Raw genomic sequence first — 1146450 nt, 5'->3', positions numbered from 1 at the left:
ACCGGGCCAAGTTCAAGGTTCTCATTTTGGTGTACAAAGCCCTATACAGTTTGGGACTGAACTACTGTCTTGCTCCTTATATACCCAGCTTTAAAAAATAGCAGAAAATAATAATTTTACATGGGCATGAAAATGTCTTGGTGTTTAAAGTGTCTACTTACCATGGAAAGCTAGTAGTTCCAAATCATTCATGATATTATGAGGCTGTACAGATTTCTTTACTAGGGCAAGAAGCCTGGTATAAACGGCAGGCAGAACAACTGATCTCTCAAGTTCAAGATGTTGTTTCACGATGTTGGTTAAATAAAAATAAGTGAGAAATGTCTCATGGACAGAAAGTTTTTGCATTCTCCACATGTATCCATTTATTTATTAGGAATATGACTGTAACCTTACTCATTTGCAACTAAAGTATTTGCAAATTATTATCTTTATTATTAATAATAATAATATCTTTTTGAAACCCACTTGCTGAGCCTCAATAGCATTTTCTATCTCACAAATTGCTTGTTAATAGACCTCTAAGACGCATAGTGATACAACTCATTTCAACATAGTAATATCATCAACTGTGACAGTAAGTATAGTTAAGGTTTCTAGACCAGAGATGGTGCATATGTAGACCACACCTGAACAAAGTATGAAAAGTTGGAAGTAACGAAAACACCCGATTTTAACTCCATATTATACATAAAAAATAGCAGTATATTATAATTTATAAAATACACTAAATATGAAAGACAAAGTGAATATAGAAGTGAGTACATCTTGACAGCCTAATGCAGGTAACGGGTTCAGTTTCCAAACACTAACGTAAAATAACTTCTGAACACAGTGACAAATTACAATGCTACAGTTGCCTGCCTGCCTGCTTGCTGCTGCAGCTTGGCTACCACCACGCCCTCTCCCTGTTGGACTTCTGTGCTGCAGGTTGCCATGCCTTGCAGGACCAGGCCCCCAGGTACGCAGTCAGCTGTTGCTGATTTCGTCCACCTGTCCCTTCCCTGGAGGGGATATATAAGCTGGCTGGCTGAGGTGGCTCCTGCTTTGTAGATTCCCTGGCTCTTTGTGGGACTTGTGGGTCTTGAGTTATGTGCCTGGGAGAGAGGACTCTGAGCCAAGTGGGGAGAGTTGAGGGGCCCCCAATTAGTGTAATGATGGGTAGAGGGAGATAGGGCATTGTGAGGAGGACTTGCCAGGTAAAGGGAACGCGGCCCACGCAGTTAACGACTGCCTTGTTCCGATCCTCCCCACACCCACAGATTTGTCGGTTGCCCTGTCAGCCAGCTCTCAGACCTCCGGATGCTGCTCCTAAACGCTAGATCGGTGGATAATAAGATCTCCCTCATTCATGATTTAATTGTGGATGAGGCAGCCGATCTGGCATGTATAACCAAGACCTGGGTGGGTGAGCAGGGAGAAGTCAGTCTCTCCCAGCTATGTCTGCCAGGTTACCTGGTTCAGCATCAGGGTAGACCTGAGGGTCAGGGAGGGGGGGTTGCTGTGGTCTATAGGAGCTCCATCTCCTTCTGCAAGCACCCTGTCCATGTGACTACTGGTCTGGAGTGTTTGCACCTTGTGTTGCGTCAGCGGGACAGACTGCGGATTCTATTGGTGTACCGCCCACCCTGCTGCCCAACAGACTCCCTAGCTGAGCTGATGGAGGTGGTCTCGGGTCTACTTTGAGATCCCCCAGAGTGTTGGTTCCGGGGAACTTCAACATCCATGCCGGGGCGGCTCAGGATTTCATGGTCTCCATGACAACCATGGGATTGTCCCAATACGCCATTGGCCAAACACATGTAGCAGAGCATACTCTGGATTTGGGTTTTGCAAATGGACATGGAGATGGTGATCTGAATGTGGGGGGCCTTACATCAGTCCCTCTGTCATGGACAGACCACTGCTTGCTAAAGTTTAGACTTACAGCGGCTTTTCCCCTCTGCGAGGGTGGGGGACCTATTAAGTTGGTCCGCCCCCAGAAACTAATGGATCCGGATGGTTTCCAAAGGGCTCTGGGGAGTTTTCCAGCTGATAGGGCTGGCGCTCCTGTTGAAACCCCGGGTGAACAGTGGAATACAGAAATGACCTGAGCAGTTGACATGATTGCTCCTGAGTGCACCTCTCCTGCGTAGAGCTCATATGGCTCCATGGTATACCCCAGAGCTGAGAGCAATGAAACAATATACAAGACAGCTTGAGTGCAGATGGAGACAAACTCCTAGTGGATGCAATTACACACTGGTAAGTGCCCATGGTATGCTGTCTTTAGGGGCAATGAGGGCAGCAAAAAAAAATACTTTGCTGCCACTATCAAATGATCAATGTGCCGCCCAGCGGAACTCTTCAGAATGTCCGGGGTCTATTACACATTGGCGCCAAGGACATGGTAGAACCATCTGAGGCCTGCTGTGATGAATTTGCTAGGCATTTCCAGGATATAATCTTTAGCATCCACCAAGACTTAGACTCCAGTGTTATAGCAGGTGAATCAAGCGAGGTATCCAGAGCACAGCCTTGTCCCGATTTCTTGGATGAGTTTCAGTTGGTGCAGCTTGAGGACATTGACAAGGTGTTTGGACAGGTTCATGCAACCACTTCTGTGCTGGATCCTTGCCCTTCTTGGCTAATAAAAGCTAGCAGGGATGGAAGAGCCGGCTGGGCCAGGGAGGTGATTAATGCCTCTCTGCGAGAGGGAGTGGTCCATGGCTGCCTGAAAGAGGCAGTAGTGAGACCACTCCTGAAGAGACTCTCCCTGGACCCAGAAAACCTCAATAACTATAGGCCGGTGGCAAATGTTCCATTCCTGGGCAAGGTCCTTGGACGAGTGATGGCAGACCAGCTCCAGACACTCTTGGATGAGACAGATTATCTGGATCCATTTCAGTCGGGTTTCAGGCCTGGTTTTGGCACGGAAACAGCCTTGGTTGCCCTGTATGATGACCTTTGTCGGGAGAGAGATGGGGAGTGTGACTCTGTTGATTCTCCTTGATCTCTCAGCCGCTTTCGATACCATCGACCATGGTATCCTTCTGGGAAGACTGGCTGAGTTGGGAGTGGGAGGGACTGCATGATGGTGGTTCTGCTACTACTTGGCGGGTCAGCTCCAGAAGGTGGTGCTTGGGGAACATTGCTCGGCACCCTGGACTCTCCAGTATGGGGTTCCGCAGGGGTCAGTTCTGTCCCCCATGCTGGTCAACATCTACATGAAACCGTTGGGTTCGGTCATCTGGAGCTTTGGAGTGCATTGCCATCAGTATGCTGATGACACGCAGCTCTATTTCTCCTTTTCATCTTCTTTAGGTGAGGCTGTCAATGTGCTGAACCAGTGCCTGGCTGTGACAATGGACTGGATGAGGACTAATAAACTGAGGCTCAATCCAGACAAGACTGAGATGTTGCTAGTGGGTGGTTCTTCTTACCAGATGGTGGATGTCCAACCTGTCCTAGATGGGGTTGCACTTCCCCTGAAGGAGCAGGTTCGTAGCTTGGGGGTTCTCCTAGAACCAACTCTGTCACTTGAGGCTCAGGTAGCCTCGGTGGCACGGAGTGCCTTCTACCAACTTCAGTTGGTGGCCCAGCTACGCCACTATCTGGACAGGGATAACCTGGCTTCAGTTGTCCATGCTCTGGTAACCTCCAAGTTAGATTACTGCAATTCACTCTACGTGGGGCTGCCTTTGAAGACGGTTCCAAAGCTGCAGCTCGTGCAAACTGCAGCGGCCAGATTGGTAACCGGGACCAGATGGTTCAAACACATAAAACCAATTCTGGCCCGCTTGCATTGGCTGCCTGTATGTTTCCAAGCTCAATTCAAAGTGCTGGTTTTAACCTATAAAGCCTTACATGGCTTAGGACCACAATACGTGATGGACCGCCTCTCCCAACATGAACCCATCTGTACACTACGCTCAACATCCAAGGCCCTCCTCTGGGTGCCTACTCAGAGGGAAGCTGGGAGTCTGGCAACAAGGGAGAGGGCCTTCTCAGTGGTGTCCCCAAATTATGGAATGATCTTCCGACGAGGTGTGCCTGGTGCCAACACTGTTATCTTTTCGGCGCCAGATCAAGACTTTCCTCTTCTCCCAAGCATTTTAGCATGTGTTTTAAATTGTTTTTTAATTTTTAAAGATTGTTTAAAAAGATTTTTTTTGTTTTTAAATTTGTATATTTGTTTTTAATGTTTTTAGTTGCTGTAAACCACCCAGAGAGCTTCAGCTATGGGGCGGTATATAAATAAATAAATAAATGTTTAAAATCAGAAGAGAAAACAGCTCAAAAGTTAAACAAAACTTTTGGCCACATGATCTGCTTCAGTAACACACTGAAAAGTAAATTTACTGATCCAGAGTACACAGCATCCTCATGCTTGTTTATACTGGTACATGTGCTCTTGAAAAAGAGAATTATTAAGTTTTTTACATTTGCATGTTGTATGAATCCCTCCCCCCACACACGCACACAATACTGCAGATGGAACTCACCATATAATTAAGGGAAATACTGCTTTTGGATGTCTCTGCCACGATTGCCTTTGCCTTGCAGAGGCAGAGTTTAATCTACAATGGTGCAAGTCTGGGCTTGAGCTGCTAAAGTTGGGTGGAGAGGCTAAGGCAGCATCTTTCAGATTCAAAACAGAGCTGTATTTGTTTCTCAGGAAGTTGCATGACTTGAGTAAGCACTTGTTACCTTGGCAGCTTTAGTCAACCTGACACACCCTGTCATTTAACAGCTCTGCAAACCTGAGGAACTCTGTGAGGAAAATAGAAACTATGCTGTATTGTTGTATGAAGACCAAGCTTTTCCTAAAATCCCCCCCACTTTTCTCCAAGCTGGATTAGTGGATTCTTCTGGTACACAAAAGTGAGCCATGAGGAAGGGCAGCATACCGATATGGTTGTTGCCAAATGACCACCAGAAGTTGATAGTGGCTCTAGATTATTTCTGCTACACAGGTGGGTTGGGTAAGGTCAATCACTGTACAGTACTAGAGTTACAAATCATGGCTGCTAGCCTACCTCCTGTCCAGGATCAGACAGCATGCCTCTGAATACCAGTTGCTGGGGAATAAAAGTGGGAGCGGATTATTGTGCCCATGTCCTGCTGGTGGGCTTCCCAAAGGCATTTGGCTGGCCAGTGTGGAAAACAAGGTGTTGGGCAAGATATGCATTTGGTCTTGTCGAACAGGGCTCTTAGAATCATAGAATAGTAGAGTTGGAAGAGGCCTATAAGGCCATCAAGTCCAACCCCCTGCTCAATGCAGGAATCCAAATCAAAGCATTCCCAACAGAGAGCTGTCCAGCTGCCTCTTGAAGGTCTCCAGTGTCGGAGAGCCCACTACCTCTCTAGGTAATTAGTTCTATTGTCGTATGGCTCTAACAGTTAGCAAGTTTTTCCTGATGTCCAGTCAAAATCTGGCTTCCTGCAACTTGAGCCCATTATTCCGTGTCCTGCACCTTGGGACAATCAAGAAGAGATCCCGGCCCTCCTTTATGTGACAACCTTTCATGTGCTTGAACAGTGCTATCATATCTCCCCTCAGTCTTCTCTTCTCCAGGCTAAACATGCCCAGTTCTTTCAGTCTCTCCTCATAGGCTTTGTTTCCATTCCCCTGATCATCTTTGTTGCCCTCCTCTGAACCCGTTCCAGTTTGTCTGCATCCTTCTTGAAGTGTGGAGACCAGAACTGGACGGAGTATTCAAGATGAGGCCTAACCAGTGCTGAATAGAGGGGAACTAATACTTCACGCGATTTGGAAACCATACTTCTGTTAATGCAGCCTAATATAACATTTGCCTTTTTTGCAGCCACATCCCACTGTTGGCTCATATTCAGCTTGTGATCAATGACAATTCCAAGATCCTTCTCACATGTCGTACTGCTGAGCCAAGTATCCCCCATCTTATAACTGTGCATTTGGTTTCTTTTTCCTAAGTGTAGAACTTTGCATTTATCCCTGTTGAATTTCATTTTGTTGTTTTCAGCCCAATGCTCCAGCCCATCAAGGTCCCTTTGAATTTCCTTTCTGTCTTCCACGGTGTTAGCTATGCCCCCCAATTTTGTATCATCTGCAAATTTGATAAGCATGCTTTGTACCTCCTCAACCAAGCTGTTAATAAAAATGTTAAAGAGTACTGGACCCAGGACCGAACCCTGTGGTACCTCACTCGTTACTTCTGCCCAGTTTGAGAAGGAACCATTGATAAGCACTCTTTGAGTACGATTCTGGAGCCAACTGTGGATCCATCTGATAGTTGTTTCATCCAGCCCACATTTAGCTAACTTGCTAATCAGAATATCATGGGGCACTTTGTCAAAATCTTTGCTGAAGTCGAGATATATTATGTCCACAGCATTCCCCCAGTCTTCTTATGTTAAATTGAGAATTACACCTACATTAGCAATGAACAAAAATGGCAAGGAGTCAACAAAAATGAAGACCAAGGGAACTTAATCCAATAATAAAATGTCCTCTTGACCTCATTGGACTTCCGGTTGTTGGCAAAGAAAGAGTGCCTGAATGTATTTTTCCACAGCAGAGTTACAAGGCCAAGAAGCACAGAGTCCGTGCAGATCTCAAGGACAAGTATCCAAGGCAACCAGCTGGCCTTATCTATAAGACTTAGCAGATCTGGCCAGTCAGTGTGGGGGTCGAGGAGTTTGTACAGAGAGAGAGAGCTTGTGATATATTCTATTGTCAGTAAAGTGACTCTTAAAACTTATTACTTGTCTGGCTCATTGCTTCAACTGGCATCTAGCCTGTCACTATACTGTTCTGCATCCTGGGCATCTGCTTGCACCAGATACAACATCCAACAAGTGGTAGCAGAGGATGGTTACCTGGTGCTGATGGTTACCTGGTGCTGATGGTTACCTGGTGCTGAGGATTACCTGGAGCGGAGGATTGCAGAAAAGCAGCAGAGAAAAGCCAGAACTGCAGACCAGCGAGAAAAACAGCAGAGAGACGGAGAAACCGAAAGCTGAGCTGAAAGCTGTGAGAGAGCCATGGGAAAAAAAAACTAACTGAAGGACAGAGGTGAGAAGCTCTAATTACAAAGGCGGTGAACTGTGAAAAGTGAAAGTATGTCTGTTACGTTATCAGCCGGGATTCCCTTGGAAAGGCTGACAGGGAAAAATTATGGCACTTGGAAACAGAGAATGCAGGCTTTTCTAGTGAAAGAAGACCTGTGGAAAGCTATCGCAGAAGACCCACCCGCCGGGGTGCCTATTCCAGCAGATTGGAGAAGGCTGGATGAGAGGGCAAAAGCGTTAATTGTTCTTGCTATTGATGATTCTCAATTACTGCACGTGCGTGATGCAACAATGGCAAAGGAAACCTGGGAAACTTTAAGAAATATTCATGTGAAAAAGACTGCCAGTTCTAAAATATATCTTGCCAGAAGATTGTATCAGATGCGCTTATCTGGAGATACAACCATGTCAGAGCATTTGTTGGAAATAAACAGACTGTTTACTGAGTTGTCAGAACGTGAAATTGAACATTCTCAAACGCAAAAAGTGTATATCACATTAGCTTCACTAGATTCAAGTTATGATAGTCTGGTGAGCTCTTTGGAAGCAATGGACGATGCAAATCTCAATATGGATTACATAGAAGGAAAACTTTTACAAGAATTTCAAAGAAGGCAAGAAATGGCAAAGCAAGAAAGGACTGAGTCTAAATACGTGGAAAAACAGAACAACAAAGCTGCACAAGAGAGACTGTATGGACAAAAGGCATGTTATTTTTGTGGTTCCAAGCAACATCTTCAAAGGAATTGTGAAGCAAGAAGAAGAGAAAGAGGAAGAAAACCATGTGTACAGGTGATCTATGCTAGTAAGAATAAGCAATGTATTAACAATGAGCAGGGAAATAACTGTAAAGATTTATGGGCAATTGACAGTGGGGCAACAAATAGTATAATCAAAGATAAATCCATGTTTCATACATTTTGTGACGTAGAGGATCATGTGATAATGGCTGATGGATCTAAGAAACTTATCAAAAGTAGAGGAACAGTGAAATTAGCAGGTTTCAATACCATTATGACAGATGTGCTGTTTGTTCCTGACATTGAAGTCAACATTATGGCTGTGTCGAAACTCAGTGAAATGGGGTTCATTGTAATGTTCAAAAGGGGTTCAGTGCATATTATGAGAGGAGGAAAAATATTCATGAAAGGAATAGTGAGGAACTCATTGTTCTTCTTACACGTGAAACAAACAAATCATGTACTCATGTGTGCTAATAAGAAACCCCATAATAATTGTGTTCATTTATGGCACAGAAAACTAGGCCATATAGGATATGAAAATGTGGTGAAAACAACAGAGAACAGTAATGATGTGACATTGAGAAACTGTGAAAAATATGTAGACTGCCACGTGTGTAAACAAACTAGGGCAGTTGTGGCTGCAAAGAACAAAGAAGCCATGCCCAGTACAAATGCACCTTATCAATTAATACATGTGGACTTAGTGGGGCCATTTCAACCTACTCAGGGGGGTGCAAGATATTTCCTGACAATAGTTGATGATTTTTCAAAATTCTGCACTGTTTATTTACTAAAAGCTAAAAGTGAAGCTGCAGAGAAACTGAAAAGATTTATTACAAAAATTGAAGTGCAGTTTGGTGTCAAAATACAGAGAATAAGATCAGATCAAGGAGGAGAGTTCTTAGGACACTCTTTTACTGAATACTTGGATAAAAGAGGAATAAAACAGGAGTTAACAGCCCCTTATAGTCCTCATCAGAACGGGTTAGCTGAACGCTGGAACAGGTTGCTTCAGGACTCAATAAGATCAATGCTATGTGACTCCTCTTTAACACAAGGTTTCTGGGGAGAGTGTGTTCTGTATTCAGCTTACATTCAAAACAGAATATTCCATAAGGCCACTGGAATGTCTCCTTATCAGAAATTGTATGACAGAAAACCCAGATTAAAACATTTGATTAGGTTTGGAGCAGAATGCTGGGTACATGTTCCCAAAAATAAAAGGACAGGGAAGCTGCAAAGGAGAGCAGACAAAGGGTACATGCTGGGATTTGAAAACACGTATTACAGAATTTGGATGCCAAAACAAAGGTCTGTGGTGTTAAGCAGAAGCGTGCAAGCAATAGAGCAGGATTGGGAAGAGAAAACGTATGTGGAGTTGGGAAACACTGAAGTTAGTAATGAACAAGAACAGGCAGATACAGTACCAATAAAACAAGAAGAAACAGGCAGCAGTAGTGAATCAAGTTCTAGCTCTGAGAGAGAAACTGAGGAATCGCCTGACACAGACACAGACACTAAGGCAGAAATACAACCACGCAGATCAGAGAGAACAACCAAAGGTATTCCACCTGTTAGATTTAAAATAAATTCCATTAAGCATATAGACTTCAGTAACTGGAAAAAGTGGGATGATGGGAATCATGAAAAATAATTGCTGAAAGAAATATAATGAAAATGATGCTGAGATTGCAATGGAGTAACTGTATTACAAATGATGCTGATGTAAACTGAAGAAAAGAAATGTATCATGTGGAGAAATGTAATTTAAGTGACTGCAAGAAATGTAACTGTAATTGTGATAACAAAAGTTAGAAGAAACATGAAAGATGTAATGTAAATGATAAAGGTTTATGCTATGGAAAAATAGGTGGGGGGTGTTGGCAAAGAAAGAGTGCCTGAATGTATTTTTCCACAGCAGAGTTACAAGGCCAAGAAGCACAGAGTCCGTGCAGATCTCAAGGACAAGTATCCAAGGCAACCAGCTGGCCTTATCTATAAGACTTAGCAGATCTGGCCAGTCGGTGTGGGGGTCGAGGAGTTTGTACAGAGAGAGAGCTTGTGATATATTCTATTGTCAGTAAAGTGACTCTTAAAACTTATTACTTGTCTGGCTCATTGCTTCAACTGGCATCTAGCCTGTCACTATACTGTTCTGCATCCTGGGCATCTGCTTGCGCCAGATACAACATCCAACACCGGTCAGCCTTCCAAAGATGTCGGGTGAGTCTTCGGTAGCTCCACATTATATCAACAAACTTTAATTAATTATCAGTTAATTGGACCTACCAATAGACAAATTTTATCAACAAACTGTGCTTGAACTATTACTAAGATAAAATTTTACAAAATAAACCCGAAAGGCTGTTTAACAAGGCTCTCTCGGAATTTTCCTTCGAAGCTTATCAAGGGAGCTGAATGAAAACATCCTGCAATACTCCCTTAAAACTTTTAATTGCCAACATTTAACTGCAAGGACAGTAACAAACATAGGATTTATCATGCTGCATTGGACTCTACTGCTATAAATCATTTTATTTATGGTTATGAGCTGATATTAGAGGAGTATAACTTTGAACTATCAATTGTGCCGATGACAGACATGCTAGGAAATTAAAGGGATATCTACAGCATTCATTTTCATGGCAAAACATCTTCAATTGTTAGCGCTGCTAAACAAGAAATAGTGGCTTCAATTTGACTCTTTGTAAAATGGTTCTCACTAGAAGAAATTATAGAGAGCTAGGGCTTACACCAATCCCAAACTCAGCATGCCCTCCTGATAGATCGAAACAGTCTAAAATAACAAACTATTACTCTCATGGGAAAAGAATCAAGTCAAATGAGCAAAATCTAGACACGATAGAACCTACAAATGATGAGGAGCCAAATCATGATGCTAAGGAATGGAACACAAACACTCTCCCATTAGAACGTGTACAAACTCATTGGGAGGGCCAGCCCAACTTAGCACAGGAAATGGCTGGAGTAATAGGCGAAGAGGCTTTGCTCAAATTTTTCTATCCTGATAACGAACTAGAATCTACATCTGTTTCTGAACATAGTTTGATGCCACCCCTAGAATCCTCATTCTGCGTTTCAAAGGATATCAGTTGGCAGCAGGATAATAGACCTGTTATCGAAAACTCTAAAGCCCAAAGCCCTTTAAACATATGCCATTGCTCCATGAATGAAAATTGGTTTCAAGCAATGACCCAATCTATGCAGCAAATATCCAACTTTGTGGCAGAATCCAATGCCCTATTAACAACTCTTACAACTCTTATTGCCAATCTAGTGGGGCAGCTCAATTCTGGATCTAAAAATACGGAAGCCTACGATATTAAACCATCTTTACAAGGAAATCCGAAGGCAAATAGTGAAATTCATCTCCCAGTGGCAAAACCGTCACAGGGTACCAATCCTCCAGTGAAGCAAACGAAAAAGAGCAAAAATTATAAAAACCTGCGCGCCTGTAAGAAATCTCACATGAATTTTGGCAAATTATTTCGGCTCATGGAATCCCCAAAAATTGCTCAAAAAAAGAATAACTTAAAAAAGAAAAAGAAAAGAAAACCAAAAAAGCATAAACTTAAAACCACTATCTGTCCAAATCCCAACCAGACCACTCCAGCTTTGACATCCTCTGCTCATAATCAACAAGATCCTGAACAGAAACCAGCAATACCATCTAATATTTTGCACAGACCTGCTGAGAACCGAAATCGGTGTTTTCCAGTTGAGGAGCCGGCTCAGAGCCATCAAGATACAGAACAGAATTCAGAAATAACATACAACATACCGCATATGCCTGTCAAGAACCGAAATCGATATTTTCTAGCTGAGGAGGAAAATACACAGCCTATACTCAACAAGAATAATCAAAATATGTGGAAATTGGTTTTAAATCAAAATAAAATAGCTATACTGAATTACCCTAAACCTAAAGGGGTGATTTCCCAATTTGAACGAAGACACCACCTGTTGAATACTTTGCCTAGATTAATATCAGGTCACCTATATAACATGGATATAGCTAATATTGAGTTCTTATTCTACAACTATAATAAGGCTACAGCAATTATAACTTTTTACGAGGCGGATAAAGCAAAATTACTTCTTGACTACAAATCAGCATTGCTATGTCGGAACCTAATTGTTAAGGGGTTTTTCGAAAATACAGTCGAGCCATGGAACTTGCTGAGCTACCGTAACAGACGTTTGAATCATAGTAATTTCTCTAAAATTAAGGCTCCAAAGGAAATCAAAAGTGCTATTCAACAAATAAATTCTCTCCCTCCAGCGACTTCGATTTTGGCTCCAAGAATTCAGACAGTAGCATGTGAAAATCAAGCTCCCCCTAATGAGGCATTTGCGGCCGAATGTCGATTCTTGCCTGAAGAACTTGAACTACTCGAAACCTATGCCAAACTTACGGAAAAGGATCAAATGGAAATTGAAGAAAAATTATCCATGCTAGAAGCAGCTCTAAAGGAATTAAGAACAGAAAGAGGGAAGGCGCCTCAAATTCTGCCTAATGGTTCATCAGTCACAGCAAACGCCTCTACTTCTATTAGCATGGTCCCCCAAAAACTATGTGGGGACAAACCCTCCAAAGAAGGTTACTTGCAACCTAGAATATTAACCATTCCACAAACCTCTGGATGCAATGACAATGCGATGCAAGCAGAGGCGAAAAATATCTGACAAAGAGGGAATCTAACTGCGGCGACCTTGAAACTTATTTCCTGGAACGTCGCAGGATGGAGATCCATAAATGATGACCCCGAATGTCTTGCTTTTTTAAAAGACTATCACATCTTACTCTTTCAAGAAACTTGGATGACAAATGACTTCGGGCTTGACGGCTTCTCGGCCTATCAGCTGCGGGCGACCCCCAGCAAGATAGGTGGCCGCCCCAAAGGAGGAATCTCCATATTCATTTCAACAGCGCTGCAAGTTACTATTACATCTGTAAACCCTTTGCCAGATTTGGCAGCAGCTGTAGTTATAAAACTGTTACATCGTTCCATTCTTTTGGTGAACGTTTATTTGCCCCCTTCGAAAGTTAATGCAGATGCTACTACCAAGATCGCCAATTTAGAAAAATATATATCGAACCTAACGATACTTTATCCAATGGCAATGCTACTTATATTAGGGGATTTTAATGCCAGAATGGGGCCATCTGATGAGGTCCTTTTTGCTAAATTCCATCAGGTGGTGAGTTTTGAGGAGCTCCCTACTAGACAGTCAAAGGACGCTGGTATATTGTTTGCTGGGTTGTGTTTACTAAATATGATTATTAGATTGAACTTAACTATACTTAATGGAAGAACCAAGGGAGATTTAGAGGGTGAATATACCTTCTTATCTCCCAGAGGTGCGTCAGTGATTGATTTAGGGATTGCCTCCCTCGAACTTTACTATTCAATCAGTTTATTTAAATGTATAGAAAGACCTGAGAGTGACCATTCTCCCATAGAAGTGGATATAAATTGGGATTCAGGCATACATATCGCTCCCCAAACTTTTGATGAAGCAGTTTACAAACTTCACCCTAGAAGGGTAAAGTGGATGCCCAGACTCGAGAAAGAAATAATTGACAGACTCTCTACCTCAGACATGCTTGCTCTAAAAGATCAGATACTAACAGCTACTAATCTCACATCTGCTTATCAAGGCTTTCTCCAAATATCAAACAACTTGCAATTATTATTTAAAAATAGTTCAAAACTCAAACTACAAACCAGAAATTCTAAATCTAAGGCATGGTTTGATAAGGAATGTGTGGAAAGAAAAAAATCTCAACTAAATTCAAGTCCTATAAGGCGATGCTGTACACTGCAAATTTACTGTGAGGAGAAAAAATCTTTCAAATCCATGATTAAACAAAAAAAGAAAATCAATCTGCATGAATCTTGGCATCGACTTCTGCATGTCTCACGTATGAAAAATTCTAAATTGTTTTGGGAAATGGTTAAGAATAACTGGCCAAATCCCCATTTTAATATAGGCTGTTATGTTCAACCGAAAGTTTGGGAGATATATTTTTGTAAGCTTTTTGCCCAGGATACAAACTTAATAACCCCCAAAGATAGACCAAACGACATACCTGAATGGGACCCAGTGGGAACTAACGAAATAATCGATCTGATAGCTAAACTAATAAGGCGCCAGGCCCAGATAGTTTACCACCAGAATTCTTCAAAGTTAATGTTCAATGGTGGGCCCCCCTGTTGGCGAAACTTTTCACACACATTGATCGGTCAATGCAGATACCAAAAGATTGGGGAACAGCCATCATTATCCCAATTCACAAAAAGGGTCCACTCCATGAGCCAGCTAATTTTAGACCTATTAGTTTACTGAATATAGTGAGTAAACTCTATTCAGCACATCTTTACAAAAAACTAAGTAACTGGGTCGAGCAAAATGACATCTTAGCCCCCGAGCAAGCTGGTTTTCGTGTGGGCCGTTCAACTACGGACCATGCTTTGGTCCTCCAGCCCTTGGTTGACAAGTATAAGGGCAAATATAAGAGCCAGGTGTATACTGCATTTATTGACTTGAAAACAGCGTTCGACACCATTTCAAGAGAAAGGTTGTGGCATAAACTTGCCAGCTCCAACATGGACATGCGCTTATTAGCATTGATCAGGGGCCTATATGAAAATACATTCTTACGTGTCCGATGTAATCATATGGGTCAATTGACCAACCCCATTCCCACCTCTAAGGGGGTAAAACAGGGTTGCATCTTGGCACCACTACTGTTTAACATCTATATTAACTCTATAGTCCACCGGATGAATGCTATTGTCTCACATCCTCCTAAATTAGCAGAAATTTTGAGACCCATATTACTATATGCAGATGACATTTTACTTATATCACGTACATCTGTTGGACTGAGGAGATTGCTGGCCGGAGTGGCTACCTTTTGTCATGAAGAATCTTTATCAATTAATTACGGGAAAACTAAGATAATGATCTTCACAAATAAAAGGAGAAAACATGTGTGGAGAATCAACGGCTATAACGTTGAACAAGTTAAATCATTTAAATATCTTGGGATGATCTTTCAATCTAGCGGATCATCGTCTTTACACATGAAGATGGCCATCCTAAACGCCAAAAGAACCACCAAAGCATTACTATCGTTTTTTTATAGCAAAGGGGGTCAACTCCCTATACCAGCTATTAAAATTTTCAGAGCCAAAATCATCCTGCAATTACTTTATGGGTCCCAAATTACAACCTGTGCTAATTTCGAACATTTGGAAGCTGTCCAAAACTCGTTTCTACGAGCAATCTTTGCAGTTCTCACCTGCGTCCCGAGTTTTGTTTTAAGAATGGAAGTGGGCTTAACATCTATAGAGGCGAGAATTTGGTGCCTAAGAATAAGTTCGTGGCTTAAATTGATATTCAGCCCCATAGGGTTGACACCGTATATTTTGCAGGACAGATTCCATTCATCATGGGAATGGATGATTAACAATAAAATAAAAACTTTAGGCTTCTCAATCCCAGACATCCTACATATGGGTCTTTCTAAAGCCAAGGAACAAATCTTACAGAGAATTAAAGATGTGGATAGACAACAACATTTTGCTTTGGTTAGGAAGCATATCTTTAACTCCAACCCACAACATCCAATGTCGTATCTCTTTAACTTACCCCTACCAAAACATCGAAAAGCATTTGTGTGGGCAAGGCTAAATTGCCTACCAAATGCGTTTTTGTTGGGCAGATACAATAAAACACCTTACTGTGATCGAATATGTCCTTGTAACGTTGGGATGGTTGAAACGCTAACTCATGTAATTTTGCATTGTATTCTGTATCTCGAGCCTAGAAATCATCTGATCAAACTCCTAATTAGTTCATTGCCAGGGAGAAGTGAGGATTTCTATGTTAAATACCTCCTTGCGGATCAATCCGCCTCCATCACTAACTCAGTAGCTAAATTTTGTGCGATAGCTATTTCGATTAGGAATTCTCTGAGTCTCCAAAAAGAGACGAAATCAGAATAAGCCCTTTTTAGTACTAAAGCTGCATTATATTTCAATCATTAATTATCTCTGTTTTAACTATAAGATTTTTATGTATGAGAATTAAATTTGTAGACTATATGTCTATTTTTATCAATAATTTTTAACTTTCTAGTTTAATAATGTTTTAATCGTTTTCGGATTATATGTTTTTCTTTTTCTTTTTCTTTTTGCTTATAATTGTATTATTGGTCTATGACTGTAATAATAAATCGAATCGACTGACCTCATTTATTTTTCTATTCCTGTAGAAACAGACTAGCAATGAAGTACATAAAATAAATATTTTTTAAAAAAGTAAAAAGAATTAGCAATGTTAATGAGCTCTCCTTGCGCTTCAATCAGTTGCACCAGCCTTGGTGATAAAGACAATTCCTATCCCTAGGAAGTATAGCACACAATACATTTTCAGGGCATCACCATTTAAGAAGCAAGCATTTAAAAAGCAACCATTAAAAAGCAAACATCACTTATCTCCTTATTCAAATTTTACTCAGTCAGGGATGGGAGAGAGCCAGTTCTTTGCGACCCAGGGGTGAAATAAGACGCAGACACAATATGATGGGTTAAACAACGGGCCACTTTATTAAACCAAATTCATATTATGATAATGAACCTGCAAAGGGAAACATAAGTGCGGGATTCAACTGGTGAGTCAGGCAAAGCCTGCTTGCAGCTATTTGGGTGACCCAAACCCCTGTCGGGCAAAGGGGTGCAATCTGTCAACCCCTTGCCCTGACCACACTCCAATTGTGCGTAGGGAGGCCAACCTGCGTCACCGCCCCCCAGTGCCCTGAAACTCCGGGTGGATGAGACCTATTGGCCCCAAAGACGACCTGTATCCTGCCCTCGGGCCGTAAAACCCGGAGCTGCAGGCCTCCAGAACCGCCTATCACCTCCAAAGGTGCCTAAAGGTGTCACCTAGCTGCCCTTAACCTTCAACCTTTCCCGCACTTCCTCGCCACAGAAAGGGGACAAACCTCTGTTTAGTCACCCTTTACCCCACATTCCAACAAGATGTCCTTCAAGCCCCTCTGCAGGTCTTCTAAAAGGATATAATTACCTACATCGGTCATATGAATACCATCTGACCGATATAGCTCAACCTTACTGCGCCTTATCTCTGGATGGTGAATGACAAAACCACCAGAGCCCAATAGAGCAAGACGGAGCTGCCTATTTACTTTTTTGCGGGTCCTATTTATCCCCCTAGGGTCACCCATACAATTCCATTGTCTACGGGGTAAAATATCGGACCAAATCAAGTGTACCCCCGGCCAACGCTGCATAATGGCCCGGAAGTCAGCAGTCGCTTCTTCAATAAGGGCTCTGCCCTTCAACATGCCAAGGTCATTTCCACCCAGGTGAATGACCAAAAACTGTGGTGCATTCCGAACTACTGCCGTCTGGAAGAGCGCTGGAAGGAGCCCATCCCAGTGCATCCCACGGCGGCCCAGCCATTGCACAGTAGCCCACCGGCTAAGCCCAAGCTGCGTGCCCACACGCAACTTCGCCACCCTGCGGCCTGCCCAAAAGACCATACTATGGCCGCAGAGGAAGATGTGCACTCTTTCGTCTCCCTTCCAGCGGCCTGTCAAAACAAACAATGGAAACTCATAACAGTGACAGAAACAAGTCACAAACTGGTTTTTGGAACCCCTCGAAAAGGCAGAATATAGGACCTATAGGCTGTAGAACGCCATCTGCCCAGGGACTGTAACTGGCCTTGGGAAAAACCCAAGCAGGCAGCCGTAGACGCTGCACCAATATGAAAAGAATGTGTCCCAAACGTGTTGGGATCGAGTCCCATATGCCCAAGGGCTAACCTAGTAACCTCCCAAAACTGAAATCTAGAAAGGGGGAGGCCATCCTTATGAACAAATAAGTATCCTGGCTGTTGTCCACGGACTGTTAAGAACTTAGCCAATGCTGTTACAGGGCAAATTTCGTGCCTCTGTGAGGGGGAAAGAACCACCATATGTCCCCTCTTGCGCTGATCAGTCTTTGACCAGCGCAGCTGGAGGGTAGCCTGTCCCTCCCTCCAACTAAAGTCAGACAGCAAGAGGGCACGGGAGGATAGGTCAGTCCTGGACCCCACCAGCACTTCACTGATCCTAAAAGCTCCGAAGAACAGTGTAAGTGCGGCCGCATGAAAAAGCCAGGCCTCAAAAGACGATGAACATAAACGTTCAAATTGGGCCAAGAGCCCTAGCAAAAGTTCTGGGTGAATAGGGGAGCGAGGATCAGAAGTGGCGGGGTGTTCCCTTGCCCAGCCTTCCAACATCTTACGAAGTCGGAAGTCATCAGAAAAGTCCCGCAAACCTCGGGACTTGGCCAAAAAGGATAGGCCAGAGAGCTTACCTCGAATAATCTTAACGGCAAGGCCCTTCCTCCTGCCTTCCACGCAAAACTCTATGAGGTGTTCCACCGGGATGGACCACTGCTGTACGTAACCCCTTTCTACCCTGAAAGCCAATAGCTCCCTACCTGCTCTCTGGTAGCTGGCCACAGTACTGGGCGCAATGGACAGGCTTATCGCTCTCTCCGACTCAAGTTGCCAATCTCCCACAGATCTGGTGGGACCACATCCGGCTGAGCCTTGGCCCACGGCGCCAGGTGGCGAAACCTCTCCATCTGGTTCCGTGACAGAGCATCAGCAATACTGTTATCAATACCCGGTACGTGGCGCGCCAGGAACAGAATGTTAAAGTGGAGACATTGTAAAACAAATGTGCGCACTAGGTGCATAACTCTGGGGTTCTTTGATGACAAGAAGTTAATAACGTGCACCGTGGACAGGTTGTCACACCAGAAGTGGACTGTGGAATCACGTAGCCTGTCCGGCCAAAGATGCGCTGCTGCCACGATGGGAAAAAATTCCAGGAGAGTTAAGTCTCTAGTCCAGCCCTCCTGAATCCAGGTCTATGGCCAGCTGCCATGGCTCCAGGAGTCATTAAGGATGACACCGAAACCAAAAGCCCCCGAGGCATCAGAGTGCACCTGGAGTTCAGCCTCCAGGAGGCGATCCCGCCTCCAAAAAGAAATCCCATTGAAGTCCTGTAAGAACTTAGCCCAGACTGACAGATCATCCTTGAGCACACCTGAGAGCCTAATGTGATAATGAGGACGGGACAAACCTGACATGGCATCATATACTCGTCTGAGGAAAGCCCGCCCCGGTGCCACTACCCTGCAAGCGAAGTTCAATGAACCCGCCAGCTCCTGAAGGGTGCGCAGAGTTATGCTCCTGGAAGTCCGAACATGAGATAACTTTTTACGTAGCAGCTGTAATTTAGCCAGTGTGAGCCTACATGCCTGGGCCAAGATATCTATTTCAATCCCCAGGAATGCAATAATCGGGGACGGACCCTCTGTTTTTTCCCCTGCCAGTGGGACTCCAAGATCCCTAGACAGCTCCATAAATTGATCCATAAGATCTTTGCACTCCCTCCCGTGTGCCCTTCCAGCTTGCCGCCCATTCCAGGAAAGAGCTAAAAAGGTCGAATACAGTGCATGAAATGGAACAGCCCATGGGCAGTGCACGATCCACGTAATAGTGATCCGCAAAAGCAAAACCCAATAGATCAAAATCTCCAGGGTGGATGGGGAGGAGGCGGAATGCAGACTGTATGTCACACTTCCCCATTAGGGCCCCCACACCGCATCTTCAAACCATGCTCACTGCGCAGTCGAAAGAGGTGTAGCGTACCGAACATAAGTGAGGCGAATAAAGTCGTTAACCGACTGCCCATGCGGATAGGAGAGGTGGTGAATGAGGCGGAACTCTCCAGGCGTCTTTTTAGGCACAATACCCAGTGGTGAAACCCTAAGAGACGGGACGGGAGGGGAAGCGAAGGGGCCCAAAACTCGGCCCGCTTCCCTTTATTAATTTTATCCAAAACAACCTGTTCCATGCCCAAAACAGACCTCAGGTTCCTAGACCGGAAGGCAGTCCGTGGCCCTGAATAAGGGATCCGAAAACCATTTGAAAAACCATCTAGGAGGCAACGAGCTTCTTGTGTTAAAGGGTAAAAAGCTTTGCAAAGCTGGTAACTTAATTGGGCTGGGGCCCTTTTCCCTGAGTTACACCAGGGGGTCCCTGCCTGCGCTGCCCCTGGAAGTCTCTATTGCCACCTCTATAAGGTCGGTTCCTAGGGCAGGCAGCGGGTGTGTGTTGGCCCCCGCAGAGTGTACACTCATGCCTGTACTGGCAAGGGTTCCTACTACAGAAGCCACGGGAGCTAAACTCCCAGCAGAGCAGGCGGGGTTGAACCCCCTGCCCCGTTGGCCCACGGGAAGGAACTGGTGTCAATTGTCTAGCTATGAGGTGGCCGCTATCAGTCCTGTCCCCGGCCACCGGCCTTGAATGAGACATGAAGTGTAACCATAGTTCAGCCTCCTTCCTATCCCATGGCAAGGAGGTGTCATAGGCCGCCCTCATACGAAAAGCCACATCGTAAGAGAGCCACGCCGACCCCATAAACTCCGTATAGCCCCTGTACATAATATCTAAATATTTAATCAGGACCAAACTGCGCTATGGTTGTTTTTGTATAACCACTCCTATGTATGTAATGTAGGCGGGGAGCCAGTTAGCCCAAGTGCGCTCAATTCTGCGCCTCCTGGGCCTGTCCAGCTCCTTCTCCTCCCCCTTTTCCTTGTCCCTCTTAAGAGGCTCCCTATACAACAAGGAAAACAAGTCAATGTATTCCCCATTCCAGATTTTTTCTTTAGTTGCTGGAAGCAAATGGAAACCTAGAGGAGCAGAAGTCTCTCCAAAAGGAATGGCACCCTCTTTGATATGTCCCAGGGTGTCACTAATGTTCTGGGGGACCATTGGAACCCCCGAAGAAGCAGTGGGCTGGGTAGAAATAGCTGCCTCAGCCCCGGTTCCTGTTCGGGGAGCCGCCCAAACTTGGTCACAGGCCTCAAGCGATGAGGGTTGTAATTGTTGTGTGTCACTTGCCTGGGCAGCTGGAAGTGTTGCCTGATTGTCAGTCTCAGTGCTATGTGGAGGAGAAAAAGGCCAAACCTGCCCCGGACCCCAATATGGGTACCCCCATGGTGGCCAGCCCCACACAGGGCCCAGCCCTTGCGAGCCAGTCACCGCGTACTCACCGGATTTCCCTTCTGACCCAGCCTCAATGGATGACTGTTCAGTGGTGGCACATAGGTCATGGGTGGGAGTCTCTCCGATCGAGCTGCTGGGACCAGCCTCGAGGGCATCCAGACGAGCTAAAATTGAATCCAACAGTGACTGATTAGAAACAGATGCTTGCCGACCTGTGGCTGCACTGGACTGGCTGCCACAAGGTGAGGCTTGCACTGAATTGGAGGCTCTTCGCGCCTGCCCTCTGGTGCGCTTCATCGGGGGGGTGCATGCCACAGCAGTAACTAACTGTGCTGGTGGGGATGGACGGGAGGAAGATCCCTCCAGGGCCGCGAGACGAACCAGGACAGCCGCCCATGGCAGTTCGTTATCACCACCCCCAGAGACCCCAGAAGGTATAGGGCCATGACCCGATCTAGGTGCCCTCCCTTTGCCCTTAGGGCCACCCTGCCCCTTTTTGGATGCCATGAATAAGAAGTAGGTGAGACCTAAGTCCCAACTGGTAGAGCTGACACCCCTTGTATGTGTGTGTGTGTGTGTGTGACCAGACCTCGTATAGAGGCCGGGTGATTTGAATGCTCCTGCCGCCTCCCTCCGTGGGCCTGTTCAATAGCCTATGCCCCAAACACCAGCCTTCAACACGGCTGGAAGAGTCAATGTGTCTGCCACCTCCCTCCCAGTGTCAGGTTCTAAAGCCTTGAAGGTCACCTCCCTCCCAGGGAATGCTTCAACTGGCGCTATCGCGCCAAAACCGGCTGTCGCAGGGGGGCGAGCTGCCGCACCTCGCTTGAACCGCCGTTACTGTAGGCAAGGCCCGCCGCGTCCTTTGTGGGTGGGGGGGCGCGAGCCGCCACGCCCCTGCCTCTGCTGTTGAAACAGGCCGAATGAGGCCCCTGCAGGCCAACAAAACCGGCTGTCATGGGGGGAGGGGGGCGAGCCGCCGCGCCTCACTTGAGCCACGCCTCGCTTGAGCTGCCGCTGCTGTAGGCAAGGCCCGCCGCATCTCTCGCGGGCGGGGGAGGGGTGCGAGCTGCCGTGCCTCTGCCTCCGCCGTTGAAAGAGGCCGAATGAGGCCCACGCAGGCCGAGCCGTGCGGCCGAACAAAGGTCGACGCTGGAGCCTCGCGCACCCAAAATGGCGCCGCCAACGGTGCCTCACGCTCCTTAAAATGGCGCCGTGTAGGAAGCCAGGAGCGCAGGTACAAACTGCTGCCAAAATTATGAAGAGGGAGAGGGGTCAGACAGCGCAAGCCTAAATAAGCTCGTATGCCCCGCCCCCTCTAGAAGCGCTCCGTGACAGCATCACGCCAGCACGGCGCGCTTGCCCCTTCTAACATGGAGGCTCCGGATTCACCCGGGCCGCAAACGCGCCCCGCAGCCCAGTAAGTCCCGGGTGCGAAGCAGGGTTCTCACTAACTACAAATGCATGCATCCATTCATCAGCTTCAAATTGTTACATAATACATGAAAGAATCAATGCACGTCTGTATAAATGGCAAAGCATTTATATTGAGTAATTTAGCTTGTGAGTGCAGTATCTGTGTCACAGAGCCAGAGATTAATTTTGATAAGCCAGCATGCATGTTGTATAGAGACTCAGGCTATGTATACATTACCGGCTTAAAATGCAGTGAGGCCGTTTGGGCTCACTGTATTTCCAAATGACTCTGCACACAACTGTACACATCTATCAATTGATGCATATAATATTTTCACACTACATATACACATCAGTGGGTGGAGAGGGGGTGGAATGTATTTACTCAATGTGCAGTACCTGACTTATTTTCCCACCCAGTCTCCACCCAGAATATTGTTATCATGTCCTATTTGCGCATGCGCACAGGTGTTTACCTGTGCACACAAACCTTCATCTTTTTTAACCTTTGTGTTTACCAGATTTCAAATATACTGAAAGCTCCAGTTCCCCTTGACAGCATCACAATTTATTTCTAAGTAGACATGGTTAGACTTGTACTATGAGCCAGCACACACAAACGCCCCCCTCACATCCCTTTCTGTCCCAGATCTGACTCCCCCTCCCCTGATCACAACCCATATGGGGTAAAGCCTGTTGTGAATAGTGCTCTTCTAAACTGCTGCTATTACAGCACCTTCTGCTCAGCCTCAAGTAAGCCCTGTCCTTGTTGGAAGGAGATGCAGCCTCTCCTTTCTGTTGCTAGGTCTTTCTCTCAAACTGTTTCCTAACCCTACTCACCCAGAAGTAGGGACGGGTAAGAATTTTGATTCAGTTTGCATTTCAAGCTAAATTTATCAAATTTGCATTTCTGATGAGAAACGAAACACGGCCATCCTTTGAAATGTGCACTTATGCGAATTTTGCAATGCAGTTCACCGACCAAACAATGTTTTCAAAAAATCATATACTGGGGGAAAGTGTGGATAAAAATGAATATGAGTGAAAATAACATGCAAAAATGCCTTCTATGATGAGAAATGGCTTGCAAAAATGTATACATTAGTCAAAACTCCCCACAAAAATGTATTTATTATTTATTTATTCATTTATTATGCGATTTGTTAGTCGCCCATCTGGCTGGTAGACCAGCCACTCTGGGCGACGTACACGTTAAAACAGTATATAAAACAGTTAAAAATTTAAAACAACAGTAAAACTAGCCCATTCCAAAAGCCTGCCTAAAAAACCAGGTCTTCAGGGTCCGGCGGAAGCTCATTGTAGACGGGGCATGGCGTAGATCAGTTGGGAGAGAATTCCACATCCTATTTATTAGGAGAAAAGTGCTCTAAAGTGCCAGAGAATTTTCATGAGGACTTTTTTGGGGGGAAATTATAAATTGCTGCAGAAATGTGGAGAACTGAATTTAAGATTGGAAAAATGAGAAACTGAGAGATCCGAAATGGACAGATCTTTCCATCCCTACCCGGGAGTAAATCCCATTGAACTGAGTGGGACTTGCTTCATGATCTGTGACTTCAGATCTCCCTTCCCTTCACTCACTTTCCAGTTCCCTGCCTCCCCCAAGATGTCAGTTCTCACTTGACTGAGCCCACAAGAGCCACCCGCCCAAGCACCACTTCAGTGTCTTAGGATCCCTCCTTTTCTCTCTTCACTACCTCTCCTTTGTGCCTTCCCCTCTTCCTACCTTTCTCTCTAAATGAGGCTGCAATCCTATACTAACCCCAGCTACCTGGGAGTAAATCTCATTGAACTGAATGTGATGTACTTCTGAGTAGACAGTTAGAATTATACTATGAATTGCACTGTGGTCTTCCAGCACACGCAAACTCTCCCTCACCCGATTTTCTCTCCCCCATCTAGCTCCCTGCCCCCCAATCACAACCCAGATCAGGAAGAGCCTGTTGCGAACAGAACTATTCTAACCTTCTTTCCTTTTGTGTTCTGTCAAAAATCTTGTTAAATAAATACAAGATGGGGTCACCCAGCTATCTAGCAGGAGCCAAATCCTGGGTTTGTTTTTAACTGTAAGCAGCCTGTTCCATCCAACCTTGTAACATTAAGAATTTCATGTGGCTGGGTCCCTAAGTTGCTGCCCTGCCATATTTTCCCTAGATGGTTAGCAGGGAATGGAGGTGAGTAGAAGCAGAGTTCCAGAAATGAAATGATCCCAACCCACAGGTAGGAAGAGGGAATACACACACACACCCTGCTGATATCAGAGATTTAGGACCATCCACAGCAAAGAGTCCCCATTGTACACACCTTAGAGTCGCAACAGGCTGATTGATGAAACAGTTTTGAAGTTGGAGTAAAGCTGGCTTGGAGAGAAAATGCATCAAAACACAATATTCTGAGTTTAGGGGGGAGAAAAAGGTGGAGCATAGCCAACGTTGTGTGCACCCAGATTTAAACAAATAGAGGTGATGACAAACTGAAGGCAGCATAACTGCAAATGTGTACTTAGCCTTAGTCCTGGCATGACTTTTAGTTAGGCCGATGTAAAAAGTGCACCCAGTTTCAAGGACTACACACTATTCCGTTCCTGAGCATGGCCATTTGAGTTAGCTCAGAAGCTGCACAGCTCCTTTTTCCCATAGTCAGGGCAGCGTAATTTATGTATCTAGATAGCTCTCAGGTTGCAGAAGTAGACTGTGACGAGTGCCTTTTGTGGCTTCCAATCTCTATCAGTGGTATAGATCAGTGGTACCCAAACTTTTTTCCCATGGACCACTCAGAAATTGTGGATGGTCTTGACAGACCACTTAATGATTTTTCTGCCTGTTATAGCAACTGTAATGCACTGTCCTAGGCGCTGTATTTTTATTGCTTCTTTTATTTCTTGTATTTTCTTGTATTACAATTTACATTTCATAGCATTCAAATACAATGCCATAGACCACCTGAATGAAGCTTGCAGACCACGGGTAGTCCACAGATGACACTTCGGGAACTTCTGCTATAGAGTAAAAGGCCTGATTAGAATCCTTCCCACTCAGAATATAGGCCCACTTGAACAGGGAAAAATATTGCTTAACTATCACAAGAACATGAATTTACGGGCTTGTAAATTAGACCCTTCAATTGTACTTAAAAGCCTTTAACAACCTGGACATAGCTTACCTAGAAAAGGTCCACCACTGTGTTCCAGCATAACCTCTAAGACTGGCCAGGAACTTCAAGCTTACCCTTTATGCACTCTATCAAGAAGAACCCAAAGATATCACAAAGAGGCATTTTGGGGGTGCTGTCCATGTCTGAAAGTTTGTTATGAGATGTTTATGAAAATTGGAGTTTGATCAGCAGGAACAGGTAAGAAGGATTTAATCATTATAATTGGGGAAGGACTTAGTAATTAAAATATTGTTATATTCTCCCAGTCCCTTGGGATGCAGCAAGATATAAAACAACTCAAAGGAAGAAGGAAAACAAAGAAAAATGAAAGTAAGTATTGACTTGGTGAACTTAAGACAGGCATTTATATCTAATTTGAATAAGACCCACCATTTTATAGATACGAAGAACTTTCCAAGACAGCGGTAGTGAACTCATTTCATAGCATTTCTCTCTTCGTAGCAGTGAAGAAGGTCTGCTTTTCTCCTTTGTTATAGAAGGACTACCTACAGGTGAGACTACACTTGCTGAATGCAGTTCGAGGAGGGATTAATGTGGCCCTGGTCTGGGTAAGGTGATGCACATGAACGCACAAGATTTGCTGTGTGTACAGATCCATGGATGTGCATGGATCCTATTCAACCCAGCACTCAAGACTATACACTTGTAGGCATAGCACAACTGATGTGCTGCTTGGGCATTGCTAAGTATCAGTCTGGGATGTGGTGGAGGTTGAATCTGGCCTGATCAGGGCGGGGTCAGCCTGGATCTAGGCTTCCTGTCTTTTCATACAGGTATAGACAAGGAAAAGACTTCTGCTCCTTTACCCTAAAAGGCACTAGAGAAAGTCCAGCTAAGAGAAGTGTAAATAACATGTTTTTCACTATGTTGTTCGGAGCAACTGCAGCTGACAAAAGAACATGTAATCTGAGCATTTTCTTCTGGTCATTTTACATAACTGCCAGTCTGGTAAAAGGTATCCTCACCATGTGTTTGCCAATGTTTAAGCCTAAGGCAGGCAAGGCTATTGGCCAGGCATGATGGTAGTTCTGGCCCTCCAGATGTTTTTGGACTACAAGTTCCCCATTCCTGGTCTAGTAGGTCATATAAAATAATCATATATAATATTTAAAAGACAGACATCAAAAGACAGGCACTGGGATGCATGGGTTCCTTACAGATCCCAGTAAGAATGGCAGGAGCTAATTCACACGAATGGACCTCCAGTGTCTTTTGTTTTGTTCTGCTCTAAAATGTCTCAGTGAGAGTCTAAGAAGCAAGGAACCGACTGACGTCCTTTCCAACTCTATGAGAAAACTGAACATCCAAAGACCTATCAAATAACTTATATCACCATTGCAGATATATCACATGGAATTTTCTTTTACATAAACATGCTTAAGGTCATGCCTGTGCAGCACAATCCTATGCCCAAGGACTAGGATTTGCATCCGAATAAGCGTGCATAGGATCACTCTGTTAGGCTCTTACCTGACTGTGATACTTTTGAAAATGAGTTTTGGTCAAATGACTTTTGCACTTGTGAAATTGTTGTCCCTCTCTAGACAGAACTATGTACAATGTGCTATAAGAGGTGATTTTCACCATAGATCTGTAGATAAAATTGATCCAAAAAGCCTGCTTTTCCTACAGTGCAAACATGTCAACAGCTAATCTGGTTTAAATAAGAAAACAATGTCACTGCAACATAGGTTCTATTGCCACTTTATCTTGAAGATTACCTTCAGATATCCTTTCCACAATCACAGCAGAGTTGCATAATAACCTAATTAAAGGCATGGCCCAGGCATCAAAGATAACTGTCCCCAAAGTATCCAAAAGTAATCTTCTTTACTGTGCATTTCATCACATCGATTTTAATCAGCCTACTTAGTTGGAACAATTGTTGAGTGTCTGATTCCTAGACCAGTGTGATGTTGTTAGTGAGTAACATCATGCATAGTAGCAGCAAGGGTTTTTTCTTATTTATTTACAATAGTTATATGCTGCCCTTCATTAAAAAGGTATTGGGGTGATGCTGATGTTCTCTTTGCACAGTGCAGGTGGAGAACCTTCAATCTGTAAATCATATGTTTCAATGGCAGTTTCATATGTGGGGTATACAACAAAGGGTATAGGAGTCACAGTTTTCCAAATCCCAATTCACATCACTAGTTATAAGGGGTGATATTTCATCCTGCTGATCAACTACACAGTCCACATGAGATGCCAGTTTCCACCAATTAGGTCTCCACATGAGCACTGCTCAACTGTAAACTCACCAACAATCCCATACACTCCCAACATGCTCGCATGAAGTATGTCAAGAAAATCTAAAAGCTGTATCATTCAGATATATATCATAATGCTAGAACTATCATCAATAATACTATACTTAAGACAGAAGATTATGTTTAGGAAATGCTTTGGCTTTCACTGAAGTTCAGCAACAAAGTTTGTATTTCTGCCACGCATTCTGCAATTGTTATTCTATGACAGTGTACAACAAACCAAGGAAGCAACAAGCAAGTCAGTTCAGAGTGATTTATTGTTTCAGCCACCCCTTTTTTAAAAAAAGAATCCTGTCACCAACCAAGCAGAAAAGATTGCAGGTATTATCATATTTCTTTGTACTATTTGAGATTCTGACACCCAAATTTAATGGGGCCGCAGTTTCTGTAGATAACCAGATGGTAAGTCAATGCACTAAGAATTATAATAATCAGGAAAGAATGTTGCTAAGATATGAATTTATGTTTCCAAGTCATAAAGTCTTAGATTTTTATGGAGGTGAACTACATTATGGGCCCATCCTGCAAGCGTGTGCTTTTCAAAATAACTAGAGCAAGATTAGCTCAGTTGTACCATTGGGCTTCCTAGAACACATCTACCTTTCCAGATCAAGTTATTTTTAATGAATAATAGGTTTGCTTTGCATTATAAATGGATGGTAATGTTTTTTCAATAGATGCAGTGAAGATAACCATGGAATTAAATGATTTGATCCCCTCATCCTGCTGAACTATGAAATGTCAATTTAAAAAAGTATCTTAGGAAACAGGCAGTGCTCTATTCTGTTGGTGTTTTGGCTGATTCAAGGTGTTTCCAAAGAACTCAATCTCTTTGTTATTTTCTAAATAGTATGTGGCCTTCACTGTATTATGCTTTGAATGCTGAAGATATGTGCGTTAACATTTCCACACTGACATCTCAAACATGTAAGTAGTCCAATGGCAATTGAAAAATAAAGTTGCTTGGTACCACTTGATACATCACCAGCAGATGTTCATTAATTTCATTTTCTCATTTTCACATTAGAAGGTGGTCATCCAACCATATGTGAGAAAAACTTACAATGTCATTGCCATGAATTTGATATGTGGGTAAGCTAAATACAATTCTCATCAATATGTGGCTTTACACTATAGATGACAACCATTTTCTTATGTAGTTAAATGCACAATATGCAAATAAGCAATGGGGGTAAAAAAATGGTGATCTGTGGCTTCTAAATTGAAGGTGTCAATTCATACAAATGATTTCCACAAGAAATTAAAAGAGCACATTTTCTTCATATCCCCAAACTGTCGTAATGATATATTCCAAAAGTGCAATCTTATGCATATCTACTATCAGTCAGTGGGACTTACTTCCAATACACACTTACCTGGGAGTAAGTCCCATTGAACCCAATTAGATTGCAGCCTAAATCTATTCAAAATCAGGAGTGGGGAACCTGTGTCTCTCCAGATGTGGCTAATCTTCCCGGCAGGAGCTCAGGGCAGCATGATGGGAGCCCAGCCAAGGATGAAGGGAGTCATAGTTCAGCAACATTTGGAGGGCCAAAGGTTCCCCACACCTGCTCTAAAACAAGTTATTACTATGAATTAAATTGGGGGTTGAGGTGGGGGTGTTCTTGCCTACATTATACAGCCATGAGCGTGGCTGTATACTATAGCAAGCATAGATTTTTCACATTCCGCAATGTTAAATTGTAAATACCTCCAAGCCATTCTGATCCTTCCCATAAGCTCATTTCAAAACAAAACCTTACAAAACTTATAGTCCTGAATTCAGAAACGCTTGCTTAACAAAAGGCTAAATTTTCATGGCAATACACAAAACAGTCAGAGAGAATCGAGAGTTCAAAGTGTAAAGAGGGGGGGAAAGAGCCCTTTTGGACTTCTTTCTGTCAGAGTTCTCATAATCTGTGGAAATTCATTAACAATCACCCGTGTTCTCTGAGTACCTGGAATCCTATTACTGACCTTGCCCCATACTCTGACCTTCATCTTCTGCAGTTTAAAAGTTTTAAAAATGCCTGGCTGGTGTTTAATTAATTTAAGAAATTTAATTTAATTTAATTCTGTCCCCCATGCTCTTTAATATCTATATGAAGCCGCTGGGCGAGGTCATTAGGAGATTTGGAGTGCGTTTCCAGCAATATGCTGATGATACGCAGCTCTACTTCTCCTTTTCATCTTCTTCAGGTGAGGCTGTTAATGTACTAAACCACTGCCTGGCCGCGATAATGGACTGGATGAGAGCTAATAAACTGAGACTCAATCCTGACAAGACTGAGATGCTGTTGGTGGGGGGGGCTCTCTGCCCAGATGGTTGATGTCCGACCTGCCCTAGATGGGGTTACACTCCCCCTAAAGGAACAGGTCCGTAGTTTGGGGGTCTTATTAGATCCGCTCCTGTCACTGGAGGCTCAAGTAGCCTCGGTGGCACAGAATGCGTTCTACCAGCTTCGGCTGGTAGCCCAACTACGACCCTACCTGGATAGGGAGAACCTTGCCACAGTTATCCATGCTCTGGTAACCTCTAGATTGGACTACTGTAATGCACTCTACGTAGGGTTACCTCTGAAGACGGTTCGGAAACTTCAGCTGGTGCAGAATGCTGCGGCCAGAGTTCTTACTGGGACAAAAAAAATTGATCATATAACACCTGTCCTGGCCCAGCTGCACTGGCTACCAATATGTTTCCGGGCCAGATTCAAAGTGTTGGTTCTTACCTATAAAGCCCTTAATGGCATCGGACCGCAATACCTGGCGGAACGCCTCTCCCGCTATGTACCTACCCGGTCGCTGCGCTCGACGTCGAAGGCCCTTCTCCGTGTCCCAACGCATAGGGAGGCACGGAGAACGATAACTAGAGCTAGGGCCTTCTCAGTGGTGGCCCCCGAACTATGGAACGCCCTCCCTGATGAGATACGCCTGGCGCCTTCTTTGTTATCTTTTCGGCGCCAGGTAAAGACCTACCTCTTCGCCCAGGCATTTTAAAAATTTTAAAATTTGAATTTAAAATTGAAAATTTTTAATTATGTTTTATTGTGTATCTACATCCACTTGTATTTTAACCTGTTTTATTATGCTGTACACCGCCCTGGGAGCTTATTGCTATAGGGCGGTCTAAAAATGTAATAAAATAAATAAATAAATTTAAGAAATTTAGCATGCTCAGTAAGAACCAACCGTCAGTGTTCTACAAGCCAGACTCCCAGCTGCTGGGCTTGCCTAATCAGGGGGCCACACCCACACCAGACCTTTATTTTACTTTAGACAGTCATGGCTTCCCCAAAATAATCCTGGGAAGTATAGTTTGTGAAGGGTGCTGACAGGAGACTCCTATTCCCCTGACAGAGCTCCAGTGGCCAGAGAGGTTTAACAGTCAGCACTCTGATTGAAGCTTTGTGAGGGGAACAGGGCATCTCCTAGCAACTCTCCTCCTCCCTCTCCTGCCTGCTCCCCTCCCGCTCCTCCCCTCCCCATCCCCTGTGGGCAGTTTCACCTATCCTAAGCATGATTGCATGGGAGTAAATCCCACTGAACTCAATAAGCATGCAAATGATCAATCCATTCTTAGCAAACTTGCACAGGATCCCATTTCTAACCTCTCAGATTAAAAAGCAGAGAAATTCACTAATAGGCAACAATCCTTGTGGTTTAAGGATGTATCTATCGCCAACAGATATTTCTATCAAACTTTAAAAAGCACCTCCTTCTCCATCTGGAGCAAAAACCAAGTCGGCCCTGCCCTATGTGTCAGACTGGTGACAACTTGAGACAGCCCCATGGTTGTCATGGAGGCCAAAAACTCCTGAGCCAGAACACTAACACAGCCTCAGCATGGACATTGAAATCACACAGGACTATTGTTCTGGGCTCCCCCAGTACCACAGCCAAGATGGTCTCCACCAGCTTGGTTACAGAAGCTGCTGGACAGCAGGGTGGATGGTACACCAGCTGCAACCCTAGTTCACTGTCTCCTTGGTCCAACCCCAGGTGCAGGCCCCTCAGCCAGCTCCTAGACAGAGTGGGTTCCTGGTGACAGAAATGGAAGTTCTATAGACCACAGCAACCCATCCCTGCAGCCCGTGCTGGTGTTGGTCTGAGTATCCAGGTGGGTAAAGCTGGGTCAGATGAACTCCTCCCCGCTCTCACCCACCCAGGTCTCAGTAATACACACCAAACTGGCACCTTCATCCATGATCATATCAAATCATGGATGAGTGTGGTCTTACGGTTTACTGATCTGGCATTAAACAGCAGCACACAAAGGCTAGTGGGCACAGCAGATGAGCAACAAGGAACCTGTCCATGGAAGGAGTGGGAGTGAGGAACAAGGCATAGATAGCCTTGCCCTCATCTTCTATAGTAGTTCACCACCTTCCAATGGCTATACCTCCCTCTACCCATGATCACTGAAATTGGGGTAGCATCACTCATGTCTCCTTTCCAAGACTCCTCCTAAACACATGATATGGGCACAAGAGCATACCAACAAAATCTACCAGAACCAGTTATCCCAGTATGTCTCTGAGAGAATTGGGAACAGCCAGACCCACTCAATATCTTCACACAGGGCACATCTACTCCCACCTGTCTCACACCCAGAGAGGGCCAGTCTTCTGCCACTTGCAGACTCACGCTCTGAAGGCATCTGGTGACTTTCTCCTGTCATTCAGTTCACCTCTTACCCTGCACAGGAACCACACATGTGACTTGCACCCTCCCCACTACCAATCTCCTTTAGATCGGTTTAAAAAAAGAAGGGTGCAGCACCCTCACCACAATCTCTTTGCTATATGAAAGGAATATTAAATGCAAAATTCAAGTCATGTTTAAACTCGTGCCTGCTTACTGAGCCACGACTTCACATATGTTCAAGCACACTTTGTGTGGAAGTGTTTTACAAATATTTTGTCAGTCACATTTTAGTTGAGTCAATTGCACAATATCAGTTTTGACTGCTATGGGTTGAAATAAAGGTGTTTCTTTCCACTAGCAGGCAAATATCCAGTGCTAATCTACCCTCCAAGGTCTTACAATACTATTATGAACACATGACATTCCATAGGCCTCTCCTTACTGTCTGTTATTAGATTAAATCGAGGAGATTCTGCCCATCTGGAACAGCTTCCATTCAGAAAGGCTTTTACTCTGGCATAATATAGCTCTTTGTGGTCATTTGTTCCATCTGAGAGGTCACACCAGGTCTGACTGATATTTTTGCATTCCGAATTCTTAATCCATTTATCTGTGCCATATCTGAATTTTAAATAGGAAAAGAAAGAAAAAAGGTGAGCATTCATACAATTAGTCCTTGCACATAAATATCAGATCAAAGCCGCTTGGGTGTTTCTCTATAATGTCCCCATGATTATTTTTGCTATGAACTACAATACTGAAACTGCAAAATATAGTCAATACTTTTTACTGCTAGGCTTACATTAAAGAAGTCATTTAATATCAAGAACTACTGTTGTTTTTCTCTTTTATGAGCTGGGAGGAACAAGATATTATTATTGTTGTTGTTGTTGTTGTTGTTATTTATATCCTGCCCTTCCTCCCAGTAGGAGCTCAGGGTGGCATAAGATACGTGAGTGAGACAAACAGTGAGGCTAGGGGCCCATGAGCACTGGCTTTCCAGAGGCCCAGTGTTTTTTTAAGAGCCAGTCCATTGAGTGCTGTTGCACCAACTTCAACTTCTCAGGGTTGTTACTGCAAAAGAAAGCACAATGAAGCATTTTGCACATTAAATGGGGCATAAAAATAATAACCAATAATGATAGTGTAGAAAAATCAATAGGAAACATACATTAAATACTTCACTGTATAAATTAATTTGTCCTCTGAAATCTCTTCTGGTGGCAACCAGTGTAAGACATTCTTCATTTTTCTGGAAACAAAATGGACATTCCCAGGACTGGGTAAAGTACAATATGATGCTGTTGGGAAAGAAAGCAAACCAGTTAACAACATGTGTGAATAATTATAAAAAGGCAATTAATAAAGAGGCCACTGTGATCTGCCCAACAACCTGTTGGACATAGAAAATCTGATGATGTAGGCGGGCAGTGAAAGCAGAGGGAATGACCATTCTTGGATACACTGGGAATCATCCAACACAATGAAGGCTCCTTTCTTAGCTTCTAGAAACACTGCTCAGCCCCTACCAAGTTTTTAGGTTTTTTAAAAGGACTCTTCCATTTTAATCAAGCTGGCAGCTTAAACATGCCTAGAGGAAATAACAAGTTTGAAATATAAAATTGACATTGTACTACTCCAACAACAACATACAAGAGCACTTGTGCCATAAATATTTGCAGATGAACGAACATTCATTGTAATTAACAAGTGTTCTATCTAGACTGGAATATACTCCTATGGAATTTAGATAAATTCTTTCTGCTAATGTTACACAACTTGCTTGAACCAGGCTCAAGTTTCTACACAGCAGGTAGAGGCCTGGTGCAATCAATGGCACATGCAAGGCACAATCCTATGCATATTCACTAATAGGCAAAAAAAACCTTGCGGTTTAAGAACATATCTATAGCCAACAGATATTTCTATCAAACTTTAAAAAGCAGGGAAATTGGGCAGCTATAGTAAATGCACCAGTGGAGTAGGAGACCTGACCTCCTCTCTGAGATATTGGGCTGCCCTATAAATTTGTCAAAATGCAAGCACAATTTGGATTGGTCTTTCACAGTCCAATCCACTTCCTGTGTAGCTTGGAAGAATTTGGTAACATGTGCCTCTGAGCATATGGTGAGTGGTGGCAACACCTGCAATCAGCCCAAAGAACAGAAACAAGACATCTGCTGTGCTGATCTTGTTTTAGCAGGGAGGAAGCAACAATATTAAAACAGTTGATACAGTTCAGATAGTCACTTTAGTTTGATTTACTTTGCAATTTTAGTGAGGTTTCCTATAGTAAATCATTTTCTTTTGCTCCTGTTTCTGTGAATATGTGAAGCATAGAAGGCTGAAAACATGTATCTTTGGCAGGCCAAGTTTGTTTTCTCCAACAGCTAGAATCATTGCTCAAGTAGCAACTTATTGTAATCAGTCTAATTTTGTTGCAGTTTCAGATTCAACAGTTAATGCATCCAAAATAGAAATAGAACATAACCTCCAGTTTGAAACACAAAAGGCTGTCTTCACCATCATATGACATTGACCAATAAAAAGGCTTTGAAATTAATAAAAAATAAATTTGGCACAGATTTCTAGGATGAATAATGAGAAAAATAAAATTTTCTAGGTTAGATTCTCTGTAGAAACAGTAGTAACAGAAAAGAAGCAAAGAAGAACACCAACAAATATACAAAAATGTAATTCTCCATCTTTGGAGATGGCAGGTGTTGCCACCACTCACCATATGCTCAGAGGCACATGTTACCCAATTATTCCAAGCTACACAGGAAGTGGATTGCACTGTGAAAGACCAACCCAAATTGTGCTTGCATTTTGACAAATCTGTAGGGCAGTCCAATATCTCAGAGCGGAGGTCAGGTCTTCTGCTCCCCTGGTACATTCACTATAGCTGCCCAATTTCCCTGCTTTTTAAAATTTGATAGAAATATCTGTTGGTTGTAAGTACTTTCTTAAACTGCAACTTTTTTTGCCTATTAGTGAATTAAACATTGATTCCCTTCAGCATAGACTTGTATATGGCAAGATTTAGGGAAGAGAAAGGGAAGCTTCTTTCCAATGGAGCAATAGTAATGGATAGGTATTTTGATCACTACCTGTGGTTCACACATGCTCATTGAACAATGGCTGTAACATTAAGAGATTGTGCAGTTGTGAGTAAACCATCATAGATTAACTACCTTACACAGAATTTCATCATCATTAATTTTTAAAATGCCTAAAATTACTGCATGGGTATAGGTTGGTTTTGTGTGTATGTTTTATCAGACAGTTCATGAGCTCAGACTTACATTGTAAAAGGTACACCATAAAAGAAAAAAGAGATAGGAGGAAAGATGAAAACAAGCAAACTCAGGCACTTGTTCTTAAATGTAAGAAGTTCTTATTTATTTATTTATTTTATTTATTTAATTACATTTCTAGACCACCCTATAGCAGAAAGCTCTCAGGGCGGTGTACAACAAATAAAATCACAATTAAAATATGAGCAAGTGTGAAAAATATAGTACAATTATAAAAACATTAAACATGATAAAAATCTGAAATAGAATTGCCATTGAGTTTATAAATTAAGATCAATATTAGGTTTAAAATATTAAATTTAAAATGTTTAAAATGCCTGGGCGAAAAGGTAGGTTTTTACCTGGCGCCGAAAAGATAACAGAGAAGGCGCCAGGCGTATCTCGTCTGGGAGGGCATTCCATAGTTCGGGGGCCACCACCGAGAAGGCCCTAGATCTAGTTGTTGATCTCTGGGCCTCTTTATGCGTTGGGACCCGGAGAAGGGCCTTCGACGTCGAGCGTAGTGAACGGGTAGGTACATAGCGAGAGAGGCGTTCCACCAGGTATTGCGGTCCGATGCCGTTTAGGGCTTTATAGGTAAGAACCAACACTTTGAATCTGGCCCAGAAACATATCGGTAGCCAGTGCAGCTGCGCCAGGACAGGTGTTATATGGTCAAATTTCTTTGTCCCAGTGAGAACTCTGGCCGCAGCATTTTGCACTAGCTGAAGTTTCCGAACCGTCTTCACAGGTAGCCCCACGTAGAGTGCATTACAGTAGTCCAATCTAGAGGTTACCATAGCATGGATAACTGAGGTGAGATTCTCCCTGTTCAGATAGGGTCGTAGTTGGGCTACCAGCCGAAGCTGGTAGAATGCATTCCGTGCCACCGAGGCTACCTGAGCCTCAAGTGACAGGAGCGGATCTAATAAGACCCCCAAACTACGTACCTGCTCCTTTAGGGGGAGTGTAACCCCATCTAGGGCAGGTCGAACGTCAACCATCTGGGCAGAGGGCCCTCCCACCAACAGCATCTCAGTCTTGTTAGGATTGAGTTTCAGTTTATTAGCTCTCATCCAGCCCATTATCGCGGCCAGGCAGCGGTCTAGTACATCAACAGCCTCACCTGACGAAGATGAAAAGGAGTAGTAGAGCTGCGTATCATCAGCATATTGCTGGAAACGCACTCCAAAACTCCTGATGACCTCACCCAGCAGCTTCATATAGATATTAAAAAGCATGGGGGACAGAACTGAACCCTGCGGGACCCCAAATTGGAGTACCCAGGGACTCGAGTAATGTTCCCCCAGCATCACCTTCTGGAGACGATTCCCGAGATAGGAGCAGAGCCACCGCCAAGCAGTGCCTCCAACTCCTAAATCCGTAAGTTGCTCCAGAAGGATACCATGGTCGATGGTATCAAACGCCGCTGAGAGATCAAGGAGAACCAACAGAGTTACACTCCCTCTGTCTTTCTCCCGACAGAGGTCATCATACAGGGCGACCAAGGCCATTTCTGTACCAAACCCCGGCCGAAAGCCCGATTGAAATGGGTCCAGATAATCAGTTTCATCCAAGAGAGCCTGGAGTTGGTGAGCGACCACACGCTCTAGGACCTTGCCCAGGAATGGAACATTTGCTACCGGCCTATAGTTGTCCAAATTATCAGGGTCCAAGGAGGGTTTTTTTAGGAGCGGTCTCACCACCGCCTGTTTCAGGCAGGGTGGGACCACTCCCTCTCGTAAAGAGGCATTAATCACCTCCTTGGCCCAGCCGGCTGTTCCATTCCTGCTAGCTTTTATTAGCCATGAGGGGCAAGGATCCAGAGCAGAAGTGGTCGCCCGCACCTGTCCAAGCACCTTGTCCACATCCTCGAGCTGTACCAACTGAAACTCATCCAGTAAAACAGGACAAGACTGTGCTCTGGACACCTCATTAGGATCAACTGCTACAATAATGGAGTCAAGGTCCCGGCGGATGTTCATGATCTTATCACGAAAGTGTCGCGCAAACTCATTACAGCGGGCAATTGATGGTGTTATTGCGTCCTGGGGACCAGAGTGTAAAAGTCCCCGGACAACTTTATAAAGTTCCGCTGGGCGGTTAAGGGATGACTGAATAGAGACAGCAAAGTATTGCTTCTTTGCTGCTCTCACTGCCTTCACATAGAGTTTGGTAGAGACCCTCACAAGTGCATGATTACAGCCGTCGGGAGTTCGCCTCCATTTGCACTCAAGCCGTCTTCTTTCTTGCTTCATCACTCTTAGCTCCGGGGTAAACCAGGGAGCCAATTGAGCTCTGCAACGGAGAGGGCGCACCGGGGCGATCGTGTCAAGTGCCCGGGCTATTTCCGTATTCCACAGCGTGGCCAGGGTTTCGACAGGACCGTCAATTAACTTTAATAAAGTGTATTTTAAACAGCATTTCCGTATTTTGGATGTTGTTTGGTTCGTTATTGTTTGTTTGTTTGTTTGTTTGTTTTTTTATTGTATTTATTGTATTTATATATTGTGCTTGTTTTTATCTTTTTGTACACCGCCCAGAGAGCCTTCGGGCTTAGGGCAGTATATAAATTAAACTAACTAACTAACTAAATAAATAAATAAATTCTATCAGCCGGAAAATTTCCTAGAGCCATCAGAAAACCCTCAGGATTCATTAGTCTCCGGGGACGGACCATCTTAATTGGTCCTCCACCCTTGCAGAGGGGAGAAGACAATGTGAGTCTAAACCTTAATAGGCGGTGATCTGACCATGACAAAGGAATAGATGTAAAATTCCTCACTCTCAGATCACCATCCCCTAATCCAGTGGCGAAAATCAAGTCCAGAGTGTGCCCCAACACATGCGTAGGGCAGTAGCAAATTGAGACAGCCCCATGGCTGTCATGGAGGTCATGAAGTCCTGAGCTGCTCCAGATAAAGCGGCCCCAGCATGAATGTTGAGATTCCCCAATACCAAAAGTTTGGGGGAACGCAACAATAGATCCGAGACCACCTCTGTCAGCTCAGTTAGGGAGGCTGTTGGGCAGCAGGGTGGACGGTACACCAACAGTATTCCCAGTCTGTCTCGCTGACCCAACGTTATGTGCAGACACTCTAGACCATTAGCCACCTGGATAGGGTGCCTAACAAGAGGGATGGAACTTCTATAGACCACAGCGATTCCCCCTCCCCGACCCTCGGATCTACCCAGATGCTGAACCGAATACCCAGGTGGGCACAACTGGGAGAGATTAATACCTCCCAGATCGCTCACCCAGGTCTCGGTAATACATGCCAGATCGGCTGCCTCATCCACAATTAGGTCATGGATGAGGGAGGTTTTATTATTTACCGATCTGGCATTGAAAAGCAGCAACTGGAGATCCGAGGGTTGGCTGATAGAACTACCAGCAATCCTGTGGGTGTGGGGAGGACCAGAACATGTCACAGCCACCAGTTGTCTGGGGCGAGTTCCCCTTAACTGGCATGTCCTACTCACAGCGCCATACCTCCCATTACCTGTCACTACACTAATAGGGGCCCCCTTTGGTCCTCCCTCCCACAACACTGTCCTCTCACCCAGGCACATAATAAAAATAAAATAAATAATAAAACTCATGGCATATACACACAATCACACACTCACTCATACAACCCACTCATACATTCAGACAACACAGCAGCATCCGAGGTGCTTCAGCAACCGGCAGTCCGTAGTAGCTGATGTAATAGGGGCCCAAGAGCGATGGACAGCAATGTCCCCCAACCTGGTGATAATGACAGCAGCAACGGTGGCATACACCTCAGAAGAGACAGCAGCAGCACTACAGTCTCGCATTCCAGGACAGCCCAGCAGCAGCAACAGAAGCGTCCACGCCCCGGGCAAGCAGCAACGGCCCAACCCGTCCCGCAACGCCACGGGAATTGGCTGCAGCAATGGTCGCGTCCAGATCGACGGCAGCGGCGACAGCCACAATCCAAAACCGCGGCACCACAGTGATCAAGGCCGCAATGACGCCTGGGCTCGGGCTCGGGCTCCAGTAAGCCGCAACAGCAGGAGAGAAATAAAGAGCAGGGAGCAAGAAGTGGAAGCGGGGGACCCCCTACCTTCCAGCGTCTCCCGACAGCTCCCAAAAGGAGGCGATATCTGAGACCGCCTCCTCGCTGCCGCCTGGGCCTTCTATGCTTCCAAGGCCCCTCGAAGCCGCGTCATCCACCAGCGACGCTAACGAGGAAAGTGGGCAGTCAAACAGGGGCCTCCAGATGGAACAACAGGCCGCACTCCTCTCCGTCCCAAACCAGCCCGAAAAAAATGACACAGCAGGCAACGATGCAAAAGCAATGGGCGTGTACAGGAATGGAGTCCCAAGCAACGGCCGACTTGCACGTGAGTAGGCAGCGGCGGCAAGGATGGAGAGCCGCAACGGGTCTGCAACGACCCCCCCCAAGCAGCACACAGCAGCCACAACCAAAGCCCAAGACGCAGCAACAGAACGAAGCAGCGATGGAAAGCAACGAGCCTACAGAGGAACGGCTCTCACCCGCCCTCAGTGCCGAGAGGAAACGTCTCTCACCCGACCTCAACGGCAGGAGACTCGGCGTCTGATGGTGAGTTCACACACTCGCTCTTGTCTGCATCGTTCTTCTATTTACTCTTGGGGTTCTTGCTGCCAATCTCTTGTGCAAATATCTGCAAGTTGGAAAAGTCCCGAAAACGCTGCTAAGAGATGTTAAAAATGTAAAAAACAAACAAACAGTAGCGGAGCTCAAGCCACAGCGAGCTCTTACGCCGCCATCTTTATTTCTCTGGATATAATGGCCAGTTTAAATGAAAACAGCTCATATCATCTAATGCTAATTACAGACAATGCTCTTCAGTCTCCATTTTTTTTAAAAAAAATTGTAGCATAAATTTTGAATGTAAAACACACTTCAAGGCCAAGGAGTTTTCATGTTCACCAAACATATTAACCATCTTATTATTAATTTTAAAAGAGAAGAAGTATCATAGTAATTGCTTTTCAAATGCTATATACAAAGTGTGCATAAGATCTCATAAATAAAGGCAGAATTTTGTAAAGGAATACAAGTTTGAATGAAATGTATCTGATCACTTCTCTATCTCATAAATATTAAATCAGAAAACCAGTTCCGGTTTAATTTGTTCTAACACCCAATTATTTGTCTTTTTCGCAGTCTATGATATGCGTAAAGCTCTCCTCCAATACCACATTTCAAATGAGCTGATTTTTCTCTTATCCACATTTTTCACTGTCCAACTATCACATCCGTACATAGAGATCAGGAATACCATGGTCTGAATGATCCTGACTTTAGTGTTCAGTGATATATCTTTGCATTTGAGGACCTTTTCTAGTTCTCTTATAGCTGCCCTCCCAAGTCATAGCAGACTTCTGATTTCTTGACTATTGACTCCATTTTGGTTAATGACTGTGCCAAGGTATTGATAATCCTTGACAAGTTCAATGTCCTCATTGTCAACTTTAAAGTTACATAGATCTTCTGTTGTCATTACTTTAGGCTTCTTGACGTTCAACTATAGTCCTGCTTTTGTGCTTTCCTCTTTAACTTTCGTCAGCATTCGTTTCAAATCATTACTGGTTTCTGCTAGTAGTATGGTATCGTCTGCATATCTTAGATTATTGATATTTCTCCCTCCAATATTCACACCTCCATCTTGGTCCAATCCCGCTTTTCGTATGATATGTTGTGGATATAGATTAAACAAATAGGGTGATAAAATACACCCTTTCCGATTGGGAACCAATCGGTTTCTCCATATTCTGTCCATACAGTAGCCTCTTGTCCGAAGTATACGTTCCTCATCAGGACAATCAGATGATGTGGAATCCCCATTTCTTTTAAAGCATTCCAAAGTTTTTCATGATCTACACAGTCAAAGGTTTTGCTGTAATCTATAAAGCACAGGGTGATTTTCTTCTGAAATTCCTTGCTCCATTCCATTATCCAATGTATGTTTGTGATATGATCTCTGGTGCCTCTTCCCTTTCTAAATCCAGCTTAGACATCTGGCATTTCTCTCTCCATATTTGATAAGAGCCTTTGTTGTAGAATCCTGAGCATTACTTTACTTGCATGGGATATTAAGGCAATAGTTGGATAATTACTGCATTCCCTGGGATCCCCTTTCTTTGGAATTGGGATATATATTGAATGCTTCCAGTCTGTGGGCCATTGTTTAGTTTTCCACATTTCTTGACAAATTTTTCTCAAAATTTGGACAGATTCACTCTCAGTAGCTTGTAGCAATTCTCTTGGTATGCCATCTGTTCCTGGTGAATTGTTTCTTCCAAGTATTTTAATAGCAGTTTTCACCTCACATTCTAAAATTTCTGGTTCTTCAACATATGGTTCCTCCGTGAATGAATCTGTCATCCTGGCTTCTCCTTTATAGAGTTCTTCAGTGTATTGCTTCCATCTTCCTTTTATTTCATCTCAATCAGTCAGTGTATTCCCCTGTTGATTATTCAGCATCCCTCCTCTTGGTTTAAATTTCCCTTTCATTTCTCTAATCTTTTGGAATAGGGCTCTTTGCTCTTCCGTTTTTGTTGTCCTCTTCTAGTTCTATACAATAACTATTATAATCGTTCTCTTTGTCCCTTCGTACTAGTTGCTGTATTGTTGCATTTAGGGTTCTGACCGTGTTTCTATCTCCTCTTGCTTTTGCTTTCCTTCTCTCTTTAAACATTTTAAGAGTTTCGTCAATCATCCATTGAGGTCTTTCTCTCTTGTTAACTAGAGGTATTGTCTTTTTGCATTCTTCCCTGATAATGTCTCTGACTTCACTCCATAGTTCTTCTGGTTCTCTGTCAAGTAAGTTTAAAGCCTCAAATCTGTTCCTTATTTGATCTTTATATTCTTCTGGGATGTTATTTAAATTGTATTTTGGCATTATGATTGCTTTGTTGTTCTTCTATAGCTTTACTCTGATTTTCAATACGACCAGTTCATGATCTGTACCACAGTCTGCTCCGGGTCTTGTTTTTGCAGAAAGTATGGAACTTCTCCATCTTCTGCTACCAATTATATAATCAATTTGATTCCTGTACTGACCATTTGGTGATGTCCATGTGTACAGTCTTCTTTTCAGTTGTTCAAAAAATGTGTTCGCAAGAAACAAATTATTGGCTTCACAGAATTCAATAAGTCTTTCTCCTGCTTTGTTTCTGTCTCCTAAGCCCCATTTCCCCACAATGCCTAGTTCTTCTCTGTTTCCTACTTTTGCATTCCAGTCCCCCATGATTATCAGAACATCTTGTTTTGGTGTGTGATCAATTTCCTCCCGGACTTCTGCCTAAAATCTCTCCAATTCCTCTTCTTCTGCATTTGCCATTGGAGCATAGACTTGGATGATGGTTATATTAATAGGTTTCCCGTTTAATCTCATTAATATCACTCACTCAGACCTTGAGTTGTAGCTCCTAACTGCTCTTGCTACATCGCTTCTCACTATTAAAGTAATCCCGTTTCTTCTTCATTTATCATTTCCTGCATAAAATATTTTGTAGTTGTCTGATTCCTGTCCATTTTAATTCACTCACGCCAAGTATTGTAATGTTGTTATGTTCCATTTCTCGCTTGACAATTTCTAACTTTCCCTGGTTCACGCTTCTCTCATTCCATGTTCCTATTGTGTAAGTCGTACAACTCCAGACTCTCCTTTCACGTCTGTGCGCATCAGCCTCTGGGCTTCCTTTAGGCTTTGACACAGCTGCATCATTAGTCACAGCGCTACTCGTACTTGTCCTTTGTTCTTCCCCAGTAGATCAGTGAGTGCCATCTGACCTGGGGGTCTCATCTTCCAGCACTATCTCGTGTTGCATTTTGGATACTCTTTTTATAGGGTTTTCATGGTAAGAGGTATTAAAAGGAAAATAAGCCTACTTTGCCACCACCATTTATTTATTTATTTAATCAGTTTCTAGACGACTAGAGATTATCTCTAAGCATTTTGCAAAGTAAACACCATAAAATCAATACTACAATACAAACAAAACAAATATACATACTGTCCATAACAATCCAAAATCAAAATACTGAAACAAAATACTGAGCAATTCAACTGAAAAGGCTCAATAATGAGGTCTAAGGTGTGTTTGGTCAGATTATCTCTGAGTCTTCCTCCGCTGCCACTCTAGTGGTCTCTATGATTCCCAGTAAACCAAGGAACCTGACGGGTTCCACCAGGGGAAACAGGATGCTTAGAAGAGATGGTACCCTGATCCACTGAATCTCAAACTGGCCCCATTGCCATTACTTGATGGCATCAGGCCCAATCTGGGCCTGCTATACCAGCTCCAGAGTGTTGTAGCATGGAGCAGAGCTTTGTCTGCTCCCTGATTTCCATCCTAGCCAGCATGAGCAGTGGGGCTATGGATGCCACAGTAGCTACATAGGTCTATCACATCCCACTGCTGCCCAGCAGGCTGTTAGAATTGCTCTGTCTGTATCTAAAGGTGGGCCATCCTAACTGGCCCACCTTATGGATTTGTTCAACATGTATTCTTTATATTCCATTATGCAAGCTAATCTATCTTCACAATAATGAACTGGCAGTCAATTGGTGGGTAAGTACACTAGTTGCCGTACCTTTATAGAATGTGTTCAGAAACTGATGAATCATCTTGATAATTCAGATGTGTTCAGAGAGTAAGAACCAAACTACACTTGATATTAATGCTTCTTTGCATCTAATTAGCAAGCAGGCTATAAAGCAAATTGCACGAGATGGGAGTGATAATTAATGGGATCAGAGCAGGTGTGGACGGAGACTTTAATCCTTCCCTTCCCTGCTTAGATCCTGAGTAAATATTTTTTTCTGATGCTGGTTATGGGGGGGGGAATCCCACATTGCTACCAATGAGGATTTTCCTCCCAATGCAAACACTAACTTTAGAAAACAGATTTCCCTCAGAACTGCAGCAGGGAAGGAAAGGATTGCATCCCCCTCTTCCATGCCTCTTTTGGTCCCATTAATTTACCCATCACCCTGCCCTGATTCAATTTGTATTTAAAAAAAAATCTCCAGGTTAGATGCATTTAGCATCATTAATACTTTGGCTCTAAAGCTGCACTCCTAGGTGTTGTTAGCAGCCAGTGACTGTAATGGGACTAACTTTTAACTAAACATTTTATAAAAGTAAACATTTTTTGTTTGTTTGCTGCATTTGTATCCTGCATCTTGAAAGTCCAGGAACACATCAGTTTGGCTAACAATCTAAAAACATAGAAACATAAAATATAATGTAAAGAAAATAAGACTTAAAAACCATTGCCATATAAAACAGCAACAGCAACCTCAATCACTTGAAAGAAAACCAGAAGTTCTTTAAAAAAACAAAAAATGTCTCCTACATGACAATGTAAGCACCAGGCGAGTCTCCCTGAGGAGGGCGTTCCAAAGAGCAAAAAGACTCTCCACTGTCACCACTCACACAGACCTTCGAAGGTGGGGTCAACCAGAGCAGAGCCTGAGATGATGATCTCAATGAACAGGCAGACTAATATGGGAGAAAGGTGTCCAGCAAATATCTACATGCCAATTCACGTAGCTCTTTGAAGATTAAAACAACCATTTTGAATTGATCCTGGAAATGAATTAGGGGGCAACATAATTAGTTCAAACTACAATCATGCCCCCAAAAGGGAAAAGAAAACAAGTCGAGTTCTCCCCACAAATCAGTGCTATCTGCATAGTTTGTCTGTGTGCACACTAAGGATGGGGGAGAAAGTAGACTCAATTCACATTTAAAGCCAAATTTACCAAATTCACAGTTTTCAAAACAATATGAGGACCGAAACACAGCCATCCTTTGAAAGTCGCACCTATATGAATTTTGAGATGCAGTTGTCCACCTAAGCAATGTTTACTAAAAAAATGTATATATTAGGGGAAAGTGTGCACGACATGAATAGATTGGTGAAAATAACAAAGAAAATGCATTAGGATAAATTGTTTGCAAAAAATTGTTACATTAGTCAAAACTGCGTTAGTCAAAAATGTATTTATTAGGAGAAATCTGCACTAAAATGCTACAGAATGCTCATAAGTATTTTTTTCTAAAAAAAATTGCAAACTGCAGCAGAAATGGGAGAACCAAATTTAAGTTTAGATAAATTAGAAACTGAGAGAACCAAAATTGACAGATCATTCCATCCCTAGTGCATGCATATGTGTAGGAGAGAGAGTTTGTATGTGACACTGAGACTAAGATTGTTTCCCCTGTATTCTCGACTGTGATGGAAAATGGCTCCTATTCGTGTTTTTCTGTTTGTGATCTTTTCAGGCTGTGCCTGTCCTGTTTCACTGCCAAACACTTTTTCTGTGTTTACAATAGATGACAAAAGTGCCTTGTAGAACTGCATGACAATGAAGGCACTTTTTTGCCAGCTTTGCTTTATGAAATAAGATTGAATCACTATTGTTAAATAGAATTTAATAGTGTTTGATACTGAGCCTATAAATTCATGTCTAAAAGAATCTGAATCATCAATCACATCTTTTGGCCAAGCTGAAAAACAATTTTGTTCTGGCCCATTCACCTTTTTTTTTTTTTGCCCCCTGAAATCTCTGGAAAATTCAGGTTGGCTGGTAAAATAGAAGGATAAAGTATTTTAACATTCTTAGTGATGGTGGTCATATTTCCCCCCAATATGAAACACATCATTCAGCAAAGGCCCACCAGCAAACAGGTGCTGTTAAGTGGTATTTTTACTTCTACTTATTATTTCTTTTTGCTTATTTGTTACTTATTTTTTCCTTCACATTTGTTATTAAACATACCAAAAATGGTTTATCACTAACATTATCCACTTTATAATAAACATACTAAATATGACTATATATCCAACAATAAACAACTCCTTAACCTTAATCCAATACTCCATTTCATGCTAATACTATTTACAATTTAGATCAACTCCCATACTTAAGTGTCCATATTATGTCTGTCCTCCATGAACGTGATAAAAAGTGTCAAACAATTTATAAAAAGAGTTATACTCTCTCTACTTTCATAGATAGGCATTTAGACAATTCTGCCATCTTCCAAACTCTCCCTATCTAGTACTACTGCTTCTGTATTTACTTCTTTGATTTGGCATCTATTTAGGAACAAGGGCAAAGATGGCCTTACTACAAAGCAACATTAAGCAGTTGTTGTAGCCAACATCTTCTAGAGACGTATCTTCTAGAGACCTATCTTTGCCATTTTAAAAACAAGTCTCAGTGACAGCAGAGGGTATCCTTTTTTCCTTTTTGAATTAAGTACAGAAAAACCCTCTAGACAAAGTTGCATTAACATCACATGAATGTTCCAACTAAAACTGTCCTTCTGTGAACTGGTCATTTGCTAGGATCTCCCACCCCCCACCCTGGCTTTGCCTTGCACACATCTCACTATACTAAGCCCAAGAACCTCTCCAAATCTAATACCGCTTCAACAATGGATCTGTCTTTCTTCCTCTTCTTGCCTTAAGCTGGTTTCCAAGCCAACATAATTAGTATCTTGGTAAACCCAAGAGCTAATGCCTTTTGATAAGTCTGGATAACTTTGTTTCTTAGCAAGGAGTAAATTCTGCTGCCAGTCAGAGCAGTTCCACTTTGATTGGCTGACAATATTTCCCTTTTCTGTACATCATCCCAATTGCTTACAGTGGGAAGGATCTCATATTAAAGCAGATAGGCACCTCTGTCTGTTTTTCCTATACAATGTCAACATTATTCCCACTGTATTCCCTCTGGGATACATCAGTAGTAGGAGCCTGATCTCTCTATAAGGGGCCCATGCGTAGTATGAAATTTTCAGTAAATGATTATAATACATCTCAATCCAAGCCCACCAAAGCTCAGCCATCTTGTTCCAAATTTGCAACTGGGTTTTTGGGTCAGCTTTGACCCCTTGTTAGGGGCCAAACAAACAAGGCTCTGCTTCCACACCTGAAGACTTTGTGCCGACAAAAGAGATTTTTCTGAGCAATTTTTTTCCAATAGTTCTGAACACCATTTAAAAAAATATCAGTAAAAACAGACACCAATGCAAACATCTTTTAAATCTAAAATGCATTCAATACATTTAAAGAGACAGCTTTCCTTCCTGTGTGTTTTTTTTCTGATTGGCAATATAATATTGTTTGACAGTATAATATTGTTGTGCGAGAGTTAAATTACCTTCTGGACTCTTTCCATCAAAACTTAATTGCATTTTTCTATTTTCTTTGAATGCTTCACATATTATGCTACAGTTTTTTTAATGTCTCTCAGTGCCGTTTTCTTCCAAACTCTTGGATGGTTCCAATTGAGTCCATCTGGCAGTGTAAGCTGCTATTTGGAATGAATCTGAGAATGTTATTTACATTTCTAATTTAGAAGGTTTCCAGCAGCGTTTGTGCAGTTTCCTCTCCTAAATGCATCTTTCCATTTAATGCATTCTGGGTGGACTGGAGGGAAGTGCTACTAGATCAATGTTAGGAGGAAGTTCATGAAGAAGAGAACTGCTTTAATTAATTGGATTACAAATTCAAAAGAGCCTTCAGTTAAAGTAATAAAACAAATTTTATCATGCTTAACCACTTGGCTGATTGCTATTTTAATGCAGTTGCTAGGTCTAATGAAGCAGATATTGATTTTACAGCTGTTTTCCCCCTCCTTAGCTCACATTTCCCACAGGCCAGTTATTAAAAAGGTCCCCACTAACTAAGGAATAAGGTTGCCTTCTTTTTTAACTGGCCCAGCTCCTGTGGCTTTAACAGCAACCTGGCTGGCATATAGAAATTGACCAGGATGAGGAACCTGTGACGATCTAGATGCTGGTGGACCAAACTACCCATCATCCCTGACCATTGGTCACATAAGCCTGGGGTTGATGGGAGTTAGACTCCAACAACATCTGGAAGGCCACAGGTTCTCCATGAATGCAACCTGAGATTGGATGGGAGAAACACAGAGGCCAAGGCAAAGCAATGGTCTCAGTTTTTTAAAAAATAATTTATTAATTCCATCTCTCAGTCATGCAGCACATTCACACATGCTGTGCAGCTGTCTAATTATATGGCCATTCTAATAGGACAGAGGGATGGATGCAGACATGCAGTGGTGGAATGTTCAGACTGTTCCTTGGGGTGCTGCTGATGTTCTGGTTCCAAAATGGCTCTGTCCCCAAAGTTCTTATAATTTTCCTGTCTATAGTTGTTTAGTCCTTTGAGACTCTTTCTCTGCTTACTCTATCTAAAAAGATAGAAAACACAGGCAAATTGACATAATGATTACAGGGATCTCCAGCCTTAGGAGGATGCTGTTGACCTACCCTGACTATACAATTTCAGCCAATTCATGCAATGTTAATTTGTACCTTTCAAGGAAGGGAGAAAAAAGAACCACTTCTTGGTTTCTCAAAGGTGGAGTCCTGTTTATTTGAGGTAGCCATCAATAGTTTTCAGCAGTTTAAGCACAGCCAACATCCATGCAAACATTCATCCATTCATTCTAAGTTGATTACATTAAAAATAGTACAGTAGGGCCCCGCTTACCGGTGCTCTGCTTACCGGAGTTCCGCTAATGCGGCGGCTTGCATTCCCCGTTTTAAAGCCAATTTTGCCGCTTTTGTGGCATTTTGCGGCATTTTCGCGGCATTTTCGTGCAACGTGCCCCATTATACTCAATGGGGTTCCGCTTTACGGTGATTTCCACTTTACGGCGGGGGTCCGGAACGGAACCTGCCATATAAGCAGGGGCCACCTGTAATATTACAAGGGTAGCAAAGGCATAAGCTTAAAGCACTTAAGGAAAGTTGATGAATACAGGAGCATATTCATAACATCTTCAGAAACTCATTTTGCAGAATAATATCTAACTTACTACAGTGAAGAGAAGTTTCCATTTTCCCTTGTTTAAGGAGGACTAACTCTCAAGCTTCTCTTTAATTACTACTTATATCTGTTTTCCATCCTTTTCCCAATAAGATCAGTAGGTTTATTTCCCTTACAACAATGCTGTGAGATATGTAGGCTTGATGGCTGAGCAGGGATTTGAACCTATTCTTCCAAGCCCAATACTGACCAACCAACCGATGGATGGATGGATGGACGGACAGACAAGATCTACGCCACTATATCACACACAGGACATAGGCAACTGAAGGCATAAGGCACAAATCCAGACGCTTGTTGTTCATTTCTACCTTGCCTTTTTACAGAAGTATTCAAGGTACTTACTTAGAACAACAATAAAACAACAAAATAATATAACAATAACAATAAACTAAATATACTTCAGTCAAAACTTAAAATAGAACATCCTACAAAAAAGACTAAAAGCAACAGCAAGAGTAAGGTATGAACTCACAAGCCCCTGAAAGGTCCAAGAGAATTAAGGGGGTCACACTTGCTTTGACCATCTCCCAGCAGGGTGATGAAATGAAATGAAGTGAAACAGGCAGATATCAGGGAGGGCCTGGTTGTGGAACATTCTCTCCAGATAGGTTCTCCTAGAGCCTTCCTTTATTCTCCCTGGGCTTTCAAACATATCTGTGTTTTCAGTGTTCTGAAACAAGTGCTGCATATTGTAAGATATCTGCTTTTATTCTTCCCTCTTCTGGAAAATTTTGTCAGGCAAACTGTTATTTTATAATATTGGGTTTCTAACTGTATTTTATCATAGAATCATAGAATAGTAGCATTGGAAGGGGCCTATAAGGCCATCAAGTCCAACCCCCTGCTCAATACAGGAATCCAACTTAAAGAATACCTGACAGGTGGCTTTTGTACTTTATACTTTATACTGTAAGGTTCCCAGAAAACAATCTTATTGGCCAGATCTCTCTCTCTCTCTCTCTCTCTCTCTCTCTCTCATACACACGTGTGTTATTTTCATATCAATACACTAAATAATTAAATATTAATTCTGCAACTCAATCTTCCAGTTCTGGCCTAGCTGACTTGGGGTGCAACTGAAACAATTTTTTAGGTGATGTTTAATTGTTTTAATGCTGTAATGAGTTTAATTCTATTTTAAATGTAGATTTTTATATGTCCAAATTATATGTACCCATTTTTAGTTGTAAGCCGCCCTGAGCTCCAGTTTTGGGGAAAGGGCAGGGTATAAATAAAGATAACAACAACAACAACAACTCCTATCCACTGCTGTTGGGGCTTTGTGGAATGCTGGAGCCACAGCCACATTTGCAGCCTTTTGCTCATGGTGGCTGCAGCATAAAAGAGAGGGAGCGGAGCAACTGGGCCAACCTGGACTGTGGCAATTGGATCTGGATGAGACCTGATGCCATCATGCAGCAGCTCAAGATCCAGAAGAGACCAAGTCAGATCAGACCCACCCCATTCCTGGAATGTCCCATTTTAGAGTCTTTTGATGTCTACCACCAGCAGGCAGCCCACCAATGGCACTCACACCACATGTTTGGTGGCCTGCTGGCTCAGCCAGAGGAACTAGGCTAGAGGGACACCTCCACCTAATCCTACCACCACCACTCCGTGGGTAAGGGAGGTTTGGATTGCTCTGTTAATAAACCAGGGTAGACAAGGATCAAGAGTGAATATGAACAAGACACCACTCCAAGTATCTTGTTCACACCCTCAGGTTGCACACACTGAGAAATATCTAAGACAGAGCCCTAGTGATCACTGGGACCAATGCTGAAATAATGTTTTTAACTGTTTTTAACAATGTAGTTTATATTGTTGTGACTAGCCCTACTGATGAAGGGAGGATAATAAATTAACAATAACCACCACCATAGCATATATGTTGGTGTGGATGCAACCAATTTTATTCACAAAGTGAATTGAAAATAATAAGGGAGGGCCTCTGAGGGTTCTAGTATAGACTGTATTTGACTTCTCACCAATCGGGAAAGCTGCACCAAATGACACTAAGTGGATACAATGGTGGTGAATAAATAAAGTTTTCCACCTTGTTGAACCAGCTCTCATTCTGCTCATTTATTGCTGCCAAGTCTTCAGAAAACCAAAGACATGGTTTGAAGCTCTATGAGAAGTTGTCAAGGTGTGATCCATATTCCAGAGATCAACCACAAATATTTCCCACCTAGCCTCGACATAGTCCCTGATCACAAGGACACCTTTTCCCCAATCACACATACTAGTATGAATCTCCAGCTGCTCTCATCCAAGCTGAGACACATACAAAGAGCCCTTTAACCCTATCTCCTTGAGTATGAACAGCAACAGAAGTTCTATTAAGAGTTCTGTAAGCAATAGAAGTTTCCCCTTTATGCACCTCAGTTGCTCATTCTGGTGTGCCAATGGTAATGAGCAACTGCCACTCCTAAACGAAGGGCACTGCCTCAGCTTGTGTCAAGTGAGTCAGTGGGAGAGATGTTGCTGGCCCTCCAGCTATCGGTAGAACCTGACTAATAGCACAATATGTACGTATCTCTCCACAGAAGTAAGTTCCACTGAGTTCAATGGAGCTGGCTCCCAGTATGTGTATAGGATTACAGTTTTAAGCTGCAATCTGTTGTCCAGTAAATTAGAAGTGCTTTTTAAATTCATCACAATGCTTTTAATCAATTAATCCAACCGGTTAATCAGCTATATGTACAGTCTACTTCAGTGGTCACCGACCTTTTTGGACCCATGGGGGCACTCGCAAACTGGAGAAACTGACATGTGCATGCACCCAATGACAATGGCACGCACTTTTTCTCCCACTCACAACTTTCCTCCCCAGCTGCCGTCTCCCTGAAGTTCATATACTGGCTACAACAGGCTTCTTTTAAGCATAATTTCAGTGAGCAGAAGGGCACTGCGGGCACCAGTGAAATGCATACTATTTACTACTCCTACTACTTAGAGTTACCCATCCTGAAAACATGGGTGTATGTGTAGATTTAGAACAAAATCAGGTAGTAAATATCTAGAGCTAGTCCTATGTTCTGGTAAGAAAGGCCTGACTTGGATAGGGCCATACCTAACAGCTTCACATTGGTGCATGGTGGTTGGTTACTACCTTGCAGGAAGGGGTCTCGAACCTTGCAAGGGAAACAATTTTATGTGTGGATATTAATTCTATATACATACATACAGTTACATATGACAAGCAAATGCTTGTCTGTGTCATTGCATGAATACTATGTGCAGATTGCAAAGTATGATACGGTTCATATGTAGAAATTAATGAATTAGTTTTATTTATCCAATATTTATAAAACCCTTTTCACCATAAATGGTCTCAAAGCAATTTACAGATCAATCAGTAAAGCAATATATCAGTCAAGTATTATGGTCTCTAAAACAATAAAAACCACCAGTAAAATATGAAATAAGCCTAATACAACTTAGAATGCCTGCTGAAAAAGAAAGATATTTGTCAAGCACCTGAAAAAGGGAGGGGGCCTGTCTGATCTCAGCTGGGGTAGGGGTAGTTCCACAGAGTCAGTTACCTTCTAAACTCTTGGAGGGCAGATATAACAAAATCCCAAGTAACAACAGATGCTGTCCCTGTGATGACGAAGTGGAGTCTATCTTACATGTTCTGTTCAATTGTAGATACTATGAAGGGGCCAGAAAAGATCAAATATACCCAATTACGCAGTCCTTCCCAGACCGCCCCCTCGTGTCTCTTCTGAGTTTTACTTGAGGGTTCTGATAAGACAATTACTGTGCAAGTGGCAAAAATTTTGAACTTGGCCATTTTGACCAGACCCTGTAAGATTGTGAATGGCAATTAACTTAATCGGACTGTTTTCTGTTTGTTATAGTTTCTGCAATCAAGCAGTTTTATCTTTTAATACTTAATACCATGCTTTTTATTTGTGGTAGGTAAAAAAAATAAATGACTGTAAATAAAGATTGTTGCTGCTGCTGCTGCTGCTGCTGCTGCTGCACAGAGTCAGGCCCACAACACTGAATACATGGCTCTTGGTGGATAAGAGATGTGCATCTGAACCTGGGAGACTACTAACAGAGACTCCCCTACAGATCTTAGTGATCTGGCAGGGATCTCTGCCCAGTGACAAAGTGTCAAGGTGAGCTAAGCAGATGAGTGAGTTCAGCAGCAAGGCAAAGAGGCCAGGGCACAGTATGCCTTTTTGCTCTTTGACCTAAACAAAATCCAAGCTCCTCCCCAGTTAAGTAACACATTTTTTTTAAAAAAAAGCTATGCAGGTAGAAAGCCAGCAGGGGTATGGGGGCTTTCCAATGTATTGCAGTGTTTGTTGTCACATGTACGACTATCTGCCTGCTGGACAGAAGTCATGGGTGTGTCCTCAGTGTGATATGCTCAGGGAACAGGGTTATCCCCTTGAGGCCAAGGTGGCGAACCTAGAGAAGCTGAGAGAGGCAGAAAGGCTGGTAGATGAGGCCTTCAGGGTCAATATAGCTGTGTCCCATTCTCAGGGTGATCGCTTCCCTGCTGCCATGGAGAAGGAGAGTCTTGGAAAATGCAGTCATCACTCTGAGGAAGAGGGAAGTGATCCCTGAGAAGGGACCCATTCCTTGGGCAACAAGCAGTCTAATGCCAAGGATACTGTTACAGGGGGAGTGGGATGAAGGGATCCTGGTAGTGGATGATTCAGTCATTAGGACACAGATAGCTAGTTTTGTTATGGGCATGTAGACCACCAGGCTAATTGCATGCCTGGTGCAAAAGTTGTAGATTATGCCTGTCACCAATATAGCCTGGTAGATTGTGCTAGGGAGTGTCAGTGGTCAGTGTGCATGTTGGCACCAATGTAGTTTTGAGGTCCTGGAAGCAAAATTTAGGTGTAGTGGTTAAGGTGCTGGAGTACAACCTGGGAGACCAGGGTTCGATTTCCCACACAGCTATGAAGCTCACTGGGTGACCTTGGGCCAGTCACTGCCTCTCAGCCTCGGAGGAAGGCAATGGTAAACCCCCGCTGAATACCGCTTACCATGAAAACTCTATTCATAGGGTAGCCACAAGTCAGAATCGAATTGAAGGCAGTATACACACACACACACAGGTAGGATGTTGACAGCCAGGACTTTCAAGGTAGCTTTCTCTGAAATGCTACTGGTTCCACCCTCAGGGCCAGCTATAGACAGGCACAGCTGTGTTGTCTCAATGCATCGCTGAGAGGTGGTATTGGGAGGAGGAATTTGGATATGTTAGGCACTGGGACATTTTGGGACAAGCCATGCTGGTACAAAAGGGACAGGCTCTATTTGATCTGGGATGGAACCAGACTGCTGGCATTTCAAATACAAAAAAAAGATGGCAGAGAAGCTTTTAAAGGGATTGTGAGGGGAAACCCAACAGGGGCTGAGGAGGGTCTAGTTCAGAACAAATTTTCCCCAGGGATGAAGATGTAAAAGTATGATTAAAAATTACAATAATTTGTTTATATTAGTTCTAATATAAGTAATAGAACTAGGCATTACAGGTGCAGAGGCACAGGGTAGCAATTCAGACAGAAAAAAGCAGAAGGATGTCTTTAGAAAACAGAAGTCTAAATGAGGAGAACAAAAAGGAACACAAACTTTGGAAAAGAAATGCATCCAGACAATAAGGGATGCTAAAAAAGAAATTAAGGCACACATTGCTAAAAACATAAGACCAACAACATTGTTTTTTTAAAAAATACATTAGTAGCAGGAGACCAGATAGGTAGGTGGATAAACCCTCGGATGACAAAGGAGTCAAAGGTGTACTAAAGTAAGAGAAACAATGAATTCTTTGCCTCTCTCTTCATAGCAGAAGATATAGGGGAGAACTAACTTTTCTGAACTTTTGCAGGAAGGGAATCTGGGAAGTAGAGGCAAATACTCCTCCCTTATATGCTTACATTACATCCAAAGTAGCCAGTGTGATGCACTCCAGATCTTTCCCTCAAGATCCATTCCTTTGGACTTCTCCTGTGCCCATCCTTCTTCTCACCCAAATTTATTTATTTATTTATGTATTGGCTACTGTAAATTGTAAATTGTATTGTTTTATTGATGTATTTTGAAGTATTTTGATGTATTGATGTATTTTATTGATGTACTGATGTATTTTTATATGTGTGGGTTTTTTGTAAGCTGCCTTGATGGCCTTTTGGCTGAAAGGTGGGGTAGAAATAAACAATAATAATAAAATAATAATAATAGTGGTGACACAAAATGAAGATCTAGGCCTTATTGACAAAATAAGAACTGACAAACCACTAGACACAGATGGCAACTTTCCCCTAAGATCAGCATCCATACCTGAGGACTGGAAAGAGGCCAATGTAACAACTTTTAAAAAGTGATCTGGGGAGGATCCTGGAAATCACAGCTGGTTAACTTAACATCTGCTCTGGGAAAAGTGGTGGAAAGTATTCTTAAAACTAAAATAACAAAGCATACAGAAGAACAAGCCTTGCTGACGCAGAACCAGCATGGTTTCTGCATAGGTCAGTCCTGTCTCACTTACCGATTAGAGTTCTTTGAGAGTGTCAACCATTGTATACCAAAAATGATTGCAAAGAGCTCCAAAATGATATCTCCAAGCCGAGTGAATGAGCAGTAAAATGACAAATGCAATTCAATGTAAACAAGTGTAAAGTGATATACGTTGGCACACAAAAAAAATCTTAATTTCACATATACAATCATGGGGTCTAAACCAGCAGTGTCTGACCAGGAATGAGATCTTGGGGCTGTAGTGGATAGCTTGATGAAGATGTACACTCAGTGCGCAGCAGCTACAAAAAAAGGCAAATTCCATGCTAGGAATCATAAGGAAAGGAATTTAAAATGAAACTGTTGATATAATAATGTCATTACACAAATCTATGGTGCAACCAGTGGCAGACTGGCCAGGGATTATAGACATCATAAAGATGTTAGGCAAGCAAGCACTTCCTTTTTGAGGTCACAGAAATGAATCGGCCTACACTCTGGATAATGAGGTTCTGAATCATGGCAATTTTTTAGCTACAGTGCAGTTGATGGCAAAATATGACACCATTATGGCGTCTCATGTTTCTGCAGTACAAAACAAGTCTACACAAAGAATCAAACGATTAGAACAACAAGGAAAGGCTCAAAGTAAAGACCGTGGTGGACTTGTTACGTACCTGAGTAAAACAACTATTATGTTAATCCAAATTATGAAGAATATGATACAAGAAAGAATTAGTCATGAAGTTTCTCAAGCAAAATATTATTCTATTCAAGTTGATTCAACACAAGATAATTCATCCATCAATCAGTTTAGCATTATTATTCAGTATGTGCTTAAAGGTGTTATCTGTGAGCGACTACTTTCAGTTGTGCCAAGTAATGATGGTACAGGACAGGGACTTTTTGATCTATTGACTGAAACTTTACAGCATCTTAAAATTGGTAACAAAAAATGTTTATCTGATAGGCCAGTATAATGGTTTACAAAGTAAAATTACTGATGTGGCTGATCAACATGTTCATATATGGTGCTATGCCCATGTCTTGAATTTGGTGATAACTGAAACAACAAAATGTTGCATGCCTGCAGTTTCTTTTTTCAATTTGCTCCAGAATTTAGCAACTTTTGTGAAAACATCATACAAGAGAATGGCTGTATGGATAGAAGTTGTTGGAAAACATCTAGGACAAGAAAAAATGAAACAATTAAAGCTAATTGGTGAGACAAGATGGTCAGGAAAATCCAATGCACCAACAACTATATTTGGATGTTTTGATGATGCCGCTGTCAGTACTTTTGTAAATCTATTGACATGCTTATCAATGATACAAGATTCAGACAAGTTTGATGCAAAAACAAAACAAGAAGCAAATGTTTTACTTCAAAGTCTTCTAAAGTTTGAAACAATATTGACAGCATTTACTTACTTGTATATATTTGAAACTACAGCCCCGTTATCAAGTTATTTACAGACAAGTGGTTTAGATATGTTTACTGCATGGAGTTTAGTAGATTCAGCTACAACAAAGTTGAAGGAACAAACAAGAACATTTGATAACGTTTACAGCAAGGCATTGGAATTTGTAAATAAATGTAATGACAAGATTTCACAGTTGAATATGGATGAAAATCAAACTTTGGAAATTGACTCTTTGGAAACAGCATTGCCAGTTAAGAGGCAGAGGAAGAAGAAAAGAATGGCAGATGAGCTTATAGATGATGAAGGAAATTCCTCAGATTCTCTAGCTGATTTTCGAGTAAATGTGTTTAACCTAATAATGGACCGCATTGTCCAGTCACTAGATTCACGCTTTGTACAACACAAACAGTTGTATAAAGATTTATCCTGCTTGGACCCAGCAAAGATTAAAACTATTGCAGAGAAGGGCCTTGAAGACGAAGCATTGGAAGGTATTATTAAGCTGTCTCCACAAATCAGCAAAGATCAAGTAATATTGGAATTGTTTTCTTTTGCTTCGAACTTTGATGTATTAAAGCTATTGCTTAATGATGGTGAGAATATGGATTCCAGTTGCAACAAGTGTAAAATTTGTAGCACTTTCCCATTGTGTGTACTAAAAATTCTGGCATCCAACAGACTTCATGACAAGGCATATGATAACCTTTATGAACTTTATAAAGTCATCTGCACACTATCAGTTACTCAAGTCCAATGTGAGAGGACATTTTCAAAGCTAAAGATCATAAAGACAAGGCTAAGAAATTCACTGTCTGAGGAGAACTTGGAATCATACATGTTGCTATCCAGTGAAAAGGAATTGTTAGATGAATTGGATGCAGAAGCAATTACTGACAGATTCGCACAATCATCTAGTGAATTCAAACGATTGCTCTTAATATAGTGGACTGCATGAAATATGCTTTCGAACTACCTGTTAATGTGTAAAATGTTCAGTACAAGCAAACTATTTAAAAATATCCACCATTTATCTAAAAAAAATTTTTAAATTAAAAATTCAATTATAACAATCTGTATTTACATTTAGTATCTACTGTATACTGCCAGTAATATGTACAATATATGTACTGCAATTACTAAAAAATATACATTTATTTCGCAAAAATTTTAAATGTGCCTTTTTTCCAATTATGTATTTTTTGAAAATTTTACTTATTTCTTATAAAAATTAAATGATAGTCTTATAGTTGTCGGTGGGCCCCCTTTGTCTCCTGGCAACCAATATTTTTAGACCCAATCCGCCACTGGGTGCAACTGCACTTGGGAGTACTGTCTAGCTCTGTTACCTCAAAAAGGATATTGTACAGTTGGAAAAGGTTCAGCAAAAGGCAACCAAAAACCCCAACTGCACTCTACATTTAGAGCAGTATCATGCCACTTTAAACAGTCATGGCTCCAGTCCCACCCACATCAAAAAATCATAGGAACTGTTGTTGGTTAAGGATCTTGAGTTATTAGGAGGCCCCTATTCCCCTCACAGAATTCTCTGAATGATTAACAATCAAACCTTCTTCCTAGGGAACTTTGGGAATTGTAGGTGTATGCAGAGTTCATCTCATGTTGCCATCTTAAAATGCACCTCTCATACCTGGAAGTAGTTCCTGTGTAGGAATTGCAGTCTGTGAAGTGGTTCTTGATAAGGGAGAGGAGGAGGGGGGATAAAAAAAGAGGGAGAGGCTAGATGTTTGCTAGGGCTTCCCAGAACTGTAGCCCTATAAAGTATACACGCAAAGAAAAAACGTACTTCTGAGAAAGGGCAGATAACACACACTCTTTACTACTGAGTTAAACCCTATACTACTTTGACTAAGGGCTGGAGTTAGGGCAGAGGGCGTGGCTTGCCTTACTTATGCTTGAATTTAGAAATTAAGTAGCAGATAGATAGATCGTTTGTTTGCCACCGCAGCAAGAGTGGTCACGGTGACTCTTCCTCCAGGGTGCTCTGGCGGCTCCACCTGCCGCGCTGAGAAGGGACCCACACCGTTGCGTGGGAGGAAGAGTTTATAGGATCAGCAGTTGCTGCAATCTGAGAAGACAAGAACAAGCAGTACTTCAGACGGGATTACAGCTGTTGCCGCCGCTATTGCGGCGTTCTGGCCAGTCACAAGAGACTTCACTAGGTGACCATGTGACACGCATGCACGCTCCCTCCCCTCTCGATGTGTGACCCCAGAGCCCTGGAATGGATACCGGCTCTGTGGCTCCTTCTGCTCTAACTGGCCATCGTTCCCGCTCCTCCTGAGCCAGTGGTGTCAGGTAGGTCCTGGCAGGAGAAAATGCAAAAACATGTGACTTGCTTGTGACAACTCTCTCCCACAGGCTTTGCACATATTTACCTCTTTCCTCCATTTTATTTGTACTCTTTAGACGTTTTATCAGGAATCTCAGGAAGGGTTGCCAGGTCAAGTTGCTGAATTGTTGTTATGTGCCTTCAAGTCGATTAGGACTTATGGCGACCCTATGAATCAGCGACCTCCAGTAGCATCTGTCATGAACCACCTTGTTCAGATCTTGTAAGTTCAGGTCTGTGGCTTTCTTTATGGAATCAATCCATCTCTTGTTTGGCCTTCCTCTTTTTCCACCCCCTGCTGTTTTTCCCAGCATTGTTGTCTTTTCCAGTGAATCACGTTTTCTCATGATGTGTCCAAAGTATGATAACCTCAGTTTCATCATTTTAGCTTCTAGTGACAGTTCTGGTTTAATTTGTTCTAACACCCAATTATTTGTCTTTTTCGCAGTCCAAAGCTCTCCTCCAGCACCACATTATCAGCTTTTTTCACTGTCCAACTTTCACATCCATACATAGAGATTGGGAATACCATAGTCTGAATGATCCTGACTTTGGTGTTCAGTGATACATATTTGCATTTGAGGACCTTTTCTAGTTCTCTCACAGCTGCCCTCTCCAGTCCTAGCCTTCTTCTGATTTCTTGACTATTGTCTCCATTGTGATTAATGACTGTGCCGAGGTATTGATAATCCTTGACAAGTTCAGTGTCCTCATTGTCAACTTTAAAGTTACATAAATCTTCTGTTGTCATTACTTTAGTCTTTTTGACATTCAGCTGTAGTCCTGCTTTTGTGCTTTCCTCTTTAACTTTCATCAGCATTCATTTCAAATCATTACTGGTTTCTGCTAAGAGTATGGTATCGTCTGCATATCTTAAATTATTGATGGTTCTCCCTCCAATTTTCACACCTCCTTCATCTTGGTCCAATCCCACTTTCCGTATGATATGTTCTGCATACCGATTAAACAAATAGGGTGATAAAATACACCCCTGTCTCACACCCTTTCCGATGGGGAACCAATTGGTTTCTCCATATTCTGTCCTTACAGTAGCCTCTTGTCCAGAGTATAGGTTGCGCATCAGGACAATCAGATGCTGTGGCACCCCATTTCTCTTAAAGCATTCCATAGTTTTTCATGATCTACACAGTCAAAGACTTTGCTGTAGTCTATAAAGCACAGGGTGATTTTCTTCTGAAATTCCTTGCTCCGTTCCATTATCCAACGTATGTTTGCGATACGATCTCTGATACCTCTTCCTTTTCTAAATCCAGCTTGGACATCTGGCATTTCCCTCTCCATATATGGTAAGAACTTGGAGCATTACTTTACTTGCATGGGATATTAAGGCAATAGTTGGATAATTACTGCATTCCTTGGGATCCCCTTTCTTTGGAATTGGGATAAGAACATAAGAGCCTGCTGGATCAGGCCAGTGGCCCATCTAGTCCAGCATCCTGTTCTCACAGTGGCCAACCAGGTGCCTGGAGGAAGCCCGCAAACAGGACCCGAGTGCAAGAACACTCTCCCCTCCTGAGGCTTCCAGCAACTGGTTTTCAGAAGCATGCTGCCTCTGACTAGGGTGGCAGAGCACAGCCATCATGGCTAGTAGCCATTGATAGCCCTGTCCTCCATGAATTTGTCTAATCTTCTTTTAAAGCCATCCAAGCTGGTGGCCATTACTGCATCTTGTGGGAGCAAATTCCATAGTTTAACTATGCGCTGAGTAAAGAAGTACTTCCTTTTGTCTGTCCTGAATCTTCCAACATTCAGCTTCTTTGAATGTCCACGAGTTCTAGTATTATGAGAGAGGGAGAAGAACTTTTCTCTATCCACTTTCTCAATCCCATGCATAATTTTATACACTTCTATCATGTCTCCTCTGACCCGCCTTTTCTCTAAACTAAAAACCCCCAAATGCTGCAACCTTTCCTCGTAAGGGAGTCGCTCCATCCCCTTGATCATTCCGGTTGCCCTCTTCTGAACCTTTTCCAACTCTATAATATCCTTTTTGAGATGAGGCGACCAGAACTGTACACAGTATTCCAAATGCGGCCGCACCATAGATTTATACAACGGCATTATGATATCGGCTGTTTTATTTTTAATACCTTTCCTAATTATTGCTAGCATGGAATTTGCCTTTTTCACAGCTGCCACACACTGGGTCGACATTTTCATCGTGCTGTCCACTACAACCCCGAGGTCTCTCTCCTGGTCGGTCACCGCCAGTTCAGACCCCATGAGCGTATATGTGAAATTAAGATTTTTTGCTCCAATATGCATAATTTTACACTTGTTTATATTGAATTGCATTTGCCATTTTTCCACCCATTCACTCAGTTTGGAGAGGTCTTTTGGGACTTCTTCACAATCCCTTTTTGTTTTAACAACCCTGAACAATTTAGTGTCGTCAGCAAACTTGGCCACTTCACTGCTCACTCCTAATTCTAGGTCATTAATGAACAAGTTGAAAAGTACAGGTCCCAATACCAATCCTTGAGGGACTCCACTTTCTACAGCCCTCCATTGGGAGAACTGTCCGTTTATTCCTACTCTCTGCTTTCTGCTTCTTAACCAATTCCTTATCCACAAGAGGACCTCTCCTCTTATTCCATGACTGCTAAGCTTCCTCAGAAGTCTTTGGTGAGGTACCTTGTCAAACGCTTTTTGAAAGTCTAAGTACACTATGTTCACTGGATAACCTCTATCTATATGCTTGTTGACACTCTCAAAGAATTCTAATAGGTTACTGAGACAGGACTTTCCCTTGCAGAAGCCATGCTGGCTCTGCTTCAGCAAGGCTTGTTCTTCTATGTGCTTAGTTAATCTAGCTTTAATAATACTTTCTACCAGTTTTCCAGGGACAGAAGTTAAGCTAACTGGCCTGTAATTTCTGGGATCCCCTCTGGATCCCTTTTTGAATATTGGTGTTACATTTGCCACTTTCCAGTCCTCAGGCACGGAGGAGGACCCGAGGGACAAGTTACATATTTTAGTTAGCAGATCAGCAATTTCACATTTGAGTTCTTTGAGAACTCTTGGGTGGATGCCATCCGGGCCCGGTGATTTGTCAGTTTTTATATTGTCCATTAAGCCTAGAACTTCCTCTCTCGTTACCACTATTTGTCTAAGTTCCTCAGAATCCCTTCCTGCAAATGTTAGTTCAGGTTCAGGGATCTGCCCTATATCTTCCACTGTGAAGACAGATGCAAAGAATTCATTTAGCTTCTCTGTATGTATATTGATGTATATTGAACACTTCCAGTCTGTGGGCTATTGTTTAGTCTTCCATATTTGTTTACAAATTTTTGTCAAAATTTGGACAGATTCAGTCTCAGTAGCTTGTAGCAACTCTATTGCTATGCCATCTGTTCCTGGTGATTTCTTTTTTCCAAGTATTTTAAAGAGCAGGTTTCACCTCACATTCTAAAATTTCTGGTTCTTCATCATATGGTTCCTCCGTGAATGAATCTGTCATTCTTGCATCTCTTTTATAGAGTTCTTTGGTGTATTGCTTCCATCTTCCTTTTATTTCATCTCGGTCAGTCAGTGTGTTCCTCTGTTGATTGTTCAACATCCCTCCTCTTGGTTTAAATTTCCCTTCAATTTCTCTAATTTTTTGCAATAGGGTTCTTGTTCTACCTTTTTTGTTGTCCTCTTCTATTTCTATACAATAAGTATTGTAATAGTTCCCTTTGTCCCTACGTACTAGTCGTTGTATTATTGCCTTTAGGGTTCTGACCATGTTTCTATCTCTTTTTGCTTTTGCTTTCCTTCTCTTTTTAACCATGTAAAGAGTTTCTTTAGTCATCCATTGAGTATTGTAAAGTTGAGGCATTCCATTTCTTGCTTGACAATTTCTAACTTTCCTTGGTTCATGCTTTTCACATTCCATGTTCCTATTGTGTTCATCGTACAACTCCAGACTCTCCTTTCACATCTGTGCGCATCAGCCTCTGGGCTTCCATTTGGCTTTGACCCAGTTGTGTCATTAGTCACAGCGCTACTCGTGCTTGTCTGTTGTTCATCCCCAGTGGTTCACTGAGTGCCATTTGACCTGGGGGTCATCTTCCAGCACTATCTCGTGTTGCACTTTGGATACTCTGTTCATAGGATTTTCATGGTAAGAGGTATTCAGAGGTGGCTTACCATTGCCTTCCTCTGAGTTTGGATGCATCTTAATCTGGTGTCTCTGCTTTGATCATTCCGCTGTGGGTGCTCCTGCTAGGAGTCTAGCCTCTTGGTCTAGATTCCTGACAGCATTGCTCGTAGCTTCTTTGACACTCTCAAACCCCCTCACCACGTTAAGGTGTGCATCCTAGAGGAGGAAGTTGCTGAATAATAATAATTAAATGGAAGTGTCGTTTTAAGAGGCCTTTCTTACGGACCTTTGTGCTCCCATGTTCTGGACTGATAAATGTGTGGCAGGGCATTATTTGATTCTGGAATCTGCTTTAAATGCCAAGGTTCAGATCTGGAACAAATACTGATAAACAAGAGTGCCTCTGAACACATAGTGCAGAGTGCCTTCCTCAGCACTGAGAAAACCAAGCCCACCTTTTGAAGCCACATTGCTGGCAGATACTGGCAGATACTTCAAAACATTGGAGAGTCCTGATCAGACAGAGGTCATTTAGGGAGAGCCTGTCAGGCATTTCTCTCCTACCTATAGGCCGGTAGCAAATGTTCCATTCCTGGGCAAGGTCCTTGAATGAGTGGTTGCAGACCAGCTCCAGACACTCTTGGGTGAGACCGATTATCTGGATCCATTTCAGTCGGGTTTCAGGCCTGGTTTTGCCACAGAAACAGCCTTGGTCACCCTGTATGATGACCTTTGTCGGGAGAGAGACAGGGAGAGTGTGACTCTGTTGATTCTCCTTGGTCTCTCAGCGGCTTTTGATACCATCGACCATGGTATCCTTCTGGGGAGACTGGCTGAGTTGGGAGTGGGAGGGACTGCATTGCAGTGGTTCTGCTCCTACTTGGCAGGTCGCCTCCAGAAAGTGGTACTTGGGGATTGCTCGGCACCCTGGACTCTCCAGTATGGGGTTCCGCAGGGGTCAGTTCTGTCCCCCATGCTGTTCAACATCTACATGAAACCATTGGGTGCGGTCATCCAGAGCTTTGGAGTGTGTTGCCATCAGTATGCTGATGACATGCAGCTCTATTTCTCCTTTTCATCTTCTTCAGGTGAGGCTGTCAATGTGCTGAACCGGTGCCTGGCTGCGACAATCCAGACAAGACTGAGATGCTGCTAGTGGGTAGTTCTTCTTACCAGATGGTGGATGTCCAACCTGTCCTGGATGGGGTTGCACTCCCCCTGAAGGAGCAGGTTCGTAGCTTGGGGGTTCTCCTAGAATCATCTCTGTCACTTGAGGCTCAGGTAGCCTCAGTGCCACAGAGTACCTTCTACCAACTTCGGTTGGTGGCCCAACTACGTCCCTATCTGGACAGGGATAACCTGGCTTCAGTTGTCCATGCTCTGGTAACCTCCAAATTAGATTACTGCAATGCACTCTATGTGGGGCTGCCTTTGAAGATGGTTCGGAAACTGCAGCTTGTGCAAAATGCAGCAGCCAGATTGGTAACAGGGACCAGACGGTTTGAACATATAAAACCGATTCTGGCCCGCTTGCACTGGCTGCCTTTATATTTCCGAGCTCGATTCAAGGTGCTGGTATTGACCTATAAAGCCTTACCCGGCTTGAGACCACAATACCTGATGGAACGCCTCTCCCGATACAAACCCACCCGTACACTACGTTCAAGATCAAAGGCCCTCCTCCAGGTGCCTACTCCGAGGGAAGCTCGGAGAATGGCAACAAGGGAGAGGGCCTTCTCAGTGGTGTCCCCAAATTATGGAATGACTTGGGTAATGAGGTGCGCCTGGCGCCAACACTGTTATCTTTCCAGCACCAGGTCAAGACTTTCCTCTTCCAGGCATTTTAGCATGTGTTCTATATTGTTTTAAATTTTTAAATTGTGTTTTAAATTGTTTTTTAAAAGAGGTATTTTAAATTGTATTTGTTTTTAGTTATTGTAAACTGCCCAGAGAGCTTCGGCTATGGGGCGGTATAAAAGTTTAATAAATAAATAAATAAACCCATATGTGATTTTATTCTTCAGGATTACCTATATTGCAGGATATAGTTCCGAGCACTGCTTATTCTTTTAAAGCCAGTAATGGTTCGCGTGTTGGACCCTGACCTGGGAGATCAGGGTTTGAATCCCCACTCAACCACTGAGTAATCTTGGGTCAGTCACTGCCTCTTAGCGTAACATAGGGTTGTTGAGAGGATGAAATGGGGAGAGGAGAACGATGTACACCACTTTGAGCTCCTTGAAGTAAAGGTGGTGTATAAATGTAATAAATAAATAAACAGCCCAATTCAGTGCATGTCTATTCTGAAGTGAGTCACACTGAATTTATTATATGTTTGTTTAAGTTAAGTGTGCCCCTCCAGATGGTACTTAACTAGAACTCCCATCAGTTCACCCAGCATGGCCTATGGTCAGAGGTGATGGGACCTGTAGTTCAGCAGCATCTGGAAGGCTGCAAGTTCCCCACCTCTGCTTTATCTTAATGGCCTGGTTCTGATGTGGCAGCAAACCTTTATGAGCATGAGCCTGATGTCACATGCACACCCCTTGCCTTTTTTCCTCTGTGACCAATAGGAGGAAACTGAAAGCCTCTGCTTTCACTTTTGACTAAACCACAGTGCATCATGACCTATGAACTTGGAAAACTGTGGTTTATTCTAATTAGTTTACAGACCAGACTGTCCGATTCTGGTTTGCTTTAACTAACCACAGATAAGAAGACGAAGAAAACCACAGTGTTTGCTAACAAATCACAAGATGGATTTGACCTTTTTTTAAAAGGCATTTTACTGTTATTCTCACAAGTGTTATCTCACAAGCTTTTAGAGGGGGAGGCGTATTGGAATAATTGAATGTGGAAGTGCTGTGTATCAGCTAGATGAAACTGAGGCTGCTCTTTGTGCAGTAGTTCTGTAGTTTTTGAAAATTACTTGCAGGAGATGCTATATCCCTTGCAGAGCTTGGAAGTAACTTGTTATTTTTAACGAGTTACTTGTAATTAGTTACAATTTTAAATAACGAGTGGGTAATTCCATTACATTTGGCAAGTAACGGAACGACTAGTAATTTCCCTACTTTTCAGCTGCAACTTTAACATTTCCACATTAGGTTGGACGTTACTTGGGGGCAGGAACAAGGGGAAGTCAGCTCCTGGCTGTGACTGGTTAACACAAGACATGTGCCTCACACTTATTGGACCTCTGCGCAGACTGTCTCTTCCCTCGTGATCTGTGTTAGGAGGCACGAGGGAAGAGGTGAATAGGCAGGGCCTGCTAGCGTCTGAGAGGACAAAATGGACGCCGGAGGAAAAAGCCAGGGCAAGGACAACGGAGGAGAAGGCAGCAGCAGAATGGCGAAGAGCTGTGGAGGTGAGTGATGATGATTTTTGTGTGTGTGTGTGTGTGTGTCCCTGTGGCCCCTTCTGCCCCCCGTGGCATTTTTGCCCCCCCACCCCCCGTGGCCTGTTCTGCCCCCCACACTGCCACTCCTTGCCTAGGTATGCATGGGAACAAGGGGGAGAGTTCAAAAAGGGGGGAAGGAAGAGAAGTACTTCTCTTCCTTCCCCCCCTTTTTGAACTCTCCCCCTTGTTCCCATGCATACCTGTGCTCTGTATTTATCCAGACAGAGCACTCCTGCCTTTTAAAATGCCGGCTAGCTTTTTATTGTATATTTATTTGAACTCCATCTTTCTTTTTATTTGTATTTTTGTCCTGTTTAATCACAAGACTGAATTGTATGTGGGACAAAAACTGTCTCAGTAATAATAATAATAATAATAATAATAAAAATAAAAAATCATTAGGCGTATAATAAATGGCTTAAGGCTGATTTTTTTGTTCTTGGCAGAGATGAGGTGAGAAGTAGGGTCCTTGCAGCTCCTCCTCTCAGTCCCCCAGCTCTCAAACTCATGTTCTGTGAGAGAGAGATTCCCAGTCCCAGAGAGAGATAGACTGTTGACAATCTCTGCTAATATCTGTACAAATGTACATAACATGCATCACCTGAACTCACATGATCTAGAGTTACCTTAGATCTTGCAAGATTTGCAAATGAGAAGCAATAGGGTTTTATATTAGTTCTGATTGTCTATTGGGCTATCATAGGTTATATTTTTTTTCATTTTCTATGGCAAAAACTCCAACTTCAGTGGAATTTATGTGATGTGTTCTAATCATTTGAATTTGGCTAATGAATGCTTTATTCTTTCATCAGAACTTTAGCAGTAGTACTAAAATATTAATAAAAAAGAAAAGGGAAAGAAAAAATACTTTACATACATCATTCAGCTGAATTGCTAATTATAGATATAGATATAAAAGATAAACGGCATTCTGTCAAAAGTATTTTTGTCTACATTTTATACCTCATCCTTGGTTTTCCAAGCTTGGCATGGAATGCTTCTCATACAGAATTAATTTGAAATGCTGCATATTTATTATCATAATCATCATATTCAAAATAAAAAATATATGTACCGCCTTCAAGTTGATTCCAACTTATGGTGACCCTATGAATAGGGTTTTCATGAGGCTGAGAGGCAGTGACTGGCCCAAGGTCACCCAGTGAGCTTCATGGCTATGTGGGGATTTGAACCCTAGTCTCATTTTGTTCTCACAACAACCCTGTGAGATAGTAGGCCCAGGCAGGGTTATTCAGTGAGCAAAAATGATGCAAATAGGATCTCTTTTAATTGTGCTATCGACCTGCTTACTTCCACTCTGACGGGGGATCTTGCAGCATGGGGAAGAGATGGGGGCACATCACAGCTGAAGTTCACCCATATAGAAGCATTATCTCTTGTTTATTACAGAGACGCCTGTTGCAGGTTTTGCTGCTGAGAGCAGCAGTCAGTTAGTGCAGCCACTTGAGTCACAGCTTGTTGATCCTGAGGAGGCAAAACTAGAAAGTGAGGTTCAGAAAGGAGGCCCTGTGCATGAGGAGGAGGAGGGCATGAAGCAGTGCCAGTTGCCCACAGCCACATCTGCAGAACAGCAAGTACCATGGTTTGGCTTTGAGAAAGCTTGTACATTTGTGAGCCAGAGTGGGAAAAATGTTGTTGTACGATGCAATTACTGCCTTCCAAGGATCAAAAATCTGAGATCAGCTGTTTCCTCCTCATCCAATGTGAAGAAACATTTTGAGGTAAGCCTTTGTCATGCTGGTCCTCAAAGAGTGTCCATTGTCTATTTATGTTTAAATTGTGAAGTTCCTCTTCCATTTTTTCTTGGAGTCATGCTTTGTTCTTCTTCCTCAGAGGGCACACCCTGAGAAGCTGAGAGCAATTGAAGAAGCAATAAAGGCAAGGAGACGTGGCCTTCCTGAACCAATGCATGACACCCCTCCTCCCAAAATGCTGAAGCAGCAGCAGACAACGCTTGAGAGGTGGGGATCTGGCAGGGAGCCTGTCACCCAGAGCAATCTCGACAGGAGAATCATTGATTTCATTGTAGAGGAGACATTACCACTTCAGACTGTGGACAAACCATCATTTATTAATCTGGTTCGCATTGGACTCCCCAAAGATCTCACCATCATATGTGCCAAGACTCTGAGAGACAGAATTGAGAAGAGAGCATGCCACATGAGAGAAACTCTTGCAAACCGAATGGGTGCTGTGGCATATATAGCAACCACTGCAGATTGTTGGACCAATGGCAAGAAGAGTTACTTTGGGGTAACAGCCCACTGGATCAACCCAACTACCCTGAAACGTGAGGTCGGGGCCTTGGCTTGTAAGCGTCTGAAGGGGCGCCATACATACGATGTCCTTTCAAAAGCACTGCATGATGTACATGTGCAGTACAGGATCCACAACAAAGTTATGTGCGCTACTACAGACAATGGCTCCAACTTTGTGAAAGCGTTCAGAGTTTTCATGGCCAAAGAACCAGTGGAAGCTGCAGGCACCAGTGACGATGATGGTGATAACCAGGAGGAGGAGGAGGCTGAGGTGGGGTTTGTGCCTGTCTGTGAGATCCTGGACACAGGACCTGAGGCAGAGGAAGAAGCTGCAGACTCAGGAGAGGATTTTGTTTTACCACCACACCAGAGATGTGCTAGCCACACCCTCAACCTTGTGGCAACACAAGACATAGAGGCCATGCTTTCTGACTCCTCCAAAAGTAGTCTTCTTGATCCTTTCAAGAAACAGTTTCATTCCTTGATGGGAAAGTGCAGCAAGTTGTGGTCCAAGCAGAACCAGTCAGCCCAGATTGCTGAGTATATCCGTGCGCAATGTGGTGTGTATCTGAAGGTACCGAATAAGACCAGGTGGAATTCCACCTTTGATGCGTTGAAGCAACTACATGAGCTCCTGTCAACTGTGCCACTAAAAATGCATGCCATAATGGACCGCTGCTCCTTGTCCAGGATCACAGCTGCTGAGATTGAAGTGGTACAGGAATACACAGAGATTATGGAGCCACTAGCCCAGTCCCTAGATATCCTGCAACGGGAGAACGGCATGTTCATGGGGTATTTGCTACCAACGCTCTGCAATCTGGACTGCAAGTTAGAAGGACTGGAAAACAAACCTGAGAGGTACACATACTGTTTTCAGCTGCTGAGAGGTGTGCGCGAAGCCCTAAGAAAGCGGTTTGCAGCTATCTGGGAGGACAAGAGGCTTCTTCTGGCAGCCTGCCTACACCCTCGCTTCAAACTAGATTGGCTGGAATCGTGTCAGGCCACCACCCATACCAATAAGTAAGAACATTAGGGAAGCCCTTTGGGTGGATTACTCCAAGGGAAATGTTGTCTCAAGGGAGGCATCAGAGGGCTTAAGGTGGTAGGCAGGGGCTGGTCCTTTTCTTCCTGGGGCTCCTCATCACAACCTTGGGTTGCTGCAGGTAATCCTTAAGGGTCTGCTGTGCTGCCCCATGAGTGTGGTGACTTGGTCACCTTCCTACCTTCCATGTCATCATCCACAGGCTCAGGCTGGACCCTGAACCAGGGGACATGACAAGCATCAGGAAATGAAGAGCAGATGATGGTTTCCTAACATATATGTGTTAACATATCCTCTCTCTTTCTTAGATACACAATGGAAGCCTTGTTGAAAGCTGAAATAAAGATGGGTGTACTTAATGAGGACAGTGATCAGTCTTCAGATAAAGACCAGGAAGGAGATGACTTAGAAGATGACTTCTTTAACTTTCTGCCCCAGGGCAAGAAGTCAGCAGTAGACACTGCTGAGGAGGAACTGGTGAGGTACCTGAGGTCTCCCAGCAGGGAAGTGTCATCACTCCATGGCTTTCCACGTGTGCTGCGGTGTTTTTTGCAGCACAACACAGGCATGCCTTCAAGCGCCGCAGTAGAACGCCTGTTCAGTACTGGTGGCAATGTAATGACTGTAAAAAGACATTCCTTGTCTGACATGCTCTTTGAGCATCTTGTTCTTTTGAGACATAACAGAAACATATTATAAAAGCATTTCAAGTGTAAAATTTGATTTCAAGAGTTGGGGTATCTTCATTGCTTGGGGGGGATGTGAGATTCTGTTATGCCATTATGTTAATCTTATGGATAAATTTTTTTATTCTACTACCCCCTGTGTGTGTGTGTTTATTTATAACATTGTTTTAGGCTTCTTAGATGTGCAGCAGCCAAGGCCAGCACCTTGTAGGAGTTTTTTTAAAAAAGTAACTGAAATGTAATTGTAGTGATTACTTTTGAGAAAAAGTAAAGTAATCAGTTACTTTCAGAGCAATTGTAATTGTAACGGTAATTACTACTTTTTGGGCCAAGTAATTGTAACTGTAATTTATTACTTTTTAAAAGTAATCTTCCCAGCTCTGATCCCTTGTAGAATCATTAGTTCTAATTCTGCATAGGGCAACTTAAAAATTATCATTTGCAGACCCTCCAACATTTCACAGACAATAATAACTGTGTACAGTTAAAACAGTAAAAAAATCACTAATAGGCAAAAAACCTTGCGATTTAAGAATGTACCTATAGCCCACAGATATTTCTGTTACCAAATTCTTCCAAGCTACACAGCAAGTGGATTGGACTGTGAAAGACCAGCCCAAATTGTGTCTGCATTTTGACAACTTTATAGGGCAGTCCAATATCTCAGAGAGGAGTTCAGGTCTCCTGCTCCCCTGGTGCATTCACTATAGCTGCCCAATTTCCCTGCTTTTTAAAGTTTGGTAGAAATATCTGTGGGCTATAGGTACATTCTTAAACCGCAAGGTTTTTTGCCTATTAGTGAATTTCCCTGCTTTTTAATCCAGGAGGTAAGAAATGGGATCCTGTACAAGTTTGCTGAGAATGGATTGATCATTTGCATGCTTATTGAGTTAAGTGGGATTTACACACACACACCAGGCAATCATGCTTAGGATAGGTGAAACTGACCACAGAGGATGGGGAAGGGTGGAGGGGGAGGAGGGAGGGGTGGAAAGGCAGAGGGGAGGCCTGTGATGGGAGCAGGCAGGAGGGGGAGGGGAGAAGGACAGATGTGGTCGTTTGCATATTTATTGAGTTCAGTGGGATTTACTCCCATGCAATCATGCTTAGGATAAGTAAAACTGACTGGGGTGAGGAACGGAGGGCTGGAGTGGGCAGGGAAGGTGGAAGAAGGAAGAGGGAAGGAGAAAGGGAGAGGAAAGGGAAAGGAGGGAAAAGGCAGATCTGATCATTTGTATGATTATTGAGTTGAATCGGATATACTCCTATGCAGTCTTGATTAGGATAGGTAAAACTGACCAGGCTGGGCCTGCCAACCAAGACATCTTCTGTATCTTTCACAGTTGGGCAGGGGGAAGGGACAATTCTACCTTGTGGTTTTTCCCATTACAATGTTGCAAGAACACCGGCACTTGGCTGACTTTCTCTTCTCCTAAAGATACAGGATCAGTCTCAGGCCCTGAACCTGGCAACCCTACCTCCCACCCAAATTTAAAACAAAGCTGTCTCTGGCCACATCCACACCAGGCCTCTATTACACTTTGGACAATCATTATTTATTTATCTATTTATTTAGTGTATTTATATACTGCCCCATAGCTGAAGCTCTCTGGGCGGTTTACAATAACTAAAAACATTAAAAACAAATATACAAATTTAAAAACACATCTTTTAAAAACAATTTAAAAGAATTTATCGTGGCTTCTCTCAAAGCCATGGCTCAAAGCCAATCATGGCTTCTCTCAAAGAATCCTGGGAAGTGTAGTTAGTGAAGGGTGCTGAGAGTTGCTAGGAGACGCCCTGTTTCTCTCACAGACCTTTAATCAGAGTGGCTGACTGTTAAACCATTCTCTCAGGGGAATAGGAGTCTCTTCTCAGCACCCTTCACAAACTACATTTCCCAGGATTCTTTGAGGGAAGCCATGACTGTCTCAAGTGAAATCAAGTCTGGTGTGGGTGTGGCCCTCTGATTAGCCAAGCCCAGTAGCTGTGAGGCTTTTAGAACACTGACAGTCCTTACTGAGCATGCCCTGCGTTATAATAGGCTTCCAGCCAAAATTTCTTAAATTAATTAAAAATCAACCAGGCATTTTTTTTACTTTTAAACTGCAGTAGATGAAGGTCAGAGTATGGGGCAAGGTCAGTATTAGGATTACAGGTACTCTGTGAACATGGCTGATTTTTAATGAATTTCAACAGATTATGAGAACTCGCAGAAAAAAGTCCAAAAGGGCTCTGAGTTTTTTTCTCTCTTTTTAGACTTTGAACTCTCGATTCTCTCTGACTGTTTTGTGTATCGCCATGAAAATTGACAGGGTAGTTAAGCAAGCGTTTCTGAGTTCAGAACTATAAGTTTTGTAAGGTTTTGTTTTGAAATGAGCTTATGGGGAGCCTCAGAATGGCATGGGGGGATATTTTCCATTTAACATTGCGGAATGTGGAAAATCCCCGCTGACTATAGTATACAGCCACTCTTGGGGTTATAAGATTCACACTTTTTGCACAATTAGGGCAAACTTTGTACTTAGCTGTCTGAGAATTTGTGAATGCAGGTGTGGTAGCAACATGCCAGGATAATAAAAAATATTGTTATGGAAACACGTTCTCTGTCACTTTCATCTCTCTGAGGTTTATTTCACAAGTCCACCCCATACATTTAAAGCACATTCAACACATATTTAAAGTGTGTAACTTCCCCCAAAGAATCATGAGAACTGTAGTTTGTTAAAGATGCTGGGAATTTGTAGCTCTCTAAGCTCACAGTTCCCATGATTTTGGTGAGGGGAAGTCATGTCCTTTAATGACTTTAATGATCGGCCACACAGGGCCTTCTCTCAATCCCGCCAACAAAAACAGCCAGATTGGCGGGTACAAGAGAGAGGGCATTCTCAGTGACGGCCCCCACTCTTTGGAACTCCCTCCCACAAGATCTCCGGCATGCCTCTTCCCTAAATGTATTTCGGAAAGCCTTAAAGACCTGGCTTTTTCAGCAGGCCTTCGGGGTATCCGGGGAGGGTTAATCGATATAATTGTAATGCCTCCTACCCAGTTTTAATATTGTTGTTGTAGATCTATTGTTTTTATTGTATTACTGTATTTTATTAATTGTATTTTAATAATTTTGTAAGTCGCCTAGAGTGGCCATTGGCCAGATAGGCGACGAAGAAATTAAATTTATTATTATTATTATTATTATTATTAATGTGCATTGAATGTACTTTAAATGTATGGTGTGAATCTGTTAAGGTGGCTCACATTTGAGTATTATGTGTTTTCAGCTATTTTTTTAACACAGTTTTTTTGGTGAAAGCTACGCATTACAAACAGCTATTAATTTTACTAGGGCCATAGACTATAAAAATACTTAGTTGAATATTTCATGATGATATTGTCCATAAGAAACAAGGTTTTTCCACTCATGATTTACAGATTTTACACTGTATAGTCTGCATATTTTCAGTAATGGTCCCAAAATTTATTGCACTAAATTATGGGGTTTTTTTCTGGCCTGTGAGCCTTCTTGGACTATAATTGGGCAAAAAGTGTGAAACGTATAATCTCAAACTGAGTATTTTTGCCTTTTCATAATTAAGGTGTGGAATTTTGTTATTGTGAAAGCTACTCATTACTACAGCTGTTATGACTGAGGCTAAATTGAGACGAAATCCTGAAAAGACAGAGGTGTCATGTGTTCAGATTTCTCATCTCCGGGAGGTAGGGAGACGGCCTGTTCTGCATAGGTTGCATTCCCCTGGAAGGAGCAGGTCCACAGCTTGGAGGTATTCCTGGATCCAACATTGTCACTGAAGGCTCAGCTGGTCTCACAGTCTAGGATTGCCTTTTTGCAGCTCCAGCTGGTTCAGCAGCTTTGGCCTCTTTTGGACAGAGATGACTTGGAGAAATACTCCATGCTCTAATCCAGATTGGATTATTTATTTTATATATATCCCGCCCTTTCTCCCAGCAAGAGCCCAGGGCGGTAAACAAAAGCATTAAAAATACTTTAAAACATCATAAAACAGACTTTAAAATATATTAACACAAAACATCTTTAAAAACATTTTTTTAAAAGCTTTAAAAAATCTTTTTAGAAAAAGGTTTAAAAACATCTGCTTTTTAAAAAAGAAGGTTTAAAAACATATTAAAAAGCAGTTCCAACACAGAAGCAGACTGGGATAAGATCTCTACTTAAAAGACTGGTTGAAAGAAGAAGGTCTTCAGTAGGCCAAAAAGATAACAGAGATAGCGCCTGTCTAATGTTTAAGGGAAGGGAATTCCAAAGGGATTGTTGCAATGCATTCCACATGGGAATCGGAAACCTCAGCTGGTCCAAAATGCAGCAGCCAGATTACTGGCTGGGGTTCTCTTTAGAACTCATATAAACAGCTGCATTGGTTGCCAGTTTGTTTCTGGGTCCAGTTCAAGGGGCTCACGTTAGGGTTTAAAGCCCTCAACGACTTAGGCCCCAAATAGCTGAAAGACCAGTTCCTTCCCTACAGGTGGTGGCCTGGAAGAGGCATTCTCTGTAGCGGCCCTAAGTTGTGGAACTCCCTCCCCATCAAGGGAGGGGAACTTCACTGTACAGTTTTAGGCAAATGCTGAAGACACCCCTCTTAATTCTGGCCTTTGATACCGGAGACCTTTTTAGAACCCACCCTGTTTTGTGATTTTGGATTGTTTTTAATTGTTCTTAATGCCATATTTTAAATTTTTTGTAACCTGCCCTGTGACTGCTGGGTGAAGGGCGGATAATAAATGTTGATAACAATAATAATAGTAACTAATAATTTTACAAAGTTATCAAAACATGCTACTGCATTTAAATCTTCCAGATGGTACCAGTTCCTCCTTCTGGCCCATATAACATGACAGAGACCCTGTGGTCCTCCAGATATTGTTAGACTTCTATCAGCATTAGCTAACATGGCTAATGGTCAGGGATGATGGGGCTGTAGCCCAGCAGCATCTGGAGGGCCACAAGGTCCCCATCCTTGCCATAGACTAATGCTGAAGTATAAAAAATATTTGGGGGGGTGACCCAAACAGACAATGAGAACTGAGGGTGTTCAGTGCCCTTGCAGTACTCCCTGACTGACTGTTGGGAGGGAATGGAAAAGTGTGTGGATTGAGTGGAATGGCTACAATCCTGAACAGGGAGTATTCTGCATTGCAACATTTTGTTGCAGGTTTCACTAGTTCTGTATTAACAAGAATCCATCTTGAATACAGTCTTATTAGTACTTCCTTAAGGTACAGCTGAGCTGGTTTAACTCAGTTAACTGTGTTGACTTTATAACAATTAACAGTAATTAGAAATGCATTCATAGAATCTACTTGCGTTATGAAAGAGCAGTGTTGCGTTAGGCACTGTGTTGTGTTTTGATCAAGTAAGGGCAATAGAAAAAAATATGGGCCTTGATAAATTAGCACTTGAGCTGTGAAAATCATTCATCAACTTCAAATATCAAGAAGCTCATAACGCTTGCATAAGAAATATTATTGCAGACTGGAACTTGGCAAAAAGATCAAATAGCCATTCTATGACAACATTCTCAAATAATTATTCCCGTTTTACTTCTTCATCATGCATTTCAGAGCATACAGCAGAAGCCCTGTATAAATAAATCAATGAATAGCCACGAGAGCAGCATGAGAATCACAGTGGAAAAGACCACTCTTTTTTTGGTTAATAACATGCCTGATTTATATATGTTTCAGCTAAAACAGAGATGGGGATCCTTTGGCCCTCCAGATCTTGTTGGACTCCCAACTCACATCAGCTATAACCAGCATGGCCAAATGGTCAAGGGTGGTGGGAGTTATAATTCAACAACATTTGGACAACTACAGCTTTCCCATTCCTGAACAAGATATAACATCACCTCTGCAACAAGAAATTGGACATAGAGATGGTAATGACCTTTTAAGTTGAGTACAAATAGTAGCAGCCGGTGTGGTGAAGCAGAGCTGCAGACCCATCTTCCTGGCATCTGCATTGCTACATTTTACCTAGATAGGAATGGGGTGGAGCAACTGTGGTGAGGTTGGTGTGCTGCTTGGGATGCTGGATTGGCTCCGCCAGTGTGTCCTGACCTTGTTACCATCCCTTGCAGGTAAGTTGTAGCAAAGCCAGTGTCTCGAGGATAGTTCCATGGCTCCGCTCCACCACACTGGTCACTGCTTAGCACAACTGCATTTAAATTTGAGTAAGCAAAAGAATTATCTAGGAAAACCTTGTACTGTATGAGTCACACTTTTTGCTTCAGTAGGTGCTACTAAGGACACAAATGACCTCTGCACCAAAGATGGGGGAGGTGCCATCTCTACTAAAGAGCTGAGTACTTGTCCTTTGTTGAAGAGACTGTCTTTAGGTAGGGAAAACCAGCGCTCTGCTTCTTTCCTGAAGAAAGTGATAGCAAGAGTCATGTCAGCTCTTGACGGGGCTGGAAATTCCTGGGTATTTACCAGGGTGGGAAAGTCCTTAGCTGGCAGCCTGGTCGTAAATCTGCCAGGCTAACAAGGATGAAGCGTGATAAGGGCAAGGCCCTTTCCAAGCTTACATGCCAAGCCAGAAGTCCAGAAGCGAGGTCAGTAGAGGTCCAGGTTCAATTGCTAAGGGGTCAGTCCGAGATAAGGTTCAGGGAATCTGGAAACACACGAAGCCACACCTGACATTGTAGTCAGCAACAAGCTGAAGCCAAGGTTTGTGTTTTAAGGAGCAGGTTTGTCAGCAGGTGTGAGCCATCAGCGTTTTGGCCTTAAGTGGACAGGCCTGCCCCTCTTCTGCCTGACCTTCTGTTGTCTACATTCTGCAGGTGAGGGGGGAGTATCCTGTTCACTCTCTGCATCTGGCTGAAGGGCTTTAGCTGTGTCTGGGGTGCTCTGCAGCTGAGGGGAAGAAGGAGCTGGGTTCTCAGGAGTTTCCTCTGTTTCTCCTTCTGGGTCTGCTGCTGTTACTCCCGAGTCATCCTCGTCTGATGAGTCCTCTGAAGGGTTCATGACATGTCATTACATCACAACTCTAGGGGCTCATCCAGATGACTGTATAGTGTGCGATATGATCGCTTTGTGTATTCATTAATTTTCGGTGGTCCATATGACGTTGTCCATTTTTGCGCATTTTCGTGCGGTTAAATCCACTTTTGCAGTACCACAAAAAATGTGATATGCTTTTTTAAACCGGGAATCATCCGCTGTACCGTAAGGCACTCAGATGCAATACCGTGGACTTTAGAGCTGTGGGCAGTCCATGGGCGTTTCCCCATTACCCCTTCCCTCGTTCCCAGCCAATCATGTATTTCCACTTTTGCGCATGTGTGCGAATGTCCGGGGAAAGCTCAGGAAAACTGAACCAATCAGAGCAATGGTGCGGTGTTGGGGGGGCTCTGCAGCTTCTACTGCGCAGCTACAGCCATTTATTTTTAGCCAGCCTGCAAACTGTGTGGCCGCTCTGGGTGAGATCTGCAATTGTGGCTGTTTGTAAAGCCCCCCTTTTCCTGGCTGGTCTCGCTCAAGTGCGGCTGGTTGGTGTAGGGAGCTTGCTTTGCTGGCGCTTTGCAAATGGCCACGGGAAGGAAAGGGAGAAGGAGGGGGAGTGAAGGCAACGGAGCATCAAGTTTTGCCCGAAGTGGTTGGGAAGCTGCTGGGAAGCCTCTCTTGGCGGCTGCTGCCGCTGCCGCTGCAGCCACCGCCACCTACATGGAGAGCGAGAGGCAGGCAGAGTGAGAGAGAGAGAGAATGGGGAGGAGCTGGGAGCCGCCACCAAGCACTGCATTCTAGAAAAGCTTGGTGGTCAGGAACCTTGCAGTGGAGCCAGAGGTCCCAGCTGGCATTCCTGTGTGGTATTCGATTTATTAGACATTGGGGGGGGAATGAAAGGTACAAGGTCTACTTGAATCAAGAACACGCCTGGGCAGGTGTGTGCAAATATGCAGAGTCACAAAGCTGCCATGCCACCCCAGGAAAAGTTGGTTCTGTAAGAAGGGGGATGCTCCCCATTAAACTCTCAGCTTTCCTGCCATTCTTTACAAAAGAAGCAAGTAGTAGCAGCTCCTCAATACCCCCCCTTTCCGTTCTGTAGAAATAAGTGGAATTGCCAGCCATGTGTATCTCCAGAAACTGAAATATGCATAAAGGCAGAAAAGCGTACAGTCAGTTTTGCGAAACACAAGCAAACAAAAACACAGGAATGATTGGCATAGAAGTGGTTTGCTAGAGCGTCTCGGGTGCCCGCAACCATAGAGACTGTTGGTCTACCTCCTAGACATGACACATCATTACTTGCTTGCAGTTCCATGAGAAATGTGGAATTGCCAGGCGTGTTTACCCCCAGAAAATTTAATATGCAAAAAGGCAAAACCACATACATTCGTTTTAGCTATATATCACAAATGCAAGCAAACAATACAGCAATTATTGTCAGATAAGTGGTTTGCAGTTCTCTTTTATCAGAGGGAACACTTCAAAGCGGAGAAAGAGGAAAGGATGTTTAGCAGCTCTAACCTCATTCCCCCTGCATGCCTTCCTATTACAAATTGTTCCTGGAGAATATGCCCAGGGTGCATGTTTGTGTGCAAAAGGGGGGAGGGGAGGCCCTGGACTCAGGACCACCACCAGCAGCCCCCAAGAATCGAGGGATCCAGCAGCCGCGTGGGGTTCCCTAGCTAGGAAAGGCTGCTGGGGGCTGGGTGGAAGGGGGTGCGATGGGGGGAGATGGAGATCCCCTTCCCCCAAGCCCTTGCTTGTGAACAATGTTGCCACAAGGGAGGAAAATGTAGCCGCCGCCACCACCTCCCGCCATGCTGAGCTCGCTACATCGCGGTGCTTCCTATCCCAAAGCTTTGCCAGTGCAGCTGCTGTGAAGTAGCCTCCTCCACCACCACCCCTGCATGAGCCAAGGAAGCTCAGCATGGCTCCGGCGCTGCTGGGGCTCCTGCTGTCCCTGGCACCTAGGGTGTCACATGACCCTGTCCAGGCGCCCGTTGGGCTCCGGCTGCCCTCAACTGCACAAGACAGAAATTTAATAGCTATAAGTGGAGCTGTACAAGAGCCAAAAACTCGGTCAACTCCATTACAGCCACTACTACCAAACCAACAGGAAATTCAAACTTTCGCGCTCTTATGTTCAAGCGCATGCACGTTATTGTCCTTCGGTGCAAAGGGGGAGAGCAGCATACATCATATTTTGCAGACCAATTGGCTGATAGGGGGTGGTGTTACAGGCGGAGCTGGGAAAAAGCGAAAAGAATGTACAGGTCTTCCTGCTGCGTGTGCAAAAAAAGCGTACTTTTCAGATCGGAAAAGAGCGAATTTCAGGCAAAGTGGGGACTGTCAGATGACAAAGCAAATATGGAAAACGTGGATTATCGGGGTCAGTTTGGATGAGCCCTAGGTGTACCTAGATGAGCTAACATCCTAGATGCATACCAGTCTGATTGCCATCAGCCAGAATTCTAGACACCTGCATCTGCAGACAGGAAGAAGCAGCCAGTGTTGTTTAAAACCAGATGATCAGCTTTTCAAAATTGCTCCAGCTACGTGCATTCTTCTCACCTGCCTGCAGATTGTGGCCCTAGAGGTCCTTGCAATGGTGACAGTAATTCATGACACCCTTATTGCACCACTTGTAGGAACTGGTGAACGCAACTGTAACAGTATTGTGCTAGTTTCACAGCTTTCTTTCCAGGCAGTTACAAGGGGGTGAATTCAGCAAGGAAAATCCTTAAGGTACAACAGAGTTTTGCTATCCATGAGAATCTGAGAGTTGAAACTATTTAATTTTTTGGTATTTTTTGTTTGTGATTCTGGGTTTCATAAAGCCAGGCTGTAATATGGGCCTAGATACCATAAAAATGGGAAATGCAATACCAGTGTATTTATTTTTGTTTTCTGAACTTACCTCTTCCACATCATGCACAAACACTGTGTCCTTTAGATTATAGACTATTTGAGGTTTATATAAAAATATTAATTATATGTTATCATATGTTCATGAATTTATTCAGTCGTGAGAAACAGAATATGTCTTCTTAGAAGAACCAGCACTGAAATTCTTGAATGTGCCTTCTTTTTCCTTTGGGACTGCAACTTTGCCCAGTCTACCATATACAATTTGTCCTTTATTGTTTTGTAATATATCTGTTTCAGTCTCTTAACATACAAGTCCTGGTTGTGCATAGGTGATGTTACTTGATTCCCAAAACTGATACAAAAGCCAATTATAATATTCATGTTGAATTAAAAGTTCTGTTGTGAAGCAAGGGAATTGTACAGAGAAACTGAACACCCCACACTATAGCATGGAATTGGAATAAAGCACTGTATTGGCTTGGAGTCCATGCCAATATGCCAAAATTCAATTTCCTCCCTTTTCACTTTATCTTTCATGGACTATTGTTCCATAATATAATTGCAGTTCTTAAATCCACAAGAAATTAGCAGTGCAATCCTATGCATGTCTTCTCAGAAGCAAATCCCTTTGAGTTTAGCTGGGCTTACTCCCACAAAAAAGGAGTATTGAAGCCTCAATTCTAGAGGATTTTGTTACTTCAGTTGTATATGTTTCTAAGGGATTGCATTCAATTAAGAAAATATTACTGTCTTAACTGAATATTACTTAGGGTTATATCAGACAAAGTCATCCTGTTCACACAAGAACTTCTGTTTGTGCAACAGAAATTGTCCTCCCTCTCGTCTCCCCATGTGCTGCCTCAAACTGCTTCAGAGAGTTGAGGGAACCCCCAGAACAGATTTGGAGGAGTACATGGGGGTGACGAAATGGAGGGGAATTTCCATTGCACAAGTGGAAGTCCTTTGACTTTGTTGGATACAACTCTTAGATCCTGAGCTACCTTCTTGCTTGAAGACACTGTCATGTGGTCCCAGACGGATGGAGCAGAATATGGTAACTATATTGCTCATATTACCAATAATCAAGATGATGTTCCAGATCAGGTTCCATCCCAATAAGAGCAAGAGAGAGAGAAAAGAGAGACTGAAATAAACTGTTGGCGGGGGGGGATTCACAGAAAGTTAAACATGTGTAAAGAGTCACTTCCCAATGTCTGTATACTATCACTTGTGTGTCTCTTTTGCTATGCTGACATGAGAGAGAAAGGGTTTATCTAGTTTACTGTGTGTTTGCTACTATTCACATCTCCTCTTAATTCACATTACATAGTTAACGATTGTGCCTTGTTCCGGTCCTCCTCACACCCACAGGTTTGCTGGTTGCCCTATAAGCCAGCTCTCAGACCTCCGGATGCTGCTCCTAAACGCCAGATCGGTGCATAATAAGATCTCCCTCATTCATGATTTAATTGTGGATGAGGCAGCCAATCTGGCATGTATAACTGAGAACGGGGTGGGTGAGTAGGGAGGAGTCAGGCTCTTCCAGCTATGTCCACCAGGGTACCTGGTTCAGCATCAGGGTAGACCAGAGGGTCGGGGACTGGGGATTGCTATTTTCTATAGGAGATTGCTATTTTCTATAGGAGCTCCATCTCCTTCTGCAAGCACCCTGTCCATGTGACTACTGGTCTGGAGTATTTGCACCTTATGTTGGGTCAGCGGGACAGATTGGGGATTCTGTTGGTGTACCGCTCACCCCGCAGCCCAACAGACTCCCTAGCTGAGCTGACGGAGGTGGTCTCGGGTGTACTGTTGAGATCCCCCAGACTGTTGGTTCTGAGGGATCTCAACATCCATGCCGAGGCCACCTTATCCAGGGCAGCTCAGGATTTCATGGTCTCCATGACAACCATGGGACTGTCCCAATATGCCATTGGCCCAACACATGTAGCAGCACATACTGTAGACTTGGTTTTTGCAACTGGACATGGAGATGGTGATCTGAATATGGGAGGCCTTACATCAGTCCCTCTGACATGGACAGATCACTGCTTGCTGAAGTTTAGACTTACAGCAGCTTTTCCCCTCTGCAAGGGTGGGGGACCTATTAAGTTGGTCTGCCCCCAGAGACTAATGGATCCACATGGTTTCCAAAGGGCTCTGGGGAGTATTCTGGCTGATAGGGCTGGCGCTCCTGTCAAAACCCTGGTTGAACTGTGGAATGCAGAAATGACTCGGGTGGTTGACATGATTGCTCCTGAACGCCCTCTCCTATGTAGAACTCATACGGCTCCATGGTATACCGCAGAGCTGAGAGCGATGAAACAATATAGGAGACGGCTTGAGTGCAGATGGAGACAAACTCCTGGTGGATGCAATTACACACTGGTAAGTGCCTATGGTAAGCTGTATTTAGGGTCAATGAGGGCAGCAAAAATTATTTTGCTGCCACTATCAAATCATCAATTTGCTGCCCAGTGGAGCTCTTCAGAATGTCCGGGGTCTATTACACGTTGGCCCCAAGGACATGGTAGAACCATCTGAGGCCTGCTGTAATGAATTTGCTAGGCACTTCCAGGATAAAATCTTTAGCATCCGCCAAGACTTAGACTCCAGTGTTATAGCAGGTGAATCAAGCGAGGTATCCAGAGCACAGCCTTGCCCTGATTTCTTGGATGAGTTTCAGTTGGTACAGCTTGAAGACGTTGACAAGGTGCTTGGACAGGTTCATGCAACCACTTCTGTGCTGGATCCTTGCCCTTCTTGGCTAATAAAAGCTAGCAGGGATGGAAGAGCTGACTGGGCCAGGGAGGTGATTAATGCCTCTCTGCGAGAGGGAGTGGTCCATGGCTGCCTGAAAGAGGCGGTGTGAGACCACTCCTGAAGAGACCCTCCCTGGACGCAGAAAATCTTAATAACTATAGGCCGGTAGCAAATGTTTCATTCCTGGGCAAGGTCCTTAAATGAGTGGTGGCAGGCCAGCTCCAGACACTCTTGGATGAGACCGATTATCTGGATCCAGTTCAGTCAGGTTTCAGGCCTGGTTTTGACATAGAAACAGCCTTGGTTGCCCTGTATGATGACCTGTGTCGGGAGAGGGACAGGGGGAGTGTGACTCCGTTGATTCTCCTTGATCTCTCAGTGGCTTTTGATACCATCAACCATGGTATCCTTCTGGGGAGACTGGCTGAGTTGGGAGTGGGAGGGACTGCATTGCAGTGGTTCCGCTCCTACATGGTGGGTCGGCTCCAGAAGGTGGTACTTGGGGAACATTGCTCGGCACCCTGGACTCTCCAATATGGGGTTCCGTAGGGGACAGTTCTGTCCCCCATGTTGTTCAACCTCTACATGAAACTGTTGGGTGCGGTCATCCGGAGCTTTGGAGTGCGTTGCCATCAGTATGCTGATGACACGCAGCTCTATTTCTCCTTTTCATCTTCTTCAGGTGAGGCTGTCAATGTGCTGAACCAGTGCCTGGCTGCGACAATGGACTGGATGAGGACTAATAAGCTGAGGTTCAATCCAGACAAGACTGAGATGTTGCTAGTGGGTGGTTCTTCTGACCGGATGGTGGATGTCCAACCTGTCCTGGGTGGGGTTGCACTCCCCCTGAAGAAGCAGGTCCGTAGCTTGGGGTTTCTCCTAGAACAGCCTTTCCCAACTAGTGGGCCACCAGATGTTGTTGGACCACAACTCCCATCAGCCTCAGCCAGCATTGCCAATGGTCAGGAAAGATGGGAATTGTGGTCCAACAACATCTGGTGGCCCACTAGTTGGGAAATGCTGTCCTAGAACCATCTCTGTCACTTGAGGCTCAGGTAGCCTCGGTGGCACGGAGTGCCTTCTACCAACTTCGGTTGGTGGCCCAGCTACGCCCCTATCTGGACAGGGATAACCTGGCTTCAGTGGTCCGTGCTCTGGTAACCTCCAAGTTAGATTACTGCAATTCGCTCTACGTGGGGCTGCCTTTGAAGATGGTTCAGAAACTGCAACTCGTGCAAAATGCAGCGGCCAGATTGGTAACAGGGACCAGACGGTTTGAACATATAAAACCGCTTGCATTGGCTGCCTGTATGTTTCCAAGCTCGATTCAAGGTGCTGGTTTTAACCTATAAAGCCTTACATGGCTTAGGACCACAATACCTGATGGAAAGCCTCTCCTGACATGAACCCACCCATACACTACGCTCAACATCCAAGGCCCTCCTCTGGGTGGCTATTCGGAGGGAAGCTGGGCTTTTGGCAACAAGGGAGAGGGCCTTCTCAGTGGTGGCCCTCACATTATGGAATGATCTCCCTGACGAGGTGCACCTGGCGCCAACACTGTTATCTTTTCAGCACCAGGTCAAGACTTTCCTCTTCTCCCAGGCATTTTAGCATGTGTTTTTAAATTGTTTTTGAAAAAATGTGTTTTTAAATTTGTATATTTGTTTTTAATGTTTTTAATTGTTGTAAACCTCCCAGAGAGCTTCGGCTATGGGGTGTTATACAAATGCAATAAATAGTTTACATGACGTTACGGGCAAACAGAAGCTATCACAGTTTTCCCCCTGTAAATACATACTAACTCAATCAGCTGATAATATGAAAAGTGGAGAAAAATATGTCTCCATTCGGCTCCACTAGTGGTTGCAGACCCTTTGCTTCAATGTTTTTAGGGTGTGTGTGACAATTGTTACTTTTTCATACACCCCCTTTCCACACCCACTATATCCTCCCTTCTTTCATTTTGTTTCCTGCGGCTTGACAAGCAGCTCTCCTCCGTTCTGCTGGGGAGGTGGTTATTTTTTCCCCTTCTTTTTTCTTTCCCTCTCTCCTAACTTGTATGCAAAGGTGTAATACTGCTCAAACAAAGTTTTGTACTTTCTCAAAATAAACATTTCCAGTTAGTTTCTTTGTAATTGCCATGCTGGGTACCCGACTGAACATAGCTAAAGGCAGGTCATTATCTGGCAATGCATTAGGAGACTAGCCCTTCAGTCTCAGCTTGCTGGGAATTTAAGCAGCTTTTGTGTAATTGAAAGCTGAAAAAGTGTCAGTACATAAGAACTCAATCAGAAATAATAGCAGCAATACAAATAAATATAAAAGTCATAGGTCATTTAGCACAGCATATTACAATTGCTAAAACATTAATAAAATCAATTCATTGGTCCACAAAGACCATTGGCAATTTGGGCTAGGTACAGTAGGGCACAAAGTTTCAGAAATCATGTTCCAGAGTGTTTACACTAATTTTGGGTCCTCCGTCCATGGGATGTAAATGGAGAAAGGTGTGTTCTTTCTCTACCCTCTTTTTGCCCACCATTTTTGTTTCCCCCCCCTTTTTTTCCCCCAAGGAATGTACTGTAGCTGGTAAAATAAACTGAGCATGCTTAGTTCCCTAGCAACAGAGGGAGTAGAAATGTAAAATTAGAGAGCATAGTCATTAGGAAACTGCGTGATTGATCCTTCATAGAGGAAGGACTTCTGGTGTGAATTGAAAACACGATGTTTGCAGTTAGCATTGAGCACTCACTGCTGATGGTGCAAATAGAAAACAAAGGTAAAAACAGTGTCTTTATTATGAAGTAATGCTCTCATGTGGATAAGCCCAAAGTCTCACTTGGCTTCCCATGGTGAGTCTATAAAATATACATGGTATCCCATGGTGGCCCCCACCCTCTGGAATTCTCTCCCTTTTGATCTCCGACATGCCTCCTCCCTGACCGGTTTTCGCTGAGCCTTAAAGACCTGGCTATTCAGGCAGGCCTATGGGATTCTTGGGAGGGATTAGTTTTATGATGTATAATTTGATGTTTTAGAATAATTGATGATTTTGTTTTTGATGGTACAGTGTATTTTAATGTATTGCTGTAAGTCGCCTAGAGTGTCCGTTAAGTCGGACAGATAGGCGACTAACAAATAAATTTTTATTATTATCATTATTATTATTATTATTATTATTATTATTATGTGTTATGTCAGTTCTGCTGTCAGAGTTTTCTCAAACCTGATCTGGGCTGTTATGCTGTTGTTGTTTTGGCAAACTGTACAGTGCCCAGAATCAATGCTGGAATTATTCCATGAAGTCCTCTGTCAATTTAGATGCCTGGGATTTAGTTGTCTGTTGTTTGGCTATAGGATACTTTGGGACCTGGTGATTCAGAGTTTTGTGTTTTTAGAAACCTCTTACTATCACACCTTACAGTCTGCTTGTAAAACAGAAGGCATCTACCCAACAACTAAGGCTCTGATGATATGAAATCTAACAAGAGAATGTAAGCATTAGAGATACATTCACCCTGGCACACAATTTTTAATTTTTATTTTACATAATTTATCTGCTGTTTGGGTCCAACAGACCCCTTTTAAAGTCCTAGTTGGAAATAAATCAAACAATTAGTTTCAAAATTATTGCAGTTTAACATAAAAATATTTTTTATTGGTATTAAATTTCAAAAACATAGTCTAACCGAAAAGCTACTGGGGTACATTGGACTCCACAATGTTGTTAAATTCCTCATTGGGTGATCAGAAAGCAGAGATGTGCTGGTGAAATTCTTTATTCATAACTGAAGAGAAAACAAAATAGAGGCTAATAATAAATAATGGAAGGAGTCCAATATATCCCAATAGTGGTGAAGTTTTTCTTTTCAAAAGAGCTTTACAAATTTATTTAATTTATTTTATTAAAATATTTATATATCACTAACTCATGTAAAAAACAACTAAGTGTACAGCAAATATAAAATCAGAATAAACATAAATAAAATATAAAAGCAAAAAAGTAAGGAACTTGCCAGTCACATAAAATTCATCCATAAGAAACGATGCTTGCCAGATTTCTACTGGATGGGCATTACTAGACCAGTCACTGTTTCAGATACCAAGTGAGCCTCATTCACACCAGGGACAGTTAACCACATGCCTCTAAGCAGATCTTGGTGATCAAGATGGGATATAAGGGTTCAGGCAGTTTTTAAATTATCCTGGACCCAAGTTGTTAACAGTTTTGTAAACTAATACAAGGACCTTAAATCTACCCTGGTAGCATATGGACAGCCAGCGCAGGAACTTTAACAATGGTGTTGCATATTGTTTGCCATCAATGTTGCAGGTTTGCATTATTTTATTTATTTATTTATTAAATTTATACCCCGCCTTACGGCCAAAAGGCCCTCAAGGCGGCTTACAAAAGAAAACGAACATGACAATACATCAATAGAACATAATACATCAATAAAATAATACAATTCTCAAAGTTAAATAACAATTATCAAAATTAGATAACAAATAACATTATTAAAAGCAAATTATTGAGCTACTTTAAATACTGGGAAGCTATAGATGAGAATTTGGGATTCAGCAGCTCATTCACCAGAAAATATTTGAGAGAGGGTTCAAAAGATGGCAAGGATAACAGCTGGCATTATCAGAACATTAAGTGGACCAGAGAGAGAACTGAAACCCTTTGGAAATGCTGCTACCTCAAGATAAACTTCAAGGAATAACAAATATTCCAGCCTCTCCGTTTCAGAGCAGCGAACAAACCAATAAATAAATATAACCAGGCTAAGCTCTGTTGCCATCCTCCCTCTAAGCTCAGCTTCCACTCAAGGACACCTCAGATCATTCCATTACTTCGCTGTAATGACACAATTCCTTACCCGTCCTCATCAATACCAAAGTGACCCTTAGCACTTGCTGCTTGTGACTCTAAAACTATTTCTACACTCCAGCCCATTGTAGATCCTAGGCTGTATCCAACATTAGTCATACTTAGAGCAAACCTATTGAAATTAAAGGGCATTACCTAACTTAGGTCCATTAATTTAAGTGGGTTTACTCCATGCAGAATTTAGCTAGATGCGACCCCCTGATTCCTCAGCCCTGCTTTCCAATAGCCACAAGTTCTTCCTATTAATACAATACCTCTTATAGCCAGCAGTGGGCGACTGGGATTAGCCAATGCACCTTGCACTTGATGTAAAGTCCAGCTTGGAGGGCCCTGATCCTCCTGAGGAGATGCACGGGGGTCCAAGAGGGTAAGAGAGTGCCGGGAGGAGTCTCCAAGAGGGCTGTGCCGGACACACAGGCGAGAGGCAGAGGAGAGGGTTACACAAGGGTAGGTGATGTATTCTGACACAGTGCCATGGGCTTGAAGCTGGGTGAAAACCTCCACACGGACTGGAGACACAGGTTCGCTCATAACTTGATATTCCAAACCAGCAGCAAAGCATATAAAGTGGCTGTTGGTCTTGCCCCCGAGTGACTAAAGTTTTTGCTTGTTTCTTCTTTCTCTTTTTCTCGGGTTGGAATGGTGTTGCAAGGCCATTATGAGAGTATTAACATGTATGTCAAGATAAGCCATCTTAAAGCAGAATTCGCCCATTAGGCCTTCAGTGCACGGTGAAGGGGCTCAATCCAATGCTCTTGAAGTGATATTACTACAAAAACTGGAATTCTTATATAGGCAAAATGTTATTTTCCATACTTTATTTTGGGAAGTTGCTGGGGATAGAATGGTTACTGATTAGCTTAGGCGTTTGGTAGTTTCACTTCCCCATTCATTTCAGTAAGGGTAAATTGGACCCACGATAGCTTGGTAAATTAAACACATTTTTTTTAATGTTGAAAAGGGGAAGTGATGCAACACCACTGAGTAAGTGACCCCATAATTGTTGAGAAATGTGTGACATGTGAGTGGCTCAGGTTTGTGTTAAAATGTTTTATACAAATTTACAAATGCTACAATCCAGGGCTGTCCCTACTGTTAGGCAGAGTGAGGCAATCATGTCAGGCAGCAAAATGAAGGGTGGCAGCCCACCAGCTGTTTCTCCCAATTTCCCTGGCCTGGCATTTGCGCCGCTTGGGAATTAGGGCTGTGTGCACCACATGGCCTGTTGTACACCTCCTAAGCTAGGTTGCTGTCCTCAGGTGCAGCAGAGGACGCTATTCCATTGCCAGTGGTGAAGTAAGGTTCAACTACCAGTCCGGTCAACCTGTGTACATGGAATTGGATGGGGATGCCATCTTGTCCTTTGCCTCAGGCAGCAAAATGTCTTGGGCTGGCCCTGTTGAAATCCATAGAAATCTCACTAGCTTGCAACTCTCTTTTGGTACCTCATTACAAGCTAATTGAAAATAGCTCTTGAGGCTTCATTGTTATACAGTAGGGACCTGCTTTTCGGTGTTCCACTAATACAGCGCCAGCAGGGCGATCAGCTGGAGGGGGGGCTGGAGCTCCCCGCACTCCAGCTGATCGCACCAGAGGAGGGGAAGACCAGCTGTAGTGTGCTGCAGCTGATATTCTCCTCTTCTGGCGCGATCAGACTCCCCCGCTCGAGCTGATCGTGCCACAGGAGGGAAAGATCAGCTGTAATGTGCTACAGATGATCTTCTCCTCCTCGGGGGTGGTCAGACTCCCACTCGAGCTGATCGTGCCCGAGGAGGGGAAGATCTGATCTTCTCCTCCTCTGGTGTGATCAGCAGGTTAGGTTCCAGACTCCCACGCTACAGCTGATCCGCTTTTCAGTGGTTTTTGCTTTCTGGCAGTCTGGAACCTAACTTGCCGTATGAGTGGGGCCCTACTGTATTAAAAAAATCGGGTATTAACAAATCACTTGGAAGAGGGCACTATAATATTCGCATTTATTATTTGGATATCAGTGTATACCTACTGCTTGTGCAGTTGTTACCCCACATCTTCCTTGTGTAGTTTTACACATGAGGAAAAAAGACTGCTTGAAAAATGGTCTTACCCTAAGGCTGGTCTGGATGGGATCACAGACCATCTATTCAAAACCAAGCTCTAAATAATGAGCCACGTGTGATGAGATAAAATATTGCCTGCTGAAGAAATACCAGCTGTCTAGGTCAGAAAAGGAATGGAAGAAGGACCTGGTAAAAATCGTTTTCAATCTAGTGGACTGTTAAGGAGTTCTCAAAATCCTGCTTGTAAAATATATTTAATCAGTGGATAATGTTAAAGATGTACATGTTTTAGGAAAAATCAAAGCTTTATTGATGGAAGAAGGTTAAATGTCAGTGGGCCCAAGTGAGTAAAAGAGGCTTTTCTATGCCTCGTTCACATTAATAGCCCATAATTTCAGGATTTGAGGTTGTAAACCTTTATATACTTACTTGGAAGTAAGCTTCACTAAACTTAGTGGGTCTTGCTCTTGAGTTGATTATACCCCCACAGGCCAGAGCAGGTGGGTTATAGCGAGCATGGATTTTTCACATTCTGCAATGTTAAATTGAAAATACCCCCGTGCCATTCTGCTGCTTCCCATAAGCTCATTTCAAAACACAACCTTACAAAACTTATAGTCCTGAACTCAGAAACACTTGTTTAACAACCTCTACGTTTTCATGGCGATACACAAAACTCTCAGAGAAAATCCAGAGTACAAAGTCTAAAACAAGAGGGTGGGAAATCCAGACCCCTGTTGGACTTTTTTCTGTCAGTGGTCTCATAATTTGTTAAAATTAATTAAAAATCAGCTATGTTCACAGAGTGTAATCCTATTACTGACCTTGCCCCACACTCTGACCTTCATCTTCTGCAGTTTAAAAGTTAAAAAAATGCCTGGCTGATTTTTAATTCATTTAAGAAATTTAACATTGAAGTCTATTATAGCATTGGGCATGTAAGAACCAACTGTCAGTGTTCTAAAACCAGACTCACAGCTGTTTGACTTAGCTATTCAGGTGGCCACACTCACACCAGACTTTTATTTCTCTTTAGACAGTTATGGCTTCCCCCAAAGAATCCTGGGAAGTGTAGTTTGTGAAGGATGCTGAGAGTTGTTAGGAGACCCCTATTCCCCTTTCAGAGCTCCAGTGGCCAGACTCAGCTCCACCTCTGGGGACTGTAGCTCTGTGAGGGGAATAGGGCATCTCCTAGCAACTCTCAGCACCCTTCACAAACTACACTTCCAAGGATTCTTTGGGGGAAGCCATGACTGTCTAAAGTGGACTAAAAGTCAGCTGTGGATGTGGCCAGTGACAGCTTAGGTTTAAATTTGGGTGGGAGTCTACATGTGCCTGCTGTAGAATAAAAAGGTGTGAGAAACCCTGAAAAACAATGTTTTCCTTTTTGAAAGGAAATGGGCTTTCTCTCTACCCAGTGCCCACCTACCCAGTCTCTTTCCCTTTCCTGCCCCCCCCAGGTCAGTTTCACCTACCCTAAGCATTCAATCCCACTGAATTCAAAAAGCATGCAAATTATCAAACCTGCCCTCCCCTCCTCCTCCCTCCTATCCCCTCCCTCTTGCCCCTGCCCTCCCCCTTCTTTTGCCCCTCCCTCATCCTTCCAGTCTCCTTCCCTCTCCTCTCCCCTCCCCATTCTCCTCCTTCCCCATAGTCAGTTTTACCTATCCTAAACACGATTGCATGGGAGTAAATCCCATTGAATTCAATAAGCATGCAAATGATCAGACCTGCCTTTCCCCTCCCCCCTCTCCTTCCCCTTCCTCCTCCTTTCTTCCTCCCTTCTCCTCTTCTTTTTCCTCCTCCCTGCCCAAACAAACTAGGCCAGCCCAAGATGCATGTGTTCAGCCTGCTATGCTTAAACCATGTCACTTAAAGAAGGGTGGGCATGGTCAGTTAAAAACATAGAATTTTGCTAGAATATATTTAACCTCCCACTGTTTTATCTTGTGCAAACTGAGACACTCCTCATGTCCACTGGAAACTATTCCACAGAATAGTCAGTGCCATTATTCCACAATTGTTTTTGGAGTTTTGTTACTGTAAATTATGCAAAGTGTTGCTGTACTTCACGTATTCACAGAAACGGAAGCAAAATAAAATGCTTCACCAAAATTGCAAAGTAAATCAAACATATTTAAAGTGGTTTTCTGAACTATATCAACTGTCTTAATATTGTTGTTCTTCCCTGCTAAAACAAGATCAGCACAACATGTGTCTTGTTTCTGTTATTTAGGCTGATTGCAGGTGTTGCCACCACTCACCATATGCTCTGAGGCACGTGTTACCAAATTCTTCCAAGCTACATAGGAAGTGGATGGGACTGTAAAAGACCAATCCAAACTGTGTTTGCATTTTGACCAATTTGTAGGGCAGTCCAATATTTCAGAGAGGAGGTCAGGTCTCCTGCTTCCCTGGTACATTCACTATAGCTGCCCAATTTTCCTGCTTTTTAAAGTTTGATAGAAATATCTGTTGTCTATAGGTATATTCTTAAACCACAAAGTTTTTTTGCCTTTTAGTGAATATGCATAGGGTTGTGCCTTGCATGTGCCATTGATTGCACCAGGCCTCTCTAGGTTACACCTGCTGTGTAGAATCCTGAGCCTGTTTCAAGCAAGTTGTGTAACATTAGCAGAAAGAATTTATCTAAATTCCATAGGAGTATACAGTAATACCTCCCATTAACGTACTCAATGGGACCAGAGCAAGTATGTAAACCGAAAATGTCCTTAAAGTGAAGCACTCCCTTTTAAAACTTTTTTTACCTCTCCTTCATGGGGAGCCTCAAAGCCCCGCGCTAAAGCCTCTGCCCTGCTGCGCCTCTCAGCTGATCGCGATGGCGCCTCCCAGCTGATTTGCGGTGGCGTGATCGCGTCTATTTCCCCCCCACGTGCTAAAGCCTCTGCTGCTGCGCTGCCGCACCTCACCCTAACCCTAACCCTAACCCTGTAAGTGGTTTGCTAGCTGTGTTTCTGGAGAAATACAGGCATATGGAGCATGTATGTTATAGCGAGGCGACATTAAGTGAAGTGACGTTAAGTGGGGTATGCCTGTATTCCAGTCTAGACAGAACACTTGTTAATTACAATCAGTGTTTGTTCATCTGCAAATATTTATGGCAGAAGTGCTCTTGTATGTTGTTGGAGTAGTACAATGTCAATTTTATATTTCAAACTTGTTATTTCCTCTAGGCATGTTTAAGCTGCCAGCTTGATTAAAATGGAAGAGTCCTTTTAAAAAACCTAAAAACTTGGTAGGGGCTGAGCAGTGTTTCTAGAAGCTAAGAAAGGAGCCTTCATTGTGTTGGATGATTCCCAGTGTATCCAAGAATGGTCATTCCCTCTGCTTTCACTGCCCGCCTACATCATCAGATTTTCTATGTCCAACAGGTTGTTGGGCAGATCACAGTGGCCTCTTTATTAATTGCCTTTTTATAATTATTCACACATGTTGTTAACTGGTTTGCTTTCTTTCCCAACAGCATCATACTGTACTTTACCCAGCCCTAGGAATGTCCATTTTGTTTCCAGAAAAATGAAGAATGTCTTACACTGGTTGCCACCAGAAGAGATTTCAGAGGACAAATTAATTTATACAGTGAAGTATTTAATGTATGTTTCCTATTGATTTTTCTACACTATCATTATTGGTTATTATTTTTATGCCCCATTTAATGTGCAAAATGCTTCATTGTGCTTTCTTTTGCAGTAACAACCCTGAGAAGTTGAAGTTGGTGCAACAGCACTCAATGGACTGGCTCTTAAAAAAACACTGGGCCTCTGGAAAGCCAGTGCTCATGGGCCCCTAGCCTCACTGTTTGTCTCACTCACGTATCTTATGCCACCCTGAGCTCCTACTGGGAGGAAGGGCAGGATATAAATAACAACAACAACAACAACAATAATAATAATATCTTGTTCCTCCCAGCTCATAAAAGAGAAAACCAACATTAGTTCTTGATATTAAATGACTTCTTTAATGTAAGCCTAGCAGTAAAAAGTATTGACTATATTTTGCAGTTTCAGTATTGTAGTTCATAGCAAAAATAATCATGGGGACATTATAGAGAAACACCCAAGCGGCTTTGATCTGATATTTATGTGCAAGGACTAATTGTATGAATGCTCACCTTTTTTCTTTCTTTTCCTGTTTAAAATTCAGATATGGCACAGATAAATGGATTAAGAATTCGGAATGCAAAAATATCAGTCGGACCTGGTGTGACCTCTCAGATGGAACAAATGACCACAAAGAGCTATATTATGCCAGAGTAAAAGCCTTTCTGAATGGAAGCTGTTCCAGATGGGCAGAATCTCCTCGATTTAATCTAATAACAGACAGTAAGGAGAGGCCTATGGAATGTCATGTGTTCATAATAGTATTGTAAGACCTTGGAGGGTAGATTAGCACTGGATATTTGCCTGCTAGTGGAAAGAAACACCTTTATTTCAACCCATAGCAGTCAAAACTGATATTGTGCAATTGACTCAACTAAAATGTGACTGACAAAATATTTGTAAAACACTTCCATACAAAGTGTGCTTGAACATATGTGAAGTCGTGGCTCAGTAAGCAGGCACGAGTTTAAACATGACTTGAATTTTGCATTTAATATTCCTTTCATATAGCAAAGAGATTGTGGTAAGGGTGCTGCACCCTTCTTCTTTTTTTAAACCGATCTAAAGGAGATTGGTAGTGGGGAGGGTGCAAGTCACATGTGTGGTTCCTGTGCAGGGTAAGAGGTGAACTGAATGACAGGAGAAAGTCACCAGATGCCTTCAGAGCGTGAGTCTGCAAGTGGCAGAAGACTGGCCCTCTCTGGGTGTGAGACAGGTGGGAGTAGATGTGCCCTGTGTGAAGATATTGAGTGGGTCTGGCTGTTCCCAATTCTCTCAGAGACATACTGGGATAACTGGTTCTGGTAGATTTTGTTGGTATGCTCTTGTGCCCATATCATGTGTTTAGGAGGAGTCTTGGAAAGGAGGGACATGAGTGATGCTACCCCAATTTCAGTGATCATGGGTAGAGGGAGGTATAGCCATTGGAAGGTGGTGAACTACTATAGAAGATGAGGGCAAGGCTATCTATGCCTTGTTCCTCACTCCCACTCCTTCCATGGACAGGTTCCTTGTTGCTCATCTGCTGTGCCCACTAGCCTTTGTGTGCTGTTGTTTAATGCCAGATCAGTAAACCATAAGACCACACTCATCCATGATTTGATATGATCATGGATGAGGGTGCCAGTTTGGTGTGTATTACTGAGACCTGGGTGGGTGAGAGCGGGGAGGAGTTCATCTGACCCAGCTTTACCCACCTGGAAACTCAGACCAACACCAGCACAGGCTGCAGGGATGGGTTGCTGTGGTCTATAGAACTTCCATCTCTGTCACCAGGAACCCACTCTGTCTAGGAGCTGGCTGAGGGGCCTGCACCTGGGGTCGGACCAAGGAGATGGTAAACTAGGGTTGTGGCTGGTGTACCATCCACCCTGCTGTCCAGCAGCTTCTGTAACTGAGCTGGTGGAGGCCATCTTGGCTGTGGTACTGGGGGAGCCCAGAACAATAGTCCTGTGTGATTTCAATGTCCATGCTGAGGCTGCATTAGTGTTCTGGTTCAGGGCTTCATGGCCTCCATGACAACCATGGGGCTGTCGTTACCAGTCTGACACATAGGGCAGGGCCGACTTGGTTTTTGCTCCAGATGGAGAAAGAGATGTTCCGGATATAGGGTTAGAATCAAGGCAAGGATAGCTGATCCTCTAGTTGCTTCCTCCACTTTCTAGGAGAAAGTTCTCTGCTGCACAAGTCAGGAATTTCTTGGAGGGGTTGTGTTTGGCAGAATTTGTCTCCCAACAGATATTGGGGTACTTGAAGTCCCCCATCGCTACTACATCATGCCTCCTCGAAACATTGGCGGTTTGCTTTGCAAAAATTTAATCTTCTTGATTGGGTGGTCGGTAGTAGACTCCAACTACCATGTTCCTTTTTTTCCTTGCCCCATTTATATTAATCCAGATGCTCGCAGTGGAGCTACGAAGCTCATCCTCCTGTATTTCTGTGCAGGGATATATATTTTTAACATATAGCGTGACTCTGCCTCCCTTTCTATTCCTTCTGTTCTTTTTGAACAAGTTATATCCTTTAATCATTGCAGTCATGGGAGCCATTGCAGTCATGGGAGCCATCCCACCAAGTTTCTATTATATTTATCAAGTTGTATTTACTCTCCTGTATTAAAAGTTCAAGTTCGTCCTGTTTGTTTCCCATACTCTGGGCATTAATATACAGACATCAAAGACCATGTGATTTACGGCCTGGCTTCCTTCCTACATTTTTATGAAGATTGTTACTGGGCCCCATTAGAGCCGTTTGTTCAGTAACTGTTACCGTGCACAAGCCTTTGTTAGTCGTTACCGCCAAGTTTTCATCTCCCTCTTCCTTAAGGATCCATTTTCTCCTGATTAATTTCTCCATGCTGTGGTCAAAAACATTCTTGCCAGTCCTTGTGAGGTGCAACCCATCACTTGCCAGCAGTCCATCTTACAGGAAGCTCAATCGCACGCAGTAGGGAGTCTCCCACCACTACTACTCTTTTCTTCTTGTTGTTGTGGGGCGTGGTTTCATTGCCTGTGCCTTGCTCACTGTCATGTGGGGTCTCCTGTAATTCTTCTCCTGCAAGCTGTCCTCCAGTCTCATCCTCAGGTGCTTGGAAGTGGTACCGTAGTTCCACCTGTGACGGGTGACTTCTCTCTCTTCTGTTCCTAATTATCACCCTTTTCCATGGAGTTTCCTCCACTTCGTTGTTGCTCTCCACAAGTCTCCTCTTCTGCTTCAACATACTGCTGTTCTTCCACCTCCTGTACTTCTCTTTGCTGTTGTTGTTCCAGCGTTCTATCTAAGAACTCTTCATCTTCTCTTATACCCTTCAGTGTGGCCACCCACTGTTCCAGGCCCTTCACTTTTTCTTCCAATAGCGTCACCAGCTTGCACGTGTTGCATGTGTACGCCATGTTGTTCTCAGGCAAGAAAACAAACATTGCACACACCTTGCAGGTCACCACCACTAGAGTGTCCTTCCTGTCCATAGTCTCTACTGCCTTTTGTTTCTTTCTTTCTGCTTGTATTGGAATGGCCTGTGCTTTGTCCTGTCCTCCTTCAGGGTAAATAGGAGAGTCCTACTGGTATGTGGTGCACCATACAAGAGGAAAAAAAATAGAGACCTTCCCTGCCAAACTCCTATGAACTCGCTCTGTTCGCTCGTTCTTTGAGAGCTGGCTCACTTGAATCTCCTGTGGACCAGCTGACACAACTCCCTCTGCTCTGCTCAGTTAGGAGTCAGGAAACAGAATAAAAACTCCCAGCACACACACCTCCTGCTAGTTGCACTCAGCAGCTATGAGGCCATGCCTCTTAAGCCAGCAGCTAAATAAATAAATTTTGTCATAAGCATGGGCAGCTGTTTGCCCAACTTCTTCTTCCGGGTCCAAACTGGATTCTTATTATTCTTATTCTTATTCTTATTCTTATTCTTATTCTTATTCTTATTCTTATTATTATTATTATTATTATTATTATTATTATTATTTGATTTATATCCCGCCCTTCCTCCCATGAAACATGAAGCAGAGTCCATGAGTACAACTAACATGCATGGCTTTTGTTTTGTAAATAGCACCCACCAGGATGCCTGAGCAGCCTCAGGCCCATGGGAGTGGGAGTTTAACTCTTTTTCTGCGGTCACAGTTCCACCAAAATCATGTTGCCAAAGCTGTTCTTTGCATTTTAAGGGAAGCTTCCATTGGCACCAGTGAAAGCCACTTCAGAGAGGCAAGGAGTTTCTGGGGGGCATGGTGTGGTAGGGAGAGAAAAAGATAGTTAAATCCATCCCAAACCCTACAGTCCTGATGCTGTATTTATGTAGCAAAAATACATGCATTTACATAATTAATATTGCATCTAGTTTAGCCCTGAATCTAAATAGTAATGGGCAAATTAACATGACCACTGTGTCCTTTCACTGTACTCATGCTTCTCATTTGTCATGAGAACAACTTGTCACAGTCCTATTTTGTCTCTTTCTTTGACACATATGTGATTGTCCTTGCATATAATAGACAGAAATTGCATACAAATTAGAGAAAGTATTAAGCTAAAGTCTTCCGCTACAACACCTTTAACCCTCATGTAGCATTTTCTTGCACAGTGTTCTTATTCACAATTACTTACCTGCGGTAGAGAAGTAACAGAATCTGGGGTCTTGGTTTTATATAGATTTTTGCAGGCAGTTTTTATGCTGGTATGAATAACAGTCTGTGTTGTATATACTTTTGAATTTGTTCCCTCTGTGGAGAGTTTAATAACAGATCTCATTTCACTGCATTGAGTTTTCATTATATGCACGTTGATATGACAACATTCATTTAGGGTTTTTTAAAAAGGCTTTTAAATAAGCTCTTTCCAGTACATTGTTGTGGCTGGAATCCAAATGAGATGCTCAGGCTCATACAGAAGCCTTGTATTAACCCTATTTTTTATGTTTTCTCTTTGATCTGCAGACCCTCATGTTTTATTACAAACTGCCATTGAAATGCCTCTCAGTTTCAAATCAGTTGGCCATATGACATGGTGGCAAGGACAGTTGTTTCTTAAAAGCAAGTGTAAAGCTCCCTTGGGGTCATGGAATTGGTTTTTCAGGTCTTTGAACCCTGGTCAGTAAATTTCACCTTCTGAGGAATTGTTAGATAGTTAATGGTTGGAACTGTGATGGCTTTTCAACACTAATCGTATTTGATGATGCAGATAATTTAGATCCATTCCAACCTGGTTTCCAGCCTAGTTTGGGGATGGAAATAGCCATGTTCATACCTGTGGAAGATTTACTCTAGGGAATGAATTGGGTGCTCCCCTGTTGACTTTACCTTGAAAGCCTTAAATGGTTTGGGCCCAAGTTCCTTGAAGGAACCCTTCCCCAATACCAGCTTATCTGCTGATAAGATCATCAACAGAGATGCTCCTTGTGTGCCTATATCTGACACCAGTCAGGTTGGTGCACATGAGAGAGTGGGGGTGGGCTTTTCTGTGTTAGCCCTGCACCTCTGAAATGCATTGCTGGTGGGTGTTCATCAAGCCTCATTGCTACAGGCTTGAGAGGCCTACAAACCCATTTGTTTTCACTTTTGCTTGTGGTAGTGTGTTTTTTTCTATGGTTGCTTTATGGTATTACTCATGGTTTTTTGCTTCTATTGAAATTATTTAGTCTTGGGATGACTGATTGCTTTTAGTATTATTGTGTGGGTTTTTTTTTTAAAAAGTATGCTTTGTATTGTGACTGTATTGTATTTTTTATATTTGTAAATTGCCTTGAGGGGGCTTTTGCCCTTAAAGGCAACCTAATTTTTTTTTTAAAAAAAGGTTAAGGAAGTTAATTAAAATGAGTTTGTAATTGACCACTGCTAGCCATCCCATTAAGAAGAGTGTGATAGCTACCTCATGCAGCTAGCTGATTTTGGGTGTCATGAAAGGGCAACTAAACTACAACTTATCATTATGGTATTTTTTACTGTCAGGAAAAATGTGAGGTGCTTATGGGATTTTCTCTCTCAGGTGCCAAAATAACTTTACTAGCCTTGGATACTGTGAACTCTGACTTTGGATGAGGGTGGAGGAACAGGAGGGTGCACCATTTGCTGCTCTGCTTCAGGCAACAAATCTCTTGGGCCAGCATTAGGAAAAAAGACCACAATAATAGACTGAGGAGAAATTATCACAGTTGGTTGTAGGTGCTTTCTTGTCATTATACGCAATTTATATATGCTTGCTTTCCAGCTAAAATTGATCCACCGGCATTTGCCTTGTCTTCTACTGAAAAATCTATTTCAGTCATTGTGGCGCCACCTACAAAATGGAACCAAAACCGCAGAGAAGAGACTCATTATTTGCATCAAATATACCCTGGCCTACAATATAATGTATATGTATTCAACAGTAAAAAAAAGGTAACATTGGAACTGTCATAGAAAGGAGTATTAAACAGTGGATTAGCCAGAGATGGCTACTTATAAGGGTGCTAAGAAGGCTGTTCTTCTGCTTTGTGAATATGTAAAGGATGCTGATGACGGCAAAGCTTGGCTCTTGGGACTCTAATGGTGTGTGGCAGCAGCAAGGGTCATATGCATAGTCATGTAAATGTATTTCCCTTTTAACAAAACAAAACAACACCACAAATCAGTTATGGGAGGTTACAAATCTGGAGCAAGATTTCATGTGGGGGGGGGGAATACATCCCTGTGGGCTGGTGTTTGCTGTTCAAAATGTTTCTGGACACCACACTTTAAGAAGGATGCAGACAAACTGGAACGGGTTCAGAGGAGGGCAGTGAGGATGTTCAGGTGACTAGAAACAAAAAAAAACCTATGAGGAGAAACTGAAAGAACTGGGCATGTTTAGCCTGGAGAAGAGAAGACTGAGGGGAGATATAATAGCACTCTTCAAGTACATGAAAGGTTGACACATAGAGGAGGGCCGGGATCTCTTCTCGATCGTCCCAGAGTGCAGGACACGGAATAATGGGCTCAAGTTGCAGGAAGCCAGATTTCGACTGGACATCAGGAAAAACTTCCTGTTAGAGCTATACAATAACGGAACCAATTACTTAGAGAGGCAGTTGGCTCTCCGACACTGGAGGCCTTCAAGAGGCAGCTGGACAGTCACCTGTCGGGTATGCTTTAATTTGGATTCCTGCATTGAGCAGGGGGTTGGACTCGATGACCTTATAGGCCCCTTCCAACTCTATGATTCTATGATTCCCTCACCCAAACTGCTTTTTGCCTCAACAAGAGGACGAGCCAGAGACCAGCCACAGCTATGATCCTGGAAAAAAAGTTTCACTAACCTGGGACTCCAAGGCTGGGTGTCATATCCAAGCAGATGCCTGTCATCCATCCAATTACCTGAAACATGTGATGACTGGCAGCTGGGGATTGAAGAAAAGGAATATATGGGGAAACGAGGGCCAGCTGTAGAGACTGAAAGCAAAAGTTAAGGAAGCAGAGAGATCTTGTTCTTTGCCAGTCATCTCTACTCGCATGACACTATGTTTTTAGCTATCTCGCTTCATCCCCAAATATATGCCCTGTTTCTCCTTTTTTGTGTGAGGTTAAAGGCAGCAATATTACAATACAGTACAGCAATCTGGATGGAGATAACATTTTTCTTCACTCTTTGGTAGTTCACAGATGAGACCATAGTTACAATGTTTCTTTCTTGCTGTGATTCTTCAGTATGTTGTTATCTGTGGGTGTATGGCGGGTATGGTTAAGTTCCAGAGTGCAAAAATGCCTTCTTTCTTCTAGTGGAAGTTCAGCATTAAAAATAACAGACTGGAAGTGTTCCAGTTGGAATCAAATACAGTGTACTGTGTCACAGTGCAGGTATATATTACTCCACTCCTGCTCAGTGGATTTTCGAAAGATTGCATTGCTACTCTGAAAGGTAAGCAAAGGACTATAAAACACCAATAACAGGAGATGCAAAGTTATTGCTTTTATATCAAATGGAGTCAATCCCCAAAATAGACTAAAGTAGTTGAGAAACCCTTGTACAAGTCATGAAAATAATCCCTTGGTTTTATAAAGGCATAACCTTGTTTCTTAGTAAGGCCTCTTTTCTAAATAACACACTCAGTTGAAGACATTCCACCCCCACCCCCAATAATATCTCCATACAACCCTGTTGTTAAGGTCAGGCCAGATCTGCCACAGAGCCATTACCTTTCCCTGGAAGTTCTACCAATTCTGCTGATACCTACCAAGTCTACTGATAGTAGGGACTTATCTAGGCTAGATAAGTAGCCTAGATAAGCAGGCAAGGGATTATCCAAATCTGTCCAAGTGATGAGTCATGCAGAATTATCACCTAGTGTTTAGTGCAAAAGAAATGCTGGAACTGCAGGAATGGGCCTGGTCTGGAGAAAGGGGAGGAATCATTGCTCAGAGATATAGAACATGTTCCAAGGGGGATCAAACTCTCCCCTCCCCAAGAATCTCCATAAGAACAGTATTATATCATTCTCATTGAACATTCTATTACAAGATGGCTGTCAGGCTACTGAGGGCAACCACACCACCACTTTAAGTGGTGGCAAGGCTTTTTAAAAATATATATATACAAAAACAAGAAATGAAACCCGTAGCCACACATCACACACACAAAATCTTAGGAAGTCTGTCTGCCTGTCTCTCACACACCCACAGACACACACGCAATCATTGAACACCTCTTTCCTCCCACATACATAGTTGACAAATGGGCCTCCAAAATTATGGGAAATATTTGGCCCAAGTTTTTTCTGAAACCCTGGAGAGCTAAGCTAGATGAACCAGGGGTCTGACATGGTATAAAGCAACTTCATATGTTCAAGGTTTATAAAGTTCTCTTTGGTTTATAAAGTTCCTCTTTTGCATGTTGGAAGGCATGAAAGCATCCTGATACACTTTGAGCTTGTCAGATTAATGATCTGCACTGATTTTAGTCCTAGTTTTCATGCATGTCTGGGCTGGAGAACTGCTAGTCTCCTTGGGAATATTCCAGGGTTTTCCCCTGAATTTTGAGTTTTTCTTTAAAAAAAATTAAGTCTCTGTCATCTTGCCCTTTTCCTTAGGGTGGCAAGGGAAAATGGGCAGGCAGTATCCCCCTGCCCCCCCCAAAGCGGCTAAGACAGAAGTCCTCCAGCGTTCTATCCAAGGATTGCAAAGGCACCAGGAGTTTACAAAATGACTTGCATTCAGTCCTGTTACTGTGATTAGTTTGTCCTTTCAGTTTTGCTTTTTCCACATTGATTTACATTCCCTCTACAGCAGTGGTTCTTAACCTGAGGTGCACGCACCCCCGGGGGTGCAAGACACTTTTTCTAGGGGTGCGAGGCATTGTTCAAGAGATTTTAAAATTCCATTTAAATAGAAGCAGAAAATTAACTATACAACCAAAGATGTTGGGAAACTGTCATTTATCTTAGCTAAGTTAGGCTAAAACACACATTTAAATAAAATTAAAATAAAATAAAAAATGAACAGTATGCAAGAGCATATTTTGGAAATCCAAGGGGTGCTGGCAGTGGAAAAGGTTAAGAACCACTGCTCTACAGTGTTCTGTCACCTTCAACATCAACTTCTAACTATAGACTTGTCTAGGGGAAGCACCTTTGAGCTGTCTTCATCTTCCCACTTGAGGCTGAGGAAAATGGCGCCCTGAGCAGGAGACGTGTTATCTACGACTCCACAGTAGCATAAACTAATACAGCTAAAATACAACTAAAGAACAACACAGAAGGGTACAGCTGCTGACATTCCTTACTGCTGCTGAGGCAAGTTTTCTTTCTCTTATCATGGCAGATAAATTCAAAGTCTAATTATCCTGAAGGAGAGGAATGCTGAATTATAGCTGCAAGCGCACGGACATAAAGATATATATAGAGAACTATCTTACTAAACTTTAAAAGCAACTTAACTTACTTAATTCACTTTACAAGATCTTTAAGAATATTAAGGTGATTAACAATGGTGCTTACTAGAAATGCATGCAGAGTGTTGGGTGTTTCTCTCATGACTGAGCTGCCGGCGTCTTCTGCTGGGCGTGGGACTCTCCCTAACTATAAACAAACTGAAATTACGCAGTTTTATAAAAGGGAGAGCAACGAATTTAAAAGTGGAGAAAGGAAAGTAACAACAATAACATCTGACTTTAAATCAGGGGTGGATGGAGATGACTTTGATATGTCCCTGTGTAGCACAAAGTTATTGACCTGGAGGCAAGAAGATCTATCCTGTCCTAACTTAAATGAAGAGTTAAAATGTGCTGAGCAACTTACTGGGTTTACAACCTCTCCCTCTCTACAGTCAAAAGAATTGATAGATAACCTATCTACTGCAACCTCAATGCCTTCCTTAGAATCTACCTACAGAGAACCATTAATAGAATCTTTGACTCTTAGAAATCTAGAAACAATACTACCAACAATGTCCTCCTCATTAATAAGGAACTCTTCTAAACACTTGGATCTTAGTGCTTGTGAGTTTATAGACTACATAGATGCCCTATACAAAGACCAAGGAAAAGCTGATGAATTATATAAATCGGCTAAAAGCATACCTAGCTATGAAACTCATCATCAGCTCAAGAATAATTCATCAACAGCAGAATGGCCTGTACTGGTGACCCAATACCTATCCCAAATAGTAACATATGTTGCTGAACTAAGCTCTTTAATAACAACATTAACGGAGCTTACTACTAAAATAGATCTACAAACAAACTATCCTAAAACTAATAAGACATATAGATCTCAAGCCTCTCAAACCAAGGTTAAGAAAAGGAGGTTAAATGCCAAGAACAAGATCCCTAAGAAAGCAAGATCTGACCGGCAAACTAAAAAGAGCAAAAATATGAAAAACCCTAAAATACCCAGGAAATCACATATGAATTTCAGAAAGTTATACAATAAACTGGATTCTTCACGACAAATAAAAGAAAAGACAAAGAAGAAAAAGAGATCAAAGCTGGATAAGAAATCTACAATCCCTCGGACGATAGAGCATCCTCAGGATACTAATATTGACATATTGACCCAAAAACCACTTCAAGAGACTTTAATGCAAAAAGAAGAAAGGTTGAATTACAACACACCTAGTCAAGAACAGCTATACTATAGTAATAACAAGGGGAAGACAACGACTCAGCTACAACAAAGGCATTGGAATTTGGTTTTAAACCCAAATAAATTAGTTTTTTCAAACTACCCCAAACCCAAAGGACTTCTTTCACAAACTCAATGTAGAATTCTACCTATGGGAAGTAATTCAGACCATGGCTCCTAATATCATTGATATAAATGCAATTACAACAGTGCAATATTATTTTCATAATTATATTTCGGCTAAAGCAATTGTTACTTTTCAAGACCCTAGAATTACTAAGCTCTTATATAACAACAAAAAGAGGTTTGAACACCATCTTATAGGACTCTCAAGGTACTTTGAAAATCAAGCCTTACCACAAAGCCTCCTCAATCCCTCATCCACCCATTTGAATCTACGAATTCAACCGATTTCATCTTTGGTGGATAAGAGAAGAAAGAGTGACAATCTTTCCACCATAGACTCAGTTGATCATCATTTACTCAACATAGGTAATACATCGAATATTCTGCCAGAAGAAAAACTTCTTCAAGATTTATATCCCGATTTTACTTCGGAGCAACAGATGGAGACCATCATTAGGTTGAAAAAGTTAATACAGACTTTAGAAAATAGCAGAAAACCATCTATGCTACTAGATGCCCAGATATCTCCACCTAATCCTAATCCAGGGGATAGTCTAAACCCCTACCTGGAGTATAAAATGCCACAACCATTAGATATTAATCTCTTAAATTCTTCCACACTGCTTACCTCTTTTTCCCTACCCTATCGATCTTCGGCGGATAATATAACTGAAGGCGTAGATCCTATTGTAATCAGACAGATTGAACATAATGAAACAAAGACACAGAAACAGAAACCTACATGTTCTACTATGAACTGACTTAAACTAAATCCTAAAACAAAGCCATTAAAAATAATATCTTGGAATATTGCCGGATGGAGCAGTAATTCCATCAACCAAGATACGAAAACCTTCCTGGCTTCCTATGATATAATAACTTTGCAAGAAACCTGGATTACAAATGAACCGACACTAGAAGGCTTTCTTTCCTTCTTTATACATGCAATACCTAGCGAAAAAGGAGGCAGACCCAAAGGTGGGATCTGTACATTTATATCTAATTCCTTGAAGGTTAAGACCACAATCTCCGGGAAGTTACAAGATCTCGCTATTGCTCTTACCCTGGATTTTATGAAATTCTCAGTGATACTTATTAATACACATTTACCACCTGCTCGAAATAATAATATAGCCAATGAAAGAATTGTACAGTTGGAGAATTTTATTTCGAAACTGATGACGGAAAATCCAGAAAAACATTTGATCGTACAAGGCGATTTTAACGCCCGAATTGGCCCTTCAGATAAGGCTTTATACCAAAAATACCACCAACTATTTTTACTACCATCAGAGATTTTAAATATTCCTGCTCGCTCCTCAAAAGATAGTGGAATAAACTACGCTGGCCTGTTATTGATGAAGATGAGCAATGAAGCAAATTTGATTTTGCTCAATGGGCGAACCCAGGATAACATTCCAGGCGGATTCACTTACCATGCAACAAACGGATCATCCCTCATTGACTTGATATTCGTCTCAACAGATCTTTTTTTATTGATAAATAAATTACATATTGAATATCGGCCAGAAAGTGACCACTTACCTGTGACAATAGAAATTAACTTTGATTCAAAGGATCTTCATTTACCTCATAAAACATTCACTAACAATGATGTAGAACTCCGTTCAACTAGGGTTAAATGGTTACCTAAGCTTAGCACTGAGATATACAATATGCTAAACTCTCCATCTACTCTTAAAATAAAAGATGATCTCTTGGAAGCCATTTCTTCCAATACCTTCTTTTCCACTTTTCAAGAACTTATGATAAATGTTCAAACAATTATACATAAAAATATGAGCATTCGAGCACCCCCTGGCTGTTTAAAATCTAAACCATGGTTTGATGATCAATGTGTCCTAATTAAAAAACAAATGATAAACATCTATCAGAGAGCTATTACTACAGGGGCCCGTGAGGATTTGCACGAGTATCGTGAAATAAAGAAAAATTATAAGATCCTCATTAAGAATAAAAAACAAGAAAGAGACTGCTTATGGCGGAATCTACTTGAAGCTGCCAAATTAAAAAATTCCAGCAAATTCTGGAGTCTTGTTACATCATATTGGCCAAAATCACAATTTCAAAATACTGTAAATGTACCAGCTCATATCTGGGAAAAATTTTTTTATAACTTATATTTAGACCAAATGGATTCAAGCCCAATAATATATTTGTTAAATGAGAGCATGCAGGAATGGCCCCCAGTTAGTAATCAAGAAATTATGTATTTAATTTCAAATCTGAAACCCAATAAAGCTCCTGGGCCAGACAACATTCCATCTGAAGTCTTCAAATCAAATGCAAACTGGTGGGCGCCTGTACTTGCCTCATTATTCACATATATTGATTCAACGTTAGAAGTGCCAGAAATTGGGGTCTCGCTACAATCGTACCTATATACAAGAAAGGACCTGCCAATGACCCGGCTAACTATAGACCGATTAGTCTGATAAACATAATCAGTAAACTGTATGCAGCACATCTCCATATAAAATTAGTTGAATGGCTCGAACAAAACAAGATCTTAGCTATAGAGCAAGCAGGATTTCGTACCAAACGATCAATTTTTGATCATATTTTGGTACTACATCATTTAATTGATAAATATGCAGCTAGAAACAATGGAATCCTCTATGCAGCATTCATAGACCTAAAAGCTGCATTTGATTCCATATCTCGTCCCCGTCTTTGGTCGAAATTAAAATACCTTGACATGGATAGACGACTCCTGGCTTTAATTCAGGGTCTTTATAGTAATACATCGCTACAAATAAGATGTAGTGCTAAGGGCCATCTATCTAAACCAGTGCCAACATCCAAAGGCGTCAAACAGGGCTGTGTACTTGCGCCTGTTTTATTTAATATTTACTTCAATGATATAGTACAACAGCTAGCATCTGTCCCTGCTCATTCTCCCATCTTAGCCAAGAAATCAAGGAACATTTTTACTATATGCAGATGATATAGCTCTACTCTCTCGAACCTCCGTCGGTCTAAAACGTCTTTTAAATAGCCTGGTAGATTACTGTTCTAGTGAGTTATTAACAATAAATTATGAGAAATCCAAAATAATTGCTTTTACCCGTAAGAAGATAAACTATAGTTGGCAGATACAGGGCCAAAAAATAGAACAAGTAAATTCGTTTAAATACCTGGGATATGTATTACATGCATCAGGTAGCTGTCAGTTCCACAATAAACTTGCGATTTTAAATGCGCGAAGAACAATGAAAACTTTATTGGCGTTCTTTTTCTCTAAAGGTGGACAAGCTTTTCTACCAGCTACAAAAATCTTCAATGCTAAAGTAATACCCCAGCTGACCTTTGGCTCTCAAACTAATAAAAATTTGAAATTCAACGAATTTGAATCAACCCAAACTATCTTTTTAAGATCAATTACGGCAATTCCTTCATGTATCCCAAATAACATATTGAGACTGGAAGCTGGAGCATTACTAATTGAAACAAAGATCTGGCTTTCAAGAATTAGCACCTGGTTAAAACTTATTTTTGACCCTATCGGACTTGCTTCTGATATCTTAAATGATAACTTTCAGTCTCCATGGGCGGATCTTATAACTGAAAAATTATTAAAAATAGGTTTCTCCACCCAATATGTCCTCTCTCTGGGACATGATGCTGCCTTAGTAAATATTCGTCAGCGCTTGAAAGATTTAGACTTTCAACAACAGCTAGTCCTAGTAAAAAATCAAAGGCATAATGCCAAGTTTTTTATTCCAATGCCCTACTTAATGAATCTAGAAGTACCAAAATACTGCAAAGCTTTTGCTTGGATTAGAATGAACACTCTTCCTTCAGCTGTCATGGACGGTAGATATTCTAAAATTCCATACAAAGATAGGATATGTCCCTGTGGAGAAAATGCCGTGGAAGATAATATACATGTTCTTTTCCATTGCATTTTATACAGGAATCTAAGGCACTATTTAATTACTCCCTTGCTCTCCAGTTTCCAGCATAAAAATGAACAATTTTGGTTGGAATACCTATTAAATGACACATCGCCAAAGATAACTGTACAACTAGCAAAGTTTAGCCTCATTGCACAAAAATTAAGAAATAATTTTATAAAAAATCTCCCAGACCAAGTTTAGTGGGATTTTATTCAGATGAAACAATGAATGTTAAATTGTAATTGTAGCAAAAAATTTTTTTAAAATTGCTGTTTTTAAACTTACATAATATTTTTATCTATTTTATCCATATTTCACAATATATGTATAATCTACTAAACTTTGTATATAGAATTAATGGGGTATACTGCTGTTAAAATATGTTGTGTTTTTTCTATGTTCCTTTGCTGACCATATGGTCGTAATAAACTATCTATCTATCTATCTATCTATCTATCTATCTATCTATCTATCTATCTATCTATCTATCTATCATCTATCTATCATCTATCTATCTATCATCTATCTATCATCTATCTATCTATCATCTATCTATCTATCATCTATCTATCTATCATCTATCTATCATCTATCTATCATCTATCTATCTATCATCTATCTATCATCTATCTATCTATCATCTATCTATCATCTATCTATCATCTATCTATCTATCATCTATCTATCTATCATCTATCTATCATCTATCTATCATCTATCTATCTATCATCTATCTATCTATCATCTATCTATCTATCATCTATCTATCATCTATCTATCTATCATCTATCTATCTATCTTCTATCTATCTATCTTCTATCATCTATCTTCTATCATCTATCTTCTATCTATCATCTATCTTCTATCATCTATCTTCTATCATCTATCTTCTATCTATCTATCATCTATCTATCATCTATCTATCATCTATCATCTATCATCTATCATCTATCTTATCTATCTTATCTATCTTATCTATCTTATCTATCTTATCTATCTATCTATCTATCTTATCTATCTTATCTATCTTATCTATCTATCTATCTTATCTATCCTTCCTATCTATCTATCTATCTATCTATCTATCTATCTATCTATCTATCTATCTATCTATCTATCTATCTATCTATCTATCTATCTATCTATCTATCTATCCTATCTAATCTATCTATCCTATCTAATCTATCTATCCTATCTATCTAATCTATCTAATCTACCCACTCTTTCCCAGCCTGTAAATTATCCCATCATAGTCCAGTGCTCCTTCCAAAACTGGCTGGCCTGGACTTACTATTTACTATTCAGGAAAGGAAAATAAAAAATAATATATTCACTTCTGCACCCATTTCAGGTGTAGTGTTACAGAAATAGGCCCACTCTTTTACTTCTTGCTACTTTCAGCTTTGCTGTATTAAGTGGATGCCTTTTGGTTTCATTTGGTTATAGGGACCATACAATTCCCTTGTTACAACAGCTCCAATGGCTGCCAGTTTGTTTCCGGGCACAATTCAAAGTGCTGTTTTTGACCTATAAAGCCCTACACGGCTTAGGTCCAGGCTGTTTGTCAGACCGTATCTCCCTATATGAGACTGCCCGGGCCCTGAGATCTTCAGGAGAGGCCTTTCTCTCAGTCCCAACACCTTTGCAAGCATGTTTGGTGGGGACACGAGATAGGGCCTTTTCGGTGGCTGCCCCTAGGTTCTGGAACTCCCTTCCTAGGGAGGTACGAATGGCCCCTTCCTTGCTATCCTTTCATCAGCAGACAAAGACTTTTTTATTCTGACAGGCTTTTAGTATAGAAGGTATTTAAGATAGGACTCTATAAGGTCGGTTGTATTGTCCCATGGTTTTACCTGTATTATTTTAAATTGTTTTTTTGTATTTCAGGTGTATGCTTCATGGTTTTAATGTCGTGAATAGTTTAATTGTATTTTAATTGTATATTTTTGTATGCTTTTAACCATATGTCGTTTTTATCTGTAAACCGCCCTGAGTTCCAGCTTTGGGAAAAGGGCGGGGTAAAAATAAAGATTCATTCATTTATTCATTCATTTGATTCTGAAAAGCATAATTTTGAATCTTTTATTAGAAACCAGCAAGTCAGCCCTTTTTAGTCCTTATTAGCAGTCTGTGTATGCCTAATAATTGGGGTAAATTAGGCAAAGAAGAATCTGCTGGCAAGGACCTCAATAACTTGCTGTGGAAGAACAGCCTAAATATAGAGCTAAAAAGAATCTAACCCAGCTGTTGTGTTCAAGTAAAAAGTTACAGAGTGTATTTATTTTACTGCATACATAAGAATTTTGGAATGGATAATATTTCCAAAATGTTGGATTATGAGGGAACAAATTTTGGGGAAAGAAGGTGTCGAAATGCCACCATTAAAGCTGCAGGCAACATTCCTTCAATTCTGGCTGGATTTCATTATTTTCACTCCTGTTAAAAAATCTTATTTATACTGTAATTTGGAAAGAATACCAAATTTGTTGAAATCTCAACCAGGTATAAAATATTGTGAGTTGTGGCATGATTTTTTAAAAGTTCAATATTAATAATCAGTATCCTTTCTATTCTTTTTCTTTTTTACAATGGAGCCAATTTAGACTCCCAAATGCAACTTTCCATTATAAATGCTTATGGCTGCTAGATATTTGGAAAAGTGACAACCTCTAATATATGTATTTCTCAACAGATTCAACATTCCAGTGGACTGCAACAATCTTATTTGGATATATTTTGCCTGTCCTTTTAATAGTCATTATTTCGGTGTCAAGCTGTTGTGTATACAGATATATTCATATCACAAAGCAAAAGTGTTGGGCTGTTGACTCATAGGCATTACTGCCTCTGGTTGTTTTCCATAAAGTCTGCAAGTCTGGAGAAGAAAGAGTGTTATCAGCTGGGAACGGACAGCCAAGGCCAGACATGTTGTCATGGTAACCAGGGAGATAGAGGCTGGGAAAGTTCTAACAACTGTTGTCTGTTTTAGTTTTGCTGTTGAAGGGAAATGTCCTGTCTTACTTTTGCTTTTGAAGAGAGATGTTCTACCGAAGGGGGGGGGAATGAAGCTGCTTGCACGCTGTAAGCCTTAATGTCTAAGTAAAGACTCTTAACTTGATCTATTGCCTCTGTGATGTTTCTTGACCACTTTACATCCAAATGTAACGTGTGCTGACATGCAACAACCGCACACACCAACAGGGTTATGGGCCCAGATCCAGCGCGTTACACAGGAGTAAGTGGCCGGTCTAAAAGGCAGACGGAGATCCAGAGAGCAGCTTGATTTGATTGTGCCAGACAGAGGTGAGCTGAACATGGCTGTAAACATGTCTGGTGGAGGCTTGCCAATGGAGAGACTTACGGAAAAGAATTATGCCAGCTGGAAGCTGAGGATGCGTGCTTTCCTGATAAAAGAGGATTTATTTGATGTGATTGAAGGAACCCCCCCAGTTCCCTCCACAGCAGCCTGGTGACGTAGAGACGAGAAGGCTCAGGCTTTTATTACTCTGGCTCTATCCGACTCTCAATTGCTCTACGTGAGAGATGTTCCCACAGCTAAACGGATTTGGGAAGTGTTGCAGGCTTTACATGTGCAACAGACAGCTGGGTCTAAGCTGTGTTTGGCACGGAAGCTGTACCAGTTGCGCTTTACAGGTGAGTGCACCATGAGTGAGCATCTCACTGAATTCAGGCATTTGTTTGCTGAGCTGGAAGACCGAGGCGTGGAACACAGCATTCTTCAGAAGACCTATATGATCCTGGCTTCACTCGATGGGAGTTGGAATAATTTCGTGATGGCCATGGAAGCGATGCCAGATGGGGGGCTGAATGTGGCTTATATTGAGGAAAAACTGGCCCAGGAGTGGCAGCGGAGGCAAGAAGCGAAAAGTGCAGAGCCGAAGGAGGCTGTTAGAAGCAAGCAGGATGGCAAGCAGGAGCAGCAACGGCTAAAGGCTTGTTATTTCTGCGGAGCACGTGGGCACCTTCAAAGAGACTGTGCAGTCAAGCAAAGAAACAGAGACAAAGACTGGAAACAGTGAAGTGTGAACTTTGTCAGTAAAGAAAAGCCTCAGTGTATGGATATAGACTGGACTCTGGACAGTGGAGCGTCCCATACTCTCGTAAAAGACTTACGTTTATTGCACACGGCAAGAGAGGTGCAAGACTATGTTTTTTTGGCTGATGGATCGAGACGAACTTGCAAGGCGCGAGGGACGGTGAGATTGGATAAGATTGGCATAATTTCTGACGTTTTATATGTCTCTGACTTGTCAAGGAATATTTTGTCGGTTCGAAAACTGACAAATATTGGGTTTTCTGTGGGGTTTGACAGAGACAAATGTTTTGTGAAAAGAGGGGGTGAGATTTGCATGCAAGGGAGCCTGAAAGATGATCAGTTTGTAATAAAGAGCAATCAAGCAGGGTGTGCTGTGTTAAATGCAGTAGCACAGACACATCAAGGCTGTGTCCATGATTGGCACAGAAGGCTGGGGCATGCAAATTATGACACGATTAAGAAAACCCCGATGCATAGTGAAAACATGTGGTTGAAAGATTGTGGGCAGTTAATGGATTGTGATGCTTGCCATAAAGTGAAAATGACAATTGCACCAATTAACCAGGAGGCTGCAAGCACGACAACAGCTCCCTACCAGCTAGTTCATGTTGATTTATCAGGGCCAATAAATGCTTCACGTGGAGGTGCGAGATACTTTATGGTCTTGGTTGATGATTTTTCAAGGTTTTGTCATGTTTATTTGCTCAAGCATAAAGGTGAGGCTGAGCAAAAGCTCCGTTTGTTCATTAAGAAAGTTGAAACACAGCATGGCACCATTGTGAAAGCGATACACTCAGACCAGGGAGGGGAATTCACAAGCAAAGCATTGAGTGACTTCCTCGAGAGTAAGGGAATAAACCAGAATTTCACAGCTCCGTTTAGCCCGTTTTCTAACGGAACAGCGGAGAGAAGAAATAGGGTGCTTCAGGAAGCGTTGAGAGACATGTTAGAGGATTCTAATCTTTCACATTCTTTCTGGGGAGAGGCAATTCTGTATGCGAATTACATTCACAATAGGGTGTTACATAGTGCCATTGGAATGTCTCCTTATGAGAAACTCACTGGGAGAAAGCCCAGGGTACAACACATTGAGAGATTTGGAGCTAGATGCTGGGTCCACATTCCACAGGGAAAAAGAAGGGGCAAACTTGCACCCAGGGCCATGGAGGGGCTTGTGCTGGGTTTTCAGAATGCGTATTACAGAGTATGGATACCACAAACACAACAATTAGTTCTGAGCAGAAGCATTAAAGTCTCAGAAAAGCTTGGGATCAAAGGCAAACAGTCATACTTACAGGATCAGATGAAACACAAGCACAAATATTTACACCAAAACAAAATGTGAAAGTGGAGGGCACACAAATACCACTCAAGGATGCATTAAATGAACTAATATGGGGCAAACGTAAAACAAACGTAAAGCTGATGAGATGACAGATCCTGAGCAAGCCATGCCAGGAACAAGTTCAGGAGGGGGTGCAGTGGGAGCAGATGCTCCAATTCCCTTAAGGCGCTCTGAGAGAGCTAACATTGGAAAACCTCCTGAAAGATTTACTGTGGGGGTAATTACCAGCCCTGGAATGCACAAAGAGGTGCAGATGGATCCAGAGACTCTATATCTGACCTGTGTGCAACCGAAGTTTGATTAATTAAGATTTTAAGCTGTACTGTGAATGTAAACTGTATGATGTAATGTAATTGAAACTGAAATGTACTACTGGATGCATATGTATACTCATGTATTGTAGAAATGTACTGCTGAAATGGAAATGTTATAGACGCAAATGGAAAATGCAGACTTGATGGGAAAAGGGGAACATGTTGGGCTGTTGACTCATAGGCATTACTGCCTCTGGTTGTTTTCCATAAAGTCTGCAAGTCTGGAGAAGAAAGAGTGTTATCAGCTGGGAACGGACAGCCAAGGCCAGACATGTTGTCATGGTAACCAGGGACATAGAGGCTGGGAAAGTTCTAACAACTGTTGTCTGTTTTAGTTTTGCTGTTGAAGGGAAATGTCCTGTCTTACTTTTGCTTTTGAAGAGAGATGTTCTACCGAAGGGGGGGGGGGAATGAAGCTGCTTGCACGCTGTAAGCCTTAATGTCTAAGTAAAGACTCTTAACTTGATCTATTGCCTCTGTGATGTTTCTTGACCACTTTACATCCAAATGTAACGTGTGCTGACACGCAACAACCGCACACACCAACAAAAGTACCCTACAACCTTGGTAAGGACTCTTTATTCACCCTGTAGTATATAATGTATGGTTAAGCCCTAGTTTATACATTTAAGAACTCCTCATAAGAAACAGCTCCTCTGCTGCTGCTGCTGCTCAGGAGATGTACCTTATTAGCTGTGGCATTAATGCAGATGCCTAATCCCAAGAAGTCCCACTGACAAGATTTCTCATATGCACCCTGCAACAGCGAGGGATTGGAAGAGTGGAAATCCAAAGGGTTTAGCATGGGTATATGTCCTGGCTCATGTTATTTCACATATTTATGCTGACAGGGCCACTTCATGTGGAGCTTAGCTGAAGAATAGGATCCCATGAAGGGTAGAAGCAATCCTCTCAAGGCAGCAGGTGCCCAATGATCCTTCACACACATGCACAAACACACACACAAAATGGTGAAGGGTGGCAGTCCTGTTTACAGTGAGATGGCTTCATCTTTGTTCAAACACTCATCTGTGCACCTACTCAATTAAAAATTGCTTTTTTGAAAAACGTGTTTTTAAATTTGTATATCTGTTTTGAATGTTTTTAATTGTTGTAAACCACCCAGAGAGCTTCGGCTATGGGGTGGTATACAAATGCAATCAATCAATATAAATAAATAAATACTCAGAGGTGCCCAAAGCATCTGCAGGTTCGTAGGACTATGGAGCAGTCTGGAGCAAGGATACATGTTACAGTGAGCGCAGGGGAAATACTCTGGTTCTGCCTGTTTGGAATCTTGAGTCCTCCCTCTCACTGGCTGTCTCTACTACAGGCAAGGAATCATTCATTCACCCTTTCCTTCTTTGCCTGTACACATAGCAACGGCTGAGCCCTAGTCAAGTCATATTCACAGAAAAGGAATAGCTGCCGGCTGGGTTTTATTATTCTTCTCTGGCACAATATTTTTTGTGACTGCAAGCAGTTGGGAGGAAGAAAAGCATGGAAGATCTAGCCGCATGACAGAAAACTGTGGAAGGCATGGTGGGGAAAGCCCAGCCAGCAGCTCCTCTTTGTGAGTATGAGTCAAATGGGATATGGGAATTCCTGATTTGGAGATCCTGATGTCTTTTTTTCCCTCCTCATTTACAATGGCAGGAGGTTTGGATTGGAAGAAGTCTAATCCTTTGTCCCTGCACCGTCCCCCCAATCTGAATCTCCCTTCTATAAGCCATTGGCATGGGGGAAAGACTGAAGGCACAGGAGCTTAAGGACACACATATTCCTTCTGTGTCTAACAGCAGCTTAAGAAACATAGGAAGCTGCTTCTTGTACTGAGCCATACCTTTGGTCCATCCAGCTTGGTATTTTCCAGGGTAATAGGCAGAGGACATTCCTAGCCCTACGTGGAGGTGGCAGGGATTGAATGTGGCACCTTCTGCATGCGAAGTATGTGCTCTACTGCTGAGCCCTGTTCTTTTCCCAAGAAGGACAGGGAAAGACAAGTTGTATCTACCCTGACTGGTTGTGGCTCTCAGACAAAGGTTGTACTTCTGCTGAGATCCTCTTTACCTGGAAACTGAACTTTACATAAGCAAGTTATGTGCTATGCCACTGAGCTATGGCTCTTTCCCATCTAGTCTGCTGCATTTTCTTATTTCACATAATAGACTGATGTTTAAGTAGCCTTCCACAAACTTGTTAATACACATCAAAATGAGAAGTCTTGCAAAGGATCTTTGCCACAAGCAGGGACTGAAGTTTTAAACTGTGTATGGTTTTTTAAATTGTATATTTGTTTTTAATGTTCAGTGTTTTTAATTTTTGTAAACCACCCAGAAAGCTTTGGCTATGGGGTGGTATATAAATGTAATAAATAAATAAATAAAGTATTCTGAGACAAAAAGTACTAGGAAGCCAACAGCAAGACTATATTTACACATGAAGATTCATTAAAAAGGAATAAGTGATCACAAGTCATGAATGGATGAATAAATTGCTGAGAAAAGAGCATAATCAAGAAATGCAAAAGCTGTAAACTGAACTGGGTCTAGAACCAGCTTTTGTCTGGTTCGGTGATGTTTCAAAAGAATTTACAACACATATATATTCAGCAAATTGCTTTGGATTCTTCTGTTTTAAATGTACTACTCTCTCCCTTACTTACGTATTTTATCCAAATAACAATCAAGTACAGGAACAAAACTGTTCAATTAATTAACAGCCCAATTTAAAAATACCTACAAATGTAACTCATTGATTTTTTTTACTAGAAAAGAGGATAAAAGAGATGGGCCAGAATAATTTTAACCTGCTCATAATTGGACCTCCTGATATATCTGGGCAAAGTTGAATAGCATTGATATGCTATCACCAAAAGAAGCCTATAAAACAGCTAGGCTGGTGCGGACCAGAGAGAGGTTATTTTCGATTGTGGCCCCCACCCTCTGGAATTCCCTTCCTTTCGACCTTCGCCATGCCCCCTCCTTGATGGCTTTCCGCCGATCCTTGAAGACCTGGTTGTTCAGGCAGGCCTATGGGGTTTCTGGGGTGGGTTAGTTTTTTAATGCTGCTGATTACATATAAGAGTGGTGATTAGCTTAATTATTGAACATTGTTGTTATGGTTTTATATTGTATTTTATCATGTTATTGTACGTCGCCTAGAGTGGCCGTTAATTCGGCCAGATAGGCGACTCACAAATAAAATTTTATTATTTTATTATTATTATTATTATTATTATTATTATTATTATTATTATTATTATTATTATTATTATTATTATTAAAGCAGTAGATTTAATGTTTAGTCATTGATTGAAGCCAGCAGGAGAGCCTTAAATGTAAAAAAATGGATAGATATAGAAAGTTACAGGGAAACAATGGGGAACCTGTGGCCCTTCAGATGTTGTTGGACTACAGCTCCCAACAGCACCAACCAGCACGGCCAATGGTTAGGGATGATAATAATAATAATAAAATTTTATTTATTAGTCGCCCATCCGTCCGAATTAACAGACACTCTGGGCAACGTACAACAATATAAAATACAATATAATACAAATACAGTCAACAATCATCTAAAACATCTTTCAATTAATACACTATAACCTTAATCTGCCCCGGCAATCCCATAGGCCTGCCTGAATAGCCACGTCTTTAAGGCCCGGTGAAAGACCATCAGGGAGGGGGCATGACGGAGGTCAAAAGGAAGCAAGTTCCAGAGAGTGGGGGCCACAACTGAAAATGCCCTCTCTCTGGTCCGCACCAGCCTAGCTGTTTTCACCGGTGGGACCGAGAGAAGGTCTTGTGAGGCTGATCTTGTTTGGTGGCATAATTGGTGATACTGGAGGCGTTCCTTCAGATAAACTGGGCCGAAACCGTATAGGGTTTTAAAGGTCAGTACCAACACTCCAACAACATCTTGGAGGGCCACAGGTTCCCCATCCCTGATGTAAAGGTTTAAAGAGCAGAGTAACATAACCATCAAGGAGAACTTTCGCTCTATGGACTGAAAAGATGTTAAGAGGAAAGAGAACAAGAAAGAGGATATAGTAGATCAATTCCATCCCTATTTTAAGAGAAAAATATGAAAATGTGGGTGCACAAGAACAAGATGTCAGTGTACCTCTAGGCCACTGATCTTCAGGTGATCTAAGGTGGGTCGTAACAGCACTACTACTACATAATCTAAGAGAGATGGTTGAAATATATGGGGGGGGGGAAATAGGTGGTTCTCCAAAAGCATGTTGGGGTTAAAGGTGAGTCCTGGGTCTGAAAAGGTTGAAGTCTATTGCTAGACTATTTATAAATCTTTCAGAGTCAACCCAACATTCTCAGAAAGACTGTTTGAATAGTGCTTGCACTTGCGAAATGTTGTGAAGGTCTCTGACCTACTAGAGCAACCAATCACTAATTTTCCACAGAATGTAAGACTGAACTGGCTTGACCAGCTCATTTTTCCAAAGCTAGAGATTCCTGAGATTGTTCCAGAGATATTTGGCTCAGCCAATTCATCTAGCACTGATCTATGCAGCCAATAATGCAAGGGTGTTTTCAGATACACAGCCTTGCTCCTTGCATCATCTACAAATCACTTTGTATTCGTTTCACATGCTGCGTAAATATCTAGGACAGACAGTAACACCATTATTATTTGAACAATCACTTAACCTGGGATAAGAGGGTAGGATTAAGTGGGTTTCAGGAACTTCACACATGCACCCAGCAATACATTTCCCATGAACATATTTGAGGGTAAAAATTCTGTGCAGCCCTAGTTGTGATTAACTTATTCCATTGCTGTGTACACACAGCAGTTTAAAGTGGATTTGATGCATCTCATGTGTGCATGGTTTTTGCGTCATCCACATGACATCCCCATCCAAGTGCCAGCCAATACTTCTCCCCAATTAATTCAGTTTTTTTGATCCATGGATAATATGGTAAGGAGATAAAAATCAAACATGAAATCATATATTGCCCTACTGTGGATGACTGATGTGCATTGTGTAGATGAGGGGTCTTTTTACCTGTGTAGTGATGTTTTGTGGGGTGCCATCTGATTTGGGGGCAGGGGTTAACTCACTGTTTTATGCAAGTCTAAAAAAAAATTGGTGTGGACACAGGTAAACAGATAACTATGCATGCAGTTTAGAGAAGGGCCATAGCTCCATGGTGAAACTCCTGCTTTGCATAAATAAGGCCCCTTGTTCAGTCCCTGGCATCTGGAGATAAGGCTGAGAGAGAGAGACTCCTGTTTGAAACCCTACTAGTCAGTGTAGACGATGCTGAGCTAGATAGACCAATGGTCTTCCTCCATTTAAGGCAGCTTCCTTTGTCCACAATGAGGTTTCTCAAACTAAGGGAGAGTGAGCTACTGGTGGGGCTGGGGGTGACACACTTTTTTTAAGCCACTCTTGCACATGTCTGGTATATTGGAAAACATCTTTTTTAAAAAATTGACCAAATACCTGTATGCATGTCCATAATGGACCTCTGGTTTTCAGAACTCAAGGAGGGTGGGAAAGTACTAATGGCGAGGAGGGGACAACAACACCCAATGCAAAGGCATCCCATCAAGCACCATCCACTAGTGTGGACTGGAAACATTGAGATACGAGTTCAATTGAAAAACCTCATGTGTGGAACATGCATAAAGGCACACACAGAAGAAACCGATCTGTGCAAGCCACATGCACATTAACACTCTGGTGTATACATAGCCTTAGTAAATGATTCACTGTAGCTGGGTCGTGGCCTTAACCTAAAGTAGAGATTGCAATTAATGGATTTCTCCATTTTCTTTTTTAAATTACAGCTTTCTTCTTTTTTTCCAGGTTTTAAAGTACAGTAACCAACATGAGAGAGACGATTTGGTTCCTTCTGAAAAAATAGTGATTAACTTAATTACTGTTAATATCACTGAGGAGCAGAAGAGTCCTCAGGAAGATGCTCATTTACTAGACATTGCCCACAGCAGTGACAGGAGTTGTGATGGAAACCATGTTGAGGAAAAAGCTTCAGAAGAACAATTAGTAGGCAAACATTCTCAAGATGCTTGCCTAGATGAGGAGGTTGTATTTGAAAATGAGCAAGATGAGAACATGTTAAATGTGAGGAGTTTTGGATCTCGCAGGACTCCAGGCCAGAGACACAATGATGAGGTCGTAGTGTATGAGTTTGATGTAAGGGTTGAACATATGATTCCAGTTCAAGAGGAACAAGAAAAGCTTAGCTTAGGAGATGGTATTTGTGCACTAGAGGGACTGCTTCACAGCTTGGAAGTAGCACTGCCAGACTTACTAACAGATGAAACGGAACAGGCCTATTGTCCCCAATTTGATGTGGGAGTTCCAGATACCTTTTCAGTGCAGCAACTAAGAGAGAACCTTTTGAAAGAGATGAATTCTGCACCTGTAGAATTACGTCATAATAATCTCCAAGTTCCATCACTAAACTTGGTTACAAATGAACCAGACCAGGCTTTTTGTCCTGAATGCAATGTGGCACTTAATCAAAAAGAGCCCTTTTTGGATGAGAGAGGAGCTGCAATTGAAGAGTCACAAACATTTGCAAATGTCTTGAGTAGATGCATAGCAGCAAGCCATCTCCAGTTTGAAACATGGGTAAGCCAGAACCACGAGGCAGAAAAGAAAGCCAAAGTGGAAGATGAACAATGCATCATAGTAGACTGGAATCCACAGACTGGGATACTTTATTTACCTTCTTTGCCGAGTTTAACAAACGAGATACATGAAAAAATAACTGAGAATAAAAAGTATGAAGACTCGTTCGAGGAAGGACTCCTGTCCAGAATTTATGAGAGGCAATGCTTTGATGAGCTCTTAGGGGGAGATGAAGAAATATATCTCCTGAAACTCAGAGAACAATGGGGACTGCATTTACAAATGCATACCTAACCATCTTTCTTTCCCTTCATGATTTATGAAGTAGAAAACTACTTTAATGAACTACTTCATGAAGTAGAAAACTACTTTAATAGTTAATATTAATTGTTCACAGTATAAAGCTGGTGACTACCAGCAAAGGCCATTGGTTCCAATTTTCAGTCAACTCCAACGTAATCCTCTATTATTCATTCAGTATAGTCTTCAACCAACGCAAGTATTTGTTGAGAATAACATTCTTTTAAAATGTTATAGTTAAATACAATGTGAATTAGCTATAAATCAGGGGTGAGGAAACCTTTTGGCTCCAGGGGCCAGATCCTTGGCAGGATCTGCCATGCAGGCAAAATTTGACAGGCAGGCAGGGCTGCTCACATGTGAATCATATGATGTCATTATGACAGCATATGATTGACAGGTGGGCAGGGCCACCCACATGTCAAAATCTCTTGTGCTTCCCTTTTTAAGTCTCCATAATCAGGGACTTAAAGGGGGTGGGGGACATTTGCAAAACGCTTGAAATTATCTCCCGTTTGAGCTCGAGCTGCTTCAAAGGGTGCTTTTGCACAGGGCTTTAATCCCCACTCAGTTGATGAGTGGGGATTAAATCCTGCACGATCTTGTTCCCTGCCAATGCAGAATCAAACCCTGGTCTCCCACTCATCCTGATGGACAAGTGGGCGTGGTTTGGGGAAAATGGCTTCCCTGGTCATATTGGACCCCCCCCCAGGGGCCATGATTGGCCCAGAGGCCAGAGGTTCCCCACCCCTGCTATAATTAAACAAATCAAAATATTGGAGAGTATTGCTTGGAAGGGGGCAGCTAATAGCACCCAGTAGATAAAATATATTGCAATTGATTTATCAGTGGTTACTAAGCATAATGTTGTGTGCTGGCTCTAGGATCACAAGGAGCATACCTTTAAATACCAGTTGCTGAGGAACAACAACAGAAGAAGGCTACATGTCCTGTTTGTGGGCTTCCCATAAGCACCTAGATGGCCACTGTGGGAAGCACAGAGCCTTTGGTCTGATCCAGCAGAGTTCTTGTAACATACTTTTTGCATGCAGTGTAGCTTTGGAGCAAGTTAATAAGGTAAAATATATTACTTTTACAGTTCTTCATCAACACAGCATGGACAAATCAATGTTGACACTTTTAACATCCTAGAGGAAGGCACCTCTATTAGCCTAAAGCATTCTGATCACCTAAAATTAATCAGGCTTGACATTTTCATCCAACCTGAGGAATTGGCGGTGATCATAACATCTCCACAGGAAAGCATCCTTGCATCCAATGTTTCAAACAATTTTGAATAATCAATTACATGGGCAATTCAAATTAATGGAAGAATTCACAAGCTGGAGTCTGAGAGTTTGGTTACAGTATATTAGTAAATTATTTGTAATCAACTGTTAACACAAATGCAAGGTCACATACCTAGGAAAGTGAATGCACACTGTACATGCTACTGCCTTTGAAATTATATTGTCAGCATTTACAGATGAACTTTCAGTTTAATGCTACAGCTTTATCTTTTCCTACTCACATTTTTAAAATGGAGCTAGAATGCATCTTGAAAAATGGCTAAACAAGAGCATCTCGTGTGAATAATCAGAAGAGTGAGATACATGTCTGGCAAAGCTGTTTGAAACTTTTCCAAGCACTCAAACACTTTTCCATACATCTTTCACAAATGTGAATTTGAATATGAAGGGAAAATACAGAGGGACTTAGAAGAGCTAATTCATACATGTATGTACACCACTTGATTCCTTACACCTTGATGGCTCAAGTTACTCCATGAAAAAGCATTTGTATTTGAGATGATGCAACATTTTTGCTGATGGATTATTTCTACAAGTCCACACTTGATGCTATAGTCATCAAGTGCTGAATGCGCATGTATGAACCAGTGCCAAGATTTAGGAAATGCTATTTAGAATAATGAAGGTGAAATTATCTGTTAATATGCAGTCTTAAATTCTATTCTTAAATTCTATGAGGGATGGGGAACCTCAGACCCAGATCCAAATGCAACCCCATAGGTTTCTCTAGCCCTCGGGGCATTCTCCAGATCACACTCCTCACTGGTCCACTCTCCTTGAGTGTTTTTTGCCTCCCTAGAATGTGCCCTTGGATTTTGATATTGCTTCTTACTTGCCTTAATGGAGGATAGGGGAGTGACTGTGTTTGTAGAAACTAGTCTACTGTACAAAGGTAAAATTAACATTTGTTGTTCCACCCACTTTTGCTTCTGATCCAACCCACCAGTGACCCTCCAGAAGAGATTGTGGTCCTTGGAAAAAGGTTCCCTACCTTACTGGAGATGGTGAAACAAAAGAGAGTGTTACTGTGGAAAAGACCCCACCATTTGATAATGGTTTGTATCCAGTAAAATATGAATTACATGCAACCGTAGGCCCCCTGGTTCAGAAAAGCACTTGCATAGATATCAGTCTTCATCCATACATCCCGCATCATATAATTGTGCATCAACATGTTCTTATCAATGTTTCTCATTACTAAAACTCTTGGCAGCCAGACTAACAGCATGCATGGCACTAGGGTTACCAGGTGTCTGGTTTTTGGACAGAGTTTCTGGCTTTTGGGTGTCCCCTCTGGGTCTCCAGGTAACTCACCTTAATCCCTGGACTCTCAGCTTCAATTTTAAAAAAATTAAGTTTCTAGGTGGTCTGGTTCCCGAGATATACACCAAAACATCAGCCGCCCCCCACGACTGTTAAATCTGTTTAACAGATCTGTTATAGCAGCTCCAACCCCACCCTTTCAGGGTTGTAGCCAATAAGTGAAGCCAGGGTTGTGATTTGTTGACCCGGGCAGTGCCTAGACTTAATTGCAACGTCAGGAAATGGTGGCTTTGAGATCTTCAGTTTGAGTAAGTAAGAATATGGCTTAAAGTTTTTTTTCTCTTGTGTGCAAGTGTCAGACCCTGGGCCGTTGGAGAGGGCAGTGCTTTGAAAAACTTGACAATATGAAAGTATTTAATCCAATACTTGCTTTTCTGGGAGTAAAGCAATGCTAATCCCATGTACCTGGAGTAAACCCCATTGAATTCATCAGGACTCCTGCACACCACTAGGCTCCTTTCTTCCTATAGCAGCCTTCTGGTGACTGGCCTGGCCTGAAGGCACTTAAACCCTTCTTGCCGAAAGCAAGTAGGCTAGATTAAATGTTCCCTACCCAGGCTTCATCTTTTAGCTAAGATTTCTAGCTTAATTTCCAATCAGATATTTTTTTTAATTGTATGCTCCAAGCAACTGTGATTGATGCTTAATGTATCATGCTTAATGACATCACTCGGACCCACCCCTAAAATCTCACGTTTTGGGATGCTTCTGACCTGGCAACCCTACATGGTACATATAGTATCATATTCTCCTACAATGCCAGCACATCAGTATAATGGTTTGTGATGCTAACCTGCCATAGTAGTTTGTCTGCTGTACGCTAAGCATTTATTAATTGTTGTGATGTATCCTACGATACATATACAGCATGCACAAGAATTAATTTTCCCTGCTTTCACCGAAGTCCTCATTTATCAAGATCATGACATTGTAAACTGATTTGGTTTAGCATTCCATTATTGTGCTTATCGTAGTGGCTCACTGGAAGAAAGCTCATTCTTTTGTAATGAACAGAATACTGGACAAAAGGCGCTTTTAAATTTGAAAAATGAAGGAAGTTACTAATCCATGGTCTTATTCATAAGGAAACAGAACTAAGCATAAAGACATTCCTCAGCTGTTTTAAGTTAAGAAATGCAAACAATCCATGTGGTTAGAATGAAATGAGTTATTTTGAAAATATGTTTACGTCTATGGCTTGCTTTGATGCTAAGTAATCAACAGATTTCCAATAGGTCATGTATCTACTAATGCCAACATTATTCAAGGATCGCAGGAAAGACAAGGCAATATTGGTTTGAAATGGGAGAGTGAGGAAATGATATCTCTCTTTAAAGATTTTATGAGTCCAAGGTTATGTTTCAAGAATTGAGTTACATGTCTTCATATGCCCCATGATTCAGAAGTCATGTAATATTTATGCTGCCAGATCTCCAGAGTTTTGTTTATGATTATGCTGCTTGTAGCAAGTTAGTTGTTTGTTTTAAAACTGATTTTATTTTATTTTTCTTTACTCAAGACTTATCACAATTAGTTAAAATAAACTCTAATCATCTCCTTTGAGAAGTTGAGACTGAAATAAGATCTTGGTCTAAACTGCCGCTTTCTTGGATGGGATGAATAGCAGTTGCAAAGATGAATATACTGCCCAAACAGCTGGTTGTTATGTTATGTTATGTTATGTTATGTTATGTTATGTTATGTTATGTTATGTTATGTTATGTTATGTTATGTTATGTTATGTTATGTTATGTTATGTTATGGTTTATTTCTAGGCCACCTTTTGGCCAAAAAGGCCCCCAAGGCGGCTTACACACAAATAGAAAAACATAAATACAAAATACAAATAAAAACAATACAATTTACAAAAAAATCAAGCTAAGAAAATCCTAGCATTTCTAAAAACAACTGTCTAAAAAAAGCATATCTAAAAAACCACAACAGCTAACTTGTAGTGATTATCAATATACCACTACAAATCCCTCCCCCCAAAATTTAAAAGCATGGAGTAAAGTAATACTGGATTTGTGTGGAACAAAAAAACCCTGAGAATAGCAGCTGATGTTTTGTATAAACCAACTGAACAAGGAGGAATGGGATTACCTAACATAATAGATTATTATTGTGCAGCCAAACTGGCCACAATCAAATAATGGATGAATTATGACTTTAATGCAGAATTTGAAACTTTGGCACAATTAAGACGTGTAAAAGAAATGTTATGGTACCAAGAACAACAAATGGTTGAAAAAACAGAAAACCCCATCAGCTTATACAACATTATCTGTCTGGTATAAATATAAAAATAAATTTTCACCTGGGTTGTCATCATTTACATCACCTTTCTATGATTATTTATTTATTTAGGCCATTTGTAACCTGCACTTTCTCCCAACAGGAGCCCAGGGCAATAATAATGGGGTCATATCCCATATGCAAAGTATGCTTGGTGACTTAGCCCAATGGCGTTCTTCAAATCTGGATACAATACAAGATTTATTATCAGAAACAGGTGTTAAATCTTACAATGGAATTCAAATAGACTGAATTATCAACCACATCCGTTTCAGTATTTCCAAATTTCATGAAGCCATTTTAAGTATCCTAAGAAAATGTGGCCCATTAAGGGAAGAAAGTAAATTTGGATATCTAATATCCCCTGGTACAAATAAAAACTTAATAGGAAAAATCTATAAAGTAATAACAGAAACAAAAAAGATCAAGAAAACTTTTATTAAAAAATGGAATAAAGATCTACAATAGGAGATAGAAATGGATAAATGGGTATGGACAAATATCCCTCAAAAACTTACATCTACAGCTTTGACAGAAAATCATTTTAAACTTCAATATCAGTGGTATCATACACTCCATAGAATTTCTAAAATATATCAAACAAATACTGATAAATGTTGGAGATGTAATCATAATAAAGCTGATTGTTTACATATTTTGGCAATGTTTAAAAATACAAAAATATTGGGAAAATTACTAAAATATATGAAATAACTGGATACAGATTACCCATTGAACCATATATAATTTTATTAAATTATTTGAAAGGTATAGTTATAGAAACAGATTTAGAAATGATTGTAACATTATTAACACTAGCAAAAATTGAAATTGCAAAACAATGGAAGCAACCAAAAGTACCATCAATTTTTGACTGCTTTAACAGAATCTGGGATATCATTAATTTGATAAAAGTAACATATTGTTTAAGAGAAAAGAATAGGCAAATAAATAAATATATAGAAAACTGGGCCATTTTTATTATTTTCTGGAATCAAATGTATCGAGAGAATAAGTATCCATACAAATTATTTTCTTTGCTTTAATGTATGTAATTGTGTATATAGTTTTGATACTATATTACATATAGATATGTTATTAGTAATGCTTTTTTGTTATACATATATATAAGCTGTAAGAAAATACATAAAATTTATTTATGTATTTTATTTACAACAGTTATATACCGCTTTATTGTAAAAAAACCTCAAAGTGGTTTACAGAAGGAATTAAAACAATACAATTATTGGCAAAAACAGCTTAAGACAGGTATTTAAAAACATTCAAAATATTAAAACCAACAATGAGTTAAAAACAGATAAAAAACATAATAGCTTCTACATGTCTGGGTAGCTTGCCTGAACAAAAAAAAAATATTTTTTCAGGTGCCAAAAGGAGTACAGCAAGGGTTCCTGCCTGATATCAATAGGCAGGGAGTTCCAAAGTGTAGGTGTGCCACACTAAAGGACTGGTTTCTTACAAGAGCAGAACAAATATTATGTGGCACCTGTAACATGGAATGCACACCTTCAACTTGGCCTGGTAGCAAATCAGCAACCAGTGCAGATTTCAGAGCAGAGATACTATGTGCTGATAGGCAGAGCTTGGAAAAGTTACTTTTTTGAACTACAACTCCCATCAGCCCAATCCAGTGGCCATGCTGGCTGGGGCTGATGGGAGTTGTAGTTCAAAAAAGTAACTTTTCCAAGCTCTGCTGATAGGGTCTCACTCATGTCAGCAATCATGCCACAGCACTCTGCACTAACTGCAGCCCTGGGTCAGGTTGTGCTGCATGGGGATTTCTGTGGCCTTGGCTAACTGGCTGGCCAGAATTTTTTTAGTTTTGGTTTTTGTTTAGGAATCCTGACTGGTTGTGGGATGCTGAGTTTTCTGCCTTACTCATAGGAATCTTGTTGTGGTTGGTATGGTATTGCATTTAGGAAATCACCAGTCTTTTGTTTTTCTTTTCCTATTACCATTTCATTTACCTTAACCTCACTCCCTTACATCCATAGAAGCAACAACAGTGGTTTCATGCACTCAGCTCAACCCTCTTAAACTCACTGATGATGAGCCTTGTTGGTTGCATGACAGTTTGTTTCTTGCCCAAGAGTGGACATTCCAGGTAGCGGGTTGCCAACCATGCTTGAATTATTATTGTTGTTGTTGTTGTTGTTATTTCTATCCCGCCTTTTAACCAAAAGGCCCTCAAGGTGGCTTACAAAAAATAAACACAATTATAGAAATACATATCAAAAACAATACAATTTACAAAAATTAAACAAGGTAATAACATTATTAAAAAGCAACAATTACAACTTCCAATGAAAATACAATAACAAATCACACTTTCCTAACACTTTCCTAATAAATTCCTAACCATTAGACAATGTCTACTACTTCTTACATCAATATGTTGACATCAAAACATAATACTACTAAGGTGTCCTGCTGGTACTGCATCTGCTTGAATATCAATATCTTTGCAGAGGATCCCTAGTCAAGCCTTACAAACAATATCTTCTTTAAAGTATGTCTATGTCCAAAATAATAGAAAAATGTCTTAGGTGCAGACCTAAGTTGCAATCTTCCAAGGATGCTACCTTATCCACTTTAGACTAACAAATTTATTATAGAACAAGCTTTCATGCACTAGAGTCCAAAACCTTATGCTGTAATAAATGTGTTAGATTAAGATGTCTGGTTTTGCTGCAACAGACAAACAAAGTTGCCCCTCTGGAAATCCTTTAAGGATTACTTTTGTTTAAGTACCATGGATAAGAATGAGAGATCACATTGACTTATAGCTTGAGGGTCTGGCCAGTTAATGTAATGATTGGGCTCTTTAAAGTGACAGGGGCTCCTCATTCTGATCCTCAAATACTCTTTCCCAGCATAACAATGACATTTCGGATTGCAAGCCAAATAATCCTGTAAGCACAGCAAGGCATAGCAATCAAAGGCAATTGACAAGACGGCATGGCCATAAGAAGTGGTTTTACATTTTCTTTTCACTTGGATTCCCACTGCTGGGATTTTTGATATAGCAAAACAAATCTGGTTTGTTAATGCGGTTAGCATGTATCTCCACATCATCTTTTGTTGCATTGACATCAGAGTTCTTGAGAGATTTATTTAGGGAATCAAACAAGCAGCCTCGTTAACGCTGCATTTGTAAATTTAGCTTCTCTAACTTCTGATCGCTGCGATAATGCAGCAGATGGCTCTGTTGTGTTCGGTTTGATTTGATTACTTGGTACTTCTCTGCATGGTCTCCAATAGTGTACGTGAGAAGCAGCACAGAAGGCTCGCCACCCTGTCTGGAGTGGAGTCTATGCTATTGTCTCTCCAGTACGGCATCTTCAAGCTCACACCAGGTACCACCAGTCCCTGGATAAAGTGTTGCTTCCACCTCTGTAAACATTTAGCTGCAGTTGAACACGGGAATCTGCCTCCTACTGAGTCAGACCACTGGTCCATCTAGCTCAGGATTCTGCACTGGCTGGCAGTGGCTCTCCAGGGTTTCAGGCTACATCGACATTGATGTTAATACAACGCAACGCAAGCTGATGTCGGAGTTAGGTGCAAACGACATCAAGAAGCCAGATTTGTTTTGCATGCTAAAAAAAAATCCCAGAAGTGAGAACCAAGTGAAAGAAAAATCAACAGCATCTCAGAACCGTAATGTCTCTTTGACTGAGTTTGATTGCAGGCTTATAACAGAGGTGGCTGGTGCTCATTGGGACTGGGAGGGCAGAACACAGGGAGGAAAATGATAGGCAGAGCCAGAGTCAGTGATTGACAGGCAGAGCCAACTCATTCTAGCTTTGCCCCATACTCCTCCCTTGTAGAACTACAAGGGCAAAACGGAGAGTCTCACACTAAGGAGGAAGAAGCTGACAGCCAGGCCCAGGACCGCTCCCTGGGTTGGCTGTAAGAAGCCAGGCAGGTAGGGGCTGGCTTGAGGGCAGACTCAGGTTGGTGGAGCAGGGCTCCACTCACTCTAATGAGCCAACCTCTGCTGACTGACCAGCAGAAATGCCCTTGTCATTCCACCAGAGTGCATTTGGTGGCCAAAAGGAAGGAGTGGGTGTCACTAAGGCTGAAATCCTATACCCTTTTACCTGGGAATAAGCCCCATTGAACACAGTGGGACTTACTTCTGAGTAGCTATGCATAGGATTGCACTGTTAAAGTTTTCCATTGAATGCACTGAAAGGTGAGAGATTATCATGCCCTAAGCAATTAAACAGTGGAGTAATAGGGAGGGGATATATGTTTTTGTTGTTGTTTTGTACTTTGCTCTTGCAGCTGTGTTGAAATGAACTAAAAGAAATGGGATGTTTGCTGCTGCTCCAGCAAATTCTCTACCTTTTATCTTTCACAGAGGGTAATTTTGAACAAAGGGTTTTTTGCCCCATCAACATGCACTGGTGTTTGCAGTTGCCGTGCAGTGGGAATTGTAGAACTAGCTTATCTGTAAAGGGCTGAGCACAAAACAGACTCCAGGGCCAATGCTCATTAGAATGATTGAGGACATCACTCACTCACTTCTGCTGCTTCACTAGCTCTGATCCTGGGCTTCTCATTTCTTGACAGAAACCCCACATTTTCTGGGACAGGGCATTGTGAGATTGTTTTTTAAAGTATCCAGGGTTTGCAAAGGAAGCAGGGAAGAACAATGCACCTCTCAGGCAGGCACCCAGGAAAGGTTTTGTACCCACTTCTTTTTTAAAGACTGGCTGACATTCAGTTCAGACAATGTGCTTTCTTCCTACAGAAGGTTTTCTGACCTCCCTCTTATTTATTTTAAAACATTTTTATCCTATTTTTCAAAAAAGGCCCAAAGGCAGCTTACAAGCAATAAAGAAAACAACAACATAAAATGGGGAATACTAAAAACAACTTACAAAACTAAGAAATGCAGGATAAAAATAGCAAAGGAAAGTGCCATCATATTCCAGCACATTCATATTCTATTCACTAATACGCAAAAATGTGCGGTTTAAGAACATACCTATAGCCAATAGATAGTTCCATCAAACTTTAAAAAGCAGGGAAATTGGGCAGCTATAGTGAATGCACCAGGGGAGCAGGAGACCTGACCTCCTCTCTGACATATTGGACTGCCCTACAAATTTGTCAAAATGCAAACACAAGTTGGGTTGGTCTTTCACAGTCCCATCCACTTCCAGTGTAGCTTGGAAGAATTTGGTCACATGTGCCTCTGAGCATATGGTGAGTGGTAGCAACACCTGCAATCAGCCCAAATAACAGAAAGAAGACATGTGCTGTGCTGATCTTGTTTTAGCAAGGAGGAAGCAACAATATTGAAACAGTTTATATAGTTCAGATAGTCATTTTAAATATGTTTGATTTGATTTGCAGTTTTAGTGAAGGCTATAGGTACGTTCTTAAACCGCAAGGTTTTTTGCCTATTAGTAAATTTTTCTGCTTTTTAATTCGGGAGGTAAGAAATGGGATCCTGTGCACATTTGCTGAGAATGGATTGATCATTTGCTTGCTTATTGAGTTCATTGGGATTTACTCCCCTGTAATCATGCTTAGGATAGGTGAAACTGACCACAGGAGATGAGGAGGGGAGGAGGAGGGGAGGAGGCAGGAGAGGGAGGAGGAGGGCAGGTTTGATCATTTGCATGTTTATTGAGTTCTGTGGGATTTACTCCCATGCAATCATGCTTAGGATAGGTAAAACTGACCATGGGGACGGAGGCCTAGAGTGGGCAGAGGAGGAGAAAGAAGGGAGGAGAAAGGGAGAGGACAGAGGAAGGAGGGGAAAGGCAGGTCTGATCATTTGCATGCTTATGGAGTTCAGTGGGATTTACTCCAGTGCAATCATGGCTAGGATAGATAAAACTGACTGAGGGGGAGGTTGAGGGGAGAGTAGAGGGAAGGAAGAAGGGGAGGAGAGGAGAGCAGAAGGAGGGGGAGGGGGAAGGAGAGGATTAGAAAAGGAGGGGGAGGAGTTAAGGAAGGGGGAGGGAAGGGGCAAAAGGGAGCTGATGGGAGGGAGGAGGAGGGGAGGGCAGGTTTGATCAATTGCATACTTATTGAGTTCAGTGGGATTTATTCCCATGCAATCATGCTTAGGATAGGTAAAACGACCATGGAGGAGGAGGAGGGGGAAGGAGAGGATTGTAAGGGGATGGGGAAGGGAGGGATGAAGGAAGGGGGAGGGGCAAGAGGGAGGGGATAGGAGGGAGGAGGAGGGGAGGGGAGGGCAGGTTTGATCATTTGCTTGCATTTTGAGTTCTGTGGCATTTACTCCTGTGCAATCATGCTTAGGATAGATGAAACTGATGTGGGGGAGGGGAGGGGGGAGCAGAAGGAGGGCAGGAAGGGGAAAGAGAGAGAGGAAGGGGAGAGGAGGGGAGGAGATTGGGTAGGTGGGCACTGAGCAGAGGGGAAGCCCCTTTCCTTTCCAAAAGGAAAACATTGTGAACAGTATCATTCTTTTTCAGGGTTTCCCACACCTTTTTATTCTACAGCAGGCACGTATAGCTTCCCACCCCAAGTTAAACCAAAGCTCTCCCTGGCCACATCCACACCAGACCTTGTTTTCACTTTAGACAGTCATGGCATCTCCCAAAGAATCCTGGGAAGTGTTGTTAGTTAAGGGTGCTGAGAGTTGCTAAGAGATGCCCTGTTCCCCTCACAGAGCTTCAATTAGAGTGGCTGACTGTCAAACCACTCTGGCCACTGGAGCTCTGTCAGTGGGATAGGAGTCTCCTCTCAGCATCCTTCACAAACTACACTTCCCAGGATTGTTTGGGGGAAGCCATGACTGTTTCAAGTGAGATAAATGTCTGATGTGCGTGTAGCCCCCTGCTTAGCCAAGCAGCTGTGAGTCTGGCTTTTAGAACACTGACGGTTCTTACTGAGCATGCCCAGCCTTATCATTGAGTTCAATACTAAATTTCTTAAATTAATTTAAAATCAGCCAGGCATTTTTTAAACTTTTAAACTGCAGAGCATGTAGGTCAGAGTATGGGGCAAGGTCAGTAATAGGATTACAGGTACTCTAAGAACATGGGTGATATTTAATTAAGTTTGACTATTAATTTTGATTAATTAATTAGTTTTGAGAACTCTGACATTAAAAAGTCCAAAAGAGGTCTGTTTTTCTCTCTCTCTCTTTTCACTTTGAACTCTAGATACTTTCTGACTGTTTTGTTTATCGCCATGAAAACTTAGAGGGTTGTTAAGCAAGTGTTTCTGAGTTCAGGACTATAAGTTTTGTAAGGTTTTGTTTTGAAATGAGCTTATACTCTCCTGGCTGTATAATGAGAAATCAGTTCACATTTCAATTGGTTATTTACTTTAGAGAGCTCATCATCATTCCCAATAACTGGATAGGTAAATGTAGGCAAAAATAGGAAATATATAGGGTGATATGAGTTTTTTTTAATATATTTTATTTGAGTTTTCAAAACAAACACTAAGTAATACAACACATATCTGCCATAGCAGAAAATTGGACTGCATTCATTGAAGCATCCACCATAAAAGCTACTGCTTGAGAAACCTTCAAAAGGGTTTTTCAAACCCAGGCAGGATCCTTCTGAGAGCTGTCAAACAGCTCTTCCAACCACAGTAGGGTAGTTTGTGTAAACATTGAAGTAGAAGCCACTGCTCTTATCAAAAGGGCACTTGCTTCATGCACCCACCATAGTCCCAGATTCAATCTCTTTTCAACTATACCTTTCAATTGCACATCAGAATCCTTCAGATTCAGGGATAGGTTTACTAAACCTTGCACAGGAGCATCTAGGAGTGGAAGTTTCAGTTGATCCACTTATTTGCAATTGGGACCAACTTCTTAAACTGCAAAGGAATCTCATATTCAACTTTGATGATCTTAGGAAGCATGGAGGGATTTAACCACCCTGGACTTAGCTTTAGGATCTGTGCATACTGCCACCACTATCAAGGAAGCTGAGTACGGGGTGGAAGAACCCTCTAAAGGGTTCAAATTTAATGCCTCCATAGTCTTGCATAACAGTGCTAGATAATGTGGTTCCTGAAAAATGTAATTTGAAGACACCTCTTCTGTCTCTGATGTCCCACTCCATTCCTCCTCATCTAAAACAATTAACTCTGTGTCCATATCTTCTAAAACCTTTGAAGTGGGAGAAGCCTTGCCTCCGTATACAGCATGAGGGTCAGGGAAAGGATTCCTACACTCTCTTCGAGACTGATGCTTTGATAAAGATTGTGGAGCCTGAGGAAGCGTAGATTGAGCAGTCTGAGACAAACTAAGTTGAATCAGGTGGGTAGCTGATGAGGGTAGGGGAGCATTAGAAAGAGGAGTTCCCAAGGGTTGAGTTCTCAAGGGCTGTAGAGTAGCAGACAGGTTTGTAGACAAGTCTGCTAGCAAAATGTCTTTTAGTTGTAACAATATCTCTAGGGCAAGGTGTCAGGGCAAGTGCCAAAGGACTGGCAGGTTGGGCCCTGGCCAAGGGCCCCTGAGGCCCAAAGGGGCCCCCAATGGGCCCCTCCTTAGGGCATGGGGGTAGCGCTCCCCTTTTGCAATCCTCAGCAGGGTCAACTCCCGACCCTGCCGCAGATCGCAGAGATGGAACTCCCAGGGGGCCCCCTACAGACTATGCGGGACTGCAGTGCCCACCCACTCCACCTACCTCTCCTCCCTTCCTGTGAATGCCCTGCGCATTGCACATGCAGCTGCCATCAACCAAGATGGCAGCAGAGGCTTCTCTAAAAGGCTGATGCCCCTACCACCATCTTGATTGATAGCAGGGATGTGCACACACACAGTATAGTGCGCATGCATGCCATCAACAAAGATGGTGGCAGGGTATCAGCTCCTTAGAGAAGCTTCTGCCGCCATCTTGGTTAATGGCAGCAACCTTCATGCCCAGTGTGCAGGGCATCACAGAAAGAGGGCAGGTAGGTGGAGCAGTCCCGCACAGTCTGTGGGGGGGAGCTGGGAGCGGGGGGGCTGGGGCAGGCTGGCACCCAAGGGCCAGTCACACCTGGCACCAGCCCTGCAAAGTGTAACTGAATGGAGCAGGGATCTGGTTCTGTAAATTCCCTGAAGTCGAGGGATGGCTGTGAGATGACATCATAGCCTGTATTGACTATGTTTCATTTGGCAGGACAGCATCCCCAAAGCCCACAAAGGTCTCAGCCAATGAAGTGGACAAAAAAAACTGCTGACAGCTCCCTCCTCTGTTGCTCCCCTTTCTCATCTGACTACTGTTCCTGGTCTCTCAACACACAGCGCCTTCCCTGATGCTCTGTGTCACTTCCCACCAAGTGAGTTTTCATCAGTACTGAAGTCCACAATGGAAGACAATGCCTCCCAGAATATCAGCTAGGGATTTGTAACTGTAGTTTCTGTCTCACTTTTAAGCTGATGTGAGCTGGTTTGGAAGACAATAATTGTCGGAAAAGTAGGATAAAATGTAGTAAATAAGTAAATATCTATATAATCCACCCTAATTACAGCAGTAGAAGTGTGTGTGTGTTGTTCTGAATCACACTGTATGATGGGTTTTGTAGTACAAATGCTGCTGCTACATAAACATTCAAACCTGCTTATTTTCCATTGTGTTATGTGCACTGTTTTCACACACTGTATTTATCTTGTGTAACAGCTATAGAGAGCTGGCCACAAAGCCAGCATGTAACCCACAGAGACAAAAGAGTAACTTTTAATAGTTGCATGCATCAACAATCAAATTAAGAGGTGGTGTTTCTTTTGCCAACACATGGGATGGTTTATTCCAAGATGCAACCATGGGAACTATGTTAATTAATTATTGGAGCCAAGCTACAGAAGTTGGCTGCAATATTGCCGGCTACAATATTAATCTTTTTGCAAACTGTAACAGCTCTACAGAAGATAAGAGTATTCCATAGCATTGAACATACTTTGTCATTGTGGAAAGGGAATGCAAGCAAGATAAGGAGAGAGATACTTCCCTTGAGGAGGCCAACTTTTTACTCTTTTACTGCATGTGGAAGCCTTTCAGTCAAGCTGGTTGCTAAATTCAAAGATAAATTTGCCTGGGCTCCTACTGGAAGAAAGGGCAGGATATAAATCTAATAAATAAATAAATATGGTCCCATCCAGCAGTGGGAACCTCCCACAGGAGTCCTAATTTGTTCCACCAAGGCTGTTTTCTCCAAGCCACTCCCATGTGCCCTGTACTTGTCATACATGACTTCAGGTGTGGGGCAAGTAAAGGCATGGCTCCCTCCTGAAAGTGGAGTTTGTAGGCACCACTATTCAGCTGATTGGTGATAACTGCAAAGCCCTGTTCCTTTGCTCAGTTTGATTTTAAACTGCACAGACAAAGAAAGTGGGGTTTGCCGGCACTGCTGATCAGCAGCACTTGCTAAGCCCCGTGCCTTTGTAAGCACCGACAATCAACTGAATCAAATATCTGAGAGACCGCCTGTCAAAATGGCCTGCAGGGTTTGGGGAGGACAGAATCTCACCCACTGGCCATATGTAGTTCATCCCTCTGTAAAATGAAAACAACAGCCAATGCAATTCTACAGTCTATCTTAGTGACTGCTCTGCCAGAGCTTTCACCAGTATAGCTAGGTGGTGCCCTAAGTTCCTTAGTAATGTCAAAAATTAAATAAATAATACCCAAGTGGGGGGAGTGTTCAGAAAAAGCAATAATGAATGCCAGTCTCCCAACCCTCTAGCAACTCCCACACTATTCACTAGTCACATTACTCTGATTTATGCCCTCATATTAACAAATCATTGAAGAAACCAATTGCAGAAATGCTGTGATGACATCACATAATCCATTTCCAGCATGAGTATGCTGACAGGAAAAACCTACAGCACCATATGCATCATAGTTCACACATTAACCCATTGGTAGGAGCAGACAGCATAGGATCTCTTGCTGTAGCTTTTGTAGTCTCCTGGCACCAACCGCCACAACATTCCATATTCTGTCCTTTTCCACCCCATATGTAGGATTTTCCCAAATGTATATATAGGCTGATACTAAAGGGGCTTTACATGGGGCTACAGCTCAGTGGAACAGTACAGGCTTAGCAGACAAGAGGCTGTAATCCTGGGTTACAGATTACCATGGCAAAAAACGGGAAGATACAACCCTGTGGTAGGATACTGCTGAGTGAAGTGGAAAGTAGCACTTATCCAGTTCCACCTCACCCATTTGTCTTGCCTGTCTGCCAGTGACTAAGTCAGCCTTTCCCAACTAGTGGGCCACCAGATGTTGTTGGGCCACAACTCCCATCAGCCTCAGCCAGCATTGCCAATGGTCAGGAAAGATGGGAATTGTGGTCCAACAACAGCTGGTGGCCCACTAGTTGGGAAACACTGGACTAAGTGTTACTTTCCACCCCTACACATCATGCAGCTAACAGTAATGAGAAGGTGAGGACAGTAAGCTATTAGGGCTAACACCCTCATCTCTGCTGGAACATCAGTGGTTAGATAGTGGATAAAAAGTAGGTTCTCAGTCTTGGGGAGGTGCAGTGGTAGGAAACCCCTCCCCTGTCCCTACTTCCCAATTGCCTATCCCATCCTGAAGAAAGTTGAGGTGAGTAAGACGCAAGTGAAGAGGCTCCTTATCTGCTATTCCTCATATGAAGAGATGACTGAAACTCTCACCACATGCACACCAGACATTTATTCCACTTTAAACAGTCATGGCTTCCCCCAAAGCATCCTGGGAAGTGTAGATTGTGAAGGGTGCTGAGAGTTGTTAGGTGACCCTTGATTCTCCTCACAGAGCTCCAGTTCCCAGAATTCTCTGGGAAGAGGCTGACTGTTAAACTACTCTGGGAATGATAACTCTGTCAGGAGAATAGGAGTCTCCTAATAACACTCAGCGTTCTTCACAAACTACTCTTCCCAGGATTCTTTGGGGGAAGCCATGACCATTTAAAGTGGAATAAATGTCTGGTGTGCGTGTCACTATGTTTACTGAAATATATCAGTTGTGAGGTGAATTTGGAAAGCTGCACAAAAGAATGGGGTTATCCAACCTAGTCTAAAACGTGTGTGCTGCAGGCCTCTGGATTTGAGAACTAGATGTGGCCATTTGGTTCAATTTTCTTTTCTTGCTCCTTCTGGCCTTAATGAGATTACTTATCCATCACAGGGCTACCACCTTTTGGGGACTTATTTTTCCACAAGACCAGAGCTACCAGAAATTGCTGACATAGACTCTCACCAGCAGTACTTTACTTTACCAAAAGGAAAGTAACACATTGTGCTTCTCAGTTCCCTTTTTTTTGTGTGGTTGTACAAAGTGTGCTACTGCAGGCTTCCTACCATCATCTCAAAATTAAAACTCCCTTTGCTTTTAGTATTGCAAAGGACCCCAAAACAGATCACATACATCCTGGGCAGCAGGCACAGCTTTGCTGATTCTAGTTGCCTTCTCTGAGCAATGCACTGATTTTTTAAATATTTTTTGTCCCAGTTTTCTGATAAATCTTGCCTCCCAAGGAACTCAGGGCAATCATTGGGGTCGGGGGGGGGGATGATGAACAGGCTCTGCCCTCAGATTTGCAAACTAAAATCAATAGACACAAAGGAGAGGAGGTAAAGGGGAAAGGTAGAGGAGGGAGATCCACTTGGCAGTGCCAGAACAGTGGTGGTGAGTTGTAAACAAGCATTGTTTGGGGCAATGTTGGGGGCAGGCTGATCTTTCCCTGCTGGTAAGGACATATGAAGAGGCCTGCTGGATTAGGCCAAACAGCCATCTAGTCCAGCATCCTGTTCTCACCATGGCCAACCAGGGACTTATGGGAAGCCTAGAAGCAGAACCTGGGCTCTTATACATTGACAAGTTGCTAGTACACATCAACCTTTTGGGGCACATTTGGAATTTTGAGAAAGTACAGTCACAAAATGTCTGCCATGGGGTATGTGGAACAATACAAAATGGTGGATGTGGCCATGTGGCATAACACAAAATGACTGCCACACCTAGAAGAAGGAAAGAAAGAGATAAAGACATGTTTAAGGGGGCATGATCAGTGTAATAGAGGCCAAGCCAGTGCAAACAGGAACTGAACAGGAAGAGCAAACAGTCTCTCATGTATTGTTGATTTTTGAGAGGATATTTACCAAGACCTTTTGCACACATCAGAGGCCATATTGGTAGCTGCACTGGTGCCCACAGTCATTGGGTTGGCAATCCTTGTGCTAATATGTCTTCAACAGGGGAAGCTTGTCATGCAGAGAGAGAATAGCACCACTTTCTGAAATCCTCTCTTCTTCACAACTATGAAAGAAAAGCACCATCTCCTTTACAACCAGTCACATTGACTGGAGGAAAGCATCATGAAAGCAACAGTGCATTCAGAGCTTCTGACTAAACACACACAGGATGGTGCTATAGAAGAGTCAGAGTAAATTGATATATTTTATATATTTTAGATCATTACACATGATGATCTAGAGAAGGCTGTGTTTAAACTGGTTATCAGGCTTCTAATCAAAGTTTTTTCCTAGAACCCAGTCAAACTGCAAGTAATAGTATGTTCATGCTCCAAAAACTCCTTTTAAAAAAATGTACAAAAAATAGAAACAAACCCGCAGAATTAAATACAAAGCCTGATAATGCAAAACATGCCTTTTCTTTACATTATCACTCAGTCACATCAGGGCTGGCCAGTGCCGGTGCCAGGCTATTTTGCGCCCTAGGCAAGGCTAACTACTTGCACACACACCCAAATTGCTAACTTCAATTTTCCAAAACAGATGTCTTGTAGAAAAAATGAAAAGCACAAAACTTGAAACTACTAAATTTATTTTAGTTGCATTTTTTCCAAGGGTTAAAAAAACTAATCTGTATAAAACTGTGCCCCTCAAAGGTCAGTACTGCGCCTCTCTGAGGTCTGCGCCCTAGGGGGCTGCCTAGCTGGCCTAATCATAGCACTGGCCCTGCTGGCACCTTACTTCAGGGAGCCCTCAGATGGTCTGGCTGATCCCCCCCCCCTTTGTAGCTTCAGCACTGCTGCTCTTCCTCCTCCTCACTCCCTCTCTTACTTTTTTAAAAGACATTCTTCATCTCTGCAAAAACAGCGGCAGTTTGTCAGCCAGCTCTGAGAAAGAACCAAGAAGCTTCTTCTCAGAGCCAAGCATTTGGGATGAGGTGGCTGTGATAGCTAGAAAGACCTTTTACAAAATACTAAGTTTAAAAGAAAGAAACCTACATTTCTTGCTGCTGTGGCAAGCCATAGCAGTGGCACAGACAATCTTTTTCCACCTCGCCTAGAATACGAGTCCCTTTCTCAGAGCCCAGGCAAGGCAGGGAGACAGAGATAGAACGTGAAGGTGGGGCTGGTTGTGGTGGGTGAGTCAATAGTAGTTTGGGCTGGCAAGGGCTCTTCTGAGATCTGGGGCCCACAGTCAGTGTCTGACTTAGCCAATCACGGGCATCAGGCCTGAGTCGCACTCTGACCTGGCTTAAATAAAAGCTTTCTTCAGCCATCTTTGCCACAGTTACTGTTTGCTCACTGGTAGTCTCTTCACTGGGGAACTCCCTTCTCAGGGAGGTCTGTCTAAAGTCAATGTTCCCCAAATTCTTTGACCTTGGGGGGTCCCTTTTAAACTTTACCTATTGTGGCAGGCAAGTACAAACAGTCATTGCAGAGAATTGCATGTTTGCAGCCCTTTGCTGTGCGCATAAGAACCTATCAAATAGGGTACTAATCTAAGACCACATTCACACCATACATTTATTTCACTATGATTCCAGTTTAAACAGTCACGGCTTCCCCCATAATGGTTTTAACAGTCAGTCCCTCTTCTCAGGGCACTCTGAGAGCTGTAGCTCTGTGAGGGGAATAGGAGTCTCCAAACAACTCCCAGCACCCTTCACAAACTACCCTTCCCAAGCCATGGTGGTTTAAAGTGGAATAATAGTGGAATAAATGTATGGTGTGAATGTGGCCTAGCTCTAGCATTACAAAAGTAATAGAACTGGAAATCTCAAGGAGGTGGCAGGAAGGCATTCTATGGCCAGAAGCTCCCATGCATTTTCTGTATCTCTATGCTGCTTCCATGGTTTAGCACAGGCAGTTTGGATGACTACCATGCTAAGCCTCTTCTATGGCAAGGTAAGGTTCTCTGGATCCTCTTTCTCTCTGTAAGTTCATCTCTCCTCCCCTCCCTCCAGCTTGTTTTGCACCCCCTAAAGAAAATGTGAGGAATCTGTTGGCCATTGGTCACACGGGCCAGGACTGATGGGAATTTGAATCCAACACCTTCTGGAAGGCCACATGTTCCCTAGCCCTCCCCTACAGGGTCCTGCCTGGTAGTTTGAGAGCCACTGCCCTAAGCCCATCTCTCTCCATAAGACTATGCTTCTTCAAAGAGCCTCCAAAGACATAATTTATGATGACCAACTAAACTGTGTTTATTCTATTTTTATACAATAGCTGAAGTAACTATCTTTATTTTATTTTATGGTTTTGTAAGCAAGGTCAGTTTATTAAATGAGTGTTATACCTTCAATAAACTGAATAAAGTTGCAGTCCTATACACTCTTATCTGGAACATAGGAAGCTGCCTTATACTGAATCAGACTGTTGGTCCATCTAGCCCAATATTGTTTATACTGACTGCCAGCAGCTCTCTAGGGTTTCAGGCAGGGTTCTCTCCCAGCCCTACCTGGAGATGCCAGGGATTGGACCAGGGACCTTCTACAGACAAGGCAAATGTTCTACCACTGAGCTATGGCCCTTCCCAAGTCCTTATCTGGGGAGGGAAGCCCATTGAATGGGACGGGGCTTCATTCTGAGTTAATATACATTGGATTGGTTTGTAAATTGGATGGGACCCATGTGTTTAATATGCCAATCAAGAGGCTATCGTCGAGTGTATTTTCATTTTCCAAATTTTGATTATAAAAATAACTTTCTGCTGTTTTTCTCTTCCTCCGCCACTAAAGGAAATATTTTAATCATGGCACTAAGACAGAAATGAAAGGAGGATGAATGCCAGATCAATTTTTCACTAATAAGATACACTTCAGACACACATGGTCCAAGCTGTGGGGTTCTATGCATTGTGAGTGCTCTCAAAAATAAAGGGACTTCATTATGCGAGATGGAATGAGAAATAAATGACATCTGGAAACTCTTCCTTGTACCATGTTTCCAAATTTCATTTCCATTTAAAGTGCTGGAGAAATTAATGGTGGCTTCCCTTGACAGCTATGTGCTTTGCTTAGAGAACTAGCCATCTGCAACAACATGCTTGCCCCAATGTTATGGACTGATAGGCTATTCGTCCTGGTGGAGCAGAGAAGTGAAGGAAGAGGACCCTTGCTAATGGAAGATGAGCAGATTATTTATTTTCATGTGTTGTGGAGAGATGCTGGAGCAGACAAGGAAGCAACACAGAGAGGAAGTGAGGCATACAAAATGACACAGCTAAGTTGAGAAGGGCTAGAGATGTGAACAGGAATGAACCTTTGTGACACTCACATAGGAGAGAAAAAAATAATAAAGAACCCACAAGCCAGGCCTGTTCCTATCCCTTTACCAGAATTATTAAATCAGCTGGTGAAGCTTCTCATAACATGCAGCTAAACCTTATAATTAGGAAATTGCTGCCTCTTTTAAAGTGATAACAACAGGACCCGGCCGGTTCAAAAGTTGGCAATCCCAAATTTGTGCAACCCCAGTCACCGCAACAAAAATGGATAATTGCAGTCGGTAGCCTCATAATCACATTTTCCCATTCTTTGGAAGCGCTGAATTGCCAGCAGCTGTAGTACTTTGTCAGTGGGGACTTAGGCACTAGGGATTTTTTTTAAAACTATACTAATGGTGCCACCTAGTGGTTCTCAACACAAGGCTGGTAAAAGAATCTGGGAGAAGCAGGGGGGAAAGAAGCCTTTGAATAATACCTTGATGAACAGAGACCTATCTAATAAGAATATAATGTGCTTGGGCCAAACTACAGATTTATAAAATATCTGAATAAATTTCAACTATATTACATATTAAAGTGAATTTTAAAATCTTCCCTTGTTGTGGTAATCTATATTTGGAATATTTTAGACACTATATGCCTGATCCTTTCATTATATTCAAGCATCACACTCTAGTTGAGAAACAGAAGCCTGGATCTAGCTATTCAGAGGACAGCAAAAGTGAATAAACAGATGTCAGTCAGCCACAAACACAAAATAAACATAGTTGCATGCACCCCATTTTTCTGAGGAGTCTGGGTGAACTTGGAATTAGGACACTGGACACTTGTGGCATTTTTGTGATGATGATGATCCCACATTTCCTCCGAGAAGCTCAAGGTGACATACAAACATGGTTTCCCCCTCCCCATTTTATTCTTGCAACAATCCTGTGAGGTAGGTTAGATGCAGAAGAAGAGGAACTGGAAAGATTTGATGCAGAAGTACAGGAACAAATTGATCACACACCAAAACAAGATGTTCTGATAATCATGGGGGACTGGAATGCAAAAGCACGGAACAGAGAACTAGGAATTGTGGGGAAATGGGGCTTAGGAGATAGAAATGAAGCAGGAGAAAGACTTCTGCGAAGCCAATAATTTGTTTCTCGCAAACACATTTTTTGAGCAACTGAAAAGACAACTGTACATGTGGACATCACCAAATGGTCAATATAGGAATCAAACTGATTATATAATTGGAAACAGAAAATGGAGAAGTTCCATACTTTCTGCAAAAACAAGACCAGGAGCAGAATGCCGTACAGATCATGAACTAATAATATTGAAAATCAGAGTAAAGCTGAAGAACAACAAAGCACTCATAATGCCAAAATACAATTTAAATAACATCCCAGAAGAATATAAAGATCAAATAAGGAACAGATTTGAGGCTTTAAACTTACTTGACAGAGAACCAGAAGTACTATGGAGTGAAGTCAGAGACATTATCAGGGAAGAATGCAAAAAGACAATACCTCTAGTTAAAAAGAGAGAAAGACCTCAATGGATGACTGACGAAACTCTTAAAATGGTTAAAGAGAGAAGGAAAGCAAAAGCAAGAGGAGACAGAAACACGGTCAGAACCCTAAATGCAACAATACAGCAACTAGTACATAGAGACAAAGAGAACTATTACAATGGTTATTGTATAGAAATAGAAGAGGACAACAAAAAGGATAGAACAAGAGCCCTATTCCAGAAGATTAGAGAAATTAAAGGGAAATTTAAACCAAGAGAAGGGATGCTGAATAATCAACAGGGGAACACACTGACTGACCAAGATGAAATAAAAGGAAGATGGAAGCAATACACTGAAGAACTCTATAAAAGAGATGCCAGGATGACAAATTCATTCACAGAGGAACTGTATGATGAAGAACCAGAAATTTTAGAATGTGAGGTGAAAGCTGTTCTTAAAATACTTGGAAGAAAATCACCAGGAACAGATGGCATACCAACAGAGTTGCTACAAACTACTGGGACTGAATCTGCCCAAATTTTGACAAAAAATTGTCAACAAATATGGAAAACTAAACAATGGCCCACAGACTGGAAGCGTTCAATATACATCCCAATTCCAAAGAAAGGGGATCACAGGGAATGCCGTAATTATCGAACTATTGCAAGTAAAGTAATGCTCAAGATTCTACAGCAAAGGCTCTTACCATATATGGAGCGAGAAATGCTAGATGTCCAAGCTGAATTTAGAAAGAGAAGAGGCACCGGAGATCATATTGCAAACATATGTTGGACAATGGAACAGACCAAGGAATTTCAGAAAGAAATCACCTTGTGCTTTATAGATTACAGCAAAGCCTTTGATTCTGTAGATCATGAAAAACTATGGAATGCCTTAAATGAATGGGGTGCCACAGCATCTGATTGTCCTGATGTGCAACCTATACTCTGGACAAGAGGCTACTGTAAGGACAGAATATGGAGAAATCGATTGGTTCCCCATCAGAAAGGGTGGGGTGTATTTCATCACCCCACTTGTTTAATCTATACACAGAACATATCATATGGAAAGTGGGTCTGGACCAAGATGAAGGAGGTGTGAAAATTGTAGGGAGAAACATCAATAATTTAAGATATGCAGACACCATACTACTAGCAGAAACCAGTAATGATTTGAAACGAATGCTGATGAAAGTTAAAGAGGAAAGCACAAAAGCAGGACTACAGCTGAATGTCAAGAAGATTAAAGTAATAACAACAGAAGATTTATGTAACTTTAAAGTTGACAATGAGGACATTGAACTTGTCAAGGATTATCAATACCTTGGCACAGTCATTAACCAAAATGAAGACAACAGTGAAGAAATTAAAAGAAGGCTAGGACTGGGGAGGGCAGCTATGAGAGAACTAGAAAAGGTCCTCCAATGCAAATATGTATCACTGAACACTAAAGTCAGGATCATTCAGACCATGATATTCCAGATCTCTATGTATGGATGTGAAAGTTGGACAGTGAAAAAAACAGATAAGAGAAAAATCAACTCATTTGAAATGTAGTGTTGGAGAAGAGCTTTGCGGATACCATGGACCATGAAAAAGACAAATAATTGGGTGTTAGAACAAATTAAACCAGAACTATCACTAGAAGCTAAAATGATGAAACTGAGGTTATCATACCTTGGACACCTAATGAGAAGACATCATTCGCTAGAAAAGACAATAATGCTGGGGAAAACAGAAGGGAGTAAAAAAAAGAGGAAGACGTAACAAGAGATGGATTGATTCCATAAAGTAAGCCACAGACCCGAACTTACAAGATCTGAATACGGAGGTTCACAACAGATGCTATTGGAGGTCACTGATTCATAGGGTCACCATAAGTCGTAATCGACTTGAAGGCACATAACAACAACAACAAAGGTTAGGCTGAGAGACAGTGACTGGCCCAAGGTCACACAGTGAACTTCACAATCAAGTATGACACGCTAACCACTATATTGCATGGCTCATATTTTTTACACACAGAGAGAATGAACATAGATGGAAACACAGCTTAAATCCAACAAAGTTCACTGCTTCTCCATGAGATTTTTAGGGGGGATCTCCATCCCCCAAATGTTTTTAGCTTCCAGAGGCTAAGTGTAGAGACACATCTGCAGTTGTGCTGGCTTCAGTGCACCTCCACCTCTGTTTTCTGAATGCGGTGAGACACGATGCTAATCAAATTCCAGCCCTTTTACTTCAAAACCTGGGAAGTTGCAGATGCAGAGCATTTTACCTTGAAGTCAGCTTTGCACAGACTTCAAAAGTGATTGGCCATCAACCCATTGCCATTCCAGGTATGTCCAGTGCTGTAGGCTCAGGCAGACAATGATTGGCCCAAAGCTTTGCAGTGGTGGTCCTAATCAACAGTGGGGAAGGAAGATGTGTCCAACTGTGGGTAAACGTACTTTAAACTGAAGCCAGAGAAAACATTCTGGCTGCTTTTGAAGCAACTAGTGTATCTGCAGCCTAAAACTCATCCTATCTCTCTGACTCTGTGTCACTCCAAACACTGGTGTTCTCTTTCACATACACACACACCTAGATGATACAGCTAGGAGAGTGTGGGGAGAAAGACATGCACCCCTTTGCTATACTAGCTATCACCTTTCTGAAGTCTCTCCAACTCTTTAGTCTCTGTGGCAAGATATTGCCTCCAACTTACATAACAAATAGTTTACTTAACAGACCAGGCCAGGCTATTTACTTAATAAAAATAATGGATTTGGCCATTTCCACAATCCTCCTCTACTCCAGGTCCCAGTCTTAGAGCTATAGAATTGCAAAATTGGAGGAGAACCCAAGAGATTTAGTCTAACCCCAGTTCCATAACTGTATTATAAACTCCACAAGCACTACACTGAGATAGCTCTCTTATCCTGCTCTCCTATTATATACAAGTGGAACCTGCAATAAAATGTTGCCATGTAGAGTACTCCTGTTCAGGATACTCCATTCCATTCCCCTGCCTTCCAAGTGTCCTGTTTCTCTCCCAAATAGTCAGCCATGTTATTCTATACCCACTGAGCATGCTCAGTTTTCATTGAGCTGCTTTTAGGATTCTCTCTTAAGATTTTTTCCTAAAGATTTTTTAAATATATCTGCAAGCCATGAGGCTCCCCCAAGCCCTCTTTTGCTTGAATGGTGACATTTTGGCTACATAAATACCAGTAACTGGAGATGTGAGATTATTATTGTTGTTGTTGTTATACATCCTTCACCATAAGATCCCAGGAGGGTTACACAACATTATAAAAATATATTAAAATGTATGACAGAACTCAAGGAGAGGAGCCTTCCACTTGAGATGCAAGTTGTTTGGTGCACATCTGTACACTTCACTCTTTCAGCCTGTCATCTGAGCAGATGAAAGGCACCATTAAATTTCCAAGCAATTCACAAGCCATGAAAGCAAGAAAGCCAACTTCAATCACTCCGAAATAATCTTAGATGGGAATTGTTATCCTAGTAGAGCCATTTCATGATGTGGAAGGGATCAGATCACAGCATCATATTCTCACTCTTTAGTTTCCTGTATTCAAAGCTTTAGAGATATTAAATCCAATTGCAGTACTGAAAGAAAGTGCCATATTCTTGTGGCATCAGTATTTTTCATGTCCCGGTGTTGTTTTTTAAAAAAACTGCCTTAGTATTCAGAGCTATCTTCTTCAATATCTTTCAAAAGGAGTAAAATATAATAGGAAAAAATACCTATTGCTCGCTCTTTCTTTCAAAGGCTACACTCAATATCATGTACCAACTTAATTTACATGGAGAGCATTGTGGCTTTTGAATAACTTAAGACTACTCTTTGTGCAACATCATTATTCTGAGGTTGTTGGCCAGGGCAAGCTTGCAGCCTCCCAAGTGTGTCAAAATGCATTTCAACAAGAATTCTTTAAAAGAGCATACTCTGCAGAATATTAGCAATGGCAAACGTATGACTCCGGTGGCTCTGGAGAATTGCTTTGAGAATGGACTAGTGTAGAGCACTTCTGCCCTTGCCACAGCTGCCTTAGGAGGGAGGCCAATTGTGCAAGTGGCATGTTCAGTGGGTTGCCATCACCCTCTTCTTTATCTGTGGTGCTGGCTAAGAGGAACGGCCAGGCTAAGAGCCACTTATGCAGCTAGTGTCCTCTTGTCCATACAAGAAGACGACAGCTTACTTTCCTCATGAATCCCCATGGACACACATGTGCAACAGAAAACCAATCAGCCTAGGTCTGTGAGGGGACACAGACCTCTGTGAGAGCTTGTAAAAAAAAACCACTCCAAAACCCCCAAAGCCAGAAGAATAAGACTAATACACAGAGCTTGGAAGATTACTTTTGAAAAGTAATAAATTACAGTTACAGTCACACGGCCCCCCAAAGTAGTAATTACTGTTACAATTACAATTGCTCTGAAAGTAACTTATTACTTTACTTTTACTCAAAAGTAATTGCTACAATTACATTTTAGTTACTCTTTTTTATAAAAAAAATGCCTACAAGGTGCTGGCCTTGGCTGCTGCACATATAAGTAGCCTAAAACAATATTAAAAATAAGTACACACACACAGAGGGTAGTAGAATAATTTTTTATCCATAAGATTAACAGAATGGCATAACAGAATCTCACATCCCCTCACCCCACCCCCAGCAATGATGATACCCAACACACATATTTTTGTATATATATATTGCCTCCAGCTCTTTTCTCCTTCCACTCCTGTCAATTTTTAAACAATTGTTTTCTCCATGCCGTCTTGCTCTCCACCTCCTCCCTCGTTGCCTGCTAAGCACCCACAGAGCATGAAGGAAGAACAACGCTGCACAGAAGCCCAATTTGAAGCACATGATTTTTATTCACAAATCAGAGGAGCAGAAGACTTCCCCTGCTCCCCCCCAAGTAATGCACAAAAGTAATGCTGGAAACATTACAATTACTCCTCAAAAGTAATGAAGTTACTACTCGTTCTATTACCAGCAAAATGTAATGAAGTTACCCACTCGTTACTCAAAAAAGTAATAAATTACAAGTAATTCTTTACTTGTAACTAGTTACTTCCAAGCTCTGCTAATACACCAAAGGGAAAAGACAGAATGAATGGTACTTTAAGAAAATAAGCAAACATTAAAGATGTAGCTAACCTATGGAAGACTAGTTGGGACAGTCCATTATTCACACAGATAGTGTAGAAACAGCACATAAAATCTTTTGATGGTCAAAGGTGAGGGACAAAGGAATAAAAGGACTACATTCTATGTCATGGTCTTTTCACCCAGGTAACTTTGATTAAACATGTTGCTTAACACAGCCAATGAGCTTACCTACACATATTCTGGACAATTCAGGTGATATTTAACAAAACAAATTGCCCAGCTTTCCTGTTAGACAGAATAGGGCTTCAATTATACATTTAAAAGTAGTGGGAATTTTGTGATATGGCCACTCAGAACAGAAAAGACTGGAGAAGTATGTCTTAAAGGGACATAGTTGGGGAGGTCTTCATCAAAACTAGTCACTCAAACCATATAGCACACACTTCATGAGAGCTACACTGGTTGCTAAAATTAAGGTGTTGGTGGTTTTGCTCTAAATCCCTGAAGAGCCTGGGAGTAATTAAAAAAAAACTTTATTCCTCAATGTGAGCCTGTCTGCATACTTAGCTCTATGGGAGGGGGGTCTGTTCCAAGTGATTTCTTTGTCTGCAATTAGATTGCTTTCTACGAGCAGCAGAGCCTTTTCTGCAGTGGCACCTGCCCAGTGGAATGCTATCTGGGAATGCTTATCAAATTTGCAGATGATACAAAATTGGGATAGCTATTACCTTGGAAGAGGTACAACAAGAAATTGTAGTGCCATGAACTGGAAGAAAACGCCACATAATGTTTTCCTAGTCTGGTATATAAATTTTTAAATTCTTGCTGTGATAATTCTGCTTATGATTTTAATGTATAATCTGTACAGTACTAGCATGAACCAATGCACTTTAAAATAGATAAAAACTAAATTTAAAAAATAGTTTCAGGTGCATCCAAAAATAAATAGCATCCTAAATATTTTCATCTCTCTTAAATCCCCCATAAAATTGAAATGTGTTGTCAAATGTTCTGAAAATATCTGTAAACAAGCATATTTTTGATCTGGAAATGTTCAGATGTGATACATGGAAGAGAAGAATTCTAGCTAGCTAAATGTGGGCTGGATGGAACAACTATCAGGTGGATCCACAACTGACTACAGAAGCATAGTCAAAGACTGTTTATCAATGGTTCCTTCTCAAATAGATGGGAGGTAACAAGAAGGGTGCCACAGGGCTCGGTCCTGGGCCCAGTGCTCTTCAACATTTTTATTAATGATTTGGATGAGGAGGTGCAGGGAATGCTTATCAAATCTGCAGATGATACCAAATTGGGAGGGACAGCTAATACCCTGGAAGACAGAAACAAAATTCGAAGTGATGTTGATAGGCTGGAGCATTGGGCTGAAAACACAATGAAATTTAACAGGTATAAGTGCAAAGTTCTACACCTCAGAAAGAGAAACCAAATGCACAGTTATAAGGAGGAGGATACATGGCTCAGCAATACTACATGCAAGAAGGATCTTGGAATTGTTGATCACAAGCTGAATATGAGCCAACAGTACAAAAAAGGCAAATGCTATTTTAGGCTGCATTAACAGAAGGATAGTTTCCAAATCAAGCAAAGTATTGGTTCCCCTCTGTTCAGCTCTGGTTAGGCCTCATCTTGAGTACTGAGTCCAGTTCTGGACACCACACTTTAAGAAGGATGCAGACAAACTGGAACGGGTTCAGAGGAGGGCAGTGAGGAGGGAACTGGAAACAAAGCCTTATGAGGAGAGATTGAAAGAACTGGGCAAGTTTAGCCTTGAGAAGAGAAGACTGATAGGACTCTTCAAGTACTTGAAAGGTTGCCACACAGAGGAGGGCCAGGATATCTTCTCGATCATTCCAGAGTGCAGGACACAGAATAATGGGCTCAAGTTGCAGGAAGCCAGATTTTGGCTGAACATCAGAAAAAAGTTCCTAACTGTTAGAGCAGTACAACAATGGAACCAATTACCTAGAGAGGTGATAGGCTCTCCAATGCTGGAGGCATTCAAGAGGCAGCTGGAGAGCAACCTGTTAATATGGATTCCTGCATTGAGCAGGGGGTTGGATTTGATGGCCTTATAGGTCCCTTCCATGATTCTGTGATTCTCTTACAGGAAGTTCACAGCCTTTGAGGGCTGTTATTTTATCCTGATGTCTAGGTGTATCTAGGTTGTAATAGTTCTAATTATTTTTCAGCTTTAAGTATTTAGGTTTAATGTTTGTACAGCGTTGTAAGCTGACTTGGTATATAAATAAAAAAGGAATACATACCTCTACTACTGCTCACTCCTTTCAAAAAATACATAAATGCCTAGGTGTGTGCTTAAGTAGAGGGGGTGCGCGCACGTGCGTACGCATGCGCACTGGATTCATTTAAGAAACAAAATTAAAAGCTACAGCATAGAGTGTGATATTGCTTGCAGAGCAGTCAGAAAACAATCTACCTTACTTGTGCTCTCTACTGGAAATATACTTTGCATTTTGATAGTGCTTTGGTTTAGAGTTTTCAAAGTGATGCATATACATTATCTCACTTGTGCCTGACCATGAAAGGTGAAGTACTAATTCTATCTTGGGAAACTGCATCTGGGAGAGAGTGGCTTGCTTAATACTGTTATGAGTATTGGGGCAGAATGAATGATTCCTGTGGGTCCCTTTCCAGCCTCTGATTTGGAATCCTGTGCCTTGCGGTTGGCTCTGCTGGCCAGATGAATTTATTTTGTTTAGCTAATAGAGTGGCCAGGTAGGATAATGGGTCTATCAGTTGCCCAGCAATCGGTGAATGGTCCAGGAAAACCCTTTTGTCACTGAAACTCTTCAAAAGAGCTCCCACCCACCCCTCCTGGCTGCTAGGAGAGGCTTGTGTTTTCAGTCGTGTCCAAGAATTGCTGGGAACTGGAGGCAGGCAGAGAGACTGGCTCTGTGCACCATGGCATTTGGGGTGCCTCCTGTAACACTGATGAGAAAGCTGGATATTGGACTGCTGATGCCTTGAACCCCTCCATCCTAAGCTCAGGCTGGAATGTGTATAAATAAATAAACCATATTTCATAAAGACACCACAGTCTCCGCTGACCTTCTTCCCAAAGGAAACCAAACTCTGGATGAGCGCAGGGACCCCGGATATCTCACCACTTGGAGACTGGGGAGGCGTGCAACAATACTTATTTTAGTTATTTCATTAATTTTTATCCTGCTTTTCCAGGAAATATCTTACAAAGTGGCAAATACAAGATATAAACTAAACAACATATAATACCAATACAATATCAATTAAAACTTTAAAAGCACCCCATAACCTTAAAATAGCCAGCACATAAAACAACAATCAGCCAAGTACAATCACATAACATAAACAGAATAAAAACAGTAACATTTTTCCACACCCCAGTAAAATCAATCCATAAAAGCAGCGGAAAACATATATGTCTTCAAGGCCTGCTTAAAAACTTGTAGAGATGGAGTTGTCTGGGGTTGTCTGATGTCATTTGGTCTCAAGTGCCACAAATATGGAGCAACCACCAAAAAGGCCCTTCCCTCTGGGCCCGCCACCTTGACTGATGAGAGTATGTCTCATCAACACCCCCCATTCCTCTCTCCAGAACATCCGAAGGTGAATCATAAAAATTATGCATAGTCACACATAAAACACATAGAAGACAAATGCTAAGAATGCAATGTGCAGACAGGAGGAACCTGTTGTTCATAACCCACCAGATCCAGGCAAATATGCACTATACATTGGGAAATACTACAAGGTTTCATAGCTCTGGTTCTTGATGAATGCTAAATATTGATTAGAGCTATAAGATTGGAAGCTGGACAGAAGAGGGTTAATGCATCAAGAACTACAGTTAAAGATTGCCTTAAAAATCCTGACAAAATTGCCAAGAATTGTTAGGGAGATTATGGGCTAAATAGCTAAGAAATATCTGAACAAGGGCATCCCCCTCAAAAAAAATCATCTGGTGTGGAATGGTGTCATCTAGATATCCCTGGCAAAGTCGTAAGTCTCTCCTTTGATAAGGAAATGACACATAAAAGGCATATACCTGGGGATATCTTTGGAAGGTGAGAGCCATTTTGGTAAAATGGCATACCTTCTCCTCGTCCCCGGCAGCTAAGGATGATTTAATCTATTTGAAGGTGCTGAATTTGGGCTCTTTAAGCATCTCAGGGTGCTGGCTTTTCCCAAGAGATCTTGGACAATTTTCATTGGGTGTTTAAGAATTGAAGCTGTGCCTCTACCTATGCTCAATCTGTATATTTGTAAGTAAATGAAATATTACAAAATGCAGTTATCTCTAGTGATCTCCTTCTAAAAGGAACCAAACCTGGGAAGCATTGTGTCCATGGAATGCCTTACAGCAGTGTTCTTCAACTTTGAGTCCCTGGATGTTGTTGGACTACACCTCCCATGATCCCTTGACCAGTGGCTAAGCCGGCTGGAGATTATGGGAGTTGTAATCAAAGAACATCTGGGGACCCAAAATTGAAGAATAGTGTCTTACAGCTATTTATTTATTTATTATTGCATTTATATCCTGTCCATCCTCCCAGCAGGAGCCTAGGGTGGCATAGAAGACTATAACGTTACTGATATTGCTGGGCAAACCCACATTACTAATTCTTCCTGACAAAATCAGAACCAGAGCATGGAGAACAGAAGTAACTAGAGACAGAGCTCCAATGCAAGTCCTTACATTGTGAATATTGTGTCAATGATTATTACATTACCTTTCCCAGTCATTGAAACTTCAAATATTGACATCAGGGGGACTACCAGTGAGAGAGTGGGCTAAGGCATGCAGAATAGTAGAGCACCTAGATGGCAGCACTCCTTCTGCTAGCCAGCATATAAATGATCAGCCAGTCACAGAACCTGTCTGTTGGCACTGATGTCCATTATTCATCATCTTTTTTCTCTGTACAGGCAACTAAGGCAGCTGTTCAGCAGCATTCTCAGCAGCGTGGACACAAACTATTAGCCATGCAAACCACAATCAAAGCCTCCTGAACCAGCAGCAAGAGTAACAAGTGGAAATATGGCATTGCCACATTTTTTTCTTCCTAGGAGAGATGACAGGAATGAATGCAACTCATTCAGCAGTACATTCATCTCAAGGCTGCTTTTCCCCAGGACTGCATGCCCAAGCAAAACATCCCGTAGACATATCCCTAGAGTACAGCAGAGCTTCCCATGGCTGATGTGCTTCAGTACATTTACACAAAGCTTGGGTCAATCAGGATAGACAGGAAAGAAAAGCCTGCGTTGCAGTCTGTAGGGATTTCATCCCACATGCACAACTTTGCAGGAAGATGGTTTGTGTCCATAGTAAACTATTGGGAAAATACAAGAAACCATGTATTTTTAATTCATATTTTCCATATATGGGAAGGTTACTTTTTCCACTAAAGGATTTTTTTTGGGGGGGGGGGCGGGGATTGGTTGAACAGGTTAGTTTTCTTTTCTGCATAAACCCATTTGGCTGTGGTGCACACTCCAGGATTTATAATCCCACATGAGAGTCACTATAAGCATTACAAAACAGATTTTTAAAACATTAGCTTTAAGATGTAAGGAGCTTCTAAGCAGCTGTTTTATTTTCTATAGAATGTTATAGGGCTGGGGGGGGGGTTGTCTCACTGATCCAGCTGTTAGCTTTTCCATTAGCTTTACCTCTTTGTCTTGGGTAAGCAGTGATACGAAATGGGCATCTTATTGTTGCTAAAGATACTGAAAGGATGAGATACTAAAAATGCAATAAGGCCATTTTAGAGGAAGTGTATCTCATGTAGAAGTACCACTTGATTGTTTCTTCTAGACTCTTTGCATTAACTTTTGCAATCCAACTATATTGATAGAAAAACATGAAACACAACAATAAGTACATAAGAACATAAGAAGAGCCCTGCTGGGCCAGGCGAAAGGCCCATCTAGTCCGGTATCCTGCTTCTCACAGTGACCACAAGCAGGATAAGAGCACAACAAGAACTCTCCCCATTCAGATACTGGAGGTGGTAGGTATACAGTCATGGATTGCCTTATCCCCATACATCTGAGGGCACAGTCCTATCCTGAAGATAGTCCAACATGCTATACTACAGGATTTAGCAGAGGCCCCACTACACTAGCAGAATGCACGATATGCTGCTGTCATGAAAAATACGCCACTAGAAAACTCCAGATATGTTGGCAGAAGACTTAACTGGTAGATTAGTTCCCTAGACTGTGAGCAGGGAGGCCTCTCAGACTGCAAAATGGGATGGGTTCTTCTACCAACAGCAGAGCCTGGTCCACCCACCTCAGTCTGCCCTCAGCCAGCTCCCACCTACCTGCCTTCTTACTAGTCGGGGGATAGCTCTGCCTGTCATTGGCTCTAGCTCCACCTGCCACTGGTCTTCCTGCCATCTACTCTATTAGTCCCACTGGACACCACCCACCATTGGCTACCAGGATGTGTGAGCCCATCAGCTGGAGGAAGGAGGAGGAATGATGAGAGAGAAAGTTAATGAATCCCACTGTTTGATGAGAGCTGGCCTCGGGTGGGTGAGCTAAGCAGAAGAGGGCACCGGGCTAAGCACAGAGATTTAGTGTGGTGGTGCGCCAAAATCTATCCCCTAGTCTAGTTTCTCAAAAGTTTTCTTCCCCAGTGAAAGAGGCTTCCATTTTTCTGCTTCATTCTCAGGGCACTTTAGGAGTTCTTTAGAATCCTTGTATGGAATTTTAAATTTAATTTATTGTTGCAACTCAAGGCAGCCAATTTATTTATTTATTTATTTATTGTATTTGTATACTGCCCCACAGCTGAAGCTCTCTGGGCAGTTTACAGTAACTAAAAACATTAAAAACAAATATATATATATTTGTAGGCACCAGGAGGGCCTTTGATGTTGAGCGTAGTGTACGAGTGGGTTCGTATCGGAAGAGGCGTTCCATCAGGTATTGTGGTCCTAAGCCGTGTAAGGCTTTATAGGTTAAAACCAGCACCTTGAATCGAGCTCGGAAACATGCAGGCAGCCAATGCAAGCGGGCCAGAATTGGTTTTATATGTTCAGACCGTCTGGTCCCTGTTACCAATCTGGCCGCTGCATTTTGCACAAGCTGCAGTTTCCGAACCATCTTTAAAGGCAGCCCCACGCAGAGTGCATTGCAGTAATCTAACTTGGAAGTTACCACAGCATGGACAACTGAAGCGAGGTTATCCTTGTCCAGATAGGGACGTAGTTGGGCCACCAACCGAAGTTGGTAGAAGGCACTCCGTGCCACCGAAGCTACCTGAGCCACTATGAGCCCTCTCAGAAGTAAATTCAACCAATTTCATTTGGATTCACTCGAAAATGCAGCCTTTGGAAGACAGTTACTACTCTGTAAATCTCCAGTCTTTGAAAACAAGTATAGAGAGAGGGATTCCTTCAGTCCAGGGATTGAACCAATTTGTTTTCATCCATACATCCAGACAGACTTCCCATATGCAATCAGTTCTGCGGTAACCACCCTCTTCTGACCAAATTTCAGGTATCTCATTGCTGTAAGCATCTTTGCCATGTCTAGGCTGCGCACTGGGAAGGAGGAGAGGGCTACCCAGACTGCTGCACTCAGGCCCCATCCTTGTGTCCTGTGATAACTGGAGCCAGACCAAGTGGCCACAGTGTGCCAGTCCAGCCAAGTATATCCCACAATCAAAGTCATTCCTTTTCATTTCTGCATGTGCTTTCCACATCCAAGCGTGTGTGCACATACACTGAGAAGCTTGCCCAGAAGTAACATCTATTCTCCCAACATTCCCTGAGTCATGAATTGAGAATCACAGCTTTGATGTCTAATTCTCTGCCAATCTACTAACTCTGAAAACCATGACAACAAATGTGAAGCTTTGAACTTTACTTTCATTTACAAATTTGCATGAAAGTTAACTGCTATGCTACCCTCCAGAAGCATACAATATCCTAGCAGTCATCTGGAAGTGGTAATTATCTAGATAAGACCTATACCTAATGCCAGTAAGGGAAGACAGTGATGGGATAAGTCTTAGGTTAGACTTAGCAGATGCTTTGTCAAAAGCAAGGAGAAGGCAAGGTCTCCTCCTACTTGCTAACATAGCATCCCAAAGGATGCTTTAGGCCCACAGAAGCTACTGTAAGCTTCACTAAGCACAAGTGTTGGTGGGTGCAGGTATTTCCTCACACATAGAATCATATCCCAGATCCAGCATCACAAATCAGTAAATGCATGACCATAATTTAAATGCATCCATAGGACTGGGGTGCAACCCAAACTCCCAGATCTTCTTGACAGAAGCCAAAGGTGCTTTTGATTGACTCAGCCTCTTAAAGCAAGGTATTATAATGACTCATGTTGGGAGATTCAGGACAGACAAAAGGAAGTACTTCTTTACACTGTGCATAATTAATCTATGGAATTTCCTAACACAAGTTGTAGGGATGGTCACCATCTTGGATGGTTTTAAAGGGAGATTAGACAAATTCATGGAGGATAAGGCTATCAACTGGCTACTGCTCATTATGGCTATGTATTATCTCCTGTGTCAGAGACATAATGCCTCTTTGTATACAATCTGTTGCTTCGGATCACAAGCAGGAGAGTGCTGTTGCACTCATGTCCTGCTTGTGGGCTTCCCACAGACATCTGGATGGCCACCATGAAAACAGAAAGAAAACAGAACAGGTCTTTGGTGTTATCCAGCAGGGCTCTTCTTATGTTCTTATTACTACGACTAGGTGTCTGTTTTGAGGCTGTGTACAGTATCTATGTTAAGAGTTTTATCTATGCACTAAAGCAGAAGTAAGGAACCTTTAGCCCTGAAGATGCTGCTGGAATTCATTCCATCAGCCCCAGCCATGAAGGCCAATGGCTAGGGATGATGGGAATTGTAGTCTAATAATATATAGTGGGCCATAGGATCCCCATCTCTGCACGAAAATGTGCATCCCTGATATGCATGAAATAACTTTGTTGAACGTTTTAAGCGGTTTTGTAAGAAATGCTTGTGATTGTTGATGTAGCTTATGGCTCAAATAATTATCGGCTATCTTGTTAAGTTATAATGACATCATCATTGTTTATTGCTCAAGGCTACTCACAACATCAAAAGATTATTACATAATTCACTAACAGTTACAAGACATAACTAAATTTAATCATCATATAAACAATAAACTAATGAAATATGGCATCTCAATGAATATACAATAAAATTAAACAATCCACTGATAATTCATAATAATGTCCAACAATAAAAATACAGTAACATAACGCAAATGAATAGCAAAAATAATGCACCTACAAATTAAATCTTGACCTCAGCAACACCCTAAATAATATCCCATCCTGGTCTCTAGACATCCTGAACTGGAGAAGCAGCATTTGCAGCAGAAGTCAACCAAGGCCCCGCCCTCTCAGCCGGGTGGAAATAGACCGGATAAGCAGAGAGGAAGTCTTGCAGCACTCTCAGTGAGATGAGTTTTTTTTTAAAAAAATGGTTTTCTAAGTGAATATATAGAATTGATTGCATATGGATCCACTGGCAATTACCCAAGACATCCTGTGTGTGCCAAACTGCTGCAAATGCACTCACCCAAATTTGATTTCTCTCACAGCAGGCTGCTCCAATATGGCATGAATACCAGTCTTCTATCCATTGGGCTTAGCTGGTTATTGCTTATCCAGTAAAAGATTCAATTTATGCCATTTTATATTCTAAAGGCTGTGCATTGTAAAGAAGCCAAATTAAATTATCAAGTCAGCTGAAAAGCAATATATTCCTTAAGTTGAGTTCCCAAATGACTTTTAACATTAAGCGTAGTCAAGGAGGGTCACTGGGCTCCTGCTTTATTACGCCGTTTGCCATTAGATCTTCATTTGCTCAGTCAGCATCTTTAAGTTGATGTTTAAAAGATCCACAAAGCAGATCTCCCATTAGAAACCAGACATACCCATATTTTTAAAGTGTTCCCTAATATTATGACTTGTGAGAACTGGCTTAGGTTACCATTTGATACCCCCCCCCAAAAGCCCAACAACAGCTAACTACTAGATGCTACAACTTGGTGCAAAGAAGGCAATGTAATGTGTATTCACCTGATATTGTTCATGACCCCAACAATGTTGCACTGGCACAGAAGTATATAGTACATCAACTGCATCAACTGGTGTAGCAATGACACAAGAACCTATTGCTTAGTACATAGCTGGGTGGAAATGGTGATTATGGGAGAGCAGGGTCACAGACTCAGACCTTGGTAATACGGAAAGATGGGGAATACTGGTGTAGGAGCCACAAATAGGGTGATTCCTAGAATTACTTGCATGGACAGAGATTCCCCATGAAGCCCACGCTACCAGTGTAGCCCTGCCCTCTCTTCTGACTCTGAGGATAATTCCACCTTGGAATCCTCCACAGTGGGGCAGGAAAATCCCCAGTGCCTGACAGTTGGGGTGTGGCTCCTTGAAGTTGCAACACCTTCCTTCAGAAAGGGCAAAGCAAGAGACAACTCCTTAGCCATAGGACTATAAAAACCCATAGCTGACCTCAGACACACACTTGGGCAACATCCCTGGCTTGCTGCTTCAAGCTGTCTTGCTTCCAGTCTCTGGGTTTTGGGAGCTGACCAGGTTCCTGATCTCCCTGCCTTCTTGCAGAGTCTCCTCAGCATCCCTCAGGGTCCCAACCAGGAACAAGATAAGCAGCGGCCACTGATGCACCAACAAAACAGGGATACTGCAAGTCTCGCCACCCTACTAAGCTACTCCCACCACATCTTGCCTTGACTCTTGCCAGTCAGAGTCCCTCCTACCTGCTCTACCCAAGCTCTGCTCCTGGAAGTCCTTTCTCTTTGCCACAGTAGCTAAACTAAAGCTCTGTTTTCACAGACAGTGTGTTTATGAAGGCCAGATGCTGGCAACACAGTAAAATATTGTTACCATCATGCCTTGCCATGTTGGAGGCATTTGGCTGGCTACTCTTGGAAGGAGAATGCTGGGCTAGATGGAGACAAGTGACTAGCCAAAGACAACACACTAAGCACAAGGATCTGAGCTCCAAACACCAAATCACCCCTTTGACCCCACATTTGCTAATGCAATACAGCACCAGTTATACAGAAGGCAAGCGAAAGAGTTTGAGTTAGTAAAGGATGTACTTGGCAGGGATCAAGACTGAGCCCCATCCCTGTCCTCCTACAAAGCATTTCCCCTTCAGTAAGTTCCTCCAAAAATTAATTTCCCAGATTCTTACCAAAATTCATATCCCTGTCCAAAAATGCATTCCCCTCAGATTCCCACTTAATTTCTCCACTTCTCCCCCCAAAAGAAACAAAACCCATTTTCTCTCTTGTGTCATTCTTGTGCTGGGCAGATGCAGGTTCAAATCCCCTGCCCCCCAGCCATGAATATATATATCAGCCTAACCTTCCTTACAGTTCATGTGAGGATAAAAGAGTAGGGTGGGGGAGTACTATGTATGCCTTGGGCTCTTTGAAGTCAAGAAACTTGTTAGAGGTCAGAAGTTGAAAGAACAGAGGTCTCCTTAATGCAGGATTGGACTGCAAGGACAACTGGAGTGGAGAAAAAGCTGGCCTCAGTTACTTCCTTTAAAAATGATGAAGTCAAGACCAAGTATCCAGCTCTGTCTCCCCTTCAGTCTGCCTTGCGGCCCAACCTTGCATTCATATCCCCTCCCAGCTCCCACTTTTCACTGAAAGAGGTGAGGGAATAAAGGTGCTGTTGTTTGGGAAAGAGCAGCTGGCCAGTGAGCAATTCCCCTTCCATGACACTGATGATGAGCTGGCCTCCACAACTCACCCCTCCTCCGTGTCGGAAGGCAGAGCTGGGGTCCCAATCCCGGGGAGCTGGATCCCAGAGAGTTGGGAGAAGAGTATTCGGATGGATGGCAGAGGGAAGGGGGAGGAACTTCCCCCCTTTGGAGCGAAGACGAAACAGAGGAACTGCCAGTGATAAGGTTGCTTAGCAACGGGGAGCCTGAGCCCTCCCTGGACATTCTCACGCCTCCCCCTCTTTCAGGCTCAGAGCAAGAGGGGGAAGAGGGAGGGCTGCTCACAGCCGAAAAGCGGGGAGGCAGTTTACCATCAGCCCCTCCCCTATCCCCCATCCTGGAATCGGAAACTTCAGAAGAGGAGGGGATGATGCTTCCCCCCTCACCGCGCACACGCAGACAGCTGAAAAGACAGGAGAGAAGGGGGGGAAGGCGGGCAGTACCTGAGGGGCAGTTAAGGAGGAGTGAAAGATTGCGTGCCCGTTTGGCCCCTTCTTAAAGAACAGGCGGGAAGAAGTCCCTTGCTCTGTCAACTTTCTCCCAATGCCGCAGGACCTGTATCCCTGTATTGCTTCATGAGAAAACGCAGTCTTTGTTTGGACATTACCCTAATAAAACACAAATTAACTACAATCGTTGGTCTGGTTCCTGAGTCACATCCTGGGCCTGACAGCTTGACAGAGCCACCTAAATCACCCTCAACGCTCTCTTCACTTGACTGGGACAAGATGTCAAAGGGAGCAGCGGGGGGACGAACCCCACTTCTGAGATGGAAGAAGTGGAACTCCTGAGGACTAAGGTAGCTGATTTGCAGACGGATGTTCAAGCCCTGCTAGCAGCAGTCAAGGCGCTGAAGACGGATAATCAAACCTTGAAGGCCACGTTAGACCAGATGCGAACAGCCCCTCCAGCTGCCATAGTAAAGGTTCCCATTGGATTGCCCCCAAAATACGCGGGACAAAGTGATCAGTTGGCAACCTTCGTGGCTCAATGTGAGTTATATCTGGATGTCAGGCACACGGAATTTCCAGACGATGGGGCTAAAGTAGCTTTCGTGATTAGCCTCCTGGAGGGAGAAGCTGCAAAATGGGTGACTCCGTATCTCGTGAGAAAGGATACTGTCTTAGGAAGGTACAGAGGATTTATACAGGAGATGACCGAGATGTTTCAAGACCCGCAAAGGGCTGAAACAGTAGTGGGGCAACTAGGCGCTCTGAAGCAAGCTAAAGGGACTGTTTCCGAGTACACTAACGCTTTTAAAATTCTGTCCCAGGAAACTGGTTACAATGACACCGCCCTGATGTTTATGTACCGGAGTGGATTAAATGCTGAAATCCTGGATGAGTTGGCCAGGACCTCCCCCCCCGCTGACCTACCAGGGCTCATCCGGCTATGCCTACAGATAGATCACCGGATGGAAGGAAGGCGCCTGGAAAGGAAGCAGGAGGTCCCGAGATACTCAGCCTCGGCATCCCGCAACAAGACCCTTCCCACTACAGGGATGGCAGGTAATGCAACTGAGGGACAGGGAGGGGCTAGGCCAAGACTGTCGGAAGAAGAAAAGGAAAGACGACGCCGGGAACGTTTATGCTTTTATTGTTCAAAGCCGGGCCATGTGGCCAGAGACTGTGGACTGAAAGGGGGGAAAGCCGAGCCGTCGGGAAACTAGAACACCCAGCCCACGTGCAGGCCGGTGGACTGGGGGCAGCGTTGTATAAAGGCCCCCCAATGATCCAACCTCCCTCAAAGGGGGTGTTGGTCTTGCCTATTCGGATTACAACTTCCAGAGGAGTGGTGTTTAATTCCACTGCCTTAATTGACAGTGGAGCCTCCACAAATTTTATTGATGCAAAGTTAGTCAAGCGTCATGGAATTTCCTGGTGGAAACTGGACGCTCCCCTAGCTGTGGAGACTATCGATGGGAGACCCCTGAAGTCAGGAGGGGTGACACAAGCCACGGAGGAAGTGAAACTTCAAATCCCTGGGCACGAAGAGTTCATTTCGCTATACGTGTCAGATCTCTCGAACTTTGAGGTGATTCTGGGAATGCCCTGGCTAGCAAAGCATGAACCCAAAATAAGTTGGAAGGAGGCGGTGGTGTGGTTCACCTCACAGTATTGCCAGGAGAACTGTCAACCTGAAGGAATCAAGAACACCTTAGCGGGGGCAGTGCAAGAGATCGAGCAAGTGACCCTGCCACCAAAGTATGAAGAATTCAAAGATGTGTTTGATGAAAAAGAGGCAGAGACTTTACCCCCCCACCGCCCTTACGACTGTGCGATTGATCTAGTGCCAGGAGCCAGCATCCCATCAGGGAGAATCTACTCTCTCACAGAGAATGAGAGGGAGGCCCTGAAGGAATTCCTGGATAAAAACCTGAGGCGAGGATTCATACGCCCCTCACAATCCCCTGCTGGAGCGCCACTATTGTTTGTGAAAAAGAAGGGGGGGAACTCAGACCCTGTAACGACTATCGTGCATTGAACCAGATCACCATCCCCAACAGCTACCCGCTGCCCCTGATCTCAGAGTTGCTGGACCGACTGCGCTCTGCAAAAATCTTCACGAAGTTGGATTTGAGAGGAGCGTACAATCTGATCAGAATGAAGGAGGGAGATGAATGGAAAACAGGATTCTTGACCGCTTACGGACAGTATGAATACCTGGTCATGCCGTTCGGGCTTTGTGGAAGTCCAGAAATTTTTCAAAAATTCATGAACGACGTGTTTAGAGACTTGTTGGACACGTATGTAATCTGTTACTTAGATGATATCCTGGTGTTCTCAAAGAACCAGGAAGACCACGACCAGCATGTGAAGACGGTGTTGAAGAGACTGAGAGAAAATCACCTGTATGCTAAATTAGAGAAATGTGGATTTGACCTCAAGTCTCTAGACTTCCTTGGATATCGAATCTCAGCAGAAGGCATGAAGATGGACCCAGGGAAAGTAAGCTGCATATTGGACTGGGGCCAACCTGTCACCAAAAAGGATGTACAACGGTTTTGGGGGTTTGCCAATTATTACAGAAAGTTCATTCCAGGGTTTTCCAAATTAACAGCTCCTCTGACTGACTGTTTAAGGGGGAAGAAGAAGTTTCAATGGACAGAGAACGCCACCGAGGCCTTTGAGGAGCTGAAGAGAAGGTTTGCTACTGAGCCCATTCTGCGCTTTGCTGATCCGAACCGCCCTTTCGTAGTGGAAGCAGATGCTTCAGATTTTGCCATCGGGGGGGTCCTGCTACAATTAGACCAAGAAGGGAAGGAGCTGCACCCCTGTGCGTACTTCTCTCGGAAGTTAAAGCCTGCAGAGAAGAACTACACAGTTTGGGAGAAGGAGCTGCTGGCCATCAAGGACTCTTTTGAAAACTGGAGACAATACCTAGAGGGGACCTCTCATCGAATTGAAGTGCGCTCCGACCACAAGAATCTTGAAAGCCTCCAAACAGCCAGAAAGCTGAACCAGAGACAGATAAGATGGTCCCAGTTCTTCACTAGGTTTAACTTCCAGATTACTTACCATGCCCAAGCCAAAAACCAGAGAGCGGATGCCTTATCCAGACAGCCACAATACAAAGAAAGTGAATCCGAGGACCAGCCTCAGTACGTAATCCCGCCAGAGAAATTAACGTTGGGAGTATGCCAGCCTTCATGGGAAGAGGAATTCAAAAAGGCACAACAAGAAGATGCAGACATGCTAAAATATCAGCAGGAGACGGGACAAGGTCAAGACTCAGAAGTAACCTTTCACTGGAGAAATGGACTGTTATGGTTCAAAACCACCAGATATGTGCCAGAAGGGGAATTAAGGCTCAGAATCCTACGCCAGTGTCATGAGTCCATCACAGCAGGACACTTTGGGATTTACAAGACCATTCAGAACGTGGCCAAGGACTTCTGGTGGCCTAAAATGCGTCGGGATATTGAGAGTTATGTAAAGTCCTGCTCTGTCTGTCTGCGGACAAAAACACAAACAGGGACACCAGCAGGACTGTTACAACCGTTGCCTGTCCCACACGAACCCTGGAAGGACCTCTCCATGGATTTTATAACTGATCTACCCAAGTCCCAAGGAATGACAGCCATCTTAGTAGTGGTGGATCTACTTACCAAAATGGCACACTTTCTTCCTTGTGCAGGGGCCTTAGAGGCTAAAGAAATGGCCAAGTTATTCATAAAAGAAGTCTACCGGCTGCATGGATTGCCAAACAGCGTAGTCTCAGACCGAGGAACTCAGTTTACAGCCAAATTTTGGAGAGCAATGTGGAAACAGTTGCAGACGGAATTAAAACTCTCCTCCGCCCATCACCCCCAGACAGATGGGCAGACGGAACGCTTGAACGCCGTTTTGGAAAGATATTTACGAAGTTATGTGTCCTATCAACAGACTGACTGGGTATCATATTTGCATTTTGCAGAGTTCGCCTACAACCATTCTCTGCACTCCAGCACTCAACAAACCCCGTTCTTCGCTAATTATGGATTCCATCCTAAAGTCTTTCCAAGCAGCTCAGAAGGAATGCTGGTACCGGCAGCTGAGAACTTCCTTAAGGAATTGCAAGCGGCGCAACAGACACTGAAACAGCAGTTAAACGAAGCCAAAACGGAGTACAAGCGAGTTGCTGACCTGCACAGGAAGGAGCCTCCCCCCCTTCAACCGGGAGACCAGGTATGGCTGTCCACCCGCTTCCTCCAGATGCCGGGCAAATGTAGAAAATTACAAGACAAGAGGGTGGGTCCTTTCGAAATAGAAACTCAAATCAATCCCGTGGCGTACCGACTGAAGCTGCCTGACACGTTTAAAATACATCCTGTGTTCCATCGATCCCTCTTAACGAAAGCCGCCCCTCCCAGTGAGTTACGGCCGGAGGAACCTCCCGGAGCTCCACTCCTGGTAAATGAGCAGCTTGAATTTGAAGTTGAGGAGATCTTAGATTCCAGGATCAGACGCCACAAGCTGCAGTACTTGATTCACTGGAAAGGCTATGGGGTGGCTGACAGATCATGGGAAGATGCAGCTGATGTGCATGCTCCAGAATTGGTAAAACTTTTCCATCAATGTTTTCCCCACCGTCCCAAGCCAGACAAGGGGAGGGGGGCACAGCCTGGGAGGGGGGATGGTGTCGGAAGGCAGAGCTGGGGTCCCAATCCCGGGGAGCTGGATCCCGGAGAGTTGGGAGAAGAGTATTCGGATGGATGGCAGAGGGAAGGGGGAGGAACTTCCCCCCTTTGGAGCGAAGACGAAACAGAGGAACTGCCAGTGATAAGGTCGCTTAGCAACGGGGAGCCTGAGCCCTCCCTGGACATTCTCACGCCTCCCCCTCTTTCAGGCTCAGAGCAAGAGGGGGAAGAGGGAGGGCTGCTCATAGCCGAAAAGCAGGGAGGCAGTTTACCATCAGCCCCTCCCCTATCCCCCATCCTGGAATCGGAAACTTCAGAAGAGGAGGGGGTGATGCTTCCCCCCTCACCGCGCACACGCAGACAGCTGAAAAGACAGGAGAGAAGGGGGGGAAGGCGGGCAGTACCTGAGGGGCAGTTAAGGAGGAGCGAAAGATTGCGCGCCCGTTTGGCCCCTTCTTAAAGAACAGGCGGGAAGAAGTCCCTTGCTCTGTCAACTTTCTCCCAATGCCGCAGGACCTGTATCCCTGTATTGATTCATGAGAAAACGCAGTCTTTGTTTGGACATTACCCTAATAAAACACGAATTAACTACAATCGTTGGTCTGGTTCCTGAGTCACATCCTGGGCCTGACACTCCGTGATCCGTAACTACTAAATGCTGGTGAGTGTGTGGTGCCCAAGCCTAATCTGGAAGTGCAGGCGGGGAGGAATCCCATGAAACCCATTTGGGTACATGTGCCAGAGCCTCAGGTTCTGAGCACCATCTTCAGGGTTGAAGTTTATCTTTTAAAATAAATTGACATTGGCTTTTACAGTTTGGACACTTAAGATAGTAGTTTGGAGTGCTGTTACGAAACAGCATGGAACCGGCAATACCAATGCAACAGTGTGTACTCACTTCCTTTGCAAGTGTAAGGCTAACTACTTCATCAAAATGAATGGGAAAGTTCCTGCACACAGAAGCGCTAGACAGATGTGTCTGTAACAAGGTGGTGATTGCCACTAGCTTAGATGGCTTTAAAAAATATTCAACAAAGTAATGGTGAATGAATGACTCTTAACCACAATAGCTGTAATGGAGCTTCCATCCTCTACAGGAATATACCTCAGAGTGCTAGATACTGAAAAAAGTGACGAGGGATGGCCATCACCTTGAGGCCATAGGCCAAAATCCTAACCAAGTTACTCAGACATAAGTAGAACTGAAATTATTGGGGCTTACTCCTAGGTAAGAGGGCTTAGGATTATGGCCTTGCTTGTGAACAAGCATCTATATGAGCACTATCAGAAGCACAATTCTGAACTAGATGTCACTTTGGTCTCATTTATCATGGTCATTCTTAAGCTCTTATGTGATGGGTTGCCAATGCAGTACCTGCAGATACACATGTGCTCACTGAGTCCTTTCCTGGCACCCACAGGGTCCCAAACACAATCCCCGCTAAAATTAGATTGAAATAAGCCTTCCATTGTAGCCAACAGAAGGATTTTTTTAAAGCTTAATTGCTGGCTTGGGGGGTAGTGACTATGTGTGTGTGCATGTGCTTGTGTGTGTTGGTGTGGTTGCCATGTGTACATGTGTACCTGCCTACTTGTTTCATTGTGGTGCTGCATTGTGCCCACAACAGCTTCTCTGGTTCACATATGTCCCAACAGGCCCAAAAAGGTTGGCAACTTTGTTTTAGTTTTAAAGCATCATGTTGTGACTGCAATCCAGAAAACTGTGGATCCAGCACAAGGCAATATGTACTATTTTCCACAAATATGTTGTGTGCACAAGATGATGATCAGATTCCTCTTTGGTATTGGTTGCTCATGAGTCTGTGCAAGTGGTACAATGACTCTGTTATTACACACTTTTTTCTTCCTTATAACAGATTTGCATTCACGTTTGTGTGTGCAGTGCAATTAATCCTCACAGAGAACATTCTTTCCTCATGGAGATTGCATTCCCTAGATTGTGATGCTTCTCTTCCTGTGATAAATAGCACTGACACACTTGACTTCTTATGGTGATACCTTTATTTCCACAGTAAGCATGCTAGGTATGATGGCAATGTTTGCATCAGAGCAGGAAAGGAGTTATATAATCAACAGCTGCAGTATGTAGAGGCGATGATTGTATAATATATTTCAGATTTTTTGAAATGTAGACATTCTTTTTATATTTGTATAACTAAATGTATGAACAATTGCATAAAAGATGCATTAGACATATGCAATGGCGTTGTTCAGATGAAGCATTTTACGGATATAATTTCCATTCTGAATTTAGTATAATGTATTTTGTGCTAGCTATTTCTTAATGGATATTGCATATACTCCATAATTTTACTTTCAAATGTAGTATACACACCTCAGAACTAAAGCTATATTAATTAAATTGTAAATGCTGCCAGTATCCAAGACTCGACAGCAGACAACTCCTTGGCATGTGTCCTGACTCTTTGTAATAGTGGATCTTCCTAGAAAGAAAGCTCCAGTAAATAGAGTCTAGTTGCAGAGTGAGCCAGTCACACAATTTGCCCACAATACTGACTATTGTTATGTTCTATAATAGTTAGAAGGGGAGGGGCTCCTTTTTTATTCTTTTGTATGTGTCTGGCATCTTTGATCAGTAAGCTTTGTGTCTCTGCATGCAAGACTCCCTGATTTACTTTGCCCTTTACTGTGTCTCACTCTTGACCTTTGTCCAATCCTGATTTCAAATTCTGAATCTGAGAAACTGGGCCTTTCCACATGTTATATGAAAGCATGCTACAAATGCATTTTAGTATTGTACGACACTCCCCCAGCTCCCCTTAAAATTGAACAAGTGCAATAGACAAAATGACATCTCATCTACATGACAGAAGGAAGGAGTCCTGCTGTGAAGGACAACAAAGCTACACCCTTCTCCTCCCCAATGCACTGCCATTTTTTGCTCTACCAGACATTCCTTAAAAGATGCCGTCTCACATTCAATACAGGACTGCGATTGATTACGGTAGATTCTGTTTCAGATTTCAGTGCAAATGTATCAAGTAATCTGAGTTAGATATCCACTGCCTAAATTCTGAGATGCTCTTTAGTAAAGGCTAAGCCCTTAATATCCTGAAGCCTTTTATTTCACCATTTTAATATACAAAAAATTGATTTTCTGTTTTGCAGCTTGTTAAAAACCCTCTAACCTTCATCTATTAATGGGGTACTTCCTATTCAGAACTTTTAAAAGCAAAGGCAGTATCTCTCAGAGCTTGGACTCCAAAGAACAGGTTTGCCCTAAAGTTAATACATCCATAATTTCATAAGGAACTGGTAGAACTCCAACAAAAAGAATTAAGAATATGTTTCCTGTTTTGAAATAAGCAGAAGATGTTACCCAACACTCAGGGCCCATGGGCATAATTAGATCTAGCAAGCCTACAAATTTGGCCCAATCTGGTCAGCCATGCCCAATTGTCACACCTGACATTATTGGATTATTGCAGTGCACTCCACTTGCCCTTGAAGACAACGTGGAAACTTCAACCGGTCCAAACTGCAGCAGCCAGAAAACTGGCTGGGGTTGCTTTTTGAACTCATATAACTCCTGTTCTAAAACAGTTGCATTTGGTTGCCAGTTCATTTCCGGGCCCAGTTCAAGATGTTCATGTTAGTGTTTAAAGTCCTAAATGACTAGGGAGGTGGTGGGATCTCCAACACTGGAGGCACTAATAGGCAGCTGGACAGGCACCTGTTGGGTATGCTTTAATTTGGATTCCTGCACTGAGCAGGGGGTTGGACTTGATGGCCTTATAGGACCCTTCTGGCTCTACGATTCTATGATTCTTTGACTTAGACCCCAAATAACTGAGAGACTGTCACCTTCCCTACAGATCCTCTTGAGTGTTAAGACCAGCAGAGGGGGCCTTCTTGGTAGTTCTGCCACCCTCAGAAGTTTTGGTGTGGCCCAGGAGAGGGCCCCGAAGTTGTGGAATTCCCACCCTAGAAAGTTGCATCTGGCACCTTTGTTGAACAGGTTTTGGTGAATGCTAAAGACACACTTTAGCTTGGCCAGCGCTTGAGATGTATGTTTTTAGGAACCATCCTATTCCTGTGAATTCAATGTGTTTTAATTTTTTTAATACTGTATTTTAAATTTCTTTAACCCACTCTGGGACCTACTGGTGAAGGGTGGATGATGATGATGATGATGGTGATAAATTTGCACTATCCCTCAAAGACACCATGAGAGTCAAGAATACCTCCAGAGGGTACACGTGCTTAGCTGGCAAGGAAGAACGACTAGCCTACATTGGCTGCACTCAGGGATGTGGAGCCTGTCCAGATGTTGCTGGACTTCCAATTCCCATCATCCCTGACCATTGGCCATGCTGGCTGGGGCTGATGGGAGGTGGAGTCCGGAGTCCATCAAGATCTGGAGAACCCAAAGTAAATCTTTGTAGTCTATCTCAATAAATTAGCTTCAGTACAGTGAAAAAAGTGGAAAAGAGAAGGTCAACTTATTTGAAATGTGGTGTTGGAGGAGACTTTGTGCATACCATGGACTGTGAAAAAGACAAATAATTGGGTGTTAGAACAAATTAAACCAGAACTATCACTAGAAGCTAAAATGATGAAACTGAGGTTATCATACTTTGGACACATAATGAGAAGACATGATTCACTAGAAAAGACAATAATACTAGGAAAAACAGAAGGGAGTAGAAAAAGAGGAAGCCCAAACAAGATATGGATCGATTCCACAAAGGAAGCCACAGACCTGAACTTACAAGATCTGAACAGGGTGGTTCACAACAGATGCTATTGGAGGTTGCCATAAGTCGTAATTGACTTAAGCAGGGGGTTGGACTTGATGGCCTTATAGGCCCCTTTCAACTCTACTATTCTATGATGGCACATAACAGCAAAAGTCTAGCAATACGAACTGTGTGGATGAGTGCCACTCTTATTCACCCCATTTCCTTCTTGATGACATCCTCCCGGAGGGTGGAATGGAAACAAGACATACACATTGATTACAACAATGACAGCTCTGAATTAACAGCTTTCAGATGACCTCCAGCAAATTCATCAGGCATGAACACAGAACTAATTGATGGACAGAGCTGATTGCTTCCTCCTCTCCTGCACTTCCAGAAGCTTGGGTTGAAAAACCAGAAGCAGCAACGTAGAAAACAGAGCTAAATCGACTGGCTGCTATCAAGAATGCAGGGAGGAATATTACAATTAACACTTTTTAATGTGATAGATTCTACACTGTCAAAAATGAAATCTAGATGTTATACCAGCAAACCTGTCATTTTTATTTACTTATTATAGCTTGCTACACACAGAAGCTAGATGGAGATGCAGCCTATTGTATGTAGGGTCCATTCTCTCATAGGGTGCACCCCCATGCAGTGCCCTCCCCCAGCTTCACCTTAAGGTGTTGTTGAGGCTGCCGGTTCCCAACATTCCAGAAGCAGTGTAGATAATAACCCTAGCTGTAAAACCCACACTAGGGTGTGATGGAGGATGCTGTCTCCCTTCTCTCTATTTGAAAGGGCTACTAGCCAGTATAAATTGGTAGTGGGAGACACTGGTGGCAAAACAATGGAGCATGAAGGTGAGGCAGGGCAAGTGGGGCTCTTGTGAGTGCTAGAATGATGACCATAAAGAAGACACACACAAAACCATACAGCAGTATTAGGTATGTTCCTTCGTTTTAAAAGTCAGCTCCTTCGTTTTATTTCTGGTGCATGTTTTTAAAAAATCAGACAGCTGCAATCATCCAACCAAAGCTTTTTCAATGGGCTTTATGTTTAATACTGGTTTGGATTGTGATCTCTGACTGTGCAATACTAGGCATTCATTATCCAAAAGTACTTTGGCTGTCCCATTTTTCTCTCTCTCCCTCCAAAATTATGCTCTTACAATGGCTGCAAGGTACTAAGCCAGATACATGACCAGACAGACATGGACATCTGAATGCCTTTTGTAAAATGTCTTTAAAAAAAACCCCAAAGCAATAGCTAGGCTGGCTTCCTTGCCCAAGTTCTCTTAATGCCCAGCTTTGTGGAGTTACAGCAGGTGCTGCTCAATAGCACATTCAATATGCCATATTGACATAAAAATTAATGTTTATTTTGAAAAACGCCATTATGCACCACAATCACTCATTTGTTATGGCAGCAAAAAGAGAATTTCTCTCTCCAGTTTCCCACATGCCTATTTCTGCTGACACTGAGAATTAAGAGAGACACCCAATCTCCTGTTGTAAATACCAGACCAAATATAGTGTGTGCATCTAATATCCTCCTGTTAAATTGCCCATCCATGTCTTTAGTCTGAAGGATAGCAACCATTATTCACTTCACAGAGGAAAATGTCGACTATTTGATACATATTAAACACTACTAAGCACTGTGGGTCTTCAGGCGCTGCTATTAATAGAAATGAATGTCTCAATGGCCACTGATTGACAGTTCTTTTGCCAAACAGCACTAAGCAAAATCATTCCAAGAAACTACTGCCTACAGTACAAAGCAGTATATTTTCATATGGCTAAGATCAGCCAACTTTGAGGCCAATTTCATGCAAAGAGCACTGAATAATCACATAGCAAATGCACAACAAGAGAGTGACCAAGTAATGGGAAATAAATGAAATTACAAAGCAATTGTCTACTCCCAGCCACCACCTGATTGGCATCCTGCCTTATGTTTACCATATGACGACTAAACAAGTGTGATATTAAGTTGGTCCCAGTAGGGCAACAGTCTCATGCCAAGTCAGTCTGGGTGAATATCCTCTTGATTCCATAGCTTCTGGAATTGTAGTACTTTTCCCTCGTTACCTAATTGCCTCACCATTGATTATGTCAAATACAGATGTGGGGCCCCATCCAGCACCAAGTTGTGCAACTAGTTACACATAACATGTGTATTCCCATCCACAGCAAAAGCCAGTTAACTAGGGCCCAGGTGAACATCACAACGCTGATGGAATTGGACATCGATATTGGCTGGTCATGTAAGTCTGGTTCTGCACACAGATCTCTTTTCCCAGATTCAAGCAGTGATGCATAATGCCCTAAATTTTAGAGCAAGATTGGCCCACAGACCAGAGGATCCCCACCCATGCCCTAAAACATATACTGAAATTTACAAAAGGCACATCTCTCTCTCTCTCTCTCTCTCTGACACACACACACACAGATGCACCAGACAAGTAAAGCTAAAGTTTTAGTCCTCTCACTCCTCTCCTCATCCCAAACAACAATAAAACTTCTTAAGGCTTCTGTAACACAATGCATTTTATTACCATGTCTCATTCCCCAGATTAATTGAAGTGTTCTTTTATACAGTTAAAATGCCTCACCATAAGGCAACAGTTGTATTATTTTTACAACAGTCTCTTTCATTGGAAAAAAAACCCCTAGGCTGTATTTACCAAATCCCCAATTTTTAAAGCCAGGAATTCTTAAACATCTATGTTAAGCTATGAGCAGAGATAGAGCATAACCACCAGTATTTCTCCCTCCCTCTCTCTCTCTCTCTTTTTTTTTACACTATACAAAGGTTTAACAGCACATTCTTAAAATGGCCAATACTGTTGGTATTTTCAGATGTTTCTACTAGCACTTTAAAAGCAGCAAACCAGGACTTTCCCCACAAAGCTTGTGGAAAAGGCACCATTACTTATTAGGTGGAGAGCTAGCATTCCATAGCACATTCTACATCCAGGTAACAAGGAGTTGTATAGTTAAAAATCATGGCATGTTGAACACAGTTAAAAAGCCATCTGGAATTACTACTGCGTAATTTGGCCTACTAATTTACAAAGTAATTTTCTAATTTACTGAACCACACCTGCCTACAGATAATAGTATGGAACTATTTTAACAGTCCAATGTAGATTATTTATTAAATAAATACATATTTAAACTAATGATAAAGCAACAGATATGCTAGAATGCAAACAATATATGGAGCTGAAGTATATCAAGTCAAGTATATCAGCATACACAATATTCTCCTGTGGCTGGACACGGCTAGCTAGGGAAGGTTAGTAGGCAAGCTATCTCTCAGGGAAATTAGTCCACCATTACTGATCTTCTTAGGGAAGGAAAGCTATGATGAGGAACTACAAGGTTTCCCTGGAACAGGATTCAAAAGCCACTTATCTACTCTGACTCCTCTCCAAAGGCTCAGGTGGGTATTTCCTAGCCTTGCTATCTCTTATCCTTTAATTGGGGGTGCTAGGGATTGAAACAGGGACCTTCTGCATGTAAAGCCCGAGATCCGTATGGCATACTGAGCTCTGTGTATGATGCAGAGGAGAATCATTCAGATAATAGACAAATGCTCTCTTGATGTCACCACAGATATAATCTAAACGCCATTTACTTCAGTAAGGTTTTAATGAGCACAAGGCACATTGAAATAAATGGACTGGGCAGGAGCTGCATTCAGCCATGCCTATAGTAAAAATTTCACCTTCAGTGACAAAGCAAGGCTATTGGAGCAACTGACTTGTGCCTATAGTCTCTGTCTTTGGCCCTTTGTTCATTCTCAGTGCACCTCAAGGAAAAGGGGCGCAAATTAATTCCCTTGCTTCAGCACCTTGCTTTTTCGTTCTTCCTTTCCTTGCAATACCCAGATCAGGAAGGGTGGTCTGCAAATGGATTTGGGAATGTGACATAGAGAACAGAGCAGCAGCAGAAGGGTCTTTTGTGTAGAGGTGAGGCCTTATTTATGAAATAAAAACAGTATACATGTGCTTGCCTTGGGTGAAACTTGTAGATGAGTTTTGACATGTTCCTAACTTATATCAGAAGTTTGCATGTGTCAGCTTTGAGTTCACAGAGGGTGGCTACAAAAATTTCAGGATTTGGAAGTACCCTAAGCCATAGTATGACTTAGTGTGTTGTCCAAACCCAGGCTCATGGTTGAGCTCTCTCCTTGCTAACCACATGCTGTAGCCAAGGTTTGTTCTTGCTTCAGCTCATGATTAGTGAAGAAAGTGCTTAACCATAAGCCCAGAGCTGCTTTCAGACATGGGCTTATTGCATTAGTTTAACAGATTAAAATGGTAGTGCTTCTGTCCCGATTTCTAAAATTCCTTTTAGAAGGATTGCGTCAAGGAACAGTAGCTTTTTCAGGTGATATACTGGCATTTCACACAAATGTCTGTTGCAAAGCTGCAATGAACAACATCTTGTTTTTGTCTCTCTCCTGTTACACACATACGCACTGTAGTTCCACACTGTGTAGGAGGTCTAAGATCTCATCCCATCACTATACAACCCCTCTACCTTTAGAATCTGACTGTTGTTGTTATATGGACACAGTGTGTGTGTGTGGAGTGGTGGTGGAAATGCTGCTTCTACCCACACCTAACCTGGAATACCAGTATAATTTTTGTCAGGCAAAAAAACATGCACCTAAACAGTGGGAGCACACTACATGCTGGGATGCCTGTCACGTGAGCGGCTGCAGCTAGTGAAAACTCCCTTAATTTTCCAGATTCCCAAACTTGCAAACGGATTATTTCAGGTATTATTTATAACAAAATTTAGCGCTAAACTTGCACTAGCTTGTACATCATGAGAAACCAGCTTGTACGTCGTGTGAAAGATCAAATATAATGCACAAATTACCAGGTAAGAAATCATCAAAATAACGGAATAAAGTGCAGTGTGAAAGCAGACCAGGTTTAGACGACATGTTAAGCCAAACCATAGCTCAGTGCAGTGCAAGAGTAAAAAGAGCTCTGCTCTGGGACCCTGCACATTTATGTGGTCCCAGTAAGGCTTACTCAGTAAGCTATAGTTTGGGACTCTCACACACCCAGTAAGCCTTAGTTTGGTTTACTGTGTTGTGCAAAAGAGGCTGATGGGTTGAAGCAGTTGAGGATTAAATCCATGAGATTTGAATTGCCCTCAAAACCAATTTTCTTTCCACAGGCAGGATGACACCACTGTGTCTTCCTCTCTCACAAGTCACACTGCACCAAATACCTGACCTCTGGATTCTCAGCAACTCCTTTCCACAAATGTTTCCCCTAACATACTGCCCTAACCCATTTTATAATGCTTCTGATGTAAAACAAAAGACAGTACTTCTTCATACCACACATAATCTGCATTGATTACTGATTTGTTACCAGGCCAGATTCAAGGTGGTACTACTGGTATATAAAGCCCTTAATAGCTTGGGACCAGTTTACTTGTGGGATCACATTACCCCATATGTGCCTACTCGACCACTTCCATCTGTGAAACTGGCACGGTTACAGGTGCCACATAATATTCTGCACTTGTAAGAAATCATTCTTTTAGTGTGGCAGCACCTGTGCTTTGGAACTCCCTGCGTATTGACATCAGGCAGGCACCTGCACTATACTCTTTTAGGTGTCTGCTTAAAACATTTTTTGTTTAGGCGAGCCTATCGAGATACATGGATCTCTTTTTAGTCTACTATTGTTTTAATCATTTTTTAAAAAAATGTTTTTAATTACTTGTTTTTATCTGGTTTTATTTATAATTTTAATGTTTTTTGTAAACTTGCTTAGAGGTTTCTCACAACCAAGCAACATATAAATTTTAATAAATAAATAAGGTATAGCATTCACTATCACAAGGCTTGTTGGTGGCTGCTAGCGTAGGGGGCTTTAAAGGGGGATTAGGCAAATTAATGGAGAATTGTTTTATCAGTGGGTTTTCAGCAACAATACTGTATGCCACTAAATAGCAGCTGCTGGCAGCAACCCTGGAACAGGCTATTTCCTCCAAAACCTTCATGTATATTTCCTGGATGCATCTGATTGGCCACTGTGAGAAGCTTCCCCCAACCTGATGTCCCTATATTTTGGTCTACAACTCGCATCAATCCCTGACCATTGGCCACACAGATATCAGACTCGGATAGATAGGAGTTAAGAACCCAACAGTATCCAGGGGGCACTAGGCTGAGGACAGCTGGCTTAACTTATTATATTCTTACAATAATTGGGCATTTGAAATGTGTTTTAAAATAACACCTGACTTCTGAACTCTACAGTAGACAAAGTATTCTTGAACACACTATGTATGTCTGTTATTATATATGTTAATTAAAAATAAGCTAGTAGAGAAAGCTCAGAGGCCATCTGGTATATAAACAGCTCAGTTCCCTTCCCACACCTATCTTGTCAGCAAAGGCAGAATAGGGCCGCATTTAGACATGGGGTTTACTGCATTCGTTTTACTAATTATAATGATAGTGCTTCTATCCCAATTTCGAATGTTCCTTTCACATTGCAGTACCTCCTACATTATGAAACTGTGGGCTTTTTTACTGATATACTGCCTTGTTGTGCTAAGTTTCATTCACCCAAGTGGGTATGGGGTATGACACAACAATGAATGTCATTGGACATGTTGCTATCCCCAACTCTTTCTGCACCTGTGCACTTCTATTCCCCCATGATTACCCCAGGAAAATGGCAGGAAAGAACTGTATGTAGGTATACTGCCCCACATTTAGTTACTTTAATCCCATGATATTTTGGATTCATGGGGTTCCAAACAGATATTTTCTGGAAGCAGAAAACCCAGAAATGAGCACTAAACTTCCACTAGATTTCCAGAAGTGACTTTTATATTGTGTGAAAGTTCAAATAAAATGCAGAAATGATAATTGATTCCATAAAGGAAGCCACAGACCTGAACTTACAACATCTGAACAGGGTGGTTCATGACAGATGCTGTTGGAGGTCACTGATTCATAGGGTCACCATAAGTCGTAATCGACTTGAAGGCACATAACCACCATCTGAACGCAGCCTAGACAGAGAGAACATGGGATGGTGGAAGATCTTACTAAATGACTTCTGTTCATTCACTACAAGGATTGTCCACATATGGGTGGGACTTGCAGTGCATCTGGAAGACAGTAAGTGGGGCCCATGAGATGGCTCACTTACAGTTTTTGCAATTCCCTTTTGTTTAGCTTTCAAACCACAGAGGATCAAGTGATACTCGCTTTTGAATTACCTTAGGAACAAATCTTTTTAGCTTTTGCTTATGGGTATCATGCTTTTAACTGCTAGGAGCAATTCTGTTAGTACTTCAAGGATTACTTACAGAACACACTATTAATTTTAAAAAATTGGTTTAGGTGAATATAAAAGTAAGCTTTTGTGTGTGTTTGGGTACCTGTTGTGTTGGTCCAGGCCTGATTCTCATCTCACACAAATGCAAATCAGTGGAAAAACCCACTGAAAAATGGAATTTCACTGAATCTAAGCATGAACATGGTGCCTTTGTTCCATCAGAATGAGGTAAAATCTCCCTAACAAACAATTAAGAGTTGTCTGTGAACATATGAAAGCATCTGTCCTTCTGTACTCTCACCACAAATAATAAAATGTATGTATCTTGATAGATTATTTGTAAGAAATTATTCTTCAAGGACTTGGTAGCTCCTCATTCTCTACTAGGTAATCTTTCTTCGTATAATTAGCCCCCCTAACCAACCTCCATACTCCAAGGTAGGCATCCTTTAATGAGCTGTTGGTAACTCCTTCAGAGATGTCACCATCAGTGATAGTGGGTGCATTTGCTTGTCCCATAATGCTGTCCTTCTGCTCTATGCTTTGCTTATTGCTTCCATTTCCTGCCTCTTCCACTGGCATTTCCCCGTGTTCTGTCTCCTTGGATATCTCCTCCATTATAAAACGTGGCTGGCCTTCATTGCATTGTTTCTTCTCCTCCTCCCTAATTTCCTTCTCCAAGTCTTCATAATTGCTTTGTTTTCTCGTTTCAATATATTTAGCCACACAATAAATGACGGAGCCAACTGTATTTACCACCACGCCTGCTATGAACAGTTTTGTGGGCTCGACATCACTGAAAGCCACCATACCGACCGTGATGGTTGCAATGCTCTTCACTACCCCAACAAAACTGGTGGTTACAGCTGAGTTGATGTAGGTGCAGTGAAGGGTGGTAAAATTCATGGCACAGCCAATCATGACACATGCAATAAAGATACATGTCATGGCAGGATCTTTCCATTCTGGGAAGGACCAGACATTGATGGCATCCATGCTGGCAAAGGAGAGGATTATGAGAAAAGGTGTGGCTGAAACAGCAATGGCATACTGGGCTGTCAGGGGCCCATAGTCACTATCTGCACTCGTCTTTTGAATGAGTACCAAATATGCTGCATGCACCAACACGGCCAGCACTCCAGTCACATACCCAATGGGATCACCAGTCAGGTCACCTGCACCTGCAGATGTTGAAAGCAAGAAAAAGAAAAGTGCATTTACAGAGATGTTGCATATTATTTTATGTTTTTCTAGTAGCCAAATTCATGAAAGACAGTTTTATCAAGCACTATTGGCCATTATACTCGGGGCAAACAACAAAGAATAGACATTTGCACTTTGCCTAGTTTGTGAGCTTCTAGGTGCATACGGCTAGCTCCTGCTGGAGAGAATGATGGAGTAGCCAGATTATGGATTGGTCCAGCAGGACAGTTCTCATACTCCTACATTTGTGTGTGAGTGTTCTACTTCATTTGGACATGTGTTGAAATTTAACATAGAGAGTGTGTTCAAAAAAGATGGGTCTAGCCTTAGCCTGGGAGTAGCCAACTTGGTGCTCTCTAGATGTTGTTGGACTCCCATCTATCCTAGTAAATGTTGCCAATCGTCAGGGATTATGGAGGGCATCATATTGGCTAACCCTGCCTTAAACATATTTTGACTCCTCCAAATATGGCTTTGGTGGATGTACTGCTCTGTACTATCCCCTGGTCTGAACACTGCATGTGAACTTCTTAAAGTTAGCTCTTGACTTTAAGTAGAATGTATTCCCTCTATATTGGACATATATAGAATATAGGACCCAATTAAGTGGAAGCTTGGTAAACTTAATATTGTTGACCAATCAACAATCAACTCAGTATCAGTTTCTATTTGCGATTGCATTATAAAATTATTTCCTGTTAGGTTGTGATGTCCTGTAAGAGCAAACAGTATTTCAGTATTTTTCAGCCATCAAGTGCCTGAGTGAACAAGAATATTTTTAAATTCCTCCTGAATTTTAATGAAAGAGACACACGTGCCTCATCAGGGATGGTATTCCACAAATGGGGGACTGTCACCAAGAAGGCCCTGTCATGGATCAGCACCAACAGGCAACACCCAGCACCAACAGATCCTCCCCTGTTGTGGCCCCCGAATTGTGGAACAGCTTACCAGAGGAGATACACCTGGCGCCTACGGTACTTTCTTTCAGGCGCCAGGTTAAGACCTGGCTATGCTCCCAGGCATTTTAATGTTTTAATGTTTAATGTTAACGTTTCATGTTTCATGTTTCATGTTCTAGTTTTAAAATCTTGCTGCTATTTGTTATTGATTTTATTGTAATATTGTATTTTAACCTTGTACACCGCCCAGAGAGCTATTAGCTACGGGCGGTTTATAAATTAAATGAAATAAATAATAAATAAATAAATAACATAGCTGGATATCAGTGATACTGATGAAATAACAGTCATGATTAAGGACAAACCAGAATGGGCAATTATACATCTCTCAGAACTAGACTGGGATTCTATATCTTCCTAAGCTAACAATGGATTGGATCAGTGAATTCATCACAGCTACTTTTAATTATGCATTAGATGGCTATAGACACAGAACCACATTTATACTTATTTAAGTATATGAAGCTACAGTTTTTGTGGATATATGCACTCAGCTACAGTCTGTCATGTTGTTCTATAGACAATTATCATGACCTTTTCCAAACATTTATACAATTATATTGCTATTTTCCCCTTGATCATCACATGAAATTTTACAAGGTGATTTCTACTGGCCATTGGCTGGCCTTATAGGAGTAATCACTCCAAGCCACTATTCTGCTGCTCTGAGAATCACGATCTGGCAGAGGAGAGGTTGCCTCCTTACAAGCAGGTTACAAAACCTGAACAGCGCTTACATTTCAATGCTATACAGAAAACGCTTTCTTGTGTTTCTGTGTGGACACTTATTCCATCGCATATTTCAGTTGCCAGTTCAGTGGACTTCATGGGTAAATTAAAAAAGAAGATGGGTTCTGTATAACTGCAAAGCCTTAAGCTTACAGGAAAAGCAGATTCATAAACAAACAGGAACATAGGAAGCTGTCTTCTACTGAGTCACACAATTGGTCCATCTACATCAATATTTTCTACCCTGACTGGCAGCAGCTCTCCAGGATTCTGAGTGAATGCTCCGGTTTCTATCTGGAGATGCAAGGGATTGAACAGCCCTTCCCCAACAATGATTCCCCCCCCAAAAAAAATACCCACTTCATTGTTACTAGAATGATCCGAAACAAAGAACCCCAAGGGAAGTGAATGGTATTATTTTTACAAGATAGGATGTAGGAACTCTGCCTATGGCAACATTTCAGAGAGATGAATCCTGTTCTGCAGGATCATCCCTCTTCTCCTATACTTGCAAATGTGAGTGCCAGAACAATTGCAGCGGTAGCAAGGAGCAAGGTTTTGAATCCAGGTTCATTTGTCTTGAATGAAAATGCAACATTTCACAAAGGGTCAATAATATTAATATTTGGTCCACATTTACATTACTTTTTAGCAAGTAACTTCCCATGAATACATGCAGAAGTATGCTTGTCTCCTTCATGTTGCATCCATTCCTCTAATGCTTTGAATAGCAAGAGCTTGAATCAACTCAGTTGGATATGTGATATTGCAGAGCCAATACCTGTTTACATGCACTTTAGGGGAAACAAAAGATTGACAATGTGGAGTTTGACAATAGCTTACTTTGAGGCACCCTGACAGAGCAGACATTGCCTTTTTGCCTGTGTGAAGGGTTTTTGTTTTATCATGGTCAAGACAGTTTTGCAGAATTCAACTAGCACTACTGCCCAAGATACGTGCACATATTAAAAGCTTATAGGGGATACCTGTTGGATAGGGCCTGGGCTGATGAATACACTTCACTTCACCCTTTCCAATTCACAGAGTATTTTAAAGTTGTTATTAAATATTATAAACAGAAGCTAATGAGTGCATAGCATACCCACAACTGCATAATTGCAGATTTGTTTAACAGTTCAGACTTTTCCTTAGACCATAAATCATCCATGCCAGAAAATGTTTGTCATCTTCTCCAGTGAGCTTTACCACTCCATTGATTTGTATGGGATTTCAGTAAATGAGCAAATGAGTGTGATTAAGAAAAGAGAGTGAACAAGCTTTTTCCCCATGGCAAGATTCCTTTCTCCCCACCTCTCTCCATTCTGTCTGTACAATTATCAAGCTTCCTGTGCTGGATCAGGGCAGGTGTCAAACTGCAATAAGGAAGGAAGTTGTTCCTTTTGCTCTATAGAAATGAGCATTTGAACACAGTCTGGGTCATCCAAATGATACAAATGGATCATCCAAGATGTAGCCCAGCTTCCCATTTTAGTTAGCTGTTTGTGGTGGAATACTTAGAGTAGTGGTGCTGTCACAGGGGAAGAGAGATCCAGAGCCCAACCCAGCAGAATGAGCAAGAGGATCCTCAAATGCAGCTGGGCTGGCTTAAGCAGACTGTGAAGTCAAGTCCACATGTCCACCTAAAGAGGGCTGCCCCCTCAAGATCACTCAGACCAAAGTCTAACACCTTGTGTGGAAATGAAGCACAACTGGAACAATCTATCTCCAAATAATGCCATCTCGTGAACAACACTAGTTCTGAACATACATACATATATAGATAAACTCTGACAATCTAGTTATTCCTAAACAGAATTTCCCCCTGTCTATTGTGGTACTGTTAATAGACTTTAATTATATATTATAGAGACAATGACACTGCGTGTTGGGTCCATAATGTGGATTTCCTCAAGAACTGTTCTCATCTGTAAGCACAGCTGATAAGTGACAGACAAGCCAGGCAGCTGCAAATAAAATGAGGCTGGAAGAAGAAGAGGGATTAGGAATAATCAGCTGGGCCACTTCAGACATGGCATTTTTCCTGCATGAATGTAATCCCCAGAAAGGAAATATCAGATCCATGAAAACACAGGAATGTATATTCTACTGCAATGGCAGACGTTTAAAAGCTGCAGATGTACTCAAGTGTATTCTCCTTCTACACAGAGGTTATCTACAGTATCTGTACAGACAGGTGTCTTTCAAGAGCCTTTACTGACCTCCTGAGAAAAAAAGGAATATGAACAAACTTAGAACACGCACACAAGCAATGGATCAATCCAAACATAGAGGATGGGTGTGGTGAGATAAAAATAAAGTGTGGCCATGTTGTGGTTAGAACAAGGGCAGCTTCAGACAATGTGAATGTTTGCATTTATACACACAGTGCACATACTAAGCTAACATGTGAGGACAACACATAGATGTGTAGACTGGTACAAAACTAGACATGTTCCTTTCTGCCAGGGAGCTGGGGTTCCCTGCCACATGTATCCAACTTTTAAAACACATTTGTGTCTCATAAGCAGCCCTGAGGCAAGCAGTACTCGTGAGGCCAGAGTGCAGAATATAGGGATGAGACAAGATCATCATGCCACCTGGGTGGACAGTGGGGAAAGAAGTGATGGTGAAAGAGTGGTACTCTGAACTTTGGTGAGGTCATACTCACATTCATAATGTCGACTGAAGAAGGTGAGAGGCTGAGAACAAGATACTGTTGAAATTAGGGGGGGCTGGAGAAGGATGAGGCTGGGATGGGATGAGATTCTGCTGGAACTGGGAGAGACATGAAGGAGTGGAAGAAAGCATTTGCAAGAATGAGAAGAAGAGGCAAAGAGCTATACATGAGGACTGGATTCTAATTTTTGTATGCCCACATATTTTCATGGGTTTAGGATGAAAAGATAGGGACATAAAAAGATACATTTATGGGGTGGGAAAGTTGCCATGTTGAGGGTTGGGATGGAAACCTGCAGGTGAACTCGGGCTCTAGAGGTGATCAGTTCCATAAAAGCTAAGCAAGGAGTTTAAGGGTTGCAGGAGTCCGCGGGAAACCAAGCCTAGGGTCTGGCAGAGCTGAGAGAAAAGGGGGGCATGTTGGGTGACGGGGCTGATGAGCTGGGAAGTGATGGGGTGAGAAACGGACAGGATAGGAGGTGATGGCGGTGTGCTAGGCATGCCAAGGAACCGGAGATGATGGGCAGCGCAGCGGGTGGAGGATGAAGGGGGGCAATATAGGGGAAATGGGGAGATGGGAGGGAACAAATAGAAGGACAGGGTGGAACCCGGAGGATCCTCGTGCAGTGAACCGCGCGGGCTGAGAAGAACTCGTGGTGAGGCATCTCTCTCTCCCGCACACGCTCATTGCTCACTCACCTGCCAGAGCTGCCCCGCAGGTCGTGATGAGGACGGCCACCAAGACCCCGATGGAAGGGATGCCGTTCTTGAGCACCAGGACGCCGATGAGGAGGGTGACGAGGGGCAAGCAGCGCTTGAAGACCACGTACATGGGCAGGCTGAGGCCGCGCAGGGACCAGAGGGTGAGGCTGGACTGGAGCGTGGAGAGCACCGTGACCCCTGCGAAGAGGCGCGCCAGACTGAAGCCGAAGGGCGGCAGGTCCAGGACGCCCCGGCGCCGCAACACCTCCAGGCTGAGCGCCGCCGTGGAGCTCGTCAGGCACTGCAGCAGCGTCAGGAAGGCGAAGTGGTAGCGGCTGATGAGAAACTTCAGCAGGATGTTGAGCGAGCCCGAGAACACCCCGTGCGCCACCGCCACCGAGATGCCCAACGCGCGGCCCCGGCACAGCTGCATGGTGCTCCCCGCCTCCCCCCACGCCCGTCCTCCTGGGGCGGCTGCCGCGACTGCTGCTGAGGAGTCTGCCGTGACCCCCTCCACTCGCCGCCTACCTGGCCGGGCGCCTGGAGGGTGCAGGAGGGCTCCGCGCCGAAGCAGCCGCGAGGCTGAGGCAAGGCAACTTTGCTGGGAGCCGAGAGCGTGCCGTGGACTGAACGGGGACCGGGATCAATAGAGGTGGGCGGGCGGGAGGACCGGATCCGCTGGGAAATGCCTCTGCGGGCTCGGGAACCTGCCGCCTACAAGACCGCCCAGCAGCTCCTCTTGCTGACGCAGAGGGGGGCTGGCTGCCCGTGCGCTTCCCATTACCTTAATTAAATGGGAACAATTGGAGAGCATTGGCCTGGCTTCCTTCTTGACCCGCGGAGATGGTGCTGAGCGTGAATCATGGATTCGCTTTGTTCCGGGAAGAAAAAGGGAGTGGGAGGGGTGAATCAAAAGATCGAGGGATAAGTGCAACCCCCCAACCTTCCAACTACTCCCCCGCCCCACCATTAAAAAAAATAAGTTTGTCTTTCTCCTTCGAAGCCAAAACAAACCAGCCACTCGGTTGCAAGCCTCGTTGGATATAAAGCCACACACACAACTTGGGGCAATTTATAGGTTAGGCTTTCCCTGACCGAATTCACTTACGCTAATGGAATAGCCATCCATCCTTATTAAATGAATACGCGCAGGGTCCTTTATAAGGCAATACAAATATCGATCCACTCTTGCGTCTGCTCGGTCTTCTGCAATCGGCAGAAACAGGTGTCTCGAAAGCAACAGCAAAGAGTTAACCCTTCAGGGGGAAGTAGCTTAATTGTGCGGATGTTTGGACTTTTAATGCTTTGGGGAAATGATGATCAATGAATGCGTCCAACCTGAAGGTAATGAAATATTACGGTGGTTTTCGCACAGGATATCCCCCCCTCTCTCCCTCTCCCTCTCTCTCTCTCTTTCCCTCTCCCTCTCCCTCTCCCTCTCCCTCTCTCCCTCTCTCCCCCCCCCTCGAAAAACCACCATAAACGACAGGCATGGCCAAGATATGAATAGAAATGGGAAATATGCTTTTGCCCGGTGTTAGTTTTGTGTCGGGAAATAGCTTCAAGGAAACAGCCGACTGGAGGCGCCCCGAGGCCGGCTCAAACTATACCATCCCTACGATAATGTTGGTAAACCCATCGTGGAGCACCCAGCCCTTTCCCACCCCAGCTCAAACATCCCTAAGGGAGCAGACATAAACCAACAGGCCACCTAAGCAGCGGCTTGGAGGATCGGTGTCTGGGAAAGGAAGGAGGACCCTGCCATACCCTCTGCTGGAGTCGCGAAGGGGAGAAACACGGGGCGAAGAAGCCCAGAACTTTTCCCTTGTTTTTTTGTGCAGGACTTTGATACGGAAACAGCCAGCAGGAAGATTACGCACGGATTATCAAATACAGTACAGTAGCCATTTCCCCAGTGCGTAGGAGAAGCCCGAGGTGAATTTTTAAGAAGCGAGAAGAAGAGGCGGTTTTTTCACTAGTGGTTAAGGTGTTGGACTACGACCTGGGAGACCAGGGTTCGAATCCCCCCACAGCCACGAAGCTCACTGACCTTGGGCCAGTCACTGCCTCAGCCTCAGAGGGAGGCAATGGTAAACCCCCTCTGAATACCGCTTACCATGAAAACCCTTTTCATAGGGTCTCCACAAGTCGGAATCGACTTAAAGGCAGTCCATTTCGATTTTTATGCGATTTTTTTAAAAAACCCTCTTACACAGATCACTTGCTTTTGTACATTTTCCAACTGTAATAGAGTTAACAGTCAACTGATGAAAATCTAGGATCTCTTTCGGCAATGCGATCCTGTGCATCTTTACTCCGGAGTCCCGCTATGTTCGCTGGGCTTGAAGAAGCAGATCTCGAAGGCCCTTCTAAGCCTGTTTCGGAGAGATGCTTCAGAGAAGCCCACAAGCAGAGGACGGCCTCGTCAGCCCTTCCCATTGCCAGTCCCCTAGCAACTGGTGTTCAGAGGTCTACTGGCTCTGCGCGTGCCTAACAGCCTTTGATAGACCATGGATTTGTGTAATCCTCTTTTAAAGCCGTCTAAGCCGCAGAAGCCAATGAAGAATTGGACAGAAAGCCCTGTTATTCTCTCTCTCTCTCTCTCTCTCTCTCTCTCTCTCTCTCTCTCTCTCACTCACTCACTCACTCACTCTCTCTCTCTCTCTCTCTCTCTCACACACACTCTCTCTCTCTCTGTCTCACACACACACACACACACACACACACTCACACATTTTGTCAGTAAGGGTAAGGGTGGGACCACACCTTGCACAGGCAGTCTCAACCCCTCTCCCTTGGCTGTTGCATGCTTGTAGGTGATGTCAGAAACAATCCAGCACAAAATTTTAGAACAGATCTGCAGGAAATCTGAAACTGCTGATTTTGTTGGGGAGTAACTGCAAGCCACCCCCATTTGATGTGTCAATATACATTTGTGATTGGTGGCACAAAACTAGCACAAAATTTTGGCATATTTTTTGGGGGGGGAGATAAGATTTGAGGATTCGTAATTAACTGAGCTTTCTTTGCCTTTTCTCCTGTCTTGTTTGGCCCCGACGGCCAATGATGTGGAGCAGGAAAGGGTAAGGCACATGTTGAAAGCAAGCAGCCCTGGCCTAATTTGAGGAAGAGGAGGTTGCAGTTCCCTGTCATGCTGCAAATATTGGCACATCTAGTTGGGATGCCTTGGGGAAATAATTTCTAATCCAGTCGTCTATGTTTTCTTGGTTAAGATGATGGGCATGGATTTTCCTGATTTAACTATAAATTGGTAGACACTGGGCAGGGTGTGTCTTTAAATAATTATTAAGATACAATTAATTTAATTACTACAATAATTTATTACTAAATTAATTAATAATATTGTGTTATGTTTTAAGAGCATAAGGACAGCCCTGACCAAAGGCTGATCTAGTCCCAACATCCTCTTCTCACAATGGCCAATCAGAAACTTGTTTCTGTTTTATATGCTGCCTAGCAAATTTTATTGATAGGTAGCTGTATAAATATAAAATGAAATAAAATAACAACTACAACTTTAAGCATATTAGATCATTTGTACTGATGCTTTCAATTTGCATTAACTTATTATTTTATCCTTAGGGCTTGCAGCTCCAGCTATCGGCCTGACGTCAGGGCTCATGACATCAGTGGAGACCAGCTACAAAATTCCATTCACTCATGCCTAAAAAACATAGTATGCTTTAAACAAAAGTTGTGATGGTAATGTTTTAAACATAGGAGGCAGAACTTTTCCTAGATATACTGCTCAGGTATGTGAATGTTCACCAAACCCCTTTAAACAAAAAGACACAAACATACACTAGCCTACCCCCTTCCCCCCCCTCACCTCATTGCATTGTCCCTACAACAGAGGTGTAGTTGTCTGGGGACTTGGGGGAGGGATCTTAGACCCATTCTTTTTTTGGGAGCAGGGTCCCTCTGTCTCCAGCATCCTATGAGCTAATCAGCATGAAAGGGGAGTGTATTAGCCACAGAGAATAATCTTCTAATATGCTTCCTTGTCCTTTCCTGCTGCTTGGAGCAAGAGTGAAAGGAGATGAGCCAGCCACTGAGAAGACTCTTCTCAGTAGCTAACACCCCTCCTTTTGTACTTATTGGCTCCTAGGACTGTCTATTGTTATGGGAGAAGGCATTAACAAGGATCTCATTCTCAACCCAGTAGGAGAAAAAAGTATAGGAGGGAGCGTGGCTGTGACTGTCATGAAGGGACCCTGCACTGCACTGCTGCCCTACAAGATATGTTAGTCACTCTAAAAGAGGGGTGTGGAACCTCAGGCCCAAACCTCTAAGCCTCTTTATTTTGCCCCCAAGCCTTTCCCCAGGCCAGGGATGGCGAATGTGTGGCTGTCCAGATGTTGTTGGACTCCATCTTCCATCTTCCCCAACAGCATGGGCAATGATCAGGGAAGATGGAACTTGTTGTCTAGCAACTTCTGGAGGCCTGCAGGTTCTCCATTGCTGCCCTCCCCTCCTGAAGCCATGTCCCTCACCAGCTCTTTTCCATGCCCTCCTAGAGTGTATTCGTCTGACTGGAATGTGTCTTTGAACTGTATCTGTTGCTTGCCTAAATGGAGATGTGTGCATGTATAGAAACCTCTTGGACTATATTCAACTACGTCCATCTCAGAGCAGACCCAGTGAAATTAATTATCCTAAGTTAGTTGTGTCTTTCAACCTTAACGGATCTACTCTGACTAGGATTAGCCTTGAACACAATTGCTTATTTTTGCCTGGCTGGAATGTAGCCAACGGTATAAAGGTAAGAATCACATCTATTGCTCTGCCCACTCTGGCTCTGCATGTGAATCTGACTTTCTGGCTGAAAAAAGGTTCCCCACTGTTGCTCTGAGAAGAGATAGTGACCTCATCCAGAGTCATCTTGTGGTCTTCACGGCTGAGTGGAGATTTGAATTCAGCTCCCCTTCTTCAAGTCCAACATTCTGGCCCCTACAACACACTGCCTGTCTCTTCATAATTTTAAAATTTTTAATCTTACCATAACCTTAAGACACATTCTGAATTTCCTCACTGTTGTTTTAGGCTTTTGTGGCCATGCTGGGGATTACAGGCTGGAAGAGTGTGTTAAATGTAGAATAGAATGAAGATCATCAGCACAACAACTATAGATAAGATCTTGAATGAAAACAGCTGCTGCCAGTTACCATTAAATTGCATTAAGGAACCAAAGGAAGGGGTTGATAATCCCTTTTCCTCTGAAATCTCAATTTCATGGTGATGTTGATGGAAGGAGACCCAGACCCACACATGCAAACAGATGCAGGGTGGAAGCCAGCGGAAAAAGCCTCTATTTATACACTGCTTTAGAGTTCACTCAATAAAAGTAATAATTTATATCTAATCAAGGTATAAAAGTATGCTGAACTTCCAACATAACAAATATAAATTACATTAAATTAACAGGAAAACACACACACACCAGGATTGGCTCAGACATTTTCCACCAGTTTTGTTTATAATAGATTCCTATGGTGCTGGGTTTTTCACACTTGGTTATTGTATGAGCCGCCACCACCACCTCAATGAAGAACATTTATACTGCAAGTGGGACCTGCAATTTGTTGAACTGTGGAGTGCTTTTGTTCAACCATACTCTTTTCCAGGATACTCCATTCCATTTCCCCTCAACGGTCAGCCAACTTTCCATGGCCGCTGAGCATGCTCAGTTCATAATGGGATGTGTGACAGCCCCCCAGCTGCATACTGGATCACATGCCATGTGGGCAAAAGAGACCCAGCCAAAACAGAGTGTCACCCACTGTTCGCCCACCCTTTCCTTTGGTATTTTATCATTGCTACTAAGTACAAGTTATTTTCTACAAGGCTGCTTTTACCAATCAGGCTAAAAATCTTCCTTGTGTCTCCCCAAGAACTCAAAGTAGTGTGCGATTTGGCTTGTAGACATAAATGGCAACAAATGAATTTTAATGATGTAGAAATACCCCTTCAGGCCGTAGACATGCACAGTGACTATGCTGGAGGGAGATTCATCAGTATAGCCAGGCTTCTAACAGCCTACACCTTGAGCTATGCTGCATTGAATAGAAATGCATTGTTTCCCTGTTGAGAGGCTGGGGGGTGGGTGGGAAATGGTGGAATACATGTGACAAAAGGTGCTTTGGAATAGAAATTTCACATGGATTTTGCAGGTAAAAGGAGTGAAGATACCAAATTCCTGCAGGCTCTATTTCCTGCCAAAATCTATCCAGATTTTCTCTTCTTACAGTGAGATCTTCCAGGGGTTATTCACACAAATTATTCAAACACATTCCACTGAGATATTGTAGTTTGTGGTGGTTGTACGAACCAATCAAGAGAGAGTAGGTGGTGGCTTAGGCCTTCAGATCTGTTTATAAGCAGTGTAGGGCATCATACCATGTAGCCCAAATTTTGCACCAAGAAAAAGAGACTTTTCTTTCATTTATACACATTGTACATGGTACTGGAAATCTCTCTGTCTTACCTTTGGCTTCTAAAAGTTTGCTAAGCATGGCCCTTACTTTTCTAATCCTGTCTTATCAAGCTTAAGGACTCCAGGGACGGGGAATTCAACAACTCCCATCATTCCTGATTATTGGCTATGCAGCTCAAGGCTGATGGGAGGTAGAGTCCAACATCAGCAAGGCCACAGGTTCTGCAGACCTGGCCTAGATTATGGTTTAGAGGTTATTGTTTTTTTGCTTTGTTTTTGTTTGTGCTAAGTTCTGTGCTAGTACAATCTAATAATGCTACTGCATAATATACAATGTAAGAATGGCAAAATAAACAAAATATACATCTTAACTATCAGCCTAATAGCCCCATGGCAAGCTAGTATCAGCCAGGAGAGGCAAGGATCCAGAACACAGATCGTTGGCTTGACATCTCCAAGGACATGGGGTTATATTGAATGTTAGTCCTACTCAGAGTAAACCCATTGAGCTTAATGGACCCAAGTCAGACCATTAATTTCAATGGGTCTATTCTGACTAACATTTGATTCAACTAATTGTCCATATCCTTAGACACAGACACTCCAGAGGAATCTGAATCAACATGGACATTAGATTTTATGCACAAATATTCCCAGTGAGCAACTGAGCAATTTCTATTTCCTAAAGGGGCTCCCAGAACTAGTTAGGCCATTAACTACTTATTGGGAGAGAAAAACAGAAAAAAGGAAAAGCCTTTTAATTTTTCCTAGGGATGATGCACTTAACATCTATACAGGCATAATCTCATTTGTTTCAAAAGGCCTGCTCCAGGATAAGTAGCGAGCAAATTAAATCTACTGATTTTAATGTGGAATTACAATAATTTAAAAGCATACTGTGATAAAACACTCAGAACAGTTTCATAGAAATCTCACATTTTCATGGCATGTGCAAAGCCATACAAAGGGACAAATAAGAAAGAACTTCAATGTGCCCCTTTAAATAAGGTTTAAATACTAATGACATTTCTACTTAAAAGGCCACTTGTGAATACGGCTACCCTTAAGATACTGCTGTGAACCTTAAAAGCCACTATTAAAATAAAAGTTTGAAGAATTAAAAGCTAGCTTTCAATGACTGCTGATGAACATTTTTCACTAAGCTGCAAGATGTTTATATCCTTCCCAATTTAGAAATTATTTGTCAAAGGTTAAAAGCCACATTACATTTATTTAATGTACATATTGCGGACTGAATTTACTATGTATTTAAGAAGGGCATCTGGATTTAGCAACTAGTGACATAAACATTAGCAAATAGGAAGGCTGACAGAAGAGTTTATCTTTTGGATGTGAAGATCAGGCACTACCATCCCTTTCATCAAAGTGAGAAAGCTGTATATAAAAGTCTGATATTTCTGCCCTCATATTTACTATTGTTTAGTTAAGACCATCTTATGTTGCTGAATATCCGCCCTAATATCTCTCAATCACACACACACACTTTTCAAAATATTCCATTATCTCAATTTTCTCTAACATGTTGCTTGCATAGTGACCAGGATGATGAGATAAAAGGAAGAACTATTAAGGCTTGAAATTATAAATTTTATTGCAGAGGGCTAGCATTTATTATCTGGAGTGTCACCAAAAGCTATATGCAGTCATTTTATGGTTCTGTACAATTTCTCGGTTGGTAAATTTACAAGTGTTTGTGACACTTTAGTCTCCTGCAATATCCAGTCAAGAAAAACAAAAAATTGGGCATTTGCTTTTAATGCAGTGAAAAAAGACTTGTTCAATAGTAAACACATTCTGAAATTTGTTGTAGTTCAGGAGATCCAAAGTTTACATAGAGCTCCTTTCAGAACAGAATCTCCATTTTTTGCAGTGAAGGAAACAGATTAATTTGCACATGTTCACACACAGGTACACACAGGGTGACATCAGTGGTTCCTCTTGCACAGAACTTCTTGCAGACATAACTAAAATAGCAAAAACAAAAAAACCCTCAGCTATTATGGATTTCATCTGGTCCACTGCCTCCTGCTGAGAGAATTAAAACACAGCAATCTCTGCTCTTCCCAGTATAACAGACCTCTTTATAAGCATTATAATCACCAAATGCTAGATATTTCATACCCAACCCAAACAGAATACCTCCCCCGCACCCCTGTTGGAAACAAAGTTGAATCATTGTTTTAACATTTCTGCTGAAACTGAAGGGGAACTGAACCAGAAAATATTCACTTAAGGGTATGTGCGTACAAACATAAAAATATATGTTTTTATACATATAATTTTTAAAACAGGAAGTACCATCACTGAAAAGCTTCATCTGTGGTACTGACTTCAAAGTTCCCACTTAGTACAGAGTTCCACAGCTTCCCAGTGTTTTAAGCTGCATAACTCAAGAGGTTGTAAATCAGAGATGGGGAACCTTTGGCCCTCCAAATGCCAACTCCCATCAGTGCCAGCCAATGGTTAGGGATGATGTGAGTTGTAGTTAAGCAACATCTGGAGAGCCACACGTTCCCCACCCCAACTAGAAAGCGGGTTCATTTTTGGTGGACTTGTCCAAAAGGTCCAGGTGTTTTGGCAAACTGTCTTTGGGATTATATTGGATATTACATTTCAGCTGGTCACTTTGGTCATTTTATCCATCTCTTTGCAACAAAAGGGGCTGGCAATACATTAAGACTGTTTCTTGCAGTGACCAGCACAGAAGTCAGTCAACAATGGAAAATCTTCATCTTTTGCCAGTTTTGGGATTAGTACTACAAAACACAAATCTTCATATGTATCAAGAGGCTGTCCACATGCACTTCCATGCAAAGATCTCTGCATGCTCACCTGGGGAACATCTGGTTGGTGCTATGTTGGGAAGGGGGCAAACGTTATTTTATCTTTCAGGAGCTGGAAACCCTAATTCAGTCACAGGTGAACTGAATCCAAAAATGTAATGGACTGACTCAGGAAAATTACTGCAGCATGACTTTCATCAAGTAGAAGACTACTTTACAGTTGAAGAAGTTGAACAACACTGAGTAGATAATAGGATTGCATTTACTGTCCATCAAAGGTGTGTTCCATATTATAATGCCACATCAATTGCAAGATGTATCAATAACAAAAACAACTGAATGTTATACACATTAGATTGATGTTACATTGTTGTATAATAAACTCTACATTTGAACAGTGATGAACAACATTACAATGCCATTTGTACTTTCCCTTTAGTAGATACAAAGATATTAATTCTAGTCACTCAATATTTACATGAATGCTTCCAGATACCCTACACAAATCTAGGAGTGCTTTTGTTCTCCCTGTTTTTTTGCCTACTCACAGTTTGTTGTTATTTTGCTGACCCAACACAGTTTTTGTGAAAGAAGCCACATGAACCTGTCTTCACTAGCTTAGCTGTATGACTTCATTAAAAATAAGGGTGGGGAACCTATGGTCCTCCAGATGTTGCTGGACTGCAGCTCATCCCTGACCATTGGTTATTTTGACTAGGGCTGAAGGAAGTTAAGCCCAACAACATCTGGAGGTTCCTTACCCCCAGTATAAAACAGCAAATTACATTTTTAAACAGAAGGTTGTCTTCAAGGCAGTAATACATCCCATGACAGTTGTGTCCTGCCCTGAGAAATTAGAAGCAGTTTCATCCAAATCAGCAGTCTTCCATGTCAAACATCTTTCTGTTCAGCAATTTATAAATGAAGATGGACTATATATCTTCACCGTTTCATCCCAAGCGCAATCTGCCACCTATGGAGAGCAAACACAGCTCATTTTAAACAGAGTTACTAGTGGAGGAGATACAAGAAATTGTAGTGCCATGAACTGGAAGAAAACGCCACATAATGTTTTCCTAGTCTGGTATATAATTTTTTAAATTCTTGCTGTGATAATTCTGCTTATGATTTTAATGTATAATCTGTACAGTACTAGCATGAACCAATGCACTTTAAAATAGATAAAAACTAAATTTAAAAAATAGTTTCAGGTGCATCCAAAAACAAATAGCATCCTAAATATTTTCATCTCTCTTAAATCCCCCATAAAATTGAAATGTGTTGTCAAATGTTCTGAAAATATCTGTAAACAAGCATCTTTTTGATCTGGAAATGTTCAGATGTGATACATGGAAGAGTAGAATTCTAGCTAGCTAAATGTGGGCTGGATGGAACAACTATCAGGTGGATCCGCAACTGACTACAGAAGCATAGTCAAAGACTGCTTATCAATGGTTCCTTCTCAAATAGGTGGGAGGTAACAAGAAGGGTGCCACAGGGCTCGGTCCTGGGCCCAGTGCTCTTCAACATTTTTATTAATGATTTGGATGAGGAGGTGCAGGGAATGCTTATCAAATTTGCAGATGATACCAAATTGGGAGGGACAGCTAATACCCTGGAAGACAGAAACAAAATTCAAAGTGATCTTGATAGGTTGGAGCATTGGGCTGAAAAGACAATGAAATTTAACAGGTATAAGTGCAAAGTTCTACACCTAGGAAAAAGAAACCAAATGCACAGTTATAAGATGGGGGATACTTGGCTCAGCAATACTACATGCAAGAAGGATATTGGGATTGTTGTTGATCACAAGCTGAATATGAGCCAGCAGTGTGATGTGGCTGCAAAAAGGGCAAATATTATCTTAGGCTTCATTAACAGAACTATAGTTTCCAAGTTGTGTGCAGTATTGGTTCCCCTCTACTTGGCAATGTTTAGGCCTCATCTTGAGAACTGTATCCAGTTTTGGACACCGCAGTGTAAGAACGATGCAGACAAACTGGAACACATTCAGAGGAGGGCCACAAGGATGATCAGGAGACCGGAAACAAAGCCCTATGAGGAGAGACTAAAAGAAATGGGCATGTTAAGCCTTGAGAAGAGGACGGGAGATGTGACAGCACTGTTCACGTACTTGAAAGTTTGCCATACAGAGGAGGGCCAGGATCTCTTCTTGATCATCCCAGAGTGCAGGACGCAGAATAATGGGCTCAAGTTGCAGGAAGTCAAATTGAGCTGAACTGAACATCAGGAAAAACTTCCTAACTGTTAGAGCGGTACAACAATGGAACCAATTACCTAGGGAGGTGGTGGGCTCGCCAGCACTGGAGGCATTCAAGAGGCAACTGGACAGCCACCTGTCGGGTATGGTTTAATTTGGATTCCTGCATTGATCAGGGGGTTAGACTTGATGGCCTTATAGGCCTCTTCCAACTCTACAATTCTATGAATTCAGAAAGTTTGCCAGACGCATGTTTCAAAGTTGTACCTCATTATTCCCATACTACAAAAATGCATTCCTGGCTCCATTTTCTGGCCAGTTATCTGCATGATTTCACAAAGTTAGTAGGAAAATGCAAAGCCACAGTATGAACAGGATGCAACCTATGTATGAACGGGATGCAATATAGTCTGAAGCAGGCCCATCATCATATTCTTATTACATGCATAGGTGCAAGCTCAATCATGGCTGGTACTAGCTTATATTCAAGTCAATTAGAATCTGCCTCAGAAAATGGCAATCTTTTTTTTAAAAGGGGACAAGGAGAGTATGAAGTGCATATTTGATAATGGAGTTAAGATTCAATATAGCAGGGATGGAAAATCTGTGGCCTTCCAGACATTGTTGGACTCTAGCTCCCATCAGCTCCAACCAATACAGCCAGTGGTTAGGGATGATGGGAGCTGTAGTCTTGCAACATTTGGAGGGCCGCAAGTTTCCATCTCTGGTCTATAGCCAGGGAAGAATGACAATTAGATAACAGAATACTTAACTTCAGATGACACAGCCAGAAAGGAACAAATCATAGCAGTAAAGTTCTTTTCTAGATCAAGTTTTCTAGAGACACCAACTGTTATGTTGTTGTTTTTTTAAAAGGATCACCTTTATTTATCCACCTATCATTTCAAAATTATATACTGCCCTGACCACTCACCACAATAAAATTACATTAAAACAGTTTAAAACAACACTACAACCAATAGTGGCTGGCAGGGCTGCATGGGTGGGGCTGTGCTGATCTCTCGACTTCCCAACACTTCGCATCGTTGCCAGTTACGGAGAGGGAGAGGGGCAAGGAGGCAGGGGGGTTGGTGTGGGCGCAGCGTTAGAAGCATGGGATTGGCTCTTCCACTGCACCACACCATGCTGCCCACTACCTTGACCCTCCCCCTCTCCATAACTGTCAACAACGTGCAGTGTTGGGAAGTAGGAAGAGCAACACATTCTCATCTCCCACAACTGACTGTAACTATAACATATTGCAGAAAGCAGTTAAAACCGCAAAAGCTATAGTTATAAATTAGGTTGCTATACATCAAAATTAAAAACTCAATTAATATAGTAGATCATGAAATAAATAAATAAATTAGAGTTTGTAATTATTCAGTGAGTACATTTTTTCATGAAAAGGATTCTCTGTATATAAAACATAAGTCCTGTATAATTTAACAATCCACCCACTCTGCCAGTCATGGTTCTCCCCATTTTAACTCACCCCTCTCTCTCTCTCTCTCTCTCTCTCTCTCTCTCTCTCTCTCTCACACACACACACACACACACACACACACACGAGTCTCTCTTCTAAGCATCATATTCAGAAGTGAGTGATAAATCAAATTAGTCCCTTCCAGCACATTCAATTTCCAAGAGGAAATAATACATAAAACGCCATCTGCAAAATACCTGGGGAATTCCCACCTGTGATCAACTGAAGCAGTAGCTTCCGAACACAAATACAGTGACAATCATTTCATCAAATCACAGGGACAACAAACAGGATTTCTACAAAATGTAACTTCTGACAACCATTCTGTGTAATTCAATCCAACTCTATTTCCGATAGTACAAGGGAAAACCTAAGTATAGCTAGGCAAAGATAGCAAAGAAGACATCAAACATTCTGATAAATAGTTGTATGCTCTTAAAACCTGGTTGAATGCGGTTCTCTCATCATGACACATTTAAATGTTTTTTTCTTTTAATAATGTTATTTGTTATTTAATTTTGAGAATTGCATTATTTTATTGATGTATGTATTGCTATATTCGTGTTTTTGTAAGCCGCCTTGACGGCCTTTTGGCCATAAGGCGGGGTATAAATGTAATAAATAAATAAATAAATAAATAAAGATAGCAAAGAAGACATCAAACATTCTGATAAATAGTTGTATGCTCTTGAAGTCTCACAGACAGAAACCAGTACGCAAGAGGGAGCAGAGTGATATGTCATTAAATATCTTTATGCTATAAAAGGAGCAACGTATGTGACTGATAAGAGAAAATCTGTTGCTTGCACCATATCACTTGAGAAGGCACAAAGGGGAAATTACAATTAATGGTTCATAAATGTTTGATCAGTATTTGCATTTTAAGATTTATACTGTAACCCACTGTATTCCAAAAGGTCTGGATCAGCAGCCACATTTTAAAATATCACCCATTTCCAAAGTAGTTTTCGTGATAGCTCATCACCATTATTCTGACTTTTCAGTTAAAGCAGTGACTTGGTGGAAATAATGCAGTAACAGCACAGATGTGCTGAAGTGTCAACCTTGGTTTCCCACACAGTGTCCATACTGCCCACTGGAGTGATTTGGGAACTAGTGCCACCTAAGCCAAAGCAACATGTGAAACTCTGGCCCTAACAGATGACCCACCCAATATGAAGTAGAAAGAGATGCAGAAACCTTCTGTGTGAGAGTGCACACATTATTGGGACAATAAAATCAAGCAGGTATGCAGTGGTCCAACAGCCAAAGAATTTAAAATGCTGCTGGATGCGGGCCCTGCTTATGAATGCTCTACTTGTATATTTATCACTGTGCACTGATGTTCCTAACTGGCTAGGTTTGGCAATCACAAGGAACTGCAACAATCTCCCATAGGGCTACACTCAGATATGATTCTGACTTTGCATAGAGAACTCAGGAAAGTCAGATAGTGGGAAAGAATTACATGCCCCATCTCTCCAGGTTAAGAGGTTCCATGGAGGATGCCTTGTCTAAGAGCACCCCGTATCCTGTTGCTGGGTTTATCTTTTAAACCAGGGATGCGAAACCTGTGGCAATCCAGCTGTCATCAGCTCTAGTCAACATGGCCGATGGTCAGGGTTCCATCTGTTCTCTGGAATATCCTGCCATGTCCTGTTTGTAAGACAGAAACAGTGGCAAGTTTTACACACCTCCTGAAGACCCATCTATTTAAGCAGGCTTTCCCTGGCTCTTGAGATTAATCACACTGCTATTTTATTATTTATCGATACTTAACAATGTTTTACTGATAGATTCTCTGTTTTTACTGACACATTTCTTTGCATAATGTTGTGTGTGTGTGTGTGTGTATACACACACACACACACACACTTATGACATTATGGTATTTTATGTAAACCACTTTGGGATTTTGCATATTAAGTGGTATATAAATATTATAATGATAATGATGTAATGATGATTAAAGGAGGTTAAGAGGGGGAACTCTGCTAGCATCACCCCTCCTGAAGGTTATTTTTCATTGGATTGCTTTAAAAAAAGGCTTTGTTCTTTTTTCTGAATAGAGTGGGGGTGGGCAACAGGGGCAGGATGCATGTGCAGCAGATCAGGTCTCACTCTTTGCCTGCAAGAACGGATTCCAGAGAACAAGAAAAAAGTGACAGAGAGAGGCAGTGAGTTATTTATGTGTGTGTGGGGAAGGGTTATATTATTCCCAATAGGGGAGGGAAAGAGAGTTATTCTGGTTGAGAATAGGTGTTGCCCTTTCTGCCGTTTACAATAAGCTGTTAATGGGTTAGGATCTTAACATTTAACAGAGGACTGGCTCAGGTGTGCACAACCAGCACTACTTTTCTCACCAAATGGCATTGGGGCTTATGTGCCCCTGTCCCCAGATTCAGACATTTTCAATTATGTAGCATACAGATTACTAGTTTAAAAAAAGGTTGTTTCTCAGTATGTTGTCAGGAACTGCCTGAACACACTGACATTTCTGCATGAGGAAACAAGACACAGAAGTCTGGCACCTACTCTGGGTAGCCAGCAGGAATAAGAAAACACATTATAATAGCTGCATCAAGGCCCAACTACACAGTCCCTGAAAGTGTCTTGATCCAGATACTTCAGGACAACATTTATCTATTTATTGCATTTATATACCATCTTTCTGCCAAGACACCCACGGCAGTTTACAATATTAACACCATTTAAAATATGAACACAAACATTACAAAATATCTCTGGCTAGCTTCAGGAGCTGATGGTACTAGCTCCTTAGCTTGGGTTTCTTCTTGTTTACCTTTCCTCAGCACACACATCTCTTAAGTAGCCCCAGTGAAGGTGGGCCTGCTCCCACAGTTCTCTCACAGACCACTGAAGGTTTTGTCAGGAGCTGAGGGCAATTTGTTCCCTGGCCTGGGCAATCAAGGTAGGTGTGTATATGACACTTACGCAGTAAGGGTTAGGGTTGAATCCAGACTTGTGGTCTGTGATGTTCTGCTCCTATTGAAGGAAGGGGAAAGAAGTAATTTGCCATTTTCCTCCATTCCCCCCAGAAAAATGTGCTCTGATCAGCATGAGAAGTGGTACAGGGAGCTGGCAGGGGTAATCACAAAAAATCACTGCCCTTCTCCAGTGGGAGGCCTCCACTGACACTTGATTGTTTCTGTGAATGGAAGGGAAACTGCATCCAACCCATATGGTGGCATTAAAGTATTTTCTGACTTTGTTTTCGAATCTTTAGCCATTTCTATTTATCTGGTTAGAACAGAAAAATTTTGAAGGCTTAGCTGGATCAGTAGTTTTATTTATTAAGATATCTGACTCTGTTGAGGATTCTGATGTTGTCAATAGCTATGATCAAGCTAAAGTTAGTCATCATGACTACGTCACACTGAAATGAATGGACTGTAAATTAATCATGCCTAACTTAGGTTCTATTAGGTCTTGGCTCATGACTAATCTTAGGGGGACTACAGTGAATACCTTCATATAACTTTTACCTGAGAGTAAGGAAAGGCTTGCTATGACTCCGCAGCCCTTCATGAAAGGATGAAGAAACTGAGCAGTTTAAATGAACAGCATGATTTAAAAAGCTGTTGTGTGAATTAAATACAATAAATTCTGAATTGCAGAATTAAAAGTTTACCCTTAAAAGCAAGTATTAAAGGTAAGAACTGATTATGGATTATAACTAATTGACTCAGGAAATTAATAATTCTTTATTTGCTTAATGAATTATTATAAACTAACTGGCTTTCAACAACAGAAACATTAAGGAAATTTTTAATTGATTATAAAATTATGCACTAATAGGCAAAATAACCTTGCAGTTTAAGAACGTACCTATAGCCAACAGATATCCCTATCAAACTTTAAAAAGCAGGGAAATTGGGCAGCTATAGTGAATGCACCAGGACAGGAGGAGACCTGACCTCCTCTCTGAGATATTGTACTGCCCTACAAATTTGTCAAAATGCAAACACCATTTGGGTTGGTCTTTCACAGTCCAATCCACTTCTTTCCACGAGAGTGGCTGTACACTACAGCCAGCATGGATTTCTCACATTCCACAATGTTAAAATGAAAATACCTCCCATGCCGTTCAGCTGCTTCCCATAAGCTCATTTCAAAACGAAAACTTACAAAATTTATAGTCCTCAACTCAGAAACGCTTGCTTAACAACCCTCTAAGTTTTCATGGTGATACACAAAACAATCAGAGGGAATCTAGAGTTCAAAGTGTAAAACAGGGGAAAAATCCAGACCTCTGTTGGACTTTTTTCTGTCAGTGGTCTTATAATTTGTTGAAATTAATTAAAAATTAGCCATGTTCACAGAATACCTGTAATTTTATTACTGACCTTGTCTCATACTCTGATCTTCATCTTCTGCAGTTTAAAAGTTTTTAAAAAAATGTATGGCTGATTTTTAATTAATTTAAGAAATTTAACATTTAAGTCTATTACAGCATCAGGCTATAACAAGAACCAACTGCCAGTGTTCTAAAAGCCAGACTCGCAGCTGTTCGGCTTGGCTAATCAGGTGGCCACACCAATGCTAGACCTTTATTTCACTTTAGACAGTCACAGCTTCCCCCAAAGAATCCTGGGAAGTGTAGCTTGTAAAGAGTGCTGAGAGTTGTTAGGAGACTCCTATTCCCCTGAAAGAGCTCCAGTGGCCAGAGTGGTTTAACAGTCAGCCGCTCTTCTAGGGATTGTAGCTCTATGAGGGGAATACAGCATCTCCTAGCAACTCTCATAATCCTTCACAAACTACACTTCCCAGGATTCTTTGGGGGAAACCATGACTGAAGTGAAATAAAGGTCTGGGGTGGATGTGGCCAGTGACAGCTTTGGTTTAAATTTAGGTGGGAGACTATATGTGCCTGCGGTAGAATAAAAAGGTGGGGGAAAGCCTGAAAAACAATGATACTGTTGGTCTGACATGGGTGTGGCCACCTGATTAGCCAAGCCAAACAGCTATGAGTCTGGATTTTAGAACACTGACAGCTGGTTCTTACTGAGCATGCCTGATGCTATAATAGACTCCAATGTACAATGTTTTCCTTTTGGAAAGGAAAGCGGCTTTCCCTCTGCCCAGTGCCCACACACCCAATCTCTTCCCCCTCCGCCCCTCCCCCTCCCCCAGGTCAGTTTCACCTATCCTAAGCATGACTGTACAGGAGTAAATCCCACTGAACTGAAAAAGCAGACCAATGATCAAACATGCTGTCCCCTCCTCCTCCCTGCTATCCCCTCCTCCTCCCTGCTATCCCCTCCCTCTTGCTCCTTTCCTCTCCCTTGTTTTGCCTCTCCTGCCCCCTCCCCTTCCATTCACCTCCCCCCTCCTTCCCTATCCCCCTCCTCTCCCCTCCCCTGTCCCCTCCCCCATGGTCCATTTCACTGATCTGAAGCATGATTGCACAGGAGTAAATCCCACTGAACCCAATAAGCATGCAAATGATCAGATCTGCCCTCCTTCTCCCGTCTCCCTCCTACCTGCACGTTACCAAATTCTTCCAAGCTGCATAGAAAATGGATTGGACTATGAAAGGCCAACCCAAATTGTGTTTGAATTTGAACAAATGTGTAGGGCAGTACAATATCTCAGACAGGAGGTCAGGTCTCCTCCTGTCCTGGTGCATTCACTATAGCTGCCCATTTCCCCTGCTTTTAAACGTTTGATAGAAATATCTGTTGGCTATAGGTACGTTCTTAAACCACAAGGTTTTTTGCCTATTAGTGACTATAACTATATGTTACAATGTTACTATTGTCATGCCAACCAAACTGCTGGTATGGAATTTGGAATGCAGCACATAGATTAAGCCTTTCCCCCTCTTCAAAGCCAAAGAATATGAGTTCTGTATATATGTAGGGTGACAAAGCCCATCCTTCACTTGAAATTCAGTTTATTAAAGGGAAAGTCATCCCATTTTTTATTAAACCGTTTGTGCATATTTGCAATACTATTTCCCACCAACAGTACTGAAGCAAGTTTCCATTCATTAAATAACACTAGTCTTCGGTGACCTGCCAGCTGACTTGGTTCTTCGACAGCTCCTCAATTAGCCATTTATCATTACAGTCTTATTTTGCTGGTCAGTCCTTTTCTAGTACCCTAGGGTAATCTGTTCAGCCTTTTGTAATTTCCTGAATGACATACTACTGTCTTCTTATTGCTTAAGAAGGCAAAATATCTCACAATAATAGTTGATATCCATTGAACTCACAAGTGCCAAGAAAACCAGTATCTAAGAACTAGAGACTGTGGCACAGTAAACACACTTAGGCTGCAATCCTACCTTCATTTAACTGTGTGTTACATCCCTTTGAACTCCATGGGGCAGCATTCCGAGGAGACATGCATAGAATAGCACTGCACATCAAAAGCTTTACTGGCTATCATTAGACTTATTCATGAACAAATAAGTACCAAAAAAAGGATTATGGTTTATCCAATAAGAATTACTTGTTGCATTTCCCCCTCAGTAGTTATTAGTCATGACTTTTTTTAGCAATTATTGATGCAATATCATTACTTTTCCAAAAGTAATTATTATTATTATTATTTCAAAAAGCACTTATTGTGGATAAATGAAGGTGAGGTGTGTTTTTTTACAATGTGAAACTGAAACTCTCCCCTCCTGTGGTTTCCAGCAACAGGTATTCAGAAGCATACTGCCATTGATCATAGAGACAGAGCATTGCCATCATGGCTAGTAACCATTGACAGCCTTATCCTCTATGACTTTGTCTAATCCCAGTTGATGGTCCTCGCTACCTGTTGTGGGAGGGAATTCCATAGCTTAACTATACACAGTGTGAAGAAGTACTTTGGTCTGTCCTGTATCTTCCAACATTCAGCTTCACTGGATATCCACAAGTTCTAGAGTTATGAGATTCTAGTGTAAATAATAATAATAATTGAAGGTGTTGTGGGTAGGCAACAAAGAAAACTCCTGCACATTTAAACTATGACATTTTAAATATCCACATAGAAAGAACTTTTGCTTCAGGTTCACAGATGCTGCCGTATCAGTAGCATGTGAGGATGGCTAATGTGAGGATGGCTTCCCTACGAGATGCAGAAACAGCAGATGTGGTAATAGGTCTAGCCAGCAGATGACTTTATCAGCAGCTACTGAGACCTTGGCTTTTTTCTATCAACTTTTTTTTGTTTATTAAGTTTTATATACCACTAAAAGAAATCTAAGCAGTTCTTCTTAAAGTGACCCACTAGGAAAATTAGTAGCTGCTCATGACTGCAATTCTGCTCCATTAAAAATCAGTTAAAGTTTTGCCACTGATTTCTGTAGGAATACAAATGTACTCCTGAGGTCCAACCTGGAACTTAGTTTTAATCTCAGAGATATTTTCAGTAATATGCTTTGCGCATATTACTTCCATATTTGCATGTGCCTCATTTTTCAGTGCTTTAAATATATTTTTCTTCTTACTACTACTGCTTTAAAAGAAGTTTTAAAACTACAATTCAGAAAACTGAATCATGGTTCATACTTCACAGAACTTTTAGAAGAGAATGTTTCCCCCAGTCAAAGTGCCTAATCCCGCTTTCAGGCAGACAACAGCTATAGAAAAAACCTTGCTCGACAGAAAGCATTCATTTACATATGGTGGCCAATTCTCTCTGTAGTGAGAGAGAAAGCCAAATGATAACTAGGTGCAGAATTAAAGAAAGGGTTCCCAGGAGTTACATTTATTTTCCTTACACTTCTGTTTAATGTTATTCAGCCTTATTACTATAGCAGTCCTAAAATACCATCATCTCAAGCCCTTTATGATAAGCGAAGAAACATTCTCTCATTTCATTGTATCTTCAAAGTAACATATTCAGCCAAGAAAAAATGAATTTGGCCACTGAAGCAAGAGCTGGCGTGTTCAACCATTTTGTTTGAATGGGTACTATTTATGCTACACAAATCTTAAAATGCTGTCTCCACAAAAATTGCAAGAGAAACTGCAGTCCCTAAAACGGTTGCAAGGATTCCAGGCTAGAGAAGGAGTTATAGATAGCTCTAACTAGATCCCTGCCCCTTCCAACATAGTGATCTACCATCAAACTGCCCTGTTGGAAGGATTCCAGGTGAGAGAGGCAAGCAGGAAGAAGATGACCTCAGGGCCTACTCTAGCTGGACTACCCCCTTTCTCTCCACAGAGTCCTCTACTATCGACTGCCCTGTAGGAAGGATCCTGATCTGTTTTTAAAATGAGTAACTGAATGTTACTTGTAAGCTGCCTTGGAAAGTGGGATACAAAAATATGGTTCAATAAAATATGTGGCCTTCTCTTGGTTTGCTTATTTTTATGGAGTAAAGATAACTGTTCATACTGAACTGCTGAAATACAAGAAGAGATACCTGGATTCTTCTGCAGCCCTTTCCAAAAGGGACAGCTTCTCAGAAAACAGACAACATTTTCCCAAAGGCCAATTGGTTGAAGTTGCACTTAACAGTGGAAGGAGACAGGGATAAGTTTGATGAGTGTAGCTTTTAGTCAGAGCTTGGAAAAGTTACTTTTTTGAACCACAATTCCCATCAGCCCCAGCCAGCATGGCCACTGGATTGGGCTGATGGGAGCTGTAGTTCAAAAAAGTAACTTTGCCAAGCTCTGCTTTTAGTCAGCTACCAAAGAAAGAACAGCCCCTTCCAACATTTTCCAGCTGTTACAGAAAATGTTATCAGAAAACAATGTGACATACCAAAACCATTTTCATCTAAAGAAAAAGGTTGGAAACATGAGAAAAACACACACTTACATCCCCTACCCCTGACACACACACACAGAAAAATCCATTCCCCAATTCTGAATATGATTTCCCCCCAATAAATGCACAATGTTAAGGAAAGCAGTTAATATCTTCTCCAAAGACTGACTATATAAAGACTCTTATTCTGAACTTTATTTATTTACATTTGAAATTAATATGCAAGTTTAGTGACATTAATCCACTGAAACCTAATTTGATGCCAGATCTACACTGTTCTTATATTAATATTGAGTTTATTCTGACTATATTCTCCCTGAGAAATGCTTTGCGTGTTAGCTTCAACTTAATGGGTGCCCCAGTACTGACTCCATGCCCACTATATTCCATGTATGAACATTATTATTATTATTATTATTACATTTGTATACCGCCTCATAGCCAATTAAAAACATTAAAAACAAATACACAAATATACAAACTTAAAAACACTTAAAAAAAATTAAAAAACACATCCTAAAATGCCTGGGAGAAGAGGAAAGTCTTGACCTGGCGCCGATAACAGTGCACCATGTTACAAAAGTCATTCCATAATTTGGGGGCCACCACTGAGAAAGCCCTCTCCCTTGTTGCCATACTCCAAGCTTCCCTCAAAGTAGGCACCCAGAGGAGGGCCTTGGATGTTGAGCGTAGTGTACGGGTGGGTTCATGTCGGGAGAGGCATTCCCTCAGGTATTGTGGTCTCAAGCCGTGTAATGCTTTGTAGGTTAAAACCAGCACCTTGAATCGGGCTCGGAAACATACAGGCAGCCAATACAAGTGTGCCAGAATTGGTTTTATATGTTTGAACCGTCTGGTCCCTGTTGCCAATCTGGCCGCTGCATTTTGCACAAGCTGCAGTTTCTGAACCATCTTCAAAGGCAGCCCCACGTAGAGTGCATTGCAGTAATCTAACTTGAAGGTTACCAGAGCATGGACAACTGAAGCCAGGTTACCCTGTCCAGATAGGGACGTAGCTGAGCCACCAACCGAAGTTGGTAGAAGGCACTCCGTGCCACCAAGGCTACCTAAGCCTCAAGTGACAAAGATGGTTCTAGGAGAACCCCTAAGCTACGAACCTGCTCCGTCAGGGGGAGTGCAACCCCATCCAGGACAGGTTGAACATCCACCATCCGGTCAAAAGAACCACCCACTAGCAGCATCTCAGTCTTGTCTGGATTGAGCCTCAGTTGATTAGCCCTCATCCAGTCCATTGTTGCAGCCTCACCTGAAGAAGATGAAAAGGAGAAATAGAGCTGCGTGGCATCAGCATACTGATGGCAACGCACTCCAAAGCTCCGGATGACCGCACCCAACGGTTTCATGTAGATGTTGAACAACATGGGGGACAGAACTGATGTATGTTGTCCCTATACAAAACATTATGTTCACACATGGAAATTCAAAAGGTCCAGAAGCAGAACTAGTATACCCAGTGCTTAGGGAAGAAAGGTTTTATTTTGATACCATACCAATCAGACTGGTCACAGAGAGTATTTTGTGAGGGTTAACTTTTGAAAAATCTTGATTGATGAACTCAGAGATCATGGTACTTACAAAGAATTTGCTTCTGCGTTCCACATTTTTTAGCATTTTTAAAAATGTGATGCCAAAAACGATTTGCCAGAGACTTAAATTATTACTTTAAAAAACTATAAAAAAGCTCAGATTCTCAGAATTCTAAAAAGATTCCACGGATCAACAAAACAATTATTTCAGGGCAGCATGCTACCCAGGGGTTAACTGTTGACATTCCTGTCATTCACAAAGGTTGACTGCAGAGGAATCTTTTCCTCAGTTCTAGGTACCTATTACAAACATAAATAATGAAAACCAGAGAATCTGATATCGGGTAGTATTCAGCGAAGTCCAGAGTAGATCCACTGAAATTAATAGGGTTAAATTAGTCATGTTTATTGATTTCAGTGTATCTACTCTGATGAACGTTGGATACAACTGACAGTTTTTCTTTGGAGACGTTCACATCTAGCAGGACTTGATCTTGTAGATGCCTTCATCTTCTAACAATGTATACCTCCATAAATAATCAAGGTAGTAGATTTCTCGTAGGCAAATTTTACAACTGAAGAGCTTGCTTTGCGCAATATAATGCACAGTTCATGCTTGCATCCACATAAGAAAAAAACCAAATCTGTCTTTTCTCTTACCTGACCTAGGTGATGCAAGCTTAAATCCAGGCCACAAGTAAACTCTGTATGATGCTCCACAGTTTCAAGCAGAGGGTCAGGCTTGGAGAAATCCCAGAATCTATAGATGGAAACAATATTGCAATAATGGTAATTGAAAGGCCATTTTAAATAATGTAATGCTGGACTGCTGATATGCTTGAAGCTGCCAGATGCTTTTAAAAACAAGCTCATCCACTTTAGACATGCAATTAATCTTATTGCCACAAGTCTCTTGGCTCATCTGCATAAATAAGTACTTCATTAAAAAAGCATCTCCTTCAGTCCAATATGGAAATTTAGATCCAGAATTGGTATGATGATCCCCCACTGGGATAACCTGCAAAACAGTAAACTGAAGTTTCTTTATTAAACAATAAGGACAGCTTTATAACATATGAACCTATAAAAGCTGCCTTCTACCGTCAGGCCACTGGTCTGTCTAGACAGGTATAGACTGTCAACAAACAGCAGCTCTCTAATAGCTCAAAGGCAAAGACCTTTCCTAGTCTCAGTCCTAATTTTTTTAAAAATGAAGATGCCAAGGATACAACCTGAGACTTTCTGCATGCGAAACATTTGCTCTGTCATTGAGCTATGTTTTATCAATGGTCTCAAACTGGATGAAGAGGTCCTTCCATATTTGTTTATTATTCCCACCCTTCCCAGGAGCCCAGGACAGGAAACAACAAATGATAATACACCAAACCATCTTAAAAAAAAAACACCTTAAAAAACAATTCCAATATAGATGGCAGACTGAGATAAAGGCTTGTTGAAAGAGGAAGGTCTTCAGTGGGCAGTGAAAAGAAAACCAAGATAGCACCTGTCTAATATTTAAGGGGAGTGAATTCCAAAGGGTAGCAACACTAAAGGTTCGCTTTCTATCTTGTGTAGAACGGAACTCCTGATGACATGGTATCTGCAGGAGGCCCTAGCCTAAAGAACACAGTGACTGACTGACTGTGACCAAAGAATTTATTTCCAGATAAGACTTTGCCTGCATATAGATCATTCTTAGAATATGCAGCTGACTCAACTTCTGATATTTCAGCTTGAACGTCGTCTCTGTCAGAGAGCAGAAGTATTTTGCTACTGCAGATTGTGAACATAATTAAGCCTGATTCTAGATTGTACCTTTCCATAAATCACATACAGTGTGTGACGTCCTTCCCCAGCACCACCTGTGATGCTCTCACTTGTGGCTACCAGCAGACAGGAACGTCAGGTTTTCCTCACCCTTTACAGCTCTAGCACAGATTTCAACAAATCCCCCTGCTAGGCCTCACTACCCCACACTCTGTATCTCTTATAGCCTTTAGACTGTGTGTCAGTCTCTGCCAGGCTATCTTGATACCTTGTGTCTATGGGTATAGGTAATTCACAACCCACCCACCCCCTGCAGCCTCTTGTCTCTGAAGCATACAGCCCTGGGTTTCTCTGTGGGACTGGATACACTTTCTTTCGATCCGCCGCTACCACCATTCGATACAACTGTTCAGCCTTGATTACTTTGCTATTCCCCCGGTATGTGTTCCCAGCTGAAGGAATCAGGCTTATGTTTAACCAAGAAAGTATTTATTAAGAATTATAAATAACAAGATTACTTTTAGAATGTTTCACAAGCGTATGGTTTCATCTATATTCTGTTAGGTACTTGACTTCTTACTAATTGCCTCAGAACTCCGACTCACTCTCAACACCACCAAACCTCAAATCTCCAACCTCTCTCTCAGCCTCTCAAACACCACCACCCAGATTCAACTGTCATTCTTCCATTTATACTCCCAGCCATTCAAACGCTCAGCCAATCATCCAGCATTCTACTGCTCATGTACTCCCCCCTCCTCTTTCACTCCACTTAACATATGTCTTCTATATAAACAGCACTTACCATATTTACAATATAAGCAGGAACATCACATTTGCAACTCCTATTTTTCTATATTATCCTTATCTATATCCTGCCTGTCAGGATACAAACGCTTTCAAGGTGGCTTGCAAGTTACATCAATGCACACTAAACTCACATGCTAAGCAATATCATGGAATCATAGAGTTGGAAGGGGCCTATAAGGCCATCGAGTTCAACCCCCTGCTCAATGCAGGAATCCATATTACAGCATACCCGACAAGTGGCTGTCCAGCTGCCTCTTGAAGGCCTCCAGTGTTGGAGAGCCCATCACCTCCCTAGGTAATTGGCTCCTTTGTTGTACCGCTCTAACAGTTAGGAGGTTTTTCCTGATGTTCAGTTGAAATCTGGCTTCCTGTAACTAGAGCCCATTATTCTGGGTCCTACACTCTAGAATGATCCTGGCCCTTCTCTGTGTGGCAACCTTTCAAGTACTTGAAGAGTGCTATCCTATCTCCCTTCAGTCTTCTGTTCTCAAGGCTAAACATGCCCAGTTATTTCAGTCTCTCCTCACAGGGCTTTGTTTCCAGTCCCCTGATCATCCTCGTTGCCCTCCTCTGAACCCCTTCCATTTTGTCTGCATCCTCTTTAAAGTGTGGTGTCCAGAACTGGACACAGTACTCAAGATGAGGCCCAACCAGTGCCGAATAGAGGGGAACCAATACTTCACGCGATTTTGAAACTATACTTCTGTTAATGCAGCCTGAAATAACATTAGCCTTTTTTGCAGCCATATCACACTGTTGGCTCATGTTCAGCTTGTGATCAACAACAATCCCAAGATCCTTCTTGCACATAGGTTTGCTGAGCTAAGTATCCTCCATCTTATAACTGTTCATTTGGTTTCTTTTTCCTATGTGAACTTTGCACATCCCTGTTACATTTCATTCTGTTGTTTTCAGCCCAATGCTCCAACCTATCAAGATCCCTTTGAATTTTGTTTCTGTCTTCCAAGGTATTATTTATTTATTAATTTATTCCTTGCCTTTATTTGTTCATGAAACTCAAGGCAGCTTACATATGGTTCCCAGGCGGTCTCCCATCTAGGCACTGACCAGACCTGACCCTGCTTAGCTTCAGCAAGGAGCTGGCCTTATGTGTCTTCAGACCATAGCCTGGGAGGGAGATTAGCTATCCCTTCCAATTTTATATCATCTGCAAATTTAATAAGCATTCCCTGCACCTCCTCATCCAAATCATTAATGAAAATGTTGAAGAACACTGGGCCCAGGGCCAAGCCCTGCAGTACCTCGCTTGTTACCTCGCCCCAGTTTGGAAGGAACCATTGATAAGCACTCTCTGAGTACAATTCTGTAGAGAACTGTGGATCTACCTGATAGTTGTTCCATCCAGCCCACATTTAGTTAGCTTGCTAATCAGAATATTTATTTATTAAATTTATTAGTCGCCCATCTGGCTGGCAATCCAGCCACTCTGGGCGACGTACAAAATTAAAACATATAATTACATTAAAATATTAAAATCTCAACCAATAATAATAAAACCTAACCCACCCCAAAAGCCGGTTTGAAGAGCCATATCATGAATATCATGGGGCACTTTGTCAAAAGCTTTCTGAAGTCGAGATATGCCCACAGCATCCCCACATATCAAGTTATTAGGATCCTTCTCCCAGGGCAGCAGGTGGTAAGATGGTTCCTGTGGGGGAGGGAGAAGTCCAGCTAAAACAGGGACAGGCTCCTCATGCCTTCTTCACCTTCCTGCCTTACTTTCCTGGGATCCTTCTTGCAGGGCAGAAGCTGGCAACTGGCCCTTGGGATACCACTTAGGATAGGTAACTAACTAGAAGTCAATGGTTTACTTCTATTACTTTATTACGTCGTATCTCTAGGTTCTTCTGTGTATTATGGCATATAAAGCACTTGTTTTAAAATAAAAATGGATCTGGATGACATGGGGAAGAAATATATTTTCAGTGATGTTCACAGGGTTCCAAATCCTATGTTTCCCACTGATATGCAACGAAACATTTGTACAGCAGCTGCTAAAACCTTCCCTTGACCACTTTTACCTCCTTGCTCATTTCACCATTTAACTAGCAAACACCTCAGAAGCCCTACAGTGGGAAAAGCTGCCAGAGGTGGGGGTGTAGAGGAAAAGTTAAAAGGGGGAGAGGATTTAACACTCACCACATCCAATTTTTTCTTACAAATGCTCTAGCCTTGCTTTGTACATGGACAGCAAACACAATAATAATAATAATAATAATTTTATTTGTTAGTCGCCTATCTGTCCGACTATACGGACACTCTAGGCAACTTACAACAACAATTAAAATACAATATACAATATACAATAAATAAAATACAAATTACAATATACAATACAACTGATATCAAAACATCTGATTAGTACAGCAATCTAATCCATCCCGAAATTATAGGCCTGCCTGAAGAGCCAGGTCTTTAAAGCTCTACGGAAACCCGTCAGGGAGGGAGCATGTCGAAGATCGTAAGGGAGAGAGTTCCAGAGAGTGGGGGCCACCACCGAGAACGCCCTCTCCCTGGTCCGCACCAGCCTAGCTGTTTTGACTGGTGGGACCGAGAGGAGGTCCTGTGTGGCTGATCTTGTGAGGCGGCTTAGTTGATGATACTGGAGGCGGTCCTTCAGATAAACTGGGCCGAAACCGTTTACGGTTTTAAAGGTCAACACCAACACCGTGAATTGAGCCCGGTAAACCACTGGTAACCAGTGTAGGTCTACTAACACTGGGGTAATATGGTCCCGGCGACGGCTATGCTTAATCAAGCGTGCCGCCGCATTCTGTACCAGCTGCAGTTTCCGGACTGTTTTCAAGGGTAACCCCACGTAGAGCGCATTACAGTAGTCCAAGCGAGAGGAGACCAGAGCATGTATCACTTGCGCGAGCAGATGTGCAGGAAGGTAGGGTCGTAGCCTCTGTATCAGATGTAATTGTTACCAAGCTGCCCGGCTCACTGCTGAAACCTGAGCCTCCATGGACAGCTGGGAGTCAAGAATGACCCCTAGGCTGCGGACCTGGTCCTTCAGGGGCAATCTTACCCCATTAAGGACCAAGTCGATGTTTCCCAACCTTCTCTTGTCACCCACAAGCAACATCTCGGTCTTGTCAGGGTTAAGCTTCAGCTTGTTCTCGCCCATCCATCCACTTACGGATTCCAGGCACTTGGACATGGTCTGCACCGCCAACTCTGGTGAGGACTTAAATGAGAGATAGAGCTGAGTGTCATCAGCATATTGGTGACACTGCAGCCCAAAACTCCTGATGATAGCTCCCAGCGGCTTCACATAGATGTTGAATAGTATGGGGGAGAGGATAGATCCCTGTGGCACTCCACAAGTGAGAGGCCAAGGGTCTGAGACCTCATCCCCCACTGCCACCCGTTGGTACCTACCTGAGAGATAGGAACGGAACCACTGTAAGACAGTGCCCCCCATTCCCAATCCCTCTAGGCGATCTAACAGGATACCATGGTCAACGGTATCAAAAGCCGCTGAGAGATCTAGGAGGACGAGGAAGGTATATTCTCCCCTATCCAACGCCCTCCTCATATCATCCACCAGAGCGACCAAGGCTGTTTCAGTTCCATGACCAGTCCTGAAGCCCGATTGGAATGGATCCAAATAATCCGCTTCATCCAAGTGTGTCTGTAGCTGTTTGGCCACCACTCGCTTTATCACCTTGCCCAAGAATGGTAAATTAGAAACTGGACGAAAGTTATTCAACTCTTGGGGATCCAAGGAGGACTTTTTTAAGACGGGCTTTATCACTGCCTCCTTGAAGGCTGATGGCATTGCACCCTCTTTCAAGGATGCATTTACCATTGCCCTGATCCCTTCACCCAGTTTGTCTTTGCAGCTCATAATGAGCCACGAAGGGCAGGGATCAAGCAGACAGGTGGTTGGCTTCACAGTAGAGAGCACCTTGTCCACTTCCTCAGCAAGGAGAGGCTGAAACCGATCCCATCAGACCGGAATGCAACTGGCCGATTCTGGCCCACTTCCTGTATCCACGGCATACGGGATCATGCTGTTCAGGCTTTCGATTTTATCAGCAAAATGTTTAATAAATATGTCACAGGAAGCTTTAGAATGCTCCATGGGTTCCTGAGCAACTGGACCGACCAGGCCCCAGACCACTTGGAACAACCTCCTGGGACAACATTCCGCCGACGCAATAGAGGCAGCAAAGAAATCCCTCTTCGTTGCCTTTACTGCCACCTGGTAGGCCGCTATTGCAGCTCTAACCAGTGTCCGATCGTCTTTGGTGCGAGATTTGCGCCACCGGCGCTCTAGTCGTCTCACCTCCTGTCTCAGACCCCGCAACCGTGGTGTATACCAGGGTGCTGTCTGAGTTCTGTTCAGGGGGAGAGGACGTATCGGAGCCACCCGGTCTATTGCCCTGGAGATCTCCCTATTCCACTCCATCACCAGGGTTTCGACCGGATGACCTTCAGTCAGCTCCAAATCCCCCAGCGCATTCAGGAATCCTTTAGATTCCATCAGGCATCTGGGGCAGACCATTCTAGTAGGTCCTTGAACCCTGCGGAGGGTGTGCGGCATTAATAGGTCTATATTCACCAGATAGTGATCTGACCATGACACGGGTATAGAATTGACAGCCCCTATTTTCAGAGCACTCTCTTCCCCTCCAGAGGCAAATACAAGGTCAATAGCATGACCGGCTACATGGGTGGGCCCTGTATTACTAAGGTGCAGTTCCCAAGAAGTCATGGGTTCAATGAAATCCCGAGGGGCTCCCATGAGAGCGGCCTCAGCATGCACGTTGAAATTCCCCAAAACCAATAGGTTGAGGGAGAGCAACCGCACGTCCGAGACCATCTCAGGCACCTCGGTCAGGGAGTCTGCTGTGCAGCGGGGTGGGCGGTACACAAGTAGAATCCCTAAACTGCCCTTTGGGCCCAACCTCCAGTACGTGCAATCAACAAACTTGGTCTCATGGAGGGGGGGTCTGGTGAAGACCAAAGACCCCCGATAGATAACTGCCACACCCCCTCCCCGCCTAGTAATCCTCGGCTGCTGTACATATCGGAAACCGGCTGGGCACATGGCCTCAAGTATGGGAGCTGAGGCCTCGTCCAGCCAGGTCTCCGTAATACATGCCAGGTCTGCGTTCTCATCCAGGATCATATCATGGATGAGAGATGTCTTTTGTACCACAGACCTGGCGTTACATAACAGCAGTCGAAGGTTGGATGGAGTCCTGCCTCCCCCAGTTTTCTTCTGGGTGTGGACAGACCCGGAACAAGGGATGGATATAACGCATCTATCCCTTGCTCCCCTAAATTGGCGTGGTCTGCCACCCATGCCCATCCAGGATCTGCCGCCTAGCCTTTCAATGTGGTGTCTCCCCACCCCTCCCCTAGCATCCCCCTCTGATCTACACATGACCTCCCCCCTGTCAGCCGAACAGGCAGGCCCCTCACCCTAAGAGTAAATTAAATTATCCGTGTGTCTCCCACCCCCAAGATGGAATTGGTTCGCCCGTTGCAGGATCCTCTTGCCCCTCATTGTTCCTGGATGAGCACGACAGTCCTCCCTTTCATGCACACCCAATATTACCACTCCCCATTGCGTCTCCAGTCCAACCAATAACTCCAACTCCGTCTCTCCGACCACGACCCTACTCCGCTGCACCACATCCGCCGCTAGCCGCTCCCCGGTCAACCAGAAGGCGCCCCAAAACCAGGGGGCGCCGCCTTCCCAAGAAGCAATCCAGTCACGGTGGAGCATGCAAGCCACAGCAGCGGCGACGATAACCATGGGCCGCGGAAGAGAACACGGCCACCGCAACAGTGATGGCAGCGACAGCGTCAGGGTCCGGGCCGCAGCAGTGACGCAAGGCGCGGCAAGAACGGCAGGGACCAGAAAGCCCAGGCCGCGGCAGGAGACAGGAGCCGGCGGCAGTAAGAACCACAGGCCGCAGCAGAGAACAGCGGCAGCAAGAAGGCACAGCCGCCACACGAACGCAAGCCGCAGCAGCGAAGAGCACAGGACGCGGCGTGGGCCCTGCTCACATCGGCGGCGGCGGCAAAACACAGTCACGTCAGGAACGCCGCCGCAACGGCGGCAGCGGCAGCAAAAACGCCAGCTGCCACACAGGAGCAGGAAACACGGGCCACGTCGGAACTCCTGAGCCCCAACGACAGCGGCCGCAGCAGGAGTCAGGAAGCACAGAGAAGTGAGCAACAGCAACAGCGGCAAAACACAAACCAGGGACACCCACTCTCCACTCATCCCCACCTCGCGGCGTCAGCCAGCAGACGGTGAGTCACGTTCGTTCTCTCTTGTGGCGTTCTTATCGTTGGCGTTCTTCTTGCCAATTCCCACACCAGTCCCAGAGGGTAGAAGGGTGGCCAACCAGGATAAAAGGGGGGAAGCGCTTACTTACGCCCGTTTCTCCAAACCCCCTAAAGATGTTAAAAGATGTTTTAAAATCCGAGTAAAGTTTCAAGGGCAGCGGAGCTCTAGCCACGGCATCCTCCTACGCTGCCATTTTCTGTTCTCACTCTGGGAATGCCATGTTTACCTATATGGTCTCAATATACAACATTTTATAACACTGTTTTGAAAGTCGTGTAATTACGTGGGAAGAGGACTTAAAGCTGGGACAGACAAATTATGGCCCTCCAGATGTTGCTAGACTCCACCTTCAATCATCCCTGACCATTGACCATGTTGGCTGAGACTGCTGGCTGGGAGTCCAACAATATCTGGAGACCTACAATTTCCCTATCCCTGTCTAGAAAACAAACTTGGAGAACTCTGTTGTAAACCACTCAACAGATTACTTAACAAATGTGAAGTGATGTTTTCCTACTCTTGATCTTATAGGGAAAAAAATAATGGCACAAGTGGGATAGCCAGTGTTTAAGGTGTGTTTACCGTAAACAGTAACAACTAATTTATTTTCTAATTCACTTTACCAGTCATGCCTGTATGTGTGTAAGGCAAAATAGATATTTCTCAAAAGATCAATAATTTTCAAAGACTCAAAGGATTCTCAAAGCTGTGTGACAATGAGACACAATGCTCAGGAGCTTAAATGGTTCCTGAATACATTCCAGAATGTACACTCAAAACCCAGGTCTCTTTTTTGTTACAGAACACTTGTTATCTAATTCACCAGATAAGTTACATTAAATGTAGATAAATAATTACTTTAAGTCATAGGTGGGAACCTGGTGCCCTCCAGATCAAACCTCCCCAATCTGATGCTCTTCAGGTGTTTTGGACTACAACTCCGATTAACCCCAGCCAGTGTGGCCAATTGTCAGGATGATGGGAGTTGTAGTCCAACAAATATTGATGCCCCCTCTACATCTACTGTAGTCCCCAATGAGGTGTCCAATGCAACGTCTGCTGCAACTTCTTGGGAACGGTTTCAGTTGATGTGGCCTGATGACGTAGACAAGGTGCTTGCGATGATGTGGCCAGCAACACGTCCTCTCGACTCTTGCCCTTCTTGGCTTATTAAAGCTTGCCGAGGGGGTTTGATCGAGTGGATCCAGGATGTGGTCAATGCATCATTGTGGGAGGGAGTGGTTCCAGCCACCTTGAAAGAGGCAGTGATCCGACCACTCCTGAAAAAGCCCACCCTGGACCCATTGGTTTGTGACAACTACTGACGGGTTACAAATACCCCCTTTTTAGGGAAGCTGATTGAGAGGGTTGTAGCTCAGCAATTGCAAGTACACTTGGATGAAACAGATTATCTTGACCCATCCCAGTCTGGGTTCAGGCCTGGTTATGGGACTGAATTGGCCTTGGTCACCCTGATGGATGACTTCTATCGGGAGAAGGACAGGGGGAATGCGACCCTGTTATTCTTACTTGATCTCTCAGCAGCTTTTGATACCATTGACCATGGTATCCTTCTGGGCCGACTTGGTGAGATGGGTATTGGAGAAACTGTTTTACCGTGGTTCCGGTCCTATCTCCAGGGTCGCTCTCAGAGAACAGCATTGAGTGACTGTCTTTCGCCCCCCTGGGAGTTGTGCTGTGGGGTGCTGCAGGGTACCATCTTGTCCCCCATGCTGTTTAACATTTATATGAAGCCCTTGGGAGCAGTCATCAGGAGATTTGGGGTGAGTTGTCAGCGGTATGCTGATGATACCTAGCTCTATTTCTCCATAACGTCTGAATCAGGAGAGGCTGTGCAAGCCCTGGACCGCTGCCTGGACTCGGCGGTGGGTTGGATGAGGGCCAATAAACTGAGTCTGATTCCTAGCAAGACAGAGGCACTGTGGGTTAGTGATTCCCAAGTTTGGATAATTGGTCAGTTGCCTGCTTTGGATGGGGTCGTACTCGCTCTGAAAAAGCAGGTCTGTAGTCTGAGGGTGCTCCTGGATCCATCTTTGTCGCTAGAGGCCCAGGTGACCTCCATGGATAGGAGTGTCTTTTATCAGCTTCGGCTGATAAGACAGCTGCGGCCGTTTCTGGACCGGGATAGCCTGACCACTGTTGTCCACGCACTGGTAACTTCCAGGCTGGATTACTGTAATGAGCTCTATGTGGCGCTGCCCTTGAGGCTGGGCCGGAAGTTGCAGCGAGACTGCTGACTGGGGCAGGGTATCGCCAACATGTCACCCCGCTGCTGAAAGAATTGCATTGGCTGCCCATTTGCTACCGGGCCAAGTTCAAGGTTCTATTTTGGGGTACAAAGCCCTATACAGCTCGGGACCAGGATACCTGAAAGACCGTCTGACCCTTTACATACCCAGTCGATCACTGTGCTCTGCAGGTGAGGGTCTCCTGCAGATACCATCTTATCAGGAGGTTCGTTCTGCACAATATAGGAAACGGACCTTTAGTGTGGCGGCACCTACCCTGTGGAATTCCCTCCCCTTAAATATTAGGCAGGCGCTATCTCTGCTATCTTTTCAGCGCCTTTTGAAGACTTTCCTCTTTCAACAAGCCTTTTAAGTTGAGTCCTATCCCTGTCTGCGTTAGAATTGCTTTTAATATGTTTTCTTTAATAACATGTTTTAACCTTTTTTTAAAAATGTTTTTAAAGCTTTTTTAAAAAAATGTTTTTAACGTTTTGTTTTAATGTATTTTAAGGTCTGTTTTTATGATGTTTTAAAGTGTAGCATTTCTGTTTGCCGTCCTGGGCTCCTGCTGGGAGGGCGGGATATAAATCAAATAATAAATAAATAAATAAACAAATATCTGGAGAGTACCAGGTTAGGAAAGCCTGATTCAGATGTTGTTGAACTCCAGCTTCCATCAGTCAGCATGGCCTATAGTCAGGAATGAAGGGAGCAGTTGTGTAATATCTGAGGTTCCCCACTCATGCTTTACTTATAGAATTGTGTGTATATCCTTAAAAATAAAAAATATATAGACTGAGAGAACCCAAATTCCATTAAAAGAAAGGTGATACAAACATCAGACAAATTTTGCACACTTAAGTCTTCATTTTAAATATTCTGCACATTATACTCTTCTTGTGATAGTCACAGGGTGGGGCAAGGAGCTATGAAGGGCACTAAAGCCCAACCCCGCTGTTATGACTGGATCTTTGGTTCAGCAACACATCTGTGATACAGCTTCTGAGATATTACTAGGTACTGCTAACATCCTTTCAATAATTTCTTTTAGACCATAAGGGCTTTTGTTTGACGTGAACGCTGAAATACTCAGCAAGCTGAACTCTGCACCTAGTCCCACATTTTGTGTTCATATTGAATGGAACTGGAACACACAAATGAACACACACCCTATTATGATACCTAATAACTAGCATGCACTAAATATAATTCTCAACTATTTTCATTGGGATATTTGCCTTTACTTTACCCAATTCTACACTATATTCAACAGATTTCTACTACAACCAATTCTGTTTCATTTTTCTCCCCCAAGGGCTACTTCTCTCTTATAGGTGCTATGCTAACAAACAAAGAACAATGTTTAGTGTTCTTTATAATGTAGACAGCTGCCTTTGCCACTGAAGTGGTTATTGAGAAGGGAGAAAAAGATCGATCTATGCAAAATGCAATTCAGGGGCAGCTTAGGTACGCTGCAAACACTAGAAGCTACTGGATTAGTTTGTTTAAGCTGTCTTCATTTAATTTCTCAGCAAATTACCTGACCAGAATGGTGGCTACACAATGAATGTGCTATGGCAACAGTCCTCTCTAGGTGCTCCTAGTACTACAGGAACAGGAGAAAGAGTTTATTTTCCAACAAGCTCATTTCCAAAGAGCAAAAGTTCATGCAGATCAACATCCTTACATTTGCTCATGACATTTTCTGAGGTAATATGCTTTGGCCTATGCTGATAAGGAAGACAGACTTACTAGGATTTATATCATGAAGTTATCAATTTTAAACTTAAAATAAGAAGAACCATAGTCAAATGTTAACTCTATAAACTTTTAGGGACTCATATTTTTAAAGGTTCTTTTTTGAGAAGTAGTGAGACGTAACAACAGTGTATTACTGGCAAGCTATCATTAGGCAGATTGAGTTAACCACCTCAGGCAACAGATGAGGAGTCCATTAAAAAAAGATAGCAAATTATCAGTTATTTACTGTATTTTTACAGGTGATGGGCAACATTAGGCTTTTCTGCCACATTCACCACAATGTCCTTAGGCCAGCCATACACATAGTTAAGTTAACCTACTAGAAAATTAGAACTCCACACATTTATCCTATTGGATAGCTGAAAAAGATTAACATAGAAAACACACGCATTTAAATATAACCTATAACATATGTTATTTGTTTAGAACATATTTAAACATATTAAGAAAGAGGTTAAAAAAAAAAAAACTGCCAGAATCATAATGCCTTTATACAAATCTATATAGTCTGGCCACCACATATGATATAGGAAGCTGCTTTAGACCAAGTCAGACCATTGGTCCGTCTATTTCAGTACTGTCTACACTGACTGGAAGTGGCTCTCCAGAATTTCTGGCAGAGAATCTTTCCAAGCCCTATCCGGAGATGCTGGAGATTAAACTTGGGAGCTCTTGTGTGTGAAGTAGATGCTCCACCACCAATATTGTAGAGCTAGAAAAGAGTGAACAAAGTAATCAGAGGGCTGGAACAACTCTATGAGGAAAGACTGCAACATCTGGAGCTTTTTAGTTTCAAAAAAACGAGAAGGGAGGTAACATGACAAGAAGTTTATAATAGGACTAGCCCTACCATTATGCAGAGTGAGGCAGTTATCTCAGATGCTGAAGGGTATGGGAAGTGGCAGTGAAATGCTGGAGGACAGAGCTGTGTGTGCCACATAGCTTGCCTTGTGGTCCCTAAGCTAGCCTGCTGTCCTCATGTGTGGAAGTGGACTCTATCCTGTTGATGGACCTTTGCTCTGATCCAGCAATACTCTTCTTATGCTCTTTTGCAGAAGAGTTCGGTTTGACCCCTTGTAGTTCTTTTGATTTAGTTAGGAGATAGAATGACAAGGTGCCCTCCCAACTAATAATCAACCTGATGGAATTTATTTGCTGCTCCCCCCCAAAACTATGCTATATCAATGGTGCTTAGGATGCACTGAGCAACCAGACATTTTGGGGACCTTCTTTAATTTGAGGATGTTTCTGGAACAGGACACTTTCCCCCACAGAGCTTCTAGTTCTCAATCCAGCCTACATTTCCTTGAGCTAGGGGGGCTTATAATGACAACATTTGACTATTCCTATGTGAGGGGAAAAGCTTTTTATTGAAAATTGTTCTACCCTTATAGAACCCAATGTAAATAAATAAATAAAAATAAATAAAATGTGCATACATTACTTGAAAACACCCCAGCTTGAGAAATTAGAACCAAATGCACTAGACATCTTGCATGGTTAATTAGACATGATTCACTAGAAAAGACCATAATGCTGGAAAAAACAGAAGGGAGTAGAAAAAGAGGAAGACCGAACAAGAGATGGATTGATTCCATAAAGGAAGCCACAAACCTGAATTTACAAGATCTGAACTGGGTGGTTTATAACAGATGCTATTGGAGGTCGCTGATTCATAGGGTCACCATAAGTCGTAATCGACTTGAAGGCATATAACAATAACAACAACTAGATCCTTGAATACTCAAAGAATACAATCTTGTTCAATATAATTTTCTTCCATGGAATACCAGCAATTAATATTTATAGTGCTAGAGGATCTACAGGTCCCAAAAATATGTTTGAATGTGCTACCAGCAGCTTATTTGCATCTCCTAACTTGAATAAGAAACTTTGTACTCTGCTCACGGCCGGAGTTCGATTCCAACGGAAGGAGGAAGTCGAATCTCCGGTAAAAGGGGTCGAGGTCCACTCAGCCTTCCATCCATTTGTGGTCGGTAAAATGAGTACCCGGCATATGCTGGGGGGTAAAAAAAGGCCGGGGAAGGAACTGGCCATCCCACCCCATATATACGGTCTGCCTAGTAAACGTCGAAAGACATCACCCTAAGAGTCGGAAACGACTCGCACTATAAGTGCAGGGACACCTTTACCTTTACTTTTATATAACACTCCACCTGTTAAGCTTTAATTGAATAGCAACAGGATTTAAGGAAGAGTCTTTTCCCCCTTTTATAAGGCCATCCAGTATGAAAAATACTGGGATTATACTTTTCTATAGTGTATTAGTGGTCATGCACTGTTACTGTTATTTAATTTTCACAGAAGACTAGATATTTTATATATACAAGTGTCAATTCCTCATTAAAAACAGTTCAGTAACTCCTTTAGCTACTTTTCCCCAAATCTGAGCTTGAATTCACAAATGTAATCTTTACCTTTAAAGTATAGAAACAAATGCATTCAGGCAACTGCCTATGGAATTTACTTAAAGCACTATATCAAGTCAAAATGTTAATTGTGCATTATTCTTCCACAGATAGTACATAAATACTGGAGAGAAAAGCTGCCTACTAATTCTCTTACTAAGAAATAATCATATGTTTGACTGGTTGAAGCCATCGTCCCCCATTATGATGTTGCCCATTAATATAAGCCAATAGCATATCTTAGCCACAGTAATTGTTATGATTTAATCAGTCCCTAAAATCACAGGAATGACTGTTGCAGAGCCCCCTTTAGAAGTGCATAGAGTGGGCTGTACCCAACGCTGCAGCTCTGCTGGTGCAAGGGACGACCACGCAACACAAGTGAAATGCCTCTTCCTCCTGTCCCCTGCGCAAAATCAGCTCTAGAAGATTGGGGAACACTCTGGAGCAGATGTCGGGGTGTGCGTGGGGAGGAGAGGACACAGAAGTCCTACTGCGTGTAACCTAATATATGCATGTATTGCATGTAATACATGAACCTCAGATTTGTTAAGACAGTGCCTCACACATTTTTTCTCTCTTAAAGTAGCTTAAGGTGGACTCCAAGACTCAAGTTGCAGGCAGAAATGAAATACTTATGAGACCTAAATACCAGAAATGTTGAGCATTTCAAATTCTACCTTGTATACATGTGCCATAAGCTTATATTTGTGTCTATGTTATGCTGCTCAGTTACTATATCTAGGCAATAAAATATCTGCCTACTCACATATACTTTAAAAATGTTTATGATTGTATCTAGATCACCTGTATCTCTTTAAATGTCTGTTGAGTGGTACAAATTTAACATGGGCTCTCTCTTAATAATCACTATTAAGAGATTGAGAGGTGTGTCCCTTTCCCCAGCCCCTCTCTTTCCTGGAGTGAACTCTTTCCTCCTTCCTGAATGGCAGTTACATCAGCATCAAATGCGCTATGGTTAAGTTGGGAAAGGCTGAATGGAGGGAACATTGTTCCGGATCTTGTAATCATGACTAAGAAAAAGCAAGCATCACACCTGCACCATCTCAGAACTGTGCTCTTCAGAAAAAATTACCATGACATGCCAAAGGTTCAGTTTGATATCAATTAATGTTCTCTGTACTTTGTTTTAATGATTTTGTTATACAAACAATGGCTGCACACTAGCCTTACACTTTTAGTGAAAACATTACCTATTTAAGAAAAACTGAGATCCAACATCACATTAGAGGGTGATGTTCTTCCTCTCATTTTCCTCCAGCCCCCTGCGTGCCCCCAAATTTACTCCAGAGAGATGCTCTACAGCAGATTTTGGGGACATTTGAGGGACTGGAGTTAAGGACAAGAGAAACTGGAAGTCCTGTCATGCAAGCAGATTTCTGTTAGACAAGCAGGAGAACATAATTGGATGTCACCCAATGATCATCATTGACTTCCAAATAGTTGGTGTACCACAGAAGATAAAGCATTTTGTAATAAACTTTCCAGGACTGATAGCCATGAACTCACTCATAGGTTGCTCTATTCAAATTCCATTTTTAAAATATTGAAACTAATTTTATGGGTTTTTGGCTTCACTCAACTATTCAAAAAAGAAGGAGGAAGAATTGGGTGTAAATCGCATACCCAGGAAGTTTAAGATGTTTAAATAGATAAATCAGAAAAAGCTATTAGGTTGGTATTGGGCCAGCAGTAAAAACATATTTATAGATACATGCCAATGTCATATCCATAAATTAATCGTAAACTATCAAAGACTTTTTGTAATATCCAGTATTCCATCTGAATAAACCAGTACTTCTGGCTGATGAAATACCCTGTAAGTTCAAGTTGCTTTCATCACTACATTCCAAACTCTTGCTTATTTAGTTTTAAGAGCAGATGATTGAATTATCTTGCTTTCTTTCTTAAAAATACTTCCAATTCAAAATGCTTAGGAGGAAAAATATCTTCACATAATCATCACGATCCAGTGTTGTTATTAATATAATTCTCTCTGATAACAAATTCAAGTGTGCTGACAGGATTGGAGCAAAATGGAGCCAATGAGCCACAGGAAGACATCAGTATGTTTTGGTGAACCTCAAGGTATGCAGAATTCTAAAATACTGGGAAACCCCCCCCCCCCCACACACACAAAACAACCCACCGAAGACTAGACATCCAGGAACCACTGAATGTTGAGTACCAGCTGGAAGCAAAAAGCAGAGAATGGGAAGGAGGGAATGTATTGGCCTACTTCAACTCCTTACAGCTTTTAGTATCTTCAAAGAAGACATGGCTAGCTGCAACCCTGCACAGGAGTACTCCAGTTAGGGAATGAGGACACACCGCAACATTTTATTATTTATATAGTGCAGACTTATTTTATAGTGCCATCATTTAAATAAAAGTTCTTGTGGACTGGAGTTCACCATTTACAAAATATTTCTGTATGTAGATGATTGCCTATGAATTACATTTATTTAGAAGCACTAGATACCAACAAGCATTTTCTTCCCAAAAGTCTGTAGGAAGAAGCATGAATAATAAAGAATGTTTTAACATCACCAAGATTTCTTTAGTCAAAATTTAGAAGTCATTTGTTTCTTGTAGGAAACTACAATAAAACTGGGATTCACCCCTCCAGTCCTGATCTAGTAGCTCCTGGCAAGACTGAATAATACATTTTGACATGAAGACGTGCTTATGGCAAAATGTTGTATTTAATGCAAATGTTTATGCTTCTAATTCCCAGGTGTGTAGCAACAAGCTAAATATTACCTCCTGCATTTTTAATGGCAGGATAAGTTCAAAAATAAAATGTCAAGCAGCAAATATTCAGAATATCTGGGAAACAAAATACATTAGAATCAACCCAGACTGACATTCTAGCCTATATAAAAACAGAGAATATCAAGAGATTTTCTTTTCATGACACACAGAGATATTACCAGGATTATTAGAGTTCTCTTAATATCATTTGACCAGATTAGTCACACTCCTTTAGGGCTGTAGCCACAGGCAGGAATATAGGAGCCTAGGCCCTCAGGGATATCTATATCTAGGCTCTCTCTCTCTCTGAATATTCAGCTTTCATTTAAATAAACTTGCAATCCTACACACACATACCTGGAAGCAGGAGCGGCTTACCTTGTCGGGTAAAGATGCAATGCTACTTTGCAGGCACTGGGGTCACAGCTGCTTTCTGAGAGGAGAGGGGCGAAGCAGTAGGGAGGTCAGCACAGTGCAGGGGCGCCAGTGGGAGTGCCTGCACTGTGCTGATCTCTCCACTGCATTACCTTCTACCTCTTAGTAGTTGCGGCCTATTGCCGAAATAAACACAGACACCGTTCATTGGGTAAATCATGGGCCACTTTATTAAAAACAGAGTCAAATATAACCAATGAACCTGCAGAGGGACCATACAGTGCGGGGGAATTCAGCTGATCCAGGCGAAGCCTGCTTGCAGCTATAGGGCAACTAAACCTTGCCAGAGCCTGGGGCTGCCCTGTGCCAGGCCCCAGCTCCGGTCACACCCTGAAGATGTGTAGGGAGTCCAACCCGCATCACCGCCCCCCGGAGCCATGAAACTCCGAGCGGATGAGGCATGTTGGCCCAAAAGCGGCCCGTGTTCTGCCTCCCCGGGCCGTATAGCCCAGAGCTGCAGGCCCCCGGACCGCCAATCACCCCCAAAGGTGCCTAAAGGTGTCACCTAGCTGCCCTTTCCCTTTTAACCTTTCCCCCGCGCTTCCTTGCCCAGTGACCATTAAACTATTCAGCCAAAATGAACCAATTAGCCTATTAGCCCCCACAGGCACCCGTGCTAACCCTTGACTCTCCCCTGCAACCACAGTGTGGAGTAGGCAAAAGAAACCCGCCAGCAAAGCGAGGCAGGCAGGCCAAAAATTCCTAGTCGGCCCCGTAGCGACCAAATTAATCACACTGCAGCCAAGGGAGGGTCGGGCGGGTGCCGCCAAAATTTGAAGTGAGGGTGGGCGGCTGGCGGTACGGCCTTAAATGGCCGTCTGCCGCCCCGCCCCTTCGCTGTGTGCTACATCAGCGCGCGAGCGCGCTGCGAGCACGCCTCCCTCACAAAGATGGCGGCTCGGCTGGGGCCGCAAAACTCGTCCCTTCGCCAGTAAGTCCCGGCGCGGAACGGGGGTTGCGGCCTATTGCCGAAATAAACACAGACACCGTTCATTGGGTAAATCATGGGCCACTTTATTAAAAACAGAGTCAATTATAACCAATGAACCTGCAGAGGGACCATACAGTGCGGGGGAATTCAGCTGATCCAGGCGAAGCCTGCTTGCAGCTATAGGGCAACCAAACCTTGCCAGAGCCTGGGGCTGCCCTGTGCCAGGCCCCAGCTCCGGCCACACCCTGAAGATGTGTAGGGGGTCCAACCCGCATCACCGCCCCCCGGAGCCGTGAAACTCCGAGCGGATGAGGCACGTTGGCCCAAAAGCGGCCCGTGTTCTGCCTCCCCGGGCCATATAGCCCAGAGCTGCAGGCCCCCGGACCGCCAATCACCCCCAAAGGTGCCTAAAGGTGTCACCCAGCTGCCCTTTCCCTTTTAACCTTTCCCCTGCGCTTCCTTGCCACAAAAGGGGGACAAGCCTCTGCTTAGTCTCCCCTTGCCCCACACCCGATAAGAATCCGGTGCACACCCCTCTGCAGGTCCATTAGGAAGATGTCATTGCCCTCGTCAGTCAAGTGCACGCCATCTGGCCTAAACAACTCCAGCCTATCTTGCTTGATCTCTGGGTGGTGTATGACAGAACCCCCCAGGCCCTTCATGGCCCTCTGAATCTGCCTATTAACCTTTTTCCGAGCCCTGTCCATTCCCCGTGGGTCATCAGACCAATTCCACGTCCTGTGCGGCAGGATGTCGGACCATACCAAGTGCACCCCAGGCCAGCGCAGCGCAATGGCCTGGAGGTCACTACATGCCTGTTCGATTAGGGCCTTGCCCCTCAACAGACCCAAATCATTACCTCCCAGGTGGATGACCAGCACCTGGGGCACTGCCCAGTCCACAGCCGACCGGAACAAGGTAGGCAGGAGGCCATCCCAACGCATCCCCCGTCGTCCCAGCCACCGCACTGAGGCCCACTGACTGAGCCCCAGCTGCGTTCCAATGCGGGACTTCGCCGCCCTGCGGCCTGCCCAGAAGATCATGCTGTGGCCGCAGAGGAGGATGCTCACTTGTTCCGATCTTTCCAAGTGGCCTGCCAAAATTGACAACATCGACGTTAGCTGCAGCCTCATGCATCTCCGTTAGTGGTCTAACATACGTCTTATATGCATCCGAGGACCACCTGCCCACTGCCTGCAGCTGCCCTTTGGAAAAACCCAGGTGGGCAGCGGTGGAAGCTGCACCTATTCGGAAGGAGTGTGTCCCGAACTTGCGGGCATCCACACCTAGCCGCTGGAGTGCTGTCTTTGCCACCGACCAAAATTGGTACTTGGTAAGGGGCTGGAGGTCCCTGTGCCTGAACAGGTACGCTGGCTGCAGCCCGCGGGCTGCCAGAAAAATGCGTAGGGCCCTGACCGGGCAGAGCTCCTCCTGTTGGCATGGGGATAACACAATCAGGCGACCCTTTTGGTGTTGGTCCGTCTTTGACTGCCTGAGTCGCAGGCGGGCCCCCCCTGCCTCCCAGCTGAGATCAGAAACCTGGAGGGCCCGGAGGGAGCTATCCGTCTTAGAACCTGCCACCACCTCCCCTATTCGGAAGGCCCCGAAGAACAAGGTGAGGGCCGCAGCGTGGTATAGCAGTGCCTCAAAATGGGAAGAACATAGCACTCTCCACTGTCCCCGCAGACCCAACAGTAACTCTGGGGAAAAGGGGGCGCGCGCATCAGGTGTGTGCGGGCGCTCACGGGACCACCCTTCCAGCATCCGGCGTACCCTAAAGTCACCGGAGTAGTCCTGAAAGCCCCGTGCTTTCCCTAGGAAAGATAGACCTGAGAGCTTACCTCTGATGGTCCTGACTGAAAGCCCCCTCCGCTTCCCTTCCACGCAGAACTCCATAAGATGCTCCACGGGGATGGGCCACTCCTGGGTGTAGCCTCTGGACTCCCTGAAGGTTGCCAGGTCCCTACCTGCCCCCTGGTAGCTGGCCAAAGTGCTGGGTGCCACAGAAAGGCTTATGGCCCGTTCTGATTCGGTCCTCCAATCTCCCATAGCGTTGGGGGTACCACGTCCGGCTGAGCCCTTGCCCACGGCGCCAGCTGGTGAAATCTCTCCATCTGGTTCCGTGATAGAGCATCAGCAATGCTATTATCAATACCCGGGACATGGCGCGCAAGGAACTGTATATTATAGCGGAGACATTGGAGCAGAAACACTCGAACCAAACGCATAACATTGGGATTTCTAGAGGACAGAGTGTTGATGACATGTACCGTGGGGAGGTTGTCGCACCAAAAATGGACTGAGGAATTGCCCAGTTTGTCCGGCCAAAGGTGTACGGCCACGACAATGGGGAAGAACTCCAGAAGGGTCAGGTCTCTGGTTAGGCCAGCCTGCGCCCAATTCTGTGGCCAGCTGCCATGACACCATGAGTCATGGAAAATGACCCCAAAACCGCAGGAACCTGAGGCGTCGGAGCTCACCTGTAGCTCCGCTTCCAACAGGCGATCTTTTCTCCATAAGGAGACCCCATTGAATTCCCGCAGGAAGGTGGACCAAACTGCCAGGTCCTCCCGGAGAGCGGCTGTAACACGTGTGTGATGGTGGGGGCGTGATAGGCCCGCCATGGCATCGTACACGCGGCGCAAGAATGCGCGCCCGGGTGCTACTACCCTGCATGCAAAGTTCAAATGTCCTGCCAGCTGTTGAAGTGTGGCCAATGTCACCTTCTTCGCCCCAACCACCCCTGAGATTTTCCCCTTAAGGGCCACCAGCTTATCCAGCGGGAGCCTACAGCATTGGGCCACTGTATCGATCTCTATGCCCAGGAAAGTGAGGGTAGTGGACGGGCCCTCAGTTTTCTCAGCCGCGAGGGGAACACCCAGTTCCCCCGCCATCCCTGCAAACTGCTCCATAAATGCCTGACGGGCGCCTGAGTCTGCAGGGCCCGCAAACAAGAAGTCGTCCAAATAGTGCACCACTGATTGCCGGCCTGCCCGTCTCCTGACTGCCCACTCCAAGAAAGAGCTGAAGTGCTCAAAAACCGAGCATGAGATAGAGCAGCCCATAGGCAATGCCCTATCCACATAGTATTTGCCCATGCAGGCAAAGCCTAACAGCTCAAAGTCCCGTGGGTGCACAGGGAGGAGATGGAAGGCAGATCTGATGTCACACTTTCCCATGAGGGCGGCCATCCCGCAGTCCCTAACCATACGAACCGCACAGTCGAATGACGTGTAGCGGACAGAGCAGAGGTCTGATGGGATGAAGTTTACTGACCCAACCTGGGGAAAGGACAGGTGGTGTATAAGGCGAAATTCGCCTGGTGCCTTCTTCGGAACAAGGCCCAGCGGGGAAACTCTGAGTGAAGGGATGGGTGGTGCCGCAAAGAGGCCCAGCACGCGGCCTGCCATGACCTCCTTCCTAACTTTTTCCCCCACGACCGATTCCATACCAGCCACTGATTTTAGGTTGCGGGACATGAAGGGGTGCCTGGGACCCAAATAGGGAATCCGGAAACCCTCTGTAAAGCCCTGTAGCAAAAATTGGGCGTCTTGGACTCGGGGGTAACAGCAGAGCAAGCGCTGGAGTTCGGAGAGTTTAACTGGACTGGGGCCCCTTTCCTTGAGCTGCGCTAGCAGCTCCCGGTCTCCTTGCGCCAGGTGAGTCCCTGTTCCCACCTCTGAAGGGGTGGCCGCTGAGGCAGGCAGCGCAGGAATGCGGGCCCCCGCATATTGCGCACTCATGTCGGAACCTGCAGGGGTTACGACCACAGCGGCCTCGGGAGCTGAACTCCCAGCAGAGCAGGCGGGGTTGAACCCCCTGCCCCGCAGGCCTCCGGTAAGGAGCTGCTGCTGCCTGGCGGGCCAGGAGGTGGCTGCTGTCCGTTCTATCCCCGGCTATGGGCTTGGAGTGTGACATAAACTGTAGCCACAGGTCCGCTTCCTTTTTGTCCCAGGGGAGGGAGGTATCAAAGGCCGCCTTCATACGAAACGATTCGTCATAGGCGAGCCATGCTGCCCCCTGGAACTCGGAGTAGCCCCGATATATAATATCGAGGTATTTAATCAGAATAGGGCCCCTCTGTGGCTGTTTCTGCATCACCACCCCCATGTATGTCAGAAATGCAGGCAACCAATTAGCCCAAGTGCGTTCAATGCGCCGCCTCTTGGGCTTGTCAGGTTCTGCCTCTTCGCCCTTATCCTTCTCCCTCCTCACTGGTTCCCTGTACAGAAGTGAGAATAAGTCGACGTACTCCCCCTTCCAAATTCTTTCTTTTGTAGCGGGCAGCAGGTGAAAGCCCAGTGGGGCTGATGTCTCCCCGAAAGGTATAGCCCCTTCCCTCACTGAGGCCAGAGGGTCAGTGTCCTCTGCTGGGGACCAGGAGGGCTGAGCCCCCACTCCCATCCCTGTTCCGGCAGTGGCCTGCCAGACCTGCTCACAGGCCACCCCTAGCGGAGGCAGCTGTTGTGGTGTACCATGCCCTGCCCCCATGGTGATCCCCGCTTGCCCATACCGCTCGGTTTCAGCTGGTGGGGAAAAGGGCCAGTATGGGAACCCCCACGGGGGCCAGCCCCACTGGGGCTGCCCCTGTTGTTGTGCTGCCCAGGGAGACTCACCCCCTATGTTGTCCGCTGAAGGCCCATGCCTGGGCTCTGGTCCTGGGGCTGCATGTCCTGCTTCTGCTCTGGGCGCTCTTGCTGCGGCCCCACTAGGCCCTGCCTCCAGCGCGTCCAGTCGCGCTAAGATAGAAGTAATAGCCGCAGCGTTAGCCCCGCCAACTGGACGTTGCACTTTCTCCCGGGGCCGCTTGGGGGGTGGTTCCTTTGTTCTCCTAGTTGCCGGCTGGGCAGGGCCCCTCTCCAGGGCTTCTAACCTAGCCAGTATAGTGGTCCATGGTATGCCTTCCCCTTGTCCCCCATCCTCCGCAGCAGGGGGTGGGCATCTACCCTCTGCCCTGGGGGCCCTTCCCTTCCCTTTTGGCCCACCTTGGCCTTTTTTGGGTGGCATCCTGAGCTAGAGTGTAGCCGGGTCTATCCTCACTAATGACCCCCCAAGGCCTATGTCCGTTGCGGAAGCAAGGGGGGGGCAGCACCCTCACAGTCCAGGTGGACCGTGTCCCCTACTTGATCCAGTCCCCTGCCTATGGCCCCCTTTATCTCACCCCAACAATCCTGACCACCTGGGCCGTTAAGCGACAAATGGGGTGGTGGTGTGCAAGATGGGGCTGGGACCCACTCAATCCAGTCCCCTGCCTATGGGCCCCTTGCAAGATGGGGCTGGGACCCACTCAATCCCGTCCCCTGCCTATGGGCCCCTTTATCTCACCCAACAATCCTGGCCACCTGGGCCCTAAGCGGCACAATGGGGGTGTTGTGCAAGATGGGGCTGGGACCCACTCCCTTGTTATGGGGTGGGTGAGGGGCTGAGAACCTTCCCACAAGGGTCCCCTGGGAAGTAATTAAAGAAAAAGAACGCGGCCACAAGGCCGCCTCGCCTGATCCGCCGCTGGATGGCCGCTGCCGCCGCACTTCCGCCACTGGACGGCCGATGGCCTAGGGCTCTCTCCCACAGGCCGCACCTCCGCAGCTGCCTAGGGCTCGCCACTGCCCCAGCCGCACCGCGATACAGCTGCGCCGACCGCTCCTGGCCGTTGGCGCCACCGCACCAAGGCCTGGCCCGCAGGAGCCCGAAGAAGCTGCGTGCGTCGGCGGGCGATTTGAGCCACGTCGCACAGCCGATGCAGGAGCCTCCGGAGCCTCCGTTTGAAAATGCCGCCAAAATTTGAAGTGAGGGTGGGCGGCTGGTGGTACGGCCTTAAATGGCCGTCTGCCGCCCCGCCCCTTCGCTGCTTGCTACGTCAGCGCGCGAGCGCGCTGCGAGCACGCCTCCCTCACAAGGATGGCGGCTCGGCTGCGGCCGCAAAACTCGTCCCTTTGCCGGTAAGTCCCGGCGCGGAACGGGGGATGGCAGTGATCCCACTGTGGGGAAGCTACTATTCTGGCTCTCTGAGCCATTTCTGCCTGGGAGCAAGTCCCATTGAACTCAATGGGGCTTACTTCTGAGTAAACATGTATAGGATTGCACAGTTTCTGTCACTTTTACTTGCAGAAATACAAGGAAACACATGAAAGAAGTATTTTCTTCAATTTCTCAACAAATAGTAAACTAGTTCCCACCTTCTGGTGTGGAAAGCACTAGGCCTTTATTATTTTTATACACTAATACGTATAACGCGTGGTAATAAGTGGAATTGTATTAATTACAATACAACATACTAGGCTACCTTCATTTATGTTGTGGCTATTCAGCCACGACGCTCCATCTCCTAAAGGCCCCTTGTCACCAGCATTTCCCTTTTCGTTTTGAAGGAAGGAAACAACAACCAAGCTCTGATTATTATTAACTGGCACTGTACTTATAACAAAATCACATAAAAACACCACTTATGTTCCAAGCAGGATTATGCAAGATACATATTTTAGCTATAAATAAAATTAAGTAATTGATATGAGGCAGACTGCTTGACTCAGCAGACTGGAAGAATAATGCTGCTGATTTTTCTATGCACTCAGACTATTGGCACACATAACAGAGTGCTGGGTGTGTGTGTAGAGATTACTGGCAAAAATTTACCCCTTTAGCCACATCCAGTAAAATAATTTCAGGTACAACAAATGAGAAAAGTTAAGCACTTTAGGAGTGAATAGTACTGGTTCATTAAATTACTTATAGATGGGGGTCTTTTACATATACTTTATGCAATAGCGTGGCTGATTTGATAATGACTTGCATAAGCCGAGTTTTTAAGAGAAAGCAATAACTAGGTAAATATTAAGACATGAGTCATCTTGAAGGCTGTGCTAATAGTTATACAGATAACATTCAAGAATCTTGCTTCTGAATTAGGACTATCTATTGCAGAGGCTCTCAAACTGTGATCTCTTGAGTTCCATTCAGGTAGCCCAAAGAAAAACTGTGGGATAGCCAAGAATGTCTATACTAGGCCCTGCACTTTATTTATTTTTCTGACAATGGAGATTAAGGTCTTTTAATCAAGACAAGATATATCATATTGGCTTCAATATCCCTATCAATAGGGATAGACAGATCAATCTATTTTACACATGTTCATGCATAAGTTTCCACATTAATGTGCATCTTTTTTAAAATCTGCACAGAATTTGTATTTAAATATTTTATCTCAATGCATTATTAAAGTATTTGGTATGCATTTCAAAATATGCATTTTAAAACACATTTCAGGAATTTTTTTTCAGCCAAGAACTCTACTGCAAAATTTGGAAAGGTGCAAAACTGATCCACACATTATACCAGGAAGTGGGGATCAACTCTGTTTGTGTCAGAGTTCATAGAAATCAAATTCTTCAAGTGCCTTAGTGCTAAGGCCCATGAATTTCATAATGCAGCACTATGATGATGCTGGCACTAATTAAAAGTTTATTAACGGGTCTGCTGAAACCCCCAGTAATCTTCAAGTGGTGACTGGTTCATGAAAAAGGTTTGCAAGCATTATAAATAAGAAATCAGTTACAAAACATAAGTTAAATCAAAGTAGTTTGCAAAAATACACACAGTATTTTCAATTACAGTAAATCTGTGGCACTTTACTGCACACTTGTTTTTTTTTATCATTAATTTTTATTCAAATTTTCAAAGACAAAAAACAAAACAAAACAAAAATAATTAAACAATAAAATAAAATGTTGACTTCCGATTTGTCGCAGATCAGTTATAAGTCTACAATATATAACAATCCTGTCTCTTAAATTATATTATAAAATCACTTTCCTCCAGTAGTTATCTTAATTAATCATCAAATCTCATAAACATTACTTTATTCTTTCCACAAAAAGTCAAAGAGAGGTTTCAATTCCTTGAGAGATATATCTTTCAATTTTTCACCAAATAAACATGTCAATTAATCCATCTCGTTCAAATCTGTTAGGTCCAATAATTTCAATAGCTTCTTCCATTATCAATATTAATTCCATCTTCCATCTTCAATAATCCTGTTAAGTCCAGTAATTTCAGTAGCCATTCTTCCATTATCAGTATCCCATAATAATCTTGTTGTCATAGCCATAGTCCAAATAAACATATAGATTAATCCATCTCATCAAACCTGTTAGATCCAATAATTTCAATAGCCATTCTTCCATTATCAATATTAATTCCATCTTCCATCTTCAATAGTCCTGTTCAGTCCAGTAATTTCAGTAGCCATTCTTCCATTATCAGTATCCCATATTAATCTTGCTGTCATAGCCATAGTCATATAATAAGAGTCTGATGGGAATTTCCTTTATCACAAATATTTCCTTGCCATCAATTCTGAATATGTTGCTGAAATATTGTTGTAAAGTCATATCTCTGTTCTTCTTTTTTACAAAATGCACTGGCTCATCTCTTGAGAATTTTTCCATTGTCACATATCTGTAGTTAATTCCATAGATTTTTTCTATGTCAAGCTCCATCACATCATTCCAGTCCAGAAAATTATCCAAGACATTGATAACTTTATCTCTAATATCTTCATTAATTTCTTCAGAGACAACGTTGAATTCCAAACAGTAAACTTTGTTTCTAATATCCATAAACTCCAGATCTTTTTCCAATTCCACATTTGTTCCAATCTCCAGGGCTTGTATCTTCCCTTTAATTTTTCTTTTCTCATCTCTAATCTCATCAATCTCCTCTCTCACAAGATCCCCTGTTTCTTTAAGCTCCTGCGTCATTTTGCCTAATTCAATTTTCATCTCCTGTCTACCCTGTCTCAGGGTTTGTTTCGTTATCTCAATCTCATCCATTATTTTCTGAAACATAATTTCTTCCATGGTCTCAGCCACTTTCCTGATTGCCATTCTTAAAACCACGAAAACAAAAATTATTTCAGCCACAATTGGGTTAATATTCCAGGCTTGATGACATCACAGTGTAGACAGTACAGCCTGCCTTATCTCTTATTTGTTCAGGAATACAAAACAAATTTAGTTCCCAGCTTCAAAACAGTTAGTGGCGTCGTGAACAAGTAGATTCGTCAAAATGAAATAGACCAAAAAGAAAATAGTCCCGGACATATAATACTCCAAAGTTCATAAATCAAATTTATTTATTTTTTTCCCCCTCCTCGAAATAGAAATCCCTTTTCCGTTTGTATCTTTAGAATGCACTTCCAGGCCAGCTTTTTGCAATAAAAACAAAGATAAGCTTTTTCAATTTCTTTCCTCCTTAATTTCGTGAATAAAAGAGAAGAGTTATAACTCACCCAGAAATTCTTTATAGCTGATTCACTGACAAATCTCTTTTTGCTGCAACGATTTAAACCAAGTGAAAAAAAAATAGAAAGAAGGATGCTTGCCTGTTAAAGTCCGTTTTTCTTTGAAGAAAAGATAAACGTGTCGCTTAATCAGTTAGAGCTTGTTGGAAGTCCATCTGGCATTTGCTGGCTGAACCTTCTCTCATAAATTAATGAAATCCAGTCCTCCCAACAAAAACAGGCTTTTGTGGTTAATCTCTACGTTTCTCCCTGCCCAGGAGAAAATCTTTACCAGTCAAAAAGAACATTCTGACTGATTTTAAAACTGAAAAAGCTTCTTCTGAGACGAGAGCTCATCTCAAAAAGCAGGCACAAGCGAAGTCACCCTTCCCGGAAGTGTTTACTGCACACTTGTTAACATACTTTTTCTAGACATCATGACCTACAAAGTGCTGTAACAGCCCACTATCAGTAATACAAACTTTGATTCATCCTAAATAGACGAACAAGCATACAATTGCTTTACAGTTTCTATTGGGGCTATTTTTTTGCCTCCTAATGAAATATCTGTAGACAAGTTTAATTAACTGATTGCAATCAATTATCCTTGCCTCGAGTTGCTAGATTAAACTACTTACTGAAAACAAAGACTCTAATATTATGCAGATCTGTGCAGATCACTCTATGATCTCCTTTCAGCTATTACTGAAAACCTTTATAGGGATACAGAAAGTTGTTAACTGAAAGTCACACTGTAGTTACACAATGAACATTCATAAGAATTAGAACAAACAATAATATACTGCTTATGCAATTGAAAGATGTCAAGAGGTGTCCTAAATAGATTACTTCCTTTAGCCCAAACTGGCATTTCTTAGCTTTTATTGTGAGTCCTGCTTTTCTTAGGGCCTCTAATACTGTTGTCAGGTGTTGGACATGCTCAGACACCGATTTGCTAAAAATGGCCACGTCATCGATATAGGCCACTGCAAAATCTGACATGCCTCGCAACACAGTATTGATTAGCCTCTGAAATGAACTTGGTGAGTTCCTTAGTCACATGGGTAAAGTTACAAACTCATATAACCCATCTGGTGTACTGAAGGCAGTTTTGGCTCTGGATTGCTCGTCTAGTTCCATTTGCCAAAATCCTTTACAGAGGTCTAACGTAGAGATAATGGTTGCTGCCCCCAATAACTCTAACATTGCGTCTATCCTAGGCATAGGATACGCATCTGGGACAGTAATTTTATTGATTAGCTGATAATCAATGCAAAACCTTGTCGTTCCATCTTTTTTCGGAACCAGGACAATACTTGAGGCCCAGGGACTGATGGATTCCCTGATCACTCCTAATTCCAGCATATCTTCCACCTCCTTTTTGATCTCACTCAAAACTTTCCCATTCACACGGTACGGCATAGATCTGATTGGGGCATGATCTCCAGTATTAATGGAATGTATAACTATACTGGCTCGGCCAGGTTTGTTACTAAAGAGATTCCTATAGGTTTTCAAAACTCTCAGAATCTCTTCTTTTAATTCCTCCTTCACCTCCTCTGACCATTCCACTTGATCTACCCCTCCTTTGTCTTTGCTTTCCTGTACCAAATCTGGAAGTTCAGGCCCACTTCCCTCAGGGAATAAGGTAACTTGTAACACCTGTGCATCCCTGGTACGGTAAGGCTTTAACATATTTACATGAACCACTTTGTTTTTGTTTAATTGGTCTGTGGTGATTACATACGTCACTGTGTCAAGCCTTTCTCTGATGGTATATGGTCCTTCCCAGTTAGCCTGTAATTTGTCATGTTTCCTGGGTAAGAACGCCATAACCATATCTCCCACATCATACACACGTTCCCTGGCTGTTCTGTCATACCAGTAACTTTGCTTCTGCTGAGCTTGACTGAGATTCTCTTTCACCACTTCCATCATTTGTTTCACTGGTTCACATTCATCCTTTCTCTCAGCAGGCATCCACAGTCTATATAAAATCCCATTCTCATACACAACTTGATTCCTCAGTTTGTCAGTGAAAGGAATCTGTTGGGTCAGAGATTGCTCCTTTATTTGATTCAAACTGGTATCCTTATTCAGTTCTTCTCTGAAATGCTCTGTCTCTTCCCCAGAGACCAGCTGATACAGTTTGTCTCCTTCAGCAGGCCTGCTAGTGGTTGTTATGGCGACCTGAGGCTCGCTAACAGTTTCCACCCTGTTTGCTTCAGCCCCCCTTAACATGGCTTCTTTTTCTCTGCCAAGTTGTTGTCTGGTCACTACATATATTTTCCCTTGGGCTCCCATAACATCTCTTCCCAGTATTACTGGTTCTTGTTGCTGGGCATTAATGCCTACTTTATATCTGCCCTGTCGGCCTCTCCACTCCATTTTCACCAGGGCCACAGGCAAGCTTTCTGGTTGACCCCTCACTCCTTGGATATTCACCATTTCCTGAGGTAATATTTCTTCAGATTTTATTAAATCTGACCTCAGTAATGTCTGAGCGGCACCAGTATCAAGCAATGCCCAATAATTTGCCCCTTGAACACACACTTCCTCTCTTAGACTCAAATCCAAGTCTGTTACTTTTGTCCAGTTTATCTGGCAGAACTGAACCTTTTTCGCTGTTTCTAAAGCCTTGGGCTCTATTTTCACTGCCCTTGTCTGAGCAGGATTACTAATGGGGTTGGCAACCTCACATTGAAAACGTAGGTGGCCTGGCTTCCCACATCGGTAACAGATTTTCTCCTCTGTTTTAGGGAACACAGACCCAAACTGAGGTGTCTTGTGCTCTTCTGATTTTATTTGAGGGTTTACTCTCTGTGGTACCACATCTTTTCTGCCATTGTTATTTGGTCTAGCTTTAAAATCTCTTTGTGGTTTTGCCATCCACCCAGATCTGTTTGAGGCGAAATGATCGGCCAGCTCCGCTGCTTGTGTTACAGTTTTAGGGGAACGATCTTTCACCAGCAACCTAATTTCTGGCGGCAATTGGTGGTACAACTGATCCAATATCATGAGGTTTTTCACCTCCTCCACAGACTGAGCTTTTGCACTTGTCAGCCATTTCCCAAATATGTCCATCAGTTTTGACCCAGCTCCACGAAAGACCTCCCTGTCTGTATCTGGCAGTTTCTGAAAAGCTTTCTAAAATAATCAGGCCCCAGTCTGAATCTTTTAAACACTGCTTCTTTGAATTCAGCATAGGTGACGGGCCTGTCTGAGGGGAAATATTGGTATACCTCAGCCAATTCCCCTTTAATCAGGTTTGATAAATACTGCATGTATTTATCTTCAGGTAGCCCCCACAACTGAGCTGCTTTTTCAAAGGTGCTGAGGTAAATTTGAGGATCTTGACCAGGCTCATAGACAGCAAAGTCCTTTGGAGTAATTTTTATTTTTGCTCCATCTCTGTCCTTTCTTGCTTCATCAGAATGAAACTTCTTTCTTTCAAATCTTAACTTTTCTGCCTGTAATTCCGCATCCACTCTCATTCTCTCAGTTTCCATCCGCAATCTCTCAGTTTCCAACTCTCGCTGTTTGTCTTTTTCCTCAGCCTCAAAGACCCGCTGTTTATCTTTCCCATCAGCTTCCATCCTCAACTTCTCAGCTTCCATCCTCAATCTCTCAGTTTCCAACTCCCTCTGCTTGTCTTTTTCCTCAGCCTCCCATCTTAACTTCTCTCTCAAGTACTCTATATAAGCGGGATTGCTTAAGTATCCTTCTGGGGTCTCTTCCCTGACAGGTTGTTTTTGCTGGGCAGTTGCAAATCCTATAAGTGCTACCCTCAATTCATCTACCCCTTTACCCTTGTGAGGTAAATTGAATGTTATGCACTTCTCCACCAGCTCCTCTCTTTTCATTTTTATATATTCAGCCATGGTGTTTGAGTTCACTCACTCTTTGCCACACACTCTTTGCCAGTCACTCTCACAAATAATCTTGTTTTGTTATTTCTGTTTGCCACACCACTGTTAGGGATTCTCTAGTATTAGTATCTCTGCTACAGCCAACACCTGTGACGTAGTCTCCTTTGTCACCACGTGTCTTTGGGATTCTCTTTGGTTCGTATCCCACCGCTACTGCCACCACATGTGACGCCCTTCCCTGGCTCTCCCTGTCAGGTTCCTACCTGTGCGTGGCTACTGCCTGTCACTAGGCACCACCAGGGACTCCACCAGTCCGGACTGTCCTTTTTTATTGTTTCTCTCCCCGCTCTAGCACAGATCTCAACAGATCCCCCTGCTAGGCAACCACCAGTCACGTCCTAATACTAGTATTCCCAGAGACTCTGAATACTGGTATTGTTATTCTCTTCACCGCTGCCACCATTTGTTACAGTTCCCCTTCAGCCTTGGTCATTACCTTACCCTCCCTTCTGGTCTGTGAAACCCCAGCCAAGGAGCAGGCCTTTGGTAAACCAAATTAAGTATTTATTAAAGATAACAAAGCTAACAAGATTAACAAGATTTCTTCTTAAGGCACATAAGCATATGGTTTTACTCAATACTAATCCGAACTCCACCCCCCTCCTTCTCCACTCTCTCCTGGCAAACCACTCTCTCAAACCCACCAAACAACCCACTTTTTCTCTTCTCCCCCCAGATTCCACTCTCACTCTTCCTTTTATATGTTCAGCCATTTTAAACACTCAGCCAATCATCTAGCATTCTACTGCCCATTCACTCCCCCTCCTCTTTCACTCCACTTACCATGTATCTTCTAAACAACCAACACTTACCATATATACATTAATATAGGAACATCACAGCCATCTCTGCTATCTTTTCAGAGCCTTTTGAAGACTTTCCTCTTTCAACAAGCCTTTTAAGTTGAGACCTATCCCAGTCTGCATGTGTTAGAATTGCTTCTTAATATGTTTTTAAAATAATGTTTTTAACCCTTTTTAAAAAGATGTTTTTAAAGCTTTTAAAAAATGTTTTTAATGTTGTTTTGTTTTAATGTATTTTATGGTCTGTTTTTATGATGTTTTAAAGGGTTTTTAGCATTTCTGTTTGCCGCCCTGGGCTCCTGCTGGGAGGAAGGGTGGGATAAAAATAAAATAATAAAATAAATAAATTTATTTTTATTTATTTAGAAATATGTACAGACCAGTTAATCACAAAACTCTAAGCAGTGTACATAATAAATTATCAATAAAACACAGCTAAAAATCAGTAAAACATTTAAAAAGAATTGTAGCTTTTTATAACACGGCACAGGGAGCATATCACCCCTGTGCTTTATTGACTCTACTGGCTCCCAATTTGTTTCCGGGCCCAATTCAAAGTGCTGGTTCTGACCTTTAAAGCCCTAAACGGCCTTGGACCAATGTACCTGAGGAACCACTTACGCCCATATATACCTGTCCAGGATTTAAGATTATCTGCCTCTGGTCTCCTCTGCATGCCTGGAATGAAAGATGTTATACTGACAGGCACACGGGAGAGTCTTTTCAGCTGTAGCCCCCAAGCTTTGGAATACCCTACCCCAAGAAGCCTGCTCTGCTTTCTCCCTGATGGTTTTCTGGAGACTTCTGAAAACCATCTTGTTCCAGAGAGCCTTTGGGAGGGACCGAAAGTAGAGCCTGAACTGATTTTAGCTTTCTATTTTAATTTTACCTCTTTAGTCCCTTCAGTACCACTCGCTTATATATATAGTATTTTATGTATTTTCATTGTATTTTATATATTTTAATGTTTTTGTGATTTTTACTGTGTACAATATTATTATGTATGTGTTCAATTTTATTGTAAGCAGCCCTGAGTGCCCTAAATAAATAAAAAATAAGTCCTACTCAGCACAGACCCATTGAAACTAATGAACATATGTTAATCATGTCTCTTGACTTCAATGGGTCTACTCTGAGGACTAGCATTGAATGCCACCCTATATGTCTGGGTAGGCTTGCTGAAATAAAAATGTTTTCAGCAGACATCTAAAATAATACAGCAAGGGTGTTTGCCTAATGTTAATATACAGGGAGTTCTAAAGCAGAGGTGTTGCCACACTACAAGACTGACCTCAGTTCCTGCAAATGGGGAATGAACATTACATAACACTTGTAAAAGTATCATAGCCCATCCTTGCAGGTCTTCTCTAAAGTCATGCCTTAAGTGCTACTAAGACATTGCTGTGACAGTGAAAATGTACAGGACCACCCAAATTAATGATAGGGAGTGTTTAGAAACTATTATTTATTATTCAAGATGCTCTTCTTAATGAAGTCTACTTTATGATTTCTTTTCAGCTACTATTGAAAACTTAGTTTGTTGCAAAATCTTTTTGTTGTTGTTATGTGCCTTCAAGTCAATTACAACTTTTGGCGACCCTATGAATCAGTGACCTCCAATAGCATCTGTCATGAACCACCCTGTTCAGATCTTATAAGTTCAGGTCAGTGGCTTCCTTTATGGAATCAATCCATCTCTTGTTTGGCCTTCCTCTTCTTCTACTCCCTTCTGTTTTTCCCAGCATTATTGTCTTTTTTAGTGAATCATGTCTTCTCATTAGGTGTCCAAAGTATGATAACCTCAATTTCATCATTTTAGCTTCTAGTGATAGTTCTGGTTTAATTTGTTCTAACACCCAATTATTTGTCTTTTTCACAGTCCATGGTATCTGCAAAGCTCTCCTCCAACACATTTCAAATGAGTTGATTTTTCTTTTATCCACTTTTTTCTCTGTCTAACTTTCACATCCATACATAGAGACCAGGAATACCATGGTCTGCATGATCCTGACTTTAGTGTTCAGTGATGCATCTTTGCATTGGAGGACCTTTTCTAGTTCTCTCACAGCTGCCCTCCCCAGTCCTAGCCTTCTTCTGATTTCTTGACTACTGTCTCCATTTTGGTTAATGACTGTGCCAAGGTATTGATAGTCCTTGACAAGTTCAATGTCCTCATTGTCAACTTTAAAGTTACATAAATCTTCTGTTATCATTACTTTAGTCTTCTTGACATTTAGCTGTAGGCCTGCTTTTGTGTTTTCCTCTTTAACTTTCATCAGCATTCATTGCAAATCATTACTGGTTACTAAGAGTATGGTATCGTCTGTATATCGATATTTCTCCCTCCAATTTTTACACCTCCTTCATCTTGGTCCATCCCGCTTTCCATATGATACGTTCTGTGTATAGATTAAACAAATAGGGTGATAAAATACATCCCTGTCTCACACCCTTTCTGATGGGGAACCAATCGGTTTCTCCATATTCTGTCCTTACAGTAGCCTCTTGTCCAGAGTATACGTTGCACATCAGGACAATCAGATGCTGTGGCAGCCCCATTTCTTTTAAAGCATTCCATAGTTTTTCATGATCTACACAATCAAAGGCTTTGCTGGAATTCATTGAGTTTAATTACTTTAGTAAAGTCTATAATTAAGAGTTTTAAAATATTATTATTAGATAAAAATGTACTGGGTTTTTTAGTTTCTTGTTTTTAATCTTGTATGTTACATTTTATTGTAAACTGCTTAGAGGTCCTTTCTTTCAAAAAGCAAGGTAAAAATCTGAGGCTGCTTTCACATTGCACTTTATTCCATTATTCAGACAATTTCTTACCTGGTAATTTGCGCATTACATTTCACATATATTTGATGTAAAAGCTAGTTCTGGAAATCTAGTGTATAGTGGAAATTTAGCGCTAATTTTCATGATAAATAATACCAGAAACAATCTGTTTGCAACCCAGAAGATTGTGGGAGCTTTGGACTAGCTGCAGTCACTCAAATGACAAGCATCCTAGCATGCAATGTGTTCTCGCCTTTTAGGGCACGCCAATTTTTTTGCCTGATGAAAATTGTACTGGTATTCTGGAGTAGGCGCAGGTAGCAGCATTCCCTTCCTCCTTTTCCCACCCCCCTCCGTGTCCAGATACTAACTCAAACAGTGAATTATGGGGAATTATAGTGTACATGTGTATAACGGGTAAGGGATGAAAACAAGGCTCTGTTAGTTGTAGCAATGTGAAAGACAGTTGCACAAAATGCCAGTATATTGGCTGAAAAAGCCATGGTTCCTTAACACAAGAGGTACTGTAGTATGAAAAGAATTTTAGAAATCAGGACAGAAGCAGTACAATTTTAATCTATTAAACCAAAGCAATAAGCCACATGAGCCCAACTCTCAATAATGCATACCATCATCTATTTTAGAAAAGCTATATACGTGAAAGTTCTTACAAATGTTGTTCTATCACTGAAGAACCAGATCCTTATTTTTATATTTAATCACAAGACAACTGAAAATGTCAATATCCTCCATCAACACAAATGAGCCTTTAGGCAACATTATCTCACAAGATCTGTCTTGAAATAGCCTTATTAACTAAAATGTTTGGTTCCGGGAAGGGTGACTTAGCCTGTGCCTGCTTTTGAGACGGGCTCCTGCCTCAAAAGAAGCTTATTCAGATATATCAGTCAGTTTTTTCTTTTTTTTTTGACTGATTAAACTTCTCCCGGGTAGGGAGAAACGAAGAGATTAACCTCAAAGCCTATTTTTGTTGGGACGACCAGATCTCATTAATTTATGGGACGAGGTCCAGCCGACGAAGGTGGGACGGATTTTTAACAGCAAGCTCTATCTGATAAAGCGAACGTTCACCTTATCTTCTAAGAGAGAACGCACTAACAGGCAAGCACCCTTCTTTCTATATTTTTCTTTTACTTGACTTAAATTGTTGCTGTTTAAAAGAGATTTGCCAGATTGATCAGTTTTTGACATCTCACTGGGGAGCCATAACTTCTCTCTGCTACGCACTAATTAATAGCTTATCTCTGTTTTTGTTGCAAAAAGCTGTCCTGGATTTGCATTCTAAAGATATACACAGAAGAGGGATTTCTATTCCAGATTTTTATTTTGAAAAATATTATACTGTTTTGAGACTACTCTCTTTTTGGTCTATTTTATTTTGACGAATCTGTTTCTTGACGATTGCCATTAATTGTTTCGATCCTGGGAACTGCATTTTGTTTACTTAACTATTGGAGAGATAAGGCTGTCTGCTCTGTTTATACTGTGATGTCACCAAATTTGGAGTATTAACCCAATTGTTGCTGAAATAAGAAGTGGTTTTCCTATATTTTTCTTTTAAAATGGCAATTAAGAAAGTGGCTGAAAATCTGGAAATAACTATGTTTCAGAAAATAATGGATGAGATTGAGATAATGAAAATTGAATTGAGTAAAATGAAGCAGGAGATTAAAGATATAAGGGTCCCTGTGAGAGAGGTGACCCTGGAAGGGGTCCCTGTGAGAGAGGAGACCCCGGAGATTGGACCAGGGGTCCCTGTGAGAGAGGTGACCCTGGAGACTGGAATAGGGGTCCCTGTGAGAGAGGAGATCCCGGAGATTGGAACCAACGTGGAACAGAAACAAGATTTGGAGTCTATGGACTTTAGAAATAAAATCTATTGTTTGGAACTCAATGTTATCTCTGAAGAAATGAATGAAGATTCTAGAGATAAAGTTATCAATGGCATGGATAATCTTCTGGACTGGAATGATGTGATGGAGCCCAATATAGAGAAAATCTATGGAATTAACTGCAGCCATGTGACAATGGAAAAACTTTTAAGAGATGACCCAGTGTATTTTGAAAAAAAGAACAGAGATATGATTTTACAGCAGTATTTCAGCAACCTATTCAGAATGGATGGCAAGAAAATATTTGGGATAGAGGTAATCCCCATCAGACTCTTACTATATGACTATGGCTTTGACAGCAAGATTATTATGGAATACTGATAATGGAAGATTGGATATTGAAATTACTGGACTTAACAAGACTACTGAAGATGGAAGATGGAAAATGGAACTAATAGAGATAATAGAACAATGGCTACTGAAATTATTGAACCTAACAGATTCTGATGTGATGGATTAATTGAAATGTTTATTTTGACTATGGTTATGACAATAAGATTATCATAATTAGTAATGAGATGGATTAATCGATATGCTTATCTGGAAAAAAAAATTGATAGATATATTTCTTAAAGAATTGAAACCTCTCTTTGACTTTTTGTGGAAAGAATAAAGTAATGTTTATGAGATTTGATGATTAAGTAAGATAACTACTGGAGGAAAGTGATTTTATAATATGACTTAAGAGACAGGATTGTTATATATTATAGACTTATAACTGATTTGATCTTTGACAAATGGGAAGTCAATATTTTACTCTTTATTTTTTATTTTATTTTATTTTTTTTCTTTTTTTCTTTTTGTTTGACTGTTTTTGATTTTGTTTTTTGTCTTTGAATGTTTTGTGATTTTGTCTTGTGTGTTTTATGGAAATCTGAATAAAAATTATTGAAAAAAAAAAAATAACTAAAATGTTTGGTTTAGGATTGTGAACAGAGGCTATACTTTTTGAAGAGTTGAGACAACCTGTGCTATTTTTCCAAGAAAATGTATTGGGAGAATGATATAGTTATAGGAAATATCTGTATTAGTGCCTTTAGAAGATGATTGCCTTTTTATAATATCCCTAAATCAAGTTGTGGATTTACAGATGGTTTATACTGTTTGATTATCATAGTTTAAATGAATTCCATTATTTTCTAGAGGCATCAAACCTCTTCAGAATTCCCTGCATAGCAGTTATATTATTGCAGATTTTGCCATCTGCCAGATTCTACAAACTGCTGCAATTTGGCATTTCCCTTCCATTGCATAACATTATTTTCTAAATTTCTAAATTGCATGTATTACACACTCTATATAGAATGTTCATAGGGTATTTTTTTTATCCACAAAAGAATATTCAGGTAAAACTGCAAACCATAACAGCCTTTGTGATAGAAAGCTTCTGTGCATGAGTAAAGAGAATTAATATCCTTAAATTATGGTTTACATCTTTGTAATAGCAATATGATTATACTTGAAACAGAGAAGAGATTGTATTTTTGGAAGGTGAAGAATTAGTAAAATGGATTGGAGTCAAAGTATGGGTATGACACTGCCCCAAACCTCCTGATGAGGGCATTGTTTCTTTTAAAGAGATCACCAGCTATTTAAGGGAAAAAGTCTTTACAAAATGGAGTGGTTAAACTGTCAAATATCAGAGACTGTATGCCTCTGAATACCAGTTGCTGGGGAACAAGAAGAGGGAGATTGCTGTTCTGCTTATGTCCTGCTTGTGGGCTTTCCATAGGCATCTGATTGGCTACTGAGACCAGGCTGTTGGGACTACATGCAGGGCTCTTCTTATGTTCTTAATCCTGCCATCTGTTTACAATGGTGAAATGTGCATGTATCCAGTAAGCAGGCAAACACCACTAACTTGCTTCAATTATTCACATGTAATGATCAAAAACAAACCATGGCTTACTGTGAATGAGTGGCATGCTAGTGCATACTGCTCAATTGTGTCTTTTCTCCTTTTCTAGAGATGGGAAACAAACCATGGCGCAGCTACCTCAGCGTTATCTGAAAGCCACTGCTAGTGCTTGTTTATCCTAAACAAACCACAAGCAATAAGCCAGAAAAACAAACACCTTTTTAGACTATGGCTTACCCTTATGTGCAAACTGAGCCAATGACATTAACAGCCCAATTTTATACTTATTATGCCCAGTGTGTTCAACTAGATGTTATTTCTTGATGAGTATGCAGAGAAATGCTGCTTGGATGAGTTGGCAAGTGCCAATCTGAGTTGGATATAGGCCAATGACCTGGGAAGGAGAGTGTTCTCTGCTGCACAATGTTCCCTTTCTAGTTTGGTAATCTTACTGGGTAAAGTATTTGGGACAAGTAAATGTTCCTCAGAATGAGTTGTCTGTTTTCCTATTTATATCAACACACACACAATACAGATTTTTTTCCTTGGCTATAACTTATACAACTTCATTATAGCAAGATACCATCTTCACTTCCCCCTGATATATTTTATCTCTTTTTGAATAATACATGTTTAAGTGTATTTCTTTCTAGGGCAATCCTAAACAGTATTTACTGTTTGCCACCTTCGGTGCTGGTTCTGCATCTTTGTCTTTAATCACAGAAATTAAAGTGATGGGGGAAAGCCTCATTTGCCTACCATTCCATTAAAAGCCTCACTTTCCTAATTTATACACACCAAGACCTGTCAAAAACACAAGACTGGGGCAGTAAAGGAGCTAGAATTACTAGAAGAATTATGGTTGGGGTTAAAATACCTTTTTAAAAAAAGTATTATGGACTGGTTTCTTAGTATCATGACAGTCACAATCCATTACTAACTATTGTAAAACTAACTATTGTTAGATAGTAAGCGGTTTATTAATGGAAATAATAATAATAATAAAATACAAAAATGTTCAGTTCTGAAAAATGTTTTAAATGAACGACAAAGAAATCCAGTAACATCAATAATGCAATGATGCTATTAGTACTAAAAAAAGGCGCAAGGTTGATCTTCCTAAAAAGAGAAGAAACAGATTAAGTTCTCTCTCACAAACAGTTTAATGAAAACAAATTTTATGTTACTATTCAAAGAGTTCTAAGTTATTTCTGGCATGTTCTGCTTATGGGGAAAAAAGCCATCACATTGTCCAGCATACTGGTTAGCTGAAAAAGCTATTTCATCAAGAGCATCTGTCATGGCAGATGGCCAATACCTCCCCCTTCTCGAATCAGTCTTTAAACAGAAAAATGCCAAACAGTTTTAGCTAGCACTTGAAAGTATAAATTTGCAAGTCTAAACCTAAAAACAAGCACTCGTGTTCCCCAATCAGAAAATACTTTCTACAAGTGTAACAAATGCATCTTTCCCCTTAGACTTAGTACTCATAAACAACTGATGAGGTGGTAAACCTGTGTCTAAGTTATATTTCTTCAGACTACAGGTGATGGCTCCTCTGCAAAATATATAAAATTCTATAAATAGAAAGCTATTAGATCACAGAGGAGACTAGATTAGACTACTTTCCTTAAAAGGAGATTAGAATATTTCCATTAGGAAGTTGCCTTACATCAAGTAAAACCATTGGTCCATCTAGGCCTAGTGTTGCAGCAGCTCTCCAGGGTTTTCAAACCAGAGGTGTTTCCCAACCCTACCTGGAGATGTCAAGGATTGAACTTGGGGCTTTTTGCATGAAAAGCATTCATTGTTGTTCAGATACCAATTATGAGAATTGAACTAAAATGATACAGCAGAGACATATGTCTCCCACCTCATTTGCTGCTAGTGGAAATTAGGCCTGAGATGCCTAGGTGGAAGAAGAGCACTAAACAGGAAGAACGGAAGAGAGAAATACTTCACAAAAAAGTACCAACTAGTAAGGTGTTGGTGGATGGGTTTGTACTACATTGTTACCAGGCTGATTTACCAGCAATTGGTATAGACTTTGGCAAAGTCCCTGTGTGAATTATGAATGCCGGGTACAATGATTCAGCATTTTAATCAGTCACAAAAGCCTCCATACAGAAGTGCCTTTTATATTATCTACAAGAGCAGGTTCATCTCATACTTTGTAGACTTGTCCTGTACATAAGCATATTGATTGCAAACAATAATTGTATTTGCACATATGATTTGCAGTTCTGTTATTTGCATATGACACATGGTCTTTGCAGATCCAAATACAAGGGTACAAAGATGTGAGGATTTAGAAAAGGCAAGCTATAAAACCATCTATTAAACACAAAAGGTACCAAGCAGATTAAAGTGAATTAGCCAATAATATCAACACTTGTCATGCTGTTGATATATAACTGGATGGTGAAGTAATATTTCCAGTTTCTGCATCAGAAAAGTTGGTAAAACCCACCTCTCTTTTATTGCCTTACAATAAAGTTATAATAAAATTAATTCTCACAACACCTTTTCAAGGCCACAGACCCAGAATATAGCACCTTCCCCTGGAAATTCTGTTTCCCCAGAATGATAGCAAAAATTAGCACATGATTTATAAAGTACAAGACATAATTATGTATATATAATAAAAAATATTTTTACTGTACCTCACAGTAAAATCATAGGAACAGGAAGCCAATATGGTGCCATGAAATGGTGAAAACTAAAAAGAGATTTTTTAAAAATATTAATAGCATCAATTTAGGAGACATAGAAAAATACACATTTACTAAGAATGGAATTTTGTAAAGGAACATTATAAAGGACCCAAATGAAGAAATGAATCTAAAACACAATGAAATATTACTCAGTATAAAGACCACCGTAAAGTAGCCAGTTTCTTTTTAATTATGGCTGTGCTTAGCAGCCCTCCCATAAATTAAGTTTTCAACTCATTTCTAAGCCAGCCACCCAAGGTGGCTATTACATTTTTCTTTGGGCTACAGACTGAACATGCATTCTCAACCTATAAATGGTCAGTGTTTAAAACTTCTTCCCCAATTTAGCAGCAGCAATCTGCCTACAAATCTGTATCACTTCAAAGAACATTTAAGAGATATATATCCTATACTGCTAGTACGAGGCCATACTTTCTCCCAACACCCTCTTTTAATTTAATTACTGTTATTAAGATAACTGGATTCAAGCTTGAAAACTGGCAACAGCACTACAGTTTCTCATAATTTCACCCATAAGAGAGTGTAGCTATATTATTATAGTCCTTGGCACACACTGTAGGGATGAACAAAGGCTGCAGCAAAGACAGGAGCCCGGAGCCAAATTCTGTCAAACTCATTTCTGGCTCTTACACAATTAAAATTTTAACTCATCATTTTCAAGCACATCAGTGGTGAAAAACAATAACTCTCCCCCATCTAAGGTTTTTAGTCCTAATATCTCTTCTGCTCTCTCTGTTTTTCTCTCTCTTTTCTTAAAGTACTGAGGCAAGAACTTCCAACAGTTATCTGAAATAAGTCCTATATTTCATAACAGCCACTTCAGCATATTCTCTAAAAGTATCAAGAAAAAAGTCAGTGCACTTTAGCCACAAAATGAAAGTAAGCAAGCCAGTCTCTCTCTCTCTCTCTCTCCAAAGAATTTAAAATTGCACAGGGACTTCTTTGCATAATTAAAGTGCCTGTAATCCAAATAGTTACTTAGGAATACTGAAAGGCAGGCAACCCCAATGGAAATTTTGTCATTTCTCTTTTGAACAGCTGATTCAAAGAGCACTTTCTGGGTCAAAGGACCCTATCTACGGAATGCCTTTCCCAGGGGGCCCACATAACACCAACATTACCAGTTGCTGGGGATCACAAATGGGGAGCATGCTCTTGCACTCGGGTCCTGCTTTCAAGCTTCCCACAAGCATCTGGCTAGCCACTGTGAGAACAGGATGCTGGACTAGATGGGCCATTGGCCTGATCTAGCAGCTCTTCTTATATCCTTAATACTGCTTTCTTTCAAACCCAGACAAAAATATTTTTATTCTTCCAGAATGAAAAAGTATTTTTAGGCTGCAATCCAGAATTACCTGGAAGTAAACCCTACTGAGCTTAATGGGACTTACACTCTTGGTAGACACACAGAGAATTGCATCATTGCGCATTATAAAATCTTACTAATTCCTCTGGTTTTATTTACTGGTTATTTTTATTATGCTGTTTCTTGATATTTTGACTTTTTAAAATTTCCCTGGAACCAAATTGGGTGTGAAGTGAAGGATGGAATATAAATATTTTAAATACATTTTAAATAAATAGTCACATGGTTCTATGAATCCAGGCAACTACCAACTGCCCAAATGCTATGCAATTTCTTTCATAGAAAATGTCCCAAACAAATGCTTTCATTTAGTCCGTTACACAGGCTGTATATATTACTGATGCGTTTACAGTAATTTAGAAATCTAATAAGAAAAATGTTAAAACTTACTTTTATTCTTCTTACAGCATAAGTATGCCCAAACAAGTTGAATACTGGCTGTCGGATGTTTCTCAAATCCCAGCCTTTCAAGCTGCAGTCCACAGCACCCGTTACCAGCAAGTTCTGATAAATTTAATAAAATGTACAATAAAAGTTTACAGTAAATATATGAATAGCTTTCAAGTGTTAAATTGAAAGAACAGTGTTTAACAGCACAGTCCTATAATATCTCCTCAGAAGTAAGCCCTGATTTGTTTGTTTTAGATGCTTACCATTGGTTTACAGAAAAGGAAAAATATATAATATTAAAACAATATATAACAAGATTCACAGAATTGCAATGCTAGCTGTGGACAGAAATTAATAGTACTAAAACCAAACAACGGACTTCCCGGCAAATGTGTACAGGACTGTAGCTTCAGAGAAACACTGATAAAATTTTGAGTTAACAAGCCATATATGTAATTGAGACAAATGTTTTAAATACTAGAGAGCAACAGCTAAAGATTAAGTCAGCTAGTTCAAATCAATATGCATATTTTGTTTTCCATTGTTTTATCCATTCTTCCTATAGATCCCCATTATCTTGACTGTAGATGTGCAATTCTATATGTGGACTTCTTTCATGGAGCTTGTATCTATTTTGTACTGGGGGACAGAAGATAAAGCAATAATCATCTCTAACTGATAAAACTTCTGAAAAATTAGAGAATGTTTATGAACTTTACATGGGATTAAAGCAGTTCAGCCAAAGACTGAAAGGTGAGGCATGCTCATAGACAGATAGGTAACAGGTAGTGTTTAACCTATTGTATAAGTAGCCTTGGACTTACAAATGATTAAAATCAGACTTATGCATCCAATTAGCATTTTTCTATACAGAACCCTATTGTGCTAATTGGATACATACACATTGTTATTCAGACAATGAACAACAGGAATGACAATGAAACCAGGATGACAATTACGCAAATCTGAAATTCTGGATCTGTATGCTCCTCTTTGGAAAGGCAATGACCTAAGCTGATACAACTTTGACAAGTGGGCAGGCCAACCTATGTCAGCCATCAGATGCCATTATGACATCAGCTGATTAATAGGTAGGTGGTCCCACCCACCTGTAAAAGTTGGCCTGCAATGCATGGAGGCAGAGATAAAGATCTGGTCCACTGGGCCAAAAACATTCCTCACAGGGTTTTTTGGCTTTCTCACAGGGGCACAAATTACTTAAGCAAATAGCAAATGATGGGTAACAATACATAAGTCAGACATTCAGTTTTCTAATCTAATATTGATAGTGGAATTTTCAATTAAAAAATAGGGAAACAACCCAGGCAAACCTAAGCACAATTTTAATTGAAGAGCTAAGTAAGTGTCTTGGTATCTTCCACCAAAATCTGTCCAAAATGCTTAACTGTAGCAGGTTACCTGAATGATCATCTCCATATATGTTACCTAGTTGGAAACATCACCACTCAATAAAAAGCAGTTTCTCCAGAGGTTAGAAATATGTTGTTTCCTGCTATTGTACCTGATCATACTTGCACCAGTCACAACTTAAAATCTCAGCCTGATGAGCAGGAATTATCACTGGGAGTCTTGGTGCCTTTGTATCCCAAATTCTTAAAGTCTGGTCACCTGAAAGAAAGGTACTAATGAATCATGCTTTACCAGAACCTTCCCTGTTTATAATATATATTCATTCAATTCTTAATAATAATAATAACAACAACAATAATAAGGGAAAGCTCTGGAGCTTGTACCCAGGAAAGCTTAGAAATCAAACATCACATGCAAAATAAAACTCAACAGAAAAGCTTTGAGATGGAATTAGCAATGGTAATTTTATGTTAGGAAATCCAAACACAAGATTCACCTTCCTTTTGCCTTTATTCCTATTTTGTTTATTGTTTTTGTAAAGACTATAGACTTTGGTAAATATCAACAACCTGTCCAACATTCTAAGAATCATATATTAAAATAAAAACCATACCAACTCTATCTTGGCTCAACAGAGACTCTCATAATGGTTCACAAAATACACAATTGCAAGATCAAAATCAGCAATATCAAAGCATACAGCACAAAATCCAAATTCAGCTAGAACTCTATAATCAACAACTTGCCTAAAAATTAGGCTACTCCAATTGCTTTACAAATATTTGTAGCATTTCCTTACCCAAATCCAGAACCAATCTGAACTGTAACACACACAGATAGGTGCACCTAAGAGCTTCTCCTTTCAAGAAAAGGGACAAGGAAACTGGGCACGTGTCTTATTTAGCTGCAACAGTTTCAAAGAGGAGTTTTCCCTTACGATATAAAAGAGAGTATAAATGACAATAGGCACCCAATCCAACTAAAACTACCAACCACCAATAGGCATGATTGTTATGTCTTGATGAAGAATTGTCAAAAGTTTATTAAAACAGACTAGTGATCTACCTTCATACCACTTTGTAGGATTGCACTCATACCACTTTGGACTGCATGGCTCAAAAATGATTTGTTCTGTCTTGTGTTTTCATCTGAATATAACATAGAAAGCTGCCATATATCATGTCAGACCACTGGTCCATCTAGCTCACTATTGTTGACGCATATCGACAGTGGCTCTCCCAGGTTTCCCAGTCCTAGCTGGCGATGCCAGGGATTGAATCTGGGGCATTTTACAAATAAAGCATGCGCTATTCCACTGAGCTACAGCCCTTCCCCTGATGTAATGCAAGTCTTCCCCGAGATTAGTACCAATCATGGATACCATTGCATTGCAGTGATATTATTAAGATGTGATAAGTGATGTGACATATGAGCCCAGTGGACAATATCTATGCTATACAGATAAGACCTGTTTTCTTAAAAAAGGAGCAAAGATTAAAACAGGAAAAATATATAAGAGGATAGACAAAATAGTGAAGGAATCAACCAGTGGCAGAAGTTAGAAAAAAGTTAAGTTCAGGTCAGGTTCTGTAAATGAGCGCTCAGAAAAGTCTGAAGAAGCTAGCCTGCCAGATGGAAGTGGGAGGTTGTTTCAGGCACAGGCAGAAGCTCAGCAAGAGACTCAAAAGGAATAAACTGGAAAAATGAAAGATTGCAGTGGCTGATAAGCTTATGCGGCACGAGAAAGTGAGAAGTGAATTAAGGAAATGGAGAAGTGATGAACAATTCAAGATGTGATACATGTAAAAGAAAATGTTTTATGTCAAGCAGGATGATTTTTTGAGCACTGCTAGCAGCACCAAACTTAGTATGATACAAAATTTTATATTTGATGGAGATTTGTCACAAAGCAACAGTTTTTGATGATAACCCACATTTTCCTGCTCAGACACCTGATTTTTGAATACATGTGGGCCAAGGACATTTGGAGAAGCATCCTTAAGCAAAAATGTTTCATTTTCACTAAAAGTTCTACAATCCTGTTGAAGGCCGTCTTGCTATGGAATGGTGAGATGACCTGGGCAGTTGACATAATCACCCCAAGCATCCTTTCCAGTATTGAGGAGCCTGAGTGGCTCTTTGGTACTCTGGGGAGCTATGGACTATGAATTAAGCCAGATGAAAACTAAGAGTGCAAGTAGCACAGGTCTTGCTCTGAAGTCACAAAGCACCAGGTGGCACTGCAAGAAATGAAGAGAGTGCACTTTGCAGTCTGCCTTGCATCCTCTAGCAGCCAGCTGGCAGAGTTCTTTTGGGTGATCTGTAGGTTGCTCAACCCAACTGTGGGTGAAGGACCTTTGGAACCTTCAAGGACCCAATCTAAGCAACCCGCTGCAATTTTTGAGGATAAGGTCACTCAACGTCTGAGTGACCTTAGCTTTGATGTTGTTTCACTTCCAACTGAAGTACCCAGTGCCACAGTCTTTAATGAGTTGTGGCCCTATTTTCAGTTTATACAGACTGATGTACACCCAACCACATATCCCCTTGACCCCATCTCTCTTGGCTTATTAAATCTTGCAGATGGCATTTAACTGATTGGGTCCAGAGTCAGGTTAATGTTCCATTGTGTGATGGGGTGGTTCTGTCCGACCCAGAGACGAAGGAACCAGACTGAGACGAGGTGTGATCTGTTTCTTGTTTTATTAAAGTGATGGTCACATCCAAAGCAGTGTGCTTCATAAACCTGTCTACCCTGACTCACTACTTTCCCTAGCTATTCTACCTAAGGAGTCTCTGCAGTATGTGTGGAGAGTTGACTCAGCACTAGTCTTGGGAGGCATCCGCTTAAGTAGGGAAGGTCTTCGTACGTAAACAACAGCTCTGACGGAGTTCCACCCTCTGAAAGTCTCTCTTCTTGCACCTCCTCACGTGGGGGCAAGCCTCGGATGGCCCATCCAACAGCGGGGCTTTGCTAGGTGACAACGTGGGCTTTGAAAGTGGGATGCTGATTGGCAGGGAAGCGGGTTCTGAAAGTGGGATGCTGATTGGCGGGGATTCCTGCACGAGCGGGGTTGGCATGAGCGAAGGGTCGCTTTCCAATGGTTCAGGCGAGGGACTCACAGGAGGAGCTAGAACTGCCTTGATGGGGGTGCCGGCCATGGGTGCCTGCAGGCTGTCAGAGTCTTCCCTTCCTCCAACACCCCCAGGAACCTCATCCTCATCTAACTCCTCTCCCTGCATCTGGGGCACAACAGCTTCATGTTGTTTTGAAAGTGGCAGTAGTGCAGCCACTCCTAAAGAAGCCAGTCCTGGACCCATGGGTTTGTACTAATTACAGACAAGGCACAAATGCCCCATTTTTAGGGAAGAGTATAGATGATTGTTGTAGAGTATGTGTGGGCATTGGATGACATGGATTATCTTGCCCCGTTTCAATCTGGGTCCAGGCTAGGAATGGATGACAAATTCGATTCAGTTTGCATTTCAAGCCAAATCTGTCAGATTTGAACTTTCTTAAACAAATATAAGAACCAAAACACAGCCATTCTTTGAAACTGGCACTTATCCAAAGTTGCATTGCAGTTCACCAGCCAACCATTGTTTACAGAAATGCATATTATTTATTTATTACATTTATATACCGCCCCATAGCCAAAACTCTCTGGACGATTTACAGCAATTAAAAACATTAAAAACAAATTTACAAATTTTAAAACACAAAAAAAATGTAAAAACACAAATTTAAAAATTAAAAACAATTTAAAAATTAACAATGTTAAAAGAAAGTATGCATAAAAATAATATGAGTGAAAGTAACATACAAAATGCATTATGTGATGAGCAATTGCTTGCAAAAATGTGTACGTTAGTCAAACTGCTCTGTTTATTAGGAGAAATTTGCACTACCATGCTGGGGGATTTTCATGAGGATTTTTTGTTTGTTTTAAATTGCAAATTGCTGCAGAAATGTGGGAAACTGAATTAAAGACTGGGAAAATGAGAAACAGAGAACCGAAATTGACACATCCATCCATCCCTAGTCCAGGCTAAGCTATGGGACCGAGGCAGCCTAGGCCACTTTGATGGATACCCTTTCCTGATATCTCTTTGTGGCTTTTGATACCATCAACCATGCTATCCTTTTGGACCAATTCTGTGGGATAGGAATTGGAGGCACAATGTTGCAGTGGTTCTGCTCTTATCTATGTGGCCAAAGAATAACATTGAGAGAGTGCTTTTTGCACCTCTAGTAAATGGTATAGCACAGTGGGGGGGAGAGTCTGGCTGGGAGTCCAGAGTCTGCGAGTTCAAATCCCCGCTCACGTCTCCTGGGTGTAAAAGGCCAGCTAAATATCATCCCCACAGTGAGTGGCGTGTAGCCATGGCCAAGCTGCATAGTCCCAAGGAGCCCAGTTGCCCCCCCAGCTGGTAGTTGCGGACAAGGAAGGGGCTGGCTTGTGCAGCTATGGCAAGCAGAGCAGGCCCTAGCCAGCTGGGGAGGACTAGCCTCAGCAGGAGGCAATGGTAAACCCCCTCTGAATACCGCTTACCATGAAATCCCTATTCATAGGGTTGGGATCGACTTGAAGGCAGTCCAATGGTCAATGGTAGTTAGGCTATGGGATGCCACAGGACACTATTTTATCCCCAATGCTTTTTAACATCTATATAAAGCTGTTGGGAGTGATCATTAGGAGTTTGGGGGCAAAGTATGCTGATGACACTCAGTTCTATTTCTCACTAACATCTGAATCAGGATGCCCCAGACCGGTACCTGGATACAGTAGTATGCTAAATAAGGGGCAATAAACTTATATTGAATCCTGGCAAGACGGGGATGCTGTGGGTGAGTGGTTCCCATGCCCAAGAAATTGGCCAATTGTTTGTCCTTGCTCTGAAAGAGGAGGTTTGTAGTTTCGGGGTGCTTCTGGATTCAGTTTTGTCACTGGAGTTCTAGTAAGCACTATATACATTTTATTAAATAAATAATTAAAATGTTTCCTGGTAAGGAATGACACAGAAGGCTAGGATAAGTCACAGACCAAAAGCAGCTTGTGCAGGAATAAACTAATGAGGGACAGGGTGAAATCTGAGCCAACAGTTCCCGACCACTTACCAAAATGCAGGTTTCTATATATTTATAGCAGCAATGTGATCTAGTTTGAGGACATAGGTGTTCTTCACAACCTTCCTTTCTTGGCTCTTAGGATCAAAGTATGTGAATTCTAGCAATCCTGAGGAAGCCACTGCTTATCCTGAGTTTCTGGGTCAATAATCATGGGTTTACTGAAAAAGAATAGTGTTTTTAAAATCTGATATGGCAGACTATGCTTTCTACCAGGAGATGGCTATAGGGTAGATGTCTCCGGAGGATGTAGCAATAGCATGTAACCTTGCTGGTCATAAGGAATTGGTTTTTTTAGACCCAGGAAAATGAAACTAAAATTATCACAGCAGGCCCTGATTATTTCCTATATCCAAGTAACTGAGCAGCTAATTCAGCACAGTGAAAGGTGACTTGTTTTTCTTATACGGTAATCCCCACCCCCAGGATTAGCAGAAGGTTTAAGGGGACATGGACAAAGTACGCTGGTGGGCTCTCCCCACCACCACCCCAGTGTTACCTCAGCATTGCCCTAGCACATGGTGCAACCCCCTCCAGATTTCAGAATAGCATTGGAAGCTTGCAGCGACAGACAGCAGCATTAAAGAACAATAATAATTTTTGGGGGCCCAGGATTGATAGAAGAAGGGCCGAGCTGGGTGTCTGCAGCTGCCACCTCTTTATGTTCTCATAATGCCTCTGGCCCCAATGTAGTATTGCTATATTGGGAGCTGAGATTTGGTCAAAATAAAAGACTGCAGTCACACAACACATCACATCTATCAGTGCTGGGAAGTAAAAAACAAAAGGTTAAAAGTTTTTTAAAACATATGCATACACACAAGGCATGTCAGCATGACATGTCAACTTCCAACACTGGACCTGGCTATGTCACTGCTTGGCAAACTGAGAGGAGTTCCATAAGCAGTTGGTGAAATGGCATGGTAAAGCACGAAATTCCAGTTAAAAATTCCACTGGGCGTGTCTAGGCAATACTTGCTCATTCCTTCCATTGATCTCCTGAGGAAAGTCTGACCCATTATTACCCACTTTGATGCATAAACAGAGGCTCAGCAGGTAAGTAATTGCCCTAGGAATAATCAGGGTGAACAAGAATAAGGTTTTGGGGTGTGCGTGTGAGCAAACTCTGTTCTGCCTGGGAGGGTGATAAACAACTTGCTGTCCTTATTTTGTTATCTTTTGTTAAATGGATGAGAACACAAACACAAAATTGTTAATTGTATAGCATTCCATGAGAATGCTACCCAAAGACCTCCAAGCAACTTACAAAATTGTTAAAAACAAATGCCTCATTCCACAAACAAACAAACAAACAAACAAAACAATAAAACAGCAACAACCACCCCTATAGCTACAGAAAGTTTTGGCAGCACACTAATAAGGTGGAATGATATGATGCATTCCAAAATGGAATATCCGCCTCATTTCATCATATAATAGATCTGACATCAAAGCTATAAAGTATATGTCAATTGTAATTAACTACTAGTATCAAGACTCATGGTCTTCATTTTTACTGCAGATATTTATTTTTATTTTAATGATGGATCTTGCTTGTCTCAAAACACATTATTGGGTTGTTATTTTTTAGAAATGTCTGTGTAGATCACCCTTGAATGTTGGGACACAAATTTCATATATACATAAATTAATAGTTTAAGGATTTCTAACCCCTTGTTAAATGGCTGACACCCCTCATAAAGGCCACATCACACTATTACACAGCAATCTTGTTTACAACAGATGCATATCCTTCATCACCCATGCAAATTTATCAAGGAACAGCATACAAATTAGGTCTCCCTGGTGGCTGCACACAAGTGTTTAAAGTCCAGGTGTCTGTTGTTCATGCTTTCCAGATTTGCTGTGGGGGAAAAATGGTGCCCACGGTAAAGTCTTAAGATATTGCCAGTCTTTATTCTATTAGGAGGCTTTTAAGTAGATAGAAGATAGTCCTCCAGGTCTCAAGGAACAAAAGAGGCATCCATTTTTCTAGTTTGAGAAATTACCAAGAATTTAACTCCAGTTGTTGCCTAAGGCTGCAAACCAATACACACTTACCTGGGAGTAAGTCCCATTGAATTCAATGGAGCTTACTTCTGAGTAGACATGTATTGGATTGCCACCTAAGTCCCTACATTTCTTTTAAATAATACTAAATTTACATAGCAGTGAAACAGATACATTTGTGTTACTTTTCAATCAGTTTAAATATCCAAGGATGCTACTTGCTGTCTTACATGGAAGTCTAAACAGGTAATACTAAATGAACATGTTGGAGCATCTGCCTACAACTCAAGACTAATATAACTGCAATGTTGGAATAATGCCACATTTTGTGATGTGCTTGGCAGAATAGTCAGCATGTCTCAACCCAAGTCAGTTCTGCAAGTCTTAGAAGCAGGCCATTAGGTACATTAAAGTGTCTGTAACTTCTTGGCCTTGGGAACTCGCTTATGTAAAAACAGAAACCAACTTTCCACCCATTTTTCAATTGTTAGTACTTAAAACAGGGACTCTTACCACTTCATATTTTCAAGCATGGTATTGTTGTACTATAAAAATGCAAGTATTCAAACTGACTCATGGATAGCACATCAAAACCCTTCTCAAAGAAGTTCTAGGAAAGCTCTGCTGACAATTTCTTAACAATTTGAAGTTCTCAGGTTGCTTATGGGAGACTGCCAATGTCTCATATTATCTGCAGTTCCAGGTTCCTCAAATGTAAATTATTTTCCCATAATGCACTGTAGCCATTAACATTTCTGTCAAACTCTTAAACATAAAATGTTAGCGCTGAATGAGAAAAAATATTTTAATTTATTCAAGAGCTACATAGCTTGCAATTTCTTTCTTTGTATGCTGATATTCTGGTGTGCAAATTGAAAAGAAAGAGAAGTCCACTGTAGCTGTGGGGAAACTTTTTTTTAAATTCCCTACTACAAGACGCCAAGCTTATTTATGATAAATGGAAACCTCCAACGTGACTAAATTGTTAAGACACATGTCCATATTTTCTTTTCCAGATGCTTGAAAATGTTAGAACAAGATCAGTTTGTATTTACTATAATAAATAAACTTAGCAGCCACATTAAAGTTTAAATGAATGCAACATTCAATTCAAGGTGCTGGTTTTAACCTATAAAGCCTTACATGGCTTGGGACCACAATACCTGATGAAACACCTCTCCCGACATGAACCCACCCGTACACTATGTTCAAGATCAAAGGCCCTCCTCCGGGTGCCTACTCCAAGGGAAGCCCGGAGGGTGGCAACAAGGGAGAAGGCCTTCTCAGTGGTGGCCCCCAAATTATGGAATGATGTTTGTGACGAGGTGCGCCTGGTGCCAACACTGTTATCTTTTTGGCGCCAGGTCACGACTTTCCTCTTCTCCCAGACATTTTAGCATGTGTTTTAAATTGTTTTAAATTGTTTTTAAAATATGTGTTTTAAATTGTATATTTGTTTTAATGTTTTTGGTTGCTGTAAACCGCCCAGAGAGCTTTGGCTATGGGGCGGTATACAAGTGCAATAAATAAATAAATAACCATTAAAACTGAAAGTCCTAGCAGTTATGGTAATAGCTGGATGTCATGCTAAGCTTCACAGACTTTTGCTCACTGCAGAAGCAGCTCTCATTTTCCAATTTTAGGTGTCAGAGTGCCTGCTCTTACAAGTAGGCATCTGATTTGTAAGTAGTTTCTTAGTGGTAAATTTAAGATACAATAAACCAGGGTATTTAACAACTTGTCTGGCAGCCATAGGCAGCCAAGAATTCCAAGTGAGTGAGTGAGCTTGCAGAGGAAGGGCAGAGGGATCACTCCATCCATCTATCTTCCACCAACCCATTTGGTTTACTTCACAACCAGCAAAATATTTATAGGTTAGTAACTTTTGTGACCTTATTTACAAGCCTGCAATAAAAATTATTTGAATGCACAGAGGATGCTTTCACAGTAAAGTGGAAGAACAGAGTGAATGGTCAAAGATAATTCAGCAATGCTGATTATGAGTATCAGGTACATGGACATTCTTTATGTGACACTCAGTTTTGTTTTCCAGGTAGAAAGAAGAAACCTTCTGGGCAAATGGCACAATGACTCATTAAACCCTTTTAACCATCAGGCAGTTTTGTTATTTATGTCATTTCTTTAATCACATTTTCCACATGGCTAGCCTTTTGTTGTCAGCTATACATTTATCAGGCCCGTGAGCTAGAGCAGCCTCTTCTACCTGATCTCCAAGCCTCTGTTATCAATCCAGAAACTGGTATTGACATCACGACAGCATAGAAAAGACAACATAGATTTAACAACTCATGGTTGTTATCATGATCTCACACTCTAAACAAGAACTGAGGCACCTGGGTAAGCTCCCACAGAAATACAGATGATTGAATGTAATATTAACAGAACAGCAAAGTGCTTTGCTACCTTTCCAAACAGTAAATGTATTTAATGCTGAGTACACATTAGTTGAAATGCCATTCAGGCAGGGCCATTCCCCACCCCCCTTATAATCTACTTTCCTTCACATCAGTGCTCATTGGCATAATTTGCACACCTGCAGATCCTTAAATATTTAATCACTTTTTTCCATTTCTATTTCTAAAACAATATATACAGATATTTTTCTCTTTGCTTTTTTCCTATGGTAATTTGTAAGGAGGAAATAAAAAGTACTTTCCCACTTCCTCAAACAAGGAAGTATACAAAAGTTCAGATTTACATACTGTATATATATACATTTATTGACTATTTTATAAAGTGTATGCTGCATTATTGGGAAGCATTCCATAAAATGCTGTTAATGCATTTTCATATAAAACAACCATTTATAGCTTAGATTCTATTCACATGTATATGATAGGATATGGGTTCACCACACACATAATAGGTTAGGGGTTTGGAGAATAGGAGACAGAAAGACATAATTGAAAGAAAGTTACTGGCTAGCAGTATATTTAATTCTTTTATATAGATATGTTTGTTCTAACAAGCCAAGAGCATTGTGTATATATGCACACACCTCATGAAAGGTCTTGGACATCACTGTAGGTCAGTTTTTTTGCCAGATTGGGGAAGGCTGCTGTTAGTCATTCTCTGAAAATGTCATCTCATAGTGGTATATCCACCAGCGTGGTAAAAAAGGTATTAGGAGGAAAAGAAGGAAGATCAGTACTGACTAAAGAGATTTGAAAGGATCAAGTCTCCACTGTGGTAAGGTCAGAAAGAACATCTTCCATGTGAGGAAAAAGGATCTCTGAAAAAATGTAGAAGTATATGCCATTTAGATTGAGCTGATTTATTTATTTAATTTCTAAATCATCCTTCATTCTATATCCCAAGGATGACAGGACAGTAGAGCAAAACACATCATAGATACAATAAAACAGATGAAATGAAATGAATAGTATCAAATTCAAAAGCTAAACACAAATCAGCCGCTGACATTGTTAAAATACTGTTATACAAGCCTACTCTTGTCCTCCAAATGCCTGCATCAAGAGGTAATCCTGAAGTTATCAATGAAGGAGACAGGTATGCTTCCAAAGTGAGGGGGGCCACCACAGAGAAAGCCCTCTCCCAGGTCTCTGAATAATAGGCAGTGGGACCACAAGAAGGGTCTTCCCTGCAGATTACAAGCCCCAGGCTGGCAAATATGGGTAGAATCTGCCTTCCCTTTAACATAACACTAAACTCTGAAGGACATCTTTTGAGACCACATATTTAATTACAAGGCAATCTTTTCCAAACACACTGGATGACTTTTCTTTTGAATACCATTACTATGTTCAAACAAATATAAGAATTGTCAAGAACGGCTAAGGTTGGCCAAAGTAAGATGGCTTGACCAGAAGGAATTGTGGGGAATATTTTGCATAGGTTCTTGGGATGATCTGAGCTGGGAAAAACTAGGGTGTCTCAGCTACAGCTTGTTGTTCTAACAGGAAGGCAGCTGAACCTTATCTACACTGCCTCGTACCAGGGTCAGAAGGCCTAAGTAGCCATAAATTAGTAGGCCTGCCCTTGCGGTGAACTTTTAGGCTATTCCATCATCAAGATGTGTCATGATTGGCTAATTGGCTCTCTCACTGTTGCTGGGCAAATTCCTATGAAAAGAGGGGCTACCCTTCAGTTAGTTGTCCTGTCCCATTCCATCTATGTGATGTTTAATAGTATAAGGAACCAAGTGGGGACCAGCTTTTATACTTTCTGGTTGTGAGTATTTAGCTTAGGTTTGGTAAGTTTGGTTGTGTTATGTCTGTGTAAACTTCTCACTGTATTTTGTATGAATGTTGACTATGCTTAGCCCTGTTTAAGGGCATTTGGGTTTGAAGGAATTTGTATGCTGCTCTTTTATATACACTGTTACTATATTTAATAAACTACCTCATATAGGGTTGTGGCTCTGAAACCAGTACCTTGACCACAAAACTACTGACTACTGATTTGGGTTTCACTGAAGGCTCCAGAGCAGTAAGTGGAACAATTGGCTCTTGCTCTTAGGAATCTCTGCCAGTCTATTGGTGTTCCGAGTTCCCCTTGACTCAGAGTAGGAGACCAGGTTAAGGGGTGGTGGCAGTCTACCTACCTTACAGGGTTGGCATTGGGTGTAACTCAACCCTGGTAAGAAGAGGCACGGGGACAGGTGCCCTAGGGTTAGGGGGTTGGACCCAGAGTTCTTTTACAAGAACACTAGTGGCTCCCATCCCTGCTTGCTTTGCTTGCCAACTCTGCCTACATCCCACTCAATAGTAGTATTATTATCATCTTTATTTAGACCCTGCCCTTTTTCCAAACTGGAACTCAAGGCGGCTTCCAGATAAAAATAAGTAATCATTAAGAACCTATAATAATATAAAACATATAAATATATAAAATCAGCATTAAAACAGGATTAAACTATTAAGATGTTAAAACCAATTAGATACACACTTAAAATACTGCAACCCAGTTTAGGAGCATACAAGTAAAACAATACCATACAGCATCCTCTTCAGTCACTACCCTTAAAACCTTCAGTTCCAAAGGCCTGCCGGAAGAAAAAAGTCTTGAGCTGTCAGTGGAAGGACTGCACAGAGGAGGCCATTCTTGCCTCCCTAGGGAGGGAGTTCCAGAGCCTAGGGGGAGCCACCGAAAAGGCCCTATCTGGTGTCCCCACCAGTCGCACTTGTGAAGGTGTTGGGATTGTGAGAAGGGTCTCTCCTGAAGACCTCAGGGCCCGGGCAGGTTCATACAGGGAGATACGGTCTGATATCAAGGCCTTCCCCCACCCCCTCTGCCAGGTACCCCCTGGCCATCTCTCTATCCCCTCTGTCATGCTGCCCCCCACCATTCCCTTTACCTGCTCTGCCAGGTGCTCCTAGCCATCCCTGCCACCCCCTCACCAATCCCACCACTCTATGTGCACACTGGTTGCTGAAGCTCTTCCCCCCCCGATCTCCAATCTTCCCCCTCACAGGTCTCCAATCTCCCCCCCTCACCCTCCAGGAGTCTCCAAACCTCTCCTTCCAAGGGTCTCCAAACATCCCCCTCCCTCTGCAAGGGTCTCCAAACCTCTTCCCTGTACTCCCCACTTACCTTATGACCTTGCTGCTACTGCTACTCATTCACTCATTCACCTGCTAGGCCTTGACTAAGCCCCAGCTGGGGCCAACTAGGCCCCCCCTGCTGCCCCTGTTGTCATCATCACTGCCGCCGCCTCCTTGTCGTGCCATCTCCTTGCCCTCCTCACCTGGTAAGTGTCATGCTACCCATGAATGCTTCAGTGCAAGCACATGCCTGCACAGAAGCCATCACAGGTAGCATAACACTTACAAAATATAATAAAGGTAAGATTAATAGCAAATCAGTACTATCAACCATTGATCTTCTCTCATCACTTTCCACAAAATTTCCTTAAGCAATGCAACTCTACTGTTCAAAGATGGGAGAACTACATTGATGAATCCAGTTTGGGACTTGTACACTCAACCTCCCAATCCATCAAGTAATAGGAGAGGGAGAGAGATGGGACCGCAGGGCTCCTCCACCTGCTCTGCTAAAAAATCAGCAACTTTTGCTCATTCTCTCTTTGAAAACGTTCCATTTAAGTCACTCATTACAAGAACACTGTAACTAAGACATAGTGCACGAGGTTCCCCCCTCCTTTCTTTCTCTCTCCTAATCCCTTTCCCTTTCCCATCATGTGCTTTAGATTGTAAGCATGAAGGCAGCAACTTATCACTGAGATTTGTAAGCTGATCTGGGAGCCTCTGTTTTGGTTGAAGAGTGGGGGGAAAGGCTTTAAATAAATAACTAAAAAACTGATGCTCCCATGTAGTAGCATGTTTATGCATGTAAGGTTTTGCAGACTATGGATCCTCAGACTTAAGTCCAGCTCAGACAGTCATCTCTCAGCTTAATAAACCAAAATCTGTTCATGCACAGAGTCTCTAATTAAGCCCAATTAACTAAACAGTATCTAAGTGACCAGTTTCTTGTTTCATCCGAAGCTGGTAACCATGGTTTCCTGGTTCAAATGAAATGGGAAACTATGGTTAATTATAGGTTTCCTAGTTTGATTGCTCATGCTGCAAAGGAATGAAGAGGCCGTGTGCATGTGCAAAAGGATACTTTGCTTAATACATCCAAATGTCTGAACACAGCCATATATTTTTGTATCGCTTGTAGTATATATGGTACAGGACAATCCAGAGAAAACAACAATTTACTGTGCAGCTCCTACATCACATACCATAACCAGCAAATCATCATTTTTGGTTTTTTATCTTACACTCTAAATCTATCCAGATAAATTATTCTTAAACATTGTTGTGATATCCATCTGATCTGGAGATCCAAAGCAACAAAACCAAACAAAAACCTGCAATAAAACAAAGCCAAGCAACAAAAAAGCAGATCTTACATATTAGAACCCAATGCAGAGAAACAATTTTAAAAACAAATTTCTCCTAGTAAAAGGATCCACAGATACTAATCTTAAGCAATGAAAACAAACACGGTGTAATTTGAAAGCCATGTAAGGGCAATACTGAGTAAGTGGCCCTTTGGATCCCAGCCACTGTCAACACCAGTAACTAAACACTGTACTAGTTAGATGTCCCAATGTTCTGACCTAGGACAGTTGTCCTTAAAAGGAAAGTCCAGAGAAAGAAGAATACATTTTGTGCCTTTCCAGTAGCCACTGGTCAATAACATAATGCAGCAATGTAGTCACTACGTTCCTTTCTCAGGTAAAATGATCATTTATTGTCTGGAATTTTTCTTGCTACTGCACAGCCATAAATGTCTCCAGGAATCTTCCTCCTGAAGAGACCTGTGTGATGGTACAGCATTTTTCCAAAGCAAGATCCATAATGGTTACAGTTAGGTTGTTATACTTACCCAATCTTTGCACCACAAGGAGAGGCAAAAGCTAAGAGTCCTTCAAGCTTAGCAAAGCATAAAACACTTTCTCAGAAAGTTACAGAAGCTGCAGCAAATGCTAACCTGGAATACTATGGTCAGAAAAGGACAAAATCTTTAAAAGCACTGCCAGTGAGATGCCAGTGTTCTATCTATGTGCTCAATCTTTTCTTTCTTTAATGTGTTTCATTAATCAAAAAGACTGAGAAAATTGCCCATTAAATAATCCTTAAAAGACCTGTCAAAATGAATTAAAAGTATAGTTCAGTATGACCATTCCACTACTGTACTTGGGTCTCGCTAAAGTTTTCAATCCAGCACAACTGTCTAGTAAAAGGGCATTTATTTATCTGCTGTTTTACATTTGCAAGGAGTTTGATTCAGAAGACTCTTGAATGCTCTTATCGATGGTGGACAAGTGGGGAAACTAACTGAAGAACAGAAATTATTATTTATCATTATTGTTTGAGATTTTTAATGCTCTAATGTAATTTGTATGTTTTTATGTTGTATGTTTCCCAGAGTGGCTGGATAACCAGCCAGATGGCGATTAATAAATTTAATAAATAAATAAATAAATAAATAAATGACCAAATGGAAACAAACATACAAAAATCTTGCAGTTCAAGTATCTTTTAGACATGCAACAAGTAAAATAACTGTGTAGAGCTGAGGACCAAAGCAAACTTTCTTAGCCATTTCAACTGAAATAAAAGACTTGGTTCCAAATAAGCCTGAGTCAGGAGCAGAAAGTAAGATCCATCACTTTAAAGTGCTAAATGGCATTACACTTGAAAGAAAGATCCGGCTGACCTATCCATTTGGTACATAAGAGAAATGGTCATGCTGCTACTAATCAAACAGATTAATTATGCTGCCTCAGTACGTAAAAAAAGCTCCACAACATGCTGAGCTTTAAAAACAACACACATATACACAGTGTATATTATATCTTCCCTTAAACACAAATATAGTACTAATTTTGATTCATGTTTATTACTGTAAAGTAAAAAATGGGCGATAAGCAAATTAGTTAGTTGGGAAGGAATAAAGGCTCTTCAGTGGCCTAGAGTTGGGCTTGTGACCATCCCCTCTGCTTCCTTCCTCCTTTACGCACACGAGTTTTGCTTTCATTTTAAAACAAGGCACAATTCCATCTTATGTACTAACTCAGAAAATTGTAATGTGTTCTAGTAACTGAAAAGAAGAATAAAGCTGTAGCTTGACATCCTAGTTTGCTAACAGGCAGAGCAATCCAAATGCCAGGTAGCTGTCGGGGGGGGGGAGGGGGGAGGTGAAGCCAGTGGAAAGCTCCATGGGATTCTCCTCCCACTCAGGAGCTGCCAGCCCAGTTGAACGCCAACTTCGTCGAGAGCTGCGTGCACAACCCAGCCGGGAAGTGCAGGCTCCCACAAACAGGCCTTTCTGGGATAAGCGCTCCCTGTAGATGGCCATTAATTTTTTTTTTACTGTGCCGGTGTTTTCGCTGGCCAAGTTTCCAGGTGGACAGGGAACCAGGGAATGGCTCAGAATGCGAGGAAGGTGTCGCATAAGCCCTCCTTGTGGCTCCACCAGTGCCAGGGCCCCGGAATGCCCTGTTTTCAGGGCTTCTGCCCGCCAGGCTGGCTGTCCCCAGTGGACTCCTGCCAGTATGGCAGGCTCCTGGGGCCACGGCGGTGGAGGAATGCTGCCAACAGAGCCGGTGTGGGCAACATGCAACTCCCCCGGCCCAGCAGAACGGTGAGTTGGATTACGCCCTAACTTTGGTTAGAGGAAGCCACAGTTGCCCAAGTTTGCCTTCAACCTCCTCACCTTTTGCTATATAGATTATCAAATCTGTTGCAACAATGGCAAGATAAAATGCAAATGAAGCACTCTGAACACTCAAAAGGACTATACAAAACGTTAAGTCTTAATATTACCTTTACAATAATACTGATACAAGGCCCATTGTCCTAGAAAAGCATAGTAAATAAAATAATTCTTAAAAAGATCTTTGCTATAGTGAACCTTTGCACTATAGCCCCAAATCCCTTTTCAAATCATTCTGAAGATTTCAGCTTACACCAAGAGATACTAATCATTTTTATAGTCAGCCAAATACACAAGAAATAAGTAGGAGCTGAAGTAATACAATGATTTATTTTCAGTTCCCATGAACCCCACACTGCAAAATATATAAATGCACTACCCAAAGCCTTATTGAGCCTCATTTTGAAAAAGTAGCAGAATGTTCCACAAGTTCCTGAAGTATTCCACTGGTGTGGGGACTCAATTCACACAAAGTGTATTTAAGTCTCCTGGTTTTCATAAAAGCAGGGATTTGCTTAACTCAAAATTCCTTCTCCTTTTGATGAGCCATAGATTCCACCTCTCCACTGAAAGTGAAATTGGGGCTGGTAGTGTGCAACAACCCCACACATGCCCTGCTAATTGGATTGCCAATGCCAGATTATCTGTGTTATCAACTATTCTCGTGCTCTCTTCTCCCCCAGCTCCCATCAAGGACACAGTCCTGGGCTCCGAAAGAAAATAAACATGTGATCTTCAAAATACTCCTAAGCTTTTTGTTTTAATTAAAATAATTATAATAAGTTCTTGCTCTTATCCCAATGAAGATTAATTATCTTGCATAAATCCATATTAAATTTTCAGATACTTTAAATAAATAAAAATGTCCAGCCCAGCCCAGTTCTTTCTTGGGGCAGTTTGCCACCAAGAATCTCCTCCTCTAGTTTGGTCCATGAAGAAACCAGATTTTCCCCTACCCCTTCATAAATGCCAATCAAACATTTTTAGGGGCAATTTGCCATCAAGAAGAATCTCCTCTCCCTTCCCAACCCCCTATAATAAATAGGGCCCAGTCCGGCCTATGAAAAAGCCAAAACTGCTTTTAGAGTAGTTTATCACCACTCTTCTCACTGATACATTGTCGTGAGCCAGGCAGGAAGGGGGCAGATAGAGAAGAGCAAACAGAGGATGAGTACTTGGACTGGGAACCTGGGGAGGGGGGAGATAGGGGGATGGACTCATAGGGCATCACAGCCCCCATCTTGGACAGCTCAGCCTCCTCAGCTCCTGACCCCCCCCCCGTGGAAGTGCTGCTGCCGCCGCCACTGCCAGACACTCACCTCGTACATCAGACATTTCCCAGCCGAGTGCTGCCCATCTACCCACACCTGAGCTGCCAGTTAGCAGCCCTCCTCCATCAGAGTCAGAAGCTGAGATCAAACCATCTTTGCCCTGTGCACAGTGTTAGCTGAGGGCCAAAGTTCCTAGCAAGCATAGTTAGGTTAATGAGGCGCATTGCTTTTGATGTATCTATAACTTTAATAAAAAGAGAAGAAACCAGATGCATCTGCAACTGGGTCCTTCAATGATGGGCAGATGTCTAGATATATCTGAGCATGCCCAGAACTAATTTGTGATTCTGACATAGGCTAAGACTACTAGGTGGACTGCTCTTGAAGCAGTCTAGACTCCTTCCTAATTTGCTGTAGCACCCATGCTAGATGGGCCTCTTAACAACAGCCTTCTAAGAGGGCTGACAAGCTGGCAGACCAACAGGAGGGACCTCTTTGCCATAGCTACACTTTTGGATTAGGATTCGCTGAGTGGGGCAGAGAGCTGTGGTCTGAAGGCTATAAGGCCAGCTCCCTGCTGAAGCTAAGCAGGGTCAGGTCTGGTGAGTGCCTGGATGGGAGACCGCCTGGAAACCATATGTAAGCCTTGGGTTTAATGAAAAAAGAAAGGCAGGACATAAATGTGATAATAAATAAATAAATAAATAAATGTTTATAGAGCTTCTCGGAGTTCAAACAGAAGTATAAAATGAGTGTTGAACAAGAAGGAGGGTGTGGCTTTGAGATTTGGGGGTGGGAATTTAAAATTGACATTCTCATTAGGAGGGCTTTGCCTCAGTAGCCCCAATGGATTGGCCTCCATTGGGTAAAAGATGCAAAAGCAGAATATATAAGCATTTACAGTGCCATAGTGGCAGCGGGGAAAGGAAAAAAACTTTTGCAAGAGAGAGAAAAATGCCAGTAATGAAACACCCTTGTGAAAAATTGCCAGTAGTTCACTCAAGTGAGACAACTGCTGATCCATGCAGGAAGACCAAGTCAGTGGAGTTAAAAGATAACTACTGAACCTCCACTTCAATTATAGCTATACATTTATCATTTCTTCTGCTGTTTAAATAAATGTATACCACCACCTGCTGGACAATTTAAAACAATCAAACATAACAAAAGGCTTTCCTTTGAGTACTGCAGTGTTAATATTTACCTGAGGCAGATGCAAAGCAGCCTGGGATGTGTGGAGACCAAACTGTACTATAGATGACACCTTCGTGGCCTTTACAAGTGCATACCGATTGTCCCACAGCAGGATCCCACTAGATATAATATAAACAAATAAACAGCTATTTGTACAGTGCAATAACTAAATGCAATACATTGGATTTTATTTGCTTACATGAAAAACAACCTTGTTCTGGCAATATGTGCAGTTTAACAGCACACATTATTTTCCTATTATAATATGTTCATAAACAGGGTAAAAGTTTCTACTTTTGAGTCATATAGCAGTGGTTCCGAAACTTTTCCCCCATTGATTACTTGAAAATTGCTGAGGGTCTTGGTGAACTACTTAATGATTTTTTCCACCTGTTGTAGCTATTGTAATGTGCTGTGCTAGACTCTGTATGATGTTTAATTGTATTTTTGTTGATTCTTTTACTTATATTGTATTTTTTGTATTATAATTTGAATCCCATATAACTCTATAAAATTCAAATCGTGAGTGTTCTTCCTAGACACATCATGGCCACCTGAATGAAGCTCACAGAGCACTGGTGATTCATGGACCACAGTTTAGGAGCCCCAGTAATACAGGTTACTGACTGGAAAAAAATTATTTCACAGTCTAACTGATTTTTAAGTTCAGCATTTGTTTTAAATTTAGTCCTGCCAGCCCTTATAAAAACCTAGGCTATAACCACAGGTGCATTTACCTTCAGTGGAGTCACTGGAATTTACTTCTGAGCAAACATGAATAGGATCAAGTTTCTTTTTTTAAATAGCTCCAGATAGTTTTAAAAACAGAGCCATTTCAAAAGTATAACAATGCCTTCTTTCAAATATGGTCCCAAATATCTCTGTAAAAAATAAAATAAAATAACTAGAGGCAGTTGTTGTCATGTTTGTCCCTGAAAATAATACAAAATAAAAAGGTGTCATCTTCCATTGGAGCAACTTCTCAGTGTAGGAGTGTGAATCTAAAATCTGTTAGAAATCTCCTATAAAACAGCTTTGCTTTATATGTTTTGAGAATTTTCCATCCTGCTGCATGAAGAATTCTATACAGCTTGAGTGCCTGAATACTCCTACATCATCATGTATTACAGCAATCTCGTTATCACCTTTTCTAGTTTGTGTTGCAAAATAATCTCTCTCCAGAACTCACAATAGTGTTCAATTCCAGGTTTTATTACTCACTAGACATTTTTAATTGGGATGTATGACAATATGCTACTTCAACCTATTCTGGAAGAAATAGTACAGGAATGGACTTTTTTGAGAGAGGCAATTCCAGCATATCCAGCATTCCAGCTGAATTCAAGAATGGCACCCACACCTACAGCTGAAGGAGAACAATCTAATATCCCAGAATTCTACCATCTCCTTCTACTGCATGTTCAGACCAAGCCCATAGCACTGGCAATATTATTCTTCTGTCTTTGTCTTATTCAATTCCTACTACAGGACATGTTGCTCCAAAATCTCTTGTTTACCAGGAATTCTGCTTCACTCAACAGTATGTTCAAATTTATTTACATCATCAGCTCAGCGAGTTAGTGGCAATGAAACAAATCTGTTACAGTACACAAATATGATCAATTTGTGTTCTGCTATACAGAGAACCACATCCTATGAAGTCTCCAAATGCTGAATTAGCTCACTGCATATCACATTCACCCTGGGCTCCTACTGGGAAAAAGAGTGGGATATAAATTAAATAAATAAATACATAAATTTACAAAAGCTACAGCAGGGTTGAGGAATCTGTGGCCCTCCAGTTGTTGCTGGATGCCAACTCCCACCAGCATAGTCAACAGTCAGGGACAATGAGAGTTAGAATCTGGATGGGGCCACAAGTTCTCCACTCCTGAACTAGAGGGCCCTCACTTTTAATCTATCCAGTATAATTTCAACAAAGAGAGCATGGCCGTATCTGTTCAAACAAAGAGCAAATAGAAAAGCACAGGTTAAGAGACTATCATCTTCCTGAATGTTGAATTAGTACACAGTTTAAATAGCCAGAAGTACAAACTTACCAACTTTGCTGTTTGATCCCATGACCCAGATACTATTAGTTGTTCTCCTCTAGTCTGGCTCCAATCAACGCTGTAAACCTGTAAATATTGGATGAATTTTAGTTTTTACATGCACAAAACATCCAAGTTTCTTCAGCTGTATTTAGAATATTTTTTCTCCCTGGCCACTAGTGGGAGTATTTGTTATTAAATACATTAAATCATAAACCCTCTTAATTGTTTACATATCTAGTGAAACAAAGCCCCATAGCAAAAGCTTTCTCTTATTAACACTTGGAATTGAACAGTGTTATATATACAGGCTTCAAGATATAGAAAGTATCATTATCCAGTTCATAAAGATATAAGATGTAGCTTATCTATTTAGTTACATTATTTTTATTGTTATTTATTCAATTTATATCCCATCCTTCCTCCTGAAGGAAGTTATGACACATGAAATAAGAAATATATGATAGGTTAGATACATTTTGTTTCTTATGAAAGTGTATTACTGCAGTCTTTACTTCGGGCCCTCGGCTCCTCTTCCTGATAAAGAAAGCCGAGAACTGTTCAACAGTCTGTTTTCATGTGCTTTCCAAGATGGCTCCTGTGCTCAATTTCTGTTGTCCACTATGATTATCTCCAGAACTTCTGCTCTTTAAGTACCTGCCCAGACATTATTCACTCCTGTTCTCTATCATGCTATCTTCAGGCTCACACATTTTCCCTTCATTTCCCCCCATCTCCCTTCATTATATACAGAAGACAACGTCCAAACCAGGAAGCCCTATAGATATCTGAACATTCTTATATCTCTGAACATCTCTCTCACACAATTCAGATTACTAATTCAAAGTACCAGTGACCTCCCACTACAGATGCTGACTTTTGCACAAAGTTATAAGGGAAGAAGTGCATAAGCTCAAAGGCCACCTCAAATCTCACCAGAAGAAGGCAACATCCAGACAGTTCTAATTTTAACACGTCAGAACTGACAACCGCTTTAATGTTCTGCTTTGAAAAGTCAGAGTATATTCAGAGATAATTCACGAAGTATAATCTGAGATAACGCCTGAAGGATGGCAAGATTGGTTAACTAGGCTTAGGGTTGACATATTGCCCGGTTAGCCAGGTTTTACCTGGATTCAATCCATGGCACCCAGTGCCCGCTTAGTCCATTAGGTGGCCTGGATTCTCAGCTTTCATTTTCAAAAAAAAAGCTAGTCTCTAGCCCTTGTGGATCCAGAGACAGAAGGCAAAATGTGGTGGCAGTTTTCTGCCCATTTTGCCCAAACTTCCAATGCAAAGTATTTAGAGTTTTCACCAAAGAGATGACCAGGGCTTTAGAGCGATGCCAGTTTCCATCCATAAAACCCATAAGCCTATGTCACTTCCTTGCATTTTCTTTTAGAGCTTTGGTGGGCACACGTGCTGCCCTCAAGTAATTTTTTGTTGTTACCGCAGCCACCCTTTGCTTGGTCAGATTGCTATGGTGAGTCCAGGGGATGGTGTTTCTCATGTGTGATCCGAGTCATGCCATGGGCCCTGGGGGGGGGGGAGACTGGCAGCTCCTGAGTCCCAGGCAATGTTCAACCCAAAGGGATCAATGTAAGAGCATACTTTAGTCATAGAGGAGGTCCTGCTAATGTCTTGTCTAATCAACAAAATCAAGTCTAAAATCCTTTCACAATTTCTGTAAAAGATTTAAAACCTTTTATCTTGGGTAACTCTAATATCACACCAATGTTCTACACAGACTTTGATTCATAGTTTATAATAACATTCTCCTGTGTAGTACACTGCTACAAACTGCACTGATCACATATTATAGCCATTCTGCCCCTGTGTTATCCTATAGGTTTTTTTAAACGGAGCTAAAAAGATGAGTAGTAAATATTAAATGTTGACGGACAAAATATATCTTTTTAGAGAAACAGAATAAATGTGTTGATTACTGTAGTAGAATATATGATCAGATTGTCTCTTTAGATGTACTTTTAAATGTACTTTAGATGTGCTTTTTGAGACTAGTAAACTTGTATCATTTACAGTGCAATCCAATACATGTCTACTCAAGTAAGCTCCACTGGGTTCAATGAGATTTACTCCCAGGTAAGTGTGTATTGGATTGCAGCCTTAATTATTTTTTATGTTGGTTAGATTTTCTATGTATATTTTTTTAAAAAAAAGATATGTGGAGTAATTCAAATAGATTTTGTTCATTTTTTTTCACTACCTCATACTGAGGATATGATCAGAATTTCCCATAGCCCTGGAATATATTGTTATTGTTCCCAGTTAAGACTATTCTGCCTGCTTCATTTAGCATTGATGTTCAGTGTAAAGTTTCACAAGTCAGTGAGAGATATTTCATATATTTTACAATCTTCTGTACAGACCAACATCGCAGAAGTAGTAAGCTACAACAGATGTTAAAGAACTATATGGACAAAATCAGCAGGGAAATATTATTTATGAAGTGGGACAAGTAGCACAATGGATTTAGATCTAGAAGTTATAGTATTTCTAAAATTATTATCTGAATTTTGACTTGTTTTTAACAGTGGAAGGGCAGGATATAAATCCTCTTAATAAATAAATATCCCATAGTATTGGAAACTAAAGTCTAGGCATTTAAGGCTGAAAATGTAAGGTGTTTTTTTTTTTTAAAAAAAAGATTCCTCATATCCTCCCCCAGTTTTGGTGGTAATCACTAGGCGCAAAAACAAAACAACTGGACAGTGCAACCATTAATATACTTAATTTACATCATTGCATAATATGCAAGTTAGCCTGCCCGGATTTGTGGAACTGGAATATGGCAACCCTAACTAGGCTGCAAAACACTTAATAATTCTGCACTATTACCACTATAGCCAGGCTTCAGTGATAAATCTCAAAAGGCTGATATAGAGAAACCTGGTGCATTTATTCACAAAGCACTCACTGCTTGTGAAACACCATTCTCAAAATTGCCAAGTGCTAATCCTGATGGGATATGTCAGAAACAGTCCTGCTGGGCCTGTGGCACCTCTTTCACACACTAACATGGAGCCACCACACAGACTTTAAATTAGATACATCTTACTTTTTACTATATCAGCAGACCATTGTCTTGATCAGTCTTGTAAATAAGCTGAGAGAAGCTACTAGCTTGCAGATTTTTACATAAACATACATTAATCACCTCAGTTGTTCATGCTCTGGGAACCTCTCGATTGGACTACTGCAATGCGCTCTATGTAGGGCTGCCTTTGAAAACGGTTCGGAAGCTACAGCTGGTGCAAAATGCGGCGGCCAGACTAATAACGAGGACCAGGCGGTCTGAACACATAACACCTGTTCTGGCCCGCTTGCACTGGCTACCTATATGCTTCCGGACCAGATTCAAAGTGTTGGTTTTAACCTATAAAGCCTTATACGGCACGGGACCACAATACCTTTTGGAACGCCTCTCCCGATATGAAACTGCTCGTACACTACGCTCAACATCGAAGGCCCTCCTCCGAGTTCCGACTCATAGAGAGGCTCGGAGGATGGTAACAAGAACTAGGGCCTTCTCAGTGGTGGCCCCCGAACTGTGGAATAGTCTTTCCAAAGAAGTGTGCTTGGCGCCAACATTGCTATCCTTTCTGCGCCAAGTTAAAACCTTCCTATTTTATCAGGCATTTTAGCTTTTCTTAAATATGTTTTAACTGGTTTTAGATTATGGATTTGCATTTATCTTTTTTGTATTGTTCCATGTGATTCTATTGTATTTATTATATTTGTTGTACACCGCCCAGAGAGCCATGCTAGTGGGGCGGTATAAAAATTCAATAAATAAATAAAAAATAAATAAATCACTTATGGCTTAATAAGAAAAAGATTACCCAGAGACAATTCTTATTCTTCAACCAGGCAAGAAACTATTTTAAGTTTGCCTCTGATGCTAATGTTTGTTTCCATAACAAGTTGTACAAGGACAAGTAAAAGAAACTCCTAATCAAATGTGATGCTCATGGCGTTATTCTCTGAAATAAGAGGTCATCACTTGATATTGCTCGGAGAACCACTAAGTGCCAAAATTGTCTATGGCAGAATTAAAGCCAACATTTCCTCTGATAATAAAGATCTATACAGCATTTGCACAATTAGTTCTGAAATATTATGAATATTAATGACAGCATTAATGAATAAGAAATGGATTAAGCATCAAGATGTTATTCAAAAGAAATGTCAGCCTGTGTTTATTGGAAGATATCTATATCCATATTCCAGTCAGGAATCTTGCTAAAACATGTTTAGATGAACTGAAAAAGTCTTTTCTATCTCGCATAGTAAACATTTTGCTACAAATGTCTCTAACCTGTGGCTGATGCCTTCAATTCTCGTTTCCTAAGCAACAAGTAGTCTAGAGGTTGTCATTATTATTCACTATTAAAATAATACACTAAATATTAAATGATTTGCAGGGCAGGAATTGTATCTTGTATGTTTATAGACATGCCTTCACAGATTCTGACACACAAAAAACCCCAAACTAAAGGGAGGTAAGAAGGCTGCTTTGAGTTTTGGATGTGCAAGATTCTGTCCTTGCTCTGTCAAGATAATGTACTCGTTTTATATAATGTTAATTTGTCATTTTAATCTCTGGAAGGGTCCTCATATTATGCTGAGGTTTCAAGCAGCTGTTTGCTTCAAGTATTTTTCTCACACTAAGCTAGCGAGTGAGAGCCAGTGTGGCATAGTGGTTAGAGTGTTGGACTACGACCTGGGACACCAGGGTTCGAATCCCCACACAGCCATGAAGCTCACTGGGTGACCTTGGGCCAGTCACTGCCTCTCAGCCTCAAAGGAAGACAATGGTAAACCACCTCTAAATACCGCTTACTATGAAAACCCTCTTCATAGGGTCGCCGTAAGTCAGAATCGACTTGAAGGCAGTCCATTTCCATTTTTCAAGCTTTTGAATGGGCAGAAGTAGTTTACGTACTTCTGCCTGCTCAAGAGCTCAGTCCAGTATTAAGAAGACACCACAGTTCCCATGCACAGATAAAATGGGAAAGATGTCAGTGGTGCCCACAAATTATGGCTGGCTAGTAATGGACGACCCAAAAATTGTGTCTTTGTTTACAGTTCTAAACAAGGTCTAACTAGTTTTTGGATCATTCTACAGAAAAGACTTCAAACTCACTTAATAATTTAACTAATTTAACTCTCTTTCCTAGAGAGCCGTAGTTCTGTAATGGGGATAGGAATTTTTAGCACCCTCATTAAACCGTAATTCCCAGAAGTCTTGGAGGAAGCCATGACAGTGAGGATATAATTGCATGATATAGATCTGCCCCCCTTTCTCTTCATATAGCTCTCCAGAGATTCTTGGATGAAATGGATTATCTTGACCCATTTCAGTCTGGTTTCAGGCCCGGCTACGGGACAGAGACGGCTTTGGTCGCCTTGGTGGATGACGTACGCAGAGAGCTGGACAGGGGGAGTGTGTCCCTGTTGGTTCTACTGGACCTCTCAGCAGCTTTTGATACCATCGACCATGGTATCCTTCTGGGCCGCCTTGCCGGGATGGCATTTGGGGGCACTGTGTTGCGGTGGCTCGGCTCCTTCCTGGAGGGACGAACCCAGAAGGTAGCGCTGGGGGATTACTGTTCGACTCCTTGGCCGTTGACATATGGAGTCCCTCAGGGTTCAGTTTTGTCCCCTATGTTATTTAACATGTACATGAAACCGCTGGGTGAGGCTGTCCGGGGGTTTGGGGTTTGGTGTCATCAGTATGTGGATGACACCCAACTCTATTTCTCCTTTCCACCTAAAGCCAAGGAAGCTGTCCTGGTCCTGAACTGGTGCCTGGCATCAGTGATGGACTGGATGAGGGCTAACAAATTGAAATTAAATCCAGACAACACAGAGGTGCTCCTGGTTAGTTGAAAGGCAAATCAGGGAATAGGAATTCAGCCTGTGCTGGATGGGGTTACATTCCCCCTGAAGACACAGGTTCGCAGTTTGGGTGTGCTCCTGGACTCAGCTTTGAACTTGGAGGCCCAGGTCTCTGCAGTGGACAGGAGTGCTTTTGCCCAGCTGAGACTGATGTGCCAGCTGCGCCCGTTCATGGAGACGCCTGATTTGACTACAGTGATGCATGCCTTAGTTACATCCCGTTTAGATTACTGTAACGCGCTCTACGTGAGGCTGCCTTTGAAGACTGTTCAGAAACTTAAACTGGTACAAAGAGCTGCAGCCAGAGTGCTAACTGGGGCTGGTTACAGGGACCATACAACCCCCTTGTTACGACAGCTCCACTGGCTGCCAGTTTGTTTCCGGTCACAATTCAAAGTGCTGGTTTTGACCTATAAAGCTCTATATGGCCTAGGTCCAGGCCCTTCTCTCAGTCCCAACACCTTCGCAAGCGCGATTGGTGGGGACGCGAGATGGGGCCTTCTCAGTGGCTGCCCCCAGGTTCTGGAACTCTCTTCCTAGGGAAGCATGAATGGCCCCTTCCTTGCTATCCTTCCATCGGCAGGCAAAGACTTTTTTATTCTGACAGGCTTTTGGACTAGAAGATGTTTAAGATAGGGCCTCATAAGGTCTGTTGTATTGTTCTATGGTCCTATTCTTAATGTTTTAAATTGTCTTAGTATCTTAAGTGTAAGTTTCATGGTTTTAATGTTACGAATAGTTTAATTCTACTTTAATTGTATATTTTTGCATGTTTTTTTACCTATGTGTAGTTTTTATTTGTAAGCCGCCCTGAGTTCCAGTTTTGGAAAAAGGGAGGGGTAAAAATAAAGATTCATTCATATAGCCTTTATGGTTTTCTCATGCACATAATCTTTGCAGGCAGTAACCTCCTTCTCTTGTTGACACTGCTATAAACTCAGCCCAGTCCTATACTCCAGGGCACAACAGGGAATCATACAGGAAGACACCTGCAGCTTGAAGAAGGCGACATCTCATTGGTCCCCCTTGCAGAGGCAATGGGAGCCCAGGCCCCAGAGGCTGGAGAGGTGGAGAAGAGCTGCAGAGCCACCCTCTTGACATCAGGATTGCTACAGCTTATCTGGATGGGGCAGTGCAGGACTGTGCAGACACACCAGCAGAGCCAATCCTGCCACTATATTGTGCAGACCCAACCTCACCACCAGCCCCAGACCCTTCCAGATAAGCTATTAGGGTTGCCAGGCTCAGGGCCTGAGACTGATCCTTCGGAGAAGAGAAAGTCAGCCAAGTGCAGGTGTTCTTCCCCCTGCACAACTGTTAAAGATACAGAAGACCTCTTGGTTGCCAGGCCCGGCCTCAGACAAAACTGAGCCCTGAGGGACCCCATATGTCAACGGCCAAGGAGTCGAACAGGAATCCCCCAGCACTACCTGGCAACCCTATAAGCTATAGTAACACTAGTGTTGGAGGGTGGCTCCATGGCTCTGTTCCACCACCTCTGTACGGCCCCATACTGGGAAAAAGGCTTGTCCCACACTGGGAAAATGGCACACAAGCACCACACAATCATTTTGGGGCAGGAGGGGGAAGAAAGAGAGGGCTGTGCCTACACACAGTTCATAATGCTGCACCCTAAAGGCCTTGCGTCCCACCTCCTTAGTAATTTTTTTCCATAATTATGAGACAGTTGGACACCAACTCTTTCTGTGCTCTGTTCTGCAGACCTAATTTCAGCATCAAGAAGTTGTTATATAGGCAGCATGAGCCTGTGCTTCCACTTTTAACAACTAACACAACAACCAAAGGGGGATCTAATCTTTGCCAAAGCCTCTGTCTGAAGCTACCTCCAGAAATCACCAGATTCAGATACTTATAAAGGAGGAGACAAACGTATGTCATAGAGACAGTTTAAAACAAGTCTTCCCAAAGGAGGAAATTTCTTTCTAACCTCTGATAGTTAGGAGTAAGTTTATTCTTTTTCACTGGGTAAATAAATTATATGATCAATACGATCCTCAGCAGATAGTAGCTAGAGCAAAATTAGCTATAATTCTTGAGAGATTTTGCCAGACATTAAGAGGCCTGCAGAACATTATGAGTCAGCATGCTTCTGTGAAACCCATATAGCTGCAAAGTCTGCAAAAAAGAGGTTAGCCATCTTTATGAGAGCCAATAAGTAATAACTCATTTCAGAAAGCAAAAGTTCATATGATATAAGAGCACACAACCTAATGATTTGTGTCCCAGAAAAAAAAATCTTCTGAGTTCAGTTTATAGACTGTACAGAATTAAAAAACCTTATGTTTACTATTAACACTACAGATGATGAAATAACGGAGATTTTTTCTAGTGAGTCAAAACAAGTATATACTATGCACAGAGCTTAGAAGATTACTTTTAAAAAGTAATAAATTACAGTTACAACTACATGGCCGAAAAAAGTAGTAATTACTGTTACAATTTCAATTGCTCTGAAAGTAACTGATTACCTTTTCTCAAAAGTAATCACTAGTTACATTTCAGTTACTTAAAAAAAAGCCTACAAGGTGCTGGCCTTGGCTGCTGCACATCTAAGTAGCCTAAAACAACATTAAAAACTCACATATGGTGAGTGGTGGCAACACCTGCCATCTCCAAAGATGGAGAATTATATTTTTGTATGTTTGTTGGTGTTCCTACTTGCCTTCTTTCCTGTGTTACTAATGTTTGTACAGAGAATCTAAACTAGAAAATTTTATTTCCCTCATTATTCATCCTAGAAATCTGTGTCAAATTTATTTTCATTAATTTCAAAGCCTTTTTATTGGTCAATGTAATATGATGGTGAAGACAGCCTTTTGTGTTTCAAACTGGAGGTTATGTTCTGTTTTGGGTGCATTAACAGTTGAATCTGAAACTGCAGTTTGATGTAAAATCGGACTGATTACAATATGTTGCTACTTAAGCAATGACTCCAGCTGTTGGAAAAAACAAACTTGGCCAGCTCAGATGCATGTGTTCAGCCTGCTATGCTTAAACCACTCCACTTAAGGAAAGGTGGGTGTGGTCAATTAAAAACCTAGAGCACACCTAGCATTTTGCTAGAATATATTTCACCTCCCACTGTTTTATCTTGTGCAAATTGAGACACTCCTGAGGTCCACTGGAGACTATTTTCCAGAAGTCAGTGCCATTATTCCACAATTATGTTTGGAGTTTTTTTAGTGTAAATGTTGCAAAGTGCTGCTATACTTCACATATTCACAGAAATATATTCAAAAGAAAATGATTTCCTATAGGAAACTTTACTAAAATTGCAAGGTAAATCAGACATATTTAAAGCGACTATCTGAACTATATCAACTGTCTTACTAATGTTGCCTTCTCCCTGCTAAAACAAGATCAGCACAGCACATGTCTTCTTTCTATTATTTGGGCTGATTGCAGGTGTTGCCACTACTCAACATATGCTCAGAGGCACATGTTACCAAATTCTTCCAAACTACACAGGAAGTGGATTGGACTGTGAAAGACCAACCCAAATGGTGTTTGCATTTTGACAAATTTGTAGGGCAGTCCAATATCTCAGAGAGAAGGTCAGGTCTCCTACTCCACTGGTGCATTCACTGTAGCTGCCCAATTTCCCTGCTTTTTAAAGCTTGATAGAAATATCTGTGGGCTATATGTACATTCTTAAGCCGCAAGGTTTTTTGCCTGTTAGTGAATTTCCCTACTTTTTAATCTGGGAGGTAAGAAATGGGATCCTGCCCAAGTTTGCTAAGAATGGATTGATCGTTTGCATGCTTATTGAGTTAAGTGGGATTTACTCCCCTGCAATCATGCTTAGGATAGGTGAAACAGACCACAGGGGATGGGGAGGGAAGGAAGAGGAGGAAAGGCAGGGGGAAGAACTGGGATGGGAGCAGGCAGGAGGGGGAGGGGAGGAGAAGGACAGGTTTGATCATTTGCATGTTTATTGAGTTCATTGTGATTTACTCCCGTGCAATCATGCTTAGGATAGGTAAAACTGACTTTGGGGGGGAGGAGGACTGGAGTGGGCAGGGGAGGAGGAAGAAGGAAGAGGGAGGAGGAATTTAGAGGAGAGGGAAAGAAGGGGAAAAGCAGGTGTGATCATTTGAATGCTTATTGAGTTCTATGGGATTTACTCCTATGCAATCATAGTTAGGATAGGAAAAACTGATCATGGGGGAGGGGAAGGAGGAGAGGGAAAGGGAATGAGCAGATTGGAAGGAGCAAAGGGAAGGGGAGAGGAGGGCAGGTTTGATCTTTTGCATGCTTATAGAGTTCAATGGTATTTACTTCCGTGCAATCATGCTTAGGATAGGTAAAACTGACCATGTGGAGGAGGAAAGGGAGGGGAGGAGGGAGAAGGAGGGGACTGGAAGGTCATGGGTAGGGAGAGGGAAGGGGCAAGAGGGAGGCGGAGGGTGGGTGTGATCATTTGTATACTTTTTGAGTTCAATGGGATTTATTTCTGTGCAATCATGTTTGAAAATGGAAATGGACTGCCTTCAAGTCGACTGGACTTATGGCGTCCCTTTGAGTAGGGTTTTCATGGTATTCAGAGGTGGCTTTACCATTGCCTTCCTCTGAGGCTGAGAGGCAGTGACTGGTCCAAGGTCACCCAGTGAGCTTCATGGCTGTATGGGGATTCGAAGCCTGGTCTCCCAGGTCATAGTCCAACACTGATCTGGGGGAGGGGCATGGAAGGGAGGAGGAGGGTGAGAGGAGGAGACTGAGTGGGTGGGCACTGGGCAGAAGGGAAGCCTCCTTCCTTTCCAAAAGGAAAACATTGTGAATAGTATCATTGCTTTTCAGTGTTTCTCCCACCTTTTTATTCTACAGCAGGTACATGTAGCCTCCCACACAAATTTAAACCAAAGCTGTCCCTGGCCACCTCCACACCAGGCCTTTGGTTCATTTTGGACAGTCATGGCTTCTCTCAAAGAATTCTGGGAAGTGTAGTTAGTGAAGCTATCACTGTCTCAAGTGAAATCAAAGTCTGGTGTGGGTGTGGTCCCCTGATTAGCCAAGCCAAGCAGCTGTGAGTCTGGCTTTTAGAACTCTGACAGTTGGTTCTTACTGAGCATGCCTAACACTATAATTGGGCTCCAGTCAAAATTTCTTAAATTAATTAAAAATCAGCCAGGCATTTTTTAAACTTTTAAACTGCAGAAGATGAAGGTCAGAGTATGGGGCAAGGTCATTAACAGGATTACAGGTACTCTGTGAACATGACTGATTTTTAATGAATTTCAGCAGATTATGAGAACTCTCAGAGAAAAAAGTCCAAAAGGGCTCTGGGTTTTTTTCTCTCTTTTTAGACTTTGAACTCTTGATTCTCTTTGACTGTTTTGTGTATTGCGATGAAAATTCTGAGTTCAGGACCATAAGTTTTGTAAGGTTTTCTTTTGAAATGAGTTTATGGGAAGCATCAGAATGGCATGGGGGTATTTTCAATGTAACATTGTGGAATGTGAAAAATATACACTGGCTATAGTATACAGCCACTCTTGTGGCTGTAAAATAAACACACACATACAGAGGGAGTAGAATAATTCTTTTTACCCATAAGATAGCAATGGTGGTCTCTCCACCGGTAAGGGAGAGGGAGGCAGAGGCCACAACTCAGATCTTTGCATGTCAAACCAAGTACAACCCCTCCCTCCCCCAGCCAGCAAGCATAATCTCTCTCATTTAACCACCTCCAGGACCCTGCCCTGCCACCAACTAAGGGACACTCAGCAAGCAAACGTTTCCCCGAGATGCACAAAAGTTACAATACTGCAAATGTAGCACAGTAGCCAGAGAGGGTGGTGGAGGCCGCTTTGTGTGCCTAGTGTGTTTTCTCTCCCTCTCCCTCTCCCTCCCCCATCTCACTCACTCACACACACACACACATACATACACACGATCATAATCTTTTACCTTCACAGTTCTTTATCTCCATCTGTTGCCACCTTCTCCTTTATTGCCCTCCAGCTCCTTTTTCCCTCCACTCCATTCTTCACCACCACCATCCATTTTTTTAAACAATTTTTTTCTCCACTCCACCCTGTCTCATTCTCCACCTCCTCCCTCGTCGCCTCGTACCCACCCATAGAGCAGGAGGAAAGAGCGACGCTGCACAGAAGCCCAGTTTGAGGCACAAGATTTTCATCCACAGATCAGAGGAGCAGACTTCCCCTGCTTCCACCCCCCCCCAGTAATGCCCCAAAGTAATGCTGGAAACATTACAATTACTCCACAAAAGTAATAAAATTACTCCTAGTTCTATTACAATCAAAATGTAAAGGAATTACGTACTCATTCCTCAAAAAAGTAATGAATTATGAGCTCTGACTATGCACTGCACTACTTAAATAGTCACATTTGCTTGAACTAAATAGGCATGACAACTCTGGGAAAGATAAAAGGAATATACCTTTGGGATAGATCACTGTAATATCTAGAGGATGTAAATTTAATTCTCCAATTACTCCAGAAGTTTATTTTTATTTATTTATTTCATTTATATCCTGCCTTTTCCCCAGAACTGGGACTTAAGGCGGCTTACAAAAATTAAAACAAATATAGTTAAAAACATCTAAGTAAAACATACAGAAAGCTATAATTAAAATGTAATTAAACTATCTATAGAATTAAAACCATTTAAAACCTAGCGAGTAAAAAACACAAAATAAAAATCAGTAAACCAGCACTCTTAATAGCCCTTACTGTTAATTCCCAAAAGCCTGTCAGAATAGAAAATTTTAGTAAGAAGTTAAGTCTCATCTGCAGTGTTTCTCTTTAAATCGTAAGATTATTTTCCTTTGTTCAAAAACATGTTAACAGGAGAAAGTGGAGCAAGACCAATGACAAGAAACCAATACTGACAGGGATTAGGAGAATTTCGATCAAACAGCCAATCTCAAACTAATATTCATAAAACTGATGGAAACAGCAATCTAAGAGTAAAATCATTAACTACCTTTATCATTGTTTTATCATTTTAGTAGGCCTAAGAGTTAGGGGCCCTTTCTGAGAATGAAATGTGAAAACATCATCTACTATACCTCCTGACTATGCTCTTTATAGACTTGCAGTGGACCTGCAGGTTTTTCTGTGTCCCAGATTTGTAAAGATCCATCCCCACTGGAAGTGACCAGCACATGTTCATTGTTCTCACTCCATGTCACATCGAACAGGCTATCGCTCCAGGGAAAACTAAACAAAAAGTAACCAACACATTAATTCAAGAGAAATTATAAATTGTGTTAAATTAATTCATACGTTAAGATACCAGATTTCAGTCTATCTCAGCCTAACTTACCTTACAAAGATAGTGCAAAGAAAAGATGGGAAACCTCCACTAATGCCGACATGAACTCCTTAGAGGAAGGGCAGGATTTTAAAAAGTAATAAATAACTTGTATTTCGGAACAGCTGGTTTTGCAAAACCTATTTCGCATATAAAAACTGCTTCTGCAAGAACATTGCATGTAGAAAAGTTTCATTTGCAAAGTTGGTCAAACAATGGGTGAAAATTAGTGTTTACAGCCCTTAATGTTGTTGTTATGTGCCTCCAAGTCGATTACGACTTATGGTGACCCTATGAATCAACGACCTCGAAGACCATCTGTCATGAACCACCCTGTTCAGATCTTGTAAGTTCAGGTCTGTGGCTTCCTTTATGGAATCAATCCATCTCATGTTTCACCTTCCTCTTTTTCTACTCCCTTCTGTTTTTCCCAGCATTATTGTCTTTTCCAGTGAATCATGTCTTCTCATTATGTGTCCAAAGTATGATAACCTCAGTTTCATCATTTTAGCTTCTAGTGATAGTTCTGGTTTAATTTGTTCTAACAGTCAATTATTTGTCTTTTTTGCAGCCCATGGTATGCGCAAAGCTCTCCTCCAACACCACATTTCAAATAAGTTGATTTTTCTGTTATCCGCTTTTTTCACTGTCCAACTTTCACATCCACACATAGAGATTGGAAATACCATGGTCTGAATGATCCTGACTTTAGTGTTCAGTGATACATCTTTGCATTTGAGGACCTTTTCTAGTTCTCTCACAGCTGCCCTCCCCAGTCCTAGCCTTCTTCTGATTTCTTGACGATTGCCTCCATTTTGGTTAAGGACTGTGCCGAGGTATTGATAATCCTTGACAAGCTCAATGTCGTTGTCAACTTTAAAGTCACATAAATCTTCTGTTGTCATTACTTTAGTCTTTTTGACATTCAGCTGTAGTCCTGCTTTTGTGCTTTCCTCTTAAACTTTCATCAGCATTCATTTCAAACCATTACTGGTTTCTGCTAGTAGTATGGTTTCATCTGCATATCTTTAATTATTGACGTTTCTCCCTCCAATTTTCACACCTCCTTCATCTTGGTCCAATCCTGCTTTCTGTATGGTATGTTCTTCATATAGATTAAATAAATAGGGTGATAAAATACACCCGTCTCACACCCTTTCTGATGGGGAACCAATCGGTTTCTCCATATTCTGTCCTTACAGTAGCCTCTTGTCCAGAGTATAGGTTGCGCATCAGGACAAGCAGATGCTGTGGCACCCCTATTTCTTTTAAAGCATTCCATAGTTTTTCATGACCTACACAGTCAAAGGCTGTGCTGTAATCTGTAAAGCACAGGCTGATTTTCTTCTGAAATTCCTTGGTCCGTTCCATTATCCAACGTATGTTTGCGATATGATCTCTGGTGCCTCTTCCCTTTCTAACTCCAGCTTGGACGTCTGGCATTTCTCACTCCATATATGGTAACAGCCTTTGTTGTAGAATCTTGAACATTAAGCAACTGCCACCGTGGTTGAGATTCTATATACCTACAGTTTATAGAATGCTGCCTTGGGCTCTTTTTTATAGGAAGGGCAGGATGTACATTTAACAACAACATCATCTCATTCATAAAGTCAGCCTTCCCCACCCTGGTGCCCTCCAGATGCTCTGGACAAGAACTCCCATCATCCCTGACTATTGGCCACGTTGGTTGAGGCTGACAGGAGCTGCTTTCTCCAGAATATACCAGGTTGGGGAAGGCTGCACTATGTTGTCAGTGAATTACCAACTAGCAACATGCTTATGCTCTTTGTTTTTAGTACTGTATAGTATGCAGGAGACAGTTCAACGAGACGGAGATTCAAGATATTTGAGGGGAAAGGGTCTTAGAGGGGGATAGGGAAAGAATCACCTGATCTATTTCCTGCAGTTCTGCCTCAGAACAAAGAGCAGGGAGTTGGAAAATACCCAGGCTCCCTCTTTATCCAAATATGTTGTCCTCCTGAGTGACAAGGAGCAACAAGGTCTCCGTTTCAGCTCCTCATCCTCAGCATCTGCTTCTCGTTAAGTGAGAGATGGGAAACCTCCAGATGTTGTTGGTCTATAACTCTCATCATTCATGACCACTGACCAGGTTGAAGCTGAGGGGAGTTGCAGGCCAACAACACTTGTAGGGCCACAGATCCCCTGCTCTTGCTTTAATCTTTGCTCTCCTGTATCTCCACAAGGGGTAGCAGAAACTGTGTATTTCCTCCACCACCTGAGCTGGCTGTAGAACCTGCAGGTTGAAGTCTTGATCAGGGATCTCATGAACATGGTTGCCTCCCACTCCCTACAGCTTGCTGCCTTGTTTTAATGGCCCGCAGAATTTCTGTAAATGAATGATGTCTTCCTGCCAACTAATAGGCCCCTGCCATTTACCCATGTTTTAAAATCCCTTCTTAGCTTAGATTAAAAGAGTTTGCGTTCTAAGATGCATCAAAGTGGCTTTGAAGTTAAAATGTCATGGTCTATCAAGAGATGTAGTCACACACAAGGAACTGTATTCATCGTTATGTACCAAGACTGCAATTAGAAGTGCTCTCTGGCAACAGAAATGAGTGGAAACATACATCTCCTTCCCCATAGTGTATGGGAAATCTCTTCTGAATGCAAGTCACATTGCAGATGCACATTGCAAGGAACCAAAATTCTACTTGCTGTGCTTGCCATTGCATGTCCCACTCCACTCTGGGGAGCATGAGAAGTATGACAAGCTCCAGTCTTCTTCCTGTCCTTGAAGCTAGGGAGGGAGCAGGGTATCATCCCCACTGATGAACTGTGCTTCTCAGACTCTCTCAGCATTTTGGAAACAGAAAATCTTGTCCCTTTCTTCAGTTTCAAGCCTAGAGCTGATGAGGGGGAAAGGGCGTTATCCCTAACCTTGTGCAGAGTTCTAGTGACCATGTATTTGGCTTGGCTAACCAAGGCTGGCCAAAATTTATGCACCTCTATACATGTGGATCTGCATTAATCTGACTTTCCTTTGAATGACCAGGGCACATGATAGATTCCTTACTGTAGCTTGGCTAAAGTAGTTAAAGATGATGAGACAGTACTAACCTGAAGAAATTAACTGTGGAAAAATATTGCAGGCAGTCAGGGATTCCACTTTTGCTCCCTTAAAACCAAACTTTGGCTTGGATTCAGGAGAAAAATGAAGCATGAATTCTCTTTTTAAAATGAAGCATGAATTCTAAAAGAAAATTGAAGCCAAAAAAATGATCACAGCTTCCTTTATTTGACTGCTCTGATTTTGTCGGTTAAAACCACCTTTTAGGAGACCCCCCCCCCAAAGTGGCTTACATACAAAAATTAGGAACTAAAACATAATTATGGTCTTGGATTCTCATTTTATTTTTAAAGAGCAGAGAAACTGTGCTTGATGACCACAATTACATTTCAATACCATCTTCTGGAATATGAACGTACAACTCCTGTAAAACATTCTTACTGCAACAACCTTATTCTCCAATTGTTATTCTCTGAAAAATGTGATTAACCAATCAGAAAACATTTGGTTAATTGATCAGTCAAATATTGTGAAATAATGCCAAATTACCAAGCATTAATTTTATTAGAATAAATATAATTATCAATAGATTAAATATGTAGGATAATAACAAAAAACAAACGATAACTAATTTTGAAACAATTACATTAGTTTTTTTAAAAAAATTGCTACAATCTAATCTTGTAAAGGTTTCTGACATTACATTTTTCAAAGACATCTCTAAAACTATGAAGGCTAGAAACTAATTTCTTTTAAATGACAATGTCTCTGATTTCCAATATAATCCAACCTACATACTGGATATTGCCACCACCATTAAAAGGTACTATTGGCTCAGTACTTTTTAAGTAGTGAAATGGGCAGAACAATCCAACTCAGGGGAAGTTGGTGTAAGTTATGCTGCAGCAAGAGAAGCCGGCATAAAGTTCCACCACATCCAATTGCCATTCAGGAGCCTCTGGGCTGGCTGAACCCAGGGACCAGAAAGTAAAAGCCTGCTCTCCCAGATACCCCTATCGGGGAGTAAACCCTCTCCAGTGACTTCTATTGCAATTATTTTCTTAGACTGACCTTTATCCCGGTGCAACTTTTGCCTGGATTGGGACCTGCAGGATTGCTCGGAACACAAATTGGATGTGGCCCAAGTCCCCTCAACTTGGTCCATCCCGACACACCCCTTTTTCAGGCCTTACACCAGCTTATGGCGGCTCCACCTGTGTCAGTCTTAGCTGAGCCAGACTGAGGGACTTACGCTGGCATAGCCCAGTTGAGCCAGGACCCAGCCAGCTCAGCTGGAGATCTACCACATCCAACTCTTCTCAGCCTGGTGTAAATGCGAGTTCGTTTGCGCCCTAAAGCCTGCATGTATTGCACCACAATTCCTAATCTAGGCAGCGCAGATCCCTGCAGTTTCTCTTCTTTATCTGATATCCTTGCATTAAATATCAATCTAAGGATTCAGCCAATGTTACTTCATTTGATATTATTGTTTTTACAGGAACAAATTTCAGAACACCCCCATTCTAATATAATCAAAGCTTATGTTATTACAATTTTTTTTTAAAAAAATAGGTTATAAAACATTACTACCTCCTGAAGAGATGAACGCCAGCTTCATTTTGTTCCAATACAACCAGAGTTCCACAACCTGAAATAGAAGAGAAAAAACCCTCTTTGAAAGTAAAGAAATGGCTTATAATATAATATTTCATTTCATTTATAGACCACCTTCTTTTCATGACACCCAAGGTGGCATAATTGTGATTTCCTGAACATCTCACATGCAGGAATGGGCCAGAGTCGTTCTTGCTTAGCTTCAGCAGCCTCACATGCCTTCAGACTATGCTCTGGGATAGAAGTACTTGAATTATCATGATGAATACCATGCCAAACAATGTATCTATTTCACACCGTACTGTCCACTCTGACAGCAGTTCTCTAAGATCGCAGAGAGGTCCTTCACATCACTTGCTACCTGATCCTTTTAACTGGAGATGCCAGGAATTAGACTTGCTGTATACAAGCTGTGGTCTCATTTCTAAAGATGTGTAGGTATTCACTGAACTTTAGGGTTAATCTCCTGATCCACAGGATTCCAGAACAGCAGTAGTGGTGGGGGATAAATTCAATTCAATTTGCATTTAAAGTTGAATCTATCAAATTTGCACTTTCCAAAACAGTATGAGGATCAAAACACAGCCATCCTGTTCTTCAAAATTTGCACAAATCTGAACTTTGTGGTGCAGTTCTTCAACCAAAAAAGTTCACAAAGATATGTATATTCAGGGAAAGTGTGCATAAAAAATGAATATTTTAGCGAAAGTAACATTCAAAAATGCATTCTATTAGAAATTGCTTGTACAATGTGTACATTAGGCAAAACTGCATACAAAAATGTAATAAACTATACATAAAAACTGCATTCAAAATGTGTTCATTAGGAGAATTTCACACTAAAATGCTGAAGAATTTCCATGAATTTTTTTAAATTGAAAATTGATGAAGAAATGTGGAAAAAAGAATTTAAGACTGGAAAAATGAGAAATTGAGAATATTGGAATTGACAGATCTTTCCATCCCTAGGAGCAGATGTTAAAAACATGTAATGTGTATGCATAGTACAGAAACAGAACAAGCATTTTCTATCTGCAGAAATCTACTCTGGAAAACCTGAGATTCCAAATGCCACGTCAGGTGAGAAATTGACTGCGTGTTGGAAAAAATGCAAAGTCAGATTCTGAAGCAGAAGGGTGGGGGAATCAACAGTAAACAATAGTCACTATTCAGTGGAGAGTTACAGGAGTTAAATTACATTGACTTCATTAAGTTAATAAAAAATAAAAAATAAATGCTGTATAACTATACATTTAATTGTAGTCAATCAAACTTATGTGGCGAGTAAGCATCACTTAATACAGCACACCTTACTCCTGAGTAAACATGTTGTATACAATTCTGCTGCTTGATATATTAAGCCATGTCGGTGCATAATCCACCAGGATGCTCTCTTGCACAAATCCCATGAAAGGAATGCCATCAGTACAAGAGCACAACTCCACTCTTCATTTGTATGGCATTTGTGCATAACTTCCTAGCGATTATGCCTTTTATGCTCAGTGTGTACATTGGGCTCAGAATTCATGTTACATTCTTCACCAGATTTAGTAGAAGAAGTGACTGTAAAGCAGTGTTGGAAGCAAGGACAAAGTATTTTAAAACCTTAGCTGAACACTCCTACATATCATAAAGCAGCTTGAATGCCAGGACCCTATGCCACCTAATAACAATTTAGAAGATGGACTTACTCTGTAAGATAGACTTATTGAATGGCACTTACTTTCTGATAAGCATACCTAGGATTGCACTACATTTCTATAAACACCTGCTGTATGCGTTGTTTTTTCACCTACTCTGTTAAACCTAACTAGTGTTGGAGGCAGTTAAATGTTAATTTAGAAACAACCTTTTTTAAACAGATCTTTTAGTTGGTGATACTATGGCAGCATGTGTATCAATGTATACCTATGAATGACAGTTGCTGGGGACCGCAAGTGGGGAGTGTGCTGTTGCACTTATGTTCTGCTTGTGGGCTTCCCTCAGGCAACTCACTGGCCATTGTGAAGACAGGATGCTGGACAAAATAGGCTTTTGGTCTGATCCAGCAAAAGACCAAAATATTAGTATAAATACTTCAAAACACATCCTGTGCCAGATTACTAGCAAATATAGTCAAGAACATGTTTAGGATTGGATATGTGTGTTTTTGTAAACAGTTTTGACGCTATACATATGGGAGAGCTATTTTAACAATCTTTACTTTAGCTCAGAATCTTACAAGCCAAGAAATACTACATGACATTTCATATGTTCGGATACAATACATATTTTTCTATTACACACTGTAAGAGGCTTTTAGTGTCACAGGAGAAGTTCGACTTTAAGCATGTTTGCTCGAAAGCAAGTCCCACTAAGGTTGCAGTTTTCAGTCCTAAATCCCAGTGTAATCGGTGAAATTTGCTTCTAAATAAACAAGGTCGGAATCACGACTAAGCAATATGCATTGAAGCTGACCTAGTGACTAAGTGGGGCTTGAGTAAACACGCAAATAAGCTGCCATCTGATTTTTTAAAAATAGCTCAGCAAACCATATTGTCTGACCAACGTTAAAGGGACCGAAGAATCAGCGAAGCGGAAAAAGGAAGCCTGAAAAATATATACTGCCACTATCACGCATGCGCACTCTGCTGCCGCTTCACCTGCAATTCCGTAGTACTGCGAGGCAGCGCAGGCCAAGCGCCCGGACAGGTAAGGCGAAAACTCTACCGCGTAGCCGTGGCGGCCGGGCAAACGGAAGGCCTGAGCCCTCGGGACCTTCACCAGCGCACCTTCACCACCGTGGCTCATAGCCTCGTCGCCTAGCTTGCCGTATTCTGGCTAGCTGCGGAGAGGCGATTTCGCCTCGGTCTCTTTTCCCTGGACACTCAGGAGCGTCTTTAAAACCGCCCGCTCCGAATTCACGCCCCTCTGCCGCCGTTGAAAAGGCGGAACGGAGGGAAAGCGTTACCTCCGCCGCCATAATGGATTTGGGCAAAACAACCGCCTCTTAGGCCTATGGTCTCTAACTGATAGGGAAGTACCATAGGGCTATAGCCTTAGTGGTTCATTAATGAGCCTTCCGGTTCCTTATCGCGGTTGTTGGAAATCTCCATGTACGGGGAAGAAACATGTGCAAAATATAGCAAGCAGGGGTAGAGGCTTCCTTTCCTTGCTGTGGTTTGAAGTAATCATGTTCTCTAACCCAATACGTAAAAACAAACGACTTAAGGTTTATGGGGGCGGGTGGGGCTTTTGTGCCATCAAAGGTACTATGAGGAAAAAATTAAACAGGGGACACAGTCCCATCATAAGAGGTACAGCAATTGAGAAGGCTGTACCTCTTGATTTTTTATTTTATTTAAAACTTCATTAACATCAGTTCCACAGCAGTTTACATTGTTAAAACTGCAAACACATTGTGTTGTTTGGGGTTTTTTTTTTGTTGCTGTACACCGCCCTGATGTTTTGTGAGAGGGCGGTAAATACATCCTATGCCAGATTACTAGCAAATATAGTCAAGAACATGTTTAGGATTGGATATGTGTGTTTTTGTAAACAGTTTTGACGCTATACATATGGGAGAGCTATTTTGACAATCTTTACTTTAGCTCAGAATCTTACAAGCCAAGAAATACTACATGACATTTCATATGTTCGGATACAATACATATTTTTCTATTACACACTGTAAGAGGCTTTTAGTGTCACAGGAGAAGTTCGACTTTAAGCATGTTTGCTCGAAAGCAAGTCCCACTAAGGTTGCAGTTTTCAGTCCTAAATCCCAGTGTAATCGGTGGAATTTGCTTCTAAATAAACAAGGTCGGAATCACGACTAAGCAATATGCATTGAAGCTGACCTAGTGACTAAGTGGGGCTTGAGTAAACGCGCAAATAAGTTGCCATTTGATTTTTTTAAAATAGCTCAGCAAACCATATTCTCTGACCAACGTTAAAGGGACCGAAGAATCAGCGAAGCGGAAAAAGGAAGCCTGAAAAATATATACTGCCACTATCACGCATGCGCACTCTGCTGCCGCTTCACCTGCAATTCCGTAGTACTGCGAGGCAGCGCAGGCCAAGCGCCCGGGCAGGTAAGGCGAAAACTCTACTGCGTAGCCGTGGCGGCCGGGCAAACGGAAGGCCTGAGCCCTCGGGACCTTCACCAGCGCACCTTCACCACCGTGGCTCATAGCCTCGTCGCCTAGCTTGCCGTATTCTGGCTAGCTGCGGAGAGGCGATTTCGCCTCGGTCTCTTTTCCCTGGACACTCAGGAGCGTCTTTAAAACCGCCCGCTCCGAATTCACGCCCCTCTGCCGCCGTTGAAAAGGCGGAACGGAGGGAAAGCGTTACCTCCGCCGCCATAATGGATTTGGGCAAAACAACCGCCTCTTAGGCCTATGGTCTCTAACTGATAGGGAAGTACCATAGGGCTATAGCCTTAGTGGTTCATTAATGAGCCTTCCGGTTCCTTATCGCGGTTGTTGGAAATCTCCATGTACGGGGAAGAAACATGTGCAAAATATAGCAAGCAGGGGTAGAGGCTTCCTTTCCTTGCTGTGGTTTGAAGTAATCATGTTCTCTAACCCAATACGTAAAAACAAACGACTTAAGGTTTATGGGGGCGGGTGGGGCTTTTGTGCCATTAAAGGTACTATGAGGAAAAAATTAAACAGGGGACACAGTCCCATCATAAGAGGTACAGCAATTGAGAAGGCTGTACCTTTTGATTTTTTATTTTATTTAAAACTTCATTAACATCAGTTCCACAGCAGTTTACATTGTTAAAACTGCAAACACATTGTGTTGTTTGGGGTTTTTTTTATGTTGCTGTACACCGCCCTGATGTTTTGTGAGAGGGCGGTAAATACATCCTATGCCAGATTACTAGCAAATATAGTCAAGAACATGTTTAGGATTGGATATGTGTGTTTTTGTAAACAGTTTTGACGCTATACATATGGGAGAGCTATTTTGACAATCTTTACTTTAGCTCAGAATCTTACAAGCCAAGAAATACTACATGACATTTCATATGTTCGGATACAATACATATTTTTCTATTACACACTGTAAGAGGCTTTTAGTGTCACAGGAGAAGTTCGACTTTAAGCATGTTTGCTCGAAAGCAAGTCCCACTAAGGTTGCAGTTTTCAGTCCTAAATCCCAGTGTAATCGGTGGAATTTGCTTCTAAATAAACAAGGTCGGAATCACGACTAAGCAATATGCATTAAAGCTGACCTAGTGACTAAGTGGGGCTTGAGTAAACGCGCAAATAAGTTGCCATTTGATTTTTTTAAAATAGCTCAGCAAACCATATTCTCTGACCAACGTTAAAGGGACCGAAGAATCAGCGAAGCGGAAAAAGGAAGCCTGAAAAATATATACTGCCACTATCACGCATGCGCACTCTGCTGCCGCTTCACCTGCAATTCCGTAGTACTGCGAGGCAGCGCAGGCCAAGCGCCCGGACAGGTAAGGCGAAAACTCTACTGCGTAGCCGTGGCGGCCGGGCAAACGGAAGGCCTGAGCCCTCGGGACCTTCACCAGCGCACCTTCACCACCGTGGCTCATAGCCTCGTCGCCTAGCTTGCCGTATTCTGGCTAGCTGCGGAGAGGCGATTTCGCCTCGGTCTCTTTTCTGTGGACACTCAGGAGCGTCTTTAAAACCGGCCGCTCCCGCTCCGAATTCACGCCCCTCTGCCGCCGTTGAAAAGGCGGAACGGAGGGAAAGCGTTACCTCTGCCGCCATAATGGATTTGGGCAAAACAACCGCCTCTTAGGCCTATGGTCTCTAAAGGGGAAGAAACATGTGCAAAATATAGCAAGCAGGGGTAGAGGCTTCCTTTCCTTGCAGAAAAATAGACTGTGATAAGCACATTGTTAACAGTAGCATTTCACAAAAAATAGTTGTGTTGAAAACACAGACATGTAGGCATGGACCTATTACACAGGACCACTAACCGGATTCTCATTTGATAGCATCCATTACATTAGGCTTGGAGTTCCCAATATGATGGGTGCAATGGCGCCGTTGAAAGATTTCTCCAGTGCCTATGAAACCTTTACACTCGTCCCTTCAGCCAGGAGTTTACCTTTTTTGTGTATTCTCTAGAAATAGGAAGGGAGCACTCTCACCTTGGAAAATAACGGAGTTGAGAAAGGACATGGGAGGTGTGTCACTCATTCCCACTTCTTTCAACTCTCTAGTTTTCCAGGTTGACATAGGCATCCAAGCAGAAAGCAGAGTGATTGGTGGGGCAGGAAGGCAGGAACTTGAGGAGACCCAACTGGGGAGAGAAGGGAAATTAATAGACTATAGAGTGTGTGCTTATTTGTTTTTATTCCTTTCTGGGACCCTGTGTTTGTTTTTTGTTCCCTCCTTCTCTTTGGGGATCTGTTTATTTATTTCTCCCCTCTGAGTGTATGAACTCCTAGAGATGACCTGTTTACTCAGCATTCATCTTCATTTGTTTGCTTACAGGGGTAGTTAACTATCTCCAGTCTATCAAGCTTTCTTATTTGTTTGCAGGGAGGTTATATGACAATGAGTATTCATCCTGATTTCCTTGTGTGGTTGGGTGTTTACATGTCTTTCCATTAATCGTTTCTTCATCCCACAGTTTCACTGCATTTCCCTGTCACTTTCCAAACCACAAAAAGGCGGCTTTTAAAAATATATATGGTGCATTTTAATTCTGCAACTAATTGTGCAATTTCCAGTATGTGCTTGAATCCCTCCTGCAAAATACTGGCAGACTAGAGGCACCCCCTGTTACTTCCTCCCCACCTCTCGGGTCTCTCTCTGTGTCTGTTTTCCCCACCTTCTCTCTTGGATGGGGGTGCTTGTTTCTCCTCCCCATTTCTGGGGTCTATATCTGTTTTTAACTCTACCAAGTCTGCCTGTCTCCATCCCAGCACCCAAGAAATAAATACACAGTGTGATTAAGCAGGGAGTAGTCCAAACAATTTGTGACTGGGTATGTGTTCTATGGCAGCTATTTTGTGACTGCGAAATCCCCCCTTTCCCATCCCTCCCTGGCAAATGGCAACAATTTTGTGGTGGTGTCCACAATACTTTTTGAAAAAATTCCCAATGACGCCAGAAAGGTTGGGGATCTCTGTATTAGGTTATAGCAGAGGAAGGAAAAGAAGAGATGCAGGACCACTCCATCAGCTCTGCTGAGAGATGAGCAACTTTTGGCTCATCTCCTTGAACTTTTCCACCATAGCTGGTTATTAAAAATACTTATGACTATGAACTTATTTCCTCCTCCCTCCCAATCCATTTATTTTCCTTTTGTTTTTTAAAATTTATTTTTATTGTTTTAAGAAGTCACATAACATAAAGTATAGAAATTTATACCCCTCCCAAAATGACCCATAGGAGTTTGCAATACATATCTTTATAATTCTGCATTTCATAATTTGAGTGTATAACCATATCCTTTTATTTATACTTGGCAGTTGGTCATCGATGTTATGTTCAATAGTATACTCCATAAATTTCCGCAAGGTGGTATTAAAGGACTGTGGATTAGTTCTTCTATTTGAAAAATGGAAATGGAGTGCCTTCAAGTCGATTCCAACTTGTGATGACCCTAGAGTCTTCATGGTAAGCAGTATTCAGAGGGGGTTTACCATTGCCTTTCTCTTAGGCTGAGAGGCAGTGACTGGCCCAAGATCACCCAGTGAGCTTCATGGCTGGATGGGGATTCAAACCCTGGTCTCCCAGGTCATAGTCCAACGCTCTACCCACTACACCACACTGGCTGTCTTCTTCTATTTAGGAGATGTGAGGTGGAAGATCTTTGATGGGCTGGATACCTCGGCCTGGTTTTAAAATATTTGGAATATGAAGTCTTAGAAAAAGTCACATATAATTCTTCTATTTAGGAGATGTGAATTATATGTGACTTTCTAAGACTGCATATTCCAAATTTTTTAAAACCAGGCCGAGGTATCCAGCCCATCCAAGTTCTTCCTCCTCTGTGTTATTGATTGTCTTGATGCCATTAATAACACTGAAAGTAACTCTTTAAATCTTAAATCCAAATTAGGCCCCTTGTATAATGACAGTAAAAATAAATTTGGTGTTAATTCCACATTCTCTCCAGTAATATTAATAATATTTTGATATATGCCTTTCCAAACTGTTTACTTCGGACATAACCACCAGAGATAAAAGTACGTCCCTGTGTCCATATAACCTCGCCAACATGTCGGTGCATTTGATGTTGATATGCGTGGCATATTATTATTATTATTTATTACATTTGTATACTGCCCCATAGTCAAAGCTCTCTGGGCAGTTTACAACAATTAAAAACATTAAAAAGAAATATACAAATTTAAAAACACTTAAAAAAACAATTTACATATGTACAGGTGTTCTATACCACCTAGATTAATTTCTCTGGTGGCTGCTGAAATAGATTTGTTTCTCTTCCTATAGCATAGGGCAAGTCACTCCAGTCTTTCAACTAGTTTTTGCAAGTCTTCATCCCAGGGCTGGCCCCAGAAGGCAGCCAGGTTGGGCCCTGGCTGAGGTCCCTTGTGGCCCCGAGGAACCTCTGAAGGTTCCCCTCTTAGGGTGGGAGGGTCCTGCTCCTGTTTTGTGATCCACGGGAGTGTCAGCTCCCAACCCTGCCACAGATTGTAGAGAGGGAGCTCCCAGGCACCCGCCCATACAGTCAGTGCAGGCTTCAATAAGCCCACATGCACACCCCACCTACCTCTCCAGTCCTGTGAGTGATGTGCACACTGTGTGCACAAGCCTGCCATCAACAAAGATGGCAGCGGGGTATTCCCTAAGGGACTGACGCCCCCGCCATCATCTTGGTTGATGGCAGGCATCATTCACAGGGATGGGAGAGGTAGATAAGACACGCAGGCAGGCTATTAGATCCAAGCCTCCTGTATGGGGTGTGTGTTGCGCTATAGCGCTGCGGACCCAGGGCAGGCTGGTGTCCAAGGGTCCAGTCATGCCTAGTGCTGGCCCTGCTTCTTACCACTGTTTTTGAAGGCCTGACTGTGTTTCCAACAGAGTTCTATAGAAAATTGAAACAAGGCCTTGTCCCCCTTGGTCCTCGCCTATAATGGCCTTTTCAAAGCTTATCTGTGGCCTTATTGCATGAGTTTTTATGTATGGATTTTTCAGGATACCTTTTAACTGATGTATCTGTAAACAGGTTAGATTTAAATTGTGTATATCTACTCTGAGTTGGGCTATTGTAACTGGTATTGCCCCTGGGAAAAAATCTCTTAGAAGATAATATCCATATCTTTCCCAACCCCTAAGAATTTGTCTGAGGCCTATCAGACAAATATCTCTGAAGTAGGGGTAAGAGGGGAATATACTGGAGATAATTTTGATTGCCATTTCCTCCAAACTATAAAAATAGATATCGTAAAAGAGTTTTGTATTCTGTTTATAAAGGATCTTGTATTGAAGTACATGGGACTGACCATAAGGGACCAAAATTTAGTATTTTTCCTTATAACCGAATCCAGGCTTTATTTGCTTTTAAAATCATAAACGTTAATTAATGTAACTGAGATGCTTCATAATATACCTGTAAGTTGGGTAGTCCCCATCCTCCTCTGTTGATCTTACTATAATAATATTTAATAGCCAATCTAGGTCTCTTTTTTTGGAACACAAATGTATTTCATAGAATCATAGAGTTGGAAGAGGCCTATGAGACCATCAAGTCCAACCCCCTATTTCGTGTCTTTTGCCATTTCTTCAATATATCCGAGCAGATGTGGATGGGGAGAACCTGAAATAAACATAAAAATCTTGGGACAATCTTCATTTGAATGGAGACAATCCTTCCCAACACAGAAGGTTAATTTGACCATATATTTAAGTCTTTTTTCATTTTAGTTTATATTGGATGGAAGTTTACTTTGAAGAACGATGATGTCTTCTTAGGAATAATTACACCCAGATAGGGTTGCCAGGTCAGAAGCATCCCACACCCTGAGATTTCGGGGGTGGGCCTGAGTGATGTCATGGGGCGGGTCCAAGTGACATCATGGGCCAGGTCCAAGTGATGTCATGTGGCGGGTCCAAGTGATGTCATGGGGCGGGTCCAAGTGATGTCATTAAGCATGATACATTAAGCATCAACCACAGTTGCTTGGCGCATACAATTCATACAAAAACATTTATCTGATTGGAAATTAAAATAGAAATTTTAGCTAAAAGATGGAGCCTGGGTAGGTAACATTTAATCTAGCCAATTTGCTTCTGGCAAAAAAGGTTCAAGTGCCCTCAAGCCAGGCCAGGCCAGTCACCAGAAGGCAACCTTAGGAAGAAAGGAGCCTGGTGTTGTGGAGATGTTAGATGGGAGCACTCAGGAGTAAAGATGGATGCCCCCAAAGAGCTGCAATTCTAAACACACTTACTAAGGGACTAAGCCCCATAGAACTCAATAGGACTTACTTCTCAGTAGATATGGTTTGGATTGTGTTGTTGGTAAAGCTTGACTAGGGATTCTCTGCAAAGATATCCATATCCAAGTAAAGCTGGCAACCCCCTGCCTGGAATGCCCTGCTCCTATCTTTTAACTTTGGTTGGTGGCCCAGCTACGCCCCTATCTGGACAGGGATAACCTGGCTTCAGTTGTCCATGCTCTGGTGACCTCCAAGCTAGATTACTGCAATGTGCTCTACGTGGGGCTGCCTTTGAAGACGGTTCGGAAGCTGCAGCTTGTGCAAAATGCAGCGGCCAGATTGGTAACAGGGACCAGACGGTTCGAACATATAAAACCGATTCTGGCCTGCTTGCATTGGCTGCCTATATGTTTCTGAGCTTGATTCAAGGTGCTGGTTTTGACCTATAAAGCCTTACATGGCTTAGGATCACAATACCTGATGGAACGCCTCTCCTGACATGAACCCACCTGTACACTACGCTCAACATCTAAGGCCCCCCTCTGGGTGCCTACTCAGAGGGAAGCTGGGAGTCTGGCAACAAGGGAAAGGGCATCCTCAGTGGTGGCCCCCAAATTATGGAATGATCTCTCTGATGAGGTGTGCCTGGCACCAACACTGTTACCTTTTTGGTGCCAGGTCAAGACTTTCCTCTTCTCCCAGGCATTTTAGCATTTTTTTTTAAAAAAAATGTGTTTTTAAATTGTTTTTTGTGTTTTAAAATTTGTATATTTGTTTTTATTGTTTTTAATTGCTGTAAACTGCCCAGAGAGCTTTGGCTGTGGGGCGGTATATAAATGTAATAAACAAACAAACAAACATCCAAATTTCTTGACAGATTTGACCCTTCACTTCAGAAAGAGGTCTGAGTTATGAGTAAGAAGAATCTGTACCCTTTTCTGTCTCCCTCGTGGGCTGCTATAATAATGATGATGGACTGCCTTCAAGTCGATCCCGACTTATGGCGACCCTACAAATAGGGTTTTCATGGTAAGCGGTATTCAGAGGGGGTTTCCTATTGCCACCCTCTGAGGCTGAGAGGCAGTGACTGGCCCAAGGTCACCCAGTGAGCTTCATGGCTGTGTGGGGATTCGAACCCTGGTCTCCCAGATCCTAGTCCAACACCTTAACCACTACACCACACTGGCTCTAAACTCACTTTATTAGCCAACCCAATTCCAGTGAATAATTGACAGAGAGAAAGCACACATGATTTGGTCTACCTTCATAGGCAGCAGCTTGGCAACAACAACAATTGCAGCCACACTGCCCAATATGTGAATTCTCTTTTACCCCCATTGGACAAGAAACAAACAACGAGGTGCATAATCAGTGGGTTGAAGAAGGTTGAGAGGAGCGCATGGAACCACTGTTGTTTCTCCTCTCCAGAGCTTGGAAAAGTTATTTTTTTTGAACTACAACTCCCATCAGTCCCGGCCAGTACGGCCACTAGATTGGGCTGATGGGAGTTGTAGTTCAAAAAAGTAACTTTTCCAAGCTCTGCTCCTCTCCTATGGATGAAAGGGAGTGAGGATAAAGGTAAATGAAATGCAAATAGAAAAAGAACAAAAGACAGTGACGATTTCTTAAAAGCAATACCATACCAACCACAACAAGATTCCTACAAGTAAGGCAGAAAACTAAGCTCACAACCAGTCAGGATTCCTAACCAAAAATATGAAAAATGAAGAAATATTTGTATAAGCGTGACTATCAAATATATTTATTATTTACACAACCTGTAAAGTTATTTATAGTGCAATCCTACATTTATTTATTCAGAAGCAAGTCCCAGTATTTTCAGTGGGGCTTACTCAAACAGGGACAGAACTGCAACCTCAAGTGATAAGCAACTTCATTCACGCAACCTAAAATTCAGAAGCATGCCACTTTAAGCTGTTTTGCAACGGTTTATACTTGTTTTTATGGTTATTGGATTTTAAAGGGATTTATTTCTTATTGCCTTGGTTTCCAGACTGCAACCCTACCTCACAGGGTTGTTGGAAAGGTTCCCATACACACACACACACACACACACACACTGGGCATGTAAAAATACATACACCCCATATAATAGTTTATTGTCAAAACCAGTTGATCATTGCAGAACATTAAAAAAATACAATCAGTATTAGTTTCCTACATAATAAAAACAGTGATACCTAAGTAAGCCCTGCCTAATTGCTTTTAAAATAGGATTGGAGGGGAAGAGAAAGATATACAACATAATTCTTTCCTATGTTCACTCAAAAGTCCCATCAATTTACAGCACAATCCTAACCATGTCTACTCAAAATTAAGTCCTATTGAATTCAATGGGGTTTACTCTGGATATGTTTACTCTGGAAAAGCAAGTACTGGATTAAAGCTTCAATTTGTGAAGTTTGCAAAACACTGACCTCTTCAAAATTTAAACCTGTCTGACTCCTACACACAAGAGAGAAAAAGACTGAAAGCTTACTTATTAAATCTGTGAGATGTTCAGAAAAGCAGGAAAAAGCATGTTTCTGAGCCTTGGGCCAGTCACTGCCTCTCAGCCTCACAGGGAGGCAATGGTAAACCCTCTCTGAATACCACTTACCATTAAAATGCTGTTCATAGGGTCGCCATAAGTTGGAATCAACTTGAAGGCAGACAATTCAATTTGACTCTACATTTTTGGCTCTGTAATTCCTTGTCAATCACCACCCTGAATTCTTATTGGCTAAAACCTAAAAGGGCAGGGATTAGCGCAGAATTTAGAGCAACAAAGAAGTTGAAGGGGTGGCTGACATTTTGGTGTATATTTCTGGAACCAGACCACCTCAAACCTTTTTTTTTAATGAAAGCTGAAAGTCCAGAGATTCAGGTGAGTCACCTGGAGACCCAGAGGGGACTCCCAAAAACCGGAGTCTCTGGCTGAAAAACAGAGGTCCAGTAACTCAACTATCAGATCTCTAAATGATTTAGTACAGTGGTTCCCAATCTTTATGAGTATGGGACCCCCTTTGTAAGCTCAAACATTTTTGTGATACCCCCCCATGCTAATTGTACTTTTAGTCCCTGTTAATTGGAAAAAAAAGTGAGTGGCAAAATAACATCTCCAAATATCCCTTTCTATAAAAAGCTCCCCAGACAGGGAGGTGTTGCTTTATTTTCTTAATACAAAGGTCCAATCAAATTGGGATTTGCCCCCCCCCAAGATGTATAGTCCTGTCTCCCAACACCAGTGGGTTACAGTGTTGGGCTAAGATCCAGGTTCATCCCCACCCAGCCATGAAGCCCACTCGGTGACCTTGAGCCAGACACAGTCTTTCAGCCTCACCTATCTCACAGGGTTGGTGTAAGGATAATATGGAAAGGTGGGGGACTGTGTGCAACAACTTGAGCAACTTGGAGGAAATATGGGGTATAATTGCAATAATAAATACATTTCAGCTGCAGTATGTGGACCCCAGCCTCAGCCAACCTGCTGAGCTTTTTTTAAATCATCATCATCAAGAAGCAGCAATGTGGTAGTGGTGGGGATGCTAGATTGTGAAGACAAAAGGGTGGATAGGTTGAGGAGGGGGGTTAGTGCTTTTAGGCCTTGGGATGATCATCAGAACTGATGACTTGGTTAGCGTGCACTTGGGGAATGAGAGTGGAGCAGAAGACAGATCAGTGCACGTACACACACAAACGCACCTGCTCCTCCTGCAAGCATTTGCAGGTGTGCATGCATTTGGGCATGTGGGAGGGGGGAACCCTCAACTGCTGCAGTACCTTGGAGAGAGAGATTGGGGGGGTGAAATGTAGGTGGAAGAAAGGGGCAACACTGGCACACACATTTAGCCTCAGAGATGGGGGGCAAGCAAGTCCTGAGCTTCCTCACTGCTTCTTGGCTCCGTCTGGGCTGAAGGCAACATCTGGGCAGCCTCGCAAATAAGAATAATTTTTAAAAGAAGGCGGCAGTGAAACAGGAGCCATGAAAGGCAGGCAGGAAGGGAGGAAGGAAGGGGGAGAGCAGCCTTTCCTTGCAGCCTTGCTTCTTTTTGCTTCATGAAAAACCCTCTCCTCTCATTCTGAGTAAGGGTATTGTCGGCAGTGACAGAGCTAATAGACGGGAATTGGAATAGTAGTCCTCTCTTCTTCCTGGTAGCTCTCTCTCAGCCTCCTTTGACTTCTGCCATGTGTGGTATAGGCAGATGCATGCCCTCGGTGTGCCTCAAAGAAACTCTGGTGCTTCAGCAAAGGCCTCCCCTCTCATTTGGAGCAAGGGGGAGGTGTTATCTGCAGCGGCAGTGGGAGCATACGGCGTCCAGGAAGTGAAGACTTAAAAAGTAAATAAATAATTCATTTCTTTACTGTTCAGGGCCTCTTCTGGATTACTTCATGGGGATCATGGCCCTCAGGTTCGGATCCACTGATTTAGTACAAATCTGTACCTGCAAAGATCACCTATGCTCTAGGTGATGCTGTGGGATGGTATTAAAAACATCACAACTGATGTATCAAAATTGACTTTAAGTCCTGATACTTTTTCAAATATATCAAATTCCTTTTTCAGGAATAAAGCAGCTTGTTCCAATTTGCCCAACTTCATATCATTATTATATAATCTGCATACATGTTCAATAAATGTTCTTTGCCCTCCCCCGATACCAAGGAATGTTCAAGGGAGAGGGTGAAGAGCAACGAGAAAGTGGGTATCCTTGCTCTGTTCCTCTCTCAAGAAATATGAGAGGGGAGTAAATATTATTAGTTCTTACTATGGCCCGTTTTCCTTTTGTATAGTGCAGCCTTTCCCAATCTTTGGATCTCCAGGTGTTGCTGGACTACAATTCCCATCATTCCTGAACATTGGCCATGCTGACATGGGCTGATGGAAGTTGTTAGTCCAACAACATCAGGGGACCTAAATGTTGGGAAAGGCTGGTATAGTGTATTTTTTAGATTGTTAGTCCGAGAGCAGGGTTGTCGTCTTTGTAGTGATCTGTAAGCTGCCCTGGGAGTTTTTTTTTTTGAGGAGGGGAGATGAAGAGTAGGATACAAATGCTTAAAAAATATAAATACCGCTTGCACATTTTATTTATAAATAATACTGCTTGTGCATTATATTTAGGCTGACTGCACCTCTTTACCCTCTTGGTACCTTCTTGGTGGTGCCAACTGAACAAGATTGTACATCTGAACAAGATTCATATTACCCTGTGTAAAAAAAATTCTGATCTTTCGTATGCTTCACTGGAAAAAAAAACCCTCCAACTCCTGTTTTATTACAGTACATCAGGGCTGTGGAGTCGGTACGCCAAACCTTCAACTCCGACTCCGACTCCTCTATTTTTCTACTGTCCGACTCTGACTCCACCCAAAATTGCTTCCAACTCCACAGCCCTGGAAAGGGCTATAAATGTCTTTTTAAATTGGAAGCTCTCATAGGAGCATTTTTATCGCTGCCTGAATATGCGCTGATCTTGGCATCACAGCATTTGTCTTCATCTGGGTCCTGTGTCATACACTGACACACACAATGTTTTCCATCTTGAGTTATGGTGAAATGCTCAACTACAGCTGACTTCATGGGAAGCTTCTTTGACATTTGGAATTTATATTTTAAAAAATTTGTCAATCAAAATTTATTTTGAAGTCAGAGTGGGTACATTTCTACCGACTCCGACTCCAACTCCACCCAAAATTGCTTCCGACTCCACGACTCCGACTCCACAGTCCTGCAGTACATTACTTTAAAGAAATAAGCAAAATAACAGCAGCTGTGATATCCTAAACACCCGATCATTAATGATACTACACTATTATAAATATTGATTTGAAATTTCCAGAGTGTTTATTGCTCTGCTTTCTGAGGAGCAAATTCCGGCCAATCCTAAAGAAGCTTGCTCAGAAGTCCAGTAGAACTTCAGTACTGTTAGCATATTGTAGGCTTTATGCCATTGATGTACCTTTCAAGTCCATGGGTCTGCTCAGGAGCAAATAATTTGTGTATCTAGGTTTGCAGCCTTGTCCCATGCATGCTTACTCAGAAGAAAGCTCAACTGATTTTAACAGAACCGATTTTAACAGACCTTTCTCCCAAAATGGTACATACACATAGGATTGCTGTTATGTTTCCTGTGAAATTCTGTCTTCTATCATGTGAACAAGTTTTTGTGTGATTCAAGTCAAATGACTCACTTGGTAGAGTTTTATCAGTTATAAACAAAACAGTCTGCAAAACACTCTGTAATAATTGAAATGTTTTAAGATACACACTTTTGCAACACTGAACTTGGAATGGAAAACAATGCCATGTAAGGGCAAGGGCCATGCTTATTAGCCTTTAGCACTTTCTGCATGGATGTGTTATCATTGTCATTATCAAAAAGCCTGAAAGGTTCAATCAGTTTCAAGCTGCAATGTGTAGGTGGCTTAAAGATAAGCAGCATAACATAATGAGATTTTGCAAAAGGATTATGTAATCATTAAGCAATTTGTATAAAAAGCATAGCTTTGTTTGACTAGACGTGTTCACTTTGTGTATCAGGTTTATTAAAAGTACCTTATACATGCAAATGAACGTGGGAGAAGATCTTTTTTTCCTATCAAAAAATAGGTCATTCTTGTCATATGAACATACATACAATATCTGCACTGGGAACCCAAAACATTGCCTTGCTACTTGGAAAAGTGAGAAATCAGTTTTTAAATTAAATCACTAACAGAGGTGAAAAGATAAGTGGTTTTAAAACATATTTAGGCTGAATCTCCCTAATCAAAATGAAGAGCAAAGGAAATAAATTTAACTATCCTTAAGTTTCATTAAACTGACTCTTAGAGACTCTTGTCCCACATTTGGGAACAAGGTTTGAGAAAAAGGGAGCTTCTGTTTTGTGCTTCGTGATCCCAAAAAAGAAAGCTTGAGGAATCTTAAAAGTTTACAGTAATGTTCTCAAACATGAGAATTCTCATAGATGAACAAAAAATTACAAAGTGGGGGAGGCTCTGTATGAGATAAATGCCTTTTGCATGTAAATAAAGATTCAGCCTTTTTCAGTGCAACACTAATTTTGGTGGGTAGTGCAGCCATAGTTCCCAGCATGCCTGATGAATCTCAAGCAAAAGTGTGAGTGGAAGACTGTGCTGTGCTGGGTGTCTGGAGAAGGAACTGTTTTTATGTCCTCCAGTGCAGTTGTGTCAACGTGCGTGTAAAGGAATTGCTGTGTGTCTCCTCTCCTTGTTTTTGTAGTACTTAGAGCAACAGCAGCAGAGCATGGAGAAGATAGCTTGCTTTCCTCTCAAATTGTGTAGGTAGATTGTGGGCTGATTCCTCTTGCAATGTTACATTACTATGGAAGTGTGTGGTTTCTGCAACATACCAGAGCTGTGAAAGGGGAATTGTGCATCCCTTTAAGTTAGGCACAGTTTGATATGCCTGGGATCACTTCACAGAGGTGAAACATTGCTGAGGAAGATGGCAGCTGTGTTCCTTCAAGGCACTGTCTTGAGTCATCTATGGTGTTAATGTGAGAGCAAGAGGAGTGTATGCGGGAGCAGAATGCTAGAATTCTTCCCCCATGTAGGAGCTCTTCAGAACCAAGGATTCCAAATGTATCTGGCAGAACAGACAATCCAGCAATATACATCAGGGGTCGCCAACTCAGTGCCCAATGGTGCAATGGCATCCGCAAAGCCCTTCTTTGGCACCCCAGGTAGGGGCCCCAGACTCTGAGCTGCTTAAAAAAAAGTAAGTCTCTAGCCTCATAGAAAGAAAGTTATGAAGCAAAATGTGCAGATACCTTTCTAAGCTATTTCTGTGAAATGAACCAGCTTAACTGCTCCAGCCTGTCAGTTTTATTAGCCAATGAGAGAGTACAGTGGGTACAAGATGGCAGCCTATGCTTTGGTTGAAGATTGGCGTTGGGGAAAGCAGGGCTCTTGTGCCCTTAACAGCTCTATCTCTACAATTTAGACCAGTAAGACATAGCTAAATTCCCATGGTAAACAGTAATGACTGTACATTTTAAGCCACACCCTCGCTTAAAATTTTAAATGTGCCTACAGGTCCAAAAAGGTTGGTGGTTTCTGGTGTGCATGATTAATACACAAAAAGTATTAACACAAAGAAGTCTGAGAAGAGTACATAGGGTCCTAGGGTTGTATTCAACTAAGTCTTCTTAGCGTAGACCCATTGAAATGAATGAACTTAAGTTAGGCTGCAATCCAGTACACACTTACCTGGGAGTAAGTCCCATTGATCCCAATGGGACTTACTTCTGAGTAGACATGTATTGGATTGCAGCCTTAGTCATGTCTATTAACTTAAATGGGTCTACTCTGGGTAGGACCAGCATTGACTACCACCTCTAGTAATTTCCCTGGTTTAGGATTAAGGCCCAGTTCCTTCAGAAAATATCAGAATCCCGCTCCTACCCTTTCATGACTTTTGTTAGTGCAGAGTACTATGGACTCACGGGTACCTGCTGGTGAGTGCCTGTTACATTATTGGTTATGACCAATGCATACTATTTTGTGAACTTTTGAAAAATGTTTTGTTTAATCTTGTTCATTATTGTATATGGACTTCATTAGAGGTTGAGTGTTCTCTGAGTTAACCATGCTAGGACCATGTGATGTATCACAGAATAGTAAAGTTGGAATGGGGCTTGTAGGCCTTCTAGTCCACCTCCTTACTCGATACAGGAAATCCAGAGCTTGTCTGGCCAAGCCTCAAAAACCTCCAGTGAGAAAAAGCCTCTCTCCAGTAATTGGTTCCATTGTTGAACTGCTCTTACCGTTTTTTTAAAAAAAACAAACCCTAATGAAAGAGAACAAGATTATCTGGCTCCCAGCAATGTCTCACCAAGCTGTGTCTCTCTCTTCCTCCTCCCCCCCTTTCATTTTTAAATGAAGATCTGTGCTCCCAGTGTTCTGTGCTGGAAGTTCTGTGTGTGTGTTGTGTGTGTGTGTGTGTATGCTATGTGACCAAGATATCATATTACTGCATGGATATTTCCTGGTTACAAGGTTACTCCCCACGTTTACTGTTCAGGGGGAGGATAGTATGCTGCACTGGAGCTAGTGGTGATATAGCAGCGAAGAAAAGTCATATTTATTTGATTATATGGGAAGACCCAAAAGCAGGCTTGTGCAACCTTTGACCCACCAAGCCATGCATGTTGGCCACATTGTCCAGCCAGGCACTCTGTAAATCATCTGACTTTATTGCTTGTGTATTCAGTGGGACTTCTTTCTGAGCAAGTGTTCCTGACTGCAAATAAAAAAGGTGGTCAAGCAGTTTGCACTGCTTGTCTGGTGGACTACATTATATATCAAAGTAGCAATTTTTTTTTCAGCCCAAGGGCCGCATTCCCTTCTAGGCAACCATTCAGAGGTCACATACCACTGATTGCCAGGGCCAGAGGCAAAAGTGGGTGGAGTAACTAATGTAAATTTTACCTTTGTATAGTAGGCTACAGTTTCTACACACTTTCATATTAGGAGGGCAACCAAGAGGTCTCCTGTATTTTTAAAAGTTGTGCAGGGGGAAGGGAGATTTCCACCTTGTGGTTTTTCCCATTACAGTGTTGCAAGAACACCTGCACTTGGCTGACTCTTTTCCTAAAGATACAGGATCAGTCTCAGGCCCTGAACCTGGCAACCCTACTTCATATACCCCTCTATTAATCCAGACAAGCAAAAGTCATTATCAGAATTCAAGGATACATTCCAGCCAGGCAAAAACACTCCAGGAAGATATGAAGCGAAGCCTAGGAAAGGTGTGGCCTGGTGAGAGTCCCAAGGGAGAGCTGCATTTGGCTCCCGGGCCTGAGGTTCCCTGCCCATTATATATGATGGATCAAAAGTTGTGTAGGTTTGCCCCAAGGTGGGTTCTGTGTCTTTTGCTCCTAAAAGACTAGGATGGCAATTATTACTAGGGCCAAATTTTAAATTAATTTAAAACTGAAGTGGAAGGATTATTATTTTCCCAATGCAAGGCCAACTAATTTCAAACTTTTTAATAAATACAGTGGAAGCTTGATAGAACACGTCTTACTGTACCACAGAATGGGATATTCCATGGCTATGACCATGTCTCCTGAGTAAAATACTGTACACCCTATTTTTATATTTGTTATACCTCATGTTTTCATCCTCTGTGCTTCTTGTCCCTGGTGAGTCCTTTGTTTGCTTCCCATGGGTATTTCTGAATATTTTTCCTCTCAGTTTTAAAAAAAATATCTTTCTTGACATCTCCCTTCCTCCCACCCTTTTTCTTGCTGGCATTTTTCTATGAAGGGATGCTTATCTCTCGAGCCTTCTCCAAGTTCTTGTGTTCTTTCATTGCTGGCTGTGGAGCTTTATTTAACTTGTTTTTCCCTCTCTGTTACCCTTCCTGCTTCTTCCTTCCTCAGCCGCAGTGGTGGCATTTTTTTTTTACCTCTTTAGGAACCAGTAGTACTGTACTCTCCAGCTTTAAACCTTTCAGTGCAATTTTTATTGTAATGCGGAAGCCCTATAATGCAGGTACATCCTTTGTCAGGGTAGACCTGAGGGTGAGGGAGGGGGGGTTGCTGTGGTCTATAGGAGCTCCATCTCCCGCAGCAAGCACCCATCCATGAGACTACTGGTCTGGAGTGTTTGCACCTTATGTTGGGTCAACAGGACAGACTGGGGATTCTGTTGGTGTACCGCCCACCCCGCTGCCCAACAGACTCCCTAGCTGAGCTGATGGAGGTGGTCTCGGGTGTACTGTTGAGATCCTCCAGACTGTTGATTCTGGGGGATGTCAACATCCATGCCGAGGCCACCTTATCTGGGGCGGCTCAGGATTTCATGGTCTCCATGACAACCATGGGACTGTCCCAATACGCCATTGGCCCAACACACGTAGCAGGGCATACTCTAGACTTGGTTTTTGCAACTGGACATGGAGATGGTGATCTGAATGTGGGGGGGCCTTACATTGGGTTTAAATATATTTCCCTGCCCTCAAGGGATGAAATACTTATATTGGCTAACTGTACCAAAATACAGATGTGCCTTTACGCTAGCCCGTTTCAATGTTCTCTCCTCTAATAAACTTCTCCAGGGTAGATTTGATAAAACACCAAGAATTTTAAGATACTGCCCTTGCAAATATACTGAGATTGAAACTATTTCCCATGTTCTATTTTACTGCAAACTATATGATCAGATCAGAAATGATCTTTTATCCCCAATATTTTTAAAATATCCAGGCCGATCTAAAGACGTACTACTAACAACCCTTCTTTATGGACAGGACGTCAAAATCACGCTAACCGTGGCCAAATTTATAAACCAGGCTATGCAGATTAGGAAGGATTTCTGTGGATCTTCACAATGAGAAAGACAATTTTAAATTGGTGCTTTTAATGTATTATATTAAATTATATTTTTGCGGAGGTCTATGGATCGTGCAATAAACTGTTGTTGTTGTTGTTGTTACATCAGTCCCTCTGTCATGGACAGACCACTGCTTGCTGAAGTTTAGAGTCACAGCAGCTTTTCCCCTCTGCAAGGGTGGGGGACCTATTAAGTTGGTCCGCCCCCAGAGACTAATGGATCCAGATGGTTTCCAAAGGGCTCTGGGGAGTTTTCCAGCTGATAGGGCTGGCGCTGCTGTCGAAACCCTGGTTGAACTGTGGAATACAGAAATGACCCAGGCGGTTGACATGATTGCTCCTGAGCGCCCTCTCCTGTGTAGAGCTCGTACGGCCCCATGGTATACCCCAGAGCTGAGAGCGATGAAACAATATCGGAGATGGCTTGAGTGCAGATGGAGACGAACTCCTGCTGGATGCAATTATACACTGGTAAGTGCCTATGGTAAGCTGTATTTAGGGGCAGTAAGGGCAGCAAAAAACCAATATTTTGCTGCCACTATCGAATCATCACTCTGCCGCCCAGCGGAGCTCTTCAGAATTGTCCGGGGGCTATTACACTCTGGCCCCAGGGACAAGGTAGAACCATCTGAGGCCCGCTGTAATGAATTTGCTAGGCACTTCCAGGATAAAATCTTTAGCATCCGCCAGGACTTAAGACTCCAGTGTTTTAGCAGATGAATCAAGCGAGGTATCCAGAGCACAGCCTTGTCCTGATTTCTTGGATGAGTTTCAGTTGGTGCAGCTTGAGGACGTTGACAAGGTGCTTGGACAGGTTCATGCAACCACTTCTGTGCTTGATCCTTGCCCTTCTTGGCTAATAAAAGCTAGCAGGGATGGAAGAGCTGGCTGGGCCAGGGAGGTGATTAATGCCTCTCTGCGAGAGGGGGTGGTCCCTGGCTGCCTGAAAGAGGCAGTAGTGAGACCTCTCCTGAAGAGACCCTCCCTGGACCCAGAAAATCTTAATAACTATAGGCCGGTAGCAAATGTTCCATTCCTGGAAAAGGTCCTTGAACGAGTGGTTGCAGGCCAGCTCCAGACACTCTTGGGTGAGACCGATTATCTGGATCCATTTCAGTCGGGTTTCCAGCCTGATTTTGGCACAGAAACAGCCTTGGTCGCCCTGTATGATGACCTTTGTCGGGAGAGAGACAGGGAGAGTGTGACTCCGTTGATTCTCCTTGATCTCTCAGCGACTTTCGATACCATCGACCATGGTATCCTTCTGGGGAGACTGGCTGAGTTGGGAGTGGGGGTACTGCATGGCGGTAGTTCTCCTCCTACTTGGCAGGTCGGCTCCAGAAGGTGGTGCTTGGGGAACATTACTCGGCACCCTGGACTCTCCAGTATGGGGTTCCTCAGGGGTCAGTTCTGTCCCCCATGTTGTTCAACATCTACATGAAACCGTTGAGTGCGGTCATCCGGAGCTTTGGAGTGCGTTGCCATCAGTATGCTGATGACACGCAGCTCTATTTCTCCTTTTCATCCTCTTCAGGTGAGGCTGTCAATGTGCTGAACCGGTGCCTGGCTGCGACAATGGACTGGATGAGGGCTAATAAACTGAGGCTCAATCCAGACAAGACCGAGATGCTGCTAGTGGGTGGTTCTTCTGACCAGATGGTGGATGTCCAACCTGTCTTGGATGGGGTTGCAATCCCCCTGAAAGAGCAGGTTCGTAGCTTGGGGGTTCTCCTAGAATCATCTCTGTCACTTGAGGCTCAGGTAGCCTCGGTGGCACGGAGTGCCTTTTACCAACTTCGGTTGGTGACCCAGCTACGTCCCTATCTGGACAGGGATAACCTGTCTTCAGTTGTCCATGCTCTGGTAACCTCCAAATTAGATTACTGCAATGCAGTCTACGTGGGGCTGCCTTTGAAGACGGTTCGGAAACTGCAGCTTGTGCAAAATGCAGCGGCCAGATTGCTAACAGGGACCAGATGGTCCAAACATATAAAACTGATTCTGACCCGCTTGCACTGGCTGCCTGTATGTTTCCGAGCTCGATTCAAGGTTCTGGTTTTGACCTATAAAGCCTTACATGGCTTGGGACCACAATACCTGATGGAACGCCTCTCCCGATACGAACCCAACCGTACACTACGTTCAAGATCAAAGGCCCTCCTCCGGGTGCCGACTTGGAGGGAAGCTGGGAGTCTGGCAACAAGGGAGAGGGCCTTCTCAGTGGTGGCCCCAAATTATGGAATGATTCCCGTGACGAGGTGCGCCTGGCGCCAACACTTATCTTTTCAGCGCCAGGTCAAGACTTTCCTCTTCTCCCAGGCATTTTAGCATGTGTTTTATACTGTTTAAATTTTTAAATTGTGTTTTAAATTGTTTTTATAAGATCTGTTTTAAATTGTATTTGTTTTAATGTTTTTAGTTACTGTAAACCACCCAGAGAGCTTCGGCTATGGGGCGGTATACAAGTATACTAAAATAAAAATAAATAAATAAATAAATAAATAAATTTGTCCCCTGACCCCCACATTTAATGAGCTTTCACTGTATGTTACTTCAAGTCAGCCCTATTTCCTACAGGCCCAGCTAGCAAACTCCTGGCTAATCTAGAAAAAGTGACTGTAAATCACTTACAAACTTGTCGTTTAAAAGTTAATGATGGTTCTTAACATTTTTAATTTAAAAAAGACAAAAACAATTTTTATGAGATGCAACAGTGTCCTAAAAGGGATCTACTCAAGAGAACAGCAGATGGCAGCCAAGGTCTATTCTATAAAATGTAAAAACATCTAAAGAGCTATTTTAGCCTGTTGCAGCAAAAACATCAAAGTTCTGTGGTACCTTAGACATAGCAATTTTTTAATAGCATAGTCAATCCATTAATGCTTATGTTTTAAGATTTGTTAGACTTTAAGATGCTACAGGATTCTTTTTGCCTATAAAATACAACTTTCCATAGGGGAAAAGATACACTGTAGGAACTCTCTCAAGATTCCAGGATATTCCAGATACATTTTTATTCCATTTACACTGGAATAATTAAATTGTGGATTGGTATAGATATCACAAGCATTTTCATCAAGAACTACCCATGGGCTAATTATATTTACAGATATGCTTCAGTCCTTGGTTAATTTTGGGTACACAGAGGTTATCTTATGACTAGAACTAAAATCCCTGACTTTTTTTTTGGTGGGAGAAGAGTCATGCAATATCCACTTCACTGCAGGGTTTTCTTGTGAGTTTGAGCTACAGAAATTTCTTAAGCAACATTATACTTTAAAATGTAATATTTTTCAGAAGAAAGGGAAGCTGTAATAAAATGGCTAGATTCCATCCCGTTTATTCACTTTTAGGATTCTAAGAGTTTTATAATTGTCTAGTCTTGAATGCTGTTCCCATTTTACGACTGGGTGTCTGAAACTGAGGCTGTGGGCACACTAGTTGTTTGAAAAGCAGCCAGAATGGTTTTTCTGGCAGCATTTTGAAGCGAATGTGCCCTGTGCTGGCCACATCTCCTTTCCCACAGCTGACTTCAGACCTTTCAGGACTGCTCACAGGAAAGTGTTGGACTAATCACTGTCTCTGCCTGAACCTGCAGCAAAGTGTTTCCATTGGCCACACCTGGAAGACATATGGGTTGATCTACCAATCAGTTACAAATTCTGCCTGAAGTTGTATTAAAAAACACACACTCAAGCTGATTCAGCCAGGGTTTTACAGTAAAAAGGGGTGGAGTTTGACTGGCGTGTGCCCCTGGTTTTCAGAAAAGAGAGGTGGAGACACAGTGAAATCAGCACAACAGTAGGTGTGTCTCTACCCTGAGACATATTGACTTATCCATGGAATTTGAGCCCAGGTCAGAAATTGTAACCACTGGATAACACTGGATTGCATATATGTAATTAACAGCTACCTAAATAAAGTTGAGCCGGCCCAATACAAACATGTATGCTGTTGGGCACAAGTTATAAAGAAGGAATTCACATAAATCTTTATGACTGGATATGTTCACAAACTCACTTTAACGTCAAACAGACTTGTCACTACAAGTTTTTGTTTTCAACATGTATAAACAAAAATAAAGTTTCTTCTCATAGCCTTTTATCTAGCATCACCTCTGGTCTGTTTGTCTCCAGTTCTACATTTCCAGTTACATCATCTGTTAAGGCTATGTCAGGGGAAGATTTCCCATGAGGTATTGGCAATGGTGCTTGTTATAGTGCAGGAAAACACACACAACATGGGGAGGGGAGGAAATATTTTGAAAACAAAGCTCTCCTCCCAATATTTTTTTTCCTAATCTTTTCAAAATAATTCAACAGTTATGTAGAAATTTCTATTGAAAACACACTTTTTTTAAAAAAAAAGTACAGAACAACACATATAATTGAGAACATGTTAAAAAATGAAGAGGGGTGTTTGACCCACTAAGGGTGGGGGGTTCACTGAGTGCAGTTTGCCCAAGTGCCCTGCAAAGCCTGGAACCGGCCCTTCTGTCCATCTCAGTAGTAGGGCCCTGCCCTCATTTCCTCATGCTTGAGCCAAATACATGCTTATACTTGCATACTTCCTCTAGCTATCATTAGTCAGATTGAGACAACTGCCTCAGCAAGCAGATGTTGGGGTTCACCATCATTCAATCTGTAGCTGTTCCCTTCTTCTGTTGGATGACAGAGCTGTATGTGCCACACGGCCTATCCTGCACCTCTAAAAGTAGCATGCTGCTTTTGGATGTGGTGGAGAATTCTGTCCCATTCCTAGTATTAAAGACTTTTGAAGTCTTTCTTGTATCAATTGTCCAGTTGCGTGATTGGGCAATTCCTTATGACATGTTCTGCTTTTGTATTTTTTCTTATGTTTATTGTGATTTTATATTTGCTGTACACCACATAAATGTTTTTGTATGAGTTAACTGTGTGTATATATCCAGCAAAACACAGGGGACGCAGGTTTGAAAATACACCTAAATTTCAAATAATCCTTTCTACAGCATAAAGCCAGGTTGTACAGCAGAATGAGACAGAGAAGCTGTTGCTGCATGCTGTTGGGTGTATGGGATCAGCCCCTTAACTTCAAGCAACAGGTTGTGGTTGCATGTTTGAAGGCTCCCCTATTAAAATGCCCTAAACACAGAAAACACAGAAAAATTTTATATATAGCATGTTTTTTTAAAAATAACAACAAAATTGAAGCATTTCAACAGATCATCTGGCATCTGCTATAATGTAAGAGATGCACCATGCAATTCTCCAAATCTGTAGCTCAAGGATACCTCTTATTGTTATTATCTTAGCACACTGTCACTGGATGCACAGAAGTGTCTGTACTTTCCAGATCTACTAATCCCTATGACACAGTTTAAAAACTTTTTAAAAGAGGCAGAGGGACACTGTGTTGCACATGCGGCTAGAGGATAGGTGGATTACTCGGTCCCTTACTGGGCACTTACAGGTCCCTTACAGGAGTCCTACACAATCTTAGTCCTGGGTTTGTTGTTGTTATATGCCTTCAAGTCGATTATGACTTATGGCAACCCTATGAATCAGCGACCTCCAATAGCATAGTTCCGTGCACTTGGAAGTAATTCCTGGTTTCAGATGGAACATTTGTTCAAGTGCCTTCTCCCATACCATCTGGCCCGGGCCTTGTGGTTGAGGTTGCTTCTCATTGTCCTATTGGTGAGCTTGTCCTGCTATGAGGTGATGCCCATGTATGAACCTTCTCTGTTATGGTCCCCTGACTGTGGAATGCCCTTCCACTGGAAGTATGAATGGAAGAGACTCTAATGAGATTCCACCAGCAACTAAAGACAATTTTATTGTTCCAGACATTTGGAGTAAATTAGGAAGACCACCCATGCTTTTGTTCTTATTGCTTAGTTTAACGAATTTATTGCTTTAATTGGTATGTATTTGTTGTCTTTTATGTCAGGGGTTTCTGAACAGTGGTCAGTGAGCTTCATTCAAGTGGTTTGCTTCATATCTGGATTTGTGGTTGAAGATGCGAGATGGCACAGCTATTTCATTAAATATTCATATTGATTTTTAATTGTATTTTTAGTGCTTATTTTATTTCTTATATATTGTATTTCATTATATTGCAATTTGAATTCTATGGATTATAGTCAACTAAGTCCTACTCAGAGTAGATCCATTGAAATTAATGGACCCAAATTAGTCATCTCTATCAGTTTCAGTGGATCTTTGAGTAGGTCTAGCATTGAATATCACTCTATGGTATTAAAATGCCAAACAAAGATATAGAATATTTAAATATAAAATAAATAAAAACACAATTAAAAATCATTCAGTATCGAGCTCAAAGAATTACAGTCGCTACACAAAAAAATCATGTGGTCTGCCAAGACCCTCAGCAATTTTCAAGTGCTCCATTGAAAAAGAAAGTTTGGGAACCACTGTTTTGTGTGGTGTTGGCAATGTGATGAAGAGCGGTCTACGAATTTTAGAAATAAATGACAATAGGAAGTTTAGTTGCCTTATCCAGATCAGACCACTGGTCAGTCTAGCTCCCTATTGTCCAATGAGTGGCAGCAGCTCTCCAGGTTTTGGTCAGGGGCCTTTCTCAACCTTACCTGGAGCTGCTGGTGGTGCTAAAATTCTGGGATCTTCTGCATGACAAGCATGTGCTCTACCACTCAGCTACACCTCAGGAAAGAGAGTAATCCATAATTACCTTCTAAGATTTAAGATTCTTTTGAAACAATCTAGAACAAGAGCCCTCAGAGAGATATTCGAATAGATGCACAATAGAATAAGCATTTGTGGATGTACTTAAACGTCATCCAATTTTCCCCTAATATTTCAAGTTCATGCCATTTGCTTCCAGTAAGAAAATGGCAATATAATTATATTTGGAATGTATAATCAGTGAGGAAATTGCAGAGAGAGAATATATCACTTGTTGCTTCTGTAGCTGCAAAAAGTGGGGGGGAAGGCCGCCCTATTGACGTCTCGCACAGCAGAGGGCGCTTTATAATACAGAAGCGACTTCACTTTCGGCACTGCACGATTTCTCTTAAGCAAAGTTTGGCGCTCCTCTTATGTTTACAAGCGCAGGAATGCGCAGTTCTTTCTACTACAGGCCAGGGGGCGTGTCTGAGGTAGGAAGGCGGGGCTTTTCCTGGGGAGGTTGTTGGTTTTGCACAGTAGCAATGCAACAAGTGGTTGGGCTCTTGTCTTTTTCTTTTTCCCTTTCTTTTTTTCCCACTGGCAAAGCTTCTCAGACGAGGTAGAAGCTGCGTCCCGGCGAGAGACGTACGCACACGAACGGTGGCGGGTTTGGGAAAGAAGTGAGCGAGACAGAGAGGCTTGTGTGCGTATCCTTGCAAGGCACCCAGGGCTGCCGAGTGAGTTGATCGCCAAACCGATGAGCCGGCAGAGCTCAGGAAAGGAGTGCGCAACGGTGGCTTTAGCGGGCACCGGAGGAAGTCGCGTTTCTCTCGCCGCTGCCACCCTCGGTTGTGCAGCGTGAAATCGCAGAAGGGCTCCTTGCTCTCACCACTATCCCCGATTTTCAGCTCGGCAGCTGCTTGCAGAAGGACCGGGCGACAGAAGAAACCAGGTCGAGGGGGAAAAGCGGGGCGGCGGCAGCAGCATGGCATCTGCGTAAAGTCCTGTCCCAGGGCAAGGACACGGTTGGGACAGGAGGACGAGGCGCCGACCAGCCGGCATGAGCGACACCAGCGAAGGGGGGATCATCAGCTTCTCGGTGCCCAGCCCGCCAGGCATTACCGGAGGCGGCTGTCCGCTACTCTACGAGGATGGGCTCGGAAAGAGAGCGCCCGCGGCAGGCGAGGGGGCGTCCCGGGGTTTCCTAGACGGCCCAGGCGCGCCGCCGCCCGGGACCTATTGGAACGAGGACAGCAGCTCAGCCTGCCCCAGCACCGACACGGCAGCCCGGGCCAAAAGCAGTGGCGGCGACGGCAGCAGAAACGACAGGAGGACTACAGTGTCTTACGTGATCAACGAGGCGAGCCCGGGGCTGCTGCAGGCGGCGGAGAGCGGGGCTCTGCAGAGCCTGAAGGAAGCTTGCGAGGCTGTCGGCGCTGACCTGCAGACCCTGCACTTTGGCAAGCTGGACTTTGGGGAGACTGCCGTGCTCGACCGCTTCTACAACGCGGGTGAGTCGTTAGCCGAGCTTCCTTCCGGCGGGTGTGTGGCATAACGCTCGGCGCCTACGCCGAAAACACACGGGGGGGGAGCGGGGGAATGAGCCCCGTTGAACTCAGTGGGCCTTCTTAACAGGCATGCCGACAGCGTAGCAGGAGAGGGGCACAAGAATGAAGTCACCCTCCTCCCCGCTCGGGTCACTCTTCTAAATACCTGTGTAGGGGTGATTGTCGTCTCTGTGACCGATACGGAATGCATTGTTTATTAATTTCCTTCCATTTATATCCCATATTTCTCCTGTTATGGAACCCAAAGCGGTGTACATAGGGTTCCCAGGTGTTCACTCACCAAGGTACTGACCAGACCTGCTTGCTTCAGCCAGATGGTGGCCTTGTGTGCTTGGAGTCTGCAATTATTTATTTTGGATTATTCACCTGGTATATGGAGCAGGGTCTTGAGGTCATCTATACAAGTGGGCCTTAAATCCTATTTGGCAATTATTGTTTCTCAAACAACCCATCAAATTTTAGCTTTTCCTGGGTTTACAATTCAGTGGTAGAGCATTTGCTTTTCATGCCCTGGCATCTCCAGGCATGGCTGGGAGAGACCCTTGTGTGAAACTCTGCAGAGCTGCTACCAGTCAGTGTAGACAATGCTGAGCCAGATGGGCCCATGGCCTAAGCATAAGGCAGCTTCTTAAATGTAAAATGACAAGAGGTGGGTTCACACACTATGCAGTAACAAATCCAGATTTGGTGCTGTGTGTTAACGCTTCCTAAAGAGCTGCAGCCCGTCCTAGCATCTTAACAAGCGATCAGCAAGGTATTTGCATTTCATGTGTACTTTAAATATATAGGGTGACTACGTAAATAAAAGATCTTAGACATGTACCTTCAGAAGCATAATGTGTGAAGAGGGTTTTGGTTTTAATGACAATTCAGTTAAAAATAACTCTGTTCCACTTTCTATGACATGCCCATAGGTAGTGTCATTTCTGAAAATGCTCTGGGTGCATGTTGAGAATTTCCTCTTAATTCTTCACTCATCTTGAGTTCTGTCTCTTTTAAACTAATGAGACCGAAGGAGTCAGACTTATCTGCTATTCTGTCTATGCACCCCCAGATCACGAGACAATATATGTGGGAGTCAGTATGTGTAAATAATAAAATAAGTCTAAGGTTTTTGGTCAAGTACTCCTTGAGCTAGAAGCTCTTAATTCTAACTCCAGCATTATGTGGGCTGGTTGTGTTTTCATGAAACACAAAGGCAAATGCACTCTACAAATGTCCTTTGCACACGTTCAGAGATGATGGCATCTTTATCACATGTTTAGACTGAATCTTAGCATTTGTGATGATGATGATGTTACGTGTTCTTATAATTTTTTGGTAAACCGCCTTGAGAGCGCATTGTCCCCTGAAAAGCAGGTTAGAAATATTTTAAATAAATAGATAAGTAATAGCACAGGGATCTGGCTCTTAGGGCTGAAGCCTCGCTGGAAGACCTCCAATGAGTCTGCCTAGCCAGGCAGCATGTGACATGCTCTCTGTTTTTTCTTAGTTTGTAAGTAAACTCATGTCTATCTTTGGGAAAGCTGATAGTGTGTATTTGCCATTAGGTAATTCTATGGAAGTCAAAATAATTAGTGTTTTGTCACATCTTGTGTTGTTCCTTGTTTCCTTGGCTCTGAAGATAGTAATCAGTCCATATTCTGCAGTTGCGTCAGCCAGTAGTACCCAAGGACTGTAAACAAAGGTGAATAGGTATTTCAGTGCTAAGTCTTTTGGCAGGAAGTCTTTAGAAATAAATATTTCACTCTTGTCTTTTCACACCCAGGGCTTCCCCGGGAACATAAAGCTTTATTGAGAATTAATTCATCCATCTTTCTATTTCTATTTTCAAAGCTACTTATGTGGCTTTGGGCTTGTTAATGTGATACTGTCTAACTGGTGTGGTGAACATAGGCTGAGCAAAACCTGGCTTAGCTTTTGTGTATGAATGGTGAGACCATTTGTACCACTGTTTCACTACACATAGCTCACTGCTTAGCCTGTGCCTACTGACCAGCTGCTGAAAGTGTGATGACCACTAATATGGTAAATATAGGTTGGTTTCTTAGCTCGGCACACATAACTTCTTCAGTACATCCCAGAAACATGTTAAATCCACTGAACCCACAAGTTTACTATGCCATATTAATCATATGAATGGGTCCTTAGAGGCAATGTGTAATATATTAATATACTTCTTTATAGGCCATCTGTGGCCCTCCTGATGTTGAACTACAAATCATTCCTGACCATTGGCCATGCTGGATGAGGCTGATGGGAGTTATAGTCCAACATCTGGAGGGCCATAGATTCTTCATCCGTTATAGATGCACCTCCCGATGCACTGAAACAGAAAGATATGATGAATAATTAGATTTTTTACTTCACCATGATTTACAATATTAAATCAGTTAAAATAAATTACAATCAAGATAATAGGGTGGCTCCTAAAATATTTATTTATATTGGGTCTGCTGCCCCTGCTTGCTTTGTCACCAGCCCTGCCTATCATCACCAAAGCTGTCCCTTATCCCCCGTGGGTCATCAGAGCCCACCCACTTCCCCTCTGCAGGCCGCCAGAGTCTGCTCGCAGCAGGTCGCTGTTTTGTAAGTGTGATGCTTTGAAAAGTATATGTGTGTGGAAAAAATTATTTATATACCCTCTTCTCACAAAACATCAGGGCAGTTTACAGCCACACAAAAACATTTAAAACAATAGAAATATATATCTCAGGTGTCTAAGGCTACTCTAGATGCGTCCTCAGCATATGACAAAAACTACATAGTGAAGGTGCCAGGCGCACCTCTCTGGGGAGGAAATTTCATAGCTTAGGGGTTGCCCTCTCCTGGATTGCCATCCCTTGAACCTCTGAGGATGGTGGAACTACCAAGACAGCCCCCTCTGATTATTATAATCTTAACACCCGATAGGGTCTGTAGAGAAAGAGGCGGTCTTTCACATATTTGGGTCTTAAGTTGTTTAGGGTTTTAAACACTTATGTGTGTGCATTGAATTGGGCCCAGAAACAAGCTGGCAACCAATGCAGCTGCTTTAAAACAAGAGTTCGTTGAGTTCTAAATGGAACCCCAGCTTCTAATCTGGTGGCTGCATTTTGGACCACTTGAAGTTTGTTTGTTTGTTTGTTTATTGCATTTATATACTGCCTCATAGCTGAAGCTCTCTTGGCGGTTTACAACAATTAAAAACATTAAAAACAAGTATACAAATTTAAACCATACCAAATTAAAACCCATAAAACCGGATAGGCAAGTTAAAATACATGCTATTCAAATGCTGTTAAAAAATGTCTGGGAGAAGAGGAAAGTCTTGACCTGGCGCCAAAAAGATAACAGTGTTGGCGTCAGGCCCACCTCGTCTGGGAGACCATTCCATAATTTGGGGGCACCACTAAGAAGGCCCTCTACCTTGTTGCCAGACTCCCAGCTTCCCTCCAAGTAGGCACCCGGAGGAGGACCTTTGATGTTGAGCGTAGTGTACAGATGGGTTCGTATCGGGAGAGGCGTTCCATCAGGTATTGTGGTCCCAAGCCATGTAAGGCTTTATAGGTTAAAACCAGCACCTTGAATCGTGATCTCCCTGTTACCAATCTGGCCGCTGCATTTTGCACAAGCTGCAGTTTCCGAACCGTCTTCAAAGGCAGCTGCACGTAGTTTATGAGTAATCTTCAAGGACAGCCCCATATAGAGGGCATTGCAGTAATCCATTCTGGAAGTTAGTAGAGCATGGAGTCAAATTGTCTTTGCCAAAAGGGGCTATAGCTGGCGAACCAGCCATAGATGGAAACAGGCACTCCTAGCCACTGAACCTCCAGTGGCAATGTTGGATTCAGGAGTAACCCCAAGCTATGAACCTATTCATTCTGGGGGAAGGGGTGCAAACCTGTCCTTAACAGGCTACCCTACATCCTGGAGAACCTGAAATACATAACACCTCTGTCTTTTCACAGTTCAGCTTCAATTTATTGGCCCACACCACCTCAAAGCTTTCTTGCTTCAGGTGGAACAGAGAGCTACATATTGGTGACATCTACTTTCTTTCTACTCTTCCACAGTCCTGTTTTTGTGAATGGGTAGATGCAGTTGAGTAACTGTCCCCTGGTAAAACATCCTGTTAATATCACAGCAGATATGATGATGTACACCTGACATATGACCTTTTTTCTAACTGAGTTGCGTAAGCCTCTAAATAATCTAACATGCAATTACCAGCAAAAATGTCAACACAAGGTATAAGAGTATGAGAATTTTCCCTTCTTCTTTATATTTAGCTCCCGTGATGTCAGATGTTAAATAAAGGAACATTTTTACCACAGCAATTTTTAACAACAGCTGACATACTACTAGCATTAGCTCACAGAGTTTACATTACCAAGCTCTGTCTACAGAATCTGGGTGATGATCATATTTATTATGATCACTACTGGTGGTGAGGAAATGCTACCACGGGGTTACAAGATAAATGTTCTAGCATAGGGAAAGAGCCGTAACTCAGTGGCAGAGCATCTGCTTTGCATACAGAAGGTCCTAGGTTCAATTCCCAGCATCTCCTGGTAAGGCTGGGAGAGTCTGCTGCTTGAAGCCCTTGTTGCCAGTCAGTGTAGAGTAGACAGTACTGAGCTAGAATGACCAGGGGACTGACTCAATATAAGGGAGCTTCCTATGTTCCTAGTGGCCCACTTTGCATGTCACATTAAACCATTGTTGAAAAGAAACTCTGGCTTAATGTGAACATGCAGTGTGTGGTGCCCACTGCTCAAAAGCTATCACTGTGCTCATCCCTCATTCCTGTTGTTGTCGTCATTGGGAAACAATCCAGAAACTGGCATATCATCACATCTGAACCTAGACTCTTGGTTTCTTTTCCCCAAACAAACCATGAACGATAAAGTGCCTTGGTTGCTGCTCATGATTTGTTAGAGGGAAACAAACCACGAGTCCTGGCTTGTTTCCTGTTGGTGCAGAGCCAAGGAGAAGCTCAGTAAGAACTTTTGAGCAGTGTGCACCAGCACTGCACAGTCACATTATACCATTTAAAATAAAAAACCTCCCAAAACTATAGTTTAATGTGGTGTGTGAACCAAGGTAGTGTTAATGGTTGGCATCAGTGCCTGTAACTTCATTAAAATTGTTGCAGAAAATACTAAAGAATTTTCACTAATGGAATACAGGATTAAGACTATAATAACATTATTATGAACACTCCTGCGTGTTTACATTTATATGGAACTGGGGTTGCTATTACCCCTGATCGTGAGTGAGGTTTTGCCAAGGATACTTTAGAAATTTGATTTCCTGTAAATTCTGAGAGGAATTTACTTGATCCACACCTCCTGGATTTGTGTGTGGGTTGGGACATATTTATTCTTCTGATTTCGCACTTCTCCAAATTGCGCAGTACAATTCTTGGCTCAAAAATGTACCAAAATGCATTTTAAAACATTCATTTTAGGATAAAACATGTTTGGAAGTGTGCACGTTGAGATAAATTACATATTTAAATATGAATTTTTGTCTGGATTAAAAAATAATCACAGTTTAATAGAATAGAATAATGAATGAACACATGCAAAATTGACATGAAACAGACAGATCAGTCCATCCCCACCTATAGCAAAAATGAATGAGGGGCATTTTTAGCTTTTTTAAAAAGGTAAAGTCATTCTAATCCTGAGTCTTACCAGTTTTAGAATGTGTACAAAGTACAAGTAGAATTTCCAGGCAGGTTATAAATGAGCCATCTTCAGATCACTGTTCAGACTGCTGTGTAGATTTATCTCTACACCCCCCCACCCTTTGTATAGGAAAAAAAAGGAGGGGAAATTTGGCTGTACTGACTCCAACGGATAGGTGGACAGAAAAAGAAAGGGGGCAAGTCACAGATCTGCAATTCTCAGAGTGGTTTAACAGTCAAGCATTCTTCTCAGGGAACTCTGAATTGTGGCTCTGTGACTGGAATAAGCGTTTCGTAACAACTCTTAGTACCCTTCACAAATGATAGTTCCAAGGATTCTTTGGGGAAAGCCAAGACTCTTTAAAGTTGTATGATACTGCTTTAAATGTATAGTGCAGATGGAGCCTATGTTTGTGCTATACTGTATCAGCCTCATATTTAACTTGCCTGGTACCCATAGGTGACAAAGAATTGCATGCAGGTGGGTGAGTAGGCTGGTGCAGGAGGAATGGAAAGTTCTGTTTCTAGTCACTATTGTCAGCTTATTTACAAGGCTGTCCTGTATAGAGGATTATATGATGGTATATCAGGACCCTCAGACCCAGAGACCAAATGTGGTCCTCCAGTCCTCTCTACTAGGCCCTTAGGACTCTTCCTTGAATGCTTTTGCCTGCCTGGAATGTCTCCTTGAACTGTGATAATGCTTTATGCTTGCCTAGATGGAGGATACAGAGAGGTGTGTGAGTATGTGTAGAAACTTGCCTACTATACAAAAGTAAAATTCTCATCTGTTGCTGTTCTGATTTTGTCTCTGGCCCTGCCCACCACTGGTATGTGGCTCCCAAAGGGTGACCAGAAGTGAGGGTGGTCCCTGGGCGGAAAAACATGCCTCGTCCTTGTGACAGACCTTGTGAAATCCTATACTAGCATTGACTGGAAGACATACAAATATTAGTTTCAAATCAGTGTGTTAATAAAACCTTTTAACACATCAAAATCACTATCTTGCTGCTATGCATTTTTCACCATAACAGTATTTCCTTACAGCATCAATGTTGTTAAACTCTAGAATGTTTTCCTGACTTGAGCTGTTAATTTCTGACTCTCATGGATTAACTCCTATTACACAAACCGTTATTCTACCCAGCGCATCCAAAGGGGCTATTTTGTTTTTGTACGTCAAGTTAGAATTACCAGCTCTTAGTCTGCAGGATGCTTCTCTGTCTTTTATTAGCTAATCTGTTGTTCTTGTATACCTCTTTTCAACCATAATCATTCACAAGATATTTTAATAGCTATTATAATAAGAATTGGTATATAAAGGTACTAGTTAGCAAATCAGAAAAATGAAACTAGCTTTTGTGGGCTAGCATCATTTGTCTTACCTTGTGCACAGGTGTTGGCTAGAGTAGCTCAGTAGTTTGACAGTAATCATAGAAACCGAGGGAAAATGTGGCACGGAAGAGTATTGTGGCGATTCAGAAAAGCCATGGAGGCCTAATGGGACCATTTAGACATTGGGTGTATTATTTTATCTCTGAACTGGGTGAGGAATGAAAATATCCTCTCACGTACATAAGCAGGTTGAACATTTCTGTTGCCTGAAAGTCTCACTCCTAGCCATCGGAGTGCAGAGCAGGGTCAGTGAGTGGTGTGGCCTAGGGAGAGTGGTTATGACCTGGGGAAAGTTCCAAGGACCAGATAGAGAGACCTGGAAGGCCGTATTTGGCCCCTGGGCCTAAAGTTCCCCTCCCCTGGATTAAGAGAAAGAGGAGGCAGAATGGTTCAAGGAAGAAATGCACTTTGGGCAGCAGAGTAAAAAACAGGGATCTGAGATAAAGTAGAAATCCTTACCCAGCATATAGAGGCTGAAGTCAGTGTATGAGCTCTTAGTGCTAAAGGTGGGGTTGGTGGGGCAGAAGGTAGTGATGAATGCAACATCATAAAATTTCACATATTGATTCAAAATTACCTGTTAACCTTCAGTTGCAGGCTTCTAGTACCAATTGCTTTTATTAGTCATTTTGTGCAGGGAGTGTCTGTCTTCACTGGAGACTGGAAGAAGAGATAGAGCTAGGTAAGAGCTGCAGTAGTGCTACAGTGGAGACACTGCAGCTGTATGGTTATTGCATGTATGCACAGCTCTGTCTCTCTCTGTCCTTAAAGAGCCAGTCACTTTTTAAAGATCACGTACAGCTATATATTTTCTTGGAGGTATAATCTTTGCCCCCTTACCTTAAAAGAAAATTCTGGTTCTTCAGGAATTGGAAGAGATAAGGAACACTTGCATGTATAGCCACTCTCCCCAGGTCTGTCTTACGGCAGCTGCATGCATGGCTCACTTTCCTGTTTGCAATGGTAATTTGCCACCTGGATGGCTCAAGGGTGGCTGGGGGGGGGCATCAGTTGTTAACTAGCCTCAACCATGCATGGAATTGCACTGCAGTTTTATAAGCACTTGTCAGTGAATGACTTTCTCTGTAGTATTTCTTAATTGCACACAACAAAATAATGCACATTGGCTTCAGCCAACTCTTTTTATAAAGTTTTGATGCTCTCCACGATATAAAGTGTGTTGCTCACCCTAGTCTGTACTGTGCAAGCTTTGCTGTAGAATGAAAGGCTCTACCTACAGAGACACAGGGAATGCAAGAAACACAGCAACTTTTTGTAAATTCCAGGGATTCTTTTCTGATAGTATCTTGCTTACCTTTGGGAGATGCTACATTCCAAGGATTTTTCCTTTGACACGGTATGAATGCATTAAAGGATGAACTGGAACATCGCTTATAAAACTACTTATTTTTTTTTAGGATTTCCTGGAATTTATGATGAAATGCTAAGGCATACCACCTCTCCTTTCTATCTTTGTAACATTTAGTTGCTCCTTAAAACCTTTTGTTCCCTGTTAATAGTGGGTTGAGTAGTTTCCAGGTCCCATCTAGTACAAATATACATACTTCCCACAACATCTGCTGTTTGTAGTAGCTGAAAATCAGTTCCAGCATTATAATAATTACCAGTTACTGAAGTGAGCGTTGGGGAATAAAAATGAGCCATTTAAAATTTTCACTTTTAATTCTGCTTGTTTCTCTTAAATGAAGTCTGTGCTTGCTTGCCTCTACCCTACCCTACCCCCTAACATCTGCAGTGCATCATGTATTGGATTAGTTAGGGGTTATTCAAATGTTCCTTTGTTTTTTCCCCTAAGAACTATTTGGATGGGGTTTTGTTCCTAAATAGATGTAAAGGACCTTCTTCTAGTGCTTGGAGTGATGCCTAGTAGGCTACACTATAATAATAAGCTTTGATTATTGAGTCACTGGCATGAAAAACATTTTTGTTGTCTTTGTTTAGGCTCAGAAATCAGAACCAACACAAAGGGAGAAAAAAATCTGTGAAATAAAAATCACACTCATTTTGGTTTCCCCCCTGCATTATACATTTTAATTTTTCTTCTCTTCTCCCCTGAGTGACTATTTCTCTGTGGAAGGAAAACATTTGTTCGAATTGGCATTATATTGCTGAGAAACTGACTGATGTAGTAGGAGGCAGAGATCTCTGATGACTGATTGAATGATAATAATGGATTCACAAATTCAGGTTAAGTGATAGCTGCATTTGTGTGAATAATGTAAGTTGTGAACTTGCCCACACATGCTCTGTTTATTGAATATTTAAATTGGTTCTAATTTGATTGTAATTTTAAAATGTCGTACAGTACAAATTCAACTTGAATTTCTTTATGCTGCAATGATAATACCCATTGCCTATTTGCATAACTAGCAGTTGAATACATGTACTCAGTATCTATGGATTGCTGTACTGCAGTAGGGTAGGTAACTTTTTTTTCAGTCTACAAGTTGCATAGTTGCTTTGTGTGATATGACATAGCCTTGCAAATATTTGATATATAAAAAAAATAAAAATGTTCCTGATAATGGCTTGGTGCCGTAGCAAGAGAGTTGCTCTTTCCTAGTTGAGGGAGCAATCCTAACCACAGCCACTGCCCAGTGAGCCTGAACAGAGCAGTGAGGGCATGGCTGCAGTCATATCAAAGCAGTGAGGGCATGCTGCATTTGCAGTCATGTCGCACACATTGCCTGGGGTTGAAGCTGGATTTGAAGCAGAGTTTGCCCAGTGATCAGGGCCAGATCAGGTCTCATGCAGTCACCTGATGGCAGAGAAGCTGGCATGGAATCCAGTGGAATCTCAGTCAACTCAGCTCCTGCCTGACTCCAGAATCCCCCCCTTTTGTGGTTTTTTACTGGTTGCTGCTGGCAGGGATCTTGCCATCAGCACTCCTGCCTGCCCACACATTTGGTGGATGGAAGATGGAGATCTATGCTGACAGAATGATGCTGGCATCATGCTGCAGGGGTAGCCTGACAGGGTTAGGTGGAGGAATGCTTCTGCTCAATCCAGCACCCCCCTCCCCAGGACTGGTGCAAAGGAAGATTGTAATTCTCTGTCCATTATCAAAGATTTTGAGGGTATGCTAATACAAATTGGAATCTTTGTGCTCTCTACTTTAACCCCAATGGGTAGTGTTCAAGTTCTGATATTATTGGAAAGTACCAATGATTGTGACCTGCAAGCTGTTTGCCATGTTTGTTTTCTTGCCTGAGAACAACATGGCATACAAATGCAACAAGTGCAAGCTCGTGGCACTGTTGGAAGAAAAAGTGAGAGGCCTGGAACAGCGGGTGGCCACATTGAGGACTATAAGAGAAGATGAAGAGTTCTTAGAACACTGGAACAACAGCAGCAAAGAGAAGTGGAGGTGAAAGAATAACAGCATGTGGTAGCAAAAGAGGAGACTGCTTTGGAGAGGAGCAACAAAGTGGAGGAAACTCCATGGGAAAGGGTGACAGTTAGGAGCCGAAGAGCTAGAAGACACCCTTCACCAGTGGAACTATGGAACCGCTTTCAACCACTCGAGGATTAGAATGGAGGACAGCCTGTGGTGGAAGAATTATGGGAGACTCCATGCGACAATGAGCCAAGAGGCTGAAGCTCAATCAAGCAGGGGCAATGAAACCTCACCCCACAACAAGAAGAGAAGAGTACTAGTAGTGGGAGACTCCCTACTGCGTGGGACCAAAACCCAAGTATGCTGAGAAGATCCGTGGACTCGCCAGGTACGCTGTCTACCAGGAGGATGGATAGGAGCTGTGATGGAAGGGTTGCCATCACTCATCAAGCCCACCGACAGGTATCCCTTTCTCCTCATCCATGTGGGAACACATGATACTGCCAAACGAAGCTATGAAGAAATCACATCAGACATTGAAGCTCTGGGAAGGAAACCCAAGAACTTTGGGGCCCAGATATTTTTTTTCATCCATCCTTCCAGTACTTAGAAGAGGAGTAGAAAGGGAAAGAAAAATACTCCGTGTGAATGAATGGCTATGAAGGTGCCGCCGCCGTGAGAGATTTGGATTCTGGGAGCATGGGCTATGCTTCCTGGAAGATGGACTGCTGGCAAGTGATGTGTTGCATCTCTTTTTTTTTTTTACAATAATTTTTATTCAAATTTTCATAAAACAAACAAAACAAAATAAAAAAAACAACACAATAAGATTAAAAATAAAAATAAAAAATTTGACTTCCGATTTGTCACAGATCAGCTATAAATATATAATATATATCAAACCTGTCCCTTAATACATACAAAATCACTGTTCTCCATAGTCTATCTTAATTAATCGTCAAATCCCATTATCATCATTTCATTTTTATCTTTCAACAAAAAATCTAAGAGAGGCTTCCATTCCTTAAGAAATGTATCTGTCGATTTTTCTCTAAGTAAACATGTCAATTTATCCATCTCTACTAAGTCCATTAATTTCAATAGCCATTCTTTCGTTGTTGGTGTTGATCCCGTTTTCCACTTTTGTGCATATAATAATCTTGCTGCCGTAATCATATATAATATTATTCTTCCATATTTCTTTTCTATTTGTTTATCCATAAAACCCAATAAAAAAAATTCTGGTTTTGACTGAATATTTATCTTTAGGATTTTTTGCATCATCCTACCTATCTGTGCCCAGAATGATTTTGCCTGTTTACACAACCACCACATATGATAAAATTATCCTTCTTGTTGTTTACATTTCCAACAAGCATTAGAAACATTACTATACATTTTGACAACTTTTCTGGAGTCATGTACCAACGATACATCATTTTATAAAAATTTTCTTTAAGATTATAGCATAATGTAAATCTCAAGCCTTTTTTCCACATATTTTCCCATTGATCCATTTGTATATTATAACCAAAATTTTTTGCCCACTTTACCATACACTCTTTTACTTGTTCTTCTTCCATATCCATTTTCAGCAAGAGTTTATACATTTTTGCAATTATATTTTCATCATTTGTACACAATCCTATTTCAAAATCAGATTTATTTATTTCAAACCCATACATTTTCTTATCCATTTTATATCTTTCTAACAATTGTAAATAGGCAAACCATTGAGAACTATATCCTTCCTTTATCAGTTGTTCTCTCTCTTTCATTATATATTCTCCATGCACATTTTCTAATAGTTCTTGATATGTTAACCATTTCTCTTTTCCAGCCATTTCTCTTCTGTAAAACGCTTCTTGACTTGAGACACATAATGGTATTTTCAAATAAAACCTTGGTTTATATTTATTCCATATTTTCAACAGAGGACGTCTTATAAAATGATTATTAAAATCCACATTAACTTTTACTTTATCATACCATAGATATCCATGCCATCCCCACTTCAGGTCATGGCCCTCCAAATCCAATAGCCTTTTATTCCTCAATAAAAACCATTCCTTTATCCAGACTAAACAACAGGCAGCATAATAAAGTCTCAAATTCGGTAATCCCAGTCCTCCTCTTTCTTTGGCATCTTGTAATAATTTAAATTTAACTCTTGGTTTTTTTCCCTGCCAAACAAATTTAGAAATATCTTTTTGCCATTGTTTAAAAGGTAAATCAGAGGATATTACAGGTATTGTTTGAAACACAAACATCATTCTCGGCAGTACATTCATTTTTATCACGGATATTCTTCCCATTAATGACAATTGTAATTTATCCCATTTTAACAAGTCTTTCTTAATCTCTGTGTTGCATCTCACAAGGACTGGGAAGAATGTGTTTGGCCACAGCATGGAGAAGTTCATCAGGAGGGCTTTAAATTGAATCCTAAGGGGGAAGGAGATGGTGGTAACTACTGATGAAGGCTTGTGCAAAGTAACGGAACAGAGAGATCGGCTCTAATAGGGCCCAGTAACAGTCCTCAGAAAAATGTAGTAAGGAAGCCAAGCCATAAATCACATGGTCTTCGATGTCTGTATACTAATGCGCAGAGCATGGGAAACAGGCAGGATGAACTTGAACTTTTAATACAGAAGGGTAATTACGACTTGATAGGTATAAGTGAAACTTGGTGAGATGACTCCCATGACTGGAATACAGCAATTTATTTATTTATTTTCATTTCTAGACCGCCCATAGCTAATAGCTCTCTGGGCGGTGTACAAAACGAGATTAAAATACAATATAGAATAAAATCAGTAACAAAGGAACACATTAAACTAAAAACATAAACATAAAGCATTAAACATTAAAATGCCTGGGAGTATAGCCAGGTCTTAACCTGGCGCCTAAAAGAAAGAACCGTAGGTGCCAGGCGTATTTCCTCCGGTAAGCTGTTCCATAATTCGGGGGCCACCACAGAAAAGGCCCTAGATCTAGTAACAGTCCTCCGGGCATCCTGGTGAGTTGGTACCCAGAGGAGGGCCTTAGATACTGAACGAAGTGAACGGGTAGGTTCATAGCGGGAGAGGCGTTCCACAAGGTATTGCGGTCCCACACCGTGTAAGGCTTTATAGGTCAACACCAGCACCTTGAATCTAGCTCGGAAACAAATAGGTAGCCAGTGCAAGCGAGCCAGGACAGGTGTTATATGCGCAGACCGATTGGTCCTCGTCAACAGCCTGGCTGCCGCATTTTGCACTAGCTGAAGTTTCCGAACAGTCTTCAAGGGCAGCCCTACGTAGAGCGCGTTACAGTAATCCAGTCTAGAAGTTACCAGAGCGTGAACAACTGAGGCGAGATCATCAGTGTCCAGATAGGGGCGTAGTTGGGCTGCTAAGCGCAGGTGGTAAAACGCATTCCGTGCCACTGAGGCCACTTGAGCCTCGAGCAACAAGGAAGGGTCAAAAAGGACCCCCAAACTACGAACCTGTTCCTTCAAGGGGAGTGTAACCCCATCTAGAACAGGATAAGCATCCACCATCTGAGCAGGGAAAGAGCTCACCAACAGTGTCTCAATCTTGTCTGGATTGAGTTTCAGTTTATTAGCTCTCATCCAGTCCATTATCGCGGTCAGGCAACGGTTCAGCACATCAACAGTCTCACCTGTGGAGGTGAAAAGGAGAAGTAGAGCTGCGTGTCATCAGCGTACTGATGGCAACGCACTCCAAAACTCCTGATGACCTCACCCAGAGGCTGCATGTAGATGTTGAAAAGCATGGGGGACAAAACCGACCCCTGAGGGACTCCACAATGGAGAGTCCAGGGTGTCGAGCAATGTTCCCCAAGCACTACCTTCTGGCGACAATCCGCTAAGTAGGAGCAGAGCCACTGCCAAGCAGTGCCCCCAACTCCCAACTCTGCGAGCCTCCCCAGAAGGATACCATGGTCGATGGTATCAAACGCCGCTGAGAGATCAAGGAGAATCAACAGAGTCACACTCCCCCTGTCCCTCTCCCGACAAAGGTCATCATACAGGGCGACCAAGGCTGTTTCAGTGCCAAAACCGGACCTAAAACTGGATTGAAACGGATCCAGATAATCGGTTTCATCCAAGAGCGCCTGGAGCTGGCCGGCAACCACCCGCTCCAGAACCTTGCCCAAAAAAGGGACATTCGCCACCGGTCTGTAGTTGTTCAAAACATCTGGGTCCAGAGAAGGTTTCTTTAAAAGAGGTCTTATTATTGCCTCCTTGAGACTACCAGGGACTACTCCCTCTCTCAAGGAGGCATTTATTACCTCCCTGGCCCAGCCGGCGGTTACAGCCCTGCTAGTCTTCACTAGCCAAGATGGGCAAGGGTCCAGAGCAGACGTGGTCGCCCGCACCATTCCAAGCACCTTGTCCACTTCCTCGAGCTGCACCAACTGAAATTCATCCAATAATAAAGGACAAGACCACGCTCTGACACTTCAATGGATTCATTGAAGGATACAACTGGTTCAAAAAGAACAGAAGGAATAAAAAGGGAGGTGGAGTTGTGCTATATGTTAAAAATATATGTTCCTGCACAGAAATACAGGAATATAAGCTTGGTAGCTCCACCGAGAGTATCTGAATTAAAATTAATGGGGCAAGTAATAAAAGGAATGTGGTGCTTGGAGTCTACTACTGACCACCCAATCAAGGAGAAAATGAAAATGTAACTTTTGAAAAGCAAATTGCCAGTGTTTCGAGGAGGCATAATGTAGTAGTAATGGGGGACTTCAGTTATCCGTTGGGAGACAAACTCTGCCGAACACGGCCCCTCCAAGAAATTTCTGACTTGTGTTGGAGATAGCTTTCTCCTACAGAAAGTGGAGGAAGCAACCAGAGGGTCAGCTATCCTGGACTTGATTCTAACCAATAGAGATGATTTGGTGGATGAAGTGGCAGTTACGGGAACTCTGTGGAAAAGTGACCACACCATACTTGAATTCTTGCTTTTAACAGAAGCAAAAGCTGACGCGCACCCTGGACTTCAGGAAAGCTGATTTTAATAAACTCATAACAATTGTAAGTATGGTTCCACGGCAAGCGACCCTAATGAGAAAAGGAGTCCAAGATGGGTGGGAGTTTCTAAAAAAGGAAATTCTAAAGGCACAATGGCAAACAATTCCAACAAGGAACAAAGGGAGAAAACAGCAGAAGAAGCCAATGTGGCTTCACAAAAAGGTTAGAGCTGACCTGGAAAAAAAAAGGACACATACAGGAAGTGGAAAGAAGGCCAGGCCACAAAGGAAGAGTACAGGCAGGTATCACGGAATTGCCGGGATGGTGTCGGGAAGGCTAAAGCTGAGAATGACCTGAGGTTAGCGAGGGATGCTTAAAGCAACAAAAAAGCTTTCTTCAGGTACGTCCATAGTAAAAGACGGAGAAAGAAAATGGTGGCACAGCTACTCAATGAGGATGGCAAAATGATAACAAATGACAAAGAAAAGGCAGAAGTCCTCAATTCCTACTTTGGCTCAGTCTTCTCCCAAAAAGGTCTAAGACCCTCCCGGGAAACATGAAGTAGAAGAGGCAGGATTGGAACTTGAGATTGATAGACAAACTGTCAAGGAATACCTAATCACTTTGAACGAGTTCAAATCGGCATGGCCTGATAAACTGCATCCTAGAGTATTGAAGGAACTGGCTGAAGAACTCTCAGAACCACTCTCCATTATCTTTATGAAATCGTGGAGGACTGGTGAAGTGTAGGATGACTGGAGGAGAGCTAATGTTGTCCCTATCTTCAAAAAGGGCAAAAAGGAGGAACCAGGAAACTACAGACCAGTCAGCCTAACTTCAATCCCTGGAAAAACTCTGCAGCAGATTATAAAGCAGTCAATCTGTAAGCACCTTGAAAACAATGCAGTGATTACTAGGAGCCCACATGGATTTATGAAGAACAAACCCTGCCAAATTAATCTTACTCTTGTTTTTTGATCGGGTAACCTCCCTTGTAGACTGTGGGAATGCTGTGGACATAATATATCTCGACTTCAGCAAAGCTTTTGACAAAGTGTCCCATGATATTCTGATTAGCAAGCTAGCTAAATGTGAGCTGGATGGAACAACTATCAGGTGGATACACAGTTGGCTCCAGAATCATACTCAAAGAATGCTTAACAATGGTTCCTTCTCAAACTGGGCGGAAGTAATGAATGGGGTACCACAGGGCTTGGTCCTGGGCCCAGTGCTCTTCAACATTTTTATTAAAGACTTGGATGAGGAGGTACAGAGCATGCTTATCAAATTTGCAGATGACACAGAATCAGGAGGGATAGCTAATACCTTGGAAGTCAGAAACAAAATTCAAAGGGACCTTGATAGGCTGGAGCATTGGGCTGAAAGCAACAGAATGAAATTCAACAGGGATAAATGCAAACTTCTACACTTAGGAAAAAGAAACCAAATGCACATTTATAAGATGGGGGATACTTGGCTCAGCAATACGACATGTGAGAAGCATCTTGGGATTGTCTTTGACCACAAGCTGAATATGAGCCAACAGTGCAATGTGGCTGCAAAAAAGGCAAATATTAGGCTGCATTAACAGAAGTATAGTTTCCAAATCGCATGAAGTATTCATTCCCCTCTATTCGGCACTGGTTAGGCCTCATCTTGAGTACTGTGTCCAGTTCTGGTCTCCACAATTCAAGAAGGATGCAGACAAACTGGAACAGGTTCAGAGGAGTCAACAAGGATGATCAGGGGACTGGAAACAAAGTCCTATGAGGAGAGACTGAAAGAACTGGGGGTGTTTAGCCTGGAGAAGAGAAGACTGAGGGGAGATACGATAACACTCTTCAAGTACATGAAAGGTTGTCACATAGAGGAGGGCCGGGATCTCTTTTCGATCGTCCCAGAGTGCAGGACACGGAATAATGGGCTCAAGTTGCAGGAAGCTAGATTTCGACTGAACATCAGGAAAGACCTCCTAACTGTTAGAGCCATACAACAATGAAATCAATTATCTAGAGAGGTAGTGGGCTCTCCGACACTGGAGGCATTCAAGAGGCAGCTGGACAGCCATCTGTCGGGAATGCTTTGATTTGGATTCCTACATTGCGCAGGGGGTTGGACTTGATGGCCTTATAGGCCCCTTCCAACTCTACTATTCTCTGATTCTGTGATTGTTCTATAATTGCTCATTTCATATAATATTATATTTCCTTGGTTCTGCCATCCATATTGAAGATGAAAAAGTCCTACATTTGTAATACAGGGGTATGCTGTGGATCTTTTCAGTTGTTAAATGGAAATAGAACAAACGCACCATAGGCAAGGAGGTGGCTTTATACAAGAAGATTCTGCCCAGCTACACAAATGTGCTTTAATGTCTGAATGTACTTATGGTGTGCATGTAGAATAACTTCACAAATTGAAGTGAACTTGTATAACTTGGGGGATGTGTCTGCTGCATTTCTGCCTCCATCTACACACACATTGGTTCTGCACACAGCTAAGGTTGAAAAGGGCTTTATGTCAGCTCTTCTCTATGGCTCCTTTAACTACACGTTGCTACTCTGTGGCAGTTCACCCTGTTTTACATGTTCAGCACACTTGTTAATTATGGTATGTTTGAATTGAGACACTAGGAAAGTGGATATTGCATCAAGAGGTTCTTTAAATTTTCATTCAACAGTATTGGAATACAAATCCCTATCTCTAGCTGGGATTAGCATGGAGATGTGCATTCATGATCCCCTATATATGTTATACCAACATCAGAAGTGCCTTACAGTATTATTGTTGATTTACTAGTGACCATTAAGTGAGCTAGTGTTCATAGGGTTAAGAGTACTCATGGTAGTTGGGGGATCAATAGTAAAAATACTATATATTAATATAGAGGGCATGATCCAGCCAAAGTTAAGCACTTTTAGGCTGTAATTCTGTGCTCAATTCCCTGTGAGGAAGTTCTATTGAACTCGGTGGGACTTATTACTTCTAAGTAGATAATCAGACAGGGGTGTATTTTAACACCCTGTTTGTTTAATCTATACGCAGAACATAGCATACAGAAAGCGGGATTGGACCAAGATGAATGAAGGAGGTATGAAAACTGGAGGGAGAAATATCAATAATTTAAGATATGCAGACGATACCACACTACTAGCAGAAACCAGTAATTATTTGAAACAAATGCTGATGAAAGTTAAAGAGGAAAACACAAAAGCAGGACTACAGCTGAACATCAAAAAGACTAAAGTAATGACAGCAGAAGATTTATGTGACTTTAAAGTTGACAACGAGGACATTGAACTTGTCAAGGATTATCAATACCTCGGCACAGTCATTAACCAAAATGGAGACAATAGTCAAGAAATCAGAAGAAGGCTAGGACTGAGGAGGGTAGCTATGAGAGAACTAGAAAAGGTCCTCAAATGCAAAGATGTATCACTGAACACTAAAGTCAGGATCATTCAGACCATGGTATTCCCGATCTCTATGTATGGATGTGGAAGTTGGACAGTGAATAACGCGGGTAAGAGAAAAATCAACTCATTTGAAATGTGGTGTTGGGGGAGAGCTTTGTGGATACCATGGACTGCGAAAAAGACAAATAACTAGATGTTAGAACAAATTACACCAGAACCATCACTAGAAGCTAAAATGATGAAACTGAGGTTATCATACTTTGGACACATCATGAGAAAACATGATTCACTAGAAACGACAATAATGCTGGGGAAAACAGAAGGGAGTAGAAAAAGAGGAAGCCCAAATAGATGGATTGATTCCATAAAGGAAGCCACAGACCTGAACTTACAAGATCTGAATAGGGTGGTTCATGACAGATGCTCTTGGAGGTCACTGATTCATAGGGTCACCATAAGTCGTAATCGACTTGCAGGCACATAACAACAACAAAGATAATCATAGGATTGCATTCAACAAGTCCCATTGATTTTAGAGAGTTAGACAGATGTGTAAATCTCTTCATATGAAATCAGTGGAATTGCACAGTGCTTAACGTTGGGTGGGTCATGCTCATTGAATGGTTCTACTCCTGAGGCCCTTCTTCAGGATCCCCCTCTGAGGGTGGCTCCCAGGGTGGTAACAAGGGAGTGGGCTTTTTCAGTTGTGGCTCCCACTCTCTGGAATGCTGTCCCCAGAGGTCTACCGGCCACCTTTTTTGAGATCTTTTCAGCACTCAGTAAAGATTTATCCTTTTACCCAGGGTTTTGATAAAGTGAGATGATGATGTTTTGTTACTAGTGTGCTGCCAAAGCTTCCTGTTGCTATTATGGGGGTTGTTTTATTCAGTTTTTATGATATAATGTATTTATATGTTTTCAAATTTGATGTAAGTCATTTAAAGACCACCAGGTAACAAGCAACTAACAAGGTGATGATGATAATGATGATAGCAATAATAATAAATTGTTTGCATGTTCTAAGAAAATACTAAATTATTCATGTGTTGTCTGAGTTTTTTAGTGTTTTAGTAGTTTCCTTGTCTCTAACTTTATACGTTCAGTCTCTTCCAGTATTCAGAAAAGAAGTATAAATTAAATATCCCCAAAGGTATCAGTTTTGAAACTCTGTTGGCAAAGTGGGGTAGTGTACTAATAATAGTGAGAGAGGCCTTGAGTCATAGTAAGGAATAACATATAAAATGACCTTCCATGGACCAGAGTTTACTTCATCAGACGCCTCCTACTGATGTTACTTAGCAGGAATCTGTGAATATTGATATTACATAGCAGAATTCCAATGTGCTGAGAGAGTTTAGAGAGTTCATTGTAGAGTCCTGATGTGGAATGGAAATATTACTATTGTGAAAGAAATGAATGATGTTTTAGACATTTAATTTGGGCTCATGGATTGGCCAATGAACTGCTCAGCTGAAGAACAACACCTGGATGAAAACAGGAAACGTATAAATCATGACATGGTTTCAAGTGTGAGTTTATGCATCTTTCTATTGCCTGACTGTGTTCATAACTGTGAAAGACTGCAAGGAATGCTGAAGTACTTAAGTGTGACTAATGAAATATTTCAAGCATTCTTGTGATGGACCATAATAGTAAAAGAAAGGAGAGAACTAAACAGAGCCTGTTCATGCACAATATTCTGAGGAGAACAATCTGGTATTAGGTACAGGCTTATTCTCCCCCCCCCCATGCCAAACAAAAACCTGTGGGGAGAAAATAACACATGAACTGGACTGGACTGTATTGATTTCAACATTGTACTAACCTAGCCATCTAATTTCAGGGTACAAAAAGAGCTACATTCAGTTCATATATCACTTTATCCTTGCAGTTGGTTGGGGGACATGCAAGAACCCAAGAAGAAGCCTGTGTTCTTCCCTCACTGCATGGAGCTGCCATAGTGCAGCGCCTTCAGTGCTGCCAGGGTAATAGAAGTGGCCTTGGTCCTCATGGGAGGAGTCCATGGTGCAGCTTCTTTCCAAGCCAGCACTCACCAGTTTCTAGGATAGACAACAGACATGGGGAAAGTCTACACTGTACCTTTTCTCCATGTGGCACATTCTTCTTGTGTTATTCTGGTGGTGCAGTACAGAGACGTGCTGCAGTAGTTCACGCAGCAGAATATAAAATATGGTAAGTTTCTCCCTGGAATGTAAGGCCCCAACTAAATCTAACATATACATTTCTTCACAGGTTCATGAAGGATAAGACTGTCAATGGCTACTAGTCATGATGATTGTGTACTACTTTCAATTTCAGATGCAGTGTGCCTCTGAATACTAGTTGCTTGGGATCACTAGTGGGGGTGTACTATTTGTTGGTGTGTGCGTATAGAGATCATACAAGGTAGAAAAATCCAAGAGTCGGATAGAACAGGAATAAGCCAGGCCAGGCAAGTTTCTTGTAAGAGTCTTTACTTAGCATAAGACATAAGACACAGTTCTCTTCACAGACGACTTTTCCCCCACACTTAGCTTCTGCACGAATCCCTTCTTATCAGGCTTGCCAGCCAGCTGCTGACCTTGGCAAACCTGGCGCTCTGTTCTGCCAGCTTAACCCTTCTGCTTCAGGTTTCACTCTCTCTCACTAAAGAGCCTGTCTGTGAGTCTCACATAATGCTTCACTGACCAACAGCCCCCACCTGAGACTCACAGATTACAAAACTTCATTGTTCAGCATTACATTTCTACAATTTTAACTTTTTTCATTACAATACACATCAGTTTGTTTCCTTACAGTTTCTATATACATTTTTTTCAGTTCAGTTCTTGTTTCTTTATTTCTTTATTCACACAAGTTTCACAGAGTTATGTTTGTTCACTTTTATTTGACAATACATTTATATTTCATTCCTCAACACAAAACTTCCACATGAGATCCATTGTTTCTTTGTCTATTGGTCCTTCTTTTTCCCATTCTACTGGATATTCATCTGTCTCATCATTTTTATGTTGTGTAACATTAAATGTGAATCTCTGAGGTGGTTGACCTTTCGTTTTTCTTTCTGACCTTCTAACATTATCTATTTCCATTTCTTCCTCACTCTCAATTTTACTTGGACCTGCACTAGAACCTGCATCTGCACTTGTTCCTGCACTGTTACCTGGAACTTCTGTATCTTGCATTGCCATGTCTTCACTTCTCAGCCTTTTTACAGTACGTTTGCCTTTGTGTATGAGATCAGTCAATGCAGTTCTTAATGGAATTTGCTGCCCAAAAGGAACATCTGCTGCTTCCTGCTTGCTTGCACCCTCTAGGATCACTGTTTGACTGTCTCTCCAAGGTTTATCTATTACCTTTATGCTTCTGCTTAACACTAATTGTTGTTTCTCAGGCAACCAAACTCTATAATATGAATTCTGGAATCCCAAAACACGTCCTGCCTGAGCTCTTGAGCCTAATTTACCATACCTTTTCTGTTTTGCAGTATGTACCCAGCATTTTGCCCCAAAACGCTCTATGTGTTTCACCCTGGGCTTTCTTCCAGTCAACTTCTCATAGGGAGACATGCCTATTACTCTGTGCATAAGACGGTTCTGAATATATACAGTGTACAGAATACATTCAGCCCAATAAGTGTTATTCATATCAGCATCTGCTAGCATAGCTCTCATTGAATCCTGCAATGACCGGTTCCTCCTCTCTGCAGTTCCGTTGGAGGATGGGCTGAAGGGAGCAGTGAGACTCTGTATTATTCCCTTCTTTTCCAAATATGTTCTAAATGAATTACTGGTAAATTCCCCACCTTGATCTGATTTGATATTTTTGATAACAACCCCATATTGTGTCTCTGTCCTCTGTATAAATGCCTTTAATTTCTCTTCTGCTTCACTTTTCTTTTTCAATAAGAATACATGTGTAAATCTGGAGAAATCATCCACAATCACTAAATAAAACCTTGCTCCACCTTTTGAGCACTGGAAAGGTCCAGCCAAATCCACATGTATGAGCTGATAAGGTTTAGTGGTCGTGCTTTCACAGCTCTTATTTACCGGAGTCACAGTCATTTTTGTTTTATAGCATACCTCACATTCATCTACATTCTCACAATGTGTTAATTCCAAATCTTGACTATGCTTTGGGGTGTTTTTCACTTTTTCAAAATGTGCGTGTCCCAATCTTCTGTGCCATTCATGTAAACAATTCTCATGTTTATTTTTATTAGCTCCTATCCAGGCACACGTGGGTTTATCAAGAGTGCTCTCAACCATAAACATTTGGTTCTGTAACTTCCCTTGCATACATATGTCACCATCTTTTCTCACAAAACATCTATCCCCTTCAAATGTAATTTTACAACCTATTTGAGCCAATTTTCTTACTGATAGAATGTTATATTTTAAACCAGAAACCAATAACACATCTGTTAATATAGTTCTCAGATTACATAACCTGAGCGTGCCTCTTGCAATCGCGTCCTGAGACGATCCGTCAGCCAGATAAATCTTCTCCTGCACTGGCTTTGAAGTGTAAAATAAACTAGAGTCTGTGATCAGGCAATTAGACGCTCCGCTGTCGAGAAGCCACTTAGAGTTAATTAGTTTATTGTCCTCCTTAGTGATAAAGTTTACGCTTGTTCTCTGACTTCCAAAGTCCCTGTTATTTCTCTTCTTCCTTAAACAATGTCTCTGTATATGTCCACGGGACCCACAAAAGTAACATATTTTATTCTCTTGCCTGTTTCTTTGATTTTGTTGTTGTTGTACAGCCACAGTCTCTTTTAACTCAGTCTTCTTATTCTCTTGTCTTCTGTTCCACTCTTGTTGAAGTTTTTGTTCTACAAAGTCCAAATTTAGATTCCCGTCTGGTAAAGTTTCCAGGCTAGAGACCATGACATCCCATTTTTGATCAAATGAAGATAACAGTATATAGACCATCTGAATGTCACTATGATGCACGCCTCTATCTTGCAGCTCAGCATTTAATCTACGAAATTCAGCCAGATGCTCTGTCATAGTCACTTCATCTGTAAAACGCATCTGATAAAGTTTCCGTGCTAAACACAGCCTGCTCCCTGCAGTTTGCTGCACATGAGCGGCTCTTAGCTTCTCCCACATCTGATTAGCTGTCGGCTCATTACTCACCAGCAACAGTTGAGAATCAGACAGCCCCAGAGTAATAAAAGCCTTCGCTTTCTCATCTTTCTTCAACCACGCTGCTGAAGGAGCTGCCGGAGGGGGGTTTTCTACGACATCATTCAAATCTTCTTTAATCAGAACTGCTCTCATTCTCCATTTCCAGCTGGAGTAGTTTACAGCATTCAGTCTCTCCATCGGCATCCCGGATAACAGGTTCACAGCCTTGTTGCCCACTCTTACTTGCCTCTTACTTGCACTTTCTTTTCTCTCTGCAACAACGTCACCAACTCACGAACCCTTCACCTTGTATGATAAGCTGGGCCCATAACCCCTGTTGGTGTGTGCGTATAGAGAACATACAAGGTAGAAAAAACCCAAGAGTCGGATAGAACAGGAATAAGCCAGGCCAGGCAAGTTTCTTGTAAGAGTCTTTACTTAGCATAAGACATAAGACACAGTTCTCTTCACAGACGACTTTTCCCCCACACTTAGCTTCTGCACGAATCCCTTCTTATCAGGCTTGCCAGCCAGCTGCTGACCTTGGCAAACCTGGCGCTCTGTTCTGCCAGCTTAACCCTTCTGCTTCAGGTTTCACTCTCTCTCACTAAAGAACCTGTCTGTGAGTCTCACATAATGCTTCACTGACCAACACTATTGCACTCTGGTCCCACTTGTGGGCTTCCCATGAGCATCTGGTTGGTCACTGTAAGAACAGAATGCTGGACTAGATGGCCACTGGCCTGATCTAACAGGGCTCTTATATTCTTGATACAGTGATATACACATGAAACTCAACATATAAAGAATTGTATCCAGTAGAGTCCCTCTGCTCATAGAAGATTCTCTGTCCCACTTACAGAAGGATGAGGTAAATTCCCTCTTTTTGCTGTAACTTTTGAGCATTCATTTATTTATTGTGAGATTTCTATACCGCCTTTCACCAAAAGATGGTCACAGGGCAGTTACAACAAAACAAGCCAGTATAAAATATAACATAATAAAAGAGCAAGAACAATAAAAATAATTCTCATTAAATTCCTAAATATCATAATTTAAAAATTACTTAGTCCGTTACCCTCTAAAAGCCTGACAAAAAAAGACGAGTTTTTACCAGTCATCTAAATGAATATAAGATTATGGCAAGACCACTTCCTGCAAATGGAGCATTTTTCCTCTGCAGACATCAGATGGATTTCAAAGGGCCTCCCTGGAACAGCACACTGAAAGGATAGCTTTTAAAGGAAGTTGCTGTAATTGCTGATCAGCTAAAAGAAGCCCCTTTGAACTTTGAGAGCTGGCAATCACCCGTGTCAAAGTTAGCATATGGGGGTAGGGGTACTCCTTTCCTACCCTGAGCTATTTGGGGAAATATTAGAATACTAAAATAATAATCAAGATACTAGTTTTTAATAAACCTGTTTTGCAAAATAATTTATAGTGCAATAGCAAAGATGAAGAGGTTTCTTAGGGGTTTTCCTTCTGAATTTAATGTCATAGCCAACTAAATTTACTCGGTTTAGACCTATTGAAATTAATGCCCTTAAGTTAGCCATGCCCATTAATTTCACTGATTCTACTCTGCATATGACAAATGTTGGATACTACCCTTGATCTTTTGGAAATAAAACTGGAGGAATAAGAACGAAGTTACTGCTGTCACAAGCGGCAGCTACCAGGCACTACCAGTGAAAAATGAAAGCAAACCAGTTTATGTTTGTTTAATCTTGTTTTACAAAGTTGGACAGCCTTCATGCAGAGTGTTAAGAATCTTAATTCAGATGAGTCATATCCGCTTTCTGTTTTGGATACATAAATGCAATTTAACATAACTTAATTACTGGTTAGATAATATTAGTCTTGTAGCATACATAATAGCTGCATGTTTATTGACAATTTCACATGCATGTTTCTCTTGCATGATGCATTTTTTTTATTTTATACCCACAAAAGTTAATCTTGACCATCTGTACCACAGAATACAAGTCAACTTACTGCAGTCCCCTGGACCAAATGTAGACTCTTGAGTGAGGCCATCTGTCCCACTTTGCCAGTTGTGTACTCCAAATCAGAAGAGCCAGATGTGTGGGCAGGATTTTGGCAATGGGACTTGACAGCCAGCCTTTTTTCCCCTTTATTGTTGGCGGGCATTGGCTTGTCATCCTCCATTCGCTTGTCACAGTGACCCACCAAACTGGCTGCATCGCATGTATTGTACTGCATCCATACACTGCTTTGTGTATATCAGGAGTGGCCAACGTGATGCTGTCCAGGTGTTCTGAACTACACCTTCCATCATTCCTGACCATTGGCCATTCTGGCTGGGGCTGATGGACACATTTAGTCCACAATATCTGGAGGGCACCACATTGGCTACCTCGATGTTCCAAAGTGTGATATTTCTAAACCCCCTTCCCCCAAACTAGATATGACAGTGACAGTTCCATATGTCTCTGAATGAGACCACCCTAATTGCACAGAAGTGGGTAAGCAAAAGGAGTGCTTGGGTGAGGAATGCTGAACCCTCCTACTGCTTATCTCCCTGGAGCTCTTTTTGCCATGCTCTTTCTTGCAGTTGAGTATATTTCTGATAGTGAAAACAATTGAAAAGAAGAGCACATGTGTGGGGAGGGGGAGACAAGTCTGGGGAGGGGTTCTGTAGTCTCTTATCCTTCTTCTTGATTACGGAAGGCCCATGTTTAAATGCATAGAACTGCAGTCTTCATGTCTTTTAAAAGACACTTCATGCTTTCAAATTTGTACAGGATGGAGGACCTTTATTGATACAGCCACATTTTTTAAAAACGATGTTGAGATACTAAAGGAGTGGGTTCAGTAGCTTAAGAGTATTGGTACAGAGACTTTGGGTGAAGAATGGGAAACTACTCTGACATTCAGCAGATGTGGGCCAGTTTGATTTTTGGAAGTAAATGTCAGCAGCATCTACTTAAGAATGCCTGGCCCAAGGCTCTCCTCTGTTTTGCAAAGCTGGCTGTAGGTAGGTTGGAGAAGGATTACTTTATCATATCATGCAGTGTTGGTGTTTCAGCTGTAGCTGTCATAAAAGGACTGGCTATAATATCATTAGAGGGGTTTCCTCTCTTAACTGGCAGTATAGCTAAGGTAGTTTCTTGTCTCTTCTTGTAGTTCATCTGCCACTTTTAATAAATATTTATCAGCTAATAGGCCATCACTTTTAATGGTGGCACTCTATTTAGCCACTTTATGCATTGTTTGCAAGACAGTAGTGGCTAGTGACTATTGAACTGGTGGAGCTGCAATTTTGAATGTCTACGATTTGTGTAGCACTTAAAGAAATGAGTGTCTTTAAACATGTGCATAATGCTATAGACTCTGCAATGAGAATTATCAACTGTTCTCTGTACACCTGTGTGGAAGATCATGAGCATAGCCCAGCACTTCAAGTTTACAAATTAAGCCATATCCTCTGGTTCTGCTTTATCACATTGACAGGGCTCTGTCACCTCTTTGCTGGAGGTGATGCCAGCAATGAGGGTCTTTACTAAATCCGGCGAGAGTGTTCAAGGGGGAAGGAATTTTGGCAAGCTATCTTTACAGTTATAGAGACTGTGGTGCAACAGGAAGTAAATATGGATTCAGAGCTTGCTCTGCTTGCTTTGTTTTGGGATCAGTATAAGTCCTTACTCTACATGGATTTAATCACTTCTCATAGTTGCCTGTATGGTACTGTTGGAAAGATGAGGAGGAGTTTGTCCTAAAGAGTCGAACAGTTGGCATTGACTGACAAGCTTCTGCACCAGTGCAGACTAGCTAGGGGAGCCATTGAGCATGACACATTTGAAGAAACTTAAATGCCCTTTCTTTTATTTATTAATTCTAGCCCAGTAGAACCTAGACTGCTTATACCTCAGCTATAGTTTTGGAGGGATGTTTTGATTAGTTATAGATCTTTGAGTTGTATCTAACAAAGTCATCCTGTTTGCACAAGGACTTCTGCTTGCTCAATGGAACTCCCTGCTCTGCATTCCCGCAAATCTGTTCTAGGGGTTTTCTCAGTCCTCTGAAACAGATTTGGGGCAGGGGGCACAGGGAGAGGAGAGGGAAGGGAAGTTCTGTTGCACAAGTGGAATTCCTTGATCAAACAGAATGACTGTGTTGGATACAACCTTATCTATGCTTTGATGATTATTTTTCCTAGACTCTGATTGCTGTACATGAACCTGCGTTGTATATGTACATTGCATGACTAGTAGACAGCTAAGTGAGAAGCACACTCTGTAGCAACAGTTGTTGTATCCTTGTTTATTGTTGTCATGTTTGTTTATTAATAAAGAAAAAATGGAAAGAAATGAAGCTGTATTGCATTGAATAAATTGAATTCATTTTTTAAAATAAAGATACTGCCCCAAACCAAACCAAAACAACAATGTATCAAAGCTTTTGAGATGTCAGGAAACACTTGCTTCTGCTTGCATCCAATATTGTTTTGTTTTGAAAAGATACTTCAGCCTCTTAAAAAGCAAAGCATTCTTTTCCTAACATGGAAAAAGCCCTAATCATTTCAGCCACATATTGTTTCCACTGTAGTTCTGCTGAAGTCTTTATTTAAAATATTTTAACGTTACCTATCCTGAAATGTTCAAAGGTACTAATAAAGTCACACAGTTAAAACAATGTACAGAGCCATCAAAATGATGAGAAGCCAGAGGATAAGGTGCTGGCGGAAAGCTCCATGGCATCCACTTGCTGCTTGGGAGCTGCTGGCCTGGCTGAGCACCAGCTTGTCAGAAGCTTCGCATGGGAGCTGGACAGGAAGAGCTGGCTCCCATGAACAGGCCTACCAGGGAGTAAGCGGTCCCCGTAGGCCACCATTACAATTTTTTTTACTGCACCAGCCTATCAGCTGGTGGAATTATTGTGGGGATCAAGACCTGGGGGAGCACTCCGAGGGGGACTTGGAAATCATGTAAGTCTCCCCGCAGCTCCTCCCCTACCACGCCCCTGGAACACAGTGTTGTTGTGGCTTTTGCTGGGTTCCACTGACTCTCTGTCTACTGGGCTGGCCATACCCAGTGGACCATGGCTGAAACGCAGTGGGGGGCTTCTGCTGGCAGGGCCCTGTGGCGCTGGGAGCCTGCCAGCTCAGCCAGGGGTCCACTGCATGCAACTCCTCCCAGCCCAGTGGAAATACGAGTTGGATTGTGTCCTTAACTAATAATTATCAACCCTCCCCCCTAAAAACATGTTACTGCTTTTCCACAAGTAACTGAAAGTGAAATTAAAATTGTGATTCTACAGGACAATTAATATATTGCTATATTCCATGTAACAATCCTGCAAAACCTGTTTCCACAGGCAAGAACAATGGATTCCATGGCTTAGCTATTCAGAGAATTTGCCAATGACATCTAGGCCCCAACAAAATGGTAGCATTTATATATATTAAATGATACACTTATGTGGCTTTTTTATAGGCATAAGCAAATGGCTCACTGAATTATTCCATAGATATTGCAACACATCTGTTTTATTGTTACTGGATTTATTTGTTGTTGTTTTTAGAAAATGGCAGCTCCCAGCAGAATTCATTTGGAGGTATCATGTATACATAGACTGTTAATGCCTTTACACTTATTGTCTTTCTGTAAGCTTTCATTTACAGCACACACAAATCTAAATCTTATTTAGAAGATTTAGAAAGCATATGACTTATATGTGTGATAATAACCAAGACAGATAATACATTTTCGTTAAAGGAAATAAAAGTATAAATATTTAATAGATTTTGATATTAAAATTGTTTTGGTTATTTATGTTTTTGTTTTAAAAATATATGTTGAGCCAGAACTAAATCTTGTTCAGCAAAGGTTCCAGTTTCCCTGGTTACTACCCCTTTAATTGTTTCCTCAACCGCTTTTTAAAAAGTGATAATATCAAAGGAAATGAATTAACAAGGAATTATGCTTACCACAAGGATAAAATTAGTAAGTCAGCAGAGAACAAAAAAATGACTCTAATATGGATTCAGAATTGCCATGGATGCAAGTGAAAGGAAACCAGTAGCCGAGACTCCAAAGCCACTTAAAAAGAAAAGGGACAAGGAAGACATGGCTAATTAAATGGCTGGCAGCTGGGAAACACTTCAGTATTGTTTTTGTAGTTCACACTAGACTAGAGGTGGGGAGCCTCCAGCCTTGGGGCCAATCATGGCCCCCCAAGGGGTCCAATTTGGCCCATGAGGCCATTTCCCCCACAAGTGATGCCAACTGATGGGCAGGAGGACAGTTTAATCCTGCCTTGACAGTGTGATCCTGTTCCCACCAGAGAGCAAGATCACTCTCAGCCAAGGCAGCAGGATTTAATCCCCACTCACCAGCGAAAGCTCTGTCTAAGTCTGCTTGCTTTGGAAAGCCTGCCCTCTGCTGATACTTTTCTAAGGTTGAAGGGATCAGTGTGGCTTTCTAAGCCTCCCTGCTCCCCTTTCAAACTCTGTTTGTGGAGCTTGAAAGAAGGGGTGTGGGCAGGCTTTGCATACACAAGGGATTTTGACAGGTGGGCAGGGCCTGTGATGTCATGTGATTGACAGGTGTATTGCCCCATCCACTTGTCAAGGTTGACCCATGGGGTAGGGCCAAATAAAGATTTGGCCTCCAGAGCCAGCAAAGTTACCCACTCCTGCAATAGATAATCAAAAGAACAAAATCAGCACAAATACAGGAACACAACCCAGTAGACACCAGAATATGTTGGAAGAATCTGCTTTCTCAGTCAGCAGGGCAGTGGAGCATATAGGAATGGGTTAACTCCTCTTGGAGACAGAATCAAACTTTCAAAAAAAAGATGATAGACAATGGACAGCCGGAAGGGGAGGAAACCACCCTCTAACTGCCAGTCTTGACTCTGCCTCCAGCGAGACCACAGAGTCAACCACGTTCTCCTGTATCTCCATTAGGAGTACAGGAGGGAAAGAAGTTTCGTTTCTTCTTCAGGAGAGGGAAGAGCAGCAGCTACCTTCTCTTTCTAATCCCGCCTATCAGTGATTAGGCAGTAAGACGGGGGAGGAGAAGAGGGTCTTTTCTGCCTTAGTGCCTGGAGGTGCTTCAGTGGGTTGGTAGCAGGGAATTGTCCCAGACCCCTCCCTCCCTCTTCTGTACTCCATTTTCCCACCACACAGGAGAGTGCAGGAGGGGAAGAAATCCAGTGGTTTAAGGCATGGTATGCCAGTGCCTAGAGGCGCTTTTTAGCAGGAGGTAGCTGGGAATCATCCCACGTCCCTCCCTTGCTGCATTGCAGCCACCTTACCAGCAGACAGTGGGGAAGCATCGCTGGGTGCGATCAGAGCAGTGCTGCCATCAGGTATTCTGGTGGGGGGAAGCCCCTGCCTCATCACACCACAGTTCTTCTGGTGCTCCTGATCAGCTGAGGCGCCGGCCAGAGGGACGCTTCCAGCATTGAGGGCCTGATAAGGAGGTAGCCAGGAGCTGTCCTAGGCCCCTCCTGAGTTTTGCTGCCATTGCCAGATCTCCTCAGCGGTGGGAAGGGAATGTGGTGTTTTGGTGGGAAGAGAGGTGCACGACAAAACAGTGGCAGTTGGCAGCTCTTACCTGATCCCTTGGAGAACTGGGCGGCAGCGGGCTTTTCCCTGAGGAGCCCCTGCTGTGACACCCACCGCAGCCCCCCTCCCAAATAAATAAATTAATCATGGCTTGCAGGGGAGAGCATGGCCATCCATCCTCAGTGGAGGAAGAGGTCAGGTCCTTCAGTGGTGGAAACACTGCCAAGGGGATAACCCTCTCAGCAAACTAGCGCATCATGTTGCCTTTTATGCCCGAGGGGATGCCTCCCCCTCTGGTTCCCTCCAAACAGATGGGAGGGGGTGTGAACAGGAGTACGGTGTGGCCACAGCCCCAAGATCCTCTAAAAAAATTAGACAATATTTCCATCATTCAGGAGACACAATGTCTTCATCTATGATGACATGGCCCAGTAAGGCAAAGATGAGGGAGGCAGGGTCTTTCTTAGCCAAATGTTTAGCCCACTCCCACAAGAAGAAGCAAACCAAACATGGCAGGGCTCACTCACTTTCATTTTTCTCCAGTTTGGTCTCCTGCTGCTGCTTCATCATAATCTAATCCAGTTAGAGAGAGGGGGAAGAATAAATGCAAAGGTTCTTGCAAGTCCAACATTGAGGGGGAAAGATGCACTTCCAGCACCAGGAACCTGAATCCCTCAGCACCCTTTCCCTTGGTCCTGGGGCAGACAAGCTATATTCCTCAGGAGTACAGGATTCTGACAGGGAAGAATGGGAGCTGTCAGGGGATTATACCACACTTCCTCCCTCCACCCACAAGAGGCTGTATTCACCTGACACCTACCCTGTCCTGATCACCAAGGCCATGGTTTGCCTTCAACTAGAGCTTCCCAAGGAGGCCTCTAACCAAACAGAGGTGGTCAAGGAGGGGCAACAAGAGTCCTCAGATGTCTTCCCTAGGTCAGGGAAAAAATCTCACCAATATTCCCTTCCCTAAATTCTTCAAGGACACAGTCAAAAAGGAATGGAAATAACCGGCCAAACCCAAGAAACCTCATGTTTTATCTAGGAAGCTATATAGCTTTCCTACTTCAGTGATGGACAACCTGAAGGTTCCAGCCATAGACAAGCCACTATCAGCTTTAGGGGCCAAAATGGCAATCCCTAAGGAAGGAGACACTTCATCTGACCTGAGCGACAGGCGCAGCGATTCTGCACTCCAGCACATACACAAGGCTTTGGTCTTATCCATGAGGGCCTTGGCAGCTAATTCCTTCTTAGCCTAGGCTGTGGTGAAGTGGGCCAGGGCACTCATGAAGTTCCTCCAGATTCCAGGCATGCTAGAGAAGGCCTTGCCAAACTAGCCAAGACTGCGGAATTCCTGGCTAATTCATCTCTGAATAGCCTACAATATTCAGTATTGGCCTTGGGGTACTCCGTGGTTGTGAGGTGGAACATCTGGCTTAAGCAGTGGGAGGTAGATCACCACTCCAAGGCCAGCCTAGCCATTCTTCCTTCCATGGGGGACTAGCTTTTTGGCAAGTCACTGGATCGTCACCTTGTGGAGACAAAGGATAAAAAGAAGGTCTTGCCTACTGCACGGAAGAGGGAAGAGAGCAAGTCCCCAAAGAAACCTGCTCAGTCCTTTTGTCGAAAAGGATACCACTCCACTTATAGGCACTCCAGACAGTTTTGGGGCTCTTGGAATTCATCATGGAATGCTTCATGTCAGCAGTATTGTACCAGCACAACAAGCAGCAACTTCAGCAGACAGCACCAGGCTAAGCCCAACACCAAGCAGTCCCAGCTGTGACTCCATGGGGCCACAAGTGGGGGGCAGGCTGCAGCTTTTTACCAATGCCTGGGCAACCTCCACATCTGACAGATGGGTACTAGAAACTGTCCTGAATGAAGCTCATGGACAGGGCCGGCAGTAGGCATGAATGGGCCCTTGGGCACCAGCCTACCCCGAACCCATGGCACCATAGCCCAACACCCCCCCATACAGCACAGGGCTCACCTATCTCTCATGTTAAGTTAATGACATGTGTGCATAGCACACATACCTGCCATCAACCTAGATGGCAGTGGTGGCATCAGCCCCTTAGGGAAGCCCCTGCCACCATCTTGGGTGATGGCAAGCATGCACTCACAGCATTCACACTGATGGGAGAGATAAGTGGGGCATGTAGGTGGGCTTATTGAAGCCCACGCTGTCTGTATTGGAGGGGTGCCTGGGAGCTCCATCTCCGCAATCTGTGGCAGGGTTGGGTTGCAGGACCTGGTGCTGCTGTGGATCATGGAATGGGAACTAGGAACATCACCCTCCCATCCTAAGGAGGGATCTTTCATGGGCCCTTCTGGGCCACAGGGGCCCTCAGTCAGGGCCCAACCTGGCTGCCCTCTAGTGCCGGCCCTGCTCACGGACCACAGTTTGGGAACCCCTGGACTTGAGGAGCAGTGACTAAAAAGTCAGGCTGAGGCAGATCTTAGTATTCAGGTCAAATGCAGGATAAAGAATAGTAATGTATAAGCTACATGACGACTCTGGCTGCCTTTTTTCATTTTGCACTACAGCTGGACAATGTCCCACCAACACAATTGGCTCCAGTAAGCAGGCAGTTGTCTCCCAATGAGTCTGTTTCGCTCAGCCCTGCAAAACAGCTATTGTGTTTGCTTTTCTAGGAGGGAAGGAGAAGTAACAGGTAGCCAATACGTAATGAGGGTTCTGGATGCAAAACTTGGGCTGGGAGAAAACAGACCCACTATCTAGTTGGGATTTGTCTGGCTACATTCCAAAGAGAGAGGTGATTCATGAGATGATACTCTCTACTACCTCCTTTGCCTTGTTACCTGGCTACTTAAATTTGAATTGTAGATTTGTTTTGAGAACCAGTCAAATAAACTAGGTTATGCAGTCATCTTTAATTATATTTCTCTTTCCCTCACATTTCAGCACATAAGCTCATATTGGTATAACTGCTCCCTCGTTTTTGATCAGTTTATTATTGCTTTTCTCCTCCTGACGAATATTTTACTTACATGCTTTGTTTGCATAGAACTATGGCAGTTTCCAAGCTAGTAGTTGGTACTTGTAATTATCATACGAATACATGTTTGAATCTAGTTGCAATTTTAATAAATATAATCTGAGAATTCTTATAACCTATAGCTAGCAATGATCAAAGAGAGCAAAGGCACCTACTGAAAGATTTCTTACCAGCATGCTTAGCTCTGGATCTCACCAGGCGTTAAACAAAAATAGAACTCATTGATACAGGCAATTACCTAAGCAAAACATGTGTAGCATCCTCTGTGGGTTCCCCCTTTCTAAATTTCTTTTTATGGATGTATTTCACTGGCTTTCTTATTTTTATTGTCGAGCTGAGTTTTCTCAGAACAAACTTTTATCTGTTATTTAAAAAGAAAGACTATATAGTCTGGTTGGACAGTTATGATGATGCTGTGTACCAGCCTTATAGTTTTCGCTTTTCTTTCTTTTCTTCATCTGTATGTAAATGTTTTTTTAAAATGTTTTTTTAAAATCCAAGCACTTTTTGTAGATAAACTTCCAGGAATAGGATTTATACACCCGCTCCGGGGAAGTGCCCTTTTGCCTAGCCAGAATAGCTGGTTGGCCATGTGAAGGTCTAGTATGTAGGTTTGTTAATAATTGCTCACATTGTTCACATTTGACCTTGTGAAGTACAGAGAGCCAGCAGGCAGTGTATGGGGCATGCTGTTTAATATCTCATTTATTTCTGTTTGAGGTGTGGTTGCTTAAACTTTTGACATTACTGTGATTGATAAAACTGCAGCCTGTTTTTTTTAATAATGGGAAAAGAAATGGAACTGAAACTTAATAGACATACAGCTGTTACTTTTGTGTTTCTATCTCAGTCTATTCTGCTCTATAATCACACTGTTTGATGTGCTTACTACATCACAAATGGGTAATTGATTTATGTGTTTGCTAAAGAACTACAGTGAAAAGAAATGCATCAAACATTTTTGTCTCAAGAGGTAAATGTTTATCACCTTTCTGCTCATCACCTTCCACTGCAGAGCCCGGATAGAGGGAAAGGAGGGAAATATTTGATTGTATTAGCATGAGGAGCTATCTTATTGATACAACCAGAAAATGTATGGTACAGCTCAAGTAAAAACAAATCATTTGTAGGTCTAGTTAATTTGTCCTCTATTAAATTAAATAAAATATCCTAAGGATGCAAACAGGTGTGTGTAGTTAAATAGCAGGTAATTGTGTGGTTCTTGGGCTACTTACATTGTAAAGAACAATGAGAGCACTTGAACTTTGATCACTCAGCATCTTAATGATTAGGAACATTGATTTTGCTAGGTGCAAAGGCTTTTCATTCTAGCGGATGTTCATATTATATAGAGTGATACAGTAGATACTTGAAAACAATGGACATAGATATCCCCTTCTGCATAGAACTGGGCTGTATTACTCAGTTTTTGAAATCAGTTCAAGCCAGATTTAAGAATTTAAGACCAGACCAAACATCTACCTAGTCCAGCATTCTCTACTCCAGACTGAATGCTGAATCATGCCAAAGGCCCATCTAGTCCAGCATTCTGTTCCCAGAATGTCAATCCAGATGCCTATGGGAAGTCTTCACACAAAACCTGAGCTCAGCAGTGCCCACATTGCTTTAAATAAAGTGGTTTAAACATAGCAGGCTGAAAACATGCATCTTCTTTTTTCCAACAGCTAGAGTCATTGCTGAAGTAGCAACATATTGTAATCAGTCTGATTTTACATCAAACTGCAGTTTCAGATTCAACTGTTAATGCACCCAAAATAGAAATAGAATATAACCTCCAATGTGAAACATAAAAGGCTGTCTTTACCATCATATGACATTGAGCAATAAAAAGACTTTGAAATTAATGAAAATAAATTTGACACAGATTTCTAGGATGAATAATGAGGAAAATAAAATTTCCTGGTTTAGATTCTCTGTAGAAACATTAGTAACACAGGAAAGAAGCAAAGAAGAACACCAACAAACATACAAAAATATAATTCTCCATCTTTGGAGATGGCAGGTGTTGCCACCACTCACCATATGCTCAGAGGCACACGTTACCAAATTCTTCCAAGCTACACAGCAAGTGGATTGGACTGTGAAAGACCAACCCAAATGGTGTTTGCATTTTGACAACTTTGTAGTGCAGTCCAATATCTCAGAGAGGAGTTCAGGTCTCCTGCTCCCCTGGTGCATTCACTATAGCTGCCCAATTTCCCTGCTTTTTAAAGTTTGATGGAACTATCTATTGGCTATAGCTACGTTCTTAAACTGCACGGTTTTTTGCCTATTAGTGAATTCTTCATGAATTTGTCTGATCATCTTTTAAAACCATTCAAGTTGGTGGTCATTACTACATTTTGTGGAAGCAAATTCTGTAGTTTAACGATTAACTTTGTAAAGAATTATTTTGTTTTGTCTGCCCTGAATCTTCCAACATTCGGCTTCATTGGATGGCCCCAGGTTTTAGCTGGTGCCTGAATTTTATTTATGTCAACAGTTTTTATACAGTTTAAGACTTTAGTCTCTGGTGGATACGAGCTGTGCATACGAATGAACATAGAGTTTTGGTTATGTGAGTTTTGTTTGATTAATCTGTCAATTAAATTTGCATATGGGTAAAAACAATATTTCTGAAGCAAATGGCATACTTTTAAATAATGCATATATGTGTCATAGCAGATCCATCCTATTTGGGAGGATAGGGGGAATGGCTATTAAGCAGTGATGGCTGGTGGCTCTATGTCAGTGGGGCAGTGGAATCCACTCTGGGTTTTTTTTATATATGTGTGTGTGTTTGTAAATAATGAGGACACTTTTTGTTCAATTAAATGTTTTCGGGGTTTTTTTTGCAGTTGCTCAAATCTTACCACTCTTACTAACTACAGTATTCTTTATACTAATGAATTGTCAGTGGAAGGCTCTGCAAATGTATAGATACTGCTGAAGAAAACAATTACTCTACTTTCTTAACTACAATTTTTAAAAACAATCTGCCTGCTTATTAGATCTTGATAAAGATGGTTCTTTTCAACACTATGTAGCTGGTTGACTCTTCCTTCTTTTTTTTCCTTTGCAAAATCAGCACAGTTTACTGAATGAGTAGGGGAAGGAAGTGCTGTGGGTGAGAGAGACAGATGGCATGTTCATGAGAAAAGACACATCTTCTGTTTTGCCTTTTCTAATTATAATTCAGGAGCAACGTAGAAGCAGAAGGTTGATTGCTTTAATAACACAGGGCTATGTTGTGAAGGAGAACTTTGATACTGAGGTTTATGCAGTAGATGTTAAGAAGTAGTATCACTTTGTGGTAGGTGCCCTGTCCAGAGAAAACACTTTTCACTATAAAAAAGATAATGTGGGTGCAGGTACACTTAAGAACCCAGGATGGCTTGGATGCTATTCTCTGTGGATTCACTTCTACAAAGCTGGTAGACCCATAAGAGTACAGCTAGGGAGGCCACTTATGACTTGCCCAAAAGGAGAAAGGGTATTGCCAAAAAAAATATACAGAAGTGGACATACATTTGCATATGCAGATTTAGAAAGAATTGCTATAATTTAAATAGAAATAAAATACATCGCACCACATTTGGTAAGACAATGACCAGGTGATCTATGTGTGTTTTCTTAGTTTGCTGCCCAGGTGATACTAACTGCTTATAGGCAACTCTAAGGCCCCTCTTCCTTTTCTTAGGGTTCTCTGTCTTTAAACCAGACTTGGACTGGACAGCCCTTCAAGTAGAGGACTGTCCTCTGTTAAGCAGAACACACGGCTGCCCTAAATACAGCATGACTACTTTTCCTGGATATTTACACGGCTGGTAATTGGGGTTGCCCTCTCAGATATTTAATACTAGCACTTAGAAATTTGAAATTTGTCCTCCCAAGATTGATGACTAGAAGTCTGGTTATTTCAGATATTTTTCTAACCCTGTTTATGTGTAGTCAGATGGGTGTACTTAGGTTTTCTAAGCAAGTGGAACCTATAGCCAAATGTTGCAGTGTGAAGTAGTTCTGTTCACTGGGCCAGCTATTCACCTATGCCCTCTTACTCCATTCCCCTCCCACCCATTTTCCATATCCACCCTAACAGTTAATCAGCATTCCATTGCCAATGGACATATTCAGTCTGCATTATATTGTTTTGGGGGTTCCTAAAACCTCCAAAACGCGACTTTATAACCATATTTAAAATCTGACTACAGTTCCTTTCCACACATTCATTCAGCACTGTTGTTCCTCAATTTGTTGTTTCGGGGAGGGGGTGCCCTTTCATGATTAATACTAATGAAGATCCAGAAATAAAATAATATGCAAAAATCTAAGAAGATAATGTGGATGTTATCACATAATTAGTCTAGGCAGGTGTATAGACAGCCAGTGTGGTGTAGTGGTTAGAGTGCTGTGCTAGGACCTGGAAGACCAGGTTTGAATCCCTGCTTTTCCATGTAGCCCACTGGGGGCCCTTGGGCCAGTCACTGCCTCTCAGCCTAACCTACTTCACAAGGTTGTTGTGGGGATTAAATGAGGAGGGGGAGAATCATGTATGCCACCTTGAGCTCCTTGGAAAAAAGGTGGATATAAATGCAATAAATAAACAAATAAAATGTTTAAGAGGAGAAAAATACAATGAGAACCTATTTTTTTAAAATACCACATAAAAAGTTGGGATTCTGTAAAGGGACTCCATTTTTGTCATGTCATACCTTGTTGAAACTTGTCTTTTGTTGAATATTGCTGCTGGATTGAAGTACATAGCAGTTTTATAATGAACAGTGTTTATCCCACTACCACCTTTAAAAACAATTCCACATATACACTGTTGCAGTGATACAGAGATAGGCACCATTTCTCATCACAGATCTCACTCTTACATTCTGCCACAAGACAGACTGAGTGTGGCTACTATTGTTTTCATGGCATCTGATTCCCTTCTCAGTTATTGCCAGCTTCTGGGCTGTGAAGAGCTTTGAAGTAAAGAAGACAAGAACATGTCCATCTCATATAATTACACTACAATTGAACATCCACTTTGGTTGGGCTTATATACATAGCATCATGGCTTGTCTATTACAGTCTAGAATTTCAGGAGGTTAGGTAATTGTTACGGGAGGGAAGGAGATTGGATGTGTATTTATCTCCTTGTCTAAACAGATATAAACTGTTGATGGTCTGTTTCCCTTAATCAGGTATTGTCATAATTGATGGCAGAACTATGTGGACAAGCATCTGTAGTTACTTGAGCTGCTAGAGACTTCTCTGGATTAGTTTATTGGAGGGGTGGGGAACCTTTTTTGGCTGGAGGGCCAGATCTTCATTTCCCCCACCCCTGGCAGACCAAAGTTGACAGGTGGGTGGGGCACCCTCCCTGTCAATCACCTGACATCATAGTGACAGCAGGTGATGCTTCCCTTTGAAGCTCTGATTTTCGGGACCTCATAGCAAACCATGGGACTTTCAAATGCAGAGGATGTTGAAGGCATGCTCTGATCTGCTCATCAGCTGAAGGGCGAATGGGAGCACTCCTTCAAATGCTCTTCCTCAATAGTGACATCAGCTGGCGGGAATGGTTTGAGGGGAAATGGCCTCATGGGCTAAATTAGGGGGCTATGATTGCCTCAGAGGTTCTGTACCCCTGATTTATTGTTTCCTGATCTGATTTTTGTTGAGATGCAGAATCTTCCATTTAATTTATCTTTCTGAAATTCTTACAATTATTTATAAGTATATTGTAAACATTAAGTCAAGGATATAAATTGTAGCTCTAAAGTGATAGATATGTGTCCATATAGATGGTGTAAGTTACCAGATCACCAGGAGTTCCGCTAAAGGGTTCCACAAGACAGGTTTTGAGTGATCCAGATTTCTAGGATGTTTTATCTATAAATATCTAATCTAAGAAACATTTCAGATCTCCATGATGAGAACTTGCATGAAACTTTCACAAAATCTTTCAGGAAAGGAGCAACGTTATATTGGTGGATATCAAACTCTGTTCTAGTAGACTCCTTGAAAGTTGTTCAGAGGCAGTCAAGTTTCTCTGAAAGACATCTTGCCCCTAGCACTGATCTTTCTGTACAGTGTGAAACTGCACAGTGTTCTGAGGTTCACTTTGGTTACATGCAAGGGAAGGATGAAGCCCATGAAACCAGGCAAGCACAGTAAGTGAACTCTCTTGTGCACCTTAGAGCATGTCCCAGAATCTTCTTTAATGCACGGTGTTCTTTGGTAGATGAGTTGATGTGGAAAGGCTTTTTTAAAATGGCTTGAATTTATATCATGTAGAAGCGTTGTAGATTCAGTTTAACTATAGAGTGAAATACTGTGAACATCTGGGAATCTTATGGATCAGTTAACAGAAAGTTGTAAAAGTCATATATTTATTTCCCTGTTGTGTGAGACCACTTCAAAGATGGAACCCACAAGTGCAACAAAATATTAGATTACTGTTGTCCTTAGCTCACAGATATGCTGCAATGAGGAACCACTACCAGAAGAGTATTCAAGTCTCAGTTATTTATTTATTTTAAAGAGGAAATTCCTCCTCTTCTGCAGTTTCCCCTTAAAGTACAGTCTTGTTGCAAGAAAAGCAGACGTAAAGAAGCAAATTAGATGCTATCACTCCATAGCAGAAACAGTGGATGATTTTTTTAAAATGTCATCACTGGACTTCTTTACTAGTTAGTGGTTTTGCAACCAGCTTTTAGAACAAGTTTTGTTCTCCAAGGTAACAGCCTTTTTAATGGTTGCTGAGAGAAGCTGACAGGTTAATTGAAAATAGCTTTTGAGTGCCAAAGTTTTAACACCAGCACTGACTAGCTTATATTCTGCTCTTCCTTGCAGATATTGCAGTGGTGGAGATGAGTGATGCTTTTCGTCAGCCCTCCCTCTTCTATCATTTGGGAGTCCGTGAGAGCTTCAGCATGGCCAACAACATTATCCTCTACTGTGATACCAATGCAGACTCTTTACAGTCACTGAAAGTAAGTGATGCCCTTGTAGAATGAAAGAACTGAAGGGTTTGGAGTGGGAGGGGGAGCCACAGAATTTCAAAGAAATGGCATTGAAGTAACATTCTCCATGCCTACACAGTTCTTAGTATCATTTGTCATCATGATTTCTTAGTATCTGGTAGAGGGCCTAAGATGCATCCTGACAGAGGTGAGGAATAGTAAAGCATAATTAGATATTGAGACGAAGCTAGAAAAACACACTTAGATGTTGTAGCAGGAAAACTACGCTATGAGGAAGGGGCACCCCCACCACCTACAAAACATGCAGCATCCTCTTTGAACCTGAAGGGGGGAAAAAACGTTCAGTCTTAGACTCTGACCAAGAAAGCATTTTCGCAACTAAAGTGTAGCTCTGTGATGGCAGGAAGTCTTTTACAAGTAAACCTGCTATTTATTTATTTATTTATTTAGTATACCACCCTTCTTCCCAAAGGAGTCTAGGGTGGTAAACATCAAAATGTTAAAATTATGCAATTTAAACGTTTAAAAACATTTAAAAGTCCAAAGAAGTTTTGAACATCTAAAAACATTTAAAAGTGATCGAATAGCCTTACTAATTTTATTAGTAAATTAGTTACTGAAATTGTTAAGTTACCAAAATCATTACTGATTTAAAGATTGCTATGGCCAATACCTATCAGCCATCAAATGCCTGGGTAAACAGGAATGTATTTAAATTTCTGCTGAAATCAATAATGAGGGAGACAAACACACCTCAGCGGGGAGGGGATTCCACAAACTGGGAATCACCACTGAGAAGACCCTATTATGCTATGGAAACCATGACAAAACCTGTCTGTGGGAGAAAGCTAGAATTTTTGAAGTTACAATCAACATCCAGGAAGAGATTCCATTTCTGCTTCACTCCACTGTGCTGATTTTTCTACAGTTTTCCATGCAGTGTCTGAAATGCCCCATTTAAGTGTGCTGCTTGGAAGTAGCAAACTGATGTGCTTATCACCAAGTAATTTTTTTGAAATTCTTGTTCCTCTCCTCTTTTTGCCCTCATTGATTCCCTGTTGCTCTTTGAGCCTTAAACGTCCAAAGAGCAGTTTAGCAAGACTTGAGGGATGGGGCACATTGAAGAACAAATCAAAACAAAAGAAATTAACTTCCTGCAGAGGCTCTTGTTTAGGCATGCCCACAGAGTTGGAAGGAACCCATGCCTGTGATAGAATATCCTACACCTAAAACATTCAAGACCGATGCCCATCCAGTGTATGCTGGGAAATTCAAGGAAGGAAATAGCACTTCCCTAGGCAGAGCAGTTCATTGTTATTTTTTCCAGGTATTAACCTCATCGTATCATACTAGGGAATTAAAGCTATAGAACCATGTTAGAATTATATAGCCACAAGAGTGACTGTATACTATAGCCAGCATGGATTTTTCACATTCTACCTTGTTAAATGAAAATATGCCCCCCCACCTCCGTCATCATTCTGGTGCTTTGTATAGCCCCAATTCAAAACAACAACTTACAAACTTTATATTGTTGGACTCAGAATTGCTTGCTCTACAACCCTAAAAGTTTTCATGGCAATACACAACCCCCCCCCCCAGAGAACCCACAAGTTAAAGGGAAAAATGGAAGAAAAAAAATCAAGAAGTCTCTTGGACTTTTTTCTGGAGAAGGTCTCATAATCTGTTGAATTAAAAATCTGATTAAAAATCAGAGATGATAGAATATGGCTAATCAAATCCCTGAGGTTGCCCCAACCTCAGAGCTTAATTTTCAGGAGTTTTAAAGTAAAACAACTGCATGGTTGATTTTTAATTAAGATATCAAAAATAACATGAGTGTAAATTATAACGCCCCACAAGCGCAGTTGAAACCAGGAGTTTTCTCTCTTCTCCCTTCCCACTCTTCCCTCCTTCTGCGTTCTAAAAGTCATGGAGCCATGGAGGGGGGGAAAGAGGAATAAGACTAAAATGGAGGTAAGGGCAAGAAAGAGCAGCCTTGAAGCTGAGCTTCTGTGTGCTGGCAATGAGTGAGTTTGAGAGGAGGAAAAAATGGGGGAGAGGAGAGAGCTGTGGAGGATTCACGCTTGAATTTTAAAAATGTCTACTCAGAGGTAAATCCCACTTTCAGTGGGGCTTACTCTCAGGTAAGTGGAGTGCCTAAAACTGTGAGAGAGACTTGTCAGGAAGCTAGAGCTAGGAATGGACTGTCTACATTTTTAATTTTAAAAAATTTAAGTTTGTTTTATAAATCTAAATGGAGTTCTCTTGTGGGCTCAAACCAAGTCGAAATTGCTATCTTGAGAGAAGGCAGAAGGAGGTAGTAACCAGAAAGCTAGTGAAGGGGGGGGGAGAGCTTCTGAGGACTCGGACTGTAATTCTAAAAATATCTAAGAAGTAAGTCTCAGTTCAGTGGGGCTTCCTCACAGGTAAATGGAGTTAGGATTGCCTAAAAAAAAGCAAGAGTTCTGTCAGAGAAGCTAGAGCTAGGCAAGGACTGTCTAAATTGTTAATTTTAAGAAAATTAAGTTTGATTACATTCATAGTACAATCCTAATTAGGGTTGCCAGGTTCATGGCTTGAGACTGATCCTGTATCTTTAGGAGAAGACAAAGTTGTCCAACTCCATTATAAAAAGGTGTTCTTGCAACCCTGTAATGGGAAAAACCACAAGATGGAATTCTCCCTTCCCCCTGCACAACTTTTAAAGATACAGAAGACCTCTTGGAGGCCGGACCTGGCAACCAAGAAGTCTTCTGTATCTTTAAAAGTTGTGCAGGGGGAAGGGAGAATTCCATCTTGTGGTTTTTCCCATTACAGGGTTACAAGAACACCTGCACTTGGCTGACTTTGTCTTCCCCTAAAGATACTAAAGATACAGAATCAGTCTCAGGCCCTGAATCTGGCAATCCTAATCCCATGTCTACTCTAAAGTAAATCCCATTTAATTCAATGGGACTTACTCCCAGGTGAGAAGGATTAGGATTCCATCCCCATAGAAGAAACAATTGGGCATTGGGTTGCCAGGTTCAGTCCCTGAGACTGATCCTGTATCTTTAGGAGAAGAGAAAGTCAGCCAAGTGCAGCTGTTCTTGCAACACTGTAATGGGAAAAACCACAAGGTGGAAATTTCCTTCCCCCTGCACAACTTTTAAAGATACAGAAGACCTCTTGGTTGCCAGGCTCGGCCTCCAAGATGTCTTCTGTATTTTTAAAAGTTGTGTAGGGGGAAGGGAAAATTCCACCTTGTGGTTTTTCCAAGCTCTGGATCACACACACCATTCACAGAAAACTTGCAAAGGAATCCCAACTTCATTATAAAAAGGAAATTCACTAATAGCTAAAAAACTTTGCAGTTTAAGAATGTAGCTATAGCCACAGATAGCCAAAAAGTAGGAAAATTGGGTGGCTATAGTGAATGCACCAGGGGTGCAGGAGACCTGATATCCTCTCTGAGATATTGTACTGTCCTACAGATTTGTAAAAATGCAAGCACAATTTGGATTGGTCCAATCCACTTCCTGTGTAACTTGGAAGAATTTGGTAGCATGTGCCTCTGAGCATATGGTGCATTGTGGCAACACCTGCAATCAGCCCAATAACAGAAACAAGACCTGTGCTGTGTTGTGTTGGTCTTGTTTTAGAGGCAAGGAGGCAACAATGTAAAGATAGGTGATGTAGTTCAGATATTCACTTTAAATATATCTAATTTTGAGAATTGTTATTTAATTTTGAGAATTGTATTATTTTATTGAAGTATTATGTTCTATTGATGTATTGTTATGTTCATTTTCTTTTGTAAGCCGCCTTGAGGGCCTTTTGGCCATAAGGCGGGGTATAAATTTAATAAATAAATAAATAAATACTTTGCAATTTTAGTGAAATTCCCTAGGGTAAATTCTTTTCTTTTGCTTTTGTTTCTGCGAATATTTGAAGTACAGCAACACTTTGTATAATTTACATTAAAAACCTCCAAAAACAATGTATGGCTATAGCTACGTTCTTAAACTGCAAGGATTTTTTAGCTATTACTGAATATTGTATTAAGTTCCACCTCTGTGTGTGATGTGCTTATACAACTTGAGCCTAGGCAGGTCCAGTGCCACAAAAGGCATTCCACATTAAGTTTACTACAGATATTTGATTTTACTAGACAGCATATGGCATTCAGTTGTTATAACATTCTGTTGTTACAAGTGTAAAATTATGCATATTGGAGCAAAAAATCTTAATTTCACATATACGCTCATGGGGTCTGAACTGGTGGTGACGAACCAGGAGAGAGACCTCGGGGTTGTAGTGGACAGCACAATGAAAATGTCGACCCAGTGTGCGGCAGCTGTGAAAAAGGCAAATTCCATGCTAGGGATAATTAGGAAAGGTATTGAAAATAAAACAGCCGATATAATGCTGTTGTATAAATCTATGGTGTGGCCGCATTTGGAATACTGTGTATAGTTCTGGTTGCCTCATCTCAAAAAAGATATTATAGAGTTGGAAAAGGTTCAGAAGAGGGCATCCACAATGATCAAGGGGATGGAGCGACTCCCTTACGAGGAAAGGTTGCAGCATTTGGGGCTTTTTAGTTTAGAGAAAAGGCGGGTCAGAGGAGACATGATCGAAGTGTATAAAATTATGCATGGCATTGAGAAAGTGGATAGAGAAAAGTTTTTCTCCCTCGTAATACTAGAACTCATGGACATTCAAAGAAGCTGAATGTTGGAAAATTCAGGACAGACAAAAGGAAGTACTTCTTTACTCAGCGCATAGTTAAACTATGGAATTTGCTCCCTCAAGATGCAGTAATGGCCACCAGCTTGGATGGCTTTAAAAGAAGATTAGACAGATTCATGGAGGACAGGGCTATCAATGGCTACTAGCCATGATGGCTGTGCTCTGCCACCCTAGTCAGAGGCAGCATGCTTCTGAAAACCAGTTGCCGGAAGCCTCAGGAGGGGAGAGTGTTCTTGCACTCAGGTCCTGCTTGCGGGCTTCCCCCAGGCACCTGGTTGGCCACTGTGAGAACAGGATGCTGGACTAGATGGGCCACTGGCCTGATCCAGCAGGCTGTTCTTATGTTCTTAACCCTAGGTGACTAAAGGTACTGTGTTTACTACTTTGAAACTGGTTCTTCCCTGCCGGTCTTACTTCCTGTTTCAGAGACTTGTGGGCAAAAAACAGAACAGCAGCCGATACAAATAGATGGAAATCTGTGTACACTTTGTGATATGTATTATTTATCATTCTTATTAGTTGCTTGCTACCTAAAAGGTCTTCAAGTGACTTACATTTAAAAACAAATACATGTTAATGCATTTTATATTTATGCATAGGTAGGAGCCTCAAATGCAGGATTGCATGTAGGACTGAGTCCATAATGGATTGTGAAGTGCATCAGGCTCCTGGTAAATACTTGGCTATCTTAAAAGGTGTTGGCTGATTTTTGTCTCTGGTGCTTGGTTGTATTGGAATTATTACTGTGTGGTTCCAACAGGTTTGAGGCTTTAAACTTAGTTGATAGAGAACCAGAAGAACTATGGAATGAAGTCAGAGATGTTATCAGGGAAGAATGCAAAAAGACAATACCTCTAGTTAAAAAGAGAGAAAGACCTCAATGGATGACTGAAGAAACTCTTCAAATGGTTAAAGAGAGAAGGAAAGCAAAAGCAAAAGGAGATAGAAACACAGTCAGAACCCTAAATGCAACAATACAGCGACTAGTACGTAGGGACAAAGAGAACTATTACAATAGTTACTGTATAGAAATAGAAGAGGACAACAAAAAGGGTAGAACAAGAGCCCTGTTCCAAAAGATTAGAGAAATGAAGGGAAATTTAAACGAAGAGTAGGGATGTTGAATAGCATTAGCATTGGCAATCACTCGTGGCTGAGTAAGATTGTCTTCCAAGATAAGGTCTTTAACGGTGGGTCCATAAGTGACTGTGGAGGCCAATTCTGGATCCACACAGCCTCCCACAGTGAGGACATAGGTTTCCAGATGGAAGATGGTCACGATGAGGATTTGCTTGACGTACCTTCCACTTAGCTCATTTGTCCCTTTCGCCCTGTACTCGTGCTTCTTCAAAGTCCATAGCACCTTTGATAATGGCCGACCTCCAATTGGGACACTCATGGGCCAAGGCTTCCCAGTTCTCGATACTTATGTTACATTTTTTTAGATTAGCTTTGAGAACATCTTTAAACCTCTTTTGCTATCCACCGATATTCCTTTTTCCATCCTTAAGTTGGGAGTAAAGTAGCTGCTTTGGAAGACGGTGATCAGGCATTCGAACAACATGACCGGTCCAGCAAAGTTGATGTTGGAGGATCATTGTTTCAACACTGGTGGTCTTTGCTTCTTCCAATACGCTAACATTAGTCCGCCTATCTTCCCAAGCAATTTGCAGAATTTTCCAGTGGCAGCTTTGGTGGAATATTTGAAGAAGCTGGGAGTGACGTTTATAGATGGTCCATGTTTCACAGGCGTACAGTAAGGTCGGTAGTACAATGGCTTTGTAAATAAGCATTTTGGTCTCCCTGCGAATATCCTGATGCTCGAACACTCTACGCTTCATTCGGGAGAATGCGGCACTCACAGAGCTCAGACGATGCTGAATTTCAGCGTTGATGTCAGCTTTTACAGAGAGATGGCTGCCAAGATAAGAAAAGTGATTCACATTCTCCAACATCGCACCATTAAGCTGGATTGATGGTGCTACAGAGGGATTGGTTTGCACTTGCTGATGAACCACTTTGGTTTTTTGGATGTTAAGCGAGAGGCCAAACTTTTCATATGCTTCTGCAAAGACATTTAGAATCGTTTGAAGATCTTCCTGTGAATGTGTGGAGACTACATTATCATCTGCATATTGAAGTTCTATGACAGAGGTTGTAATTACCTTACTTTTTGCTTTCAGCCTACTGAGATTAAAAAGCTTTCCGTCTGTTCGATGTGTGATTTCCATACCAGTGGGAAGTTTCCCCTCAACAAGGTGTAGAATCATGGCAATGAAAATAGCAAATAAGGTCGGAGCAATGACACATCCCTGTTTGATGCCTGATCCCACTTTGAATGGATCACTTTTAGAGCCATTGTTATCCAGAATTGTTGCCGTCATGTTGTCATGGAGGAGTCACAAAACATTCACAAATTTATCAGGGCATCCAATTTTCAGAAGGATGGTCCAGAGAGCAGTTCGATTTACAGTATCAAAGGCCTTAGTCAGATCAATAAACGCCATATACAGAGGTCGGCTTTGCTCCCTGCATTTTTCTTGAAGCTGTCATGCAGTGAAGATCATGTGCACTGTCCCCCTGGAAGGGAGGAAACCATTTTGGGATTCAGGAAGGATGTCTTCTGAGATAGGTAGGAGGCGATTTGCGAGGATCCTTGCAAGGATTGTACTTGTGGTAGCTAGAATAGAGATGCCTTGGTAGTTCCCACAATCTGTTCTATCACCCTTCTTGAAAAGAGTGATAATTATGGCATCCCTAAAGTCTTCCGGGATCTCCTCCCTCATCCAGATTTTTTCAGTGAGCTTATGAAGTTGTTGTGTATGTTCAGGCCCACCTTCTTTATGTTCAGGCCCACCATCAGGTCCACTAGCTTTGTTATTCTTCATTTGATTAATGGCTTTACTGACTTCATCCAAATTAGGGGATACTGCAAGATCATCTCTAATTTGTTGTTGCAGGATTTGCGAGAAGACCTTATCAGCCACAATAGAGTTACGATTAAGGAGGTCGTGGTAATGCTCTTTCCAATGCAGTGCAATAGACTCTTTGTCCTTTAGAAGTTTGGTACCATCTATTGAACGTAAGGGATTTGTACCATAATTTGTTGGTCCGTAGATGGCCTTTGTGGCATTAAAAAAGCCCCGTGCATCATGAGCATCTGCAAAATGCTGGATTTGCCTGATGTCATGCCAGTTCATAAATACATGAAATGGGATGAAGAAGCAATGCTGGATCAATGACGTTGGTAGACCAACACTGGCATAATAATATTTTAGATCTGCAAGTAACCGTATCAGCACAAATATTCAGGATGGACATTAAAATTGATTTATTAACAAATAACCTTGCTTTGCACATAGTTGTGGTTACACTGCTCTCTTGCTAACGGCAATGGGTAACATTTCCCCAGTTTTATATCTGAGGTTGCCACTCTTTTCTGGCCTGATTCCTGCACCTTTAACAACAGCCTGACATGTAGTTATTATTTAATTGATTATATCAGGGCAGCTTGGCACCGAAGACGTATCTTTATTCCTAGGCATTTGATAGATTGATTAGTATGATGCCAAAGTTTCCTGTGGCTACATGGGGATGTTTTTTGTTGTTTGTGGTTTTGTTTTTATAGTATGATGTATTTGTTTTTATTTTAACATTGCTGTAAGTCGCTTGGAGACCTTCAGGTATCAAGAGACTAATAAATCTAAATTATTATAATAATACTTAATGCCAAAATAGGCTTCTGAGCAGTTTGCAAAATGTAAAAACCAATTACACGTATGGTTAAAATGCACAATGATTAAAAATGCATCATGATTAAACTACATAAGAAAACAGTCCCATTAAAATAGCACAGTGATTAAAACAGGAGACTCGGGTCAAGAGATCAAGGGATGCCTGTGTAAACAGGTGCATCTTTAAAAACCAATGGAATGTCAATGCAGATGGGACATCTTGTATTTCCATAGGGAGTGCATTCAGCAGTGCTACCATTAAAACAACCCACTTCTGCACCACTAGACTGGTGAAGCTTGTCCCCTCACTTTAGTTGCATGCCAGAAAAAGCTTCATCTCTTAACTTCTCTGATCCAGGCTGCCATTAAAGCTACAAGAGATGGTTCAGTAACTCTCTTTGAATCAGGATCAACATCTCACTAGCTTCGTTTTTCTCCCTAGGCAACGGGCTTCCATAAAAAGAAATATAAATTTCCAACAGCAAAAATAACATTCAGATCCAAAGTTCTTTATTAGTTTTCATCTGAAATGTTTACATAAATTGTTTATGGTTGATTCTTACTCTCATATCTATTCTTTTTCTTTATAGGAAATCATTTGCCAGAAGAATAATGTGAGTATGTTTTTAAACAACAAAATAAATAGAATAACTCTTGTTGCATGGATTGCCCTGTTGTGCCTTATCTAAATATTTTAAAAGTATTGTATGATACAGCTCTTCCACACATCTCCGTTGTTCACGTCAAAATGTCTGTCTGAATTCCCAGCAGAAAATCTTTGACATCCCGTTAATAAACTTGTTGCTAACCGCCATATTTAACCATTCACATTGTCTTTACCAGGTTTTCTACTATTTGTTTCTTTGCTGTTTCCTTCACACAAGCAAACTTCCTTGATTCTCACCCTGCACATCCCCCTCTCCCATTGTTACCTTTATAATTTCCCCTTTGTGTTCATTTTAAGCTGATTTTGCTTTCCTCTTTCTGCATTTGCAAGCTATGTGCAGACAGATATGCTTCCTGCATTTACAAATGCCCATGTCTGATAGACTGCATATAGCCCACAGCTCCCATACAACATGCTCTTGTTCATAACAACATAAAAAAAGCTTTCATGATGAGATCAGAGATCCATCTAGTCTTTCTTATGATGGTCATCCAAATACCAGATACTTCTAGGAAACCACAAGCAGGATATTGTTGTTTGTCCCTCAACATCTAGGATTCAAAGGTGGACCTCTTACTACACAGATTTTGCTTTCTGGTCCAGTCGAAGGCTTTTCTTGGGTCTCTTTAGGATTATTATTATTATTATTTATACATTTATACCTCGCCTTTTTGCAAAAGTACCCAAGGCAGCTTACACAAAATTGACAACTGTACAAAATAAAATAGAAGTAGAACCTAAAACAAGACAAAATACAACCTAAACAAAACAAACTAGCAAGCAAACTCAACAGCAGTTGAAAACAAATGAGCAGCAGTTTTAAAGGATTGCCCAAGATTAATTAAGACAGGCAGGCATTGAAGTCCTGACGTATTCACTGTTGTGCTGTCAAAATAAGTCAGGATTCAGGAATATGATTTTGGAGAAGAATGGGGAAAGGACAGGTTAATTTGGGGCATGGCAGAAGAATTGCTTGCAGGCTGGCTTAAACTAGTATGCAAAACTGCACATGATTTTGGTGCTGGTTGCAAGGAGAGGAGTGGCGAAAGGGGGCATAGATTTTTGTTATGTGCCTTCAAGTCAATCCCGACTTATGGTGACCCTATGAATCAGTGACCTCCAAGTTCATCTGTCATGGACCACCCTGTTCAGATCTTGTAAGTTCAGGTCTGTGGCTTCCTTGATGGAATCAATCCATCTCTTGTTTGGCCTTCCTCTTTTTCTACTCCTTTCTGTTTTTCCCAGCATTACTGTCTTTTCTAGTGAATCATGTCTTCTCATGATCTGTCCAAAGTATGATAACCTCAGTTTCATCATTTCTAGTGATGGTTCTGGTTTAATTTGTTCTAACACCCGATTGTTTGTTTTTTTCGCAGTCCATGGTATGCGCAAAGCTCTCCTCTAACACCACATTTCAAATGAGTTGATTTTTCTCTTACCCACTTTTTTCAGTGTCCAACTTTCACATCCATACATAGAGATTGGGAATACAATGGTCTGAATGATCCTTACTTTAGTGTGGGGGCAAATTACTTGCTCATCAGCTTGTCAGAATAACTATTTGCTGGCTGAGTGGTTTTCTTTCATACTGGCCTGAAACTGTTTGGATGCTGGAAGGATGCTTTGTCTTGTGGGCTCTCTCCTTTCATTGGCATCATAGTTATCTAAATGTTACATTCCCTTATGTACTTCACTGACAGTTGTAATCATGCAGAAGAGGAAGTTCAGTTGGGGAGTAGGGCAGGATAGTTTTGTTTCTCTCCTGTTTATTTGGTGGCTACATCAGAACATGATCAGCAACAGGAAATGTGTTAGAAAGCGATTATATTTTAGAAACAAGACAAAGGAGGCATTAGGATGTTTCCATTGTACAGACATCTCTCAACTTATTGATACAAACTTGTCTTGTGGTATGGAAGTGTTTCTGTGCTGTTTAAATCAGTGAAATCCTTAATTTGCTCTACCTTGCATGAAAAAGAAGCGGAGTCAGTTAAATTGATATTTTCTGGATGCCATTCACAAAATCTGTATAATGCAGGGTGGAGAAACCTGTCACCCTCCAGATGTTGCTGAACTCCCAACTCCCATCTTTCCCAGCCAGCATGTGCAATGGTCAAGGATGATGAGAGATGGAGTCCAGCAACATCTGGAAGGTTACAGTTTCTCCATCCCTGATATAATGAGCCTTTTCTGGTGTTGCTTCTAAAATCATCCTGTCTCGAACTGCTCAAGGTTTAGGAAAGTAGCCAACTTTCCTAAAGTTGCGTTTTAAATAATGCCTAAAAACTGTTTGTTTCATACAGCTCTGAAACGTGCATTTATTTAATTTATTCATTATGTCATGTGAAGTGTGGTGGGCACTTCATACTGGGAACCTGTGTCCAGTCAGGACTCCCTACTGCATGTGTCCCAAATGTTGAGGAACATTTGCCTGCCCCATTAATATTACTTGCTGCAGAAACATGACAATGTAGCTCTTCATTTGTAGCAGCAAAAACAGGACTGGAGCAACTTAAGAGATAGCCAGGACCGGGATAGCCAGACCACTGTTGTCCATGCACTGGTAACCTCCAGGCTGGATTACTGTAATGTACTCTATGTGGGGCTGCCCTTGAAGTTGGGCTGGAAGCTGCAGTTGGTGCAAGATGTGGCGAAGAGACTGTTCACTGGGGCAGGGTATTGTCAACATGTCACCCCGCTGCTGAAAGAATTGCGCTGGCTGCCCATTTGGTACCGGGCCAAGTTCAAGGTTTTAGTTTTGGTGTACAAAGCCCTATACAGCTTGGGACCAGGATACCAGAAAGACTGTCTTATTTTATTTATTTATTTATTTATTAAATTTTTATACCGCCCCACTAGCATAGCTCTCTGGGCAGTGTACAACAGAAAGTATATACAATAAAATCACATAAATCGGTACAAAAACAGATATATAAAAATCCACAAATCTAAAACCAATTTGAACATATTAAACTAAAATGCCTGAGCAAAGAGAAAGGTTTTAACTTGGCGCCGAAAAGATAGCAATGTCGGCGCCAAGCGCACCTCAACGGGAAGACTATTCCACAATTCGGGGGCCACCACTGAGAAGGCCCTGGTTCTTGTAACCATCCTCCGAGCCTCTCTATGAGTCAGAACTCGGAGGAGGGCCTTCGATGTTGAACGTAGTGTACGGGCAGGTTCATATCGGGAGAGGCGTTCCAGGAGGTATTGTGGTCCCGCGCCGTATAAGGCTTTATAGGTTAAAACCAACACTTTGAATCTGGCCCGGAAGCATATAGGTAGCCACTGCAAGCGGGCCAGAACAGGTGTTATATGTTCGGACCGCCTGGTCCTCGTTATCAGCCTGGCCGCCACGTTTTGCACAAGCTGTAGTTTCCGAACCGTCTTCAAAGGCAGCCCTACGTAGAGCGCATTGCAGTAATCCAATCAAGAGGTTACCAGAGCATGGACAACTGAGGTGAGATCTTCTCTGTCCAGATAGGGACGTAGCTGGGCCACCAACCGAAGTTGGTAGAACGCATTCCGTGCCACCGAGGCTACTTGAGCCTCGAGTGACAGGGAAGGATCTAAGAGTACTCCCAGACTACGAACCCGCTCCTTCAGGGGGAGTGTAACCCCGTCCAGAACAGGGTGCATATCCACCATTTGATCAGAGAAATCACCCACCATCAGCATCTCAGTCTTGTCTGGATTTAGCCTCAGTTTATTAGCTCTCATCCAGTCCATTATCGCAGCCAGGCAACGGTTCAGCACATTGACAGCCTCACCTGAGGAAGATGAAAAGGAGAAATAGAGCTGCGTGTCACCAGTGTACTGGTGGCAGCGCACTCCAAAACTCCTGATGACCGCACTCAGCGGCTTCATGTAGATGTTAAAAAGCATGGGGGACAGAACTGACCCCTGCGGGACTCCACATTGGAGAGCCCATGGTGTCAAGCAATGTTCCCCAAGCACTACCTTCTGGAGACGACCCGCCAGGTTGGAGCGGAACCACTGCCAAGCAGTGCCCCCAACTCCCAACTCCACGAGCCTTTCCAGAAGGATACCATGGTTGATGGTATCAAAAGCCGCTGAGAGATCAAGGAGCATCAACAGAGTTACACTCCCCCTGTCCCTCTCCCGACATAAGTCATCGTACAGGGAGACCAAGGCTGTCTCGGTGCCAAAACCGGGCCTAAAACCCGATTGAAATGGATCTAGATAATCGGTTTCATTCAATAGCGCCTGGAGCTGGGCAGCAACCATTCGTTCCAAGATCTTGCCCAGGAATGGAACATTCGCTACTGGTCTGTAGCTATTAAGGTCTTCTGGGTCCAAGGAAGGTTTTTTCAGAAGTGGTCTCACTACTGCCTCTTTCAGACAGCTAGGGACCACTCCCTCTCGTAAAGAGGCGTTTATCACTTCCCTGGCCCAGCCAGCTGTTCCATCCCTGCTAGTTTTTATTAGCCAGGAGGGGCAAGGATCTAGTGTAGAAGTGGTTGCATGCACCTGTCCAAGTACCTTGTCCACGTCCTTGAGCTGAGCCAACTGAAACTCATCCAATAAAACATGACAAGACTGTGCTCTGGACACCTCCTTAGGATCAACTGCTGTAAACTGGGAGTCCAAGTCCCGGCGGATGCATAAGATCTTATTCTGGAAGTGCCCAGCAAATTCATTACAGCGGGCTACCGATTGCACTATCATGTCCTCAGGGCCAGAATGAAGTAGCCCTTGGAGAACTCTAAAAAGCTCCGCTGGGCGGCAAAGAGATGACTTAATAGTGGCAGCAAAGTATTGTTTTTTCGCCACCCTCACCGCTCCTAAATACAGGTTAGTAGAGGCACTCACCAGTGCATAATTACATCCGTTAGGAGTTCGCCTCCACCTCCTCTCAAGCCGCCTCCTATCCTGTTTCATCGCTCTCAGCTCCAGAGTGTACCATGGAGCTGTATGAGCTCTACACAGGAGAGGGCGCGCAGGAGCAATCGTGTCAACAGCCCGGGTCATCTCCGTATTCCACAGTTCAACCAGGGCTTCGACAGCAGCGCCAGTCTTATCAGCCGGAAACTCCCACAGAGCCCTTTGAAAATCTTCAGGATTCATTAGTCTCCGGGGGCGGACCAATTTAATAGGTCCCCCACCCTTGCGGAGGGGAAAAGCCGCTGTGAGTCTAAACTTCAACAAGCGGTGATCTGTCCATGACAAAGGGAGAGATGTAAAACTCCCCACATCCAGATCACCATCCCCATGTCCAGTAGCAAAAATAAGATCTAGAGTATGTCCCGACACATGTGTTGGGCCACTAACATATTGGGACAGCCCCACGGTTGTCATGGAGGCCATGAAGTCCTGAGCCGCCCCAGATAAAGTAGCCTCGGCATGGATGTTGACATCCCCCAGTACCAATAGTCTGGGGGATCTCAGCAATACCTCCGAGACCACTTCCGTCAGCTCAGTTAGGGAAGTCATTGGGCAGCAAGGTGGGCGGTACACCAACAATATTCCCAGTCTGTCTCTTTGACCCATCACAAGGTACAGACACTCCAGACCAGTTGCTACATGGACATGGTGCTTGATGAGAGAGATGGAACTCCGATAGACCACAGCAACCCCACCTCCCCGACCCTCAGATCTACCATGATGCTGAACCGAATAACCCGGTGGGCAGAGCTGGGAAAGACTATCCCTTACTGGAACTGTTTTATTGTTTTATTGTTATATTGTATTTTATGATGTATTTTATTATGATGTAATGTATTGTTGTTGTTTTTTTTTTTTCAATAATTTTTATTCAGATTTTCATAAAACATACAAGACGAAATCATAAAACATTCAAAGACAAAAAACAAAATCAAAAATAGTTAAACAAAAAAAAAAAAAGAAAAAAAAAACAAAAATAAAAAATAAAAAATAAAGAGTAAAATATTGACTTCCCATTTGTCAAAGATCAAATCAGTTATAAGTCTATAATATATAACAATCCTGTCTCTTAAGTCATATTATAAAATCACTTTCCTCCAGTAGTTATCTTACTTAATCATCAAATCTCATAAACATTACTTTATTCTTTCCACAAAAAGTCAAAGAGAGGTTTCAATTCTTTAAGAAATATATCTATCAATTTTTTTTTTCCAGATAAGCATATCGATTAATCCATCTCATTACTAATTATGATAATCTTATTGTCATAACCATAGTCAAAATAAACATTTCAATTAATCCATCACATCAGAATCTGTTAGGTTCAGTAATTTCAGTAGCCATTGTTCTATTATCCCTATTAGTTCCATTTTCCATCTTCCATCTTCAGTAGTCTTGTTAAGTCCAGTAATTTCAGTATCCAATCTTCCATTATCAGTATTCCATAATAATCTTGCTGTCAAAGCCATAGTCATATAGTAAGAGTCTGATGGGAATTACCTCTATCCCAAATATTTTCTTGCCATCCATTCTGAATAGGTTGCTGAAATACTGCTGTAAAATCATATCTCTGTTCTTTTTTTCAAAATACACTGGGTCATCTCTTGAAAGTTTTTCCATTGTCACATGGCTGCAGTTAATTCCATAGATTTTCTCTATATTGGGCTCCATCACATCATTCCAGTCCAGAAGATTATCCATGCCATTGATAACTTTATCTCTAGAATCTTCATTAATTTCTTCAGAGATAACATTGAGTTCCAAACAATAGATTTTATTTCTAAAGTCCATAGACTCCAAATCTTGTTCCTGTTCCACGTTTGTTCCAATCTCCGGGATCTCCTCTCTCACAGGGACCCCTGTTCCAGTCTCCAGGGTCTCCTCTCTCACAGGGACCCCTGTTCCAGTCTCCAGGGTCTCCTCTCTCACAAGGACCCCTATGTCTTTAATCTCCTGTGTCTCCAAACAATAGATTTTGTTTCTAAAGTCCATAGACTCCAAATCTTTTTCCTGTTCCACGTTTGTTCCAATCTCCGGGGTCTCCTCTCTCACAGGGACCCCTTCCAGGGTCACCTCTCTCACAGGGACCCCTATATCTTTAATCTCCTGCTTCATTTTACTCAATTCAATTTTCAGCTCCTTACAACCCTGTCGCAGGTTTTGTTTCGTTATCTCAATCTCATCCATTATTTTCTGAAACATAGTTATTTCCAGATTCTCAGCCACTTTCTTAATTGCCATTTTAAAAGAAAAATATAGGAAAACCACTTCTTATTTCAGCAACAATTGGGTTAATACTCCAAATTTGGTGACATCACAGTATACACAGAGCAGACAGCCTTATCTCTCCATGCTTAAGTAAACAAAATGCAGTTCCCAGGATCGAAACAATTAATGGCGGTCGTCAGGAAACAGATTCGTCAAAATAAAATTGACCAAAAAGAGAGTAGTCTCAGACAATATAATATTCTTCAAAATAAAAATCTGGAATAGAAATCCCTCTTCTGTGTATATCTTTAGAATGCAAATCCAGGACAGCTTTTTGCAACAAAAACAGAGATAAGCTATTAATTAGTGAGTAGCAGAGAGAAGTTATGGCTCCCCAGTGAGATGTCAAAAACCGATCAATCTGGCAAATCTCTTTTAAACAGCAACAATTTAAGTCAAATAAAAGAAAAATATAGAAAGAAGGGTGCTTGCCTGTTAGTGCGTTCTCTCTTAGAAGATAAGATGAACGTTCGCTTTATCAGATAGAGCTTGTTGTTGAAAATCCGTCCCACCTTCGTCGGCTGGACCTCGTCCCATAAATTAATGAGATCTGGTCGTCCCAACAAAAATAGGCTTTGAGGTTAATCTCTTCGTTTCTCCCTACCCGGGAGAAGTTTAATCAGTCAAAAAAAAAAAAAAATCTGACTGATATATCTGAATAAGCTTCTTTTGAGGCAGGAGCCCGTCTCAAAAGCAGGCACAGGCTAAGTCACCCTTCCCGGAAGTCAATGTAATGTATTGTTGTTAAATTGTACGTCGCCTAGAGTGGCCATTGGCCAGATAGGCGACCCACAAATTAAATTATTATTATTATTATTATATACTCAGTTTATCACTGCACTCTGCAGATGAGGGCCTCCTGCAGATACCATCTTATCAGGAGATCCGTTCTGCACAACATAGGAAACGGACCTTTAGTGTAGCGGCACCTACCCTGTGGAATTCCCTACCCTTAATTATTAGACAGGTGCCATCTCTGTTATCTTTTTAGTGTCTATTGAAGACCTTCCTCTTTCAACAAGCCTTTTAAGTAGAGACCATATCCTAGTCTGCTTCTGTGTTGGAATTGCTTTTTAATATACTTTTAAACCTTTTAAAAATGTTTTTAACCCTTTTTTAAAAAAATGTCTTCAGTGCTTTTTAAAAAAATGTTTTTGAAGTTGTTTTGTTTTAATGTATTTTAATGTCTATTTTTATGATGTTTTAAAGTGTTTTTAGTGCTTTTGTTTGCCTCCCTGGGCTCCTGCTGGGAGGACGGGCGGGATATCAATCAATCAATAAGCAAGCAAGCAAGCAAGCTGAAAGTCTGTACCCACTTAGCTGGGAGTAAGGCACATTGTCTGAACTCAGTGGGACTCATTTCTGAGCAAACGTGTAAGATTGTGCTGTAGGTCACTTCACAGAGTACATTTTCCCTCCATAGCATATCTCCCTCTAGGAAAATACATTGTTACTTTGAAAGCGACCTTAACTGGTGTACTGTAGCATCATCATTCATGTGCAGCAACTTGTTGCACTAGTGGACTGAAAAGGTGGTGGAAATTATGAATACATCTGAGCTGAAAACCGAGGGCCATCTTCTAGCTCTTTCTGTGTGATAGGCTAGGCATGACAGCCTGAGACTTTGGGGTATCCAGTGGCCTAGGTCTCATTGGCACAGGCTACTTTTGTCAGGAAATTCAGTAAGCTTGCATGTGTGGTGGATATGGCTGCTTTGTGGAGAGAATTAAAGGCGAGGGAGAAGGATGTGGGCAGTGAGAAGGGAACAGGCTTGCCTTGCCTTTTCTCTTATCTCCCTTTCTTTTGCTGCTTAGCAATGGCAGTTTGTGTACAGTGGTAGCTCATGAGGGCAGTGGTGTTCACCCAGTGACCGTAACACTCCATTCAGCAGGATAGGGCATATTGAGGCAGTGGTGAAGCTGGGAAGCTCCAGATGGCAGGGGTAGCCCTACAGCTGTGTATGCATCTGCAGGGCCACTGATACCACCCCAGAACTCACCTGACATCCCCCCCATATACACAGAGAGCAATTCCCAGTGGAAGCAAAGGCATCATGTTTTAATTCTTAGTAACTTCACTCAAGTTTTACCTTCTATTTTTTTCATAGAGTTTGTTTAACAACGTTTGTAGTTTTTTTAAAAAAAAAAGTTCTCCAACACTCTTTATCTATCCTGATGGTGCAAAAGGAAAAAAAACCCTACTTGGTAATCCTAGCAGAAGAGTGCTAATGAAGGCAATACAAAGCTGAATTGCAAGCATTGCCTATCAGCTATTTAAAGCGCCATGCTTCAAAATGCAATCACATCCTGAATATTGCATTCATGGGACTGCATAATTAATTGAATGCTTTTAACATATTTGCAAGGACACAAGTCTGCTAAGACAGTGTCCCCTCTGCTTTGGTATTCTTACAACAGATCTATGAGGATGGAGCTGCAATTCTACGCATTGCATGGCATCAAAGTCCTTTCCCCTCTCAGTAACTCCCTGCTGATGAGGTGATAGTTAGAAAAGGATTCAGTGGGCTGAATGAAATAAGGTTGTGGACAGGTTTGCCAACCTTGGTTTATCGCACTCAAAACAATTGTGAGAATTGTGCCAGTGATGAAAGATGAGACAGCATGAAATATAAGAAAGCTTATATTTAACATCCTGCAAAATCTTACTAAATGTGTTGGCCCTATTACTTCTCAGTGAAATAGCAAACACAGTTCATTTTTTTCCTTGTAAAAGTGCTGTATGTTTGTATTCATTACAATATTAGCACATGTTGATTTGATTGCTGAAAATTATGTGAGAAATGGGTTGAATAATATGCTCTCAATTTTGCCATCTGTTGCAAATGTTTGAAAAGAAAACCCTGCAGAGAAGTACTTTCAATAAGTCTTATGCAATATGGTATTACGGATGCTCTCTAAAATGGACACAAGGGCTGTAGAAGGAAGAACTGATTCTTCTTCTTCATCACCATAATCGTGACAATTTCCCTATCACACCAAGAATAATTACAGAAAGACATAATAACGAATGCTGTGAGATTACCACTTTGCCAAGTAATCACAGGTTCAATAATGAACATATCTCAGCTTCTCCAGAGCTGGCAGGGGTTGCCAGGCTCAGGGCCTGAGAATGATTCTGTATCTTTAAGAGAAGAGAAAATTCAGCCAAGCGCAGGTTTTCTTGCAACACTGTAATGGGAAAAACCACAAGATGAAATTCTCCCTTCCCCCTGCACAACTTTTTAAGATACAGAAGACCTCTTGGTTGCCAGGCCCAGCCTCCAAGAGGTCTTCTGTATCTTCAAAAGTTGTGCAGGGGGATGGGAGAATTTCACCTTGTGGTTTTTCCCATTGCAGTGTTGCAAGAAAACCTGCACTTGGCTGAATTTTCTCTTCTCTTAAAGATACAGAATCATTCTCAGGCCCTGAGCCTGGCAACCCTAGTTGTGATTATTACACAGAGAGGGGGTATAACCAATACTACTACTACACTTGGTTACTTGGAAATAAATCCCAATGAGGATTAAGAAGAACCTGACTTTCTTTTCTAATTTCAATCTTTTTACAATAAGCAGGTCATAGTTTTCGCACCTTAGTCAGCCAGATATTTCTTAGTGTAACAAACCACTGTCTTGGATATTGATTATTGATACAAAAAATAGCTATCAAGCTGTTGGATAGTATTTCAGTAACAGAAGCTAGCCACCTTTTCAGATGTAATGCTTTTATAATGTTCACTACAGCAGTAGAATACTAATAAGGATACACTGTACAGTAGGGCCCCGCTTATACGGCGGGTTAGGGACCAGCCCCCCGCCGTAAAGCGGAACCCATTGACTTTAATGGGTCACATTGCGCAAAAATGATGCGATAATGCCGCAAAATGCCGCAAAACGGCAAAATCGGCTTTAAAACGGGGAAATTCCCCTGATTGAAAGCTGCCGCATCAGCGGAACGCCGGAAAGCGAGGCCCTACTGTAGTCCATCACTAAGAACTGATCTGACAGTGCTTGAGCTCTCCTACACCAAAATAATTTTCTAAAATTGTAGTAATATAAGCAGTTGTAATTATATAAGCAAAGAATATCATTGCATTTACAATACTAATACAAGGCATGTTCAGACATTCACCTGAACATGTGAATGCTCAAATTGTAGGTAGGGATGCACATGCAAGCCCCACCCAAAACATCCTTGTAGGTTTATGCGCCTTAGAGCCTCTGACCTCCATGTTGACTGGGAAAATTTGCAGAGGGCTTCTCCTTCCATTCAAGCAAACATAAGTAGATGTATAACTTCCACAGTCAACACTGGGATGGTCAAGAACTGAGCATGTAGAAACGTTGGGGGCAGGGCTTGCATGAACAGCTCTTCCCCCCTGCCCCCCTCCACAGATATAGAGTTGGGATTCTGAACACACCATTAACATCCACTGTAAATGTACCTACCACATGGTCTGTCCCCTTCACTCATTGGAGGCCCTGCTCTGTAATCCCACATCTGCCATTTGAGGCAGGTATCTTCAGCCACATCATTGTGGAGAGAACCAGTAAAAACATTGCTGTTACAATTCATTGGTAATTATTTTCTATTTTCTATGCGTTGCTGTTCTGTTTGTTGCTCTGCTTGTGATCCTCATGCTTTTGTTCTTGCTTAGCTATATTTTATTGTTCTATTGTTGTCCCCTGCCTTGTAGATCCACGTGGATGGAAAAGCCGAACATTATTGATCTCAATAATAAATGTTCGCTAGAACACCTAGCTTGCCAACAGAATCCATTTTTTAAAAACTTTCAATCCTAGGCCTGTATTGTTTTAAAGCAAGAGTGAGCAACCTGCAACCCTCTGCGTAATTTTATGAGGCCCTCAGACCTCTGCAAAGTGATCAGTTCAGAGCTCTGGCAAAACAAATCTGTTCCTTTTGCAGCTAGATTGGGGAGGGAGAGAGGGAGAGAGAGAAGGGGTTACACTGCTCATGTTTGGTTTTGTGCCCACTTACCACTGACTTTCACCCTGACTATAGCAGGCATGTGGCTTCTAACAGGAAAACCTTTTGCTCACTCCTGTTTTAAAGACTTATCAAAATTGCATTCAATATGGGTTATATTGGCTACATTGAGTTAATAGCCAACATACTGAGAGTAGACCCATTTAAATCAATGGTCAAGTTACTTAAGTCCATTGATTTTAATGGGTGTAATGTATTAGCTTTAATGAAGTATTACCTCATGCTGTAATTTATATGAAGTGCATCTTTTTCTTTCCTCCACAGATGTGTACCGGCAACTATATATTTGTACCTTATATGATAACTCCCCATAACAAAGTATATTGCTGTGACAGCAGTTTTATGAAAGGATTAACTGAGTTGATGCAGCCCAGCTTTGAGCTGTTGCTTGGGCCAATATGTTTACCCTTGGTTGACCGCTTTATTCAGCTTTTGAAGGTGGCACAGGCCAGCTCTAGGTAAGGATTCTCATTATATGCAGTCTTCTGCCAGATTCACATGCTTAAAGCCTTTCAGAAAGGGGAGAAATGTAAATAATAATTCACTAATAGACAAAAAACCTTGCGGTTTAAGAACGTACCTATAGCCCACAGATATTTCTATCAAACTTTAAAAAGCAGGGAAATTGGGCAGCTATAGTGAATGCACCAGGGGAGCAGGAGACCTGATCTCCGCTCTAAGATATTGTACTGCCCTACAAATTTGTCAAAATGCAAACACAATTTGGGTTGGTCTTTCACAGTCCAATCCACTTGCTGTGTAGCTTGCAAGAATTTGGTAACATTTGGATTTACTCCAGTGCAATCATGCTTAAGATAGGTAAAACTGACCATGGGGAGGAGGAAGAGGAGAGGGAGGAGGAAGAGGAGAGGAAGGGGAAGAGGGGGATTGAAAGAGGATGGGGAGGGAGGGGCAAAGGAAGGGGGAGGAAAGGAGTAAGAGGGAGGGGCAAGGAGGGAGGGAGAAGGAAGGGTGGGTTTGACCTAGGGTTGCCAGGCTAAGAGCCTGAGAATGATTCTGTATCTTTAAGAGAAGAGAAAATTCAGCCAAGTACAGGTTTTCTTGCAACACTGTAAGGGGAAAAACCACAAGGTGAAATTCTCCCTTCCCCCTGCACAACTTTTAAAGATACAGAGGACTTCTTGGAGGCTGGGCCTGGCAACCCTAGTTTGATCATTTGTATACTTTTTGAGTTCCATGGGATTTATTTCTGTGCAATCATGTTTGAAAATGGAAATGGACTGCCTTCAAGTCGACCAAACTTATGGCGACCCTTTGAATAGGGTTTTCATGGTAAATGGTATGCAGAGGTGATTTTATCATTGCCTTCCTCTGAGGATGAGAGGCAGTGACTGGCCCAAGGTCACCCAGTGAGCTTCATGGCTGTGTGGGGATTCGAACCCTGGTCTCCCAGGTTGTAGTCCAACACTGACCCGAGGGAGGGGGAGGGGAAAATCCTTTCCTTTCCAAAAGGAAAAAATTGTAAACAGTATAATTGCTTTTCAGTGTTTCCTTCACCTTTTTATTCTACAGCAGGCACATGTAGCCTCCCACCCAAATTTAAACCAAAGCTGTCCCTGGCCACATTCACACCAGGCCTTTATTTCACTTTGGAGAGTCATGGCTTCTCATAAAGAATCCTGGGAAGTGTAGTTAGTGAAGAGTGCTGAGAGTTGCTAGGAGATGCCCTGTTCCCCTTACATCAGAGTGGCTGACTGTTAAACCACTCTGGCCACTGGAGCTCTGTCAATGGAATAGGAATCTCCTCTCAGCACCCTTCACAAACTACACTTCCCAGGATACTCTGAGGGAAGCCATGAGTGTCTCATGTGAAATCAAAGTCTGGTGTGGGTGTGGCCCCCTGATTAGGCAAGCCCAGCAAGGGTGAGTCTGGTTTTTAGAACACTGCAGTTGGTTCTTACTGAGCATGCCCCACGTTATCATAGGGTCCTAGCCAAAATTTCTTAAATTAATTAAAAATCAGCCAGGCATTTTTTTTAACTTTTAAACTGCAGAATATGAAGGTCAGAGTATGGGGCAAGGTCAGTATTAGGATTACAGGTACTCTGTGAACATGGCTGATTTTTAATGAATTTTAACAGATTATGAGAACTCTCAGAGAAAAAAGTCCAAAAGGGCTCTGGGGTTTTTTCCTCTCTTTTTAGACTTTGAACTCTCTATTCTTTCTGACTGTTTTATGTATCACCATGAAAATTGAGAGGGTTGTTAAGCAAGCGTTTCTGAGTTCAGGACTATAAGTTTTGTAAGGTTTTGTTTTGAAATGAGCTTATGGGAAGCATCAGAATGGCATGTGAGGGTACTGTATAATATAGCACATGGTGTTAGCGCCCAGTGGATAATAATCTGGTTCATGGATTGTCTCAAGTGAGGTTGTACCATGCATGCAAGGACTTCCGCTTGCAGAACAGAAGTTCTCTCTTTCATGCATGCCATGTCTCCACTCAATCTGCTCTGGAGGGTTGGGGGAACTCCCAGAACAAATTTGAGGGGGGGGAGTGCACAGAGGGAGGGGAAGATATGTTTCACAAGTGGAAGTCCTTGTGCGAATGGAACAGCTTCATTGAATACAACCTCATCTCTCTAGGAGTATTACTTGTTTCAGGGATGGCCAAAATTTTGCGCCTATGTGGGATAACATTGTTCCTGGACAAGCTATTTGATGGCCAGGCCAGTACATCCCAGCTATGATATCATTTATCTTTGCTAGAGAGAGATCACAATCCTACCCCATCATTTTGAAAAGCTCAAGAAGTTGACAGGGGTATCTGGAAGGTAAAAAGCTGTCCAGGAGAAAGAAACACCACTTCTTCTTGCACTCCTTCCATTGAAAAGTTGCCCCAGAGGCACATTGGCCTCTACAAGGAAAAAAAAAGCAAATTACTCTCTCCTAGCCTGTGCCACCCCTTCCCATGCTGCACTATAAATGTGAAGCGTGGGGTGATGTTCTGCCATGTAAGAGCAGGCTCAAAACTCTTATGATCTCACTAAGAGATTGGGGAAGGTTGGATGTGACCTGTGGACTGCCAGTTGTTTGTTCATAGGGTGTATTGTCATCATAGCAGTAGGTGGCCTCATGTTCCATTTTGCCTCCTGCTTACTGAATACATGCAGTGTAAAATCACCATACGATAGTCCTGTAGTAGGTCAATCTAGAACTGATCATAAGCTAAATCAGGAACAATTGCTTTTTCTAGAGATTAATGCTTATAATCCCTATTCAGACAATGAATAGAGGATTCCAATTGTTGAGTTGCCCTCTGTTTGGTGGTAATAACTTATATAATGCTCTAGGAGTGTTCGAAAACTCTTCACTTACATTATTTTGTTTTCCATGCAACAATCCTGTAATGTACACCAATAATATTGTCCTGTACTGTAACCTGGGAAGGAGGCTGAAGCTGATAGGGTTGCTTAAGGCCACCTAGTGGTTTCTTGTAGAGACAATATTTGAATAGAGAGTTTCCTAATTAGGAATGGATGAACAACCCAGTATGCACCCTGAATAGCTTTTGGGCCCTTCAAGTGTTCCTGCTGAATACTCAAAAAATCCTGGACGGAATTTTATTTGGCATTTGCAAGGAATGCTTGAAGAGCCTGATTAATATGAGACCTGCATTGCCTGCTATGATTTTCTCCTTCCCCAAGGAAATGAAGCCACATGTTGAGAAAGGGACAGGGTAGCAGGTACCTAAGAATTCTGACAAAGATAAGAGAGGCCTAGTGGCCTTCTCCTTCTTCAGGGAAGTGATGCCATGGGATTAAACTACAAGCCCCATGATCCCTGGTAGGAAATGACCCCAAGGTCATTATTAACAGTTGGTATTCATTAATATTAATTAACAATGAATACATCCCATGATTTGTGAATATTTTGAATTCTTCTGAATTTAAAGGGATGATACACGTTACATGATTTTGCATTCCAGAAGTGATCAACTTGTAGTTTCTTGCATTTGTTCCATATGTGCAGCTATTTGTCATAGGGATGGGGAATCTGTGGCCCTCTGGACGTCATTGGACTATAACTCCTATCATTCTTGAACACTGGTAATAATGAATGGGGCTGATGGGAGTTAGGATCCATCAACATCTGGAGAGCCACGGGTACTCCCCCCACCTTGATTTATATTACATCACATTTAATTAACTTGGTCCATCTTTCTGATTCTGTTGGGCAAGTGTTGTCTCCAGTAGCAATAGAATGTGTACCCCATTGTACTGGCTGCTATAGAAGCAGATAATCAAGAAGCTGTCCCCTAATATTCAGGCTTAAATTAATGGTTTCCTTTTCCATTCTAGTCAATACTTTAGGGAGTCGATTCTTAATGATATCAGAAAAGCTCGTAACTTGTACACGGGGAAAGAACTAGCTGCAGAACTGGCAAGGATACGACAGCGGGTGGATAACATTGAACTTCTGTCTGCTGACATTGTGATAAATTTGTTGTTGTCTTACCGAGATATTCAGGTAGGAATCTGTTGCTTAATTTAAACATATTTCTGCTGTTATCTCTATTTTGCCAACATGTTGCTTCTCGCTAATGATGTGATTAATCTGCTACAACCAAATGCAACCAAATGTTACACTGTGCATGCTCCTGTTCATGGTTCCTTTTAGTCAGGTGTGTCTTCCTTCACAATACTTCATGCCAGTTCCACCTCCCACACCCCTCTCACAGTCAGTTTACCTGTGCTGCTGAACATACAAAGACCTTAAGCTTCCTCCCATTACGTTTTTTTTACACTTCTGTAAGCCTGTATTTTAACATTTTGGATGTTTGCTGCCGTGGTCTCCTTTGGGAGGAAGGTGGGATAGAAATTTAATGAATAAATAAAATAAAATAATGCCTTGGAGTTCCCTGAACTGCCGATACTTCTCTCTGGAGCAGTGGTGGGGAACCTCAGGACCTGGGGCCAAATGCAACCCTCCAGACTTCTCTCTCTGGCCTAGGAACTCTCCCAGGCCTCATCTGTCACTGGCCTTGCTTCACACTTCCTTGGGTGTTTTTGCCCGGTGGAATGTGTCCTTGAACCCTGATAAATACCTATTATACAAAAATAAAATTTGCATTAGTTTCTCTGCCCACGTTAGCCTCTGACCCCAAACACCATTGGCATGCAGCCCTCAGAAGGTTGCCCAGAAGGGAATGTAGTCCTTGGGCTGAAAAGGGTCACCCACCTCTGCTCTAGAGCATGGGTGGTGCTGTTTTGGCAACGTAAGCAATGGTACACGCATCTGAACATCAGAAATAGAGGGAATGAGATCCCTTGTAGATACCATTTCAGAAAATTCTCCAAGGAAATGCTGGCCAGTAATGGATCTGGGTCAGCTGCTGCTTCCAATGAAAAGAGCACAGTGACAGACACAGGGAGCTCTGGACCAATGGCTCGCTATGTCTCATTGCAGAGTGAAAGTACTGTTGCCAGGTTTAATAACAGAACTTTGTTACCCTGGCAACTTTGTGTGCATCTATGCCTAGGTCTGTGGAAAGGGCTTAAGGGTCTAATGGCTAGCATGCTGAATTCCTTTTAAAAAAATCCAGTTGGGGAACACTGTGTAAGTGTAATAGCTAGGTTATAAAAAAATTGTGTGTGGAAATTCCATACCTATGCTGGGGCTTTTGAGATCCCCTCCATTGCTGTAGCACTCCACAAAGTGGATTAAAAAATCACTTCTGTAGCATGGACCCACAGAAGTGGCATCTGATGCTGTGCAAGGAGCTACAATCAGAAGAAGAAGCTATGGAAGTCCCAGTGGAGCATAGGCAATATAAGCTGCCTTATACTAAATTAGACCATTCGTCCATTTAGCTCAGTATTGTACACACTGGCAATGGCTCTCCACAGTTTCAAACTGGAAATGTACCTGGAGATACTGGAGACTGAATCTGGGGTCTTCTGTGGGCAAAGAAATGTGCTCTACCTATGGACCTTCCCCCATTCATATATGCTTGTGCCCATGTGCCTGTGTTGGTGCTTAGGACCCCTACTGAGAGAGAGAAATGGCTCACTTGCATCTGCTTGTATCTTTCTGACTGAAAACTATTTTAAAAACCATCTTTGGAATCCCAACACACTATGACAGAGCTTCTGCCTGTACAGTGGAGCTTTTGTCCTGCTTCTGACCCCCTTTTCCTCCTTCAGCCTCCTTGCCACACTTTCTCCAGAATGTGGTTGCAACAGCTTGGTAGACAGAAGGTGGTTGAGTAAGAACTCTTTCATTGGATAATGAAGAAAATTATGATAGAAGTGCCCACTTTCTTTAAATCTTGTGTCCCTTCAGAGGCAACAATGTTTCCTCTTCTTTTTCTTTCTTGGAATAATAACTTATAAATTGCTTTATTCTCTTTCTTGGAAGGATTACGATTCTATTGTGAAGCTGGTTGAGACTTTAGAAAAGCTTCCAACCTTTGACTTGGCTTTACATCATCATGTGAAGTTGCATTATGCATTTGCCCTGAACAGGTAAGAGCTTTCCTTCCTAATGAAATTGTGTTGGTTTCATGCAAATCGTTCCCTGAAACATTCCTTCTTGTTCAAGTCATATGTCTCTCTGTCTCTTTCTTCCACCTCCTTCACCCCTTCTTCTTCTACACCATGGGAGTTAGATTTGGATTTCCATCTGTGTGGAAATTAGCTTTCTTTTCTGCACATGATTAGGAAAGTCATTTGAGCAAATACAAAATATGAAGAGACACATGTTGATTGAATGGCCTGTGAAATATGCTGTAAAAGCATAAAGTACAAATCAGCATGATTCTGCTTGGGCATGATGAGCACCCAGCATGCATACTGATGCAAATGTGCACAATGTAGGCATGTAAGCAGACTTTGTGTCCATTCGCGACTTCTCTGTGGTTGAAGAAACTAGGCTACATGAATACTCTTTTTGGACTAGGGGCTTTATACTAAAATTCAGAGTAACGGCCTCAAAATTGTTCACTGGGATAATTGGTGTTATTGGCATATTGTTAGGAAAATGAAAACTTCTCCATAGTGCATTCTTAATACTTGGTGACTTGCATAGGTGAACAGACATCAGAGATCAAATATCACAAATAAAGATTTCATTACACTTGAGTTGGAGGCAGTTTACACACTTCAAGCTAGTCTAGATATCTACGTCGGTGGTGTTCATTGGTGGAAGCATAGTGACTCTTGATGTGATGGTTTTGACTCCCATGTATTAATCAATTTAGCCAGGGCAATCACTGTTCCCGTGGTGAATTTCTCATGCTTGGCGTATCTCTCCGGGATTGAATGAGGGCCAAAAAAACACAAAGCTTAATCCAGATAAGACAGAGATTCTGTTGTTGAGTTGTCTGATCTGGGCAGTGGCATCCAACTTGTTCTGGATGAGGTTGCACTTCCCCCAAAAGGATCTTGTCTACAGTATTGGGGAGCTGATAGAGCCAGTCTTGTTACTGGAGACCCATTTGCACCCATGACACATAGCACCTTTTACCAGCTAAGTCTAGTGCTCCAGCTGTGACTAGAACAAACCCTTCTGAGGAAGAGCTAATCTGTTCAAAGCATGTCAGATGCAAAGACATTTGCTAGAATGCCTTTAAAATTAAAACTATTTTTCCAGCACCTTTGTGCTTGTATTTGCTTTTGGTGCTTCCCCCTTCTTTTGCCTTTGCATTAGCTGTGACTCTTCTTGGAGAGAGAGTATCTGGCTCCTGTTATCCATTTCCTGGTAACTTCTAAATTAGACTACTGAGGTATGTGAGGCTGTCTTTGAAGACATCTCAGAAACTTCAGTCCAAAACAGAAATGCTAGGCTATTAACTGGGAATGGCTGTGGGGAACAGTTCTTAAAAAACAAATAAAGAACACACTTGCTGCTAGTCTGTTACCAAACACAGTTCAAAGTGCTGTTCCTTATCTTTAAAAGCTCAAAACAGCTTAGAACCCAGATAATTTTAAAAGAATGCATTTTCCCACATGAGCTGCTCAAACTTTACAATCTTCTTCCCTGAATCCTCCCATTCTTCTGAAGTTAGACTAGTGGTGATTGTTGCGCCCTATATCCTCAGTTGTGCCCTGTGTATGTGGAATGCCTTCCCAGGAGGTTCACTTGGCACCAAATCTGATGTCTTTTCCGACACAAGGCAATGATTTGCTTGATTTGCTTCCAGCATATCATTGAAGGTGGTTTTAACTGAGGCTTTTTACTGATTATGATGGGTTTGTATTTTTATTGGTTCTGTTGGTTTTAATGATGGGTTTTATTGTATATGATACTGATTTTATCATTGTTATGAAACCGCGTAGACATTTTGTAAGATGAAGGACAGCATATAAATATTTTAAGTTAATAAATATTCTCTACTACACTACAGAGATTGATATCTTTGTGGTGAATGCAGTGTTTAGTCCAGTTCTTGACTGCAAGTCATCAGCTGATATGTATGTATGAAATGTCTGATCTGGACCATGAAACAGAGAACAATGTAAGCCCTAATTCATCGCTGTGCCACATAATATGAAAGTCTATGATTCTCATTACACAGAGATGGAAATCCAAATCTAACATTGAGAATAATGCTCCTCCCTGCCCACCACCAGCCTTTTTCTTCCTCGGAGGAACTTCAGTCCCACCTGCCCCTGGTCTGTCCCCCTCTCCTCCATTTTCTTTTGATCTGCATTTCTTTTAATTTGCATTGAACACGGATCTGATAATAATTTCAGTTACACTTGGGAGGCTTCCTAGGCCAAGATTTTAAAACTTCTGCCATATATAACATATAAGCAGCGAGGGTTAGGTGCACTAGCATAAACCTTACTCATATCTCAGAGGTTTTTGATAGTGCAGGAAGTTTAGAACTGAGCAGAGGCTTATTCATAGAAATGCTGGGCTACAATACAGCCAATACTCCAGTTGCAATATCGCCACTGTTTCCTGGCAGCTGCTGGTTTATTTCACATAGTGATGTCTAAAATGGCATGGGAAATAGGTAGAACAAAGCAGCTTCTGTTAGAAAACAGTAGCAGAGCAACTGTGATAACAAGAAGTTCAGGGCAACTGAAGGGGCTCTAAACGTTGCCTTTCTTACTTGATTCGGAAGCGCTATGCTTGGACAGTTGTAATCTTCCTCAGGAATTCCCTTAGCTATCTAGCAATTATGATGTGCTTGGTACTGCATAGAATATATAAGGCACACTGCCCCAGTATAAGAGGATGCAGGGGCAACTATTTTATTTTATTTATTTATTTATTTATTTATTTATTTATTTAGACAGACAGTTTTGAAAGCAACAAACAGAACTTCACCCAAGCTTGCACTGAATCCCTATAAGGATTCCGTTGATCACCTAAAAATATATGCACATAATTGTGATTAACAAAACAGAAGTCTGCCTATGCCACCTTTGACTGCCACCTTGGTAACAGCATTTGTATGTTAGCAGCTGATGAAGGTGGAAGCCGAAACATTTTGGTATTACAATAAAAACCTCTGTTTTGTTAATCCGGGCTTGAAATGGGGATATGCACTAGAATAGCCTTTATCAACATGATGCTGCACTGGCAGGGGCTGATGGGAATTGTAGTCCAAAACATCTAGAGGGCACCAGATTGGTGAAGGCTATGCTAGAAAGTTCTGGAAAGGGGCAGGAAAGAGTTTGTGGAAGAAGATTGTTTGAAGCAGGGTGTAATAGATCTGGATTGAAATAGGATGTGTCATGTCTCATTGGGCAAGCAAAGATGACAACAAAGTGGAAGTGGCTAGGTCAGTTCACAGGGTCAACTGAGGTGATACTTAATCTCATTTCATTTGACAAGTAATGGGTCCATGTGATAAGAAAGTTCTAGCTGCAATCTGTGAGCCACGATAACTTTCACAGACCTAGGGATAGTTGTAGTCATGGCATGATATGTCTAAATTTATGCACAGAGAGGAAAACTTGAGAGGCCATAACAGACTGACAGAAATTTGCTAAGTATCATAATAAATAAATGTACAAAAAGTTTACCTTTGTTTTAATCTTGAAGAACAGAAAGTGTCTAGGTACCAGCTTCAGTTTTAAATATCCCTTTAACTATATAATATCAAATACATTAGAAAATTCCAGGTAAGAGTGAGGCTTGTTCTTGTAATCTTTCATCTTGAAACAACGTATTATTCCTTTGGCAAATAATGTTGAGGCGGGGGTGGGGGGGAATTATGTGAGTTTATTGCTCAAAGCAAACCCACTCAGAACAATGTATCAAATCCAGTTTTTATTGAGAGCAAAGTGGCAACTGGGTAATAGACAGGTGGGAAATGTTATACTGAAAAAATCTGGAGCAAATGTTGCCACCACTTCATCAGAAGCTTACAAAGTGGTTACATAACATATGTGGCATGAAATGGACCCTACATTAAGTTTATCCTTATCCTGTTACGGCCGTGGTAAATTACTCCTTCCTTTTTTACCAGGTGGAGGTTGAGGACAAAACAGAGATAAAATATGGTTACAATAATGGGGAGAAAATCTAATTAATTTGGTTATTTTAAATTCTTTTAGGCATCCTTGCTTTGCTCATTATTTTACAAAGTTGAAATGCATGGACAGGGGCTCTAAAATGCTTCTTTGTTGCGTTGCTAGGGAAATATGAAGAGGGTTGCTCACCCAGAGATGCTTCAGATGTGACTAATTTCCTCCACATATAGCTTCTGTGTAGAACAGCTATGCAAACAAAGTGTAGATTACCATAAGTGATAATTATGCATGTGATTATTTTGTTGCTTGCACACACATACTGTACAAGACACAAGAGTTCCACATTTGAGAGTTGATGTGCTGTTTGTGCACTTTTATCTATATAGGCATGCTGTATGCTAAGTCACGTTAGAATCAATTCTGCCTTTCAGAGAAACTTGCATTAATTTGAGGGCCTTTAAGGGATTAATGTCTTTGGTGGCAATGAGGACAGGGAGTGGAAATATTCATTCAAAAACTGGTTAGTTCAAAAATGGATTCCCCTTGCACTGACCAGTCAGCAAGTAGTTTTCTTCTTAGGTTTCCTGTTTGAGTACAGTAGGGCCCCACTCATATGGCGGGTTAGGGACCAGCCCCCCCCCCGCCAAAAAGCACCGTAAAGGGGAACATAGCATTGCCCCCACCCTGCACTCGCTTGCTCACTCACCCGCCTTATGGTGGGAGAGTAGTGCTTGCAGGGAGGGAGCTGCTTGCCTACTCACCAGCCCACTCCCCCTCCCCCTCGCCCACTCACTTGCCCTCCGGGGGAGTAGTGCTCCCCTTCTGCAACACGCTTCCTGCTGCAGATCGCAGTGAGGGAGCTGGCCGCCCGGCTGCCAACCCACCTGCACCCCCTCACTTACCCTCCGCCAACTCCCTCACTCGTCCTCCCCCTCACTCACTCGCCCTCTCCTCTCACTCACTCGCTCGCCCTGGGAGTAGTGCTCCCCTTCCGCGGCAGGCTCCCTGCCACGGATTGAAGGGAGGGAGCTGCCTGCCCGGCCACCGGCCTGCCTGGCCTCCACCCTGCCCACACCCCCTTGCTCACCCTCTGCCGGCTCCCTCCCTCGTCCTTCCCCTCGCTCACTCGCCCTCTCCCCCACTCACTCGCTCATTTGTCCTCCCCAGGAGTAGTGCTCAGAAACCTGCCGTGGATCTCAGGGAGGGAGCTGCCTGCCCAGCCGCCCACACCCCCTTGTTCCCCTCTGCCAGCTCCCTTGCTCATCATCCCCATTGCTCGCTCGCCCTGTCCCCCCACTCATTTGCTCGCCCTCTGTCTTGCCCGCTCACTCACTTTCCCTCCCTGGCCCACACCCACTCTCTCTTCCTCCGCCGGCTCCTTCGCTTGCCCTCTCCCCCACTCGCTTGCCCTCCCCCCCACGCACTTGCTCCCCCTCCCCCACTCACTTGCTCCCCCTTGCCCGCTCACTCACTCGCCCTCCCTGGGAGTAGTGCTCCCCTTCCGCGGCAGGCTTCCTGCCACAAATTGCAGGGAGGGTGTTGCCCGCCTGGCCACTGGCCCGTGCCCACTCGCTTGCCCTCCGCCAGCTCCCTCGCTTGCTCGCCTTCTCCCCCCACTCATTCACTTGCCCTCCTCCTCGCTCGCTCGCCCCAGCCCCCCACTTGCTCACTCAGTGCACACACATTGCTTACCTTAAAATCAGACTCAGCTGCTGAGCTGAGTCTGTCAGAGCTTAGAAATGTTACTTTTTTGAACTACAACTCTCATCAGCCCAAGTGTTGTTTAAAAAAGTTGCTTTTCCAAGCTCTGCATGTCATGCCACAAAAACGCTGAAAAAGCGGAACAAGTGCCAAACATAGGGAACATGGATATAATTGAAAACCGCCGCATTAGCGGACCGCTGTAAAGCGGAGCACCGTAAAGCGGGGCCCTACTGTACAACAAACTGAAGTTTTTTGTTGTTGTTGAAAAGCCACAGCTGTGACTTGGATAGAAAATGTGATCCATTTCCTTTACCTTTATTATTACCTCAACTCATTATAGTAAAACTCCTGATGACAATCATGAAAAATGGAAATGGACTGCCTTCAAGTTGATTCTGACTTATGGCAACACTATGAATAGGGTTTTTATGGTAAGCAGTATTCAGAGGGGGTTTGCCATTGCCTTCCTCTGAGGCTGATAGGCAGTGACTGACCCAGAGTCACCCAGTGAGCTTCATGGCTGTGTGGGGATTCGAACCTTGGTCTCCCAGGTCGTAGTCCAGTACCTTAACCATTACACCACACTGGCTCTCAATCATGTCAATCATACTGCAAAGAAAAACTATTCTGTAATATCTCAGTGTAAGCAGAGAGTTTACTAAGATATTCCCTGGTTTGTATGCAGTACAGCAGATTGTCAGATGCCTACATTATAATTTTGTGTAAACAGCAAAAATAAAAGGTTGTGTTCTTTCAATTAAGACACCTAAGTAAGACACCTAAGTGTATATCTTCTCTCCCCCCTGCCTATACCAAATGGTATTGCCCGTTAAAGCTCCCTTTGGGAGGAAGGGCGGAATAGAAATTTAATAATAAATAAATAAATAATGTGGAGTAATCAGATAGTAGGACAACAGAGACTTATGACAGATTAAAATATTTGTGTTTTTTAAAAAAAACAGGCGAAATCTACCTGGAGACAGACAGAAAGCTCTAGATGTTATGATTCCTCTGGTGGAAAATGAGAGCCAAGTAGCTTCAGATATGTACTGCCTAGTGGGGCGGATCTACAAAGATATCTTTCTGGATTCTGGATTTACAGACACAGAAAGTAGAGACCAAGGGACCTTGTGGTAAGTAATAGTTTGCTATATGTCTGTGTAATATTATTTTTAATAACACTCCAGCCAGTGATTGGAGTAGAAAACAGGCTGATTTTTTAATGGAATTTTTTTCCATTTCTAAAAACTCATTGTTACATAAAATTAACTAATAAACTAATGTGTACATATGATTCCAGCCAAATTATTGGGCAGTTTCAAAGTTGTAATGTACTTTTCCAGGTGATTGTGCCTAGGAAGCATCTATATAATTAATGCACAACTATCTCAACATCCTAAAATCAATATCTTAGTAGTTTTTCATATTACATATGATTTTGTTTGGTTCCTAATCAAATATTTCAGTCCAAATATTTTTGGCTATTGGAAAAACTTTTAAGATATTTACACAGCAGGTAAAATCAAAATAGTAAAGAATGCTAAGGCACACCCCACCCAACCAAGCAAACATTTTCCTCTGCGGTACAAAAATGTTAACACTGCAAATGCAGCAAAGTAGCCAGGGAGGGTGGCAGAGACTGCTTCATGTACCAAGTGCGCGCACACACACACACGTTGTTATCTGTCACCTCCACAGTTCTTCATCTCCATTCCTCAGCTGCCTCTTTCTCCTCCTTCATCCATGTCCTTGCCCTTCGGCTCCTTTCTCCCTCTATTCTTCTCCACCACTGTCCATTTTTAAACACTTTTTTCTCTCCACTCTACCCCTGCCTCACTCTCCACCTCCTCCCTTGTCGCCTCCTAAGCACCCACAGACCACGAAGGAAGAGCAACGCTGTGCAGAAGCCGAGTTTGAGGCACATGATTTTCATCCACAAATCAGAGGAGCAGAAGACATTCCCTGCTCTCCCCCCCCCAAAGTAACACCCCAAAGTATTGCTGGAAACATTACAATTATACCTCAAAAGTAATAAAATTACAATCAAAATGTAAAGAAATTACCCACTCGTTCCTCAAAAAAGTAATAAATTACAAGTAATTTTTCCTAATGAATTATTTCCAAGCTCTGGATATTCATACCCTCCAATTTCTGATTGGCAATAAGTTTTAGGGTCCCAGAAAATACTGTGGGTATGGTTTCCTTGGAATGAAGGTCTCTAAGAGACTGATGGCATTCTGTGATATAATGTTTATTTACACATATGTACAGGCAGAGCATGAAATTGGAGGCCCAGAGCATTAACACTCCCAACAGATCCTGCTCCCCCCCCCAATTAGGATTCTAGGAGAGGCCCCAAGATTCATCACAGAGAGCAGGCCAAGCTTCTGTGTCTCTTTCAGACACCATTTCCAGGAGTACCAGCCTGTTTTCTTCCACACAAGGATATTTTGATGACCTCCAGCCAGGGGACGATGGGGAAAAAAAGACATACCCCCTCTGTGGCACATCACCATCATCTGTACTGATGATCTCTTTAATGAGGTCTGTTTTTCTATGAAAAGGGATCTGCCAGGTTAAACTTGTCCACCTGGTTAGACCTCTTTAGCAGTCTTTTTACAACCGGAATCACAGGGTTGATGGGGGGCACACCAATATTCCCATTTAGGCCAACCCCAGTCTCATTATAATATCTTTACAACAGAGGTGGGGAACTGGATCTAGGTGGCAGCTAGATCCTTACCTCTCTATCTCACTTTCACAGGTGGGCAGGACCCATGCATTTGTTAATTACCTGATGCCAAAATGATATCGGGTGACTCATTTTCCTTTGCCTGTGGTTTGAAACTGCAAAGGCTCACTGCTTTGTAGAAACCACTGATCAGCTAATTAGCTATGCCTGCAAACTGTGTTTTCAGCAGGGAGTGACATCTGTACTGCCCTGCACCTGACATCATATATGAAATTTTTATAGCAGAGGTAGTAAGTACACTCTCCATGTGACCTGTCCATCTTGACATTCAAGAGAATTTCAGCTCTGTGCAAATGGAAAAAAGGTAGAATCTTTTTGTGATAGATCTTGTAAGTTCTTCTCTTACACACGGCTACAGATTGCATCGTGGGAGAGGTCCTTGTATCACCATTGTCATGAATATTGCAAAGACTCTTCCCATAGCCAGTTTTGGACTATAGTGCTGTTAGCACCATAGTTGATGTCTAGGGGGAATCCATAGATCGACTCTTTCACCACCAGAAGTTTTGTTTCATTTTTATTGCCCAATGAAGCATGCTGTGAGTCCATGTGCCTTATCTTCCTGTCTTCTCTTATGATCTACTTGTTTCCAAGTTGAGGACGAGAGTGAATGCTGCTAGGTGATAGGCTTTCTATTAATATCAACACTGTGATGACAAGTTAATTATTAGCTGTCAGATTTTTCTCAGACACATTACTGCTATTATTGCTGACAGTGTAAATCAGGCAAGAGGATTTTCCTCTCCTCTTCAAGAGCTTGGTGAACAAGTCACTAACTAGTCTAGGTGTGGGTTAGGGTTGCCAGGCTCAGGCTGGGCCTGGCAACTAAGAGGTCTTCTGTATCTTTAAAAGTTGTGCAGGGGGAAGGAAGAATTTCACCTTGTAGTTTTTCCCATTACAGTGTTGCAAGAACACCTGCACTTGGCTGAACTTTCTCTTCTCTTAAAGATACAGAATCATTCTCAGGCCTTGAGCCTGGCAACCCTAGTGTGGCTCCATAGCTGGCAGTTGGTTAGGATTCAGCTGGTGCCAATTTCCAAGATGAAGAGATAACTATAGCCAAGTTGGCATAACCAGATAGCAACCTATAGCAGAGAGAAAAGAGGAGTCAAAGGAGGACAGATGTTAGAAGTTAAAGAGAGTAAGGCTGCAATCCAATACATATCTACTCAGAAGCAAGCACCATTAGGTTCAGTGGGATGTACTCCCAGGTAAGTGTGTATTGGATTGAAGCCTAAGCCTTTTTTTTAAAGCGACAAGCTACCAGCAGAATATCAGGAGTTCTGCTACACATGTTCAGAGCAGTTAAGAAGACTGAATCCAGCTAAGTCATTAAAGTGTTCTTTTAGACTGAATGTATAGTTCCTTGTACACATGGTGCACAAGGCTGACATGATTGTTGCCATGTGCTGTGTTTTTGAGGAGATTCTCCTAAGACGCTATTCAATAAATGCTTAATAAATAAATAAATTGTATGACCATGGCTGGAAATAGTTGCCTCACATTTTGGTTATCATAACTATCCCTTTACTTATCATAACCATGGAAAGGCACTTGGTATAAGGCTCTTGCTAAGTGGTGGCAGCAGCAATAGCTCCCCCCCCACACTGCTTGCAGTTCTATCTGTCTTGCAGACAGGCAGCAGACAGGTGCTTCTAGCCACCATTGCTATTCAAGTGAGCAACTGGAAATGGCAGCAGAAGGAGCACAGTAGCTACTCACACGCCCTTTCCTGGACAGGGGCTGCTCTTTCCACTGCTGCCAGTTGTCTGCCCATTGCATGTAGCATTAACCCATGGCTTAGCATTACATTGGAATGCAGATACAACTTTGCAGCAAACAATATGATCTGGTATGCCTTTCAGGGGTATCAGGATTCCAAGAGGCTTTAGCCACAGGATTCACGTTGTGCCCCGGTGCCATGTTTACAGTTCGCTAAGTAATGCAGCAGTAAAGAAACGTCTTATCTTAATTTTCAGACCACCATGTAGTTGTTTTTGGAAACACTTGCACATAGTGGTAGCTTGATGTGGAAGTTGTAATAGGGGAGAACTCTTTGGTGTGTGGCTCACCCTAATCAGAGTTTCTGTGCTATCATCACATTTTTTTGGTGGCTGGCACTAATGCTGAGAATTTCCATACAGGGACTTGGCTTGCAAATGGTCTAAGCCTGGCAGGAATGGCAAGTCTCAGTGTCAGAGCCATCTGTTCCTTTCCCAGCATATCAGGCTTGTAGCCAGGGTGAAGGGGAAGGTCTCTGCCTATGCAGCTTGTTCTGTTGTAGAAGGTGTAACCCACCCATTTTAACTTTCGGGTGTTATGTGCATGCCACAACAGTGGTGGCAGCAGCAGCAATTGTGCCAGTAGCACTTAGAGTATTTGAATATTCCTTTTCCTTGGCTTCTGGAGGTAAGATGGTGATGATCCCTGTCTCGATTTGATTCCTATCTTCTTTCCTATTACAGCTGCACCTTTCCCTTCCTGCCCCTCATCTAAAAGCAGCTGTCAGACTTGACTAGGCAAAGGCTGGATGAGCACAGGGAATGCAGTAAACAGTCACTTATAACCTTGTTTTGTGGTCTTTAGACGGGTTCAGACAGAGAGTGATGGGCATGTTTTCACTGTGGTGTTTTGTTTTCCGTACAAACCAATTTCTGTCTTCCACAGTGTTACTCCACCACTGTCTATTTACAGTAAATTCTTTTTAAAAGGTATGGGGAGTAGGGAGTGATATGTCTGATAAATATCTGCTACTGTTTTTCTTTCTGTCTGTCTTTCTGTGCTTTGGATGAACATAGATGTTTGGACTGGATTCCCTCTCCCATGTGGCTTTTACCTTGTGTAGCAGAGGCATCACATAGTGGTGTAACTATAAATAACATTTTAAGGTATGCAATGCTATACAAAATCCATTGCCAAATTAGTGTACTTTCAGTAGAAGATATAACATTTCCTTCTCCCACCCCCAGTTTATTTGATAGACTTTTCTGTTTACCATTATAAAGATGCCAAGAGCTGTGTAGCAGGAATGAAATATTATGCGCTTTCTCAAACATGTTAATTGTTAATGAGAGAGAGAAGGCTTTTTACTGGAAATGAAGATAATGTTAGTTTGAATGTTCTTCCTCATTTTGTCATGCCTCACTGTACAACAAAGTGAAGATGGGTAATAAAATGGGAGAGATAACTTTAGATTTGGCTTTGTGTTCTGGCTTGTTTGGAAGCCATTAAATATAGTTTCCCTGCTTGGAAACAAGGAGCTATGGTTAACTGAGGTTTCCTGGCTTGTTTCTCCACTCAGGCGAAGGGAGAAATGAAGTGAGTGAATGCAGATCCACAAGCCTCATTCATGTCTCAGTTTAGTAAGTTGAGATATGAGTGTCCAAAGACAATACTAAGATATACTAAGCTAGAAAAACCAATGGTCTGACTTGATATGTCAGCTTCCTAGGTTCCTATATTTTGTCTTGCTTCATGAGAGGGCAATTGAAAAGGGAAAGCCATTAGGAGGTGGTGGATAATCCTTCCTTCAACCCCCCCCCCCGAGCCCCTTTCACCTTTCAAGGTTCAAATGTACATTCAAGTGGATTAAAGTCATGTTCAGGTGGTGATTTGAGCATGGGAAATGGCAGATGGGGAAATAGTTGACCTCTTCTTCCTATTGGTTTTCCATGCTCACTCAGGGTACAGACACACTTACTGTTGTGCCAGTTCTAATGCGTCTCTACCTTTTCTAAAACTCTGCCCCTTTTTACTCTAAAACCTGGTTGGATCAGCTCAAGTGCGTTTTTAAAAAAGTTCAGCCTCAGGCAGATTTTGCAACTGATTGGTAGATCCACCAATTTGCCTTCCAGGTGTGGCCAATGGAAATGCTTTGCTGCAGGCGCAGGCAGAGACAGTGATTAGCCCAACACTTTGCTGTTGGTGGTCCTGAAAGGTCAGTCAGCAGTGGAGAAGGGAGGTGTGGCCAGCATAGGGCAAAGTTGCTTCAAAATGCAGCTAGAAAATGATTCTGGCTGCTTTTGAAGCAACTAGTGTGCTTCAGCCTCAGTCCCTTCCAAGGCAGCTTTTCAAACAAATAAGACTTGCCAGGCTATATTTACATACATGTGTGTATTGTGTAGGTGGGTCTTAAGATATATTCTCTGAGCTGGATGTCCCCTAGTTAAAGTCTCTTCTTATGAATTCGTTAGTTGCCCTTACGCAAGCTTCTGTTCTCTCAGCCTTTGTCCATCTGGCGGGCCCTACAGGGTTGCTTTAAGGATTATTGAGATTATTATTGTGAAGCACTTTGAATACTTGAAATGAATTCCATAAATAAATGCTAGGTATTGATATAATGAAAATATATTTGAAAACGTTTGCATCTTTCTTTCTAGTTTGGAATATTGCATAGCTCTGTATTAATTTCCCTACCTTCACAGGATCACTGAATATGAATAATTGTTCTTTAGACAAAATATGACATCAATATTAATCTATAATGACTGGACGCAAATCATAATTCTAGTATAAATGTCATAAGGAATTTTAATGCTAATGTTCACAAACATTCTTAGTGCAAAACAGCAAGCTGTTAACAAGCTATGTATTCTTCACAATTGAATAAACACATGAGAATCTGAAGGAAACAGTAGGAGGATGCTGTAAATGTTGATTCCTAAAATAACCATGCTGCTTGGGTGGAAAATTGTAAGCAGAATATTTTGTGCTTGAATTAGTTGGTCAAGTTGAGCAAACTGATGATTGGCACTTTGTGTGTGTGTGTGTGTGTGTTGCCCATTTGTAAGGCTGTCTTATTTTTTAAAAAAAACTTGTTTGTTCTTCTAGGTTCAAGAAGGCATTTGAGTCAGAACCAACATTACAGTCAGGAATTAATTATGCAGTACTCCTGTTGGCCGCTGGGCACCAGTTTGATACCTCATTTGAGCTACGGAAAGTTGGTAATTATAGCCTGTTGATGCACAGGCAAATAACATTTAGTGACAGCATTTTCACCACCCTCTGTTTTACAGGAAACAGTCCAATGAATGTAGTCGGAGTTTTTGTTAGTCAGTAATTCTGCACTTTGACTACCTTTTCCATTAAAAAGGTATAACTTTGAGCCACCTCATTGATCCTGCCAACTGTGATTGTCTTGACTGAGCTTAGTTTTCTGGGTTAAATGTCTTTCTCGCAGTACCATTTTTTAAAAAAGGAGGCCTTTATGGTGACTTGCTGATATTTGCTGGATAAATTATGAATGGGTAATCTCCATTCATTCAAGTCTCTAAATAATTTCGTATGGACCTCCATTGGCTCTCAAGGACAAAGGTTAATTTGGTGAAGGTCCTGCAAGCCATTGTTTCCCCCATTGGTGGTTCTTACTGAACAACAGAGAGACTGTCTTACACATTCTGTAAAATTGAATCAGTAGCAATAGTTATATAATATAACAATTCCTTTTCCCTGAAACCTAAAGTTCCCTGGGGTTAATATAAGGCATTAAGTTCACAAGCAATTAAAGTTTGATTGCTTTTATGAAATTGTTGTTTAAGAATTGTTTTGTGCTTTAAATTGGCCTTTGCAAAAAAAAAAAATGGTGCCCTCCATAGATTCTGGACTGCAACTCCTGTCAGCTCCAGCCAGCATGGCCAATGGTCAGGAATGAAAGCAGTTATAGTCTAAATCATCTGAAGGGCACCGCAGTGGTGAAGGCTGCTTTAAATGACATTTGTGTTAAGTTATTTGTAAACTGATTTGTGAAGGTTTGTCTTAACAAGTGGGATGCAAATATAGTATTAAGTAAATCTACTTATTTTTGCAGGGTTCCCAATGAAGTTTCATTTATATTTATTTTATACAAGTTATTTATATACCGCTCTCTCATAAAGTATCAAGGTAGCATGCAGCAACATAAAAACCATTGAAAGCAGTACAGAACAATCATTACGATTGGCTATTCAAGAAAATGTTAAGTGCTTAAGTTTGTTGGCATAAAAAAGTCTTCAAGAGATGCCTGAAAGTCAAAAGTGAGGATGCCTGCTGAATCTTTGCTGGTAGAGTGCTCCACAGTATGGGAGTGTTGATACTGAATGCCTGACTTATGGTTAAGGGCAGCTGGGCCTCTGTAACACGGGAAATAAATGAAGGTTGTTCAGTAGCAGTGTTTTGTGGATTGCTCTGTAGAGAACATGTCTTTATGAATTTCCTTAACCTTCACTGTGTTTATTTTGAACTCTCTGAGGCTAATGAGTAAACATAAAGTTGTGTCTGACTAAGTCCTACTTGGAATCGAGTCACTGAAACCAGTTGATCTGTGTTAGTTGTGACTAACTTGATTTCAGTGGGTCTGTTCTATATAACTTAGTGGGTAACAATTCATGGAATTAAAAAGGGGGGAAACAAATGCAAACAGTGAAAGAAGAAATGCTGGGATTATTCAGTGGATCATTGTCAGAAACTGTGGCTAGCAGTTTATTTTGCGGTTGACGTTTGTTTGGACATGGAGAGGCCCTCAGTTCTGAAAGCATGCACTCTTGGGATGAGAGGGGTGAGTGCCATCCCAGTCATCATATCTGCCAATAGTACTGGTCTAGAATTAAGTGAAGTTACCAGTTTAATGTTCAGTTTCTATAATCTTAACATATTAAGAAACTGAGTTGCAGTTAAGGGGGGGAGAGAGAAGGAAGAATAGTTTATAAATCAGAAGACAAATGTCAGCTTTGCAGATGATTACACAAGTTGAAGATCCACTGATGCAATGGAACTGAAGGGTGCATTGACTTAAGTTTTGAATTGTAGTGTAGTCTCTTGCAGAATTCCCATTTCTGCTTTTTTCAGGAGTAAAGATAAGCAGCCTGCTTGGAAAAAAAGGAAACTTGGAGAAATTGCAGAGTTATTGGGAAGTTGGATTTTTCCTGGGAGCTAGTGTTCTGGCAAATGACCACACAAGAGTGATCCAAGCTTCAGAGAAACTTTTCAAATTGAAGACACCGGCATGGTAAGGCACTGCCCTCTTTAAGATTGGTGTGTATTAAATTAAACTCTAACTTGCAGATAATTAGGCTTTGATTATACAGCATCTGTTCTAATCTCAATATTTTGAAAAGGATAGTAAAAAATTTGGGAATATTTTCCCTTTCTCACATTTTTAATATGGGCTCAAGCAACCATGTTCTTTTTATTAAATTTATGTCCTGCCTTTCTTCAGAGGAGCTCTTTCTGTCCCATATTTTATCCTCACAATAACCCAGTGGGTCCAGGTGACTGGCCCAAAATCACCCAGTGGATTTCATAGCTGAGAATGAGGATTTGAACCAGGGTTTTTCCAGTCTTAGTTTGACCTTCTTACCATTACATAGCACTGAGTCTTAATGTTGGGCTCTGAATATTTCTGGGGCAATCCAGGTCATTAGGCAAAAGTGCCCCCCTCTTCTTTTTACAATCATTTCCATGGTAAGGTAACTCCACATTAAAAAAAACAACCCAGAATGTCTCTCAGTAGTCAGTGAAGACTTCTCAGAAAATTTCAGTCCTATTATCTTAAAAAATAGATTTCATGTATACATCCCATCAGCTTATGTAAAGTGAGAGACAATTATATCTAGCAGTGCTCTCAATCAAGAATGAGAGCTAAAGCTAATTATGTTGCTAGTTTCACCCCTTCTTTTTTAAACTCTTTTATTAGCTCAAAATGTTTCTGATGTTTAGTCAATAGCAATTACAAGCTGAAATAAAGTTGCTTCGTTTTCTAAACTGGGTAGACTCCACTTGATAATGTCATCAGGGCCCATCTAATGAATAGATTCACTAATAGGCAAAAACACCTTGCTGTTTAAGAATGTACCTATAACCAACAGATGTTTCTCTCAAACTTTAAAAAGCAGGGAAATTGGGCAGCTATAGTCAATGCACCAGGACAGGAGGAGACCGGACCTCCTCTGAGATATTGTACTGCCCTAGAAATTTGTAAAAACACAAACAAAATTTGGGTTGGTCTTTCACAGTCCAATCACTTCCTGTGTAGCTTGGAAGAATTTGGTAGCATGCCTCTGAGCATATTATGAGTTGTGGCAATGCCTGCAGTTAGCTGAAATACCAGAAACAAGACATGTGCTCTGCTGATCTTGTTTTAGCATGGATGAAGCAACAATGTTAAGAGTTGATGCAGTTCAGATACTCACTTTAAATATGTTTGATATTCTTTGCAATTTTAGTGGTTTCCTATGGTAAATTATTTTCTTTTGCTTCTGTTTCTGTGAATATGTGAAGTACAACAATACTTTGCATAACTCCAAAAACAATTGTGGAACAATGTCAATTATTCTGCAGAATAGTCTCTTGTGGACATGAGGAGTGTCTCAGTTTGCACAAGATAAAACAGTGCCCACCCTTCCTTAAACTGAGTGGTTTAAGCATACCAGGCTGAACGCATGCATCTTGCGCAGGCCAAGTTTATTTTTTCCAACAGCTACATTTATTGCTTAAGTAGCAACATCTTGTAATCAGTCTGATTTTACATCAAAGCTGCAGTTTCAGATTCAACTGTTAATGCACCCAAAATAATAATAGAACATAATCTCCAGGTTGAAACACAAAAGGCTGTCTTCACCATCATATAATACTGACTAATAAAAAGGCTTTGAAATTAATAAAAATAAATTTGACACAGATTGCAAGGATGGATAATGAGAGAAATATAATTTTCTAGGTTAGTTTCTCTGTAGAAACAGTAATAACACAGGAAAGAAGCAAAGTAAGAAGAACACCAACAAACATAGTTCTCTACCTTTGGAGATGCAGTCCTGATTGCAGGTGTTGTCACCGCTTGCGTATGCTCACAGGTACATGTTACCAAATTCTTCCAAGCTACACAGGAAGTAGATGGGACTGTGAAAGACCAACCCAAATTGTGTTTGACAGATTTGTAGGGCAGTACAATATCTCAGAGAAGAGGTCAGGTCTCCTGCTCCCCTGGTGCATTCACTATAGCTGCCCAGTTTCCCTGCTTTTTAAAGTTTGATAGAAATATCTGTGGGCTATAGCTACGTTCTTAAACTGCAAGGTTTTTTTGCCTATTAGTGAATTTCTCTACTTTTTAATCCAGGAGGTAAGAAATGGGATCCTGTGCAAGTTTGCTGAGAATGGATTGATCATTTGCATGCTTATTGAGTTCAGTGGGATTTACTCCTGTGCAGGGCTGTGGAGTCGGTATGTCAAACCTTCGACTCCGACTCCTCTATTTTTCTACTATCTAACTCCGACTCCTTCATAAATGGCATATGTATATTAATTTATTAATATTAATATTAAAATATTAATTTTATTTTGAAGTTGGAGTCAGTACATTTCTTCCGACTCCGACTCCACCCAAAATTGTTTCCGACTCTGACTCCACCCAAAATTGCTTCCATCTCCACGACTCCAACTCTGACTCCACAGCCATGCTCCTGTGCAGTGATGCTTAAGATAGGTGAAACTGACTATGGGGAAGGAGGAGAATGGGGAGGGGAAGAGGAAGGGAGGACGAGGGCAGGTTTGATCATTTGCATGCTTATTGAGTTCAGTGGGAGTTATGTACATTCAACCATGCTTAAGATATGTGAAACTGACCTACAGAGGAGGAGGAGAAGGGAGAGTGGAGGAGAGGTAGAGGGAGGGTGGGTTTGATCATTTTCATGCTTATTGAGTTCAGTTGGCTTTACTGCTATGCAATCATGCTTAGGATAGGTGAAAATGAGTTAGGGGCAGGGAGGGGAGGAGTAGGGGGAGGGGAGGGGCAGGGAGGGGAGGAGTAGGGAGGGAGGAGTAGGGGGAGGGAGGGGAGGAGATTGGGTGAGCGGGCACTGCACTGATGGAAAGCTCATTTCCTTTCCAAAAAGAAATAATTGTTAACAATATTATTTTTCAGGGTTTCCCCCACCTTTCTATTCTACAGCAGACACATGTAGTCTCCCACCCAAATTTAAACCAAAGCTGTCCCTGGCCATATCCGCACCAGACATTTATTCCACTTTAAAGAGTCATGACTTCTCCCAAAGAATCCTGGGAAGTGTTGTTTGTGAAGGGTGCTGACAGTTGCTAGGACATACACTATTCTCCTCACAGAGCTACAGTCCCCAGAATTCTCTGGGAAGAGGGGCTGACTGTTAAACCATTCTAGCTACTGGAGCTCTGTTGAAGAATAGGAGTCTCCTAACTCTCAGCACCCTTCACAAACTACACTTCCCAGGATTCTGTGGGGGAAGCCATGACTGTTTAAACTGGAATAAAAATCTAGTGTGAGTGTGGCCCCCTGATTAATCAAGTGAAACAGCTGTGAGTCTGGCTTTTAGAACACAGAAAGTTGGTTCTTACTGTGCATGTCTGCGCTATCATAGACTCCAGTGTTAATTTTCTTAAATTAATTAAAAATCAGCCATTCATTTTTTTAACGTTTAAACTGCAGAAGATGAAAGTCAGAGAATGAAGCCAAGTCAATAATAGGATTACAGATATTCTGTGAACATGGCTAATTTTTAATTAATTTCAACAAATTATGAGACCACTGACAAAAAAAAGTTTAAGAGGGGTCTGGATTTCTCTCTCTCTTGGTTTACACTTTTAACTCTAGATTCTCTTTTAGTGTTTTGTGTATCACCATGAAAACCTAGAAGGTTAAGCAAGCTTTTCTGAGTTGAGGACCATAAGTTTGTAAGGTTTTATTTTGAAATGAGGTTATGGAATGCAGCAGAATGGCATGGGGGATATTTTCAATTTAACATGGCAGAACGTAAAAAATCCATGCTTGCTATATTATACAGCCACTCTTATGGTTGTTTAATGAAACATTTCTGCATTGTATTTAATTTTCAAAAGGTACCAGGTAGCAAGGCACTGAAGAGGCCTGCAAATGCAGTTGTTTTTTTAGAGTACTTTCAGACTAACAATACCTTCAGCTATTTGGTTGGTTCAGGGATGAGGAAACTGGATTGCAGTTGCTAGGCAACCATAACCCCTCAGCCAATTTCAGATCTCACTGGGAGGGAAGGTGAGCCTTGTGAGGAAGTAGTAGGTTACAGATACAGGAATGGGAACTGGAAGGTGTGGAGATGCAAGTGACGCAGCTCCTTTATTTAGGGTGCACAAACACTTGTGCTGTGCCAACATGTACAGAGAAACTTAAATTAAATCATTATATATTTATGCAACCCTATGTATGTTTAGTCAGAATTAATTCCCACCAATTTCAGTGGGACTTGCAGGGAAGTAAGTATGCTTAGGCCTGCAGCCTTATTCAGTGAAGACAGCTAGTTTTTCAGCTGCCGTTTATTCCTGGTTGTCTAAACAATAATTAGGACTTAGGCTTTGGCACCCATTTAAATTATTGCAATAGTTTTGCCTTGTCTATGTCATTTACAGCCACTTCAAGCTGGAACCGCTTGTAAGTTAACCACTGAATCTCATGGGTAAAATGGTATTTGAACCAAGGCATTTCAGGGGGGCTTGAGAACCTGAGAATAAGATAAAATCATTTTATTAACTTGCGTAGAGGATGCTCTACCCTTCTTTTTTTTATGGCTAACCCTTTAGTTACAAACTACCTATTAGTCACACAATATTGCATTTTTTTCTTTGCCTCCTACAAACAATAGGCACTCTAGCTAATTTAAAACACTTGAAGTGTTGGTACAGTTTAGGCATATACTGAAATCTCTCCCAGTGAAATCTGGGAAATGGGTTCTTGTTGGATTGGCTTCGTAATTATCTGACTTTTCCATGAGCTGATCCAAACATTTGGGACCTCCCCGCTGCATCCTCAGAAACACTTTTCCTGGTATTGACAGCTGCACTGTAGTTGTTGCAGAATCCTTGGAAGAACTTTTCTTCTTCTCATCCTCATACCAAAGTTCTGTGCTGCCGCCAATCTTATGGGAATGGAAGGATATTTGATGGTTGAGTGATAGGGAGCTGCATTTGGGGGTTGCCAGAGATGGGCAATGGGAGATAGGAACATTTCTCTGGCTTGGTTTCTAATCTGAGACAGAGAATTTAGAGGGTTGTAAAGCTCACATTTCATTTTGAAGTAGTTTTTGGCCCAAAATGTTCATTTCCAAGCATGGCTCAGGAGAACTTCAATGGTATCTCTAGTTGAGTTGCCACCTTTATGGACTAAAGGGCACAATTCAAATTTAGAGTGTGCTGGGAGCACCAGTCACAAAATGGCTGCCAGGGGGGCATGGCATAACACAAAGTGGCTGACATGGGGATATGGCATAATACAAAGTTAGAGAGTAGTCATGGTTGAAGCTTTTCCCATAATTGTATTTTCATTCTAGAAAGGGCTTGGCCTGTTGAATTTCAGCCTGCCATACAGATGTTAAAGGCACAAGACCCCTGTTTTCCCCCAGTGTGAACGCTAAACCAAAGCCTAGCCCACCTTCCTGTACCCACTTATCTGGAAGTAAACCCCATTAAAAACAAAGAGACTTACTTCTGAGTAGACATATATACCATTGTACTGTAAGATAACTATACCATGAGTTCTTAATAAGTCTCTGGTCTGTAGCTCCTGCAAAGAAGGGGGAAGGGAAATTATGTAACATTCACTCACACTTACTGTGTAGTAGTATTTGCAGAAAATAATTTCTAGGGACTAACTGATCTCAGGTGAACCCAGCACAGGAAGGATGCATCCTTGTTGCTAGGGAAAAAGAAAGCCAAACTATGGAGATCCCAATGACTAGGGGAAAAAAGAAGAAACAGGAGAAGTGCACTAAAAGGGAGGGCAAAACAGCAGCTGTTTAGACCCTCAAGGATTCCTATTGCCTGGTGTCCAAACAAAGTCACTTTGGGGAAGGGCTGTAGCTCAATGTCAGAGCATCTGCCTTGCATACAGAAGGTCCAAGTTCAATCCCCAGCATCTCAAGGTAGGGTTGGAAGGGAACCTTGCCTGAAAACCATGAAGAGCCACTGAGCTAGGTTGACCAATTGTCTGACTCGGTATAAGGCAGCTTCCTATGTTCCTGTGTATCATTCACAGCTCTGACTTCATTCATTGGCTAATAACTCTTAACAGGATGGAGCAGCCAGGCTGGCTCATTTCGCAGAAATCACTGAGCAGGTACCTGCACATTTTGCTCCATTACATTCCTTCTAGAAGGGCTAGAGACTTCCATTTTTAAAAAATGTAAGCTCAGATTCTGGGCTATTTATTGGGGGTGCCTCTGAAGACATTTGCAGATGCCATGGTGCCAGTGGGTGATGGGTTGGCAACCCCTGCTCTAGTTAAATGGGGTAGATCATGCCAGTTAGTGCAGCTCTTCTTCTAAGAGCCAAATTAGATGTAAAACATGAATGTGTAATTTTATAAATTCCTATGGCCTCATTGTTTGTGTAAAGCAGCTTTGGAAGAGGGGGTGATTTATTATTTATTTATTAAATTTATATCCTGTCCTTTCTTCCGGAAGGAGCCCAGGATGGCAAGTAAGCAGTGTGGGAGGGAGAATTTGGCCATTTTTCTACCTACCATTTTTTGATCAAAAGCTTGCTTGCCCTCAGCCACTTTCTCCACCACTGGGTTCCAGATTTCCAACTATGGGAGTGAAAAAACATTTATTCTCCTGGCTCTTCTGTTTCATTTTGATGATTTTTCCTGTGCTCTAGTTTTGCTTTGATGATTTTTAAAATTTTTGATATAAGCTTCCTATAACGGAAAGGCCGTATATACATATTTTAATAAATAAAAATGTTTGTAATGACCCCCAGGTTACCTCTTTTAAAATGGAAAGGTGGAATATATATGTTTTAGTACATTAGAAATGTTTGTAATGAGGCCATAATTACCTAAGTAACAGCTAGTGCATACTGTGTCATTTAGGGATCTATGGCCAAGAGATCCTGCTAGCCTTTAGCTCTTATGTATTGCCATAGTGTATTAAAGATAAAATTGGCAGTGTCAGTTTTAAGATAAGATACTAGTTTGTGGAAAAAAATATAATTTATCTGATCTTAGGAAAAAATATGATTCAGTACTTTTATATGAGAGCAGGTGAAGGGAGAGATTGTGTATACATGCTGGAACATCTGTTGCCTTTTCTACTGCATTGTTGACAATCTGTTTAGCAGAGGCCTATTTCTTGACAGTACAGTTAAACTACACAGTTAACCACACATGCATTCAATGTTTTAAAATACCTGCACTGAACCATTAATGCAGATCCAGTAAAGAGCAGAACGTCACAGCAGGTTAAAGCAATGCTTGCTCATCATGGGTGAGATAGAATCCTGATGTGTGATGGAGCCCAACCAAAATGTACCTAAAATAGGTCTGAGCCATTTCTTGGTCATGATAGTGGATGTTTATTATTGTATGATTTTGTGATTTGTGTATGCTGCAACAAAACCATACCTTTGTTCAGGTTCTATTCCTAGCTTAGGCAGCTATGTTTGTGACATCAGAAGGTTTTAATTTGGACAATTTGCAATCTTTATTGTCACTGTCACTGACACAGTCAGCCCAGGGCATATATGCTGAATGTTGTTGTACCTTTTCACCAGCATGACTCTGCCAGTGGACCTATAATTTAGCTTGACACTGGACCATTTTAATGATGAGAAATGAAGAGCAAGCAAGTACATTGCATATCTGAGTTTTACAAAGATACATATTTGAAAATTTGAGAATTTTAAAACCTAGTTTGTCTATAAAAAGTACTGTCTCACATTCCATATATCTACAAGGAGCTTGGTGTGTGTGTGTGTAAATATAAGGAGCTGTTTTAGTGCAAATCAGACTATTGTTCCATCTAACCCAATGAAGTAAATGACCTGATTGACAGTGGTTCTCCAAGGTCTCGGGCAGAAGTTTTATGCCCAGGCCCACAACCTGAAATCCTTTCAACAGGAGATGCCAGGATTTGAAGATGTAAACCTTGTACCATTAAGCTCTAAAGTACAGATGCACCACTAAACTATAGTATAGAAGTACTCACTCTGTTGCATGTGGATTAGCAAGAGATATTTATCCCAAATTAGTAGTTGCTTCACATGTTATGGAAATAACAGTAGACTCCTTTAGCTGTGGTATATCCTGAATTTGAAAATATTGTTTTTCTTCTACTTTGTTGTGTGCACATACTGAAGGAACTATGATTGGTCTTGGGTTTGTATAGCAGTGTCTATATGCAATAAGTATGGCTCTCATAAGTCATGGGGAACACTCCGAGTACTCCTGTAATATTTGTAAATTTCTAAAATAGAAAAACATTTTTAAAAGTTTCCTGTCCATCTGTAGAGCAGAAGGGAAATCCTAGCAGGCTAGCATGGTGTGTACTGTTCACATGAACCAAGAAAGAGTCTATATGAATTTCTTGTTCCACTTTGTGCCTACATTTGTTTGCACATTTTTGTTCAAACTTTTTCTAAAATAGTGAAGCATTGACTTGAGAGCTGGAGAAAGTGCTGTGCAGACATACCCATGTTTCTCATCTTGCATGACCAATATTAGCTGCTAAGAGCCGTTCAACTGAGTGATGTGATGTGATCCTGAGTGCAGAAAAGTGTGATTTAAAACATATAGAGGTTATAATTAATTACAAATGTTACAGACCTGTTTCTCTTTTTTGTTGGTTGCCCCTAGGTACCTCAAGTCCATTGTGGAGACTATTTTGATATATCAGCACTTTAAGAAACTGAATCCAGAACAGCAAGTAGCCAAACATGAACTTGTAGACTTTTGGATGGACTTTCTGGTTGAGGCCACAAAGATAGATGTCTCTGTAGTTAGATTTCCTGTGAGTACATTTTGAACTCTTCTAATTAATTTTTAACAGTTTTAATTTCCTGTTTGTCCTGCCATATGCTTATGTTGGAGGTGTGGGGGAGCATTTTAATTTGGAAGGCAATAAACTTTGAATAACAAAAGGGGTGATCTAAATAGTTATGGTGGTTCCATGCTTATGGAACTTCCTTCCCCTAGCTTATGTCATCACCTAAACGCATTTTTATTCATCCAGGCTTAGTAGATCTGGTTAGCCACTCTGATCTATGAATTTTTACATTTTTAATGCTGCCTGATTCTGTAAGTTTTATGATGTCTTGATATTATAGGTTGCTTTTTGTATTTTATTGTTTCTCTTTCAGTTGTTTACATTTTATTGTGTAGATTGTATTTAATTATCTTGTTGGAAAGCACTTCATGGTCTTTTTCTTGATGAAAAGTGGTATACAAATACTTGAATGAATAAAATAAAAATAAATATTATAGCTTGGATCCTAAGATAAGTTAACTTAAGGAAGTTCACGAAAGGAAGGTTTCATGCCCCCTCCGTTCCTCTGCAGCTATCTGTGCCTCTCTCTCCCCCCAAATAATCTTTTTGAGGATCAGGAGCTCCTTTTGAACCATGTAGGACAGAGTGCAGGTGGCTGCTGTGGAAGGAGAGAATTGTCCCAGATAAGGCTTGGATCCTAAAATAAAGAAATCTAAGGATGATTATGAAATGACAAATTCCTATCCCTTCCTCCCCCCCATCCCAGATTGATCAGGAGGACCTCCAACACTCCAAAGATGTTTGGGTGGGAGTCAGGTGGCTATAGCGTGGAGAAATAGGCAAGAAACTCTTCTTCCATGAACTTCCTAATGTTAACTTATCTTGGGATCCAAGCCTACATTTATTTTTTTCTCAAAGGAGCTGTACTCTCCTCCAGATATTTTATCATCACAACAGATCTATGTGGTGTAGGTTAAATTTAGAAAGAGTGCCTGGCCCACTATAACCTCATAGATAGTGTGATGATAAACTCCTATAGTTCTGTTAATTCTATAATTTAATAGTCGCTCCTATTGATATGTTATCATAAGACAGGAGTAACCAACCTGGTACTCTTCAGATGTTGTTGGACTACAACTCCCATCAGCCCCATTATCAGGGGTAATAGAAATTGTGGTCCACCACATCCAAAGAGCACCATGTTGGCTATCCCTGTCATAAGAGTTCACCTCTACTCAGTCTGCACTGAGCTATTACGCATTGATCATATAACGTTATTTTCATGAAACTGTTCAGAGAAAGGAAGATTGAAAATTTTAGCCTCTGACTATCTGAATATTGTCAGGCCTGTCTAATACTAGCAAATAAATAAGGTCCAGTACACATAAAAAGTATTGCCATGTGACTTGTAAATATCTTCAGATTTTCTTCTAGTGAAAACATATTTTGCCCCCACCTTGTGTCTTTGCAGCCAGGTTGCATTTCTTTGCAAAGTGGAGCCATGCTAGCAGAAAAGGAGCCATTGGGTGCTTAATCCTTCCCTTATCTGGCTAAAATTAATACAGGTTAAATTAATTCCTATGCCTGCCAGTTTTCATTTCCAGCTTTCTTTCAGCTATTTTTCCTTGCCAAGGTTTCAGAGCCTGAGATCCAACCTGACAGAGGCTTCTCTACGGCCATACATGTATTCCTTTAGCCCTCTTCAGAGCTACCCCTGAGTTAGGCATCGGCTGGGACTCACAGTTACCCTATTTAAGTTTGGGGGGAAAATCCTGCTTGCCCTGCCCTCTGCTTCACTGGTACCTGTGCCTGATACACAAGGTCGAACAGACTTTCTTTTTGTCAGGGCCTTGAGATCCACTGGCCAGAGCCAATTGCAAAATAGTGGCTTGGGATAGAAGCCAGTTCCAATTACTTGCTGCATCCTATAATGACATATACTAGGGTGACCTGCCTGCATTGATTCACAACTTGTCTGTGAGTTACTACAGAGTCTCATGCCACCCTACTTGTGAGTCATGCTGCCCTGACTTCTATTTTTGAGTAAAGTGCATAGGATTACACTCACAGCTCAGAAACCTACTCTTCTCTTTATTTTCAAATGAAAAATGCACACTTAAATGAGAGTAAGCCCAAATGAACATAGTGGGACTTAATGTCTGAGTAAAATGAATAAGATTACACTGTTTCACAAGATGAAGAAGTGAAAATAGTGCTCTGAACCCTCCTTTCTCCCATTTTCCAGTGAAAAACATACCCCTAAATGAGCCAGCTTTCCCTTGGGACTAAGTCCCATTGAAATCAGCAGGGCTTTCTTCTGAATAAACTAGACAGGATCCGGCCATAAGTATTAATACAAGAGTAGCTTATCTCCTGTTTCTCAGATCTAAGGGCCTAAACTTTACAACTAAAGGACATAATATTGCTACATTTTCTGCCATGTCTAGTATTCCTGCTTTCCCTGATGCCCTGCTAATTATCTTCTTCTTTCTTGAAAGTTGCATGCCTTCTAGTCACTTCATAGAAATTGCTAACAACTATTCATTGTTGTTATATGTGCTTCTGTCTGCACATTTCTACTCTATGAAGTACTTGCTTTGTTCTAGGATGCTTTTTACTACTCTGCCTTCCCCATGATTTTGCCCCACCCCCATGGCTTTAACCAGTGTATCTTCAAAGGAAATGCAAGCATCAGAGATTCTTTTCTGATCCAGAGCATTCTTGTTCACCAGGCTTCAAACATTTTTGCTTATCACCAAATCAACCCTAGCCATTCTGCCCATGATTAAATTTAGACAGATCCCCATACTAGATTAAGATGCCTGTTATGAAATGGCACTGTCCCTGTCAGTTTTGGAATTGGAAGCTCCATTTTTTTCTTTCTTTCCAGAATGCAAATGTGAAAATATATCCATCTCCCACCCTCTTCTCCCCTGCCCCCTCTCTCCCCTCTCCAAATTATATTTGACCAACTTGAAAGGAGGCATCTTCAGAAAGATCAGAAAGTAGGCAGCATTGAACTTCTGCAAATATCTATGTAATAGGTTAAAAATGGAATGGCTCTGATACTGAAAAAAAAAAGTGCAGTACACTAGTTGGCAAGACCAACCATATAAAACTTCTATCCAGACTAATCACAAACTTTTTGTAGATTCTTAATGAGGTTCAAGCTCTTGCATACACAAAAAGAAATGCAAGTGCTAGACCATGACAGGTCATAGAATCATAGAGATGGAAGGGGCCTATAAGGCCATTGAGTCCAATCCCCTGCTCAACGCAGGAATCCAAATTAAAGCATGCACGACAGGTGGCTGTCCAGTTGCCTCTTGAAGGTCTCCAGTGTTGGAGAGCCCACCACCTCCCTAGGTAATTGGTTCCATTGTCGTGCCACTCTAACAGGTAGGAAGTTTTTCCTGTTGTTCTGTTGAAATCTGGCTTCCTGTAAGTTGAGCCCATTATTCCATGTCCTGCATGCTGGGACTATTGAGAAAAGATCCTGGCCCTCCTCTATGTGGCAAGAGTGTACACTCTTCATGTACTTGAAGAGTGCTATCATATCTTCCCTCAGTCTTCTCTTCTCAAGGCCAAACATGCCCAGTTGTTTCAGTCTCTCCTCTCCCTGATCATCTCCCTGATTGTCCTTGTTGCCCTCCTCTGAACCCCTTCCAGTTTCTCTGCATTCTTCTTAAAGTGTGGTGTCCAGAATTGGACACAGTTCTCAAGTTGAGGTCTAACCAATGCTGAATAGAGGGGGACCAATACTTCACATGATTTGGAAACTATATTTCTGTTAATGTGTTCTAAAATAGCATTTGCATTTTTTGCAGCCACATCATACTGTCGGCTCATATTCACCTTGTGACCAGCAACAATCTCAAGATTCTTCTCTCATATAATATTGCTGAGCCAAGTATTCCCCATCTTATAACTGTGCATTTGGTTGCTTTTTTCTAGGTGTAGAACTTTGCACTTATCCCTGTTAAATTTCATTCTGTTGTTTTTCAGCCCAATGCTCCAACCTATCAAGATCCCTTTGAATTTTGTTTCTGACTTCCTAGGTATTAGCTATCCCTCCCAATTTTGTGTCATCTGCAAATTTAATAAGCATTCCTTGCACCTCCTCATCCAAGTCATTAATAAAAATGTTGAAGAACACTGGGCCCAGGACCGAGCCCTGCAGTAGCCCGCTCGTTACCTCCTTCGAGAAGGAACCATTGATAAGCACTCTTTGAGTATGATTCTGGAGCCAACTGTGGATCCACCTGATAGTTGTTTCATCCAGCCCACATTGAGCTAGCTTGCTAATCTGAATATCATGAGGCACTTTGTCACAAGCTTTGCTGAAGTCACGATATATTATGTCCACAGCATTCCCACAGTCTACCAGGGAGGTTACCGGATCAAAGCATGAGATAAGATTAGTCTGGCAGGATTTGTTCTTGATAATTCCATGTTGTCTTCTGGTAATCACTGTTTTGTTTTCAAGGTGCTTACAGATAGACCGTTTTATAATCTGCTCCAAAATTTTCCCAAGGATCAATGTCAGGCTGACTGCTCTGTAGCTCCCAAGTTCCTCCTTTTTGAAGATAGGGACAGCATTAGCCCTCCTCCACTCATTCAGCGCTTCACCCATCTTCCACAATTTTGTAAAGATAATAGACAGTGGTTCTGGTAGTTCTTGAGCCAGTTCCTTTGATACTCTAGGATGCAGTTCATTGGGCCTTGAAGATCTGAACTCGTTCAGAGTGATTAGGTATTCCTTGACCATTTGTCTATCAACCTCAGAGCTTGGAAAAGTTACTTTTTTAAACTACAACTCCCATCAGCCCCAACAAGCATGGTCTCTAGATTGGGCAGATGGGAGTTGTAGTTCAAAAAAGTAACTTTTCCAAGCTCTGATCAACCTCAAGCTGCAATCCTTCCCCTTCAACTTCATGTTTCCCAGGAGAGTCATAGACCGCCTTTTCGGAGAAGACTGAACCAAAGTAGGAACTGAGCACTTCTGCCTTTTCTTTGTCATCTGTTATCATTTTGCTATCCTCATTGAGTAGCTGTACTACCATTTCTTTTGTCTGTCTTTTACTATGGATGTACCTGAAATTATGTTTTGTTGCTTTTGTCGTCTCTCACTAACCTCAGCTCATTCTCAGCTTTAGCTTTCCTGACGCCATCCCTGCAATTCCATGCTACCTGTCTGTACTCTTCCTTTGTGCTCTGGCCTTCCTTCCACTTCCTGTATGCAGAGCTTGGAAAAGTTACTTTTTTGAACTACAACTCCCATCAGCCCCAGCCAGCATGCCCACTGAATTGGGCTGATGGGAGTTGTAGTTCAAAAAAGTAACTTTTCCAAGCTCTGCCTGTATGTGTCCTTTTTTGTTTTCAGCTCATCTCTAAGCTTTCTGTGAAGCCTCATTGGCTTCTTCTGCTGTCTTCCCCCTTTTTTCCTTGATGGAATTGTTTGCCATTGTGCCTTTAGAATTTCCTTTTTTAGAAACTCCCACCCATCTTGGACTCCTCTCATTAGGGTCTCTTGCCATGGAACCTTATTTACCATTGTTCTGAGTTTATTGAAATTGGCTTTCCTGAAGTCCAGTGCATGTGTATGGCTATTCTCAGCTTTTGCTTCCTTTACAATCAAGAACTCTAGTATAGTGTGATCACTTTCCCCCAGAGTTCCCATAACTGCCACTTCATCCATCAAGTCATCTCTTTTGGTTAGAATCAAGTCAAGGTTAGCTGATCCTCTAGTTGCTTCTTCCACTTTCTGTAGGAGAAAGTTATCTCCAACACATCAGGAATTTCTTGGAGGGGCCGTGTTTGGCAGAGTTTGTCTCCCAACAGATATCAGGGTAATTGAAGTCCCCCATTACTACTACATCATGCCTCCTCAAAACATTGGCAATTTGCTTTGCTGTCCTGCCCAGAGTGAGAGTCACAAAACAGAGGCGAAGCTGGAATTAATTCCTGTTTTATTACAGTAACATCAAAGGCAATGCGTTTCATAGACTTAGCTGTGCTAACTCACTACATTCCCTAACTAAGCTACCTAGGCTTATTCTGCAGCGTGTGAAGAAAGTTAACTCAGCAACTGGGTCAGGGGGGCGCTGCCTTAAGTAGGGAAGGTCTTCACTCGCAATCTCTGACTCCTGCAAAGTCCCACCTTCTCTCGATGTCTCATGCGGGGCGAAGGGGGGCGAGCCTCCGCTGGCTCATCTGACAGTACAGGCTCGATAGATGCCTCAGGAGGCGGGAAAGCGTTTGAAGTGCCAGACTGGGAATCTTGGGGGGGTGGAGCTGGCGCGCCCGCCTGGTGATCCCTCAACAGCTCTGTTGAGGCGTCTGTAAGGGGAGCGAAGTCTGCTTCGGTGGGAGAACTGTCTGTGGGAACTGGCAGGCTGTCAACTACTCCCCCTCCCTCATTGTCCTCAAAAGTCTCATCTACCTCTGATTCCTCCCACTGCCCTATCTGAGGACACTGGGACTCGGCCGGCTCCCCACCCTGATTCCCCTGGGAGAGCTGGGGCTCAACATTTGCAAAAGTTTAATCCTTATCTTGATTGGGTGGTCAGTAGTAGATTCCAACTACCATGTTCCTTTTTTTCCTTGCATCAATTATTTTAATCCAGATAATCTTGGTGGAGCTACCAATATGATCCTTCTGTATTTCTGTGGAGGGATATATATTTTTAACATATAGCGTGACTCTGCCTCCCTTTCTATTCCTTCTGTTCTTTTTGAACAAGCTAAATCTTTCAGTTGCCGTATTCCAGTCATGGGAGTTATCCTACCAAGTTTCAGTTATACTTACCAAGTTGTATTTCCTGTCCTGTATTAAGAGTTCAAGTTCGTCCTGTTCATTTCCCCTACTCTGGGCATTAGTACAGTAATACCTCGCATTAACTTACTCAATGGGACGAGAGCGAGTACGTAAACCGAAAATGTCCTTAAAGTGAAGCACTACCTTTTAAAACTTTTTCCCCCTCTCCTTCATGCGGAGCCTCAAAGCTCCACGCTAAAGCATCTGCTGCTGCGCTGCCACGCCTCTCAGCTGATCACGATCACGCCTCCCAGCTGATTACGATCGCGCCTCCCAGCTGATTTGCAGTGGCGCAATCGCGTCTATTTCCACCCCTATGCGCTAAAGCCCCTGCTGCTGCACTGCCGTGGCTCCCAGCTGATCACGATCGTGCCTCCCAGCTGATTTGTGGTGGCGCGATCGCGTCTATTTCCCCCCCACGTGCTAAAGCCTCTGCTGCTGCGCTGCCGCACCTCTCCCTAACCCTAACCCTAATCCTGTAAGTGGTTTGCTAGCTGTGTTTCTGGAGAAATACAGGCATATGGAGCATGCACGTTATAGCGAGGCGACGTTAAGTGAAGCAACGTTAAGTGGGGTATGCCTGTATACAGACATCAAAGTCCATGTGATTTACAGCCTGGCTTCCTTTCTACATTTTTATGAAGATTATTATTGGGCCCCATTAGAGCTGTTTGGTCAGTTCCTGTTACTGTGCACAAGCCTATGTTAGTCATTACAACCAAGTTTTCATCTCCTTCCCCCTTAGGATTCAGTCTAAAGTTCTCCTGATGAATTTTTCCATGCTCTGGCCAAACACATTCTTCCTAGTCCTTGTGAGGTGCAACCCATCACTTGCCAGCAGTCCATCTTCCAGAAAGCGTAGCCCATGGTCTCAGAATCAAAATGTCTCACGTCGGCACCACCTTCATAGCCATTCATTCACCCAGAGTATTTTTCTTTCCTTTTCTACTCCTCTTCTAAGTACTGGAAGGATGGATGAGAAAACTATCTGGCCCCCAAAGTTCTTGAGTTTCTTTCCCAGAGCTTTAAAGTCTTTGTGATTTCTTTGTAGCTCTGCTCAGCAGTATCATTCATTCCCACATGCATGAGAAGAAAGGGATATCTGTCGGTGGGCTTTATGAGCAATGGCAACTCTTCCGTCTCATCTCTAACCTGTCTTCCAGGGAGACAGCATACCTGACAAGTCCATGGATCTTCTCGGCATACTTGGGGTTCAATCCTATGCAGTAGGGAGTCTCCCACCACTACTACTCTTCTCTTCTTTTTGTAGGGTGTGGTATCATTGCCTCTGCTTGACTGACCTTCAGCCTGTTGCTTGCTGTCACGTGGGGTTTACTGTAATTCTTCATCTACAGACTAGTCTCATCCTCAAGTGCTTGGAAGAAGTTCCATAGTTCCACCGGTGATGGGTGTCTTCTCGCTCTTCTGCTCCTAACTGTAATCCTTTTCCACAGAGTTTTCTCCACTACATTGTTGCTCTCCACAACATGCTGTTGTTCTTTTACCTCCTATACTTCTTTGCTGCTGTTGTTCCAGCGTTCTATCTAAGAACTCTTCATCTTCTTTTATACTCTTCAGTGTGGCCACCTGCCATTCCAGACCCCTCACTTTTTCTTCCAACAGCGCCACCAGCTTGCACCTGTTGCACATGTATGCCATGTTGTTCTCAGGCAAGAAAACAAACACTGCACACACCTTGTGGGTCACCACCACTGGAGTGTCCTTCCTATCCATGGTCTCTACTGCCTTTTGCTTCTTTCTTTCTGCTTGTATTGGAATGGCCTGTGCTTTGTCCTGTCTTCCTTCAGGGTAAATAGGAGAGTCCCACTGGTATGTGGTGCACCATACATGGAAACAGTTATTTTAGGGACCTCCCCTGCCAAACTCCTGTTCGCTTGCTCTTTGAGAACTGGCTTGTTTGTATCTCCTCTGGAGCAGCTGACACAGCTCCCTCTGTTCTGCTCAGTTAGTGTGAACTGTGCTACTTCCTCATCGAAATATTATCTGACATTTTTATATGCAAGAACCAAAGAACTAAATGGCTGTAGTCAACTAAGTCCTACTCAAAGTAGACCTACTAAAATTAATGAAACGAAGTTAGTGATGTCTATAGATTTCAGTAAGTCTGTTCTGAGGACTAGCACTGAATACCATCTAAAGTCTACGATAAAGAATATTCTACAAAAGTGAAAGCTAGAAGGCATTCAGTAAGTTCTTCAGCTAACAAAATACAAAACTGGTTATTGTAAAGCTATAAATATGTCTTTTGTACAGTTTGTCCTTGCCTCCAGATTTATAAAGAGCTAGGTCAAGAAATGTCAGCAATTAATTCCATAATAATAATAATAATAAATAATAATAAATTTAATTTATGTGTCGCCTATCTGGCCAGTGGCCACTCTAGGCGACGTACATACAATAAATATAGCAAAATACAATACAAAAAATACAGTGTAATAGTATAAATTATAAAACAAACAATACATAATAGGAGGCATGTAAACAAAAAATATTAAGCCTCCCCAGAAATCCCAAAAGCCTGTTGAAAGAGCCAGGTCTTTAAGGCCTTGCGGAACATATTCAGGGAAGAGATGTGCCGAAGATCTTGTGGGAGGGAGTTCCAGAGGGTGGGGGCCGCCACTGAAAAGGCCCTCTCTCTAGTACCCGCCAATCTAGCTGCTTTGGTTGGCGGGACTGAGAGAAGGCCTTGTGTGGCCTGTCTTGTTTAGGCGGCATGATTGGTGGCGTTGTAGGCGCTCCTTTAGATAAACTGGGCTGAGACCGTATAGGAATTTAAAGGTTAATACCAACACCTTGAATTGGGCCCGGAAAACAACTGGAAGCCAGTGTAGATCGAACAACACTGGCGTGATGTGGTCCCGGCGACGACTGTTTGTGAGTAGTCGAGCCGCTGCATTTTGTATAAGTTGTAGTTTCCGGACCGTTTTCAAGGGTAACCCCACGTAGAGCGCATTACAGTAATCTAATCGAGAGGTGACCAGGGCATGCACTACCAGTGGGAGCTGATGAACAGGAAGGTAGGGTTGCAGCCTAGATAAAAGGTGTAGTTGATACCAAGCTGCCTGGCTCACAGCTGAAATCTGAGCCTCCATGGACAGCTTGGAATCAAGTACAACCCCGAGGCTGCGGACCTGGTCCTTTAGGGGTAAACTCACCCCATTGAACTTCAGGTCAACAGTTCCCAACCTTGTCTTGTCCCCCACGAGCAGTACCTCGGTCTTGTCGGGGTTCAGTTTCAGCCTATTTCTTCCCATCCATCCACTCACGGACTCCAGGCACTTGGACAAGGTTTCCACAGCCAACTCTGGCGAAGATTTAAACGAGAGATAGAGCTGAGTGTCATCCGCATATTGGTGACACTGCAGCCCAAATCTCCTGATGATCGCCCCCAGCGGCTTCATATAGATGTTAAATAGCATGGGAGAGAGGATAGAACCCTGTGGCACACCACAATTGAGAGGCCAAGGGTCTGAAACCTCCTCCCCCAATGCCACCTGTTGGTACCTATCAGAGAGAAAGGAACGGAACCACCGTAATACGGTGCCTCCTATTCCCAATCCCTCTAGGCGATATAAGAGGATACTGTGGTCGACAGTATCAAAAGCCGCTGAGAGATCGAGGAGGACAAGGAAGGTGAATTCTCCCCTATCTAATGCCCTCCTCATATCATCTACCAGAGCGACCAAGGCTGTTTCAGTTCCGTGACCAGTCCTGAAGCCCGATTGGTATGGATCTAAATAATCCGTTTCATCCAGAGCTTTATGTAGGCATTTTGAAGAAACTTCTAACGTAGCAACTGTTTAGTAATATTCTTTGTGTTTTTCTGTTCAAAGGTTTTAATATTAGAGCCTACAAAAATCTACCAGCCTTCTTACTTGTCCATCAATAGTGAAGCTGAAGAAAAGACAGTCTCTATCTGGCATGTTACGCCTGATGATAAGGTAAGCTGCTACTACAGCACTTTTAGAACAAAAGGTAGATGCAGTAATATATCTTAAGATTCGTCTATCCAACTTGTATCCTGCAACAGCTGACTGCTTGAATGCAGGAGGTTAAAGGAAATTGGAGATGCTTGGGGAACCAGGAGAAGATTTACATCCTTTGACATTTGAGAAAACGGAACACAGAACAGCCAAAGAAGCCCAAGGATGAGGAAGTACTGGATATTGGAAAGCAAGGGAATATTAAGCATAGCATGTCCATACATGCCACAGAGCTGGGAACAGAAACTTTGAAGACTTAGTCTAAGAAGCTACTTTTCACCTAGTCAGACTGTTGGTCCATCTAGCTCAGTATTGTCTAATCTATACTGACTAGTTTTCTATGGTTTCAGGGAGGGGTCTTTCTCAACCCTACCTGGAGTTGCCAGGGATTCAACCTGGGATATTTTGCACACAGAGCATACGTTCTACCACTGCACTATGGCATTTCTACGGAATTATCAATTTCTACACATGGTACAGTTCCATCAGTAACATTGCCAATCCCTTTGTGTGCCAACAAATGTGATGTTCCATTATTAGGGAATTTGGCCTCAGAACTCTGCACATACATGTGTGGAGAGCAGGGCTGGGGAACCTGTGACCCTTGAGATATTGTTAAACTCCAGCTCTCATCAGCCCCAGCCAGCAGGGACAGCGGTCAGGGATGATGGGAGTTGGAGTTTTAACAACATCTGGAGGGCCAAAGGTTCTCTACCACTAGCATACAACATAAGCAACAGCTCCTCAGTCTCCACATCAAGATAGGGTTGTAGCTTTAGTGTTCCATATTTAAGCTGCCATTTGTTGACAGGTAGCGTGAATGGCCTATTTAAGAAAAGTAAAGACAGATGCATAATTGGGAATCAGGAATGTGAAGAAACAAAATGTATAAGTACATCGGGATTTAAAAGGTAAACTTCTGCCTTCACACCTTTGGAAAATCTTGTCTTGTGTCTTTGGCATAAAGAGTTGTGGGACATGAAATTAGAGAAGACCAGAGTGGTACCTTGGTGTGTAATTATAAGAACTTCTTCACAAATTGTGGTTTTTAGACTTGTCTAAAAAGGTTAAATAATGTATCTAAAAATGTAGAATGAGTGTGTGAGAAGTAGGTGTTTCAAAGCAGATATATCCTACAGGTTCACTTATCAGAGAACCAGGAATCATTGTTGCTCAATGTTGGTTTCACTGGTGGAAAACCCAGTTCATTGCTGTACAGTGTATAAAATGGTGTCATGTAAAGCAGATAAAGCAGTATCTGCATGATCTCCGCCATGCCCCTTCTATGATAAGCTTCCGCCGGGCCTTGAAGACCTGGCTCTTCAGGCAGGCTTTTGGGGTGGGTTAGGTTTCTTACTGTTATGGTTTTAAATTTTAATGTTTTAATGTATTGTTTTATCTTGTACGTCGCCCAGAGTGGCTGGACAACCAGCCAGATGGGCGACTAATAAATTAAATAAATAATAATAATAATAAAATAGTTGATAGTAGAAACTAGAAGCGGAGAGCAAAAGCAATGAGGAGATGTAAACTGATTGGGATAAATTGGAAACAGGAAGTTATTTTTCCAGATGACATCTCAAATACTTACCTACTTACTTACTTTGTTTATATCCCACCCTTCCTCCCAGTAGGACCCCAGGGCGGCAAACAAAAACACTAAAAACAATCTAAAACAACATAAAAACAGACTTTAAAATATATTAAAACAAAACATCTTTAAAACATCATTTTAAAAAAAAGCTTTTAAACATCTTAAAAAGCAATTACAACACAGACACAGACTGGAATAAGGTCTCTACTTAAAAGGCTTGTTGAAAGAGGAAGATCTTCAGTAGGTTCTGAAAAGATAACAGAGATGGTGCCTGTCTAATATTTAAGGGGTGAGAATTCCAAAGGGTAGGTGCCACAACACTAAAGGTCCACTTCCTATGTTATGTGGAACGGACCTCTTGATAAGATGGTATCTGCAGGAAGCCCTCACCTGCAGAGCATAGTGGTCGACTGGGTATATATAAAGGGTAAGCCGAACTTTCAGATATGCTGGTCCCAAGCTATATAGGGCTTTGTACACCAAAGCCAAAACCTTGAACTTAGCCTGGTAGCTAATAGGTATCCAGTGCAATTCTTTCAGCAGCGGGGTGACATGTTGGCGATACCCTGCCCCAGTGATCACTCACGCCACTGCATTTTGCACCAGCTGCAGCTTCCAGACCACCCTCAAGGTCTGCCCCACATAGGGCGCATTACAGTAATCCAGTCTGGAGGTTACCAGTGCATGGACAACAGTGGTCAGGCTATCCCGGTCCAGAAATGGCCACAGCTGTCTTACCAGCTGAAGCTGGTAAAAGGCACTCCTAGCCACTGAGGTCACTTGGGCTTCTAGTGACAAAGATGAATCCAGGAGCATCCCCAGACTATGGACCTGCTCTTTCAGAGGGAGTACGACCCCATCCAGAGCAGGCAGCTGACCATTTATCTGAACTTGGGAACCACAGTGCCTTCATCTTGCTAGGTTTCAGACTCAGTTTATTGGCCCTCATCCAGCCCACCACTGAGTCCAGGCACCAGTGAAAGGCTTGCATGGCCTCTCCTGATTCAGATCCATTAAGATATTATTTCTTCTCTGAGTTTGTTTTGCTTCCACGAGAGAAGAGTGTAGTGAAGAGTTGTTCCTGGCATCAGCTGCTTTTTGTAGCAATTTATCGGAAACCTTTTTATTTTGTTCATCTTCTTTACTTTTTGTAACAGTATGTTGAAAACTAGAGGCAATAGCTATTTGATATTTTCATATTATTCCTGGAGTAAACCTAGCAGCAACACTGAAATGAAGAGCAGTAAATTATTGTGTAGGTGTACTCAGCTTTAATAATCAATCAGTCTGGCAAACATCTTATCTGTTGGACATAAACCAACACAAACTCTCAAAACATTGTAAACATGACCATATGCCTGTTCTGGTAGAGTAAATCTTGATACCATTTTTTTTGTCTCAAAAATATACTCAAGATAATTATCACATCACATGTACATTAATAATACATTATTCATGCTTTTGAAGCTAGAACGTTGCCTCTGTTAGCTTTACGAAGGCAAAACATGATAAAATAATGCAATGTTTGTTTGTATCAGTTTTTAAAAATTGGCATAGAAGCAAGCAATCTTTTCCCCTTGTAGTAGTTGGACTTCTAACTTCATTGTGCCAGGCTAGATTACTTAAGTAAGAATCCATGTGAGAGAGTTTTATAGAACTTAAACTACTCTGATTTAGTATCATTAAACCAGAGTGCAAGTCACTATGTGACACAAATGCGTGGCTATCTGTGGTATATTACATGTGACAAAAATTATTACTAACATGCTCGTTAGGTTACCACAAGGAGAACAGTGTTAACATCTGGCTGATTCCACAAACATTACATCAGTTTTTGAATAATGTCTATTGAAGGTATAATGTGGAAAGTCTGTTTTCATTCCTTATCTTATTCACATTTTCCCTAACCCAGTGAGTTAAGTTAATGGTTATTTGTGGATGCGGAACTGGGACTGACTTGTCCAAGTGTGTCTATGGCTAGAGAGGTATCGGAATTTAGGTCTAAAGTCCAGGGCTACTCTGTCCTTTGGATGATACTGATGTCCTAACTCAGCTTGACTCATTGGTTGGATTCCATCCTGACTGGAAAATCTCACTCTCAATATTCTCTTGACGTAGGAAGACTTGCTGACTTTTCCTGGCTGGTGAACACCTCTGGATTACTCTGGATTGTTTTGTTAACATAAAATTTTCTGGCTCTGATCCTTAACTGCAGTACCAGGTAGCAGCTGGGATTGATGCAGCTACTGCTCTCAATGGTGCCTTAGCCCTGACACTGGCAGCTGAAGCAGTTTTTGTATTGCCTTTTTTATTATTAAGCAGGGAACAGATGTCAGAGTTGGACAGCCCCCATAAAATGTTTACTCCAATGGACTGAAGATTTGGCAGGATCTCTAGGAAGATTGCTTTTATTTAAATTAACCAGCTTGAGAACTTAACAATGTAAACTGAAGAGGTCAAATGAATCTATGAGAAACTGGATTTTTAAAAAGATGGGAATGTCTTGGATTTACGTCTGTGTTCCTCAGACAAGAGGAATGTTTTTACACCTTACCCCTTCATTTGCATATAGGTTTTTTGAGCATAATGGTCATGAATTGAAGTGGGAATTTAACATAAGAAGGCGCGTGGAGAGAGAATTTATGGGGTTGTTTTGAAGATGTGATGCGTACTGGTACCCACAATACAGGGAGAAGCCTGGGTAAAACAGATTTGGTTCCAGAGGTTCAGTGAAGGAGACATGTCAGGATTTGCTTGTGTGTATGTGTATATGCTCTGCATTTTTATTTCTTCATTGTTGTGAAGGTGACTTACACAGTTTTAAAAGGACATACACAATGGAGGGGGGAATATTGTTACGCGTTTGCAGAGAATTTAACTAAGATGCAAGGAAGTTAAGCTATGTGTGCTGTGTGATTTTTCTGAAAGGAGCAGGCCTTTACCCTGCATTCAAATCACTGAGACTTTAGACTTTGTAAAATAAGAAATACATATAGGAAAGGTATAACTAGTTCTAAGTTGGTGGTGCAATGGCCAGGCTTGCCGCATGCTAGATGAGAGGAACAAAGACAAAATGTCTCCTCTCTTGGCTGGATGGAGAAGGAGGAGGAAAGAAAGTTTGGAGGTGAGGTTAACTCCCTGAGAGTATCAGTTTACAATGGAAGGAAGACAGATAGAGGAGCGTCAGATGATGACAGACAGTCTAGCCATCTGGAGGACCCTTCCTCTATCTCCCCTCAGGCACGCAGAGAGAACCATATGTGAGTTGCTCTTTCCACACTTTCCAACAGAGATAACATGCAATTATTATTATTATTTTAAATAATAATGTAAATGTACTGCCTTCAAGTCTATCCCGACTTATGGTGACCCTATGAACAGGGTTTTCATGAGGCTGAGAGGCAGTGACTGGCCCAAGGTCACCCAGTGAGCTTCATGGCTATGTTGGGATTCGAACCCTGGTCTCCCAGGTTGTAGTCCAACACCTTAACCTCTACACCACACTGGCTCTTTTAAGTTATAGGCTAAAATATGTTTTAAGCTTAAGAATGGTAATTTTTGTTGGTTTCTTTGTTACAGAAAGGCATTCATGAGTGGAACTTCAGTGCTGACTCTATAAGAGGAGTAAGGTAGGGTTATTTATATTTATCTGGGACCTTTTGTCTTTGGCTTCCTTTGTAGTAGTATATATTGGGTCATCCCATTCTATCTGTGAGGTAGATTAGGCTGATAGAGAGTGACTGATCCAAAATTAGTCAGTAATGGCTCAGTCCTATGCATGCTTATACAGAATCAAGTCATGTTGTATTAGTGGGTAAGCATGCATAAGAATGCAGTTTAGCTTCACAGGTGATCAGGATACCAAACCAGGTTTGCCGTACTAATCCCAATACTCTATCCACCACACTGCACTGATTCTTCATTGTATTGTTCCAATAAAAATTGTGGTGGCAAAACATACACAAATTGCAAGTTTCCCTTTAGTACATATTTTTGATTAAACAAATTTATATACTGCATCACAGCATAAAGCCATTGAAGCCATGTACAACATAAAAAAAAACAACAATAAAACGCAAGTTCTAAGAAGTCCGGAGTTGTATGACTTACACAGTAGGAACATGGAATGTGAGAAGCATGAACCAGGGAAAGTTAGAAATTGTCAAGCAAGAAATGGAACGTATCAACATTACAATACTTGGCGTGAGTGAATTAAAATGGACGGGAATGGGACATTTTCAATCAGACAATTACAAAATATTTTATGCAGGAAGTGAGAAATTAAGAAGAAACAGGGTTACTTTAATAGTGAGAAGTGATGTAGCAAAAGCAATTAGGAGCTACAACTCAAGGTCTGAGCGAGTGATATCAATGAGATTAAATGGGAAACCTATTAACATAACCATCATCCAAGTCTATGCTCCAACAGCAAATGCAGAAGAAGGGGAATTTGAGAGATTTTATGCAGAAGTACAGGAGGAAATTGATCACACACCAAAACAAGACGTTCTGATAATCATGGGAGACTGGAATGCAAAAGTAGAGAACATAGAAGAACTAGGCATTGTGGGGAAATGGGGCTTAGGAGACAGAAATGAAGCAGCAAAGAGACTTGTTGAATTCTGTGAAGCCAATAATTTGTTCCTTGCGAACACGTTTTTTGAACAACTGAAAAGAAGACTGTACACATGGATATCACCAAATGGTCAATATAGGAATCAAATTGATTATATAATTGGTAGCAGAAGGTGGAGAAGTTCCATACTTTCTGCAAAAACAAGACCAGGAGCAGACTGTGGTATAGATCATGAACTGGTCGTATCAAAAATCAGAATAAAGCTAAAGAAGAAGAACAAAGCAATCATAATGCCAAAATACAGTTTAAATAACATCCCAGAAGCATATAAAGATCAAATAAGTAACAGATTTGAGGCTTTAAACTTAGTTGACAGAGAACCAGAAGAACTATGGAGTGAAGTCAGAGACATTATCAGGGAAGAATGCAAAAAGACAATTGGGATTGGAAGATGGCGGCGGTGAGCCTGAACGCTTACGAAACGGCTCTTAAACAATGCTGAGCTTCTTCCTTAATACTCACAAGGTTGTTATAAGACCAAGACCAAGATACCATCTCAATTTGCTGTGCTTTGCTGGGACCATTCTACCAGGAACAACTTAAGAACAACTTAAGAAACAACTCAAAAAGAAAAGGAAAGGAAAGAAACCGAGAGGTGTGTGAGGGAACCGGCCCTATTGGAGAAAACAACCGCAGCTAGGCCTGTAAGAAAGCGTGTGGGCTTACCTCCTCGCAGCATCTGGAGAGCCAAGCCTCCTGCCGGTTGGGCTGAGGTGTGGCTGGGCTGTGGCACGGGGAGGGGCCGTTTGTCCGGTGGGCCGGTGGGCCGTGCTGGGTTGCGTCGTTCGTTGCGGCACCGGCCTTCTGCCCTGGTCTGCGCCTCGCGCCCTTCCTCCCCCTCACCGTTGTGGTTGTGTTCCGCTCCGCGGTGTCCCTGCTGCCGCTGCCGCCTGCCTGGGTCTCCAGCTGCCGCTGTTGTCTTGCCCGTGCCGGGGGCGCTCTGCGGCTGGAGAGTCCGGCTGGCTTGGATGCTGTTTTCTCTCTTCGGTTGAGGTGAGGGTCCGAATTGGCCCCACTATCTTTGAACATCTGGCGTTTTGGACGCAGCGGCGGCAGTAGCAGGGAGCAATTGAAAGCAACTAACAGACATCGCAGAAGCAAGCCGGCAGTTAAGGCGCGAGCCAGCAGAGATAGGACGAAGGATGTCATCTTCAGCGAGCAGCATTTGAAACCCAAACCGATGCCCTGCTGAACAGCCAGGAAGAACAGGGGCGTTGGAAGATCTTGGACTGGAATAGCTGGTGCATTGGCTCCATCTATAACTTGGGATTCATACATTCTGTTGCAATTTTTAGGGGTGGGGGCCTGCCTGCGCGGCGGACAAGGAGGGGGGCATGTGTAGACTGGAGGGGGATGCCGTGGGGAGGGTGGGGAGCCATGATATTAAATGGCTGGGTGGCAGATCCTGGAGAAGTGCTGGTGGCAGGCCACGCCAGTTTGGGGGAACAAGGGATAGATGTATAATATCCATCCCCTGTTCCGGGCCTGCCCATAACCGGAAGATAACTGGGGGAGGCAGGACTCCATCTGACCTTCGACTGCTGTTATGTAATGCTAGGTCTGTGGCACAAAAAACAATGATCATCCATGATATGATCCTGGATGAGAACGCAGACCTGGTGTGTATTACGGAGACCTGGCTGGATGAAGCCTCAGCTCCTATACTTGGGGCCATGTGTCCAGCCGGTTTCCAATATGCACAGCAGCCAAGGGTTGGTAGGCGGGGAGGGGGAGTGGCAGTCATCTATCGGGAGTCCTTGGTCTTCGCCAGACCCCCTCTTCATGACACCAAGTTTGTTGACTGCATGTACTGGAGGTTGGGCCCAAAGGGCAGTTTGGGGATTCTACTTGTGTACCGCCCACCCCACTGCACGGCAGACTCCCTGGCCGAGGTGCTCGAGGTGGTCTCGAGTGTCCGGTTGCTTTCCCCCAACGTATTGGTTTTGGGGGACTTCAACGTGCACGGCGAGGCCGTCCTCATTGGAGCTCCTCGGGATTTCATGGAAACCATGACTTCCTGGGAACTGCACCTTAGTAATACAGGGCCCACCCATGTAGCCGGTCATGCTCTTGACCTTGTGTTTGTCTCGGGAGGGGAGGGAAATGTTCTGAAAATGGGGGCTCATTCTTCTAAACCCATGTCATGGTCAGATCACTGTCTGGTGAATATAGGCCTCTCAATGCCACACACCCTCCGCAGGGGAAAAGGGCCTATTAGGATGGTCCTCCCCAGACGCCTGATGTATTCTAGAGGATTCCTGAATGCGCTGGGAGATTTGGAGCCGGCTGAAGGACGCCCGGTCGAAACCTTGGTGATGGGGTGGAATAGGGAGATCACTAGGGCAGTAGACCGGGTGGCTCCAAAACGCCCTCTCCCCCTGAATAGAGCTCAGATAGCACCCTGGTATACACCACGGTTGCGGGGTCTGAGACAGGAGGTGAGACAACTAGAGCGCCGATGGCGGAAATCATGCTCTGAAAACGATCGGACACTGGTTAGAGCAGCAATAGCTGCCTACCAAGTGGCAACAAAGGCAACAAAGAGGGAATTCTTTGCTGCCTCTATTGCATCCACAGAGTGTTGTCCCAGGAGGTTGTTCCAAGTGGTCCGAAGCCTGGTCGGTCCAGTTGCTCAGGAACCCATGGAGCACTCTAAAGTCTCCTGTGACATGTTTGCTATACACTTTGCTGATAAAATCGAATGTCTGAAGAGCATGATTCCGTACGTCGTGGAAACAGGAAGTGAGCCAGAGTCGACCAGTTGCATTCCGATCAAGTGGGATCGGTTTCAGCCTCTTCCCTCTGAGGAAGTGGACAAGGTGCTCTCTACTGTGAAGCCAACCACCTGCTTGTTAGACCCTTGCCCCTCGTGGCTCATTATGAGCTGCAAAGAAAGACTGAGCGAAGGGATAAAGGCAGTGGTAAATGCATCCTTAGAGGAGAGTGCAATGCCACTAGCCCTCAAGGAGGCGGTAATAAAACCCATCTTGAAAAAGCCCTCCTTGGACCCCCAAGAGTTGAACAACTTCCGCCCAGTCTCCAATTTACCATTCTTGGGCAAGGTGATTGAGCGAGTGGTGGCCAAACAGTTACAGACACACTTGGATGAAGCAGATTATTTAGATCCATTCCAATCGGACTTCAGGACTGGACATGGAACTGAAACAGCCTTGGTCGCCCTGGTGGATGATATGAGGAGGACGTTGGACAGGGGAGAATATACCCTCCTCGTCCTCCTGGACCTTTCAGCGGCTTTTGATACCGTCGACCACGGTATCCTTTTAGATCGCCTGGAGGGATTAGGTATAGGGGGCACTGTTTTACAGTGGCTCCGTTCCTATCTCTCAGACAGGCATCAGCGGGTGGCGTTGGGGGATGAGTTTTCAGACCCTTGGCCTCTCACTTGTGGAGTGCCACAGGGTTCTATCCTCTCCCCCATGCTATTCAACATCTATGTAAAGCCGCTGGGGACCATCATCAGGAGATTTGGGCTGCAGTGCCACCAATATGCGGATGACACTCAGCTCTATCTCTCGTTTAAGTCCTCACCAGAGTTGGCTGTGGATACCATGTCCAAGTGCCTGGAATCTGTAAGTGGATGGATTGGAAGGAATAGGCTGAAGCTGAACCCCGATAAGACCGAGGTGTTGCTCGTGGGAGACAATAGAAGATTAGGAGATATAGACCTGGTGTTTGATGGTGTAAGATTACCCCTGAAAGACCAGGTCCACAGCCTTGGGGTCATTTTAGACTCCCGGCTGTCCATGGAGGCTCAGATTTCGGCAGTGAGCCGGGCTGCTTGGTACCAATTACATCTGATACGAAGGCTGCAACCCTACCTTCCTGTTCATCTGCTCCCACGGGTGATACATGCCCTGGTCTCCTCTCGCTTAGACTACTGTAATGCGCTCTATGTGGGGCTACCCTTGAAAACGGTCCGGAAATTACAATTGGTACAAAATGCGGCGGCATGGCTGATTAAGAACAGCCGTCGTCATGATCACATCACTCCGGTGTTAGTAGATCTACACTGGTTGCCAATTGTTTACCGGGCCCAATTCAAGGTGTTGGTCTTGACCTTTAAAGCCCTATACGGTTTCAGCCCAGTTTATCTGAAGGAGCGCCTCCAGCATCACCAATTATGCTGCCTGACGAGATCAGCCACACAGGACCTCCTCTCGGTTCCACCAACTAAAACAGCAAGGTTGGTACGGACCAGAGAGAGGGCATTTTCAATTGTGGCCCCCACCCTCTGGAATTCCCTCCCGTTTGATCTTCGTCATGCCCCCTCCTTAATTGGTTTCCGCCGAGCCTTGAAGACCTGGCTATTCAGGCAGGCCTATGGGATTTCTGGGATGGGTTAGTTGTTAACGTGTTATTAACTGGAAGAGTGGGTTAGATGATTGATGGTCTTATCTATTTTATATTGTATTTTAGTGTATTAATGTACGTCGCCTAGAGTGGCCGTTAATTCGGCCAGATAGGCGACTCAGAAATAAAATTTTATTATTATTATTATTAATACCTCTAGTTAAAAAGAGAGAAAGATCTCAATGGATGACTGACGAAACTCTTAAAATGTTTAAAGAGAGAAGGAAAGCAAAAGGAAGAGGAGATAGAAACACGGTCAGAACTCTAAATGTAACAATACAGTGACTAGTACATAGGGACAAAGAACGATTACAATAGTTTCTGTATAGAAATAGAAGAGGACAACAAAAAGGGTAGAACAAGAGCCCTATTCCAAAAGATTAGAGAAATGAAAGGGAAATTTAAACCAAGAGAAGGGATGCTGAATAATCAACAGGGGAACACACTGACTGATCGAGATGAAATAAAAGGAAGATGGAAGCAATACACTGAAGAATATAAAAGAGAAGCCAGGATGACAGATTTATTCATGGAGGACCGTATGATGAAGAACCAGAAATTTTAGAATGTGAGGTGAAAGCTGCTCTTAAAATACTTGGAAGAAACAACTCACCAGGAACAGATGGCATAGCAATAGAGTTGCTACAAACTACTGAGACTGAATCTGTCCAAATTTTGACAAAAGTTTCTCAAGAAATATGGAACACTAAACAATGGCCCACAGACTGGAAGCGTTCAGTATATTTCCCACTTCCAAAGAAAGGGGATCCCAGGGAATGCAGTAATTATTGAACTATTGCCTTAATATCCCATGCAAGTAAAGTAATACTCAAGATTCTACAACAAAGGCTCTTACCATATATGGAGTGAGAAATGGCAGATGTCTAAGCTGGATTTAGAAAGGGAAGAGGCACGATCGCAAACATACATTGGATAATGGAATGGACCAAGGAATTTCAGAAGAAAATCACCCTGTGCTTTATAGATTACAGCAAAGCCTTTGACTGTGTAGATCATGAAAAACTATGGAATGTTTTAAAAGAAATGGGGGTGCCACAGCATCTGATTGTCCTGAAGTGCAACCTATACTCTGGAGAAGAGGCTAGTGTAAGGACAGAATATGGAGAAACCGATTGGTTCCTCATCGGAAAGGGTGTGACACAGGGGTGTATTTTATCATCCTACTTGTTTAATCTATACGCAGAACATATACGGAAAGCGGGATTAGACCAAGATGAAAGAGGTGTGAAAATTGGAGGGAGAAATATCAATAATTTAAGATATGCAGATGATACCATACTACTAGCAGAAACCAGTAATGATTTGAAACGAATGCTGATAAAAGTTCAAGAGGAAAGCGCAAAAGCAGGCCTACAGCTGAATGTCAAGAAGACTAAAGTAATGACAACAGAAGATTTATGTAACTTTAAAGTGGACAATGAGGACATTGAACTTGTCAAGGATTATCAATACCTCGGCACAGTCATTAACCCAAATAGCGACAATAGTGAAGAAATGAGAAGAAGGCTAGGACTGGGGAGGGCAGCTATGAGAGAAGTAGAAAAGGTCCTCAAATGCAAAGATGTATCACTGAACACTAAAGTCAGGATCATTCAGACCATGGTATTCCCGATCTCTGTGTATGGACAGTGAAAAAGGGGGATAAAATAAAAATAAACTCATTTGAAATGTGGTGCTGGAGGAGAGCTTTGCACATACCATGGACTGCGAAGAAGACCAATAACTGCATGTTAGAACCAATTTAACCAGAACTATCACTAGAAGCTAAAATGATGAAACTGAGGTTATCATACTTTGGACACATCATGAGAAGACATGATTCACTAGAAAAGACAATAACCCTGGGGAAAACAGAAGGGAGTAGAAAAAGAGGAAGGCCAAACAAGCGATGGATTGATTCCATAAAAGAAGCCACAGACCTGAAGTTAGAAGACCTGAACAGGGTGGTCCATGACAGATGCTCTTGGAGGTCACTGATTCATAGGGTCACCATAAGTCGTAATCGACTTGAAAGCACATAACAACAAGAACAAGAACAAGAAGATCAATTAATCAAACTTTAAAAACAATAAAACCATCCAAATTCTAAAAAACAGCAGAACAGAGCCTAATTGCTTCTTATTCACTGCTTCATGTTGTATTATTAAGAGAGGGAGTGATCTAAACATGTTCAGCCCCTTGATATCTGATTAAAAGCATGCTATATAATACTCTTATCTTTACCAAAACACAAGATGCCATACTTAGGGGCAGAAGTAAATGGGAATGCAGCCCATATGGGAAGAAAAACACTGTGTGCAAAATGAAATGGAAAAATAGAGATTTAAAATACTGATGATTTCTGCTAACTTCCATACTAGGGATCATTAGGAAAGGTATTGAAAATAAAACTGCCAGTACCATGATGCCGTTGTATCTATCTGTGGTGCGGCCACATTTGGAACGCCGTGTAAAGTTCTGATCACCTCACGTCAAAAAGGATTCATTAATAGGCAAAAAATCCTATTGTTGTTAAGCAAGCATTTATGAGTTGAGGACTATAAGTTTTATAGCATTTTGTTTCGAAATGAGCTTATGGGATGCAGCAGAATCACTTGGGGGGTATTTTCAATTTAACATGTTGGAATGTGAAAAATCCATTCTTGTGTCTGTATGATATTGTAGAGCTGGAAAAGTTCAGAAAAGGGCAACCAATATGATCAGGGGGTGGAGCAACTTCCCTATGAGGAAAGTTACAGTATTTGGGGCTTCTAGTTTAGAGAAAAGCGAGCAAGAGGTGACATGCTACAAGCATATAGAATTATACATGGCATGGAGAAAGTGGATAGAGAAAAGTTTTTGTCCCTTTCTGATGACACTTGAACTCATGGACATCCAATGAAGCTGAATGTTAGAAGATTTAGGAGAGACAAAATGGCTATGCTCTGTCTCCATATTTATTTCTTTATTAATTATTTGATTTATATTCTGCCCTTCCTCCCAGCAGGAGTCCATAGTCGGAGGCAGTATGCTTCTGAATACCAGTTGTTTGAAACTGCAGGAGAGGAGAGTGCTCTTGCACTCAGATCTTGCTTGCAGGCTTCCCATGGGCATCTGGTTGGCCACTGTGTGAACAGCGTGCTGGACTAGATGGGCCACTGGCCTGATCCAGCAGGGTCTTCTAATGTTCTTATGTGTGGGTACTAGAATTGGGGTATACTTTTGTAATCAGCAGAATTACAGTAATGATTTTCCTACCCTTTTCAACTATAGGCTAGAAAGAGAGAGAGCATGAATGAATGAATGAAAGCATGAATGCATGAATGGCATGTTTGAATACTTCCCCTACCAAAAGTGACATCCCAGCAGTGAGAAAGATAGCATATCAGGGAGAAGACTATAGTGAATGCTGTTCCTGACATTCCAGCCGTACAGTCTAGGAAAGGATTACCACTTGGTTCTACTGACTGTATAAAATGGTCCTCAAGAAGTTTAAATGATAGAAAAGGAAATGCTTTGAATGTTCTTTATACACATCATATACACATCATTTATTTCTTTATACACATCATTTATGCATGTAATATTTTTCTTTCTTCTTCAAGAAAACATAGCAAAATATATGTAGACATATATGCATAACTAAAACTGGACTAATGATAAATTACTGCTATATAGTGTATATGCACAGAATTTTTAGTACATTTGTAGAATTATAGTATATTTATAGAAAATTGGAAGTGTTAATGCTTTAAACTGGGACTTATTACTTTTACCTGGCTAGGAAAAGTGCCTTTGGGTACTAGATTCCAATCCTGCAAGCTACAGTTCTTTCCAGAATTCACTTGTAAGCCCAAGAGATTTGCTTTCCTTTACTATTGTTGTTTTATAATCCTGTATATACCTCTGTAAACATTGGTTGGTAAAACTGCCACTTGGTGGGATTGCTTTAGGGGACAACTTCATGCTAAGCGATGACTAACATGTGTTATTGCTAATGTAGAGAAGTGTCTTTTCTTTAAAAGGATTATTGAAAAAAGCTTGTATAATCCATGATTACTAGAAATTGTTCCTTCAGAACCAAAGGTGGACTTTAAAATTTCTAGGACTACTTTAAATACAGTATTTAATCCTCAACCAGTGTTGTTGTTTTAATAACAGTAATTCTCTCATGCATGAGCTTTTTTGGTGATAAATAGCTTGGGTTCTGTGTAGGACTTATTTGCACAAGAGCTTTTTGTAGACCTGGTTTGATGAGTTACTGTTAAGCTTGAAATACAGGAAGGAGCATGGTACTGACTGCAGTAGTTTAATGGGTCTGTACTGTAGCAGGTGGATTCACTTCATGGTGGTGGTCTTCCAAAGTACCTTTCCAAAGGGTATGGAGGTGCCCTTCCACAGTAGTAAAGAGGAAAATGTATAGGCTTCTCTCATTTCCTGACACTGACTATAAACATGTAGGGAACTAGAGTTCAATGAGAAAGGAGTCTCCAGGATCCACCTTGAAAGGGGCAGGAACATCTCTGCACTGCAACCCTTGTCCTTCTTATAATAATATGGCTATTTCTAGCCAGCATTATAACTCTTGATCTTGTACAAATAACTGAAAGTTATTGATGCAAATACAGTCTTGATGGAGTATTGAGTCACATACAAAAGGTTTTAAAAAGTGACATTGTCTGTATGGCCTTAGATAAATCATGTTTTTAAGAACAAGAAGAAGGAGAAGGGGGGGAAGCTGGACCAGAAAACTTTTTGGAGAAGAGACTGTCAGCAACTTGTGTTCGTAACAGAGAATAAGGATGGCGCCTCCTCCCCCCCTCCCCCCGGCGCGACTGGCAGGGTCCTATCTTCTAATTACCTCACCCAGGGGGAGGAGCCATCCCATGCCTAAGTGAAACTTTTTTTTTGTTTTAACAGGTGAGCTCTTTAAGAGCCAGCCTGTCTTCTTTTGTTAGATTCCTCACCTCTCTGTTCTCTTCTTTGTTCTGGCTAATCCTCTTATCTTTTCTCTTAGACTTTTTCCTCTCCCTCCCCCTTCCCTCTCCAAACTCTTTAGATAAGGACCGGGAGTGTGAGAACAATTAGAGGGCCTAGGAGCTTGCCAGGAGGGAGTTAGCTGGGGCGTGGCTCACACCTTCTCACCTAAAAGAAGAGGCATGGAGAAGGAGGAGGCAGCTGGTCTGTGGCGATTCACGGCCTGTCCTTAAATCTAAGGGAAGTGCTCTGGCTTTGCCGCGAAGAGTAGCAGGAAAGGCAGGAAAAGCCGTGCTACGCCCCTATGCCAGTTCAGGCCTCTCCTACCCCCACCATAGGATCGGAGGGCCTGGTAAAGTTCACCCGTGATGGCTAGCAGCCCCCTGGAATGGTGTGAACATGCGCAAACTAGCAAGATGGAGGAAGAGCAGTCACCATCTCTCTCCCACCAAAGTTTCTCAGTTGGGTCAGAGGGGTCGTGGCAAAAGAGGTTAGGCGGACTGGGACTGCTCGGTCAGGAACCAGCCCCAGACCCTGCACTTCCCAGTTCCCCACTCTTCAAAAGAGAAGGCATGACCCCCACAAGGGGCGCAAAAAGAGGAGGCAGACAAAGTTGCCCTCTCCCACACCTTCCTCGTCATCTCTCTCCTCCATATCCATTTCATCTACCTCTTCTTCCTCACCAGTTTACAGGAGGAACCAGAAGGGCAAGCATAGGCGTAAGAGGGCCCATTCTTCCCAAAGTCAGAAGGGGAGACATGGGGCCAAAAGGAGATTTAGTAATAAAGCCGCCACTGCCTTGGGGCTTATACCAGGTTTGGGGCACTTCTCATTCTCATCAGACAGGGAAGAAGGGGAACTATCTGAGGAGGAATTGGAAGTCCCTTCCCCAAGGGGGAGACTCTTCCCAGCAGAGGTTTTTCCTGCAATTCTTGCCAAAACTAGGTGGATCCTGGAATTACCCGAAGAGCAATCTGAGGAAGCTGATCCAGCTGCTTCTACTTCCTCCAAGGGGTCTAAATCAAACTTCCCAGAAGGTCACACCAGAATAGCTACTCTCCCTTCCAGGAGCTGTGGTCAGCAGAGTGGGCAACTCCAGGTAAACATAAACCACTGCACAAGCTGGTTAGCAAGCATTACTCCTTTGCCCCCGTGGTGATGGAACAGCTTAGAACGCCAGCAGTGGACCAGCCAGTGGTTGCTCTCTCTTCCTCTGCAGTTCTTCCAACAAAGGGGGAAGGGGGGGCCTAAGGATGCTTATGATAAGAGGGTTGAGGTGGCTGAGACTTCAGCGGCTGCGTCAGTATTCGCCAGAGCAAACATGATGTAGGCGGATGAGCTGGCCAGCAGAGAGGACATTCCCAAGAGCATCAAAGATGGTATGAAGAAGATTTCTCTTGCAGCAGCCTTCCAAGTGGATGCCACACAGGACACTATGATGTTTAATGCCAGGACAATGGCCTTCAGCACAGTGGCAAGATGTAACCTGTGGCTCCGTCATTGGGACATGGACCTAGGATCCCAGGGGCGTCTGGCCAACTCTCCCTTCGGGGGGGAGGCAAGCTTTTTTGGGAACCACTGGAAAAGGTCTTTGTTGAAACTAGGGACAAGCAGAAGGCGCTGCTGGGGGCAAAGAAGGATGAACGTAAGTCTAAACAGATTCAGTCCTTTTGGAGCTCAAAGCCTTTCCATGCCAAAGCATGTCATCAGGATACAAGGCCCGGTGGGGGAGACAAGATAGATACCCAAGTTCCAACCAGTCAAGATCCCATCCACCTCCTCATCCTTGTTGGAAATGGGGCAAGAGCAACTCCTGTTTTGTTCTTTTGCTTGTTCCAGAAGGGAGATAGAGTTGGGGTCGTCCAGATTGATAGGTTTGATTACCTTTACCTGTGATACTCTGACTGTCTGACTTCCTTCTCTAGACTAATATGTCTTAGGGAAGCTTATCTGCCCCTCCTCCTTCCACCCTTTCTTCTCTTCTTCGACTGTCCGAGAGAGAGGAGACACCTTTGTCTCTGCTCTTTCTCTCCTGAGCCATGAGGGCAACTCCCAAGCCTGGGCGTTGCGCTTCCAACTTAGTTAGAACTAGGTATGCCTTTCTATCTACTATGTATTTCTATAAATAAAGTAGCTTTTCTTATTTAACTAAGCCTTAAGTCTCAGTGATCTAAACACAGGGTAAAAGCCTGCTTTCTTAGGTAAATGCACTCACTAGCACACACACATTTCATACCGCTGACGTTCTCTGCTTAACAAATATACAAATTTACACAACAACAATCCCTCCCAATCTAAGTTCCAGAAGGGAGTGAAGAAGGGACAGTCATCCTGACGCCAAGTTGTTGGCACCCCAGGGAGCCATAGGGCGATGTCTGCTCGACTTCAAGACAGTCTGGACCGTGACAGCGTCTGATCACTGGGTCCTGGCAGTAGTTTCCTCAGGGTACTCCTTGGAATTTTCAAGGTGCCCCAGAGAGAAATTCATCAGGACCCTGAAGTCGACCAAGTCAGACAAACCCAGGGCCTTCCTCATGGCCATACAACATCTACTGGACATCAGCGCAGTGGGACCAGTACCAGCTCGGGAAAGGAACAGGGGAGTCTACTCAATTTTCTTTCTTGTCTTGAAAAAGAATGGACAGACAAGGGCTATTTTAGACCTCAAATGGCTCAACCGGAGAATGGCCTGCAAGAAATTCAAAATGGAAACCTTGAAATCCATCTCAGACGTCATCAACCAAGGAGATTGGATGGCCTCCATAGACCTGTCAGAGGCATATCTCCATGTTCCAATACGAGAGGAGCACAGAAAATTCCTTCGTTTCTGTTATTCCAACAAGCATTACCAATACAGGGCTCTTCCATTCGGGCTGAATTCCGCCCCCAGGGTTTTCACCAAGGTCCTAGTGGCACTGATGGCTCATCTGAGGACCCTGGGGGTGCGGGTTCACCTGTATCTCGACGATATTCTTGTCTGGGCCCCATCGAGGGACCAGCGCAGGAGGGACGTTCAGACCACTCTGTCCCACCTTACCAGCCACGGCTTTGTGGTGAACTTCAAAAAGAGCACCCTGGAGCCCACGCAGAACATTACCCATCTGGGGGTGCAAATAGACTCAGTCCAATACCACATGAGGCTCACTCAGGAGTGGGTGTCCAAGATCCAGGAGCTCACATTAAAGGTAACCTTGTCCAGGAGGTAGAGCTGATGGAACTGGCAAAACTCCAAGGGATGCTGGTATCCTGCCAGGACGTAGTGAGCTGGGCCCATTTTCATTCTCGACCCCTGCTGCAAGCACTCATACCCTTCCAGGACCAAATTGCTCAATCCCGCAGGACGCAGGTTCCAATCAGCTCGTCTCTGTGCCAGGAACTGAGGTGGTGGCAGTCTCCTCAGAGGCTACTCAGGGGAGTGAGCCTGGAGACGCCGGTAAGGAAAGTACTCATGACAGATGCCAGCTTTTATGGCTGGGGGGTGCACCTGGGGTCACACATGGCACAGGGTGTGTGGAAGGCCATGGAACTGGACCAGACCATCAACTGGCTGGAGCTCCAAGCAGTGAGACTGGTACTACTGAAGTTTGCTCCACATGTCATAGGGGCCCATGTCCTGGTGTGGACCGACAATGTGGCAACAAAGGCATACATCAACTATCAAGGAGGAACGAAGTTGTGGGCCCTGGCGAAGGAAGCTCACCTTCTGTTCCAATGGGCAGAGTCTCACCTCTGGTCACTGAAGGCGGGACATGTAGCTGGAATACAAAACATGACAGCAGACTGGCAGAGCAGGACATTGGTCCTGGAGGCGGAGTGGTAACTTCACCCCCAAGTATTCCGCCAGATCATCAGACGTTTCGGGGTCCCACAAGTGGATCTTTTAAAACATACCAGAACTCCCAACTCACAAAGTTCTTCTCATGTTTTCAGCATCCGGAGGTGCAGGGATGGGATGTTCTGACAACAGTTTGGCCAAGGGAGTTCCTTTACGCCTTTCTTCCCTTTCCTCTACTGTTTCAGACTGTAAGACACATCCGACAGTTGCAGGCCGAGGTGATCTTAGTAGCACCATATTGGCCAAGGAGACCCTGGTTTCTGGAGCTTCTCTACCTGTCTGTTCAGGAACCATGGTGTCTTCCTATCAGACCAGACCTGCTGAGGCAGGGGCCAGTTCTTCATCCGCATCCAGAGCTCTTTCACTTGACTGCGTGGAGGCTGAGTGGAGTTGCCTAGAGGAGTTGGGGCTTTTGGGGGTGGTTTTAGATACTCTTCTGGCCTCTAGGAAGGCTTCCACATATAAAACTTATGGCTTCACATGGAAAAAGTTCATGGAGTGGTGTAGAGCCAATGCGAGGGACCCAGCCTCTAGGAAAGTGGTGTACGTACTGGGTTTCTTACAGGTGGGGTTGGACAAAGGGCTCAGCTCCAATACTTTGAAACAGCAAGCGGTTGCCATTAGCAGTATCTTGGGTTGCAAGGGGGCTCCTCCTTTATCCACACATCCCTTGTGCCGATGTTTCCTCAGAGGTGTGGGGCAGAGGAATCCTCCAGTGATTTCCTACATGGAACCTGAACTGGGTACTCTCCAACTTGATGAGGCACCCTTTTGAGCTACTGGCTACATGCGAGGAGAAGTTCCTGACACTCAAGACAGTTTTTCTGGTGGCTATCACATCAGCGCACAGGGTCTCAGAACTGGGAGCCCTGTCGTCCAATCCACAGCTATGTATTTTTCATCAGGATAAGGTTGTCCTGAGGCCAGATCCATCCGTTATTCCTAAGGTTAACTCAATTTTTCATAGGGCGCAGGAGGTGGTTCTCCCATCATTTTGTCCTAATCACACTTCTTCCAAGGAAAGGGCCTGGCGTTCTCTGGATGTGTGCAGAGCCCTCCATTTTTACTTAGATAGGACTTCTGGGTTCAGGAAAACAGGCTCTTTTCTTTTCCTTTGGCAGGGTTACCAGGGAAAGGAAGGTTTTATCTTCTTCCATCTCCAGGTGGCTCAAGGAGGCAATTGTTCAGGCTTACCAGACTCTGGGGAAATCGCCACCAGGGGGAGTCACAGCCCATTCATTGAGGGGGGCTTCTACTTCCGCTGCCTTTAAGGGGAGTTTCCCAGTTGAGGACATATGTAGACTGGCCACATGGGCCTCACTGTATATGGTCTCCAAACATTATAAAATCGACTCCTGGGCTTCAGTGGATGCAGCCTTTGGGAGGAGGGTGTTGCAAAGGGTAGTTCGTGCATGACTTGTTGGCACCCGGAATCCCGCCCAAGAGGTCATTGGGCTCTGGTACATCCTGAGAATCTGAATGCCCTCCTGGAACCACTGGGGAATAAATAGAAATTCTTACCGTGAATTTCTTTTCCCAGGGGTTCCTGGAGGGCATTCCCCCACCTCTTCATTACAGTGCCATTAGTCTACTCACGCTAGTTCATAGTGGCTTCTGCCAGTGCCCACATGTGGGGGAGGTAGTTAGGACCTCCTTGGGGATTTCATGGCATTATCCAATCTATCTTTTTACTAACTTTCTGTCATTTTTCTCTGCCTAGTTCCATGGTGGTTTTTTTTTCTTTTAATGAGTTTGGAGACACAGAGTTTTTCCACTGAGGGTCAAGGGGCCATCCCTGCTCTTCCAGTCAGTCTGGAGGATGGGATGGCTCCTCCCCCTGGGTGAGGTAATTAGAAGATAGGACCCTGCCTGTTGCGCCAGGGGGAGGCGCCATCCTGAGAATCTGAATGCCCTCCAGGAACCCCTGGGAAGAGAAATTCATGGTAAGAATTTCCATTTATTCCATACTTTATTAATCTGTTGCTTGGTCAGATAAGTCACAGTTGTGGAGTGGTAGTGAATGAGATGTATTTGGCAATTCAATTTAACCTTAGAAATTTATCAATTTTTATTAAGGATAATTGGTTATTGTACAGTGTACCCCTCTACCAAGATGGGGCCTATAATGAGCTCAGTGTTAAAAAGCATTGCTCGCAAATAGCTAACTTGTGCACCTATTTCTAATTCAAAATCTTCTGTGAACAAAAATCTATACTGGGTTAACACTTTCTTACCTTAACCACTGCATTAACATAAAGCAAATGTTATAATAGGTGAGTTTTTTTCACTGTGGGGTTGCTTACACCCTAGTGTCCTGCTGCCATTCCAAGACACCACAGCAAGGCTTTTCTTTCAAGTAACAGAGAAAGATGTATTGAGGAAACCTCGGTATAGGTTTGGCAAGAGTCTCAGTATACTGGAGATCATAATCAAGAGTCTGAGATCAGGTTCTGGAGTACTAGACTGGACAGTAGCAATGAAGATGTCCCAACAAGTCTCTCACTCTTTCCATTTAGCTTTTAAAAGAGCAAGGCATGGCGATCTAACTAGTGGAACTCTTACCCCACATGGAAAGACTGTGTTTGGAGGTGGATGGTTGTGCAAGGAGCCTGTAGCTGCCTTCGTCAATGGAGGAGGCACCAAGTTGTTGGTGACAGAACAGGGACATGCCCCCTAGGCACCACCTCCTCCTCATGCTCTGTTGCTTCTCCTGTTGAGTTGGTGGCTCCCTTGGTCCCCAGTGGTGTGTCCATCTCTTGGGGCGGAGTGGGGACAACGGCTGGTGCCTCTGGTGCCCCTTCCCCAACAACCTGAGGCAAAGGCGGTGGGTCTTCATCTTCCACCCCAGCTGTCTCCAGCTCACTCATCCCCTCCTCCTCATCCTCTGGACTGCCACTCCAGTTCAGACTTGTTAGAACTATGGGGCTCATGACACCTAGTATCTTGGACATGCAGTGTTTCACTTTCCTCATTCACTTTATTTGGAATCTAACTGACCTATATACTTCTAGTAAAATTCTAAAAAATCCCAAAATTTAACAGGAACTTGGGGGCATACTGAAATACAGAACAGCAGACCCACTTAAGGTAGACAAACATGAGGATTTAAATCCAGAGAAAATTAATTACACTTAAATCATTAGGACAGAGTCACTAAATTAAATGTCATTAATTTTGATGGAACTTAACCGTGGCTTATTCTGGATAGAGAGACATTAAATATAAAGTGGGAAAGAGTAGGGAGAAAAGGTTTAAATTTGTTGTACCCTTTGGAGTCAGCTATAATCACAACTGTGTAGGAGACATAAGGAGTATCGCACTATATGCTGTTAGTCACACTCTTTCCAAACATGAGAAAGGACTGTAGCTCAGAAGGCCCCAGGTTCAATTCCTGGCACTGCCAGGTAGGATTGGAAATGCTCCCTGTCTGAAATCATGAAGAACTGCTGCCAGTCAGTGTTGACAGCACTGAGCTAGATGGGATAAGGCACCATTCTATGATTTTGTGTGTTTCATAAAATAACCAGGTGGCAGCACTTACTCAGCGGTGGTACTTCTACAAATTTTAAAGCAACAATATGACTTTTATATTTGTGCTAGGGTGCCTCCCGAGGGCTCTTTCCATTTCATTATGAAGTAAGAAACAGAGTCTGATGAAAAATAGAGGTATGGTGTCAGTCCTTTGTTCTGCATAGAGGCTCCTGCCTCAGGCTCTTTAGAGTTCAGTCTTCATGGAAAAGACAAAAAAACAACAGACAAGGAACCTGCAAGCATAAGTACACGGTCTAGAAGGATTATTAATACACATTCTGTCAATAGAAAAAGATAAAATGCAGTTACAAACAGACTAGTTATATTCTGCAATGGGCTTTCACTCTATTAGAGTTCTAAATTAACTTGTTCAGCACTTGTCAGAAAGAGGTATTTTCATTACATTTCTGCTTAGATTTAAAATTAGCCTCTTCTTCCTGAGGGAACAATGTTTGTTACAGGAAATAGCCTTTCCAAGATGTAGCAAACAGTAATGGTTAACTGAAGTCTTGTGTGTGCTCATCATGACATAGTATTGATTGAAAAGCTTTGTCTCTAGAAAACACTCAGGGCTGCTGTTCTGTAATAGGTAATTTTGCTGAATCGCTGAGGTCCAGAATCTTTGTTCTGTGAAGCTTTTTCAGTTATGCCATCCTTTGCATTTAATAAACCAAAAGGATAGTCATCCAAATCCATATATTATACATAAAAAGGAATATAAAAGATTCATTTTCTTTATGCAGCTTTATATTATCCTGCTTCCTTCATGAAATCCTGGCCCATCTTTCTTGGTATAATATTTACAAATTTCCCTAGAACAATTTTAGTTTAAGAAGATCTAACAGGAGAAAGCATGGTTGTATCCTTTCTTCTGCAAGCATAAATAATTCCATTTTCTTGTTGAATACACAAACTGCCTGAAGCATAGGGTCATAAAATCATTAACCTGTACTAACTTTGCTTCTCTTCCAGCATTTCAAAATTTGAAGAACGATGCTGTTTCCTTTACGTGCTGCACAATTCAGATGACTTTCAAATCTATTTTTGTACAGAACACCACTGCAAAAAGTATGTCTTGACTAATAATTCAGTGTTTAAAAACATTTTTTGAAAATGTGCCACCTACACAGTTCTCATGAAGGTGATCCTGTGAACTTCTGTGGTTTAGGAATTTAACCTCAACTAGTAGGATCATCTTTGACCGATTTTGTTCAACCTGAACATGAGATTTGCACACTGTATATTATTAGAATAAATTGAGACTCACAGATAAAATAGAGACATTATTTATTATGTGGTTTTATTATGCGGAATATTAACACATTATTTTTCAATCTACACATGCTGGTCCATTGTACACAGAATAAAGTAGTGTAGGTGGTAGAATTCTGAACTCTTACCACTTCAGATGGAAAGGTTTTTTGGAAACTACATTTAAAAGAAAACCCTGCATGGGTAAGTAAGCATACCAGGGGAGGAGGCTACACGAAACATTTCTTCATGGGTGTGTTAGCTAACTACATGCAGGATGGCTTAATTTTAAATGAAGCAGTGCTAAAAATATGATACACACTCCCATATGCCTGCAGCCTTTAGTACAGTCTAGAATTCTGTTGGCAGTGTGCTACTTCATTCTACATAATATGTTGAACAGCTCTTCGATAGGAATTGGAATTGTCAAAGAAAAATAATCTTCAACATTCTAAAAAGGATCAGCAGCTGCTGATGCACTGGGTAATGTTTACAGGCTTCAAGAAAACATGAGACAATGAGTATGAAGTGATGTTTAATAAGGATCCTTACAAAAATCTACCCATCGAAATTTCTCCTTGATTTTTGATGTTCTGAGTTATGTGGTCTTGCTTAGAGGGTGGCATTAATATGCTAAGCAACATGCCATTCTGGTGTTGGTTTCCAATATGTTTTCAAATGAATAGCTGGCCACATTTTTCAGTTTGTCTTCCCAGTGTGCAGGATCAGAGAAAAGATTGTGCAAATAACAATAATGATCATCATCTTGATGCAATCATGCATTCACAGCAAGACTGAATCATTGCGCATGTGTACAATTACAGCACACAAAGGAATCTTAATGTGATAATACAGTTGTTTCAAGATTCCTTCTTGCATGATATTTTATCAATGTGTTCCTGCACAATAGTGGTGTGTAAAGAAAATAAGATGCAAACCAAAACTATGGCAAATTGTGCAACTGACACTTAGTAAACTGAAAGGCACACAGAATAGGGCAAAATCAAATTGTGGAAAAATAACAAAACAGATGTGTTAAAATTGTTTTTAATTCTGTATTTTAAAATTGTTGTAACCCACCCTAGGACTTTGGGTGAAGGGCGGGTAATAAATGATGATGATGATTCATCCCTGTTGTTTAGCTGTGATAAAATTAGGAATTAATTTCTTTGGAGTACAATATTCTTAGATTATGCATTGATATGTACAGTATACACACACACAAATGGCAACTAAATATAGGTTTAAAAACAATACAGAATAAGCAACTAAAGCAGACACCTTTTCACTCAACTGGAAAAGGTTGACGTAATAAAAACGTAACCAATTCTTTCCTGAAAGTATAAATGGTGGGCACCTGCTGTATCTCAACAGGGAAGTTCTTCAGCAGAAGAAGCCACACTGAAAGCCCTGCTCCGAGTTACTGTGAAGCAGGCTTCTGATATTTTAGGAACTACGAGGAGAAACTCTCCTGCAGAAAGCTGGGTATATAACAGATAAATTGGTCTCTCAAGTGACTTAGTCCTGAGTTGTATGGGGCCAATCCAGGAACATCTGTAGCTGTCTTAACAGCCAAAGATGCGATCTAACTCGCATTTATGCCAGGTTGAGGTGAGTTGGATATAGCAGATCTCCTGTTGAGCTGGCTGGGTCCTGACTCAACTGGACTACTCTGGGCTATGCCAGCATAAGTCCCTCATCCTGGCTGCGCCAATGGTCCACGGGGAAACCCATCCTGGCAGAAGGCCTGCAAAAGGGGAGTTCCGGTAGCATGTTGGCGGGACTGGAGGGGGGGAACTTATACAATATCCAGGTCCCATTAGGCTCGCTCCCACAGCCCTTCATTGCGGCAGCCAGTACACTGGGAAAAGGGGTGGCGGAAGGAAACATGTATTTTGTTTCCTTCTGCCACACTCTGTTGGGGCAGTCAGTGTACTCCCCTCCAGGTGCTGGATGTGATGGCCCCTTCCTCCAGCTCTGCCTCCACCAGCTTTGCTCCTGCTGGCCTCCAGCAAGTTAGATAGTTCTGCCTAGCTAGTAAAAAGCATTCCTAGCCACTAAAGACACTGCACCTCCAGTGACAGAGCTAGGAACATCCCCAGATTATGCACCTTTTCTTTCAGGGAGAGTAACACACATGCAAATACATACACACATAATGAATCCATACAAAATACTTTTTATTGAGTGAGGAGATAAAATGGATAAAAACCTATTAAGAACACAATGAAACAGTCATAAGCAACAAAAAAGATGTCAACCACAAGATTTTATTTTGCTGTAATATTATCCTTTTCTTTGCCAGATTTTTTGAAATGGTTAATAGCATCACTGAAGAAATAGGAAAAAACACAGAGGAAGGTGAATGTGATGGAGACTCTCTAGAGGTAAGCCAGTTTGGCATTCATGCTACTTTTCACACTTTTGAGATTTCCATTCTCTAGAACAGTTTTTTTGCAATGAAAGGGAGTTTCATGATTTAACTCTTAAATATTATATGTATCAAGGCCAAGACTTTCATTTTTAAAAAATCTATTGTATTTCTTAGCTGATTAAGTAGCTTGATTAGCCTTAGGTGCTTTGTATCTTCATCTCTTCCATATGGAAAGAATTCAGTGTCAAAAACTTCTTGGATGTTCCAGTAATAGTTAATGCAGCTTTTCTCAAATGTGATGCTGCTGCTTCCCCCCCTCTAACCTTATTTCCCCCCCTCTAACCTTATTAGATGTTTTAAGCATGTGTGCTTACACACACACACAAACACACACACACACACAAACCAAGCTAGTAACTGCATTCCCTTGTGTCACTTCTTTCCCACCCTCTATACCTCCTGCATTTTACCTCCCTGTCCACCTCCTTTCATACACATAGGCCTCCTGGGTTCTACTGTTGGCTTGTGTGCGTTGTTGTGTGAGACAGCATACATTACGTTGGAGTTAAGTTGAGCAAGAAACTTCTTCAGAGCATGTTAAGAGTCTTTATTGAAAGACATTAAGGCCAGAGGCTTAAGAGTAAATACATGTAGAGATTCTTCAGTCACCCCCCTTCTGGTACATCTCTCTCCATAGATAAACACAAAAGACAGCCTCTCAGCTCAGAGGCATAATTCAGAAGAGAACAACACATAGACTCTGTTACAACTTTCCCAGCTGTTATCAGATGGCTACCATAGCAACGGCCCTGGCCGTCCGTTCCCAGACAGGACATAGACATAACTCCCCCTTAACCACAGTTACGTCTTCACACTTGCAGGCTTCATGGAAAACTACTAGAGACAGTAATGCCTACTGGTCACCAGCCCAACAGCCTCCCTTTTTTCCATTAAGACTGCAAAATACACACGAAATACATCTCCATAATACATAGTCATACAGTCATACATTTCTACAATACCTCTTGCAATACATTTCAGTACATTGCATTTTCAGTTCAGTACAGTTCAAAAGTATATCTCAGTACATAGCAGTACATTTCAGAAACTCTCTGTACATTTAGCTTAAAACGTTGTTCAATCAAACTTTGGTTCAACACATGTCAAATAAAGTGTCTCAGGATCCATGTCCACAACTTTATTCATTCCAGGACTTGTTATTAATCCCACAGTAAATCTGTCAGGCGGTTTGCCTAAATTCGCTCTCGTGGAGCGTCTTAAAGGAACCAGAGCTTCGGCTCTCTCTGCCCCCCCATTTGTGCTTGTGCTTGGCACCGCGTGCCCAGGATCTTCCATTTCCTCAGCTTTACGTTTCTTCGATCTGCGTTTCCCACAAATGAGCTCATTCAAAGCATCTCTGAGAGGAATTTGTGTACCTTCCACTTTAATGTCAACATCTGGCTTAAATTGTGTTTGTGTGTCATTTGTTCCTGTAAGAAGGACTGTCTCCCTTTGATCCCAAGGCTTTTCTGAGACTTTAATGCTTCTGCTCAGAATTAACTGCTGTGTTTCTGGACACCAAACTCTGAAATATGCATTCTGAAATCCCAAAACAAAACCTTGCTGTGCTCTGGGCGCAAGCTTGCCCCTCCTTTTTCCCTGTGGAATGTGGATCCAGCACCTTGCCCCGAATTTTTGAATGTGTTGTATTCTAGGCTTTCTGCCAGTAAGTTTCTCATAAGGAGACATTCCAATAGCACTATGTAACACCCTGTTGTGAATGTAATTCGCATAAAGAATTGCCTCTGCCCAGAAAGAATTCCCTAAACTGCAATCCAGCAGCATGGCTCTCATTGCTTCCCCAAGCACCCTATTTTTTCTCTCAGCAGTTCCATTGGAAAACGGGCTGTGTGGAGCAGTGAAATTCTGGTTTATTCCCTTACTCTCCAGAAAGTCACTCAATGCTTTACTCGTAAATTCTCCACCTTGGTCCGAGCGTAAAGCCCCTACCGTGACCAAGTGTTGAGTTTCGATTCTCTTAATGAACAGTTTCAGCTTCTGCTCAGCTTCACTTTTATGCTTTAACAGAAAAACATGACAAAATCTTGAAAAATCATCTACCAGTACCATGTAGAATTTCGCACCTCCTCGTGAAGCATTTATTGGCCCTGCTAAATCAACATGTACTAGCTGGTAGGGAGCTGTTGTGGTTCTCTCAGCCTCCCGGTTTATTGGTGCAATAGCCATTTTAGCTTGATTACAAGAATCACAATCCATTAACTGCCCACAAGCCTTTAAACGCATGTCTTCACTGTGCAAAGGGGTTTTTCTTACCGTGTCAAGGTTTGCATGCCCCAGCCTTTGATGCCATTCATGGACGCAGCCCTGATGTACCTGTGCCTCAGCGTTTAACACAGCACACCCTGCTTGACTGCTCTTTATTACAAACTGTGAATCATTAAGGCCTCCCTGCATGCACACTTCATCTCCCCTCATTATAAAACATTGGTCTTTGTGGAACAAAACTGAATAATTACAACTCACCAGTTTGCCCACTGATAAAATATTATGAGCCAAGTCCGGAACGAACAAACAGTCTGTCATAATGCCAAGCTTGTCAAATTTAATCAGACCTTTAGCTTTTACGGATTTCCGTGATCCATCAGCAAGTAAAACAAAGTCCTGCTCATCTGTAGACGTGTAAAACAGACTCCTGTCTTTAATTAATATATGGCTTGCTCCGCTGTCGACAATAAAGTTAATTTGTTCCAAGTCTTTAGACTTCTGTTTACAAACGAAGTTCACTCGTCCCTGCTTCAAGCCTCCGTCCCTGGAGTTTCGCTTGATTGCACAATCTTTACGGAGATGCCCACGAGCCCCACTGGCAAAACAAGACTTCAGCCGCTGCTGCTCCCGCTTGTTTTCCTGTCTGCTTTCGGCAGCCTGCTCCGGTTCGGCATATTTCTCCTCCTTGCTTCTGACAGCTTCCACCGGCTGGGCTCTCTGCGCCTCCTGCCTCCGCTGCCATTCCTGGGACATATCCTGCAACGCGTCCCACGTCTTTTTAGCCGACGGCTCATCTCTCACAAACATCAGTAGAGAATCCGATAGAGCCAAGATTATAAACGCCTGCGCCCTCTGGTCTCGACGCTTCCAGGCCGCGGTCGGTACCGCCGGGGTTTTTTCTTCAATCACGTCCCATAAATCCTCTGTTATCAGCAAAGCCCGCATCCTTGGCTTCCAGCTGGCAAAATTCTTTTCATTAAGTCGTTCCACCGGCAAGCCTCCCCCAGACAGGTTTACAGCCATGTTGCTCACCTCCGTCTGGTTCAATCAATCAAGCTGCCCTCTGTGGAACTCCGTCTGCCTTTCAGACCAGCAACTTACTCCGGTGTAATGCGCTGTGGAGCGTAACCATCCTCTGCTACCACTGTTGGCTTGTGTGCGTTGTTGTGTGAGACAGCATACATTACGTTGGAGTTAAGTTGAGCAAGAAACTTCTTCAGAGCATGTGAAGAGTCTTTATTGAAAGACATTAAGGCCAGAGGCTTAAGAGTAAATACATGTAGAGATTCTTCAGTCACCCCCCTTCTGGTACATCTCTCTCCATAGATAAACACAAAAGACAGCCTCTCAGCTCAGAGGCATAATTCAGAAGAGAACAACACATAGACTCTGTTACAACTTTCCCAGCTGTTATCAGATGGCTACCATAGCAACGGCCCTGGCCGTCCATTCCCAGACAGAACATAGACATAACTCCCCCTTAACCACAGTTACGTCTTCACACTTGCAGGCTTCATGGAAAACTACTAGAGACAGTAATGCCTACTGGTCACCAGCCCAACATCTACATATCTCTTCTCTCTGTACCACTTTGTTTTCATTCTGAGGGAAGTGGGTTTGAAGCCATCAGGATTTGCAACTCCACTTCTCTCTTCCAGCAACATTGGTAGTGTTATAATACATTACACACACACACACACACACACACACACACACACACACACACAGTGAGCTACAATGGTTTACAGGCCTATTGCAGATAAATACAAAAATCCTTTTTACATTCCCATCTGCAAAACGTTGAATTAATATAAAAATTCTCCAAAGAACCTTCATCTTAAATGTAAGTCAGCATTTGGTATGTGGCATTTTATATTATCTATGACAAGTTGGTCTGAGTATACATCTTCCTTCCATCTTGCAACCCTAAGTATGTCCAACAAGTGCCAGCTTTCATTGTGTTCTTGAATTCTATGTGATAACTGCAAAAGCCAGCACAAACACTGCTCCTATATTGAATTGAAGATCTGTTCAAGGGGTCTGTGTGTGAGGATGCTTCTGACGTGTCTTTCCTTTGTGTGTTGCTGATAATGGCTAGTAGCACATGGTGTGTCATCTAATTAAGTGCATCTTTCACCATTTGCTGCCACATGCATTCATAGCTAAACACATTACATGATACATTCTTTTACTAGACATTACTAGGGCAGTGAGTCAGCATAAGCCGCACAGTACAATCCCTATAACATATAGTCACTCATATTGATTATATAGCTACGAGGGTGGCTCTATACTATAGTCAGCATGACTTTTTCGCATTCTGCAATGTTAAATTGTAAATACCCCCTCATGCCATTCTGATCCTTTCCATAAGCTCATTTCAAAACAAAATCTTACAAAACTTAGAGTCCTGAACTCAGAAACACTTGCTTAACAACTCTCTACATTTTCATGGTGATACACAAGACAGTCAGAGAGAATTGAGAGTTCAAAGGGTAAAAAGAGGGAAAAACCAGATCCCTTTTGGACTTTTTTCTCTCAAAAGTTCTCTTAATATGTTGAAATTAATTAAAAATCAGCCATGTTCACAGAGTACCTGTAATACTGTTACTGACCTTGCCCCATACTTTGATCTTCACCTTCTGCAGTTTAAAAGTTTTTTAAAAGCCTGGCTGATTTTTAATTAAGAAATTTTGGCTTGAACTCAATGATAATGTCCGGCATGCTCAGTAAGAACCAACAGTGTTCTAAAAGCCAGACTCACAGCTGTTTGGCTTGCCTAATCGGGGCCACAGCCACGCCAGACCTTGATTTCATGTGAGACAGTCATGGCTTCCCCCACAGAATCCTGGGAAATGTAGTTTGTGAAAGGTGCTCAGAGGAGACTGCTATTCCCCTGGCAGAGCTTCAGTGGCCAGACTGGTTTAACAGCCACCTGCTCTGATTGAAGCTCTGCGAGTGAAATATGGCATTTCCTAGCAACTCTCAGCACGCTTCACTAACTACACTTCCCAGGATTCTTTGGGAGAAGCCACGACTGCCTAAAGTGAAATAACAGTCTGGTGTGGATGTGGCCAGGGACAGCTTTGGTTTAAATTTGGGTGGGAAATTTTGGTTTAAATTTGGGTGGGAAAGTAAAGGGGCTTCCTCTCTGCCTAGTTGCCCACCCAATCATCTCCCCTCCCCTTCCTGTCCTTCCTCCTCCCCCCTCCCCTCCCCCAGGTCAGTTTCACCTATCCTAAGCATGATTGCACAGGAGTAAATCCCACTGAATTCAAAAAGCATGCAAATGATCAAACCTTCCCTCCCCTCTTCCTCCTTCCTATCCCCTCCCTCTTGCCCCTTCCCTCTCCCTTCCTATACCCCTCACTTCCCCTCCAACATTTCCTTCCAATCCCTTCCTCCCCCCCTCCCCCTTCTCCCCCTCCCCCTTCTCTTCCCCCATGGTCAGTTTTACCTATCCTAGGACTAAGACGTGGGAGACCAGGGTTCAAATCCCCACACAGCCATGAAGCTCACTGGGTGACCTTGGGCCCTTCACTGCCTCTCAGCCTCAGAGGAAGGCAATGGTAAACCACCTCTGAATACCACTTACCATGAAAACCCTATCCATAGGGTCGCCATAAGTCGGAATCAACTTGAAGGCATTTTCAAGCAGGATTGCATGGGAGTAAATCCCACTGAACGCAATAAGTATGCAAATGATCAAACCTGCCCTCCCCTCCTCCTCCCTCCCATCATCTCCCTTTTGCCCCTTCCTTCACCCCTCCTCCCTCCCCTTCCAATCCCCTCCTTCCCCTTCCCACTTCTTCTCCTCCCCTCTCTCCTCTCACCCTTCTTCCCCCTATGCTCCCTTCCCCTTCTTCCTTCCCCATGGTCAGTTTTACGTATCCTAGCCATGATTGCACAGGAGTAAATTCTTCCAATCTACACAGAAAGTGGATTGGCCTGTGAAAGACCAACCCAAATTGTCTTTGCAATTTGACAAATTTGTAGGGCAGTACAATATCTTACAGAGGAGGTCAGGTCTCCTGCTCCCCTGGCGCATTCACTATAGCTGCCCAATTTCCCTGCTTTTTAAAGTTTGATAGAAATATCTGTTGGCTATAGGTACTTTCTTAAACTGCAAGGTTTTTTGCCTATTAGTGAATATAGACTTATTAGACTCCAAACAGTAGTCATCTTGGAAATGTTGATTGGCCATTGAAGTGCAGGATGTAAATTTAGAAACAGATAGAGGTTTTGCTATGTTTGGAAAACATGGATCTTCTAAGATAGCTCTTAGAATTTTTCTTCCCTGCTGACAGCAGCAATTTCATTCAGGTAGGGCATTGCTTCTCCCTGGTTTCAGTTGTTATTACTTACTTGTAAGCACAATACAAAATTTAAATGGGATAAAATTTAAATGATAAAATTTAAATGGGATAAATATAAGAATCATAGATCCTTTCCCTTTGCTGTACTTTATTTATTTATTTCTGTTGTAGTATGACTACGAATATGATGAAAATGGTGAACGAGTTATTCTGGGAAAAGGCACTTATGGCATAGTTTATGCAGGACGAGATCTGAGCAATCAAGTCAGAATTGCCATTAAGGAAATCCCAGAAAGGGATAGCAGGTATAGTAATGGTGAACACTGACATCAATGTTTGCAATTAACTCTGCTGATTTTAATTGTAGCATTCCCAGAAGAGCTACTATCTGCTCTGTAGTTCTTCACGTGCTTTACATTCTGTAGGTTTTCATGTGCTCTGTATTCTCAAACTGTGGAGTTGGCCACCTGTGTAGGCAGTCAGATAAGAGGATTAGACATGTCCTGTTCAACTCTGGCAAGAGAAGAGGAGATCCTTCTTCACATCAAGGAGCTGCATGCATAGGACTGCTCATGACAGTCACTGTGGGTTGGGGGACACAGAAGATAGTAGGCTGGATTCAAGCATAGTGTGTTTTAGAGTAGACCCATGGATATCAGTTAGACTTAAGTTAGTCATGACAAAGTTTTTATTTTGTAAACCACTTAGAGATTATGTTTTAAAACATATTGAGCAGCCAGTGAGTGAATGAATGAAGCAAGGTTTGATTTTAGTTATCCAAAGTTCTCCATACAACATCATGACTGGGTTCTCAAAAATATTCACCCATCCTATGCAACAGCTTTCTACCCTCCTGATTGCTGCCACAGCCTTCACATGAGAGTATGGGAAGTGTCATGGGAAAAGGGTAGGCCCCTTTTCCCCTAAGAAAGCACTACACTCACTCTAGGACAGCCTTTCCCAACTAGTGGACCACCAGATGTTGGACCACAATTCCCATCTTTCCTGACCATTGGCAGTGCTGGCTGAGGCTAATGGGAGTTGTGGTCCAGCAACACCTGGTGACCCGCTAGTTGGGAAAGGCTGCTCTAGGACATCCATCTGCATGCATTACATAATTGCAGTTGTCCCATGCTGGTCCTATTAACAGCATAGTCTAGGTGATGACTGAAGCACCTTTGATGTAAAGACTGTTGAAATAGCCCACTTGATCTCTGAAATTGGAGTTGCCTCATTGTGCCCCAAAATAAATACTTCAGATGGTCAGTAGCATGATACTGCAGAAGAATCTGAATGTATGGATTTGTTAAAAAAATGCAATCCTTATACCTCAGATCAGAGAGTCAGTCCTGATTACACTGGTGGCTGATATTTGCAACCAAAACCAAACTAAAACAAAACCAGTGAATTGGATGATCTACTCACATGATCACTGCAACAATGGAATGACTGTTCACACAACTTAACTATTCATATGAGCAGAGGTGGGGTTGCAAAAGTTGGCTGCCGGCATATCAAAACAGACTCTGTGTCTCAGCTTTCCAGAAATAACAGAAAATCACTGGAAAAGGCAGCCAGATAGGACATGTGAGTAGGTACTGCCTGGAAACTGAATTTCTCTCAGTGAAGAGAGGAAAAATGTTATTGTGCTTAAGGTAAACATCCATGGTTGACATTTCCTATAAATGTTCCACTTTAAAAGCTTTTCATTTTGAAACAAATGCTGATGAAAGTTAAAGAAGAAAGCCCAAAAGCAGGACTACAGCTGAACATCAAGAAGACTAAGGTAATGGCAACAGAAGATTTATGTAACTTTAAAGTTGACAACGAGGACCTTGAACTTGTCAAGGATTATCAATACCTCGGCACAGTCATTAACCAAAATGGAGACAATAGTCAAGAAATCAGGAGGCTAGGACTGGGGAGGGCAGCTATGAGAGAACTAGAAAAGGTCTTCAAATGCAAAGATGTATCACTGAACACTAAACTCAGGATCATTCAGACCATGGTATTCCTGATCTCTATATATGGATGTGAAAGTTGGATAGGGAAAAAGGGGGATAAGATAAAAATCAACTCATTTGAAATGCGGTGTTGGAGGAGAGCTTTGCGCATACCATGGACTGCGAAGAAGACCAATAATTGCGTGTTAGAACCAATTACACCAGAAGTATCACTAGAAGCTAAAATGATGAAACTGTGGTTATCATACTGTGGACACATCATGAGAAGACATGATTCACTAGAAAAGACCATAATTCTGGGGAAAACAGGAGTAGAAAAAGAGGAAGACCAAACAAGAGATTGAATTGAATTGAATTGAAACTTTATTTTTACCCCGCCCTTTTTCCAAACTGGAACTCAGGGCGGCATCAGAGATGGATTGATTCCATAAAGGAAGCCACAGACCTGAACTTACAAGATCTGAACAGGGTGGTTCATGACAGATGCTCTTGGAGGTCACTGATTCATAGTGTTGCCATAAGTCGTAATCAACTTGAAGGCACGTAACAACAACAAACTATCAGAATTGCTGTTGCAAGTTGTATTTATGATGTATATCACAGCACCACAAGCTATGGAACTCCGTACAATGAAAAATGCTGATTAGAGCATTCTAAAGTTCCCTTTTCTTTTAGGTATTCCCAACCTTTACATGAAGAAATAGCTTTGCATAAGCACCTCAAACATAAGAACATTGTCCAGTACCTTGGCTCGTTTAGTGAAGATGGGTTCATTAAGATATTCATGGAACAAGTACCAGGAGGTAAGAAACTTTGGGTTAAAAATTATATTCAGCTCTCTTCTGGGACACTCATTATTCCTATGCAAAAAGCACATACACATCATGGAACTTATTTTTACTTCAGACATTACACTAAGATACGGTTTGTTTTCTGATACAGAGATGGTTGTGTTCATAGGACCCCGACTCACATTTCCAGTAAATGTATGAGGGTCGGGGCCCTATGAACACAACCATCTCTGATGATTATGATGATCTTCCTTATTTGAAAGTTGTTTTCATTGATATTTTTTTCTGTATTACAGGCAGCCTTTCTGCTCTTCTGAGATCAAAATGGGGACCATTAAAAGATAATGAACAGACTATTGGTTTTTATACCAAACAGATTCTTGAAGGATTAAAATACCTCCATGATAATCAAATAGTGCATCGAGATATAAAGGTGGAAAGTTTACTATGAATTTTAAATGTAGATGTCTTAGCAAAAAGAATTAGGTTTATGTTATGGACATGAAGCGATCTTAACTGCTCTCTGAAGCAAAATGCAAATGTTAATCTCCACTTGATGATGTTAATCATCATAAATAGTAGTGAACATTTGATACATAACTGGAAGAGAACTGGATTAAGTTCTCAGTGTCTTAAATTTATGAAGACTACTGTAATCCAGTGGGGAGAGACCTGTTGGAATTCTTGGCCAGAGTTCAAACCTCCCTTTCCAGTTGTAGGCTTACTTTGTGGCTGTGCATAAACCACTGTATTTTTGACTCATGTCCTTCTAAAATGTTGCCTGCATAGAATCAAATGGAGCACTATTTTACTAGCACAATGTATGCACCCAGTGTTAGAGGATGGATCAGTACTATTGCAACAGCACTGGCTATCCGTTGCCACATGGTATTGCAATAAACAGTTATATGGCACAGAAAGGCCCATATTGGGAATGAATGGAAGATGCAATCTGACATGGATTGAAGCACCCATGCCCATAGCAAATTGCTAGGTCTGCCCAGATGTGTGTGAATTTATTAACCTGGTTTCATTTCTGTCTTTTCTTATATAGAGGTAAAAATAAAATGGCTTTGAAATATAAGCCATTTGGATATTTTAAAATGTAAAGTAAAATACTTGAGAGATTATATATAAACTAATTAAAATTTCTGTAGAAAGCATGACATTGTTCAAATATTATTAACATAAAAATATATAAAGCTAGAACTTCAGAATGGATGGTTTCTTCAGAAAGTCTCAATAACAAAGCTGCAGTTTGTTCAGAAGATATTTGAAAGATTTTTCATTATCTTGTTTGTATTGCCTTCTTTATATAATGTAGCTGGATGGGAGGTGGTGCTGTTCCTGCTCACTTTAAATGGCAATACCCTGTCTTCCCAGGCCTCTACCACAATAGGAACAACTTCTAACTCGCACTGTATTTTGCTGCCCCCAGACTTTTACCTTAGATCTTACTCACTTCAGGATGTGAGGATAGGTGTGAACTTTAATATTATACTGTATTACTCTCCCTCTGTTCAGTAACTGAACATTAGGCATGGGATGATGAAAACAAGAATATATCTATTAATATATTTGATAAATATAACACAGTAACAGGTCACAGTTCTAACAGAACCTAACTTCTATACGCACTCTCTAAATCAGACTCTGTCTCTGTCACTCAGCTCCTGTCTCAGTCCTATCTCCTGTCAAACCCTATCACTCTCCAGAACTATTCCCTATCAAACTCAAAACCAATACCCTGTCTGAATCCTTCAGTACACGTTGTCTCTATATATCACACTCCTCCTCCCTCTCCACTCTCTCAACCAAACAGCATTCATATGCAAATAACTGCTCCCTGACTTATTCACTCAACCAAACAGTATTTACAATAAAAAACATCAGTAACGTCACAGACACCCTTAAGTAAATTTTCATTTGAGTAATTAAGTTTCATGGAACTAGAAACAAAGTGACTAAACTGTAGCATCATCCACTTAATTCCATTTTAATGAGACATTTCAACATTCATTTGAGCTGCAAACGCAAGGTCAGTCATATGATAAAATAAAAATAACAATCCCAAATGTTCTCCCTTGCAGGGTGATAATGTACTTATCAACACATACAGTGGAGTGCTAAAGATTTCAGATTTTGGAACATCAAAGAGGCTTGCCGGCATTAATCCATGCACTGAAACATTCACAGGTATGTTTCTAAAGTATATTGTATATTGTGGAGCTTCCTAATTTCAAAGTAAAAGACTATGTAGAAGCATAAATTAGATATTAATAGATAGATGGATGGATGAATAGATAGATTATACAGCCACAAGAGTGGCTGTATACTATAGCCAGCGTGGATTTTTCACATTCCACAATGTTAAATTGAAAATACCCCCATGCCATTCTGATGCTTCCCATAAGCTCATTTCAAAACAAAACCTTACAAAACCTATAGTCCTGAAATTAGAAATACTTGCTTAATAACCCTCTCAATCTCTATGGCGATTGTCCCATCCAGAGCCGAAAGAATGAGGCTTGAGTGTGTGTGCAAGTAAATCTTGTTTTATTAGAGTAATGGATACATCAAAGGCATTGCGCTTCATAGGAAACCCTACGCTAACTCACTAGAGTCCCTAACTATACTCTAGACATGCTCTGCAGCGTGTGAAGGAAGTTGACTCAACGACCCCCCACTGGGAGCGGCAGGCTTATATAGGAAATGTTTTCGAACGTAATCTCTGACTCCTTTGTAATTCCTGTCTTTGCCCTGTCCGTTTCTCGCGGCGACGGGAACGAGGAGACGGGACGTGCATCCAACAGCTCATCTGAAGACACCTGCTCCCGAGCAACGGGCTCGAGGTCAGGGGACGGTGCCACACTGGAATCCTCCTGGGAACTGCTTGGTAAAGGAGGAGCTGGCACTGACTCTGAACCTTCCCCCCACAAGTCCTCTGCATCAACTGGGGGCGGTGCACTTGGCTCCTCGGAAAGGGCGTTACTCGTGGGAACTGGCTGGAGAGCAGGCTGCCCCCCTCCCGCACGATCCTGCTCAGACGCAACAATCCCCAACTCTGCTTCTTCTGGCTGCGGAGGTGCCTGAAACTCATGCCTCCCCCCTTCCTGTCCCTTCTGAGTTGGCTGCAGCGCAACAGCGATACACAAGACAGTCAGAGAGAATAGAGAGTTCAAAGTCTAAAAAGAGAGAAAAAAACCCAGAGCCCTTTTGGATGTTTGAGTTCTTATAATCTGTTGAAATTCATTAAAAATCAGCCATGTTCACAGAGTACCTGTAATCCTAATACTGACTTTGCCCCATACTCCGACCTTCATCTTCTGCAGTTTAAAAGTTTAAAAAATGCCTGGCTGATTTTTTAATTAATTTAAGACATTTTGGCTGGCGCCTATGATAACGCAGGGCATGCTCAGTAAGAACCAACTGTCAGAGTTCTAAAAGCCAGACTCACAGCTGCTTGGCTTGCCTAATCAGGGGCCCACACCCACACCAGACTTTGATTTCACTTGAGACAGTCATGGCTTCCCTCAGAGAATCTTGGGAAGTGTAGTTTGTGAAGGGTGGTGAGAGGAGACTCCTGTTCCACTGAGAGAGCTCTAGCTGCCAAACTGGTTTAACAGCCAGCCACTCTGATTGAAGGTCTGTGAGGAGAACAGGGCGTCTCCTAGCAACTCTCAGCACCCTTCACTAACTACACTTCCCAGGATTCTTTGAGAGAAGCCATGACTCTCCAAAGTGAAATAAAGGCCTGGTGTGGATGTAGCAAGGGACAGCTTTGGTTTAAATTTGGGTTGGAGGCTACATGTGCCTGTTGTAGAATAAAAAGGTAGGGAAAACGCTGAAAAGCAATGATACTGTTCACAATGTTTTCTTTTTGGAAAGGAAAGGGTCTTCCCTTCTGCCCAGTGCCCACCCACCCAATCTCCTCCCCTCCCTGCCCCTCCCCCAGGTCAGTGTTGGACTACAACCTGGGAGACCAGGGTTCAAATCCCTACACAGCCATGAAGCTCACTGGGTGACCTTGGGCCAGTCACTGCCTCTCAGCCTCAGAGGAAGGCAATGGTAAAATCACCTCTGAATACCACTTACCATGAAAACCCTATTCATTGTCGCGCCCAGGTTGGGAGGCAATAACCGGACTCAAGGGTGTAAGTAATTCTTTCTTTATTAAGAAGATTTCAATGTTATATTTAATGCGCTTCATGCAGACATCTAGTCTAACTCACTAAAATTCCTAACTATCTAATCCCGCAGCATTGAAAGAAAGTTGACAGAGCAAAGTTTTCCTGCCTCTCCATCGCTTATGAAGGAGGGAGGCGGGTGCGTAGCCTTGCGCTTCTTCGGAGAGATCCCCCTTCCTCCGCCTTTCTCTGCTCCTCCCTCCGCTGCCGTCGCCAAGCTCGAGGGGAGGGTGGATCCTTGGGCCCCTCTCCTTCCGAAGTATTGACATCCCTATCCCGTGCGGGGGGGTCGGGAGAGTGGAAACTGGACACCGGCTTCTTCCCGGGGCTGCTGGGCTGAGGAGAGGTTACGTATCCTCCTCCTCCTCCTTCAACCCCCCTCCCCGCGGCGCGAAGGGAGGCGTGAGAACTGGCAGGGATGAGTCCCCGGCAGTTGGAATCCCAAGATCTCTCACTGTTGACATCTCTCGCCCCCCTCCTCTTCACTTCCCAGCTGCAACTCCTGGAATTCCAAATCCCCCTCCCCACTCTCTCCCACATCGTCTTCAGGATCCCGATCCAAAGTCTCGACATTCATAGGGTCAACATAAGTCGGGATTGACTTGAAGGCAGTCCGTTTTCATTTTCAAACATGATTGCACAAATAAATCCCATCGAACACAAAGTATGCAAACGATCAAACCCACTCTCTCTTCTCCTCCTATCCCCTCCCTCTTGCGCCTTCCCTCCCCCTTCCTTTGCCCCTCCCTCCACATCCCCTTCCAATACCTTCCTTCCTCTTCCCTCTCCTCTCCCTCCTCTTCCTCCTCCCCATGGTCAGTTTTACGTATCTTAAGCATGATTGCACAGGAGTAAATACCATTGAACTCAATTAGCATACAAATGATCAAACCTGCGCTCGTCCTCCCCTCCCCTTCCTGCCTGCTCTAATCCTCCCTCCACTCTGCTCTTCCTCCTTTCCTCCCCCCTCCCCCATGGTCAGTTTCAGCTATCCTAAGCACGATTTCTAAATCCCATTGAACTCAAAAAGTATGCAAATGATCGATCCATTCTCAGCAAATTTGCACAGGATCCCATTTCTTACCTCCCGGATTAAAAAGCAGGGAAATTCACTAATAGGCAAAAAACCTTGCGGTTTAAGAATGTACCTATAGCCCACAGATATTTCTATCAAACTTTAAAAAGCAGGAAAATTGGGCAGCTATAGTGAATGCACCAAGGGAGCAGGAGACCTGACCTCCTCTCTGAGATATTGGACTGCCCTACAAATTTGTCAAAATGCAAAAACTATTTGGGTTGGTCTTTCACAGTCCAATCTACTTCCTGTGTAGCTTGGAAGAATTTGTTAACATGTGCCTCTGAGCATATGGTGAGTGGTGGCAACACCTGCAATCAGCCCAAATAACAGAAAGAAGATATGTGCTGTGCTGATCTTGTTTTAGCAGGGAGGAAGCAACATTATTAAGACAGTTGATATAGTTCAAATGGTCACTTTAAATATGTCTGATTTACTTTGCAATTTTAATGAAGTTTCCTACAGTATATTATTTTCTTTTGCTTGTTTCTGTGAATATGTGAAATACAGCAACACTTTGCAAAATTTACACTAAAAAAACTCTAAACACAATTGTGGAATAATGGCACTGACTATTCTGCAGAATAGTCTCCAGTGGACCTCAGGAGTGTCTCAGTGTGCACAAGATAAAACAGTGGGAAGTGAAATATATTCTAGCAAAATTCTAGGTGTGCTCTGTTTTTAATTGACCATGCCCACTTTGCCTTAAATAAAGTGGTTTAAACATAGCAGGCTGAAAACATGCATCCTCTTTTTTCCAACAGCTAAGAGTCATTGCTGAAGTAGCAACATACTGTAATCAGTCTGATTTTACATCAAACTGCAGTTTCAGATTCAACTGTTAATGCACCCAAAATAGAAATAGAACATAACCTCTAATTTGAAACATAAAAGGCTGTTTTCACCATCATATGACATTGACCAATAAAAAGGCTTTGAAATTAATAAAAATAAATTTGACACAGATTTCTAGGATGAATAATGAGGGAAATAAAATTTTCTAGTTTAGATTCTCTGTAGAAATATTAGTAACACAGGAAAGAAGCAAAGTAAGAAGAACACCAACAAACATACAAAAATATAATTCTCCATCTTTGGAGATGGCAGGTATTGCCACCACTCACCATATGCTCAGAGGCACATGTTAACAAATTCTTGCAAGCTACACAGGAAGTAGATTGGACTGTGAAAGACCAACCCAAATTGTGTTTGCATTTTGACAAATTTGTAGGGCAATACAATATCTCAGAGAGGAGGTCAGGTCTCCTGCTCCCCTGGTGCATTCACTATAGCTGCCCAATTTCCCTGCTTTTTAAAGTTTGATAGAAATATCTGCGGGCTATCAGTACGTTCTTAAACTGCAAGGTTTTTTGCCTATTATTGAACAGATAAATTAGAGCTTTCTCCCAGGAAAGTGGGTACAGGATTACAGCCTTAGTTTTATACATTTTTGAAAACCCTGATATGGGCCGAGATCCTAAGCACACTGACTTTCAAAGTTCTGTTGAAGTCATTGGGAAATGTGTTCCAGAGTGTGCTTTTATTCATTTACCAAGTTGTGGGCATCAGATAAATAAAGTATTAATAATCTTCCTGTGTGATGCGCAGTTTCTTTCACCGTTATCAGCAACTTTCCTGATTCCTGAATCAATAGAAATCCACACAGCTACCGCTACCTGACCTTCCTTATTATCGGGAAACATTCTGATAGAGCTAGAAGCAGTACTCTTTTGGTAAAAAAGGAGGAGCCGGTACTCATGCCCTGATAAAAGTGCTGTGAGTGCCAGAAGAAAATGGTTACCCTGTGCAGCAAAAAAAAAGGAAGAAAAGAAAAAAACAGGTGCGAGTACTCTGTGGGTTCCATCACTAAAGTTCCAAAACACACGCACGCACGCACGCACGAGGCCAGCTAGAGGACGTTTATATCCTTAGATGGGTAGGTTATTGTGTGCACTTCATTCTCGTGCACAATCTAGCAACCAAGACAGCATGCACACATAGATACTTAGATATTAGTGTTGATCAGTTGTTTGCGATGCTGTGTGTGTAATGTGTAGATTTAGTTCCCTTCCTCATTCTCCCTTTCCTGCAAAGTAGCTAATGAGTGGTATTTAGGGTATCTAACTGAGCTTCATAGATGCAGATTTGGATCATGACCAGTGTGTATTTTTGTCATGTTTCACTGAATTTTTAATTTCACTAACATTTGATGGTGATGATATTAAATTCAATATTAAAACCTTACTAGCATAAAATAATCTTGAGTCAATGGAATTCCAAAATAGATTTCACTGTGGTTTAAGTCTTGTGTGGTGTAAGAGTGTTGGATTCGGACTGGGGAGATCCAGGTTCAAATCCCCTACTCAGCCCTGAAGCTTATTGGGTGACCTTGGGCCAATACTATCTCTTAGCCTAACCTGCCTCAGAGGATTGTTACGAGGATGATGTGGAGAGGAGAGGCCACCTTGAGTTCATTGGAGGAAAGGTGGGGAATAAATGTAATAAATAAGTAAACATATAGAACAAGAGCTAGAAGAACCCCGACAGCTAGTGTAGTGTCAAAAAAACTGCACTATGAACTAGGAAGTTCTTTATATTAATCTTACCTATGATATTACCTCACTAGGTGACCTTAGGTAGGTTACTGCTGCAAGCCATTTTGTGCCTGATTGCAAATAAAGTCAGGACATAAATGTTACTATGAAATGAATGCTGGAATGACTAAATAAAATCTCTTTGCCTGTCTTCACACTTCCATTTATAAATTGACTTTTATCTATAGTGATATTGTAAGAATTTATGAGTTAATGGCCTGCCTTCAGATTTCCTGGTCTAATAAACCATGGTTTATTAGATTGAGAACAAGCATTGTGCCCATGCCCTCCTTTCCTTCTTTCTCTTGTGCACCATAATGGAACAGTTCTGGTGTTTATTAAACCACGGTTTCTTGATCTTGGTTTCATGTCTTGGTCTGTAAACAAATATTAAACCATAGTTTCTTGGTTCAGATGTAATGGGGAAACTGTGATTTAATAAATCACAATAGAAATACCCATACTGTGCACATGAGGGAAGAGGTAAGGGCAGAACATGGGCACAAGGCTCATCTCAGCCTAATAAACCATGATTTATTAGACCAAGATCATAACAGCCACACTGGGCCAATATAGGCAGAACACTCTGAAGTGCTATATAAATTTTAAGTAACGTTTTAAAAATATTCTTATGAAGTCTGGGAATGTAATGCTTAACTGTGTGCTTCCTTTTAGTTTTAGCTATTGATCAAAGAAATTCTTGCCTAAGTGAAACTTTTTTTTTGTTTTAACAGGTACTCTTCAGTATATGGCACCAGAAATAATTGATAAAGGACCAAGAGGTTATGGAAAAGCTGCAGATATCTGGTCCTTAGGCTGCACAATTATTGAAATGGCCACAGGAAAACCTCCATTTTATGAACTAGGCGAGCCACAGGCAGCAATGTTTAAGGTTAGATTATATTTATCGTTTGTGTGTGAGAGGTTTTTGTAAAAAAAAATCGTGTTATCTAATTAAAAGACTAAGCTGGAGAAGAATTGTGTGTGTGAGAGAGGGAGAGGGAGTGAGAGAGAATGAATGTTTTGGTGAGGTGATTCAGTTGAACAGGAAAATATGATGAAGAGAGAATGCTAAAAAGTTATTCAAATTATAAGGGATGCCTGTATTTTAAGAAGATGTCTCTCTGTGATGGAAGATCTTCTTGATTTTTTTTATTTTTTTATCAGGTTGGAATGTTCAAAATACACCCTGAGATTCCTGAATCCATGTCACCAGAAGCAAAAGCCTTCCTACTGTGCTGCTTTGAACCAGATCCAAACAGGAGAACCTGTGCTAATGAACTTCTTGTAGATGAATTCTTAAAAGTCACAAGCAAAAAAAGGAAGTCCCAATCAAAGCTAACAGGTAACAACATATTTAGGTCTAGCTCAAAGGGTTTAAGACTATTAGCCATTCTGGTTGATATAATCAGCTGTGTTGAAAACATACACGCAGAATCATTAGCATACAAAAGGTGGCTTTAACTAATCACTTTGTATCTGTTGTCTAAGAAATATTTTTAAAATTATTTATAAAAGTATATACTACCCTTTCACAAGACATCTAGGCGGTATACAGCAACATAAAAAAATTAAAAAACATACACATTAAATGTTGATATTGCTTAATATTTTGCTTCCTTTTGGAAGCAGTGGGACTAAAGACAGTCTCAATTAGCTTGTTCAGTTGGTTTTTTTCCCCCTCAGTAGGAATTAATCACAATTTACTTCTGCTAGATTGGAGCCTATCATTATTATTATTATTTATTACATGTATACCCCGCCTTTCTTTTCATGAAATCTAAGGCGGCTTACATATGGTTCCCAGTCCCCATCCAGGCACTGACCAGACCTGACCCTGCTTAGCTTCAGCCGGGAGCTGGCCTTATGTGCCTTCAGTCCACAGCCTGGGACCTATATGTTGTGTAAATAAACTGTTGTAAACTATTCCTTAAACCACAGAAAAGAAAACTGTCTTTATAGATTATTTATTTATTTATTCTCCTGTGCGTGGAAAAGCTGTTCTCAGGTGGGTAGCTAGCTCCACTTAGTGGTTGAAGGTAGAAGAGTGCTAAAGAGTGTGTTTTTTTTACAAGGACTTGCTGCACTGTGCAGCTCCTTATTTCAGTTTCTCTTCTGCATTCCACCAAGAACGGTTCATCTCGCTCCTCTCGACATTCAGGCCTGTATAGTTTGATGTTTTTTTCCTATCCTAAGGTCTTGTTCCTTGTGGCCATTACTTCGGCCCAGAGAGTGTCTGAGTTGAATGCTCTGTCTGTTGACAAGAATTTCTGTGTGTTTCATAAGGATAGAGTAGTCCTACATACTGTCCCTTCTTTTCGTCCTAAAGTACTGTCTACGTTCCACTGTCAGCAAGAGCTGGAATTTTCTTCTTTTTGTCCTAATCCCATTCACCCCACAGAGAAAGTGTGGCATTCACTGGATGTGCGAAGAGCCCTGAAAATGAATATCTCTAAAACAAAACATCTCCGTCAGACAGTTTATTTGTCTCCTTCCACCCAGCGTCTTTAGGGAAGAAAGTGTCTTCGTCCACACTCGCTAGGTGGATCAAGGCATGTATCACACTGGCCTACGCCTCTCTAAAGTTAGCCCGGCTGACCAGGATAGTGGCCCACTCAACCAGGGCAGCAGCCACAATGGCAGCATTCTCACGCCACACATCTATACAGAGATTTATAGAGCAGCTACATGGGCCGCATCTAATACGTTTATTAGACACTATAAGATTAACACATATGCATCAGCAGAGGCAGCTTTTGGTAGGAGAGTGCTACAGCACGTTCCCCAGATCACTAGTGTAATCAGCCCAGCAATGTTTCCACCCTACATGGGTCAGCTTTGGTATGCCCCACCTGAGATCAGCTTTTCCATGCACAGGAGAAAAGACATTTGGTCTTACCGTAAAACGGTTTTCTCTGTGCATGTCAAAAGCTGATCTCAGGGCCACTCCCTAGGAGAGCCAGGCTGCCATCACTGTCTTTTTCATCTTAGACCTACAGCAGAGAGCGTATGAGTGCTGTTGTTTCCTGTTTCGTGTCAATGGTTCCTATTATTTCTCTTTGTTCTTTCCTCCTGTTGGTTGGCTTGTTATCAAAAACTGAAATAAGGAGCTGCACAGAGCAGGAAGTCCTTGTAAAAAATAACTCTTTAGCACTCTTCTGCCTTCAACCACTAGGTGGAGCTAGCTACCCACCTGAGATCAGCTTTTGACATGCACAGAGAAAACTCTTTTATGGTAAGACCAAATGTCTTTTTTCTGGTTCTATTTCATAAATGAATACTTGATGTTTTTAATTCTTTTTCTTTTTCGTAGCACTCTCAGTTGGATCAAATGGTAAGATTAATATTTATATCTTTCTTTTCTTACATGTATTGAAATCTTTGAACATTTAAAGACATCAGTGTTTATTTAGCCATAAGCTATCATAGTTACAATTTCAAATGAGAAAAAAGGAGCCAAATATTATGGGTGACATCCAGTTGTGTCTGTCTGCCAGCAGAATAGATTTCTCCTCATGCAGTGGGATTTCCCCTTCTTTTCCTTCAGCCCCTTGCAAAACATCAAAATCTACTCCAGAGGACAAGAACATGTCCTTTTCAGAGACATAGTCAGTACAATCAAACCTGTCACATTAATGGAGATTCCAGACTTGTTTATGTGAGAGAGAATTTCCATAGTGCATAGTGAACCCTTTCTTCCCACCAAAGCCTCCTTTCCTTGGGTCCAGTTCAGTGTATCTGAATATTATCTTGAATGGGAGGATCATATCAGCTCCCATAGGCCCACCCCCACAGGGTATATGTGGTACGCATGCTGGAAGGGATGCACCATACCCAATATATATTACAATTTACTCTGTGTAGGAGGCTTGAGTAGAGTAATCTTCTGTTTTTTTTCACTTCCATGAGCAGAATATCTTCGAAGTGTATCTTTGCCTGTTCCTGTTGTTGTGGAAGATACAAGTAGTAGCAGCGAATATGGATCAGTTTCACCTGACACGGAATTAAAGCTTGATCCATTCTCTTTTAAAATGAGAGCTAAATCCTGTGGAGACAAGGATGCAAAAGGACTTAGGTCTCTTTTTCTAAGGTAAAAGTCTGCATAATTTCCTTGTTACTTTGTGAAAAAAAGGAATAAGTTATGCAAATAAATTTGATTATTTTAATAGCAGTTTCTAATTTTAAATATTCACAGCATCCCAGATGAGAATTTTGAGGATCACAGTGCTCCTCCTTCACCTGAAGAGAAGGATTCTGGGTTCTTCATGCTCAAAAAGGATAGTGAACGGAGAGCCACCCTCCATAGAATCCTAACAGAGGACCAAGATAAGGTGGTGAGAAACTTGATGGAAGCCTTATCACAGGTAAACAAATATGTTTAACATCGGTAATTTAAAAATATATAGTTAGGACAAGAGTTTGTGAGCACAGCACTAGTACGCCCACAATGGAAAAATTTTCAAGATGATAATCTGGTGTATTTGTTTATGATTGGTAACTTAGAACACTCTGTCAGATTGAGTGTTTGGGGGCTAATATAGTGGGGATGTATAATTGAATGCAGGTACCTCTGCAACACTAAGCCCGAAATCTTATATACACTTACCCAAGACTAAATCTCATTGAACTATAGAGTTCAGGACACTGTAACCTTTGTTATGTTATCCTGCATAACAAGCACCCAAATGCTGAACTTTAGTTATGTTCTTCTAAAGCAGCGGGGGGGTTTCTGAACAATAATTCTCTGTTTTTAATTGTAGTTTTATTGTTGGCCTTGTTTTTTATTTCTATTCTAAATTGCTTTGAAAGATTATTGGAAAATTGGTATATAAATTAAGAAAAATAACAAACAATACAACAAAATGAAATCTTATTCATTGGGATGATTTGTCAATTGTGTTACAAAAGAATGACCCTGACTGTCTAACAACAGCATCACATTGCAGCATCAAGGATAGATAAGAAGTTCTGTGACTCAACTTTGAAGTAATTTAATGTCAAATCTGAGTTGCCCTATCATATACTTAAACTGTGCTCAGCAGTAGGGTTGTACAATCTAAACTATAACCCCACCAATGAATCTCATTTTATCAACCGTGAGCCACAGATTGCAGCAAATATTGGAAATGTTGTGCTTCAAAATGGCTTACTCTCACGACACACCATTGTTTTGTAGGAAGTTCCACACTGCATAAACTAGACCATTCTGAGATGAGTGGAATTAATCTCTCATTAGTCAGAAGTTCTTGTTTGTTGCTTTCAAACTCTTTTTATTAACCCCATGAACACCTAAGCAAATTAGAGGTTGAAATGAATTGAGGAGTTATCTCTAGATAACCAGTCATGTGGCTCACAGAAAATTCTTCAAAAAGCATGATGCTTTTTACTGTGTTTTCCTCACACATTCACAGAAAATGTATTCAAACGTATTCTGTGAGAGTCTTAGTTGAGAAGTTCAAGGTATAAATTCCAAAGTGTGAATGAGAAGTGTCATGGCTGTGACATATTAAATGTTCTGTTTTGTAGCTTTTCATATCCTTCTTCGCCTATAGATTCCTTCATTGGCATAGGGAACTGAACTAAAAAGAATCCTTTTGTAGTGCAGTCTTGGAAACACTCATATGATAAATGTTTACTGCTTCAGTGGATGATCATGAACCACTTTAGTTTGGAAAGCTCCTGTCTCTGTGGCTTGGATAATGCTTTTCGTTATGCCTATTCCAAAAGTCATAGGAACAGAAGAAAAGCCCTTCTGGATCAAACAAAGGCCTATCTAGGCCAGCATCCTACTTCCCACAGATATCTATAGAAAGCCACAGGCAGAACATGAGAGCAATAGCTCTCTTTTGCTGTTGTTTCCAGAGCAACTGATATTCAGAGGCATGCTGTCTCTGATCCTGGAGGCAGAATATAGTGATCATGATGAATGGCCATTGATGACCTGATCCTTCACAAATTTGTATAATCCCCTTTTAAAGCCATTGAAGTTATTGGCCATCACCACATCTTGTGGTAGCAAATTCCACCGTTTCTGCTATGTGAAAAAGTACTTGTTTTTGTCTTTCCTGAAAAGCCCATCATTTATCTTAGTCGGATATCCCTGAGTTCTAATATTATATGACAGAGACAAAAACTCCTTTCTATCCACTTTCTTGACACCATGCATATACCCTTCATTCGTGTCCTCCCTTACTCACCTTTTTTCTAAAGTAAAAATCTCCAAATGTTGTACCCTTTCCTCATAGGGTACACACTTTTTAATTACTTTTTAAAGCTTTTTTAAAAAAGATGTTTTTAAAGCTTTTTTTAAAAAAGATGCTTTGTTTTAATTTGTTTTTAAGGGTGCTTTCTTTTAATATATTTTAAAGGTCTGTTTTTAAGATGTTTTAGAGTGTTTTTAGTGCTTTTGTTTGCCATCCTGGGCTCCTGCTGGGAGGAAGGGTGGGATATAAATCTAATAATAGAGGAGCTGCTCCAACCCTGATCATTTTGCTTGCCCTTTCCTGCACTTTTTTGAGCTCTACAATATTGTTTTTAAGATGTGGCAACCAGAACTGTACAAAGCAGTCCAACTGTGGTAACATCATAGATATTGGCAGTTTTATTTTCAATCCCTTTCCTAATGATGCCTTGTGTGCAATTTATTTATTTATTTATTATTTGATTTATATCCTGCCCTTCCTCCCAGCAGGAGCCCAGGGCAGCAAACAGAAATGCTAAAAACACTTTAAAACATCATAAAAACAGACCTTAAAATACATTAAAACAAAACGTTAAAAACATTTTTTTAAAAAAGCTTTAAAAACATCTTTAAAAAAGGGTTAAAAACATACTATTTTAAAAAAAAACATTAACAAGCAATTACCAGTTCATGGTTGCCATGCATTGGAACATTGTCATTGAATAATGCATTGTCAGTGAATAATCCGCTGTGACCTCAAGATCCTTTTTTTGATCAGTCACTGCCAGTACAGACTCATTAGCATATATGTGAAATTAGGATTTTTTGTCCCAGTGTGCATCACTTCACACTTGAACCAGAAACCTGGCCATCTAACTGCTCACCCACAAGTCCAGTGTATCTATGAACTAATTAAAAGGTACTGGTTCCAACACAGACCTTGGGGAGTATCCATTTCTTCCATTGTGCGAACCTTCCATTTATTCCTACTCTCTGCTTCCTGTTTTTAATCAGTTATTATACAGCCACCAGAGTGGCTGTATACTATAGCCAGCATGGATTTTTTACATTCTGCCATGTTAAATTGAAAATACCCTAACAAGCCATTCTGCTGCTTTCCATAAGCTCATTTCAAAATAAAATCTTACAAAACTTATTGTCCTGAACTCAGAAATGCTTGCTTAACAACCCTCTAGGTTTTCATGGTGATACACACAACACTCAGAATCTAGAGTTAAAAGTTAAAAGACCCCTGTTTTTTTTTCTGTCAGTGGTCTCATAATTTGTTGAGATTAATGAAAAATCAGCCATGTTCACAGAGTACATTTAATCTGTTACTGACTTTGCCTCATACTGTGACCTTTATCTTCTGCAGTTTAAAAGTTTAAAAAATGCCTGGCTGATTTTTAATTAATTTAAGAAGTTTAACATTGGACTGTATGATAGTGCAGGCATGCTCAGTAAGAACCAACTGTCAGTGTTCTAAAAGCCAGACTCACAGGTTTCGCTTGGGTAATCAGGATGCCACACCCATGTCAGGCATTTATTCCACTTTAAATAGTCATGGCTTCCCCCCCAAAATCCTGGGAAGTGTAGCTTGTGAAGGGTGCTGACAGTTGTTAGGAGACCCTTGTTCCCCTGACGGAGTTCCAGTGACCAGAGTGGTTTAACAGTCAAGCCCCTCTTCTGGTGATGGTAGCTCAGTGAGGGGAATAGGACTTCTCCTAACAATTCTCAGCACCCTTCAAAAACAACAATTCCGAGGATTCTTTGGGGAAAGCCATGACTATTTAAAGTGAAATTTAAATTTGGGTGGGAGACTACATGTGTCTGCTGTAGAATAAAAAAGTGAGGGAACCCCCCCCCCCAAAATAATGATACAATTAACAATGTTTTCCCTTTGGAAAGGAAAGAGGTTTTCCCAATGCCCAGTGCTCACTCGCCCAATCTCATCATCCTCCCCCCTCCCCCTTCCTTCCTCCCCCTCCCCTTTTTCCCCTTCCCTCCTCCTTCCTCCTCCCTACCCCTCCCCTTTTTCCCCTTCCCTCCTCCTTCCTCCTCCCTACCCCTCCCCCAGGTCAGACTCACCTATCCTAACCATGATTGCACAGGAGTAAATACCATTGAACTCAATTAGCATGCAAATGATCAAACCTGTGCTCGTTCTCCCCTTCCTGCCTGCTGTAACCCCCCCTCCTCTCTGCTCTTCCTCCTTTCCTTACCCCTCCCCCATGTTCAGTTTCACCTATCCTAAGCATGATTGGTAAATCCCATTGAACTCAAAAAGCATGCAAATGATCAATCCATTCTCAGCAAACTTGCACAGGATCCCATTTCTTACCTCCTGGATTAAAAAGCAGAGAAATTCACTAATAGGCAAAAAACCCTATGGTTTAAGAATGTACCTATAGCCAACAGGTATGTCTATCAAACTTAAAAAAGCAGGGAAATTGGGCAGCTATAGTGAATGCACCAGGGGAGCAGGAGACCTGACCTCCTCTCTATACTGCCCTACAAATTTGTCAAAATGCAAACACAATTTGGGTTGGTCTTTCACAGTCCAATCCACTTCCTGTGTAGCTTGGAAGAATTTGGTAACATATACTTCTGAGCATATCGGCCACAAGAGATCGCCAACGAAAATGACTTTCTACAGAGAATCTAACCTAGAAAATTATATTTCTCTCATGATTCATCCTAGAAATCTGTGTCAAATTTATTTTTATTGATTTCAAAGCCTTTTTATTGATCAATGTCATATGATGGTGAAGACAGCCTTTTGTGTTTCAACCTGGAGGTTATGTTCTATTTCTATTTTGGGTGCATTAACAGTTGAATCTGAAACTGCAGTTTGAATACAATTTGATTACAGTATCTTCCTACTTAAGCAATGAATCTAGCAGTTGGGAAAAACAAACTTGGCCTTCCCAAGATGCATGTGTTCAGACTGCTATGCTTAAACAACTCCACTTTAGGAAGGATGGGCATGGTCAATTATAAACAAAGAGCACACCTAGAAATTTGCTGGAATATATTTCACCCTCCCACTGTTTTATCTTGTACAAACTGAGACACTTCTCATGTCCACTGGATATTATTCTGCAGAATAGTCAGTGCCATTGCTCCACAATTATTTTTGGAGTTTGTTTAGTGCAAATTATGCAAAGTGTTGCTGTATTTCACATATTCACAGAAACAAGCAAAAGAAAATAATTTACTATAGGAAACTTCACTAAAATTGCAAAGTAAATCAAACATATTTAAAGTTACTATCTGAACTATATCAATTGTCTTAAAATTGTTGCTTCCTGCCTGCTAAAACAAGATCAGCACAGCACATGTCTTGTTTCTGTTATTTGGGCTGATTATAGGTGTTTCCACCACTCACCATATGCTCAGAAGCACATGTTACCAAATTCTTCCAAGCTACACAGGAAGTGGACTGGAGTGTGAAAGACGAACCCAAATTGTTTTTGCATTTTGACCAATTTGTAGGGCAGTACAATATCTCAGAGAGGAGGTCTAGTCTCCTCCTCCCCTGGTGCATTCACTATAGCTGCCCGATTTCTCTGGTTTTTAAAGTTTGATAGAAATATTTATTGGATGTAGGTACATTCAAAACCGCATGGGTTTTTTGCCTATTAGTGAATAGTGAGTGTATTCTCTTATCCCATGACTGCTAAGTTTGCACAGGTACCTTTGATCAGGGAGTTTGTCAGAACATTTTTGAAAGTCCAAGCATACAGTGTCATTTCTGGGACCATGCAATTTCTGTTATATACATCCCCTAGCTAAAAAAAGCACTGCTAACAACATTATTTATAAAATATTTTCTTGTGCAAGTGTCATTGAAATGTATGGATGAAAGTTACACAGCAGTAGTGCACAGTGGAATTTTCACTTAATATGTTCGCTATTACTTCATGGTTATACAGGTGTAATTAGGTGCTCTTTATTTGTTCTAACAGGGAGCTGAAGAGCCTAAGCTGAAATGGGAACACATCACAACTTTAGTTGCCAGCCTCAGAGAATTTGTACGTTCCACTGACCGCAAAATCATTGCAAATACACTTTCAAAGCTAAAACTGGAGCTAGACTTTGACAGCCATGGCATCAGCCAGGTTCAACTGGTACTCTTTGGTTTCCAAGATGCAGTAAGTACACTGTTTTCCTCCTGGTGTTACCACTTTTTATAAAGTATAAATGTCTTAAATTCGTGACACTATCCAGCGAAAGTAAATCATGAATCAGTGTGGTGTAGTAGTCAGAGTGGTGGATTGGGACTGGGAAGGAACATATTAAATTCCCACTTAGCCATGAAGCTCACTGGGTGACATGGGCAAGTCACTAGTTTTAATATGGGGAGGAGACACAATGCACACTGTCTTAAACTCCTTGGGGAAAAGGTGGATTCTAAATACATAAATAAATAAGTTCACTGTACTAGAGTTCAAAATGAGAAACAAATGTCCAGGGTAACAGATTATGAATAGCATGAGGAAGATTCTCCTTGTAAACTTATATGAAAATTTCTCCAGCAGATAATATTGACTTCAGATGAGGCACATTCTGATGTTTTTTTCTGTACAAATGGATGAAGGGAGTAATCCATAATTCTGCTAATGATGGCAAAGTATTTTGTGCCCCCTAGTGAGCATGACAAACCCAGCCTTCTTCTGAATCTTTGAGGTGGAGAAGCAGGTGGATATCATCCCTCTCTCCAGCCCCAAGATTGACAGGAAGGCTAAAGCTTCTTTTGTTGACATGCTGCTAAGGCTGATACAAGCTTGGGATACAACATTTTCTGATGCTATTTTTATTTAGGTGTAACTGTCATTAAAAATTAAAATATAAAAATTGCCAACTTTTCTAACTTTGTTATACACATCTGCTTCAGTATCAGAAAAGAGCCTGGATTGAAGCTTTGATAGTATACACATTTATTTAAATATAATTATTTAATTTGAATGGCAGGTGATTGGTTAAAAAGCATTATACTCTGTTCACAATTTAGACTACTGTAATACCAGAAAATTTTGATCTCCCAACAAGTAGATAGAAATGGTAAATTAAGTGAATCCTTATTTGTTATATTTAGCTTTTAGAAATATTTTTGTCCTTCATCCTTCACATTTCCAAACAATGCAGTTCTCCTGGTCTCTAGAGATGAATAGATTATTTAGAGGCCAGGGGAAAGAGGGAGCACTGCTTTTCATTCAATGTATACTCAAGGTCAGCTCTCTATCCATTTCGTTTTTCCACCAAAGCTGCATTTGAAAACACTTAAAATACTGTTCTAATTCCATTGTCTCTTTCCAGGTGAATAAAGTTTTAAGAACCCACAATATCAAACCACATTGGATGTTTGCACTAGATAGCATAATTCGCAAAGCTGTGCAGACTGCTATTACTATTCTGGTCCCAGGTGAGATACTTGTCACTCATTGAAATAGCTCTGAAAGGCTATGACCCTAAGCACACTTAACATGGAAAGAAATTCTGCTGAAATCGCCATGCTTTACACACTGGTATGTGTCAATACATAATCTGTGTGCCTCTGCTAACATTGTAATCTTGAAGTAGCTGTACAGCTTTTCTTTTTTTAAAAAAATGGCATTTACATTGGGGACAACACAGCAAGGAGCTGTACCCAATTACTTCTCACCCCATATACCCATAGTGAAATCAGTAATCGAATCTGAGGCCAGGGTAGCCAGTGAGTTGCCCTCCTGATTTTGTTGGACTGCAACTTCCATTGGCTGTGCTGACTGGCACTCTGGGAATTGAAGCCAACAACATTTGGAGGGCACTATATTGGGTACCCCTAAGTGAGGAGAAGTATACAAGCACAAGACTCAAGCATGGTTTGAAGGATCAGAAATGTAAAAACAACTATGTGTGCTTGTAAAGTATACCTACTAAAATGTAAGTATGAAGGAGACCATAGTTGCAATGCTTAGGACTGAGAGCTACAGGTTTTTAAAGATTTTTATCTATATAATATTTTTGGAAGCCATCACACCATCACAAATGGGAGCAGGGGCAGGATGGCAGAAAAGCAGGGCAAAGGACTGAGGGAAGCAAAGATGGCAGGAGGGTGGGTGAATGGCAGGTGGGGACAGGCGACCAAGTGGGCAGCCAGATGGGAGTGACAGGGGTCAGGTGAGGAGCCAGGTGAGTGAGCCCAGGGTTGGGGGCAGGTGAGCAGTGACAATGTGGGAAGTAGGGAAGTAGTTAAGGTGGCAGCGGCAGCAGCCTTGGCAGGCAGGAGGCCAGTAAACTGCCTAAACAGGGTGGCAGCAAGTGCCTGGCGAGCATTTTGGGAGTTGCCTGGGGAGTGGGAGAACAGTTTTGGGAGTTGCCTGCGGGTGCGGAAGCAGTTTGGGGAGTTGCCTGAGGCATGGGAGGCAGTTTGGGGAGGTGTGTGTGTGTGTGTGTGCACGCATATATGGGGGTGCCTGGGATATTTTTGTGTGATTGGGGGGTCAGGGGGTGGGATTGGTACGCAAAGTACGCAGGGGCAAAGCCCCTAGTACAACTAAAAATTTTGAAGCCTGATTATTAAGGCACTTCAAGTTTATAATCTGCTTTTATTTTATTACGGTTTAGCATTATATCAGATTTAATTTGAGACTCTCCCCTTCCCAGAATGCTTAGTATATGCTGTGATCAGCGAACGCACAATTGACCAGACCTCTCTGTGTGGGTTTTTTCCAAGTAGCTCCCTTTTGAGCACATAACATTAACATGAAATTATCAAAAACTAATCAGTATCAACTTTCTAAGCTCTTTCTAAAATCATGATGATGATGTATTGCTTAAACAGTACTTAACATTTTCTAAGTACTATACAGAGACTAAATGATAAGTCAGTCCAGGCCCGCAGATTTACAATCTATAGACACTGTACGAAAGGAAAAAAAGAATGGGAGAGGCAGAGGAAAGGCACCAATTCTTGAAGTTACAGTATTGAGAAGAATGGAAAAAAATGGTAGGAAGCGTGCACTTTGGTCTAGATGGATGTATTCTTTGAAAAATGCAACTTTGGTTAAATGCATGAAAAATGGTAAACTCTGAAGCATTTGCTGTACGAAAAGTGCCCTAGCTTAGTGACCAGGAAAGAGCTTTAGAGATTTTTTTGAAATAAAATCCTAACGCCGTCTATTCCACATACAGCTGCAATAAGTATTTACAAGACACGAGACTGAATTGTCTGATGGATGTAATGCAAATTCTAGTCAGCACTTGTTGATTTTGTAGCTGCCACAGCGCAGTGTCTCAGAGTACTGAAGCCGCTGTCCATTTCTTACAACTATCAATCTCTTTCAAATTGTAAAAAGTACAAAACTGCCAATCCTACTGCATATAAAGGACATGGCTATTTCAAATTAATATTTAAAAATTGTTGCAACTGTATGTGTATAGATGTGATAGATGTGTATTTACATATATCACATCTATACACATAGATTTGATAGATGTGTATTTACTGGTAGGAAATTATAACTCACTTATGTAACCGAACTGAAGTAGCTTACAATATAAACCCAATAAAATTACCAACATTACAATAAAAGCATAGCCATAAAATGAAATGGAACATAGATCTCTGCTCACATAAGCAGGATAGAACCATGCAGCTTAAAAGTACCAGAGCAAAAAGCAGAACCTGTCTAAAAAGCAAAGTTTAAATACAGCATGACAACAAGCTGGCTGGGCAGGCTGATCTGGGGAGTGAAGTCCCTATGATGGGAGCTACTAGTACAGTATTATTATGTACACTACTTTGAGAGCTTTGTAGTTAGGTGGCTTATAAAATTATTATATTACTAAATAAATACTACAGAGAAAGCAAAAACAAAATGTCTGCTGGTTGGAACAAGTCTAGTAAGAGGAAAGAAAGTAAACAAGAAAAAGGAATGAGGACTGCAATTCAGTAGTAGAGCACATGCTCTGTATGCAGAAGATCCCAGGTTCAATCCTTGGCATCTCCAGTTAGGATTGTGAAAGATCTGTGCCTGAAACATTGGACAGCTATTGCCAGCCAATATAGACAGCACTGAGCTAGATGGATCACTGGGCTGAATTAATATAAAGCAGCTTTCTAAGTTCAATCCTCAGCATCCCCAATTAAAAAGGATCACAGCTAGCACATCTGGATTGCACCTCTGCCAGTTGCAATAGGCTGCATACTCGACTTCATAAACAAATAATCTGATTCAGTATAAGGAAGTATACTTCTTCAGCTGCTACTGGAAGCTAAAGGACTCTGACATAGCTAAGTACAGTCAGCATTGTTTCTGCTGCAAACTGCTGTCTCATCAGCTGAGTATAACTAGCTTTATATAGATCTGATCTTGACCCTTCTTGGTGCATTACTAGCAAGCTTTGTGAGTTAAACGTTCTGCCCCAGTTTCCTCCAGGGATCAGCACCCAATTTAGTAGCTTGATTTCTTCTTTGTTCCTGATGTATCAGATCTGCAAGGTTATCCCTAGAATCCTCTCTTATTTCAGGAATTGTATATTGGTTTCAGCCTGGAGCATGGGTGCAGCCTCTCCTATTCAAGTCCGCCAGGTTTCTTACCCATCATGCAGGAAGTTGCAGAACTCATCAGACTTTTCTTCAATGTCATTGCTATGATAATTAAAGACAAGCCTTCTCTGTTACAGAATTGAGGACACACTTCAGTTTAGCATCTGAAAGTGATACAGCCGATCAGGAGGATGTTGAAGGTGAAGAGGAGCACGAAGAGCAGCCTCCAAACCCAACAATTCATCGGCCTTGCCTTGTATTGGAAGATGCTATAGCTACCTCAGGAGTGAGCACACTCAGTTCTACTGTATCCCATGAATCTCAGGCTGCCCAGAGATCCCTCAATGTTCAACTTGGAAGGCTAAAATTGGAAACGAATAGGTAAGGCCAGGCAGTTGAAGGCATGGAGTTGATTCCTTATTATACTTACAAAGCTGCATCAACATTTTAAGGTATTTTATTGCATAATCTGTTAGGCATTTTACTTTATTTTTGACCACAAGGAGTAATATGCCAGTTCAATTTAACCTTTTGAGGCTAGTACAACACTGACACCCTAATCTAGTGGAGTACACATGGAGCTGGCAGGGCTGCACATTCTACTGATTCTGCTGATCAACTATTTTATGGGGAGGGTGACAAGGGCCAAATAAATCCTCCACTCCATGACTCACCCCAACAAGACAATTACTAGAATTTTAGATTTTCTTTAAAAAGCAAACTGACTATTGTATTCATGAGGAAAACCATGCAGATAGTTCTTCCATCCAGCTAGGATATGTTCACAGAAGCCTGCTTCCATGTGAATAGCACATCTAGCTGGATTGAGGTAAAACTCCAAAGTTTACTTTTATATGCCCTTGGGGTTTTAAACTGCCTTAATTAAAAGGGTTGCCAAGATCCTCTATTATATTCCTACCATTCACAGTTCATGATTAAATAACGATTCATCTTCATAATAGAATGAACCACCACCAGGTCTTCTTTAATAATTCATTCACCAGGAACAAATCCAAGCTATTGAACACCTGGATAGTACAGTTACTTAGAGTGCATTGTTTTCATTGTTACTGACCTCCATTCAAAATACGCTATAGAAGACTCAATCCCCAGAGCTTAATAATTATAAAACAAATATCAAATAATGTGTGTGAGATAATATAAGATCTGGTTGCTAGCTTCCTCATCTAGAACTCTTTTCAAGAACTTGTGTTTTTAAAGCTGATTTAATTCCTAAAACATTAATGGAAGCATGTAGATATAGATATTAACATTTTTGGTCATATTGATTGCTCTGCAGGGGTTAATATTTATTTCTTCACTCAGTGAGTATCTATTAAATTCACTATGAGACAAATGGTGGAATTGTGTGTGTGTGTGTGTGTGTGTGTGTATGTGTTATATATATATATAACACATACACACATATATACAGCAGAATGCAATGGCCAGACTGCTGATGGGGGCACATGGCCAACAACATGTGACACCATTGTTAAAACTTCTGCACTGGCTGCCCATCTACGTCCAAGCTGGGTTCAAGGTCCTTGTACAAAGCCCAGAACAATTTCGGTCCAGGGTACCTTAAGGACTGCCTGAACCGTTATATTCCAGCTCTGTCACTGAGATCATATATAGGAGCATCACTGGTTTTCCCCTGAGTTGGTGAAGCTCATTTGACATCAGTATGGAACTGAGTCTTCAGTGTTATTGGCCCACTCCTGTGGAATGCTCTTCCAATAGAGATTCAGCAGACATCTTCTATATTAATCTTCAAATGTTTGCTGAAAGCTTTTCTTTGCTACCTGGCTTATGCAGACAATTAAGACAAGACCAGGAGCAGACTGTGGTACAGATCATGAACCGCGGGAATGGAACAGCAATAATGCTTCTTTTATCAGCTCCAATATTTTATCTGTCTGAATTTTTAATCAGTGTGATTTTATCAAGACTTTTATTATGTTCCACCTCAAGTTTTCCTTGCAGTAGACAGGAAAGAAATTACAAAATATATATTTTACTGAATAGAATGACATCCCATAGATTTCAGTGGAACTTCAGAAATAGACCTAGTACTGTAGGTGTCTCCTGTATTTGTGATTACGGACAGCTTCCTCTTCAGAAACTGTACAAGCTTTATGGTAGTCTTGTTAGGTGTTGAAGTTGTGCAAAGATATTGAAATAGGTTTTGGGAATTGCTAATGCAATTATGTGGTTTCTACTTTTCACTAATGTTATTAGACTCTTGGCAAACACACTGAAATTTAACTCTTCCTTTTCATATCTCTATCTTCCTTAACAGATTACTAGAAGAGCTAGTACAGAAGGAGAGAGAATTTCAAGCCCTGTTGCATCATGCTATAGAAGAAAAGGAAGAGGAGATCAAAAATCTGAAGCTTAGAACTCAACCAATAGGTGCTCAACTAGAATCTTCAAAGATAATTGTTCCTCAGAGCAGTTTCCAAAAAAAGGCTGATGCAGTCATAATCTTCCCATGCACCCTGACCCCTCTTTTTCTTTTGGGTTACTTTGTTTCCTATGTTAAAGACCTTTTATTACATTTTATAGGCTGTTAGTATCTTATTTGGAACAAAGAGTTATACAGTATTAGCTAGCAACAGGATTCTCTCTGGATTTTTTGTAACATGCCTAGTTTTATTATTTATGTGTACACACTGATACAGGTCACTGAGTGTTAACCAGGGTAAGCAGGAACAGAAACCTAGACCACAAGGAGAAAGATACAATTCATTTTTTAAGTGCAAAGCAAATGCCCACAAGGCATCCAGACCATTCAGATTAATTGTCACAAGGCTTCAGTCACAACATGGCATATAATTACCATTCAAAGATGGCTCAGTACAGCCAAAAGTACACTTTTCAGCAAAGGGGGATGGCCAGTTCCTATTCAGGCAAAAGTGAATCCTGTACCTTTTCCAAACAACCTAGGGCAAGGCTTCGCCACTAGATCAGGTAGACCAACCTGAAGCCTGTTGTACAGGAAGTAGTTCTTTGCAAAACTTCATGTTCAACCATCACAACTGGAGCTAATTACATCCATTGTTCTCACCATCCACTTTTTATATCAGCCAGTGTGGTGTAGTGGTTAAAGTGTTAGACTATGACCTGGGAGACCAGGGTTTGAATCCCCACATAGCCATGAAGCTCACTGGGTGACCTTGGGCCAGTCACTGCCTCTCAGCCTCATGAAAACCCTATTCATAGGGTCTCCATAAGTTGGAATTGGCTTGAAGGCAGTACATTTAGATTTTATTTTCCCCCTCCCCCATTTATCTCCTCACACACAATTCTTCCATCCCCTGTGTATGCAAAACTTTTCTGATGAACTTCTGATACTCTTGCATTATTTCTTTAGCTGCTACCTATGTGGTGTGATACCTGCATAAAATGTCTTCGGTGAAAGAGGAAATCTCCCAACAAAAATCTATACATACTGCTGCATATACTACTCATCTATATTTGTGTTAACTGCAAGTGTAAGCATAAAGCGCCACACAGGTCTTGTAATGACCAAGAGTATTACAACCTGGAAGGCAAACTACAGGATATCACTACAGGATGAAGTGCCAGCACTGCCTATGGGAGGAGAAAATCCAAGGGGGGAAAAATCCCACCAACTATTTTTGGATCCCTGCTCAATTAAATGCCCTCCCAAGTGTACAGTTCTGGCATTGTATTGAATGTGCACAGTAATATTGTTGTGCGCCTCCCCCAATCTCCGAGCGGTGAGATTTTGGGGGTCCCTGTGCTCATCCAGGGTTTGGTTTCCTTTGGAAGAAGGTCAGCGGAGACTGTGGTGTCTTTATGAAATATGGTTTATTTACACACATTCCATCCTGAACTTCAGAATAGAGGGTTTCAATGCATCAGCAGTCCAATATTCAGCTTTCCCATCGAGGTTACAGGAGGCACCCAAAATGCCATGGTGCAGAGAGCTCGTCTCCCTGCAGCCCCAGCCATTCTCTACACAGAACTCAAAACTACAAGCACACCTGCTAGCTGCCAGGAGTGGGGGAGAGCCTCTCCAGGAGAGTTTCAATCACAAAAGGGGTCTTCCTAGCCCATTCTCCGTTGCTAGGCAACTGATCGGCCCACTATCTTACCTGGCCAATCTGTTTGGTTAACAAAAGACTCATTTGACCAGCAGAGAGTTCCTCATTCCAAGGCACAGGATTCCAGATCAGAGGCTGGAAAGGTGACCCACAGGATGAATCCATTCCAACCCCCCATGCTCATAACAACATTGTACAACTCAATATACGTTTTTCCAGTTAAATCTTTTACAGAACTATGCTGGTGTAACCAAACCAAATCAAATCCCAAAATTTTCTATCCCAGCCAAACTATGCATGGGGTCATAGGGAGAGTTCCACTTCACACCAGGTAACATTTTTATTTTGATTAAACTATATATGTAAATAAATTACATATGTAAAATTAGAGCAATCAATAATTTTGCAAAGCATTACAGAAGCAGGAATTAACTTTTGGTATGATTAATTAATACACCCTATCCTCCAGGATAAACATAAGATTACACACTATTGTAAAGCAAACATAGTCTATAAAACCCTGGTAAACCCTCACACTGACCTGTGTCAGTGCTTACATATGTATGTATGAGCAGGTATGAATATATTGATAGAGTTTAACCAAATTACCTATTAGGAAAGGTCTAATATTTCAAACCACATCTTTTTTCTAAGAAAAAAAGATCCTTGCTACAAAGGACCCTGTAACTCTCCAGATGTTGGTGGACTTCAGCTCCTATCACCCTTGACCATTGGCCATGCTGGGACTGATGGAAGTTGGCGTCCAACAAAATCTGGAGGGCCACAGGTTCCCTATCCCTGCTGTAAAAGCTTGAGTTTCAAATGAGAATGTAAGGAAAACCCCATCTAATCAAAAGGAGGATTCATCTGCTCTTGCCCCTTTTCTCAAATGTGGCTAGCCAAATGCTTCCGGAGAACTCACATCAGGTGTAATGGCAACAATCATTCCCCATTGTTTCTCTCCGCAATGGTACACTGCTTTTGGGTGTCCAGAGAAATCTTGCAAACCACTGATGAGAAAAAAATGCTAGATTGACCTTGGTTGCATTCAGCATGGCAGCTCTTATGAGAGAATTCTGACACAGACCTGGGCAAGTATAATTGAGTGCCTCTTGCCCCTCAACAATCACTTATCTATAATTCACAAAGCTAAGCCTTAAGCCCTTTATGTGTGCAAACTATGACTTCTTTGAAGTGTTCTAGCATGCTGTTGCGCGCCTCCCCAATCTCCAGGGGGTGAGACTCCTGGGGTCCCTGCACACTTCCGTGGTTTGGGTTCCTTTGGGAAGAAGGTCAGCGGACACTGCGGTGTCTTTATTAAATATGGTTTATTTATTTACACACATTCCAACCTGAGCTCAAGGATGGAGGGGTTCAATGCATCCACAGTCCAGTATCCAGCTTTTTCATCTGGGTTGCAGGAGGCACCCCAAAGGCCATGGTGCAGAGAGTCTCTCTGCCTGCCTTCCAGTTCCCAGCAATTCTCTAGACACCATCCAAACTACAAGCACAACTTCTGCTAGCTGCCAGGAGTGGGGGGGGAGGCTCTTCTGCAGAGTTTTAAATTACAAAAGGGGTCTTCCTGGCCCATTCACAGTTGCTGGGCAACTGATAGAGCCTATTATCTTACCTGGTCACTCTATTTGATTAACAAAGGAGATTCATCTGACTAGCAGAGCCAGCCTCCCAGGGCACAGGATCCCAAATCAGAGGCTGGAAAGAGGACCCACAGGAATCATCCATCCCAACCCCCATGCTCATAACAATACATTGTTTTCCATCTGTCTGCTGAAATAACATTTTCATGGCTAATTAAGTCCATTTTTGTTTTCACTTATTTTAATAATTCATATTAATTTGTACCATAGTGTGTTCTGCTTAGCTGTAGTTTATGTACACAGGGACCATAAAGAAATATTTTTCTTCTAAATGGGTTCTTCCTAATCAGTTACCTAAAATGACAAACTGCATGATTATATATACAGTGGATATGCCTTTCCTCACCTATTTCTTCATCTTGGCTGCAAATCATAATTAGCACAGGCTCAATTCTGAAGTTCATAATCTTTATCTACCATTTAACCCTTGTGTAGTTAATACAAAGTACATTATATAAAATTCTGCCTGAAGGCCAAATAATGTTAATAGTTCTGTGAAAATGTAAAAATATACCAATTGACTTGTCTAAACATTTGTTCCAGATATTCCTGGTACGTCTCTCTCTCGCCTTAGCACAGCTGATGGAGGGGTTGAAGATCCTGATCTTACTAACTGGCTGAGAGTTCATGGTGCTGATGAAGAAACCATAAAAAGGGTAGGAAAGATATTTTATTAGGTATGTTCTGTTTGTGATTATGCTAGACCCAGAAGTTTTGTTTGCAAACCTTTAACTGTTGCTTTACCCATAGTTTTGAAAAGAAAACGTTCAAATAGTGGGAAGAAAATGTGATGAGTATAGAAAGCATAAAAAGAAATTCCTATTTTTGTTCATCCTTCCTGGATTAGAATCGATACAATGTGTTGAAAGATGGTATGGATGTGAACATAGAGAGCTGATTATATTGTGTCAGATCACTGGAACACTAGTTCATGAATCGTGAGCTAGTTGGCTCAATGATCTGACTAGTCTTTAAGTAGGGAATGCTGGGCATTAGACTTCACTGTTCAACCACTGAGTTATAGGTTTTCTATATGTGAAGTATGTGTTCCACCACTGAGCTCTGGGTGTTTTCTGAAGAATTTCTGTAAACTACCATGAAGTCAAACATTTTTCTCACAAGTCAATTTAAAAATATTGTTTGTGACTCTAGTGAACAATTCAGTAAGGCTGTGCCCAGAGCTTACCTCCCAACACTGTTATCACTACCACTCACTTGGATGGGGCAGCATGCCGGTGAGGTTGGACCAATGTGGTTAACTGAATTGGCTCTGCCAGTGCACCCATGCAATCCCGAGCTTGCCAACTGCTGTTGGATAAAATCTTCTGTAACTTTGCTAAAATCCATGAAGCAACTAAACAAGCAAATTTACTCCTTTTTTTACTGAGGTCATGGGACTAAGCAATCTAAATGGTTTGAAGAATCTGGATTTTTTTTAAAAAAATGCTTATTGTTGATATCTTTACCATCTAGAGTAGGGGCGGGGAGCCTATGGTTCTTGCGATGTTGCTGGACTCCGTCTCCCATCACTCTTGACCATTGGCCAAGCTGGCTGGGGCTGATGGGTGTTGGAAGTGTGGCAAGAGCAACTCCTGTTTGTTCTCTTTGTATACTTGAGGGGAGATAGAGAGAGGGTCCTCCAGTGGGCTAGACTTGCCTATCTTTACCTGTGCTGTTCTCTACCTGTCTTCCTTTCATGTAAACTGATACTCTCAGGGAAGCTGACCTCACTTCTGACCCTTCTTCCTGTTTACCTCTTCTCCAACTGTCCGAGAGAGAGAAGGCATCATTGTCTTTGTTCTCTCTCCTGAAGCATAAGGGCAATGTCTAAGCCTGGGTATTGTGCCTTCAACTTACTTACTTAGCTAGAACTAGAGTACTTTCCTGTCTACTATGCATTTTTATAAATAAAGTAACTTTTCTTATTTTTGCAAATCTCTCTGACTTAACCGCAGGGTAAAAAGCTTGCTTCTTCAGGTAAATCACACACAGACACATGGAGTTCAGAACTCTGATTCTCTGCATATGCACAACGAGGAGTTGAAGTCCAGTCATATCTGGAGGTCCATAGCTTTCCCAACCCTGATATATAGTGTGAAAGTATACCAGTGAGAAGCTTACTATTTAATTTTAAGTATTTTAACTGGTTTCTTAGGCATTGCACCTGTCCTAACTCAACTCTGTCTTCATGATAGTCTTGATAAAGTAAGTTCCAGTGTTCTTTATATTATCTTGCGAAAACATCCAGAACACTGTAGTTCTCTTACTTCACTCTTACAGGTATACACACAGAACTGAAGTATTAAGCAAAAGCAATTACATTTCTCATACACTTATCCTTGTAAGTTTTATGTGCATTGAGTATCTTTCAGAAAAGTAAATTTTAATCAGGGATATTGTATGACTTTGAGACTAAAGCCAGTATGCTAACCAGTGGCATCACCATCAGCATAACTTTCATCATAGATTTCTTGTTTTAGTTTTTTGCAGAAGACTACACATTAATGGACGTTCTCTGCTACGTTACTCGAGATGATCTAAAATGCCTTAGACTCAGGTAAACAAGTTTTTTTTAAAGCTGTAGCACTCTTTTTCTCAAATGGCTTATTGTTATTTACATAAATTAATTGTTTTTATTTATAAAGTTCTGAGACTGACATCTTTTAAGTACACATATTGAATCCTTATTGATAATACATTTTTATAAATTGTGTTGCTTTGTTTAACATTTTTTAATGATAGCTAAAACTAAACTAGTACATACACATATCAAGTATGTAGTTAGTTTCTAAAACTAGAAAAGTGCATGAAATAAACCTGATCATCAGCATTATCACATACTTAGAATGTATGTGATAAATTCAGAATTTTTTTCTGAATATTTGTTGGTTTCAGTAGCAGAAGAGTTTATGCCACTGGAATACATTCTAGTGATATTAGTGAAGAAAAGTCAGGAAAAATAAATTTATTGAATATCCTAGGTAGAAAAGTGAGGATCATTACACCATTTGGTATTCTTGATATTTAATTTTTTTATTGAGGTGGTATACCTGCTGCACTATTTGTAGTAAACCATGGGTACAGTTCCTGCATCAGTGCAACCTCAGTTTTCTCAAGGTTTTGCATAATGGTAGCAGTTTGCAGCAAACAATCTTTAGTAGTTAAATCATTTCTTATTTCTCTTCTGCAGTCCTCATGTGTTACTTATACTTTTTAATTTTAAAAGGAGCATCTAACTTCCTCCTCCTCCCCTCCTAGTTTGTGGCCCTAATGCAGAAAGTATATTTTTGCATACATTGGTTTTTGTATATTCCACTTCTATAATTTGCCATCCTGGGCTCCTTCTGGGAGGAAGGGCGGGATATAAATTTAATAAATAAGTAAATTTGAATGTAAGGACTGTATTGGTAAGAATGCCTGTTTGACTTTAAAACTGTGCTCTTGCCCTATCATATTAAAAGTATTAACCTTTGGGCCTAGTCATTGGTCTGGGAGCTCCTGAGGTTGCAGCACTTCTGAGATGTGGAGCTGTCCTAGTGGAAAACCACTGGAGGTTCATCATTAGAGCCTGATATAATTAATATTTATAGTGGTGGTGGTGTGGAATATTTGCAAGTTACCAACTTCTGACTGAAGTGGCTTTTTAGCATCACTTGTGAAGATCCCCATTAGGATTTTATTATTGTATAGTGATTTTGTAGGAACTAAAATTAGTGTGTTGCTGGTCCTACGCCCAGAGGGTATCTGAATGAAGACATTTTGCCTGTGGAAAAAAAAACCCGTTTGTTGTGAATAAAATAACTGCTGTGACTTTCTTTTTCAGAGGTGGGATTTTATGTACGCTGTGGAAGGCCATTACTGACTTTCGAGAGAAGCACACCTGACCTTGACTGAAGGAATTCCACTGTCTCTGAAGAGAACTGGAGCTTTCCTGCAACCCAGAGCAGGATTTCTGTCAAAAAGATGCTGTTGCACTTTAATCCAGTATTTGTTTACCATTGCTAAGGACACTGCAGCATTTTGGCTGCACCTACTCCTAATGTTCCTGAGGGATCAGTCAGTAACATTGACTATTATTTTAGTTTAATTTTTTTTTACATAGAATCTTCTTTTTCTAAAATGCCGGAACAGCAATTATACTTCATGTTGATATTACACAGACCCATTGTAAGATTTCATGTGATTCTACATCACTGAAACAAATGTGAAAATTAGGTTTTTAGGTTTTCTGTGTGCAACCAGAGCCTGTGATGAGGCATGGTGTTTTCTGGGACCTGGCTTCTTTTTCTCAGCATGCACAGGCGAAAGGAGACATATAACTTCAGGGTGGCTTTGGGTGAACACAGAGCTTTCTGGGGAATGGATGGGGGAAGAGACAACGGTCCATGGGTCCTTTCCAAGGACTGAACATGTTGCTCAAGGTCCTTGCATGTTTTCATAATGTGGGGTGGAATTCATAATTGAAATGATCATGTAAAGCTTATTTGGTAGCTTTTCCTTCTAGTATGCTGAATATTATACTTGGTAGTACCTATAGTCCTCTCTAAATGTTTATATTGTTTTTATTTTAGTAACTTAAATCCCAGTCTACAGTGCATTTGTTTTTAGTGTTGTTTATGTACTACTGAACTGTACCAGTTACATATGCCTGAACTACATACAGTACTGTTAGCTTGTTCTAAAGCTATCCATTGTGATACACATTTTAGGAATAAAAAAGTGCACAATTGTAAGACATTTCTTGCCTTAATGGTTTTAAAGTTATAACTGAAAGATTTGAACTACGATGGAAATGCAGAATAATTAAAGGACCCTGCTAATGAAAATATAACAGGCAGAAGCATCTCTAAAACCCACCAGCAATCTCTTAAATCAAAAGAACATGCAGATGCTTTTTTTTTTCTTTTCTTTTTTGAGGAATGGGTAATTGAAAACACACCAACTATCCATCAATGCCTTGAATACAATGGAACTGGATCATTGTTCCTGGCATATGCAAGCATTTGGGAAAAGTAAAAATTCATACCTAGCCTAAGAAATGGAATGACTCTACTCCCTATGTTACAGCAAAGCATAATGGCAAGTTCACCTTTGGCTGCAATCTTACACAAATTTGCTTGGGTGTAAGTACTGTTGAATTCAGTGGAACTTGCAGCCAAGTCTTCCTTCATACTCGCTTTGGTGGATGCTCTAGAAGGCAGCCGTCACCATCTTTACTCTTCTGCGTTTAGCCGCCAGACATGAGGCATCAAGCATGCAGAGGCTGTGCTAATGAAGCACACACTTTGGTGCACATCAAAGGAAGCTGCACTCGATGGCCTTATAGGCCCCTTCCAACTCTACGATTCTACAAGCTCTCACTTAGGGGAATATGAGGAGGCCTATAGACTTAAAGCAGCAGTGGGAAATCTCTGGCCACAAGCCAAATTAGGTGATTTCATGTGTGGGGCACATAAAGATGTGGCTGTAAAGGAACAATAAGGAGCCTTAAGATGTGCTCCCTATTGTTACTTGGCAAGCAAGGCTTGTTTTAAGAACTGATTGGAACTGACAACAGTCCTTGCTGGCATCGGCTACACTTCCTGATCAGGAGTGACAAAGTGCAGCAAATCCCTGCCCTAATATTTTAAGTCTTAGAATGTTGGGATATATATGTCCCTTTGCCCAACTATAAAAATATATTTAATTGCATAGCAACAGATTTTATTGTGGATCATTGGTGACATTATTGAAAGAGCTTATTCCCTCCCCTGCTTTGAACATTACTTCAATTTAGTACCAGTCTGAAATCATCTAATGAACTGAGACAGGTCAGTAACTGGACATGTGCTTTTATCTCTGTGAGAAATCTATGGCACAATCTGAAGACTTGCTTCTGTACAAGAAAGGATCACAAGTCACTCTCCTTGGCAATGCTTCTGAACATGAAGGCCCTTCAAAAACATGGAACTGGTGATTCTGGCAGAGGGGAAGACAAATTCATGGAGGACAGGGCTATCAATGGCTACTAGCCATGATGGCTGTGCTCTGCCACCCTAGTCAGAGGCAGCATGCTTCTGAAAACCAGTTGCCGGAAGGCTCAGGAGGGCAGAGTGTTCTTGCACTCGGGTTCTGCTTGCGGGCTTCCCCCAGGCACCTGGTTGGCCACTGTGAGAACAGGATGCTGGACTAGATGGGCCACTGGCCTGATCCAGCAGGCTCTTCTTATGTTCTTATGAAGAGAGGTCTGTTCAAAAAGGGATGTGTCCAAAATTGTTTGAAATCAGATACGGTAAGAGGCACACCAGGAAAAAACAGGAGAGTGTTTACAATACAATCCTTTCCGCATCAACAGGATTGGACTCCTCTCTGCTCTGGTGCAACAGCAGCCTTTTCCAACCAGCCAAGGATGAGAGGTACAACAGCATCTCTACATTTGTTGTACAAGATTCTATAGCAATGCAAGATGTTGTGGAATTTAAAGCAAAAATGCAAAGTAGTTCTGTTATTAAATTTATATCCTGCCCTTCCTCCCAAAGAAGCCCAGTTGCAAAGAACAAGTGATAAAACAATAAAAACATCTTCAAGACAATACAGATGCAAAGTGAGATAAAGGTGTCACTTAAAAGGCTTGTTGGAAGAGGAAGGTCTTCAGTTGTTACGTGCTTTCGAGTCAATTACGACTTATGGCGACCCTATGAATCAGTGACCTCCAAGAGCGTCTGTCATGAACCACCCTGTTCAGATCTTGTAAGTTCAGGTCTGTGGCTTCCTTTATGGAATCAATCCATCTCTTGTTTGGTCTTCCTCTTTTTCTATTCCCTTCTGTTTTCCCAGCATTATTGTTTTTTCTAGTGAATCATGTCTTCTAATTAGGTGTCCAAAGTACGATAACCTCAGTTTCATCATTTTAGCTTCTAGTGATAGTTCTGGTTTAATTTGTTCTAACACCCAATTATAGGTCTTTTTTGCAGTCAATTGTATGCGCAAAGCTTTCCTCCAACACCACATTTCAAATGAGTTGATTTTTCCCTTGTCCGCTTTTTTCACTGTCCAACTTTCACATCCATACATGGATATCAGGAATACCATGGTCTGAATGATCCTGAGTTTAGTGTTCAGTGATACATCTTTGCATTTGAAGACCTTTTCTAGTTCTCTCATAGCTGCCCTCCCCAGTCCTAGCCTCCTGATTTCTTGACTATTGTCTCCATTTTGGTTAATGACTGTGCCGAGGTATTGATAATCCTTGACAAGTTCAATGTCCTCATCGTGAACTTTAAAGTTACATAAATCTTCTGTTGTCATTACTTTAGTCTTCTTGACGTTCAGCTGTAGTCCTGCTTTTGTGCTTTCCTCTTTAACTTTCATCAGCATTTGTTTCAAATCATTACTGGTTTCTGCTAGTAGTGTGGTATCATCTGCATATCTTAAATTGGTGATATTTCTCCCTCCAATTCTCACACCTCCTTCATCTTGGTCCAATCCTGCTTTCCGTATATGTTCTGCGTACAGATTAAACAAATAGGGTGATAAAATACACCCCTGTCTCACACCAATGGGGAACCAATCGGTTTCTCCATATTCTGTCCTTACAGTAGCCTCTTGTCCAGAGCATAGGTTGTGCATCAGGACAAACAGATGCTGTGGCACCGCTATGTCTTTTAAAGCATTCCATAGTTTCCCATGATCTACACAGACAAAGGCTTTGCTGTAATCTATAAAGCACTGTGATTTTCTGAAATTCCTTGGTCTGTTCCATTATCCAATGTATGCTTGCAATGGTGTCTCTTCCCTTTCTAAATCCAGCTTGGATGTCTGCCATTTCTCACTCCATATATGGTAAGAGCCTTTGTTGTAGAATCCTGAGCATTACTTTGCTTGCATGAGATATTAAGGCAATAGTTTGATAATTACTGCATTCCCTGGGATCCCCTTTCTTTCGAATTGGGATATATATTGAACTCTTCCAGTTTGTGGGCCCTTGTTTAGTTTTCCATATTTCTTGACAACTTTTTGTCAATATTTGGACAGATTCAGTCTCAGTACCTTGTAGCAACTCTATTGGTATGTCATCTGGTATGGTGATTTGTTTCTTCCAAGTATTTTAAGAGCAGCTTTCACCTCGCATTCTAAAACGTCTGGTTCTTCATCATATGGTTCCTCCATGAATGAATCTGTCATCCTGGCATCTCTTTTATAGAGTTCTTCAGTGTATTGCTTCCATCTTCCTTTTATTTCATCTCGGTCAGTCAGTGTGTTCCCCTGTTGATTATTCATCATCCCTACTCTTGGTTTAAATTTCCCTTTCATTTCTCCAATCTTGGAATAGGGCTCTTTTTCTTCCCTTTTTGTTGTCCTTTTCTATTTTCCATACAATAACTATTGTAATAGTTGTCTTTGTCCCTGTGTACTAGTCGCTGTATTGTTGCATTTAGGGTTGCTTTCCTTCTCTCTTTAACCATTTTAAGAGTTTCTTCAGTCATCCATTGAGGTCTTTCTTTTTTACTAGAGGTATTGTCTTTTTGCATTCTTCCCTGATAATGTCTCTGACTTCACTCCATAGTTCTTCTGGTTCTCTGTCAACTAAGTTTAAAGCCTCAAATCTGTTTTTTATTTGATCTTTATATTCTTCTGGGATGTTATTTAAATTGTATTTTGGCATTATGATTGTTTTGTTCTTCTTCTTTAGCTTTATTCTGATTTTTGATACAACCAGTTCATGATCTATACCACAGTCTGCTCCTGGTCTTAGAATGTATGGAACTTCTCCATCTTCTGCTACCAATTATATAATCAATTTGATTTCTATATTGACCATTTGGTGATATCCACGTGTACAGTCGTCTTTTCAGTTGCTCAAAAAAGTGTTCTCAAGAAACAAATTGTTGGCTTCACAGAATTCAATAAGTCTCTCTCCTACTTCATTTTTATCTCCTAAGCCCCATTTCCCCACAATTCCTAGTTCTTCTCTGTTCCCTGCTTTTGCATTCCAGTCCCCCATGATTATCAGCACATCTTGTTTTGGTGTGTGATCAATTTCTTCCTGTACTTCTCCGTAAAATATCTCCAATTCCTCTTCTGCATTTGCCGTTGGAGCATAGACTTGGATGATGGTTATGTTAATAGGTTTCCCGTTTAATCTCATTGATATCACTCACTCAGACCTTGCGCTGTAATCCTAATAGCTTTTACTACATCACTTCTCACTATTAAAGGAAACCCATTTCTTAATTTCTCATTTCCTACAGGTCTTCAGTAGGTGCTGAAAAGACAACAGAGACAGCACCTGTCATAATATTTATGGGGAGGGAATGAAGGGTGTTGGATGAACCTCACTGAGATTTCTGCAGCAATTGCTATACTAGTGTGTGAACTAGCATTTATAAATGATTGAAAGGGAGCCTTTAACTTACAAGGGACTATCCAAGAACCAAAGCAAGAAATGAACATCCTATTCAGACAGGTTAACTTGATAACATTGAGCGCAGCTATAAAACATTTTTTTTAAAAGCTGCAACTTCTGAATGTTCAAAGGAGTTATTGTAATACAATTTCAGATGTTCTCAAATTTATACTGGTTCGATGCATTGTGTATGTTTTATTTCTTCCGTTTGGTTATATAATGCTTTAATTGTTTTATGATAGGTACTAGATTTCATTCACCTTCTCTAGCCTATGGAACTAACCACAGCTTTAGTACCATCTGCTGCTGTTCGGTGCTGTACTTTGGCTCCAATTAATTCAAGGTTTACAGTTCTTCTCAGCTGCCGTGGACTTCCAAACGGATTTATACTTCAATTAACAGCTGGTAAGCCGGGGCCAGTACCTTTTATTTTTCTCACGTTAAACAATTGGTCGTCGCCGGCCTTCCTTGACGGCTCCACAGGGAAAGTGCAGGATTCCGAAGGGACTGAAATGCAAACACGAAGGTCCTGAAAGTGCTTTGACCGTGCTCACGAAGCAACGCTCCTCCATAAATGAGATTTTTTAAATGCACATTTTTGCCTTTCTCTTGAGCCCAAATAGGAATATGCTACTTCCAAAACGAATTCAGCTAGGGGGTGCCACTTTGGGCTCATCCAAACGGAACGGGATAATCCACGTTTTCCATATCCAGTTCGTCATCTGACAGTCCTCACTTTGCCTGTTTGTTCGCTCTTTCCCAATAAACCCCCCCCCGCTTTTTTGCACCCACACACGCAGCGAGAGGACTTCTCACTTTTTCCCAGCTCCGCCCATAACACTCCCCCCATCAGCCAATTGGTCCGCAAAAAAATGACGTATGCTCCTCTCCCCCTTTGCAACAAAGCACAACAAGGCGCATGCGCTTGAACGTATGAGCGCGAAAGTTTGAATTTCCTGATGGTTTGGTAGTAGTGGCTGTAATGGAGTTCCTTGTCGCTCACCACTCTGGAGCAGCGCCGGCCGGGGGGAGGGTGTCTCCAGGTGCCCCTGACCATCCAGGGGGATTGTGGGCAGTGCAAGGGATCAGCGCTTGTAATCGCCGGGTGAATCCCCCCATAACCCCTGGGCTCATTCACCGCAGAGTTCAGCCCCAGACTGTTATGTGGCTCGGTGGCAGGAATGCTGCCACTGAGGGAAGCAAACAGCCCCCCCATGGGTGGCCGCTCTTGGCTTGGCCAGGGAATGCGGGCAAACAGCCCCACGTGCTGCTGTGTCAATCCGCTGAAGCGACCAGCACAGGCTTTGTGGTGTTCCCTTTGATAAAAGAAACATGCAAACCACTTATATGCCTATAATTCCTGTATTTTTGTTTGTTTGTATTTGCGATATTTCGCAAACCCGACTGTATGCTTTTCTACCTTTACGCATATTAAAGTTTCTGGAGATACACATGATTGCAATTCTACTTATTTCTCCAGAACAGCAAGTAATGATGTGTCATGTCTAGGAAGGTAGACCACCAGTCTCTATGGTTGTGGGCAGCTGAGACGCTCTAGCAAACCACTTATATGCCAATAATTCCTGTGAGTTTTTTGCTTGTATTTGCAATATTTCACAAAAGCCACTGTATGCTTTTCAGCTCAGCTGGGCTGCCAGAACCTGCAGGCTGTGGTTGAAATTGACAAAACTCAAAGAGAGTAGCCTTGCAGGCAGGAAAGTGAAATTGAGTAAGGGTGTGTGAGAGTCTGTAATCCAAGAGGAAAGCCTCTATTTCTCTTCCCCCCCCAAACTCTGGATGCCTGGAAGCAAAGACCAATAATACATTCAAGAAGGGCATTTGATGCGGGGGGGGGGGTGAGGGGTGGGAGGTGGAGGTTAGGCAAAGATAAACATTTTCTCCCTTGAAAAAGTTTACAAACAACCACAATTGCAGATTTCACCCTGAGCAGCTGCCCAGTTTGCAGGCTGGCTAAAAATTAACCGCTGTTGCTGCTTCTGCACAAATGCACTTTTTTGCATCTGCGCAGTAGAAGTTGCAGGGGACCCCCCCAACACCACACCATTGCTCTGATAGGTTCCTTTTTCCCAGGCTTTCCCAGGACATTTGTGCACATGCGCAACAGTGGAAATACGTGATTGGCTGAGAATGAGGGAAGGGATATGGGGAACTGCCCAAGAACCGCCCATCAAACGCCCACAGCTGTAAAGTCCGCGGTATTGCATCCGAGCGCCTGAAGGTACAGCGGATGATTCCCGGTTTAAAAAAGCAAATCGTATGATTTGTGGTATTGAATGCGCAAAAGCGCGCGGTGTCATATGGATGACCGAAAAATAATGAAAACACAAAACGATTGTGTCACACATTTTACAGTCGTCTGGATGAGCCCTTTGTCATTTGTAAGTGGCAGAAAATGCCACGTAGCGATTTATTATATATTTATTTACTCTGTTTAGCAGATGCCCCATAACAATTGTTCTCTGGGCAACGTAGAGACATAAAACAAAAAACAACACAGCTTTCCAAGAAAAATCCAGAAAATTTAATAGCTGCGGAATACAAAGAATAATTCAGCCAATGAAACTCTCTCCGCTATCGCGGGATTTAAAGACACCACAGCCCCACTAGCCAAACCTGCAGACGACTAGCTCCGTTGTGCCTCTTTCCCTAGACGCAGGGTTGGACGCAGCCTCTCCCTCGTCGTCGACCTGCCCGCTAGATGGCTCTTTCTACGATAAACACCAGTCGAGACAATCCTCCTCCTCCTCCCTCTCTCTCTCTCTCTCTCTCTCTCTCTGCCGGGGGCCGTCTGCTTGTGGCGCGCGCGCGCTTCTCCCTCTCACCTGCCCGGGCCACGTTTTGTTCCCTGGGGGTGGGACAGAGGCGCTGCTGGGCTGGGCGGCAGAGCTCACTGAGCCGACATGGCGGAGGCAGAAGAAGCAGCCGCTAAGAAGAGCAACGGGGCTCTCACTGCCCGAGCAGGTGAGTCTGCCCGTCGCTCTCTTTGCATGCAGCCGACGCCACAGCCTGCTGCGGAAGGCGCACTTAAGTGCGCTCGGGTTCCCTTTGGAAGGCGGCGGGCTCCAGAACTTCTATCTTCGTCGGGATTGAATCCGGATGTTATACGAAGGGAGGGAAGGATTCTGAAAACACCAGATGCGCTCCAGGGTGGAGGCGCGCCAGTGAGTCATAGGACTGACTGACTGACTGGGAAGGCGCCTGGGGATATTGTGGTGGACTCAGTCGACTGCCGTGACCACTGGGTCAAGCAGCCGCCTCCTGTTGAAACAGGTGTTAAAGGACACCGCACCACTATCTTCCAGTTCCTTTTTTTAAAAACAAGACCTTTCTATGCATGTGATTGCTTGGTGACCTTCACCTTCGTCAAGGATGCCTGGCTTTGACTCCGTTAGCTGGAATAAATTTCCCCAAAGAAAAGCAAGGATTTCAGTAAGGCCTTGATCATGAAAGTTTTGATGCACAAGGGAATTAATGGGTTGTGTGACAATAGCTGTGTAAGCTTGCTACCTTTTAAATCTCTCTCTCTCTCTCTCTCTCTCTCTCTCTCTGTGCCCTTGTCTCTCATCTATTGGTAGGATTCCTCTGCCTTTAGGAACAGCTGGACAGGCAGATATTCAGCAGGATGTAGCATTTTCACAGAGGTGCAGTATTGAGATAGCTGCACCTGTTGAATGCTTACATGTTGTGCAAATATTAAAAGCAGACTTGCTAGATAAAAACTGGTGATCTTATTGTTAATTCCCTTGTCATCTTCTGTTGTTTGCTGCATTGTTTCAAGGAGTTGGATTAGGTCATGGTATTTCGGTGGAATTTTATCACATGCAGATTTGTGTTAATATTTTCTGTGATTGGCTCATGGCCTTTTTTTTTTTAGTTGTCACACAATTAAGAAGAAAGAACAGAACTGTTACATCTGGTGTTTGTCAGCTTTTTGAAAATCAGAACATTACGCAGTTTGTTTATTTTGTAGGGAGAAGGTAATAAAGAGGTGGACACCAATAGCTGGAATTAGGCAGGTTATAACTCTGTTGGTAGGAACATGGCGTAAGACACCAGATGCTAAGACTAGAAGGCAAGGGATGGTTAACCCATGTTGGGTTGCAGTGCTGATGGAGACTGGCATGGCCAGCCAGCCAAGATGTCTCCCGGGCACAGCTCAGTTCCCTAGGACCTGCACTTGATAAGTTACCTCTTTCCCTTTCAGGGAGAGGAATGTGTAAAGTTGGGTCCCCACTGGAGCCACCTGCCATCCTATCATGGCTTTACAGCTATAGAGACATACTCCCATTTGTAGGCAGCTTTCTCCATCTTGACCAAGAAGGTTGGCTTCCTCCTTTTTCTCCCCCATGCTTTCCTGAAACTCAGTAGCCTTGCTTCTTAAATATTGTACCCTGCTTCTTAGAAGTTAATGTTGCCACCCCCAAACTCTGTACATTCTAACTAGCTCATTAATTACCGGAGCTCCCACCTTGAAATAATCCTGCCTATGTCTCTATTTTCCTTCTTGCTCTGTTCATCCTGGGACGGTTCACAGTTTTTTGCCATTCCCTCTTAGAGCCCATTTCTATTCAAGCTTCCCTAACCATGGGAAATAACTCTACAGTGGGATAAGTATCCTTCAGGAATGTCTTAAGCAGATTATAGGGGAACAACCAATGGGAGGTGGCTGTTGCCTTGTTGTCCTGCTTATGGGCCTCCTAGAACTATCTGGCTGGACACTGTGGGATGCAGAAGACTGGTAATATGCTGGACTAAATGGATATTTGATCCAGAAAACTGGACTTTTAAAGGCCACTTTCTGTCATCTCATTTTTAGTCTCACAAGATGTCAGGGCCGAGCCTCGGATACCATGAGACTTTAAATGATACAGGCCTGAAGACTCACATTGTGGACCCAAACCAAGTCACCCTATTTCTTCCTCCTTAGCAATCTTCCCTTTCCCACAGGATTAGCCACAAATAATAGTGGGGAGCCCTTTGCTGTTCAAACTGGCACCTTTGTGTTTACCTCTTTTGATCTGAATTGGGACTGATCTAGATTGCCATGAACATTAGGGAGTTGCATTTTATTTTTAATTTATATCTTCCAGGGTTTTATGGTTTGGTTAGCTGCACTTGGAGAGCAGAAGCTTTCAGCACGCTGATTTCTACAGAGGGTGGTTAATCTGATTTGAAAGCTTTCTGCTAAAAGGCAGGTGTACTGTATGCTTTGCAGGCAGAAAGCCTGTGCAGAAGTATATGCATGGATAACACTACTTGGTCCTAATGGAATGACTCATGGCAATAAATTTGAATATGCACCAGAAACACACTTGCTAGAGCTGTGGCATGATGTGTGTGATTAATGATTTGACATTTTAATTTGTAGTAGCTTTCAAAGCAGAAATAAGCAATTCTGGGTGCACTGTGTTCTAATTTTAAAGATGGTCAATACTACAGTTGGCTCTGGGAGTGCATGTTCTATGAGCTTCTCTGTACTTCCGTGTTTACTCTTATTCATATCATGCTGGTAACACTAAACATTGAAACAAAGCTAATCTTTGTTATGCATTGTTTCTCATATTGTCAGTCTCTTGTGTAGTATTGCATACTTCTTACATATCTGTTTTATTTACTTTATATGGCACAAAGACCAGAGATTCATGGACAATTTTCAGAGAGAAGGGTGTTAAAGATTTGTACCTAGATGTGTGCTTTTTAACACTTGAGTACTATTTCTGGATTAGGAGTTGGATGGTAAGGTGTGAAACTGGCAGGGAATTTCATGAAAATGAAGACCATGAAATAAGAAACCTCTCTGTCTTGGACTGCAGAACCGAGCTGTAATACTGAAAATAACATTCACTAATAATTTGCCCAAACCAGCCTTCCCCAACTTGGTGCCTTCCAGATGTTTTGGACTACAACTCCCATCAGCACATGTGTGCTGACTGGGGCTGTTGGGAATTATAATCCAAAACATCTGGAAAGAACCAGAGGGTAAAGGCTGGTCTAACCTGTGCATGATGATCAGTCAAATATTGAAGTCAGGTAGTTTTGCATAAACTTGGATTATACCCTGAATAGTTTGTGGTGAAACTATACTGCTGTTTGTAACTGCATGCTAAGTAGCTTCATCCACAATGCCAGCTATGGCCATATTTTGATCAGAATAGCCTGGTGACTGTAGTCTATATATTGGTAACCTTGAGGCTGGATTACTGCAATGCACTCTATTAATGCACTTTATGTGGGGCAGCCCTTGGGCCTGATCAGGCTAGTGCAGAGTGTAGCAACTTCAGCTAGTGCAGAGCGCAGCAGCTAGACTGCTGATGGGAGCAGATGGGCAACACCATGTGGCACTTCTGCCAAAACAGCTGCACTGGCTGCCCATATGCAACAGGGCCAGGTTCAAAGTTCTTGTATTACTATACAAAATCCTGAACAGCTGGGATCCAGGATACCTTAAGGACCGCCTGAATCCTTATATCTCTACCCAATCACTGAGAGCACCCAGAGAAGGGCTGTTAGTTGCACACACACACACCCCATTATAGAGGCCCGAGTGGCCTTCACTAGAAGTCAAGCATTTCGAGTCACCGGTCCCATGCTGTGGAACACTCTTCCAGCAGAGATTTGGCAGGTCTCACTATTGACTTTTATGTGTCTCTGAAAGACCCTTTCATGCCAACAGGCCTATTCAGTTTACATTTTCTTAAGACTAGTCAGTCATTGTATTGCTTTTATGGTATTTTAGGTTTTATTGTATTTATATTGTACACCCCCTTCATTTTTAACATGATTGCCAAGTATACAAATACTTTCATAAATAAATAAAAAGGATGCAAAAGGTAGAAGGGATGCAGTTGTTGGCCAGAGAGTTTTCAATCTACCTTTGTCAGACAAAGCAAAGAGTGAGAGGTCAGCAGGGTCATGAGATAGGAAAGAGTCAGATGACACTGGTGGAGAAACTAGTAGATTAGCCAAAAGGAAGCCTAGGGGGTTCAGAAAAAGTTGTGCTCAAGTTTTGTCTTGAGGAACAGGAATGGTGTTGCCCAAGGAAGGCTAGCTTGTTGCAGGCAGTGGTTTATTTAGGTTTTTAGACTGTGGACTGGCTCACCCCTCCCCAGCTCTTGAGATGGTGAGATGTATTACTGAAATAATTTCACAATGTGGTAAGCCATCCTTGCTGCATTTGGGGCCAGTCCTGCTGATTCTGCTGAGCAAGAACATGAGCATCTGCCCTGTTGGTACAACTGGTTGCAGGCATTATGCAACAACATGTCGGAAGACAGAGATGGAAGTGGGACTTGGAGACAAAGGAGACTGTGAACCAATTCATGCTTTCTTTTAAAAGCTCAAGTACAAAAGGTACCTGTCAGTTGAGTATAGTACTCATGTATTAGCACCTTGATCCTATGAGGAGTTAGATGCACCACAGCTCACTACTTTCAACAGGCGTTGCAATTGGTTGTTTGTTACTCTAAAGGTCTTTAAGTGACTTGCAACATGCTTAAAACACAAGCATAAGTAGAAATACATTATAATATAAATACATTCACACAAAACGCAGGTGGTTCATAAAAAATCCACAGAGTAATGCTCCCACAGCAGCAGCAGAAATCTTTGGCAGCAGATAACATCATTGTTGTTTATCTCACTCTGAATAGGGTTAGGCTGTTCAGTGGCTTGGTTTTCCTGCATTCAGCCTAATCTTGCTCCTTCAAAATCTCACAGAACTAATGTACTGAGTAAACCTGCTTAAAGCTATCTGGAGTCTAATTTTTTGCTATGCAAAATCTCAGAAATCTTTATTTAATTCCCCACATCCTAGAATTACTGTTTTCCAGAACTCCCTGTGAATAGCATGTTCTTCAGTTTGCTCTTTTGAGGTGTGCCTATAATATGCAAAACATCTTATATCAAGGTATAGCAGGTGGTTGCATAAATAAAAGGCTGAAACTCAAGCAAATGTCATTCAAATCACTCTCAAGTATTGATGTGTACACTATTTGATGTAAACCAGTTTCTTGCCACTACTAGATGCTTCAAAGCAGGTTCCCCCAAAGGACAATATTTGTGTGTCATGCCAGGATATGGAGTATCAGAATCCTAATAGGATGGCGGTAGAAATAGTTTGCAGACTGATTCCTTTCGGTAGGTGCTATTCACAAAGGCATGGGGTTATATTCAGTGGCATGTTTTCAGGATATCCCAGTGGTATCCTCTGCATTTTTTTTCTACAGAGGAAGTACATTTTTCTCCCTTGATGGATAGCAGCACCATGGGAAATACTGACATAGGCTTCACTATAGTAGCATCCACATAAATAAACAGTTGTGAAAATGAGGGAGAGTTCTCCTTTGATAATCTTTCTAACTGAGAACTTGCCATTGTTCTAGATCAGACTGCCCAAACTTGTTGTTCACCAGATGTTGTAGGACTACAACTCCCATAATTCCTGGCTTTTGGTCATGCTGACTGGGGCTGATGGGAGTTGCAGTCAAAAGGCTATTGTAGATAAAAGGGTATCTTAGTTTTAGTTTATGTAATTTATATGTCACCTTTCCACAGTGAGCTGTGCCTAAAGTGGCTTTACAACAAATATCCACTTATTATCAAAATACAAAACAGTGGGAGAGGTGGGAAAAACCAGTTTACAAAGCATACTAAGCCTAAATTATTTGTTTGCAATATTGAATTTATTCTATTTGAATTTAGGAGAAAATCAACAATTCAACGAATGTAGAATAAATTCAGAATTGCAAACAATCTAGACTTAACTTCCATTCTTATCTGTACTTTTGTATTAACAGACAATAAATAAATGCAGTTCCGATGGGGTGGGGAATGGGATCTTCTCACCAAGCTAAACAATTCACTGCTGGCTCTCTCATCTCTCTTCCTAAGGACACTCACTGGAGGAAAAGAAAGTCTTGTATGCTTCTAGGGCCAAGTCCTAGGCTTTGCCCCTTTACTTCCCCAAGGAGTATGTCTTCAGACTAGCTCTCCTCCTCCTTTCTGTTAATCCCCTCCAGACTTGTTCCCTGTATGTGTTCCTTAAGGGCTGCACACTTCAAAGTTACTGGCTTTACAGGCCTCAATTCAGGTTACCTGAGCTGATAGGTTCCAGCTCAAGTTCAACACACCTGCCTCTGATGTCACTGGTCCAACCAATCTGGCTGTCCTCTTCTCATCTGGGTCATAGTCAGTCCAGGCTGCTGCTCAGAGTAGGGGTCATGACATCATCTCACTTGCTCTTAAGTCTCCACCACAGAGAAAGAAATTCTAGAACTCCAAAAATGAGTGTGGTATTAGAAATCTCCTTTCAAGTCTTGCAACCTTCTCAACCTTCTCAAATGATGCATGTCTGCTAACCTCTCTGAAGGCAAGAGGATTGTGGTTTTCATTCTCAGAACAGAGAGGTAGTTGGAATTGTAGGCTAGAAGGGACATGAAAACTTTCTTGTCCAACAGTCTGCACTCTGAGGCTGGTGTGTTCATACTAGTCATCTTGCAACACATTGTATCATAGATCAGGAAAGAGTGATATACTTTAAACCACAAGCACCACTGGAATTCTGTAGATTTAGCAAAACCAAAGCCAAATAGATCTAAGTGACCCTGCCATACTACATGGTATCAAGGAGGATGAACCTCCCTCCCTCTCTCAGATCATCAGTCATTTTGATATGAAATAAATGTTTTATTTAGCATAATGTGTTTATAACATACATACAATAGACATGCAACATAACTTTGAAGGGCTCTATCATGAGGGTAGGGACTAAATGCGACCCTGCAGCTCTCTGTAAACAGCCTTTGCGACTATTGCCAGGACATATCCCACCCTACCCCTCCAGGCCACACCCCCCATTGGCCCTGTTCTGTGGCTTCTTCAAGAGTTTTGCCAGACTGGAATGTGTCCTTGCGCTGTGATAATGCCTCTTGCTTGCCTGAATGGAGAGGTGTGTGGGGATGCAGAAGTTATTGAATTCACTCCCACAAGAGGCAGTGATGGCCACCAACTTGGATGGCTTTAAAAGAAGATTAGACAAATTCATGGAGGATAAGTCTACCAATGACTATTAGCCATGATGGCTATGCTCTGCCTCCATAGTTGGAGACAGCATTCATTCTGATTACTAGTTGCTAAGAACCGCAGGAGGGGAGAGTGCTCTTGCACTCAGGTCCTGCTTGCAGGCTTCCCAGGGGCAACTGCTTGTTCACTGTGAGAACAGGATGCTGGACTAGATGGGCCACTGGCCTGATCCAGCAGGGCACTTCTTATGTTCTTATGACAGAGACCTCTTACATTTGTGTGGCAGGAATGAGTTGCACCTGTTATTTCACCCACTTTTGCCTCTGGCTTTGCCCAGCTCTGGCATGTGACTCCTCTAGAAGGTTTCCCACTAAGGAGTGTGGCCTTCAGAGCAGAGATGAGAACTTATTTCAGCCTATCACAAAGTACATATCAAAAGTGGATTCAGGGGTGAGTTTGAAGAACTGGTTTCAAGTCCTACCAAGCCATGGACTATCTCTCAGCCCTAATGGCCCATTTACAAAATTGGATAAATATTCATTTACATCACTGGGTTCTTCTGATGGTAAATGTGATAAAGAACTAGCAGTTTGCTATATAATACTATAAGACTGGGGAATAAAAGTTGTATAAGATATGTAAGGTGGTAACTTGAAAGAAGTCCAGTTGAATTCAGTAATATTTATTTCAAAGACAAAATGGATAGGGTTGCATACTTAATAAAATAATAATAATGAACATTTTTGGTTGGGCTGATTTAAATGGGGAGAGTTAAATGCATGCTTGCACTGAAATCAGTATAACTTAAATAAAACTGCTTCACTTTGGTTGGATTGGGCCCTGAAATATTTAGCCTTTTGGAGTTTGGGCCCATAGCATATATGTTGTATATCAAAATGTTATGCAGGTACAGGAAAAAAACATGATTTATGTTATTTGCTGGAATATATTAATAAAAGCTGCATTTTAACTTGGCTAGAGTATCAAAGTTCACCCAGTCTTGAAGACGTGGAAAGCAAGAATGTTCAGTTAGTTTTGTAAGTCTATTTTCCTTACAAGTTTAAAATTATATTCCTTGTCTGACTGTATTAGAACACAGTATTATAGAATCATAGAATAGTAGAGTTGGAAGGGGACTATAAGGCCATCAAGTCCAACCCCCTGCTCAATGCAGGAATCCAAACCAAGCATTCCCCACAGATGGCTGTCCAGTTGCCTCTTGAATGCCTCCAGTGTTGGAGAGCCCACTATCTCTCTAGGTAATTGGTTCCATTGTCGTATGGCTCTAACAGTTAGGAAGTTTTTCCTGATGTCCAGTCGAAATCTGGCTTCCTGCAACTTGAGCCCATTATTCTGTGTCCTGCACTCTGGGATGATTGAGAAGAGATCCCAGCCCTCCTCTGTGTGACAACCTTTCATGTATTTGAAGAATGCTATCATATCTCCCCTCAGTCTTCTCTTCTCCAGGCTGAACATGCCCAGTTCTTTCAGTATTCCAAATGCAGCCGCACCATAGATACAACGGCATTATGATACCGGCTGTTTTATTTTCAATACCTTTCCTAATTATCCCTAGCATGGAGTTTGCCTTTTCACAGCTGCCGCACACTGGGTCGACATTTTCATCGTTGTCCACTACAACCCCAAGGTCTCTCTCCTGGTCGGTCACCGCCAGTTCAGACCCCATGAGCGTATATGTGAAATTAAGATTTTTTGCTTCAATACGCAAAATTTTAAACTTGTATATATTGAATTGCATTTGCCATTTTCCCGCCCATTCACTCAGTTTGAAGAGGTCTTTTTGGAGCTCTTCACAATCCCTTTTTGTTTTAACAACCCTGAACAATTTAGTATCGTCAGCAAACTTGGCCACTTCACTGCTCACTCCTAATTCTAGGTCATTAATGAACAAGTTGAAAAGTACAGGTCCCAATACCGATCCTTGAGGGACTCCACTTTCTACAGTCCTCCATTGGGAGAACTGTCCATTTATTCCTACTCTCTGCTTTCTGCTTCTTAACCAATTCCTTATCCACAAGAGGACCTCTCCTCTTATTCCATGACTGCTAAGCTTCCTCAGAAGTCTTTGGTGGGGTACCTTGTCAAAAGCTTTTTGAAAGTCTAAGTACACTATGTCCACTGGATCACCTCTATCTATATGCTTGTTGACACTGTCAAAGAATTCTAATAGGTTACTGAGACAGGACTTTCCCTTGCAGAAGCCATGCTGGCTTTGCTTCAGAAAGGCTTGTTCTTCTATGTGCTTAGTTAATCTAGCTTTAATCATACTTTCTACCAGTTTTCCAGGGACAGAAGTTAAGCTAACTGGCCTAAACTAGAAAATTATATTTCTCTCATTATTCATCCTAGAAATCTGTGTCAAATTTATTTTTATTAATTAATTTCAAAGCCTTTTTATTGGTCAATGTCGTATGATGGTGAAGACAGCCTTTTGTGTTTCAAACTGGAGGTTATGTTCTATTTCTATTTTGGATGCATTAACAATTGAATCTGAAACTGCAGTTTGATGTAAAATCAGACTGATTACAATATGTTGCTACTTAAGCAATTTACTCTAGCTGTTGGAAAAACAAACTTGGCCTACTCAAGATGCATGTTTTCAGCCTGCTATGCTTAAACTACTCCATTTAAGGAAAGGTGGGTATGGTCAATTAAAAACAGAGAGCACACCTAGAATTTTGCTAGAACACTGTTTTATCATGTGCAAACTGAGACGCTTCTCATGTGCATTGGAAACTATTCTGCATTGGAAACTATTCTGCAGAATAGTCAGTGCCATTATTCCACAATTGTTCTTGGAGGTTTTTCTTAGTGTTGCAAAGTGTTGCTGTAGTTCACATATTCACAGAAACAGAAGCAAAATAAAATGATTTACTCTAGGAAACTTCACTAAAATTGCAAAGGAAATCAAACATATTTAAAGAAACTACCTGAACTTTTTCAACTGTTTTAATATTGTTGCTTCCCCCCTGCTAAAACAAGATCAGCACAGCACATGTCTTGCTTCTGTTATTTGGGCTGAATGCAGGTGTTGCCACCACTCACCATATGCCCAGAGGCACATTACCAAATTCTTCCAAGCTACACAGGAAGTGGATTGGATTGTGAAAGACCAACCCAAATTGTTTTTACAAATTTGTAGGGCAGTACAATATCTCAGAGAGGAAGTCAGGTGTCCCGCTCCCCTGGTGCATTCATTATAGCTGTCCAATTTCCTTGCTTTTTAAAGTTTGATAGAAATATCTTTTGGCTGTAGGTACGTTCTTAAACCACCAGGTTTTTTGCCTATTAGTGAATTTCTCTGCTTTTTCATAGAATAGTAGAGTTGGAAGGGGCCTATAAGGCCATCAAGTTTTTTAATCCTGGAGGTAAGAAATGGGATCCTGTGCAAGTTTGCTGAGAATTGATTGATCATTTATTTATTTATTTATTATTTTATTTATACCCTGCCCTTCCTTCCAGCAGGAGCCCAGGGTGGCAAACAGAAACACTTAAAACACTTTAAAACATCATAAAAAGACCTTAAAATACATTAAAACAAAACAATGTTAAAAACATTTTAAAAAAACTTTAAAACATCTTTTAAAAAAGGGTTACAGATATTAAAAGACATATTAAAAGCAATTCTAACACAGACACAGACTGGGATAGGTCTCAAAAGACTTGTTGGAAGAGGAAAGTTTGCATGCCTATTGAGTTCAGTGGGATTTACTCCCATGCAATCACGCTTAGGACAGGTAAAACTGACCATGTGGTGGGAGGAGGAGAAGAGGGAGGGAGGAATGGAGGAGAGGAGGAGGAAGGGAGAGGAGAGGGTAAGGAGGGAAAAGGCAGGTCTGATCATTTGCATGCTTATTGAGCTCAATGGCATTTACTTCTGTGCAATCATGGTTAGGATAGGTAAAACTGACCATGGGGGAGGGGGAAAAGAGAAGAGAGGGAAGGAGGAAGGGAGGGGAGTGGAAGAAAGGGGAGGGGGAAGAAGGGGATTGGAAGGGGAGGGGGAAGAAGGGGAGACAAGGTGCAAAAAGGCAGTAATGGGAGGGAGGAGGAAGGGAAGGCAGGTTTGATCATTTGCATGCTTATTGAGTTCAATGGGATTTACTCCTGTGCAATCATGCTTAAGATAGGTGAAACTAACTATGGGGGAGGAGGAGGGGGAGAGAGTCGCAAAGGAAGGGGGAGGGAAGGGGGAAGAGGAAGGAGATAGGAGGGAGGAGAAGGGCAGGAAGTGGAGGTTGAGGGGAGGGGAGGAGATTGGGTGGGTGGGCACTGGGCAGAGGGGAAGCCTCTTTCCAAAAGAAAAACATTGTGAATAGTATCATTGTTTTTCAGGGTTTCCCCCACCTTTTTATTCTACAGCAGGCACATGTAGCCTCCCACCCAAATTTAAACTAAAGCTGTCCCTGGCCACACTAGACCTTTATTTCACTTAAGACAGTCATGGCTTCTCCCAAAGAATCCTAGGAAGTGTAGCTTGTGGAGGGTGCTGAGAGTTGCTAGGAGACACCCTGTTCCCCTCACAGAGCTTCCATCAGAGTGGCTGACTGTTAAACCACTCTGGCCATTGGAGCTCTGTCAGAGGAATAGGAATCTCCTTCCAGCACTCTTCACAAACTACACTTCCCAGGATTCTTTGGGGGAAGCCATGACAGTTTAAGTAGAATAAATCTAGTGTGGGTGTGGCCTCTGATTAGGCAAGCCAAGCAGCTGTGAGTCTGGCTTTTAGAACACTGACAGTTGGTTCTTACTGAGCATGCTTGGGCTTATCATTGACTCTAATGCTAAATTTCTTAAATTAATTAAAAATTGGCCAAGCATTTTTTAAACTTTTAAACTGCGGAGGATGAAGGTCAGAGTATGGGGCAATGTCAGTAATAGTATTACATGTACTCTGTGAACATGGCTGATTTTTAATTAATTTCAACAAATTACACGAACACTGACAAAATAGTCCAACAGGGGTCTGGATTCCCCCCCCCATATGTTCTCTGGATTCTTTCTGAGCGTTTTGTGTATCACCATGAAAATTTAGAGGGTTGTAAAGCAAGCGTTTCTGAGTTCAGGACTATAACTTTTGTAAGGTTTTGTTTTGCAATGAACTTATGGGAAGCATCAGAATGGCATGGGGGATATTTTCAATTTTACATTGTGGGATGCAAAAAATCCATGCTGGCTGTATAATAAGAAAGGATGTTGCTTACATTGTTACTGCATAGAACATTAATGACTGAAGATGCGTATGGTAACCTGTCTTAACTCTGCAGTCACTGACCTGAGTAGTGTAGCAAATTAGATAAGGTATCAAATATAGAAAACATGATCACACTTGTTTACTTCAGTATTATACTTGCTTGGCTCTAGGTTTAGCCAGCTTCTCTGTGTATTTAGGTGACTGAATTCAGTTAGATACTGACAGAACCACAAGATGGCACTGTTCACATTTGAATCAGGACATGCTGTTAAACAGTAGCACTGTTTCTGTTCTGTAAGTACTGTAGTATGCTGATCTTGCTGCTCTATGAACATGACGGAAATGTCTCTGGTAAAACATACTCTCTTGCGAACACATGTTTTGAGCAACCAAGAAGACGACTGTACATGTGGACATCACCAAATGGTCAATATAGGAATCAAATTGATTATATAATTGGAAGCAGAAGATAGAGAAGTTCCATACTTTCTACGAAAACAAGACCAGGAGCAGACTGCGATACAGATCATGAACTGGTAATATCGACAATCAGAATAAAGCTAAAGAAAAACAAAAAAAATCATAATGCCAATTTAAATAACATCCCAGAAGAATATAAAGATCAAATAAGGAGCAGATTTGAGGCTTTAAACTTAGTTGACAGAGAACCAGAAGAACTATGGAGTGAAGTCAGAGACATTATCAGGGAAGAATGCAAAAAGACAATACCTCTAGTAAAAAAGAAAGAAAGACCTCAATGGATGACTGAAGAAACTCTTAAAATGGTTAAAGAAAGAAGGAAAGCAAAAGCAAAAGGAGATAGACACACGATCAGAACCCTAAATGCAACAATACAGCGACTAGTACATAGGGACAAAGACGATTATTACAATAGTTATTGTCTAGAAATAGAAGAGGACAACAAAAAGGGAAGAACAAGAGGCCTATTCCAAAAGATTAGAGAAATGAAGGGGAAATTTAAACCAAGAGTAGGGATGTTGAATAATCAACAGGGGAACACACTGACCAACCAAGATGAAATAAAAGGAAGAGGGAAGCAATATACTGAAGAACTCTATAAAAGAGATGCAGAGATGATAGATTCATTCATGGAGGAACCGTATGATGAAGAACCAGAAATTTTAGAATGTGAGTGAAAGCTGCTCTTAAAATACTTGGACGAAACAAATCACCATACCAGATGGCATACCAATAGAGTTGCTACACGGTACTGAGACTGAATCTGTCCAAATTTTGACAAACATTTGTCAAGAAATATGGAAAACTAAACAATGGCCCACAGACTGGAAACGTTCAATATACATCCCAAATCCAAGAAAAGAGGATCCCAGAGAATGCAGTAATTATCGAACTATTGCCTTAATATTCCATGCAAGTAATGCTCAAGATTCTACAACAAAAGCTCTTTCCATATATAGAATGAGAAATGCCAGATGTCCAAGCTGAATTTAGAAAGGGAAGAGGCACCAGAGATCATAACACAAACATACATTGGATAATGGAACGGACCGGGGAATTTGAGAAGAAAATCACCCCGTGCTTTATAGATTACAGCAAAGCCTTTGACTGTGTAGATCATGGAAAACTATGGAATGCTTTAAAAGAAATGGGGGTGCCACAGCATCTGATTGTCCTGAAGCTCAACCTATACTCTGGACAAGAGGCTAGTGTAAGGACAGAATATGGAGAAACCGATTGGTTCCCCATCGGAAAGGGTGTGAGACTGGGGTGTATTTTATCACCCTACTTGTTTAATCTATATTGTCAGGCCCAGGATGTGGCTCAGGAACCAGACCAGTGGCTGTAGTTAATTCGTGTTTTATTAGGGTAATGTCCAAACAAAGACTGCGTTTTCTCATGAAGCAATACAGGGATACAGGTCCTGCGGCATTGGGAGAAAGTTGACAGAGCAAGGGACTTCTTCCCGCCTGTTCTTTAAGAAGGGGCCAAACGGGCGCGCAATCTTTCGCTCCTCCTTAACTGCCCCTCAGGTACTGCCCGCCTTCCCCCCCTTCTCTCCTGTCTTTTCAGCTGTCTGCGTGTGCGCGGTGAGGGGGGAAGCATCACCCCCTCCTCTTCTGAAGTTTCCGATTCCAGGATGGGGGATAGGGGAGGGGCTGATGGTAAACTGCCTCCCCGCTTTTCGGCTGTGAGCAGCCCTCCCTCTTCCCCCTCTTGCTCTGAGCCTGAAAGAGGGGGAGGTGTGAGAATGTCCAGGGAGGGCTCAGGCTCCCCGTCGCTAAGCGACCTTATCACTGGCAGTTCCTCTGTTTCGTCTTCGCTCCAAAGGGGGGAAGTTCCTCTCCCTTCCCTCTGCCATCCATCCGAATACTCTTCTCCCAACTCTCCGGGATCCAGCTCCCCGGGATTGGGACCCCAGCTCTGCCTTCCGACATATATGCAGAACATATCATACGGAAAGCAGGATTGGACCAAGATGAAAGATGTGTGAAAATTTGGAGGGAGAAATATCAATAATTTAAGATGTGCAGATGATACGATACTACTAGCAGAAACCAGTAATGATTTGAAATGAATGCTGATAAAAGTTCAAGAGGAAAGCGCAAAAGCAGGCCTACAGCTGAATGTCAAGAAGACTAAAGTAATGACAACAGAAGATTTATGTAACTTTAAAGTGGACAATGAGGACATTGAACTTGTCAAGGATTATCAATACCTTGGCACAGTCATTAACCAAAATGGAGACAACAGTCAAGAAATCAAAAGAAGGCTAGGACTAGGGAGGGCAGCTGTGAGAGAACTAAAAAAGGTCCTCAAATGCAAGGATGTATCACTGAACACTAAAGTCAGGATCATTCGGACCATGGTATCCCCAATGTCTATGTATGGATGTGAAAGTTGGACAGTGAAAAAAGCGGATCAGAGAAAAATCAACTCATTTGAAATGTGGTGTTGGAGGAGAGCTTTGCGGATACCATGGACTGCAAAAAAGACAAATAATTGGGTGTTAGAACAAATTAAACCAGAACTATCACTAGAAGCTAAACTTTGGACACATAATGAGAAGACATGATTCACTAGAAAAGACAATAATGCTGGGAAAAACAGAAGGGAATAGAAAAAGAGGAAGGCCAAACAAGAGATGGATTGATTCCCTAAAGGAAGCCACAGACCTGAACTTACAAGATTTGAACAGGGTGGTCCATGACAGATGAACTTGGAGGTCACTGATTCATAGGGTCACCATAAGTCGTAATTGACTTGAAAGCACATAACAACAACAACAACAAAACATACTCTGATCTTAACAGGTTTTCATTTAAAGTATTTAATCTATACTTTAGATAATAGCCCTAAAAAAGTACTGAAAAAATGTCTTTTACCTGTTAAGATCAGTGTGATTTTCATTTAAAGTATATTATTTTTTCAGTACTCTAGGCAGCCTTTCCCAACCTTTGGGTCCCCAGATGTTGCTGGACTACAACTCCCATCAGACTTAGCCAGGCTGGCCAATGATCTGGAATTATGGGAACTGTAGTTTAGCCACATCTGGGGGCCCAAAGGTTGGGAAAGGCTGCAGAAGGTACTCTTATGTATGTTTACATGTAAGTAACAGAAATATTTTCTAGAATACTGAGCCCTATTACAGAGCAATCCTAACTCCTCCTGAACATTGGGTGAGAGGGGTTAGGATAGAGTAGAAGGGTAGCCATCCGCAGGGAAGACCTCTGGTACATCTATGGAAAGCTCTGTGGGTATAGATGCAGCAACAGCAGTATTTCTATCAGTGATAAGGCCTGATCTGGGGTGTTCCAGGCTGTATGTTAGGGGTGGTCTTGGATCCATTGAATCCAAAACCCCTTCATTCCTTGACAGTCACCTGAATGAGGTCCCTTGAGCACCCTAGTCTGAAGCTGGTAAATAATTTCCATTAAAATATTAATTGCACCCTGGGACCTTTGGGGTGAAGGGCAGTCAGTCAGTCAGTCAATCATTATCTCTTCCACAGATTTAAATGAGAGGGGTTATTCAAAAAAGAAACTGTCAGGGGGGGAAACAATGCTGTCTCCCTAGCTGGAGTGAGCTAACAGGCAGGGCTGGCCCAAGATATTTTGCTGCCTGAGATGTACAAAATGGCTCCCCTCTCCACTCTGCATATAGAAGCTGACTGGTTTAGCAGTTAAATCTTACTTCAGCACTGGCGATGGGACAGCATCTTCCACCGCACCTGAGGGCTGATAACTAGTACAGTAGGGCCTCACTCATACAGCGGGTTACGTTCCGGACCCCCACAAAAAAGCAAAAACTGCTGAAAAGCGGAACTCATTGAATAGAAAGGCGCGTGATGCCTGAAAACCGCCATAAAAGCAGAACAAGTGCCGTATGAGTGGGGCTTTAGTCTAATTGTGTCTAATTGAGACCGCTGCATTAGCGAAGCGCCGTAAATCGGGGCCCTACTGTATAAGGGACACAAGGCAGGCCATGTAGGACACACAGCTCTGTTTTCCAGCACCTCACTGCTAATCCCCATGTCCTAGAACCTGCCACCTGAAGCAGTTGCCTCATTCTGCCTAATGGTAGAGCTGGCCCTGCTAGCCAGGCTTTGAAAGTGGCAAATCATCCATCACTTAACTTCCAAGACATACACTTAGGATTACTGTATTAATTCCAACATGGGAAACAAATTGCATATTATACAAAATACTGTGTGCACAAAGAGCATCACAAAGTACAAAAGGGCAGAGTCCAGCTTTAGTGATCAGGAAAAATCTAAGAAAAGAGGTGTCTCTTCAAAGGACATTTGAAGCAAATAATTGATGGTGTTTTGTTTCCTGAATAACATGGGGGAAAGCATTCCACAGAACAGGGGCAGCACAGCAGAAAATGCCCTTTTATGGGTTACTGTTATGAAGCTGGTATAGCAAAGTGGGGAGAAGAGCCTGGCTGGGAGTCCAGAGTCTGTGAGTTTAAATCCCCACTCGTGTCTCCTGGGCGTCAAGGGCCAGCTATAGGTTAGGCACCCTATCCAGGTGGCTAATGGTCTGGAGTGTCTTCACATTGCGTTGGGTCAGCGAGACAGACTGGGAATACTGTTGGTGTACCATCCACCCTGCTGCCCAACAGCCTCCCTAACTGAGCTGACGGAGGTGGTCGCGGGTTTAATGTTGCGATCCCCCAAATTTCTGGTATTGGGGGATCTCAACATTCATCCCGAGACCGCTTTGTCTGGGGCGGCTCAGGACTTCATGGCCTCCATGACAGCCATGGGGCTGTCTCAATTTGTTACTGGCCCTACGCATATCTAGGGGCACACTCTAGACCTGATTTTTGCCACTTGATTAGGGGATGGTGATCTGGGAGTGAGGGATTTTACATCTATTCCTTTGTCATGGACAGATCATCGCCTATTGAGGTGTAGACTCACAATGTTTTCTCCCCTCTGCAAGGGTGGAGGACCAATTAAGATGGTCCGTCCCCGGAGACTAATGAATCCTGAAGGTTTTCAGAAGGCTCTAGGGAGTTTTCCGGCTGATAAAACTGACGCTGCTGTCGAAACCCTGGTCAATCTGTGGAATACGGAAATGACCCGGGCAGTTGACACGATTGCCCCGGTGCGCCCTCTCCTGTGCAGAGCTCAATAGGCTCCGTGGTTTACCCCGGAGCTAAGAGTGATGAAGCAAGAAAGGAGACAGCTTGAGTGCAAATGGAGACGAACTCCCGACGGCTGTGATCTTGCACTTGTGAAGGTCTCTACCAAGCTCTATGTGAAGGCGGTGAGGGCAGCAAAGAAGCAGTACTTTGCTGCCTCCATTCAGTCATCTTCTAACCACCCAGCGGAACTTTATAAAGTTGTTCGGGGACTTCTACACTCTGGTCCTCAAAACGCAATAATACCATCAACAGCCCGCTGTAATGAGTTTGCGAGACACTTCCAAGATAAGGTCACGAACATCCGCCGGGACCTTGACTCCAATATTGTAACAGTTGAACCTAATGAGGTGTCCGGAGCACAGTCCTGTCCTGTTTTATTGGATGAATTCCAGTTGGTACAGCTCGAGGATGTTGTCAAGGTGCTTGGACAGGTGCGGGCAACCACTTCCGCTCTGGATCCTTGCCCCTCATGGCTAATAAAAGCTAGCAGGAATGGAACAGCCGGATGGGCCAAGGAGGTGATTAATGCCTCTTTACGAGAGGGAGTGGTACCACTCTGCCTGAAAAAACCCTCCTTAGACCCTGAAAACCTTGACAACTATAGACCGGTGGCAAATGTTCCATTCCTGGGCAAGGTTTTAGAGCGTGTGGTCGCTCGCCAGCTCCAGGCTCTCTTGGACGAAACTGATTATCTGGATCCATTTCAATCGGGCTTTCGGCCGGGGTTTGGTACAGAAACGGCCTTGGTCGCCCTGTATGATGACCTCTGTCGGGAGAAAGACAGAGGGAGTGTAACTCTGTTGGTTCTCCTTGATCTCTCAGCGGCTTTTGATACCATCGACCATGGTATCCTTCTGGGACGACTTGCGGATTTAGGAGTTGGAGGCTCTGCTTGGCAGTGGCTGTGCTCCTACCTCGAGAATCGTCTCCAGAAGCTGGTGCTTGGGGAGCATTACTCGAGTCCCTGGATACTCCAATATGGGGTCCCGCGGGGTTCAGTTTTGTCCCCCATGCTCTTTAATATCTATATGAAGCCGCTGGGTGAGGTCATTAGGAGATTTGGAGTGCGTTTCCAGCAATATGCTGATGATACGCAGCTCTATTTCTCCTTTTCATCTTCTTCAGGTGAGGTGGTTAATGTACTAAACCGCTGCCTGGCCGCGATAATGGACTGGATGAGAGCTAATAAACTGAGACTCAATCCTGACAAGACTGAGATGCTGTTGGTGGGGGGGCTCTCTGCCCAGATGGGTGATGTCCGACCTGCCCTAGATGGGGTTACACTCCCCCTAAAGGAGCAGGTCCGTAGTTTGGGGGTCTTATTAGATCCGCTCCTGTCACTGGAGGCTCAAGTAGCCTCGGTGGCACGGAATGCGTTCTACCAGCTTCGGCTGGTAGCCCAACTACGACCCTATCTAGACAGGGAGAACCTCGCCACAGTTATCCATGCTCTGGTAACCTCTAGATTGGACTACTGTAATGCACTCTACATGGGGTTACCTTTGAAGACGGTTCGGAAACTTCAGCTAGTGCAGAATGCTGCGGCCAGAGTTCTTACTTGGACTAAAAAATCTGATCATATAACACCTGTCCTGGCCCAGCTGCACTGGCTACCAATATGTTTCCGGGCCAGATTTAAAGTGTTGGTTCTTACCTATAAAGCCCTTAACGGCATCGGACCACAATACCTGGCGGAACGCTATGTACCTACCCGGTCACTGCGCTCGACGTCGAAGGCCCTTCTCCGGGTTCCAACGCATAGGGAGGCCCAGAGAGCAATAACTAGAGCTAGGGCCTTCTCAGTGGTGGCCCCCAAATTATGGAACGCCCTCCCTGATGAGATACGCCTGGCGCCTTCTTTGTTATCTTTTCGGCGCCAGGTAAAGACCTACCTCTTTGCCCAGGCATTTTAAATTTAATTTTCATTTATTTTAATTTTAATCTTTTGTCTTAATTTTGTTTTTAAAAATGTTTTCTGTTGTATTGTACTCATACCCACATGTATTTTAATCTGTTTTTACCCTGTTGTGCACCGCCCTGAGAGCTTGTTGCTATAGGGCGGTCTAAAAATGTAATAAAATAAATAAATAAAAATAATAAAGATCACCCCATAGTGAGTGGCTCAGGGGTTACGTGCTCTGCCACCTGTGCAGCCGTGGGCAAGCTGCATAGTCCCAAGGAGCCCAGTTGACCCCCACCTGGCAGTTGTGGACAAGGAGGGAGCTGGCTTGTGCAGCTGTGGCAAGCTGAGCAGGCCCTAGCCAGTTGGGGAGGACTAGCCTCAGAGGGAGGCAACGGTAAACCCCCTCTGAATACCACATACGATGAAAACTCTATTCATAGGGTAGCCATAAGTCGGGATCGACTTGAAGGCAGTCCACAACACAGCTGTTGTGAAAACTCTTATACCCAGAAAAGATTAGTGGGTCAGGAAAATTATTTTTTGGAGTTCCAGGATCTTGGTTTGTGATAAGTGAAGTGAAGTAGAGATGTGAAGGGCTGGAAAACAAACTAGAAAAACTTGAGGAAAACATTTTCCCCTTTTTTCTTCTTTTGGGGGGAGGAACCAGATTCCCCCCCCCCCGGCCGATTTTTCTGGGTTTTGTACTGGGCTTTCACATCTCTATGACAAAGAAATGTTATGTTTTAAAACATGCTTTCAGAATGGGCATATAAACTCTAACAGCTTCTCCAGAGAGAAAGCATAGAAAAGGAAGTATTTCATCTGCTTTCAAGGTTGAAAAGGATTTGACATGTCAAAGATAATTAAACTTTATCCCTCAGTTTATCTCAATTAAGCAGGCACTATGTAGCGATCAGACAACATGCTTTTTTCCTACTTAGAAAGAATGCAAAAATGCAAGTACTAAAACATGCCCACGCTTGTTGTCAGGATTAAACTGACTACCCTTTGCTAACATCATTGCCATCACCACTACCACCACAGTAAGAGGGGAAATATTCTGAATCCCTGAGCTGTAGAGAGTTAAAAGGAACAATTTCCTAGAGTAAGTGAGATGAGAGAGAGAATAATGTAAATACATTATTACAAGGGCTTAATATGATACATGCCTAACTTGTACCTTGGATGCCATATCCTCCTACACCTTTGAGTTGCAAGGAAGGGAAAATTCTACTAGGTGTGGCTTCATTCCTTACTGCAGCATCACAATGGAGGGGGGAAGCACACACATGGTATACATCTCCCTTCCATGCAAGTTGGAACTACTCAATGTATGGCAAAATGTCTTTAAGGAAGCCCCTTCCATAAGGATCCTATACATTTCCTGCATATACACTGGAACTTGCTTCCTTGTAAGAGTCTGACTGTGTGCAGCATCTCTTGGAATCTGAACATGACAATACTGTGAAGGGCCTCTTTCAATGCCAGGTATCTGTCCTTGGACATGAATCAAAATATTGCTGTTGAACATGTGCAGGGTGCCTTATTCTCATGACATAACCGCAACTAGTAAAAGCAAGCTGGGAAGGAGAAGGATTGCAGATCACCGGGTTTGAACTGTCAGGCAGGCCTCACTCCCAGCACTTCTTATTTAGATGCTGGGTCTGTCAATGCTGAATGTGAAGTCAAGGCAAGCATTCAATGGGGAAAGCAGGGAGTTTCCTCCCCACTAAGTTGCACTATGGAGATAAACTGCTGAGATTAGAGGCGGGGCAGCATCTGGGTATTTATAGGGTCAGGTCAGGTGACCCCCCCCTTTGGCCATTTGAGTCACTTAGTAAACTGGGTTGAGTCATCCTCTGCATGTCAGGGATCAGGCTACAGTATGTCCTTGGAGTCAGCCACCTCAGCAGTGCTCAAGAGTCACTGCTTCCTTTCCTTGTAAACTTGCAGGGAGGCAGATGTCAAAGAGCCCGGTAGCCAGAATCATGGTTATGAGACCCCTTCAGTATAACTGTGCAATCCAATACATGTCTGCTCAGAAGTAAGCTTCATTGGGTTCAATGGGACTTACTCCCAGGTAAGTGTGTGTTGGATTGCAGCCTTAGATTTGTGCATAACCTTTGATATTATGAGAAGCTATGAATAAATGCTTAGTTATTCTTCTTCTTGTTATGTGCCTGCAAGTCGATCATGACTTATGGGGACCTTATGAATCAGCAACCTCCAATTCTTAGTTCCTCCCAATATTATGAGCAACTATGGATAAATGTCAGCAAATGGTATATAGCATATGCTTTGTGAAGAAAGTGTTTAAATGTAGTCTTCCAAAGTCTTCCCCCTAATGATAAGAGGAAACATAATGAGGAATTAGCTTGTCAAATGCTGGGGTTCACAGAGGCATGCAGCTAATTAACAGATAAGGCCAGACCATAAATCTGCCAGGCAGGAGGAACCAGGGGGCCAGCCAGCGTGTTTTACTGTTTGGGAAGCACCGAAGGAGGAGGCAGAGAAGTCCTTAAGGCAGTCCAAATGTACAGAAACCAAGAGATCTGATCAGGCAGGGCAGGGTTCAAGGCACAGGTTTAACAGGAGAGCTGGAGTAAAGTCTGCAGCAAGGCTTGACGTTGACTCTAGCAAGGAGTCTCCCTTTCCTTCCAGCCTTTTGTACTCTGCATGCTGGCTAGGGTTGCCAGGTCGGAGCCATCCAAAAACCTGAGAAAATGGGGGCAGGCCCTAGTGATGTCATGGGGCGGGCCCTAGTGACGTCACGGGGCAGGCCCTAGTGACATCATGGGGCGGGCCCTAGTGACATCATGGGGCGGGCCCTAGTGATATCATTAAGCACGATACATTGTATCAACCACAGTTGCTTGGAGCATGCCATTCAAAAAAAATTCTCTGGAGATTAAAATAGAAATCTTACCTAAAATAGGGTGTTCCTAGGTCCATCTGAAGTGACAAGGTCATTCTTTCTCACAAGCTTAGGGTGATGCAAAATGGAAATGGACTGCCTTCAAGTTGGTCCCAGATAGGGTCTTCATGGTAAGCAGTATTCAGACAGAGGTGGTTTACTATTGCCTTCCTCTGAGTCTGAGAGGCAGTGACTGGCCCAAGGTCACCCAGTGAGCTTCATGGCTGTGTGGGGATTTGGACCCTGGTCTCCCAGGTCACAGTTCAACACCTTTAGGGAACATTTAATCTAGCTTCCTTGCTTCTGGGAAGAAGGGTTTACGTGCCCTCAGGCCAGGCCATTATTGGAAGAAAGGAGCCTAGTGTTGCAGAGATGTTAGATGGGAGCACAGATGGATGCTCCTGAAGGCAGCAATTATAAACATGCTTATTAAGGAACTAAGCCCCATAGAACTCAATAGGACTTACTTCTGAGTAGATACGGTTGCAGCCATGTTAAGGACAAGGGAGGACATTCTAGGCAAAACAGACAAATAATTGGGTGTCCGACCAAATTAAACCAGAACTATCACTAGAAGCTAAAATGATGAAACTGAGGTTATCATACTTTGGACACATAATGAGAAGACACGATTCACTAGAAAAGACAATAATGCTGGGAAAAACAGAAGGGAGTACAAAAAGAGGAAGGCCAAACAAGAGATGGATTGATGTGGTTAAAGGCACCACTGACCTATTGGCAGATAAGCTGGTGCAATTGTTTAGTATCAGGAGTCAGCCAACTGTCAGAAAATCTGTAAGTGTTCTGTTCAGAAAAATTCAGTGCTGCAAATCACCCCCACCTCACCCCAGTAAAATAAAATCAGGAATCCAGGGTATATTCTCCATTTCTGTACATCACAACACCAAGATATCACTGCTTGGGAGCTCTATGAAGAGGCTATGTAGTATGCAAAAGGCTAGAATTCTCACCCTTTTAATGTGTTTGTGTAAGTGTAATACATATCAGTATATACTGATGTACACATCAATATATAATGCAATATATATCACCAAATATAATACATTGATTAAAGAGATACAAAAATTTGGCATCATTTCCAAACTTAAATAGTAAAAATAAAACTACAAAAAAAGGCACCCACAGAACATACAGGTGAGGCACGTGCGTGAGGGTGATGATCTGATGGCCCATGGGTGGGTGGAGGCGAGCGGTGGCAGCGGAGGCTAGGCTGGGCCAGCCTGGCTCTCTTAGCCCCGGCCCGGACTCGGAGCCAGTTACCCTGGGGCTCAGGCTGCTGCAGTCCCTGGTTGGGGGCGGGGGGGCCCATCGCGGCCGCTGCCGTGGGTGGAGGCGAGTGGTGGCAGTGGAGCCCAGGCTGGGCCGGCTCCCTCTTAGCCCCGGCCCGGTCCGGATTTGGAACCAGAGCCAGTTCCCCTGGGGCTCAGGCAGGCTGCAGTCTCTGGTTGGGGGGGCATCACATGGCCGCTGCCACGCCCAGCGTCTCAAGACGAGGCCCACGCCAGCGGGTGAAGCTGGCGGCCGTCCTCCTTTCCCAAGCCTTCTGCTGAGCCTGTAGGCCGCGTCGGCCCGTCTCGGCAGCGGTTGCTAGGAGACGGGTCCGACGCGGCTTGTCAGCCTCAGCAGGAGCCGTGGAGGGCAGGCCGGGCCGGCTCCTCCTTGGTCCAGCCAGTTCTCCTGCTCCGGACGGCTGGCCGCTTCGCCCCTCCTGCTTGGCGCCGCTGGGGGGGGGGCCATCGCGGCCGCTGCTGCCCAGCGGCGCCCACAGCAGGAGGGGTGAAGCCGGCGGCCGTCCTTTCCGGAGCAGGGGAACCGGCTCCGGGGCTAAAAAGGAGCCGGCCCGGCCTGCCCTCCATTGCTCCTGCTGAGGCTGACAAGCCGCGTCGCCCATCTCCTAGCAACCTCTGCCGAGATGGGCCGACGCGGCCTACAGGCTCAGCAGGCGGCTTGGGAAAGGACGGCCGCTGCCTTCACCCGCTGGCGTGGGCCTCGTCTTGGGACGCTGGGCGCGGCAGCGGCCGTGTGATGCCCCCCCCAACCAGAGACTGCAGCCTGCCTGAGCCCCAGGGGAACTGGCTCTGGTTCCGAATCCGGACCAGGCCGGGGCTAAGAGGGAGCCGGCCCAGCCTGGGCTCCACTGCCACCACTCGCCTCCACCCACGGCAGCAGCCGCGATGGGCCCCCCGCCCCCAACCAGAGATTGCAGCAGCCTGAGCCCCAGGGTAACTGGCTCCGAGTCCGGGCCGGGGCTAAGAGAGCCAGGCTGGCCCAGCCTAGCCTCCGCTGCCACCGCTCACCTCCACCCACCCATGGGCCATCAGATCATCACCCTCACGCACGTGCCTCACCTGTATGTTCTGTGGGTGGGTGGTGGCGGGAGCGGGCAAGGGCTGCTGCTGCTGGAGAGGTCCCTCTCCCTCACTGTGGCGGCTGCTCAAGTCCCGCCTGCCTGAGCAGCCTGAATGATAAAGAGCGGAAGTCGGCCAGCCGCAGCCCAACGTATGCGTGGTCAATCACGCATGCGTGGCTGAGGGGGCCAATGAAAACCGGAGATCCACCTTTTTAAAACAAGTATTGGCGGAGGCTGGAGACGGCCCTTTTTTCCCTGAATCTCCGGCCGAAAACCGGAGACCTGGTAACCCTAATGCTGGCCCAGGTGCTTCCTATCAGCCTGTGTTCTTGCCAGCTCTCCTGCTCCTTAATCGCGCTGATTGCATTCATTGCTGCAACACCTGTTGGTGTCTTCTCTCTGCTGGGGAAGGGGCAGCCTCCTGGTCGCTACCTGATTCTGGCAGGCGGGCTCCTTCAGGAGCTTGTCTCTGGTCTGGTGAAGCGTCCTGGGCTGTCTCCCTGCTTGTCCCCTCTCCTGGGTCTGTGGTCTCCCATTCCTCTTCCTCCTTGGATGAGTCCTCTGAGAGGGGCATGACATAGCTGCTTAGCAGGCAACATCACTAAAAAGGTAGATAAAGGGGTTCCATTTCTTTGGTAATATCTGTGTTGGCGATGTGATGAGGAAACTTTACTGTTGATGCTTGGCCTATTAACTTTCCTTTGAAGTATGCCCATATTCCTAAAAAAGTCCTTTATGTGTGGTTTTATTTCCAAGTGCAAACCTGTTCATTCCATTGTTCTCAAGTTAATGATGGCAACTAACAACCAGAGTGCTCATCTAATGATACACAGTTAAGTCTTCCCCAGAGTTATGGAAGGACTATTTTGCCTCTTGATACATATTTAAGTGTATGGTAGTTTGTTTTATTCACTTTTAATTGACTATCATCTCTTTCTGGTATTGCATTACTGTCATTGACAGTTTTCAGAGAGATAGTCAACAAAGAGTCTTCTGCCACTTTAAAGACAGACTAAGACCCATTTGCACTATACATTTAAAGCAGTATTATACCACTTTAAACAGTCATATCTTCCTCCAAAGAATCCCAGGAACTGTAGTTTGTTAAGAGTGCTGCTGAGAGTAGTTAGGAGACTCCTATTCCCCTCACAGAGCTACAATTCTCAGAGTTCCCTGGGAAGATGGATTGACTGTTACACCACTCTATAAGAGAAAAAGGGGTCTCCTACCAATTGTCAGCACCCTTAACACCCTTTTGTTGCCCAAGGCTCCTTTTGGGAGGAAGAGTGAGATATACATTTATCTTTTATTAACTACAGTTCCCAGGATTCTTTGGGGGAAGCCATAACTGTTTAAAGTGGTATCAAACTAGTTTACACCTATTGTGCATATGGAGCCTAACAAATTTATTAAGCCATAAACTTTTGTGGATTTGGTCCACTTCATCAGATGTGCAAAAGTTTATACTATAAAAACAAGTTAAGTATTTAATGTGCCACAAGACTTTTTGTGGTCATCACTGACAGTAAAAGTATTCAAAATTTGTTGCCTATTAAAATTGTAGGTAAAATGCCACCACCTCTGACTTATTACATTTATTTGTTTATTAATTTTGTATCCCACCCTTCCTCCCAAAGAAGGCTGGGGATGATGGGAGTTGTAGTCTAAAACACTAGGAGGGCACCAGGTTGGCAAAGACTATGTTAGAGGAAGTGCTTCAGGGTGCACACACACAATGGAAAGTGCACAATGTAGCACAATCTTGGAGGTGCCACCTCCCTGAATTGCTGCTGAGGTGGATCTCTCTCTCTTACATTTACACACACACACAAACTTCCTGTGACAGCAGAAGATGATACCACCAGCATGGTGTCACATGCAGATGCATTTCATTCCCAAGGAATAACTGTGGAACATGAGGTAAAATTGGAGTTTTTGTAGCATTGCCCTTTTTACATAAGGCAGATCAATAGTTTCAAATGGGACACTTGTTGAGGGAGAAAAACCCTTATAAATACATTTCTAGGATGTGCACATTGCTGAATCATGGCCCTTCTGTGGTGAATGTGGAAGCCATAACATATTTGAAATCTTGCTGTTTAGTTTATTGGGCACTGGCGGGGACTTAAATGGTTAAGAGAGGATTTGTGTTTGGAAATACGTTGCTGAAGGTGAAATTGTGCTGATAGATTGTACTGTACTCCTGTTAACGCATGCATTTATATTTGCACTTTTGCCTTGCCTTTCTTTTGCAAGGATACTGAAGGTGGTCTGCAGTGCAATATTAGACATCATAAAACAAATTTAAAATGCAAGGTGTGCATGTAAAGCAGAAACATGCAAGTTGAGTGACTTATAGAATGTCACATAGCAGGTTAATAAGAGACAAGACACTTAGAGAATGTTGCCCTGAATACAGGCCTAAATTCCCCAGTCATGTATTTCGTCTCCATCCATCTACATTTTGAAGCCAGGGAAGCATAATTATGCATCTCACTTGTTCATTTTATGTATGAAGTATTCAGAGAAGGGAAAGATCTCAGGGGTCAACACTAATATCTTTCTTGAAGCCATCAAATTCAACAGAACACTTTCTCAGGTCATGTACTTGGCTCTGGTGAATCTCTTTTGAAAATGACAGGATTGCTATAAACCCTGTCTAATGGTCTTTTCTTTTCTGAGGCTTCCACAAAAATGTGGTGTGTGTTTTTTTTTTTTAAATAAAACGCACTCTTGGCAGGTGGGTGTACACAGGGAACTTGACAATTATGTTTTAAGAAGTGAAGATCCATGAAAAAAATCACCTTGTGTATGTTCTAAAATTGACAAGTGAAGGAGGAAAAGTTGTCTCAGAGAGAGCACATTTCCCCAAAACCAATTCCCTGCTTCCCATAGTTTGACCTGTGAAGTTGCAGGTCTTACTTGCATTTTTAGGGATTCATGGGAAGAGGCAAAACAGGGCTTAGGACAGCCTTTCCCAACTAGTGGGCCACCAGATGTTGTTGGACCACAATTCCCATCTTTCCTGACCATTGGCAATGCTGGCTGAGGCTGATGGGAGTTGTGGTCCAGCAACATCTGGTGGCCCACTAGTTGGGAAAGGCTGGCTTAGGAGAAGCATGCCCACCACCCTACTCACAAGGGAGAATACTCCTTCATATCTAGCCTTCCTGAACCTGGTGCCCTCCAGATGTTTTAGATTGCAACTCCCATTTGCCTGAGCTGGCCATACTGGCTGGGGCTCATGGTAGTCCAAAACACCTGGAGGGCACCAGGTTCAGGAAGGCTGGCTTAAAGGATCATCCATGGGTCAACTCTCCCCCCCCCTATCACAGGCCTTTCATCTGTGAAGGGGGAAATACTCCTTTCTTTAGGCCCTAAGCTGAAGGGAAGCAAGCAGCAGGCTGCCTGCTTCCTTTCATTCTTTCAGTCCCAGCTGAGGTACAGACCTTCTCCTTCCTTGTCTCTTTCTGCCTCCACCTTACAACACGCTTTTGATTCAAAGAACGTTTACAGGCCGAATGCTCACTTTGCTCATAATAGGAAAGGATTAAATAAAAACATCTTTGAAATGGATTCTTTGAACTATTTATTTATTTTATTTTATTTATTATTTGATTTATATCCCACCCTTCCTCCCAGCAGGAGCCCAGGCTGACTATTCTGAAATGGAGTTCCTCATATTAGTAATTTTTTAAAATCAAAACAGAGCCAGCTAACATAGCTAGACTCATGAACTGTAGACATGAATTGTACATATTTTAAATTAAATTAAATTCTGATGGGAAAATGAGCCCATTTAGGCATGGCTGTGCTCCTCACAGTAACCAAGAATATTTCTCTTAGTCAAGAACGTCTGTGCCCATGCTATTTTAAAGGATGCATGCATGTCTGTGAGGTGAAATTTTGAGAAACGACGTTTCTAGGTCATCTGTAGACTAGCAGTGGTTTGGGGAAAAAAACGCTGGAAGGCAAACTGTTGAAGGATGAGCAACTTGGGTCACACAGGGTCACACCCTTTTCTTCAAATCATTTTCTGCCTTATTACATACCTTGTGTCACAGGGCTGAGTTTTCTGAGTGCACGTGACAGCTTGAATTCTGCGAAGAAGAAGAAAGAGGCATAAACAAAACTGGAAATACTGTCAGGAAAAAGTTCATTAGTGTGTGCTTTTTGTTCACATGCGGATAGCCATTTCTCTTATCAAGATGTAGGCAGTGTGGATTCTATGAATGTTCCACTGCATAAACTGAACCGTCAGAATTCTCTCATCCCACCTGTCATTTATTATTGACTAGTCAAATCACAATGGGTCATTCCTTTTATACTGGAAGTTAAGAGTCGCTTTACATATTATCTGTAGTGGCAGGATTGCTTCCACACAGTCTGGGGCATATAAATCTTCTGTTCACAGCTTTATATGGATCAGTTGTAGGATTACAAAGTGTGCAAGTAGTGTATCTCACAATTAAGCACAAAATGTGATTCCAAGATGAACTCTGGACACTTAGGCCACATCCACACTATACATTTAAAGCACTATGGGACCACTTTAACAGTCATGTTTTCCCCCCAAAGAATTCTTGGAACTGTAGTTTGTTAATGGTGCTGAGAACAGTTAGGAGACCCCTATTCCCATCACAGAGCTACAATTCCCAAAGTTCCCTTGGAAGAGGGACCAACTGTTGTTAAACCACACTGGGAATTGTAGCTCTGTGAGGGAAATTTGTTGTTGTTGTTATGTGCCTTCAAGTCAATTAGGACTTATGGCGACCCTATGAATCAGTGACCTCCAAGAGCATCTGTCATGAACCACCCTGTTCAGATCTTACTCCGAGCACCTTTCCCAAACAATATTTCCCAGGATTCTTTCCCTGGGAAACCATGACTGTTTAAAGTGGTTATCTTAGTGCTTTAAATATATAGTGTGGATGTGGCCTTAGATGCACAACTGCAAGCAGCGAAACAGAATAAACTCCCCTTGCTGAAGTTTGAATAAAAGAGGACAGGAAGAGCAGGATGATGGCACATCTATGTGATGTGCAGACTGTTTGTGCAGCTTCCATTAGACGAGACAGAAAGACCTCCAGTTCAGCTGGCTTTTCAGGGTCAGCATATCCAAAGCCACTCACCTACTTGGCATGGGCTGTGGGGCTAACCTAAGAAAGTATGCTGCTATTCATTTCTGCTTTTGCTGCTGGTGGTAATGGGGAGAAACACTCTTTCAGTACCATGTAATGACAAAACAAATTTCAGGTTCTGGTTGTCTGTATCTTCAATATTGATTGATTGATTGATTGATTGATTGATTGATTGATTGATTGACTGATTGCACTTGTATACCGCCCCATAGCCGAAGCTCTCTGGGCAGTTTACAGCAATCAAAAACATTAAAACAAATACACAATTTAAAAACATATTTTAAATACAATTTAAAACACAATTTTAAAATTCAAAACAATATAAAAACAATTTAAAAACGCATGCTAAAATGCCTGGGAGAAGAGGAAAGTCTTGACCTGGTGCCAAAAGATAACAGTGTTGGTGCCAGGCGCACCTTGTCAAAGTGATCATTCCATAATTTGGGGGCCACCACTGAGAAGGCCCTCTCCCTTGTTGCCACCCTCCGAGCTTCCCTTGGAGTAGGCACCCGGAGGAGGGCCTTTGATCTTGAACGTAGTGTACGGGTGGGTTTGTATTGGGAGAGGCGTTCCATCAGGTATTGTGGTCCCAAGCCGTGTAAGGCTTTATAGGTCAAAACCAGCACCTTGAATTGAGCTCGGAAACATAACAGGCAGCCAATGCAAGCGGACCAGAATCAGTTTTATATGTTCGGACTGTCTGGTCCCTGTTACCAATCTGGCCGCTGCATTTTGCACAAGCTGCAGTTTCCGAACCGTCTTCAAAAGCAGCCCCACGTAGAGTGCATTGCAGTAATCTAATTTGGAGGTTACCAGAGCATGGACAACTGAAGCCAGGTTATCCCTGTCCAGATAGGGACGTAGTTGGGCCACCAACCTAAGTTGGTAGAAGGCACTCCATGCCGCCGAGGCTACCTGAGCCTCAAGTGACAGAGATGGTTCTAGGAGAACACCCAAGTTACAAACCTGCTCCTTCAGGGGGAGTGCAACCCCATCCAGGACAGGTTGGACATCCACCATCCGGTCAGAAGAACCACCCACTATGGATTGAGCCTCAATTTATTAGCCCTCATCCAGTCCATTGTCGCAGCCAGGCATCGGTTCACCACATTGACAGCCTCACCTGAAGAAGATGAAAAGGAGAAATAGAACTGCGTGTCATCACCATACTGATGGCAACGCACTCCAAATTATTATTATTATTATTATCTTTATTTATACCCCGCCCTTTTTCCAAACTGGAACTCAAGGCAGCTTCCAGATAAAAATAAGTACATATCATTAAGAACCTATAAAAATATAAAACATATAAAATCAGCATTAAAACAGGATTAAACTATTAAGATGTTAAAACCAATTACTCTTAAAATACTGCAACCCAGTTTAAGAGCATACAAGTAAAACAATAACATACAGCATCCTCTTCAGTCACTACCCTTAAAACCTTCAGTTCCAAAGGCCTGCCGGAAGAAAAAAGTCGACCCTCCAGGAAGGAACGGAGCCATCGTAAAACGGTGCCCCCAAGTCCCATCCCGGTAAGGCGACCCAGAAGGATACCATGGTCGATGGTATCGAAAGCCGCTGAGAGGTCCAACAGAACCAACAGGGACACACTCCCCCTGTCCAGTTCTCTGCGTAGGTCATCTACGAAGGCAACCAATGCCGTCTCCATCCTATAACCAGGTCTGAAACCAGACTGAAATGGATCTAGATAATCCATTTCATCCACGAATCCCTGTAGTTGGGAGGCCACCACATGCTCTATTACCTTGCCCAGAAATGGGATATTAGACACTGGCCGATAATTATCTGTAATAGAGGGGCCCAGGGAGGGCTTTTTCACTCCAAAGCTCCGGATGACTGCACCCAACGGTTTCATGTATTTATTTATTTATTTATTTATTGAATTTTTATACCGCCCCACTAGCATAGCTCTCTGGGCAGTGTACAACCATTACAATAAATACAATAGAATCACACAGAACAATACAAAATGCAAATCCACAATCTAAAACCAATTAAAACATGTTTAAGAAAAGCTAAAATGCCTGATAAAATAGGGTTTTGACTTGGCACCGAAAGGATAACAATGTTGGCGCCAAGCGTACTTCTTCGGGAAGACTATTCCACAGTTCGGGGGCCACCACTGAGAAGGCCCTAGTTCTTGTTACCATCCTCTGAGCCTCTCTATGAGTCGGAACTCGGAGGAGGGCCTTCGATGTTGAGCGTAGTGTACGGGCAGGTTCATATCGGGAGAGGCGTTCCGAAAGGTATTGTGGTCCCGCGCCGTATAAGGCTTTATAGGTTAAAACCAACACTTTGAATCTGGCCCGGAAGCATATAGGTAGCCAGTGCAAGCGGGCCAGAACAGGTGTTATATGTTCAGACCGCCTGGTCCTCGTTATTAGTCTGGCCGCCACATTTTGCACCAGCTGTAGCTTCCGAACCATCTTCAAAGGCAGCCCTACGTAGAACGCATTGCAGTAGTCCAATCGAGAGGTTACCAGAGCATGAACAACTGAGGTGAGATCTTCTCTGTCCAGATAGGGACGTAGCTGGGCCACCAACCGAATTTGGTAGAACGCATTCTGTGCCACTGAGGCTACTTGAGCCTCGAGTGACAGAGAAGGATCTGAGAGTATTCCCAGACTACGAACCTGCTCTTTCAGGAGGAGTGTAACCCCATCGAGAACAGGATGAGTATCCACCATCTGATCAGAGAGACCACCCACTATCAGCATCTCAGTCTTGTCTGGATTGAGTCTCAGTTTATTAGCTCTCATCCAGTCCATTATCGCAGCCAGGCAACGGTTCAGCACATTGACAGCCTCACCTGAAGAAGATGAAAAGGAGAAGTAGAGCTGTGTGTCATCAGCATACTGGTGACAACGCACTCCAGAACTCCTGATGACCGCACTCAGCGGCTTCATGTAGATGTTAAAAAGCATGGGGGACAGAACTGACCCCTGTGGGACTCCATATTGGAGGACCCACGGCGTCGAGCAATGTTCCCCAAGCACTACCTTCTGGAGACGACCCGTCAAGTAGGAGCGGAACCACTGCAAAGCTACCTCCAACACCCAACTCCACAAGCCTCTCCAGAAGGATACCATGGTCGATGGTATCAAAAGCCGCAGAGAGATCAAGGAGAATCAACAGAGTTACACTCCCTCTGTCTCTCTCCCGACATAGGTCATCATACAGGGCGACCAAGGCTGTCTCAGTGCCGAAACCGGGCCTAAAACCCGATTGAAATGGATCTAGATAATCGGTTTCATCCAATAGCGCCTGGAGTTGGCTAGCAACCACTTGTTCCAAGATCTTGCCCAGGAATGGAACATTCGCTACTGGTCTGTAACTATCAAGATTTTCTGGGTCCAAGGAAGGTTTTTTCAGGAGTGGTCTCACTACTGCCTCTTTCAGACAGCCAGAGACCACTCCCCCTCGTAAAGAGGCATTTATCACTTCCCTGGCCCAGGTAGCTGTTCCATCCCTGCTAGTTTTTATAAGCCAAGAGGGGCAAGGATCTAGTGCAGAAGTGGTTGCACGTACCTGTCCAAGCACCTTGTCCACGTCCTCGAGCTGAACCAACTGAAATTCATCCAACAAAACATGACAAGACTGTGCTCCGGACACCTCCTTAGGATCAACTGCTGTAAACTGGGAGTCTAAGTCCCGGCGAATGCATAAGATCTTGTTCTGGAAGTGCCCAGTAAACTCATTACAGCGGGCTACTGATGGTACTATCGTGTCCTTCGGGCCAGAGTGAAGTAGCCCTCGGACAACTCTAAAAAGCTCCGCTGGATGGGAAAGAGAAGACTTAATGGTGGCAGCAAAATATCTTCTTTTCGCCACCCTCACCGCTTCTAAGTACAGTTTTGTAGAGTCACTCACCAGTGCATAGTTGCATCCGTCGGGAGTTCGCCTCCACCGCCGCTCAAGCCGCCTCCTATCTTGTTTCATCGCTCTCAGCTCTGGAGTATACCAAGGAGCTGTATGAGCTCTACACAGGAGAGGGCGCGCAGGAGCAATCGTGTCAACAGCCCGAGCCATCTCCGTATTCCACAGTTCAACCAGGGCTTCGACAGGAGCGCCAGTCTTTTCAGCCGGAAAATCCCCCAGAGCCCTTTGAAAACCCTCAGGATTCATTAGTCTCCAGGGGCGGACCAATTTAATAGGTCCCCCACCCTTGCAGAGGGGAAAAGCCACTGTGAGTCTGAACTTCAACAAGCGGTGATCTGTCCATGACAAAGGGAGAGATGTAAAATTCCCCACATCCAGATCATCATCTCCATGTCCCGTAGCAAAAATAAGGTCTAGGGTATGCCCCGACACATGCGTTGGGCCATTAACATATTGGGACAGCCCCATGGTTGTCATGGAGGCCATGAAGTCCTGAGCCGCCCCAGACAAAGTAGTCTCGGCATGGATGTTGACATCCCCCAGTACTAAGAGTCTGGGGGATCTCAGCAATACCTCCGAGACCACTTCCGTCAGCTCAGTTAGGGAAGCTGTTGGGCAGCAGGGTGGGCGGTACACCAACAGGATTCCCAGTCTGTCCCTCTGACCCAACACAAGGTGTAAACATTCCAGACCAGTTGTTACATGGACATGGTGCTTGATGAGAGAGATGGAACTCTTATAGACCACAGCAGCCCCCCCTCCCCAACCCTCAGATCTACCATGATGCTGAACCGAGTACCCCGGTGGGCAGAGCTGGGAAAGGCTAGGCCCTCCCTGCTCACCCACCCAGGTCTCGGTTATGCATGCCAGATTGGCCGCTTCATCCATGATCAAATCATGGACAAGGGAGATTTTATTATGTACCGATCTGGCATTTAAAAGCAGCAACTGGAGATCCGAGGGTTGGCTGAGAGGACAACCAACAACCCTGTGGTTGTGAGGAGGACCGGAACAAGGCACAGCCACTACTTGTCTGGGCCGCGTTCCCTTTACCTGGCATGTCCTTCTCACAACGCCATACCTCCCTCTGCCCGTCACTATGCTAATTGGGGCCCCCTCAAGTCCTCCCGTTTGTTGGTAAAACCCCCTTCCCAGGCACATAATAAAACTTATATATATCAACTTATGTACTCATTCATCAACAAACACAAACACATATACACATCCAAACATTCAATCGCACCGAGTACCAAACACAGTCCCGCACTCTATACACACAAGCGCCGGCATGAGAGTCACTCTTCTTCCAACAAGAAAAACCTCGTCGTCTGAGATGTTAAACATATATCAGGTAGCCTCCTCAAGACGGGCAGTGTCGTTATTAAAGCAGTCCAGTCCTTGTCTTTATCCACCAGGCATGGCAAAACAGTCACAGATAGTAAGGGCATGCACCCCAAGTCCAGCTGTAATTCTAGCCCGCGGATCACAGGCGTAGAGGCAGTTGCTCTCGACGCCGATCATATAGGCTAGGGCTACTGGGTTACTGGGAGTGGGAGGCAAATAGAGTGCTGTAACTATGACTCCATGTCAACCATTAGGACTACTAATGGTGGTTGGGGGTGGGCAGAAATGTTTCTTGAGTTGCAGGTGGTTCAGAAGCTCAAACTGCTTAGCAGGCAGGGTTGTAAGGTTGATTTGCAGATAAATGGAATTGGAGACAATATAATACCCCTGAGTTGTTTGTATCAAAGATGGAATAAAAATGGGAAGTAGTATCTTGGATTTATCATTATGTAGAACATGATTTGCTATGCAGAAGTGCTGCCATATATCTTTACCCATCTCAGTTGGCAGGTTGCAAGAAAGGAGGATTGCCCTACTATCCTGATTTCAATTACTGTCCTCAAGCCATGGCAGCCATTTTTCCCATGTAGATGTTGAACAGCATGGGGGACAGAACTGACCCCTGCGGAACCCCATACTGGAGAGTCCAGGGTGCCGAGTAATGTTCCCCAAGCACCACCTTCTGGAGGCGACCTGCCAAGTAGGAGTGGAACCACCGCAATGCAGTACCTCCCACTCCCAACTCAGCTAGTCTCCCCAGAAGGATACCATGGTCAATGGTATCGAAAGCCGCTGAGAGATCAAGGAGAATCAACAGAGTCACACTCCCCATCTCTCTCCCGACAAAGGTCATCATACAGGGCGACCAAGGCTGTTTCCATGCCAAAACCAGGCTGGAAACCCGACTGAAATGGATCCAGATAATCGGTCTCATCCAAGAGTGTCTGGAGCTGGCCCGCAACCACTCGTTCCAGGACCTTGCCCAGGAATGGAACATTTCCTACCGGCCTATAGTTATTAAGATTTTCTGGGTCCAGGGAGGGTGTCTTCAGGAGTGGTCTCACTACTGCCTCTTTCAGGCAGCCAGGAACCACCCCCTCTCGCGGAGAGGCATTAATCACTTCCCTGGCCCGGCCGGCTGTTCCATCCCTGCTAGCTTTTATTAGCCAAGAAGGGCAAGGATCCAGCACAGAAGTGGTTGCACGAACCTGTCCAAGCACCTTGTCAACGTCCTCAAGCTGCACCAACTGAAACTCATCCAAGAAGTCAGGACAAGGCTGTGCTCTGGATACCTCGTTTGATCCACCTGCTATAACACTGGAGTCTAAGTCCTGGCGGATGCTAAAGTTTTTATCCTGGAAGTGCCTAGCAAATTCATAACAGCGGGCCTCAGATGGTTCTACCATGTCCCTGGGGCCAGAGTGTAATAGCCCTCGGACAATACAACAGTTCTTAATTCCTTTCCTTGGACTAGCCTAAGGTCAGTGCTACATGTTTTGATTGCTTTGAAAGTGCTTGCATCTTTTAACATCTGTGTACCCAAAACTAGGAAACCTGATAGGCACAGGTGTTTAAAAACTCGTGTACATGCATGCTTCCCTTCCTTCTCTCTGTCCCTTTGTGGTGGGAAACTAATAGCATAATACCAGTGTTGTACTGTCAAGATCTTTGGATGGTGTGATCCACTGAACTGCAGATGTCAGCTTGAGTTAAATACCTCAGGCTCTGGACTGTCATTTTGCTCCTCTAAGCGGGTCATTGGATCTTTCTGGACAGGAAGGAGTATAAGGGGCTTCCTGTTCCAGTTGAATCTTGCTCAGACATTCTTATGCTCTGGTGTGTTCCTGAATCCTTAGCTGTTCTTTGAGCCTTGCTCCTCAGTCTTGCCTCTGGTCCTGACTTGCATTTCAGCCCTGACGTCTGGCTTGCTTCTTGGCCCTGCTTCTTTGTGGTCCTTCAGTTCAACTCCTGGCTTGACTCCTGGCTTGTTCCATGGCTCCTGATCCCTGACTCACCTCAGACTGATGTCCATGCCCCATTGTCACAGCAATCACAGCATGTAGCACAGTCCTTTTAGATGGTTAATTTTCAAGGCAACTTAAGGGTTTTTTCCTTCCATCTGGAGCTTTAAATACTTTAAAAGATTCAAGTAGTTATGTTTCTAGATGGACATGAACACATCTCAAAGAAAAAGGGCAAGAATTTCCCCCCAGCAAGAAAAGAACATTCTTTATTACCCACTCTCAAGAACAGCAGAGAGAGGAAATGACCAGCTGGAAAGCACAGTTAATTAAAGGAGACAGAAATTCTGCTGTGATAGGCATCAAAATTCAGTACAAAAGCAAAATTTTGGAAAACCCCAGTAGACAAATTGAAATATTGGTAAAGCTGAAGGTAATAGTAGTAGCTGAAGAAGTTATTTATGAATTCTAATAGTTCTTTAATAACCTTAATTCTGCCCAGGATGCTTTACTACAATATTTCCATGTAAACCAGCCTATTGACCATCTTATACACTGAAACATTCTGCCTATAAAATATGGACAACATATGTTTTTTATTCTGTTGATCCAAGACCTTACCTTTTAGGTATAAGCAATTGTTTTGATGAAGGATCAAGTGAGTTTTGAAACACATGGGGTTTATTTTTAATTGATTTTGGAATTAAACTGGCTTTGCATCTTTCTACTGATTCTTTTTGTACTGCACTCATTTTTGGAGCTTCCCTCTAGTTTGGTTATGCATGCCTCAGTTACATCATGGCTGTACAATACAATGCACATGGGGCTGCCCTTGAAGAGCTTTTGAAAAATTCAACTGGTCAAAAATATGGCTATGAGGCTTCTGACTAGAGCCAAGGAGCGTGCAATTCCACACTCTTGTTGGCTTCACTAATTGTTGGTTAATTTCTGGGTACAAATCAAAGGATATTATTGCTTATAAGGCCCTAAATAGTGAAAGATCTTAAGGACCACTGCCTCCTGTCCATCACCTACACTGAGCCCTACTCTTTTGGTTGTCCTCCCACCACTGCCTGAAGTGCAGTTGGGTGAGGGCAAGATGAAGGATCTTCTCTATGACAGCATCTAGATGATAGAACTCCCTGTTTTAACAGAATTCCCATTGCTCTTCATGTATGGTATGTCACTGCCATGTGAAGGATTTTCTGTTCAGGCAACTATTTAGCTTGTTTTCTATTTTATTTTACTTTTAGTCTGCTTGCTGTGTGTTTAAAAAAATTGATTGGTGCCGGTTTTTGTGTGTATTGTTATAAATTTAGTGTCTATTTTGTGTACTGTTTTTAAACTACCTTGAATAGAAAGGTGTAGTTAAAAGCTTAAAAAACTAACAAACAAATAAAGGTGTTAGGGGAACCCAAAATGAAAGGTATGGACAGACTTATTTACTGTATACAGCAAAGGGCCCTGATATGTTACACTTTGCCTGCTGGAAAACTTTGATGGATACTTTGTCCTCCAGTTGTTGTTACTAATAACCTTTGTGCTGTATCAGTTAATGTTTGCCAAAGGGAATATCAGTTGTTAACACAATCTGCAGATCCTGTGTTTTCTAGCCTCCTTCCTTTTAATCGCACAAGAACACACACATGCACCACCTTGAGATTTTTGCCCTTTGCAGAATATGTATCTACCTTCTGTGCAGAGCATGTTTTCCACTCGTAAAATGGGAACATTGCTGTGAAAGAGAGAGCTTGCTTTGGTAATATTTGGGGACTCTGAGTGAACAGAAGAACTGGCAAAATATCACCTACCTGCCTGGAGGCTTGTCAGCTTCCCTTCCTCAGAACTTCCCTGCTTGTGCAAGCAAGAGTTCCATCCATTCTCCACCCCTCTCTGAGGGAAGAAGGAGCAGCCCAGCCTCCGAGGTGGTTTCAGCTTTTGTATGCTGGCTTCCTCTGCCTTAGCAGCAAGCAAGCAGACCAAGGGAACATTCCGGCAGGCTGCTTTCCTGCAGCTGAGGAGACAGCATCCATGGACCTCCATTTGATTAGGATATGTCACTGTTGTCAGGGCAACTGTTAACGGTGGCGTATCATATTTTCTCCTCTTGGGCTGCCTGCTGAATATTTCAGTGTGCAGTAGCTGGAAAGAAGAAGATACGGGGAGGGAAAAGGTGCTGCATCAGGAAGGACACAAGATGTGGGATCTGACTGAACAGGTTTAAGGCAGCAAGAGGAGGAGGCATCTAATCCGATGGGCCTTTCATTAAGGCCTTTTATTTTGTTTTGTTTTTGTCAAGCTGGAGGAAACTGCAGGCCCCCATCTGCCAAGTGGATGTTGGTATTTGTCAGCTGTTTACGCCCCGCTTATCCATACAGGATCTGTTACAAATGAACAAGCTGCTTTGCAGCTAGCTAGCTGCTAAGTGGAGGCTGGAACTGAGATATTGAAGTAAGGAAGAAAATAGCAATATGCCTGGTTCAGCAACTGCTGTCAGACAAGAAAGACTAAAGAAGGCAGGCATGAGGCCAAATACACCTGTTCTGTTCACCATTAATGAGGAGGATGAGCAGCAAAAGAACGGCAATTCCAAGAGACAGAAAGGTATGTATTACTTAAAACAGGGAGTGAGGGCTGTCTGTAGGATATGCAGTTTTGCTAGCTCTTTTGCTAGCTGTATTGCTTATTCTTCATAATAGTTAGGACTTGTCTGTTTTGTATCTCAGTGAATCTTTTGCTGGACACCAATACACTCAGCATGCAAAATATTAATGGTAGAGTTCTGGTATTTTAAATGTTCTGGGCTGTCAACCTTTACAAGCTCTTGTGATACGTTTATCGCATTAAAAAGCTACCTTTTAGTCACACCGTCTGTTAACAGTGAAGCTCTGATAGTGGGAAGAGACATTTATGTTTCTATACATGGAATAAGTGCTGGTTTTATTCCTTTGGCTTATGCTGATAAAATGGAGGCATTAAAGTGGAGAAACTGGAGGTTCCCAGACTGCTGAGGAAACTAACACAATATGAAATTTGCTATTGATGCCTGTGCAGATTGTGGTGTTAAAGATTGTTGGGTAAAAACATATGCCCAAGTACTTTAAATGTCTGACCTAAAACATCAACACCTTCAGGCTAGACTTTTTTTTATTTTTTAAACACCCTATGCTTTAGAGTTAGGCTTTACAGAAAATTTCTTGACAAAATCTTGTCTTAACATCTGTGGTCTTGGTAATAGCCTCCTTTTCTCCATGATTTTTAAGGTTTAGATTACCAGCCAGCCATTCTCTGCCTCTGAGGTGGGATTTGGAGGGATTGAGAATGTTAAATTAAAATTCTTTCTTGACAATATTCTGGAGTCATGAAAAACAGCTGTCAGGGTTTTGGTGGTATTTGTCAAGGAGGTAGGACTCCATACATTTCAGTTATGTTGTTGACATAGTGATCATTTATTTTCCTTGTTCATCTAGCCAGATAACCCATGGGAGAATTTGACTGGCTAATATTTACAGATTTAAATGGTGTTCATGTTTATCTTGTGCTAGTTTGTTTGAAAGTGACAGTTGCATTCATGTGCTCAGCTGAATAGTTAACTTCCAGGAGGCAAAATGTGTATTTCAAAGTTTTTAAATGTTTGGTTGGAAGTGGTGAAAAATTATGCAACACACCTGAGTAAGCTATTGAATAATGTTCGGTAATAGTCATTTCCCCATGCCCCCAAGTCCAAAATGACATGCATTAGAACAGTCACAGCTACTTGAGCTTTTTATGTATATAGTCTAACATGTTTCTTAATCCCGGTGGAAATGATATTCCATGCAATTACTCCAAGTGGGAAATAAACTTGGAGCAAAGCGATTTGTTAGCAGTAGAACCTTTATGATCTTGTTTAGCTTGGCACTTTAGTTTCCAGGGCACAGATTCTTGTCTAGACTTTTGCTTTCATACTGAAGTGCCCATTTGGATGCTCCCTGCAAAATGAATTTTGCATGATACTAAGGTGGGCTGAACTGGTGCCCCTGTGCTGCTGCTGCTTATACTAGCCAGCAGGTGGGGGCACAAGAATGTTTAAAACTACAAAGTACCATTTTCCCCACCTTGCCAGCGTAAAAATCCCAGCAGATTGTTATTTTAAAGTATGGTCTCCTTTGCAGTTCCACTGTCAGTGCATTGCCAAGACTGAGATTCATAACATACTTACTAGGGAATACGTTCTATTCATATCAATGGTACTTCAAGTAAATGTTAAGATTTGGAGTTTGGATTGCAATTATTTAGTAAGAGATTTATATAGTTCATTTAAATTCTCAGGGTGGTTTACATATAAAAGAAATAAGTATGTTTCTATGTAAGACAAATATACACAGAGGTGTTTTAAGTAACAATAAGATCAATCATACCTATGAACTTGGTTTCACCAAAATCACTAGCAATATTATGTGATATTTCAAGAAAGAGTCAAAGTTCTGTTGTCAGGGACGATGGAAGTTGTAGTCCAGCAACATGTGGAGGGTGATGGAGTTCCCTGCTCTTGCCTTAAGGGATTATTGGTACATAATTTGTCTTACTCATATTGTCCCAAAACACAGGTGATGGGTGGAAATGTGGGTGGAAGGAGGCATAACAACAGTGAAGCCAGTCCACCCACATACAAAGGCATGGTGTGGGAACTACCAAGCAGAATTTGGGTAACTGCTAGTTGGGAATCATTCTTGCCCAGTGACTATCCCATAAGGAGCTTGCCACAACAGGTTACAAAGCTCAGGCACAAGTTATCTCAGATGTGACCTGCGTGCCATGGGTTCAGAGTGTGGCATGGTAGCCAGGCCAGCTTCCCTGGCTAGAAAGTTCAATAACTGACTTCGAACATGAACATTTTTTCTGCCTTTCAAGGGATTGTTATGAATCTGCCTATAAGTGAATAAATGTGTGGCCTATTTTTTTCAAAAAAAACAAAGAACGTTCTGTTGCCTTAAATCAGCCTGTATGAAGGTGTATTCACTATGTTGAAATCTTGATTTTATTTAGCATTTTATTAGGGTTGGTTTATGAATGTATCCTCCAAATCCTAGCGCTTTCAGTCTTGTTCACTTTGCATAAAGTTTGTTGACAAACTTTATACTGCTATTTGTTCTGAAAAAGAAACCCAAATATGCTTGTCTGATTTTAATTGGTGATGCGTGAATGTCCACTGACCCCTTTTGCCTGATCTCTCTGCCTGAATCCCTGCCTGAAAGGCTGGAGAACTGCTGCCAGTTAGTTTAGAAAACAGTGAGCTAGATGTACCAATAGTCTGAGTTGTTATAAGGCAGGTTCCTATGTTCCTTTAATAACACAACTTCCAACCTGTTTAGTGTCACTTCCTCTCTTTGCTCAATAACTTTTAATGTATTTTTGTTGCTTGTTGTATATTGTATGTTGTCCTTGTAAATCTCTTCAGGACTCCTTTTGTATGAAGCAATATGTAAACTGAATAAATCTAATCTAATCTAATCTTCTGTAGCTGATGCAGTATCTTTATGTTATGTGCATTTCTAACTGAAGTTGCCCAACTGTGTGATGGGCAAATAGAATTTTTTAAATGGTGATGACTATTATATTCTCTTGTTTTGTCAAAGATGTCCTTAGAACTACCAATGCACCAAAGTTTTGGACTCCTGGTCTGTCATTTCTTTTGTACACAATGGCTGATACTTGGATTCGATGCACTCTGGTTCAGAAATGACAGAAGAAAAGTCAACCTGGATTGAAAAGAAAAACACATTCCCCAGACATGCAAATCAGCACGGATTTCTGGTGTCCTTTCCCCATCCCTACCCCCACCGCCTTGCAAAGCTGCTTGAATTACTGCTAAAACAAATAGCTTTTTAGCAGTTCAGCATTACACATGTGGAGTATCCTGGATAATAATTTGAGTAAGCTAATCATAAATTTGTTTTAGCTGGAACAAGTGAGGAAGGGTGGGCATTATTAATTGAAGTATGATCTGGAACTAAATTCCTTGTGTAGGTGGATCTTATCTCTGATCCAGAGTTCATCTGGAGGAACACTGTAAGTAGTCCCTCATGGGCGAAAAGCATGATTCATATGTAAATGGAGTGGTGTTAGGCCCAACTCTGTGGGATTTCCTTCCACTAGAAGTCAGACAAGCACTGTCCCTGCTGAGTTTCAGGTGCCTGGTTAAATCCACTTTATTTCAGATGGCCTTTGCATCATGAATACTTCTCTGATGTTTTAACATTTTCTCATTACTTAGATTTTAAATTTTTGAAGGTTAGGCTACAATCCAAGACACATGAACCTGGGAGTAAGTCCCATTGAATCCAGTGAAGCTTACCTTTGAGTAGACATGTATTGGATTGCAGTCTTAATTTATGTTTACCCTTGTAAACAACTTTGGGATTTAGATAGTGAAAAGTGGGATAAAATCTTTTAAATTAAATAAAGAAATATCAGAAAAGCATGACTCCACAGAATGTAAGGAATAGCCATTATTTTAGACACCATTGTTTGTGGCTTATTGTTGACATTTTTCATCTGTTGGCCCCACTCTACATCAAAAGTTGCTGACAAGGGGGGAAATAGTTGTTCTTTTACTTTGGAAAATATGAATGTTGTGCAAGCTGACTTAGGTAGGTGGGGTTAGGATTGTAGCCTGGGAATAAACCCCTCAGAATTCAAAACAACTTACCTCTGAGTAGACATTGTTAGGATTGCATTATTGAACACTGATAGCCTTTGAAGCAACACTTTAACTACAGTATTCCTTTAAAGACATAGACCCTTCATTTCTATATTAGTACCTGTTCATTCAAATGCAATGTTAGCATTTGCTTAAAATGTTAACCATCCAAACTAAGGTTTGCCAGTTCCATGGCCAGAGACTGATCCTGTACCTTTAGGAGAAGAGAAGGTCAGCCAAGTGCAGGTGTTCTTGCAACTCTGTAATGGGAAAAACCACAAGGTGGAATTCTCCCTTCTCCCTCCACAACTTTTAAAGATACAAAAGACCTCTTGGAGGCCGGGCCTGACAACCAAGAGGTCTTCTGTACCTGCACTTGGCTGACCTTCTCTTCTCCTAAAGATACAGGATCAGTCTCAGGCCAAGAACCTGGCAACCCTAATCCAAACATATATCAGAAAAGAATATTTCAATATACTAAGCACTCTAGCAAGCCATTTATGTGTAAGGGTATAACTTGTCCAAGTGTTCCTGTGTCTTAAAATCAGTGTGTCAAAGTAATGTCCATATACTCAGTTCAGGTACTGACTTGTGATAACAAGCTTGTACTCGGCTTTTGCAATTAAGCACCAGTTCCTTGTAATTTTGAATATTTTGTAAACAAATAAATTGAAACCTAAATGCTTTAAGAGGAAATGAAGGGGAGATAATCTTTAGTTAGCTGATAACAAGGACAGTCAAATGTGTGCTCCGGCCTGTGAACAATAATACTGATCCTCTCTCTTTGAAAACAAATGAAGAAAAGGCCCCTTTCCCCTTAACTATGGGGCATGGCAGGGATGTCTGTGATGATCACAGAGGTTTAGCATCTGATGCTTTCATGATGATGTATGACTGTGTTTCCAGTGATGAGCTTTATTTGTTCATCTGGAAAGATGAGAGACTTCCTTTATTAACAGCTGTGTAGTTTGTAGCCTTCATTGTTCTGAATGTCTGTGTGTTTGTGGGGAGGGGAGGGAAATGTCTCTAATTTTATGAAGATAGACTTTGGGCTACTGCTGTTGCATTTTCTAAAAGATTTTACTCTAGAAGATGGGATTGAGAGTTTGGGCTATTCATCCTAGCCATTCTTACTCAGAATTAAATCCTCCATTGATTAATGGGATTTACTCTCAAACAAAAGAGTTCAGAATTGCAACCTAATAGACCCTACTGATCAGGAAAAATAACATGTGATGGTACTGGATATTGAAAACCAGAGAAGGTCATGAGACAAGAAGCGAAAACACATGTTTTTTCTTCTGTAGCTGAACTAGTGTGTGTCTGTCTGACACTTGGCTCTTAGAGCTGAAAAGACGGGCTGGTTTCCATGCTGGCTCCTTCTTTGTGCCTCTTGCCTAGTATTTGTACCAGTTCATACTCTGTTCATAGGGTTTTCTCTGATCTTTCTCTGATCAGGGAAGAATGCAAACAGACAATACCTCTAGTTAAAAAGAGAGAAAGACCTTAATGGATGACTGAAGAAACTCTTCAAATGGTTAAAGAGAGAAGGAAAGCAAAAGCAAAAGGAGATAGAAACACAGTCAGCACCCTAAATGCAACAATACAGAGACTAGTATGTAAGGACAAAGAGAACTATTACAATAGTTATTGTACAGAAATAGAAAAGGACAACAAAAAGGGTAGAACAAGAGCCCTATTTCAAAAGATTAGAGAAACGAAAGGGAAATTTAAACCAAGAGTAGGGATGTTGAATAACCAACAGGGGAACACACTGACTGACCGAGATGAAATAAAAGGAAGATGGAAGCAATACACTGAAGAACACTATAAAAGAGATGCAAGGACGACAGATTCATTTATGGAGGGACCGTATGATGAAAAACCAGAAATTTTAGAATGTGAGGTGAAAGCTGCTCTTAAAATACTTGGAAGAAACAATCACCAGGAACAGATGGCATACCAATAGAGTTGCTACAAGCTATTGAGACTGAATCTGTCCAAATTTTGACAAACATTTGTCAAGAAATATGGAAAACTAAACAATGGCCCACAGACTGGAAGCATTCCATATACATCCCACTTCGAAAGAAAGGGGATCCCAGAGAATGCAGTAATTACTGAACTATTGCCTTAATATCCCATGCATGTAAAGTAATGCTCAAGATTCTACAACAAAGGCTCTTACCATATATGGAGCGAGAAATGCCAGACATCCAAGCTGGATTTAGAAAGGGAAGAGGCACCAGAGATCATAACACAAACATACGTTGGATAATGGAACGGACCACGGAATTTCAGAAGAAAATCACCCTGTGCTTTATAGATTACAGCAAAGCCTTTGACTGTGTAGATCATGGAAAACTATGGAATGCTTTAAAAGAAATGGGGGTGCCACAGCATCTGATTGTCCTGAAGCTCAACCTATACTCTGGACAAGAGGCTACTGTAAGGACAGAATATGGAGAAACCAATTGTTTCCCCATCGGAAAGGGGTGGGGTGTATTTTATCACCCTACTTGTTTAATCTGTACGCAGATCATATCATATGGAAAGCAGGATTGGATCAAGATGAAGGAGGTGTGAAAATTGGAGGGAGAAATATCAATAATTTAAGATATGCAGACTGTACCATACTACTAGCAGAAACCAGCAATAATTTGAAATGAATGCTGTTGAAAGTTAAAGAGGAAAGCAGAAAAGCAGGCCTACAGCTGAATGTCAAGAAGACTAAAGTAATAACAACAGAAGATTTATGTAACTTTAACGTTGACAACGAGGACATTGAACTTGTCAAGGATTATCAATACCTTGGCACAGTCATTAACCAAAATGGAGACAATAGTCAAGAAATTAGAAGAAGGCTAGGACTGGGGAGGGCAGCTATGAGAGAACTAGAAAAGGTCTTCAAATGCAAAGATGTATCACTGAACACTAAAGTTAGAATCATTCAGACCATGGTATTCCTGATATCCATGTATGGATGTGAAAGTTGGACAGTGAAAAAAGCAGATAAGAGAAAAATCAACTCATTTGAAATGTGTTGGAGGAGAGTTTTGCGCATACCATGGACTGTGAAAAAGACCAATAATTGGGTGTTAGAACAAATTAAACTAGAACTATCACTAGATGCTAAAATGATGAAACTGAGGTTATCGTAGTTTGGACACATAATTAGAAGACATGATTCACTATAAAAAACAATAATGCTGGGAAAACAGAAGGGAATAGAAAAAGAGGAAGGCCAAACAAGAGATGGATTGATTCTATAAAGGAAGCCACAGACCTGAACTTACAAGATCTGAACAGGGTAGTTTATTACAGATACTATTGGAGGTCCCTGATTCATAGAGTCGCCATAAATCATAATTGACTTGAAGGCACATAACAACAACAAATATGGAACATTGTCCTTGCAAAGGCAGAAGATGGCAGAAGCTGAAGCAATCTAGAATGTGATGAAATCATTGGAGTTGTGCCCATCTATGCTGGATTTTCTTAACCTTTGGAGGAAACTAGGTGCCTCATTCTTTACATAAACAATTCTTATTCTTGTCCCAACACACCCACATGGACAGCATTAACTAACTTACTCATAAAGCCTTTATTGTACCTTTCCTATTCTTAAAAAAAACGCATCTCCCTCCCTTCACAGCATAGAAAAACCTGTCTTTCCAGTGCTGTATTCGTGAACTGAAAGCTGCTGCCAAACCTTACCTTACCAGGAACAGCAGGGCCTCTCCTAACAGCCATTTCATGACACAAATGTAATTAATATACCACAGGAAGCAGTGGCTACAGCTCTGTACAGCAGCCAATGAGCAGCGCTTGGTCTTTGCACGTTTCTCTTGTAAATGTAATAGTGTCTTTTTTGATGTCTTCTTGTTAGCAAGGGTGTCCTTTGTCTATATCTCATTACCTTTGCAAAGGCTTTGATTATAATCAAAGTATGTTCCGTCTTATCCTGAATGAGCCTGCAGCCATGCCGTATGGCTGGTGGAAGCAAATGTGATGTCATCTACACCAGGGGCAGGGAAACTTTTGGTCCTCCAAATGTTCTTGGATGCAAGCTTCCATCAGCCTCAGCCAGCATGGACAGTGGTCAGGAATAGATGCTGTAAACTAGTAGGTTCCCCAATCATGGTCTACCCATATCCAGCAAAGAAGCAGTCTATGGCCAACAAGGTTTATCAGGCAGACAGCAAATTGTATTGCATCTTAAAAGCAACACCAGATAGAATACACATGTTAAAAAAGTATATGTGCACAAAATATTGTCCATGAACTGGTAACCTCCAGGCTGAATTACTGTAATGCACTCTATGTGGGGCAGTCCTTGAGGTTGGTCCAGAAGCTGCAGCTGGTGCGACTGCTCACTGGGGCAGGGTACTGCCAACATGTCACCGCACTGTAGAAAGAATTGCACTTGCTTAGTGCAGTTTAGCTACCGGGACAAATTCAAGTTTCCGGTTTTCATGTACAAAGCCCTATACAGCTTCGGACCAGGATACCTGAGAGATCGTCTTACCCCTTATATACCCAGTCGATCACTGCACTCTGCAGGTGAGGGCCTCCTGCAGATACCATCTTATCAGGATGTCTGTTCTGCACAACATAGGAAGCAGACCTTTAGTGTTGTGGCACCTACCCTTAGAATTCCCTTCCCTTAAATATTAGACAGGCGCCATCTCTGTTATCTTTTCGGTGCCTACAGAAAATTTTCCTCTTTCAGCAAGCCTTTTAAGTAAAGACCCTATCCCAGTCTGCGTCTGTGTTGGAATTGCTTTTTAAGATGTTTTTAAAGGTGTTTTATTTTAATATGTTTTAAATACGTTTTGTTTTAAGAGATTTTAAAGTCTGTTTTTAAGATGTTTTAGAGTGTTTTTAGTGTTTTTGTTTGCCATCCTGGGCTCCTTCTAGGAGGAAGGGTGGGACTGAAATTTGATAAATACATGAATTTTTATTTATTTATTAAATTTATATCCCACCCTTCCTCCTAAAGGACCCCTTGGTGGCAATAACCACTATGGATACAATAAATTTATTGATCCATAGATCTAAAATAAACTTGGTTTTAGGGTGAATACAAATAACATTGTAAAAAGCGTGGTCAAAGTGCTTTGGTAGCTCTGTCAACAACTTATAAACGCATTTTTTTCAGTCCTGAACTGAGCTCTGGAAAAAATGCTTCTTGGGATTCAGTTTGAACTGGGAAAAGCTAGCAGTGCTTATTGGGCCCATGATATCACCCTATCAAAATACACACACACAGAGAGAGAGAGAGTTTTGCATCTGCTTTTAAAATGTTTGTAAATTTGTTTCGGTAACGTGAAAGATTAAAATAAATATTCATCACACACACAATGATTTTTTCAGAAAAGGGGAAAGGGCTGTAGCTCATTGCTAAAACATCTGTTTTGCACACAGAAGGCCCCAAGTTCAGTCCTTGGCATCTCCAGATGGGGCTGGGAAAATATCCTATCTGAAACTCTGGAGAGCTGCTGCTAGTTTAGTAGTAGGCAATACTAAGCTAGAGGGACCAATTGTCTGGCTTATAAGGACGTTTCAAGATGGGAGAACTGGAGTGCTTGGTCTTAGAGGACAGTATTGATATAGTAAGCATAACTGAAATCTGGTGGAACAGAAAAACCAGTGGGACATGGTTATTCCTGGATATAAACTATATTGGAAAGATAAGGAATGACATGCTGAAAGTGGTGTCGTTCTATATGTGAAAGAGAGCATTGAATCCAGCAAGCTGGAAATCCCAAAAGAGGCAGACTCCTCCGCAGAATTGTTGTGAGTGGTGGTACTGGGTCCAAGAGTAATTTACTACTGGAACATTCTATTGTTCCCCTGACCAAAATGCTCAGGGAGAGCTTGAGATGAAAAATGAAATCGAAAAAGCATCCATACTAGTAAAGGTTGTCGTAATGGGTGACTTCAACTACCCTGACAGGATTCCAGTCATGACAAAGAGGTAAAATTTCTAGATACCCTAAGTGACTGTGTCCTTGAACAGTTGGTCATGGAACCAACCAGAGGGGCAGCAACCCTGGACTTCATCTTAAGTGGCGCGCAGGACTTGGTGCAAGACGTAATTGTTGTGGAACCAGTCAGAAGCAATGACCATAGTACTGTTAACTGAAACATGCATGTAAATGGCCAATTGCTAAGAAAACCCAACATAGTCACTTTTGACTTCAGAAGAGGAAACTTCCCCAAAATGAAGGAATTGGTTAAAAAAAAAAAGTTGAAAGGCAAAGTCCAGAGGGTCAAATCACTCCAAAATGCTTGGGAGCTGTTTGAAAGCACAATATTAAAGCTCAACTGGAGTGTATACCACAGATCAGGAAAGGTACCACCAGGGCCAAGGGGATGCTGGCATGGTTAGCAAGCAGAGTCAAAGAAGCTCTTTTAGAGGCAAGAAGGCTTCCTTAAAAAATGGAAATCTTGTCCAAATGAGGAGAATAAAAAGGAACACAAACTCTGGCAAAAGAAATGCAAGAATACAATAAGGAATGCTAAAAAAAGAATTTGATGAGCACATTGCTAAAACCATAAAAACCAACAACAACAAAATATTTAAATACATTCAAAGCAGGGGACTGTTTTGGGAGGTGGTTGGACCTTTGGATGACAAGGGAGTCAAAGGTGTGCTAAAGCAGAGAAGCTAAATGAGTTCATTGCATCTGTCTTCACAGTGGAAGATAGCCCTGGACGTGAACTAACTTTTCAGTAAGGCAATCTGATGAACTGAGGCAACTAGTGGTGATGAGAGATGAAGTTCTAGGCTTAAAAGACAAGATAAAATCTGACAAATTGCCAGGTCCAGATGGCATCCACCTCAGAGTTCTCGAAGAACTAAAATGTGAAATTACTGATCTTCAAACAAAAATATGTAACTTGTGCTTCAGATCCGCCTCAGTACCTGAGGATTGGAAAGTGGCCAGTGTACACCACCCTTTAAGAAGTGATCTGGAAATTACAGGCCGGTTAGCTTAACACTTGTCCTGGGAAAACTAGTAGAAAGTATTGTTAAAGGTAAAATAACCAAACATATAGAAGAGTGAACCTTGCTGAAGCAGAACCAGCATGGCTTCTGCAAGGGAAAGTCCTGTCTCACTAACTTATTAGAGTTCTTTGACAGTGTCAACAAGCATTTATTTATTGATATTGATAGAGGTGATCCAGCCAACATAGTGTACTTGGATTTTCAAAAACCTTTCCACAGGATACCTCACCAAAGACTACTGAGTAAGCTTAGCAGTAATTGAATAAGTGGAGAGGTCCTCTTATGGATCAGAAATCAACTAGAAAACAGAAAGCAGACAGTAGGATAAATGAACAGTTCTCCCAGTGGAAGGATGTAGAGTCCCCCAAGGATTGGTATTAGGACTTGTACTTTTTAACTTGTTCATAAACAATCTAGAGTTAGGAGTGAGCCATGAAGTGGCCAAGTTTGCTGATGACGCTACAGTAAATTGTTCAACAAAAATTGTTAAACAAAAAGGGATTGCAAAGAGCTCCAAAAGGACCTCTCCAAACTGAGCAGTAAAATGGCAAATGTAATTCAATGTATATGAGTGTAAAGTTATGCATATTGGAGCAAAAAATCTTAATTTTACATATACACTCATGGGGTCTGAACTGGCAGTGATTGACGAGGAACAAGACTTTGGGGTTGTAGTGGATAGCTCAATGAAAAGGTCAACTCAGTGTGTGGCAGTTGTGAAAAAGGCAAATTTTCATGCTAGAGATCATTAGGAAAGGTATTGAAAATAAAACTGCCAATATAATATTGCAGTTATACAAATCTATGGGGCAGCCACATATGGAATACTGTGTAGAGTTCTGGTTGCCTCACCTCAAAAAGGACCTTGTAGAGCTGGAAAAGGTTCAGAAAAGGGAAACCGAAATGATCAATGGGATGCAATGACACCCCTATGAAGAAAGGTTGCAGCATTTGGGGCTTTTCAGTTTAGAGAAAAGGCAGGTCAGAGGAGACATGATAGAAGTGTATAAAATTATGCATGACATGGAGAAAGTGCAAAAAGAAAAGTTTTTCTCCCTGTCTTATACACTAGAACTTGTGGACATCCAATAAAGCTAAATGTTGGAAGATTCAAGATAGACCAAAGAAATTACTTCTCCATGCAGCGAAATTGGCTCTCACAAGAGGCAGTGATGGCTACCAACTTGGAAGGCTTTAAAAGGGGATTAGACAAATTAATGGAGGATAAGTCTGTCAGTGGCTACTAGCCATGATGACTGTGCTCTGCCTCCATACCACAGGTGGTATGGTTCTGAATACCAGTTGCTAGAAACTGCAGGAGGGGAGAGTGCCTTTGCACTCAGGTCCTGCTTGTGGGCTTCCCATGGGCAAGTTGTTGGTCGCTGTGAGAACAGGATGATGGACTAGATAGGCCATTGGAATGATCCAGCAGGCTCATACATACGTTCATATGTTCCTAACCTGCACAATGCATATACGATGGTGCAAGAGCAGGGCTGATGTTCATCCTTGGCATGGATAGGAACATGCTAATTCAACAAACAGTTCTAAACTAAGCACTGGATGCCAAAGATTATTTGCTGCAATGCAGTAATTGTCTGTTGTGGATTACCTGATTAGCAGACCTATTTCAAGACTCAGTAATGTATTGAGCAGGGAGTTAAACTGCTAGATCATCTCCAAAGTCACTTCCAACTCTAAAATTCCTTATCAAGCAAAGCTTTGATTTGGGATGTAGTATGTGCTGTTCCTCTCCCTCAGTTGGAAATGGAGCGATAGATCGTCCTCTTCTTTTGACTTGGGTTCAAGTTCTATAGTGCCATCAGTATTAGGAAAATGGGACCTACTTTTGAATAAATGCAGATGCAATCACACTGCAAATATATCTTTCTGTAAGAAAAGATAAATTGTGCATGCAACACATTCTAAGCACCTTTTATTAAAAACGGGGTTGGGGAGGCAGAACATCATTTAGATAAGCAGATGTACTCTGTCATTCGATTATGTTAAAAGAGGCTACAAGGGGAGTGTGAAGCAAATTTGGATAATTGGGAAATAGGGATTCTACTTTATGTGCAGATGGATACTATCAGACCACAAGGATCACAATAAGAGCTGTTTCAGCTATTTAGTCCCTAACACAATACAGTTTTGAGATGCCCCATGAAGGGATTGAACTCTTTCAACAAAATATATGTTATTCTTGTCATCCAGTATCCTTTTCCTTTTGTTTGGAGTTTTAAAGTTTTGCAAGAATGTGGGATATATTGTCCCTGTCTGTCTAGCTGCAGGCATATCTGAGGAACAAACACACACAGATGACAGAAGCCATCTGTAAGTAAAATAGAGCAACAATAGCCAGATGCAGAATGATGGTGTTTTGGCCATGTTGATCGTGCTCCACACCCTGCAATATTGTATTGCAGAAGCTTTTAAGGTTTTGTGTACTGGGACCTATTAGCAGGACCTTGCAGTCCCATCCACAACTTTCTTAAAACAATATTGAAATGAAATACGTTGTTACTTTTTGGAGCAGGATTCCCATCTGCCGTTGAAACATAAAATGAAACACAGAATCAGTAAGTACTGCCAAGGAGACCATGTGCCCATTTTCATGAGATAAAAGGCAAACTCTAATCCATGGATGGGAAATCTGTGGCCCTTCAGGTGTTGCTGGACCACAACTCTCATTATCTCTGACCTGGAAGTCACCAACCTGGTGCCTACATGCACCAAGGCACTGGCACCTGTCTGGGTGTGCAAACAGGGGTCCCAGACTCTGAGCTTTTTTTTTTAAGTAAGATTCTAGCCTGCCTAGAAAGAAAAAGCAAAATGTTCAGGTACCCTTCTAAGCAGTTTCTGTGAAATGAGTCAGCCCAGTTGCTCCTATCTGTTACTATTTTCAGCCAATTAGTGAAGTCAGAGCTGTGATTGATAAGGGAATTGTTTGGATACCAGGCAATAGGAATCCCTGCAGTCCTAAAGAGCTGCTGTTTCCCCCCTCCCTTTTAGTGCACTTTTCTTGCTTCTGTCATATTATCTAGTAGTCCTTGGAATCGCTGTAGTTTGTCCTTCCTTATTTCCTAGCAACCAGGATGCAGCTTTCTTGTGGTGGGATCATCGGAGATCAGGTACTCCCTACAAGTTATTTTCTGCAAATGCTACTACACAAATGGGAAATGCAAAATGTGAAAACTTCGTAAAGAGGCATAGGTATGTCTCCTGTTGTGCAGGAGTTGATGTCCAGGCATCCCGTCAGAATTCTCTATATAGTTAACTTATAGTAAAACTATAAGAAGTAAATCTTTTTATGTTTTACTCCTGAGCAATTGGGTGCAGGATGGCAGACAAGGGTTTGGTTTAGGATTAGAATTGGGGAAAACAGTGTTCTTGTGCTTTTGACAGCTGTACCTCCACAATTAGGACCAGCAGGACATAGCTTCCCATGGTAAATGTGAGGTTGTCCCAGGGAGAAAGAGAGGGAGAAGCAGCGATGAGTGTTATGCCATATGTCTCTGGCAGCCATTTTGTGTTATGCCACACCCCCATGGCAGCCATTTTGTGTTATGCCACGCCACCCATGGTAGCCATCTTGTGACTGGTACCCTCTCAAATTTCAAATGTGCCCCCCTGGTCAAAAACAGTTGGTAAGCCCAGCTCTGACCATTGTCCATGGTGGTGAGACCTGGAGTCCAATGACATATGGAGGGCCGCAGGTTCTCCATTCCTGCTTTATTCAGCAGTAGTAAGACTTTTCTTGGAATTTTCTTGAGGTTAGATCACACATGCCTAGACACAAAGAATATCCATGCTTGGGGTGTAGGAGTGAACATCTGGCTTGTATACTCTTTCCTACCACTTATAGGAGCAGGAACCTATGCACATAGGTCCTGGTAATGTTGTTTTGTGCAGACCCTGATTCACATTGCAGGTTATATTAATAGTAGAGGAAAGTACACAAAGCTAAGGCTTACTTCTGTGACTCCATGCATGCCACGGGTGATCTGGTCCTCACTAATCAGAAATATGTAAATGTAATTAAAGTACTTTTTTAAAGAAAAAATTCCCAATAGTGGTTGCAGGGGGTCCGAGCAACAGTGAGATCACAGAGCATGGCGTACAGGAGCTTAGCTCTTGCCTGCTAACATCACCTCATTGCAGCTGCTATTTGCACAAGGAGGCAATTTTCATTATGACTACCAGAGGGTGGGGAGAGGAGGGTTAAACACTCCCTCTCCATTATCTTTGACTGCGCTGCTGCTCAGACCCCGTCCCCCCGCAGCTGCTGTTTATGTTTTGTGATCCATGATTTTGTGCTGATGTTTCTAGTTGTTTCTAGAAGTTTCTGCTAGTGAGAATCTGTTAACCAGAATACTACTCACATGTTTCTGCCAGCAGAATAAGAGGAGGCAACTTTCACCAGTTTTCTCTGAAAATCTGCTCAAGAGGGTTAGAGGTCACTTCAGGACAACATGAGCGGTGGCCCAAAGCGCTAAAGGAGGAATTAGCAAAAAAAAAACACCACAATGCTTCCTCCCACCTTTTGCTGGTAGGATTGTCCATTAAGGAGCCCTCCCATTGACATTTATTTATTTGATTTATATCCTGCCCTTCCTCCCAGTAGGAGCCCAGGACGGCAAATAAAAGCACTAAAAACCCTCTAAAACATAATAAAAACAGACTTTAAATCATATTACAATAAAACATCTTTTAAAACATATTAAAACAAAACATCATTAAAAACATCTTTTTGAAAAAGCTTTAAAAACATCTTAAAAAGCAATTCCAACACAGATGCAGACTGGGATAGGTTCTTTACTTAAAAGGCTTGTTGAAAGAGGAAGATCTTCAGTAGGTGCTGAAAAGATAACAGAGATGGTGCCTGTCTAATATTTAAGGGAAGGGAATTCCAAAGGTAGGTGCCACATTAAATGTCTGCTTCCTATGTTGTGCAGAATGGACCTCCTGATAAGATGATATCTGCAGGAGGCCCACATCTGCAGAGTGTAGTGATCAACTGGGTAAATATGATCAACCTAGTTATGGTCCAAGCATTTGAGAAAATGTCAAGAAATGCTTAACAGTGTGTGAATTCATGTTACATTTTATCAGCAAGAGCTAGTTAACTTCATGTTGGTACATGTGTCCCTCACCAGTGATATCTGAAAAAAACACTACGTTTTGACAATATTGAAATATTGACTATTTCTGTATACACTCTATTTGCAAGACTGCATCAGGGACGGGGTTGCAACCTGTTCTGGATGGGGTTGCACTCCCCTTGAAGGAGCAGGCCCACAGTTTGGGAGTCCTCCTGGATCCTGCCCTGCTGCTTGAATATGAGGTGGCTGTGGTAGCCAGGAGTGCTTTTGGCCAACTCAAACTGGTCTACGAGCTGCGTCTGTTCCTGGAGGCAGTTGACTTGGCCACAGTGACACATGCATTGGTGACATCGAGGCTTGATTACTGTAACGCACTCTATGTGGGGTTGCCTTTGAAAACAGTTTGGAAATTGCAGTTGGTTCAAAATGCAGCAGCCAGAATGTTAACTGGAGCACAGCACAGGGAGCATATTACCCCTGTGCTTTATCAACTCCACTGGCTCCCAATTTGTTTCCGGGCCCAATTCAAAGTGCTGGTTCTGACCTTTAAAGCCCTAAACGGCCTTGGACCAATGTACCTGAGGGACCTCTTATGCCCATATGTACCTGCCCGGGATTTAAGCTCATCTGCCTCTGGTCTCCTCTGCATGCCTGGAGTGAAAGATTTTAGATTGACAGGCACGCGGGAGAGAGCTTTTTCAGCTGTGGCCCCCAAGCTCTACCCCAAGAAGTTTGCTCTGCTCCCTCCCTGTTGGTTTTCCGGAGACTTCTGAAAACAATCTTGTTCTGGAGAGCCTTTGGGAGGGATTGAAGGTAGAGCCTGACACTGATTTTATGCCTTCTGTGTTAAATTTTACTTTTGTAGTCCCTTTAGTATGTGTGTGTGTGTGTGTGTGTGTGTATTGTATTTTATGTATTTTAATTGTATTTTATATATTTTAAATTTATTTTAATGTTTTTGTGATTTTACTGTTTACAATTTTATTATGTACATGTTTGATTTTATTTTTGAAGCTGCTCTGAGTGCCGTATTATAGGGTAGAAGGGCGGGATATAAATATTTTAAATAAATAAATAAATAAAATAAATAAATTTTGACTGAGCATGCTTTTATACTAGAGTCATTGATACAAACTGTCTTGTCATAAAGAGGGAGAGGGGGGAAATAACTGATAGCCTTAGATATTGCTTGTCTGGTATAAGCAGTGACTTGGAGAGTGCATGTGGAGTGGATTTTATGTCATCTGCTTGATCTTTATACTACTTCACTTTGGCAAATGATTGCAGCTATCGATAAGAAACAAATTCTTTCATTTTTGGCAGATGTTCATATATGACCTAATATAGTGTCTTGAGCCAGACAGAACCTTATTTATGATGCAAAATGGATTACTTTTGTGAAATACGTTGCAAACATTTGAAATGCTAAACTTGTATTTTTCTCACAAGAGTTATAGGGAGCTAATGCTGTAGGACTTGTTTAAAAATTAATGTGATCATTGACATGACTCATCCTATGTTATTTCCTGAGGCTTTTGGGGTGTTGAAGAATGCTTACCATACAGTGCCTTGCCTTTTTTTTTTTTACTTAATAACTATGGCACTTTAGCCAGGTATGAAGGGTTGGGTCAAAAGGTTGCTTTAATATATCTTGTATGCAGTAAATTATCTAGTGAAGTTTCTAAGTGAAACAAAATAGTTCATTTAAAAAATAATCAAATGGTGATGGTTGGAACCAAATTCATTGATTTGGGGGGTCAATTCCTCTGAGTGTTGGGCCAGGTGAAAAGGGAGTGGATGAACTCAGTGGCAGTCAGAGCCACACTGCACGCTTTGGCTTTGTGAGTTTATTAAAGATATCACACTTATGTAATACTAAAGAATGGTTTGCCTTGCTGACTGCAGTAGATGCAATGGGCCAAACAGCAGAGAAGGCTTTGATCTGAGCCACTGAGAATTCATATGGTTTCAGACTGCATCTGATGGCCTGCATAAGGTTGTAATAAACAAATCATCTCGGGGTGCATCCTACATTTACACAAGAGTCTCAGGCTGATTTAACAGTCATTCCATTTTTCCGGAGGGATGTAGTTCTGTGACAGGGGCTAGAAATCTCAAATCTCCCTCACAAAACTGCAGTTCCCAGACTTCCGTGGGGAAAGTCACGATCATGAAACTGGTATGAATCCAATGTAAGTTTTAAATGTAGATACCCCTTATACCTAGATTCACTAATAGGCAAAAAAAACTTGCGGTTTAAAAACATACCTATAGCCCACAGATATTTCTACCAAACTTTAAAAAGCAGGGAAATTGGGCAGCTATAGTGAATGCAACAGGATAGTAGGAGACTTGATCTCCTCTGAGATATTGGACTGCCCTACAAATTTGTCCAAATGCAAACACAATTTGGTTTGGTCTTTCACAGTCCAATCCACTTGCTGTGTAGCTTGGAAGAATTTGGTAACATGTGCCTCTGAGCATATGGTGAGTGGTGGCAACACCTGCCATCTCCAAAGATGGAAAATTGTATTTTTGTATGTTTGTTGGTGTTCTTCTTACTTTGGTTCTTTCCTGTGTTACTAATGTATCTACAGAGAATCTAAACTAGAAAATTTTGTTTCCCTCATTATTCACCCTAGAAATCTGTGTCAAGTTTATTTTTATTAATATTAAAGCCTTTTTATTGGTCAATGTCATATGATGGTGAAAACACCCTTTTGTGTTTCAAATTGGAGGTTATGATCTATTTCTATTTTGGGTGCATTAACAGTTGAATCTGAAACTGCAATTTGATGTAAAATCAACTGATTACAATATGTTGCTACTTCAGCAATGATCCTGTTGGAAAAAAGGGTACATGTTTTCAGCCTGCTATGTTTAAACCACTTCATTTAAGGCTAGGTGGGCACGGTCAATTAAAAACATAGAGCATACCTGCAATTCTGCTAGAATATATTTCACCTCCCACCATTTTATATTGTGCAAATTGAGACGCCCCTGAAGTCCACTGGAGACTATTCTGCAAAATAGTCAGTGCCATTATTCCACAATTATTTTTGGAGTTTTTTAAGTGTAAATTTTGCAAAGTGTTGCTCTTCTTCACATATTCACAGAAATAGAAACAAAAGAAAATTATTTACTCTAGGAAACTTCACTAAAATTGCAAAGTAAATCAGACATATTTAAAGTGACCATCGGAATGATATCAACTGTCTTAATAATGTTGCTTCCTCCCTGCTAAAACAAGATCAGCACAGCACATGTCTTCTTCCTATTATTTGGGCTGATTGCAGGTGTTGCCACCACTCACCATATGCTCAGAGGCACATGTTAACAAATTCTTCCAAGCTACACAGGAAGTGGATTGGACTGTGAAAGACCAACCCAAATTGTGTTTGCATTTGCACAAATTTGTAGGGCAGTACAATATCTCAAAGAGGAGTTCAGGTCTGCTGGTGCATTCACTATAGCTGCCAAATTTCCCTGCTTTTTACAGTTTGATAGAAATATCTGTTGGCTATAGGTACTTTCTTAAACTGCAAGGTGTTTTTGCCTGTTTCTCTACTTTTTAATCCAGGAGGTAAGAAATGGGATCCTGTGCAAGTTTGCTGAGAATGGATTGATCATGCTTATTGAGTTCAGTCCCCTGCAAACATGCTTAGGATTTACTCCCCTGCAATCATGTTTAGGATAGGTGAAACTGACCACAGGGGATGCGGAGAGGAGGAGGAGGAGAGGAGGGAGGGGAGAAAAGATAGAGGGGAGGGGGGATGGGAGCAGGCAAGAGGGGGAGGAAAAGGACAGGTTTGATCATTTGCATGTTTATTGAGTTCAGCGGGATTTACTCCTGTGCAATCATGCTTAGGATAGGTAAAACTGATGGGGAGGGAGGGGGGAGGGAGTGGGCAGGGAAGGAGGAAGAAGGAAGAGGGGAGGGGAGGAGGAAGAGAGGAGAAGGGAAGGAGGGGAAAGGCAGGTCTGATCATTTGCATGCTTATTGAGTTCAATGGGATTTACTCCTATGCAATCATGGTTAGGATAGGAAAAACTGACCATGGGGGAGGGGGAGGGGAGAGTAGAGGGAAAGAGGAAGGGGGAGAGGAGAGCAGAAGGAGCGGGAGGGGGAAGGAGATGATTGAAAGGGGAGGGGGAGGGAAGGGATGAAGGAAGGGGGAGAGAAGGTGCAAAAGGCAGGTGATGGGAGGGAAGAGGAGAGGACGGCAGGTTCAATCATTAGCAGGCTTATTGAGTTCAATGGGATTTATACCCATGCAATCATGCTTGAAAATGAAATGGACTGCCTTCAAATCGATTGACTTATGGCAACCCTATGAATACGGTTTTCATAGTAAGCAGTATTCAGAGGTGGTTTACCATTGCCATCCCTCAAACAATCCTGGGAAGTGTAGTTAGTGAAGGATGTTGAGAGTTGCTATGAGATGCCCTGTTCCCCTCACAGAGCTTCAATCAGAACTGCTGACTGTTAAACCACTCTGGCCACTGGAGCTCTGTCAGTGGAATAGGAGTCTCCTCTCAGCACCCTTCACAAACTACACTTCCCAGGATTATTTGGAGGAAGCCATGACTGTCTAAAGTGAAATAAAGTTCTGGTGTGGCCTCCTGATTAGGCAAGCCAAGCCGCTGTGAGTCTGGCTTTTAGAATGATGACCATTGGTTCTTACTGAGCATGCCCAACATTATCATAGAGTTCAATACTAAATTTCTTAATTTAATTGAAAATGAGCCAGGCATTTTTTAAAAACTTTTAAACTGCAGAAGATGAAGGTCAGAGTATGAGGCAAGGTCAGTGATAGGATTAATCTGTGAACATGGCTGATTTTTAATTAATTTCAACAGATTATGAGAACTCTGAGAGAAAAAAGTCCAGAAGGGATTTAGTTCTTCTCTCTCTCTTTTTACACTTTGAACTCACGATTTTCTCTGTTTTGTGTATTGCCATGAAAACTTAGGGGGTTGTTAAGCAAGCATTTTTGAGTTTAGGACTATAGGTTTTCTAAGGTTTTGTTTTGAAATGAGCTTCCGGGAAGCATTGGAATGGCATGGGGGGTATTTTCAATTTAACATTGCGGAATGCAAAAACTCCATGCTGACTATAGTATACAGCCACTCTCGTGTGGGCTGATAACTTGCTTAAAAAGAACTCTGTGAGAGTACAACTCAAATTTGTACTCCATTTAGGGTCCTAGCCTATACCGTAAAGTTATCCATGTGCTTCAGCGCCTATAAATCTGCATGGTTCAGATGTTTCGTGGATGGTGACTTGTTTCAAAGAGAAATGACATAAGCATGCCTCCCCAAGCGTATGACGTGAGGGTGGCAAAATCTCGGGCCTTACAGATATTGCTAGACTGCAACTCCCATTATACCTGATCATTGGCCATGCTGGCTGGGGCTGATGAAAGGTGGTGTCCAGCAACATTTGGGGGTTCTCCACCTTTTCTGTTTTAAACTAATGAATGAATGGCACTGGTGCTCTACACAGAGGTCCATTTTCACAGATACTTCATGCAGTCTTTCCACTTTATTTTTAATTATTTATTATTACATTTATAGCCCACTTTTCCTCCATGGAGTGCAAGGTGGCATACAAACATGGTTCTCCCCCTCCCAATTTTATCCACACAACAACCCTGTGAGGTAGGTTAAGCTAGAAGACCATGACTGACCCAAGGTCACCCAGTGAGCTTCATGGCCAAGCAGAGATTTGAACCCTGGTCTCCCAGGTTCTAGTCCAGCATTCTGACCACTACACCACACTGGCTGTCTCACTTCTGCACATGTTGGTGGCTGTGGGACGGGACGTACAGGCTTCTGCATGACTGGAGGAGAGCTAATGTTGTCCCCATCTTCAAAAAGGGCAAGAAGGAGGAACCGGGAAACTACAGACCAGTCAGCTTAACATCAATCCCTGGAAAAACTCTGGAGCAGATTATAAAGCAGTCAATCTGTAAGCACCTTGAAAACAATGCAGTGATTACTAGGAGCCAACATGGATTTATGAAGAACAAATCCTGCCAAACTAATCTTATCTAATTTTTTGACTTGGTAACCTCCCTTGTAGACTGTGGGAATGCTGTGGACATAATATATCTCGACTTCAGCAAAGCTTTTGACAAAGTGCCGCATGATATTCTGATTAGCAAACTAGCTAAATGTGGGCTGGATGGAACAACTATCAGGTGGATACACAGTTGGCTCCAGAATCATACTCAAAGAGTGCTTATCAATGGTTCCTTCTCAAACTGGGCAGAAGTAATGAGTGGGGTACCACAGGGCTCGGACCTGGGCCCAGTGCTCTTCAACATTTTTATTAACGACTTGGATGAGGAGGTACAGAGCATGCTTATCAAATTTGCAGATGATACAAAATTGGAGGACATAGCTAATACCGTGGAAGACAGAAAGAAAATTCAAAGGGACCTTGATAGGCTGGAGCATTGGGCTGAAAACAACAGAATGAAATTCAACAGGGATAAACGCAAAGTTCTACACTTAGGAAAAAGAAACCAAATGCACATTTATAAGATGGGGGATACTTGGCTCAGCAATACGACATGTGAGGAGGAACTTGGAATTGTCATTGATCACAAGCTGAATACAAGCCAACAGTGTGATGTAGCTGCAAAAAAGGCAAATGCTATATTAGGCTGCATTAACAGAAGTATAGTTTCCAAATCGCATGGGCAGGGGAGGATAAAGAAGGAAGAGAGGAGAGGAGGAAGGAGGAGGAGGAGGGGAGAGGAGAGGGGGAGGGGAAAGGCAGGTCTGATCGTTTGCATGCTTATTGAGTTCAGTGGGATCTACTCCCGTGCAATCATGTTGACCATAAGGGAGGAGGAGAAGGAGGGAGGGTAGAGGAGAGGGAAGAAGGAAGAGAAAGGAGAGAGAAGGGAGGAGGAGGAGGGGTTGCAAGGGAGTTGGGGCAGTAGGGGCAATAGAAGGGGGAGGGAAGGGGCAAGAGAGGTGGGATAGGAGGGGAGGGCAGGTTTGATCATTTGCATGGTTTTTGAGTTCAGTAGGATTTACTCCTGTACAATCATGCTTAGGATAGACAAAACTGACCTGGGGGAGGGCAGGGAGGTGTGAGGAGGGAGAAGCAGAAGGGAAGGAGGAGGGAGGGAGGGGGAGGAGATTGTGTGGGCACTGGGCAGAGGGAAAACTCCTTTATTTTCCAAGAGAAAAACTTTGTGAATGGTATCATTGTCTTTAAGGGTTTCCTCCACCTTTTCATCCTACAGCAGGCACACGTAGTCTCCCACCCAAATTTAAACTAAAACTGTCACTGGCTGCATCCACCACAGACCTTTATTTCACTTTAGACAGTCATGGCTTCCCCAAAAGAATTCTGGGAAATGTAGTTTGTGAAGGGTGCTGAGAGTTGCCCTATTCTCCTCACAGAGATACAATCCCCAGAAGAGGGACTGATTGTTAAACCTCTCTTGCCACTGGAGCTCTGTTAGGGGAACAGGAGTTTCGTAACAACTCTCAGCAGCCTTCACATACTATTTGGGATTATTTGGGAAAAGCCATGACTGTCTAAAGTGGAATAAATGTGGGTGTGGCCTCCTGATTAGTCAAGCCAAACAGCTGTGAGTCTGGCTTTTAGAACACTGACAGTTGGTTCTTACTGAGCATGCCCATGCTTATCATTGAAACCAATATTAAATTTCTTAAATTAATTAAAATCAGCTGTGCATTTTAAAAACTTTTAAATTGCAAAAGATGAAGGTCAGAGTATGGGGCAAGGACAGTAATAGGATGACATGTACTCTGTGAACATGGCTGATTTTTAATTACTTTCAACAAATTATGAGACCACGGACAGAAAAAAGTCCAACAGGGGTTAGAGGGCTGTTAAGCAAGCATTTCTGAGTTCAGGACTATATGTTTTGTAAGGTTTTGTTTTGAAATGAGCTTATAGGAAACATCAGAATGGCAGGGGGAGGTATTTTTAATTTAACATTGCGGAATGCGAAAAATCCATGCTGCCTATAGTATGCAGCCACTTGTGGCTGTATAATTTCTTGCTTCTAGCCTTGATCAGTTCTTGAGTTCTCATGCACATTTATCTTTTTAAAAATGAAAGTAGCTATTTTTTAAAAAAATACCTAATTTTCAAATAAATGATTGATCTAACGCCATACTTAATAGGCATATTTGTGCAATTTTTCATCTAATGCTGTACACAATAAGCACAATCAGCAACAAACATGTATGAGTCACATAACTAACACCTATTCTGAAAGTATTATTATGCATTAGCTGTAATCTCTTATAGTTGATTATTATATTGTAATATTTTATATCGTTTTAATTTTAATGGCATTTTAAGGTTCATGCATGTATGTTTACATGCATGTATATCAGAGGAAAAAACATCCACTCAGGGCCAAACTAGAAGTGATGCTAAATGTCCATCTAACTTGCGTGGATGATTTTACAGTTGCAAAGAGCAAGTGTGGTGGCAGGTGTGAGGGTTCGCCCATTCATCCCACATGATGGCCCCAATGAAAAGGGCTCCCCCTCACCAATGCTGCTATTTTGCTATTTGCATTTGTAGAGAAGCTCTCATTGGTTCTAAAAGGGTGAGAGAAATCTAGTAATGATAGCAACAAGGGAGGAAAGGATTAAACCGCCTTCCCCGCACTCCTGTTCCTGATCTTGCCCACCCTGGGCTACCATTTGCAATTGTAAAGCATACATGCAACTTAAAGTGTCATATGTAGTATTGCATCATCACATTAACTTTGTAGGGATGGGGGAACCTGTGGCTCTCCAGATGTTGCTGCACTCTAATTCCTGTCATCCCTGACCTTTAGCCAGGCTGGCTGGGGCTGATGGCAGTTGGAGTCCAACAACATTTGGAGCCACAGGGTCCCCATTCCTATTTTAGTGACCTTAGGAAGATAGTTCAACACTGAAGAATGGCACCTACAGGAACTTACACAAATAAACTGTTAGCAAATTTGCCCACTGGCAAAATAAATTAAATTAGGGACATTGATTTATATGGAGGAACGGCTCCAGAAACTAGGGACCACCTCTGGTAAACGGGCAATTGGAGCATATGCTATGAATTATGAATCGAGGCGGCATGATAGACAGCTGCTGCCACCACTAACCAGTTGCTTCAGGCTTGCCTTCAGCTAAGCTGCTCGTACTACTGATGCACTGTATTGGGAAAGACTCTGCACATTCTTCCCCCTTCTCTTGCCCCCACAAATGGATGTGACCGACAAACTCCATTTTGATCAGATGCCGAACTAGGAACTGTAAGCAGAGATTAGCCTTGACCTGAAAAGCTATGTTCTGTTTGCACAAGAATTCCCCCCCCCCCAGCTTTTTTTTTTGAAGTAGCATAGCCAAGGTATCTTTCACAAGCTCTTCTCTTTTCCTTCTGTGGATTGCCTTGCTGCCAGCCAGCTTTAATCTGTGTATGGATTTAAGTAATGGAAAATTCATGCAGTTCTGATATGGGTCACACTGTGAAGTCACAGTAGATTCCTGGAATACATGACCCATGATTATGAAGAAAGGAGGTAAGGTCCTAATTTGCATCTAAAGAAATGGTTCTTTGTGGTTTGAAGCATATAAAAAGAGCCCTTAAATTGTTGTCTATAAATCAGGAAAATCACCTTCTCTTTTCTTTGTGATTTCTGTTCTCTGAATGTAGTTATGGAAGCCAGTGCAGCAAAATCATTTGTAGGATACTTTATAATTCTTGTGTTGTATCAGAATGAACGTTGCATTGTTATACACGTTGCTGTTTTCCCTGAAATTTAAACGGAGAAAGCTAATTTAGAAAAAAATTGCAGTAATGTGTAGATTTTTCTTCTTTAAGTAAACACCCTGTACTACCTTCTACTATGGTCTTAAATTTGCTTTCTGGCTTCAAAGGTCCATCTCCAGAATACATAACAATGAGTTATCTTTCCTGCAGTGAAGATTAGACCTAAATTACCAGCACATTTTCAAAGACTGATGGATGCAGAGGGTAAGCCTGAGTTGAGAACTAGCTATCTCGCTGTAAAATGCAGTGAAATCCCTGGAGAGCCCAGTTTACTGGCATGTCTTGATGTGCTCTGTACAGTAGGACCCTACTCATATGGTGGGTTACTTTCCGGATCCCTGCCGAAAAGCAAAAACTGACTAAAAGCGGAACTCATTGAATAGAATGGTGCACAATGCCCGAAAACCGCTGTAAAAGTGGAACAAGCGCCATATGAGTGGGGCTTTAGTGTAATTGTGTCTAACTGAGACCGCCGCATTAGTGAAGTGCCGTAAAGTGAAGCGCCGTAAAGTGGGGCCCTACTATATTAAGACCTGTAGCAGCAGCTATGTCAAAATACTTTCATATCTGACTCCTATTCTGTAGCGTTCATAGAGATGAAGGACTGCTCTATAAAAGATATCTGTATCTGACTATTCCTGTATGTGGCTAATTTGTAGAGGCAACTATCTAGAATCCATACTACTTTTAGTGTTTTTTTTAATCTCCTAGTTTTGAAAGACAAAAGCTTCCCTCATTGGTGTAAATATCCATTTTGTTGCTGCTAGTAGCAAGCATAGCAAAGTTGACCTTTAATTTGGCTCTTGTTCTCTTTGAAATTATTATTGTTCTGGTTGAAGTTAAATTATTTCTTCTATAAGGGATTGCAAAATACTGCATGTATTCATCTACAGGTATCTGCATATATCATTAATATGGACGAATAGGATTTTACTTTTAAAGTTATGTGCTTTAAAATAAACAATGCCAGACATAAAGACTTAAAGCATAGCAGATATGAGAGATTTTAAAGACAATTCGCTAATAGGCAAAAAACCTTGCGGTTTAAGAATGTGCCTATAGCCCACAGATATTTCTACCAAACTTTAAAAAGCAGGGAAATTGGGCAGCTATAGTGAATGCACCAGGGGAGCAGGAGGCCTGACCTCCTCTCTGAGATATTGTACTGCCCTATAAAGTTGTCAAAATGCAAACACAATTTGGGTTGGTCTTTCACAGTCCAATCCACTTGCCAATCCACTCACCATATGCTCAGAGGCACATGTTACCAAATTCTTCCAAGCTACACAGCAAGTGGATTGGACTGTGAAAGACCAACCCAAATTGTGTTTGCATTTTGACAACTTTGTAGGGCAGTACAATATCTCAGAGAGGAGTTCAGGTCTCCTGCTCCCCTGGTGCATTCACTATAGCTGTCCAATTTCCCTGCTTTTTAAAGTTTGGTAGAAATATCTGTGGGGTATAGGTACATTCTTAAACTGCAAGGTCTTTTGCCTATTAGTGAATTTCCCTGCTTTTAAATCCGGGAGGTAAGAAATGGGATCCTGTGCAAGTTTGCTGAGAATGGGTTGATCATTTGCATGCTTATTGAGTTAAGTGGGATTTACACACACACACCAGGCAATCTTGCTTAGGATAGATGAAACTGACCACAGGGGATGGGGAAGGGAGGAGGGGGAGGAGGGAGAGGTGGAAAGGCAGAGGGGAGGACTGGGATGGGAGCAGGTAGGAGGGGGAGGGGAGAAGAAGGACAGATGTGGTCGTTTGCATGTTTATTGAGTTCAGTGGGATTTACTCCCGTGCAGTCATGCTTAGGATAGGTAAAACTGACTGGGGGAGAGGGATGGAGGGATGGAGTGGGCAGGGAAGGCGGAAGAAGGAAGAGGGAAGAAGGGAGAAGAAAGGGGAAGGAGGGAAAAGACAAGTCTGATCATTTATATGATTATTGAGTTGAATCGGATATACTCCTATGCAATCATGATTAGGATAGGTAAAACTGACCAGGCTGGGCCTGCCAACCAAGATGTCTTCTGTATCTTTCACAATTGGGCAGGGGGAAGGGACAATTCTACCTTGTGGTTTTTCCCATTATAATGTTACAAGAACACCTGCACTTGGCTGACTTTCTCTTCTCCTAAAGATACAGGATCAGTCTCAGGCCCTGAACCTGGCAACCCTACCTCCCACCCAAATTTAAAACAAAGCTGTCCCTGGCCACATCCACACCAGGCCTCTATTACACTTTGGACAATCATTATTTATCTATTTATTTAGTGTATTTATATACTGCCCCATAGCTGAAGCTCTCTGGGCAGTTTGCAATAACTAAAAACATTAAGAACAAATATACAAATTTAAAAACACATCTTTTAAAAACAATTTAAAACCATTTATCATGGCTTCTCTTAAAGAATCCTGGGAAGTGTAGTTAGTGAAGGGTGCTGAGAGTTGCTAGGAGATGTCCTGTTTCTCTCACAGACCTTTAATCAGAGTGGCTGACTGTTAAACCATTCTCTCAGGGGAATAGGAGTCTCCTCTCAGCACCCTTCACAGACTCCACTTCCCAGGATTCTTTGAGGGAAGCCATGACTGTCTCAAGTGAAATCAAGTCTGGTGTGGGTGTGGCCCTCTGATTAGCCAAGCCCAGCAGCTGTGAGGCTTTTAGAACACTGACATTCCTTACTGAGCATGCCCTGCGTTATAATAGGCTTCCAGCCAAAATTTCTTAAATTAATTAAAACTCAGCCAGGCATTTTTTTTACTTTTAAACTGCAGTAGATGAAGGTCAGAGTATGGGGCAAGGTCAGTATTAGGATTATAGGTACTCTGTGAACATGGCTGATTTTTAATGAATTTCAACAGATTATGAGAACTCGCAGAAAAAAGTCCAAAAGGGCTCTGAGTTTTTTTCTCTTTTTAGACTTTGAACTCTCGATTCTCTCTGTTTTGTGTATCGCCATGAAAATTGAGAGGGTTGTTAAGCAAGCGTTTCTGAGTTCAGAACTATAAGTTTTGTAAGGTTTTGTTTTGAAATGAGCTTATGGAAAGCCTCAGAATGGCATGGGGGGATATTTTCCATTTAACATTGCGGAATGTGAAAAATCCCCGCAGACTATAGTATACAGCCATTCTTGTGGCTGTATAATAATGCTCTATCAGGTACTGGTCTATCTTCCCCACAGCAAGTCCCCTTCACACTTTATTTCAGTCATAAGCTTAAAGACTGCAAAAAGTAACAGATTTTATATTGTGGAAATGGGGGATGAGTGTAGCATGTTAACTGAATAAACATTTAGTCTGAAGTAGGCCGAGATTTCAGGGTTATTTTTGTTCTATTTATTTTATTTTTATTTATTTATTTCGATTTCTATACCGCCTACAGCCAAAAGGCTCTCAGGGCAGTGCACAACATAGAGTAAAATACAATAGAATTACAAAGGTCAGTAAAAAGCATACATATTAAACAGTAAAACAGCCTGGTATAAATTAAGAGCTAAAAAATAAATTAAGTTAAAATGCCTGGGAGAATAAAAAGGTTTTAACCTGGCGCCGAAAAGATAAAAGTGTAGGCGCCAGGCGTACTTCATCGGGGAGACTGTTCCATAATTCAGGGGCCACTACTGAAAAGGCCCTGGATCTTGTTACAACCCTCCGAGCCTCTCTGTGGGTCGGGACTCGGAGGAGGGCCTTTGATGTTGAATGTAGTGAGCGGGTAGGTTCATATCGGGAGAGGCGTTCCGCTAGGTATTGTGGTCCCGTGCCGTGTAAGGCTTTATAAGTCAAAACTAGCACTTTGAATTTAGCCCGGAAACAAATAGGTAGCCAGTGCAAGCGAGCCAGGACAGGTGTTATATGTGCGGACCGCCTGGTCCTCGTCAGCAGTCTAGCAGCTGCGTTTTGCACTAGCTGTAGTTTCCGAATCGTCTTCAAAGGCAGCCCCACGTAGAGCGCATTGCAGTAATCCAATCTAGAGGTTACCAGAGCACGCACGACTGAAGTGAGGTCATCGCTTTCCAGATAGCGGCGTAGCTGGGCTACCAAACGAAGGTGGTAGAATGCATTCTGTGCCACCGAGGCCACCTGAGCCTCAAGAGATAGGAATGGATTGAAAAGAACCCCCAAGCTACGAACCTGTTCCTTCAGGGGGAGTGTAACCCCATCCAGAACAGGTTGAACATCCACCATCTGGGCGGAGAAGGCACTCACCAACAGCGTCTCAGTCTTGTCAGGATTGATCCTCAGTTTATTAGCTCTCATCCAGTCCATTATTGCGGCCAGGCAACGGTTCAGCACATTAACAGCCTCACCTGATGAAAATGAAAAGGAGAAATAGAGTTGCGTGTCATCAGCATACTGGTGACAACGCACTCCAAAACTCCTGATGACCACACTCAGCGGCTTCATGTAGATGTTAAAAAGCACAGGGGATAGAACCGATCCCTGCGGGACTCCACAATGGAGAGTCCAGGGTATCGAACAATGCTCCCCAAGCCCTACCTTCTGGAGGCGGTCCACCAAGTAGGAGCGGAGCCACTGCCAAGCAGTACCTCCAACTCCCAACTCCGTGAGTCTCCCCAGAAGGATACCATGGTCGATGGTATCAAAAGCAGCTGAGAGATCAAGGAGAATCAACAGAGTTACACTCCCCCTGTCCCTCTCCCGACATAGGTCATCATACAAGGCGACCAAGGCTGTTTCGGTGCCAAAACCGGGCCTAAAACCGGATTGAAATGGATCTAGATAATCGGTTTCATCCAAGACCACCTGGAGCTGGCTGGCCACCACACGTTCTAAGACCTTGCCCAGGAATGGAACATTCGCTACCGGTCTATAGTTGTTCAAATTATCTGGATCCAGGGAAGGTTTCTTCAGGAGTGGTCTCACTACCGCCTCTTTCAAACAACTAGGGACCACTCCCTCTCTCAAGAAGGCATTTATCACTTCCCTGGCCCAGCCGGCTGTTCCAGTCCTGCCAGCTTTCACTAGCCAAGAGGGGCAAGGATCCAGTACAGAAGTGGTTGCACGCACCAGTCCAAGCACCTTGTCAACGTCCTCGAGCTGTACCAACTGAAACTCATCCAATAAATGAGGACAAGACCGTGCTCCGGATACCTCATTAGGTTCAACTGCCATAATATTGGAGTCTAAGTCCCAGCGGATGCATGAGATTTTATCTTGGAAGTGCCCAGCGAACTCGTTACAGCGGGTTTCCGAAGATTCTATAATATCCTGAGGACTAGAGTGTAAAAGCCCTCGGACAATTTTAAAAAGCTCCGCTGGACGGTTGAGGGATGATTTAATGGTGGCAGCGAAGTGTCGCTTTTTCGCTGCCCTCACCGCTTCTGTATACAACTTAGTGGAGGCACTTACCAAGGCATAATTGCATCCGTGAGGAGTACGCCTCCATCTGCACTCGAGCCTTCTCCTCTCTTGCTTCATCGCTCTCAGTTCCGGGGTATACCATGGGGCTGCATGAGCTCTGCATGGGATAGGGCGCACAGGAGCGATCGTGTCCACAGCCCGGGTCATTTCCGCATTCCACAGTGCGACCAAGGCTTCGACAGGACCGCCTGTCTTATCAGCCGGAAAATCCCCCAGAGCCCTTTGAAAACCCTGTGGATCCATTAGTCTCCGAGGTCGGACCAACTTAATAGGTCCCCCACCCTTGCGGAGGGAAAGGGTGGCTGTAAGCCTAAACTTCAGCAAGCGGTGATCTGTCCATGACAATGGGGTCGATGAAAAACTCCCCACCTCCAGATCACCATCTCCGTGTCCAGTGGCAAAGATCAAATCAAGAGTATGTCCCGACACATGCGTTGGGCCAGTAGCAAATTGAGACAGCCCCATGGTTGCCATGGAGGCCATGAAGTCCTGAGCCGCCCCAGATAAAGCAGCCTCAGCATGGATGTTGAAGTCCCCCAGTACCAATAGTCTAGGGGACCACAATAATACCTCCGAGACTACCTCTGTCAGCTCAGTTAGGGAATTTGTTGGGCAGCAGGGTGGTCGGTACACCAACAAGATTCCCAAGTCTCCTTGACCCAGCACAAGGTGGAGGCACTCCAAGCCAGTCATTACCTGGACAGGGTGCTTGATGAGCGAGAGAGAACTCCTATAGGCCACAGCCACTCCACCTCCCCAACCCTCGGATCTACCACAGTGTTGAACCATATACCCAGGTGGGCAAAGCTGGGAAAGAGTAACTCCTCCCTGATCACCCACCCAGCCTTAATCTAGCTGTCCAGATGTGAAAGGCTATCATATTTAATCCCCCATTTAGCTCCCAAACTCTTTTTTCTCAAGATGAAGCCACATCAGAGGAATGTTTCTTACACAGTAATCAGTAACTGAAACAATGCAGAGTGATAAAATGTAAGTTAGTAGAAGGCTGAAAAAGGATATAAATTGCAGGCGCAGGCAAAGCTTTTGAATAAGAGATTATCATGGAACATAACTGAAATATATAGCTAATCAGTGAAAATGGAGGCCCTCTACCTGTGTTAGATTTAAATGATACTGTGTTTTGAAAATCATGTTTGAAATACTAAATGGGTGTAACATTTCTATAGGTCAGTAGTACAGGGAGGAACTGCTAAAACAACTGGATACCACACAAATGAACCGAACTACTGCAATGCAGCCTTAACCTTAGTACTGAATGTGTGAAAGGCCTCTCTAGAATGAATGCATTGAGCCCCACCCCCTAGATGCTGATGTCTGCCAAACCCACAGAGTGATTGGTGTCAGTCTGAAGGGGGGGCTGTGTACAGATAGGACCCTCTCCATGGGGTGTGAACCCTGAATCCTCATTTGTATGTGTATAGGGCTCCCTTGCAGACGAATGCTGATAACACATCTGCATCTAGGAAGCAGGGTCAGCTGGGCATATTCTAGAAAGCCTCTTCACACTTTTGGTAACCACAAATAGCAAACAACTGAACAAAGCTTGCATTTCCAGCTCTGATACTTAAGTCTTTTTTCTAAAGATTCTCTGGAAATTTATTTCATTTATTTATTACATTTATATCCCACCTTTCCTCCAAGGAGATCAAAGTGGCATACTTGGTTCTCCCCTCAACAACAACCCTGTGCGGTAGGTTAGTCTGAGAAACTGGCCCAAGGTCATCCAGTGAGTTTCATGGCTGAGTGGAGATTTCATCCGTGGTCTCCCAGGTCCTAATCTACCACTCTAATCACTATACCATACTGTAGCAAAACAAAAAAGTCATAGAATTAATCCAAGTTATTGGTTTGCAGATAATATAAACAGGACCATGATACTGAATAGTTGGAGGCCAGTAAACTGTTAATTCATATGGAGCAGAAACAATGTGAACTTTTACTAGGACTGAGAACTTCTTTGTGCAATCCAGTAGAAATTAGCCACACCTAAATACTGTTGAAATGAATGTGACGGAAGTGCAGAGTTAAATGCTTAATGGCACAATCCCAAATAAATTTACTTCTATTGAACTCAATGAGACTTCATTACTAATTAAGCTTGCGTAGGATTTGAGCTGCCTCTCCCATTGATTTCAGTGGTGCATAAATCTGATTCTGTCCATGCTTTTGTCACATTCAGTTCAATCAATGTTCCAGTTTAGTGAATTTAAGATTAAACCCAATTATTTATCATTAAGAATTTGTCAGTGTACTTATGACTGTAGCAGAGATATGGAGATAATAAAAAGCAATTCCTCAAAAACAGGAAGTCTGCTCCCTTCCCACATCCCAGCAATAGTGCAAGGGAGCTTCTTTGTGTATTTCCATAGAGTCAAAGAGAACAAGCACTGCCATCACGCCTAAATGCAAATGGACCAATCAGAGAAAAGCCAAGTTGGAGCTATTAGAGCAGTGCAGCCCATTCATCCTGCCCTCTTCACTAACTGGTATGGCATCCTTCCCATGCATAGCAGGTTTGGGCTATCTGGTTGCCTAGTAGGGATTCCTCCTGCCTGACCTAAATTGGCTTTGGGAATTTGGGATTTCTTGCCAGCTTCACACAGCATGAATGCATTACTTTCTAGTTCAATTGTCTTAATATTAATTAGGTCACAAGCGACTCAGCAGGATAGGTGCGGGTTAAGGAGGGTAGGATTAAACTAGGGTCACTGGTGAACACCCTAAGGCATCACTTGAAGGGTGGAGATATGTTTTCTCCACACTAGTCTTTGTGGCTGTTTGGCTTAGGTGAACTAGGATGGAACCCACTTAAGGTCTGCCTGCCTCTTTCACTTTGGGCTGCTTGTTTGGTGTGTTTGTGTGTTAGAGAGAGACAGACTGCCCTCACCAACAGTATAAACAGCTGCTCAGAGTGAGGAGCAGAGTGATTTGGGTTCTGAGGAATGGTGAGTCTCTCACCACCTTGCTGCCCGTAAAGCTCAGTATCCATAGTTTTGCAAGGGTGGTTGGCTAGCTAATACTATTACTGCAGATCTTTACATTAATCAATAACTATGCCCTATTTAAATCCCAGTGCCTTGTTTATTCTCTTTGTTCCTTGTCCGTGACCAAATACTGTTTCTGATCATGGCTTTCAAAATAAGGTTAGCTATGTTAGCTACTTCCGTTTAACAAAATGTTTAATGCTCTTTAATTCTGTGTCTTTTCTCACTGAAGGATAGATTGGGGCACCCTGTTAATAACCCATTCACAAGATGATAATTTCATCCCACATAGGCTTTTTCCCATTAATAGTTACCTGCAAGAGCTGAAAAGAACATCTAAAGGTGAATCACCATTTGGTGAAAGGTTCAAATGGTCAGTCTCTCTTTAATCCAGACTGAGAAGAGATTTAAAGCAGGAAGAAAGAAGAGCATGTTCTCCTCTCTTTGAAGAGAACCAGTAGCCAACCGTAAAATGATTGTCCCTTTACCACAGTAAGGCCTACCTTGCTGTTTACCATGCTGCTGTCTAAGCAGAACAGATGAAAGGATTAGTTTATCTCTAGAAAGCAAAGCAGGAGAAGATTATAGGATATTCTTGCATGGTTACAATCCTTATAGGGCAGGGAAAATGGGGATTCACTCTAAAAGAGGGGTGGTAGAAGGCAGATCAGGATTTACTGGTGGACCTCTGAGTGAATTGAAGTAGACTGACAAGGATTTCTGACTCCCAATTGTTTAAAAATGGTAACTGCAAAATTACTCATCTCCCCTCCCCAAATTAGCCTGTTTGAATGAAGAGAGTGGAGGGATGCGTGTAAGCAACATCGGACTTTTTTGTGGAGGGACTGTGAACTATGTTCTGGTAGCCAAAACAAGTTTAATTCTAAAAGTGCATGTCTGTTAGAATAAGCTGTGTTTGGTGGATCTCAAGTTTCAAATGAAAAACAAAGTATGCCCTCCCCTAGTACATCAAATATTTTGAATTGCACTGAACTAAAGTTCTCTGGTTTGCCTTCTGATCCTGATTGACCTTCAGTCCAGTCTATGACTTTGTCTAGAACACTACCCCATGGGCCAGCCCTGACACACATACACACACACTCTCCCCCTTGCCTTCTTAGTGGTGGTGACAAGAGGCAAAGGGGGGAGTTTTGCTCCTCCCCCTTCCTTCATTACCTAGCTTACGTGGGCAGTGGTTCATTCAAGGCCTCCTACCATTACTAAAGGAGCAAGTGTCAGATGAAAGCAGGGGAACCCAATGCAATCTGCAGGACCATGGATAGCTCCAGAGCATTCAACTTGTGCCAACAGCTTCCATTGCTGAATTGTGCCTTTACCAAGCCCTGCCCCTCTTTGGTGAGGAGTGGCTCCTTTAAAGGGGGTGCATTTTAGCTAGGAACCTAGTACTCTTTTGGCATTCTGTGGTTTCTTGGTGGTCTCTAGCATCTCAGGTAAGGAGAACTGGATGAATGAAGTTGCTACTCCAGGGGACTTGAGCTGCCTACTTGGGTGATTTGAGCTCCTGGTCCCAGGTGCATGCCTGGGGTCACTATCCAGCTCTATGCTAGTGACCACAATATCACACCTTCCTCTAACTTGGTGCCTGAGTTTCTGGATAGGTCCATTCCACAATTTGCATTTTGAAGTGTTTTTTTTAAAAAGAACATTTCATCTCTGTATATTTTTGGTATTGGGGAAATAATTGAACTAAATTAATCTGGACTATCTCTGGGTTGTTGTTTTTTTTGTAACTAGTTAAATCGCTATTATGTCCAGGACATCTGTATGGCTTGGAGAGTGAGATTGTCTTACTCCACAGCTCTAGATTTTGGTGCAGCTATAAACTGAGCTCAGGGATGCTGCCTACGGAACAGGAAATGTGGGGCAGCCTGATATCAGTGGGAACATGATATCGTTCCTTTCTTGGATGAGAAGGAGGTTATGGTGTTCTGTGAAGGTCTTCTACCTGAAGGCTTGGGACACAGACCCTTCAGTCTGTAGATCTTTTACGGGTGGTTCTTGAGGGGGGAAAATAATTAGTGCTAAAAGTGGGGAGAGTTATCTCAGGTGAATAAAGGACATTTGTTGGGGGGGTTCCAAGCAACAACAAAAAATTGCAGTGCTTCTAAGGAAAGAATATGTTACTTAGCAACAAGCATTTTTGAAAAGGGAATGTGCACACCTGCATGAAGTAAATATGCAGCTGCTTGCTCCCAGAAGATGTCTATATACTGAATAGATAAAAAACAAAATGTGATGTTTTGCACTTGTAAACAACGCTGATCTTTGAAAACACTTCACTGATAATGTACAAAGTGAATGAAGAGCAATCAATTAGAATCTAAACAAAGGAGATATATAGTAAGCGGTGTGTTTTTATTTTATGGGATTACTGAAATGTAAATTTAAAACAATAATTGTTTCTCTATATATATGATTACTCTCAATAACTCTGAATGTCTAAATTGAAAGGAAGATTTCCAAGACTCTTTCTCAAGGTAAAAACACGCCCTGTATCTCATTTTTAAAAACATGCTTGACAACATCATGCAGCTATTTTTAACATAGCTACATCTAAAATAAATCACAGAATCCATACTGTATAAGCCTCTTGGAGCAGATGGTGAGTATTGCTTAAACTCCTACACTAGGAATTAAGCCTGTGGCCCCATGATGACAAGGATGCAGCATGATGAGGGTGTATTATATTTTTTATGCATTTCATAAAATACATTTTTATCTCCCAAAGCTTATGCAAGATAAGTTCATTCAGCATTATTCAGCTTGAATCTGTCATAGTTTGTAGCATATAGCTGAAGTGTGGAAAGTTATTATTGATGCATTAAGCTCTTGGCAGTACAGTTGTTCCATTCTTATCTAGCTTCACACAGAGCAGGTGAGTAAAACAAGCAGGGGAAAAGTGCAATAGCTAGCTCAGACTGGTTTTATTTTTGACCTTAAGATTGCAAAATTATGTTCACTTGTACATATAATCAAGAAGAAAAATCCGTAACCCTTTAAGTTGTTGATAGCAATAATGCATAGATTAGTGGCTCCCAAACTTTTTTCCCTATGGACCACTTGAAAATTGCTGAGGGTCTACGTGGAACACTTAATGATTTTTCTGTCTGCTGTAGCAATTGTAATGTGTTGTGCTAGATGCTGTATGATTTTAATTGTTTTATTGCTTATTTTATTTCCTATAGTATTAAAATTTGAATTCCATAGAACTCAAATTGTAATATAATAAAATACAATATAAGAAATAAAATGAATAAAAATACAATTAAAATAAGTATTAATATTTATTTTTTATTTGATTTATATCCCACCCTTCCTCTCAGCAGGAGCCCAGGGTGGCATTTAATATAATGCCATCTCCCATCTTTAACCACAAATCCACAGACATGCCACTAACCACCTGAATGAACTGGTGTTCCATGGACCACAGTTTGGAAACTCATGGCATAGATCTGTGATACCAGGCCTTGGCTTCTCAAAGCCATGATACATTAGGCTTCTCAAAGCCACAAGACAGAATGTGAAGAGCCCCTGTATACGCAAATGGAAAAACTCTGCAAAATGAACACAGCCATTTCCAGATTCTCTGCATACTCACGTCACTCAAAAGTGGATATGTGTATAATTTCTTCATGATACATTTTACGTCCTGCCACAGATTTGCTTTTCTGTAGAAATGTCAGTAATGTGTACAAATGCCGATCACATCAGCTGCCCTGGTCTTATAGTTATGTCTCACTTGCACCAGTATCCATAAACAGGACACCCTTTCTAAGTACACCTTCTTTTGGTTTATTCTCTTTATGGTTTCATTGCTACACCACTAATGTATAAGACTCTTGGAACTGGAAATGAACTGCCTTCAAGTTGATTCCAACTTATGGTGTTCCTATGAATAGGGTTTTCATGGTAAGCGGTATACAGAGGTGGTTTACCATTGCCTTCCTCTGAGGCTGAGAGGCAGTGACTGGCCCAAGGACGCCCAGTGAGGTTCATGGCTGTGTGGGGATTCGAGCCCTGGTCTCCCAGGTTGTAGTCCAACACCTAACCACTATTTTTTATTTATTTATTAAATTTATTAGTTGCCCATTGGCTGGTTCTCCAGCCACTCTGGGCGACGCACAACATAAAACATACAATTCACATTAAAACCTTAAAATTCCAACAGTAACACTAAAAAACTAACCCACCCCAAAGGCCTGCCTGAAGAGCCACACTGGCTCTCATAAGATTCTTAGCGAAGGACAAAATGTGTGTTGTGTCAGTGATAGCTTAGTCATACATAGGAGGCTTTAATAACATTAAGGCTGCAATCCTATGTACCTTACATGGGAGTTACGGGTGTCCATGGGGGAGGGCACCAATCTTCTCAACTTTTTTGTGAAAAACTAGCCTGCTCACTTCTTCCAGTGTTTTATTTTGCCACACACCCCTGGAAAAAAAATCCTGCCTATGCCCATAATGGAAACTAGTCCCATCGAGCTTGGTGGGGCTTACTTTTTTAAGTAGGCATGTGTCAAGAACTCCTGGTTTGTAAGGTTGTTAACTAACATGGTTCTGTGGCAAGGAATTGTGGGGAAAACATCTTGCCTGAATTAGGACCTCTGGGAGGCCATGAGATTGTCAGTTCCCACAGCTGAACTCAGTTAATTAGGCCAGAGCAAGAACACCTGCTTATCAGCTTGAGACTGGTACTTCAAGGCCACAGGCCTGGGAAGGTTGGAGAAGTGCATGATCATGAGGCACGAAAGCTCCAGAAGATTTCATCATCAGAAAGCCCGTCACTGGCTAATTAATTCCTGGCTGTTGCTGGGCTTTTCCCCATAAAAATACAGGCATACCCCGCTTTAACATTCGCAATGGGACCGGAGAGTATACTTTAAGCAAAAATCTACTTTAAGTGAAGCAGTTGTCTTCACTTGTACTGCACGCAATCACCACTAGATGGCAGTGGTCATGCCAATAAAATGTACGTTATTGCGAAGCGCGTGAACGTTAAGCGGGGTATGGGGACGTATGGAGCATATACGTTATAGCAAGGCGATGTTAAGCGGGGTATGCCTGTAGAACTGTGATCCTGGATTGTGATCCCCAATGTTCCTTGGTGCTACCTGATGTTGGGGTTGCATCTTCCATCTCCTATCCATCTCTGGGGAGACGTGGAACCATGAAGTTACTCTGCTGGTTTACCTACATTATGTGAGTATAGATTAGGCTAGACAGCTTTTGTTATTTTTACCTATGACTTGAACTCTCTGCCTTTTGTACTTTACCTAACCGTAGGGGTGTTTGGTTTAAGGAATTATTTTGCTGCTCTATTTTTGCCCTTATATTTTATTTTAATAAAGCTACCTGTTATTTATCAGTGTGTGTTCATTTCAGGGGGAAATTGCCTCTGAATCCAGTACCTTGGCCAATTAGCCACAGATTACCGTATAGCTGGGTATTTTGCCTTAAGGCTCTAAGACAGCCTTTCCCAACCGGTGTGCCTCCAGATGTTGTTGGACCACAACTCCCATCAGCCTCAGCCTGGGAGTTGTGGTCCAACAACATCTGGAGGCACACCAGTTGGGAAAGGCTGCTCTAAGACAAGGAGTGCATTCTTGGCTCTTGTCTTTTGGAATCCTTGGCAAGTCTATTTCTTGCACTTTGGGTTTCCCCTCAGCCCAGAGTGGGTGACTAGGTTTATGGGGTGGTGGCAGTGTACCTACCTTGCAGGGTTGGTATTGGTTTAACCCAGCCCTGGTAATGGAGGCACTGGGCTTGGGAGTTGACCCCAGTGGGAACTTGAGAGTTCTTGACAGCATGTATATGTTTTATTGTTTTTAAAACCTCCAAGGGACAATTGTCTCCAGAGATTTTTCAAAGCCTGTTACTCTTTTTGTAAATTTGTTGATTTATTCACTGTAGATAGTCAGAGTATTAGTTTACATGTGGGTGGATTTCATTTTCAGTATAGAAGGAAATGCATCCATCATATTCCTGAGCATGGCAACTTCATATTTTGCTAATAAAATTTCTAACCCTTGCATTTGAAGAAATAGATTTGCTAAAGGCTTTGAGTGTGGAGAAACAAATATATATTTTATTTTCTCCTTCTGTGCTTTCACTTTAAATAACTGCTGTGCTAGATCACTTTCATAATGGTAACTTCTTCTGCAATGACCTAGCGTTGGGAGGACACTAAGACTTTTCTGACTGCTGAACTGGCTTCTGAATTAAAGCTGGTGTGAATGCACTATAAAACATCTGGCATTTGCTATTATGCTCAATCATAATCATTGGAAGTGATTAGTCTTTATTTAAGGATTTCTAGGCCACATTTTATGGCAAAACCCTTACAAAGTGGCTTTCATAAAACAACCATAAAATAAAAAAGAGTATAAAACAATAATTTAAATATTTTTGGCCATCTTTTCTCCACTTTCACTCTTGTATGGCCAGCTACATAACAGGCATAAATGCAACAGGTGCAGCTTTCCTGAGTATATTTGCAATCTAGGGCAGCACATTATCTAGGATGTTTTGTTTTTCACCCATTTCTTAAGAAAAATGTAAAGGCCCCTAAAATACGACGAGGCCTGTTAGCATTGGAGAAGGTGCCAAATTGCATAATTACTAGGTGTACGTTCTACTGTTGTTGTTCTCTTGCTACTTGCTGATGTTTTTTATTTGCAGACACGGAGACTTAATTATGCTCATACAATTTCCTTTCCATTTTGTAGTATTTGGTGGTTTCGTGCAAAGTGCACAAAGCCCTCTTTAGTACTCGTAAGTATCGCTGACACAGAGAAAGTTCCAGTGCTCTCACATTCTGCTTCTACTTCTTCTGGACTGAATGATTATCTTGGCTGGTTAGATGGAAGGTTCTAAAATTCTAAGGACATAATCTGATTTTTTGCAATGTCTGCCCCACCCTCTGCATCCCATATCCTGCCACATTACCCCTCTTCCTATAAGCTGCCTCCCCATGAGAAGAGAGCTGAATGCACATAACAGTGCACCAATAAACATACTGGATTAGTCCCTCAGTATTTTCTCTGTACGTCTAGAATCTCAAAGGTGAGCTGGCAAGGTGATGTTTTTATATATATTGAAATAATTTTTTAAAAAATATTTTTATACTTGTAGGTATTTTTTAATGTTGCTGTAGAAAAGCTAGTAGAAGTCAATGTTTAAAACTAAGTCTTGTAGGAAGTGGCCCTGGAGAAAAATCAATATTCATGTACAAATGGGAGCACCTTGCTATATCCTTGATTGCTACATATTTTATGCATGTAACATCTGCATTAATGAAAATGCAAAAGATGTGACCCATCACTTCTTCCTGACTGATTAGGGCTACAATCCTATGTACACCTAATGTGGGAGTAAGTCCCCCTGCCATCAGTAGCAATGATTTCCTTGAAAACAAGCTGCAAGATCAGGCTGCAAGTCACAATTGAGTAAATTATTGTACCATACACTGATCATAAACCACTTCAATTAAAGGAACTAATACCTAAAGAGGAAACCATTTTAAAAGGAGCTAAGGAGGCTAACAGTTTTTAATTCATGAACATGCTTAACCCTGCGGGGCAGGAGGTAAAGTTTATGATGCTGAGTTGATGGTTGATGGATTGGTTTTTCAAGTATGTCTTCTCCGCTGTATACAATACAGCTCCCCGCTGGAGCTTTGAAAACAAGTCTTTATGGTATGAGTCTGGCCCAGTGAACAAAGTTGTCTGAAAACGAGAGTGTGCACAGAGTTGAGTTGTATGTCTTGTCACCCTTAGCATTTTACCCTGAATGACCTCCAGGCTGTGTGGGAAATAATACTTAAGGTGATTAATCTGCCTTTAGTCTTTATTCTGGGTTGTTTAAATGGCTCATTGAGAACAGCAACCAAGAGAAGAGGCAGCAGAGGGGCGGGGAGCACTACGTAACATGAATGTTTTTTAAATGCTTGCTGTAAAAAGGAACAGACAGAAGGATAGAGGACTCCAAACTAGACCAGCTACTAGGAGACAGAAGTTTCAGAGGTCCAATTTTCAGAGGTCCAAATCTGAAAGCCTTACATTGTTCAGTAAAATACAGCTAGTTGATGGGGTGCATGCCTCTTCCATTTGCTGCACTGAAAGGAGAACACAAGGGTAATATTGATGGGGTTTGCTAAGATTATGGGGGTAATCTACAGAGCAGCCAAATTCTGTGCATAAACATGGCTGGGTTTTAAAATACTCACCGTGGCCAGATTTCATGGCAAGTCAGACATGGTCAAGTAAGACACCATGGGGAGAGCAGTGTTATCTCTTATTTCAATTGATCTTAATTAATGAACAAAGCACTTTGCCATTATTAATTTTTGTCTACTACATGGACGTAACTGTCTGACCATCTTTGAGTAAACATGGTTTCAGTTACTTATACATATATCCACAAGGTGTAGCTTTAGCCACCAACTTGGGTGGCTTTAAAAGAAGATTAGACAAATTCATGGAGGATAAAGGCTGCCAGTGGCTGCTATAGCCATGTTCTGTCTCCACAGTCAGAAGCAGTATGCTTCTGAATCCCAGTTGCTGGAAACCTCAGGAGGGGACAGTGCTGTTGTCCTAAGTCCTATTCGGGGGCTTTTCATAGGCATTTGGTTGGTCACTGTGAGAACAGGATACTGGACTAGATGGGCTTTTGGCCTGATCCAGCAGGCTGTTCTTATGTTCTTATCCATTTATATGAAAACCTTCCTTGTGTGTTCATAATTATTAAGATGCAAAGTAGTAATAGTTATTTTGTCTAAATATTAAGGTTGCCACTGGAGCACTAATGGTGATGTAAAATGTAAATGTTCACTTTTTTATCAGCAATATATATGCAGCAATCTGCAATTTGTCTAAGGCAGAGGTTCCCAAACTGTACTCCATGGACCACCAGTAGTCTGCATAGCTACATTCAGGTAGTCCTCGGTATATCCACATTAAATATTAATTTTGACTTTTAATTTTAATTTTTATTGCTTCTTTTTTTCCTTATACTGGATTTTATTGTATCACAATTTGTATCATAATACAATAAATTTATAAGAAGCAATAAAATACAATTGAAAATCATACAGCATCTAGCACAGAACATTACAATTGCTACAACAATCATTAAGTTGTCCGCCAAGACTCTCAGTAATTTTTAAATGGTCCATGGAGAGGAAAAGTTGGGGAACCACTGCTCTAAGGTAAAGATACCTGATTCCTTAAGTAGATTTCAGGTGCTTCTTACAGTGAGATGCTGTGGTATTTATTTTACATAGCTTTTTGTCAATTAACTATCCTTGACTCTTAATCAACAAAGCACCTACAAATCTTTTAACATTAATAGTTCCACAAAATAATTTCCTACTGCTTTCTTCTGGAGGTCAATAAATGGTGGTGGTTTGCTTGAATTAAGGATGTATGCATCTATCCTAGTTTATCCTGTCCCATTTCTGTGTGGAATTTTTAGGATAATTTTTGAAAATCTTTACAAATTAATGTTAATATTTATTACCCACCCTTCACCCAAAGGTCCCAGGGCAGGTTACAATTTTAAAATATCTGCAAGGAAAAATGGACATCAAATAATTTATTGTTTTTTTAAAAAAAATGTAGGTGCAGCAGCTTTACAAGGTAGCACAAGGACTGATTTCTTTTTTTCTTTAACAATGTAAAGCTGCCAGGAGCAGCTTCAAAACTCAACACGTCTGCTGCAGCAGATAAAAATGCTCTAAAACAGGAGTGGGGAAACTTTTTCAGCCTGATGACCATGTTCTGAGCAATCTTCTGGAGGCCACATGCAGTGATGAGTGGGGTCAGATGCAAAAGTGGGCAGAGCAATTAATATATATTTTACCTTTGCATAAAAGGCTAGTTTCTACATGCGTGTGTGTACCCTCTCTGTCCTCCATCCAGGCAAGCAAGAGGCATTATCAGAGTTCAAGGACACATTCCAGCCAGGGAAAAACACTCAAGGAGAGTGCAAAGCACCGCCAGTGAAAGGTGTGGCTGGGGAGAATGGGGTGGCTTGGGGAGAGTTCCAAGGGCCCGAATGGAGAGGCCTTGAAGGCCACATTTGGAGCTTGGGCATGAGGTTCCTCACACCTGCTTTTAAGAAATGTTGTAGTATGCAGCCACATGTTGCTTCCTGTGTAATTGTATGCACAATAGTAGGTAGATAGGGACATTGTATGGGAAGAAGATAGGTGCCAGAGCCTTGAAAATACAAAATTCCTCATTAAAATGGTAGGACAGGAATTGGCCTGCCTATTTTAGGTCATTCATGTATCATTATATTTCTCTGTAAAGTCTACCCACCACCGATAAGAAGGCTCCTGTGGTTTATACGATTGGCTCCTTCCATGTGTGGGCAGCATGTCATGGGCACAGTCTCCAATTAGTAGGCACTGGTGTAGTTTTCATGGAAGTTCTGAGTGTGTCTACCATTTTTATATATTCTAGCTGTCGGTTTCCTCCCTTTTCTCCTGGGCTAAGAAGCATTGGATACTGTAGCCATGCCAATGCATATTCTAGAACATGCTGGCATTTGACAGTTTTTCTTCTGCTGCTGATATTCTCAGCCATATATTGGTATGAAGTAAAAGTTTTAAAACTTTTTTCCCAAAATTCACAGCACTTGTCCTTGGCTGAAACAGATTCTCTAACTTCTTTTGTTAAAAGAGCTATGCTAAGTTAAGAACCAAAAATGCTGACACCTTTGCCCCTTGAAACTGAAAAGCTGCCACCACAGCAGGTAAGCAGTAAGGAAACCAAGAACCAGCTGGTGCTTTACTTTTCCAAACTAGGCTCTGGAATGGCTCAGACAGATGCTCCAGCCTCAAACAGTGCAATGCGACATTTCATTCCTTACTTTATGGCTGTTGCACCTTGTCTTACCGCTGTAAACTTTTGTTGGTCTGCTGTTCAAGCAGGTTGCTTGTGGCTCACAAATAAATGCAGAAATGTAGGACCTAATATGAACTTGAGCCTAGTTATCCTTGTGAGATAATAACCCTTGAACTCCCTCTGTCTGTTAACGTTAATGGATGGACTCCAACAGGAAAGTTTAATTTTATAAAACAAAACAAAGCCTCATCTTGTTCATAAAAAGATTTCAGTAGAAAAGCGCTGAGCACCGGGTTGGGAAAGTGCATTGCACAGTATGTCCAAAATGCCTGACAGCTGGCTAGGACATTGCAAGGGACTTTGACAGAAGTCAATCGCTGGATGACTGACAGGTGGAATGTCCTGCCCACCTGTCAAAGTTAGCCCATGGGGGTGGCAGGAGGTAAGGATTTGGCCCACCAGGCCAACAAGGTTCCTCACCTCTAGTGTAGGGTTAAAAGACTGACAGCACAATTCTATGTATGAAGCTCCATTGAGTTCAGTTGGATTTACTCCTAGATTAACAGTGCAATCCTAATCTTGTTTTAGGTAAAATACTCTTGCAGCTTTGCTTCCCTCCCTCCCCCCATCAGCAATATGGGGGATAATAATACTGATTTACCCTACAAGATTTTTTTTTTTTAATAATTTTTATTCAGATTTTCATAAAGCATAGAAAACAAAATCATAAAACATTCAAAGACAAAAAACAAAACAAAACAAAAATGATTAAACAATAAAATAAAATAAAATGTTGACTTCCCATTTGTCACATATCAAATCAGTTATAGGTCTACAATATATAACAATCCTGTCTCTTAAATCATATTATAAAATCACTTTCCTCCAGTAGTTATCTTAATTAATCATCAAATCTCATAAACATTACTTTATTCTTTCCACAAAAAGTCAAAGAGAGGTTTCAATTCTTTAAGAAATATATCTATCAATTTTTCTCCAAATAAACATGTCAATTAATCCATCTCGTTAATAATTATAATAATCTTATTGTCATAACCATAGTCCAAATAAACATTTCGATTAATCCATCTCATCAGAATCTGTTAGGTCCAATAATTTCAATAGCCATTATTCCATTATCCCTATTAGTTCCATCTTCCATCTTCAATAGTCCTGTTAAGTCCAGTAATTTCAGTGTCCAATCTTCCATTATCAGTATTCCATAATAATCTTGCTGTTGTAGCCATAGTCATATAATAAGAGTCTGATGGGAATTTCCTCTATCCCAAATATTTTCTTGCCATCCATTCTGAATAAGTTGCTGAAATACTGTTGTAAAGTCATATCTGTGTTCTTCTTTTTTACAAAATGCACTGGCTCATCTCTTAAGAGTTTTTCCATTGTCACATGGCTGCAGTTAATTCCATAGATTTTCTCTATATCAAGCTCCATCACATCATTCCAGTCCAGAAGATTATCCAAGCCATTGATAACTTTATCTCTAATATCTTCATTAATTTCTTCAGAGATAACGTTAAATTCCAAACAGTAGATTTTATTTCTAAAATCCATAAACTCCAGATCTTTTTCCAATTCCACATTTGTTCCAATCTCCAGGGCTTGTATCTTCCCTTTATTTTTTCTTTTCTCATCTCTGATCTCATTCTCCTCTCTCACAGGGTCCCCTATTTCTTTAAGCTCCTGCGTCATTTTGCTCAGTTCAATTTTCAGCTCCTTACTACCCTGTCGCAGGGTTTGTTTCGTTATCTCAATCTCATCCATTATTTTCTGAAACATAATTACTTCCAGATTCTCAGCCACTTTCTTGATTGCCATTTTTAAAACCACGAAAACAAAGCAAAACAAAAATAAAGAAGAACCACTTCTTATTTCAGCAACAATTGGGTTAATATTCCAGGCTTGATGACATCACAGTATAAACAGAGCAACCTGCCTTATCTCTCTTGTGCAAGAATGCAAAACAAATTTAGTTCCCAGCATCAAAACAGTTAGTGGCGTCGTGAAGAAGCAGATTCGTCAAAATAAAATAGACCAAAAAAAGAATAGTCCCAGACAATATAATATTCCTCGGAATAGAAATCAGGAATAGAAATCCCTCTTCTGTTTATTATCTTTAGAATGCACTTCCAGGACAGCTTTTTGCGACAGAAACAGAGATAAGCTGTTAATTTCGTGAATAACAGAGAAGAGCTATATCTCACCCAGAAGTTGTCCAAAGCCGATCAATCTGACAAATCTCCTTTTGCTGCAACAATTTAAACCAAGTAAAAAAAATAATAGAAAGAAGGGTGCTTGCCTGTTAGTCCATTCTCTCTTTGAAGAAAAGATAAACGTATCGCTTAAGCAGATAGAGCTTGTTAGAAAGTCCGTCCGGCATTGTTGGCTGGACCTTATCTCATAAATTAATGAAATCCAGTCCTCCCAACAAAAACAGGCTTTGAGGTTGATCTCTACGTTTCTCCCTGCCCGGGAGAAATTTCATCAGTCAAAAAAAAAATGTTCTGACTGATTTATATCTGAATAAGCTTCTTTTGAGGCGGGAGCCCGTCCCAAAAGCAGGCACAAGCGAAGTCACCCTTCCCGGAAGTCGATTTACCCTACAAGATTAAGGATTAGAGCTAGATGATGCCTTTAAAACTCTTTGAACATTTGAAAGCACTGATACAAACGTTAAACATTATTATTATGTGTCTTGCATTATTCAAACAATTCTGTTAATACTATGGGTTTCTTATTATAGTACCAAGTTTATAAAATGACACTGGCAAATTGTTGCAGTTCAAATCAGGTATGCAGTAAAATATTAAAAAGTAAGAAATAGCTCCTCTGTTGAACTGTCTGTGAGGACACTGATGATGTTACATCTAGTATGATTCTTTTTTTTTGCCAGCACAATATTTGTTTATGATTGAGAGATAAAAGTATTGTAAGAATTGAAAGTCCTACTATGCTTATTTTAGAACAGGCTGCTCAAATATTTATCCTAATCTTTGTTTATGACAGCATAAAATGATAGATTTCTTTCATTTGTATAGAAACGAATTGTTCTCTGTTTGGAGTATTAGATGAAGGAATAAAGATGAGTGATAATGTTTTCATAACTGAAGTGACTGACAATTTTTACAATCTATGACCTTATGGGTAGGAGAAAACTTATTTTAATACTTCTTGTATTCATATAATATTTTAAATAAATCACATAGCTGCCTGTAATGTTTATATAGCATTTAAATAAATCATATATCACTGCCTGTAATGCTTTAGACCAGTGATTCCCAACCTGGGGGCTGCAAAGTAATCCAGGGGGGCTGTGAACAGTAAAGAAATGAATTATTTATTTATTTATTTATTTAAAAGTCTTCATTCCCTGAATGCTGGATGCTCCCCACAGCCACTACAGACTACACCTCCCCCTTGCTCCAAATAATAAAGGAGGACTATTGCTGAAGTGGCAAAACGTCTTTCAGGCATGCCGAGGGCAAGTATCTGCCTGTAAAACATGTGGCAGATGCCAAAAAAGGCTGAGGGTGGAGCTACCAGGAAGAAGAGGGGATTAGTATTGCTGACTCCCGTCTCCTCACTGTTGACAATGCCTTTGCTCAGAACGAGAGGAAGAGGGCTTTTCGTGAAGCAAAAGAAGCAAGGCTGCAAGGAAAGACTGCTTTCCCCCTTCCTTCCTGGCAGCCAGCCTGCCTGCCTTTCTTGGCTCCTGCTTCATTGCTACCTCCTCTTAAAAATTATTCTTATTTGCAAGGCCGCCCAGATCTCACCTTTGGCCCAGATGGAGCCAAGGAGCAGTGAAGATAACATAAGAACATAAGAACATAAGAAGAGCCTGCTGGATCAGGCCAGTGGCCCATCTAGTCCAGCATCCTGTTCTCACAGTGGCCAACCAGGTGCCTGGGGGAAGCCCGCAATCAGGACCCGAGTGCAAGAACACTCTCCCCTCCTGAGGCTTCCAGCAACTGGTTTTCAGAAGCATGCTACCTCTGACGAGGGTGGCAGAGCCCAGCCATCATGGCTAGTAGCCATTGATAGCCCTGTCCTCCATGAATTTGTCTAATCTTCTTTTAAAGCCGTTCAAGCTGGTGGCCATTACTGCATCTTGTGGGAGCAAATTCCATAGTTTAACTATGCGCTGAGTAAAGAAGTACTTCCTTTTGTCTGTCCTGAATCTTCCAACATTCAGCTTCTTTGAATGTCCACGAGCTCTAGTATTATGAGAGAGGGAGAACTTTTCTCTATCCACTTTCTCAATGCCATGCATAATTTTATACACTTCTATCATGTCTCCTCTGACCCGCCTTTTCTCTAAACTAAAAAGCCTCAAATGCTGCAACCCTTCCTCGTAAGGGAGTCACTCCATCCCCTTGATCATTCTGGTTGCCCTCTTCTGAACCTTTTTCAACTCTATAATATCCTTTTTGAGATGAGGCGACCAGAACTGTACACAGTATTCCAAATGCGGCCGCACCATAGATTTATACAACGGCATTATGATATCGGCTGTTTTATTTTCAATACCTTTCCTAATTATCGCTAGCATGGAATTTGCCTTTTTCACAGCTGCCACACACTGGGTCGACATTTTCATCGTGCTGTCCACTACAACCCCGAGGTCTCTCTCCTGGTCGGTCACCGCCAGTTCAGACCCCATGAGCGTATATGTGAAATTAAGATTTTTTGCTCCAATATGCATAATTTTACACTTGTTTATATTGAATTGCATTTGCCATTTTTCTGCCCATTCACTCAGTTTGGAGAGGTCTTTTTGGAGCTCTTCGCAATCCCTTTTTGTTTTAACAACCCTGAACAATTTAGTGTCATCAGCAAACTTGGCCACTTCACTGCTCACTCCTAATTCTAGGTCATTAATGAACAAGTTGAAAAGTACAGGTCCCAATACCGATCCTTGAGGGACTCCACTTTCTACAGCCCTCCATTGGGAGAACTGTCCGTTTATTCCTACTCTCTGCTTTCTGCTTCTTAACCAATTTCTTATCCACAAGAGGACCTCTCCTCTTATTCCATGACTGCTAAGCTTCCTCAGAAGCCTTTGGTGAGGTACTTTGTCAAACGCTTTTTGAAAGTTTAAGTACACTATGTCCACTGGATCACCTCTATCTATATGCTTGTTGACACTCTCAAAGAATTCTAATAGGTTACTGAGACAGGACTTTCCCTTGCAGAAGCCATGCTGGCTCTGCTTCAGCAAGGCTTGTTCTTCTATGTGCTTAGTTAATCTAGCTTTAATAATACTTTCTACCAGTTTTCCAGGGACAGAAGTTAAGCTAACTGGCCTGTAATTTCCAGGATCCCCTCTGGATCCCTTTTTGAAGATTGGCGTTACATTTGCCACTTTCCAGTCCTCAGGCACGGAGGAGGACCCAAGGGACAAGTTACATATTTTAGTTAGCAGATCAGCAATTTCACATTTGAGTTCTTTGAGAACTCTCGGGTGGATGCCATCCGGGCCCGGTGATTTGTCAGTTTTTATATTGTCCATTAAGCTTAGAAGTTCCTCTCTCGTTACCACTATTTGTCTCAGTTCCTCAGAATCCCTTCCTGCAAATGTTAGTTCAGGTTCAGGGATCTGCCCTATATCTTCCACTGTGAAGACAGATGCAAAGAATTCATTTAGCTTCTCTGCAATCTCCTTATCGTTCTTTAGTACACCTTTGACTCCCTTACCATCCAAGGGTCCAGTTGTCTCCCTAGATGGTCTCCTGCTTTGAATGTATTTATAGAATTTTTTGTTGTTGGTTTTTATGTTCTTAGCAATGTGCTCCTCAAATTCTTTTTTAGCATCCCTTATTGTCTTCTTGCATTTCTTTTGCCAGAGTTTGTGTTCTTTTTTATTTTCTTCATTCGGACAAGACTTCCATTTTCTGAAGGAAGACTTTTTGCCTCTAAGAGCTTCCTTGACTTTGCTCGTTAACCATGCTGCTCAAAGATGCTCAGGACCTGCTCACCCCCCATCTCTGAGGCTAAGGTGTGCCAGCATCCCCCCTTTTTTCCACCTACACTCTGTCCCCCCAATCTCTCCAAGATGCTGTGGCAGTTGAGGGCTTCTCTCCTCCCATGTGTCTGAATGCATGCACACTTGCAGATGTTTGCAGGAGGGACAGGTGTGTGCGTGTGTGTGCGTGTGTGTGCATGCGCACTGGTCTGTCTTGTGCTCCACTCTCATTCCCCAAGTGCATGCTAACCAAGGCATCAGTTCTGATGATCCTCCCAAGGTCTAAAAGCACTAACCCCCCTCCTCAATCTAGCCACCCTTTTGTCTTCACAGTGTAACATCCCCACCATGACCACATTGCTGCTTCTATTATTATTATTATTATTATTATTATTAAAAACTCAGCAGGTTGGCTGAGGCTGGGGTCCACATACCGCAGTTGAAATGTATTTATTTATTTATTATTGCACTTATATCCCACTTTCCTTCAAGTTGCTGAAGGTGGTGCACATGGTTCTCCTCCCTTTCCATTTTATCCTTACACAGACCCTGTGAGATAGGTTAGGTTGAGAAACTGTGTCTAGTTCAAGGGCACCCAGTGGGCTTCATGACTGGGTGGGGATTTGAACCTGGATCTTAGTCCAACACTGTAAACCACTAGTGTTGGGGGACAGGACAGTACATCTTCAGATTGGGGGGGAGGGGAATACCACTTTGAGTGGACCTTTGCATTAAGAAAAGAAAGCAATACCTCCCTGTCTGCAGGCTTTTTTATGGAAAGGGATATTTGGAGATGTGATTTTGCCATGCACCATTTTTTTTCAATTAACAGAGACTAAACTGACAATTTGTGTGGGGAGATGTTCACAAAAAAAATTGAGCTTACAAAGGGGGCCCCGTACTTGTAAAGGTTGGGAAACACTGCTTTAGAGGGACATACCACATCTTGTGAGATAATTCACGCTTGGAATATATACCTGATCATAAAACTTTCTTTATGCATTATGAGCACATAACATTGGAAGTTTTTGCTTTTGTTTATACTATAACATTTTAGTTGCTTTAATGGTAACTTTTAGAATTATACATTTTCCAGGACTTGAGAAATCCCAAGAAACATAAGAAATCTGACGTTTACATCTTGGATTTTAAATGATATCTTTCCCACCTACTCTGTTCCCAGCTGGCATTCAGGAATTTGAAATGTTTTTTAGATCTGGTCTGGACAGCAGTTAACCTTGCTTTGTTCAGATTAGTGCTGGTTACAATATTCAACTCAACAGTACATTTGTACCTACTGTCCACTCCTTTCACTATGCCTCATTAGAATAATTTGTAAGTATTTTAAACCTCAATAACTCTGCTGCTCTGGGAGATTTTGGTATCAATAATAATTCTAGATGTCTCTTAAAATAAACTTTCACTAGGGGCCCCTCCAAATATTCTTTGTGCATTCATGATTATTTGGGCTCGTGATGGTATCAGGGCTGTTATACGTCATCTCACTTTCAATACTGTTTGTGCCTGCAAAAAGTTTAGGGGCTTTGAGTTCATGCAGTTCCATAGCTTCCTGCTGAAGTCCTATAACTTTTCATAGCATACCACAAATGGTCCGGGGTTTGTTTGTTTGTTGTTTTGCTTTCGTTGCACTATAGCACAAGAATGCTTCTCCAGACAGCAATGATGTGATGCCGTTGGGAAAGCATAGAACTACTAATAAAGTGGAATGATGTGTACACAGTCCAGTATAAATCCATCACTACTGCACTATTATTGTGTAAATGAGATGTCGCAGAATATCCCCCTCAAACAAAACAAAACACCAGTATGGAGGGGACCTAGAATTAACCCTGTTTTAAAATGATCATGTGGATTTTGAGCTATTTTCCAGCATAGAGTTTATTCCAGTGCTGGCCCCACCGCTAGACAAAGTAAGGTGATACTATGCTGGTTTGGTACTCTATAAAATAACAGTAGGCTTATGATATAGCAAAATAAATGCTCAATAATAAATACATACTTTGCTGCAAATCCATGCTTTGGAAACCATGATTGTTGTATGGATAGAAAACTACAAATCTGTGCTGAAAGTGTAGGCAGATACTTCCACTCAAACTTGTAGTATTAATCATTTCTAGGATAATTCTTAGCGTGGAACGTTCTTGACAGTTATTTTTACAACACTGTACTGTGGACAAACTAAAAGTGTTATCATTTTTCCAGGGCTGCCCAGTGAGCTTCCCAACTCAGCAGAGGTTAAAAATCAGATTGCTTACACTGAAGCTGAGCATGGTCCACTGGCCCTTTTTAGAAATGGCAAATTGTTATTATCTGCCTTAATTGGTAAACTTCTGCAGCTTGCCTGGTCTGCTGATAATGGTACCTTCAGTCACAGGTACAACCAATTGTTTTGTTTTGAATACTATTTTTCTTTCTTGAACTCTCTCAGCGCACAACTATATATAGTTTTTGGGCACTTGCATCTTAGTCCTAAGTTCATCATAAGTACTGCTATGGAGGCTTGGAACTGCAGAGAGTGATGACAAGATCAGGGCATGGGAATTGGCCAAAAAGCAAAAGTAACGCTAGATAGATTAGAGCCAAAACATGATAAGCAACTAAATCAAACTCAGAGAAGACCCATTGAAATGAATTGATTCCATCATTTTCAGTGGATCTGTTCTGAATATGTTAGTTGCATATCACCCAAAGAATCCATGGATCAGCATAGGTAAACAGAAACTGGAGGAATCTGGGACAGACAAGCTTGGACAGCAAGCAAAATTGAGCTTGAAGGAAGGGCTTCCCAATCCAAGAGAAGAGCACAGATATAAGAATTTTCCAGGTCGGATTACTAACTTCTAATTGAACTGAGAGAGACAGAAATTTTCAGGATAGTTAAAAGTTCAATTGTGTAGGATTAGAGGCAACTCTTTCAGCTATGTGGGTATTCCTTGTATCCTCAGACATAGCTCATCATTCTGATCTTTGCACAGTGATGCCTTTCAACTTCCAAGCCATCACAGTCCACATTAAATATTGTACTTTTTATCCCTGTGGGTGGCTGACCTACACTGGAACAACTCATGCTACATTCACATCAGAAATGTTTTATAATTCAAACTTTTCCACATGGACCTGTGAAAGGGGAGAGGGGTAGGGAAGGAACAAAAAACCAAACCGCTGGGGTAACCAGTGTTGTGCCCTCCAGTTGTTGTGGCGTACACCTCCCTTCATCACTGACCATTGGCCATGCTGGTTGGCGCTGATGGGAGTTGTAGTCCAACAATATCTGAATGGCGGCATGTTGACTACCCCAAATTACTGCCATAGAAATACTCAAATACATAAACAGCTGCCCAGGTTGGTGTCACTGCGACCATGTTTCAACTCTTTGAACTCTGATCAAAAAGGGGGGGAACACATTCCTTAATAAAAACTGTTTGGGGAAAATTCATGTTGTAACATATCAAGATACACACACTTGTTTAAGATGTTCAAAATGCTTTTGGAATCATTCCAACCTGTCTTTGGTTCATGTAGGGGAGGAGACTTGCTAGATGTTGCAGCAACTTCTCGCAAACTTCAGCTCCCCGGGTTCCTTAAAGGAAGTCACGATGGTTAAATCATTTTAGAAACAGTTTAATTCTTATACTGTAGACATGTTATCTGCTACAGTAGGGCCCCACTAATACGGAGGATTAGGGACCAGGCCCCCGCCAAAAAGCAGAAATCGCCGTAAAGCGGGGCCCCATAGACTATAATGGGCCGCGTCGTGAAAAAATGACGCGAAAACGTCGCAAAACGGCAAAATCTGCTTTAAAACTGGGAATTTCCCCTGCTTGAAAGCCGCCGCATCAGCAGAACGCCGTAAAGCAGGCCCCTACTGTACTTTAAGTTGTTAGCAGTTTTAAACGAGATATCAATCAAATGCAGCAGATGCCTCAATTCTCACTATAACCAACCAATCTTTATTTTGCAAATTAGGCTCATTTTAGTAAGAATGTGTTGTCTAATTAGGATGCTTTCACACAAAATTCCTAAATTAAAGAAACTCTTGGCTAGTTAATGAATGCTTTAGATAGTGCTGCAACTGAAGCCAAGGAAATATTTGAAAGATGAAATATTAAGTCATGACAGGAGTTACAAAGTAATTGTGTACTATTGTTTTGCTTTTCTTTGAGGAAGGGCCGTACCTCACTGGTAGAGCATGTGCTTTGCATGCAGAAGGTCCGAGGTTCAATCTTGGCATCTCTAGGTAAGGCTGAGAGAAACCCTGTAGAGGCACTGCTAGTCACCACAGGAAATAGTTAGAGGGATGGACCGGTGGTCTGACTCGGCATAAGGCAGCTTCCTCTGTTCCAAGTTACAGTTGGCTGGTAGCAGCTCAATCTCTTTACATGTGATTGTGCCATCAGTAGCAGTCTGTTTTCTGACAGAGAAGGAAATTGTTTGAGATCGTTCAAATAACAATATATGTTTCCATTCTCTATCTATATGAGTGATTCAGCATGGCTTTCTTTCTCCTGCAGTTGTAAGGAACATCATTTTTGCTAGTATTTCTGCATCTCATACCATGTTAAATGCTAATCTAAAGTATCTTAAGGGGCATATCTCCTCTTATATTTGAACAGAGTAAGAGCAGCTTACCTGAGAGTAGGCTCTATTGAATTCAGTGGGACTTACTTCTGGGTAAACATTATTTATTTATTTATTATTATTTATTTGATTTATATCCCGCCCTTCCTCCCAGGAGGAGCCCAGGGCGGCAAACAAAAGCACTAAAAACACCTTAAAGCAGACTTTAAAATACATTAAAACAAAACATCTTTAAAAACATTTTTAAAGGTTAAAAGGTTAAAACCATTAAAAAAAAAAAAGGTTTAAAAACATATTAAAAAGCAATTCCAAAACAGACACAGATTGGGATAAGGTCTCGACTTAAAAGACTTGTATAGGTGCCAAAAAGATAACAGAGATGGCGCCTGTATAATATTTAAGGTGAGGGAATTCCACAGGGTAGGTGCTGCCACCAGCCAAAGCTGGTAAAAGGCACTCCTAGCCACTGAGGTCACCTGGGCCTCTAGCGACGAAGATGGATTCAGGAGCACCCCAGACTACGGTCCTGCTCTTTCAGAGGGAGTACGACCCCATTCAAAGCAGGCAACTGACCAGTTATCTGAACTCAGGAACCACCAACCCAGAGCACCTCCCTCTTGCTACGATTCAGACTCAGTTTATCGGCCCTCATCCAGCCCACCACTGATTCCAGGCAGCGGTCCAGGTCTTGCACGACCTCTCCCGATTCAGATGTTACAGAGAAATAGAGCTGGGTATCATCAGCATACTGCTGACACCTTGCCCCAAATCTCCTGATGAACATTCCCAAGGGCTTCATATAAATGTTAAACAGCATGGGGGACAAGATGGTATCCTGCGGCACCCCACAGCACAACTCCCAGGGGGGCGAAAGACAGTCACCCCATGCTATTCTGTGAAGACGACCTTGGAGATAGGATTGGAACCACTGTAAAACAGTGCCTCTGTGATGTTCCTGTATTAATGTATATATGGTAAGTGCTGTTTGTATAGGAGATACATGGTAAGTGGAATGAAAGAGGAGGGGGGAGTAAATGGGCAGTAGAATGCTGGATGATTGGCTGAGTGTTTAGAATGGCTGAGAGTATAAATGGAAGGATAACAGTTAAATCTGGGTGGACCTGAGTGGGTTGTTTTGGTGGGTTTTTGAGAGGAGATTCTGTGGAGAGTTGGTGGATGTGAGGAGAGTGTGGAGTTCGGATTAATACTAAGACAAGTACCAGAAATAGATGAAACCATATGCTTATGTGCCTTTATAAAGTAATCTTGTTATCTCTGTTATTTAATGAAAACTATATTTGGTTTACCGAAGGCCTGATCCTTGGCTGGGGTTATACAGACCAGAAGGGAGGGCAAGGTGCTTACCAAGGCTGAAGGGAAACTGTAACAATTGGTGGCAGCGGTGAAGGGAAGAATATAACACCACAAGTATTCAGAACAAACCAGGATCGTATGCTTTATATATAAAGATCAAAGGGATTGGGGATAGCTTAAGCACTCAGTCACAGAGGTAACGTGATAGAGAGACTCAGGCAGAGTCTCTGGGAATACTGGTTATAGGACGTGACTGGTGGTGCTGCCTAGCAGGGGGATCTGTTGAGATCTGTGCTAGAGTGGGGAGAGAAACCATAAAAAAGGACAGTCCGGACTGGTGGAGTCCCTGGTGGTGCCTAGTGACAGGCAGTAACCACGAGCAGGTAGGAACCTGACAGGGAGAGCCAGTGAAGGGCATCACAGGTGGTGGCAGTAGCGGTGGGATACGAACAAAGGAGAATACATCACAGGTGTTGGCTGTAGTGGTGGTACGAATACTAGAGAATCCCTAACAGTGGTGTGGCAAACAGAAATAACAAAAAAAAGATTACTTGTGAGAGTGACTGGCAAAGAGTGTGTGGCAAAGAGTGTGTGAACTCCAACAAAATGGCTGAATACATAAAGATGAAAAGAGAGGAGCTGGTGGAGAAGTGCATAACATTCAATTTACCTCACGAGGGTAAAGGGGTAGATGAATTGAGGGTGGCACTAATAGGATTTACAACTGTCTAGCACAAACAACCTGTCAGGGAAGAGACCCCAGAAGGATACTTAAGCAATCCCGCTTATATAGAGTATTTGAGAGAGAAGTTAAGATGGGAGGCTGAGGAAAAAGATAAACAGCGAGAGTTAGAAACTGAGAAGTTGAGGATGGAAGGTGCAGAGAAGGAAAAGCAGCGGGAGTTGGAAATTGAGAGATTGAGGAGTGAGGCAGATGAGAAAGAAAAGCAGAGGGAGTTGGAATTTGAGAGAATGAGAGTGGATGCTGAATTACAGGTAGAAAAGTTAAAATTTGAAAGAGAGAAGTTTCATTCTGATGAAACAAGAAAGGACAGAAATGAAACAAAGATAAAGGTTACACCAAAAGACTTTGCAGTGTTTGAGCCTGGACAGGATCCACAAATTTACCTCAGTACTTTTGAAAAGGCAGCTCAATTGTGGGGGCTACCAGAGGATAAATATATGCAATATTTATCAAACCTGATTAAAGGGGAATTGGCTGAGGTATACCAATATTTCCCTCAGACAAGCCCGTCACATATGCCGAGTTTAAAGAGGCAGTATACAAAAGATTCAGACTGGGACCTGACCATTTTAGAAAGTTATTCCGAAACTGTCAGATCCAAGCAGGGAGGTCTTTTGTGGAATTGGGAGCAAAGTTGATAGATATATTTGGAAAGTGGATGAGTAGTGCCAAAGCTCAGTCAGTGGAAGAGGTGAAAAGCCTCATGATACTGGATCAATTATTCCATCAGTTACCACCAGAAATAAGGCTCCTTGTCAAAGACTGTTCCCCTACATCAGTGCAGGAGGCCGCAGAGATGGCGGATCACTTTGCCTCCAATAGAACTGGCTGGGTGGGGAAAACATCAAGAGATTTTAAACCCAGACCATATAGTGGCGGCAGAAAGGATGTGGTACCACAGCGAGTGAGTCCTCCAGTAAAATCTGAAGGGCACAGGACACCCCAGAGTGAATCTGTGTACCCTAAAACAGAGGAGAAATTATGCTATAAATGTGGTAGACTGGGGCACCTACGTTTTCAATGTGAGGTTGCCAACCCCATTAGTAATCCTGCTCAGGCAAGGGCAGTAAAAACAGAACCAAAAGATCTAACAACGAAAAAGGTTCAGTTCTGCCAGATAAACTGGACAGAAGTAAAAGACTTGGATTCGAGTCTAAGAGAAGAAGTGTGTGTTCAAGGGGCAAATTATTGGGCATTGCTTGATACTGGTGCCGCTCAGACGTTACTGAGGCCAGATTTAATAAAATCTGAGGAAATATTACCTCAGGAAACTGTGACTATTCAAGGAGTGAGGGGTAGACCAGAAAGCTTGCCTATGGCCCTAGTGAAAATGGAGTGGAGAGGCCGAGAGGGCAAATATAAAGTAGGTATTAATGCCCAACAACAAGAACCAGTGATACTGGGAAGAGATGTTATGGGGGCACAAGGGAAAATATATGTGGTGACCAGACAGCAACTTGGCAAAGAAACAGAAGCCATGTTAACACAGGCTGAAGAAAACAGAGTGGAATCTGTTTTCGAGCCTAGGGTCACCATAGCAACCCCTAGCAAGCCTGCTGAAAGAGACAAATTGTATCAAGTGGTCTCTAGTGAAGAGACAGAGCAGTTCAGGGAAGAACTGAAGAAAGATACAAGTTTGAGGCAAATAAAGGAGCAAGCCCTGACCCAACAGATTCCTTTCACTGACAAACTGAGGAATCAAATTGTGTGTGAGAATGGGATTTTATATAGACTGTGGATGCCTGCTGAGAGAAAGGATGAATGTGAACCAGTGAAGCAATTGATAGTACCTAGCAAATACAGAACCAGATTGCTAGAGGTAGCCCACGGTGTCCCATGTGCAGGACATCTGGGAATAAAAAAGACCAAGAGGAGATTGGCTGCACACTATTATTGGTCAAATATCTCCAAAGATGTAAAACAACATTGTCTATCTTGTGGTATATGCCAAAAGGTGGGAAAAAGTGGAGTAAAGACTAAGGCACCCTTAAAGCCCCTTCCTATAATTGGACAACCCTTTTATAGAGTGGGAATAGATTTGGTGGGCCCTTTTTCCAAACCCACAAGGCATGGCAAGAAATATCTATTGGTGGTGGTGGATTTTGGCACCAGGTACCCAGACGCGGAAGCATTAAGATCCGTAGAAGCCCCTGTAGTGGCAGAGGCTTTGTTAAAAATCTTTATGAGGCTGGGTTTCCCTCATGAAGTGCTGACGGATCAAGGCAGTGTATTCATGGGAGACGTGATGCAATGTATGTGGAAGTGTTGTGGTTTAAAACATCTAAAGACCACCACTTACCATCCAGCCACTAACGGATTGACTGAGAGATTTAATGGAGTTCTGAAGGGCATGATAAGCTATGTTCAAGATCACCCACAAGACTGGGATGAACGTTTGGGGTGCTTCTTATTCACGTACAGAGAAGTCCCTCAGGAGTCAACAGGCTTCTCACCCTTTGAACTGATGTTCACTAGAAAAGTGAGGGGACCTTTGGAACTGTTAAAAAATTCATGGGAAGGAACCCTGGGAGAGTACAAAACATCTGTAGTAGATTTTGTATTGGAATTCCGCAATAAATTAACATCAATGATGGAAGTAGTGAAAGAGAATTTGAGTCAAGCACAGGAGAAGCAAAGTTACTGGTATGACAGAACAGCCAGGGAACGTGTGTATGATGTGGGAGATATGGTTATGGCATTCATACCCAGGAAACATGACAAATTACAGGCTAACTGGGAAGGACCATATATCATCAGAGAAAGGCTTGACACAGTGACGTATGTAATAACCACAGACCAATTAAACAAAAGCAAAGTGGTTCATGTGAATATGTTAAAGCCTTACCATACCAGGGATGCAAAGGTGTTGCAAGTTACCTTATTCCCTGAGGGAAGTGGGCCTGAACTTCCAGATTTGGTACAGGAAAGCAAAGACAAAGGAGGGGTAGATCAGTTGGAATGGTCAGAGGAGGTGCAGGAGGAAGTAAGAGAAGAGATTCTGAGAGTTTTGAAAAACTATGGGGATCTCTTTAGCAATAAACCTGGCCGAACCAGTATAGCCAAGCATTCCATTGATACTGGAGATCATGCCCCAATCAGATCTGTTCCGTACCGTGTGACTGGGAAAGTTTTGAGTGAGATCAAAAAGGAGGTCGAAGATATGCTGGAACTAGGAGTGATCAGGGAATCTATCAGTCCCTGGGCCTCAAGTATTGTCCTGGTTCCGAAAAAAGATGGAACGACAAGATTTTGCATTGATTATCGGCTAATCAATAAAATTACTGTCCCAGATGCGTATCCTATGCCTAGGATAGATGCAATGTTAGAGTTATTGGGGGCAGCAACCATTATCTCTACAATAGATCTCTGTAAGGGATTTTGGCAAATGGAACTAGACGAGCAATCCAGAGCCAAAACTGCCTTCAGTACACCAGATGGGTTATATGAGTTTGTGACCTTACCCATGGGACTAAGGAACTCACCAAGTTCGTTTCAGAGGCTAATCAATACTGTGTTGCGAGGCATGTCAGATTTTGCAGTGGCCTATATCGATGACGTGGCCATTTTTAGCAAGTTGGTGCCTGAGCATGTCCAACACCTGACCACAGTATTAGAGGCATTAAAAAAGGCAGGCCGCACAATAAAAGCTAAGAAATGCCAGTTTGGGCTAAAGGAAGTAATCTATTTAGGACATAAGGTGGGGAGTGGGAAAATTACCCCCTTATGGAGCAAGGTGGAGGCAATACAAGCGTGGCCTATCCCCTTAACCAAAAAACAAGTTAGGGCATTTCTAGGTGTGGCTGGTTTTTATAGGAAGTTTGTGAAAAATTTTGGGGAAATCGCAACCCCCTTGCATGAATTGACAAAGAAAAAGTGTTCTGAGCGTGTGGTATGGACGGATGAATGTCAGAAGGCTTTTGATCTGCTGAAGCAAGCCTTGTGCCAAGGACCTATATTAATAGCACCAGACTATGAGCAACCATTCAGCGTGGCTACGGATGCGTCAGACCTCGCGCTGGGAGTCGTCTTGCTGCAGGAGAGAGAAGGCACCAGACACCCAGTGGCGTATCTGAGTCGCAAGCTGACGCCGAGAGAGAAAAACTATTCATCGGTCCAAAAGGAGTGCCTAGCGGTCGTGTGGGGACTGAATAAGTTGCGCCCATACGTGTGGGGACGAAGATTCACGGTAACAACGGATCATCGGGCCTTGTTATGGTTACAGACTATTAAAAACCATAATACTATGCTGCAGAGGTGGTCCTGGGCCCTACAAGACTATCAAGTGGACTTCCAGTTCATCAAAGGCAAGGACAATGTATTGGCCGATGGACTGTCAAGGCAGGTGGCTGGGACTGCAGTGACGTGACCAGACGGAGGAACAAAGAAAGACATTTTCCCCAGAGGGACTTGTTTTATTTGTTAACACGGCGTATGAATCCTGGAACAGGAATAATACTCTGCCGTTATTTTAAGGGGGGGGGGAATGTGATGTTCCTGTATTAATGTATATATGGTAAGTGCTGTTTGTATAGGAGATACATGGTAAGTGGAATGAAAGAGGAGGGGGGAGTAAATGGGCAGTAGAATGCTGGATGATTGGCTGAGTGTTTAGAATGGCTGAGAGTATAAATGGAAGGATGACAGTTAAATCTGGGTGGACCTGAGTGGGTTGTTTTGGTGGGTTTTTGAGAGGAGATTGTGTGGAGAGTTGGTGGATGTGAGGAGAGTGTGGAGTTCGGATTAATACTAAGACAAGTACCAGAAATAGATGAAACCATATGCTTATGTGCCTTTATAAAGTAATCTTGTTATCTCTGTTATTTAATAAAAACTATATTTGGTTTACCGAAGGCCTGATCCTTGGCTGGAGTTATACAGACCAGAAGGGAGGGCAAGGTGCTTACCAAGGCTGAAGGGAAACTGTAACAATTGGTGGCAGCGGTGAAGGGAAGAATATAACACCACAAGTATTCAGAGCAAACCAGGATCGTATGCTTTATATATAAAGATCAAAGGGATTGGGGACAGCTTAAGCACTCAGTCACAGAGGTAACGTGATAGAGAGACTCAGGCAGAGTCTCTGGGAATACTGGTTATAGGACGTGACTGGCGGTGCTGCCTAGCAGGGGGATCTGTTGAGATCTGTGCTAGAGCGGGGAGAGAAACCATAAAAAAGGACAGTCCGGACTGGTGGAGTCCCTGGTGGTGCCTAGTGACAGGCAGTAACCACGAGCAGGTAGGAACCTGACAGGGAGAGCCAGGGAAGGGCGTCACAGCCTCCAATACCCATCTCACCAAGTCGGCCCAGAAGGATACTATGGTGAATGGTATCAAAAGCCACTGAGAGATCAAGTAAGAATAACAGGGTAACTCTTGAATACATGAATAGGCTAACATGAATAGGCTAAACATGCTTTTGTTTCTTGGTTGTCTTTTTTTACAGTCTAACACAATTTAAATTAAATTTGTCAAGTTGTTTTAAACTGTTTTTAATGTTGTATGTTACATTGTTGTGACCTGCCCTGGGACCTTCTGGTGAAGGGATAGTAATTAATTAATTAAGTAAGTAAGTAAGTAAGTAAGTAAGTAATTACAATAATAAACAATATTATTATTTATATAGGTAAATAATCTGCTGCTTCATATTTCAAAGAGAATCAGTAAGTGGTTTACAACATCCTAAAAATATTAGGAGTAAAAAGAATTCCACATTTTAGAACCATGCAAACAACAATTAGAATATATAAGGTATCTTCTAAACAGCAATATAAACTGAAACAACAAATATATGGGGACCATGAGCCATAAAATAATGCCACAATTTTGACATTCAGCTATTTCTTCATCTTTTTCCACATAGCCACTATACACATTTTGGCATCTCTTAACAACTTCTAAATCTTGCTTAGGATCTGTAACTCCTGCTGGGAGGAAAAGAGGGATATAAATCAAATAATAAATAAATAAAAATACCTAGCAGTATTTTTAAACCCCCCCCTTCCAAAAAAAACCTGGTATTGAATAGAGCAGGGGTAACCAATATGGTGCTCTCTGAATATTTTGGTCTACAACCGTATGGCTGTGCTGGCTACAGCTGTTGGAAGTTGTAGTCCAAAACATCTGGAGGGCATCAGGTTGGCAAAGACTGCAATAGGTTGTAATTTTGCTTACTGATAATTACATTTGTTTCCAAATTGCTTTAGGAGCTAGTATAGCATAGTGGGGAGGAGAGCCTGGCTGGGAGTCCAGAGTCTGTGAGTTCAAATCCCCGCTCGTGTCTCCTGGGTGTCAAGGGCCAGCTAAAGATCACCCCACAGTGAGTGGCTCAGGGGTTATGTGCCCTGCCACCTGTGCAGCCGTGGGCAAGCTGCATAGTCTCAAGGAGCCCAGGTGCCCCCTAGCTGGCAGTTGCAGACAAGGAAGTGGCTGGCTTGTGCCGCTGTGGCAAGCTGAGCAGGCCCTAGCCAGCTGGGGAGGACTAGCCCCAGAGGGAAGCAATGGTAAACCCCCTCTGAATACCACTTACCATGAAATCCCTATTCATAGGGTCGCCATAAGTTGAGATCGACTTGAAGGCAGTCCATTTCCATTTTCCAAATTGCTTTTATTATTGATTTCAGTTTTTTAACCCCTCCCAGAGCACATAGGATTTAGCATAAAGGGCTACAGTTAGTGTCAGCACATAAGAGGATCTCATGCTCTTGCATCAGTCCTACCATTCAGCAATGCTTCTCCAGAGCTTCCAGGGTGTTACTGAGCAAAAAGCCATTCTCCTGGTCTGAAGACGGCAGTGTCCCTTTCCACTTTCTTGACTGGCATTTTTGAGGCCATTTTGTCCCACTGGAAACTAGAGAAGTTAATAAAAAGGTGTTGAGGCCTATGTTAGCAGTTATAGGATATTACAGACTTTTCTGGAAAGCTTGGGTTGGGCCAACTAGCTTTGGCTGCTTACATCTCATACAGCTTTGGGAATGAAGGGCTGTTAGTCAGTGGTAGAGCATCTGCTTTGCATGTGCTATATACCAAGTTCAGTCCCTGACATATAGGGCTGGGAGAGACTCCTGTCAGAAATTTTGGAGAGCTGCTGCCAGTCGATGTAAATTGTGGATTGCCAACATGGTACTCAGAGGCCTTCCCTGGTGCCTGTAGGATTCCTCTACCCCCCCCCCCAAAATTAGGCTTGGAAATAAGATTTTTCAAGTCTAATGGTGGTGGAGAGGAGTGTTTTGTGGGCACAAAGGGAAGGGTTAACTCTATCCTCTCCAGATGTGTATCCCCCCTTCTGAAAATGCCCACCCTGTGCCGCAATTAAGCTTCAAATAAGCCTTATATTGTAGTCAACCTAATTGCAATGGGGGAAGGGCACATTTGGGGATCATAATGTTTGTGGTGCATGCACAGTACCCACAGCTGTTTTCTAGTTTGTAAATGTGCCCATGGGCCTTAAAAAGTCTCTAGTGTGGGTAATACTGAGCTAAATAGGCTGAATCAGTATGAGGCGGCTTCCTCTGCTTCTCCGTAGGGTTAATTTAAGCAGTGCCCTGCCTTACCAGTTTAGCTCACCAGAACAAATATTACCGAAGAAGTGTTAGATAAGATCTGAAAACAGAGGAGAAACAACAGTCAATGGCAATATTATCAGGCTACTTTTTAGTGAGTGCAAATTGGCAGATCTTGAACAATAGCCATCTCCATATTACTGCTGACTCTACTTTTTTTGATAGATGTTAATTTTGTAGACATTAATCTTCAGAATAGCATATTGAATTGTTGGATGCATAGTTTACCAAAAAAAAGTGTGTAAGATGATTTGTTTTCCACAAAGGCAGGCTGCAATTTTCATTTCTTTCTTAAAAGGTTCTAGAGTGCAGTTTTGTTAAAAGCAGGATAGACATGTGGAACAGCGATAAAATAGCTGTTTACATTCCCTTGTTATTTGGCTTTTTGATGCAAGTTGCATACAAATGTGTTGTGTGTTTTACATTTTGCTAAGCCCCCCCCCCCCCATTGTTTGTTGTAGTCCAACAACATGTGGGTGGCTACATATCTTCTATCCCTGCTTTAGAAACTTGCAGTGGCCTTAGTATGAATGGGAAGGGTGTATTCCTTCTTCCCTCTCAAATACCACAATATTACTGTTGCTGCAGTAATATTCTTTTCCTCAATAGTTTAGAGTGAATCAGTCCCAGTGGTGTGCTGGAGCTGGCTTGTACCAGCTCACGAGAGCCGATTGTTAAATTTTCAGGAATTTTGTGAGCCGGTTGTTAAACACAGCCATTATTAAAAATTAAATTACACCTGTTCGCACCGGAGGAGGGGAAGATCAGCTGTAGCCCACAACAGCTGATCTTCTCCTCTTAGGGGGTGCTCAGACCCCTGCGTTCCACCTGATTGCACCAGAGGAGGGGAAGATCAGCTATAGCCCACTAAAGCTGAACTTCTCCTCCTCGGGGGCACTCAGACCCACTACAGCTGATCTTCTCCTCCTTGGGGGCGATCATACCCCTGCGCTCCACCTAATCGCGCTGGAGGAGGGGAAGATCAGCTGTAGCGCGCTACAGCTGATCTTGTCCTCTTCCGGCACAATAAGACTCCCGCGCTCCACCTGATCGCCCAGAAAAATGACAGCACATGAAGCAAAGTTTCAAAAAAAAAAAAATACAACTATTTACTGTGGTTGAATTTATTTTAAATCATCCAAAGGGATTTGAAAATGCTAGTTAGTGCTTCTGTTAAAGCCCTGTGAAGTCAACAAATCTTCTCTTCATTACAATAGTCTTTCAGTTGAACCTAAGTACTTTTAGAAATTAACTCTAAATGCAGGCATTCTCTAACTTGCTTTGTGATCCTCCCTAAACCAAGGAAATAATTCCTATATTAAAGAATGACAACAGCTGTTTCTGAGCAAATCCTGGTTCATTGTGGGATGCTTTGTTACCCCTCCCAGTTGCACTTTCCCTCTCAATCTCGTCCTTCCTACTGAATTTCCTGGGGGAGGGGAGATCAGAGAAGCTTGTTACAGATTACTATTTATCAAAGGGTAACTTTACTCCAGGGATCATACAACTATTTAGGGAGCTAGTAATCTATAACAATTGCGTCCACAGATTTTTTTTTTTTTAACTGGGAATCAACAGACATGGTAAAATTATCTTCACCACAATTGTGGTACTATAGGTGACTTACGTGGAGTTTCCCCCTATGTGGAGAATCTCCCAGGTGACATGAAGAAATGCCTGAGATATAAAATTTGAAAATTGGATATGTTTTCTTTCACATACATAGAGTTACAAGATGGAGGAGAGGGAGGAGGAATTACATCCCTAATTTATTCTAGTTTCCATTTGAACATTACAACATATGAAGAGATCTGAGATTTGTATCATGATTGTCTGCAAATAACCATGACTGTGGATGACTATGGAACTGCTTGAGTGGGCCAGAGTGCAATAATGGCCAGGCAAAAATTCAACAAGTACAGCTGTCCTAATCACTTGCTATATACGACAAAATGATCTTATTTATTTAGAAATGCATGAAGGATGGCACTGTTACAGGACATAAGATTCAGTATATTTTCTTCTAGGAAATTCTCAGATTAAAAAAAAACCCACCAGTTTAACAAAAAATTTAAGGCCCTTGCAAATTTAATTGTGCACTGAAAGTCATGGAAATTTAGTTAAGACTTTTGCTTTAACCTCTGCATCATGTAAACCAGTAGTTCCCAACCTTTATGATTACGGGACCCCCTTTGTAAGCTCAAAAAAAATTGTGACACCCCCCCAATGCTAACTGTGATTTTAGTCTCTGTTAATTGAAAAAATGGTGCATGGCAAAATCACATCTCCAAATAAACCTTTCCATAAAAAGCTCCCTGCAGACAGGGAGATGTTGCTTTCTTTTCTTAATGCAAAGGGTCATCAAATTGGTATTCTCCCCCCCCCACAGTCTGAAGATGTACAGTCCTGTCTCCCAACACCAGTGGGTGACAATGTTGGGCTAAGATCCAGGTTCAAATCCCCACCCAGCCATGAAGCCCACTGGGTCCCCTTGGACCAGACATAGTCTCTCAGCCTGACTTTTCTCACAAGGTTGGTGTCAGGATAAAATGGAAAGGGGGGGGAACCATATGCACCATCTTGAGCAAGCGTTTGTGGACTACAGTCCACTTCCTCTGATGCATGTCATCAAATGGGCTGCAGTTTATGAAAGCTTATGCCATGATATATTTGTCCATCTTCAAGGTGCCACAAGGCTCTTCGCTGTTTTTACTTAAGCAGACTAAAATAGATAGAAAGGCCTTAAGGTCAAATTCCATGTGCATGTACTGAGTTAAAGAGCAGCACTTATGTAATAGAATCTGAAATACAAACAAAAGACATGTGGTGGAACTGAAGTTATGTGTGGTGTTGTATGCATATGTATATTCTGATACATGTACTCATGGTCTGTTTGTGGGCTTCCCAGGGCATCTGGTTGCCCTACTGGACTAGATTGCTGGACTAAATATGCCTGTGGTGACATCCAACAGGGCTTTTCTTATGCTCATTTAAAGCAATAGTGGCCTAACATTTTCAGTCTGAGGGCAGCGTTCTAGGTTGGCCAGCCTTCTGAGGGCAGTCTGCCTGTGGTGGTCAGGGCCAAAGTTTCCACTGAGCATTTGCTCTCATGTGCACGCACTGCAATTGTGCAGCATATACCACACACACTCTTCACTCATGCAGTCTCTTTCTTGCACTCAAATATTCACAATCTGTCTCACTCAGAGAGGGGGAGGGGGATCATACTTAAGACTTCATGAGAGATTTTCTGTTATTGGTATGGAGACAGGGGTTATCAGGGGGAGAACACTTCCTCACACTTTCAGCATGCATCTATGCCAAGGTAGGTGAGAGCCGGTTGTTAAACATTTACCAGCACACCACTGATCAGTCCCCACCTCAAATCCCATTTTGGCTGTTGGCTCACTAGGTGGCTTCAGGCCCTGCTTCATGCCTTCACCAGGAACCAGAACAGAAATACTGGAGGAGAGAAAAGGCACATGCACCTCTTGCTGCCATTCTGATAACCTTCTGTGTGAGCCAAGTCCTGTGTGCAATCAGCTGATGACACGAAGGAGTCCATTCACATCATTTATCCTTCTTTTGAAGATGAAGATAGATTGTGCAGTGGGCTCAGCAAGTTATCTGTGTGCTGATTCCACAGCCGGGCGGCCACCAAGGAAAAGGCCTGTTCTCGTGTCCCTTATATTTTAAATGAAGGGCCCCTGGTGACAAGCACGGAGTCCTGGTTGATTCATACAGGAAGAGGCAGCCCTTGAGATATTGAGGTCCTAAACCACATAAGGTTCTATAGGTCAAAATCAGCACTCTGAATTGAGCCCAGAAACTAATTGGTAGCCAGTACAACTGTGCCAGAATTGGTGTGATATGTACTGGTCAACTTATCCCGGCCAGCAGTTTGGCCACCAAAAAATGCATTAGCTGCAGTTACTGAACCTTCTTCAAAGGTAGCCCCACATATGATGCATTGCAGTAGTTTAAGATGTTATCAGAGCATAGACAACCGAAGTTAGGATATCTCTGTTCAGATAAGAGTGCAGCTGGGCCACCAGTAGAAGGTGATGGATGGCACTCAATGTCAACAAGGCCACTTGAGCCTCAAGCAACAGTAATGAATCTAGGAGTACCCCCAAACTACGTACCTGTTCCTTCAGAGGCAGTATAATCCCATCTCGAACGGGCCACAACCCATCCATCCAGTCTGAAGAACCACCCACCAACAGTGCCTCAGTCTGAGCTTTGATGCAGGCAGCCATTTATTCACCATCTTTCATGAAATTTCAGGGACCACAAAATTTCCTTTGGCAGCAGGCACGTCACAAGCAATATGGGTCATAAAATTTAGGATTGGAAGAATGCAAGCTGACAAGTGCAGGAACGGGTAACAAAAATTTTATTGCAGAAGAACATTGGCTGGTATTAAAAGTGCTAAGAAAACTAGACAGGATTTTTTTTAAGCCTGGGAGGGTAGCTTCAGAGAGTGAGGGATTGAGGGCTAGTATGACAATGGCATGTTCTTCATTTATGGTTGAAACATAATGCTGAACAATGGGGATTCAGTGTAAGCTTCTTTGATTCTAGGAGAGAAAAAACTGTTTAAGCCTTCCCACATGTAATAACCTGGAAGGGGGTTGCACTCTCTTAAGGATCAGGTTTAGTTTTCAAGTGCTTTACATTCAACTTTGCTGATGCATGTACTAGTGTTGTCTGTAACTTGTATCCTTCAACAATGTCAGATGATGTGTTAGCTGCATTCTTTTTTGTAGAGAGATGAGTACATTTATCCATGCTTCTGTCGAGTAACATCCATGCTAGCACATGGTAAAAAGATGTTGCATGTGGTCTTGCCTTTTGAAAGGGTCCAGAAATTACAGCTGGTACAGAATGCAGTCGCCAGATTGTTAACTGCTACTGACTTCTTTGAATGAATGTTAAAAGAAGCTCACTGGCTCCCAGTTAAATTTCAGTTTAGTTCAAAGTCCTGTTTTGATCTTCAAAGCCCTAAGCTCTTTCCAGTGCTTGCATAAAATATTTTTTCTTAGACAACCCTATCTAGACATGTAGAAGTTACATGTATTTAAATCTATTTTTAGTTTTTGAATGTTTTAAATACCTGTTTTAACTGTCTTTTATTGATAATTCTAATGTTTTATGTTTTTGTAAACCACTTTGAGGTTGAAGTGGCATATACATTTGGTTAAATAAATAAAATAATAAATTAAATGACTTGTCTGCTAATTAAATTCTGAGATCATCCCTTCTGAGGTCAGGCAGATGGCTACTGGAAAGAGGGAAACTATCTCCCTAGACATATTTGCTGCAACTTAGGATAGAATCTGAGGACTGAGTCACCCATGACTGCCTATATAACCATCTGTGTTGTACTGACTGGAAGGTAACATGACATCCTCTGCCAAAGCCACACATACCAAGAGCTAGCAAAGAGGAATCAAAGGTTGCTTACTCACTAGCTTTCCTCCCTGGAATTGCAAAGCTTGTTACTCACTATTTATGGAGAACCCAGATGATGTCATTGATAAATAATTTGTGATAATTGTCCTCCCATCTTTTTATGGATCTGATAATTTGTGACATTAAAAAAGTTAAAATGAATTTCAGTGCAAGCCTGTCAAATGTGGACAGCCAAAGCATTTTTCAGGGCCATTAATTAAGTGTTTCCTCCTTGCTGGTTCTTCCCTTTTTTTCTGTTTCCTGTTGACTGTTGCTCACATTACTAATTATCCTGTACGTTTCTCCTCACCCTATTTTAGGCTGTAATCCTATATTATCTGGGAGTAAGTTTTATTAAAATTAGTGGGACTTCTCAGTTGACAGGTATAGGTCCGTAGGCTCCAGCTGGTGCCAAACTCTGTGGCTAGACTATTGATGGGAACAAACTATTGCCAGCACATAACTGGTGCTCAAAGCTTGCACTGGCTGCCCATATGCTACCAGGCCAGGTTCAAAGTTCTTGTATTAATTTATAAGGCCCTTAACAACTTAGGTCCAGGAAACAACTGTTTAGTGGTCTCCCATGGCTCGAATGCACCAAGAGCCATATGTTCAGTATTGTGGGCCCACTTTTATTCTTTGAATTTTTACAGTTTTCTATGATACAATAAATATATGTTCCAGAAGTACAGCCATGTTAGGTTTTGATAGCAAAATCAACAAGGAGTCCTGTTGTTATTATGTGCCTTCAAGTCGATTATGACTTATGGCGACCCTATGAATCAGTGACCTCCAATAGCATCTGTCATGGACCACCCTGTTCAGATCTTGTAAGTTCAGGTCTGTGGCTTTGTTTATGGAATCAATCCATCTCTTGTTTGACTTCACAGAATTCAATAAGTCTTTCTCCTGCTTCATTTCTGTCTCCAAAGCCCCATTTCCCCACAATTCCCAGTTCTTCTCTGTTCCCTACTTTTGCATTCCAGTCTCCCATGTTTATCATCGTATCTTGTTTTGGTGTGTGATCAATTTCCTCCTGCGTAAAATCTCTACAATTCCTCCTCTTTTGCGTTTGCCATTGGAGCATAGACTGGGATGATGGTTATGTTAATAGGTTTCCCATTTAATTTCATTGATATCACTCGCTCAGACCTTACATTGTAGCTCCTAATTGCTTTTGCTACATCACTTTTCACTATTAAAGCAACCCCGTTTCTTCCTAATTTCTCATTTCTTGCATAAAATATTTTGTAGTTGTCTGACCGAAAATGTCCCATTCCCGTCCATTTTAATTCACTCACGCCAAGTATTGTAATGTTGATATGTTCCATTTCTTGCTTGACAATTTCTAACTTTCCCTGGTTCATGCTTCTCACATTCCATGTTTCTGTTGTGTGTGTCATAGAACTCCGGACTCTCCTTTTGCCTCTGTGTGCATCAGCCTCTGGGCTTCCATTCGGCTTTGACCCAGCTGTGTCATTAGTCATAGCACCACTTTACTTGTCCTTTGTTCTTCCCCAGTAGCTCAGTGAGTGCCTTCTGACCTGGGGGTCTCATCTTCCAGCACTATCCCGTATTGCGTTTTGGATACTCTGTTCATAGGGTTTTCGTGGTAAGAGGTATTCAGAGGTGGTTTACCATTACCTTCCTCTGAGTTTGGATGAATCTTAGTCTGGTGTCTCAGCTTTGACCATTCCGCCTTGGGTGCGCTAGGAGTTTAGTCTCTTGGTCTAGATTCCTGATGGCATTGCTCTTAGATTCTTCAACACTCTCAAACCACCTCACCACGTTAAGGTGTGCATCCTAAAGGGGGCAACAAGGAGTCCTGTGGTACATTTAAAGATTGAATCAAGTATTGTGGCACTATCCCTAATAGCCTAGAGCCTCCTGAGTCAAATGTATGAAGTTATCTGACAAAATAAAAGAATGTTTGTTAAATAGCTGAACTAATTTTAGATGGGTTCCCAGGCCCATAACCATTGATGGTACCATGTTGTGAGCAATACTCTAACCTTTTCCAAATTCCATTAAATTAAATGTGCCTGTCTGGACTATCTTCTACTGTGCTGGTGTAAGCCAAGTCCCCCATCATATGCAGTAGCAATGTGAACTATTTCCTTAATATTCCTTTAATATTGTTGCCTTGCCCCAAGTGTAATGCCATTAAAATTGCATGCATGGGATATTTGAAATAAACTATTTGGTATATTCAGTAGAGTTCAGAATGTCATAAGATGAATACTTATTGAAACTCATGCCTAGAGCTTGTTTCTAGCATGTTTCATAAAATACTGCTGAAATTTTGTTCTCTGCATGTAGTTTGGGGCATATTACAGTGTTACATGTTACTACAGATTTGTATTTCTTTGACTTAAATAATGGCTTTGAACCCAATGGGACTTTTCCTAATTGCATAACAAAATGCATGACTTCATGGCAGAGCATAGGGATTTATGAGCCTAGAAAATTAATGGAAACATTCTCTAGCACAGGAATTGTATAGCTGGAATGGATCAGAAGGCAATTTAGTTCAGAGCTTTGTATGTACAGCTGCATCTTTCATAACTGGACCAATAAAATTATTTACTTCTTTATTTATAAAGCATCTATACACTAAGCACAGTACAATAAATCCAATTGCCAAATCTGTTACAGGTTTATAATCTTAAACCTATTGTTTAGGTTGGTTTAAAACCCAAGGGAAAGCAGGATTAAACAATATAATAGAAAATACAGATAATCTAGGCCTGTTTATTTTACCCTCTATCTTCCCCACACCAATTTGTGTCTAGTGCTCTACACTTTTCTCTACTGCCCCCAGCATTTTAGTCCTTGCTGTCATGTGTCCTTATGCTTCCTGCGTGCAGTGTAACAATGCCCACAGTATGTGTACTTCCCCACTGTCCTGCTTTGCAGCATGGCAAGGCTCAACCAGGGTGTAGGACAGGGTGAGGACCAGGCTGGACACAAGGCAAGGTGGACAAGGTTCAGGCAGGACATATCGCAGGGTTCAGGCTCCAGCAAGAAAGAAGCTGAAACTGATCCCTTTTATAGCACTAGCACCAGGAGCAGCCTAATTATTAGCACCACCTGGGCTGCAAGATGCTGCTCTACTTAAAGGGCCCCAGCCTTCTCTAGTAATCTCCTACTGCAGCAGAACTGGAGAGGCTCAGGTCTTCCAGGTCTTCTACAATGGAGTCCTTAGAGTCAGAGGATGGCAGCACCACATCCTTGGGCCATGGGGAGGGCACAGGTCCCCATGTCAGTAGTAGTAGCAGCTCTGGGACTGGCCCTGCATACCTGGTCCCCGATGCCCATGTACTAAGATAGGTGGGTGGTGTCTGATGACAAGGCCTCAGTTATTATTCCCCATCAGGGAAGTCTGCTTGGGGATTCCACATTTAAAATAGAAACTATTTAAAATAGTTTAAATAGAAACTATTTAAAATAGTTTAAATAGAAACTATTTAAAATAGTTTAAATAGTTCAAAGTTTAAAGTTTATTTGCGGTCAGAGACCCATAAAATGGCTAAAATAAACTACATTTATATATACAAGGAAAAAGTAAAGTGGGTTAAGATACTATGCATTGCTTGGAAATGGATCATCACATAGAAACAAAATAGCAGTGAGGTTAAATTCTCTTGTTTTTAGATTATACACAATGGAATGAGTATTTAATATTACAGCAAATAAAATTCATCATGGGAAAAGGCAATATTCCAAAAGCTTTATAGACATAGTATCATAGAAGTAATTTTGATCGTTTAAGCTGAGCTACATACACATATTTTGCTACTGCTCTCGTGTGTTGTTCATTTTTACCTCTTAAGAGATAGGTAATAAGCTCACCAGGAGAATTGTTGGAATACTTTGCTATAATCGGAGAAATGAAATTTTGTCGATCCTGTATGTATAGTGGGCAATCTAAAAGGACATGGGAAAGAGTTTCCGGTACTCCCTCATTACATAAACAGCAACACTGATCGAAAGGGATCCTCTGGTATCTACCTTCCATTATTGAAGAATATAGACAACTAAATCTAGCCTTTGCAAATGCGTGACAGTATTTAGGTATTATTAGATATTCAAGGTATCTCGCGCATTTGCTAGGATCAAAAGAAAGATTGTGATAAAGAGGTGTACAAGTTTTAGAAGCAGCTGCCATATCACTTTGTCGGTTTATGTTGGATATTCTATTGCAAATAGTACTTCTAGTGGTGTCTATATCTAGGGAAGCTAGGTGTTGTATAGAGAGACCTATTTGAAGAAGTTTATCTTGAAAGAAGTTCATCCAACTGGATCTAAACGTGTCATCCCAGATGTCTGCTAGATAACCCGGAATTTGATTATATGAAAGTTTTCACCAATAATTGAAGGCTAGTATCCAAGCCTTACATTCGGTTGAAGGTGAGCAAACTTCCAGTCTCAGGGCTGCGCTCGGAACACATTTTGGTAGTCTTAGAATTTGGCGCAAGAAAGTCAAGAGAACAGATTCTATGGGAGGTTTATATGCTGAAATCCAAAGGGGAACACCATACAATAGTTGGGGTATAATCTTTGTGTTAAAGACTTGTATGGCCGCGGGAATATATTGTCCCCCTTTTGTGTAGAAGTATCGAATAATATTCTTTACTGTGGTCCGAGCGGTCATCACCGCCCCTCGAATATGTGTAGCCCAAGAGAGATTAGAATGGAATGTGATGCCTAGATATTTGTAGGAAGATACCTACAAATTTGACAGTGCCCATGAGATATTTGTTCCCATGGGTGTTCTTGTGACATTTAAAAAACAAACATGTCCCTGTGTGCGTTATCATTAAGGAAAAGCTGACTGCAAATGAAGCACATACCAGAAGCAGCAGGCATGCTGGACTGATGACAGCCCCAAGAGAGGCAGTAGGGCTAGCCTGCTGTACAGTTTGAGTGCTATTAATCTAACCCAATGGAAAGTTATTAATCTACTTTCAGGGAAACCTTTCCAAGTTGACTGCTGAAGAACCCCTGCATGTCTCTGAGCCTTTAGGGATGTGCATTAGGCATATCCTCACAATTTCTGGCTAGAACTGTGGGGATCTGATTGTATTTATTTATTAAATTTATATTCTTCCTCCCAGAAGGAGCCCAGGGTGGCAAACAAAAACACTAAAAACACTTTAATACATCTTAAAAACAAAGACTTAATTTTTTAAAAAAAACAAAACATATTTAAAAATCTTTTTTAAAAAACTTTAAAAACATCTTAAAAAGCAATTCCAGCACAGATGCACACTGGGACAAGAGCTTTACTTAAAAAGCTTGTTGAAAGAGGAACGTCTTCAATAGGCACTGAAAAGATAACAGAGATGGTGCCTGTCTAATATTGAAGGGGAGGGAATTCCAAAGGGTAGGAGCCACATCTCTAAAGGTCTGCTTCCCAAGTTGTGCTGAATGGGTCTCCTGATAAGATGGGATCTGCAGGAGGGCCTCACCTGCAGAGTGCAGTATAACTGGGTATATAAGGGGTAAGACAATCTTTCAGGTATCCTAGTCCCAAGCTGTGTACGGCTTTGTAAATCAAAACCAGAACCTTGAACTTGGCCTGGTAGCTAATGGGTAGCCAGTGCAATTCTTTCAGCAGCAGGATAACATACTGGTAATGCCCTGCCCAATGAGCAGTCATGCCACTGCATTTTGCACCAGCTGCAGCTTCCAGACCAACCTCCAGGGCAGCCCCACATAGAGTGCATTATAGTAATCTAGCCTGGAGGTTACTATCCTATAGGAACTGAGCTTACAGGCTGAGAATGCTCTCCTATGGGAAATTGGGAGTTGTCTGAATTAATTGATGGATACAAATATATTGATAAAAAAATTTAGAGGATAAAAGTTAAAATCATTGCACCGTTTGTAATTAACTTTTTTTTTTTAAAGCAACGTATGTTTCTAAGAACATTTCCAAACTTTCTACCTTCAGGAAACCCTTTTTTTACACTGATATGTCTGACTTGAAGTACTTGTTTTTGGACTACATTCAAATACAGCAGCTTAGCATTTCGTCTCTGAATTTAGCATTTTGGTATTTTCTGCCAGTTTTAAGGAAGTGATTAACCTTGAACTTCCCCCATACAATAAAACCTTCTAGATATCCAACCAGTAGATTTAAAAGTATATTAAATCTCCAAGGCGGGTTCATAGTAAAAGCTTCTCTCCTAGGAAAATAGGGAGCTGCCTTATACCAAACAGATGGGATCTGCATTTTGATGCCGGTTCAGTTTTTACTCCGTCAAACTTCCTTCCAGTACCACTTCGTTGAGGATCAATGTTCGCTGTTTGCAATAAATACCAATTCAGGTTTTTTTCTGCAAAAATATTAATATTAATATCAATATTTTAAATGCCATTTTAAAATATTGATATTCTCCTCAAAATATTAATATTGATATTTTGAAGGAAATATCAATATTAATGTCTATGTTTTTGAGTTGATTTTTTTTAAAAATAATCTGCTTCAGCTGTGGAAAACTTCTAGAAGAAAACTCGATCCACAAGGACAAAAAAAGTAAACAAACAGGAAATCCTGTGTTAAATTTGAATTTTGCAAAATTCAAGCACATGCCTAATACCAATTAAGACCAATGGTCCATCTAGCTCAGTACTGTCAACATTGACTTGCAGTAGCTCCAGGATTTCAGAGTAGGAGTCTTTCCCAGTGCTACTGAAAATGCCAGGGATTGAACCTGGGACCTTCTGCATGCAAAGCAGTTGTTCTGCCACTGAGTAATGGTCCTTCTCTCTTGAGCTGCCCCTTTTCTAGTATTGGACCATTTGACATGTATAGAGCAGCCACCAGTTCTGTGCTTAGGAAAACTAGCATCCTTTGAAAGCCTTCTATGAGCACAGATCCCGAAATAGCCTTTTTCTTGCCTATGTTTTTGTCTTAACTACTACCCATTTCTTTTGACTCTGAGAAATTATGCATTTTATATGTAGTGGGGGAAAGGATTGAATAGTGAGAATATAAAGAAAGAAGAGAAATGGCATGGAGCAATAAAGAATACCTGCTTCATAATTGCAGTTTATCGATTATGCTTGTTCAGAAGGTTGTGTGTATTCTGCACTAAAAATTAAAATTAAAATCAGAATCCTGCTCTAACGTAACCCACTTTCTATGACCGGTATAAATTGAACAAATTATTTTATTTATTTATTTTTTAGAAAAATCTGTATCCCACCCTTCCTTCTAAGGGAGGCAGAGTCGCAAACACACAAATGGTAAAACAATTTTAAAAATCTAAAAATATATTTCAAACAATTCCAATACAGATGCAGCCTGGTAAAGATCTCTACTTAAAAGGCTTCTTGGAAAAGGAAGGTCTTCAGTAGGCACCAAAAAGACAATCAAGATAATTCCTATTTTAATATTTAATGAGAGGGAATTCCAAATTAAGCCAATGTGTATATTTGCTCGCTTTGCATAATCCATCCTGTTTCTTCTAGTCATGAAAGGAGCAGAAGGCACTGAACTCCTGGCCAATGAAAATCCTATTGAACCCCCTCTCTGCAAAGATATTCCCCTCAGAGATTTCACTCAGTATTGCCGATAACACACTTTCAAGCCTATCTCTGCAGCAATGATGCCCTGCACAAGTGTCCTTTTATGAAGCAAAATTTAAACTTTTGTACCTTGTACCAAGTTCTTCACTTTTTCTCTACTTGCTTGAGTACATACTACTATGATTGTATATACAGGTGTCAGTTACACACACAACATGCAACCAATCTGCATGATAGGTGTGTGTCTAGTATTGCTTTTTGTGTGTGTCAACCCCAAACTGGAAATATGGGAAGCAATACAAAATTGTGTGAGGTTTTGGCAACAGTTCTTCCATTGGGGTTGCGCCACCCATGCTGACTTCACTAAACTCCCTAATCTGGTATTTGGATTAGATGGCATCAGCAGAAGGGTGGGCAAAGTGCCCATGTCACTTGCAAGTCATGGGTGAAATCTGAAATCTGTAAAAAAAATCTTTATGGAATAGATCTTATAATGGTAAGGATGTGGTCACTGGTGCAGTTGCATAGTTAGTGTCAGCACTTTGTCAGTTTAGGGTCTCTTATTCTTGTGTATTTTAATCTAACAGAACACAGTGGACTTCCGGTACTTTTGTGCTGAATGCTTCCATAGAACATAATAGATGTTCCTTACTTTAGAACCCATATGACTCCTTTAGTTTTAACCTAGAAACTAAAGGCATATGTACATGTAATATATCAATCAATCAATCAATCAATCTTTATTGCCTAGCCATAGGCCATTGCAACACATACAATAATTGGTCATGCATGCACAAATTCAAACATATGGCAAAAGATTTAATAAAATAAACAGATAAATAATTAAAAAATTAAAACCCGCTATACTACACTCGGGAGTTGAGCTACGTGTGCCGCCCTTATCTTTTGCGCTGCGCAGGCAAAGAGCGCTACCCTATATGAAATTGTCGGATCTTTATCCTCCAAAAGAGAAACGACCAGCTCCTGCCGATACCTTCCGGACCTCCCTGAACCCATCAGTTCGCTCAGAAATTTGGCACGTGGATGAGTGTATAGAGGACAGTCTAGTAGATAGTGGGTGAGATCTTCCACTGCCTCTGTCCCGCAAATACATAAACGCTGGCTCCACGGGGTCTGGTTGTACCGGCCCGCCAAGACCACATTTGGCATTGACTGGAACCGGAGTGCAGTGAGTGCTTGCCTAAGCTTGGGTGCCATGGGGTGGGCCAGATAGTTTGCCCTTTGATGGTCCTGTTTTATACCTCCAAACCATCTAAAAGGTTTGGAGTTGATGATCGTCAGTCTGTCTAACCATTGACAGTGGAGGAAAATTGAATCTTTGAGGGCTGATCTAACATACGGAGCTGAAGCAGGTGGTAAGATGTGATATGAACGGTATATGCCAGAGATCTTGTCTCCCCAGAGCCTATCTCTGCGGGCCAGCTCTTCGCATGATTTCAAAATGATCTTGGATTGGAAGTTTTTAGTTTGCTCCCAAAAGTTTAACAATGCACAATGGATATGAGCGCTGACTTGGAGGATACCTAGCTCAGCACAGAGTAATGCCGCTGGGATATTTGTCGGCAGACGCAATAGTTTTTTGAGAAAACTGTTCTGGACAACCTCTAGATTACGGAGAAAAGGGCCCTCCCATCCCCAAACTGGTGCACCATAAAGGATCTGCAATATAACTTTGTTGTTATAAATTTTCAGGGCCGGGGGGATAAGATTGCTTCCTGTTGACCTATGAAAGCTCAACACGGCGCCACAAGTTCTCATGGCAACCGCTTTAGTGTAGTCAGTATGTTTTTTCCATGAGAGGGTGTCCTGAAAAAATAGGCCCAAGTGTTTGAAGGAGCGGCATTGTTCGATTTGATGGCCATCCATTGTCCAGAGAAAGTTACGGTGCCTTCTGCCAAAAACCACAACTTTTGTTTTAGAGTAATTGATCTGCAAGCTTTCTTTTTGGCAAAGGCACTGCATCTTGCAAGCAATCTCTTTAGTCCATTGCGCGTGATGGAAAGCAAGAGCATATCGTCTGCATACAGAAGTAGTGAGACTTTCCTATTCCCGACTGTTGGGGGAAAAAATTCTGAGCCCTCCAATGCGGTGACTATGTCATTTAGGGAAAAGTTGAAAAGGAAGGGAGCTAGCACACATCCTTGCTTTACTCCCTTGTTAGAGACAATGGGGTCTGTCAGTGAGCCCGTAGAGCCCACCCTCACTCTTACCTGCAAGGGAAGAGGACCATCTCCGCCCAGGGAGGGAGAGCCATCTGCCTGCTGTGCTGCTGCTGCTGCTTGGCCAACATCTCTGCTCTCTCCTTCTTGGGCTCCTGCTCTGCACGTGGGCACCTTGCAGGACCAGGCCCCAGGTGGCGTTTTACGTGGGAAGAAGGTCTTAGAGCTGGCGTTTGGGCGCACAGAATACGGGACTGTGTCTTCTGTGTGGGTTTGAAGTGGATGAATGGGTGTTATATGAGTGTATGTTGTGAGTGAATGTGTATTTTTATGTATATGAGTTTTTTGTATTTATAGTTTATCATGTGCCTCGGGAAGAGATTTTATCATCAAGAGGGGAGACCTGAGGGGGCCCCAATTGCCGTAGTGACGGGTAGAGGGAGGTATGGTGATATGAGAGGGACGTGCCAGGTAAGGAGAACGCGGCCCAGACATGTAGTGGCTGTGCCGCATTCTGGTCCTTCTCATACCCGCAGGGTTGTTGGTTGTCCTATCAGCCAACTCTCAGATCTCCAGTTGCTGCTCTTTAATGCCAGATCGGTACATAATAAAACCTCCCTCGTCCATGATTTGATTGTGGACAAGGTGGCTGATCTGGCATGTATAACCGAGACCTGGGTGGGCGAACAGGGAGGAGTTAGTCTCTCCCAGCTCTGCCCACCGGGGTACCTGGTTCAGCATCATGGTAGATCTGAGGGTCGGGGAGGTGGGGTTGCTGTGGTCTATAAGAGTTCCATCTCACTCACCAAGCACCATGTCCATGCAATCACTGGTCTGGAGTGTTTGCACCTTGTGCTGGGCCAGAGGGACAGACTGGGAATCCTTTTGGTGTACCGCCCACCTTGCTGCCCAATGGCTTCCCTAACTGAGCTGATGGAAGTGGTCTCGGAGGTACTGTTGAGATCGCCCAGACTATTAGTACTGGGAGATCTCAACATTCATGCTGAGGCTACTTTGTCTGGGGCAGCTCAGGACTTCATGGCCGCCATGACAACCATGGGGCTGTCTCAATATGTTAGTGGCCCAACACATACATCGGGGCATACTCTTGACCTGGTCTTTGCTACTGGACATGGGGATAGTGATCTGGATGTGGGGAGTTTTACATCTCTCCCGTTGTCATGGACAGATCATTGCTTGCTGAAGTTTAGACTTTCAGTAGCTTTTTCCCTCTGCAAGGGTGGGGGACCTATTAAATTGGTCCGCCCCCGGAGACTAATGAATTCTGAAGGTTTTCAAAAGGCTCTGGGAGGTTTTCCGGCTGATAAGACTGGCGCTCCTGTCGAAGTCCTGGCCGATCTGTGGAATACAGAGATGACCCGGGCTGTTGACACGATCGCTCCTGTGCGCCCTCTCCTATGTAGAGCTCATACAGCTCCTTGGTATACTCCAGAGCTGAGAGTGATGAAACAAGACAGGAGGCGGCTTGAGCGGAGATGGAGACGAACTCCCGACGAATGCAATTATGAGCTGGTTCGTGCTTCTACTAAGCTCTATGTAGGAGCGGTGAGGGCGGCAAAAAAACATTTCGCCGCCACTATTCAGTCATCTCTCTCACGCCCACGGGAGCTTTTTAAAGTGGTTTGTGGCCTACTCCATCCAGGCCTACAAGATACGGCAGATACATCGGTAGCTCGATGTAATAAATTTGCTGAACACTTCCAGCATAAGATCTCATGCATTCGCCGGGACTTAGACTCCTATTTAATAGCAGTTAATCCTACTGAGGTGTCCGGAGCACAGTCTTGTCATGTTTTGTTGGATGAGTTTCAGTTGGTTCAGTTCGAGGACGTGGACAAGGTGCTTGGACAGGTTCGTGCGACCACTTCGGTACTGGATCCTTGCCCCTCTTGGCTAATTAAAACTAGCAAGGAAGGAACAGTTGGCTGGGCCAAGGAAATGATTAATGCCTCTTTACGAGAGGGAGTGGTCCCTGGCTGTCTGAAAGAGGTGGCAGTGAGACCACTCCTGAAAAAACCTTCCTTGGACCCAGAGGATTTCAGCAGCTACAGACCAGTAGCCAATGTTCCGTTCCTGGGCAAGATCCTGGAACGTGTGGTTGCTGACCAGCTCCAGCCGCTATTGGATGAAACCGATTATCTAGATCCAGTTCAATCGGGGTTCAGGCCTGGTTTTGGCACTGAGACAGCCTTGGTCGCCCTGTTTGATGACCTATGTCGGGAGAGAGACAGAGGGAGTGTGACTCTGTTGATTCTCCTTGACCTCTCAGCGGCTTTTGATACCATCGACCATGGTATCCTTCTGGAGAGGCTTGCGGAGTTGGGAGTTGGAGGCACTGCTTGGCAGTGGTTCCGCTCCTACTTAGCGGGTCGCCTCCAGAAGATAGTGCTTGGGGAACATTGCTCGACACCGTGGGTTCTCCAATGTGGGGTCCCGCAGAGTTCGGTTCTGTCTCCCATGCTTTTTAACATTTATATGAAGCCGCTGGGGGCGGTCATCAGGAGTTTTGGAGTGCGTTGTCATCAGTATGCTGATGACACGCAGCTCTACTTCTCCTTTACATCTTCTTCAGGTGAGGCAGTTGACATGCTGAACCGTTGCCTGGCTGTGACAATGGACTGGATGAGAACTAACAAACTGAGACTCAATCCTGACAAGACTGAGATGCTGTTGGTGGATGGTTTCTCTGATCGGATGGTGGATATATACCCTGTCCTGGATGGGGTTACACTCCCCCTAAAGGAACAGGTGCATAGTCTGGGAGTCATCTTAGACTCTTCCCTCACACTTGAGGCTCATGTAGCCTCGGTGGCCCGGAATGCGTTCTACCAACTTCGGTTGGTAGCCCAGCTACGTCCCTATCTGAGTAAGGAGGACCTCACATCAGTGGTACATGCTATGGTAATCTCGCGTCTGGACTACTGCAATGCGCTTTACGTAGGGCTACCTTTGAAGACGATTCGGAAGCTACAGCTAGTGCAAAATGCGGCGGCCAGACTGCTAACAAGAACTAAGCGGTCTGAGTATATAACACCTGTGCTAACCCGTTTGCACTGGCTTCCAATATGCTTCTGGGCCAGATTCAAAGTGTTGGTACTTACCTATAAAGCCTTATACGGCGCGGGACCACGATATCTGTCGGAACACCTCTCCCGATATGAACCGGCCCGTACACTACGGTCTACTACGAAGGCCCTCCTCCGGGTTCCGACTCATAGGGAAGCCCGGAGAGTGGTGACAAGATCTAGGGCCTTCTCAGTGGTGGCCCCCGAACTATGGAATGGTCTCCCCGAGGAGGTGTGCCTGGCGCCGACACTATCATCTTTTCAGCGCCAGGTTAAAACCTTTCTCTTCTCTGAGGCATTTTAATTCCTGTTAATTCTAAATTATTATATTTTGATTTTAGACTGTACAGTTTTTTGTACAGTTTTGTATTGTGATATACTGTATTGTGTTATTTTTATTGTATTTTTAATGTTCACCGCCCAGAGAGCTGTTGCTAGTCGGGCGGTGTATAAGCTTAATAAAATAAATAAATAAATTACGCTGTTATCAGTATATAATTGCTTAATGAGAAATAGGAGACGTCTATCGATATTAGTATTTGGTAGCTTGGCCCATAGCTTGGGCCTATCAATAGAATCGAATGCCGCTGCCAGGTCTATAAATGCGGCATATAGGTGTTTCGTAGGGCCTGATATACATTGCCTGCAATGAAGTAAAGGGTTAAGCAATGATCTACCATACTTTGCCCTTTACGGAAACCCGCTTGCTCTGGAAAGATGACATTGTTGGCAGTTTCCCAGTCTTCCATTTTCATTAGGAGATATTTAGAATATAATTTGGCAGCAATATCCAGAAGGCTAATAGGGCAGTAATTGTTTGGGTCCTGTCTGTCCCCTTTCTTATATATAGGGACCACAATGCTTTGCTTCCAGCCCTCTGGAAAGATGCCAGTTTTGTTCAGTTGCGTGAATAGCCTGGCTAAGATGGAAGCCCACCAGTCAGGGAAGCTTTTAAAGAGTTCTGGTGGCAGCATGTCCTCTCCGGGGGTTTTGCCAGCCTTCAGAGTGGATATGAGTATTATAATCTGATTGGCTGTAACTGGGGCCCACTCAGGTAGGGAGAGCTCCAGAGAGTGAGGGAGGGCCTTGGTAGGTGCATTTGAGGACGCATAAAGTTTACTAATATGGGTAAGCCAAAGATCTGCGTCAATCTGGTTGTTGCTGAGGGGTCTTATCGTGCGCAGCTGTCAGGCCCAGGATGAGACTCAGGAACCAGACCAGAGGTTGTAAGTAATTCGTGTTTTATTAGGGTAATGTCCAAACAAAGACTGCGTCTTTTCATGAAGCAATACAGGGATACAGGTCCTGCGGCATTGGAAGAAAGTTGACAGAGCAAGGGGCTGCTTCCTGCCTGTTCTTTAAGAAGGGGCCAAACGGGCGTGCAACCTTTCGCTCCTCCTTAATTAATTTATTTAGTTAGTTAGTTAGTTAGTTGCATTTCTAAACCGCCCTATAGCTAGCAGCTCCCAGGGCGGTGTACAACATGATAAAACCACAATATTTAAAATACAGCAAGTGTGTATTGCGCAGACAATATAAACATTATATAAACAAAGTGAAAGAAAACTAAAAAAATAAGATTAAAAGCTTAAATACTTTAAAATGCCTGGGTGAAGAGGTGGGTTTTTACCTGGCACCGAAAAGATGACAGAGAAGGCGCCAGGCGTATCTCATCTGGGAGGGCATTCCATAATTCGGGGGCCACCACCGAAAAGGCCCTAGATCTTGTTACTGTTCTCCGGGCCTCTGTATGGGTTGGGACCCGGAGAAGGGCCTTAGACGTCGAGCGGAGTGAACAGGTAGGAACATAGCGGGAGAGGCGTTCCATCAGATATTGCGGTCCAGTGCCGTTAAGGGCTTTATAGGTAAGTACCAACACTTTGAATCTGGCCCGGAAACATATTGGAAGCCAGTGCAGTTGGGCCAGAATAGGTGTTATGTGGTCGAATTTCTTCGTCCCAGTAAGAACTCTGGCCGCAGCATTCTGCACTAGCTGAAGTTTCCGAATCATTTTCAAAGGTAACCCTACATAGAGAGCATTACAGTAATCCAATCTAGAGGTTACCAGAGCGTGAATAACTGAGGCTAGGTTCTCCCTGTCCAGATAGGGTCGTAGTTGGGCTACCAGCCGAAGCTGGTAGAACGCATTTTGTGCCACCGAGGCTACCTGGGCCTCAAGTGACAGAAGCGGATCTAATAAGATCCCCAAACTATGGACCTGTTCCTTTAGGGGGAGTGTAACCCCATCTAGGACAGGTCTGACATCAACCATCTGAGCAGAGGGCCCCCCAACTAGCAGCATCTCAGTCTTGTCAGGATTGAGCTTCAGTTTGTTTGCTCTCATCCAGTCCATTATCGCGGCCAGGCAGCGGTTCAGTACAGCAACAGCCTCACCTGAAGAAGATGAAAAGGAGAAATAGAGCTGCGTATCATCAGCATATTGCTGGAAATGCACTCCATAACTCCTGATGACCTCACCCAGCAGCTTCATATAGATATTAAAAAGCATGGGGGACAGAACTGAGCCCTGCGGGACCCCATACTGGAGCACCCAGGGACTCGAGTAGTGTTCCCCAAGCATCACCTTCTGGAGACGATTCTCAAGATAGGAGCACAGCCACCGCCAAGCAGTGCCTCCAACTCCTAACTCCGCGAGTCGCCCCAGAAGGATACCATGGTCGATGGTATCAAAAGCCGCCGAGAGATCAAGGAGAACCAACAGAGTTACACTCCCTCTGTCTTTCTCCCGACAGAGGTCATCATACAGGGCGACCAAGGCTGTTTCTGTTCCAAACCCTGGCCGAAAGCCGGATTGAAATGGATCCAGATAATCAGTTTCATCCAAGAGGGCCTGGAGTTGGCGAGCGACCACACGCTCTAGAACCTTGCCCAGAAATGGAACATTTGCTACCGGCCTATAGTTGTTAAAGTTATCAGGGTCCAAGGAGGACTTTTTTAGGAGCGGTCGCACTACCGCCTGTTTCAGGCAAGGTGGGACCACTCCCTCTCGTAACGAGGCATTAATTACCTCCTTGGCCCAGCCGGCCGTTCCATTTCTGCTAGCTTTTATTAGCCACGAGGGGCAAGGGTCCAGAGCGGAAGTAGTCGCCCGTATCTGTCCAAGCACCTTGTCCACATTCTCGAGCTGTACCAACTGAAACTCATCCAATAAAACAGGACAAGACTGTGTTCTGGACACCTCATTAGATTCAACTGTTACAATATTGGAGTCAAGGTCCCGACGGATGTTTATGATCTTGTCTTGGAAGTGCCTCGCAAACTCATTACAGCGGGCTATTGATGGTAATATTGCGTCCGGAGAACCAGAGTGTAAAAGTCTCCGGACAACCTTATAAAGTTCCGCTGGGCGGTTACAAGATGACTGAATGGAGGTAGCGAAGTATTGCTTCTTCGCCATCCTCACCGCCTTCACATAGCGTTTCGTGGAGGCCTTCACAAGTGCATAATTACAGCCGTCGGGAGTTCGTCTCCATTTACCCTCCAACCGTCTCCTTTCTTGCTTCATCACTCTTAGCTCCTCGGTAAACCAAGGGGCCAATTGAGCTCTGCAATGGAGAGGGCGCACCGGGGCGATTGTGTCAACTGCCCGGGTCATTTCCGTATTCCACAGAGTGACCAGGGTTTCGACAGGATCGTCAGTTTTATCAGCCGGAAAATCCCCCAGAGCCCTCTGAAATCCTTCAGGATTCATTAGTCTCCGGGGACGGACCATCTTAATTGGTCCTCCACCCTTGCAGAGGGGAGAAGACGATGTGAGTCTAAATCTCAAGAGGCGATGATCTGTCCATGACAAAGGAATAGATGTAAGATTCCTCACTCTCAGATCACCTTCCCCCATTCCAGTGGCAAAAATCAAGTCTAGAGTATGTCCTGACACATGCGTCGGGCCAGCAACAAATTGAGACAGCCCCATGGCTGTCATGGAGCTCATGAAGTCCTGAGCCGCTCCAGAGGCGGCCTCGGCATGAATGTTGAGATCCCCCAATACCAAAAGTTTGGGAGATCGCAACACCAAGTCCGAGACCACCTCTGTCAGCTCAGTTAGGGAAGCTGTTGGGCAGCAGGGTGGACGGTACACCAACAGTATTCCCAGTCTGTCTTGCTGGCCCAACGTAATGTGCAGACACTCCAGGCCATTAGCCACTTGGATGGGGTGCCTAACAAGAGAGATGGAACTTCTATAGACCACAGCAATTCCCCCTCCCCGACTCTCGGATCTACCCAGATGCTGAACCGAATACCCAGGTGGGCACAACTGGGAGAGATTAATACCTCCCAGATTGCTCACCCAGGTTTCGGTAATGCATGCCAGATCGGCCGCCTCATCCATGATTAAATCATAGATGAGGGAGGTTTTATTATTTACCAATCTGGCATTAAAGAGCAGCAACTGGAGATTCGAGAGTTGGCTGGTAGAACTACCAGCAATCCTGTGGATGTGAGGAGGACCGGAACACGGCACAGCCACCAGTTGTCTGGGTCGAGTTCCCCTTAACTGGCAAGTCCTCCTCACAGCGCCATACCTCCCATTACCCGTCACTGCGCTGATTGGGGCCCCCTCTGGTCCTCCCTCCCAACACCCTATCCTCTCCCCCAGGCACATAATAAAAATAAAATAAATAAAAAAACTCATACTCCATACACAATCACACACTCATTCATACACCCAAATAGCACAAATAGCACAGCAACAACAGCAGGGTCCCAATAGCCACGAATCGGAACAGTGGCAGCTGTAACGTCAGGGGCTCAGAAGCAATGAGCAGCAGCAGCAGCACAGGCAGGCAGATGGCTCTCCCTCCCTGGGCAGCGATGGTCCTCTTACCCTTGCAGGCAGTGGGTCTCCCAAGCCCCCTCAGCCAGCCGGCCTATATATCCCCTCCAAAGAAGGGACAGATGGAACAGTATCAGCCACAGCTGGCTGAGTACCTGGGGCCTGGTCCTGCAAGGTGCCACGTGCAGAGCAGGAGCCCAAGAAGGAGAAAGCAGAGATGTTATCCAGCAGCAGCAGCAGCAGCAGCAGCAGCAGCAGCAGCAGCAGCAGCAGCAGCAGCAGCAGCAGCACAGGCAGGCAGGCAGGCAGGCAGGCAGGCAGGCAGGCAGGCAGGCAGGCAGGCAGGCAGGCAGGCAGGCAGGCAGGCAGGCAGGCAGGCAGGCAGGCAGGCAGGCAGATGGCTCTCCCTCCCTGGGCAGTGATGGTCCTCTTCCCCTTGCAGGCAGTGGGTCTCCCAAGCCCCCTCAGCCAGCCGGCTTATATATCCCCTCCAAAGAAGGGACAGATGGAACAGTATCAGCCACAGCTGGCTGAGTACCTGGGGCCTGGTCCTGCAAGGTGCCACGTGCAGAGCAGGAGCCCAAGAAGGAGAGAGCAGAGATGTTATCCAGCAGCAGCGCAGCAGCAGCACAGGCAGGCAGATGGCTCTCCCTCCCTGGGCAGTGATGGTCCTCTTCCCCTTGCAGGCAGTGGGTCTTAACTGCCCCTCAGGTACTGCCCGCCTTCCCCCCTTCTCTCCTGCCTTTTCAGCTGTCTACGTGTGCGCGGTGAGGGGGGAAGCATCACCCCCTCCTCTTCTGAGGTTTCCGATTCCACTATGGGGGATAGGGGAGGAGCTGATGGTAAACTGTCTCTCTGCTTTTCTGCTGTGGTCAGCCCTCCCTCTTGCTCTGAGCTGCGGAGAAGGGGGGGCGTGGGAATGTCCAGGGAGGATTCTGAAACTCGAGAGCTCTCAGGCTCCCCATTGCTAGGCATCACTGGCATTTCCTCTGTTTCGTCTTCACTCCAAAGGAGGGAAGTTCCTCCCCCTTCCCTCTGCCATCCATCTGAATCCTCTTCTCCCAACTCCCCGGGACCCCCGGGACCCCAGCTCTGCCTCTCGACACCATCCCCCCTCCCAAGCTGTGCCCCCCTCCCCCTGTCTGGCTTGGGGCGGTGGGGAAAACGTTGATGGAAAAGTTTTACCAAATCTGGAGCATGCACATCAGCTGCATCTTCCCATGATCTGTCAGCCACTCCATAGCCTTTCCAGTGAATCAAGTACTGCAGCTTGTGGCGTCTGATCCTGGAATCTAAGATTTCCTCAACTTCAAACTCAAGCTGCTCATTTATCAGGAGTGGAGCTCCGGGAGGCTCCTCTGGCCGCAACTCACTGGGAGGGGCAGCTTTCGTTAAGAGGGATTGATGAAACACAGGATGTATTTTAAACGTGTCAGGTAGCTTCAGTCGGTATGCCACAGGATTAATTTGAGTTTCTATTTCGAAAGGACCCACCCTCTTGTCTTGTAATTTTCTACATTTGCCCGGCATCTGGAGGAAGCGGGTGGACAGCCATACCTGGTCTCCCGGTTGAAGGGGGGGGCCCTCCTTCCTGTGCAGGTCAGCAACTCGCTTGTACTCCGTTTTGGCTTCGTTTAACTGCTGTTTCAGTGTCTGTTGCGCCGCTTGCAATTCTTTAAGGAAGTTCTCAGCTGCCGGTACCAGCATTCCTTCTGAGCTGCTTGGAAAGACTTTAGGATGGAATCCATAATTAGCGAAGAACGGGGTTTGTTGAGTGCTGGAGTGCAGAGAATTGTTGTAGGCGAACTCTGCAAAATGCAAATATGATACCCAGTCAGTCTGTTGATAGGACACATAACTTCTTAAATATCTTTCCAAAACGGCGTTCAAGCGTTCCGTCTGCCCATCTGTCTGGGGGTGATGGGCGGAGGAGAGTTTTAATTCCGTCTGCAACTGTTTCCACATTGCTCTCCAAAATTTGGCTGTGAACTGAGTTCCTCGGTCTGAGACTACGCTGTTTGGCAATCCATGCAGCCGGTAGACTTCTTTGATGAATAACTTGGCCGTTTCTTTAGCCTCTAAGGCCCCTGCACAAGGAAGAAAATGCGCCATTTTGGTAAGTAGATCTACCACTACTAAGATGGCTGTCATTCCTTGGGACTTGGGTAGATCAGTTATAAAATCCATGGAGAGGTCCTTCCAGGGTTCGTGTGGGACAGGTAACGGTTGTAACAGTCCTGCTGGTTTTCCTGTTTGTGTTTTTGTCCGCAGACAGAGCAGGACTTTACATAGCTTTCAATATCCCGACGCATTTTAGGCCACCAGAAGTCCTTGGCCACGTTCTGAATGGTCTTGTAAATCCCAAAGTGTCCCGCTGTGATGGAATCATGGCACTGGCGTAGGATTCTGAGCCTTAATTCCCCTTCTGGCACATATCTGGCTGTTTTGAACCATAATAGCCCATTTCTCCAGTGAAAGGTTACTTCTGAGTCTTGACCTTGTCCCGTCTCCTGCTGATATTTTAGCATGTCTGCATCTTCTTGTTGTGCCTTTTTGAGTTCCTCTTCCCATGAAGGCTGGCATGATCCCAACATTAATTTCTCTGGCGGGATCACGTACTGAGGCTGGTCCTCGGATTCACTTTCTTTGTATTGTGGCTGTCTGGATAAGGCATCCGCTCTCTGGTTTTTGGCTTGGGCATGGTAAGTAATCTGGAAGTTAAACCTAGTGAAGAACTGGGACCATCTTATCTGTCTCTGGTTCAGCTTTCTGGCTGTTTGGAGGCTTTCAAGATTCTTGTGGTCGGAGCACACTTCAATCTGATGAGAGGCACCCTCTAGGTATTGTCTCCAGTTTTCAAAAGAATCCTTGATGGCCAGCAGTTCCTTCTCCCATACCGTGTAGTTCTTCTCTGCAGGCTTTAACTTCCGAGAGAAGTACGCGCAGGGGTGCAGCTCCTTCCCTTCTTGGTCTAATTGCAGAAGGACCCCCCCCGATGGCAAAATCAGAAGCATCTGCTTCCACGATGAAAGGGCGGGTCGGGTCAGCAAAGCGCAGAATGGGCTCAGAAGCGAACCTTCTCTTCAGCTCCTCAAAGGCCTTGGTGGCATTCTCTGTCCATTGAAACTTCTTCTTTCCCCTTAAGTAGTCAGTCAGAGGAGCTGTTAATTTGGGAAATCCTGGAATGAACTTTCTGTAATAGTTGGCAAACCCTAGGAACCATTGTACATCCTTTTTGGTATTAGGCAGGCCCCAGTCCAATATACAACTTACTTTCCCTGGGTCCATCTCCACTCCTTCCGCTGAGATTCGGTACCCAAGAAAGTCCAAAGACTGGAGGTCAAATCCACATTTCTCTAACTTGGCATACAAGTGATTCTCTCTCAGTCTCTTCAGCACTGTTTTCACATGCTGATCATGGTCTTCCTGGTTCTTTGAGAACACCAGGATATCATCTAAGTAACAGATTACATACGTGTCCAACAGGTCTCTAAACACGTCGTTCATGAACTTTTGAAAAACTCCTGGACTTCCACAAAGTCCGAACGGCATGACCAGGTACTCAAACTGCCCATAAGCAGTCGAGAATCCCGTTTTCCATTCATCTCCCTCCTTCATTCTGATCAGTTTGTACGCTCCCCTCAAATCCAGCTTCGTGAAGATTTTTGCGGAGCGCAGTCGATCCAGCAACTCTGAGATCAGGGGCAGCGGGTAGCTGTTAGGGATGGTGATCTGGTTCAATGTGCGATAGTCGTTACAAGGTCTGAGTCCCCCCCCTTCTTCTTCACAAACAATAGTGGCGCTGCAGCAGGGGACTGTGAGGGGCGTAAGAATCCTCGCCTCAGGTTTTTATCCAGGAATTCCTTCAGGGCCTCCCTCTCAATCTCTGTGAGAGAGTAGATTCTCCCTGATGGGATACTGGCTCCTGGCACGAGATCAATCGCACAGTCGTAAGGGCGGTGGGGGGGTAAAGTCTCTGCCTCTTTTTCATCAAATACATCTTTGAACTCTTCATACTTCGGCGGCAGGGTCACTTGCTCAATCTCTTGCACTGCCCCCGCTAAGGTGTTCTTGATTCCTTCAGGTTGACAGTTCTCCTGGCAATACTGTGAGGTGAACCACACCACCACCTCCTTCCAACTTATTTTGCGTTCATGCTTTGCTAGCCAGGGCATTCCCAGAATCACCTCAAAGTTCGAGAGATCTGACACGTATAGCGAAATGAACTCTTCATGCCCAGGGATTTGAAGTTTCACTTCCTCCGTGGCTTGTGTCACCCCTCCTGACTTCAGGGGTCTCCCATCAATGGTCTCCACGGCTAGGGGAGCGTCCAGTTTCCACCGGGAAATTCCATGATGCTTGACTAGTTTTGCATCAATAAAATTTGTGGAGGCTCCACTGTCAATTAAGGCAGTGGAATTAAACACCACCCCTCTGGAAGTTGTAATCCGAATAGGCAAGACCAACACCCCTTTTGAGGGAGGTTGGATCGTTGGGGGGCCTTTATACAACGCGGCCCCCAGTCCACCGGCCTGCACGTGGACTGGGTGTTCTAGTTTCCTGACGGCTCGGCTTTCCCCCCTTTCAGGCCAGTCTCTGGCCACATGGCCCGGCTTTGAACAATAAAAGCATAAACGTTCCCGGCGTTGTCTTTCCTTTTCCTCTTCCGACAGTCTTGGCCTAGCCCCTCCCTGTCCCTCAGTTGCATTACCTGCCATCCCTGCAGTTGGAAGGGTCTTGCTGCGGGATGCCGAGGCTGAGTATCTCGGGACCTCCTGCTTCCTTTCCAGGCGCCTTCCTTCCATCCGGTGATCTATCTGTAGGCATAGCCGGATGAGCCCTGGTAGGTCAGCGGGGGGGGGGAGGTCCTGGCCAGCTCATCCAGGATTTCAGCATTTAATCCACTCCGGTACATAAACATCAGGGCGGCGTCATTGTAACCAGTTTCCTGGGACAGAATTTTAAAAGCGTTAGTGTACTCGGAAACAGTCCCTTTAGCTTGCTTCAGAGCGCCTAGCTGCCGCGCTACTGTTTCAGCTCTTTGCGGGTCTTGGAACATCTCGGTCATCTCCTGTATAAATCCTCTGTACCTTCTTAAGACAGTATCCTTTCTCACGAGATACGGAGTCACCCATTTTGCAGCTTCTCCCTCCAGGAGGCTAATCACAAAGGCTACTTTAGCTCCATCGTCTGGAAATTCCGTGTGCCTGACATCCAGATATAACTCACATTGAGCCACGAAAGTTGCCAACTGATCACTTTGTCCCGCGTATTTTGGGGGCAGTCCAATGGGAACCTTTACTGCGGCAGCTGGAGGGGCTATTCGCATCTGGTCTATCGTGGCCTTCAAGGTTTGATTATCCATCTTCAGCGCCTTGACTGCTGCTAGCAGGGCTTGAACATCCGTCTGCAAATCAGCTACCTTATTCCTCAAGAGTTTCACTTCTTCCATCTCAGAAGTAGGGTTCGTCCCCCCCGCTGCTCCCTTTGACATCTTGTCCCAGTCAAGTGAAGAGAGCATTGAGGGTGATTTAGGTGGCTCTGTCAAGCTGTCAGGCCCAGGATGAGACTCAGGAACCAGACCAGAGGTTGTAAGTAATTCGTGTTTTATTAGGGTAATGTCCAAACAAAGACTGCGTCTTCTCATGAAGCAATACAGGGATACAGGTCCTGCGGCATTGGAAGAAAGTTGACAGAGCAAGGGGCTGCTTCCCGCCTGTTCTTTAAGAAGGGGCCAAACGGGCGCGCAACCTTTTGCTCCTCCTTAACTGCCCCTCAGGTACTGCCCGCCTTCCCCCCTTCTCTCCTGCCTTTTCAGCTGTCTACGTGTGCGCGGTGAGGGGGGAAGCATCACGCCCTCCTCTTCTGAGGTTTCCGATTCCACTATGGGGGATAGGGGAGGAGCTGATGGTAAACTGTCTCTCCGCTTTTCTGCTGTGGTCAGCCCTCCCTCTTGCTCTGAGCTGCGGAGAAGGGGGGGCGTGGGAATGTCCAGGGAGGATTCTGAAACTCCAGAGCTCTCAGGCTCCCCGTTGCTAGGCGACCCTATCACTGGCATTTCCTCTGTTTCGTCTTCACTCCAAAGGGGGGAAGTTCCTCCCCCTTCCCTCTGCCATCCATCTGAATCCTCTTCTCCCAACTCCCCGGGACCCCCGGGACCCCAGCTCTGCCTCTCGACAGCAGCCCCTTAGCCACTGTTTCCCAAAATAAGAGCTCGTTTTTCTCTGCGGGCTGCGTGCGCCAATTGCTGCCATTGGTGTCTGACATATTGGGTCTTTTTCCCTTTTAACAAAAGCTTATAAGAGGAATGTAAGGCCACCAAGTGGGTGCGCTCGAAGTTTTCGGGGTCTCTAATTGCGCACCGTGCATAGTCTGACAGCTGCTTTTTGGCGCTTTTGCATTCCCAATCAAACCAGGTGTTTTTCGAGCGCCACGAGGCCACAAATTGTCCACTTTGAGTCACCATAGGTTTAAAGACGGATGCTATTAATTGGTACTCTTTCAATGTGTCTGACTCTGAGTCTGCCGCCACACGACTCATGAAGTGGGGCAATTCAATAGTAAGGAAACGGGAGACAACAGACTGAACGGAGGTAGACCAACGAATTCTCCGTTCTGTTACCAAAATTCCCTCTAAACTGGAGTGGGCTACTTTGGGAATGGAATGTTGAGACTTTAACACCATTAACAGGGGAAAGTGGTCACTGTCAACTCTATTTATCAGATCGAAGTTGGTAATTTCTGGTATAACGCATTAGATACAAAGATGTAATCAATAACACTGGTGCCCCTAGAGGTTAGATATGTGAACGCCCCTTTGGATGCATCTAAAGGGGAACCATGCAGACATTCTAAGTGAAACAATTGGAGAAGTTCTAGTAGTCTAACGCCTTGCTTGTTTGTTGTTAGATCAGCAGTCACTCTATCACTCCAATCGCCAAGAGGGCTGGGGCCATGGTTTGTAGACGCCCCGATGTCCAACCCGACACTCCCCAGTCTGGTGTTGAAATCACCACACAAAATAAACCTGGCATGAGGGGATTGGCATTCTAACTGCGACAAGATGTCAGTGAGAAGGTCCCATACACTGCCAGGGCACACCGATTTGGCAAGGTTAGGAGGTAAATAAACATTGACGATAATGAGTGTCCCTGTATGGGGCCCCTCTAATCTCAGCGCCTGGAAGTGTTGGGCATTGGTTAAGTCAACGGGGTGGATCTCAACTGGGAGGTCTACGGAGATGAAAGTAGTAAGGCCCCCACTGCCATGACCTTTGGTGTTTATCTTGATAGCTGGGGAGGAAAAAACTGACAGCTGCTTTTCCTAAATGAGCTCATTCTACAAAACTACTTTTGGGTTCTATCATTTTTACAGATGCAACTCACCCATTTCCAAGCTCTTCCCTACAATGCTGAGAGGTAGAAACTTTGATAAGGTTGTTTAATACACCAGATTCTTAAGTAAATTTATATACAGGATACTTGATTCGTATTAGAATAATGATTGTTGTGTATCACAGAACATAAAAAGGGTAGGATGGCAAAACGTAGGGGTGGGGGTAGGGAGAGATAGCTTTGGCTATCACAGGGTGACTGACTGGTGTAAATAAGAACAGAGGTAGCATGGCTCAGCAGTGCTATAGTTAACTGATCTCCCTTTCTCCCTCTTTTCATTTTAGTATCTGAGAACTCCAAAGCGGTACACGACAAAAAAGCTGTTCTATCCAGCCGCCCCACCTGTGCTGCTTTAGGGCAGAACACTAGCAATGCTGGAGCCAAGCCAGGTATCAATCTGTGAACTTTCTGTTGCTTTCATTTGCATAGAGCTGTATTTTTAAAGCCCTTTTTAAAAATGTGTTTCACCTCTTTCCCATATGTCTTCAGGCAGTATTGTCACTGTACTTTTCATTTCTTTTGAGATATATAACTGAAAAAACATAGTAAAGCAAAAATTTGGTTTTGCATATTATACTTTGAAAAGCTAGGTATTTTTCTAATGATCTATGGAGGTGGAGGAAAGAGAGAGTTCTTTCAAAGTGCTGAAAGCCAAGCACATTTCCATACTTTCTCTGCAACCATCCAGCATAACTGCTGAAATAGTTGTAGATTCTTTATTTCAGAAATGTAATCTCGGTTGTGGAGATTTCCGGTAACTGTTTGCAGTATCAACTTGAGTGTACTGTGCACAGAAATACATGATTGCAGCATGAAATTGCTGGTGCTCCTTGATGTTCCCTTTAATGGCATACATACAGCTAAGCTATTCCTTTACAAAACAAAAAGATGTCAGTTAGGATCACAAACCCTGACCAGCCTTCCTTCCTTCCTTCCTTCCTTCCTTCCTTCCTTCCTTCCTTCCTTCCTTCCTTCCTTCCTTCCTTCCTTCCTTCCTTCCTTCCTTCCTTTCTTTCTTTCTTTCTTTCTTTCTTTCTTTCTTTCTTTCTTTTCTTTCTTCTTTCTTTCTTTCTTTCTTTCTTTCTTTCTTTCTTCCTTCCTTCCTTCCTTCCTTCCTTCCTTCCTTCCTTCCTTCCTTCCTTCCTTTCTTTCTTTCTTTCTTTCTTTCTTTCTATTTATATTTCTGGACTGGGATAGCCTGACCACTGTTGTCCATGCACTGGTAACCTCCAGGCTGGATTGTTGTACTGTGCTCTAGGTGGGGCTGCCCTTGATGTTGGTCCGGAAGCTACAGCTGGTGCAAAATGTGGCAGCGAGACTGCTCACTGGGGCAGGGTATTGCCAACATGTCACCCCGCTGCTGAAAGAATTGCACTGGCTGCCCATTTGCTACCAGCCAAGTTCAAGGTTCTAGTTTTGGTGTACAAAGCCCTATACAGCTCGGAACCAGGATATCGGAAAGACTGTCTTATCCCTTATATACCCAGTTGATCACTGCGCTCTGCAGATGAGGACCTCCTGCAGATACCATCTTATCAGGAGGTCCGTTCTGCACAACATAGGAAACAGACCTTCAGTATAGTGGTACTTACCCTGTGGAATTCCCTCCCCTTAAATATTAGACAGGTGCCATCTCTGTTATTTTTTCAGCACCTACTGAAGGCCTTCCTCTTTCAACAAGCCTTTTAAGTTGAGAACTTATGCCAGTCTGCATCTGTGTTGGAATTGTTTTTTAATAAGTTTTTAACCTTTTTTAAAAGATGTTTTGAAAGCTTTTAAAATGTTTTTAAATGTGTTTTGTTTTAATGTATTTTAAAGTCTGTTTTTATTATGTTTTGGAGTGTTTTTATTGTTTTTGTTTGCCGCCCTGGGCTCCTGCTGGGAAGAAGGGCGGGATATAAATGAAATAAAAAGTATAAATAAATAAATATATAAAAGCTCAGAGGCAATCATGGTTCTGCACATCCAGTGCTGAGTCCTAGCATTAAATTTCAGGGGTAAGCCCTGGCTAAACTGAAATTCTTCATACGCTGAGTCAGACACTCCAGTTTTGTTTTGTTTACAGGGTCCAGAGCACAGATATGGCGCTAGACTTTACTGAAAGGATTGATCTGCTACATAAGGCTCTAACAGCACATTTCCTTTTTGTTTTTTTAAATCCCTTGGCAAGCAGAGTGATAAATGAGTCAGGAAAGAGTTATGTTTTCTTGAGTATACATATTGTCAGTTTTACAGCTGTCTAGATGCCTTTTGTTCTGCAGCTCAGATCTGAAAGATATTCAGCCAAAAAGGCAGTTCATTATAATTGAGGAGAAACAAAGTAATCTCATGCCCTGTGAAACTTTTTCCTACCTTACTGCATATCTTAAATTTTACATATGCAGTGACAAGACATCAGCTGGTGAGTTGTACCCAAAACCCAGTTGTTGGAACATGGGCATTTTGCCAAGCAATTAACTTTTCATTCATCTGCCCCTAAAACAAAAGTTATAAAGCTAAGATCTGTTGCATGTGCCAATAGAAGAAAAGAAGTCTGCCTCTTTAAAAAAATGTTTTTAAATTTGTATATTTGTTTTTAATGTTTTTAATTGTTGTAAACCGCCCAGACAGCTTCGGCTATGGGGCGGTATACAAATGTAATAAATAATAATAATAATAAATGCCACCATCTTTGAAGTCTGAGAAGATATCTCTCTCACACAGAAAGGAGCCAAGTGTTCACTGGAACAAAACTCGTGCATTTGCTGACAAATGCCATAGTATATACAGTCCATTGGTGTGTGATTGGTATTTAGGTCCATGGTTTTTTGAATTCAAAAAATAACTCTAAAACAGCTAAAATCAAGAATTAACGTTCAAACACATGGGAGTGGATCCAGAGAAATGATGTTGTAAGAGGGGAGAATGGAAAGTGACTTTCCCACTCCCTTCACCCCCAGTAATCTCCAAGGCCCCCCAAAAACCTTTCCTGGGGATCAGTGAACTCTGCTGCTATATGAGGGACTAAAGTGGGGAGAGACCCTTGAAAATTAAACAGAGGCACCTTCCATCCTTTCACTGGTGTTTTTCTGGATCCAACCAGTGGCTTGCTAAGTTGTCATACAGATAGCAATCCAGTCTTTCACTTCACATTGGAGGCTGAAGGTCATGTGACTGCCTGCTCCTCTAACCAAGGGAAATAAATTCAGTACATAGAAAACTATGGGCTTGTTTTCTATGTAAAGGGATTTTTATGTAGGAACATTCAGTTCTATTTCTGAAGCGGGCCAACCCAGAGACAAGTTGACCATCTCATTAAATGTGTTATTTAATATAAAGCCTTATGTGTTATTCTAATAATTAATTGAATACCATGCATTATGGTTCTTGTTTCTTTAGACCAAACAGTTAGAATGACTGCAAGCTCATACCAGTTACAAATGCGAGTGTTGAGTCTTCATAAGTTCTTAAATTACCAATATTACAGTTGCTTGTCAATTGATTTTAGAATCTTGCCTTTTCTAATGTGACATCTGAAATTTTCTATTATTTTACAGACTCTGCACCAGTACTGAAAGTTGATGAAAGACAACGACTTGCCCGAGAAAGGAGAGGAGAACGGGAAAAGCTGTTAGGTGATTCACACTCAATCTACTCTTTCTAGCTGATGATTTTCATGCATTGTAATGTGCTTGTCATTTGATGTCTATATTGTACATTAAACATCATGAGTTACGAGACTCTTAATTAAATATGTACTTTTTGCCATAAAAATAGTTCATGGATGCTTAAGGGTAGATCCCTGAGATCCGATCCACATGTGGCTCTTGCATGTAAGTCTTACATGTGCTGGAGCATAAGCAGAGCCTCCTCACATAGATAATTGTGTACAGAGGCCCTGGTTCATATGGGAAGTTCAGTGCATGGTGGAGCAGAGCATGCCAACACAAGTCGTGCTTCCAAGCCCTACACCGGGTAAACTCAACAAACTGACACTGTTTTTGAACTGGACCTGACAAGTTCTCATATTGGCACTAATGACCCTCTTGATAGGCTTCTTACAGCATTTTGAAATAATGAAGCAAAAGAACCAAGGTATGAACTTGGTCACAGTTCCAAGGAACATGAGCATTCAAGAAAGATAAATTGGGGAGGTTCTTCTGTCTTAGATCTGTGTTTTGAATGGCAGAGCATTATATAGCACACTTTTGTCATTAATATATAAAAAAATTAAGTATGTCTTCATCCTACTCACACAAGAAATGGGCAAGGCTGTGCAAACTGACAGGAGCAGTGGCTCAGCACCCTGGACAGCTCCTTGGAAGTTCAGACTAAGACCCGGAGCAGATTCTACTGTCCCACTGACATGGAGCCACCAGCCACCACTGGGTAGGAGCTACTGTAGGTTTTGGAAAACTATTGCCAGCCTTTGTCCATGTCATTTCAAAATAAAAACGTCTTCAATTGCCATAGAACAGACATTGAAGCACCTGGTGATTCTTTGTCAGGAGAAAGTTCCACAAATAGGGGGCCACAACAGAGAAAGCTGTTTCCCTGATGGCTACCCACCCCTCCTCAGATTATAGAGGTACCCAGAAGATGGCTTCTGAAGACTATCTCAGTGCATGGACAGGCTGCTGTATATTTCCTTATAGTCCACACTTTTCAAAGGAAGCTTTACAGCTCCTGAAAGTGTATTGCTTCTTTCATGTTTTAATCAGTAGTATTCCTCAAACAGAAAGGCTTCTTCTTTCAGAGAAGGAGCTCTAGAGCCAAGCCATCTTGTTTTGGGTTTTTTTGACATGGTTTCATAGATGTCAACTAAAAGTTAATGAATGGGGAACCTTCATATTAGTAGCCATCATGGTGAGCTCCAGATGTTTCTAACTACAACTCCCATTATCCCTGACCATTGACCATGCTAGTTGGGACTGATGGGAACGATAGTCCCAACAATATCTGAAAGGCACCCTATTGGCTGCCGCTCCTCCATAAGGAGAGCTGTGCTGGATCAGATGGAAGGTCCCTCTAAGTCCAGTATTCTGATTCCTGCAGTGGCCAATCAGAAGCCTCTGGGAAGCAAAGCCAGCAAGCAGCATATGAAAGTAATAGCTCCTCCTGTAAGCTCTACTTGGCAGCTGGTATTTGGTGGCATATTGCCTCCAAACTGGGAATTTCCATGTAGCCATTACGGCTAGCAGACTTATCCTCTGTGAATTTTTCTACTCCTTTTAAAGCCATCTAACCTAGTGGTCATCACCATATCTGGTGGCAATGAATTTCATAAATTAATAATATGCTTTCTTTTGTCTGTTCTGAAATCACCTGCCAATCAGTTTCATTGGATGACTCCAAATTCTGGGATTGTGAGAGGTGGAGAAAAAATGCTCTCCGTCTGCTTTCTGCATCTTGAACCTTGCTCCCTGATATGGAAATTTCCCATAGAAAAGACAGCAAATGTCAACTGATACCTACTAACCAGTTTAACTTTCACAGTTCCACTAATTAATCCTGAAAACTGCAGTTTTGAAAGAGTGCTAAAACTCCTTCATTGGAGATTCCCAGCCCTTTCACAGAACTTCCATTTCTGAGGTTTCTCAGCTTGGAGCCATTAGAGTTAATCAGGTTTGAACATATTTTACATTTTTATTCTGGTTGTAGCCTCTGAACTGTCAACCATTCAAGGAAGGAGGAGCAAAAGTATTTTTCTCCTGTGAATGTGAATGTAAAGTACAGCTGCTGCCACTCTTAATTTTGTGAAAAATTTCCTCGGCATGATGTCTCTCAACGTCATATTTTTAAATAGATCATAATGCCGTTATACAGTTGCCTTTAGCTGACACTGTTGATGTCTGTTTTTTGACATTTCAGAAAGGAGAGTAGGAAGCAGATATACTGTTATTTCACATTCTCATTAGAGAATATGCACGATTATATTTAGGCCATAAAACATACTTGCACCAGGTTCAGAGTACAGATAGATAAGCAGTAAAAAATTAAAAGCAGAGAAAGTAACAGATGTATACTATATTTACCTGTCAACAGGGCCATCCCTAGAATGAATAGTGCTGTGGGCAAGGAGTGCCTTCAGTGCACTCCATGGTCAGCTTTGCAGGGCCACCCAGAGGATTTATAGGGCCTGCTGCAGGTGTGATGTTATGGGCTCTACTGTTGCCCCCCTACAAGGACCCATGCATGTGTGTATAAAGCTGGGGACCACATGTGAGAATTACTGCATGCACTGACTATGTGTGAGAATTCTCACCTGCAGCTCCTCTTTGCCATGGGATCAAGCAGAATGATAGATGTGCTTCATTTTTTCTCACATAGAAATAAGGAAATAGGGGTCAGGTTGTGCTTCTCCTGAGTATCTCCTCCAAATTCCAAACCCCCTCTGGCAGAGCTTCTTTCTGCTTCCTGGGGCTCAATCTCACAGGGTTTCAGGTTCTAGCCTGCTGATGCCTTCTCCACTGGTCACACAGGAAGGATTCCTCCATTAAGGCCTGGCCTCACACCACTCCTATGCTTTTCCCTGTGGCAACTGCCACAGAAAATTACTCTCGAGGGGCACCTTGCCTGGAAATCTTAGATGACATTCACTCGCTCACTCACTCCTTAAATTCTTCCTGTGATGGGCCTGGAATTCTTTTGTAACAAGAACAGGCCGCCTACTCTGTCATAGAAAAGACTTCCCTGTTCCTTCTCTCCTTTCAACAAATTCTGTAACCAGGGGTACTTAGCCTGGGCCAATCATAAGCCTGCCTGACCAATCTTATCTCTGTTGCTGCCCAGACATAAAGAAAGATTTGACCTTATCATGATTGGTTGGGTTGCAGGCCTAGCTAATAAGTAGGACCCTCCCTTCCAGCCTCCCAAGGATATATTTTACATCGAACTTAAACCTCAAATTAGCATCTTGTGTACTGCTCTAGTTCTAGTATGCCAATGAATATCATGTGGTATGGGTGGCTCTCAGAGGATAACTGTCATAAAGATGTAGGCACCATGGAGTTGTAGACCGATATTATTTACTACTATGTTAAGCACACACACAAATGGCTCCTGCTGCAAGCTCTCCTCCCTGAGCTCCAACATTCCCTCCAAAGTTATCACAAGTTTACTTTTAATATTTTTATAACAGTTTCCACCTTTTGGGAAGAATTCTTTACTTTAGAATATCCTTTATTTTTATCTTTAAAAATAGTAAATAAAAGTTATACATAAAAAGGTATCCAGCTGACAATGCAGCATATGACTTTATTCAATTATTATTTATATAGTGTTTATAGTATTTGAAGTGCTAAGTGCTCAGTAATGTTGCCTCAAAGTAAAGCTGTGTTCCACTGATTTTTACCTTGTGCAAATTACATCAAAGTGGAAATGGAAAAGAAGCATACTTTAAAGCTAATTGAAGGAAGATCATTTTTGTAGTTAGTATCCAAACAACCTGTAGAACCTTGCAAAAAAAGGTTACAGACACTTGCTTTGTGCCATCCTAAGCTCAATGCAGATAGTATGCAGACGCTGAGTCCAGCTTGGTGCCCCCGTCAGCTCAGCTTGAAATATACAACATCATAAATACCTGAAAGACATAACCAGCATTAAAACCTTACCCAGTGGCGGCTGGTGGCTCCAGGCCAGCGGAGTGGTACAATCAGCGCTAAAATCCAGAGCGTATTCCATTGCCTCATTGACATAGAGCCATCAGCCTCCACAGACCTCACCTGCATAATAGCATTTTTTAGATAACTCACCCTACTTATACTCACCTTCCTTGAGATGAAACAGCAGATAATTGCTTTACACAGTCTGGCATTCTAAAAATATCCGCTCTGCCTCAGCAAACTGCAAGAGTTGTGGGATTTTGTAACACTTCATTTATGAAGTAAGTGCTGATGCCCTGCTATATAAATGTTGATGTAGAACAGTTTCCCCTCACCCACCGGCTGCAAATTGGCAGGAATTTAATTTAGTAAGAACTAATACTCTTCACTTTTCCTGAAATAAACCTTGTCACTAACTAATAGAAGGAACATTTCCTAAAGCAGGGATCACCAACCTTTGAGGTCCCATGGGCACATTTGGAAACCAGAGAAACTGTCATGGGTGCCACACACGTATACATCATGCACTGCAACCTCTTTTAGTGGCTGCAATAGAATGCTTCTTTCAAGTCTAATTTCAGCCCAGCAGGAAGGGACCCTGTGGCACCAGGGAAGGCCTTTGTTCTGGTTCAATGCTGGATCTCCCGGAGAAAGGGGCAAAGCTAGAAGCAAGGCTTACCTTCAGTCTTGCCGCTTTCTCTGTGAGATCCAGCATTGGACCAGAACATGGCATCACCTGACCTCCAGTTGGTCACATTGTTGCTGCTTACTGGGAGGAAGAGGGGAAGAGTGAGGTGGTGGCAAGGTTGGCACAGTGCAAATGCACCAGGAGTGCCAATTGGGTGCTCCTGCCGGTGCATTTGCACCATGCTAATCTTCCCTCTGCTTCATCCCTCACCCTTTACATCTCAGTGAGCAGCAGTGATGTAACCAACCAGAGGTCATATGCACAGTAGAACCCCACCATGCCATCTGCTACTGACCAAATGTTCAACTGAAATCTACCTTACCACATCTTAAGCCTGTTAAATCTGATTCTGCCCTTTGGGGCAGTTAAGAACATGTTTTTGCCCTCTTCCTTGTGGCAGAGAGAGGAGTATCAGGTTTCTCTTCTTTCTGCTATGTGGACGGACCCATGTGAGTCGTATGTGTTTGGAGAGGCAAAATTGTCAAAAAATATGAGAACACTTTCCAGCATGATGCATCAGTATTGTCCTGGCTTCTTTTTGGTTCTCTAAAGAAATTTCGTAAGATGAGACAATGGAGCCTTGTTAATTAATTTTAAATAATTATACAGCCACAAGAGTAGCTGCGTACTATAACCAATGTGGATTTTACACATTCCGCAATGTTAAATTGAAAATACCCCCAATGCCTTTCTGATGCTTCCCATAAGCTCATTTCAAAACAAAACCTTACAAAACTTATAGTCCTGAACTCAGAAATGCTTGCTTAATAACCCTTTCAATTTTCATGGCGATACACAAAACAGTCAGAGAGAATTGAGAGTTCAAAGTCTAAAAAGAGAGAGTAAAACCCATAGCCCTTTTGGACTTTTTTCTGTCAGAGTTCTCATAATCTGTTGAAATTCATTACAAATCAGCCATGTTCAGAGAGTACGTGTAATCCTATTCCTGACCTTGCCCCATACTCTGAGCTTCATCTTCGGCAGTTTAAAAGTTTAAAAATGCCTGGTTGATTTTTAATTAATTTAAGAAATTTTGCATTGAACTCAATGATAGTGTCAGGCATGCTCTGTAAGAACCAACTGTCAGTGCCCTAAAAGCCAGATTCACAGCTGCTTGGCTTGCCTAATCAGGGCCACACCCACACCAGACTTTGATTTCACTTGAGACAGTCATGGCTTCCCCCAACGAATCCTGGGAAGTGTAGTTTGTGAAGGGTGCTGAGAGGAGACTCCTATTCCCCTGACTGGTTTAACAGTCAGCCATTCTGATTGAAGGTCTGTGAGGGGAACAGGGCGTCACCTAGCAACTCTCAGAACCCTTCACTAACTACACTTCTCAGTATTCTTTGAGAGAAGCCACGACTGTCCAAAGTGAAATAAAGGCCTGGTGTGGATGTGGCCAGGGACAGCTTTGGTTTAAATTTGGGTGGGAGACTACGTGTGCCTGCTGTAGAAAAAAAAGATGGGGGAAATGCTGAAAAGCAGTTATACTTTTCACAGTGTTTTCCTTTTGGAAAGGGGCTTCCCCTCTGCCTAGTGCCCACCCACCCAATGTCCTCCCCTCCCCCTCCTCTTACACTCCCTGCCCCTCCCCCAGATCAGTGTTGGACTAGGACCTGGGAGACCAGGCTGTGAATCCCCATACAGCCATGAAGCTCACTGGGTGACCTTGGGCCAGTCACTGCCTCTCAGCCTCAGAGGAAGGCAATGGTAAAACCACCTCTGAATACCGTTTACCATGAAAACCCTATTCATACGGTCACCATAAATCGGGATCGGAGGCAGTCCATTTCCATTTTCAAACATGATTGCACAGAAATAAATCCCATTGAACTCAAAAAGTATGCAAATGATCAAACCCATCCTCCCTTCTCCCACCCATCCCCTTCCTCTTGCCCCTTCCCTCCCCCTTCCTTTGCCCCACATCCCCATCCCTTTCCAATCCCTTCCTTCCCCTTCATCCCCCTCCCCCTCTCCTTCCTCCTCCCCATGGTCAGTTTTACCTATCTTAAGCATGATTGCATGGGAGTAAATACCATTGAACTCTATAAGCATGCAAATGATAAAACCTGTCCTCCCCCCTTCCTTTGCCCCCTCCAATCCGCTCCTTCCCCCTTCTCCTCTCCGATGATCAGTTTTACCTATCCTAACCATGATTGCATAGGAGTAAACCCCATTGAACTCAATAAGCATGCAAATGATCAGAGCTGCCTTTCACCTCCTTTCCCTCTCCTCTCCCTTCCTCCTCCCCTCTTCATTCTTCCTCCTCCCCTGGCCACTCCAGCCCTCCCTCCTTCCTCCCCGTCAGTTTTACCTACCCTAAGCATGATTGCACGGGAGTAAATCCCACTGAACTCAATAAACATGCAAATGATGAAACCTGTCCTTTTCCTCCCCTCCCCCTCCTGCCTGCTCTCACTCCCCTCTGCCCTCCCTCCCCTCCCTCCTACTCCTCCCCCCTACTCATCCCCTGTGGTCAGGTTCCCCTATCCTAAGCATGATTGCTGGGGAGTAAATCCCACTGAACTCAATAAGCATGCAAATGATCAATTCATTCTCAGCAAACTTGCACAGGATCCCATTCCTTACCTCCCTGATTAAAAAGCAGAGAAATTCACTAATAGGCAAAAAACCTTAGGGTTAAGAATGTACCTATAGCTAACAGATATTTCTATCAAACTTTAAAAAGCAGAGAAATTGGGCAGCTATAGTGAATGCTCCAGGGGAGCAGGAGACCTGACCTCCTCTGATATATTGTACTGCCCTACAAATTTGTCAAAATGCAAACACAATAAATTTTATCTACAGCCATATCATTTAAGTCAAAAATCAGTAAGATATTTTTGTTAATATTTATATCTATTATAACTAGAGCTGGAAAACCCTTGGGAACCAACATCTTTTTGCTGAGGTTTTGGCCCGTTTGAAGGGCTTTAGGTATCACTGGCCTCTTTTAATGTGGAAGGTCCTGCAAGACCTGTCTTTGTTTGCACTGATCTGTTTTTAGGTTGTGTTTGTTATTTTAATGGGTTTGTAATAATTGGTTTTAATCTGATTGTTGTAAGTTGCTTTGGGTTGATTTGCAGGGAAAGTGACTAAATAGTAATAATGAAACCAACAAAACAGCATTCTTCACTGGAGCTGGCCAAATATATTTTGCTGCCTGAGGCAAAGGACAAAATGGCACCTCTTCCCCGTTCCATGTACAAATGCTGACTGGACTGCCAAGTGAATCTTACTTTAACACTTGTGATGATATAGCATCCACCATTGCACCTGAGACAGTAGACTTGTTTAAAGGGGCCAGGACAGGCCACGTAGCCTATACAGCTCTATCTTCCAACAGGGAACTTAGGAGGAAAAGCTGAGTGGGGGGCTGCAGCTGCTGTCCCTCAGCATTTGCCCCATGAGGCAGTTGCCTCACTTTTTCCTAATGGGTGGACCAGCCCTGTCCTTCACAATGATGATCACTATTATACCTACACCTTTTCCCCCCAGCTTGAATTAGAATCTAGGCATTTCAAGTGAGGTACAGTAGTAAAGTTATTGTTTCTATATTAGAAGAACAAGCTATTCTTGTTGTGCTGCCTAGATTATCAGTTATTTGCAGAGCTTGGAAAAGTTACTTTTTTGAACTACAACTCCCATCAGCCCAATTCAGTGGCCATGCTGGCTGGGGCTGATGGGAGTTGTAGTTCAAAAAAGTAACTTTTCCAAGCTCTGGTTATTTGTATGTTGAAATGAACCATGGCCAAAGAGGATATTGTTACTATTTGCCTGGATGTAAACTGATTCATATAATGTATTTGTCTGTGGTTGCAAGTTAGAATATAGATGTTCCTAATGCCATGGTGTTCTGCTTCAGTTCATTCACAGAAGCAGAGATTTTAAATGGTTCCATTTCCCTGACCCGCACCTTGCCCAAATAGGCCGAGGAAAGTTCATTAATATTGTAAAGTGTAAATTAATTTATACAGTGAGGATTTTTCTTCGTATTCAAAGCAGAAATGGCAGGATATAAATGTCTGAATAGTGAGTGAGTGAGTGAGTGAGAGAGAGAGAGAGTTATATATAATGTTATCAGAATGTCCTTTGGGGATTAAAAAAAATTTGACTGTTAAGGGGGGAGCATTTTTAGAGCTGTTTGTCTAAACCTGATAATTTGATTATTATGCTTTTTACTTGTAAATCCCTTTGGGACTTTTTAAGGGGAAGTGATATACAAATTTAATAAATTTAGCCTACAAACTGAGTCTGAATCCTACCAAGCTGTGAGTTGGTGGTTCCCAAATTCAGATAATTTGTCAGTTGCCTGCTTTGGATGGGGTCATACTCCCTCTGAAAGAGCAGGACGGTAGTCTGGGGGTGCTCCTAGATTCATCTTTGTCGCTAGAGGCCCAGGTGACCGCAGTGGCTAGGAGTGCCTTTTACCAGCTTAGGCTGGGAAGACAGCTGTGGCCGTTTCTGGACCAGGATAGCCTGACCACTGTTGTTCATGCACTGGTAACCTGCAGGCTGGAGTACTATGTGGGGCTACCCTTGAGGCTGGTCCGGAAGCTGGCGCAAAATGTGGTGCCAAGATTGCTCAGTGAGGCAGGGTATTGCCAACATGTCACCCTGAAAGAATTGCACTGGCTACCTATTCGCTACCGGGCTAAGTTCAAGGTTCTAGTTTTGGTGTACACAGCCCTATACAGCTTGGGACCAAGATACCTGAAAGATCATCTTACCTTATATACCCAGTCGATCACTGCGCTTTACAGTTGAGGGCCTCCTGCAGACAGCATCTTATCAGAAGGTCCATTCTGCACAACATAGAAACGGACCTTTAGTGTAGTGACACCTACCCTTTGGAATTCCCTCCCCTTAAATATTAGACGGGTGCTATCTCTGTTATCTTTTCAGTGCCTACTGAAGGACTTCCTCTTTCAACAAGCCTTTTAAGTAGAGACCCTATCCCAGTCTGAGTCTGTGTTCGAATTGCTTTTTAAGATGTTTTTAAACCTTTTTTTAAAAAAATATGGTTTTTAAGCTTTTTTTAAAAATGTTTTTAAATATGTTTTGTTTTAATATATTTTAAAGTCTGTTTTTATGAAGTTTTTAAGTGTTTTTAGTGTTTTTGTTTGCTGCCCTGGGCTCCTATTGAAAGGAAGGGTGGGATATAAATCTCATAAATAAATAAATAAATAAATCTTTTTTGAAAAAATATTACTTTGAAAAATTCCAGAAATATTACATCCTTTAAGCCCTAAACAGTTTAGGCCCAGAGTATCTCAGAAAATCCCCCCAACTTCCCTGTGCACCTCTATAATCAGATAGATTAGATGGATACTTTGTGACTTTTTTAAAAATAAAAGCCTTCTGTTGGTTATTTTTTATGAAATGTTGTGCATTTTGCCCAAGAAAGAATATCACCATGACTATGTTTCTTAATTGAGGCTTACTTTTATGAAAAGCCACCACTTTTGCAATTTCACATCTTTTTCTGGAGGTTATAAAGAAAGAAAAATCCCTGTAGAAGTGGAAAAAAAGCTTAGTGGATATCAGCCAAATACTTGTGATTGTTAATTTGTTTGAATGTGATTTAATAATGAGTAAAAACAAATACAATCTAACTGCTTATAAATGTTTTTGTGCCCTCAAATAAATTACCAGAGTACAAAATTCAGATTTTACATCAGTTTTGAAATGTACATGCATGTTACTCCCCCCTGGTCCCAACTGGGGCCAGATCTTTCTTTTGCTTACCAATTACATGTATCTTCTAGGCACACTGTGAAAATACATTCATGTACACTTCCAGTGAATTCATATCTGAGAACAAAAAATTATCTTGAGTGTCCTTAAGTTGCATGCAAATTAAAATTCTAATATTAACAGAGGCAGTGTTTGTAAACTACAGCCTTTTGAAAATATGTATATAATAAATAATAAAGATTATTCTGTCCTTTTTGCAAAATAGCTGTTTTTATCATAAAATTATTAGGAACTAAAGAAAAATATTTTTCAAAACATCATTGATATGTGGTAATTTAGCTTTTCTTTTAACACCTTCAGTGGTAGAATTTCCACCAGTTTCCACGGTATTACCCCCCCCCCCATTGCTCGATTGCTTCAGTTTAGGTTTCATAATGTACACGTATTGTTAGTTTTTCTGTTTGGATGTAGAATCCAATTTTTTAGCTATTTGTATCAAAGCAATGCATCACCAATAATTGAACTTTAGTCACATGGATAATCTTATTACAGTACTGCCCTGCTTTTCAGCGACCCGCTAATACGGCGGCTTTCAATTAGAGTAAGGCCGCACTCATATGCGCTTGTTCTGCTTTTACAGCATTTTTGGAGCGTCGGGCACCATTTTATTGACGGAGTTCCACTTTTTGGCGGCTTTTGCTTTTAGGTGAGGGTCTGGAAAGTAACCCGCTGTATGAGTGGGGCCCTACTGTATTGGAAATTACCTTAATAACATATCTTGCTGCAGCTTACATTGAGAATGATTTTAATATTAGAGTGCTGTAAAGGTGTTCAAACTGAATAGAGTGCCAGGCAGATAAAATTATAGTGCATTTTCCTTTGTTGCTGTTTAGCTGCAAGAGAGGCTGCCTGGTTAGAAAAAGAAGAGAGAGCCAGACAATATTATGAGAAACATCTGGAGGAACGCAAAAAGAAATTAGAAGAGCAGAGGCTAAAAGAAGAGAGGAGGCGAGCTGCAGTGGAGGAGAAACGACGACAGCGGATAGAAGAGGACAAGGTAAGAGGGGATCTTAGGGGTTCTTCTGGGGCAATGAATTTTCACTCGCAGCAGTGGTAACACATTTACTTCAAAGAAGTCATTTTGGGACAGATAGTAGGCCCAGGGTGATTACAGCTAAGAATTAAAATAGTATTTAACCAAGGTTGCATGTTACTTTTCTCCCTGGGAAAGGAGGTGGAATAGGTAGAAGAGGGTGGTGTTGCAAGTGGGGCAGCATTGCTTCCCTGGCTTCCCAGCTCCAAGCATTGCCACCAGCTAGGGAGAATGGCAAGGTGGCAGGGAGCTTGATGTAGACATGGCAGTGGAGGCAATTTGATGTCCTGCACTGATCTTCACATTGCTGTGTCCTCCCCCTCTCAGTAACTGACAGTAATGCTCTGTGTTGGGAAGCCAGGGGAGCAATGCTGTTCTACCCATCCCACCCTGCCAACTGCTACTGGATGGAATTTAGTTGCTGACCAATTAAAACTATGCCTGGACTGAATGGAGACTTAGATGGTTTCTTGAAATATACTAAGGGTAGTCAACATGGTGCCCTTCAGATATTGTTGGGCTACACCTCCCATGGCCATTGGCCAAACTTGCTAACGCTGATTGGAGTTAGGAGTTGAACAACATCTGGAGGGCATCATATTGGCTACTTCAGGGATGGGGAACATTTTTCAGCCCAATGGCTGCATTCCTTTCCGGGCAACCTTCCAGGGGATACATGCCATTGGTGGGCAGAGTCAGAAGCAAAAGTGGACAGAGCAACAAATGTGAATTTTACCTAGTCGGCTAATTTCTACACACTCCCACATACCCTCTCTATCTTCCATCCAGGACAGCAAGAAGCATTACCAGAATTAAGGAACTCATAGCATCCTGGCAAAAACATTCGAAGAGGGCAGAAAGTGGGGGTGGTAGAGAGTGTGTCCTGAGGGGACTCTTGAGGGTCACATGGGGAGGCCTGGGGGACCACATTTGATTCTCCATTCCAGGGCTACCCTGTAACTACACTATGTGATGCCATATGTCACCACTGGGCCTTAAAAAACACAGTCTACTTTCCTAGGGAAATGGTTGCTCACTCACTGTTTTTTGGCACACATTGCGTGCTTCCCATTGGCTGTATTGCAGATAAGCAGGAAAATTGTGCAAACCACTGTTGATTAACGATGACAATACATGGGAACTGAAGAAGGATGCACCTGGAGTTCATGCGTGTCTCTATTCAGAATGGCTGTTTGGGCACACATTTTATTCATGTTGATTGCATTGTCACTGTCAAAATGTGGCTGTATTAGACACCATTTGTTATCTCATTAGGAAAGACATGAAGCTGTCGTGCGTCGCACAATTGAGAGAAGTCAGAAACCAAAACAAAAGCAAAATAGGTGGTCCTGGGGAGGTACGCTTCATAGCAGCACCAGCATTAATAATACAGGTAAAAGAGGAGACCAGGTGTCTCAACCTGGCTGTCAGCCTTTGTGCTAATACGGGTTTATAGGTTCTTATTGAAGAGGCGTGTGTACCTTTTATGCTTAGTACTCCAGAATGAGAAACTGAAAATAATGCTTGGAGAATTGATTGCTCTTTTTAATCCATCTGTATTTGCATTTAATTTGCTTTGTTCGTCCCTCTGTGACCTTGTGTGTGTGCCAGCAGTCTTTCTGTCTAAGCCAAACTTTTAAAAAACTCATGTACCTGTTAGACGCTTTTAACATGAGTAATTCAGGGAAACAATGTGAATTCTTATATAAAAAATGGAAAGAGGATATATTTTGTTGCTTTGAAAGGTAGTATTTGGGGGCGGGTCCACTGGTCAGCATAAGTAACATTAATTAATATTGAAAAGCTTTTAGGTAGTTTTTGCCTTTCCTCTAAAAAAGCTGCCTGTCTGTTTGTTTTATGTAATGGCTTTAATTCTAAAGAGATGCCCGCTATACTTAGATATACACAATTTCCTAATGCTAGCTATCTGTTACTTGATCTTCCTTCTACACAAGCACACTAACGGGTATTACTTCATTTATCATGAAACAAATATGTGTATCATTGCTCTTACCAAGAACAAGAACTTTATATTAATACTGTTTTCATTGTGTTGCAAAATTAATAAACAGTTGCTTTTCCATAACAATGTTCTATTTATTCTCTTTGCTTCTCTCTGTATAACTTGTTTGCCACCTTTTAATTTCTTCTTTACTTTTGGAAATCATTGTCTTGCATTCTGTCCCTAGGTTATTTTGTTGAATCATCATTCACCTTTCTCGATTTAGCAGGCTTGGAGTACCACTTCAGACTTCTGGGTGGTGCTAGAAAATCCGGTACATAAATCTCTGTGATTTGTTGATTTCATCCCCAGTAGTAATCTCCTCAGAATAGGACCAGTACACCCATAACTAAACCATTTTTATTAGACACAGTGCATGCCTAACACCTGCCGCGTGGACTAGAGCTGATAGATAGCCCCCACTGTCTTCCTCAAATTTACCAAGTTATTATTGTTTGACTTAAAGAATGTGGCACACCTTCTCAAAATACAGCATACAATTTTGAAGGGATTCTGTTTATATTCAATATCTGGAGTTTTTTCTATTTTCAGGAGCAAACAACATTGTCAAAAGCCCTTTGGGGAAAATATTTATTTAGTTATTTCTCTCTCTCTTTCTCTCCCCCCCCCCATTTACTGTTGAAATCACTTTAAATTGTGCACTTTATTTATTTCTTTATTTATATCCCACTCTACCACCCAGCAGGAGCTTTAACCTTTAAGTGCTCTTGAAGTAACTATTATCTTCAGAGTATGGTGCAGATGCTGACTTTGCAGCATTGGAAGAGAAAGAGGTACAGGGTGACACTGCATTCTCAAAACCAGTCAGCAATTAAGGAAAGTAAAATACATCCCACTGCCATAATACAAAATATGTGTGCTGCACATTGTCCTTCAGATTCCCATTCACTGCTCCAGTGGCAGCTGGTGGCTCCATGTCAGTGGGGCAGTGGAATCCACTCCAGGTTTTAGTCTGAACTTTCAAGGAGCTGTCCTTGAGAGATTGGATTAAAACCCGGAGTGGATTCCACTGCCCCACTGACATGGAGTCACAGTCGCCACTGCACTGCTCCCTTTCCCCTCTCCCAAACATGCAGTTTCTGTCTATCCAAACATCGTTCTGCCAGATCACATAGCAAATGACTTTCTGGGCATGGCTGCATCAGCACTCCCACCTAGCACTTCTTCAAGTTTACTTTCTAATCTCTTTCATCACTCTGAACAGCTTTGCACAATCATTCCCCACACATGCTTTCTCCTCTTACAGCTCGTAGTGGCTTATTTGGGGAAATGGCTTTAGGTGGTTGTTGTTATAGAAAAAGAATGTCAAATATGCAAATATGCAGATAGGCGGAGGAGAAAGGCACTGTAGGATTACGAAACTGCTGGGATTGTATATCCTGGCAGTGGAAATGGTGCAGAGGATCAGGAATAGATGGATATGAACAAGAAAAGAAGTCCTAAGACAAAGGGGTGAAGGAGCAGGGAGTGTAGTGGCTGGAATGAATGAAGTTTGGGTAGAATATTTGTCAAAATGGCCATTCAGTAATTGATGTTTATGATAAGGTATCTGTTTTATGAAACCCCCAACTTCATTTTGAAAGTTCTTTCCCATCATAATGTATTTATTGCTTAAACGTATATCCCACCTTTATCTTGGTGTCCAAGATAAAGTACAATATAAAACAGTCTTATAAAGTCTAAAACAGTATGTAAAACAAGCAGGTAAAAAATTGAAAATATAGGCCTATTTGGATCAATACACAAAGTTAGATATATGGAAGCTTCTGCCTAAATATGCACACAGACTCTCACATACTTTTGGATAAAGTCCATTGAATCTGGCTTATATCCTCTATGATTTATCTACAGGAATACCTTCTACTTTAAGTCTGCCTAACCTTTCACTCCTTTCTTTCCTCTGTTTACTTGGCATGTATACTGGCTTTATTCATTCCCACCTCATCTTAACACATAACTGATCATGATCTGAAGCATCCTGGTCACAAGATTAACTTCCTTCTGGTTTGCACAACATGGCAAGCTAAGCTGTGGCTCACCAGGACTCCATGAACATGCAGGTTTCTGAAAAGGAGCTTGTAGCCATTTTTTCCATGCCTGGTCCTTTTTACTCCTACACCATGCTGAGCTAAGCCAAGCTTTGTGCAAACCAGGGCATGTGGGTAAAGCTCTCTGCTCACTAACCATAGGCTATAGCCAAGGTTTACTAGCCAAATGCTCTTTTGAAACAAACTAATTTTTTTTAAGGACCCAAATATGGTAAGACATGTTAATGCCTCTCCATCATTTCCCCATATTTCCTCCAGGCTTACTGCATCACCCTTATTTTAAGTGCAATAAGATGGATATGCAAATCTCATTGTGTGTATTTATTGCCACTTCATTCAGATTTGTCTCATAAAAATGCTGTTTAACTGAATGAATAATGATGGCATTAAATCATTTTGTACCCAGTCTGTGAGTCACCTATAAAGTCCCCTGGAAATAGGAAGGATTTCCAGGTTTTTTAAAGGTACCATTTAATAGAAAAAAAATTAGTCCAGTATGCTCTTTCCTCTAGAGGACTAGGAAGATGCATTACTGCATGCGGGCTGTCAATTAGCATTATTTCCATTTGTTTTAGATCCAGACAGGCGGTCTGTTTCAACAATGAACCTTTCAAAACATGTTGATCCAGTCATTAACAAGCGACTCTCCTCCTCATCTGCAACATTACTAAATTCTCCAGACAGAGGTACAGTTTTTTTTAAAGAAACAACTGAAAGGAAAAAGCTAGACATGTTCTGTACTAAACATTTTGAAAAACATCTGCAAATCTTAAGTCATTTTCTTTACATGAAAGAAAAAGGTGCCAAACACAAGACTATGTTTTGGCCAGGAAAAACAATGCATATCTGAAATATTGAAACTTGCCTGCATTAATACATATAGAAAGTACTAAAAGAAGTGCTTCTGACAGATTTTTTAGTAAATGAAAACTAGAGAACTAGCTCATCTCTCCATATGCATGGAATCCATTTTGTTTGTACATCACCACTAGAGCATTTTCATTTGGTGTTTTTTTAACCACTTAAAGGCAAGTTTTTTAATTTCTCCAAGGCAGCCAGATAGCTGACTTAAGTTGGCTAAGAAATTGGATATTCAATGACTCTGTGATTTTATACATTCACTTGATTTTAAAGAAAATCTTTATTAATTATATTTCAATCTTTTGGGGTAGGATGTTCAGCTAAATGAGCTGCTGCTTTCATTCTAAGATTTTACTCGGCATAGAACATAAAAGGGGAGTCTGTCTCACAAGTTCTTTCTTTAGAAACTGATTGCTGAAATGTATTCTTTCAGAGTTAGCCAAAAATATCCAACGAATGTTATATATTGGTTTGGTGCAGAAACTTTTTTTTAACCAAGTTTGATTATCTTTTAGCACTATTGTGAAACTGGTTGGAAGGTCTCATATGTTTGGTAAACTCAGGCTGCAATCCTATGCACACTTTACCTGGGGAAAAGTACTATTAAACTCAGTGGGACTTACTTTGAGTAAACATGTATAGGATTGCTCTGATTATGTCCTTAAAATCTGTGGGTTTTATGTTCAGTACTTGTGTGTGCTTTGTGCATGTGCATATGCTGTGTTGTATACCAGGGTGACAGCTCATATGCAGTAGTTTTGAAACATCATCTCAGAGTAACTAATCTGGCTGTACAACCTTTTAGGCGGCAAAGCACGGTTTTTCAGAAAACCGTTCTTAAATAAGGGAAATAATTTCCTACTTTTCCATATTAATGGATTGAAACTTGCAAAGGAAGTTTTCTAAAAGTTAATTCTTCTCTCAAGAATTGTTGTGTACTCCTAAATGGCATTTTTAGATCCTGGCTTTAAATGTGAATTGGAGCCAAGTGTTAGAGTTGCCTTTTAAACATGAACATCCTTTGAGAAATTTGAGGAACGAAATGTAAATTTAAGGACTACCAAGTACGAATTCCTGTTTAGTTATAAGAAATATCTCCCTAAAGGTTCAGAATACTATCTGTCTTTTTGCTCTCCCTCCATGCCACACAAATGTGTGTCTGGTGATAATGTATAAAAGAATTTCTAGGAGTTTTTTTCTGTTTGCCACTACTAGTCGTGTTTGGTACTAAGAACATAACACAAGAAGAGCCCTGCAAGATCAGACTAAAGGCCTATCTATTCAAGCATCTTGTTGCTCATAGCAGCCAGCCGGATGACTGTGAGAAGCCCACAAGCAGGACATGAGTACAAGAGAAGACTCCTTGCTCATGAGCCTCACCAACTAACATTTTAGAGGCGTACATATTGGAGGTGGTACCTGGCCATAGTGACTAGGCACCATGGATAGTCTTATCCTCCATGCATTTCTCTAATCCCCTTTTAAAGCCATGCAAGTTGGTGGCCATCACTATGTCTTGTGGTAGTGAATTCCTCCATAGTTTTAAATATGTGCTGTGTGAAGAAGTATTTCCTTTTGTCTGTCCTGAATCTTCCATCATTCAGCTTAATTAGATGATCCTAGATTCTAGTATTTTGTGAGAGGGAAAAATGTCTCTTGATCCATATTCTCTGCAAATGTGTGTGTACTGTATTTTGCTGTATACTCTCTTTGTATTCTGCTTTTGTGGCTGGTGGCATCTATGGTGTAGTGCAGAATCCTGTTTCCTTTGCTAGAGACATGCGGCTTTAAAAAATTTCTCCAAAGCATAGATGGGTAACCTGTGCCCCTCCAGATGTTGTTGGACCTCAGCTGTCACCAGCCCCAGCCAGCATGGCCATTGGTCAGGTATGATGGAAGCTGTAGTCCAACAACATCTGGGGAGCTAGTAGTTCTCCATCTTTGCCCTAAAAAATGGCATTGCTTCACAAATTAGACTCCAGATGTCCCTGTGCTGGGCCAGTGGCAAGGCCTAAACTGTGATGTGCCAAAGCATGATTAGAAAACCAAGACATTTTATTAAATGTTACTCTACAGATTCCCCCCCCCGATGAATGCTTATTAAATTTGCAGATGATACAAAATTGAGAGGGATAGCTAATTCCCTGGAAGACAAAAACAAAATTCAAAGTGATCATTATAGGCTGGAGTACTGAGCTGAAAACAACAGAATGAAATTTAACAGGGATAAGTTCAAAGTTCTACACCTAGGAAAAAGAAGCCAAATGCACAGCCAAATGGGGAAAGATTGAAAGAACAGGGCATGTTTAGCCTTGAGAAGAGAAGTGTAAGGGGAGATATGATAGTACTCTTCAGGTACTTGAAAGGTTGTCACACAGGAGGGCCAGGATCTCTTCTAGATCATCCCAGAGTGCAAGATATGGGATAATGGGCTCAAGTTACAGGAAGCCAAATTTCAGATGAACATCAGGAAAAACTTCCTAACTATTAGAGTGGTAACAATGGAACCAATTACCTAGGTGGACTCTCCAACACTGGAGGCATTCAAGAAGCAGCTGGATAGCCATCTGTCAGGTATGCTTTAAGCTGGATTCCTGCATTGAGCAGGGAGTTGGACTCAGTGTTCTTATAGGCCCCTTCCAACCCTACTAATATATGATTCTATGAAGAGTCCCAGCTCAAAGCATGCAGAATACTTTCAGCCCTATCTCATGTATGTTAACTCAGAAGTAAGTTCCATTGTGTTCAGGGGAGCTTACTCCAAGCAATTGTGTAGAGGAGTTCAGCTTTAATTTCCCAGTAGATAACAGATAGTACCAGTAGCTTTTGAGTTTTTTCCATGGGACCTTTCCTGTTAATTATTCCATGATGTTCTTACAACATGGTGACTCAAAAAAAATATTGTAGAGAGAATGAAAAGTAGCTTTTTGAACCAAGTGCAGGGCTATAGCTAAAAAGGCTTTATTTTTAGATTGCACGGGTGCACTCAGCACATCCACAAGCCACATGTAGTATAATCTTTGCCTGTCCAGGAGAGGATCTATATTGAGATCAGCATGAGCTGTACTGGCCACAAAGGCCAAGGTTCTCTTACAGTACAGAACTTCTCATATGGTATAAGTCTTAACAAAGGGCCATTTGAGCTTCTGTCCAGTAACACCAAATGGGTACTGTTTCAATGTGGTAAAATTTGTCCTCTCTGTTTGGCAGGATGGTTTTAGGTGACCAGGTGACCAGCTTACCAAGTCAATAGTTGTCTATACCCACCCTCCATTTGAAAGTACCCAAAGCGGTCTTTCACAAAGGACCACGTTAGGGTAGAGCACATGTTTGCATGCAGAAGGCCACTGGGTCAATCCCTGTATCCCAGGTAGGGCTACCTAAGACTTCTGTCTGAAACCCTGCTGTGCCACTGCCAGACAATATTGAGCTAGATGGATTAATGGAGACAGACAGGCTCAGTATAAGGCAGTTTCGTATGTTCCATATATATAGCAGTGACACAAATGTATGGGTGATATCCATTGTTCGTTATACTCAGAAGGCCAATGGAAATCAGTGGACTTCTTTATTTCATTGGGTCTAGTCTGACTATAACTATCACCCATTGTCTCATATATGTATATAATAAATTAATTGTGCACAGTTACTTCCATTGCTCAGAAAACTAGCAGTTAAAAGTATAAAATACAAGCATGCTTTTGCACTATTGCATTTTGAATTTAATTCTTGAATTATGCTGCTGGTAAGTAAAGGACAAGGTGACCGTAGCTTCAGTGTTGGCTTTCACAGTGCACATACAGTAACTAAAATGCATCAGTCTTTTTGCTCTAAAACGTGAAATATATATTCAAAAGCTTTTACTGAAGATGTAGCACACAGTTCAGTTAGACCTGAATCCTGAGTTCAGAAAGATTCTGGTGCTGTTTACAAACTTTGAATAGGAACTTATATTTTTGAAAAGTTCCAAGTCAGAGTTACGTTTAGTCCATTTCTTGCTTTTAAATTTTTATACACTAATTTTAACAGTAAATATTGTAAGTCTAGTATAACAAAAATAAGAGCAATTTCCGTTCTAAAATTGAATCCGTTATGAACATATTATTATCAGTAAATACCCTGACGATGCTAAATATTTTTCTATTTTACATTTCTGACAAAGGGATATTTTCTATTTGAGAGGGGGGAAATGGACCATCAGGTTTTATCTTATTTTATTGCACAGCCTTTTTGGAAAGCCAACCCTAGAGAATTACTCTAATTTCTTTAGTGTACATTTTTTTCTGGAGGTCAGTGAAGACTAAATGGGATGTTAAGACCTCATTTGTCTGAAGAAATTCTGCATCTCCTAGCCAAATCTCTTTTCCTTTTTCATAGTGTCTACAAGGAGCTAACTTTAAATGATTCCTGTTAAAAACTCTTCACAGCTATGCTTAGTGGAAGGTAACATGGTGCATTATACCTTTTCTTCCTTTTTGTTACAGTGCTTTTGAGTCAAAATTGTTCACCTTCCAAATAATTTCACTCTGATTGCCCAGTGGAAAATACCTCTTTTTCTTTTTACTGATGTTCAGCTGGCAGAAAATGGTGTGGGCTGGTTTTTATTGTAATTGTTATGATATGAGGCAATTGGGCTTGCTGTTAATTTTATCCATCAACATATACTCTGTAACTTCCTACCACTTTTCTCCCAGCCGTACAGTCAGAGCTTGGAAAAGTTACTTTTTTGAACTACAACTCCTATCAGCCCCAGCCAACATGGCCACTGGATTGGGCTGATGGGAGTTGTAGTTCAAAAAATTAACTTTTCCAAGCTCTGCGTACAGTGAAGCATTCATATGTGTTTTGTCACCACATATATTCAGGACCTATTTCTACAACACTTCAGATTCAGTTCTGCCTAACCTGTTCCAGGCATGAAAGCTCTGACCCAGTTTGTGTGTTACTCTTCCTGTCTAAAATGCTTGTGTTACTGCTCACCAATACTGGAGGACCTGGATATTGTGATATGTTGGATCTTAGAAAAGAAGCTGCAATGTCCTACAACTTCCCTTCTCTGGCATCGCACAGGAAAACCACTAGCATAAGCAAGGACAGGAGTGTGTCACAGCCATCTATCTTCCTTTTAGTACTTGATTACCTGCCCCTTCAGTTTGAACTATAGGGGGCAGTCCATGCACAAAAGAAATCCATGTGCACAGCTCACCAGAACTGTGCTGCTAGTAAATGTTACCAAACCTTGAAGGCAAATTAAGTCTAACCATTTCTTTTGCTTTTTAAATAATGTTATGGCTCACAGTTTTTAGTAATAGTTGTACTTGGCAATTAGTCTTTAGAACTTTTTGGTAACTTTTCAGATACTTTAATGTATTGCTCATGTATAACAATGCTGATTATACTTTTATTATTAATTAATATTGAAGAGTTACAGAAATTGCATGAATGATAGCAGATGTGAATGACAAATTGTCCATGATAGAAAAATCATCATTTAAGTAACCAGTCGTACTCGTGTTTACCAAGGTAACACATATGCAGGAGCAGAGATCATTTGTAGCAGAGAATAAGGTGCTTAATTCTTCCTGAGCCCACTGATCATGCTTGTAAAAAAACAACACACCCTCAATTTGTTTTTCTCCCAGCTGAACTTAGTTCCAGAGACTGACAGAGAAAAATAGGGTAAAATGCCCCCCTGCTGCTGCTACTGCTGCTTCTGCTTCTGCTACTACTATGGCTACTGCTGCTGCTACTACTACTACTACTATTCCACTCCTGCATTAGTGTTCCTGGGAAAATGCAAGGTTTCTAGCCCTCAGTGCCTCCAGATATATATTTCTGTCTTATGCTTCAAGGTGGTAGCAGAAGAATCAGGAGGAGGCAGGAAAATTAAAGGGCAGCAAAAATTCAGAACAATGGCACGTTCAACTATGTTTCTTCCTTTCGTCTCTCAATTATTTCCCCTTATGAACTTGTACTTTGCTAGTGAACAGTTCACTGAAGTGAATATGTGCAAATGAAGTGGCAGAGAATAAAATTCACCGACGTTCATAGTAAACAGAGTAAAGTGGCACTTGGAATAAAGCAGCTCACGGGGGGGGGGAGGATAATGGAAATGGTTTTCTTCAGGATTTTACTGTAATATCTCCCCCTGCCCCCTCTGCATTTTTAAGATACAAGCTTAATGACCCATGATGTGCTTTAATGGAGACATACTTAGTATATTTTGTACGTTATGTAATCTTTATGTAAACATGATTCTATTAATTGAAAAAGCTCTTTTGCAGCAGTTTCTTACATAAGAGCATTTATGCAGACAGCTTAAATTAATTATGTGAGAACAAGATTTCTTCTGTAAAGCCATTTTTCTAGTCTGATAAAATTAAAGCATGATGATTTGGGGCATTCAAGTTTTAAAAATGACTTCCATGATGAGGCAAAAGTATTTGGTGCTTTTTGCAGATATACAGGGCTGGATCCAAACTAAGTTGCATTCTGTTCCTGTTGAAAACAATGGTACTTAAGCCATGACTAACTTGACCTTTTGATTTCAGTGGGACCTGTGTTCAACTTAGTTTAGATCCTATTCACAGTCTTTATATATTATATATAAATGTTTTCAGTCAATCTGCCTCTCTGTTGAATACATGCCACTTTCAGAGGGGATTACTTCTTTTCATCTGCCCTTCATTGGAAAAACTATTTTTTTTAGATGTGGAAAGCAATGACATAACCATCTGAAACTGGACTTTGAAGCAATTCTGGTGTGTCTTTATTAGACAAGAAGCAGATTGATGAGGGCCCAGGCTCTCCTGCTTTCTGCCATCCCTTGTTCCAGATGAAAAGGAAACTTGTGAATCTCATCTGTGTGGAAAATCATGTGATGGCCTCAGATGCATATAGAACTTATGCCTCTCCCATGTGTTCTCTTTTTGCACATTACATGAAGCAACAGAAAACAAGTGTGATGATGCAGCTGCTTCTTGGAGTGTGTGAAACAGCGCATGGTAAACATTTTCTCTGTGAAAGCTGGTAATAGATGTGAGCAACCTTTGGTAGTGATCATGCTTGGAAACATTTTTTAACGTTTTATAATAAGCACCACTGTACACATTGAAGCATATATATTCTGGTTAGGACTAATAGATCACATGATTTCAACAATTTCCTGGAAAGGTGTGTTGATAATAAAAGATGAAATGGAAATAATACCATAAAATGTAGATGAAGTGAGGTATCGGTATCTTTTTCACATTTGTCATAAAACAACCTTGGTGTATTTGCTGGGGATGGGGACTTTTATAACGCTTTTGTGTGATGCCTGCTTATCTGTGGAAGGAATGTGATCTAACATCTTGCTTATATGGTGACACTCAGCTCGACGCCTACAGCTAAGCCCGTGGGAGAGCAGCGTTGTTAGCAGACTACTGACACCGACTCATTCATTCCTGGCCAGAAGTAAAAGTGCAGCAACCTTGGCAGGAGATGCAGGTAAAGTGAAAAAAACCCCAAAACATTAAAGAGCTAATTCCTCTACTCAATTGTGCTTTTTTAAAAAACAGCCCAGGACATTTTTTGTTAATGAAATTTATCCAAGATTCATAATACCAGGTTTAGTTTGGCTATAGATTGAATAAAATTTTGCATCTCTCCCCCTCCTTTTATTTTTGAAACTCTATTTGCTTTTCTTTATATCTTTTTAATGGTGTTATAAAAAGGATCCAGTTGCTATACCTGTTCTATTCGATTAAAAATAATAGGATGAAAACCTTAATAGTGAGAGAAACGGTTTTGTGAGAGAGATTGTGAAAGAGAGCCGTGTTTACATATTTGCTCAGCATCCCTACCTAATGAACCCAGTACTTGACAATGGAAATGTGTAAGCCTAGTAAAGAAAATGAAGGAGTCAACGTTATAGAATCTTAAGACAGTACAAATGACCTCAAATTGTTCCCCAGTGTGTCAATTGTAATTTCTATCCTAGGGCTAGCCTTAAATTTTCCCTCATTATCCTACATGAATAATTTACCAGGGGGTAAAAAGAAGAGGCATTAAACTAGGAGAGAGAGAGAGAGAGAAAATTAAGTCCTAAAAGGCTTGAGGAAAAGTCGCATGTGTTTGATACAAACCCAGTATGACAAAAGACATTTCCTTTACTTGAAGTTTATCAGTTAGGAAATGATTAATTTCACAGCTTATATAATGATGAATATTTGCTAGGGGATTTTGGTAATATAACCTCTTTTGAATATGTAAATATAACCTCTTTTGAATACGTAAATATTCCCAGGTGCTTATAACTTCATTTCAAATAAAGGTTTGTAGCAGGTATGGCAGAATAGAAAGCTCTAGCTGAGAACCATTCGCTTTTCAGAGGAAGAATGGGATGTATATACAATAAAAACATTTAGGATAGATGGTAATTCCATCTAGATCTTCCCACAGGAGTAAATACATTACAAAGCCAAGCAGTATTTGCCTTATCCTTACAAGAAAAAGTTATCTTTATGTGCTTCTCCTTACAAGAAAAAGCTGATAAAAATAGGAAGGCACTATTACATTGGATATAGTAGTTAGGAAGAAAAATGAACTGCCTTCAAGTCGATTCTGACTTACAGTGACCCTATGAATAGGGTTTTCATGGTAAGAGGTATTCAGAGGTGGAGGAAGAGAGAGATGTAGTTATGTGGATGGTCATAGCTAAGAAGGTGAATCTCTTCTGTGCAGATTCTATGACTTAGCATAATTCATGACTCAGCATTATTGATAATTCATGACTCAGCATTATCAATCAATATAAACATAATTTACATGTGTTGATTTGATGGTGAATCATGAATTATAAACTAATGGGGCTAGTAAGTTGAGAAAATGCAGCATGCACACTTCAAATCTTGCTACAGGAACAGCTGTGGGAGAGGAGGGGAGGTTTGGAATAGGGAAAGAGTAAAACATCCTTCCTGTTGCTTCTGTGCTCTCTATTGCGTCTTCTGGAAGTGTTTTTTTCTGGCTTTAAACAGGCTGTGAAGGTATTGTGTTACATATGTATTTGCATGTCATGTGTTGTTTTGGTGTTAATCTGTGTTTCACCTCTTAAAAATAGTTGTATCAGTTGGTTATAACAGGAAATGCAATTCAAGAAGCTATAATGCCACTAGAAAATGATATCTAGTAAGGATCTTCCTACGCAAACATCTCAATCTGTCCATGTCTGTCTTTGAGAATTAATATATCTGGAAATGGTTACTAATACACACTTGTTTCTGAAATTGTTTTAAATGAATCTTTTTTTCACACACATTTGTAGTCAGAGACTTTTTACTCACTGTTCTGCTCTTGTATAATTTCATTTTCATAAAGGCATAAAATGTGCTGCAGGACAGCATTTCATGTTGGACAAAAGTTTCAGATTTTCCTCTCCAAGTTGGGGCAGGAAACCAAATTACTCTGAATGCATGGTGTAGTTTTGTGCATTTGTGCCCTGACGCTGCTTTCAGAGCACTAGCAGCATAGGAAACTGCGTATGCAATGAGGTACAATGGACATGGTTCCCTTCTCCTATTGGCCAGTCCAGGCTGCACCCTCTAGGCCATTTAAATAAAAGCAAATAATAAACAAAATAATGACTACTGGCGGTTCAGGAGGGGGGCAGGGACCTACCTTGCTTACACTGTCCTTCAGTTCCCCCAACCCTGGTTTCCTGTCCTTTGTTATTGTTGTTATATGCCTTCAAGTCGATTACGACTTATGGCAACCCTATGAATCACCGACCTCCAATAGCATCTGTTATAAACCACCCTGTTCAGATCTTCTAAATTCAGGTCTGTGGCTTCCTTTATAGAATCAATCCATCTCTTGTTTGGTCATCCTCTTTTTCTACTTCCTTCTGTTTTTCCCAGCATTATGGTCTTTTCTAGTGAATCATGTCTTCTCATTATGTGTCCAAAGTACGATAACCTCAGTTTCATCATTTTAGCTTCTAATAATAGTTCTGGTTTAATTTGTTCTAACACCCAATTTGTCTTTTTCACAGTCCATGGTATCTGCAAAGCTCTCCTCCAACACATTTCAAATGAGTTTATTTTTCTCTTATCCGCTTTTTTCACTGTCCAACTTTCACAACCATACAGAGATCGGGAATACCATGGTCTGAATGATTCTGACTTTAGTGCCAACTAGGTATTTGGTGGAGTTTTAGCTTGTAAAAAAGCCCTGAGTGCTTCAACTATGCTTCATTGTATGAGGTATTGATGTGTAGTAATATAATTATATACTACTGAGCTCTTCAAATTTACCTCTTGGAATGTCTGTTCTGGTGCTTGTGACTTTCCTCTCTGTTTTGGAAGAGAGAGCTCTTTTTCCAAAATTAGACCTGGTATACCATTCATTTTGATTTTTCTTTTCTTTTTTCAAACCAACCTACTTATTAATGGGTGTAGTAAGCCAATGAATCTATTGCAGTAATTCTGTATTTAAATAACACTTTAACAGAACCATCAATGTGATTTTTTTTTTTAAAAAAAGGCAAGGCAGTCATAGAATTTGGGGGGGGGAGGTGGATTGGTATTGATCATGCCCCCTGCCAGAGCAGGAGCCATCCTGCTTGTGGTGGTGATTGTAGCCACCACGTGCGTTCTCTTCCACTGCCACTGTCCCACTCCACCAGCCCCCCAGACACACTTCAGCAGGGGGTGACTGTGACGTCCTTCCCCAGAACCACCAGTGAAGCTCTCACTTGTGGCTACCAGCAGACAGGAACGTCAGGTTTTCTTCTTACCCTTTACAGCTCTAGCACAGATTTCAACAAATCCCCCTGCTAGGCCTTACTACTCCACACTCTGTATCTCTTATAACCTTTAGACTGTGCCTAGTCTCTGCCTGGCTATCCCGATACCTTGTGTCTATGGGTATAGGTAATTTCCAACCCCCCCTGCAGCCTCTTGCACTGAAGCATACAGCCCTGGGTTTCTCTGTGGGACTGGATACTCTTTCCTCCGATCTGCCGCTGCCACCATTCGATATAACTGTTCAGCCTTGGTTACTTGCTATCCCCCCTGGTATGTGTTTCCCAGCTGAAGGAATCAGGCTTATGTTTAACAAAGAAATATATTTATTAAGAATTAGAAATAACAATATTACTTTTAGAACGTTTCACAAGCGTATGGTTTCATCTATATTCTATTATGTACTTTACTTCTTACTAATTGCCTCAGAACTCCGACTCACTCTCAACAACAACACCAAACACCATCCACCTACTCAATTCACCTTACAATTCACCTCTCAAACATCACCTCAACACCACCTAAACACCACCCAGATTCAACTGTCATTCTTCCATTTATATTCCCAGCCATTCAAACGCTCAGCCAATCATCCAGCATTCTACTGCTCATGTACTCCCCCCTTCTCTTTCACTCCACTTACCATATGTCTTCTATATAACCAACACTTACCATATTTACAATATAAGCAGGAACATCACAGTGACCAACAGTGATTTTGAATGGGACCTAAATTTGGCTCTCATCTGTGGTGGCTTCCCATCATTCTTAAGTTACCCAAATATTGACATAGATATTATGTCATTTTTTCTCATGTTGTGAGTTGTCTTGAGCATGGATTACTATGGAAAGGCAACATACAAATAAACCAGGACAAGGATCATGATGATGATCGTCCTATGATCTATGGGCCATGACATTACCTTTTGGGTAACTTAAATGTCAGGTGGCCACCGAATGTGGGAGCTGAGCTTGGCTTCTGTTCAAGCATGGCAGTGCTTTCCACTGCTGAAAGGTACCTGTGGGCCTGACGGGGAGGGTGGTGAATGGTGGTGCAGCCAGGTTGGTCTGGCAAGGGGTCCTCAAAGCTCCTGAGGCTCTTAGCCAGTGCCCCTGACCGACTGTTAGTGCTGGACCTGTTTGAAAGGGATTTTGGTTTGCTTTGCTTTTAAATATATTGAGAGAGGTTTTGTGTGTGTTTTCAAATATAAACATGTTCATGAGTGAATTTTGATGTAATGTTACTCACTGGATTCTAGATTCTTCAACTTATTAAAAAATAGACTTTAATTTATATCCATCCTTTTCTAAAAAAAATTATGTTCAAGACAGCTCACAATATACAAAATGAAACAACACATAAAAACAACATCAATGAGGATTTATTTCTGGGTAAATTAGAATAGTTCAGCTAAAGGCAATGCATGACTCTCCTTCCCAAGTGCTGCATAGATTTGAAGTTCCTGTTTGAATTTCAACAAGTGGGATTATATTTCAAAATACTTCATCTGACCACAGGTCTAGAGGGCAATGGGCCTCATTCAGATAGAGTCTGTAAATGGATTGATCAGAAAAATGAAGAGGTATACATTTGGGCATATTGATACTCACGGAACAAGTGCCATCTCACACAGGTCTGCGCCAACAAGGCATTACATCAGGACTTTTCCAGATGTGCTTGTATGCATAGCTCTGTAGTAGTGTACTGGAGTGCTTCTGTAATGTGGAAGTTGCATCAGATGTTTGTGTGCCTTTAAAACTTTCCAGTAAATCTGTTGGGGCATGATGCCCCCTCTCAAAAAAACGTACATGCGATAGATTTTTTAAAATCCAAGAAACAAAGCCTAATTCAATAGTATAATTTTAGTGTTGAAACTCTTGAAATATTCCCATTTTAAATGAAGTTATGAAGTTATCCAAGGATAATGATGTGATGGCTCTGGTTTGAGTGTGTCTTTTTTTCTCTATGTATTAATACCTTCCTTCCTTCCTTCCTTCCTTTCATCTTCTCTTGGCTTTCCTTTTTACTTTTTCTGTTAAATTATGTATGTAATTGTAAAAAAAAAATCCCATACCCTAGTCATCCCCATTTGTCCTCGTTCAGCATCTTGCAGCCCCATCAGCCCTCTCTCCTTCAAGGCTATAAGCTGTCGATACCCGGCAGACAGAGCAAACCTCTTTGGCACGGCACCTGATGTTAGACGTAGGAGGACTACACATTCTGCAAGGGTAAGCTCATTAGTTATGAATAGGCTTACAGCTCTAGTGAAGCAGTGTTACATAAATGATAGGCTACATACTCTTGCTTTCATCTAAGGAAACTGGGTTGCTTAGTCAACAAGATGAATGATGGAATATGGAATTTTACACTGCTGAGTCATTCAGCTATGATGAAACCATAACACCCTGGGTCATACTGATAGTATTCTGTGGTCAGAAAGAACTTTTTCCCTTGGTCAAATTGGCTACTAATTTTGGTTTATTTCAGCAGTGGGGAACATGGATTTGAATGTATAGCTGTCTCTGCCACAGTGTGAAAAAAACAGAAAATGCTAGTAAAATTACAAGAGTCATTAGTAGCACATATTTCAGAATGTAAGGTTTAGAAAGCTGGCAGCACAACCTGAACTTCATCTAATATTGTGATTTAAGCCTAAGTTCTTTCCATATTTTTTAAACTGCAGTGAAAAAAGCATCCAGAGGAACATTATCAGAGTTTTGTTAAAACTACAAACCACCACCACCCCTTGTGAATCTTAGGAATCTTAGAGGGCAACAATAAGAAATAAGCAAGTGCATATTCTCAGATAGAAGAAAAGGTCAATGAAAGCGTACTGGGTTTATGCTACCTGTCACATAAGCCAATGATAATAAACCTATAGAATGTTGAGTGGGGATTGCACCCATTTTCAGACAGAGGTATAACTGAGATTCAAATAAGGAGAACAGCCTTAGCGCAGTGGTACAACATCTGCTTTGCATGCGGAATGTCCAATTTCCAGGTTGGGCTGGGAGACACGCCTGCCAGTCAGTGTAGGCAGTACTGAGCTTGGATCAATGGTCTGACTTAGTATAAGACAGTCTTCTGTGTACCTACAAGCAAATACTGTACTTATTTCTGGGCACGAGATATCAAATTTAATCAAAAGGCTGTCTGTCTTTGGGTGTTGTCTCTTTTCTCATGCAGAATGTGTTAAGTATTACTTATCTGAGTGCATTGTGATGTGGCTGATTTATCCTATTTGCTAAATTTTAGATGAATAGAAAAGAAAAGGAAAGGGCACTTTCATTGTCTAACCCTTCATCTGGCAAAAAAAGAGCACGTTCACCTTCTACCTTCAGAAGTAAATCAGCTGCTTGGTGAGTAATTTGTTAACAACCTGTGTATCATTTTAAGTTATTTTCATCCAGTATTTGTTAGAAAAAAATAGAATGCACATAGAAAGAGAAAGAAAATGAAAATATTAAAGGAACAGCCCTACTCTGATCCCCCACCCCACTGACCTCTGGCAGCAGATTAGTGAAGACCTTGTTTAACCCCTTAGCACCAGCTTGAGAACACTGGTACAGACTGGAACATCAAACCTGATGGAGGCACTGTTGCCTGCCTGCACTTGGAGACAATCATGCAGACACACACTGAAGCAGGAATACTTCCCACATCTTGTTGACCATGCACCTGAAATGTGTATCAAAATACAGAGATTAAGCCATTTCATTCCTCAAGATAGTTTCCCTATAATGAGGAAAATGGCTTCTGTGCAACTGCCATGGGAACAGCCACCATATTTTGCATTCTAGGACCATTGTACAGATAGCTGACAAAAACTCTGAAGAACTGCCCTGGTGTTTCATGATATGGTGGTATATAAATACTTGTACAAAAAATAAATGTACTCAGTGCTGAGGACCCAAAGAGCTATTTTAGACATGTCAGGAGTAGTTCTTGTATACTTAGTTATGCCCAGTGGGATTTTGTAAAACACACACACACACTCTTTGAACTGCCTGTGTCACATCACAAATTTCTTTTGAAAGTACTCTGCATTTCCAAGTGGTTTGCCATGAGACACTGGAAAGGCTTTTTTTGAAAGATGCAAGGTCCCAGGAACTACTTACAGAAGTGTTTGCATCTAGGTCACAGGGAGGTTTCCCAATTGAGATGGACTCCTGATATTTGCAAGACAGGGAAGCAGATCAGCAGAACATAGGAAACTTATACCGAGTCAGATTTTGCCTTACACTGAGTCATTGGTTCACCTTGGATCATGATTATCTTTACTGACTGTCACTGGCTTCCCTGGGTTTTAGACCCAGCCCTCCCTGGAGATGCCAAGGATTGAACCTGGGACATTTTGCAAGCAAAGTCCCAGAGTTGCAATAACCGATTGTTCTATCCCTGCTCTCTGATGAAGATAGTCCTTTTCCCATGGTCCCCTCATAATCTTTACCTATGATCAAGAAAGAGAAAACAAATGTTTCGCAGTGTGACTGAAACATTCTTCATGACTGCTCACAACTAAATACATATCTGTATTTAGTTCCATTCCGATTAGCCTTGAAGAGAAGTTATCAACTATAATGGTGTGCAGACAAAATTGTTTTACTGATAAGAAAGATGCTGTCTAGAGAAGTTCAATGACACCTGTGACAACTTCAGGAAAATCCCAGGAGATTATTACTTGACATGTAGACTTTGTCACATAACAGGAGATGGTAAATTGTCAAGTATCATGGTTAATCTTTCTTCCTTTTGCTTGGTGTTGCCTTTTCCTTCCTTCTTTTCCTCCCCTGCCCCCATTTTTCTTGTGAGAGGGAAGAGAAAAGTGGGTTTGGTAAGATAAAATGTTAAAAAGCAGAGCACAGTAAAATATGAAGAACAAGAAAGAGTGGTTAATATTATAATCACTGTTCCTTTGTGTTCAAACAGGCATGCCTCTAGGTCTTTACCTTCTTTGCCTGGAATACCCAAAAAGATGACTTCAGCACATGGATCATCCAGAATCTCTTCCGCTCAAGCACGCCCTCCTTCCCCTGGCAACATTCGACCCACTAAAAATGAGCACAAACTGGAAAATGCAAAGAAAGAAATGCAGCAGGAACCTGAGAAGGCAACTGAAGAAAAGACAGACGATGGGAAAGCAACCTCCAATCCCACACTGGTTGCAAATGAAGAAGGTCCTCCTTGTACAACAGAAAACGCACAAAGTAAGACTTGACTTAGTTGCTTTCCAGTATGTTCCTTTCTCAGCTAACTGCTCTGGCCCTTTTTCTTTCAGGTAGCATTTGGATGCCATTTTGATTGACTAAAGTTAATGGGAGTAATTGTGACAGGCCTACAAGTTTAAGGATTTAATTGAAGTACTACAAGTGATACTCAAATGCTTCACACATACTGTCTTTGTAACTAGTGCCGATTCCAACACTTGTGAATCCCTTGGGCAAAAAACCCTCGTTGGCCTCCCCTTCATGGAGCCATCTCTTTATAATTGCCATTGCTACTGGCTATTTTCCCCTTCTCACCACTATCGCCACCAGCGCCGTCTTGCTCACTTGCTCATTCACCTTCTGGACCTGAAAGAGAAAGCCAGTAGGGACTGCTGCTCCCGCTCCTCTCGCTGCTGTCATCACCACTTCCTCAGCTCTTTTTCCTGAGACAGTGGAAAAGAAGCATCCACCATTCAGTGGCCTTCTCCTGTCCCACTTGGTGATAATATGGATTGGATCCAGGTTGGGTCCAGTCCCCACCATTGCCAAAAGGTACAGGGCAAGCAAATGAGCAGGGGGAACTGGAGTTCCTTCTCCTAATGGCGGCTTGGCCACAGAAAGAGGGTGGGCCATGCCTACTGCTGGCACTAGACTTGTTTATATAAACCCTGCAATAGGCCTATGAGGAATGTTGTTATTATGCCAGTGTTGGAGATGGGGAGGGAAGAACAGTGGACTTGCACTGACGATCTTACTTGCAGTGATGATCTTTTCTCTAATCAAGAGAAGTATATCACATATAGAGTTGCCAGACTTGCATTAGCTGCTCAGAAACTGAGGAAGGATATGTTGTGTACAACAGTGTAGTTAACGGACAGATATTGATATGAATTGACATGGTGTTACCTTACCGCTTCCCTTATATAGGGCTTTAACATCTTCAAAATACTATCACTTTATCCTGTCAATATAACAATTTTGAGATTTTAAATGACCATGTTGACGGAAACAATAAGATGTCACAAGATATACAGAGCCAATGGATTAACTGAAGTCATCTTATGAGTTCATGCCTTAGATACTTTAATGGCTGGCTTATACCTCATATGAATGACCATGGGGACAAAAAGCAGAGAAGGGCTGTTGTAGGTTGGCTGGTACTGTTAGACAAGGTGAATGCCAATGTTATTCTTGCATAGCTAGAAAGGAATTCTCTTCTTTCTTTTTAACACATATGGACATGTGAAGCTGCTTTCTACTGTATCACACCATCTGTCCATCTAACTCAATATTGTCTACTCTGACTGGCAGCAGTTTTTCTGGGTCTCAGGCAGATCTTTTCAGCCCCCTCTGCCTCTGTCCCTTTGTCAACATCAGCAGATACTGCCCTCTCATTTCAGACGTTCCCCCTAGTTTCTGAAGTTGCATAAATGTTTTCTGTTTTTGATATCTGCTACACGTTTTTGTTTAGCCAAGCCTACCCAGACATGTAATTTTGTTATGTTATATTTGTTTTTAAACTGTCTATGTCTACTGCTTTTAAAGTCTGTTTTTATCACTATTTTAATTATTATTTTTTACTTTTTATGTAAACCATAGAGTTTTTTTAAATTAACCTTGCTAAATAAATGAAAAAATATCACTGAGATCCTGTGCTGTTCAGACACACAGAATAAGCATTGTTGAATATTCTTTTTCTTGATGTCCCAGTTGCTCTTCCAGTTTTGCCCTCTGCTCCTTCGGTTGCTTCACCATCTCCTGTCTGTAGCAAGCCTTCAGCAGGGACAACAGACCCAGAAGAAGCAACCAGGTTGCTTAGTGAGAAAAGGCGGCTGGCCCGGGAACAACGAGAACGGGAGGAGCAGGAAAGAAGAGAAAGGGAAGAGACTGAAAGGTGACCAGCCCAACACTTGTGGGATGTAGAAGATGCCCTTTTAGCGTATCTTAATATTTCTTTGCACGACTAATAAACTCCAAAGCTGAAAATGAATTAGGACAAAAAATATATTGACCCACTTTCTGTCCGTTGACCTGCACAATCAGTAGAGGTTTTAGTCTGCAGCTAGCATGTTAGCATGGACAGGCAGCTCTCTCTGGGACAGAGATTATACTTGAAATAGTGAGCTAATTCAGGTTCAGGTTGCACATGATATAGTCCTTCGCATGGTGCTATATCACCACGGAGTGTATGGAGGCCTGATTGTTTTGGTAAGTCCACACATGATCATCTCCCAGCTTCTGCCATTCACTGCGTTCTGATTTGGTACAGTCCTGTGAGAAGTATGATTTGGCTCTTACTAATTCTGTGTTTGCCCAAGGAATGAGTGAGTCTCTTTGACTCCAGAAAAGGAAAACTCACCAATAAATCCAAGGCACTTGCCACAAGTGATGCTGTCTGCCACTTTTTTGTTTTGGATGATTCATTTTTTTAAACTATTGAGTTATTATTGCTAAAGTGCAGTATATATAATACCAGAATAATAAAAACGAATTTTAGCCGCTTACCATCCCTCCCCACCCTTCTCTTGTTCTACATTTGTCTCAGTCTTATTCTTAATGCTTGTAGACAAAAGAAGGAGGAGCTGGCACAGAGGATAGCTGAAGAAAGAGCTCGCCGAGAAGAGGAGGCTCAGAAGCAGGAAGCAGAGAAGAAGCAAATAGAGGCAGAACAGAAGCAGGAAGAAGACTTGCGCCGCCTGGCTGAAGAAAAAGAAAAGAAAGAAAGAGAGGAAATGGAACAGCTTCAGAAGCAGGTTTTATAAATTAAAGAGGATTTTTGGTTTTGTCTCTGGGCATACTGCAAAGGTAGTGAAAAGATGCCTATGTGATTTCATCGTAAGAGTTTCCATAGGCTTAAAAAAAGAGAAAGAAATGAAAGGAAGAAGAGGCATAGCACCCTAGAGAATTACTGGTTTAGACACACAAGTCATTCCATCTCACATGTCCAAACTCAACATCCCGCATCACCACACTGACCTACTTTTAGAGACCCAACATTCCTGCAAAAAGCAAAAGTAGCCATGTTGGCCCATAAGAAAAGTTCCTAATTCCACATAAGGGCAATACTTTTACTAGGTCAGCCTTTCCCTACTAGTGGGCCACCAGATGTTGCTGGACTACAACTCCCATCAGCCCCAGCATTCCTGACCATTGGCCATGCTTGCTGGGGCTGATGGGAGTTGTAGTCCAGCAACATTTGTTGGCCCACTAGTTGGGAAAGGCTGTACTAGGCCAACCAAAATGTCACAAAATAGTGTGTGAGCATTTGTGTTCAGAATTCTCAAGCTATATGGTAAACAGAGCAAGGGGAAGGAGAGGGGGAAAGCTAGCTGATGTCAGAAGCTGTTTACCCATAGTCTTAGGAGGGAATGTGGGAGGAGGTAGCAGACACTCAAATTAGGTTCTACTAGGAGTACAACATGCTATCTTGGTTCACACTGTGTTGCATATTTAAGAACATAAGAAGAGCCTGCTGGATCAGGCCAGTGGCCCATCTAGTCCAGCATCCTGTTCTCACAGTGGCCAACCAGGTGCCTGGGGGAAGCCCGCAAGCAGGACCCGAGTGCAAGAACACTCTCCCCTCCTGAGGCTTCTGGCAACTGGTCTTCAGAAGCATGCTGCCTCTGACTAGGGTAGCAAAGCACAGCATCATGGCTAGTAGCCATTGATAGCCCTGTCCTCCATGAATGTGTCTAATCTTCTTTTAAAGCCATCCAAGCTGGTGGCCACTACTGCATCTTGTGGGAGCAAATTCCATAGTTTAACTATGCGCTGAGTAAAGAAGTACTTCCTTTTGTCTGTCCTGAATCTTCCAACATTCAGCTTCTTTGAATGTCCACAAGTTCTAGTATTATGAGAGAGGGAGAAAAACTTTTCTCTATCCACTTTCTCAATACCATGCATAATTTTATACACTTCTATCATGTCTCCTCTGACCCGCCTTTTCTCTAAACTAAAAAGCCCCAAATGCTGCAACCTTTCCTCGTAAGGGAGTAGCTCCATCCCCTTGATCATTCTGGTTGCCCTCTTCTGAACCTTTTCCAACTCTATAATCTCCTTTTTGAAATGAGGCGACCAGAATTGTACACAGTATTCCAAATGCGGCCGCACCATAGATTTATACAACGGCATTATGATATTGGCTGTTTTATTTTCAATACCTTTCCTAATTATTGCTAGCATGGAATTTGCCTTTTTCACAGCTGCCGCACACTGGGTCGACATTTTCATCGTGCTGTCCACTACAACCCCGAGGTCTCTCTCCTGGTTCATCACCACCAGCTCAGACCCCATGAGCGTATATGTGAAATTAAGATTTTTTGCTCCAGTATGCATTCATATGCAATATGAATTTGTTCTTTAGTAGTTTTGTTGGAATAGTCTACTTCTAGTGAAGTAGAAAAGCTAGCCTTTTTCCTATTCCAGGTCTCCATCTTTAACATGGAAATATAAGGATGGGTCCAGACTTAGTCATATTTGAAATCAATGAGACTAATAAAGGGCTGGATCCAGGTTCAGTAATACCTAGAGTTGACCTATTGAAATCTAGATCCAGCCCATAATATTTCCTTTGTTTCTGGAATAACAGTTTGTGAAGAAATAGTTTATTATCTGCCAGGGGCCCCAGTAATTTTTCCTCGTTTTGTCGGCCATCTACAAAGGAAATGTATACTTGCTTTCCAGTTGCATCTACCTTTCCATGCCCTGCACATATGTGGTATCAAGGAATGGCAGAGATTCAGGTGCAACAGAGTCTACCTGATCTTGGTGTTCATAGATGTGACTGCCCAACATGGAAGGCCTGATACAAATCACTGGAATATAATCCATCTAAAATTGTACAGAAAAGTTGTAAAAAGTCAGAGCTGCAGCTGGAGAGGAAAGGGTTAAGCTCCCCTTTCACACCTGTTCTGATCCAATTAATTCTCTCTCTCCCTCCCACACATGCACACACACACCAAGCTGATGCAATTTTTAAAAATCTGCATGTTCAGTGCATTTAACTACACTATATAGTTTGGCCCTTGAACATAGAGTTTTCAAGGTATCCTCACATCTCCAACTTACCATCCATGAGTACAGGGAAAAAAGGAGATACTTAAATGTGATCTTAAATACATGCATCAAGAGTAACAGTGGAGGCAAGGATTATGTACTAGCAGGAGGACAAATGAGCCTCTAAGCAGACAAGAAACACCAGTATTCTAATTTTATAGAGGTGGGTGTATAGGAGCACAGGATTGAATTTAGAATCCCACAAGCTGATCTCGAAAACATCACGGCTGCAATACAGAGAAGAAATGAGATTGCACATCCAGTGAGGTTTTGTTTGCTCTTTTATAAGCAGCTGCACCCTGTTTCCCCTCCCCCAAATTGTAAGCTGCTTATGAATCCTATTAGAAGCTGCTTTCAGTATAGAATTGTTGGAAAAAGAAAACGACTCTGCTGCAAACCCTGCTGTACATATGCAGCCTCTTGATACCTGCTGTCGGGATTGCAGCCACTGATTACAGAAGTGAACTGCCAAGTTAGTTAAAATATGATACGCAGATAAACAAATGTCTGTGGATAGATCAGTTAATCCACATTCTCCTTTGCTGTGTCAATGTTTAGAAGGAAGAAGAAGCTCGGCTAGAGCGTGAAAAGCATTTTCAGAGAGAAGAGCAAGAGCGCTTGGAAAGGAAGAAGGTAACAAAAAGACACATGGACATGTAGAACACAGTCTTGCATGCAGCTGGAATTTTTCCATTATTGTAGATAGCAATTGGAACTCCCTGTGCTTTAGCCTTGTGGATTGGAGACTCTTGAGCATAAGGGCCAAGGCAGATTTACATAAAATAGAAACTCAACCCCTTTTCAGGTGTTTTCCTTCCCACATCTGTATTCACATGGAAGGACCCCACTGGCCCTGCCATTCATGGGTCCATCTATAAGGGAGAACCTGCTGTACACACATGAATTATCCCTCTGATTTGGAAGCCTGCACTATCAGGGTTGCAAATCATGGGGAGAAGCTATACTAGGGATGGAGGACTTTCTGTCAAGGGCCTGAGATAATCAGAGACAATCTATTGGGGGGCCCATGATGGTGGTGAATAGGGCCAGAGGCAAAAGTGGGTGTGGCACCCCTTCTTTTTCTTCCACCCCATTTCCCCCTCTTTGCTTGCCACACTGAACTAAGCCAAGAGCCACATGAAGTTAGACTGAGGGGTGCATGTGGCCCTCAAGCTGTAGGATGCCCACCCTGATCTATGCATATACAGCAGGCTTCCCTTCACATATATTCCCCCAAATGTGTAGACATTGTGGAGACCGGGGTGGCCTGCGTGGCCTTGCTCTTCCATTCCACATGAACGCAATTGCATGGAGAGGAACACCCAAATTGGTTTTCAAAGTGGTGTGAATGTGCTTTGAGCGCTCTCTCTCTCTGTGCATACATAAGTCTGTTAAGAAGGAGCAAACTGGATGCTGGTTTATGGTATAGCCACTCCGTCACTGCCACCTCCCTGTTCATCCCACCTGTTGGGGAATGAATTTCTTTATGCTATTTCTGTCTCAGAGCCGAGCAGGTGGCAGAGGAGGATGTGGAAGCAGTTAAGTAACTAAAAATGTGAAAAGAGGGATTGGGAGCGAAAGGTTTTGCTTTGTTGGGACACATTTCCTTGCTTATTTAGCAGTTGAACAAGTTCCTAAGCACAAGAAGTACAAGGAGGTAGCGTCCTCACCTGCTCCCCAACTGCCACCATCACTTCCTTGTCCTCATCCTCCTGCTGAGTCTAGAAGCAGCCCGTTTCAGGAAACCAGCATCAGGGCACTTAATTCCCCAACAGTTTGAGGAAAAAGAAGTGGCACTAATGGAGTGTTTGTAGCATGCACCAGTGATTGATTCAGTGCTGTGAACCTCTGACCAGATGATGTTGGATACCAACTCCCTTCAGCCCCAGACAGCATGGCAAATGGTCAGGGATGATGGGAATTGTAGTTCACTAACATCTGGAATGCCCATCCCTGCTATCACAACACATGCATGAAAAAGAGAGTAGTAGTTAAAGACTGACCATGATCAAGGATGTTCTTCCTTTATTTTCTTTGTAGCGTCTTGAGGAAATTATGAAAAGAACTAGGCGAACAGAAGCTGCAGAGAAGGTACATACTCAGTTTCATCCACTCTCAGCAGAAAACACTGGTGCTCTTTCTCTCTATATAGTTATATTTTCTTTCAGTGCAGCTTCTAACTTACAAACTGGTTTCTTTTACAGAAATCAAATGAACAGCAAAATGGGGAGATAGCAAAAGAAACAGGTATTTTTGGTCTGCATTTACTTTCTGAAATTATTATTCAGAGCATGGCTTGGGTAGGAGGGGATTTTAAAAACTGGCAGTTCAAAATATTTTTAATGACAAGTCAATGATTAATTGAAGTCTGAATATTTGAAATTCTATAATATTCTGCTATAAACTTAATATCAGTGTGATTAAATATATAATTAGGGCTGCAAGCTTTAATTAAGTTTAATTGCTAGATTAATCAACTAAAGTTCTAGATAATTAGTCGGGGGTCAGTTTTAATCAGTATGAGCAAAATATTCAGTTCTGTCATCAATCTTTTCATTTGCATATGCACTATGGCCATGACAGGGTCACTGATTTCAATGTAATTACGATACTGTAAGAAATTACTTCCATTTGCATTTTATAAAATATTAAATTGACAGAAGGGCATGAACTATCTGTTTTGATTTCTGAACAAAAGAAGTGCAGAAGGAAAGATTTTATGTTAGATTATTTTGTAAATCCTTGATGTTCCTCATTGGATAGTAGATGTTTTGTTTATTCCATAAGGGAAACCAAATCTTTTTAGAGCTTAATTGGACTCAGAACCCTGAATTCTATGTTTATCTTCGCCTCAAGCCTGGAATATATGATGTGCTAAATCAGCCTTCCCCAACCTGGTGCCCTCCAGATGGACTTCAACTCCCATCAGCCCCAGCCAGCATGGCCAGCAATCAGAGATCATGGGACTTGGAGTCCAAAGCATCTGGAGGGCATCAGGTTGGAGACGGCTGTGGCAAGGAATCTATGTAGGAAACTGCCTTATACTAAATAAGACCATTGGTGCAACTGACAGTGATTCACTCAGAAGCCTTATATTGCAAACTGGTTGTTCAGATCTGTTTTTCTCTGTGTGCACGTTTGGCACATTCGCTTCCACACATTCCTGTTTTTTTGGAATAATCATGGGCAGTTATTGCTATTTTGCTGCTTTTCATCCACATCAGTGGGTGGAGTCTGATGGAATATATCTGGAGGGCTTTTTTTGTCTTTCTCCATAATCACTTCTTCTCCACTCTCCACTGCCTTTTCTGTTCTGGGCATGCACACAAGTAGTTCAGTAAAAAAGCTTTTATTAAAAAAAAATCTCAGTGGGTGTGGAAGTACATAAGAACAAACATTACCAGTTTTTGATATGTTTCACAATGTGCAAAATGGAAGTTTGTTTTTGGAGGTGGGGTCAATATCATTTCCATATATTTGTTTTTTTTTACCTTTTTAATACTTGGGTTTTCTGGAAGAGTGATATTTATCCAACTAAGGTTTGCACCAGAGTGATAAGCAGTCTGACACAAGACTTCTGTATTATTATTTTTTAAATGCCCAAATGGTGTGCAAATATATTCTTTAGGGTAATCCCCCACATGTCCTGCACTCAGAGATCTTGAGAGAACAGCTCTTCTTAACAGGGGTGTTGAAATTCAGCATGCGGCAATTGGTGGAAATAAGTATTCTCATATCATTGGGGGTGCCAGAAACAAAATGGCTAGGCTGTGCTCAGGTGAAGAGCAAGCAGAAGGTGAGGGTGTTGGTGGCCATCCACCCTCCAAACATGTGTTAACAAACTTCTTCACTAACAGAGATTGCAGATGTATAAAAGGTTGTTTTTATTTCTCAGATTTTCCATGGGAAGGGGAAATGTAAAAAAAAAAAAAGTATGGGCTGGCATTTTGATGATGATGCTGTTGTGTGGACATTGCAAAAAACTGTGCCAATGAGCAGTAGCAATTCCACAATAAGCTCCCATCTGGACATAGCACTGTAACTCAATATGGTCTACTCAGACAGGCAGCAGATCTCCATGAGACTTTTCGAGCCCCTCTTGGAGATTCTGTAGAGTCAACCTGGGATCTTCAGAATGCAAAGCATATGTTCCAGCTTCTCTCCAAGAGAGCTCTTTTCCAGCATGTGAAGAGTGCATTTTCCCTATCTAATGAGTAGTCCTAGCCAGTTCCCACACATTTGGAAACTTGGGTCAGAACAGGAGCACCATCTCCAAAGAAATTTGAGCCCTTGCCCTTCTCTACAAAAAAATAATATCTTAAACATATTGCCTTACTGAAGTAAATACATCCTTTTCTGTCAAAAGTTATGCAGACAACTTTTTTCCCTTCTTTCCCTTCTCTAGCCATAAGCAGCCCTGCATCTCCATTAAGTCATGTGACAGGCGCTCAGGTGCAGCGTGTGCCAGAATCTCCATGTAATGGGGAAATGGTGACCCATACACACGTGCTCATTTCTCATCAGCCCACAGTAAACCTAGACAGGTGAGAGACATGATGGTACTTGGGAAGAGAGATGTATTTAGCAGTATCTGGTGTTGCTTCTGAGATGAAAGTATATTAAATTCTTCCGTTTGTGCTTGTCTTTTTCAAGAAAGTTTTCATTATCTGCTTCCCAGTCCTCCCTATCAACACTTCCCCCCTCAAATGTGTCCCATTCAGTGTAAGTCAAATGTTGCTGCATTAGAAATTGTAGCTCTCAGTAAACCATTTGAAAGCACAGCTTGCTGCTTGGTAGCTAAGAGCATACTCTTTAAATTTTAATGAGAAATAAAAAGCCCCTTTCTCCTTCTGGCTGCACTCTGCTATTATTGAAAGAGAAGCTGCTATAGGAAATACATTGGCAGAACAATTGTATAGGCATAATGCATACTTTACAGTGGACCGGAAAAAATACTTGCCTTCTTACATGAACCTCAGCATGCCTCAGAGTTTTCAAAAGCTTTTTTCTCATTGCTAGAATCAGAGAGAAAATATATTTTCCTGCATGTGAAGCAGTTGGCACTGGCACAGCAGTCTAGCTTCACAGAGTTGTGCTTTTCACACGTAGGCTTGGAGGAAACTATGGTTTCCCACTGTGAAAAAAAGCCATGACAGACCTTGGGCTTGGCCATGTCCCTTCTTTTCTCTCCTCTTTCACAACTGTGAGGAGGCAATCGAAACATTCCACTTTCCATTGGAAAATAACTGCAGTTCCTTACGATGTCTAAGCCCAGGGAACTGTGGTTTGTTTATACTACGGTTTGAGAACAAACTGATATCTGAAACCAGTTTGATCTTGGTTTGTTCTCTCTAACCGTAATTTAAACAAACCAGAGTCTGGACAACATGCAGTTAGGTTTTAAAGTGGAAGTGGAAGCTTTTGATCTCCTCACGGGTGTAAAATTGGAGGACAGGGAAGGAGAGTGTGTGAACCAAAGGCTTGTTGTGGCTCATTTTCATAATGGGACACCATGGTTTCCTGTTATGTTTGAATCAGGCCATAGTATGAATAACATACTGCATCGTAAACACCTATGTAGTACGTTGCAAAGGCCAATTGGAGTGCGTATATGGGTATACCAAGCATTTGTACTGAATGCCGGACATTATATGGGTGTTTAAAGATGCATCCACATGATATTGTGTTTGCTGTGGGAAACACTAATATATCTGCAGCAAACACTATTTGTATTCAAGTGTAAACTCTGCCAACATCCCTTCACAGTGCCCTTGTGGCAACTGAGAAATATTTTAAACAATAATTAAAATAATAACAATTTAAAGATTTTTAAAAATAATATTTCATGGGACACTACAAACCACTGTGTAAAGTGTAGACCAGCCCCAAAAGAAGCTCTACTGGCAACACTTGTGTTTCATAAATCACATAACCTAATGCAGGGTGGCAAAAGACACCTATCAAGTCTTCAGGTATGTCTCTAGTATAAATCTACCTCAGTATTTGTGGTCCAGTGGATGTCACTGTAATAACTGCTATCATAATGCAGAATGCTCATTGTAGATTAAACCATCTGAACAGTAAGGACCAAATAAAAACTGTATATATAGGATTGTATCCAGTACTGCTGTTTTGCTCTTGCAGTAAACTTCAACTTCCACAAGTGAATTTATGCCTCCTCTCCTCTCCTCTGCAGTCCCTGGACATCCTCAAAATCTGCACCAGAGGGTTGAGAGACCCTCTGGAGTAGATCATAAGGGCACATGGGGAAAGGAGACGAAGGGGAAGTCATGTTGTGCAAGTAGAATCTCACATATGCAGTGTTAGATACAATCCATAATGTTATAAAATTGGAAGGTTTTTTTTTTTAAGAGTCTCTCTCTCAAACACACACAAAATAAATAGAATAACAAGATTACATATTTACTGCTAGTGGGAAGGAAGTGAGTTGCATTACTGTATGAGAACCAAAATTTGGTTTTTACCCAGTGGCTCTTAAGCTAGACCCCAAAGGAACAAAATTCACTCAAATTAGACCATAGAGTAATAGCGTTGCTACTCTACAGTTATATAAACATTTCCACTCAGAGTTGCACATAATGTCTTCTGGTGTCCCATAATCACGACCAGGTAACACCAGAGTGGCGGAATAGCATCTATCATGTATGGAAATGTGAACTTTCCATTCAAAGTTAATACCATTAATAATAGCAGTGATCAGGTGACCAAACTTAAACTATGTTGATGTTATATGTGTATGATGATTTTTTTATAAACTAACTCTCATATTAGTTGTGGGCTCTGCGTTGTGAAAAAGTTCTCTTTTGTGTGCAGATACAATGCACTGTCACACCTGCAGATTCTGTGCACTGTAATTCCCACTCAACTAAGCTAGGGGAAGAGTTTGGTATGTAGCACTCCCTATGGTAGTGGGGAGGTTCAGTGAATCTAAACTAACTTCGATAGTTTTCATCACGCTTTATTTGCTATTTTCTAACTAGATTCTTGTCACTGCTATGAAACTTGTGTTGACTCTTATGAAATCAATATTTTAGCATTATAGTAATTGTTTCATATTATAGTTAGTGGAATAATCTTCATCCTAAAACCTACTATAGTTTTTACCAAGATGTGTTGTGATAGCTTGGCTCTGGAAATGAAATTGTGCATGACAAGCAGTCAGTTGCATATAGTGCTGCATTGATTACATACTGCTCTTTCTACTGTCATAATTCTTCTTGTATTGATTAACGCAACGGGAGCTTATACACACACATCATCAGAATCAGGTTGTGAACATGGTAGATAGGGGAAGGATTCTATTAAAAATAGGGCATTGATCTTCAACTGGTGGGAATGGCCCTGGATTAACGTAGGTCATATTGGTGGCACCACTGCCTTTTCTTAGAGAAGAAAGACAGGGAAACAGAGTAGGGGGGAAACGGAAACAGAAGAACATCTGGCTTAACTCTTTAATGGAAATCAATGCGACAGAAAAGCACTTAGCTTTTCATGACCTAATTATTTTCAGTGGAAGAAACAAATATTTATTTATTTATTAAATTTATATCCCGCCATTCCTCTCAGAAGGAGCCCAGGGCGATAAACAAAAACACCAAAAAAAGTATAAAAATATATAAAAACAATTCCAGTACAGAGGCAGAATGGGATAAGGTCTCTACTTAAAAGGTTTGTTGCAAGAGGAAGGTCTTCAGTAGGGGCCAAAAAGACAACAGAGATGGTGCTTGTCTAATATTTAAAGGGCGGGACTTCCAAAGTGTTGGTGCCACAACACTGAAATGGTGTAAGTACTAAACTTAGCACACTGTACAGTAGCAAAATATATAGAGAAAACAATCAAAACATAATAATAAAAAGGTTGTTCTGTTATCAGTAAGATATTTTCTTGTATTTCAGTAATCTCGACCCAGGAAAACATCCAAATGAAAATGGCGTGTGTATGCAGGATGAAAACTTTGAGGAGGTCATCAGCTTACCCATGGGGACAAAATCATCCAGACTGGATGCTATGAACAATGATGAGAAGGAGAGTTCTGACATTTCTTTGACTCCCATTTTGGCCTTTGAAGAGAAGGGAACATTAGGGCCATTGCCTCAGGTAGACAATGTTCAAACACATCAAACAGCAGGTAGGTTTGCTTTAAACTTCTCATGAAATTTCTAACTGGCATGAAATATGGCATCTGGGATGATTCTAGCAAGTGTCTACATTCATTTTTTATTAAGCGCAAATTCAGGACAGGGAATTAAGCATATAATCTCTGCATTTAAAATATTTATCAAGGTTTTTCGATCATTCTGCAGCCCAACTAGAAATACAGAGAACTAGAAACCTGATTGTCAGATTCACTAGACCTGTAGCACATAGCACCAATCTGAAATTCACTGTCAAGAGGAAGTTTATACGTCCTCTTTTTTCCACCCAAAAGCAGAGCTTGGAAAAGTTACTTTTTTGAACTACAACTCCCATCAGCCCCAACCAGCATGGCCACTGGATTGGGCTGATGGGAGTTGTAGTTCAAAAAAAATAACTTTTCCAAGCTCTGCCCAAAAGTGTATTCCTTAAGAAGCCAATTGACTATTTTAATAAGGGTGAAGTAGGATGACAAGGGCAGGGGCTCTTTAACAGATGTACAGAAGGAGGAATTTCAGTAGGTACAGCTTTTTACCCCCCCATGACAAGATGCACCTGTAGAAATATAATCATCTACTCAACCATTCAAGGTTGCAGGAGTCCTATTCTCTTTTGCATCTGATCACCATGGAGAGAACAACTAATTCTTCAGTTAACACTTTCTGCCTATGGCTTGGAACCTGAGTTGCCCTTCCATGAATGAGAGGGCGCCTTCCATTTATGCAAGGGTCTCTGACCCAGGAGAGGCTCTGCTTAGCAGAAGAGTAGGGAGTTGATTCACTGATTTCCCTCTTCAGCTTCCCCCCCCCCACCTCCCACACTGTTCCAGATGGTCCCTCAACCCTGGGAACCAGGTGTTTGGAGGGCTGGAGAATCAATGAAATCACCTCTTTTTTCCCCTTAGCACACAGTCCAAATCATTGTTTTTGCATTCTAATAAAAGTACTCTTTATTCTGGTAGTTGCCTGCAATATTTGCTTTTCCTCTGCTAATTTGCTTTTTATTGGCTTTCCTTCTAGAAGTTGTCTGATCTCTGGTTACAAATTACCAAAGGTGACCTAAAAATCTCTGCAGCCAATGGAGTTCCTTCCATGCTATGAAGGAGTGTGGTAGTTTTTGCACTCTCGAATTTTCTAAAGATTTCTTGGATTTTTTTTAAAACATAGTAAAAATCAGCAGAAGAATTTCGTGGGAATAGACTTGGATTACCTTTCTATCAAATAGATCTCACTACTAGGAAAATCGTGTTTCATGTGCATAAATTGCTTTTATCCAGCAAGTACCTTTGGTTAGCATAATGGATATTTTCTGCATTCTTGAAGAGTTTAACTGGATTCTAATAACAATGGGCTGACTGGGGTATGCACTTGTCATTGGTTTTGTATTGTTTTGGAAGATGGGTATTTTGGTTTTAAAAGGTATAATGTAAAATCAGCACCTACTGATTGAATACTTGAAAAGTAAATGCCTCACAGCTCTACAAGTAGGGCTACTGGGGTGTTTTTTTATTTAAGCCTGTTGGTTTAAATATTATTGCAGAGAGCTCTTAATTATGGGGGCAACATAAAGGCTTCTGTATCAGGTTCTTGTAAATGTAACTCCTACATGGACATTCTGTATATTTAGGCATCACTACTGTCTTCTTGCATTTTCTTTTAAAAATAAAACAAAGCAGGTTTTAAAATGTGAAAAATTGAAAGCATTATTTTTTCATGGATGAAATGGAAAACCTGTTGTTATCCTAGATAATGTATTTATTAATTTTGTTCAGTACAAATAAATCAGAAAAATGTGGTTAAAAGTTACATTGCAAACTTGGTTTTTGTTAGTTTCCACTCTATACAGGGAATACAGGGCACAAAAGCATCGTTTTTTGGTCTGATGTGGGTCATTCAGCACTGTACTGGGATAGCTAAGAATGGACAGCTTTCTTTAGCTCAACAGGACAAGGTCTTTTTGGTGCATGGTGTTTGGTAATGTACACCAAAGTTTGCTTATTTGTGTGTGTGACAGTGACAGGTGGGGATGGAGAGGGTAATGAAGTATGATAATAAAAAAGTTTGGGAGGCTCCAGTCCTTTCTCTTGAGGTGCTGACGGGACTAGGGCTGCCTGCTGTCTGACTGGCCTTATAACAATCTTGGTTAGGATTGTTTCAGCATACAAGTCCTACAGACTAATCAGGTGAAAGCTGTGTATTCCACAGGAAGCTCTCTTATCCCGTTATTCCTGAGGTCCATGTTCTCCCTTTGACATTTTTCCCTTTGTAGTTTTGCCCCTCCCATTGCTATGCTTACACTTGTAAAATTTTTGCCTACCTTTTAATTTGCCTGTTTACTTTTATATCAAGCTTCTTATAGTTAGCTGATTTGCACTTGAATTGGTGTAATTTACAAGGTGCACACTGTGTCAAAGAAATTTAAGTGAAACCACAATGCTTTGTGAGCTAGAGTAAATTGAAGAAGGATCAAAATTAGTAATTGTTGTGATATAGTAAAACAAATTATTTTTCTTCTATCCTCTACGTTCCTTGTACACTGCTATTTTAAAATGCCCCAAATAATGTAGTTTTTACTTCTAATTTACATAGGATACAGGTATCAAATACATTTTCATATAAAGCATATGTACTTTTAATAATTTTAATTGTTAATGCACTTGCTGCTGTTGTGATTCTGACCAAATGTAATGTTTTCATATCTCTGTTTGGAGAGTTAAATAGAGGAAATTTCATCTAAGCTCATATCGCTTGGAGTTGATCAGAACTGGTGGTAAAGCAGGGTTTGGATATGGGTTTCTAATGTTGGACTTGTGATCTAGGTAGTATGGAAATAAAGTGTTCCTGTTTCCTGCATGGAATGCGGTACTGCAGGTTTTTAATTCTTTTTTCAGTAGAAAGTTGTGAGAAAATAACCATCAGCCTAACCCAGACTGCTGTGTGCACTGTGGAGCTCCTAAACAAGCAAGACTTTCCCATACACATCAGTGGAGGGGACAGGGTCTGACTGTACTTTCACATTGTGAACAACAGAGCTGTCCTCTCTGTAACAGGGGAAACCTTCATAGGTAAGAGAGTTCCATGTCAACTGAGGAAGCCTTCAACATGCAAGGTAAAAAGGCATCAATGTAGTTTTTGAATCAATATTAAACAGCCATGAGAGTGGCTGTATACTATAGCCAGCATGGATTTTTCACATTCTGCCATGTTAAATTGAAAATACCCCTCATTCCATTCTGTTGCTTACCATAAGCTCATTCACAGCAAAATCTTACAAAACATAGTCCTGAACTCAAAAATCCTTGCTTAACAACATTCTAAGTTTTTATGACAATACACAAAACACTCAGAGAGAATCTAGAGTTCAAAGTGTAAAACGAGGGAAAAAAACAGGCTCCTACTGAACTTTATCTGTGGTCTCATAATTTGTTGAAATTAATTAAAAATCAGCAATGTTGACAGAATATATGTAATCCTTGCCCCATACTTTGACCTTCATCTTCTGCAGTTTAAAAAATGTATGGCTGATTTTAATTAATTTAAGAAATTTAACATTGGAGTCTATGATAGTGCAGGCATACTTAGTAAGAACCAACTGTCAGTGTTCTAAAAGCCAGACTAACAGCTAACAGCTTGGCTAATGAGGGAACCACATCCATGCCAGACATTTTTTCCATTTTAAATAATCGTAGCTTCCCTGAAAGAATCCTGGGAAGTGTAGTTTTTGAAGGGTGCTGAGAATTATTAGGAGACTCCTATTTCCCTGACAGAACTCCAGTGTGGTTTAATAATCAGCCCCTCTTCTGACGATTGTAGCTCTGTGAGGGGAATAGGGCATTTCCTAACAACTCTCAGCACCCTTCACAAATTAAAATTCCCAGCATTCTTTGGGGGAAGCCATGAATGTTTAAAGTGGCATAAATGTCAGGTATGGATGTGGCCAGGGACAGCTTTGGTTTAAATTTGGGTAGGAGACTATACATGTCTGCTGTAGAATAAAAACGTGGGGGAAACCCAAAAAAAGATACTGTTAACAGTGTTTTCCTTTTGGAAAGGTACTTTCCCTTTGCCCAGTGCCCACTCACCCAATCTCGTCCCAATGCTCAGAGGCACATTTGTTGCAAATTGTGTTTGCTTTTTTACAAATTTGTCGGGCAGTACAATATCTCAGAGAGGAGGTCAGGTCTCCTACTCTCCTTGTGCATTTACTGTAGCTGCCCAATTTCCCTGCTTTTTACAGTTTGATAGAAATATCTGTTGGCTATAGGTATGTTCTTAAACCACAGGGCTTTTTTTGCCTATTAGTGAGTGTGATAGATGTATATATATATATACACACACACACACAAATCAATATGCTTGAACGTTGAATTGTAGTCATACTCTCATCTAGTTGAATTGCTGTTTATGAGCAATCATGTAAAAGCAACAGTAGTTGAGAAATTCAGTCTCACAAGATGATATAATGGCCATCAAATTGGACGGCTAAAGGGTTTTAGACAAATTCAATAGGAATAAGGCTATAAATGGCTATGCGAGCCATTTGTTTGGCTAAGGACTATCTCCAGTGTCGGAGGCAGTATGCCTCCAAGTACCAGTTGCTGGGAATCATAAGAGTGCTATTGCTCTCAGGTCCTACTTGTAGGCTTCCCATAGACATCAGGATAGCCATTGTGAGAACGGGATGCTGGATTAGATGGGCCTTTGGTCTAATTTAGCAGTGCTCTTATTGTGTCCTTAAGCATGCCATTAAGCAGGAAGCATGTTCAAAAGCCGTTAATCCAAAATGACTTTGACTTGGATCCAAAAGTTCTTTTCCTCGAACAGAAAGACTCCTTTTGTCACAGGATCCACCCCAATTATTTTCAAACGTTAATGCAAGGAGTATTGTAACAATGTATAAAGTGAGGGAAAGAGTTTGTTTTCTTTTTGACATGACTCATTCTCATGCACAATAGTGGCCTCTGTTTATAAGAGATCAGCATTGTAAATTAAACATTTTATGAATTGTTACTTGGACAACATAAACTTTACCTGTCCTTATTCTCAACATGGCTTCATAACTGTTTCTGCTCTTCGAATTACAGCCATAATTCAACTAAATACCCATTTTCCATTTAAAAAGCTCTCATGACTTATGAGTACTACTTTTGAGGAACATTTGCCAACATTGTTTCAGGTTAAAGTTCAAATGTTTTACCAATTACTGCAAATTTGTTCTAACATTCTTAGGTGTGTTCTATTCCAAAATGATGTATATTAAGTGAGGGATCAATGCTAAGGTCTCTACATAAAAACTCTTGAAGACTTTGAACAGGGAAAAGAGATTTGATAGACAGGGAAAGATTATTATGAACAGAGGTAAATGGATGATACCTCTAACTTTAACATTTCTCAAGGTGAATGCCAGTGGACCCTCCTCTGTTGCTACAAAGTCAAACAGAAAAACTGTAGTGAATAAATTATCAACTGCCCATGACTTGATTCAGGATTAGGCTGTTAATGGTTCTTGCCAGATATGGGGGTGGGGTCAGGGTCAGGTCAGGGTCTGAATATGGATCACATGGAATATCTACTGCTGTTTCTAAAATATAAGTATCTTGGGTTAAAATGGCCCAGAAAGCTGAAAGGAATGACAAGATTTTTCATATCACCTGAAATAGCCATTTTCTGTCAAATCTGTCCCCATGTCCTCAAGTGGTGAGTAATGGAGCAATGATACATTGCTGTCTGAATTGGCCTCTACCTTCCACCCAAACTATGGAAGTTAAAAATCCTATTATGCATGCCCTTGCTATGGATTTGCCCGAAGGTAGAACATGAAGCTGAGACACCCACACCATGAATCAACTGCCTATTCACAGACAGCTAAATCACCTAGAGCAAAACATTAAGACAGGGTGGAACAATGCTTCAGGTGTCCATGTGTTTGACAGCAATACTGAGAAGCTCCTGTGTTTCTGCAGTTTGCTGACTGATTTGGTTAAGGTGCTTCTTCAGTTGGCTCTTGCTGAATGCAGATGAAAACTCTGCATCTAAAAAAATACAGAAGCAAGAAGTTCAAGACCTGTACAACTGAACAAATCCTTCCTTTCAAACTTGAACACAAATTTACAAAACAGTGGACAGATGGTTTGTTCTTTTGGCTTGCCTCCAGCTTTGATCTACAGAATTCTGACATCAAACCCAAACTGACCAACTTTGAGAACAGTAGTGATTAATCTATTACTCACACTTAATACTTGCCTTGATATTTTATTATCTTCCAAGAGCAGGTTAAGGGCATACATGCTTAGATCTGATTATGGTACTTCAATAATTTACCTGTTCAGCGACGTCTCCTGAGAATCTAGCTTCCTGCTTTCTTCACTAGGAGTATTTCCTGCTTTCAGTCATTCCTTTGCATGCTCCCAAGTTGTTATGTCTTATTCATGATGGCTGGTGCATCTTTTTTCAACTTTTACATTTAGCTCTACTGTTGCAATGATCCAAACTCATCCTTGTGTTTCCTTTCTAGATGGATTCCCTTGTTCTAATTTTCCATCTAGTACTCCAACAACACCTGCTGCTTTGCCCTTCCCTATATAATGCACCTGTCCTTACATCATCTTGGCTACATCCTGCAACAGCCATCTAAGCCACTGGTCCTTACATTCATGTTTTAAAGTGATTTTGTATTCCATGTTATGGATTACATTGAAATAAAGAATAAACCAGGTTTGTTTGGCATTGGACAAAACATCTATAACTACTTTTTCACTGTGTTAATTTTTTTCAACTCTAGAAAAAGGAGTGTTTTCCCCCATTTCTATGAGAGTTGTAAATGGCTGTTGCCAGGATTCATATATGTGATTATGAGAACAGATTCTGTTCCAGTAGAAGCAAATACTACAAATGAGCCTGTATGAATGTCTGATTGCAGTCTCAGTGAAATGGGATTCAATTAACTTTCCATCAGACCATTATAAAACAGGACTTTAGTCTTCATTACGAGAAGCAGGCAGGACTCAGCTGTGTGCATCATAGCTGTGGTGCTTCTGGTAAGTATTGATGAGCTGAGCTATTATACTATAGTACAGGGATTTCTTGGGATGTTATCTGGCCCTGGTGATTAATACAGTAGTCCATACCTTTTTGTAATATGCAGACAGTGGAAATGCCCAAATGCTGAAAGCGATGCTCTTGGTGAGTAAGATACTTCATGAGGTATTGTTGAACCTTGTACATATGGAATTTCAACAGAGACACCACTTCATCTGTGCAATTAAGATGGATAAACAAAGAATTACAAAACAGAAAGCACTAGGCAACATCTTGCAACTCTATTTAGCCTACAATCCTATACACACTTATCTGGGACTATATCACTTAACACTTCCTTCTGAGTAAATGCATAGGATAGCTCTATAAAATGCTGATATCTCTTTACACTGCTAATCCTTTTCTTGTTACTGATTTGTTGGTAAATAGCATAAAATTGCTATTCATATTTTGATAATGCTTATTATACTTTTATGGTAATGCTTGGGAATCTCTAGTGTGATCATTTTTAGTTATTGTTATTTTTTAAATATTTGTTTACTATGCAAATTGCCTCGAGACCTTCAGGTATAAGGTGATGTATAAATCAAGGAAGAATAATAATTCATATATACCACTGATGAAAGCCAGCTTGGTTTCTCAAGTTCTATTTTGTAAAATGGGAATGCTAATTATAAGGTTCCTTAAGTATTTTGGCTACTATAATAATAAAACACAGGCATTGTGATTCTGTATCTAAACTCATATATAAACGTTCAAAAGGTTCTATGGTCCATTCGACAGAAACTTTATGCTACACTGATTTGTCAATCATCACTTCATACTTTGCACAGCGAACAAATATTTGGGCAACTCTGTGCATTGTTGATCTATCTTCAACAGGATTTAATGCCATATGGAAGATCTTACTATGTGGTATGAAATTTTTGATAGGCTTTTTCCTACTCCTCCCATGCATGCAATATCCTCTGTTTAAACCTACCTTCAAACTCTCAAATAAACTTTCAAATGTAAATAAGGATGCAAAGTGTGATACTAGGGCCCCAAAACAAGAAAGTTCCTGACATGAACTAAGCAGGTATTCTTTACATGCAAAGGGGTATGCTGGGGTAATATACCTAATCAATGCAGCTGTAGTCCACAAACCACTTATTCCAGAAAAATCTTAGGAGGCTCCACTGTCACCTAGGGGACTATCTGAAGACTATCCTAGAATTATCAGGGTAGAAAATAAACAAAAGATATTTGCAATTCAAAGCTAACCTATACATATTACTCCCATTCTGTTCAACCTGTTTAAGCCTATGAGACTTTTGTAATTGGTGCATTACTTGATAGTGATATTAGTGTGCTAGAAATGCAAACATCAAACCCTTTTCACTGATACGTACGGCGCTGTATGATGTGCTTGATTACAAAGGCAGCTTGGAATGAAGGCTCTATCTGTTCCACTTGGCCAGCCAGTGTCACTAGACTACTTATCATTGGTTCATCTATCAGCTCCAGCATGCGCATTGTGGCTCCTTCTGATAGGGGAGGCGAGGGAAAGAGCAAAAACGACAAAATCAACACAGCTGAAATAAAGAGACAAATGAAGAGGCCTCAGAACAAGGCTGAAGAGACACTGGCAGAACTTGGGAGGCCAATAAAAAGAATTTCAGAAGGTTGAAACATCTTTGTTGCTATATACTTCAATATATATCAAAATGTCCAGAAGAACAGATAGGTGGGAATATTCCTTACGATTCCACTAACACAGGACATTTGGTGGGAAGGTATCCATGGGTAAATGTCCCATGCCTAACCACCAACCCCCATTATGTTTCCCTCAGCTTAATACAGCTTGTGGTAGAGCTGCACCATGGTTGAGCTCAACACTGTAATAGCATAACGTACTTATACATTGGCCATGTAGAAGTCAAGCTGCTGACTCTTACTAAAAAAACCAAATCTGACAACAAGCACACATATCTGACTTTTCTGTAACAAAACATTCTGGCAACTGGCCCAGAGATTATTTATTTATTTATTGTTTGATTTATATATAAAAAACACCTGGACCTTTTTCTGGTCAGCAAGCCACTTTCTCCACTCCTAATAGATGGCAAGATGAAGGGGGTTGGTGTCGTTCAGACATTTTTAAAAATCACAAACTTATGCAGAAATGGGGGAAACCAAACAAGGCTGGAAAACTAGAAACCAAAACTGACTGATTCATTCAGTCCTGGTTCACAGGGAATAGGCAAATGTTTCCCTGACATGTTGCTGGCCCTATACAGGATGTGAAATACCCCAGTCACCTAACCCTGCCACAAGTGCCCTTCCATTAGACCTGCGTACTATGCCAAGAGCATTTATATGCACAACTCTATACTTTCAGTGAATAGGTGGGAGTGGGACTGTGCCCTCGGGCCTCACCCCCTCCATTACACATCATACAGGCTTGTCCTGTGACACCTATGCATATGGGACTCTATCTGAAAAGAGGAGCCTGCCTACATACAGCTGTATATGTGCAGGCTCTCCACTCGAGGGCACGATTAGCAGTGTGTGCAAAGCAGTGGGACCAGCAAGTGTGGCACTCCTTCACTCGACATTCATTGATCCTATGGGAAGGATCATGCAAGCATCTGGAGAGCACTATGTTGGCTAACCCTCTAGCTCAGAAGCACTACAGATATCACTAATAATTTAAACATTTAGTGACAAAACTGATTTGGGATTAAAATCAGTGTCTGCTGTCCACTATGTGGACAGTGGGATATCACACAGCTGACTACGGAAATCTATTTCTCTTTATCTTTTTATCCCTGCCCTTTGAATCTCCCTGTGGGCCCCAAAGTGGATTCCAATAAAATCATAACCATAAGGCTGCAATCCTATGTGCATTTACCTTTGAACTCAGTAACAGTTGCTCTTTGAACTCAGGGGAGCTTCCTTTTGAGTAGACATACAAAGAATTGTGCTGTAAACATCACAGCAGCAACAGACTAAATGCCCCCTTACCATTTTTCATCAGTTCAACAAGACAAGACATCACACAGTGAAGAGATTCTTCTTCAAGAAAGGTGACACTGTGTATAGCTTGAAGAAGTCCTTCAATGCATGGACTTTCTACAACTCTCTGCAAATAATCAAGTAGATAATATTTAAATCTAACAAGCTGGCTTACGCATAATTCAAGCCTCCAAAAAATAGCATGCAAAATAGAAATGAACAATGGGAGGTGTGCATATACCTGGTTCATGAAAAAATCAAGCTAATTAAACTTTGGCTCTGGTGATCTGTCTCCCAGTTAACAGTGGGGTTATTTCAAATTTTAGTAATATGCATGCTGAGCCATAATTATGAAAGGAAAGGGGGAGGGAGAGACAGACAGGGTGGATCTCATGCAAAAAGTTCCATGTGCCTGGGTAGATCCTGATGTTCTGCCCCATGACATTAGGAACTGATTTTCTTTAAGCACCAAGGCCACAATTGCAAGGGGGGGTTCCCTTCTGTGTGCTGATGTCAATCAGAGGATCTCCACATCCTCTTCTGCCTTTTCTCTATTTAATTCCCCTGATATTCCATAAAGCAGAAAACAGAAATCTCATGGGGGTTGCAGGGTTTCATGTAGGTGGACCAGTTCACGTGAGAAGTATGCATTCTTCTGTAACACCATTCCTTCTTTTCTCCGGAATGCATCGTTTATTCAGTACCTTTATATCCTACAGAGATCCCACCTCATGAAACTCATGGCGACATACCTGGGGTTCTCAAGCGGTTTCCCATGCTAGCACCGACCAGACTCAGACGTGCTTAGTTTCATTATGTGCCCTTAGACCATGACATAGGAAGCCTTACACCATTGATCCATCTATCTCAGTATTGTCCACACTGACTGGCGGAGTCTCTCCCAGCCCTACCTGAAGAACCTGGGACCTTCTGCATACAAGGCAGATACTCTACCAATGAGCTACACCCCTTCCTGAGGCAACTGATAATGGTTATGGCTATGGTTGGGATGTTATAGAATGAATTTATGCAGTCCATTGCTGGCAGATATTCCAGTAGTCGCTGTAGTGATAAGAAGGCCATTCTGTATCAACAGTAGGAACCAAAATTGAACATTCATCAACTTGGGAATTAGTGGAGGTGTTTGTGTTATGAACATACAAAGCTGCCATTGGTCCATCTACCCCAGGGCTGAGGAACCTGGGCAACCTTCGGAGGGCCAGCTGCTGGCAGGGCCAGAGGCAAAAGCAAGCAGAGCAATTAATATAATTATTACCTTTTTATGTAGAATAATTTCTATCCACATCCCTCTCTATCCAGGCAAGCAAGAATCATGATCAGAGTTCAAGGGCAAGGCAGAAACACTCAAAGCAGTAGCAAGGAGGGGTAGGGCCCGAGGAGAGGGGGTGCGGCCTAGGGAGTAAGAGAGGCCTGGAGGGCCACCTTTGGACTCCAGGCTTGAGGTTCCCCACACCTGAGCTAGCCTGATTTTCTGTTAGCAGCTCTCTGTGAAAGGTCTTTCCAAACCCTCTGAGCTGAGATCTTGATGCAGGGATGGGGAACTTCAGGCCTGGGGACCAAATGTCGCTTTCTCTGCCTCGCTACCTGGCCCTCATTCAGGCCAGGCCCCCTCTCCAGGCCACAGCTCTCACTGGTCCTGCTCTGTAGCCTCCACAAGTACTTTTGCCAGGACGAAATGTGCTTCTTGATTGCCTGGATGAAAAATAGAGAAGTGTGTCTGTGTATGTGTGGCTAGAATACAGCATACTGTACAAAAGTTAGAGCCACATCCATTGCTACGCTTACTTTTGCATCTGGCCCCACTCACACCTGGCATGCGGCCTCTGGAAGGTTACCCGTGAAGGAATGTGACCCTCAGGCCAAAAACTGTTCCCTGCTCCCTGCTTTAAACTGGAGATGCTAGGGACTGAAACTAGTATCTTTTGCATGGAAAGCAGGTGCCACTAAGGTATGGATGAGACAAGGGTAAGCTAAAGATGCTTTATGCAAAAAAGGTGAGTGGCAGCAGTCAACCTACTGGGGATTTAAGCTGCAGGCTAGTATACACTACTGGGAGTAAGTCCCACTGAACTCAATAGGGTTTATTTCTGAGTAGACATGTATAGGATTACCTGCATCTTGCAAGCAGAACAGAAGGAATCACATGAAGAGAGCTGCAGTGAACAGCTGGTGCAGATGTAATGCAACTGACACATGTAACTATCTTTGGCACTGCCGAGTGTGTATGAAGATGCACTTCCCTACCCTTCTTGTAATTCAACTTGGATGGCATATCACCATCTGCTAGCTTAGGAACACTGTGCATGGTTATTATTTGTATACAGCAAGTTGAAACACAACACCTGGTTGCGTGTGACTATCCTTATATCGAGATTGTGGTTTCATGCACATGCTTTTGCCCAAAAAGGTTTTTTGGTGAAGGGAGGGGGGGTCCTACAAAATGGAAGTACCATGACTTAAAGTTTAACACTTTTTCTTACAATGTGTGCCTTTTTAGTTATGCACCTGGATTTGATACCTAGAGGGGGCAAACAAATGTATTGACAAAGTAAAAATTTAAAAACCTACGGTGAAGGCATAAAAGTCACAGGTTTTTTTTATTTGTTAGTAGTAAGATCATTTCTCATGGACTTTAAAACATAAAATCACTAACTCCCTTGGATGAGAATCAAGCAAAGATGGTGTTTCATTTTAATATCACTTAATAAGATAAACAGTGAACTGAACCCTTCAGAATAATCTATTTCTCTGAAAGGGAAACTTGGCACTCACCCAGGGCCAGCCCCAGGCATGCCAGGGCCCTTGGGTACCAGCCTGCCCTGGGCCCCTCCGTGGAACTTAAGCATCCACGGACCGCAAGACAGGAGCTTCCTCGCCGTTCGCCATTCCCCCGGTAGCCCCACGTTTTACTTACCTTTCTGTTGTTCTTTGCGGCATGTGCAGGTTTGCCATCAATCAAGATGGCAGTCGAGGTTTCCCTAAGGGGCTGAAGCCTCTGCCGCCATCTTTGTTGATGGCAGCAACGCGTGCGTGTAGCACACATGCATGCCATCAGCAAAGATGGCAGCAGAGGCTTCAGCCTCTTAAGGAAACCTCGGCCACCATCTTAATTGATGGCAAATCTGCGCGCCGCAGAAAACAACGGAAAGGTAGGTAAAGCGGGGGGATGGCAGTCCGCAGATGCTTCCATGAATCGCGGAAGGAGAGTAGAGGGCCTCCTGTAGCTCCAGGCGCCCTCGGGCCAGTGCCTCACCTGGCCACCCTGTAGTACCGGCCCTGCACTCACCTGTATGCTTTTGGAAAGGCTAAGATTTTTGATGAAGCAGGCAGTGTGGCCAACAATCACTGGGTCTGTTTTCCAGGTGAGCAGCAGCTTCCCTAAAGTCTGTAGCACCTCATCACACATTAGTGCATCCTGCAAAAGGCAAGTTAGCCAGTTTGTCATTGAAAATAAAGGCAGCGAGAATAGCATTGTGATGTGACATGATGTTATCATACCACTATGAATCGGACCCAACCAGATGTTAGAGATTAGTGTTATAGAATGTTATGGGGCAAAGTAAAGCTGCCAATCTCTGAAACAGCTGGAAGAACAGGATCAGGCAATGGGATTGCATGCTCCCCTACCCCAGGCCTCCTTTCTTTGGGCAAATTCTTACCTCTCTTACCCTCTTCAGCCTTAATTGTGATCTAGGATCACATGCTGTAACAGAAAAGCCAATTCCCCCCTCCCCTTTTCCTTCAGAATTCTACATCCGTGCCCAAAGACTCCTGGTACCCATAATCCCCAATGTGGGCATCCACATAAGCAATTGCCTCATTCCACCCAAAGTATCTGGAAAAAGAGAAACACCTAATTGTTACAACCTTCAGGGTTACTTCCATAAACTCAACAATGTGCTATATATTTCCACCCACGTGCATGTGCAAAATCTGAGACAGTCAGGCCTGTAGCAGGGGGGAGGGGAATGGGCACTGCCCCATCCAGAGCTGTGCTCCCCCCCCCCCAGATTTTTTTGATAAATTGTCTTCTTTTTAATTTGTGACATGACAGATGACAACAAGGAGGCAATCTCCTAATGTTATTCTCATAAAAAACACTGGCTGTAATGGATGGAGGATTAGCATATCCCATTCCAATCACATGGTCCTAACATCTCTCTACACGAACAGTTCATTTGGTCACCTCTTCTGTCTTATTTCCCTTCTCGGCATTCTTACTTCTAGCTAAGGTAACCTGTGGTCAGCTTTCTAACTTTCCATTCCTACATTACTCAATTCTTCCATGTTGATGTCCAGAACTTCCATTCTCATTATGTCTCCCTCTCTTCCTTTAAATCCCACCTTAAATCCCCCCACATGTGCCCCACACCATTCCCAAATCTGCTCTGGAGGGCTGGGGGAACCCCCAGAACAGATTTCAGGGGCGTACAGCAGGAAAGAGGAAGAGATTGTAATGTAATGTTGCCGGAAGCTCAAAGTGCTCTAGCAGTGCAAACATCTTTAACATTAATGAGATATGTGGCTGTTTAGAGATGTTTGGAGCTTTTGCAGCTCACTGCAAAATGAATTGCAACATGTGTATTGCAGTTTGGGAGCTATCAAGCTGGGGTGGAGGAATATAAAAATGATGATGAATTGTGACCTTTTCTTGTTACCAGTTCCTCATGGCAGCAGTGGGGAAAAAAAACCTAGCCTCTGCTACCTTCACGCCACATCACCTGATGGTGAATGGCATATGCAAAATTCGGTTCTCATGTCCCACCACAAACCTCTCACATACAATGTCCATTCTTTATATTGATGACTGTACTGGGGCTTGCTATGTCATTACCACCTCCAAATACAGTTGGCCCCTTTGCTGCACTTTTGCCGACAAGTTTAAATTATGAGGATTGGGGGGGGTGTTGTTTTGTTAAGGAAAGACAGTGATATGAAGTCATTCATGATTTCCAAACTAAAGTCACTAAAGGAAAAATGATTTCTTCCTCCCTGTAAACACAGGGTAGTGTTAGCAACGGCTGAAACATTAGTTCATCTTGGTTGGCAATGTTAGCTTTGTCCTGCAGTTTGTTTTCCTGCTGTGGTTCCCATGGAGAACTCCTTTTCTATTTTACTTGGAATTCAGGTCAGACCAGAATGAGAATCCTTGAAAAGGTCTAAAAAAACAGGATAGAATATGAGAGGGCAATGAAGGATCAACCACTTGTCTGAGTAAACTAGGATGAAATACTGATCCAACAGAATATAAACGTCTCTACTGAGGACTAATTGTTCAGGTTTTTCTCCACTGCAGATTGCTTACTCTGCTGCCACAGCAGCTATTCCATCCATCACAGCCATGAAAGGTGACACTTGCTAAACAAGATGAATCTCAAGATAATGTGCTATGATTAGAATCAGAGGTTCCCACCACTCCCTTTCCAATATTGTTTCTGGATATATACATCATCCCACTCTCTCAGATGCCTGCTGAAGTCTTTTTTTATTTACCCAAGTGTTTTCAGAATGATTTTTTAAATTATTGTCCACTGCCCTGATCATATTGTAGTGCTAAACTGTCATATTACAGTAACTGTATTACTTTTGGTGACATTTTAAGTTGCTGTCCACTGATAATCTTGTATTGTTGACTTGTCTTTGAACGTTATCGCTGTGCACTTTTGATTTACCGCTTACAAGGCCAACGGTATTAAGAAACAGAAATGAGTACCTGGTTGTCTGGGTGCTGGGATAATATCCGGAAGAGAATGATGCAATTGTGTTGAATCTCTGTATTGTTAGATGACAGGAGAGGGAGCAGGTGGGGGAGGATGTGCAGAGCAACCATGCTGGTCTGAACGCTCTCTGTTTGGAAAATGAGAAGGCTGCTCAAGGCTATATGTGCAGATCAATAGAAGCTGATTTGGAGAAAAGGATTGGTGAGAGAAAAGTGCCTCCTCTAAACTGGATAAATAAAATTAAGTCAGCTTTGTAGATTAGGCACTGTTTTGTTTTGACAGTATAGAAGTTAAGACTTTACACGCTGAGTTTAATGAAGACTCAAAAGAATATGAAGACCCAACTTCACAAGAGAGTTGGAACTGTGTTCTGGCTGACTAAACTTGAGGCCCTGACATGCTATCCCGAGGAGCGTGCCACAGCTTACAGGCATTAGAATTGCCCAGCCCTTTTCGACATGGCATCGTGGGGACCCAGTCCTCACTGGAAGAGGTATGGCTAAGTCAAGAGGTTTCTGGGTACCATTATGCTCCTGTGGTGTCAATGGGAATGAAACAGGGCCAAGATGAGTCCCTGCAACCTGCTCGTTTCCCAAAGTGTGTGGGGCTTCACCATCAAACCCCTACTTTGCTTTATTTACTGGAGATTGTGGCAGAGATACCAGGCAAAAGTAAGGTTTGTTATTGGTTACAGCTTGTGGCTAGTTTATAGAGAGCTTAACCATGAGCCTGGGTTCAGATGACACACTAAGCCAAACCTAGGCTTAGCTCAATGTGGCATGGCAACAAAAAGGACTAGGGAGGAGCAAAGTGACTGCAAATCCCTCTTTGGGGGGTCTGCATGTTCTCACTAAGCATGGCATGCAAACCAGGCCACTTGCCTGTCCCTAATTTGCAAAAGCATAGAGAATCTCTCTGTGTTTTGTGACCACTCTTCTCTACCACCCAGGTTTTTACTTCATCAAATTATTCCATCTTGGTTGCCCTCTCTCAACAGAAGGGAAGGTATAGTTTGTACTTACCATAAACTGTGTTTCTTCATGGATGACAGACGTCTCCACGTGGGTACTATAGCTCCCCCTACAGCTCGAAGACAGGAAATGCTTCAGGAAATGTTTTTTGCTCCTCCCTTCCTGCTGAGGCTCAGTTTTCATTCTGGTAAAGCTCTGCCAACAGCCTCAGCTCATCATAGAATATATAACACATCAAAAAAACACAATAGGTGTAAGAACATGGAAACAGTTAACCAGTCTGAGAGAGTCCCAGAAATGTTCGTAGTTGTGGCACCCCATAATATCGTCCCATATAGCCAGCCAGGTTAGGGAGGGCTGTGGAGACCTCTTGTCATCCATGAAGAAACACCGTTTATGGTAAGTACAAACTGTAATTTCTCTCATGGATGACAGAGGTCTCCACGTGGGTCATACTAAAGCTACGACCTAGGGTGGGTCAGGTGGAGGCAGGACCTGTTGGAGAACTCTGCGACCAAATGAAGCCTCCGCTGGTGCATAAAGATCAATTTTGTAATGCCGAATAAAGGTAGACGGGGATGACCAGGTGGCTGCCCTACAAATTGCTTCTATGGAGGCATTAGTGGAGAAGGCTGCCAAAGTAGCGGCTGATCTGGTGGAATGAGCCATAAGGTTCAATGGAGAAGGCCGGTGCAGAGCTTCGTATGCTAGAGATATACACGCTCTAATCCACCTAGCCAAGGTATTTCGTGAGAACTTATTTCCTAAAGTAGGCGGATGGAATGATACAAACAAGGAATCACATTTACAAAAGGACTCAGTTCTAGAAAGGTAGACTTTCAGAGCACGTCTAATGTCTAAGGAGTGCCACGCTTTTTCTCTGGGATGAGAGGGATTAGGACAAAAGGAAGGTAGGATTATTTCCTGCTGCCTATGGAATGGTGAGTTCACTTTGGGAACAAAGGCTGGGTTAGTTCGTAGCATCACTTTATCCTTATGGAATGTACACAGATGTTTTTGTATTGAGAGGGCTTGGAGCTCAGATACTCTGCAGGCCGAGGTGACAGCTACGAGGAATATCAATTTGAAGGAGAGGACCTTGAGAGGGACGGATGCAAGCGGCTTGAAGGGAGGTTTCTGAAGAGCACTGAGGACGGTATGCAGGCTCCATGATGGAAATCTATACAGTACTGGAGAACTTAAGGCAACAGCTCCTCACAAGAACTTTTTGGGAAGAGGATGTGCAGCCAGAGAAGTATTGCTGGTAGGTAGCAGGATGGATGAGAGAGCCAATGTTTGTCGTTTTAAAGTATTTGGCCTCATGCCTTTTTCAAACCATCTTGTAAGAATTGCAGAACTTGAGTGACCACTGCTGACTCTGGAGAGATAGCTTGTGTGGCACACCATGAGGAGAAAGCTTTCCATGTAGATTGATAGCTTTTAATGGTGGAAGGACATCTCGCTGACAGGATGTTATTCACCACTTCAGAGGAGAATCCTAACACTAACAGCCTATTGCGCTCAATCTCCATGCGGTTAGTCTGAGCCATTGTGGGTCCGGGTGTAGGAGAGGACCCTGATGAAGCAGGTCGTGTCGTGCCGGTAGATGAAGTGGCGGGTCTTGTGCCAGGCGAACTATGTCCGAGAACCAGGGGCGTCTCGGCCAATAGGGGGCCACGAGGACCACGTGAGCTGCTTCTGTTCTGATTTTCTTCAGTACTCTGGACAGTAAGGGAGTCGGTGGGAAGGTGTAGAGGAGGCCTTTTGGCCAACTTACTGCCACAACATCTTGTCCTTCTACTCCGCGACTCCTGAATCGGGAGAAGAATCTCTTTGTCTGGTTATTGTCATCCGAAGCGAATAGGTCTACTTGGAAGTTGCCGAACTTCGCTTGGAGAGACTGGAATACTTCCACATTCAGAGCCCACTCGCCTGGGAAGAGCTGCTGTCTGCTCAGCCAATCCGCTGCTATGTTCAGGCGACCCTGGATGTACTCTGCTGAAATTGAGGACAGGTGTCTTTCTGCCCACAGTAGCATTGAGGTAGCCTCAAGGTTCAGAGTCCTTGAGCGGGTACCTCCTTGTTTGGTCAGGTAAGCACGAGTCAACATGTTGTCGGTGCGAATGAGGACATCTCGAAAGGCGAGGATTGGTGCGAAGTGCCAAAGAGCTAGGTGTGCTGCCCTTAACTCTAACCAGTTGATGTTTCTGGTCGCCTCAGCTGTCGACCAGCGTTCTTGAACTTATTGCCCCTGGCAGTGCGCTCCCCAACCGTGGAGGCTGGCATCAGTGGTGATGACTGTTCGGGGAGGATCCTGTAGTGGGACTCTTTTCGATGGTGGGCAGGTACTCTGTAAGTTCTATCCAGTACCCCTCCTTGACAATGGTGAGTACCCACTTGTCCTGGGTCGTGTGTTGCCAACGGGAAGCAAAGTGGGTTAGGCGACCTCCTACTTGTGTCGCCGTTGAGTCAGAAGCGTTGTTGGTTCTGACGTCCTTGTCTAGTTTGGTTGGGGGAGGGCCTGGAAGAAGGGATCTGAGACTTATGTGGAAACCTCTGCCTGGTCCAGTAGGAGCGCCCGCTTCTGAAGTCACGTGCCCTGGTGGTGAGCCTGGAGCCACGAAAGGACTGGAAAGGGTAAGAGGAAGAGGCAGGACGCTAAAAGTGCACCTATCCTCTCGCTTTTGGGATGGCATCATTTTCTTTTTATCTCTGGTCTCTACAAGGACTTCCTTGAGTGCCTCATGGCCGAAGAGCTTGGTACCTGAGAAGGGGACAGAGACTAGGTTGGCACGTAAAGCTGCATCCACATCCCAGTGGTTAAGCCAGAGATGTCTTCTAGCTACAACTGCTGCTGCCATTGCTCTGCAGGAAAATTGGGCAGAGTCCATAGTGGTGTCTGCTATGAATGCCAGGGATCTAGATATCTTGAGTAGAGTCTTTCTGAGTCTAGCTGGGTCTCTGTTAACATTGTCAAGCAGATCTTCAGTCCATAACAGCGCTGCTCTGGCAAATACAGAAGCTGAAGTAGAGGCTCTTATTGAGAGCGCATTAGCTTCGTGAGAGCGCTTCAGAGCTGCATCAGATTTGCGCTCAATGGGGTCCTTTAACTGAGCATATCCGTCCCACGGCAAGAGGGCAAGGGACAGTAGAGCGGAAATGGGCCCGTCCATGGCTGGAATGCGAAGCTGGTTCATAACGTCAGCATCTAGGACATAAAACTTATTGGCATAGTTAGTACCTTTTCTGCATTGGAGAGGCAAGTTCCAGTCTAACTTCATAATATTTTTAAACGAGGTGGGCAAAGGCATGCATCTAGTGGAAGGCTTAGGGATGGGGAGCACTAGAGAGCTCTTACATAAGGACTCCTGTTGTTTCTGCATCACATTTAAGTCCAAAGCTGCCACTGCTTTATGGAAAAGAGGGGCAAAATGAGCCTCTACAAATAATCTAGCAGACTCAGTGTCATCCATATCTGAGCCTTCGCTCCATTCCCCTTCTTCAATATCAGGATCTCTGTCATCATCAGACTGGCCTGCATCTAAAGAGAGGCCTTGCTGAGTGCTGTAGCCTCTAGCATGTGGGAAGGGTGAAGGTACCCTATTAAGGTGTGGATGCACAGTTGAGGGTCTCTTGGAGGCTGGGGGTGCTACGTCTGCATTATCCCGGATGGACGGATAATGCCTTTTGGACGCCCTGCCACTTGCTAATTCTGTAACAATCATGGCCTCCTTAAGCTGTTGCAATACAGCAGGGGATAGCAGATCAGATAGGGACAACTAGGGTTGCCAGGTCTCTGGTTTTCTGCCGGAGTCTCCGGCAAAAGGGGGCCGTCTCCGGCCTCCGTCTAGACTTTATTTAAACTGGTGGATCTCCGGCTTTTCAGCAGCCCCCTCAGCCACGCATGCGTGATTCATGCATGCATATGCTGCTGAAGGCTCTTTCCGGCCACCCGCCTTTTCCCAGGCAGGCGCAGGCACAGGAGGAGGAAGCAGCGTCTTCCCGCCCGCCCGCCTTTTCCCAGTGAGGCGCAGGCAGAGGAAGCAGCGTCTGCAGTTGCCTCAAGAAGACAGAGGCCCCCCAGGCAGAGACGCTGCGGCTGCCACCGCCACTGCTGAGCCCCATCGCGGCCGCTCCCACCCAGCGGCACCCACAGCATGAGGGGTGAAGCGGGCATCCTTTCCGGAGCAGGGGAACTGGCTCTGGGGCCAAGAAGGAGCCGGCCCGGCCTGGCCTGGCCTCCACTGCCACCGCCTCTTCACGGCTCCTGCTGAGGCTGCCAGGCCGCTCAGATGCCATCTTCTAGCAACCGCTCCCAAGACAGCGTCCGAGCGGCCTGGCAGCCTCAGCAGCAGCCGTGAAGAGGCGGTGGCAGAGGAGGCCAGGCTGGGCCGGCTCCTTCTTAGCCCCGGAGCCGGTTCCCCTCCTCCAGAAAGGACGCCCGCTTCACTCCTCCTCATGCTGTGGCTGGGCGCTGCTGGTGGCTTTTGGGCCTCTAGAGGGCACAGAAAGAGCGGGGGAAGGAGGAGCTGTGGCTGCCGCGCTTGCTGCCCTCAGAGACCGACATGGTGCTGCTCTGGATCCAGGCCGGGGGCCAGGCCTGGAGGCGGCAGCACCACTGCTACCCCGAGGCTCGCATTCTCGCTGCCCGGCCTCTCAGCAGCAGCCGCCGCCAGAAGAGGTGAGGGTTGTGCGGGGCTGCTGTCCCCCTCCCCAGCTATCCTCTCAGCCAGCCTCGTCAGCTCGGGGGAAGGCCGCGGCATTGACCCCCGAGGCCGACGGAGCCCCGCTCGAAAGAGCCTCAGAGTCGGAGGGGATTCTCACCCGCCGCCAGGAGGGCCTCCGAGGGTTTAGCGCCCCATAAAAAACGCACCCCGAGGTTAACTGGGGGCCTCCAGATGGTGCCTGCCCGCTTGCAAGGCAGAAAAGCAACAGGGGTGACTTGGTACCGACGGGGGGGGGGAAACAGGGAGGAGAGAAGAAGCTACACTGGTTGAATTTCTGCCTGGGGAATCATCGTTGTTATTATAATTTTGCGGCCCACACTTCTGTGGCAGTTCAGAACAACCTGGCAGGCCGAAGTTCAGGCAGTGAAGCTTTCCCTAGCGCTTTCTTTCTGTGCTAGGGAAGGGCCTTTGCTCAGTAGTAGAGCACCAGCTTGGCATGGCGGAGGCCCTAGGTTTAATTCATGGCAATTCCCGGTAGGACTGGGAGAGACTCCCGCCTGAAACCCTGGAGAGCGACTGCCAGTCAGTGTAGGCAGTTCTGAGCTAATATTGCACATGGGTCATTGGCAACTGATGTTTTTAAAAGAAACTTAACAGATTTTTCCACAAAAAGGTAAATCTGGATTAAAGTGGAGGGGAATGTAGGCTAGCGTTTTTGATGCCAATAGCATTGTACAGACACTATAAAAAGCATGCACGCATGAGGAGTACTGATCCCCTGTATTTACCTAAATATAGAATGTTTTTTGAGAAGCCAGCCATTTTAATGATTGTTTTTTAACGTTTTTATGGTGCTGTATTCCACCCTGAAGTTTTGCAAAAGGGTAGTATGTAAATACTTTTGTATAAATAAAGACACCTGGAAGCACCCAAAGACACAGGAGAAGCAATGCTGGAAAAGTGGCAACTCTGCCATTGAAATGCTCACAGGAGCCCTGCTGGGACTGGGAGATGGGTTATATCTGTACTAGAGGCTCTGAGAAAGGACAAGCAAGTAAGGTTGCCACCTTTTTCTTCTTGTGAAGGCTTCTATACATCTTGAATTAGGTGCAGGTAGAACATTGCTTTACAGGCAAAAATTCAATAGGTGCAGTTCCCCCTCCAGCATGAAGATGGGGAAAAGTGTATCTGTTGAATGGCTGCTGGTTGTGCAATTGTTAAAAGCCTGATGGGTTTACATAGCCTCCATCATATAGCTCTATGAACTAGCATCACTGAGACCCATATAACCCTTTTGGAGGTGTCACCTTCCCCTTAGCACCCTTTTGTGCCATACCTAGCAAACCTAGAGCTCCATGCAGGAAAAGGAGTGAATTGTTGCTCTGGCCAGACCTTGCAGCCCCACACTCTTCTGCCCCTGTTCCTAGTTGAGGGAGTGTTTGGGGTTTCTATTTTGGAACTGGAGGGTGCACAGTAATTGGACTGTTCCTGCCCTGTTTCACTTAAGACTATGCATAGTCACTATGGGGAATTGTATGGTTAGATTTTTCTCATTAAAACATGGGGCCATAGCTGTGGCATAGCACATGTTTTGCATGCAGACGATTGTGAGGATAAAATGGGAAGAACCTTGTATGCCCCCCTTGGGAGAAGGGCAGAGTATGCATTTAACAAATAAACTCCCCCGTTAAAAGGCTGAGATGGAAGAACAGGTGATGTGAAAATCAAGCTGAACAGCTTTTGCCAGAATAGACCAGGGGTACTTCAGTGCTAGGCATTTTGCGCAGAATTGCAATGCTTTGTCCACTTACTTTTTATAAGGCATCCACGCCATGCTGCCCAATTGTTTTTCTGCATTTTCCTTGCAGCTCTTTTTCAGACTGCAGAAATTCTGACTTTTTCATGAGAACGGAAGACCAGTGGGATCTCTACAGATGGTATGCTCCAAGCAACTGTGGTTGATACAATGTATCATGTTTAATGACATCACTAGGGCCCGCCCCGTGACATCACTAGGGCCCGCCCCGTGACGTCACTAGGGCCCACACCCATTTTCTCAGGTTTTTGATTGGCTCCCACCTGGCAACCCTAGGGACAACTGCGTTTGTTGAGGCATCTCATTAGAACCAGGCTGGGATGGGGGGGGTAATCTGCATGCATTGAACTGGGGAAACGTATCTCCTTTGCTCCTCACCTTCAGATGAAAGACGCTCAAGTTCCCTAGGCCCATTAGGAACAAGGCGGTGGGTTCTGGGGAGCGCGGAGGCCATGTCGCCGAGAGGACCGCAGTGCTATTCTCAGGCGGGAGTAAAGGCAAGTCATGGGAAGCATCCGCTTCAATAAGTGCCCTTTTTTTGTTGTAGCACAGGAGCGGCCTGAAAAGCCGCGGGTGAGTGCTGATCCAAAATGGCGGCTGCCTTGTGTTCGTTGGACAGAATGGCGGGCGCCGCATTGCGAGCACCGAAATCGGCTCCGCTAAAAGCCCCTGTGGTAAGGAGGTAAGTGGAGGGGATTCACTGATGCTGGCAAGCTTGCGGGGAGCGATGGAGTCCATCTGAGAAGAGGTGCCCTCAAGAGGGTTGTCTCCACCAATACACAGCTGCTGCTGAACATTGGCGGGAATCTGGGGCAGATGGGAGCTGACTGCAGCCGAGCTGAGTACTGCCCTGCCTTTTTTGAATATTTTTTCTTCTTCGAAGAGTAAGATGCCGTCTTTTCCATGCTTGCAGGGAGCGGAAGGCAGAAGAAATGAAAGTGAAACAAGAAGGACAGAGAACTAAAGGTAAAACAAATAGAAAAATAGATAGCTGGAAGATAGGCCAGAAAAACCTGGAATATAGGCAAAAGGGAGGAGAGAAGCTAGGCCAGAAAGGAAGACAGCCAGAAAGGGTGTGCTCCGAGCTGAGACAGGAAAGGAAACTGAGCCTCAGCAGGAAGGGAGAAGCAAAAACATTTCCTGAAGCATTTCCTGTCTTCGAGCTGTAGGGGGAGCTATAGTACCCACGTGGAGACCTCTGTCATCCATGAGAGAATCAGAACCTCTCCCGATGTGATCAACAGGTTGTGTGAGCAAAGGAAGAGATTGTAAAAAGGGACTGCTAGCCTATTGCCAAGAATTCCAGTCAGACCCATGGGACTAGAACTGATAGAGGGAATGCAGAGTTGTGTTTCTGTAACTGGTTATAGTTTTTCTTTGCTCAAGAATAGCTGCTAGGCAAAAGTGACTGACTACAGGCTCTGGATAAGATAACCACAGTATACTTAACCTTTCAAAAATAATCCTTGTTCTAGTTCACTTTTCTTCACACAACCGAGGGAGTTTAAGAATGGTAAAAGGGGTGTGTAGATAAGTAGTTATAATCCACATTAGTGATTTTGCACAGTCTAGCCTGGTCAGTTTAATATATACACACATACAAGAACATTATAAACACAGCAGTTGAATGGGATGCTTTTTGCCACTTCTTCAGTCTCTTTTCCCCTTTCATAGACAGTGTAAAACTCCCACCTGATGTCTTTTCCCAAAAATCTATGGCAGAAGTGTGTCTTAAGCATTGTAATGCATTGGTCAATCTAGTTTTATTGATTCTTTACATCAGCCAGGTGATTTTCTAAATACTGGAGTGAGAATGGTTTGCAGTTACATTCTGCATCTTAAAATCAGAATCAGTGTTTGCTGGTATACTTTAGATTTTAGAATAATAGGGCTGTCCCTCTCTTAGCCTTTCTGACGTAATGCTCTCTGGTAACCTGAGTACTGAAGAGTTTAACAACAACAACAACAAAGTCACACAACATATATGCCTCTAAACAAAATATGGTATTTTTCTTACTTAATGGAAGAAAGAGTGATCTGAGGACATTCTGTGCAGAGGCTAGACTAGTCAAAATATAGGGGTGTATGTTTGTGTGCAGGTTTAAGTATTTACTTGCAATTTTTCATTTATTAGCATGCTAGGACTAGCCTACTTACCACTTGTGGCTAAATTCCTGAGACAAACACAAGCCTGGTTTGACACCTAGTTGCAGAGAAAAACAAACAAATCAGAATGCAAGAGAGAAACAATGTTTGGCTGTAAAAAGAGTGTGCAGGTCATAAAACTGACTGGTTCACAATACCTTCATGTAATGCTTTCTAAACCTCAAAGTATACCAGCAGGATTATGTCACAAGCCAAGAAAGCCAGACTTTGGGTGAACATCAGCAAAAACTTCCTCCTTGTTAGAGCAGTACGACAATGGAACCAATGACCTAGGGAGGTGGCAGGATCTCCAACTCTGGAGGCCTTCAAGAGGCAGAAGGACAGGCACCTGTTGAGTATGCTTTCACTTCAGCAGGGGCTGGACTCGGTGGCCTGACAGGCCCCTTCCAAGTCTATTATTATATGATTCTGTGTGTCAACGAGTAAAGTTAAAATGTAAAAATATTCTCTGTGGCAACGTGAGACTAACTCTGACAGTGCTCCATGGATATCTGAGAGAAAAGTGCCACTTATAGGTGGATCCTGAGCCTATTTGTACAATGAAAGAATGTTTTAACCTTTTAGAAGAACTAATTGATCTTGATTTAGTGATTAATCTAGTTAATGTTGCATTTGTTTTGGAAGATCTATGATAGTCGTATCTTTCCCAGGCCATCCCTATTCCTAAACTGTCATTGTAAGAAGCAAACATTTGAACTGGGACATCTCACCATTATTTAGACATGGGACTTCCCCTGACCTTAGGAGGTTCAGTTTGATGCCTTAGAGATTCAGAAAAGATGCCACATCTAGCTAACTCCAAGATCCCCTGGTTTGTGCATTCATGTAACCCCCTCCTAAAGAAAGCATTTCTTCAATCATCACACTGAACACAAATTAAGATATTTAGGCCACAGTCCAAAGCATAATTACTTGGAAATAAGTTCCACTGATATCAAAAGCACATGTCTGAACAAACAATAGGGCTATTAGGAAAACTATAAACAATACCCCAATCAGTAATCCAACAATCCCACATTGTCAATAGCTTTACCTTTTCCACAGATGAAGACAGAAGAAAAAGGAGCATCCGTAGAAGAAACCTATCACCAATTTGCAGCATGGCTTCACGGTGCTGCAAGTTTGTGGCCATGTTGCTTAGAGCGGCACAGCTATAAAACTGTAAAAACAAAAAGTATTGTAAAAATCATAGGGGAGCTTGTGGAGCAGTCAGGGTGCAGACATTAGAAGCCTCATGGATTTCAGGATGGGAATGGTTATGGTCAAGGGTTCTGAAGCATATGGCCAAGACCCCATAGAATGGGAAAGGACCATGATGGGAATCTTAGAGCTATCGATCCCCTGCTGCTGGAAAGCAAGCCACAGCTCAGTATTTCCCCTCCTGTGTCTCGCAACTCTGCAAATAGGAACTAAGGGACTTGCAGGTAAAGGACTACCACAAATAGGTGGATCCTGCTGCCAGAAAATCTGTTGGAGGGACTAGGGTCAGAAGTTATGCTAAAAAGTCTTTAATGTTAATTTGCCATAAATTCTTATGGAATGCATGCCACTGCATCTAAAAATGTTCACTTGCCAAACTACTGACATGGGGTTGGAGAGAGTCTAGGAAGACAGAGTATGCATAGAGCAGGACAGAGTTCATACTGTTTCAGAAACGCTGGCTGAAGCAATTCCATATGGCAGTTTCCTTTGTTTTCAGGTTGGGCACTGTAGGTTTGGGAATGTCCCTGGAAAAAGATACTTTGTCCAATGGAACACAACTGTGATCACTGCAGTCCACACAAACTATGCTGGTCCTGTGTTGGTCCCTGCCAATTGTGTCAAGACCAACATGAGTTCAAATACTCCACTTCTCTGTACCAAGAGGTATAAAAGCACTGATTGCCAATCTCAAATCACTCACGCTTTCACTTTATGCACAAACAACTATAAGTAATTTGGTACTGTCCTTAGTGTTCCTTATCCTCAAGGTGAATTAGTACCACTGCTACTAGTATCTACTACTAAAATCAAATTGATTATATAATTGGTAACAGAAGATGGAGAAATTTCATACTTTCTGCAAAAACAAGACCAGGAGCAGACTGCGGTACTGATCATGAACTGGTTGTATTGAAAATCAGAGTAAAGCTAAAGAAGAACAACAAAGCAATCATAATGCCAAAATACAGTTTAAATAACATCCCAGAAGAATATAAAGATCAAATAAGGAATAGATTTGAGGCTTTAAACTTAGTTGACAGAGAACCAGAAGAACTATGGAGTGCAGCAAGAGACATTATCAGGGAAGAATGCAAAAAGACAATACCTCTAGTTAAAAAGAGAGAATGACCTCAATGGATGACTGAAGAAACTCTTAAAATGATTAAAGAGAGAAGGAAAGCAAAAGCAAAAGGAGATAGAAACACGGTCAGAACCCTAAATGCAACAACACAGCAACTAGTATGTAGGGACAAAGAGAACTATTACAATAGTTATTGTATAGAAATAGAAGAGGACAACAAAAAGGGAAGAACAAGAGCCCTATTCCAAAAGATTAGAGAAATTAAAGGGAAATTTAAACCAAGAGTAGGGATGTTGAATAATCAACAGGGGAACACACTGACTGACTGAGATGAAATAAAAGGAAGATGGAAGCAATACACTGAAGAACTCGATAAAAGAGATGCCAGGATGACAGATTCATTCACGCAGGAGTCATATGATGAAGAACTAGAAATCTTAGAATGTGAGGTAAAAGTTGCTCTTAAAATACTTGGAAGAAGCAAATCACCAGGAACAGGTGGCATACCAATAGAGTTGCTACAAGCTACTGAGATGGAATCTGTCTAAATTTTGACAAGAAATTGTCAAGAAATATGGAAAACTAAACAATGGCCCACAGACTGGAAGCGTTCAATATATATCCCAATACCAAAGAAAGGGGATCCCAGGGAATGCAGTAATTATCGAACTATTGCCTTAATATCCCATGCAAGTAAAGTAATGCTCAGGATTCTACAACAAAGGCTCTTACCATATATGGAGCGAGAAATGCCAGACGTCCAAGCTGGATTTAGAAAGGGAAGAGGCACCAGAGATCATATCGCAAACATACGTTGGATAATGGAACGGACCAAAGAATTTCAGAAGAAAATCACCCTGTGCTTTATAGATTACAGCAAAGCCTTTGACTGTGTAGATCATGAAAATCTATGGAATGCCTTAAAAGAAATGAGGGTACCACAGCATCTGATTGTCCTGATGAGGAACCTATACTCTGGAAAAGAGGCTACTGTAAGGACAGAATATGGAGAAACAGATTGGTTCCCAACAGGAAAGGGTGTGAGACAGGGGTGTATTTTATCACCCTATTTGTTTAATCTGTACACAGAACATATACAGAAAGTGGGATTGGACCAAGATGAAGGAGGTGTGAAAATTGGAGGGAGATACCATACTACTAGCAGAAACCAGTAATGATTTGAAACGAATACTGATGAAAGTTAAAGAGGAAAGCACAAAAGCAGGACTACAGCTGAATGTCAAGAACACCAAAGTAATAACAGAAGATTTATGTAACTTTAAAGTTGACAATGAGGACATTGAACTTGTCAAGGATTATCAATACCTTGGCACAATCACTAACCAAAATGGAGACAACAGTCAAGAAATCAGAAGAAGGTTAGGATGGGGGGGGGACAGCTATGAGATAACTAGAAAAGGTCCTCAAATGCAAAGATGTATCACTGAACACCAAAGTCAGGATCATTCAGACCATGGTATTCCCCATCTCTATGTATGGGTGTGAAAGTTGGACAGTGAAAAAAGGGGATAAGATAAAAATAAACTCCTTTGAAATGTGGTGTTGGGGGAGAGCTTTGCGCATACCATGAACTGCAAAAAAGACAAATAATTGGGTGTTAGAACAAATTAAACCAGAACTGTTGCTAGAAGCTAAAATGAAGAAACTGAGGTTATCATACTTTGGACACATCATGAGAAAACCTGATTCACTATAAAAAAACAATAATGCTGGGAAAACAGAAGGGAATAGAAAAAGAGGAAGACCAAACAAGAGATGGATTGATTCTATAAAGGAAGCCACAGACCTGAACTTACATGATCTGAACAGGGTGGTTCACGACAGATGCTCTTGGAGGTCATTGATTCATAGGGTTGCCATAAGTCGTAATCAACTTGAAGGCACATAACAACAACTACTACTAGTAGTAGTAGTATTTTTTAAAGATCTTTTAGGCTGTTTTGTTTTTAAGATGTTTATTATTTTATTGCTTTTTGTTTGCCACTCTGGGCTCTTTGAGGAAGAAGGGAAGGATATAAATTTAATAAGCCATCATAGTCTAAAGCCAATTGTATATTTTATTCCAATATGGGTTGGTTCTGCAGATTTAAAAAGTAAAAGTATATAATATAACTTCTGGGGGGCTTTGTCTGGGCCAGCCACTGTTTTATTTAAGTCTAGGTTATTCAGGAGTGACAGCTGACTAGCAGAGATAAATGGGAAGAATTATACAGATTTAATTTGCTACTGTTATAAGTACTACTTCAATGTTGCTTTACTAGTTTGGGACTCAGCATGCTCCACTCTGTGCACGTTCAGTACAAAAATCCTCATACTTCCCCCCCCCAAAGGAGCACAGAGTGAAACAGAACGTACTGGTAGTGCTAAACATCTCCCAGTGGGACTCACAGTGGAAGGTAGAGAAGGGAGACCTGATTGTAAGGATGGGATTCTTCACCCTTTTTAATCATAATCACCCTCTTCCATTCTCCACCTGGGTGTCTCTCTACTAAGAGGTTCCAGTTGCAAGGAGGAAAGTTTTTCAAGTCAATTGAAAAATTATGGGTGTGTAGAGGACCTAGATGCCATGGGGTCCAGATAAACTGCTCCATGGTGAGAGAGAGGGGAGTGGGGGAGAAATTCGATCTGGTTCACACCTAAAGGTGAATTTATCAAATTTGCACTTTTCAAAACAATATGAGAACCAAAACATGACCATCCTTTGAAATTTGCAATTATTCAAATTTTGCAATGCAGTTCTCCAACCAAATCTATTAAGGGGAAATGTGCTTAAAATAGATATATTAGTGAAAATAAGATATAAAAATGCATTATGTTATGAAGAATTGTTTGCAATAATGTGTACATTAGTCAAAACTGCATACAGAAATGTGTTTAGTAAAAGAAAATTGCTGTAAAATGCTGAAGAATTTTCATGAGGATTTCTTTAAAAAATCACAAATTGCTACAGAAATGTGGAGAACTGACTGGAAAAATGAGGAACCCGAGAGGGCCAAAAATGACAGATCTTTCCATCCCTAGAGGGCAAGATGACCAGATCCCTTTTGTTTGCAAATCATTTATACATTATTTTTTCCTCAGAAGCCATGGTAAGAATAGAATAAAAATGTTTAAATGTTTGCACTTCACTTACACTAACCTATTTGAGACTGAAGATGATTAAAGACGATTTAAAACATTGCTGCATTCTTGAATCTTAGATGAGTTAGTGCCTATTAATAGTTATCTCAAAACAAATGTCAAGAACAGAATGGAGCAACTGGAACAACTTCAGGCTATTTTTTAAAACTTACAACAAATTTGACTGATGAAACAAGAGCACCTTTGTTCAAGGTACATGGCCCCTCTCTTCATTTCACCTAAGAGGTTACCGGTTAGCTCCCAGGTGTCATGAACACCTCTACCAAGGCAAGATTTGCTCAACTAGTCAAAGTTTATGTGCAACACCACTGGACTACTAATTGCTGAAAGTTAAAATGTCAAAGCCTACAATTTCATTTGTCCTTTCCTCTGTCTGTAAACTCAGCTGAGGAGCAATTCTGAAAAGCTACTGCTTTAATGTCAAGTTTACCTGTACTTCTGTGTCGGGAGTCTGCAACAAAAGGGTGAGAAGTGGGAGAGCACCTTGTCGAAACAAGATGTGCTGAATCCATTCTGCGAGGGAAGATCGAAAGAATGTGCTAATGTTAATGCTGAGGTTAAGAAGTTATTTTGGCCTAATGAACATTCCCTTTGCCACCACTGTGCAGATAACGGGTTAAGAGAGAAAACGAAAGCGTCTTCCTAGAGAAGCAACTTTAAAAAAAGCAAATTATTTTACTTCAGATGTGTATTCTTGTATTTTTTCCTGAATCGCACAGTAAAATTGCCAGAGTAAGCCACCCGTTATCAGGGGTGGGCAGGGCACAAAAATAATGTGGCTAAAATATTCTGCATAAAAACAAAGTCAAACCTGTGTTTGTCCTGGAAATATTGGCCCAGATGAAGCAATATTGGTTTTTTATGTATGCTTCGGGTTTATGTAGTCATTGGAAATTTTTGCAGCACCTTGTAGGAACAGAATTGGAACTCAAGTTCATGTTCACTTTTGCATGTTGCAAAATGAGGATGCCAATATGGACTACAGAATAAAATGTGCATAGTCAGCTGCTGGTTTAAGAAATACATAACTTGTCTGCTTCCTAAGTGGTCACTAAAGACCCAATGAATTACAATCCCAACCCCACTTATCTGGGAGTAAGAACCACTGAATGCAATAGGACTTACTTCTGAGTAGCTATGATATGATTAGGGATGGGATCCATTGGCTGGTGCAGCTTCAAAAGCATTCCATCAACCGAACAGGCAGTATTAATTTGAGGTTATTCTTTGTCCACTATGTGCTGTTTTTACTGGTCTGATTTTTTTCTTGCAAAAATATTGATATTAATATTGATATTTTGAAAGGAAATATTTATAAATGAAAGAAAATATCAATATTTTTAAAGGAAATACTGATAAAACGAAGCAGCTTTGCCACCTCCTCTGCCTCCTCCTCTGCTGCTGAGGCTGGTCGGTTTTCACGTTAGCAAGCAGAGACCGGCTGTTTTCTTTTTGGAAAGGAAAGGACGAAAACAGCTTCCAGAGCCACCCACATCCTCCTCGGCAAGCCTAGAGTGACTTTAACGTGTGTGAGACTCTCTAGCCTTGCCTTTTAGTTATTTGACATGTTAACACTACAGAGATCAGAAGGCAAGGCTAGACAGCCTTATCCATGATAAGGACTCTCTAGAGATTCTCTAGAGCTAGGCTTGCACTTTAATCTCTATTTTAGGGTTGGCTTGCTTCCTCCTACTTGGAGCTTGGATTATTTGAGTGGAGGGGGGCATGGCAGAAAGAGAGCAACCTGTGCTGCGAAGAAAACCAATAAAAGAACAATATATGTGAGGGAATATTTCGGGGGGGGATTAGTGTTGCGGGAAAGTTCTGGTGTTGAAGTTTGTGGAGCTATCCTGTATGCTCCAAAAATGGAGAACATGTAGACAATTGAAAAATCCGGTGCTAAATTTGAATTCAGCGGAATTCTCACCCATCCCTAAGAATTGCTCTGTACATAATAAACACTTCATTTTAAAGAAAACAGTAGCTTTGGCAATACATTTTGTGTTATTGTCACATTTGAAATAAATAACCTGCATCATAATACCTGATTGTGTGAGGTTGAAAATAGCCCAAATTGCATTTTGTTGGACTCTAGAATTGTAAGATTTAGAAAGGGCAAGTAAGGGTACAACTCCTCCCGCTGCTGCAATTGCTTCACGGCTGACATCTGGGGAAACAACAAAGTGAAAGAGAAATCAAGGAGGCTTCTTTTTGTAAGGAAGTTTCCCTCTTCCTCCAAGCACACTTTACAGAATAGAGACTGGAGAATTTAAGTTGAGGGTTCTGGGTACCAAGTGGCAGAATGGATAGTGTTAGTTCTGTTGCCTATCAGATTTCTGTGAAGAGGACTATTGCTATGAGTTATCTTGAGGCCAGAATCTTAGACTTAACAAAGTAGGTTTATAACTATTAAGATTTGAACCCAGAAATCCCCGGTCCAAGGCTAGCTTTATATTTGTTGCACAACACAGGAGCAGTGACTAAGAAGTTCTTAGGCAGTCTGGAAGCACTGGATTGGTTCCACTGGTGCATCTGTGCAGCCCTGATATTATTTCCATCCCATCCCATGCCATAACCATGCAGGTAAGCTGTAGTGAATCTAGTTTTGAAACACCAGCCATTACTGGTTATATGTGCATAATCCACTCTGCTGGCATAATACAGTTCTTCTTGACGCAGCATTTATATAAATCACATCATTCTCTCCCAACCATAAGTTATGAAGGTGACATTAAGCACTGGACCTATTGGCATCATGCTCACCTGTGACAGCTAGTGACATTATGCAGGCACAGGAATTACACTGGAGAGTGGCATCATCAGACTCAAGCAGTTCCAGAATTGGCTCAATTAAATCCATTTGGACGACATGTTCCTTGGTTACTGTTTGTGAGTCAAAGCAGAAGTAAATAACTTTTTGTGTTGTTTTTAATGCCTTTAATACAGGTATACTACTGGAAACAACAAAGGATCACCATCAGCAGCTAATACCACTAGTCAATCTGACATGGGGAGAAAATGCCTTCTCGGTTCTGGTAGGAGCAGGAATCAAAACCCATCCTCTGAATCTGTACCTCAATAGAACATTTTACTGTGGCAAAAATCCATCCTACCGATTATTATTTTCATATATCCTGCCCTTCAAATAAACTTCCAGGCAGCTAGGCAACATAGATCATATCCACCACCACATTTAACAGACATATCTTCCCCCAAAGAATCATTTGAACTATAATTTACTTCTCTCAGAGCTACAATTCCCAGCACCTTTAACAAACTACAGTTCCCAGGATTCTTTGGGGGAAGCCACATGCTTTAAATGTGCTTTAAATATATGGGGTGGACTCTAGCTACAGCAACACCTAAGACCACAGGTGAAGGTGGTGACTTCAGAATATAATAATCAAGCGCTATATTTAACTTTGTTACAACAAGGTATCTTCATTATTTACTCACCGTTTCCTTCCAGTAAGAAATTTACAAGGGACAAAGATGAAATCTGCTGAACCTCCAACTCATTAGACTTCAACAAAGCATAGTATATTTCCAGATGCTCTAGAGGCAGCTGAATGTTCACTGCAGAAATGAGATGAAATGCCAATTGTAAAAGGCTCTTCCGGATCCTTACATCTTCAAATAGTGGAACCTTCAGGCACAACAGAACAACACACAATAGGCCTATTTCACTTTTCAGGGGACCTGAACACCCCCCATGAGCTCTGTCTGTGCGAACTCACATGATATGTGAGTACAAAGGGTTGTACCCAACACTTTCATTCTGTTCGCACAACAGACATTCATGTGTGCAACAGAACATCCTCCTTCTTCCCTGTAGCCTCCCTCGCACCCTCAAAAACTGCTCCAGAGAGTTTGGGGACCCTCCACAGCAGGTTTTGGGGGTATGTAGGGAGAAGAGATGACGTTGCTCAAGTGGAACTCCATACATGCAGCAATAGGTATAGCATATATACTCATTCTGCCACCTGAAGGTCCACCTTAACAACTTCTCCAGTTGAAAGGTATTAAGACCATATTTTTTGCACTGATCTAAGAACTGTTGATTAAAGAGAATACAAATAGTCATGATGTCTCCTCTATCTCACAGTCTCTGGGATCAACATGACGAAGATACTCCATACTACACTCTATAGTATATCAACCTTGTATCCTGTAGCTGCCCTTTAGCCACCAAACTAAATTCAAGGTTCTGGTTTTGGTGTATAAAGCCCTATACAGCTTGGGACCAAGATACCTAAAAGGTCATCTTACCCTTATATACCCAGTCAATCACTACACTCTGCAGGTGAGGGCCTCCTGCAGGTACCATCTTATCAGGAGGTCTGTTCTGCACAACATAGGAAGCGGACCTTTGGTGTAGTGGCACCTACCCTTTGCAATTACCTCCCCTTAAATATTAGACAGCCGCCATCTCTGTTATCTTTTCAGTGCCTATGGAAGACCTTCCTTTTTCAACAAGCCTTTTAAGTAGAGACTTATCCCAGTCTGCATCTGTGTTGGAATTAATGTTTAAGATGTTTTTAAAGCTTTTTAAAAAAAAGATGTTGTTAAATGTTTTGTTTTAACATGTTTTTAAAGATATTTTGCCTTAATATATTTTGAAGTCTGTCTTTATGATGTTTTACAGTGTTTTTAGTGTTTTTGTTTGCCACACTGGGATCCTGCTCGGACAAAAGGCAGGATATAACAAATAAATAATATTTATCACTCGCCTAGTCACCCTTGGTGTAGCCAAATGAGGGTTGAACTGTCAGAGTTGAGATGAATGGTTCTGTCCCCCTCTCCCTCTGGCAGCCTCTGTGATGTCCCTGTATATATATGACTGTACATATGGTAAGTGCGGGTTTATTAGAGTGTATATGGTAAGTGGACTGAGTGAGAGGGGGGAGTACATGGGCTGGAATGCTGGAGAATGTTGCGTTATGATTGGCTGAGCGTTTGAGTGTCTGAAGGTATAAATGAGAGGATGACGGTTGAGGGTTCGGTTGGTGGGAGTTCTGAGAGAGGCTGTTGGTTGGTTTTGTGGGTTGGATTGGATTAGGCTGGTAGTGAGGCAGGTTATTGACGACTAGAAACAAAGAGAAATGCATCTGATGAAACCATATGCTTGTTAACTATACCTTTAAGTAATCTTGTTGTTCCTGTGTATATAAATAAATATTTCTTGGTCTACCTAACGCCTGATCCTTGGCTGGGTTTACACAGACCAGAAGGGTGGGCAGGGCTTATACCAAGGTTGGGAAACAGTATCAATGGTGGCAGCGGTGAAGAGATAGTGTAACATCATCAGGTATCCAGAGCAACCCAGGGCTGTATTCTTTATAGGCACAAAGATACAGGGGGGTTGTGGCCTGCAAGTGCACCCAGACACAAAGTATCAATAGGCCAGGAGGAGACTAAGGCACAGTCTCAAGGCAATATTGAATTATGGGGAGGGACTGGTGGTGCTGCCTAGCAGTGGGATCTTGAGAGATCTTTGCTAGAGCCGGTGAGAACCATTTAAGGACCAGGACCCTGAGGTGGGACCGTGACAAGGCGGTGACCACAGGCAGGATCCTAGCAGGTGGCACCTGAGGTGGGATCCTGACAGGATGGGGCCTGACAGCCTCCTCCACTCATAGCTAGATAGAGGGATGGAGAGCTCAATCCTTCCTGTCAAAGTCCCCTGGCATTTCTATGCTGAACATGGAGGAAAAGAAGTACCTTCTTCTAAGCCCAGTGTAGAAACTAAGGGGGTTGGCAATCGTTTCACCCCTTGGACATTCCCCTAAAGTTTCTTTGGTGAATATGAGGGAGGGGTGAAGCCCCCTCATCTGCACCCGGCATGGAAACTAACCATGCCTTTTTATTTTTATTTACTAGCCTGATTTTAATCATAAAAAGAGTACCTCTTCTGCCAGCCTCTCCAATGAGTAAAAAGTCAACTAGCAAAATAAATAAAATAGCAGGCTAGTAACTTTTGTGGACAAGGGCTGTGCCACATTATCTGGGCTCAAAGAAGATATCCTTAGGATCAGAAGGGCTAGGCCCAGTTCACACATGCTGGGAAACCAATACAAGTGCCTTGGGAGTGCATAGGGGCCGGTAGCATTTTTTTTTTTTTTACAAGGCTGGATTTACATGACGGTGCCATGTGTATGAACCATCCCAACAGAAAAATGTTGTCAGTATACAAAGCTGATGAAAGCATGTTTCTGCAGCTGCACCCTCCATGTTGGTCATATTGAAGCTGTTGACAAGTGAAGTGACAAAGATTACCTGAGATTACTACTAGCTTTGACAGTTGTTTGCTACCTCTGGTGTCAGAAGCAGGATGCCTCTGAATATTGGTTGCTAGGAATCACAAGTGAGGAGAATGCTATTGTGCTCAGGTCCTGCTTGTGGGCTTCCCATAGGCATTTAGCTGGCCAATGTGAACAGAATCCTGGACTTGATGGACTTTTGGTTTGATCCAACTGGGCTCCTATATCATTAGACAATAAACTTAGTTCATCGCCTCACTTCTAGCAAGCCTGGCCTGCTTCCATCCCCTCCCTGCACATAGTCCTTCTTACCTCTATCCGCATATTCTTGCCTGCCATTTGATCACCTACCCATTCTTCATATTTCTTGACAAGATCTTAGTGATATCGAAGACAACTCTTTCAGCTTTTGTTGCAAATGCACTGCTTCCATACTGTACATATGCTGCCACCTCCTAAAACCCACCTTTGATCCAAACCCATTTGTACCCAGCTCCTGACATACAACCACTGATGTTTGCACCAAATCTGCAAACAACCACTGATCAGGATTTCAAGATCTCTAAAATCAGTGGCTCCCACCACTCAGGACCTCTGTGCACAGTGGCAAAACAGCAGCTTGCATAAGTTGCAGAAATCAAGAGAGCAATGGTATCAATCTCCCATTAGATTTCTCATCAAGGAACAGAAATGAGAGCTTGAAGTCTGTGAAGGGTATGTGGTGTTTCAGACTATAACAACTGGAGTCAAGAATGAAGCCCAGTCCTAGGGGCCATCTCTACCATTTCTTCCAAGTTTTTCAGCCCAGTGTATAGTTTTGGTGTACACACAAAGGGGTGTTCAAACAAACATCTAACCTGTCATATCTTAATCAACCACAACCCTTCCATATTGGCTGGCCATGGTGCCCAGTGGTCGTGCCATGTGGCCTCAGTGTGAAAAGGCCCTAAGTTCTTCCCCTAGTGCTTTTTCACACAAAGGGAAATCTTGATTGGCAAGCTGAAGGGACATGGAGTCATGTTGGTGCAGAGGAGGCATGGCCCACTGGGACAATCCTGCTCCCTCCCTCATGTTAAAGGGGAAACCCTCAAATCAAACTAAAAGTGATGGGCTGTATTTCCCAAAACGTTAGAAGTATAACTGCATATTCTTTAAATGTATTAATGTTTTCCTCATTTTAAACACCACATTGGTCAGACTCTTAGGAACAACCTAGTAGCTGGTTTTGGCTTATTCATTTATTTATAAATATATCTGTATACCACTATTTCATTTAAAAACATCAAAGCTGTTAAAATAGAACACGCCTGCTGAATCTCTGTAGGCAGGCCTTTGGAACTGAAGGCTTTAAGGGTAGTGATTGATAAAGTTATCAATGTCTTGGATAATTTTTTGGACTGGAATGATGTGATGGAGCTTGACACAGAAAAAAATCTATGGAATTAACTACAGATATGTGACAATGGAAAAATTCTTAAGAGATGAGCCAGTGCATTTTGTAAAAAAGAAGAACAGAGATATGACTTTACAACAATATTTCAGCAACATATTCAGAATTGATGGCAAGGAAATATTTGTGATAAAGGAAATTCCCATCAGACTCTTATTATATGACTATGGCTATGACAGCAAGATTAATATGGGATACTGATAATGGAAGAATGGATACTGAAATTACTGGACTGAACAGGACTATTGAAGATGGAAGATGGAATTAATATTGATAATGGAAGAATGGCTATTGAAATTATTGGATCTAACAGGTTTTATGAGATGGATCAATCTATATGTTTATTTGGACTATGGCTATGACAACAAGATTATTATGGGATACTGATAATGGAAGAATGGCTACTGAAATTACTGGACTTAACAGGATTATTGATAATGGAAGAATGGCTACTGAAATTATTGGACTTAACAGGATTATTGAAGATGGAAGATGGAATTAACATTGATAATGGAAGAATGGCTATTGAAATTATTGGACCTAACAGATTTGAAAGAGATGGATTAATCGACATGTTTATTTGGAGAAAAATTGAAAGATATCTCTCTCAAGGAACTGAAACCTCTCTTTGACTTTTTGTGGAAAGAATAAAGTAATGTTTATGAGATTTGATGATTAATTAAGATAACTACTGGAGGAAAGTGATTTTATAATATAATTTAGAAGACAAGATTGTTATATATTGTAGACTTATAACTGATCTGCGACAAATCGGAAGTCAACATTTTATTTTATTGTTTAATTATTTTTGTTTTGTTTTGTTTTTTGTCTTTGAAAATTTGAATAAAAATTAATGATAAAAAAAGGGTAGTGACTGAAGAGGATGCTGTATGTTATTGTTTTACTTGTATGCTCTTAAACTGGGTTGCAGTATTTTAAGTGTATGGCTAATTGGTTTTAACATCTTAATAGTTTAATTCTGTTTTAATGCTGATTTTTATATGTTTATATGTTTTATATGTTTATATGTTCTTAATGATATGTTCTTACTTTTATCTGGAAGCTGCCTTGAGTTCCAGTTTGGAAAAAGGGCGGGGTATAAATAATAATAATAATAATAATAATAATAATAATAATAATAATAATAATAATAATAATAGTAATAATAGTAATAGTAATAATAATAATAGTAATAATAATAATAATAGGCAGAGCATTCCAGAGAACTGGGCCGATGACACTGAAGGCTTACTTGATTTCGTGACAATGTTAAATGAGCCTCGCTAATTTGAGGGATGGCCGAAGCCACTCCTGCAGATGATCTCAGTGATCAAACTGGGATATAAGGGTTCAGGTGGTCCCCTAGATCTACATTGTTCAGGGCTTTGTCAATTAATACAAGGACCTTGAACCTTGTTCAGTAGTAGATGGGCAGCCAGTGCATATGTTTTAAAAGTGGAGTCACATGTTGTCAGCCATGAGCTCCTACCAGCAATCTAGCCACTGCATTTTGCACCAGCTGGAGCTTCCAAACGAGGGCCAAGGGCAGCCCCACATAGACTGCATTGCAGTAATCCAGCCTCGAGGTTCCCAACACATGGACTACAGAGGTCAGGCTATCCCTGTCCAGGAACAGCCATAGCTGATGAACCAGACAATGCTCGTAAAACTCACTCCTACCCAAAGGGGATACTTGGGCCTCTAGTGGCAAAGATGAATTCAGGAGTACTCCTAAGCTACAGACCTACTCCTTTAGAAGGCCCACAACTCCATCCAGAAAAGGTAACTTGCTTTATCTTCTGGACATGAAACCACCTATGAAGAGTCTTCATTTTCCCAGGATTCAACCACAATTAATTGGCCCTCATTCAGTTCACTTCAGGATTCAGTTCACAGACTCTCCCGCTTCAGATGTTATGGAAAAATAGAGCTGTGTGTCATCAGCATACTGCTAACACCTTGCCTCCAAACTCCTAATGACCACTTCCAACAACTTTATATAGATGTTAAGTAGCACTGGGGAGAGAACGTACCCACAGGTGGAACCCCATAGCACAAGTGCCAGGGGGCCAAAGAACACTCACCCAGTGCTACTGTCTGGATGTGGCCCTGTAGGTAATAGTGGAACCATTGTAATACAGTGCCTCCTATACCCATCTCACTAAGGTGGTCCAGGAGGTTACCATGGTCAATGGTATCAAATGCCGCTAAGAGATTGATCAGAAGGAAAAGGGTCACACTCCCCTTTCTCTCTCATGTTAAAAGTCATCCATCAGGGCTACCAAAGTTGTTTCTGTTCTGAAAGCAAGTCTAAATTCAGACTGTAATGGATCTAGATACTCAGTCATCCAGGAATACTTGCAGTTGCTCTACAGTTCCCTGCACTACCATGATAATAAGGAGAAATCTACAGGTATTTTCTCCCAAGAAAATGCTGTATTTGCAAAGTCAAGTGATGCACAGGCTCTAAAAGATTACTCTCCCTCCCTCCCTCTCCCTACGTCCACTGAATTCGGATTTAGCACCGGATTTTTCAGTGGTCCACATACTCTCCATCTGTGTGAAGCGATCCTGTTTGCTCTGGACTTCAGCTGCTTCCCTGACACAGGATTTCCCCCCTCAAATACATTGTTCTTTTACCTCAAATATATTGTTACCCACAGCACAGCAGTACAGGTTTCTGTCTCTCTGCCATCTCCCCTCCACTCAAATAATCCAAGCACCAAGTGGGAAGGAAGCAAGACAAGCATAATAGAGATTATTACTTTCTCTGCTCATGGCTGCTAGCCACAATGGCTATCCTCTGCCTCCATAGTCAGAGACAGTATGCTTCCAATTACCAGTTTCTGGAAACCACAGGAGGGGAGAGTGCTCTTGCACTCAGGTCCTGCTTGCAGGCCTCCCATGGGCATCTTGCTGGCCACTGTCCAGAACTGGATACTGGGCTAGATGGGTGATTAGACTGATCTAGCAGGCTCTTCTTATGTTCTTATTAAAAAGCAAGCCTAGAAAGTCTAGTGTCATTAGCATGGGTAAGACTCTCTAGGTTTGCCTTGTAATCTCTTATGTTAACCTGTTAAATGATTAAAAGGCAAAACTAGAGAGTGCAATCCATATTAAGGCCTCTCTATGCTTGCCAAAGAGGTGGTGAGGGATGGGGGGCACTAAAAGCTGCTTTCCTCCTTTCCTTTCCAAAAGCAAACAGCCGGCCTCCGCTTGCTAATATGAAACTGACTAGCCTCAATGAAAACTGCTTTCCTTTTCTTTATCTATATTAATTTTGATATAAATATTGATATTTGGGGGGGACAAAATTTGGACCGATAAAAGCAATGGATAGCAAAGAACGAACACAAACTGATACTGCCTGTCAGGTCAATGGAATGCTTTCAAAGCAGCACTAGCCAATGGATCCCTTCCCTATTCTACGTACCTCCTGCATCTCCTTAGCTCTCCATTCTGAGCAACTAAGATATCAGCCTGTAGTACTTAGGGTTGTCAGGTCTCCGGTTTTCTGCCGGAGTCTCAGGGAAAAGGGGGCCATCTCCGGCCTCCGGCCATAGTCTCTTTGGAAAGGACTGATCTCCGGCTTTTCAGTGTCTCCCTGAGGCACGCATGCATGATTGACACACGCATGTGTGACGGCTGTGGTTGGCCGCCGCCTTCCCGCCCTTTGTGATTGAGGGCGGGACTACTGGAGAGACAGGAGGTGATTGCTGCCACTCCTGCAGGCCTCCTCGAGCAGCAGGAAGAAGGCCTGTCGGTCGGAGGAGGCGGTGAGAGGCCGGCACAGCTTGTTGGTAGCTAGGCCCGTGGTCGGTTCCGGGCGACAGAGAGAGAGAGAGAGAGAGAGAGAGAGAGAGAGAGAGAGAGAGTGTGAGAGAGAGAGAGAGAGAGGGAGAGAGAGAGAGAGAGTTCTTAGGGCTTCAGCAAATACCTAGAGGAAAACTATTTTCCATAGGGCTCATTCTTGGCCTTCTCCCTCCACCAATATAAAGAGTAAACCATTCTGCTTTCCCTGTATGTTTTCCCAATCTCAGTAGCTTTCTCTCTTTTCTCTGAAAGACAATGAGAAGCAGGCACCAATACAGGTATTATAAATATATATTGGCTGGAGGGGCAGTGGTCCCCTGCTCACTCCGCTCACTGTTCCTGTTCCACACCCTACTTGAGTGTTTTGGTCTGGATGGAATGTGTCCTTGAACTGGGATAATGACTTTTACTTGCCTGGATTGACGATGGGGAAGGGTGTGTGTGTGCAGACACTTCTGGATTTTGCATGGCTGGCATATAGCTTACTGGTCAGAGGTACATCTGTTTGCTTTACCCACTTTTGCTTATGGATGTGCCCACAACTGACCCCCTGGAAGATTGCCTTGTGAGGGAATGTGGCCCTTGGGCTAGAAAAGGTGCTCCACCTCTACAAGGAGAGTGTTAAAGCCTTTTTCTCACCAAGAAGTACAAAACTGCAGCCCCTGCTATTTAGCTCTTATGTCCCAACCAAGTCTCAGGATGCCGGGCAATTTTACGAGCGGTCAGGCTTGTTGAACCTCACATCAAGAGAGTGAGAGACTGAGAATCACAGCCGGCCTTTCCTCATAGCGGCACACTGCAGGTGAAGACCTGTTGTAGAGAACAGGTGACCTTTCAGGGAAAGTCCAGGCCATCATGACTATTTTCTCTTGCTCCCTTCTTTGGGAGCAAGGGCAGCATAAATAAACAAACAACTTCCAAAGGAACCTCCGATTTGAGCTTGAGATTTCTGCTTTTGATTCTTGAACTGGAAGGTCTTAATAAAATTATCTCCTTTGCAATTTTATTTCTACAGGACCTACCACAGCAAGCCCACTACCCATTACCTGCATTAGGGCTTATTTATTAAACTCAGAGAGAAAACATGGAGTGAAATAAAAGAGGGCACACCCTGACTCTGGGGCCTCATTTTCATGTTGCCTTTTGCTATTTTTACTATGCCAGTGGTAAATTTGAATGAATAATATGTTTGATCCTTTGCCATGTCAAAGAAAAACCTTCCAGGTTTCACCATGCAAAGATGCCTGCAAACCAAAACACCACACATTTCTGTGGCAAAGTCACCTTGTGGAAACTTCATGAACCGAAATATAATGAAATGTAATATGAGCATTACGCAGTAGGGAGCTCTAGTCTGCTGTAATACTAAACACTTTCACTTTCAAAGATGCTGAGATGCATAAATCTAAAATGACCTTTGAATTAAATATTAAATTCAAACAATAGATTTGGAGCAGTTGACTATTAGCAGACCATAAAGGCCAAAAAAATGTAAAACATTTGGGAAATTGTTGTTGTTATGTGCCTTCAAGTCGATTACGACTTATGGCGACCCTATGAATCAGTGACCTCCAAAAGCATCTGTCATGATGTGTTCAGATCTTGTAAGTTCAGGTCTGTGCATTCCTTTACGGAATCAATCCATCTCTTGTTTGGCCTTCCTCTTTTTCTACTCCCTTCTGTTTTTCCCAGCATTATTGTCTTCTCTAGTTATTTATTTATTTATTTTTGTCATGTCTTCTCATGATGTGTCTGAAGTATGATAAGTTCAGTTTCATCATTTCAGCTTCTAGTGATAGTTCTGGTTTAATTTGTTCTGACACCCAATTATTTGACTGTTTTGCCTAGAATGCCCTCCCTTGTCCTTAACATGGCTGCAACCTCAGGGAGAGGGCTGCATAACCTCAGAGAGGGGCTGAAGAACCTCAGGGAGAGGGCTGCATAACCTCAGAGGGGGGGGCAGAGAGAGCAATGGGCTGCATAACCTCAGAGAGAGGGGGGGCTGCTGTGGGCTGAACAATTCTCAGCGCTGATGTGCCTGTCCCTCCACCTTCATCTTGCTGTAGATAGCCGGGACGAGGTCCAGAACATCCAAGAAGCACGCGCAGCAGGATCTTGGTAGGGATGCCTTTACGGAATCATATGGCTTCCTTTATGGAATCAATCCATGTCTTGTTTGGCCTTCCTCTTTTTCTACAACCTGCTATTTTCCCAAGCATTATTATCTTTTATAAAAGATTATTCTTATTTTGTATAATCTTTTATAAGATGTTTCACCTTGATGCAATTAAAAACCATTCAATTGCTTCAGCAGGCAAAAAAGTCATTAAGTGGTCTGCCAAGACCCACAGTAATGTTCAAGTAGTGGTGGTGGTGAGTTTGCAAATCCCTGGTCTATCGCCTTGCTGTCTGGTTGTGAGCTTACAGGATGTGTTTGACTGGCCAGGGTTGGATGCTGGGTTTGAAGAACACAAGGACAGCTCTGCTGGATCAGCCAAAGGCCCATTTAGTCCAGCGTCTTGTTTGCACAGTGACCACCTAGATACCTGTGGGAAGCCCACTAGCAGGACCCGAGTGCAGCAGCACTGTCCCCACTTGTGATTCCCAGCAAATGGTACACAGAGCCATATAGCTTGTGATATGAAGGGCCTTTACTCTGATCCAACAGGGCTCCTCCAGCAGCATTGTGGCATACTTGTGTGCAGGGCTGGATTACCCACTAGGCCCCTGCATTAGTGCCTATGAAACTCCTACAGGTCTACAAGAAAGTTTGGGATCTACAAAATAAGTTAATTAAATGTTCCCTAAAGGCGTTGAACTGTGACCTGGCAGACCAAGGTTCGAATCCCCACACAGCCATGAAGCTCACTGGGTGACCTTGGGCCAGTCACTGCCTCTCAGACTCAGAGGAAGGCAATAGTAAACCACCTCTGTCTGAATACTGCTTACCATGAAGACCCTATCTGGGATCAACTTGAAGGCAGTCCATTTCCATTTTGCATCACCCTAAGCTTGTGAGAAAGAATGACCTTGTCACTTCAGATGGACCTAGGAACACCCTATTTTAGGTAAGATTTCTTTTTTAATCTCCAGAGAATTTATTTTTGAATGGTATGCTCCAAGCAACTGTGGTTGATACAATGTATAATGTTTAATGACGTCACTAGGGCCCGCCCCGTGACGTCACTAGGGCCCGCCCCGTGACATCACTAGGGCCTGCCCCCATTTTCTCAGGTTTTTGGATGGTTCCGACCTGGCAACCCTAGTAGTACTGCTGTTCTCCTTGTCTCAACTCAAGACTTTTTCTCTATCTGTATTCACACTAATGCCTCACTTTCCTTTTTTCTTGTACCTCTGCTTGTGCAGAAGTGACATGTAACAAGTTATTACAATTAAACCAGTCCATTATAGTGTCCTTAAAAATCACAACTCAGGGTTTTTTTGTGAGTGTGTGTTTTGCTTCCTTTGGTTTCTATGAATGTCAAAAAATATATGGAACAGATCTGACTTACGGTTTTGATGGCTTATCTTCAAATAATAAAGAGCAGCAGACTTTTGAAAGACAGGATTCTCTGAAAAAGCCAAGGCCCTCAGAGCCTCCAGGGAGACATTGCCAAGTGGTGACATTTCAAAACCTTAAGAAAGATGCAATGATAACAGTCTAAATTGTGTAAGAAGAAGTTAAATGCACAGAATGTAAAGCAACAGATAAATCAAAACAGAGATACACTTCTATATAGAAATATTGTTTAATTTTGATCTTGGCTTTAAAATTAGCACACTAAACAGAGCTGAGCAAATTACTGGAAAAATATTCATCATGCCACTATTTTTTTTTGCTTTTGTTTTGAGCATCCAATTGTTCCTTTGATCTCTTTTCTTCCTGATGCTCTTTACTCTTTGTTCCTTTGTGTCATGGCCCCGTCAGAGGACTCATCAGACGAGGATGACTTGGGAGTAACAGCAGCAGACCCAGAAGGAGAAATGGAGGAAACTCCTGAGAACCCAGCTCCTTCTCCCCCTCAGCTGCAGAGCACCCCAGACACAGCTGAAGCCCTTCAGCCAGACGCAGACAGTGAACAGGATACTCCCCCCCCTCACGTGCAGAACGCAGACAACAGAAGGTCAGGCAGAAGAGGGGCAGGCCTGTCCACTTAAGGCCAAAACGCTGATGGCTAACACCTGCTGACAAACCTGCTCCTTAAAAGTCAAACCTTGGCTTCAGCTTGTTGCTGACTACATCGTCAGGCGTGACCACTGTGTGTCTTCCTATCCCCTGAACCTTGACTTGGACTGATCTCTCGGCAAACTAGACCCGGACCTTCACTGACGTCTCTTCTGGATTTCTGGCTTGGCACATAAGCTTTGAACGGCCTCTGCCCTTATCTTGCTTCCTCCTTGCTAGCCTGGCAGATTTATAGCCAAGCTGCCGGCTGAGGACTTACAGCCTGGCAATTACCAAGGAATCTCCAGCCCTGCCTGCACCCCCACCGACACTGCTGTCTCAGTGAAGAGCTGACACTGCCCTCATTGTCCTTGGCCTAATTTCTCTTCTCTTATTATATAATACATTTGATTCATGTTGTGAGCCAGTTTTATAGCCATTGAAAAAGACATTTTGTGTCGAAACGCGTCTGGCTGGACCATCTTGAAAACATCCTCACCACATTAGAATTTGATTTCTCCTACTAATCTTGTTCCATATCAGAAACAATATTCATACTTATATATTGTTCTTGACATATATTTTTGTAAAAAACTTTTCATGTTTAAATTTAGATATATTCTGTTATATTGATGCATTCTTGGTTTATTTCACCTTATTATAATAAATATTTTCAGGATTTATACTGCTACATTCACCTTAATTTTTTATTTTTATTTTTGTCTGTCGTGAGCCACATCATTTCCAGACGTTAATGACCTCATCACATCAGAAGTACTGCCATGACATCATCAACAAAATTGCATGGGTCACTCACCAAAACTAATCAGATTAAACTAATAGCGAACTCATGTACTGAGGTATTTATTATTATAGTTTTACCTAGTTATTTATTTATTAAATTAACATCCCACCCTTCCTCCCAGAAGGAGTCCAGGGCAGGATCATGGCTCTGTAGCTGAAACAGCTCTCCTGCTTTAAAGTTTTGGCACGCTTTGCTCAGTGCTTGAAAGGGGGCGCATGGGGGGGCAGGCTGAGGGCAGGTGGCTTCACGGAGGGAAGAAACGAGCACCGGATCCTACTGGGGCAGATTTCAGGGACTGGAAAAACTCGGCGGCGGCCACGGGGCACACACTAACTGGTTCCAATGTAGAAAAAAACCCTGGCCCCCAGTGGCCCATTTAGAGCGACTTGAGCACAGCCAAACTGCCCAGGGCTTGTGTCGCTCTCCGACTCCATGCGAGGGCGTGAGTTTCTTGTTAAATAATGCAACTCCCAAATTAGGCTGCAGAGTAAAAGCAGGTAAACCTGAAAGAAAGCTTGGGAGTTTTATGTACGACTAAGAACATAAGAAGAGCCTGCTGGATCAGGCCAAAGGGGCCCATCTAGGACAGCATCCAGACGCCCCAATGAGAAGCCCACAAAGAGGGCCTGAGTGCAGGAGCACACGCCTCTCCTGCAGATTCCAGCAACTGGTATTCAGAGACATTTACTGCCTCTCCTAGCAGAGCAGAACAGAATAGCATTTATTCCATTAGTCCTTAAAACCATAGGAAAATAAACAAGGAACCCAAACTTTCATTAAAAACACAGTGGAGGTAGAACATTGCCGTCAGTAGCCTTTGATAGCCTTATCCTCCATGAATTTGTCTAATCCTCTTTTAAAGCCATCCAAATTAGCAGCCATTGCCGTCTCTTGTTGGAGCAAATTCTATAGTCTACAGTAGATCTTTCCGTGGCTCTGTTTTATTTGAAAAGATATTATTTTGGCTGACTAAGTATAGAGAAACTGGCTTTGAGAAAGTCTTGGTAGGTGCAAACAAATTTGCAGATGAATTGGAGATAACTCCTGAATTTCTAACTACTAGATGGTTACGAAAGAGAAAAAAAAACTTTAATTATGAAGCCATTATTAACTCAAAGGAAGCTTACAAAGTACAATGTTTCAACCAAGTTTTGGACAAGGCTAAACGGTCTCTAGAATCACGGTTTGAGCAACTGAAAAATCATGCTATACTATTTGACTTCTTAGGAAAAGTTTGAAAAATTGAAAAAGAATTACAAAAACAAGCTGCAGATTTGGAAATTTTGCTGACAGATCACAAACTCATTCAGGGAGATGAATCTGTTAATTCCATGCAGGTAGCAGATTCGGGGCTCATCCAGACGACTGCAAAATGTGTGACACGCCCGCTATGTGTGTTCATTATTTTTCGTCCGTCCAAATGACATCTCGCGCTGTTACGCATTTTCGCAGGTTAAATCCGCTCCTTGCAATACCGGCAAAAATGCGATTTGCTGTTTAAAATCAGGAATCATCCTCTGTGCCTTCAGGAGTTAGGATGCAATACCGCGGACTTTACAGCTGATGGGCGGTTTGGGGGCATTTCCCCTTGCCCCTTCTCCTCATTCCAGCCAATCACATATCTGCGGAGCGGGATAATCCATGGTTTCCATATTCGGTTTGTCAACTGATAGTCCTCACTTTGCCTTTTAGTTCGCTCTTTCCCAATAAAAAAAAAACACTTTTTTTGCACCTGCACACGCAACAGTAAGACCCCTACATTCTTTTCGCTTTTTCCAAGCTCCGCCTCTAAAACCTCCTCCTATCAACCAATTGGTCAGCAAAAAATTAGGTATGCTCCTCTCCCCCTTTGCAACGAAGCACAATATGGCTGTAAAGGAGTTCTCGCCTCAGAAGGAAAGGCTGCTGGTCGGTTTCACGCCTGCCTTGTTTGTATTCTCCCTTTCCTTCCCAGGGAGAATGAAATTGACAAAGCTTTCCAGAGCAGGCTTGAAACCAGAAGCCCTTTTCTTGTTTGCATTTGCTATATTACACTTAAAGGAATGTATGCTTTTCTGATTTGAAGCAAAACCCCCAGCAAATACAATGAAATTGACAAAGCTTTCCGGAGGCAGGCTGAAACCGACCCCCCCCTTTCTCGCTTGCTATGCATTGCAGATCTCACCCAGAGCAGCTGCCCAGTTTGCAGGCTGGCAAAAAATAAAATGCATCTGTGCAGTAGTTGCAGATCCCCCCCCAACACCCCACCATTGCGATGATTGGTTCAATTTTCTCAGGCTTTTTCTTGCACATGCGCAAAAGTGCAGATACATGATTGGCTGGAATGAGGAGAAGGGGCAAGGGGAAACGCCCCAAAACTGCCCATCAGCTGTAAAGTCTGCGGTATTGCATCCTAACTCCTGAAGGCACAGCAGATGATTCCCAATTTTAAACAGCAAATCGCATTTTTGCCGGTATTGCAAGGAGCGGATTTAACCCGCAAAAATGCGTAACAGTGCGAGACGTCATTTGGACGGCCGAAAAATAATGAACACACATAGCGGGCGTGTCACACATTTTAGTCATCTGGATGAGCCCTGAGTAGAATGCTGGTTGAAGAAATGGAAGCACTTAAGCCAATTCTTTGTTTTTCTTACTTTGGAAAGCCTCTCAAAATTTTAGAATTTCTTGTTGAAAATGAGAGCGCTACTGTGTTCCCAAATTTATTTATTGCTCTTCAAATATATCTAAAAATACCAGTCATAGTTGCCTCAGGGGAACGGAATTTTTCTAGGTTGAAATTAATAAAAACCTATTTGAGGTCGACAATGCTGCAAGAAAGGCTTAATAACTTGGCAATATTATCAATCGAGAGTGAAAAAGCAAAATCTTTAAATTTTGAGAAGATACTAAAGATTTTGCTGATCAAAAAGTGAGAAAAATGTAATTAGCTTTGGTTTGTTTTAATCTTTTTTAAAGAAAAGTTGAATAAAAGTACATTTTAAAAAATGATAAAAATGGACCATCTTAATTTTTCATTGAAACGCACATTATTATATGTTGTCCTTTTTCTGTCCAGCACAATCACTTTTAGGACCCCGTGTGATGTTCCTGTATTAATGTATATATGGTAAGTGCTGTTTGTATAGAAGATATGTGGTAAGTGGAATGAAAGAGGAGGGGGGAGTAAATCAGCAGTAGAATGCTGGATGATTGGCTGAGTGTTTGGATGGCTGAGAGTATAAATGGAAGGAGGACAGTTGAATCTGGGTGGACGTGAGTGGGTTGTTTGAGAGGTGTTTGGTGGATGTTAGTGGGTTGTTTTGGTGGAGTTTGGAGGTGGGTGTGAGTTGGTGTATGTCAGGAGAGTGTGGAGAAAGAAGGAGGTGGAGTTCGGATTAGTAATAAGTCAAATATCACAGTAATAGATGAAACCATAAGCTTGTAGATCATTATCAAAGTTATCTTGTTATTAATGTTATTTAATAAATACTATTTTGGTTTACCGAAGGCCTGATCTTTGGCTGGGGTTTCACAGACCAGAAGGGAGGGTAAGGTAATAACCAAGGCTGAAGGGAAACAGTAACAAATTGTGGCAGCGGTGAAGAGGAGAAGATAACATTATAAGTATCCAGAGCAACCCCGAGTTATGAGTTATCTGCATTGATACAAGGGGGTTGGGAACAGCATAGGCACGCAGTCATGAATGTAACTGGATAGAGAGACTCAGGCAAGGTCTCTGGGAACATTGGTTGTAGAACTTGACTGGTGGTGCTGCCTAGCAGGGGGATCTATTGAGATCTGTGCTAGAGCGGAGAAACCATAAAAAAGGACAGTCCGGACTGGTGGAGTCCCTGGTGGTGCCTAGTGAAAGGCAGTAGCCATGAGCAGGTAGGAACCTGACAGGGAGAGCCAGGAAAGGGTGTCACACCCCGTCATAAGGTTCCCAATTGGGCCCTGCATTTGCAAATTCCTGTCTGGAATGGACCCAAACAAACAACTCATGGATTATGCATGGAATAGAAAAATCCAGATTAAGTGAGGGGAAGGTTCAGGCTGGCATTTTGAGGAGATGATGCAAACATCATGGAAAACCTTGCACACATGGCTAGACTCCCATGTGGACAAGCCCCCAACCAGCTCCACTGTGTGGCCAATTTTGTTGGGTCTGTTTCCCCCCACTGCCAAACTTTGCAGCTAAAATCCTTGCTGTCTATTGGCTCCCTAGTAGCTCCTAACTATCCCTCTCTGCCCTTGCAAAGACACAAATGGTTAGTTGCCTCTTGAGCTGGGTGAGAACTGCCCTTCATCTGCACGGTGTGTGATGGATTTGTCTGGCTTCACTTCAAAGCTGGTTTTCTTTAATGTGCAGATGGACACAAAATGTGCAGTGAGAAAACTGATAATGTTCAGTTGGAAAAATTGAGAGGAAACAACACATTGGGTGTATGTGTTTATTAAGCACTTAAATGATAGGCAAGGACAGGGACTGCACGTACACAAATTATTTAAGAGCAGAATGCACTCAGTTTCCATACTAACTGCCCAAACCATATTAAAGCACCTTCTTCTTTAGGCCTGGAACCTCCTCCTCTTCACCTTCATCTTTGGGCAGGTAACGCTGCATCACATCCTTGTAGATTCCCCTAAAGCGTTCTTGGTTTTGCCCCTTAGGCCTATATCACACCTTATGTTCCTTCTTCCACAGCCAATGCAAAACAGCTGGTCTGGGGTCCCACTTGACTAATGGTGGCATATTATAATGGATGTAAAGATAGAAGTTTTCTATTTCTGCAGATAGTGTGGCCCTGCTTTTACTTCTGAGTGCATCACTTGCACTTATGAGCCTCTCAACGTTAGCACTGCGGGTTTGGACAGCGAGTCTATGGGCAAGGATCATAGCAGCATTTGTGTAATTTGGCAACGCTGCAAAGAATTTTACCTTGTTCCTCAAAGCCAAATCTGCTGAAAGATTTCAAAAAATGTTTAATATATCAATTAATGTTGTCTTTAATTGAATATTTTGAAATGGGAATGCACTTTAACTTGAGGGATGCATTATATTTGATAAATACAGTAGCTGTATTGATACGTTATTGTGTTGTATTGGTATTTTAATTTTGTAAATTGTTCAGAGACTAGTATTATAGCAGGACAGAAATTTTATAACAACAAACAGTTAAAAAACTGTGGGAGGTTTTTCCTTTCCTTTTCTGATCTCTTTCTTTCTTTGAGTGCTCCACTCACCATTTTCCTCCTCTGCTCCCACAAGAGAGAGAAAACATCAGCAAGGTATGAGAAGCAAGGGAGATGCAGTTAGTGGCTAGTCCAGACTACTACTACTACTATTACTTATTATTATTATTATTATAATAATCCTTTTTTGGCTTTGCTCACTAAACTCCTATGTCTCCTAGTCAGGCCTTTCAGATCAACCAGACCAATCATAGGCCTGGACTGAGTCTGTGTTAGACCATGTTTGTTGCCTGAGAACAACATGGCGTACACGTGCAACAAGTGCAAGCTCATGGCACTGTTGGAAGAAAAGGTGAGAGGCCTGGAACGGTGGGTGGCCACACTGAGGACTAAAAGAGAAGATGAAGAGTTCTTAGACAGAACACTGGAACAACAGCAGCAAAGAGATGTGGAGGTGGAGGAGCAACATCATGTGGTAGCAGAAGAGGAGACTGCTTTGGAAAGGAATAACGAAGTGGAGGAAACTCCATGGGAATGGGTGACAGGAGCAGAAGAGCTAGAAGACACCCTTCACCGGTGGAGCTATGGAACCGCTTTCAACCACTCGAGGAGGAGATTGGAGGACAGCCTGTGGAGGAAGAATTACAGGAGACCCCATGTGACAATGAGCAAAAGGCTGAAGCTCAATCAAGCAGGGACAATGAAACCACGCCCGACAACAAGAAGAGAAGAGTACTAGTAGTGGGAGACTCCCTACTGCGTGGGATCGAAACCCAAGTATGCAGAGAAGATCCGTGGACTCGCCAGGTATGCTGTCTACCAGGAGGACGTATCAGAGATGTGATGGAACGGTTGCCATCACTCATCAAGCCCAGTGACAGGTATCCCTTTCTCCTCATCCATGTGGGAACAAATGACACTGCCAAATGGAGCTATGAAGAACTCACATCAGACTTTGAAGCTCTGGGAAGAAAACTCAAGGACTTTGGGGGCCAGATAGTTTTTTCATCCATCCTTCCAGTACTTAGAAGAGGAGTAGAAAGGGAAAGAAAAATACTCCGTGAGAATGAATGGCTACGAAGGTGGTGCAGACGTGAGAGATTTTGATTCTGGGAGCATGGGCTATGCTTCCTGGAAGATGGACTGCTGGCAAGTGATGGGTTGCATCTCACAAGGACTGGGAAGAATGTGTTTGGCCACAGCATGGAGAAGTTCATCAGGAGAGCTTTAAACTGATTCCTAAAGGGGAGGGAGACGTAAACTTGGTGGTAACGACTGATGAAGGCTTGTGCACAGTAACGGGACCAAAGAGATCGGCTCTAATAGGGCCCAGTAACAGCCCTCAGAAAAATGTAGTAAGGAAGCCAAGCCATAAATCACATGGTCTTTGACGTCTGTATACTAATGCGCAGAGCATGGGAAACAAGCAGGACAAACTTGAACTCTTAATACAGGAGGGCAATTACAACTTGACAGGTATAACTGAAACTTGGTGGGATGACTCCCATGACTGGAATACAGCAATTAAAGGATTCAATTGGTTCAAGAAGAGCAGAAGGAATAAAAAGGGAGGTGGAGTTGCGCTATATGTTAAAAATATATCTCTCTATACAGAAATACAGGAAGATGAGCTTGGTGGCTCCACCAAGAGTATCTGGATTAAAATTAATGGGGCAAGTAACAAAAGGAATGTGGTGCTTGGAGTCTACTACTGACCACCCAATCAAGGAGATGAGAATGTAACTTTTGAACACCAAATTGCCAATATTTCAAGGAGGCATGATGTAGTAGTAATGGGGGATTTAAATTATCCCGATATCTGTTGGGAGACAAATTCTGCCAGACACGGCCCCTCCAATAAATTTCTGACTTGTGTTGGAGATAACTTCCTCCTACAGAAAGTGGAGGAAGCAACCAGAGGATCACCTATCCTGGACTTGATTCTAACCAATAGAGATGATTTGGTGGATGAAGTGGCAGTTACGGAAACTGTGGGGAAAAGTGACCACACCATACCTGAATTCTTTATTTTAACAGAAGTGAAAGCTGAGAGTAGTCATACGCGCACCCTGAACTTTAGGAAAGCTGATTTTAATAAACTCAGAACAATTGTAAGTACGGTTCCATGGCAAGCTACCCTAATGAGAAAAGGAGTCCAAGATGGGTGGGAGTTTCTAAAAAAGGAAATTCTAAAAGTGCAATGGCAAGCAATTCCAACAAGGAAAAAAGGGGGGAAACAGCAGAAGAAGCCAATGTGGCTTCACAAAAAGCGTAGAGATGACCTGAAAACAAAAAAGGACACATACAGGAAGTGGAAAGAAGGCCAGACCACAAAGGAAGAGTACAGGCAGGTATCACGGAATTGCCGGGATGGTGTCAGGAAGGCTAAAGCTGAGAATGAGCTGAGGCTAGCGAGGGATGCTTAAAGCAACAAAAAAGCTTTCTTCAGGTATGTCCATAGTAAAAGACAGAGAAAATAAATGGTGGCACAGCTACTCAATGAGGATGGCAAAATGATAACAGATGACAAAAAAAAGGCAGAATGCTCAATTCCTACTTTGGCTCAGTCTTCTCCCAAAAAAGGGCCTATGACCCTCCCGGAAACATGAAGTAGAAGGGTCAGGATTGGACCTTGAGATTGACAGACAAATGGTCAAGGAATACCTAATCATTTTGAATGAGTTCAAATCAGCAGGGCCCGATAAACTGCATCCTAGAGTATTGAAGAACTCTCAGAACCACTCTCTATTATCTTTGCAAAATCATGGAGGACTGGTGACGTGTAGGATGACTGGAGGAGAGCTAATGTTGTTCCTATCTTCAAAAAGGGGAAGAAGGAGGAACTGGGGAACTACAGACCAGTCAGCCTAACATCAATCCCTGGAAAAATTCTGGAGCAGATTATAAAGCAGTCAATCTGTAAGCACCTTGAAAACAATGCAGTGATTACTAGGAGCCAACATGGATTTATGAAGAACAAATCCTGCCAAACTAATCTCATCTCTTTTTTTGATCGGGTAACCTCCCTTGTAGACTGTGGACATAATATATCTCGACTTTAGCAAAGCTTTTGACAAAGTGCCCCATGATATTTAGCAAGCTAGCTAAATGTAGGCTGGATGGAACAACTATCAGGTGGATCCACAGTTGGCTCCAGAATTGTACTCAAAGAGTGCTTATCAATGGTTCCTTCTCAAACTGGGCGGAAGTAATGAGTGGGGTACCACAGGGCTCGGTCCTGGGCCCAGTGCTCTTCAACATTTTTATTAATGACTTGGATGAGGAGGTACAAATCATGCTTATCAAATTTGCAGATGATACAAAATTGGGGGGCATAGCTAATACCATGGAAGACAAACAAAATTCAAAGGGACCTTGATAGGCTGGAGCATTGGGCTGAAAACAACAGAATGAAATTCAACAGGGATAAATGCAAAGTTCTACACTTAGGAAAAAGAAACCAAATGCACAGTTATAAGATGGAGGATACTTGGCTCAGCAGTACGACATGTGAGAAGGATCTTGGAATTGTTGTTGATCACAAGCTGAATATGAGCCCAACAGTGTGATATGGCTGCAAAAAAGGCAAATGCTATATTAGGCTGCATTAACAGAAGTATGGTTTCCAAACGTGTGAAGTACTAGTTCCCCTCTATTCAGCACTGGCTAGGCCTCATCTTGAATACTGCATCCAGTTCTGGTCTCCACACTTCAAGAAGGATGGACACAAACTGGAACGGGTTCAAAGGAGGGTAACAAAGATGATCAGGGGACTGAAAACAAAGCCCTATGAGGAGAGACTGAAAGAACTGGGCATGTTTAGCCTGGAGAAGAGAAGACTGAGGGGAAATATGATAGCACTCTTCAAGTACATGAAAGGTTGTCACATAGAGGAGGGCCAGAGTGCAGGACACAGAATAATGGGCTCAAATTACAGGAAGCCAGATTTCGACTTCCTAACTGTTAGAGCCATACAACAATGAAACCAATTGCCTAGAGAGGTAGTGGGCTCTCCGACACTGGAGGCATTCAAGAGGCAGCTGGACAGCCATCTGTCAGGAAGGCTTTGATTTGGATTCCTACATTGAGCAGGGAGTTGGACTCAATGGTCTTGTAGGCTCCTTCCAACTCTACTATTCTATGATTCTATGATCTAGAAAACCTCTGAAAAAGTGTCAAGATTCTGCAGACCGACACAAAATACTCTGGCAGAGAGAACTGAGGAGACCACCCTGCTATTAGAAGAGTACACACTGAACACAACTATCAATCTGACTCTACCTCTGCTTTGACTGCACCAAGTCGCCTGGCTTAAAGCCCACAGCTGATGTCAGACCTTTTAGGACTATCCACAGCAAAGTGTGGGCCAATCACTGTCTCTGCCTGAGCCGACAGTAAAGTGTTTCCATTGAACACAATTCAAAGTGGCAACAGGATTGATGGCTAAACAGTTTTGAAGTTTATGAGAAGCTGACTTCAAGGTAAAACACATTCAATCTTCAATTTTCCAGGTTTTGCAATAAAAAGGAGTGGAGATTGACTAATGTCATGTGCCCCCCAGTTTTAGAAAACAGAGGTGGAGACATGCTGAAACCAGTACATCCAGTCTCTCTAGCCTAGCAGCAAATTGTCACTGTAAGAACTTTGCAGAAACAAGACTAAGTTCTGCTGAAGGGCTGAGGAAGAAGACCTTCAAGGGAAGAAGAGAACTGTAACTGCAGCTGCAGAAGGCAGATTTTGAAGTTTGTTGTTGGTTAGGACAAGCACAAACCAAGGTCTGTGTCTGAACAGGGATGTTTTTAGTAAAGAACGGAGGGAGGGAGTGATTATCCTGCTTTCTTTTTTTAACCATATGTAAGCCCCCTCACACCTGAACCCACAAATATCCAAACAATACCTCACAGTGTCAGGAGTCGTACTGTTTCTTCTGTGAACTAGTACAGCAGTCAGTACTGAAAGTCTGTACTGTAGGCCCTATTGACTGCAGTGTAAAATGGACTAGTTTTAAGCTACCAGCTGAGTTGTGTTTATTAGACAATCTTGGTGGAAACAGGAGACATCCAGCTTTTTAGAGGTACCAATTTTGGCAGCACGAATTTGACGAGGCAGCAAGGATAGACAGATAACTTTCAGGATGATCCAATGGTCCTTGCACTGGTTTAAGTGTTACTGAGTTGGGACTTGCATTGGTGCAAGAGCCATTGGATTGTCCTATTAGTTAGTGAACTAAGGCAGATTCATAAATGCATCATTGCTGTATGGTAGATTAAAAACTGACTCCTATGGAGAAAAAAAAAGTGGGGTGGCCAAAAGGGCATTTGTGTAGTTGTAAAATCTGCTTTTAAAAACCCTGCATCAAAGAAGGACAAGGCAGCCTGTGTCATGACAGGAATTAAGCATTTAAAAAGTATTCTAGGACAGGGGTGGGGAAACCTTTTTGGCCTTATGAGCCTGATCATTATTTGTCCCCACAACCCGCAGGACAACTTTGACAAGTAGGTGAGACAACCCATGAGTCAATTACTTGCCAAGTTATTGACAGATGGGTTGCCCCACCACCTGCCAAAGTCCCTTGTGCAGCGCTTCCCAAGCACCTGACAGCCAGGTGGTTTTGAGTGCTTGGGAACTGCAACACAAAGGGCTTTGCCATCCCTATGCATATAACTGGCAAAGCTGCTTTCTGCAGGGATCAGCTGCATGATCAAGTTGCCCATTAGCGCAGTGACTTTAACCCTGCTTTGTGCAGGGATCAACTTCGTGACTAAGCTACCCACAGGGAACTCAATCATGCAGCCAATCCAGCAGGCCTGAAGTCAGCAGCTATCAACTGATGGGCGGCTATTTCAACCCTGCTTTCTGCAGGGACTGGCTGTGTGATCAAGTTCCCTGTGGGGAACTCAGTTGTGCAGCCAATTCAGGTGCATCTGCAGCTACTTGCCCCACAGCTGATGTTACATGTGACATCAGGTGGGTGTGGTTTGGGGAAACCAGCCTTGTGGGCCAAAATGGGACCCATGCATGCACTGGAGGCTTCCCATCTCCGTTCTCAAAAATATTTACGCATTTTACAGATGTGGAAAACTATGGTTATGTCTAGTTCCAAACACAATCAGTGATCCTATGGCAAAGAAGTCAAACTGATACCCGCTCTAGCTGTGAATTTTATTTGTTTTAAATTGTTTTTGATAGTGTATTTTATATTGTTGTGGCCTGCCTTGGGACCTTTTGGTAAAGGGTGTGTAATAAATTTAATAATAATTATAGGCAGATGTGTGAAGCAAGATACCAAGAAAATGAGCTGGGGCACAAACACTAGGTCAAGTTACAGATATTATATGGTCAGGCATCTAGAACACATTTGCTCATTTTACAGATGAGACACACATGACTGTGAAAGCCAAACCATACGCAGTAACTAAGGTTTGTTCTTGGCTTAACAGTCATGGTTGGTATATGGAAAATTGAGTGCGGACAATGCAGCAGTAGAATTAGAAAAAACAGAATGCTTTGGTATGCACTGGAAGAGAAGTAAGGGTGGTTGTAAGATAATTCTGTACTGGAATTGTTTTTTAAGATGTTTTTAAAGGCGTTTTGTTTTTTAAAGATGCTTATTTTTAAGATGTTTTTAGTGCTTTATTTTCTGTTTGCCACCCTGGGCTCCCTTGGGATGAAGGGTAGGATATAAATTTAATAATAATAATAGTAATGTACTGTTGTTGCCACTGCTACTATCCCTACTCTCATTCAGCATTTATTACATACCATCTTGGTTCTTGTCCAGAAGACTTGCAGATGGTATGAGATGGGCAAGACAAAGTGCTAGTAATGCAGGATTAAAGATGACAATTTGGACAAAGGGAAGCTACCAAGATTTATTTATTTATTTTTGTATTTATATCTCGCCCTTCCTCCCAGCAGGGATTTAGGCAAACCTATACACTTTTAACAGGAAAGAATCTTGTGGCACATTCAAAGACTAACACATTTATTACAGCACAAACTTTTGTGGATTACAGTCCACAAAAGCTTACGGCACAATTAAACACTAGTTTTTAGTATGCCAGAAGATTCTTTGTTGCTTTTCTGCAAGAGACTAACATGGCTGCCCCTTGGTATTACATCTAGGATTTAAAAAGCTGAATGAGAGTAGCTTATCCAATTATCAGGATTTCGGATCCACAATTTCCTCAGAACATTTGGTGCAGGTAAAACATTGATTCCTCCACTCTGCTCACAAGAACAACAGAAGAATAAACAGCTCAGTGTTCGTAACTCTCTACAATTACTAAACTTACTGCACAGTGTTAAACAAAGCAACTGAGCTCAAGTAAACATCTCTCCAACCTTGGCTGCCCCACCTTCAAAAGCAGAGATTTCTCACCTCTTTCAATGTGCTGCAGAAACTCCTGGGCAATCTCCTCTTCACAGGGCTGAAGGGCAGGCTTGTACAGCTGCCTTGTTTCAAAGTTTTTCCTCTTTAGGCAGGGACAGTCATGGATCTGAGCCAAGCACTCCTTGAGGCCCTGCACCAGACCTGAAGACAGTGTTTTTACTGAGAGAGCCAAGTCACAAAGCAACTGGACACACTTTGCACACAGCTGACCCATGCTTAACTTTTTGATCCACAAGAAAACCACATAGAACAGAAGGCAGACTGAGAGTTCATGCTCCCATTGTTGCTCCTGTGTTCCTTTGCACTGGCTGATTGTGGCCTAGATAACATGAAGCATAATTATCTAGCCCAGCTGCAAAAAACAAAAAGTTAATGCTGCTTCCTGTGTTCAAACAGCATGGGTTGTGAAGTATAAGAAATACTTTAAAAACTTTGGGCTGTGATCAGAGATGATCACCTTTCCTCTGTCTTAGGAGGGAGAAAAAAAATAGGTGATCAAATAAAAACTGTACATTCAGAATCCAGCTTTGTTCTTTAACAGAGAAAACACGTTTTTTATGCTAAGAGTAAGGTCAACTGTTTAGAGAGGCTAGTAACAACAGTTTCTGGGATAACAAACAAAGATGGCTTGCCTATGCAGAGTGACCTCACAGGTGAGTGCAACACACCTGCTGGGCCCCACCTCTACAACTGTTCTGCCAATCAGAAAAGACATCAAAAATTTAAACTAACAAGTAATTCCAGTTTCTTCCAGACAGCAACAATAGAACTGTCTGGATTGGCAGACAGCCCATAATTGCTTTGAATGCTTTGTGCCTGCCAAAACAAGAAAAATATGTAAATATAACTACAATCATTGTGTTTCCCTTTCATGCTAGGACAGCAGATGAATAAACTTAAGAGCAGATGTACATCAAACATTGTTTTGGGCCTGATCATGTTTGGTGAGCCTGCTCCTTTAATACACATTTGATGTGCAGTAAAACAGATTAGTAGTAACTCTGGTAGCAAAAGGCTGGCGTGTACTAGGATTGCATATATGGGCCTTCTTTGTTCTGTCCCTCACTATCAAGGCCCTCTCTTGTTCCTGCCACATAACACAATATTGTATAATCAGAGTCAGCCTACTGAAATTAAGTAAGTAATGTCCACTGATTTCAATGTATCTAACTGAGGGTGCAATCCAGGCTGCGGTGAGTTGGATGCCGTGGAGTGCCAGCTGTACCAGAAGGCTCCCGGCCGTGTCGGTCTCTGCCATGGTGAAGATATGGCTCCATGAGGAGCCTGCGGAAGCCCCATAAACAGGGCGCTCTGGAGATGTGGCAGGGGCAGAGCTGCATGGGGGGGGAAATTTACATGAGATCCTCCTCCCATTCAGACCCAACATGTTTGTTTTTTTGTTTCTTACAAACATTTCCCAGCATAAAACTAACGTCACCTTACAATAAATTATTTTGAGCTTCAGTGTTTCTAAATAAAATATCATACGGAACAAAATTACAATGTACCATTTGTAATTCAGTCATATGACAGCATTGGTCAGGGGTCTGAGTACTTTTGCAAGCACTGTATAGTTATAATAATTTGTTTCAGTGCTAGTATTTATTTATTTATTATTTGATTTATGTCCCGCCCTTCCAGCAGGAGCTCAATTATCTCCAAGCTGAGGATGGATGACTAGAAAGGCATACGTAACAAGGAATATATGAAGCCATTTGAGAAGCCAGAACATGTAGTTTAGTTTAGAAGCATTTCCCCCCAACCCTCATTTCTTTCTTTTTGCCTGTACCTAAGGCAAAAATGAATGCTTGTGGCTAATTGCCACAAGATTTTTGAAAAACTATAAAACATAAAATACATACTACAATTCAAAAAAACTGCATTAAAATGATGAGTTTAAAATAATATATAAATAAAAAATAAAAAATCTTATCAACAGCATATAACCACTGCCTACATCACACTGTTATAATTAGATTATTTGCTTCAGAATGTCATTCTTTGCTCTCATCCCAGCTGGATACTCCCTGTACCTTCAAAGTTTTTTCCCCTATAAATTTGTTTTAAAACTTGTGCTACTACCATATTGCCTTGTGATATGAAATTATAGCAGCACGAGCAAAGAGTGCCATCTATTGATATGCTTTATCCAGGGAAACACACAGTATACTACTTGTTTACTATGGCTACTTCACTCATTGCATTTTTTTACAGGTGCATGTTACAGACCAACAATGTACACATAGTAGATGATGGAAGCTGCTTCATGTCTTTTGTAAATTATTGCTCATCATATATTTATAAAGTATGCATTGCTTCTGTATGCAGTTCAAATTACAATGTTAATGAGGTCATCTGGTTGCTATTTTTACATGCCTAGGTCAGATTATTTTGTTTATAAGGCATTGCAAGTTGAATTGGGGAATCTCTAAATTCCCAAGTCACTCTGTGGGCTCAGATGCCTGCGATGCCCCTGTAGTGTTTGTATAATATTTATGGTAAGTGCTGGTTTTGTAGGATAAATATGGTAAGTAGAGTGAGTTGGGAGTACACGTGATGGAACGTGGAGGAATGCTGTGTTGTGATTGGCTGAGTGTCTGAGTGGTTGAATGTATATATGGTAGAATGACAGCTGGTCAGGAGTTCGCTTCTGGTTTGGGGTTGAAAAGGGTGAGGGGTGGATGTGTATTTAGACGGGTAGTGAGGCAGGTTTAGGACTAAGTTATATGAAGTAAGAGAAACTATAATATGTTGAAGATCAGTTATATGTAACCACATGCATGACAACTGAATTCAAAGTAATCTTGTTTATTACGTGTTATTTAATAAATCTATTTGGTTTAACAACATGCCGGATCAGTGGCTGGATTCATACAGAGAAGGGTGGGCAGAGCAAAACCCAAAGCTGGAACCAGTATCTATGGTGGCAATGGTGAATGGTTAGTGTATCAGCAGCAGGTATCCAAAGGCAACCCAGGACTGCAGACTTTAAAGACAGAAAGATACAGGGGGGATTGTGGCCTGAAAGCGTACCTAGACACTTAATAGCAAAGGAGGAGACTAAGGCAAAGTCTCATGGCAGCATTGCTTACTAGTGTGTCAGGTAGTGATGCCTAGTGGTGGGATCGTGAGATCCATGTGGGGGCCAGCACAAGAGAGGAGGTCTGACAGTGCCCAAAAACCTTTTTTGAATTTTTACACTGCAAGGCAAACACCTTGACCTTGAGGGGGGAAGAGAATGGAGAGTCTGAGGGATCTTCCATTTTGATGGCCAGGTCTAGATTTTAAATCACAGTGAATTATTCTCCAAGGCCCTCCGGTTACAGCGATGCTGGAAAGTTTTGTGTGATTCATTTGTTTTCATTCTAATCCGTTTTCTAACAAAAAACACCCACTTTAATATTTATTTTTCATTTCGTTTTCTTGCGTTTTCCCTTAAATTTGTGAAAATTTATCTTTAGAATTCCCACCCACACTGCTGCATATGTATCTTTGCTGCTTTTTATTTCCCCGAGTTTTGTGTTCTCGCTCAACGTTTATCCTCCTGTTTCTTTCTGGTTTGCCATCTAGGGATGGCTGTTTCTACCTGCCTTGCCCTTATCCTCTGGCCTTAGAAGCCTTCATAAGAAAACTGCTGCCAGAACTGTAAGGGCCTTGCAACACCATTAATACACAAGAACAACTGTGAGAGGGTTTTGTGACTTGTTCAGGCTTGGTATAAAAGTTGGGGAGGGGGTTTGCCAGGTACTACTGCCTTCAGTTTGGGGGCTACTATGGGATGTCAGCATATTAAATATATTCATTTATTTATTTACTTATATTTATATTCCTCCTTTCATTAAGGAACGCAAGGCTACATACATGTGGTTGGTTCCCAGTAGGTCTCCCATCCAGGTACTGACCAGACCCAGACTTGGCTAGCTTTGTCAAGGTGATGGCCTCATGAACCTTCAGACCATACCCTGGTGCCAAATATTGCTAATGTACCTATTAGTGAGCTTCATGCTCATTTTAAAGTATGTATTTTAAATCAATAGTTGCTTATTTATTCGTGTTACAATATTGCAACTTTCATTTTGCATTAAGATTATGTACTATTTTGCATACTGCTTATTTTCTGTGAACTGCTTTGAGTACAAATGTATTTGTAGAAAATGTAGTATATAAATTATTTTGACTAAAATTTGATTTTCATATTCAAAGACCATGAAGGTTGATATTCAATAAGCAAACTTGGTATTATGCAATTTGACTCACATTTTTCTACTTTTGGGAATTATTAGATTTATTAGTTGCTTGTTACCTGAAGGTCTCCAAGCAACTTCCAACACTGTTAAAAACAAATATATCATTTGTTATCTTTTATATTTGGGCTTCTGCTGGGAGGAAGGGTGGGATATAAATCAAATAATAAATAAAATTATAAAAACAAAGCAATAAAGTAATAACACCCTCATACAGCACATCAGAGGTCCTGGATCAAAATCTTGGATCACCCATGGTGAACCTTTGGAGCAGCCTGATTCTGTACTTACACAGAGGCCCCCAATTGTTCAGTTAATTGCTCTCAGTTAAATGCCTGGGCATTATATAATTTTGAACTATATGATGCAGTGCAGGGGTGGCTAACCTGTAGCCCTCCAGTTGTTGTGGCCTACAACTCCCATCATCCCTGACCATTGGTTATGATGTCTGAGACTGATGGGGCATAGGACTGATGATGATGGGAGACTAATGTGGAAAGGATTTCCCACGCTAGTTCAGTGTTGGTCTTAACATCCAGTGAGCTTACTGAATCTTCAAGGAATAAGTTACTATCTCTCCCTAACACATTTCAAAGGAATTTTGTGATGCTTTCATGCTGTTTTTAAAAAACAAGACAGTCTTGTGACACCTTAAATACCAGCAAGTTATGAACTTGTTAGTTTTTTTTTTTTTTTTTGCTGCAACAGGGCTGCCCCTCTGGAAAATGCTGTTCTAGGCTTCTCCAAGGACACAAAACCCGACAATAAACCGAAAGCGAGAGTGTTAACTAAAAAGAGAGAGACGTGCAAAACACCCTCCGTAGTGTCCTGGATTTGGACCAAAGAAACCTGGGTTCAAATGTCTACTCAGTTATGCAGCTCACTGGATGGTTTTACGACAGTCACACCCTTTCTCTGCTAGCCTACCCTACTTCACAGGGCTGTTACCACGGAGGCGGCACCACGACGACGCCACCACCCCCGCGATACATTTGCCTAAACGAGCAGCATGAAGTGAATCCGAGAATATTCGACATTCTTTGCAGTTATGCTCTGACACCATCCTACAGCAATGGCAAAAAAGCTGAAGACTCGGGGATTTCATCCTGTTACCGATGATCTCCCGCGATACCTAACAAAGAAGTAAATTATGACCCGGCAATGGGGGCCTGAGCAGTCTTCGGATTTCCCCTCTCCCTACATTCTTCCCCAAAAGCAATGATCATGTGATACTAGAGAATTTCAGCCAGGGCAACGAACGTCACTCTCATTACGTCGGCAGCTCTAATCGCCATCTTTCATGTGGGCAGCAGCCGACGCCAAGGTTGCGGATTTTATTTCTATCCGCCCTTTCCGAGCGGAAGTGACACCAGCAACGTCGCAGATAGTGTTTTCTCTATGGTTTTCCCCTCCCCCTCCCATTTCTTTTCCTTCATCAAGACTGGAAATGGCCGCCGAGCGGTGAGAGTCGAACGGGAGGCGTCGCCCAGAGAGGGTGAGCCATAGCCAGGCAGGAGTTCGAATGGCCGGATGAGGGACGGAACCAACGAGGTGCTCGGGTCTGGCCTTGCTCGTTGGTTTTATGTCTTGGAGCCGGCGCCCGTTACGCTCGGACGCGATGGTTCCCTTCCCCCCCTATCCGGCGCGACGATCCTCTTTAGCGCGTGCCAAACCTCCTTCCCCATATGCCATTACTATTATTATTATTAAAATACCCCCATTTCTTCCCTTCACAACCCCCTCCCTTTTCCTCACTCAAGCAGTGGGGGGGAGGACTTGAGCTGCCTCAAAGGGCGGGAGGGAGATACGTGGAGACGGGTTTCCTTTTCACTTTTTCCTTTTCTTTTGGCTTTGTGTAACCTCCCTTCCTTTGACTAGGGCTGCCTTTTCTCCCTATCCCAGCTCTTTCCCTCGCGGGGACGGGGAATCTGGAACGAGGCCGGCTGGGCGTGGCCACGGGGAACTATCTCCCTCGCCATCAGCCGCGGGCGCCCCTCGAGAGCGGGCGGAGCAGGAAGTCGCGGCTTTCTGATATGCCTCTGCTGCGTGACAGCGGCGGCCCCTGATACGTCTAGTGTTGCCGCCGTCTCTCCCCGCCTCCCTGCAGCAACTGATCCGTCAGGAGCAGTAGCCGTAACGGGGATGAGGTGTGGTGGGTGGAATGTCCTTTATGCTAATTGTAGCCTTTCTATTTTCAGCGGAGCCCCTTAACATCTTAGGTTTTTTAGATATGTGCCTAGGATAACATTTTATCTGCGCTTCTGAAATTTAGGTCGTAAATGAATGCAACAAGTATCATGCACATTTCTTCAGGCAGCTGCTAGTAATTGGTTGCTGCTCCCAGTTGAGTGTGGGCTCTGTAGTTAACTTGGTTAATAATGGAGAGAAAGTTAAACACCCCAGTAGAATCATCAATGAATCCCACCCTCATAGAATTCCATATTTTTTTGAGCAAGTCCACGCAGTTGAACTTGCTTCCTCATGATGCTCCCTGAGATTTACAGGAATGCTTTATCTTGGAGAAAGGGGACATCTCCTTATGAATTGCATTTTCCACAGATAACAGCTGTCACAATTGTGTCCGGCCTTATCTTTCAGCTGCAGCAATGTATGGAAATTGCCCCTTGGTCATGCAAATGTGTCCTTGAAAGAGCATCATGTGGAGGCAATATTTACACTGTGATCCAAGCCCTTTGAATTTGTACATGTGATTGGGGAACTTTTGCAAGTTAAAGAGCTCCTATTAACTCTGACCTATTTTTTTCCCTTCAGTGAACTTGGTGTACATATTAAGGAAACTGCCTTATACAAAGTCGGATCATTGGCCCATCTAGCTTAGTACTGTATACTGACAGGCAGCTGCTCTCCAGGGTTTCAGTTTTTCCTAACTGTACCTGGAGATGCCAATGATTGAACCTTGGATCTTTTGTGTACAACAGATGTACACTACCATTGAGCAATGGTCCCTCCCCTAAGTATTAAGGTCTGAAATTGTATTAAGGCTTGAACCTGTATCTTCACACATGAAGGGAAAAGTCTGCTATTAGGTAGGAGCATCTACCAAATTCTGACAACAAGGCATAGTTCACTTTTACACCTGAAATTTTACTTTCTGATTGTAAAAACAAGTATTGCTTGCTCTCCTGTTGTTGTTTGAGCACTTCCTGCTTTGGAATGTGATAAGCCTAGATCAGTGACTCATCCTGAGATGGAACAGGCAGCCTGCTCTACGGGCAAGGATTTCTGATGGAACAGGCAGCCTGGTCTGCGGGCAAGGATTTCCGTACTCCATCTGCATGAGAAATAATTGAATGATGGAGTCACACTTGATAGAGAGAAATGGCAGAATTTCACACCTTCAGCAGACACTGATCAGAAGAAGCCAGATCAGTAAATCATGCAAAATGCAGCAGGCACCCTTCTTGGTGAATGTGTGCCTTGAGGGTAGACGGAAGGGAGACAGTCTAGGCCAGGGAGTTTGTGTCAATAGTTGGCTTAAGAAAGCTCTGTGGCTCTATATTGTATCCCATGTAATTGTTTTAGGATTTTAAAAAAGTAAATTGTCTTGGGTGCCTTGATCGAAAAGTGATATATAAATGCCGTAAATAAATTATTATTTTCCATAGCATATTAGGGTACATTAAATCTTCCATTTCACATTGGGCTGAGCCTCTTAGAGTTATTGGTGTAAGATTTAATATTAACAGCATTGTTGCTTACCAGTCAAAACTGTGTTTAAAGACAATCTGTGGTATGTTCCCCTTAAAAGTGATTGAAGTATTAATAACCTTAAAAGTGGCAAGTATCACTTGTGGCTGCTGCTAAGTGATGCAGATATGTACGCACAGTATTACTCTCCTATTATGGATCTGCCAGAGACTTGTGCTTTTGGAATTGTGAGATTTGTTCATTTGGATTGGCAGTTGCCAAATAACATTTAAAATGTGTGGGGTTAATTTTAGTCTGGCTTTTTAAAAAGATGGATCATGTTAATTTTGCTAAACGTCTAGGTTTATATTGCTTGATCTGAGGGCACACACTGGAGCTTTAGTTAAACGTGTGGATTTGATCAACACCAGGATGAAAGACCGCCTAGTAATCCCATGTATGTCACTTTGAGCTCCCTGATGGAAGAAAAGAAGAATATAAATGCACTGAATAAAATACATTCTGTACCTATGCTGGAATATTGAAATGAATATGGTATTGAAGTATATACAGCTATATATATTCAGCAAACTTTTTTGTGCTTCAGTGAGAGCTCTTATGCGCAGAAGAAGGTTTCTGCATGTGCCCCTTTTTGGATTGGAGTATATGCAAAAGGGTACTCCATGTGTGATTCCCTATGCTGGATCTCTGTATTCAGCATTTCAGGTTGCATGCAGATGCCTGACAGTGCATTGGGCAAGAATGCTGGAGCAAACAGGATTGGCATCTTTGGGTGAGGACTTAGATTTAGGTTCCCCATTGCTCTAAAACATGTTATGGGCTCTGATTCTCTGAACTGTGGCCTTTAAGCTAACCCCCACCCCAAAACCCTTCATATTTATCTGTGGCACCAAACACGCTTAGGTAGCACAGGGTACAGACCACTGTCAGATACAAGAAGAACCCTATTATAACCTTGTGAGAGTACTTATATATTCTTAGTGACTAATTTTGAAAAGGCAGTTAAATTAAATTTAAATGTGTATTTCTGAACAAAATAAACCTAAAAGGCTGTGATACAGTATTGCACTGAATAAATGTAAAATGATAACTCTCTTAGTTTGAAATCACCAGTGGCCCATCAGATTCTGCTTCAGATGTTCTCTGTTTTAATACTTCAAGCAATTTTTAAAACTTATTAACTAGGAGAGGACAATATGTAGAATCAATAACTTTTTCTTTTTTTTTTTAAACAGGGATTAACATTTGAGTGCATACTAAGAATTTTTAATTCATTTCTTGACTTGCAGGATTGAAAGGTAAGATAAATACTTGGCTATTTTTAAAATGTATTTTAAGATTGGATCATAGCCATTAAAATTCAAAATCATATTGTTTGTAGTTTACTTTTTTGGGTGAGGACAGCTATTGAAGACTAACAGAAGAACTGTGTAGAAATTCATATTAAAGCTACCGTTTTACTAAAGATAACTTACGTTGGGTATGAACTGAATGTTTGTATAAATATGTATCTCTTGACTGCTATATTATATATTTGGCTCTTAGCCAATAACACTAATGCATGAATGGAGGCTGAATTTGTGATCACAGAAATAAAACGTGCCTATTCGGAAAATTGACTGTGATGTAGATAACTTGTGGGGAAACTTGGACATTACCCTCCTCCATGCAAGGATGTAGTAGTGCCCATGGAATCTATTGCTTCCCTCTCTTTCTCTCTGCCTTAGGTAGCATACTAGGGCAGTTTGGGGAATGTGTGTGCTTTCCATATCCCCAGCCAGCCCTCTTTAAGCTCTGGAGCTCGAGGAAGTTTACCAAATGGAGTGTGAGGCATGAGTGGGGATAGGAGAGGCAAGCACGGATCTTCCTTTCCCTGTAACAGCATTTTGTATATGCACATGGGGGAGGGGATCTGTTAATGGAGATAAAAACATAAGGATTCATCTGTGGATTCTGCACCCTTGTGTGAAAAGGAATGTCCAATGTTACTGTGATATAATGTGTTTTTCATAAGAGGTCAAATAATGTTTAAAATAACAATAATAATAATAATAATAATAATAATAATAATAATAATAATTATTATTATTATTATTATTATTATTATTATTATTATTATTATAAATTTATTTATATCCCGCCTTTCGGCCAAAGGCTCTCAAGGTGGCTTACAAAGAAAAATAAACACAAGTATAAAAATACACCAATGAAAGCAATACAATTTACAAAAAATTAAACTAAATAACAAATTAACAACAAACAACAAAATAATGATACCAATATATTAAAGTGCCTGTAAAAGTGCAGCTTTTGGTCCTTATTTTCTAGAAGTATATAACTTAGTATATAACTAAGGAGAGCCAGTGTGGTGTAGTGGTTAAGGTTTTGGACTAGGACCTGGGAGACCAGGGTTCGAATCCGCACATAGCCATGAAGCTCACTGGGTGACCTTGGGCCAGTCACTGCCTCTCAGCCTCATGGAAACCCTGTTAATAGGGTCACCATAAGTCAGAATCGACTGGAAGGCAGTACATTTACATTTATATAACTTAAAACCCAATATATTCAGATCTCTAAAATTCTAAATCACGTACAACAAATTCAAATTTGATCTATCATTTTTTTCAAAATTAACTCAGTATAACTTGATAAATTGCAATTAAGATGTCCTTGTCTTTTATTATGATACATTATGAAATAGTTACTTACCTAAAGTGTTGCCTGTGTTAAAAGGAAAAAATAATGGCTTGGTTGAACTATTGAATGTGTCAGGCAGGTTTACTGCTCCACCTGAAAAGGGCTGAGTTTTCAAGAATGGGGAAAGCTAGGAAAGGAAAGAGTGCTGTCTGTCCTGGATTAGCTGTTTTGTCTTTGGGGTTTTTTGGAAGGGGGGTTATTTTTTTCTGAATAAAAGCTATTAAAATATACTTGTGTGATGGCTCTTGGCTTGGCCATCTTAGATACACCTGTCCTAGGCTTTCTAATACTGCAGTACTTACTTTGTGAGGAGGGAGAGGAAATACTTCAGTGATGGTTTGTACATTGTGGTCTGTGTTAGTAGCCAGTTTTGGTCTAGCTATGTTAATATGAAAAGAATGGTTGGCATTTTTGGTGCCTGTTACCTATTGTGTTTGCACCACAGGTTTTTCCATGTTGTGGAACATGGAATGCTTGAGGAGATGGGGGGGCTTCCTTAATCTTGAATTGTTAAAAAAACCCATTTACTATATTACGCATGCACTAATATACATCAGTGGATTATAATTTCTAAGTCAAAGAATCTTTGAAACTAAATTATTTAGGAAATTTTGTTTTATTAGGTTATAATTCATTTGGCCAATAAAGCATGTTCTTCATCTATATCCACTCACCCATGTTTTTTTTCTTTTAGAAGTGATCAACCTGAAATTAAGGTCATATGTTTCAATTTGCTATTTTCTATTGGGTAGGTGTAAGCTACAGGGCAAGAATGGGTCGCTCTAACACTAGATCACATTCCTCAAGATCAAAGTCCAGATCTCAGTCCAGTTCAAGGTCAAGATCCAGATCACACTCCAGAAAAAAGAGATACAGGTACATTTCTTGCATTTACTTGTTTTCTGTGTTGTTTATTCTGCTATTTTTTTACATTTGAAAACAAGACCTGATTTTCAGTAGAATTTCGAAGTGTATGCTTGCATGCTGTTTTGACAAGATTCAGTTGATTTTAGAAGACAGTTGATGTGGAGTAGTTTCAGAGGATGTACATCAGTTTATGCTTATAAATGCTTTTTACAGACAGAATATCAAAAAAGAAACTTGGGGCTTTTTAGTTTAGAGAAAATGCGAGTAAGAAGTGACATGCCAATGCATGGTGTGAAGAAAGCGGATAGACAGACGTTTTCTCCCTTTGTCATAACACTAGAACTCGTGGACATCCAATGAAACTAAATGTTTGAAGATTCAGGACAGACAAAAGAAAGTACTACTTCATACAGTGCATAGTTAAACTACGGAATTTGCTCCACAGGAGGCAGTAATGGCCACCAACTTGGATGGCTTTAAAAGAGGATTAGACTAATTCATGGAGAATAAGGCTATCAGTGGCTACTATAGCCATCCATGATGGCTGTACTTTGTCTCCATAGTTGTAGGCAGTATGCTTCTGAATACTAGTTGCTGGAAACTGCAGAAGGGGAGAGTGCTCTTGCACTCAGGTTCTGCTTGCGGGCTTCCTGCAGGCATCCGGTTGGCCTCTGTGGGAACAGGATGCTGGACTAGATGGGCCAATGGCCTGATCCAGTAGGCTCTTCTTATGTTCTTAATGCCTGTAAACAACAGAAACCTGCGGAATTAGTGCCTGACTTGTTACCTCCTTCCTCCCAGTACCATCATATAAACAGAAAGAGCTACTAGTTGCTCATTCTGGTGGAAGTCCTTTGAATCAAAAGAGCTGCTGTTCCAGAGTGTCTCCTGACCTTGATGAAACTAGTCGGGGGAGGGGGTTGCCACTGGACCATGCCATTGTGCATATAATATTTTTGAAGAATCATAAACTCTTTAGGTACTAACGTTTCTATTTATCTTAGTTCTAGGTCTCGGTCTAGGACGTACTCACGATCTCGTAGTAGAGATCGTGTTTATAATAGAGATTACCGCAGAGATTACAGGAATAATAGAGGAATGAGACGCCCCTATGGCTATAGAGGAAGAGGTAGAGGATATTATCCAGGTGGTGGAGGTAGATATCATCGTGGAGGTTACAGACCTGTCTGGAATAGAAGACACTCTCGAAGCCCTAGACGAGGCCGCTCACGTTCCAGAAGTCCAAAGAGAAGGTCTGTCTCTTCCCAGAGATCGCGGAGCAGATCTCGCCGGTCTTACAGATCTTCTAGGTCTCCAAGATCATCTTCATCTCGGTCTTCATCTCCATATAGCAAATCTCCTGTCTCTTCCAAAAGACGTGGGTCATCAGAAAAGCAAGCAAAGAAAACTGAGGGAGCTGCTTTGCAAGACAGTCCATTAAAAAATAAATCACAAGAAGAAGAAAAAGGTACATTTGAACATGATCCATCTGAGCCTCTAGATGATTTCAGTAAAGCAGCAGCAGCTTCAGGTGATATTTGGCCTGGCCTTTCAGCATATGACAACAGTCCAAGGTCTCCTCGTAGTCCTTCTGTTGCATCCCCACCTAGTCAGAGTTCCTCGTGCTCTGATGCCCACTTACTCAGCACAGTCCACTCAGCAAAAAACACACCTCAGCGCTCACATTCCATTCAGCATAGTCCTGAGAGGTCTGGGTCTGGCTCCCTGGGAAATGGCTCCAGCCGCTACAGCCCTTCCCAGAATAGCCCACTGCATCACATTCCTTCAAGGAGAAGTCCTGCTAAAGCAATTATATTGCAGAATGCTCCACGTGAGGAAAATCGCATACGCTCTTTTTATCCTGAAGCTGGGGAACAGGAAAGTACAAAGGGTGCAAAATTTCTGAAAAGGTAAGAACAATAACTACAAAAGTAAAGATATCCTGCTAGATAACCTAAACGGTATAATAAATACTCTTCTAACAACATGTACATTGTGCAGTGAGTTATACTTTGGGTCTGATTTAGGAAGTACATTATAATGGATTCCCGGGAAAGACTAGAATTAGGTAAGGACAAAGCAGATTAATGTATATTGAGAATCTAGTTCTGATAGTGATTTTCACATATTTTTTACAGCTTCAGTAATTTTTTCTCTAACGATACTTAAAAATGTAAGCTTGTTGAGCAGTACTGCTGAAAGATACTTTTCTCTTAGTAAAAGAAGTATTACTGTGGTGTACCAAGATTTTCAAAAGTTAAAGAGTGTATTTTGATCTGTACTTTGGTAGAGAACTTAATTTGGTTTGTCAAACTTGACTGGATATTTGGCAAAGTAGGTTGCTATGCTTCTTTCTAGCTGACAGGGTTCTCATATTTGTTCATAATGTACAGTATGTGTTGAAATATAAGTGAAAATAGGGCCAACTCTCCATTTGTGGAAAATGGGAAAGGGAATCATTGGAAATCTGCTTATTGGTTCTGCAGGGCTGATTGCACACTTGTGTTCAGTTGTCCAATCATTAAACAGGTTTTTTTCTGAAATCTAGTTTCATTTTTTTATAAAGGGAAAATGTGTGGTATTTGCTAAGTAAAATATAAGCAGCATATAAAAATAATAGAAGATTACAAATGAACTAGAATAGGGGATTAGATGTGCTTTTAACGTTTACAAGGCTAGAGACTCAGAATTATATTGTATTGTTCCAGTGGCTGTGTTGGCCAGTGAGTTACAATTTACTCTATTCAGATTTTGACCATGTTCTATCATGGCATGTTATACTGTAAGCAGTATAAGAAGACCTTTTATATAAGCTGATTTTTGAAAATGTTATATGCTTGAACTTCTGGACTTAAATGGGATACAGATTCAGATACTGTATTTGTGTTGAAAGATGTTGCCTTGAATTTAAGAAAACTAATGCATTGTAAAAGAAAGCAATTTCCTTACCAGATAAAACTGACATAGTACTGCTGAAATTTATGCAAGAAATTGTTTAAAATCTCAGGAACTACAGTTTCTTTTAACATTTGAAAGATTTCATCAATGAATATGCAAAAATGTTATAATTGAATTTGTTTGCTTTGATACTGAATTTTGTGGAATTGGGATGCCACAAGAATAAATGCTAGTGACCTGGAATGAAGGCAGCTGAGAGTTATCTTCCTCCTCTTTGCTATCCACAGGTACACAGATGAAGAGTCTAGAGTATACCTGCTTGATAGGGGTAACACGAGAGAGAAAGAAGCTCAGAAGGAGAGAGGGTTAGAAAAAGGGAGGACAGGGGGAGAAAGAGAGTGGGAGGATCAGGAAGCTTTGGAATATTATATGGATAAAGAATCTGGAAAACAAAAATTTAATGACTCTGAAGGGGAAGACACAGAGGAGACGGAAGATTATAGACAGTTCAGAAAATCTGTTCTGGCAGATCAGGGTAAGAACTTTGCTGCATCTCACCGGAATACTGAGGAGGAAGGCTCCAAGTACAAATCTAAAATTTCTATGAAAGCAAATAAAGAAAGTGAAGGATTTAGAGAAGATAAAAGTTACAAGCTTAAAGAGACAACTAGCTATGTAGTGGAGAGACCTAGTGCACCAAAAGATAAGCACAAGGAAGATGAGAAAGTTTCTGAGAGAATGATGAAGAAAGAAAGCCAGTCACCTGAGCAGGTAAAGTCTGAGAAGCTCAAAGAACTCTTTGATTATAGTCCTCCCCTACACAAGAATCTGGATGCAAGAGAGAAATCTACCTTCAGGGAGGAGAGCCCACTTAGGATCAAAATGATAGCCAGTGATTCCCATCGACCTGAAGTTAAACTTAAAATGGCACCCGTGCCCCTTGATGATTCAAACAGGTAATTATCCTAATTTGTAACAGTTTGTCCTTTATCCATGAGGCAGTTGCTTCTTCATAAATTCTTGTTTTTCTTTTTGTGTTATGCACTGTAGACCCGCTTCCTTGACTAAAGACAGGCTGCTTGCTAGTACCCTTGTCCATTCAGTCAAGAAGGAGCAAGAATTCCGATCCATCTTTGACCACATTAAGCTACCACAAGCCAGCAAAAGCACATCAGAGTCATTTATTCAGCACATTGTGTCCTTAGTTCATCATGTCAAAGGTATGAATTCGCCATAAAAAATGAGTATCACATGGTTTTAGGAAAGTACAGGGATAGCGAAATCAATCGGTTGAGAAATTCAGGCCTTTTATGATCATGTGTAGGCTTCATGCTTCCTCTTATGGTTATATCGCCTAATATGCAGCATTCTAGGAAATGGATATGTAGATTTTGATCAGTATTACATATTTTACATATATGTAGTACGTATTACATATTTTAAATGTTACATAGAGAAGCTTTGACAAATGTTACTTAAATTAGTCCTCCCACACCCCAGAATTCAGATAAGGAGGACTGAAATGGGGATTAAGAGATGTGTGGAATGGAGAAAGGGGAAAATGAGGATAATAGAAGTGGAGCAGCAGAGAGGAGATAGTGGCATGTGATGCAGGAAAAAAAGGGGATAACAGGGAAATGAAGTTGCAGAGACCCCTGTGGGTAGGGAAATATGAAAAAAGGATAACTGAGAAAATGAAGGTTCAGGCCTGTGGTGGTTCAGAGGGAAAGATATGTGCTATGAAACACAGAGAAAAATGGGATGGGTTAGAGAAGGCTGATGTAAAATTATGACATGGTGGCAAATGTAGTGATGGCCTCTTGGGTTAGCAAAAATATAAAGAGGTTCTTGGGATGATTTGTGTGCCTTTTGGCATAGGCTAGCTATTATCTTGGATCCAGTTGTGTGCATGTATATCTGATGCAGCTATAACTTGTTGAGATTTTATCTAGTCTTCTCTTGAATTATTTTGGTTTGCAGTAAATGTTTACTTCAGATAACAGAGAAAATGCAGCATGACTTCTTTTTTTAGTTAAGTTGTCTTGATCCTTACCGTTGCACTTCAATTCTGTAGTGACAAATTAAGTCTGTAGTCCTCTTGCACCTGTGCAAGAAACTTAGGCATTCCAGTTATATCTGTGTAGACCTTAGATGGCATCTAAAGTTTGGAGAAAGGGCATGGGAATGTGAGATTGACTTCAGTGCCTGGCATCCCAATTGGTACCTGTACAGGGCTGAACTACAAAAACATGAGTTGCCTGGGAATACAGAGACAAACAGCAGTACAAAGCTCCAGCGGGCAAACAGAGTGAATGCTCTTCTTTATAACTGCATTCTCTATTTTGGTAGGAATATGAATAATGCCATATAAAGTTCCCCCAAAGAGAGCCTCCATCCCATGAACTCTGAGTGACATTCATTGTTGTATGAGTGGACTTGCTCTTGTGAAGTGGGATTTCCCCTTTCTCTTTTCCACCTGTTGCTCCCTGCACATCTTCAAAATCTTCATTGAAGGGTCCCCTAACCCTCAAGCAGATTTGGGGAGCTAAAGGTGGGAGGAGAATAAGGGGAAGTCCTGTTGTGCAAGGAAGTCCATTGCACAGTCATGAAGGTATATTTGAATGCTGCAATCTGTGCATGGGAACAAATCTACTAAACCCTAAAGAGAATAGCAAATGTAGTGCACAGGAGTCTATCAGTGCTGTGGATCAAGTATAAAGTGAAAGATGAAATGGCTATTAGGCAAGTTGAAGGGCAGGCTGCTGCCTAGCTTTCGCAGGTGCAAGGAACACTGCATTGCTATCCATCTTAGCTAGACTTTAGGGCAGCCTTTCCCAACTAGTGTGCCTCCAGATGTTTTTGGACCACAATTCCACAGCTTGGAAAAGTTACTTTTTTGAACTACAACTCCCATCAGCCTCAGCCAGCATGGCCACTGGATTGGGCTGATGGGAGTTGTAGTTCAAAAAAGTAACTTTTCCAAGCTCTGCACAATTCCCATCTTTCCTGACCATTGGCAATGCTGGCTGAGGCTGATGGGAGTTGTGGTCCAACAACATCTGGAGGCACACTGGTTGGGATAGGCTGCTTTAGGGCATTAGCACCTTCTTTTACAGTTTGAAGAGTTGTTTTCTAAATTGGTTATATTTAAAATTGCTTGGGAAGGATTGATTGATTCATACTGATGTTCAAATTGATATTCTACTGGAAATAGACATGTATATATATTTGAACAAAGGGCACCCTGATTATTGGTAGATTTGTAAGTTTTCCCCTCACTATCGTAATAACCCTTATTTGCTAGCTGGAAAGCAGCTATTTAGTAGAAATTGTGTAGATAAGTCCCAAAACTTATCTCTGGATCCAACAGAGAAAGCCAAAGACATCTATGTATGGTACTGGAAGTTCCATTGCTCTGTAACACATTTGGATCAAGCAGGGATTGGAAGGGGAAGATTTTCATTACCAGCCAGGAGCACATGTCTGTGTTTGCAAAACTCTAGCTGAATTTTTAAAACACATTGTAAATGTAGAGATTTACATCTTGAGAAGCTAGAGATTGAATATGGGACTAACTGCTTGCAAAATATGTACTCTACCACTGTGCTATGTTTCTTTCTCTAATCTAACATTATAGATAATGTATAGATGTTTTACTAGTTCTTTCACCTGCATGTACTTAAGTCATATTTTGAGCAGTGAGTCTGCCAAATCTTATTGAAATGCACCATCATTCAGGTTGGGCAGTAAAAATTGCAGGGCTGCTTGATTGAATACATCTTTTATATCCTGTTTTCTGTTGCTTTTTCTTGAAAAACAGCTAGTCTTGTTATAATAGGAATAAATCATGAAGGATCTCAAGAATGAATTTGCTAATGCAAAATGTCAAAAATAACATAGACCTATAGATCAGATCCCTAACAATTACGTGAAATAGGGCGCAGTAATTTTTTTTCTAAAATCAGCTATAAAAACATTTCTAAATAGAACACTAACTTATTTTCTTAACATGTTTTTCATGTTTTACTTCTCTCACTGTACTGACTTGAAAGTTGCCAGTTGTTCATCAGGGGAAGAACAGACAATTTCTCTCGTATAGGATGAGATCCAACATAACAAAAATTACATCTGCTCATGTATTGTAACAGGCCTTCTCCTTCCTCTTCTGTCCACTGCATGCCCCCCGAAATCTGCTCTGGAGGGTTGGGGATCTCTGGAGCAGATTTTGGGAGGTCAAGGGGCTGGAGGGAGAAAAAGAGAAACCAGAAGTTGCATTGCACAAGCAGATTTCCATTGTACAAGTGAGTGGACATCGTTGGATGTTGCCCTTCAAAGATTTATCTTGGCCTAGGTAGTTGCATTTCTGTATATTAGGTGTATGGTTTGTGTTGCATTTTAAATTTCCTGCAGTGTTCAGCTGAACTGACAATTATTTAACTTTATGTCAAATTGAGAAGAACAAACCAAATTAGCTTCCCTCCCCAGAAAACTAACTGGTTTTAGACTTCTCTTAGGTGAACAAAGAGTTAGTTTGATAAAATGATTTACTAAGTTATTAAATTCCTGACATTATACTAGCTGTAGAGATAATATAAATTGAATGTTTTCAAGTGAGTATATGAAATACAACTTATGACCAGATGTCTGACTGTTTTAACTACTGGTCTGTGGCTAAGTTATTGATATGTCTAAATCAATAATTTGCTTCCAAAGGTATTGAAATCATTCTACACACTTAAAAAAAATCTGTGGATCAAGTTTGGTAAAAGCTTAGTAGTCATTTTACATTATTGGTGCAATGCAGCTAGACTGAACAGCTCTTCAGTTATATAGAGCTGAAAATGCCCAGTGATGTTTTCTTTTTCATTGCAACTAGGTCCTGGAATGTGTTTTGACATGGCAAAAATCCATATTACAAAAGTAAAATAGCTGTTGAAAGATAACAGATGCACAAACAGGCAAAGTTGAACCTTCTATCTTCCTGGCAAAAATGGCACAAAAACTGAGTTGCTAGCTCAAATTCCTGTGTTTGATGGAATTATGATTGAGGCACTACCCTTGTAGTGGCCATATCAAGTTTTAATGATTGGTTATGAGAGATGTGCTGGATGTTGGGCGGTAAGTTGATACAGATGTACATTGACCTGTTAAGCAGATAGCTTGCTTTATTTGTAACATTTCATAGTCCTTTATAATTTTACACATGTTTCTATTTTACATTTACACATCTGTTGAACTGGTCTTTCAAAATGTAGTGTGTTACTAATTTAATGGTCTAGGGTTAAAAGAGAAGAAACTTCTAAATATGCTGTCAGGTTTGCCATGATGCCAGATGTTTAATATATCCAGCTGTTAAGGTTTTCATTGTTTTCTGTAAAGAAGAAATTGTATTTCTTTTAATATTCAACTCTCATATCTTCATCTTATATATGCTTGCTTGAAAATAAGTCCAAGTGAATTCAAGAGGCCTTACTCCAATATATACGTGTACAGGATTACATAATTAATCAAGAACACTTAGCTCTAGATGCATCATATAAATTAAATACCAAAGAAGCTGTCTTTAAAATTGCAATAATTTCCTCTACAAAGATTAATGACTTATAGTAATGTATTCTGCTCCTCTGGGCACAAAGCAAAGATGCTTGGTATAAAGAACTGTCTCCCCCATTAAAAAGTTATGGTTCTTAAATTAGTAGTGGTACTGAGCAGTGTGTATGTATAAGGAAAACTGTAAAATACAATGGTTTCTCTGTTGTTGTACGTTGAGAAAGATATGGGGAAAATATTGTCTTTTGCCTTGAATATTTTATGGTTTGCTTTACTTCTTCTACATCCTAGTATGGTATGATATGTAGATGTAGCTAAATTAATTAGTCAGTATTTGTCCTCTGCAATCAACAGAACAATATTTCAAGTCAGCTGGAATGACCCTAAGTGAGAGGTTCACTGCTTATCAGAAGGCTACTGAAGAACATAGCACCCGGCAAAAGAGTCCTGAAATACACAGGTGTGGTATTGCATTATTCTCTCTGCTTCTTGTCTAGCTGAAGTAATAGATACTCACCAAATGATATAGCAACTTCGTAGTGAACCAATAAGTTTATAATCTAAGAAGAACATGGAGTAGAAGTTAATTGGGGGAAATCGCCAAATCAGTTGTGGTACATACTGAATTGTTAAAAGCATGTTAATAAGTAGAAAATGTTTTGTAAATGTGTGTGATGATACTTTAAAGTGTTTATGTAGCAAAAAACATTCCTGATTTAGTTTTTTCCAATAAGGCAGGATGATCTGAAAGTGGGGAATTTAACATCAATCCCCTTGTTATGATCGGATCACTTCCTATTGAAATTTAGATTTTTCATTCTGAAGGGGTGAGGGACCTATTGAAATGGGCCACCCATAAAGACTAATGGATTCCAGAAGGTTCTGGGGGATTTTTCTATTGGAATGTTAGGCACTGCTGTTGAAGCCTTAGTTGCTCTGTGGAATACAGAGATGACTTGGGAAGTTGACACGATAGTGCCCAAGTGTCCTCTCCTTCTGAGTAGAGCCTGGGCAGCATTTTGGTTTATATTTGGGTGAAGGCAAAGAAGCAAGATGGGAGACAGCTTGAATGCAGGGGGAGGAAGACTTGTGTTGAGACCTGATTGAATACAGGTTCTCTCTGTTGAGATTATTCTGTATCAGTGATGGTGCCAAAGAAATGAATATTTTTCACCACTACTGTATCTTCTTAGGGTCATTCAGCTGAACATTTCCAGATGGTTAGAGCCCTTTTTTCAATGTAGCCAATAAAGTGAGGTGGTGAAACCCTTTATAGCATGCTGTGACAAAGTTTGTGAGACTCTACATGATTTAGACTCCACATTTAATTCAATTCCATTACTAGAGGTATCCAGAGCACCATCTGGTCCAATTTTATTGGATGATTTTCAGTTGTTGAGGCCTTAGGATGTGGATACGATGCTCTGTCAGGTGTGGACTACCACCCGTATGATTGAACCTTGTCTGTCCTTGCTTATTACATCTAACAAGGAAATGTCTGGTTGGCCCCAGGAGGTTGTACATTCTTCAGAGAGAGACCAAGAGACCACAGTTCCAGTCTTTTAAAAAGTGGTGGTAATTAGACCATTCCTAAATAAACCTAATGTGGTTATAGACGAGGTAAATGACTAACATCCCCTTCCTGGGTAAAATGTTCAAGTGGTGGTCACTAGCTATACCTCCAAGCAATCCTGGATGAAACTGATTTTCTTGAGTCATTTAAGTCAAGGTTTGAGGCCTGGTTTTAAAACAGAAACAGCCTTGGTTGCCCTGTGGGATGAGTTCAGCTGTGGAAAGAAAAGGAAGTGCAACCCTGCTGATCCTCTTGGACCTCTCAGTGGCTTTTAATATCATCAACCATGCTGTCCTTCTGGATAGCTGTCTTGGGGTTGGAGATGCTGAATTCCAGTGGTTATCCTCCTACTTAGATACTCAGTTCCAGAAGGTGGTATTGGGAGATTATTGCTCTGCTTTGGTGGCTTGGAGTGCCTCTGCACAGAAATAGTGTTGCTAGTTATTCACACATTGGTAACCTTCTGGTGCAATGTGACATGTATGGGGTTGTCTTAGGAAACTGTCCAAAAAGTTCTGCTGGTCTGAAATAGGACAAAAATAAATAAATCTGGAACTGGCTGATATCATATTCCATGTCACTGCTTCGTTATCTGCACTGACTTCCAGTCCATTTCTGTGCCCAATTCAAAGTTCTGGTATTAATATTTAAAGCCCTAAATGGCTTGTGCCAGATTATCTGAAGAATAGTCTCTTCCCACACATATGTACCTAAACCCCAAGAACATCTTCAGAGGTCTGTCTGTAGCTGCCACCACCAAGTGAAGTGGGCTGGCCGCTGGGTAAAGGGCCTTTTTAGAGATGGCTCCCTGATTGTGGAGTGCCCTCTCTAAAAAGGGTGTGGTTTCTTTGGTGGTAGGTGAAGACCTGTTTACATTCAGTTGCTTTTTAGATATAGTGTGTTTTAAGTTCTGTGCACTATTGCTGTTTCTGATGCTGTTTTAACTGTTTAAGATTATATGTCTAACTTCTATTTTTAAATTTCATGGTTTTAACTTATATATGTAAACTGCCCAGAGAACCTTTTGTAAATGGGCAATATGGAATTGTTGAAAGTAAGTAAATCAGTAATGTTTTCATTCCGTTTAAATGGCAATTGTGTATATTGGGGGAGCCAGGCCATTGCAAGACTTGGCTACCTGAGAGGCACATCCGCCTCCTGCTCCTTTTGTTTTTGCTGCTGCATCAGTGGCAGCAGTATAGATTAACTGACTCTCTCCAGGGCCTCCCACCTGAAAATACTTCGCTTTGATGAAGAACTCTAGGGACCGTAGGCCCCTTCCAGACCAAGGTATTGTGGACCAGGTGGCACTGAGGGGTGCCTGTGCCACTACTGCTATGCCACCATGGCAGCCAGCAAATACCATTAAACTTAAAATTTTAACAGGTTACTACTGTTTAACTTTAAACTGCCACTGGAAAGCCTTGTAGGAGCTCTGCTGACAGCTTTGCAATAACAGAATACTGTATGGCAGTGCTGCTGGAGTGCTAATAGCAGGAAGATGGATGACCAGACTGAGGGAGGGCATGTGAATATGCTGCCTATCTGCCACCAGAGGCAAAGGTCTCAAGGATGGCAAATGGGTGAGGTGGCCCTGTTGGGGAGGGGATATGAAACCTTATGACCAGGATCCAAAGAACTGCAAGAACTAAATGTGCCTTTTCTCTAGCAAACCTCTATGCCATATGACAAACTACGTAGTTGCAAAAGTAGTTTGTGATATATCATAAGCTGTTCAAAGAGAACTGGATTTTTCACTAGGCCTTTGCATGAAGGTATGCAGCTCTTTGAATCGTGGCCTAAGTATGCAAAAAGTTAAGTAGGATGTAAAATATTACTCCCTAAACATGGCCATTATCATGTATGTGTTTAAGTGAATGATGAAACCTGTCAAATTAACCTCAGTTGTTCCAGATGGAATATTCTGCCCAGTTTGCTCTGTATGGTGTTGCTATGCCTGTGTTTTCTTAACATAGAAAGACACGAAACATCTCTAGTTTTAACATTTTAACAGCATTGCCACTGAAAGAAAATATCGCATTATGTATGTCTGTGGGTTTTATTCTTGAGATGTATGCTTATTTTTAAATGGGTTCAATTTTAGACTGCACAATGGCACTTCTTCTTTTGTGTTCCCAGTTTTCCACTTGACAGAGATGAATGTTGGCAGCCATAATTATTACTTTTAAAAATCTTGCATTTAGGAGGATTGACATCTCTCCAAGTGCCCTGCGGAAGCATACCCGTTTAGCGGGAGAAGAGAGAGCCTTTAAAGAAGAAACTCAGAAAGTATGTTCTAAATTGATATTCTTAGTTTAGTTTTAGTTAAAAACATCCAAGTCCTTATCCCAAAGACATATTTCACAAATTCTGCTTTTATAATTTTATGCCTTAAGTTATGTTAGCCCTGACCTAGTTCTGATCATTTTTAAAGAATTTGGTGGACCAGTTTTGCACAATCTAGTTGTGATATAGTATCACTTTGGCACAAAAGGATTATTGTACTTGTTCCCAGAAAAATAAATAATAGATCTGTTCCAAAAAGTCTCTTGCCATCAGGAGCAATGGGGTGGTGGTGAGGGGGAGAGTATTTAGAATCCTGCTGCATGAGAGAAGCTCCACTTGTCTGTCTCTGGATCCAACCCATTAATTACTAATGTTATTCGTGAAGGAATTGAATTAAGCTGTTCTATAGACTGTCCCAGAAATAGTTAAGAAGAAATTATGTTGAAGTTTTGCTCCCCTAGAATACATGAGAACTTTCAGGTCTGCTTTGTTTTTGTAAGAGTAAGTTTATCAGATTCTTAGCTAAATTCAGTAAATTTACTCTTCTGTATGAAAGAGCAACCTACCACTAAAGGTGCAAAAGAGATATTCGAAATAGGAGTATTATTGCTTATATAGTTGGTTAACTATGGAATCCCCTGCATGTTTACTTCAATGCAAGTCCCATTGTGTTCATTGTGGCTTACTCGCAGGAAAGTATGCCTAGAGTTGCAAATAAAGATACAGATTTTCTATTTCGATTTCTAATGGTTTTTTATACTAAAGTAGTGCATATGTTTCTGATCAAGGGAGATAAAAAATTAAAGTGTGATGCTGCTGATCTCCGTCATGACATCGACCGTCGTAGAAAAGAACGAAGTAAAGAACGAGGAGACTCTAAAGGTTCCAGGGAATCCAGTGGATCAAGGAAGCAGGAGAAAATTCCAAAGGATTACAAGGATTATAAACCTTACAAAGATGACAGGTAAAAGACTTAACTCCTATAACTAGGTTTTTAGCTTCTAATTAGACTTTTGTAATTGTAAGCTTAATTGCTTTCAGTTATCACTGTACAATGGAACATCTAAATTTAAACAATTAAAATTATTTGTTTTACAGCAAAAATGTATTTGTCTTTTACACGGCTAATGGTGGATGAGGACAAAAACTTTGGAATAGCAAGCTAACACTGAAAAAAAATGACAAATTAATCTGTCCTATTATCCAGGCTACATCAGGAGGTTGGACTTCAATGCAGTACATTTCTGTAAACAGTTTGTGTAAGAACTTTGGTTCGTTATGCTTGATTCCGCACTTTTTCAACTCATAACACCCAGATTATGAGAAAGTTACTGACATATAGGCTTAATGTGGGAAAAGGGTGGGGTGAGTTATTTTTTTTCTCTCAAGACAGATAGTGGGCTCAAAGGAACAGGTTAGTCTTTAATAAAGCAACTTATTCAATGTGTACCTGTAGCAGTGATAAGAGTTACTTCAGGTGTATCCACCTTTTGGGATTGGTATTAATACTCTATAAAAATGGTAAAATCAATGCCAAATGTATTTGCTTTGGGGAAGTTGAATATGAAGATCATATTTTCCTGCTCTACTTATGTAATAATGGATTTACTTGCACTTTCTGTTTACTTTTTTACACTGATGTCCACAATATTATCAGTTGCTGATTAGTTCTGCACCCTGTGTCTATGTAGTGAAAAGGCAGTACTAATTTTTGCTTCTTGGTAAGATGTGAAAAATAAATAAAATAGTATCACTTGAGAGTTTTACCCTTCAGGATTTCCCCCTACCTATTATTTTCTCTTGTACTTTAAATAAAATTAATTTGCTGGCTAATTAGTTTTCCTTGTTAAGTACTTATGAGCCATTAGCTGTTAAAGTTATAGATGGAAGCTCAATAGTGTAATAATGTTGTACATTAGCTTCAAACAAGGATAGCTTCTATAGGTACAGAAAATAAAAAGGTATAGAATGCTACAGCAAACAGTATGGTTTCTTATTTTTCAGTAAACAAAAAAGAGAGCAAGACCGTTCTCGATCTTCCTCAACTTCCTCCCCATCTTCCTCTTCATCCAGTTCCCGAGAAGAAAAGGACTGCAAGAAAGAAAGAGATGAAGAATTTAAACCCCATCACGAGCAAAAAGACTACTTGGGTTTTACAGGAGTTGGAAGACCTAGAGGCACATTTGTGAGTTTCTTCCATGTTTTTCCTAATTTATTCTTAAGTCATGGTAATTGCAGTAACAGCATTCTAATTATTAAGGTTTCGTTTATTTTATATAAGATATTATGGAAATGCACTTTGAAGCAGTTCCTATTGGAAATGTAAATTGCAGGGAGAGAATAAATAAAAATGCTTGCCTGACTCTTTTTAGACAGGGACATGGTTATCTTCAGTTGACTTAAAATAATAAAAAGATGCATACCAAACATCCCATCCTATCTGCAGCATCTGTTCTTTTGCTTTACCATTAGCTCGCACATATGCTTGATAGTAAAAATGTTGAACTTTCTCCCAGAATACTCTGCCTGGTGTGTGATCCTTAATTAAGCAGTCATTTATTCTGCTGTGTGTATTCCTTCTTTGTATTCTTTGTTTTGCTTTTTTGTATTTGCAGTCTCTCACTTAATATGAACTGTGTTTTGGGCAGGGGAGACCAAGTTAACCATAGGAATGCATGACTACAAGGCAGAACAATGCAATCTGGGGTTTAATGTGCAGTGCCAAATAAGGAATTGCTCTATGAGATTGGTGTGAGAGGCAGGTGTATACAACTTTAAAATACCGGTAGTTGTTTTATTATTTATATTGGGCTAAAGCCAATTGCACTCTGCATAGTTTCATGTGCTTTCAGTGTGATAAGGGATCTCATGATCGTGAGGAGCAAGATGTATTTTTGCTACCTAATCATGTTCTAGGCAGCATTGAACAAGGGATTACCTGTACCCAACCCAAACTTCACAAGTAAGGTGCTGATTCTGTGTGACACATAGTCACAGTTACATAATGTTCATTAATTGCAAATGCCAAAATCCAGAAGCCCTTAAAATTACAATACTTTAAAATTCAGATTTGGCTTGTTTGCTCTCTTCTGGTACTTACAATTCCATTGTATATTCTGAGTAGAGTAGGATAGCTAAAATCTTAATTGTAGAATATCATGGTTTATCAGGCTTGCTAAGACAGGGCAAAGAAATTGTATGTTTGATTGGACTGCGAACAACCAATATTTTAAAGATTGACCAAAGAAGTTACATAAACAGGATATAAATAACAATAAAGAGATATACAACATTCCAGTTGTGGAATGACATATATATTGAGAGATACAAAGCAACATGTTACAACAGCATAGTGGTTAAAATGGAATCTGGACCGGCTTTCATTATTATTGAGTGCAGTGTCCAGTTAAATTTTAAGAAACTAATTGGTAGCAAATAAGTATATTGGTGAAAGATGATTTAGTGGTGGTTAATTTATTCACCACTTTTTATCCTGCTCTTCAGCTGATAAGGCTCCAGTATAGCTTACAAAAATCAGTGAAAAGGCAGTCCCTGGACTCAGGCTTACAATATAGAAGATACAACACAAAAGCAAAGGGGATTGGCCAGGCACTCTTTTTTTAGTTATATAGTTCTTTTAGTGACCAACTGGAATGGAAAGATTTGGGGAAGAGGAGCCAGAGGTTGCTGGTCGTCCAGCAGACACTTAATTTTTGCTTAAGAATTCTGCTAAAATTGTTGGTTTCTTTTTTTCCACATGATTTGAATGGACTCAAAGATCATACCATGCGTGTGTCCTAGTCTGCATTGCCATGTGTAAATTCTATATATCTGCTGTAACTGTTGGAGTTTTTTCATTAGACAATTTAAGTATGTAAGTTTTAAGAACCTAAGTTTCAGGCCTTTGTTTCCTTGTAGCAGTTGTCCCTCCATATCTTGCCTCACCTCAACATTCACAACAATATTTTATCTTTTAGTGATGTCATCGAAATCAATTTTCTAAGATATTCAAAGTAGTTGCTTTATTTGGTTCATAACCTGGTTAGTAGTTTTGACTGAATATAATTTTTTAAATACTTTTGTACAAGTAATATTGAGCCATACACTAGTCCCCGCTATACATAATTCTTACTGTATGAAATAGTGTATGAAGCATTGAAAATAACAAGAAAGCAGTGATTTGGACAGAACAGTGGGTCTTGCTATGCCAGCAGTTAGTAAGATTGTTCCTTAATATTACTTCAGTTAAGTTATTTGAAAGCAGTTTTTCTGTTAAATCTGTATTGTATCTTATTTCAGTTAGAAGGCATTAAACTAGGCTCTTTCTAGGTCCTTTTCTTTTTCTCCTTTCTTGCTTTTTATGTTGAATATCCTAAACCACCATACTCATTATTATTCATTGCATCATGTGCACTCCTAAACATGTGTGCTTAATTTCCCCACTCTTCAAACCTTGGCCTTTCAACTGTATTTTGGTAGAAGTGGAGGCATCAGCAAGTGTTTGCTTAATCTTTTATTTTCTGTGGACTACCAGAAACCATTATTATATACTATTATATGAAAGTGTGTTCTTACCCCCCCAATACATTAATGCTCTTCTGCTAGACTGAATGCCAGTACCTTAAAGTGGCTATTAAATTCTGTAGATTGATCCATATGCCACTTCATTTAGTTAATGCATTAAGAATTCATCATTTGCTTAGTGTAAATGAATTAAAAACATAAATGCTTTGGTTAATCAGTTTCGAATTAGGGGCAGAGGAAGAGCCAGAGGCGTGTTTGCTGGAACAAATGCTGGTCCTAGCAACTCAAATACTACTTTTCAAAAGAGACCGAAGGAGGAGGAATGGGATCCTGAATATACCCCCAAAAGCAAGAAATACTTCTTGGTGGGTGCCATACTGTTATGCATGCATCTTGTCTCAAAACTTTTCTTATAAGCAAATTTATGTAGGCTATATATAAAGCTACTTCTGTTTGAAGAATCTTGAGTCCTACAGGAGGAACAATGGAACTTGTGCCTGCTTTTTTACCCATCTACATAGACTGGTAGGAAATAAAGTGCTGTAGAAGAAGGTTCTTTTTGCACAACTTCTTGTCTTCATTCGTGAAGAGGAGAGAAGATCTAGCCCATGCATAGGGCTGCCGAGAGCAGGTTCAGGCCCTGGTGAAATGTTTTTTTGGGGGGCCCCAAGCTAGGGCGGACTGGCTAAAAATCTTACACAGGATTTGTACTGATGTGCAAAAAAACCCAAATATGCCTTGCCTGGTATACAAATGAAACATGGAATAGGAAAAGAAAACATTTATTCTTAAAGAACATATAAAAAGTTTAAGGAACATTTTTTAAAAACTTAAATTAAAATACCATATGTTGTATTAAACAAAAAACAAATATGTCCTGCCTCATATACAAATGAAACCTGGAATATGAAAAGAAAACATTCTTAAAGAACATATAAAAATTGAAAGAACATACAAAAAAACTTAAATCAAAATCACATATATCACATTATAATTCACACTGCAGTAAATATTTGCAAAATGCAACCTCGGAAATTTCAACTTTTCGCAAATTGCAATACTCATATAATACAAGTTTAAAATTACTTGCAAAATGCAACTTTTTGTTTTTCACTAAAATGTTAAATTTTTACATTTTTATAATTTTGACATGAGAACTTGTTTATTTGAAAACTAAGAAAATACAGTTAGAAATATCTTAAATAATAAATGTTTTTTTTTGTAAAATATATACGTAGGCAATATAACTTTTTGTAATTAAAGAATAATTAAAATTTTTAAATATATACTTTATCATAATAAAATAATATTGTACCCAAAATTCCCAAATTGCAACTTTATTCATAAAAAGCTACATTTTTAAAACAATCAATTCAGGAAAGTTGCATTTTGTGAAATTTACTGAATCATATTTATGTCAGTGGCACTTTACGAGCTTTGCGATTTACAAATAAATCAATAACTTCAGAAAAATTGCATTTTCTCGCTAATTCAGCCTCAAGTGACAGTAAACTTAAACCTGCCAATCTGTTTTGGGCCATTGTAGACCGTAACACATCGTTTATTCTAGAAAGACAACTAAAAGAGTGTTCTGCTTAAGCCACTGTTACTGGTATGGTGTAGAACAACCTTAAAGCAACGACTACGTTTGGAAAAAGAATTTCAAGTTTTAATTGCCTTAGTTTATTCAAAAGGTTTATTGGTGAAAGAAAAGTTCCTTGCAAATTTGATTCACCGATTTTACAATGGATGTCAAAAACAAATCAACAAATAATGATACTACCGAGAAAGACAAAAACATATGTAACATAGCTGGGCCCCAGGCCCGTACAGCTAGGCCCCGGTAATTTGTACTGCCCCCCCCCCCCATCGGCCCTGCCTGTGCATCACACAATACAGCTATAATTACTTTCTTCTATAGCAGATTCCAGTCTACTATCTACAACTGTCAGGTGTTCGCATGCATCAGAGCTGTGGCAGTGATAGCTCCACTGCTTTCACAGTTGAATACAGTAGGGCCCCACTTATACAGCGGGTTACGTTCCAGACCCCTGCCTAAAAGCGAAACTCGCTGAAAAGCGGAACTCCTTCAATAAAATGGCGGCTGATGCCCGAAAAACACCATAAAAGCGGAACAAGTGCCGTATGAGTGGGGCCTTACTCTAATTTTAGCTGCCATATTAGCGGAACTCTGAAAAGCCCTATTGTAGTGAGATTAAAAAGCTACCATGTTCACATGTAGCTTTGTTGTAGTTTTGAAAGGCCATTTAACTGATCAAAGTAGCTGTTATTATTTAGGTACAACAAGCTTAACAGGCAGAGATGAATAATTTGGCCCTTCTTATGCTCTCCACTTTAAAGTCATCACCAAGGCCATTGTTGCCTCCCCCCCCCCCCAAAAAAAAACTAAAGAGACTTCAGGCGTTGAAAAAGTAAGAAATTATTCCCTTGCTCTCAACTCAAAACCTTTGTTCAGAATATGGATGGGGAGACAGATTTTGGCATTGCATCCTTTCCTGATGCCCCCAAGACCTGTTTTTTTTGAGGGGGATGAGAGAAGAATTGTCCCAGCAAACTTTATTTGCACCATAACCGTAGAGCTGCTTACATGCCTTCCTTGTCAATTCTGGCCAGCACTGGTGATGGGCTACTTTAGCCCCTACACACACGCACATGCACACACGCTCGCACACACGCTTTCCCAAATTCAGCATTTCTGGTAGCCATTACTTTATATGTGGGAAAGTAAAGGCATACACTCAAGGATACCACTAGTGTCCTATCCTTTATCCATGGTGGTCCCATGTTTGGAGTAGAAATTAGTTTTTGTTTCTAAACTTGTTTGTAGCCTATTTGCATTGAGAACAAGGTCAGTTCATATCTGTATAGCTCTTTCTACCATGGGTTCTCTTTCTTGGACTAGTTAGAATGTGACAATATTGGGAACTTGCATTTATGTGTAAGGTTTAATCTTTCTGATTACTCACTTGGCAGATTTTTTTGTAGAAGAAAATCAAGGAATATACAAATAGGATCTGCAACAAAACATTAACAGTGTGGAGTGGTCTTGTTCGGTGTCAGTCACATTCCCCCTCCCATCTGGGTTTTCCCACTTTTTTCCTTCTTCAACTGGCAGCCAGCATTGTGTAGGCACTGAACATGCTGTGTTCTCATTAGACTATTATGAGGGTTTCTCCCCCTTTGTATTTCTGCAAATCTCTAAGTGTTGCGATATTTCACTCTTGTGCCTGGTTTGTACTGTTTTGGATACAAAAGCCAATCACACTCACGTCTCAACACTGGAAATTGAGGGAATGAAATACTAGGCATATTTGATTTCCTTTGGGGTTTTTTTAATGTAGCAAAATCTGCCTTGTGACTTTTCAGTAAAAATGTATAGTAATCCATTATTTACTGTTTCTTCCCATACACTTTTACATTCCATTAATTAGTACCAGTAAACCAGAGGGTGCCGGACATAACATTGACACATAGACCAATTATATTCAATCAGACAAGCAGAATTGTAGAAGTTTGTGTAAAGCAAGACTTAAGATATTTTGTCACACCTAAAAACATGAAGAGTCAGTTCTGTGTCCCATCAAATCAATGATTTATAAAGGAAGGGCCCTTAGCTTAGTGGCAGAGGATGTGCTTTGCATATATAAGGTCCTAAACTCTATCACTGACATCTCTAGTAAAAGGATCTCTGATAGCAGGGCTGGGAGAGACATTGGTTTGCACAAGCTATCCAAGTGGACAATAATGGACTTGATGGATCCAGTGGTCTAACTTGGTATAGCACAACTTCATATGCTGCAGAATGTCAAGAACAAAGGACAACTATAGCTTTCAGCTAGGTGGAAGGGGAAGTTTAACCTTTCCAAATAGTCTGTTTAATTTTCCACTGTTAATCCATGTTTACTCTAGCATGATGACAGAGATGATGGCGTAGATTACTGGGCTAAAAGAGGAAGAGGCCGTGGCACTTTCCAGCGTGGCAGAGGAAGATTCAACTTCAAAAAATCAGGTAGCAGTCCAAAGTGGACACATGACAAATACCAAGGGGATGGGCTTGTAGAAGATGAAGAAGAAACAATGGAAAATGAAGACAAGGAGAGACGCAAAGAAGAAAAGGTAAGTAATTCTGGTTTATCAATTCTGTGATTGCTTTATGTATTTTAATTTAAAGTGGCTGAAAATGCTGATGTGTACTAGTACAAATATTTAAATCTCTTTTTGCTTAGGAATAATACATCTGAAGATGAATTACAGCTGAAAACATCAGTGTTCTATCTACACAACATTTTTAATATGACTTGTCGTCAAATGAATGTAAGCATTTTACTTAAATTTTACTGTTGGAGAGTAGTTTAGTTTTTGTTTTTTGTTCTTTTGCAATTTCACTAAGTAGTGATGATTATACAAGAGCAAGTAGAAAAAGTATGATACTATTTGTCATGATCAACTTTTTAAAATGTTTACTGTTTGTTATAAGCAGTGTAACTTTGCTTTGTCCAGAATATATGGTCAAAACTCTGAGTGTTGTATTTCATTGACCCTTCCACAGCTGTGTTTTATTCTAAAGTAAATTTTAGGTCTGCGCATCTAAATCTTGAGGCAACATTTTAAAATAAATCTGTACTAAATCTGAATCCTATGGTTGAATTAGTAATTTCCTGAGCTTTTTCTTTCTGTGGCTTACATTTAAATTGCAGCATAATATTACTTGGCCTGATTCGGGGTGGGTGGCTAATATTTTGTTTAATACAGCGCCAAACTAGTTGTGTCAACATGTGAACAGCACCGCGAGATTTAAGGATTCGCAATCTGTTTTTGCAAAGCCTACTACTGATCACATTTGAGAACGAGTGTCCTTTGCTACTTTTTATCCCATTTTCTGACAAATGAGTGCAGGTAGGACATTATGCAAGTCAGTGTTGGGATCTTATTAATTCTTTCATGAATTCACATTTCTAGAACACGATGGGAGTTCTCATCTGAACAGATCTAGATCTGACAAGTAGCGCTGTAGCTTAACAAGTGCTATGTTTCTCCATCCACATACCCTTACTGCTAATGGGGAAATGCCTGAACTATTGTGCAACAGCACTAAAAGTAGCTTGACCTTCTGCACACTCTTTTCTTATGGGAAGACTTGCCCTACATTCCAAATCTTTAGGCATACGACAAAAAGAGGTAAATTGTAGTGAAAAAGTTACCTTTAACACAAGCATGTTTCAAGTGTGTTTTTCCAGCATTTACATGCATAATAAACATGGTCTTCTGTAAAACACTAGACGCTATCCATTTATAACATTTAAGCAATGTGTGTAATGAGTATGAAATGACATTATTACTGCAGGAACATTAGAGGAAGACTTACTGACATCTGGTGAAAGTGTTGGCCAGGAAATGTCATGGCAATATTGATCCAGCTACCAAATGTATCAATTTTTCCAGTTTGTAAAATAGTATTTTCCTTGGGTTTTCTTCAGATAAATAACTTGGTCAATTGGGAATTTTCTTCATGTTTTCAGTCTTCAGTGGAATAAAGATGTGAAAATTCTAAAATGACATGAGACTGTTATTATAGGTCCAATGTATGTCACAGAAATATTATTAAAGCTGTATGTTTCCAGGAGAAAAGTCTGACATTCCATTTTGATATTTAAAAACCACATATTGACAGAGAATCTGAACCAAATGCGTCATGTGTCAGTTTAGACCAGGGTTTTGTCCAATAACATGTACTGCTTGAACTCTTACTAAGGTAATAGCTAAATCCTGAAATACTAGGTGGTGCAATTTGAAGAGTATTTTTAATATGCAATAATGTCTATTAATGTTGATAACTTGTGTGTGAGAGAGGGATCTGCTTTACACCAAGTCAGACCACTGGCCCTTTTAGTCCTGGACTGTCTACTCTGGTGGATGTCAGAGTAGAGATTGAGGTTACCATCTTCTGTAGTCCAGCTGCCAGGTATTAGACTGAATGGCATATATTCATGAAAAACATTGTGGTCTACCACTGAGGTGTGGCACCTCCCTCAGTACCATAATGAAAATGTGCAAAGCACTGCATTTAGTAGTAAAAATAATTATTCCATTTTCATAGGCAAAACTGATATGAAGATCATGATCCATATGACAACACAATAGGGCTGCTCCTTGCACTTCTCCCTGTAGTCCCCACATGCCTCCCCAGTCTATTCCAGAGAGTTGGGGTACCCTCTGGAGCAGATTTGGGGGACAAGTGGGGGTTGCCAGTGATGGTCACGGAGTGAAACCAGAAGCCCTGTTGCACAAGTGGGTGGGCATTAATGAATGTTGCCCAATGATTTTTTACCTTGTTTGATTAATTAATCAAGAAGGCTCGATGAAAGTGTTCAAATAAATTCTAGGCTCTTGTAGTTTTCTATGGGATGAGAAACAATCATGCACCTCCTTTTCAAAACCAGAGTTGAGATTTGAAAGGGAAGCTTCTGCTTTCCTAACCTTGTGACAAATCATAGATTATTTTACTTGCACAACCTTTTGGGTGTCAGTCCAGTGCCTCTTTTAAGCAAGTAAGGTGGATCAGCTGAGCAGCCATCTATTTACAACTAGATTTGCAACACTGGGAGCAATGGATTGTCTCTGACTAACTCACCCACCAAAATCAGTGAGCTTAAGTTAATTATGACTAATGGTTCTACTCCGAGTATGATGATCCAATCTCTGCAAACTCAGAGTGGGGGAATTACAATTAATTCTGTAAGATCTGTGAAGAAGTGGAGGAAATTTGCCATCACATTTCAGTTTGACACTTCTGTGTACCAGAACCCATGGGTGCCATTTGATTTAACTGCAACTTGGCGTTCAGGAGTGGAGGGGAATCATCTGTTGGAAAATCTGGAAATGTAAAGGGATGATTACTTTGTCTCATTCGTTGAATTCCCAGACATCATCTGTTATATTTTCAGGAACTATAGTGAAATGTGACCTCTCTGCTTAAAAATTTTAAAAATACAAATTTTATTAACAACCCCATGGACTATTTTCAGCTGAACCCTCTACGATTGGTTTCTTGAAAATGATTAACACCTTATCTAAGACCACGCTTCCTCTATATATAGCACCACATTTAAATCCTTTATGACAAGTGGAGCTCAGAACCCAGTGGTACAATTCAATCCATAGGCACTGAAAGAAATAACTAAATTGTCACAAGGTTTGCATCTAGGACTAATGTAACAACAAAATAAATATATTTATCAGTTATCTGTGGCTCTTGCCTATGCCATTCTTCTTGCCTAATTCAAATTGCTAAAGATCTTGTGAAAGTGAGGCTTATTTTACTTGCATATTATGGTCCTGTCAGGTCCTGGGATTTTGTGGGGTGTGAAGGTTCTAAAATTCATTTTACCATTGATTGATCATGGTTCTTAACATTTACAAAATCAATTCCTCCTTACTGGGAGGAAGGGCAGGATATACATCTAATAAATAAAGAAATAAATTCAAAGAATGTGGGGACTGATGGACTTTTGGCAATGTGGGCACTGATGTGTTAGTGCACACTTACTGCCAGATATCTGGTACTATCGGTTTGGAAAGCAAAGGACCCTCCCAGATGTCCAAACCTGAATGGTGGCACTGATCAATTTTAGTTTTTTGAGGAGTGGATTGTTTAAATGCTTGAAAAAGTCTGGAATCCATTTTGAAAATACTTTAATTAAAAACTACTGGCTACCAATTTACCTTCTTAGCTACCGGATACACTTCTGCTCTTTCTGGTTCCCTTTTCTTACCCAATCACCTTAAAAATGTGTTGGTGAAACCAGTTGTACTATTATCTGAAGAAGAGACAGTGGAAAATAAATGACCTTGACATAAAGATGCTGTAAATGGGTTGGTTATTTGTATAATGGGGCAGGAGATGGTGAATTTGAAATGTACTTTGATACTTTTTAATTCCAAAAATCAATAAAAGAAAAGAGGAAAAGCAACAAATGGACCAGGAGCACCCTACATACTGGCAAAAATCCAGTGGCCAAGTAGACAGTCACACTCAGCAGTAGCAAGCAGAATGGGTAAGGCACATCATTTGAGCAGTGGGGAATCAAATGCGTGAATGTTTGGACTTAAAACGAAGGACCAAATGTATTAGGATGGGCAAGGATGAAAGCCTTGATGTTGCCAAACAGCACCCAAAGTGGACCCTACTTCTGGACAGATCAAAGTAGTGAACAAGGAAGAACCTGCCAGAAGTGAAAAGACTATTGGAAAACAAGGTACGTGTTTTGACGTGCAGAACGAATCCAGCCTTTACATGACTGAAACTGCTTCTCCATGTTTCCTGATGAATGTGCTTGAAAGAGAGATTTATGTGGGTCATGCTCCAGAGTTGAAATTGGCCATAAATTCAAGATAGAGATGGGAGTGATCACATATAAGGTGATTATGAAACCTTTTAAAGGATCAAAAGGATTAACAAAAATCCTTAACATAAATATGGAAGAAAGGAATGTTCTAAACTTGGGAGCCAGTGAGATTTTCTGAACCAGATGAGAAACCTGTCTCTTGGCCTCTACAACGATCTGTGCTATTAGTGATTGAGCTCCTGGATTTTTGTATGCCTGAGTGTTCTTTAAGGTAAGCCTGAAGACGTTTTCTTAAAACGGTATTACATATGTCTGTTAACAGTGTTGTCTGTCCTGCATTTTTCAGACAGGGAAAGGCTTCAGTATGGTATTAAAACGCATTAATTTCCTGGCTGTTGCAGATGCCAACACAATGTTTGGTGGTGGGAGTTCATGCAGTTGAAGTAACCTCAGATTGTGGGAAGGGGTTTTATAGCAATAATCAAGAAAGCTTAAATAAAGTCATCCACTTAAGATTTTCCCTTGTACAAACCTGATTTGGAAAGGGGAAATTTCTAGTATGTGTATAATCGCACTTCTAGTTTAGTTCTCTTAGATAGTTTAGATATTTGCATACCTATATGCATGGCACCTCCGGCTCCTACTGGGAGAAAGAGCAGGCTATAAATCTAATAAATAATCATAAGCTACTTACTTGAAGTAAACACTATTCCCTTGGGAATAGGAGTTCTGAAGATTTATCTACAGAGTGGTTGTTACCAGGTCAGGCCCAAAACATTTTTGCCTCACTTTGCCTAATGGAAGGACTGGCCCTAGATTTTACCCTGAGTAGCTTTAATTTGTTTAATAAACGCTTAATTAAATGTTCAGCGATTACAGCTTTTGGTTTTTTAGTAGAAAGGTGGGATATGTGATTTTAAAGTAAAGATTGGTACAATCTTGTTTGTGTTACGGCCCTATTTCTAGGTATGAAATAGATTTGCTGCTAAATTACAGAATGAGGGGAGCTGTAGGTGCTCCTCCGTGCCATCTCCATAATGCCATGAACATCTGGAACTATAACTAAAACAACTCGCTGATTGTGTTTTATACTTGGGATGATAAACATAACTGGGTTTTTGTTTTGGGGGGAAAAGCCTTTTTCTATTTAATAAAGAGCAGAAAGACGGAACTGACCATCCGCTGGAATTACAGTGACAATATCTCAGTAACATATATCAACGAAGGGACCCGCATGGTTTCATTTAGCAGCCGATCTGTTTTCTCGTCGCTGTGGCCGACTTGATGACAAGTTCCCACATGGTTAATTGTTAAACAACCCAAAGAGACAGAACAAAACCAATAGATGGGAGATAAAGAGAGAACGGACCTAGAATAAGGATGAACCACTGACAGCCAAGCCTCCATTAACTTAATTTTCCCACTGTCCTCTAGAAACCGATGGTTGCTACTTCCCATCGGCCCCCGCGCTCTAATTTCTTTTCCTTCTCTTGGACGTTGCAATCGTAAAATTAAGGCCCGCCCCCACTCCTATGATTACGTTTAGTGTCAAAAACGGTGGCTTTTCAGAGACCACGCCTCCGTGATGCCGGATAGGTTACAAAGTGAACTACGTTTATCTGCTTCCTCCAATCGTAAGAGGGAGTGCCAAAGTTTGATTGTGCTGTTGCAGGGACCGTGCTACTGAAGAAGGGTTGAGGGAGGGGGAGAGAGGCGGGAGGGGGAGTCTGTGGCTTCTGTTTCAATTACAGTGTCGTGCGTTCGTGCTGCGGGTCGGGGTCGGTGAGTGTTCTACTTCGTTGACGGTTTGGTAAGTTTCTGAAAGACTCCTCTCAACGGCTGAGTAGGACCGTTGGGGCGGGCCGGTGTTCCTGATGCATGTTGTGGGTTCGCTCGCTTCCTCATTCCACCTTCTCCTCCATCCTGCCGATGGGGCGCGGACTTGGCTCTGGACAAACACATGGGATGTAAAAACAATCCCCCGCCGAATGGTAAAACGCTATTGCTGAATGGCGTATGCTATTTTATATGGAGGAAAATCCTTCCTGTTCCTAGCCGCTGTTTTGAACGGGCGAGGAAAGGAAGCTCAACTGTCCTCCCCTTCATTCGTTTTGCTACGATATCACCGATATATAAGTCTAAAACAAAGGACGAGAGATGTATTTGTGCTGGCAACAGCTTCTGGTTCAACTAATATTTATTTATTGTAAATATTTTTATATCAGACTTCAATCATATTTCCAGGTTTTTGTTATTACGAAAATATGTTTGCATTCCTCTCTATGCACGTGACTGTCCTTTCTCTTTCTTCATTTAGACGAGTTTGAGGTGCTGATGATACCACCACTGGGAAATTATTGCGTTAAAAATCAGCTGCCTAGTAATTACAAAAAGTTATATGCTTTTTAAAAGCTTTCGATAAAGTCTGGTTCATTTTCGCTTGGGGCTGCAAAGGTATGGTAAGGTTTCTAGGTGTGCATGTGATACAACAATTTTATTCACATTTTGAATATTAATATTGTTTCTGGAAATACTACTTAGGACCATTGCATCCGAAGGTTGGGGGCAGTTGTTGCACCCCCCCCTTCCCCTTACTCATATCTGGCAAAATCAAGGCAATGTTGGACTTCAAAAACTTTTTTTTTAATGTTGAAGCTGAAAGCTGATAATGTTGAAGCTGAAAAGGCCACTCCGGAAGAGTGGATCAAATGTTTAGATTTGTTGTGATAGTGAAGAGTATGCAGCTAACTCTGGCTATATCAGGCTAAGGCTGCAATCCTAACAAACCCTAGTGGATATAGTGGGACTGATCTCTTATATGATAAGTACTGGATTGCACTGTAAATTAGATTAAAACACACACTTGTGTGGGATATTATGGGGGACAGTAAACCCCATCAATGAATTATTGATAGCCCATATGATTCTTACACAGCAGTATCTGCCTACGCAAAATGAGGGCTTTTGAGAAATTGGTACTTTCTGTGTGATTCTTTGATTCTGTGTGAGTCTGTATGTTTGAAGACAAAGACTATGATCCAGTACTTACCTCACAGTCTACCACTAGATAGCTGGTAACTACTGGGCAAAAACAAGTAAATAAATAAACAATAAAATCATTGTTTCTCTATTACATGGAATATAAATGCCCATGCTATTTGCTTAATAGTTATAAATACACATCGCTTTCTGCAATAAAATGGCAGGTATTATATTATCTATCATTCATAATGCTTGACCTCAGAAATCAAATTTCCCTATTTTCTTTTGCATGGGAAAACAGGCTCTAGTACAGTATGTTTTTGAGTATTGTGAATTAAATCTTAAATGAAGAACAGTGTGTATTTTTAACCAAACTTGTTTTAAACAATGTTATTTTCTAAATGACAATTAATGAGACTTATTTTAAAAAAAGAATTGTTAAAAATATAAACTTACCATTTTGTATGATGTGTGAAACACTGTTGGGAGTCAAAGGAAAAAAAAGGCCAAAACTTTGAATGTAGATATGTGGGTCATGTGCAGTAGCATCACATATGCTGCTTCATTTTTTTGTCAAGCCAGAAAGCAAAGTCGTAAGAATTCATTTTTAAAATTGTACTGAAATAGAAAAAATGACAAGTTATTCTATGAGAGGAGCCTAACAGCGCAATCAATCCTATGTGCGTCTAGGTAGAAACTGTTTGGCTTCATTTACTGTCAAGTAAGTGCATATAGGACTGCAGCCTGAACTTATGTGTACAAGATCACTCATGCCTGATTAGCTATTCATTTTAACACAGTTAGATAAGGTCAGTGTAAGATACTTTGGTACCTGGGCCAAAATTCCCCAAGTATTGCCCTATATTCCCTGTATCTTAAGGTGGGCACCTTATTTCATCTCAGGGTTAATATAATTGAAAGCAAACAAATATTCCTTTCACATTGGGTGACAGGCAGAAAGAAGCATGACTGACTCTCAGGGCTGTGGAGTCGGAGTCTGGAGCAATTTTGGGTGTAGTCTGAGTCGGTAGAAATGTACTGACTCTGACTCCTTCATAAATGGCAAATGTATATTAACTAGCAATAACAAATTTACTGTAGTAAAGTGGTAGCACAAGGCATTTCCTACCACCACGTGAATCCAGAGCTTGGAAAAGTTACTTTTTTGAACTACAACTCCCACGAGCCCAATCCCTACCAAACACAATATATCAGACTGAAGAATTCAATCAACCACCAAAACAGCTATTAGCTATAGAACAGGTAAAAAACATTAGATATCTTGGAATCATTTTCCAATCATCAGGTTCCCAACAGCAGCATATAACCTCTAGTCTGCTGAATGCCAGACATACGACTAAGTCTCTAATATCTTTTTTTCATACTAAAGGAGGTCGACTTATCCCCCCGGCTAGAAAGGTTTTTGTTGCTAAAATAATTCCCCAACTTATTTATGGAGCCCAGATTAGTACAGTTATGAATTTTACAAAGATGGAAGCTATTCAAAACTCCTTCTTAAGAGCTATATTAGGAGTTCCCACCTGTGTACCTAACCACATTCTGAGACTAGAATGTGGTTTGCAATCTATAGAGGCAACCGTTTGGAAGCTGAGGATATTATTTTGGTTAAAACTGATCTTTAACCCCTTAGGGTTGGCTCCTCATGTTCTTTTAGATAATCATCATTCTTCCTGGGAGATAATGATCCATGATAAACTATCAACCTTAGGTCTCTCTCCATCTTATATACTACAATTGAGCTTGGAAGCTGCTCGAGAGCTAGTTAAGCAACGGCTCAAAGATATTGATTTTCAGAGTCACCTTATTAAGAAGCAAAGACACAATCCCAAATTTTGCACACTAATGACATATTTGTCGACCCTAGAGCTCCCTAATTATCGTAGAGCCTTTACTTTAATGCGTCTAAATATCCTACCGTCTGCTATCCTTTTAGGCAGATACAATAAAATTCCCTATTCAGAGAGAATATGTTCATGTGCTGTGAAAGAACCAGAATCCAATGAACATGTTCTCTTTCGATGTACATACTATCAGGATCTGAGAACCAAATTAATTTTACCTATTCTACGATCCTTTCCAGGTAGAGACCAAGCTTTTTATTTAGACTAGTTACTAGGTGACTACTTACCTGAGGTGACATTTGCAGTTGCTAAATTCAGTGCGACGACCATCCAATACAGGAAAACTATAATGAATTAACCATCTCTTAATAAATTGTAATATGATTTTAATTGAATTTAATTATTTTATTGTATAGGGATGAATTATGAGTGTATTAATACTTTTATATTTTGTATGTTCTCTTGAATGGTCTGTTGACTGTAATAATAAATTCATTCATTCATGCTATTAGCTAAGAAATTATTCTTCACTCTAATAAGATATAACATTCTACCACCAGCCAAGAGTTCTTTACTGCATCAGGTGTTTTAGATCATGATTACAGTTCCTGATCACGATAGCAATGCAATCTACACTGGGTATTTGTACAAATACCCAGTCTCCAAGCCAACATACTAAAAAAATGAAGTGCAAATTAAGGAACATGTTACCCACCCCTCATGTTACCTCTTGCACTGTTTTCAGGGTTTTATAAAAATCAGCACATGGATAGCATTTCAGATTATCAAATTGTTTTTCATGCTTTATCACAATAACTCTTGCAACACCCTATATGGTAATAGTATTATCTGTAAGTTATATACTGGGGGTATGGGATCTGAGAAATTGTCCTGAGGAACTCTGACCATGTATAATATAAAGTGTCAGTTACACTTAGTTTTAGACCCTAGTTCTGAGGAGAGGAAGAAAAGGGGTCAGATGCAGTTCAATTGAATATGGAGGAAGCAAGAGGTTACTGATCTCTCCCAGTTTGGCCCCTCGTTATCTAGTGTTTTCTTTCCACTTAGAAGCAGGCTCCCATGGTGGACACTGAGGAAAAGAAGGAAGAGGTGGTAATGAAGGAGACTGCTGGAAGGCTCCCTTCAGGACTGTGCCACATGGGGGGATTTCAAGTACTTCACTTTGTGCTTGGAAGGGCCATGCTCTTTGCTGCACCTCCTCTACTGCCAATTACATGCAGAGCAGTAGCAAGTCAAGGCTGCAAGAGTGCCTACTACATTTAATTATTAAGATCCTGGACTTGTGCCCGAAAGTGTGGCCTTAACTTTTTCTGATTCATGACCAATTTTGGTTCCTGATAGTTCGACTTAAAAGGCCCTTATGTTACATGTTGGCCTTCCTGTCTCTCTGAAAAGGCTTGGGAATGATAAAAGGCATTTCTCTTTACGTGTAGCAGTGTATATCTGTGTGCGCACATGTTTTCTCAAGAGCTTTAAACCAAGTTCGTAGGTTTGCTTCAACTGCTATTTCTAATATAGTATTATAGATAATTGCATCTTTTACTAATTGTGCTTTTACATTATGTTTATAATTATTTCAAGAGGATGTATATGTAAACTGAGTTTGTCTTTTTATCCTAATTGTGAAATAAACTTTTTTCTTTGCAGCTGCAGTAAATATTTACCGAGCTTCTCTGGCATGTGCAACACCAATTTTTAAGTGGCGCTTGGATTAATTCAATTGCTTTGTAAAATGTCTCTAGTACTGAATCTCTTAAGACAGCTGCTGGAATATTATGGGGTGCCAGCGGAACTGGTAAGGAAATATCGAGCTCAGGGGTGGGGATGTTGCATGAATGTTTTGCATTTAAACAGAGTAAAAAGTTTGACATCTTCACAGTGCTCCATAATTCCACTCTATGCTCATCACGAGGACTGTTCCATCAGCCTCTGGGGAGCATGATATGAAGATGAGTCTTCCTTTCTTTCTTGGAGCTCAGCAAGAATTTTCTCAGCACATGCACTGCTCATGGATGCTAGATGTCTAGTTGATTGTCTCCTGTTTGACAGTTGCATATTCTATGAAACCAAGATTACTCTTGTGCTAGGTAGCATTTTAACTCTATTTGTATCCTGGTATATTTGATAATAAAGGCAGTAGTGAGGGCTTTCTCCCCAGAGCCATACGAGACTGAGTACATGTCTTGCCTGACACTATAAATATTGCAAAATTTGGATTCTGTCATTTCTGTAGTTATGTCTGCCTTGATCTTATAGGAGATGCAGATTACAGACATAATAATGTATCTTTTAGTGGTTTGATTTCATTTAACAAAATTTGTACATGGGCTACTCCTGTCAATTGCCATTATTACTGTTGCTGCTTGTGGAGAGCTGCATTGATGGTAGTTTCAGCATGAAAACAAATCAGTAAGTTGGACTACCACGAAGTGTTCTTCAGGTCAGCAGGGAATGGAGCAGAGAGCAAAGGATTAACTTTTCAGGAAGAAGGCAGGGGAGAAACAGGAAGGGACAGTGGTAGCATTGGCCTGCTAGTCCCTTTGGCAAGCACAGAACTGGGCTGCTGGGTAAAGGAGGCTGTGTCAATGGTGTGCTGAGCACTCTCTCCCTGGTTATTGGGCAAAGTGGATTTGGGGAGATGTGGTAGGTAGGAAGGTGGAGGTGGTCTCTTCCATCCAGGAAGCACCTCAATGACTGCCAAAAGAGAGAGAAGCAAGTGCTGCATTTGGGGAGCTCGGAGAGGCATCTTGCTACCTTGAGTAACTATCCCTGGGTAGGTGAGCAGAACACTGTCTATGGGGAGGTCTCCTTGCTACTCTGCGTGGTTATCTCCCTCCCTCCCTTATTGAGGGAGCAGAGCGCTGCTTGCAGGGGGCTCAGAGAGCTTGTGCCACCTTGGGCAGTTGATCCCTTTTAGGAGAAGGCTGTGCAGATTGGAGGACCATATAATGTTGGGCATTGTTGCATTGCCAAGTGCTCTAAAGACACTTTCTCTTTTTTTCTCTTTTCCTTTTTTGGTATAGACTTAAGGTCTATAGCCTACTCCCAAGCCATAGCTCTAAAGGAGCAGAACTACCTTTAGAAAGCAAAGCCCTCCCCCACCTCCACCCCCCCCCCAAAAAAAACCACCCTGGAAAGTTCTCCTCTCCAGAAAGGGCATAAAGGTTTTATTCCTGATTAGCCTTGACTTCTTCCTGAAGAGGAGTCAACTCTTGGCTCCAGTAGCCCTCTGACTAAGAATATAAAATATTCAGGTTGATTAAGGATCCTTACCTTGTCTTGTCTTCATGGCTTTTTCCTTTTTACAGCTTGTACAAAGGTGTGAAGTTTGTCTTAATGGTTTTGCTCTTATGATTGCATCCCATCTTCCTTCAAATACGTTTTCAGGAGCACGCTTCCTACAGTTATGTGGCATCTCAAGGAGTTGTGCGGTGAGATTATTGATGTCAATTCCCTGTCTTTCATAGTGACATTCCTGCATAATTATAGCTTCAGATTTCTGTAGAAATCCTCTCCCCACTGTCCTTTTCCTTCACTTGTTATTTTTTTCCTGTCTTGGAAGTCTTCCATACATGCTTATTAACAATATTTCTTTGTCACCCTGTAACCATAGTTATCTGGGTGGCATACATAAAAACGGTTAAAATAAAATATGAACAATAATAAGGGAATTATAATATAAAACATAACACAGATTAAATAATAAAATTAAGCAAAGACATACTTTCCCCCCCCAAAAGCAGTTATGTTTTTTCTACTTTTCTGGCAGCCCTGCTGTAGTGTACCTTTTCATAAAGCAGCTCATGTTACTTATTTTTATTTAGGAAATTTCAAGACCATCCCTCATCGCATACAGTTATCGCTTTGAAATTTCCAATATGATATATAACAGTATCATACAGCAATAAAATACAGTGGTTAATAAAACCAACCATCAATAAAACCTGGGCCTTAGGCAGCTTTAGCTAATTACCTCCAAAGGCCTAGGAGAACAAATATGCTTTAACTTGGCAGTGGAATCCCTGAAGATTGTTGTCATCCATGCCTCCAGGTGCCACACCACAACAGACATCCTACCTCACATCATTGCACAGGAAGCCATGTCCACTGGTGGGACAGCAACAAGTGTTCCCACCCCTGCTGACTGCACGGTCCGGGCTAGTTGGCATGGGAGGAGGTCATTTAGTGCATTGAAAGTTGATATTAGCACCTTAAACTGGACCTAGTAATACATTGGCAGCCAATGCAGAGCCTACAGAATAGGTGTTATATGACCGTGCAGATGCACGTGTCGGTTCTCTAGTGGCAGCATTCTACTTAAAGACATCTCTGGATGTATTTAAAGGAACCCAAATCCTGTGGGACCCCACATTTCAGTAGTCTAGAGGAGAGCCTGGCTGGGAGTCCAGAGTCCATGAGTTCAAATCTCCGCTTGTGTCTCCTGGGTGTCAAGGGCCAGCTAAAGATCACCCCCACAGTGAGTGGCTCAGGGGTTACTTGCCCTGCCACCTGTGCAGCTGTGGGCAAGCTGCATAGACCCAAGGAGCCCAGTTGCCGACAAGGAAGGGGCTGGCTTGTGCAGCTGTGGCAAGCTGAGCAGGGTCTAGCCAGCTGGGGAGGACTAGCTTCAGAGGGAGGCAATGGTAAACCCCCTCTGAATACTGCTTACCATGAAATCCCTATTCATAGGGTCGCCATAAGTCAGGATCGACTTGAAGGCAGTCCATTTCCATTTTCCAGATGTAAGGTTACAAGAACATGCATCACAATAGCAAGGCTATCCAGTTCTAGGAACTCCTTGCTACCAAAGCCACCGGGGCCTTAAGTGACACTGCTGGATCCAAATATACCCTCAGACTATGGGCCTGCTTCTTTGGTGGAGTGACACTCCATCAAGAACAGGTTGTACATCCAATTCCTGTACATGCAAACTGCCCACCATAGTGCCTCTGGCAGGATTTACATTCAGTTTGTTGGCCCTCATTGAACCCTCTGCCTCCAGGCACCAATTCATCACTGGCATGACTTCATCTGGATCATACAAAATGGAGCTGTGTCTTGCCTGCATATTGGTGATACCAAGCTCCAAACTACCTGATGACCTCCCGGGCCCCCATGGTTTCATATAGATATTAAACATTGTTGAGGGAAGAGAAGCTGGTGGGACTCCATATCACAACAAAGCTTCTCTATGCTTCTCTCTCAAAATGGTCCAGTATGTGGGAGCAGAACCACCAGAACACAGTGCTTTCAACTCCTAACTTGCAGAGCCGCTCCAGGATAATACCATGGTCCATGGTATCGAAAGCTTGCAAAGATAATCAGCAGGGTCACACTCCCCTCATGTCTGTCCTGCTACAGATCATCATCCAGCATGACCAAAGCCGACTTGGTGCCAAAACCAAGCCTGATGCCAGACTGAAATGTACTCAACTGGTGAATAATGGTTTTATTGCTTTCATATAATCCTATGTTGAAAGGAAAATAGAGCAAATAATGGGGGATGTTCTAGCTCTAGATAGAGAAGAGTAGTAATATAATTTTAGGTGCAGTCCATGGTGAAAGGTAAAAAGACATAACTGTTCTTGGAAGTTCTAGGCTTAATCTAAGGTTTAATTATTAGCATGATCGAGCCAATTTGAGTGGTAATGATACCTCTAAAATTGTCACGCATTTAGATTTAGCATATCTTTCATATAATTTCCTTGTTAATAGTTAGAAGTATTGAGTGAAATGAAGCTTTCCTTTTCCAAGCTTTAAGTTGGATTCCTGCACTGAACAGGGGGTTGGACCTTATAGGCCCCTTCCAGCTCTACTATTTTATGATTCTACTGTTATCTCCTAATGGCTAGGAGATGGTCCGGCTCAATCAAGTGTCAAATGTTCATTAACTGATCATTAGATGACTTGCATTTATACTGAACTCAGTGGGAGTTTGGTGTTGGTGCTCTGAAGTGTACACTTTTTGTCCACCCTATATGAGTATTGCAGTGGGCAGTAAAACTTTCCACTATTAGGTTTTTCTGTGGAAAATGCACTGTGTCATAAAATTAATTAACTGAAATTACTCCTGGGGTCCTCCTATAGTCAGAGTTACCTACAGAGGCGCAGATGATCTCAGTGGCTTGAGCTGATTAATTAGCTATGTACCTATCAAGAGAAAGTGGAACTGGCTGTGATGAGACGTCTGTTGGTTATATCCAGATTGGCTCAAGAATGTAGAAAAAGGAGTTTGATTTGGTCTGGTCAGCCAGCTGTTCTTGCTCCTTGCCCCTCATGGCTGATAAAAACTAGCGTAGAGGGAACAGCCCAGCCAGCTGGGTCAAAGAGATGATTGATGACGCCTTGAGAGAGGGGATGGGCCCTGTCTCTTTAAAGGAGGCAGCGGTTAAACCCCCTCCTTAAGAAACCCTCCCAAGTATATAACTTGGGTACATCTGCAACCCAGAGCTTGGAAGATCATTTTTAAAAAGGAATAAATTACAGTTACTGTTACATGGCCCCCAAAAGGGATAAATTACCATTACAATTGTTCGGAAAGGAATTTATTACTTTACCATTACTCAAAAGTAATCATTACCATTACACTTAAGTTACTTAAGTGCTGGCCTTGGCTGCTGAACACCTAAGTCACTTAAAACAACATTAAAAATAAACACACACACACACAGAGGTAGGATAATTCTTATTATCCATAAGATAGCAATGGTTGTCTCTCCACTGGTAAGGGAGATGGGGAGGGAGGCAGAGGCCACCACTCAGATCTTTGCACATTAGTGCAAGCCCCGCACACGCGCGCACACACTCAGCCAGCAAGCGTCATGTCTCTCACTCAACCACCTCCTGGACTCTGCCCTGCTACTAAGGCACACCCACCCAAGCAAACATTTTCCCCGGGAGTGCAAAAATGTTATAGCTCTGCAAATGCAGCAAGTAGCCAGGTAGGGCGGCAGAGGCGGAGGCCTCTTTGCATGCCAAGTGCAAACAGTATTCACACACACATGCAAGCACACACGTTATCGTCTCCCACCGACACAGTTCTTTATCTCCATTCCACTGCTGCCTCCTTCATCCACATCCTTACCCTCCAGCTCCTTTCTCCCTCCACTCCATTCTTCACCACCATTCATTTTTTTAAACAATTTTTTTTCTCTTGACTCCACCCCCCATCTCACTTTTCACCTCCTCCTTGTCACCTCCTAAACACCCACAAAGCATGAGGGAGGAGCGATGCTGCACAGAAGCCCAGTTTGAGGCACATGATTTTCATCCACGATTCAGAGGAGAAGAAGACTTCCCCTCCTCTGCCCCCCCAAGTAATGCGCAAAAGTAATGCTGGAAACATTACAATTACTCCTCAAAAGTAAAAAAAACTTACTCCTCATTCTCTTACGATAAAAATGTGAAGAAATTACCCACTCTTTTCTCAAAAAAGTAATAAATTACAAGTAATTTGTTTTTTGTAACTAATTACTTGCAAGCTCTGCTGCAACCATTACTGTCACTTGAGGCTCAAGTAGCCTCACTGACGCAGAGAACTGACTATCAGTTTTGACTGGTGACCCAACTGTGCCACTATCTGAATAGCCTAATTTCTGTTGTCTGCTCTAGTAACCTCTAGCGTAGACTATTCCAATGTGTTATATGTGGTGCTGCCTTTGCAGATTGTTCAGAAACTGCAGCTGGTGCAGAATTTGGTGGCCAGATTACTGACCAAGGTAAGTTGGTCCACACATATAACACCAATGCTGGCACGTCTGCACTGGCTACTGATTAGTTTCCAGGCTCAATTCAAAGTTCTGGGTGGCAACAGGAGAACGGGTCTTTTTAGTGGTGGCCCCCAACTGTGGAATGCTCTCCCCAGGGAGGCATGCCTAGCGCATTCTCTATCTGTCTGTGAGCACCAAGCAAAGACCTTCTTCTTTACTTAGGTCTTTGGCCTTTGATGTGTGTTGTCCTAGTTACTTCTTTTTGTTATTTGATGGATTTTAAGTTTTTATTGATTATTGTGTATGGCTTTTAACCTATTGATGAATTTTAGTGATCATGTGTGTTTTTATCTAGGATTCTTGTTTTAAATTTATGTATGTTTTAAATCTGTTGTAAGTCACCTAGAGATGTTTGGTATTAGGTGACTAAATAATGCTCTATGTGTAGGACTACCTTTAATGATAGTCTGGAATTTAGCTTCCAGTAGAGCTTGTGAGAGTTAGGAAGTTTGATTACATTACACTAATACATCAGTTTATCATGTCCTTATTTCCCCCTGCTCCCGGCCTTTAAAATCTAATGTAAGGGTATTTAAGTGTATTTAAGGATTCCAAGGAAAATAATTTCCAAGCATAGCTTTACATTTTTTTGAATATAACATTTAAACCACACAAAGTGCAATTTACCTTGAACTCAGTGGGATTTCCTTTTGAGTAGACATACACAGGATTGCACTGTAAGTGTGTTTTATTGATTCCCCCCCAAATATTTAACTTCTAGTACTTTTTGACTACTGAAAACTTTTTGAGAGATACAGCACATAAATTAACATAGGTTGTTTAAAAAAATACTGTTTACTAAATACAAGTAAAATAAGCATGCTAAATTGGATCTCAATCAATTTAGGGCAATATTTTCCAAGTAAAAAAAATCCAGACCGCCTCCCCCCCTTACTGCAAAAGTATAAATAAATAAAAGTATGAATAAAATTGGAATAAATTAATGAATGGTATTTACTTTATACACTTTCTACTAGGCCTGTAGTCAAGTAAGTTATTTTCTGTAATTCTCACAAAATATACACAAATCTAGTATTTGACTTATCAACCTATCCTATAAGTTCCCTAAAAAAAAAAAGTAGTATGCTTAGGATTGGTGAAAGTTTGTAAGTATTTGGGTACTCTTTCTGTTACTTGTTTGGTGCAGTTCTTAGTATCATATAGTATTTAAATGATTTAGTACATTCTGCAACTATTATAGACCACTATAATATCTTAATCTTATTGTGCGAGATCCAGTGTAACATTACTGCAAGAGTTTTGAGAGTTAACGTTGTGCATGAGGTGCTGCACAAAGCTTAACTCACTGAGTATAATAACAGCAGTTGTGCTACACTAGTAACAGGGTTCTTACTAATGGAATGGCTGTTGTGTGAGTGGGTTGCCACAATAGGATATTTCTTATTAACTTCATTCTTAAATTAGGGATGTAACTTCTTACCAATGGATCACTCAAATAATGCTTTAGTTTGACAATTGTTGGGGCAATTTTATAAGGACAATTTTTAATCTGAGGGTCTTCAGTTAAGTGCACACACTTATTGTTTTTTTAGACTTTTCTTCTTCCAGTGCTTTCTTTTAATACTAAGTTGTAAACCAATTAATTTTTTTCCAATACTTAAAAGACAAATGATTAATCAACTAAAATTATCTAATTGGTTGTCAGCTCTTTTTAAAATGCTCACATTTAACTTGCAAAGGCCTTTTTGACTCTTAGATGTCCTGGGCGTGGGAAAGAAAAAAGTATGGATCTACTCGAAGTTTTGTTCGCAGATTGGGGAAGTGTCTTTCGTTAACTCCTTGTCCAAGGCCTCGCTTTCAGGTATAGGTCTTACTGCCAAGTTTAAGATGAATATAAGGAATCTAATCTTGTCATGTACTGCATAGAGGAAATAAATAATTCTACTGGAATTGTGCTGTTTAGGATTTGGAAAGGTGTAATAGAAATGTATAGTGGAGTGGCCATTATAAACCTCTGAGAATAAAGTGACATAATGGACAATTAGAAGAAAAAAGTCCAAAATATATCTGTGCTTATGAATATGGAAAAGTAGTATTTGATTCTCTGGATGATTTATTGCAGCAGCCCAAAGCCAAACTATTTAAGTAATTAAGATCATTTGCGCTGTAATACTTTGAATAAAGTACTGAATGCTATCCTATCAAACAGTCTGTAAGAGTTAGTATGTATTTTGTTTGTTATTAATTTAGCTAAAAGATGGTGCTGCAGCTGTGCTCAGGGAAAATGAATTGGGATAATTATGCTATATTTTGACTTTGGGAACGTTCAGGAGGATTATGGTGATAGTGCGCCAAAACCTCTCTTGAAATGTGAAGCCCTGCTCTAGGCTGTTCCAGTTTACTTCATCTTAAATGTATGACTAGAATTTTTAAAGATAAAGGCAAGGAGCGTAAAAGTGGTTGGAGGTATAGAATTGCTACCAAATGAAGGCAATAAATAGTCAACCTGTGGAGGCTACTTCTGTTCCCTTTTGTGGCTCCTCAGATATTGCTTGTCATTTGAGTGCAGTGGCTTGCCATGCAGACACTCTCCATCTCACTATAAACCATTCTCCTTGGCCTTGAGGTTTGTTCCACATGATCGGCCTCTGCCCAGTACAGCTTGACACTTAGAGACAGGCAGCTATTGGTGGTGGTGGTGGGGGCTGTAAACAACCTCTAAATGATGGCTGACTTGTCTGTTCTTGCTCTCAAAGATCAGGGTTCTTCAGCTTTGGAAACAGTTTATTTATTTATTTATTATTTGATTTATATCCCACCCTTCCTCCCAGCAGGAGCCCAGGGCGGCAAACAGAAACACTAAAAACACTTTAAAATATCATAAAAACAGACCTTAAAATACATTAAAACAAAACAATGTTAAAAACATTTTTTAAAAAAAGCTTTAAATAGTTGACAGATGGGGCATGGGATACAAGACAACAAGATGATATTCCTGTACCGTTCACTAAACAGGGAAATAATGCATTCTAATACTAAAACTAGTGGACACTGCTTGATACCTTTTTAATTTTTTAAAAACTGATACAAATATATAGACACCTGACAATATTTTTTCTGCTGCTTTAGGCAATCCAGAGTTTGAATTCTTTGACACCTGAGCAAAGTAGCACTATTGGCTCTGTTACGCCTTCCCTTGCTGATGTCTTGTGGGTGGCAGACGATGACGGAGAACCATATGCTAGATTTAGGCAAGTAAAACTCTTAAGAATGACTGCATGTTTTGTAATAGGATTGTCTCAGTCTTTCTTAGCTACAGCTGTTCTGACCTGAGAGACTAACAATCAGCATTTAATTTTTAAAAAATGTAAGGTATCTGGATCACATTTACATTGCTCAATGATGGGTTGGACCTGAGAATGGAGAGTGAGGGTAGATGGGGATAGTGACTTTCTCTGTCCCACCCCAAATGCCTCTCTGAAGGGTCAGGGGATTTTCTGAACAGTGTGGGCTATGGCATGACGGATTTCCTTGGGAGAAGAGGACTGGCCAAAATGTAATGGAAGCACTTGTACAAGTAGACTTTGGATTGCGTGTGAACATAAGAGCTCTGCTGGATCAAACCAAAGATCCATCTAGCTCAGCATCTATTTCTAATAGTGGCCTAGCAGATCCCTATGGGAAACCCACAAGCAGGACATGAGTGCAGTAGCACTCTCCCTACTTGTGCTCCCCAACATCAGAGGAATACTGTCTCCAAGACTTAAAGCAGTATATCGTTATCCTTAATCCTTGAATTTGCCTACCTCCTTTAAAGCTATCCAGTAGTAATGGTGGCCATTCCTACATCTTGTGGTAGCAAATTCCATAGAGAGGCAGAAAAACTTTGCTTGATTTGCTTTTTCCAAACCATGCATAATTTTATACATTTATATCATGTTCCCCTCCCTATAAACTAAAAAGCCCCAAATGTTGTAACCTTTTCCTTATAGGGGAGTTGTTCCATCCCCATGATCATTTTGATTGCCCCTTTCTGCACCATTCCCAGCTCTCCATTATCTTTTTTGCGGTGGGGCAACCAAAACTGTACATAGTATTCCAAATGCCGTTGCATCACAGAGTCATATAATGGCAGTCTGATAATTTTCAATCCCTTTCCTAATGATCCCTATCATAACATCCACTTTTTTCATAGCTGTTATATACTTGAACAACATCTTTATTGAGCTGTCCACCACAGCTCCAAGATCTCTTGCCTGGTCAGTTGCTGCCGGTATAGACTCCATAAGTCTATATGTGAGGTTGGGATTTTTTGTCCCAAGATGCAACACTTTATACCTACTTACATTTAATCACATTTACCATTTTAATTCCCATTCACCCCATTTGGAGAGATTGTTTTGGAGCTCCTTGCAATCTCTTTTTTGTTCTGAACACCGTGAACAATTTGGTGTCATCACAAACCTAGACACCTCACTGCTCAGCCCTAACTCTAACTCATTTATAAACAAGTTTAAAAGCCCAGATCGAATAGTGACAACTCTCGGTCAAAATCCATACAGGCAACCCCTCCAAAAGATAATGTCCACTAATCAACCTCCACCAAACCACATTAAGAAAAACAATTAGGAGGGGTGGGGCTTGAGCAGAATTAGCATGGCTTCTGCAAGGGTAAACCCTGTCTCATTAAACTCATAAACTTCTGTGAGAATGTTAATAAACCATATGGATATGATCCAGTAGAGATTGGTTGTTGTTGCTTTTTGATGTGGTTTGGGGAAGGTTGGTTGGGAGACATAGTCTTTTGGGGGACATTTCCTGTTTGGTTTTTAACTGTTTTTTACTTGTTTGGGGGGGGTGTATTTTCACAGGGGAGTGGTGTTCGTGAACATTGCCAGTTTGTTTTTTGAAATGGGTATTATGTCATGACCACAACAGTTTCTTAGATTTCTAAGTGTGGCCATAGATCCAAAAAAGCTTGGGGACCCCTGTTCTATATGTTTGGTAATTCTATCTTTAATCATGCTTTTCACTAGTTTTCCTGGAGCAGATGTTAAGCTAACTAACCTGGAATTTCCTGGATCCCTTTTTTTAAAAGATGGTGTTACATTGACCACTTCCAGTTCTTAGTTATGGAGGCTGATTTTAGCAACAAGGTAGTATTTTTGGTAGAACACCAGGTGGCAGCACTTAATTATGCCAATTTCCTCCTCTCATGAGTCCATCCGGTTGTCAAGAGTTACTCTGGGGTGGGGGTGGGAAGAGAGAGAAAAGCAGGGGACTAGTCAGCAGGAAAGCCCCCTTCTGTGAGCTTCCTTCTACATGCCATTCTCAGGATGCAATCCAATGGTTTAAGAATTTTTTGTCATCACATTAACATTTTCCATATGAGAGTTCTCATGAAATTGCAATTGTTGATCTTGGCTGGTGGCTCCGTACCTTTTTACTTTATAGATTACAAGTAATTGAGCAATTGTATTTTTGATGTCTCTGTGTAATTGGCTATTTATAACCTTATCCAAATTTTAATATTGATAACTTGTTATATTTTACTCTTTGCTTTATTAATGTATTTTGATGATATTTGTAAGTCTCCTCTGTATCCTGAAAGGTGGAATATAAATAATAATAAATAAATAGCTGCTCTGTATCCCAGAAAACGAACACTGCTTCTCTTTCCTTCCACAATGTATGCACTTACATAATCACTTGGTTAATCTGCACTGAGGAGGAGAGCGAACCTGGTGTGTTTTGTGTCAAATAAATATTATATGAATCTTGCATACATTGACATCAGGTATAGATTTTGGTAAATAAACCAATGTTGTGCAAACTGTATAAAAGAGATAATGCCACAAAACCCCAAATTCATTTTTCAGTCAGGGCTGCAGTCCTATACCCATTTATCTGTGAGTAAACCCCAGTGAACTCAGTGGTATGTACTTCTACTTAGACATGTATAGGATTGTGCTTTATTTATTTATTAAATGTATATCCTGCCCTTCCCCCCAGAAGGAGCCCAGGGCAGCAAAAGGTGATAAAACGTCTTAAAAACAAAACGTCTTAAAAATATCTTTAGAAAGAAAATCTTTGGAAACGTCTTAAACAATTCAGCACAGATGCACGCTAGAATGATAAGGGCTACTTAAAAGCCTTGTTGGAAGAGAAAGGTCTTCAGTAAGCACTGAAAAGACAACAGATAATGACACCTATCTAAAATTTAAATGCACTTAATATTGAGTTTAATGTGATGGTCAGATAAATGTACATATATATCTCTTTACAGTAATAATCTTGACTTTTTGAGTGTTTCCTCTGTTCGCTTATAAAGCTGTGCATTTATATTTTCTAGATTTGATGAACGGAGAGGGCTTGTGTCTGCTGCTTCAAAAGGAAGAATGAAAAAATCACTTATTGTGAATGAAGATGCGTTCAAAAAAATTTCTGCTCTTGAGAATGAGTTAGCTCATCTTCGTGCACAGATTGCAGGAATTGTGGCGATACATAGGCCAGGGAACGATCAGTCATGTAAGCTTGTCTATGTGACTCCTAATACGTTTATCCGTGCATGATTCTCCTGCTCTTCCTAGCATCCAGTCACGCTGCCATCTGATTGCAAAATTTATATAAAAAGCCGTTGCTAGTTCTTTGTTCATTCTCCACACAGTGTATGTGTAAACATTGACAGCAGTTTCTGGGAGTTATATATGCACCCTTTGCCCACTTTGCCAACAACAAACAAGAGAAGATGAAATCAAATATGTTAGAAATAAAAGTCTGATCAACATATTACATTGGGAATATTGCCTAAATCCAAAGAACCTACAACTATTTCTACATGTTCCAATGGGCAGTTCGTGGACAGCGACCTCTGAGGTTGCTTGGCAAATCACTTTTCAGTCTGAGGATTGTTCAACAGCGGATTTTGAAACAGTGTGAACATCTGCTGTTCAAAGAAAAAAAGTAGTGGGGGGAGTCCTGGCCACTGGGTACCTTAAAAGTTCTAATCAATAAATTATGTAAATGAAAATTGATTATAGGTAGGGTTCTTATGTATTTCACACATTTTACAATTGCACTGTACCAGTTGAGAATTTTAGTATTCAGGATTCAGCCTTGTAGAACTTCCTTTTTTAGCCTAAACAATAGAAGAGCTGAGAAGAGCTTCAGTGGTTGAAGGCTATTCAATGTAGTTTATTTACTATGGTTGGTATTCCAAATAATCATTCTGTCAGTGCAAGTAATTCTGCTTTCACAACAAAACTTTCTCCCCTGTCCTTCCCTCTCCCTATCTGTTGTGAATTTTCCCTCAACCTTCTGGAGCCAGATTTCGGAAGGGTGCACGAGAGGAAAGGAAGTTCCATTGTGCAAGTAGAAATCCTTGTTCTGATGGAACGAGTTAGTTAGATACTGCCAGTGCCTTTTTTAAAATGTTACTCACCAGAAAAGAGTACTGGCACCTCCTTTTTTGCTGCCCATGGCAGCCATTTTGTGCTGGCACCCATGGCACTTTTATCAAGATATGAGTATTGGCATCTCGTTTTGTTTACCAGAAAAAAAGTGCTGGCTATCACCCAGTATTTTTACTCCACACTTGATAATAATCCATTTTATTCTGTAATATTGCTGAGGAAACTTAGGCTAAGATAGAATTGCCCAAAGTCACTCAGTAATTGTCATGACTGAACAGTTATCTGAATCCAGGTCTCCCTGATCCAAGTTTGACACTCAGGCAGAACCAATGCAATAGTCTGTTGAATAACTTTTTTAAAAGTGCATTATGAGGTAACCTGATTTTGTTCCTCATTGTGTTCATCTGTTCATGCTTTCCTGTGTTAGGCTGTGCAGATTGTGTTAAAAGTACACCAAGTGATATATCTGGGATGAATATTTTTGTTTAAACAGTTTAGTTATCTTTTCTCCTAATATTGTATCTTCAATTGTTTAATAGGTTCAAGTACTGTGAATTTATCAAACATACCTTTTAGTGCTCTCCCACAGCCAGAAATGACTTCTACACCGGTTCCTAGCTCTCTTTGTAATATAGTTGTTCCACCACCACCACCACCACTACCTCCATCTGATTTTGATTCCCGTAAGTCAGCAATTGAGCTTATTAAACAACGTCGGGCTGCAAGTAAGATAACAAAAGTTACAGATAGTGCTGGATGGCAGAATGCTAAAGCTGTTCCTAGTATGATGGAGGTTCTGAAGGATATAAATAAGGTCAAACTAAGAGCAGTTGAAAGGTACGTAAAGCAGAATATACATTTGAAGATAAAATAATGTTGAAAGGGATCTAAAATAGGGTCACCACCGTCAGTCTTTATTTCAGAGTGCCTGTGAAATTGGTTTTATATGCTCATGCACAGTTCTGTCTGCACATTCTCCTGCTTGAATGCATTTGGGCTGATATGCCAGTGCAAATTGTGCAGGTGACTGTCACATTAAACTAGCAGAACTCTTTTCCTTGAAAATCCAAGTTATTGCTCATGACCTTCATTCCTTTCCTCATTCAGCTGAGTGGATGAGAGGCAACACAGCATTTAAACCTGTACTTGACCGTTCATTATAGCTGCTAGAAATAGTTTTTGCCATATATTTTTAAAAGTTGTTGAACTGGAATATTGATAGTAGTGGTTGAGCTTCCTTTTTCTCCTCAAGAATCTGAAAATGAACTGGAATCAAGAATGAGGTGCATGATAGAAAATGCATGCTTCCAATATCTGAATACATCAGTATATCACATACATTTGTACAGCGCTGTGTTATTGTGAGGGTGGCTACTCTTCATGTGGTTCAGTGTATATTGTGTTGGCTTCCCAGACATAGATGAAGAAGTGATTGTCTTAGTTTTATATAAAATGTTTGAGTGCCTTATTCATGCCCTCCTTCATTTGCAACTCAGCTCATGGGAAGGAATCTATAGTAGGCTCCTCTTCTCCCAGGCATTTTAGCATGTCTTTTTAAATTGCTTTTTGAAAATGTGTTTTTAAATTTGTATATTTGTTTTTAATGTTTTTAATTATTGTAAACCGCCCAGAGAGCTTTGGCTATGGCACAGTATACAAATACAATGAATAATAAATAAATGATTCCTCGAACTTCCATCCCTATGCCAGGTGCACATAGTGTCAAGTGTACTGCAACATACTCGGCCTTACCTTGAATGAGAATCTTCAGAGTGACTCTCATTCCTCTTCTCCCCACCAGCCTGGAGCATATACAGATTGGTTGAGTTGGCATGTATCAGACGGGGCAGCTCGATTGCTCCAGGAGAAGTGCACATGGCTTCCTGCTGCATGTAATGTCTGGAGACATTGCAATGTGCTTTTATAGCCAAGAACTAGTGAATGAGTTAAAGGGCTCCATGTGGGAGTTCCCTCCTGTGTTTGCAGTTACTTCTTTTATTAGCATCTATTGGTTTTATGACTGAACAATTAGAATGTTTGAAATAAAGGTGACTGATGTAGAAGTGTAATTGTTAATTATTGTGTTAGATTTTGTTTTAATGCCCATAATTTGTGTGTGATTTCTTTAGGATATAGAACATATTGCAGATTTGCGACAATATTGTCCTTGGTGGAGCGGGGATAACTTAAAGAGTCTGCAGTGCTTGCTTTGAAAGATTTCCATAATCCCCTGCCACCAATGATAGAACAGTGGTGTGGTCAGCTTTATCTTGGTGGTTTGCGTTGGGAACAAACAGATAATGGGATTACCTGGAGTGCCCAAGGGCTGCAGTGACTGTTTGTGCCTCTAACACCCTTGACTGCTTAAGGTAGAGGCTGGGAATCTGTAGTCCTCTAGATGTTGTTGGACTCTGACTCCCATCCACCCTGCTCAACATGGCCAATTGTCAGAGGTGATGGGAGTTGCACCAACATCTGGAGGGCCAGAGGTTCCCCACCCAAGGAGTGTGATTGCACAGTAGACCAAATGGTAAAATACTGCCACAGTTCACAGGAATCCAAGAACAGCATTCAAGCCTGGAATGGAAAGTGTGGGTTGTATCCAGTGTTGTCCTTCTGCTGACAGAAAGCTCTTTGACCCAGCAGAGGCTTCTGTCGGTGGATCAGGGAGTGACAATTTTGACAGATTCTTCCTCCCCCTGCATAGTCTCACATGCTATTTTGAAGGCCATTTCAGTCCTTTGATTTGTGGTGTCTCTAGTGTCTGCGGGGCAAAGAGGGAATCTGTGAAAGTTGCCTCTCTCCAGTGTTGTCGGAAGCCTCCGCTGGATCAAAAAGCCTTCCATCAGTGGAACACCATTGGATAAGTCCTATGTTGGGAATGAACGTGTTAGCAAATACTACCATATGTGTTCACCAACTGGGACTAGCAGTATTGTTGACTAAAGATTGGAAACATTTTTGGCTCTTTCTTCAGATCACCAGGAGGTACACCTCTACCTAAAACAAAGAAAATAACGCAATCACGATGGGATCCCGCAGCTTTAATAGCAGAAGCTCTAAAGGAGAAATTTGCATCACAGGGCAACGATGATAATGAGTCATTTGATAAAGAGAACAGATTCTATGGTGCTTCTCCATTTTCCAGTCCAGATACCCCAGAGGTATGTGTCTGATGTTAAAAAATGCTTTCTCTCATTTATATGTGGCATATGAATACTAGTGACCTAAAAGGAAGTCTAATAGTATCCAGTGTTATGCTCTCAGTTTAAAAAAATCCACCTGCTAATTTCCAAGTGCTAAATTGTTTGTTTTATTAATTATATTTATTTATTATAGATATTTTATACTGCTCTTCAATAAAAATTGCCAAAGCAATTTTCATAACGACATACAAAATTAGTTAAAATACAAATGATACAAATATGAGCAATCATAATAAACATTAGAAGGCAGCAAGACCTTAAAAACAAGATGAAACCCAACAAAAGATCTAAAATTATGTGTAAAAGGCCCAGAAATACTTAATATGTCACTCTTCAATTTTCTCTTCCAAGGCAGCTTGTAGTACATATTGAAAGAAAACAATAACATAATCATAAGTAAAACAGGAGTATGCTATAAAAAGGATAAGCAGAATTCAAGAGACCTAAAGCTGATTAAATGACATAGGAAATTAAGGTTAATGTTGCTACATAAGCCTTAACTATGGTTTTAAAGCCAGTAGAGGAAACTTGAGAGTGGACTTCAGAGCTGGTGCCAGACATGGCTGGGCCCTTGGGCACCAGTCCACTCTGCGACTGCGGTGCCATAGCGCAATCTCCCTATTAAAGTGGCACAGGGCTAATAAGCCTACCCACATGACTCACCTACTTCTCCTGTCCCTGTGAATGATGTGCGTACTGCACGTGCATGCATGCCATCAACCAAGATTGTGGCAGGAGCATCAGCCCCTTAGGGAGGCCCCTGTGCCATCTTGGCTGATGACAGGCATGCATTCACAGTGTGCGTACATAATTCACAGGAATGGGAGAGGTAGGTGGGACTTGTGTGCAAGCTTATTGAAGCCCACTGTTACTGTATTGGAGGGGTGCCTGCGAGGTCCCTCTCCGCAATCCATGGCAGGGTTGGGAGCTGATGCTGCCATGGGTTGCAGAACAGGAGCACTACCCTTTGACCTTAAGGAATGGGCCTTTCGGGGGCCCTCGGTCAGGGCTCGACTTGGCCACCCTCTGGTGCCGGCCCTGGTAGAGTTGCTGAAAGGGGCTCGCATATTCGCTTATGCTCATTTAACCATGATTAAGGACTGTCTTGCCCATTATTTGCATGTGTCTAACAGGTTTTTAATTATTTAAAACAACAATTTTCACATTGGATGACTCACACATTTAATTCTCTCTCCTCCTCCTTTCCCCCTCCCCCAACTTCTCTCTAGCCTCCAAAGTAAAGTGAACCTTTTTTTTTCTTGCCTTGATTTGTATTTTTGGTAAAGATCTTCAGCCATTGCTCTAACATGCCACTCTGATACTACTATATATTTCCTGATCACTTTGGCAGTGAATGTTTTTCCTCTGTGCAAATAACTGGCAAGCTGCTGTCTGCCCACCTGCCAGCTTTTTTCACAAAGAAAGGAGCGTGCTCCATTGTCACTTTGGCAGTGCTAAATGCTGCTTGTGTGTGTTTGTGGCAACAGTAGATGAGGGTCTTTCCCATGCTTGACAGTAGCATGCGGCCTAGTAGTGCTGCTAGTGCTTCCTAGCTTCCATCACTTATATTATGGAGGTTACAGTTCTGATAGTAATGGCAGAAGGAGGGGCTTGAACAGTGGAGGCTGGTAGCTCCACTATCAGTGAGGCAGTGAATCTGCTCTAGGTTGTAGTCCGAATTTTCAAGGAAGCTGTCTAAACAGCACTGCTCTGCTGACACTGGAGCCACCAGCCTCTATTGGGCTTGAATTCCTCTATTGCCTTACTGACACAATAACACACTTTCATTGCAAGGTTCTGATCCTAAGTTTGTTTTCTTGGCATACATTCTCTTGGCTCATCTTGAATCTGCTCAGTGACTTTCAGTTCTGGTCTGTGACATTGCCATGCAGTAGTTTGTTATTCATAAGCAGATGGGTGTATTTTTAATACGTTTTTTAATATTCGCATTTATATACTGCCCATATAAAACTAGGTTCTCTGTGTGTTTTATAGAGACATTAAAAATACAAGTACATCCAAAATTTGCAAAACCAATTATAAAAGCATCAACAAAATCCATCTAAAACTAACGTAGACGCAACAGCTAAAACAAAACCCATATAAAACCAGTGTACCAACATGAAACTAGAGCATGACAAAGTGGGAAAAGTAGTTCAGAAACAAGCCAATAATTATTATTTTTTTGCCATGATGATCAATAGATTTTTTTACCACACAGAAGCTGGCCATGAAATAATTTATTCTGAAAAATGAGTAATTCTCATGTCATGCTGCAGCTGACTGTCCTATTAACGTTAATTTTGTTTGGCTGAAAACTTTAGTGCATACTTTCATCTAATACATGACATACATATTAAGATACTTCGTCTTGAACTTATAAGCCATTTCCTAAAATACATGTTTAAAGCAGGCCTATAATTAACATGACCTTTGTTTTATGTTTTAAGTTTCTTGTCTGGGCTCTTCATTAAGATTGGTGAAAAGTATTCATCAGCTCCTATTTTCTTGAATCTTTTTTTACAAATAAGATTCCTGCTGCTGGGAGGAAGGGTGGGATATAAATCAAACAAATAAATAAATATGTTTTGTTTCAGGTTGGCTGTCGCATTTTGAAGCCAAGTAAGAAGCAGACACTTATTAGAGCTAATGAACTGATGTAGGTATTAGCTACAAAAACAGCGATTTATATGCATATTCCATATACATATATGTGTGTCTATATGTATATATATATTCCATGGTGTAATGCTTCTGGACAAAAACTGCTATCTGTAACAGCTGGAGCTACTTTTACTTTGGTTTCATAGACATCAATACTTTCTGTGCTATAAAGCAATGGCCTATAAAGTTAACTGTTTTTTTAGCAGCAAAGCATCTCATCTCGAATTTGTTCATGTAAAATGTTTTACCAGCGAGAATATATTTTTGTTGTTGTTATGTGCCTTCAAGTCGATTACGACTTATGGCGACCCTATGAATCAGTGACCTCCAAGAGCATCTGTCATGAACCACCCTGTTCAGATCTTGTAAGTTCAGGTCTGGGGCTTCCTTTATGGAATCAATAAATGCTGTTTTTCCAGCATTATTGTCTTTTCTAATGAATCATGTCTTCTCATGATGTATCCAAAGTATGATAACCTCGGTTTCATCATTTTAGCTTCCAGTGATAGTTCTGGTTTAATTTGTTCTAACACCCATTTATTTGTCTTTTTTGCGTAAAGCTCTCCTCTAACAACACATTTCAAATGAGTTGATTTTCTCTTATCTGCTTCTTTCGCTGTCCAACTGTCACATCCATTTATAGAGATCAGGAATACCATGGTTTGAATGATCCTGACTTTAGTGTTCAGTGATATACATCTTTGCATTTGAGGACCTTTTCTAGTTCTCTCAGAGCTGCCCTCCCCAGTCCTAGCCTTCTTCTGATTTCTCGACTATTGTCTCTATTTTGGTTAATGACTGTGCCATGGTATTGATAGTCCTTGACAAGTTCAATGTCCTCGTTGTCAACTTTAAAGTTACATAAATCTTCTGTCGTCATTACTTTAGTCTTCTTGACATTCAGCTGTAGTCCTGCTTTTGTGCTTTCCTCTTTAACTTTCATCAGCATTTGTTTCAAATCATTACTGGTTTCTGCTAGTAGTATGGTATTGTCTGCATATCTTAAATGATTGATATTTCTCCCTCCAATTTTCACATAATCTTGGTCCAATCCGGCTTTCCGTATGATATGCTCAGGGTATAAATGAAACAAATAGGGTGTTAAAATACAATCCCGTCTCACACCCTTTGCAATTAGGAACCAATCTGTTTCTCCATATTCTGTCCTTACAGTAGCCTCTTGTCCAGAGTATAGGTTGTGGCACCCCCATTTCTTTTAAAGCATTCCATAGATTTTCATGATCTACACAGTCAAAGACTTTGCTGTAAAATAAATAAATAAATAAATAAAATATTATTTATTAGTCGCCCATCTGTCCGACTTAACGGACACTCTGGGCGACGTACACAATATAAAATACAATATCAACATTTTTATTTATTTATTTATTTATGTTGTAGAATCTTGAGTATCATTTTACTTGCATGGGATATTAAGGGAATAGTTCTATAATTACTTCATTCCCTGGGATTCCCTTTTTTTTTTTTTGGAATTGGAATGTATATTGAACGCCTCCAGTCTGTGGGCCATTGTTTAGTTTTCCATATTTTTGACAATTTTTTGTCAAAATGTGGATAGATTCAGTCTCAGTAGCTTGTAGCAACTCTATTGGTATGTCATCTGTTCCTGGTGATTTGTTTCTTCCAAGTATTTTAAGAGCAGGTTTCACCTTACATTCTAAAATTTCTGGTTCTTCATCGTATGGTTCCTCTATGAGTGAATCTATCATCTTTGCATCTCTTTTATAGAGTTCTTCAGTGTATTGCTTCCATCTTCCTTTTATTTCATCTTGGTCAGTCAGTGTGTTCCCCTGTTGATTATTCCACATCCCTACTCTTGGTTTAAATTTCCCTTTAATTTCTCTAATCTTTTGGAATAGGGCTCTTGTTCTTCCCTTTTTGTTGTCCTCTTCTATTTCTATACAATAACTATTGTAATAGTTGTATTTGCCCTGCGTACTAGTTGCTGTATTGTTGCATTTAGGGTTCTGACCATGTTTCTGTCTTCTTTTGCTTTTGCTTTCCTTCTCTCTCTAACCATATTAAGAGTTTTGTCAGTCATCCATTGAGGTCTTTCTCTTTTTAACTAGAGGTATTGTCTTTTTGCATTCTTCCCTGATAATGTCTCTTGCTGCACTCTATAGTTCTTCTGATTCTCTGTCAGCTAAGTTTAAAGCCTCAAACCTGTTCCTTACTTGATCTTTATATTCTTCTGGGATGTTATTTAAATTGTATTTTGGCATTATGATCAGGGCTGTGGAGTCGGTACGCCAAACCTTCAACTGACTCCTCTATTTTTCTACTGTCCGACTCCGACTCCTTCATAAATGGGAAATGTATATTAACTAGTAATAACAAATTTACTGTAGTAAAATGGTAGCACAAGGCATTTCATCACCACTGTAGTGAAAGCGGGGACCCCTTCCCCGTCTGCTCTCACTGTCCCAGGAGTCAATCCCCAGCCTTGGGCAATTGATCCCAGCAAATCCTAGATTGCCAAGGTTGTGCACGCTAACACCAACCCTGCAAAGTAGTAACTGCTACCACCCTTCAACTGGTTAGCTACTCTGGGGCGAAGGGAACCCCAGAGCCCAATTAAACACCAGAGCCTCTCAGGGCAAGAGTCTAGCTTTACTCCTTGCCCCTTCTGAAGTCTCAGGTAAAAACGTTTCTCTGTTACACGGTAGTTGTGGACGAATGGCAAGGACTGAATTTAGGAACTGACCCCTCTCTGGAATGAACACACATTGGTTAAAGTAATTAAAGTTTATTAAAAAGAAAATAAGAATAAGCATAAAAGGGTTACAAAAACAAAGAGGTGCACAAAAGTAAGTTTTAACAGCAAATTGAATCTTGTTACCATACGCCCAAATGGGTAAGGTTTGGTAAGAAAAACAGTAAGTAAGTTTCTTGGCACAAAACAAAAATAACAAAGCTTTCTGGCCTAAGCTATACTTACAGAGCATAGGATCTCTAGCTGGATAGCCTTCTTCCCAGAGCTTGGAAAAGTTACTTTTTTGAACTACAACTCCCATCATCCCCAGCCAGCATGGCTACTGGATTCGGCTGATGGGAGTTGTAGTTCAAAAAAGTAACTTTTCCAAGCTCTGCTTCTTCCCCTCAGGGAGTTGTGAGTCAGGATGGCAAATGGAGCCACAACAGAACATCACCAAAGAGACAAGGTGGTGCTCTGAAGTGGGACTACTAACCCAGAGTTCTGAGCCTCTTCTTATGGATGAAATCTCCCTCCCAGCCGGAGACAATTAACCAATTAACATTTTCATCAAAGGGATGAAGAAACTATGTTCCCACAGCACCTGGCGAGGCAGTTTCCCATAACAAAGCAAGGAGATTTACGGCCTTGACGGAACCAGGCCCCTTCTGCTGATAAGAAGGTGTGAGCTAACTGTAAGCTGATACAGTTGTGTTGTAAAATCACCAAGTCACAGTGATGAAAGAAAATCAAATGTTTAACTGCTTGCTAGCAAGTTAACAAAAAAGATGTCAAGGGGAAAAATGCCCCACAAGGCTTTGGGGTTTAGCCACCCCAAATGCAGGCCAGGGCAAGGCTGGCAAGCGGGCATGACAACCACCATGTGAATCATCAGGCTAGATTGATAGAACATAAAATATATTTGATTAAAATTTCTGAACAAGAAAACTTTCCTAAATTCCTATGAAAGTGAATGCAACAAATGATGCATTTAATAATTTTTTAAAAAGATTTTTAACAGAAACATAGGATATACCTTAAAACTAAAGAATATATAAAATTATGACTAACAGAATACATAAGCTGTCCTCTTACAAACTTTGTAATTACATTACCAAATGCTTTCCTATAATTTCTTTAATAAACATATGTACTACAGAATTAGGTCTAATAGACCACAAAATTATTTATTTGAGCAAAGAATCTGAACAAAAAAATGCTGTCAGATGAAAACATACAAGACACTGTTACGCACTTAATATTTTTAATAAATCTATGAAGAATTTGTCCTCAGAAAAAGAATTGCCTCAATCAGATCTTCCTTCATGGATGCCCTCAAATCTGATCTAATGATTCTAAGAGCTGAAAACAACCTCTCAACACTAACTTGGGTCGGTGGCAAAGCAGTAACCACCAGGGCAACATCTCTGACAATTTCAGGATATAAGGGAATGGCTTCTTGCACTGTTAGTTTTGATGAACGACCAAATTTTTCTACTTCTTTTAGTGCAAGTGAGATATTTTGCTGAAATTTACTCAGTTTGTTCTGCATGGGTTCGGAGGAATCCTTTTCTATGCGGCGACACTTTGCACACTCCTTGTGATCCAAATATTTTTCAAAATCAAATTCATCATCATTTGATGAGGCTGAAGACATGGCAACAGTAACTTCTTCCTCCTGACATTTCTGTAACCCAGTCATCCTAACTGCTACCTCACACAGAGCATCTTTCGCTTTAGTCAGCTGTTCATCATCCAGAATCCGGTGCATTGGGTCTACATAAACAGCTGCCAAAAGAATCTTGTTTTGTAATAATAGTGCCTCTTTGTTGCTTTGAAGCAGCAATGCCATCTGCAATTAACCCTCCTCTTTGGGACAGGCAAAACATCAGGTTCTTCCACTCCTTCAAGAAAATGCCTGGAGTTAAGTCCTCAGCTTGTAATTTTTTAGTCACTGTAAATGGGTAACGAAGCAACTTTTCCAATTCTGTCACCTGTGTCCACTGACCTTCGCTTAGTGTCACTTGAGGGGTGGCCATGTCCACAAGAAAGGGTTTCAGGTCAAGCAAGCGCTGAATCATTAAGTAGGTACTGCCCCAGCATGTGGCTTGATCTATAATTGCCCCTTTTCCAGCACATCTCTTCAAAATGGAATCAACTTTAGGTGTTCTGGCAGCAGTAACTAATTTCCTCACCTTGCCAATCAGAGCAGCAGCATGTCCTTCTTTCAGACTGTCTTTTATTGCCACCTGCTGTGTGTGCACAACACAGCGGATGTGATGAATTCGGGACAGTTTTGAGGCAGCTTCAACAAGATCATCTAAAGGATCATCATTTTGTTGTTCTGTAGCAACTTCAGTTTGTTCCTCAGTTGCAGGAGTGTGCTCTTCAATTTCAAACATTCCTATATCTCTGAAGCGTTCTTCTAGCTGTTGGTCACCTTCATTATCTGCATTCATTAGTTTAATTGTACTTAACATGTTTGAAGCATTGTCAGTTACAATACAAAGAACTTGTTCTTTTTTAAGTTCATAATCTTGCAGAATGTCATGGCCCCGTCGGAGGACTCATCAGACGAGGATGACTCGGGAGTAACAGCAGCAGACCCAGAAGGAGAAATGGAGGAAACTCCTGAGAACCCAGCTCCTTCTCCCCCTCAGCTGCAGAGCACCCCAGACACAGCTGAAGCCCTTCAGCCAGACGCAGACAGTGAACAGGATACTCCCCCCTCACCTGCAGGTCAGGCAGAAGAGGGGCAGGCCTGTCCACTTAAGGCCAAAATGCTGATGGCTCACACCTGCTGACAAACCTGCTCCTTAAAAGACAAACCTTGGCTTCAGCTTGTTGCTGACTACAACGTCAGGGGTGGCTTTGTGTGTTTCCAGATTCCCTGAACCTTATCTCGGACTGACCCCTTAGCAATTGAACCTGGACCTCTACTGACCTCTCTTCTGGACTTCTGGCTTGGCACGTAAGCTTGGAAAGGGCCTTGCCCTTATCACGCTTCATCCTTGTTAGCCTGGCAGATTTACAACCAGGCTGCCAGCTAAGGACTTTCCCGCCCTGGTAAATACCCAGGAATTTCCAGCCCCCGCCTGCACTGCTGTCTCGGTGCAGAGCTGACACAGAACCTTTTCTACTAAGACCTGGAGAAACTCACTGGTGTGATGAGCATCTGTGTCTTTTACTGCCAGTGTCTTGGTAACTATTTCATTCTTGTCACAAACAAATCGGACATTGATGGCAAAATAGTTCACTCTGGCATGTGCAGGCATCCATTTTAAGAAATACAAAGCGTCCCCTGAGAGTTTTTTTAAGTTCTTCCTTTTGGTTAAGGGCTTCTTCAATCACTATTTTTCTAATACTATCTCTTTCCAGAGAAACACCAAGTTTGCGGGCCATTTCTCCATTCAGACCTATAAATCCCAGTCGTGAAAATAATGATAAAGGCACACCATCCTTTGCAACAAGTTCTATGATATGTTTTTTGAATGTATCTGCCGTCATTGTTACAGTAACTTTGTCACCGACAAAATATCTTGTAACTGATGTCTGAGAAGTTTTCTGATCCTTTGCTTGGCTGGAAGTGCTGGACATTCGTTCCTGGCTTTTGCTGTTATCTTTCTCATTCACAACTTTGAATACTTCTGGATGAAAGCGCTGTAAATGTCTTTTTACATTGGAAGCTCTCGTAGGAGCATGTTTATCGCTGCCTGGATATGCGCTTATCTTGGCATCACACCATTTGTCTTCATCTGGGTCTTTTGTCATACACTGACACAAAATGTTTTCCATCCTGAGTTATGGTGAAATGCTCAAATACAGCTGACTTCATGGGAAGCTTCTTTGACATTGTGAATTTATATTTTAAAAAATTTGTCAATCAAAATTACAAATATTTTCCCTGAAAAATAAAAAAGTATAAAATATAGGTATAAAATGATATATTTACCCAAAGCCCATGAAAGCCCAACAGCCTCACCTCATTCCTTTGGCTATGCCTTTGCACACCAGTTATCCTGAAAAATAACCCCAAAGCCCCAAAATGACAACCTTTCCATGACAACCTTCCCAAAATGGCTGCCTCACAGAAGGTCTGCCAAAATGACCACAAGGCAAAGAAAGGCCCAGTCACACGGCCCCAAACTACCACCCATGCTCCAGCACTAACTGTAGGCCCCAAATGATTCCAGGCCTAGCAGAGACTCTCCCTGCCCCGACTCCAAACCTTGCAATGCCAGCCCTCCTTCAGGCCCTTAACAGGCCAGCCAGACTGCACAGGAGGCTGCTAAGTGAAGCGGGCCTAGCAGAGACTCTCTCTGCCCGGACTCCAAACCTTGCAGGCCCCTTGCCTCAACCGCTCCAAGCCTCTCTCTCATGCTCCAATGCTGAGAAGCTGACCCACCAGGTCCTCTCTCTCCCGCCTTGTGTGCCACCGAAACAGATAACCAGCCAAGGCCCAAAGCGCCTAACGTGGCCTAGCACCCTGTTCCGTCTAAGGCCTAAAGCATCTAACGTGGCCTAGCTACCTGCTCCATCGTCGCATCAGGCCAGAAAGAGTCCGAGGGGAGGTGGAACAGGGCTTAAATAGCCACCCTGCGCCACCCCCTATGTGACAGGCATGCGTGGCCATGCCATGCCCAAAAGGGGAGGGGCGTTGAAGCCATGCCAGGTCTTACCCAGCATGACTGCAAAGGCCTACCATTGCCAGAGCTCTTGGGTCTGACAATGGTGGAAATTGTTATAATATAAGTTTTTATTTTGAAGTCGGAGTCGGTACATTTCTACTGACTCCACCCAAAATTGCTTCCAACTCCACGACTCCGACCCACAGCCCTGATTATGATTGCTTTGTTGTTCTTCTTTAGCTTCCATTTTCAATACGACCAGTTCATGGTCTGCTCCTGGTCTTGTTTTTGCAGAACGTATGGAACTTCTCCATCTTCTGCTACCAATTATATAATCAATTTGATTCCTATATTGACCATTTGGTGATGTCCATGTGTACAGTCACCTTTTTGGTTGCTCAAAACATGTGTTTGCAAGAAACAAATTATTGGGTTCACAGAATTCGTTAAGTCTTTCTCCTGCTTGGACTTCCGGGAAGGGTGACTTAGCCTGTGCCTGCTTTTGGGACAGGCTCCCGCCGCAAAAGAAGCTTATTCAGATATAAATCAGTCAAAACATTTTTTTTTTGACTGATGAAACTTCTCCCGGGCAGGGAGAAACGAAGAGATTAACCTCAAAGCCTATTTTTGTTGGGAGGACTAGATTTCATTGATTTATGAGACGAGGTCCAGCCAACAAGGAAGGACGGATTTTCAACAAGCTCTATCTGATAAAGCGACACGTTCATCTTTTCTTTAGAGAGAGAACGGACTAACAGGCAAGCACCCTTCTTTCTATATTTTTTTACTTGACTTAAACTGTTGCAGTAAAAGGAGATTTGCCAGATGGATCGGCTTTGGACATCTTCTCGGTGAGCTATAACTCTTCTCTGCTATGCACTAATTAACAGCTTATCTCTGTTTTTGTTGCAAAAAGCTGTCCTGGATTTGCATTCTAAAGATATACACAGAAGAGAGATTTCTATTCCTGATTTCTATTCTGAAGAATATTATATTGTCTGAGATTACTCTCTTTTTGGTTTATTTTATTTTGACGAATCTGTTTCCTGACGACGCCATTAATTGTTTCGATCCTGGGAACTACATTTTGTTTTCCTAAGCATAGTGAGATAAGGCTGGCTGTTCTGTTTATACTGTGATGTCATCAAGTTTGGAGTATTAACCCAATTGTTGCTGAAATAAGAAGTGGTTCTCTTATATTTTTCTTTTAAAATGGCAATCAAGAAAGTGGCTGAGAATCTGGAAGTAACTAGGTTTCAGAAAATAATGGATGAGATTGAGATAACGAAACGAACCCTGCGACAGGGTTGTAAGGAGCTGAAAATTGAATTGTGCAAAATGATCCAGGAGTTTAAAGAAATAGGGGTCCCTGTGAGAGAGGAGACCCTGGAGCCTGGAACAAACGTGGAACAGGAAAAAGATTTGGAATTTATGGATTTTAGAAATAAAATCTACTGTTTGGAATTCAATGTTATCTCTGAAGAAATTAATGAAGATATTGGAGATAAGGTTGTCAATGGCATGGATAATCTTCTGGACTGGAATGATGTGATGGAGCCTAATATGGAGAAGACCTATGGAATTAACTGCAGCCATGTGACAAGGGAAAAACTTTCAAGAGATGAGCCAGTACATTTTGTAAAAAAGAACAGAGATATGTTTTTACTGCAGTATTCCAGCAACCTATTCAGAATGGATGGCAAGAAAATATTTGGGATAGAGGAAATTCCCATTAGACTCTTACTATATGACTATGGTTATGACAGCAAGATTATTACGGAATACTGATAATGGAAGATTGGACACTGAAATTACTGGAGTTAACAAGACTATTGAAGATGGAAGATGGAACTAATAGGGATAATAGAATAATGGCTATTGAAATTATTGAACCTAATAGACTCTGATGAGATGGATTAATCGAAATGTTTATTTTGACTATGGTTATGACAATAAGATTATTATAATTATTAATGAGATGGATTAATCGACATGCTTATCTGGAGAAAAATTGATAGATATATTTCTTAAAGAATTGAAACCTCTCTTTGACTTTTTGTGGAAAGAATAAAGTAATGTTTATGAGATTTGATGATTAAGTAAGATAACTACTGGAGGAAAGTGATTTTATAATATGATTTAAGAGACAGGATTGTTATACATTGTAGACCTATAACTGATTTGATCTGTGACAAATGGGAAGTTAATATTTCTATGGTTATGACAGCAAGATTATTACGGAATACTGATAATGGAAGATTGGACACTGAAATTACTGGACTTAACAAGACTATTGAAGATGGAAGATGGAAGATGGAACTAATAGGGATAATAGAATAATGGCTATTGAAATTATTGAACCTAACAGATTCTGATGTGATGGATTAATCGAAATGTTTATTTTGACTATGGTTATGACAATAAGATTATTATAATTATTAATGAGATGGATTAATCGACATGCTTTTCTGGAGAAAAATTGATAGATATATTTCTTAAAGAATTGAAACCTCTCTTTGACTTTTTGTGGAAAGAATAAAGTAATGTTTATGAGATTTGATGATTAAGTAAGATAACTACTGGAGGAAAGTGATTTTATAATATGATTTAAGAGACAGGATTGTTATACATTGTAGACCTATAACTGATTTGATCTGTGACAAATGGGAAGTCAATATTTTACTTTTTATTTTTTTTTGTCTAACTATTTTTGATTTTGTTTTTTGTCTTTGAATGTTTTATGGTTTTGTTTTGTATGTTTTATGAAAATCTGAATAAAAATTATTGTAAAAAAAAAAAAAAGTCTTTCTCCTGCTTCATTTCTATCTCCTAAGCCTCATTTCCCCACAATTCTTAGTTCTTCTCTTGTTTCTTACTTTTGCATTCCAGTCTCCCATGATTATCAGCACATTTTATTTTGATGTGTGATGAATTGCTTCCTGTATTTCTGCATAACAATTCCTCTTCTTCTGCGTTTGCCGTTGGAGCATAGACTTTTGGATACTCTGTTCATAGGGTTTTTGTGGTAAGACGTATTCAGAGGTGGTTTACCATTGCCTTCCTATGAGTTTGGATGCATCTTAGTCTGGTGTCTCAGCTTTGACCATTCCACCTTGGGTGCCCCTGCCAGGAGTCTGGCCTCTTGGTCTAAACTCCTGACGGCATTGCTGTCAGCTTCTTCAACGCTCTTGAACCCCCTTGCCACTTTAAGGTGTACATCCTAGAGAGGGGAATATATTTTTACTGTTTTTAATATCAATTGTATAGTCTGGGTTACAAAATTTAAGACAGATACATAAATGTATCAGAAAAGAATGGCAACATAGAAGCAAAATGTAAATTGATGCATAGGGTAAATGTTGAGATGCTAATATATTATAATTTAAGAAACAATAGCCTATCCAGTTGTTTCTTCCTTATGCGATTAGCATTTCTGTGAAGGGGAGACCAGGACTGCACCTGCTGGCCCCAGCCTGCCATCACATCCTCTGTAGCCTTGCATCCACACATTGTAGACAGAAAGCTTGTCCTCCCCAACACATGTAGCCTTTCCCCATTATCTAGGACCCTTATTATACAGGTTTCTGGATCATGTAGGCTGCCTTCATGTATTTGTCAGGCTTTTCCTTTGCAAATTTGACCCGAATGCATTTACAGTGGGCGGGTGTGTGTGCAGACAGCCAATGACATGGAAGGCAGGAGCAGTGGACTCAGCCCCACTGCTCACATGATTGGCAATTGCATGAGCAGAAAATGACTGACTACGGCTAACATAGTAATAGTCATTGACAGCTTCCTCTAAACAACACTGTTCTAAATTTGATTCAAGGGTGAAACCTGCTAAGATCTCAATAATTGTCACTAGTGGTATTTGCTTGGTCTTGAGTAAGAGATGTTAATTGTACATTTACTTCCTTGAATATAGTAAAAGGTTGTAAAAAAAACCTACAGGTGTTATACGTATATTTGAAATTCAAATATTGCTGTTGACAATTTTGTACCCATGTAAATTTTGCTTATAAAATAAATAACTTATATTTAGACCATGTGATCATTCTCCATATCTCAAATATTTCAGCTTTCACAGATTTGTGTAGGTGCATAAGCTATCTGTGAAAATAAGCCTTTTTTTCTTGTAGCTTATAAATTGCTATGTAGAGTGGGGATATTATCTAAAATTAGCTTACAGTTAAACTCTAGAACAGGTGTGGGGAACCTTTGGCCTTCCACATGTTGCTGAGCTACAGCTCCCAACAACCCCAGCAAGCATGGCCAGTAGCCAGGGATTATTGAAGTTATAATTTAGCAACTTCTGGAGGACTAAAGTTTCCTCACATCTGCTCTTGAAACCCCATCCTACCTGCAACCTAGATACTGCACAGCCCAGAGGGTTTGTGGATTCCATCCATAACATGTGTGTACTAAATTCTGCTCATGCATTCTTATCTTCTGGTGGACTGTTGCAGATTTATAAGTGTTGCTTTATGCAATATGTTGTCCCAGTCAAAGTGTGTTGTGCTTTATAATTCTTGTGGGTATCCTTCTGGGTAGCAAGATGAGGAGAGTTAGCTAAGAATATTGGCTTCCCTCCCTGAGATTAAAATGCTTTCTTCTGATAATTTGTTGCTTGATATTTGATATTCTAGTACTGTCATTGCATGCTCTTTTCTCAAGCGGGAAATAACCTTTTGTTCTCTATTGATATTTACATTGACAAAGACATACCCTGAAAGGTTATAAATAATGTGTTGGCAGTAAATGCATGCTTTGTAATTTGAATGTTGGATATGTGTCCATGAGTGACTGATTATTGAGTAATGTTGCACTCTAGAACCAACAGTACATTGATGCTGTCTTAGTAAGTCACCCCTTAATTGTAAACACTTTGAAGTGGGATGTATATAGCATTTTAATCTTTAAACAGTGATTAGACGTGAAAAAGTCCGATAACTTTGAAGCCATGGGGATGGGTGGGTTTTTTTTGTGTTCAGGTGGTAATGGAAATTCTAGGAATACTTACCAAACCTAAACTTTTTTAGCTGCTTTAACAGCATAAAATGCATTGTACAAGTTAGCATATAAAACAGGCTATTTATGAAATTTACAGAGCAGTTTTTAAGCATGTTTATTCAGAAATAATATCCACTGCTGGTAAGTACACATAAGATCCCAGCCTCAAAATCATGAGTGCCTTAGGTTATAACCGTATACACACTTGTTTGGGAGTAACTACCATTGAATCCAATGGGACTTGACATGCCAAGCATAACTCTGCTAGTTTTGTAGCATGCTGTCTCTGTCAGTTTTTGAGGAGAAAGGTGAAAAGGTAGACTGCAGGTCAAAAGGACAGCAGATGCAGGATATTTGCATCTAGTAGTACCAAACTATATCCAAGATCACCAGAAGAAGGCAAGCAGCAATTCACAAGAAAATTTAGGCTCTGTATTTCTTTGCATGATGATGGCAGGACCTCTCAGGTGCAGAAATGCATCTTGGATTTGAGTGTTATATGTGTCTACATTATACACTGCAATAATCACTCCCAAATGCTGCAGACTGTATTCTATAAAAATCTTTATACCGCACATATTGAGTGAATAAGATCTTGTCTTAAAAAGCATTTTGCTCAATCTAAAAGAATATATTTCAAAAGAGTTTTTATAATGTTCCCCAAAATATCCATTTGCTTGGAACTGAACTTGGAAGATGCTTGTTTTTAGAATGCTTTTCTTTTTGTTTTGCTACATTTGCTTCTCTGGGCTCCTTTGGGAGGAAGGGCGGGATATAAATGTAATAAATAAAAATAAATAAACTTCTCCAAGCAGAATTAGTTTTGTATTTGCCCATTAGCTACTGGGCTAAGTTCAAGGTTCTGGTTTTGGTGTACAAAGCGCTGTACAGCTTGGAACCAGGATACCTGAAAGACCGTCTTATTCCTTATACTTATCCCATATACCCAGTTGGTCATTGCGCTGTGCAGGTGAGGGCCTCCTGCAGATTCCGTCTCATCAGGAGGTCCGTTCCACACAACACAGGAAGCAGACCTTTAGTGTAGTGGCAACTACCCTTTGGAATTCCCTCCCCTTAAATATTAGGCATAGTCTCAGTTGTCTTTTTGGTGCCTACTGGATGCCTTCCTCTTTCAACAAGCCCTTTAAGTAGAGATCTTATCCCAGTCTGTGTTACAATTGTTTTTAAGATGTTTTTTAAAAGTTTTTAAAGATGTTTTGTTTTTAATATATGTTAAAGTCTGTTTTATGATGTTTCAGAGTGTTTTGTATTTTTGTTTGCCATCCTGGGCTCCTACTGGGAGGAAAGGTGGGATATAAATTTAATAAATAATAATTTGAATGTTCAGCCATGGTTGTAGTTAATATATTTGGAATGGATAGCATAAATGGAACATCATAGGTGAAGTTGAGTTTGGTTTTGAGTGCCTTGTGCAGAAATATATGTGTGCTTTTCAGCTTGCCATTTGAACATTTGTGAAGAACATAGTCAATTTTGCTGGTCCTCAATTATAGGTCCCTTCCATCCTTTTTTTTGGCAGATTTTCTGAATCCATGGCAAAAAGGAGATTGAAAAAAATGCACGACAAATCTGCATGCAAATTGTATACATCTTATATGCACACTTCCCATAAAATACCCATATTTCAGTATTTTTAATGCATTTTCTCCTAAAATACAGTTTTTAAACATAAAATATATATTTTTCTGCACACTTCTTTGGACCCAAATTGCATAGCAAAATTTGGAGAATTGTGTAATCTAACTGATAGTTGTGTTCCAATCCAAAAGCAAGATCAGGAGCATCAAATCAGGTGAATCCATGGCAAAAAGGCAACTGAAAAAAATTCTTCATCCTTAACTTGAACTAGTATCTTAATCACATCCTTCCTTTAACATCAAGATGTTGAGCAAGCCGCGTATTCTTAAGTGTGATTAGTACATGCAGCTAACCACCAGAGGGCAATCTGACACCATCTGCAAAAATTGCTTTGTTATACAGCCACGAGAGTGGCTGTATTTTCATATAGCCAGTCTTCTATACATAGCACCTTTACTCCCCAGAAGTACAGTTTAAGAACCAAATACCTTGTTCTGTTGTGTTTAGTCTGTTGACATTTATATTAGAAAAGCTCTAGGTCAGCCTTTCCCAACCAGTGTGCCTCCAGATGTTGTTGGACCACAACTCCCATCTTTCCTGACCATTGGCAATGCTGGCTGAGGCTGATGGGAGTTGTGGTCCAACAACATCTGGAGGCACACTGGTTGGGAAAGGCTGCTCTAGGTCTTTATAGGTACTCAAACAATGTGAAAACGTAAGGCAAGAGTCTCAGTTGACTGATGATGAACAGGACACTGCCGAGGTAGAGCCCTATCTTTGACCTCATTACCACACATCTGCAGTATGTCTCTCTACTGTCTCTTATGCCACTCCTTTTAGTTTTCTGCCGGTCCTGATTTGTGCTGTAACCCCATCTTCTTGGTGCCTATAAAAGCCTACCCCTGCACCGGCACTTGGGACAGTACAAGCTAGCTGAGCAGCTATTTCTGATTGATATTATGTGGGCTGTAGTGACCCTTGTGGCTACTAATGTGCAGTCCTCATGATTGTTCTGTGTATTCTGGTGCTTGTTGTGTGTCTCCTTGTGCTATATTGGAACTGTAAGTCTTGGCATTTGTGTTTGCAGTCACTCCTTGCTTTCCATATGCATTCTTTCTCCCCCCCCCCAATCAGTTTCCCCAGCTGTAACAGGAGCCCTCCTGTTCTGTGGTCCTGCCAGCCTGGAACATGGAAGCGGAGAGGTTTCAGGAGCAAGGAAAGGAAAAAGAACTTCTTTTCTTTCCCATCATTCTGAGATCTTCTCCCACTTTGCTGTATAGCGCTAAAGGGCTCAAGTCAGGAATAGGCTCCTGGGAGGAAGGGCAGGATATAAATGTAAATAGTAGTAATAGTAGTAGCAGCAATAATAATAGCTATATAAATTGATGGAGATGGTTTGGCGGCTGCTCTGCAGAATTTCAGACAGGTCTTTTTCAGCCCTACTTGGAGATGCTAGGGATTGAACCTGGGACCTCCTGCGTGCACAGTAGATGCTCTGCTATTGACCTATGGCCCTTCTGCTGAGCTAGGGTTAAGACTGCTTCCTTAGCAGTAACCTCTTCAGCCTTGATTTCTTAGATTTCCAGGATCTTGACATGGAAACGGAGATTCCTTTATCTGGAGCATATTCTAAGATGTTTATTTTTAAAGCAGAAGTGCTATCTGCCATTCTAAGGCTCTTTATTGTTTTTTGTGATGGAACATACAAGTTACTGCTTCATCTGAGGAGTTTCATGCTTTTTAAAAATACTGACTTTTTCTGCTGCCTTTCACAGCTAATTGTGTTTCATTTCAAGTTAAACTTTACAAAGTAAAAGGAAAACTCTTGGATAGGGGACTGTAGAAAATGTCATCACGAGAATAGATAGCAGTCTAGTTCTGATTAGTACTGTGGTGGTTAATTATTTTAAACTGATTTGTTATCTCTGATTAGATAAATGAACATAAGTTTATATTTTACAGTAGGGTTAGTTTAGGTTGTATAAATTGCGCATAGTTAGTGTTGACTAACTTGTAGATTTATGAATATTTGATAGGATACTCAACAGCATAGATATCCAAGACTTGGAAAATTATGTGGTGCAGAATCTCATGAACTGCAGAAAAGCCTGAAAATGGACACTTGTGAATATCTAGGATCAAAATTTGGGGCATGAGTCTTGCCTCATAATGGAGACCAGCAAACACAGCCTGTCACAAATAGCATGGATTAGAATATATAGAAATTATGTTACCTCACCCAGTTTTGGATTTGGGGACTCAGAATTTCTAGTAGCAATCAGAAAGACATGTTTTGTTTCCTTGTCTCACAGAGATCAACATTGTTAGAATACTTATGTGACAAAGGAGGTCCAAGATTACCCTAGCTAAAGGAAAGTGAGAAAACAGGATGTTTTGACACCTATACGTTGAAACTAACAGAGAGGATGCCTTTGTAATTGTAAGGAGCAGGGGCCAAGCCACACAGGTGACAGACTACTGCAGTGGGGGTAAGAATTCTTGTCCCACCCTCTTGAACCAGTCCTGGAAAGACTGCCTCCTTCCCTACACCCCCCTTAGACCAGCAGGAGGTGGCCTCTTTGTTGTTCCACCACCTTCAGAAGCTTGAGGAGGTGGAGGCCCGGGAGAGGGCATTTTCTGTTGCAGCCCCTAAGTTGTGGAACTCCCCACGGAGGTGTGTCTGACAACTTCACTGGATAGCTTTTGGCAAATGATGAAGGTGCACCTCTTTACCCTGGCCTTTGACTCCTGAAATGTGTGCATTTTAGGATCCACCCTATTTTTTGTGAGGTTGTATTTTTAATTGTTGAAACCCACCCTTGAAGCTCAGGGGGGAGGAGGATAAATTATTATCAATAGTAGTCTGAAATGTTCAATGTGCTTGTAGAATGTAGGCTGTATTTACCATAAACAGCATCTGAAATTCTCCTGCAAGGTTTTAGCAAGCACAAAGCAAATACTAAAACGTGAGATATGCAGTATGCAAGCAAACACCATCCTTCCGTATTTTTTTATTAGCAGTTACCTTTTGACATAAATACTTACAGCAGTATGTTAAAAAATATACAGCTATGTCTCTTTAGTTCTTGGCATCACTGCATAGCAGTCAGAATTGTTAGGACATAACACTAAACCAGTTTGTTTACCTTAACTATAATTTGTACATCTGAACCCTCCCAAGCCAGCTAACTATGGCTTTTTATGGCCAGCAAATCAGAATATGAAACCATGGCTTGAGGTTGGCTGGTAAATCTCAGCTTGCATTTATGGTTGTCATTGCATCCAAACTTGCTATCTTGGGTTAATCCTGGTTGTCCTGACTCTGTGCTCCAGCCACCCACATGGGTTAAAAGCAGTTGGAAAATGCTTGTGCAGCTAAGCGAGTCTCACTGGCAAGTTTCCAAACCTCACTCTGTATTCTCACTCTGCCTGGTAATAGAGGCGTTTCCCTGCCCATGTACTCACTGACAAGTCCTCCCTTTCCAGCCTGCCTAGATCCACGGCTTTGCAGAGTGAAAAATTAAAGGGGCCACATGCTTCTCCTCTGCCAAACATCTGCCCAGGAGCACATGTTGAAAGCATTTGTTTGTTCTTAGCATCTTCCCCCAATTTCTAGAACCAGTACTGTTTCACAAAAACCCTCCCTGTAGCAAGTACACCAAGCTTTGCTCTTCCACACTTAAGTTCTTTTTGTAGCTCTGTTGCTGGGACACACTCGTGACTCTTCAGTACTGACCAAAGTGATACTTGGGAGAGCTGTCTCCATGGACCTAGGCAGTCTAAGGACGATTGCTCCTTCAGGGCAATCATACGAGAACCCAGGTTTGAAGATTGTCAACAACATATGACAGCAGTTGTTTTGGGTGAATGTAATAATATCAGGCATACACTCTGTGCTCCTTTGCATTCCCTTGGAAGGACAATAAGTTTCTTAATCTTTAAAATCCAATTTGGGGTTCTCGGGGCCTAACAGACAACATTTTTGTGGGTTGGCTGCATCCTCCACAACTCAGCTGTAGCATGCAGGACCCCTCTGCTGTTTCAGAGGACTAGCAGTTGCTGGCGTTCCAGAGACAAAGAGCCAGGAATTAGGGCAAGGAAGAGAAGGATTTTTGTTGACATGTGGATCAGTCCAGAGATACAAAAGGGAACCCTAGCATATAAAGTGATATAGCATGTAAAGCAATGAGGCAGTATTTCACTAGTTCTCCAAAGAAATCCTCGTTGATAAGGTTCAGTTGTTCACCTCATCAGTGCTGTGCAAAGATGAACATTTAAAACCTTTTAAAGAAGGTCACTATTCACAATAAGCATTCTGGGGTAAAACCGCACACCATGCTGTTCTATGATAACCTAGTCTCCCTTCTCCTGAATAGAAGAGATACCAACTTTAGATGCAGTACAGGCAGCAGCATTCCATATAAGTATCAGTGGTCAAGACAGGCAGCTCCATTGCTGGGTAGGCAGACCTCTGGTCCTGCTCCTGGAATTTTTGGACAGGTGGCTTTGGACAGCCAGTTTCAATATGCATGCCTGTACTTCACTGCAGCATCAACAGTTCCCTAAGCTAAGTTTCCCCTGTAACAGCCTCCTCAGAAGCAGCCCCACCATCTCCACAATTTTTTGGTTTCTCAGACAGGCACAGTCTTCCCCCACAGATGGGTCTGACAGGGACTGGAATCGGGAATTTGTCCGTAGGAAGTTGGGAGCTGACTCCAAATATGTTCAGGTGTGATACAGAGGTTGATGGTTTGGGGTATGAGCATGTCTGTGGAAAGAATACACTGCTTATAGCTGCGGAGTTAGGTGCTTAATTCACAGCTAAGAGATGCTTGAAGCATGGAGTAAGACTCTTCTGGGATTCCTGGGTGATTGGTAAATCTGAGTGTATGGGTAGTTCACATTAGTCACCTTTTGAAATTGCTAACAAATTTCCACAAATGGCCATACTGCAGGGAAAATTCTTGCAGTAAGGAATTTATTCAGGAAGGCTGAAAGGAAAGGGCTTAAAAATAATGCATGGGGTGTGTCTAATAACAGAGGAAAGGAGGGAATTTTTATTGCTGTGTTCGGCTCGGGGCATACCAAGAGTGTTTGTATTTCTGCCCTGTTTTGGTAGCTACCTAATGGTGAAAGAACTAGTAATGCAGTGAAAGTCATGCCAGTCCTTGACTACTGCAGAGGCAGGCGTGGGGGAGGGACAAACCAGCATTAGACCAATCCATTGAATCATTTGTAAGCCGGATCTTGTCTGGTTCAAGAAACAAAGTCAAAGCAAACATTGGCTTAGTATTATGTTCAAACATGGCCTAGTGCTTTCTTTCAGTTTAATGCATATTTATACACAGTCATAGCAGCCGAATCTTGGTCCCACCATTGGGCATTGATTTTTAGGACCATGTGATATTATTTGACATAGTTTTGTGTAAGGAAGATTAACAGAATATGTTTTATACCCAAATCAAACTTTATTTGCATGTAAAATTTATGTATCTAAAATATATTGATTGGGCGATATCAATCTCATGACCTCCCCCCCCCCCCCGGGCAAGAAGGCATCTGTCAGTAGGACAGGCGTGGAGGCAGTTTTTGGTGATTCCCTCTCAGCTACCCAAAAATCTACTCTGGAGGATCCCCTAGCCCTCCAGAGCATTTTTAGGGAGGCGCAGATAGCTGCAGTGGGAAGGAGGGATCTCTGAAAATGGTCTCTGTCCCTGTCCTGATCACAGATGCCTTCCATCAGCAGAGGGGATAGTACTGGATGCCACCCATTATGCTGAAATATTTGCACCAATACAAAAGTTAGTTTCTTTTTGTGGTATGCTCCCCCACCCCCAATAATTTTTATTTTTGACTGTTATCTTGACACTTGTGATAAAAAGCTATATTTTAGTAATAAGTTATATCATGTTAATGAGAGCATCCCAAGTCCATATTTAGTTAAACAATCCACACTGACCAGGGAGAATATACTGTACTTGGTATGTGGCTACCCAGAATAAAATTGTTCATGACAGACAGCCATTTATTCCATTTAAAATGGAAGAGAAGAACCGACCCTGAGAAATCTTTCAAGCTTGGGGGTGTGTGTGTGCGCGCGCATCATCTCACTGTAGACTTTTTGTATACTTGTTACTTCCAGATAAATGTGCTTAGGTTCCACTGCAATGGTGGGACTTCTGACAAGTGTATTGGTTTGGAATATTGCTTAAATTGAGTCTAGGGTTTTGAAGTTCACTGTTGTTAATCACAGTGTGGAAAATGGCCCACCTGCCATCCATAATGCCAAAATTCAGTCGTCTATCCCTTTTCAGTTACTATTCATAATTTCTTTGACATTGTCACTGTGTCATCTTTGTTATAGTTTTGACATGGTTAATACTGCCTATATAAAGCTCCCTTCTTCACAGTGTGAAATGTGGCTTCAAAGTCCAGTTCATTAGGTATTTCCCCACAAATCAATAGAGATCCCTCATATTTTAATTTCTAAACGTACGCTCTCCCTTCAGCCTTGGGACTTACTAAGGTTTACATTCCTTTGGCTTGGAGACTCTGTGGCTCTTGCTGTGTGTTTCTTAGTAGTTCTGATTTTTGGCAAACCGCTAACTGCTATTTTGCTTCTTAATGCCTCCTTTTAGTATATGCTTTTTAAACGAATGAAAGTAGCATTTCAAGACATTCCCCAAATCCATACAACCAACTGTCTCATACAGTAGGTTGTAACTTACCACGTGCTGATGTCACTGATAGTGCTGTCTTATTAACAGAACACTCATCTGTGGCAGGGAAGCCTGGTAACTTCTGCTCTAGCTGTGTGAATTGACTGTAAGGAGTTGCAACAGGCCTAATTAAGGCAATGAAAGTGGGGGTGTTTCATAAACACAGATGCACCATCTCTCCTCGTTAGAGAACACTGAGTTTAATCAGAATGTAATGGGGTTGTATAGAAGTATAGCTGTTTGTCTTAGAGATCTTGAGCAATGTTCTTTGGTGAATTTCTTGTAGTATGTTGCAGCTAAAAGAGAAGAGTTTGTACCTGAAGCTCTGTATGTTCTGTACACTTTCTTCCAAGAGGTAAAAAGGGACAAAAAGCTTTATAGTTCAATCTCTGAGCAAAAATTAGCTCTTGATTTGGCTTGCAAACAAAATGTTCTTTTGTACTATTGTAACCTTGCTTTTTGTGGTGTTCCATTTCCGGCAACATATAAAATTTCATAGTAGTTGGTTTGCATTTTTATGTTGAATTGTTTGAATTCAAAGCATAGTTAGACTTTGCAGTGACTCCCATCTCTGTTACAGGATGCACCAGGAACATGGGGCTGACATGGACTTGTATGGACTCAGTTGTCTTTTGAAGTTAATGTCACACAAATTCCCTCATAGTTTTATAGCAGTTTGGTTGTCATGCCATTCTGGAATCTAAGACAGAATTTATATTAATCTGAAAAAGGATTACTGATGTAATAAACAAAGATATGGTAGGTCTGGAAGTAGAGCACAACCAATATTCACACAAATAATGTAATTTAAAAATATAATGGATTAGAATATCAATATGATTTTTCTTTCAATTGCTAAACACATCACAAAATGTATTTTGAACATTATAGTATTATAATGCTGATTTGGAGTGGGGGGGGGCAAATATAGAAGATTTTGTATTTTTTTTCCTTAAGTTTAGGAGCCCAAAACATCATGTAAATATCATGATGAAATGTGATTGGTGAAGCAATCACTAGTGGATAACCAAAGTTATTACTGGATCTATTTGTATACAGGAGATAGTGAGTATGGAAATTCTTGAAAAATGTCTATATATGTAATCATCAGTTACTGCTGGATTTCTGCTAATTTGGCACATAATACCCATTTAAGATTTTGAAATCCTGAGCTTCAAAATAAGCCCTTGCTAATTGTTGTAGGCAGAGTACAAAATGAGCACGTTTGACAGGAAATGTGACCTTGAACAAATTTTGGAGGGGTGTGGCTCTGCTCCTAATGATTTTTTAATGGCTATGGCTACTTCTGAACATACATAACGACTGCAAAATTTCAACAAAATCCATGACTATGATGCACTCTTTGTTGATTTGGCATGGAATGCCCCAATGCTAGTTCAAGGACAGTCTCCATCCTTCATTGGGTTGCAGTTTGTTGTAGAGTTTCTAAATAAGGTAAAATCTTGTAAAGTATATGGACAGATTATTTGAAAACGGGGAGGGGGAAAACCTGGCAACAATGAGCTGCAGCTTGATTAGAACAGTGTAGCTTAAACGCTATAGATCCACAGTGGAATGCATATAAAGGTTTCAGATAAATTGTCCCTCTTACCTAACCTTTGGCTGGGCAACTGAAAATAGGCCAAACTAAAATGAGATGACTTCTGGTAGCCATCAGAAAGTTAAGGATGCTAGAAGTTAAGGCCTTTATCTGCAAACAATAGTGTATTAATAGTCTATACCATATTTACAAATGCTTCCAATACTAAAACTAACAGGATTTTGTTCACAGTGCCATTGTTTATATAGGTAGCTTTCCCATAATACTTCGGTATTTCGGTATGGGATCAGTAGCGCCTTATATGTACAGGAGACACACATGTGCGAATATAAACATGTCACAGATACATTAATCAAAAAAGACATCTGGAAACTAAACTGTACAACTCTTCCCTTTTTGATTTGATAGGAAATATTGTTCTTGCAGTGAGAAGAATGCCAGTCTTTTACCTAAAGTGGCATAAAATGGTTAACAAAATGGGCACCACCATGAAAAAGCTTTGTGTACACAGGATAACCTTACATCAAGGTTTTTGGATTCCTTGCCCAGTGCACCAAATACAAAAATTAAAAAGGCTTTATTTAAAATGAGATACTTTTCTCTTGCATGGCCAGATGTCCTCTGAGTTCTGACAGTGCTGGTGGTAGTTTTTAATGTGCAGCCCAGATGCCAATCTGAAGACTGTACATTGCTCCAGGCCTTCATTCTGAAACTCATGTCACAGTATGACCCAAAGTGAATGAAACAGATAACCAAGAATGCATTGGTCTTGCCTGTATTCTCTAATCCTCTTCTTACTTGGTACCTGCTTTCTGCCCCAGTTTCAGCACTACTGAAAAACTTCTCATTCAAGCAGTTTGTGATCAGGAGTGATGAATGGCTTCAGATATTAAGATGAGGAAGTAGGATTTGGCACAGCTTTGAGGCCAAACCCAGAAGTGGTATAGGTTTAATTGAGGAGGACACCTGTCGCTTTGGCTTTCCTCCTGGTTCTTTGCTTCCTGCATTGTTGACAATGGCCCAACAGACCCCTTAGGATTTTGTTCACTGTTGTGAAAGGTAGTAGCACTGTAGCATAGAGTGCTAAGTCACTGCTATGGGTTTTCTCCTTCGTTGAAAGTCTGATCTTCATTGTCAGGCATTTGAACTGAGTGGTCAATGCTCCTGCTGCTGCTGTGTTGCTTATGAAGCAGACTTTTCCACTTGGTCTTGTTCCTCCGCAGATGGTTTAGCATGTTTTCAGATAAGGGTGTGTTCCCAGTAAAGTTGGCCCATTCTTCAAAGAGTGGCTCTACAATGTAGGACATGAAGCCTGGGGAAAAACATGAGGCAAAGCATATCAGCAACTAAGTCAAATAGAGAAGGCTTTTTCAATTGTGGCCCCCACCCTGTGGAACTCCCTCCCAAATGATCTCTGCCATGCCCCCCTCTAATGAGTTTCTGCTGGGCCATGAAGACCTGGCTCTTCAGGCAGGCTTTTGGGGTGGGTTAGATTTTATCGTTATTGTTTTTAGATTTTTAATGTCTATTATGTTTGTATGCCTATTTTGTATGTCGCCCAGAGTGGCTGGATAGCCAGCCAGATGGGCGACTAAGAAATTAAATAAATAAATTAAATAAATAAAAAGATCTTTCCACTAATGAAACCCCTGTGCAAAGCTTGAAATAAAATCTGGGAACTATGTTTTCTTCTTCAGGAGTGATTGGGGGGGGGAGTGCAACAGTAGGACTTCTCTCAGTCCCAACACCCTCACAAGTACGATTGGTGGGGACGCGAGATAGGGCCTTTTCGGTGGCTGCTCCTAGGTTCTGGAACTCCCTTCCTAGGGAGGCACAAATGGCCCCCTCCTTGCCATCCTTCCGTTGGCAAGTAAAGACTTTTTTATTCCGACGGGCCTTTGGGATAGAAGGTGTTTAGAATTGGGCTTTACAAGGCTTGTTTTATTGTTTTACATTATTATCTGTATTATTTTAAATTGTTTTTAGATTTTTAAGTGCCTTTTACGGTTTTAAGGTTGTGCACAGTTTAATTGTATTTTAATTGTATGTTTTTCTATGTTTTTAATTACATGTAGTTTTATTTGTAAGCCGCCCTGAGTTCCAGTTTGGAAAAAGGGCGGGGTAAAAATAAAGTTTCATTCATTCATTCATGTAGCTTCAGGCTGGGATTTATTTAAATTTAATAAATTTAATTAAAACAAATGTAGATCTGTTTTAATTAAGATGGCAACAGCACCGGTCACCACCACATCAGTTCCTCTCTTTTGATGCTCATAGTAATGGGAAAAGTCTAATCTTTTTTAAAAGGTAGTGGTGTACCACTGGAACTCTTCATGGCTTTGTAGATTAGCAGAATGAACATACTCTTTGGTTTGTTCGTCACATGCTGTTATGCAAATGCTTAGTGGGAGGTACGGCATAGATAGTTATTGGCCAGAATGCAGCTAATTTTAGCACCTCAGAGTCCACAGAAATCAGTGGGATTTACTTGTGTGTTAAACTGAGGTCGAGGTACTTAAACCTTATGTTCCTGCCTACTTGTTGCTTTGAATTTAAAAAAGAATGCTGTTTCTTGAGTACTGCTATCCTGTGGACCCTTGCTGATTTATTTTCTGTTGCTAATAACTTCTCGGGCTTGAGCATATTGGGGGTGTGGTGGTGGTGGTTATGTCCTGTTGATCTCCAAGAGGCTCAACGGTAATAAAATTGTAAACTCATCCAACCTGAATCAGTGATTACTAGAAGCCAACATAGATTTGTCAAGAACAAATCTTGCCAGACTAATCTTACCTCATTTTTTTGATTGGGTAACCTCCCTGGTAGACTGTGGAAATGCTGTGGACATATTTTGACTTCAGCAAAGCTTTGACAAAGTGCCCCATGATATTCTGATTAGCAAGCTAGCTAAATGTGGGCTGGATGGAGCAACTATCAGCTGGATCCATGGTTGGCTATAGAATTGTACTCAAAGAGTGCTTATCAATGGTTCCTTTAAAACCTGGGAGGTAACAAGTGGGGTACTGCAGGGCTTGGTCCTGGGCCCGGTGCTCTTCAATATTTTTTAATGACTTGGATGAAATTTGCAGATGGTACAAAATTGGGAGGGATAGCTAATACCCTGGAGGACAGAAACAAAATTCAAAGTGATCTTGATAGGCTGAAGCATTGGACTGAAAACAGAATGAAATTTAACAGAGATAAGTGCAAAGTTCTACAATTAAGAAAAAGAAACCAAATGCACAGCTATAAGATGGGAGATACTCGGCTCAGCAATACTACATGTGTGAAGGGTCTTGGAATTGTTATTGATCACAAGCTGAATATTAGCCAACAGTGTGATGTGGCTACAAAAAAAGACAAAATGCTGTTTTCAGCTGCATTAACAGAAGTATAATTTCCAAATCAGGTGAAGTACTAGTCTTCCTCTATTCAGCACTGGTTAGGTAGGCCTCATCTTGAGGACTGTGTCCAGTTCTGGACACCACACTTTACGAAGGAGTCAGATAACCTGGAACAGATTCACAGGAGGGCAACAAGGATGATCAGGGGACTAGAAACAAAGCCCTATAAAGAGAGACTGAAAGAACTGGGCATGTTTAGCCTTGAGAAGAAAAGACTGAGGGGAGATAGGATAGCACTATTCAAGTACCTGAAAGGTTGTCACACAGAAGAGGGCTGGGATCTCTTCTTGATCTTCCCAGAGTGCAGGACACGGAATAAAGGGCTCAAGTTACAGCAAGTCAGATTTCGACTGACCATCAGGAAAAACTTCCTAACTGTTAGAGTGGTATGACAATGGAACCAATGACCTAAGGAGGTGGTGGGCTCTCCAACACTGGAGGCCTTCAAGAGGCAGCTGGACAGCCACCTATCAGGTATGCTTCAAGTTGGATTCCAGTTGGACTCAATGGCCTTATAGGCACTTTCTAACTACTAATGCACAAATCTTAGTCCCTTTGGTGTTCAGAAAATTAGCATGCTCTTATGAACACCTGTATTTTAAAGCAAGGGATAAATACTGATCTCATGACAGCCTAAGTCATATTCAGTCATTACTCATATAAAGGGCAATGTGAGTTCTGTGGGGCTGTGCCTTAGCCTGACCCTGTTCTACAGCTCTGTCTTCCCACATGTTTGGAGCAAACCTGCACTGGGTGGTGTCCTGTACTCATAGAGGCTCCTGATGATTTGGAACCCTGATTGCACAGGGAGTCTACAGAAGAACAGCAGGCTTCCCACTACAGATGTTTGTCCTAAACACATGGGAAGCCAGAAGGAGCCACATGACGGGGGTTTAGCTAAAAGCCCTGCTGTCCTTTCACAGAAGTAATGACTGAATAGGGCTGTAATCATTTTATGAGAGAGACTAGCACCATGTGCGTGCTCGTGTGTTTACAGTATGTGTGCATTTCAAGGTTCCAAGATGTGTTGTTATCTCCAAAGCTACAATACCTTTGGCTTCAAAAAATGAGGTTTTTGCACATTGCAGTGATTACACTGTCACACAGAATGCACAAACTCATTTTAACATCTGAAACAGTAAACATGTTTTAAACAGGTTTTTTAAAAGCTGTTACATAATATCTGCCCAAATACGATACATACCGTATATTCCGGCGTATAAGACGACTTTTTAACCCTGGAAAATCTTCTCCAAAGTCGGGGGTCGTCTTATTAGGGTTGCCATATTGCCCGGATAGCCGGGTTTTACCTGGATTCTAAGCATGCCACCTGGCGCCCGGCTAGCCCCTTAGGTGGCCTGGATTCTCAGCTTTCATTTAAAAAAAAAATTAAGTTTCTAGGTGGTGCGGTTCTCGAGATATATATAAAAACGTCAGGCACCCCCCCGTTTAAATCTTTTTTTAAACTACTGTACAGCACTTCGTAGCTTTAACCCCGCCCGTTCAGGATTTCAGCCAATCAGTGAAGTGTTTGTTTGGTGGCAGTGTCTGCAAAACTTAATTGCGAGGCCAGAAAATGGTGGTTTCCCCTCCTGTTTATCTGAAAATCTCATAAATTGGGTAGGTATACACATTTCAGTTTTCCTCCCTGTTGTGTGTAGGAGTCAGATCATAAGAACATAAGAAGAGCCTGCTGGATCAGGCCAGTGGCCCATCTAGTCCAGCATCCTGTTCTCACAGTGGCCAACCAGGTGCCTGGGGGAAGCCCGCAAGCAGGACCCGAGTGCAAGAACACTCTCCCCTCCTGAGGCTTCCGGCAACTGGTTTTCAGAAGCATGCTGCCTCTGACTAGGGTGGCAGAGCACAGCCATCATGGCTAATAGCCATTGATAGCCCTGTCCTCCATGAATTTGTCTAATCTTCTTTTAAAGACATGCAAGCTGGTGGCCATTACTGCATCTTGTGGGAGCAAATTCCATAGTTTAACTATGCGCTGAGTAAAGAAGTACTTCCTTTTGTCTGTCCTGAATCTTCCAACATTCAGCTTCTTTGAATGTCCACGAGTTCTAGTATTATGAGAGAGGGAGAAGAACTTTTCTCTATCCACTTTCTCAATGCCATGCATAATTTTATACACTTCTATCATGTCTCCTCTGACCCGCCTTTTCTCTAAACTAAAAAGCCCCAAATGCTGCAACATTTCCTTGTAAGGGAGTCGCTCCATCCCCTTGATCATTCTGGTTGCCCTCTTCTGAACCTTTTCCAACTCTATAATATCCTTTTTGAGATGAGGCGACCAGAACTGTACACAGTATTCCAAGTGTGGCCGCACCATAGATTTATACAACGGCATTATGATATCGGCTGTTTTATTTTCAATACCTTTCCTAATTATTGCTAGCATGGAATTTGCCTTTTTCACAGCTGCCGCACACTGGGTCGACATTTTCATCGTGCTGTCCACTACAACCGCGAGGTCTCTCTCCTGGTCGGTCACCGCCAGTTCAGACCCCATGAGCGTATATGTGAAATTAAGATTTTTTGCTCCAATATGCATAATTTTACACTTGTTTATATTGAATTGCATTTGCCATTTTTCCGCCCATTCACTCAGTTTGGAGAGGTCTTTTTGGAGCTCTTCGCAATCCCTTTTTGTTTTAACAACCCTGAACAATTTAGTGTCGTCAGCAAACTTGGCCACTTCACTGCTCACTCCTAATTCTAGGTCATTAATGAACAAGTTGAAAAGTACAGGTCCCAATACCGATCCTTGAGGGACTCCACTTTCTACAGCCCTCCATTGGGAGAACTGTCCGTTTATTCCTACTCTCTGCTTTCTGCTTCTTAACCAATTCCTTATCCACAAGAGGACCTCTCCTCTTATTCCATGACTGCTAAGCTTCCTCAGAAGCCTTTGGTGAGGTACCTTGTCAAACGCTTGTTGAAAGTCTAAGTACACTATGTCCACTGGATCACCTCTATCTATATGCTTGTTGACACTCTCAAAGAATTCTAATAGGTTACTGAGACAGGATTTCCCTTGCAGAAGCCATGCTGGCTCTGCTTCAGAAAGGCTTGTTCTTCTATGTGCTTAGTTAATCTAGCTTTAATAATACTTTCTACCAGTTTTCCAGGGACAGAAGTTAAGCTAACTGGCCTGTGATTTCCGGGATCCCCTCTGGATCCCTTTTTGAAGATTGGCGTTACATTTGCCACTTTCCAGTCCTCAGGCACGGAGGAGGACCCGAGGGACAAGTTACATATTTTAGTTAGCAGATCAGCAATTTCACCTTTGAGTTCTTTGAGAACTCTCGGGTGGATGCCATCCGGGCCCGGTGATTTGTCAGTTTTTATATTGTCCATTAAGCTTAGAACTTCCTCTCTCGTTACCACTATTTGTCTCAGTTCCTCAGAATCCCTTCCTGCAAATGTTAGTTCAGGTTCAGGGATCTGCCCTATATCTTCCACTGTGAAGACAGATGCAAAGAATTCATTTAGCTTCTCTGCAATCTCCTTATCGTTCTTTAGTACACCTTTGACTCCCTTCTCATCCAAGGGTCCAATCGCCTCCCTAGATGGTCTCCTGCTTTGAATGTATTTATAGAATTTTTTGTTGTTGGTTTTTATGTTCTTAGCAATGTGCTCCTCAAATTCTTTTTTAGCATCCCTTATTGTCTTCTTGCATTTCTTTTGCCAGAGTTTGTGTTCTTTTTTATTTTCTTCATTCGGACAAGACTTCCATTTTCTGAAGGAAGACTTTTTGCCTCTAAGAGCTTCCTTGACTTTGCTCGTTAACCATGCTGGCATCTTCTTGGCCCTGGCGGTACCTTTTCTGATCTGCGGTATGCACTCCAGTTGAGCTAATATAGTGTTTTTAAACAACTTCCAAGCATTTTCGAGTGATGTGACCCTCTGGACTTTGTTTTTCAGCTTTCTTTTTACCAATCCCCTCATTTTTGTGAAGTTTCCTCTTTTGAAGTCAAATGTGACTGTGTTGGATTTTCTTGGCAATTGGCCAGTTACATGTATGTTTAATTTAATAGCACTGTGGTCACTGCTCCCAATCGGTTCAACAACACTTACATCTCGCACCAGGTCCCGGTCCCCACTGAGGATTAAGTCCAGGGTTGCCGTCCCTCTGGTCGGTTCCATGACCAGCTGGTCTAGGGAATAGTCATTTAGAATATCTAGAAACTTTGCTTCTTTGTCATGACTGGAACACATATGCAGCCAGTCTATGTCCGGGTAGTTGAAGTCACCCATTACTACCACAGTGATCCTGGGCAGTGTTTTGAAAACCTTCCCAATACTTGCTTTTGGGGGTAAAAACAGTGCTAATCCCATATGTCCAGAGTAAATCCTATTGAATTCAGTAGGAATTACTTTTGAGTAGACATGATTATGAATGTGCTGAAAATCAATGGGACTTTGGAGTGAATGTAAAAAAGAATTGTGTTTGTGTTCTCTTTCTGTCCCCCACCCCCAGTCCTATTTTAAAGCAAGTAGGCAGGGCTTACTTAGGTATTGCAGTTTTTATTCTGTAGGAAACTAATACTGATTTTTAAAAAACTAATACTGATTTTTCTGCAATGACCAATTGGTTTGACAATAAACTATTATATGGGCTGTATGTATTTATACATCTGCAGTGTGTGCGTGTGTGTATGGAGTCTTTCCAACACCCCTGTGAGGTAGGGTTGGAAACCAAGGCAGCTCACAACAAGAAATAAAGCCATTTAAAATCCAATAACCATAAAAACAAGTATAAACAGTTGCAAAACAGTGTAAAGTGGCATGATTCGGAATTTTGGGTTGTGTGAATGAAGTTGCTTATCACTTGAGGTTGCATTTCTGTCCCTGTTTGAGTAAGCCCCATTGAATACGCTGGGACTTGCTTCTGAATAAATAAATTTAGGATTGCACTATAAATATCTTTACAGTTTGTGTAAATAATAAATATATTTGATAGTTATGCTTATATAAATATTTCTTCATTTATCGTATTTTTGGTTTTTGGTTAGGAATCCTGACTGGTTGTGAGATGCTTAGTTTTTTGCCTTATAGGAATCTTGTTGTGGTTGGTATGGTATTACATTTAGGAAAGTGTTACTGCCTTCTGTGTTTTTTTTTCCTATTTGCATTTCACTTATCTTTAACCTCACTCCATTACAGCCATAGAAGCAACAGCAGCATATGCAAGATAATTAACTCCCATTAGTGATAAGAACAAGAATTTATAATTATTATTTCAATTAAAACAAGAGGCTTATCAATACTTTGAAGAGGACCAGATATTTATTTTCTTTCTGAGCCCAGGACTGGGTCTTTCATGATGCCCGGTGTGTGGGGGGGGGGGAGCAGGAGAGTAGTCGATAAGACAGACATCCTGGCATTGATAATCGAATTAGCAAGGTATGTGTGGGGTTGTTGTACACTTCCAGGCTCAGTTTCATTTTGAGTATGGAGGTGGAACCTGTGTAGATGTGGTTATCAAAGGGAGAAGAAATTTTGAGTTAAGCAAAGCTCTGAAAACCTAAGAAACATACAGTACTTTGAACGTCTGAGTGCCTGCACCAGTGGAATACTGGAGGAACTTGTAAAACTTGCTGCAACAGTATTTAGAACTGAGCATGTGGTGTGAAAGACTCCTTTTCCTGACATTTTGGCTTGTTTTTCTCTGATTGTGTATTTTTATTGTTTTTACTATATTTGTAAGCTGTGCTGAGCTCTGTTTTTAACAGCAAAACGGCAGGATATAAATTCTCTTAATCAATCAATAAATACTCCATAGTGTTGGAAACTAGAGTCTAGGCATTTAATGTTGCTTTTAAAAAAAACATTTCTCACATCTTTCCCCAGTTTTTGGTGGTAATTCCTAGGCACAAAAACAAAACAACTGGACAATCCAAATATTAATATTTATAAGTTTATAAGTGACAGTTTTCCTGCTAAGTACCTGCATGTCATAAGCAGGGGTAGTCTTATACGGCGAGTATATCCCAAACTCTATATTTTAACTGGAAAAGTTGGGGGTCGTCTTATACGCCCAGTCGTCTTATATGCCGGAATATACGGTACTTTTTGCTTCAGGAAAAGGAATGCTCTTACCCTTGTGTGGAGATCTATAAATTGGAGGAATTTGCTTAGCTTCTAAGCAGCCATTGGTCAGCATCTTCAGCGTAATCTCAAAGAACTGGCCTTGATCATTGGTTTTGTGGGCTACTTATATGCCTTTCTTATTGGATGAGGGCTTTCACTTTACTTTTTTATACCTCCTTGGAGGGCTAACTGCTTACTCCTGTAACTCGTTAGAGGTATGACAAGGCTTGTGTCTCCTTACAGAGGTGACAATATTGCACTTTGTCTCTCCCCAATGATCTAGCAGGCTTATTTCCTGAGATGCCTTTTGTTTACAGAAGGGAGGAGGGAAGTATCCAGACTCTTGACAGACTTCCAAACCAGCTGTTCTCTAGCTGAGTGGCAGGAGATCACCCAGTCTTTAGACAGGGGGAGGATGGAGTGAAGAGTGAAATAAACTTAACTCTTATGGCAGCTAGGCTGCTTATACTCCAGCTGGTGTTTGTTCAACCCAAAATAAATCTCTCCCAACTTTTATACATTTTCTTTAACCTTAGAGAGCTCGAAAGAGCCAAACCAAGAAAAATCAAAGGCAGCCTATAACAATGGGTTCCAGTTTTGTGCATTTAAAATAAGTAAATGGAAGAGTTAGCTATTGGGTGTTATAAGCAAATAACCCTTGTTTGGAATGTCTGAAGTTGCTCTTCAGGTGAGCGTGCATACCCTGCCTTCTGTTCAGGCTTTGCAATCAGATGTAGACAACTAGATGTGGAAAGAAGAACATGTTTCGTGAAAATGTTTAAAGGAGGAAGAAGGGGGGGAGAATGACCACATTGAGGATTCCTGGAAAACAGGGAACAACTTTGTCCTTCTCTTCACAAATACTAGTGTCTGATGTAGTTTGTGTGGTGTGTTGAGTATCTACTTGTTGGTGTGTCACAGAAGGTAAGGAAAAAGACTCATCTAGAGCTGAGAGGCTTTATGGAGCACAAATGTTTACCAGGATGGTAGTGGTCATAAATGCTTGTCCTTAATTATAGCTAATAACAAAACCACAGTGTCTGTCCCATTACACATAGTCTGGAGACTTTTTTTCTCCTCAGAATACTGAAAGTGGTTTGAAAGCAGGGACACTGTGCATAGTGTCTACATTCATCTTACTTTTCCATTTGGTAAGCAGGCTTGGATGGGGGGTGGTTATGCTCCTTCAAAAATTTGCAAAACAGACTTTGCCCGAGATGACAATAGGACAAAAGGTCATGTGGAAAGAGAGCTCTCACCACCACTTCCAGCTCTCAAACTACTGTCCATATCCAGCCTTATAAATGTCTTGGGGCTTCATTTTCAATTACATCTCTGGTCTTTTTCCCCTCTCTCGCACCCAGCCACCCCGCCTCAATTTCACTTGTCTGACATAGCATCAGGTCATGGGACTGAAAGGTTCCATAGGGCTGCTCTGCCCTATATATACCCTTCTATTACATGATGCTGCTTAAAGTTGCCACCTGGATTGTTTGCAAAACTAATTTTACTTTGTTGAACAGACTTCCCTGGGTAACCTTTACATAAATAATCTATTCATGCTTCATCTTGCAGTTTTTGAGGGGATGGTCAAGCTAATGATGCAAGGCATACTCACCTATTTGTATACTAGGTATTGTGTCTTTCTGCTGATTACAAAGAGGGCTTATTTCCAAGTCAAATTTCTGCTCCAGGTCACCTATCAAAAAGAACGAACACTTTTTGAAGGCATATCTGATGGTGGTGGGGTAGTTCTATGTGAGAGTATGTGTAATATACAGGATGCAAGTTGAAGAATTTAACAGGAGATTAGAAACCTGTTTTAATATGCTAACAAGATTCGAGGCTGCAAATCTACAGAGAAATTGAAAAAATAGTTTTGTCAACATCTAGCAGTCCTGCATGGCTTGGTAAAAGATGCACTGAGCATGGCTATTACCTAACCGTACATCCTTACAGTGTTATAAGGATGTCTGTAAATCAAACTAAAGGCCCATTTAGTCTAGCATCCTGTTTGTACAGTACCAACCAGTTACCTATGGGAAGCCTGCAAGCAGAACATGAGCACAATAGTACTCTTCCCACTTTTGCTGCTCCCCACTTGCTCCCTAGCCAGGCTACATATTCAGAGGCCTACTGTTCCTGATACTGAGGGTAGTATGCAGCCATCAGGACTACTACAGCCATCAGGACTAAGCAGCCACTGATAGCTTTATTTCATGAATTTGTCTAAATCCCTTTAAAGCCATCTAAGGTGGTGGCCATTACAACCAGGTCAGCATTTTCCCTGAGCTATCCACTAAAGCTCCAAGATCTCTTTCATGGTCAGTTGCTTCCAGTACAGATCCCATAAGCATATAAATTGGCATTTTTTATCCCAAGTGCATCACTTTATACCTATTTACATTTAATCACAATTACCACTGTAATACCGATTCACCCCATTTGGAGAGATCATTTTGGAGCTCCTTGCAATCACCTTTTGTTCTGAAAACCCTGAACTGCTCAGCCCTAACTCCAGCTCATTTATAAACGAGTTAAAAATCACAGGTCCAATACTGATCCATTACATTCTTCTACTGTGAAAACTGCCTATTTATTCCTATTCTGCTTCCTGTTCTTTAACCAGTTATTGATCCATAAGACTTGTCCTCTAATCCCATGACTGCTAAGCTTACTCAGGAGTCTTTGGTAAGAGGCTTTGTCAACAGCTTTTTGAAAGTCTACGTATATAATCTCTGCTAGCTCATCCTTGTCGATATGCTTTATTAACAGTCTCAAAGAACTCTAAAATATTAGTGAGATGGGGCTTACCTTTGCAGAAGTTGTGCTGATTCCTTTTCAGACCCCACCCCTCCAAATTGCTTTTCTTAAAGTGGCTTTGGTGGAAGTTAGTTGGTGGAAACTGTCTTTTTTTGGATGGTTGCCTGTTTCTTTTACTTGCTTGTTTTATTTGTTTTGAGTGTGTGTGTTTAGCCTGTTTTTTGGGAGGAGTGGTCTGAGCATTGCAACTTTTTGTTTTCTGAAATGGGGATTATGTGGTGCACACAATAGTTTCTTAGATTTCTAAATGTGTCTCTGAACCCCCCAAATTTAGGCACCTATGTGTTATGTGCTCAGTAATTCTGTCTTTAATCATGCTTTTCACTACTTCTCCCACTAACAGATGTTAAGCTAACTAGCCTGTAACTTCACAGATCCCATTGGAGCTCTTTTTTAAAATTGGTAATCAAATCTTTATTTACAGTCGATAGACCCATAGGAGAGGGTGATACAAAAGAAAGATAGTACATAATGATGAGCATATAACTTTAGGAAGGCTGTTGTTAACAGAATTTGAAGATTACTGCTGGGAGAGGCCCTTACGTTTCTGTTGGATTGCATAAATATATTTAGCAACTTGCATGGTGTTTTGTTTATCAGTACCAGATAGTAGGTATGCAACTGACGCTTCTGGAGACTTATGGGAAATTTTTAGCAGTAGATCTTTCAGATATTTGGATCGAAGTTGTGAATACAGGGGGCAAGCAAAAAGACTATGGGAGAGAGTTTCTATACCACAAGGGCATATGCGTTGTTCATATGAGATCCCTTTGAACCTCCCTTCGAGAATCGCTGAGTATAGAACATTGAATCTTGCTTTGAAAATGCTTGTCGAAATTTGGGGATTGTGAGGTGATCTAAGTATATACTTAATTTTTCAGGGGGGAGATTCAAATTCAGATATAGTGGAGAACATCTTTTAGACGCTTGGGTAAATGTTATCTGATAGTCGATGTCCTTGATTCTTGAGCAGATTATTGTTAATGCGTCTTTAGGAGGTTGAGATATTAAATACTCTTTTGAGAGTCCTATATGGTGTAATTTCGATTCCAGTTTGGAGTTCCATTTGGAATGGCAATTGTCATTCCAGAGTAGAGTTATTAGATTGGGCGTGGATTCGGATGAAATTCTAACCCAGTAGTTAACGGTTGTCAGCCAAGCCTGACATTCCATTGATAGAAAACCGCATTCCAATCTGAGAGCCGCCGAGGGCACGCATCTGGAAACTCCTAATAAACGTCTTAAGAAGGAAGATAGAATTACTTCAATTGAGGGGTCCCAGGAGTGAATCCAAATTGGGGCTCCGTATAGAATTTGTGGGATAATTTTACTTTTAAATATTTGCAAAATCGCAGGGATAAATTGCCCTCTTTTGTAATAGAAAAATCGAATCAAACTATTTAGGGAATACTTTATTTGCCTTAAGGTTGTTTTTATATGGAAAGCCCAATTCTTTGAGGAATGGAAATTTATTCCAAGATATTTGTAATGTGAGACTTGTTCTATAGAATGATTATTTACAATCCAAAGCGGAGTACTTATTCACTTGGAGAAAACCATAATTTTTGTTTTGTCAAAGTTGATTTTTAGATGATTCACTGCACAGTACGACATAAAAGCCTTTAAAGTGTGTTTTAAACCTACTTTGGTATTACACTGGCCACTTTCCAGTGCCCAGATTTGAAGGCTAATTTTTTTTTGTTAGAAAGTCAGCAGTTTCACATTTGAGTTCTTTTAAGATCTCTTAGGTGGGTGCCATATGGACCCGGTAATTAGTTCATTTTCTGTTTGTCAGTAAGGCCTAGAACTTTTGTCACCAATATTTGCCTCAGTTCTCCTGATTCCCTTCCTCAGAAAGTTAATTCAGGCACAGCAATCTGCCCTGCATCTTCTACAGCGCAGACAGATTCAAAGAATTCATGTAACTCCTTTAGTACACCTTTGACTCCCTTGTCATCGAAAGGTTGAACTGCCAAACTAACTGGTTTCCTGCTTCTAATAAATTTCAAATATATATATTTTGCATCCCTTACTATCTACTTGCATTTCTTTTGCTAACGTTTGTGTTCTAATTAATCAGTTGGACAAGATTTCCATTTTCTGAAGGAAGCCTTCTTGTCTCTAATAGCTTACTTCACTCTGCACATTATCCTCTTGGCTTTCATGGCACAGTCAGAAGACCTATTGTTCTATGGGAATTACTCCCAGTTAAGTGTTAATAAGACATTTATAAGACATCTTTCCCATAATATGGGGCTCCACTTGCACAATTATTAAATGCTAGTTTGTGCATTCAAATACTGTGCTGATGATTCTGAAGGCTATGAGTTTTATAGATTGAAGATTGTAATATTTAATTTTAAAAACCCCATCATGATAATAGAGATTTTGTAATGATTTGTAACTTATCAAATTAATTTTGTATGACTTGTTTGCAATGCCTTTTTGGAACAATTAGGACTATGTGAAGTTTGATGAATATAAGATACATGAAAGTGTGTGATCTGTTGGCGTCATCTTGGCATGCCTGACAAGTGCATTCCAGTCATTAGCAGCTCTGTGATAAGAAGCACAATACTCGAAATGCCGCCTCACTTAATTTGGAGGCAAGCAGAGATTTGCAAGTAACAAAAGTTTCTGAGTAAGGTTCCTGTTGTCCTCGGATGTTATCATACAGCTGCAGCACTGGAGGACTAGAGAAGATCCCTGGGAGTGAGTACTTGAGCATCTAGGTGTTTGCTTGCTTCCCTGGGTTACTGTCTCCTGAGACATGTGAGGTCCCTGGTAAGTGCTATAAGGACTAGGACACCACACACACACCTGACCTAGAGTCTAGAGAGAGGCTGCACATAATCTTACAGCCTCTTGCATTGGCTCTTGGCTGGGTGTTAATAGGGGACAAAGCCAGCAGCTTTTGGGTGGTAAGGTTTTCACTGAAGGTGTCACCTGTTGGGAAGCCCTTGTAGGAATTCCAAAGGCAAGAGGAGTAATCCTATTTTTTTCCAGCTTAAAGGAGGAGGCACATGTGTGGTTTCCTGCATCGTGCGAGAGCCTGTGCTTTGAACTGTGATAGGAGAAAGTCACCAAATGCCTTCAGGTGGCCCTCCTTGGGTGTAGACGGGGAGCAGATGTGCTCTAGTGTGACGGACTGGTTGGGTATTGTGTGCTTTCATAAGAACAACCTGCTGGATCAGGCAAATGGCCCATCTAGTCCAGCATCCTGTTCTCACAGTGACCAACCACTTGCACATTGGAAACCCACAAGCAGGACTTGAGTGCAAAGAGCACTCTCCCCTCTTGCTGTTTCCAGCAACCTGGTATTCAGAAGCATACTGCCTCCACCTATGGAGGCAGAGCATAGCCATCATGACTAATAGCCATTGATAATTTTTTCCTTCATGGATTTGTCAAATCCTCTTTTAAAGTCATACAAGTTGGTGGCCATCACTGCCTCTTGTGGGTGCGAATTCCATATTTTACTATACACCGTATGAAGAAGTACTTTCTTTTGTCTGTCCTATTTGTATAAATCTATGGTACAGCAGCATTTGCAATACTGTGCACACTTCTGATCACCTCACCTCAAAAAGCATATTGTAGAGATGGAAAAGGTTCAGAAAAGGGCAACCAGAATGATCAAGGGGATGGAGTGGCTCTCCTATGAGGAAAGGTTGTAGCATTTGGGGCTTTTATTTTAGAGAAAAGGTGAATCAGGCGACATGATAGATCTGTATAAAAATATGCATGTCATAGAGAAACTGGATACAGAAAAGTTATTCTCCCTCTCTCATAACACTAGAACTCATGGACATCCAGTGAAGCTAAAATGTTTGAAGATTTAGGACAGACAAAAGAAAGTACTTCACATAGTTAAACTATGGAGACTTAAAGTGAGCATTTACAGTTGCAGCACTGATGGATGAGTCAATGCCATTTTTTATTAATAAAATCTGATTTAGTGACTGAAAACACAAAGCGAAATGTATCAGACTGCTGACCTTGCCTATAGAATTCCTCACAAACTCGTTCACTCCATTGTTTGCTCATCTCCCAGAGCCGGCAAGGATTGCAGATGTCTGCACACTTCAGTGCAATCTGAAAATAAAACATAACATGGTATGAATGATGTAGAAAAGCATATTGTACTCCATAGGTTTTTCAAAACTACTGTGCATTACAGGCTCAATATATATTGTGCTAAGGATGCTACTGTCATCTTTGGGAATAAGAATTGTTCAAGTCCAGTATTACAAGCTTAATTCAGTGCATCCTTTTTTAAATTTATTAGATTTCTCATGCATAAAAAATAAAATCAAAGGGAGAGAAATTTCCAACCAAAATAAAAATGCACTTCACGAGTAATGTCTAAAAACAAATTCCTTGGGTCACAATAATAAAATAGTGATGATATAAAATGACGTTTATTCTGGCCAATAGACTAACATGTTAAGTTCTGTTTTGCATAAAACAAAATACATTGTCTTAAGTATTTATTAGACCTTGGATAATTAACCATTTTATGGAGGGAATCTTCTGGATCCAGTTTTTTTGTATAGTAAATGCTGAAGTATCTTTGAAATAACTAAGTAAGAACTATGGTACCTGGTAATTTCTAGAACTCTGCTGCAAAACTTCTTAATACATATGCAAAGCTGCCATATATGACAAGTGCTTTGGCAGTGCCATATTGTCAGCATTATCATGTTTTCTGTTAGACATAACAGATGTGTTAGCCCCAAATTCCATTAATGTTCCCAAGACTACTTTCCTCCATTTGTCAGCTTTGTTCTCCCTCTTCATAACATAACTTGATTCCTGTTTATTGGTTGAGAAAAAGTATAATTCAGATACACAGTCTTCAATTTGAGGTGCAAAATTTTTTAAACAGTTTGTGGTCTTAGATTTATAAATTGTTGCATGTTATCCTATACAGTGGATACAAATAGTGAACTTATTATTGAAGTGTGGATTCTTCTGCAGCCAAAACAGAACCATCTGTGCTGATATTAACAGGCATGGTGGAACCCAAAGGTTTGCATAAGTACAAAATATTTTAGAAAGAATTGTGGGGGCAGAGTAGAACAGCCCAATCAGGACTGAGCATGTTTTGCATGGGAGGGTGAATGAAATGGAGTATCGTAGAAGAGAGCAGAACTGACAACACTAAATACAATTAAAGGGGTTCACAACAAAACTAATGAGGAAGAAAAACGGTGGTGTCCAAGCAACTTACAATATTAAAAACAAACAACAAATCGTACTATAAAATGCTTAGAGAAAACACTCTTAAAAGTGTTGCACTGATGGTTTAGAACCCCAGTGCAACTCTCTCCTATGATAGGCAGTCTATTTCAGACTGCTGGAGAGGGTTTGAACACCAGGGGCCATATATGCACCTTTGATGGGAATGCCCACAGGTAGTTCAGTTCTGATCAGTGGTCATTTAGGAAATGTTGAAATTACTGAATGAACAAATAAACTTTACCCATCAGTTATCGTTATTGAATGTTTCTGAATATAAGAATTTGGATTTTAAATCAAAGGGCCTATTCATGTTTTTGATGGCTGCTGCATGTCTCTCCATTGCCCCAAAATGGAAAATGTTAGATGGGTTAGACTTGAACCTGTGGTAAAACAGTGTTTGGACCACAGCTGTGGCTGAAGGTTTAACCCATCATTTAAGAGTACTTAGGGCCAAGGAAAAACGGCACAACTTTTACAGGCTAATTGAATCTTATTATTTGGATCAGAGCCATGCCTCCTCTGCAAAGCAATGACAAGTTTGGCTAATATCTTGATTGGTCTTCCTTAATGGCAACCCACTGATGGGATGGAGCCTTGGATCTTTGGTCTGTGAGAAAGTGGAGGGGCAGAGACTTATTGTGACATTTTGACAGAGCTTGGAAAAGTTACTTTTTTGAACTACAGCTCCCATCAGCCCCAGCCAGCATGGCCACTGGATTGGGCTGATGGGAGTTGTAGTTCAAAAAAGTAACTTTTCCAAGCTTTGCATTTTGGTACTCAGGATCCATTTTGTTTTTTTCTTTATTACAATATTATGAAACAGGTACACATGTATGTTTCAGCCACACACAGTTGTTTTGTTTTGTGTTCATCTGCTTTTGAATAAAGATTTTTAAATCTTCAAAAAAATCCCTACAAATGAAACACCCCCATGCAGCCATAGGAAGCTTTGGCAGCATACTAATAACAGATGATATCATAATAATATCATCTCAGTGTATCAAATACCTGGGAATAGAAGTATTTACCTGGCACCGAAAATATGCCAATGCAGGCGCCAGGGGGACCTCACTGAGGCATGCATTCTACAGACAGGAAGCCACAACTGAAAAGGCCCTTTCCATTGTCACCACCTTCCCACAGAGGGGGTACCTGGAGAAGGGCCTCAGAAGAAGATCTGAGGGTCTGGGTAGGTTCATAGCGGGAGAGGCATTCTAAAAGATAATGGGGTCCTGAGCCATAAAGAGCTTTATAGGTCAAAAGCAATACTTTGAATTGGGCTCAGAAGTGTAAAGGCAGACAGGATTGGTGTTATATGCTCGGTTTGCCTTGAACCCATCAACAATCAGGCAGTTGCACTGTACACTATTTGAAGCTTCTGAATCATTTTCAAAGGCAGCCGCAAGTAAAACACATTGCAATTGTCCAACTTTGAAGTTACCAGAGCACATAGCTAGGTTATCCCAATCCAGATAGGGTCACAGTTGGGCTACCCCACCGCTAAGGCCACCAGTGCCTCAAGCAAAGCAGTGGATCCAGGAGAGCCCCCAAATTATGAACCAACTAATTCAAAGGGGGTGTAACCCCATCTAGAGCAGGCCACACACCACTTAGCCGGTCAGAGGAACCATCCACCAATAGCATCTCAGTCTTGTTTGGATTAAGCTTCATTTTATTGGCCCTCATCCAGTCATTATTGCAACCAAGCACTGATTCAGCACCTCTACTGCCTCACTGCAGAAAATGAAAAGGAGAAATAAAGCTGTGTGTGATCAACATACTGATGACAAGGGTCTACAGAAGTCTGTATGACCTCACTCAGAGTCGGTGGTTTCATGTAGATGTTAAACAACACAGCTGACAGAATCAATCCCTGCAGGACCCTATACTGGAGAATTCACACAGCCAAGCAATGCTCCCTGAGGACCACATTCTAGAGCCGGCCATCTAAGTAAGAGCAGAACCACTGTGATGCAGTGCCCACACCACCCAACTCAGACATTTGCCCCAGGAGGATACCATGGTTGATGGTATCAAAAGCCACTGAAAGATCAAGGAGGATCAACAGAATCACACTTCCCCTGCCTCTCCCGACACAGGTCATCATACAGGGCAACCAAGGCCATTTCTGTACTAAACCCAGGCCTGAATCCCGATTGAAATGGATCTAGAAAATCTGTCTCCTCCAAGAGTACCTACATCTGATTGGCAACAGCTCTCTCAAGAACCTTGCCTGGAAAGGGGATATTTACCACTAGTCTAAAATTCTTAGGCTCTTCTGGGTCCAGGGAAGGCTTACTCAATTATAACAGCTCAAGTAGTCAAAACATTAGCTAAGTGCAAGGATGGGAACCCTGGAGTCCTCCAGATGCTGATGGACTCCAACTTCTATTATCCCTGACTACTGTTTATGCTGGTTGGAGCTGATGGGAGTTGTAGTCCAACAACTTCTGGAAGGCCAGAAGTTCCTCACCCTGTTTTACTGGCTCCACTTAATACTTTTCTTATTAATGGTCACTTTGTAAACAACGATCACAATTTTGTTTATCTTAAACTTTGAGTCTAAAACAAAAGTGTGCTACCTTTCTAGCTGAAATAAAAGAAGCAATGCAGTCCAAGAATGCCCCTCTATTTGGCTGCAACATTTGCTTAGTTAGTGATGGCAGCAAGCTACGGAAGGGTCAGTTCTGTCTGCTGCTTTCTTTGTGGCTCTGGCACCCTGCTTCTATATGTTCTTATATAGAAGTCCTACCCATTTCAGTGGAATTTACTTTTGAGGTGGAATGCTTAGGATCACTGCCTAGATTGGAGATGAGAGAACCTCCAGCCTGCCAGGCTATTTTGGAGCAGCCACAGTCACCTGTGGGGTGGATCAGGGTAGGGCTTCAAATGAACAACTGAGAGCTTAACGTGGGCTCCTGATTGTTCCTTTGCCGGAGCAAAGCACACTCCCGACCACCCATCAGCTGATGAGTGGTAGGAGTGTACCTTGTTCAAAGAAGGGGAAGATGGAAACTGCTTCTTTCTCCCAGTTCTGCTCACTGAACCGTCCCCGTGTGGCTCCTTTCCACCTCTGACATCGGGGGTGGAAAAGAAGTGTGGGGAGGCTTCCAAAGCATAGGTCTGGCAATGCCCCTTACACTGTGGTTCCCAAGGTTGGGAATGGTGCACAAGGGATTTTCAGAGGTGTGTGAGACAACCCACTTGCCAATCATGTGATGCCATAACTACATCATGTGATTGACAGATGGGCTGCCCACTCACCTGTCAATGTTGGCCCAGAGCCAAAATGTTTCCCTACCCTAAAGACAAAATAAGGAAGATTCACACTTTAGGAAAAGAAAATTCGGCATCTTTGTGTTATGGTCTCAGTGAATTCTTTCACTGGGTGGGGGCATATCAGGACTGATATTTGAATTGTCTGACTTGTTTTGTGGTTATTAAGCCTTTATTCTCATTTTTGCCCACCCCTAATATTGTTGACTGATCACATGACGTATTTCAGTCTGTGGTAGCAGGAGTTGATTTTGTGTTCTTTGGTCTTTCATGCAAATGTGGCTATGCCATGAACATGTGAAATTTTATTGTGGTCCAAGATGAACATTAGGGATAGCACATGAGAGACTGGAGGCAAGGTAGACAGATAGGTCTATAATTACTTTTCTGAAGAACCAGTATCCACTTTGTGATTTGCTCCTCTGCCTCCTCCACCATAGCAACTATGTTAACCAGTCTGCAAGCGGGTTTTCCATTTGGAATGAAATAATGATCTAAGCTTTTTTTAATGCTAAAAGCTATTTCGAAGTAGAAGGCATCTTCTACTGTCATTTCTTTTGTTAAGCAATCAGCACAAGCTACATTTCAGGTTAACAACCATAATGGTGAGACCTTATTCTGAAGCTCCTATTACTTACTGCATTACAGCTGGAACAACCAATTTGAGTCCTTTTGAGCATAAATTAGATTTGGCTTTGTCACTGCCCTCTGAAGAACAGGCAAGCAAGAAGTGATAGATAGAATGTATCAAAAGTATTTGGGGATGGCTTGACATCTACTTCTAACAAAGTAAGGGGAAATGGTTCTTGATACTGGGCAAAGGGTACCAGCATCCCTTCTGGCAGGATTGTCTTGTCTTTAGCAAGATGCCTGTTTACCAGAAATTTCAGAAGTGAAATCCTTTTTAGTTTGGAGATGCATTGATAGACACTTGCTGAATGTTTGCATGCAGACTGCGTATATGTTTTATGTAGCACACTACTAGTATTATACTAATAAAATAATGAGACTAAATTGATATAGGAGTGCACTGTATCCCTTTCATAGTTAATGCAGCAGCATTATAACTCAGTATAACTTGTTCACTGTAGGCTATAAATGGCTTCTAGGATACATCTCTGTGGAAGAGCTGTCAGCACATACTTAGGTGAAAAAATATTGTCAAAAAGACAGCTATACTGATATTAGCAGCTAACATTAACTGCTGTATAGTAGCATCTAATATCTCAGCTACTCTGATGGTATAAATATAATAGAAAACCAAAGGCTCTCCTACAATGGAGAATGCATAAAGCACGAGGCTTAGAACAAGGGATTTGTATTTCTTAGCTGAACTCTGGGGGAAAGGGGAATGAGGGGATGCCGACCATCCCTTAATATAAGTAGCTTAATTGCAGCATTTTCTACTCAAGGTTTTGCTGCCAAATACATTTAAGATGTTCATATTGATACAAAGTATTTGTACTGGTATTTCTCAATGGGAAAGTATTGGGAATGGGTCTTCTGTGTCTCAGTAAGGGCGGCTGACATGCTTCCCTTAGGTCCAGAAATCTAAATGATATATAAAATGCTCCCATATTATCTGCAGTCAGACCCTAGTTTAAAGCAACAGCATGCAGTTTAGAAAATGGTTAGAACTCAACTGGGTGCTGCAGAAACCCACTCATATGGATATTTAACATTTTTGGATTTGTTTGCAGTCATTCCATGAACCTCTACATGAGAATTGTTACTTTCTCATCAGCAGGATCTCTGATTCCTGCATTTTGGTTCATGTTTGTGGGTAAGTGCTCAGAGAATTCCTTTAGAAAGGAAACTATGAATGCCAAATGTTATACTGGAAGAATCCCAGAGAGAAGGAGCAATAGAAAATCCAACAGAGGAGGAAAAATACAGATGAGACAATCACTGTAAATCTGATAGGGCATAGGGTAGGCAGCTTTAACAGTTTGGAGTTGGAGAGAACTTTCAGGAATAACATGTTCAAGTATTTCTCCCCCTACAACCAGTGCTAGTTATAATGTTTATTGCTAGCAATAGTGTAGTGGCAAATTCAGAAGTGTAGGGTTTCTTCATGATAGTCATAGCCACGTCCCCTTACAGCCATGCTGCCTTCTAAAATCGTCCAACCTTCTAAATTCTATAATCTATAATCTGGGCAGGCTTTAATACCGCTTTCTGCTTCTCTGTCATTGTCACCATTCGACTGTCCTTTCTCTATGCCAGAGAGATATTGCTTGAATTACTGAATTCAGTGTCTACATATTTATCTCCTGCTGATACCAAACTACTTGATTATATAGATGGGAAGCTATAATCAGGTTTCACTGTCTCTTCTGCAGTTACAGAATTCTCACTCTCCACAACTTGTGTTTTAGCTTTTTGAAATAGGAACTAATTAAAGGCTTGCTTATAATTCACACTCACTGAGACTCTGCTCAGTGGCTAACACATTCCCCTTTCATGCTGATTGACTCGTAGGACGCTGAAGACATAGGGAACCTGCTGAGTCCTGGCTCCCAAAAAAGTAAGGAATCTAAGACACACATACCCCAGACCCCATATGATTATACCCCTGATTGCTAGAATGGTTAAACCTCAGCCATGTGTAACATAACCATAATTACTTGTCATCAGCCCTTCTCCTTCTACCTTTTTTTCTACTCCATAGAAAAATGTTTAATTGTATCTTTAATTTCTCTTCAAATCATTAGCTTTTTTACCTTTATAGATGGAAGTGCATAACAGAGGGCTGTCTGAGTCACTCAGTGGCTGGGTGCTACATGCATTATGATACAGAACCTCAGGGCCCTCACTCAATTTACCTAGGTTATGGGTGCTTTCAGACTGAGGACTCCTAACACTACCAGATAACTGCTGTTTTACTGTAAGGTACAAATAGAATTACATAATACAATAGGGCCCCACTTTTCGGCAGCTCGCTTTTCGGTGTTCCGTTAATACGGCGGCTAAAATTAGAGTAAGGCCCCACGTACGGCCCTTGTTCCACTTTTACAGCGTTTTTCGGGTGTCGGGCGCCATTTTATTGAAGGAGTTCCACTTTTCGGAGGGTTTCGCTTTTAAGCGGGGGTCTGGAACGTAACCCGCCGTATGAATGGGGCCCTACTGTAAATGAAATGTGGTGTTGGAGGAGCGCTTTGTGCATACCATGGACTGCGAAAAAGACAAATAATTGGGTGTTAGAACAAATTAAACCAGAACTATCATTAGAAGCTAAAATGATGAAACTGAGGTTATCATAGTTTGGACACATCATGAGAAGACATGATTCACTAGAAAAGACAATAATGCTGGGAAAAACAGAAGGGAGTTGAAAAAGAGGGAGGCCAAACCAGAGATGGACTGATTCCATAAAGGAAGCCATAGACTTGAACTGACAAGATCTGAACAAGGTTTATAACAAATGCTATTGGAGGTCGCTGATTCATAGGGTCGCCATAAGTCGTAATCGACTTGAAGGCATATAACAACAACAAAACAAACAGAATTGCCATCCACTGTCATTTCAAGTGATGTAGCACTTTTTTGGTGCCAGCATATTGCTGTGTTCTGTTCACACAGTAAATGGGCCCTAGCTCAGTGGGCAGTATTGTCTCCTCCCTTTTCCTGACCCCTTATGGTTGCCACACTCTTGCCAGTTTGTAGCATGGCTAGCTGTGATATATCATCATTGTTCAAACATTAACTGAAAAAGAGTACAACCAGGCAAGAGGATCACAGCCTTACTTCCAAGTAAATATTGTTATGGCTGGGCTCTAGGTCCTTTCTTTTTCTTCACCAGCTAGGAAATTTGGTCAATTGATTTATATGGTCAATTACAAATTTGCCTTTTCTGGTCAGTTCCACAACTAGAATTTTGTTACATTGCAATTGTGCTCTTAATATTACAAAAAGCAAATGTGTGTAGGTTGAGGACAACTTCTGGGAAAGGAATCTATTTATTTGATAAAGTTTTAAAGGAAAGGAACTTGCAAAAAGCTTACAGCTGTCTTCCCACTATCAAGCAATGAATTCCTTGGCTCCCCTTTTATCCTGCGTGCCTTAAAAAACTTGCAAACAGAGAATTCCTTGCAGCCAGGGGAATTGCTGTTTGTAATTAAGGGGCTAAGCAAATATACAGTAGTGAAAAGAGTAATTAATTAATTAGGCTAAGTCTTAAAACAAGTTGAAAAAGTAATGATAGGAATTGTTTACATTGCCGTGATTTTCATTAGTTGCTGTTCTGTGGCCTCCTTTCCCCACCTTCTCTTCTCCTGATGTTTTGAAGCTGCTGCCTGCTTAAATGGTTTTCAACAAACAAGCTTGTGCAGGTAGAAATTTTAAACGTTTGCTGTCACTTAGATGTTCCAATAAAAATGTAGAAGAACACCTTAGTACAATTCTGTTCTGCAGAGGACTGCAGCCATTGCAGGATTCCAGTCAAAACACACACACGTTTACTCAAAAGTAAGCACTGTTTTCAATGGAAACTTTCCCTACTTTCTATGCTCCAGACAAGTGGCTAAGAAGAGGGAATTCCCCTCATTCACATCATGTTTTACAGTAATTTTCTAACAGAAAGGCTCATTGTGCCCCCCCATCAGAACACTAAGCAGCCCCAATAAATATATTTAATTTCATAATACCGAATTTGTGCTCTGCAGGGAAAAGTACCTCTGCTGTAGTACACAAAATCTGCAACCAGAAATGCAGGGGCATCTCGAATACGTCACCCAGCTTCCCAGAGTCAACTTCTATTGTGCCTCGGTCCCACATTTTCTTGTCTACACCTGCAAAGAGATTGTGCTACTATTCCACTCCTTCCCTCGATGTCAGATTTGGGGTTTTTTTGCAAATAAGTAAAATTACATACTGGGAAACATAGGAAGGTTACAGAATGATGACTGTGCTGTGTGGCCCTCCTGTTAAACATGAGTTAACAAGACATAGCAGTTGCACAGTAAGTTCCTCTTCTGGGAACAGTCTGGGTAAACCAGGATACCTTAAACTCTAAACATGCTCACAAGCACTTGTCATCTCTGTATCAATCCTGATGCAACTCTGATGAGGAAAGCACTGTTCCATAAGTAGCATGCTCCACAAGCTGGAGAGAAGGGATAAGTCATTCAAGTTCTGCATGCATATTACAAAAAGACCCAGCACAGAACTTTTGACAGTTTGAGCTTACACACCCAACCTTTGTCAAGGCAATCTACACATTATATGGAGTGTGTGGTCACAGAAAGAAGTAGGAAAACCTTGAAATTACCTGAAGCATAAAATGCCTATCGGGAGCATCCTCCAACTTCAGATCCTGATTTTTGAGATGAGCTTTCAACTGGGTCAGAAATTCATTCTGCCTGTTAATGTCTGTTGCCAAGATCAGAGAGCCCAGCTGCTGTTCAATATCATGTCTGTAATTTAAAAAAAATAAAAAAATAAAAACTTTGAGCGAAGTATTGTTAAATATCTCTTCATGCAATCAATCCTATCTTTTGATGTTTGGGGACACCAAATAAGAGGAATCGCTACAGTAATTGGTGTCCCCAAACACCAGAAGATAGGAAAGATGCAGTGGGACACAGCACAGTGAATTCTAGCAGCTATAGTTTGTTTATACCAACTACTCTCCCAGAATTCACCATGCCCAGCATTTCTGATGCTGGCTGGTGGGGGAGGGAAGGGGACACAAGCCGCTCCTTTTTGTCTCTCATTGCTGCTATTGCTGCCGCCACTGCACCTCCTCTTAGGAAGCATAGAAGGAGGAAGGGAAGAGAGAGTGGGTTTTGGACATGGGGTGGCAAGGATGGATTAGGGTGGCAGGGATATTTGGCTTCCTCTTTTGAATTCATGGATTTTGAATGCTCAGCAGTTGAAGTTTCAGAGTTGGAAGACTTGCTCCCATTTGGATTTAGGTCTTCCAAACAGTTTGATTTCAGGCCAGGTTTGGGTGAAGTCTGCTGAAAAGCTAGGCTTGAACCACATTGGCCAATAAGAGTGGGAAACCTCCTGACCAGCTCTGTGCTACTGTGGCATATAAAATCCTCATAATTGCTAACATTTATACTAAGAACCAGCTGATATAGCATAAAGAGTAACTTTCCCCCTAGGAATGATAAAAGTTCTTCATTTAAAACCTTCCCTTCCTTTCAGTGACAATTACATCCAGATTCTGAATACGGTAGGAAAATAATACTTCATAATATAATAATTATATAGTAATTTATTATTTTTGCCCAGTTGTTCTACTTTTATACTTAAAATTAATTTTTATAATTTGCCCAGGTAATGAAATTTAGCTGTATTTCAGTAGAGACGAGAGAAAAGGCCACAACATACAGTATCATGAAAAAGTATTTGCCCCATCTGATTTTCTGCATGGTTGCATATTTTTGGCACTGTATGTTATCAGATCTTGAACCAAACCTAATATTAGGGAAAGGAGAACTGAGTGAACAAATAACACAAAATTTTAATACTTATTTCATTTATTTAAGAAAGTTAAGCAACACCCAGTGTCCCTGTATGAAAAAGTAATTCCCCCCTTAGACTCGAAACTTGTTTACGTCACCTTTAGCAGCAATGACTGCAACCAAACGCTTCCTGTAATTCTTGATCAGTCTCTCACAGCGCTGTGGTGGAATTTCAGCCCACTCTTCCATGCAGAACTGCTTTAACTCAGTGACATTTGTGGGTTTTCGAGCATGCTGTGCCTTTCAGGTCCTGCCACAACATCTCAATGGGGCTTAGATCTGGACTTTGACTAGGCCATTCCAAAACTTTAAATTTCTTGTTCCTCAACCATTCTGACGTAGACTTGCTTGTGTGTTTCGGATCATTGTCTTGCTGCATAAACCAGCCGCGCTTCAGCTGACGGATGGGCCTGACATTCTCCTGTAGAATTCTCTGATACAAAGCAGAATTCATGGTTCCTTCAATGATGGCAAGTCATCCAGGTCCTGATGCAGCAAAGCATCCCCAAACCATCACACTGCCATCACCATGCTTGACCGTTCGTATGAGGTTCTTCATGTGGAATGCATTGTTTTGTTTTTGCAAGACATAACAGGGCCCATGTTGCCCAAAAAGTTCCATCCATTGTTCCAGAACTCTTGACAATCGTCCAGGTGCTTTTTGGCAAACAATGTTCAATGGACAGATGAGTTAAAGATGGAACAGTTCATGCTCGAAAATCTACAAATGTCACTGAGTTAAAGCAGTTCTTCATGGAAGAGTGGGCTGAAATTCCACCACAGCGCTGTGAGAGACTGATCAAGAATTACAGGAAGCGCTTGGTTGCAGTAATTGCTGCTAAAGGTGACATAACCAGGTTTTGAGTCTAAGGGGGCAATTACTTTTTCACACAAGGGCGCTGGGTGTTGCTTAACTTTCTTTAATAAATAATGAAATAAGTATTAAAATTTTGTGTTATTTGTTCACTCAGGTTCCCTTTTCCCTAATATTGGTTCAAGATCTGATAACATTCAGTGCCAAAAATATGTTACCATGCAGAAAATCAGACAGGGCAAATACTTTTTCACGGCACTGTATGTAGAAATAAAATTGGGAAGCTCTGCAGAGAGCAGCTATTCTGCTCCCTCCAAAATGGAGAAAACACCTTTTAGTTTTGGAACCAGTCTATTTTAGAACTTTTGTCCAAAACTATGGAGCTTAAACTTAATATATATATAAAAATAAAACAGATTCTCAAAATTCAGTTCAAGCATTTTTGCCTATACAGGAAAGCAAAATTCATGGCTTGATTGCAATATTGTAGCCATGTATATATACCTATTTGTATGTTGACTTTCACCATAGTGGGACATTTTACATTGCCTTGGGCCAACACAGTTTAGATGGTTCCTATTCGTGTATACCTCAAGTGGCCAAATGGGCTTTAAACAAATAAGGTAACCAGTATTCTAGCCTTGGTCTATCTTGCTTGCAGTTTTTTTAGCCAAATAATGAAATATGACATTATTTTGCCTCTGAAAACCAGTAGGATGAACAAATTTTTGTAATTGAAACATTTCCCAGAATCTTTTTCCATTACTGAAATTTCTTTCAATTTCTAAAAATGCATTGTTAGTAACATAATAATTAAGACAGAGTCATAAGTTTGAGTATTTGCAGATTCAGCTCAAATTCATGGGGAAAAGGGAACTAGTTAGGAGAGGAAGACCAAAATGACCTTGAAAGATAAGGGGTAGCAGTGGCAGCATCTGTCCCCCTTTAATGCTTTTTGCTATCCCTTAAGCAGCAGCACGGCTGTTCTCATTGGCCACTGACTGGTGGCTGTTTTATTTTCCCAGAAGGTCCTGGATGTAGTATTCTTCCAGGGCATTCTGTGGGACAAAACAGTGGTCAACACGTGCAAAAACTAGTATCCACAGCGTGGTATGTGGTGATGCTGATGATTTGCCCCAGAATGACATTATGCCTGACTGTCGGGCATTTTCAGAAATGGCAGCCATCAGTCACTGATTGCCCCGCTGAAATTTGTCAGCCCTCCCTTATTTGGCCCTCCTACAGATAGCCTATTTATTTCATTCACATACCACCTTTTTCTCCAAGGAGCTCAAGGTGGTGTACATAGTTTTCCCCTCCCAATTTCATCCTCACAACAACCCTATGAGGTAAATTAGGTTGAGCAACAGTGACTGGCCCAAGGTCACCCAGTAAGCTTCATGACTGAATGGGGATTCGAACCCTGGTCTCCCAGGTCATAGTCCAGCAAAAGCTATTACACCACACTGGGGTGTATATGCTTCAGTTTGGCCCTAATATGGATACAATACCAGTAAAATCAGGCAGTTTCAAAGTTGTCATTTAACTTCTTTCATTTGACTATCCCTAGGATGCATACATATTCAGTCTCTTAATTCACACATACACATACCTACTTACCTACCTTGGGCATTGTAAAAATGTCTGATTCAAAAAAATTCTGGAAAACTGAGTAAGTGAATGTACCATGTTAGTCCATTTCCCAGAGGATGGCGCTTACCTCTCTTCAGTTGGCAGATGTGCAAGCAGCCTTGACTCTCGAAGCATGCCTATCGTAGATCTCCAGTGATGATTTTCTAATACAGAGACATTCTGGAGAAGAAGGAAACAAATAACAAGTGAGAACACCCTGATCAGGTGAGAAGCCATGTGCACACAGATGCAGGTATCTACATGTATTCTTAACTGAATGGGCAACTGCATAGGCCAATGGCTGCTGTCCACATAATTCCTCAGCCCTATGAACAAGTCAGGGCTACATAGTTCCAGTTGGATACTTGAAATGATGTGGATCAATTGTTTGCAATGAACTGGGTAATAGGGCTCCTTCCTTAGCTTTACCAGTGTAACAACATTATGCATCCTCAATTAACATAATTATGTGTGTGTTAATTTGTATGTTACCTTTGGTCCTAATAATATGATTAACTCTGATGGTAGCTGGTGAGTTATAATGACAAGGCAGAAAAGAGAAGGAAAATGACCTCATGTTTCCAGTTTTAATTGCCTATAAAAGTTAGAGGCAAAGTCTTCACAAGATAACACAACATTTTTCATAGTAGAACTGTGGTCCCAAGGTCCTTGTCATCATTGTTTAAAGCCATGCTGTCCTTGTGACATTAGGGGCTCGAATTAGACCCTTGTACTTTGGGAGGCAAATTATGGTGCTTGGTACATGCTGTTCCCATCTGAAAATCTCAGGTCAGGAAAGGCAGTTTCATTATGCATAAATGATTGAATGTATTAGAAGTAACAAATTTCCTGTTGGAATTATTCATGCAACAACCATCTTTCTGTATACTTCTATATTTAGTGGTATCTAACAAATGAAATTCTTACTTATTATTGGTAAGCAGCATTTCTGCACACCTCAAGATGTATCAGCAAATGGCTGATGGGTTCTGATGCCAAGGTGTATAAGAAGCCCCATAGACTAGGCAAGTGGATACTAAGAGGGCTTTGGAATGGAAAGATTTTAGTAAATAAAATATGGTTTTTAAATGGCACAAAGGTGGCACTCAAAAGTCATGCTTTGGATCTTTTAAAATAAAGTAGATGCCTCTGGTTATGAATGTGGAGGTGATATATGGGTTGCTGATCCATGTCGTTGATAAGTTTATTGCCATGCCATAGGCCATTACAACATTTAAAATTCTGTAATTAAACAATTATTACACAGAACCACCAGCTCTAATAATAAAATATGTTAAACTCTAAAAATAACACAATTAAAACTAAAAAACCAACAGCCTCTGAAAGCCCTAAAACCCTTGATTTATAAGGTGCTTGGCCCTCAACTTTTGAGCAGCCAGGGCAAAATGGGCCACCCTATAGGTGACCATGAAATCAGTATCAGCAAGAAGAAAGTATATAATTTGTTCTTCACCATAAGAGCCCAAACACTTGATCAAGGGATCAAGGTATTTAAGTCTTGGGTGTGAGTAGAGTGGGCATTCGAGTAGATAATGAGGCAGATCTTCTACCTTTCCCGAAAGGCAAATGCACAACCTCTGGCACCGCGGAATCTGTTGATGACGGCCAGACATAAAAGCACTAGGCATTGTCTGCAATCTTAAAGCTGTAAAAGCGTGTCTCAGATGTACAGATAAAAGATTCGACAGATACTTAGCCATTAGATGATCAGATTTAAATGTGCTATACCACTTTGAGAACTTAGAGTTGGAAATTGCTTACCTATCCAACCATATACAATGTCGTTCTATCTGTTCTCGCAGTTTAGCTTTATTCAGTAAAGAAAAGGGCAGAGGTGTGATATGATATTGATGGCATATAATCGAAAATCTAGAGTGCCAATAACTGGCCAACACGGCCAGATCAAAACAGGCCTTCGCCAAAGTCTTGGCAGTTGCGTTAGTTAACAATATCCAATACGTTAACAAGGATTTATGGATCTGGGCACTAATGGGGAAAAGGCCAGATTCGGCTCGTAAGAACGCGGAAGGAGTGCCAGGAGGTAAGCGCATAAGCTGTCTAATGAAACTATTTTGAATGGCTTCTAGGGAAGGGAAGGAAGAGACTTCCCAACCCTGATCCATGTCATGTTACATTTTTAGCACATTATCCTAATAGACCTGAAACTTACATTTTTATGCATTGTATCCCCACACACACTTCCAAAACATAACTGAAATCACCCTTACTTATAGTATTTTATTACAGCCGTTCACTTACAACTAAATACTGCAACCAGGAGGCATTCAATTGCATACTGGATATTTAGGTTTGCACTATTAAAGTAAGTTAAAGTGTTCTGGGCAACAAATCTATTTTTTTTAAAAAGACTTTTTACAGTTAGAAAAATGATGGGAAAATCCACTAAGAGTGTGGGATAAATGACCGATTAAGGGGAAGACCTATAACTACCACACAAGCAAATTGGGATGAATGCTCATTGTTGTATAACCTCATCAAAAATGCCCAGTACTTAATAAACATGTCATCTGGAGGAGCCTCCTGATTGTAATGAATGTCTCAGCTATTTCTCCATGCCTATATGAAACACTTTTAATGCAACAGATGTATAAAACATCACAGATAATTTAGTCTGAATCTTGCTTTGTTACAAAGTTAAGGTTTCTTGTTTGCTTTATAATTTCTAAATTGGTTTATTGTGCTTGTCTTCGACTAGAATCATGACATTGCCCACTAGATTCTTTCTTTTGAAGTTAGCATAATGTGGGTTTCCCTCTGATGAGGGTGTTCATGTGAGGTTGAAGACACTTGGCAAATATACTTCAGAAGATCCTTGACATAGCTAATTATCTATCGTATGTGTATGTGATTATATTATGTAACATTTTGGTTTATCTGTGAAGAGTGTGTAGTTGTCAAAAAGCAATCTGCCTTTATTTCATAGGATAATAATATTCATCTGACTTTTCTTTCCACCCCATCCAGAAGCCCTGACATTTAGAGGGGTCTGGAGCAGTGCCCCAGATCATCACAGCTGTATGTCTTATGTTTGGCTGTAGCTTGTCAAAACTGATAGAGCAAGCTGAGCTAGTCACAGGATATCTCAGCATCCTTCTGTCACAGCCTTGGCTCTCATAGACCTGTCTGTTCCTTTATCTTAGTGTAGAAGGACAGTCTGGACTGTTACACAACTCACATCTTTAAGGAGAGAGATTCGTAGGAGTGAGAGCTGAAGAGACAGAATTGTTCTAATCACAGACTTAGCAACACTAATTTAGCTCACCAGAAGCAAGCAGTGCACAAGCAAAAGTGGCCAGTGAAACCCAAGTCACATACAATATTAACAGGCTATTAGGAAGTATAAAATGTAACCTACATTAGTAAAATAAATCCTCAGATTCTTTGGCCAAAGTTAGACACTTCAGATACAAAAGTAACTGCTCACTCTGGGCAGTTTCTCACGCTGCTTTTTGAAGACAGCCTTGGGAAATGTACTTAGGTCTCAAAAGTTATAAAATTCACATTTTTAAAAATGCAACTAAAGTTATAAAATTGCAATATTCGGTTTTCTACCTTGGGAAAAAGTCATGTAAACTCTGGAACCATTTCCATATATTTCTCCTTTATGATTCTCCTTTTCTATGCAAATAAACATTTTACAATTTCAACATCACAGTTAATCAGACATAATTATATCTATGGCTGTATGTATGGTACTACTACTACTACTTTGTCTTTTTTTTAAGTCAGACTTTGGCACCCAGGCAATCCAAATTTTGTGACTAGAAAATTGGAACTCCGCAACTTGTGAAAATTAAGCAAATTTGCATATATTTTTTTCCAGTTGTGTATTACATTCTTGTTTTGTTGGTCTTAGGGACATAAGAGGATCTACACAGGCAATGGAAATCTTTCCTGACACTTTCAAGTCTATCTTTGCAGCTATATAAACTTGTGGTTTTTTAAAAAATATATTTTACCATTACCACCTTCTGTGCTTTTTCTATATTCCTGTGGAATCATACCCAAAGCCATAAGGTTATCTTTGAAGAAAAGGCTTTTGTTTCAAAAATAAGAGCTGTTTCATATGGATGCATTGCTTGAAACACACTACCTCTTTGTCTGCTGTGCATACAGTCCACTTTTTATATGGCAAATAAGTTATCTGAATAGTATGACACAGGCCTAAATGACAATGTGGCATGCCCTCTGGCATACCGCAGAGCCTCTTCCAGATATAAAGTAGGCAATTAGGAACTGGGGTGTGAGGGTGGAGAAAAACAGTTCGCTACTTCCTAGATAGTCATTAAAAAAGGGAAAAATTTCAGCTCTTAGTTGAAAAAAAATAACAGCATGCCTGAAGGGCATTCTCACCTGGTATAAACTGGCAAGATGGTGTTTCGTTTTTATCAAAAATGGTTGGTTTACTCCTGGATGATCTACATCATGTGCTGCTGCAGCCAGTAGTCCAAGCATAATGTCGAGAGGCGTGAGGAAGTTGGCAAGCTGTAACCGTGGAAAAATTAATGCAGGATTAAATGAAATATGAAAGATGTCTCTTACCATACACAGTCAAATTTACTCATGTCCAAAAACTGTTCAGCTTTTATGACAATGCAAAGCAATCTCATTATTCAGCCTATTTTCATGATACTTATGAGGCTATAAAGGCTCTTCAGTTTATGTTGCAGGTCCATAATACTGATTTTTGCAGTAACATGCTTAAGAGCACTTCCAGCTGTTTTTGGGTTTGATTCAGTCACATACCACCCAATTCAGCTGCACAATTAAAGTTGATTTTGTCCTTGTGTGCATCAAACCCACTTCTAAAATAAATAAATCAGACTTTTTGCAATAAAGAAAATGATGAGATAACATAAATTGTGAGATAACATTTGGTGATGCACTGGCTGCCCATTAGCTACCAGGCCAAGTTCAAGGTTCTGGTTTTGGTGTACAAAGCCCTGTGCAGCTTGGGACTAGGATACCTGAAAGATTGTCTCACCCCTTATATACCCAGCCAATCACTGTGCTCTGCAGGTGAGGGCCTCCTGAAAATACCATCTTATCAGGAGGTCCATTCCGTACAACATAGGAAGCAGACCTTTGGAATTCCCTCCTCTTAAATATTAGACAGGCACCATCTCTGTTACCTTTTCAGTGCTTACAAAAGACTTTCCTCTTTCAATAAGCCTTTTATGTAGAGATGTTATCCCAGTCTGTGTCTGTTTTGAAATTGCTTTTAAATATGTTTTTAATGTTTTTTAATAATGTTTTAATATGTTTTAAAGTCTTTTGTTTTTGAGATGTTTTAAAATGCTTTTAGGGTTTCTGTTTGCTGCCCTGGGCTCCTTCTGGGAGGAAAGGTGGGATAATAAATAAATAAATAAATATTATATAACCTCCCTGCAAACAAATCAGAATGAATGTTCAATAAATAGCTGAAATTTTCTAATCTCCCCACACACTTCATGAAAACAAATCAGAATGAATGCTCAATAAACAGGTTGCTTGGAAGTGATTTCAGTTCAAGCAAGCAAGCAACTGAGATGCCAACTATTACAACAATGCTCAAACAGGGAGATGGATGATATACATAAGTACCTTTTGAAAATCTGCTGCCAAAGTCTAATGTAGATACAAATGATACCAGCCAAACCTTATCATGCACAGTGGTGCCAGAGCGACAAATATTAATGGTGAGCAAAAGTAGTGTATTGTAAAAGAACATTATTTTATCAAATCTCAAAAACCAATGTAGCACTTTGATTTATGACTTTGTGGGGGGGAACCCAGCTGTTCTGTCGCTGGCTGGCATTCATGAATAACAGAATTGTGAACGGCTTTACTGACAATGACAAACAAATGGAAAAGTGTTTAAGTTGTAGCAAACTACATACACACAGATATATTCATCAGCTGTCCTGTCGATTTGGGAACTGTGGCTTTAAGGTTACCTGTAGGTCCTTCATATGTTATAACTGGCTTCATTGTACAGCAAAGGATTTTCATTTCCAATATACTAGGTATACTCCTTGGTATCTGATTAAAAAGGTCTCAGTCAAACTTGATGTTAGGAGGGAAATCATGGAGATTGCTAATCCCGTGTTTTCCTTATAATAATAATCTGATGGCCAGGGGTCCATTTCCAAGGGAGAAGATGAGGTTTCCTTTGGATAATCTTGTATCTCAATTATTTTATTAGTTCCACACCCCCAGCTGGAAGAGAACCCAGATGGATGAAAAATTACCTCAGTGGAGGGACGTTTACAGGGCAGAATTGATTGCAGAAGGGGTTAAGCATGCCTGCTTATCCTTCTTGGTAAATGCTCCCTGCAAGATATCTCATTATTTCAGCAAATGTCAAATGTGGGACTGGGAAATATTCATTTCCTGGCATAATGGCCTTGTTCAGAAGAAATGCTAGCATTTCAGTTTCAAACTAACCAGAGCTCCTCTGGTTATAGACTATGTCCATAAAAGGCCTACAGTTTGGCTTTCAGCAGGGATGGGAAGAAACTCTGCTTTAGATCCCAAAGAACCTCTGACAGTCAGTGTAGACTACCTGGCTAGCCGGTCCATTGTTCTGGTTTTGTGGCTCTTACTTGTTTTATTAGTCCTTATGTATGGGAAAATGTGCAGCTTTAGTCCTAATATTTGTATCTGGCTTGCTCTACTCCCTTTAATAGGAATATTCATTCATATCTGTTCAAAATGTTATCAGAGCTGAGGACCTTGATTAGCATTTCTGACTGCATGAGTCAGTATGGCTAATGGTTATTTTTGTTACATCTAGTCCCTGTGACAGGGACTTCTCTTAGATCTAGCAACCCTGTACTCCCTTCTCCACTGTCATCCACCTGCCTGTTTGCAACCTCTTGCTTTAGAGCAGTTCAGCTAATTAGTGCCAGAGGCTTCACTGCCACAAGCAAAATAAAATTTCAATTTAAGGAGTGCATTTATTAGTAGAATGGGCTCAGGATGTGCTTTTGAAAAATGATCTTAACAATTCTCAGTGGGAAAGTAATATAGTTACCTTGGGCTCCTTTAGATAGCAGTGCATAGCTTGGGTGACATCAGCAGCATGAACAGCATTGTGGTATGGGTTTTGGCTATGGTAATCTTCTTGTACCATAACTAGGAGTAAAAGAGGAAAAATATTAGCATAGCCCTTGCCAGTGCTGTATGGAATAGGGTCAGGCAGAAACTAAGCACCCCCACTTATTCTACAGCAGGGACGATGTAATCTCCTGGGGTGCTGTTTGCCAATCCCTTGTATACCAAAAGGTTTTCCCACAAAATAAGCTAAGGAGAGGAAGAAATAGGTTAGTATGCATGGCTATGGGTTAAACTGTCACTTATATTTTGAAAAACTCAAAAGTCCTTTGATAAACCAAAATGTCACAAAATAGTGAGCAGGCTTTTGAGTCCAACAGAATTCTTCATCAGGCTGGTTGTTAGGTAAAGCAGAAGGTGAGTGATGTTAGTAAAGCAGGAGTCAGGGTAAGAAAAAAAGCAGTCCTTGGCTCCTACTGGGAGGAAGGACAGGATATAAATCTAAACAATTAATAAATAAATAATAAATTTAAAAAGCTGGCGTTGTATTGAAGCCATAATGTCAGTGTTGGTCAAAGGTTCATTTTATTGTATAGTCTTAGAAGGGGAATGGCTATGGGGGTTGTCATGAAGAGCAGCTGCACTTCAAAATTTACCACTGTACCTTACACAAACCATGATTATCCTTTGAATATGTGGGTAAAATGTGTTTGGACATTCAACTGACTGGAGCTCTTTCTAATAAATTTAATGGCTTGGCGCTCTTACAGCACTGTCCCTTGGTGGAAGAAAAAACATACACTCTAGAAAGGGTTTGTCAGACTTTTAAAGGATTTGAAACCTACTTTATAAATCACCCTTTTACTGCTTTTAATGAAAGCACTGATTCAGAAGAAAAATAAATAGTATTGGGGCAAGGACAGAGGGGAAAAATCTGTGGTGGTGTGATTATTTTCCATAGGAAGTGGGCCATCACTGTGGGAAATAGTTCCACCTATCGTGCGAAGGCAAGAATGTTTTTGAAGTCAAGACTAGGGACGTCATGCCCCTCCCACTCTCCAGTTCATTCTTGCCTTCGTACGAACAAGATTGGAATTTCACGTAGCATTTAGCTAAGTCTCGTATTTGTTTGTCTTTTTCTCTTCAAAACCTTTTTTCTGTTTTTTGTGTCTAGCCTACTGAGGATCCCCTCAGAGACCGCGGCTGCGGCTCTCTTCCCCCTTTCCTCAGGGCTATTTAATTTCTTTTATTCCCTTGATTGGGGTGCTCCCTCTGAGACCGCGGCTGCGGCTCTCTTTATTTTTGCAGTTTCAAGCCCCCTCCCCCCCCGTAGCCAGGGGGTTCCCTCAGTGACCGCGGCTGCGGTTCTTTTTTTTTTTATCGCTTTTGATCGCTTGTGAGGGAAGGGGAATCCCCCTCCCTCCCCCCCCTGATCGTTGCCGCGGCTGCGGCTGATCCGATCTCAGCGGGAGCTTGCAGCTGCGGCTCCCGCCGTTACTACTTTACCGCAGACCGCCCTCACTACGTGGCTTAAATCCCACTGCGAAGGGCTTTACAGACCGCACGGCGGCTCTCTCTGCGGCGGCTGCCGTTTTTTCCTCTACCTGCTCTTCCAGAGTTTTTTCCAACCGCTACTGCGGCTTTCGGCGAGTCCGTGCTGGCCAGCCCTTCCCCCAGTTCGCTTGCGACGGCCGCCATTGCTCCTTCTCCCTCAGCCCCCTTTTGATCGTTTTTTCCCGCCCGTTTTTTTCCGGGCGCCATTTTTTGAAATTCAAAATTCCCGCCTTTTTTGTTACCATCTATTTAGCTTCGGATACCTCCCCTGCAGGCTATCTATCTGTATGTTTGTGTATATGTGCTGCTGACAAACTTACACAAGGCTGATTTACACACATTTTTACTGTGGCTGTAATCATAGTGGCTGAATTGTATTATTAAGGCTGGAGCTCCAATCCTAGTGGGCTGGATTGTATTATCAAGGCTGGAGCTTTAATCCTAGTGGCTGGATTATATTATCAAGGCTGGAGTTTTAATCCTAGTGGCTGGATTACATTATCAAGGCTGGAGCTTTAATCCTAGTGGCTGGATTACATTATCAAGGCTGGAGCTTTAATATCAGTGGCTGACTTGTATTAAATCTGATTTACATTACATATCCTGCCCCCTATGGGGCCGTGAACAAGCCAAAAACCCAGCCCACAGCACTAATCTGAGTGTGCCAACTCTAAAACAGCCTATATTATATTAACGTTGATACCTCTGTGCATTCTGCCCCCTCTGTGGCAGTGCATTTGCCATCTGCCAGTGTATCCTACCCCCTCCGTGGTAGTACGCTGTGCCAGTTCGGGTCTTTACATCCTGCCCCCTCCGTGGCAGTGTACTGCACCCAGGTTCATATAAGATGGCAGAAGAGCCAGGCATGTCACCATCAACACACATGGTGCCAGATCAGCCAGACATGCCACAATCAGCCAAGCCACAACATACTAACACGTCTAAGACCAGACATGCCAAAGCACTGGCTAAGACAAAACATCTTTCCAGCCATAGTAAACCAAAGCGCCCTCGTTATGTCTCTGTGCCAACAACCACCACAGCACAGACACACATAAGTGATATTTTCCATTCTCCTGCTACTGCCTCTGACGAGGAAGAGTTTGTTGGCTTTCCCCCTCACGGTTCACCTAACGAACCTACCTCTGGCTTACCGCCTCAGACATCTGTTCCAACAGCCCACCAGGCACATACATCTCACACATCTGGTCTGCAGCTGTCTCCTGATTTCCTCTCCCAACTCCAAGCCATGCTGGCTTATTTCACACAAATGCAGTCACTACCACAGGTTCCTGCCATACCCCCACTCAACATGGACCAACACGCGTTCCATGCTGCTCATCCTTCCTGCTCGCCAGATCCCTTCGATGTAGCCAGAGGCAGATGTACGGACGAAGCCTCGTATGCGGAGGAGTTAACTTTCACTGACCATGTTGAAGGAGACGACTGGAGCGACTATTCAGATCATGAGGAGGATACATCGTATCGCTTGTTCAATACCTCAGATTACCAACCGCTCGCACGTAGGGTACTTCATACCCTTGGTCTCCAGACTGCGCCCTCAACTTCGTCCGCTCCAACTCTCAAAGGGGCCAAGGTCCTCAAATCCCCTGCACCTACTGAACACTACATCCCGGTGCCGGACCCAATTGCCAAATTAGCTTCCGAAGAATGGGCCCACCCGCTCAAAGCTAGACGCTTCAAGAACATGGCTGACAGACTTTACGCCCTAGCCCCAGACTTCGCCACCAAGTTAGATGTCCCTGGCACAGATGAACCGATCGCTCGCCTCGTTTCACGATCTATCTTGCCCAGGGAAGGGGAATCCCACCTAAAAGATACTACTGAACGTCGAATAAACTTCGCCCTCCGCAAGAACCACGAGGCCACTGCCCTAGCCATGCGTGCCTCCGCCTCAGCCTCCATCTTCTCCAGAGCATCTATGATGTGGATGGATGAACTTCTAGAGGATGATAACCCTGATCCTGTCGCCTTCAAAAGAGCACTATTGAAATTACGTAAGACAGCAGCCTTTGTGGCCGATGCCACTTTGGATGCCACCCAATTAGGGGCACGAGCCATGACGACTCAAATAGTCGCTCGTCGTACCCTCTGGCTTCACCACTGGCAAGCTGATTCAGCGGCCAGATTGAACCTGTCCAAGGCTCCTTACTCCGGATCTCTACTCTTCGGCGAGGAAGCCCTAAAGGCAGTTCTGGTTGATCCAAAAGACGCCCATAAACCGGTTCTAGCCACAGTCAAGAACATCGACCACAGGCCCTTCAGGCGATTTCCCTCCTTTCGTTCTAACCAGCCTTTTCGAGGAACGCGGCCAGGAGGACGAGGCCGCGATTTCAGACCCTATGATTCCAACGCATTCAGGGGTTCCTGGAACCGACGCTTCCAAGGCAGAGGTCAGTACCAAGGGTGCAGGGGCAACTCATCATCCTCATATAGGGGAGGTCCTCGCCTACACAAGTAGTATTAACGCCATCCCCATAGGTGGCAGATTACTTAATTTTGGAGATCGATGGCTGCGCCTTACTAAGGTCTCCTGGATCAGGGACCTCTTCACTTATGGCTATACCATAGAGTTCTGGGCAACCCCATCAGACAGATTCCACCCGTCTCCTTGCCCAAGGGCACCAGCCAGGCACAACATCATGCAGACAGCTATACATCACCTCTTGCACATAGCGGCAATAGAGCCAGTTCCCACAACTGAGAGATCGGAAGGGGTGTACTCCCTCCTATTTGCTGTGCCAAAACGAGATTTATCTTGGAGGGCGGTATTGGATCTCAAGTTTGTCAACTGTTTTGTAACATACCGCAAGTTCAAAATGGAATCTCTCCATTCCATTACCGAGAGTCTGCATGAAGACTTCCTGGCTTCTATCGGCCTTAAGGAAGCGTATCTCCATGTACCCATTTGCATAGCCCACAGAAAGTTTCTTCGGTTTGCTTTTGGCCACCAACATTTTCAATATAGAGCGATGCCTTTTGGCCTCTCCTCTGCTCCAAGAGTATTTTCCAAGGTGCTACTCATCCTAGTGGCTTACCTTCGGACCCAAGGGGTTCATATCTACCCATATTTGGATGATCTGCTCATACGGTCCAAATCTGAAGAGCTGGCTCATCATCATTTAATGATCACCCTCAATGTTTTGCAGACCTACGGCTGGCTTGTCAACTTCGACAAAAGCCATCTCCAACCAACCCAACGCCTACTACACCTTGGGGCAATGTTGGACACGCTGCAGGCAATGGTCTTCCTGGCTCCAGATCGCATCACTGCCATCACAAGCATCGCAAGGTCCCTGATGCAACAAACATCCGCAGACGTCATGCTTCTCGCCAGAGCGCTCGGGATGTTTATCTCCACAATCCACATTGTGCCCTGGGCTCGAGCTCACACTCAGCCCCTTCAGTGGACTCTGTTGCCTTTTCAAAAAGACATTGCCAGCTCCAACCATCGCAAAGTTCGTTTGAGCCCCGCTCTGCGCCTCTCCTTCCGCTGGTGGACCAAGGTTCAACACCTCTCCAAGGGCACGTCGTTCAGAGAACCCCGCAGAACCGTCGTGACCACAGACGCCAGCCTCATAGGTTGGGGAGCCCACTGCAACTCCCAGTACGTTCAGGGGGTTTGGCCCAACGCAGAGCAATCTCGAAGCATCAACTGGCTGGAACTAAAGGCTGTCCACTTGGCTCTATGTCATTTTCAGTCTCTGTTCCCTTTGCATCATGTGCTCATTCGAACAGACAACACGTGTGTAAAATCACATTTGAACAGACAGGGGGGCACCAGGTCTCGTCCTCTGCAGGACTTAACCTCCCTCATCTTTGTCTGGGCAGAACAATATCTACAATCCCTGAAAGCAGAGCACCTCAGAGGGATTTGGAATGTGACAGCAGACTGGCTCAGCAGACAACAGGTCTTCCCGGGAGAATGGAAACTTCATCCAGCCATTTTCCATCGTCTCCAGTGTCGGTTCGGCGCCCTCTCAGTCGACCTGTTTGCTTCCAGTCACAATTGCCAGCTTCCAAGGTACTTTGCTCGATACCTGGACTCAACAGCAGAAGCAGTGGATGCTCTGACAACACCGTGGCCAGACGGTCTATTGTACGCCTTTCCTCCCATACCATTGTTAGCCAAAACCTTGAGGAAGGCGCGAACCGAAAGGGCACAGCTGGTTCTGATAGCACCATTTTGGCCACGCCGACCGTGGTTCTCAGATCTTCTGGCAATGTCAATGATGGATCCTTGGACACTTCCAGTAACGCCAGACCTCCTATCCCAGGGCCCAGTACTGCACCAGGACCCTACTTGGCTCAATCTAACAGCGTGGCATTTGAACGGAGACACTTGAGGTCAGCTGGACTGTCTGACGCTGTGATTGATATTATTTTGGCCTCGAGAAGACCATCTACCACTCGCATTTATCAACATACCTGGGTGGCTTTCTCCAAGTGATGTCAGTCCCACCACCACGATCCATCCCAGGCCAATGTGCACCAGGTGCTCCAATTTCTCCATAGTGGCTTTATGATGGGACATCATAAATCAGCGTCTACTCTGTCATCCATTCTCTCAGTGTCCTCTCCTGGAGATCATATTTCCTCACATCCGTTCATCAAACGTTTTTTGAGGGGAGTCGCCCTACGTTCTCCGGCTGTTGTCCATCGGTTCCCCTCATGGAGTTTGCCGAAAGTCCTGCAGGCTTTGCAACGCCCTCCGTTTGAACCCATCAGGACTGTGCCCCTACGCATACTGTCCTTCAAGGTCCTGTTTCTGATTGCAATCACATCTGCCAGACGCGTTTCGGAGTTGGGCGCATTGTCTTCTGCTAGACACCTCTGCGTCTTCCATAAGGACTCTGTTGTGCTGAAGACTGACCCTTCCTTTCGTCCCAAGGTCGATTCAGTTTTTCATTGCAACCAGGACATTGTGTTGCCTTCCTTTTGCCCGGATCCTACCCATCCTCTTGAAAAGGTTTGGCATTCGTTAGATGTCCGGAGGGCTCTCAAGACCTACCTGTCTAGGACCCAAGAGATTCGACGAACGGAGTCTCTGTTTGTATCCTTTCATCCAGGGTCTATGGGGCTTAAAGTTTCCAATCCTACCTTATCCCGTTGGTTAAGGGCATGCATTACCTTAGCATATGAGTCCCTGAAGCTGCCAGTTCCTGCTAGTATAACAGCTCATTCTACTAGGTCAGCTGCCACTTCGGCTGCTTTTGCTACTAATGCTCCTGTTGCCGATATTTGTAGGGCCGCAGTCTGGTCTTCCCCACACTCGTTTATAAGACATTATAAAATTGATCGTTATGCCTCTGCTGATGCTTCTTTTGGCAGACGAGTGTTGCAACAGGTTCTTAATGAGGATTAACATGTGGGTGGTCCCTCCCTATATGGGTTGCTTTGGTACATCCCACAGTGATGGCCCACTTCCTATGGAAAATGTACCATTGGTCTCACCTGAAAGGTGATTTTCATAGGAAGGGGCCATCACGACCCTCCCAGTTGGAGGATAACTAGCGATTTTATCAATGGGTTACATGTTATTGTTTCCATATTATATTTAAATGTAAGAGTGAAGTCAAGACTTTTAGTTCTGTTATGTTATGAAGTTATGTTAGAGTCATGTTGTTATGCATGTGACTATTATGTTATTTTCCTGGCGGGCCTGTTGGCCTTGTTCTTGTATTTTTAGATATCTCTTTTAGACTCGCTACGAATGAACTGGAGAGTGGGAGGGGCATGACGTCCCTAGTCTTGACTTCAAAAACATTCTTGCCTTCGCACGATAGGTGGAACTATTTCCCACAGTGATGGCCCCTTCCTATGAAAATCACCTGCTTTTTTGCTGCAGGAGATTGACAAAACTTCTCTGGAAATTGTCTCAAAATCAAACCTCCCAAAATTACCCCTGTACTAAAGCAGACAAAGACCAGACAGCCTGAATTTGGATTATCACTTTTTTACCTGGCATTTTAAAATTCCCTTGATTACTTGTATTTTTCAGTTCTGGAATAGTTAAATTTCTTCCAGAAAGCTGGCAGAGAACTTTACAGCTCTCTCTGCTCCTATTAGCATAAGAAGTGAGAATTGTACAGAGAATTTGCTGCTGAAGTCTGATTCTGCCATGTAGTTGTCCAATTTCAGTCCACCACAGACTAATAAAGAAAATGTCACACTAACCCAACACTTAAGAAGAATGCATTCATGTAATAAGGTTGACAAAAGTACTTACCTAAGAATCTATGTAATGTAACCATGTCTAAGTGGAAATGGTGGATAAGCCCATGTACATTGAAGAGGTGGCACAGCAAGGTTACCAGGCTGTTACCTGAGAGAACAGACAGACTTGTATTAACCTGATAACAAAATCTCGTAATGATGTTTATAATTGTTTAATTAGCACCCTTGTTAATTGTGTTATTGACTAGCCTCATCCAGGAGTTACTGCATGTGATGTGTTTGCAAGTTTCATATTTTTTACTTTATGGATGATTTCAGTAGAATGCAGCCTTCAGGTATTCAGAATAGTATTGCCATGGCCCCAGAAATACAGGAACGCTGGCTCCATAACCCTAGAAACCTTCCTTCTACTTCTCAATGACATAAAAACAGAGCCTACTGTTACTTGCGTGACAAGAAAACCCCTCTGGTAATGGTATTTTCAAAAGCATGCCCCAAAATAACGCCCATAGGATAGGAAGGGCCATAGCATGGTGATTAATTCACATAAGTTGCATGAACAAGGTCCCATGTTCAAACCTTAACATCTCCAGTTTAAAAGGAAGTGAGGCTGGGAAAGACCCATTATCTCAGACTCTGGTGAGCTGCTGGCAAGCAGTAGTGGGCCAGCAGGACCGATGTTTTGACTCAGTGTAAGACGCCTTCTTGTGTTTACCATACAGACTAATGAATATCTGCTTGGGACATGGGAAAAATTCACTCCTGTAATGAACTATATCAGTTGTGCTCAAACCTCCTCCCCTTTCCACATCAGTTTGTCTGCTGAAAACTACCATGGGCTACCTGTATATTGCAGAGGATCCTGAGTATATTTTAGGGTACATGTGTGGTTCTTATGGAGCAGTAGCCTGATCTCTGCACACAGAACTGTTCTGCAGTGACCCACTGCAGAGGAAAATGAGTAGTGGTTGACAAGCTATTCTGTAGATAATTTATCCACCATTATCAGTTTTCACATTAGAGAAAGACCTGCTAAGCTTTTTTTTGGGGGGGGGGGAATCAGGGTTTCTGGCATCCTAAGTTTGAAAATTACTGAATGGACAGGCATTGTGCTTTTACTTCAGTTATTTTTATCCTCTTCATAGAGCAGAAAAATTAATATCTATGTATCTAATGTCAAAAAAATTACTGGGAAATCAGCAGTAGGGTGATTTGTATTGTCTAAGGTTAACAAGCAAATCTATGACCAATGAACGTATCCATCAAGCACAATAAATGTAATTTAATTTCATGGTTTGAAACTGCTGCATATACTATAGGAGACAAGAAACTTCCCTGTTTTATTTATTTATTTATTTTATTCAATTTATATCCCTCCCGCCCTTCCAGTAGGAGCCCATTTTGATCATTGGTAGCCATCCCAGCTCCTTTTGGAGGAACATAGGAAGCTACCTTATATGGAATCAGATCACTGGTCCATCTAGCTCAGTATTGTCAATACTGACTGGTAGCAGCTCTCCAGGGTTTCAGGAGATGCCAAGGGATTGCACCTTCTGCATGCAAAGCAGATGCTGTACCACAGAGTTATTGCCCTTCTCCAGGTAGGGAAGGAAATTATAATAATAGTTAATAATGTGACTGTGGGCTAAATAGCACATAGTGTGGTGTGGCTGCTTGGAAATGGGAAATCTTGTCCACAAGTCTCCCATATCACATCTAGTTTGGCCCTTGGGTGGTCTTTGTTCTCACATTTACAAAATATAACAAAAATGAAAGTTCTAAGCACTGAATTCAGATTCTGAATTCCTATATTTTTAAATTTCTGCAAATTCTGGAAATGGAAATTAATGGTTGCTAGTTAGTGGGTAACGCAGCCGAAGCTCTGCTCACGGCTGGAGTTCGATTCCAACGAAAGGAGGAAGTCGAATCTCCGGTAAAAGGGGTCGAGGTCCACTCAGCCTTGCATCCATCCGTGGTCAGTAAAATGAGTACCCGGCATATGCTGGGGGGTAAAGAAAGGCCGGGGATGGAACTGGCAATCTCACCCCATATATATGGTCTGCCTAGTAAACGTCGCAAGACATCACCCTAAGAGTCAGAAACAACATGCACTACAAGTGCGGGGACACCTTTACCTTTTTTAGTTATTGAAATTGCTCAATCTCAAGAACTAGGGGGAGATAACAGCATTTCTTTTTTCAACCAAGAAACTTCTAATAACAAATCCCAAGGAAATTGCATGATCTAGTTTTCCCAATTTATTTCAAAGGTAAATTCTGAGTTTGTAGCTGAAAATGGGCAGGATATGGTGTTTTGGGTTTTTAAATTTAAAAAAGCAGGATCTAGGTATGGAGGGAAATGAATATTAACAAACATCAAGAAGGGGCAGGAATAAAGGAATCAACACCCATATGCTACAATAGCTGTGTGCTGTGGTCCAGTACATCCTAACCACTGGACGTTGCACCAATCTCCCCTGGCTTTTGACAGCAGACAGTACTTGTCAGACTTTTTTCCACAACCATGGGAACTGAAAACTTTGTGCTGCTTAAGACGGTTGAAACTTTTCAGAAGTTTGCACATGCCACCAGATTCTATGAGACTGATTTCATGATACGTGATGGTGTGACTGCCGCTATGCACATTTCTAAACCCTTCTGTTCATTGAGGCAGAGTTTCATGTAGGGAAAAGCTATAAGCAATAAAAGATTTAAGGATGATGGTGGAACCAAAAGGCAATGACTAAGAATCAATTTCTGAAAGAAAGACATTTAATGCAACTTACCATTTGTCAAGCGGTCAAACAGGAAAATATCAAAATCCCACATTTCCACTTTGGATAGCATATACTGGAAATATAAATATAAAATGCAGAAGGACTGTGTGCAAACTAAGCTTAAACAGCTTTGCATTAAAGCAGTACTTTTACTTATAAATTATGGGGCTCATGGTTGTCAGGAAGCAATGCACCCGATTTAGAAATTCTGCCTTCTGAACTCATAGATGTGGAGGTGAGGTGCTGCCAATATCTAGAGGGCCATTGATTCCACATCCCTGTTGTAAGGAATAGCAATTTGGATATTCAGTGAGACATCATAACAATATTGAACTCTTCAACAGTATATTATCATTTTTCACATTAAGTGTCATAGGGTGCTTCCAGACTGTCACTATTTTGGGATGGGATTCAGTCACATATCAAATTCAGATTGCACAATTATAGTTGATTGGGAGGCCTTGAGCAGCAAACCCACTTCCCCAAAAGATCAGACATTTGGCAAGAAGGAAAGTTTGGGATAACAGTTTTTTGACACAATGTCATCTAATCTCTCCACAAAAAAATCATAATTAACATTAATTAAATAGCCATTGTTGTCTAATCTACCTACAAACAAATCAGGATGAGTGCTCAATAAACAGATCACCTGAAAGCGCCCATAGAAACTGTAGAAAAATTGTCTGTCCTGAACTGTTTATTTTTATTCCATCCCAGTAGATCATATATCCTAGAAATAATTCTTTAGCATAACCCTTAAGCTAAATAAAGTATGGTTCATATTGGAGAAAAACTATAATAAGAATCATTGTCTGAAAGATTTCACAGTTTCTGGTGTCTACTTTTCACTTAAAACTTCATAGACTTCAGAAATATATTCCTTTATATATTTTCATATATATTTGCACATCAGAACAATCTGTTTTTTAGAAAAGAAAAGGAAGCTTCTCAACTGAAAGCTCAACATCGTGCCATCCAACATTATACAGATGAGAACAGGGACACATTTGTAATACCCCAAACTGTCAGATCAAGTAACACTGTTTAAACTTCCTGCTATCCAATTACATATTGCTGAAAACCTCAACTTAGTCTGCTCTTTGGTTTATTAATTTACATTGCAATACCTTATCCAGTGTTCTTTTAAAAATCATGAAGGCATTTGTCCTTTTGGTTAAATATATGCCAGAACAGGCATAGCCAACATGGTGCCCTCCAGATCCAGATGTTGTTGAACTATACAGCTTGCATCATTCACGACTATTGGCCATGCTGGCTGGGACTGGTAGGATCTATAGTCCAACATCTGGAGAGCACCATGTTGGCTACCCTTATGCTAGAGCATATTTCCCCTCTCCCAGGAGCCCCCCATAACTCTACATTAAATCAGGAGGGGCCTCCAACCCATCAGAGGCTGATTACAGGCGGAAGGAGGAGATGGGAACCTTTCCTTCCATGAACTTGTTTATATTAAATTATCTTCAGATCCAAAACCCCATATCTAACATAAGGTTCATGTTAAAGGTGAATCTTCTTAGGTTGATCTCTTTGTTACATTTAGAATCTTAAGCCTTTAGTTGCCTATCTGTAAGAAATGTGTTGCAGATGTCTCTTACCCTTGCTTGACCAAGGTAGTCTTCATCCAATAAGTACAGTGACGCTTGTGGTACGATTCCACGCAGCAGCCTGGATGCATGGAAATATCTCTGAAAGCTTAACAGTCTTTTTACCTTTTTCTTTGTTCCAATTTCCCCTGAGTAAATGGTATCTGCAGAAAACAATTGGTACAAAGATCTTGACTAAACCAACAAGCTGGAACTCAATGAAGATCTGATCTTGGTCGCCTATGTTAAAAATGCAAAAGTAGCATGGAGGGTGGGACTTTCTCCGCCAACCCACCATAAATCAGATACATTTTGACTAATTCTCCCAAGGGCAACAATAAAATACACAATAAGCTCTCAAAGATATGGAACATCAAAGCATACATGCTGTAACATTTTCTACTGGCAAAACAAATCTAACAAAGAATTATTTAAGCTTATCCTCATGGCATTTCAGTGAATAACAAAAAAGAGATGTATGATCCAGGACACCCTGGACCCACAACCAGTATGAATATTTGATAGAACAATGTACTAGGGGATGCTGTAAAGCTCCATCCCATCCTCCATATTGAGGGAAAGACTGGAAGAGAGAAACTACACCAAATTTTAAACAGAATGAAACATCTTCTGCAGTCACAATTTTGTAAACAACAGAACCAGAGCTTGGAAAAGTTACTCTTTTTTTAACTACAACTCCCATCAGCCCCAGCCAACATGGCCACTGGATTGAGCTGATGAGAGTTGTAGTTCAAAAAAGTAACTTTTCCAAGCTCTGAACAGAATTATGCACAATATCCTCAAAATGCATGTTACATTCAATTAACATAATAGTGGCAATAGTAACTTTTTTCCTAAGGATGATTGCTGCACAGGGTTGGTTTTAATTGGGATCACAGCCAGTGAGGGAAGGGTTAAGTCTTCCTCACTCCCATTCTATGGTCCTGATGGAAATTACTCCCATGCTCAGTATTCTTTTTAAAACCACATTGACAATGCTACAAACTACACATATGCCCTGTCACTTACAGTGTAATATCTGTATGAAGATGTGTTCAATTTGCAATATAGGAATGACCATGCTAAAACTTCTGCTTTTGACTAAACACACATCTCGAAGCTTCAGGATGGTGATAATGATGATATAAATTATAATTCAAGACATCTTTATGGCTTCCAGTTGTTTTCCGAGCCCAATTCAAGGTGTTGGTATTGACCTTTAAATCCCTATACGGTTTCGGCCCAGTTTATCTCACGGAGCGCCTTCAACGCCACCAATTATGCCGCCCGACAAGATCGGCCACACAGGGCCTTCTCTCAATCCCGCCAACAAAAACAGCCAGATTGGCGGGTACAAGAGAGAGGGCTTCTCAGTGGCGGCCCCCACTCTTTGGAACTCCCTCCCACAAGATCTCCGGCATGCCTCTTCCCTAAATGTATTTCGGAAAGCCTTAAAGACCTGGCTTTTTCAGCAGGCCTTCGGGGTATCCGGGGAGGGTTAATCGATATAATTGTAATGCCTCCTACCCAGTTTTAATATTGTTGTTGTAGATCTATTGTTTTTATTGTATTACTGTATTTTATTAATTGTATTTTAATAATTTTGTAAGTCGCCTAGAGTGGCCATTGGCCAGATAGGCGACGAAGAAATTAAATTTATTATTATTATTATTATTATTATCCCAACAAATGACACACAGGCTATTTTAAGACTGGGGCAATTGTCTTGGACCTCATATATGGAGAAGCCCAAAACAACCAAGACAAACAGGACTACGTTTCAGTGTTTGAAGATTAAATTTAGTGGGGAAGCCACCAAAATTAACAATATTGCACAGGCCAGATTGGTTAAAGGCACGTCACTCTCATCTTCATTCAGCATGTGTTTGGGACACCTCATCATACATTAACAGCTGAATCCACAAGCAAATTAAGGTAAAGTATAGCAAACTTTGGTTTAGTTCTACTGACTTAAGAAAGAGTGTTGATTTGGCTTTGAGTTGCCATTAAACCCCAGAAGAACCTGTTGATCATCCTGCAAATACAACTGTAACATAGAACTCACATTGTGTCGCAATTATAAATGTGGACAGATAAAGGATTTTCAGATTGAGCATCTCAAACTAGCTACTTAATTCTTATCTGAGGTTTTATAATAAGGTACATTTCAAAGTGTAAAAATATGGCTGATTAAGAGCAACTGAAAGGAAATATTCCTTCTTCCCTGTTCCTGCTCCTCCTTAAGGAAAATGAACACAACCTGCAATAACAGAAAAACCTACTTTTCATTTATCATCTTAATGGCTCTTTCACGTTCTCTGTCTTTGTGTGAGTTGGAAAATCTCAGTGTTATCAGAACACCCTTTTCCTTTGAACAGAAGGTCAGGTAACAAATTAAATTCATAACTTGCTTTAAAGGGAATATATATATTATAGTAAAACATACATGGAAATGGATCAAGTGACTAGTCAGTTTCTTGTGCAAATAACGTCCAAGTAATATAAATTATTTTTATAACATTAGAAAAGTAATCTTTTGTTTGCAAGTTAACACTCAAACATTATTTTAGTGAATAAAAATACCCCAACAAGTTGATTTGGTTTTCCCAGATTAAAGTATACTGAAGACTCAAATCTACTTTCCACAACAGTTTCAACTATACAAAACGCTGGTAAGAATTTGAAAAATGTAGGAATCTTTATCCTAGCAGAATTCCTTAAGGAATCCCACACAAAGATCCCATTACAATGTCCTGTTTCATGGTATTTCAGCTTTTCTTGTATATCTTCTAGCTAAAAGCATTGCCAGATGCATTAATAGTGCAACCCCATACATGTCTAATCAGATGTAAGTCCCTTTACATTTGATAGGACACACCTAAGTAAATGTGTATAGGATTGCAACCTAACAAATTAATATCCAAGTGAATGGGAGGTTTGAACATTTGACTAGTATTTCATTTTATTATTGGTATTAGAGAACCAAGAACTCTGGCAAAAGAAATGCAAGAAGACAATAAGGGATGCTAAAAAAGAATTTGAGGAGCACATTGCTAAGAACATAAAAACCAACAACAAAAAATTCTATAAATACATTCAAAGCAGGAGACCATCTAGGGAGGCGATTGGACCCTTGGATGATAAGGGAGTCAAAGGTGTACTAAAGAACGATAAGGAGATTGCAGAGAAGCTAAATGAATTCTTTGCATCTGTCTTCACAGTGGAAGATATAGGGCAGATCCCTGAACCTGAACTAACATTTGCAGGAAGGGATTCTGAGGAACTGAGACAAATAGTGGTAACGAGAGAGGAAGTTCTAGGCTTAATGGACAATATAAAAACTGACAAATCACCGGGCCCGGATGGCATCCACCCGAGAGTTCTCAAAGAACTCAAAGGTGAAATTGCTGATCTGCTAACTAAAATATGTAACTTGTCCCTCGGGTCCTCCTCCGTGCCTGAGGACTGGAAAGTGGCAAATGTAACGCCAATCTTCAAAAAGGGATCCAGAGGGGATCCCGGAAATTACAGGCCAGTTAGCTTAACTTCTGTCCCTGGAAAACTGGTAGAAAGTATTCATAAAGCTAGATTAACTAAGCACATAGAAGAACAAGCCTTGCTGAAGCAGAGCCAGCATGGCTTCTGCAAGGGAAAGTCCTGTCTCAGTAACCTATTAGAATTCTTTGAGAGTGTCAACAAGCATATAGATAGAGGTGATCCAGTGGACATAGTGTACTTAGACTTTCAAAAAGCGTTTGACAAGGTACCTCACTAAAGGTTTCTGAGGAAGCTTAGCAGTCATGGAATAAGAGGAGAGGTCCTCTTGTGGATAAGGAATTGGTTAAGAAGCAGAAAGCAGAGAGTAGGAATAAACGGACAGTTCTCCCAATGGAGGGCTGTAGAAAGTGGAGTCCCTCAAGGATCGGTATTGGGACCTGTACTTTTCAACTTGTTCATTAATGACCTAGAATTAGGAGTGAGCAGTGAAGTGGCCAAGTTTGCTGACGACACTAAATTGTTCAGGGTTGTTAAAACAAAAAGGGATTGCGAAGAGCTCCAAAAAGACCTCTCCAAACTGAGTGAATGGGCGGAAAAATGGCAAATGCAATTCAATATAAACAAGTGTAAAATTATGCATATTGGAGCAAAAAATCTGAATTTCACATATACGCTCATGGGGTCTGAACTGGCGGTGACTGACCAGGAGAGAGACCTCGGGGTTGTAGTGGATGAAAATGTCGACCCAGTGTGCGGCAGCTGTGAAAAAGGCAAATTCCATGCTAGCAATAATTAGGAAAGGTATTGAAAATAAAACAGCCGATATCATAATGCCGTTGTATAAATCTATGGTGCGGCCACATTTGGAATACTGTGTACAGTTCTGGTCGCCTCATCTCAAAAAGGATATTCTAGAGTTGGAAAAGGTTCAGAAGAGGGCAACCAGAATGATCAAGGGGATGGAGCGACTCCCTTACGAGGAAAGGTTGCAGCATTTGGGGGTTTTTAGTTTAGAGAAAAGGCGGGTCAGAGGAGACATGATAGAAGTGTATAAAATTATGCATGGCATTGAGAAAGTGGATAGAGAAAAGTTCTTCTCCCTCTCTCATAATACTAGAACTCGTGGACATTCAAAGAAGCTGAATGTTGGAAGATTCAGGACAGACAAAAGGAAGTACTTCTTTACTCAGCGCATAGTTAAACTATGGAATTTGCTCCCACAAGATGCAGTAATGGCCACCAGCTTGGATGTCTTTAAAAGAAGATTAGACAAATTCATGGAGGACAGGGCTATCAATGGCTACTAGCCATGATGGCTGTGCTCTGCCACCCTAGTCAGAGGCAGCATGCTTCTGAAAACCAGTTGCCGGAAGCCTCAGGAGGGGAGAGTGTTCTTGCACTCGGGTCCTGCTTGCAGGCTTCCCCCAGGCACCTGGTTGGCCACTGTGAGAACAGGATGCTGGACTAGATGGGCCACTGGCCTGATCCAGCAGGCTCTTCTTATGTTCTTAAGAAATCTGAAACTGAAATCCAGAAGGTATGCTGGAGTTTCTGTGAATATTCTTTATCTGGTATTTTGCAAAAGCTGAAAGTATGCCTAGATGGGTTTGATACCAGATATTAATGTTAGTGCTTTCAAACCCTGCAAGTCACATATGCTGTGTCCTTCAGCCTGGCCAGTTCTTTACTGTGTCCATATTGTTGATAGGCACCAGCATGGCACAGGCTACACTTTCTATGGCAAGAATGGGGATGTCTCAGAGAAAAGATATCTGCTTTTCCCCATGGCATTTTCCCCACCCCAGCTGTACATTAGTGTCTGACTAGGAATGCAAGAAACTGTTATATGGGAGGACACCAGATAGTACATCGTCTGAGCTCCATGATCTAGGTTTAGAATAGCCTGTTTTGCCAAACTAGGCAGAATTTGGTTTTTGCTTCTGAGGAACCTCTAAAATAGTAGAGGCCAGCCTTTCTGGAGGTGAATCACAAGTCATGTCCAAAATTCATTATACTTGAGCCAGGGTTGACTTAAGATATTTTGATACCTAATGTGGAATATCGAAGTGGTTTATCCTCCCAGCTCCAAACTAATATGAAGGAAGAGAGTTTCAAGTCTGAAAATGTAACACAAGAATGTTAATTGCACTTATATAGTTGCTAGCAGGCCTGTGGAGTCGGTATGTCAAACTTTCGATTCCGATTCCTATATTTTTCTACTGTCCCACTCCGACTCCTCTATTTTTCTGCTGTCCGACTCCGACTCCTTCATAAATGGCAAATGTATATTAATTTTTCTACTGCCTGATTCCAACTCTGACTCCTTCATAAATGGCAAATGTATATTAATTTATTAATATTAATAAATTAATATTAATATTATTTTGAAGTCGGAGTCAGTACATTTCTTCCGACTCCACCCAAAATTGCTTCCACCCCAAATTGCTTACGACTCTGACTCCACAGCCCTGGTTGCTAGTCAAAGGAAATCTGCATCCTAGTGTTAATATTTTTAGATATGAAAGTGACTAGGGAGAGAATCTCGTATAACTTGTCTGAATGAACAATAAGGGATGTAGGTCTTGTTATTTATGTGTATTAATAATGGAGAACATTAATATTGTTTCTAAGTGTAACCCCTTTGTTGGGCTGCAGTTTTTGATGCTTAATAATAAGTTCTCGGTTAGGAACATGCATAGGGGAGAGCACTCCCAGTTCTCTTCAGATTGTGCTATGATTCACTAGTCCCACTGCTATTGCACTGCGTGGAATTCCCTCTTGTTCTTAATTAAGGCAATCAAGAATTGTGTGTTGTATCAGTCACTGACAGATTACATCATATGATAATGAAAGCTAATTTTAATCACCACACATGAATCACCGAAAGGATCTGGTTCGGTAATTCACTGAGCAACTTAGTCAGTCAGAGAATTAAATTATTGCTGCCTTACCAGGAGAATCTGTTTTGAAAGCTGGGTTGGGCTAAGCTCCAATAAAAGGGGCAAAAATGGATGATGTAAATTTCTGATACAGAAGCACTATACATCTGAAATTTACACTTTATAGCATACAGATTACCTGTTCTCCTGCAGATAGTTTCATGTTTAGGTTACACACATACCACACCTCTTAATTTGAGAGAATAGAAGGGATGAAAAATTGTAAAACACTATGCTACAGATTCATTAATAATAGTTACAGGCACAATCCAGCCAAAGTTAAGCACTTTAAGTACTGTTGAGTTCAATAGGATTTTAGAGTGCTTAACTATGGCTTGATTATAGCCTGTATCAAAAGCGTATCCTTCATCCTTCATCACATGCTGCTCCTTTGCTTGTATGTGTTGTAAAGGATAACACATACTTTTGGAGTTCCCTATTCTTTGGTTCATAAGCTCAAGGTGCAGTTCTAGCTAATACAATCACACACTAGATCTATGAGAGTATATAGATGTCTTATACACCCTCAGACCCAAGACAATGAGCACACTGACTCATACCAGAGGACAAGAAAAGAGGGATCACAGTCTGGCTTCTCACTTGACATATCTGAATGACTGAGGGGGGAAACCTGACTTTTTCAAGGATGCATTCTAAGATGATGTGACCAGCAGTCATAAACACATAAACCAATTGCTAAATGGGGATACACCCCTAGACCCTCTGAAATATTAACTTTATAGAGGGTTCCCTCCCACTCTGTCTGGAAACCAGCTATTCATTTATGTGGAAGCTTGTGTTAAGGGGAATAAATAGAGTTACCAAAGTACGTCACCAACCTGGGCATTGGTTACTTAGCCAACATTAGATGATAAGAGGAGCACACAATGGGATACCCTAATGCTGTGTTTACTGGAGCTAGTAGAATTAGAAATACCACCTCAGATCCTGGTTTTCCACCTGGGTGAAAGCAATCTGGTAATGCTATCCAAACTTCAGCTGTTATTAATGATTTCCTGGGATTGTCATAATATTATTGCCATTATATTAAGAATCTGTCCTCCATTCCCTGCATGCCAACCAAAACGGAAAGGTTCTGTGAGGCTTAGCACTCTTTCTTCTTGCTGTAAGATATTTGTTTGCTTACAACAATCATCTGCTACATAAAGCATTTCAGATATAGTTTCATTTAAGCATCATACTAACAGTATGTATTTTGAATTTCTGACTTGCATTATTAGATGTGAGAATGCTTTTTTGTAATAGTCATGTGCGTTTTTAGATATATATATTGTAATTCTGTTATATTCTGTTGCTATATTTTGTTGTATTTTTGCTTTGTGTATCATTTGCTTTTATTTTTGTTTTACTTATGTACGTTGCTTGAGTTGAGATTTATTGCTCAACTATGTTACTTAAATGAGGATTATTATTAGCAGCAGCAGCTGTACTGAATGTGGAATTTATATTGATTGTTGTTGAAATGTAAACCACTTTGAGAGTTCCTGACATATAAAGTGGTATACAAGTTAAATAAATATAATAAATAAATTATAAAAATATATTAAGAATGTGTGGCTGGAGATGATTTATGGAGACTGTGGGAGGACACAAGGAATCCAGCAGCTATAAACTGTGCACAACAGAATGCTAATTGCAACACTGCCCGGAACATCCACTGGTTGGATGGCCAAACCATATGCCGCCTGGAGATAATTACAGCAGCAGCTCGCCTCTTTCAGGAGACAGTATTCACCTTTCCACAATGGGATGTGATTTGCGCTTGCACAATAGAACCATGAGTTTCCCAAGCATTACAGATTCTATGCAGATAGGAAGGCAATCAAGTAAAGCTAACCCCTTCCCACGATGGTAGAAGGCAGCAGGGGGAGGCACATAGAAGGTGAGGCCTGCGGTGTCTGTAACCAAAAGGCACAGGTGGTGAAGGGACTTCCCAACAGAATTTGGGCAACTACTGGAGGGGGAACTGCACTTGACTAGTGGCAGACTGTCATGAGCGTCATACCTCGCCACAACAGCAGGCTCAGATGTGAGCTGAATGCAAGAGGAACAGAAAAGTGGCACAGACAGCCAGGCTAACTCCTCAGCTGAGTGGGAGTAGGAAAAATCTCCTAAACCCTCTTTGTTTCCTCCATGAGCAGTTTTTGTACAGCCTGTTAGTAAGCAAATAAAGTTGTATCCTAATCTCACCCAACAGCTGGTGTCCTATCTGTCTTTCCAAGCTGTAGTCCTTAGCACCTACTGAAGCTACGGCTAAGGTACACAAAACTGCATATGCATTATTTTCCACCAGTTACCCTTTTCTCTGCTGATATCCCTTCTGCTGAAATTTAGTTTATAAGCTTTTCAAGGCAGTTATCTCCCCTTTTGCTTATGTTGCTCTGTAGAAGGTATTAGGAGCAAGGCTTTCTCTGTGGTAGCCCTAGAGCTGTGGGATATCCTCCCTATCTCCAGGGGGTCCACTTTATGTCTGTCATTTCAGAGATGCGTAAAACCTTTATTTATTTATCTGAAGTGCAGGGTCCTTTTGTTATAGTCACAGCCACACCCCTCCTCTTTTTTTGCTGCTCAGTTGAGAATGAGTTCCTTGTTAACACCACCTTCCACAGCAGATGACCCTAAGAGGCAAGCAGCATGAAAGAGGAGAGTGTTAGATACCGAGAAGATCCTTCTCAATGGCTGACTCACCTCCTTTCACCCCGATTGGCTCCAATCAGCAGGAAAGGACAAGAAAGCATGTTAGAAGACTTGTCTCAGTGGCTAACATATTCCTTTTTCATGCTGACTGGCTCATAGGATGTTGGAGACATAGGGATCCTGCTGGAACCCTGCTCCCCCAAAAGTAAGGAATCTAAGACCTCCCAAGGCCCTGGATGATGATACCCCTTCTACTGAGACTTTGGGATCAAGGCTGTTACAGGAATACCCCGCTATACGGACCTTCACTTAACGTACACTCACTTTTAAGGACATACTCCATACTCCACCATGCCCCTGTTTACGTATGCTTGCTTGACACAACAGTGCGTGGGGGTGGAAATAGACGCGATCGCGCCACTGCAAATCAGCTGGGAGGTGCGATCGCGATTAGCTGAGAGGCGCGGCAGCGCAGCAGCAGAGGCTTGAGCATGGGCCTTTGAGGCTCCGCATGAAGGAGAGGTAAAAAAAGTTTTAAAAGGTAGTGCTTCACTTTAAGGACATTTTCGGTTTACGTACTCGCTCTGGTCCCATTGAGTATGTTAATGCGAGGTATTCCTGTATATTGTTAGCTGCTGCTTAGGTATGCTTTAGGATTCTTTGACTTATAAAAAAAATGGTTTGAGAACACAAAAAGTGGCATATAAATGCCCATAAACAAACTTCTGCATTCAGTGCCAGTACAATAATAACATGGTACTTCGCAGCCATAGAAGATGTTCACCATGCCTGCTGGGTAACAACAGGCATGGTAATATGTATTGGCTACAATGAAACACCTGGTTCCCTGATCTGTCGATAAATTCCAGCATCTGGAAACATTGTTCAGAGTTCATGCATGCATCAAGTACTAGGTAAGCAGTTGTTACTTATTGTCACAGCTCAGGTAAAATAATTTATGAATGTGAAATTTAATTTATGAATGTGAAAATATTTCTTAAACCTTTTTTGAATATCAACTTGAATAATGACTTTTTTTAAAAAAAAATCCCTCTTTCCCATAAGTGATGTACTTACTGTTGAGAAGGCGGAAGTCTATAAACGGGTAGGAACCACGTCGCTCAGAGAGAACCCCTGTCTGACCTCTCAGCCGTGCATCTCCTGCAAAACATGAACATTCAGCCAAGATTTTAGAGACACATTTTCTTTCTAGAGAATGTTAATAAACCTTATTAAGCAGCAAGCTTATTCATAGCAAAATAATGTGCCTATGAAGCAAAGTTTAATTTGCTATATTAAACGATGTCCTAAAACAGGGATGGTGAACCTTTTTCAGCCCAAGGTCTGCATTTCCTTGTGACCAACCATCCGGTTAGACGTAAAAAGTCTTAAGTAATTAAATCTACAGCCATCTGTGCACATTTGGTGTTCCTATGCTACCCCACTGCTCATAAAATTAGCACTGATCATCTGTTGGAGGGTAAAAGGAAGTGTGGCCACTGAACACAAAATAGAGGCACACTTACTGTTCTGCCGGTTCCAATGCATCTCTAATTCTCTTTTCTGAAAATGGGGACACACAATACTAGTCAAACCCACCCCTTTTTACTGAAAACCTGGTGGGATCAGCTTGAGTATGTTTTTTGGTTACTTCAGCTTCAAACAAATTTCATAACTGATCGGGTTGGCAGATCAACCCATTACCCTTCCAGATGTGGCTGATGGAAACCACAGCTTTGGGGTAGCTGATTAGTGTGCTTACTGCCTTAGACTCTTTATGCAAAAAACCTTTTCAGTACAATCGTGAGAAACAAATTCTTTGCAAACTTCATGTTTGTTAATTACAATTGTGCAATAGGTAACTGACAATACAGTGACAGAGTCCAAGAAATTTTAGTAATTTCCCTCTTAAGAAAAAATTCAAGAATTCCATATCCCTGGAAATTCATGTCTGTGTCTGTATCTGGTTAGCAAAAAAAGCACATACTGAAAAAGATTTTAACAGCTCTTCCCTAGGGTCCTTGACTGTTGCTCATTGATCAGTTAGTTAAAAATAGTGTGTGGTATTCAATTAAAGTCCTAGTCAGAGTAGACCCACTGAAATTAATGAACCTAAGTTAGTCATTTCTATTAATTTCAGTGGGCCTACTCTGAGTAGAACTAGCACTGAATAGCACCCAGTAAACTTAGCTGTTGCTCTCATGTATCTCTAGGCTGATTCTAATTTTTATTTCACTAAAAAAATACTTGGGGTGAAATACTAATGCAAAATCTTCCTTGAAGATCTGCAAGCAGGAGCCTATATTCCTGCTATCTCTAATTCAAGGTTCCTTCCTGCAAAATTAACAAGCATTTTGCATGCCAACATTTATTTATGTAAAAATTTTCATCCCATTCTTCAGCCAAAAATGCTCCCAGAGTGATTTACATTTTTAAAAAGCCTCAAGACATGACACAAAAGGAAAAAGGGAGGAGGAAAAAGCAATCTCCGGCACCAATTTTTAAAGTTACACTTCTTATAAATACTAGCTCGTAATATTTTCAGAGGTATTTCTCAAAACAGTTTTAAAAGGAAAAGTATTCCTCTGAAATCACCCCTCTTTGGCCCCAATCTGACTACAATTACACATGACAAATTGTTCTATAAATATGTACTCTCACACAAATCCTGCTGTGTGTCAGTTGCTAGATCAGAAACAGGCATAAATCAAATGGACATTCAGAGGTATATCCAAGTCTAGATGCTGCCGATTGACACCGCATTGCTTTTAACAGAATTCACTAATAGGCAAAAGCAAACAAGCATGTGGTTTAAGAACGTACCCATAGCCAACAGATATTCTATCAAATTTTAAAAAGCAGGGAAATTGGGTAGCTATAGTGAATGCATCAGAAAGTGGATTAGACTGTGAAAGACCAACCCAAATTGTGTTTGCATTTTGACAAATTTGTAGGAATATCTCAGAGAGGAGGTCAGGTCTCCTGCTTCCCTGGTGCATTCACTATAGCTGCCCAATTTCCCTGCTTTTTAAAGTTTCATAGAAACATCTGTGGGCTACAGGTATGTTGCTAAACTGCAATGATTTTTTTGCCTATTAGTTAATTTCTCTGTTTTTTAATCCAGGAGGTGAGAAATGAGATCCTGTGCAAGTTTGCTGAGAATGGACTGATCATTTACATGCTTCTTGAGTTTAATGGGATTTATTCCCCTGCAATCATGTTTAGGATAAGTGAAACTGACCATGGTGGAGGAGGAGGAAGGGCAGGGGGGGGGATGGAAGCGGGGGGGGAGGGCAGGTTTGTTCATTTGCATGCTTTTTGAGTTCAGTGGGACTTTCTCTCCTGCAATCATACTTAGGATAGATGAAACTGACCATGGGGGAAGGATGGAGGGTAGGAATAGGCACGGGAGGAGATTGGGTGGGTGGGCACTGGGCAGGGGGAAAGGCCTTTTCCTTTCCAAAAGGAAAATATTGTTAATATTATTTTTGGGGTTTCCCTACTTTTGTATTCTACAGCAGACACATGTAGTCTCCCACCCATATTTAAACCAAAGCTGTCTCTGGCCACATCCACACCAGACATGTATTCCACTTCAAACAGTCATGGCTTCTCCCAAAGAATCCTGGAAAGTGGAGTTTGTGAAGGGTTCTGAGAGCTGCTGGCAACACCTCATTCCTCTCACAAAGCTACAATCCCCAGAAATCTCTGGGAAGGGGGACTGACTGTTAAACCACTCGGGTCACTGGAGCTCTGTCAGGAATAGAAGCCTCCTAAAAACTCTCAACACCCTTCACAAACTACACTTCGCAGGATTCTTTGGGGGAAGCCATGCCTGTCTAAAGTGGAATAAATGTCTGGCATGCATGTGGCCCCCTGCTTAGCGAAGCTAAACAGCTGTTAGTCTGGCTTTTAGAACACTGACATCTTACTGAGCATGCCTGCACTATCATAGAGTCCAATGTTAAATTTCTTATATTAATTAAAAATCAGCCATGTATTTTTTTAACTTTTAAACTGCAGAAGATGAAGGTCAGGGTATGGGACAAGGTCAGTAATAGGATTACAGGTACTCTGTGAACATGGCTGATCTTTAATTTCAACAAATTATGAGACCACTTTGAACTCTCAATTCTCTCTGGGTGTTTTGTGTATTGTCATGAAAACTTAGAGGGTTGTTAAGCGTTTCTGAGTTCAGAACTGTAAGTTTTGCAAGATTTTGTTTTGAAATGAGCTTATGGGAAGCAGCAGAATGGCATGGGGGTATTTTCAATTTAACAAGGGGGGAATGCGAAAAATCCATGCTGGCTATTGTATACAGCCACTCTCATGGCTAGATAATACACATCTGAATGTGCATCCCTATTCAAAGCCTGGTATAATTAGTCACATGTAAACACTTTTAAATGTGTGACTATAGTTGGATCTGGTTAACTGTTCCTCATGCCTTCTCTTTGGAGGTTACCATTTATTACCTTTTATGTTTCTCAAGTGCAGGAATTAATGGAGTGGAAAGGAGATTTGTGTGTTAATAAGAATCCATGAGGGCATAAATGGGGTAGTGGGTGCATGTGTACCAGTCCTGCCCTCAACATCCCAGGCATGCCTGGCACATTCACTTCATCCCCAAACTTCCCACATTAAGCAAGGTCTGAAAGGAGGCTGGTAAGCATGTTTAGCTGATCATACTTACACAAAACCTCATTGTAAGAAACTCTGGCAGTGCAGTGATCCGAATCACAGGGAGATGTCTAACCACATTCAGTTGAATGCACAATCTCCCTGCAGACCTTCCCGCACAGCACAGCAAGGTCAGGGTGGAACAAATACAGCCAGTTTAAGTCCGCATGCTCTTTTGACTGCATGAATAGGGCTGACATCTATCAATAAATTAGATAAGCATGCAACATGACATCTGATTTTTCAATTCCTAAGCAGTAACTGAACATTTCTTTATGGCATGTATTTGTGAGTCTCCTCTCCCATCATCTTTGGTGCTTTATTAGGCTTCTTCTTATATAAAAATATTTGTGTCTAATACCATTTAATGTGTTAACCACTACATAATGTCTCCATGCTGAAATTAAACCCTGTTGCCCAGATAGTGCATCTGTTGTAGGGAAATTCAAATCATTATATTTTTCACTAGAATATTTGATCTTATGCCCACCCCTAGTGAAATGTGGTTGAAGTAGTGTCACAGGTGCATATTGGCTAGTGCCCTGGACATCAAAGAATCATACAATAGTTAAGTTGGAAGGAGCCGCTAAGGCCATCGAGTCCAACCCCTTGCTCAATGCAGGAATCCAAGGCAACACTTCCCATATGTGACATTTTATATTGTAGAAACTTAACATTTTATATTGTAGGAACTTAACATTTTATATTGTAGGAACTTAACTTCTTCAGAGGCTGACCTGGGGGGGACTTCTCTCCTATTCTTTTTTGTTATTTATTTTGTGGGAGTTCACTATTCTTTCTGTATTGCTGCAACGCATACTTTCCATGATTGCAAAAACAAAACCCTAACAAAATGGCAAAAGGGCAATCTGCCCACATCATTTCTGTTACATGTTCCTGGTCACCACTGACTCTGTCTGTATACAGAAAAGTGCTGAGTGGAAATCACATGCTGAGTACTTGCAAAAGTTACAGCCCAGATAAGGATTGTTTAGCACAGGGAGCCCATTTTCAATAGTATCCCCATAGCAACTGTGACATATGTTCCAGCCTTAAGATTTCTTAACACTAATAGGAGCATCACTAACTGTAGGAATCTGTATCTGCATTCTAGGCTTTCTTGTGTGTATTCCACCTTCCTGTCTCATTTCTTCAAAGTAGAATGGACACTGCATTCAAGTATGCCTAATTTTCTTTTAAATCAGCTTCCCTTAAAAAGGAAGGCTTCTGTAGAAAAAAAGCAGGAAACTATGATTTTGAAAAGCCAGCGTTGTTTCAGCCCCATTGTATTGCACAGCAATAACAAACACAGAGAAATAGAAAAGGTAGTTTCTCTTCTGCTTGTTGAAGCTGAAACCAAAAGATACCACTCTAGAATGTTTAATGTTACAAATAGCTACTTTTCTGTCAGAGCCAACTGCTAGGGCAGCCGCTGGGTCCCCCAGAGGGGACATTTCTTGGATTAATCTGTTGTCCACCTGGCATTTCACTTTGTCTCTGTTTAATAAAAATCTGTGCTAGGTAGCAGAGTTTTTGTTTTTAATATGGCTTATTATGTAACTGTCAGCTAGGGTGGATACACTGATGAGAGCTTACTGTTACTGGAACATCAACTAAATGATAAAAAACAAGCAGCTGGCTATAGCTGAAGTGTCAAGGTCAATGTGGGATGTGGAGAAGAAAGCAAGACAAGAATGAAACATGGCTTGAAACATCATCAGCTAAGAACAGAGCTATGGAATGCATTGAGGCTATACACCAAAAAATATCTTGAGCTGGATGGCATTTATTTATTTATTTATTTATTGTATTTATATACCACCCTATAGCCGAAGCTCTCAAGGCGGTTTACAGTAACTAATGGTAGAGATGTTTTATTATTTAATTTTAATGGCACCTGATTCACCTAATACATATGTAATGTTGAGGAATATGAATTCCAAACAGCTGCATTTTGTGGGTGTGCCACACTTGTTACAATAAACCTAGTTAAAATGGCTATCCTTTAAAAAATCTTACTCTGTGTGGGTGTAAAGAAACAATGAGAACTAAGGCTCTAATCATATCCTCCTTTATCTGGACTTAATTCTGAGTAGACATGGTCAGGATTACACTGTAAGAAACAACTGATGTGATCTATCATAATATATGTGGAACCCATTTTTTCACACGTTCTTAATGATATTCACAAACCCCACCTTGGACTTCTCCCTTTAATTGCCCGCCCACTTAGCCTTCTGAAACCTGTTGCTAAGGGGGGCATCACAAAAAGTAAAAGCCCTTTGGTCTCTGTAATTGAAGCACTGCAAAGGATCCAATCTAGGTATAACACTAATAGCAAGTTAAGAACACAACATAAAAAGAACCTGCTGGATCAGGGCAAACGCCCATTTAGTCCAGCATCTTGTTCTCAAAGTGGTCAATCAGATGCCTATGGGAAACCTGCAAGCAGGACCTGGGTGCAACAGCCCTCTCCCCACCTGTTTCCCAGCAACTGGTATTCAGAGGCATGTTGCCTCTGACAGTAGAGGTAAAACACAGTCAATGGGGCTAGCAGCCATTGATAGCATTATACACCATGAATTTGTCTATGCAGATGCAACTAAAATATTCCACATCTAGTTAAAACATGTGCTGTAAGCAAATCAGAAATGATTTTTAAAAGCCTAACTTTGTTTGAACCCATAATAGTGTATTCTGCATAACTGCAGGATTTGGCATCCTAAGAATACCACACTACATTTTTGTTAATGTAAGGCAAGATCATAAACCAGTCACAGAAAACATTTACGTTCTGTTAATTCCAAAGGGAGAGATTCAAACACATGTTTAATCTTCCATTTAAATAAATGGGAACTAAAAAGCCTTCAATTTGGATGGATTGTGTTTCAAGTTTCTAGCTGTCATGGTTGTGAAAATGAACTTGAAAATGCAAAGGATTTCCTGGTGAAACATCAGAGGCAGAAAAGAACCAGAGTGGCTTGGTATGAATGTTTTTCATTCCAGTTATATACTGTAATATAGAGGTCTTCAACTGGTGGGTCAGAATCCACTTCTGGGTCATGGCCTGATCTTAGGTGGATCATAGCAGCAACACCGCTACCATAAAAATATATGTTGACAGAATTGTAAAATGGGTCCCCAAATGCTTGTTTCTGTTAAAGGTGAGTCTCCAGTCTGTAAAACCTGATGAGTACTGAGCTAGAATATTACACAGAGTTTTAACAAAATCTCACTTTTGTTTCTGAAAAAAAAAAACTTCCTCGTATCTAAAATAAATTGCACTGCTGTGGAGACTGAAAAGGCAGTGCTGTGAAAAAGTAAGATAACTGGCATATCACAACTATATTTGAACTCCATTGCTGCATTTTACCATGATGTAGACCAGGTGTGGGGAACCTTTGGCCCTCTAGATGTTGCTGAACTACAATTCCCAGCTCCAGCAATGCCTGGGGATTATGGGAGATGCAGTTCAGCAATACCCAGAGGGCCAAAGGTTCCCCACACCTGACACAGACTGACCACAAGACCTAGTTTGTTCCTCCAATCAATAATCAACAGAAGAATATTAAAGGATGCCAGATAATATATGGAATTCAGCTTTTGAGGTCAAAGAATTTATACTTTTTATTTTTTACATGCAAGCTGAAGGAAGGAACTAAACTGCTCGCTTAGCAACAGATAATGCACTGTGTTACTATGGCAACTTTGCAGCCAGGGCTTCATTAGAATACTTCTAACATGTTTCATTGCTATAATACATTTTATTAATTATGTAAATACTGGTTGATGACTCTTCATTTTGCCTTTGTAAAATTCCTTTCACAGGAAGAACAATGTTCACATATACCGATGCACAGACCTTTTAAAGCACATTTTTAAAATTTATTTATTATTTGATTTATATCCCACCCTTCCTCCTGGCAGGAGCCCAGGGCAGGATATAACTCAAATAATAAATAAATCAATAATAACATCTAACGCACATTTAAATAATATAAATTCTCCCAAAGAATTTTGTTAGTTTGTTAAGGTTGCTGGGAATTTGTAGGTTTGTGAGGGGGAAACTACAGTTCCCAGGATTCTTTGGGGGAAGTCATGCGATTTAAATGTATGGTGTGAATCTAAAAACATGCTTAACATTGCCAGTTTTAATTTCAAAGGCAAGAAGCTGTGGAGCCCAAGTGTGGGACCATGCTCTCGATCTGGGACTGACCCTGACTCTGCACCAATTGATGGGCCCAAATCCCCCCATCTTCTATTTACCCTCAAAGGGTTTAGTAAAGACACTGTGCACAGGAAAGTTCCCCATCTATGCATGACTTGCCAGCAATCCTAAAAACTGATTCAGTACAGTAGGGCCCCGCTTCTCGGCATTCTGCTAATATGGACGTTTTCTTCGGGGGAAGGGGGGCCATGGGCATGCATCCGGACCAAGGGAGGGACGACCGCTGACCTGGTGGGCTGATGCGAGCAGCATACTAGTTTCAGGAAAGAGTGACTCCCTCCTCACTCGGGGAGGTAAGCAATTTTAAGGTAAGCAATGTGTGTGCACCTACCAGACAGGTGGGGGAGGCGGGAGGTCGGGCGGGTGAATGAGCAATCGAACAGGGGGACAGCAAGCAGGCACAGGCGGGCAGGCAGTTGTGGCTGCCCGGAGAGATGGCTCTTCTTGCCGACGTGGTGCATGTGGGGAACTGCAGGCACCGGTGCTTGTTTGGGTGGGTGTCAGAAGTCTGTGGAGGTGACTTCCTCTGCCCTTCCTTTCTCATCTTGAGGCACGCATCTGCGGCCCAAAGTCTTTTACCAGAGCTTTCAGCTGCAGATCCAGTTGGCTGGGGGGGGGAGAGGCTTTGTCCTTATGCAGCTGCCTCAGGGCTTGCTACTGCGGCTCTAGGATCCCTATCGGAGCTTGCGGCTGCAACTCTGTTTGACTGTGGGGGGGGAGCAGCTGTCCACTCCCTATGTTTCAGCCGGGGCTTGGGGCGCCTCTGACAGCCTCTGAAGCCTGCTGCGGAAAGGGAGCACTACTCCCCCACCATAACAAGGGTGAGTGAGCGAGCAAACGGGGTGGGGGGAGGGTGAGTGAGTGGAGGGAGAGAGAGAGGGCAAGCTAGTGAGCAGACAGGGGAGTGGGTGAGGGGGAGGACAAGTGAGGGAGCCAGCAGAGGGCAAGTGGGTGTGGGCAGGCCAGCAAACAGGCAGGCAGCTCCCTCCCTCCAATCTGCAGCAGGGAGCCTGCCGCGGAAGGGGAACACCACTCCCCCACCATAACAAGGGCGAGCGAGCGGGGGCAGGGGGAGAGGGCAAGCGAGCGAGGGAGGGAGCTGGTGGAGGCTTTTATATGCATTTGCAAGTGGAAAAATGCTATGTTCCACTTTTTGGCGGGGGTCTGGAACCTAACCCGCCATATGAGTGGGGCCCTACTGTATTACCTGTTCTCACATGCCTCAGCCAAGCAGGTAGTCTGCCTGTTTCTTCTCAAAGCACTGTTTCTACATTTAAGCAATCTGTTGCCTTATTTGGAGGATGGGAGAAGAAAAGAAGGATATCCTGATTTTAAATGCTGCAAAAGTCTCCTGAGGAGAGGGGATTCATGATGCCAGAAGGCAGCAGGCAATCAGCACTGTACATAGTCAGCTTTGGCGGAAAACTAGTACAACCCATTTTCTCTGGCTTCAGCTTTGGAGAATTAGCATGTGTGACAAGAACATGATGTTTGTGTGTCAAGAGCACAGCAACTCCTCTTTTTAGGTATGTTTCAGACAACTGTCCTTATGCATACCATGAGCCTAAATTGTCCTGTATATGTATCAGAATAAGGAGATAGAATCCTGAGATTGTAGTTGGGAGTGTACCACCTCAGGCTACAAGTGGAAGATGACTCCTTTTTTAATGCTCTTCCATTTAGTAACTTCCTAGAAGAAAAAACACAACCTAGTGCACCAGGGAGAAAAGTTTCTTGACCAGACTTCTTCCTACCATGTTAGTTTTCTATTGGGGGGCAGGGGATTTATTTTCATAAAGGGCAGCATTCAAAAATGTGACCCTTTATGCGCTGCTTCTTTTCCTTGCAAGGAGTTGTTAAAAATGCATCCCCATCAAGCATCTGGGTGATACAGTCTCAATTTACCACTTTATTATTCTGCTGCATATGTAGACTAGGCTATTTTCACCTGTCAATTTACAAATGCTAGCTGAATGTTCCTGCAAATAGTATCACACCAATGTTGTGGTATGCGGCATTGTACCAGTTCAGCAATTGGTGCATTCTCTTCCAAGAGCTTATTTGCAAACACGGCAAAACAGGAACAAACTGAAATTTTCAGAAGTTTAGGCAACTGTTCCCTTCCCAACTGCCTGAAATATCTGTGGATATTTCTTACAAATGATGAATAAATTTATAATTAAGAACTGGCCTGTAGACTAGTTATAGCTTGCAGCAAATCCATGTCCTTTCTCTGTACTCATGGATTTAATGAGTCACACAGCATGCATTTTCCTCCATCATTTTATGCAGATTATATGATTTATATTATCTGTCCATATTAATTTGTGAATTCTACCAAAGACACAACTGGACCTTTTCATTTTTCATCTAATTTTCAAGCACAAGCTTATTTTATTGCATTGCATTTATATCTTCCCTTTCTTCCATCATGGAACCCAAGGTAGCATACAATGTGGTTCCTGGGTGACCCACACAGTCAACAACCAGACCCAGACCTGCTTAGCTTCAGCAAGGTACTGGTCTCACATGCCTTCAGCCCATACAATGCCCTTACCTCAGATATACCTGGAGGGGATTGTCATGGCCCTGTCAGAGGCCTCCTCAGATGAGGATGACTCGGGAGTAACAGCAGCAGACCCAGGAGCAGCAGACCCAGAAGGAGACACGGAGGAGCCTCCTGAGAATCCAGCTCCTTCTCCCCCTCAGCTGCAGAGCACCCCAGATACAGCAGAGGCCCTGCAGCCAGACACAGACAGTAAACAGGATACTCCCCCCTCACCTGCAGAACGTAGACAGCAGAAGGTCAGGCAGAAGAGAGGCAGGCCTGTCTCCTTAAGGTCCAAACGCTGAGGGCTCACACCTGCTGTCAAACCTGCTCCTTATAAGGCACCCCTTGCCTTCAGCTTGTTGCTGACTGCAACGTCAGGTGTGGCTCATGTATACCTAGTTTCCCTGCAGCATCTCTTGGACTGATCCCTTGGCAATTGATCCCGGACCTCTACTGACCTCGCTTCTGGACTTCGGACTTGGAAAGTAAGCTTCAGACAGGCCTGGCCCTTATCAGGTTCCCTCCTCGTTTGCCTGGCAGATTTACAACCAGACTGCCGGCTAAGGACTTTCTTCCCCTGCTAACGACCCAGGCATTTCCAGCCCCACCGGCACTGCTGTCTCAGTGCAGAGCTGACAGGGATGAAGGAAGACAGAAAAGCATGCTGAGCTCCAGGCAACTACTGGAATATTGGGGGAGTAGCAGTTAAATTGTAGAAATTGAGCAAGTAAACTGTGCATAAAGTTGTTGTTGTTATGTACCTTCAAGTCGACTATGACTTATGGTGACCCTATGAATCAACGACCTCGAAGACCATCTGTCATGAACCACCCTGTTCAGATCTTGTAAGTTCAGGTCTGTGGCTTCCTTTATGGAATCAATCCATCTTTTGTTTGGCCTTCCTCTTTTTCTACTCCATGCTGTTTTTCCCAGCATTATTATCTTTTCTAATAAATCATGTCTTCTCATTATGTGTCCAAAGTATGATAACCTCAGTTTCATCATTTTAGCTTCTAGTGATAGTTCTGGTTTAATTTGTTCTAACACCCAATTATTTGTCTTTTTTGTGGTCCATGGTATCTGCAAAGCTCTCCTTCAACACCACATTTCAAATGAGTGGATTTTTCTCTTACCCGCTTTTTTCACTGTCCAATTTTCACATCCATACATAGAGATCGGAAATACCATGGTCTGAATGATCCTGACTTTAGTGTTCAGTGATACATCTTTGCATTTGAGGACCTTTTCTAGTTCTCTCACAGCTGCCCTCCCCAGTCCTAGCCTTCTTCTGATTTCTTGACTATTGTCTCCATTTTGGTTAATGACTGTGCCAAGGTATTGTTAATCCTTGACGAGTTCAATGTCCTTATTGTCAGCTGTCAAGTTACATAAATCTTCTGTTGTCATCACTTTAGTCTTTTTGACATTCAGCTGTAGTCCTGCTTTTGTGCTTTCCTCTTGAACTTTCATCAGCATTCGTTTCAAATCATTACTGGTTTCTGCGAGTAGTATGGTATCGTCTGCATATCTTAAATTATCAATATTTCTCCCTCCAGTATTTATGCCTCTTTCATCTTGGTCCAATCCTGCTTTCCGTATGATATGTTCTGCATATAGATTAAATAAATAGGGTGATAAAATACATCCTTGTCTCACACCCTTTCCTATTTGGAACCAATCAGTTTCTCCACATTCTGTCCTTTCAGTAGCCTCTTGTGCAGAGTATAGGTTGCGCATCAGGACAATCAAATGCTGTGGCACCCCCATTTCTTTTAAAGCATTCCATAGTTTTTCATGATCTACATAGTCAAAGGCTTTGCTGTAATCTATAAAGCACAGGGTGATTTTCTTCTGAAATTCCTTGCTCCGTTCCATTATCCAACGTATGTTTGCAATATGATCTCTGGTGCCTCTTCCCTTTCTAAATCCAGCTTGGACATCTGGCATTTCTCGCTCCATATATGGTAAGAGCCTTTGTTGTAGAATCTTGAACATTAGTTTACTTGCATGGGATATTAAGGCAATAGTTCAATAATTACTGCATTCCCTGGGATCCTCTTTCTTTAGAATTGGGATGTATATGGAACGCTTCCAGTCTATGGGCCATTGTTTAGTTTTCCATATTTCTTGACAGATTTTTGTCAAAATTTGGACAGATTCAGTCTCAGTAACTTGTAGCAATTCTATTGGTATGCCATCTGTTGCTGGTGATTGTTTCCCCCAAGTATTTTAAGAGCAGCTTTTACCTCACATTCTAAATTTTCTGGTTCTTCATCATATGGTTCCTCCGTGAATGAATCTGTCGTCCTGGCATCTCTTTTATAGAGTTCTTCAGTGTATTGCTTCCATCTTCCTTTTATTTTATCTCGGTCAGTCAGTGTGTTCCCATGCTGATTATTCAACATCCCTACTCTTCGTTTAAATTTCCCTTTAATTTCTCTAATCTTTTGGAACAGGGCTCTTGTTGTACCTTTTTTATTTTCCTCTTCTATTTCTTTACAATAATTATTGTAATAGTTTTCTTTGTCCCTACATACTGGCTGCTGTATTATTGCATTTAGGGTTCTGATTACGTTTCTGTCTCCTTTTGCTTTCCTTCTATCTTCAACCATTTAAAGAGTTTCGTCAGTCATCCATTGAGGTCTTTCACTCACGCCAAGTATTGTAATGTTGATGTGTTCCATTTCTTCCTTGACAATTCCTAACTTTCCCTGGATCATGCTTCTCACATTCCATGTTCCTATTGTGTGCGTTGTACAACTCCAGACTCTCCTTTCGATCTGTGCGCATCAGACTCTGGGCTTCAATTTGGCTTTGACCCAGTGGCATCATTAGTCACAGCACTACTCGTACTTGTCCGTTGTTCTTCCCCAGTAGATCACTGAGTGCCTTCTGGCCTGGGGGTTTCATCTTCCAGCAATATCTCGTGTTGTATTTTGAATACTCTGTTCATAGGGTTTTCAGGGTAAGAAATATTCAGAGGTGGTTTATCATTGCCTTCCTCTGAGTCTGGATGCATCTTAGTCTGGTGTCTCAGCTTTGACCACTCCCCCTTGGGTGACCCTGCTAGGAGTCTAGCCTCATGGTCTAGACTCCTGATGGCATTGCTCTCAGCTTCTTTGACACTCAAATGCCTTCACCATGTTAACGCGTGCAAACCGTATGTCTTAAATGTATGGTATGGATGTTTGTTGGGGGGTGACTGTGAAAAAAATTACCATGTTACAGATGTACACACTAATAGGGAAGGAGGAGGAGTCAGTGAAGGAAGCTTCACCACATCTGTCAACAGTGACCGATGAAAGAGTTCCTACAGGGAAGCAAGGTTAAAATATGAAGAAGGAACCCCCCAAAGCCATCTATGAAAAAAATGTTTGGCTGAAAGAATAAAAATGTGCTTCAGACAAAACACATCTGCTCCCAGAAGTTTTGCTTTGGAAACCGAAATTCCATATTCAAATTTGCAGAATTTCAATATTAAGGTTGCAAGACTTTGATTTCTAGCAGAGGTCTGAACATTTGGGCAACGAAAGAACAGAAGAAAGCATGGCTTTAGAAAATCCAACAGCAGCACAAATCACCATTTGATTTCTAATAGGATCACAATTGATTTGCTCAGTAGATTTATCAAGTAAAGCTTTACCCGTTTAACATAGTGGCAAATTTTAGTCAAGGGGGCATTTTATCATTTTTTAAAAAAAATAATTTATATCCTATCCTTCCTCCTAGTAGGGAGTAATTAGTGGTGGCTTCTTTTCAAAGCCATTTAGGGTACAATCCAAATGGTATTTTCAAGGGGTTGAGGAGAGATGGATACTGTGGATCCCTGGCTGAGCAGCTGGGTCCCAGCACAGCCAGGCTATGCCATCAGAACCCCCCCCCCAAGCGCAGCTGCAGCACACCCAGGGGCAGCCGGCCCAAATCTGTTGGAGAAGCCCAGCTTGGCATAGGAAAGCTGATGCAAGGCTCCAAAAAGGGGCATTCCAGGGGCATGTCAGGGAGAGACCGAGGAGAGGGGGGTCTTACGCTACATCCAAGTACCATTCATCTCCATCCTGTGACCTTCCCTGGTCCTGGCAGACTCTATGTCAGGAAAAAGGGTGGTGGAAGGAAACATGCATTTTGTTCCCTTCCACTGCAACCTGCCAGTGCAGCCAGCATCCTCCCCTTCCAGCAGCTCCAGAACAACAACTTGGATTGTTCTGTTAGGCTGTATATACATAACATTTTATTCTAAACTCAATGGAGACTGAATACTTGGTGTTTTTTCTGCGTAGTCCACACACACAACTCCCTGCACCTCATTCCACAGTATTCAAGTTAGCCCCTGACCGTCTGGAGAGGATTTTTGCATGGGTGGTGGTAGAGGAAGCAGATGCAAGGAGGGATGGGAAACTTTCCTTCTATGAATTTCCTCTCAGTTATCTTAGTATTCAAACCATTGCCACAATAATTTTACAATACCCCCAAAAGGTAGACTAGTTTTATTATCCCCATATTGCAAATGAAGTAAGATTGAAGAATGAAGCTGCTTAAGGCTACCTCATGAGCTCATGGCTGAGGCAAGTGATCCAGAAGACCACCTGGGTTATTATTCTATAGCCAGCATAGTTTTTTGTGTTCCACCATGTTAAATTTAAAATACCCCTCATGCCATTCTGCTGCATCCCATAAACTCATTTCAAATTAAAATCGTACAATCCTATAATCCGGAATTCAGAAATGCTTGCTTAACAACTTTCTAAGTTTTAATGGTGATACACAAAACACTCAGAATTGTCCGTCTAAAGTCCAAAATAAGAGTAAAAAAATCCAGACCCTGTTGGACTTCTTTCTGTCAGTGGTCTTATAATTTGCTGAAATTAATTAAAAATCAACCATGTTCACAGAGTACTTGTAATCCTATTACTGACCTTGCCCGGTGTAGTGGTTAAGGTGTTGGACTACGACCTGGGAGACCAGGGTTTGAATCCCCACATAGCCATGAAGCTCACTGGGTGACCTTGGGCCAGTCACTGCCTCTCAGCCTCATGAAAACCCTATTCATAGGGTCGCCATAAGGCAGAATCAACTTGAAGGCAGTACATACTCTAACCTTCATCTTCCGTCATTTAAAAGTTAAATAAATGCATGGCTGATTTTTACTCTTAAAAAATTAACATTGGAGTCTATGATAGCACAGTAAGAACCAACTGTGAGTGTTCTAAAAACCTAATAGCTGTTTCGCTTGGCTGATCAGGAGATTCCTGTTCTCCTGACAGGAGTCCAATGGCCAGAGTGGTTTAACAGTTAGCCCCTCTTCTCAGAGAATTCTGGGAACTAGAGCTCCATGAGGGGAATAGGGTGTCTCCTAGCAACTCTCAGCACCCTCCACATACTACACTTCCCAGGATTCTTTGAGGGAAGCCATGACTGTTTAAAGTGGAATAAATGTCTGGTGGGGATGTGGCCAGGGTCAACTTTGGTTTAAATGTGGGTGGGAGACTACATGTGTCTGCTGTAGAATAAAAAGTAGAGAAAACCTTGAAAAATAATGATACTATTTACAATGTTTTCCTTTTGAAAAGGAAAGGGCCTTTCCCTCTGCCCAGTGACCACCCGGCCAATCTCCTCCTGTGCCTACTCCTAGCCTCTCTCCCCGCCACCTTCCTCCCTCCCTGCCCCTTCCCCATGTCAGTTTCACATATCTTAAGCACCCCATTGAACTCAATAAACATGCAAATTATCAAACCTGCCCTTTTCTCCCCTCCCCTCCCCTCTCCCTCACTTCTACACAGGAAGTGTATAGGACTGTGAAAAACAAACCCAAATTGTGCTTGCGTTTTTACAAATTTGTAGGACAGTACAATACCTCAGAGAGGAGGTCAGGTCTTCTGCTCCCCTGGTGCATTCACTAAGCTGCCCAATTTCCCTGCTTTTTAAAGTTTGATAGAAATATCTGTTGGCTATAGGTACTTTCTTAAACCATTTTTTTCCTTTTAGTGAACAGGATTTCAGGTGCCCATGTTTTGCGCTAGATTTCAAAACTACAGTACATTCAGAACTCTTTAAATATATTCCTTGCTAGTTTTAATTTACCACCACACCTTGCTGCATATTATTATTATTATTTATTTAAAATTTAATTCTTTAAAATATTTTAAGATGCTTCTCTGGACAAATGCCTGTCTAAAGTATTATAATAAAGGGGGGGGAAGAGAGCAATAGTGCAAAATAATACAAGTTAGAAAAAAGAGTAGCAAAAAGCGCAGTATTATCCTTTAGAGGACAATTGTACCTATCTGAAGAGAGGGGATGAGTGTGTGGGGCTGCAGCTGCATCAGAGATGGAAAGATCTGTTTGTTTCAATTCTCTCAGTTTCTCATTTTTCCAATCTTCAATTCAGCTATCCACATTTCTCCAACAATTCGTGGATTTTATCCTCATTAAAAATTGTCAGAATTCTAGAGTTAATTTCTCCTATGAACACACTTTGTAGGCAGTTTTGACAAATGTACACATTTTTGCAAGCAACTTCCTGTCATATTTTTTGCATGTTATGTTTACTCATATAGTCATTTTTATGTACACTTTCCCTAATATATGCATTTTTGTAAATGTTTGGTTGGCGAACATCGCAAAATTAAAATACAGGTCTTAAAAAGTAATGTGTGACAAAGTCCTCAAACACCTTATAACATGCCTCAGACATGGTGTCTTGTTCTACCAGCATGCCTTCACACCATCACTTTGCCAAAACACAAGGATAAGTAAATTGTTTTTAGGGAGGTTCACAATTATGATTTCTTATTTATTTAATCTAAAAATATTTAAAATACATAAAAACAGCCAGGGAAAGATATTGGAGAAATATAAAATAAATACAAATAAAAAAGGGGGGGAGGTGAAGAGACCTTAAATGTGCTACTCACCATCTCTCAGCCTATCCTCCCCTCAGGATGAAAACAATGGAAAACCATGACCACCCCCAGGAAGAAGGGCAAAATTAAAATGTAGAGGAAAAAATAATCTACAACCATAGTGTGAAATCATGAAATCAAATACTTACTGGGACACAGTATGAAGAAATATTTATACATGCCCTGGTCTCCTCTCGCTTAGACTACTGTAATGCGCTCTACCTTGAAAACGGTCCGGAAATTACAGCTGGTACAGAATGCGGCGGCACGGTTGATTAAGAACTGCCATCGCCGGGATCACATCACCCCGGTGTTAGAAGATCTACACTGGTTACCAGTTGTTTACCGGGCCCAATTCAAGGTGTTGGTACTTACCTTTAAAGCCCTAAACGGTTTTGGCCCAGTTTATCTGAAGGAGCGCCTCCAGCATCACCAAATATGCCGCCTGACGAGATCAGCCTCACAAGACCTTCTCTCGGTCCCACCAGTTAAAACAGCTAGGCTGGTGCGGACCAGAGAGAGGGCATTTTCGATTGTGGCCCCTACCCTTTGGAATTTCCTGCCCTATGAACTTCACCATGCCCCCTCACTGCCAAGTTTTCGCCGAGCCTTAAAAACCTGGCTATTCAGGCAGGCATACAAGATTCCTGGGCTGGACTAGTTTTATTGTGATACAGTTGTGGATGGTTTTGATTAATTATAGTCTGAGGTTTATGACCTATGTTGTATTTTATATGTTATATTTTATCTTATTCTGTACGTCGCCTAGAGTGGCCGTTAATTCGGCCAGATAGGCAACTCAAAATTTTTTATTATTATTATTATTATTATTATTATAAATATGACTATCAAATATGTTTATGAATTACACAATCTGTAAATATATTTATAGTGCAATCCGATGGTTGGACATGGTTGGGACTGTGCTGTAAATTAATGGGACTTTTGAGTGAATGTAAAAAAGAATGTAAAAAAGAATCATGTTTGTGTTCTATTTCTGTCCCCCCTCCAGTCCAATTTTAAAGCAAGTAGGCAGGTATTACAGTTTTTATTCTGTAGGAAACTAATACTGATTTTTTTAAAACTAATACTGATTTTTCTGCAATGACCAACTGGTTTGACAATAAACTATTATATGGGCTGTATGTATTTATACATCTGCAGTGTGTGTGTGTGTGTGGAGTCTTTCCAACAACCCTGTGAGGTAGGGTTGGGAAACTAAGGCAACTCACAATAAGAAATAAATCCCTTTAAAATCCAATAACCATAAAGTAAGAATAAACAGTTGGAAAACAGCCTAAAGAGGCATGATTCTGAATTTTGGGTTGGGTGAATGAAGTTTATTTATTTATTATTTGATTTATATCCCGCCCTTCCTCCCAGTAGGAGCCCAGGGTGGCAAACAAAAGCACTGAAAGCACTTTAAAACATCATAAAAAACAGACTTTAAAATATATTAAAACATCTTTGAAAATTTTTTTTTAAAGCTTTAAAAAAATCTTTTTTTAAAAAAAAAAGAAAAGGCTTAAAAACATAATAAAAAGCAATTCCAACACAGACTCAGACTGGGATAAGGTCTCAACTTAAAAGAACAAGTTGAAAGAACAAGTTCCTTATCACTTGAGGCTGTAGTTCTCTGCACACTTCCCAGTTTGAGTAAGCCCCATTGCATACATTGGGACTTGCTTATGAGTAAACAAATATCGGATTGCACGACAAATATCTTTACAGTTTGTGTAAATAATAAACATCTTTGACAGTCATGCTTATATAAATATTTCTTCATACTATGTCCCAATACGTATTTGATTTCACACTATGGTTGAAAATTCTCTAATTCGTCCTCTACATTTTAAGTGTGCAAGGTTGAAAATTCTTCCTCTACATTTTAAGTGTGCCCTTCTTCCTTTGGTGGTCATGGTTCCCCTCTGTTGTTTTCATCCTGAGGGGCAGATTAGGCTGAGAGATAGTGAGTAGCCCATGGTCACCCAGTAAACTTTATAGCTCATTTCCATTAAAACAAATTAATTAAAATGATTTACATGCAGGCAAAGTTCTTTAAGTTCACACAATACATTTAAAGCTCATCCAACTCGCATTTAAAGTGCATGACTTCCCCTAAAGAATCCTGGGAAGCATAGTTTCTGCCTCAGTTATTGTTCCCATCACCCTTAATTACAGTTCCCATGATTCTGTGGTGGGATTCATGTGCTTCAAACGTGTGTTTAATGTGTTTTAAATGAATGACGTGGATCTGCCCTAGGTATGCTGTGCATTCATTAGTGAATTGAAAAGAACAATTTTAAAAGATACTTTTTTAAACAGGGAAAGGACTGTAGCTCAGTGGCAGGACATATGCTTTGCATGCAAAGGTCCAAAATTCAATCTCTGGAAAAGATTATTGCCTGGAATCCTGGAGAGCTAATGCTAGTGCATGTGATCAGTACTCAGTTAGATGGTATCAAATGGCCTGAATCGGTATAAAGCAGATTCTTTTGCTCCTAAAAGTGGAAAGAGACCCAAAGCCACAGTGACTTCAAAATTTATTTATGTATCTTATTTACAACATTTATATACCGCTTTATTGTAAAAAAAAAAAAACCCTCAAAGTGGTTTATAGAAGGAATTAAAACCATAAAATTATTGGCAAAAACAGTTAAAGAAAGGTATTTAAAAACATTCAAAATAATAAATCCAACAATTAGTTAAAAACAGATAAAAAACATAATAGCTTCTGCATGCCTAGGTAGGCTTGCCTAAACAAAAATATTTTTAGCACGTGCCGAAATGAGTATAATGAAATGCCTGCCTAATGTAAATACGTAGGGAATTCCAAAGCATAGGTACTGCTACACTAAAAGATCAATTTTTTTTACAAGAGCAGAACAAATACTATTTGGAACCCATAACATGGAAAGCACATCTTGAACCTGGCCTGGGAGCAAATAGGCAACAAGTGCAGATTTTAGAGCAGAGGTATTATGTGCTGAACCGGTCTCACTCATGTCAGGAATCATGCTGCAGCATTCTGAACTATATGCAGCCCCCGCGTCAGGTTGCTGCATGGGGATTTCTGTGACCTTGGCTAACTGGCTGCCAGGATTTTTTTAGTTTTGGTCAGGATCCCTGACTGGTTGTGGGATGCTGAGTTTTCTGTCTTACAAGAATCTTGTTGTGGTTGGTATAGTATTGCATTTAGGGAATCATCACTTTCTTTTTCTTTTTCTATTTGTATTCCATTTACCTCTGACCCTACTCCCTTGCATCAATAGAAACAACAACAGTGGTTCCATGTGATTAGCCTATCCCCTTAAGCCCACAGATGATGCACCTTGTTATTTATTTGCACAATGGTTTGTTTCTTGCCCAACAGTGGTAAAAGAGAATTCACATACTGGGAAGTGTGACTTCAATTGCTGTTGTTGCCAATCTACTTCCTGTGAAGGTAGACCAAACCATGTGTGTTTTTTCTCTGTAAATTATAACTCGCTGGGATTGGGTTGGCTGTCAAAGTGAGTTTATAGCAGCACACAGAGTAGGTAGGTAAGAGTAGAGAATCTTCTTAACTTTTACTCATTTCTCAAACCTCTCTCTGCACTAAAGGCTCAAGTCTGTAAAGAAGTTTGAAGCAGCCATGTTAAAAGGCAGGCAGGGCATTCCAGGCAGGGGGTTGCCAGCCCTGCTTTGATATGGATATCGTTGCAGAGGATCCCTAGTTAACCCTAACCAACGGCACAATCCTAACAATATCTACTCAGAAGTAAATTCTGTTGAGTTCTATGGGGTTAGTCCCTTAGTAATTATTATTATTGTTATTGTTATTGTTATTATCTTTATTTTTATTCCGCTCTTTTTCCAAGGACTGGAACTCAAGGCGGCTTCCAAATAGAAAAGTACATATAACTACAAGCAACACAAAAAATCTACATTAAAATACAATTAAACTATGTGCAATAATAAAATCATTTAAATATACAATTGGAGTAATTCAAAACTCACTTTAAGATAGTATAGATAAAACAGTAAAACAATACAACACCCTCTTCAACCCCATCCTTAGGAACCAACAGTTCCAAAAGCCTTTCGGAATAAAAAAGTTTTCACCTGCTGACGGAAGGACTGCAGGGAGGGAGCCCTTCTTGCCTCCCTAGGGAGGGAATTCCAAAGCCTGGGGCAGCCACCGAAAATGCCCTATCTCGCGTCCCCACCAACTGTGCTTGTGAGGGTGTTGGAATTGAGAGAAGGGCCTCTCCTCTGGATCTCAAAACCCAGGCAGGTTCATATAGGGAGATACAGTCTAGCAGATAGCCTGGACCTAAGCCGTATAGGGCTTTATAGGTCATAACCAGCATTTTGAATTGTGACCGCAGACAAACTGGCAGCCAGTGGAGCTGTTGTAGCAGGGGAGTTGTATGATCCCTGTAACCAGCCCCAGTTAGCATTCTGGCTGCAGCTCGCTGCACCTACTGAAGTTTCCGAACAGTCTTCAAGGGCAGCCCCACGTAGAGCGCATTACAGTAATCTAAATGGGATGTAACTAAGGCATGTGTCACCATGGCAAGATCAGGCAATTCCAGGGACGGGTGCAGTTGGCGCACTAGTCTTAACTGTGCAAAGGTACTCCTGGCCACCGCAGAAACCTGAGCCTCCAAGTTTAAAGCTGAGTCCAGGAGCACACCCAAACTGCGAACCTGCGTCTTCAGGGGGAGTGTAACACCATTCAGCACAGGCTGAATCCCTATTCCCTGATCTGCCTTTCGACTAACCAGGAGCACTTCTGTCTTGTCTGGATTAAGCTTCAATTTGTTCACCCTCATTCAGTCCACCACTGATGTCAGACACTGGTTTAAAACCAAGACAGCTTCCTTGGAATTAGGAGGAAAGGGGAAATAGAGTTGAGTGTCATCAGCATACTGATGGCATCTAACCCCAAACCTCCGGACAACCTCTCCCAGTGGTTTCATGTAGATATTAAATAGCATGGGGGACAGAACTGAACCCTGAGGGACCCCACAGGCCAACGGCCAAGGAGTCGAACAGGAATCCCCCAGCACCACCTTCTGGGACTGCCCCTCCAGGAAGGAACGGAGCCACTGTAAAACAGTGCCCCCAAGTCCCATCCCAGCAAGGCAGCCCAGGAGGATACCATGGTCAATGGTATCGAAAGCCGCTGAGAGGTCCAGCAGAACCAACAGGGACACACTCCCCCTGTCTAGTTCTCTGCGTAGGTCATCCACCAAGGTGACCAAAGCTGTCTCCATCCATAACCAGACCTGAAACCAGACTGAAATGGATCCAGATAATCGGTTTCATCCAGGAATCCCTGGAGCTGGGAAGCCACCACACACTCTATTACCTTGCCCAGAAATGGAATGTTGGACACTGGCCGATAATTATCCATTATAGAGGGGTCCAGGGAGGGCTTTTTCAACAAAGGTCTTACAACTGCCTCCTTTAGGCACACATTAGTAAGTATGTTTAGAATTGCAGCCTTCGGGGGCATCTGTCTCTAGTCCTGAGTGCTCCCATCTAACATCTCCTCAACACTAGGCTTTCTTCCTACAATCGCCGTCTGGTGACTGGCCTGGCCTGAGGGCACTTAATTCCTTCTTTCCAGAAGCAAGTAGGCTAGATAGGTTGGTAGGATCTCTAAGGAGATGAGAAGGAATGATCCCGTCACTTCAGCTGACCCTGGAAACACCCTCATTTAGCTAAGGTTTCTATCTTAATTTCCAATCAGAGAATTTTTTTTGTTTGAGTGGTATGCTCCAAGCAGCTGTGGTTGATGCTTAATGTAAGATGCTTAATGACATCACTAGGGCCTACCCCTATGATGTCACTATGCTCCACCCCTGAAATCTCAGGGTTTGGGATGCTTCTGATCTGGCAGCCCTGGAGGGAAATGGCAGCCAAGCAGCGGCGTCACTAGCCGGGTGCGGGAAGTGCGGACCGCACCAGGGTGACACCATGAGAGGGGGGTGTCACCCAGAGTAGGGTTGCCATATTGCCCGGTTAGCCGGGTTTTACCCAGATTCTTTGCAAGCCACCTGACACCCGTTTAGCCCCTTATCTGGCCCAGATTCTCAGCTTTCATTTAAAAAAAAAATTAAGTTTCTAGGTGGTCCAGTTCTCGAGATATACATAAAAACGTCAGGCCCCCCGTTAAATCTTTTTTTAAACTAATGTATAGCACTTCGTAGCTTTAACCCCACCCGTTCAGGATTGCAGCCAATCAGTGAAGTGTTTGGTTGACCTGTGGCAGTGTCTAGTAAACCTCATTGCAAGGCCAGAAAATGGTGGTTTCCCCCCGTTTATCTGAAAATCTCATAAATTGGGTAAGTATATACATTTCAGTTTTTTCCCCTCTTGTGTGTAGGAGTCAGATCCTGGGCAGTGTTTTGAAAACCTTCCCAATACTTGCTTTTGTGGGGGTAAAAGCATTGCTAATTCCATATGTCCAGAGTAAATCCCATTGAATTCAGTAGGATTTACTTCTGAGTAGACATGGTTATGAATGTGCTGAAAATCAATGGGACTTCGGAGTGAATGTAAAAAAGAATTGTGTTTGTGTTCTCTTTCTGTCCCCCCGCCCTCCAGTCCTATTTTAAAGCAAGTAGGCAGGGCTTACTTAGGTATTACAGTTTTTATTCTGTAGGAAACTAATACTGATTTTTTAAAAACTAATACTGATTTTTCTGCAATGACCAACTGGTTTGACAATAAACTATTATATGGGTTGTATGTATTTGTACATCTGCAGTGTGTGTGTGTGTGTGTGTGTGTAGTCTTTCCAACAACCCTGTGAGGTAGGGTTGGAAACCAAGGCAGCTCACAACAAGAAATAAAGCTATTTAAAATCCAATAACCATAAAAACAAGTATAAACAGTTGCAAAACAGCGTAAAGTGGCATGATTCAGAATTTTGGGTTGCGTGAATAACGTTGCTTATCACTTGAGGTTGCAGTTCTGTCCCTGTTTGAGTAAGTTCCACTGAATACACTGGGACTTGCTTCTGAATAAATAAACCTAGGATTGCACTATAAATATCTTTACAGTTTGTGTAAATAATAAATATATTTGATAGTCATGCTTATATAAATATTTCTTCATTTATCATATTTTTGGTTTTTAGTTAGGAATCCTGACTGGTTGTGAGATGCTTAGTTTTCTGCCTTACTCACAGGAATCTTGTTGTGGTTGGTATGGTATTACATTTAGGAAAGTGTTACTGCCTTCTGTGTTTTTTTCCCTATTTGCATTTCACTTATCTTTAACCTCACTCCGTTACAGCCATAGAAGCAACAGCAGCATATGCAAGATAATTCACTCCCATTAGTGATAAGAGCAAGAACTTATAATTATTATTTTAATTAAAACAAAAGGCTTATCAGTACTTTGAAGAGGACCAGATATTTATTTTCTTTCTGAGCCCAGGACTGGGTCTTTCATGATGCCCGGTGGGGGGGGGGGAGCAGAAGAGTAGTCGATAAGACAGACATCCTGGCATTGGTAATCTAATTAGCAAGGTATCTGTGGGGTTGTTGCACACTTCCAGGCCCAGTTCCATTTTGAGTATGGAGGTGGAACCTGTGTAGATGTGATTGATCAAAGGGAGAAGAAATTGTGAGTTAAGCAAAGCTCTGCTTTTATAAAACCTAAGAAGCATACAGATACTTTGAATGTCTGAGTGCCTGCACCAGTGGAATACTGGAGGAACATGTAAAACTTGCTGCAACAGTATTTAGAACTGAGCATGTGGCGTGAAAGACTCCTTTTCCTAACATTTTGGCTTGTTTTTCTCCACCCACCACATCTCTGAAATATATCGCATATGTAATGGTTAACCGTACTGCTGCCCTGACTTACTTTATGTTTGTTGCTATTTTGTGTTTTTATTATGTTTTTATATTGATTGTGCATTTTTATTGTTTTTATTATATTTGTAAGCCGTCCTGAGCTCTGTTTTTAACAGCAGAAGGGCAGGATATAAATCCTCTTAATCAATAAATATTCCATAGTGTTGGAAACTAGAGTCTAGGCATTTAAGGCTGAAAATGTTAAGTTTTTTAAAAAAAAGATTTCTCACATCTTTCCCCAGTTTTTGGTGGTAATTCCTAGGCACAAAAACAAAACAACTGGACAATCCAAATATTAATATGCAAATAATATGCAAATATTTTGCATAATATGCAAATTAGCCTGCCCAGAATTGTGGAACTAGAATATGGCAACCCTAACCCAGAGCCGCCCCACCCCTAGGCACCCTAGGTCTGGTACAGGAGGAGGTCCATGGGGGGTGACACCATGTTACCGCACCGGGTGACACCAACCCTAGTGACGCCACTGCAGCCAAGTATGGCTTTGTGAAACAAGTGGACTCAAGATTATTTGTAGCCTACCATCCATGTACTGGATCTTCGCAGATTTAATAAGGACCTGGCCAAGCTGCTGTTTTTTCAATCAGCTTGCAGGTCAACATAAATGACTGGCATTTTGTGAGTGCCCTAGGGTTTTAAATTTGGGAGCCCTAACACTGTGATTATGTATTTATTTATTATGTTTTTAGCTCACCCTACCTTCAAGACCCTCAGGGTATAACATCAAAAAGGTATTCCAGACATGATCAACAGATTGAGGCTCTTTATTACTTCATGCACTTTAGGGTTGATTCCCTGATTCAAATAGCAGACAAATTCCTACAGATTTTCAAAATTACACAATTCTTTTAAATACCCGTATCACATACATTCTTGCATTATTTTAAATTGAGAAGTTCGTATTAGAGATGTGCACGAATGACAAGATTTGTTTTGCTTTGGTGTTTCAGAAAAGTGCAAGATTCAATCTGAAGCACTTTGGAGGCTTTCTGACTAGGCTCGGGGTCTAAATCTGAATCTCAGATTGCAAAAAATTAAGCTTTGTGACTCTCCCAATTCACTATTATGGGGAAAATGTTTAAAAGTTACATTTTTCTTTTGACAGAAGTAAACGAAATTTGCAGGCATATTTGCCCCTTCTGAATGGATAAAACCTGCCAAATTACACATAGGTTCAGGGCTGTGTTTTTTGTTCTAGACACCTTTCAAATGTGATTTGTTTGTTTGTAAAGGAACCATATATTTGGCAGAATTGGATATCTGAGAAATGTTAGGTCCTTCTTCTGAGTGAATGAATCCCCTAAATTTCAACAAGATAACTGCTGTGCTTTTTGTGCAAAGGTTGCCGTTATATGAAAATAGGAGACATGAGAGGTACCCCTAGGTAAGAAACCTATGAAATTAGAAACAAATAGGTCTGGGGGTTTGCTTGCTTGTTTGTTTTGTGTGCTAGGCATAAAAGTTGATTTGGGGGAGGAAATAACCAAATGGTATTTGCTTCCCTCACTGTGATTTGACATTGGTTTTTATGCATTGTAGAGATACTCCTCAGAGCGTAGCCTATAAAATTTTAGTAGGACAGAGGCAGGACCTAGGGATGTATGGTAGATGTGGGGGGGAAATAGATTGAAGACACTGCCATATTGTTGCTGTTTTCAGGTGGGATTCACATACTGGCAAATGATGACTGCACAATTAAAGTTGATTTGGCATTCTTCCACCACAAGCCCATTTCCCCTCAAAATTGGTCTTTTTATGATAAGGAAAGAGAAGAAGAAATACACTGTGGATAGCACTTGGTAGATGCAGCGTCATATAACCTCCCTGCAAACAAATCAGGATGAATGTTCAATAAATTTGCCTAATTTGCAAATTTTGTGCAAATAGGTCAGGATGAATGCTTGATAAGCTCATCATCTGGAGGTGACCTGGGACTTATATTCTGCTTAACTAACAGTAACAGGAACTAAGTATAAACTTAATTTACCAGCGGTTGTGTGGCCATGTGGCACAGAGGCAGAAGGACTTGAATGTCCAGCATTTGCCAAACAAGCACGACTAGCAGAATCAGCAAAGTGCACACAACAGACAAGAGTAAGTTGACATTACTTTAACATCCCTTCCCCCATACACTGTGATTGGCGAGTCCTAGTAAAATCATTCCTTCTTATTAGAAGCTAGACCTGTCAGTCACAAAAGGCATCTCCTTCCTTTCTCTCCCCTCCCTGGCATTTTCTTTATATGGCAAGCTTGGGGAGAAATGTTTTAATATTTGCATACATACTGTCTACGCAGCTTTTAAAACATTCAAGACTCCTAATCACTCTGAATCACTTTAGAGCCCCAAATCTGAAGCAGCCCTCCTCTGGTTCCTGATTTGGGATTTGTCTGAATCTTTTGCACATCCTAGTTCATGTCCTTTTGTTGTTGTTTCCTTTTTGTGAAAGCATGTGTATTTATTATACTGATATGTTACAAAGGGTTGCAAGGTACACACATTGGCTTTAATATTGTTGAATGTCAACACCATGTTCTCTCTCCTGATCAAGAAAAAAATGGAAATGGACTGTCTTCAAGTCGATGCCAACTTATGGCGACCCTAAGATGACCTTGGGCCAGTCACTGCCTCTCAGCCTCAGAGGAAGGCAATGGTAAATCACCTCTGAATACCGCTTACCATGAAAACCCTATTCATAGGGTCGCCATAAGTCAGGATCGACTTGAAGGCAGTCCATTTCCATTTCATGAATAGGATTTTCATGGTAAGCGGTATTCAGAGGGGATTTACCATTGCCTTCCTCTGAGGCTGAGAGGCAGTGACTGGCCCAAGGTCATGAAAGGCTATGTGGGGATTCGAACCCTGGTCTCCCAGGTCGTAGTCCAACACTCTAACCACTATGACACACTGGCTCTCTCCTGATGAAGAAGAGATTATATAAATAAGTTACACAAAATAAATAATAATAATAAAAAAATTCAAACGCATTGGTATTCAGTGTTAACATTCATTTTTGGCAAGGTTAAAAAAAGAAGCTTTTTTGATTTTCCTTCTCCTAAAATGCAAAAACTGCAATTCAGAGAAGTCATTACATGCACTCACACTGGGTTACAAATGAGTTTATGTCCGTAGAAGGAAAGAGCTATTGTTCAGCATTTCCAACAAGTTTGCACATGCTAAAACAGGCTATACTGAGCAGCCTTATAGTTCTACAATCTCATTTAATATTGCACAGTCATATGCTTTTATATGCTTGAAATGGATGCTGGCTTTCTCCCAAAGACATATTTTAGGATTCAAGGTTGCCGTTTGAGACACCTATCATGGAAATAGCAACTGGTATATTACTTCAAGATTTAAAAAAATGTTTTCATATAGAAGTTTTAGATTCCATCTGTTTTGTATGAAAACACACACACACACACACACTTACCTAGAATGGAACAAAGATGTAATTGTAGGACTTCCTTGCCAAAATAAATATCCTCACTGATTTTTAAGCTATAGCCTATACCTTAAGAAGCGTTAACAGTGAGGGCAACAGAATAAGAGGAAGAAACATTTTCCTTTGTATGACTGGTACAAGGGTATTACGAGTAAGGGCTGCATTTTATGTGTTGACTTTGGGCAAAGTTGCCCAGAAAGCTTGCCCTTGGGATACTCCGTTTGGAATTCAAAAAAGTCTGGGAAAACACAAAACAGAATTTGCACCACACAACCCAGGCTGTGGGCACACTAGTTGCTTCAGAAGCAGTGAGAATGGTTTTTCTGGCTGTATTTTGAAGCATATCTGCCCTTAGCTGGACACATCTCCCTTCCCCACTGTGGACTTCAGATCTTTCAGGACCTCCCACAGCAAAGTGTTGGGACAATCACTATTTCTCCCTGGGCCTAAACAAAACGTTTCCATTGGCCACACCTGGAGGGGCAACGGGTTGATCTACCTATCAGTTGTGAAATCTGTCTGAAGCTGAATTTTTAAAAATGCACTGGAGTTGATCCAACCAGAGGTTTTAGAGTAAAAAGGGGTGGAATTTGACTAGCATTGTGTGCCCATGTTTTCAGAAAACAGAGATGGAGATGCACTGGAATCAGCACAACAGTAAGCGTGTCTGCCCCCAATCCTTTATACATCCTGCTCTTTATGTTTCCAAATATGATTTGAAGAAGAGTTTGGGGAATTAAATGGCACAGCTAGGAGCAGCCTGCTGAACGAATTCTTAAAAACAATTATTTGGTTAATACAGATATTCATAATTTAAAGGCCTGAGTTCCAAGGAAAAAATAAAAATAGAAAACACTGTGTCTTGCATTTCTTCAGCTAGGATGTATGCATTTTTTAAAAAACCTTTTGAGGTGTAAAATGATAAAAGAGCTAGATATGCCTCAAAGTGATAGTTTAATAAAGAGAAAGCCATTCTAAATCCAGATTACTTAGAGAAGGAGTTATGACAATCTCTCTGGAGGTGTGTGCATTTCCTCTCCACTGAGACCACTTTAGATAATAAAGGGAACTATTGTATTCCAATATAAAATGTGTACGCATATACTAATCTGAAACCTTCCCCCTTGACAAAACCTATGTTCAGCCATATTAAGGACAAAAGTAAGTTATATAAATGCAACTAATGTGCATATTATTGTTTTTGTTTTTAAAATTAAATAGCTACAGGGAAGACTGAGCAGGATCAGGAGTACAGGGCATGGGGAGGGAGAGTTTCAGCTGTCCATGATGCCAACAAAAATCCCCTCCTTCAGGCTTCTGTTTGCATTGGTGCCAATTAAGGCTTCCCTTCCCATGCAAATAGCAGCTTGGGGTGGGTGGCTGAATGAGGATGTAACTTTTAATAAGAGAGAGAAATTAGGGTTGCCAGGACAGAAGCATCCCAAACCCTGAGATTTCAGGGGTGGGCCCTAATAATGTCACACTGATGCAGGTCGTACGGGGTCGGGTCGTAGTGATGTCACAAGGGCGGGTCATAGTGATGTCACACGGGCAGGCCATAGTGATGTTACAGGGGCTGGCCGAAGTGATGTCATTAAGCATGATACATTAAGCATCAACCACAGTTGCTTGGAGCGTACAATTCAAACAAAAACATTTCTCTGATTGGAAATTAAGATAGAAATGTTAGCTAAAAGATAGAGCCTGGCTAGGGAACATTTAATCTAGCCTACTTGCTTTTGGCAAGAAGGGTTTAAGTGCCCTCAGGCCAGCCCAGTCACCATAAGGCCATTGTAGGAAGAAAGCCTAGTGTTGTGGAGATGTTAGATAGGAGCACTCAGGACTAGAGATGGATGCGCCTGAAGGCTGCAATTCATTACTTCATTACTTCATAAACTTTGCCTGCATATAAATCATTTTAATTAAATTTTTAAATGGAAATCAGCTACAAAGTTTCCTGGATGACCATGGGCTACGCACCATCTCTCAGCCTAATTGCTCCTCAGGGTGAAAACAACAGAGGGGGACCATGACCATCCCAAGGAAGAAGGGCACACTTAAAAGATAGAGGAAATAATGATTTGTAAATAATAACTTACACAAAGTTAGGGTATGTGGTCATTACAATTACAATTTATACAAGATTTTTAAAGGTTTTTTAATACAAACAATAACAAACATTAATTCATACATATGAAATTTTTTAAAAAACAAAATTGTCTTCTGAATCAAAAGTGCCTAAGTCTTTAGTCCATACTAATGAATGAATCACACTTCTACTATAGTGCTTTTGTAAAAGCTGGTGGTTATCTTGCTTGTACATTTTAAATCTGTGCCTCAATGGAACAAGATGCGTATATTGTGGCCAGACACGTTTCGACTTGTGTGTCTTTATCAGTGGCCTTTCAAACACATATTAACAAATTTTCACTTGGATGAAGAGTAATAGGTGCAGGATGGATGCATTTCCGTTAATGCATTTTTTTATCCAGTTCCTCTGGACAATTTTTATCAACAGCATTCATGTAAAGCACCATTGAAATCAATCATTGACTGTATACTTTTTAAAACATCTGTTTAAAAATTATTTGAAAGATAAAATGTATAATATGCCGTTTTGCAATTAATTAAAAACTGCATGCACACTTTTATTATAATTATAACTAAAATTGTTTGCTGTGTATGCTGACCAAGATCCTGCTGTGATATTCTGTTGTAGTGCAATCCTATCCATGTTTACTCAGAAGCAAGTCCCAATCCTGTACAGAGAAAGTATTCTTTATGCTGCTGAAAGCCATATATTTACTGAATTTCTGATGTGAGACAAATAGGAAAAGCAGACTAGTCTCAGATCTTTAAATGGGGTTTAGGTGTTGCCTGGGGAGGGTCAACAATTATTGTAAATCACAACCCTGAGTTCACTTATTGGCTAAAAACCTGAAAGGTCAGGGATTAGAGCAGCCGGTGCTAACAGAAGTTGCAGGGCACGCAGCTGACATTTTCGTTTATATCTTTTGAAGCAGACCACCTAGAAACTTAATTTTTTTAAAAATAAAAGCGAAGAGTCTGGAGATTAAGGTGATTCATCCGGAGACCCAGCGAGGACCTCCAAAAGCCAGAGTATCCAGGTGAAAACTGGAGACCTCGCAACCCTAATTCCATCTCTAGTGGGGTGGGGAACCTGTGGTACTCCAGATGTTGCTGGACTATAACTCTCATCATCCCTGACTGTCAGGCATGCTGGCTGGAGCAGATCGGAGTTGAAGTCCAACAATATTTGGCAAGGCCACAGATTTCTCATCCCTGCTTTATAGTGAAGACATTATATCTTAAGCGCCAACTTCTTCTGACACATGATCTGCACTAACTTGCTCTTAAACAAACAGCTGTGCTGATCAGCAGGGAGCTGGAATCAAGCAAAAATAATAATTTGCAGAAATATCGAGCAGGCATGTCACAACATGCCAAAACTTGTCCAGATGCCTAGCTTCTCTCCTTTTTAATCATGCAAGTGATTTATTTAGCTTTCCTTTATTTTTGTTTGGTTCATGGGCACACCAACGGGTGTGTTTTGTGAAGATCAGGGAAAGAGGGCTCCCATTAACAATTTACACATTTTAGGGGCAAACGTTCCTTATCAACCCCCCCAAAATAGAAGTTTCTCAGTTAGTTAATTCCACTCCATAAGGTTCTTACAAATGAAGTGGGAGGAAGTGAGGGTAAGGCCCCATGAATAATGCTTCTCCTGGCCCATAATAGTGCTTGTATATGTTCTATTAGTCACTCTGACTCCTTTTTCTTGCTATCTTTTACATATAACAATTCAGATTCCTACTACAGACTGACACAAATACTTGTTGATTATGTTCACCAAAAATTCCTCAAACTGTATTGGTCAATAAGACTAGGTAGGGCTGCCTATCTGAAGTTCAACTAAGTCTTTTTCAAAATTATTTTACCACATATCTATATTTTAAAAGGTGCACTGTGAAGTTTAGACTTATGGCTCCAATCCTCCCCTGCAGTGGTGGTGAACAAATTAAGATGGTCCACCCCCAGAGACTAATGGAATCCACTGAATTCCTGAATGCCCTGGGGGAGTTTCCAGTAGATAGAGCTGGTGACCCTGTTGAAGCCCTTGTCATGCTATGGAACAGTGAGGCGCGTCAGGCTCTTGACACAGTTGCCCCCAAGCGCCCTCTCCGGCCTTGTGGAGCCCAGTTTGCACCTTGGTACACCAGTGAGCTAAGGGCAATGCAACAGGCTGGATAACAGCTACAGTGCAAGTGGTGAAAGACGTGCTGTTAGGCTGATCAGGCAAGAGTAAAACATCATAACTGTGCTTACTGTGTGGTAGTGAGGGCAGCAAAGAAGACTCACTTCTCTGCCTCTATCAAGTAGCCACCCAGTAGAACTTTTTCATATTGTCAGAGGTCTGATGACATCAACTCCAGGAAATGGAGTTTTAGACCCTTTAGAGGCCCACTGTGAATTGTTTGTAAGGCACTTTGACAGTAGAGTTGCTTGCCTCCACAGCAATCTGCCCTATCCACATATATTATAGTCCCCAGTGAGGTGTCCAGTGCAACATCTGCTGCAACATCTTGGGATCAGTTTATGTGGCCTCATGACATGGATAGGGTGCTTGCAACAATGTGGCCAGCAACATGTCCTCTTGCCCTTGTCCTTCTTGGCTTATTAAATCTTGCTGAGGGGGTATGACCCCCAAGTGGAACCAGGGTGTGATCAGAATGTCTTTGAGGAAGGGAGGGAGTGGTCTCAGCCACCCTGAAAGAGGTGGTGATCCAATCACTCCTGAAAAAGCCCACCCTGGACCCTTTGGTTTGTGACAACTACCACCATGTCACAAATACCCCCTTTTTAGAGAGGATGATTAAAAGGGTTGTGACACAGCAATTGCAAGTACTCTTGGATTAAAAGATTATCGTGACCTATTCCAATCTGGGTTCAGGCTTGGTTATAGACTGAATCGGCCTTGGTCGCCCTGATGGATGATCTTTAAAGGGAGAAGGATGGGGAGTGCAACCCTGTTATTCTTACTTCAACTTTCGGCTGATACCATTGACTATGGTATCTTTCTGAGTTGACTTGGTGAGACCAGTATTGGAGGTACTGGTTTACAGTAGTTCTGCTCCTACCTCCAGGGTCGTTTTCAGAGAATAGCATTGGGTGATTGCCTTTCAACCCCCTGGCATTTGTGTTGTGTGGGTGCTGCAGGGTACCATCTTATCCCAAATGCTGTTTAACATATATGAAGCCCTTGGAAGTGCTGTGGGTTGTGTTCCTGAGTTCGGATAACTGGTAAATTGCCTGCTTTGGATGGAGTTCTACTCCCTCTGAAAGAGCAAGTTCCTAGTCTGGGGGCTTCTCCTGGATCTATCTTTGTTGGTAGAGGCCCAGGTGACCCCAGTGGCTAGAAGTGCCTTTTACCAGCTTTGGCTAGTAAGACAGTTGTGGCTGTTTCTGGACCAGGATAGCCTGACCACTGTTGTCCACGCACTAGTGACCTTCAGGTTGGATTACTGTAATGCATTCTATGTGGGGCTGCCCCTGAGGTTGGTCTGGAAGCTGCAGCTGGTGCAAAATGTGGGGGCACAACTGCTCACTGGGACGGGGTATCATCAACATGTTACCCTGCTGCTGAAAGAATTGCACTAGCTGTCCATTAGCTACTGGGCCGTTAGGCTGTTTGGATTGGTTTAAATTGAAGTATAGGTGTAGAGGGTAGGTGTAGGTGGCTATCAAAATAACGTATCATTAGGCAGAGTGAGATAGCCGCCTGAGGCACTGGGACAGGGAGTGGCAGTGAGGTGTTGGGATACAGTTCTATTTTCCACACAGCTTGCCTTGCGCCCGATATGATGCCCTCAGTTGCTGTGGAAGATGCTGTCCCATTGGCAATGTTGAAGTAAAATTCAACTGCTAGTCTGGTCAGCTTCTATACATGGAAATAGGGGAAGGCACCATCTTGTATTTTGTCCCAGGCAGCAAAATGCCTTGGACTGGCCCTGCAGAAGCCCTACAGCGAATGTGAGGAAGCGATATGGTTTTCATTTGGAATGATGAAACAACTCAACATAAAGCAGTAGGTACAAAACATTCTTGTCATCTCCATCTCCAAACGTAGATGCTGGAAAACCACCTCTGCCACTCCAATGTCCCTTCATCTGCAGCCACAGAATAGGCTGGTGGGTATGGCTTTAGGTAAAACCAGGAACATCAGGGTTGCCTGGGAGCCTCAGCCACCACCTTGATCTCCATCATGGCGGCCTGACTTATCCCTGGGGGATCTGCAACTCTGTCAACTTTATTTTCTCCAGGGAGGTTGCCAGGAATCCCAGTTCTGTAGAAAACTACATTAACAGCTCAATATTACAAGAAAGTGAAAGACCACAAACTTTTAAACTCTCACAACTATTCTACTCCCCTTCCTACTGGCCTTGATGAAGTTATGATAGAAGTGCTAAATCCCATTGTCTAGACCAGCCTTTCCCAACCAGTGTGCCTCCAGATGTTGTTGGACCACAACTCCCATCAGCCTCAGCCAGCATAGCCAATGGTCAGGAAAGATGGGAATTGTGTTCCAGCAACATCTGGAGGCACACTGGTTGGGAAAGGCTGGTCTTGACCTATCAAATACCTTCACTGTTTTCACTGTTTCCCCATCCCACCTCACTCCACAAATTTAGCTATTTGATAGACCCATACTTCACTGAGCAGCACCATTAAGATCATCTTTATCAGAAGAGCCCCTTAGTGTTTATCAATGCAATTCCTCTACCTTTTGACTCACTAGGAGAAAAAAAGTAGGGGTGCTGCTAGTTACTTAAAAGACTCAGGTCAGAGGCCCATGGCACAAATTTGCATAAAATTTGTAAATGCTACCGTATATGTATAGATGCACATTTAGGTCTCTGAACAAATTAACGCTGTGTTCACAGTGTGCATTTGAAGCACATGACCTTCCCTAAAGAATTCTGGGGACTGTAGTTTACTTCCTCACAGAGATACAATTCCCAGCACCCTTAACAAACTACAGTTTCCAGGATTTTTTTGAGGGAAGTCATGCACTTTAAATATGCTTTAAATGTATGATGCGGTATTCAATGCTAGTCGTACTCAGAGTAGACCCATTGAAGTTAATAGACATGATTAACTTAGGGTCATACATTTCAATGGGTCTACTCTGAGTAGGACTTAGTTGAATACAACCCTTGGTAAGTAAGCAGTCTATGATCATGGGCAGCTGGACTCTCACATGGCACTGTGCTTTGCAGCATGCCTAGCAGTCTTGAAATGAAAGGTTTTTAAAATATTTTTTAAAAGTGGGGAAGGGGCCAGAGATCTTGGCCCCAGTGTAAAAGGCCCTCAGTTCTCCTAATAACACTTCTGAGCCCAACCAAATAACTGCTATCCTTGGTTTCTCTCCCTTGTCACAGGTAATGTGGAAGAAAGAAATTACCACAAAACATCACTTCCAACTTCAAGACCAGTTTTCAAATGGAGTCTCTGTTTCAAGAAGAAGAAGAAACAGAAGAAAATCCCTCAAGGAAAAATGTTCCCAAGCAAGCTCGGAATGCTATTATGTCTTCCCAGCTGGTACAAATTTACTTTGATACTGACAGGTGAAATTGCCATCATGTGGGTCACACATATAATCACTCAAGTGACCCAAATGTCCTGTCTATAGCTACGCTTATTTTTAAAGGGCCAATGCACAGAAGAGCCATTGAGAGCCTAAGAAACAAAGCTAACTTCCAAAGCAATAGCACATTCTGCCAGGAAGAATTAGAATACTTTGCTCGGTCTACAGGAGACTCGGTGTCAATGCTTGTCGCAGCACCAAGACATGCTTTCCACACTTTTTTATTAGTATGGTTTTTAACAAGCTCGACAGTAGTGCATGAGGGCACTAAAGAGAAGCTGTGTAGCACATGATCATTTCAAGAGCAAATTAGGAACAAAGGAAGCTGACTCACACTGAATCAGACCACTGGTCCCGTCGAGCTCAGCACTGTTACAAGGATTGGCAGCAGCTCTCCAGGGTCCTAGGCAGGGGACATTCCCACCCCTACCTGGACATGCCAGGGATTGAACCTGGGACCTTCTGCATGCAAAGCAGATACTCTGCCACTAAGCTATAGTCTTCCCCCAATTGTTATACCACATTACAGTTGTATCCTGTCATTTCTCCAAGAAGTTCAGAACAGCATATGTGGAATTCTTCCATATTACAACCACCTCACAAAAGTCCAGCGATGAAGGTTAGATCAAAGAGAATGACTTGGTTTGCATGACATGCAAAGCCATACCTTGTTTGTTCTTGGTTACAGCTTGTGTCTAACGAGGAAAAAGCTTAACCACGAGCCCTGGTTTGGGCAACATTCTAAGCCAAGCCTTGGCTTAGCTCAGCATGGCAGCAATAGGGCCCCCGGGGGAGCAAAGTGCCTTGTGAGCTCCTCTCCAGCAGCCTGCACACTCACATGGTTTGCCTGAGCATGTCATGCAAACCAGGAGAGGGAGAAAGTGTGACAGAGGGACTGGTTCAATGTCACCAAGTGAGCTTCATGACTGAATGGAGCCTTGAACCCAGATCTCCTCAGTCTCAGCACTCCGCACCACTGCAATGCAATACTGGCTTTATTAATTCAGCAGATTATCAGAGATTCTGTTAAACCAGCACATCAACAGAATCTTTTTGTTTTTCACTCTTTTTCTGGTTAATGCATAATTTTACTCTACAAATAAGTGTCCCTTAATGGTATGGACAACTGAATAAAACAGTAAAATGAAAAACATGCAAAAATCATTGGGTTTAAAATGATCACAATATATATTTAAAAGCTTATCATATGTGACATATCATCCAGTTATTATTGATGTGAGAGGATAACCAAGGCTTACAATCTTAATAAAGATAGACTGAAGAAAATCAAGCTGGTCTTTTATACTTCTAATCTATAGAATCTACTTTTGTTTAGTAGGGGAACCATTTATCTAAAAAAGTTGTCTTTCTGTTTGAAGATACTGCTTTCATCTGAGTAGATAATTTGTCCATGGTAAGCATATGCCAGATTTTATTATGCCACACCTTAAGAAAGAAGGGGGAGTGTCTTCCCTCTCTCTTAATTTCGGTGCTATTTGACATCTGGACGCAACTAGGAGGGGACATTCCTGCTCAATGCAGGAATCCAAATTAAAGCATACCCAGCAGGTGGCTGACGGATTAGGTTACATGTTATATGTACAGGGACTTCACCTGCCCTTAAATTTTCTTATATGCCCTTAAAATTAAGTGTGAGAAGCTGCACCCATATTGTATGATGTAATTTTATCATGTGTGGTTGGCCCAGAACTTCCCACAATTTTGCTGTCATTGCTTAGTGCCCCAGAGGCTATAAATAGCAGGGTGCAAGTTGCTTATCCCTGGTCTAGCCAAAACCCACCCCCCATCTCCCTTTCCCTGAATCAAGCTTATGGGAAGCATGTATATATTTGATAATGATGAGGTGAATGTGATATATTTAGAGCTTCTTGAGAAGAGGCATGTATGATATGAGATATGTCCTCAAAATTTAATCCTGGAGGGTGCCGTAAGGGCACCTTCACTGTGGGTAGAAAACGGCATAGAGTCTCCCCTTTCTGTCAGATAATGGGATTCCTTTTGGAAAATTATATATTGGAGTGACCAGTGGGGAGGGGTGGCAGTGTGCACCTGGTCACTCAACATTAGTATCAGTGTGGATTACTAGGAAGGTGTCCCTGGCAGTTTGCCACACAGCACTGACCTCCCTGCCAGTTCTCCTCTCCTTTCCAGTAAGCTGCAGTGACTCTGATACCAGGAGACTAGATGCACACTGCTTTCTCTCCCTGATGGATGCTTCTGATTTATGTTCCAAATCAAGTGAATACTCCTCAGGGTATTTGATAGCATGTGATCTCAAAATCTCAGTTCCATAGTGGATGCAGTGTGTACTAGTTTCTCAAATTAGTATACTAGATTAACGGTTTGCCTGTATGACAGTTGATGTATTCTAATTGCTAGCTGTTAGGTGATGGGATCAATTGAAGTAACTGAAGGTTCAGATGCTAAGGTTTAGACTATGAATGTGGTCAGGGCCAGTACCTGCACTTAGCAGTTGCTAGGGTCCCAGCAGGGCCCATTTCTGACACTTGCCCTGCCCCCCATTAACAATGTACCCTGAAACTTTGATCAGCACTTTGGAGCATTGTGGGAAACTTAACTTAGACACAGTCATCCAGTGCTGCTTGTAGTGCTCCTGCTTATTATCACCAGATCAAGGAGATCCACTGACAGAGTAGGGGCCCCATCAGAGGCCACATTGCCCTGGGACTCCTCAAACCTGGAGCTGCCTCTGGTTGTGATGGACTATTATTATTTCAATTCTATACAAGAGATAAATTTCTGTTTTAATAGCCTCTGCTTTACAACATACTTTTGTATTAATATATATGAATATATTAATTTATTAGGACATCATAATTTGCAATCTTATCAGCATTTTACCATCAGAAAATATTGAGGAAAAGTCTCTGAATTTTAACTTCGCCAGCTCAAAAATGTTCTTGCAAATTTGGCTTTTAGTATAGTAATAACTTCCTGTGTTGAAACAAAGTATGATGGGCAAACACAGACCTGCTGCTGTACATTTTTATTTCACTGCTGAAGCCCAGAGTTATTAATATCATACCAGACCTTTATCTTGTCTCCTGCATTCTTCCCATGTAAGAAAAGCAACACCAGAACTGAATTATTATCAAGGGGATGAGGTCTAAAGAAATAGAATTTCTAGTTAGGAAAACTGCTAAGATCTACCATTCATTGCTGCAGAAATAATGTGAATCTCATGGGACATATTCATCTCCCTTACCAAAATTACATAGCACTAAATCTCACTTTATATTGGAAATACCCAGCAGCAGGTTTGTGCCATAAACTGAGTATTTGAGAAATGTTTATCACAGGTTATTTTTGTGCTTTCAAGTTACAGGACTTCATTTTTAAAAAAACTAACAGGAATACATTTTCCTGGGACTTGGGAATCACTGATATGCAGCAGGTGTTGCTTGTAATGTGTTATAAAGAGCATTCAGGAGCTGCAGGAAACTTTAATGTATTAAATATTTCGTATTAAACTTATTTTGCACCATCAGTATACACCATCTTTTACAGAGTAACATAAATGAAGGTTTACTGGTTGGATTCAATGGCTCTATTTTCAGTGGCCAGATGTATATTCTGCTCTCTCCTGCATTAAACCATCTCTTTGTATGTAATAAAAATATATCTCCTATATAATAAAAATGTAAGCCCTCACAACATCATGACATCATGTGGTGTGACACTGGGGGCAGGGTGAAGTGGCAAAAACTGCTGGGCAAGTGGGCAGGGTAACCAGCAGCAGCACTGGTGGAGGCCATGAGGGCCACAGTGGCAGCAGCAACAATAGAGGAGGCTGTGCAGGCTGCAGTGGTGGTGACAACGGAGGAGGCTGTGTGAGTGTGACAGAGAGACACAGAGAGAATCCTTCTGTGTCCATGTGTGTATTTGGGGGTGCCAGGGGTGCATATCTATCTGTTTGGGGGTAGGCGTTGGCGAGCAAAGGGGCTCTCCTAGTCTAATCATAAACACACAGCTAAACACCATCCCTTCATCACTCTCCCTGTCAAGAATGTCTCAATTTTCACCACTTGTGAGCATCTCCTGAATCTTTTCTAATTGCTATGTAATCAGTTCTGATAACAGATATATCGAAGGAAAATGGGAAACAAAAGCTGTTAAGAAAATGCTAAGGTTCTTACTATGATCAGTACAATTGAGATTTACATTGTATTAATTTATTATTATTTTCTATGTATTTATACCCTGCTTTTTATCAAAGATGTGCAAAGTGGCTTACAATGTCAAAATGCACTATAAAATAATGAAAAGTATTTGTTATTGTTAATTGTTGTTAAAAACAACAATTACTTAGATTTTTAATATAGAGGATCATTCATGAAGTTTTGGCTGTACAAAGTTCATTGCCTTCCATCCAATTTATTTAAGCAACTACTTCTATAGATAAAAGAGATGAAATGTTGGAAGAGGAAACCAAGGATCAATCTACAGGTGATTGGAGTAAACCCTTGTCTATAAATCTGGGTCTGCTCCAGTCACGTAAAGCAGGGGCAAGAGGTTCAACTTTAAGAGGAAAAGGGGGCACACAGACCAAGATTATATATTTTCCTTCTTTCTCCCTCCCCCCCCAACTTACTGCCCATCTCCTGACATGATTTTCTCATCAGGCAGGCTCTAGAGCAGCCTTTCCCAACCAGTGTGCCGCCAGATGTTGTTGGACCACAACTCCCATCAGCCTCAGCCAGCATTGCCAATGGTCAGGAAAGATGGGAGCTGTGGTCCAACAACATCTGGAGGCACACTGGTTGGGAAAGGCTGCTCTAGAGAGCCCTGTATGAAAAAGTTCCTGTTGGAAGATGTTGTGGGTAGGGTTACCAGGTCTGCAGTTTTCACCAGGAGACTCCAGATTTTTGGGGTCCTCTCAATCTTCGGACTTTCAGCTTTCATTTTTTTTAAAAAAAATTAAGTTTCTAGGTGCTCTGATTCATGAGATATACTTCAGCTCCCCCCCCACTTTTGTTAAATTAGCTTGTAGCTGGCTGCTCTAACCCCACCCTTTCAGCCAATAAGTGAAGTCAGGGTTGTGATTGACAAGAGATTTCTTGACCTCCAGGCAAGGCCAGAAAACTGTTTTTTCCTGCTTGTCTGAAAATCTCGGTAAATTTATAGCTTTCATCAATGACAAAAGTTTTTCTCTTGTGTGCAGGAATCTTAATGCTATTGCAATGTATTATGGTTTTCTAATTATGAGGGGTCAAACAAGTTTACATTTTCCTGGGCTACTGAAGAGGGCAGTGTTTTGAACATCTTCCCAATATGAAGCTTTAATCCTAAACTCGCTTTTCTGGGAGTAAAGCTGCAATGCAAATCTCACATACCTGGGAGTAAACCTCATTGAATTCACCAGGATTTACTTTTGAGTAGACATGGTTAGGATTGTGCTGTAAACAATGGGATTTTGGGGTGAACATAGCAAAGCATTTTGTTTGTGTTGTAAATCTTTCTCTCCCCCTCCAATCCTATTTTAAAGCAATTAGGCATAGCTTACTTAGGTGGCACTGCTTTTATTACATAGGAAACTAATACTGATTTTATTTTATTTTTTAAAAAGTTATGCAATGACCAACTGATTTTGACAATAAACTATTATATGGGGTGTATGTATTTTACATCTCCAATGTGTGTGTGTATGGACTCTTTCCAACATCCCTGTGAGGTAGGGTTGCCGACTGGAAACCAAGGAAGCTCACAGCAAGAAATAAATCTCTTTAAAATCCAATAACCATAAAAACAAGTATAAAACAGTTGCAAAACAGCTTAAAGTGGCATGATTCTGAATATTGGGTTGGGTGATGTTGCAGTTCTGTGCATGCTTCCCTGTTTGAGTAAGCCCCATTTGAATACCTTGGGACTTGCTTCTGAGTAAACATGCATAGGATTGCACTATAAATACCTTTGCAGGTTGTGTAAATAATAAACATTTGATAGTCATGTTTATATAAGTATTTCTTCATACTATGTCCTGATAAGTATCTGATTTCACACTATGGTTGTACATTATTTCCTCTACATTTTAAGTGTTCTCTTCTTCCTTGGGGTGGTCATAGTTCCCCTCCATTGTTTTCATTCTGAGAGGCAGATTAGGCTGAGAGACTGTGAGTAGCCCATGGTCACCCAGTAAACTTTATAATTCATTTCCATTTTTAAACATTAATTAAAAAGATTTAGATGCAGGCAAAGTTTATGAAGTCAATCCACACAATACATTTAAAGCACATCCAACTCGCATTTAAAGTGCATGACTTCCCCCAAAGATTCCTGGGAAGTGTAGTTTCCCCCTCACAGTTATAGTTCCCACCACAAACTACATTTCCCATGATTCTGTGGTGGGATTCATGTGCTTGAAATGTGTTGAATGTGCTTTAAATGAATGATGTGGATCTGCCTTAGGTATGCTGTGCATTCATTAGTGAATTAGAAATTTTTTTGTTTATAAGATACTTTTTTTAAACAGGGGAAGGGCTGTAGCTCATTGTTAAGGCATATGCTTTGCATACAAATTTCCAAAATTCAATCTCTGGAAAAGACGACTGCCTGAAAGCCTGGAGAGCCAATACTATTCCATGTCATCAGTACTAAGCTAGATGGTACCAACTGGCCTGTGTTGGTATAAGGCAGATTCCTTTGTTCCTAAAAGTGGAAAAAGGCCCAAGGGCCATAGTGACTCCAACATTTATTTTGTCCTTGCCTGAGGGCACTTAAACCCTTCTTGCCAGAAGCAAACAGGCTAGATTAAATGTTCCCTACCCAGGCTCCCTAAGCAGGTGAGAAGGAATGATCCGGTCACTTCAGCTGGACCTGGGGATACCCTCATTTAGCTAAGATTTCTATCTTAATTTCCAATCAGATAAATGTTTTTGTTTGAATTGCATACTCCAAGCAACTGTGATGCTTAATGTATCATGCTTAATGACATCACTAGGGCCCACCCCATGACATGCTTCTTCCCTGGCAAACCTAGATGTGGGGGAGATAGCATGGGCAGGAAGATTCCACATGCATTGCATACCTTTTGCTTTTAAAATCTGATTCCTACTATCACCTGCCCCCTGTTTTATACATGAATGGGAAAGACCAGGGTTAAAAAACATGCATTTGTTGCCATCATGTTCAGTTTAGGCCTGAAGCAGGGAAATTCAGTTGGCATGAAGCTAGAGATCTGTGTGTACAGCTTGCCCCCTTCATTTCAAAGACAGGAAGAAAGGACAATAAGTGTGGGAGTGCCCACTCAACTCAAGTGACATGTATGGGGAAGCTCAATATGAACACCAGAGACCTAACACCTGCAAGAGACTGATGTGACGATGTCCTGTATTCATTCTGTACTAAACCCACAGTACAAATGTACCACAGAGATCCCAAGGAATAATTATGAGTAGTTCAAATCAGAGGAATGACGCTGTGCTGTAAGTCTCTTATATTTTAGATGGCTCTATTGTCTAAAAAAATCTTAGCAGTATCATGTGTTTAATCCCTGCTTTTAGCGGGTCTGTTGTTGTTATGTGCCTTCAAGTCCATCAGCAGCCTCTGATATAAACCACCCTGGTCAGATCTTGTAAATTCAGGTCTGTGGCTTCCTTTAGGGAATTAATCCATCTCTTGTTTGGTCTTTTTTCTACTCCCTTCTGTTTTCCCCAGAATTATTGTCTTTCCTAGTGAATCATGTCTTCTCATTATGTGTCCAAAATATGATAACCTCAGTTTCATCATTTTAGCTTCTAATGATAGTTCTGGTTTAATTTGTTCTAACACCCAATTATTGGTCTTTTTCGCGGTCTATGGTATGCGCAAAGCTCTCCTCCAACACCACATTTCAAATGAGTGGATTTTTATCTTATCCACTTTTTTCACTGTCCAACTTTCACATCAATACATAAAGATTGGGAATACCACGGTCTGAATGATCCTGACTTTAGTGTTCAGTGATACATCTTTGCATTTGAGGACCTTTTCTAGTTCTCTCACAGCTGCCCTCCCCAATCCTAGCCTTCTTCTAAGTTCTTGACTATTGTCTCCATTTTGGTTAATGACTGTGCCAAGGTATTGATAATCTTTGACAAGTTCAATGTCTATTCATAGGTTTTTCATGGTAAAAGGTATGTGGTTTACCATTACCTTCCTCTAAGTCTGGATGCATCTTAGTCTGGTGTCTCAGCTTTGACCATTCTGCCTTGGGTGAGAGTCTTGGTCTAGACTCCTGACGGCATTGGTCTCAGCTTCTTTGATACTCTCAGACCCCTCACCACTTTAAGGTGTGCATCCTAGAGGAGGTTAGTCTGCCTACAGGGTGAAAATTTAGAGCTCTGAATCTATTCTGAGGAACTGTGTGTTAATACTAGCAAAGAGCTTTGAGACCCATTGGTGCAGATCAGAACTACTCTTACTTCAGAAACATGGCATTAAGGTGGCAATAACCATTAGCAATGACAAGCAACAACATAAATGTTTGCATTTGGTTTATTCTTACCGGAATAATAATAGCAACAACATGTACAGTCCAAATGAATGATTAAAATTACATACACTAAGCGACAGGCTTTCAAATAAGGATATATAACTGAAAAATCAGAGTGCAGTCACATAATAAGCAATAACATAGCCAGATTATAATAGTAACAATCTCTAGAGTGTTATAAAAGAGAAAGACAGAAATGCAAATTCTGCTGCCTGGAACATGATGTTCTTTCACATGTCATGGTTATTGTGCCATTTTTAACGTCTCGGTTCTTATGTACGAAAGGTAAGGTATAATCAGAGCTATACTGCAGGTTTAACATTTCTCATCTTTTGTGTAAAATCTATTGGGAAGGAGGTAGTGCTTGCTGAACACATTATAATTCCTCTCTATTAGTAATAATTTACATTATATTACAGCTGTCACATAATGCCAAGATAATTCTGTTCACCCCCACAACTCATTACTCTTTTCCTCTTCCGAATCTTTTCAAGAACTCATGCTTAAAAGGATCACGTTCTGAAAGTTGTGTACTTGCCAAAGAGAAGACAAGAGACAAAGAAAAGAGCAGAAGTCAATAAGTGGAAAGAATCTCATTGCTGCAAAATTAATGGATTCTTAACATACCTAACTATGAAGCTCCCCTTTAAAAAAAAGTTTTGCTTTGCTCTTTGCAATAAGAAAAAAAAAGACTGAAAAAGAAAGAGCTTTTATTTGACACGGCGATTGTAGGAGGGGTCAAGGATGATAGGGGGTGTTTTCAAACTCAATTCAATTCATTTATTACAGTCGTAGACCAGCATAAAAAGTGTACAAGATAAAAACAGAGATAATTCAGTACAACACAGCACACTTAGCGTAAGATCACATTAAAATCGGATCCTCGTCATCAAATTAGCTAGCGGTTTAACAAAGTTTTTCTGCAACGCATAGCAGCCGCACAGAAACTGGCAACCTTTGCTGATTATCTGTGGGGTTTGGTCAGATAGGAGATAATCGACATAAAAAGATTCGTTTCTGCCTGAAATGTTTTTTAAGATTGGAACAATTAACACAGTTCGAAGCTCCCAATAGAATGAGTAATATGACCCACCAATTCTATTGCCCCCTCATCACATGGGCATAACCTCTTACCATAGGGAATGTTTTTAAAATCTGCCCTCTAAGAGAGCCAGAAGAAGAGTATTAAGCCTTGCCAGTGTAAAAGCTATTCTGAATTTGGGAATGGTCAACGATGTTAAATAATGGGCGAGAATAAATGGCCTTGCATTACATCTGGTGGTGTTTTCAGACTGTCACTAATTTGGGGTGGGATTTAATCACATTCTGAAAAATTTAAGTTGCACAATTACAGTGGATTTGAGGATCTTGCCCAACAAACCTGCTTCCCTAAAAGATTGTGGAGTTTTTGCAATAAGGGAAGTGATGGGAAAATACGTTGGATAACACTTGCTTTTGCCCAAGCTCATCTAAACTCCCCACAAACAAATCAGAATGAATGCTCAATAAATAGCCAATGTTGTCTAACCTCCCTGTAAAGAAATAAGAAAAAATGCTCAATAAATAGGGACAATAAATAGTGCCCAAGGAAGCATTCCACATAAGGCAACAAGTATGTGTCCATTTAAAAAAAGAAAAAAAGCTTACATTGGTCTTAACTGCCTTTGAGCATTAATTAGCTGTTAATCCATTCCCCCATCCCAATTAAACCAGAGTAGTCAATACCCCCATGTTTTTGTATATGAGGAGCAGCTTTGTCTTTCCGTTTGTTCCAGTAGGCGTTCACTTTTGTGTTTGTCCATCTTCTAATTTCTCCATTCTATTATGCCAATTAAGTACTTAAAGGCCATGTGTGCACCTTGTCTTTTATTGTTTTAAAAAATCCCCACCTAGGTACACAAAAGGACACAGGCAATTGCAAATTTGCTTGTGCAGTTTTCTGGTTTTGTGCAAATCTGAGAAGAGCCATAGCTCAGTGGTAGACCATCTGCTTTTCATGCAAAAGGTCCCCGGTTCAGTCCCCAGCATCTCCAGGTAGGGCTGGGAATGCCTCCTGCCTTAAACCCTGGATAGCTGCTGCCAGTCAGTATAGACAATACTGAGCTAGATGGATCATTGGCCTGACTCACTATACGGCAGCTTCCTGTGTTCCTATGAGGGATCAAAAGAAAAAAATACATATAAGGCTACCAAGAGCGTGCTAGAAATAGTTATGAGCAGGGCTAGAAAAGAAATGAAAGTATTTGTAAATTCCCAGCACACACTTTTCATATTGCTGTTCAATATATCTGGTGTATATTTTATGTGGTTTGCTTGTGCAGTTTACTGGTTTTGTGCAAATCTGACAGATGGTTATGGCACCAGAAATAGTTGCCAGGACTGCCAGCAAACAAATGAAACCATTGATGAAGTAGTGGGCGTGAAAAGGGGAGGATCAGAAAGTGATGGTTGATCCACCCACCCCAAAACACTGAAACAAATTGTCTGCAGCTCCAAGTGGAGCAGTTTGGAGCCTGATTTTCCCCAACTTATCACATAATACCAGTATTGGGTAAACCCAAATTTACAGGGGAAAAGCATCGAGATTGGTGTTGTTTGAGGGTAACATTATATAGACTACGCAAATTAAATGAGAATGCAAATAACTGCAAACACACAGTAAACTCTGGTGTGGACAAGCCCATTGTCATTTATGTCACTAATCTTTCTCAATTTACTTCCACCTTATGGTGACTGGTAGATCCTTTGTTTGTGGTGGCTGCTATTCTCCCCTCTCCCAATATGCTATATCCAGGGCTTTATGGTGGAACCAAAATTTGGGTCTGGGCCACCAAAAGAGGAACTCTATTGTGGCTCCCTCCACCTGCATCAATGGGGGAAAACAAAAAAGGAAGACAACCTTCCACTCTTCTTACAGAGATCTCCCCTCTCTTATAGGTCAAGGGCTCATATTTTACCAAAAATGCTCCTTTCAGAACTTTTGGTACAAGCCTGCTCATCATGTGGATATGCTGATATTGGATGACTGCAAAAGAGAGAGGGCTTGTTCTTTTTATATAAACTTGTCAAAAATGCATATTCTGTAACATTTCTGTTGTATCTTGAAGAACATTTGCTTTGGTTATAGCAGATGCATATTTCCATCTTCCACAATTTGAAAAGATGCATTTGCCCCCATTATTTTATTTTATTTTATTTAAAAAGAACCACTTGGCTAATAAGAACAATTTTAGGCTTCATCTGTGATGGAAAATTGGTCCATCTTGAAACAATTTCAGATAGGAAGATAGCCTGGTTAGTGAGTGCGTGGTGGCAACCTATTTTAACTTTGGTCCATAAGAAAAATATTTTGAAGGCTGGGTGGTCCTTTGGAGGCTCGTTCTCAGCTAATAACATGGGCAAGACTGAACAAAAGATTGCTGTATTTGACAAAAGTTCTGCCTAAGGATGATTAAGGCCTCTCAAACCAAAGCATCTTTATTTAAAGGTAAAGGTGTCCCCGCACTTATAGTGCAAGTCGCTTCCGACTCTTAGGGTGACGTCTTTCGACGTTTACTAGGCAGACCGTATATATGGGGTGGGATTGCCAGTTCCTTCCCTGCCCTTTCTTTACCCCCCATCATATGCTGGGTACTCATTTTACCGACCATGGATGGATGGAAGGCTGAGTGGACCTCGACCCCTTTTATTGGAGATTCGACTTCCTCCTTCCTTTGGAATTGAACTCCAGCCGTGAGCAGAGCTTCGGCTGCATTACCACCGCTTACCACTCTGCGCCACGGAGTATTTAAGTGGGAGAAAAACAATGGATAAAATAGACTGAGTTTGCGATTACATTTACCAGCAGGATTCCTATTGCTTATCAAGTTTTCATTTTCTTTCTTGATTCTTGTCAAAAGCTGTTTATTTCAGACACATGCATTGCTGAACAAAACCTCCCAACTCTTCTCTCAACTATTTCTTTCTCTAAGATAAACAGTGCAGGCCCATTTTGGCTAACTGGAGGAATTCCTCATTTGTGTCCAGCAAGGTGGGCTATTAAGATTTAACAAAATCACTACAAAACATGACACACAAATAAATCAACTCGCTCATTCAACCAACTGTAGCAACAATTACCACATGGAGACCTTGAGGCAATTCTTGATGGCAAACAGAGCTTTTATTTCTAATCTAAATAGCCCTCGGTACACAGCCTATTTGTTCTCTTAAAAGCTTTTAATTTGTCTTTCTCTCTAGAGAGAACTACACAGTCTGGTAGTCTGAAAACAAACTGTTGTTTTTTTTATTTGAACCATGCCAGCCCACCCCTTACCCCATCCTCATCCCCCAATACAACACAGCTCAATTTCATTTTAGCATTTCATAATGGTTTATGGCTTTGCAACTGAAACCCTTTCACTCCAAAATATTACAATCGAAGGCTACAGAATAATGAAATCATAGAAAGTAACCAATGCTATTAGAGAGCCTGATACTTTAAAAATACTTCCTTGGATATTGTTTTCAAATAAAAATGCTTGATCATAATCCTAGGAAGTTATCACATGAGAAACGGAGAAGTTCACAGCCAAAATCTTAATGTTTTCAGCATAGCCAATCACCTCTCCAAATGGATAAGCCATTTTTCCAGTTAAAAGTGCCTTGCCTATTCATTTGGGTGGTCACCTGCATGTGCATTCCTTCCTTGCTTATGCTATGGCAGTCTTGGTGCCTCTCCATGTATACTGGACTGGGTGGACCTTTGCTCTGATCTACAAAGGAAATATGTTCTTACATGTAGCAAAATACGTCTGCAGTTATCACAGATGATCATCCATACATGAGCTGCACACTTTTCCCTACACAGATGTGGTGTGTGTGTCTTTCTTTCTCTCTCTTGTATTCTTCCTTGCAATGTTGTGATTATGATTTTAGCTACTACCTTCGTTTGTTAATTCTGCATATATTATATTTGAATTTGCTTTCAGAATTGTTCTTCTGTGAGCTGCCTTGATTGCCTCATATTAGAGTACTATTTTTAAAAAAATGAATACATGTGTGTATGATTTGTCATTCAAAAAGACCCAGGATGTACATTCAGATTAAAAGAAAATGAAATGGTATGTCAAAATTTAACCTAAACTTTCTATCTGACATGAGAAATTCCCACTGGGAAAATCTCCCTTAAAAGACTGTATCATTCAACCTATTTACAAAGTTGTTTTTTAATAGGATGTAAGATTGGCAGTTGTACAAAGTTGATCATTCAAAGTCTTTTCATAATTCTGTAACACTTGGTATATATACTGTATTTTAACTACAGAACCACTTGAAACTTTGAAGATCTTATACTTGTTTCCTCTGCTTTATATAAAAAAGAAGCTGTGATTTTCAAGCTATGTAAAAAAAAAAAAATTAATAGTGTTTTTAAGGTACGGTCTTTTTTCATTTACTCCCACAGTGAAGCACACATTCTTTCCTATATCAAAGGAATGCTTGCAATTTTGTGGTATTATGAAAATCCCAATCAGTGATCCACAAGATGTGTTGAAAAACAGTGTCTAAGGTGTTACATTTTGTGGCTAACTTCCAGAGGCTGGAAAAATGTCTCTCTTGAAAGAAATGTTAAGAACTAAATCATTGCAGTTTTGCTGGGAAACACTGTTAGAAATAATTCCTACAACAGTTAATAAAGGCCTTTTTACTGGGGAGGGTACAATGTCCTCTGTGTACAGAACAGGACATAGGAGGTGACAAGAGGACCATGTTTTCCTTTCACAATGCAGAGGCTTGCTACTAAGTGAGATGTTTACCACTATGGTCTGTTTAATAGACTGGAAACCATTTCAACTTGTTGATTAATAGGCTCTTTTTAACCACTGGACAATGCTGATTGCTAATCTGTTCATTTCAGCAATGAGTCTGTTCAATAGCAAGAGTGCTTGATACGGTTGCTGTGAATGGTCACTTATTTAAACTTAAGTCCTATCTGCACTATACAAGTTCAGTGTGCTGGTTTTGATGTGCAAAGCCCTATACAGCTTGGGTTCAGGATACATGAAAGGCCATCTTACCCCCTATATTCCCAGGCGACCACTGCAATCTACAGATGAGGACCTCCTGCAGATACCATCTTATCAGGAGGTCCATTCCACACAACATAGGAAGCGGACCTTTAATGTTGTGGCATCTATTCTTTGGAATTCCCTCTCCTTAAATATTAAACATTATTAAATCTGTTATCTTTTCAGCTCCTACTGAAGACCTTCCTCTTTCAACAAGCCTTTTAAGTAGAGACCTTATCCCAGTTTGGGTCTATTTTGGAATTGCTTTAAAAATATTTTTAAAGGTTTGTTTAAAATATATTTTTAAGATGTTTTATTTTTAAAATGTTTTGTTTTTTCAATGTTTTTAGTGTTTTCTCCTTTGTTTGTCACCCTGGGCTCCTAAACATTATATATAAAACAACAACAACAATAATGATAATAATAATAAATGGAAATGGACTGCCTTCAAGTCGATCCCAACTTATGGCGACCTTAGGAATAGGCTTTTCATGGTAAGTGGTATTCAGAGGGGGTTTACCATTGCCTTCCTCTGAGGCTGAGAGGCAGCGACTGGCCCAAGGTAACCCAGTGAGCTTCATGGCTGTGTGGGGATTCGAACCCTGGTCTCCCACGTCGTAGTCCAACACCTTAACCACTGCACCACACTGGCTCTCAATCATCATCATCATCATCACCACTATGATACCACTTTAAACAGTCATGGCTTCCCCCAAAGAATCCTGGGAAGGATATTTTGTTAAAGGTCCTGAAAAGTTGTTAGGAGACCCCTATTCCTCTAGTAGAACTATAATTATAATTAGCTGCAATACCAATCCTCCTGGAGGAAGGGGAAAACATCAATTTTCTTGACTTTCCCTTTTCTTATGCTTTTCAAGTCCTCTGGAGCAGATTTGTAAGGTGCATAGGAGTGTGTAGGACAAGGAGTAACCAAAAATTACCTCCTCTCTCCCCCACCTCCCCCCCAAAAATTGTCTTTGTAGTAGAGTTCCACTGCAGGTATCTGGATTTAAGCATGAGCTGAAGATCAATATGGTTCTGTTCTGGCTACACTAGTAGTATGCTTTATGTTAATTGGATCTTAAGTGATAATCTAGAATGGGGAAATGGTCATCTGCCTTTACATCTTGGAGAAAAGTGAAGTACTCTTTCTTTAATAGGGGCCTATTTGTGATAGAAAAGCTACAGTTCCAACAACGTAGGAGCAGTGTAAAATAATTGTATTTATTTGTCTTGGTCAGACCATCCTTTTGTACTATAGCATCCTGTCTTCAGCAGTGACCAACCATCAGAAAGAAATAAGATAGTATTTTATGCCAATTACGTCTTTTTCAGCATTCAGAAGTTTAACAGTATGATCTCCAACCCATATAATAACTAATAGATAAAATAATAAATTTGTTTAATTCCTGTTTGAATCCAGTAAAGTACTGCCTTTCGCATCAGTCTCTAGTAATGAGATCTACAGATGTACTGTGAATTGTTTAAGGAAGGTGTGTCTATGTTTGTGGTGCCCATTCTAGAGTTACTGCTTTATAATATAAATAGAATATTCCCATTCAGTCTTCATGATCAGTTTACGGCTCATCTACACTCTTCTAGGTGTTTTTCATGAGTAAAGCTAAAAAGCACCTTTGAATCCCTCTTGTTACAATTTCTGCATCTGAATGGTAAGCACATATTGAAGACAATGTAGGAATTACATTTGCATATGGGAATGATTTAAGGAAAAGTGCTTTGTAAAAAATTTAGACATGAATTGAACTGTTTCACCTGCCTTGGTGTGTTTCCGCAAGTTTTTTTGTTTTTTAACTGCAGTACCTTGGAGCCAATGACTTTATAAAAAAAACTGACATTTAGAATTCAACATTGTGGATGTATTTTTTTACAAATTCCACGGCAACCTAGCCAATTACACCATCTTTCCTAATCTTCAGTGTATGTTAAAATACTACCGGTGTTAAGAAAACCCTTCAAGGCATCAGACTCTGATGTTTAACTTTTTGTTAAATACCCCCCAGTACATTCAAATGTATGTTGGGTCATTTTTGTTTCTATCACCACTTTACCTGCCTGCCTTTTCTGTGATGCTGGCGTAGCCATTGTAATGTTCATTTTTTTCCACCCAAACAAAGTTTAGTATTGCAGCCAGCTTAGCCTTTTAACTAATGTACAGATTTCATTTTTAAAACTACACACCTGATTTGGATAGGAAAGGGTGCCTATAGTAGTACATTTAAATTATAGTGAGTAACGCCTCTTGTGACTGTTGCTTATTAAAATGCATGTTGTGTTAGAAGTGTTCAAAGCCAAGCTTGTAATAATACATATCTATGCAAATACTGTGAGTTTTAAACATTAGAAATGTGAGGTTAGTGATTAATTTGGGCGTTCTTGGCAGAAACGGAAATTAGTGCCTTTGCAGCTATATTCTGGACTTTTGACTGCAGATCAGGTTGGTAAACCATTGCTTTTTACTTCTCCAGACCAATGTGGCATTTATTTTGTAGTTCTTGTATGGCAAAAGCTTGAGAACTAGGATTTTTATTAAAACAATGCAATTTAAATTATTAGAAGCTTTATTATTTTGACGTGGACATTGCCAACAATCATGATTGTATTAGATATCACCACCAGTCTCTTCCAAATGAACTTCTGCTAGCACAGATAGTTTGCATCCCAGAATATAGAGTGGAAAGAGGCCTGGTTTTAATTAGGAAGGTGAGGGATGTAAAAAAAGAAAATTGAATGTGAATAATTCTACCTGCTTAACATTTAAAATGTTGCTGGCTCCATGTGTTGAAATGGTAGCTTACCAGAGAAGACCTGGGAGTACACTGCTAATGTAAGTCTGTAGAGATGGGCAATTAGGCTTGTTTTTATTGTTTTTAATTGCTGTAAACCCCCCAGAGAGCTTCGGCTATGGGGCGGTATATAAATGTAATAAATAAATAAATAAATAAAATAAATAATAAATTTTCAAGAGTTCCTTGGAAAAAAGGATTCATTGTTTCTAGCTCTGTGTACCCAGGTCTTTAAGGTGTTAGAGGACTCTTTCTGGCTTTTTAACTCAACCTAGGATATATTTCTTTAAAAGTCTTGCTGTTTGCTTTCCTTCAGCACAGAAAAAAAACTTAATTAGTTCAGAGGTAAAAAGGTGGGTACCTTGTCATTGCTGCCTATATATTGGTAGTTTTTAAATAGTTTTTAAAATGTTTTGTTTTAACAGATTTTAAAGTCTTTTGTTTTTCAGGTGTTTTAAGGTGCTTTTAGTGTTTTTTTCTGCCACCTTGGGCTCCTTGTGGGAGGAAGAGCGGGATATTATTATTATTGTTATTGTTGTTGTTGTTGTTGTTGTTATAGCTCACAGACTGCTGCAATGTTGTTTCTGGAACTGGCCTTGCACCTGCATTGAAAGCTTCAGCTCAGTGGCGTCACTAGGGTTGGTGTCACCTGGTGCGGCCCGCAGTGCCTTTTCTCTGAGACTGTGAGCGATCGCGCGTGCAGCCGAACGACAGGACCCGGGAGAGTGCCGCCGCCTCACTGCCGCCTCTTCCACCTTCTAACAGCCGAGGAAAGCAGCCGGCGCGGCACACGAAGGCTCTCGTTGGTGCCTAGGCGGTGCCTGGGGGGGTGGCTCTGGGTGTCACCCCCATCTGGAGGTGTCACCCAGTGCGGCCCGCACTGCCACACCGCCCTAGTGATGCCCCTGCTGCAGCTAGTGCAAAATGAAGCTGCTAGAGTGCTTAGTGGGACACCAAGCTTTATACATGTTACATCAGTGTGGAAAGATCTGCACTGCTGCCTATAAGCTAAAGTTCAAGGTTGGTGTCGACATTTAAAGCCCTAGCCTACTTGGAACTAAGATACTTAGCTCGCACTTCCCACAGTACAGATCAAACCAATCTTTGAGATCTTCAGAGGAGACCCTACTGTTTGTTCCATGGCTGGCAGATTGTCACCTTTGGTGACAGTGTGGAAGCAGGCCTTCTCAGAAATAGCACTCACCTCCTGGAATGCCCTGATCTAGGTAATTCATAAGGTGGAGATATGAATGAACTTTAAATGCCTCTTAAAAACTTATATGTTCCCCAAACTTTCCTAGACGCTGAATCTTAACTTTTTATTTATTTAGTTTTGTCCACTGCTTAGTTTTATTTATGATTTACAGTTACATTTTATTTTTATCTAATTTTTAGGAAAAGTTATTGAATGATGATGGATTTTTATTGTTTTCTTGCTTAGAGGTTTTATATTATATTGTGTTATAAAAATTAGATACATTTTAATTTTACAACTGCTTCATAACTGCTTTTTTCTATCAAAATTTAGCTTTAAGTTTCATTGATTTCAATGTGTCTAAGCGTGGGTAAAGGTGCAATCAAAGCCTCTCCTTCCCTGCCCAGTGGGGCTTTATGGAGTGGTGGGGCCATTGCCGCATCTACAGCCCTGCTACACACAAAGGTTGGGGTGAAAGGCTGGAGGCACTGAATTGTATGTACTAGCCCAGAGTTGGCACATTGATTGGGCCCAGTTTGGAATGGGGGGGTGCCATACAGGCAGAATGCTGATTTAGTTGGAAGTGATGGCTAGATGGTAGGGATGGGGAAGACATTAAATTTTGTTTGCATTTTCATGAGATACTACCTAATAGGAACATCTCAAATCAATATGTGAACCAAAACATAGCTGTCCTTTGAAATTCACTTTTCCAAATTTTGCAGTGCAGTTCTCCAACTGACCAACCTGTACAAAAATGTATATATTAGGAGACATTGTGCATAAAAGTTCATATATTCATGTACATAACATACAAAAATGTATTATATTAGGGACAATTACTTGCAAAAAAGTGTATATTGGTCAAAATTGCATATAAAACATGTATATTTGAAGAAATTTGCACTAAAATGCTGACAAGTTTTCATGAGTATTTTTAAACAAAAAATAAAGAATTGCTGCAGAAATGTGGAGAATTGAATTGAATACTGGAAAAATGAGAAACAAAGAGAAACCAAAATTGGCAGATTCATCTATACCTAGTGGAGGGTCACCTCCATTCCACCCCATCGAAAAATACCACCCCATCAGCCTGGCAGTTTTTGGATTGCTCAGCCCACCTGGATTCAACTCTGTTCGTAATGCAGACATTTACCCTGTCTCAGCTGTACAAGTTTTCCTAGTTATACCATTAAGGTATTTGAATACTGCAGAAGTTCATTACTACACCTTTTATACTTTCCTATCATTACAGCGTTAAATATTTTAATCTTAAGTTACATGGCTGTTTAGAGTGATATGCACACCCTACGAACTGAGGTTACAACAGATCTGGATAAATATATTTAAGACAAATTTAAAACTGACAACAAAAGGCCAATTTAAGAGGTTGGTGGATCAGCACTAAAGGTTATGTACAGTTAAACCAGAATAAATTGGATTTTCCCTCTTCACAGAATCAAACTATTCTGGATTTATTCTGGGCTAATTAAAAGCACACATTGGCCTATGCATTTATATATGTCCTTCATCCACCCAAAGTGCTCTCTGATATATACAGTTTAATGCAGTATGAATCTACAGGTCTAGTTTTTACCATGTTTTTTTCCTCTGGAATGATACACTGCTGTGAGGGAAGCTGCCACTGTGACCCTAAATTACATGGATTTAGTTATGAGTTTTATTTCAAGTTCCTGTTAGTTCTGGAAAAGTCCAGCTCAAATCTTTGTTGCCTAAACTTGGCAGTATTATGTTGCCCAGAGAAAGAAGAGAGGCCTACAGCTACAAAGAAAACAAGATTGTGCCTTTTGATTCTACATTCACATATTTGATTAATTCTGCATAATTGTAGTACTGAAGCCTTGGGTGCCGTGAGTGAATGCCTGTCTGTTGCTTTCCATCTTGCTAAACCTCTGGAATTCTAATGCTGTACTACAGAGCAAGAAAGTGGCAACAGACCATCTTAGATCCATATTAAATATTGTCACCTCTGACATGTCAACTCAGTTCACACCAAAGAACTTCACACAATAGCTCATAGATAATTTATTCTTCCTTTCAAGTAGTCTGGAGAGCTTTCACTTTGTCGAACCTCTCAGAGAATGTATAAGCTACTTTTTGTACAGTCCACAAAATTGTTCAGATGTGTATCATTTTATGCTCTCAACTGATCCTTCCCCCCTCAACTGTTGTTATTTCCAACGTTAACTCAAATTTCTTCTCTACAAAACAAAACAAAAGCAAAAGCAAAACAACCCATCCTTTCAATTATGCACTAGCATGTGCCTACATGGATTGAACCAGCCTCCAATTTTGTAAACAACAAAGAAATGACAATTACATCACTGGCCCTAGAAAAGGGATCTTCTGTGAATTTTACTGGTTAGAGAAGGCGAATGCAAACATAGCTATTCCTCCCACTTTATGCTACGCACACATGTCATCAAATTGTTCCTCCATCTCCACTCAACAGAACCATCCAGTAATTGAACCACGAGTTACCACATATAGTACCAGACCATATACTATCTGTCTAATAGTAAATCTTTGGCATTTTGTGGATTACCTGACTGGATTACCTTATGTGTTTGATCAGAATGCAGTTGATCTTGTACTGCAATACCTGAAGCTTAATCTAGCGTACATTTATTCTGATAATTTTAAAGGTAAATTTTATATAAATAAAATGCGTGAAAAGCTCTTGGATCACTCAGTTCAGTCAGCACTGGGCAGTATAATCAAAGGACTGTTTGTTGTCATATGCAGCCCAATTGTGACTGGTTTCTGTTATACAGGCAGAGACAAACACAATATTTTTAATGATTTGCAATGTTTAAATCATAGGTGGCATCTTAATTTTTATAGTTTAAGTTTCTACTAATTGATTAATCTCAGATTTCTACTAATTGATTTTTTATGCCTAATACTGTTCATGATGTTGCACATCAACAGTATGCTTTTGCATATATGTGTGAGGCCATCTAAATACAGAATATGCATTCCCCTCCTAATGCTACAGGAATCTGACCTTGCCCAAACCATATAATTTCGCAGGCCTCCACTGTAAGCAAAGCCAGACGTAAGCACATTTCTGGGTACACAGTGCCTACAGAAATATTAGTGAAAGGCTTGTGAGGTCTGTGTGGCAAACTTGGTCAAGAGGCATGAACATTAAATTAGCAATGGGTGTTTTGCACTTTTGTTATCCAACTTGCAGCATATAATTATGAAACCCTGTTAAACCTTTACCCTATGTTGCCATTCATGAAGCATGTGCCTAAAAATAACGCACTCATTGGTCAGAAAAATAAAGACTCTCATTGTACCTTTTATCAAAAAGAAAATTTAGGTGAACATGCATAACTAAATTTTAGATGTGAATATATTTGGCATTCTCTGACAAATCTGGACTTAATAACATTTCCTAGCTGTGCATGCGAAGCACTCTAAAAACCAGATTCTGATACATATTTTTGTCCCTATGTGACATGATCAAGAAAACAAGTAATCAGTCTCTAAACCAGGATCATTATTACTATGTAAACAGTGCTTCTTGGTGTACTTTTTTTAAAACCACAATTAGATAGATACCACTGGGGTATGTGGACATTGAAAACCATGAAAGAAAACCCAGCTCATCAAATGAACATGGGCAAACTTTCATAGCCATCAGTAAGACTGTCTTCAATTCACTACAATACCTAGGAGAAATTGGGTAGTCACTTCCCCTGACACAAAAACAAATGATAAAGACAAGGAAATGAATGTTTTGGTGGCCACCCCAAAGCTTTGAGCCTCCTTTCTTCCAGGAGTTTATGAATATCCAAGATAATAAGCTTCCTTGCTTATTTATTTATTTATTGGATTTATATCCTGCCCTTCCTCCCAGTTGGAGCACAGTAGATGTTACTTTCCTAGCAGCAGCTCCATGGGAGAGGTGTGTGTGTGGAATATATAGAAAACTTTATTACATCATTTCACCAAACCACATGGTGTAGAGACATGCCATGTAGAGGCGTTTCTGGGTCACTTCCGGAGTAAGGCTGCAATCCAATACATGATTACCTGGGAGCAGAGCTTGGAAAAGTTACTTTTTTGAACTACAACATCCATCAGCACAATCCAATGGCCATGCTGGCTGGGGCTGATGGGAGTTGTAGTTCAAAAAAGTAACTTTTCCAAGCTCTGCCTGGGAGTAAGTCCCATTGAACCCAATGCAGCTTCCTTCTGAGCAGACATGTATTGGATTGCAGCCTAAGATGGAAAGACTGGATAAGATGCAAATTGGTCTTTCGATCATCTTCTGGCAATGTTGCAAGATCATTCTATTCTAGCCATGCATTTAGTGATGAGGGATGGGGAGGTAACTATGTTGTTGTGGTTTAAAAATAAAGCTTGTATTAATTATTCACTCGGGGGGGGGAGAGAGAGAGAGAGGGTTTTTTTTTTTAGAAAAATACAGTTATCTGAAAATGTGAATGAAGTATATTCTAACCAGCTTGACCAACAGCTTTTTTTTAATTTCTGAAACAATTTCATTCACTTGATAGAAGGCTACAGATCTTTGTGTTGACATATTTGTTGGGAAACATTCGTGCAGCGGATTTGTTAAAAGATCAAGAGGAAAAGGGAGAGGCTATTAAGATGTGTCACTTCCTGATGGCATCTGAGAAGTATGTACATACTTCTACATCCTTAGTCAGAGCTTGGAAAAGTTACTTTTTTTGAACTACAACTCCCATCAGCCCAATCCAGTGGCCATGCTGACTGGGGCTGATGGGAGTTGTAGTTTAAAAAAGTAACTTTTCCAAGCTCTGCTTATTGTATATAAAAGCATTTGAAATGACTGTGTGTCCCTCCTGTTGTGGATACAGAGATTTACCAAGCATTTTAATAGGAAGGCTGGAAATGGGGAGAGATTGAGAGTTCTCAGCGAAGGCAGAGTTTACAATGATGATTGCTGTAGAGTAGAACAAATCTACCAAATTTAACAAAACAATGAGTGATTCCTGTTTTAAGCATTTGAAAATATAGAACAAAATTCTGCTCTGTTATGCTGGTTCCAACCCAGTGAAATTCTCCTTTAAACAACCAGTGAAGTTTTCATCCATGTTATATTTTGTAACATGAGTTAGTTTTCTTTGATGTGCCAGACCTTTTAGATGACTGTTCTTATGCTCATGGTTTGTGGTTCCACACCCTAATCAATGACGTACATGAAGTGTTAGCTGACAGCAGGGGTAGGATCATACCTCCTGTGGATATCCTGTCATGCAATTCTTTTGGAAGCCTATGACCCTTTTTTCCCTTTCCTTTTTGGAGACTCAACGAGGAGAAATGCTGGTCCTGAGGTTTACTCCATCAGAGAAATAATTATCAGTGTCCTCCATTTTACAGCCACTCATTTTAGCATCAAATATAATGCTCCATAGTGCCTTACAGCTAGATACAGTTGTTCCCAAGGCACTGGGAAACGTTAGCTCTGCACACTGCATTTCTTTCTTTCTTTTTAAAATGTATAGTATATCAGGATTTCACATTATTTATTAGGGTTTTTGCATTATTAAATAAAACAGTATGACCCCTTATTTCCTCCCCCCACACCCTTCTCATTTCCCCTAACCTCCCTTTGCCCTCATGCCCTTTTCTGTTTCTTTACGTACACTTTCACTGCTAATGTCCAGTTGTTTGACATGTTATACAGAGCTCAGGTTCATATGCTCAGATAAGGATAAAGATAAAGGAGTGTCAGTTTTCTGCTGGGGTCCCAGAATAACAACCACTGAGTTAGAGAAGTGTCTGCCCCTGCATGCCACTGTGCCTCCCACTTCTTTTAGGTGTAGGTTTTACTCAGTGAAGAGTTCCAAAAATGTGCTCCAAATCTCTTTGAAGTTTGACTTTTGATGTACAGCCCAGCCCCACTGCAGAGTTGGGCAGTACTAGTCTCTAAGCACCTGAGGCTCCTTGCAATATATACCCCCACCACAGCTGCAGCCAGACAGGCCTGGGTGAAAATAGCACACCAGCTGCACTATGACCCATTTGCACATACAGACCTCATCATCTGGGAGAACCCACGCATAACAATAGCCAATAATCCAGCTGTATGGAAGCCGCGGGAAGAGAGGGGTATCCTTACAGATCATCACACAGAATAATGAATTTAAACCATTTGGGACACTTCAGGAAGAATTGGGTGTCCCACCTGTAGCTGCCTGGCAATTCATACAACTCAAGCACAGATAATAGCAAAATTGGCCCGAATGAGCTGAGTGCAGCAGACATACCAGATCTCTTGCAAACAGCCTGCTCCACGAGCTAGAGGGAGCCCCAGCTGACGAAGCGTCAAGGCCCCAGCTGACAAAGCGTCAAGGCCCCAGCTGACGAGGCGTCAAGGCCCCAGCTGACGAGGCGTCAAGGCCCCAGCTGACGAGGCGTCAAGGCCCCAGCTGACGAGGCGTCAAGGCCCCAGCTGACGAGGCGTCAAGGCCCCAGCTGACGAGGCGTCAAGGCCCCAGCTGACGAGGCGTCAAGGCCCCAGCTGACGAGGCGTCAAGGCCCCAGCTGACGAGGCGTCAAGGCCCCAGCTGACGAAGCGTCAAGGCCCCAGCTGACGAAGCGTCAAGGCCCCAGCTGACGAGGCGTCAAGGCCCCAGCTGATGAGGCGTCAAGGCCCCAGCTGACGAGGCGTCAAGGCCCCAGCTGACGAGGCGTCAAGGCCCCAGCTGACGAGGCGTCAAGGCCCCAGCTGACGAGGCGTCAAGGCGAGTTAAGCAGCAGAGCGAAAAGAGGGTAAGTAGCTCCCATTTATTCCATTATTTAATTGAATTAAAACAGCTCAGAGAAATAAGCAATAAGGGCAGCCTAAGGTCACCCTGAGCTAGGAGCCAAATCCTGAAAGAACCTATATCTTAGGAGACAGATCCTAGGAGAAGGAAGCCTATAGAAAGCTAGTGTTCAACACCACCCTAGCAGGAAAGCTTCAGGGGACACTGTAAATAAGGCTAAATTCCAGTCGGAGAGTAGGGGAAAAAGAAAACTCCACCGATACATACAGGGAGAGAGTCAGCTCAGTCCTTGCTAAAAAGGGCAGCTTCAGCCTTCCTGAAACACAACCACAAGCTCTGTTTCCCTAGGTTAAAGAAAGGTCAGGCTGTTCTAGGTGGGAAAACAACAAACACAAAAGACTTGCCTGGAAGTCGCAGCCCCTTGCTGAGATTAAAAGCAGCCAAAAGCTTAAACAGCCCCGTCCCTCGCTCAGGAAGGAAGCCTGCCTTCCTGCCTTCAAAGGAAGGAAGCCTGAGATAATACTAAAGAGTTAAGCCCCAGCTGATAGTTGAGCCATCAGCCTCAAGTAACACATCATTGGCTGGCAGCAGTAGCTGGGAGGAACCAGCCACACATATAAAGTCAGAGCACCTAGCGAGGGAGCCCCAGCTGATGAAGCATCAAGGCCCCAGCTGATGAAGCATCAAGGCCCCAGCTGACAAAGCGTCAAGGCGAGTGCGGCAGCAGAGCGAGTGCGGCAGCAGGGCGAGTGCGGCAGCAGGGCGAGTGCGGCAGCAGGGCGAGTGCGGCAGCAGGGCGAGTGCGGCAGCAGGGCGAGTGCGGCAGCAGGGCGAGTGCGGCAGCAGGGCGAGTGCGGCAGCAGGGCGAGTGCGGCAGCAGGGCAAGGAGGCAGCAGGGCAAGGAGGCCAGGGCCCCCCACTCTGCCTTTCTGTTCCCTGACCTCAACTAAACCACAGACTCCAACCTATTGATGTAATAAACCTCAAACAAAACTATGCAGGTAAGAAGCCAGCAGGCGTGTAGGGGCTTTCCAGTGTTTTGCACAGCCTGCAGCATGTACGACTATCTGCCTGTTGGACAGCAGTCGTGGGTGTGCTCTCGGTGCAATGAGCTCCTGGCTCTCCGGGAACGACTTCATTTCCTTGAGGCCAAGGTGGCAGACCTGGAAAAGCGGAGAGAGGCAGAGAGGTGTGTGGAGGAGGCCTTCAGGGACATTATAGCTGTGTCCCACTCCAGCGATGATAGCTCTCCTGCTATCATGGAGTACGATGGTCTCGGGGAAGGAGAGCATCCAGCTGAGGAAGAGGGAAACGATCCCTTAGAAGGGACCCATTCCTTGGGGGATGAGCAGCTATCCTCTCGTGCTGAGGATATATCTCCAGGGGGTGGAGGGATCCTTGTAGTGGGTGATTCGATCATTAGGAACATAGACAGTGGGGTGTGTGATGGGCGTGTAGACTGCAAGGTGTTTTGCCTGCCTGGTGCGAAGGTTGCGGATATCGCCCGTCGTTTAGATAGTTTGGTAGACAGTGCTGCGGAGGAGTCAGTGGTCGTGGTGCACGTTGGCACCAACAACATGGGGAAATGCAGCCGTGAGGTCCTGGAAGCAAAATTTAGGTTGCTAGGTAGGATGCTGAAAGCCAGGACCTCCAAGGTGGCTTTCTCTGAAATGGTACCGGTTCCACGCGCAGGACCAGCCAGACAGGCCCAGCTTCGCAGTCTCAATGCGTGGATGAGACGATGATGTCGGGTGGAAGGGTTTAGATTTGTTAGGCACTGGGGAACATTTTGGGACAAGCCGGGCCTGTACAAAAGGGACGGGGTCCACTTGAACCAGAACGGAACCAGACTGCTGGCACTTAAAATTAAAAAGGCAGCAGAGCAGCTTTTAAACTGACTGAGGGGGGAAACCCGACAGGAGCTGAGAAAGGTCCGGTTCGGAATAAAGCTCCCCCCTGGGATAAAAACCAAAGAAATGATGAAATTTTAAAAGGGGTAGGCCTAGAAGTAGGCATTGTGAGAGCAGGGGCACAGATATAAATTCAGAAGAGCAAAATTACCACAGGCCAAACCACAAGTGCCAAAGACACTTGAAGAGAGACACTGCTTACAAGTGCCTGTACGCTAATGCTAGGAGCCTCCGAACCAAGATGGGAGAACTGGAGTGCTTGGTCTTAGAGGAGAGCATTGATATAGTGAGCATAACGGAGACCTGGTGGAATGGAGAAAACCAGTGGGATACGGTTATCCCTGGATATAAACTATATCGGAAGGACAGGGAAGGACATATTGGTGGCAGAGTCGCTCTATACGTGAAAGAAGGCATTGAATCCAGCAAGCTCGAAACCCCAAAAGAGGCAGACTCCTCCACAGAATCGTTGTGGGTGGTGATACCATGCCCCAGGAGGGACTTAATACTGGGAACGATCTATCGTCCCCCTGATCAAAATGCTCAGGGAGACCTTGAGATGAGATATGAAATTGAGGAAGCATCCAAACTAGGAAATGTGGTAGTAATGGGTGACTTCAACTACCCGGACATAGACTGGCCGCATATGTGTTCCAGTCATAACAAAGAAGCAAAGTTTCTAGATATTCTAAATGACTATTCCCTAGACCAGTTGGTCATGGAACCGACCAGAGGGACGGCAACCCTGGACTTAATCCTCAGTGGAGACCGGACCTGGTGCGAGATGTAAGTGTTGAACCGATTGGGAGCAGTGACCACAGTGCTATTAAATTAAACATACATGTAACTGGCCAATTGCCAAGAAAATCCAACACGGTCACATTTGACTTCAAAAGAGGAAACTTCACAAAAATGAGGGGATTGGTAAAAAGAAAGCTGAAAAACAAAGTCCAGAGGGTCACATCACTCGAAAATGCTTGGAAGTTGTTTAAAAACACTATATTAGAAGCTCAACTGGAGTGCACACCACAGATCAGAAAAGGTACCGCCAGGGCCAAGAAGATGCCAGCATGGTTAACGAGCAAAGTCAAGGAAGCTCTTAGAGGCAAAAAGTCTTCCTTCAGAAAATGGAAGTCTTGTCCAAATGAAGAAAATAAAAAAGAACACAAACTCTGGCAAAAGAAATGCAAGAAGACAATAAGGGATGCTAAAAAAGAATTTGAGGAGCACATTGCTAAGAACATAAAAACCAACAACAAAAAATTCTATAAATACATTCAAAGCAGGAGACCATCTAGGGAGGCGATTGGACCCTTGGATGATAAGGGAGTCAAAGGTGTACTAAAGAACGATAAGGAGATTGCAGAGAAGCTAAATGAATTCTTTGCATCTGTCTTCACAGTGGAAGATATAGGGCAGATCCCTGAACCTGAACTAACATTTGCAGGAAGGGATTCTGAGGAACTGAGACAAATAGTGGTAACGAGAGAGGAAGTTCTAGGCTTAATGGACAATATAAAAACTAACAAATCACCGGGCCCGGATGGCATCCACCCGAGAGTTCTCAAAGAACTCAAATGTGAAATTGCTGATCTGCTAACTAAAATATGTAACTTGTCCCTCGGGTCCTCCTCCGTGCCTGAGGACTGGAAAGTGGCAAATGTAACGCCAATCTTCAAAAAGGGATCCAGAGGGGATCCCGGAAATTACAGGCCAGTTAGCTTAACTTCTGTCCCTGGAAAACTGGTAGAAAGTATTATTAAAGCTAGATTAACTAAGCACATAGAAGAACAAGCCTTGCTGAAGCAGAGCCAGCATGGCTTCTGCAAGGGAAAGTCCTGTCTCAGTAACCTATTAGAATTCTTTGAGAGTGTCAACAAGCATATAGATAGAGGTGATCCAGTGGACATAGTGTACTTAGACTTTCAAAAAGTGTTTGACAAGGTACCTCACCAAAGACTTCTGAGGAAGCTTAGCAGAAAGCAGAGAGTAGGAATAAACGGACTGTTCTCCCAATGGAGGGCTGTAGAAAGTGGAGTCCCTCAAGGATCGGTATTGTGACCTGTACTTTTCAACTTGTTCATTAATGACCTAGAATTAGGAGTGAGCAGTGAAGTGGCCAAGTTTGCTGACGACACTAAATTGTTCAGGGTTGTTAAAACAAAAAGGGATTGTGAAGAGCTCCAAAAAGATCTCTCCAAACTGAGTGAATGGGCGGAAAAATGGCAAATGCAATTCAATATAAACAAGTGTAAAATTATGCATATTGGAGCAAAAAATCTTAATTTCACATATACGCTCATGGGGTCTGAACTGGCGGTGACCGACCAGGAGAGAGACCTCGGGGTTGTAGTGGACAGCATGATGAAAATGTCAACCCAGTGTGCGGCAGCTGTGAAAAAGGCAAATTCCATGCTAGCGATAATTAGAAAGGTATTGAAAATAAAACAGCCGATATCATAATGCCGTTGTATAAATCTATGGTGCGGCCGCATTTGGAATACTGTGTACAGTTCTGGTCGCCTCATCTCAAAAAGGATATTATAGAGTTGGAAAAGGTTCAGAAGAGGGCAACCAGAATGATCAAGGGGATGGAGCAACTCCCTTAAGAGGAAAGGTTGCAGCATTTGGGGCTTTTTAGTTTAGAGAAAAGGCGGGTCAGAGGAGACATGATAGAAGTGTATAAAATTATGCATGGCATTGAGAAAGTGAATAGAGAAAAGTTCTTCTCCCTCTCTCATAATACTAGAACTCGTGGACATTCAAAGAAGCTGAATGTTGGAAGATTCAGGACAGACAAAAGGAAGTACTTCTTTACTCAGCGCATAGTTAAACTATGGAATTTGCTCCCACAAGATGCAGTAATGGCCACCAGCTTGGACGGCTTTAAAAGAAGATTAGACAAATTCATGAAGGACAGGGCTATCAATGGCTACTAGCCGTGATGGCTGTGCTGTGCCACCCTAGTCAGAGGCAGCATGCTTCTGAAAACCAGTTGCCGGAAGCCTCAGGAGGGGAGAGTGTTCTTGCACTCGGGTCCTGCTTGCGGGCTTCCCCCAGGCACCTGGTTAGCCACTGTGAGAACAGGATGCTGGACTAGATGGGCCACTGGCCTGATCCAGCAGGCTCTTCTTATGTTCTTATGTTCTTAAGCAAGCACCTTTGCCTTCTCAAAAAAACTTAGTAAGTGCCTAAACACATCAGTATGTAACACTAAATCCTGATCTAGATGCAATTAGGCATAAGTGGAGCAAAGAATTAGAAGCTAATCTAACACACAATGAGAAAAAGCCCTACACAGTATTAAACTAGCCATGTATGACATTAGGCTGAGGTTAAACCACAGAAAATACTCCTCCAGGGCTACTGGACATCAGCACGCCTTAAACGAGGGGGCATTACACCCATGGATGACTGCTGGAGATGGAAGCAGCTACTAGCTGATCTAACTCACCTACTATGGAACTGCCCAGTAATCAAACCCTTCTGGAAGGAAGTACAGGCTAGAATTAACTTGGCTCTGAACAAATCCCTATTAATAGGAGATACCAACACAGTAATTGGCTATATCACTGCCAGATGGTGGCTATCAAAAGGGCAGGAAGGATGGTTTAACAGCAAAATCAGCTGTCCTTCAACGTTGGAAAGCATGGACCACACCAAGCACAGAAAACTGGGTACAAGACCTTCTGCAGCTAGCAGCCCATGAGGAAATTTCTGCTGTACAAACTCACATTGTGTTTCTTAATATGTTGCATGTTCTTACACAATCCAGCATAATGCATTCATGCACTGCATGGCCCTGAATAGACAGCTTTGGGTCTGATCAATAATGGGTGTGAAACTGGATTTTAAGTGTGTGTAATTACACAAGCACCAATGAATGCTGTAAGAACGAATAAGCATGTCCTAAAATGGTTGTATATTTACATCTCGAGATGCAAAAAAAAAAAGTTTCATGCTGAGAGGCAGAGGTAGAGATAAAATCAAAGAAAAAGTTCCAGTTCTAGCATGGGGACACTGCTAGTGTGTTGAGGTGGTGCTAATATCAGACCCCCACCAAGCTGGTGGAGCAAAGACAACTGTCAGCATTGTTTCATCTGTATTAATATCTATTCCAGCCATTGTCTGCTGGTCCAAGGTAACTGGGATTAACACCCTGATATAAAGTATATTGTTTTGAACGAACTGCCAACAATTTCAATATAACTTTCAAGCATGCGGTTGTGCTTAAGTACACCACCCAAATCCAAGTCACTATGCCTTTAAATAATATGGCTGTATGATTACTTTGGATTTATAGTAACGTAATTGGATAAATGCTGTTTTGATCTAACTCTGGCATCTCTTAACACCTTGAAAAACACCTTTGTTTCCCCTCTAGTTATTCTCCATTCACTCTCAAATTTTATGCCTGCAAATGTCAGAGGGGTTGCCATCTTAGTCTACTACAGCAAAAACAACAAAAGGATGAAAGAAGTTAACAACCTATTTTATCAAGATAAATCTGCTATAGTGTCATGCAACCCAATCATTTGCATGTTTACTCATAAGCAAGCCCCACTGTGATCAATGATACTTATTCCCAAGTAAACCAAGTTAGTTTTAACATATTGGTGTTGCTTGCTTTCCTAGCTGAGAAAATTGCTTCCTCCTTCACCCCTCCCCACAGCAGCAGCATACATTCCCAACAGGGAGCAGATTAAGGCTGCAATCCAATACATGTCTACTCAGAAGTAAGCTCCATCGGGTTCAATGGGACTTACTCCCAGGCAGCCTAAGTAACTTTCCTTCTCACATATACAGATGGCACTGAGAAGGTGGATGAGAAGGGAAGAAAGACAACTAAGTTGGTGAGGAAAGGTGTGCCGCGGAATGAGAATAGCAGAAAATTGTTTTGATGCTTTTGTTAAATGACACTTGAAAGCAATTAATGTCTTCACAGTTCTGACTTTCTCAGTGTGTCCTGGTGAATGTCAACAGTAATCAGTACAGTGGTGAAAATGGAGGTGGTTCTTGAGATGTACCAATTAATCACAGTAATTTATTGAAGGCATTTGATGATTCTTGAGATACACTAGTTAAACGTTGGAAATATCTCTGTTCTGATGCTTGGATATTTACAGGCTAGCCATAGAAAATGCCATGTTTTCCCAATAAATGCCTGAAACAAGGATGAAATTAACCAGAGGGACTTGGTTGACCTTGGAAACTGCTGGTTAATGTCACATTTTTAAAACCTTTTTCCACTGGCCTCTTTTCTGACATTTACTAAAACCGATGTATGCTACATATACATTTTGTATTTCCACAGAATAAAGTAACTGCATCTCTTATCTATACGGTTACACATCCCTTGTAATCATACAGGAGCCCTAGAGAGAACCATGTTCTATTGAATCCACAGGGGAAGCTTTTCTCTAGCTACAGCAAGTAAATGGCAATGTTATTTTTCCTGTCTTACTAAGTTTTCCAGTATTTTCCAGTCTCACTTGCCCACAAAATGTGGTTGATACAGAATTACCTCATGCCTCTCTGATCATGGTCCTTTCCTCTGAATATTGAACTCCTAATTGCCCCACAAAATTTCAAACCTCAGTTTGCCCTATTCCATTCCCAGCCAAATTGCTTTAGAAATCATTCACAGCCTGGACTCCTTCCTTTCCCAAAAATAACCTCTTTGTAAACACTTCTAATTTAGTGTCATTTTAATATAAATTGTTCCCAGTCTGCAAAATCAAGTATATAGTACTTGTTCCTCTAGAGGCTGACATTATTCCCTTCCTAACCATCCCTACTTTATTAAAAATATGTTTTAAAAGCCCAATATTTAACCCCCCCATGTTGATTACTAATGCTGAAGCACAGCTGCTTGGTTACAGTCACCTAGCCAATCATTCTCTCCACAGTCACCACAATATAATATGGACCAGAAGCTATCCTGCCAAAAGCAATACATATACTCCCTAACTCAGCTTGCACCATCCGAAGATACACTTTTTCTTTATGATTCAAACACGTAGCAAAGTTTTCATGTTGATCTCAGTCCTCTTTGAATCATAGCTTGTGGATTCCTACAATGGATTACTGTTCAGTGAGCACTCACCATATACCTCTCCCATACACAGCCCCAAGCTTCCTATCTGGCTACAAGAATATTGTGCAACCAAAACATTGTGTGGCCAGTAGGCTGTAGCCTGATGTGGGCTGCTTGCTTATCACAAGCGTTTTCTGGACACTTTGTACTTGCTGTTTATACAGTAGCAAGCAAAAGAGAAAGTGAAAGAAGCGGCTCCAGGTATTTACTCCTTTGAACTTCCATAAAGTTCCATAAGGCTTGTATTAGTGTCTAGAAATCCAAAATGCGATGGTGGTCCCAATCTTATAAATGGAAAATGCTCATAGAGCTTCTCTAGGAATGTGTACAAGGACCACCATTCTTTAGTAGAGCCTTAAAATCCAAACATTAGCCAACATCATTACAGCGAGTAGAAAATAGAAAGGTAAAACAGCAGAATCATGATATATTCACATTCTCCATTTTTTCAGTCTTAGGTTTGCCACATTTCCACATCAGTTTGCAATTTAAAAAAGATACAAAAATAGTGCTCATTTCTCTTAATATATACATTTTTGTAAACAATTTTTCCATATATAATGCATTTATTGAGAGCCAGTGTGGTGTAGTGGTTAGAGTGTTGGACTACGACCTGGGAGACCAGGGTTTGAATCCCCACACAGCCATGAAGCTCACTGGGTGACCTTGGGCCAGTCACTGCCTCTCAGCCTCAGAGGAAGGCAGTGGTAAACCACCTCTGAATACCACTTACCATGAAAACTCTATTCGTAGGGACGCCATAAGTCGGAATCGACTTGAAGGCAGTCCATTTCCAGTTTTTCAATGCATTTATCATTTTCACTAGTACGTACATGTTTATGCACACTTCCCCTAAAATACACATTCTTGTACACAATTTTTGGTTGGAGAATTGCCTTGCAAAATTCAGACAACTATTCGGAGAAAATTTGAAGGACAGCTGTTTTTGTTACTATATTGTTTCGGGAAGTGTGAATTAGATAGGTTCACATTAAAATGCAAAATAAACTTAATTTCTCCCCTATTCCTACCTTATACATAAAGATTTACAACTGAAACATTCAATCAGAACCCAGTGAAGTGTAATCAGCTTAAATACAAATAATCAAGAACTATAACACAAAACCAATGTTACTGCCCTTTTTTGAAGATGAGGAGCACAGGATATAGGCCTGAAAATGACTATGATAAAAGTATCTTATTGATCTTATCAGTCTTTATGCTAACAGAAAAAGATCTATATTGACAGTTTCATATTATCTGAAAATGCAGACTAAATTTAGTAATTGCCATAGAGTATGAATATATTGCCCCAATCATACAGATATATTTCCCTTTTTTACTTCTTTGAATCACCTTTATAAATATAGTAAATGGCCTCCTAAAGTAATTTTAATGAGTGTAGAAAGTTACTGTGATTCTTTTCATTGAGAATATTATTATTTTTAAAAGAGAAGTTACTCTGCTAGATATTGTTTGTCAGATTTGGCTGGAAAACATATGCACTGGAGAAAACACATTTAAAACCTTTGCAAAACTTCATTAGCTAGGCACTAAAGGTTTCCTCTTCAAAACTACACACACACTCAAACTACTTTCAAAAAAGATTTCAAAGTTCCATGGTGATGTTTACCCCACCCTTAGGCTCAGGATAGCCAAAACATTTAAAAAACAAATCATAAAGATAATTTGTGTCCAATCCAGACAAAGATAAACACTTTAACTCCCTCTGATTTCATTGGAGGGGTAAGTACATCCTTCACTCTCATGTATTAAAAGCAATGGGTTTTAATGTCTTTTTTTTAAAAAACAGTTATTTCTCCTCTCCCCCCCCCAAAAAAGCTATGCCCTCTGTGCTAGAACATATTGCAACTTGAGCTGGAGGAGATAATAGACTTTCAAAGCTGGGGAATACCCATCAAGAATTCAACTCTATATGCCCCCACCTTGAGAACTTTGGGCATACAGAGATCTGGAGAAGCCATTCTCAGTGGGTCTAAAAATATGCCCAAACTTAGGAAATAACATTTTTAGCATGTTAGTAATAATACCTTCAAAACTGGTAGATTTTTCATGAATAGTGGCAGTTAGAAAGGCAAACTCTAGTATATTGCTACAAATTAAGTAAATTAACATGATAGCCCCAAATCACAATCTTGATGCTCCTACAAGGTTAACCTGTACATGTCTACTCAAAAGTAAGTCCTATTGAGCTCAATGTGGCCTACTCCAAGGTGAGTGTGTATAGGATTGTACCATAAATACCAAAAAAATGCTTTTTCTTAAATGTATTCCCACATAACACTCACACAGACCCCATTCATTGGTAAAGGCAATACACTATGAAATATGCAATTTGTCAGTTTTGACTTTTTCCAAGACTATTAGAAATGTGCCTGCAACAATAAAAGAACTGTACAATCTTTTCAGTTTACCTGATAAAATATTTGGACCATCATCGCCTTCTAGAATTCCTCTCTGCTTTGCCCCCCGAAGCTCACTTTTTGATTTCCAAATGAGCTTTACCATTCTGAACATCTCAGGCAGCTCCCAAGCTAGGATCTCTTGCTGACAGACGGGCAGGCTGCCCGTGGATAAGGGCATCAGATCTCCCTCAGTTCCCCACCGCCTACCCATGTCCGACACGTTGAAAAATCTATTCAGCACAGGCATCCTGAAAAGACAAGACTGCAACTGCTGGAGAGGAACACTCCTTAGACTCCAGGAAGAATAAAAAAAAGCCACACATCACTGACCCAGCCTACAGTGAAGGCTTCTCTAAGCTGGCAGCAGCCTTGTTACTCTTAAAGCCGAAGATCAACTAACTCCCTGGAGAAATGTACCTTTCAAAGTTTCACAGTTGTGAGTGTTCTGGAACTGTTCCTTCTCGAATACATGCAAATATTGTCCTTCTCCCCTTTTCCCTCCTCCTCTCTCAAATTTCAAGCTAACTGCATGTGATTAATCCCAGCCTACAGCTGGAGCTCTAAGAAAACAAAGGGGGTAATAAAACTGGGGAGATATTTCTTTTCCTTTTTTCACCCCTCTGTGAGCTAAGGCCATCAGCCAAATGCAGCACTGGCAAATATAGCTACAGGACAATTCTTATTTACCAGTTCTGTGATAATTAGGCACTATAATGTGAAGTGTGGCTGGCTTGAAACTGAAGAATTTTGTCAAGCTCTGTCCTGTATTGGGGAGTGGGGACAGAAGGGGGGGGAATGAAAGAGAGACCCTGAGCAGCCTAGGAAAACCTTCCAAAATTTACCTCACTCTGACTGGACTAGTATTTAAGGCCATTTTCTCTGTTCTGCTAATGACTGCCTTATGAGAATGACATTAAAAAGGATGTATTTGAATTTATGTGCAGAATAATCCAATTAACATAAGCTTTCCAGCCCCCCTCTTTCCACTTCCCATTTGTTTGGCTTTCAATCTCAGCAAATCTGAAGAGTAGACTATTAATCAAGCCACTTTGTAACCTAAGCTGCCCTTCAGATGGACATGAAATAACACTGATTCACATTCCAGAATGAACTGTGAATGAAATGAATCAGGAAAGCAACAAGATCCAGAGGTGGTGTAATATCTGAGAAAACAGCTTTGTTTTGAATTTGAAATTTTGTTTTTAAAAAAGAAAAAGTTATTGTGAAAGACAGAAAGAAGGTGTTCTGGTAGATTGGCAGGTGAAAATGAAACTGTGAAATGCCACTCTTTTTCATTCCCATTGTGAGTTCATTTTTTAAAATGTGTAGTCCTCTCACTGCACAGCTCACCCTGACTGAAGGAGCAAGTTCATGTGAGGACATCTATTGGTGTGGGCTAGTAGATTATACAAAGAACTCAACAGTTCATTCACCTTCAAAAACAAAACCAAAGCAGTTCTTCTCACTGCTGTGTAGACACTTGTGCCCTCAACAGAAAAAGGGTGCTCTTTATTTTCAACTAACAGAGTGACTAATGTTTGTATTAATGGTTATAATTTAGTATGTTTTGGTGTATAAAGTGCCTTATAATTCTTAAATACTTAATTTCTGCTCATCTCATTTTTAAAAATGTAGCTGTTTTAGTCTATTGAAACAGAAAACAACAATAAAACAAATGACTAACAAATTTATTGTGGCATAAAGCTTTTGTGGATTAGAGCCCACTTTGTTAGATGTATCTCATCAAGTAGGCTGTAATCCACATAAACTTTATGCCACAATAGAAAACATGATGTAGTGGACTGAAATTTGTACTGAGGAGACCTGAGTTTAAATCCATGATGAAGAAGTCCATTGATTGACTTTAAGCAAGTAACTATCTGTTGGTCTCTGCTACTTCACAGGGTAGCTGTAAGAATAAAATAAGACCAACTCATGCACCCTGAGTTCCTGGGAGAAAGGGTGGGATACAGATGTACTGGTAAAGCTGAAATTCAAAACACCCTTACTAGATAGTAAACCCCATTGAACACAGTGGAACTTTCTTTGGAGTAAACACACATGAGATTGCACTGTTAAATAGCTAACAGGTTTGCATGATGGCCAGTGAGACAATTATTTGAATTCTTCCACAAGACATATTAGGCTAGACACAGAAAATAATTTTTAAGTGCTTTGAAAACAGTCTGAGAGAAGCATTTCCTTCACACATATTCCTTTTGGTCACTGCTGCCTCTGATTTTAAAGGTTTGCTTGCGAAAGCCTACAAAACTGGTTTACCAGAGGCAAAAGCAGTATGACTATACAAGCCACTTTCAGCACTCTCGACAAAAAAAAAAAAAAAACCTCTCGTTTCTCTCTAATCTTTAAGTATTTCTGTCTCTCCTATATAGTTTTACTAATAAGTAAACAAGCAAATCCTGAGATTCATTTAACTTGAATTTTAATTTCATTGTGCTCAAGGCTTAATTTTTGTTTTCTTTCCAGGCTAAAATTAAATATATTGTCCTTTTCTAGAAAGGAAAATATACTTGTGAACAAACAGGATCTTCATTCATAGAGGAAGGAGAAAAACAGAGTGGACTGAATTTTAACATCCTTAGGTTTTAAAAAACAGAACATTCACGTTTATTCTGCTGATGCCAAAATAATCAAAAACAGCAGCATGATACTTCCACTGTCCTAAAATCCTTTGCCATGTTTACCTTAAAGCGTTTCCACCTCAAACACAAGATAACTGTATTATCAAGAGTCTCTCAAATGCTCTCTAATGTGCTGTGTTATTAAAATTATTTCTTGAATCTACTATTGTTATAGGAAGCACTCTAATGTCGCATGAAATTCTTCTTAAGTATTATACCGTTGTTGTTGCAATTATATTATTTTCCAGTAGTAGTTAGCTCCAGGATATCCTGACCCTTAGAACAAAGAGGTTAAGAAGAAAGAAAACAATAATATTCTGTAGGTTTCCAGATGCACTGATCCATTCATAAAAACATGATTGCAAGCCTGTTATGTCCCTGACAGATGGAATTTTAACTACTTTATAAAGAAAATTTGATGGCATTGACTACTGTGTTAAGGGTAGGTTCTCTTTCTGGAAACCCTCAGGCCAGGTGAGCCCTGGTAGATCTGCATCCATTCTACCTGCCTTGGTGCACTGAACTCTTTTCTTCCAGCAGTGGCATATGGAGGAGGGCAGAGCAGCAATGGTGTCCTCAATGGCACTATGCTCACTGGAGCAGGGAAGCTTCAGGTTGTCACTGGTCACTCTGCAGGTAAGCAAGCACCTGCAGGTGCCAGCCACTAACCTAACATTTTATTAACAACATCTGACCAGTTCAGCGATGGTGGAAAGAACAAGAACAACACAACAGGATGCAGAGTTTGTAGGCTCTGTTCAGAAGACCCAATTAATGCACAAAGGTATAGTCCTGTTCCATCCTTCTGATTATACCCTGAATTGTCAGAACAGGACTATATTGGGCAGGTGTTATACTGATGACAAATCTAAAACCAGAGATTTTATCTTTGTTACCTGGACTGAAATATTTTGAAAGTGGATCCTATCACTTCCTTTAAAGGTGGGCAGCTTAATAAGAACTACTACTTAGGGAGTTCTTGAGTGGCCTTGCTGATGTAATTTCTTTGATATTGATACAGCTGCTTCAGCATAGAGATGGGTGAATCTGTCAGTTTAGTTTTTCTCATTTTCTAATTTTTATAGTCTTAAGTTTAGTGCTCCACCTTTTCACATAAGTTTGCAATTTTTTAAATTAAAAAATCCTCCTGAAAATTCAGCAGCATTTCAGTAAGAATTTCTCCTATACACATTTTACATGCAAATTTTTATTTATTATTTATTTAATTTGTATCCCCCCCTTCCTCCCAGCAGGAGCCCTGGGCCGCAAACAAAGTGCTAAAAACACTTTAAAACATCATAAAAACAGATCTTAAAATACATTAAAACAAAACAGCATTAAAAATATTTTTTTTAAAAATTCAGAGAAGTGCAAATTGCAAAGAATGGCTGTGTGGGTTTGCATACTGTTCTGGAAAGTACAAATCAGGTAGATTCACCTTTAAATATGAATACAATTGAAATTCTCCCTGATCTCCAATTCAGTGTAAGCATAGGAAGTCACATATTTCACTCTACTTAGCAAAAGCTACTAGAAACAATAGCTGAAAAAATAGGCCTCAAAGTATCCACACTTTCTGTAGGAATATTGGGCATTTGAGAAGAACATCTCCTCTGCTGAATTTATCACTCAAGCCCAAGCTAAGAAGAACCTGGAACACAGAAGATGCTTTTATAGCTGTGAAATGATTAAGGTCATCTGAACAACACAATCACTATTTTATTTCTAATAGCTGTGCATTGAAGTAAACTATGCAAGTGAAAATACTATGGAAGCATTTCTGCAGTATTTCACACCTAGATACAAGAACTGAAGAATGAGCAGGGTTTTTTTTGTTGCTCTTGTTTTGGAATGGCTAAATTGTAAAAAAATTCACGTTTGTGAACTTACTTTTAATCTATACAGTGCTATACAGTGGCAGCATTACTATGTGCCTGATGATAAAGAAATGTCTGCTGTCTATCTTGCCAGTGTGTTGCAAGAGAAGAGAAGGCCATCAATAACCTATTGCACCTATGTTCATTTTAGTTTCTGTCTCCCTCATCCATTCTCTTTGAAACAAAAGGAAAAAGTCAGGCTTTAAGTTGGCACTGAACTGTCTTCTTGGCTCTCAGCTGTCTTGGCCTACTGCCTCCCAAAGACTCTCCCACAACAAATTAGTCAGTACCCACAAAAGTCATAAAAGACCCTTCATCCCTTCACTCCAGTCATTTTTATTCCACTATTCAGATACTCTTCTCTAGTGGTAACCTCCTCTTCCCCTATGTCAACTACTGAAACAACTTAAATGACACCACAGCACCTAATCCAGAGGTTCTCCCAAAGGTTTCATCAGAGTTTACAGTTGTTGCCCAAGTGAGCAGAGCAAAGAGAATGACAATTGTTATATTGTCATTCTTTCTGTAATTGTATGCATTCCAACAGTGGCCCAATATTACTCCAGCAGTGGGAAGCTGTTGAGTCTCATTGCAAAATGGTCAGTACATGCGTGAAGACATGGAGGTAAGACGCATAGGTTGGAGAGGGGGGAAAGAGGAATGTATAATAAAGCCGGGTACAATTGCATATTATCTTCTACAGTTACATCTGGTTATTGCTAACACACCTATATTCATATGCCCAAGAAACCATGAAGAAAGACAGATGGACTGAATATGCCTTTTAGATATCACTTTTGTACCATAGTAGCAGAATGTAAAGAGACTGACTGCATATTGAAATAAGAGCTCTTACTCGGTTCATAGAGGATGACAAGCACTTTCCCTCTGGCATTTTGGCACATGGTGTGAACTCTGGTTTAACATTCCTTCCTAGAAAGCACTTTGCAGCCAGAGTAAATGGGGCACGAATCTTGTAATAGCCAGAGAAAAGCAATGAGGTACTTGTGTGCTCATTTGCTTGGAAATGAGATGAGATGTTCCCAAGATATATCTTCATCATACTTTCAGCTTTTGAAAACAGAATGAGGCACAGGAAATGCCTTCTTTTCCTCGAAAAAAGCCCGCTGAAAATAAAACACCTACAGATGAAGTTTTTAAATATTTGTGAAAATGAATTCACTAAAGCTGCAGAGTAATTTCACTACTTTCTCCCTTTAGTATAGATTTAGAACAAAAACATTTCTTTGCTGGATCACACAAAAAGGCCCATCTAGTCCAGACCTTCAAGATGTCAATAACATGAGGCAATAAATCAGGGACTTTGGCCATTTGTAAATAACTGCAACTCAAGAACCCCTTACTAGACACCTGTCAGATAGTACCGGGAGGATTTTTGCAGAGCAGGTAAGACCATGTACATTCTGGATTTGTTTATATTTTTACAGGCTTTAAGTTAGGTGAGATAACACTGGCAGCTACTTCTTGCTTTACTTCAAGCCCTTTCAACCATAGGGAAGTTCACAGACTACAAGAATCTATTAAGATCTGTCAGCAGCTCTTAAATAACCTTTCCCTTTGGCTAGTCCATGCTAAGCACATTTACTTCTCCCAGCTGAGTCACAGACACTGAACAGGTGCTTTACATGCCATGGGCTTAATTCTCCCTTTATTGCATAACAACAAATAATACCTTGGAAATGTTATTGCTCATTAGGCGCTTTTGTTCAGAAGTAATAGTGTAGGAACTGTGCAATACCCACTTTGTAAATAAGTGGAGCACCCTTCTTGCTGGAATAAAGCCACTGGAAAGTGTGGGATTAGTGCAGTGTACTGAAATGCCCACTGACTAGTTTATGAAAACAGTATTAAACTGCCAGTCAACTGTAAGCAAAGGACACTATGTTCTCTTGGAAAAACTCAAAATTAATAGAGCTTCCTTTATCCTATCATAAAACATTTTATAACTATTTGATCTAGGACTTAATCTTCTACTTAGCAGCAGGGTTCTTGCTTTGTCATTTAAGGCTGGTGAAGAGCAGAAGAGTGATTCCTTCTTCTAGCATCCACTTTTGCCTCTAATAAAACAGGTTTCTTAGGTTTGGGTGTTGTTGGGTTTTGTCGGGGGAGGGGGTATTTTTGTCAAAATAGCGATTCAGTTCAGTAATTTTAGAGACTTGGGAGAAAGGTCTTTTGGGGAAACCTCTTTGGATGTTATTTTACTTTGATGATGTACTGGTACATTTTGATGTGCAGAAGCTCAGCATGCTATCTCCCAGTGCTGCACTGCTTGTGTTTCCACTATATAACATTAGCCCATTTCTTAGGATCAGCTGACAAACCAAGAAATATGAATTGGCAAATGGTGATGCAGTAGTTGGACTTTGGCTGGGGAGGCTTGGGTTCACATCCCTAATCAGCAACAAAAGTCACTGGGTGACCTTGGCCAGACACTATCTGAGCCTAACTTAGCTAATAAAGAAGCATTTGCTAAGCCAGATTTGTCCTCCAACCCCACAAAATGTACTCTGCTCTGGCAAATGATGTCATTGTTCCTGCTATGAAAAAACACATTGAAGTCGAGCTCATCCACATTCATGCTACACTACACCACTGCTTCACTGATTTCAAAATGTGGCAACCCAGCCCTGCTGCATGTGGGGTCTCATTCTGCTGAGTGGGCCCCTAGACCTCTGCCCCCAAATCCTGTACTGAGTGCCCCAATGTTTCAAAGAAACAATGCATCTGATGAAGTGGGCTGTGGTCCACAAAGGCTTAAATTTGTTAGCCTTTGAGGTGCCACAAGACTTTTTGTTATTTCTGCTGCTTGCAACAGAGTAACAAGATGGCTACCCATCAGGAAAATGGCCACTGTTTCAAAACCCTGCAGAATCTATTGGCAGAGACAACTGCGGGATAAAAGAAATGGCAAGTGATAATTTTCTAAACCACAGTGGATCAGCACAGATACAGGAACAGCTGTCACTTCCAATATAGTATACTTGTACAATACAGAATCAGACAGGAGCGGTTTGGTATTAAGATCATGACACTTAATATATTACCTCACAGAGCTTGCTGTTTTGATGCATCACTATTGTGCTTAGCAAGCAACACTTTTATAATGGGATTGCAGATAACAGGGGTAGGACTTGCCACACTGAACAAGCATAAAATAGCAGTGTAAGTTACTGTACTTGGGAAGTTACTCCACACCTGACTGTAGCTCTTTACTTCAGGATGAACATATTAGATGTCCCTGCCAATGAAAACACTCTCTAGTCACTTTCTAACCCATCACCAGTCGCTTTCTAATATAGGCAAGTCTGAATCTTTTATTTCTCAAACCCCCCCATCTTTCCTGTTTCAAAGCATTTTCTTTTGTTTGTTTTTAGGTATAATCTTTCTTCCTTATTTAAGCTGTACCAGAAATAATTTTCATTATGTGACATGGCATGGTTCAGTCCAGTCAGTGCTTTTTAATGTACTTCTGAAAGATGGCACTGAAAGAAAAGGCTCTTCACCAGTCACGGAAAAGGAAACAGGGTTGACCCCAAGTAAGCCTCACTGGGAGGGCATGCCACAACCAGGGTGCCAGAACAGAAAACGCCCTCTTCGCTTTAATTAAGAAGGAGGGGGAAATTGATGTAGGGCTGAGGATAATTTGAATGTTCAGACAGGTTCATGTGGAAGAAGGTGGTCCTTGAGGTATCTGGATCCTAGTCATTTAGGGCTTTAAAGGCATGAACCAGAACACTGAATTGTATCACATCTGAAAATTGAAAAATGAAATGGACCAGCAGCCACTGCAATTGTTATAAGGGTGATAAGATCCATTTGTCTAGTCCCAATTAGTAAAAAATAAAGCAACTGAGTTCCAATACATTACATTGGTCAAGCAAGATATTGCCAGAGCATGGTTAATGTAGTCATTAGCTACAGGAGATGTAGCTAGTATATTTGCAAGTAGCTACCAACCATGGAAGCTACTTGGTCTTCGACTAGAACAAGCAGCACATCCAACCAGCAAACAGATCCTTGCAGGGTAGATAACATGATGCCCTCCAATGTTGTTGGACTATAACTCCCACCATCCCTGACATTTGGAGACCACCACATTGGCTATCTTGGAAGAGTGTAATACATCCCCATCCAGGAAAGACAAAGAATATTTTAACATGTTTTATATTTTCATTAACAATACAATACCACGCAGCCTTTAACTGAATTGGAAACTCATGCATAAATCATAAAGATTTCAAAGCAATACTTCTGGAGGAAAGTTTCTACAGAAACTCCAGGCTAGATTTCACTATAGGAAAGCAAGATGTAATAAACCTTCAATGGTCTAGTTAAGAGTTTAGGTGTAGGTAGAAAGAGTAAAGAGATTTCTAGTCTAGCACAACAACTTTAAAATCTTTTTTAAACCTCTCTTCAGTTCTTGCATTTTTCAAAAAATATTATAGCTGTTTTTAAGGATATATCAGTAAAGCACCTTGGGAGTGACATATATGTAGAAGGTGAGTCACAAATATACAGTCTAAATAATTAAGTAACCAACCTGAGTTGCCCCTACATCTATCAGCTGGGAGGAGGAAGAGGCAGAGGAAGCGGCTCTGCGCTTCCAGTTAGCTGGAGGAGGCAGGAATAGGAGTTGTATGGGAAGGTGGGTTAGGTGGCTTGAACCCATGACTATTGGCTGTCCAGTTAGTGGCCAGGGTAAATTTTGGACAATATGGTGGTGGACAAAGCTACTTGAGGCAGTTTAATCAGCTAGGAGACAAGATGTAAGATCAATATGGGAGCCAGGAGAATCACAGCACTAGATACAAGATAGAGACAGGAGGGCTACGAACATATAAGCTTAGTAACACTCTGCATAAGATGCACTGGTATCCATTTTTCACACTAATTTTATTTGTTGTGTTACCCTTGCTTACTGATAATCATCACCTCCCTGGACTTTATAATTTATTTATTTAAAGTATTTCTATCCCGCCCTTCTACCCTATAATAGGGCACTCAGGGTGGCTTACAAAAATCAAATCAAACATATACCTAATAAATTTGTAAACAATAAAATCACAAAACCATTAAAATAAATTAAAATACATAAAATACAATTAAAATACATTACACACACACACACACATATATATAGGGAGTGGTACTAAAGGGGACTACAAGGGTAAAATTTAATGTAGAAGGCATAAAATCAGAAAATCAGTGTCAGGCTCTACCTTCAGTCCCTCCCAAAGGCTCTCCGGAACAAGACCATTTTCAGAAGTCTCCAGAAAACCATCAGGGAGGGAGCAGAGCAGACTACTTGGGGTAGGGTGTTCCAAAGCTTGGGGACAAAAGCTGAAAAAGCTCTCTCCCACATGCCTGTCAATCCAACGTCTTTCACTCCAGGCATGCAGAGGAGACCAGAGGCAGATGATCTTCAATCCCAGGCAGGTACATATGAGCATAAGCGGTCCCTCAGGTACATTGGTCCAAGGCTGTTTAGGGCTTTAAAGGTCAGAATCAGCACTTTGAATTGGGCCTGGAAGCAAATTGGAAGCCAGTGGAGTTGATAAAGCACAGGGGTGATATGCTCCCTGAGCCGTGCTCTAGTTAACATTCTGGCTGCTGCATTTTGAACCAATTGTAATTTCCGAACCATTTTCAAAGGCAGCCCCACATAGAGTATGTTACAGCAATCAAGCCTCTCCAATGCATATGACACTGTGGCCAAGTCAACTGCCTCTAGGAATGGACGCATCTGGTAGACCAGTTTGAGTTGGCGAAAAGCACTCCTGGCTACTGCAGCCACCTGATATTCAAGCAGCAGGGCAGGCTCCAGGAGGACTCCCAAACTGTGGACCTGCTCCTTCAAGGGGAGTGCAACCCCATCCACAACAGGTTGCAACCCTGTCCCTGGTGCAGTTTTTCCCTTGACCAGCAGTACTTCCATCTTATCTGGATTAAGTTTCAGTTTGTTAGCCCACATCCAGCCCTTCCCAGCCTCCAGGCACCGGTTTAGGATGAGCACTCCCTCCCTGCAATCAGGTGGTAGGGAGAGATAGAGCTGAGTGTCATCAGCATATTGATGACATTGTACTCCAAATCTCCTGATGACCTCTCCCATTCATATAAATGTTAAAGAGCATGGGAGACAAAATGGAACCTTGCGGTACCCCACAGGCCAATGGCCAGGGGGATGACCAGTAGTCTTCCAGCACCACTTTCTGGGTCCTGTCCGTCAGGTAGGACCGGAGCCACTGTAAAAAAGTGCCTCCCAATCCCATCCCAGCTAGACGGCCCAGAAGGATACCATGACTGATCGTATCAAAGGCTGCCGAGAGGTCCAGCAGCACCAACAGGGATGCACTCCCCCTGTCTGATGCCCTGCGTAGATCATCAAGCAGGGCGACCAAGGCAGTCTCTGTCCCATGACCAGGCCTGAAGCCTGATTGAAAAGGGTCTAGATAATCCGATTCTTCCAGGAAAACTTGGAGCTGAGCAGCCACTACCCTTTCAATCACCTTGCCCAGAAAGGGGAGATTAGAGATTGGGCGGAAGTTGTTAAGATCTGCAGGGTCTAATGAAGGCTTTTTTAACAAAGGTCTTATCACAGCCTCCTTCAACAATGTTGGCATAGAACCTTCCCTTAGGAAGGTGTTAATTAAATATGCCAACCAGTCAGCCACTCCCCCTCTGGCAGATATGATTAACCAGGATGGGCAAGGGTCGAGGGAACAAGTAGCGGCCCTCAGTTCTCCCAGAATCCTGTCCCAGTGGCCTCATTTTTAAAAATCACATCTACTAGTATACTAATCATCTACTAGTATACTAATCTCTGCTAGGCTGGGATGAGTAGGATGCCGTGGAGTGCTGGCTGTGCTGGGAGGGATCCAGCTCTGCCAGGCTCTGCCAGCAGCAGCCCTCTACCATGGCAGAGATGTGGCTCTCCCAGGGACAGCCAGCCCGGTAGACAGAGGGCCGGTAGAAGCCCCAAAACAGGGCATTCTGTAGGCATGGTGGGGCAAAGCCGTGAGGGGACTTTCATGAGATCCTCCTTGTGTTCAGAATCCTCCCCCTGGTCCTGATCTCCTTTCAAACTTTGCCAACCAAAAGACCGGCACAGGAGAAAATCTTTTTAATTCCCATTGAGGCCTACAGGGAGCTCTTTCTCCCTGGGAGGCCTGTTTGTCAGAGCCAGTGCTTCCTTGTCGGCTTATGCATGCAGCTCCCAAATGAGCTGGCATTCAGTAATGCTGACAGCTCCCGAGCAGGAGGAGGATCCCACTGAGCTTTCCACCGGACCCCCTTCCACCGTCTTCCCAACACTTGGATTGCTCTGTAAACCATTGGATTTGAGCTGATGATGCCCCACTGACTTCAGTTGTCTTGGGCATAGCAGATTTATGCTCAGTCTGAATGATAATGCCATTCTGTCAACGAAGGACTCACAATTAAGTCATACTCTACTAGAAGCCAAAGAATGGATGCAATGTTATTAGGTGTAGAGCCGAATGTGAATAATATTACCATGTATCTATTTTTACAAATAGGAAGTTCTGACCATTTTTCAGTAGATTTTAAACATTTTATCATGATGGTCTTCACAACAGTCTGGCATCCTCCAGCCATATGGTACTACTAAAATAAGTAAAACAAATTATACAATTTTAAATGGTTTGTTGAAATGATGGAAACATTTTGGTAGCAGTTTCCCATAAAAAAGAACAGCTTAAAGCATCTGTACTCAGCTGGAAGGCCTTCATCCCACATGCCCAACCCACAAATGGGCCACACCAATTTCAGCAGTTCTATTAACATTCTATCTTCCCCCCTCCCAGGTATTAGAACTATTTTTTACAGAGCCCCCCCCCAAACGCCAAGGATGTCACTAGAGAAAGAAAGAAAACTACAAAAGATTATATCAGGTATGATCTCTATCACAATTACAGGTAATTGTTTCCAATAAAACTGTGAAGATAAACGTTCACAACTACACCAAAACAAAGCCCATTCTGCCTAAGTAGCTTGACAGCCCTAACAATTCTTTTGAAGCAGTGACATCAGCAATGTTAAGAAAATAAAGGAATGGAACACAGGTTTCCAAGAATGCATCCCCATATCTAGGATTCAGATTCTCTTTTAACTGAAACAATAATTTCTACTGCCCTCAGATCTGGTCAAACCATCTTGATTTTACAAGGCTTTACCCCCTAAGTTTTCCAATGAGATGCAATTAGTATATTTCCCACTGTAGCAGCTACAGCACTAAAATACTTCCAAATCTGGGACCACCAGTGGAGCTTATATCTCCCATCAAGACTATCCCATAGTTTAGTGGATTATGAAACCAGGAGCAAATGGGCTTATTTTAGTATGAGCTTGCTTTTGTTGTTGTTATGTGCCTTCAGGTTGATTACAACTTATGGCAACCCTATGAATCAGCAACCTTCAATAGCATCTGTTATGAACCACCCTGTTCAGATCTTGTAAGTTCAGGTCTGTGGCTTCCTTTATGGAATCAATCCGTCTCTTGTTTGGTTTTCAGAGCTTGGAAAAGTTATTTTTTTGAACTACAACTCTCATCATCCCAGGAAGCATGGCCACTGGATTGGGCTGATGGGAGTTGTAGTTCAAAAAAGTAACTTTTCCAACCTCTGGTCTTCCTCTTTTTCTACTCCCTGCTGTTTTTTCCAGCATTATTCTCTTTTCTAGTGAATCATGTCTTCTCATGATGTGTCCGAAGTATGATAACCTCAGTTTCATCATTTTGGCTTCCAGTGATAGTTCTGGTTTAATTTGTTCTAACATCCAGTTATTTGTCTTTTTCGCGGTCTGTGGTATGCGCAAAGCTCTTCTCTAACACCACATTTCAAATGAGTTGATTTTTCTCTTATCCACTTTTTTCACTGTCCAACTTTCACTTCAATACAGAGATTGGGAATACCACGGTCTGAATGATCCTGACTTTACTGTTCAGTGATACATCTTTGCATTTGAGGACCTTTTCTAGTTCTCTCATAGCTTCCCTCCCCAGTCCTAGCCTTCTTCTGATTTCTTCACTATTGTCTCCATTTTAGTTAATGACTGTGCCGAGGTATTGATAATCCTTGACAAGTTCAATGTCCTCATTGTCAACTTTAAAGTTACATAAATCTTCTGTTGTCATTACTTTAGTCTTCTTGACATTCAGCTGTAGACCTGCTTTTGTGCTTTCCTCTTTAACTTTCATCAGCATTTGTTTCAAAACATTAATGTTATTTTGTTTTAATGTATTTTAAAGTCTGTTTTTATGCTGTTTTGATATGTTTTTCGTGCTTTTGTTTGCCGCTCTGGGCTCCTGCTGGGAGGAAGGGCGGGATATAAATAAATAAAATAAATAAATAAATAAAATTACTGCTTTCTGCTAGTAGTATGGTATTGTCTGCAAATATTAAATTATTGATATTTCTCCCTCCAATTTTCACACCTCCTTCATCTTGGTCCAATCCCACTTTCCGTATGATATGTTCTGGGTATAAATGAAACAAATAGGGTGATAAAATACACCTGTCTCACACCCTTTCCTATTAGGAACCAATCAGTTTCTCCATATTCTGTCCTTACAGGAGCCTCTTGTCCAGAGTATAGGTTGCGTATCAGGACAATCAGATGCTGTGGCACCCCTATTTCTTTTAAAGCATTCCATAATTTTTTTATGATCTACACAGTCAAAGGCTTTGCTGTAATCTGTACAGCACAGGGTGATTTTCTTCTGAAATTCCTTGGTCCTTTCCATTATCCAACGTACGTTTGTGATATGATCTCTGGTACCTCTTCCCTTTCTAAATCCAGCTTGGACGTCTGGCACTTCTCGCTCCATATATGGTAAGAGCCTTTGTTGTAGAATCTTGAGCATTACTTTACTTGCATGGGATATTAAGGCAATGGTTTGATAATTACTGCATTCCCTGGGATTCCCTTTCTTTGGAATTGGGATGTATATTGAAGTCTGTGGTCCATTGTTTTATTTTTCAAAATTGTAAGAAATATTTGTCAAAATTTAGACAGATTCAGTCTCAGTGGCTTGTAGCAATTCTATTGGTATGCCATCTGTTCCTGGTGATTTGTTTCTTCCAAATATTTTAAGAGCAGCTTTCACCTCACATTCTAAAATTTCTGGTTCTTTATCATACATGAATGAATCTGCCATCCTTGCATCTCTTTTATAGAGTTCTTCAGTGTATTGCTTCCATTTTCCTTTTATTTCATCTTGGTCAGTCAGTGTGTTACTCTGTTGATTATTCAACATCCCTACTTTTGGTTTAAATTTCCCTTTCATTTCTCTAATTTTTTGGAATAGGGCTCTTGTTCTACCCATTTGTTGTCCTCTTCTATTTCTATATAATAACGTTTGTAATAGTTCTCTTTGTCCCTATGTACTAGTCGCTGTATAATTGCATTTAGGGTTCTAACCATGTTCCTATCTCCTTTTGCTTTTGCTTTCCTTCTCTTTTTTGCATTCTTCCCTGATAATGTCTCTGACCTCATTCCATAGTTCTTCTGGTTCTCTGTCAACTAAGCCTCAAATCTGTTCCTTATTTGATATTGATATTCTTCTGGGATGTTATCTAAATTGTATTTTGGCATTATGATTGTTTTGTTGTTCTTCTTTAGCTTTACTCTGATTTTCGATATTACCAGTTCATGATCTGTACTGCAGTCTCTCATGGTCTTGTTTTCGCAGAAAGTATGGAACTTCTCCATCTTCTGCTACCAATTATAAAATCAATTCAATTCCTATATTGACCATTTGGTGATGTCCACGTGTACAGTTGTCTTTTCGGTTGCTCAAAAAATGTGGTTGCAAGAAACAAATTATTGGCTTCACAGAGTTTAATAAGTCTTTCTCCTGCTTCACTTCCATTTTTTAAGCCCCATTTCCCCACAATTCCTAGTTCTTCTCTGTTCCCAACTTTTGCATTCCAGTCACCCATGATTATCATCTTGTTTTGGTGTGTGATCAATTTCTTCCTGTACTTCTGCGTAAAATCTCTCCAATTCCTCTTCTTCTGCATTTGCCGTTGGAGCATAGACTTGGATGATAGTTATGTTAATAGGTTTCCCATTGAATCTCATTGATATAACGCACTCAGACCTTGCATTATAGCCCCTAATTGCTTTTGCTACATCACTTCTCACTATTAAAGCAACTCCGTTTCTTCTTCATTTCTCATTTCCTGCATAAAATATTTTGTAGTTACCTGATTGAAAATGTCCCATTCCCATCCATTTTAATTCACTCACACCAAGTATTGTAATGTTGAGGCATTCCATTTTTTGCTTCACAATTTCTAACTTTCCCTGGTTCACGCTTCTCTCATTCCATGTTCCTATTGTATACGTTGTACAACTCCGGACTCACCTTTTGCATCTGTGCTCATCAGCCTCTGGGCTTCCTTTCGGCTTTGACCTAGCTGCGTCATTAGTCACAGCGCTACTCGTACTTGTTCTTTGTTCTTCCCCAGTAGCTCGGTGAGTGCCTTCTGACTTGGGGGGTCTCATCTTCCAGCACTATCTCGTGTTGCATTTTGGATACTCTGTTCATAGGATATAAAGATCTTAGGACTCCACAACCTCTCCAAGAGGTAGCTGGATAGCTGTACTGGAGTATAGCAACATTTAGTTTCTTCAGACAGAGAGATGAAGAGGAAAAGGGAAGTGAGCATCCTAGTCTAGGTCAGTTGATTGAATTAACTGGCTGTCCTAGGGGGCATCACCACTCATAATTACCCACCTATCAAAAACCCTTCTGCTTCCCTTTTAAGTCTCTGTGACTGTGGACCTAAAGGGGAAAGGGGAACCTGCAAAATAATTTTTCAACTGTCCCCAAACTTCCCTTTTAAGTTACCTCAATAAGGGATTAAAATGGGGTGGGGATTTGCAAAAGACTTCAAGCGCAAACAGGAGGGCAGGTGATGTCTTTTTTTTTCATTAATTTTTATTCAAATTTTTAAAGACAAAAAACAAAACAAAACAAAAATTATTAAACAATAAAATAAAATGTTGACTTCCGATTTATCGCAGATCAGCTATAAGTCTACAATATATAACAATCCTGTCTCCTAAATTATGTTATAAAATCACTTTCCTCCAGTAGCTATCTTAACTATTCATCAAATCTCATAAACATTACTTTATTCTTCCCACAAAAAGTCAAAGAGAGATTTCAATTCCTTGAAAGATATATCTTTCAATTTTTCTCCAGATAAACATGTCGACCAATCCATCTCATTCAAATCCACTAGATCCAATAATTTCAATAGCCATTTTTCCATTATCAATATTAATTCCATCTTCCATCTTCCATAATCCTGTTAAGTCCAATAATTTCAGTAACCATTCTTCCATTATCGATAATCCTATTAAGTCCAATAATTTCAATAGCCATTCTTCCATTATCAGTATCCCGTAATAATCTTGTTATCATAGCCATAGTCCAAATAAACATATAGATTAATCCATCTCGTCAAACCAGTTTGATCCAATGATTTCAATAGCCATTCTTCCAATATCAATATTGATTCCATCTTCCATCTTCAATAGTCTTGTTCAGTCCAGTATTTTCAGTATCCATTCTTCCATTATCAGTATCCCATATTAATCTTGCTGTCATAGCCATAGTCATATAATAACTTCCGGGAAGGGTGACTTCGCTTGTGCCTGCTTTTCGAGATGAGCTCTCGTCTCAGAAGAAGTTTTTTCAGCGTAAATCAGTCAGAACATTCTTTTTGACTGATGAAGATTTTCTCTCAGGAAGGAAGAAACATAGAGATTAACCATAAAAGCCTGTTTTTGTTTGGGAGGACTGGATCTCATTAATTTATGAGAGAAGGTTCAGCCAGCAATGCCGGAGGACATCCATCACGCTCTAGCTGAATAAATGACACGTTTATCTTTTCTTTAAAGAAGAACGAACTTAAACAAGCAAGCACCCTTCTTTCTACATTTTTTTTTCATTTGGTTAATCGTTGCTGAAAACAGAGATTTGTCAATGAATCAGCTATAAAGATCTTCTGGGTGAGTTAAAAATTTTCTCCTTTATTCACGAAACTAAGGAGGAGAAAAATTGAAAAAAGCCTATCTTAGTTTTTATTGCAAAAAGCTGGCCTGGAGGTGCATTTTGAAGATATAAACGGAGGAGGGATTTCTATTTCGAGGAGGGAAAAAATAAATAAATAAATTTGATTTATGAACTTTGGAGCATTATATGTTTGGGATTATTTTCTTTTTGGTCTATTTCATTTTGACGAATCTGCTTGTTCACGACGCCACTAACCCTTTTGAAGCTGGGAACTGGATTTGTTTTGTATTCCTGAACATGAGAGATAAGGCAGGCTGTACTGTCTACATTGTGACTTCATCGAGCCTGGAATATTAACCCAATTGTGACTGAAATAATTTTTGTTTTTGTGGTTCTAAGAATGGCAATCAGGAAAGGGGCTGAGACCATGGAAGAAATCATGTTTCAGAAAATAATGGATGAGATTGAGATAACGAAACAAATCTGGAGACAGGGTAGACAGAAGATGAAAAATGAATTTAGCAAAATGACGCAGGAGTTTAAAGAAATAGTGGATTCTGTGAGAGAGGAGGCTCTGGAGACTGGAACAAATGTAGTATTGGAAAAAGATCTGGAGTCTATGGATACAAGAAACAAAGCTTACTGCTTGGAACTTAATGTTGTCTCTGAAGAAATTAATGAAGATAATAGAGATAAAGTTATCAATGTCTTGGATAATGTTTTGGACTGGAATGATGTGATGGAGTTTGACATAGAAAAAATCTATGGAATTGGCTACAGATATGGGACAATGGAAAAATTCTTAAGAGATGAGCCAGTGCATTTTGTAAAAAAGAAGAGCAGAGATGTGACTTTACAACAATATCTCAACAACATATTCAGAATTGATGGCAAGAAAAGATTTGTGATGAGGGAGATTCCCATCGGGCAGGTGATGTCTTAAAACCTTTGCAAAAGCATTGTTTGAAGTAGCTGACGCATGCAAACTGACATTAGCTGATGAACAGGTGGGCGTGGTTAGGGGAAAATGTCCTTGTGAGCCAAATTGGATCCCGGGGGGGGCATGATTGCCCAGAGGGTGGAGGTTCCTCACTCCTGGATTACATGCTTCATCTATGAATTACTGCTCATGATTAAGGATGGAAGGAACTGTCAGTTTTGGTCCTCTCAGTTTCTCATTTTTCCAGTCTTAAATTCAGTTCTTTAAGTTTCTGAACCAATTTGCATTTTTAAAAAATTCCTCATGAAAATTCTTCAGCATTTTTGTATGCATTGTTGACTAATGTACACATTCTTGCCAGCAATTTCTACTAATGTAATGCATTTTTAATGTTACCTTCATTAGTATATGCATTTTTATGCACACTTTCCCCTAATGTATGCATTTTGCAACCATTGTTTAGTTGGAGAACTGCATTACAAAATTTGGATAAGTGCTATTTCGGTTTTCATATTGTTTTGGAATGTGCAAATTTGATAGATCTAGCTTTAAATGCAAACTGAATAGAATTTCTCCCACATCCCTACTCATGAATCTCCATACAGGGGTTTTATTTCACAGATGGGCCATGCAGATCTAATTTTTCTGTGTGCGTGACTGGCACATTAGCTTTCACACATTCTCATTTTTTCAGCCATTCATTACTATTCCACCCCTTGCCATGCACATCAGTGGAAGGAATCTTTCTGTGATTGTTGCTGTTTTTGTACTTTCTCCCCTGTTATCCAGTAGCTTTTTCTATTCCAGTGATGCAGACACATACTTCTGTATCTGTGTACACACCCCTAAAAATTCCCCAAGGAAGGGTGCAACAGGAAATGCTACCAGGATGGTTCACAATGGGCAAAACTTCGCATTTTACACACTAAAAATGGTAGCAATGAAACCATGATGTTTAAGGGATTCAGAGAGAAAATATCTGTTCCAGAAACACTGGTAGAAAGCATAGCACCCGACCCTTCTTTCTTTCAAATAAGCTGGTGCGTCCTTGATCTTGGCAACTCAGCAAGCTTGCCACAGCTGTTGCTACTCTTCACACTGGCCAGTGGGGTCTCCAAGAGAACCAGAGACCTCACTGTAACTGCAGGGCCCTGTGGCTGTTCCTGCTCCAGCTTCTTCCTCATATGGAAATGGCTTGCTGAGGAGCCTCCAACAGGTAAGTCATTAATATATATCTGTATTTTTTTAAGGGCTGAGAATTTGCCTTCTGCATGCAGCAGTCAGTGGAAATAGGCTCACTCATATTGTCTGGGCCATCACGGCCACATTCATACTATTCATTTATTCCATGATTTTTCCACTTTGGCAGCCATGGCTTCCCCCCCCCCAAGAATCCTGGCAACAGTAGTTTGTGAAGGGTTTTGAGAGTTGTTGGGAGACTTCTCCTCACAGAGCTACAATTGTCAGAGTGATTTAAAAGTAAGTCCCTCCTCCCAGAGAACTCTGAAAACTATAGCTCTATGAGGGGACTAGGGATCTCCTAACAGCTCTCAGCACCCTTCAGAAACTACACTTCCCATGATTCTTTGGGGGAAGGCATGACTGTTTAAAGTAGAATAATACTAGAGTAAATGTATGGTGTGAATGTGGTCCAGAAACAAAATAGATAAGCTCTATTCAAGTGAGAAACAAAAGAAAATAGGAGTGTGGTGACAGGGACACCAAACAATACATCACCATACACATGACAAAAAAAAGTTCTAATGAGATTCCGGATGAGTTGCTTTTACTTAAGGGATTTTCTTCAGTATGGGGAAACCAGGATTAAATGGAACAAAAGTATAGATTGACACAATGAAGTCTTTGAGATTGAGATACCACCTGGAAGGGATGGCCTGTCAGGCTCAGGCAAATTAATGGGTGTGAGGATTTGATCACAAGAGAAGGCGGTGGAGCAAAAGGGCCGGGCTATGAAAAAACCAGGTTATTGGTCCATACAGCACATCTTCTGACTAGTTCACGTGTGCTGGTGGGGGGCTCACTACCTTTTCTTGTGTGGATCTGTACCCTGAATTCAAACCTGGGATCCCCCCCCATGCCATACATAGGCTGTTCTACCCAGCTAGGACTCCTCCTGCAGCCTCTGTGCTCCCAGCCTTTATGACTAGGTGTTGAGGTTGGGGTGGAAGAAAAGACAAGTACCCCATGATGTGTGTCGAAATTTCTGGCTGCTGCTGTGGCTGGGTTGTTAGGAAATGGCTCTATGGAGCTTACTGTGCCAGTTTCTTGCCCTTTGCCTCCCACCCCGATATGACTAGGCATGCAAACGATGAATGGGACATTTCCCAGCCCCCTCTGGTGGGCTTAAACGCCCATCTCCTGCTTCCCAACCCTTATTCAGTGAGCCCCTGGATGTAGCTGCTCTCCAGTGCTCTTGGCAAAAGAATCTTTTAGACTCTGGGTGGGTCTTCTTGAACCCCTGCTGCCCCAGGAGAGCTAAGTGAGCTCTCTGTAGTTTTGTGATTTGCTGTGTTGTGTGTCCTCCCCCCACCTCCCACGCTGAGTAGACAGAGGATACGGTGGCTATTTTGTGGGTGTAGCAGGAACATCTCCTCCCAGTGTAATTTGTGTGGAGGATTGTTCGGCCCAAATCTTGGAAAACTTCATGAGGGAAATCCCTTTGTGGTGATTTTGTTTCAATAATATAAAAAAATCTCCTGCCCCGCAAGAACTTTTTCCCTTTTGTATTTCTTTAGTGCCCCTGTATTGTTCCATTAATTATAGTAACCTTCTTGTTTCATTTTAACAGTGTACATTTGGGAGAAGCTGCGGTAACTAAAATGGCTGCTCTTTGACAAAGCATAGATCCCACTATAACACAGGAAAACTGGACTAAAAGAAAAGGGAAGTTTCTAGCAATGATACTTTTTGTCCAGAGTCTTCTGAGAATAATTATGTGAAGCTTTTTTTTTTTCATAACAGATATTATGCATACTTCAAAGGCCTATAGTTTGTTTTCTTACAGATGACAGGAAATGAGATTAGACAACCAGATTTATGCTCCTGCAATTCCTTCTTTCCTTAGAAAAAGGAAAATATGTTAATAATTAAAATCACATGGTTTCAATCTTTCTGGCTCCTAAATAATAAAGCAGATGACGACTGTGATTCCCTAAAGAGTCCACTGAAGAAAATCTGCCACAACAGCAAATACCCCAGGCAACAGAAGTATTATGGACACACAGGCTTCTCTTCTTTATTTACCCTCATAAAGAGTGGCTTCATATAACCACTGGGACATGCTACAATACAATTTTTTGTGGGGGTGGGTTACCTTACACTGATGTCATTATGGAACTGGACTATATGAAGAATTCACTGTGCATTTGTCTTCTGCAGGCCACACAACTGGTAACCATGTCTTTTTCTGGCTTGTGACAAACATGCTCATGCTCCCAACATATACTGTACAATTCAGATAAACCACTGCCTATCTGCATAAGAAAAGCCTGCTAGGTAAGTCCAAAGATCTAGCTAATTCAGCATTCTGTTCCCACAGTGGAAGCCCTGAAACAGAACATAAGTACAATAGAACTCACCTGCTCATGTGCCTCCAATACTAGTAGTAATATCATAGCCACAAGACCTGTATAGTTAGCCATCACAGGTAGTAGTCACTGATATAACCTTATCCTCCACTGATTTGTGTAATCTCTGTTTAAAGCATCTGGTTGGCCACAGTGAGAACAGACCACTGGACTAGATGGCACCTTTTGTCTGATCCAGCAGGGCTCTTACATTCTTGTCAACGTTGGCAGCCAACTGTACAGCTGACCACATGCTAACTACAAACAACAAAAACTCAATTAGGATTGTTGGGGGTCAGCAAAAGATCTGCTGAAGTGAAATACAGAACTACAGAACAATAGAATCTTGCTTTAGAAGTCAGTAAGCATGAGACAGCAAACAGCTGCAGCACTGGGGGACTGAAGAAGACCTGCCCTGGGAGTGAGTACTTGAGCATCTGGGTGCTTGCTTGCTTGCTCGCTCCTCTGGGTTGCTGTCTCGCAAGACAGATGAGGTCCCTGGCAAGTGCTGCAAGGACTGGGACCTTCTGCCTGACCCTGAATCCAGAGAGAGGCTGCAGTTGATCTTTCAGCCTCTTGCATCAGCTCCCGGTTGGGTCAGGGGGTATAAAAGCCCGGCTGCCCTTGGGCAATGGGTCTGCCACCAGCGGGGTTACCACTGAAGGAGCTTGTTGCTTGGGGAGCCCATTAGGGGCCAATGAGACAGTAAACCAGAGTCGTTGCTAGTGTATCAGCCACTCTGCTGCCCAGCAGCTTCTCTGATCGAGCTGACAGAAGCCGTCTCAGCTGTGGTACTGGAGGTGCCCAGAACAATAGTCTTGGGTGATTTCAGTGTTCATACTGAGGCTACCTCTGGTGTTCTGGATCTATCCCCTTCTATTTTAAAAAAAACCCAATCTAAAGGAGATTGGTAGTAGGGAGGGCATATGGCGCATGTGTTGTTTCTTTGCAGGGTGAGAATGCAGTGAACTGAATGACAGGAGAAAGTAGCCATTTGCCTTCAGAGTGACAGTCTGCAACTGGCAGAAGGCTGGCCCTCCCTGGGTGTGAGATGGGGGAGAGTAGATATGTGAAAGATATTGAGTGGGTTTGTCTGTTCCCAATTCTCTCAAAGGCCTACTGGGATAACTGACTCAGGTAGGTTTTGTTGGTGGGTTCTTGTTGTGTTGATATCAGGTGTTTAGGAGGATTCTTAGTAAGAAGGAACATGGGTGATGCCACCCCAATGTCACCGATCATGGGTAGAGGGAGGTATAGCCACAGTGAGGTGGTAAGCTACCATAGAAGATGAAGGCAAGGCTATCTACGCAATCATGATGCCCCATCCACATCTACTGTAGTCCCCTGTGAGGTGTCCAGTGCAATGTCTCCTGTAACTTCTTGGGATTGATTTCAGTTGATGTGGCCTCATGATGTGGACAAGGTGCTTGTGATGATGCAGCCAGCCACGTGTCCTCTCAATCCTTGCCCTACTTGGCTTATTAAAGCTTGCCGAAGGGGTTTGACTGAGTGGATCCAACTATTGTTGTGGGAGGGAGTGGTTGCAGCAGTCCAGAAAGAGGCTGTGACCTGACTGCTCCTGAAAAAAACCATCCTGGACCCATTGGTTTATGACAACTACCGCCTGGTCACAAATACCCCCCTTTTAGGGAAGGTGATTGCAGCAATTGCAAGTACTCTTGGATGAAACAGATTATCCTGACCCATTGCAATCTGGATTCAGGCTTGGTTATGGGACTGTATCAGCCTTGGTTGCCCTGAGAGATGACTTTTATTGGGAGGACAGGGGGAGCGTAACCCTGTTACTATTACTTGATCACTCGGTAGCTTTTGATACCATTGACAACAGTATCCTTCTGGGCCAACTTGGTGAGATAGGTATTGGAGGCAGTTTTATAGTGGTTCCAATCCTACCTCCAGTGTTGTTTTCAGAGATTAGCATTGAGTGCTTGTCTTTCGGCCGCTGGCAGTTGTGCTGTGGGGTGTTGCAGGGTACCATCTTGTCCTCCATGCTGTTTAACATCTATATAAAGCCCTTGGGAGCAGTCATCAGGAGATATGGGGCAAGGTGTCAGCAGTATGCTGATGATACCCAGCTCTATTTCTCTGTAACATCTGAATCGGGAGATGCCGTGCAAGCTCTGGACCAGTGCCTGGATTCAGTGGTGGGCTGGATGAGGGCTAATAAACTGAGTCTGAATCCTAGCAAGACAGAGGTGCTATAGGTTCGTGGTTCCCAAGTTCAGATAAGTGGTCAGTTGCCTGGTTTGGATGGGGTTGTACTCCCTCTGAAAGAGAAGTTTTGTAGTCTGGGGGTGCTCCTGGATCCATCTTTGCTACTAGAGGCCCAAGTGACCTCAGTGGCTAGGAGTGCCTTTTATCAGCTTCAGCTGGTAAGACAGCTGCAGTTGTTTCTGGACAGGGATAGCCTGACCACTGTTGTCCATGCCCTGGTAACCTCCAGGCTGGATTACTATAATGTGCTCCATGTGGGGCTACCCGTATTGAGGCTGGTCTGGAAGCTGCAGCTGGTGTAAAATGTGGCAGCGGAACTTCTTACTGGGGCATGGTATTGCCAACATGTCACCCCGCTGCTGAAAGAATTGCACTGGCTACCTATTAGCTACCAGGCTAAGTTCAAGGTTTTAGTTTTGATGTACAAAGCCCTATACAGCTTGGGACCAAGATACCTGAAAGATCATCTTACCTCTTACCAGTCGATCACTGCGCTCTGCAGGTGAGGGCCTTCTGCAGATACCATCTTATTAGGAGGTCCATTCTGCACAACATAGGGAGCAGACCTTTACTGTCATGGAACCTACCCTTTGGAATCCGCTCCCCTTAAATATTAGACGGGCACCATCTCTGTTATCTTTTCGGCACCTACTGAAGACCTTCCTCTTTCAACAAGCCTTTTAAGCAGAAACCTTATCCCAGTCTGCGTCTGGGTTGGAATTGCTTTTAAAGATGTTTTTAAGGTTTTCTTTTAAAAAGATGATTTGTTTTAACATGTTTTTAAAGATGTTTTGTTTTAATATATTTTAAAGTCTATTTTTATAATATTTTAAAGTGTTTTTAGTGTTTTTGTTTGTTCCTGGCCTTCTACTGGGAGGAACAATGTGTTATAAATTTAATAAATAAATAATAAAGAAATAATAAATATTACATAACTGAGCATCATTTAAACAAATTTGGAATATAACATATTTTCCAAAGTGGAGATGTTTTAAAATCAGGAGCCTTGGGGTTTATTAGGCTACTGTTAAAATGATAAAGTATTCCTAAACCACCTAGTCTCAGTGCCAGAGATATTAAATGAAAAGGCTAGGTTTTTGCTCCTGAAAAGTATTTCCTGCATTTAGAAACAGGAATGAAAGATCTAATCTGGATTTAAGGCAAACATAGCACAAAATAAGCCAGCTCAAAATAGCCCCTTTAGTTTGTTAACATAAGTGAGGGAGAGCATAGGATCACCATGGCAGTTCCCATCCTCATCCTCCAAGCATTAATTTTGAAGTTGGATCTCTAATGTGGCGCTCATGGGCACTACCCTTCAGACAGCATGCACTCTTGCCCCTGGGGTTCACCAAGACTCCATGACTCTCCCAATTTTTAATTTTGTAAAAAAAATAAATCCTGAAGTTTTTTGTGCTTTACTTTTTCTGGTTGCTTGGGTTTTTTGGGAGGAGTGTTGCCTGCTTTTTTGTCTGTTTTGGGGGGGTATGTGTAGTATTTTGCTTATTGTTGGAGCAGGGCAGGGAGGGATCCTGGACATCAGTAGGGTTTTGTTTTTGTGAAATGGGTATTTTGTGGTGCCCATGACAGTTTCTTAGATTTCCAAATGTGCCCCTGGACTCAAAAAGCTTGGAGACCCTGATTTTGAAAGTATGAAGAAAGCCTCACATAATGCAACAGTAGCTTTTTTCTCTGTGTGATCAGAAAGTCTTGGTCTTTCAGGATGCCTGACTGCATAGTGTGCTACACATGTGCAGTTGTATGTTCTGCCATGGTCCTGCTTACTCCCCTTCCCCCAATGCATTTATCTGATCATTGAAAGCATTTTCTGTGTCTTGGCATATGATGGTGTAGGGTTGACTCTCTTGTGTTAGCAACCGCCACAACTCTGAAATGCAGGCAAAGTGTATGACACAAAGCTGTTGCAGAATTTAAAACAGAGTAGACAAGGGGCATAATAAACCCATCTAAAACAAGGATGGAGAACCATGTTGCTGAACTCCAGCTTCCATCAGCCTCAACCAACATGGCCAATGGTCAGCAATGATGGGAATTAAAGTCCAACAACATCTGGACGGATACAGGTTCTGCTTCCCTAAACTATGGAAAACTACTCTATTCTGCATACTAAATTCATTTTAAGAATCACAGAGCCAGTTAGAAACTTGCCATATGTTGGAAAAAAACTTTTCTAATGGAGATTTATTTATTTATTTATTTATTTTATTTTTATTTGTTTCATTTATAAACCGCCCATAGTGAGTGGCTCTCTGGGCGGTGTACAAAAGGTTAAAATACAAAATCACAATAAAATCAGCCTACAAACAATGAACACAAGCAGGAACAAAAGAAAAGAAAAAAAATTTAAATTATAACATAAACGCTTAAAATGTCTGGGAGCATAGCCAGGTCTTAACCTGGCGCCGGAAAGATAGCAGCGTAGGCGCCAGGCGTACTTTTTCGGGGAGGCTGTTCCACAGTTCGGGGGCCACTACAGAAAAGGCCCTAGATCGAGTAACTGTCCTCCGGGCTTCTCGATGGGTTGGTACCCGGAGGAGGGCCTTAGATGCTGAGCGAAGTGACCGGGTAGGTTCATAGCGGGAGAGGCGTTCCACAAGATATTGCGGTCCCACGCCGTGTAAGGCTTTATAGGTCAAAACCAGCACCTTGAATCTGGCTCAGAAACAAATAGGTAGCCAGTGCAAACGGGCCAGAACAGGTGTTATATGCGCCAACCAGCTGGTCCTCGTCAGCAGTCTGGCTGCTGCGTTTTGCACCAGCTGAAGCTTCCGAACTGTCTTCAAGATGGGCTTGATAGGGGCCTTGTTCCACTTGCCCTCACAAGAGACCAGGATCCAGAGTTGCATGGGGTAGAACTCCTCAAACTGGACACTTTGGCAGGTGGAAACAGGGAGTCAATTTCCTCTCCTCTCCTTGTGCTCCTGAAAATCTGCTCTGGAGGGTTAGGGATCCCTCTGGAACAGCACGACAGGTGGTGCAGGGGGCTGCAGGGGAAAGGGAAAACCAGCGACAATCACCTCCCCCACTTTGCTTGCACCAGTGAGAGCATCTAGTCAAGCAGCAGGAGCCTCCCTTGGATCAGACTCACTTCTGTGACTAGAACAGCAGGTCTGGATACAACTGAAAATGTTGCTGAACTGAAGATGTTGCTGTATTTTCAGCAGCACAAAGCCATGTTGCCAAGTACAATTTATGTCAGTCTCTAGCCTCAGTGCCTTTCCACCCAGGAATAAGATCAACTACCCAAGAGAAAAAGCCCAATCAAATAACCATTAGAGATTTCATCCTGGGGCAGGAGAGAGTTCCAATAAGCTACTTGCTCCAACTTGCACTAACTTGTCCCCCCAAAAAATGCCAGTCCCCAGAATTGGGGAGATTCTGTGGAACACCCTATACATTTTTGTCAATGTTTATTTATTTTTAAAATTATTATTTATTAAATATTAACTGCCCCACCTTTTCATCCTTGTGGAATCCTAGACAGCTAGCTTATTATAAGATTAAATACAAGAATCTCAACAAAATAATAAAATTAAGTAACATTATAACAATCAGCAGAAAAATAAAGCAGAAATCAGTGAATAATCAAACTATACAAAAAGCTGTATCAGATAACTAGTTTTAAATAAAAAAAAAACTTGGAAGGTGCTTGGATCCAGAGAAGCACCACAAGGAGGTCAGTGGGAGGAGATTTTTACCACCACCCCTGCAAAGCCTCTCCTGAAGGCAGGTAGGCCCTCCAAAAAACGAATGGGCTAGTACACAAGGCCAAAGATCAGATGGAGGCACCTTCCGTTAATGGTAAGATAACCTTCTATTCATGGCAGTTGTTAGGAGGTAGCCAGGTCCCAGAACTCTTGCCTTTCCCTCTTTTTTAAACTTTTTTTTAAAGAGCTTTCAGGGCTGCTGGGAAAACTGCAAAGTGCAGTGCTTGTGGGATCCTAGCCATGCACCATCTTCATGCTATTCACCAGAGATCTCTACATATAAATTAGCATATGCAAAATTAATGCAGATTCCCCCCATAGTCCTGTGCCCCACGTACCTAGCAACATCCCTACTCCAAATAGTCCCTTGTGCTGGCATTTCTCTGGATCCAAGCCATGGAATACAAGCCCTCACTTGTTAGTATATCTTGCCATTTTTTGCTCCATCCCCAGGTTCTATTTTTAAAAAATCTCTTTTGATAGAGGGGGTGTTCACATACACAGAAACACTAAGGTACCATGTTAAATACAGATCTTGCCATTTCACATGTTATAGCTGAAGAGGTTCTCTTTAAATGGCTAAGCATGATAACATTCACTAATAGGCAAAAAACCCTTGTGGTTTAAGAACATAACTATAGCCAACATATATTTAAAAAGCAGGGAAATTGGGCAGCTATAGTGAATGCACCAGGGGAGCAGGAGACCTGACCTCCTCTCTGAGATATTGTACTGCCCTACAAATTTGTAAAAATGCAAACACAATTTGGGTTGGTCTTTCACACTCCAGTACACTTCCTGTGTAGCTTGGAAGAATTTGGTAACATGTGTCTCTGTAACATGTACATTTATTCCACTGTTTTTCCACTTTAAACAGTCATGGTTTTCCCCAGTTCCCTGGGGAAAGGAACTGATTGTTAAACCACTAGGGCAGCCTTTCCCAACTAGTGGGCCACCAGATGTTGTTGGACCACAACTCCCATCAACCTCAGCCAGCATTGCCAATGGTCAGGAAAGATGGGAATTATGGTCCAACAACATCTGGTGGCCCACTAGTTGGGAAACGCTGCACTAGGGGAATTGTAGTTCTGTAAAGAGAATAGGGATCTCCTCACAACTCTCAGCACACTTCACAAATTACCCAGGGAAAATAATTGCAGAATAAATTGCACAGCATACATTAGGCAGAGAAGTGTTCAGCAATATGCAATAGTGGGATATATTCATGTATGTGCATAGGCTCAACTTGGCCACAGATCCTTGGCATGAGAGCAGGGGGCTTACATGTCCTTATGTTTATTTGTGAAATGCTGGAGGGTATGGGAAAGGAATCTGCATTCACTTATAGCATAAGAGTACAAGGGAAGAAGCCTCCTGTCCTTCCCCCTACAGTCATATTGTGGTCAGGTTACGCACACAGGCACTAGAGAGAGCCAGCCTAGATTAGATGACATAATATAGGACATCTGTTTACTCAATACTTAACTGTAATTAATTGGCATCAGGAAACAGCAACAGCCTTGCAGTTTTGACACAGCATCTGTGGGGGAAAAGCTTCTACACAGCGTTCCCTCAGATACTATTTATCTAATATTTGTCTACCTAAGGACTGCTGAAACAAAATTAATTTCTCTTAGATGATCCAAGAGCAGTATTACCAGTTAAGCAACACTAGACAAGGGGTAGCCCTTTTTCTATGGCAGTATACTGGTGGAGAGCCAGTGTGGTCTAGTGGTTAAGGTGCTGGACTACGACCTGGGAGACCAGGGTTCGAATCTTCACACAGCCATGAAACTCACTGGGTGACCTTAGGCCAGTCACTGCCTCTCAGCATCAGAGGAAGGCAATGATAAAACCACCTCTGAATACCATTTACCATGAAAACCCTATTCATAGGGTCGCCATAAGTCAGGATCGACTTGAAGGCAGTCCATTTCATACTGGTGGAATGCTCCCTTCCTGGGACAACCTGGACTCACCTGATTCTGATGATCAGGAATAGCAGGAGGCAAAGGACAGGGAACCTAAGCTGTAAGAGAGCACAGAAGGAGAGCCAAGCAACAGCAACAGTGGGGATGTATGTATGAGGGATCTAGTGGAGCCTTAGTTTTTTTCCCCCTAAAAACTTTTGTACTTCTGCAAACCTTAAGGTTTTCCAACCCTGCTGATGATGTGTGGTGCCATTTTGGTTACATAATGATCTACACTTGGATGAATTTGTTAGTAGTAAAAGGATGAATGATAGCTGTTGAAAAATATATGTAGACATGCCAAATGACAACACACAAGAGCCCTGTTTTTTGTTTTTGGTTTTATTTCAGAGCAGACGTTTCAACACAAATGTATTTTGACATATAAATCTGCTTGCCTTTCAACATTGGCAATTGGCCTTACATGCAATAGTGGTGATTTATAACATTCTGTTAATTCAGAGCCATTCAAATTCTTCATCCTGACTGAAGATCCCTTCAGAAACTCTAGGGACTATGACCTGCCAAGGATATTATTATATTTCTGAGTCTTATAAACAAGAGCAGATCTCAGTTCCACTTTACAAGTTGCTTACTGGACTAAGTTGTACTTACAGATTTCATCATCTCTTTCCATCAGAAGAATCTGTCAAGGAAAGGCTACTGAGGCTATAAGGGAAGAACTATACAATGAGATGGTAGGTTGGCACAGACAGGAAAAGGAGAACACATAGAAAGAGTAGACTGTATGGTAGATTGAGGAGGAGGAGGAGAAGAGGAGGAGGAGGAGGAAAAGATGACAAAATTCTGACAAAGGTGAGTAACAACAAGTAAGGAAACAAAGAAAACCATGTGTAGAAAAAAAGTGGGCACCTTCAGACTGAAAGAGAAAAGTAAATGGAGATCTGGAACAGGGAAGCTTATTTCACAAACTAGAGGATGGGGTAACTGAGATCTACAATGAGAAATTGGCAGTAGGGAAATAGTGACCCCAGAAAAAGAAGAGGCCTCTACCTAAAGAAGAAGCCTGGCTAAGAATACGGCCATGTGATAGGAGAGTAAGTTATGATAAATATAAGCAACAGACTCAGCATTTGACAAACCTGTTGCTATGGTTACCTATTCTAGCAACCAAATTTCAGACAACCAGAACATACTTAGAAGCACAATTCATGCTGCATACACAGGGGACCACTGCGTATACTCACTTACATGCACAAAACAATTTTAAAATAAACAGTATTTTAAAGAAAGCTTGATATTTGCATCATGTCATTATGCAACAGGGAACTAAAATGTCCTTAATATTTGATTATAAGATTATCATCTTTTTTAATTAAAGGCAAGAGCTTTACATGTGTGGGTGAGTGCGGATACGAGGGATGAGGCTGTATAGGAGAGGAAGACAAGCAGGTCAGACCAAAAGACTTTGTTTCCCAAGGAAAACCAAATGGCACTTCCAGGCCACAGCAATAAGGGGATAATGGATTGCATTATATAGGCAGGGGTTGTTATTTTTAAAATGTACAAAACTTTAATACTGCTCAAAACTTCAGCTCCTGGAGGAGGGATACCCAATCTCAGAAAAATTAACATCTTGGATTTTGGTTTTTTAGCTCCCTATCTGCCTGCAGCAAGCCAGCAAGGTGTTGTACTGTATGTGGCTCCACCAAGGAATTGCTCTCGATCCCGCTGTAGGATTGCTATGCTGTTTATTTAGAAGTTCATTTACATCCTACACCTTCCACTTTAAATAGGGCCCTCAGAGCAGCTAACATGTAAAAAAATCAAATGAACTTTTTTTTTAAAAAAACAAGTCAACATCAGCAATACCAGAAGAAAAACCATAAAACATTAAAATAATATTTTATAAATAAATAAACAGCACCAGGGCCCAGAAACAGTATCAGAAAAAGCACTCCCAAACCAGGCCATTCTGAGGTGCTGCTAAACTGAACAAAGTGAGGAAGAGTGCCACATCTTTCCAGGACAATCAGATCTGTGACTCCAACACCATCTCCAAGACGACCTTCATCAGCTTAAGCAGCAATAGTTGGGCAGCAGGCTGGGTGGTGCGCTAACAGAATCCCAAACCTGCCTTTGAAATCCACCATCACATACACTTAGACAACTGCTGTATAGGGCACCTGCTCAGGGAGGCGAATCCCAATAGACCACAGCTATGTCACTCTTCTATCACCCTGGCCTTGGCAAATGCTACACAAAAGAAACCTGGTGGTCATAGCTGGGAAATATTAATCCCCCCTTTCCCACAGTGTCTTTCAACCTGGTCTCAATGATACACACCAGGTTGTTGTACTCATCTAGAACCAAATATACAATAGCAGAAGTCTTTCCATATACCAAGATGGCATTTAAAAACAGCACCTGAAGACAAGGGAAGACAGAATGCCTTCTGTTGGAGAGATGACCAAGTTGCCTACCTCTCCTTCTCCCAGAAATGACCTTTCTTTCAAAGAGAAATCATCTGGGGATGATGAGGCATAGAAAAGTCTGGTTGGCCATGATAGGAAATGAGCCTGTATGATTCTGAAGAAGCAAGCGAGAGCTAAAATGAGCATGGGATGGAAAAAAAATGTGCTACTGGGACTGGTTAGTAGGCTTGAATTTTTAAGGGCTCTATAGCTACTAGATTCATCCTAGGAGGCTATGTCCCAAAGCATGAACACAGCCATGTGAATTAAAGATTTTAGGTTGCAATCCAATACATGTCAACTCAGAAGTAAGCTCCATTGAGTTCAACAGGACTTTCTCCCAGGTAAGTGTGTATTGGATTGCAGCCTTAGTCAGTTAATTGCTTTCGGTTTTAACCAGCTAACTAATTAGCCAATTAACAAAATTAGAATCTCATAATTGTTATATGACTTAACACAGGTTGGAGGACAATAGTTATTGTAACTAAAGAACATAAAACTATTGAACCAAAGAACATACCCAATTCTTCCAAGCTACACAGGAAGTGGATTGGACTGTGAAAGACCAACCCAAATTGTGTTTGCTTTTTGACAAATTTGTAGGGCAGTCCAATATCTCAGAGAGGAGGTCAGGTCTCCTGCTCCCCTGGTGCATTCATTATAGCTGCCCAATTCCCTGCTTTTTAAAGTTGGATAGAAACATCTGTGGGCTATAGGTACATTCTTAAACCGCAAGGTTTTTTGCCTATTAGTGAATTTCTGCTTTTTAATCCAGGAGGTAAGAAATGGGATCCTGTCCAAGTTTGCTGAGAATGGATTGATCATTTGCATGTTTATTGAGTTTAGTGGGATTTACACCCCTGCAATCATGCTTAGGATAGGTGAAAGATTGGGTGGGTGGGCACTGGGTGGAGGAGGGGGAAGGGAAAGGGAAGAGGGGGGAGGAGTTTGGGTGGGTGGGCAGGCATTGGGCAGAGGGGAAGCCCCTTTCCTTTCCCAAAGGAAAACATTGTGAACAGTATCATTGCTTTTCAGGGTTTCCTCCACCTTTTTATTCTACAGCAGGCACATGTAGCCTCCCACCCAAATTTAAACCAAAGTTGTTCCTGGCCACATTCACACCAGACTGTTATTGTCATGGCTTCTCCCAAAGAATCCTGTGAAGTGTAGTTAGTGAAGGGTGCTGAGAGTTGCTAGGAGATGCACTGTTTCCCTCAAAGAGCTTCAGTCAGAGTGGCTGACTGTTAAACCACTCTGGCCACTGGAGCTCTGTCAGTGGAATAGGAGTCTCCTCTCAGCACCTTTCATAAACCACACTTCCCAGGATTCTGTGAGAGAAGCCATGAGTGTCTCACGTGAAATCAGTCTGGTGTGGGTGTGGCCCCCTGATTAGCCAAGCCCAGGAGCTGTGAGGCTTTTGGAACACTGACAGTTGGTTCTTACTGAGCATGCCTGACATTATCATTGAGTTCAAGCCAAAGTTTCTTAAATTAATTAAAAATCAGCCAGATATTTTTTTAATTTTTAAACTGCAGAAGATGAAGGTCAGAGTATGGGGCAAGGTCAATATTAGCATTACAGGTATTCTGTGAACATGGCTGATATTTAATGAATTTCAACAGATTATGGGAAATCTGAGAGAAAAAAGTCCAAAAGGGATCTGGGTTTTTTTCTCTCTCTCTTTTTAGACTTTGAACTCTCTATTCTCTCTGATTGTTTTGTGTATCCCCATGAAAATTTACAGGGTTGTTAAGCAAGCGTTTCTGAGTTCAGGACTATAAATTTTGTAAGGTTTTGTTTTGAAATGAGCTTACGGGAAGCATCAGAATGGCATGGGGGTATTTTCAATTTAACATTGCAGAATGTGAAAAATCCATGCTGGCTATAGTATACAGCCACTCTTGTGGCTGTATAATTATTGTGTTGAACACAACATGGGGCACAGCTGTGCTGTATCACAGAGCACAACTTGGACTAAAAGCCAGTTTTATAACTGGCACTAATGAGTTACTTGTACCACTGTTCTTGTCATATTTGTAAGAAACTGCATGAACTGTTTTGAGAGAACCATTTACTGACATATTGCATGTAATGTATATGCACCCAATGAAGCAAAAAACAAAAACAGATTGATGAGACCACATTCATACTCAGGAATAATTAACTATAGGACAGACCTAGAAAAGAATATTTTCACCTACAACTCCTAGCTCAAGCCACTCCAATGTTATAGGCAAGCGTTATCACTCAAAATGAAAGAGTTAACTTAAAGGGACAACTGGGAAATTTCCAACTCTGGAAAGAAAAATAAGCTGGAAACCTTTCAGGATTAGGAGCATTTACATACTTTTGAGCATGTGAAAGAAAAAATGAAGAAAATGCCATTATCAATAAATTAGATCCTTTCTGAATAAAATAAGAAAAGAGATTCGGAAAAAGATGACAGACTTTGTGATATTGTTAGAAAAGAAAAAGGTTTTCTAAAACGTATCAAATTATTCAGGAAAAAATAAAAAGTATATGATGTGATAAAATAGAACAAGGAGATGCAAAATAAGTATAGGTTTCTTATTCAGAAAGAGTTCAAATTTTTCAATAACAACAAATTACAGTGAGAACTGCATTTAAAAGGCAGTGCTATGGTACTCGACCGCATGAAAAAATAAAATGATAAATGAAATAAAGGAAGGCAAATGTTGGATATGCCATGAGGACAAAGGGGGATTTTATTTCACATGTGGTGGAAGTGTAGGAAGGCTAAAGCAAACTGGCAAATGGTAACTACAATTATTAAGGAAATGTTCCAGGTTCAGATAAGTGCAGAGCTATTATTATGTCTTCTAAACTATATATAAGGAAATGCAAATATCAGAATGTATCACATATATTGTCTTTATTAATTCTGGCAAGGATACCATGCACTAACAAACCAACGCTACATAAAGGAAGCTGGTTTAATTTAAACTGGCTCAATTTACGCCAATTTAAAGTACATCGGATCCTATTTCCATTCAGGAGCCCTTGGGAGGGGAAAATGCTAGCTCAGCAGACGTTTTCCCTGGCTTAATTTACGCCAGGGCTGGAGGTCACATGACCAAGCTGAAAGGATGTAGAATATGGCATAAGTCCCCCTCCCCTTGGTCCCATCCCCACCCCACCCCGGAATGCCCATTTTTTGGACTTATGCTAGCTTAATTAATACTGTCATCGGCTAAGCCGGCTGAGTCCTAATTGATCTGGGAGGGGTGTGATTTTGCTGGCTGAGCTGTGGTTGAGCCAGGATGAAGGTCTTATGATGGCATAGCCTAGCTGAGCCATCAGAAATCTGCCATATCCTAATTCCCCTCAACCTGGCGCAAATATCTATAGGATGGTGCCCTAAATCATGGAAGCAGAGCTGAGTTCTGAGAAAGCAAGAACTGATTAGAAAGACAGCTCTGGTGCATGTTACGAATGATATTTTGGTGGCTAAAGCTCAACGTCAGACCTCTGTATTGATTTTATTGGATTTGTCCACAGCATTCAATACCCTTGACCATCACATATTGTTGCTGTGGCTGGCATCTTTGGGAATTTGGGGCAATAGGCAATGCTTCACCTTGGTTTGGTTCTTTTTTATCTAATTGCTCTTTTGGGGGGTTCAATTTCAAAGGCTTTTTCACTGATAGCGGGTGTTCTGCAAGAATCGGTTTTGGGTCCTCTGCTGTTCTCTCTCTGTACCCTCCCTTTTGGTTTTCTGATTTTGGACCTGAGATTTCAGTATCACATTTATGCAGATGACACTCAGATTTTTCCGAAGTTTTAAATTTACTGACACCAGTGTGTGGACATCCGTGTCAGACTGCCTCTTAGATGTTTCCTTGTGGATGACTGCACATCATTTGAAACTGAACATGGAAAAAACTGAGATTCTTGTGTTTCAACCTGATTGTCCTCCTGTTCTTCTTTCCTGTCCTTTACTGTGTCTCCAGGGCTGTATGGTGGTCCCAGCTGCCAGGAACCTCGGAGTTTTGCTGGATGATCATTTGTGTTTACGCCCCTTTACTGTTGCAACAGTGCAGGCATGCAATTTTCACCTTTTGAATATCTGTAGGTAGGGTTGCCATATTCCAGTTCCACAAATCCGGGCAGGCTAATTTGCATATTATGCATATTATGCAAATTATTTGCATATTATCTGCATATTATGCAAATTATTTGCATATTAATATTTGGATTGTCCAGTTGTTTTGTTTTTGCACCTAGGAATTACCACCAAAAACTGGGAAAGATGTGAGAAATCTTTTCGTTAAAAAGCAACATTTTCAGCCTTAAATGCCTAGACTCTAGTTTCCAACACTATGGAATATTTATTGATTAAGAGGATTTATATCCTGCCCTTCTGCTGTTAAAAACAGAGCTCAGCACAGCTTACAAATATAATAAAAACAATAAAAATGCACAAACAATATAAAAACATAATAAAAACACAAAATAGCAACAAACATAAAGTAAGTCAGGGCAGCAGTACGGTTAACCATTACATATACGATATATTTCAGAGATGTGGTGGGTGGAGAAAAACAAGAAGCCAGAATGTTAGGAAAAGGAGTCTTTCACACCACATGCTCAGTTCTAAATACTGTTGCAGCAAGTTTTACAAGTTCCTCCAGTATTCCACTGGTGCAGGCACTCAGACATTCAAAGTATCTGTATGTTTCTTAGGTTATATAAAAGCAGAGCTTTGCTTAACTCACAATTTCTTCTCCCTTTGATCAACCACATCTACACAGGTTCCACCTCCATACTCAAAATGAAACTGGGCCTGGAAGTGTGCAACAACCCCACACATACCTTGCTAATTAGATTACCAATGCCAGGATGTCTGTCTTATCGACTACTCTCCTGCTCCCCCCCCACCGGGCATCATGAAAGACCCAGTCCTGGGCTCAGAAAGAAAATAAATATCTGGTCCTCTTCAAAGTATTGATAAGCCTCTTGTTTTAATTAAAATAATAATTATAAATTCTTGCTCTTATCACTACTGGGAGTTAATTATCTTGCATATGCTGCTGTTGCTTCTATGGCTGTAACAGAGTGAGGTTAAAGATAAGTGAAACGTAAATAGGAAAAAAAACCCACAAAAGGCAGTAACACTTTCCTAAATGTAATACCATACCAACCACAACAAGATTCCTATGAGTAAGGCAGAAAACTAAGCATCTCACAACCAGTCAGGATTCCTAACCAAAAACCAAAAATATGATAAATGAAGAAATATTTATATAAGCATGACTATCAAATATATTTATTATTTACACAAACTGTAAAGATATTTATAGTGCAATCCTAGGTTTATTTATTCAGAAGCAAGTCCCAGTGTATTCAGTGGGGCTTACTCAAACAGGGACAGAAATGCAACCTCAAGTGATAAGCAACTTCATTTACACAACCCAAAATTCCGAATCATAAGACTCCATACACGCACATGCACACACTGCAGATGTATAAATACATACAGCCCATATAACAGTTTATTGTCAAACCAGTTGGTCATTGCAGAAAAATCAGTATTAGTTTTAAAGAAATCAGTATTAGTTTCCTACAGAATAAAAACTGTAATACCTAAGTAAGCCCTGCCTACTTGCTTTAAAATAGGACTGGAGGGGGAGAGACAGAAAGAGTTAGAACACAAACACAATTCTTTTTTACATTCACTCCAAAGTCCCATTGATTTTCAGCAAATTCATAACCATGTCCACTCAAAAGTAAGTCCTATTGAATTCAATGGGATTTACTCTGGGCATATGGGATTAGCATTGCTTTTACAAAAGCAAGTATTGGGAAGGTTTTCAAAATACTGCCCAGGATCTGACTCCTGCACACAAGAGGGAAAAAAACTGAAATGTATATACTTACCCAATTTATGATATTTTCAGATAAACAGGGGGGAACCACCATTTTCTGGCATTGCAATGAGGTTTTCTGGACACTGCCTCAGGTCAATGAAACAAACACAACCCTGGCTTCACTGATTGGCTGCAATCCTGAACAGTCAGGGTTAAAGCTACGAAGTGCTATACAGTACTGTTTAAAGAAAGATTTAACAGTCGGGGGTGGCTGATGTTTTTATGTATATCTCGAGAACCGGACCACCTAGAAACTTAATTTTTTTTTTAAATTAAAGCTGAGAATCCGGGCCACCTAAAGGGCTAAACAGGCGCCGGGTGGCATGCAAAGAATCTGGGTAAAACCTGGCTAACCAGGCAATATGGCAACCCTATCTGTAGGATCCATAGGTTACTGACTATCGAGACTGTGCATTTGCTTGTTCAGGATCTGGTTACCTCATGTCTGGATTATTGTGTTTGGTGGGTTTGCCCTCTTCCTCTCTCTGTCCTTTGGTCTTCATCCAGAACAGATCTGTTCAGGTCATTCTGGTCCATCGCAGCCACTTCCATACCACCGTTTCTCACAGGGTCCTTCATTGGCTGCCCATTAGGGCTAGGACCAGGTATAAACCTCTGGTCCTTGCCTTTAGGGCCCTGAATCCCAATCTTCCTTATTATCTGGAATCCCAGCTAGAGTGGTATGTTCCAGCCAGGGATACAAGATCTGCAGGCCACGGATTACTGATCATTCTGCCGATGCAAACTGCCCTGTCAAGGTTGTGAAACTTTCAGGATTTGGTTCCTTGTCCATGGAATGGCCTTCCTGTGGTGCTTCGGCTAGAGGAAGATTTTACCTATTTCCAGACAGGTTTAAAACCTTCCTTTTTGATTTGCTGGAGTAGACAAATGGGCTAATTGATTGTGGTTGAGAGGATTTGGGGTGGAGACTTTGTAGGAGAATTCATGATTTGTAGGTTTGCAGGAGAATAAATGGTTTGATTTTGGCAATGATTTGGGTGCCTTTTACAAAGACAGTTTATATGAGGAGTTATGTTATTTTATGTATTTTTAGTTTAATTGTATATGTTTGGTGTGCCGCCCTTTGGTGAAAAGAGCATCATAAATAAACATTATTATTATTATTGTTAGTAGTAGTAGTAGTATTAAATGACCATTAAGAAAATGAATAAATAGAATCCAATAATCTTACAAAAAAGAACTAAGTGAAACAGATTTAAGGTCAGACTGTTTGCTGCTATAAAGGAAATGAATTTAGACATATTTATACATTTTTACTATGAAATTTATATTCATATTGAGATTTTAGAGATCAATCATATATTAATGAAAAATAGATTGATATTTAACACACACACACATATATAAACATATAATGAAATACAACTGAAGTTAATGGTTTTGTTTTAAGATATCATAGGAATATTGAAAGGTTTGTATAATCAGATACATTGCATTTTATGATAGTATTACTAATCAGGGCTGGTTCCAATGGGCAGCCAGGTTGGGCACTGGCCCGAGGGCCCCACAGCTACAGAAGCCGCGCTGCGGATAGCAAGATAAGAGCTTCCGAGCCACCCGCCACCGCTACCACCGTCGCCGCCCACCACCATCCCCCCTCTTCACCTACCTTTCTTTGCTGTCCTTTGCGGCTGCGCGCACTGCGCGTGCAGGGTTGCCATCAATCAAGATGGCGGCTGAGGTTTCCATAAGGGACTGAAGCCTCTGCCGCCATCTTGATTGATGGCAGCAATGCGCGAGCTGCGTGCCATCAACCAAGATGGTGGCAGAGGCTTCAGTCCCTTACGGAAACCTCGGCCGCCATCTTGATTGATGGCAACCCTGTGCGTGCAGTGCGCGCAGCCGCAAAGGACAGCAGAGAAAGGTAGGTGAAGCGGGGGGATGGCAGTGGGGGATGGTGGTGGGTGGTGGCGGCGGCGGCAGCAGCGGGTGGCTCAGATCAGAAGCTCTTGTCTTGCGATCCACGGCGCAGCTCATGCCACGGATCACGGAAGGGGAGTGGAGGGGCCCGGGGCAGGCTGATGCCCAAGGGCCCTGGCATTCCTGGAGCCAGCCCTGTTACTAATACTTATATTACCATTTAGAGTTTATATGGCACTGTCATATTTAAATAAATTAAATACTTCCATCTCACAGGCCTTGGGTACTGAGCCCAACATCACTTCCTAATATGAAATAGCTACTCACCAGCAGCCACAGGCCACCTAACACAACACAAGGACCACCAGACTCAGGAATAAACCCTGATGCCAATTCTGTTCCTATATCCACTCTGGCAACTCATTCCACCCAATTGTCTTCCATATTGATATATATTTGATTGCCTGCAAGCAATGCCCTTCTGTTTCCTACTTTGGACGAACAGATCAGCTTCTACACAAAAGTAAAAAAGGACACAAATCTGACATCAGAAATGGCAACATGCAGAAACCAGTGGCAGGACAATTCTTTTTCACCAGGATATTCCACTGCTGACCTGAAAATTGTGATTCTTCTGCAAAAGAATTTAAAAGAGAAAATCCAACACAAACCTGCCGAATTAGAGTCAAACTACTTCATAAATTCTATTAATTTAGGCTTCAACAGAGATAACACTTTCCTGTCCAACTATTGTTAATTAATTTAGCCATTTTGTGTGTGTGTGTGTTATGTGCCTTCATGTTGATTATGACTTGTGGCAACCCTATGAATCAGCGACCTCCAATAGCATCTGTTGATCATTGTGTTATTTCTAATGGTTGTAATTATGAATGGGCATTGTTGACTTAATGCTTTTCATAAAGTTGTCACAGACTGTGCTTTTTTATTTTTAGCATTTAATCTTACTGTTTTCAATTCCCTCACCCCCATACATTTGTATTAGGGATGAAAAGATCTATTAATTTCGATTCTGTCATTTTCCCAATCTTAAATGCAGTTCTCCACATTTCTCCAGCAATTTGTGATTTTTAAAAAAAAAAATCCTCATGAAAAATTTTCAATATTTTAGTATACATTTCTCCAAATAAACACCTTTTTGGATAGAGTTTTGACTAATATACTCATTTTTGCAAGCAGTTTTTGTATGTTATTTTCACTAATATATTCATTTTTATGCATACTTTCACCTACTAGATGCATTGTTGGGTTGGAGAACTGCATCACAAAATTTGAATAAGTGCAAATTTTGAACGATGGCTGTGTTTTGGTTCTCAAATTGTTTCAGAAAGTGTGAATTTGATAGATTCAGTTTTAAATGCGAACTGAATCAAATTTCTCCCCAATGTATACATGATATACCTAGCAACTGAGGATAACGATGCAACTGATGCAGTGGACTCAAGTCCACAAAAGCATAGGTCATAATAAATCAATTACACTCTAAGGTGCCTCTTCATTGTTTTTGCTGCTAAAGACTAAAGGATCTACACTAACTGGGTAGATGTGTAGGTACAATGGCAGATTCCCTGGACATCTGCAGCCCTGCCAGCTTGGTCAGGGCAAAAGTGGGGGCCCAGGTTTCCCCTGCCTTTTTTGCTGCACTAGCTCTTTGACTGTCCCTCTGATGAAAATAGAGTGGCTTTAGATCCATCACCAACCCTTCTCCATTCTCCTAATGCCCCATTTCAGGGTCTTACACTGGCTATGGCTGGTGGGATTCCCCATCAACTTGACAACAGCCCACTCCTGCAGCAGGTGTAGTGGGGCTTCTGCCACTGCGGTGCTGCCCCTGCCCCACTGCCAGTAAGGTCTGGTGGAGATAAACCTCTGCTTAAGCATAGCCCTTGCTAGCAGCATGAATCAAGTGTTAGGTTTGCTCTTTCTCATGGCTACCTCTCTGGAAGTTGCATGTAGTGTAGAATATTTGGAAAGCCTGAAAACACTAAAAAAATTATATACTGAAGCTTTCACAGGGGTTTCCTCTTCAGTGGAAGCTGGTCCAGTGGGGCCAATGGAGCACTGCCCTATCAACATCATTCTGCCGTCAGCCAGCCTCTACCTCCCTACCTTCTTACTTACAACCAGTCCAGAGGGTGACAGCACTGGCTGTCAGCTTCCTCCTCCTTAGTCTCACTTTTGTCTGTGTAGAACTCAGCAAGGAAGAATATATTGGCCTCCCAGCCTTCCATTCTACCAGTCTCAGGCATCACTGTTCCTCCTTATATCAAGTGAACAAGAGGCCTAATTTACTTCTCAACACAGCAGACCACTGCGGTGAAGCTACTTTGGATGTAGAGCAGTTTGTTTTTAAACAGAATTAACATTGATGTAATTAAGAGCCTGTACTCCTTAGGCTGCCTGGCTAAAATCCAATTCTAAAAGTCAAATAAATAAAAATAAATAAATAGATGCAAAAATAAATAAGTATATGCATTTCCAGTTATGCAGTGTCTTATAACACTCTGCATTTAGGTTTCATAGCCAGCAGTCAGAAATCACTCTGTCAACAACTTTCTACAAGTGAACTGAGGACTCATTATAATCAATTAGTGCTCATATGCATTCACTATTCATACCAGTTGCACCACTGCCAACTACACATCCAGAAGAATTATGGCTACCTACCAACCTCATTAAAATGCAGACACTCTTTGGGGGGAAAAACTCATTAAAACAGTGCATATTTCTCCACATACCAAAATCAAGATTAAAGAGAATGGATGTCACTTACCTAGCATGCGAACACATTTGGCACTCTGCTCTGGGCTATCAAATGAGATTTCTCCACACCTCTGAAGAAAAAAAAGGGAGAGGAACATGTTCAATGCAAAAACCCTATTGCAGATACGTATTTAATCCACGTTAGCTTTACATCCTTGATAGCTTCTGTTTTCTGCATGGCTATTCTTTCATCCAACATTAGGAATAAGGGTCATTTTAGAAGCCAAAGTTCTATGTAAGCAAGAAAAGATGGCTTGCTAATTAATTAATTAATTTATATCCCGCCCTTCCTCCCAGTAGGAGACCAGAGCGGCAAACAAAAGTACTAAAAACACATTAAAACTTAAAAAAAAGACTTTATATTAAAACAAAACATCTTTAAAAAACATTTTTTAAAAAGCTTTGAAACACCTTTAAAAAAAACTTTAAAAACATATTAAAAAGCAATTCCAGCACAGATGCAGACTGGGATAAGGTCTCAACTTAAAAGGCTTGTTGAAAGAGGAAGGTCTTCAGTAGGTACCAAAAAGATAACAGAGATGGTGCCTGTCTAATATTTAAGGGAATTCTAAAGGCTTGCTCATCTCCTTCTCTTGTCTTGAGTTCAAGGCTAAGTAACCCTTGCACTTTGGGATAGGGGAGGGGGGTACCTTAGCAAATGAATCTGGGTTGATGTTTTATTTCTTTTGCATTACTGAGTTAACAGTAGTTTTCAGTTGAGTTGTTGTTTTATATATTTTGCTCGAGCACGAATTTCATCACGTTTTGCTGAACTTATCACAAGAATTCATAGGAGTTTATTTATTTAATATCCCACCTTTCCTCCTAGAAGGAGCCCAGGGCAGCAAAGACAAACACTAAAAGCACTTTAAAACTTCTTAAAAACAAAAGATTTTAAAACATCTTAAAAACAACAGATGCAGACTGGGATAAGGTTTCTACTTGAAAGACTTGTTGGAAGAGGAAGGTCTTCAGTAGGCACAGAAAAGATAACAGAGATGGTGACTGTCTAGTATTTAAGGGGAGCGAATTCCAAAGGGTAGTTGCTACAACACTAAAGATCCACTTTTTCTGTTGTGCAGAACAGACCTCCTGGATGCCTGTATTGGATTTTAATCTTGGAGCGTAAGAAGAACCTTGAAGTCTGAAGTGCAAGATAGCTACTTTATTGACCAGGCAAGGTCAAGGTGGCAAGGCTACTGGTATTTATACCAGGCCTGGTCAACGCATAGTTTTCCTACTGCCCACCAATTGTACATTCCTATTTCTCTCCTGATGTTGTACATTTCTATTTCCCTTCCATCCCTGAAGAGTGCTTCTGGACATTCATTATTTCAGTGGAACACAGGTCCATATCACACTCCACAAAACTGGCTTTGATTAGCTGTCTGCCATGTTTTTAAAAAGTTACATTTTCTTTAATTTAATTTCAGGATCTATTATTTTAAATTTTGTAATTCAGATTACAGTTTGAATTGAAAATTTAAAAACAAGTACAGCCAAAAAGTGACTTAACTGAGTGGCGATAGCATTCTTATTTAAAAACAATTGGGGAGTTCCAAGATGGTTAAATTGAGTTTCTATATTTTTTACTCAGCTGAATGGGAGATTTCCTTTGGATTTTCATGAAAAATGGATTCATACCTCAAATATGTTTTAGGAGCCATGGCTCTACACCGGTGAGCTCATTCAATATTTTCCAGGAATGCAATACATTTTACTCTGGTTTACCACAAGAGGAAATGGACTATACAGTAGAACACTGTTTGGTTAAGAAAATAATGTTTTCCTTTCTTCATTTCACAGTACTTAATAGGCTTTTTCATCCCTACTGATTTTTTTTTTATTTAAAAGAAGAGAAAATTTCCTGGTTTAAAAGATACATATTGAAGTTACCAGTCCCAGAGGAGAAAGATAGCTGTACATTTTTCTGGAAAACTGGGGGACAGGGGGAGAGGAGGGGGGGGTCTGTTCCTGAGCAAACAAATACTTATTTAATTCTCATTTAATTTTTCTCTTACATTTAAGACCTTACATTCTTCTCCCACAAAGTATACCTTCCTCAGATTCCTTATTATCACATAAGAATAAGGTCTGAAGAGCTGTGGCTCCTTTTAGTCCTTCTTTGGCCCAGTGCCATTTCTCCTTTTACCTCAATGCACATGTAGCACCCTGAGTGCATGAAGGGCAGCATAGGGCAGCACAAGCAACCCCCCACCCTATCAATTTATTAATTGCACAGCATTCAGAACTAATTCATATATCACATGCAGTGGCACAGCAGCTCTGTGATATCGCTGCTCCCAAGTGGCTATTGGGAGGTGTTCACAAATCTGATCATTCCACTTGCCATGGGAAGCATCCCTTCCCCTCTTTGTGAACGTGCCATGCTCCAGCCCTTCTCTGAACCTTGGAATGCCTTCAAGATATAGTACAATTGCAGGAACGATTCCCCACCCAGTTGGGACTTGGTGTCATGCTATGTTTTGGAGGTACTCTGAGTGCCTCAGAAGCACAACATGTATGAGTTCATTCTTCTCTTGAGGGTGACAGTGGAGAGAGTATGGAGTGGCATCACCCTGTGTTTTGGAAACACTCAAAGTACCTCTGAGGCATCAGAGACAAGACCCCATCCTACATCTGTTGGAGGAAGAGCAGGAACCTGGGGGCCACAAGTTTTAAATGATCACCAAGTTCAGCCAAAAACGGTATAATCCTTGTTGCCAGTAACCTTTGAAGCAGTCAAGTGATGGAGTCACTTGCACAGTTCCTTTCTGCATGAGGTAGATCACTGAAGGAGTGGGAACTACCCAGATTGCTGGCCAATTATACAGCCACGAGAGTGGCTATATACTATAGCCAGCGTGGATTTTTCACATTCCACAATGTTAAATTGAAAATACCCCCATGCCATTCTGAGGCTTCCCATAAGCTCATTTCAAAACAAAACTTACAAAACATACAGTACTAAACTCAGAAACACTTGCTTAACAACCCTCTCAATTTTCATGGTGATACACAAAACAGTCAGAGAGAATAGAGAGTTCAAAGTGTAAAAAGAGAGAAAAAACCTCAGAGCCCTTTTGGACTTTTTTCTCTGAGAGTTCTCATAATCTGTTGAAATTCATTAAAAATCAGCCATGTTCACAGAGTACCTGTAATCCTAATATTGACCTTGCCCCATACTCTGACCTTCATCTTCTGCAGTTTAAAAGTTAAAAAAATGCCTGGCAGATTTTTAATTAATTTAAGAAATTTTGGCTGGAAGCCAATGATAAGGGTGGGCATGCTCAATAAGAACCAACTGTCAGTGTTCTAAAAGCCTCACTGCTGCTGGGCTTGGCTAATCAGGGGGCCACACCCACACCAGACTTTGATTTCACGTGAGACAGTCATGGCTTCCCTCAGAGAATCCTGGGAAGTGTAGTTTGTGAAGGGTGCTGAGAGGAGACTCCTATTCCATTGACAGAGCTTCAGTAGCCAGACTGGTTTAACAGTCAGCCGCTCTGAGTGAAGTCTGTGAGGGGAACAGGGCGTCTCCTAGCAACTCTCAGCACCCTTCACTAACTACACTTCCCAGGATTCTTTTAGAGAAGCCATGACTGTCCAAAGTGAACTAAAGGCCTGGTGTGGATGTGGCCAGGGACAGCTTTGGTTTAAATTTGGGTGGGAGGCTACTTGTGCCTGCTGTAGAATAAAAAGGTGGGAGAAATGCTGAAAAGCAATGATACTGTTCACAATGTTTTCCTTTTGCTCTCTGCTCTCTTTTTGGTGCCTTTTGAACTTTTACTCTTTTAGCAAGCCTTTTAAGTTGAGACCTATCCCAGTCTGCGTCTGTGTTAGAATTGCTTTTAATATGTTTTCTTTAATAATGTTTTTAACCCTTTAAAAAAATATATGTTTTAAAAACTTTAAAAAAAACATTTTTAACGTTGTTTTGTTTTAATGTATTTTAAGGTCTTTTTATGATGTTTCAAAGTGTTTTTATTGTTTCTGTTTGCTGTCCTGGGCTCCTGCTGGAAGGAAGGGCAGGATATAAATCAAATAATAAATAAATAAATAAATAAAGGAAAGGCCTTCCCTTCTGCCAAGGACCCACCCACCCAATCTCCTCCCCCTCCCCTCCCTGCCCCTCTCCCAGGTCAGTGTTGGTCTACAACCTGGAAGACCAGGGTTCGAATCCACACACAGCCATGAAGCTCAGTGGGCGACCTTGGGCCAGTCACTGCCTCTCAGCCTCAGAGAAAGGCAATGGTAAAACCACCTCTGAATACCGTTTACCATGAAAAGCCTATTCCTAAGGTCGCCATAAGTTGGGATCGACTTGAAGGCAGTCCATTTCCATTTATTATTATTATCATTATTGTTGTTGTTGTTGTTGTTTTATATATAATGTTTAGGAGCCCAGGGTGGCAAACAAAGGAGAAAACACTAAAAACATCGAAAAAACAAAACATTTTAAAAATAAAACATCTTAAAAATATACCCTATCCATAGAGTCAGCATAAGTCAGGATTGACTTGAAGGCAGTCCATTTCCATTTTCAAACATGATTGCACAGAAATAAGTCCCACTGAATTCAAAAAGTATGCAAACAATCAAACCCACCCTCCTTTCTCCTCCCTCCTATTCCCTCCCTCTTGCCTCTTCCCTCCCCCTTCCCTTTCAATCCCTTCCATCCCCTTCCCCCTCCTCCCCCTCCCCTTCCTCCTCCCCATGGTCAGTTTTACTTATGTTAAGCATGATTGCATGGAAGTAAATACCATTAAACTCTATAAGCCTGCAAATGATCAAAGCTGCCCTCCCTCCCCCTTCCTTTGCCCCCTCCAATACGGTCCTTCCCCCCACCCTCCTCCTCCCCATGATCAGTTTTTCTTATCCTAACCATGATTGCATAGGAGTAAATCCCATTGAACTCAATAAGCATGCAAATGATCAGACCTGCTTTTTTCCCTCCTTTCCCTCTCCTCTACCTCCCTCCTCCCCTCCCCTCTTCCTTCTTCCTCCTCCCCTGCCCACTCCAGCCCTCCCTCCCTCCCCCCCGGTCAGTTTTACCTATCCTAAGCATGATTGCACGGGAGTAAATCGCACTGAATTCAATAAACATGCAAATCAAACCTGTCCTTCTCCCCTCCCCGTCCTGCCTGCTCCCCTCCCAGTCCTCCCCTCTGTGTTTCCTTCCCTCATTCCCTCCCCCATGGTCAGTTTCACCTATCCTAAGCATGATTGCAGGGGTGTAAATCCTACTAAACTCAATAAGCATGCAAATGATCAATCCATTCTCAGCAAACTTGCACAGGATCCCATTTCTTACCTCCTGGATTAAAAAGCAGAAATTCACTAATAGGCAAAAAACCTTGCGGTTTAAGAACGTACCTATAGCCAACAGATATTTCTATCCAACTTTAAAAAGCAGGGAAATTGGGCAGCTATAGTGAATGCACCAGGGGAGCAGGAGACCTGACCTCCTCTCTGAGATATTGGACTGTCCTACACATTTGTCAAAATGCAAAAACAATTTGGGTTGGTCTTTCACAGTCCAATCCACTTCCTGTGTAGCTTGCAAGAATCTGGTAACATGTGCCTCTGAGCATATAGTGAGTGGTGGCAATGCCTGCAATCAGCCCAAATAACAGAAAGAAGACATGTGCTGTGCTGATCTTGTTTTAGCAGGGAGGAAGCAACATTATTAAGACAGTTGATATAGTTCAGATGGTCACTTTAAATATGTCTGATTTACTTTGCAATTTTCGTGAAGTTTCCTATAGGAAATCATTTTCTTTTGTTTCTATTTCTGTGAATATGTGAAGCAGAGCAAAATTTGCACTAAAAAAACTCCAAACATAATTGTGGAATAATGGCACTGACTTCTGCAGAATAGTCTCCAATGAACCTCAGAAGTGTCTCAATTTGTATAAGTGGGAGGTGAAATATATTCTAGCAAAATTCTAGGCGTGCTCTATGTTTTTAATTGACTGTGCCCACCTTGCCTTAAATGAAGTGGTTTAAACATAGCAGGCTGAAAACATGCATCCTCTTTATTCCAACAGCTAGAGTCATTGCTGAAGTAGCAACATATTGTAATCAGTCGGATTGTTTATGCACCCAAAATAGAAATAGAACATAACCTCCAATTTGAAACATAAAAGGCTGTCTTCACCATCATATGAGATTGACCAATGAAAAGGCTTTGAAATTAATGAAAATAAATTTGACACAGATTTCTAGGATGAATAATGAGGGAAATAAAAATTTCTAGACTAGATTCTCTGTTGAAACATTAGTAACACAGGAAAGAAGGAAAGTGAGACAAACACCAACAAACACAGAAAAATATAATTCCACATCTTTGGAGATGGCAGGCGTTGCCACCACTTACCATATGCTCAGAGGCACATGTTACCAAATTCTTCCAAGCTACACAGGAAGTGGATTGGACTGTGAAAGACCAACCCAAATTGTGTTTGCATTTTGACAAATTTGTAGGGCAGTCCAATATCTCAGAGAGGAGGTCAGGTCTCCTGCTCCCCTGGTGCATTCACTATAGCTGCCCAATTTCCCTGCTTTTTAAAGTTTGATAGAAATATCTGTTGCTATAGGTACGTTCTTAAACCGCAAGGTTTTTTGCCTATTAGTGAATATGTATGTGATCAAAACATAAGCAGTAGTGGGTGGGATCAATCAAGTTGAAATGGATTGCACTCCAGTGCTGGTTATTTAAGAATTGCTGGCTAAACCTGGAATCTAGACAAGACTTTATTTAATCTCCATTGAGATGGGTGGTAAATTTGCAGTTTTGTAGGTCACATGCATAATAACCTGACACTGATGTTATGGCTTCTATGTTAATTTTTACCTCTGTAGTCCCTTCAGTACCACTCCCTATATATATGTATATGTTGTGTGTGTGTAGTATTTTATGTATTTTAATTGTATTTTATGTATTTTAATTTATTTTAATGTTTTTGTGATCTGTATTGTGCACAATTTTATTATGTATTTTATTATGTACATGTTCGATTTTATTGTAAGCCTCCCTGAGTGCCCTATTATAGGGTAGAAGGTAGAAGGGAAGGACAGAAATATTTTAAATAATAAATAAATAAATAAATAAATAAAGTCATGTGTGATTCAGTTTAACATCATGCTTTTTGTATAGACACAAACAACAGATGATAGAAGCAGGAAAACATGATTGGTATCACATCTACATAGTTGACAAGTTGTACATGTTCAATAGTAGCAGCAAAGACTAACAACGATAGTAAAAAAATCCTTATGAACTTGATGGAAGCACTGAACCACATATCATTAGATGCGCCCAGTATGATCTCACATCATCTTCTCCTTAGTTTTTATTCCAATTGCACTTACTGAGATTCTTTTGGTTATTTGCCCAAGGCTAGCAATTTAACGAAAATGCACCAACATCTATAAATAACAAAAATATCAGCACACTATATACAGTAGCATCTTATAATAAATCCAGATCTTCTATACAAATACCACACTTCAAATATTTGTGGGATGCCTCTCCAGCATGTGACCAAATGGGTAGTTTATGTTGTACAGAAGAGTATTTGTAAATGACTTGCTGCATCTCCAGCCCAAGATGCTCCTGCATGTGAAACTAACAATCAAATGTTATTTTATTCCCTTCAGTTTTGAAGATGGTAAACCAGGCCATAGAACTGATTTCAACAGACAGCAAAAATGAACCCCAGAACTTCATAATGTGATATGTTCCTAAAAGACCATCTGAAGCCACAAAATAGCAAGCAGCATTCTTTAGAGCGGAAAAGAAAAAGGAAGCTTACATTTCACTGCTGCTGATGACAAACATCTGAATGTATTTAGAAATATCCTCAAATAGTGCCTAGTATGAGAAGCACACACATTTGAGTTTTCATGTGGATCAAAATATTAATTCAGCAATGCTCTTTGCAATTAAGAGGGGGAAAGGTGGCTTTGGAACTATTTGAAAAATAGAAGGCATATGACATCCTTTCCAAAAGCGAAGCTAACATTTTGTTTAACTCAATTACCATATTTTCATGTTTTTAATTCCTGAAACACAAATGCAAGTTGGAAAAAACTTTTTTGCCAGCACAAATTTCATAAGGAAAATCGATACCACCAAATGCAAACTTGTAAGGTTTTTTTATATATATATTGTAAAATCTGGAGAGGGCATTTAGTTCCCTCCCCTCCCCAAAGATCTCACACATTTTAATTCTCTGAAGAAAGAACATTTTTAATAAATTTAACAGATAAGGTAGTGGGCTCTCCAACACTGGAGGCATTCAAGAGGCAGCTGGACAACCATCTGTCGGGAATGCTTTGATTTGGATTCCTGCATGCAGCAGAGGGTTGGACTCGATGGCCTTGTAGGCCCCTTCCAACTCTACTATTCTATGATTCTAAGAATATCTCTCTCTCACTGTGTTAGCTACAAAGTAGCTGCTGATTAATCTAATATTATAAAGGTAAAATTAAGGAATTTTCAAAAATATGAGTGATGTAAATTCCCAAAGGTTCAAAATAGCAGTTCTGGAATGATTTCATATTGTTTGAAAGCACAAGACCCTCAACAAACATCTCCTCAGCCATGGCCAGTGTAACTGACTGGGTGCCTAATTACATACATACACAAGAAACAAAAGTCCAATGGTGGCTTTTCTTACATTTCCCTTTTAAAAAACATGCACTGAAACCCTGCATGGGGACAAGCAGTTCGAAGAGATGGGTGGGGCATCTGGAACAAAGCAGCAGCAGACAGGGCATGCATTAAGCAGACTCTGCGGGTTCTCTGCTCCAAATTGCCCTCTCCTGCAACTTGTTTTCTCAAGGAAAAACCATCAGCCTATTGTTACATGGGTATGTATTTAATGTGTTGTTAAGCTCTGTGACTGAACAACAGCTGGTTGAACATCTTCTATGCATTTATGAAACGACCAGTGAACTCATACAGCATGATTTTGGCCCAGAGCAACTATGTGTGGCATGCATCCCAGTCTCCAAGCCATGAGAGACTTCCATGGGTTCCTGTGCTTACCTAGCGTTTGGTTTCATTGGAATGAAAGTCAACAGAGACAGTAGTGTCCTTAAGATATATGGTTTTATTTATACATACATACAACCTGCGCTTAAGGGTAGCGGCAAACTGAGAATTGCAGGGTCCCTTCATGAGTTGTGCCACACCTTCCACAGCCATACCCCCTTCTAAGATTATACCACTGACACTCACTGGGGCCTACATAACTGACTCAGAAATCTACAGCAATAAAGAAAAAAATATATGTTGTATGGAAGCTTCACCCTCTCGTCTCAGTTGTCATGGACAGATGCCTTCCCATTTGATTTACCAGCACACATAGATTAACCAACCCCCTTGCACACTCCCATAGCCCCAAAATTAGCCATCGGCCTTCCACAAGATCATCATCTCCCCCCCACAACACTCACTAGCCAAGTCTTCTTCTTGGCGATCACTCGTGACCGAGTAAGATTGTCTTCCAAAATATAGTCTTTAACAATGGATCCGTCTGAATCTGTATCCACCGCCGATGTACCAGACCATTACTAGGGGCTTCTGGATTTCACAGTCCTGCCCCCATCGCCATTTGCCAATCGCCATGGGACTTTTGTTATGGAAGATGCCTGTCCGTGAATATGTTTTATGTGGGGAGATCGGTGCACCACAATCAACACGCAATCTTGATGGGAAAAGGCTTTGATCCAATGGCATGGGTACCATGATGATTGGAAGTCCTTTATCTGCTGCAGCCTTCATTCGCCTTCACAGCCATTGTAACATACACATTGTTATCCTCCACCTGTTCTGCCATTGAGGACTTTCTTGGATCATTCTTTGTCTAGTTCCTCTCCCTTGACCTTACCACTATGGGTGACCCTGCGGGGAGTTCATGACTCCCAACAGCATCGCTCACAGGGTTCATTGGAACATGCAAGCCCACTCACCACTACAAGGTGACGATCCAGAGTACTGTGGCCTGCAAGTACTTCACAACCTGCATTTTTGTAATTTCATATAGACAACAAAATAGGACTTTTGTCAAGTCTCTGACAAACTACCCTGCATGGCTGCTAGGCTTTTTTGGTAATAGACTTCATAGGCCAGCCTGCCTTTGTCAGATGAGCCTACTTATAGGTAACTTTTATTTTCCTTTTTGGAGACAACTCTTTCTCAGTGTATTAAAGAAAGAAGTTAAGCAAGTCTAGGATGACAGATAGGAAGAGAGGAAACTGCCTTATACTGAGTCAGACCCTGGGTCCATCTTGCTCAGTATTGTCTACACTGACTGGCAGCAGCAATCCAGGATTTCAAGCAGGAATCTTTTCCAGCGCTGCTTGTGGATGCCAGGAATTCAACCTGGGACCTTCTACATGGAAAACAGATGCTCTGCAACTGAGCTATGGCCCTTCCCTATATAAAACCTATTTTCATCAAGGAATTTTTTAAAACGCATATTGTGGTTTTAAAATCTCATTTATTGAAAAATCTTCCATGCCATCTCCACCCCAAGGTTATGCACCTAGAATAATAAAATGACCTTAATTTACATAATTTAACTATTATTTAACTATCATTCTTCTTATCTCTAATCTTCTCATACAATTCAGCCAAAGAAAGAAATTAACAACCTATTTTATCAAGATAAATCTGCTATAGTGTCATGCAACCCAATCATTTGCATATTTACTCATAAGCAAGCCTCACTGTGATCAATGAAACTTATTCCCAAGTAAACCAAGTTAGTTTTAACATATAGGTGTTGCTTGCCTTTCTAGCTGAGAAAATTGCTTCCTCGTTTGTTCCTCCCACAGCAGCAGATTAAGACTGCAATCCAATACATGTCTACTCAGAAGTAAGCTCTATACCTGATGAAACACCTCTCCCGACACGAACCCACCTGTACACTACGCTCAACATCAAAGGCCCTTCTCTGGGTACCTACTCCAAGGGAAGTTCAGAGGGTGGCAACAAGGGAGAGGGCTTTCTCAGTGGTGGCCCCCAAATTATGGAAAGATTTATTTGACGAGGTGCGCCTGGCGCCAACACTGTTATCTTTTCGGTGCCAGGTCAAGACTTTCCTTTTCTCCCAGGCATTTTAATGTGTTTTTAAACTGTTTTTTTTAAGTGTTTTTAAATTTGTATATTTGTTTTTAATGTTTTTAATTGTTGTAAACTGCCCAGAGAGCTTCGGCTATGGGGAGGTATACAAATGTAATTTATAATAATAATAATAATAATAATAATAATAATAATAATAATAATAATAATAATAATAATAATAATAGGTTCAATGGAACCTACTCTCAGGTAAGTGTGTATTGGATTGCAGCCTTAATTTGCTAATATGAGAGAGAGAGAAACCAGTTTTGTCTGGGCAGAGTTTGACAGAGAAGAAACGACATTGCTTTGAATAATCTGTCACTCACACAACAAATCTGCGTTTGCAACTTATGCTTTGTGTGAATGCCTCTTGCAACCAGGCACATTGACAATTACTGGGGAAGGGGGGAGAGAGAACACACTCCGATGCAGGATTCCACCCACTCCTTGTTTAGGAGCAAATGTTTCAGGAATACTTTCAGTCACATGGGGGAGGTAATCAGAGGGGGTAGAGAAGGTGGGAAGATCTCACAAACTTCTAAAGCTCTTTTTTAAGAGAGAGAGGGAGGCAGGGAGAGAAAGAAAGGGGGGCACAATTCTTCATCCCTTTCAAATGCTTTGCAACTAATGTGCCCCTCCTCCTCTTCTAAAACCTAAACTGATCCATCACTTGGGGGTGGGGGACGAGAAGCAAGCACAATATCCAATTCCTTCCTAGGACATGTGATTTGAAATCAGAAGAGTCATTCCTGGGGTCACAACTGCCTTCCACCCTCCCCCTGTGTACATTCCTTCTCTCACCCTTCATCATCCTCACCACCATCCTTCCGTGTAAACTCCTCTCAAGTGCAGGGTCCCTTCATGCCACCTCTCTCACACACATACACACACACACACACGCTCACACTGTGCTGCTGCAGATCCGCCATCCCTGCTACTATGGAGGAGGAGGAGGAGGAGGAGGCAGGAGTTCCCCCAGGCAGAACCATACAGCAGAGGCCACAGCAATAGCCTCCCCAGCAGCACCAGCCCACGGAGGGGGAAGAGACAGGCTGTAGGCTGGGGTGGGTGAATATCTGCTTAATTCCACACACCCCCGTTGGAATTAAGCAGGTTTTTCACCAGCTCTGCGGTGTGGCTTCCTCCTGTTTCTTTTCCTCCTCTGCCTGCTTGGAGAAGCTGTTGCATGGTTTGGCTGGGGAACTCCCTCTTCTCCTGCCTCCTCCTTTGCTATGGAATGTGTTTGGGGAGTGGCAGATTGGAGGGAGCCGGCAGGGGGCCAGCTGCGGAAAGAGTAATGGGACAAAGTCCCGACAAGCCCCCCCTGCAATAAACACCTGAACCTGAGCATAAGTTGGAAGGGGTTACAGCATTAATACTCCAACAGATCTTGATCCCCAGTAGGCTTCCAGGGATGCACCCCAAAGCCATGGCCTTGGATTCAGCACAGAGAGCAGCCAAGCCTCTCTGTGTCTTTCCAGCTCCCAGCTCGATATGAGATTGACTCACACACACTAAAAAAAATACCTCCTGGGGTGAGGGGAATCACTTTCCCCCAGAGTTCCCATAGCAACAGGACTGCTCTGGACCATATCTTTAACATGTAAATCAAGTCCATCAACTGAACAAAGAACTTGGCTTAACTAAAACTATTAATTTATGAAAGGAATTGGTTTGACCATTTCAGCAGAGCTCTAATACAAACTGCATCTCTACAGATAACAAAAGCACAGGCTGGAAGGGGACCCAAAGACATCATCCATACCAACACCCCAATCCTATAATGTATATTTACCATGGGAGACAGCTAGACAAAGACAATTTTGTGGGATCTAATATGGGCTTCTGTTCCACTAAAATAATGATTTTCCAGAAGCACAGCATGCCTTCAAGAGGTACCTACATCTCATTCTAAAAATGGTATACTGCACAGATTTAAACCAGGAGACACAGTGATACGCAATGTAGAAAAGTCCTCCCATGAAAGGACTCCCACGACTGGAATACAGCACTTAAAGGATATAACTTGTTTTAAAAGAGCAGAAGGAATAGAAAGGGAGGCACAGTCACACTATATGTTAAAAATACATATCCCTGCACAGAAATATGGGAGAATGAGCTTGGCAACTCCATCGAGAGCATCTGGATTAAAATAAATGAGGCAAGGAATAAAAGAACATGGTGGTTGGAGTCTATCACTGACTATTTAATCGAGAAGACAAGGATGAAATTTTTGAAAAGCAAATTGCCAGTGTTTCCAGGAGGCATGGTGCAGTAGTAATGGGGGACGTCAATTACCCTGATATCTGTTTGGAGACAAATTCTGCCAAACATGCCACCTCCAAGAAATTCCTGAGTTATGTTTCTGATCTCCTACAGAAAGTAGAGGAAGGAAGCAGAGGATCAGCTAGCTTTGATTTGATTCCAACCAATAGAGATGACTTCATGGATGAAGTTGCAGTTATGGGAACTCTGGGGGGAAATGGCCATGTTATGCTTGAGTTCTTGATTTTAAAGGAAGCAAAAGCTAAGTATAGCCAGATGTAGCACCACATTTTTCCGGAATAAATCTGGATGTACAATCAAGGAGGTTTAGAATGGCATGTGCATGGCCCCTTTCCCATAATTTATGGCTCATACCCGATTTATTGGGGTGCTTATTGCAATGTATTAGACTTTCTGATAATAAGAAATGTTTCACTCTGTCTGTGTTCAAAAACAGCACTTGGGAAAGTTACTCAGGTAACCAAAACAATCCAGCTTGTCCCACACTCCTACTCTGCTAGGTGGGCTTGTTTGTGGCTTTCTCAAGCTCAGAAGAGACAGTGAGAGTAATTGGCTTACGAATGTTCTCACTCTGCTTATGTAAACAAGAGTCAGAGAAGACTCTTGATAGTCAAAGCAAAGCAGTTATGCCCATCAGCTCATTAAGGGAGGGCATGAGCAAAACCTGGGAATAAACGTCTCAGCTGTATGTCCAAAGCTAAGTCGTATCAGAAGAAGGCAAACAAAAGTCACCTGAGGGGGAGACCCAGCAATCTAAGTGCTGGGAAGATAATGATCTCATTGGTATAAGGTGCCTGTGATGCCCCTGTATTTTGATAACTGTAAATATGGTAAGTGCAGGTTTATTAAAGTATACATGGTAAGTGGATTGAGTGAGAGGGGGGAGTACATGGGCTAGAATGCTGGAGAATGGTGTATGATGATTGGCTGAACGTTTGAGTGGCTGAAGGTATAAATGAGAGGATGACAGTTGAGAGAGGGGCGGTTGGTTGTGGAGTGTGGATTGGAGTTGGTTGTGGGTTGGATTATATTTGGCTGGTATTGAGGCAGATTATATATGACTGGAAACATAAAGAGTGACACTATATGAAACCATACGTTTGTTAAATATACCTAAAGTAATCTTGTTATTTCCTGGTGTTTAAAAATAAATATTATTCTTGGTTTACCAAAAGCCTGATCCTTGGCTGGGGTTTACACAGACCAGAAGGGAGGGCAGGGTAATTACCAAGGTGGAAAAACACTATCAAATGGTGGGAGCAGTGAAGAGATAGTGTATCATCAAGTATCCAGGGCAACCCAGGGTTGTATGCTTTATAGGCACAAAGATACAGGGGGGTTGTGGCCTGCAAGTGCACCCAGACACAAAGTAACAATAGGCCAGAAGGGGACTAAGGCAAAGTCCTAAGGCAATATTGTGAAACAGCAGAAGAAGCCAATGTGGCTTCACAAACAGCTTAGAGATGACCTGAAGACAAAAAAGGACACATAATAGGAAGTGTAAGGAAGGCCAAGCTACAAAGGAAGAGTACAGACAGGTAGCACAGAATTGCAGGGATGGCATAAGGAAGACTAAAGCTGAGAATGAGCTGCATCAAAAAAGCTTTCTTTAGGTATATGCATAGTTAAAGATAGAGAAAAGAAATGATGGTTCAGCTACTCAATGAGGATGGCAAGATGACAACATACGAAAGAGAAAAGGCAGAAGTGATCAATTCCAACTTTGGCTCAGTCTTCTCCCAAAAGAGAGTCTATGACCCTCCTGGCAAATATGAAGTACAAGTTTAAGGGGCAGGATTACAGCTTCAGATCGATAGACAAATGGTCAAGGATACCTAATTACTTTGAACAAGTTCAAATCTCCATGAACTGCATCCTAGAGTAATGAAGGAACTGGCAGAAGAACTCTCAGAACGACTGTCCATTATCTTTGTGAAATCGTGGAGGATGGGTGAAGTGCCGGATGACTGGAAAAGAACTAATTTCCAAAAGGACAAAAAGGAAGAACTTGGGAACTATAGACCAGTCAGTCTGACATCAATCCCTGGGAAAATTCTGAAGCAGATTATAAAGTAGTCACATGTTTTGATTGGGTAACCTCCCTGGGAATGCTGTGGACATAATATATCTTGACTTCAGCAAAGCTTTGACAAAATGCCCCATGATATTCTGATTAGCAAGCTAGCTAAATGTAGGCTGGATGGAATAACTATCAGGTGGATGCACAGCTGGCTATAGATTTGTACTCAAAGAGTGGTTATCTTTTTATTAATGACTTGGATGAGGAGGTACAGGGAATGCTTATCATATTTGCAGATGATACAAAATTAGGAGGAATAGCTAATACCTTGGAAGACAGAACAAAATCCAAAGTGATCTTGATAGGCTGAAGCATTGGGCTGAAAACTGGGCTGAACAGAATTTAACAGGGACAAATGCAAAGTTCTACACATAGGAAAAAGAAGCCAAATGCACACTTATTATACAGCCACGAGAGTGGCTGTATACTATAGTCAGGATGGATTTTTCGCATTCCGCAATGTTAAATTGAAAATACCTCCATGCCATTCTGATGTTTCCCATAAGCTCATTTCAAAACAAAACTTTACAAAACTTATAGTAATGAACTCAGAAATACTTGCTTAACAACCCTCTACATTTTCATGGCGATACACAAAACAGAGAGAATCGAGAGTTCAAAGTGTAAAAAGAGAGAGAGAAAAACCAGACCCCTTTGGGATGTTTTTCTGTCAGAGTTCTCATAATTTGTTGAAATTAATTAAAAATCAGCGGTGTCCACAGAGTACCTGTAATCCTATTACTGATCTTGCCCCGTACTCTGACCTTCATCCTCTGCAGTTTAAAAGTTAAAAAAATGCCTGGCTGATTTTTAATTAATTTAAGAAATTTAGCATTGAACTCAATGATAAGGCCGGGCACACTCAGTAAGAACCAATTGTCAGTGTTCTAAAATCCACACTCACAGCTGCTGGGGTTGCCTAATCAGGGGGCCACACCCACACCAGACTTTGATTTTACTTCAGGCAGTCATGGATTCCCCCAAAGAATCATGGGAAGTGTAGTTTGTGAAGGGTGCTGGGAGGAGACTTCTATTCCGTTGACAGAGCTCCAGTGGCCAGAGTGGTTTAACAGTCAGCCACTCTGAATGAAGCTCTGTGAGGGGAACAGGGCATCTCCTAGCAACTCTCAGCACCCTTCACTAACTACACTTCCCAGGATTCTTTGGGAGAAGCCACGACTGCCTAAAGTGAAATAACAGTCTGGTATGGATGTGGCCTGGGACAGCTTTGGTTTAAATTTGGGTGGGAGGCTACGTGTGCCTGCTGTAGAATAAAAAGGTGGGGGAAAGCCTGAAAAAGAATGATACCATACACAACGTTTTCCTTTTGGAAAGAAAAGGGATTTTCCATCCAGTGGCGTCACTAGGGTTGGTGTCACCCGGTGCGATAACTCATGGTGTCACCCCCATGGACCTCCTCCTGTACCAGACCATACAGAATCCTTAGTAATGTTTTTTGTACTAATGTTACTCGTAAATCTTAATTCCCGTATATCACTTTCAGGAGACAGGTCAAAACAATTTTATTCACTAGGGGTTTTAATCAGGGCTGAAGTTTAACTGATTAAATGTATGAGTTGGGTCAATTAATCTATCAATTAAATTTGGACATGGGCAAAAATGATCAATCTGAAACAAGAAGCGCACATCCTCCATTTTTAGATGGAGCCAGAATGTGTCACAGCAGGCATCATTTTAGAAGAGGCATTCCTTCTATTGTGAATGAAAAGAAAAAATGCTTTTTCAAATATGGCACTTGCCATTTGATTTTTTTATAAATACTTACATTACAAATAATACTTTGTAAGAATTAAATCTACTGCCTGATTAAAGGGTATATGTTTTAGTAGATCAGAAGTTGTTTTAATTTATTAATCCAACTGATTAATTGATTAAGCACAGCAGCACTACTTTTAAAGGATAATTTGTGGTGTAAATGCTGGCTCATTTTTATTGTTTTGCTTTTATCTGCCTTTATTGTTCAGTATTTTTATGAAGCTGTTGTTGATTTTGGGTTATTATAATTATTTGCTTTCCAAATGTTTGTTATGGTGAAAGCTATATAACAGACTAGGAAAGAGGAATATAATTTTTAAAATAAATAAATAAAATTAGTAAGAAGGCATTTACTGAGAAGCACCACTCCATTACCTATCACCTCAGCAAGAAAAGAAAGGCATTATGAATATTGCTTTCCTTTCCTTTTAAGATTTTGTTCAAAATAAACCAAATTATGAAAAAACACCTTAGATAAAAAATTGCAATACCCACAATCAACTTTTTTTAGAAAATTTCTATCCACAATAAAATGAAGCTACTAATCTATGGGCCTGAGCTCTTAAGGGGCATTTAAAAAAATTCAAAAACAAACCATTTCAATACTTCTTGCTCTAAAATGCTCCAAAATTTCTTGCTCTAAAATGAAGGATTTCTTTAAACAAAGTGAGGCTTATCTGTACACTACTTTTTAAAAGTGTGTTTTCAACCCGATTTAATAACACCACACTGGAGTAAAGTTATACCCCTCTTGCTGCTATGCAGGATCAATTATTTAAAAAAGAAAAAGAAAAATCAATACTATGATAGTAATCTGGGTCAAATTTGTGTACTATTATAGTACATCTTCACCACTTGCATGGTAAAGGCATGTAGTTTAAGAGGTTGTGTGAGGAACTTAGCTTCCAGCACATGAAACGCTGAAAAAACCTCAAAGGACACATTAATGAGCCAAAATGGGAAACATTTATAATAATCCCATAAAAGCTGAATTTGCTCCATTCCCTTAAAAAGAAAAGGATAAAATGCAACATTAATAAACGCTATTCATTCCCACATTCAAAAGGAGTGCGGGGAGGGAAGTAGTAGAAAAACTTTGCTGAAAGCCAAGTTGGCAGAATCGAAGTTTGAAATTAGAGAATGCAAACTGCTGACTCCCAGGGAGACACGCAAACACACACACACACGACTCTCTGCAAGGAGGGATGCTCTGGGCTTTGCCTAGCCCATTGAGTCATCAACATTACCCATTGCAACAAGAAGAGCTCAGCTTCTGGGAGATTACGAGTCAGCAGCTCGGCTGCCAGGCGCACCATCCTCCTGCAGTGGGCAGCTTTAGGGCTCCGCGATGGCGGCAACAACTGAGCAGGCAGCAGGAGCAGCAACAAGAGAAGGAGTGGGAGCGGCTCTAGCCTAGCCTGCCTGGTAACAGGCTGCAATGCCGCTGGAGTCGAGGAGGCCCCATCGCATGGGAGATCCAGCCCGGCGCCCTTCCCTCACGCCTCCCTCACGTGCCTCAGCCTGGTAACAGTCACTGCAACGACGCTGGTGTCGAGGCCCTGCCCCATGGGAGATCCAGCCTGGTGCCCTTCACGGCACTCATGCTCACTCCTCCCTCATGTGTTAGCACGCTGTGCGCACGCCGCACATACAGGGCAGCTCTCTGCCGTCTGCCTGCCCCGATTCCTGGTGCCTAGGGGCGGGGCGGCTCTCGGTGCCACCCCCCTCTCATGGTGTCACCCTGGTGCAGTCCGCACTCCCCGCACCCAGCTAGTGATGCCCCTGTTTCCATCTGCCCAGTGCCCACCCCTCCAATCTCTTCCTCTCTCCTCCCACTTCCTCCCTGCCTTGCCCCTCCCCAGATCAGTTTCACCTATCCTAAGCATGATTGCATAGAAGTAAATCCCACTGAATTGAAAAAGCATGCAAATGATCAAACCTGCCCTCCCCCAACACCTCCCTTTTGCCCCTTCCCTCCCCCTTCCTTCACCCCTTCTCCCTCCCCTTCCAATCTCCTCCTTTCCCCTCCCCTTTCAATCCCCTCCCCCTCCTTCTGCTCCCCTCTCCCCCTGTCCTCCTTCCCTCTACTCTCTCCTCCCCCTCCTTCTCCACCATGGTCAGTTTTACCTGTCCTAGCCATGACTGCACAGGAGTAAATCCCATTGAACTCAATAAACATGCGAATGATCAGATGTGCCTTTCCCCTCCTTCCCCCTCCTCTGCTTCCTCCTCCCTTCTTCCTTTCCTCCCCTCTTCCTTCCTCCTCCTCCCCTGCCCACACCTCCCTCCTCATGATCAGTTTTACCTATCCAAAGCATGATTGTACAGGAGTAAATCCCACTGAACTGAATAAACATGCAAATGATCAAACCTGCCTTCCTCTTCCCCTTCTGCCTACTCCCCTCCCCCTACTCCCCTCCCCATCCCGTGGTCAGTTTCACCTATCCTAAGCATGACTGCAGAGAAGTAAACCCCACTGAACTCAATAAGCATGCAAATGATCAATCCATTCTCAGTAAACTTGCACAGGATCCCATTTCTTACCTCACAGATTAAAAAGCAGAGAAATTCACTAATAGGCAAAAAACCTTGCGGTTTAAGAATGTACCTATAGCCAACAGATATTTCTATCCAACTTTAAAAAGCAGGGAAATTGGGCAGCTATAGTGAATGCACCAGGGGAGCAGGAGACCTGACCTCCTCTCTAAGATATTGGACTGCCCTACCCATTTGTAAAAATGCAAACACAATTTGGGTTGGTCTAGAAATAAAATTTTATTATTATTATTATTTCACAGTCCAATCCACTTCCTGTGTAGTTTGGGAGAATTTGGTAATGTGCCAATAGCCAGGGATGGAGGGAGCTCTAGTTTAGAAACATCTGGAGGACCAAGGTTTTCCCACTTCTGATCTAAAGCCAGCTGATGAGCTACAGACTGAAGCTCCAGTTTGGATCAGCAACTCCCTTGTTTATATCTTATATGCTTTCCAGAGCATTCTTATATATGTTTACTCAGGAGTAAGTCCCACAGAACTCAATGGGGCTAACTCCCAGGTCACTGAATATAGATGTGCAGGCTTCGTTACTACATTACACCAGGTCTTAATCAAGAAGCAAAATCCTCCCAATAGATCTCTTTGTTTTATTGACATAATTCATTTTCCAGATGTTTACAGAAGGATAAATTTGTTCCTGAAACATCCTGCTTCTTTTGCAGCCAGCAGCCTTCTAGGCAACAACTGCTGTTTTTGTGTGTGTGGTTTATTGGTCATACTCAAAGAGCAAACATATCCTTTAACCTCTTCCACTTGGTAAGTTTTAGAATCTGAAAAAACAGAAAGAAGCATAACTACTGCTTTCCCCCCCCCAAAACAGGAAGACTTCTATTAAAATGACTAGCAGGGATACAAACCAATCCTGCCATGTCTTTAGTTTTACAGAAATAAGCAGGATACACAGCCACAATAGATATCTATCAGTATGAGTAATGGACAATGAAGAGGGAAGGCTTTAACCTTCTAAACATAATTAACACAGAACTGCATAATTCACATATTGTAAGAATTTAAATCCAACCTTTTGAATTTTGACCACATTTTATCTCAGCAGAAGAATTTGGGACACGTGTAACTCTCTTCAATTGAGAACAATGCATGTTTAACTTTGGATGGATTGTGTTCTGAAATCTTAGGTGTTCATACATTTTATGGGCTAAACCTAAGTGTTAATACGATAAATTTAAAACGTTTACACCTTGTTCTTCCCCAGCCCAAACCCTTAAACCATATGTGGAATGGTGGTGGAATTCCAAATTGTGAGAATATACATTCTAATATACTTGCAAAATATTGTCTTAGGAAAATATGGATGGGAGGGAAACACTGCCCTCACTCCAATTTGGCTTTGTGATATCATTACATAGCCACATCTGGCAGGCAAGGGTGATGTCATCATGTATTCATGTTGCCAATATGATGCCTGACTGGCTGGGATCACTTCAAGATTTTTTTTTAAAAAAAAAGTGGTGCTAAACCTGCAGATCAGGGGGAGAAGAAGTTATGAGCAGACATCAAATGTCATGCAAAAATTGTATGAGAGTTGTGAAACATTTTCCCCACAACCTCCCTTTCAGCAACAACATTTTATGTGGATGAAAATTTTATGGAGCCCTAGTTAACTGAGTATGCAGTGCTGACAATCTTATCCCCTCCCCAGCCCAACTGCTTAATCAAGATATAATACTACAGGTAAGGTTGTTATGGGTGTGCTAGATGACATTTATTATCCATTGTATGACATCATCTTTTCAGCATTACAGCAGCATTGATCATTTATGAGAAACAAAGAGACAGATTGGTCAGTCACACCCATACCATACATTTTAGAGCACATGGCTTCCCTCAAAGAATCCTGGGACCTGTAGTTTACCCATCATAGAGCTACAATTCCCAGTGCCTTTAACAAACTACATTTCCCAGGATTCTCTGGGGGAAGCCATATGCTTTAAATGTATGGTGTATATGTTACCCAATTGCTTCCCTGGACTGATATATAATTTTTGAAATTTTTGAAATATTGAGGGTGGAATGATATGGGGAAATGCTCACAAAGAAATGTGTTTCATGTATATATAATTAAACAAAAAGGCTGCAATACTGTGCTCATTTAGGCTCCTTAAATCCCACTGACTGTACAGAGGATTACAATTGGAAAGGGGTAGTGAACCACATAATGTTTCCTGCGTCACTTCTTCCCTTTATTCCTGTGAGGTATAGGAAGCACCTTACATTTTCCCAGTCACACAACTATGGAAGTGCAAACCATTATGTTGGGCACAATATAATCTGTTTTTATTCTGTCTCAGAATGATTATATCCGAAGTAACTGGACAGATAAATTAGCAAGAGGTAATTAGTCTACATTAAACATTTTGGAGCCACTTTTATTTCAGAGTTGAGAAATGTACTCATTGTTTACATAATACTAAAAAAAGGATTAGGCTATGAACTTAATTCCCTTAATTTTTTAAAATGTATTTTGTAAGCAGCTCTTTATTGATGGCCCAATGTTATGAAAAAGCTGCACAGGAAAGCAGGACATTTTAATTGCCTCCGGTTTGGATGTTCACAAAGCCATATATGAAGCCCAGTTCATTTCAAATATCTATTATAAGCATATGCCTGAGTGAAGATCTGGCCCTCCTCAATTACGTGGTTTTTAATTTTTCTCTTATCTAAGTAGATATGCTTGCTGAAAGCTAAAAGAAAATGTAATGACATATCTCCAGCAAAAACCAAATAAAAATAGGCTATAACTTTATTTTTATGGATGCATCATATAATTTTATTCCCAAAATTCAATGTATCTCACAAAGATGAAACATTAAAAAGGACGGAGTTTGTATTTATGGCCAAACAAAACCCCCATCAACACTAAGAAACCTCTTAGTAAGGATACTCTTGCCATCTGGATGTCATGTAGTCCAGTAAAAGGATAACAAAGTTATGGTTTGGGTTTATAATGTTTTCTTTAATGTTTTATGTGGTATTTCACAACTCATCAGGGCCTCCTCAGTTAGTACATTAGGAAATATCCATTGAAATATTAAATTCACTATGTGAAAAATTATAGCTTGCTTGAAATGAAATGAGTCTTTTAAAAAAGCATCCCTGTTACTTTGGAAGAATATTAGCTTTTAATGAACAAACAGGCAATCAGCTTGTAAAGATCAAGCTTTTTATCCCACCAATACCACACAACTATGGAGGTTTGGCTCTCTTTATACTCCATTAAACCTCCTCAAATGTGGAAGATTTGGCTTACCAATCGTTCCTCAAAATACATTACTTCTTCATCCTTAAAAAATCTATTGCCACCATAGAATTTATAATAAAACTTTATCCACTCAGGGCACAATCCAACGTGCATTTACACCAGGCTGAGGGGACTTGTATGCAGTGGATCTTGAGCTGAGCTTGCTGGGTTCCGGCTCAGACTGGCGCAAGTGGAGCTAGTGTAAGCCAGTGTAAGGTTCAGAAAGGGGGCATGTCAGGGGATAGGCCGAGGTGAGGGGACTTAATCCACATCCAGCTCATGTTTGGAATGCTCCTGCAGGTCGCAATCCAGACAAAAGTTACACCAGGAAAAAGGTTGGTTTAAGAAAATAATTGCAATAGAAGTCAGTGGAAAGGACTTGCTCCCCAGCAGGGGCATTTGGGAGAGTGGGCTTTTACTTTTTGGTCCCTGCCCATAGCTCCCAGCTGAGCCGGCATTCAGCCAACCCAGAAATTCCTGAATGACAGTTGGATGTGGTGGAACTTTACGCTGGCTTCTCTTGCTCCAGCACAATTTATGCCAGCTTCCCCTGAGTTGGATTGCTCTGCTCACGCACTGTCTATAATACACAGTGGGGTATTCTGTTTATAGGCATGTGATGAACAGATATGCAGAATGATTTAAAAGTGAAGATGGATATTTATATCCACCCTTATTTATGAAAGTATATTAATAATATATAAGACTAGAAATTATCAGTATGCTTCTATAGTTACTTAAACTTATATTGTCTCTTTAGGAAAACTGTTATATCATTAACATTCACTTTCCTAATTTAAAACCCAAATGCCAACTAACCATTTCCTAATTCTACCCCAGTAGGCTCTCTGAGAAAGACAGAGAGAGTAAGGCTTGAAGTTCTCCCTCTTGTCAGGTACTCATCTAGCAGGCTTACTTCAGCCTCCTCTGAATGTTCCCCTCTGATCAGGGCATTTGACAAAGGACATGGCAAAGAACATGCCACAGTTGCCTCTGTGAGCCTTGCTTTCTGTTGAAACTCTGGCCCAAAGTGTTCCTCAAGAGCTGTTCCTGCAACGTTCCAGACCTTACCAGTTCTCACATCTTCTGCCTTGAATGATTTCAGTTAATCTTGTGTTGGCTTAACTGCCACTGCTTCCTCTCAGATTTTTCCCTACTTGAACATCTTCCACTGAGCCTGGACAATGCTGTGCCTTCCCTTTTATACAAGCTCGGGCCACATTCACACTACACATTTATGCTGCTACTATTCCAATTTAAACAGTCATGGCTTCTCCCAAAGAATTCTGGGCAGTGTAATTTGTGAAGGGAGCTTAGAGTTGTTAGGAGACCCATGTTCCCCTCACAGACCTTTAGTCCCCAAAGTTCCTTGGCAAGAGGGGATGATTGTTAAACTACTCTTAGAATGGTAGCAATAGGTGAATATTAATATATCTTCAAACCTACTCTATATGTTATCATTTAAGGAAATCCTATTCTCTTGAAATTATGGCTGCGGGAATCTGAAATTGTTGAGATTAACTATTTCAGTTAGATTGACCATTATACTTTGGTCAATCTTGTCAGCAAAACCCTCATTCAGGAAGTAGCATCCAGAATAAACCGTATTAATCACCAGCTGAGAAAATATGTTTAAATTTAAGGGTGGTATTTAATGCTAGTTCTGCTCAGAGTAGACTCATTAAAGGTAACAGAGATGACTAACTTAGGTTGATTAATTTCAGTGGGTTTACTCTGAGGAGGAATTAGTTGAATACAACCCTACTATTGTTACTATTGTAAATACTACAGATGGCACCGCATCCACATTCTGATCCATCTTGTCAACTGCATGTGGCTGGACTGGTCCAAAGAAGCATCAATCTTGAGGAGAAATTTGATTCAGTTTGCATTTCAAGGTGAATTTACCTAATTTGCAAGCCATCCTTCAAAATTCACACTTCTCCAAATTTTGCAATACAAAATCTCCAGTCAAGTAATGTGTACACTGGGGAAAAGGGTGCTTAGAAATGCACATATTAGTGAAAATAACATACATAAATGTATCATTGTAAAATGTGTAGGAAGCAAAACTGCTTTTAATTTTTTTTGTAAATCAGGAGAAAATTACACTGAAATGCTGATGACTTTAAAAAAAAAATCTCAAACTGATGTGGAAAGTAACAGAGAAACTGAACTTGTCAGATTCACCCATCCCTAGTCTGGTTGCTTTGACAATAGGGATGTGCTCCTTCTTTCTCAGACACCTGTCAAAGAAGAGTAGGGAGGCTTTGCAGGGCGTACAAATATTCACAAAAACCTCCACACCCGTACACCCCTGGCTTCAGCACAGCATGAGTCACTACCATTGATGACATGAATCAAATACAACCTAGAAAAAGGGCCTTCCAAAATATCCTGGATAATGGAATGTGCGTTGCTTGGAGGAATCCAAGGCTACATGCATTTTTATGCCAAAGATACAAAGCACTGGGTAAACTCAAGGTTCCTTTCATAATGAAGATTAATTATGTAAAAGTTCCCAGTCTTCTGCTAAAAGGGCTAGACACAGCATTGTAGGCACCACTATACATTGTCAAGGCTGCTCACAATGCAATCCTCTTTGCAATGGACCCAGACAGTTGCTCCCCAGAATCCTGCAGGGTGTCTCAAGTCTGACCCCTTACAAAATTGCCTTTCAAAGAGATCCAAAAAAGTTTTTTTAAAAACTGTCTGAATGTAGAGAAGCTGCCTGGCCTTACCTCACTCCACTCCAAACTAAATGAAGAACTCTTAAGGGCTTTCTAAGCCATGGGACGGGATGTTTGAAGACTAAATGAAAACAAATTCATAATCTCTTATATACATAACAAATGAATGGTGCATTCTTGCTTTCTACCACTCAAAAGTGAAAATGAACACATAGTACAATGCTATGCCAATTTACCTAGAAATAAGACCCACTGAACCTACTGTGACTTCCTTCTAGGGATGGAAAGATCTGTCTGTTTCGATTTTCTTGGTTTCTCATTTTCCAATCTTAAATTCAGTTTTCCACATTTCTGTAGCAATTTGCATTTTTTTAAAAAAAAATCCTCGTGAAAATTCTTCAGCATTTTAGTGCAGATTTCTCCTAATAAACACATTTTTGTAGGCAGTTTGGTTGGCGAACTGTATTGCAAAATTTTAATTGACTGTGTTTCTGTTCCCTTACTGTTTCAGAAAGTGCAAATTTGATAATTTGATGTGAAATGAGAACTTAATCTAATTTCTCACACTTTCCTACAGTTCCTTCTGAGTAAAAATACATAGGATTGTGCTGTTAGTGATGTAAACTCCCCACTTGGAAGCAAAACACCGAAGCCTCACTGTTAAGACACACATGCATTATTCTACACAAATTATACAGCCACGAGGAGCCATAAGCTCCTTTCAAAACAAAACCTTACAAAACTTATAGTCCTGAACTCAGAAATGCTTGCTTAACAACCCTCTAAATTTTCATGGCGATACACAAAACAGTCAGAGAGAATAGAGAGTTCAAAGTCTGAAAAGAGAGAGAAAAAAACCCAGAGCCCTTTTGGACTTTTATCTCTGAGAGTTCTCATAATCTGTTGAAATTCATTAAAAATCAGCCATGTTCACAGAGTACCTGTAATCCTAATACTGACCTTGCCCCATACTCTGACCTTCATCTTCTGCAGTTTAAAAGTTTAAAAAATGCATGACTGATTTTTAATTAATTTAAGAAATTTTGGCTTGAAGCCAATGATAACATGGGGCATGCTCAATGAGAACCAGCTGTCAGTGTTCTAAAAGCCACACCCACACCTGCTTGGCTTACCTAATCAGCGGGCCACACCCACACCAGACTGATTTCACGTGAGACAGTCATGGCTTCCCTCAAAGAATCCTGGGAGTTTGTGAAGGGTGCTGAGAAGAGATTCCTATTCCCCTGAGAGAATGGTTTAACAGTCAGCCGCTCTGAGTGAAGTCTGTGAGGGGAACAGGGCGTCTCCTAGCAACTCTCAGCACCCTTCACTAACTACACTTCCCAGGATTCTTTGGGAGAAGCCATAATTGTCCAAAGTGTAATAGAGGCCAATTGTGGCTGTGGCCAGGGACAGCTTTGTTTTAAATTTGGGTGGGAGGCTACATGTGCCTTCTGTAGAATAAAAAGGTGGGGGAAATGCTGAAAAGCAATGATACTGTTCACAATGTTTTCCTTTTGGAAAGGAAAGGGGCTTCCCTTCTGCCCAGTGCCCACCCACCCAATCTCTTCCCCTCCCACCTCCCTGCCCTCCCCCAAGTCAGTGTTGGACTACGACCTGGGAGACCTGGATTCGAATCCCCACACAGCTATGAAGCTCACTGGGTGACCTTGGTCACTGCCTCTCACCCTCAGAGAAAGGCAATGGAAAAACCACCTCTGAATACCGTTTACCATGAAAACCCTATTCAAAGGATCGCCATAACTCAGGTCGACTTGAAGGCAGTCCATTTCCATTTTCAAACATGATTGCATAGAAATAAATCCCATTGAACTCAAAAAGTATGCAAATGATCAAACCCACCCTCCCTTCTTCTCTCTCCTATCCTCTCCCTCTTGCCCCTCCCCTCCCCCTTCCTTTGCCCCTCCCTCCACCCCTCCCTCCCTATCCCCCTTCCCTTTGCCCCTCCCTCCCCATCCCCCTTCCCTTCGCCCCTCCCTCCCCATCCCCCTTCCAATCCCCTCCATCCCCTTCCTCCTCTCCCCTCCCCTTCCTCCTGCCCATGGTCAGTTTTACCTATCTTAAGCATGATTTCACTGAAGTAAATATCATTGAACTCTATAAGCATGCAAATGATCAAACCTGCCCTCCCCTCCCCCTCTCTTTCCCCCTCCAATATGTTCCTCCCCCTCCCCCTCCCCCATGGTCAGTTTTACCTATCCTAATCATGATTGCAGAGGAGTAAATCCGACTGAACTCAATAATCAGGCAAATGATCAGACCTGCCTTTCCCCTCCTTTCCCTTTCCTTCCCCTTGCTCCTCCCCTCTTCCTTCTTCCTCCTCCCCTGCCCACTTCAGCCCTCTTTCTCTCCCCCCTGGTCAGTTTTACCTATCCTAAGCATGATTGCACAGGAGTAAATCGCACTGAACTCAATAAACATGCAAATGATCAAATCTGTCTTTCTCCCCTCCCCCTCCTGCCTGCTCCCCTCCCAGTCCTCCCCTCTGCCTTTCCTCTCCTCCCTCCTCCTCCTCCTCCTCCCTTCCACACCCCCTGTGGTCAGTTTCACTTATCCTACGCATGACTGCAGGGGAGTAAATCCCACTGAACTCAATAAGCATGCAAATGATCAATCCATTCTCAGCAAACTTGCACAGGATCCCATTTCTTACCTCCCAGATTAAAAAGCAGAAATTCACTAATAGGCAAAAAACCTTGCGGTTTAAGAACGTACCTATAGCCAACAGATATTTCTATCAAACTTAAAAAGCAGGGAAATTGGGCGGCTATAGTGAATGTACCAGGGGAGCAGGAGATCTGAGATATTGGACTGCCCTACACATCTGTCAAAATGCAATCACAATTTGGGTTGGTCTTTCACAGTCCAATCCACTTCCTGTGTAGCTTGGAAGAATTGGGTAACATGTGCCTCTGAGCATATGGTGAGTGGTGGCAACACCTGCAATCAACCTAAATAATAGAAACAAGACATGTGCTGTGCAGATCTTGTTTTAGCAGGGAGGAGGCAACATTATTAAGACAGTTGGTATAGTTCAGATAGTCACTTTAAATATGTCTGATTTACTTTGCAATTTTAGTGAAGTTTCCTATAGGAAATAATTTTCTTTTGCTTTTATTTCTATGAATATGTAAAGTACAGCAACACTTTGCAAAATTTGCACTAAGAAAACTCCAAACATAATTGTGGAATAATGGCACTGACTTCTGCAGAATAGTCTCCAGTGGACCTCACGAGTGTCTCAATTTGCACAAGATAAAACAGTGGGAGGTGAAATATATTCTAGCAAAATTCCAATTGTACCCACCTTGCCTTAAATAAAGTGGTTTAAACATAGCAGGCTGAAAACATGCATCCTCTTTTTTCCAACAGCTAGGGTCATTGCTGAAGTAGCAACATATTGTAATCCGTCTGATTTTACATCAAACTGCACTTTCAGATTCAACTGTTAATGCACTCAAAATAGAAATAGAACATAACCTCCAATTTGAAACACAAAAGGCTATCTTCACCATCATATGACACTGACCAATAAAAATGCTTTGAGATTAATACAAATAAATTTGACACAGATTTCTAGGATGAATAATGAGGGAAATAAAATTTTCTAGTTTAGATTCTCTGTAGATACATTAGTAACACAGGGAAGAAGCAAATAACACCAACAAACATACAAAAATATAATTCTCTATCTTTGGAGATTGCACTCACCATATGCTCAGAGGCACATGTTACCAAATTCTTGCAAGCTACACAGCAAGTGCATTGGACTGTGAAAGACCAACCCAAATGGTGTTTGCATTTTGACAAATTTGTAGGGCAGTACAATATCTCAGAGAGGTCAGGTCTCCTGCTCCGCTGGTGCATTCAATATAGCTGCCCAATTTCCCTGCTTTTTAAAGTTTGATAAAAATATCTGTGGGCTATAGGTACGTTCTTAAACTGCAAGGTTATTTGCCTATTAGTTTATCTACCTATGTTTCCAAGTGAGTTGTGCTTGATCAGTCTTGTGTGCTTGATCAGGCACAGGCACATAGGAAGCCACCTTACATCAAGTCAGGCCATTCATCCATTCAGGACAATATTACCTACACTGACTGGAAATGCCTCTCCAGGGCTTCGTACAGGAGTCATTCCCAGTGCTATCTGGAAGCGCCAGGTATTGGACCCAGAAACTTCTGCATGCAAAGCATGTGCTCTTGCTCTGAGCAACATCCTTGCCGCCATATAAACAGTCCTAGGAAGATTATTACTATTTATTTATTTATTCATTCATTTATTCATTTATTTAAATTTATCTCATTTCCTTCCTCCCAAAGGGAGTCCAGGGCAGCAAACAAATGAAAAAGCAGTAAAAATATATATTTTTAAAAATCTTTTAAAATCTTTAAAACAATTCAAATACAGATGTAGACTGGGTTAAGATACCTACTTAAAAGGCTTGTTGAAAGAAAGTGTGAATTTGACAGAATTTGCTAGATGAGATATAGAAGTGGACTCCATATATATTGTCCATACTTCTCTTCTGCCTCCACTCTCCAAGCTGATGGGGAAGTGAGCACTACATCTCAAGCAATGAAGATAATTTTAATAAAGCGTTTAGATTTAGGCTTGTTAAATTTATATATCATTTCCCACTAGAAAAGTTGCATAGCGATTTACAACCAATGCAAAAAAAATGCAATGATAAAATTACATAAATATATTAAAAGCAGATTTAAAAATACAAACTTCTTATCATTGGTGCTGCCTAAATGTCCAGGAAAACAAAACAAAAAACATTTGCCTGGTACCAAAACAATGACAAAGTTGGTGCTAGGCAGGCCTCCCTGGGGAAAGCATTCCACAAATAGGAGGGAAGCTACTTTAGAAAAGCCCATTTTCTCATTACTACCCTTCGGACATCTCTCAAAAGTGTCATGCAGAGAAAATGTGTTTTGAGAGAGGCATCACTTGCCATGGTGTATACAAATCTCTTTTGTTCCATTGTTGCTGCTGGTTAAACAGCTTTCATTTATTTCACAAAACCTGTTTACCTGAGGCAAAAGTAGGATGAATGTGCACACTATGAATGGCAACTCCTATTTCAAACTGCCTTCAACTCCACAAAAGCAAAAACAAACCTCTCATCTCTCTCTAGCCTCATTCAACTCTGAAGGACAATTTCTTTTGCAAAAGGTCATTAAGTTTTGTTAAGCTATACAATTAAATCACACCGGATTTACAAGCATTTCACTGTGCAGGCAGGGACAGAGGTTTTGGAACACTGACAACACTCAAAACCTTTTACACATGTCACTTACCTTCACCTTAAATGCTGTTTCCTCTTATACATGATACTCAGAAAGTGAAAACTCACAGAAGAGCAACCAGCCTGGGAGCCTTTCAGCATGATTAAATCACAGGCATTTAAACCAGCCTCCACCAACCTTCATTCCAAGGAAACTGAACCCTCAAAAAGTGTTGGAACCCCTGGAAGTCTCTCATCACTCAGAGGCTGGGGTGCACAACAATATATTTGAGTGCAGCCCACATTCTAATGAAGTAAATGGGAAAAGAGACATTTGTGTAAATGACTTTTCTTTGACAACAGTTCAAAACCACATCTACAGATAACAGAAGATTTTTAATTTTTATTTGTTATTCCATCCTTTCTTCAACAAGCTCAGGGATGATATACATGGTTTCCCCTTATCTAAGCCTCTCAAGAACCTTGTGAGGAAGGTTAAGATGGGAAAGAATGATTGGTGTAAGGATCACCTAGAGAACTTAATGGTCCTAATTGCAATAAGATAGCCATACTGTTCTTAACTTTTAAAAAATCTAGTTAGATGTAGGACTCCTGCACAGAAGTCCTACAACAACAGAACACGTAATCCACAGATTATTAAAAAAAAACCAAAAGCAAAACAACCCAAATAATAAAAGTTCATAAAATGGTGCAGCCATTGCTACAGAGCTTTCTTTCTCTTTAGCAATTACAACAGGAGAGGGGACCTTTGGTCCTCCAAATGTTCCCGGTAGAGAACTCCCCTCATTCCCAATCATTGGCTGTGATGCATGGGGCTGATGGCAGTTGTAATCCAGCAACATCTGGATGCTCAAAGTTTCCCCACTCCCAAATTAAAACAATACTGGGTGAGAAATTCAATTCAATTCACATTGATAAGTGAACCCACCTAATTTGCACTTTCCAAAACAATACATGAACCAAAACATAGCTATCCTTTGAAGTTTCCATTTCTGAAAATTTTGCAATGCCAGCAAAGTGAGGTGTACAAAAATTCTCATACTGAGCAAACCGTGCATAAAATGCATATATTAGTGAAAACAACACACAAAAATACATTTTATAAAAGGAAAATTGCTTTGCAACAACATGCAAAGATGTGTATATTAGGAGAAGTTCACACTACCACACTGCTGAATTTTCATGAGGCCTTTTTTTAAATTTCATACTGATATGGATATATGGATAACTGAGCTTAAGAGTTGAAAAATGATAAAACTGAGAGAGATAGGTAAATTGACAGATTTACCTATCCCTAATCTAGATAGGAGTTGTCTAGGGGCAGGAGTACTCAGCATCTAAAGTTGTTTCTCCAGAGCTTCTAAAACATGTAGATGAAAAAGAAGAGGGAGGGGATTTGGTTTCTCAGCACTAATAATATCCAGCTGGGGCTCATGGCACTTGCAAACCTTCAGTTGCATAGCAATCATGATAGCAATCAATGTGCTATCTGAGGTAGTCCCACGTTTCCCCCAAATACAACACATTCCTCTTTGAGTGCTTTGGAAAGGCAACAATCCCCAGGATAAAATGTTACACTGAACCAAGTCAGCGCGGGCAACAAATGGGAAATAAATGCCCATAGGAACATAGGCAGCTATCTTATACCATTGGTCCATCAAAAGGAGTACTGCACTAACTGGCAGCAACTATGCAAGTTTTCCAGACAGGGGACTTTCCCAATCCTACCTGCAGAGATTGAACTAGGGACCAAAACATGTGCTCTGTCACTAAGCTATAGCCTTTCCCCTTTGTATTGCCTGAGAAAAATCTGATCATGTAGTAAAGTCTAATATTCTAGCCACATCTGACTAAAAGAGTATCCTTTCCTGATTTCAATACTTTCCCCATTTAAAATGCCTTTGAACCCAAAGGCTTACTGACTTGGAAAATGAAAAGCTAATGCTATATGGACATAGACAACAAGTAGAAACAAAATATCATGATATATAATATAGATGTACTGTGTCTAATTTCTAGTTTTCATGATCACTGAGAAAATCTTAGATACACCTCTAATTCTTTTCCCTCCATTCCTTTTTTGAAATTGTTTTTAAAATCTGTGTTGTTTTTTAAAAAAGATTGAAGTACAGAAACAAAATTAAATCTGCAAAGCTAATGTATGCAAACGCATTTTATCTATATAGCATGATAGCAAAAATGTTGGCTTCCTAGATGTATTTTTGTCACAGTTAAAGGGAGGCTGGAAAATACCCATTGCAACCCTTGGGCTTCTTAGTTCCAAAGCAGCTGCTGAGAAATGTTTCTGTACAGCCAATGCACACCTGGTCCAGCCAATATAAGGATGAGGCAGTCTTGTCAGAACCTGTTATTGTTGGTGGCTATGACAGAATCACACACCCTTGAATGTTGCATTATTAGGACAAAGGATTTCTCCATATGGAATACAGAGACTGGAAAGAGAAAATTGGTTTAACTGGTAGTCTAGTCATGTAAATGTCTATGTGATTTCTTGTCACACATTATAATAAAAGGGAATCTGTGCACTTTGAAGCCAGTAAGACTAGGGAGCCAGCTCACCAGGAGGTGGCTAAATCCTATCGTTTGACGTCTCTGTACCATATTCATTGGCAGAGGCCCAAGAAGCCCAACGTGGTTTGTAGTTTACAGCCAAGCTTGGGAGATGAAACTGAGCAATAAAAATACACTGCAAGTGATATGATGGGTCAACAGGGGGAAGCCTCTCTTCATTATAGGATCGTGTAAATGAAGCAGCACAGAATTCCCCAGAGAGTGGATGGTGTAAAAAGCAGATTATAGCTGCATTACAAGAAAGAAATTAAAAAGAGGCCAGATTAATATTAGATGTAGTAAAATTCTTGTTTGGAATTAGCCAGATCTTGCAATTGCCCAGAACTTGCGATTGCCCAGATCTGCCAATATGTATGGAGATGCCCCTTTATTATATTCAGTATGAGGTGGTTTTCCCAAGCATTTTATCCAAGCTGATTTTCTCAAGCATTTTCAGCACCAGTGACAAACTTCCCATGTTTTGGAGATTTTTGGGGAGTTGGACATGACATCAAAAGAAGAAGAAAGTATTCTCCCATTTAGAGTGAGAGCTAAGTGAATATAGGAAGCATTGCACTCACTCTAATTTGGCTTTATATTCCCACAGTAGTGCTGCCACACAGGCAAAGCTTATTGGTTACATATGGGGATGGGGGAGAAATTTGATCAGTTTGCATTTAAACCTTAATTTTTCAAATTCATACTTTCCAAAACAATACAAGAACTGAAACACAGGCATCCTTCGAAATGTGCACTTATCCAAATGTTGCAATGCAGTTCTCCAACCAAGGCATGTTTACAAAAATACATATATTAGAGGAAGGTGTACATTGTAGTGCTTATATTAGTGAAAATAACATACAAAAATGCATTACTTTAGGAGAAATTGCTTGCAAAAATGTGTACATTAGTCAAAACTGCAAACAAAAATTTATGTATTAGGATAAATTCACACTAAAATGCTGAAGAATTTTCACGAGGATTTAAAAAAATGCAAATTGCTGCAGAAATGAAGAGGAACCAAATTTAAGATTGGAAATAAGTTCTCATAACAACAGTTGGAGTGGGAGCCTTCCCAGCAGGGGCTGAAACACAGCCAGACCCCCAAGTCACAATGCTTTTCTGCTTAGAGACCCAGGGGAGGGGTCTCTTTGCCACAGCTATTCTTTTGGATTTGGACTGGGTGAGTGGGGCAGAGATCTGATTAGCCAGGTAACAGGAGCACTGACAGAAATGCTTCCTAAACTTCTGGAAGTTCACAGAAGTATAAAATGTATGTGGGACAAGAAGAGTTTGTGGCTATGAGATTTGGGAGGGGGGAATTTAAAAAATGCTTGACATTCTTCTAGAGAGGGCTGTGCCTCAGTAGCCCTAGTGGACAGGTCTCCACTGCCTAGACTATAAGGGTACTTCGAGATGTGCATAATTAAGCAGTACCCAATCATTGCGATTCTGCTTTAAGCTGGAAGTAGAACAGCAACTCTCCTTCCAGACTTCTGGAATCCAAATAACATTCTGTAGCCAAGTGGGCAGTCTCCCATGTTTCCAGTCTCAAATGCTGGGAAGGGGTTGGTTTTTGGATGACCATAGTGTATGAGGGGGAAGGGTTAAATATTCCTTCTCCCCCTTGTTGAAATTGTGATTGCCCTCTTCCATCTGCAGTGAAATGAAAAAAATTAATTAATAAAAGCAATAGATATAAAGGGAACCCTATTCGGAAAGGATAGCATTAAAGTTAGTGCCAAATATGTTTATTGATCCAGTTACAAACAATTGAACAAACATAAAAACGGTTGCTCTATAAAACTGCTCATCAGCAAGCATTTTAGCCCTAGTGCCAATAACAATGCTTAAAAATTTGGCAACATTTAAAATGCCATAGAGACTATTAGAGTTTAAACATACTTTCAAAAGAACTCCATCAGCTCAACTAGAAAACTGTTCCAAAATGGAATGCAGCAGCCTGTCCCTTGCACCCTTATAAAAATTACAATACAAAAACATGTGTACTATAGACTCTACAGCACCAGAACCACATGGATATAGTCTCTGATCATGAGGTGTGCTTTGGAAGCATCCTTCCATCATCATAGGGTATGGCATTAACCCTAGTTAAAGTGATAGAGTTAATTCCTAGACAGCAGAAACAAAACAGAGAAGGAAACAACAATTTACACAGGCCATAACCAGCTTAGAAAAATTATTGAGTAACTGTGCAATAGGCCATCTACACCTGGGGAAATTGCACAGTGTTTAAAAAAGATAGCTTTTCTGAGCTCTGAGAAAACCTGGAAGCTGAATTGGAAAAACATGGAAAAGCATGTTTTATTCACAGTGTCATGCAGATGGCTGTAAAAGGTGACTGAACAAAGTGTGGCTATTCCACAGTAAATCCCCAGTGTAAAAGCAGTCCCTGTTTAGAAAATGCATACTGAGTCAGGCAGGTACCAAACCAGACCCTTCCATTCCCAGAGGGACTCAAACTGCCCACATCCTCTCCTCAATCACCACTCATTGGCCACTCCTCTGATTTAAAAAATCACCATTCCCAAAGGCTTCAACCAACCTCATTCCTCCTTTAAATATCTTCTATCTTCAAACTAGTTCACAGGCTAACTTGCAGTAATAGGGACAGGGGGTGCTAATTGCGCTCCCTCAACCCTGCCCTTTAAGGTCAGCCCCCCCATCACAAAACCAATTGTTGATGAGAGCCATTGGTCAACCAACACTTTATCCTTTGGGCCAGACTGGTGTGTATTTTTGCTGGCAAATTCCACCATTTATACACACAAATCCCATTTTTAATGCTGTCTACACATAGCGAGTACGAAGTAGACCCTCAAGAACAAAAAGAAAGCTCTTAGAACCAACTTGCTCTACTCTAAAATTCTCAGCCCCCTCCAAACATTTCTTAATGTTACCCAGTTATTTTCATATTTGCTCTGTGATGCTTTTACATCGAAGCTTAACAATAGATAAGACATTACAGTGGCAACATATATCGGGTGGGGGGTTCTTCCTGTCCTGTGGCAATTGGCACAGTTGCTTTGTTTACCAGAACATAAAGTTCGGTAGAAATCCCACAGTGACGTCATCCCACAGATGGAAGCTTCTCAGTGTGGCTTTTTGGGATAGTTTCAAACTTGTGATTCACTTCCTTAAATAGGAAAAAAAATAAAGTGACACTGTAAAGCATATTGTATCCTTTGAGAAATCATAGCTCAGTGGTATCCTTAAAGATTTGTTCGTGTTGTGACCCAATAAAGGGATGCCAGGAAGTTTGATTCAGAAAGACATCTAAATACAATCCTGTAGACCAGAGTTTGAACTACTTTGACAGTACTCAGCAATATACCACTGGCTTAACTTACTATAGTGTGGCATTTATATCCCTTATGACCAGATATTCAGTCTTTTTCATTGGGGGAAAAAACTTCCTGAGAAGAACCCCAGATTTCTAGCATCAGTGAAGTCACCTTCACAGATGTATCATGTGATGAGGAATCATGTATAGAAAGGGCTTGCAAGGCCCCACCCTCAAGGTCAATAGCGCCCCTTGCCCTGCCCCTGCCATCCATGCATTAGGCATAGATGTCTGCAAGGGAAAGTCCATGCTTAAAGGTATTCCCTGCATTTCCCCCTTGCAAATGTCTATGCCTCATGCCAGTGGTACTGCAGGGCCAGTGTGTAGCCCTACACCCCATTCTGCATACGATTTCTGTTTGCACTCTGCATGCACAAAGTGGGCTAGAGTCTTGTTTAGTATGTAATAACTCTTCCCCCCCCCCGTATGAGCTATCCCAATAGTTTCTAAGCACATGTGCAAATATAATTGCGTAAGAACATAAGAACATGGTGGATCAGGCCAATGGCCCATCAAGTTCATCATCCTGTTCTCATAGTGGCCAATCAGATGCCTATGGGAAACCACAAAACAGGACCTCAGTGCAGCAACAGCACCCTTCCCACTAGGGTAAATTTAGTACATGACCTGCAGAAGTTCCTGTGATCACAATGACACTTTTCAGTGATCACTGTCATAAGAGTTGCTGTTGGCAGTGACTCTCAAACTGGTCTTTAGCCAAGAGTGTGTATTGAGCTGCAGATACAGCCATAGTACTCATACGTACAGCCATAGCAGATGTGGAGAAACTATGGCCCTCCAAATGTTGTTGGACTACAGCTTCTATCATCCCTGACCATTGGCCACACTGACCAAGGCTGATGAGAGTGGGAGTCCAACAACATCTGAAAGGCCACAAGTTCCCTACCCTTGATATGGAGGTACCTATATCATGGGGGATGAAGCAGAAGCTGGTGGTCACACATGGCCATGTTGGCTGTGTTTGAGAAATGTTGGCTGCCAGTTGTATCCAAGATTGCCCTGGAAAAATAATGCAAAGACTACTCTGGGAAGCAAATAGAACAATGAGAAAACATCTGCATCTCCAGCGCCACTCTGTTGGAATAATCAAGCTTGCATGCTATCTCCTTTGATAAGATGTTCCCTCTAACCAGTATTGGGGATATCTCTATATGTTTGTTTACCATGATGTAACTTCCTTAAAGGGTGGGGTTAAATACCTTCTTCCTCCTCCTTTGTCTGGGGATATTGATCCTTTTGCATACTCTCCATTAACCTCTAGCAGAGGGAGCAGGCAGACGCCCCTTCCAGGGGCATCCTCACCAATGACTGAAAATGGACTGAGACTACAGATTATTTCTGTCTAAGCTAGAGCCTATGTTTTCTTAAACATATGATGGCTGTGAGTAAATATTCTTTTATTCTTTTTAGCTAAAAAGATTGTCTTTATTTAGTTATTTGATTAACTAGTATGTCTGAGAGAAGGTGTGGGACTGGTTGTTCTCAAAATCCGCTGTTGCATTTATACTTTGCTAAGAAATAGGACTACATATTGTTCCTATTCCATTTAAAAACCAAACAGGTTATGTGGTCCAGAATAAATTGAGAATTAAACCAGATTTTTCAGGATTTTATTTTGAGTATTTTTGGCATGTTTGTTTCTCCCTTTGCTCTGTATCAGACACTAGTTTTTAAAGAGACCGTTTTGGCTGCTGTTTTTTCTGAGTCAATTTGCAAACCAAAGCTTTTCTCAGACCAGCAAGAAATAATGTATTTGCAAGACAACAAAGCCTTTACCAGAAGGTTGCCAAAATTAAGTGCCCTTAACTATCAGCAATGGAGAAGAAGAGTAAGGATTGCTCTAGAAGTAGACCAAGTTTTTTCCTGTGTTGAGAAACCAATGCCACAGGGAAATGCCCAAAAGATAAGAGATTGGGAAAAGAAAGATGCAATTGCAAAAGCTATTATTTTTGATGCCCTTGAAGATGATCAGATAATCCATGTTACAGAATGTAACACAGCTAAGGAAATGCTGGAAAAACTCCAGACCTCATTTGGCTTTACAAGATTTAAGTCTCAAACCATGCTGATTCAAGAAATGATGAAGCTCAGACTTGAGACAAAGAAAGACTGTGAAAGGCACATAAATTCTTTGATTACTATGTTTGGCAAGTTGAAGTTAGCTGGACTTGAGTTTAATGACCAGCAGAAGTTGGGTTTCCTTATGGGCACATTAGGAGAGAAATTTGAGCCATTTATTTCACTTTTAAACGACAAACATGAGATTAAGTTTGAACAACCCATTGCAAGGCTAAGAGAGGAATGCATTGATCAGATTTCTCCTACAAGTGGCTCAAATTACCTGGCCAGTGGGAAGGAGAAAGCCCCTCCCAAGAGCCAATCACAAATGTGTTTTACCTGTGGGAGGCATAGTCACCTAGCTAAGCACTGTGACTCACACAAGAGCTCATCAGCCAATGGTAGCTCTCCAAAGCAGGACCCAAAGAAGGGAGCAATTTCCTTTTAGTACATAAGGGTCTGATGGCAAATAGTTATAAACAAAAAATCAAACAATTGGATTTTGGACAGTGGATGTACAAATAATTATTCATTTAATGAAGCTTTATTTGATGAAATAAACAGAGATACTAAAAGAAAAATTAAGACTGCTAACGGCCAACACATGGATATTCATGGAGCTGGAAGTGTTGCTCTAAAATGCAAACTACCTCATGAAACCATAGAAAATGTAGCAGATCATGTTTTATTTGTACCTGAATTGAGTTGCAACATGCTAAGTGTTGCTGCATTAGATAAGAAAGGATTTGCAATACATTCCAGGATGGAAAGTAAGTGCACAGTAACCAAAGATAGTACTTTGTTTGCACAAACTTTTGAAAATGATGGTGTTTATGAACTGAGTCTTTCAGCTGAACAAGCAAATGCAGCCATAGTGGATAAGGATGAGACCAGCTTGGACCTCTGGCATCGGCAGCTGGGACATTGCGATCCAAAGGCAATCCTGCAACTACAAAAACAGAACCTTGCAACAGGTATCAAGGTAAACCAAGAGTACCATGATAAAACAAGCAGGTGTGTAAACTCATTGAAGAAAAGGGTGTTAGACCATCATTTCCACCAAGAACAGAAAGGAGAAGCACCAGGGTGCTAGATCTCATACACAGTGACCTCTGTGGACCATTTAATGTGCCCTCACTTAGGAAGAATAGATATGTTCTAATTTTTGTGGATGATTTTTCAAGGTACTGTGTCACATACCTACTAAAGAAGAGTCAAACACATGAGATGCTAAGAATTACATCTCCATGGTGAGCACGAAGTTTGAGAGAAAACCAAAAGCTCTACAAACTGACAATGGCAGTGAGTTTATATCGCACCAAACACAAAGTTTCCTGGAGGAACAAGGCATTTTGCACAGTTGGACTGTCAGTCATACTCCAGAGCAGAATGGGATTTCTGAAAGGAGGCTTATACCGTTTCTGGAAATGACTAAATGCATGCTTGCTGATGCTGACCTACCCACCAGACTGTGGGATGATGCAATCATGGCTGCAACATATATCCAGAACAGATTGCCAACCAAGAGCACCACACACACACCATTCCAATTGTGGCATGGCAGAATTCCAAACCTGGCACATATTAAGAGTGTTTGGAAGCATTGCTTTCACCTACATAGCAAATCAAAAGAGGCAGAAGCTAGATGCTAAAACAGAACAGACTGTTTTAATTGGCTATGCTCCTGGTAGCAAAGGCTACAGAGTTATGAACCTAAAGACAGGTGAAGTCAGCACAAGACATGTTGTCTATTTTGATGAGCAATGCAGAGCTGAGAAAAGAGGGACTGTGCTAGATTTCTCAGAAGAGCAAGGACACCACATCCAATCTCTCATAGATATGCCAGTACCCACATACAGAACACCAATGACACCACAGACATCTACACAACCTGAACCAAGCCTTGAGCAGGATGAAGAGACAGAGACTGCAGAAAATGACGATGAGGCTGAGAGCGGTACAGATGCAGATGAGAATGGTGAGATGACTGGACTGGAAGATGCTGCAGAGCTAGACCAGATCCCAGAACAGACTCCTAGATGCTCATTGCGAACCAACAAGTGTCTACCACCTCTACGCCTGTCCTACCTTGCAAAGTTGGCGCTACCTAGCGAACCATCTATTTGTGAGGAGATTAAGCAGATGCCAGCATCTGAGGCTGCTCAGTGGAGAAAAGCAGCTAAGGAGGAGATGGATGCACTGCACGAGAATAAGACGTGGACCCTGACAGAGCTTCCACCAGGGAAGAAAGACATAGGATGCAGATGGATGTTCAAGGTGAAGCAAGATGCAGGAGAAATTGAACACTATAAAGCAATACTAGTTGCCAAAGGTTTCCTGCAGAAATACGGAGAGGACTATGATGCCATTTTTGCTCCTGTTGTCAAACACAGCTCGATAAGAATGCTACTAAGTGTGGCAGCCTCCAAACAGATGCACGTCAGACACCTCGATGTGAAGACTGCTTTTCTGCATAGAGAAATAACAGAGGAATTGTACATGCAGCAACCTTCAGGCTTCGTGAACCAGAAGCAAGCACATCTTCTATGTAAACTTAAAAAGGGCTTGTATGGACTCAAACAAGCTGCAAGAGCCTAGAATGAGAAACTGGATAAAATGCTCAAGGTGAGGTAGACCAATGCCTGTACACCAGAGGCAAAGATGGACATTTGACTTATATCCTGTTTTATGTTGATGACTTGATCGTGGCGACTCAACGAGATCAAGACTACACAGAAGTTGTACATTATTTAAACAAGGAAGTTGAGATTAAGGAATTAGGCACTGCAACATACTACCTAGGCATTCAGATCAAAAGAGAAGGAGATGGCTCCTACCTTCTCAACCACAGGCAAAAGACTGTTGAGCTTTTAGAGACTCTAGAACTCAACCTGCGGTGACAGACTTTCTTAAAGACAATGATGTAGGTGAACCTTTGCCAAACAACAACCAGTACAGAACAGCAATAGGAAAGCTTCTGTACTTACCCACCAACACCAGACCTGACATAGCAAGTGCAGTAGGGATTTTATATGAAAACTAGCACACCCACACAAAAGGACTGGATTGTTGTCAAACGTGTGGCTAGATACTTGAAAGGAACTATGGACTTTAAGCTGAGATGACCAGCTAATAGTGATCCAAAACTTATATGTTACACTGATGCAGAGTGGGCTGGAGACAGTTCAGACTCTAAATCAACTAGTGGCTTCCTGTTTACATATGGAGATGGACCTATCTCCTGGGCTAGCCACAAGCAAGATATATAGCATTTTCTTCCACAGAATCTGAATACGTAGCTGCTGCAGAAGCATGCAAAGAAGCCATTTGGTTTAACAGATTACTAAAGGACTTTGGAATAAGAGTACAGAGGCCAATTCAGATGATGGAAGACAATCAGAGTTGTATTAGACTTTCTCAGACTGAGAGAATCACACCATGCACTAAACATATAGGGATAAAGTACCATATCGTGTGTGAGTTGACAGAGACAGGATTCATCAAGATGAACTACTGTCCAACTACAGAAATGACAGCAGACATCTTGACAAAACCATCACCAACAGACTGTTTCCAGAGACTCTGGGTCAAGATGGGACTCTTGGGTTCTTACATGCCAGCTTGAGGAGGAGCGTTAGAATAAGTAAGCTTGTATGCAGTCCCCTTTGATAGGGAGATGTTCCCTCTAACCAGTATTGGGGATATCTCTCTATGTTTGTTTACCATGATGTAACTTCCTTAAAGGGTGGGGTTATTTACCTTCTTCCTCTTCCTTTGTCTGGGGATATTGATCCTTTTGCATACTCTCCATTAACCTCTAGCAGAGGGAGCAGGCAGATGCCCCTTCCAGGGGCATCCTCACCAATGACTGAAAATGAACTGAGACTACAGATTATTTCTGTCTAAGCTTAGAGCCTATGTTTTCTTAAACATATGATGGTTGTGAGTAAATATTCTTTTGTTCTTTTTAGCTAAGAAGATTGTCTTTATTTAGTTATTTGATTAACTAGCATGTCTGAGAGAAGGTGTGGGACTGGTTATTCTCAAAATCCGCTGTTGCATTTATACTTTGCTAAGAAATAGGACTACATATTGTTCCTATTTTATTTAAAAACCAAACACACTCTACGGTTAGAATTTATGCATTGCACCCGATGAAGCATGGGAGCACGAGTGTGGAATCCCTGTACTGTTTGGAGATTAGGAACCCATATACGTCTCTGAAGAAGTCATTACCAAATGACATCACATGTTTAGGCACGTATAAGCAACTGAAGAGAAACAAAGCACACAAATTCCACATCTCAGTGGGACAACACTGCATCTCTGGAAGATGTGGGAAATAAAGGAAAGGCTCAAGGGAGACTGGGCACTGCCAGCAGGAAACACAGGCAGAAATCACTGTCAGCATAGACAGAGCAACACTGGCAATTGTGAGCATGAAAGCACAAATTACAACCTTTAAGGATGTAAGAATTTCAGTAGGGTATTCCAGCTCTCCCCCACTTAGCAGGTAGTAGCTGCAAGAAACCATGGCTGTCCCCATGATAACCTTTTCAATGCATTTGCACAGCAACTTCTGAATCCCAGGTTATACCATCAGCAGAATTGGGTGGCAAAGCTTTTTCCTGGACTCTGAAAGTCTGGACAGCAGGTATGTATGTATAACGGGGTAAAATTGTAACCGGCTTACTTCTGCCGGTTTTCTCGGTTCCTTCCCAATAACAGACAAGCCAGTCATCAAAATAAAAAACTTTGCATCCACTTCAACCTGTAATGATATAATTAATGAAAAGTACTCAATATGGTATATAAACTTGCCCTTGGTCACTTGAATTAGCTTCAGCTGGTACACCATTCCTGGACCACAGTGGTCCATGTATCGGTAACATCAATACTCAGTTATTGTAACATGCTTTATGTGGGCTGCCCTCGGATCTGGTCCAGAAGATATAGCTAGTGCAGACTGCAGCAGCCAGACTGCTCACAGGAGCAGGCTACTGGCATCATGGTATTCCACTGCTGAGAGAACTGCATTGGTTACCAATTTGCATCCTGCCCAGGTTCAAGGTTCTTGTGTTAATTCACGAAGGCTTAAACAACTTGGGACCAAAGTACCTTATGGGCCACCTGACTTCTTCTGTTTCACCTTGATCGTTGAGTTCTTCTGATGAGGCACTTTCAGTGGGTCCCTATGTCCCTAGTTTTGGCTTGGCTTTACCAGGGACTGAGCTTTTAGTGTGGCAGGCCTTGCCCTGTGGAACTCCTTGGCAACAGAGATTCTGCAGAAGCCATCCCTGCTTGCTTATAGGCATCTTCTAAAACCTGTATTAGTCAGTGAGGGCTTTCAAACCAGAGATTATTTGACAGCCAGCTTGTACTGATGTGTTTGACATTTTAAAATTATTTTTACTGTAATATTGTGTTTTTAGGTTGTATACTGCCTTATGATATTTTATATGAAAGTGTGATTTATAAATATTTAAAGAAAATAGCTCTCTGCTTAAAAAGAGATCTGATGTGGGCGTGGTGTACTTTGGGTGACTGTTGAAATGTTTAAGCTGTGTGTCTCCCTATGCTCAACCTGGTTAGGGATGGAAAGTTCTGTTTACTTTGGTTCTCTCAATTTCTCATTTTTCCAATCTTAATTTCAGTTCTGCAGGAATTTGCAACTTAAAAAAAATCCTCATGAAAATTCTTCAGCACTTTAGCGTGAATTTCTCCTAACACACATTTTTGTACGCAGTTTTGACTAAGGTACAAATTTTTTGCAAGCAATTTCTTCTAATGCATTTAATGTGATTTTCACCAATATATTCATTTTATGCACATTTCCCCCAATATATGCATTTTTGCAAACCTTGTTTGTTTGGAGAACTGCATCACAATATTTGGATAAATGCACATTTTTAAGGTCGACTGTTTCAGGTCTCATAATGTATTGGAATGTGTGAATTTGATAAATTCGCCTAGAAATGTGAACCAAATAAAATTTCTTCCCCATCCCTAGCCTTTATATTTGTGAATTAAGCAAGGGAAACCTGTGGCCTTCCCCAGTATCAACTAAGTGGACCCTATGATCGCAGGTGAGGCCTTGTTGGTGGTGCTACCACCAGAGCCTGCCCAGCTGGCGCTGACCCACGACAGGGCTTTTTTAGTGGTTGCTCCCTGTTTATGGAATGCCTTCCCAAGTGAGCTGCATCTGCCGCCATTGCAATTTACTTTCAGGAGGAATTTGAAAACATTCCTGTTTACCCAGGTATTTTGATGGCTGAAGGGGACTGTTTCTGGTGACCTGAAGATCACTGATGAAAGAATGTTTTTAACTGTAACTGTGTAAATGTTTTTAACTATTTTTAGAATGCTTTTCTTATTGGTCAATTGTTTTTGTTGGTATGTTTGCTGCCCTGGGCTCCTTTGGGAGAAAGGACAGGATATAAATTATTATTATTATTACTATTATTATTATTACTATTATTGTTGTTGTTACTACTACTACTACTAATAATAATAATAATAATAGGAAGAAGAAGCACTGTAATGCAGTTTTGCATCTGTACTATGTTCTCACATACAGAAACTACATGAAATTTTGTTTGAATAACCCATTTGGGCTACTTAAACTTGATGGTTTAAAATTAACAAACTTTTCTTCCTCAGTTAACAAAGGAGTTGCAAAAGCAATTGCAAAACTAGCAAATAAATTAAAATACAAAAGGTCATAAAACTTGGTCGTAGTCCTAAAGTCTTAAGTTCCTCCCTCCCAATAGCTATGAAAGTGTTAGGTCTTTCTTCCTGCTGTTACAGTAAAAACAGAATATGTACGCATGATAAGAATCTCATGTTCATCTTAAACAAACACAGCAAGTTGTGTAAATGTGTCACATTTCATACAAGGAGGAGCTGAGTTTTTACTGTAAAGAGCAACTTTGCTGAAATGGCAAACAAGATAGATGCATCATCCAACTTTCTGAACACATATACACACTATATGTCTTATAACACATTGTGGAAAGGAATACTATTTATATAGAATTCCTTCAGAAAATGGAAAACCATTAAAAACATAATAAAATATGTTGAACTCTTACTGTGAAACAGACTGTATAAATTGAGAGACTGAAAAGATATGTTAACTTTATTTGCATGCAAGCGATGGATTGTTTTGTACAAATACATACCTCAGCATATCTGCCTGTCTCAGTACTAAATGAGATTTTTACTGCATTCTTGGAACATGTACTCCTAGCATGTTAGATTCTATGTTATTCTGCTCTCAGTACTTCTGGGCAATAATGTTAGTACAATACAAGAACCAGGTATATGTTGGATGAAAACAAGTTTGTGGAACACTGTGAACATTGGAGTTAAAGGTTGCAACCTACTCATGAATACTTACTTAGGTCATTATCCAACCAAAGTTAAGCACTTTTAGATCCCTTTCATTTGCATGAGAAATCTTACATTTAAATAAATGGACTTTTTAGAAAATGCCGCTTTGGCTGTATTGTACATTTATAGTATATCTGAGTTTTTGTGTTGAATTTTCTATTTTGCATGTCTGAAGAAGCATCTTGCTAGGACATTAATATACACATCAAACTAGCAAATGATTATATTGTTTGATGCCATGCAAATGTTCATCTGTTGTTTTCTGCATTTTAAACTTCTGTTGAAAGCACATTTTGTTTTCTTTCCCCAGTTTGCAACTGTAGTACATTATGTATGACAACTACGATAATATTTCACAGCAGGGATGGAGGTCCTCTGGCCCTCCAGATGGTGTTTGACGTCCAGCTCCCATTAGACCCAGCCACCATGGCTATTGGAACAGGTTTTCCATTCCTGTTTTAAGGTTTTTCTCAATAGCATTCTATTCTATTTGGATCACTTGTGTCACAATCCCATCTATGCTTACCTGGACGTGCACGCCATTGAAAGCAGGGTAAAAGCAATGGAAAATGTACTTAGGATTTGTAACCAGTATGTTTAATCCTAACTATGTATGAGACTGAAGAATGTTCATCATACTGAGGTACCAGTTGACTAGGCATTTGGATCTAGATTTCCAGTTCTTCCGGCTGTTGCCAGCATACCGCACAATACCACAGATCACCAGCGTTCCCCCCTCTTCCCTCACAAGTCACCAGCGCTCCCCTCCCAAGTGTTTCCCCACCCTCCAAGGGTCACCAGCACTTCCCCCATCCCCCAATGGGTTGCCAGTGTACCCTTTCCTCCTCCATGGGTCACCAGTGTTCCTCCTCCCCCCACAGGTCACCAGCCCTCCCTTCTTCCCCTTGGGTCCCTCCCCTTCCCTCCTCCCTCCCCTTCCCCCCTCCCAGTCCTCCTCCCTCCCCCCCATGGGTCCCCTCTTCCAACTGACCGACCCACCAAGTGCCAGGCCCAGCCTCTGCTGGGCACCTTGCTTGCCTCTTCTGCCAGACCACTCACTTGCTCACCTGCTTGTTACAGGCACCATCGCCAAGTGCCTTGCACAACTCTCCCACCCCCACCCCCAAGCGACTTGTGGGCACTGCCACCAAGCGACTTGTGCGACTCATGCAAGTGAGCAGCAGCAGCACCATCCCCTGCCTCGCAGTGTCACGCGTGAACACTTGTAGTATGACACAAAAATATTATGTAGGAAGAAATAAATAAAACAGAATTAGACACATTTGGGTAATTTGTAATTAATGAGTGAAACTCAGCATTGCCAAACATTAATTAATATGAAGTGACAATAAAATCTGGGGTTTATAAATGTCAAAACATCCGTTTACTCAATTTGGAAAGTTGTTTTCCAACCAGCAAACAAAGTTTATACTTTGTAATTTTAATTACTTCCCCTATTTTTGTAGGGTCACATTTTCAATGCTGTACCAGTTATTTGTCTCTGTAACATTTCTGAGTTGTTCCAACTTTTTATGTTAAAAAGAAAAGCTGTGATTCCATTTTTTTTTTCTGGCACACATTTTGCGCCCAAACATTTGAACAGTGAACAAAAATTCAATAAGTATGGCATCTCTCCCCCACACACATGCACACACATTTCTGTGGTCAGAAAAGCTGTATTTTTAACTTTCTTGCTTGTGATGCCTGCTCTTCCAGTGGAAACAAACTGAAATCTTAATTCATACTTTTCAAAATGCATTCTTTTTTTAAGTTGGGAGAGTTTTTTTTCTTTTATTTGTTCCAGTAAGTGAAAAACACTTTTCACAATCTCATTTTATTTAGTAATACAGCTATTGCAGGCTTCTTTCTTTACACAAAGAAAAATCAGTTTTGATTTTTCTGGTTCTCCATCTTCTTCCTCCTGCAAAAAGTTTGATATTTTCTCTCGGAGATTTATTGATGATTTTTCAACTATAATACTTTAGAGAAAGCTAATATTTTTCCACTTTTTTTCAGCATTCTTCCTTTGACACTTCCTTAGACAACAAAAATTCTTGTGGCAGTTTTAACACTAATTTTATGACTTACAACATAAGTTTTCAAGGTCCAACCCCCCTCATACCGTAATAAATACATCTCCAAGATGCCACAAGACTTTTTGTTTTTGCTGAGAGAGACTAACATGAATACCCCTTTCGAAATACTTCCTTTCCTTTAGATTTTTGTCTCTTTTTTGCATCTTGTTATAATGTTTCAGGTACCTATGGCTTTTGGACATATTTACACATATCCTACTGCAATGCAGCATAGAATTGTAATAGAATTGTTTCCACATCCTTCAGTTTGGATAAAGGAGGCATTTCATGTGACATCATGAAACCTGCTTGGTACAGCCAGCGTACTCCTGCTTCAGTGACAAGTAACAATTAAAAACCTTTTCTATTATAACGTGAAACAGTAATATTTATGTAATGCTACCCATTGAGTAGAGAAATGAAACAGCTGAGCTTCCCAAATTTTTCTACATCTGATGTTCTTGCCGATGAAAACTCATGCACCAATCTATGTGTTAGTATTTAACAGTGCAATTCTGTGCATGTCTTCTGAGAAGGAAGCACCACTTAGTTCAATGGGATTTATTCTTAGAAAAGTGCAGACTAAGATGGTGCTTTTCCTGCAACAGACAAACATGACTTCTTTCTTCTCTGGGTTTCACTGTTTTCTTAAACCAGCCACAATGAACAAGAGGTAAGGATGTAGCTCAGTGTTAGAAGCTGCCAGATTAAATCCCTGCTTTCTCCAAATAGGGTTGGGAAAGACTCTGACTGAAACTGAAGAGCTGTTGCCAGGCCTGTAGCTGGGGGGAGGGGCAAATGGGGTGGTGCCACCTAGAGCTGTGCTTCACACACACCCAAGAACTAATTCTTTTTAATTTGTGACATGGCAGACAATGACAAGCGCTTTTTAAAGAATTATAGCTTGTTTAAAGAACAGGAGCAATTTAAGAATAGGACCATCTGAAAAATTCAATGAATAAGGCAGGGCAAGTGCACAACTGAAGGCTCATCTGGAAGAGCCCCCAAAAGTCTGCTCACTGAAGACTTGCCTGACCCAGGGTTAATTTTTCATGATAATAATCACCCTGTAATTACTTAAATGATCCTGAATAAAACAGCTTGTATAGTAACATGACCCTTGAAGAGTTAAGTATTAGAACTTGGTACTATGGTCTAGAGTTAGACTCTCCCTCTTGGACTTTCCTTAGCTCTGCTTTTCAGTTTCAGTTGTGCTGTCTACCAAGCCAACAATAAAGAAGCAAGTTGGTTTATTCTGCAGTTATAATGGGTAGAGCAGAATTGGGTTCTTATTGGTAAAAGGTGAAATAAAGAGATAACTTAAAGTGATCTCAAAAATTAGCCAACCTTTACTCTTTTAAAGTACTCACTATATGCACAATCATAGTGGCTATTTCTTCTTTTGTTTCTTGATTACTTGATGACAAAGGATGAAAACAGCCCTAAAGGAATAGAAATATTGATGTGTACACTACAGTTAGCTAACTGGAGACCTAAGCTGTAACTCAGGATTAATTTCTGATTTTCCCAATATGTGCAGCTCAGCATAGCCCTGAAAAACTTTTTCAGGGTTTCTGAACAGAAACCCAGCAACAGGGATGGGGTTCGCTGCATGGTTCCGATACGCTTGCATTCAAATAGTCCGTCATTTGATCCTGATTCACCCTTTTTTTGTTCCTACTTGCTCTCGCACTTGCCGATTCGATCTGCTGTGTTTGGGATGATTTGATCCTCAGTTTATTTATTTTTTTGGTGCCCAACATTTCATAGTTATCAATGTAGATACTTATGTAAATGAGGACAGAATTTGACATGGTTTTTTGGTGGTGGGAAAAACATTGCATAATTTTTAGGTAGCTTATGTGAATGACCACAGTGTTCCATGTGGTTTTTGGTGGTGTTAACTCAATCTAAAATAGAGGGGAAAGTTCAAAAGAATAAATTCTTGCCAATTTGCAGCCACAGCCCACAGCAAGAAATTGGCGCCGGTCCAAAAGGATGGCAAAACTCAGCTGGAATCGGGTGCCAGGTCAGATTTAGCAGATATTCTCCCCCCCCACCCACCAACCAGTAAAAAAAATTTTTTTTTGCTTTCCGCAATTAGTTTCCAATTGCTTAGTTCGTCCTTTATATTACAGCTAGTTAAAAAGTTTTCCCTTGATTGTCCAACAGGAAGGAAAATATAAAGGCCAGGAACAAGACTAGAAGGAGAGACTCTCAAGGAGTTAACCAACATACCCTAAGTTTGTTTTCCAGGTGGAATCTAAAACTGAGATACCTAATGCAGCATCAAAGCCAAGATCGGGAGTTCACTGTCTTTACCAAACAGTTCGGTTCATAAAGAATCAGAGCACAGGGACAGACCACAGGTGAAAAAGAACTGCAGCTATAGGCATGGTCAAGCTTTTCAGTCTGGCATTCCTGTGGCTCACTCAAAAAAGGGTAAGGCAATTCAACAGTTTAAGCTTCATTCATGTAAGTTAATATTTATTTATTTAATCATTTAATTTATACCCCGCCTTTCATTTCATGAAACCCAAGGCGGCTTACATATGGTTCCCAGGCGGTCTCCCATCCAGGCACTGACCAGACCTGACCCTGCTTAGCTTCAGCAGGGAGCTGGCCTTGTGTGCCTTCAGACCACTCTCTGGATGGAGAATGACAGGGAAGGTCACTGCCTTTCACTTCCCCTGGCCTGGTCCTTACATCCTCTCCATCAGTGAGGATGAGGGGGGACTGGCTGGCAATATGCACTTATCCCCCCCTCTAGAAATGTGGCTGCCCCAACTAACAAGGAAGACTGGCTACATTGCTAGAACCAGTGGGGCACAGTTGTGTATGGACACAAACACTATAGCAGGGTGTGGTGAACCTCAAGCCTGGAGGCCAAACCTGGTCCTCCAAGCCTGTCTATCTGGCCCTCAGGACACTCCCCATGCTACACCCTCTCCCCAAGCCCTGCCCCTCACCAACTCTGCTTTACATCCTCCTTGGGTGTTTTTCTCTGGATAGAATGTGTCCTTGAGCTCTGATAATGCCTTTTGCTTGCCCGGATAGAGGATAGAGAGTGGGGTGTGCATGCATGTGTGCATAGAAACTATTCTGCTTACAAAGGGAAAATGTACACTGATTGCTCTGCCTGCCTTTGCCTCTGGTCCTGCTAGGAATGGGATTCACTAGGTAGTTCCTATCCATTTTAACTCTGACAGTCTGGCTTTCGGTGCCCATTCACCATTTTTTGTTCCCGTTGGGTTTTTTTTTAAGTGAAATGCTTGTGAAAATGCTTATGCTGTAGGCACTTGTTTCACCATTTTTTTTCTATTTAAATGTGTTAGGGAGATAATCACCCATTGAGTCTATCTCTTGCTTCAGGCTAACTGATGTGCTACTTAAAGATGACTGCTCCCCATTTCGCTATTTTTGTTGTCTGGCTGTACTTTTGACTTTTACTGTTGGAAAGTTGACCACCTCTGCTTATTTTAACTTTTTCTTTTTAGGAAATAGCGGCAGCAGAGATTCAAAAGCCGGGGGGGGGGGAATCCTGCCCAAGTCTGCTCTGTACTACAATTTAATGGGTGGGAGGAAAAAAAAGAATGGGTAGTTGGCCATTTCTGAGAATTAATAAAACAAAGAGAAAATTGGAGGGAGGTTAATTTATGTAAGTGGCGATCATTATCACCTAGATAGCAGTTAAGAATGCATCAGCTTAGAGGAAAGCCAATTACAAAACATTCTGAGCAGATTTTTTTAAAAAATGATAGCCGTGACCCACTGCAATAAATCAATGCCAGTCCAAAAACACAGCGGATTGTCGGATTATGTCAAAATCCAGTAATAAATCTAATTTAGCGATATTTTCCCCATCCTTAGGCTCTGCCCACCACTGGCATGTGGCCCCTGGAAGGTTGCCTGGAAAGGAATGTGGCCCTTGAGCTGGAAAATATTTCCCATCCCTGCTGTGTAGGCAGGACAGGGAAGAAGTGGTGTTGATCTTTATGTCAAAGAGGACATAAGATCCAACATGCTAGAAATCCCAATATGGCAAATTCCTCCACAGAACTGCTGTGGGTGATGACACCAATCCCCAACAGTAATTTTGGGGATATTCTATTGATCCCCTGACAAAAATGCCCCAAATGATGCTAAGATGCAGAATAAAACCAAGGAGGCATCCAAAGGGAGAAGTGTAGTAGCAGATGATTACTCTCACATAGAAGGGGTACATGCATATTCCAGTCATGACAAAGAGTTAAACTTCCTAGCTACCGTATGTGAATGTTTACTAGAGCAGTTAGTCATGGAACCAACCAAGAGGTCAGTGACCCTAGATTTAATCTTAAGTGGCACCCAGATCCTGGTGCAAGATGTAAATGTTGTTGAACTGATTAGAAACAGTGACTACAGAACTTCTTTCAGAAAATGGAAGTCTTGCCCAAATGAAAACAAAAAGTGACATGAACTATGGCAAAAGAAATGCAAGCAAGCAATAAATGAATGCAAAAGAAAGGGGGGGAGAATTCAAGGAGCACATCAGTAAAAAACATATAGAGGTGATCCAGTTGATACAGACAGAGATGATCCAATTGACATTATGTACTTAGACTTTCAAAAAGCTTATGATAAAGTCTCTCACCAAAGATTCCTGGGTAAGCTTAACAATCATGGGATACAAAGACGGGTCTTCTTATGGATCAGTAACTCATTAAGGAATAAATGGACAACTCTCCCAATGGAATGATGTAGAAAGTAGAATCCTTCAAGGGTTAATATTGGAACCTGTGCTTGCTGGGGAAAGTGCTGTTGCTCTCAAGTCCAGCTTGCAGGTTTCCTATAGGTATCTGATTAGCCACTGTGAGAACAGGATGCTGGACTAGGTAGGCTACTGGCCTGATCCAGCAGGACTCTTCTTATGTTCTTATGTTAGTAGAATGCTTCTATTCTTGCTATCAATTTTCTTAAAAGCTAATTACATGCACACTGAGCTTCTGCTCCCCATCTCTTCTCCTTCCCAGAGCTTTTCCCACTCGTACTCTTTTGCCTCTTTCTCTTCCTTTCCCTTCCTTATTTTGTTTTTATCTATTTTTTGCTATCTCCTAACCTATTATTGTTGTTATGTGCCTTCAAGTCGATTACGACTTATGGCGACCCTATGAATCAGAAGCCTCCAAGAGCATGTGTCATAAACCACCCTGTTCAGATCTTGTAAGATCAGGTCTGTGGCTTCCTTTATGGAATCAATCCATTTCTTGTTTGGCCTTCCTCTTTTTCTACTCCCTGCTGTTTTTCCCAGCATTATTGTCTTTTCTAGTGAATCATGTCTTCTCATTATGTGTCCAAAGTATGATAACCTCAGTTTCATCATTTTAGCTTCTAGTGATAGTTCTGGTTTAATTTGTTCTAACACCCAATTATTGGTCTTTTTTGCAGTCCATGGTATCCACAAAGCTCTTCTCCAACACCACATTTCAAATGAGTTGATTTTTCTGTTATCCACTTTTTTCACTGTCCAACTTTCACATCCATACATAGAGATCAGGAATACCATGGTCTGAATGATCCTGACTTTAGTGTTCAGTGATACATCTTTGCATTTGAGGATCTTTTCTAGTTCCCTTATAGCTGCCCTCCCCAGTCCTAGCCTTCTTCTGTTTTCTTGACTATCGTTTCCATTTTGGTTAATGACTTTGCCAAGGTATAGATAATCCTTGACAAGTTCAATGTCCTCATTGTCAACTTTAAAGTTACATAAATCTTCTGTTGTCATTACTTTAGTCTTTTTGACGTTCAGCTGTAGTCCTGCTTTTGTGCTTTCCTCTTTAACTTTCATCAACATTTGTTTCAAATCATTCCTGGTTTCTGCCAGTAGTATGGTATCATCTGCATATCTTAAATTATTGATATTTCTTCCTCCAATTTTCACACCTCCTTCATCTTGGCCCAATTCCGTTTTCTGTATGATATGTTCTGCATATATATTAAACAAATAGTGTGATAAAATACACCCCTGTCTCACACCCTTTCCGATGGGGAACCAATCGGTTTCTCCATATTCTGTCCTTACAGTAGCCTCTTGCGCATCAGGACAATCAAATGCTGTGGTACCCCCATTTCTTTTAATGCGTTCCATAGTTTTTCATGACCTACACAGTCAAAGGCTTTGCTGTAATCTAGAAAGCACAGGGTGATTTTCTTCTGAAATTCCTTGCTCCGTTCCATTATCCAACATGTGTTTGCAATATGATCTCTGGTGCCTCTTCCCTTTCTAAATCCAGCTTGGACATCTGGCATTTCTCGCTCCATATATGGTAAGAGCCTTTGTTGTAGAATCTTGAGCATTACTTTACTTGCATGGGATATTAAGGCAACAGTTCGATAATTACTGCATTCCCTGGGATCCCCTTTCTTTGGAATTGGGATATATATGGAACACTTCCAGTCTGTGGGCCATTGTTTATATTTCTTGACAAATGTATATCAAAATTTGGACAGATTCAGTCTCAGTAGCTTGTAGCAACTCTGTTGGTATGCCACGTGTTCCTGGTGATTTGTTTCTTCCAAGTATTTTAAAAGCAGCTTTCACCTAACCTGTGTCCAGGTTTATATCTTCAACTGGCTTTCATGTAAAAAGAGAGATGCAGTTCAAACCTATGTTTGAGTAACGTAACTGCTCAGAAGGATGTCCCGCTGAGTTTAGTAGTGGTGACCCCCAGGGAAGAGTGGACAGGATTGCAGCACTAATAAAAGTATTGGAGGCTGCCTCATACTGAGTCAGACTATTGGTCCATCCAGCTCAGGACTATCTACACTGATTGCCAATGGTTCTCCAGGGTTTAAGTCAGGAGTCACTTCCAGCCCAGCCTGGAGATGTAGAGGAATGAAATCGACCTTTTGCGTGCAAGGCATGTGCTCTGCCACTGAGGCCACAACCCTTCCCCTAGCATGCCCTGTATTCTGTATAGAGTTTGAACAAGGGCTTTTGTAATTTCAGTTAGATTTTGCAGCTAATATTTCATAAACAGATGACCAAGAAATGGAGATTTGGCTTACCTTCTTAGGAAAGAGGTTGTATTCAAGAAAAGGGTTATATTCAAAATAACCACAACAATTTAAAGCATTGGGCACAAAGCAATAAAACAAAATCCTATCATGGTAAATTACAAAATGGGATAGAACTTGCTGGACTCCAGTACATCTGAGACTGAGCCTGGAACTAAAGTGAGTTACAATCTGGATAGGAGACGTCAACGAAAATGCAACTTCAACTCACACACATACACACACTTCCAGTCCTGAACACGGGCTGATTCAATTCCATTGAGGTCAGTGGGACTTGTATAGATAGTGTCATTATATAGCTTAGTCACTAGCTGGCACTGAAGTTAGCTGCAACCTGGTGGTGTCAGGAGTTTCCTTTTACTGTTCTATTTTTTACTTTTTATTTTTTGGAAAGAGATAAAAGTTCTTGTCTAGCTCCCTGGCTGGTGCGTCACTTTCCATGACAGGACTTGTAGGAAGGAGTATAGCCAGTGCCGTTTGTGAAAGGAATATGGTAGAAAATACAGCTGTTCTGAACCCTACCCAAAGTCTTCAGACAATTCCCACCCCCTTCTCCCACAAAAGGCAGCTGTTTTTCTCCCTTTGTGTTTGTATGGGTGGGGGATGGAGAGAAGATTTCTGGTGAACTTTTCAGGGATTCAGAGTGTTGCTTACCTTATTAATGCTATGAAGTGGCTGAGGGCTATATGTTCTTCTTTTAGCTTAACCCCCCCCACACACACACACTCCTTGTGTGACTCTCTACAGCTTCACTGCCTGCCTGCGCTTCCTGAAATTTGTTCACCAAAGAAAGCACTCCCAGATAACCAAGAGGCTGTCTTTAGAGTGCTTGAGAACAGGGTAAAGATTTATTAAAGGAAGTACTTTTAATTTAAACAAACTACATTTAAACAAATCTGAGGCCCTCCAAGGGCATTCTATGGGCACATACCCCTTGGACACATTTTAACATTAATAACACACCAAATCCCACACCTGCAAGAATTTATCTGAAATTTCACTCCCCTTTCTCCAATTATGAAAGGCAATTTCTCCCCCTCCCTCATGCAAATCCTCCCTCTTAAAAAACAAACACTCAACCAAAAATGTCAGCATAGCATTATAGAAAGCCATGGAGACAATTGTGTCACTCTGATTTAGAATGGATGCCATAGCTTGGTGGTACAACACAAAACTTATCCTTGCACATGATTCTCAGGCATCTCTGGTTAAAAAGACTGAACAGCTAGCAGGTGCTAAGAAAGATATCTGCCCAAGACCCTAAGCAGCCACTGCTCATCATAGCAGTTACCACTGAACCAGATAGGCCAATGGTGCAACCCAATATAAGGCAGCTTCCTGTAGTCAGTTAGCAGTTATTACATCTGTGCTGGAACTCAAGTGTAACTTGTTCACCTGTGACAAGAAGTTATACAGCTATGGACAGATGTGTTAGCATTAAGATATATTCTTAATATGATTTGTAGATGGTTTTCCCATGTGCTAGTTCAAGGGTTGGGTATTGAATTATTTGGAAGCACATCCTTTCCCTTAAATATTTCTGGTTAGGCACATTTAGTATAAGCAAAACAGACAATCACTATAGTTTTGCATAGTGACTAATTTTTAACTTAAAAAAAAAAATTCTAGGCATTCTCTGGGACCCCTTCCTCAGAGAGAGAGAGAGAGAGAGAAAGAGAGCTGCCACAGTGGCAAAACAACTTTAAACTGGAGGGGTGAGGAAAAGAGGTCAATGAGAAGCAGGGACAGCAGCACCCACCTCAAGCAGTGCAATGCCTGAAGCCAGCCCTATGCAGGGGTCCTCAAAACATGGCGCCCAGGGTAGTTATCTTAACTTGCCACACCCTAGTATCCACCATGTCCTAAAGGCTTCAGCTAGCTGAACTTGGATATAGGATTGGGCTGTTCAAGAACAAATTTGTCTTCATTCTTTCTTCACATAGGGGTTTGTGTGTGTGTGTGTGTGTGTGTGAGTGTGAGTGAGTGAGTGAGTGAGTGAGTGAGAGAGAGAGAGAGAGAGAGAGAGAAAGAGAGATCTTGTCATATTCCAAGTGCATATGGTGATCAAGGACAAGTGGCTTTAGACGTCTCATGTGGTCTTGGGCATAGGGATAGTTTTGAATATTTGCTGACGTAGTGATTGCTCTTGCTTTGCTGACACATTGGCTTATTTTATCCCCTACTATTTTTGGAGCTGACGTAGGTTTAGTGACATACAGTGGAATGTCAGCGTAGAGTAATGTTACTGGTTGAGGTCATTTGTCGGTATACTCTCCCTAGAACATTGTCCAATCTTACTTTTCTGTTGCTGAAGCAAAAACTCTTGGTAGCTAGAGGGAAATATTTAGGGCTAAACTCCAGAATGTCAAGTTTTCCTAACGTGGACAAGGAATTTTCATAAAATATGGAGTGTTCTTACAAGGCTCAAAACCCAGTATGTTTCAGACTACCCAATACAATATGCAGAAATAAAATTACAATATCATTTATTAATTCATTTATAATATAATGGTTTTTTATTGTTCTCTTCATTTACATTTCAAATTACCGTTTTTATACACTGCATAGCTCTTGGATGATTACAGAAATCATGTTGCTGCAATTCTATGCTTATACATATGTTCTATCTCCAATGAAATCATTCACCTTGAATCTTAATTCCAAATTTTATCCAAAGTAATTCCTGCCCTATTAATTTCAAAAAAGCTTACTACCAAGTACATGTACAAAGGTTTCCGATATTAAGCAGCCAAATTCAGGAGTAGGATTATAACTTTTGTTTTCTAAAATGTATAGGAATACATCAGAACAGAGGGATTCACCTGACTTTCCTGAGCTGTAGGAAATTCCAAGGGTGGCCTGTTTACAAGGTGTGATTCTATATTACAAAAGCACTAGAAATGTACAGTGTCTCTGCAATATCTATTTTTTTACAAATTTATAAGTAGAACAATTTGGGAGAGCGCAAACTCCTAAAGCAGGCAGCATAACTGCTAACCCTGCAACAGATCCCCAAAGAGCAACCCCAGGGCCTCATCCCATTTTTAGTTAACTTCAGCTAAACTCCTAGCTCTCTTGCCCAAATTCAAACTGCCTCAAACTATCTGCTTGTCCTGTCCCCAAACTCTGGTGGATGTGACATTCCAAATGCTAGGGACAGATTTCCAGCCACTAAGGACTAATGCACCCATTTCACATTGGGTATCAGATAATGCAAAACTATAGTGATTGTCTGTACTCCACACAGATAAGCAAGAGAAGGTGAAACATGCGCTATAATGTATAACTGCCATGTTTCCCCTCACCCACCTTGCTTCATGTGAATACGGTGTGTTGCCTGAACACTTCCCCCCACCCCCTAACAGCAGGAAATAGTGTCACACACAGGGAAGACACTCATCTCCACATGTAGATAATGCAAGCAGATTCTGCAAATGACATCAGTACCAAAAAAGAAAGAAATAAGTGATAAAAGTAAATGAAGGGAGGAGGTAGGGCTTATTGGGGTGCCCCAGTAAATTTTCCACTCTTGGTACGCAGATAAGTCAACAAACGCATATAAAAGGGGGAAATCACTGTAAATTAAAAGCAGCAGAAAGGCATAGACTGTTTACAGACTGTTCATTCCATTGTCAGGCTGACAACATTTCAATGGCTTTGGGAATTTATAGCAAACTTTTGAAATGTGCTATTTATATTTATCTCTCTCTTTGTGTGTTTAATTGAAAGTATAACACACTATATTATAATTTGATAATTTCTGGTCACTCTGAAAAGACAATAAGTACGTGAAAAAACCACCATATTTAATTATGCACTGACACAAATCAGGGGTAGCCAACATCATGCCCTCCAGATGTTGCTGAATTACTACTCCCATCATTCTTGACCACTGCCCATGCTGGGTGGAGCTAATGGAAGTTGAAGCTGCAGTACAAAATATGGTGGCAGTGCCTCCAGACAGAGTATCTCCTGGAAGGGCTTGGCACTGTGAATAATTTGACACTGCTGCTTATTCTGTATTCTGTATGATTATGCATTGTTATGCATGGCTTATTCCTGTGAATTCTATTTATATAACAACATTTTTTATATTTTATGGATATTATGTATTTATATTATGCTGCTTATTATGTTATTATGTTGTAAATCACCTTGTGGCTTTTTGATGAAGGGTGGTTATATAAATTTTGTAAATAAATACAATAAAAGAAGCATGTACTAGAACTTTAGGTTATTATTATTTATTAAATGTATATCCCACCCTTCTTCCTGAAGGAGCCCAGGGTGGCAGGTTTGCACAATGAAAGAGGATTAAAGCCCTCGTGCAACAACAATAACAGACTTTTTCCAGTTTGGAAAGTGATGGGGAAATGCACTGAAAAGTGTGGGATGAGCGGATGATTAACAGGAAGACAGGGAAACACCCCACAAGCAAATCAGGATGAATGTGGGATGGATACTAATTGTTGTTTGTCCCATAAACAAATGAGAACTAATGCTCAATAAAGGCCATGCACAGTCTAACCACTGCGTAAGCTTCGTGCAAGCAAATCAGACTGAATGCTGAACATATAGGCCACGTGTCAGAGCCCAATAATGGCAACCCCTAGTCTAATGTGCTAGTAAAATAATAAAGGGGAAAAGACAACAGAACTTGTAGTGGAAAATAGAAAGATGCAATAGCTTTCAAGAGAGTTAAAGGTAGTATGGCAATGATTTCTACCAAATACAAACAGCCCACCATTTAGTAACAGCTACCCAGAGCTTGGAAGATTATTTTTAAAAAGTAATAAATTACAGTTACAATTACATGGCCCAAAAAGTAGTAATTACCATTACCATTACAATTGCTCTGAAAGTAACTGATTACTGTACTTTTTCTCAAAAGTAATCACTACAATTACATTTCAGTTATTTTAAAAAAAAACACCTACAAGGTGCTGGCCTTGTCTGCTGCACATCTAAGTAGCCTAAAACAACATTAAAAATAAACACACACATAGAGAGGCAGTAGAATAATTCTTGTTATCCATAAGATAGCAACGGTGGTCTCTCCGCTGGTAAAGGAGGTGGGGAGGGAGGCAGAGGCCGCTACTCAGATATTTGCAAGTCAAACCAAGTGCACAACCCCCCCAGCCGGCAAGCATAATCTCTCTCACTTAACCACCTCCCAGATCCTGCCATGCCACCAACTAAGGGACACTCACCCAAGCAAACAAATGCAGCACAGTAGCCAGAGAGGGTGGTGGAGGCTACTTTGACACACACACACACACATACACTCACTCACTCACTCACTCTCTCTCTCTCTCTCTCTCTCTCTCTCTGTCATCTTGCACCTCCACAGTTCTTTATATCCATCGTGCTGCTGCCTCCTTCTCCTCCTTTATCCATGTTCTTGCCCTTCGGCTCCTTTTCCCCTCCACTCCATTCTTCACCACCACCATCCATTTTTTGTAAACAATTGTTTTCTCCACTCCACCCCGTCTCATTCTCCACCTCCTCCCTCGTCTCCTCCTACCGACCCACAGAGCATGAGAGAAGAGCGACGCTGCACAGAAGCCCAGTTTGAGGCACATGATTTTCATCCACAAATCAGAGGAGCAGATGACTTCCCCTGCTTCCCCCCCCCAAGTAATGTCCAAAAGTAATCCTGGAGACATTACAATTACTCCTCAAAAGTAATAAAATTACTCCTAGTTCTATTACAATCAAAGTGTAAAGGAATTACCCACTTGAATTACAAGTAATTTGTTACTAGTGACGAATTACTTCCAAGCTCTGCAGCTACCACATAGAGATCTGTAAAGCAGCTTACAAATAGTGGCCTGTTAATTCAGGCTGATTTTCAAAAGATAGCCTTTAAAAACAGAGTATTCAATCCAAAATAATAAATAGTAACAAATTATTGATTATTATTATTGTTAGTAGTAATAGTAGTAGTAGTAGTATTTAATTTTTTAAAGGAGAGTATTTTATATAAAAGCCAAGAAATATATTTTCCAACAAAAAAGCAGCAACTTTTTTTCAAAGAGGAAACACTCATCCATGTCAAAGATAATTGTCAGTTCCTTCCAGGGGTGTCAACTACTTTACCAGCTCCTTCTCCTGTGTAGGGTGGCCAGGTGAAAAAAAGGGGACAGGGCTCCTGCACCTTGAATAGTTATTATAATTAGAAAAGGAAATATCTATACCTGCCAGAACAACTGTGCCACCATACTCCTTTGCCGTTAACTTGATCTCTAGACAGACGCAGCTTAGAACCATACCATGAGAGGTTTACCTAATGGATTCTGCAGATGCTATTGGTGAAAAACACAACACCTGGCCAGGTTATTTATTTTCATCATTGGCAGTATCTGGGTGGATGGGTGACACAATTCATAGAAAGGCTTCATCCAGTTCCTTACATGCACCTATTCTCTCCCTACACAGAAAGACCACTCTAAACGTACCCAGTTTCCCCTTGTGCAAATCTGTTTACTCAGGGATAAGTCTCACATAGCAGAGCAGGGAGGAGAGCCTGGCTGGGAGTCCAGAGTCTGTGAGTTCAAATCCCTGCTCGCGTCTCCTGGGTGTCAAGGGCCGACCAAAGATCACCCCCACAGTAAGTGGCTCAGGGGTTACGTGCCATGCCACCTGTGCAGCAGTGGGCAAGCTGCATAGTCTCAAGGAGCCCAGTTGCCCCCCAGCTGGCAGTTGTGGACAAGGAAGGGGCTGGCTTGTGCAGCTGTGGCAAGCTGAGCAGGCACTAGCCAGTTGGGGAGGACTAGCCTCAGAGGGAGGCAATGGTAAACCCCCTCTGAATACCGCTTACCATGAAAACCCTATTCATAGGGTCGCTATAAGTTGGGATCGACCTGAAGGCAGTCCATTCCCAGCTCAATGGAGTTTATTTCCAAGTAGGCGCGCAGAGGATTGTTGCAGCTTTAAAAGAATTTACCTGCTTTGTTTCTTAACAGGCTATTTAAATTATGCTCTCTCACCCACACTACACAACAGTGCTGCACAAATACTTCATGAAGCCATATTGCCTTCATAGGGTCCCATCCTTAATGAAAACCACTTCTACATGAAGATGGGAGAAACTAATCTAATATGACTGATTTGCAACTGTTTCACTGTCTAGTTTGCAGATAGTATCCTGCATAATCCTCACTGAAACACTCACTTTTGATAAACTTTTCTGGTGTACTCATGGACTTTAAAGTTATTATTTTGCATTATGTCCACAATTTTTCCATTTGTTTTACCTGCTCACTTTACTCACATTAACAATCCTAATATGGGCTCTGTATTATTACTCTAATGAAGATGTGTGAAAGCCAATTTAGAATACTACAAATGGCTAGAGTGTACAGTTTTCAAGTATTAGGATCACTTCATTTGTTTTGAAATCTTTTAATTGAGCAAGGTAGTTTCTGAATTCCATTGACTTCTTCTGACATCCATAGACAAATATCTACAAAATAAAATCTACAATGATTTGACAAACTGGTGTGATCTGAGCATCCTGCCCCCTTCTTTCTTGGCTAAATAATTGTTCCTTTAAAAATAATTCATTTTTTAAAAATACTTAGTACATATAACATTTTAAAAAATATTTTAAGTGGTCAAACTTGCCTTTAATTGTATCAAGATAAATGAGCCTGGTTCAGTATCTTTACTTGTTTTCTTTTTGTAGCAAATATTTCTTATGGAAGACCTTCCAAAAAAAAGAAGACAAATATTGTAACATTATATTTAATTGTAGAGTAATGGCTTCTAAATGGCCATCTTTAGTATACTTCATTATCATCTCTTCTATGTCTGAACTTCAGGTGTGAGTGCTGTTATTTAAAAAGCCAAAATGGCACCACTCACGCATGTGAGGGAGTTTTCAGGAGACCCGTAGGAACCTTGAGGATTGCAGAAGTTAAAAAAAAAAACCCTCTAAAGGAGAGGGAATATCAAAACAGCCCAATATAAATGGAAAGTGCTCAGTGGCCATAGAATGTTGAATGATTTTTGGGAAGTGGGAATGGAGTACTGGATCGAAGGGGGAATGGAATGGCGTATTATAGAGGAGGGGGTGGCTGACTGAAACAGTAAACGAAAGCACTTCATACTGCAGCACTTTGTTAAGAGTGACAATTATTTTTGTCATATCATGAGAAGTCCCATTGCGACTAATGAGGATGATACATGTCTGAATTATCCAACCAGCGAGAAGGAGCCATGATGCCTCCAAGAGGATGCTGCTTGCTTGGGATGGAACTGCTACAACTTTACAGACTGGGTACCTCTCCATTTCTCCATGTTCATGTATATTTGTATATGAAACAAATGTTACCAAGACATTGTAAGTCATTCCACTGTAAGTGCTGACCTCTTGGGAAAATGGGAAGTACATATTTATTTATTTATTTATTTATTGCATTTGTATACCGCCCCATAGCCACAGCTCTCTGGGTGGTTTACAACAATTAAAAAACATTAAAAACAAATATACAAATTTCAAAACGTATTTTTTTAAAAGCCAGTTAAAAACACATGCTAAAACGCCTAAGAGGGAAGTCTTGACCTGGCGCCAAAAAGATAACAGCGTTGGTGCCAGGCGCACCTCGTCAGGAAGATCATTCCTTAATTAGGAATGGATGCATTTTTAAAATTTCAGGTCCTCTCCATTTTTCATTTTTTTTCAGTCTTAAGTTTAGTTTTCTGCATTTTCATATCAGTTTGTGATTTAAAAAAAGTTCTTGGGAAAATTTTAGTATGAATTTCTCCTAATCCACAGATTTTTGCAAAGCAATTGTCCCTAACATAATGCATTTTGTAAGTTATTTTCAGTAATATATGCAGTTTTATGCACACTCTAGTATATGCATCTATGTACACATTGCTTCGCTAGAGAACTGCACTGCAAAATATAGAGAACTGTGAATTTCAAAAGATGGCTGTGTTTTGGTTTGTATACTGTTTCAGAAAGTGCAGATGAAGCAGATTTGCCTTTAAATGTGAACTGAATCAAATTTCTCTTCCATCCTAAGTGCATAACACTACACAGTTCCATTCCACTTGAGCTACACAAATAGAATTATAGAATAGTAGAGTTGGAAGAGGACTATAAGGCCATCGAGTCCAACCCCCTGCAAAATGCAGGAATCCAACTTAAAAAACATACCCAACAGGTGGCTGTCCAGCTGCCTCTTGAATGCCTCCAGTGCCGGAGGTGTGGACATCTTAACTTAGTAAGATTTTGTAACTAAATAAAATGATGTACAGAAAATGTTTCCCACTCTTTGATTAGTATTGCCCTTGGTACAGGTTCAATTTTCCTACTTCATTCTGAAAATGTCAAAGGTCCTCTAACTGCCCTTCTCCCTCATGTTGGATCACAGAGCAAATGTACTTAGTCAGATATTGTTGCGCACCTCCCCAATCTCCGAGCGGTGAGATTTCAGGGGTCCCTGCACTCATCCAGGGTTTGGTTTCCTTTGGGAAGAAGATCAGCGGAGACTGTGGTGTCTTTATGAAATATGGTTTATTTATTTACACACATTCCAACCTGAGCTTAGGATGGAGGGGTTCAAGGCATCAGCAGTCCAATATCCACCTTTTCCATCAGGGTTGCAGGAGGCATCCTAAAGCCATGGTGCAAAGAGCTATCCTCTGCCTGCCTCCAGTTCCCAGGCATTCCCAGACAACCCTAAACACACTCAAAGCACAAACCTCTGCTAGCCACCGGGGGGGGGGGGAGGCTCTCCTTAAGAGTTCCAATGACAAAAGGATCTTCCTGGCCCATTCACCAGTTGCTGGGCACCTAACAATCTCGCCATGCTATTAGCTTAACAAAAGAAACTCATCTGGCCAGCAGAACCAGCCCCAAGGCACAGGATTCTAAATCAGAAGCTGGAAGGGGACCCACAGGAATCATCCATTCCAACCCCCAAACTCACAACAATATAATACAGACCCAGCAGATGACAATGGCGTGGAAAGGGCCTATGCAATTAGCCTCACCTCTATAATTCAGGTATTTTCATGGACACTGCAACCACATGGTGTCACAGCGGTGAAAGTTGGACCTCAATTGTTCTTAAAGATAGGAAGCAATAATTGATCAGGAACTGGAACATAGGACCCTGTCCTGTGCCATGCCAGACTAACTGTCCCTTTAGCTCAGTATTGTCTTTTCTGATTGGCAGTGGCTTTCCAGGATATTTAAGGTCTTTTACATCATCTCCTACCTGATCCTTCTAACTAGAGATACCAAGTGCTGGAGATGGGGTTTTCTGGATGCAAACCATGCATTCTACCACTGAGGTATGGCTCCTCCCTCTCAAAAGTTTCTCAATCTGTAACCTAAACCTGCAATTTGAACCTTTACTGCAGTTTTGCTTACTAACCCCATTCCAGCAAAAATGTAGTGTGAGGGAACATGTGTGTGAGTTGTGTGACAAAATCAAACCCATTAGCCTTGTGTGTGGACTATGTAATGACATGGATTCAATAACTTTATCAGCAAGCCCAAAGTATGTACAATTTATATGCAGAGAGGCTTGTCTTTGCAATCAGAGACCTCCACCAACCCTGCCTCTACAGCGCAGGGATGGGGAACCTGTGGCCCTGCAGTTGTTGTCAGGTTCCAACTCAGGAACCCAATAGGTATTAATTCCATTAATTCTAGGTAGCATGGACAAGGGACAGAACTGGTGGGGGCTATAGTCTAACAACTTCTAGAGGGCTGCAGATTCCCCATCACTATTAGAGGACTAAGCTTTGTGAGTCAAGGGTGCCTTACAGGCTGTAGTACTAGTAAGAATGCTATCAGCTGACTTGCATGGCCTGAAGATGGTCAGCTGACCTCACAAACTGAAGAAGACACACTAGGCCCTGTAAAACCTTACCTTCCAAGCCAGCTCCTGGTCTGAGCAACTCATCTCTTCAGTAGCAATAGCCATCTCCTAGTCCAACTGGTCTTTGACTACATTCCTGCCTCTGGCCCTTCAGTTGTCATTTGCTCAATCCAGACCAGTACATGACCTTCAGTCCATCTTTTGGCATCTTCTGCCTCTGGTCCTTGGCCATCTTTCTAAAAACAGATATCAGCTACAACTTGCTACAAACCTCAGATCTGGTCCTGACAGTGACAACCCTTCTTTTTTGCAGAGCTTTTGTACGGAGCTTATGCACATACAGGTCCTGTGTTCATAAGATTTACTCACAAAGTCTATTCAGTCACCCTGAATATGTTGTCTGAAAAGAGCTTCTGTTTTCTTTCCATCAAGGATCCCTACAATTTTTAAAAGAAAATCTTTATACTAACATTTCAGATTTTTGAAACTATCATTGTAACCACCATTATTTCTGCATACAAAACATGCCCATCCACTTCCCACTAGTGCTATACCAAAGCCTTTCCTCTAATTAAAATTTTCCACTTCTATGAAAGAGGCTTCCATTTTTCTTCCCCTTCCTTGGGGCACTTTTAAATACATTCATGTTTTTGTGGGCGTGGGGGGGTTGAGCTTAACTTATCGTTGTAAGGTAGCTGTGGGTGGTTATGTGCTTTTCTTTCCATTAAACATTTCTCCAGAGCTCTGAAGCCTCTCCAGTTGCCTGTGATTCCTGATCTGAAAAAGCCCCCATGGTAAAAGTTATCGCATAATTATCTTACCCTTAGCTTTAATTGAAGCACAACAAGGCAGGGAGGCTGGCTACTGAGCATGCTGATTATGGTTTTACAAGAAGCCCCTTTTCCACAACAATTTATTTAAGAGTGAAAAGATTTGGCTTTAAAAACAACACCATCAAACAGCTGTTAAGTGTACAGTAGGCAACCCACACCTCTCCATGTTTACAGAAAAGCCTAGCTGAGAGTGTCATGGGATTTTCAGGAAAGGTGAGCACGCAGGAAGGTTGCAGAATGCAAACCCCTGGAGAAATGATTTTGTGGAATGAAAGAAATCACACAACGCTCCTTGACCACCTTGAAAGCAAGGTAGACACAGCAAAACCCCATCAGAATTTCACTGAAACGTTCTCTTCCTTCATAATTTCTGAATGCAATTTCTTTTCTCATTGATTGAAGGAGAACGGTTGGAAAAAATGACAGAAATTTTTGGCACAGCCCTAGTTTCCACATCCATTTCAAACCCTGAATCCTCTCTAGTTTGTTGCTATCCTCTTTAAACTATCAACCATATGCTGAGACAATATGAATTTGGAAAACAATTCTCAAGCAAATGACTCTAACTTGATATGCTCTTTGAAAACATTTACGTGTTTGCTGCTGCTTAGAACATTGTTTCAGTGTTCCCAACAAGTGGTATGACTTTTATGTAGATGTTTCAGGTAGATAAACATGGTGTAAATGACTGAATTTTATAACCTACTATCTAACATTATTGCTTTAAATCAGTCTTCCCCAACTTAATGCTCTCCAGAATTTTGGAATTAACTCCCATCATATCTGACCATTGACCATGCTAACTGGGACTTTTGAGAGTTCTAGTCCAAAACATCTGGAGGGCAGCAGGTTGGGGAAAGCTGCTTTAAATCAATCTGCTGGACTGTGAAATTGAGGTGGTTTTAAAAAAATATAGTCGAAAGTCAGATATCAAGTGAAATGTAAAAGTGCCTTGAAATTTTAAAAAAATCTGCACAGAAATTAAATTTCAGCTGTAGTTAGACATTGCAAATTAAACTTCACTTCTAATTAGACTTAAAAATATATTTGATTTGTGGAACAATTTTTTCAGTTTTCCTATTTGCGCATAGAAAATACTACATTATAGCACTGTTGATTTCTCATGATGTTCATTATTTAAAGACTTAGGGTGGGAGGGTGGTGCTGCCGTTCTTTAATCCGTTACAGTGTTGGGTTTTGCCACCATCCTCCCACCCTAAGTCTGTAATCCGTGACACTGTTGGGTTCTGCCACCTGCGACGTATCACAAAGAGGGAGCTCCCAGGCACCCCCAATACAGACAGTGTGGGCTTCAGTAAACCTGCACGCATGCCCCACCTACCTCTCCCATTAGTGTGAATGCTGTGCATGCTGTGCGCACATGCCAGCCATCATCCAAGATGGCAGCAGGGGTTTGCCTAAGGTGCTAACACTGCCACTGCCCTCTTCATTGATGGCAAGCATGTGCACTACGCATGCATGTCATTCACACAGCACAAGAGATAGTTGAGCTATGCGGGTGGGCTTATTAGCACCTCCTGTATCGGGGGGGTTGGGCTATAGCATCGCAGGCCTGGGGCAGCCTGGTGCCCAAGGGCCAGTCTTGCCTGGTGCCGCCCCTGTCCCCATTGCTTTTTCCTCTTTCCTCCACCCCAAAAGTCAAGGTTTGTATTCTGTAACCTCAAGCTATATCACTTCAGTGAGGTCTGTGGCAGCAATGCACTTTGGGGACTATGCCATGAGTCAGTTTTACAGGTTACAGAAATCACCCAAATATTCCCATGGGGGAGGGGGAATACCCATGGTCTGACAGTGGATACATATGTTTAACATTATGTGTACCAGGGGTTCATAGCATGGTAAAGACTGAGTAAAACAAATAAGCCAATCACTTTCCATGGGGCCTGGTGGCATACACTGGCAATGAATTTTGTCAAGATTAATTTCCAAATATATTCTTTCCTTCAGCCCAGGAAGCATATTTTCCCACTGTCATAAATTTTAAGTATTTTGGTTGCCACATATTTCCTTCCTCAAAAACCCAACCAAAATGTTGAGAATTTCAAATGTTGTAAGGTCCCATTTCCCAAAACAGACTGTTGTACTAAAAAGGTACAACTGATGTATAAGTTCTAATACTGGGATATCTACACATCAGTCAGATTTCACTGATTTTGCATAATTTGTCCCTCACATAACTTGAACGGTTCTTATCTAATGCCCTGCCCTGCCTGCCTTGATTTGCAATGTACTTCAAGTTTCTTAAAATGAGACCTTGTAATGTGAGGAATTTCTTTTCTTATGTCACTCTTTAAAATGCCATGTATATGGATGGCATTTGAAATATCAATAAAATACTATGAGTGTACATGGGACTTCAAGTAGATAATAACAAAGTTGATTGGACAGACGTTTCACTCTGCTCTTCCGCTTCTACATCTGTCTTAGGTGTATACTGTTATGGGTTTGTGAGCTGAGATAGATGATTTCTATGAGTCCCCTTCCAGCCTCTAATTTGGAACCCTGCACCTGGAGGTGGGCTCCGCAGCTGAGAAACCTGCTCCACTGGTCAGATGAGTCTTCTTTGTTAATCTACTAGAGTGGCCAGGTGGGCTAATGGGTTTGTCAAGTGCCCATTAAGTGGTGAATAGGCCAGGGAGATCCTATTTTTATTGAAACTCTTCAGGAGAGCCTCCCTCTTTCTGAGGCCTAAGACAGGCTTGTGTTTTTAGTTGAGTCGGAGAAAAGGCTAGAAACTGGAGACATGTGAAGAGGCCTGCTTCTTGCACAATGGCTTCAGGATGCCTCCTATAAGCCTAATGGAAAAGCAAGATCTATTGGACTGCTAATGCTTTGAACCCCTCTATCTTATGCTCAGGCTGTGAATGTGTGTAAATATACCACATATTATAAGGACACCATAATATCTGCTGACCTTCTTTGCAAGGAAACCAAACCCTGGGCAAGTGCAGTGACCCCTGGAGATCTCTCACTGCTTGGAGCTTGGGGTGGCATGCAACAATACTTTACAAAAGAACAAAATTGATTGTGTACACCTCTGCAGTATGAAAAATCTTCACAAGTAGAATGTTGTTTCCCCCCGCCCCCAAGGCACACACTCTTCCCTTTGGTGTATCATATTCCCACTTGCTAATTTTTAAATAGGGATAGCCTTTTAATTTTCCACGCTACTTTTCAGGTTTGTGTGCCCCACAGATAGGGAAATGTATATCTTGATGTCCAAAATATCACATGGTTTTAATAAAAGGCACTAATTTTTTTCCTGAAAGTGCAAAAAACAATCCAGTCATTAGGGATGGAGAAAGTCAAGGTGTGCTTTTAACCAAGACACAGGTCACACCGTACCTGAAACCTGTTGCATGGTAACAAGAAATAATGGCATCAAGAAGCAAAAAAGCCATGGACTACAGTGGAAGAAACAGTCTTAGGTAAAAATTCAGTACGCTTCAACGACCTGTTTCCATTGCAAGGAAACAGGTGGTGTGCATCTTTAATATAAAGAATGGAAAGGCATGGATAAGTCGTGCAACATTCCAAAAGCCAAAAGACATTTTTCCCCTGGGATCCTCATAATAGAATCAGAGGTTTTTCCTAAACCTTCATCACCTCCACTGAAAAACATATTGGCATGCCAAACCTGGCAGATATTTAGGATCTATTACCCTGTGGCAAGTGGCAGGTAATGTTTTGCTACTAGGTTGACGGAAGCCTGTGGAAACCTGTAAAAATCTAGCAAGTGAACAAAGTGTTATTTCAGCTAAGTCATCTTACCTCTAAGCACGACACTGTAAGTCTCTGTAAGTCTAGTTTTCAGCTCAATGGTAATCTCTCCCTCTGCTCCCACTTTTGAACTGAGGTGACCCAGTGGATGGGGTAGGTGACTCAGGACACTTCTTGTTTTTTTTAGATCCATATCTACCATATATTTTGGAAAGTTGTTTGTTCGCCCTGCACCTGGACACCTCTAGATATCAGAACAAAGTTTTGCCTGATGGTTCCTGAGATCACAAACAGATTTTCATCTATGTTTGGATAAAATTGGATGTTCTTTTGAATCAAAATGGTGAAGTTTTCAAAACAGCACTGATTTTCACCACTGATTTCAAACCTGCACTTTTTTGTTTCTTAGAACTCCTGAGCAATAGCAGGTATAAGACTCCTAATGTCAAATGTGTCACCACAAACTTTGAGTGGTCTTGTGAGCCAGTCATTTCTTGTAGTCATCTCCGATACAAACACCCATCGTTTTTTGCATATGCAGAGAGTTTGGGGGAGGGGGTATATTTTAACATGTTTTTAATGCACATTGAAATGTATTATAAAAGCATGGGGACTAAAGAAATATTAGCAGATCATTATTTACCTGACTTAGCGCTGCAGTCTGCAACCAAATTAACATTTTGGCAAAACTCAATTTCCTGGATCATTAATATGTGTTGCATATGATACTTCTATTACTTGGTTTTTGTTGTTTTAGTCCCCCCCCCCCGTATATCGCCTTGGGCAACTTTCATTTGAAAAGCTGATTAAAATAGTGTAAATAAATGATAACAAACAAACCTACAAGCATGTAACTTCGTATCTACGTTTGCATATATTTGTCCCCCCCAAATTCTTGCTTCTCACTTATCTTGTCTTTCCCAACCAGTCAAAATTTAGTCTATAAGTTTACTAGAGCTTTTTGAGGTTTATGTTTATTGGGTGTATTGCCACCCTGGGCTCCTGCTGGGGAGGAAGGGCGGGATATAAATCAAATAATAAATAAAAATAAAATAAATGTTACACTATAAACTGTCATATATGTTGATAGTGTAGTATATGAGGGGTGGCTGAACAGTTCTCAGCCTTTATGTATATATATATAATGCTAAAACACTTTAAAACATCATAAAAATAAAATACATTAAAACAAAGCAACATTAAAAACATTTTAAAAGCTTCAAAAACATCTTGTTTAAAAAGGGTTAAAAACATATTAAAAAAACATATTAACAAGCAATTCTAACAGAGATGCAGACTTTTAGCCACTCCTTGTAAATCAAAGAAGGGAACCTGTGGCCCTGTAGATGTTGTTGGTTTCTGTCTCCCATCAGTCCCAGCCTGCATGACCAATGGTCAGGGATGATGGAAGCTGGAGTCCAAAATATCTGGATGGTACCAGGTTCCCCATCGCTGTTAGTATTAATACTAATAGTATTAATACTAATACAACATAAGTAGCTAGAAATGTACCTATGTAAAAATTGTTAATATTTCACCTGAAGATCTGATCCCTTGGGTATTATCTATATTTCAGTTTTATAAGGAGACAAAGGAAATCTTAAATCCTGAAATCTTTATTCAGTTCTTGTTCAGGCAAAACTCGCATTGGGAATAAGGATGGAATGATAATGCAAGTTTTGGCCTAGAGCAACAACTTCTTCAACGAGCTGATTCTAATCAGTTCAAGACTGTTTATACAATAAAACATGACACAAATAGGACATTAATATCCTGAGATAATTCATAGAGGGAACTTCTAAAAACATTGTCCCTCAGCAGTGGTTCCCACACTGTAGTGTGCATGTGTGAAGCAATATCACCTTGATATGTCAGTCATTGTTTTGTATTTTAATAGATTTTTTCCTGAACAGGTAAGATCAACAATAGAGGATAAACAATAGGAAAATTTAGGAAGTTTCATGCTACCCTAATACTGGAACAATTCAACAGTGGAATAAGCTACTTTGTGGAGCTATGAAATCTCCCTCCTTGGAGAGATACACAAATTCAAGCTATCAAGAAATGGTTGGTCAGGCATCTGCTGAGGATCCTTAGGCCCATTATGTTCTGTCTCTAGGGCTGAACTCTAAATTGTTCATCTATTACATACAGCATCTGTAGCAGTGTCCAAAAGGCCTGCACTATCTTAATCCTTGTGCTGACTATCTGCACTTGAACAATGCCTGTTGCCTAGTCATCTGGTGAGTAATGTCAGCTCTACCTGATCTTTTGTGTAACATGATCCCACGTTGGGCCCAGTTTGGGCACTACCCTGGGCACATTTATCTCTTACACCACACCCCTAAACATAATGTGTGAGTTGCATGCTCCATGTGGTGGTCTGTTATGTTCAACTCCTATCTCATGAATGGGCTGTAAGATGCATGGATGTCAGTATACTAGGGTTGCCAGGTTCCTGGCCTGAGACTGATCCTGTAGCTTTAGAAGAAGAGAAAGTCAGCCAAGTGCAGGTGTTCTTGCAACACTGTAATGGGAAAAACCACAAGGTGGAATTCTCTCTTCCCCCTGCACAACTTTTAAAGATACAGTAGACCTCTTGGTTGCCAGGCCCAGCCTTTAAGAGGTCTTCTGTATCTTTAAAAGCTGTGCAGGGGGAAGGGAGAATTCCACCTTGTGGTTTTTCCCATTACAGTGTTGCAAGAACACCTGCACTTGGCTGACTTTCTCTTCTTCTAAAGCTACAGGATCAGTCTCAGGCCAGGAACCTGGCAACCCTACAGTATACTCACTTTAGGTGAATGGCAGAGTGTTCTCCATCACCATGTGGGGCCTGAAATAGAAGGCCTCTGACAGATACTATGCAGCTTGCATATACTTACTGAAAAGAGTGTTGCCAACCCTTTGCTTTGGCCTCCTGCCCCCTCTTCTCGTCCAAGCACTACTGGTGCTTCCTTTGGACCCAGGGAAAGCAACAGCAGAGACAGCTGCTACTACAAGTAGTTTCAGCGACAACGAGAAGATGAGCATAGGATCCAATTCTTTGCTCACCTCTACCTAACTCAGGAACCCAAGGGGAGAGGTCACCATACCCCCACAATGCCAGAGGGCATTCATTCATTAACATTTGCCTTTTCTGTGCCTTAAAGAGCCCATGGCTTTAAAACAAAGAGAGACATGCAGATATTAACACATGCCACTTAAATAACTTTTGAGCATCTTTCCCATGATTGGTATGGATATATGAAGGACAGAAATGCAGCTTTTAGTGCACTTGCAACGGGTTTTTTAAACCAATTGATAGCTATCGGATCGATTTACATTTGAAATTACATTCCAGCTTTCCTGTCCTTTTAGGGTTACCTACAAATAGAAATGTTCTATCTGATTTATTTATTTAAAATATTTCTATCTCACCCTTCTACCCTACAATAGGGCACTCAAGGCAGCTACAATAAAATTGCACACATATATAATAAAATACACAATAAAAACACAAAACATTACAGTAAATTAAAATGCATAAAATACTATTAAAATACATAAAATGCATTATGCATACACATACAAACATACATACATTTATATATGTGCATACACATATAAGAAAGTGAGAATAAAAGAACTTAAAAGATAAAAATAAAAGATAAAAAACTTAAAACAGTATCAGGCTGACCCGTCAGTCCCAACCAAAGGCTCTCCGGAACAAAATAGTTTTTACAAATTATTTTTGTTTATTAATGTTTATTTTTTAGTGTACCACACACAATTTTTTCTATAAAGTTGGTTGGATACATTTGGGAGTGCTATTTTTACATTTTAACTCTACTTGTACAGAAGTGCGGGAGGCAAACTTTCTCATCCCTCCCCCACTGATTCTACTCCCTCCCCTCACTCTCTAGTAAAAATGACAAGGTTGAGGAAAAAACCTTATCAGCTCCACTGCTGCCAATTTCCTTCACTTCACCACCTTCTATCTCAGTGTAACTGACAACCTTGGGGGAAACCTTGTCACTGATACTAGGGAAATTTTACCCATCCACTCCTTTTCCCTGCCAGGATAGCTGAAGGAAAGGAGAAGGTTTCCCCCCTCAAAGAGGGTGTGTATGGGCACAAACATTCCCGTGCACAGCAATACTTTAATTAAAGAAAGAAAAAAATGGACAAGGTATTAATTAAACTTACAAGGCATTTTTGTTAGTTTCACTAGATAGCAGAGGGAGTGACTGTGTAGGAACTGGTAGCGGAACAGAATAGGATACCTGTGTGGGATTGCGTCTCTCTAGTCACAGGGCAACATGAATTAGCAACTGCAGTAGGCAGGCAATGGAGAGCCTTATCCTGCTCCCCCTGTATGCAAGTTTTGCTCAGTGTCTATAGACAAATAATTGGGTGTTAGAACAAATTAAACCACAACTATCACTAGAAGCTAAAATGATGAAACTGAGGTTATCATACTTTGGGCACATAATAAGATATGATTCACTAGAAAAGAGAATAATGCTGGGAAAAACAGAAGGGAGGAGAAAAAGAGGAAGGCCAAACAAGAGATGGATTGATTCCACAATGGAAGCCACAGACTTGAACTTACAAGATCTGAACAGGGTGGTTCATGACAGATGCTATTGGAGGTTGCTGATTCATAGGGTCGCCATAAGTCATAATCGACTTGAAGGCACATAGCAACAAGATATGACATCCAAGTCCCAGCCTACATTTTACCCCTCATTTAATCTGGATTTATTCTTTATCTGGTAAGTTAAAAAAAGCCCTATTACCAGCAATCACTTTGCGGTATCTCAACAACCAGTTTACATTATTAAGCCCCTGTCTGAAAGCACCCGAGGTGTAGTGACATTTAAAGCGGGGACATTAATTTGTCAGTTGGGGGTAATGAGCATTGGCTGAAGTGGGAAAGGATGCACAAAATATAATTAAGGGGCTTTGAAATGCAAGGGTGATTCCAGTTAGACAGCTGCATGTGCAGCCTGACATGCAGTGCCAGTCCAAGCTCTGTCCACGTGCAGTAGTGTAATGGTAAATTCAGCAGTGCAGGGTCCCTTCAAAATAGTCACAGCCATGCCCCCTCACAGCCACACCGCTTCTAACATTACAGAATAATCTGGCTAGGCTTGAATACTGCTTTCTGCTTCTCTGCTACGGTCACCATTTGACTGTCCTTTCTCACTGTCGGAGATATTGCTTGAATTACTGGATTTGGTGTCTACAAATTTATCTCCTGCTGCTACCAAAGTGCTTGATGGGATACTATCATAAGGATTCATTGTCTCTTCTGCAGTCACAGAATTCTCAGTCTCCACAACTTGACTTTTTAAAGTAGGAACTAATAGGAACTCCTTGGCTCTAATCAGCAGGAAAGAATAAGGAAGCAAATTAGAAGACTCTTCTTAACGGCTAACACACTTCCCTTTCACACTTACTGGCTCATAGAACACCGGAGATGTAGGGACCCTGCTGGGACCTGGCTCCCCAAAAAGTAAGGGGTCTAAGACACCACCCCAGACCCTGGATGACTACACCCCTGTCTGCATGTACCAAATTGCACTTATCTGCCTCCATTCAGATAGGTGCAATGAAGTTTGCCATTTAGATACTCATCCAAGGGCAACTGCTATTCACTTGGGATGATGAAAGGAGCAGGAGATTATAAGATTGTTCTAGCAGTTGATGATAGACACTTTGTAATTAAAACTAACCTTTCAGGAGGTTAGCATCAAGCTCCTTGAGAATAAAGCTTACCAGAAAAACAAAATTTTAAAGAAGACCTAGCTCTACTGTACTGGGCACTTTCAACAATAAACAACGTCTCTATATGGCTAGGGTACATCACACTGAGTAATAACAGAATCAATTTTACCTATAAGCATGGGTCATTAGAGATCCAGCTGAGGAACAATGAGCAAAGAGGCTAGATGAAAATGATTTTAAACAAGAATAGGATTAACAGGTGGTTCCCAAGCAAAAAAAGTAAATGTCTGTGCTCTGTGGATAGTTCCTCTTGGCAAAAAAATAATTAAAAAATGAGAAGCACTCTTTTACACAGTGCTATTGGCAACTAAGTTCAGTATGTCAAAGCAGAGCAGGCTGAGCGCTGCTATTCATCCATAAAGAATAACTATATGAAATATGTTTTGGCTACTGCATTTGCTTCTGGAAGCTGCAGCAGAGGACTTATGTATGGCTGGTGCATCCTCTGTTCTGCTGCTTTGTTCAGGCAATGCAGCTCTTAACATTCTCATTTTTTTTAGCATGCATTAAGGTCAAGAAGCATTTTATTAAGGAAAATATTAAGATACACAAGCCAGTTTTATTGGCTTTACTTTTCACATGGGTCAGGAAGTGGAGACTTAAGAATCAAGGGACGATGATGAGTATGTGACTGGGCATTAGGGCACAATGATCACTGTGTTTTGCTAAGCATGTGTGGGAGTGTGTAGGGCAGAGGTGGGGAACCTCAGGCCAGGGAGCTGAATATAACCCCCCCCAAAGCCCTTGAGATTCTCCTCATCTGGTCAGGCTTCCTCCCCAGCCCTGCTCTGCACCTTCCTGAAGTGCTTTTGCCTGGCTGTAATAACGTGTCCTTGGACTATGATAAAGCCTATTACTTCTCTGGATGGAGAATGGTGAGAAGTAGAAACTTCTAACTTTTGTGTTGCTGGAATGTATTTTATTGTAGAAAGGAAAGAATCACGCCCACATTTTGCCTCTGGCCCCAGCCACTATTAGCATGCGGTACCTGGAAGGTTGCCCTCAAGGGAATATGGCCCTCAGACTGAAAAATGGTTCCCCTCCCCAGATGTAGGGCATGATGATGACATACCTACGAAAGCGTTTGGAAATGCTAAAGTTTTAAAGAAGGGGTTCTCACACATGTATTTCAACCACCTATTGACAGTGGAAGCGTTGTACCTGAATGTTTTCTTAGCATGTAAGAAAAGTTTAAGAGCTACATTGTAGAAAGGAGAATTACATTCTTTATTAACCCTAATATAAGAAAAATGGGAATGTTCACATGGTTCTATATATATATTCATATGGAACTTTGACCACTTTAAGATGTGGTATTACTGAACAAAGTACTCAACTCCTTTAGGGATTGAATCCAATCATTCCAACAATTTCATCTTATTCTGACATTTAGCTACCCACCTTGCCTTGATGCTCGAATGCTAATTTTCCTTTCCTCTGGTCCTTTGAAATTTCCCTTCTTTGGAAACTGATCAAACATTTGACCTGAGTATTATTCAAAATATAATAGTTTATTGGCATGGGCTAATCAGTTGGGGAGGGGGAATTTTTTTTAGTGTTTGTTGCATGTCTACCTGACAGATTAATTAAATATTGTGAACCCAAGCATTTGAGATGGAGCGGATCAGAAATTTAAATAAATGACTGATTAGTGCACTTTTTAGGACAATAAACAGGAACTAACTTGGTATATCTCAACAAAGTGTAATTTAATTTCCTCATTTTATTCTGGTTCCCGTATTCAGTATGACTCTAAAGAAGTTTGATCACCATTTGTAAACCTGGAAAAGTTGCTGTTCTCAAGAATAAGAGAATCTGTTCCCAGACGTTCTGAGGACATCCAAATGTTTGTATAAAATGGATGCTTAGAAAAGGCAGAGTGCTCCTCAAATTGGCATAGGTGTAAAGAAGAGACACACAGGGCCCCAAATCTATTGAAACCAATGGAACCATTTAGAATTACATATTATGTTGTGCACCGCCCAGAGAGCCTTTGGCTTTGGGCGGTATAAAAACTGAATAAAATAAATAAAATAAATAAATAAATTGTAAGAACTATGCATTATAAGAAACAGTGGGCGGCTGATGAAAATGGTATCTCTATTTCTGAGGTCTTCCCCTGTCCTGTGAAGTATCTCATGAAGTGAGGGCAACACACTGTGTGATTCTTTTCTATTATATTCATGCATTTCCATTGTCTGTACTATAAGTTATTAGCTTCCACTGGAAGGAACAAGCAAACACACAATGTGATGACAACATGTCATTGGGTAAGTGTTGTAACATGTTAGGGGACATTGGAGAAACAAACCACATTTTTGCCAGCATCTCTACAGCAACATTTAGTTTCTCCCTGGGTTGTGACTAATTAAGTCCCATTAATTTCACTGGAACTTAAAAGAGAATTTAACCAAAAGCTTCAGCTGTCAAGTCATCTGGATAACGGGGGGGAATTCTCTTTCTGTTCAAAGTCCTCAGCACTAATTTAGTACAGTGCAGCATTACTTACACGCACCACTTAAACTTGCAACAGGGGCATTCAGGTGACAATCCTTACATGGGAGGAAGCCCCACTGAACACAGTGGGACTTATATCAAAGTAGTCTGTGGAGGATTGCACTGTGACACTGTTTATGAAGCTGTTGCAAGCTCGTGTCCTCAGAAACTAGGGTCCTTCACAAAGTTTGAAGGCTTCTCTCTTCCTCATAGAGCTCTCTGGTTTTCCCATATTCCTTTTCCCGATACAATGATCATTTAAACTGAGTAATGCACAATTTATACACAGTAGTAAAAATTATTCTGTCTTTAAAATTGTGTTTGTATTTCTAGAGCTAGCTAACATTTTGGGTGTAAGGTTTACCATGAACAGGCGAGAGGAGGGGATATCTTTAGCTAACAGTTCAGCTAATAAAAATTGACTGTGGGCTGACAGGCAAAAAAGAAAGAAGGATGCTTTAGCATTGCATATGACATGTGTCATTAAGCAATTTATTAATGACAGCAGTCTCTTTGTTCTTGCAGCCATCAGTGAAGATACAGCAAAGGAAATGGAGGAGCTGCAGCTATGCATTTGTAATACACAATGTCCTTGTTTTTCCCACCAGGCACTGCAGGATAGCAATTGTCCATTCACGGCACATAGCAGATAGTCTGCATTTCAGAGCTAATATTTTACCATTCCTAAACTGGTACTTATGCATCAGGTGCAGTTAGCTGTTTCTCCTTACTTAACCCTTCAGAGTTCATTGTTAGGATGACCCAGCCAATGTTTCTGGATTTGTCATCCGTATATAAAAGCAAAATGAGTTTAAAATTAAGAATAATAAGTTTCAAAAATGTGAAGCAGCATGTCCCTTCTTCCAAATAACTTGACAGAGTTTTCAGAGTGATTAAACCTTGCAATGTCTTAATCAGACAATACACCTCTGCCAACCTTTATATGTATGCTATTTTGGCAGGATTTTAAATATGCATCTCTCTGTGAGTAGCTTTCACAAATGCATGTTACAGCAACACTCCTGAAAACAATGTGAGTTCTGTTCAGCTGAGCCATTGCTCGTGTTCCCTACCGCACTTGCAGGTCACTTTAATGCTGCAACAGTCTTTCAAGTTAAGAGTACAGGCTGTTGTTTGATGACCAGTTGAAGACATGTGTCACCAAACAGTCCTAAAGAGACGCTGGCTCATTTTCTAATGAAGCTTCCACTGTTTTTCCTTCATCTAGCTGTTAATATTTCATCTCTTTGTTGATAGCTTGAGCATAATTTTCCCTTTAATGAAGTTAAAGAAACATAGGAGCATTTGTAATTTTGTATTTTGAAATCCAAACCAGCTAAAACATCCAGATGGTAAATATTTGTAACCTATATTAAGAAACTATTTTTATACACATTGCAATTCATTCCCCTCCATCAGTAAAACAAAACAAAACACCATATCCTTAGATTTCCATTCCAACACATTTACAGCACAGTCCTTCGCATGTCTACACAGAAGTAAGACCCATTGAGTTCAGTGGACTTTATCCCCAGGTAAATGAGTATAGGAGTGCAGCATCAGTCACCTGTAAAGATTCTCTTCTGCAGTCCACTGAAATGGAACTGAAGACAGCCTATAGGACAAAAGCCCTCATTCTCCTAAGGGCCATTAAATGTTCCTGTCCCAGAGCCCTTCCTTTATCTTTTGCACTCAGCTTGGTTACAGTTCATATAAGTTTCCTTGGCTCAGGATACCAACAACAACAAAACGCAGGTAGGAACATTTTTAAAAAACCAGTTACCATAATAAGAAACATCAGAATTTTCTTCTAAATGCAAATATTGCCTCTGTAATTAACTTTGGCAAGTGCAGTCCCTCCCCCCACCTTTTTTTTAAAAAAAAAAACATAATCATGCTGCTGCTTAGGATTTGCTGTACATACCTCAACCATTAAACAAGACATTTAACCATAGTGGCAGTTCTGTGACCTTTGAATGCTGTGAAATCTGCAAGCGGTGCAGCTTGTTCATGAAGACTTGTACTGCAGGATCCAGAAACTGCATTCAGGATTAAGCAAATAATTAAGTGAAACGTGGAAGAGAAAAAGATGCACATGAACATGTACAAGGGTGGGTGGGGAGAATGTCCAAGAAGATAGATAATGCAAAGAAGCAGAGAGAGAAAAGAGACTCTTAACAGAAAGCTGCACTTTTCTACCAGACGGGTGCTGGGACAGAGAGCTCAGCTGTGTTTGCTGCAGTCTCTGACTGGCTGAGTGTTAAGCAGCAAGGCCGTGCTGTGCCTGGCTGGGAGGTGCTGTCAACTGCCACAGGCATAGCAAAGCAGGCCAATCAGCTTGAGCACTGTGAGCTCGCTAGAGTGAAGCCTTTTCTGTTTATGTTTCCTCGTTTCAAGAGTGACGTCAAAGGGGTTTAGTTTTTCCTCTGCATGTGCTATTAATTTTAAAGGACTACTATGGGAAGAATGTGGCAGTGATTTCGGCAGGCTACCACCCTACTCCAGAAAGAAACCAGAGATGTAGGTGTTTTTTGTTTGTTTTTTAAAATCAGATCTGGATCCCACTTGGAAATGTTTTTATAGTCAATTTTGCTGCCAGAACGATCGGATGTGTGCCAACAAAATAAAAAGGAAAATGTTCCACATGTAGGAATGTGTCAGGATGCAAGTCGGCACGTTGCAGAGGTTTGATGGCATGATCCTTAGTAAAAAGGAGTTTTGGTGAAGTAAATTCAGGATCTGTTCTCTTTCTGTGTTCTCTTCTGGATATAATAAATATTCAAGATCTATGAGAAATAGGGATAGCAGAGAAATCTGCTATGAGAGGATTCAGACCTGAATCGTCCTTCTGTTTGCATGTTTGTTGCTGCTCCAGAGCAGATTTCCCATGCTTAAATGTTTCCAATATTTGTCGACACTGGATTTATTTATTTTAATTTCCAAGGATTTAACATAAATCACCACATTATCTTAAGTTTTTCATATCAATTGCATAATGTGGAAACTAACACAAAGTGCATCTGTACAATTCAAAGCCCCAAGGCAGCATTCCTTTTTTTTCTGGGTATACTTGACTCCAAGATTGTTCCTCCTTGTGAAGTAGTGACTTAACAGATCTATGCATCCCAAACTTAAAATAGAGGACTATTATATCCTGATGGTTCTTCTAATGATGAATAATGAGTACATTATTCACTATTGTTTCTCTTGTGCCTCCCAGGCACATTAAGAATATAACAATGTAAGAAGAGCCTGCTGGATCAAGCCAATGGCCCCTTTAGTCCAGCATCCTGTTCTCACAGTGGCCTATGGAAAGATGCCTATGAGCAGCCCACAAGCAGGAACTGAGCACTAGAGCATTCTTCCCTCCTGTAGTTTCCAGCAACCTGTATTCAGAACCATATTGACTCTGACCACGGAGCCAGAGCATAGCCATCATGGCTTGTAGACATTGATAGCCTTATCGTCCATTAATTTGTCTAATCCATCCTAGTTGGTGGCCATCACTGCCTCCTGAGGGAGTGAATTCTATGTTTGAATTATGCACCGTGTGAAGCAATACTTTGTTTTGTCTGTCCTGAATCTTCAACATTCAGCTTCACTGGATGTCCATGACTTCTAGTGTTATGAGAGGGAGAAAAACTTTTTCTGCATTCATTTTCTCCTTGCCATGCATAACTTAATACACTTCCATCATGTTGCCTCTTACTCACTTTTTTCTTGAAACTAAAAAGCCTCAAATGATGCAACCTTTCCTCATCCATCCCCTTGATTATTTTGGTTGCCCTTTTCTGAACCTTTTCCAACTTTACAACATCAGTTTTGAGGTGAGGCAACCAGAACTCTACATAGTATTCCAAATGTGGTTGCACCATAGATTTTTATAATGGCATTATGATATTGGGAGTTTTATTTTCCATTACTTTCCTAATATCTCTAACATGGGATTTGCCACTCACTGGGTCGGGATCTTCATTGAGCTATCCTCTATGACTCCAAGTTCTTGTTCCTGGTCAGTCACCAGCACTCAGACCTCATGAACGTGTATGTGAAATTAAGATGTTTTACCCTGACATGCATAACTTTACACTTGATTACACCAAATTGTATTTGCCATTTTACTGCCCATTCACTCAGTTTAGAGATGTCCTTTTGGAGTTTTTCCCAATCCCTTTTATTTAAATGAATAATTTACTATAATTAGCAAACCTGTCTACCTCCCTGCTCATCCTTAACTCTAAATCATTTATTAACAAGTTAAAAAGCACAGGTCCCAATACCAATCCTTGCAGGACTCCACTTTCTACATCTCTCCATTGGAAGAACTGACCATTTATTTCTACTTGCTGCTTTCTGTTTCCTGCCAGTTCCTGATCCACAAGAGGACCTCGTCTTGTATCCCATGACTGCTAAGCTTACTCTTTGGTGAGGTTCCTTGTCAAAAGCTTTTTGAACATCCAAATACATTATGTCATTTATCTATATGCTTGCTGACACTCTCAAAGAACTCTAATAGGCAAGTGAGACAGGACTACTTCAGCAAGGCTACTATATGTTTAATTACGTTATCTTAAACAATACTGTCCACTAGTTTTCCCAGGACAGATGTTAAGCTAACTGGTCTGTAATTGTTCAACTACCATTGGATTTCTGAGAAGTTGGTTAGGGTGACTGACCTGGAGTAGAATCTAATATAGTGCTAAGCCTGTCATTCCACAATGGAATGCAATGGAATGTTCTCTCCCTCTCCTCACCCTGTGACCCCCAATCAGTTCTAGAGGTTCCTCCAACCCTCTGGAGCAGATTCAAGAAGGACGTGGGGTGCATCCGGGGAGAGAAGAGGAGGGAAAATCAGATCACTATTCTGTGAACCCAGCCCCATAACCATTGGAATGGAACCACTGTAAAACATGACTTAATCCCTCAACCATTTCTGAGTGGGATATGCAGCCTGATATCCTGTGAGCATGATAACCATTTATTTTAAGGCTGCAGGCACCACAGAAACAATGGAGCACTCAGGGATGGAGGAGAGCTTCAGCTATGGGGTGGTATATACATGTAATAAATAAATAAATAAAATATGGTGTCCAGACTACACAGGGGAAAGATGGCAATGGTGGCTTATGGAAGAAATGGCCTTACAGCTTAGAAATTTCACCAGGACCTGGTGGAAGAATGGACTGTCTAAAACCGCTGGAAACCAAATTGAATGCCCTTACCTCCAAAATTAAAGAAACAGAAGAGGCATGAAGCATTGGAACTGGAACTGCAACCAGCTACAGAATTTTGTCTTAGTAAAATACAATAGGGAAATTACCCTGAAACTTAAGGACTTGGAAAACACTATAATTCGTGTGTTCATGTAATTTCACAGCCAGAAAAAGGGGAAAGATGTACAGTAAAGTTCTCCTGTTGTGAACAGAGCAGACAGATGTTGAAAGAGCTTACAGAGAGGGTTAGTCGCAAAGGCAAGGCAAGGTAGCAAACTTCAGTCATAGTCTATGTGATTTCTTCTTGGTTTATATAAATACATATATACATATTTTAAAATATATATACAATAAAATACGGAATTGCAACTTCAGTGACTGATATTTCTATAAACCAGCATTTATAGCTTTGTACAGATTAGTGCCACCTTATTTACTTTTTTTCATATGATGTAATTCCATGAAAAGGCAGTTGTAAGGGTGAACTTGCATGTGTGGGATTCAGTCTGGATTGGATTTACTTTTGTCATACCCCTGAAAATGTCCATTATTTACCAAAAGTAGCATTGTTACATGTTTATTGTATTTTTGATGTTTCTTGTCTTGTGAACCACCCAGAGAGCTTCGGCTATGGGGCGGTCTATAAGTTTAATGAAATAAATAAATAAATAAATAAATCTTGCATTGTCGCAAATCCATGTCCAGAACTGTCCAGATGTGGTGGAAGTCAGCAGGGATTCACTTTTTTTCCTATAGCTGCTGTGGCCTGAGATGATCACGGGACCAGGCCCTGATATTTTTCTGTTTTTTTTTTTTAAATTTCTTGGCAATTGCACGATTTCCTGTGAGGATTTTATCTATATATTGATCAATAGATATGATTGTGTCAAAGACAGGAACTCTCTGAAAATGCTAAGAGGAAGCAATGATTTAACAAAGCCTTTGCATATAATACAGCAGTTCTTCTATGTATTAGGAAGTCAGACTGATATAAAGGTGGTACAAGCTCTATGAATCAACACCATGTTTGAGATGTGATAAATTGTCATGTGTAGACATGTCCTAATTTAGAAGAAGAGAATTACCTCTGATTCATCTTTTAAAAAGCAAAGTTAAACATTGAAAGAGCCCTGTGAAATACTCTAATTATACTGGAGAGGTAAAGTAGCAAAATAAATGTCCTTAAAATCCTAGAGCATGATCAGGCTGTTTAAAAAATCCTTTATGAAATCTCTCACAAGTTCAGTAAAAGCTTATTTCATGTGATCTCCCAAGGGAACAGTAAAAGGTAAAATCTTTTATGCAAAAGTTTCCAGAACAATTTTGAGTTATTAGAACTTATGGTTATATTTCTAACTGGATATACCAGATAAAATGATAGAGCTTCCTGTATCTAGTGGAAGAATATCATTTTTAAAGAAATCTAGATTTGAAAGGGGGGGAAAGAAAAAGGAAAGGATAGATCCTACTAATATGACAGAAACAGAAGTGGTGCTAATCAGCAGAGGTACCAAAGCACTGCAGCATTGTTCATCTAATAATTCAAGCATAGTTCAAGGCAAACACCTTGGGGGTATTTGTTTCCCAGCTCCTACATGTAAGTTATAGATTCAAAGATGTCTGAATGTTGGTTAGTTCATCATTAATTGGTGAAGAAATAATTTCAGTAATACTAATTAAAGATTAGAGATGGCTAAGCAAGCCATTGGCTGGCTGGCTTTATAAATCAACTCGGATGCTCAACTATTCAAGCCAGAGTCACACACACACACAGGGCCAGCTCCAGGCATGCGGGGGCCTTGGGCATCAGCTTGCCCTGGCCCCCGGTGTGTGGGGGTGTGTGTGCGCATGCATGTACGTGCCCCCCCACAGCCCCCCTACCTGTCTAGTCTTTACCATTGCCCTTAATGAAGATGGCGGCCGCAGTTTCCCTAAGGGGAATGAAGCCTCCGCCACCATCTTTGTTGATAGCACACGTGCATGCTACGCGCACACATCTCTGCAATCAACTAAGATGGTGGCGGCAGCTTCAGTACCTTAGGGAAACTGCGGCCGCCATCTTCATTAAGGGCAATGCTGAAAAGCCAGCTGACAGGTAAGTGGGGGGCATGGGGGGCGTGGATCACGGAAGGGGAGCGGAGGGCCCCTCAGGGGCTCCTGTAGCTCCGGGGCCCTAGAGCCAGTGCCCAACCTGGCCGCCCTTTAGAACCAGCCCTGCACACACACACACACACACACACACACACACCATGGTTTTTTCAACTGCTCAGTTAGAACAATCAAGCAGCCCAACTTGCTCCACCTTGTTTCACCTCTTTAAGTGGGAAATCTGTTGCATTGCACTGCATTATATCCTGAGATGTGAGAGTGCTGAAAAAGTGGTCAGCACCCTTGAGGCAGCCAGCCCAGCCCAGCTTAGTTAACTCTCTGACTTTAGATCACTTCTGCTCCAAACTTGGGCTGCAAAAAGCAGCAACTAGCCTTTGTCATCCAGGGACCACGGGGACTTTCAAATAGGGATTGATGGATCAGTCTGTTTCTGATCTATGTCAGTTTTGCATTATGTTCATTCATAAGTCCACTCCATCCTGTTTCCATATGAACCTGGTGTGTGTGTGTGTAGAAAAGTGTTAAACCTGAAGGATACATCCCAGTTAGTGTGGGAGGGGCAAATCATGTTCTCTATGCTTCCTCCTCCCCTTTCCCCTCCTTCAAGCACAAGAGGAAGAAAGCTTCTAGTTTGCAGCAAACCATAATATGCTATGTCATTCAGATGCAGCAAACAATGGTTTGCATAATAAACTACATTTTGCCTTCAAACCAGGATTGCAAATAATAATTTGTTCCTCGTTTGGGATCCTGGTTTGAGGGCAAACTGTGGCTGAAATGCTAAAGTAGAAATTGAAGTGTCTAATTTCCTCCTTGCATGTGCAGGGGAAGGGGAGGAGGGACTATGCAAGCCTGACGTTTGCCACACACTATTTATTCTTGTAACAAGCAATCATGGTTTGTTATTACACCTGGATTGCTTCTATGTTTGCAGACCCAAATTTCATCTTCACAACCCTTTTTGAAAGGAACCTCCTTAAAACAGTGGTGCTTCAGGTCCAAATTAGGAGTGACAGGAATCGTTTAAACGTTCTAGATTTGGACCAACATGTAGAGTTCATAATCGTGCACGTACATAGAGCAGCAGGGTGGGAAAGGGACAAAATGGCATCAGGACCCTCCCAATTGCAGTGCTGCTGCTTGCTATAATAGGGATGGGGCAGGGCAAGGTGGCAGCAAGGTAGTGGCAAGGTCAGGGGAGCCTCAGGTTGGTGGCAATAGCCCCGCAGGTGCATGCACACACTGTAGAGGCCAACCTGGAGCTCCCCTGACCTTGCCCCCACCTTGCCCCATCCCCATCCCAGCGAGTGCAGTGCTGCCACTGAGAAAGCACCACTGCCCCTCTGCTCTCGCTGCTACATACATGAATGAAACATCACAGCATATTTGTTGAACTCTTTTGAGATCCTTAGCACTGCCCTCTAATTTTAGCAATGAAAATTTGTAGTCAAAATTCCTGTATATGTTTGCAAAGAGATTACAGTCTCTTTTCACCTGCACTTCATAGAGTATAACTTCATGGTGAGGGTAGAGTGTATGCCTATCTGGTGTTGCTGAGGGTGGATCCCACAAAGGTGGATGGGGAGGGGGACACCTATGGCATTCAGTTTATGAGAGCCCAAAAGGCATATTCCCTCACAGATTATCATTATTCTTGCAAACGAGTTGACAGAACAAAAGGCCTACTGAACATTTATAGAAGCCTGGGCTTGTTTATGGGATATTTTTAGCATATTGTATTAATTGTATTTTATCACTTTATTTTCGTGACCTGCCCAGTGAATAATGCTATCTGGTGGCCTTATATCAAGTGGACAACTACCACCACCTCACTGGCAATTCCCAGCCCTGTGCTGAGAAAAGGCATCCCTCATCAAGGGTAGCTTTCCAGTACATGGTAGGTTTGTAAACAGACTTAAAATTGTATAGTAAAAAGAGCACTGGTCACATTGCTGGTGGGGCACTTTGGCCTCAAGGTTACATCATCCTATGGATGGTCTTAGTTTCATACCTTAAACATTACAGTGGAAGCTGAAAGGTCACTGTTGCAAGTACCAACATGAGCAGCCACTCCCAGGTAAGGGAACACCACTGAACTTCCAGCTTACTTCATTAGCTCAGTAGTTTATTATTACATGACTGTGTGAGGTAATACAAATTACCACTGTCACTCCAAAGTGGTAAGAAAGAATGAAACTCACTGGGACCAGGATTCTAACTGATTGGTTATTAATACATGAAACAGTATTAGCTGATAACTGGGCCTACAATCCTGTGACGTGTGCACAGAATTGCAACCAAAAGCTGGGAAGAGTCCTGGCTAACAGTTTGTTGTGACAAATTAATGGAAAACATTAAAGTAATTGTACAAAGACATGGACTTGGATCCTCACCTTCCATCTGTAAATGTAACACAGTTCATGTTCAAAGAACTAGGCTTTCCTGCCTCCCCCTTCTCTGCACCCCCTCTGAAAATCTCCTGGGGGTTGGGGCACCCTTGGGAATGGTGTGGGAGAAGTTGGAGGGGGAGTTGGCAGAAATTGCCTTTGCTGCCAAGAGGGTCATACCTCTCAGCATATCTTAAAGTTCAGATCCTCCACCAGAGGTATATATACAAACCCCGCTTTGCACACCACATTCCTTTGCATTCATCACCCATTGCAAGAAAATTACATCCAACTGGTGTACAGATATTGAGTCCCCCATAATACTTTAGTCAAATCCCTGTTTGTTCTAAGTAAACTACTCCTTTAGGGAGCCAAACCTCTAAGAGTTTCCAGTGTTCTGTCCTTGTGGATTCTCGTGTTGTTCCACTCAAGCTTGCTCAAACCCTAGTCTGTTTGGTTCCCTTTCCTATCTCCTCTGCCCTGTGCCCTTTGCCTCCTTTCCCTTTTTATTTTGCACCAAGGTTTATGCAGAGACCTCATAGCCTTGTGTTCCCCATCCTCAGTTCTCTCACTCTAAAGTGATATATGAGGCAAGCTTCTATACCCTTTCATACGGCTAAAAACATATTTTTTAAAATTTCAGCAAGCTTGTCCATAGACATACACTAAATTATGTATACTTGTTTTTAACGTTACCTGATTTTGTCTGTGTTTTTATTGATAATTGTTTTATGTTGTACACCAGTTACGTTTCTTATTGTTGTCAAGTGGGTAAGTGTGACGTGGTTTATATATTTTTCTAAATACACACACACACACACACACACACACACACACATACACAGAGGTCCCAAGCTGGAAATAGCTCAAGGGACCCATAGGTCTTTTCTGGTTTCCCCACTGCAAATCACCCAAGTAACCTTGGTGGTTTGGCACCAAAGATTATCTGAAGCAGCTCCCTTTAAAGAAGAAGTCTCTATTTCCCTCTTCGCTCTAGGAAAGGTAGTATCTGTGCTCTAATCTAACCCAAGTCAACCCCATGCAGATCCATCAGGCACTATCTCCCCTTGCTAGTTGGTATGGAGATCCTACTACACTCCAGTTCCTGAAGTTCACCATAGGTTTGCCAGTCCAGTTTAAATACTACCTGTGTAATCTTTTTTTACTTCTATACCAATCTCTCTCTTTCTGTTATTGTTATGAATTTTAGACAGCATATTGACTTTACATGGAATTGTCTCATCCTTTTTGAGAGATCCCCAGGAATACCAGACTCAGAAGCTTGACATTGCCTGTAGCTACAGTCTCCTTTCACCTGTGGTTTGTCCCGATTCTTCATGAATTGGTACTTTGGTAAAGACAGTGAGCTCCTAAGCTTGGCTTTGATGCTGCATTAGGCATCTGAGTTTAGATTCCACCTAAAAAAACAAACTTGTCCATACTACATGTTTAGGGAAGGGCAGAGATAAAATAAATACTATAGGGTGTGTTTGTTAACTCTTCCCTAAGAGTCCCTCCTTCTAGTCTTGTTCCTGGTTTTAGATTTTCCTTCCTGTTGGACAATCAAGGGAAAACTTTTTAACTGATTGCTATATAAAGGACAAACTAAGCAATTGGAAACTAATTGTGGAAAGCAATTGGATTTTTGTTTTTTACTGGTTCCTGGATTGATTTTTCTATCCAGAAACTGTGAAAAGTTCTCATACTGAGCTGCACATGTTGGGAAAACCAGAAATTAGGCCCAAGTTACAGCCTAAGTGTCCAGACAGCCTAACTGAAGTGTACACAAGAATCGATTCCTCTAGGGCTGTTTTCATCTTTTCCCATCAAGTAATAAAGAAAAAGAAGAAAAAATAGTCACTATGATTGTGAGTATAGTGAGTGCTTTAAAAGAGTAAAGCGTAGCCTTTTTTTCAGATCACATTAAGTTATCTCTTTATTTCACCCTTGAGCAATAAGCACCCAATCCTGCATCATAAGAAGGCAGAATAAACAAATGCTTACTTCTTATTACAGGCAAACATGTTTCTTTATTTCTAGCTGGGTAGAGAACACAACTGAAACTGAAGAGCAGAGCAAAGGAAAGTCCAAGGGGTGGAGTCTAACTCTAGCCCACAATAAAAGGTCTAATATTTAACTCTTCAAGGGTCAAGTTACTATACAGTAGGGTTGCCAGGTCTCCGGTTTTTGCCCAGAGATTCTGGATTTTTAGGATCCTCTCTCGGTCTCTGGATGAGTCACCTCAATCTCTGGACTCTCGTTGTTGTTATGTGCCTTCAAGTCGATTACGGCTTATGGAGACCCTATGAATCAGAAGCCTCCAAGAGCATCTGTCATGAACCACCCTGTTCAGATCTTGTAAGTTCAGGTCTGGGGCTTCCTTTATGGAATCAATCCATCTCTTGTTTGGCCTTCCTCTTTTTCTACTCCCTGCTGTTTTCCCCAGCATTATTGTCTTTTCTAGTGAATCATGTCTTCTCATGTTGTGTCCGAAGTATGATAACTTCAGTTTCATCATTTTAGCTTCTAGTGACAGTTCTGGTTTAATTTGTTCTGACACCCAATTATTTGTCTTTTTCGCAGTCCATGGTATGTGCAAAGCTCTCCTCCAGCACCACATTTCAAATGAGTTTATTTTTCTCTTATCCGCCTTTTTCACTGTCCAACTTTCACATCCATACATAGAAATTGGGAATACCATGGCCTGAATGATCCTGACTTTGGTGTTCAGTGATACATCTTTGCAATGGAGGACCTTTTCTAGTTCTCTCACAGCTGCTCTCCCCAGTCCTAGCCTTCTTCTGATTTCTTGACTATTGTCTCCACTCTGGTTAATGACTGTGCCGACGTATTGATAATCCTTGACAAGTTCAATGTCCTCATTGTCAACTGTAAAGTTACATAAATTTTCTGTTGTCATTACTTTAGTCTTTTTGATGTTCAGCTGTAGCCCTGCTTTTGTGCTTTCCTCTTTAACTTTCATCAGCATTCGTTTCAAATCATTACTGGTTTCTGCTAAGAGTATGGTATCGTCTGCATATCTTAAATTATTGATGTTTCTCCCTCCAGTTTTCACACCTCCTTCATCTTGGTCCAATCCCGCTTTCCATATGATATGTTCTGCATACAGAATAAACAAATAGGGTGATAAAATACACCCCTTTCTCACACCCTTTCCGATGCAGAACCAATCGGTTTCTCCATATTCTGTCCTTACAGTAGCCTCTTGTGCAGAGTATAGGTTGCATATCAGGACAATCAGATGCTGTGGCACCCCCATTTCTTTTAAAGCATTCCATAGTTTTTCATGATCTACACAGTCAAAGGCTTTGCTGTAGGCTATAAAGCACAGGGTGATTTTCTTCTGAAATTCCTTGCTCCGTTCCATTATCCAACGTATGTTTGCAATATGATCTCTGGTGCCTCTTCCCTTTCTAAATCCAGCTTGGATGTCTGGCATTTCTTGCTCCATATATGGTAAGAGTCTTTGTTGTAGAATCTTGAGCATTACTTTACTTGCATGGGATATTAAGGCACTAGTTCAGTAATTACTGCATTCTCTGGGATCCCCTTTCTTTCGAAGTAGGATATATATTGAACGCTTCCAGTCTGTGGGCCATTGTTTAGTTTTCCATATTTCTTGACAAATTCTTGTCAAAATTTGGACAGATTCACTCTCAGTAGCTTGTAGCAATTCTATTGGTATGCCATCTGTTCCTGGTGAATTGTTTCTTCCAAGTATTTTAATAGCAGTTTTCACCTCACGTTCTAAAATTTCTGGTTCTTCATCATATGGTTCCTCCGTGAATGAATCTGTCATCCTGTCATCTCTTTTATAGAGTTCTTCAGTGTATTGCTTCCATCTTCCTTTTATTTCATTCAGTCTGCAGTGCCCTGGAAATTAGGCAACTGAAGTGCAGTTAATAGCCCTTTCTCACATCTTTATCATGATTGTGGAACTGCTGATCTCCAGTCCTATCCTCATCTCATTTTTGAAGCAGGACAATTATTATTAATTGTCATTTAATTATTGTGTAATAAATATAAAATGTAGACATTGCATTCATGACTGAGAACCAAAATTAAATGCCTTATTTAAAAATCATAACCCGAATGTAATGACCCTTCTGTACACAAGAAATAATAATTATTTTGTAGTAAAAACATAAACCAAAGCAAGAATAAAGTGGGAGAGAGGACAGAACAGATGTGTGCGTGTGTGTGCCTGTGTTACGAAAGGACTAAAATGTGACTGAAATAATTTGGGAAATTCCTGATCTATAATCCTAAAGGCATACTGTTCTATCAGTGAAATTCATAATCAGGCTAAACATGACCCAGATTAAGAGAAAAGCTCTTGACTGGCAGGGAAGTGAAGCTGAGTTTTACAATGTTCAGTGTTTAACTCAGATTCACTATAAAGATCAGTAGGGATCAATCTCTTGTGAAAGTGGCAAGTGGCATGTAACTTTCTCAGGGGCAGGGACAATAAAGTCTTATTTTTCAGTTGCAGTCGGCTTGGAAAGATGCAGACATTCTGAACCTGCTGCCATTCTTAACACTAAGAAATACATAGTCAATAATAATAATGCAGAAAACCATTGGTTTGATTCAAACTTCATAGTCGTGCTTTTCTGACATGAGTTATTTGTTCATCTTCATTTGTAAATTCAACATAGTATGAAGAAACCCAGTAATTCACCAATCACACTTGCCATGGCTCAAGACCACTGTATGACCAGATCACATATAGTATTGTTTTCATGTCTACAGGTGTAAGGATGGCTACTAGTTCTGTGAAAAATAACTTGGTGGTCTCTAATCCTGCTTTGTGGTCAATTTAAGGGTCAAATTACACCTGCATCTCATCGTATCATTTCATCTGCAGTTTTTAAAAAATGTAGTGAGCATCAGCAGGCCTGACTGATAACTCTCAGGATCACAGCAAGCCTGGAGAGGGAAGTTAATCTTTTTCTCCCCTCCTGAGACCCTGAGGAAAATCCCTCCTCTGGAGCTGGGGTTTGTACTGAGCGAAACTCCTCTATATTCCAATGATGGAATAACATGGTTGGGCAAGATAATGGCCCTTGTTACCTATGTTTTTGAATGCTACAAAACTTGTTTTTGGATCTTGGTTAACTTTTAAGCAAGAATCTCTTTGACTCTCTAGAATCCTCTTTGGGACTTTCTGTCATACTATCAGATAGAGTGATGAAGTCTGTGTGCTGCTGTTTAATGACACTGGTAGGGCATACCCAACTACCATGTTTATATTCTGTTGCATCAGCAAACATGTAACTGAAAATGGACTTTTAAGGAGCAATATATTTTCTGTACAGCTGGTGTAGCACAGTGGGGAGGAGATCCTGGCTGGGAATCCAGAGTCTGTGAGTTCAAATCCCCGCTCGTGTCTCCTGGGTGTCAAGGGCCAGCTAAAGATCACCCCCACAGTGAGTGGCTCAGGGGTTATGTGCCCTGCTACCTGTGCAACTGTGGGCAAGCTGCATAGACCCAAGGAGCCCAGTTGCTCCCCAGCTGGCAGCTGCTGACAAGGAAGGGGTTGGCTTGTGCAGCTGTGGCAAGCTGAGCAGGCACTAGCCAGCTGGGGAGGACTAGCCTCAGAGGGAGGCAATGGTAACCCCCCCTCTGAATACCGCTTACCATGAAAACCCTATTCATAGGGTTGCCATAAGTCAGGATCGACTTGAAGGCAGTCCATTATATTTTCTGTACCCTGCTTAAGTAGGCTATTTTTTTAAAAAAAAAAACTAACCTAAAAATGCCTTCCTTCATTCCAAGATCTGAGCTGCGTCCACACAGGATGTTAATGCTTACATGAGTCATTCTTTCGTGTGTGTATTTATGAGCCTTTGTCCACACATGAGCATTTTCAGTTTTATGCCTTGAAAATATACCTTGATGTTCCCTATCCACACTAGTGGGTGGTGCTTAATGGGATGTATTTGTGCTCTTTGTTGTTGTCCCATCCCTTCAATTAGTAGAACTCCACCCACCATGAATTCTGGAAACCTGTAGTACATTGTGGGCATGAGCACAGGTGTTTGTGCACATCTTTACATTTTTCAAAATTTTTGAAATACAATTTTTAAGCTAGATATGCACAATGGAACAGTAAAAAATATTTTTTTAAAAAATATGTGTGTATTGCTCCAAACCAGGAGAAGTGAGCTCTGTGCACAGGCATTTGTTTACCTGGGTCCACATATCTTTTTAAAAAATATATTTGTGAAACACAAGTTGTTTACCTGATTTGCACATAGGAACAGATGATGATGGTGATAAGTGTGTTGCTCTAAGCAAAGAAACCTGAAGTCCCTTGTGGGCATACACACAGGTCTTTGCTTACCTACAAATGCAAACTTTAAAAAAAAATTGAAAGGTGAGTTTTCCAATATACCAGATTTGCAAAAAAAAGAACAATAAAGAAATAATATGTGTGTCACTCCAACCCAGGCAAGGGTTTGGAGTCATTTGCATTAAAGGCTTCTTCTTTTCCTCCCCCTTTCTGGTCCATTTCCTATAAGATGGTATCTGAAGGAGGCCCTCACCTGCAGAGTAATTTTTAAAAAACACCATTTGCGTTGCTGGTAGTGGTTAGGATGCAGTGGAGGTGTCCCTCTGTTGCACTCCACCAGTATGTGTGTGTGGGAGGTGGGCTTTATTGCTACAGAGGCACCACTGCACCTGCCAAAAGCATTGTGGGGTGCATTCATTCATTGGCTATCACTCGTGGCCGAGTAAGATTGTCTTATAGGGTAAGGTCTCTAACAGTGGGTCCGTAAATGACTGTGGAGGCCAATTCTGGATCCACACAGCCTCCCACAGTGAGGACATAGGTTTCCATCCATTTTCCATCCTTAAGTTGGGAGTAAAGTAGCTGCCTGTTGCACTCCACCAGTATGTGTGTGTGGGAGGTGGGCTTTATTGCTACAGTGGCCCCACTGCAGCTGCCAAAAGCATTGTGGGGTGCATGCTACAGCTGGCAGAATTCCTGTTGGCAATAGTTAACATAAGACCCCAAAACAGGGCTGCACATACAGTGGGGAATCCATTGCTCACTGTCCCACTCTGCCCCAATTCAAAGTTTGTTTGCAAAATCTGATTCAATTCAATTAAATTCAGTTTGGTAAGTACATTACAAATATAATGCGCTATATTCCATTAAATAATTGTGCGAGTGGAATGACTTCCGCTTGCACAATGGGACTTTCTCCCCTCCCCAAGTGTGCCCTGCACCATCCCCAAATCTGCTTTGGAGGGTTGGGAAAACCCCAGAACAGATTTAGGCACATGTGAGGAGAGGGGGATCACGTTCCATTGCACAAGGAGAAATCTTTGCACTGACAGAACATTCATCTTAATGCTACATTGAATACAGCCCAGTATGTGTTCGGATTCATGTTCAAAAATTATACATAAATTTATTTGTAATGAATCAATATTGTGTTATATTCAATTAAATCCTAGAACCATTGAAATGAATGAACCCAAATTAGTCATGTCTTAACTCCAATAGGTCTACGCTGAGTAGGACTAGCATGGAATACCACCCAGTATAATTAGACATGACTTACTTAGGCCATGCTCAAACAGGAGCACAAAATCCAGTAGGAATCAGTATGTGAGTAACTTTGTGAAGGAACACATCCCTGGAGCCCAGTCCTACGCACACTTGCTCAGATTCAGAAGTCCTTCAGATTTCAATGGGATTCCCAAGCAAATGTGCATAACACTGGATCCTTAATTTATGAATAAATCCACTTCACTGAATAACAACCCTGGAAGTCTGTAAACCAGGGGTGGAGAACCCTTTTTCAGCCCACGAGTCACATTCCTTTGTAGGGAACTTTCCTGGGACTACATGCCAGTGGTGGACAGCGCCACAAGCAAAAGTGGGTGGAGCAATAGCTTACTTTTGTGCAGTGGGCTACATTCCGGCCATGCAAAACCCAGAGATTTCTATATGCACACATATCTCATCTTCCATCCATGCAAGGAAGAGGCGCTATCACGGTTCAAGGGCACATCTCAGCCATGCAAAAACACTCGAGGGCATGGATGCATGTGGCCTGGAGAGGGGGAATGGACTTGGGGAACTCTCAAGGGCTAGACAGAGGGGCCTAGCAGGTAATATTTGGCCCCCAGGCCTCATGTTCCCCGCTCTTGCTTTCAGCTATCAACACAAAATATTTTTATTTCACCTTCTGGCTGCCATTTCTATTGATGCTGAAATGTCTGTCCCATGACAGTCATATAAATCACTTGAAGTAGAACACAGGCAATTGCGATGATATATGTCCAGATAACATGGTGCTAGCACTGCTGCAAGACACATCTTGCTTTTCACTGATAGATCGCCTAAGTCATTTCCATAAGCACAACTGTAATACCATTCCAGATCTGTTAAGCAGATACACAGAAAATGTTTCTAGTGGAGATGGGAGATATTTCTTTCTGTGGTGTAGTGGTTAGAGTGTTGGACTATGACCTGGGAGACCAGGTTTTGAATCCCCACATAGTCATGAAGCTCACTGGGTGACCTTGGGCCAGTCACTGCCTCTCAGTCTCAGAGGAAGGCAATGGTAAACCCCCTCTGAATACCTCTTACCATGAAAACCCTATTCACAGGGTTCCCATAAGTTGGAATCGACTTGAAGGCAGTCCATTTCCATTTTTTTTAAGAAGCCTGATGATCTTTGAAGAGCATAACGCTCAGAGTGATGTTAATTCCTGGTGGCAGTCACTCATTGTAGTAATCAAGAGTGTTAGAGGTTACATAAATGAATGTCACCCTGAGAAGAGAATATGAAGCAGACAGCCTCCATAAAAGAGAATGATTGAGAGAAATGGAGAAATAGGAAGCAACTAGGAAGCAACAGGGAGACCGTTAAAAAACAACAACACAGGGAGGAGAACGGAAGTGAGATGTAAGTTCATAATCCTTCTCTCACACACATATCGTATCAGGAAATATACCAGATACTCAGTTTTCTAATCTTAAAATGGGGAAAATATATGAAATGTAGTGAGGATGAGTATACATCCTGAGGCATCCACTTAATATAGTTCAAGGAGGATATCCTTTTTTTGTATAGGAGGATGTACAGGGGAAGAAATACTGTTTTATGCTCAATCTTCTTTGAGTGGCAGGAAGTAAAAAAAGGTTTGTTGTGCAAGAACTCCAAATCCACTTTAATTGTGCAACCTATATTTGCTGTAGAGGTTAAACACCATCCGAAAATAGTGACAGTCTGGAAGCACCCATAGAGTCTTTGCAACAATAAGTCCATTTATAAATGCCCTGATTGAGCATGTATTGGGAGACACAGAAGCAAAAATTACACAAGAAGGGCCAGCATCATGGCAAGATTAATTTGGTACATCAGGGCTAGTGTCAGGGGTCAGCATAAATTGGAACCTGCCATGACCCACACCCCAGCAGGGGCCCCACTGCTGACTCCTAGGGCTCACTGGCCGGGCTCTCTCTGCCTTGCTGTTGCTGCCTATTCACCTGCCCTCTTCAAACATGCAAGGAGTAGCTTCCACTTGCCCTGACTTCCCCTTGTCGGCAGTGGTACAAACTGAGCTCAGGCAGAGAGACTGAATAAGCAGTAGTGTCAATGGCAAGGAGAATGTGGGCCCATTCAAAGACAGGGTTCACTTGTCCAATAGATCCTTCACCCAGAAAATCTGGAGCCAACACAGCAGCACACATCTTTTTGAAGCCAGCATAGCCTGAAAATGTTTTTCTTCACCAACCTGAGTAATATTACACTACACAAGCTTTAGACTGTCTGTTTGTGTATGACAACAAACAATACATTTGCTCTTGACTTCTCCATCCTGAGAGACTAGGTACCCATTTGCAGTTAAAAAGAGTGGAAGGTGATGTCCTGAGAGAGACTAAAGCCCGCTTGAATCTGCCTTTGAATGGTGCCTCCTCTAGTTGGCGAGCCAAATGGAGTAGCCACCATATTGTTAGAAGTAAACTGATGCATAGATTACTGTTTGCTTCATCAATTTCATCTAAATACATGGGGCAAAAATCCATGAATGTGCTGCTACTGTCTTGGTCAGAGTTCTAGCTTTATCAAGGCCAGGGAAAATGCCAGGACACAACATATTCATACCGGAATGCATCTCTTAAGCAGATGTTCACAGTTTACTGCTAAGGAGTGCTATAGCATGGATTATGCTGAATGCAAGCAATGAAACTTTAGGCCAGAGTTCACTCTGCACAAAGATCACACCCTGATGCAATGCGAGTGAAGGTTGATTGTCCATTGTACATCCCTAGGTCATAGAAATATCAGATTTAGTGTGGCCAGTTGTTCACCTGATAGGGCTCTTTGGTTTTTAATAGTTGTCTGACATGCAACTCTGGAATGACTAATCCCCAGAGGTGCACCTGGTGCCAACGTTGATGTCCCTCCGTAGACTAAAGATGTGTCTTTCTTGTGAAATCATTTGGGAGTGGTTAGACTTTTCTTAAAGATATGCTAGTACAAGAATATAGCCACATCTGCATTATACATTTAAAGCAGTATCACACCCCTTTAAACAGTCATGATTTCCTCCAAAGAATTCTGGGAACTGTGGTCTGTTAAAACATCACAGTCACAGCCATAAACAACAATTAATTAATCAATAAAACATTAGCATCTTATCCATGTAAAACAGAATGAAACAACCCAGCAAAGTTATCAATGGTATCTGAAAGTATGAACAAACAGAAAAGTTTTCACATTGTGTCTGAACATGGTCAATGTTGGGGACAACTGCACCTAATCCAGAGTGAGGTCCCATAATCTGGAGGCTACACTCAAGAGTGACTTGTTCTAATGCTGCTATTTTAGCTATGATGAAGCACTATTTGATACGATATTTGATAGGATCTTGTTGTAAGGATTTATTATTTATCCTGTTATTGATGTTTTAATTTGTTTTTGTGATATATGTAACCTGTCCTGAGATTATTAATGAAGAGTGCTCTTATAGACTGAATCGATCAATGCAGAAATTTAGCAGATGAGGTTCCTCTATAACATCATGTGAGGAAAGATTTCAATTGCTAAATCTTTGCATGCCAGGTATCTGCTCAAAACACAGGAACAGAGCCAATAGAATAACATATGAGTAGAAGCAGTGGGGTAGTGCTGCAAAATTGCATACAAAGATGTGTACATTATGAGAAATTCACACTAAAATGCTAAATTTTCATGAGGACTTTTTTAAAAAATGGCAAACTAATGCAGAAATGTGGAGAATTGAATTTAAGTTCAGAAAAATGAGAAATGGAGAGAAATCAGAACCGACAGATTTTCCCATCCTTACTCAGCATAACATGTATGTTAGTCCATAGACACTCCCACCCCCCAGGTTTTGGGATTAGAAGAAGGGTTGGGAAAATCAGCATTTAAACATCAGTTGAAAGGGCTTGACATCTGCATTGGTGAATACTGAAGCCAGTAGGCACTAGGCACACAAGGTGGGTGGGGAAGAGTTATTTTACAAAACTATTTTCAAAGGGAGTTTTGCATGCCCTATCATTTTGTTCTGCATTATCAACAACACCCCTGCCAAAATCCTTCTCTTGTAAAGTACACTTTGATGCTTCGCTTTGTCTAGTTTCCAATCTTGTTTAAACTGTTTCCTTTAGGACTTAAAGAGACAGTAATCAGTGTTGTTCACAACATGAAACATCTGAATGGCTTTAACTGGTAAAGGCTGTGCTACATGCCATCTTTTCTGCATTCTGCACATCAGTGGACTTTTCTGATAACCTGCCAATCACTAGGCCTTAAAAGGAGCCAACATGATTTCTTTTGACCTAATTTCTGAGCAAGAATTGAATTAGGGCACTAGTGCAAATGTCAGGATCTCTTTAAAGATGAGAAGAGTCTGATGTAATGGAGTGTAGACATGGGGCATTCTATTCAGCAATATTAGAAGGTTGCCATGGGAAACAGCAAAATGCAAATTCCCAGCATGTTTCGTAAGACAAGAAAAATATATATCAATGAGTGTCATTTGTCTGTTTCAGGGCCATTCTGCCTCTTATTTATTATCATCTGAGAAAATGCCTGTTTTTCAATGAGTTATGAAACTAGTTAATCAGAACAATGAATATGCAAGCTGGCTCAGAGATGTAGGATGGAGATGATGGCTATGGAAGTAAAAATCCATGAGAATTTATTGAAAGGTTTGGCCCAGTTGAATTCTCCTTTGAACACAGTGAATGGGGGCACCCTATGCCAGAGCATTCTTGAAGTTAAGAGCGTATGAACTTGATCAGTGCCTGAGTGGGAGACCAATGCTATAGCACTCTAACTGTCCCTATTTACAAGAGATAATGCCTCTTTTCCATTACCTATCCTTCGTAAAACAATGCCCTTCTTTTGTCTTTCACTTTCACCTTTTGGGTGCCTGGTTTTGGCACAGAAACAGCCTTGGTCGCCCTGTATGATGACCTTTGTTGGGAGAGAGACAGGGGGAGTGTGACTCTGCTGATTCTCCTTGATCTCTCAGTGGCTTTCGATACCATCGACCATGGTATCCTTCTGGGAAGACTGGCTGAGTTGGGAGTGGGAGGGACTGCATTGCAGTGGTTCTGCTCCTACTTGGCGGGTCGCCTCCAGAAGGTGGTGCTTGGAGAACATTGCTCGGCACCCTGGACTCTCCAGTATGGGGTTCCGCAGGGGTCAGTTCTGTCCCCCATGCTGTTCAACATCTACATGAAACTGTTGGGTGTGGTCATCCGGAGCTTTGGAGTGCGTTGCCATCAGTACGCTGATGACACGCAGTTCTATTTCTCCTTTTCATCCTCTTCAGGTGAGGCTGTCAATGTGCTGAACCAGTGCCTGGCTATGACAATGGACTGGATGAGGGCTAATAAACTGAGGCTCAATCCAGACAAGACTGAGATGCTGCTAGTGGGTGGTTCTTCTGACCGGATGGTGGATGTCCAACCTGTCCTGGATGGGGTTGAACTCCCCCTGAAAGAGCAGGTTCGTAGCTTGGGGGTTCTCCTAGAACCATCTCTGTCACTTGAGGCTCAGGTAGCCTCGGTGGCACGGAGTGCCTTCTACCAACTTCGGTTGGTGGCCCAACTACGTCCCTATCTGGACAGGGATAACCTGGCTTCAGTTGTCCATGCTCTGGTAACCTCCAAATTAGATTACTGCAATGCACTCTATGTGGGGCTGCCTTTGAAGACGGTTCGGAAACTGCAGCTTGTGCAAAATGCAGCGGCCAGATTGGTAACAGGGACCAGACGGTTCAAACATATAAAACCAATTCTGGCCCGCTTGCACTGGCTGCCTGTATGTTTCCGAGCTTGATTCAAGGTGCTGGTTTTGACCTATAAAGCCTTACACAGGTTGGGACCACAATACGTGATGGAACGCCTCTCCTAATATGAATCCACCCGTACACTATGCTCAACATCCCAGGCCCTCCTCCGGATGCCTACTCAGAGGGAAGCTGGGCGTCTGGCAACAAGGGAGAGGGCCTTCTCAGTGGTGGCCCCCAAATTATAGAATGATATGCCTGACGAGGTGCACCTGGCGCCAACACTGTTATTTTTTCGGCGCCAGGTCAAGACTTTCCTCTTCTCCCAGGCATTTTAGCATGTGTTTTATACTGTTTAAATTTTTAAATTGTGTTTTAAATTGTTTTTATAAGATCTGTTTTAAATTGTATTTGTTTCAATGTTTTTAGTTACTGTAAACCGCCCAGAGAGCTTCAGCTATGGGGCGGTATACAAGTATAATAAAATAAATAAATAAATAAATAAATACTGTGAAAACCTTTTTTAATATGCCTATGCATTAGGGATGAGGGAGACATTCATTTCAGTTCACATTTAAAGCTGAATTTATCAAATTTGGCACTTTCTGAAACAATATGAGAACTGAAACAGCCATCCTTTGAAATCTGCAATTATCTGAATTTTGCGATGCAGTTCTCCAACCAAATAAGGTTTACAAAAATGCATATATTGTTGTTGTTGTTGTTGTTGTAATTATACTCCGCCTTTTGGTCAAAGGCCCTCAAGGCAGCTTACAAAGAAAAATAAACACAAGTCTAAAAATACATCAATAAAATCAATACAATTTACAAAAATTAAGCTAAATAACAAATAATGTTTTTAAGAAAAAATGTCCTTTAAGAGGGAGTGTGCTTAAAATGAATATATTAGTGGAAATAAAATACCAAAATACTTTATATTAGGAGAAATTGTGTGCAAAAATGTGTACATTAGTCAAAACTGCATACAAAAGTGTGTGTAGTAGGAGAAATCTGCACTAAAACGCTGAAGAATTTTCATGAGATTTTTTTTTTACATGTGGAAAACTGCATTAAAATTGGAAAAATGAGAACCTGAGAGAACAGAAAGTGAAAGATCTTCCCATCCTCACTATGCATGCACTATAGTACTTGAGTTTCAGGCTTTCTCCAAGCCTGTAGAAGCCATATATATTTACTGCAGTTCACGGATGGGGGATCTGCAGTCCTCCAGAGGTTGTTAGACTCCATCAGCCTCAATCGGCACAGGCAATAATCAGCGATGACAGGTGTTGTTGGCCAACAGCATCTCGAGGGCACCATACTGACTACCCTTGTTTTAATTTATGTCTGTAGAAATGCATATGCAGCTGCATACAAAGCTGCATACACACACATAGCCAGTGAACCTTAGTGTAAAAAATGGACAGCAAGTGCACAAGAGTGTCCATATGTGAAAAGTTGGAAGGGATGCAGTGGAGGCCACACTTTCACCTCTCAACTCTCCACACCCCTTCCCACCCAAACTGCTGGCAAACTCCCCCAGTGTGCATGGATGGCAGCACCAGTGGCAGAAGCAGGGGGCACACAGAGTTGATAATCTGTAACTTCTCACAAAACTGTAAAGTAAATTTATCACACACCTTCATGCAATGAAAAACCCAGGTCTTAATTTAATTGTAACAGACAAATTATACAGGCACAAGACTGGCTGTATACTACAGTCAGCATGGATTTTTTGCATTCCACAATATTAAATTGAAAATAACCCCCATGCCATTCTGATGCTTCCCATAAACTCATTACAAAACAAAACCTCACAAAACTTACAGTACTGATCTCAGAAATGCTTGCTTAAAAACCCTCTAAATTTTTATGGTGATACACAAAACAGTCAGAGAGAATAGAGAGTTAAAAGTCTAAAAAGAGAAAAAGACCAGAGTCCGTTTGGACTTCTTTCTGTCAGAGTTCTCATAATCTGATGAAATTCATTAAAAATCAGCCATGTTCACAGAGTACCTGTAATCCTATTACTGACCTTGCCCCATACTCTGACCTTCATCTTCTGCAGTTAAAACGTTTTAAAAAATGCCTGGCTGATTTTTAATTAATTAATTTAATTAATTGACTGGTTTTTAATTTAATTTAAGAAATTTAGCACTGAACTGAATGATAATGTCAGGAACACTCAGTAAGAACCAACTGTCAGTGTTCTAAAAGCCAGAGTCACAGCTGCTGGGCTTGCCTAATCAGGGGGCCACACCCACACCAGACTTTAATTTTACTTCAGGCAGTCATGGATTCCCCCAAAGAATCATGGGAAGTGTAGTTTGTGAAGGGTGCTGGGAGGAGACTTCTATTCCATTGACAGAGCTCCAGTGGCCAGAGTGGTTTAACAGTCAGCCACTCTGATTGAAGCTCTGTGAGGGGAACAGGGCATCTCCTAGCAACTCTCAGCACCCTTCACTAACTACACTTCCCAGGATTCTTTGGGAGAAGCCACGACTGCCTAAAGTGAAATAACAGTCTGGTATGGATGTGGCCTGGGACAGCTTTGGTTTAAATTTGGGTGGGAGGTACATGTGCCTGCTGTAGAATAAAAAGATGGGGGAAACCTTGAAAAAGAATGATACTGTTCACAGTGTTTTCCTTGTGGAAAGGAAAGGGCCCAGTGCCCACCCATCCATTCCCCTCCCCTCTGCCTTCTTGCCCTCCTCCTGCCCTCCCTGCCCCTCCCCCAGGTCAGTTTCAACTATCCTAAGCATGATTGCACAGGAGTAAATCCCACTGAACTCAAAAAGCATGCAAATGATCAAACCTGCCCTTGCCTCCTCCTCCTCCCCCCTCCTATCCACTCCCTCTTGCCCCTTCCCTCCCCCTTCCTTCACCCCTTCCCCTCACTCTCCTTCTGCTCCCCTCTTCCTCCTTTCCTCTACTCTCCCCTCCCCACAGTGGATTGGACTGTGAAAGACCAACCGAAATTGTGTTTGCATTTTGACAAATTTGTAGGGCAGTACCATATCTCAGAGAGGAGGTCAGGTCTCCTGCTCCCCTGGCGCATTCACTATAGCTGCCCAATTTCCCTGCTTTTTAAAGTTTGATAGAAATATCTGTGGGCTATAGGTACGTTCTTAAACCACAAGGTTTTTTGCCTATTAGTGAATTTCCCTGCTTTTTAATCCGGGAGGTAAGAAATGGGATCCTGTGCAAGCTTGCTGAGAATGGATTGATCATTTGCATACTTATTGAGTTCAGTGGGATTTACTCCCCTGCAATCATGCATAGGATAAGTGAAACTGACCACAGGGGATGGGGAGGGGAGGAGGAGAAAGAGGAGGAGGGAAGGGAGCAAAGGCAGAAGGGAGGAGTGGGATGGGAGCAAGCAGGAGGGGGAGGGGAGGAGAAGAACTGGTTTGATCATTTGCATGTTTATTGAGTTCAGTGCGATTTACTCCTGTGCAATCATGCTTAAGATAGGTAAAACTGACCATGGGGAGGAGGAAGGGGAGGGGGCTGAGGAGGAAGGGGAAGGAGGGAATTGGAAGGGGATGGGGAGGGAGGGGCAAAGGAAGGGGGAGGAGAGGGGCAAGAGGGAGGGGATAGGAGGGAGAAGGGAGGGTGGGTTTGATCTAGGGTTGCCAGGCTCAGGGCCTGAGAATGATTCTGTATCTTTAAGAGAAGAGAAAATCCAGCCAAGTACAGCTTTTCTTGCAACACTGTAATGGGAAAAACCAGAAGGTGAAATTCTCCCTTCCCCCTGCACAACTTTTAAAGATACAGAAGACCTCTTACAGGCTGGGCCTGGCAACCCTAGTTTGATCATTTGCATACTTTTTGAATTCAATGGGATTTATTTCTGTGCAACCATGTTTGAAAATGGAAATGGACTGCCAGGCCTGGCAACCAAGAGGTCTTCTGTATCTTTAAAAGTTGTGCAGGGGGAAGGGAGAATTCCACCTTGTGGTTTTTCCCATTACAGTGTTGCAAGAACACCTGCACCGGGCTGACTTTCTCTTCTCCTAAAGATACAGGATCAGTCTCAGACCCTGAGCCTGGCAACCCTATTTGGGTGGGAGACTATATGTGCCTGCTCTAGAATAAAAAGGTGGGGAAAACCCTGAAAAACAATGATACTGTTCACAATGTTTTCCTTTTGGAAAGGAAAGGGGCTTTCCCTCTCCCCAGTGCCCACCCACCCATGCTCAGAAGCACGTTACCAAATTTTTCCAAGCTACACAGGAAGTGGATTGGACTGTGAAAGACCAACCCAAATTGTGTTTGCATTTGGACAAATTTGTAGGGCAGTACAATATCTCAGAGAGGAGGTCAGGTCTCCTGCTCCCCTGGTGCATTCACTATAGCTGCCCAATTTCCCTGCTTTTTAGAGTTTGATAGAAATATCTGTTGGCTATATGTACATTTTTAAGCCGCAAGTTGTTGGGTTTGTTTTCTTTTTTGGCCTATTAGTGAATTGTCTTCCATATTATAGGTAGGAGAAGAGGGACTTAGGCTGAGAGAATATGGCTTGTCTACCAAGCTCATGGTAAATGTGAGATTCAAACTAAAGGCCAAATTGCTCAGTCTTCTACTACAAAATAATGTTCAAGGCAGGCTGGCCAGAGAGTTAGTGTCATACATGCTTAATGTACCCAGTGAGGCTAATGGCTGAGCTGATATTTGAACATGGATGTCTGCTGTTCAACCCAGAACATTATCCACTGCATCTGTAAGAGAGCAAAGCCCCTCATACAACTGGCAAACAGTCCCAATGGTGCTTTTCTGTAACAACCATGCACAACTTCTTTTCTCATACTTGTATCAATATTTTTCATTTCCCTCTGTCTGACATATCCCAGGATTTTGTCTGAGATACATGAGGCTATCACCTTGATAAATTTTAGCTGGTCTCACTCTGGTCACTGCTGGATGGGTGATTACCTAAAAACCACCAGTAGTGGACAGCATAGTGGGGTAGAGGTACATACATGACATCCCTGCAAGTGAGACATTGCTGCTTATGACGAGGAATGAGGTGGTGGAGATGGCAGCATGATGAAAGTATATGAGTGGAGCCAATCTGGTGCTCCTGCTGCCAGCGCATTTAAGAAAATCAATGTTTTAAAAATACCTAAATTCACCAGAGGGTCACATTTATAAAAAGTTTCAAAGTAATGCCTTTGATAGGAGCTTTGCCTGAAAAATGTCTCCAGATAGTTTTCTTACTGTGCCCTACAGTGAGAATAAGATGTATATAACAAAATAGGTGTCTCTTCTCGTATGGCCTCAATACCGCAATACTGTGGTGTTGCAGATGTAGACAAATATTTAGACAAGTATTTCAGGGTCTTTGGAGGACCATGCATGGCATTCATGTTGAGTTCTGTTTATTTAATGCCTTCCCCCAACGAAAAAACAATGGCAGTGAAGTCAAATCATGTTATGCATATGAAGTCAAGGCACTAGTGATAATAGCTGTACGCAGTTAAGAACAGATAAAGAAACAGATAAACAGGTGGTTTCTGACCTTCCTGTTGGTTACTTTGTTATCCTTCCATCACAGTAGCAATTCAATATCATCTGGAGAATGATGATGCCCCTCTCTTTTCATTTCCTTCCATTAACAGTTGGTACTGATAATTTCATTTAAACTCTCTCTCTGTCTCTCTCTTTTACTCTAAGTCTAGGCAGGGAGATGTGAACAGAGCGGTACAGATCAACAGCTAAAAAAGAACTAAAAGAATCCCTAGGCAAGACCAAAGCCAAGTTTATGTTTGGACCAAGTGCGATTTCAGCCATTGGAATCCAGTGCACCCATGTGTACAAGAAAATGCATAATGTGATTGGGAAGTTGTTTCCAAGTGCTGGTTAAGCACACCAGAATGTTAGCCTTGCCATGGATCTGTAGGCTTTACAGACACAGAGCTGTGCCAGAGCCAGATTTTCAGTTCAAGGCTGGTGAGAATCACCCCTGGTTTCACTAGCTTCCAGCTAGTGTATTGATCCATGCCTGCTATATCCATCCCACAATTACCTCCTCTCTTTGCCTAATACCATGCTATATTGTGTCCTGTAAGTCATTATGGCTGCACTCCTAAACATACTTACTAGTGAGTAAGCCCTACTGAACGCAGTAAATCGTACGTCTAAGTAATCATCCATAGGTTTGCACTGGCAATCTTGTTTGAGAATCCATGGACAGCTGCCCTGAGTGCTTTACTGCTAATGCATTATCCTTACAAACTATTTTATTTCTGTTATTTAACCCCTTCAGCTGCAAGGTGTGTTTGTGCTGAATGAGGAAGCATTAAGTCTGATTGTCCAATAGCAGACAAAAAGGCAACTTTCTATTTATATCCCTTGTCCTGCCCAATTCATTCCTCTCTGAACTGTCCCCATGGAACCTGCTGCTCTTTATAAGATGGCTTTAGCAGAGAGTAGCTTTTCTGCAAGTTAAAATCTCTTGCATTACCAGACAGTTGATGAGAATTTCTCACTTTAGCTGAACCCTTTCGAGAACAGCTACAAGTCTCAGAAAGTGCAATTATATTTCCAAGTCTGTGGCAGTAATCTTGTAGAGTAGGAAGCTCTTAATGATTTATGGGTGAAGCACCCTTTTTAGATGAAGCATATGTTTTTACCTGCCATCTTTCACAGCTCCGTTTTATGGCACAGTAAAATCCAAAGGAAAGCAGCTGAAAGGCATGGGCAAACTATTTTGTATCCACTCCTGAACTGCATTAAAACATAAAAAGCAAAAATGATAAAGAGCTGCATGTTTAGAGATGCTGTGTATTTTGGATGTGACACAGACATCTGATTGGAAGGTTGCCTAATGTACTGTTACAGACATATAATCAACAGATGGAACTCTGGGTCGTAGCTCTCAGATGAAGTGAACACAAGGCCATTTCTCCTTTGGAGACTTGATCTGGCTTTTGACTTTAAAAATTTAGAACAAGAACGAAATCGATTTTTTCTTGGATAAGAACAGCTTAACTCAGCAGTGCAGGGGCCTTGTCTGCTTCAGTATCCAAGAACAAAACTCGTCATTCTAGAGAAGATAGATAAAGAGATACAACAAACATGGCCTATCAAGGATACCAAAAGGCTGAGTTGATGCATAACAAGTGTTGAAGCATGGACCAGAATTTGGCATGAGGTGCATGAGCCCTGACTGGACCACCTGATTAACACAGGGGACAATCATAATATCTGTCATGCAAAATACACTTTTTGAATGTGGTAATTTGGCTATAATTAACTGGCTGTAATCTCTGTTAGTATGATGCCAGTGTAAATATGGGCTTTTTGATTGTGTTTTTTTATTAATGAAACTAGCTAGTGTATCTCTTAATGCATGGCAATATGAAGGGCATTTGGTTCAAATCTTTCATCCCCTTATAGGCTTTCATGTAATCAATATTAGGATTGTTACCTTTTGGTGTATACTTTTCAAATACATAAAAGACTCCCAGTATACAAAGAATAGGGTTGCCATTTTTTCTTGATTTCTGGCTTTGTATATCTACATCAGCCTTTCCCAACCAGTGTGCCTCCAGATGTTGTTGGACCACAATTCCCATCTTTCCTGACCATTGGCAATGCTGGCTGGGGCTGATGGGAGTTGTGGTCCAACAACATCTGGAGGCACACTGGTTGGGAAAGGCTGATCTACATGATAGTTAATGCACTTTTTTGTATTCACAAAGGCATGAACACTCATGAATTAGGATTCTTTTTAGAAGTAGCTTTTGCCCTTCTCAGTGAAGAGTTGGGACCAGAAACAGTGACCACAGTGATATCAAATTCAACATGAATGTGAATGGGCAATTGCCAAGGGAGTAATGCCTTTATACAAATCTGTGATGTACCTATATGTGGAATATTGTATACAGTTCTAGTTGCTACACCTTAAAAAAACATTATCGAACTGGAAAAGGTGCTGATCAGGATGCTGGAGCATCTCCCCAACAAAGAAACATAATCTTTGGCTTTTTAGGTCCAAACTCTATTTGACATTAATCATGTGGTTTGCCTTTGAGTACATGTTTTTGTTGAAGGGGGGTGATCTGGAATGGGACCCTGGAGCATGAGGGAAAGGGGTCCTTAGCCTTTCACTGTAGTTGTGATCTGGAATACATACACACCCACAAACATTTGCAATTTGCATGGGGAGGAAAGCTCCCATTTGCTTCAGTGGGAACATTTTTGCTCATGTAAATTCCATGCAAAGGGCCCCACAATCCAGACTGGGACAGCAGTGGGAGGCAAATGGCTAAAGCTCTCTGATCACCTAAGCTAGGTTCCTGATTCATACTGGGGAACTTGCACTGGATCTTTCTGAAAGACAAATTCTGCAAAGGCAAACCAAGTGATTGCGGTGATATGAAGTTTGGGCCCTAGTTTAGGAAAGTGGATGAGAAGTTCATGGTGTTAGAACCCAGGTTCATCTAATGAAGCTGAATGGTAGAAAGTTCAGAACAGACAACAGAAAGCACTTCTTCACACAGCACATAGTTAAACCATGGAATTCATTTAACTTAGGCCACATCCACACCATACATTTAAAGCACTATTATATCACTTTAACAGTCAAGGCTTCCCCCAAATAATAATTGGAACTGTAGTTTGCTAAGGGTGCTGAGAGTTGTTAGGAGACCCCTATTCCCTCACAGAGCTACAATCTCCAAAGCGGTTTAACAATCAATCCTTCTTCCCAGGAACCTTGATAAAGAATCCACAATGTTATGAGAGACAATGGACAATTTGTGAGAGATTGAACCAATACATAAAGCACCGTGCTGTTAATAATCAGCAAGGAATCTAGAAGAGATTACTTTGAAATTGCTTTGTGCATTATAAACACTAGTTTACAAACAAAATCCCATTAGAGAAATATCAGAAGGTGAAAAGTTTGCCTAAATTCTGCTGCCCATCATGTGGAATATGGGAGAATTCAGGCACAGACCTCGATTAAATGAGCATGCAATGCTTAGTGCTAACGTAGCAATGATACAGAAATCAATAAAAATGATGAAACAGTTGCATTACCCCTTTTTAATATGCAAACAATTCTCAAGAATTTTGCTTAATTTGTACATACAGTGTGTACCAAAGCCAGATACTTTTTGAAAGTGAAATGACAGATTGCCCATATGTTTCTTTGCTTAGAAATTCACAGGAAACAGCTTCTAAGTATAGGATCAACTTTTGGGGGTTCCTTTTCTAAATAGCCTTTTTCCTTAATTTTTTAAAAAAATGTTGAGGGCCAAAACTGTAAGAATCACTTATCAAATTCACAGGGTATAAATGGTGTGTTGTGTTCTGCAGAATAAGAATTAACAAACAAATCCAGTCTGGAATCTATCAAGGGTTCGAAAAAAACTCTCTGTCTCACCATAACAGTTTTTGGGACACAGGAAATAATGGAGGTTTTTTACTATGAGAAATTGTGGAGGGATTTGATTCTCAGTTTTATTGGACAATAAATATACAACTGTGCTGTTGTTGTTTTTTGTGGATTTTCTAATTACTCTGTTGCCACACCACATCTCAGCTTTCAGATAAGTACCCTTCAGCCTTCCAGCCCAGCTAGCCATTATGTTCCTTCTTCACTGAAGTCATACTCTACATTTGTGCTATCATAAGTTGTCATGGTAATGGTGACATCAGGTCAGCTTCAGTGGCTGGAGTGAAATCCAAATGTCATTATTCAAACTACTCTTATGTGAAAAACTGGACTTAAAAGATTCAATAGCAAAAAAAAAATCATAGTGGAAGAAGAAACCTTTTTTAATACCTATGTTTTTAATATTGGAACAGGATATAATTTCAAAATGAAGGAGAAAGGAATGTGTAAGTTTATATAAATGTTTAATAAAACCCAAAAGTGTATAATCTCCAACATTCTACCAATGAAAACAGAAATATTTGGGTATCTGTAACATCACACAACGGATCACAACTAAGTGACCCACACCCCTAACCTGGTGCATTATTACAGAAGGTTCTTCTCTCCCTGCTCCATTGCTTTTCTTTGCAATAACCTGTCCTGCACTGGTTCCTGAACCAGGATATATGTTTACATTGCATGTAAAATGCTTATATATTTGCTCCAATGCACTTCCTTCCTTTCCAGCAAGAAGATACTTCAGGAGAGGGAAATTCAGAATAGAAAAACAGCAGCAGCCATTTCTTCTTCATATCACCTCTCCATGTCTCCCCCCGCCCCCTTGTAGTGCTCCAAATATGTTTTTGCAAGGGTAAAACAAGGATCCAGAATTGCCTGGGAGTGTTTTTGCAGTAGAGACAAGCAGGGTCGATAAAGGGCAAAGCACCCCCTGCCTTTCCACTGCTCCGATTTAAATTTCCTCTCCCAACACAGATTCTTCTTGTTTTTAAAATGGTATTAGGATTCTCTTAAGGCCCCTCCAGATGGCCTGCTTATTGTGCATTTACCCTAACTTGTTTGTACAACATTTGTATGGGGGTTATAGGATGTCCCCTGTTTATCAAGCATTCATTCTGATTTGTTTGTGCTGAGGTTATATGACTTCCTCCCAATTTGTTGTTATCCTGCACACTGTCTAGTACAGGTGTGTGGAACCCTTCTTCATCCAAGGGCCATATTCCCATCTGGGTAACCTTCTGGGGACCATATCCCAATGGTGGGTTGGATTAGGGCAAAAGCACTGAACACCAATTTTACCTTTGTACAGTAGGCTAGTTTCTACTAAGAATGCAGGATAAATTCAATTCAGTTCATATTGAATGAATGAAGTCTTTATTGTTCAGAGCTATAGGCTACCACAATTAAACAGATGTAAAAGTTCATATTTAAATTTATTTAGTTCATATTTAAAAGCAAACCTACCTAATTCACACTTTCCAAAACAATAAAAGCACCGAAGCACAGCCATCTGTTGAAATTCACACTTATCTAAAATGATGCAATGTGGTTTTCTGGACAAGTAATGTGTACAAAAATGCATATACTAAGGCAAAGTGTGCATAAAATGCATATATTATTGACAACAGCATACAAAGTACATTATATTACAAAAGTCTGCTTTGCAGAAATGTGTATATGAGGCAAGACTGCATACAAGTATGTATGTATTAGGAGAAATTTGCACTAAAATGCTTATGAATTTTCATAAGGACTTTTTTTGGAGATTTGGAGAACTGAATTTAGATTAGAAAAATGACAAACTGAGAGAAACCAAACCTGACAGATTCACCCATCCCTAGTTTCTACACACACTCACATATCCCTGTCCTCCATCCAGCCAAAAAAGGGGAATTATCAGAGTTCAAGGACAATTTCCAACCAGGACTTGGCCTGGGGAGAGGAGGTGTGGCCTGGGGAAAGAATGTGGCTTGCAGAGAGTCCCATGGGCCAGAGAGAGAGGCATGGAGAGACAGTTGGGGGGGGTTGAGCTGAGGTTCTCCACCTGTTCTAGTGCATTTCCCTGTCACTTTCCTTGTCGCAAAAAAGTTTTTTTTATTATTAAAGGAAGGTTGTTGCACCAGGGCACTTTAATCCACTTTAATTGCACAAACCTAAGTTTTTGGTATACAGTTGAATCTCATCTGCAAAATAGTGACAGTCTGGAGGGAACCTTAACCATGTTTGCGTGGAATATATAGATTGCCTGAACAATATTTGTTTCCTACAAATAATTGATCTGTTTGCACTCCTCATAGAATAACTGCAACTCAAAACTTATTTAGTTACATACACTGACCCTGTGGACAGGCTCCAGGGGTGAGTAGGTAGGATGGAAGAGAAGGGAAACAATGCTATTTTTGTATTGATGCGAGCACAACATGCATGAGCATTGGTGACAAGGTGAATGTGCCCATCCTACACACACGTGGAGATGTAATTTTTGGACAGATTCAGAAAAGGGACTGAAGCCTGAAATATTTTCGTGTATGCGTATGTGTGTGCAACAACACCGTTTTTTTTTTAAATGCTCAAAATCATTGCAGAAGGCGAAACAGTTACGGTGACCTTTCAGGGACAAGGATCAGAAAACAGCTGGAGAATACAAGACCATTTTCAGATATTTGTAATTCTGAATGGCTCCATAGCTCTGTACATGACTCTTGGTGGCCAGAGAACATGTTACTCTCAGTTGCGTGTTTCTTCACTGCCAGCCTGCCCACCCCCCCCTGTGTTTTGCTTGTTGTTTTTACTGAAAAGCAGCCCCAGAGGCTGTAGTTGAGAAAGGACGAGCAGCAGCAGAGTGAGGGGCCTTGCCTTCCTGCTGTTCACCCACTTATATTTCAGCTTCCAAGTCCCACACAACCAGTACTTTTTTTGTTAAAAAAAAATGAGATTCCAGCCCTCATATCTTGATAAAAGTGCCATGGGTGCCAGCACAAAATGGCTGCTATGGATAGCAAAGCAAAGAAAAGAGGTGATAGTACTCCACAAGTGACGGTCACAAAAAAAGCACTGCACACAACTGCTCCCCCACCCCACCAAATCCTGATCTTGGTCTTCTAACCAAAGCTGGACATTCTCCTCTCCCCCACTTTCTTCTCCATTTTTCTCCTCAGAAACTGTAATAAACTGCGATAAAAGGCCACATCATCACCTTATGGTGTTTTTTTGTTTCTTCTACATGTTGTATATCTTCTTGAGTTTGGGTCCATGCATAATATGTTAAAAAACACAAAACGATAAACTGACTTCTTTTGAAAAACTTATTATTGGTGATTTTTACTTTTACTGCTTTCCACATCTGTGGGGTTGTGGGACTTCACACATGCCATCGAACATACAGGAGGCATTTGGCATGACCATAAAAAAAATTACCACTCAAGCAACAAAATTGATAACTGTGGGAGTCTCTTCCCTCCCCCCATTAATGATCCTCAGAGAGAGAGGAGAGTTCTAATGGCAACCAGGAACACATTAAGCTGTATTTATTATTATATTCATGTGTATATTCGGATAAAGAATAACAAAAACATCATTAGAAATTATCCACTTTCCTCTATGTGGAGTTTGTTCAGCTGTTGCCAATACAGTTATTGTTTTGCTATCCTCTAAACAGGGACAGAAGCCTTTTAACTTCTGAAAGTGTTTTCTCTTTTTAAGGACAGAGTTCATCTTTGGCTTGGTATTTTTTTGGTTCAAAAAAGCAGAGAACATCAAATCCTTTTCTCTACAAACAAAATGTGGCTACTTTGATGCACCCAGTAATTTCCATAGCCTTGCTTAAACTGTTCAAAGTGTTAGAGGTGCAGCAGTTGCCAAAAACACCATACATGGAAAATATATTATGCCTATATGAATATATTTTGATTGAATGAACTTAATGCTCTTGAAGAGGGCTGGCAGTTTGGCATGCTGAAAATAGGTTTTTTTCTTTTTTCTTTGGTCAGCTTCCCACACACAGCTTTGCAAATAGGACCCCCATCCTGGTCCATGACACACTCTGATATTCCACTCTTGGAAAACTGCTTGCTTGGGCCACCCTTGAGAAAAACCTGCCAAAGCAATCTGGAAAGTATGGCACATTTGAACAACACAGTCCTGATGGCTCGGCACTCTTTCCTTGCAATGAGGTGTGCTTCAGTATCTGTACACTTATGAACGCTTGCTGACAGTCTCCACCTCCATACTTCGCTTCTCCACACCTCCTATGAATTTAATTCTTCTTGCCATCCTTAAATATATCCTAAGGTTGTCACACATAATCACCCCCAGCTTCCAATATATTTTAGTGACATTAAAAAAAACAAACCTCCCCTTTGACTATATATTTGAGTCAGAGTGCCTGCCTTTTCTTCCCTGTTTTTCCTGAGTCCTTCTGGACTCACTGGGCTGTCAATAGTAAAGCACAGAGGGAGATGAAGTGTGTGGTGTTGAGGCAGATCCAGAGGAGAGGCAATCCAGTGGCAGAGTAAATTGCAGATTTAAACAGAGACATCCAGCCAAAAAACGAGAAAGCTGGGGCAAGTCTATGGGCATTGGGCAGACAGAGAGGGAAAGGGACACAGTGAAGTGATAGACATCTGCTTTGCATGCAGAAAGTTCCAGGTTCAATCCCTGGCATCTCCAGAAAATCTCCTGCCTGAAATCCCAGAGACCTGCTGCCAGTTAGTGTAAACAATACTGATCTAGATGGACCAATGGTCTGACTTAGTGTAACGCAGCTTTCTATGTTCCTAGGAAAAAGGAGGCAGAAAAAAATTGGAGTACAAGAAGACAGCCACAGTTGAACCTAGTCTAGCCATTACTAGGACCTAACATGGAAATATTTAAAGCCAAGTAGCCAATGGGCTCTCTCTCTCTGTCTGTGTAGGTGGCCACACTGTGATATTTGAGGACAGTATTGCCCTATTCATGCTTCTGGTTTGAGTCCCCAGTTACCCTGATTCAGAAGTGAAGGAGGGGGAGTTGGCTTGAGTAAAGTAGCGCACAAAGAAAGGAAAATAAAGCCTGACCCATTTCTTTTTGCCTTCGAAGCCAAACGCTTGGATGTGTTTTTTTATAAAATGTTTCTTATAGGGGACAGCTTTGTTGGAGCATTCAGGGCAGAAAATACTTCTTCACATAGCATATAGTTGAACTATGAAATTTATTCCCACAAGATATAGTGATGGCCACCAGCATGGATGGCTTTAAAAAGTATTAGACAAATTTATGGAGGATAGGCTGTCAAAGGCTACTAGCCGCGATGGCTATGCTCTGCCTCTGAATACCAGTTGATGGGAATTACAAGTGTGGAGAATGCTGTTGCACTTGGAACCTGTTTTGGAGCTTCCCATAGGGTTGGCTACTATGAGAACAGAATATTGGCCTAGATGGGCCTTTGGCCTGGCCTAATACAGTAGGGCTCTTCTTAGGTTCCATCTTTCCTTGGCATATGGTGTGAAAATGAAGTGTTGTTGTTTTTAATCCTTAGATAATCAGAAGTTCTGGGTTTTTCATCTCTCTTTCCAATAGCCACTGTCTACCAATCTTCATGTTTACCTTGTGGATCACATCCACAGCAGGGAAGACTGGCTCCTGCCACCATAAATAGCACTGCCACTGGGAATGCTGACTGGAGGTGACACTTTCACACCACAGGTGGGAGCACTCTGGGAGCTGCAGGTATTAGAAGCGGGGATGACGTAGATCCAGCTGGTGGCTGGTTACTCTTACAATTTAGTCATACCCACAATGTCTGTTGGCCTCTCAGCTGTAATCCTGCTGGGAGCAACACTGAGTTGAGGACATTACTCCTGGCTGCACACTGGTCCATTGCTTTTTTTACATCTTTCATTTATATTAGACAGAATGGCACACATTAGCCATTACGGGCTGTATATTCAGAATGTAGAGAGGAGCACAAGACAGGAGGTAGGTTGGAACTGGAGCAAGAGGTTGTATTGCAAAAGAAAGGAGGAGATAGGTAGTAAACATGCACAGGGCTGAGATGAATTAATTAAATAATTTACAACCAGAGCTGACCAAGGCTGGTGTCATGATAATGCTTCAATTAAACGTGCAGACAACTGAGCTCAGCAACTGAAGACCGGCTTTGCAAAAGACTGGATGCTCTAAATAACCATATAGCACATCTCATTAAATACTGATATAGCAGTATTGACCCCAGCTTCAGTGTAGGAGCCTGCCAATTGTTTTGTGCATCATGATTGAATTGGTAAGATTCTTGCCTTAAGAGCTTTAGTTCACCTAAACTAAAGGTTTTGGGTACTAGAATTTTCTTGTTTTATAAAAGGAAATCAGGTAAATTATGTGAATGTGAGTTCATGTGTATTTCTGCCAATCCTGACCAGTGCGGGAGGTCACAGGGAACAGGAACCAGTGCTGAGCAGGAGACCTGGACCAGATGGGGTCCTATTCAGCAGGAACTAGGCTGGTGGCTTCTGAGAGTCTCTCAGTGGTCCTTGATTTCCCAAGACCCCTGTCTATATTGGGGGATGTCACAGTATCCTGCTCTTCTTCTTCAGAGGCCTCATTGGGTCCTGGGTCAACCTCTTAGCTTCTGAAAGTTTCCACCACAGATTAAACTAACACCATTTAGACTACAACTATTGAGCGCTGCCACAAGGCTACATAACAAATCACACATCTGTAGCAGTGAATGAATCTTTAATTTGCGGTCAAGGACCCATATCGGCTATACAATACAAACAGTTTAAAAAAAAAAAAGAGAGATACAGTATATTAGAAAGTATCATACAATCTCATTTAAATGTTAGCGCGAATTAATTGGGCGGCGTAAAGGAATTTAGCAACTTGAATAGTAATTCCTTTGTCTAAACCAGAGAGAGCAAAAACACTCATATCATCAGGAGATTGGTGATAGGAAATTGAGAATATGGGGTTGAGAAATTTATATCTGATCTGAGTATAAAAAGCACATTCAAATAAACAGTGATAGGGAGTTTCGATATTATCAGTTCCGCAAGGGCAAATGCGGAGATCATATGGAACTCCATTAAATCTTCCCTCAAGAATTGCAGAATTTAAACAGTTAAATCTTGTTTTAGAGAAGGCTAAGCGAAGTTTGGGAATAGTGAGAAAATGCAAGTATGGAGCAATCTTACCATATTGTAACGGTAATTTTAAATGTAAGGGGGAGCATATTTTCGCAGCCCTAGTGGTTGAGCTCTGGTAGTCCATGTCTTTAAAGCGAGAGCGAATTGAGACTAAGGCATCACTTGGCGGATATTGAATTAGATGTGCTTTAGCTAGGCCCATTTTCAGCATTTTTAGTTCAATTTTGGTATTCCAGAGGGAAGGACATCTGTAGCATGTTATTAAGAAATGAATGTAAAATGTTTAGCTCTCTTTTCATTGTTGTTCATTGTTGTTTTAACCATTTTTGTAAGTTGTCTTGAGAATTTTTAATTATAAAGAAGGATATGATTTTTTTTTCAAATATAGATAAATAAATACAAATGGAAAATGCTGATGTTGAGTCTTTTAGCCCCAGGGACTATCAATGAATCCACTGCATTTAAGGACGGCCTCCTTTACGTGGCTACAACAGTCATCTGTGTAGCATGATGATCCTGTACTTGTCTTGACAAAGAAAGGGAGAGGATCAACCAGGCTCTGCATATTGCTGTGGACAGCCTCTCTGGAGTCCAGTATTCCCTATCAATTTTGGATCGCCTCTATTTCTCTTTTTTATAATATTAAATTCACTTCTTCACATTTCTGCAGCAATTTGCAATTTTTTTACAAAAAAATCCTCATGAAAATTCATCAGTGTTTTAGTATGAATTTCTCCTAATATACATATTTTTATATGCAGCTTTTGATTAATATACACACTTACAAGCAATTTCCCCTAATATAATGTATATTTGGAGAGCCAGTGTAGTATAGTGGTTAGAGTGTTGGACTACAACCTGGGAGACCAGGGTTTGAATCCACACACAGCCATGGAGCTCACTGGGTGACCTTGGGCCAGTCACTGCCTCTCAGCCTCAGAGGAAGGCAATGGTAAACCCCCTCTGAATACCACTTACCATGAAAACCCTATTCACAGGGTTGCCATAAAGTTGGAATCAACTTGAAGGCAGTCCATTTCCAATGTATATTTGCATGTTATTTTTACAACAGTATGCATTTTAATGCACACTTTCCCCTAATATATTCATTTTTGTACACATTGGCTGGAGAACTGCATGACAAAATTCTGAGAAGAACAAATTTTGAAAGATAGCTGTGTTTCAGATCATATAGTTTGGGAAAGTGCAAATTTGGTAGGTTCACCTTTACAGTTTGCATGTGTATCCAATCAAATTTCTTCCCCATGCATTTTGTGTTCATTTGAAAAGTGAGTGAATTAGGTAGTTATTCATTAAAATGCAAACAAAATCTTTCTTCCCTATACTTACTTGTGGGCTGAATGTAAAACATTTCCCCCCCTTCGAACTGCAGATTAATTTGGAATGATGACAGAATGGACACATGAATAAACATATGTAAAACTGGCATGGACTGGAAACAGACTGATCCCTCCCTCTCTTTCTAGGCATATATCCCAGTAAAATGTCCAAATATTTGAAATGTCAAAAGATTAACTTTTAAGATGCATTATTAATTAGGAAAAACAAGAGGGTCTCACAACTCTTGCCAATTTTTGTTCTTAAAAATTGCTGTATCTCACAGCCTTTTGGCATTTGACTTTCCAACATGTGGAGAAGTTGTAAACCTTACGAAAAAGGCTTGTCGTAAAGCACATTTCATATTGATAGAACACATCATATCAGTTTTAGAAGGAATAGAATTTTCATCGTAAAAATGGTAGAACACTAGAAAGTTGCTCCACCTTAACAGTAGAGCAGGGATGGGGAGCATGCGACCCTCCAGATGTTGTTGGACTGCAACTCCTATCATGCTAGACTATTGGCTAAGATAGTTGAGACTGATGGGAGCTGGAGTCCAACAACATCTAGAGTACCACAGATTCCCTAGACCTGCTGTAGAGCTGTATTGTGGCTCTATACTCAATCAGGCAGTGGGAAAAGAGGTGGGGAGGCTTCTGCCCTATGGTGGGATAACTGAGAAGCCTTCTGATCTCTTTTCACTCCTGCAGGTCTTAATGGTTAACATTTATTAATCTTTTTCATAAGCCCTTTTCTTGTTAAGATTGTGGTGTAGAGGTGGATTGTATGTGCTCATACTAAATCCACTTTTTTCTGACACAGGGAAAACTATGATTTTTTTCAAAAATGGAAATAAGCTCACAAAAAAAAGGTGCCCAAGGAATCTTCATGCTCTGTACTTTGGTAAATATAAATATATTGTGCTAAGGGAAAGAAGGGGACAGTGTTGGATTCATGCATTGATTTGAATTTGTCTTGGCAGATGCTGTATTAGGTGTAATATTTGTTCCAGTTTGGTTCCACAGGGGTGAGTGGCAAGGATCACAAATGAAGAAAACAGTCTTGGTTGGAATGGCTAAAAACATCTTGGCTAACCTGTAAACACCTCATTTATTCTCCCCATGTGAACACTCAATGCCATTAGTAGCCCTTGGACTCAGCATCTATCCAGTCCAGCCAAGTGAGATCTTATAATGATAATGATAACGATAACAACAACAACAACAACAACAACAACAACAACAATAATAATAATAAATGGTCCTTCTAATGAAACCTGAACACGATTTGCAAATATTTTCAGGAAATGGCTTTGTGGCAACGGTTTCCATCGCAATGCCAGTTTACAAATCATTTTATGAACTGCATTCAGATACCCCTAAATCTATCTGTCTCTTATCAACTGGATACCCTGAAAATCAAATGAATCTCAGTGGAGTATTATAACTCTAGCTGCTACACAACCGGTGTATATATTTGATAGTTGAAACAAGAACTAAGTAGGTTCTATCACTTTTCCATTTATTCCTCTCTCACTTTTAAATCCTTACAGTAGGGCCCCGCTTTTCAGCATTCCACTAATACGGCGCCAGTGGGGCGATCTGGGGAGCTTCAGGGGCCAAGCACTACCAAGTGGCTGGAGCTCCCCACGCTCCAGCTGATTGTGTGCTATAGCTGATTGCTGTCAGCTATAGCGCAGGGAGCTCCAGCCACCACGCTCCAGCTGACAGCGACCAGCTGTACTGTACAGCTGATTGCGCCGGAGCAGCAGCAGGCTTCAGGCTATGTCCCACTTTCCGGGGATTTTCGCTTTTCGGTGGGGGTCTGGAAAAGAACCTGCCATATGAGTGGGGCCCTACTGTATTTGCAAATAATATCATGTTATTTTATGTCACAATCCGTTAGCAGAGGTTGTCTTTCCTAGCCCTGAAGCTGACAACCATATTTTTGTCACTTCAGTGCAATTGCTTATACACATATTTATAACAGTGCCAGATGCACTGAGGGACAAAGAGATCATGCCAAACTATACTCAGCCAAACATCCGGGTGTGCCCTGTGCCCTGATATACTGCGTAAATTTGATGCAGCCCTCTAACGAAGAATTTATTCCAATATGTGCATGCCAGATATACACAATCCTTACTCCTCAATTTTTAGGGGTAGGGATCTTGTATTTTTCCCTGTGTTCATTGCAATAGATATGTATATGTTATGTTTGCATAGTATGTCTGCATGTGGAATATTTGGAGGGCCAGGATAGACAGGTGAGATCTCACTGATTCAGCACATATATAGTATACATACTTAGTGTGCAACTAAGCCTTTAGCTTCTCATATTTGAAAATTTTAATTACATTTCATTGTGTATTGTATTTACATCCACCTGTATTTTAACCTGTTTTATTATGCTGTACACCGCCCTGGGAGCTTATTGCTATAGGGCGGTCTAAAAATGTAATAAAATAAATAAATAAATATGTGTAAAATCACAAACATAAACCACAAATAAGACTCACAGAGAGAAGTAAGTAAGAGGTTTGCCCAAATGCAGATTCCTCTATGGGTGTTCTCCCCCTCTTCCAATTATAGCACTAAATCAAAACTGTGTTAGGAAAAGGTACCTAAAGAAATCACTATTGACTGAGAAGGTATGAGGCTGCACAACACTCACCCTTTTCACCTGTGCCATCTGTATCTGCTCATCCAAGGGTGGAGAACCCATAGCCCACGAGATGTCTACAACTTCCATTAACCCTGACCATACTGGCTGGGTTTAATTGGAGTTAGAGTACAGCAACATCTAGAGGCCACAGTTTCCCCATTCCTGTACTAGACTGATCTACTATGTTAAATCTACTATGTTAGATCAGGGGAAGGGCCATAGCTCAATGGTAGAACATCTGCTCTGCATGCAGAAGGCCCCAGGTTCAATCCCTGGCATCTCAAGGTAGGACTGGGAAAGATTCCCTGCCTGGAACCCTGGAGAGCCACTGCTGGTCAGTGTAGTAGACAATACCAAACTAGGTAGATCACTGGTCTGATTGGTATAAAGCAGCTTCTTATGTTGGCTAGCAGAAATCAGCACAAGATCTGCTTACAGCTTACAGGTGTGTAGTAGGGTTGCTAGCTCTCCGGTTTTCACCCGGAGACTCTGATTTTTTGGAGTTCTCTCTGGGTCACTGGGTGAGTCACCTCAATCTCCGTGCTCTCCTCTTTCATTAAAAAAATATGTTTCTAGGTGGTCTGGTTCAAGACATATACACCAAAACATGAGCCCCCGCCTCAACTTCTGTTAAACGAGCTCATAGCTGGCTGTTCTAACATCACCCTTTCAGGTTTGTAGCCAATAAGTGAAGTCAGGGTTGGGATTGACAAAGGATTTGTTGACCTCCAGGCAGTAGCTAAACCCCATTGCAAGGCCAGAAAATGGTTGATTTTTCCTGCTTTTCTGAAAATCTCATAAATTGAGTAAGTATATAGCTTTCAGCAGTAGCAAAAGTCTTTTTCTCTCTTGTATGCAGGAGTCAAACAAGTTTAAATATTCCTGAGCTGTTGAAGAGGGCAGTGTTTTGAAAGCCTCCCCAATATGAAGCTTTAATCCAATACTTACTTTTCTGGGAATAAAGCTGCAATGCTAATCCTACACACCTGGAGTAAACCCCATTGAATTCAATAGGACTTACTTTTGAGTAGACAAGTTTAGGATTGTGCTATAAATTAATGGGACTTTTGAGGGAACATAGCAAAGGATTGTGTATGTGTGGTAAATCTTTATCTCCCCCTCCAATCCTATTAAAGGACTGATTTCTTACAAGAGCAGAACAAGTACTATGTGGCACACATAACATGGAAAGCACACCTTGAACTTGGCCTGGTAGCAAATCAACAACCAGTGCAGATTTCAGAACAGAGGTATTATGTGCTGATAGGGTCTCATTCATGTCAGCAATCATGCCACAGCATTCTGCACTAACTGCAGCCCCCGAGTCAGGTTGTGCTGCATGAGATTTCAGTGAATTTGGCTGACTGGCTGCCAGGATTTTTTTAGTTTTGGTTTTCAGTTAGGAATCCTGACTGGTTGTGGGGAGCTGAGTTTTCTGCCTTACTCATAAAAATTTTGTTGTGGTTGGTATGGTATTGTATTTAGGAAATCATCACTGTCTTTTGTTTTTCTTTCTCTGTTTGCATTTCATTATCCTTTAACCTCACTTCCTTACATCCATAGAAGCAACAACAGTGGTTCCATGCTACATTTGATCAAGAAAGGACAGGCTCCTCTAGACCACCTGTTTATTTAGCACTCATCCTCAGGGACGGTTCTAAAGGGCTGCCAGGTGGGGCACTGGCCCGACGGCCCCTGGAGCTACAGGGGGAACCTCAGCCACCCCTCTGCTCCCCTTCTGCAATCTGTGGCCCCCACGCCCCCACCTATCTGTCTGCTGTCTTTTACCATTGCCCTTAACGAAGATGGTGGCCATGGTTTCCCTAAGGTACTGAAGCCCCTGCCACCATCTTAGTTGATGACAGAGATGCACGTGCATAGCACACACATGTGCCATCAACAAAGATGGCGGCGGAGGTGTCATCCCCTTAGGGAAACCGTGGCCGCCATCTTCGTTAAGGGTAATGGTAAAAGACAGCAGACAGGTAGGTGGGGGGCCTGGGGGGCTGCGTGCATACATGTTCGCATGTGCATGCGTGCACACACACATACACACTGGGGTCAGGGCAAGCTGATGCTCAAGGGCCCCGGCATTCCTGGAGCCAGCCCTGCTCATCCTGATACTGGAAATTTAGGTTTGCACAATTCAAGTGGATTGAAACACTCCATTGCTCTGCTGTAAGAAATCCACTTTAAAAAAAAGCACAGGCTTTTTGCAGTTAGGAAAGTGACAGGGAAATGCACTAAAAAGTGTGGGATAAATCATTCATTAATGGGAAGACATAGAACCTCTGCATGAGCAAATCAGGATGAAATCAGGATAAATGCTCAGTGTTGTATAACCTCCTTCCAAACATATTAGAACAAATGCTCAGTAAAAACCAGGCATCATATAACCATCTAGCCGTCTAGTGATTTAAAATCCCCCAACCATCATTTATACATTTTTCTCAATAGAAAACTTGGAACTTTGACTGAATCACAGCAACACACACACATAAACAAAACAAAAGGAGGATTAATGGAGGAACCATGCACAGAAGTGTGTGGTACAGTGTGTGGTATAGTGGTTAGAGTATCAGATTAAGGGTAGAGACACACCGGCATCTCCACCTCTCTTTTCTGAAAATGGGGGCACATGACACTAATCAAACCCTACCCCTTTTTACTATAAAACCTGGTGGGATCAGCTTAAATGCTTTTTTAAAAATCCAGCTTCAAACACATTTCACAACTAATCAGCTGTTGACCCTCCAGGTGTGGCCAATGGAAAAACTTTGCTGTAGGCAACTAGTATGCTCACAGCCTAGGACCTGGAAGGCCAGGGTTCAAATCCCCATTCAGCCATGAAGCTCGCTGGGTGACCTTGGGCCAGTCACATTCTCTCAGCCTAACCTACCTCACAGGGTTGTTGTGAGGATAAAATGAAGATGGGGAAAGATCCATGTATGCCACCTTTTGCTCCTGGGAGGAAAGGTAGGATAAACATGTAATAAATAAAATACATTGAAGAGCTCCTGGGTTTATACATTGCTCTGTTATTCATCTCCCCAGTGGATACCCATTTAGTAAAAAGTAACGGCATTAAAACTGACATGCAGCTGTGAGAAAATGCAAACCCAGCATTGGTAGTGGAACTCCTAGCAATAGTTCAACTGCAAATCACTGGTAAAAATGTTGTGTAAACACATATCCAGTGTACAGAACCGAAAGCAACACTGTAATACTGCCACCTGTCACCTTCAAGATGGAACACTCTGCAGCCCCCCCCCCCAATTCTCTGTGTGTGAAGATTCTCGGATGTGGAATGAATATTGATTTGCATAGCGGAGGTGGTTAGCCAAGTAGACTGCAATTATTCCAACTGGAAGACAGAGTTAGACTTAAGATTGTAAGGAAAACAAGACTCTTAATTGACTTCCTCCCACTTTAACAACCAGGATTGCAAAAGGTACTGGGTATTATTTCAAATAAACCCATCATCCAAGGTAATATGTGGAGAAATGGGAATGAAAGGCTTTGTATCAGATGCCACACAAAAACAGGTATCTGGGGCACATATAGCATTGACTGCAGGATCCAGAGAACAGGAAAATAGTGCTCATTTTCAGTGTCTTGGGAAGGAACACAGGAACATAAGAAGCTGTCTTAAACCATGCCAGACCATTGGTCCATCTAGCTCAGTATCACCTAAACTGACTGGCAGCAGCTCTCCAGGGTTTCAAACAGGGATTCTTTCCCAGCTGTACCTGGAGATTGAACTTGAGACCTCCTGCATGCAAAGCAGATGCTCTGTCACTAAGCTACTGCCCTTTGTCCTCTAAAAAACAAAGCTTACCTGAACGCCATTACTTTTTAAAAGTTCCAAGTAATTTGCATCATAGGTCAGTCATCTCTACTCATTTGAACTGGTTGATTAGAATCACATTATCTGTTCTTAAAGTACTTTGAGACAAAGGGGTTTTTTTCCAGATGGCAGGAGCATGGATTCAGCATTCTACACACTAGGGTTACCAGTTCAGAAGCATCCCAAACCCTGAGATTTCAGGGGTGGGTCCTAGTGATGTCACAGGGGCGGGCCAGAGTGATGTTATTTAGCACCATACATTAAGCATCGACCACAGTTGCTTGGAGCATACAATTCAAACAAAAATATTACTCTGATTGGAAATTAAGATAGAAATCTTAGCTAAAAGATGAAGCCTGGGTAGGAAACATTTAATTTAGCCAACTTGCTTTTGGCAAGAACGGTTTAAGTGCCTCAGGCCAGGCCAGGCCAGTCAGCAGAATGCCACCGTAGGAAGAAGGGAGCCTAGTGTTGTGGAGATGTTAGATGGGAGCACTCGGGAGTAAAGATGGATGTCCATGATGGCTGCAATTCTAAACACACTTACTAAGGGACTAAGCCCCATAGAACTCAATAGGACGTACTTCTGAGTAGATATGGTCTGGAATGTGCTGTTAGTAAAGCTTGACTAGGGATCCTATGCAAAGATATCCATATCAAAGTAGGGATGGCAACCCCCTGCCTGGAATGCCCTGCCTGCCTTTTAACATGGCTGCTCCAAACTTCTTTACAGATTTGACCCTTCACTTCAGAAAGAGGTTGTCTTGTTCAGAGCGGGATTCACGAGGCTGAGACGCGGGTGCAATAAAATCTTGTTTTATTAAAGTAATGGATACATCAAAAGCAGTGTGCTTCATAGAGACCTCTAAGCTAGCTCACTAGAATTCCCTAACTGCACTCTAGACATGCTCTGCAACATGTGAAGAAAGTTGACTCAGCAGCTCAACCCAGAGAGCTGCAATCTTAAGAAGGGAAAGTTTTAGATCGTAATCTCTGGCTCCTTCGCAAGTCCTGCCTCTGACCGGTCTGCTTCTTGCAGCGTCGAGAGCGGGGTGACGGGGGTTGTGCTTCCAATGGCTCATCCGCAAGAACTGTCTCCTTAGCAACCGGCTCGAGGTCACGGGGCGGTGATGCGCTTGAGGCATCCTGAGAGCCGCTTGGTGAGGGGGGAGTCAATGCCCTCTCTGAAACATCTTCCAACAGCTCCTCTGACCTGTCTGGGGGCGGCGCACTCTCCTCTTCAGAGATCGCGCCATCTGTGGGAACTGGCCCGGTGTCAACCTCACTCCCCCTCCCAAGGTCTTGCGGAGACTCAACAACTCCTTGGTCTTTCGCGCCTTCTGATAGCTGAGAAACCTGAAACTCATGTCTTCCCCCTCCCTGGCCCTCGTGGGGGCATGGAGGCTCAACAGAGGTCTGAGAAATGAGTAAGAGTAAGAAGATTCTCTACCCTTTTCTGTCTACCCCATGGGCTGCTATAAACTCACTTTGACAGCCAACCCAATTCCAGTGAGTAATAATTGACAGAGAAAAAACACACATGGTTTGGTTTACCTTCACAGGCAGCAGCTTGAGAACAACAATTGCAGCCACACTTCCCAGTATGTGAATTCTCTTTTACCACTATTGGGCAAGAAACAAACCATCATGCAACCAACAAGGTGCATCATCTGTGGGTTTCAGGGGGTTGAGCTGAATGCACGGAACCACTGTTGTTGCTTCTATGGATGTAAGGAAGTGAGGTTAAAGGATAATGAAATGCAAACAGAGAAAGAAAAACAAAAGACAGTTGTGCTATGGCACAGTTGCTGACATGGGTAAGACCCTGTCAGCACATAATACCTCTGCTTTGAAAGCTGCACTGGTTGTCAATTTGCTACCAAGTTCAAGGTATATTTTCCATGTTACCGGTGCAATATAGTACTTGTTCTGCTCTTGCAAGATATTGATCCTTTAGTGTAGCAGCACCTACACTTTGGAACTCCCTGTCTATTGACAGTAGGCAGGTGCCTTTATTGTACTATTTTTGGCACCTCCTAAAAACACTTTGTTTAAGCAAGCCTATCCAGACATGTAGAAGCTATTATGCTTTTTATCTGCTTTTAACTCATTGTTGGTTTTATTATTTGGAATGTTTTTAAATACTTGTTTTTAACTGTTTTTGACAATAATGTTATTGTTTTAATTCCTTCTGTAAACTGCTTTGAGATTTCTTTTACAATAAAATGGTATATTAATGTTGTAAGTAAAATACATAAATAAATTTTGGAGTCACTGTGGCCCTTGGGTCTCTTTTCTCTTTTAGGAACAAAGGAATCTGCCTTATACTGACTCGGGTCATTTGGTACCATCTAGCCTAGTACTAATGACATGGACTAGCATTGGCTCTGCAGGTTTCCAGGCAATAATCGTTTCCAGATACTGAATTTTGGACCTTTGAATGCAGAGCATGTGCCCTACCACTAAGCTACAGCCCTTCCTCTGTTTAAAAGTTATCTTTTAAAATTGTTCTTTTCAATTCACTAATGAATGCACAGCATAGCTAGGGTAGATCCACACCATGTATTTAAAGCACATTCAACATACATTTGAAGCAGATAAATCCCACCATAGAATCATGGGAACTGTAGTTTGTTAAGGCTGGTGGGAACTATAACTGTGAGGGGAAACAACACTTACCAGGATTCTTTGGGGGAAGTCATGCACTTTAAATGTGCATTATTATTATCATTAATATTATTATTTATTACATTTATATACCACCTTTCCTCCAAGGAGCTCAAAGTGGTGTACATGGTTTTCTCCTCTCCATTTTATCCTCACAATGACCCTGTGAGGTAGGTTAGGCTGAGAGACTGTGACTGGCCCAAGGTCACCCAGCAACCTTCGTGACTGAGTAGGGATTTGAACCCTGGTCTCCCAGGTCCCAATCCAACTGTCTAAACACTATGTGCTTTAAATGTATTATTTATTTATTTATTATTTGATTTATATCCTGCCCTTCCTCCCAGCCGGAGCCCAGGGCAGCATTATGTTGATCTGCATTACTTCATAAACTTTGCCTGCATATAAATCATTTTAATTATTTTCTAAAATGGAAATCAGCTACAAAGCTTACTTGCTAACCATGAGCTACTCACCATCTCTCAGTCTATTCTGCCCCTCAGGGTGACAACAGGGGAGGACCATGACCACCCCGAGCAAGAAGGGCACATTTAAAATGTAGAGGAAATAATAATGTACAGTCATAGTGTGAAATCAGATATATATCAAGACATAGTATGAAAAATATTTATATAAACATGAATGTCAAAGATGTTTATTATTTACAGAACCTGTAAAGATGTTTATAATACAATCCTGTGCATGTTTACTCAGAAGCAAGTCCCAATGTATTCAATGGGGCTTACTCAAAGAAGGAAGCATGCATAGGACTGCAACCTCAAGTGATAAAGAATGTCACTCACCCAACCCAAAATTCAGAATCATGCCACTTTAAGCTGTTTTGCAACTTTTTAATTCTTGTTTTTTATGGTTATTGGGTTTTAAATGGATTTATTTCTTGTTGTGAGGTGCCTTGGTTTCCAACTCTACCTCACAGGGTTGTTGGAAAGATTTCATACACACACACACTGGAGATGTAAAAATACATACACCCCATTTAATAGTTTATTGTCAAAACCAGTTCGTCATTGCAGAACATTTTTTTAAAAAAATCAGTACTAGTTTCTTACCAAATAAAAACAGTGACACCTAAGTAAGCCTTGCCTAATTGCTTAAAAAAATAATGTGAGGGGGAGAGAAAGATTTACAACACAAACACAATCCTTTGCTATGGCCTTGAATTAGGCTAAAAATCTAAAGGGCTACATTCTGTCCTTCAGTAGTAAGTTCTCCTGAGCAATCCAGTGTCAGAAAAAGACATGGAAACTTGAAGCAATTAGATCAGTCCACAAAGAGAGCAGATATGTGGACTATCAAAATCTGGTCCAAGTCCAGACTGAGCAAAATTCTTGCCTATTCCTAACTATGACATGCCACAAAAATAACATGAACCCCATATGAATGAACTCCATATACAGGAATCGCCTCCACCACTAGCCTGCCTCCTTCTTAAGATCTAGGAAAGAGGTCCTATTATGTGCCCCACCTGTGGTGGATGCATGGTTGGTTGGGACAAGAGAAAAGTCCTTCTTGGTGGCTACACCCAGATTATGGACTATCTTGCCCTGTGAGGGTTGCTTGGCTCCCTCCCTTGCCATTTTTTGCCAATTAGTAAAAACTGTCCCGTGAGCTTTTGTCTTGCTGGACAAATGATGCTTCATATGATTAGCCCTATTAAGGGCTTTTATCTGCTGAACCTGTTTCCCATTTTTATATTGCTTTATTTTTATATTGTTTTATTATGTATTTTAATTGTTGTAAGCCGCTCTGAGCAATGACAATACAGTGGAAGGACAGGATATAAATTTTCTGTATAAATAAGTGCAGGGAGAAGCTACTGCAAATGCACACAGTGATGATTTGTTCCCAGTAGTGAATGCTTTGGTAAATGGCAGTCCTCCTTGCCAATTTTGCTACATTGCAGGGTCTTATAACAAGACTTATAGCTGTGTAAACCACTGTGAAATAATAGGCTTATTTAGACAAGCCCACAGGCTATTACAGCGATGCAAGCAGAAACTTTCTGTCAAAAAAACATGGATCCTACTTTGCTGCTGTTGATTGTCTGAGATCAGCAGCCACTAACAATCTATACCAAGCTAATTTAAAATAGACACCCCCAAAATGAAATGCAAGGATGTTCTGTTAGCAACAGAATTATAAACTGGAGTAGTCTAATTTTTCCTAGATATGGTGCAGTGAGAAAGTCTAAAATATTCAGGCACTTTAAAAATATTTACATGCCACCTTTCCATATGCAGCTTGAATAATATTTCTTTCACCGTTCTGAAATTATTTCTGTGGCCCTCCAGATGTTATTGCACTCCAGCTCCCATCAGCCCCAGCCAGCATGGCCAGTGGTCAAGAATGATGGGAGTTGGAGTTCAGCAACACCAGGAGAACCACAGGCTCCCGACCCGTTGTAAACCAAACACAGCAGAAAACTATGAAAGATTCACTTCAGCATCAACAAAAAAAGAATTAAAATGAGGTGGATGGGTGAGAAATAAAATTAAGTGCTGCCTGTTTGAGAGGCAAAAACTAGTGCAAATTAAAAAGAAAACCTTGAAGAATTCTGAGCAGTGTTCAAATTTAGTGGGCTGAAAGAAGTGAAATCAGTCCTCTCCTATCCACTTTTCAGCTGCATCTTCTCGGCATTATCTTTTCCCCAGTTCTTGCTCTGAACAGCAGACTTCATTATGTGCTGGATCTCACCCAGTGACCCCAGCTGACTTCCTCTTCTACACAGAGCAAAGGCAGGATAATTAGTCAAAAGCTGGAAGATGGCTTGCCTAGCCAAGTTCATTTCCTACTTTGACCCTATGGTTAGTCTCTTGACTTGGTAATTCCCATTTCGCAGAACGGACAGCACCAGCTACACTGCCTCAGCTGGCAAATACAATCTGAGGTAAATAGTTTAAATATAATTGCTGTATATTTTACAGATCCAGTCCACCCAAGAGAGAAAACCCAAATCCCCACCCCACTGGGGAAAAAAATGACACATGGATAAATACCTGACTATTTGTTCTGCCCCAATTCACTCCCCTGAGGCAGCTGACTCTCTCTGCTTCTGTCTCGCATTTGAGCTGGATTCTCCCCCCCGCCCCAGGTACTCTTATGAAGAACAAAGTATCTAATCGTGTAAACACAGGAGGCCCAAAGGTGCCAAAGCTTACCTGTGACATGGACAACATGGGAAGCTTTTTCTTGAGTTCCTCTGACCTTGATGAAAGCTGCTTTCAGAAATCACATTCATATTCTTGTGTATTCACCAAACCCAGTTTGAACCAGATATATTTGAAAGGGAAATCTTCCTGACTCCAAGGGAGCAGTACTCCAAGCAAGTGTCACAGCCTTGAGCACAACAATTTGACACTGACCTATAGAAAACAGTTTGGGAACCTCCATCTACGAGATCCATTTCCTATTGGTGCTAACCATATGCACAATCTATTTTCTTTTATGGGATTTTTAAAATATATATAGTTAGAAGCAACCTTGAGTGATACAGGGAGAGGTATGAGTTTTTTAAATAAATAAAATCAATAAGCTGCAGATTTTTTTCAAAAAGACATCTTTTTTTAGCAGATGCTTTTTTTTTGTTATATACAAAGGCAATAATGGCTGAAGCTTGGCATTACATTTTAGCCTCTTTGACCACTGCTGTGCATTAATACTAAAAAGCAGTATTTCTTACATTTTTACATACAAGTATTTTCGCACCTGCAAAATTTCAGTTCTGGGCCAGGGAGTGGGAAGTGAGGTGGGGAAAGAAACAAGAGAGATGAGAGAAAGTCACAAAAACAATTAAGGCCATCCCTTAACAGTGGACCACACAATTGTGAAACAATGAATGTAGTTCCACTTCATAATTGTGAACTGACTATACTTTTCTTTCTAGAATAAATACATTTACAAGAAAAAGCCCTGGAAAAGAATGGCATTATGGAGCTGGATAGAAATCTGCCTAGAATCACCCCACTCCCATATCCCCAATGCCACAGGCTGGGAAATAATATCTGCTCCAAAGCTAACAAACTTAAAATGTGCCATTTCCATACCTCTTCCCTCACACACGCCAGTTCGATCCAGACTGAGGCCTCCGAAAGATATGCTGCAAAAAGCAGAAGCTTTGGAGGCACATGCTGTAGCAGCACTGTTCTGACATTTGCTAAGCATCAGAGTCCCTCAAGTGACTGGGAGCTAAGCCATTGACGTCACTGAACAATAGGCAAAATATTTCCTCCTCCTCCATAACCCTGAACTGTAAACACCAAGCCTGAACACAGCAGGCTGAACATTTGGGGAGAGGTGGGAGAAAGAGAATGTGAGAGAAGCTCTCAAGCAATGCTGCCTTAAATTAAGCAGCTGTTACTGCAGTCACACAAGCTTCCTCATCTCCTCCTGTGTGTGTGTGTGTTGTGCTGTAAGATTGTTGGCAAAGACTTGATTTCAGAGCCCAATGTAGCAGGAAGAGTTATAAGAAATCTGTCTACCTTTAAAAAAAAATCTTCCCATTGCTCTCATCTGTCCACATTAGCCACAGGCATGTATTTCCTGAAGGAATTAAGTTCTCTTCCTTTTCAACCACTGGATAGAAGAGAATGTTAAAGAAACCAGTCAGAGTAGGGGAACAAAAGGGCAGAGGGGAAGGAAAGAGGGAGTGAAAAGTAAGAGGCCTCCCTTCAAGAGTTAACTATCTTAAGAACATAGGCAGCTGCCCTATACTTTGTCAGACCATTGGTCCATACTACAGTGACTGGAAGCAGCCTTCCAGGATTACTGACAGGTTTCTCTCAGCCCTACCTAGAGATGCCAGGGAGTGAACCTGGGACCTTCTGCATGCACAGCAAATGCTCTGCCACTGTGTTATGGTCCTTCCCTTCCCCTAACATTTGAATTTGACAAGAGAAATTATACCTACCCATTCCAATTAAACCTTTCTGTGGCCTTCAGTTCCATTCATCATGAGGTGTTGGCGATGTAACTGTGAAGCCCAGAAGTGTTTGTGAGACTAATCTTTAGTGATAACTGTTAGCAGGACAGTCCCAGACAGGTGCAATGCACAATCTTCACGCCAGCTTCTTCAAATTGAAGAAAGTGGTGTTAGGCTGAAAATTCCTCCTGCATTTAACTTTTACTTTTTACCATTTTCTACCAGTTAATAAGAAAAGAAATTGTATTCAAAAGTTATCAAAGGGATGAGAAAATTCGTGAGAAATTCTAATGGGCAGGCTGCTGGTTTTTTTGTTGCACTTAGCTTAGTTTCAAGGTGACCAAGGGTGACCTTGTGAGTGTCCTTTCTTTCATGCTATAAATCATTTCTCTAGTAGTCTGCACTCTGCAGCCTTCCTGGGTGCCTGAGCATCCTGAAAAACCCATTACGTCCTCAGCAGGGCATCCCTGTAAGTGCAGAAGGGTGGCTATTATTTATTTATTTATTTAAAAGTATTTTGAAACTGCTTAATATTTTTTAAAATCTCTAAGCGATGCCGGGCCATTGTTCATTGTGGTGGTTGTTTTAAGTAAAGGCCCTCCAAAGAAATCAGTGCAGAAAAGAAATTTCAAAGTAAAAGGGATAACTTCCCTTAAAAGCAAAATCTATGATTGCACCGATGTCAGGTGCTCAGTAACTACCCTAGCTTCCCACACTTCAGTTAAAACCAAAGAGAAGATGTCATGAGGTAACTCCTTCCATGAGGCTTTTTGAGTCTAGGAAGCACAGGCACCTGGGAAGGCTGCACTATGTTGGAGAAATGTTTAATGGGGGAAAAACCCACACCACTCATGGCCGCTTTGCATTAAGCACAATTCTGCACTCACCAAATGTGAACAGGAATTCTACAGCACCCTGAGAAAGAGATAGAAAAACTGAACCCTCTTTGATAGGGGATATTTATTTATTGAAGAAATTGGAGGACAGGTTCTGGTGCAGCCATAGTAGAAAAAGAAAAAAATTGACATCCAGTTCTATGAAAAAAGAGCTTTACTACCATATAGCTATTCTGGACTCCTCCCATCCTTTCTCTCCCCCTGCCAGTGGAGGCTGGTCCATTTGGGCAAGTGGGGCACCTCCCCATGAACCCCAGTCTACCCTCAGCCAGCCCCCATCTGCCTACCTTCTTACTGCCATCCAGTCCAGGGGCAGCACTGCCTGTCAGGTGCCTCCTCTCAGTTTCAGTGTTGTCTTTGAAGAACTCAACAGAGATGATGGGGTCAACACCAGAATTAGCTGGCTCTGCCTCTTGTTATATTGATCAGGATGAGACCGAGGTTAAAATAGAGCTTCTTTATTTAATAATTCTTAAAACAGTAAAGCATCTGAGCTTGTTCTGTGCTAGACCTCACCTAGCACCACAACACTGACTAACTCACTCCAGTAACTAAATCAGTCTAGCTCCCCCTAGGGTGTGTAATACACTGTAGAGAAAGATAACTCTTTCTTTGCTGTGCATCTAACCTAAAGACTCATTTCACTACATTTCCCTTTCTTTGAGTTCTAACTTATTTTGTGGGGTTTTTTTTTCTATCAGCAAATTTTTTGTAGAATAACATTTAGTCTCTATAACATTCTGGTTTTCGAATTACTCTTCCTCTGGATGCCACGCTCTTCGTACTCTCAAGAGATAGGCTGTCTTTGGCGGATGATGCTTGCTCACAAGAATTTGTTTGTTCTTTGTTCTCAATCTTTTCAGATTGTTCTGGCAATGAATTCTGCTCGTCTGGTATTTCTGCCTTTGAATTCTCACTTTGTTGTGAAATTGGTTGTGGTTTGGGAACCAACTGTAGATGTCTCCTGTTCCTTCGGAATGTTCCATTGTTGGTAGTGACAACATAAGATCTTGGAGTTGGATGTTGGCTCTGGATTGTTGCTGGTTCAGACCATCCTTTCTGGTCATCCAGTTTCAGTCTTACTTGTGAACCAGGTTGTAATTTTGGAAGTGTCTTCACTCCATAACGTCTGTCATAGTAATATTTGTAGTTTCTTTCAGCCATGTTGTCTGTGACACGGACTTTTCCCAAATAAGGCCTCTTAGGATACAAATTTGCTTCTAAGGTTGAAACTGGTGTTCTTACTTGTCTTCCCATTATCAGTTGTGCAGGACTGCACTTCGTTGCATTGATAGGTGTTGCTCTGTAGCTTAGCAGTGCTAGGAAGGGATCTTCCTGACATAAGATTCACTTTACTGTTTGTACTGTTCTCTCTGCTTCCCCATTGGCTTGTGGGTCATGGGGACGGGCTGTAATGTGACAAAAGTCATATTTCTCTGCAAACAAAGTAAATGCTTTCCCTGAAAATTGCAGTCCATAATCTGTTACTAGTTCATTTGGGCATTCCCATCTGGCAAAGACACAACTGATAACAGTAGAGCTTGTTGAATCAGGCATGTATACAATCTCTATGTATCTGGAGAAAGAGTCTATTGCGACTAAGTACTTTTGTCCTTGTAACTCACAGATGTCTCTCCCACTCTCTTCCATGGTCTATCTGGCAATGGAGTGGTAATGAGTGGTTCCTTCTGTTGTGAAGGTTTATTTGTCTGGCAAAACTCACAGTTTGCTATTATTGCCTTGAGGTCTTGCCCTAATTGTGGCCACCAAACAGCCATTATTGCACGTTCTCTGGACTTCATGATTCCTTGATGACCTTTGTGGAGTTTTCCCAACATTTCCTGTCGCATTGTAGCAGGAATGACAATTCTGTCACCAAGTAGGACTGTTCCTTCCAAGTCTGTAAGGCTTCCCTTTTCTGCAGAGAAAGGTTTAAGGTTAGTTGTCACTTCAGACATCTACAATGGCCAACCAGTTCTGACAAATTTCAACACCGTTGAAAGGTCTATGTCAGTGCTGGTAGCTGCTTGAATGCATTGATGGAGTGTGATATTGATTTACAAGCTTGTAGAAGATTTTCGTAGACTTTGATTTCCTCAACTAACTGGGTTGTTTCAAGGTCTGGAGTTTCCAGTGGATTCCTTGACAGTGTGTCTGCTATAACAAGAGTCTTGCCTTGTCTGTATTCTGCTTGAGGATTGTACCTCATCATGCGTAAAAGGAGTCACTGACATCATATTGGTATTCGATCCAGGTCTTTGCAATTTATCAGTGGTACCAAGGGTTTATGGTCTGTACAGAGTATAAATGATTCTAGCCCATAGAGATATTTTGAGAATTTTTCACAAGCCCAAACAGGAGGTAGACATTCCTTTTCTATCTGAGTGTATCGGGTCTCAGCTTCTGTTAGCGTTCTTGAGCAATAGGCCACTGGTTTCAACTCTCCATCATGAATTTGGAGTAGTACTCCTCCTAGGCCATAACTGCTGGCATCAGCACTCATTATGGTCTGCTGGTTAACTTCATAGTAGGCAAGTACTGGAGCCTCTGTTAAAGGGTTTTTTCACTGTTGAGGAGGCCTTTTCTTGGCTTGGACCCCAGCACCATGTGCTGTCTGCTTTCAAAAGTGTATTTAATGGGTGTAGTTTCTCTGCCAAATTCGACAAGAAGCATCCTAAATAACGTACCATGCCTAAAAATCTTTTTCAGCCCTGTGATGGAGTCTGGAGATTTGATAGCAGGCTTCTACTTTCTTAGTATCTGGACTCACATCAATCTCATTTATGTGGTGTCCAAGATATGCAAGGTCTTTCTGGCATAAGATACATTTGCTGTTGTTGAGTCTTAACCCTGCTGCCTTGACTGTTGCTAAGACTTTGGCCAGTATTTCATCATGTTCTGCCATTGCATCACCATAAACCAACACATCATCCACGAACACTGAAATGCCT

The 1146450-nt window shown here is 41.8% G+C and overlaps 8 protein-coding genes across 30 annotated transcripts; 4 read left to right on the top strand and 4 right to left on the bottom strand.

Moving 5' to 3' along the window:
- Positions 1 to 174526: 174526 nt before the first annotated feature.
- On the bottom strand, positions 174527 to 186699 carry SLC35D3 (solute carrier family 35 member D3). The gene is made up of 3 exons (XM_061623956.1): positions 186678 to 186699; positions 185567 to 186353; positions 174527 to 180478 (listed from the first exon to the last, which is right to left on the bottom strand). The coding sequence occupies exons 2-3, from the start codon at positions 186000 to 186002 to the stop codon at positions 179652 to 179654; spliced, it is 1263 nt and encodes a 420-aa protein (XP_061479940.1). The 5' UTR covers positions 186003 to 186353; positions 186678 to 186699; the 3' UTR covers positions 174527 to 179651.
- Positions 186700 to 193617: 6918 nt separating this feature from the next.
- On the bottom strand, positions 193618 to 296445 carry PEX7 (peroxisomal biogenesis factor 7). Of its 3 annotated transcripts, none has more exons than XM_061623953.1 (11): positions 296111 to 296445; positions 293445 to 293502; positions 288579 to 288729; positions 275611 to 275688; positions 273561 to 273669; positions 254886 to 254992; positions 253364 to 253477; positions 251536 to 251591; positions 209475 to 209574; positions 201490 to 201540; positions 193618 to 195800 (listed from the first exon to the last, which is right to left on the bottom strand). In XM_061623953.1, the coding sequence occupies exons 1-11, from the start codon at positions 296256 to 296258 to the stop codon at positions 195735 to 195737; spliced, it is 1038 nt and encodes a 345-aa protein (XP_061479937.1). In that variant the 5' UTR covers positions 296259 to 296445; the 3' UTR covers positions 193618 to 195734. The 3 variants fall into 3 exon arrangements, with proteins under 3 accessions (XP_061479937.1, XP_061479939.1, XP_061479938.1); XM_061623954.1 differs by lacking the exon at positions 193618 to 195800 and adding an exon at positions 200137 to 200190; XM_061623955.1 differs by lacking the exon at positions 201490 to 201540 and having other exon boundaries at positions 296111 to 296444.
- MAP3K5 (mitogen-activated protein kinase kinase kinase 5) lies at positions 295971 to 496645 on the top strand. 4 transcript variants are annotated; one of them, XM_061623946.1, is made up of 33 exons: positions 295971 to 296159; positions 297372 to 297541; positions 298754 to 298923; positions 300916 to 301063; positions 364784 to 364923; positions 373973 to 373996; positions 386493 to 386686; positions 390549 to 390717; positions 392608 to 392714; positions 399344 to 399514; positions 405964 to 406076; positions 407956 to 408115; positions 416735 to 416888; positions 427536 to 427643; positions 432859 to 432908; positions 451602 to 451697; positions 454186 to 454267; positions 461028 to 461161; positions 463496 to 463623; positions 463908 to 464044; positions 465702 to 465807; positions 472202 to 472359; positions 472635 to 472812; positions 474781 to 474801; positions 475380 to 475557; positions 475663 to 475831; positions 481617 to 481802; positions 482968 to 483073; positions 486319 to 486562; positions 488484 to 488596; positions 492456 to 492568; positions 494393 to 494469; positions 495736 to 496645. In XM_061623946.1, exons 5-33 carry the CDS (start codon positions 364801 to 364803, stop codon positions 495794 to 495796), a joined length of 3660 nt encoding a protein of 1219 aa, XP_061479930.1. In that variant the 5' UTR covers positions 295971 to 296159; positions 297372 to 297541; positions 298754 to 298923; positions 300916 to 301063; positions 364784 to 364800; the 3' UTR covers positions 495797 to 496645. The 4 variants fall into 4 exon arrangements, with proteins under 4 accessions (XP_061479930.1, XP_061479929.1, XP_061479928.1 ...); XM_061623944.1 differs by lacking the exons at positions 295971 to 296159; positions 297372 to 297541; positions 298754 to 298923; positions 300916 to 301063 and adding an exon at positions 322350 to 323349; XM_061623945.1 differs by lacking the exons at positions 295971 to 296159; positions 297372 to 297541; positions 298754 to 298923; positions 300916 to 301063; positions 495736 to 496645 and adding an exon at positions 322349 to 323349 and having other exon boundaries at positions 492456 to 492589.
- A 7306-nt stretch (positions 496646 to 503951) lies between these two features.
- Positions 503952 to 691216, top strand: MAP7 (microtubule associated protein 7). 3 transcript variants are annotated; one of them, XM_061623949.1, is made up of 19 exons: positions 503952 to 504279; positions 640519 to 640623; positions 643771 to 643848; positions 655096 to 655259; positions 656571 to 656688; positions 657485 to 657571; positions 659942 to 660052; positions 667602 to 667715; positions 673113 to 673237; positions 674265 to 674368; positions 675939 to 676216; positions 677927 to 678110; positions 678783 to 678969; positions 681830 to 681904; positions 683312 to 683362; positions 683476 to 683518; positions 685677 to 685815; positions 689189 to 689421; positions 690446 to 691215. In XM_061623949.1, the coding sequence occupies exons 1-19, from the start codon at positions 504219 to 504221 to the stop codon at positions 690454 to 690456; spliced, it is 2268 nt and encodes a 755-aa protein (XP_061479933.1). In that variant the 5' UTR covers positions 503952 to 504218; the 3' UTR covers positions 690457 to 691215. The 3 variants fall into 3 exon arrangements, with proteins under 3 accessions (XP_061479933.1, XP_061479932.1, XP_061479935.1); XM_061623948.1 differs by lacking the exon at positions 503952 to 504279 and adding an exon at positions 543595 to 544328 and having other exon boundaries at positions 690446 to 691216; XM_061623951.1 differs by lacking the exons at positions 503952 to 504279; positions 657485 to 657571 and adding an exon at positions 543597 to 544328.
- LOC133383369 (uncharacterized) lies at positions 691174 to 749995 on the bottom strand. Its single transcript, XM_061623952.1, has 14 exons — positions 749317 to 749995; positions 735303 to 735425; positions 723724 to 723843; positions 723031 to 723150; positions 722312 to 722434; positions 720698 to 720780; positions 715855 to 715980; positions 714813 to 714858; positions 705195 to 705328; positions 702768 to 702896; positions 699470 to 699587; positions 697855 to 697989; positions 696553 to 696678; positions 691174 to 695457 (listed from the first exon to the last, which is right to left on the bottom strand). The coding sequence occupies exons 1-14, from the start codon at positions 749540 to 749542 to the stop codon at positions 695336 to 695338; spliced, it is 1731 nt and encodes a 576-aa protein (XP_061479936.1). The 5' UTR covers positions 749543 to 749995; the 3' UTR covers positions 691174 to 695335.
- Positions 749996 to 754938: 4943 nt separating this feature from the next.
- BCLAF1 (BCL2 associated transcription factor 1) lies at positions 754939 to 782291 on the top strand. Of its 7 annotated transcripts, none has more exons than XM_061623941.1 (13): positions 754943 to 755067; positions 758477 to 758539; positions 760691 to 760814; positions 761810 to 762715; positions 763991 to 764659; positions 764754 to 764923; positions 769608 to 769713; positions 773031 to 773115; positions 773901 to 774076; positions 775186 to 775297; positions 777855 to 778001; positions 781567 to 781773; positions 781884 to 782291. In XM_061623941.1, exons 3-13 carry the CDS (start codon positions 760711 to 760713, stop codon positions 781887 to 781889), a joined length of 2688 nt encoding a protein of 895 aa, XP_061479925.1. In that variant the 5' UTR covers positions 754943 to 755067; positions 758477 to 758539; positions 760691 to 760710; the 3' UTR covers positions 781890 to 782291. The 7 variants fall into 7 exon arrangements, with proteins under 7 accessions (XP_061479927.1, XP_061479926.1, XP_061479925.1 ...); XM_061623936.1 differs by having other exon boundaries at positions 754944 to 755067; positions 775117 to 775297; XM_061623938.1 differs by lacking the exon at positions 754943 to 755067 and adding an exon at positions 755100 to 755123 and having other exon boundaries at positions 775117 to 775297.
- Positions 782292 to 787583: 5292 nt separating this feature from the next.
- Positions 787584 to 812081, top strand: MTFR2 (mitochondrial fission regulator 2). 5 transcript variants are annotated; one of them, XM_061626335.1, is made up of 10 exons: positions 787584 to 787636; positions 788320 to 788456; positions 792515 to 792662; positions 794176 to 794298; positions 800354 to 800458; positions 801727 to 801848; positions 804950 to 805125; positions 806549 to 806846; positions 808987 to 809173; positions 811813 to 812081. In XM_061626335.1, the coding sequence occupies exons 3-10, from the start codon at positions 792600 to 792602 to the stop codon at positions 811876 to 811878; spliced, it is 1140 nt and encodes a 379-aa protein (XP_061482319.1). In that variant the 5' UTR covers positions 787584 to 787636; positions 788320 to 788456; positions 792515 to 792599; the 3' UTR covers positions 811879 to 812081. The 5 variants fall into 5 exon arrangements, with proteins under 5 accessions (XP_061482319.1, XP_061482316.1, XP_061482320.1 ...); XM_061626332.1 differs by lacking the exon at positions 787584 to 787636 and adding an exon at positions 787664 to 787812; XM_061626334.1 differs by lacking the exon at positions 787584 to 787636 and adding an exon at positions 787906 to 787993.
- Positions 812082 to 832732: 20651 nt separating this feature from the next.
- PDE7B (phosphodiesterase 7B) lies at positions 832733 to 1141814 on the bottom strand. Of its 6 annotated transcripts, none has more exons than XM_061623935.1 (14): positions 1141729 to 1141814; positions 1071548 to 1071629; positions 1008339 to 1008399; positions 893253 to 893336; positions 883093 to 883244; positions 881486 to 881549; positions 878753 to 878848; positions 870929 to 871029; positions 868267 to 868398; positions 863960 to 864051; positions 860222 to 860366; positions 850431 to 850527; positions 845228 to 845308; positions 832733 to 835421 (listed from the first exon to the last, which is right to left on the bottom strand). In XM_061623935.1, the coding sequence occupies exons 3-14, from the start codon at positions 1008343 to 1008345 to the stop codon at positions 835204 to 835206; spliced, it is 1269 nt and encodes a 422-aa protein (XP_061479919.1). In that variant the 5' UTR covers positions 1008346 to 1008399; positions 1071548 to 1071629; positions 1141729 to 1141814; the 3' UTR covers positions 832733 to 835203. The 6 variants fall into 6 exon arrangements, with proteins under 6 accessions (XP_061479919.1, XP_061479915.1, XP_061479918.1 ...); XM_061623931.1 differs by lacking the exon at positions 1141729 to 1141814 and adding an exon at positions 1140844 to 1141002; XM_061623934.1 differs by lacking the exon at positions 1141729 to 1141814 and adding an exon at positions 1089526 to 1089892.
- Between the last annotated feature and the right edge of the window lie 4636 nt (positions 1141815 to 1146450).

This window comes from Rhineura floridana, chromosome 4 (genome assembly GCF_030035675.1).
Source record: "Rhineura floridana isolate rRhiFlo1 chromosome 4, rRhiFlo1.hap2, whole genome shotgun sequence".
Classification (NCBI taxonomy): domain Eukaryota; kingdom Metazoa; phylum Chordata; class Lepidosauria; order Squamata; family Rhineuridae; genus Rhineura; species Rhineura floridana.
The sequence above is the reverse complement of the archived record's forward strand: the minus strand, read 5'-3'. Positions and strand labels throughout refer to the sequence as shown.

Bases quoted from the DNA above. Each gene is read 5' to 3' on its own strand.
- SLC35D3 (XM_061623956.1), bottom strand. From the start codon at position 186,002: ATGCAGCTGTGCCGGGGCCGCGCGTTGGGCATCTCGGTGGCGGTGGCG. The intron at 180,479-185,566 runs GTGAGTGAGCAA...CAACATCTGCAG, and splicing joins CTGCGGGGCAGCTCTGGCAG to GTGCAGGTGACCTGACTGGT.
- PEX7 (XM_061623953.1), bottom strand. From the start codon at position 296,258: ATGAGCCACGGTGGTGAAGGTGCGCTGGTGAAGGTCCCGAGGGCTCAG. The intron at 254,993-273,560 runs GTAAATATTAAC...CCTTTCTTTCAG, and splicing joins CTGCTTTGCATCTGCCTCAG to GTGACCAGACTTTAAGAATT. The intron at 201,541-209,474 runs GTAAGAGAAAAG...TTCCTTCAATAG, and splicing joins GCTTGCATCACCTAGGTCAG to GAGCAGAACATCACAGACCA.
- MAP3K5 (XM_061623944.1), top strand. From the start codon at position 322,899: ATGAGCGACACCAGCGAAGGGGGGATCATCAGCTTCTCGGTGCCCAGC. The intron at 408,116-416,734 runs GTAAGGCACTGC...GGTTGCCCCTAG, and splicing joins AAATTGAAGACACCGGCATG to GTACCTCAAGTCCATTGTGG. The intron at 494,470-495,735 runs GTAAACAAGTTT...TTTCTTTTTCAG, and splicing joins CTAAAATGCCTTAGACTCAG to AGGTGGGATTTTATGTACGC.
- MAP7 (XM_061623948.1), top strand. From the start codon at position 544,196: ATGCCTGGTTCAGCAACTGCTGTCAGACAAGAAAGACTAAAGAAGGCA. The intron at 656,689-657,484 runs GTAAAAGAGGAG...TTCTGTCCCTAG, and splicing joins CACCAGCATTAATAATACAG to GTTATTTTGTTGAATCATCA. The intron at 678,970-681,829 runs GTTTTATAAATT...GTCAATGTTTAG, and splicing joins TGGAACAGCTTCAGAAGCAG to AAGGAAGAAGAAGCTCGGCT.
- LOC133383369 (XM_061623952.1), bottom strand. From the start codon at position 749,542: ATGGGTCAGCTGTGTGCAAAGTGTGTCCAGTTGCTTTGTGACTTGGCT. The intron at 720,781-722,311 runs GTATTATGATGC...CTTCCCTCGCAG, and splicing joins TTTCAACCTCACACAATCAG to AATGGATTCAGCACATCTTG. The intron at 715,981-720,697 runs GTAAACTTGACA...TTGTTTTTACAG, and splicing joins CTCCCGACACAGAAGTACAG to TTTTATAGCTGTGCCGCTCT.
- BCLAF1 (XM_061623936.1), top strand. From the start codon at position 760,711: ATGGGTCGCTCTAACACTAGATCACATTCCTCAAGATCAAAGTCCAGA. The intron at 769,714-773,030 runs GTGTGGTATTGC...TCTTGCATTTAG, and splicing joins AAGAGTCCTGAAATACACAG to GAGGATTGACATCTCTCCAA. The intron at 773,116-773,900 runs GTATGTTCTAAA...TTTCTGATCAAG, and splicing joins TTAAAGAAGAAACTCAGAAA to GGAGATAAAAAATTAAAGTG.
- MTFR2 (XM_061626335.1), top strand. From the start codon at position 792,600: ATGTCTCTAGTACTGAATCTCTTAAGACAGCTGCTGGAATATTATGGG. The intron at 801,849-804,949 runs GCAAGTAAAACT...TATATTTTCTAG, and splicing joins GAACCATATGCTAGATTTAG to ATTTGATGAACGGAGAGGGC. The intron at 809,174-811,812 runs GTATGTGTCTGA...GTTTTGTTTCAG, and splicing joins CCAGTCCAGATACCCCAGAG to GTTGGCTGTCGCATTTTGAA.
- PDE7B (XM_061623930.1), bottom strand. From the start codon at position 965,545: ATGCCTGTGCTGAATAGATTTTTCAACGTGTCGGACATGGGTAGGCGG. The intron at 883,245-893,252 runs GTAAGTACATCA...TGTTTTCTGCAG, and splicing joins AGACTTCCGCCTTCTCAACA to ATACCATTTACTCAGGGGAA. The intron at 868,399-870,928 runs GTAACTATATTA...CCACGGTTACAG, and splicing joins GCTATCTAAAGGAGCCCAAG to CTTGCCAACTTCCTCACGCC.